The following is a 1,029,317-nucleotide window of genomic DNA, read 5'->3' as shown; positions in this document are numbered from 1 at the left end:
CTTATTTTGCTCAATGGGGCTTCCTTCCAAGTAGACATGAATATGACTGCATTAGCACATTACCTAACATCATATATTGTCTTCTCTACAAGCCAACTTGCTTGCAGGCTGTTCACCCTTAAACCAATTTGCCAGCTGGTCTACCAAATGCAATTTTGGGGCAAGAACTCCAGCATCCTATAAAATGCATCTCCTGCTTTGTTTCTGCTGCCAGTTGTCCAGCTCCCAGAGTACTAGAAATATCATACTAGGATCTGGGAGGTGTGGGTTCAAATCCTTACTCATACCGGAGCTCACTGGGACAGTCATGTCTTTCAGCCTCAATAACCCACCCCACAGAGTTGCTGTAAGGATAAAATGGGGAGGGAGAGAACCATAAGTGACACCCTGGGATCTTTGGGGAAAATGTGGGGTAAAAAAATGATCATCATCATCATCATCATTTATACAATTTACAGAACTGGAGTTAGGAGGGGAAAACAGTGAGGTAGACAAAATATATGTTTATTAATTCAGCACATTTTGAGCCCTACTGATCCTTTTTCGGGGAATTTCAGATAAATAGATGTGTTGCCTCTTTTCTCTCACTTTTTGCTTACACTTTCCTTTTGGGGGTACTCATTTTGTTATAATTTATTTTACAGGCCATCAAAGTTCCAAACAAAACAAAACAAAAATATTTAAATTTGTACCAGACCTGGGAGTGAATCCTATAATGAAGATCTTTCACAAGAGCCAACTCTTCAAGCACCATGAAAGGATAGGATAGGATAGGATAGGATAGGATAGGATAGGATAGGATAGGATAGGATAGGATAGGATAGGATAGGATACTTTATTGCCATTGTGCATAGTACAATGAAATTGAATGCCATCCCATAAAAAACTATATAAAAACACAGATACAGCCACACACACACATAGGAGCAAAGGGTGAGAAGTTCATCCTTTACTCTCATCCTGAATCTGCATTCCTACAGAAGCAGACACTACTTCCTCCATCTCTTGAAGTGGTCTCTAGTTCACAAATGTTTACGCTATAAAAAGGCTCCACAAGACCCTATGTTGTTTCTGCTAAAATAGACTAATAGGGCTGTCCCTCTGGGAATGGATACCTGCCTTTTGTTTCTGGTTGGCTTGGCCCTGCACTTCCTTGACATGACTTTGGCATGACTTTGTGACAGGCAGACCCTGACATCTCATTTTTGGACACAGACTCCCATATCCAATTCAAATGACAATCCAGAGAGAAATCAAATTCCTTCCTTTCTTTGTTGTTGGCAATTTGGTTTCGGACCAGCCATATGTGCTTGGAGGAAGAGGATCGGGAGAGGTGTCCAGGCCTCTTGGCGCTGGGAATGTGAATCCTGGCATGCAAATTGACTTTTGCCTGCAACAACCTGTTAAGAGTAAGCAAGCTTTCCTGCTGCTGTTATTACCACAATAGTAGACAGGATGCAATGAGGCTAGAATAGTTTTCTTTCATTGCCTACACTTTAAATCAAAGGTGGCTAATCTGTGGGCCTCCCAAATGGTGTTGGACCCCCAACTCCCAGCAGCCTCAGCCGACTCAGAGGTGAGGAGAGTCCAGCACCATCTGGTAAAAAACTCTAACATCAAGCTTGATTACATTCAGCTAAACTCCTTTGATATTTCTGCTTCATCTTCAATAAATTTGCTTTATTACATCAACAATTTTGACACTGCTCAGCTTTTATGGGTACATGTACTGAGTAACAGCATTCCCTGTTCCCCAATAGGCTGTCTGATCAGTTCAGAAAAAGGAAAGAAGGGGAGAATCCTACAGTTGCCACTTAAATATAATAATAATAATAATAATAATAATAATAATATTTTTAATTTATACCCCACCCTCCCCAGCCAAGACTGGGCTCAGGGTGGCTAACACTGAATATAAATACAGTAAAAACATTAAAAACCAAACCAAACCAAACAAACAGTTGATTAAAATATAATTTAGAATACAGTTTAAAATGCAGTCTCGTTTTAGTGGTAGCCCATAGATCAAAGCCATAAGGGGAGAAAACGTCAAATATTCACTGGGAACAACTATCCATGCTGGTCCTACATGGGCCAGCAAAAAGATGCAAGGGAAAATTTACATACAAAATCCCATATAAGGGGTTCCATAAAAAATAATAATGAGAGGGGGTGGGGTTAGACTGAGTCCAGCTCAAAGGCCAGGCGGAACAGCTCCATCTTGCAGGCCCTGCGGAAAGATGTCAAATCAACATCACAGGCCCCACTGTGTCTCCTCCAATTATCTGAGAAGCACTTGGAAAACAAAGGACAGGGCCTTTTGGGGAATGGCATCCAAACAGCAAAGGGGGTCGCATACCCTACAAGTGTCCCTATTTTCCAGAGATAGTCCTGGAATTACAAAAGCCATCCCCGCTTCTGATATGATCACAGAATGTCCCTATTTCCCCTGCCAGTACTGCCACTGCCAATCTCGGGGAGGAGGATGAGCCGGCGCTTGTCCTAAGCGATGTTAGTGGCTGCAAGAGAGCATCTTGTTGCCTTTCCATGGTCACCGCTGCTGGTCTGCTCCCTTGGGCAGCTCGCAGCGGCTGCTGGAGAGCAGGTGAGGAGGAAGAGGAGAGGCTACCACTGCCGAGGCCCATCCCCATGTGACACGCTGGCTCCGAGGGGCAGGCAGAGGGCAGGGCTGCCCTAGCAAGGAGTCTTAATTTCAAAAAAAAACATATTGTTTTGTGTGTCCAGGTCTAACCTTGCCCCTTTCTAAATTTCATTTATTGGCATGCACTTTTCTTTCTGTAAATCTACCAAAGAATAAAATAACACTGGGATCAAGGGGTTTTCTCAGGGTGGTGGAGGGTGTGTTTCCTGTGTCCTGTTGATGTAGCCATGGTGAAAATTTTCTGTGGAGTACTGGGACAAAAATAGAGGGAGGGTCGAGGAGGGTCAGTTGCAGGGGGAGAGAGAAATGTCCCTATTTTCCTTTGAGGAATGTTGGAGGGAAAGAGATCTACCTAGATTTTTCACTGCTTGCATTTCCATGCACAATGAAAGACCAGGCTGTTTCAGCAGGCTTCTGAGTTACGTCAAGTAACTCAACGTGCCGGCCTGCTTCTTGGTAGCTTTGATAATTTGGTGTATGTACATTCTCTCAGTTGGTTTTTTTTAGGAGTGATTATGACATTGTCAACCTCCATAAAGGTTTTTTTTTTGGGGGGGGTACAAAAAAGAAGGGCAGAAATATTTTGACAAATAATAATAATGCAAATTCAGACTTGGCTTTATGCAAAAGCCTGGTGTTAACCAGATCCATCGTTCTGCCCTGACACTGAGGTCCAGCGCCGAGGGCCTTATGGCGGTTCCCTCGCTACGAGAAGCCAAGTTACAGGGAACCAGGCAGAGGGCCTTCTCGGTAGTGGCACCCACCCTGTGGAATGCCCTCCCACTAGAGGACAAAGAGAACAACAATTACCAGACCTTTAGAAGGCATCTCAAGGCAGCCCTGTTTAGGGAAGCTTTTAATGTTTGATGGATTTCTGTATTTTAGTGTTTTGTTGGAAGCCGCCCAGAGTGGCTGGGGGAACCCGGCCAGATGGGCGGGGTATAAATAATAAATTATTATTATTATTATTATTATTATTATTATTATTATTATTATTATCCAAATAGCCATTAAAAGATACTTCATTTAGCAAAGTCTATAAAAATTACCAGTATCCAGCCTCTGAGCTGCCACAACATCGATTTCTTTAAAATAATAATAAAAAAATGTCAATTCTTTACTGAAGGCTGCTGAAAAATTAACAAGATCTAGGAATTTAAAACATTTTCCCCAGTTTGAGTGAACCATCTCTCTCCTTCCCCCACAACACATAAGAAATTCCCCATACATTATCATAATTGACATGATTTCCTGTTATATACAAGTAAGCTATCCTAAAATACTTTAATGAAATCACCACCCATGTAAAAGTAGCAAACAGTGCACATTATATACCTGGAGAATATTATGTACCTTCATTCTGAGCAGCAGGGCTGGATTCAACTAACCGGGTGCGCTAGCGGAGACCCATACAGAACCGCTTGCGCTGACGGTACTATTGTAATAGTGTGATATTGAATCTGTCCTATAAATAATAACATGCTGTTGTGAAGAAATAAGCAAAACCCTGTAAAAAGTTTACAAAGAGCTTTCAATCACATCCATTTTCATATTTAATCGTTAGTAATCCCATAGACTTCTGTGAGACTTGATCACAGGCAAGTGGCTACAGTATAGGATTACATCCTTGGTGGGTGGTGAAAAGAAAATGAAACTATGAGCTGCACAACACCCCCTGTGGCCACCACTGACATAACAAGTCAATTTTTCTCTGGCATAGTCTTCTCGACAATCTCCTGTGTAGTAAACGAACAGGAAACTGAAGACTGATCAAAGATTCATACAGTTGGATCATGTAGTACAACTGCCTGCAATGTAGGGATATGCAACTGCCCCATATGGGTATTGAACCTAGAACCATGGCATGATCAGCGCCACACTCTAAGATACTGAGCTATCCAGGCTGATCACTGGAGAATTCCTGTTTGGATCACAAACATTTTGAAAACACTTGTCTCCACAAAATTATTACTGCATATTACATCACACACTCCTATATTTATAAAGCTTAGCATGCCTTACACAAAACGTAGGTAGGATTATCTTCCTGGACCCTCCTAAAACACCCCTCTAAAATGTTTGTAGTGCCAGATGCAAAGAGGCTGGTAGAATTTATGGTTATCTGACTAAATTTGTATTCAGGCCTCCTAAAAATGAGTACAGTGCCTATTCAATCAACTCCGCACCTCTGTACAGCAACTCAGATTACTTATTGACTTTAAGACATGACATTATTACTGTTACTGCTACATACACTGATTAAGGAAGAAAGATTGCAAAGGGAACATTTCTTCACATAAAGGACACAGTCAGCCAAAGCTGAGCATCATTTACTTTAACTGCTTTCAGCAGGAGCCTTCTGCACATGCTTAACTCTCGCCCACTGAAATCATTGGCACTTATGCTTAACTTGACTGGATTGCACGTATGGTTTGCCTTCAGCCTATAAAATATTAGTCCTTGCCATTGTACTCAATCTTTAAAATAACCTTAGGGAGGGGGGGGGCAAGGCTGGAACAGTTTTGTTTTAAATTACCTGACAGCTGTAGGCATTAATGATATACATAATGCATATATGTATGTATACTGTGTATGTATATACAGAAAGCTGGGGTGGGGGGATGCCTGTGTGCTCTTTGCTACACTGTCTGCTGCAAATCTTCATTCAAAGCCTTCAAGTGAAATAATTATTATTATCTGCAAAATATTTTAATGATCATAAAAATGCATTTTATATTTTCAAATGCCTGCCTTGCAGTGATGAACTGCTGTTTATTTTGCCTTGTTATCTGTAAGAGCTCATTTGCCCCTTTGGCAGGCCACAACAAGCACTCACACATAAATGAAGATGCAATGGGACCATATTTCCAAAGCGTTAATTAGCAAAAGATCGTATTATTTCCTCCTCCCCCTCCCTCGACTGTTTTCACCCAGAGTCTCCGAACTGTTTCCATGTGCAAAAACTGCAGCTCTCAAGGAATGCTCATTATCACTAAGCCGCCAACCCCCCCCCCCACCCCCCAATCTTGTTGATACCTTCCTTTATTGAGTGAAAAATGGGGGCAAGCTTTTAAGCGTGCCTCCATTCCAGTGCACCCGTGCCCTCTGCTACACGAAGTCAAAGAGAGAAAGTTTACCCTGCAAAATGTTTAAAGCGTTAACGAAAAGCAGCTATCCTCCTCTCAGCTATCTGCTTTCCCTGCACCCCCCCCCCACTCCACCCCGTCTTCTTTCCAAGGGCTGAAACAGCAGGTAATGTTTCAAGCGCAGCACATGGGCAACGAGGAAGAAGGCTCGCTTGGAGGAGAAGCGATTGCGTTTCAATCCGCCTCTCAAGTCGACATGCAGAGCCCTCCTCGCGACTAGAAACCAGCTCACACTACAGAGGAGCGCGCACAGATCTGTGTCGGACTTGAATGTGATCCCCCTCCAAACGTGCGCATTCCCCACGCTGTAGGGCAGCAGCAGCAGAACCATCAGCCAGATTGCCATCCCTAGGAGAATAGATACATTATATATATATATACATACACACCTGCACACACCACCCCGTGTCTTCTTTCTCTCTCCTTTAAAACAGAGCTTTCACTGCACATAATCTGGGCTAAGCAGACGCGCACAGCAAGAGAAGAGCATCGCATGAACTGGGAAAGGCTCAGCCAGCAGAGAGAAGAGGAAAAATAAAAACTTGAAGGCAACCATCAGAGACAGCGATGCGAAATAGAAGTCTAACACACCTCTTCCTAAAAGCTAGGCTATCTCTGGCTTAGGAGGACGGAATTAGCAGCAGCCTCCCATTCGTCCTGCCCGTAAGAACACGGCACAGATTTGATTTGATTTCTTTAAAGGGGTCATTTCGTTTCAAGCCTTACCTTAGCTGACTTGCCCTAACTGGTGACAGAGAACTTTAATGGAAAGAAGAGACGCATTGAAATAAAATAAAAGAGGGGGGTATATCCTCAGGGCACAGCTGCTCCCAGTCCAGAGAGAAAGAGAGGGAGAGGGAGGGGGGAAAAGAGGCGCACAGGATTCCAGCTATGTGTTATCTCCAAAGCTCCAGCTCATATGCCAGCTCTGCTTTCCGCAGCTCGGGAAAGCGCCGCTGATTGGCTGCCGCCGCCCGTCTACTTGATCCTCCGCTTTCCTCCTCCTCCCCCTCCCCGTCCCCATCCCTGCTTCTTAGGACCGGGCGTCTTCTACAGGAGGATGCACGCAACGTAGGGATCGCTCCCCACCCGGCCACTCCTTCTCTTCCTGAGCATCTTGCAAGCCAAGTCCTTCGCCAACAATGAGACGGCATGAATAAACAGTTTGCACAGCCAAGGAGGCTTTGCTCAGCAAAAGGGAGGGGAAGAGAGAAGGGAAGCCAGGCTTAAAGAGAACTAGAATATAAAGGGGGTAGAGGGGTGCCCCTCAAAATGTGGACATTAAAGGCCTGAAAACTGGCAACAAATATTTGGCACTGGCTCGCTACTTAGCCAGGAGTGGACTTTGGTAATATGTTGCCCCAAGCAAGGACAAAATCAATCTCCCCTAAATATTTGTTATTTCCACAATAATTCATTTTGTTAGTACAGTTGCTAATTATGGATCTTCTCAGTAGGTACCTGCATAAATACAGGGTATTGTTGTTGTTGTTGTTGTTGTTGTTGTTGTTGTTGTTGTTATTATTATTGTAATATTTTGCGTTCCCTTGGCTTGGCAGGGGGAACCACCCACCCCATACCCTCCATCATTTCTCCCATGAAAATAGAAATGTCCTCTCCATCATTTCTCCCATGAAAATAGAAATGTCCTGTCATACCTTCCAAATGGAGACATCATAGAGAAAAGTGGGACATTTGGGGATCAAATCAGAAACTGGGACAGCTTATGTAAATCTGGGACTGCCCCTGGAAAATAGGAACACTTGGGTGGTCTGGACAGTCCTACGGTAAATCCTACACTGCCAAAGTGATCCACAAAATATCAAAGGTTGGGGGGGCAAGAGAGGAGAAGTATTAGATTGTTCATGTTCTGGGCAGCTCCACCAAGCCGGGGCTCAGAAGACTTCAGGAGAAAGACTAGGCCTTGGCTCCATACCAGTGTTGGTCCTCCATGTTTAACCCCCCCCCCAAAAAAATTGCCTCATTTTCTAGTCTACATACTTTTGAAGTTGTTTATATAATGAAAACATAGCAATTATATCAAGAATTACTGAAACCAGCAGCAATAACTAAAACAGTGTACAACAGAAGAAGAAGAAAAAAATTCCAGGGAAAATGGAACAGTAAAATCTCTGAAGAACAACAAAAACTACTACTTGTCATCATCATCATTGGTCATTTTTACCAGTTGCAACAAGGACATGGAGCTCAGTGCAAGGGAAGGAAGTCCTTCTTGAAGAGAGCATTCCATAATGGGGTGCCACAAAAAATTTTTTGGGGTGTCACCTGTCTCTGCCTTCCTAGGGTTGATCCCAAATGCCCCCTCACATTTTTGTCACCCTCTATGCAGTGCAGGGGACATTCCAGCAATTTTGATTGGGAGGAGGGGCAAAATGAAGCAAATAGTTTTATTTTACAGAAGTGTGCCCTGCATCAGCATGACATAGTGTTGCACAGAAAAGGGCTTCCCCCTTTTCTTTTTTGAGAGGGGAGGTGATGGCAACCAGCAAGGGAAGGTGTTCTACTGCCACTGCTCACCCCTAAACACAGGTAGTAGTGAAAGCAGTTCTGCATCCTTTTTCATCCCTGAACCCACCCAGCCCAAATTTGACCCCAACACTATACCTGGTTCCGAAGGTAAGAGGAAAAAGGCTACCAATATTTGGGCAGTTTATCCGAGGCAAGCAGATCTTAAAACCCAGGTATGACAATACAGATAACCCGGTCCAAGTTTGTTCAGGGCTTTTTAATATAACCCAAAAAAACATTTAATATGACTCAGTAGCTTATAGTGCCTCTGGTTAAGAACTTAATTCGTTCCGGAGGTCCATTCTTAACCTGAAACTGTTCTTAACCTGAGGTACCACTTTAGCTAATGGGGCCTCCCACTGCCACCGCACTGCCGGCACACAATTTCTGTTCTCATCTTGAAGTAAAGTTCTTAACCTGAGGTACTACTTCCGGGTTAGCGGAATCTGTAACCTGAAGTGTTTGTAACCTGAAGCGTTTGTAACCCGAGGTACCACTGTATAGACAACCAATGCAAGTTCTTCAGAACCAGTGTTGCATAGTTCCAGCCAGCTGAACCAACCACTACACTGGCAGTCGAATTTTGCAGCAACTAAAGCTTCTGAATTGCCATTAATGGTAACCCTGTGTAGACCACATTGTGGTAATAAAGGCATAAAGTTACCAGAACATGAATTATTGTGATCAAGCTATATCTGACCAGGAAAGAGCATAGCTAGGGAACAGATGAAGCTGAAAATAGCCACCCCTTTCTACTTGGGCCAGCAATGAAAGATTGCATCATGGAATACCCTCAGGGTACCTAACTGGTCCTCCGGGGGACTGCAACGCCTCTCCAGAGCAGGTTGTCCTACTCAGTTCCTAGATTCAAGAAGCACCAGCCTGCAGCACCTCTGTATTGCCAGAATTCATCTTCAGTTTACTGCTCCTCATCCAGCCTACCACTGGCTGTAGACAACAGTCCAGCACCAGGACAACCTCCCTAAGCCACATGAGTGGGAGAAACAGAGCTGGGGGTCATCTGTATACTGGTAACACACAGCCCCTTCTCCAACTGCACCACAAAGACCACGGGTAGGCAAACTAAGGCCCGGGGGCCGGATCCGGCCCAATCGCCTTCTAAATCCGACCTGCGGACGGTCCGGGAATCAGCGTGTTTTTACATGACTAGAATGTATCCTTTTATTTAAAATGCACCTCTGTGTTATTTGTGGGGCATAGGAATTTGTTCACCCCCAAAATAATAATAATAATAATAATAATAATAATAATAATAATAATAATAATAATAATAATAATATAGTCCAGCCCCCCACAAGGTCTGAGCGACAGTAGACCAGCCCCCTGCTGAAAAAGTTTGCTGACCCCTGACAAAGACCATGCCCCCTCAGTTTGGGTGGGGTGACTGATGGTCAGTGGTCAGTATATCAGCAACAACCCCATGCTGTCCCTCTGGTCCATCACCTTGGAAAACCCCCTCTGTGGTGACTGGTGAGATGGAATCTCTATGGAAAACACAACATCCCCTGGCTCTTCAACATCTGCTGCTACTGGAGAGATAAAACTGAATCAGATCTATTCCAATCAGCTCACCCACCTAGTCCTTAGTACTGCACACCACATGAACCTGTTCATCCACAACTCATTAATGAGTGATGACTTAGCATATATCCATTTGGGATTCAACAATGGCACCACCAGAGTGGAAGGCTAGTTGGCAGAGCAATCCAGCTGTCTATCTCCCAGTGACACTGTCAGAACCCCCCAAAATGAGCTCCTGATTCTTGTGCAGCCCCATCTACAACAGATTAAACTCCTTCCCAAAGTGCATCCTGCCTGCTTCTACTGCAGTTTGGCAACCAAGTGTAACCAGTCCATTGCAAGTGAGTGTTGTCAGACCATCTGCCTCAGCAAAGGAGAGCAGAAAATTGCTGAAAAGGCAAGTGTGGTTCTTGGAGTGTAAAAACATACGTTTCTGCTCTGCATTTGTTGACTGCTCGTAGGCAGGGACATAGTCGGGTCATGGACTTCAGCACTAACTAGCTAGGCCAGCCAGTGGACAATGAATGGCACTGGTTCTCAAGGGTTTCAGACAAGAGTATTTGTGAGTTGAGGCCCCGCTCCCTGCTTTGTGATGAAGTACGGGTCACATGATCTCCTGCAATGATTTTGCAAAGTTTTTTGCAGATAAAGTTGCTCAGATTCGGGAAGAGGTAGACTCCACCGTGAGAGCAGGGCCGGGGCGGGGGAGTGCTAGAGTCCTGTCTAGTCAAGTTGTATGGGAACAATTCCAATCTGTTACCTCCGAGGATGTGGACAGGCTGCTTGGACGAGTGAAACCAACCATCTGTCTCCTTGACTCTTGCCCATCCTGGCTTATAAAAGGTAGCCAGGAAGGGCTGGGTGATGGGCTTCACGGGTTGGTGAATGCTTCTCTCTGTGAGGGAGCCTTCCCAGACCCGTTTTAGGTGCGGCCAATATGGCCAACTATCGCCCAGTCTCAAATCTTCCATTCCTGGGAAAGGTGATTGAGCGAGTGGTTGCTGAACAACTCCAGGCACGCCTGGAAGAAGCAGACCATTTGGATCCCTTCCAGTCGGGATTCAGGCCTCATCATGGGACTGAAACTGCCTTGGTCGCACTGGTTGATGATCTCCGGCAGGCTAGAGACAAAGGTGAGAGCTGTTTCCTAGTTCTGCTGGATCTCTCAGCCGCTTTTGACACCATCGACCATAACATCCTTCTGGGCCGTCTAGAGGGCTTGGGAGCTAGGGGCACTGTCATACAGTGGTTCTGCTCCTTCCTCCTCGGCCGTGACCAGAAAGTGGTGGTGGGGGATGAGCATAGCTGCCAAGTTTTCCCTTTTCTCGCGAGGAAGCCTATTCAGCATAAGGGAAAATCCCTTTAAAAAAGGGATAACTTGGCAGCTATGGGGATGAGTGTTCAGACCCCTCGGCTCTCACTTGGGGGGTGCCTCAGGGTTCTGTCCTCTCCCCCGTGCTTTTTAACATCTATATGCAGCCACTGGGAGAGATCATCAGGGGGTTTGGGTTGGGTGTTCATCAGTATGTGGATGATACCCAGTTCTACCTTTCTTTCAAATCAGAACCAGTGAAGGTCCTGTGTGAGTGTCTGGAGGCGGTTGGAGGGTTGGATGGCGGCTAACAGATTGAGATTGAATCCTGACAAGACAGAGGTACTGTTTGTAGGGGACAGGAGGCGGCCGGGTGTGGAGGACTCCCTGGTCCTGAATGGGGTAACTGTGCCCCTGAAGGACCAGGTGCGCAGCCTGGGAGTCATTTTGGACTCACAGCTGTCCATGGAGGCACAGGTCAATTCTGTGTCCAGGGCAGCTGTTTATCAGCTCCATCTGGTACGCAGGCTGAGTCCCTACCTGCCCGCGAACTGTCTCGCCAGAGTGGTGCATGCTCTAGTTATCTCTCGCTTGGACTACTGCAATGCGCTCTATGTGGGGCTACCTTTGAAGGTGACCCGGAAACTACAACTAACTCAGAATGCGGCAGCTAGACTGGTGACTGGGAGCGGCCGCTGAGACCACATAACACCGGTCCTGAAAGACCTACATTGGCTCCCAGTACATTTCCGAGCACAATTCAAAGTGTTGGTGTTGACATTTAAAGCCCTAAATGGCCTCGGTCCAGTATACCTGAAGGAGCGTCTCCACCCCCATCGTTCTGCCCGGACACTGATGTCCAGCGCCGAGGGTCTTCTGGCAGTTCCCTCGCTACAAGAAGCCAAGTTACAGGGAAGCAGGCAGAGGGCCTTCTCGGTAGTGGCACCCACCCTGTGGAATGCCCTCCCACCAGAGGTCAAAGAGAACAACAATTACCAGACCTTTAAAAGGCATCTCAAGGCAGCCCTGTTTAGGGAAGCTTTTAATGTTTGATTTCTGTATTTTAATGTTTTGTTGGAAGCCGCCCAGAGTGGCTGGGGGAACCCGGCCAGATGGGCGGGGTATAAATAATAAATTATTATTATTACTATTAATTATTATTATTATTATTATTATTATTATTATTATTATTATTATTATTCCTCTGCCATGTGGCATGCAGTGTTTAAATGATATATGATATTGCTGACAGAGGATGATATTCTGCCATCCAGACAAGGATTTTAAAGCCCTCCCAAGGAAGAGCTACCTCCTGTCTTTCTTATTATCTTTTAGACACCATGCAGAATCTGTCCTATTAACTCAGACGTTTTTGAAAGGGGTGGTGATTTTGGGACCTAGCCTGCTCCTACTGACCACCTACTACCGTACTTTACTCCTCCTGTTTTCATAGCAGGACATGTTTTCTGATTTCATTGCCATCTCCTATTATCTCCTAAGATTTTGAATGCCATCTATGACAGCAAGGCAGCATACTATTTAAAAGAAACAAATAAAGCAAAATATATCTTTTGTTATCTCACTCAGCTAATTTCCCCAAGCAGTTGAGAAGCAGGGGAAATTAGATGAGAAAGCTAATTGCCCAGCAGCATCTCTTTCTCTTTCAGCTTAGCACTAAGGCAAAGGCTTCACAAGTTTTTCGTGAGTGTCAATTGTCCAAACAGAACCTTCAGCATCCGAACTTCTTCTTCTTCTTTCATTGTAAACACGTTGTACAATGACAATACAAGTATTATTATTATTGTTGTTATTATTATTATCATTACTCATTTATGGGCTTGGAGCTGCAGGAACATGATTTCCATCATGAGGATGAGGGAACTACACAGAAATTCAATGAAAGGTGGTGGTGGGGAATACAAGAGGACACCATCAGAACAGATTCAGCGGAACCAAATCACCTAGTGGACACAAAACATATTTTGGGGGTTCCCTCCCCATGCCTGTGCATTGGTGTTAGAGGAAACCATAGCAATGACAGCCTTTGTGTTGCCTATGCAGCACAGAGCAAGAGGTGGACTCACTTGTACAACTCTGTCATTGAAGGGAATTCTTTGGCTGCCAGCTGACCATCAGTGATCCTAAAGCAGGTCAAATCGGTGTAAGCCACAAGGGGAGCGACAAGGGGCTTTACAGAAATGAGGTTGAGGCCTGTGAATCCCCTGCCCTGTCTTAATGCGATGTTCCCAATTTGAGAATGGCACAATCCCACATAATACAATGGATGCCTGCTAATTTCAGCGCAACTGCGTTCACAGCTCTCTGGGGGCATGTCTCTCAAGTTGCCCCCATTTCATTTTGATACATTTATTTTGTATTAAATTCTTTGTTATTGCTAACCTGAGTGAAGCGAGACCTTCATGCAGCTAAGTGCAGAATTCACACCTCCTCGTGCAGAGCTGCAGGAGAAATATCATTTGGCTGATCCAGGTTCTGAGTCAAGAGTGAACAAGTGCCAGACTCAGCTTACGGGGCTATCCTTGGCATCGCTTCAGAAGTGTAATTAACATATAAGTGGCAACAGTAGCACATATGCTCTTGGCAGCCCAGCACCCCTTTCCTAGCCAGAAAGACAAGAGCATAAGCCCAGCTGGATCCAAACAGAGTTTGATGCCATTGCTGGAGAATCACCGCAGGGAGGAAAGGGGTGAGATTGACAGAAAGCCTGGCACTGTTGCGGCATATCGGTCAGGTTATGAGAAGTTGCAAGAGAACCTCCTGTGTTCAATAAAGTGTGCCAGCCAAAGCTGAACCCCATGCAGATTTAGTCATAGCGAGGCAATGCATTCTGATGCTGGCAAAGCATTTCTAGGATATACATTTAAAAATATCTGTGCAAGGAAAGGAATTGGGGTGGGGGGGTGGGGATGGCATGTTCAATCACACAAGGCAGTCAGGAGTTTGGGAGCTGAGAAGCTCAGCTCTCAGGTGTGACTGAAGCATACTGTTTCCATTTGCTATTGGTGCATTCTCTGGCTCACAGTGGTAGCACATATGAATCAAGGCTTCAGTGTGTAGTGTTTCTGCACTCCCTTCTTCACAGGCAGCTTGCTTTTCAGCAAGCCTATCCACTGCAGCTCCCCAAAATCCCACTTTCTCTGCGTTGGGGCTCCTTGCACACTTTCCTCTCCCCACTTTCCTCGCCGCACTGTAGGAATAATTCCCTAATAAGCCTACCTTTCTTCCACACCACACACACACACACACACACACACAAACAAACAAACAAACACAGGCAGGCAGCATGGAGAGGTCATGGGGAAAGAGAAAATACCATTTCTCTCGCACACCCTCCAACATTTCCCAGTTGAAAATAGAAATGTTCTTGTGTAACTGCAACACCCCTATTGGACAACTACTATACCTTTTGACCACTGCTGTGCCCTTCCTTCCTTTTCTTTGCAATAGCATGCCCTGCCCTGTTTACCCCAAAGCACAACAATCTTCTTTGCTTGTAAAAGTTATGATGGAGTCAGAGTGGGAGACGTGATTGTTCTACAATACTTTTATCAACAGTTCAAAAGGGACTTCACCAGCTGCAGCTTACGATAGGGCAAGTCATGTGGTATTCTGTGCTTTAGCATTTATGAGCATGCAGTTGTGTCAATTTGTACCAGCGGCAATGTGCATCTCCTTTCCATATTAGATATTTAAATTCAAGGGACTGGGAGGGAAGGAAGACATCTGACAGATGGCATCCTAGCAATTCACCAAAAAAAATAAAAAAAAATAAAAAGAGAAAAGAATAAACATGTATATACCAAATCTGTTCCAAAGGAAAAACTGGGACACAATAGGGACAGCAATTTATCAAGGTCAGGTAAAGGTAAAGGTAAAGGGACCTCTGACTGTTAGGTCCAGTCGAAAATGACTCTGGGGTTGCGGCACTCATCTCGCTTTACTGGCCGAGGGAGCCAGTGTACAACTTCCGGGTCATGTGGCCAGCATGACTAAGCCGCTTCTGGCGAACCAGAGCTGCGCACGGAAATGCTGTTTAACTTCCCGCCAGAGCGGTACCTATTTATCTACTTGCACTTGACGTGCTTTCAAACTGCTAGGTTGGCAGGAGCTGGGACCGAGCAACGGGAGCTCACCCCATCGCGGGGATTCGAACTGCCAACCTTCTGATTGGCAAGTCCTAGAATCTGTGGTTTAACCCACAGCGCCACCCACGTCCTCAAGGTCAGGTACCCTCATGTAATTTACCCAGGGGAGTCTTTACATCAAGGTCAGGTACCCTCATGTAAAGATTCCCCTGGGTAAATTGCTTAGGAGGGCACACATCAGATGCAGAGGACTATGATACTAACGCAAACATCCAAATCCATCTGATCTTTCCATTTTCCATCTTCACGGTACATCTCTTCACACACTCAAGTGTCTAGGCACATGGAGTTATTAGAGGACATAAAACTATACAGTACGACTTACGAATGACTCGGCAACCGAATTTTTTGACTTACGAATGGGGGTAATGGCCGCGCGCTTACGATTGTCTCGACATCAGAAAAAAAATAAATGCAGCGGTTTTAGATAGGGATTTTTTGACTTACACATTTTTAGATAGGGTTGCTTTGACTTGCGAATTTTTCCATTTCCAATGCATTTCTATGGGAAATCACATTTCCAATGGCATTTTTTGACTTGCGAATTTTTCGACTTACGAAGGTGCCTTCAGAACGGATTAAATTTGTAAGTCGAGGCACCACTGTATATAGATTAAAATGATATTTTTATTGGTAAATAGAGATAAAAAAATATCAAAATGCAGGCAACTGGAAAAAGTTAATAACTCCAACTTCTCTATTCTAGCTTTGTAATGATGTTGGTTTGCTGAGCCAGCATTTAATACTTTGAAACTTATTAGTGTAACAATGGGATCTAGTCTGGTCTTCTTAAATGGTTTACTACTATAGATCATGGCATCAGTGCAGCTAGTATTGCTTTAATACAAACTGTACCCCTCAATAAACTGGTATCAGCTCCTGTCTTAGACATGATCTGACAGGTACAAGCAAACATCTTCACCTCCTAATACTTAATTGTAAAAATCAACAATCAACATACCAACAAAATGTAATTGTAGCCTTTCTGTAAGAAGGAATTAGTCTTCACAAAGACCATGAAAAGTGTTTCCAAAACCACATTTACTATTCAGAAAATGTTTAACAATATGGTCTTCCTAAAATTAAGGGCATGTCCCCTCAACTTCAAACTTATCCAGGTAAACAGTATGGTGAAACAGAATAAATAAACAATGCTATGAAGGAGATAAGATGTTGCATGGTCGGCTCAGTCAAGAAGCTCCTCCCTCCTCTTCATAGTAGGCCTCAAATGATATTTAGTCCCCCCACTAAAAAAAAAAAAATAGTATTTAAACCCTAGATTTTCAATGGTTGGATAGCTCAGAGCTCCAATGGGACCACATTTTTTTTGGGGGGGGGGTTGTAGTCTCATGGATCAACCCCACACTTCACTTGACCATGGATCAAGGAATGGGTGAGAAATACTTGGATTCGGTTAAAAGGATGAAAGTCTAGATTTGCAGTGAAAGGTACAAGAAAAATAATGAGACGGTCCCTAGTGAAAAGGTATTGATTGAGTATATACACTAGACAACTTACCTTCAACTCTTAACATTCACCCTAATACAGTGGTACCTTGAGTTACAAACGCTTCAGGTTACAAACTCTGCTAACCTGGAAGAGTTACCTCGAGTTGAGAACTTTGCCCCAGGATGAGAACGGAAATCGTGTGCTGGCGGCGCAGAGGCAGCAAGAAGCCCCATTAGCGAAAACACACATCTAGTTAAGAACAGTTCCAGGTTAAGAATGGACCTCTGGAACGAATTAAGTTCATAACTAGAGGTACCACTGTATTGTCTACAAACAATCCCTATCTCTTTAGTTGTGTTCCACTGTCTCTAATGAAAAGAAAGCAGTAGTTTGAGACCGTTTGTTGAAGGCATCACTAGAAAAGATTGATCACTGCACATACAAGCAATTATATATGTTCCTTCATCTAAGTAATCCAGCATACATTTATTTCTTATTTAGTAGGCACTTACTTTCAATAGATATGATAATATTTGCACCAACCACCATCCATTGTGATTTCTGAACGAGGTACAAATACATAACACAACTAAGCAGATATAACTGCTAAACTAAATAATATATATATATATATATATATATATATATATATATATATATATACGTATGTATAATTAAAATTCAAAGAGCATCATCACGGCCCTTATTTTAATAAATGACAGTCATTAGAAATTGTGACGCCTTTGCTGTCACTGACTTATTGATCCACAAGGAGAAAAGTCACATAACAATCATCTGAAAGCTTTGAATAAGGTAATAATAATGAGGTGATTATCTATTTACGCAACTCTCTGTACAAAGAGTAAAATATCAGTACATGGAGTTTCAGAATAAGTAGGGAGGACTTCCGGTTTGTCGCGGCGGTGAGAAGGACGCAGGGACTTCGCCTGCCGAGGTCCCTGGCTTCTCGGAGGGGGGGGAAGTCCGCAGAGCGAGCGGACTCCCAGTAAAAGCACCGGATAGAGAGTTCCGGTGACTCAGGCATCCAGCGGCTGCTCCGTTTGGCGGATCCCCCGCGCCCGAGAGCTCAATAGAGCGATCGTGAGCCGGCGGGGTTGAACCGCGGGAGCCATTTTGGGCCACATCTTACCTCCGGGAAGCGAAGCTCCGAGTCCTGACCCGGCAAGCGGTGGATTCTTCCGATTTAAATTAAAGATTTCCAAAGAAGTAAGTGGAACTTTGATCTGGATTTTAAATTTGCCGATTGGAAAAATAGGAGAGACTTCAAAGAAACGGAAGCCGGTCTCTTCCTAATGGGAAACTGGGAGGCGTCTTAAAAAAAAACCTAAGCCGAACAACGAAAGAATTTGGAGTTGTGGACCCGAGAGGGAAAAAAGACCTTTTTGGAACCATCTCAGCCCCCGAGTCCGGCACCCCTTGAGGTACAGCGGCATTAAGGGGAAGAGCGCTTTGACAGCTGTCAAAAGCTGTCAAACTGTCAAAAGACCGGGTGGATTGACTGCATTGTTGTGAACAGTAAAAAATTGTTTGAAAACATGATAGAACTATTTAAATTGGAAGTAAGAACGGATTTGGGATTGAGTTAAGAACTAAGGAAAAGAACAGCCAAAATGGAGTCGATCGTCTGAGAAAGGAATTTTCCAGTACCCATTGTTCCCTACCCCCTGTTTATCTGCGGTTACGAGAAGTATGAAAACAAAGCTTTCTCGAGACTTCCAGGAGACTGTGCTGAACTATTTGCTGTCATGGGAAGACCTTTACAAGGAACGGCAACATCCCAACTTATCACCAGTCGAGACTGAAGTCCAAGTCCAGGACTTAGAGGATAATTTAGATTTGGAGACTGCTGAGTCTGAGACTGTGTGTGAGGAGAAACAACTGGATGAAAGTACTGAAGAGGACTTGGACTATGACAAATTTGTTTGGGATGAAGCAAAATATGGTTTCCAAAAGGAAGAAAAACAAGCAGAACAAGAAGATGAGAGGCAAAGGAACTTAAAGACTAATGGAATTGAAGATCCTGGAGGGGTTAAAATGTGGAGTGGTGTTTTTGAGGGATGGGAAGGACAGGGGCAGGGGGGGGGCAAAGGTCTGGAGATGGATTTGGGAAAGAATGGGTGTGGGGTAAAAACTTTAGTTAAAAGGTATTGTTTTGGTTTTTGAAAGACGGTTTTCGAAATCTTGGCATGATAATGGAAATGCTGAACCAATTGGGGGAAAAAGACTTAGGGAGAGGAGATGGAATGTAAAAAAGAAAGGGAAAAAAAGTTATGTTTTCTTAAGGGAGCATAAGAATGGTTTGGGAAAGAATTTTTAAGTTATTGTAAATTTTTGTAAGTTAAGTGAGGTGTTTAGGCAGAAAGCTGCCTACCCCCCTCTCCTTATTCTGAGGTACTCAGTGGCAGGGGGTGCCCAGATGGGTGAGGAGGAAATGGAACCTTGGAAGTGCTGTGCCCTGCGGGCTCCTCTTGTGGCAGGAGGGGACCTGTGGGAGGGCAGCATGAAAAAGGAGGAGGATCTGAGTTAATATTATAAGATTAAGATTTGAAACTGAGTTGGAAAATTCGCCACAAGTAATTAGAATTTGTTAGGAAAACCATGAGGAAGACTATCGAGGGAGTCGCAATTAAAATGTTAAAATAATAAGAACTGGGAAGTTTTAACTTTTCCCAATTTTCTTTTTCTCTTTTTCTTTTTTTTCTGTGTTGTATGTTTGTAAATATGATTATGAAAGAGTTGGGGGATGCAAATCCCCATAACTCCTTCCTCCCTGTTCTCTCAGTGGCAGGGGGGGGGTATGGGGGGAGGAGGGAGGGGGGAAGCTGAACTCAATTCACAATTGGACCCCTTTGATTCTTAAAGCACACGGGTTCCACTGGTGGCAGAAGTGGACCGGTGGGTGGAGGGAAAATGAAGGGACAGTGTTATATTGTATGTTCTGTTTGTGTCTGTCTTGTTTGAAAATTAATAAAAATCTTTTTTTTAAAAAAAAAAAAAGTATTTCCACATTGGCATATATAATTTTGGAATGATGTTCCTCAAACTTCTGAAATTGAAAAACTTCAAAAACAATATTTAAAAATAAAGGACAAAACAGGGGAAATTCTACCTTTTACCAATTTACAAGTAAAATGGAAGCTTAAGCCATTTTAAAAGTATAATTGATTTTGGAGTATTACATACTGCTGATTTAAATACACACACACATTATTTAATACTTAAAGGCTGATGGGTTTGTTGAACCATTTATTTTTTTCCTCTGGGATATTTTTGTTTTAATTGGAGACTAGTAGTCTCACTCTTTGGGTACTGAGCAGGCTATTGATTTTCTTGTAGTTAATAGCTAGAATAGATCAATTGCCTAATACCTAAACCTGTAATCAAATATTTCATTGGTGAACAAGGTGTCGGAACAAGGACCATTAACTAATTAAAATATTTTAGTCCATTTCTTACCCAGTTTTAAACCTTTTTGTAAACACATGAGAAGAGCTGCTGGATCAGGCCAATAGCCCATCTAGTCCAGCTTCCTGTTCTCACAGTATCCAGCCAGATGCCTGTGGGATCCACCTCCAATCATGGAGGAAGAACATAGCCATGATGGCTAGTAGTTGTTGACGGCCCTTCTCCATGAATTTGCCTGATCCTCTTATAAAGCCATCTAGTATGTAGTCTGTAGTTCAACTATGTTGCTGCATGAAGAATATCCTTCCTCACACTTGTGAGTTCAGCAGAGTGCCATCCCTTTCCAGCTTAAAAGGGAAGCTTAGATAGGCTAGTTTTAGCCTTTTAGTTTTAAGCAATCCAGGATGCTTTAAGGCAGACTGGATTCTCCTGGCATTTCCCTCTTTTCTCCCCCTTAAAACAATAACCACACAAACCGTTTTGTAAAAGGTAAAAAATAGCAGGTTGCACTGTGGGTTAAACCACTGAGCCTAGGGCTTGCCGATCAGAAGGTCGGCGATTCGAATCCCTGCAACGGGGTAAGCTCCCGTTGCTCGGTCCCAGCTCCTGCCAAGCTAGCAGTTCGAAAGCATGTCAAAGTGCAAGTAGATAAATAGGGACCGCTCTGGCGGGAAGATAAACAGTGTTTCCGTGTGCTGCTCTGGTTCACCAGAAACAGCTTTGTCATGCTGGCCACATGACCCGGAAGTTGTATGGTGTGGGGAATCTGGATAATGAGAACCTCTCTCATAATATGAGAACTCAGGGCCATTCAGTGAAGCTGATTGTTGGAAGATCTATCACACTACAAACTCTGGCACAAATATTGGTGGCAACCACACTCCTTCTGCTCATACCTCTTTAGATCCAACCCATTCCATTGTATTTCATAAGTCATTTAAAGTTCACATCTCAGATGTTATGTATATATATGCACAGTGCATACTGCTCCAGTCAAATGAACTTAATATAGTCATCGCTGAGAATCTCCATTCATGCAGAGAAAAAGCATGAAACCGGCACTAGGATTTCCACTGTTTTATATTGTGTAAAACCAGTGATATCCTATTTTCTGCTCCATGGGAACATTCCAAACTTTCAATTACCTCTGGAGATAATTTTCTTCCTTTACAAACAACAGTGAAACCATGTTGATTCATTATCCACTTACTTTAGCATGCCAAACCAATGAGACCATCACCTCTGAAAACAATTACTGTCCATTATGATGCTATTTTTCATGTTTGTTAGTTGGATGATAGATCCAAATGCCATCCACCCAGTCATAAAGTACAGTGTTGCTTTTTTAAATAGGTTTGACAGAAACTCTGGGGTGCGTTGTTCCTGGCTATCTGCTTCATTTCTTCCTGCCAAGAGGATTTGTGTCCCCCCCCCCCCCCCCAGGATTTGTACATGTAAGAAAAGGAAAAAGGTAAAGCACCCCTAAGTCCAGTCAAAGGTGACTATGGGGTTGCAGCGCTCATCTCGCTTTTCAGGCCGAGGGAGCCGGTGTTTGTCCACAGAGAGCTTTTTAGGTCATGTGGCTAGCATGACTAAACCGCTTCTTATGCAACAGAACACCATGACAGAAACCATGACAGAAAACAGAGCGCATGGAAATGTCGTTTACCTTCCTGCTGCAGCCGTACCTATTTATCTCCTTGCCCTGGCATTTTTTTGAACTGCTAAGTTGGCAGGAGCTGGGACAGAGCAACGGGAGCTCACCCTGCTGTGGGGATTCGAACCACCAACCTTCTAATTGGCAAGCCCAAGAGGCTCAGTGGTTTAGACCACAGTACCACCCGTGTCCCTCCCCCACAGAACAGTTGGTCTGCAGAAAGAAATCAGTGCCATCCCCCCCAATATATATTGGGGTTGAAATAAGGTATAGTTGTTAGTCTGGTCAACTTCCTTATGTGTAATGGTACATCCAGTGCTATTATTTCTAGAAAAAGAGGTGTTGGAACTCACCATGAATGCCTTCCTTGTTCTTTTATACAATGGCAACGGCGCCCACCTGAGAGGTGCCAGAACTGAGTTCCAGTGAATTCTGGCTTTGGAAAAGCCCTGGGTACATCACAGACAGCAAAATATATTCAGCCAAAACTTCTTCACATTCATTTTAGCACAATCCCCACTTAATGCCCACAAATTGAGGAAAACTAAAGATAACCCAGTGTGTCCCAATCCTGGCTAATATCCCTCACTGGGATACTCTTCCTCCTCCCCAGCGTCCTACCAGTTCATGGCATTATATTTTCTTTACAAAAATGAACAGGAGTGGGGTCAGCACCTGAGGGTGGAAGGGGCTGTCTTTGCCTCTTATGCCCATTCAGCTTGGTCACATGACCTGGCAACCCAGTGTAAGTTAAACCAGCAAAAAGGGCAGTGTTTAAAATACTACCTTGGGGTTTTTCCCCCTTTCGCAAGGCTTATGATGACTCAGCATACAATTATTTACAATTTGCTCAACTTTTCTCAGAAACAGTAACTGGTTATTGCTTTTGGAGAGAGGGAATTATTTTTATTCTTATATATTTATTCATACCATGCCCCCCCCCTCCGAATGGACTCATGGCCACTGATGCAGCACCATGTGATGTGGCCACAGCGCCTCCTGTAAACAAATAACCATGTTGTTGTTGTTTTAAAAAGTCCACAACAGTTTTAAAAATGCAGTCTAAAACCAGAGACCTTCAAATACTTAGATATTTTAAAAAAAAATGTTTTAAATGCCTGCATTGGTATTTTTTATTTTTTATTTACCCTTAGTGACTTAAACAGAGCCAAATTGGCATCAGGCATACCTGTTAGGAAAGGGCATTCCATAGTTGGGCTGCCATTACCAAAAAGAAAAACAGAAAAGGGGAAGAGGGGGGAAAGTCTTCTCTCTGATTGTAACTAACCTCATCTCAGATGGAGGTAGTTTTTGGAGAAGAGCAGCAGCTGAAAACGTTAGTTCTTGGGCAAGCTGCTGTGGGAGGAGAAGAGTCTTCAAATACTTGGGTAGCAAGCCATTTTGAAGGTGAGCACCAACACTTTGAATTGGGCCCAGGAGCTAATACACAACCAAGTTCCTTTAAGTGTGCTGGCATATGATTTGAGCAAGAAGTCAGTTAAACCTCTGGTCATCTTGTACTCCCAGGGAGGGCTGTCATCAACCGAAACACATTGGGAATTTTATTGTATCACAACGATTGCTATTATTTGACAATAATTTGTATTTCAAGACTGTTTTGAGGCTTTGCCTCTTCGCTTCCTTGGTTTGTTTGTTTTTTTGGTGCTGCCAACCCTTTATTTTCTTAATCATTCTTCCTGCTAGCTCTACACCGACCTTTTTGTGACTCATACAAAGTGTTAACACTTTAGTGTCACTTTAGCTCACTGTCACTTTAGCTCACTGGTGACAGCCTGCCACCCAAAACAGATGCCAGAAAGGAGCAGAGAGCTTCCTCCCCACGCCAACAGTTTGCAATCTCCTGTTTAGCAAAACCACTCCCCCCGGCTGACCAATTGGGTTAGATGGGGGCATGGCTGCTGCCGTTTAAATTGAGGCACAGCTGGGTACGCAGCCTCCTTCATCAGATCAACCAGCCCACCCGCCCTCTTTTTGTGTGTTGCTTGACTTTGGCCTTGCTATTGACTAATGTCGGTCGCCTTAATGTTAGAGCCAGGTAGGGATTTTTCCACTTTGCAAATTGGCACCAGCCATTTGGTTTTTGCCTACCTTGTAGCAATCATCACAACTTTGTAAGGTTAGGCGGTTAGGCATTGGGTAAGCCTGGTTCATGGGAGGGGAGGTTGTTGCCTCCATCTGCCCCTCCTCATTAAAGGTATTCCGTTAAAGGGATCTGGGAATGTGGATCCTGTCTGAACCCTGGGTGTGGGCTAGGGCCAACCCTTGGGTGCTCTTAATTGATGTGGTTAACCTTTAAGAGACTTCCTGTGGGCATGCAGGAGTCAGGATATACGGTAGTTGGTTTCACCCAATGCCTAAGCCAAACTGCTCACATCTGTAACCAATAATGTTGTGGCCTTATTTATTTATCCCATTAACTCAAAATATTTGTGTCCATGTGTTTATTATCTAAGGGGAACTTTGGGCCCCAGGGCCTGGCCACACATTCAGGTGTGTTTATAGCCTCCCAACACACTCTTCCATTCAGTCTGTTCCCTTTGGTGGAACAGCAACAACTAAGGGAGTGGAAGCAAGTTGTCTGGAGATTTTGCAGCCTTTGCTGACTTGTTAGCAGGAGCTTTTGTTCTTCTGAAAAGTTTTACAGCCCCTTATCTCTACGACTCTTTTTCTTGATTGTGACCTCTGGGCTAAATGCAATCAATCCACTTCAAATTCTTTCATTCCACTGCTTTGCTATCATTTGTCCTATCTGTAGACTATTGCTATCTTCCCAGTCCTGCCCCTTTCTAAATCACTGGTTTTAATGGGAGGGGAAAGGGCACTAAATTTGTCCGCTCAGAGAACACAATCCCAGAATACACATCCTTCTCATAAACCACAGCTTTATTGATCTATAAAGCACACGACCCACTTGAGCGCAAAGGGAAGAAGAGGAATAATACAGGTTTAATTAAAAGAAGAAAATGATGAACTGGAGCAACGTTTAATTTTACTACAGTACTTACTAAATACCTTGCTCCTCCTTTACATGACAGTTGCTGGGCTCTTGCTTTTTTGTTTCGCCAGCTTTCCAACTCAATGACTTATGGCCCAACAACAACAAAATACTAGTTACAGGTAGGTAGCCGTGTTGGTCTGAGTCGAAGCAAAATAAAAAAAAATCCTTCAGTAGCACCTTAAAGACCAACTAACTTAGTTGGTCTTTAAGGTGCTACTGAAGCAACAAAATACTAGCTCTTTTAATCATGTATTTATGTGCACGAGGCCTGCACAGCTTGTGACATGCTAAGTAGAAGAGGGTTGCCAGTTATGCAGTGCCACAAAAGAGGACATCAATTTGCATAAAAGTTGCATATGATTATTTATATGCATAACTGAAAGCTTATAAATAATTACTATCAGTTGAATAGAAATCCAATACAATTCACTATACAGTGGAACCTCGGTTTACGAACACCTCGGTTTACGAATTTTCAGTTTACGAACGCCGCAGACCCATCTGGAACGGATTAATTCACTTTCCATTACTTTCAATGGGAAAGTTCGCTTCAGTTTATGAACGTTTCAGTTTATGAACAGACTTCCGGAACCAATTGTGTTCATAAACCAAGGTACCACTGTAATGGATAAGTCATCAAGTGACTTGAATACCTGTTCAATTCCGCTAACTGTTGATGGGCAACTTTGAGGCTCCTGCTCCTTCTTTTTATGGTTCCTTGTCTTTAAACCATGCTTGCATAGAGGACAACTTCAAACAGGGGACTGTACTCCAAAAGCCCTTTAAAACAAGGGCTATTCTCTGTAAAGTAGGACATATGGCCACCTTAGAAACTTGCTAGGCTTGTATAGTGGCCAATGAAGGATTGCAAAAATGGCAAAACTGGGAGGTTTATCTAGACCTTGAACTAGAAATACAATTAATGGCTGGTGGGGTATTCTCAGCATGGTGGGTCATAAGTCGTGCAGGCATGGGCTACAATGAACATATATCATGCGGTGCTGGGTTTGGAATCGCCTGGGATTATTCAGGTATGCCATTGGAGCCAAAGTATTATTAGAAATAGATGTGACTTCCTATGTAAACATTTTTAAATGTGAAATTGATTTGCAGATGCCATTCTATGACCTGAAAACAGAAGGCAGGAAGTGGTCTTAAGTGCTTATTGATGCATCTCAACAAAGAGATGCTTTCCAGAAGCATAAGATGCACAAAAGACATAATGAGACTATTAGGAGATAATATGGACTCATTGAAGTTTCATTTATGTGCCTAAACAAGGATGAAGTATCTTCACGGTAGGCACCCAGCACCAAAAACTGTCTGTTGTGCTTCCAACACAAACATCTAAGACTGAGCTCACTGGTAGAATTCCTCCTCCTCCTCCTCCTCCTCCTCCTCCTCCTCCTCCTCCTCCTCCTCCTCCTCCCCATCCTCTTCCTCTTCCTCTTCGCTGGCCCTGTTCCAACTTCTTTAATGACAGATAGACACACTGAAATTAAATATACCTCCAGTGAAATTATAATATGCTGCAGAAAGGTTTATCTTCTTAATGTGCTAAGCCAATGCTAATGCCACAGGAGGGAGGGTGGAATGGTGCCAACTCTGCCTTCAAGTAAAGGACGCCTGATCATGGTGGGATTTACACTGAGACAGCTTAAGGGGCAGCTTAAGTGGCCAAATTCTGAGGTGGATTGAAGCTGGTTTGAGGGGGGAGTAGGCATAAAACAGCAGCATTTGTCAATAATAATTCAAGATTGATATAGATTAACTAATTTGAAAATCTGGCTTCAAAAACTAGTAGTGGTATGCACTGGGTGCTGAGTAAATGATTACATGAACATATCCTAATATGATGATGTTTTGTTGCCAGTGTGCTACCAAAACTTCCTATGGCTGTTATGGGAGTTGTTTTGTTATGGTTTTTTATAGTACAATGCATTTATATTTATGCTTTAAATGTGTTTTAAGTCGTTTGGAGACTTTCAAGTGACATACTAAATAATAACACAACTAATAATATGGTTGCTGTGGAAACATGCGTTGCAGGTTTTTAAAAGCACCACAAACCCTGTTAACAACAACAAGAGGAGCAACAGCAATCTACTCCTTTTTTTATATACCCCACCCATCTGACTGCGTTGTCCCAGCCACTCTGGGCAGCTTTCAACAAAAATGCAGGGGGGAAACAGTGAACCTCTTGGGCTTGCCGATCGGAAGGTTGGCGGTTCGAATCACCACAATGGAGTGAACTCCAGTTGCTCCTGCCAAACCTAGCAGTTCGAAAGCATGCCAGTGCAAGTAGATAAATAGGTACCGCTGTGGCGGGAAGGTGAACGGCGTTTCCGTGCACTGCTCTGGTTTCGCCAGAAGCGGCTTAGTCATGCTGGCCACATGACCCAGAAAGTTGTCTGTGGAAAAATGCTGTCTCCCTCAGCCTAAAAATGAGATGAGCGCCGCAACCCCATAGTCACCTTTGACTGGACTTAACTATCCAGGGGTCATTTACCTTTTACACACACACACACACACACACACACACACACACACACACACACCATTCAGTTTCATCGAATTGCATGCCACAACAGGCTCGTGTAAAGATGGCCTCAGAATGATCAGTCTGCAAAAACTGAAAATAGTGGAAGCCACAATCCCATGTCATATTTATCACCAGCGCACAATGACTCCATCACAAAAGAGTGGTCTTTCTTTAATGAGCAAATGCCTGAGTTATATTGTGAAGCTAGGCAGAGAGTAACTTGGAGAATAACTGTTGCTGTGCATCAACGAACACACATTTCATCTTTTTATGCTACAAGAGCTAGTGAGACTGTCTGCGGATCTTTGAAACTTTAAGAGCAATAGTATCTTTTGATTGTTTGTTTTTCTCCCGTAGGCTGAGCAGGCAACAAAAAGCAGCCCTTATAGTGATTTGTGACAAACAATGAAACAGACCCATATGTTTGCTATTTCCCCCGAAGCATAAACAGAGCAGAGAGCTTTCCCCCCACTCCCTCTGAATAAAACATTTAATTTCATTTTAATTAAACATGGATAATTTTACTTACATTTCCTGTGCTCAGTCAAAGACTCAAACACAATGTGAGTAGAAGGGGGTAGAATGACACGTCCTCTAATGCCCCCACCATAAAAAAATGGTGGAATATTTCCCCATCTGTTCACTGGTGGCATTGAGAAAATTATGTATGCAGATTTCTTTTTGATGGAAAATGAGAAGATTAGCTAATATCCATTGCCTTCCTCCCCCTCCTCTGTGTCTATGATTGTTGGGGAAACCACTTAGAGCCACTTGTCAAATCAGATGTGGGGATTCAGGAAAATCCTTCCACCATTATTTTATTTCTCACAAGGTCTGCAACTGCGGGCATATGAAGATGCAAATTGGGAAACAAATCAAAGCAAAATATGTCTTTGCAAACAGATACCACCACCCATTTCAGAAAAGAGAGAGAGAATAACATGGGAGTAAATTTTTACTTCATTCTCTTCCCCCTCAAAAAATGCCCTCCAAACCAAATATTCTGCTGGTGGCGCATGATCAGTTTTTGATAAGTGATGCCTAGGCATCTTTTGCTGAATGTCAATTTGTGCAAAGGTTGTCTGGGGCTCACGGTAAAAATAGGTGTTCTCTGCCCCCTCTGATATTTGTGAATACCTAGGATCTGACCATTCCACACTTACCTGATCCTAAAACCAATAGCAACCAGGAATTGACAGCCAGTGTGGTATAGTGGTTAGACATAGTGGGTGGTAAATTCAGGGACTATGGGCCACATCTGCCCTACAATTCCATCTCTGTTGGCACAACAGCCCCCACCCCCCAAGTTAGGCACCTCTTCTTTCATGTACCTTGCAAAGGTGCCTATTTTCTCTCTGGTATGACAAGAAGGTTTTTGAGCTTAGGAAACAGGAAAGAGTGCTCCTTCCTCTTTGCTGGCTAGAAAGACCTTCTTGCAATGGTGTTGCACCAGGTGAAGAAAAGCCTTGGCAACAGGAATGAGAGGTTTCCCTTCTTCCCAGCACAACACTGTGATGGGGGAGGAGGGACACCACCACCCCTCTGCCTACCTGTTTGAATGACTGCATGTGCATGCTCACATGAAATGTGCCTTAGTCACTTCGGCCACCAACACCATTGGCATGCAGTCCTCACAGGTTTGCCCAACCTCCAGTGCAAATCCTGGGATGAAAGAGGCGAATCAACCTTAGGTTAGAGCAGGCACCCTCAAACTTCAGCCCTCCAGATGTTTTGGCCTACAACTCCCATGATCCCTAGCTAACAGGACCAGTGGTCGAGGAAGATGGGAATTGTAGTTCAAAACATCTGGAGGGCCGAAGTTTGGGGGTGCCTGGGTTAGAGTGTTAGACTGGATCTGGAAAGCTGGGAAGACCTGGGTTGAACAGCAGCTTCAGAAAGCACCTAAGGATTTTTTTTTTTGTTGAGCACAAAGATATCCTCTTGGATTCCAGAGGAGAAGCTTCCTCTTTTCAAGGAAGGATTATCCTTCAGTGGATGAGTAGCATGTTTGGATCCAACTCCTTGCATACAGTCAGACACAAACAAGCACTCTCCCCAAGACAGAAATGAATGATGCCATATATCCCTACATAATATAAAAAAGGTAACATTCCTATGGGATATAAAAATGAAATCCAAGGCTCAATTTTTGCAAGCCAGAATGACATTCTGAATCCTGAGTTCACTTGCATGGAGACTGTCATGAAGAGCAGAACTTCTTACGAAAGTCAACTACATCAAATCTGATCAGCTCCAAGTCAAACAAATCCTATTATGTTCTAGGCATTTGCAAGTTAGTACTTTGCATTTTTCCTTTCAGAAAAGACATTAATGTGTTTTTTCTCACTTCAATGAGAACAAAATGCAAAAATGCAAAACCAAACCAAACCACACAGCCTTTATTAATGAAATATTAGTCTTTTACAGTTGCCCTTCTCTTCTTATATAGTTTGTAGGTTTTTTTTTAAATTATTGAATGCATTATCTTGCATGGTTCTGATAAACCCTGTTCATAGCAGATGTCATTTTTCACCCCTCAGTACCTACACCAGGCATCCCCAAACTGCGGCCCTCCAGATGTTTTGGCCTACAACTCCCATGATCCCTAGCTAACAGGACCAGTGGTCAGGGATGATGGGAATTGTAGTCCAAAACATCTGGAGGGCCGAAGTTTGGGGATGCCTGACCTACACCTTCCAACAAGCAAACACCCACCCACCCCAATATGGGGAATTAGTTTCATAAGTGCTCATTGCTAGTTCACCTGTTAATCTCTTCTACCACCCTTGGCTTGTTTTTCCCCTCCCAGATTTAGGAAGTGGCAAATAATACCACCAAGAAAACAAGGAAGTTGAAACCGGAAAAGTGGCTTCCTTGTTTCAAATGGAAATAGATGGCAAGGATGAATGAGTGACAGCAGGATCAAAATTAGATAAGATCTAGTGGGTGAGGGCACAGTTTAAGAAAGCAACAACTCCAAATCAGGACCGGTATGTAGTGTATGATCAGTTTTCATTTGTAGTTGCACAGCCTAAAATGTAATGCAAGAAGCATTGCTGAGTCCAGGATTTCCCCCTCCCTCCCTCTCCAACTCCCTGTCTTCTGTTGCTGACAAACAATCATTCTGATCTAACAAGGGTTATTCATGTGGAGAGATGCAGGCTTCCACATGCACAGATCACACTTTTTGGAGATGTTTTCTGCTTGCAAATCAGCACTGCAGAAGGCAAAGAAGTCTCCAATCCAGGACCCAGAAGGGTTTTGGCAATCTCGTAAGAGACTGCCCATCCCTTCATAGGGGTGGAGGAGAAAGTTGATTTAGTTTGTATTTCCACTTACATCAGCAACAATAAAAATAGCAGAACATTACAATCACAACACAAATTGTAACAATCACAATGGATCCTACCACGATGCATAATATCAACATTAAAACAATTATAATCTATAAAAGAATGCTAATAAAAGAGCAGCTAAAAAGTAAGCTAAACAATATGACATTCATATGGACCCCGTCACACACACACTGCCTTAATAATAATTCACTCTGGTTAATTCATTAAGAGGACAATCCTATGGCAAGATCTGCTTCGATGGGCAGTTTAGGATGCATCAGATCTCCTGATCAGCCAGTCGATACCCAATGCAGCTAGTATTGAGTCCCCAACCCTATCTCAGCAGAAGATACATGGGTCTAACTGACTCAGTTGGAGTCAACTCAATGGCTGGCTGAGTGGAGGCCAGTCTAAACCCCGCCCCCCCCCAAAAGGGGGCATTCTAGGACCAGAGACGACTTAGGCTGGATCCTAAGCCTGTTGAGCTTGGTCACCTGAATTGGCATCCCTATGTTAAAGTGATGTCACTTTAGTTTTGCCTAATTTACACCAGCTTGGACAATTATTATTATTATTATTATTATTATTATTATTATTATTATTATATCTCAGAGTCCGGGTAGGTTCATATGGAAAGAGGTGGTTCTTGAGATATTGCGGTCCTGAGCCATTTAAGGCTTTATAGGTCAATACCAGCACTTTTTATTGGGCCAGGAAATAATCAGTAGTCAGTGCAGTCGGACCAGGATCGGTGTAATATGCTCAGACCATTTTGCTCCGGTGAGCAACCTGGCCGCTGAATTCAGCACCAGCTTCTTGTGCATAGGATTGCTCCATAGAGCACATGACCCAGAATAAAGAGGACCCTGATCTAATAGGAATACCTTTAAATAGAACCATACTACAGTGGTACCTCGGGTTACAAACGCTTCAGGTTACAAACTCCGCTAACTCAGAAATAGTACCTCAGGTTAAGAACTTTGCTTCAGGATGAGAACAGAAATCGTGCTCTGGTGGCGCGACAGCGGCAGGAAGCCACATTAGCTAAAGTGGTGCTTCAGGTTAAGAACAGTTTCAGGTTAAGAGCAGACCTCCGGAATGAATTAAGTTCTTAATCAGAGGTATCACTGTATAACAAACATCCAACCTCCTACACACCAATCACAAAGATGTGCTGACAGCTACTATTGTGGTGTGTTGGTCGGGGCTGACGAGCATTGTAGTTCAAGCCACCTGGAAGCCAAGTTGGTGAAGGTTGTTCCAGAACATGGGCTGAGAATTATTCCTCTTGCTCTGCAGACATTTACTGTTTACTCATCCCCTGTGCCATGTTTCTTCAAGCCCAGAGGAACGGCATGGGGGGAAAACTCTGAAGCAACACAGAGAACTGAGTTACCCTTGACAATAATCTAATGGAGCTGGCTGTTTCATGGAAAAGCTTATGTGGGAGCAGCTCACTTTGGGGGCCTTTAAATGCTGTTTCCCCATCTCCATTCAACCTGTATATTTACAAATATTACAAAATGTCAGTGACCTCATCCCAAAGGAAACCAAACCCAGGGTAAACAATGAACCCTTGGAAACTTGGAGGGAGTATAACAATACTTATCTGGGAATAATGTAAATGAGGGGAAATTACTTCTGAGTGGACATGCATTGGATTGTGTTATTAATCTTTGAGTATATTTTTTTCTTCACTAGCTTATGGTGTGCAACTGCAGGAAATTGAGCATGTTAGAAATCTAGAATAAGTGTCCTTTCTTGTTGGTTGGGCTTGTTCAACCCCATTAAGCAAACTTCCTACTCCAGCAATAAGGAATCCACCACACATCTACCACAGGACTGCTTTAAAATATATTTCAACACAGTATGCAATGCTCCATTCTGTACCTGCTTTATAACACTGCTTTAAGGCTAAACTTGCTCAATAGTGACTTTATAACGAGTGGTATCAATCACTAATTTGAAGCTAAACCAAATAATTTGTTTAAGAGTCATGATAAAAACTTCACCTAAAGCAAAATTTCAAGAACATTTGAGGTGTTTCTTTCCTTAGTGAAAACTTTTCAACTACGTTCAGCAGCTGCCAGAAGGGTGTTGATCAGCCATGCTTCATTTCTCAGGGGGTTATGTGCATCGCTCATTTGTCACCAGATTACGCCTGAAGTGAAATTCAGTGGGAACTGAGAGATTTCTTCTCACACAAAATATCTGAGGAATTTTGAGGGAAGCCTGAAGAGTTCTGCTAAGAGTCACAATTAGAGATGTTGGAGAATTCCAATGAAAACAGAAACAGGAGTGGAAATGGCAGGTGCTTGCTAATTTGGAACAGAATCTGGAAATCAATCCATCAAATACAATCAGTATTCACAGTTGTTGTTGTTTTCAGTCCGCAAGCAATACACAATGGATTATGATTATTGTCATTTGCATTGTCTTTCCTTTGCATTCAAATGGATGGGGTGGAATGACAACATACATTATGTATTTTATCTAATTAATTAATTAATTATGTAACTTGCATAGTTTTGCTACAAAAGGCAGGAACATGAATAATGTAGTTTTGGGCACAAGAGGAATTGCAGTGGAATGGAAACAGTGTTGCATGCGACAAATATAGGTCATAATAGAAAACAATGCATTTTTACACTCCTAGCTGTAATATTTCTCAGAGCAGGATTAATTATCCCTGTATATGGAATTCAGATTCAAACATCTTCAAATTCTAGAGCTTCCTCCATATATGTATTAAACTTTGACCTTATTGTTTCTATTCTGGTATAGAACAATGACAGTATACAGTATACAGACAATTTTACAGTGGTGGTAAAAATAATTACAAAAAAATAATAATAGTATGCCCCCCCCTATTCAGAAGTGAATCCTAATAAACACAGCAGTAGTCTACCCAAATCGGGGGGGGGGAGGGAGGCTGTTGTTTTCAGACACATGAATCACTGAAATGCATTTTGGGGGGAAATTGACTTTTATCAGACTTTTATTGGCCATACTTACTTAATAAAAGGTAAAGGTGACAGGACCCCTGACCATTAGGTCCGGTCATGACCAACTCTGGGGTTGCGGCGCTCATCTCACGTTATTGGCCGAGGGAGCCAGCGTACAGCTTCCAGGTCATGTGGCCACCATGACAAAGCCACTTCTGGCAAACCAGAGCAGCACACAGAAACACTGTTTACCTTCCCACTGTATTTATCTACTTGCACTTTGATGTGCTTTCGAACTGCTAGGTTGGTAGGAGCTGGGACCGAGCAACGGGAGCTCACCTCGTCACAGGGATTCAAACCACCGACCTTCTGATTGGCAAGCTCTAGGCTCTGTGGTTTAACCCACAGCGCCACCCGCTTATGTCCAATTAATGGGGAGGAAAAATGCATTGGCTTCTCCTGTACTAAGATGTTGCATTGAATGGTTTACTCTAGCAATTCACAGAAGCAGTTGAGTGCTGTTCTTTAACTTGGGCTTCTGCATCATAGATTTAAATCTATCATGGCTAGCAGAGAGTTGTAGGAACACACATTGAACTTTCTTCTACTACAGAACTGTTCAAGCAAACTGGCTGAGTTAGACAGGGCACCCAAAGGTGTGTATATGTGGCAGTACCAGTTGGTGGGGAGGTGAAGGCAGGGTGGGGTTGCTCACCCGGCTTCCCAACACTGAGCTTCACTGCTGATTCCTGAACTGGAGAGGATTGGCTCTGCCACCATGCCTATCCCTCACTCCCTGCCCCTCACCCCTCCCAGAAACCAACCACTGCTTTGTGTGTGCGCACATGGAAGGGGGTACTCAGCAGGAGGCATTAAGATGCAACAGTATATTCCACTCAGAGCATTCCAGCCAGAACTGAAACTTTTTGTTTCCTTTATGTTCTTACATTAAGCTTTCAGGAGGTTATTACTAGCTGTTATTTGCTATTTCCCTGCAGGCAAATCTCATTTGTCCTTAGCCTAGCGGCCACAAACTAATACAACGAAGTCCAGTACTTTCTTTTTACACTCTAGGCTCTGCTGCCAATCAATTTCATTGGGCAAGTCCAACTTCTAGAGAGAGACAGTGAAAAATACCGCTTTACCCACCCTGCCATACTTAGCACACCTGTGGTCTTTATATTACTAAGCTTGGGCACAACAGGAGTAACAAATCTCTCTCAAGCTGACACAGGCACCATCCAAAAAACACATCCCTATATTCATTTTGGACAGCAAACTATATAAAGCATCTTAATAGCTTTCCTCTTCCTGCACCCTTCCTTACCTGTTTATGAAGTCCCCTAACTTTTCTGACACTTCACCAGATTTATGAATCACTTCATGTATTTTTTTATTAGGTATAATTTTCTTTCTCTTGTCAACTTCATTTTCACTGGGGTCATTGTTATTGTGGACTGAAACTGGTGATTTCTAGTCAGTTTCAGTGTCTGGCAGGGACAGATCTGCTGGTACAACTGTCTGCCTTGCACACACTTATGACAATATCATTTTCTCGCTTAAGGGTGAAAGAGACAGGCAGAACATTTGTTGAGATGTGGGGCCAGTTTGGAAGCACTCTCTGTACATTCAATACAAACAACCTTTTTTTTCCCCTTTAGGGGGGAGCCCTTACAAGCTATGTAAGTTCCAAGCAGCAGACCATGCCAATTGGCTAACTGTCAGACCAACACCTAAACCAATTTTCAAACTGTCTTTGAATGTTTATCAATCATTGAAATTTAAAGTTGCCATCAGAAAAAATGTGTGTGCAGCAATTTAAAAGCTGGCCATTTGAAGTAGGATATGCGGGCAAGACACAGCTTTAGACTTGATAGAGGGTGTATCTGTTAAATGAATCACAAAGCCAAGAAGATGACAAACTCGCCTTGAGATTGTGTGTGTATGGAGAATCCACTGTGACTGTCTGTCTTCACCCACCTGTTCATTCTATATATTTCTGGAAGTGTGTTGGAGCTTTTTCAGTACTAATGTGGTCAACCTCTTGTAAGATTCATTTGTTCCCCTGGGCAATTAAACAGTGTTGGCTTAATGAACTGAAATCTTTGGAACTTGCAATCTGCCACAATTTATGTACTTGTGTGCATGTTTAGAGAGTGCTTTCTCATCTAGACATCTAGAAGCCCCTTTTTGTATTAATAAATTGAACAAAATGGCTATGGGGGCAAAGGGCTGATTGGGCGCCTTGCAAAAATATGCATAGAATAGCCATTAGCATTTTGCAGATGCAACAGATGAAGGCAGGTTCTTCAACATCAACTTCGTTGGACTGGTCGTGTTGTGTGGATGCCTGATTATCGTCTTACAAAGCAACTACTCTATTCTGAACTTAAAAATGGAAAGTGTAATGCTGGTGGTCAACAAAAGAGGTTTAAAGACTCTCTCAAGGCAAATCTTTAAAAAGTAGTATAAACACCGACAACTGGGAAACAATGAGCTGTGAGTGCTCCAATCGGAGAACAGCCTTTACCAAAGGTGCCATGGGCTTTGAAGACCCTTGAACTCGGGACACAAGGGAGAAATGTGCTAAGAGGAAGGCACACTTTGCAAATCCACACTGTGATCAACTCCCGCCCAGAAACCAATGTCCCCACTGTGGAAGGGCGTGTGGATCCAGAATTCGCCTCCACAGTCACTTACGGACTCATTGTTAAAACTGTGTTTATGGAAGACAATCTTACTCGGCTACGAGTGATCACCAAAGATGGTGTTTTGCAAAGTGTTCTGATCTTACCTGAACTGTGGCTTGGCAATCTGATATGTAATGGAATAGCAAAAGGGCATGCTTCTCATATCCCACACTTGTTAAAAGGGTGAGCTAGATCATCCACGTGGAGATATGTGATACATTAAATTTTGAGGTGCTACACTTACAGATAATGAGAACACAAATATCTGAAAAAAGAGAGGGAACCCAATGGCTCAGGGGTCCAGATTGTACGGAAGGCCATACTGTACACATCAGTGTCCTGCCCTTCAAACATTGGCACCATACATGAGGCTGCTCCAAACTGTCCCATGTCCAAAAGCCACTTTGGGTTGGGACAGTTTGGAGAATGACAATACAATATAAAATGAGGGTTGTCATATAAAATACATCAGCAGCAATAAGACCAACAAATATATGAAAGTGCCTGTTGGGGAAGAGTTAAGCACTTTGCTGTTCCACAGCGACTCCTCCCAAAGGGACCTCTCCTGCAAAAAATGGCCACCAGGATTCATAATAATAATTTATTAATAATTTTATTATTTATACCTTGCCCATCTGGCTGGGTTTCACCAGCCACTCTGCGCGGCTTACAGCACATAAAAGAATTGCAAAACATTAGACATTAATGTCTTCTAAAAGTCAGGTGATTGTTTATTTCCTTGACATCTGATGTGAGGGTGTTCCATGGGGCAGGCACCACTACCGAGAAGGCCCTCTACCTGGTTCCCTGTAACCTCACTTTCTGCAGGGAGGGAACTGCCAGAAGGCCCTCAGAGCTGGACCTTAGTGTCTGGGCTGTATGATGGGGGTGGAGATGCTCCTTCAGGTATACTGGACCGAGGCCGTTTAGGGCTTTAAAGGTCAGCACCAACACTTTGAATTGTGCTCGGAAACGTACTGGGAGCCAATGTAGGTCTTTCAAAACCAGTGTTATGTGGTCTTGGCGGCCGCGCCCAGTCACCAGTCTAGCTGCCACATTCTGGATTAGTTGTAGTTTTTAGGTCACCTTCAAAGGTAGCCCCACATAGAGTGCACTGCCGAAGTCCAAGCAGGAGGTAACTAGAGCATGCACCACTCTGGCGAGACAGCTTGCTTACCAAAATGACTCCCAGGCCTCATCTTACCATCACTGCATAAGTACCCAGGGCTCACAGGACAATTATATAACTCCCTGCTGCTTTCAGATGCCAATCGTGCTATAACATACAATGTTGCCAGATTCTGCACAGCAGTGCTCAAGATTTGATTTGACCTGTGCCACAAACTAGATATAATGGGCACTCATATTGGAATGCTCTGTAGACTGCTATCTGTGGTCTTATATGTACTAGCCTTTTGCTCTCTTTCACTCTGGTTGATGTTTCTAACCCTTCTTTTAGAGTTTCTTAGCTTCTTTTGGATTCTTATGGACATATATATAAGATTGTACCCATCCCTCCTTATGCTGGTCTACAACCACAATAAAGTGTTGTTATGCTGGACTACAACCACAATAAAGTGTTGTTATGCTGGACTACAACCACAATAAAGTGTTGTTGTTGTTTTGTTGTTGACTCCCAGGCTGTGCATCTGATCCTTCAGGTGCACAGTTACCCCATTCAGGACCAGGGAGTCCCCCACAGCTGCCTGCCCCTTTACCCAAAAAACAGTGCTTCTGTCTTGTCAGGATTCAAACTCAATCTGTTAGCTACCATCCATCCGCAGCTGCCTTCAGACACTCACACAGGACATTCACTGCCTTCACTGGTTCTGATTTAAAAGAGAGGTTACATGCATCTGTTTGCTTTTATGTAATTTGTTCTTTATGAACCTGTAATTCCCTCTTTTTTAAAAAAAGCATGATATCCCACCAGGGTCGTCTTAAGCATGTCTGGCGCCCTGGCGTCGTGGTGCGAAGATCCCTCCAGCACACATACCCCACCCCGTTTCCCAGCGCAGCTGTCTGGCAGCCCGGCTCCCTTGCACATTGCGCCACCCAGCCTTGCCTTAGGGCCGGCCCTGTATCCCATACTTTTCAGACATTCCCTCTGTGTGTATACTGAAAATATGGAGAGGGGAGAAGGATTACGTATATCTGCTAGCCTCTGCATTCAGTGAAAGGGTTGGCTACACTCATACAGCAGTATGCATGCAGAAAAGCCTTTCAGACTTTCTGTCAAATATACAGAAGTTAGGGACAGCAGGTGGAAACCTGCCTTCAGAGAAAAGGCTTGAACAGGGCCAACGTGTTTCATTTTGCTCCCTGCAAGCATTCCACATGATCTTTTATTTCTGAAATCAATGCTCTTTCAGTTGCCCAAGTGTCTAATTGATTTTCCATTTTAATACTAGAGCAAAAGCTTGGAGCAGCTGTAAACAGGAGAAGAACCCAGGGCTCTCAGCCAGCCTTTCATATTTCACTGCTTACACAAACAAACGGAATGCTGAATGCATGTCTGAGGAAGAGAGATGGTGGTGGCAGACTCTACCACCAATTTCCACACATTCCTCAGCCAGTGAACTGTGGCGGCAGGACCTGCTACTGCTGTCCTGCTCTTCTATCCACACATTTAGCACCCCAATTGGTTGTATGAACATAGCTTGCCTAAACAATAGTATGGTTATTGTCCTGGCTTGTGTATGGGAAAAAAGCTCAGAATTCCATGCAAATATGCAATGACCCAAGACTATGAGCAAGAGAATTCTACTTAATCAAGTGATCCTAAAGATGTTAGCTAACAATTGACATTTTTATTTATAGCTGCACATTCTGTGTGAATTCTCTCCTGTTGTTCTCAGGAAGCACAAAGCAGTGAAGCCCTGAGGCACTGGGCAATCAGGACAGATTGCAGGCATGTCAAACCTGCGGCCCTCCAGATGTTTTGGACTACAATTCCCATCTTCCCCAACCACTGGTCCTGCTAGCTAGGGATCATGGGAGTTGTAGGCCAAAACATCTGGAGGGCCGCAGGTTTGACATGCCTGGATTAGGGATTCTGCTGGTTTACTGCGTACCTCGCTGACCAGCAGTCTCCCTGCCTGAGCTGGTCTTGGAAGTGGTGTTGAGGACTCCCAGATTACTGGTTCTTGGGGGGGGGGAGACTCAGGACTTCATGGCTGCCATGATTAACATGGGGCTGTCCCAACATGTCACTGGCACAATGCATGTGACAGGCCACTCTGGACCTTGTTTCCTCAACTACACAAGAATCAGGTGATCTGAAAGTGGGGGATATTGACATCAGGCAGGTTCGCAGGTGTCAAGTTGCGCCCAACAATGGGGGGGGGATGTGTGATATCAAGTGTGCTGTGACTGATATCATGCATGTTGCACATGTTTAGGGAAGCTTTTAATGTTTAATAGATTATTGCATTTTAATGTTCTGTTGGAAGCCGCCCAGAGTGGCTGGGGAAACTCAGCCAGATGGGTGGGGTATAAATAAAAATTATTATTATTATTATTATTATTATTATTATTATTATTATTATTAGGTCACGCATATGATAACTGTTGTGCACCAGGCTGCTCAGCCTTGGGTGGCATTCTGCTAATCCTCCTCTGCCCCTCAGGATTCAGGAGGCTGAGTCCTATCCCAGTAGATATGGAGGGGGGCTGTACAGGCCTCAACCCTATAGAGTTGGTGCACCTGGGCAGGTTATACAGCGAACTAAAGGGATAGCAGAAGAGTTCATGTAAGAGAGCAGACTTTGAAAGTCCTGTGATCCTGACAGCAATGCTCAGATACATCAATATGATACAGCCCCATGAGTTTTTTTCCATTTCATGGCTACATGTTCAGCACCACATAGAATCGTGGAGTCAGAAGGGACCCTGAAGGTCATCTCCAACTCCCTGCAATGCTGGAATCTTAACTAAAGCATCCATGACAGATGGCCACCCAACCTCTGCCTAAAAACCTCCAAGGAAGGAGAGTCCACCACCTTCCAAGGAAGTGTATTCTACTGTCAAGCAGCTCTTACTGTCAAAAAGTTCTTCCTGATCTTTAGTTGGAATCTCTTTTCTTGTAACTTGAAGCCATTGGTTCAGTTCCTACCGCCCAGAGCAGGAGAATAGAAGCTTGCTCCATCTTCCATGTGACAGCCCTTGAGATATTTGAAGATGGCTATCATATCACCTCCCAGTCTCCTCTTATCCAGGCTAAACATGCCCAATTCAACCGTTCCAAATAAGGCTTGGTTTCCAGACCCTTGATCATCTTGGTCACCCTCCTCTGCACACATTCCAGCTTGAACACAAGGTGCTTCAATTCAGGTGAAGTGTACTGCTCACAGATTAAAAGTTCAAAAATAACAGAACAGCAACCATCTCTGCTACAATGCCAGCAGTATTCAAAGCTCTGTATCTCCAAGAAACACATCCCACATGTTTGCCTGTCATGGAACCGCAGTAGCCTGTAGAGGATTCTTGAGCATGGGCTATAGTGCAAATTCAGTTCCTATCGGGCATCCAGATCTGAAAGACTTGCCATTATTTTGTGTCAGTTGGGAGTTTATCCTGGAACATACCAAACTGTTGTGCTTTGTGAGGAAGAATTTGTAGTGGGTGGACAAGCTGTATTTCAGAAATACACATTCCTTTCTCAATCATTGTTTAGATCTATTATAAAGTGACACAAGTACTGAAAAATCTGAGGGTTGTAAAGGGGAGGGCAAACAGGCAGAGACTTAAGGCTGAAAGTGCGGGTGCAATGAGAAGTACTGAGAATGGCATTATCGGCAGAGGAATTGAGATGCAAAACATACTTCTAAACTGATCATTTTATACCCTGGCATACGCCCAGACCCAGATTAGCATGCAACTTTGTGAAACCAACCACCTGTCTATATAAACTTGGTGAAGTGACATTTTGTGCGTTCACTGTGATTCAGCATTAACTGAAAGCTTACATCTCTGAAAAGCTAGCCAGAACAATTTTCTGCTAACAGCACTGCTGACCCAAACATTTGCTCTCTGAAGACAAACCCACATGGTACCTCTCTCTACCCACCCACCAATTTAGAAAAGCCTTCACTATTCAGACACCAATTCCTATTGCCATTTTCCTCTGCTCTCCCCCCCCCCTCCCAATGGTACTGCCTAATCTTATTTGCATTTCACTGCTGACTGAGTGTAACAGCCTGTTTTGTCAAATCTTCCAGGATCCAGAGAGCCTTTCTGGTGGAATCATGCCTTTTCACCAAGGCCATCGTTTCCAGTTATGCCTTCTTTGGTATTTAATAAGGCAGGCAGTCTTGCAATGATCTTGCAGCATGGGAGACCTCTGTCACTGATTGGCTAAATTTGTGATAGCGAACAAAGTTGTCAGAATGTTTGCAGCCTAAAGTTTGTGTGGGAAGGAAAAGTACTCCATTTGGCTGGGTTGGGATCCCAAACTTCTCAAACTTCTTTTATGGCCCAGTCTGAGTACTAGGAAAAAGGGCCCATGGTTTTAGAGAAGGATCCTGGCAACCAGGCGGCTGAATGAAGGGGACAGAACAGACAGTGGTTTCAGAAAATGGAACATGAGCAAAGAAGGCAGAGCAGATGGAATATTAAGGTTAAAAGAAGCCCTAAATAAATTTTGCTACAGGAATTTTCTGTAGGAATTTTGCTACAGGAATTTTGCTCGGGGAGGCTGTATCTGAGGCTGGAAAAATACAGTTGTTAAGGAAGCTGTTCAAGAGATACGGTTACTAAATAAAGTGGGTCAAGAGAGACTGAGAAGTTAGAATCTGGGGAAACAGAGGGAACGTCAGGAGAATATGAACCTAAGAGAAAGTGAGGCAGGGACAAAGTCTCACACTGAGTGAAGAGAAAGGCTGGTACAGGTACAAAGTCAGGGCCGTCTTAAGCACCTCTGGCGCCCTGGCGTCGTGGTGCGACCGATCCCTCCGGCGCCCCCCCGTCCTGTTTCCCAGCGTGACAGGCGGCTGCCGAGGGCGCAGCGCGGCTGCCGAGGGCGCTGCTGCGCGGCAGGCAGGTGGGCTCAGCGCTACTGCCGAGGGCGCTGCTGCGCAGAAGAGCAGCCACCTGGCCGGCGGGCGCAGCTGCGATGCGCCCCCCTGGTGGGCCGGCGCCGTGGCGCCCTGCGCCACCCAGCCTGGCCGTAGGGCCGGCCCTGTACAAAGTATAAATATAGAGAAGGATTGGAGGGCTGGGGAGTATGAGCGAATAAAGCAAAATCTGGGGCTTTAGCTCAGCCCTACATACTCCTGGGCTGCCTCATGCTATATCTAGAGACCAAACTTGCTTACCCAGGCAAGTTAAAAGAAAGGCCTGAGAAAAAAACTTTGGCCTCAAGATTTCTAATGGTGCTGAGAAGAATAGAAAATATTGTTCCCATGCTTCCTGTGGTAGTGGGTGCCATATTACTTGCACAAGCTCCTGACATCATCCCGGCCTCACTTCTAAAGCCAGTCATTGCAATAAGCCTTTCTACTAGCTCCCTTATATTAAGTTTGGGGAAAGGACAGGGAAGTGACAGTGAGATCTCTAGGCTCCATCATGGTGTCGCTAACATCAAGAGCAGTTAGAATAAGAACCAAATAAAAATGAATTCATATTGATCAAGCTCATTCCAAACTGAGCCATGAAAGTTGGTCTATTCACTAATCTGGATACAACTTCTGAAAGTATGCGCTGATAAAAGAAAAACTCAACAGCCTCAGAGTTGTTAGGAATTGCTACACTTCCCATACTTGTAAACACTTCAGTTTCAGCAAAGGGGAAATTAGGTGCAAATAGTCTTATCAAGTATTGCTCTCCAAAAATAAGTGTTTACTGTGTGCCATAGGAGATGTCTCTTGCTGTTTCCACAGTCATTTCTTAATTAAATTTGCTTTACCCATTTCTGCAGATTGAGCAAAGCAGTAACACAGGAGGAACATTTACATCAAATGGCAAATGGCAAGAAAAGAAGCATTACGTGAACTTATAAAAGGTAGTGCTTCTGTGAAACAAAATGGAAATGTTCGTTTCTTCCTGTGCTCCTTGGTTGCCTGTCAGTATTCAGTGATTTAAATACATAATTTATTAAACACTCTCTTAACACTGGGAACTGTCAGATTTAAAGCGTTTCGTTTAGCCTTCGTTATTTTATAAAGGGATTACAGTGGTTAATTTTAATGACTTTCCCCCCAGCCCCTTTCAATCAGTCTCCATTTTGTGCTGTACATACATAGGATCAATGTCATTCATGTATGCTACTTCTCTTGAAGGTGAGATGAAAAGCTTTCTGGTTCCCCAAGCCTCTTGTTAAGGTTTTGTCTGGCCTTCGTTTTGCTCCTAAGCATGCAAAATGTCTAATGATATAAGTATGCCAATCTCTCCCCCGCCCTCTGCGTGTAGTGCTGCATTTTGTTAGCAGAAAAAGCTAACAAAATTGAGCATTACTTCATCTAGAGTTGCCACAGATATCATTTGAACCTACTGCAAAATTTACATCATTACCACACACAGCCCTCTTTGCCCTCCTGCTATACCAAACAACTGTGGCGATTCCAGGTCAGGTAAGCATGCCACCCCACCTTGCCAACTGTTACTGATCTTTCTCCCTTCCACTGTCAAACTCTTTCAATTGCAAATTCATTGGGGGCATGGGCCTCATGTGTTTTTACTATTATTATTATTATTGTATTCGTGCATTTTCTATATGTAGTATGATGATGATTGCTTCTGTAAGTCTCACTCAAACATGCTGTTCTCTGGATGCTTTGGAGCACAATTCCCATCAGAGTTATAGTTCAAAACACCCAGAGGGCACCACATTGGGGAAGGCTGCCTTATGTTATTCTGTAAAGTGCTATGTAGGTTGATGATACTGTGCTAATCATAGCAAGAATGGACTACTTTACAGGGTTCCTGTAAGGTTTACAGAGATTTGTTTTGTGCACATAGTGTTTATATAGCACTTCACCTAAATATTATCATTACAAGTCAAAAGAGCCAGATAAATGGAATGCAATCTAATCTTATTGCACACAGAGCTTTGAAAGCAACGAAATGAGGGCAAGAATTGGAAATTTAAGGTATTTCAAGGATCAGTGTTGTCCTTGTTTCCTTCCCGCCATCCCTCAAGACAAAAACATCCTTCCTAGGCTGATCAAGGTCAGAAGAAATCTGTCTTTCATGAAAGGGGCAACAGTGTTTTCTTCTTCCTCCTTTCTGGATATCTGCAAAAAGGACATAATGAAAGCTCGCTTGTTCAATGCTTTCACAGGCTGTACTTGGAAGCCACTCACTTATACTGGAAGTGCAAGCAATCTATTTCTTTTTTCCTCTGAAGCTGCTTTCCTACTGAGCCAGAAAACTGGTTCCTCTGGCTCAGTACCATCCACAAAGACTGACAGTGCTCTCCTTGATTTCAGACAGAGGTCTTTCTCAGCCAGCCCCTGTTCTGCATCCTCAATCCCACTTCAGGTTTTAAGGAAGACATGGATAGGAAGCATGGGCTTCTCAATGAGCCATTGTTCCTCATTCCTGAATGGAATATGTTCCTTTGCTATATTCCTCAGGAGACATGCTCCTACTGCAGACTCCATTGCCAGTGAAGTGCAGGAAGCAAAAGATGCAGAATCAGGCAATGGTCCTTTAAGAACACAGGCAGCATCTCAGAGGAGTGGGTCCAACAGCAGGACTATTCTAGACAGTCTCCAGAAGGACTCTACACCTTGCTATGGTGAACTCTCCTTCGTGTGGGTAGTAACGCCTCAGCTAGTACTGTCCATGGTCCTGAAATTATCAGCTTTTCCTGTCATGGCTCAGCCTTTCCTGAATCCTGTCACAAACCTGCTATATCTTGCCATGACTTGGCTCACTGGACATGACTCTGTTGTACCTGTTGTAACTCTGCCCTACAGCAAGTCTCTCCTGCAATACTCAAGCCATGAAGAAACAAGACACATTCCAGCTATGTGAGAGATCCTTTTGAACCTAGCCCCTTCTGCATGTGCCGCATGTGCTCTACCACTTTATAAAGGAGATGAAAGTGAAAAATATTTTTTTGGGGGGGGGGGCACCGATTATCCAGTGAGCACTTTCCTATTCCAAAAGGTTGATCTACCAAAATCAATGTTTTGAGCAGACAGGAATTATCTTTTATTTATTTTTCCTTTCAAAATACAACACATCTCAATTTATACTATGAACAGCAGCACTGTTTGAGGTCAAAAAAACTAAAGGAAGATTCACATGTATGTACTAACAGCCAAAGGCAGGGTGTTTTGCTTTGTTGTTGTTTTTAATGCTAGGCAAGCAGAATATGACAGTTTCCATGTTATAAAATAAAATAAAATAAAAATAAATGATAATAATAATAATAATAATAATAATAATAATAATAATAATAATAACAACCTCCCATAATCACTGTTGTTTCCCACCCCATCCCTTTTCCTTGAAAATGCCATGACATTGTCTAGCATTAGTTGAAGGGTCTTTTTTTTTCTATTCCCCTCTTACTCTTTGGAGTGGCAAGAAAACTGGCTCATCTCTAAAGTTTGGTAGGACTTCAATGTCAACTCCGTCTTCACTCAATGAGCTGGACTGAACTTTTACTAGAATACTACATATTTCATCATCACATACAATACACACATATTTCCTCTTTACAGAAGTTATACTACTACAACAGGGTGGATGAACCATAGGGAGATGGCTTTCAGATTGTGCCACCGCTGTAAGGAAGAGGGCTAACTGTTGTACATGCTTTGGAAAACTACAAGCATTATATGCTATCATTAATTTAAGGGAAAGCCTTTTACGCAGCTCTGCTGAAACCAGCATTGCTTTGCCAGTGCACCACAGCTGCTTAAACAAAATTGTGGAGAGATACAGCAATGAGCAAAAGTGAGAGGATAATGAATCTTGATCTGAATACCTCTTCTACAGCACTGTAGTGCTTCAGTCCTGAGTCACAATTTAACGCTTATTGTCAGTCATGTCAAATTTAAAGGAGTTGGAGGAGGAGGAATGCTGAGGGAATAACTGAAACTACCATCCCCAACTCTTTGGATTTTATTGTCACTTGCAATCCAGAATGGAATTTCAACTCAAGGATGCTTCCATAGGTGAAAGGCTAATGCAATAGTGTGATTCATTGTCAGCCATTGTTCACATTTATGCACATGCATTATGCATGCACTCTTTTATATAAGTAGATGTTACAGCCTAATAAATTATGCACTTTTGCAACCTTGTGTTTTACATTGTAATGTCATGTTCAATGTGTGTACACTGCAAAGCACCATTATGGAATATGACACACCCAATATAAAATCCAAGGCTGCAGATATTCATATACACACACACATATATATTTATTTCATTTTATACATTAACGCCAGAATTCATCACATTTCCCCACCACAACAATTTGTGTTGGTTTTTTCTTCTTTTCTTTGCATATGTTTACAGGGCCTAGAGAATAATTCTCACTGCTTATTTATATTTGTGGGAATTCTATGGAGAACAGAGTGTGTTTACCTTGTGGCAGCTGCAAATGCTGACATGCACCAGGAGAAAAAGTTTTAAATGACAGATTCTTATTTATGGGAGAATTGAAACTGACTGGGAGGCAATTGCTTTAGTAAATCTCCTGACAGGATTGCTTTAAAAATTGACTTAATTCTGTGCCCTGGTTGTGTTCTGCATCTCCTGGCTTTCTCACACACAAACATGCCTCCTTCCATGTTCTGCGTGAAAATTTTGGATTCTCCCCCCTAAATAAGTGCAGCAGTTGCCCTGTCCCTGCCTACAAGAGCCTGAGAAAGTGACTGGGGGTAAAGAAACTCTTTAAAGTCTGGTCTGTCCCAGTTCTGCATGGGGATGTAGCTAAATCCACCCCTGTGAGGATTTTAAACAGAAAATCCTTAATATTTTTCAGGGGAATGGAAAACAGTGTTTATTTTTATTTTTAAAAATAGATACTTAAGATGCAGTCCAAGGTCTGCAGCACAGGCCCAATTCCTGTATTTTGTTTTGCTCTTTTAAACTTTTAGTATTAATAATCCAGCAACCCACAGCATGCAGTGGCATGTGGGGCTTCTTGTCTCTGAATACTGACTGCAAATACAGCACTGCCCTTGAGAGTATAGGAGGAGTGCCAACTAGGGGCAGAAGGGGCTTTGGCCTCTTCAATATTTCTGGGCAGGGGCTGAGCCCCCACCTGTTCAGGGACCGTGCTGAGAAGGGCTACACTGAGGAAGAATGGTGGGAACCACCCCCTCCTCCTGATCCTGAATCTTCCCAGGAGCAGGACGACAGTATATATTTGGAACAGTGGTTTGCAGAGGGGCATAGTTCATAAGGCAGAAGCTGGGAAATACTGGGTGGGGAACAGCTAGCAGAAGAAACACTAGAAGAGAAAGAGTTAACAGATTCACAGTCTCTGGATAGTAGCCACACACACCCTTCCCCAAAGTCATGGAGAGCTCAGAAAGTGGCAGAACAGAAAATGCAGTGGCTCCAAGCTCAGATTACAAGAAGTAGGAGTGATGTAGATTAATAGTGACGGAGGGGAGAGTGAATTTAATGGGGATCACCACCATTTCTAGGTGTTCTTTGTTCTCCGACTGTGATTATTAAAGTTTCTAACTGGTAAAAAGACGCTTTTTCATTTGTTCTGCTTATCTACTGCCACGGGAAGAGGAAGCCGATTACCTGAACTGCCCCAATACTGAGGGGGCTGCCACCCCACCCCCCACCCTGGGTAAGCACTGGCATGCCAGGTGGGCCAGGATGCACGGAGTGTGATTGTCACCATCCATGCATTCAGCCACGGATGTGTGAGCACTGGCACATAGGGCAAGGAAGGCTGGGTGATGTGACGCCAAGGCCCTTCAATGTGGGGGGCAAGTCGGCGTCCCTGTAGTGCAGCCCATTGGAGACATGGCTCATTTGCATGTCACCACCCATCTCCCTCACACATTATTTCTGTGCATGACATGATTCAAGTGACACATGTTGAGGATAACCAGCCTCGTATAACCAACATCTCTCTGTTCTACACAATGCAGAAATGTAGCAGAATGACCCAACCCAGCAGAGGCTGATGGGAAGGAAGAAAAGCTAGAAAAATGAACCACATGGAGGCATGGGAGGCAACTTCCTCTGGGTGTGGGCACATTGGGTTTACAACATCTTTTCATTATTCAAATCATCCTGAACACTAACAGTGAACTCATTCTCAGATTGCAAAACCTTATGAAGCCACAACGGCACTGTTCACGTGTTAGAGGGTCATATCAGAAGGCATGGTGGAACCCCAAAGTTTGTAGAAGTACAAACAATTTTCAAAAAAAAAAAAACCTTAAAGGGAAGACTCCCCCCACAAAAAAGGAGAGGAACCAACTGAAGAGTGAGTGTCAGTTGGGAGGAAGGGAGGAAGTAATGTTAAAGTGGGGGAGTAGTGGAATGCAGTATCCCAGAAGTTGGCATGGCTGGATAGAGCACTACACAGTGCAACAAGTCCCATTTGTAATTTATAATGGCACACTAGCAGTGTAGTAGAAGTTGGTTTGCAAATTACTGCTCAGTCCATAAGTCACTGGCTCCAGTTATAAGTCGCTGACATCAATCCCAATCAGCAGAAGAATGCAATCTTAAAGATGCAATTAGCAGTCATTTAACATTAAATACATGGCATGCGATCCTATTACAGTATTGTATACAAAACAAATTGGAAACAAAGCTTTGGCTCATATAAATTTGGCTCATATTAATCTTGCATTGTTCTTCTCACTTAAACAAAGACAGCCTTCACTGTAAATGGGATTTCTAATATATGGATACCATCTACCATGTCACACTAATTTTGAATTCAGATGTGGTCTATACGACAGAACAGCAATTTAGAACATTAGTTAATTTTAATTTTAATTAAAACCTTTCATTGATTAAAGGATAAATTATTCTTTAAACTGAAGCATAAATGAAGGTTGGGTTGGTACACTCATTAATGGTCACAATTCTTATATTTGTTACAGTATGAATAGTATCACTCGAAAATTCAGATTTGTGTTCTTGATTTCTTTCTGCAGTGTAATACAGTTTATTTTATCAGTGGTGCTGGTGTTGTTTTTTTTTGGGGGGGGGCTATCCTCCACCTGAAAAATACGAAGTTTTAATTGTCCTTTATTACTGGTAATAAATGTGATCAGATTGGAGATGCATGCTTTCCATGCAGGAAAGCCTCACACAGCTAACTGATAAGGGTGAAGAATGTAGTTTAACAATATAATGCAGGCATAGGCAACCTTGGCTCTCCAGATGTTTTGGAACTACAACTCCCATGATTCCTGACCACTGGCCCTGTTAGCTAGGGATCATGGGAGTTGGAGTTCCAAAACATCTGGAGAGCCAAGGTTGCCTATGCCTGATATAATACTATGCCTCCTCAGAAGTAAGTCCCAAGTAAGTGTGTACAGCATGAGTGACCAATGTGGTGCTCACCAGATATTGCAGGACTAAATCTCCCATCATCCCTGACAAATGACTATGCTGGTTGGGGCTAATGGGAGTTGTAGTCCAACAATACCTGGCTGCTCCTGGTGTATATAGGACTTCAGCCTAAGAATATGAGCTCTTTCACATTAGACACAGATTCAGCACTTTAACACTGCTCTTTCAGCCTCAGCACCACTACCCCATCTGAGGTCCAGCTCTGAGGGCTTTCTGGTGGTTTCTTCACGGCAAGATGTGAAGCTACAGGGAACCAAGAAGACGACCTTCTTGGTAGTGGCACCCACTGTGTGAAATGCCCTCCCATCAGATGTCAAACATATAAACAATTACAGTGGAACCTTGGTTCTCGAACGGCTTAGTTGACGAACAAATTGGCTCCTGAACACTGAAAACCCAGAAGTACGTGTTCCGGTTTTTGAACATTTTTTGGAAGCCGAATGTCCGAAGCAGCTGTCAGCATTGTTTCTGGGGTGTTTGCGCCAATCGGAAGCTGCACCTTGGTTTTTGGATGTTTCGGAAGTCAAACGGACTTCTGCAACGGATTACGTTGTGTATTTGACTTCTAGAATAGATCTGAAGGTTTAAATGGTTGATGTTTTATTGGTGCAACCCAGTCAGATGGGTGGCACATTAAAAAATAAATAATAACAATAACAATAATAATAATAATAATAATAATAATAATAATAGAGTACAAGTGGGTTGGTGTACTCTTTAATATACAACACTGGTATGTGGAATGCTTGACTATTTGAAATGTGCCTTACAAATAATTCTTCATCATCATCATAGAAAGCATACCAGATAAAGTTGCCAAGTTACTTTTTCTTCTATTATACCATCTGGGAAAGATACTGTTGCATTTAAGGCTGCAACTATAATAGTTATAAACTCTTTTTGATAGCAGCACAGTTGTGATTTGATTCAAGCAATCTTTTCCATGTGTGTCTCCTCTCCCTGCAGATTTTGCCCCACACATTTTCATGAGGAGATAATTTATGAGGTGGAGACAGGGAAAATAGCGAAGGAAAGAGTGTTCAGCACACTTCAAAGAAATAGTATTACTGTTCAGCCCTAATGGAATTCCAGAGATGTCACAAAGGTGAAATAATCTGTCATCACTGGATAAGCTATGGAACTTTCTTTTCTAGGCCACATGTTAGATCTTCAAGGAAATTGAACTGTTCTTGTCTAGGAGCCACACTGCTTTCTAAAGGCAGACAAGATATACTTAACAACACTGTCTAAAGGTTTTACAGTTTGACCTATATTTGATTATATATATATTTTTATCAGCTCAGTTACTCAGAGGAAGTTCTTATTTGTAATATACTTTCCAGTGTTGCTATATTGTCAAAAATACCTACAAGTGCACACAAAACTCTTTTATTACTCTATGAAATGAGAGCAAGCAGCAAATGAATTAGATTGAATCTAACCTTTATTCTTTGCCTTAATCTAATTTTGCAAATATGACCAGTAGCTCAATACTAGTAACCTGTCGTCTTCAACTGTGCTAATAATATAATGTCAGATGACCTTCTAACAAGTATCCAAAATGGAACATTTAAATATATATATTTTTAATTATCATATATATCCCAACACGTCCAGAACTGTGGACCGAACGGAGAATTTGTACTAGAATTTCCCAGAACCGAGTGAATGTTTCAGCCAAGCCTGTGCTATGCAGAAGCTCAAAGCACCCTATTTCTCCTGGACTGGGTGCTTTGAACATGTTGTGCCATAGGAGTATGGGCAACCAGCAGGGCCAGCCCACCCTTGAGGCATGGTGAGATGACTGCCTCAGGCAGCAGGATTCACTGGGGCAGAAGATCCCAATGTCAACCCCCCCCCCGGTTTCTTCTCTCACCCCATCTTCCCTGGAAGTGAGGGGAGGCACCATTTGGGGGTCTGCCTCAGGGCCTTGGGCTGGCCCTGACAACCACAATGACCTTGGAATAATGTGCACATCTGCTTGGCTAGGTGGTGGCATCTCAAAATCTGAGGCCCGCTGGCATTCAGTTGTTTGCCCTGGCACTTGGGGGGGGGGAGAGAGAGAGAGAGAGAGAGAGAGAGACAGAGAGACACACACACACAGAGAGAGAATCAATGTAAAACAGTCCAGCAATATGTAGATTGTCTCATAGGTTATTTATTTGTTCACCCCTCATGCATCCCATCTGATGATCGCCCTCAAGAGCTCACACACTCCTGAAAGGTTTCAGGCAGGAAACAGTCAAATAATTATTCACAAAGGCAAAAATATGTAATAACTCAATCAATCCCCAAACACTCTCATCCAAATCAATGGTTGCTGGAAAGGATGGAGGGGGGGCTTGCATGTTGTGCACTGTCCCCTTGTGTGTGAAGAAAACAAACTAAACAATTCCCCACAGAAGTAATTTTAGTTCTAGAAAGTTGAAGAGGCAACCTACTCTGTTTGGAAATAGTTTTTTTTTCCTTCTTCTTCTAAAAAGGGGTACATCCTTGTTGTTTGGGAATATGAATATGTGGACAGCCACCTTTGTGGGGGTGGTAGGCTTGGCTTCATCTTTGATAAAATGAGTGTGAGGAATTGTGCCGAGTAATATGATCAATAAAACAATACCAAAAAAAGGCCTTGTCCCCAAAACTTTACAATTAAAATAGATTAAAAGAGTGGTGTGGGTTTTTTTGGGGGGGAGGGGGGTAAAGGTAAAGGACCCCTGGATGGTTAAGTCCAGTCAAAGGTGACTATGGGTTTGTGGCGCTCATCTCACTTTTAGACTTTTAGGTCGGCGTTTGTCCACAGACAGCTTTCCGGGTCATTTGGCCAGCATGACTAAACCGCTTCTGGCACAACAGAACATCGTGATGGAAACCAGTGTGCATGGAAATGCCATTTATCTTCCCACCGTAGTAGTACCTATTTATCTACTTGCACTTTGATGTGCTTTTGAACTGCTAGGTTGGCAGGAGCAGGGACCAAGCCAACCTTCTGATCAGCAAGCCCAAGAGGCTCAGTGGTTTAGACCAGAGCACCACCCATGTCCCTACACTCACTGGTACACAGTATCAGCAACTTTTTTTTCCTAGAAGGAAAGCACTGGTTAAAAGTGTGGAACTTACAATAACAACTTCATGGTGAGTACTGACACCTTTTTTTCCTAGAAAAGTATTGTTTTATACAGCAGCATTATATGGGAAATCTCTGAGTGGAAAACTCATGGAAAAATAACTGGAAGGAAGTATAAATGATGTATGTGTACACCCACTCACCCTCTGCAGCCATAGAGCTCAGCCCACAGAAAGCTAAAGACCAATGGGATACACACACACGTAGCCCACTAATGTGAGCAATTTCATGTGTACACTGGTGCCTCATGGAATTCTGCTGAAGTGAACACCACTATATCTTATTCCCTGATGGAGAGTTATTGCATTGCTCAGGCAAATGGAAATTTCCCCTAAGAAAATGTCTTCTATTGTCCCAACCAAACATGAATGAGCCCTGAAACCAATGCCACAAACAGACAGTTAAACATTGAAGCCAACAATACACTGCCTATTGAACACAGTGGGGCTTATTATTAAGTAAACATGTACAGGAATGGGCAGCATGTGACATTCACATCAGTGGGCCAAATTTTTGGCATGATTTACAGGTATATGCAAACCACAGCTTCAAATGAGATTAGTCACTCTGTGATATTCTATGCCCCTTGCACTAACCTTCTGCAAGCGCATCAAGAAATAAAAGATAACATGGCTAATTAACTGTCAGAATGTGGCATTCTACTTAAGGGCCACAACAAACACTGCATCCAGACTAATTCATAGTTATGTAACCTATGATTTGGTCTATGCATGTCTCTACAAAAACACACATAATTGTTTAATCAGCTGTTAATTCAGTGCTTTCTGAATTCAGAAGGTTGTTAATTCCTGACTGATTACCTCTTTAATTTCCCACAAAGAAGCGGACTGAAGGACATGGCTGTTTGTGGCATAATGGATTTAGGAAGGGGGGAAAGGGGGGGGACCTAACAACACTATGTTACACTGCCTATTTCATAGCAGTATCATAATCCATGGATGAACAACATGCATGCTTTTAGAGAATCAATGCAAAGGCACATGTTCAATGCAAAGGCAATGCAAAGTGAGTGTTCTGGTTTTCGAACGATTTTTGGAAGCTGAATGTCTGGCATGGCTTCCATGGCTTCCAATTGGCTGCAGGACATTCCTGCAGCCAATCAGAAGCCATGCCTTGGTTTTTTAATGGTTCTGGGCATCAAACGGACTCCCAGGATGCATTCTGTCCAAGAACCAAGGTATGACTGTACAGATCTCCAACCTCTCACTTAGTCTAACCTACAGATGGTGCTCTAATGCAGATCTAAACAAACCAGTAACTTAACTGGAGAACAACTTGCACATTCAATCTCTGCTTTCCTCACCCCTCTCAGAGATCCAACAAAAATATTTTCAAACCTGTTGCCTGTTCTTGATATTTATAAACAAAAAGCATTTTCAGGAGAACTGGCAAATCCCAGTTATCTGTGGTATCCATACAAATGTGTGGAATTAAAAATTAACCTTCAACATCCCCCAAAGCTTTCAGACATGATGTAAGCTATCTTTAATTCTCCCACTTCTGTTTGCTGCATCCCAAAAACAAAACAGGTGTTTCTCAGACCCATGTTTCCTCAACTGTCAAACACTGGGGGATACACTTAGGTTTCTATACATTCTGTCTTTTTTAATTTATCCATTCAAATCAGCTTGGCTTAACTGCTCTTCATTTAATTGCATGACTGCAGCAGCGTGTAATCTTGGTAGCCTTTGGACAATACCAGTCTCTGCGCATCTGGAAGCCAACAACTGGAAAGATATTTCCACATTCCCTTTAAAACACTGCCATCGATAAAAAAAAATTCCACCTCCAGCACACCATAACCTAGCTATTAGCATTCTCTGTAAATATTGAAAAGCAAATAATTTGAGACTGACTGTATAAATGTGTTCAATATTAAACAGTCAAACATTAACATTCATTATTAAAAAGTACTTTATTTGTATGCCTATACTTGTAAGCAAGCGCCAGAGACGGGATGGGAAGTAAATTCAGTAATCTGGAAGATGGCTATTGGATTCAGCCCAAGAGTAAGATAAAGTTCACATCCACAAGACACAGAAGTTGAAAATCAAAACTGCAAGCAAACATAGGAGGAGGCAAGGCATCTTTCATCAGCAGAGCTGCTCACTCACTTTGTAATGGAGTTGTTGCTCTTCCAGCAGAGACATCTGTATGTGGTATGCCCCCTTCCATGGGAATATCATTTGTGTGTGAAGACCCCCCAAACCACCCCTAAATGAAGACACAATAGACACAGATTTTGGTTTAAGGTTTTTGGCATTAAATTTTGGGCACAACTTTATTGATTACAGCATGTGAGTGGTTGCTTAGGCATTGGTTCCAGACTACCTGAACCTGCACGGTGGCAGGAACAGTCAGTAAGGAAGTCAGTAAGGAAAAGCATCCTGGGGGAGCAAGAATCTCACAGCTCACCCCAGATGCTCCTAGGGGCTCTGGCGTGGCCCTAGCCCCTTGACAGGGTTTGGACAAAAGCAAGGCGAGCCCCTGGATTCCTTTAATGGAATTCCCTAGCAGCAGCAATGAAGGGGCAGGCCCAGACAACCATGTCCCCTCCCAAAAATATTGAACCAAATGCCTAACCACCAACCTTACAAAGTTGTGATGATTTGTTACACAGTAGGCAAAAACCAAGTGGCACTGGCCAATCAGCCAAATGGCAAAATTCCTACTGGGCCCCTGCTCCAAAACAGACGACCCCTAGACAGCCATAGCAAGGCCACAAGAACAACCCTAAAAATAGGGAGAGAAGGGTGGGTGATCCACTGCACTTTGCAATAAAGTGAAAATCTCCAGTGACATGCAGCAGCTTAAGTAACCCCTCAGCAGCCAATAGCCAACCCAACTGACCAAATTTTTGCCTCAGAAACAGAGGGGCAACCAATGGGGTGTTGTGGCCACCCAAACGGTCCCGCCCCACAACAGGGAGGCAGTTTCTGGTGATCTCACCGCAAAACATGCCCTCCATGATGGAGGACCCAACTTAAATTTTGTATGTATAAACAAACAAACAAACTCGGGACCTTCTGCATGCAAGACAGGTGCTCAACCACTAAACTATGGCTCTTCCCAACTCATGAACTTGAATAGGACAACAAAGGGGTGGTTGATTGGCAGGGAGGGCTGGTAATGAGGTCATCACAAGATGACCCGAAACTTCAAATTGGTTTGGGCTTCTCTCACAATCGACTTGGAAGTTCTGAGCAAAGAAATTGGCATTTTCCAAATGCCTTAATTCTGAATTTCATCTATATCACTGTTTTAAACACTGTATTATCACAATCACTGCTATTCTACTTCAAGGCATGTTTGCAAAAGTCATATTGCTGCTGTAGAAAGCAGACTGATTTTAGGCCTGTGTATCTGGACAATGATTAAAGCATCCAAGTTGATTGATTGTTCATCATCCCCCCCCCTCACTGTTTTGGCATATTGCTCTTAACAATATATTTATTTCCCATTTCGTTCTTCTGTTTGCAGCTCATTATAGCCTACCCTGATTGGTCCCCTGAAGCCCAGGTCTCAATTTCCCTCTCTATGGCCATTAGTTTTCTTTATGTTAGCATTGAGTTTCAAATGAGACTCAGCTTCCACATTACAAGTTAAACTCGTGGGAAAGTTCTGGCAAGAGATATGGGGGCTCATGAGCTAAACCATTCCTACATGTAGAAGTAAACGTCACTAATGAAAATATTTGAAACCTGATAGGCCTCATTGTTTACTGATGTAGCAAAGCAGTTAGAATCAGGGCCAGCTCAATACATTTTGGCAGCTGAGGCAAACCACAAAACGTTACCTTCTGCTGCCAGAGAAAAGTGTTTGTGTGTGAAGATCTACATCAGAAAGAAGGGTGGGAGGAGACGCTACTATAGAGGCAGCCATGGAGGGGGCACTGCTGCTGAGGAAGCAGGATCTACTGCCCATGTGAATCCTTCCGCCTGAGGCAGTTGCCTCACCTTCCCTCATGGGTGGGCCGGCTCTGATTAAAAACACAAAGAAACAAATAGACAAACCAGCCAACCAAAGTGCCCTTTTGAGGTTTTGAGTATGAGTAGTAGAACAATTGGGGCAGGAATTGTTTGACCCTCTCCCCTTCTAGATGTTCTTCCACTCAAAAGTGCTCACTATACTGCTTTTCCATGCCCAGGGAACAAAAGATAAGCATATCCTTTTTAATTCGGGGAGGGGGGAGCAGCTTAGAAGGTGGAGATTTTGAGAGCAACAATGGCCAGATGGGAAGTGGTCAAGTCATGGGCGTACCCAGCGAGGGGCAGGGGGGCAGCTGCCCCCCAAAAGCAAAAATAATAATAATTAAATGGTTATAAAGTGATGAAACGAAACAAAATTAGGTAGGGCAATGGCAAATAATCAGTTGTTTACCACACTGAAATGGTGTAAAAACCGAGACGTATCTAGAGCCACCTAGTGACTGGTAGAAGAATCTATGTCAGCCAGCCATTAGGATTCAAGGGAGGGAGAGGTCTCTAGCGGGCTCTAGCTTCTAGAGGGGGCGTGAGTTCTGCGTCACTAAACTGAGCCGCCCGCTATTAGTTTACCTTCTTATTTACATTTAGAAGACATCGAGGCTGCCTAAATGGATATGAGAAACTGGTTCCACAAAGGTAAGTTAAGTAATTTCTGTAGGAAATTAATTTTAAAGGGTATGGACCTGGCTCGGAGAGGACAGAATGACTGGGTTGTGTTTGATGAGCGTCTATTGGAAATTCTTCAAGGAAATTCAGGACTGGATTGAAACGAAAGTTTTGAACAATTTTTCTTCAAACCCAAGAAAAATGATATTAGTATAAGGCATGTAACTAGAATAAAAATGTATTTTTCCCCAAGCAAATAATTGTAATAACTAGCACAATAAAGCACTGCTATAATTATATATAATTTTCTTAAAATTTTGTTTTCATTCGCCTTTTCCGTGCTGAAATGTCACAACCTGAATGACCATGGCTTGCCCCCCCCCCAGTTTTGATCCTGGGTACGCCCCTGGGTCAAGTGGTTCCTCACCCTGCTAGTTCTCATTCATATGCTGAGCCTGCAAGGATTGATTTGACCAAGAAAAGGGGGGGAGAGGGAGTTTTTGTGTGTGTGTGTGTGTGTGTGTGTGAGAGAGAGAGAGAGAGAGAGAGAGAGAGAGAGAGACTGCTGTGTGGCTGGAATCCTTCTCTTGTATAACAGAGGTTTTCAGGATAGCCAATCACAAAATCATGAGCATATCACCAAGCTTACATGGTTTGTTAATATGCAAGCTTACTTATAGAATTTTTTTTTAGCATATAATCCACAGGACAATATTTCATGGGACATATCTAATATTATCTGTGCATTTTGATGTCACAGTAAGATTGCTTTGTAAGTAATCCTTGAATGCTAATCCTTTTTGTTGAGATCTCTTCTGAGCAAAAGGCTTACGGAAATAATGAAATGAATATTCTTGAATCCACAGTGGCCCTGTTGTTTCCAAATTCCTCCTGTTCTTCCCAATCTTTTTCTTCTTCCAAAAGACTTATGAATTTATTTAAATTGTCAGAGGCAGATTTTAATTCCTTCCACTTATGTGAGTCCTGGAGTAAGGGAGACATCATGATTTGACTGAGCTTATTTTATATTCCTTTGTTTCTGAATAGCTGGAAATCTGCCATCCATAAGATCAGTTTAATAACTAATGCTTCACCAAAATTGGTGTGATGTCTAATTACCTTAAAACAAGCAGCAAAGTCAGAAGTGTCTGCGTAATGTAGTGGAAGTCTTTTGTCTTTGTGCCACATAAATCCAGCTTCAAGCCCCTCTTATGTCCATATTTATTTAGCCTTGTGTAAACAGAGTGTTAAAATTGACTTCTTGCAAGACTATCGTGTGAATTATTTCAGAGAAAATGGGTGGTTTGGGGGTGCACTTTGGAGGTTCGCTGACTTTTTGATCAAACCAACCAACAAACAAAATGAGAGCGGGGCTGTAGTGCAATTGTTAAAGCTAGAGTATTGATATCTGCTGATACCTTGTTGGGTGATAAATTGTTCCGATAAGTTTGGTTTTTTTAAAAAAAGAAACCACTTATTTGTAGTGGTTAAATCAGTGAGGTCCAGCTCTGAGGGCCTTCTGATGGTTCCCTCACTGTGAGAAGTGAGGTTACAGGGAACCAGGCAGAGGGCCTTCTCGGTAGTGGCACCCGCCCTATCTGAGTATCTGACTTTTAGAAACCATCTGAAGGCAGCCCTGTTTGGGAACTTAATAATGTTTGATGTTTTATTGTGTTTTTAATATTCTGTTGGGAGCTGCCCAGAGTGGCTGGAGAAACACAGCCAGATGGGAGAGGTATAAATAATAAATTTATCATCATCATCATCATCATCATCATCATCATCATTATTACAGTAGAATCCTATAATGTCTACTCAAAAGTACGTGCCAGTGATTTCAGTGGGGCTTACTTCTGGGCGAGAGGGCATAAGATTGCAGCCATTGTGATCAAATGTGATGTGACCACAAAAACTCATTAATAAGTTGACCAGCTTGAATCAGTTTTAGTACATATGAGTCTGGTAGCACAAGAAATAAAATCATTCATTTTTTACTTAAAGCTGCAACCAGAAGTTTGTAAAATTGAAGCTTACTGAGGCATTTTTGAGGAGTTTAGTGCATTCTTGATCTATCATAGCCACATCACATAAACATACACTAAAAGAGTGATTGTTCCTTTAAAAAAGCAAACCTATAAAAATGCCAGACCCATTGAACCTCTGGAGAACAATCTATCATCCAAAAAGAAATCAATAGTTTACTGTACTTATGCTTAACATTTAATGCACAGCGAACTATATAACAGCACCACTAAATGCTGCCTCCCCTATTCTTGAAGCCCTTTCTCTTTATTTCTGGTCTCTCTTTATAGAAATTCTCATTCCACCCCCCAACCACCCCATTATAATCTGAAATTTGTCCTTCGATTCAGAATACTGATTCTCCTCTTTATTTGCAATGAAAGATAAAAGGGAAATTGAATGAAGTGTTTAACTTTTCTCAATGAATAGTCACACACAGGTTTGTTCCCTTCCACCAAAACTAATTATCTTGGTGGTTGAGGCTGCCCTTAGTTTTATTATGATTATTTTCCCCCTCCCCAGCTAACACACTATGTCATTTATCCCTTTGAGATAGCCATCACAAACACTGGATCTTAACACAGTGACACAGGGCCTCTTGAGAAGTTCAAAAGCTGGCTTAAATTTGCAGCTTTTCCACTTGTGTGTTTGCCATGATGCAAGCTCTCTGACAGCTTAGCCTTTGCCACCCAAGTGGATTTCCACAAGTCACCTTTTATGATTTTTCTTTCCATTTTGAAGGAAAGTGCATGTGCTCTTTTAAGTTTTCCCTTAATACACGCAAATGTGTACTAGATGATTAAGGATAGCGAAAGGATTTGAACAAAGACAAGTTAACAGACCAAGTTATACAATCTCACACTAAATTGGACCAGCAGTGTGACAAATTACACATTATGTAATGCTTTGTAAAGCTGTGCTTAAGGGGGGGGGACACATTTATTTCAAAGCAGCAACATTAGGCCACAATCATAGTTCCACTGCCTGAAATCATAGTTCCATCATTTGCCATTTTCTGCTTGCAATTTATTGTAGGGATGTGTATCAACTCTGTGTGTATGCTGAACAATGAGGCAAATTGGGGTTATTTGGGGGTCCCCACCACCAGTTAAAGCGCCATGTCAATAACAACACACACATTGGATCAGCGCCCCTGGAAAGTCAGAGTACCTTGCCACTCTGTTTTTGTGTACTTCTTTTTGTCCAGAATAACTGTGTTTCCATATCTCGCCATGTTTCTCAAGGCAAATGGGCTTTGCAAGAAATGAGGCCAAATATTGCCTACACTGAAGAGCTCCAGGTTGTTTTTTGTTAAAGCACAACAGTTTTCTTAATTAAAACCTTTTTTTTTTAAAGAAGTCCCTCAAAGCTATGCTTTAAACACCCAGCACTCTTCAGAACGCCACAAGCAGTGCTCTAGGCAGCATTACATTGTAAGGCCAATGTTGGAAGCCAGTGACCTATTGAAGAACATGAAGAAGTTTCTCTGTTGTGTGTCTCTATAATGATTTTACAAGGCCGCTTCACTTCTGGGTGGGGTGGTATTGCAGCCAGGCCTCTGCACTCAGTGGCTGAGCCCAGCATCATTGGGGAGATCCTGGCCAGATCACGGCCCCTGGCCAGCCAATCCGTTTGGCCGGGGCATGGCTTAACCGTTTTAAGCAGCCGCGTGGCCAGGGGATCTCCACTGAAGTTCTATAAGATCATTATAGAGACCAGCCACAGAGAAGCTTCTATATGTTCTTCTATTGTAACTTATATTTTGCGTGTTTCTAGCTGTTTCCATTAAATTGCCTTTAACTTGATAATGTGTAATCCCATTTGCTAACATAAAACAAGGCATCTAATCACCCCATATTAGCCTCATTGTTCCGGATACACACAGAGTTGTCCATGCACAGCGCTAGGAGCCAAACAGGGATGGATCTTTTCCACAGTTGTTCAGTCATTATTTCCTTGTTCAGGACAGCTGAAATGCTTTTCACTACAGTACTGGATCTGCTTCTTTTCTCTCTCTCTCATCAGTTCTTTTTTTTTTCCTCTTAATGACCCATCTCACATTTATTTTGCACAAACTGGGGACCTGCTGGTGTGAGGAGAAGCCTCACCTGGGCTTCCCCCACATACCCCAGAGCTGTTGGGATGGAACAAGGTACCATGTTGGAGAGGTTCCCCTTATGAGAAAGATGTTGTTTCTTTCCTCCTCTTCCAAATGTTACCCTGAGTTCCCTTTCTTTCTGCAGTCAGCATGGCTCCCAGTTGGTGGAAGCCAAATTGCTACATTCTGGAAATTAAGTTCCTAAGACAGCTAACATTTCTGAACTAGCTAATGTTTACTCCTTCTTTTGCAATGAAACTACTTCATAATTTGTATACCTTTTATTTTCAGCTCTACCACTTCACATGTCATCCTGTTAAGTAAACGTGCTTCTCTGTACTACAGCTGCAGCAATTCTTTGTATTCTTACATGCTTTTCTTGCAAGTCTTGTTTTGAAATGAGCTGACACAACATGATGTGGCAGCTCAGAAAGATGTGAGCCTACATTTGCTAATGCAATGAAATTGTTCCCCTAATGTTACTAAAAATCATTAGTGAGCTACATTTTCAATCACACACCCAACTAGACAATTTATCAATTGGCAATTTATCTACTGCTTGGAAAAATCCTTCACATAACTTTTAACTGCGGAATTTTCAGTAGCTGCATTAATTAACTTAAAAATAAACAAATACAAAGATAGCATATTATAAAACAAAGATAGCATATTATAAATGTGACCCATCCTTGAAGAAAGTAATTTGATCTCACTCCTAAAGTAACTGACCATTGCTGCTTGCTACTCCATCTCCCATTAATCTCTCAGTTTTGTTCCCAATTCTGAAGTATACAGGGTGAGTACCCAGGACCCAGGTGGCGCTGTGGGTTAAACCACAGAGTCTAGGGCTTGCTGATCAGAAGGTCGGCGGTTCGAATCCCTGCAACGGGGTGAGCTCCCGTTGCTTGGTCCCAGCTCCTGCCCACCTAGCAGTTCAAAAGCACATCAAAGTGCAAGTAGATAAATAGGGACCGCTCTGGCGGGAAGGTAAACGGCGTTTCCGTGCACTGCTCTGGTTCACCAGAAGCGGCTTTGTCATGCTGGCCACATGACCCGGAAGCTGTCTGCAGACAAATGGCAGCTCCCTCGGCCTATAGAGCGAGATGAGCACCACAACCCCAGAGTCGGACACGACTGGACCTGATGGTCAGGGGCCCCTTTACCTTTACAGGATGAGTACATTCACCTCCTCAGCTCCATTGACAACTGGTGCACCTCTTTTGAAGGTGGGCTAGATTCTTGATGGAGCTAACTGTGGGATGGGTTTTGATGGTTAGGAGAAGATAAATTAATTACAATTTGTTGTAATTTATCCCTCCAGTCTCCCACATGTGTGGGTTAACCAGCTTTCTAAAATCTCATCCTTGCAGAAGAATATAGGCTTTGAAAAGTAGGCTGCAAAGCCTACAATTTTTGAACAAGTCCACTTAACAAAGGAAGTTGGCTTTCCAATTCTTCCTGCTTAACACAAAATCAAGTAAAAACTTGTAAAGTACCTTTTAAAGTAAAAATGTACCTACTCAATAGAATTCCATTGGCTCACAGCCAAAGCAGCAGTAAAAACTATGCAAGTAAAAAACTAATATTTGCAGTATAACCAGCTTCAGGCATTAGCCTGGAGCTAAAGCAAGCAGAGACATGTCTGCATCCATTGTTGGTTGAAGAAGAGAGATAAGAGAGAGAATGCAATAGGAAGGGGAAGGCTTTATAGCTCATGTTTCTTCCCACCACTGAAAACAGGGGAAATGACGTCACACAGAACTCTCTCTATCCATTACATTCCTATGGTCTGAGTCTGCCTATCTAGATATTTACAGCTCCGTGGTCGTTAGCCCTGAAACTTACTATAAAGAGTGTGTGTTTGTTGAATCTGCCTGCAATCTCCCACACTAACCTTAGTTTCACATTTTTCTTCCACAATGCACTGGAAGGCTGCTTTTATTTTCTCTTCTAAAAGAGAGCTCAGAACAAGCAGTCATCCAGGGTGAGTCCTGGGAGCTGCCCCGGGAGATATGTGTTTGGTCAGTTAGGCTAGACACCATTTTGTGAGCTTCCAAAGTATTTTGTGTTTATGTGAACGGCTGGTTTAAGCAGCAATCCTCTTACCAGGGAGCAAGTCCTGTTGAACCCAATGAAATGTACATCTGAGTAAACATGCATAGGATTGTGTTATTATCCTGCTACAGGAAAGGTTTGTGCTACACTAACCACTCTCCTCCCTGTGCCCTTTCAGTGGTTCTCAAGCATTTTACCCTACCCTAGAGTTACTAGAACATTTTTCCTGAAGCGAAAATATAATTCTGGGGATCTTCCTCAAGATTTTTCAAAGGAAGCTAAGAGAGGTATCATAGCTGTCAAGTTTTCCCTTTTCTCGCGAGGAAGCCTATTCAGCAAAAGGGAATTTCCCTTTAAAAAAGGGGAGAACTTGACAGCTATGAGAGGTATTGAGATCAACACTTTAAGAATCAACATGCTGGATCACAAGACTAAGGTCCATTTGGGCCTGCATTATGCTTGCACATGATCGAATACTTCTCGGATGAATTACTCAGAGAGCAACAATTGATTCTACCCTGTCCAGCTAAATGACATTTCACCATGCAGATTAAGTCAGAAATAGCTTTGGATCTGATTAAACTTTTAAAAAAAATCCTTCATGTCTAGGTAGTGTATGCTATCATCTGAATCTTGAAATATTGATACTTGCTGTGGCATTTTCTAATGACTGGCATATTGATTGGAATTGTTCAGGGAGAGAAAATGCTACAGTTCCTCATTCTAAGCTGCCTGTTCCTTCCCCACACACTGCATGCAACATGAGGCTTTATCTTGCATCTCCTTTAATTTATAGCTCTTTCATAACAGCTGTAAAGCTCCTACAAAGCTGACAAGTGGCCCAACCTTCACGCTTAGACTGTAAGAAGCTTATGTCTAGTGAGAAGCTTTCTAGACTATGAAATAGTTTGCTCTCCTTTTGCACAAATCCGACCCAGAAGTACTGTATCCTGAATGATACTGCCACTGACTTTTAATTCACACGGGGGCACAACCCGGTCCAATTAGCATAGTTATTACTGCTCTTGCTAATAAGATTCACAGAGTATAAATAATGAGATTAATAAATTAATTGCTCCTCTGTCTTATCCTCAACTTTGTCATTCTCAGATGCCTGCTCTCAATTTCATCCACTCTTCCTTCATGCTCCTTATGTCGGGTGATACCATCTCTCCCTTCTCTTTCAAATCACTCCTCAAAATGCACCTTTTCCATGAGGTCCATACTGTAGCTGAACACCTTTACCCTCACCCCCAACAAAAACAAATTATAAATATGTGTAACTCCATTTGCTTGCATTTATACTTTCCTACTGTTGTCTCTACCAAAGAGTAAAATATAGAACCAATTATTTAAATACTACTACTACAACTACTACTACTACTACTACTACTACTACTACGAACTGCAGTGGTACCTCTAGCTACGACCTTAATTTGTTCCGGAGGTCTGTTCTTAACCTGAAACTGTTCTTAACTAGAGGCATGCTTTCGCTAATGGGGCCTCTTGCTGCCGCTGTGCCGCCGACACACATTTTCCGTTATCATCCTGGGGCAAAGATCTCAACTCGAGGTAACTCTTCCAGGTTAGTGGAGTTTGTAACCTGAAGCGTTTGTAACCTGAGGCATTTGTAACTTAAGGTACCACTGTATTGTCCTTCATTCGACAATCTCAGGGCAGTCCATAGCAGAAAAACACAATATAAAAACACAAAATAGGTAAGAAAAGCAAAAGTAAAAACAACCCCCCTCCCACAAATCAGAGCTCTCTCTCTCTCTCTCTCTCTCTCTCTCTCTCTCTCTCTCTCTCTCACACACACACACACACACACACACACACACACACACTGAAGCTACAACTGATTCAAGGACTGTTGCAAAGTAGCAAGTGAGAATGCACTCTAAATTATGCACTCCTGCTTGTTCCTTGGCAGCGGGGCTTGAGAGCCAGAGTGGTGTAGTGGTTAGAGTGTTGGCCTAAGACTTTGGAGACCAGAGTGCAAATCCCCACTCGGTCATGAAACTCAGGGTGTTGGATATTCTCTGTTTGTCTGTGAGAGAATCATTTGTTCTAGAAACAGAGAAGAAGTTTCAAGCAGCAGCAGAAGGCTGAGGTGGTTTTGTCTATGCAAGGACATTTTCTGTGGGAACTGTTATTTGGACATGCCACAGTTTGACAGGAAGTAGTGATAACAATGGTTCTGTGTAACTTCTTGTGAGTTGCTTGCATCTTGCGGTGAGAGAAGGAGAGGAGAGAGAGTGTGTGTGTGTCTTGGACTCTTGTTGGCCTCTAAGCATGCCTTGACCATGGCAGTGGTGAATGTCTGTATATATTTGCTACCGATATGCTTTTATGCCTGTCAAGTAAGCTTCTACACTTGACTGAATCTTTATGGCATCCATGAGTGTTTATTGCCTATTGTGTGTACCTTCAACTCTGAAGACACTTCCAAGGAAGGAGCTGCATTGAGATGTAACTCTGCCAAGTATGGATACTGGCACACACAAACAGCAAAAGTGATGCCGGACCAAATCTTTCTAAATCATCCATCAGAGGTTGGTGGATTGATCCAACACAGTGGGTGACCTTGGGCCAGTTACTCACTCTCATCCTAACCTACTTCACAGGGTTGTTGTGAGGATAACAAGGGGAGGAAAAAAATATGTGTGCTGCCTTGAGCTCCTTAGAGGAAAGGTGGGCTATAAATGCAATAATATAAAATAAAAGTTCAGCACCAAACACAAGCCCCGCTGCTTTCGGCAGGGATCAGATTCCACTTATGCTAATAGATGATTTAGAAAGGACCGGGTGACAAGATACGATAGAAAAATAGCCGTAGAAGAACAGATGTACAGAATAATAAGAGAAGCCGTTCTGGAGACATAAACTATATATAGTAGCAATTAAGGACAATTATTTTGTAACTCTTTGGTTGTTCCTAAATAAAGTACATTACCCTGTCTGTGTTTTGATTTTTTACCCCTAATGGACAGAAGTGGCTGAAAACATTTAATAAATTGATCTATTTATGTTACAGCTAATGGGGATATTACCTTTTTTTTTTGAAAACATTGCATAGGAGTGGAGGTGTTCTCTGGGATTACAGCTCAGGGGGCTGGCAAGGTGTATTCTCTTCTGCATACTGTGAGTGCAGATGAAAATCCCCTCTCGACTCCCCAGTCACGTGCCTACAGGGCCGGCTCTATGGCCAGGCTGGGTGGTGCAGGGCGCCAGGGCGCCCGTCCGCTAGGGGGCGCCAGACAGCTGTGCCCGCCGCAGAGCTGTGCCCCCGGCAGCCGCGCTGTGCGCTGCACCCAGCCGCCCACCGCACAGCTCTGCCCGCCCGCCACGCTGGGAAATGAAGTTTTTTATGTTGTATTATATTTTTATGTATGTTGGAACCCCCCAGTCATATAGGCAAGCAGCTGTTAAAGGCAAAGAAGCAGACCAATCTATTTGGTGTGTGTGTGGTTTTTTTTTTGTGTGTGTGTGTGTGTGTGTGTGCATGTGTTTCCCCCTTGGTCAGCTGTTGACCTTAAAATGGACCAAAAAAAAAAAAAGTAGAAAAAACCCCATGAAGGAGCATTAGGAAAATCCAGTGTGTAATGTGTTGATGAGAGCATTTTCTGAAAAGGCCAAGTCAGGCAAATGATGATAAACTTCTCTCACATATATAACCTGGGATGAGTCACAAATTAATGACTTTAAGTCAGTCCCATTGTTGGCTCAGATTTGGTTCATTTTGACAAGCTCAAATATGTTTTGAAGCATATTATGTATTGGAGCACATCTCAGTACTTCAGCATTTCACAGTACAAAGTTGTGCTACTGGTATCCCTGCTTGAAGTGATTGTAGAGAAAATTGGACACTTTTGTTCAATTATATTTCTCCAATGATACACTTAGGTTCTATTCGTTCTCGTGACAAATCTTCTTTAAACATCATTTCACATAATTTCCCATACCAGATTGGAAATTGTGTTGGGTGGCGGAAATCAGATTGAGAAGGAAAAAAAAAGGGGGGGGGAGAGAGAGAGAGAGAGAGAGAGAGAGAGAGAGAGAGAGAGAGAGAGAGAGAAAGCTTGGGTGCAGATTTGTCATCATGCTGAGATACATTTCATGAATCAAACAGTTAATATAAATAAGAGGGGTTTGTAATTTATAGTGTGTCACTATTGCTATAACATAGAATGAACTTACTGGCAATCATTTTTCTTCAGAAAAGCCAGGTCACAACAACCTTATTTCTGAGAAGAAGGGATAAAGGACTTTTGTGACATAAAAAATGGATCCAAATTCAGACTGAATGCATTTAAAATTCAACCACAAAACACAGTGAAGTGGATTTCATTGTCTCATGCACAGTTATGAAAACTTAGAACTCTATTAACCAATTTTGACTAGAACATATATTGCATCTTTTGTAACCTTCTTGTGCATTGCATGGAAACTATAGTTTTAAACAGTGCATACATTGTTGAATTAAATAAATAAAATGTATGAATCAGATGTGAATAAGCAAATCATGAGATTATTTATGCATGTATAAATCAAAACAACAAAAGAAACATTCTTGCTAAAAGAAGAAGCATTCTTCAAACAAAATAATTTATTCCAATATCTTTACTTAACTGAGGGACGGAAATAATTTTAAATGTAGAATGGCAATGTGAACTGCAGAACTTTGTTTAAGTTTAAGATAAGTCTTTCACATTATTTCAATGAATTTACAATTTCTGTATGTGATTTATGTTATGCATTGGATCCAAATTTGTATAACCTTTACAACTGTATTAGTGCTCTTGTCCTAATCAGGACTCTTAATGAAATTTTATCCTCTATTACTAAATTACAGCACTTCAAAATTAATTAAAGGGAGTGTTGATTGTTAAATTAAGTAGATTTTAAATGATCTTGCAGCTAGCTTTAGCGTTCCTTGGAGTCTATAAGTACAAAGGTGAAAAATAAATGTCCAAACCTTGATTAGATTAATAGACCTGCATTATTGTGATGACTATTACTAGAACATGGATTTGATCTGAATATGACTGACCATACCTGCACTTTTGTTGCAATCCCCAGTAAATATTGCTGCATTTCATTATTGTACTTAGATGTTCATGAAAGTATTTTGGGAGAGATTTTGTGTTGTTTTAATCTTGCCTTAGTCAAATTTACGTTACAGTAAGACTGGGATTTATTCATTTATTATTTTGGTGGCATTAATTGTTTGACCGGTCATTGGGAGGGGGGAAGAGAAAGTGGAGAGGTAGATAGGACCAAAGAATAAATTCTGAGGAATTTCATGAAATAAGTGTTGTGGTTTGTGTGTTTGCTCTTACTATACATTATGAGGCTAGGCGATCCATGTGTTCTTTATTTATTTTTTAATCTGTGCCAATCTCCAGCACAACTGAAGAACAACCACCCCCACCAAAAAAACCTTTCTTCCTATAAAATCCTTCCTAAATTGTGGTGCCCAGAATTGTACACAGTACAATACTTTATTCCAGGTGTGGTCTGACCAAGGCATAATAGAATGGTACTTTTACTTCTCTTGATCTGGACACTAGACTTCTGCTGATGCAGCCTAGAAAAGCATTAGCTCTTTTTTTGCTGCTGCATCATACTGTTGACTCATGTTAACCTTGTGGTCCACTAAGACCCCTAGATCCTTTTCACACATATTGCTAGAAGAAGAAGAAGAAGAAGAAGAAGAAGAAGAAGAAGAAGAAGAAGAAGAAGAAGAAGAAGAGGAGGAGGAGGAGGAGGAGTTTGGATTTGATATCCCACTTTATCACTACCCAAGAGTCTCAAAGCGGCTAACAATCTCCTTTCCCCTCCTCCCCCACAACAGACACCCTGTGAGGTGGGTGGGGCTGAGAGACTTCAGAGAAGTGTGACTAGCCCAAGGTCACCCAACAGCTGCATGTGGAGGAGCGTAGACGTGAACCCGCTTCCCCAGATTACAAGTCTACCGCTCTTAACCACTACACCACACTGGCTCTCTAGTAAGCCAGGTGTCCCCCATCTTATATTTGGGCATCTGGTTCTTCCTGCCTAAGTGCAGAAACTTAAATTTGTCCCTACTGAAATGCATTTTGTTAGCTTGGGCCCAGTTCTCCAATCTGTTAAATTCATTTTGAATTCTGATACTGTCTTCTGTGGCATTAGAAACCCCTCCTAATCTGTCATCTGCAGATTTGGTGAGTGTCCCCTCAATTCCTTCACCCAAGTCGTTCATAAAGATGTCGAACAACAACCGTCCCATGTATATAATATATTAAGATATGCATTTTAGGGTATGATACATGAACATTTCATGAAAAAATATGTACAAAGATAATGCAAAATAAGAAAATTCCTTCAGTAGCACCTTAAAGACCAACTAAGTTTATATTTTGGTATGAGCTTTCATGTGCATGCAAGCTCATACCAAAATATAAACTTAGTTGGTCTTTAAGGTGCTACTGAAGGAATTTTCTTATTTTGCTTCGACTCAGACCAACACGGCTACCTACCTGTAACTAAAGATAATGCAATTTTTCATATGGTTAAAAATATTGATGTTGGAACAGTATGTATAAGTATAAAGCAAGCTTATGAATAAACAGAAGTGAACGTGACAGGGCCCAGAAAGAGACCAGTCTATCCATCCCTATAATTATCTAGTCTGATTTTCTAGATCTGGTATCAGAGTTTCTTTAAGTGGATATGTCAGAAAATGAACCTTCTGCCTGTAAAATTTGTGCTCTGCCAAGAAATATATTCTCCCTCCCACTGCTCCGTAGATCAGTACATGTTTTACCTATCTTGAATTTTCATGAGATATTCTTAAGAAATGTACTTATGGATCCCATTCTTTCCAAGAAAAAAAACTGTGACCAAATATTTTCCCATACCTTTATTAAAATTTAGAAAGGTGCCAGAGGCAGGATGAGAATAAAGCTCCTTTGGAACTTCCTTTGGCTCGCTGGCAATCCCTGTATTATTAGATTGAGAAATCTTCTAAAATGCTTTGAGGATGGCATTTTATTCAATCTTTTTAAACAACAATGGCAAGAACAGTGCAATATCCCTAACAACTCTCTGGCAACATACGGTAGATCATTTCAAATTCAATTATTTCCAATGGTCGCATCCAACTAAGTCATTCTTGGAGGAGACCCACTGAGATCAATGGTCTTAGCTTTGCCAAGTTCATTGATTTCAAAGGGTCTGATTTAGTTGGATTCAACACTATGTGTGAAATAACAAGGCAACCAGGGAGTTCCTTGGAGATATTCCTAACTGCTGTTTTCCACTTGTATACTGGCCATTTATTTCCTTCATGTGTTTGCTTCAGTATATGAGACTGCATGGAGAAGTCTTCATGTCAACCAAGATCATCACAAGCATAGCCAATTATGACAAGACCTATGATTGCAGCAGGATTTTTCTTTAACCACTACTGCAATCATGCTGTGTGCTGTTTCCACATAAAACCCAGCTCAGGTGGAACTTTGTAGTAAACAGATACAGAAATAGCCTCCCAGTGACACTGGGCCTCACCTTTGGCCCTCTGGATTTTGTCAGTCATGAAGTTATGATTATAAATGAAAGCTTACAATAGTTGATGATATGCAGGCCTCAAAGGAAAGGAAATAGGGGGTAGGCAAAGTTTCAAAGTTTCCACTGAACTTGAGGTGACAAACAGCCATAAGAATTTTGAGGGAATGCTAGATCCTCCAAGTGTCCCTATTTTCCAGAAAAAGTTCCCATTTACAGAAGCCATCCCGGTTTCTGATTTGATCCCAGAATGTCCCACTTTTCCTTAGGACACCTCAATTTTCATCAGATAAATGTTGGAGGGTATGGTGTTATGCAATCCCCCAAGCCATGGAGATGCAACATCCCTACAACCTTTAGAAGACACCAGAATACAGCCCTGTATAGGGGAGATGTTTAATGTTTTATTATGTTTTTATATATGTTGGAAGCCACCCAGTGTGGCTGAGGTAACCCAGTTAGATGGGTGTGGTATAAACAACAACAACAACAACAACAACAACAACAACAACAACAACAACAACAACAACAGAATAGGATGTCCCTATTTCCATCAGAGAAATGTTGGAGGGTATGGAGCTATGTGACCCCTTTGAGCCAAGGAGATACAGGTAGTGGTATAAGTAATAAAACTATTGTGATTGTTATGGAATAGGACCTCACTATTTTCATTGGAGAAATGTTGGAGGAAATGGAATGCATGTCAATTAGATGAGCACCAAAGAACTGCATCTTCACTCATCTCTAGTAAAATTGGGCCTGTACTGTGCCAATATAGCTGGAAGGCTTTGCTAATATTTCCACATTCCCTGAAAGCTTGCTTTCTGCCTCTCCCCCAGCAAGGACACATTTCCAACTGTCTAGCTGCCCCGAGATTGCAAAGGTGAAGAGAAGGACACTCAGCAAGAACACTGGAATGACAGGATGAGCCTGACTGCAAGTAGATTTAAATGCTTGATAAACCTCTTTCTTCTGGCATTGTCAAACTGATCAGATCTTGCCCTTCTCTCTTTTCACTTACCAGTGTGAGGTCCCCCCCCCTCCCCATTTTTCATTTGAAAGTCCGAAAAGCCACTGTCTCATTTTCATTTTATGTATGGTGTTTGCCAGCTGCTTGGGGAACATTTTATTTTTTTTAAGTTTGAAAAGTGAAAATATCATAGGCAGGTGAAGGGATGTGATCACAGTGGGGGATTCTGCAAGTACAGTTTTCCTGTAAATGGCTTCTCTGGACTGTTTCCTACTCAGACCAGTGCAAACAGATGTTTCTGAGTAAGTGTGCATCGTGAAGAGCTGCTGGGGGTATTATTAAAGCCTCATACTATTGACCCTCTGAGTTTTTTTTTTTCAGTCATGAAGTTCTGCTAAAGTCAATTTTGATTAGAAATGTTGAGAGGTGAGAATGTCAAAGGTTAGCTGTGTTTGTGTATTTTTTCAGGATGTGTGACTTGGGCAGGTTTGCTTTTTGCAATCCAATTTTCTCCCACATTATGGGTTGGTTTCCCCATGCCAGGAAGACTGGAATAGAGTTGGGAGCTATTGCTTGGGCCAGCATCTTAAAAAGCAGAGACAGGGCTTTGCTGACAAAGGTCCGTATAGTTAAAGCTATGGTTTACCCAGTAGTGATGTATGGAAGTGAGAGATGGACCATAAAGAAGGCTGATCGCTGAAGAATTGATGCTTTTGAATTATGGTGCTGGAGGAGACTCTTGAGAGTCCCACGGACTGCAAGAAGATCAAACCTATCCATTCTGAAGGAAATCAGCCCTGAGTGCTCACTGGAAGGACAGGTCTTGAAGCTGAGGCTCCAATACATTTACCATCTCATGAAAAGAGAAGACTCCCTGGAAGAGACCCTGATGTTGGGAAAGATGGAGGGCACAAGGAGAAGGGGATGACAGAGGACGAGATGGTTGGACAGTGTTCTCAAAGCTACTAACATGAGCTTGACCAAACTGTGGGAAGCAGTGGAAGACAGGAGTACATCCCAACCAGTTCCCCCCCCTTTATTTTTCTTGGGGGGGGGCAAGAGAGTGGAGCCCTAAGCTTTGCCTTGTAAATTCGGCACTGACCAACCCCCATGGCGGGTTTCCAGGAATAGACAAGGAAAAGTCTTTACCACCTGCTTTTTATTCAATAGGAATGCAGCCTCTTGGAATAATGGTGATGTCCCGAGTGAGTCTCCATCCCCTCCCTCTCTCCTCTTCCTGTGTCATCACTATGGGAGCTGAGATGTGCCCTCTGCCTTTGAGCTCTTTGCTCTCTTACTTTCAATGCTCGCCGGGTTCTGGGAGAGTGGGATCTGGAAGGCTTTCTAAAGACACTGTGTCCATCAGCTGTCACCCCCCCTGGTGATTCCTCCTCCTCCTCTCCCATTATTTCCCAGCTCCCCCCCCCCATCTGCCTCTGAGCTGTGATCTCCCTCCTAACCCTGTTGTAATTCTGAACTGTCTTTTTCTTCTCTGGAAGGGTCAGGCTGGGGAGGTGGTCTCCACCATTCCTCCTCTGCCCAGTCCCTGACAAGTATGGAGTTTATTTATTATTATCATTATTATTTCTTAAATTTGTATACCACCCTTCATCTGAAGATCTCAAGGCAGTTCACAAGATAAAAAGACAATATAAAAGCACAAATAAATAGAACAAAAACAAAACAAAGCAATCCCTCCCTCTCACAAACACATTTAAAAGGCTGTAGAATATTAAAGCTAAATAAAATTTGAAAATACAGAAGCCCATCAGGAAAAAAACCAGGAAGAGGGCTTTTTCTGTTGTGGCAGCCAGCTTATGGAACAACATCCCCTCTGAGATAAGGCAAATATATACTGTTTTTGGCTCTTGCTAAAAACTTACTTTCCCCCACAGGTTATTGCTCATTTTTAATAAAAGCAGCATAATGAATTACTTTGTGGGTCATCTTTAATACCAAGTCATTATTAATCATAGTTTTCTACTCCAAGGTTACTACTTCAAGCTTAAATTGGATATATTGAGTTGGCAAAATCAATGACGGTGTGTTGTTATAGGCCCTGACTTACTGCATATGTTATGGAATTTTCCCACTATTGGACAAAATTGATTTCAAAAATATTATATAAAGAAGAATCGGCAGGCTAGTCCATTGTTTTATATCTATTAACAGCACTTTTGGGAAAACTGCAACATGAGGACCTGAAAATGATTGCTCATTTATTAACCTCTGGTAAAATGACAATTGCCCAAGCTTGGTCATTAAGAAGATGAAAAAAGAACATCTACCCTCTCTAACAGATTGGTTAACAGCACACCGCTATGCATGCCTTCTTTAAATTAAGTTCAATGTAACTTTACACCCCCCCCCCCAATCTACAATCCTTAGAAAGTTACAGTCTTGGAAAACCATATACATTTTTAATGCCAACAACAACAACAACAACAACAACAACAACAACAACAACAACAACAACAACACTTTTATTATTTATACCACATCCATCTGGCTGGGTTTCCCCAGCCACTCTGGGCAGCTTAAGGTGAAGGTAAATGGACCCCTGACCATTAGGTCCAGTCATGACCGACTCTGGGGTTGCGGCGCTCATCTCCCGTTATTGGCCAAGAGAGCCAGCGTACAGCTTCCAGATCATGTGGCCAGCATTACAAAGCTGCTTCTGGCGAACAGGAGCAGCACACAGAAACACTGTTTACCTTCCCACTGTAGCCGTACCTATTTATCTACTTGCACTTTGATGTGCTTTCGAACTGCTAGGTTGGCAGGAGCTGAGACCGAGCAACGGGAGTTCACCCCGTAGTGGGGATTCGAACCGCCGACCTTCTGATCGGCAAGCCCTAGGCTCTGTGGTTTAACCCACAGCGCCACAAGCTGCACCATCTGGGCAGCTTACAGCACATATAAAGCTACAAATTATAAATAATGTGTTTATAAGTGAAGAAATGCAAATATATAATATCCTATGAGAAAATAGGCTTTATTCCTCCCATTTAAAAAAAGATAAATTACCTAATTGTGTACAGACCCATGCTTCATTTAAAATGTCATAATTTGTAATTTTGTGAAAACAATAATATTTATTACATTAAAATCTTGCTCTTTCTACCATAGCAATTGTTCCAAAACAATTAAAAACAACTTTAAAGCATCTGGAAACATTTAAAAACAACCCAATATCATTACACAGTTAATAATTTCATTTTTGTCTGTAACAGTATGTTTCAGTCATCAAGTGCCTGGGTTGAAAATGAATGTTGTGAAATTTGTTCCGAATATTATTAATAAGGGAAACAGGCACACCTCATCAGGGAAGGTGTTCCATAAACAAAGAACCACTATTAAGAAGGCACTGAAAATGAAAACACTTTTTATTGCACTTAGAGCAGACAATAATTATTTTACATTAACTGAATTTAATAACAAAAAGCAGCAGGAAATGTATTGTCCCTCTGTTAGTGATAGTGGTCCTGCCTTATTCCAGAATCTAATCGTGCATTAAAGCAGGAATTATACTTTTTAGTAGGGGATACCATGGTATTGGGATGCAGGTGGTGCTGTGGTCTAAACTACAGAGCTTAGGGCTTGCCAATCAGAAGGTTGGCGGTTCAAATCCCCGTAACAGGGTGAGCTCCATTGCTAGGTCCCTGCTCCTGCCAACCTAGCAGTTTGAAAGCACATCAAAGTGCAAGTAGATAAATAGGTACCACTCCAGCGGGAAGGTAAACAGCGTTTCCATGCACTGCTCTGGTTTGCCAGAAGTGGCTTAGTCATGCTGACCACATGACCTGGAAGCTGCACGCCGGCTCCCTCGGCCAGTAAAGCGAGTTGAGCACTGCAACCCCAGAGTCGTCCGTGGCTGGACCTAATGGTCAGGGGTCCCTTTACCTTTACCTTTAAAGGCATTATCTTTTCATGCACCTCATGTTATTTCATTTAATATGCATCCCTAGAATGTAGATTCCTGACTTTAATGGCAATTCAATATTCATAGGTGCTAAACACAGAAATCAGAGGACCCAACAATTGTCCAAGAATTTTACTTGGCAGTGTACAAAGGGGTGGCAGGCATTACCTGAGCTTGGTCATCATGACAAAGTTAACAAGTCTGCTTCTCAAAATCTTGGGGGTATGGGGGTATGGGGCAGCAGAAAGACAAAGACTGCTTCAGACAAATAACTTTCTAGTAAATATTTGTCTCAGTTTATTCCGACTTCTCAAATGTATTGCTTACAATGAGGCTACACAGATCAGACAGAAGGCAGTTGCTTTCCAAAACCTTGTTTTGAATATTTCAGACAGTGAAACTAGCTTTCCTATTTGTATACATATTTAATGATCATTTGCTTGACTGTAACTCATCTCCAGCAGTAATTTGCTCTCGCACTTGCAGAGGAAATAATATATAAATTATATATACCAAGTTTGGTAGATTAAAAGAAAGTTAACAGCACCTGAACCCTCCTGACAAAAAGTTCTTGTCCAAAGCAAGATAGATAGCTTTGAGTTGTCCAGATCTATGACGTCTGTAGTGATGAAAACTTGACATTCAATTTAATGGGTGGCTGTTGATCATGTCATGTCAAGAATTATTTTTGACAGGGTATCTTGTTGCATGGTGGCAGATCAACGCCTTCCTAAATGTGAGATTGTAGTAATTGCCAGATTGAGTTTTGATTTTTTGCATATAGAGAGCACAAATCCTTCTGTTCAATGGTTTAGGTCCACAGATGCCAAAGTGTTACAGCATGATGCTGTGTTGCATTCTTAAACAAGCAGACCCAAGAGCAGAGAAGTAACTGGAATAGACCCGTCTCTTTCCATGCCAAGATGGCCATTCAGGAGGAAAGATGGAGATCTGAGAGCTTTATACCAAACAGTGGCACAACATGGTCATCTGATGTCACCTGACTGCTATAATCAGGAGGATCCTGGGCTGCAGTAATTGGCTTAAACACCCAGTGGCCACTTCCTCTGACCAGCAAGCAGCAACCCCAGTGCTGCGAGGAACACATATCTGAAATAGGACTCCCTCTTTGATCCTCACTTGACAAACTGTTCTGAAGCATTATGGGTTACCTGGGGGCGGGGTGAAACAACACACTAGAGGGAAGCCATTTTGGTAGCATTTTTTCTGACAGTGGCTGCAGCGGCGTAGCTAGCTGCTCGGGTGCCTGGTGTGGGGGTGTGTCCTGCAGCCGGGGACGGGGTGAGCCCCCCATGGAGGCGGGGCGAGCCTCTCCAACGCTTGGAGCCTCTCCGCCCCCTTCCCCCTCAGCTGTAGGGCAGCTGAGGGAGAGGTAGTAGGCAGACAAAAGTCCCACACTGCCGTTTCAGGCAGCGCGGAACCTGCAGGCACTTAAGCCACCACTTCAGTCCTAAGAAGCTTCATGAGCCGAATTGCTTTTTAAAAACTTATTTTGTTAACCCCCCACAGTGATGACACCCAGGGCGAACCGCACCCCCCGCACCCCCCTTCCTCCGCCACTGAGTGGCTGCTTTGCTAAAATACCAGCAGCCTTTTTTTGCCTATGCATGCAGATTCATTTCTCTTCCCTTCACAGTGTGCCTGAATGAAACATGGAAGTTTTCAATTAACCACAGTTTCCAATTTCACCCAACTCAGGAAAATATAGTTACCAACCTTGGAACAAGCTAGGATTTCAAATTGTGGTTGGAAGGTGGTTTAGGATCCTGGCTTGTTCTGAAAGTTATAACCATAGTTTTCCAGTTTGGAGAAAACGGGAAACTATGGTAACTTGGAGACTTCCAGATTTCACTCAGCTGCACTGTGAGGGGAGGAGAGAAGGCTTGAGATATTATGGTCTGAGCATAGCTGGTGCCTCTGGAAGCTCCTCAGAAGGAGCTTTGGCAAAACTCAGAAAGAAGGAATTTCCACAGCTAAGGAGGAGTATCTAAGGACGTGTCTTTCTAGGTTTTTGTTCTGATTTGTCATATGGATGCATAAAAGGGCAATAACACCCGATCTCTGAAGTCCCAACTGAACACTGCTGTGAGGGCAGGGGAGAGTGCCCCATACTAAAACTTTAATCCCTACATCTGAAACCACTTTTTATGCTTTAAAAAACCTGGTTTTATAAAGGTGAAGTGTTTGAAAGAAAGACCACTGCTTCTGGAAGACACTGAATATTTAAAAATTCACAAGCAAGCCCCTAAATTTAGTGAAATTGGGCAGGAATGTGTGCAAATGGAGAAAAGATGTAGTTTTGAATTGAGAGCTATGAATCAAAGCAATTAATCTAAACAGCAGTTAACACCAATTAATCAAAGCAGCAGGATTGAAAGTATGAGGCGGAATATAATTTTAAGGGTGCCAAGCACACATAAAAAAACTTATTCAAGTCAAAAATTAACATGCCAGGAAGACAGCATAGCTTACAGAATGTGCATCACTGTATTTATTTAAATTCATTTTTAGTAAGGGCAGCAGCGAGCGTCTGCACTCACTGGAAAGGTTCTGCTGAATATAGAGTGGAAGAAAGGAGAGCATAGGATGAGTAGATAAAATTGAGTAAAAAATTAATAACATCAATGGTTCTGTTGAAGTTTTCCTATTTAATAAAGCCATCTAAATTGTTCTGCACTGTAAGAAAATCTACACACACACACACACACACACACACACACACACACACACACTCAACAACTTTAATGCTATTAGGAGATGATTATGAAGTTCTTGAGAGACTATGTAATGCATTTCCCAATACATGGAATGATTAAGCTGCCAGGTTAGTATGAGGATGAGGCAAGCATTTATCCCTGAAGCATAGAAAAATCTGAGCAGGATATACGTCCTCATGCAGTCTAGACACTTAGGAAAACCATTGAGTTTGACAGTAAATTGGTGTTTGTTTGTTTGTTTGTCTCTATTTACACCAAAGCATCTCAGAAATACTTACATAATAAAAATATAATTAACTCCAGTAGAGTTGAAAGGGACCCTGAGCATTACTATCTAGTCCACCCTTATCTAGGAAGAGGGGAGCAGGGGGAGTGCACTGCCCTCGGCAGCGCAATCCTGGTGGGGTGCCATCGTAGCTCCCCCCCGCCCGTGCTGGGTGCCATGCCCCTGCGGGTGGCGCATTATGCCCCCAGGACGCATGCCACACCCCAGGACACATGCCAGCCATGCCTCTGCCTGCTCTCCACCCCCCGGTGCTGGAGCATGAGGTTCCACCTCTGAGTCCACCCCCTTCAATGAAGGAATCCTCCACACAGCCTTCCCAGCCCACCAACCTTCTGGTTAACAGTCAGATGCACTGACCCATTGTGCCACAGGAGCAATTCCTAACCTCTTTCATGCTATCCTGACTTCTGTGTGTTGTGGAGAATTCTGATAAATATTCTAGAGCATACACTGCCCCAGGGCAGTCTCGAGCAGGTCGGGCGCCCTGGCGCTGAGGCACGGAGATCGCTCCGGCGCCCCCGCCCTCACAGCGTGCAGCATGGCTTCTGCGCAGCTTTGCCATGCAGCGCCTAGCCTACCGGCCCGGCACCTTAACACCCCACGCCACCGGGACTATACCTAGAGCCGGCCCTGCACTGCCCACAGAAGATCCTGACCAATTCATTTGGAACTTACTGTACTTGTCATGTGCATACTGTCATTTGATTTCTGATAGCTGGCAAACCCTTCTCATTCCATGCTTTAGGGGATAATAGCCCCTGTTCCTTAGTGTTCTGCAACACACTAAACATTTTCCTGTAGCTACCAATTGCAGGACAAGATCAGTAGTGTTGTTAAGCAATACTTTCCCAAGCTTCTTTTCAAGGAAACTTGCCTAACATTGCTGAACTTCTTCAGATTCATGAATCCCTGATAAGTGTTGGAAGTACCCCAGGATTTGAAAACCACTGACCTAGCATATTGACCCTGTAATCTGTCAGCTAGATTTGTGATCCTTGCTCCTGTAGAGCTCACTGTCAGACAAGGACATAACCAATGACTGAAAATGCTTGCAACTATTCTTAAGCCAAGCAGGAACTTTTGCTAAATTATTTAACCATAGCTTCTAAAGCAAACAAACTATAGGTGTCTTAATTTCTCCAAAGGATCACTACCCTCCATGGCCTCTTTATCTCTGCTCTTGTGTTTGTTGTTCAAGACAAAGTAAAAAATAGAATAAGATCCTGACATGCTTTCTAATAGAAAGCAGAAGTCGATACCCAAGGATGGAAAAATGTTAATAGCATTGATGTTAATTCCTCGGTAATCCTACTTCATTATCTTAAGCAAATAAATCCCTGTAAAGGATTGCCTTATTAAAAGCAAATTAGAAAAGCGAATGTCATCTGGGCAGAAACTGCTTTCTTTTCAAATGCAATCTGCAAGGCAATATATAAATAGGGCAGTATATCAAAAATGTTCCTTGGAAGCAATTTCTCACAGATTTTCCAAAGATGCATATATCATTTTGATTTCTCAAAACTCTTACATGAAACGCCAAGATAATTTTATTTTACTTTCCATATGGTGTGGTAGGAAAAGAAGCATGGCCTGCTAAAGTTGATGCATTAAAAAAACAAAAACAAAACAAAACCCAACACTATTTGGAGCATGATCCGTGCAAAATTGTGTATTTTAAACTTCCACTGATTTAAACCTCACCTACTTAAAACAGCATGACATTAAGGCTGCAATCCTATGCACACTTATCTGGGAGTGAGTCCCCAGTGAATGCAATAAAACTTACTTCTGCATAGACATGGCTAGGATTGTGCTGTAAGGCCCTTTAAATGCAGTGGAGCTTACTTCTATTTAGGAAGTCAGCACACACAATAATACACTGTCAAGGGCTCAACGTTTGCATGATTATGTATTGTGCTTTGTAAATCACTTCTCTGTAAGAAAACACCAAAAGCAGTGTGTCAGGCAGGCACAGTTGGTGTAGAATAGTGCCTAAAAGAATGAACTGTGAGCCAAGAAATCCAGTGCATTAGGTGAGTCACTATTTACACAGTCTCAACACACACGCACTTCATCTGCAACATGGAGCTAATAATACTGCTTTTTAATTACAACAGAGATGGGGGGGGACCTGTGGCCCCCCAGATGTTGTTGGATTCCATCTCCAATTGGTGCCAGCCCACATGGCCAAAGGTCAAGGATATCAGGAAGACAACAGGTTCCTCATCCTGCCTTACAAGGTTGCTGTAAGGGTATATGAAATATATGTAAACCACTTTGATCACAACAACAACAAAGTAAAGTTTATTGTGAGGACTAAGCCTTTACACAAATACCTACATAACAATGTTAAAATTCATTACATATAACCTTAGCAATGACATCATCACATAAAATAAGAATAAAATACAATAAAAACAAATTATGAAGACAATAAAGGGGTCTTTTCCTCCTCAGCCAGAAATCTTTCCCTAGCTTTCATGGCTTTCATCACGTAGACCGCTACCACATAGGAAATCTGTGGATTGGCATCAACTAATAATTTTTTTACGCGGTCTTCGTAGTTACGTATTGAATTAGGTATGATTTGCAGCATCCCACCTCTAAAGCTCGAATTTTAGGGCACTGAAGAAGGTAATGTATAAGGTCCTCTTTAGTTCTAAGGGGGCAAGGGCACAAATGGTGTTCTACTGGGATTCTGGCAAATCTACTGGCCAAGTATGCCATAGGTATTGTTTGTAACCGGGCCATAGTAAAAGCTCTCCGAAGAATGGGATCAGTGATATCCGCCAAGTAGTTGGCACAGACCCTGACTGCTTTTAGTTGGAAGAACCAGTAAGAAAATCCAGAGTTGTTTTTTTTAATCTTCATGATGTCTATAGAGGCGTTCTGATCAAAGATCCATTCTCAGATTTTATCAGGGCTCCACAGTTTAAGAGTATTAAACTCAGGCAGATTATATATGGATAAAATATCTAAGAGGTTTTGACGCCAAGTAGTGTTATATTGGAAAAGTGTAGGTTTGTGTAAGGGGGACTCCCTACAGGGAACCACCCCCCATCATCCTGATGTCCACCTCATCAAGTACAGAGAGCACCAGTGGTTCTGAAGCAGCCAGAGGGGGAGGAGGAGACTCAGAGAGGGAGAGAAATCAGAGTGAGGAACAATGGGAAAGCTCGGAGGCGGAGGGATGCAGGCAGACGCTTGGGAATTCTGCAGAGCCAGGGAACCGACTGCTGAGGGAGGCAACTGAAAGGGCATTGCTCCTTCTGGCACCAGAAATGAGGAGAGCACCGCAATGCAGGTCAAGGGGGTGGCATTTTGGGGTGCCCAGACTACTTTTCTGGCGTAGGAACAGATGTATGCCGTTGCCGGATTCTGATTTGGGATGAGAGGTCAATGTTTTAAGCTGTCTCTACACTGTAAATAATTAGCACAATAAAGGTCTTTGAAGACAAACTGGACTCAAGCGTAGTTACTCTAGAGTAGCCACGATGACTCTCTGACAGCTTGTTTAGCCAGTAGGGTGTCCGGAGCATTTGCGAGATTGATGAATGAGCGCAATAATCTTAAGTGGGCCCTAGCAGACACAGAGGGTAATCCTACTTCCACTCTGAGGAAAACTGCTGGGGTTCGTTGCGGGAGACCTAGGATTCTTTTAAGATAATAGTTCTGTAAGATTTCAAGCCGATCTAGCAGCTTCTGATTCCATCCCCAGAGTTTTATTTCATATAACATCTGGGGGATCACCTTTCCTACAAAGGCTTTTAATGCCGGCATCAGTAGTTGTCCTCTTCTTGTATAGAAAAATCTAAGCAGTGCACCGGAAGTCCTACATGTTACAAGAGTTAAGGCCTTGATGTGGACTTTGATCACAATATATATAAACCACATTTGAAGTTTCTATATAGATTTCAATTATTATAGCAATATAAGCAGGCTGTCAAACAGCAAAATAACCATAAAATACATAATAAAATACCAACATGGGAAAAAAGAGCAGCACTGATTATACTCAAAAGCTTGGCAAGACCAGGTATATTTTTTTGCTAGATAGTAAAAGAAACCATAAGAAGCAATGATCTGGAGCAAATGCATGCATTGTTAAAAACCGTATTTTATGTCCAGTTGGCCACTGTAAAGAACTAACTCAATCTTATTTAGCACATAGCATATTCTTTAACAAGATTACCCTTTGCATTTCCAAAAATTCTCAAGGGATCTCTTTGGCTCACGTTAAGAAGTCAGTAGAATGATTTTTATTGACTTTGATCTTAAATAGTCACTGGGCCTCAAAGCAGATTGTGAATAACTTTGGAGCATGCAGTTAATAACTGAATATGGATAACAGAGTTAAATATGTAATGTCCAATGTTGGACTTTCTGAATTATCAACATTCCAAAGAATCCAAAACTGCTTTAAACTTGGGCAAAATCTATTGTGAAATTAGAAATCTCAAATGAGTTGTATGAATAATTTTTCTCTAATTGGGACTCAGCTAGCATAATCTGGACAAGAGCAATTCAAAAATGGAAAATGTTTCCAAGAGTATTTCACCGCTCTCATTAAGACTACTGTTAAACACCAGTGAACTTAAATGAAACATAGTTTAAAAGTATTTTACAGCTTCTACATATGTTAAATCAACTACATGCCATTGGTCATGTACCATAACCAAGCTGAACAATATGATGTGAACTCTTACTTCCCCGTACAAAGCAGGGTCCACATAAATGGCTTGTTCCTAATCCTGAGAGCTACCAGTTGGTGAAGACAGTACTGAACTAGCTGGGTCAATGATCTGGTTTGGCATATGGCAGCTTCCTATGTTCCAGATCAGCCCACTTCCTTCCCATCCCACCATGGTTGAAATTTGCATTGTGGGAAAACCTCTCATTTGCTCCACTGTTCTTCCACTCCTCCACACACCAGGGTCCTGATTTGAATCAGGTCCCCTCCCCTAGCAATATATGGAGTTACTTATTTATGTAAAACATCCATGGCTCAGTTTTTTAGTCAACTCCTCCCAGGGTGATTAACAATGTAAAACCAAGACCAAAGGCAAACTATATGATTTATGCCATTTGCGGTTTTGACATTAGTTCAGCTCCATGTTTCATGGTTGGGTAATGATGTGATGCTTGTTCCACCATGGAGCCTTGCTTCACCTCAGCTGCTTATCTGTAGAAACATGCCTTTCAGACAGCAGTGGTGGTTAACATTTTAGATTTTGGATCTCATAGGCCCGAGGTAGCCAAGATGATGCCTTGCAAATGGTACTGGACTACAACTCTCATCAGCCCTTGCAAGTATGGCCAGGGGGTCAAGGATCATGGGAGCTGTAGTCCAACATCATCTAGAGGGCACCACGTCAGCTACTCGTGTCATACTTATTGCCTTTAATTGCCTTCAGTATACCTGAAGGAGCGTCTCCACCCACATTGTTCAGCAAAGATGGTCTAGCTCTGAAGACCTTCTGGTGATTCCCTCAACGTGAGAAGTGAGGTTACAGAGAACCAGGCAGAGAGCCTTCTCGATATTGGTGCCCACCCTGTGGAATGCCCTCCTATCAGATGTCAAGGAAATAAACAACTATCTAACTTTTAGAGGACATCTGAAGGCAACCCTTTTTAGGGAAGTTTTTAATGTTTGATGTTGTATTGTGTTTTTAATATTCTGTTAGGAGCTGCCCAGAGTGGCTGGGGAAACCCAGCTAGATGGGTGGGGTATAAATAATAAATTATTACTATTATTATATTACTAAGGATTTTGGGCTCCGTCCAATTGCAGAGTCTTTTAACATTTAAGCAAGTCCCCCCCCCTTCCCATCTTCCAATGGGGCAAATTTAGCAACAGACTGGTAATAGCACAAGATTGTATCCAGTAATATGCCATTTCCTTGTCAGGTTTAATTCTTGTGCCTCTTGCTGAAGGGGCATCCTTAAGAGCTTTCTTTAATGTATCTGCTTTCAGGGACACCATGTCCCACACCAGGACTTGAGTAATATGGAAATGAACTGTAGATCACTGCAGATAAAGCTTAAGGGAGATAAAGCCGGTGCCAAGCAGCAGCTGACTACAAACTCCACTTTATTACAAGAGTTTCTGTGTTGCCACAGAGGAATACAGTTGCTTCTTTAATGCCATGCGTACAAAGAGTTCAAGAAGAGAACAAACCGGGGATTTAGTGGATTAATGGGATAACAAACATATCAAGAAAAAAATCGAGGGAAGGGAGAATAAAGCTGGAAACTTGCCTTACAGGGGGAGAAAACCCAACATAAGCAACCATCTGAGACCTGTTAGGATGCTCCTCATTTTAAATCAGTTTCCAAATACATTATTTCCAGAACTCTTGTGTGACTAATACTTGTCTGGTTTTCGATTTTACCAGTGTGATCCAGTCCCTTGGCAGGTGAACATCCAAGACACCCACTGCCATCAATATCAGACAATAATGCAGGTAAGTGCAGAGTAGTTATTAATTTCATCCTTCCAGCTCCTTCTCGCCACAGCAGACCCTTTCAGGCAGAATAGTGTTCTGCCTACTGTCTTTAAATGGACTTACTTATACCCCCCCCCCAAAGGCTACTCCCTAGTTTTGGGCATCGGTTTAAAATGAAAGCTAGACAGATGACAAAGCAGCTAAAACTCTGATCATTCTTGCAGTTTTAAGAACGTTCTTTCTCCAGAGCAATATGATTGGAGAGCTCTCGCAAAACCATTCTCTCAATTTAGCAGAGAGCTTTCGGTTGCAATGCTTTGCAGAAATAAAGTTGAAGCAATCTGGTTCTCATTCTTTTTGTGACTTTTGGCACCTAACAAACTCGAACCTCTTTCCCCTCCTCGCCTTCAGTGAAACTATCTACTGCTGAACCTATTCTCCTGAATATTTTGAGGCTACATTCCTGAGAACTGTAGTTCATTAAGGGTGCTGAGAGTTGTTTTGAGACTCCTGTTTCCCTCAGAAAGCTACAATTCCCCAAACTGTTCAACATTTGCCACATTTTTAGTAACCCTAAACAAATGCTGACATGCAACTGGGGTGTATTCTGTAATAGATTTTTGAACTTCTTCTTTCACTTTCTCCACCAATTTTGTTTGATTTGTTTCTAGCGTAGCTAGCTAAAACATATCCAACACTGTAGTGAGTCTGTTGCTGGCAGGACATGAAACAAGCAATGCCTCAAAACATACCAGGTCGAGCTCTGAGTTGCTGATAAAGACCATCTACTGTGTCTGTAATTTTCTTATGCCCAGGCTGCAAATGGGGAAGAACTATCGGAACCATAAACTTTTTGTTGTTGTTCTATTTTTGCACTCCTTTTGTCTTCTCTTGTGTGCTGGTTTCACTTTGGTTAAATAGACTTGGAATGAAACTTAACCAGCCCTGAGGCAGCTACCTCAAACAGCAAATGCTTACCTGCTGCTTACCAATAGAGTATTTCACACTATGAAATTCTAGAACTGTTTAGCCCAGGCTCAGTTCCAAAACTCAGTTCTTGAGACCCACTATCATCAGTAGGAGGGGGGGGGACCTCCAAAATGTCAAGGATAAGCACTTGTGAGTAGGCCATAGTCCCCACAGTGCCCATTCCCAAAGGAATCCATCTTAGCTGTTGTTTTCCAACTGTCTAGGGCTCATTTCTCATAGACCCGTGGGTTGATAGCCCGATCATGTTGAGGTGGTTCAGCTCTACCAATCCTGACTGCTATCCTATATAATAAAGTCCCTGTGTCTCTGTGTCCAGATTCCGTGTGTCCCATTTCCACGCTGCTGTGCATGTGCCCCACGGACACAGGGATTGGACCAGAGACTTGGTACGCACACGCGCACGCTCTCCCCCCCCAACCCCTCTGCCTACCATTTACCTACCTGCGGCCGCCAACCACTCGCTTCTAAGCAGCAACGCAAGGAGGAGGAGGCTGCGAGATAGACCATTGCGCTTCTCTCTCTCTTTCTTCCTCTTTCTCTCTCTCGTGCACACACACAAACCGCCCGCCCGCCGCCACAGCAAACCACCTCAGGCAGTCACTGGAGGGAAACGCAGCCTCAACTTTCCCCTCTCACGGCTGCTGCTTTTTTCCTTCGCCCCTCTCACGGCTGATTCTTTCCCCCTTCGCTCGTGCAGGCAGCTTGTCCCGGAGAAGCCCCGCTCGCTTCTCTCTCTCTCTCTCTCTCTCTCTCTCTCGTGCCCGTTTATTGAACGGGCTGAAATACACTAGTAGATTATAAAGACCTATTAGTCCTGATCATCCCCAAGAGCTTACATTCAGTGACTTCAGTTGTCCAAAAATATATTCTCACATTTGCATACCTCCCAGCATCCTGATCAAAATCAGGACACTCATTTTTTTGGCTCTGAGCTTTCATGGGAACCAGCTGATTCACACAAGAATGTGAGACCTAAAAATGAGCATCTTTTGGTTTGACGCTCTGGTGCAAACCAGCTGACTCATACCAGAGCATTGGACAAAAAAAATGGGACATTCTGGGATCAAATCAGAAGCAGGGATGCCTTCTTTAACTCCTGGATGTTTCACTTAAATAGGGGCTCTTGAGGGGTATATATTCATCTCAGGTCTTTTTGAGAAGAAACCTACTTGAAAGATCTTGCTTCCATAAGAGGTGATGCCCGCATCACTTAAATTTAATGCTCGCAAAAACAATGCCATCTATGATAGGAGTTGTCTCTAGCCTATGAACTGAAAATTATTTGGGGAAGGTATCTTTTTAAATATATATATAGAGAGAGGTCACAAAGTCAATACAATCCTATGCAAATGCATTTCTTATTTATAATGTTTATATCCCACGTCATTGCCTCAAGAGGTTCTCAAAAAGACTTCTGAAGGATTCTCAAAACAAAGTCACTCAAATCTAGTACAGAAGAGAAATTAGAGGTGTTCGTATGGAATCAGGATTATTCAGGCAGCCTTTCCTGCCCTCATCCTTGTTCTATCCTAGTGTCAAACCAGACAGAAGCCAGAGCTGGATTTAGGGTGATGTGAGCTGTCCCCATTCCCACAGGATGATGAGCCAAGGGGGCACAAAATTGAGAAGTACCATCATTGAGAAGATCCATTTGGGGGCACCAGATTATCGCAGGGAGTGGGGTGCCCCCTAGATGCTGTTGGACTATAACACCAACATTTTATATGAGGAAATAGAGGTGCTTGTGCATTTACAATTGTAACAGCTCACACAAAGATAATCTACCTGAGTCACACCTCCCTCCCTCTTCATCCCTTCTTCCTGCATATTGTATTCATTTATTCTGGAATATTATGTCATGTGCTGGCTTGTGATATAGAGTGTTTTAGTAAACAGATTTTTTTCCTTTCATTATATATGATGTGGCTCCCCCTAAATTGTGTGTGGGATGGACTACTGGCCCCTTCCTGAATTCAATCCCACTGAAAATCAGTTTTCATACTTCAATTAGCCTGGGGAAAGGGGGACCTTCAGTTGGTTCCAACTAGAGTCTGCCATCCCTCCGCTAAGGCTACATGTGGGTGCAGTGGGACAAGCTTTAGTTTGACTGTAACTGGAATGGGAAGGGTTAGTCCTACCTACCCCATGTGCTGTGGTGTGGCACAGTTCAGGGGCAACCTCACTTGTAATTAAACACATACAGAGAGACAAGCTAGTTTGTCTTTAGTTACTGAGGTGGTCTAGGTTCAAATCCCTGTTCAGACATTAAGCTTGCTAAATTATATTGGGCCACCTCAATCTCTCAGCCAAATTTACCTTGCCAGGTTGTTATGGAGGAAAGATGGGGTAGAAACAAAGAAAAACAGGGACATTCTTTTACCATTGAGAAGTGTTAGGACATTGAGGACTCACTGACCACAGTAAATGGGGACATGGATAGGAAAATTAATTGGACTGCATGCAAGTGTTGAAGGCAGAACTCAATGCCCAAACAAGTGTGCCAAAACAAATCAAAGCTTTAACCTTTCCCTTCCCTGATGTGGACAGGCTGCTCGGACGAGTGAAACCAACCACCTGTCTCCTTGATCCTTGCCCATCCTGGCTTATAAAAGCTAGCCGGGAAGGGCTGGGCGATGGGCTTCGCGGGTTGGTAAATGCTTCTCTCCATGAGGGAGTCTTCCCAGACCCGCTGAAAGAGGCGGTTATTAAACCGCTTCTTAAAAAACCATCTTTAGATCCGGCCAATATGGCCAACTATCGCCCAGTCTCAAATCTTCCATTCTTGGGCAAGGTGATTGAGCGAGTGGTTGCTGAACAACTCCAGGCACGCCTGGAAGAAGCGGACCATTTGGATCCCTTCCAGTCAGGATTCAGGCCTCATCATGGGACTGAAACTGCCTTGGTCGCACTGGTCGATGATCTCCGGCGGGCTAGGGACAAAGGTAAGAGCTGTTTCCTTGTTCTGCTGGATCTCTCAGCGGCTTTTGACACCATCGACCATAACATCCTTCTGGACCGTCTAGAGGGCTTGGGAGCTGGGGGCACTGTTATGCAGTGGTTCCGCTCCTTCCTCCTGGGCCGTGTTCAGAAAGTGGTGGTGGGGGATGAGTGTTCAGACCCCTGGGCTCTCACTTGTGGGGTGCCTCAGGGTTCTGTCCTCTCCCCCATGCTTTTTAACATCTATATGCAGCCGCTGGGAGAGATCATCAGGGGGTTTGGGCTGGGTGTCCATCAGTATGCTGATGATACCCAGCTCTACCTCTCTTTTAAATCAGAACCAGTGAAGGCGGTGAAGGTCCTGTGTGAGTGCTTGGAGGCGGTTGGAGGATGGATGGCGGCTAACAGATTGAGATTGAATCCTGACAAGACAGAAGTACTGTTTGTGGGGGACAGGAGGCAGGCGGGTGTGGAGGACTCCCTGGTCCTGAATGGGGTAACTGTGCCCCTGAAAGACCAGGTGCGCAGCCTGGGAGTCATTTTAGACTCACAGCTGTCCATGGAGGCACAGGTCAACTCTGTGTCCAAGGCAGCTGTTTATCAGCTCCACCTGGTACGCAGGCTGAGTCCCTACCTGCCCACTGACTGTCTCTCCAGAGTGGTGCATGCTCTAGTTATCTCCCGCTTGGACTACTGCAATGCGCTCTACGTGGGGCTACCTTTGAAGGTGACCCGGAAACTACAACTAATCCAGAATGCGGCAGCTAGACTGGTGACTGGGAGCGGCCGCCGAGACCACATAACACCGGTCCTGAAAGACCTACATTGGCTCCCAGTACGTTTCCGAGCACAATTCAAAGTGTTGGTGTTGACCTTTAAAGCCCTAAACGGCCTCGGTCCGGTATACCTGAAGGAGCGTCTCCACCCCCATCGTTCTGCCCGGACACTGAGGTCCAGCTCCGAGGGCCTTCTGGCGGTTCCCTCACTACGAGAAGCCAAGTTACAGGGAACCAGGCAGAGGGCCTTTTCGGTAGTGGCTCCCACCCTGTGGAATGCCCTCCCACTAGAGGTCAAAGAGAACAACAATTACCAGACCTTTAGAAGGCATCTCAAGGCAGCCCTGTTTAGGGAAGCTTTTAATGTTTGATGGATCTCTGTATTTTAATGTTTGATGGATTTCTGTATTTTAGAATTTCTGTTTTGTTGGAAGCCGCCCAGAGTGGCTGGGGGAACCCGGCCAGATGGGCGGGGTATAAATGATAAATTATTATTATTATTATTATTATTATTATTATTATTATTATTATTTATTTTCACTGAAATGCATTTGTCGCCTCCTTGGGGGGGGGGATGTGAAGATGTGGCTGCTAACATTTCATCAAATAAATATCCTGAGTGAGTTCCAGCTGTGAATGTGTGAGTAGTCTTTAGGCAGGTAAAAGAAGCTCTTTGTTGCAGGTCTCTATTTGATTTTGCTGTGGAATACACTGCATCTTTTACTAACTGTCAGAAAATTCATCCTGAATCAGTACTAAGGCATTTCAATCACACTTTCTTTTTAGCTTCTCTTACTTAACTCCCCCCCCCAAAAAAAAACTCATATATATACAACCAAAATTAAACTCTAAAGATTGCTTTGAAGATCTCCTCTGAGGTTTCACAGTGATTTCATTGGTTTGTTGGGGCTAGGATGAAGGAAGCTTGACCTTCTCCCTGCACCTGGTTAGTCTAAGGAAGCATCCAGATATGGAACTGCATGCACATTGACTGTGCACCCCAAAGCCTGCTCCTTTCTGAGCACAGATTTCCTTTACTGGATCAAAGTGTGTAAGTTTAGCAAATTAAGTTTAATAGCTTTATTAATTAGTTGTTTCAGCATATGCCACAACACCCTCTCCCTTAAATTACACAGCGGAAAGGGCAGCCTATCATCTCATGCACTGTGTCATTTTTACAACAGTTCACATTGGTATTGACAAAATGTGCTCTTATCTTAGCAGCACTAATTACATGGGTGGCAACCTTTTGCATAATGAAGAAATCATTCCTGCTAATAAAACACCCCTCAAAAATAGGTAGGCCAGATAGAGGTTGATTATAATAAAAGGTGGCAACAGGTTCTGGGTGATTTTAACATTCAGAGAATGGATCATTAAGTGGTGTGTCAAATCATCTACAGGGCTGGTGCAAAGCCTATGGATATTCATAAGGTATCTTTTATTATCAGATACAGTGGAAATGTGTATAAAAGGAATAATATGAGTACATTAGAGAAGTCATATGGCAAGACCTTCTAGATTAGACCAAAGCCTGTTTCCATCATACTCTCTGGAAAGCTCACCAGCAGGGCATGGGGTCAGTAAATGGCATTTAGTATCATAATACCTGTGAATGGTATTTAGTCATCAGCAAATGGTATTTAGTATCATAATACCTGTGAACATGGTCCACATAGTCATTGTGGGTAATACACATTGATAGCTTTAGCATGGTCAATTCCCTCTTAAAGCCATCCAATCTAGATGGTTCATCACATGTTTCCATGTGTAAATTATGCAAAATGTGAGGAAGTGCTTTCTTTTATCTTTCCTGATTCTTCTGTGAATTGATTTTATTGAGGGAGGGAAGGAATAAAACAGTGGTCACAGTAATCTAACAAGCTAAAAACCTTTGCTAACCTGGGAAACACTGGCCTGCGAGCGCTCCAGTTGGAGAACAGCCTTTACTAAAGGTGTCGTGGGCTTTGAAGACACTCAATGTCAGGACACAAGGGAGAAATGTGCTAAGAAGAAGGCATGCTTGGCAAATTCACACCGTGACCAACTCTTGCCTGGAAACCAATATTCCCACTGTGGAAGGACGTGCAGATCCAGAATTGGCCTCCACAGTCACTTACGGACTCATTGTTAAAACCGTGTTTATGGAAGACAATCTTACTCGGCTACGAGTGATTGCCAAAGAAGAAAGAAGAAGAATATGCCTGATTATCATCTTCCAAAGCAACTACTCTATTCCAAACATTAAAATGGTAGGCATAATGCTGGTGGTCAACAAAAGAGGTTCAAAGACTTTCTCAAGGCAAATAAAAAATGTATAAACACTGGCCTGCGAGCGCTCTAGTTGGGGGACAGCCTTTATCAAAGCTGTCATGGGTTTTGAAGATGCTCGAACTCAGGATGAAAGGGAAAAATGTTCTAAGAGGAAGGCCCAATTGGCAAACCCTCACCATGATCAACTCCCACCCAGAAACCTATGTCCCCACTGTGGAAGGACATGTGGATCCAGAATTGGCCTCCACAGTCACTTATGGACTCACTTTTAAAGCCCTGTTTATGGAAGACACTCTTAAAGAGGTGCCAGAGCTCATCATGAACTTCTTCCGTGTTTTCTTAGAATGGCAATGGGGCTCTGGTGAGCTCCAGCTGAAAGAAAAAAAAAAGCCCTGGGATTGCCTTCAATTGTGGGAGAGTGGGGATGTGATGGCAATCCCCACTCAACCAACACATCACCATGTTTGTCTTCTGAATCACATGGGAAACAACCAGCGAGTAGAGGAGACCCCCATTCTTTCAATGCCTTCTTTCAACTCATGGAAGGGTTTTAAAGATGGGGCAGATGATGCACCAAACTCTTCCTTGCTCGCGGGACAGAAGTAAATTGTAGGCCTGTGTTATGCTTTGAGTTGTACTATGTGTGCATGCAGAAAGAAGAGAGGGCAGAGAATTTACATTGTGCATCTAAATGTCACTTCACTAGCGTCACTGTTTAATTGGCTGCCACCATCTTTATGTATGTAGTTTTCATTCCACAATTCATCTGTACTTTTTGTTCTTCACTTCCTCTCCACACCCCAGCACCTCCATTCTCTATCCTGTCCCACCAAATCTCTTCAGCTGTTACACAACTTTACTAATTCAATCCCTTCCTGAAAAACCATATGAGTGGTCCACTAGAGGATGAGCACATAATCAGCTGCAATAAAACAATTGAGGGAACTATTCCCTTGCTCAATTATGGTAATAAGTCAGTGAGTAAAACCAGAAGCCTGGTGCATTATGATTCCATGCTTGGCAAAGCCCTTTATTCTCACATAGTGTAAGGGAAAGGAGGTCTGTTTTATGTCCATTTTGCATACAGTAAAGAGCTAAAGTGGTGAGTGACACAAGGTTTGTGTACTTCAGAGTCCCTCAAGTGCTAGCATAGCATTTTAGAAGTTCCTTAGCATCTGAACAGAGTTTTTTTGTGAGTCCCACGCTAGCACATTAGCAAGCCAAATGGCAGCCTTAAATCAGTCTCTTTAATCTAAGTGCCTCTCTGAAAGTCTAACCTTGTTGGAAATTGACCCAGAGACATATGGCTCTAAAGCAGAAGATTAGCCATTTGGAAAGGGGGTAGGGGAAAGGAGCAAATTGGTAGCTCAGGGCTATGGCTCTGATATTCTGAAAGTTCTCTCAGCAGGCACATACCTGGTAAGTCGCAAATATGTTGTACTATTTGATTCTAATGAACTTGATAGGGCTGCAGGTTTTTTAGAAGGAGCACTTGCTGCTGCTTTATATTCAGCATGGATGTATCTGAAATAGTACTTTGTTGTTGGAGTGACTACATAAATTCCTCTATTCCATAAAGACTATGTATACTTGGCTGCTGCCTTTTTGCTGAGCTATTATTTGTATGCAAACCATTCCCCACAAAGAGTGAAGTATCATGGAAAAGAAAGTGGACTCATGTTTTCAGCATATAAAAATGGTCCTGGCTCATCTTAATGCAATGAATCATCCAAAGGGTTCCCAGAACATTTTAAAAACAAAACCAACCAATCCTTGCATTAAAATACAGAAGACTGACAATAACAAAAGATATTAAAACTACAAAACAGCAGAGCTAGGAATCTATAAACCATGAAATCATTTTTTTAAAAAAAGGTTATGTATTAGCAGACAAATTTCTGCAATTTCTTTGACAGTGGCAAAATTCATGGTGGTGGCAACAGGGATCAGAAAGCAGACAAGTGACTGGTCTGATTTTATTGCTCCAGAGATTATCCAAAGGGAAGTTTTTATGGGTTGCGGTTGCTTCCTGATTCATTCTATTAATTTTCTGATCTTATGCAGAGCCATTGTATCCATATTGATGATGTTCTTAATTTTGGTCTGCAGACAGCAACAATCAACCAGTCAAATAAAGTATATCACTTTCCACATAGAAACTGCTGAACAGGAGAGCACCCCTGGAGCTAGTGGCAGTTGATTTGTGCAACATATCTCTTTGGATTCTGATCTACTACCCTAATACAGGGAGTTCTAATAATGACTATTGGGTGAGATGGGTTTCCCATGTTGGGATTACGTGGTATTTCTTGGCATTCATGGATGCTTGTGCTAAACCTTTCAAGACTTGCTCCACAATATTGTTTTGTCTTTTGCCAGGGAATGTGGCCCTTTTGGGACGAGAATAGAATAAAGGAAAACGAGAGGTAGTAGTGAAGCTTCTTTTAAAAGGACATCCAGAATGTGTTTCTTGGGGCTGCCCCAAATGCCCCACTTCCCCTTCATGTATAGTTATATGGAGAGGGGCATTTTTCAGAGAGGGGCTGAATTCAAGGGTAGTGGTGACCTTGCTCACAATCTGCTGTTGGTATTGTCAGTGATAGGTATCTCCCCTCTTATAATGCATTGCATCATCACACAGCCTCATTCATAGGAGCATTTTGGGATGGAAGGCAAATGGGCACAATTCCCTCCACCTGGAATGTCCCTATAAATAAGATTACTCTTATTCCTGTTTATTCTGCCATGGCTAATGATAGTCAACGATAATATCCATTGCTTACTTTTTAAATAAAAAGATGACAACATGACAAAATGTTTATACATGAGTGTTCATTTATTAGTATTCCTGGTTAAAGACCAATAAATGTGGTAGTATCTTAGCCTTCTGGTGTAAAAACAGCAGATTTAAAAATGAGGGGAAAATTGTTGCTTTGTTTCTCTCCACCGTACAGGACATTTGTTGGAGCTTACATATGCACATAACATGAGCACGCCACATTCTCTCCATCTCACATAACTGTGTGATAAATAATCTCTAATGAGGTTAAATGTCACTGATTTCTTCTTGGCACATACAGTACAGATTGCTAACAGGTCTGTGGCAGGATCTCTCAGTACTAGGAGAGTCTTCCTTTAATGAGTTCATAGAATGAATCATAGGCACACAGCTGAGATTAATTGCCACACTTTTTGACAGTCTTGTAAAGGCCAGGGATCAAAAGGACATGGGTTCCGAATCAATGTTTTGTGCACTAAGATTATGCCAATGACACAGTTTGAAACATTTCAAATGGCTGTCATGGTAAAGTTTGGAAGACCATTACAAAAGATGAAATGTCCATCATTTGCATTAAAACATTCTCTTAAAATAGCCTGCAGCAGGTTTGTCTGGTTTTTTTAAAAGGAGTTTCTTCCTTGGCATCTCCCATGACCATCAATGCAAACAGAATCAGCAAGACCATATTGTGTTATAAGCTCTCAGCCATCTTCCTGCAAGTCTCCCTTCTTCTTCTCCATTCTCACAGTAAGTAAATGCATTAACTGCAGTTTCAAGGACCCAGTCCAGATTGATATTCTTGCATTGGGATTAGGAGGTTACTTTAGATCTGGTTTAGATCCAGTCTGTCCCTATCAAAAGACAGCTTTTCCAGTTCAAGAACTTAACCTGAATGAGGACTTCTGTGGGCGGAGCGGGTGATTAAACCCTCAACGCTCCCTCTTATCCACACCAGGGTCCCAGCTGGGATTAGGGATTCCCATACCTGCTATTTACTTATTTCCTTAACTGTCAGGGGATTGTTGCAGCTACTCCCGAGTAAACACGCCCAAGTCGGTTCTGTCTTTAATGGTTTTATTGTGCATAGTATTTACAGTGCAGAGATAGTTGAAAACATGACCTCCTAGTCACTCGCAGAATCCGGCAATGGCGCCCTTCTGCTCCAGGGCCAGCTTAATAGCTTGGGCACCCTGAAACGCCGCCCTTTAACCTTGCGTTTGGGCGTGCGCCTCAATTTGGGTGCTGGAAGCGGCTGTGCTCCCTCTCCTACTTGTTGGCTGGAGTGGTGCAGGGGTTCTGATACATCGCTGAGGCGTGCCTCCTCCACTCCGCTCCCATCCTCATTTCCGACCCCTGACCCGCTGCTGCTGCTCCTGCTGGGCAAAGTGCTGGTCAGGATGATGGGGGGGGGGGGGAGGCTCCCTGTAGGGAGGTCCCCTGGCATTAGTCATTTCTCATTTGGTCTGACTATCCATATAGACAGATAAAAGTAGATATTAACCACAATGTGAATACCAAAGAAGAATTAGGAGACTGGAAGTTGGAGGGGTCTCACAGTACCTGGTGGGGAAAATCTAATTATGGGATGTGTTGAAAGGATCCCTCTGTCTCCCATGCAAATTAAATTGCTTGGAATAAGAATTTTAACTGGAATATTTGAAATTACCTAAGTGAGTTATGCAGGCAAATCTTATTAAGTTCTTCCTTAGGTGCCTTTGAAATTCAGAGGGTATACACACACACACACACACACACACACACACACACACACACACACACCTCAGTTTAACACTGGGCCCTGTGGCTTCATGGGCTCATTATGTATATAGAATTTGGTGTGTCTTCATATGCAGCACTTAACACCCCCTCCCCTCCCTCTTTGAGAATTTGAAATCACTCTAAATGTTTATATGGATAACATTGCTTTTTAAGGGAATACACATAAGATAGCCCTGCATGGAAAATTAGCAGGGAGACTGACAGTTTTCAGGATGTATGCTTGCATCACATATTAGTTCATTTCTTTCCTTTTCAAAAGTTGTCTGGTGAAAACTGATGTTTGCGTTTGAACTTACCCAGGCTAATTGATAATTTCATATTGTTCTTCTCCAGTACAATACACTTGTGAAGAGGAGACAGACATTCCGAATGATTTTTGAATTAGGGTGCTGCAATATTGAAAAATAATGATTGCTATAACAAATACAAATCCCCATTTTCAGTTTGCATTTTGAAGAACTTAACAAACCAAAACCAAAACCAAAACCTCTGCTTTTGTTGCTGACTACTGGCATTTCCCACAGTATATTCCTCTATTTATCACATTTTGATAAATATTTAAAGGATAGTTCAATTATCTTTTGCTTCTCCACCAACACATTCACTCTTAGAGAAAAACTTTTTTGTTTGTTATTGTTTTGTTGTTTACATATTTTCATAGTGCTATGGGAGTAAAAGTGCTGTTCTGTTTTTTCTCCTTGGGGAAAAAAAGAGAAACTTACAAAGATAGAGGCTGAATAGCATCTATCTGCAGAGGACCAGAATATGCTTTTGATTCCAAGAACTGAGGAATATTAAGGGGAGATGGAAAATGAGCTGAAGTGCTAATTTGCTAAACACTTTTAATTTGAGGGAATAATGAAATTAAAAATATTTTTACATCATGTGAGAAAACTTGAAAGCAAACATTTCCATCTCATAAGCATAATATTCTTCTTGTTGTTGCTGTTTTTTTTTTAAAAAAAAAAAAACCTTGCAAAAGTAAATTCTGGGGTGCTAGATTTATTTATTTTTACATTTTCCTACTGAGAAAGAAAAAATAACTCAAGATGACTATACAAAGAGCAATGACCTCAACAATTTGGAGCAGCATGGAACACATTACCTTGAATTATGCAATACAACAAAGGCTACAAATATCTTCCATTTAACCCATACGTGTGTTTTTTTGGAAAGAACTTCTGTGCACTTAGAAAATTATCTTTTTAGCAGCTGATTATAACATCATTCTAATTGGATGTTGCTGAGGAAAGGGATTGTAGTTATCTAATGAAAATGTAACGGCTTGGGTACCAGCAGTGCTAAATGCTCTTTCCATCCTTCCATTTATGCAAAGGACTCTGATCAAACAGATCCTTCCATAGACAGAAGAGAGAGAAGGCAATTTTCATTTATTTCTCTCCCCCCCCCCTTCAACCCTGTGCCACCTCCCACACTGCTCCATAACATCTCCAGTCCAAACTGTAGAGTTTCCAGGTGTAGAGAACTGTACAGGGAAAGTACAATCTCCAAGCATTGGCTGCTTCCTTTTCTACTCACGTAGGAATCCAGTTATAAGAGAGTTCTACCAAAGGCAAGTATGGCTCCAACTCATTGATGGTGATTATAAACAATCCCATTGCAAAATAGAGTTTCCACCCCCCCCTGCCCAGTTGCCTAGAACTTTAACATTTGTGTGACTACCAGATATTCACCTTGTAAATCTATGTATAAATAAGGATAATAAGTCTGTACTGCTTTTATTATAATTTATTGTTGCATAATGGTTTTATTGAATATCTGCACCCAAGAAGTGAGCAAGCTTTCAAGCTCATCTAAAGCTCTGAATTAGAGGCAACTGGAAAGAGTCCAGTATACCTGGTCCAGTATACTGGACTGAGGTCCAGGCCTCGGTCCAATATACCCGAAGGAGCGTCTCCACCCCCATCATTCTGCCCAGACACTGAGGTCCAGCACCGAGGGCCTTCTGGTGGTTCCCTCGTTGCGAGATGCCAAGTTGCAGGGAACCAGGCAGAGGGCCTTCTCGGTGGTGGCGCCTGCCCTGTGGAACGCCCTCCCAACAGATGTCAAAGAGGAAAACAACTACCACACTTTTAGAAGACATCTGAAGGCAGCCCTGTTCAGGGAGGCTTTTAATGTTTAATAGATTATTGTGTTTTATTTTTTCTGTTGGAAGCCGCCCAGAGTGGCTGGGGAAACCCAGCCAGATGGGTGGGATATAAATAATAAATTTTTATTATTATTATAAGAGTGAGGGGAGAGAGATTGCTGGTCATGATGGAAAGCCCAACTCTGCAACTTGTAATGGTTTAAGATATTATGGAGTCGGTTTTTTTTTGTTTTATTATTTTATTTAAAAAGAGTAGGTTTTATGTTAATTAGGTGAGAGTGTGCTTAATGCAAAATGAGAACAGGTCCACTGAATGAAAGAAGCAGTGGGTACTCTCTAAAACTATGAATGTCAGCAGTTATTAGGATCTTCCTTTTTCTTGGTAAGAAAGACAGCAGGCATAAAGAAGAACACAGTACTACAGGCTTGGGTCATGAGCTGCAATGTGTTGGGCCCTGTAGAATGGGACTTTCTCACCTCCTTCCTCCCGATGTATCCCCCTATTCCCCCCCAAAAGCTGTTCTGGAAGAGGATTAGGGGACCTTCTGTAACAGTGTTCAATACAGCTGGTGGATGGCATAAATAGAAACTTTTGTGTGAGCTGAAGTGCCTCCCACCAACTCCAGATCTCTGCTGGATCCAAGTGCATGTACACAACTACACCAATGTCTTCTTCTTTGGCGACCACTTGTAGCCAAGTAAGATTGTCTTCCATGAACACGGTTTTAACAGTGAGTCCGTAAGTGACTGTGGAGGCCAATTCTGGTTCCACATGTCCTTCCACAGTGGGGACATGGGTTTCCAGTGGAAGGATCCGGGGCATAGGATCATGGTGAGGGTTTGCCAAGTGGGCCTTCCTCTTAGAATGTTTCTCCCTTTTGTCCTGAGTTTGAGCATCTTCAAAACCCATGCCACCTATGGTAAAGGCTGTTCTCCAAATGGAGTGCTCGCAGGCCAGTGTTTCCCAGTTGTTGGTGTTCATACTACATTTTTAAAGATTTGCCTTGAGACAGTCTTTAAAACTTTTTTGTTGGCCACCAGCATTATGCTTTCCATTTTTAAGTTCAGAATAGAGTAGTTGCTTTGGAAGACGATCATCAGGCATCAGCACAACATGACCAGTCCAACGAAGTTGATGTTGAAGAATCATTGCTTCAACACTGGTGATCTTTGCTTCTTCCAGTACACTGGCATTAATTCGCCTGTCTTCCCAAATGATATGTAATTTTTTTTGGAGACATCAATGAAAGGACTATGTCAGAGGTGGATTTAAGGTGTGACGCATGGAGCCTTGAGGGTGCTGCAGGGGGGCTCTACAATTATGTAGCATTGAGTGTGAGTGGCAGGAGGCACCAATTTTGTGACCTAGGGGTCTCAAATTTCAGTGGTGCCCTGTGTGATGCCAATTTTGGCATCACACAGGGCACCACTGAAATTTGAGACCCCTAGGTCACTGACTATGTTTTTTCCTTCTTTATGTCTGAGATATGTCTTACAATGTGTTCCAATTAGTTTTAGATGTAGATCCAAATAGCTGCTGGCTTTTATGTTTTCAAAGGGAGAAAAGTCACAACATAACCTAATTAAGTTGGAAGAGCACTCCCTCCATTGAATCTTAACCAATTGCAAAGTTCAGAATTGGGCTTTTCATCATGCTTGGCAGCATATGTTTCTCCTCCACTCCCTTTTATTAGTTCTTGCTCAACATTCCTCTGTGGATGTTTTGAGGAAACAAGAAAGCTTGCTGTCTTCTTTTGAAATAGTATCTAGATAATATAAAGCACAAACCATCCCTTAGTACTGCTTAACTCCAAACAGTGCCCACTATCACAAGAAAGTTAGAATACAAATCTACCCAAATAATCTACTTATTACCACCTAGGCCAGGCATGTCCAAAATCTGTTTCAGGGGCCCAATCCAGCCCACCACTCAATTTAATCTTTGGTCGGCCCTCACACATGTGCCTCTTTGAAAAAAGTTTGGGCGCCCCTCACCTAGGTTTAATGAAGCTTAGCTTGAATAACTCAGACAGTGGGAAAATATACACAATCTACATACCATGTTGAAATTTCCCTGTTTCTTCTATGAGTGCTATGTGCAGCAGTGCAGATAACTGTATCTACTCTTGAACTATTCAATGGTTTAATTATTTACACCCCACCTTCCCTCCAAGGATCTCAAGGTGGAAAACACCCTCATTTTATCCTCACATTCTCATCCAATGAACTTCATGACTGGGGATCTGAACATACAAGCACATAGCATAAGGCAAACAAAAAAGCATACCCCTCAGTTTAAAATGCCATAGATTGTTTAATTAGCCAAAGGCCTGGGAGAAGAGGAATGTTCTTGCATGACGCCTAAAGATACATAATGAAGGTGCCAGGCGAGCCTCCCTGGGGAGAACATCCCACAAATTCACATTCATTTCATGTGAATTTCATGTGAATTTCTCCTAATATACACAATTGTGTATGCCTTTTTCCTAGTGTACACATCTTTGCAAATAAATTTTCCCCAAGTGCATGCACTTTCGTATGCTGTTTTCATTAATGTATGCATTTTCTTGTGCACTTTACCCTGTGCTGAGGGGGGGGGGGACAGAGAAGAGTATATTATGACTGATAGTTGTTTACAGGACTTAGTTACATTAGTGGAGTTTTGATGTTAATAAATAACTATGTGATATCACATGGTGCTGTAGAGCTGAAATCTGAAGTGAATGATAATTTCTATTGTGAGCATTTATAACTTTTTAATAGTGTTTTTTATAGCTGTGTAGATCCAGCCTATGTTCGGATATGGTTTCAGAAAATGTGAATTAGGAGGGTTCACCTTTAAATGTGAACTGAATTTAATTTGTCCCCCCCATCCCCACCTACAACAACCTGAAATAGTACCCTAGGACTGTCCTGCTGTCTTGAATGAGCAACCAAACACACAGAGGGAATGCAAGAGGGAATGGCTAACCAAGTCAATCTAAACAGCCACATATGGTAGGCTGCCCGATGCTTACATCTACACCAGGGGTAGGTAACCTAAGGCCCATGGGCCAGATGCGGCCCAATCACCTTCTAAATCTGGCCCATGGATGGTCTGGGAATCAGCGTGTTTTTAGATGAGTAGAATGTATCCCTTTATTTAAAATTCATCTCTGGGTTATTTGTGGGGCCTGCCTGGTGTTTTTACATGAATAGAATGTGTGATTTTATTTAAAATGCATCTCTGGGTTATTTGTGGGCATAGGAATTCATTCATTCCCCCCCCCCCCAAAAAATATAGTCCGGGCCCCCACATGGTTTGTGGAATGGTGGACCGGCCCATGGCTGAAAAAGATTGCTGACCTCTGATCTACACCTTGCCCAATTATTGGAGCTCTGTGTAGACATTTAAAATAAGAGGTTTAGGGAGGCTTCCGGCGAGCTGCGGACATCAAAGGAAGTGCGAGATAGCCTCTCGGGGAATCTCGAGCTTAACGGAGCGCTTTGAAGTCACGCAAAGGCTCTGCGGACTTCTAAAACCTCAGGGGGGGTTACCCTGAGGGTCGTGGCACCCAGCTGTGCCCAGCGTGCCCTCCTACGCCTGGTTTTTCTAGGTTTTTATAGCCTGGGAACCGGGCGTGGGATTGAGCTGCGGGCGCGAAAGGGGAGAGACCACTGGCTCCGTTAAGCGCAGTCTCTGGCTTCCGATGGTAAGCAGCAAGTTCTCTTAAATTATAAACAATCCGTGTCAAAAGACGGAGGAGATAATTGGTTACTGATTAGAGATCGGATTTGTGAAGCTGTGGGGCGCAAAAACGGGGCCCGTCCCAGCAGCGGGAGAAAATGGCGCAGTAAGAAAATCGGAGGAGCTGAGCTATGGAAAGTGAAACTGTCTGCCTGCGGAGTGAGTTTTGCAGAAGTCCTTGTTTATTTTGTAACAAGGCAAGTTTTGAGGGGTGAAAAGAATTACCTAAAGACTCTATATTGATACTTTGTCTCTATCTTGGTGGTGGATCTGCAAGTGATCTAGATACTTTGTATTATCTGCGCTCTAGCCCAGAAAATACGATCGGCTTTGATCTGCCTGAAAGCTGTTTTAATATTGCTACAGCACTGAAGCAGGGGGAAGAGAAGGCTGACTTTTAAAACAATTACGAGTAGAGTATTTCCACACTAACTTCGAGCTTTGAAGGGGGGCCGATTTTGGATTGAGCCATCAAGAGGCTGAAGAGAGGGATTTACAGCTTTAGAAATGCAGATCTTGGGTCTTTACTCTTCCTAATTAGATACTGTGTATCATCTGTGCTTTAGCCCAGAAAATACGATCGGCTGTTTTAACACCGCTGTAGCATTGAAGGAGGGGGAGGAGAAGGCTGACTTCTAAAACAATTACGACTAGAGTATCTTCACACTAACTTTGAGCTCTGAAGGGGGGGCCAATCTTGGATTGAGCCATCAAGAGGCTGAAGAGGGGGATTTACAACTTTAGAAGTGTTGACCTGGGGTCTCTACTCTCCCTAATTAGATACTGTGTATTATCTGTGCTCTAGCCCAGAAAATACGATCGGCTTTGAGTTGTTTGAAAGCTGTTTAAATATTGCTGCAGCATTGAAGAAGGGGGAGGAGAAGGCTGACCTCTAAAACAATTATAAGTAGAGCATTCCTACACTAACTTTGAGCTCTGAAGGGGGGGCCGATCTTGGATTGAGCCATCAAGAGGCTGAAGAGGGGGATTTACAGCTTTAGAAATGCAGATCTGGGGTCTTTACTATCCCTAATTGGATTAAGCCTGCAAGTGGCTGAAGCTTTTAACTTGTTTTGGGTCTCATTGGATTCTATATGTGGATTAAGCCTGCAAGTGGCTGAAGAGTTGCGGGACTTGGCTTCTTTGTTTTAGGTCTTTGAAATTAAAGGTGAACTCAATTGAGTAAGAAGCGGAAAGGAGCTTATTAAGGAGGGACTGAGTTAAGGGGAATTGCAATCTGCAATCCTTCTATGCACTGAGAGTGGAAAAGTACTGAAAGAGGACTGAGAATTGATAGTATACCACCCAGTGGTGGAGAAGGGAATATACATACTCAGGAGTTGGGACAAAGTATAGCGCCATCTGGGGGTAAATTGGGTATTGCAGGAACTTGGGATTTTGAGCAGTACCCTCTAGTGGTGAGAAGGGGGATTTTCTTTGCTTTTTTTTTTGTTTGTTTGTTTTTGTTTCCCTCCTGAATAAAAATGGCAGGTAAAGAGGAAAAGAAGCCGGCAAGCACACCGAAAGACAGAAGAGGCTCTAAACAAGAAGAAGTTAAAGATCTAGAAGCTTTATGGCAAAAAATCAAAGATGAATTTAAACATAGTGAACAGCGAATGGATAAGAAATTGGGAGAGATTGACAAGAAGATTGAAGGAGCGGTGGGAGAGCTTTCGACTCAGATAAAAGATCTGTCAGTGAGATCCAAAACAATGGAAGATTCAATTAAGAAGACACAAAAAGAAGTAAAAGAGGTTAAAAAGGAAACGGATAAAGTGAAAGACAAAGTGAAAAAACTGGATAAGGCACATGAACAAATGCTTGACAATTTGGCATTGATAGAAATGAAACAAAGACAGTTGAATCTGAAATTGAGGGGTATTCCTGAAGAAACGGGAGAAGATATCAAATCGAGAATAATTGCTGAATTGGCAAAATGGATGGGAAAAACAGATGAAGAAGTGAGTCAGACAATTGTAAATGTATTTAGAATTAAGGTGAAATCTGCAAAGGCCAAAGCAAGGAAAGCACCTGGTGATTGTGTGGTGATATTCAATACAATGGAGATGAAAAATGAGATTTTAAGACTGAGTTTCACCAACAAGCTAATCATCAGTGGTAAGCCTATAATTGTGTTTAAAGAGATACCAGGAAGATTTTTGAAAAAACGCGACAATTATAAAGCAATGGTGGCCTTGCTTAAGAGAAATGGAATTCAACATAGATGGGAATACCCCGAAGGAATGATGTTTCATTATAAGGAGAAGAGACATGTGCTGACAAGTATACAGGATATCGGAAAATTCTTGAGGAAGTACGAAAATTTTTTGGGAGAGTTGGACCCAGAACTAGCTGTTCTGGCAGAAGTAACAGCGGAAGAGGAAGAAGACCCAAGACCACAAAGAAGGAGGAGAAAGAGAAGAGAGGAAGAAGAAGAAAAGGCAGAGGAAGAAGACCAAGATCAAGAGTCAGAGAGAGAGGAAGAAGAAGAAGAAGATAAGGATTTAAATAAAGAACCCGACCAAGTTTAGTAAAATAATTTTCTGCTCTTCCTGATAGTAGGAAGTAAAATGGCATTGAAGTTACATTCCTGGAACGTGAATGGCTTGAATAATAAGACTAAAAGGAATAAAATTGATCATGTTTTGAAGAAGAAGAATTTGGATATAATTTGTCTTCAGGAAACACATGTGGCAAAAAAACATAGTTATATTCTTAAAAATAAAAGGTTGGGTAAAGAGTTTATAAGTTCGATGGAAAAGAAAAAGAGAGGAGTGGTCTTGTATATAAAGGAGAAATTAGATCCGAAATTGATTTTTAAAGATGAAGAAGGAAGAATAATCGCGGCTCAAATATCGATTGAGGGAGAAAAAATGTTAGTGGTGGGAATCTATGCACCGAATGAAAATAAGGCTGAATTCTACAAGAATCTGGAGGAAAGGTTGACTGAATATATGGATCAAAAGATAATGCTTATGGGCGATTTCAATGGAGTGACAGTGCCAGAATTGGATAGGACCAAGAAAAGGAAGAATGAAGGTAAATTACCAAAATCCTTCTTTGAACTAGTAGAAAACCTGGGTCTAGTGGATATTTGGAGACTGAGGCACCCTACAACTAAACAATTTACATTCTTCTCAGAACCAAATCAGAGTTCGGGAAGGATAGATAACATGTGGATCTCCAAGGAACTAGTGCCCAGGGTGAGTAAAACAGAGATAATACCACGTACACTGTCAGACCATAACTCTATATTCATGGAATTGAAAAACAAAGACCAAAAGTCCTTCAGGTGGAGAATGAACGAAGATTTATTTGATGATAAAGAGGTGGTCTCGAAAGCTAAGAAGACCCTGAAAGACTATTTTCATTGGAATTTATACAAGGATACCGGACTGGATATGGTATGGGATGCAAGTAAAGCAGTGATGAGAGGCTTTCTAATACAGCAAAACAGTTTTCTGAAACGAAAGAAAGAAAGGAAGAAAGAAGAAATTTTGAAATGTCTCATGGAAAATGAGAAGAACCTGATTGATAAACCCGAGAATCAGCAAATAAAGAATAATATAAAGATGTTACAGACACAATTCTCCATGTTGATCAATCAGGAGATTGAGTGGAAAATAAAACAAATGAGACAAAGAAATTTCGAATCGGCGAATAAAACAGGAAAACTGTTGGCTTGGCAGTTAAGGAAACGTCAAAATCAGAACATAATAACTAAGATTAAAACAGAGGGAGGAACGACGGAAGATTCAAAGGAGATTAAGAAAACCTTTCAAAAATTCTATAAGGATTTGTATTGCAAAAAGAAAGAAGATGAGAAGAAGATCAGTGAGTATCTAGGAAAATATGGATTGAAACCAATTCCAGAAGAAGAGAGGAAAAAGCTAAATAACAGGATAACGACACAAGAATTACAACAAGCAATAGGGAGAATGAAACAAGGTAAAGCACCAGGACCAGATGGTTTAACGGCGAAATATTATAAAGTACTGAATGAACTGTTGGTTCCAGTTTTAGAGGAAATGATGAATGATATTCTGTTGGGGGGAAAGATCCCAAATACATGGAAAGAGGCATACATAACATTGATCCCAAAGCCGGATACGGATGGCTTAGAAGTCAAAAATTATAGACCAATCTCATTATTGAATAATGATTACAAACTCTTTGCAGATATAATGTCCAAGAGATTGAAAGAAGTTTTAAATCAAATAATACATAAGGATCAGGCTGGTTTTCTTCCTGGTAGACAGCTAAAGGATAATGTAAGACACATAATAGATGTAATAGAATATCTGGAGACCAAGATAGATAAACCAGCTGTCTTGATGTTTGTAGATGCTGAGAAAGCTTTTGACAATATATCTTGGCAATTCATGAAGAGGAATTTGGAATCAATGGTTGGGAAGAATACATTCGTGAATGGGATCGAGGCGATCTATTCAGAGCAAAAGGCAAGATTGATAATTAATAACACCCTAACAGAATATTTTGAAATCACAAAAGGAACTAGACAGGGTTGCCCTTTATCACCGTTATTGTTCATCATGGTCCTGGAAATATTATTGATCAGATTAAGAGACCTATCTACAATTAGAGGTATTAAGGTAGGTGCAAAGCAATTTAAAGTGAAAGCCTTCGCAGATGATTTAGTTTTAACATTGGAAAATCCAAAGGAAAGTGTTGCAGAAGCTATAGAAGTAATGGAGAAATTTGGTCAATTGGCAGGATTCAAATTAAATAGACAAAAAACCAAGGTTATGGCAATGAATATGTCGAAAGAAGAAAAACAGGAATTACAGTTAAAACATGGACTCGACGTGGCTAAAAAGGTAAAATATTTGGGAATATGGATGACAGCAAAGAATATTAATCTTTACAGTGATAATTACGAACAAGTATGGAAGGAAATAAAGAAAGACCTGGAAAGATGGACTAATATGAAAATGTCATTCTTAGGAAGAATTGCAACAATAAAAATGAATGTATTACCTAAGATGTTATTCCTATTTCAAACTATACCTGTGGTTAAAGGTACGAGGCAATTCCAAGAGTGGCAAAAGATTTTATCAAGATTTGTCTGGCAGGGGAGAAAACCTAGAATAAAACATAAGATTTTGGTAGATAAGAAAGAAAGAGGTGGATTCGCCCTGCCAGACTTGAGACTTTATTACGAAGCGTCCTGTATCTGTTGGATAAAAGAATGGATAACTCTAGAGAATACGGACTTGTTAGATTTGGAAGGTTTTAACAATAGATTTGGATGGCATGCATATTTATGTTATGACAAAAAGAAATCACATACCGGGTTTACGAATCATGTGATAAGAAGATCTCTGTACGAGGTGTGGGAAAGAAATAAAAGGCTGTTAGAGACTAAAACACCCTGGTGGGTCTCACCAGCAGAGGTATTAACAGTTAAGAAAGTAAATATGGAAAAGAGGCGGGCCACGTATGAGGAAATCTTGACGAAAACTGAAAAAGGATGGAGTTTAAAACCTTTTGAGGACATTAAAGGAGTGTTAACAGGATGGATAGAATACCATCAAATAAATGATGTGCTTAAAGAAGATAGAAAAATAGGTTTTGAGGATAAAAGATCCAAATTTCAAATAGAAGTGCTAGAAGGCAAAACAAAGCTTTTGACAAAGATGTATGATCTGTTGTTGGAGTGGTATACAAAAGATGAGTTGACAAAAGAAGTGATGATTAAATGGGCAAAAGATTTGGGGCATAATATTGAATATGATGCGTGGTTGAAACTATGGAATCAAACTTTAAGATTTACAGCATGTACTGCCTTGAAAGAAAATGTATATAAGATGATGTACAGATGGTATTTAACTCCAGTTAAGTTAGCTAAAATGTATAGAATGAGTGATAAAAGTTGCTGGAAATGTAAAGAGAAAGATGGTGAATTTTATCATATGTGGTGGACATGCGAAAAAGTTAAAAGATTTTGGGAAAGTTTATATAATGAATTGAAAAAGATGTTTAGATATACCTTCCCAAAAAAACCAGAAGCATTTTTGTTAGGAATAATAGGAGGAGAGATTAGAAAAGAAGATCAAACACTGTTTATGTATGCAACAACCGCGGCTAGGACTTTGTTAGCCCAAAAATGGAAACTACAGGAATTACCTACAATTGTGGAGTGGCAGATAAAAATGATGGACTATGCTGAACTTGCTAGATTGACATGCAAGATTCGTGACCAGGGGGAGACAAGGTTTCAAAAGGACTGGAGTAAATATGTGGACTATATGGAGAAAAACTGTAGATCATTAAAAACTCTCGCAGGATTAAAATAAACCTTACGAATTGACCAATATGTTAAAAAAGGAACTGCAAAAAAGGGAATTAACAAGAAAACCGCATGAAGGGAGGGGGGGAAGTCATAGCTCGGCGGAGCAAGGTAAAAGATGTGAATATAAGATTTTGTATAAAAGATTGTTTTTGTTAATTTGTTGAATTTGGAAAATCGGAATAAAATGTATTTTAAAAAAATAAAAATAAAATAAGAGGTTTAGATTGCAATGTTATAGCTACTTATCTGGGCATAAGTCCTATTGCAATCAATGGGGTTTACTTTTAAGTAGACATGTATAGGACTGTGTTGTTAAGAGGGGCTAGCGAGCTATGTCAGTGGTGGGTCTCAAGTCCAGCTGTCTCATGTGATGTGTCCATGAGAGCCCATCACATTGTTGGTACTAAGTAGATGCTCAGGGACAATGGGAATGGTACCAGTAACTGTGGACAACAAAGTTAGGAGATAGGATAAGGACAGGGGTATTCAGGGAAGGCTGTAGAATTGAAATGGGGAAACTAATGAGAAATATGTGCTAGGAGTAAATATTCTGTAATAAATGCCGAGCTTCAACTCCATCTGTAAGAGCACACAAAGGAAGGATAACAATGCCTCTGCAGTATATTAAAGCCCATTTTGAGGTCCCATGGTCAATTCAAACCTAATTCCCAAAACCTAGAGTGGACCCTTAGCAAAATACACTAGTTTAACATATTGACAAGATGTGACTGGATAGTTCTTGATGCCAAAAGGAAGTGTTAATTTAAAGTAGGAGAGCAATGAAACACGAGTCAAAGAAAATAAAATCACAATCCAATTACAAACATGGATTTATGCCTTGAAACCATTCCAGGAAAAGGTGGAGCAGCCTCGTTTGCAGCAGTGAAATATGAACTCCTGAATATATGAAAGCAGTGTGATTACAGCTAGCACCGTAGCTAACATAATGATGCATAGCTTATTCAATGGCAAGTCCATAATCCAAATAGCCAGAACAGGATGTTAAGATGTGCAGGCTTTGCCAAACAGAAGTCATAATTATTACTGAATACTGTTTATTTCAGGTCTAGGCAACTTGCATTCTGGCAGTCAAATGGAGCCTACTGGTCCAAAAGCATTCTTCTTGAATCTGATGCCTGCTTTGATCTTCAAAAGTAAATTATCAAGCCACCAGCAAGTCATAAAAAGATAGCAAACAGGTGCCCTTCACATGTTGGTGGACTACAACTACCATCAACCCTGACCAATGACCATGTTGGCTAGGGCTGATGTGACTTCAACAACATCTGAAGGGCACCATACTTGTTTTTCCTCCTGCCAGCAAAACTGGTGGACAGGATCCAGTTCAGTAGACTACAATTGTTCAGCCCCATATTTTAGTTTGCTGAGTTTTTAAAATTTTGACTCCATAATAAATTACTCAAGATGATGGCCGGGGATGCTTACGGACAGGGGCGTAGGAAGATAGGGGCAGTGGGGGTGGGCCGCCCTGAGTGTTGTGATCCCAGGGGCACCATCGCGGTTGCCCGCCCTGCCCCCAAAATGCACGCCCCACCCCAAAACGTGCACCACGTCCCTGGGGGCAGCGCACCTGCTCTCCGCCCCGATGGCGGAGCATGAAGCTCCGCTGCTGCTTACGGAATTCCTCTTGGCAAATTTCCAGTTAGAAAAAGCTGCCATACTCTCTTCCTTTGGGATTAATGTGCAGATTAGAACTGCGTTAGCTATCAACTTTTGTACTTCGGGAGTGTTCCAGCACAGTTCTGACACACATCCAAAATATTTTCTTTAAAAAAAATCATTTAAAATAACAAAAAAAATCGTTAAAAGTTTTTTGTAATTATAGTTGGATTGCTTCATTGTAATTAGTATTTTTAAATTATATTTGCTAGTCATTGATTTTTGCAAGCTGCTTTGTAAAGATTTGTCTTTCAAAAAAACCCAATATAAAATATGTCAAAATAGAAATGATGGAAGAAAATGCACATGAAACATGTTTTAACTATATTTAAAAGTGATTTTGTGTGTGTGCAGGTTTAAATAAGGAAGGAAAGAAGGAAGATTGGATGACTGTATGGACAAAACATATAGAAATGAAGCACAACGGAGATGGATTTATTTGCTCTTTCCTATGTGCAATATATAAAACTATAAATATATAAAACTATATTAATCCAAGTAATAAGAGAAATATGTTAGATTAAATTGTTCATGGTTACAAACGGTCACCACATAGGCGCTATCAAAGGCCCAGCAGAAAATGGCAGTTCTTCTCAATTACAAGCAATATAGAAGGAAGGTATGCTTCTCTAAGGAGGGCATATCTGAAATGTGAGCAACAGGCAGCTCAGCTGCTCTATGCACATTTCCAGTATTATATTATTTTAGAGGGTGAAGAAATGCATTACTGGCCAAAACTATTTGGGCAGCTTTAGACATCAGTCCTCTTTACATGTTACAATCTGCACATCACTCAAATCACATGGAAGAGGACAGCAACAAACACACTGTCCCTTCTGTCACCATCCACTTCTCAAGTGGTGTGGTGGGGAGTGGGAATGGGTACATCAAACTCTTGTGTTCTCCACTGCCTTTCATTAGTTGGAAAACCATTGTCCGAAGCAGGGAGCCTCCTGTCCTGGCATAAACTCCTTGCATGACTTAGAACCCTGGAACATTAGGGTTTTAGTTTGTTATTACCATGTCCTCCCACCCCCCAGCAAGAAACATTTGAGTGCTCAAGGGGGAGAGCAAGCCCTCCTAATACTCTTTTTGCTATTCAGATGGCTCCAATGACCAGTCTTGATTGGTGATGTCAGCACAGAGCCTAAAGAAGCTTCACTTAGAAGTTCTCACTTGCAGTTCTGTGATCTATCATGTGGGAAGCTGGAACAGATTCAGGTGATCCCGACAATGTGAGATACACTTTTTTCACAGGATTCCTTCACACGCTATATATTGGCTCCCAGTTGGTGTCTGCTTTACCAAACAATCTGAGCAGCGGAGCCAAGTTTTGCATATGGGACCTGAGATCAGGATGGGGCAATATGCCAGAATAGTGAATTTCTGCCACTATCAGAGATTGGGTCATCAGGATTCTGAAACTTGTATAGCTCTTTGTCCTGGATCATTCACACTGTAAAAGAAGATAAGTGTGCTTCTCCTCTGACATATTTATGAATGAAGATGATCTGTCTGTTCAGCTTCAGACATATAGTGTGTTGCTGGAATACTTCTGTTTTCATAGCGTTACAATTCACTGTAATCCGAAAATGCCCTCCTCCAGATGCAATACATCAACATTGTTCACAACTGTCAGACTCAACTGCCAGGTTGTCAGAGGCTGAAATCAACACTCGTTTTGACAATTGGAATTTCAACTGCAAAATGGTCTTCAGTAATTAATATAATTAAACAGCAAGTGAACAATGCAGTTGCCATCAGGAATTCATTGTTTGCCCAGATGAATCATTCTCACTTTACTGTTTAATTGACATGACTTTCGCTTTAGCTACACTGCAATTAGTGTGCCATACTCCTGATGGAGCAGATTCCATGTGTGTGTGTGTGGGGGGGACAAATTAAATTGCTGTCCTTTTTTAGAAAGACAATTATATTTAAATCCTGCTCAGTTATTTTGAAAGCTGAACATAAGTGTAGAACAAGCACAAGTCACTCTTTGCAACTGGAAAACACATAAAATACATTTATTATAGTGGTCTTAGTGTTAAGCCAGGGATGGTGTATCCCTAATCTTCCAGATGTGGTTGGACTCCAGTCCACAGACAACATGGTCAATGGTCAGGGGTGACAGGAGTCTAGCCACATCTGGAGGGCTATGGGTTCCCCACTTGTATCTTGGTCCTTTGGATATGTTACTTCTCAACAACAATATAAACCGAGAATTGCCACAAATGTTTGGAAAGAAGGGAAAAAATGGCCCCTCCATGCTGGCTTCAAAGCCATTGATTGCTTTTGCCCATGGATATAATTTCCTCCTGACCATGCTTCTCCTTTGGCAATTGCTCGTAGCCAAGTAAGATTGTCTTCCATGAACACAGTTTTAACAGTGACTGTGGAGGCCAATTCTGGATCCACGTGTCCTTCCACAATGGGGACATAGGTTTCCAGGTGGAATTGATCACAGTGAGGGTTTGCCAAGCGTGCCTTCCTCTTAGCTCATTTCTCCCTTCCATCCTGAGTTTGAGCGTCTTCAAAACCCATGACACCTTTGGTAAAGGCTGTTCTCCAACTGGAGCGCTTGCAGGCAAGTGTTTCCCAATTGCTGGTGTTTATACTACTTTTTTTTTTTTAGATTTGCCTTGAGACAGTCTTTAAACCTCTTTTGTTGACCACCACCATTACGCTTACCATTTTTAAGTTCGGAATTTTAAGTCCTCCATGTTGGCTTCAAAGCCATTGATTGCATTTGCCCGTTGATATACTTTCCTCCTGACCATGCTACTTATTCATAGGAGAGGGTGAGGTTTTGATCATACAACTTTTGTTTGCAAATGATGCAGCCACAGGAACTCTGTGGCAGATTATTTATTTGTGATAATGGACTCTGATTTCCAGGAGTCTTGTTGGTGAGCAGGTACCTTTCAGAATAGGAGCTCAGAAGCATGACATTATAACTTGAAAACTGATATTGATAATAGACAAGTGGGATTTTAAAACATTATTTTTTAACACAGACATTCAAGATAATTGATATTTTGAGGACTGGTTCATGAGTGCCTAGTGAAAAAAAGAAGGAGAAATGTTCCTTGAGAGTACATTCTCACCAATCACTCTAACTAATTCAGCTTCTACAGTGGAGCCTCGGTTTATGAACACCTCGGTTTACGAATTTTCGGTTTATGAACGCCGCGGACCCATCTAGAACGGATTAATTCACTTTCCATTACTTTCAATGGGAAAGTTCGCTTCAGTTTATGAACGCTTCAGTTTATGAACAGACTTCCGGAACCAATTACACCCATGCTTCAGTTTATGAACGCTTCAGTTTATGAACAGACTTCCGGAACCAATTACACCCATGCTTCGGGTTAAGTACGCTTCAGGTTGAGTACTCCGTGGACCCATCTGGAACAGATTAATCCACTTTCCATCACTTTCAATGGGAAAGTTCACTTCAGTTTATGAACACTTCAGTCTAAGTACTCCGTGGACCATCTGGAACAGATTAATTCACTTTCCATTACTTTCAATGGGAAAGTTCGCTTCAGTTTATGAACGCTTCAGTTTATGAACAGACTTCCGGAACCAATTGTGTTCATAAACTGAGATACCACTGTACTGGCATTTTTTTTAACCTAGTACACAACATAAATTAATCTCTGGCGTTAAGAATACAAAAGTCAATATGTTACAACTGTTCTCTACTGCAAGGAAATTGTGTTTTTTTGCCTAAAGATTAGGTATAGTTGCAGAGAACTGTTGGCTTTTATATTTCCAAAAATTGGCAATATGCTACAGCATGTTACTTCAGCCCTAGCTTCAAAAGGATGGATATATATATAGATAGATAGATAGATAGATAGAGAGAGAGAGAGAGAGAGAGAGAGAATGGCATTTTTGGAAAGGCTTATTATTATTTCTACCAGAAACCCAGAGAGCTATTTCCTCCCCATCACAGCAGCCTGAATAGTGTCATTTTGACAGCCAATGTCTTTCACAAAAGCTTCAGGAAATCACCAGGACTTGAGTGTTGAAGGGCAAGCCAAAAACATGCTCAAGTATTCTTTGACAGGGCAGTCACTGAATAAAAAATGGCTCATCCTGACACTACCAGGTGCTGAGTTGTTGGAGGTTATGCAGACATGTATGGTTAAACACTTACTTACACACACACACACACACACACACACACACACACACACACACCACAAATTGCTTTTGTTAAGTATCAGTTGAACATAACATATTCTGGCAAGTGACTAAGCCATGGCACAGCCAGAGAAGGGTTAAAGTGAGTTTTTCATACTTGTTTTGGAATTCTGACCATCTCTCTGTTTGTTTCAGGATCTAGGAAACTTATTTTGTGCAACTGAACCTTTGCCTGAGGATTCAAGGATCATAAAGTAATGAAACATATAGATCATTTACGATAGGAAGAAAAATCGCTGAGTTCAAAGTCTCAAATTGCCTTCTGGTTTTTTGGAGGGTTTTTTTTTTTTTGCGCGCTCTCTCCCCATCCCCCCCCCCCAGCTGTAGCCAGGAAGCAAAAGACATTTTCTAGCCTTTCTTTATCAGCAAAATGAAGAGATGAAAATCTTCTGACAACATTCTAGGAAAGCCAATTTAGTATTTCTGATGCAAAAAAAATTAGGGCATTTTTATATCTTGCACTCTTCCTTTCTTAGATTCTCTGTCTGTCTGTCTGTCTGTCTGTCTGTTTACTTACGGTATTTATTTATTTATTTATTTATTTATTTATTTATTTAGTGAAGCCTATTTTATCCTTCCCCAAAAGCGGTCATAGACTGGTTTACAAAAAAACGCACACCAAGGTGACAGAAATACAAATTATACAGAAACATTAAAACAATACTTATAAGTTAAATAATTAACATCATTTTTTTTGATATGGTTGACATTAAAAAGAGATCTATTAATTAGAAGCTTTTAGATAATTTGAAAGGAGGGAAAGATAGGTTAAATTTGTTCAACCGCTTGTTAAATTGGATTTTCTCCGCTTTAGCTTAATCTGTAGTATGGATGGAGAAGACCTCTGCCAATCAGCATATCCAATACCACACTAAATAGACCTCTACTCTGACTTCCACTAGTCCCACTGCCTTCCCCTGGGATAACCCGATTTTTAATCACCTGCCAAGCTTTAAAGCCCAGGCAGGTCTTATCATTTCTCTCAAGAATCTCTATTTACAGCAGGGATGCCTTTCCCCAGGTGGGACCAGTGTTAGAAACTGAGATATGAAAGCTAGGAGCTAAATAGCACCTTAAACCTAGGTTATGAGCACAGCAATGGAGTGTCTAGGCGTGCTTTTGTATAACAAGAACAGAGTGCTGAAATGAATGTACTGCAGCTAAAATATTATGCTCATTTTTCACATGGTCTAGTCCTTCCCTTGCCCACCCCTCTAATATTCTTAAGAGGGTCTCTTCTCTGGTCTTCAGAGAGCAGCTGGAAGTGAACGGGCAGAAAAAGGACCCCCTTTCCTTCCACTTGGCAGTTTTAATCTGAAATCTCAGGTGCACTACTGCGCCCAGAGCTCATAAACTGCTTGTGTTTGTGAAATTCCATGTCACAAAATGCGCCTAGAACAATGGGAGTTTTGAACACTGGGTGGGACACACCTTCTCCTCTGAATCCTCTTTCTCCCACAAAGAAGGAGAGGCAACTGGGATTCAATACTTAAGCCAGATCTATTCCGAGGAAGGCAAGAGTTTCCATTTCTTCTAGATTCTCTCTCACATTCCTTCTTGTATTCCTTCAAAGTCTGCCATCCCGGGTCTGAGCCCAAAGGACCCAAGGGAGACATGGCTATTTCCTACTATATATTTTCCTAGTTTCTGTTCTAATGTCCATGTCTGATTCATGCCCCACTCAGTCCACAGATTTTTCCACAGTGGAATAGGTTGCATGTTCACAACTGCATGTAAGGATAGGGATGCTCTGCTGTGGAACAGATCTTGGTGCAGGGTTTAGAGGAGGGGAGGAAGTTACAGCTCCATCTGGTACGCAGGCTGAGTCCCTACCTGCCCACTGACTGTCTCTCCAGAGTGGTGCATGCTCTAGTTATCTCTCGCTTGGACTACTGCAATGCGCTCTACGTGGGGCTACCTTTGAAGGTGACCCGGAAACTACAACTAATCCAGAATGCGGCAGCTAGACTGGTGACTGGGAGCGGCCGCCGAGATCACATAACACCGGTCCTAAAAGACCTACATTGGCTCCCAGTACGTTTCCGAGCACAATTCAAAGTGTTGGTGTTGACCTTTAAAGCCCTAAACGGCCTCGGTCCGGTATACCTGAAGGAGCGTCTCCACCCCCATCGTTCTGCCCGGACACTGAGGTCCAGCTCCGAGGGCCTTCTGGCGGTTCCCTCATTACGAGAAGCCAAGTTACAGGGAACCAGGCAGAGGGCCTTCTCGGTAGTGGCACCCACCCTGTGGAATGCCCTCCCACTAGAGGTCAAAGAGAACAATTACCAGACCTTTAGAAGGCATCTCAAGGCAGCCCTGTTTAGGGAAGCTTTTAATGTTTGATGGATTTCTGTATTTTAGAATTTCTGTTTTTTTGGAAGCCGCCCAGAGTGGCTGGGGGAACCCGGCCAGATGGGTGGGGTATAAATAATAAATTATTATTATTATTATTATTACATTGGTTCAGAAAAGTCTCCAAGCTTCTTCTTTTAAAAAAAAGATACATGGGTATATAATGCACTTTATCAGGAATACTCATCCAGTTGATAACCTGTCCTTCAGAACTAAAAATAAGAGATTTCAGTAAGTCCATCATTTGGTGAAGGTTGACACTCAGATGTGAATGCTGACAAACTTTGCAGATGTCTGAAACTAGACACATATTTCTTCATTTTTCAGACTGCACCAGTGAATGCTGACAGACACACGTTGGGAACTGTCAGCATTTGTCAGTGCTTTCTGTGATTTTTTTTATTTTATTTTTACAAAATTTATCTGCGACTATCAACATTCACACACAGAAATTTTGGGCATTCCCATTGCTGCTGCTACTATATGCAGTTTGAAACACATATCCACACACTAGTTTAAGACTAGTCGGGTATCAAATATATTTGTTTTATTCAGAAACACTGGTCAGAGAGCAATAAAATCCACCATTTCACAGTATCCATAAAATCTGCTGTTGAATAAATGTGTGTATTTTACATTTATAGGTACAAATAGGCACCACATAGACCTGCTGATATTCCACCATGTACCATTTGTATGAAACACCCTCTGCTTATTATTGTTCAGGTCTTGTCTTTGCCCATGAATGAGATCTGACTGTGGTATCACAGCAAATTACTTTACATGGCTTATTTGTAAAAGCTGGTTGAATGTAAAATGGATAGAAAGTTAAAGAAATAAAATTCTGCAGGTTTAAAGAAGTGATTACCCTATCTCTTAATTTAATTAGTATGTTTAAGGTCTAGATGTGCTTGATGTTCCTTTTTCATTGTGCTTTCTCTCCATTGTATACTTCAACTTAACCACTGGAATATATTAGCTCTACATTTCCATCAATTGTAGCTGGTGTCTACCCATTAGCACATACTCTTTCTCTATGTTCTATAAAAACTTGACACATTCTTCTCCTTACTTCCTCTATGCACTGAATGCTAGTGTTTCCTTCCACTGCTCTTTGCAATCAACCAAATACCCAACAAAGGAAATCAGGTGAACTTCAAGAAGTCATATGTAGTGATTAAATGTGGGTGAACACGGTCCAGTGAAAGTTAAGCATTTTGAAGATTTCTACTAACCGGAAACTATGATCTGCTATGGCTCCTATACATTTCAGTTGGGTATGTAAGAAAACATCTTCACAGATTGTGACCTATGTCGATTAATGAGAGTGGATGCTATTTGGGCACAAGCATGTCGTGGGCTAGGTTCATCTGAGACATAGTGTGAATCAGTCAGATGAAAACAAGCTGTTCCTTTCCATTACATGAAGTGTAAGGACACCATTGACACACCAAACCTGTTTGATACCAGTTTGGCAGCCATGTCTTTCCTAAGAAGCATGGAGATTGTAGCTGTGCTTTTTATATGATGGCAATTGCCAGGTTTCCTTGGTTGGCAACCATCAACATTTATCAGGTTTGATACTAGATTAAAAGTATCATCTAGGTAGAGGCATGCCTCCAGTTCAACTTTTCTTGTGGGGAGGGGGAGAAGGCTTCCCTAACAGGTAGAAAATGTTGCTCTTGCTCATTATACTTTGGCAGCAATTCACATACTATTCACTGCTTCTGACGCAGTGGAGGTCTCATCCAGTAGAAGGGGAGGAGGGAGGCTTCCCCCCCCCTTATACCTTCTACCCTCTTATTCTCCAACACCACTTTTTCCCAGCACTGTATGTTTTCCCTTGCATGTCTATAAAGTACTACTCAAAAAAGAGTTCTTCCAGATCAGACCAAAGGCATCCCTTAATCATGGTGGCCAACTAGATGCTTATGCAACTAGATGCCTGCAAAGCTTCTACCACTGAAGTGAACTGAAGAATGTGATTTGGAACATATCCTGTTCATTGCATGGAAGAACATATGAGAGGGAGGAGCACCTATTGCATTTCCCATTCCCACTTACTATTGGTCCAATTAAATAAAAATAAAAAACTTCGTGTGTAAGAGAAGGTAAGGTATTTGGTAGTGACACTTTTGCTGCTTTTCGTTGATTCTATTATCAAGAAGATAAAGAGTCTTCCTTTCCAATCAGTTATTATAACACATTTTGAGTGTGCTATAAAAAGTGTCATTAATCTGAAACTTCAGCAATCTGACAGTGACACTGTTTCCAGCCTCCTAATTTGCAAAAAGAAGAATGAGAAGGGGAAAAGAGAGAGGAAATTGCACTTGGCTTCATCATAATCTTCACTTTAGTTCCACTCTTGTCATTTTAGCTGTGAATTCATTGTTTCTTATTCCCATACAATAGAAGCTGCTGTCAAAATCGGCAGTGTTTCCACTCAGGAAAAATAAATCTTTTAAATGTTTTTTCTGCCAATGCTTTTTAGATTATAGTTATTTGAAACTCTAAATGAAGTCCTGAAAGCCTCAATATACCACCAGTGTTGATGATGTTGATCAGCAAAGCACAATGAACTAAAAGTATTTCACAGATGTTGCTATTGCTAATAAAATCCACATAGGGAGAAGACTGAAAGCATATATAATATCTTATGCCAATCAAATGAAGCAGTTTTCTTTTCCTTGTTTGAAAAATCAAAAAGGGGAAAAAAAGTTGTACATTCCTAGCCCAAATCGCCCCCAAGAACAGAGGAGCAATTACTACCGGTAATCTTTCTTCAATAGCCTTTGCTAATGTCCAACTCTTACATGGAATGTATGGGGGACAGCCAGGTTAATAAAAACCAGCTGATAATGCAACCTTAAATATTTACTATAAAGTTTTTTATATATATAATTTACAAGACATATTGTATGAAGCTTGTGCTGCAAGGACAGACCCAGAGATATTTATTTATTTATTTATTTATTTATTTATTTATTTTCTATACCGCCCTATACCCGAAGGTCTCAGGGTGGTTCACATAAAATATCAAACACATAAATTAAATCAAAACCAACAACCCAATAACAACTAGCCCCCCCCCCCCAAAAAAAAGAGCCAGGGTTTTAAAAAGGGGTATAGGATGTAGATCAAGTCAGGCAAAGGCCTGGTTGAAAAGGAACGTTTTTGCTTAGTGCCTAAAGGTGTATAGTGAAGGCACCAGGCAAACTCCCCTGGGAAGAGCATTCCAGAGACAGGGAGCCACTGCAGAGAAGGCCAACCTCCTGACCTCTCGCGGAGGAGGCACACAAAGGAGGGCCTCAGAAGATGATCTCAGGGTCCAGGTAGGTTCATATGGGAAGAGGTGGTCCTTGAGGTATTGCGTCTTGAGCCGTTTAAGGCTTTCTAGGTCAAAACTAGCACTTTGAATTGGGCCCGGAAACTAATCAGTAGTCAGTGCAGTTGGACCAGGATCGGTGTAATATGCTCAAACCATCTTGCTCTGGTGAGCAACCTGGTCGCTGAATTCTGCACCAACTGAAGTTTCTGAACTGTCTTCAGAGGCAGCCCTACGTATAACGCATTGCAATAATCTAACCTTGAGGTTACCAGGCATAGACAACAGGAGATAGGCTATCCCTGTCCAAATAGGGGTGTAGTTGGGCCACCAGTCGAAGCTGATGGAAGGCACTCCGGGCCACCGAGGCGACCTGAGCCTCAAGCGACAGCAAAGGATCCAGGAGCACCCCCAAGCTATGAACCTGTTCCTTCAGGGGCAGCATAACCCCATCCAGAGCAGGTGATCTCCCAGCCATCTGGTCTGAAGAACCACCCACCAACAGTGCCTCAATCTTATCTGGATTGAGCTTTAGTTTGTTAGCTCTCATTTAGTCCATTACCGAGGCAAGACACTGGTCCAGCACTTCCACTGCCTCCACATGCAGCTGCTGGGCTAGTCATACTTCTTTGAAGTCTCTCAGCCCCACTCACCTCACAGAGTGTTTGTTGTGGGGGAGGAAGGGAAAGGAGAATGTTAGCCACTTTGAGACTCCTTCGGATAGTGATAAGGCGGGATATCAAATCCAAACTACTCCTCCTCCTCCTCCTCCTCCTAAGGAGAAATAGAGCTCAGTGTCATCAGCATACTGCTGACAACGTACTCCAAACCTCCAGCTAACCCCACCTAGCAGTTTCATGTAGATGTTAAACAACATGAGGGATAGAATTTAGCCTTGCAGAACCCCACATTGGAGGTTCCATGGGGCTGAAAACCACTCCCCAAGTAATACTCTCTGGGAGCAACCATTTAAGTAGGACTGGGACCACTGCAAAGCGGTGCCACCCACTCCTAGTTTGGAGAGTCGCTCCAAAAGAATACCATGATCGATGGTATCGAAAGCCACCGAGAGGCCAAGAAGAATTAACAGGGACATGTTTCCCTTGTCTTTCTCTCAACAGAGGTCATCATACAGAGTGACCAAAGCTGTTTCTGTGCCAAAACCAGGCCTAAACCCGATTGAAATGGATCCAGGTGAAGAAGGCAACTCTTTTTTTGCCCTTTGCATTGCCTTGGAAGAGGTGTAATTTATCCTTTCTTCTCTCAAGCCTTCTTATTATGTTCTCAAAGCTGACATTAACCCTTTCCCTTGTAGCACTATGAGGAATGGCCCATAGGCAACTGTCAAAAATGAGTCAGGAACCAGGTGTTGAGTCATGGAGACAGAGCCATGCAACAAGAGGGAATCCAGGATCAAGAGGGAATCAAGAACCAAGATCTGACTGGAATCAGAGTCATGGATAAGTCAGAGCTGAGTATCTCGGCAGAGCCAGGAAGACCTTGTTGCTCACAAAGGAAGCCTTTCTTTCCTGCCTGCCCAGGAATGTCCGACTCTGTTTGTACTGGTAGGGATAGTTTGAGACCAGTCTGTCCCAAACTGGTCCCCTCCAGAATACAGCTCTCACAATTCCAGACCATTGGCTATGCTTGCTGGGGCTGATGGGAGATGTAGTCCAATAACATCTTGAGAGAACCAAGCTGCAAAAGCTGTCCTAGACACATATGATAAGGACCGCATATCTGTGCTAAATGTAAAATAAGATAAAAAGTCTGTGCTAGGTTAGAAAAGGGGTGTCACCTTGACATTAATGATAGAAAGCAGAAATTAGGACCAGATGGCATCTACATTACATCCTAGCCTCTTGTTGATAGAGTCAATTAGGCATATGAATGCACACAAACCTAAGAACAGGGTGCTATTAACCTAGATTTGGCACTATCATGTTAACAGTCAGTCACGGGTCAAGCTTATGCAAATAGTCTTGGTAGGAAAATGCATCCCCATATAATGAAATGGTGACTCAATCACTTGAAATGCAATGTCTGGCCATTAGGGTTGTGTTTAGTTGGGGCTGAACCAGCTGGGTGTGGTTGTAAGAATGAGGCAGGGTGAAGATTCCCCACGAGCATCCTATCAGAGTTGATCATGTCATGAAAGGGTCAACTACAGCAAATGCTCTTAAATGTATGTTCCTTCTTTGCCATTTCATTTTGAACATAACCAAAAAGAGGCATTTGTGCCTTGCTGTAAAATTTTTGCCCTCTCCCAGTGGAAAAGTTCACATTTTATAGAGAAGTTCACCATTTATATTTATATTTATAATTTATACACATAGGATGGGAAGCCTGTGGCCCTCTAGATGTTATTGGGCTCCAACTTCAATCAGCCCCAGTTGAGCTTGCCCAATGGTCAGGAATGATGGGAGCTGTAGTATCTGATATGGGTTTTTTTTGGGGGGTGTCCATCTTTCTACACTTGAATGGTTGAGAAAGATCATATGATGGTCATCCCATCAAAAGTGTGTGTGTGTGTGTGTGTGTGTGTGTGTGTGTGTACAGTGGTACCTCAGAACATTCGAGAATGGAGCCGTTTAAGTTCTGAGGTACCACTGTGTATGTGTGTGTGATATTCTGCTGCTTATTTCTTTTGTGCCATGAGAAGATAACGGAAGATGATATGGACTGGGGCTTTCTCCAACAATGCCATTAAAGGGTTTTGTAGTCATTAGACAAAAGGTAAGAATACTATTATTGCCTCCTATATTCTGCAGCTTTGCTGTTCCAATGACTCAGGCAGCATTTATCACTTGTATGAAGTGTAAGGCAAAGGTTGCAATCTGATTTTTAGGCAGATAGATAGCAGCAGCAGCAGCAGCAGGGACTTAGCAGTGGAGGTGGCCTCCTTGGAGAATAGCTTATCTAGGAAACCAAAGCAACTGAGGGAAACTACCTGTTTAGAAAAGCTTTTTAAATAAACAAGCAAACTGATGTTTGCTCAAATTGTTTTAAGCAATACAAGAGGTGTATATTTTTGCTGATTGTGTAAACACAAGTGGTAGCTTAGAGACAGATCACATACTTAGTACACAGAAGGCCGCTGGTTGAATCCCTGCATTTCTAGGTATGACTGAGAAATATCCCTTTGAAAAACTGCCATTCAGTGTAGATAATATTTAACTAGATGATTGGTTAGTGCTCTGACTTTGTATAAGGCACTTTCAATTTATATGTTGGTTCTGGTTTATTTTCTGTGTCTTTAAATGTTTCTGTTTACACTGATTTGCTATAGATTTTATTTATTTATTCCCTTATGTGTATGTTAATATGAAGCCCTGCTTGTAGGAGGAGCAGAAATTTTAGAGTGAATAAACAAATTAACAACAACAAAAGCCCCCACTAATAAGTTAGTTTTGAAAATGGACAGGTAATTTTAACTAGGAAAACAAACAGAATAATATGTATTGTCCATGCAATGGGCAGAGACGTTGGTAAACTATATTTGCTTTTTTAGAATACCCTGTTCATACGCCATTCCATTCTCACGCATCAACAGCTTCCCAATAAAATGAAAACATTTTCTCCCCAGCAAAGGGATAACCAAAATAAGATGAGTTCAAAAACTGTATCAACACTTGCCTATTTCTGTTATGTCAAATTGCTTGTGTAGATTTGAGCTGTTACTGCACTCAGTCATGCACAATATGGAAGAATTGATATTTGATGTTTTTATTATGGAAAAGGTGCCTTAGTCGACATCAAGGCAGGATGCCGTGCTGCACATAACAGAGTGCTATCAAAATCACCTTAAGAAGTTTGGTCAATTACCTTCCATAACTAGACCAAAAACATAAAATAAAAATACAAAACAGTTTTTGAAGTGTCTGCATTAGCAGACAGGTTGGGTGGGAGCATGGGGAATGTTCAGTTCTTGCCTCTGATTCATAATTTTACCTTGACCTTGTCAAATTGTAGCTTTCTCTTTTTTTTTCTCCTTTAAAAAAATGCCAAAAGAGTCAGCATAGATAAAGCATTTACGTCATGGAGCCTGCATTAAATTTCTCCCCATTACAGGCCATTCCATGCCATCCTGCAGTTTGAAGAACATTCATTGTGATGCAGACACAAGCCCTGCATCATTTTTTTTCTGTTTGCATGCAAAATCTACAAACAAGCAAGGATTGCAGGGATGAGCATGCTAAATATCGTGCCTCCTCCCAACTTGTGGAGGGTGAAGGTCTAAGTGGGGAGTCTCCTGTGCCTATAGAAACTCTATGGGTGATTGAGAACCCTGTTGGTGTAGAGACTCCCTAGTTCAGACTTGCATCCTCAATGAGTTGGTGGGTAATGTGTGGTGAAAATCAGTGCACTTGTACTCTCTGCTTGTGCGTAGCATGGAGCTAATGAATGGTTAAGGGTTTTCCTCAATGCAGAGGCGTAGGAAGGTCAGGTGGTACCCGGTGCGGGAAATTTATTGTCAACCCCCCCCCCCCCAATTGATTATTTTTTTGGCCTGCAAAAATAGTTTTACATTATTTCATATTTTCTTACAAATGAATGTGGATTATGGGCCTCTGATAACAAGGAGGTGACGGTGGACAGATACTTAAATCTACAGGATAGATTGTGCTTTGCCTTCACTGAATTGAAATTTCAGCCTTCATGACATATGAAAATGGCCAAGTAAACAGTTATTTTTGTGGAGGAGGGTCAAGATATTAACTGGTATGCATGAAATTTCAGATATAGCTATATAATCCCTAGTGTAGTAAGATAAGACCTTTGGAGCAGGCATTTTCAAAAAAAGTTTTTTTTAAGAACTGCCCTAGTAATTGTTCCTTTTTGACAACCCCCTCCATGATGGAACCTGGGGTGGACAACCCCCTTCCCCCCCCTTCCTACGCTTCTGCCTCAATGCTTGTTCACGACATTTTAAAATTAGGCAGAAGCAAGTTGGTGGTGGTGGTGGTGGTGGTGCAGAATGGGGGAGAATCTCCCACTATCCAAGTTGACTTTGCCACTTCCTAATTTGCAGAATAGCAGGAGTGAGAGGTGATGGTGATTTAAAATGATTAACCACATTTTAAAGGCATACTCAAGGCAAGATTATGCGCGCACACACACGCACACACGCACACACACACTTTTAGTGAACAATTGTGCATGCCTCAAAAAATATCAGGTGGTGGGGCAGGTTTACATATCCCATGTGCACATCAGCACTTTCTTATTATCATTTACAGAGGTTTTTTTGTTTTTTTGTTTTTACATACATACATATCTTCTTCACTTCTCACTCTTCCTTTCCTTATGTTTCATTTTTATTACTAATTTTCATCAGTTGTTTTAAAACACATCACATCACCACCTTATTAAAAGTTTTGCCTAATTAAAAAAAAAGGGGGAGTACTGAAAAGCTGTGTGGTAGTGACTAGTGAAGCAAATTGGCAGTGCCTCTCTGGGTGAAATGTTTTTCAGCTACGGTAAAGCTACAGAGAAGATTTTAATGTAAGTACTACACAGCCTCACCTCTTGGAAAGTGAATTTGGGCAGAGCCTCCCATGAGGAACTGGGGGACATGAGGATTTGTACAGGAAGACACTCTTTGTCCCAGCAGCTTTTGGCTTCAAAAGCAATAAGCAGCATTTGTGATGGGAGCAAATTCAGCATTCCAGGACTTCAAAGTATGAAAGCCTCCAGTCTGAGAAGTCTAGGAGCTGACCTCTTCACATTCGGGTCTTGCTTAAAGCAGGATTCATTTGTCAACCTTCCCTTCCCTTCCCTTCCCAAGGACCAAAACCAAACCAAACCTTTGAGAGGAAGCAGGGGGTAATCAGCAGTAGAGCTGGCATTTTAGAGAAAAACAAGGGCTTGCTATCCTTCCATTAGCTGGAAAGGATTGTTTCAGACTAGGGTTCTCTCTCAAACTGAAGCAGTAGGCAGAGATAACTAGAAACCCCATGTTCCCTAGATGTCATTTCCTGCAAGGGAACATGGGGTTGTAGTTCTGTAATTTTTTTTTGTCTCTTATCACTAAAAGTACCATATATTCTGATTCCAAACGCTCCCCTTTTTTTGTCCCTTAGTTCTCCCCACTACCATAACGATCCTGCCTCAGAGTTTAGAATAATGGTTGGAACAGCAGGTACATTTCAAGGACAAAATTCTATTATTATTACTTTTCAGTCAGCTAGCAACAGGCTCAATTCAACCATTTTCGTTTTTTCCTGGCTTGGAACAAGCAAGAGAGTGTAGTGATTATCACATAAATCAATCCATCCATTCTCCTCCTCTGATCACTAACTTTTAATCTAATGAGGACAAGATTGACTGATTTTGGTACATGCCTCACAAACATTTGATTACCTTACTCTGCTTGTTCAGGTACAAAAGTGTAGCAGAGCAAAACCCACTTCTTGTTTATTTAACCATAAATGCAAGGGATGAAGGAAGTGGATGCATGAATTGTAAAGCTGTTTCTATCATACTGTGTTAGATTATTACAACACACATATAGCTGCAGGAACATATCAATATTCTCACCGTGCAGACAGCGACTGTGCCAATGAAGCTCATGTTTCTTATTTTTTTCTTCTCAAGACTCTCTCCATTAATAAAACTAATGTTTTGTAACGTAGAAGTATATACTTAGGCTCAGGAGCAAAGCAGCAGCTAGTGCTGCCAATTCTGGCCATACAGCAAGAAGAAAAGTGAGAAAGAAGCACAATTACTCTAAAATAAGCATTGTTTTTGTTCCTTCACTGCAGGAAACAGTCGAGCACAGTAACCACATTGGTGGGAACAAACCATGCTTGAAGGGGAGGCAGGTATGCCAGGCTGTGATAAAAAACAAAAACAAAACAGGGAGGTATTAGTCAAGGTAGGGTGGCTAACTTGTTGGAATCTAGCCCCAGTCAAAAGTTAGGGATGGTAGGGGCAACATCTGGAAGGCCACAGGTTAGCAATACCTGCCTTAACTGATGGAATGAGCAGTTGGTGGAGAAGGATCTGGAACAATGGATCAGAAAGGAGCATGTCATAAAATGATGGGGGTGGGTGAGAGGGATAAACTTTCTGAACTGGGGGTGACCTCGATGGCAAAGAGAGAGAGAAAAATGGTGTTAATTTTTAATGAATGAATGAATGAATGAATGAATCTCTTTCTTTACCATCAAAGTCACCCCAGCAAAATTAGTATAATCTAATGAAGAGTGTTTTGGGGGAAAATGGATGTCTTTTTTTGATTGCTTAAATAATGATTACAGCATGATGAACTCATGAGCAGAATTTGAGCTATGAGCAGCAGAAGTAATTAATTATAATACATAGTGCTTATGATTAAAAGATAAAAGATAGGGTGCAGCAGAAGGGGAGAAACAACAACTCCATGGAAAACAGGGTGGAAGTTGACAAAAATAAGAGACAAGATGAAATTGTGTTTTGACTGTATATGTAAAAAATGCTGAAACTTGGAAGGAAGGAAGGAAGGAAGGAAGGAAGGAAGGAAGGAAGGAAGGAAGGAAGGAAGGAAGGAAGGAAGGAAGGAAGGAAGGAAGCTGTTAAGTCAACCAGGAGAGCAAAACAAAACAATGATGGGAAAGGTTGCAGAAAAGTTCAGTGAGCTGAGAAGTAGATAGGGAAAAAAACTTTCCCCATGAAACATACTCTTTGTGAAAAAGAGGCAGATGGAAGGAAGCCAGGGAGGCAGACTAAGGTTTAAGTAGAGGGCAAATTTTGCTCCCTAGAATAAATGTTAATTCCCCAAGGGCAAGAGAAGCATTAGAAAATCTGAGTGTAATGAACCCCATATGGACTCATTAAAAAGAAACTGAAACGGAATCAAGTCCTGCTCCTTGATTATAGTGTCTTTGTGGGTTGTTAGAAAAAGGAAACTGAGAAGTCAAGTCAGATTTAGTAACTCGTCTTTGTACGAGAGGTGCATAGAAGTCTCAAGTTACATGGCCTCAGATTTGCCATGGTTACCCATTTCTGATATGATGTGTTGTGCCTACTAAGGCTTTAGCAATGTATACAATCAAGATATTACAAATGGGACCTGCAACAAAACATTTCAGTGTGGAGTGCTCCTGTTCAGGTTCCAGCCAACATTGCCCCTTTTCAGGTTATTTCTCCTCTCCTTTTTTTCTATTCCTCTCCCAAGAGTTAGTCACCTTTCTCATGGCAATAAGTTCAGTCCTTAATGGACTGTTTTTGCAAGTTAGCCATGGGGTAACTGCAAAACTGTTGGTACTCCTGTGTGTATGACAGGATTTTGGCTACATAAGGATTCCCTCTTGGAGAATGAGTTTGTGGCTGGTGTATATGATTCAAGTACATTTTAGTCAGAGCTCTACCTGAAGCTCTATGATGGACTTATCATGGACAAAAGGAGAAGAGAAATCATTGCCCAAAGTGTTATGTACTGTTTCATTAACTACCTTTCAACTGCAAATATAATGTTCGAGTGTGACACTCCAAGGCAACAACTGGCACAAAGCCCAAAGCTTCAGAGAAATGAATATGGGCTGCGTATCTCTGGATGATTTATTGGTGCACAACGGTTGCACTAAATTAGAATCAAAGTACAATTTGTTAGAAGAACGTGTCTGCAGCTTTGCAGCTAAGCTCTGCTTGCCCTTGCGAATACCCTTTGCAAGAAAAGTCCTACTTAGACCTATACCGCAGACAAAACAAGTTTATTTCTCATGGATAAAAATATTGACTTTATAATACGGATTTTTATAATATGGACCCTCCCCAAGCAACTGCAGCTCACCGTGGTTCTGCCAGCTGCCTTCCAACCCTTTCTCTGGACTGCCTCTGCCACCCATTCTTGTGACTTGTAAGTCACCCTAAAACAGCTTTGATCAGGTGGGATATTAGTACAGTAGATTTTTTTTTTTTTAAAAAAAACCCATCCAAAATAAAAGAAGATGCTTCCAATGATGCAAACACATTCTATGGGCTAGGATAAATCCCCCAAAATTATATAAGTAGTTTTCAAAATCCTAATCCCAAAATTGCATTCTGATGACATACCCTGAGAGAAGAATCAGGAAGTGTGGAGTAAATTATCATAACCATTGTTATGGTTTTAATTTTTTTCCATATTAAGAGTTCAGATCTGTTTGTTTTTAACACAGTCTAGCCACAATACAGCCGCAGTTGCATGAATCTAGCCATGCTCAACAGCTACAAGTCCTGGACAGGGACACATATTCCAATCTGCATCAACACATCTGGCCAACTTAATGGAGCCCTGAATCTTTATTAGCTGCAAATACAAAAGTTGGTTTCTCCATTTCAGGATAGGAATGTCTGGATAAAGCATCTCAAGTGTCATCTTTTTGCTATGCATGTATGTATCCCCATCTTAATCTAGTGAACGTTCCCCTGCACATAGCTCTATCTATCTATCATCTATCTATCTACTGTATCTAAAGTTTCTGAATAATGATTAAAATTGGTTCATAAGGAAGAACATAGCTCACGCAGTATCCTTAGTAACAGTAACATTAAATATTATATACACACAGAGAGAGGGACACATACAAACAAACAAAGAAACAAAGAAACAAACAAACAAACACGAAGCCTTCCAGTCAACAGCAGGTACAATCTATTTCCGGCTGAAACACATTGAAAAATCCCTAATGTATTACACAGCAAACCTAACTATAGGAACCTGGCATAAATTATGCTGGCACAAATTACACCTGCTCCAAACTCAGTTCAAGAGGAATTTGGAGGGATTTGATCTATACCACCCTTCATGCCCACTAAGGTCTGCCAGGTTGCTAGGTCACATGACCAAGCTGAAAGGGGGCTGGAACAGGGGTCGATTTACCCTTGACCTGTCCTGCCCCTGCCACACTCCTGGACCCCCCTTGGAAAAATCATGCTGCCATATATTCTGCTGGTTTAAGTTCTGCCAGCTGAGCCTTGGCTGAGCCCAAGTTGAGCCAGAGTGAAGGATTTGCATTGTGATATATCCAGTAAATCTGGGATGAGGGAATTAAGTCAATGCACCCCCAGCTGACAGGAAAGCCCAAGGTCCACCAAATCTAAACTCATCCCAGTAGATCTTGGGTTTGGATTGTGCTGTTAGGCTATTATACCTTGGTCTACTTTGAATCAAAAATATTTCAGTTGTTCATATCAAGAATTATTAAAGAAATGTATAGGGAATGGCATCTTGTATAGAGTCCATCATATTGCTGATATATGTATGTTCCTGAACTTTGGAGTTTTCATAATGTTATGCCCAGTAGTCAATGAAAAATTTTGTACATATATTCCTGGTAATATACCTTGCTTCAGGTGGATATAATGCAAACCATGCCCAATTACAGAACTCCTTATTTAGATATCCAGATCTCTCAGCATTGCCAATATTTCCAGTTAGTAGAATTGCAAATAGATTTCACCAAAGGGGGGGGGGCAGGGAAAATATGGATGTTTACATTCAGACAAAACTGGCAATGAAATATGAGGGAAACCAAATGGATTTTTATAAGAAAAGAAGTTTTCAGGGGAGGGGTTGCACCCCCCAAAATGCTACTGAATTTCACTTAAAGTGCTGTCCAGGGTGGATGTGGAGGTTCCTAAAAAACATCAAAGGAATTCTGAGTGAGGCTGAAAGAATTCAGATAAGACTAAAAAAAAATTCTTCAGGGATTTTAGGCAGCAGCTAATATCACTTCAGCCAGTGATCATAAACTTCTCTCAAGTTTTTGCACTGTAAGAAGAGCTATCCTGAATTTTGCACTCCAGATTTATTTAAAGCAGATGCGAGCTTACGCTAAAAGGAAAAAGGGGGAAGACTACTTTTGTGCTTTTTATGTTGTTACATTATTATTTTACATTATATTGTTATTAGTAATTTTAGACTCTATCTAGAACTTCAGTATGCTGCTGCTTTTATGCAATTTTAGGCTTTCTTTTATGTTCATTATAGCACTCTTCAGGCAATCCACTCACCTGTAAAACCAACACATGAATTAAGAGACTGGGGATGAGAGCATTAAGCTCTGCTGCCTTCTATTACCCCATCCTTCGTGACTTGGAGGATGAACTTCTGAAGCAAGGGGGACTCTTTCTATGATTTATAATCCTGATATTCCCAGGTTCCAAACTGGGTGGGGAGGTGTATCTGCAAGTACAAAAGGTTTCCCTCTTCAGAAGTTTACCTTCCAATTAATACAGAGGTACCTCGGGTTAAGAACTTAATTCATTCTGGAGGTCCGTTCTTAACCTGAAACTGTTCTTAACCTGAGGTACCACTTTAGTTAATGGGGCCTCCCACTGCTACCGCACGATTTCTGTTCTCATCCTGAAGCAAAGTTCTTAACCCAAGGTACTATTTCTGGGTTAGCAGAGTCTGTAACCTGAAGCGTCTGTAACCCGAGGTACCACTCTAGAGCAGGTTTTATAGATTAGAATGCCTGAAGGCTTCTTAGATGAACCCTGAGTCATATCACCCAATCTAATGGTATAGCCAGCCATAGCTGTGTGCTCCAGTTACCCAGAAAACTGGACCAGCGCTACCTGTTTTGCAGCAGTTTCAACAATGAACACAGCATGGAAAGATGTTGAGCATTGTCTTTGTTCCCTTTGGAAGGCAACATTTTCCCACTCCTTTGAACCCTCTCTTAAAAGTTGACACTCCATTTAAACTCAGCCTGGTTGAAATAGTTTTGCGCGTGATAAACATATGGCAAAGCTCCTCTAATCTCACCTTTCTTTACAAGTGTTCTTATAAATCCATTATAGCAATGGAGGAGCCCAGCCCTGATGCTTATGCTAACTCATATTCATGGACAACATCACACAGAGGCGGTGCTGTACAATGTAATGAGAGATATGGAACTCTGTATTAATAGCTTTTAGCATGCTTTAATGAGCATGGTTGTTGTTGTTGTTGTTGTTTAAAAGTGCTTAAAGTCCATGCACAACAAATCATGCAACCAACTTGCACAAAACTGCCTCTGCATGTGGCATAGGAGTTAATCAATTGAGGCTCAATCAGGAGGACAAAATAGAGGCACAACTAATCAATATACAGCTAATTCCGGATTTAGGTAACAGCATGTTATGGATGCAGTTCCACTAAAGCAGGGGTGCCTTTTTTCCAAAAGCAGGGGTGCCCAAACTTTTTAAGGATTGAAGTTGTTGAGCTATTTGTTTGGGATTTTTTTTACAATTTTACCCCAAAGTTGTTGAGCTTTGGGGGGGATTTTACACCAGGAAATAAACTGCCATGGAGGCCAGATTAAATTGACCAGCAGGCTGGATTAGGCCCCCAAAACAGACTTTGGACATGCCTGCACTAAAAGATCCATCTAAAGGATCAAGTTTGCAATTTGGGGGTACCTTTTGACCCCCTTATAACTGCTGAAATGCCAGGTGGCTGTTTTGACCAGGACACACTGTGCTTAGCATCAGTTGGTGTGCCTGCTGTGCCAAGAAAGCAGATGTGGCTACAGTGGCCCATGCCTTATTTACCTGTAATTTGGAATACTACAGTGTGCTCTACATGGGACTGCTCCTGAAGAGCAATCAAAAGCTTCAGCACGAGCAGATTGTTTCCAGGCAGGTGTTTTATGGACCATACGACACCAGTCTAGAATCACCTGCACTGGCTTCCAATTTGTTCCTAAGCACAATTCAATGAGCTGGTTCACACCTATAACTGATTTGGGTCCAGAATACCTGGAAGAACTTCTCCTCCCATGAAAACCTGTCCAAAATTCATGGTCATCACTAGAGGCACCTGTTATGTAACTCCTCCACCCTCCCACCAGGAGAGGCTAGGTTGGTGCATACTTGGGACAGGGTATTTTCTACAGTTGTGCTCTGATTGTGAGATCAGATAAGTCCCATCTTTGCCTAGCTTTAGGCAGGCTGTAAACACTGCTTTGGTGCACCTGTCTCTTGAAGAGTTTTAAATTCCATTCTGAGAATCGTGTTAATGATGGTTCTGGTGGTTTTGATATTGTTTTGTATTGTTTTTAATCATTGTGTACACTCTTGAGGGAGGAAAGGCAATTCATAAACACATTCAATACATGCTTTTAACAAAGGCTTGAAGTCAGCATGAGCAGCAGCAGCCATGGAGGTGGCTGTGAGGATCAGGTTATTAATCAACTATAGACATCACACATTGGTAATGATTTCATGCTACATCTGAAATGGAAGTTCCCCTCAGCCCACTGCTCTTCTTTTCCCTAGGAAACCCAGTCTCTTTCTATATTGTATTTTATGCATATTGATTCTATCTCTGATTCATACAAGTAACTGGTGTATACCAATAAACTATCATAGATTCTTCCAAAGAATTCTAAGAATTGTTTAAATAAGGTGTTGAGAAGTCTATGTGAAAGTCCCCTAATCCTCTCCACAGAGCTGCAGTTCCCAGATTCCTCAGGGCAGGAGAATAACAGACAGATGTAAGTCTGTAAAGAAAATGAGCTCTATGTTCTTTTCCAGCTCATCATACACCATAACTGAGTAAACAATTGTTTAATATGCCTTCCTTCCTCAAGGTAATTGGCAAATGCCAACCCCACCTATTAATTTCCCGTCATTTGAGCAATTGACTCTGAAATTTATTTTAACTTCTTTCCTTATTTCTTCTCTTAAACATAGAGCCTTGAAATTTAAATTCATGCGCTTTCTGCAGTGGTTCATTTTCTAAATTGAAGGTATTCCTTCCTGCCTTGTTGTTCCCACAACTCCTATAATCCGTCTTGTCTGTATCGATCGATCTCTCTTCTAATAACATCTTCTACCTGCTTGGAAGCTCTTGCAATTCCTGTTTCTCTACACTGCATAGTGCAATGTCATCTGTAAATATCACTTTCTGTGATGCATTTGTTTAGATCTATGAGGTTAGCCCATTTATCACTGCAATGAACAGACAAAGACTTAGTGATGATCCTTTTATGGACTCTTACTTGATCTGAGAACATCCTGAACTTACCACATCCGGGTTCAGAATACCAATGAACTCTCACTATGAACAATCTGCTTCGGTGTGAAATGTGCTGTAACTCAGTGAGAACTTTATGTGTGTGTAGAAGGTTCCTTCCCAGGTTCATTCACCAGTTTGGTTGGGAAGAACCCTTTCTGAAAACCTGGAAAGCTCCAGACAATACTGAGCTAGATGGTCTGATCCAACCTACTCAGTATAAGGCAGCTTCCTGGGATCCTTCTTGTTGTCGGAATCTAACTGTCTCAAGAGACAATGGAGCTTGCCACCAGGGGTGAAGTCAAACCACTGCATTAGCAGCACTGATGTCCCTGGGGTGTATGGAGTGTGTATGGCAGTGTGTATGGAGGTCCAGAGCTGGCCAAATGACAATGCTCCCTCTTGGCTTCACTGGTGTGGTGCAAAGGAAAACAGAGCAATATGTTTGGCACCAGCTGCAGGAGTTGCCAGAAGAAGGTGTATAAGATGCCATCCAACCATCTTCGGGACTCCACTCCAGAATTGTGTAGTGTTTACTCCTTAGCCTTTTCTTTCCCCAAAGATGCCCTGCAAGGCAGCAGAGGTTTAGAAGCAGAGTATTTCTTCTCCTAGATCGGTTACCTAGCCAGGTTGAGGAGCCCCATCTGCCTCTCACTTCTCTCTACAGCAGGCATCCCCAAACCTCAGCCCTCCAGATGTTTTGGACTACAATTCCCATCTTCCCCAAACACTGGTCCTGTTAGCGAGGGATCATGGGAGTTGTAGGCCAAAACATCTGCGGGGCCGCAGTTTGGGGATGCCTGATCTACAGTATGTACAGAAACCACCTTCTTGACCATTGGACACACTATTGAACTCATACACTCAATCTGCTGGAGCCTGTCTGCATGCTGTGAGTCAGAAGAGGGGAAGTACACTGCTCTATAATGTAGCTGAAATAACAGTTATTGTATTTTCCAGCTATTGTCATAGGATTCAAAGAGCCAAAGGCAGAAAATCCAGCAGGAGCAGCCAGCAATGTAGCCTAAGATCTCAATATTACACTTGTGGGGAGCATCCTTTCCATAGACAGGGTATCTTCTCACTGTGAATACACCATAGTAAACTTTACTTTCTTTCTGAGGTGGAGTGAGATAATAAAAACACAAAAGACAGTGAGAGGTCACAAAATTATTACTGGGGGTGGGGGTGGGGGTTAGACACATCGACAACACACATTCTTCACCATAATTTCTATTCAAGACACTCTTCAGGAAGTGTGATCTTGGCACACCCACTTTTACACAGCAATTGGACCAGCAATTATAGGAGGACGAATTGAATTCTCTCAGCATTCCAACAATAATACTCAGTTTCTTTGAAAATGCAATCACCACACAAGAGATGTGCTATCTTGACAGACAACTTCTAGAAATGAATAGCTAACACTGCTGCATTTGCTGCTACCCATGACATTAATTTCTAGGAAAAAAAAGTACTCTTGTTGGGTTCAAGTCTGTCTGGAGATGTCAACCTTGCATTCTTCTCTGCGGTTCCAGATACATGGGGACTCTCCACAGCAGGCATCCCCAAACTTCGGCCCTCCAGATGTTTTGGACTACAATTCCCATTATCCCTGACCACTGGTCGTCTTAGCTAGGGATCATGGGAGTTGTAGGCCAAAACATCTGGAGGGCCGCAGTTTGGGGGTGCCTGCTCTACAGCGATGAAATAAATCAATTTCATGCTTACCGGGGGGGGGGGAGCGCATGTAACCTATTGTTACTTTACTTGGCTCCATCCACACTACACATTTAAACCAGTATTATACTACTTTAAACAGTTGTGGCTTCCCCCAAAGAATCCTGGGGACTGTCATTTGTAAAGCTACAGTTCTCAGAGTTCTTTGGGGAGAGGAATTGGCAGAGAATTATAGCTCCGTAAGGGGAACATGGGTGGCGCTGTGGGTTAAACCACTGTGCCGCTTGGGCTTGCCAATCGAAACGTTGGCGGTTCGAATCCCCGCAATGGGGTGAGCTCTCGTTGTTCGATCCCAGCTCCTGACAGCCTAGCATGCTAGTGCAAGTAGATAAATAGGTACCACTCTGGCGGGAAGGTAAACGGCGTTTCCGTGCACTGCTCTGGTTTCGCCAGAAGCGGCTTAGTCATACTGGCCACATGACCTGGAAAAACTGTCTGCAGAAGCAGACAAACACCACCTCCCTTGGCCTTTAAAGCGAGATGAGCACTGCAACCCCAGAGTCATTCGCAACTGGACTTAATTGTCAGGGGTCCCTTATCTTTACCTTTAAGGGAAACAAAGTCTCCTAACAATTCTTGGTACATTTAACAAACCACAGTTCCCAGGATTAACCAATACTGTTTAAATGTACACTCCAGGTGCAGCACATGCTCCAGAGTGAAGGCCTGTTAGATCATTGTGAAATGCATGATAAGCCCAAGTACACAACAACAACAACAACAACCAACAATTTTATTATTTGTACTCCACCCATCTGGCTGGGTTTCCCCAGCCACTCTGGGGAAGCTAACCTTCCCACTCCCTGGTAGCTGGATTTACTGGATAGAATCACATTACCTCTGCACTCCCATTATGATGTAATTGTTTTAAAAGAAAACCATGTTTTTATCTGAAGGTACACTAGGCCACCCAGTAGCTGGAGCTAAGCAGGTCTAAGCCTAGTCATTGCCTAGATGGGTGAATAGCATACATGTATGCCACCTTGGAACCCATGATAGAAGAAAAGCAGGATATAAAATGAAGGAAGGAAGGAAGGAAGGAAGGAAGGAAGGAAGGAAGGAAGGAAGGAAGGAAGGAGGAAATAAAAGTTCCATGTTGAATGGAGCCTGGTGAAAGATTCAGCATGGCCCCCTTTCCTTTCCTCAGCCACTAAACCTTCAATAAACCCATGATGCTCTGCAAACAATTAGCTTGTGCCCTGGAGCTCTGGAGCAAAACAAGGCTGGCTGGATTGAACTATGGGTCCATCACGGTCCTCCCACTCCCAATGTAAAACTTGGCTAGAAACATCACAGTAAGTGCATCCACACTACCGGTATGCACATGTGATGGAGGACTGGAAGAGGAGGAGCCAAAGGGCTCCACTATGTGCAGTGGGGGAATCTCTCCTAAATTCACAGGTGTTCGCACATGGAGATAAACACATATGGAGGAATGAATCATGTTGCTAAGGCCATCCCTTACTACCAGGCAGTGTGACAATTTGATTAAAGAGTGACAAATGGTCAATCATTTAGTTCATTCATTCTCACTATATTTTTTATCATTTTGATTTTCTATCTTATGCCCTCTCTGCCTACCGTACTACTGTTTTCTTCGTTTTGCTTTTTGTCTTGGGAATGGCTGGGAAGTTCAAAAGATAAATGTGCAAGAAGTGTCAATTTAATACAGATCTTACCACATTGCAACTAATATACCCCCCACTGCCCCTGTTTCAGAAGGAGGCTGGTGGGGTGGGTTGTCAGGAAAGAGATGAAATACATACTCACTGCATGTGAAACCAAGGAGCACCTGGGAGCCACAATGTTTTGGTGCCTCTTGGTATTGCTGAATAACAGTTAATTAAAAAAAAAAACCATGACATTGAAGGGGGCATTTGACTGAATGTATGAAGATCAGAAACCTTATGCTATCAGGGTTCCCTATCACAAGAAGGTTGCTAAGCAGGTCCAGCCAGTTGGACTTAGAAGCCCCCTTCAGAATTAAAGTGGGTGAGGATGAGGACGCTGTAGTTGGGGCACTCTGTGTGTTCTTCCATCTCCCCTCCAACAGAGCTACTCTTATAGGGGCATCTAAGGAACCACAAATGTGTTTTTCCAACTTCTTCCATGACTTTTTTTGTCCATTTCTTCTGTAAGTAATTAGGTGAATCTCTGCAAGCCAGCACATCTTACAAAAAACCTTTTCTCCCCCTCTGGGGAGGAAAAGAACTTCTTTACTTTTTTGCATAAAAAAATCTTTTATTTTTACTTTGAATTCCAATTCTTTATTTGCACTCCTGAGTGGCAAGGGAGCAAATTTACCCCAAACAAGAGAAATAGTGAGATTTCTCTCTCTCTCTCTTTTTCAGTGTACTAGATGTTATGCTTTTGAGCTTCTTTCTTTCATTTCTGCCTTTGACTAGAAAAGAGAGCCCTCTGAATTGGGAAATGCTGGATTTGAATCCTGAGACGCTTAGCTTTTCACAGATTGCCTGAATGCAGCAGGTGCTTGCAAGCTCTTTGCTGGCGTTTGTTTTGTACCCCTTTCCAAAATACCTGAATGCTGTCACAGCTCTGTGCTTCTACTGCAGATAGGCTTAAGCACAGTTTTAAACAGTACTGTACTCCAGCAGACAAAAGTTAGTGTTTGCTTATATGCAAGAGCTTGACTCGATTAAAAATGTGGATGGGGTCAATCTCAGGGCCAAAGCTAGATATGACAAGATGACATACCTCCCAACTGTTCTGATTTGAGTGGGACGCTCCAGCTTCTGATTGGATCCCAGGGTGTCCTGTTTGGGCTCCAATGAGAACACAGCCCCAAAATATGTCGTATTCCAGTCACCTGGATCCTACAAGCACATAGCTCCAAAAGACATACATTCTGATTTTCCTCTATGGGATGTTGGAGGGTATACGTTTATCTGTAATTCGGACCTCCTTCTGGGTTTTGATTATTTAACAACTAGTCCCACAGAAAAACTTGGAAGATAACCTTGGGGAGGCAAAGTTAACCCTCCCGCCACACAACTTCTCAAATCCAAATCATCTAAACGTTTAAACGATCTCTGCCACCATTGTGACCATGTGCCTGCAGCACACTCAGTCTCTCCAAGACCAGTCTTTTTTTGTTTTGCAAAAACGGGGGAGTTTTCAAACAGCCATAACACATTACTGGTGAGTTTCATGTAACACAGCAGGTGACACACTGTGCAGGCCTGGTTATCGGTATACCCATTTAGATTTATCAACTTTCTCTCCTTCTAAGAATGCCACATTAAAATTAAACCCGATGCCTGTACTGTATTGGGGAAACCTTTTGCTTGGCATTTAGAATAAATGTCATTCATTCTTACTGCATGAAATAGAGCTTTAGCTTCAAATATAGCTTGTTTTATCCGTAATTGGAGGAAGGGGTCTGATTTTTTGGGGGGGGGGAGGGTAAAATATATCAAAGTATCACATAACTCTCTCTATCCCATGATATTCTCAAATAGTATCTAGTATACTTTTAATATTTATGGAGAAGAACAAGCAGTTAGATAAATAATGAAAACAGAGGAATGCTCCTTTTTTGTATTGCACAGTGATCTCCATCTTAAAAGCAAGCACCTCTAAAAGAAAGGGACATGGATGTGACAAGAATTCTGACATTTCTCATGTAAAATTAATAGCAACATTGGGATGAATAAAAAGAAATCCTACCTTTTGAATGCTGCTGTAAATTTTAAAGTAGCTTCTCCTGTTACGAAATGCCTTCTCATTGACTCTTTTTCTTCTGAAATGAAAATATATAAATGATTTTGTTTGCATGACATCTTTATTCATACTTGAAATATCCAGGCCAGGCCCCTCATTTGTGAATGTGCAGTCTAAACACATTCACACTAGGGCTGGGCGATATCTGGTTTTCAATATCACAATATATCACCAACTAAACATCACAATATCTCGATATATCACAATATATATCCACGGCAGTGGAGGGTCTCGCCGGGCCTCCCTGTTGGGGAGGAGGATCCCATAGTGCCTCCCCGTGGAAGCAGAGAGCTTTGATGGGCATCTCAATGGTGGGGGGACTCCGGGAATCCCTGTGGCAGCAGAGGGTCCCACTGTGCCTGCCCTCCTGTGGAGGGCCACCAATCAATCAATCAATCAATCAATCAATAATCTTCCTTTTTAATATGGAGAAAAGCTATTTAGGGGAAAAATAAAAACAACAACAATCCCTTTACTGTATTTTATGCATGTGTGTGCTGGCATTATCAGGGGTAATAAAAAGAGAAGCATGAAGTTATATTGAAATTACTAAATCACATGTCTGACTAAATACAGGGGGAAGCTCCTACAGGAAAAAGAACTGGGGGTGATTCAAAACATAGTCATGCCATTCCCACACACTGAATGCAGATAAAAGAGACAGAACCCATACCAGAACTTCCATAGTCGCTACAGTTTTAACTCCATAATTGGAGAAGTTTGTGCTGTAGTAGAACTGTGTTATTGAAACCTTGCATATTGAAACCTTGAAACTATCATCCACACATTTTAACCATCAGAGTACTTTGCTTCTGGTGTGTCCTTGGTAGGGCAAAACATAAAGAGGGAACTCTCCTATAGATTGGAGCATTAATATTTATGCTTATATAGAAACAGTTCAAGTTTAGCTTGTGTGAGAAAAAAACTCTTAGATTTTGAGGATACAAAAGTATAAAAAGCAGGTTTAAATCCATACTCTCTTCTAGCTGGAAGCGATTGGATGATCAAAATCAGTGCAGTATCAACCTGGCTGCAGACCAATTTTTCTTCAAGGGCGGGGCACAGGGAAAGGCGGTACCTGGTTTTGTCTTAAACTACTGGCATTGAGTTGTACTTCAACCTTTTCGTTACACAACGCATCAGGCAGTATTTTCCACCCAAACTTCAATAAACCTGCTTTTTAAAAAAAATAAAAAAATAACCAAAGCTATTTTTCCTCATTGCACATATCTGAATCCTTTTTTAAAACTAAAAAAAAAATCTGTTGTCTGTTGATTATTGATTGAGGCACCTCATAAATACTTAGGCTTAATAAGTGTCTATACAGCTCCCTGACAAAGTTCTTAAATGCAGGCCTGGGGCTGAAGCAAGGTTTCTCTTTAAGCTGAGGGAAGGGGAATTTCAGAGGCTGTGCTGGGCTTAAGAGGCAACACACTGTTCATTCACCCTGGCTGCTTACAACAAAGTCATAACAGTATGACACTCTGTGTAGAGAGTGTGAGAGTGAGTGACAATTAATTCCATAGGGAGTCTGCCAAGCACTTTGGCCACTCTGCTTACAGCTAGCCCTTAACCAAACAAAAGATGTATTTGGTGTGTCCAGTATACTGTGCCACTACTCAGGGGCATAGGAAAGGGGGGCGGGGGGCAGTCTGCCTTAGGTACCATCATGGAGGGGGGTGGGAAATTATCAAGGAACAATTACTGCCCTACTATGGTGGTTCATAAAAAATCTTTTTAAAAAAATGTCTGCTCCAATCATCTTATCTTACTACACTAGGGATTATATAGCTATATATGAAATTTCATGCATATCAGTTAATATCTTGACCCTCCTCCACGAAAATAGCTGTTTACTTGGCCCTTTTCCTATGTCGTGAAGGCTGAAATTTCAATTTAGTGGAACAGGGTCATCATCATCATCATCATCATCATCATCATCATCATTAAACTTAGGGTGGTTCATCAGATTTGCATGACTCCTGAATCTCAAGATGAAATGGTCCACTTTGGAAAGTTTCAGTGCTTCTCCAAACTGAAGTAAGTTCTCACCAAAGCTCCCTGAAATGCAGCAGGAACTTCCAAAATGAATTTAGGAATATTTGGGGCAGTTTTGGATTTATTATGGTCTTCTAATCTAAGCCAATATGATGCAAACAATGGGTGATTCATCATTCTTTTCATTTCACTGGAATGAGAATGATCATATGAATGGGAGAAGAAGAAAAAAAAGAGGAGGAGGAGGAGGAGGAGGAGGAGGAGGAGGAGTTTGGACATGATATCCCGCCTTTCACTCCCTTAAGGAGTCTCAAAGCTGCTAACAATCTCCTTTCCCTTCCTCCCCCACAACAAACACTCTGTGAGGTGAGTGAGGTTGAGAAACTTCAGAGAAGTGTGACCAGCAGCTGCATATGGAGGAGCGGAGAAGTGAACCCAGTTCACCAGATTATGAGTCCACTGCTCTTAACCACTACACCAGGCTGGCTCCCAGGAGACATTGCTGGAATTTTGTTAACATTATGTTGTTGACACCCAGTCCTTTTGTCTTTAACTGGTTATCCAGCTAGTGAGGCAGAGCTGGTGTGAGGAGTAACTACATAATTTGCCCCTCCCACATATTACATAAATTGCCAGAAGAACCCATGCAGAAGTGGGAACTGCTAAAGTAAAATGAGCAGTGAGAAAGTATTCTCAGAATACTATGTGACCAAGTGAAGAGGTTCTCAGGGGTGAAGGGTAATGCACAGCTCTCCTCTCGTCAGATTATAACAAACTGGTTGCCTTGAAAAATTATGCTACTGTGCAGGTTTCATATATTGCTCTCTGCCCTCATAACGGAGAAAACTGCATTTTCTCCTCTACCATGCCCATCTAGTCTGCTGCCTCTGTCGATATATCAGCAATGACAATAACCTGAAGAAGAAAATGAGGATATACTGAGATTACTTCACAAAGCCTGTGCAATAGTTGACAAGTATGGGAAATCCCAAAAGCATCACTATTGCCCAGAAAGCATGATCCCATCACTAAGTGGGTTCCTGAGAGGCAACTCCCAGGGCATATGAGAAAACCTTCCTGAACCTAGGCTGCTGTGGGCCTACTCAGTCCTAGATGAGGGACTTCCTGGCAATGAAACCAATGACCTATTTAGTCCAGCATCTCACAGTGGCCCACCACATGCCTGTGGAAAACCCACAAGCAGGACCCAAGCACAACAACACTCTCCCTTTCCTGGTTTCCAGAACCTGGTATTCAGAAGCATTGCTGCTTTAGACTATGGAGAAAGTGCATAGCCATTATGGCTAGTAGCCATTGATAGCATTATCCTCCTTGCTACCTTGAATTTTACTATGGTGCTGCCCTCAGTTCCACGGGCACCTTGAACTCCATTTTAAGGAACAAAGTTGAGTTATAAATGTACTTTTATTATTATTATTATTATTATTATTATTATTATTATTAATATTTATACCCTGCCCACTCTGGGTGGCTTCCAACCAAATATTAAAAACAATACAGCATCAAGCATTAAAAACTTCCCTAAACAGGGCCACCTTCAGTTGTCTTTTAAAAGTAAAATAGTTGCTTATTGCCTTGACATCTGCTGGGAGAGTGTTCCACAGGGCGGGTGCCACTACTGAAAAGGCCCTCTGCCTGGTTCCCTGTAACCTCACTTTTTGCAATGAGGGAACCACCTGAAGGCCCTCGGCGCTGGATCTCAGTGCAGGCGCTGGATAAACAAGTGCAAAGTGCAACAAAATGGGTTCCTCGTAGTGAGTCATTCATTTTCCAGGACACTGCATTCCAATTAGCTTCCAGGCCTACCAGTTTTGACCCATCAAGCCTTTAATGGCTCAGGACCACAATACCTCAAGAACAGCCTCTCCCCATAAAAACCTACTTGAGATCATCATGTGAGACCCTTCTTCATGTGCTTCCTCCATGAGAGGTTTGGAGGGTGCCAATACGAGAATGGGCTTTTCTGTGGAATGGTCTCCTCAGGAAAGCTTGTCTGGCACCTTCATTCTACACCTTTAAGCGCCAAGCGAAAATGTTCCTCTTCAACCCAACCTTCGGCTGATTAACATCCTATAAATGTATTTGTGGGAGGGGGATTATTGGTTTGCTTTGTTCCAGGGCCGTCTTAAGCATATCTGGCACCCTGGCGCCATGGTGCGAAGATCCCCCTGGCACCCCCCCGCCCCGTTTCCCAGCACCCGCCGTGCAGCTGCCACGGGCGCAGCAGCGCCGTGCCCCCCTGGCGGCCCGGTGCCCTGGCGCCCTGCACCACCCAGCCTTACCGTAGGGCTGGCCATGCTTTGTTCTTGCTTTTGTTAAGAATTTTGTGTTTCTCTTCAGTATTCTTATGCTATGAACTGCCCTGGGATTTTCAGATGAAGAGCAGTATGGCGCTGTGGTTAAACCACTGAGTCTAGGGCTTGCTGATCAGAAGGCCGGCGGTTCGAATCCCTGTGACGGGGTGAGCTCCCGTTGCTTGGTCCCAGCTCCTGCCAACCTAGCAGTTCGAAAGCACGTCAAAATGCAAGTAGATAAATAGGAACCGCTACAGCGGGAAGGTAAACGGCGTTTCCATGTGCTGCTCTGGTTTGTCAGAAGCGGCTTTGTCATGCTGGCCACATGACCTGGAAGCTATACGCCGGCTCCCTCGGCCAATAATGCGAGATGAGCACGCAACCCCAGAGTCGGTCACGACTGGACCTAATGGTCAGGGGTTCCTTTACCTTTACCTTTAATGATAACAATAATAATTACCCCTCTCTCCTGCTTTTCCACCCTCCACTGCCAGTCAGAGTGTTCCATTGTCACTAAAAATGCTGTTTTATTTTTTAAATATTTTTTCCCCCTTGATTCTTTTCTAAATGGTTTGCATATTTTTGCAAACCCTGGGGTACCATAGTCTGCTGATCCCTTCCTTTTATACCTATTTTGGCTTATATAAGCACTGCACTCTGACAGGGCCGGCTCTACGTAGACCCCCGGTGGCGCAGTGCACCATGGCGGGGGGCTGGTAAGCTGGGCGCCGGCCTGGCAAGGAGGGCACCGCGTGGCAAAGCCGCGTGGAAACCAATTGCGCCCTGCGAGGGCGGGGCAGGCGGCGGAGCAATCTCCGCCCCTCAGCACCAGGGCGCGCAATCTGCTCAAGACGGCCCTGCACTCTGAGGATTAGTACACATGATGAATTAAAGTATACTAACCTAGAATTGCAAAGAGGATGCTCACACATTGTCCTGGTAGCTGAGAAAATGCACATTATATATTTTCAAGGGAGCATTGTTGTGAGCCCTTAATTCAAATATCTGGGAAGGGGTCCCATTGCTCCATGTATCAAAGGTTTAGGAAATATTGCTATGCGTTCCAACTACCCCTTTCCACTGTCATCAGGATGTGATCTTTCAGCTCTAAGTTGTAGGCAAGTTAAATATAGACTCGTTGAACATGAAGAATGTTGCATGTAGATGAGGCTACATTTCCTAAGGACGATCATTTAAAGTGACAAAGGCTTAATCTTAAACACACTGTTACTAAAGTATTGGGAAATATGGAATAGATCCAAGAGATAATTAGCACTTGAGCTTTCCTCTGGAAGAGACCTCTGGAAATAAAAAGGGAAAGGTAATCTTTGCTTCTTTTCTATGTAACCCTTAGAGCCTTTAATCTCTGCACATCACATCGTTTTCTGAATCTTGCTGTAGGATGTTTAAGCTGGAGGGCATCATGTTCAGAGAAAGGGCAGTTTCATCTCAGTACTTTTCACAAATCCCACAGATATCTTAAAAATACAAGTTAAATGTGAGGGTTTGGGTGGGGTAGTGAACCAGGCTTGCAATAGATAAAACCCATCTGTTACGCTGCAAATGCTATGCATGTACACACATGCACACACACTCATGCATGTGACCATGTGAAGATTCTCAGAAGTCAGCCAAAATTAAGCAACTTCAATTCCCATTGATTTCAGTGGGAAAGTTACCACTTCCATTGAAATCAATAGGATATAAATACATTTACCCTTAGCTGACTGACTTTAATTTTGCTGTACAGTGGTACCTCGGTTTATGAACACAATTGGTTCCGGAAGTCTGTTCATAAACTGAAGCGTTCATAAACTGAAGTGAACTTTCCCATTGAAAGTAATGGAAAGTGGATTAATCCGTTCCAGACGGTCCGCGGAGTAACCGTTCATAAACTGAAGCGAACTTTTCCATTGAAAGTAATGGAAAGTGGATTAATCCGTTCCAGACGGGTCCGCGAAGTACTTAAACTGAAGCGTTCATAAACTGAAACATGGGTGTAATTGGTTCCGGAAGTCTGTTCATAAACTGAAGCGTTCATAAACTGAAGCGAACTTTCCCATTAAAAGTAATGGAAAGTGAATTAATCCGTTCCAGATGGGTCCGCGGCGTTCATAAACCGAAAATTCATAAACCGAGGTGTTCATAAACCGAGGTTCCATTGTATAAGTTTATCTTGAGGCTTAATTATGTCGACCTGTGAGAGTTTTAATGTTTTAATGCTAGGTAGGGACGCAGGTGGCACTGTGGGTTAAATCACAGAGCCTAGGGCTTGCTGATCAGAAGGTTGGCGGTTCGAATCCTTGCGACGGGGTGAGCTCCTGTTGGTCGGTCCCAGCTACTGCCAACCTAGCAGTTCGAAAACACGTCAAAGTGCAAGTAGATAAATAGGTACCGCTCCAAGAGGGAAGGTAAACAGCATTTCCATGTGCTGCTCTGGTTCGCCAGAAGTGGCTTTGTCATGCTGGCCACATGACCTGGAAACTGTATGCCGGCTCCCTCGGCCAATAACGCGAGATGAGTGCCGCAACCCCAGAGTCGGTCACGACTGAACCTAATGGTCAGGGGTCCCTTGACCTTTACCTAGGGCAATCTTACCAGGTTTGGAGACCTAGATTAACCCTCAGAAAGCCCAGCTGGGCTCTTGATGGAGGGGTAGAAACTGGGCGGAGGGGCTTGCTCCCCCTGCTTTGACTTTTTTTTAACAGGGAAAACCAGCATTCTCCCCTCCCAGTTCAAGGACCATTTTGAGAGTACAAAGGTGCTCTGAATTTCTTTTTTTAGCAAAGCATAATTGACAGTGAAAACTGTTCTTGGTTTGCAGAAATCATTTGGTAGTTTGCCACACCCCAACCAATGTTATCAGCAGAATATGCAGAAATTTAGCCAGTTTTGATCGGTATTGAGGGGCGGAGAGAGAAGAAAGAATGACCTAGCTGCATTTGAAGGCTTTAATGTATACTCAGCCCAACTCTTTGCATTTAAAGAGGACTGAGAAAGCAAAATAATAGAGGAGATTATCAGAACCATAACAAAAGGGGCTACAGAATCATGCATAAACACAACTGTGTCCTGCCTACATCTACTTGTAATGCATCTGGGAACTTATTAATTTGTGCTTTGTTCATTCATAGTTTCAGTCATTCAGTTATAGCTTCATGTACCTCAAAGGTTGGAATCGAGTTAATTACAGACAAAGGTTGATAGATCAAATAAATGAAAGCACTGAAAATCTATTCTTAAAGTAAAAATAGAAGAATAGTTATATTCAAGGTTAAATCACTAGGAAAATTACAGCTTTCAAAGAGAAAGCTGTTCAGGTCCCCCTAATGTCAAGAAGACAACCATGATTCATGCTATGGGAACTCATAAATTCTGTTTGTTAGAGATTTCACTTATCTCTCACTGCCCTGCTTCTCTATAAATCACAATCAAAGTGACCTATAAAAAGAAGAAACCTCAGTAAATTACAATATATTTGATAATCATTATTTTTAAATATATATATATTCCCAAATAAAATTCAAGAGATTATATCAGCAAGTTTACATAGAAGACTCAAAATCACAAATTCACAAGTACCTGAAACAGATCTAAAAGCGGATCTGCTCCTAGGCCATTATGGAGTCAATATCAACACTTTAAATTGAGCCTAGGAACAAATAGATAGCCAATGAAAGTTCTATAAGGCTCAATGTTATTTGCTCTGATTTAGACCCTGGCAGCTGAGTTCTGGACCAATTTAAGCTTTCATGCTGTCCTCACATCCCAATGAGAATAGTACAAACAATGCTGTTTAACTTGGGAATGAAGAGCATCATCAGCAGGTAAAGCAGCCAAAGTTGATGGGGGGGGGGGAGAACCCACACATTCCAAGACACTACAACCACCAGACACACACTGGAGCTGAGAGTACTCCCATAGTGGTCCTTCAGAGAGAATCATGTCTCATTCACAGAAGGTTGTAGGCCTCTGTTCAAATACGAATTCTCAACCAATAGTACACCCATCTTGTCAGAGTTAAGTTTCAGCTTTTTTATTAACATTCATTGCAAAACTGATTTCAAACACAGGTTCATGATCCCTAAGCTCTCCCTAAGATCAGAAAATGGAAATGAAAGATTTAGATCTGAGTAATATGTGAGGGTGGCGCTGTGGGGACACGGGTGGTGCTGTGGGTTAAACCACAGAGCCTAGGGCTTGCCGATCAGAAGGTCGGCGGTTCGAATCCATGCAATGGGGTGAGCTCCCGTTGCTCGATCCCAGCTCCTGCCCACCTAACAGTTCAAAAGCATGTCAAAGTGCAAGTAGATAAATAGGTACCGCTCCGACGGGAAGGTAAATGGCATTTCCATGTGCTGATCTGGTTTCACCAGAAGCGGCTTAGTCATGCTGGCCACATGACCCGGAAGCTGTACGCCGGCTCCCACAGCCAGTAAAGCGAGATGAGCACCACAACCCCAGAGTCATCCACGACTGAACCTAATAGTCAGGGGTCCCTTTCCCATTATCTTTAATATGTGCATACTGATGACACATCACCAGATCTTTGGCTCAGCTGTCTCCCTAAAAGAAGCACCTATTTTCTTCTTAAGTCATGGAGTTTTCAGTAGCCAAGAGCATACCCAGTCAGCGCAACTTCTCCATTTCTCTCTGCGCTGAGGTTGAACAAGCTGAAAGGTATTCACAAACGAGGGAATCAAAGGTATATCCACCACTGATCCTGTTAGAACTTAAGTGTTCAACTTGGCATGCATATAAATGTCTTTATGCACCAAGTATTCTGAAAATTGGTCATAGCCAGCTATGAAGGGTTTGGCTAACTCCCCCAAGGGCCTGATTGTAATAAGCTTCTCACCACCATTTAGCAGAATAAATTAGCAATTTGAAATGGGAAGATTAACAGGATGATACAGAAAATGCCTGCAGGGTCACACATCTTAGAGAGAGTAAAGGGGCCTGATTAGAAGACTAAGAAATGATACCTCTAAAAATAAATCATAAAGCTTAAAGAATGTTAACAGTTACCCTGGTTCCACAAAATGAGAAACAATACCTTCAACTGGTTTTTAAATGAAAGCAAGTTTTAAAGGCACACATAATTATGCTTTAATTTTTTTTTTTAACCCAATCCCAATTTGGGATATAACACTGGATCCTCTGCTCCACTTGCCTCAGCTTCACTAATCCCTGGCCCCTGTTAGGTTTGCTGTTTTCCTTCGTATTCTGTTGGTCTAGCATGAATCCTCCCAAAAACAAAACAAAAAAATGATGGTTTGCTGTCCAATTAACATGATTTCTGTTGCCGCTGATTATTTCTTTTTCCTGAAATCCAGCAGGTTTGCTCCCTCAGATCTCAGCTAAACAACCCACCAGCTGTTTAACCAGTATACATATATTCTAGACAACTACATTTGAATGAAAATTCTTTGTACTTTCTTCTAAAAAGACCAATTGGTCTGAGTGAAATAAAATGTTATTTTACTTGTATGTTTTTTCACAGTGAAATGTCTTGTTATTAAATTCTCCACAGGTCCTTAGAGTTCAGGTACTTGTAACAGCTTCAGTTTCTTGGCTCAGATAACCTATTACTGAAAAAGGGTTCTAACATTTAAAACAATGTGGGAATAGCTGTTCTCATTAAATACTGTCAGTCAGTGTGGGGTGAGTTGTTATGCAAAATACATATCAAGAACTGGACAGAAATCACAAAACCGACTTCAATTATAACCTCTGCTTGAGCCTATTAAAAAGCAACTACCAGGAATGGAAAGATTTCAAGGGCAAATGTTATCTATATTCCACTTTTAAGACTACGAGAGAGGATTAGTTATCAAATACTTCTTTAGCCAACATTCTGGCACGTGCACACCTTCAGCAAATGGTCTTTAGACAATTGTGAGGCAATCCTGCCTCTAACTTCTAAAGGTCATCTTGGATTCCCTCCTCCTCTAGTAAGTGAGGAATACTATTCCCAAAGCACATGCAACTTCCATGCAGCATTAGTATTCCTTTTTCTCCTTCCTCTTTCCCCTGGGCTGCATCTTCCATAACTACTGCATCTGGTTGGTCTCCTCTTTTGACAGGGGTAGGAAAGTGTCTTGAAGATGGCATGGTGGACTCGTCCTATGGCTCTAGGAACCTGCATTCAATGTGCATATCCACCACTATTTTGGTGCAACCCATCTCCCACTGATAGTGCCAGAGTATGAAGCTGGCAGTGTATTTTGAATGAAATAAATATAAAACAGGCTGTTCCTAAATTGTACACTGAATTCAATTCAGGAGCATGACTCCTTGGAAAACTAGAACATGTTTCACAGATTTTAGAAAAGAAAATGCCCAGATAACTCCTAGAATGTGGTCTTTCTTAGATCCCTTGTGCACAATACAATTACAGTGGAAGAGCTTCTCATTCTCTGCAGCAAGAAAGCACTGAAGTTCAGCTTTCACCATTCTAGACTGTTGCTTCATCTTGAAAACTGCATATCATAAACAGATCTGGCAACCAAAGCTCTTAGACACATAGTCCTGTCAGCCAGCAGACATGAATGATGGGGCTAATAAATGCCTCTGCTTTAAATGCTTTCTAAGAAGCAGAAGATGGAGCCAGAGTACAAAGGCAGCAAAGCATAAAGGCTTCTACATCAATCTGAGCCAAGAGTGCTTTATGTTTCTGAATTCAAAACGATTGTATGGGCTGTTGTTGTTGTGTGTATAACACTAAAACAAAATGAAAGCAACAGGAAAGCACAACTGAAAATTGAAATAATCCAGAACAGAAAACCAAAACAGAAGAACACACAAAAGCACATGAACACATGGGATAAGCTTCTTGTGGAATGTCAGGAGAGATGGAACCAAATATGCGGTCTTGGAGGAATGGCTGGTGACAGCTTTGAGAAACCCTTGAGAAGATGTCATCCAGTGGGTCCCCTCATGGATCTGTGCATTAAATGTATGGTGTTTTAGCAGCCACTACCTACCTGCCACATTCATCACTAGCTACTGCTTCTAACAAACCTTAAGGGAAGCACCAAAAAGATGAAAAAGAATAGCCTAGTATTGAGGTTACCAATGGTTCCAGCTGGTGTATCAGCCAAGGGTGATGAAATACATTCATTAGGCCTTTCTCAGGAAACATAATAGGTTTGTGTGTGATGTTAGAAAAGGAAAGCGAGCAAACCATCTGAGCAAACTCAAATATTTTAATTTTAAAACAGCTTTTGCTGTTAAGTATTTGCATTCTCTTTGCAGAAAGCATGCATGTCATCTGTCGCTTAAGACTTTTCGTCTTCTGAATTCATGCTGTTATGTTCAAGGGAACCCAGTCTATGTTAATTAAAGTAATTTCATGTTGTGGAGTAGGCAGTAGAACCTTGCATACCTTATTTTTATTCTTCTTTCCTGAAAATTAAATGAATAGCAGCATCTGCTGCATTAGAAATAATTATTTGGTTTTTTGAAAAGGACAAAAGACGCCCACAATGCACAATGAAGAATGTTACGTATTTGTGTTCCAGGAGTGTAATTACTTTTCCATAGTAGAACTCCACAAAGGCATTTAATTTTTTCCATCCTCCTGAATTATTTCTCTCTATTAAGTTATATTTTACTCTTGCCACTTCATTAATTTTAGTAATTCTTCCAGTTTTTGAATTCCATGTACATTTTTTACTCAGTTCTGAATGCTTTCAAGAATTTGAAAACCACAGAATATAGAATGCATCTGGTGCTAGCCTAGCGTGAATTAGAAACAACTAAATATTGGCTGCATTTTAACATAATGATAAACTGTTTATTGTTATGGGAATGAGTGACAGCAAGCCACAGGCTTTCCCCTCCCTTTCCTCCTCTGGCATGGCTGCAATAGATCAGAAGTATGCACTCCATTTTTGATAAACTGCAGTTTATGCTTTATGTCCAAATATGGACAAAGTCTGATTTGCCTTAACTACAGTGTTGGCGTTGTTGTTGTTGTTGTTTGTTGTTTTAATGAGCCAATTTTAAGATTTGGTTTAAGGAAGAGGCTTGCTTCAACCAGCCATAGTTAGGAAGGGCCACATTTTAGGGTTCAGGCATAATGCAAAACTGTGGTTTATAAAAAATGGAGGTAAAAGCTTCCATTGGGTCCTTTGTGGCAGCATGAGAAGAAGAGTGGGAGGCATGCCCAAGCTTCACTGGGGCTTATTCCCATAATGATCCTGTGTAGATTATCATTATGCCCAAACCCTACCATATTCTATGGATAGACCAAATTTTCAAAATGTTCAGAGAACATTGCACCACTTTAGGGGTGGGCAAACTGTTCTCTGAAAGAACTACAAACCTTTAGATAACATTCATTTCATTAGACAATGCCTGTGTGACATTTTAGACATCGTGCCTCTGTTGTAAAACCACATCTCCACATTTCCAGGCTTCTGGCTCCATTTCTCTGTGACATAAGTGTCATGGGTATTTTTTTCCCACAGCTACAGCTGCTTCATAGATATGGCTATTCCTGGACCAAGACAACCTGTTCACAATCACCCATTCTCTTCGTTTGAGTATTTTAACACATTAATATTTGGGATGCCCTTGAAAAGGGTCCAGACTCTACAAAAAAGTAATTGTGGCCACCATGATGTTGAGCAACATACCCTATCACAACCACATATCATTGGTGTTACAAGATCTGCACTGGTTGTCTGAATGCTACCAGGACCAATTGAAGGTGTTGCTGCTGACATATAAAAACCCAGAATGACTTGTGACTCTGATATCTGAAGAAGCACCTCTCCCTTTATCAACCTGACTGGGCCCTGAGGTCTGCAAGAAAGACCTTTCTGAAGGTCCCACCAGTTGGATATTGGGTGATGACTCGGGGTCTTTTATGTGGTGGCATCTTGGTTACTGAACTCCATTCGGCACCAACAATGCATGGAGGGGTTCAGCTGACAATATATCTGTTCACTAAGTATTTTGGGAGTGGGTGATCCGAGTAGCACATTTGTAATTGCAGACTGCCTTTCTGCTGTTGGTTTGGCGTGGGTTATAGTTTTAGAATCATAGAATCATAGCATTGGAAGAGACCACAAGGGCCATCCAGTCCAACCCCCTGCCAAGCAGGAAACACCATCAAAGCATTCCTGACAGATGGCTGTCAAGCCTCCGCTTAAAGACCTCCAAAGAAAGAGACTCCACCACACTCCTTGGCAGCAAATTCCACTGTCGAACAGCTCTTACTGTCAGGAAGTTCTTCCTAATGTTTAAATTTGTTAAATTGCATTTTGATGATAAATTTCAATGTGTGTAAGCTGTTCTAGAGTTGTTTATGATTAGGAATGGTATATAAATCAACTGAATAAATATTATGTTGATGTCCTCCCTCCAAGCAGGGTGCAAGCTGAGTGAGAAAGACCTACAGAACTGAGACTATCAACTTTAATGTTTCTCTCTCTCTCTCTCTCTCTCTCTCTCTCTCACACACACACACACACACACACACACACACATTGTGGGATCATACCATACAGAATTGGTTCCCACTTGGCAATAAGGTTGCATCAAAAGGCCTATAATCTGAATGATATGGTTTAAAAGGTGGCATAGTGTGACTAGGTATGTAGAGAATCCATTCTGCATAGGGACTTGGGGTTGGAGAGCATGAAGTCCAGGTCAAATAAAATCTAGTCCTGTAATTCTGTGATCGTGCTCAGTTTTTCTTCTCCTCAAAATAGACCTATTAGGCTAGTTGAAGTAAGTCTAAAAGGCATGGCCTCTACACTTGATGACAGGAGATAAAGATGGATTGGGGAGTCTAAGAAAAAGGTAGGCCTTGAGGGCGGAAAATCATATTGTGCAGCTTGTAAGATGCAGCCATTTTTCAAAATAGTTTTCCATACTTCGCTGACATGAATTATGTATTAATGTTTCCTGGTTTCATCACAAGGAGCGTATGAATATTCACAAATTATTCTCTTGTGTAACCATGAATATGCATGGTCGAGCCAAGAATGGCAAAGTGTAGAACCTGATCATGAATATTTACATCCTATATAAAGTTAAACCGTGTCACTGGATGATATAGCACCTACTCTGAGATTCCTCTCTTGGTAGTAGGTGAAGTGCTGCAATATGCTAATGAAATAACCACCATTTGGCATGGAGTTTAGTGAGGAAATTCCCTCCTTCTTTAGAGTCGCAAACCTTTCCCCACCAGAGAAAAAGGGATTATTGATTTCATTTTTCAGCTGAAAGCAAATAACTCTCTTATACAGCCATTTCTGCCACCACCCTCCATCCCACCATTCCAAGCCAAACAGAAATGTGACTCCAGGAAGGAAGGGGGAAAAGAGAGGATGTGTTCATTATTACTGTTTTAAAAGACAGTGAGGTTATTTTTCCACTGCTGTGTTTCAAATCACACATGTTTGTTGCTGCACACATCATTGTGGTTTTGGAGGTGTTTCCAAGTTGCCTGCTTTCTGTCCACACCAGTGGGCAGACAAAGAGTGTGTAGATTTCTTCCTTTGCCTTACATTTTCAAATAAGATCAAATCTGGTTTGGTGGGAGAACACATGAAAATGCAGTATTTCTCAAGAAACTACATGATAGTGGGTAATGCCATGTGCACAAAGCTTCACAAAGCAGTGGTGGGAGAGCACTGGATACAGAGCAAATAGGAATGTGTATGCAGCAAGGAAATTAGTTTTTAGAGTACAGAGAATCATAGAATTGTAGAGTTGGAAGGGACTATGAGGGCCATCTAGTCCAAACCCCTGCAATGCTGGAATATTTTGCCCAACATGGGGCTGGAACCCACATCCCCATTATTAAAAATCTCATACTATACCAACTGAGTAATCCCAGACTATAGCTGGTGGTCTGCATTTCCTTATATTTATATTCCTATTTTCATTGCCAATTTTTATTCTCACAAAAGCCCTGACAGGTAAATTAGGCTGAGAAGTACTGACCTGCCCAGTGTCACTCAATGCTAAATAAACTGGGGTCCTTGGAGAGTTGAGAAAATCAAATGAAAAGAAAAACATGAATGGTACGCATTGACCTTGAAACTACGAAACTAGAGCTGATGAAGAATAAACCGAAACAGGGTCTTGTCCTGGATTTCTAAAAACTGGATTGCTACTGGAATTTGTCTTATTATTTTCAACTTAAAACTTTCTAGAAATTATTGCTTTACTGTACCTGGCCAGAGCTCTTGGAATCTTTTCATTTGATTTTCAGTGTCACTCAATGAGCTTCATGGCAGAGTGGGAATTTGGAGTCCTTCCTACATGCTTCCGGCTACACTACAAACGTAGTGAACATTACCAACTTGGTGAGCCACAAGTTGTGCACAAAGTCTGACTGTGGTTGAATCGCACCTTTCATTTGCAACATTCTAGTCCTCCTCTTGTCATTACTGCTTCTTAGGGGATGACCTGATTGCAAAGCATGCACTTCCCTAGCCACAGAAATTCAAGCAGATTATAAGGCATGCACATAAATTATAAAAGGAAACTATATCAAAGAATGGGTAAATTGCAACAGATGGAAACTTTATTAAAATATAATCTAAGCTGGCTTTGCTTGTGCACAGAATGCCATCGCCAAATATTGCTACGTGCAAATGCATGCCCAGATCATTCAGAAACATATGGAATTTTTAGCTGTCACCTGAACAATGTTACAAAAGGCTAGGGAGAACATAGAACTATAGGGTGAGATCCAACAGAACGCTAGCTGCAACAGCAAGTATATAATGTTACCTGTGCTAGGGGTTGTGCAACATCTTGCATATGCACAAGGCATTCTGTTGTGCTGTAATAGGAAAAGGGGTCCCACTAGCTCATGTGTAGATTGTCGTCCCCCCCCCCCCCGTTCTTTAGCTACAAAGCGTATTCAAAAATAAATCAGTAAAAAATAGACATAGGCCCATTCAAAGGCCCACACAGCTAATTCTGTGGACTCAAGGGAGTGTTGAACTTGTGTTTCTCAAACAGTATCCCCCTATGGCATACACTTATGAAGCTGAGAATGCAACCTTATAGCTCACTTAACTTGAGAATGTGCCCCATATAACTTGATAGGGACTGCTTTTGAATAAGCATGTATTGTCTTACACTGTAAGAGAGCTTTCAAAGCTATTAAATGCATGACATAATGGTGGGATGTTCAAAAAAAGGAACAAGCAAAATATGCCACTGAACATACCCAAGACTTTAGGGTGCATCTAAATTAACTTTTCGGATCTTGGATGTAAGGCATACAATTTCTGCAGAGAATAGCTGCGTTTTTTTAAAAAAGGGAAAAGTGGAGTGACCAGCTGCTTGCATCCTTCTCTTACTTATTCATTAAGCATAAAAATAAAACACTCAACTAGCTATATGTTTCATTTAAAATTCAAAATCATTTAGAGCCTTTCTTAGCTGTTACCTGTGCTCAGATAGATACTTTAAATTTTAAAGTTTCCATTTATCAACTGGAGAACAGGGTTAAGGTTACGGTAATTCTTCCTGCTTACCCACTACTTACCCAATTGCCACCCAGCTGTTGCCTGCAAAGGGACTTCTCTGTAGTGGAACCTACCTTGGGGAATGTCTAGCTTAGTGTGACCCATCAAGAGAAATATTTGATGCCCTCTTGCCAATAGGCAAAGGCCTACCTTTTTAAAAACAAAAAATAAAAATGTCCTCCCAAGTGCTTGCTGCTTGAGTTTCTTGTTGCTTTCATTGTGGCCCTGATACATGGGTTAGACTGAAGCTTACACTGCATTCCTAACTATGTATAAAGGTAAAGGTAAAGGGACCCCTGACCATTAGGTCCAGTCGTGACCGACTCTGGGGTTGTGGCGCTCAGCTCGCTCTATAGGCCGAGGGAACTGGTGTACAGCATCCGGGTCATGTGGCCAGCATGACTAAGCCGCTTCTGGCAAACCAGAGCAGCACACGGAAACACTGTTTACCTTCCCGCCAGAGCAGTACCTATTTATCTACTTGTACTTTGACATGCTTTCAAACTGCTAGGTTGGCAGGAGCTGGGACCGAACATCGGGAGCTCATCCCATCGCAGGGATTCGAAGCACTGACCTTCTGATCGGCAAGCCCGAGGCTCTGTGGTTTAACCCACAGCACCACCCGTGTCCCTAACCATGTATAATCAGAAGTAAATGCCACTGAATTCAGTGGGGATGTATGTGGGATTAGAAGTGCAGGTTTAGCCATGCTTAGACCCACTGATATCTATGGGAATTAAGTTAGCAATGACTTATTGAAGTCCCAGTGAGTTCAGTCTACTCCAAACCTGACTAAGTCCGCATCCAGCCTTTTTAATACTTTCACATTTTATTCAACATTGTTTAGTATTTAAGGTCACTTATTTTGTTTCTTATTGTGTTTTATATTCTGAGCTGCCTTGATTGTAGGTTGCACGAAAAAGTGACAGCAACCAGTATACATGGTGTCAATTGTACCTAAAGTTTCCTTAAGTTGAAATAATTCAGGGCTGTTCAGTTCATGTGAATCTACCTAAAGCATTTTCCCTACTCTGCACTTTGCTAATTGGGAAACAATTCAAACTCACGTCAAGGGCTGTACATTGCAGGGGGCTGGACTTGATGACCCTTGCGATCCCTTCCAACTCTACAGTTCTATAATTCTAGGACCTGAGAACATTTGGGCCCCAGCTAAAGATCAAATCTTGAGGAAGGTCACCAAACCCAAAACTTTTAGCCTTCAACCCCCCCCCCCCCAAAGAAAAGTCTCTAATGTCACCGCTCCCTTTCTCCTTGCTTTAAATTTAAGCATGGCAAATATATTATGGGAAATCCAGTACAAGTCTTCATCACTCCTAATACATTATGCAGCAGTTTGCGGTTAAGCAGAACCATGCCCTCCCCATCCATTTGATCTATCTTCCCTTCCAGGTTGAAATCCTTATTCTCTGAGATAAATTTAGTCTGGAGTTTCCAGGGAGGTGAAATAAATAAAAATGCCCTTTGTTGCTACAAATTTCTACTCAAAAGGTGTTCAGTGCAGTTTCACGTCTCACGAGGGACCACAATAAATACGCATCTGTTTGCCCATGTGTTAGCTAAAGGGCAGCTTTTATAGTTTGTACCAGGGGAAGGTTCACTGCCTAAGGACAGAGTTAATTTTCTTTCCTTCTTCTAAATCTGCTTAGCCTAAGTTGAGCACAACACTGTGAAGGTGCACATATTCACTCCCCCCCCCCACGCCTCTCTCTCATTTGGTCATGCCTTTCTCAAACTGCAAACTTTCAGTGTTCTCAACCATCTGTTCTTTAACCTGTTCAAACATCAGCATTAAAGTTTGTGAAGTCTCGTGATCTGTACTTTCCGGCTGAAAAGCACAAGAACCTGTACCTCTGCCCCACTAATAAAATTGTGGTTTTCTTCTGCTTTTTCTGCCCGCAGTCTCTGAAATCCTTTTAGAAGCCAAATACATAAATCAGATGTGCACTAGACGGCACATCCACACGTGGAAGCTGTCTATTGATACTGTGCTAGTGCCAGGGTGCCTCCATCTCACCCTCACACCTTCATTTTCTCTGTAGCTAATGGTGATGGTGTTTGACTGTCTGGACCAGCCTCCAGCTTCCAATGGAATGGAAAAGATGCCCCATGGCCCCAGGTGTTCCCTACACCCCAATGCAAACACATTAGCACTCATTAATCAACAATAACAAGTGCACTGTTGTGACTTTTCACCTAGCACCACTTCACCCATCAGGTATCTGTGACCCCCTTTTTAGAAAGCAGCCCTTTCATCTCCGCCCTTTTGTTCCTTTGGCGAGGGGGGAAATCACATTTGCAGTAGACACCCTTGCCTCCCCCCCCCTTATACAGCAATTGCCTCGTGGCTTCTGTGCTTAGTGTGCTTTCAAGAAAGCAATCCTGCTGGCAATCACTCCTGCCTTTCCTCCGTTCTGCCTGTGTGACTCTTTAAACTTCAGCTGGAAGCACATCTTTGAAGTCCATCATGCAATGTTTCTGCACAGTGGAAGTCCTACTGTGACCCGGGAACACCTGGTCTCACTTTGCTTGGGGATATAACACACTCCCAGGTGCTTCCCTTCTGCCGTTCTAATCATCTCAGCAGAAAGATAGTAAAAAATGCATATATTCTCCCACTCCGTTCCCCCCTCAACAAAGGTTTGCATCAATGTGGTAAAAATAAATAAATAAATAAATAAAAGCACAGTCCCAATTATGTGGGAATCCTGCTGCATGAAGGCAACCCCAATGGGGAAAAAAGGTTTGATGTGCCCTCCATGCAGTGTGTGGTTTACACACCCCAGCTCTGGGCAGACGGGATGACAAAGAATTGCCTCACTCCCCATTGGTTCTGATGCTTTTGAGATTGAATTATGGAAAGAAAGAAACCTCTCGGTAGGGATGGTGCAACATTTCTTCATTTCCTGCCCTTCATCTCTAGTGACCAATTTTACATTCCAGCTCAGCAGAACCCTGATGGGTCCCTTGAGTATTCTCTGAACAAATGCATTTGGAACTTTGCAGCCACAGGACCATGATTAGATAATAAAATGCATTCAAGTGTGACACAGGGTTTACCAGCGCTGCTGACAGTCACTTGTTAACACTTTCCTGGGAGCGATGGAGAAGTGCATATGCATCCTCACAAAGCCCCCCCCCCCGAGCCTCATGTTAATACCAGTTTTTAGACTGTTTAAGGCACAAAGGCTATTTATAGACAATGGCTAAGCACTTTCCCTTACTCCTCCATCACAATTTATTTCTCCTGCATCTCATCTGCACTGATCTTTCTTTCAAAGTGAGGGCTTAGAACTAATAAATAAGTAATTGCTGCTCATTATTCAGGAATGTCATTAGTGATGCAACCCATTGGAGAACTCTAATAAGAGTTGAAGTACGCTCAAATGCAAACTCTACATTTTTGCAGTACTGAAGTAAAGGAACTGGAGGCCTTTTGGGAACACACATAAACACACACATTTTGTGAGCTTACAGAAAGCCACTAGGACCATGAAGAGCTGCCATACCCCAAGTCAGAGTGCTGGTCCATCTAGTTCAGGACTGTCTGTATAACAGGCCTTCCGCCAACCTGGCACCTGTCAGAAGAGTTTGGATTTGATATCCCGCTTTATCACTACCAGAAGGAGTCTCAAAGCGGCTAACATTCTCCTTTCCCTTCCTTCCCCACAACAGACACCCTGTGAGGTAGGTGGGGCTGAGAGACTTCAGAGAAGTGTGACTAGCCCAAGGTCACCCAGCAGCTGCATGTGGAGGAGCGGAGACGCGAACCCGGTTCCCCAGATTACGAGACTACCGTTCTTAACCACTACACCACACTGGCTCTTTTGGACTACAACTCTCATCATTCCCGACCATTAGCCATGCTAGCTAGGGGTTATGGGAGTTCTAGCCCAAAATATGTGGAAGATGGCTGTTCCACACTTACTATAAGAAGCTATCCATGGTTTCAAACAGGGTCTTTCACAGCCCTGCATAAAGATGCCAGGCAAAAACATATAGCCAACCACTAAACTAAAGTCCTTCCTCTTTCTCAGCATCCTATGACTTATATGAATTAGTGCCAGTTCTCTCTCTCTCTCTCTCTCTCTCTCTCACACACACACACACACACCTGCAGCATTTGATCACACAGCACTTCACTGACAGGCAGTTGATTGATCTCCATTTAAAACAACTGCACCCCACTTGTCACCTTTTAGTGATCACACCAGCTACAAATCCATCTAACAGTTACCTTGTCCAGCCCACATTTTGCCAACTGCTCCACTAGATTACCATGAGGGGGCTTTGTAAAAAGTCTTACTAACATACAGTTCAGAGTTTTACGTTATGCTGTTTATTCTAGGTCTGTCCCTGATTACTGGGTTTCTCACACCTAGATCGAACACCAAATCTTTAATTCAGTCTAACTTGCCAACACCAAATCTCTAATTCAGTCTAACTTGTCTAGGTTGTACAAAACTTAACTTATATGTCTCAGGCAGTTCATTTTTCTCAAAGCTGTTTCAGAAGTGACAAAAAGAAAAAGACAGAATAGAATGCCCAATTGGCCTGAGTGTCCGTGTCTTGTCTGAAATTGATCTTCACATCTCTGCAGGTGATTGAGGAAAAGATGGAGAAGTGCAGGGAACAGGAAATGAAGATTAATAGTGCTTCTTTCCCTCCTCACACTCATCTGTTGCCAGATCAAAGCATTAGGAACATAGTCTATATACAGCTAGGCTCTCAAAACAAAATGCAGATTAAAAGCAAACATATCCAAGCATAATTTATGATTCATGATCTCCCGGTGTCAATTCTAGTTCATCTTTTAGTGTAAATTCACAGGTGATGATACTTCTTCTGCTGCATTTTTTCTTAGCTTTTTAGGGTTCACTTTTCATCATTAACTAGCAAGAAAAAGATAAGTATTGGACTGTATTGACTGTAACATACAATTGTACCTATTGAATAATTGCATGAGCAGAATGCCCTTTTGCTTTAAGAATGAAACTTTCCCTCCTCCTCCCCCTGTATGCTTTCTGTACTCACCAACAAATATGGCTCTGTGGTTTCCCCAACCACCTAGAGAAGATGTAAGGGAAGGCCACACAGTGGATGGATAAATTCCATGAGCAGAAGTTTACCCATTCAGACATTGATTTAGTTGGTTACTGTCATGAATGAGCCAGCTCCCAGTGAAGGTTTGCAGCCAACTGAAGAAAGCAGCCAGGAACAGAGAGGCTTAACTGCCATGCAGGATAAGCATTGGCTAGTGCCAACTCTCCTGCCCCTTGGAATGTCGGTTGATAAGGGAATGGCTGAGAGCGGGCTGGAATCCAGCCAATGCTCTCGGAAAGTGCAAACTGGAGCGAACAGAGAAGGAAGCAGTTCGTCAGAACGGGAAGAGTTTGGAGCTGAGCCAATCCCTCCTAAGAGTAGGCTAAGGGGAGGGCTGTTAGACCGGAAACAAAGCAAGAGACACAAAGTGAGAAAGTTCAATATATTCTGTAACTGGAAGGGGTCATCAGAAGGGTCATCTTGATTGTTGATGGTGGAGGCTGTGTTAAGCTGTCCGGAGCTATCTGTTGTTTCGACAATAAATAATTCTTTTTAATTAACTACGCTTACTGTGTGATCAAGCCGGGGACTGGACTCCTGACAGGTACAATCCTTAGTTGGAAATGACATGGAACACTGAGGTCCATGACATGTCCATCAAACAAACATATATTTGCTACTTGGTAGCAAGACCCGAGACCAGTGCTCCCCCCCCAAAAAATTAATGTTTAGGGGTACTTTCATTTTGACTCAAGAAAATCGCCATTTTATAGTTCAAATCAGGAAAAATAAATGCAGTAAATGGACAAAAGTACAAAGATTTACAAAACGTTTAGGGGTAATAGGTACCCCTGTGTACCACAAGAAAAAAAGCACTGCCTGAGACCCTGGGGAGCCACTGCCAGTCAGAATAGGCAGAAATCAGCTTGAAGGACCATTGCTCTTAAACAGCTCCATACGCTCACATTTAGAAACCTGTCTCACCATTTAGTTAATCTGATGCAGAGGCTTTCAATGCTGTTGGCATAGTCTTGACAATAACAGGCAGAGAATAACTGCTTTTATTGATGAGAAGAGGCACCTTTTCAATCATTCACTCCTTGCGATGATATCAAGCTTGCAGCTGGTTGTCTTGGAATCTTCTGGTGTCTAGAAACTAATAAGACTTTTTTCTGGGTTGGAGCTTAGCTAGTATCTCACCAGAAATTTGAGGAGGAAAATTCCTACTTCTAAGGCATGCCTTAGTTTGCAGAAGCAGAAGAACTGTTGAGCATCTAATAATCCATAAATATGGCTGATGGATTACATTCAGTTTGCTAGTCCACATGTGTTTCAGGACTACTTGTCTGATTTTTGGCTGATTTGTACAAGGTGTAAAACTGTGGCTCTATGGAAAATAGCTCAAGGTGATGGCTAGGGTTAGAGCTGGACCAACATTTTTGATTCAGGGCCTTTCAGACATCTAGACTCAAGTGTCTAGATTTGACGGTAGCAAACTGACTGACATGGTTCGTAACAGAAATGGAAACTTTCACAATGCAAAATTTGCTGAAATGTGGTTATGTTTCGTAAACTACTGAAATATGTATATGAGACTTGACATAATTTTATTTCTGCAAACCATGAATTATTAATAAAACATTGTGCCTTAAGTGTAACAAACTATATTATGACATAAAACTATTTATGCCTATTTTGACAAATAGTTTATTTTGAAAATTGTAACTTGCATGTTAGCCCCATTGTGAGCAGTGAGACTTACTCATGGGTGATCTGATTTCTCTCAGTTTCTCATTTTTCCAGCCGCAAGTTGAGTTCTGCATGTTTCCACGTACATATGCAGTTTGTTTGTTTAAAAAAAAGACATCATGAAAATTAATCAGGATTTTAGTGCTGCAATTTAGTGTAGCACTTTTTGTGTGAAATACAAATTTTGTATGAAATTTTGCCTGATATACACATTTTGGCAAAACATTTCCCCTAATATAATGAAATTTGTGCAATTTATATTCCACTACCATATGCATTTTTATACATTTTTTTACCCTAGTATATACATTTTTATATACATCATCTGTCACCTCACCTGTCTCCTGAGAAATCTCTATGTGGGACAAGAAGCTACAGTTAGAACTGGATATGGAACAACTGATTGGTTCAAAATTGGGAAAGGAGTACGACAAGGTTGTATATTGTCTCCCTGCTTATTTAACTTATATGCAGAATTCATCATGTGAAAGGCTGGACTAGATGAATCCCAAGCCGGAATTAAGATTGCTGGAAGAAATATCAACAACCTCAGATATGCAGATGACACAACCTTGATGGCAGAAAGCGAGGAGGAATTAAAAAACCTTTTAATGAGGGTGAAAGAGGAGAGCGCAAAATATGGTCTGAAGCTCAACATCAAAAAAACCAAGATCATGGCCACTGGTCCCATCACCTCCTGGCAAATAGAAGGGGAAGAAATGGAGGCAGTGAGAGATTTTACTTTCTTGGGCTCCTTGATCACTGCAGATGGTGACAGCAGTCACGAAATTAAAAGACGCCTGCTTCTTGGGAGAAAAGCAATGACAAACCTAGACAGCATCTTAAAAAGCAGAGACATCACCTTGCCGACAAAGGTCCGTATAGTTAAAGCTATGGTTTTCCCAGTAGTGATGTATGGAAGTGAGAGTTGGACCATAAAGAAGGCTGATCGCCGAAGAATTGATGCTTTTGAATTATGGTGCTGGAGGAGACTCTTGAGAGTCCCATGGACTGCAAGAAGATCAAACCTATCCATTCTTAAGGAAATCAGCCCTGAGTGCTCCCTGGAAGGACGGATCGTGAAGCTGAGGCTCCAATACTTTGGCCACCTCATGAGAAGAGAAGAATCCTTGGAAAAGACCCTGATGTTGGGAAAGATTGAGGGCACTAGGAGAAGGGGACGACAGAGGACAAGATGGTTGGACAGTGTTCTCGAAGCTACGAACATGAGTTTGACCAAACTGCGGGAGGCAGTGCAAGACAGGAGTGCCTGGCGTGCTATGGTCCATGGGGTCACGAAGAGTCGGACACGACTAAACGACTAAACAACAACATACATTTTTTGATGCTCATTACTTGGTTGAAGAAAGCCACTGCAAAATTCAAAAATGTTGCCTGTGTTTTGGTTTGTGTATTGTTTAGGAAGTGCAAATTTTGTAGATTTCTCTTTAAATGTGAACTGTATTTCTCCCTCATCCCTTTTCCCAGCTAAGTGTGTACAGGACTGCAGCTTTAAAGAAATAAATAAACAAGGTGCTTCTAAGTATTTTTCCATTCCCTTTTTTTAAAAAAAATCGAGGTGCCAACATTTAGTGGCAGCTTTGGGAAACAGTCATGTCCATTTCAGAATCATTCAAAAGATTTCCCTTTATTTGAGCATGTTAGAAAGAAACTGTATTACCAGCACAGCAATGCTTGGAAACAGAATTAGCTGTCCAAGAAAAATTAGCAACCATTCTAGGGTGAAATCATTTAGCTCTGAACACCTGGTGGCCTTACCAAGAGAGGGCACTAAAGGAGTAAAAATCCCAACTGATTATTCATATCTCTCTACTGGAGATACCACTGAACTTAACATAAAGGAAAATTTGGAGGTTTCTGCTTGGATGAAAACTATGTAAGTACAAGAGAAGGTCCGTGAAATATATTGTGAGTTGGGGTTAAGAGGAAAAGAGCTCCAACATATCCCTACCTAGGACTTTAGAAAAGCAAGTTTCTGTTGCAGGCATAGTCACAGTGTCGTTCATACCCGGGTCAATGTCTACATGTGATATATGAGTAATAACTCAGGCAAACAATTATCTGGCAGAGGGCCTTTTCAGTAGCGGTGCCCACCCTGCGGAATGCCCTCCCTTCAGATGTCAAGGGAATAAGCAACTATCTGACTTTTAGGAGACATCTGGGCAGCCCTGTTTTGGGAAAGTTTTTAATGTCTGATGTTTTATCATGTTTTTAATATTCTGTTGGGAGCTGCCCAGAGTGGCTGGGGAAATCCAGCCCGATAGGTTGGATTATAAATAATATAAACAATTGGGTGTATATCCATTCTAGGCTCCTGCCAGAGGGCTGGAACTGCTGCAGGGTCATGCCAGGATGATGACCTCCCTAAGACACCAATCATTTAGATAAGGAAGTTTATGGTATGTTTTCAACTCCACAAAGGTCCTCTCCGTGCATTATTTGTGTGTAAATGGCCAACATACACTGGGCTGAGCTAAATGTGCCTCACCACTTCCTATCTCAGGAACTTACAGAAATGCTCAGAGTTTGGGAGGCAGGCAAGCAATGCTATCCTACCTGCACCATCTCACCTAATGCTACTGGAGAAAGAGACTGTGGAGCCACACATTTGGCCTCACCCCTTAAGTCATGCTTCTTCTCCTCCTGCTCTTATCGTTCCTGCATTGAGCATGATACCTGCAGCAAGGAGACTAGACTGCAGCAAGGAGACTAGGCTTCCCAAACGTTCTCCCTGATCTCCCTATACACATGAAAAGAGATCAAGTGACCAAGAGATCATTTACTAATTTGTTTTTTTCCCTAGGGATGCTTGAGTAATTTAATTTCTGTTAACTTCAGTGCAAAGTGACCTGACCTGACCAGCCCAGACAAATGTGCACATCCGAACCTAACATCTCCAAATTTTATATAGTTCTAAGTTCAAAGAAACATACACATGTGCATTAAAATATGTATTTTAGGATTGTTAAGAAATGTGCACACTGAGATAAAATAGCATTTAAATCAATATTTGGGGGTGTATTTAAGCACAGATTTAAATATGTATATTATTATACTTTTTTTTTTTAAAAAAATACAGATTAATGTACAACCTGGACAGATCAGAATTATGAATGCACACATTTTGAACTGAAATGGACCAGGAATCTCTAGGTTGCACATGTGCCTCTATCATGTGATTAATGGGAAAAAATATTCTTATCAATTATGCTATGCTTTGAGAAGGTGCCTGATTATTTTTTTAAAAAAGCAATAATTGCATTCAGAGTGAAACTCTGCTTCAGAACAATCCCTACATAACAAATTATTAACATGTATTAAATTAAGGGGACATCAGAGTATTAGACTACTGCATTGTTCCAGAGGCAGTGACTATAACTAATGAGACTCTCTTAAAAATAGGGCTTTCTACACTATGTGCTTGCTTATTAAAATTATATAATCACTCAAGTTGATTTTTTCTCACTTCCATGCAAAACTGCTTTATTGTTACATCCACTGTTCTCATTCCTCTGATGAATTCATCTTTTCAGACATTTCATTCTCAAAAGTCTACCAAGTGTTTTTAGGAAAACACAGACATCTTTAAACAAAAACAAAAACCATTGCCTGGCTGTCAACACAGTTCATAACAAGATCACTGGACGGAATCTGGCTCTCATTGTATTCCAGTATAACCTCCCATTCCCATCACACAGTTTCCGCAGTCTGCATTCCAGGATCCTGGGAAAGATTGGGCACCAGAGGACTTTGCCACCTCTCTCTCCCTGATTCGAAGATTGGCGTGTTCATGGTCAGAGCAGCTTCCCAGTACATGAGTGAGGGTCAGCTCCTCCCTGCCCTTGAAATGCACCAGGGGGGGGGACGCTTTTCACTGGCCACCACCAGTGGAGATTAAGCCAGCAGCACTCCTGGTTGCTCACATATTTGCTGGGCAGAAGGGGAAATTGCCATGTTCTCGATAGATGCTGCAACTCATGGGGAAAGCAGAAAGGTTGATTGAAAGTTGTAGGACCACAGTCAGCTCTGAGTGAGCAACTTGCTCCAAGAAAGGTTAGGATCAGACTGATGCCTTTTATGCCTCTGCCGCCAGACTGCTTCCTCCAAGCTCCACCCCCTTGGAAGAACTTAAGAGCCTTAAAGGGCCAAGCCCCCCATCTAAAGATGGGGACTTTAGATGGGCACCTTCACCCCATGCCCTCCTGGTGTGCTGCTTTGAATTGCTATGGCAGTATCACATAGTAAATTTCATAAATGTCCAGCTGAACAACTAATTATTATTCCACATCAGCCGTAAGGTCATATACTAACCAATATTGCAGGTCACCCATTAAATAATGTCATAAGAATTGACAATGGATGTCAACTATCAGATACTGTCACATATCAAATATTAAAATCAAAGACTGGGGTGACACCTCAACTATGTAATTCAAATGCAACAGAATTTAAAATATAGACCCACATAATATTAAATAAAAATGTCATTAGAGAACATTTGATAGCAACCATCAGAAAATATTGAGGACAATTCTGGGAAGGAAATTCATTTCAGCTCTAAAATAAGCCAAATCCTTTCCTTAATGCACAAACTTTTGCTCAGAAACTTTAGGTGCTGGGAATCTTCACTTTCAATATTATAATTCAGTATTTCGGAAATACCAAGAAACATCAAGTCTTGAGGGGTGGAGGGAAGAAGACATGTAGCAAATGTATAATGAGCTCTGGTTTTTAGAATATTTCTGTGGGGGCAAAACTGCTGAGCATAAGTGGTACTCTTGAAGGCAATTGATGTGATTCATTGGCACAGAACCATTTGACAAGCATTGCTGATTTAATTACACTATTAACATTTGTTCATGCTCTCGGAGTACCAAGCCATGCGTCTTAAAACAAGTTTTATCTTTTAAACATATTTTTAAAAATGATTTTGTTGCTCAGCTTTCATAGACAAATAATTGATCAGCTGCCAAGGAAAGCATTCAGACTGATGTTATTGATAGAGCTACCCTCTCCCAGGAATTTATTTAGAGTTCTAATTAAGCCAAAGAGGGGGGAGAATAAAGAGACCACCACCCTGTTAAAATGATTTGATCTTGTATTTTGCTCACTTCACAGCCACAGAGCAAGCAATATCTCTAGCCAAATGTTGTTTGAGATTTAAACTTATAACCACCTGCTGCAACAATTATCACTCCCAACATAAAATGATGTGTTTGATCAAATTTGGACATTTGGCTAAAAATAACTACAGCCACACTTCCACCCATCAAAAAGTGCAGTAACAGCTGTTGAAGTGATTTATATTTACCATATTAGTTACAGAACTGATGACCTTTGGGAGGGGGGGGTGTCCATGCAAAATTGGCAGCCAAAATACTGAACATTACAATCCAGATCCAGGAAAAAGTAGGATAAATAACACTCCTATTTCTCCATGCCAGCCTCCCCCAAATTGGTGCCCTCCAGTTGTTTTGAACTACAACTTCCATGCTCTTCCTAAGAAACTATGAGAGGTCTCATCACTGTTGCCATTCTACTGGCCCTTGAAGACACCTCTCTTTGGAAATGCATATTCCCGACCTGAATCTTCTGCTCTGATTCTTGCTTTAACCATTAGGCTGTCCAAATGGGTTTATTATATATTTAAATTATGAATGCTTCCAAGTAGTTGTCTTACTATGTATTGTGTGACCAGGCACGACTACCCCAGCCCCCAGGGACCACAATAAAGGAATAAAGACTCTGACACGTGTTATGGGATTAAAATCAGGCCACAACTTTATTTAAACTTCCGAATGTAGGAAGACCTTGGCTTAGGCCTTGGGCTTATATCCCTCCCAGCCCCCCCCCCAGCTGGGGGGAACTGGGGCTCATCAGGTTTAATGGGATATGGGGGTGCTCTGCGAGACGTAAGTGTAGCAGGCAGCCCAGCCCATATCTCCGCACATAGGGTAGTTCACTCACAACCTTTCAGTGTATGGCCAGTGACACCCCTTTAAGGGGGGGGACCCTGGAATCGCCACCGCAGGGGCGTGAGTCAACACTTCATGCCCCCCCCCCCCATATAGGGAAGAAAAGACTACAGGATTCCACCCAAGGCCATAACCACCAAAGTTGTGACGAACTGCTACGGGGAAGACAAAACCTGCCAATGCAGGAAAATTTCTTGCCGGTCCTTCAACAGCAACCAGTCAAAGAATGTAGTAGTGCCCACTAAACAGGAAGAAAAAGTTAACCTGCAAACAAGAAAACATTAAACAAAGGGAGGGTAGGGAGGGTGAATCTCCAGAGCCGACTGTCTGGCTGTTATTGGCTCCACCCCCTATTTATACTGGGGCTGGCCCCACCTCCCAGCAAGAAACTTAATTACTGAGGCTGGGTGTGAACCTCTGAATAATAACACTGAGAAGCAAGCCAGCCCCCTATTTCTAGTACGTTTCCTGGGAAATATAGCCCTGCGCACGATCCCACAAAGGGCACCCACATTTAAAGTGTGAGTGCTCATTTTGAATTATGTGTAGTTGCATCTACCAGGCTTGTACGTTGAGCACGCTGCTTTCCTCTCCTAAGCCCATATTCCCAGCATGTTTCTACTCCTGAAGGTTGACATAGCCCAGCAGGCTTAATGTTTTTCTTCTAGGTAAATGTGTATAGAATTGCAGCTTTAATTGCACCCAGAATTAAGGAAATAAAAGGCAACATTTAAAAATAAGGTTTTGATTAAGTGACTTTGAGGACAGGAGAAAGCTTATTTCTTAGTGAGCAATTAGGTAAAATGCTGCTTTCACACTTTGGTTTATATTCCTCTACAAGTAAAATGACGAAAGACTGGAAATTCAGAGAGGGAGCTCAACTATTCCAGAAGGGGATGCATCCCCACAGGTTCCCCTGTAGCTGTACTTGTGTAAGCCAGCATCACATTGCTTTGCTGATAGACTCAATAACATTTGGCCGAGTTGAACAGAACCTCATCATTGCCTGGAAGCTTTGGCAAAGAGTGGAATGATTCCATGCCACTCATCTGGGACTCTGCAATGGGTTCAACAGTTTGTGCCAGGCATTCACAAATAGGCCTAGTGTTCCCCCCTTCCACGTTCCAGAAACCTGAGGGCTTCCAAGTCAGGGTCTATGATTGCATGAACAGGCTACACTATCCTAGACTCCTGCCACACATGCCATCAGGCTACTGAGGCTCAAATGAGATTTTAAAAACAAAAACAAAAAAAGCCACTTCCTTGTGTCTGCGCCAGCAGTCTCTGGTTGTTTCCAGAGCCAGGACTATGACATGGTGGAACCTGGTTCCATTCCATGATGTGTTTCTATTGCTGAAATGCTTCTACTCCAGCTGGCACATGGGTTATCTGCCCAGAAGCCAGCTGGGGGTAAAATTAAATGGTATCCCTGCTTTAAATTGTGTGCATTGCTGTTAGCTGCAAATGACTTACAAGATGTTCAACCTCATTTTGAGCTCCAGTCTTCAACACTTAACATTCTGCACACCTGGGTACACTTACTTATAATTTCTTCTTCTTTTGTGTTGCATTGTAAATAATCTTAAGGGAATGTCAAGGTCTTAAACACTCACACATTAGCAATGGGATCAGGTGCTTTCTACAATACGTTTATGAATACAGGGCTTGGCATTTTGCACTTTACTTTCTCCAAGGAAAGCAAACACAACTGCAAGAAGCTTGCTCAAGACATAGTCCTTTTCACTCATTACTATTAATTAAACATGGTGCTCAACATTATTATTATCACTATTGTATAATGGCAACTACAGAAAGCACTATCTGCATCTTGAATATTTTATCAAACACTCTTTCCTTGTTTTTACTGAACAGAACACAACTCCTGGGGGTTGTGTGCATGACATTAGTTTCACCGCTTCCCTTGAGGGAACTCCCCACTAAACTGATGATCAGCTCATTCAACCCCGCCCTCTTTTGATTACTCAGTAAGGTAGGGATGGCCAATCCAAACACAGAGGAATTGTATGTGGCTCTCAGTAGCCTTAACAAGCTATGTCGCTCAGCTTATCTCTTGAGAAAAACAAGCAACGAGTTCCCATGTATATTTCATACAAATGTTACCACACTCGTCTCACATGTGCAATCTGGAAAAGGAAAGTGTCACTGGCAATCTGCATCTTGAATGATCTTGCAGGAAGGTGCCAATGGCCACACCACTCTGAACATACTGAATCTTGCCTGATCCTGGAAAGCTACCGTAAGCAGCGTTGTTCCTTACACACACATCTCCAATCAATGACCTCAGTCTTACCCTTGGGTCTGAAACTAAAACTGTGAATTCCTTGCTACTTAGATTACTTTAATATAGAAGCTGATTATCCAGAAATGTATCACATAGTCCCTGGATCAGTGTGTGAAGAACAGAGCACCACTGAGAACAAAAGTTGTGGTGGTGGTGATGGGGATTAATTAAATTGCTATACTGCCCTTCATCCAGGGATCACAGAGCAGTTTGCATACCTTTTGTTGTTGTTTAGTCGTTTAGTCGTTTAGTTCCCACACCTCTTTTTTCTAGAAAAATAGCATTGCATACAAGTTGTTGTTGTTGTTTAGTCGTTTAGTCGTGTCCGACTCTTCGTGACCCCATGGACCATAGCACGCCAGGCACTACTGTCTTGCACTGCCTCCCGCAATTTGGTCAAACTCATGTTCGTAGCTTCGAGAACACTGTCCAACCATCTTGTCCTCTGTCGTCCCCTTCTCCTAGTGCCCTCAATCTTTCCCAACATCAGGGTCTTTTCCAAGGATTCTTCTCTTCTCATGAGGTGGCCAAAGTATTGGAGCCTGAGCTTCACGATCTGTCCTTCCAGGGAGCACTCAGGGCTGATTTCCTTAAGAATGGATAGGTTTGATCTTCTTGCAGTCCATGGGACTCTCAAGAGTCTCCTCCAGCACCATAATTCAAAAGCATCAATTCTTCGGCGATCAGCCTTCTTTATGGTCCAGCTCTCACTTCCATACATCACTACTGGGAAAACCATAGCTTTAACTATACGGACCTTTGTCGGCAAGGTGATGTCTCTGCTTTTTAAGATGCTGTCTAGGTTTGTCATTGCTTTTCTCCCAAGAAGCAGGCGTCTTTTAATTTCGTGACTGCTGTCACCATCTGCAGTGATCAAGGAGCCCAAGAAGGTAAAATCTCTCACTGCCTCCATTTCTTCCCCTTCTATTTGCCAGGAGGTGATGGGACCAGTGGCCATGATCTTGGTTTTTTTGATGTTGAGCTTCAGACTATAATTTGCGCTCTCCTCTTTCACCCTCATTAAAAGGTTCTTTAATTCCTCCTCGCTTTCTGCCATCAAGGTTGTGTCATCTGCATATCTGAGGTTGTTGATATTTCTTCCGGCAATCTTAATTCCGGCTTGGGATTCATCTAGTCCAGCCTTTCGCATGATGAATTCTGCATATAAGTTAAATAAGCAGGGAGACAATATACAACCTTGTCGTACTCCTCTCCCAATTTTGAACCAGTCAGTTGTTCCATATCCAGTTCTAACTGTAGCTTCTTGTCCCACATAGAGATTTCTCAGGAGACAGATGAGGTGATCAGGCACTCCCATTTCTTTAAGAACTTGCCATAGTTTGCTGTGGTCGACACAGTCAAAGGCTTTTGCATAGTCAATGAAGCAGAAGTAGACGTTTTTCTGGAACTCTCTAGCTTTCTCCATAATCCAGCGCATGTTTGCTATTTGGTCTCTGGTTCCTCTGCCCTTTCGAAATCCAGCTTGCACTTCTGGGAGTTCTCGGTCCACATACTGCCTAAGCCTGCCTTGTAGAATTTTAAGCATAACCTTGCTAGCGTGTGAAATGAGCGCAATTGTGCGGTAGTTGGAGCATTCTTTGGCACTGCCCTTCTTTGGAATTGGGATGTAGACTGATCTTCTCCAATCCTCTGGCCATTGTTGAGTTTTCCAAACTTGCTGGCATATTGGGTGTAGCACCTTAACAGCATCATCTTTTAAAATTTTAAATAGTTCAGCTGGAATATCATCACTTCCACTGGCCTTGTTATTAGCAGTGCTTTCTAAGGCCCATTTGACTTCACTCTCCAAGATGTCTGGCTCAAGGTCAGCAACCACACTACCTGGGGTGTACGAGACCTCCATATCTTTCTGGTATAATTCCTCTGTGTATTCTTGCCACCTCTTCTTGATGTCTTCTGCTTCTGTTAGGTCCTTACCACTTTTGTCCTTGATTATGGTAATCTTTGTACGAAATGTTGCATACCTTAGTAACAAATAAAAACAGCCCCTCCCACACATAATTTAAAAGGCTATAGATTGCTTAATCAGTCAAAGGCCTGGGCAAATGTTTTTGCCTAATGCCTAAAGATATGTGGGTGTCAAGCAAGAAGTTGATATTCTCTGCATTAGCAAAAATTACAGGGGTGTGTGTGTGTGTTCCATTCATTAAGGGTCCACCACCACCAGTACTTGAGACTATATCATTTTGCTGCAAAGCCATGTTACTGAAGTGTCCAATGAAATTTTGAACTTCTTTTATGAAACAGAAACCAGATCATTACCATCAATCTGTCTGTCTGTCTATCTTCTGAAGCACATCCATACATAAATATTTTGAAACATTACCCTATGATGGATCAATTGCCTGCCATTATTGAAGTCAAAGATAACTTGAATTATGGGCCAATCAATGCCGGCCCCAGAGGACTCAATTAGATATTTAAAGATTAATTGTTGGATAGGAAGGAAGGGACATCTATAATTTAGTGTGTATAATCACAGGGTGGGGCTATAGATCACTGGTTGAACATCTCCATTTAAAAATATATTGGTTAGCAAGGCAGGGTAAGACATTAAGAAAGCCACTATCAGTTGGAGTAGACCAAGGATGGGTAAGCTGCACACCTCCAGATGTTTTTGGATTCTCAACTCCCAGAAATCAGAACCAGCATTGCCAATGGTCAGGGTTTATGGGAGCTGTAGTACAACAACATCTGGAGGGCTACAGGTTCCACATCCCTGGAGTAGACTAGTGATCTAAGGATGTTGTAGCTTCATATTGTGATCTGGCAGTGACTCTCCAAAGTTCTCAGGCATGGAACTTTCCCAGCTCTGATCCTTGAGATATCTTAACTGAAAATGCCAGGGATTAAAATTTGGAACCTTCTGCATGCAAATCATATTATGTTGGACCTCTGAGCTAGCACCAATCCACATCAATCCACATAAAAGAATGCTAAGGCTACAATCCCATGCACACTTCCTTGCGAGTAAGTGTCACTGAATAAGTGAGATTTACAGCTGAGTAAACCAGCATAGGATTGTGCTGCCTGGAAGCATGTAATTCTCAATCTGCCCTTGCACAGATGGCAGTGAGCTGATGCCGTTTTCAACTGTTAACAAACGAATGTGTATCAGGGAAGAAGCAGATTCATTGTGAAACTTTTTGAGTGTCTTTTAAACAAAACTATTAGAAGATTTTTTTAGCAGCATGCAACAATGTAGGAGGGGTAATAATCAGACAACAATCCTTGTTGTAAGAATAGGTGTCTTGCAAGTACAAAAGGGTTTCATTATTTTGTCTGTGAAACGCAGAAAGGCACAAAATAATAAATTAAAGTTAATTTGTGAAACAGCAAAAAATCAACTTGAAACTTTTGCAGATGTATGTGTTTGTCTTTGTCTTGAATGGCATTCATACAAAGAGTGAGAGCAATATTCCCCCCTTCAGCAATTTTTTGCAAGCTCTGAATATTTAGAGGTGGAAGTCCTGCCCTCAACAAAGCACACGGGATGTCTCAACATGGTATTTTGGACACTGCTTCTCATAGCCATCTGTTTGGTGGGCATCGTTCCTGTTCACTAGCCGGTTGGAAAGTTGCCTTAAGGCAGATGTATCAAGCTTGGGTGTTTTAGACAAGAGGCATAATGTTAAAAAGACCTGCTGCTGTTGCACAAAATCTCTCATGCTCTCTCAGAGCACCCCTCTTAAAAAAATATAATAATTTTGAAGTAAGTTGCCTCTTCATAGTCAGAGAAAGTGTGGTGTAGTGGTTAAGAGCGGTAGACTCATAATCTGGGGAACCGGGTTTGTGTCTCCATTCCTCCACATGCAGCTGCTGGGTGACCTTGGGCTAGTCACACTTCTCTGAAGTCTCTCAGCCTCACTCACCTCACAGAGTGTTTGTTGTGGGGGAGGAAGGGAAAGGAGAATGTTAGCCGTTTTGAGACTCCTTCGGGTAGTGATAAAGTGGGATATCAAATCCAAACTCTTCTCTTCTTCTTCTTCTTCTTCTTCTTCTTCTTCTTCTTCTTCTTCTTCTTCTTCTTCTTCTTCTTCTTCTTCGTCACAGCTTTGAAAAATTGTGCCAGAACAATAATGGACTGAAATTTCTTAACATTGTGCAACTTAGCTATCTGGGGGAAATTGCATCTGATTGTCAGCTGTGCTATTACTGACCTTTCAGATGTTCAGGAATTATGAAAAAGACACTTAAAAATGCAACACTCTGGCTTGTTTAAAATACTGCATAAAACTTTGGTGATAAAATGGGAGCAAACTAAACCCCTGTGGTGAGAGGTGTGTATCAATCACAAGGCACAGAACTGAATTCTAGTGTAGAATTCAGCTTCTTGAGAATGTTTCTCATATATATATATTCAAGTAAACAATTAAACCAAAAGCTGAAAAAGATTGGGAGTGGTATTTGTTTAACTCTGAGTAGTCTGATTGCACCAAAGCAAGTATGGATGAGCCCCAAGATGTTCTTGTTGCTCCAGAGGGTGGCACAAACATATCATCCAAATGCCTGGAAAGAGTAGGTGTGCAGAGACCCTCTGTGCCAGTGGATATTCCAGTCTGACAATGGATTAAAAACAAGGGTAACCAAGTAGCGTCTTCCTGACATGGCAGGCTGAAACTGTTATAATTATGCAAAGTTGCTCATTTGCCAATGGGAAAAAATATATCAGTTATTCAGTTTTGGTGCAACAAAGAGAAAAAGCTTGAAAACTCAAAGTGATGCTTCTTCTGAAGTGGCCCACTCTCCCAAGATCATACCACTTGCCTAATTGTCATTCCCTGAGCATCCATCTCATAGCACACCCCCAGCATGTTGCTCTACCAACTATTAATGAATTCTGCAGTCTTCACTGATCTGCTGTGGCTCCCTTTGTATTTCCAATAAAGGTGATTTTACAAAAAAAAGAACAAGGGGGGCGGGGAGCAAAATGTAAGGTGTGCTGGAGGAAGATAAACTCCCTCCCAGAATTGTAATTTCAATTATTCCTAGTAATTTGTGCTGGTAAAATCATCAAGGCTTCAAAGAACACTTGTGTAAGCAAAGAAAGCCTTTCCTTTTATTTCTTTCCTTCTTCCTTTCTTTCTTGCCTCAGCAGCAGTGTTCATGGGTGGGAGTGGGGAGAGAAAGTAAGCCAAGCCGCCAATCCACTTTTCTAACTGAACATGATGCTGAGACCAAGGATAACAGAGGAAATTCGCTGATATAAGTTCCCGCTGGGCTCAGCAGGCCTTGCTAGTCTGTTGACATTGGCTTTATGGCACATATGGGAGGAACCCAGAACAAAAAGCAACAGAAGGTATGCTGGTTTTCCAAGTCCATTTTTTTCCCTTTTTTTTTAAATAATAATAATAATAATGAAAAAAATATTACTAAAAAAAAATCATACCCAAAAAGGGAGGTTTTACCTCTAGCAATCATAAATAAAAGGGGTGGGGGAAGTCTGCAGAAAACCTTATGGTGTTATTACAAAACAAATTGAAAAGCAGATGGAACAATCCAGCCCAACACAAGTTCTTTTAGTCCCATTGATTTCAATAAGCATATGTTCGATGAAATCCAGCATCACCTGAGCTCTGCGAGTGCGGCTTTCTCCCAATTGAAGTGCAGAGTGTTTGAGGACTAGGACATTCACAGGGAAACCAAAATGCTTGTTTACAAAGCTATTGCACTACCAACCTTACTGTATGCTTGTGAAACATGGACCACTTATAAACGCCATCTCCAACTCCTCTAAAGATTCCATCAACAGTGTCTCCGAAAAATCTTACACATCACTTGGGAAGACAGGCAAACTAATATCAGTGTACTGAAAGAAGCAAAGATCACCAGGGTTGAAGCAATGATTCTTCAACATCAATTTCATTGGACTGGTCATGTTGTGCGGATGCCCGATGATCGTCTTCCAAAGCAACTTCTCTATTCTGAACTTAAAAATGGAAAGCGTAATGCTGGTGGTCAACAAAAGAGGTTTAAAGACTGTCTACAGGCAAATCTTTTTTAAAATGTAGCATAAACACTGACAACTGGGAAACACTGGCCTGCGAGTGCTCCAATTGGAGAACAGCCTTTACCAAAGGTGCCATGGGCTTTGAAGACACTCGAACTTAGGGCGCAAGGGAGAAACGTGCTAAGAGGAAGGCACGCTTGGTAAATCCACACCGTGATCAACTCCCACCCGGAAACCCTCACCGTGATCCTATGTCCTGCATCTTTCCACCAGAAACCTATGTCCCCACTGTGGAAGGACATGTGGAACCAGAATTGGCCTCCACAGTCACTTACGGACTAATTGTTAAAACCATGTTTATGGAAGACAATCTTACTCACCAAAGAAGAAGAAAGAAGAAGAATTAAAATCAATGAGCTCAAACTTGGGTGGATGATGCCCTCTGGTTTGGTTTCTCAGCAGGAACTAATGCTGCATTGTTATTTTTTTTTTAAAGAGTAACATATAGATGGTAGATTGGGAAAGGTTATGGAAATCAGATCTGAAATTTATGGCATGTTCTACATTGAAAGAAAATTATATGAAAATGATGTACTGCAAAAGATGTGGGACATAATATCATGATGGAAGATTGGGAAAGGTTATGGAAAAAGAATATGAAATTTACTGCATGCACGGTTTTAAGAGAGAATATGATGAAAATGATGTATAGATGGTATCTGACTCCAGTAAAACTTGCTAAGATGTACCATAACCAGGATAATAAATGTTGGAAATGTAAAGAGGCAATAGGAACTTTTTATCATATGTTGTGGACGTGCCCATTAGTAAAGGACTTCTGGGAAAAGATTTATAATGAATTGAAAAGAGTTTTCAAGAATACGTTTCTTAAGAAACCAGAGTCCTTTCTTCTGGGCATAATGGGAAGAGAATTACCTAATAAAGACTGGAATTTGTTTCTGTATGCCACAACTGCTGCGAGAGTATTGCTAGCAAAGCACTGGAAGACACCTGAGTTACCTACAGTGGAGGAATGGCAGATGAAAATGTTGGACTATATGGAACTTGCTGACCTGACCGGGAAACTACGCGACCGGGGAGAAGAGAAGTTACAAGACGACTGGAAGAAATTTAGAATATATTACAGGAAGTATTGTAGAATTGACATCTGAGGGAGATTTTAAGCAACTATATAGGTTGTGGATTATGAAATAAGAGACTTAAAAAGTGGTACCTGTAAAGTGGGAGTGGTATTGGAACCGTTAAAAAGGGTACCCGAGGAGGTCCACTAAGGAACTATGAAATATACAAATATGAAGTCTTAATTTGATAATTCTTTTTTTTCTTTTTTTTCTTTTTCTTGGTTTTTTCTCACTGTTATTTCTTTTTGTGTGTGTTGTATTGTATTTTATTTTTGTTGTTTTTTATGTCATATATGGGATGTGGATATATACAATTGGAAGTATGATTGTAATGATTGTTTTTTTCATATTACCTGAAAAGTTAATAAAAAAAATTAAAAAAATTAAAAAAAAGAAAATGATGTACCGGTGGGATTTGACTCCTACAAAGTTAGCAAAATTGTATAGGACAAGTCCAAATATCTGCTGGAAATTTAAAGAAAAAGAAGGTACCTATTATCATATGTGGTGGACTTGTAAGGTAACAAAAGCTTTCTGGGAGATGATACATAATGAAATGAAGAAAATGTTTAAAATAATCTTTTTGTTAAAAAACAACAACACAGAAGCACTTTTATTAGGAATTACAGGTACCGACATTCCGAATGAGCAGAAAAAGACTTTTTATGTATGGAACAACAGCCACGCAGATGTTATTAACCCAGAGTTGGGAAGATGACAAAGTCCCTACCAGAGAAGAATTGCAAACCAAGTTGATAGACTATGCCGAGATGGCAAAGCTGACTTGAAAACTCAGAATCCAAGAGGATAAAAACTTTATAAAAGAATGGGAAATGGGAGACCACTGCAAGCAGATGGAAACAAGAGCAGGATTTTGACACACTTGTAGTATAAAAAACATTCTGGATAATATGGTTCGATATAAAAACTGGAGTACTGGCTAATATGGAGTTGTAGATGTTTAAAATAAGACTCCATGGACGGGCTGGGGAGTTGCGAGATTCGGAAAATCTCCATATACAGTATGACTTCATTGATGTGTGTTAATTTGTACTTTTTATTCGTAAAACTAATAAAATGTCTGGGGGGGAGGGCTTGATTCCAGCCACAGAAGTACCTGTCTTTATAGAATTCATTCATTCATTTAATTCTAAGCATGCCATTTTTAAAGCATATTTAAAGGTGTACATGGGAATGCTTCCAGCATTCTCCAGGATACAACTGCTCCTCAAATCATGTTTCCAAATTGCCATTTGTGCCCTTTTTCATTTCATTTCTGGGCATTACTCAGACCACTGCATTGCACATTTACAGTTTGTCACAGTTTTTGATATGTGTCTATTTCTCCCTACGCCTTTTTTACAGATTACCAGCAGGCTCTAGGACATGTGTGAATTAATTAAATCACTATAGATCACCTGAAGCTCAGAACTGAGTACAAATTTTTGAGCGCAGAATTTCAGGGCTAATTATCTGCCAACCTCCAGCCCACTCTAAAGTTCAGCTCAGCTTATAATTAGCCCCCCCCATCCTTTCGCTCTGTCATTTACCTAGTGGAATGCGAAGAGCTTCCATAATTTGACCTGGCCTCAGCCACAAACATTTAGTTATTAGCTCCTGAGCATCTGGATCTTTAGTAAAGGAACAGGGTCCCCCAAAAAGTAAAATTTCTAGGAATGTTGACACCCAATAAGATATTTGGCAATGATTGTTGATGATTGGTAAGGGATCTTGGGGAGTCACTATGGCTTCAGAAATCGTCTGAAATGACCACTTCCAGTTACTCTGGTGTCTCGAATGCTATTCTGACCAAATTCAAGGATGAACCAAGGCTGCTTCTTGCTGTCACCAGTTAAGTTTTGGGGAAAAGAGAAAGAGCAGATTAGGCAAAATTTTCAGGTATCTCCATGCCCAATCATCTTCCCCATTGGAGGGCAACTCCCATCGTCCCTGACCATTGGCCATGCTGGCTGTGGTTCATGGGAGTGAGAGTCTAATACCAAATTGGCTATTCCTGGCATATATATATATATATATATATATATATATATATATTGCTTTTGTTTGCCTTGGCATGGAAAATATTCAAACATGATCTCCATTGCAATATGAACTAGTGCAATCCAAGACAACAATGTGTTTCCAAATGCATTGTGTGGATCTTTACCAGAATTTCTAATCATTTCTTTATCCATGTTGATCTACTTTTCTTAAGCAATACATACACAAACACACAAAAGGGAGCTTTAATTTATGTTGCTTTCAGAAGTAGGACTTTCATTGTTCCCACGATAGCAACACATGGAAGTTACCATTGATATGTGAGCTGTAATTTAGTAGGACCATTTATAAGGCAATAAAATGATACAACCCTAAAAACAGCACTGTGGTTAATAGCTAAAGAGGTGGTTTCGGTTTAATTTAGTGGACTTTATTATGCCAGAGTGAGCACAGCATGCATCTTTATTAACGTAATTATAGCTGCTATTTATGTACCCTATAGGGTTTTACAACAATTCTATAGTCAGTGACATCCCCACTTGCAGGTGGGGTGTTCAACAACACTTGTTGTGTCTCTATCTTAGAGCTGCAAGTGGTTGAAAACTTCACATACAGAAATTATTCTTATTTGGATGAATAAGTTGTGGAATTCACTCCCTACAGAATGTACATTTGGGGCTGCCATTGGTTTCCCCCCCTCTGATTCCTAATATCACAGAGGGCTGGAGAAGCAGAATGGCCTAGAAAATGAGGGGATGTAGAAAAATGAAGCTATGAAAGGAGAGGGTTGGCGTCCAAGAAGGTAGCGAGAAATGTGACAGCCTAGGAAGGGAGCATTGTGAGAAGAACTGGTCCACAGTAAAGATTGCAAGTCAAAGGGGAAAGTCTGGAAGAAGTGCTTCTATGAACCTCCTCATTGGTTCAACGAAAACATGTACACTGAGCATGACCCCCATGCAAATGCACCACTAGCCATACCACTCGGCATGTTTAGCTTTCATGAGAAAAGGTACCGTACCTATGCAGGTACAGCTATATGCAGATAGCACTCCTCCACCCAACCAGAACCTGATTAGACACAGCTCCTCAGAGGGTTAAATCTGTATGTTACTATGGGGTCCCTTCTCACTAATGCCAAACATCTGGCTACAGGGATGTGTGGTCTGCAAGTGTATGTGACCAGCTGGTGCATTCTGCTGGCCCTCATAATATCAGAGGTGGATTTAGGGCAGTGCAAGCAGTTCGCCCACACTGGACACTGCGTTGAGAGGGTGCCACAGGGGTCAAGACAACATAGAACAGAAGGAGAGAGTTGGGGGCCACTGAATTTCGGTGTCACACAGGGTGCCACTGAAATTTAAACCCCAAAGTCTGCAACTGCATATATCTTTGAGAGATAAAGGATAGCAAGGAGAGGTATGGGGCAGAGAAGAGAAGATAGCAAGTTCTGAAGCTACAAAGATAAGGTGGGCTGAAGTTCATATCTTGATTTGAAATATCCAGCCAAATCTTTTGCCTGCATGTTTCTAAGTTGTGGAGCAGGCATTGCCAACCTGGTGCCCTCCAGATGTTTTGGTGTGCATCTCCATTACGTGACCTGAGCTGTCTGGGGCCAATAGGAGTTGACAGACAAAACATCCAGAGAGCACAAGTTTGGTGAAGGCTGTTCCAGACATTGAGCTTTATTACTATTATTATTATTACTATTATTATTATTATTATTATTATTATTATTATTATTATTATTATTATGCCTCAGACCTAATCAAGACTGGAATAGGGCCAGATTAAGCAAAGTCTTCTTTACAAATCATCCACCTCAAAATTCCCTTGCTCTCAGAAAGTGTTACAAAGCAATATGAAGTCAAAGCATTATTTTGGCATGCACATATCTATCTTCGCTGCCGTCTGATGCTTTCTGCCACAAACCTTTAGGCCCAGTGAACAGAAAAGGAAAATCCCATCTGTGGGATTTTCAAGGCAAACCCAATTAAAGAAAAAGAAACCTGAGAATGGTTCCTTAAATGCATGATATCATTTTAGCCTCATTCAGGAATTCCTTTAGACAGAAATGAACAGACAAAGGAGATCAGGTTTGCACCCAATAGTCCCACCTCTCACTTCCAAGCACCCAAGTGCTCCAGTGCAGAGAATCTATGCAATTATACCCGTGCTTGGGGGGTGGGGGGTGGGGTGGAGAGTATGCAGTACACATCTCCATCTTTCCAAGGTAGAAATCATTTGTGAAGGTGTTGCAAGAGAAAACAGTGCACTTTCATTTTGGATCCCCATGCCAGGGCTCCACATCTTCCAGGTGTGTAGAATTTTACTATAAGGTTCTTCTTGATATTTAAGTCAAATCTTGAATACTTATTCTTCCCTAACCTTTGATCGTGAATTAGTTAATTATGCTCCTGCACACCTCATTTCTTTGAAGAAATGACTGCTTACCTCAGAAAATGCATAATCCATTTGAAACATATGCCTTCCAGATACTACTTCTTTTGCTTTGATATGCAATATCGTGTCTAAACGAGTTTTCACTCAAACTTTCTGCTATGCTGCACTTCTATGGACAGGGATGAAACTAAAAGCAAATACAGCTTCTACCTGCCTTAGTATTCTTCTTCTTGTATGGATTTTGAGTACAATTCCAGATCTCATCATGCTTCCACTGGTGTAACTGGAAACACAATGATCTCCCAGTACCCTCATAACCCCCTTCCCAATTCCCTGCTTCTCCTTCCCACTAAATGTTTACCTGGGAATGCAAAACACTGCTACTGTAAGCTATGATTAGGCTCCAGAATGTTGAAACAGGACTCTGGATTCCAGAATCAATGGATAAAGCTCTAAAAGCTCCAAGAAGTGACAATAGTCTGGGGCTTTGGTGCCCAAAATGCTGCTGCAGGGGCCCAGAGCCTTAAGTAGTACACAGAAACAGTCACTCTCATCAATACAATGTCCAATCACCTGGCTTGTTGTAGTTCACTTAGCATGTAGTGAACTACAACATAGTAGTTTGAAAGCATGCCAGTGCAAGTAGATAAATAGGTACCACTGCGGCAGGAAGCTAAACAGTGTTTCCATGTGCTATGCCTCCCGTGACAGTGTTCCGTTTCCCCAGAAGTGGTTTAGTCATGCTGGCCAGATGACCCGGAAAGCTGTCTGTGGACAAATGCTGGCTCCCTCGGCATGGAAGCGATATGAGCACCACAACCCCATAGTCACCTTTGACTGGACTTAACCATCCAGGGGTCCTTTACCTTTACCTTTTTTTAGTATTCTGTAAAATATTAGGTCACCATGTCAAACCCTCTGGAGTTTCGAACTACTATGGTGTTGTTGGCTGGGGCTAATGGAAGTAGCAGTCCAAAATACCGGCTGGGGAGGGTTATAGTCAAAAACCTCTGGGGGGCACCAGATTGGGGAAGGCTGCACCATGTCATGTAAAGTGGGCAGAGTTTGCAACACTAAGCTTCATTTGGTCCACAGTAGAGTAGCCAAAGTAGCTGACTCCATTGAGTGGCTCAATGTATTAGCTGCTCATTAAATACTTTAAAAGCCTGGAAAATGGTTACATGGTTACACACATACATATTATACACAATGCTTGGAAATCAGTCATCACTCTGTAATATCTAGGGCAGTTATATCACCTTTTACAATGAATCTGTCCTTTAAGAGTCCCTAAATAGCTCATAAATGCATGTGCATCTCAAAGGACAACATTACTGATGTATGACTGCACCTCATCTCTCAATACGGTGCAATATTGCCAAATACTTATAAAAATGCAATTGGAAACACATTAGTGAACATGGCTGAGGCACACCAACATTATCTTCTTCCTCAAAGACATCTGATAAGAGTTAGGTTTTGTTTCTAGGTTGCCCTAACAGAAATATATCCCCCTACTCCCAACCTTTGTTTATTTCATTTAGAGTGTCCTTTTGACTGTGTGATATACAACTGCTGAAAATCTAGACTATATAAGACTAGGATAGGAATTATCACAAGGAATGAGGGTTGGCCCTCACGTACTAGTCTAAGATACTTTTACATTGTCACTATTTGGGGGGTGGGATTCCACATGCCAACAAATTCAGGATACACAAAGTTGATTTGACGCTCTTGCACAACAAACCTGTTCCTTACCCCCCCAAAACACACACACACACACACACACACACACACACACACACACACACACACAAATTGCAACAAGGAAATTGGCAGGAAAATGCACTGGAAAGTGTCAAATGACACCTGACTGATGAAATGTCATGTAGCAAAGAAATCAGTTTGTATGCTCAATAAACAGTCAATGTAGCTAACATCCCCAGAAACTTTGCACAAACAAATCAGGTTGAATGCTCCATAAACATGTCATCCGGGAACAACCTGAGTGCCCCAGAAGAGTAAGCGAACTGGGTATTAACAGCCACTTTCATTAAATTAGGAATTCAATTTACAGATCCAAAAATTCATTCAAATCTTTGTGATTTTTTATATATTGTGGAGAGATTCAGAAAGTACATTTGGAGTTCTTCTGAAAGCCATCACAAGTTGTTCCACCACATGAGGATTTTTTTATATATAGAAAAAAAAATACTCATGAAAATTCATAATTAGTTCATTTTTTAAAAACACAGAATCACAGATTGCTGCAAAATGTGTAGAACTGAATTTAAGATTGGAAAACCAAGAAACTAAGAGAACCCAAATTGAAAGATTTGCCCATCCCTACTGAACAGGAGTGATGATGTGTGACCCTGTAACTCCCTCTACACACACTTAGAGAACTTCTAAGAATTCCACCATATTTTCCACTGAATTTAGGTAGGAATGGAAAATGAGAAACAATTAATAGTATTGCTAAAATTAGAGCAAGTTTTACTCTCTCCAGCTGACGTTCAGATCTATCTGTATTTCAAATTAAATTAGCAAGACAATATTAAAATATGATAGCAAACTCTTCACTAAACCATTTTTCATATATTACAGTGTTAAATATGTGAGATGAAATTAAATTATTAAAATTTTAAATTACAAAGTGTCTTGTCTGTTTCCCTACAGAAACGTCCATCTATTCTTTTCAGTGTTGATGATGGCTGCTGACTTTGGAACACTGATAAAACTATCATTTCTTTTGTTCATTAAAAGCAAATTATTACCAAGCTGAATCATTGCTGGCTTTTATTTATGAGATGGTGCCAAGCTATACATAATGATTTCTGGAGGGTTACAAAACTGTCATTATGCTGGTTGATCACTTGAATGAAAAAGGACCCGGAGTTTTGAAGAATGAATTATTGCAGATTTCCATTGTTAAATATTTAATTATTAAATATTTAATTATTAAATTTATCATGATTATTTCTGCAAATAATTTAATTAAGAGCTGATTCAAACATGCAAAAACTTTTGGTTTAACCCTGCACTACTTCAGAATTCATGTGGAAGATAACTTGTTTGAAAGTACCCACCTGGAAAAATGTGTCCATGGACATGGAGGAAGGGGTTAATATGCTTCATGAGTGTAAATCATACTATGGTCTGAGATAAGCCAACAAGTGCAAGGTCAGCCAAGTCAGTTGCTATGGCAATGGCTCATTGCCATCTATATACCAGTAATTGATTAAGGAATGTCAGCTCATTTATCAGTGAGTCTTGTGAAGTGCGTCAAAGTCTTTGTTACGTCTTGAATTTCTGGATGAACAGGTATACTTTGTACAGTCATACCTCGGTTTAAGTACCCCTCGGTTTGAGTACTTTCAGTTTAAGTACTCCGTGGACCCGCCTGGAACAGATTAATCCACTTTCCATTACTTTCAATGGGAAAGTTTGCTTCAGGTTAAGTACGGACTTCCAGAACCAATCACACTCATACTTCGGGTTAAGTACGCTTCAGGTTGAGTACTCCGCGGACCCATCTGGAATGGATTAATCCACTTTCCATTACTTTCAATGGGAAAGTTCGCTTCAGGTTAAGTATACTTCAGGTTAAGTACACCAATTGTGTACTTAAACCCAGGTACCACTGTATATGTATAAATCTGTAGCTCTATTTGCAAATCCTCCAAGCTGTATGTATATAATATATGAATATCCAGAACTGTTTTGCTGAGGCTTTACCTTCCACAGCAGTAAACTATTTTGGATTGTAAACCGCTTAAGCTGCCTCTGTGTAATGACTGAAACTGCGAGCAACTTCTGCTATGTGGGTATCTCAGATTTCCAACACTCCAGATGTTGTTGAACTACACTCCCACCAGCCCCACACAACATGGATAATGGTCATGGATAATTGGAATTGGAGGACCACATATCTGGTGTATGTGGAAAGTGTTAATTCCAGAGAGGACCAAGACTAGGGCCTCAAATATCAAATGCTGGAGCAGCTGAGTTAGCTTGAACTGGAGACTAGAGATGCAACAGGCATAAAACTTGATATTTATATCAGGCCTGGCCAGTTGAGAGGTTTCACATTGTCTGACAATTGCATGGGTTGTGATGCATATACCTGTTCTGTAACAAAAAGGGGGCTGCATGCTTTGACAATGGGGTTCCTGACTGAAGGGAGCAGGAAAAATGGAGCAAGCACAGATCTTCGGAGAGGACTAAAATAGTCAAACCTGAAAAACTGCTGAAAGATTATATATTTATTTGCAGATGTGCTTCAGTTTCTTGTCACTCTTAACACATTTGAAGTATAACATATTTTTCACCAGAGGCAGCAGACACTCCTTAATGAGAATTTCAAAAGGCAAGAGGCAACTGTGGTGAAAAATACTTCATTAAGGCCCGAGAAGTCATTGGAGTGCTTCAGAAACAAATGATAGCACTGAAATAGGAAATCACACATCAGAAAGCTCCAGAAAGTATTAGCAAATTTGTTCTCTGGGCATTAGATTAAAAAGAGCCAAAATTCTCAGAGAGTTTTAACAGTCAATTCTTCTCTCCAGGGAACTCTGGGAATTGTAGCTCTGTAGTGGGACATGGGTGGCACTTGAGCCTTGGGCTTCCTGATTGGAAGGTCGGAGGTTCGAATCCCTGCGACTGGGTGAGCTCCTGTTGTTTGGTCCCTGCTCCTGCCAAGCCTAGCAGTTTGAAAGCATGTCAAAGTGCAAATAGATAAATAGGTACCGCTCCAGCGGGAAGCTAAACGGCGTTTCCGTGTGCTGCTCTGGTTTCGCCAGACGCAGCTTAGTCATGCTGGCCACATGACCCAGAAAAACAGTCTGCGGACAAATGTCAGCTCCTTTGGCCAGTAAAGCAAGATGAGCGCTGCAACCCCAAAGTCATCCGTGACTGGACAACTGTCAGGGGTCCTTTACCTTTACTTTTACCTTTTAGAGGAACATTAGAATATGGCACGAATCAGACTTGTACAGAAACATCCATCTCTATTACAGGTTTGTAACGAACATGGACAATTCTCTCAGCAGGACCTGCAGGTCAGCCCTTTAAGGCTCTCCATGATTCAGGAAGAATGCAGAGCTTGGAAGATGAAAATGCCCAAAGAGGAAGATAATACCTTAGCTGTGTTCCAGGCTTCCCTGGAGCAAACTGTCAACATGGAGCTGTCTGTGGTTCTGATACCCTAAGTAATTCGCTGCAACTGGGTTCTCCTCCTCAAGCCCCATAAGCTGCTTCCTGGGCTCAGGGTAGGAAGGTTTATCCATGTCTAGTATTCCCTTAGTCTCAACACAGCCAATTTCCGAAAAGATCATGCTCTAAGTTTTGTTTTTAAGGAGGAAAAAAACCATTCTCGGGTAACTGGCAATGTGAGTTTTGAAGGGACAAGCCAAAAATTCATACACATGGATACCTGTTATGGCTGATGCTATGTGTGCATATTTTGGGAAGTGATTTCTGTGTATTGAAACTATCATGTGAAACTACCATCAGATTTGGGCTTCCCAGTAGCCAGAATATCCTCAGCTTGTATGATGGTGTAGCAGTGGTGAAGAATGTGAGTTTTCATCTTCTCTTCCCAGAGCAGACAGTTTTCTTTTGTCGCTGTGAGTCATACCATAATTGTTGTTGTGACAGATTGCTGAGGAAATGTGAAAAGCCAGGCTCTCTGGGGAAAGTGAGGCGTACAAAGGGAATAGGCATTATTTATTAAAAATATAAATAAAATGGAACAGTTGGTTCTAAAAACGACGCCAGGAAATTACTGTCTGTTTTGTGGTAACTAGAATGAATTAAAATCAATATTACGCATAGGACAAGACTCCATGTAGAATAATGAGAATGCAAAGGATGATTAAAAAATTGTGTTCAGTAGGCAATTTGACCTTCTGATACTTCCTGAAGTCAAACATTTAAAAAGTCAAACTTCCACAGCTCCATCCCCACTTATGTGTAAAAAATAATTGCAGATTCAATTACAGGATTTGGAATGTTTTCTTATATTATTTACTTTCTATCCTTTTTTTGCAAAGTAGACGTGATTTTCCACAGTCTGCATGGGCCAAACACGAGATATATAAAGGAGACTGGGTGGAAATGGAGGAAGTCTGAAAATGAACCTTGCTTCTGTACTTAGTGACCAACAAATGTTGGTTAAATGTGAAATCCCATCAATAGTAGCATATTTCTGAGCATATGATATAAAGACAGGATTAGCTGCCTGCTCTCAGTCTAATGAGTAATTCAGATTAATCAATGCATTTGTATTTACACTGATTTCCCCCTCATCGATTTCTGTGGCAACAACTTAAAATCCAAGTACTTTCCGTTTTGATAGGTGTTGCGCTTCCCATTAGCCACATTTCCATAAACAATGATGGCAGCTGCTGAGAGAAATGACCCTGATTTCGCCCCTGCCGTGCCCTGTCCCATATGCTAGCAATACTGATGCTGGGAGGTTAGGTCTGTGACACCATCCCTTTCTGCCATTCCTATCCTTGGATGAGTTCCCCTCAGTGTCCACCTCTACCGGTATGAGAGGCCCACCTTCTCTTCAGTTCTGTCATCATCATCATCATTCCTGCCCATTTCATTGAGCCAAATCCCAAAGGGAAAGGGAACTGGAGAGAATGCCACTTTATTCCCCGATTATTGTTACTGCTTAAATGTTTGGAGGGGGTAGGTGAACAGGCAGTTAAAGCTAAAGCTAAAAGACCCCCTGGGCGGTTCAGTCCAGTCAAAGGCGACTATGGGGTTGCGGCGCCCATCTCGCTTTCAGGCCAAGGGAGCCGGTGTTTGTCCACAGACAGCTTTCCAGGTCATGCGGCCAACAGGACTAAATCACTTCTGGCGCAATGGAACACTGTGATGGAAACCAGAGCACACGGAAACGCCATTTACCTTCCCGCCGCAGCGGTACCTATTTATCTACTTGCACTGATGTGTTTTCGAACTGCTAGGTTGGCAGAAGCTGGGACAGAAGAACGGGAGCTCAGCCCGTCATGGGGATTCAAACCGCTGACCTTCTGATTGGCAAGCCCAAGAGGCTCAGTGGTTTAGACCGCAGCGCCACCCATGTCGCAAGGAGCAAAGAGGAAGAATGCAGGGGCACGAGAGTGTGGGACTTTTTCATGTGATGCTGACACCTGATGTCATCTCTGCAAAACATAAATACTACAAAATGATCACAATTATGGCAGGTAAGGAGGATGGCAACATTGCAAGGACCCCAGGATAGGGGTCTTTCTTCTGACCCATTGCACTTCTTGGCTAGATTCCTAACAGCAAGTCACTCAGTATTGGGGGCTGATGATAGGTTAAAAGTAGCATTCCCAAGGACACCACTGTTCTTTTCCCATAGAGGAAATGGCAAGTACCTACTTATAGGAGAGAAACGAATCCACTTTGAGATACATTCAATCACCAATCCTGGTCCTATCTGCATGGATCCATTGCTTCATATACCCTACCCCACACTGTATTCCATTTTCTTGGCCATGCAAATATGCAAATAGACCTTTGGAACTCACATCTATCTATCTGTTTGTGCTGAATTCTCGTTTACAGAACTTTAGTTTATAATGGTAAGCACTCATTTCCATTGCCATGACACGAGCATCCATAAGACTGCAGATAAAATTAAAGTGATAGTTTACATCCGCTGAACTTGACAGGTGTGATATTTGTTCTCATCCTTAATATCAATAACATTCATTTTTTTCTAAACACAAAAAGTCAAAACTTGTACCAGTTGTTTTTCAGCTGTTAAAAGGCTGAGGATAGATGTGAAATTCCCATTATATCTATTCCAACACATTTCATAGTCCAGCCATCATTTTGGTGTACATCTTTGGCTTGCCAACTGCAGCCAATCTGAAGTGGGAGTGAGAAAACAGACATCATAACGATGGGAGTGTATGCACAGTAGGTTGATCTAGTCTTTATGGAAGGGGGCTCAATGTGGAGCTGCCATTTTTATGTAAAGTCCAATTATTATTTTTTGACTGTATAGTTCTGCTCTTATAGTTGTTCTTGTTGCTTGGGGGAACCATTCTGAAATCAAAGCATGCTGTTACATTTGAAAGGAAACTGAATTTGGAAAGGTACTGAGCAACAACAACAACAAAAATCATACGCTTTGTTTCTGGTGGAACCCATCAGATCCATTCTGCCTGACCCCTCTGCTACTATACCCCCCCCAAATGGGTGTAGCAAAGCTAGCTGATTTGAGAGGGTCCCCAATGGAAAGAGAGAAACTAGATATGCCATAGGCCTATGGAAAGATAGTAAGCCACAGTGTATCAGGTTTCTAGAATGCCTATGGTTTTAGGAGTTGCAATGATCTCCTGCTGCAACCTCCATCATGAAGGGTAACTGTGATTATAGTCTTCAGAATTTATGCATGTGCATTTGCAAAGTGACAAAAGTGATTAACAGCTCACCAACCTCAGAGCTAATGTGCTTGTTAAATGCCAATAATATTCAGCCAATGAGCAAATGAAATGAGGGTGCATTAGATTATGATCTAACTTTTCTGCTTTCAGCAATGTCTCAAAGAATTCTGGGTGCATTAAACCTTCCTAGTCATGAAAAAGCATTCTCAATTCAGGGAAGTTTATTAAAGTTTCTCCATCCAAATTTCTCTCTGGATTTGGAGGGTTCAAAATTACCTGATAAAGTTACGGGAGCAGCAGCATCCATCATTCCATTTTCATTATTTCTTATTTTTACTTTTGGGCCTTAGTATGACAGCTGTCCTGTTCGGTTTGCTGCAGTTTTTTGTTTACATCTTTATTTCTTACAAAATTGTGATGCAAACAAGCCCACATACATATCAATTTAATCACAGCACAGAAAGAAATGTTGAAACGTCAAGACTGTACTGCAAGCAATGATTAATTACAATCTTAAAAAACATGCTTATACTACTTTAAGAGTTATGGCTTCCCCCAAAGAATCCTGGGAACTGTAGTTTATTAATAACCTCCTAACAATCTTAGCACCTTTAACAAACTACAGTTCCCATGATTCTTTTTTGGGGGTGGGTGGGGCGGGGGTGGAATCATGACTCTTAAAGTGGCATAAAGGTAAAGGGACCCCTGACCATTAGGTCCAGTCGTGACCGATTCTGGGGTTGCGGCGCTCATCTCACATTATTGGCCGAGGGAGCCGGTGTACAGCTTCCAGGTCATGTGGCCAGCATGACAAAGCCACTTCTTGCGAACCAGAGCAGCACATGGAAATATCGTTTACCTTCCCGTCAGAGCGGTACCTATTTATCTACTTGCACTTTGACGTGCTTTCAAACTGCTGGATTGGCAGAAGCTGGGACCGAGCAACGGAAGCTCACCCCGTCGCAGGGATTCGAACTGCCGACCTTCTGATGGTTTAACCCCCAGTGCCCTAGGCTCTGTGGTTTAACCCACAGTGCCACCCACATCCCATTTAAATTGGTATAATAGTGTTTAAATAGTATGGTGCAAATATGACCTAATTAATACTGGATGCACACTTTTCTCTTAAATCAAGGGGGGATTTAATTCAGTGTGCATTTAAAACCAAATGTATCAAATTATACTTTTCAAAACAATATGCAGACCAAAACACATATACCCTTTAAAAACTGCAAGTATCCACATTTTGCAAAACAGTTATCCAATCAAGCATTATTATTATTTTAATGCATCTCTTTGGGGCAAGTGTGCATAAAAGATATTTGTGAATATGATGTACAAAAAACCATTATATTGTGGCAAATTGCTTGCAAAGATAGGTACACTAGTTGAAACTGCATATGAAAATGTGTTCACTAGAGAATAAATTTTCACTAAAATGCTGGTGAATTTGGGTGAGGATTTTATTTTAAAGAAGCACATAGCTGCAAAATAGGAATAACTGAATGGGAAAATGAGAATGGAGAGAAGTGAAACTGACAGATATATCAATCCCTCCCCTTTACTGTACTTATTTTTATCCAGCTATCTGTTCTTGGTGCCCAAAGTGGTGGAAACTTACTTTGGGGAAGATGAAGTGGGCAACATGCAGTGGAGAGCTCCAGGCACACACAGGCCTCTCTCCACCACCTAGGAAAAATGTATGTAACACCTTTTTGGATTGGGATGGACAAATCTCCAGGGTGAAAGGATATTATGAACATTCCATGCATGATAGTGGCTGCAGCCTTCCCTCTTAATGCCCATGATTTATGATACATCCATGGCATTCTAATGGAAACAAAATGGCAGCCAGCACAAAATGGATGCTGAATCAGAAAGAAAGAAAGAAAGAAAGAAAGAAAGAAAGAAAGAAAGAAAGAAAGAAAGAAAGAAAGAGCCACTGCTGTTAAATGAACCTGGAAATTAATGTCACCACTCACCAACCCACACCATGAATAAGCAAGCAAAAATACCTCCTCTGAATTCATCACCTGCAAATGGTGTGGCAAATTGGGAAAGTATTTTGCCACAGCCTTGGGCCTACTAGTGACAGGACAAACAGATGGAGCCTATATACAGTATGTATAAGAGCTGCAATGAAACCAGCAAAATTTCTTAAGGGAATTTCACATCTCCAGTGTAAGGATTCCTACCAGCTCTGCCTTTGATATGGGTAAGTCCCTACTGATCACAAATTAGCAAGACTATGAATAAAATGTAGAATTTCAACAACTTTAGGGGGGTTTTTTCCCCCACCTTCCCCATGACTGCACTGACACAACTTGCTAGGTTGCATTTCGGAAATGTGTGATGCCACATAATTTAGTACCCGTAACTAGTATGAGTCCTTGTGCATTTTGAGTAGTTTCTGTGCATTAATGCTGGGAATTAAACTTTTGAGTATTGAAGATACAGGTTCATAATATAATTAACAGCCCATTTCACAACATTCCGTGGAAAACTATATAATATATTATCTATCATGGGTTTTTTTTGGGGGGGGGGCAGATAGGGAAAGCAAGATCAAAACATCCCCTTAGTTCCCTTAACTTCACCATCATCAACAACAAAACACCTGGGATAAGTGGCACTGCTCCACCAATATCAATCTGAGGTTAGCCAGCCCCAATCCAATTGCCTTCTTACTTACAACCAGTCCATGGGGCGGCAATTCCCATCAGCTTCCTCCTCCTTAATTCTCATTGTTGCTGCCCTTGTAGAACTCAGCAGGGAGAAAGATGGGGACAAAGGTAGAATTTCTTTGCTCTGCCTGTCATTGGCTCAAGCATCACCTGCCGTTGGTCTCCCTGCATTGTGCCTCACCTATCCCAACAGGAACTAGCCATCCCTGCCTGGGATGGACACTTCTCAAAGGCCTAGGATAGAATCTCATAGAATTCTTCCGGTCTGTCGCGGCGGAGAGAAGGACGCAGGGACCTCGCGCGCCGATGTCCCTGGCTTCGCGAAGGGGGGGGGGAGTCCGCAGAGCGAGCGGATTCCCCGTAAAAACACCGGGTAGAGAGTCCCGGTGACTCACGCGCCCAGCGGTTGCTCCGTTTTTTGCGGATCCCCCGCTGCCCGAGAGCTCAATAGAGCGATCGAGAGCCGGCGGGGTGGAACCGCGGGAGCCATTTTGGGCTATATCTTACCTCCGAGAAGTGAAGCTCCGAGTCCTGACCCGGCAAGCGGCAGATTCTTCCGAACAAATTTAAACTTCCAAAAAGTAAGTGGAATTGCGATCACGGACTTTAAAATCGTTAATTGGAAAAACAGGAGAGGCTTTAAAGAAACGGAAGTCGGTCTCTTCCTAATGGAAAACTGGGAGGCGCTTTAAATAATCTTAAGCTGAACGACAAAAGGCATCTGGGACTGTGGACCTGAGAGAAAGAAAGACTTTTTTGAACCCTCTCAACTCCCGAATCCGGCACCCCTTGAGGTACAGCATTATTAAGGGGGAGAGTGCTTTGACAGCTGTCAAAAGCTGTCAAGCTGTCAAAAGACCGGGTGGATTTATTGCACTGTTGTAATCAGTAAAAATTGACTGAAAACGTGGTAGAACTATTCAATATTGGAATTAAGAAGGGAGTTGTGATTGAGTTAAAAGACAAAGGAAAAGAACAGCCAAAATGGAGTCGACCGTCTGAGGAAGGAATTTTCCAGCACCTCTTTGTTCCCCACCTCCTGTTTGTCTGCGGTCAGGAGAAATATGAAAACAAAGTACTCTCGAGCCTTCCAGGAGGCTGTGCTAAACTATCTACAAATATGGGAGGATATTTACAAGGAACGGCAACATCCCAACTTACCAGCAGTCGAAGATGAAGTCCAAGTCCAGGATTTAGAGGAAAATTTGATCTTGGAGACTGTGGAGATTGAATCTGGATGTCAGGAGAAACAACTAGATGAAAATCTTAAAGAGGACTTGGACTATAAAAAATATGTTTGGGATGAAGCAAAGCATGGACTTCAAAAGGAAGAAAATCAAGCAGAGCAAGAAAATGAGAAGCAAAGGAATTTGAGGATTAATGGACTTGAAGATCCTGGAGGGGTTGAAATGTGGGGTGATGTCAGGGAGGAATGGGAAAGACAGGGGCAGGGGGGGACAAGGGTCTGGAGATGGATATGGGAAAGAATGGGTGTGGGGTGAATATTCTAGTTAAAAGATTTTGCTTTTAGTTTCTGAAAGACGGGTTTTGAAATTTTGGCCTGTTAACGGAAATGCTGATCCAATTGGTGGAAAAGACTTAGGGAGAGGAGATGGAGTGTAAAAATGAATGGAAAAAGCTGTGTTTTCTGGAGGGAATTATAAGAACGGCTTAGGAAAGAATTTAAGTTAATGTAAATTTTTGTAAGTTAAGTTAGGTTTAGGCAGAAAGCTGCCTACTCTCCTTTCCTTACTCTGAGATACTCAGTGGCAGGGAGTGCTCAGAGGGGTGAGGAGGGGATATAATGGAACCTTGGAAATGCTGTGCCCCACGGGTTCCTCTTGTGGCAGGAGGGGGCCTGTGGGAGGGCAGCATGGAAAAGGAGGAGGGTTGAGTTACTATTATAAGAAAAGGATTTTAAACTGAAATAGAAAACCCGCCATAAACTTTAGATTTTGTTTAAGGAAAACCAGGAGGAAGACTATCGAGGAAGTCACAAGTATAAGGTTAAGGTAATAAGAATTGGGGAGTTAAAATTCTCCCCTATTATTGTTATGTTTGTATTTGTCCAAGTATGCTTATGAATGAGCTGGGGGAAACCAATCCTCAGAGCTCCTCCATTCATGTCCTTTCAGTGGCAGGGGGGGAAGAGGGGGGAGGAGGGAGGGGGAGGCCAAACCCAACTTACAATGGACCCCTTTGATTCTCAAAGCACACGGGTTTCACTGGTGGCAGAGGTGAACCAGTGGGTGGAGGGAAAACGAAGGGACAGTGTTATATTGTATGTGTGTGTAGTTTGTTTAGTTTTGTTTGTAAAATTAATAAAATTATTATAAAAAAAAAATCTCATAGAATTGTAAAAATCGGAAAGGATCCCCCAAGGGACATCTAGTCCAACCCCCCTACGGTGCAAGAAATCCACCCACAGTTGTCCCTGGGTGGGCTCAAACCACCAACCTTCTCAGTAACAGCCAAACACACTGACCCATTGTGCCACAGAGACACTTCAAGATGGCTGTTTAATGTGGGATCAGTGCTCCTCAGGCACACTAGCTTTTCACAGCATTCACACAAAATCATTGTCATCAAAATACCAGACTTTATCCCCACCCCACCCCCATTTAATCCAGACTTATCCTTTCCGATGAAAATCCAGTAAGTGAAAAACCAAACATTTTCCAACTACGTACCTATCTGCAATAACAACAGTATTAAGCTCCCATCTGGAAGGACCTCCTAGATATTCTATTAGCATACAGGTGAATTCATTCCTCATATTTAAACCCCGCTAGCAAAAGGAGGGTACTTGTACAGACAGTGAAGGCTAATCTTCCTTATTGCAGTAGATAGTGTAGTGTGTGTTTATTTTCAGAGCTCTTAGCCACCCCCCAAGAGGAAATCATATTGAATCAGAGATGAAATAAAATAAAATGGTGCAACGAATTAGCCAGTGAACATTCTTTTGCAGAGCCAGACAAAGCAAATGAATACAAATGCTGTTTTGATAATCTTGTTGCTGTTGTTTGAATGGATCTGTGAGTCACCTTGAATGGAGGGGAGGCGGGATATTGAAAAGAAAAGTTAAGTCAATAGACTCAGATTCGTCCATTAGATGTGAGAACATAAAATAGAGCTATTACATTCCTGGAGTTTCATTAGGAGTATTAAGACCTTAAGGACACATACGGAGCTCTGATAGGCGAAGGTTCTAATTTAGATCCCCAGGATCTCTAGGTGGGGTTGGGAAAGATTCCTATCTAGGGGCAGTGGGTCTGCTTCACTGCTTGAGGTGAAGCAGGAAAGGGCAGCCCGGCCACTTCTGCCACCACCACCACCAGTGCCATCATATCTGCTATTGTCATTGCCAGCTACAGCACCCATGAGCCCCACCTCACCCCCACTGCCTCTACCATTGGCACCAATTTCAAGTGAAATTGTGCCGATTTTGGGTGAGATCTCACTTAAAATGGATGTGATCTCACCAGAAATTGGTGCTGATTCTCAGCTGCTAGCAGAGTTGGCAGGGCAGGACTCTGTGGAGGTGCTGCTTTGAGGGCTTCCACCGCCTTAGGCAGTGGTCTCACCCTGCCTAATGGCTAGGCCTGTCTGAAACCTAGGAGAGCTAATGCCAGTCAGTGAAGACAATACTGAGCAAGATGGGCCCACAGCTTCCTGGTTTCTTTTGCTACATCAGAACAAATGCTGCTTCAGCCCAACATCCTACTTCCTCTCGTCTGAAGCAGGGGCAGCCAATGTAGTCCCAAAAACATTGGGAGGACACTGCAACTCCCATAATTGCTGTCCATGCTAGCTTGAACCCTGGCCAAAATCCTTCTCATTAGGGCAGGGATTCAGATCATGTGGCCCTCAAAATGTTGCTGGACTACAACTCCTATCATCCTGACCATTGCTCATGCTGGCTTGGGCTGATGGGTGCTGTGGTCCGAAGGGCCTTAGGTTCACCACCCTGGCATTAAGGGTTGGGGATGAGCAGCAACATTGTATTCACTCTGTTCATTTTCTCCAAGCCATGCATAAATTTATTATTAGTTGCTCTCATGCCCCCACCTTAGTCATTCTGTATTCAAAACTGAATATATTTGGACTTCCCTTCTGATGGAAAGGGCAGTTTTGTTCTTCTGCTTCTGCAAATATCTCAGATATGAACTTATTCTGAGGCTGTGGTATTCTGCAGATTAAAATTAATTAATTAATTAACCAGTTAAAGGCAGGTGATCCAGTCAAAGAAAAGTGATTTAATCAGTTGACAGCCCATGCATTATGGAAGTCTCAAGTAACTCAAAGGAAGGAAGATAAATGCTAAAACTTCCAAAATGCTGAATTCTTTGCACAATGCCAAAAGCATATGTAGCCCCTGAGTGTAAAATGCACTCAGACACTTCTGTAGATCAATTGAAGCTGTGTTTATGGTTTTTCACCATAAAAATCTCTTTCGCCATCACATCTCTTAGAGCAGCTGGGGAAAACCATCTGGAAGCATAGGCTAGCCCTATGAAGTTTCTCATTGGCTCATTGATGAATTGCCATTTCTCCCTGTCTCCATGTGAGCCAGCATCTGAGCCACACAAACACAGAGGCAGGAGCCAATCAGAGGGATCCTCCCAAGAGGTTTGCAGCATGGTATATTCCTTAATGGAGTCTTTTCTCTCAGAAACCTATAAAGAAGAGAAAGCCTGAGTTGTCATTGTACACAGTGGCTTTGAGGCTATTCCAGACTAAATGTTTTCTCCAAGCATAGACCTGGCCTACTGACCTTTCTAGGACTATGAAACAAATAGAAGTATTGATTACAGCTAGGAGTGCTTGCATTGCAACTGACTTGTAACCATCATAAAATCATGGGTGTTGTGTTGTTGTTGCTTCTTGTTGCTGTTTTTATTTTGCTCCTGTAACAGCCTCCATGGGTGAACTTTGAAATAACGAGGTCAAGCATTAGTTCTCAGAAATTGTCCATCGGGATGTATCTAAGTGTTTATGGTAGCAAGTTTCTGCTGTGCAGTAAACAACTTTTATGCTAGTGCTGAAACAATGATATCACAAGGAATGTATTGCTCCTTCAGAAGGCTTTCAATCAGACCAAGGTCATCTACCCCAATATGTTATGATCTGATTGGCAGATCTGTACACTGTACGCTGGCGAACCAGAGCAGCACACGGAAACACTGTTTACCTTCCCACCAGAGCGGTACCTATTTATCTACTTGCACTTTGATGTGCTTTCGAACTGCTAGGTTGGCAGAAGCCGGGACCAAACAACGGTAGCTCAGCGGGGCGGGGGCGGCAGAGCAATCCGCGCACCACGGCGCCCGGGCGCCCGACCCGCTTAAGACGGCCCTGCACCCACGTCCCCCAGTACACGGGTATACAAGTCTAAAAAGCCCAGAACACAAATTTTCATGGCCCTCTAGCAGCTATGGTGGGTTATTTACCAGAAATAATGTATTTAGAACTCTTTAGAAAATATCCATAGCTGTTTTAAAATATAAATATCCCAAGCACCCAATGTCAAAATATGGCAAAGTGCAAATACTCGGAGCAATAAGCAAGAATGTTGACAAATCCTGAAAAGAAGTCAAGTAGAAGCCCAAGAATTGCCTTCTACAAATATATTAGAAAATGTGAAGAAAGGCAGCCTCCCCACTGGGCCAATTTCTTACTTACTCCTAACAGTTTTACCTTAAGAGCATGAAAACTCAAGCAATTTGCCTCACACTATTCCCCCATTAGTGCTTTCTGTGTTTTCTTGAGCTGCAATAAATGTTTCTGCGATTTCCTAATGATGCATGCTATTGCAACAAAGGCATGAGGAACAGAGATACCCATTTATTTTGATTTGCAAACTGACCAGTTCCAATATATCAGAGAAGGCAGAAGCATAATTTTTTTTTTACATATTCACAGGGCCCTGCCCCCAGACGGCTTCCAATTTAAAGAAAGCAAAACTCCAAATGCCCAAACTGACAGAGCAACCTTCAGTTCCTCTCTGTTACCCACCATGGAACTGGGTTGTAATGGTGATTAATGTTTTCCCATGAATCTTCAATGAGTGCTGCTAAGAAGAGTGAGCACCTCTATTGTACATATTAAGACAGGGCCTTCTCTGCTGTGTGCCTTGTTTCTGGGACGACTTTCCATTGGAGATGTATCTAGCACTGGTCACTTTTCGGCACTAGTTAAATGTGCATCTCTTCATCCAGTCTCTTCAGAAGGATTGAGAGATATCATTCCAGTGTTTACCATTATCATCTGCAGTGCACTTAGGTTTTGTTTTGTTTAACTGGTTTGAAAAAGTATCTTATCCTGATGTCACTGGAGGAAAGGCAGGCTTATAAATTCATGGAACAAATACAATTATAAATAAATAAGATGTACAGGGGAGTGGGGAAGGAAAATACAAAACTTTAACTTGCTCTTTGCCTATCCCATGGTTGTACATAAAAGCATAATAACGAATCAGCTCAAAAATATTTATATACCCACCATCTCCATTTATTATTATTTTTTACAATAATTACAGAAAGGAATAAAGGGGGGGGGGTAAATATGTAACTACATTGCACCATCTCTCCAATACTTATTTCTACCCATTAAGAGATAGTGATTAATTAATAAAATTGATGAAAAAGGATTAAAGGGAGGAATATTATTGTTAATTCTCCTGTTACAAAAGTTAATAAGCAAAGCCCATCTTCCTATAAATTTGTCTTCTTGGGGATTACATATACTTCTCTTTTATAAGTCATTTTAGTTAACTGTGCAATTTCCAATGCTTTCTTCAAGCAATTGATTGTAATAAGAGGGGTTTTGCTTTTCCAATACTGGCCAATGCACAATCTTGCAGCGATCTATAAGTTTGTAATCAGCTGAGTAACTAATTCAGTTTTAATTGGATTCTATTTGGTTACCAAAATATGCCTACACAATTTGCTACCAAAGTCTGAAGAACAGGGATATTTTTTTTAAAAAAAAAATGAACACTCACAGTCTTACACACGCAGTGCACAAATGCTTGCACTTTACTTGTGATTGTGTTATCATAGAATCATAGAATTGCAGAGTTGTAAGAGATGGCGCTGTGGTCTAAACCACAAAGCCTAGGGCTTGCCGATCAGAAGGTCAGTGGTTCGAATCCCCATGACAAGGTGAGCTCCCGTTGTTCAGTCCCTGCTCCTGCCAACCTAGCAATTCAGAAGCACGCCAAAGTGCAAGTAGATAAATAGGTACCGCTCTGGTGGGAAGGTAAACGGCATTTCCGTGTGCTGCTCTGGTATTGCCAGAAGCAGCTTAGTCATGCTGGCCACATGACCTGGAAAAACTGTCTGCGGACAAACGCCAGCTCCCTTGGCCAGTAAAGCAAGATGAGCGCCGCAACCCCAAAGTCGTCTGTGACTGGACTTAACGGTCAGGGGTCCCTTTACCTTTACCTAAGGCATAGGTGCCAACTCCCAGATTGAAAAATCCGGGATCGGCAGCGGCACGGCTCCAGAAGTTGCACTGCAGCCATTTTGGAACTGGGCAGAGCGGCACCGAAAGTCGCTTCTACGCATGCTCTGCCCATTTCCAAAATGGCTGCGGTGCCAGAAATCGCTTCTGCACATGTCCAGAGACTCCAGACATGCACAGAAGGAGCCTCCCCGGGCCGGTAGGAATCCGGGGGATTTACAGGGTTTTTTTTTTTAATCCGGGCTGCCAGCGGGAAACAGCTGGAAAAATGGGGGTTTCCCGGGGAATACGGGAGACTTGGCAGCTTGGCACCTAAGGGATCCTGAGGGTTATCTAGTCCAATCTCCTGCAATGCAGGTTTATGCAGCTTGATGGGAAACCTGTTGGATCAATCCATAAAACTGATGGATGATCCATAAAGGACACGGTCCAGCATCATTTGGCTGTGTGCAGTGTGCCGGCATCACAATTAGCAGAGTATCAGCTTATAATGCTGCTCCTTCTCACAAGGAAGCAACTTCGAGGTTGTAGTTCCACACAGAATGCAATAAGCACTCATAAACACCATAAAGATTGAGTTTTACTTGGCAGGTTATAAAAGCATAATTGGTAGCAAATATATACAATCATTTACCACAGCTGTGGTAAAGGCATACTAAGAGTTCAACAAGAGTCCAAGCCTCTCTCTCTGCTGCAAGTTACACAAACCATTGTTGTCAGCTCCTTCTTGTAGAAACTGTGCATGTCCAAAGACCACGCTCGAACCAACTGAGCTATCCAGGCTAAGTATCCTAGGTTAAATCTTGTTTGATTCCATTGTTACCTGTACTATTGATTTGTATGGAAGGGATGGTTGACTAGTCTACCTTGGCCAAGAACAGCCTTATCAGCAACCAGATCTAAAAGGTAGGTGTTCTCCATTCCAAATTTCACATAGTCAAGGAATGTGTACATATGCCTTAGACAGTTTGAAACCTTTGCATTCTCAACCTTCCAAGGGCACAAGACTGCTGATAGAGACCTTGATAGGATAACCCACTGACCTCCACTATCACATGAAAACCACTCTGTGTAACATGTTGATCTCATTGCTTGTGCTCAGGGCCTGTCTCTACTAAGCAGCATCATTAGTCTGAGTGTCAGTGCCACCCTGGGAAAGGACTCAGATTCAGTCAAATATAAAATCAGGGGGAATTCTCAGAACCCTCTTCTGCACTATCCCGACCTTAGATCTCATTTCCCCCCTCAATCTTTAATGCTTCTCATGGTTCACAGCCATGAAGGAATGCTACAAAATCAGCTATGAGTCCTTCAATAGATGCAGACAGACCTCCCCAGGGAGTGGAGTCACTGGAAGAGAAGGCTCTGCCCACTTAATTCTTCAAACGACTCCTGAAACCCCTTCCTCCATAATTTAGCCAGAAGGGCCAATTGGGAGCTGCCTAGGACCTTGACTTGATTCCACTTCCGCTCCAAGCCCAGCAGGGTACTGACAATATTATAAGGGCATTTCTTACCTAAACTGTGGGACCGATCAGACCAGGGCAGTCTCGAGCAGGTCATGCACCCTGGCACTGAGGGGCAGAGATCGCTCCGGCGCCCCCACCCTCGCAGGGCGCAGCATGGCTTCTGCACGGCTTCGCCACGCAGCGCCCTGCCTACCGGCCCGGCACCCTGACGCCCTCGGGACTCTACGTAGAGCCAGCCCTGGGTCAGACCATACATTTTTTCATCATTGAGTAATCTGAGCCTTACCTGAGTATATGCTGACTTGGAAAAACTTAGTTTGAAGCACTGACTGATCAAACTTAGTTTGAAGCACCGACTGATCATGTTAGCTTCCTCCTTTGTTATGCTGATATTGGCATATTTGCAGATCAAGTGCCTGGTGTGCAGTTTCACAGTCCTATGTTACCACCATGCAACAACATATGTAACACACAATAGTCAAAATTAGGTCACATGGACAAAACTATAGCGTGTGAATTACACTGCAGCGACTAATCCAGCAAGTCAGCACTGGTTCCTCTCCCCCTTAATCTACCCAACTCCACGATGGGACGACCGCCAGGGTGAGAATAACACCTACTGGTGACCTCACAAACTCCGTACCCATCAACAGAGGAGTTCGACAAGGGTGCATTTTAGCCCCTTATCTTTTCAATCTATTTATAAGCGACATGAGAACACCTCTAGCCGAGTCACAATTAGCTATCCACGCTCCTCGCCTTGCGGATTACCGCTGCCCCTTATTGCTGTATGCTGACGATGCTGTGATACTCTCGTTCTCTAGAATCGGTTTAAGGAGGGCACTTAAGATTTTTGCTTTGTACTGTAAATCTAACCTCCTTACCATAAATCAATCTAAATCGAAAGTGCTTATTTTTTCCAGAAGTCGGAAGTTGTACAAATGGATGTTGGATGGGAAACCTATCGAACAAGTTCAAAAATTTCAATACCTGGGAGTGCACTTTCAACACAACATGGGCTGGAAAGCGCATATTGCTTACCTCCAAAACAAGGCCAAAGCCCTTTCGAACGCATTACTGCGTTTCTTCTTTTCAGAAGGGGCTCTACATGTACCATCTGCCTTAAAGGTATTTAAAGCTAAAGTGGTGGCGACAATGGCTTATGCTGCCCCGTTATGGGGAGCATCAGTAAATCTGGCGCCCCTAGAAACAATTCAGAACCAATTTCTGAGACGCCTTTTGAAATTGCCCCAGTGCGTGAGCAATGCAGCTATTCGCCTTGAACTTAAAATTCCCTCGTTAGAAAACTCCTTATGGAAGCATATTTTCTGCTATTGGCTGTCCTTGTGGCATAGATTGCCCAATCACCATCTCATTCAATGTCTTTGGAGAGACGACTTTGTTAGTCCCTGGGCAAAAAAAATCCACTCCAAAATTATGTCCTACGGATTGTTCCCATCGGACCTATTGAAATTAGATCTTCCCTCAGCCAAAAGAACTATAATTCAAAAACTAGATAACTATGATTTCCATCAAAATATTATAACGGGAGGTGGAACATGTTCCCCGCTGAATCAAGGCATACAGCCCACGCATCAGATTCCATCGTACCTGTCTTTTCTTTCTGTCGCAGCCCACAGATTCGCCTTCACCAAAGCAAGATTTAATGTTTTCCCATCCAATGTCCTGGGGCACAGGTTTTCCAAAGGCCAAATCTCAGTTTTATGCACGTGTGACAACAGAACAATAGAATCCCTCTACCACATACTGTTCTGTTGCCCCCTGCATACGCCCGCTCGGACTAAAATCTTGTACCCTCTAATTCTGGAAATCACGGACAAACCGCTGGAGACCCAATTAACATACCTGCTGCAAGATGATGATACGACCAAAACATTACTTGTAGCAAGATATTTGATTTCAGTTCTCTCTTACAAAAAACAGCATAACTTACTTTACGACTACTGACACTAAGATACATCATTCAAGTAACCTTCTGAGCTGAGTAATGGAAAATGATGGCCTGCAATGCACTAACGTTTTAACCATAGCTAAAAACCCCATAAAACTACTTGAAACGTTTTAAAAAAGTTGTACAATGTTCCTTGTATGAGGAACTAATTTTGCCTGATTGTTCTGATTCTTTTATGTTTTTAATTTGTCTGATTGTTTTTATGTATGTCGGTTTTATACTGTTTTATTCTTGGTTGCAGTACATTATGGGCCTATGGCCGAAATAAAGTTTATCTCTCTCCCCCTTAATCAGTTTTGACAAACCCAGACATGGAGGTAGGAAGTGGTGCCACGGTCGGCCAGTCATGGATCTGAACAAGTCCATAGGCTTGTTAATAAGAGCCACTGCATTAGATGGCATGGCCACATTCTGTTTTGAACTGAATATTCTCTCTGTCATTTTCTGCCATCGAATTATTTTTGCCACCCAAATTGCTGCCTTGCTAATAATATATAATTTATCAGTGCAACAAAAGCAGCTGTGTGTTATTTTAGGCAGTGGGTCTCAAAGAAATGAACTCCTGGAAGGTGCATCTTTTGTTTGTAGGGAGGGAGAGATTAATTATTGATTCATCGGATCAGGTCTTTTGCAAGCACTTTTTTAATTTTAGAACAAACAGTGCTGGGCCACTAACAGGAACAATAGGGCATTGTTTCATTGCTTCAATTAAAGCAAATCATTGAATAAATGCTTGGGGAATCTCACATAGAATAACTGGTGAAGAGTAAGGTTTAAGATTTAAAGATTTAAAACTTACTGTATACATTAAGTGCCTCTGAAAATGTTTAGGATATTCACGAAGTGAGACTCGGGATTACAGACCACTAGTACAAGAGCACATCTGTGTGAATAACTTAGTCTAATGGGGATGTGTGTGTAGATCATCATGACCTGTAACCTTATGTTGACCACATAGTGACCAACAGCAAGGCTGTATAACAGGCACCCCCAAACTGCGGCCCTCCAGATGTTTTGGCCTACAACTCCCACGATCCCTAGCTAACAGGACCAGTTGTCGGGGAAGATGGGAATTGTAGTCCAAAACATCTGGAGGGCCAAAGTTTGGGGATGCCTGCTGTACAACATGGTTTCATAACCACCTAATGGTGTTGCCTGCTCTGGTGATTTATATTGTGGTTATCCAGTGAAAAGCCTTTTACCGTGGGCTGGTGGTGCCAAGAGGAAGATAAGCCTAGGGGAGTGCAGAATGGGGAGAGGATGAGCCCAGGAAAAGAGTCCTGGTATGTCTGCTGGATGATCAACCCAGGGGTCAAAACCAGTGTCAAGGAGGCCCTGTGACATATATCAAATAGGTGCCACCTCTTCAAGGATCGCTGACTCAAGATCGCTGACTCAAGGAGTGTTATGACCCTAGTCCTCACCTGGGCATCTGGACAGAAACACCCCTCCAGGACTCCTGGAGCACAATTCCTGGAGGACAGGACACCTTTAGCAGAATAGCTCCAGCTATTTGTACACCCTCCCCCTGGAAATAAGTCATGTGTCCATACTTATGGGTGGTAGTCAATGAAGTTTTACTCAGAGCAAACAAGTAAATTGAAATAAATGGAGCCAACCTAGTCATGTTCATTAACTTCAGTGGGTCTTCTCTGAATAAAACTTAGTTTAATACCACACTACATGTTCTTGGCACTTGCTAAAAACCTTCATTTTAACCAAAACTTTATGTGGATCAGGCTTACTGCTGATTACCGGCACTATGTGAAATTATTGCATTTTGTTTTGGTTTTAGGCTATTTTGTTATGTGTTGCTCTTCTTTTGTGGATTGCTATACATATATATATATATATATATATATATATATATATATATATATATATATATATAATCAACAAATGTATACACCCCTCCATAAAATAAGAAACAAATGAGGTTTTAATACACAGCCGGTATCGTCTATGTTTTATGTGTGTACTTTCCCCCCTTGCTACAGTTTCTGGCCGAAAAGGTTTGGCAGGTATTTGAAACAAACAAACAAACAAACAAAAACCCTGTACAACCAGTTTGACCAGAGATCCTAGCAGGAAAGGAAAATGGGGATATGTAGGCCACTGACAATGATGATTTGATCTTAGATCCTTGAGATTTGAAGGTGGAATCATTTGCACATAGCCTCGGCAGCCAAGGCATTTTATGCCTGGATAGAGGGGAAACTGTCAGACTGCTTGCTCTCTCAACAATCAAAAGTCAGCCACTGTATCTACACATAGCCCAGATGCAAACAAAAGAACAGTTTAGCTTGCTCACAGCACTGTAAAAGATGTCATAGCTAATAAGGTGCAGTGTTTAGGAGACTAAGAGCTGAATTGAGACATCACAGGTTCAAATGCAACCTCAACCAAAACCACAGCTCCTGGCCATAGCTCTCAGAAGCAGTTCCTGTCTCAATATATGGGATAATAATGCTGACCTAAATTTAATCCCTGTAAGGATTACAAGGCAAATGTATGTGAAATGCTCTAAACACGTGAAAAAATAAATGTGAAGTAGTATCGTTGACAGCAATAGCAGAAGTTGTAAAAACTGGATAATTACTGTAAACAGTTTGGCCATATGAACCTCTGTGCTCCCAAAGATCTGCTGTACAGGCTTTGCTCAGGGGTCCTTCTCTATGTGGAGTTCAAATATTTTGGTTAGTGAATTCTCCAAGGTGTGGAGTGCTGCAGTGCTGGAAGCAGCTACCCAGGGCAGCCTGCCAGACTACTTCATCATTAGCACTTACGAAAGTTTTTACTTTGCACCAAAGCCTATCACCTTTCAAACGATTTTAATTTGAAACATTGCATTCTGGTTTTATTGCTTTGCACTGTTGTTTTATATTGCCTGAGTGGTTTAATCTCTCAGTCGGGCAGCACCTTGAGTGATTTTAGCAGAATGGCGATGGATGCATATTCTAAAGAAAGAAAATGTTTGTGAGTGAATGCAAAATCAGCATCTGTATGTATCTCTCAGCAAACGGCAGCCACAACTTTAAGCCTATTCATACACCCAGCCACAACTATTGTGTGGATCCCAGTACTAGAGCTCTAGAGCAGGCATCCCCAAACTGCAGCCCTCCAGATGTTTTGGCCTACAACTCCCATGATCCCTAGCTAACAGGACCAGTGGTCGGGGGAGATGGGAATTGTAGTCCAAAACATCTGGAGGGCCGAAGTCTAGGGATGCCTGCTCTAGAGCTCTTTTGGCGTGATCTTCTACCCATATCATTTTTTTGAAAATTCACTCCTAGTGCTCAACCAGCACTAGGCAGAAAAGGCATGCAGTCAGCATTCAAGAACACTGAATTTAGGAATACGTTTTCAGTACCAGAACTGAATGGGACTCACATGCTTTTCACATAGAAACCCACTTCTGATTAACTCTTCTTCTTTTTTTCCCATCTCAGCATACTAATTTCTGTGGAGGGAAGTTGTGTTGTTGTTTCGTTGTTAAACAAGTGGGAGACAGAAACCTATGTTAATCTTATTGGTAATCACCCAGAGATCCACTAGTAAAAATCCATCAACATGCCTACCCTTGATTTACCTAGTCTCTAATGCCTTGCCTTGTGCAGTTGCAGAGTCAAGAGAAGGAGCTTTTGGAATTGATTTATCTGAAGCACTTAAAATGAGGTCCAGGTGGTAACTCTAACTGTGGATTCAACTCATTCAATGTTTTCAAAACAAAATGGCCCCTGAAACTGATCCAAATACTGAAACATATTTCAGAGGATAGGGAAAGCCCTATTCAGCAACTAATTGCCAATAAGAGGCATATTTTGAATGGAGCAAGGCAGCTATATTGGCTCTGCCTGGCCAACCAACAAGAGTCTTTTTTTTTTTTTGAGATGTGGGCAAAGGATGTTCTCAATTTCTCCTGCCAACAGTTTGGGATTGTTGAACCTCTCAGTCATGAGTTTACCAGTCATGAGTTTTCCAGTCATGAGTTCAGTTCTCCACATTTCTCTATCAGTCTGTGAATTCTTTTTAAAAGTTCTTATGAAAATCTATGTGATAGGCACACCTGCAAACAATTCACCCCAACATAATGCACTTTAATCTTTCCCCACAAAAAGATGCATTTTAATGCATACTTTCCCCCAATATACTTATTTTTTTGTACACAATATTTGTGATGGAGAATTGCACCGCAAAATTCAGAGAAGTGACAATCTTGAAGGATAGCCGTGTTTCGATCTGCGTATTACTTCGGAAAGAGTAAATTAAGCAGATTCACATTAGAATTTGAACTGAAATGAATTTCTGCCTGATCCCTACCACAGTGAATGGCAACAGGCTTAAGAAAAACTCTCCCTTGTACATTCCAGGAACTTACTCTCATTTGCCGGTTTCTTCTTGTCACACACATGGGACTCAGCAGCTGTGGAGAACCAGGAGAACACCAAATCATGGTTTTTCATTTGTAGAATAATCCCTTTGGAACTACATTCCAAGGGAACTCCAGCTGGTCTGCCTCCCCTATGTTTTCCTGCATCAGCTTGGGGTGTGTGTTTGTTTTCTATGTCTCTCTCCAGACTACTGCTGAATTATGCTTTTATTGTCTGGTTTAATGGTTGATGGCAGTGGTGAGTTCTCCATTGGTTTTATTCCATTTGGATTGTTTTTAAATCAACACTTATGAATTATTTTCCCTTATTGTTGCAAATTGCCGAGAGCACTGCGGTAATAGCTTAATTGATTGATTGGGAGGGGGAAACCAAATAAATGAGGCTAGAGGGCTGATCATGGAGTCTGTGGAAGTTCTCAGTGAGGAGAAGGGGGAAATGTTTTTTTTTTTTTCCCCAGCATGGAAACTCAGGGAGCAGATGTGGAGATGTGCAACATTTTTGGAGTCCTTTGAGAAAAGGTGCAATGCTGGGGAAAGGAAGAGGCATGAAGCACGCCAGGGGGTTCTCTGCCTTTCAATTGGCTGCACCAGGCCTACGAGAAGCTCCCTAGAGTAGAGGGTCATTTACAACAAATGTAGCTAACACCAGGCAAGGTGAAGTAAAAGGCAGAAAAGAGATCAATTTCTTCTCACTTCCAGAAAATGAAGAAACATTTCAGATTGCTAGAAGAACACTTGTTGTTAATTGCCTCTATTGATTGCTTGAGTTCGGTTGTATTCTGGATTGCCCCCTGGCACTCTGTTGCACTGTAAAATGAGACATCCTTTGATTCATGAATTCTTAAATTGAATCTGAACCCAACATTTTCGAACATTTAAGCCCTTGTGCACAGACCCACAGCTTAGCCCATGTTATTTAACTTCCTCTCACCACGTTAACTAATAAATCTTGCTGCTTCTTAGCAGGACTTGCCAATGAAAGGAACTGTTACACAGAGCTAATTTTTCATTGCCCCTTCCTCTCTCCTTCCCTCAAGAATGTTTTATCCGAAAGAGGGATGCCCAGAACAAAAGAGTAAGAACATACTGACATTCCGAAATGACATTAATTTGTGACCCTTATTGACCTGAAGCTTGTATTATTGGTCACATCTGCACCGTGCATTGAAATTCCCTGCAAAGAATCCTGGGAACTGTAGTTAGTTAGATGTGAGGATTTAGGTTTTGATCCATTCTAACTATATTACTAGCAAAATGCCCTAGATAAATATGTGCGGGTGTGTTAGAACTCGTATTTCAAGTCCTCAGGACCTCTAATGACACAGAATTGCTTTGTACCTCCGGTCAATAGGTGTTGAGGGGCAGAGGGAGCTATTATCAACATGGCAGCCATCAAATGGAGCAGTTTTCCTCCACTGCCCTACCTTCATCATTGAGAATCAGGTTTGCAAATCTGCATTGCCCTGCATATTCTTTCCTAAGGCCTGACTAGACATGAAGCAAGAGATGCATACATGAATGCATTTTTCATCTCTCTTTCTTATTCCTGTGTGTGTGTGTGTGTGTGTTGAAAGTACTTGTAGGTTGTCAATTCAGATTGAGCCAAGGCATGAGGAAATTGGGGGGGGGGATAACACTTTGGAACCGAACTGTGGGGAATTCAGAGCAGGGAAACAAATAGGTCCCTTGCAACTACACTGTCAGGAACGTCCCTTCCCAGAGTGAGAGCGAAGACTCCAAAGGGGAGGGGTAGCAGGCTGGGGAAAACAGAGACTTCCTTCCTTCCCATACTGAGGGTGATGCAATCCCCTCCCATCCTGGAATGCAGGCTATAAATTCCCAAGGTCAGACATAGGCAGGTTCAGAGGAGCTGTAGCCTTTAGACATAACTGTGAGGGGGGTGGAGATGGCTCCAGAGGGGGATGGACAAACTGCCCCCAAGTCCCCATGGACATGACAAAGGAGTAAGGTCCAGGCTTGGCGTCAATCCAACAGGAGGAGGGGTAGATGATGGAGGATATCCTGTTGGAGGAGGACCCAGGGGAATAGCAAGGGGGGAGTGGAGGGGGTGGCCCACTCCTAGCTCCATCTTTTGGGGGGCAGCACACTATGTAGCATGCATGTGCAGCAATGCATACGTCGTACGCAGCGATGCATGTGTCGTATGCAGTGACGCTGCGCATGTGCGCTACCTAGTGATGCCCTGCCCCCAGGTTTGCCACTCTGGGTGTGCAAGCGGCTTCCTACGCCACTGGGAAGACCCTCCCTTTAGTGAGCTCAACGTTGTCTTTGGCCATGATTGAGCTGTGAGCTCAGACTGAAACTACTGTGTAAATACTAATAATTCTAAGTGCAATTCAACTGCCAGCTTGCCATGTTCTTGGTGTGAGAGGGATATCTCTAATCCTGACACACACACACAAAGGCTGGAGGTGGATTCATGTATATATCTCCAGTGTCACATCTGTTTTGACTCAGCCAGCATTATGTTAGTGTTCCGTTACTCCCATTTTCTTCCAGAAGCAGCCTGATTTTTATCAGGGATGTAGTGTATAGGGGTCCGTTCTTTTCCTCCAGCATCATGGTCCCCTCACCCCCTGCAAGGAAAAACCTATTGTGACCCTAATCCAAACAAAGCTGCTTTTTGATGAAGCAAGTTAACCAGGGTTTCCAATCACAGCCGTGCAATGTGCTATGTGACATCACATGGCATCACATGACAATGTTGAGAAGTAGTTTATTTTCCTTATTTGCTTGTCAAGAGCCTAAGGCAAATGCAAAAGATGGCAGAGCTTGTATCCTTGTAAAAGTTGCATGGAAGAGGTAATTGCCAGTATTCCCTTTTCTACACCGCTACCGAAGGCACAGGAGCCCTGCATATATCTACTGCTGGTTACTCTTGTGCAGTATTTCACTTGTGGTAAGGTCAGGGCACATACTATTGTGTCATGAGAAACTACATTAAGTAAAAGCTCCCAGAAGTCTAAAGCATCCATCCACAAAAGAGGCTGCCTGCTGCATCTATGTATGACTCACTGTTCTGACTTTGCCTCCTTCCAATCAGACTTTGCAGAGACATGGATAATTCTGACACATGCGTGCCACCAGCAGGTTCGATTGGATCCCAAAACACAGTTGCAGCAGAATATTCTACATAAGTCCCTGCTTTGGGCTTGCCTTCTGACAATGAAGAGACACTTCAAGAAGAGAGGGTGGTATTCTCCAAACAGAAAAAACGTTCACTCATTCACACTCAAAAGGTCAATCTTTCTGAGCATCAGATTATTTTGCACCTCCACTTGTTGGTGCCTTTGTTATAGTAGGTGTAGGAAATGTTGCACTAATTGAACGGTTTTACAATACCAGTATCCACTCTATATCTAACATCCAGATAGATACAAATTTTATCTGTGCTGGTGGAGGGAAGGCAAAGAGCCATTCAGATCATTAGAGCCTTTCCAAATTCAGTGGGGCATCATTAAGATACCAAATAAACTGAACCGTTCGTGTCACATCCACACTCCCTGGGAGGTAATTTAAAAGTGATTTCACACTGGCTACTCTTAACTCCCTTGCCCACAGTTCAGAGAAGCAGCTGCATATTTGCCTAGGCTTGTTGACTACAGTGGGAGTTTGGAATGTGCATGCTTTACAAAATGAGAGTACGTGTGTAGATGCTTGTGTGTTCTGCAATCCAGATTTTCCACTTCATTACATGCATTATTTCCCCCATGATTATTTGACCATCTCTGATGCTCCCTGGAAATTGCCCCAGCTTGGGGTTGACATTTCCTTCAGAGATAGGCAGTAACAAATGTTTACTGAGATGCCAAATATATGTTTAATTGTGTGGATCCACACGGTGCAAGTTTCTTCCAAGCAAATTGGATTGGGCAAGACCATCTATTTCTTAAAAGAAATCAGGAGTTATGGCATGAGTGACAAACATATCAAGAGAAAAGAAAGCCACTGCTGACACAGCTACGGACGATCTGGATGTCAATAGGGTAATTCCAGCAAGAGCTCAGCTTCTGTTGGGGGCAGAACGGAGATGCTCTGTGGGCAAAGGGAATTAATGAAGGTTTTGGGAAGTTGTAATATACTAAGGTGCTTCTTGTACATGCCAGAGGGTGACCTGGTGTTGGGAACTGATTTTATAGAGAAAGATTATATAGAGAAAGAGTAAACCCTTGCATCAAATGTAGAATGTTGGTTTGTCCAGCATTGCAAAACACAAGCGTTTTCTTTCTCCCATCTAACTGTGTGGAGAAAGAAAGTAAAAAAGACTGCATTTTGCAATGCTGGACAAACCAACATTCTACCCTTGATGCAAGGTGGCCTGGCTTTAGTGGGTGAGAGCCTCGCTCTGATGTGATCTTTACTTGAGAGAAATGCAGTGGGAATTATTTCTTAGTACATATGCACAGGGCACCGGATTTTCCAAGTATCAAGGCAGGGAAATGGTGGCTTATAGGTTCGTAGTGGCCCCCATATGATTGGTGTTCGACTCTGAGATTTTCCTACCTAATTTTCACAGTTTTGAAGCCAACAAATAAAAGCAAACATATTAATGAGCAAAAACAAAAAACAAAAACACAAAACTGTTTTTTAAAAAATTAAGTGGCCGAACAAATGTTGTTGACCTATTTATCTAAAGAGGCAACAAGGTACAGTATATAAACTAGAAGACATATATATACGATTGCTGCCTTAGTTGACAATATTCACAAGTCATTGTTTGGGATAGAGGGTGGGTGGGGAATTACAGTTACATTATGGGAATATATTATGACTGGTAAATGGAATATGTTGTTCACAGAGAGTATGAATTCTGGAGCACCGAAAGCCAGTTTTAAAATACTTCCTCTATGGCTGAAAAGATTTAATTTGGATTTCTAGGTAGCTGAACAGATAATGGAACTAGTTTCTTATTGTGACATATTTATGACTATTCCATTTGGTTACAAAGCAAATGCAGTTGTCAAGCTAGTCGGAGCCAAAGAGAGTTTTAAAATGTAGTTGTCTATATCCAATGTTCCATAAGTGAATAGCTGTGTAAAATATGTACGCTTTGCCAGTAGCAATGAACTTCAAAGCTGGTGTAGTTTATAAATACATCAAAACCCTAACTTTAATATTTCCCCCCTAAGGAGATTAATTTTCTCTCATGCGCCATGATCAAGGATTAATAGAATTCTGCATTTCTCTATTTTAAAAGGGAGACGTACGAATGCAAGCTGATTGCTATGTCATAAAAGTAGCTGCAGCAGAAACATAATGTGTGCCTTGGGTGTATTACAAACAGCTGAATGCAGACTGTAAGCTCTCTGGGCAACGAATCTGGCCGGTCTTGCACAAGCATGTTCATTGCTTGGCATCCTGAAGAAATGACTTGTACATTTGAATGGGGCATCACAACTATAACACAGCAGGGAGACCTTGCAAATCATGTAATGCTTTTCTAACAGAGTCCACTCAGTCATTTATGCCTTGCCTATACATGCAGCAGAATGGACTTGTACAACCTGGAGGCGGCTCAAGTAACTGTAAAGGAAGAATAGATGCTCTTTGCACATGTGGATGTGGGGGTGGGGGAATCCCCCCGAGATTCCCAGATGGGTTTATTTTTTTCTGCAGTATGTGGTTCCCAGGGGATGGAGTGCTCACTCAGGTTTTGATGCCCTAAAAGTTTCTGGTCTCATGGCAGAACTCAACAAAGACAGGTTCATAAACAGCTTCCTCTTTTCTAGTTACAGGTAGGTAGCCATGTTGGTCTGATGTAGTTGAAACAAAATAAAAAAAGCTCATACCAATGACAAACTTAGTTGGTCTCTAAGGTGCTACTGGAAGGATTTATTATTATTATTTAGCTTAAACAGAAGTCCAGCTATCTTGCAGCATGGCAAAGCAACCCATACAGCAATCTGTTCACTGCTCACAGTGGCAGAGCCATGCCCAGTGGGATTAAACCACACCTATCAGTTCGAAAGCACGTCAAAGTGCAAGTAGATAAATAGGTACCGCTCTGGCAGGAAGGTAAACAGCATTTCCATGTGCTGCCCTGGTTCGCCAGAAGAGGCTTAGTCATGCTGACCACATAACCCGGAAGCTGTACGCCGGCTCCCTCGGCCAGTAAAGCAAGATGAGTGTCGCAACTCCAGAGTCGTCCGTGACTGAACCTAAGGGTCAGGGGTCCCTTTCAAGCAGAAATCAAGCAGAAATGGGGCATGCTGTATCCATACATATTAGCATAGAGCCCTTGGAAGGGTGGTGAACTTGGCCCTTAAGCTGAAAAATGGCCCCTGTCTTAAAAGTACATTTAGTATATCACACGTTCGTATTTGGCTAATATATTTTTCATGGTAGATTTGTAGTTTTCTTTATTATTATGCACGAGGAAAAATGCTACGTACTATAAGTGAAAGATCTTTGGATCCTCGACTATAAAGCTCTGTCTCTCTTCTATTCTGGACTGCAAAGGAGTATATATTTATTGGGCCAACACTGAGAAGCAGAATTGCACAGAAAGCAGAACAGATAGCAAGAAAAGTATAAAGCTGGATAAGAATAAGAATCATACTGCAAGACTTACACTGTTTATTTATTATTCACTTAAAAGATTTATAGCCCCTCTTTCCTCAATATTGATACTGAGGTAGGGTGCAACACAAAATAAGCTACCCAGTAAACTTATACATCAATAAACAAACAGAGCAAAAAGACACATTAAAAAGAATAAAAAGCAGGGCTGGTTGAGGTTTTTAAAAAAACAACAACAACCCTACTTTGCTTAAACAAACAGATAGATTTTCATGTTATATGTAGAGTATTTAAAGAGGCGGCAGAAGATGATTCTCTCTCTCTCTCTCTTTCTCTCTCTCTCTCTCTCACACACACACACCAAGCACCAAAAACAAAACAAAACACAACATAGGAGAAGGGTTTGGAAAATTATGAACTAGCCCCACACCTCACCAGTGGCACATGTAATGGCTATGCCCCCTGCAAATTGGTGTGCAAAGGGGCTCTACAGGTGTATATTAGTATGCATATAGAGCTCCTAAATTTAGGGGGGAATTGTGCCCCATCAGCATCCCAAGTTGCATAGAGCTATTAGGTAAACGGCGTTTCCGTGCGCTACTCTAGTTTGCCAGAAGCGGCTTTTTCATGCTGGCCACATGACCTGGAAGCTGTACGCCAGCTCCCTCGGCCAATAAAGCGAGATGAGCGCCGCAACCCCAGAGTCGGTCACGACTGGACCTAATAGTCAGGGGTCCCTTTACCTTTTTACCTATTGTACACACAATTTTGATATCATTTGCAATCAATAATACATTCCCCATTGATGCTTTATGAGTCATGTATACATCTTTATGCACCAGTCAAACATGGGAAGTATATGCATTGTAAAGGTAAATTGATGCTTTTGAATTATGGTGCTGGAGGAGACTCTTGAGAGTCCCATGGACTGCAAGAAGATCAAACCTATCCATTCTGAAGGAAATCAGCCCTGAGTGCTCACTGGAAGGACAGATCCTGAAGCTGAGGCTCCAATACTTTGGCCACCTCATGAGAAGAGAAGACTCCCTGGAAAAGACCCTGATGTTGGGAACTATTGAGGGCACAAGGAGAAGGGGATGACAGAGGACGAGATGGTTGGACAGTGTTCTCAAAGCTACCAACATGAGTCTGACCAAACTGCGGGAGGCAGTGGAAGACAGGAGTGCCTGGCGTGCTCTGGTCCATAGGGTCATGAAGAGTCGGACACGACTAAACGACTAAACAACAACAACAAGAACAAAGGTAAAGGTAAAGGACCCCTGGATGGTTAAGTCCAGTCAAAGGTGACTATGGGGTTGCAGTGCTCATCTTGCTTTCAGGCCGTGGGAGTCGGCGTTTGTCCACAGAAAGTTTTCCGGGTCATGTGGCCAGCTTGACTAAACTGCATCTGGCAGAATGGAACACCATGATGGAAGCCAGAGTGCATGGAAACGCCATTTACCTTCCTGCCATAGCGGTACCTATTTATCTACTTGCACTGGCATGCTTTCAAAATGCTAGGTTGCCAGGAACTGGGACAGAGCAACAGGAGCTCACCCCGTCGCAGGGATTTGAAGCATCGACCTTTGGATCAGCAAGCCCAAGAGGCTCCGTGGATTTAACCCAAGCACCACCTGCGCTGTGCACATCAACAGCAAGGGGAAAACTGGCCTATGCAATCTCACAACCCTTCTCACATGGGATAGTCATACATGAAATGATGGAAGGTATATAGACAGAATCCCAACATTGCTCTTAAGTGTTCATTAAGCACACACAGCTCCAACATAGCTGCCAACCCTCCCTTTTTTTCCGGGAAACTCCCTTATTCCAAGCCACAGCTGTCAATTTTCCCTTTTTTTGCTGGAAATTCCCTTATTCCAGTGCCGTTTCCTGCTGCTATCCTGGATTGTTAGATATACCATAGACTGTCCCCAGGACAGGTGAGGCTCCTGATCCCTTATTTTCAAATCCGAAAGTTGACAGCTATGCAGCTCCAACTGTCCCTATTTTCTGTCTCTGCTAACTCACTGTGTCTATTTTGCCTTCTGGTGAAAAGTTGGTGATGTTTTTTGAAATGTGGTCGGTGTTGCATACTAAAAGGCTGTTAACAAATCCATATTGAGTGATCTTGCATACACACTCCATTGCCTGGCACTGCTAATTTCTTGAGGGCTGCTGTGCTTTCCTGGCTTTCTTCAGATAGGCTGCTTACTGCAAGCAACTACCTCAAGGCATTGCTTGTTGCTTACCAGAGCTGCTGACTGGAATATTCAATTGCTGTCTTAACATGCCTAGGAGGACAAATCATCTCCATCCCTGGCAAACATTTATTCAAGCCTCATCTCAAAAGCAGCAAATTGACCAAACAATATAAAAAATGGAAAAGGGCAAGATGCAGGCTGAGGTTGGAATATCATTTGCAATCAATAATTTACTCAATACATTTCCCATTGACGCTTTATGAGTCATGTATACACACTGAAATGTTCACAGCTATATTCAATCCAAGAACAATTTTGAGAGACTCATAGACTGATCAGCATATGACAGTCAGCAAATTATGGTTACTGGATTGTTATGAGATCAGGGGCTCCAGACTCCCCTGAATTCTTGGATTGAGTTAGTGCTAGAATTTAATCAAGCCTTCTGAACCCCTGGATCCAGCAAGGGTGAAAATAGAAGCCAGACTAGTCTCCTGATGTGGCAATCGCCTAGGGTGGTGTCACAAATGTGGCTCACCAGAGCGCAGGGGAAGAATCAGACTCAGAAATTAAACTAAGTGAAAGAGGGACCAACTCTGCAGCAGAGGGCTGACAGAGTCAAGAAAGGGCAGTTCGACCTCCCCCCTTCCAGAGGAGGACACTGTTAGCTCTCAAGAAGAGCAAGAGTTGGAAGGCAGCCAGAGCATTGAGACTGTGTCAAGTGAAAGTGGGGAGGGTGAAGGTCAGCCTCTCAGTCCCCATTCTAAGAGACTGGATAAGATCAGAGGACAATGGAAGGGCAAGAGGGGAAGGGGGGGAGAGTTTGCTGTGGGAGGGGCAAAGATTCAGTCTGAGCTTGTCAATGTGAGCAGGTCAATGTGAGCAAGTGAGAAGCAATGTTCAGGATGTGTTTTGTTGTAAATAAACATACAGAAAACTGCCAGAGAGTTTTCTGGGGCTTGCTTGCCTGCCAGAGATCTTTACTGGTGGTGAGTAATTAAGAAAACAAAGGAAAGGTGATGGCCCATTAAGAAAGCTGAGGAGAGAGGGCTCTGTGCCAGAAAACAAATGGATGGGGCCCCTCCTTCATCTCTTAGTTAGTTAGAATACAAAGCCAACTCCTAGGGGCCAAGGTCCCTCCAGCCCCCCAGTAAAATATTTGAGGGGGCAGGGCCACCCCAAAGTTGAAAGGCATTGCCATTCAAATGGTGTGCGTGCACTGTGTCTTGTGATCAATTATGCAGGGCAGGGCTTACCTGCCCGCCTGCCCCCACAACAATATTTTATTCGTTGGCACCCCAGCTCAGAAGATACTTTAGGTAGGATTTCAACGTTCAAAGTGAATTTCAATGATAAACATTTCTGAGGTTCTTGTGTATATCTGTATTGTCTAAAGTAATATTAGAAATTAATTTGGAGGGTCCTGTTCTGCATGTTCAGCTGTCATTTGGCCTATAGAAAAGTGGTCCATAAATAAATGATATATATGACTTCAAATATTTTGATATGATTAACAATATTTCTTTGGGAGGAAATTCTTTATATATCCATTTCTTATATCATTTTCAAATTCAACATCTTTCAGAATCTGTCAGCATTTCATTTAAAATAAAAGCAAAAAACAAGCAAATTTTGCAACCTAAAGACAGACCACATGCTAAAAGCATTGGTCCTTTATTTCTCAAATATGTACTTTATCCCCCAAGGTGGGATGGGGAAGCTGAACAAGAAAACCAGATTCACATTGTGTAAAACAAAAGGCCCTTTTACATGTTCTCTTTGCATTAGCTGCCAATGGAGAGTTTAGAAGCTTTAACTCCTGAAAGAATTTGGCAACAGCACTTAATTTCAGAATGAGCTACTCGGGATAAACGAGGGTATTAAAATTATCCCTTGCATTTCCATTTTCATGCGTGGTGGGGCACATTTTATCCTTTTGGTTCCCATCTGTCCATGAAACACACAGATTCTTTACAGGACACCCAGCCCCCCCCCTCTTCATTCTCCCGCCTCTCCACTCCTGCAGAGCATCACACAATAGCTCCATCTGGCACCTAGAACGCTGGTAAAAAGCTACCCAAGTCATGCAAAATGGAGTAGGAATTTTGGCCTCAGGTGCTACTCATGAAAAATACAGAAGTAACATTGGCCAGAGGTGCTAGTAGCTGGGGAAAAAATAGATTTTATAATCCAGTCTGAATTTCATGCATACTGTGCAACACCTTACATTCTACTAACAAGGGATTATGTTGCAAACATTTACATGAAAAGGCATTATTGAGACAGCCAATTAGGTATCATGTTGGTGATGTTCAATATCTGCTTCCTTGAATTTAATGCCTTTTATGGTCTGAGCAGTGTGTGTACCAAGGAAAAGATTTTGCTCGTCACCTTCTCAACAAGGGGAAAGAGGAGCACTCAACATTAGGGAAGTGTGTTGTGCCTCCCGGAGTTCAACTGGAAACTACTGCAAGCTTCTTAGTGTCGGTATTCAAAAGAATTGCACAACTCTCCCACAGGTTTGCCAAGTTGATTGAAATTCTTTTTTTCACCTTTGCCAATATTCTTACAACTGTTTCACCCCCCCAAAAAAAAGTTCATACTTTTTTGTTTAGTCGATAGCTGAGAATGTTTTCTGAATCTGCGAACTATCTTCAGGGAGAGGTCTGAGATCAGAGTGTGTTTATTGGTTGCATTTTAAAAGAAGTTTTGAGTTTGAATGAAGCCTGCAGAATTTGGTCTGGTCTGAATTTTGGGAGACAGACTCCTGGTGCTGCAGTGGCTTCAAAGGCATGCTGTTTTCTTTAATTTACCTCATCTGATTGACTGGGATTTGGGCTAGGGTTTAAAATTGATTTATACATGGAATTGAGTGATTATGTCCTGATCAGTGGCATCTGGTCAGTGGACTAGGACAGACATAAGCAACCTTGGCTCTCCAGATGTTTTGGAACTACAACTCCCATCATCCCTGACCACTGGCCCTGTTAGCTAGGGATCATGGGACTTGTAGTTCCAAAACATCTGGAGAGCCAAGGTTGCCTATGCCTGGACTAGGAGGACTAGGCTAGTTCTCAGAATGTTCCTGGTAAAAGCCCAGGAAGCCCAGGGAGGGAGGCACAGTGCTCTTCTGGGGTCCAAGAGCCCTTCCGTCACCTTCCCAAAGCCCGCCTGGCTTTGGGAAGGAAGCAGAAGGGCTCCAGCATGCTGTTAGAAGCCTGGTGCCTCCTTTGCAAAGTCTGGTAAGGTTCTGCCAGGCTTAGGGAGGGAGGCTCGATGCTCACATGTGTGATGTTGCTGCCTCCCACAATAACCCTTGCAAGATGGCACTTCTGGCCATAACTGTTCCCCTAGGAAAGAATTCCGATTCGTCGCGCTGGTGAAGTTGGACGCAGGGACTTCGTGCTCTGAAGTCCCTGGCTTCGTGGAGGGGGGGGGGAAGTCCGCAGAGCGAGCGGACTCCCCGAAAAAACACCGAGTAGAGAGTCTCGGTGACATAGTGCCCAGCTGTTTGTTCCGAACGCGAATCCTCTGCTGCCCGAGAGCTCAGTAGAGCAATCGAGAGCCAGCGGAGTGGAGTCGCGGGAGCCATTTTTGGGTTTCATCTTACCTCCTTGAAGTGAAGCTCCGAGTCCTCAGCCTGCAAGCGGCGGATTCTTCCAAGGCAATAAAAGGCAATAAAAGGCAATAAAAGAAGGCAATAAAAGACTTCTTCAAAGTAAGTTAAATCTCTATTCGGATCTTAAAAATTTTAAATTTGAAGATAGGAAGAGATTCTAAAGTAACGGAAGCCGATCTCTTCCAAATGGACAATCGGGAGGCGCATTAAATATTCCCAAGCCGAAAAGGGAAAACTTCTTTCAAGATTGCGGACCCGAGAGAAAGAAAGACTTTTCCAAACCTCCCCAGCCCCCCCGGTGTCGTTGCCCCTTGAGGTTCAGCAGCAACAAGGGGGAGGATGTTTTGACAGCTATCAAAAGCTGTCAAATTGTTAAAGAGCTAAGAAAGACGATTTTATTCCTGTGAATTGGAAAAATTGATTCAAAAGGTTTTAAAAGGACTTAAGCGGACTGTAAATTTGAAATCTGATGAGGTTAAAGACAAAGGATAAGAACAGCCAAGATGGAGCCGAAAACGTTGTAGAGAGGAATTTTCCAGTACCCTTCTGCCCTTATCTCTGGTCTGCCTGTGGTCAAGTGAGCTATGAAAACAAAATTCTCTCGAGCTTTCCAGGAAGCTGTGCTGGGTTATCTACAAACATGGGAAGATATCTACAAGGAAAGGCAATGTTTCAATCCAACAGAAAAGGAGAATGAGGTGCAAGAGCAAGATTTAGAGGACAATTTTGATTATGAGATTGTGTGTGAGGAGCAACAATTTGAGGACAATTTGGAGACTGATTCAGACTATAAAAAATATGTGTTGGATGATGAAAAACAAAGATCAGAACAAAGAGATGAGGCCGACAAGGAGAAGCAAAGTGAAGAGAAGATTGATGGAAGTGAAAATCCTGGAGAGACTGAAATGTTGAATGGTGTTAGTGAAGGGAGGGAAAGGCAGAAAGAGGGAGGTGCAGAGGTCTGGAAGTGGATGTGGGAAAGAATTGGTGTGGGGTAAAATTTTTAGTTTAAGGTACTGTTTTTGGTCTATGAATAACGGTGTCGGAATCTTGGCCTGTTAAAAGGATATGCTGATCCAATTGGGAGGAGGGACATTGGGGGGGGAGGAGAGATTTTTATAGCTTAAGGTTAAGAGCTTTCTGGAGGGAGTAAAAAGAATGGCTGAGGAAATATGCTTAGAGTCTGTTTTTGAATAATTTTGGTGATCAGGTGTTTGGGTGGAAAACTGCCTGTCTCCCCCTTCTTACTCTTGGTACCCAGTGGCAGGGGGTGCCTTGAGGGGAGAGGGAAGGGTGGAGGGAAACCCAGACACAAAAATGGAACCTTTTGACTGCTGGACTCCTCGGGCTACCCCAGTGGCAGGGGGGGGGGGCTCAGAGGGGGACAGCATGAAGAAGGAGGAGGATTGTGTTAATATTATAAGAATAAGATTCTGAATTGGATTAGAAAACCCGCCATAACTATGTAAAGAGGTTGGGAAATCCAGGAGGAGGAGAGTCGTGGAAGCCATCAATATTTTTCTTTTTTCCTTTTTTTTTTCCTTCCCTTTTTTTCCCCTTCTCATATTTTTGCTTTTTTTCCTCTCTCTCCTTTTTTCTTTGTTTTTCTTTTTTCCAGTACAGTGAAGAAATAGCTGGGGGATAAGCCAACCCCCAGAGATCCTCCGCCTTTGTCCTCTCAGTGGCAGGGGGGGGATGAGGGGGGAGGAAGGAGGGGGGAGGTCAAACCCAGCTTAAAATGGACCCCTTTGTTCCCCAATACCCATGGGGCTCACTGGTGGCAGAGGTGGGCTGGTGGGTGGAGGGAAAATGAAGGGACAGAGTTTATGTTGTATACTTTGTATGTGTTTTTTTTTCTTCTAAAAATTAATAAAAATTATTCAAAAAAAAAAGAATTCACCACTTGCCACTGATTCTGATCAACTCTTGTGTCTAGCATCCGGAGCGATCTCCGCCCTTCAGCGCCAGGGCACCCAACCTGCTCGAGACTGCCGTGAGCAGATTAGCAGAGAACATGGCCCAAACAGCTGTGTCCTCCAACACCTCGCTGCCTGTATGGGCAATCTATCCGGAAGATATTTGTATTTTGAGGAGATAGTGCTCTAACATGGTTATCCTTCCTGCCCCCTGCTCCTTCCTTTTCCCTATCTTTTGTTAAGCTCTTTGATGGCTGAGAGCAGCCTTTAATTTCCTAATCTGTGGAAAGAAGTGATAGTGCTGAGTACCTTCACCTTCTTTGATGTTAAACATTGTTTGGAGAAGTGAGGCATTGGGAGAGGGTGGCTAATGAATAATCTGCACATCACTAGTCAGGCAAGCCACAGGCTGGCTATATAGCTATCTCTTAATCGGATGGTGTTGGACATAGTTTTTGTGCCCAGACTGATCGATCACCTTGTAGGTTAAACTGTACCATACTTAATTACAAAAATAAGACATCCCCTGAAAATAAGCCACCGTGGTTTTTTTTGAGGAAAAATAAATATAAGATGGTGTCTTATTTTTGGAGAAACACGGTAGTATGAAAACCCCTGACTAGCAGTATACCATTTAAAGTATACAAAAGAAAAACAAAAGGTTGGCTTGCTTTAACAGAAAAACAAACTACTTACAGGTAGGTAGCTGTGTTGGTCTGAAGAAGTGTGCATGCACACGAAAGCTCATACCTATGACAAACTTAGTTGGACTCTAAGGTGCTACTGGAAGGATTTTTTTTATTTTGTTTAGAAAAACAAACTGTCTCGGAAGAGACTTTAAACTAAAGATAAACGCTCTCTCTCCCATCAAGTTTACATACCCACATTCCAACCCTTCAAACCTCCCACCATACTCCCACACAACAAGCACACAAAACATTTTCCATCAGAGCCTTATATACATGGAGTAGAGCCCACACCTGTGAGCAATTAAACAGAAATTACCGGCACCTGTTTTTCTTAAACAGACAGTATTGACATTAGACTGGCTCAAAAGCAACTTTGATTATTGAAGAAACCCAACAAGTGGGGCCCATCTGCTCAAATCAGGAAGTGGCTGGTTCATTCAGAGAAAGGATTTGTTGTGTTTTCTATGGCCCCATAGAGTCAGCTCTGGCAGCAGCTGACACCCTAGTTCTAGCCAGAAAGCACCCGAGTTATGCAGCAGGTCTGAGGAAACGTCTCTGGATTTCGCCTCATGAAAAACCATCACCACTGCAAGATGCAGCCTCTCTGCTCTAGCGAAGGAACAGTCTCTGTAAGCTGCAGAAAAAAGTGGTTTTTTCCAGAGTTGGCTCCATGACACTGAGTTTAAGAGCTCGAGCCAGGTACTACTACAATGGCTTCAGTGGGTGTTTTGCCTGCATAGGGATCTCCAGATTCTGCTCAAAGGGTGTTTTACCTGAAATTTGGTAGGAAATTTAGTAGGAGGCTTAATTACAGCTTGTTCAGACAGGGCAAAAATAATATCCTCTTGCTGCAGATGAAGACAAGGACTACAGTGGTACCTCGACTTACGAACAACTCAACAACCAAATATTTCGACTTACAAACAACTCGACAACTGAATTTTTCAACTTACAAATGGGGGTAATGGCCGCGTGCTTACAAATGTCTCGACATCCGAAAGAAAACCGCAGCGGTTTTAGATAGGGATTTTTCAACTTACGAATTTTTAGATAGGGTTGCTTCGACTTACGAATTTTCCCATTTCCAATGCATTCCTACGGGAAATTGTGTTTCCAATGGCGTTTTTCAACTCATGATTTTTTTCGACTTACGAAGGTGCCTTCGGAACGGATTAAATTTGTAAGTCGAGGCACCACTGTAGTTTGATACTCAAACTAACCTTTGATGTTTCTCTGGAAACACTGAAAATACATAGCCTGGATAGTTTAATTGGTTGGAGCATGGTGCTGATTCCTGCATGAGACAGCTGCATATTCCTAGATGACTTTTAGGTCCCTTCCAACTCTACAAGTCTATGATTCCATATCAGAAAGGAGCCCCCCGTAAGGCTATTTGTATGAAGTTGGGAGATTTCTAAACAGAAGCTTTTTCTCTCTCCCTTTTATATCAAGCAAGTGCACAATAAATATATTTGAATGAGGTCAGTTCACTGACCTAACTAAATATCTTAGCTGGCAAGAAAAATCCACAAAACACTGAGCCACCGGGGAGAAGATGCTATATAAGGCTTGAATGAATTGGATGCAAAATCAGCTACATGTCAGAAGGCAGAAGCATCCTTTATAAATGGGTCTTAAGCTTTTCAAGCAACGAACACAATCGACAGCTTGTTTCATAAAGCCCCAGGGTAATGACTGGGGTTTAGTTAATATGAATATGAATTCAATATCAATTTTTATAGCACAAAGTTGCTGATTACAAAGAATAGGGTAAAGACTGCCATTGTCTTTGAAGTTCTCTCCGTCTCCCAAAGGCAGAGCACACTGGCATCCTTGCCATGTCTCCTAAGAACACAAGAGAGCCCTGATGCTTCAGAACAAAGTACATGTTGTCCGGGATCCTGTCCTCACAGTGGCCAACCAGAAGCCCGCAAGCAGGTTCTGAGTGCCACAGCACTTTCCTTCATTTTCATCCCTAGCTAGCAATCACATTTTCTGAAAAACCTCGATGACAACCTTATCTGCACTGATTTCTTCTAATCCCTGTCTTGCATCTTTTATCCTTTTCACTTAAAATGCAAACAATTCTCGCATATTATAGGCATAATTCTCTGCACATACACTCTTGGCTTTCCAAAGAAACCAGCACAGAATCAGATACAGTACATATGGCAAAGCATCATACAACTGTATAAAAATTATTATGCAGGTCCGGAGGGTGACAACACAAGAATGGACCTTCTCTGCAGTGGCTCCCCTTCTGTGGAATGCTCTCCCCAGGGAAGTTCACCTGGTGCCTTCATTATACACCTTTAGGCATCAGGCAAAAATGTACCTTTTTGAACAGGATCTTGGTTGATCTGATTTACATCCTGTGCCCTTTTAAAATGTGTTGTTTTTTGTTGTTGTTAGGGGAGGGTTATTGGGTTGTTGTATTTATTTTGAATGTATTTTGTGATTTTATTCTGTGGGAAGGTTGGAGGAAGAGATAAACTTAAAAGGGGTATAATGCTCTGCACTATAAATAATTTAACCTTGATTCTGCACCAAGAACAGCTGGATATTATGGCTTGTGTACATTTTGTAAATTAATCATATCTGCATATATTCCCCCAGTTTGCACGTGCTTAGGGCATCAAGGAAAATTTCCATTGCCAGATTTACCACCAACCATAATGTGCAGCTGAACAAAAATAAACATTATTTATACAAATATACAAAAATAAATTGTTTCCCATCTTACTGTAGGTTTTGATTCGTTTTGAAGAATAAAATTTGATTTTATGGTTTATTATTGTTCATATTTTGAATTAGGTATATACGGGGGCATAAAAGAAAAAGCTTAGGGCCTCTAAAGGTCTTTATCCAACCCTATCCCTTTCCTGTACTGCTTATTGTGTGTCTTGATATCCTTATAGTGTATGTCTTCTACCACTTACTGCTACCGCTATGAATCACTCTATACTGCTGCTTGTTGTGGGATGGGAAGAATGTCCAGTGTAATAATTTGAGTGCATGGCATTGTTCTGTACACTGGGAGTTGAGGAAAGGGGCCTCAACATGGAATTGTCATTTGTTGACGGCAGACACATATTTCATACAAGACTCTTAAAAAAAGACACTTTCAATAAAATAACAGCCTCCTGCATGCAGACTGGAACTCATTCAATGAATTGCTACCTTTCAGGGATACAGACCACATTATAAAATATCCTGGGTATTTTGGCTGTAACATAAATGCATTGCTTGTTGTAAAATACAAAAGGGCATGAGAGGAGGTAGAATATAGCTGGTAGAACAGCATCCAGAGCCAGGTCTTCTCCAAGCTCGTCCCCCTCAACACACCATTCCCATCCCTAGAAACAGCAAATCTATAGTTGCCTAGGGTAGAAAAAGATATATTTGATTGGCAGGAAAAAATCAGATAACCCAACTGAGTTCCACCACAGGCTTCCCAACAGCAAAAAAACAACCCTTTATCAAAAGATGCTGAGATCAATCCCAAATCAATATAGGCATACCAAGTGATTTAATAAAGACAAATGGGGGAAGGGAAGGAGACGGAAGGCATTATCCAGGAAAGTTGGGCTTGCTTCGATCAGAATAATAATAATAATTTATTATTTATACCCCACCCATCTGGCAGTTTGAATCCCTGTGACGGGGTGAGCTCCCGTTGCTCTGTCACAGCTCCTGCCAACCTAGCAGTTCGAAAGTGTGTCAAAGTGCAAGTAGATAAATAGGTACCGCTGTGGCTAGAAGGTAAATGGCATTTCCATGCCCTCTGATTTCCATCATGGTGTTCCGTAGAGCCAGAAGCGAATGAGTCATGCTGGCCACATGACCTGGAAAGTTGTCTGTGGACAAACACTGGCTCCCTTGGCCTGAAAGCGAGATGAGAGCTGCAACCCCATAGTCGCCTTTGACTGGATTCAACCGTCCAGGGGTCCTTTAGCTTTTTTTTACCTTACATACGGTATCTTGTACCCTCCCCCCTTGGGTTCAAGCAGTAATAAGAGGGCTAAAAGCAAAAACATAACATTCATCTGGATTATTTAACCATTCGCCTCTCTGTGCTCCTAAATAGGCAAGTACTTACACGCAAAGCACCAGTTAACATGGTTCTTTGTGTTGTGAACTATCCCTTTACAACAAATAAAAACCAATTTGGATGTTTTACTTGCTGTCAATTTAATTGCACTGTCTAGATTTAAGTATTTGCACTTTTTCAGTGATTAGAAGTTGCAAAAAAACTGTGTCAAGAATGAAACCATCCATGCTACTTGATTAGATTTGAAAAAGGTTGCTCACCTCCATCAAGCTTTGCATAGATGCTCCCCTTTTATCTTTTATGCAAAACAACTTGCAGGTAATAGCATTCTCTTCCGCTAAATGTGGAAGCAGATTTGATAGAAGTGACCAGAGCACCTAAGGTGCCACTTTGAAAAATTGTGTTGCTGAAACTCAGCCTATCTCCATAAAAATCCCACAAGATTAAATATATCAAAAGACTATCAGCACCTCGGTATTGCTAGATTACCATAACATAAAAATATTTACAGGCATTACCTGTGAGTGCAGCGGCTGCTTCCCACATGCTGCTGCAGGACTCACTATGAGATTTGTTTGCCCAGGCACAGCCCTACTCCTTCAGGCAGTACAGGGAATGCCACACACACAAGCCAGGATAGCAAGTTGGGAAGAGGGAAATGATGAGTCTTCTCACTGACAACCTTGTTTCAAGAAGGATAACATGTTCACCTGCAGTCTGAAATGCACCATACACTTAAAGCTGCTGAATGTATAAACTGATCCTAAAACAATGCATTTAAGAAGAGAGAAGCTAACTTATTGCAGGAGGTTCAAATAACTTTATAATAGCTGGTAAAAAAAGGGGGGGGTAAAGGAACCCTGGACGGTTAAGTCCAGTCAAAGGCAACTAGGGTTGCAGCGCTCATCTCACTTTCAGGCCGAGGGAGCTGGCGTTTGTCCACAAACAGCTTTCCGGGTCATGTGGCCAGAATGACTAAACCGCTTCTGGCGCAAAAGAACACCATGACAGAAACCAGAGCACATGAGATCCAGTACTGAGGGCCTTCTGGCGGTTCCCTCGTTGCGAGAAGCCAAGTTGCAGGGAACCAGACAGAGGGCCTTCTCGGTGGTGGCGCCTGCCCTGTGGAACGCCCTCCCATCAGATGTCAAAGAAAAAAAACAGCTACCAGATTTTTAGAAGACACCTGAAGGCAGCCCTGTTTAGGGAGGCTTTTAGTGTTTAATAGATTATTTTATTTCATTTTTCTGTTGTAAGCTGCCCAGAGTGGCTGGGGAAACCCAGCCAGGTGGGTGGGGTATAAATAAAATAATAATAATAATAATAATAATAATAATAATAATAATAATAATATACCTTCCTGCCGCAGCTGTACCTATTTATCTACTTGTGCTGGTATGCTTTTGAACTGCTAAGTTGGCAGAAGCTGGGGCAGAGCAACGGGAGCTCATTCCATCGCGGGGATTCAAACTGCCAACCTTCGGATCAGGAAGCCCAGGAGGCTCAGTGGTTTAGACCACAGCACCACCCGCATCCCCCATAATAATAGCTGGTAGGCTGTCGTGGCAGTTATACAGCTTTGAGTGACACCCAACAAAGTAAGGTGTCCTCAACATGGAAGCTGCTTAGTTAGCCTTGCTAGAAATAATAGATGGATCAAATCAATATTTATCTCACCAGCAGATGTTGGCATTTTTCCTGGTAGCTGCTCACTTAGAAATAGCTAAATGTTGACACTCTCCAAGAGGCCTGTCAATAGACTCATGGTATGTTCAGGTGTGGCCCATTGCTCTGGCCAAGTAATTGATCTGCCTGATCAGGGCAGCCAGAGGCAAGATTAATCCTTTATCCTTCTACAGCATCTGACATCCATTTATTTCCCATATGAGATGGGATGATACAGCAAGACAACTTCCCTAGACTCACACAAACGTCTGTAGAGGCCTATGAAAGTTTCTAATATGCATAAAGGTAAAGGGTAAAGGGACCCTAACTGTTATTTCCAGTCACGGACGACTCTGGGGTTGCGGCGCTCATCTCGCTTTACTGGCCGAGGGAGCCAGTGTATAGCTTCCACGTCATGTGGCCAGCATGACTAAACCACTTTCTGGCGAACCAGAGCAGTGCATGGAAACACTGTTTACCTTCCCACCGGAGCGGTACCTATTTATCTACTCACACTTTGATTTGCTTTTGAACTGCTAGGTTGGCAGGAGCTGGGTCCGAGCAACGGGAGCTCACCCCATCGCAGGGATTCGAACCGCCAACCTTCTTTTTCGAAGAAATTACAGATTAGCTGATTTCATTGTTGTTTATTGTACTTTGAATTGTGTTCACTACGTGTGAAAATGCAATAAGAAAGAAAGGAAGCTGAAGTCCTGCAGGACAACTAATTGCGGAGACATAAACACCACTTACAAGATCCTTTCTAAGTACAAGTCCAGCTAGGAATTCTCTGATTCTGCTGAATGTATTAATTGACCCCTTTTCCTTGCAAGAAGTTTACATGACAGCCAACTACTACTACAATTCTTGCCACAGAGAGTGAACACAAATAAAAGCAGAGGTCACAGCATGCCTTAACCAGCAGAAGGGTGAGCCTAGCTTTGTAGCTGAAATGATAGAGGCAAAACCTGTCACTTCAGCATACCAGCAAAATCAAAGCTGTTTCAAACAGCAGGCTTGACCATCCACCCCATATGCTTTAGACAAGACTATCCCCAGTGCCACATGAAGGATCACACATTCATCGGTGAATTCTTCATCTTGTTAAGGGGGGGAGTTGTTGTCTGAAAGCACAAAACTACTTCAGGAATTGCTTTGTTGGAGATGCCTGGGGGGAGGGTGGAAAAGTGGCGACCATTCAGCACCTTACACAGCCAGCTTCCTTTGCAAATATGAAGGATATTCCACAAGAGCTTGCCTCTGGTGATCCATTCGGAAAGAACACAGTGGGGGATGTGGAGTTTAAGGGTGGCCTTCTGCTCTGAAAACATCACAACTGCCTTCTACCTTAGAAGGCTTGTAATTGGGAACACAACTACAATTTTACAGCTGCAGGAATTAGGGCTGTGCCAGGCTTTTATTCCATGTTTGTTTTATTTTTATGTTTATGATGCTCCATCAGTTAATGAGAAAAGAAATAGCATTTCAAAATGATCAAAGGGGAAACAAAATGTTGGTGAAATCTCCTGGATAGGGCGTTTCTTTGGTTCACACTTGAGGTGACAGCCTCCCCCCCCCCCCAAATCCCATTCATGCTGTGTGTCTTTTCTTTCATTCTATGAATTATATCTCAAATGCTCCACATTCTGCAGCCTCCTCGGGTGCCTGTACCTCATGAAATATCTATAAAATTCTCAGCTGAGCTTTCCCCTAAGTGTATGAAGCTGAAGAAGTTCCCCATCAAACTCTTGATAGCTGTTCTCTATCTATCTATTTTGTTTACTTTTCTGTTTCACTTTTAAATAAATCATTGTGTTTTTCTTAAAGGTAAAAGGAAGAACTTTCCCATTAAAACCCAAGTGCAGCAATTTCAGATGCCTGGAACCCAGCTGCCTCCAGCTTTCCAAACACCAATTAAACCCCAGGATAAGACATCATAAGTTAACTCCACCCATAGAGATTTTTTTCAGATTGGGAAGTGTGGGCAGCCAGAGAGGCTGCAGAGCATCGGACAAATAGAGTGCATACCACACTTGACCCCCTTGCAAGGAAAAAAAGAAGTAAGCTTAACGCAATGTTCCCTGTACAGTAATCCTAAAGGACTCTATTGTCAGGGACTGGCTGGAAACTGAGGGAGTGGGCACTAAGAGAAGGAGACTGACTTAGAAGAAGGGAGCAGTGATCTGGGAGAGCCTGTAACAGCCAGGAGATGAGAGTCACAGGCAGGAGTAGCTTCAGCATTGGAGAGTGAAGAACAGATGCAGGAGGAGGGAGAGATAGCTCAGGCTGGTGTTGAGTCACACCTCCTCCCCCTCCTGCTGCCCTCATCTCTCCTGTTCCACTTTCTCCCTGAACCAGAAAAGGACTGAAGGGGGAGGAGCAGAAGCAGGCTGCATGTAGACACAGTCTTTGCCTGCTTGCAACCAGCTCAGGGGGGCATATACATAAGCTGAGATTGGGGCGAGGTCTCTATTGTGCAGCAAGTGCCTTATCAGGTGCACACCAAGGACTAGCTGAGAAATGTAGGGCTAATGGACACGCCCTTTCCTAATTTGTAAGTGCACTTTTGACAATAAAGAGTTAGTTCCTCACTCTGGGAATTCTGCGCCCGACATCTATGAATGAAGCAGAAAAAAAACAGAAGCTTCTTTCATTTCTGAGGGCATGATTTGACATGGTACTAGTTTCAAGAACATGCTCACAATATCCACATATTCCAAAAATCTATTTGGCTGTACAGTGGTACCTTGGCTGTCCAACTTAATCCGTTCCGGGAGTCCGTTTGACTCCCAGAACCATTTGAAAACCAAGGCACAGCTTCCGATTGGTTGCAGGAGCTTCCTGCACTCAATCAGAAGCTGTGTCAGAGGTTCAGCTTCTGAAAAACCTTCGCAAACTGGAACACCTACTTCTGGGTTTGCGGCGTTCAGGAGCTGATATGTTCAGCTACTAAGCTGTTCGAGATCCAAGGTACGGCTGTAATATTTAGATTAGGGCTGTACATGGGCAAGACTCCTTTTTTAAAAAGCAGAAGTGTCACAGTGGCCGGAGCGGACTACTTCAGAGTAACGACTCTACACAGCTCTGCATTTTATTCTTTTATTGGTGCTGCGTATTTACAGTGCTGAAGTCATTGCTATTTACACGGAGCTATGTGTTCAGTCGGGTTCAGAACCTCCGAATGGCTTTTGGCGCGTCTTTCTCCAACACAAAAGCCTGGGTAGACCCATCCTCTTTCCTCTCTGCTTTCTGCGTAATTCCGGAGTTGGGGGGATGGGTCTCCCACCCTTATTTGCCCCTTCCTGTCCCACCTGGGACCCTGGCTCCGCTACCTTACCTGAGCCTCGGACACGACTTCCTGCTTCCCCACTGGAATCGGAACTCTCTCTGCTTTCCCCTGTGCTCGGGGATGGGCTTGAACTCAGGAGGGGAGGGACTTCGCGATATCCCCTGTCCCGCACAAGAAGAAAGCCAGAACTGCTGTGATTTCAAACCCAAGGTGAAAATAGACTCCCTGCCATCTTTGGGAAGTGAGTGGTGGGGGTAGAGATGGAACAGATGGAAATTAGGAGTCGTCTTGATGAAAGTGGCCTTTTCCTTTCTGCCCCATGTTAACACCCACACAAAGCTAGATTGCTGGAGCTTTTCTTTCACTTCTTCAATAAATGCTTCCTTTTCTATATTTAACTCTCAGCCTCCTTTTGAGAATTCGACTTTGGCTGCCTTTTGCTCACAGGCTATCCTTTGTTCTTACCATAGCAACGATATCATTGGCTGTTGCGACAAAAGAGCAGTGGTATATGGCAGGTTCACCATATATAAAGGCCAAGACCTTGCTCTCTCTCCTCTCCATCTTTCTCCCTCCCTCCCTCCCTCCACTGCACAATAGGAAGTCCAGAAGTTATAATGACTGTCCATCTCTTATAAGATTCCTGCTTATGCTCACTCACTATTCAATTAACAACTTAACCTTGCAGCACAATGGCCCGGTCTTCAAAGCACTTTGTTAATCCACTTTTCTAATCACAGCAGGCATCCTTTTGAAGGGATTGGCGGCACTGAAGCTGCCCACAGAGACAGAATTAAAAGTAATGCAAGCAATCTTCTACAAGGAAAATAAGAACACACACAACAGTTTTCTTAGATTACCACAATTTTCACCTGAGGTCAAAATTAGGGGTGATCTATGGGACGCAGGTGGCGCTGTGGGACGCGGGTGGTGCTGTGGTCTAAACCACAGAGCCTATGGCTTGCTGATCAGAAGGTCGGCGGTTCAAATCCCTGCAACGGGGTGAGCTCCCGTTGCTTGGTCCCTGCTCCTGCCAACCTAGCAGTTCGAAAGCACGTCAAAGTGCAAGTAGATAAATAGGTACCACTCCGGCGGGAAGGTAAACGAAGTTTCCGCGCACTGCTCTGGCTCGCCAGAAGCGGCTTAGTCATGCTGGCCACATGACGCGGAAGCTGTACGCCAACTCCCTAGGCCAGTAAAGCGAGATGAGAATCGCAACCTCAGGGTTGTCCATGACTGGACCTAATGGTCAGGGGTCCCTTTACCTTTATGGGGCTTTAGCGATAGACAGTGATGGGGGGAGGATGCACCAAAATTTCCAATGTATCTGTACTGGATCCAATAATAATGCCATACTTCTCAGGGGAAGAAGCCCAGGGTAAAATTTAAAATATTAACGGACAAAAAAGACCTTGGCCTGTATTATGAATCTCCCTGTATTTTATGGTTAATGGACTGGATAAAACTAGAGAATGTAGAATTACTTGATCTCGAAGGCTTTCAAAACCGATTTGGCTGGCACGCATACTTGTGGTGCGACAAGGCACAAGTTCATAGAGGTTTTTCACAACATACCATAAAGAAACCACTGCTGGAAGTCTGGCTGAGGTATAGGGAGTGGTTTGAAAGGAAGACTCCAGGGTGGTTATCGATGCAAGAGGCCCTATCGGTGAAGAAGCTAAATATGGAGAGGACTTGGTTGAAGTACAGGGACATAATAACAGCAGAGGATAATACTTTTAAGATGAGGACATACGAAGAGTTAAAAGATAAAGTACAAGGATGGTGGGAATACCAACAGATCTATAGCTCATTTGTAAAGGATAGAAGAGCAAAAGGGTTTGAGCAATCAAAGACAATACTGGAGGAAATAGCAATGGATAATAATACGAAAAAGCTATCAAAAATCTACGAATTTTTACTTGAGTGGAAGACCAAGGATGAACAAACCAAATCCGTCATGATTAAATGGGCTATAGACTTAGGATACAACATTGACTATGTAGAATGGCAGAAATTATGGAACGTGAGAATGAAATTTACAGCCTGTACATCATTGAAAGAAAACCTATATAAAATGATGTACAGGTGGTATTTCACACCAATGAAATTGTTCAAATTGTTTAAGACTGGGGATAAAAAATGCTGGAAGTGTGGTACCCAAGAGGGCGATTTCATCCATATGTGGTGGAAATGCCAAAAGGTAAAGAATTATTGGGAGAACATATACAACGAAATAAAAAAGATCTTAAGATATACAATAAAGAAAAAGCCAGAGGCCTTCCTCTTAGGAATGGTGGTAGAAGATGTAGAGAAAAATGATATAAAACTTTTCCTCTATGCAACAACTGGAGCGAGAATGATCTTAGCCCAGGTATGGAAGCAGGATAAAATCCCAACAATAGAGGATTGGCGTAAAAAGATGGTGGAGTACATGCAAGTAGCTAGACTAACTTCAAAAATAAGACACCAAGATAATGAAACGAGTGAAAGAGAATGGGGAAAAATTTTGAAATATATGGATAGGATATTAACATCATAAGGAGCTCAGCAAAACGAACATAATCTCATAACCATGGCTTAAACTTCTTTATTGGTACTCAGGCAGAATAACAAATACAATGTATTAGATAATAAGACAAGTTTACAAATGCATATAGTGTATAAATTGGAATGACACAAACATGGAAAGAAAATTGAGTACATATGTGAAGAAATTAATAATAATGAAACCAGAATCTTAAACATAAAGAAAGACAAACCGCGCAAATGTAAAGTAGTTTACAAAAAGGCAAACAAAGGTAGAGTGGAAGCCACATTTTAATATATGCATTAATATTTGATTTACAGTTAATAATTTTTTTCTTTTTCTTTTTTCCCCGTTACTTTTTTCTTTTCGTTTTTCCTTTTTTCCTTCTCCCTTTTTTTCTTTTTTTTATTTACTGCTGGAAAATAATGTTAAAGAAAATTTGACGTGAGTGAAATGTATTCGGCTGTAAATATGTAAAGTAAATAAAGATTATCACAAAAATAAAATAAAATAATGCCATACTTCTGCGCTGACTAGCAGCAGTCATCTTGGCACTGAAAAAGATGCCCTGAGACAGGCACACCAACTCTAGGGGGCAGAGGTGTCTTCAGCCCTCTCAATATTTGTTTGAATGGGACCCAGTCCATCTGTCCCCCATGTTGAAGGGGGTTCGTTGAGATGCCACAGAAGGCTGCACCAGCCTGCGCAGTGTCAGGAGACCTGTCTGATGTTGCGCGCGCACACACACACACACACACTGCATGCTGCCCCTCCTAATCTTGGGGACAACATGGTGCCTTTGTGCTGAGACATGGGGTGCTACTTTGGATCCAACTGGCAGCAACTCTCTGTAGAAAATGAGGGGGCATCCTAATGATTCCTGGGTCTTCCTCGCCAAGGACTGACACTAAGGGGAGACAGAGAACGCAGCTACATTAGTAAATGAGTTTAATGCGTTTAAAACATCCAACACCAGATGGCGCCAGAGAGCAGGAATTGTTTAAAACAACATTTCCTATAGCAATTTTTCTTTCTTTTGTTGGAACAATCTAATTTCTGGCTTATTTATAGTGTTTCTTTCCTGTGTTTAGATCCAACCTGAGATGACACCAGTGCCAGTTAGGTCTCAAGGAATGCCTGCTCCGCCCTGGCCGATTAAGGGTCCCCCCCTTCCTTCCTTTTTTTAAGAAAATGCATATGATTCTTCTACACAAGGTGTCTCATTCAGCGAGAGACAGAGTTGTACAGTGGTTAGTGTGTCAAACTAGTGCTAAAGAGACTCAGTCATCCCCAAACATCATGAGATGACTTTGGCCCGCTCACAGTAATCCTGTTTAGGCATTCATCTTCCAGGTTAAACCAATCTGTCAGTAGGTAGGAGCTCTACCTCACCCCCTATCTCTGCTGTACTAGTTTAGCTTCCCTGTATAATATGTAACCCTGGGAAATCAAGGCTGTACATTGTGCAAGAAGCCTACATAAGCCCTCTGCTGCTTCAATAACAGTCACAAATTGACAGTAAGGCATTCATTTCCCTGCTGCTTTGATAATAGCCACAAACTGACAGTAAAGTGTTAATTAAACAATGTGGCCCCCACAAAGTAAAAACCAAGGGTCTGTCAGAATAAAAGTGTATAGCCAACCTGCCTAAATAGACTCTCAGCAATATGTACTTTTCTTGCTCAGTTCTATAAAAAAAAAAAAAAAGTAAGTTATGAGCTGAAGGAACCTGGTTTTAAAAGAAACAAAAAATTGGGAATGAAAGATTTTTAGAGTTTATCTCTCCTGTGGGGAGATTTTCAATTATCGTTATTACTATTAGTTAACACACAGCCAGCCGCGGCATCATACTCTTCGCAGCTTAATACTAATTGTCTTCCGCCCAATTGAATTAAGGTGCATAACTTGGTAGGGGGCATCACTGGCTGAGCTTTACTACCTGAAGGATGGCTTATCACGGAGACACCTCTGGGCTTGATTCGATAAAATGTTCTCACCCATATTAAGACCTCATTGTTTAATGACGGAATTATGAAGTCGCTGGACATTTATTGCCAGCATTGGAGGCCATTCTGCCACCCAATTAACCTCTATGGAATCATGCCTGAAGAGGTCCAGCCATTCTGCACACTGAAGCTTTGGATTCCCAAGGAGTTATAGCAGTTCGGCATAAATGGCAGACCGACAAAAAAACAAAACAAAACAAAATTGAGACATTTTATTATTTTAGCACTAGTGGGTGGCATTCAAGAAAGTATTCAAAGTAGACGTATTGAAATTAATAGGCCTGACTTAGTCATGTTCATTCATTTCAATGAGACGACACTGGGTAAAAGTTACATGGCTTTTTATGTTGTGAAGTGACGTACAAATGTATGTCTTCGTTGTTATGCTTGCAATGGAGTCACTGGCTTCTTTCTGACATCATGCTAAACCTTAGTTTAGCTATTGAAATCATACAAACCTACCTTTCCCCTCTGGTGAAGTTTGGGAGCTTTTGTTTCTGCCTTATATTAAGCGCAATTTTCTATGTTGTCCCAACTTGGCAAATCTTAACAATGGTAAACAAGTCAGCTACAAACTTGTTGCTTAATGGGCCCAGCTTGTTTCAGCTAACCATACTTAAGTTACAGGTAGGTAGCTGTGTTGGTCTGAGTCGAAACAAAATTTAAAAATTCCTTCAGTAGCACCTTAAAAACTTAGTTGGTCTTTAAGGTGCTACTGAAGGAATTTTTAAATTTTGTAACCATACTTAAGATTAAGAAAAGTACCTGTAGTTTAGGGTTCAGATGGAGCAGTAAACTCATGCTTGTCTTGCTAAACTATGGCTTAATGTGATGTCCGGACATGTTAGTGATAGTGAGCAAGCATGAAAATCCATCCTCTCCGGAATCTATTGCACACATCTACTTTGCAGGTAACATTGACAGTGACTATTTTTTTCAACTGAGCAAGAGCTTAAGGAACTTCTGTTTTCAGTGTATGTTGAGCTTTCCAAGTTATGCAGCCAAAGACATGTTTACTGTAAGGGGAAGCTTCTGAGGCTGGCAAGCAAGGATCTATCAATGCTGATATTTGTGCTGGACATGGAACACAAACCTTAAAAGTTAGTTTCCATGCTCCCTTTTTTCCACGTGAAATTGGAGTTTTTGAGCGTGATCTGGCACTGCTGACCAAATGTGCCAGAAGTTGCCTCTTTCACTAATTCTTTTGTATAAATGCCGATTGAATGAAAGCCAATGTTTACTTTGTAATTTGCTTTTTCAGAGGGCGTGCATGCAAGTCATTCCATCCTCCCACATAGTTTTGTGTATTAGAATAGTAAAAATTATATTTATTTCTGTTCGGATTATAAAAAAAAAAACCACTTCTATAATAGCTGGATTCAGCCCAACAGCTTCTTCCAGCAAAGTGATAAAGTAATGGAGAACCCAGATAAAAATCTGAAACCTCTCAAATGTTCTCTCCTAATGTGAATTAACATGTTCGATGTACTGATTAATACAATGAAAGTCTAACTTTGGAAGCTAGCTGAATTAATATGTTTTGATGAGATGCAGTGCCCTGAGTCAGCAGAAATCTCATAGCCATTGTAATTAATTAGTAGCGACTCTCCAGACTCCTCCTGCAAACTGTGCAGTTGGTCCCCTGAGGAGCAAGGGGAGGAGGGGGGGAATCAGATGACCCCCGTGGTGACCTTACATTATTGAGAATTATGCTGGCACAGAAGATATCGCAAAATGAATTGCCTATGAGTACTCACACTGTGGCAACAATGAATATTCAGGTACAGTGATTTTTATGTGTGTCGATATAGGTAGGCTGTGAAACCAAAGTGTTGCGCAAAACTGACAAGCTCCAGTCCACAGTTTCTATTTTAAGCAATTAGCAAATGCCAAGTTGCCAGGCTAGATTTTTACCATGAGTCATCCTACGTCTATTGATTATACATTGTTCAGAATGATTTTGTAGGACCGCTCTTAAAATGAACTCAGTTGGGATAAGAGGCTACCCAGTCTATAATTTCTCCCTTTCAAAGCAAGAGAGCCTCCTAGCTTCCAAAAATTGATCCATGTAAGCCCTACATTATCTAAGAGAAAATGTAAGCCCTGCATTACGTATATAAACGATAAAATAAAGTTGTTCTTCATGCAGCACATACGGTAGTTAAATGGTGGAACTTGCTCCCACAGAAGGCCGCGAAAGCCACCAACTTGGATGAGTTTTAAAGGGGATTAGACAAATTCATCGAGGACAAACATACCAGTGGCTTCTCGCCATCCTGGCTTTGTTCTGTGTCCACAGTCAGAGGCAGTAAAACTTCTGAATACCAGTTGCTGTAAACCTCTGACGAGAGAGTTCTCCTGCACTCAGGTTTCCCACACGCAGCTGGGTCATCTCTGTGAGAACAGCATGCTGGACTAGATGGGCCACTGGCCTGATCCAGCCTCCTCCTCTCATTTTCCCATGTGGTAATTACAGAGCTCTGGAACTGTTCCAATTGGGATGGGGGTACTTCCCCCTCTCCAGCTTGCCCCCCCCCATGCACAACTTTTAATACATCAATTAAAAGCCAAGAAAATTTAGCTCAGCTGTAATGCACACAGCATGGCCTGTGGCATTCACATCAGTTGTGAAAAAAACATACCCATCAATCTTCCCATATGTATATGAAAAACAGAGGTTGCTAACCCCTGCTTCAGGGGCCTGATCCAGGCAACCAACATTTTTCAGGCTTTCCAAGCCAACAGCAATTTTGGCAATGGCAGCAAAAAGCAGAGGAATTTAAATAGATACAGCACAGTGGGGCAGAGCCCAGACGTGGATGCAAAACCACCCACTCTTTAGTAATCAGATCAATCAGCCGAGGAGCAGAGATGAGGAAGTAGCCCCATTCATCAGTTGATTTAATAGAATCTTAGAGTTGGAAAGGATCCTGAGGATCATCTAATCCAGCCCCCTGCAATGCAGAAACAGGCAGCTGCCCCATACGAGGATCAAACTTGCAACCTTGGCATTATCATCACCATGCTCTAACCAGCTGAGCTATTCAGACTTCCATGAATTATGTAGCTTGGATGTATTTTTTTGTGCCTGTGTCTTTGTGTGAAAGAGTATGAAATGGCCATACCCACTGCTGGCCATATCCACAGTTAGCATGCATCCCTCTAGGGTTGGCAAAGGGAGAATGTGGCTGGAAATGGTTAGCCACAGTGATCTAAAGCAATGTTCTGTCACACCATAGCTGTGCTTTAGTAGTCTTTATTAAAGTAAGCCTAAGGAAGCAAAGCTTCTTGAAATGTTCTCTTTTGACATCATGTGGAATTCCTCCTTTCCCATTACACACTGTAGAGATGTGGAGCAGGTGGTCTGAGGATCCAAGTTGTTATGTTGCTGTCACTGTGTTTGAATTAGCACACAATGGGCCCCTCTTTGTCTGGAATCTCTAAACGCTAAAGGAATCAAACTTTAATTTCTCGCACATTGCTGAGAGCAGGAGAAAAGTAGCCTGCCTTGTCCTTATGTATAAAATCCATTATTGGATACAATCTTGATTTAGATATGCAGTTCATGTTTGAGAGTTGCAGCCTTTGGATAATGGGAGAAAGGCGAGCCTTAAATATGTAAAAAGTTAGTTAAATGGATGTCATTACCCGATCGGTAAGGAAACGAAGAATGCATTTGATTTGTGACTCTATGTCACTCTTCACAAATGAAGTGCCCTGTTAAGTAGAAAGAATTTTGTGTGTGTGTGTGTGTGTGTGTGTGTGTGTGTGTGTCCTTTCCATTCAGTGGCAGTAGCCCAGGAAAATATTTGAAATTTGCTATTGAATCACAAATCAATATCTTTTATAAGTTTTGTATGTGCACCTGAGGTGCCATCTGTAGAACATGAGCTGTAGATCCCCACTGTGTGTTTTGTAAGCTATTTGTTTTTGATCACAGAAAACATGTAGTTTCTTATAAGGTTGGGGGGGGGTAGCACAATGGCTATAGAACTATACAGTATTGTTTTCACTCAGCAGTATGGTAGGAGATCACAAAGCACAAAGTAACTGCTGCTTTTTAGGCTTGGAGAAGTGGCTTTTCCGTAGTTGTGCCACTTACATATGTGAAATGCTCACCACAGAGAAGTGAGTGAGAAACCTTTGCAACCCTGTTTTGTGTTTAAACCACTGCGCAAAGCCTAGGAGGTTTGAAATGTTTGTAAAAAAATAATAATCAAATTTCTCAAAAAAGTCACCTACTTTCACAAATGGTGGAATTCAACTAATGAGCCCTGCTAGTGGAGAACTTCCATTAGTGTAATGGGGCTTCACACACACCCCACGACATGCAATGCAAATTGACTCCGAAGGTTCAGAAGAACCCCTGGAACAGGGCATAGGAGGAGGAGAGAGCAGATCATTCCATCAGGCAAGCAAGAAATGTTTGCCCCAAGAGCAATATGCTCTGTGCTATGTGGTTTTCTTCTCAGTTTACTCATGTGAATACTTCAAAGTTCTTAGAAATGTTGCTTTAAAAGTGATGCTTTGAAATCTGAGCACCCATGGTCCAAATTTCAGAGTATTTGATCATCTGCTGTAAGCGGCGTCACTAAAACCTTACTTACGAGTCTCTTTGCAAGCAATCATACACTGATAGTTTTTCAGGAGCAGAGGCGGTTTCATGGTCGCACAACCGGTGCTGTTGCTCTCGGCACCACCGTGTGTGGGGGGGGGGCAAAACAATCCTGTAGAATAGAGCACAAGAGGTGGAGGGGTGGCAAATTTTAGCACCACACAGGGTGCCGCTGAAGTTTGAGAACCCAAAGTCCGCCATTGTCAGGAACCTTACCAATTAGAGTCTCAGAGCAGTATTCAATTCATTCCTGTTGGTGTAAAGATTTACATTTGCACAACAGAAGTCCCCCACCCTTCTTCCCCCTGTATATGTCCCCCACCCACACCACCAAGCCAGAGGCAGAGCATCTGCTCTGCTGTGCACTGTGGTCTGCCAGGCACTTGACAACACCCTTGCGTTTGCAGTGCCAAGCAGGCAGTATAGAGAGATAGAATCATAGAATCATAGAGTTGGAAGAGACCACAAGGGCCATCCAGTCCAACCCCCTGCCAAGCAGGAAACACCATCAAAGCATTCCTGACAGATGGCTGTCAAGCCTCTGCTTAAAGACCTCCAAAGAAGGAGACTCCACCACACTCCTCGGGAGCAAATTCCACTGCCGAACAGCTCTTACTGTCAGGAAGTTCTTCCTAATGTTTAGGTGGAATCTTCTTTCTTGTAGTTTGAATCCATTGCTCCGTGTCCACTTCTCTGGAGCAGCAGAAAACAACCTTTCTCATTCCTCTATATGACATCCTTTTATATATTTGAACATGGCTATCCTATCACCCCTTAACCTTCTCTTCTCCAGGCTAAACATACCCAGCCCCCTAAGCCGTTCCTCATAAGGCATCGTTTCCAGGCCTTTGACCATTTTGGTTGCCCTCTTCTGGACACGTTCCAGCTTGTCAGTATCCTTCTTGAACTGCGGTGCCCAGAACTGGACACAGTACTCCAGGTGAGGTCTGACCAGAGCAGAATACAGTGGTACTATTACTTCCCTTGATCTAGATGCTATACTCCTATTGATGCAGCCAAGAATTGCATTGGCTTTTTTAGCTGCTGCATCACACTGCTGACTCATGCCAAGTTAGTGGTCTACCAAGACTCCTAGATCCTTTTCACATGAGATGATTTCTCAAGACCCTATTAGGCTTTAGTATAATGGCTGATGGGTTGTGTGCTCAGCTTGGTGGATCACATATTGGTGCAGGTCTGAAGCAGAGCAGTCACAACTTTGCAATGCTGAATTCTCTATGAGCCTCATATAACAATGAGTGGAAAGGAAATAAGGCATGCACGAGGAAACAAAAGTGGCATGCCATGCTCAGATGACTGCAATAATCAAGGGATATACGGTGCATTTTGACTCTGATGCAGTTTGCTGGGCCTGTGTCACATTACTAGTCTTGTCAAATAAAGCAAAAGCTAAAAACGCAGCACAGCGTTTCGCCCTGTTAAGCTCTGAAGAAGAAGAGTGACACTGATGGGCTTCTGGTGGCAGCATATTCCAAACAGATCAGTTTTGCATGATCCAGCACTCTTCATCCACTGGGGTGCAAAATAAAGGAGAAGCAAATCAGGCCATCCCTGATTTCAAGTAGGGTCACCACATGTTACTGTATAGCTCTAAAAGCCATCTCTAACACTCTTTCAGTGGCCTCTCTAAGCAGGGTGGTCATAACAGATTTTGTCAATGCTGATGATCAGCCAGGCAGGTCTCCCTAAGGAGGGGGGGGGGGTTGAATATGTTCCAAAGGTGAAGAGTCACAACAGAAAACACTATTGTTTACAGCCCATGCTTCCAGAAAGTGCTGTGCCTTGTCTGAAAATTGTGGAAGGTGAGTGGTAACACACTGAAAAAAAGCATTCTTACAGATATCTGGGAACCAGGCTCTTCAGAGCTTGAAAGATCAGTTCCAGCATTCTGAATCAAATTAGCCTAGTATATTTTCAAAAGCCAGTCTAAAAATAATTCCATGTACATCACCTTGATTAGCCAAAATCATTAATCAGTTTCCTTCTTCCAAATTAGTGCTGAGTTGTGCTGTATTTTAACATCAACGCTGGGCATCATGTTGTGCTCTAAATTACAGTGACTTTGGTTTGCCCAATTCTCTGCAGAGCCACCAGGCAGTTCAAAAAATTATGTAAGTACACAGAGATAGCTGCAGGAATAACATCCATCTCACATTCAACATATAGCATTGCAGCAGTACTGAATAATTATTTCTAAAATAAAAAACAATCTGAGGTTTCACAAATCCAAAACAAGCTCTTCTACCTGGCGAGAGACAAATATTACAAATTCTGTGAGGTGCTCCGGATTCCCCAGTACTGTACATGGAAGAAACAGAAAACTAACTTGTTTTCAGTATGGTTTATTAATTGTAGGAAAGCCCCTGATGAAAGCCTGTTTGAGCTGAAATGCATTTGGCATTAATGAAAACTGCATTACTCTTTGACACCTTCACATTAATTCTCCTTCCCTACCTCCATTCCATTGGATCCTCCTCCTCCTCCTCCTCCTCCTCCTCCTCCTCCTCCTCCTCCTCCTCCTCCTCCTCCTTTGGTATGTATGTCTGCTTCTTGTTTAGGAAAGTAACTTTGTAAAGGCCTGAGAGAACTGTGCATGGTAGTTCCCCATCCATTTGTTCACTTCATTCTCCCTGCAAAAAGGCCCCACCTGATGGATTTAAAATATGCTTGTAAGAGAAAGGTTAAGACCTCACCCACTCTCCATTTGTCCACTCTTTAGGAAGCAGCCTGGAGCTGTCTCACCAGAGTGGTGCATGCTCGAGTTATCTCTCGCTTGGACTACTGCAATGTGCTCTATGTGGGGCTACCTTTGAAGGTGACTCAGAAACTACAACTAATCCAGAATGAGGCAGCTAGACTAGTGGTGAGAGTGGCTGCCAAGACCACATAACACTGGTCCTGAAAGACCTTTATTGGCTCCCAGTACGTTTCTGAGCACAATTCAAAGTGTTGGTGCTGACCTTTAAAGCCCTAAATGGCCTCGGTCCAGTATACCTGAAGGAGTGTCTCCACCCCCCATCGTTCTGCCTGGACACTGAGGTCCAGCGCCGAGGGCGTTCTGCCGGTTCCCTCATTGCAAGAAGCCAAGTTAAGGGAACCAGACAGAGGGCCTTCTCGGTGGTGGCACCTGCCCTGTGGAATGCCCTCTCACCAGATGTCAAAGAGAAAAACAACTACCAGATTTTCAGAAGACATCTGAAGGCCCTGTTTAGGGAGGCTTTTAGTGTTTAATAGATTGTTGTATTTTAATATCCTTCTGGAAGCCGCCCAGAGTGGCTGGGGAAACCCAGCCAGATGGGTGGGGTATAAATAATAAATAATAAATGATGATGATGATGATGATGATGATGATGATGATGACAGGCTTACAAAGCAGTAATGCAAACTTTGTCACAACCTCACTTCTCTAGATTTTTCATCAGGCAGAGAAGAGTAAAATTTTCCTGAGCACTCCACAAATCAATATAGATGGCTGACTTCCAGAATGGTTGCATGTATATCTTTCACAACAGTCATAGTCTGAAACAAGCACTAGGATCCAACCAATTGTGCATGCAGCAATTCGGGCTGCATCTGCAGGGACCCAGCCAGCGAATCATCAATGGGCTTGGTCAGCTGTTGATGGAAGGAGAAAGGAGTGTGATTTGAGAGGGATTCAGTGCAGCCCCACTTCAGTTCAGATTCCTCCAACCTGGTGTAAAGGGGAAATGCCCCAGTCTTTTGTCAAGAAATGTGCTTCCTGTCCCACCAGAAGTATTGTGGTGGATATGTTAACTGTAATGTTGAGAACCCTCCTTTGTTTTTGGAAGTATTGAAGCTACAGGGATGGAACTTGGTTAATTGGAGCAGTTCCAAGTTTATTACTGCCACATGCTGTTTGTTAGCTTTTGCCACTTCAATTCACTTCAATTGCACAAAGCTAAATTTGCTTGAAGGCAGCTGAATCCCTACCACAGAATAGGGATCATCTGGAAGCAACACTGGACTCCCCGCAAAGGTGGGGAGAAAACATAAGAATTTCTCCACTGCTTTGCATGCAGAAGTCTTTGCATGATTAGCACACTGATTTTTCCAAGACCAGCAGCTGAGTGCTAGAACTGTTGTGTAAGGAAATAGGTAAGAGGAAAAGCAGCAAGATGAGAGGAACTGGAAAATGTGCACACCCACAGAAGTAGTTTGGGAACTCTGCAGGTATCAAGGACACACCACATAGTTTTTGTGGTTATCTTACATAATGTGGCAATGGCAGACCACTTCAGGAAAGTAACTAGATGCAATTCCACACATCCTTAATCAGTACAAGAACAAATATATATATATGGGGAAATGTGTTTCACAACAAAATATCACATATAAGATGACCCATCTCACAAAGAATTTCCATTTGTTATTCCATATTTATAAATACAAATTATTTATTGTTGTTATTTCTAGAATGAACTGACATTTAAGTACCCTCTCTAACTTTTAACATATGTTATTTTTTTCTATGATGACCTGGTCCAGCACTTAGATTTTGCCACGGTTATATTTTGCATCTTTCCAGAATTTGGCTATACAGGTTCATACTGTCACCACAAGTATTGTACAGGATTATGATACTTTTTTCTGAACAAATGATTGTATATTTCTCAACAAAAGTACTTCATTTTAAGATTATATATAGCCTATCATAGTTCTGACTGTGCATAATTTCTTCTGCTGGGAAGAAAAGAACGTGTTACATTTTCATGATGCATAATGCTAGCACAATATTTCCACTACGGAGTATGGGAAAGTGGCTACGTCGTGGGGTGTTTAACCCAGAGGGGGATTTAGGGAAGTGCAACCAGTTCAGCTGCCTTTGTTTGCAACTTAACCAATTGTAAGAAAGTGTGTGGCGCACAACACTAAAACTTCTTTACCACTGTTTGGCAAGCAAAGTGCCTTACATTTGAAGGATTAGACCAGGGCCAGACTTAGGTTTGATGAGGCCCTAAGTTCTGAAGGTAAGGGGCTCTTTATATGCCCAGCTGTCCTTTGTCAACAACAAAGTATCGCTGTTTCCTGTGTTGAATATATGCTATATATTCAACTCCTTTATAGATCACTGCCTTGTCGTGGCGAAGGGGCTTGAATAACTCAGAGAAGCTTTGAGCTATGCCATGCAGGGCCACCCAAGATGGACAGGTCATAGTGGAAAGTTTTGACTAAACATGATCCACCTGGAGCAGGAACTGGCAAGCCACTCCAGTATCCCTGCCAAGAAAACTCCATGGACAAAGAGTACCATGGACTGCAAGAAGATCAAACCTATCAGTTCTTAAGGAAATCAGCCCTGAGTGCTCGCTGGAAGTAGAGATCCTGAAGCTGAGGCTCCAATACTTTGGCCACCTCATGAGAAGAGAAGACTCCCTGGAAAAGACCACGATGTTGGGAAAGATTGAGGGCACAAGGAGAAGGGGACGACAGAGGACGAGATGGTTGGACAGTGTTCTCGAAGCTACCAACATGAGTCCAGCGTGTTCTGGTCCATGGGGTCACAAAGAGTCAGACACAACTAAACGACTAAACAACAACATATGCTATATGGTAATTTATGGACCTAATATGTATCTAAAGCCATTTGCACATAACAAAATATGTATTTTATCATAGTAATTGTTGAACTGAAATACAATTAAGAAGCATTTTAATAGTAATTTTATAATGGGATCAAAATAAATAAATTGTGCATTACATGAAGTCAATCAGTAGGCATAAGACTCATACCCTTAGTCTATGCTGCCTGATCATCACTCTACAAGCACTCTTTAATTAGATAACAGGTACAACAGCTTGACCTACATTCAACTGTACTCTACTGCAGTTTGCAGCTGCAAGCTACATGTTGCCATGCAAACAGTCCATGCAGACTGTAAAGATAAAGCTAAAGGACCCCTGACACTTAAGTCCAGTTGCGAACAACTCTGAGGTTGCGCGCTCATCTCGCTCTATAGGCTGAGGGAGCCATTGTTTGTCTGCAGACAGGTTTTTTCGGGTCATGTGGCCAGCATGACTAAGCCACTTCTGGCGAAACCAGAGTAGCACACGGAAATGCCGTTTACCTTCCCGCTGGAGCGATACCTATTTATCTACTTGCACTTTGATGTGCTTTCGAACTGCTAGGTTGGCAGGAGCTGGGACAGAGCAACAGAAACTCACCCCGTCATGGGGATTCAAACCGCCGACCTTCCGATCAGCAAGCCCTAGGCTCAGTGGTTTAGACCACAGCGCCACCCGCATCCCTTTTATGAAGACTGTAGGCACCCTATATATAGAAATGAGCAAACCAGTGATATTTTAGTGAGCAAGCTAGCAGGTGGGGCCCATTACTTACATCATAGGAGCCTACATAACACAAAACACTATTGCTGTATATGGGTTTTATTTTATTTGTTTTTATCTTATATTTTGGAAATGTACATCCAGGTGTTTTTTTCCTTCATTTTTTTTGGGGGGGGGAAAGAGGGTGGGGCCCTAAGATATAGTTGTTTAGCTTATACCTAAATCTGGCACTGGATTAGACATGTGTGTGTGTGCGCGCATGCGCAAGATTTTATTAAGACTTTTCAAAATACAATAAACGATCAGAACAAAGCAGAAACAGAAGCAAAACAAAGAAAATAAAAGAGTAAGGATATTAAAGGAAATAATAACATAATAAAAAGAAAAGAAAGAAAAAAGGAAATAAGTAAAAGTGACTTTCAACTATTCGTCTGTCAGCTATACATACAATAATTCCTCTAAAGAATCAAATGTTCAATCCAGAGTAATATACAGCTATTCAATCCTTTGACCCATTCTCACAGGATGGCCCCACTGATATGACTAGGGTAGGATACGTCACCAAATAAAAGAAGCAAATCTGATTTTTCTTATTTGTGAATTATTGTCCTTTCTCATGTCTGTCACCTCAAATGTACTTCTCTGTATCCATCCACTTTCATGTAGAACAATGCACAGCTTCATTTTCCAACAGTGTATTATGAGTCTATTACATGTGTTTGAAGATAATTTTTCATGTCATTATGATGTGTAGACTTGTAAATGATTCATCTGAATTTATAAAAATGCAATTCTAATAGGAATGCAGCTGCAACCATTTCCTGTGTTATAAAACGACTGCGGTGTAAGCTGCTGTAACATTTGTTATGAATTAGGAGGGCATCCTTCACAAGAGAGCTGGGTTTTCATTAATGTCGAACTGACATTTGCAAAATTGATTTGTGTTGACATTTAGAGTACTTCTGTTGTAGTATGGGCCCAAGTTTGACATTAAGCAAACTAAATTACATTGGTTATGCTTAACAGCCTCCTACACTGAACCCTCCTTTAAACACTGCTACTGTGCAGGGGTTTTAGAAGATTCAAGGGTACACATCAAGTGCCTAGAAAGGCACTGCACTCTCGAAGTATAAATGAAACCTTTGTGGAAAGTGATGACATTTCTCGGTGGGCTGCATTTTGTGGGGGTTTTTTTTATATATATATTAAAAAAAATGATGAAGAGAAATTGATCTTTCAGTTTCAAAAGAAGGATACAGTTTTGTTCCTCAAAGCACCATGAAACTACATCAAGAAATCAGCCACAGTGCTTGAAATCTTGCAATGACAGTAAATAATGTGCAAAGGCATGCACAAATGAAAGAGAGGGGCCCCTGTGCCTCTAGGCTAGAGGGTTTCAGCATCTTTTCTTAACCCTGTATGATGAGATGAAAATTAGGGTTGCCAAGGCAAGAAAAGGATAGGGCTTCTACAGCAGTTGCAGTTGTGTGGTACAGTGGAACCTTGGTTCATGAATGGCTTAGTTCCCTGTAGCTTTGCTTCTTGCAGTGAGGGAACTGCCAGAAGGCCGTCGGCGCTGGATCTCAGTGTCCGGGCTGAACGATGGGGGTGGAGATGCTCCTTCAGGTATACAGACCCGAGGCCATTTAGGGCTTTTAAAGGTCAGCACCAACACTTTGAATTGTGCTCGGAAACATACTGGGAGCCAATGTAGGTCTATTAGGACCAGTGTCATGTGGTCTCGGCAGCCACTCCCAGTCACCAGTCTTGCTGCCACATTCTGGATTAATTGCAGTTTCCGGGTCACCTTCAAAGGTAGCCTCACGTAGAGCGCATTGCAGTAGTCCAATTGGAAGCCGAATGTCCGATGTAGCTTCTGCTTGAGTGCAGGAAGCTCCTGCAGCCAATCAGAAACCATGCCTTGGTTTCTGAATGGTTTTGGGAGTTGAATGGACTTCTGGAATGGATTAAGTTTGAGAACCAAGGTTCCACTGCAGAGGGAATTTCAATAGGTGTAGCTTCCCTTTTATACACAACTGTTAAGGGTGCAAGAGGGTCCTCTGTCGCAACTGCCAATTTTGCTTCTTTGTAGACTTCAAACATTTTGTTTGCTGCTGTTTATATCTAAACTAAATTGATTGGGGCACAGTTACCTCTGCAAGCACATGCATTTGAAAAGTAGGGCCACATGCAATCAATAAGGAGCCAAACTTCAGCACCAAACTTCAAACAAAGCCATCTAATGGCTCTAGTAAAAGGGGAGGTCCAAAATGAGTTGGGAGAAACTCATAACTCATTGGTGGAATATATGCATCCCTGATGTCTCCAGGTAGTACTGTGAAAGACTCCTGCCTGAAACCATGGACACTGGACAGCCCTTCCAACAAACATACATAGACAACACTGAACTAGATGTGCATATGCTCTGATTTGGTATAAGGTAGCTTCCTACGTCCTTAAGATGCAATGCACTATGTGGAAGGTAAAGATCAGGAGGAAACAAGGCATCAGGGAAGGCCTAAGTTACAGTGTTGCTACAAGATGGACACCCAATTTAGAAGTGTTTACAGCCAGGCTAGGTTCCTCCTTCCGGGTTACCAATGAGCCACTTCTAGAAACACCCCTCTCCTCTCTTTAAAATAACAATCAGGGTGACATTTCTGTATTGGAGCACAGATTGTGCAGGAGGAAAAAGAAAATTTGCAGTCCAATCCTATGCATGTCTACTCAGACCACTGTGTTCAATGGGACTTCTTCCTAGATAAGCATTTATAGGATAGATTGCAATCTAAAATGATCCCCTAATCATGGTCTTGAGATTGACTTTATCTCTCCAGTGATACTCAAATGGATGGCAAATTTAGGTAAGTCAAATAAAATAAGTTAATTTAATTTAATTACAAACTAAGATCATTTATTGCTTACTTTAGTTAATATTCAAAATAGCATTATTATTATTAACCTAAAAGAGAGAAAGAATTGATCTGGTTTGTGCATTTTTGGGAAAAGTGATTACACATGTAACTATCTTATGAACTAATAAGTCTTTATTTTGCAAATGCATGGATTGAATGAGCTCAACAGTTGACATCTTTCAATTTGCATTTTAATACTGTTTTGCAAAGTGATATGTCAAATCAAGGACATCAGGATGTATTTACATAGAAAGAGGGAACCAGTATTTAATTCTGACATTTAATTTAAGAAATGAGGGGGAGGCGGTGAGAGAATGGATATCAGAGTTGTTCTGAGGACCAGTTTACATGTTGCATTAAATTGTAGGTGAAAGGGGAAGGCAGTCAGCACTGGGACTTTGTTGAGTGGGGAATTTTATCCATTTCCCCACCATAGTCCAAAAGAATGTCACCCCCCCTTCCAGCAGCTACTATTTGTATGTGCAGAAAAGGTCCCATTGGTACCAATGGGAGTTTTTCTTCCAATACAAATAGGAGCATTGATGAGAGGTGTATTTGTCAGGATCATGGTAAGAGATAAAGGGTTAAACTTCCTCTCCCTTCCTGTCATGGTTCTGAATCATTTGACCCTCAATTCTTATAAAACCTCTCTCAGTTTTGGCATTGTACCGCTTTGAATTGTTGTGGTAAGGCAAATTCAAAGCCTGCCTAACCTATCAACTCTATTACGATAAAATGATGAGGCAAACCAAGGCACTTAAAAATTTCAAACTCGCTATCTTTGGAGAATCCTTTCTACAGGAGCCGCTGAATCTTTGCTACAAAACCCTTGTCAGTTGCACTTCAATCGGGGGGGGGGGCGGTCCTATGGTGCATACTCAGTTAATGTAAGATTTGAGGTTTTTAGGGTTCACCACAATGCCAAATAGAGGGGTGTGGTTGGCGCTATGGGTTAAACCACAGAGCCTAGGGCTTGCCGATCAGAAGGTCAGTGGTTCAAATCCCTGCGACGGGGTGGGCTCCCATTGCTCGGTCCCTCCTCCTGCCAACCTAGCAGTTCGAAAGCACGTCAAAGTGCAAGTAGATAAATAGGTACCGCTACAGCGGGAAGGTAAACAGAATTTCCGTGCGCTGCTCTGGTTCGCCAGAAGTGGTTTAGTCATGCTGGCCACATGACCCAGAAGCTGTCTGCGGGCAAACGCTGGCTCCCTCGGCCTATAGAGCGAGATGAGTGCCTTTACAATGCCAAATAAGGTGATGTTGCACAATAAAACCAGTGTGAAATTGGAGAAGATTCATAATGTCAAACAAGCTGTCTTTTCAGAATTTTTTGTTTCGTTAATTAGTTTTGCTTTTGCTTATCTTCTTATTGAGGGGAAACCTGATAAAACATTGTTTCCTGAACAATGTCTGAAAATCAGTGGCTTAAAACCATTTTATTAAAGGCTTCCTGTGCTGATCCGCCTTAATGGAGGCAGCCCCCATGACAATGGGAGATCAAGGATGATTGAAGGTAATTATCCTTGCAAATTCCCTCCAGGGAGGGGGGGGGAGGGAGGGAGCAGGCTTCACTCGCAATTCGCCTTGCTACCTGACTTTCACTCCAGCATGGGATGCGGGGGGGGGGGCGGGCAGGGAGGTGCTGAGTGCAAAAGCACTTTACCTGCCAAAAACCCTCTATTGCTGCCATTAAAAAGCATAAGTTCTCCTGTTAATTAGAGCTTAAATGGACTTAAATACAGGTGTGTGCTAGAAGAGATGAGATCACAAACTGCGAAGCAAACCAGCTGCAAGTACTTTAAGGTTTGAACTTGAGATAAGATTTCATTCATTGCAAAAGACAGTGGAGTGGGGAGGGGGGGGGGCTGTGGTTTCTTTATTTAAAGTTTTCTTCTCTACATTTATGATTTGGCCACCCTCCTCTGAATGTTAGTTCAAATTATATTTTTACAAGTGGGGATGGAAGAAATTGGATTATAAATATGGAATATAACATCAAACAGAACAGCATGTGTAAAAGAAAAAGAAAAGGGGGGAAGTTCTATTTTGCAAAAGGTTTATGATGGAAACTTAGAGCTGACTCTTCCCCATTTTATTATTTACGAAGTGAGCTGAATAACGTTAAGAGAACTTTGAATTTAATTTAATTTGAAGTGTAATTGCTCATATATATTTAGTTGGAAGGATAAAAGGAGTCTGTGAACTGCCAATGAACTGGTAATATTTTATTTTTTTGTCATCTGCAGTTTGGCAGACCACTCTTATTCCCAGGCTGAGAGGGGAAATGATGAAAATAGGTTATTTACTGTGACAGAGTGACATTTGCAGCTGTTGTCAAAGTTGAAAAAAAAAGTACGTAATGGAGTGATGGAAAAATTTCTGGAACAGCAATGGGATATCATCTCTGCCCAAGGCATGACGGATAACACCAACAACCAAGGGAAAAAGCATCTTCAAGCACAGGAAGAAACACCAGAGACAGAAAAAAACACAGGAAGAATAAGGATATATTTTGAGTTCCTCTCTTGTAGTTTTATAGATCATTTAAGGTGTCAACACAAACAGAAGTTATTAATATTGCAATTGTTGTACTTGGGATTATTATTATGACTGGAACGTAACTGAAATTAAGAAGATTTTGAAATGCAGAAATAAAGAAAATCATCAAACCATCAAATCTTGCACACGGGGGACCACTTTATTTTTATTCTGTGAACTGCCCTGAGACCCCCGGGTATAGGGTGGAATATAAATTCAAGATAATATCATCATCATCATCTAAATTATATCAGTATTTGAAAGATTGGTATTAATAATTGTATTATAGATTGATATGAGTTTGACCAAACTGCGGGAGGCAGTGCAAGACAGGAGTGCCTGGCGTGCTATGGTCCATGGGGTCACGAAGAGTCGGACACGACTAAACGACTAAACAACAACACAAAGATTGATATTGTTATAATGAGGCTATTATTGGACTGTAATTGAAAACTAATAAAAATAATATGGGGGAAAAGAATTTTATTAAATATAATTCAGTATAGGTTTCAGGTAAAAAGAAAAAAATGTGTCGGACAGTAACCCAGGAACTGAATGTCCTTCAAGTGGCATGTGTGTGTTTAAATCTTCACTTTGTTATTATCTACTACTAATGAAGGAGAGCAAAATACATCCAAAGAATAATACTTCCAGTGATGTTAAATCGTTGTCCTTGAGAAGATGGGTATTAAATAGATCGATCCAGCCAAAATAATAGTGATACTTCTATTTTCTAATCATCCCAAGAAATCCATAAACATTAAAAAAAAAGTTCCAAATTATGCACTACTGGTTTCCTTGCCATTTTTATTTCCAGTGACTAATGAACATCAACAGCAAGGGAATAATTTAGAAGTCTACAGGTAATTACTGGAAAGTAAACTGAATTATTAGGCTGTGACTTATAATACGCCAAGTACAATGCTCATTACATGGCTTTCATTGTTATTCGAGGCTTGTAGTTACTATATCACACAATCAGCTAACAGACTCTCGTGACACAGGGCAGGCTTGGGCTCTCCGATTTAATGGGAAATGAAATGTGGGTAATTTCTCAAACAATCACAGTTCTCATTACATATCCCCAACACTGGCTCATCAATTGACCAACACAGAGAAGGTAACGGTCCCCATTTTTTTAAATCTAAGGATGGGTAAACTCACAGTTGTCAAGTTCAGGAAAACCAAATTAATTCTGGAATGGCTTTGTTGGTTACTATGCCAAAGAGCTCAGAACCTGCTGTTACCCCTCTTTCAGGGCGTTGGTCTATCCACTACTCCACAGAGGGATCCCAAAGCAAGAACGCTGTAACCAATGTCATTTTTCTAGAAAAGGGGGTGCTGTTCTCTTATAATGGCAATGGCACCAACCTGAGAGGTGCCAGAATAGAGTTCCAGCTAGGGCTGTCATACATCCAGAATTTCCCAGGCATAGCTGGGATTCGTCCTTCAAAAATGGTGTCCAGGTGGAATTTTTGACAATCGGTTAAAATGTCTGGGAAAACCCAGTCATTCTGGCTGGGGGGAGGGGAGAGCCCTGGTTTTAACCAATGTTGGGCAGACTGTTGACTGCATCAGGCTTAGAGTTATCTGTGCCCTACTGATAGCATCATCTATCTTGCAATAAAGCCTAGTTGCTGATCTGTATGATTCTAATGTTTATTGTGATTCTGTTAAGCTATGCACACATACTTATTATAAAAATGTAATAATGTCATCATGCTGCGGTTTAATGGCCACAGTCAGGCGCTGCTGCAAACTAAAGTGTGATGAGATATGTTGGATGGATGGCCCAGGTGAGCTGCAGAGAGACAGCTAGAACAGGCCGGAACAGGCCCCTCCTTGCATTCTGTGTTCTTGTTAACTTGCCAGTTTGGAGGCCCCTGTCCCCATGACCAAGTTTTTCAGGCCTGCAAGCACTGGTACTGGCTACCTTCCTCTCCCTAGTCAGCTTGATGGTTCACTGTTTCTGCTGCCACTGCTGAAGCTGAAGAGTTTACCTGGCAGGAGGAGGAACGGCATGGGAAAGAGGAAAGTGGTCTGCTGGCCTGGTAATTGCCTGCTGCTCTTGAGTATTAGGACGAAGAGTCAGCACAGTTAAGGCAGCCATGGCAGCTCTATCCTGTGGTGTTCCTCCTGCCAAGCCAACTGTCAAAGAACAAGCTGGCAGGAAATCATACCATTGAAAGTTGGAGTTAACTCTTTCTTAGCAAAAAACACAATCATTACTTGGCTGAGTATCAGGCCTAATGAGTGCTGCAGCTCATCTCTGCTAGGTCTTTCCCCATGCATCAGTTGTCAAGACTGAATGTTCCCAGCGCCCCAGAACTGTCTAGGTTTAAGCTCTTCAGGGCTTTTTGCAATAAATCGAGGACTGTGCCTGCATGCAGCCAACCTCTCCACTGCCCTTTTCATGCCTCTTCTGGTTCTTGGAGACAAAGGGGAGGGGAGCTTGTCACAGCAAGAAGTGGAGACACCTGTTACACTTCACCAGCCTCCTCTCTGCCGCTTGGCCTCCCTCATCCCACTCTCCTGCTTCAGCTTCTGCCTCTGATTCTGGATTTCCCTCTGCCACAGACTCCCCCAGCTCACTAAGCCATTACCTTTTCAGCTTCCAACACCTCCTCTTCCCAGTCTTCTCCCTCTTCCCACTCATCAGTGTCCCACCACTCACCAGCTCTGAGTCTTATTCCCTTTGTGGTTCCCAGCTGGTTCCTCCCACCATTCTACTGGATCCAACCAGTCCATGACATCAACTATTCAATTTGCTTGGCTGTAGTGGTGGCATATGGTGGGAACAGGAGGAATTGGGGAGGAATTACTGAGGTCTAGGGAGTGGGTTGGTGTTGGTGATGCTTAGTGGGTATAGTAAGTAGTAAGTAGAGTTGGTGAGCAAATTGAGCAGGGGTGAAGCATAGGTGGGGTGGGTGTGGGTGTGTGGGGGTGAGAGAGAAATCCTGTCCTGAGATCAATCAATATTGGGTAGATAAGAGAATTTCAAAACAATAGATAAGCTATTTAGAAATTTCAAAACAATAGATAAACTATTTTAAAAAGCTAGCAAACAAAGAAAAATAAATCATGTTTAGTGAAAGCAAGTAAAATTGTTGTTTATCATGTATTACATGGTACATCAGTGACATAAAAACTCATGTCTCTCCACTGGGTTTCACAGAATGTGACCTTCCTTGTGGAAAAATTACTCTTGAATATAAAGAGTGCATGAAATATATAAGAATAATTATACATCTCAATAGCTCTTCATTTTAAATGTTCAGTGAACATCATACTGTACTATAATCAAGAACAATTCTGCGTGGTAGGCCATTATTATTCAGATTGCAGGGGTTGGAGAGATATTAATGCTGAGAGAACAGCAGTTTATCTAAGACCATTTTGTGTGTTCATACCTGAAGAAAGAACTGAGCCAAGATTTCCTTACACTGTTACCTGCTGGGCCACACCAGCTTGTAAAGAACCCAAGGTTGTTCTCATTCTCTGATGTATAGTTTGTTGTTGTTTAGTCGTTTAGTCGTGTCCGACTCTTCATGACCCCATGGACCATAGCATGGACCATAGATGTATAGTTAAAGCAGTCTATTTTGGATCAAGTCACAGGTGGGCAGCACATGGACTTTAAAGGCATTCAGTGTGGTCCATACAGATGTCCAAGCCGCCTAAGCTGAATTCCTCCTACCATGCCAAGCTGTGCAATTGGGATGGGAAGGATGGCAAACAGAGTCATTCATGCACACCATCCTTTCCATCACAACTGAGTTCTATCCAAACAGGTGTTGTACAGGCTGGAAGGCGTACAATAGACACAGTGAGGCTGGCACACAGTTGGTCATTGCCACACACCATCCTTTCCCAGTGCAGTGTTTGCTGGGCTGGGAAGATGTGACAGTGATGGCGAATGTTATGGTTAACCCTCCCAGAAGGCATATCTCCATCCCATGTGCAAGTGTGTATGCATGTGTGTGAATAATAATAATAATAATAATAATAATAATAATAATAATTTATTTATTTATACCCCGTCCATTTGGCTGGGTTTCCTCAGCCACTCTGGGTGACTCCCAACAAAATTTAAAAACATACAATAAAACCTCAAACATTAAAAAACTTCCCTAAACAGGGATGCCTTCAGATGTCTTCTAAAAGTCAGGTTGTTGTTTATTTCCTTGACATCTGATGGCAGGGCATTCCACAAGGTGGGCACCACTACTGAGAAGGCCTTCTGCCTTATTCCCTGTAAGCTCACTTCTCGCAGTGAGGGAACCACCAGAAGGCCCTCAGAGCTGGACCTCAGTGTCTGGGCTGAACAATGGGGGTGGAGATGCTCCTTCAGGTATACTGGGCCAAAGCTTTTTTGGGCTTTAAAGGTCAGCACTAACACTTTGAATTGTGCTCAGGAACGTACTGGGAGCCAATGTAGGTCTTTCAGAACTGGTGTTATGTGGTCTCAGCGGCCACTCCCAGTCACCAGTCTAGCTGCTGCATTCTGGATTAGTTGTACTTTCCGGGTCACCTTCAAAGGTAGCCCCACATAGAGTGTGTTGCAGTAGTCCAATTCCCCACCTATGACCAGTCCACTACCAGCTCCAGCCACACCCATAGGCACACAGCCCCCCAACTATTCACCCACTGCTTCATATGGCCCTTCGAGGTGGGGGAGCAAAAATCTTGACCTCTTCAGATAAAGTGACAGATATCTAAAATTACACAAACACAAATAACTTCAAGGTAAATGGTTGTCCTTTTAAAGCACATGTAGGACTACAGATTTAAAGCATCCTAGGTAAGGCTTTCTCCTGCATTTTTTATGATGGGATTATGTGGAGATAGAGCCTGGGTCTGACACTTCTCTGTGGTCTTCACCTGTTGTGGTTTCCTCAGTTCCTTTGATTCCCAGCCTCTTGGGAACATGCAGGTGGGCATAAGGCATTGTCACACGTTGCAAAGAAGAGATTATACAAAATGAATTTACACTTCTATCACACAATGTGGAAAAAGCCAACCATTCATGTCTAAGTCAGTTTCTCGTGAATTCTCTGGTCCTCAACCACTGTGCTTTTGATTACTGTCAGCAGCTGGACTTCTGAGCAGCAGAGAAAGCATTAGCATAGCAATAGCAACCAGAACTGCAAGCAGCAACCTTCTTACATGCTAGCCATTCACTCACTCATTCCTCATTCATTCTGAAATTCATATCATACACACATCCTTTTATTTTCCTAGCATGCTGCAGTTGTTGTCTTTTTCCTTCCAGAAAAACCAGCTTGGTGGTAGAAAGGTGTTAAAACTGCTCTTTTTTACTACTACTACAAAACCTGCAGTTGTATTTTTCTGTGGTTTCTAGATAAGAACAGATTTTATGAAGAAGAGTCCGGAGGTTCTTTAAGCATGGCTGCCATTCCCCAACAGCTCCATCTCACACTACTCTCAATGACAGTTACAACGCTCTTCCACACTATTTCTGATAATATAAGCATGCAGGAGAGCAGTGGAATAATGTTACATGAATCATGTTCATTCATGCACACAGCTCTTCCACTACATGTGGTTTTAGTCTTATTATGTTACTGGTGATCATGCCAGATAGAGCCATTTGAAAGGGAATCTTAGCATTCTTTTCTGCAATTCCCTGTCTTGAACCAGACCTGAATATTTCTGCTGAATATAGGACTGTCAGAAGGTGCTGATTTCCACTTCAGCCTGTAGTCATTGCAACCAGTGCTGTTTCCATTCTGCTGACGTTTGGTCTCGTCTGTCATTTACGTCATTAATGTAAGTTACATAACTCATGTAAGTATTTACGTAGATTTTATCAATTTCAATGTAAAGAAAACATCAAAACAAAACAAAAAACCCACACCCTGCCACAACAATGTATCATTTGTGGGCTTAAAATAAGCAACACCGATGCGAATGAATACCAATCATAGTCCCTTGATTGAATTCCGCTGCTAACCACAGCTATTTCCACTTCCCTTTTCCATTTCCTTAGTTATTCTCTGTCATCCCTAGCTGAATTCATTCCATCAGCCATTCATTCTTGCCTCGCACAGATGCTCAATACCCCCTCATAATGACTGTCACAGTGAGAACAGGAATTTTGTTAAGCCTTCAGTTGGCTAGACTACATCTTGGGGGCGGTAGAGGGGGAGTTGAATCATCCTTAATAGATCAAAAGTGTGCAGGTTTGTCCAAATACAGTAACAGCATTCATTACTCTTGACATGTGAGAACAATCTACAACTGAAGCCATCTTCTTCACCTGTTTTCCTCTCTGATTGGGAGCTTCCAGATTGTTACTATTTTCAGGTGGGATTTAACCACATTCCAGCAATTTTTGGTTGCACAATTACAGCTGATTGGGAGGTCTCCTGCATCAAACCTGCTTCCTCAAAAGCTCAGAATTTTTGCAATAAGCAAAATAATAGGAAAACAGTGGAAAAGTGTGGGATAATGCTTGCTTTGAGGCAACATTATCTAGCAAACAAATAGTAGTGAATGCACATTAAATACTCCGGTCTCCTTGCATACAAATCTTGATGCATACTCAGTAAACAAGTTGGCTGTCATTGGTCAAAGTTAGTTAGAACCTGAGTTGGTCTAAATGCCTTATGCCCCACAAAGTTCAAAACAGCCAACCAGCCAGGGGAAGGACAGTTCTAGTCTAGCTTTCTTCCTTGCTGCCCACCCCATAAGGCAGTCTCCACATTCTGTCTGCTTGGGATATAATCCATTGGAGCAGTCAAATACAACATTCCTTGTTTCCCTAGAGTGGACACAGGCAGGGGGGTGTTACTTCAGTCAGTATAACTTCCTGTTCCACTGCTCTGGAGCCTCCTGCCCCTGCATGTGACAAGGGAGACGGGTTGACCCTGGCTGTCTCCATAAAAGAACCGAGTCATGCAGCCATCTTTCTCTCTTGATGCCAGGCCACTCTCCTGCTGCCATTTTGTTCTCTTGATGCTGTTCTCTTAATGTATTTTGCTGTCTGCTGGCTCCCAGCCAGCAGCACATAGGCCCAATCCCCGTAAGGGATGAACTCACATTATGTTCTGTAACTACAAGCTAAAATCTGCCTTTAGGGATCATACTGTGAACTGAATGTGAGTAAACTTCTTGTTTCTTTTAAGGAAAGACTCTTCTGTCCTTATTCTTTTAAGAGGGATCAAAGGGGACATCAGGAATAATCCAGTCTCATCAAGCCAGAGTGGATTGGTTAAATAAAGAGATTCAAATGAATCTGCAAACTAGCTTTCTGCTGTATTGAGGGGAATCTGCTCTGCTACATGACTCACTAGCGTGAGTGAAGGAAGGATAATATTTAATCAATATATCCTCTTCTACTATCCTTAACATTCCCACAGTCTGATGGTAGGCCCAGCCGTGCTTGTGATTTTCACGAATGGCGACTCTGTTGAACTGAGCTTCTCAGTATTTCAGAAATGTTGCTTTTAAGATAAATCTGGACTCCACCCACCCCTCTTGTAACTGCTCAGAAAGATAAAACATATGACATTTAGAAAGAAGGGAAAAGGTTGTAGAATGGAGCACATCACAGAACAGCCCAAATATAGCAAATACTATAAATAAACTATAGTATATGTATCCTGAAAGCAACAGCCTGCAGCAAAGCATTGTGTAGAGACAAAAGCTATCAGAAATTTAAATTAGTATAAGAAGACCAAATGGCAATTCCCATCCATAATTGTTTTCTACCATGAAAATGAGAGTGCCAATTCTTCCTTCACAGCTCACTGGATAATGTGTTTTCGTAAAGATGGGCAATACTTGGCCTTTGACTCTGTACCCTTATTTTGATTTGGTACACAACAATAACTTTATAGTTTCAGTTAATTGATGTAGTGGTAAATAGATGTGTTTCCTGGTGTCTTGGACAGGGAGCTTGAAAACACGCTTCCTTAATTTTGAGGGAAAACTGCTAAAAGTAACAGTTCCTTGGTTTGTTTGTTTTTACTTCAATTGAACAATTCAATACACCCTCTGTGTTTTGTCATGAAAAGGGTTTAGCTGCTGTCAAATGACATTTAAAATACTACTGTTCAATTAGTGATCTTTCCCCCTTTTTACTTCAGTATTTCAAGCTGTTCTAGAAATCTGCAAAAAGAATTTCTGTTAATTGTTTTCTCTTCTGAGAGAAAACATTCCAAATAAAATCAGGAAATTTGCTTCTCGGGGATCCTTTTCCCATTAACTTTAACGGCTCACAGAAACTCATAAGGGATAAAGAGGTGGGGGTGAGTGGAACCTATTAACTAATCTCTGTATACAAATAGGAACTGTGAAGGTATTCACTAGGTTTACGGAGTAAAATGCTCTTGCCGTTTATTATTGTTTCAGACTACATAGGAAGGGTTCAAACACCCAGCCCCTTCTATGAATTACTTGAGATAGGAGTTTATTACAGGGTCATATTCAATGGCAAAATTGTTCCTCTCCACCCCACATTATGAAGCCTCACAAACCCTCATGTCTATTTCTGCAGCACATTTTATTCCAAGTCATGCTCTGTATAAACCTTGCCACCCATCCCCTTTTCTCAGTGTTAGAAACTGAGATATGAAAGCTAGGAGTTAAATGGCACCTTAAAACTAGGTTATGGGTGCCACAGCGGGCTGTCTAGGTGCGCTTTTTTTATAACAAGAATACAAAGCTGAAAATGAATGAACTGCAGCTAAAATATTATGTTCATTTTTTACATGGTCTAGTCCAGACATCCCCAAACTTCGGCCCTCCAGATGTTTTGGACTACAATTCCCATCTTCCCCGGCCACTGGTCCTGTTGGCCAGGGATCATGGGAGTTGTAGGCCAAAACATCTGGAGGGCTGCAGTTTGGGGATGCCTGGTCTAGTCCTTCCCCTGCCCACCCCCCACCCCCACAATATTCTTAAGAGGGTCTCTTCTCCAGTCTTCAGAGAGTAGTTGGAAGTGGGGAGGCAGAAAAAAGGTCCCCCTTTCCTTCCACTTTGCAGTTTTAACCTGAAATCTTAGGCACAGTACTATTCCCTGTCGCAAAATGTGTCTAGAACAATGGGTGTTTCAAACACTGCCTTCTCCCTGCTGATTGTGATTCATCTAGCAAGATAAACTTTGCCCTCCAAAGCCTGTACAGTCATTCTGTGTAGAGCTGTACACTGGCTTGAACTGCGACAGCTGCAGATAGCAGCTACTTCTGGCTTTTCCCTGATAGAGTTTACAATTTGGGGGTCCTCTCTCATTGTTTGAACTTAGAATATTAAGTTTGGTTGAATTCTATCCTGCTTGTAAAGTGCTTCCAGTTTAATATTGACCAGTTCTGATCCATTCTAAGGACAAAGCAGCACGCCCCCTTTATTCTGTCCCCTTTACTCTGAAATTCTACTACTTCTCCAGAAACCCGAAAAGAAGACCTCTAGCCCAAGGTGTTAACTTGGTCCAGCAGGTCCAACTATCAACTTTTCAGTGAGGATGAAGTGGGCTGTATTGGCAGACATCTCATACACCTTTTTCAATCGCTTTTGAAGCCCCATGAAACATAAAATCTATTCCCAAAGCATGAATTTCACTCAGCTGTGCCTGAACAATGTATCTAGTAAATTTTCTTAGCTTCAAACTTAAATTATGAAACTCTCAATTTATTTTACTTCATAAAACTCGCTGTTCATTTAAACGTAATGACCGAGTCATCAAAAACCGCCAGACCTGAGAAGTACACTAATAAAAGCCAACAACCAGACAGGATGCTAAATCTTTTAATTTTTTCATAATTACTTTTGATGTTGATGTTTATTGCTTATTTGTTCTATCACTTGGCATTGGTAGGTACTTATTCACATCTTTATGCATGCAAATCAAATTCCCAGCTCAAAGCTAATGCTGTAACATAATGCCCATTGTACTACCTCACACAATAACCGGATAATGTCTTAAAACTGACAATAGCCATCCACAGTAAAGAGAAGACAGGCTATGCTGGAAAGACATAAACATATTGCCTATATGTCGTTTGTTTCCTACAGAGACAATTCTTACATTATAGACTCATAAGAGCCTGAAATGATCTTAAGGTTCATCTTGTCCACCCCTCCGTTCAATGACACGACTCCTTATACTTAAAACAAACTTCTTCTGTAAGTGACCAAGATATGAGTTTCCTATCATGCTTCACTGCTCAACTGTTCTGGCAATTAGAAAATATTAGCTGTTTCATCCTACTTCAATTTGTTAAGCTGCAATTTAAGAGCATAAAATTGCTTTGCTTATAGAATCATAGAATAATAGAGTTGGAAGAGACCACAAGGGCCATCCAGTCCAACCCCCTGCCAAGCAGGAAACACCATCAAAGCATTCCCGTCATATGCCTGTCAAGCCTCTGCTTAAAGACCTCCAAAGAAGGAGACTCCACCACACTCCTTGGTAGCAAATTCCACTGCCGAACAGCTCTTACTGTCAGGAAGTTCTTCATCCTACCGAAACTTTAGTTCTGTTCAGATGATTGTCATACATGCAGTGAGTATGCTTCCTAAACAAGGACAGCCAGGGACCATACTGATAATCTTGTGAACTTGCATAGGTTATGTTTGTGCGCTTGTGTGACCCATGCACCATGCTAAAGGTGCATTCTTTCAGCGGAACACTTCCATAAAGAACCAGTGCAGTTCGACAGTTAAGAGTCAGAGCAGTGAGCTGGGAAGTTCCTGGTTAAAATCTCATCTCCTCAATGAACTCAGTAGGTGGTCTGAGGTTAGCCACTACTTGAGGGAGACCTCAAGCCCCCATCTGCAATATGGAGATAGTCAAACCCTGTGAGTATTACTGATGTAATGCATATGAAAGTCTTATATAAAAACTATTCTTATTTTGTCTTCTTGGCAAAGTGTAATTTATACTGGGGTTTTTTTTTAAGTCTACTGGTTAACCTGAACTGCAGAAAACCTGATTCAAATGTACAAACCACAGGAGTCCGGCAAATTCAATTGTAATTGCTGCCTTACATTATATCTGCAATTTTGGTGAACTCCAGCCATTGGCAGTAGCTCATAAAAGAATGTGTTTTGTTCCTGTCCCTGTTTATTCACTCATTTTCTTCTCTGACTCCTCCTCCCTCCATTCCCAGCAGCTATAGTTCTCTTTCTCCTTGCCTCCCTTCCAGCTGCTCATTCTGAATAGCTTACTTATCCTTTATCACATACAACAGACCTCCTTGCATAGTCTTTAATTACTTTCCATTCCCTCATATGAAAAAAAAATGGGGGGGGGATTGAAACTGTTTCAAAGAATTTTTTAGACTTGTGAAATGGCCAACGTACAAGGTACATGCCTACATATTGGCAACAGCTGAGTTCAGGAGAATAACTCCAGCCCCTTGTTCCTGCATCGTTCAGCTGGCAAACAAGGTCCCTTCCAAGACTGAATTGATTGGGAGAGGGCTTACTTGAAATAAAGTGGCTATTTTATATCCAAGGTGCCCCAAGGCATTTTTACTGCTTAAGAAAAACATATTGCCATCACTTCAGATAGCAGCTTGGCTGATCACAGCATTTCAGTAGCATTTCTCAGCAGAATGCCCCATGTAAATTTATGGCATAGCGATTAAAAACAAATAATCATACAGCCACCTCATATTTATGTAAGTAGCAGTGGTTGGCCAAGTCAGAGTGACATCAGATGATGTGGGTGATTCACAGAGGACCCTGGGGATGGCTCCAGTGGGCTGAGAAGGTTGATGATTGAGGAAAAACATTGTAGCATTGGGAATGCCATCATCTCTCAGGCTAACGTGGGTGGCGCTGTGGTCTAAACCACTGAGCCTCTTGGGCTTGCTGATCAGAAGGTCGGCGGTTCAAATCTCCGCAACAGGGTGAGCTCCCGTTGCTCTGTCCCAGCTCCTGCCAACCTAGCAGTTCAAAAGCACACCAGTGCAAGTAGATAAATAGGTACCTCTCTGGTGTGAAGGTAAGCAGAGTTTCCGTGCGATCTGGCTTCCGTCACGGTGCCCCGTTGCACCAGAAGTGGTTGAGTCATGCTGGCCACATGACCCGGAAAGCTGTCTGTGGACAAACGCCGGCTCCTTCAGCCTTCATTTCATTTCCTTCATTTCATTTCAGTGAAATGAGTGCCACAACCCCATAATCACCTTTGACTGGACTTAACATCCAGGGGTCCTTTACCTTTTACCTTATCATCTCTCAGCCTAACAATCACATGGTTCTTATTGGGGTAGAATGGTATGAATCTTGTATACCTCACCCTTGAAGGAAAGGTGCAAAACAAATGCAAAGCAATACATGGGAACAAAAATAGATAAGGAGAGCAGACACATGCCCATCATCTGGAATTCCAGCATTGAGCTTGGACCATAGCTGCCAACTCCCCCCCCCTTTTTTAAGTGAAATTCCCTTATTACGAATAGGATTCCTCACGAGAAAAGGGAAAAGTTGACAGCTATGGCTTGGACTGCCCTACAGGACAGCCCAACCCTCTTTCCCATCCTCTGTATGTAAATAATGGATGGGGTTGATGGAAGCCTAACATTTTTCCCAGCTGCCTTCTATTCCCTGAGTTCACCAACCTTTTATTTCTCCTATTTAAAGTCATATTTTTAATAAGGCTCATTCAGCCGAAACATGTTTTTCTAGCTGAAGTGCAGAGCTATTAGTCTTGAGTACTTTCTCAGTCATGCATTAAGGACAGAACAATTCCCCAAAGCTTGAATGGAATAAGGTGAAAGGCCTGTGTGTGTAGCATATACATAAACTGCATCTATTTTTCATTACTAGTTTTTTTTTCCCCATCCCCCCACCCCCTTCTCCATCTCTTGGTATTAGCTTTACATTCTGCCCCATTTCTCACCTTATGTTAAAATAGTTCTCTGAGCTGTTCCAAAGTCCCAAATATAACATGAAGTTGCTGAGGTAGCACATGAAAAGAAGTGACTTTACAAGCTCTTCTAATCTTGCCGAACCGACACAGAGCCTCAGATGATGCAGACTGGTCTATAAACTGCTATTTCAATTACTAGAGAAGTATATGTTAGGTACTGTATATGTAGAACACACACACCTAAGAATTTTTGTTAATCTATGTGGAACTGCCTCAAAGTTCGTTGAATTTTTTTTCCCCCTGGGGAAAATCTTGCAAATTCAGTTCAAAATTTCACTGCAGGAAATGTCGGTGAGAATTTAAAAATGTGCAAAACTCTCCTGAGAAATGTTTCTGGCTACACAGAAACACATCTTGAACTTTCTACTATGTATTGCCAAGGAAGAACGCCCTCTCAAAATCACAGGTAAATATTGTCCTATTGTATATTTTAGACACACAGACCATGCTGACCCTTAGGGAGGGGGGAATACAAAGTCCATATTTTGTACCTACAAAGACAGGGGTGCCCAAACTTTTTCCAAAGAGGGCCAGATTGCAAGAAGTGGACATGTGTGAGGGCTGACCAAAGTTGTTGAGTTATTTGTTTTTGTTTTTACAATTTTACCCCAAAGTTAAATCTAGCTGGATTAGGTCCCCCAAACGGACCTTTGACATGCCTGTACAAAAACGTCACAAATTAGTGCACACATTTTTTAACTCTTCGGGATTCTTCTTAGAAAAGGGAGTGGGTAAGAAAAGTCTGATGCATTGTTAAAGTCACCAGATCTGCTGTTGTAAGATGGAGCGCTGGATAAGTTGTGCAGAATTGATTAGATTGACCTGTAAGAGGTAGCAAGAGGTTTCATGTTGCATTGATGACTGGTGAGACAAAGAAAATCATGGATGAGCCACCTTCCCCCCACCCCCAAATATAACATCAAGAAGTTACTCAATCCCATCTCCAGCAATTAACAGAGACCCTGCAAATTTTCTTTGAAACTGTGGTTTAGGCACAGGCAGAAGGAGCCCATAGCCATCATGAACAGCAGGCACATGAGATGAACAACATAAATTTATCCACTTTCCAAGGTGCCATTACAGGACTACTGTATATACTAGAGATTCTGTATATCAGATTATTGGGTGGTTGTTTTTATTTTGATTATATATTTTGAGGTTTTATATTTTGATTTTGTTCTGTGAACCGCCCTGAGACCTCCAGGTATAGGGCGGTATATAAATTCATTCAACCAACCAGCCAACCAACCAGCCAACCAATCAATATTATGGATTCTGTTCAGCTAGCAGGAGCCAGTTATCAGTTCACATAGGAAGTATACTAAACACATTCTTAAGGCTTGCTTACACTACCAATTATCATGGTAGAGCAGTGCCTTCCTTACCCTCCTTTCTCCTACACTATAAAGAAATTAAAGCAAATCCAAATTAAGCTGAAAGAGCAAAAAATGAAAAGAAAAGAAAAAAGTTCCTGTGTTAAGGCATCTTGACTCTTGGTGATTAAAAATGTCAGCACCCAAGACTATATAAACAAAGAAAAGGTAAAGGGACCCCCGACCATTAGGTCCAGTCATGAACGACTCTGGTATTGCAATGCTAATCTCACTTTATTGGCCGAGAGAGCCGGTGTAGAGCTTCCAGGTCATGTGGGCAGCATGACTAAGCCGCTTCTGGCAAACCAGAGCAGCGCACGGAAACACTGTTTACTTTTCCGCCGGAGTGGTACCTGTTTATCTACTTGCACTTCGTGCTTTCGAACTGCTAGGTTGGCAGGAGCAGGAACCAAGCAATGGGAGCTCACCCCATTGCAGGGATTTGACCTGCCGACCTTCTGATCGGCAAGCCCTAGGCTCTGTGGTTTAACCTACAGCGCCATCCTCTGCAGAAGCATTACAGGAAATTTGGCAAATCCATACTTCTAAGACTTGGAAGAATTGTGTCACATTAGGTCTTCCAACTACTTTGAATCTAACCAGCCCTGAGAAGTCCAATTGCTGTTTTTTTGTTTTTTTTTAGGGAAGGGGGGGGAATCATAATTTTGGATGATTTATAGATCATTCTATCCTACTGTGAAAAAGTTAAAACTAATTTTGCTTTAATCTTAACACAGTATGGGGCATTGTCCATTTGGGAACTATCAGTGAAATAACACAACTGAGGGACAGGCCATTAAACTATTTTGCACACACAGGAAGGGATACCTATGATTGCAGAAACTGAGGAGCCCTTGCACAACAACATTGGTTCTTTGTTGTATTAAAAATCCCAATGGGTTGTGTTATAAAAACATTTAGACTCTTAAAAACAAAACAAAACAAAACCCCAAGAAACCACTGCATATAAATCAAATACATTAATACTTGGCATTTGTATAGCACCACTCATCTCAGGAACTCCAAGTGCTTCACAAACATTAATTACTTATTTCCCATTGAGGTGAGGACGGTTTATTACAGCTGCTGTACTACTGAGAGGCACAAAAGCTCAAGGTCAAGTTCTGAGATAGCAACAGAGTCTAAGAGCTGTTCAGAATGATATGTTTTGTACTCAGGGATAGAAACTTGAGTACAAAATATTCAGCAACTGTGGCAATGAATAGAGGGGAAATAGCCTCTCTCTCTCTCTCTCTCTCTCTCACACACACACACACACACACACACACACACACACACACAATATTGTTGCACACCACCCCAATCTTCAAGCAGTTTGATATTCTGTTCATTTCCACATACAGTCGTACCTTGGACCTGAAAGCCCTGGAACTCGATTGTTTTGGCTCCCGAACGCTGCAAACCCGGCAGTGATTGTTCTGGTTTGTGAATGTTCTTTTGGAACCCGAACGTCCAACGAGGCTTCTGTGGCTTCTGATTGGCTGCAGGAGCTGCAATCGGAAGCCACACTTTGGTTTCCGAACATTTTGGAAGTCAAACGGACTTCCGGAATGGATTCCATTCAACTTCCAAGGTAGAACTGTATATACAACCTGAGCCCACGATGGAGGGGTTCACAGCATCAATACCCCATGCCCACCCAGAAAAGGTATTGTTTTCCCCATAGCCACAGTCTTGGATTCAAACGGAGATTCATTGGGGGTTGGTGTGTTGAATTGGACAGCTAGGGCACTGCCCCACCAACCAAAGTCTGCTTTTAGCCAGCCCTCACTGGCCTGCTTTCCTACTTAAAACCATTCGAGGCAGTGGCATCACCTGTCACTTTCCTTCCCCTTAATCTCAGATGGGCTCCCTGGAAGGACACATCGTGAAGCTGAGGCTCCAATACTTTGGCCACCTCATGAGAAGAGAATAATCCTTGGAAAAGACCCTGATGTTGGGAAAGATTGAGGGCACTAGGAGAAGGGGACGACAGAGGACGAGATGGTTGGACAGTGTTCTCGAAGCTACGAACATGAGTTTGACCAAACTGCGGGAGGCAGTGCAAGACAGGAGTGCCTGGCGTGCTGTGGTCCATGGGGTCACGAAGAGTCGGACACGACTAGACAACTAAACAACAACAATCTCAGATGGGAGCAAAACTACAAATAGTTAGTTCTTCATTTCATTGGCCCTGGCTTCATTTGCTGCTTGGGTTCCCTGCTCCCCCACTAGTCTCAGTGGACACCAACCACCACTGCTATGTGTTGAATTCTGTGATAGATACACAGTGAGTACAAACCCTGGAATTTTCACAGCCAGGTTAGCAGGCCAATCCATTACACTGCCATTGTTATAATGCAAGGACGTCCAACCCGCAAGAGACTGTGATCTATGTTTTTTTGAGGCCTAAGGACAAAGTGGTCGAGCTTTTTTTCGGGAGGAAAGCCCCATTTTTAAAACTTCAATAAAGGAGAACGTTTGAAAGCCGCTCACCATAATATCGCTAAGGAAACAGTCAACCTCATAGCGAAAACTCCGCCTTCCGTTCTAGCGCACATGCAAGAATGGAGAGCAGGGCCGGATGTTCTTTTTTTTCAACAGCAAAGCAAAAGGAGCCTGGGATCGGCCGCGATCTACCAAAACCAGCCAGGGATCGACCAGTCAATCCCAATCAAGCTGTTGGACATCCCTGCTTTATAGAATCACTGTAAGCCATCTACTCCAACTCCTTAATCAGTTCCAGAAATCCAGACTTAGAAAATACCCAACAGACACTAACCACCACTGCTCTTATCATCAAGACATATCTTCTAATGTTCAACTGAAAGTTACCTCCCGACATCTTATGCCTGGTAGAGCCTAGTCCTGACCTCTGGGGTAAGTTTTTGCCCTTTTCTATGTGATGACCCTTAATGTATTTGAAACATGCTATCATGTCCCATCCCTCCACTGTCTACTCTCCTCCAGCAGAAATATGGCCAGGTCCTTCAAGCATTCCACACAGAACTTGTTTTCCATACGTCTATGTATCTGACATAGGGAGGCTTTTAATGTTTAATCAATTATTTTATTTTATTTTTCTGTTGGAAGCCACCCAGAGTGGCTGGGGAAACCCAGCCAGATGGGAGGGGTATAAATAAATAAATAAATAAATTATTATTATTATTATTATTATTATTATTATTATTATTATTATTATTATTATTAAACTCCCTGGAAAAGACCCTGATGTTGGGAAAGATGGCGGGCACAAGGAGGAGGGGATGACAGAGGACGAGATGCTTGGACAGTGTTGTTGAAGCTACCAACATGAGTCTGACCAAAGTGCGGGAGGCAGTGGAAGACAGGAGTGCCTGGTGTGTTCTGGTCCATGGGGTCACGAAGAGTCGGACATGACTAAACAACATAGTTGTGTGTAATAAAGCAGCAGAAATGATGTTTTGAGATTTAGATGGAAACACAATCACAAGCATTCACGCTTAAAGAACAAGATTCGAAGATCTAGTTTTTGAAATTGTGTTTGTTTGTTTTTTGTGTTACCAGATGAACAACTTAGTACAAGCAATCTATACACTGTAGCCCAAGTATCTTCCACTAATCCTGTTTGCTGCAGTCAATTCAGCTGCTCAAAATAAAATAAATACTTGGTTTTGAACCTGATGGAAGACATTGAGCTCTAGGGGTGGGGGTGGAGGGGGGGAATCATTAAGATTTCCTTAAGTCCTCTGTACAAGAAGTCAGAGTTTAAACAAAGTTCATTCAGTGTAATTTTCGAGACCAGCTAGAGTAAAGAGATCAAACACTTAACTGATGTGTTTGGTACTGAAGTTATCTGCTTGTTCAAAAGAGCTCAGATCCTCATTTGATCTTCCTCATCCTAGCTTTGCATATATCCAACAAAGGCATTTCCTAAGCACTCCAAACAGTGAAACAGGTATTAACCTATTGATCTTTCTGCATAACATCTGCTGGGTTTTCTTAAAAGTGTATTGATTGTGGCAATAATATTCACCCAACAGCTACCCTAGGAAAATGAGACAGGAGGCTAAAAATAGAACATTCTGCATATGTGGGGGGGGGGGTTTGGGGGGATATGTTGTTGGATTTTCTGTTTTTCAAAGGCTCCAAGAAATTAAGTTCAGAATAAACAAATGTGAGTCTCAGGAAGGGCTGCATACCCTCTACCCTAAATTAAAAAAAAATCTGCCCAGGTAACAAACAAAAATGAAATCTAGAGTCACCACTGAATGCTGGCCTATACTGTAGAAGAATTCAAAATGGTTCCTGATATGGAATGCCAATGAGGAGTCATTTAAGATTCACCAGAATGATAAGCTTAATGAATTCCCACCTCCACTCCTACCCCACAACCTCAGGCATGAGGATGTCTTGGTGTTTTGTTTTGTTTTGTTGAGAGTTAACTCTTTATTGTCAACTATTGCAGTTGCTTCTACAGCTTTGGAGGCCGATGCACACCAATCTAGCATCTAGGCAGCTATTCCCAGGGAATAGGGAATTTGGAGGCAGGGAATAGGGAAACTGCTCTAGGGAGCAATTGCAGCAACTGGGGACCCCTCCCCGTCTACCTTCCCCTGACGGGCTGTGCACACATGGCCAGAGACCACACCTGTGTGGAAGCTGCTTCTGCTCTTCCCACTTCAATTTCCCCCTAGAAGACAGTGATGCAGGAGAGGGTGAGGAAGCACCTGGCCCTTCACTTACCTGGCCTGCCTCTTCCCCCAGCTCTCAAGCTTCCCCTGCCTCCGATTTTTTGCATCCTGGCTGATACAGGTCCCCATAGACCACTGCCTCCCTCTCCTGAGTCAGACTCCAGCCTCCCTTCTCCTGGTAAACACTCATCACCATCCTGCCAGTCACTGATGGTCACAATGCTGGAGTCAGGGCCGGCCGTACGGCCAGGCTGGGTGGCGCAGGGCACCACGGCACCAGCCCGCCAGGGGGGCGCCGCAAGCTGCGCCCGCCCGCTGGCCGGCCGGTCCGCTGCGCCCACGGCAACCACGCTGTGCCTGCCCGCCCGCCACGCAGCAGTGCCTGTGGCAGCCGCGCTGCGCCCGCCCGCCCACCGCGCTGGCAAACAGGGTGGGGGGGCGACGGAGGGATCCGTCGCACCACGGCGCCAGGGGCACTTAAGACGGCCCTGGCTGGAGTTGTACATGTCTTGTGGCCTTGGTGTTGAGAGCTCTGCAGGAAGGAATTTATGATAACCATTAAAATTTCTTTGGGGATGCACTCCCAAAATTCTGGAGGTGGATTGTTCTATGGGAAATTAGGGGTTGCTTTCACCTATATATAGCTGCACTGTGATGAATGGTGATCAGCAATGAGCTTCTTTGGTGCAATTAGTTGCTTCTTAGATCAAAATAGCACTCTTGATGGATCAAAGACCTTGCAATAAAAGCCACATGCGCTTTTGATGTTATAAAACCGGTGAAAATACTCCAGTGTTGCCTATAGAAATAAATAAAGGGAAGTACCACTTCAGCTCCAAAGACCTCTGAGCCGGACTAGCGATAAAAATGTTCAAATGAGTGGAGCCAAGCAAATGCTGATTAGGGTAATTTACAGGCAAACAGCAGCAGTCAACACAATCTATACAGTAATTCACAGAAAATTAACCAATTCTGGCTTGGAAACAGAAATAATGATCATAAAGGCAGACTGTCTGCATTAAGTCTACACAGTGCAATCATTTTTAACAAAAGGAGCCCTGCTTTAGAAATAATGAACTCTGCAATTTCCTATCAGTACTAGGCAATACTTTGCAAGGTTTTAAGGCAACACAATTAAAGAAAACCAACTTGCAGCACTTCAGTTATATTCTGGCACACTTCTGAAATATAATAAAAAAATTCCTTCAGTAGCACCATAAGACCAACTAAGTTTTTATTTTGGTATAAGCTTTCGTGTGCATGCACACTTCTTCAGATAGTGTGCATGCACACGAAAGCTTATACCAAAATAAAAACTTAGTTGGTCTTTAAGGTGCTACTGAAGGAATTTTTTATATTTTACTTCGACCCAGACCAACACGGCTACCTACCTGTAACCAGAACTTCTGAAATATGATCCTCCTTCCCTCCCATTTTTGGCTGGGGGCTTTTATAGCAACAAAATATGAAGAAGGCTTACTCAGGAACAAGAAGTGATGATAATATAATGGACTCAGTGACCACGGGGTAGTCATAGAGAGCAATTCTGTACTGAGGACATATGGTGTTTTGTGTGTGTGTGTGTGTGTGTGTGTGTGTGTGTGTGTGTGTGTGTAAATTAGCAAACACACACACACACACAAAAAAAAAGTAAAGGCAAACCTGACCAGTGGCTTGTTGGCCTTCAACTCCCATCGTCTCCAATCCGCATGATGCATCTGACCGCTTGGCAAATTTCTGCCAGTCAAGCACCCATTAAAAGTCTAGAGATGCCATCAGAATTTGCCTGAGCCTGACTCAGAAAAAGACTTCCAGGGGAAGAACATCTGAACCTTTTTTCTGGGTTGAATCAACATATGCACCAGAAAGGAAGAAGGGAAACTGCAAAACCTATCACTGCGACCCTTTCAGCCCCCAAATTACCCTCTCCACATTCCTTTATCTGCCAGTGGGGTTAGAGGAAGGAAGTAGCCTTTTCTCCCTTCTGTTTCTGCGGCATCCTGTAGTCATGTGACACTGATTCTGAAGGACTTATATCGGGTGCCTATCGGCTTCCAGGACAGATTCAAGGGGTTAATTATGCACTGAACAACCTGAGATGGATTACCCAAAGGAACACTTCTCAGTATAGCAGCCTTCCCATGCAGAGGCCCCTCTTGTTGCACCACTATTGGGCACTGTATACTACATGGTGATACAGGAAAGGGTCTTCTCAGGAGTGGCAGCCCAGTTATGGATGACCCTCCCCTTAGAGGCATTATTGGTGCCAACTATTTTCTCATTCCAGCACCAACCTATTTGTTGGCTAGAGCATCTGAAAGATAGCAGTTCTAGTTAGTTATCACAAGAGGATGTTGCTTGCTCTGTGGTTTAACAGAGGATCTGTATTTTAAGGATTTAGAGTGGTAATAAAATAACTTGTCCACTCAGTGCAAGGATTTCCATTTGAACAGAAGACTTTCATCCCTCTCCCCCAGCTCTGCATACTTCACAAATTGGTTATAGAAGGAGCCCCTAGAACAGATTAAGGGGGCACATGGGGAAGGAGAGAGGGGGAGAATGTTTTATTGCATAAGCTTGAATCCTTGCATTGATGGAAAATTCACACTACATTGGATTCAACTTTGGGAAGTTTTTATAATGTTTACATATGTTCTGGAAGCCGTCCAGAGTGGCTGGAGAAACCTAGCCAGATGGGTGGGGTATAAATATATGGTGATGGTGATGGTGATGTTTTAATTCTATTTGTCTTCAGCTGTGATTGCTTAGTACTGTAGTCCGTCCTGAGATACATTATAATGAATGGAAGGTTAGATATATCCCAGTCTATCATAAATAAACTTGAGGCATTCTCAAATCCAAATGCCTCTGCAGTAATGTTTTGACAACAGTTTGCTTCCAAATCTGACAAAAGTTGATAAGCTTTAAGCCTTTTATTTTAAACTTGTTTACTCGTAAGCCCCTGGGTTATTTATAGCACTGACTGGTGCAATGGAGGCTGGATTTTAGCCTTTATTAAGGTATTACAAAGATACAAAGATTATGTCAAGTGCTTGGCAATTAGAATTTAGTTCCATCCTTTGATAACGAAGTGTCATTAAACTATGGAATAGGAATTATTTCCGGAGGCTATATTACACCATTACAAATGCGCAGATCAATTCAACATAGCAGAACAGGGCTAAAGGGCTGGTTTCACACATGCAGCTACAGCAGTCCAGCAAGTTTGCAGATGTGATCACTAAACCTGCAAGTGTTATATGCAGCACCATTTGTCCCGTATGACACCACCTATGATTTGATAACTATCTGTGGTAGCATGACTTAGACCCATTCATTTGAATGAGTCTACTCTCTGTAGAACTTAGTTGGGATATAACCAATGTAAAGCAGAGCAATGTGGGCCTGCCAAGGCCATTTTTAAAATGTTGTTCAACTTAGATGGTGTAAATGTTGGTCCAATGCAAAGCTTCATTTGCAACCCTGCAAATAAAGTGGCCATTCACAATCTGACTGTTAGTTCCCAACCTTCTCTCAGCATTTCTTCAAGGATGCAAAGAATAGCTACCTTCATCATGAACTTGATAAACTGAGGCAGCCATTTAAGCTGTTCATTAAAGGTCACCTGATTGGGAGAAAGCACGCCAGTGCAAGTATATAAATAGGTACTACTGAGGCGGGAAGGTAAATGGCATTTCTGTGTACTCTGGTTTCCATCACGGTGTTCCGTTGCACCAGAAGTGGTTTAGTCATGCTGGCCACATGACCTAGAAAGCTGTCTGTGGACAAACGCCAACTCCCTTGGCCTGAAAGCGAGATGAGTGCCACAACCCCATAGTCGCTTGACTGAACTAAACCGTCCAGGGGTCCTTTCCTACCTGGGAACTCTGTAATGGAACAAACTTTTCTCTTAATGATCAAATCTAGCTCTACATTCTTTACCAGCTTCTGGTCTCAAATTTCTGTCTCAGACACTAGCCTATTAGACCCCCCCCCCCCAAACACACACACACACACACACACACACACACACACAAATAGGCTAAAAGGTCTTATCCATGAAAATATGATTTCAGACTGTTTTGCTCTATTATTAACAGCTTCTCAACAGAACTAACTATGCACGGTTACTGTGTTCATTAAAATACAGGACAACTTTGGGCAGATTTATCCCCTGCCAGCTCACATGACATTCCTCCATCAGTGAAGTGCCAGACCAAACTCGGACTTGCAATTTGTCTGGGACTGCATGAAAATGCCCATTGTATGTATTAGCATCTCTACATGGGTGCATTCCATTTAGCTATCGTGATTTCTGCAATCACAAGAACTCAAAAAAGCATTGCAACAATTATTGTGTGTGGTCTGTAGGACACACACACACACAGAGAGAGACACACACAGTAGGACGTCAGTTTTCAAGAGTCGAATGCCAAAAACCTGAAGTAATTGCTTACGTTTTCGAATGCGGCTCAGAAGTCAAATGACTTCTGCTGCATTTTTTTTCTTTTCTCCATTGACTTTGCCAGCCACCATTTACGCCTTGGTTGTCAAATGTTTCGGAAATCAAATGGTCCTCCGGAAGGAATTACTTTCAATAACCGAGGTACCACTGTGTTTGTCTGTGTGTGTCTCTCTGTGTGTGTTCACATGGAAGTTCATCAGCACTGTAGCATTCTTGTGGTTTACATATTAGTTCTTAGGACTTTCTGTCCAATGTGTGGAGGTCAAAAGTAACAGAAAGTGGGGCCAATAAAGGTGATTCTGCTTCCCTCTCCACATGTTAACTGAATCATAGAGTAAACAACTGAAGGAGACTTTTTTATTGTTCAAGCTCTGCCTTGAGATACAGGTGGTGACCATTTTTCATGGGGGTTCTATTCTTGGCCCCCGTGCACATTGACAGAGAATGTATAAGCCCCGGCCGCCTCCAGCCCCCCTGTTTACCCATGCATCGGTGGTTGTGCATCAATTGGATACACACCAAATTGTCTGCGCCGATATGTGAAAATCCCATAATTTGAAAGCTGAAATGATTCATGTGTGGCATAGAGAAATGAACTCTGCATTTTTTCCACAATAAAATTCTGATCTAAGTAAACATTTAGTTGCTTTTTAAACCTGTTTTCTTTCAAAACACACATTTTCATTGCATTTTGATACTTTTTCTTGAGGCAAGAACTGCATCAACATTCAGAGATGTGTGAAACCAAATGGATAGTTCTGTTCCTATCCACACATTAGTTAGATCAAGCCATTTTGTATAAAAATGCAGAAGATCAGATTTCTCAGGTATCCCTATGGGCGTACAGTGAGAATTCCAACTCTAAACAGCTGCTTGTACACTTGTGCTGATCGTGGCATCAAGCTCAGGTTGCACATAGTTACTTATAACACATAGCATGGCCCTGAATACTTATATTCTCAGATAACCAGTCGACTGGTTGCCACAACAGTGGGAGAGCCTTTCTTCTCTTTATTTCTTACTGAACCACTTTCACTGTGGGCAGAGGATTATTCAGAGCACATTGTTGAAGCTGTTGATTATGTAGGGATAGGTTGAAGAACCCTGCTCACAGCTGTCATCCCACTGTGCTCAACGGCACTTTCAAACAAATGAATATGGATGGCTTTTTGGATAAACGTGTCTGTCTCCCCTTGATGTCTGAAGGTACGCAAGATGAAGGTGACGAATATTAATAGAAATCACCTCTTGCTTGGTCCAACCAAGGCTTTCCAAATCTTTTCTATGCCTCCAATTAATTGTGGCTGTCAATTCTTAGATTACTTTAAAAGCAGGGAGAGAGAAAGACACAATTATGACCGGCAGTTTCATTGTTCCCAGGCAAAGTTATGGACCGATTGATGTGAATGTGAGAAATTTAAGGACATGAAAAATCCACCCATTGAAATCAATTAGGATTGCAAATGTTTAATTGTTAGGGTGAGGCTGGGGTCATGACTAACCATATCCAAATCCTGACTTGGCAAATGCACATTTCAGCTTTGGGTGCCTGCGGCTGTATCTGAAGATGTCAGGAATGCATGCATTTGTTGATGAAGCAAAGATAGAAACCAAACACTTAGCATTGAAACCAGGCCTGGCCAATCCAGAGGCTTCATACTGCTAACCAACTGCAAAGGTTGATGTTGCCCACCCCATTCAGCTCTTTTCCTTAGGTGAACTCAGCACATGTTAGCTCACCAGGCTAGGTTACAGAACCCCTGCCACTGGCTCAGTCAGATGCAGCATATTTCAACACTGTGAGAATCATAGCTGCCAAGTTCTCCCTTTTTTAAGGGAAATTCCCTTATGCTGAATAGGCTTCCTCGTGAGAAAAGGGAAAACTTGGCAGCTATGGTGAGAATTTGCTTGGGCAATCCTTGGTCTCACATGCTACTTTTCCTCTCTCCTCCTCCTCCGCCAGGGCCAAATGAGGAGACATCTGAAGATGAGAGAAAGTTGTTCACTAACCTAATGAGTCAGTACCAGAAACCATGGCTGACTCCTCCCTTGTTTCAATCAACTCTCTCTCTCTCTCTCTCTCTCTCTCTCTCTCTCTCTCTCTCACACACACACACACACACACACACACACTATATGCAACCCTTCACCAATTTGTTCTTAAATGGCCCAACTCATAACAGTAATGACATTTTCTTTATTATCCCAAGGGTAGCCAATGCGTTCCCCACTGGATTTTGCTGGTCAGCAACTCCCATCAGCCCCAGCCAACATGGCCAATTGTCAGGGCTGATGGGAACTGTAGTTCAACTACATTTGGAGACAACACATGGACTACCTTATTTTGATTGTCATCTCTTTTCTCCCTTTCTAATGCTTTTGCCAACAAAATTAGAATGCTGTGTTGCTTGGATCTTTCATGGATAATTGTAGGTTTTAAAAAAATAAAGAATAATCAGGAACTATCCACTCTCTCCTTTATAGAGAGTCTGAAAACTTGCAGAATAATCATTTCTAATGATAATGACAGAGACAATTGGCATGATAAATCAATACAATTTCATGATCCATATTCAAGTGCATCCCTTCCCGCCGCCTTCAAGAATAGATCCACAGAATGTAGTACATAATTAGGCTGTCCTGAGGTGACACAAGGAACACGATTCTTGGAATTAGTTCTGAAGCAAGGTTCCCGTGTGGCAAAATCACCATGCTCTTTCCTCTCTGGTGGGCATGCCGCCAACAGCTTTAAAGGATCATTAGGCAAACTTTTTAAAGTGTTAAGGAAATTGAATGTAACAGTTATGGGCACAAACTGAGATGGGAAATCCCAGTGATGCGGGACTCTGTGTCAAAACGCAGACCCAATGGAAGTAAACAAAAGTAAGATGCAATACAAAGCAGTGCCTAGGAATGCAACTGATCTGACAAGATCTAAAAGGAATGAAGGAAAGTGATCTCTCCTAATGGAGTTGCTTGTTGCTTCCAGCCTCTCCAAGATTTCCAAACATATCAGGTTGGACAGATTTGAGTTCCCCCAGTTTCCCATTCTTTCCAAGTTCAGTACGCCATGTTTTTGCATCAGTTTGTGATTTATTTGTGTTTTTAAGTCCACGTGAAAATATTTACAGGTGCATTTTGGCTCATACTCATTCTTGGGGAAATTTAAGTAATGTTGTGTAAGTCCCTTCCACTGATATAGTGAGATATTTTTTTTTGTACTTTTCTAACTATTCTTTACATATTTGTGCTAATGGTTTCCCAACACAAATATTTCTATAAGCATGGGTTTCTTGGGGAACTACATCTCAAAATTTGGAAAAGAGCAAAATTCAGGTTTCCTGTTTTGAGGCCAATTTCAGTGGGTGTTTTTCTTCATGAGGTAACGGTTGACCAGTCATCCACTGATTTTCACTTAGCAATTTCTATCCTAGCAGTTCAGATCGCAGAAGGCTGTTTCTCAGTGTCTCAAGGAACAAAACGTTTTGTTTCTTTATGGGATACTCAACTCATTAACCTAAGAACTTGTCCTTCTTGGGTAGGACTTGCCATTATTATTAAGTTATTATACTGTTATGTTCCTGGATGAGCTTTTTAAGTATTTTGTATTGAATATTGTTTTATATTTTCTTTTTCAGACAGTTCCCCTCTGCTTGTACTTTACCTTGTTAAACGGCTTTGATACTTTTTTTAAATAACTCACTAACAAAGCTTAATTAATTAATTAATAAGCAAGGGAGATCAGAATGTATCCATAATAATGATAGCCATTATTATATACAGTAAATAAAACAATTTCTCCTTTGTCAGAGGACAGATTCATTATGGCCACCATAGAAAAGGCAAGTAGAGGGGGACATAATAGAGGTAAATATCATTATGTAGAAAGTGGATAGAGGGAAGTTTACGTTCCTCACTCATAATGCTAGATCCAGGAGTCACCCAGTAACAATGAATGGTGGGAGATTCGGAACAGACAATAGGTAATACTTCACTATGGAATTCAGTGCCACCTGATGTATCAATGGCCACCAACTTGGATCCCTTTAAAAGCCTGGTAGACAATGGAGAGTAAGGCTATCAATGCTTACTGATGATTATGGCTATACTACATCCGGCATCATAAGCAAAATATCTCTGGACACAAGTTGCTGGGGATCTTAAGCAGGATAGAAATATAGTGTGCACATCCTATTGGTGAGAGGCGACTTTAAAAAGTGAGTCACGGTAGAAATAATGGTTGAGCTAGTTGTATGAAGCTAGCCGCTGCTGCTTCTGTAACTCACAGCTCCTGGTGTAACTTCTGGCTCCTGGTGGCAAACATCAGAGGTGCGGAAGAAGTAATGGCATTCCCAAGCCTCCCCAACTCCTATTCAACTGTGGCTCACTTGTTGTTATATTAGGCAGTTTAATTTTCTAAATTAGCAGCAGCAGCAGCACAACTTTAAGACAACTTCAAGGATTACCATATTACAGATGTAGAACTGGGGACTGAGAGATACCTAAAGTTATTCCACTGAATTACAGCAGAATTCGCCTCAATCTAATGAACCATCCTGGCTCTCAAATGAAAAGCAATAATGGACAGTTGATTCATTCATTCATAAACATTTTTCTGTCTGTGTTCAAAGGCAAGTGGGCATTCTGTCTATGGTTTTTGGCCAATGATGGCTCATACATATATCTCCAGTAGTGAAGTTGCAGATATATGATCCATTCTTTGTTTTAACTCAATTCATCCCATAAAATAGTGCAAACACCACAACCTCCATCTCTTCCTTTCTTTCTTTCTTTCTTTCTTTCTTTCTTTCTTTCTTTCTTTCTTTCTCAAACTGGGGAGGTGATGAAGTTCTCAGGTTGTCTTTCTGTTCATTGGGGTATGTTACCATGGTAACTTCCTTGGCATTGTTAAATGGAAAATTTGAAATGCCATTCTATTAGCTGCATGCTTGCATCCGGTTTCGCCACAGGGGGATCGTGGTTTGCAGTCCTTAACAGCAATTGTCATAAAATATTATTGCTTAAACAATTCTGAAGATAAATATTTTGGGGTGGATCCTATTTCTATGGTCTCTGAGCAAGCTGTAAGAGCATACTGTTTCAACATTTTAGCCAGCTGATTGGGAGGTGCCGATGTTTTGATATATTATGTTTTGCCATTCACAGAATAAAAGAACACTAGACAATATATTACCATATAGATTGTGGAAATATACTTACAACATTCGACTTTTTGCCTGCACTATTATTTGTGATAATTGCTAAATGTTCTTACATAAGTTGTTTCAAATGGTTATTCTTATGTAGTTCAAAATTAAGTGGGAGAAGTTAGTTACTGAAGGCTGGTTGGCCCACCATCCATATACACATTGGTTGGTCGCCAGGATTCAACTGTTGAATGGGCTTGGTTTAATTGAAATTCTGTGATACCCTCTTTGGCTATGGGAAAAAAATGTTGCTATTCCGGGAGTCTTAGGGGTACAGTTGTGATTCTTACAAAAATATGCCATGTGTGTTTAATTATAGGTAATTGTCTGTGTTACATTTAGAGTAAGGATGAGAGTAGCATCTGATTAGCTATAATTTATTTCACTAAGTTTCCTAATCAAATCAAAAGAAATAATGGGTCTTCAGTAATAATCTATATAAAAGGTAAAGGGACCCCTGACCATTAGGTCCATTCGTGAGCGACTCTGGGGTTGCGGCACTCATTTCACGTTATTGGCCGAGGGAGCCGGCGTACTGCTTCTGGTCATGTGGCCAGCATGACTAAGCCGCTTCTGGCGAACCAGAGCAGCACACAGAAACACCGTTTACCTTCTCACCGGAGCGGTACCTATTTATTTGCTTGCACTTTGACTTGCTTTCGAACTGCTAGGTAGGCAGGAGCAGGGACCAAGCAACAGGAGCTCACCCCGTCACAGGGATTCGAACCACCGACCTTCTGATCAGCAAGCTCTAGGCTCTGTGGTTTAACCCACAGTGCCACCCGCATCCCATAATAATCTATATAGGCCATGAAAAAATACCCTTGAAAACATAGTCCTTTGTCAACATGGCAATGTTATACTTAACCAAAACCTGAATTGTTGACTATGGCAAACACTGTCACACACACTTGGTCCTATGGTGCTATGGCAACTAGTTTCTATGATCAATTATTTTTAAACTACTTGTTACGGGGGAGGGGTGATCAATTCAGTTATATGGTATTTGTTTTGCAGTCTTTGATCCTAAGATAACAGAGGCTACATATGTCATCCTGCAAAAGAATAGATAATATATCAAAGTTTTAAATATGATAGGTCTTTGATCATTTCTGGAGCCTTAATAAATGCTTGAATAATATCATTACCAACTCCAAACACATCTTCATTAGCCAAATAATGATAGTTTAATGTAGCACATTAAAAACATTTATAGGAGGGGTGCATTGGGCAGAGAAGCAACGAGATCAAAAGCAGGGAAATGCAAATTCATACGTGATTTTCATAAACAGCTGGAGATGAAGGAAAACCTCAGACAAATGGGGAAATGTATGCAAATTTGCCAGGAAGAAAAACAAAAGCTCGTATTGTCATTTTACAACTCTACTGCACAAGGAACAATGTTTCTTTAACTAACGTGGCACCTTGATCCTGGGGCACAATTCACAGAACCACCACTTGGAAATTCCATACATGTGTAGGGGGGACGCATGAATCTGTACTACAAGCTTGCGCTTTTCATGTTTATCCTCCTTTTCTGCAAAAACTATACATATACCCACACACAACTACTGTAATGAGGGAAATGGATAGGATAAGTAGTGAAGGCTGGTCCATTCAGGCAGGTGTGGTGTCCCTGCTTGTCTGCCTTCTCACTTACAAGCAGCCAAGGGTCTGGCATTGGCTATCAAATTCCTCCTTCTTAAAAGAAAGAAACATTTGGAGGTACCTGCCTGGAAGAAAGAGCTAAGAAATTCCACGAGCAGCAAAACTTTGACTAGTTTTATTTCTCATGGGGCCTCACACATTACTCTCGAGGACCAGTAAGTCATCAGTGCTCCATAACGATCAGAATAATCTATGCATCTTAACAGGAGAATAAACTTCTTATCTCTGCATACAGAGCATAGAGCCCCCTTCTTCTAAAAAAAGGCCAACTTTTCCCAGCTGCCCCATAGTCTAAGCACCATCCATTACATTCCACATGATTATTTCACTTAAAGTTGTCATAAATTGCCCAAATCAACACTTTAGCATGTGATGGTGTTATTTCACATAAAATGTAAGTCTCATTTTATATAAGGGTTCAGCAAGGGGGCGGGGATATCAGAAGTGTATTTAGGGGAGAGCAACCGATTCAGCCACACAGGATGTAGAGCACCTGGGCCTCCCAAGGGGATGCCACAACTATTATTTAGGATGGAGCAAACAAGAGCCTAGGGACACCAAGTTTTGGTGTCACACAGGGCACCAGTGGAATTTGAGACCTGAAGGTCTGTCACTGCACATTTTACACTATTTGATTTCCATAAGCATAAGTTTGCCTTGCCAGATTTTGGTGAATCTGTTCTAATTAGAGCAAAAGGAGAACAAAACAGAGGTAAATCTAAAACTATTACCCGAAGAGCCACTGATTGTTGCAAATACATGGCCTGAAACATTTTGACAAAATAATAGTCCACAGGGGCAACAATTGTATGTCCCTTTTCAAAAGCTGCTTCCTCAGAGTTCTGCTTCAATGCACAATTTTACCAGAAGAATGTCCCAAATTACCCCCAGGAAGACCTTTTAAACAAATTCAATTACAAAAATAAATAAATCAATTTGCCATGTTGTGTTAAGACTTTTTCAAATTCGCCCATGTTCTAAAATGTACTTATTCATTTGATTCCATATATGAGTCACTTCCTATAAAATATCTTGAAAGACTGTCACCAACAATTAAAACAATCCCATTTATACAAACAATTCAAAGCAAGTGCATGGAAAATACCAGCAAATTGCAGCTGTTAAAGGCTACACCCTTAACAGATGTGTTATTTAGGCAATGTGAATATGGTTTGGTATCATGTTGTGGCTTGTTCAAGCTTGAAGCTGGGTGGTTCTCAGCCCATCACATTTGTCTGTTAAATGGAATAGCAGCTGAAGCTATTATTCCATATCACCCTGAAAGTTCTTTCAAAGGCTCCTTGGTCAAGTAGGATAGCCTCAGTCACTTAAGAGGGCTGGGGAGACACAGATTGACAGCTGGAATGCCAACAAATAAGCCATGCTGTAGCACTGGAGTCTTCAAATACCCTGAAGAACTGATACCGCTCTTACACACAAGCCTTTCTGACAGCCTTTCCGGAGAGCTTTAATACTTGGGGTGTTACTAATTTGAAACCTCTATACCAATCAACACTGGAAATCTCAGTGCCTTTGCTTTTGTAGTCATAAATTACAACCGCGCTTGCATGATTAATCCCAGGAAGATGATTTGCAATGAACTGCAGAGTTTAATTGGGATGTAAATCATGAAACTGGTTATAAACTTAGACTGATGTAACAATAATAAATGATTAGACTTTCTTCACTTGTTTTGCGTGCTTAATGTAATGCTAAATTAATGATCTTCTGGTAGCCTTTACATTCCAACAGTTGTAATCAGCTGCCAGAACATCATCTAATCACTCTCAGGAAAGCTGGTTGTCAACAGGCTAAAGAAAGCACATCTAGTGGAGACAAGCAGAAGTGGCCAGAAATTAAGGCCTTCAGTGAGTTATAGAGTGAAATGCACAGAGTGGGTAGAAATACAAGTGCGATAAAGAGTGCACATCACTATGGGTAATGGGCATAAAGAGCAGCTATTTTAGATAGTGGGTTTCTCCACATTTTCTCATGTTCCACTGCTTTCCCTGAGAGAAAACCACTCTTTACTGCTCAATTGGAGCAAACAGCAATTTTTGTAGATTACCATTTGTTCCAATTTAGAGCTAAAGAGCAGGTTTTTCCTGGGAAAGGAGCAGAGCAAGGGGGAAACCACTCAGACCCATGCTTTCTAGGCACAGGACAAGCAGAAGTTTGGATGAGCCCAGGTGATAATGTTACTGCTGCTTGGCCTCTGAGATCCTATTCTGTTGGTGGTGGGATGCTAGTGCTGTTCCTGTCTGCCTCTAGGGGAAGTGGGGAAGTGTTTAAAAATGCTGTATGCTGTTGTGTGAATGCTGCTTGCAGGGGAGACAGCAAGAGCAGGGATATTAAAAATAAATTAGAGCTTGAAAATACATAATGGTTTCAGTCAGGGGTGCCACCTCTATGGGGCCAAGATGTTGCTGGGCTCCTCAATATCTGTTGGGAGGGGACCAAGCCCCCTCAATGTTGATGCAGCAGAGGAGGCCAAGTGCAACATGCTTCCATGGCTAACATTAAACAGATGTGTCTTTTGGTGCTGCGCTGCCCCATCGATCAGCTGATCTGCAGGACACCATGCCCCCCCAATCCCCCTCTCCCTTCTGCTCATTCTCCCTCTCCACTTTACAGTGTCAGCCAAGATCTAGGCTCAAGCTTTCATGTATGGAATAATGGAAAGCTTCCAGCAGCTCCTGCCTGCCTGTTCCTCACCAGCTTTCCCCAGAGCCCCAACTTCTAGCAGCGGGGTAGACTGAAAGCTGCTCCAGGCAGCCTGCCTCTTTGCTGCTGCTGCTGCTGCTGCTGCTGCTGCTGCTGCTGCTGCTGCTGCTGCTGCTGCTGCTGCTGCTGCTGCTGCAAAGCCTTGATCACTTGGGCTGAAGAGTGGATTTTGCTGCTATCACCACAATGTTCTTACTGATGTTTGCAAGAATGCCTCCTTTTTTGGCCTTGCATGGTGTGCCTGCATGAAGGGGAAAAGAGAGAGTCCGAGCCCAGACGATGCACTCTTTAGCCATTGTTCCCCAGTGTGTTGTTACTGCTGCTGTTTTTGTGAGCTGAGGCTATGAGTTTTCTGTTCCCAAGTCCCGAACCCTGACCCACCACTGCCACCAGAACAACATACACAGTTCAGCAGGTTCATCCTAGAGTTCAGAAGACCTGCTGCCCCAGGCCTTGGGAGCAAATGCTAGTCTCGGTGGCTGGGGTGGGTGGGTACGGGACTTGGGAGCAGAGAGCTCTTTAGCCACCGATCCCTGGGACTGTTTTTGTGGGCTGCAGTGAATTTAACACTGGTGTGATGTAACACATGCCAAGTTTCCTGTGTGAGATGTCACACAAATGCTGCCAGCCCTCCCCCATCTGCTTTGTAAGTTCGTGCCTCTGGCCTCTGCCATGCACAACTAGTTCCCCACACAACCATTAGAGTCACTGGAAGTGATACGAGTACATATTCCAACCTGCAAGAGACACATCCAGTCAATTTAGTGGAATTCAAAGAGCATTGTGATGAGGATGTAGAATTGCATCAGTTGCACTTGCATCAGATTTCAAAATAGCCTGGCTGTGCAAAGTAATGAAAGTTTGCATATAAAAGAAGAAAAGTAAATAATTTAAGGCTCTTTTAATAGCCAAAATGAGTTCAGCTTATGTTATTAATTCAGCTTCTCAATAATTTGTCAAAACTGCTTTCTAAATGTGCATGCTTTGAATATACATTATTTTTTTCAATGGTAGAAAATAAGTTGCTGGAGGAAAATTTGCTGGTGTGATTACTTTGCATCCCTCTCCTGATAGCAGCCTGGCTGCTGACATGACATTTTAATCACCCTGTGAATCTATAAGAATACTAAATGGGGCAGTTTTTTCTTCTTCTTCTATTCAACTAGTACAAGTGTGAACCTCTGAACAAAACTACCCTACCGGTAATGTTAACAAATCAAACTGCTGGGATTGAAAAGGACATCTGCCCAAACTAGAAAGCAGCCTTTTCATATTAAAATCTTCATTATACCACAGACATACCGGGTATGCAGCATTCTGAGGTGCATCAATGTTCTTATTGGTGTCTTGCTCATTTTATTGCTATCTTATCTTCTTTTACTTGGCAACTTACACCTGCCAGGAGCAGTGCCTCAAAGCCTTCCATATGTCCAGGTCAGGACAAAGATGTGCTCCCCCAAGCCCACATTCCCAGCATGTTTGGCATTCATGTCTCAATGATATCTACAATGGCTTGGTGATGTCCACAGAATGGAAGATGGCTGGGTTCCCAAGGATGTGTGTTAGGGGGAGCCGGCTTCAGGCACCAAGCCTGTTGGCAGACCAAATCTGTGTTATGCAGATATCTGCAAATATGACATGAAGGTTGGCTATGTTAACCTGCTGGGTGGAAATCCCAAGAAGAAGAAGAAGAAGAAGAAGAAGTAGTAGTTTGGATTTGATATCCCGCTTTGTCACTACCCTAAGGAGTCTCAAAGCGGCTAACAATCTCACAACAAACACTCGGTGAGGTGAGTGAAGCTGAGAGACTTCAGAGAAGTGTGACTAGCCCAAGGTCACCCAGCAGCAGCATGTGGAGGAACGGGGATGCGAACCCAGTTCACCAGATTATGAGTCCACAGCTCTTAACCACTACAGCACCACAGACAAACAGACAGGTTGTTTATCCACAGCAGTGACCATAGGGGAAATGACTGCTGGGAAGTCCCTATATATAATGTTAAACGAATTTGGATTTATACTTTGATTTTTCTTTTTCTTTTTTCTTTTCTGTTGTTTTAAATGTGTTTTTTCAGTATGCTTTTGTTATTTCTTTGTCTATAAAACTAATAAAAATTATTATTAAAAAAAATGACCGCTGGGAGGAGCACAGAGAGAAGAAACACCATGGTGCATCTGTAACAGTGAAATCGGATGCCTTCATGTGCCCCAGCTGCAAACAGAAAACAAACAAAAAACCCATGCCTCTCCCATGTCAGTCTCTACACCCACAGCAGGCACTGTAACTCTCCAACAGCTTGACTTTACCCCTGATCGCACACTCATCCATTGTCTCTCAAGACAGATAGATGCCAACAGTACCAGACATACATGCAATATTCTCAGATGCCTCAGTATTTTTACTGGTATCTCATGATATTACCAACCATTACGCAGAGCCACATTTTGAATATTGGAAGAGTTGTCACCCATATCTCAACAACTTTAAGCAAACCTGGAGGTTGATGGATGCATCAAAATTCCATACACACACAACAGCAAATTACAATGCTCAGAAGCCTTGCCTTTACATTATAAAATAATTTAATTATTTCCTTCCACAATATTCTCCCTTTATTTCTTGTTTTTTAATCCTCTGACGGCAGTTGTATTTACTTACAGTGGTACCTTGGTTAAGTACCTAATCCGTTCTGGGTGCCATTCACACCCCGAAAATTACTTAACCCAAGTGACGCTTTAGCGCATGCGTGAAGCACTGATAGAGCACTTCTGCGCATGTGCGAAGCATGCAGAACACTTCTGTGCATGCGTGCGCAGCAGAACCCGAAAGTACGCATCCTGAAAGTACGCAACCCGCAGTGTACTCAACCTGAGGTACGACTGTACAATCCTTCTTATATTTTCATTGCTCAAGCCAAGACAATACTATCCATGCACAAGAGGGAATTGAATGAATCCCAAAGTTTGCAGAAGGGGAGAATAGCCCTATTAGGACTGAGTATGCTCTATAGCAGGCATCCCCAAACTGCGGCCCTCCAGATGTTTTAGCCTACAACTCCCATGATCCCTAGCTAACAGGACCAGTGGTCGGGGAAGATGGGAATTGTTGTTGTTGTTGTTGTTGTTGTTGTTGTTGTTGTTGTTGTTGTTGTTGTCGGCATCATCATCATGTTTTACTGATTATTTGTTAATTATTTTATATCATTTTTGTTGTATTTGTGATGTTCTGCTTTGATATTGTTATTTATTGTTTGTAAGCCACTTTGAGATTTACCGTATAGAAATTTACAGCATAGAAATATAATCAATCAATCCACTATATGTTCATTTTCCACCTCCTCTTGAAAACAACTCAGTGGAGACTGAGATGGCATTCTAGCTTGAATTGCAGAATTCTCTCCTGAATGTGTGGACCAAGTTTCATTCTAAGATCTCAGTATGCAAGAAAGATAAACAATCAAGAATACCCAAAGGGCATGTTAAACCAAATATATTTTATTTATTTATTTCTCTATAGTTTCAGGCTGGAGACTACCCATTATAGTTAACTTAGAGCAAGGTGATTTGTTGGGTTTTTTTGCAAGGTGTCTCATGGAGACCACAGTCTGCAAAATATTCAGTTAAAAAAACAACTTAAATGTTTAAGGTTCTATCCAATGTGGTGGCTGAAGGCATATGTGGCTAATTTAGCATCTTTCCCAGGATAAACGATGGAAAAATCACTGGGGCATAAAACCACAACCTGTTCAGAGTTAATCATGATCATTAATCTCCGCACCACATTTCCCTGTCCCTTGTGAAAAATTGGATGTTGACAGGAATTGACTTCATTTTTGTTTACTGAATATCAATGAAGTCCAGACCAGAGGCTGCTGGCCTCTGAGAACTTTATATATATATATATAAAATGATTCAGTCTGAAAAGCTGAATTCTCAGGTGGCCTACTAATACTTTAAGAATTGGGTGGGGTTGTCCTCTGGGGTCTCTTTCCCCTAATTAATAGGTTTGTGGCGGGGAGAGACACCAACACTGCAGAACTTAGTCCTAGTGAAGTTGTCAAAGTATTAGAAACAACCGAGGACTCATCCACACTTAACATTTGTGCTGTGATTTTTAGGAACATGTTTGTGATTTGCAGGCACAAGTCTGAGGGGGGAGGGTTGTTCCACCGCTTTTCCCATGGAAACTTGATTCATATTTGTTCCGATTAAGCAGTAAACAGTGGGTTTTCCCGGGGAAAGCGGTGGAACAAAAAGCCTGCTTACAAATCACATTATTGTGCATAGAAATTGCAGCAAAAAAAAATGGCAGTGTGGCCCAATCTTTTGCCTTTGATAGCAATCAGAAGTGCAGAAACCAGCCAGTGATACTTTGTCTCTATGCATATAGTACAAAATTACCACCTGGCTAACAACTACATTTTGGGATCCTATCAGAGATACAATAGCAGCAAATGACTAAAAAGTTGGCAATCACAGGGTCTAATTATAAAAATATTTTTTTTAAAAAATATAAGAATAAATATACAGTACAATGGCATGTTTTTAGAAAACAACTTCTTCTAAATAGCAATCAAATGCCTTTAAGTAAGAGCCAAATTAAATAGAAATTAGTGAACAAGTATTTGATTCCTGAAATATTTTATGTTGTTACATTCCTTTCTTACTCCCTTTCTATTTACAAAACAGATGAATATTAATGGCACTTATGACACATAATTAGCCGCCCAAAATAAATTCCTGCTGGGTGATAAAAAGAGCATTATATAGAAGTAATGAACAGCTCATTCTCCAGCAGACACATTCTCAAAACATAATTGTTTACAAAGATTATTTATATCTGTATTACGGCATTCTATAGTGCAGATAAGCAAAATTAGGGCAAAATGCTCAGAAAATGGAACAGAACTCTACACCCACAGTGTAGTTTAGACCCCTTCACCAGGATCTAGTTTTGGGTTGAGGGATCCTTGCTCTTGCTTCTACCAGCTCAGCTAACCTTCAGCTGGCCACTGATTGTGCAGGCAGATCAAAGACCTATTGGAACATTCCCTACCGGCTGAAGTCCCTGAAATGAGGCATTTCATGAGCATGGCTGAGCTGGCCTGGGATCCACTGGACCCTGAGCTGCTTCTTTACACAGCATAAAGTTAAACTATGAAATTCACTCCCACAAGAGATAGTGATGGGGAGCATCTTGGATGGCTTTTATTGATGATTAGACAAATTCATGGAGGATATGGCTACTAGCCAAAGCTACATGATACCCATGTTCTACCTCCAGTGTGCAAGGCAGTATTCTGAAAGCATGGCAGTGCAAGTAGATAAATAGGTAACACTGTCGGGTGAAGGTAAATGGCATTTCCATGCACTCTGGATTCCACCATAGTGTTCCATTGTGGGCCAGAAGCGATTTAGTCATGCTGGCCACATGACCTAGAAAGCTGTCTGTGGACAAACACCAGATCCCTTGGCCTGAAGTGAGATGAGCACCGCAACCCGATAGTCACCTTTGGTTGGACTTAACCATCCAGAGGTCCTTTACCTTTACCTTTTACCTATTCATCTGAATACCAGCTACCGGGATTGATAAGCAGGGGGTTGATGTTTCAGGGCTTCCCATAGCTAGCTGGTTGACCACTGTGACAAAAGAACGCAATCTCTGATCCAGCAGGGTATTTCTTACATGCTTATAATGTCCCCAGCCACCCATAAAATATTTATTGCCTTAAATAAATAGTTTTGTCGGCATCACCTTGAAATCCCTCGTTTCACTAAATCGCAGTGAACTTGTCTTGAACTTCCCTTTGAACTTGCTTTAAAGGCCCCACTCAGGTTCCAATATGCATCTCAGCTATGCGGATATGAGAACTCATTCAGTTCTAGTGGAGCAATGAAGACTTACTGCAAGACAATTGGGTCCATAATTAAAAGAGAGGTGATCTTTATAAGGTATTTGACCAGTGACTACCAGATTTTATCTTATTTTGGCAGAAATACATTATGCAGAAGTAAATGAAGAATGTGGTACCCTCCATATATTGTTGGGCTTCAAATCCCATCAAGCCCAATCAGCATGCTGGGAGTTGTAGACCAACAACATCTGGAGAACATCATGTAGTCTACTCTTGGACTATACTATAGCTTCTGGGGGGATTTTCAACCCAAAGACACACAGTTTTCCACACTTCTGGGAATATCAACCCAGAATCCTGCTTCTGTGCTTAAGTGGATATGGGGAACAGTATGTGTGGAAAGCTAGATTCATGTAGGTAGCGGTGTTGATCTGACACAGTTGAGACCAACTACAGTAAGTTTCATTACATTTGATATATCATGACAGTTTTGCACATAATAGTGATTAGCATGCATGTGTAAACTTCATTATTCTTTTATTCTTTTAGTCTACAATACCCTATCCACTTATCTAAGAGTTCATCCTATGAACTCCATGGAACTTTTGTAGACATGTACAGGATGGCACTGCTCATGAACTTTTGGTGGGGGATCTTTCTAAAAATTCAAGTGCACAGAGTTAACTGGGCCACTGGGCTGCTCCATCTTAATTGTTCGTTTAATCGACAATTTCCAGGTTTTCTTTTCCTGCATGATAGTAATTATTATTTATTTAATCCCTCTTTAGACTCTAATTTCTGCCAGTCTTCAGGATCACTAGCCTATGATTTTTCAGAGCTAAGGATTTAAAGGCTGGTGTTACCTAAGTTAGTAACCTTGCTAAAAATGTAAAAGTGTGAAATGAGTAGTTGTATTTTCTGATCTGTAGGCTAGGTTGAATGTGAACCAGAAGGTAACACAAACATACTTGTGAAGTTGAGAGTCATGAAAGAATGTTACAGGTTATTTGCTAAAGATTTTATTTTGCTCTAAAAGTGCCTGAACATTACCATACCATATGCTTTGTTTTGATATCACTGGCTTAGGAAAAAAAATCTCTTTGTAAGTCCTATTGGAAGTACAGTGGTACCTCAGAAAATGAACGGAATCCGTTCTGGAAGTCTGTCCGACTTCCAAAACATTCAGAAACCAAGGCATGGCTTCCAATTGCCTGGAGTTATGCAGCTCCCAAGGTAACTTTGCACCAATCATTGCTTCCCAGTGTTTTCCATGTTGTCATCCCAACTTCTTTTAGAATAGCTCTTTAAAAATATAGCAGCAGTACAAGTCTATGCACAACATAAGAGCAGCCTGCTGGATCAGACTTTTTCTTCTTCTTTGTAGCTTGAGCAATTCCTCACTCTTTTATTTTATTTTGTAATGAGCACACTTACAAAATTCTGCTCACAAAATTTAAAATAAATTAATGAGCACTTGCTCTGGCTGCAAAGAAGAAGACAGCAATTAAACCCCTTTCCCCATTCCATAATAGGAACTAACCAATTAAAAGCCAATTTCGTCACTATGTAACCATCAGAACGAACAGGAAGAATTTAATGACAGATACAAAACAATCATTAAAACCTATCCTACCACATGCTAGAAGTGCCCAAAAGAGATTTCGTTCACATGTGGTGGGAAGAAGTGACAAGAACAAGTAATGGAGAAAAATTAAAAGTCAAATGTATATAATTATTTTAAAATGGTAATTTATATATATAATTAAATATACCATTTAATTTAAAATGGTATTATAATTATTTATAATAATTTAGCAATCATCATGCCTTCAGCAGGTCAAGACAACCTCCTCATATCTACCAGCATGGCTTGCAGTTTTGCTTGCAGTAGTTGCAGTTAACTATAACTTTGTCTCAGCAACACTAAAAGAGTCTAGTGTTTTTCAGGGTTTCTTGGCGGGAGGGGGGACCTGGTTTGGAAGCTACAACCATCCATACTGGAGTGTTGCTACTTGCTACAAAATTAGATAGTCCGAAAGGCGGGGGGGGGGGATTAAGTCCAAAATTCCCTCCATGTTTCTTTAAAAAGAAAGTTAAAAGATAATACTCTTATATAAATTACATTCAGCTTCTAAGTATAGTTTATGGGAGGATAAAGCACCCTGAATTACACTAATTATAGAAAAAAGGGGGCAAAGTGTTTTAAAGGAAGGCTTTAAACTCTTTCTATCAAAGCAACAACATTCTAGGGAAAATAGGAAATCTATTATCTTTGTTTCACTACAGCACTATAGTCAATGTTCTGCAACTGACTTCTGTATTTATTTACACTTTAAGGAAAATGGAGAACTCATAGTCTCAATATGTGTTTGGTGGCATGATAAAAATCAATAAAAATCCAGGCCACATGGTGACCCTATATCTGTCATAGACCAGGCTGAGGAGTACAACTCTGATGAGGAATGGTGGGAGCCTCCCCGCCCCCTCTCACGGCCAGGATCCTGAAACTCCAGAGGAGCAGTGGAGTAGTGTTGACTTGGAACAACAGTTTGCTGAGGGGCACACTTCAGAAGACAATAGTTGGGTAGAACTGGGAGGTGAACAGCAAGAAGAAGAACGGGAAGAGAGTGAGCTAGCCGACTCTCTCTCACTGGAAGATGTGCAGCCTCTCAGTCCCAAGGCTAGGGGATTAGATAAGGTGGTTGCGCAAAAGTCTCAAAGGTTGAGAGATCAGGTGGCTAGGAGATGAGAGGATGGAAGTGACTAGAGGGAAGTGGGCAGAACTTTAATTGGGAGCGCCTGCACTCCGAGAATGGTCACTTGTTCTTTTGCTGTGCTCATTACCGGTAAACATTTTTTTGTTATTGGTAAGAGACTGCTTTCTCTTTGCACTGCTTCTTGACGGCCAAGGGGGGGGAGGATGCAGAGTCCCTGAAGGCTAACAATATCTGGGTGGAGACTTTGTGGAGGCTAGAACATTCCCAAGACTACCATGTTCTTGGAAATACAGAAGTTATTCACCTCTGTGTTAGAGGTTGACAGCATATCAGGCTCGAACATGGAATGGATTGCAACTGACTTCTGATTAATAGGGGAAGGTGTTTCTTGTAGTTCCTGGGCTTTCAGTTTGGGCTCACAATGAGCAATATCAATATATATATATATATATATATATATATATATATATATATATATATTAGAATGTATGTTGTTAACTGCATATTGGGGACAGGGGAAGGTCAAGCCAGATATGTTCAGGAAATATTTGGAGGAAGCATTTCAGACAACAGAAGCAAACTGTCAAGGTAAATGTATGGTCTAATTTGAGTAAAAAAATAATCTATATGCCTATACTATAGCTCCTAAATTAAAACAGATAAGGAGCTGCTTGTGAATTGTGACAGCAAACATGGTGATGTGGTACATTCCAATAGGTGCTCCCACAGCATCAGCAGACTGGCTTTGAAAACCATATTTTGATGCTCAGTCATTGTTGTGAAAATGCAACAGGGAGCACAAATGCTTTAAAAATAAGCCCCTTTATCAGTTGCCTCCCAGAATTCTCCCAGGTAATCCACAATTCTCACTGAATGAATAGCTGCATATAATAGCATGTGTTAGTGGGGGGAAATACCACCATCTTGTCTGGCATATTTAAACAACCTGCCAAACATTAACACAATACAATAAAGCCTGGTTGTCACTTGTCAAATAAACTATCTAAGGGGCACAATTTATCTTTAAATCTTGTGCCCATCACTATAAGAAAGGCAGATTTCATTTGACCTCTAAAGCAAAGACAAGCACCTCTAAAAGAACTAAAATCTGAATAAACTCTTGTCTGTAAGATGAATGAAAATAAATTAGATTTTCCCCAAGAAGTAGATAAGGCAGACCTGCGCAACCTGTGGCCCATCAAGCTAAATTCAGCATATAGGCCATATATGACAAGCCACTACGAGCCACTAAATGAACCTTTTCTTATTGCTGTTCTTTCTTAAAAGACAAAGTACTTGGGTTTTTATAAAAAAATAAAATAAAATACCTGGAACAGAGCAACTGCTAACTCATACGTCTTGGGGACAAAATATTGCCCCAAATAGTTAATGCATGCCTCTCTCCACCTGGCCCAGGGTGGGGCCTGATAGGCCTCATAAGGACTGCTGCTGTGGCTGCTGTCCAGCAAGGACTGGGGTATTTTGGGGAAAGTTTAATTGGGAGTTTTTGTTCTTGTTACTGATATTAACTTTTTGAATCTTTATTTTTATGTGGAAATTGTTCGGTTTGGTTATGTAGTTTTAATGTCTTTTATTTTTATGACTACTTTGCTATATTTGTAATTACGTAAAGCTTTTCATATTGTAAGCCGCCTTGAGCATTGTTTTAACTGTGGAAAGGCAGCATGCAAATAAAATGATGATGATGATGCACATCTTAGCCGTTAGGAATCAGAATTTAATATTTTCCTATATTCTTTTACTTGCTGTAGAGTCTACTCTGCCTCTACATGTATTCTATTCAGTAGCCATTATGCACTTCCATTCTAGTGTTTTAAAGGAAACATTTAAAGTTACCCCAATTTCCTACGAAGCCCCTATATGTATTTGTAAATGTATATGTATATGTATATGTATATATATGTATATATGTGAGCTGAACAGAATGGGATGTTCAAAACTGCACTGTCTGTGGGTTAATCTGTTAGAATCTGATTTGGTAAGTAAATGAAGAAATGGTTCCAATAGGTATAAAGCTAGAAGTAATATAAATAAAACACAGCAATTAAGAAGATTGAAAATTTGAAGTCCCGAAACAGTGGAAGGAAGTCAAAATCTATGTATGCTTTGTTATGTACTATGAATGTTATAGTTTTTCTTTATTTTTCTTTGTTTTGGTTTTATATGTATAATTTATATTGTAATTTCACATTGGAAAAAAGAATTAAATAAAAAAGTAATAAAAATAATCTGATTTGGGAAGCATGGCTTTAGACTGGCAGTGGTGGCTTAGGAAAACAGAGGGATTTCAAAACAGAGGTTACATAAATAGGGACAGAATCTATTATTTGAACAATTATTATCTGAAATGGATGGATCACATTTTGTTCAGAGGTTACTATTCAGCTATTAATTTTGTGGAAGTTAGATCAAATAATGTATAAAGGCTACAGCCGACCCCCCGCCGCCGCCCAAGACATCAATAAGGCTGCATACACACCATATATTTAAAAGCACTTGGCTTCCCCAAAGAATTACCCTTCATAACTGTCAGGGGTTTTTCCAGCTACTCTTGAGTAAAGACGCTCCACGCCTGCTTGCCTTAAAGTGTTTATTATGGTGCATTCTATTTACAGTGCAAAGTCTATGGAGAACATGTCTGCTTAGTCTGAGTCAGAACTTCACAATGTCTTCTTTCTGTTTCGCGCCCAACATAACAGTTTGGGGACGCCAAAGCGCCTCCCTCTTCTCCTACGGGGTGCCGTTCACCTCAATTCAGGCGTCGGGGGAAAGGGCCGTCCTTCTGACTGCCTTCCCTGCCTTTCCGGCCCCTCTTCCTCCCTCTCTGCTCGGAGTGGAGGCTCTTTGACTCTGCCTGAGTCCCTCACTCTCTGCTTCCTGCCTCCTGTAATCTGATCCACTGCTAGACTTACTGCTCTGAGAGGAACTCAATCGGATTAGTGGAGGCTGTTCCCTATAAGCCTTCCCCCTTACAACAACTAAAGTTCCCAGCACCTTTAGCAAACTACAGTTTCCAGGATTCTTTCAGGGATTTGTGTGCTGATAAATACACAGCCTCAATCTATTGATAAAGACCCCCATTGTTCAGCCCAGAAACTGAGGTACTTCGGCAGTTCCCTCACTGTGAGGACTGAAGTTACAGGGAACCAGGCAGAGGGCCTTCTCGGCAGGGGTGCCCTCCCTGTGGAATGCCCTCTTGTCAGATATCAAGGAAAGAAAGAACTCCACAACTTTTAGAAGACATCTGAAGGCAGCCCTGTATAGAATAATTTTTCATTTCTGACTTTTATTACATTTTTATATAGAAGCCGTCCAGAGTGGCTGAAGAAACCTAGCCAGTTGGGTGGGGTATAAGTCATAAACATATTATTATTATTATTATTATTATTGTTATTATTATTATTATTATTATTATTAGCAATCCAGCAAAGTTAGGTGGAACTGCAGTCGTATCTGTAGTCACTCGAATGCAAGTTCTTTTGAAGAAAGTAGGAGAGGTTTGCTTATTTTCAAGAAAACATGCACAGGAGTTGGCTACATGTCTCCATTTTCAGACCTCAGGTCTCTGATGGAGATGTTAGGGGTGAATCCTGAATCTTGAAGCCCCATGTCTCTCATCATATGTTTAAAAATAATCCCATTATAGTCTCATCTCATTGCTTTCAATGGGGTTTTGTTGCAACTAACATTTTTCGCACAGGGTCATCATTTTGAATATTTGTGCAGTAACCTACTGGCATTAAGAACTTTGCTTGGGTGAACAGACTTTATATTCTGGTGCATATATTCACACTTCCCCCCTGAAACACCATGCACGTTGAATGCAACGTGATGAATAATGTGCGGAGACATGTCTTCCCCCTGATTTCTTACCTATATCAGAACAAACTGGATGTAAACACAAATCTCTAAAGGCAGAAATCACAATGCCTGTGATATGGCAGAGGTTTGCATGCAGATAAAATATCTTTCTGCTGGTGGTTCTGGGGAAATGCTTTCTATGCTGATTCCTCTGAGTCCTAAACACGCATGGGAAAGGGTTATAGTTCTGTGGTAGAGCATTTGCCTTGCATACAAAAGAGCCCAAGTTCAGCTCCTGGCATCTGCTGATATCTCCTGCCTGAAACACTGGTCAGTCACTGCCAGTTAGTGTCAACAATACTGAGCTAGGATGGACCAACAAGTTGACTTAGTATACGGCAACGTCCTACGTTTCTTCCTGAAGGGCTCTGACTCACAGCTGCTTTGCTTACGATAACTTCTGCACACACTTGACTTTTCATAGCATATTCATTGGATCTATATTTTAAAAGGACATAATTAATGAATTGAGTCTCCAAAAATAAATGTTGTATTTCTACCATTCTTTGAATGCTATTGGTAGATAGAATGGCCACATCAACAAAAAAAGAGGCTCTAATTTGTATATAGGTTGCACATTCTATATGCAAACATATTCACAATTACTAGAAGTCAAATATAGTACAACTCACCATTGTTGCCTCCCCAGCAAAGATAATTGTTTTCTCAGCACAATATAGCTAATTCGAACTTCTAAGATTAGCACGAATGGAAATAGAAATACTGCGGTAATGTCAAGACTATCAGAAGAGCCCTAATGACTCGGGCCAAAGGCCATCAGGTCCAGCATGCTGTTCTCATGTTGTGGTCAACAGATACCTTTGGCGATGGTAGGGAACTACTTATCAGTAGTGGGGCCCACCCTGTGGAATGCCTTCCCATGAGATGTCAAGGAAACAAACAACTACCTGAATTTTAGAAGACATCTGAAGGCAGCCCTGTTCAGAGAAGTTTTATAATTTTTGATGTTGTATTGTTTATCAATTTGGTGGAAGCCGCCCAGAGTGGTTGGGGCAACCCAGTGAAATGGTCAGGATACAAATAAATAAAAAAATATTTTTGTTATTGTTATTAATATGTGACTGTTCATCCTCTCTTAAATATCTTTCTGCTTTGGGCATCTCCCTTTTTTCTTGGTGGTGATGGTGGTGGTAAGATTAACATCTCTCCCTAACCACAGGCTAAGAAGGATTTTGTGCAGGTTCCATGAAGGGGGGACATATAATTTTCCATACCCCTCTCTTTCACCCCCCCTTTTTTACATTTTCATGTATATAGAAAGACACACACACACACCTGTATCCCCTTCAGGTGGAAAAGCCAGGTAAACATAGAAAAAAACAGACACAGTGTGGGAGAACTGGCTGCTAACAATTACCACCATCACAATCTAATCTAAGAAACAGCTCTTTAAGAAGAGGTATCTGAAGAAGTGTGCATGCACACGAAAGCTCATACCAAAATATAAACTTAGTTGGTCTTTAAGGTGCTACTGAAGGAATTTTTTTATTTAGCTCTTTAAGACTTTTTGAAATTTTAAATCTTTTCCAGTATCATCCTGTGTTTGTGTTTGATGCTTCTGTGTCTTTTTATTTCAGCTGAGAAAGCCAGATTTAAATGCTGACAACGGTAATAAAAATTAATTATGGAAATGTGTAGTTTGCTGGCCCATTATGTGATTGCCTCCTACAAAACCATGGACTTCCCCAGTTAGGACTGGCACCAGAGGGAATTTAGGCTGATTCATCACCCATTTTAGCTGGTGGACGGATCATTATAAATGACTTTATTGACCCATGGTTTTGTTCAGCATCATATGCTTCAGTGAACCAAGCAATCAACAGCTGCTAAATGCAAGTGATGAACCACAACAGCAAACACAAGTATTGAACTACCAGGTTGCTTGCAATCACTAGAGCCAGGATGATTCAATTCGCTAAGTTTCTATTTACGGGTAAATTTTCATTTATTTTTTGTTGTTGTTTTCAAATAAAAATGGCTACATCACTTGCTTCCAGTTTTCATTTTCAGAAATGAGTGAAGCCATCCAATCTGTTACTATTTGAGAATTGTACAGGAGTTGACTTTATCCTAACCAACGTTATGCATCAAAAGGAGATAAATTACATAGACATCCATTGTTCCATTTTTTGGATGAAAAGACAAGCCACTAGATTGTCTTTTAAGTGGTAGTAACTAGTGGAATAAAAAGAAACAATGAAGCATTGACTCAACACTTCTCCTCTAGTTGCAGTTCGGTCTGGTTCAGATATCCTCCTCAAAAGAGTGTGCATGTAGTGGAGTAAGCCCCAAGAATCATGTACTCCTTGCCCTCCACCTAGGAAGTCATTTGTGAGTGGCCTTGGTGTACATGTGTAAATATGTTGTGCACAATTTTCCTGATTGCAGTTTTCTTTTCCATATGAAGAAAGACAAAAGAAAAGCAGAAACTGGACAAATTGCGCATCTGAATGTGTAAACACCAAGTCCCATGGAGTGTGCATGGGAGCATACTATGAACACCTACAAAATCTACCCCACCTCAGCTTTTCCAGATTTTAGAGTTTTTAATTACTGAACAGGTTTCCAGCAGCATTATCTTAGCAATCAAATAGTCTTTGGGTTTTCAAAATATTGCATTCATAATATTCATATCGGATCGCATCAGTATTCCCATCTGAGTGTTCACATTCACCAAATTTTGCACATTAACTGTGACATATAAGTGACATAAAGTTACATTTTTACAGACATTTTTAATCATAGTAGGCAGTGCTCATTGCAGTTTGAGGAGATATTTCAATTATTATACTTGTACTCGAGCTGTGATGATGTACGTGTATGGGAAGGATCCACTCTTACATGTAAAATGGTGGTGCAGACTTCATTAAACCCAGCTCCCATTTTTTAGAAAGTGTTATTTTATTTTTATTATTATATTGTTATGAGTTTGTGGGTGCCAGACCCCTCTAAAATATGGACCCAACAAGTGTTAAAATCTAATCAAGCCAGGCTAGCTTCCTGAAGCCCTGGACCCAACAAGCATTAAAATATAAGCTGGGCTAACTTCTTGATGAGGTATATGGTGATGGACCATTAAGAGAACAAAGCAAAGAGAGTTCTGTGTGAGACAGCAAATGGGTCACAGATAGTGAGAAGGACAAAAAACAACAGAGTTTGAAGTTTGGGGCTGTGATGTAAACTAGAAGTAAGCTGGAGAGAGGATCAGAGAGCAATGTTTGATTTCTCTTTGAATCCAAGGCTGTGCGTATGGGAGAAACAAGACTCTTTGGGGTTATTAATGCTGCGAACTCCTCCATCATAGGGTTCAGGTTGTATATATGTGATAAACCACATATCATAAAAACACTGCAGTCTCCATTGTGCCTCATTTCCAAAAGGAACCGCGAAACACAGGCAAGTGCCCAGAACACTTGGAATTTTGTACCACTCGGATATTGGGGTGGCATGCATCAATATTTATTCATATCACACCTTTATCCCAGACCAGGATTCAAAGCAGCTTACAGATAAAATAGAAAGGGGGGGGGGGAGTGGAAAAGATAGCCATTAAAAAGGAATCAAATATGAACAGAATTAAAACAATATAAACAGATATGTACATTTTAAAAAAGATACAGTTGTATCTTTGATCCCGAACGCCCTGGAACTCAGATGTTTTGGCTCCCGAATGCCGCAAACCCAGAAGTGATTGTTCCAGTTTGCAAATGTTCTTTTGGAACCCGAATGTCCAACGGGGCTTTCGTGGCTTCTGATTGGCTGTAGAAGCTTCCTGCAGCCAATCAGAAGCCACGATTTGGTTTTTGAATGTTTTGGAAATCGAACGGACTTCCGGAACAGATTCTGTTAGACTTCCAAGGTACGACTGTAATAAGAAAAACAACATCATCATAACACTAGCTCTTTCCAGTCAGTTCCTAAAGGCCTGTTGGAAGAAAAAGTTCTGTGTCTGACAGTGGAAGGACAACAGAGAAGGAGCCGATCAAACTTCTCTAGGAAGCAGCCACATAATGTGATGACCCATCTTCAACACACTGACCACTGAACCACACTGGCAGATTTGCTTGCTGCAAATTAGGGATTATTCATACTTCCTCTAGTCCCCCTGCTTCACCTCAATGGAAATCACTCCTTAGTGCTCAGTTGGAGCAAATGGCAATTTGGGTTTCCCCACAAATTGCCATTTGTTCCAATTTCAAATTAAAGACTGGGTTTTCCCCAGGAAAGGAACGAATACCCCTCGGACCCATGCCTAAAAAGAGCAGCTCAAGCAGAAAATCACTCAGCACCATGCTTTCTAGGCATGGAAAAGAGTGATCTGTGAATTGACAATTTCCTCTAGTATAAAAAATTTAGCTTACCTGAATTGTACAGATGTTTGAGAACAACCAACAACAAAAATAAAAAAGCATGATGTGTTTTTTATTCTAACCCCCTGCTATACTTTAGGAGCATAAAGCAAGCAGTCATGTATTTTAAGCATAGGATCTCATTGGCTTAGAATTGTAATTAACACTTGCTTTGCAGAGACACTGAAAACAACAACAACAACAATAACTGCCTCTACATGTGTTATATCATCAAGAGCTGCTGCAAAGCTCTTGTAAAATTGTTTCTGAGATCTTTAAGTGAGAGTGATGTTACTGTGGGATTTCTCAGAGTGTTATCTGCCCTGCCTAAAATAAGCCCTTCTGCTGCTGCTGCTTCCCTCCAACATTTAGGATATTCCACCCCTTCCACCCCTGAGACCACCAACATGGTGCACACAGGTCCACAAGAATCTAGAGAAGCTTTCTCTGGCACCCACTGGGTCCCCTTCCTCTGCTGAAATTTGTCTTGAAAGAACCATTCTACTCTAGCTGAGATAATAGGTTGTAGTATGTGCTTGACTGTGTTTGCTCAAGCTTGCAAATGTGCCCATGGGTCCCCAAAGGGTGGCAAACCCTGCTGCATACAATTAATTAGTAGAGTCCTGTTTCTCACATGGGCATACGCATCACTCAGATTCTCCTCACTTTACTACTCAACACTTGGAGACTGACTACACATTACTGACTCCACAGGAGAATCTGCAAGTCTGCATTGAATTCTGAAAACCGTCTCCTGACAATCTGAATCACCATAGTTTCATAATGAAGAGGAAAATGCAGCATTCTTGGCAAGCTTCTCAGGATTCTAGTTTTTCATTCTTATTCTTCCTTTAAGGCATTGTCAATTTAAACAGGGAAAACAGGTAGAGAAAAACGGGACTCCACATAGCCATCTGGTGACACAATGTTATACCACACATAAAAAGGTAAAGGGACCCCTGACCATTAAGTCCAGTCGCAGACAACTCTGGGGTTGCAGCACTCATCTCGCTTTACTAGCCAAGGGAGCTGGCATTTGTCCGCAGACAGCTTCTGGGTCATGTGGTCAGCATGACTAAGCCACTTCTGGCAAACCAGAGCAACACACGGAAACGTTGTTTACCTTCCCGCCGGAGTGGCACCTATTTATCTACTTGCACTTTGATGGGCTTTTGAACTGCTAGGTTGGCAGGAGCAGGGACCGAGCAACAGGAGTTCACCCCGTTGCAGGAATTCAAACCGCCGACCTTCTGATCGGCAAGCCCTAGGCTCTGTGGTTTAGACCACAGCGCCACCCGTGTCCCCATATCGCACATACAACACATATAAATCACTTTTTATTTACCAGTCTAGATGAGTTATTGGTGTGCAAAACAGAGTCGGGGGGGGGGTGCCCAAGGTTCCCCATCCCTGCACTAGAGATCACATGCATACCTATCATCCCCAGCTCTTAAATTGTACTATGCTGAGTTAAAAATCTTGTTCTGCTTTCAGCAATCCCATGAACTGTCAAGGAGCCCTAAATAGCCTTGCTGCTTGCCCTTCAATGTTAGCAGAGGGCTGCAGACCAGAGAGGAACACAGTGAGAGAAAGTATCCTGCTCTGACCAACAGGTTAGAGAAATTACTGCTTGTTCTGAACCTCAAACTTTGCAATATTTCATGAATTTGAGAAAGCAATTCATTACCATGTGTTATCAGCAGCCGAAACAGCCAATGACCAGAAAGTTAAACTTGCATTGATTTATGCGGAAACTCTTCAATAAACTGCACAGTATATACTCCCTGATACGGCGCCTCCATAACTACCAGAATCCATGAAAAAGACCTAAGCTAAAAATAGACAGTATAAATAATTAAAGGCGTCGCAATGAGTTTGTTTTTGCAGTAAACAGCTTAATTTTCCAAAGTGCCATTTTGCCAATGGAGGACAATAAGCCCTAAGAAACATTTTCTTGCTATCAGCTCTTCTGCAGGAACCTTTTGATATATTTTGTACTCTACAGACCTATGTCATTAATTATTGTCCATGCACTGTTCTAGTCCAAAGCATAATCAGCGTCTTAGCTGAGCAGAAATGTCTCTGGCTGAGCTCTAAGGACTCTGAAATTGAAATAAAGGCAACTGTAACAGCACTATCTCTGGCTGTCTCCACAATGAGTATCACTGCCACATGGGATACAAGAAATTCACTGTATTTCGGCTACCTATCTGCAGCCTTTAATACTGACCATGTACATTTTTCAAGATATATTACTTACACACACACACACACACACTCACTCACAGTAATTAATGTTGCTTTGCTGATACTACATTGTCTACCCCATGGTGCATTTTTATTATGTGGACTGAACTTGCAATCTTGGAAAGTCCAGGGGTTGCCACATGCAAAACTGGTCAGGACTCCTATGTCATTATTTGCCTGGAATAGATGGGGTGCAACAACACCTGGAAGGCCACAGGCAAGGGGCAGTTGCCCCTCTGGATGAACTATAACCCCCAGATCCCCCTCCCCCCTCCCTCCCTCCCTCCCTCCCTCCCTCCCTCCCTCCCTCCCTTCCTTCCTTCAGAAAATTTCTAGCATTTGTAGAAAAGTGCAAGCACTATCGTTGTCATTTGTTACATGATAAACTAACCTGCTCCACCTCTCCGTGTTCATGCCCAGTGAATTAGGCACAATTAATGAAGGGCAGGAAGAGTTGAATGTTGCCAAGAAATGAACTGAGGGTTTCAACAATGAGTGGAAAGACATTGCCTGGATGTCAGGTCCACACAGAGACATTGCCAGATCTGGGGTGTGAAAGGAGCCATGCCCTGGGTGGTAGGTTAGGCAGGTGGCAAAACTGGAGGAAATTCTGGTCCCACTCTCCCTTACTATCACCGCGACCCAGAGATCTAGAGGGGAAAACACCCACCCTCTCCTCCTGCCGCCTCAAAAACAAACCCCTTTAACTAATGGGTTTCTTGGTAAGGAGAGCACTCCAGCCTGCGTGACCGGGTACCTCAAGGAACTCTAGGCTGTCCCACGGAATAACCTCTTGCCTCCAGTAAAGGGTCTCCCTCAGTTGGATTCCCCTACTGTAAAAGTTTGCCCTACACACTCTGGCAACTTCTTGGCGCCTCAGGTTACCCTTCTAAGCCTCCTCCGTGTGACTTCAGGACACAAACTACCACCTCCCTGCCTGAGGTGAGTTTTGCCCTCTCTTGAGCCACCACGGTTGTGAGTCCTGGTACCTCGCTGGAAAAATAAAGACGGACCTCTTTTTGGCAAAAACAGAGATGAAGATTTATTGTGTTAAAAACATAAGGGTTTCTTTAACGTGTCATTTATTAATTAGCTTTGTTCCAGTTGTACAAAATAAACTCAGTTCAACATTTAACTTTAAGTTTTCCTAGCCTCTTCACTTTCTTCAAACAAACCACCACATCAAAACCACATCCACACCTTCCTCCCTCTCCCTCCTAACTGACCAAACCCACACTCCCTCCTTTCAAACCGGGCACAGTCCCGCCCCCATCAGAGTTCTATGTCAGTCAGGCTGGAGGTGGGTTAACTCTTTGCCAGCCGGGCAGAAATAAACATTTTAAAAGTGCTTCAATTTGTCACATAGGCCCACCGTGCCCCTCAAAATGGGCAAGGGAAGGTCACTGCTCCTCTGCTTTTATAGCAAAGTGAACATGTGAGCCTCAGAACAACCTTTTTGTCATAGAATCATAGAGTTGGAAGAGACCACAAGGGCCATCCAGTCCAACCCCCTGCCAAGCAGGAAACACCATCAAAGCATTCCTGACAGATGGCTGTCAAGCCTCTGCTTAAAGACCTCCAAAGAAGGAGACTCCACCACACTCCTTGGCAGCAAGTTCCACTGTCGAACAGCTCTTACTTGTCCATGGATGCCTTCTCTCCAAGGCCCTGCAAAAGGTAAGCAGGAGAGACCAGGAGTCACATTACCTGCCTGGCTGTAAGTCTGCCAGATCCCACGTCCACAGCTGCTGCCTCAGTTGTCCAGTTGCTAGAAGCACCCCTGCCAGTCCACACCCCTCCCAGGGTAGACAAGCTCCATTGATTTCTAAGGAAGCATGGCAAGGGTGTCCTTGGGTGGTCTTTGACAGAGGAAGTGGTGCCGTGGTACCCACTGTCTTACTTAGGAGCAAGATGGCCACTCTCATTGGGCCCAGGACTAGGGCCAGAGAAGGGTGTCATTGCTGTGTTCCAGAGGCTGAGCAGGTCTCAGGGACTTCACCCCAGCTGGAGCTGCCTTCCTCCCATCTTCTCTGATGTGAGGCCTGCTGGTGGTGTATCCTTTGCCAGTGCTGGGAAGGTCAGCAGACAGCATTTGGAAAAGTTTCCAAAGGCAACATTTTTAAAGAAAAAAGTCACATGGATTTCACAACCAGGAGAGTGGGGTGGCAGTACAGGTTTTTGTCCTCCACAACAAAGTTTGTAGATCTAGCACTTCCTTCAGGTGGACTGCAGGTATACCTACTGAGAATCAATAGAGGGGGGGCGCTGTGGTCTAAACCACTGAGCCTCTTGGGCTTGCAGATGAGAAGGTCGGCGGTTCAAATCCCCGTGATGGGGCAAGCTCCCGTTGCTCTGCCCCAGCTCCTGCCAACTTAGCAATTCGAAAGCACGTCAGTGCAAGTAAATTAATAGGTACCAGTGTGGCGTAAGGTAAATGGTGTTTCCGTGCACTCTGGTTTCTGTCATGGTGTTCCGTTGCATCAGAAGCAGTTTAGTCATGCTGGCCACAAGATTCGGAAAGCTGTCTGTGGACAAACGCTGGCTCCCTCAGCCTGAAAGCGAGATGAGCACCGCAACCCCATAGTCACCTTTGACTGGACTTAACCATCCAGGAGTCCTTTACCTTTACCTTTTACCTATAACTATTGATAACCAATGGAGGGGTAGATCTGGAACCCCCGTTCTCTGAGCCAGGTTGAGGTGGAGTCATTGCTCGGTCATCAGCTTTATCAGAAGTGGCAAACCTGTTATTTGACTCTAGTTAATTTATTTGGAACATTTACTCTCTGTCACCCTGAGTTGGGGGGGGGGCATGCTGGTGTCCATGTCTTCCACGGCCACTTGTGGACCTCTAGGAATGTTTACATCCAGATAATACAAAAGGCCAACTGGAATGGATCAATAGGTAGGTGTCTCATAAGAGATCCAGTAACAGCAAAGACCAGAAGGAGTCTTAAGTATTTGGCATATTGGTTGGTCTGTTGAAATCCTGTTAGGATGCTCCTCCAGTTTCATACTGAGACACATCTGAAAAATTGCTTTAGCCATCTTTAAACATTCAGCAATGCTGAATGTTTTATTTATATTTAAGCACCATGCCTCAGACTGTAAGAGATTTCATTAGCTTGTGTTTCAGAATCACTTATCTTTACCATAGAATCACTTTGCACCACTCTCCCTTGTGAAGAATTTCAGAGCAATGTAAAAAGTGCATAAAAGGAAATATATTTACCAACCACTATAAAAATCATGATGTCAGGAATAAACAGAGCAGCCACATATTCAGAAGTTGGCCTTTGGTAAGCAAGCCACTCTTTCTCAGCTTCAGTCCCCCATCTTCAGAATGGAGATAAGAATATTGACATATCTTACCAAGTTGATGTAAGGATTACACTCTGAAGGAATTGTGAATACTTTAGAATGGGATATAAAGAATGATAATTATTAATGTCAACGTTCTCAATTGTATCCTTTTTGACACATGAAAAAAATAAAATATTTTCACAATCCCCATTTGTTCCTTGTTTTAAATGATAATGTTGATCACGTAGTGATGGAAGCTTTAGTCCACACAGCAGTGACAGGAGGTGGCGGCAGTAGCGGTAGCCTGTGAGGCCTTGCGGTGGCAGCAGTAGCAGCAGCAGCGGCCTGTGAGGCTTCGTGGCAGTGAGGTAGCGGCAGAAACAGTGGAAGCCAGAATCAGATTTAGAGGGGCATAACCAGTTTGGTTGCACTGGGCGCAGAGCCTCAGAGGTGCCACAGGGAGTGCTACAACAATGAGGTAGAATGGAAGCAGATAGATGAGGGTAGTGGGATCTTGAGATCCCAAGATCCTCCAGTGGCTGAAGATCCACTATGAATGCGTGCATGGGTGGAAGCTTAACATGCAATTGGAAAATTCCTGGCATATGCACTTACAAAAGATTATAAAAGAAACAATAAAAAGGAAAGCCTGTAGTTCAGAGTTCTTCTGCCTCCCAACCGATGCCACGTGCCTAGATTTTGCCTTCACAAAAGCAACATTTAAATGTCGTTCATACTTATCTGCACTATTCACTTGAGGTACAACTGGAAAAATAAAAGTTCTATTCCAACAATATTGTAATATGATAGCAGGTCTCATAGGAGACTCAGGTGAAAATGAGGGCAGCTGTGCAGAGGAGATCCTCAACAAGTGAAGCTTGCCAAGACCACTTATTCCTGCTGCAATCCCTTCTTCTACACAACTATCAAAATGTTCAGGAACCCTGCCCTCTTTTTCACCAGGATACCCAAACGTTTGTGCATTTTGAGCCACCAAGATTTACTAAAGCAGGCCCACTAAGCTGAATACAGGTCATCAGCTGCATATAAGGATCCCAGCAAGTGATCAATAATCCTCCATCTTTTGGTTCCTTCCTGTGATTACAAAAGTGGGGAAAGAAATGGTTGTCAAGCACCTGGCACTGGCTGCATTCAGTTTGGTGGCTTATAAGATGGGCTTGTCCTAAATCAGCAAGAGAACATTTTATCACAGGGAAATACTATGCAGAGGGGCGGGGGGGAGAAGCTCTTCAAAATTGTAACATGCTAGCTGAAATTTGCATTTAGCACATTGGTATTTCAAATCTTACTTGATATATTGACAAGAAAAGGAACAGCTGGTGAGGCTTCTATCCAACAATAGCTAACTCTCTGCTCACTCGTTTCTCCAGAGCAATTTCAGGAAACGAGAGGTTGTACTTTATCAAAGCTGATGATCTTGCTTAAAAGAACTACTGTACTTAGACTTACTTCAAAAATAATTTGAGCCTGCTACTTCGTGGGTTATCGTGGCTATGGAATAACTCTCAAAACAAATCAGTATTATGCCGATAGCAAGAAGCCATTTTATGCAAACAGCAGAAATCCTTATAACTAAGTGCAATCATTCAACGAACAGCATCCAATACATCTGTTGTTTTTCCAGAGACATTTAATTCAAGCCTAATACTGGAATTCAAGTCTAACAATAAATTATGCAATTCTCTAGTTCAAAAACCCAAGTGAAATGAGTAATTATATAATTAAACACGATCAGACGCTTTGGGCTCTAGACCTGAAGAGCTACTTTAGAGCAAAAACAGTAATATTTATATAGTGATTTAAAAAACAACAACCAGGACTGTTGATACTCATTCATAATCTTAAAAAAAGGATAAATGTGGCATTTCCTTTGCTTTCAAATAATAATAAAAGATGGTTCCCATTCAAAGCTGGCACTGCCTTTCTGCTACCAAAAAGCATTTGAGAGCCCAGTAGGTTGGGCAGTAAATGACTGCATGGCCAGGTTGAGTCAGTGAGGGGCCCTTACAAGTTCTTAGGGCCCTCACCCTGTGCCCAATCTGGCCAACTTTTTTTGCTCCTGCGCTCTGGCGTGAGCCAACTGACTCATGCCACAGGGTGGGACAAAGTCAGCTATGCCTTTTGGCCATTTGGTCTGGTACAGCCAAAGCACGGGAGCCAAAACAGGACAGCTGGGATAGGGATCGGAAACGAGGGAAGCTTCTGTTAATCTAGGATCTTCATTGGCTCCCAGTACGTTTCCAAGCACAGTTCAAAGTGTTGGTGCTGACCTTTAAAGCCCTAGATGGCCTCGGTTCAGTATACCTGAAGGAGCGTCTCCACCGCCATCGTTCTGCCCGGACACTGAGGTCCAGCGCCGAGGGCCTTCTGGCGGTTCCCTCATTGCGAGAAGCCAAGTTGCAGGGAACCAGGCAGAGGGCCTTCTCGGTGGTGGCGCCTGCCCTGTGGAATGCCCTCCCATCAGATGTCAAAGAGAAAAACAGCTACCAGATTTTTAGAAGACATCTGAAGGCAGCCCTGTTTAGGGAGACGTTTAATGTTTAATAGATTATTTTATTTCATTTTTCTGTTGTAAGCCGCCCAGAGTGGCTGGGGAAACCCAGCCAGATGGGCGGGGTATAAATAATAAATTATGATTATATTATTATTATATTATTATTATAGGATGTCCCACTTAAAATGGGACAGTTTTCCCCAATGAATTGGGCACAAAAATTATTTGCCTTAAACTTGTAAATTGACTGACTTAAAAGCCTAACTTCTTGTCTCACTACGAGTACTAAGTAACACAAGGACTGAGGCCCATATAGGTTGAACCAATTACATCCTTTTCATTAGCTTTATATAAACTCCAGCAGTATCTTCTCTCCCCACATCTCTCAAGAGCAGATTCAAACATCATTCTAGATGAATCACCTGTTTTGGGTCTGGCAACTCTGCTACTCAGTGTTCCTTAAGTAATGATGTCAAGGACTGGATATGGCTGTGTTTTGCCAGCCTAAGACATTTTGCTGCCTGAAATGGAGGCCAAATCATGCCTTCCTCCAGCACCAAATCTTTCTTCACCAGACATCAGTTTGTGCCTTCAACTATCCCTGCCACCCAGAACCACTTCGATCCTATTCCTCAATCAACTCCCAAACAGCCACCCTTCTGATACCAGAATTCTTGTCCTATGTATGCTAAGAATGTTTATGCTGTATTAAATAACACCTCACTCCATTTCAAGAAGAGATTGAGAGAGAAAGAACTAAAAATCCTAATATATTAATGTATGGTGATCCAATAACATTTGAAACAGTTTTTTCATTATCATCAAATATCAAGGAGGACAAATATTTCTAGCTGGTTACAGTATCCCTACATTTAAAATAAGCCAATTGAAGCAGAACTTTTTAGAATCTGTAAAGCAAGCCAGAAAGGATCAATTGTATTTTTGTAACATAGCCTGCTGCGTGAATAACATAGGAAGAAAGAGCCCCCTAATGGCACTAAGAAGTTAACTGCAGGGGAAGGAAAAAGGATTTCTGTTCCACAGCATAAAGAAAATTAGTTCCCAAACAGGCAAAGTTATTAGAATGGGGAAGTCTAAGTGAGCCCGAATAAAAACATCAGAACAAAATACAGATTATGCTCAAAGGTATAAAAGCAAAAATGGACATTTCCAAAGCATGTAAAACCAGTTTTAGATAGTTAGTTAGGAGTTTCCATCACAGGGCCAACAGCAGAGAACACAAAAAACTCTCCAATCCATGTTAGCTTTACCATAGAAGTAAAGAGTGTGCCTGATATCTTTAGTTTGTAAAAAAATCCTTATAAAAGCTCCATATTTTTTGAGTTACCCAAGTGTGCGTATCATAGTGGCAATGTTTTTAGACACTGTGTATGAGTGGGAGTCAATTATATTCCCTCTTCTGCAAAGTGACATTTCTAATTATTATGAGGGATTCTTTTGCAGACAGTGAAGAAAAAGCAAATCTCCCCAGGATAAATAATATGTTGTCATTAAAGAGCTCAGACACAATGGCCAAGGATGCCCAATGTAGAGAGCAGAGAAATTTATGTCATGAAGCTTCACCACAGCACTTCATCTAAATGATATCCAATGCAGGAAATGTAAAAGAGAAAGACTTCACTATATTTGACATGATGCGCACGAATCAAAACATAACAGGATGCCACAACCAGTCCACCTCACGAGACAGAGACAGGAAGTATTCCTCAGCCCATTTGTGTGGTATCCTCCCTTCCCCAAGGATACGTTGGTTTTAAATTGAGCCTCTTCATAATGTAAACAAGGCTGTTATGATCCTGCTTAAATGATGCTGATCTGTGTACCGGTAACTGCATACAGTACATGCAAAATAGGGCCCATGGATTTCAAAAGCTTTAGCTGAAACCAGCATACATACTACATACAGGTAAGTCAGCGTTCCTCTTCCTAAAATATGACCACAGCACACATTTAAAGCATGATCCAGCTAGCTCAAGTTTCAGTCCCACTGATTTCCATAAGATACATTAAAGCATCAAACTTTTCAATTGGGACGTAAGAGTTTGGCTGGACCGTGTTCCTTGAGTTTTGCTGAAGCAAAAAAAAAAAAGCTGTGTATTTGGTTGATGGCCAATACCACAGCCTATTTGCCTGCCATTGTATAACATGTTTAGTGTTTGGGTTGTAAGTAGTTCCTTCTGTACCAATTCTTAAAATAAAACCCTTCTGTTATTGATTCCTCCAGTTCACAATTCAAACAGATACCTTGGTTCATCAGAGGGCTGCAGATTTTTAAAATGTGACACTGCAATCTTTAGCGCGTCTGCTCAGAACCAAGTCCCACTGAGTTCAATAGGACTTGCTCCTGAGTAAGTGTGTACAGAAACCACAACCCACATTTCCTTTATCACAAATAACTAAGGCGAAAATCCTATGTGCAGCTACCTGGAAGTAAATGCCAGCTAACACAGTGCAAGATACATATGCACAGCACTGGACTACGCCAGTATTTTGACATCGAATTTCATTTTAACGAAACAGGATATCAGTTAAAAATAATTTAATGTCTCTTTCTCTCTGTGTGTGAGCATACACAGAGCCTGCTGAGCTTAATCTACTGGAGGGGAGTGGGGGGAGGGAATATTAATTACTGTGTGCATAAAAGCATGTTTGTCCATGTGAGACTACCTTTTAGAGTAAGAAGTCACTGTTGTAAGGGTAGCATGCTATGTGAATTGTGTTAATTGGACAACCCCCAGGAAAGTTGCGACTGAGTATGCAAATAAGCTAATCAAAAGCTCCATTATAGTAACTCCCATTTCTCTACACATAAGAAGAAATCCTAGCAATTAAGCAGCAGCAAAAAGAGAGAACACAAAACCCTTTTGGCTGTGATCATAAGAAGCAAAATAAGCAGGCTAGGTGATATTTAAAAGGTGATGCAGATCATCACAGCTGGATTAACATAATGCAAAGCCTATTAATCTGAAGTGATACTGCTTTAACTCTATATACACCCATCACCTACACAAACCAAAATCCCGATGTCCACACAGCTTACAGAGAGAATTTCCCCTCACATCTGTGAGTTTCCAGATGGGGCTAAAGAAAGTATTTCCTTCCAATCCTGATGATTTTGCAGGTGAAGCAAAACCTGTCGTTTTCGCCCATGAGAATAGGCAATCCATTCAGAAACGGGACAAATGCTCCAGAAACTGAAGACACAAGATTGTAACCCCATGGGGTTCACATGCTGTCTCAGAAATATTGATCGGTTCTCTGCAGGCGGATACATCCTAGTGTTAGGGCACCATTTATTAGACAACCAACAACAGTTGTTTTTGCACGGGAGTTAAGTTCACAAGTGACAGATTTGTTTTAAAGCAGTTGCAAATGCCGAGCAAAAACAGCAGCAAAAAATACCCCCCCCAAGCAAGTTATTTGACAAGTGCAGCAGGACTAGTAATAAAGAATTAATAAAATCGTAGAAATAAAACATCCTATCACGTTGTCCACCCCCATATGCTGCTTATTTGTGGGGGGGTGGGTTGTGGGGGAAGTTTGCTAGCAAAACATTTCCCAAGGAGTTAGCGGAGCATCATTTCACTACTAATGGGTTGAGATTAAACAACCATTATTCCCCTGTACAGTTTGTTTTCTCTCTCTTGTTATACACAGGTAATTCTCTTTCTTGCTCTCCCACACACACAGGCAAGCTTACATTTAAGGATGCAAAAATGCCAGGCTCAATCACATGCTAGTGATAAGGGCACATATTTAAACTTACCTTATTCAATAAGCATCTTCAGCTCTGAGGGGGCTTACTGACCCCAGGCTTGTTGTCAGTAGTGAATCTTCAATTCAGAGACACAGATTATAAGTCAAATGAACTATTCCAAGGTCCAGTCCTATTAGCTGATTCACCGGCATACGGCTGGCATCCTCTCACGAAGGAAGAATGCTGCACAGTAAGTTGTCCACGGAGGGAGCTAGGTAGCAGGATTATCTGGCTCCAGCAGTTACATACTGATGCCATAGTACATATTCTCTTCCTCTCTCTCTCCCTCTCTTGCTTCCTCGCTTCAACGCTCACTGTGCACTCAGCTCCTTCTGCTGCTGTATAATCAATCCAGCTTATTTGGATCCAACAGGCCCCCGTTTAAACAGCCAATCAATAGGCAAGGTTCTGCTGCCGGTGGCCAGGGTCTTTTTCCAAGAGCGGCACAAAAACAATAAGAGTTTAAAACTAGGTAATTTTTAGACTCCCTCCTAGAAAGAAAAAGGGAGATAATAGGAGATACTGCATTCAAAGCTGGATTTGTCTCCCTAAAAACACAGCTCCCAATTTCGCCCGGGCAAGTGTCAGTTTAAGAAGCACAGATCAGGTAAAAAGGTGGGGATGTTTGCCTCTCCAGCCTGCGCTGCATGCAAGACCTGTTAAAGGCTGCATGTTTTGTGTGCTGGGGTTAAAATATCCTCATGCCCTCACACACTTTCAATCCGATTTCTGGAGTTGCAGGACAGACGCAGAGCATTTATTCCACTCCAAAACCCTGAAACATCCATCCCAGTTTGTCCCTTGACACTCCGCCTGTGTCCCTCCATTTAATTGTATGCAGCAGCCCCCTTATATCAGCTACTCCTTTGCCTAGCCCAGGCTCCGATTCTCAGATCTAGGGTAGTCAAATGTACGAGAGGGCAGGCCAGCGGTACCATTAATGGTTGTGTTTAAGAAAGGCTTGTCAACCAAGCTACACAGACCTGCTTAAAAATGCCCTTTTCTATACCTATATTAAGAGCCCAGGAGCCCGGCCTTCTTTTGTATCTGGCCGTCCCTAGCTCCTGTGGTGGAGGGGGAAGGTGACTAAAAATCAGTCCTCCTGACAGGGAAATGTCTCCTCACTGAGCCACCTTCTCCTCCTTCAGCCGAGTCTGTCTCTTTGTCCAGTGAAGCAAACAGCCCCCGCATATACATATATGAAACAAAGTCTTAAAGTAGGAAAATGTAACAGACATACTGACTGGAAAAAAGAAACATCTTGAGGCAAGTGGCAGCTAGCCTCTTTTTAACTGAACTGAACTGAACACACAGAGGGCACAACACGAAAGCCCCGCCCACCAGGTGCCAGACATTCTACTAATCAAATTAGGTCCCAGTGTTTGTTTGTTTTTTACAGCTCCAAATCTTTGCTTCTGCTGTCACAATTTTGCCAACCTCTTTCCTCTCTCCTCCTCCTCCTCCTCAGCCCAAGTAAGTAGTTCGGTGTGTGGCTGAGAGAGTGGAACGAGTATGAAAAATTTCTGCTCGACTCTAGGAAGAACTAGCACAGTGAGTGGATAACTGAGCTACGAATCAGGTGGCTCAGAATCTGAATGGCCTCTCTGCCATGAACCAGTTGTGTCCTTAAGAAAGCCGCTTCCTCCCTCAGCTCCCCTTTTGCAATATGGGGACACTGTCCTATCTTTCAAGAGCGTTTTAAAGGATTGCTGACATCACAGATTAAAATCATTTGAAATCCTCGAAAGCATTATGCTAGGGCTGCCATAGGTCTGGGTTTCCCCAGACATGTCCGGGGGGGGGGGGCGACGACAGATTTTTCTATTTTATATGAAATGTCTGGGTTTTGGGGTTTATTAAATTATTGGGGGGGGGGCAGCTGCTAGGATTTCTGACCTTGTGCTGGACTCTAGACCAGGCACTAGGACTGGTGGAGCTTCCAGCAGCCTTTCCTGGCATGGCCTTCCTGGGGCTGCTCGGCCTCCCATCATCCAGATAGCAGGAGGCCAGAAACAGCAAAGGAAAGAGAGAGAGAAAGGAAGGAGCAGGCAGGCAAGAAGGAGTCAGTGGCAGGGAGGGGGTGAGTGAGGGAGATGCGGGTTGTTGGGGTGGTGGTGCCCCAAACATTCCCATGTTTGGGGGCTTTGGAATATGGCAACCCTACACTATGTTGCTGCTTTTCTACTGGGCAGATGATTAAGTTCTGTTCCTGTTTACTTCCATGTACTACAGCCACTTGAGCCCCATGGTTTGGCCCCCTAGAAAACAAAATCTTGGGATATGTTTGGGATGTGAGGGAAGTATTGCAGGGAATTTATACAACTTGATTTGTGCACAGGAAGCAGTGTTATAGCAAGCTTAAGGGGGGGGGGCAGTGTGCAACAGAAAACAGTGTCCCCGCATTTCATATATGCAGAAATATATACAGAAATTCAATGGCACTTACTACCAAGTAGTCGGGGGAGGGGTGATATTCAGTCTAACACTGCAATCTTTTGAATGTCTTCTCAAAAGTAGGCATAGAATTGCAGCCATACTGTGACATTCCATTTGAACATTCACACAATGTACACACAACAGTTTTAAAAGAACCAGCGATGCTCAAAGGCATATTTGATCAAGGATTTCAGGGCAGTACATGTTGTCCTTCTCCTGCCCATCCTTGTAACAGCTCTGTGAGGTAGTTTAGGGTGAGAGATAATGTCTGGCTCAAGATTACCTAGTGAGCTGGATGGCCCAATGTGCTTTCCTTGGTCCTTGCTCTAACCACTGCACAACACTGACACTATAAACATTGTCACCCTAAATGCCAATGTAGGTAGAGATTTGCCTATTTCCCAAATGAGCACGTCAGGATGCTCCAGTTCTAAAGCTGTTGCCTTGCGTACAAGACAGGCCCAGTCATTTCCCCTTTAAAACAGATGACAACTTGCTATTAGTTTTAATATACACCAAGACATGCCTTATGGTTTCTCACTGCAACACACCTCTCAACAGGTTGCCCTATGGGAAGTGGGGAACAACCATACAGGGAATGATGGGACAGCCCCATGATCTCCTACACCTTCTCACCTTGGTAAGACCTAAAAAAGCCTGGGGCCCTACTTCTGCTAGTACTTTATGTTGGCTGTAAGAAAGGAGGGCACCACATGAATGATTAGGGACAGGTGAGAAATTCAATTCAATTTGCATTTAAAGCCAAATTCCCCAAATTTCCACCTTTGAGGCTCTTGTTCTGTCACTTACCTCCAAGTAGGTTCATTCATTCCTTGGACTCAGATCCTGTAGCAATCCTGAAGATGCACAAGTTTTACAGCAAGGCTTATATCTGGGTGGAGGTACTTGCAACCCTCCAGTTTCCCATCAGCATTCTTGCTGAATGACCATACTGTCTACTGGGGCTGCTTGAACATTCAAGTCCCACAACATCCAGAGGACCACCAGTTTCCCATCCCTATTCTACAGAATTATACAAAAAGATTGACTTGCAACCATAAAATAATTGTGGGGGGGGGGGGGCTCAAAACAAACCACCTCTCTACACTGTAGTATAGGAAGGCTACTTACTGTATGAGGAAGCAGGAGAGTTTCATTAGCTGCATTTATTTATGAAAAAGAGAACAGCTGGGACTTACACAGGGAAGCCTAAGGTCCTAAGTAGTTTCCACTGAACTATTGAGGGAACTGCACCTGAAGAGGGGAGTTTCTATCACAAGCTAGGCATGTCTCTTAAAGAGACAGTCCACACTCACTGCCTCATGCACATTCTGTTTCAGCATTCCCTGAAGTGACAGGGTAAAACAGCTTGTTCTAAACCTAGCATCTTTGGTGGGTTGCAAACTCTTGAGCTAGCCCCTGCAGCTGTCCCATTAACCGCCATTTTGATCTGCAGTCGATTAGCAAGTGACAACGTTCAGCTTGGTGCCATGCAGTGCTTTTCTTTTTCAGGGGGTACTCAAGGGTACACAGTATGGACACCTCTTTCTTTGTTGTTAAAAAGTGTGGCACTTACTGTAACAACTTCATGGTGATTCCCAACACCCATTTTTCTAGGGGGAAAAGCACTGGTGGCATGTAGTATGCTTCACCATCCGAGCAGAGCCAGGCCAGGTCAACATTGTTGTTGTTTTTCTAGCCCATTGACCACCCAACTTCTTAGACTCTAGTTCACAACCCAAACACCTCAATGTATGGTGCAAAGGCAAGGGGGGAGGGGGGGAGTTCAACTTTAACAGAGGTGAAGAAGAAGGATTTTCAACAGGTGATGCTTGAAAGACAAACCATAAATGGTTGACATTCCCTCTTCTACACAACTACTGAAGGAGTTATTTGCCTTGCTGCCTCTGGCCATTGTACCAGTATACAGACACATATGCATATACACATGCATGCATCCACACATACATTTAGAGAAGCATGCCCTCGACCAGTCTACCTGTCCCTACAATTCCATCTCCCTCTACTGTGACTATGAAGAAAACTGGACTAAGCTAAGCAGGTAGGAATGGCAATGGTGCCCACCTGAGAAGTGCCAAAACTGAGTTCTGGCAAGTTCCGGCTGAAAAATATGTCCTGACTTTATGCTTATAAACTCAATGTATCACCACATTCTGCTGAGGCTTGTTCCACAACAACTTGGAACAGGGCTTTCAGTGTGGTTGCCCCTGTTTGGGGAAGGCTGCTCTCTCCTCCCTGGGGGGCGGTTGTGCAGGTAGGCCACACGCATGGTTGCACTGCCCAGTGCCTTCGTCACTGGGAGTCCCGGCTGAGTCAAACGCCCCGGCTGGCCAATGCGGTCGACCGTGTGTGTGTGTGTGTGTGTGTGTGTGTGTGTGTGTGACTTGGGCTACTTAAGCAGTCATGTGGCTGGGGGTTCTCCCTTCTCACCACCTCTTTCCACGGATCTCCCACCCTCCGGCCCTGTTTTCATGCATTGTATCTTGGCCTTGCTATGGACCGCGGTTGGTCACCTGTTGAGGAGGCGAGGTAAGAATTTTCCCACTTGGCAAATTGGCACCATCCATGTGGTTTTCGCCTGCCTCGTAGCAATCGTCACAACTTTTGTAAGGTTTGGCAGTTAGGCATTGGTAAGACCTGGTTTATGGGAGGGGAGGTTGTGGCCGTCACCTGCCCCTCCTCTTTAAGGGTATTCCGTTAAAGGGATCCAGGGGTGTGGATCTCATCCGAAGCCCGGGTTATGGGCTAGGGCCATGCCACGACCCTATTAGGAACCCTGGGTGAGCTCTCAGTTGATGTACATCAGCAGGGCTCCCCCTACTAGTGGTTGGCCCTTACTAGACTACCTGCATGGCGGGCAGGATTCAGATATAGTTGGTTCAATTCCAATGCCTAAGCCAATACCACTCACATTCTATAACCAATTAACTTGTGGCCTTAATTATCCCATTAACCCAAACCACTGGAGTCTGTGTATTTCATTATTCACAAAGGGGGGGGGGGGCTTGGGGCCTTGACATGCAACAACATCCCTGTTGAGATCCAGCCCTCTGTTTGTAGTTTCAGGAAAGATTGAAGAGGTTCTTGTTTCAACAAACTGTTCCAGCTGGAGGGAAAAGGACTGGGTTCTTTCCTTCTCTGTATTGCTATAAAATTTGCTTTTATTTATTTAAATTGCATGGTTGTGCAAATTGCTTTGAATTGTATGGTTGCAAATCACCATCGTTGAAAGGTGATTCATAAATAGGAAAACCAATCCCGAGCAGATGGAGCAAAAGTTGGGCTTCGGGCTGCTTTCTTGCTTGGGGACTGGAGGAAGAGAAATTAATGGAACTTTCCGCATTTCTCTCACAGCAGTAGTAAAACTTGGCAGTCCTATACTTAGTGGATATATTTATAAATAACTTTAATCTGTGCTGGGTTCTGAAGTACCATCATGACTTAGTATATTCCTTGTATTACAATAGTATCTAAGCATACCAGATCCAGGGCTCAATCACACTCCTTATAATTAATTGTAATTGCCATCTCTCTCCACTGCCCCCAGGTAGGGCTCCTCTATCTTCAGCAGCTGGGTAGCTGTGTGGAAATCCAGAATAGAAATAACTTTCAAGGCAGGAAAAACTTCATTTGTTTTGTTTCTGCTTGCTATGCAGTTCTTAAAGGCAAAGGAGCCCTGACAAAAAGGGGGGGGGGTCACTCTCCACCCCCCCAAAATCTTGATGTGATAATACGTATGTAATCATTCTGGTTTATTTTGTATAATGTTTTACTGCAAATGCACTGCCCCTGCCTTTTGGCAAAATAGGCACAAACAAAACACACAGCTACATCTGTATGTATAAATACAGTAGTACCTTGGTTCTCAAACCCCTTGGTACTCTAACGCCTTGGTTCCCAAATGCCGAAAACCCGGAAGTAAGTGTTCCGGTTTTTGAATGTTTTTCAGAAGCCGAAAGTCTGATGCGGCTGTCGGCTATTGTTTCCAGGGCCTTGGTTTTTGAACATTTTGGAAGTCAAACAGACTTCCAGAACAGATTAAGTTTGGTGCTTTTGTTTTTGCTATTTATTTTGCGTTTTTGTTTCTGAAGCTTTTTCGGTTAATTTGTTTTTGTGACTGTGTGGAACCCAGTTCAGCTACTGATAGACTGATGGTGTGACTGCGGAAATTGATACCCCCCCCCCCAATCCAAACAATGACTATCATCAGTGCAGGTAAGAAAAAAATAATAATTTTAATTTTTATCATCTAAAATAAAAAGGTAAAGGGACCCCTGACCATTAGGTCCAGTAGCAGACGACTCGGGGGTTGCGGCACTCATCTTGTTTTACTGGCTGAGGGAGCTGGCATACAGCTTCCGGGTCATGTGGCCAGCATGACTAAGCCACTTCTGGCAAACCAGAGCAGCACATGGAAACGCCGTTTACCTTCCCGCCGGAGCGGTACCTATTTATCTACTTGCACTTCATGCTTTCAAACTGCTAGGTTGGCAGGAGCAGGGACTGAGCAACGGGAGCTCACCCCGTCGCGGGGATTTGAACCGCTGACCTTCTGATTGGCAAGCCCTAGGCTCTGTGGTTTAACCCACAGCGCCACCCACGTCCCTTTTATCATTTACAATACTGTGGTGTAAACCACAGACATCTGAAGGCAGCCCTGTTTAGGGAGGCTTTTAATGTTTAAGAAATTAGTGTATTTTAATGTTTCTATTGGAAGCCGCCCAGAGTGGCTGGGGAAACCCAGCCAGATGGGCGGGGTATATATATATATTATTATTATTATTATTATTATTATTATTATTATTAACCATTGTCAAACTTATAAGGCAACTTCCTCTGTTTTCCTAGTTATTGCTTGTGTGTTGATAGCAGTAGGAGGAACCATTTCAGCTGTAATTTTTAAGCTTGCCAATCATAAACATGTTCTGTGGTTGGTTGCAGCAGCAGTCTTAAATCCTGGTTCTGCAGAGGTTTGGGCCAGACTCCCTTTGAAGATTTGCTTGAACAGAGTATGAAATTGGCCTAATAATATACATATTGCTGTTTTAGATTCACCCCATTGCACAAGAAAATTGCAGTTGCTTCCTGTAAACAGATAAACTAAAGACAAAAGCACCAGCACTCCAAAACCCCATCTCTCAAATGTTTCCAGCCTAGACAAACTTCTAGATGAGTTGGGGGCAGGAAGAGAAATAAACATAGCTGTTGCTGTCTTCATGTTGTTATTCATGAAAAAAATCCACTGAATATTATGTTGATGATGGGCTTTGCTTTGAAATGAAACATTTCCCTAATTCTCAGCCATAAATCTTTCCTAGCAATTACCCAGAGAACAGATTTGCTTACAGATCTAAAAATACGATGTTTTCAAAGCTGAAAAATGGTCTTGTAGGAAAAGGGTAAAGCATCACCCCTTGTTGAACCTTAATTGCGGCCTCCCTTTGCTGTCTTTCATGAAAACAAAACAAAAGCCCTATTGGGAAAACTTTGCATATGTTTGTTATGGAATGTCTGGTTGGCCCCATATATTCTACAGCAGGGCTGGAAAATTTATGACCTTCCAGACGTTGATAGACTCCAAATCCCAAAGCCCCAGACAGCATGATGGACAGACAGGAAAGAGTTTTTATCTAGCACCCCTTGTTTGACAGACACATCTAATAATTATATCTTAGCTCTAACTTCCCAACAGCATTAATAACTACAAATGCATCACTATAATATATGAACTATAATATATGGTGCTGGAGGAGACTCTTGAGAATCCCATGGACTGCAAGAAGATCAAACCTATCCATTCTGAAGGAAATCAGCCCTGAGTGCTCACTGGAAGGACAGATTGTTAAGCTGAGGCTCCAATACTTTGGCCACCTCATGAGAAGAGAAGAATCCTTGGAAAAGACCCTGATGTTGGGAAAGATTGAGGGCACTAGGAGAAGGGGATGACAGAGGACGAGATGGTTGGACAGTGTTCTCGAAGCTACAAACATGAGTTTGACCAAACTGCGGGAGGCAGTGCAGGACAGGAGTGCCTGGTGTGCTGTGGTCCATGGGGTCACGAAGAGTCGGACACGACTAAACGACTGAACAACAACAACAAAATATATGAACAGAAAACAGAGTTACAGAAATAAAAGGATGTTGCTGGTTATCCTCAAGTACTCCTGCCTGGCCAACTCAATCATCTCAATCTGAATTAAGACACTCAATTGTGGCGTTACTTGGGAAATTTCCCCCAACTGGAATTAAGCGATCTTTTCCTACCTGTAAGAGAGACGGGAAGACAGCAAATTGAAACTTGTGGGAGCCTATGAGTGTGCCAGTGCTAAAATTAATTTTACAAGTTCTCCGAGTTAATCTGGAAGGCAGGCAGAGATGAATACTGAACAGAGTCAAGTCGTGTTACAGAAATAAAGGAGGGGACACCCACTCTGCCTTAATCAAGGCCTAGTGAAGATCTCTGCAGTGCTGATAGAAGCGGAGGACTGGTTTTGTTGACTGGCTTTTACTGTGACCAGAGCTGCTTAATTAATTGCATTTGCAGCTTTTAGGGTCTATGGCTGTCAATGACTGTAAATATTTTACAACTTTTTACATTTTTATGATGTAAGTTTTCTTTATTGGGTTTACTTTTAAGTTTTATTTTTATTGGCTGCAGCTTCCTGTTGAAATTGCAGGAATTGATTCCCATCATAATAATGTGTGTTTTGTTTGTTTGTTTGTTTGTTGATTAGTTGCTATGACAGTTTCTCTCTTGGTTTTTTTCCCCTTGGATAGGAAGCAGAGTATAAATTTTAGAATCAGTTCATAAATGTGGGCATATAGGGAATACACTAGAAAGCTGCTTTAGAGCAACAGAACATTATTGGCTCTTTGGGGTCTGAAGCAGAGGACTTTCCTGGTTCTTTTACTTGGAATTTTTGTTAACTTGACTTCCTGGGGATCTAACAAAAGACCTTCTGCATGCAAAACACCTGCACCATCACTGAGCCATGTATCCTCTTTGATAATAAATAATGGACAATAGATCATGTCCTCCTTCAAAGAGGGCACGGGTTGCGGTGCAACCTGGCAACCGAACCCTGTGTTGTGGGTATGATTGGAAAGCCACAACACCCTATTGGTAGGCCCCTTGATGCTGAGTTGAATCAGACCAATGGGACGCTGGCTAAATGGATCAAGGGACCTATATATGTCCATGCACGTGACTCAGAGGTTCTTCTTTTGGTCAGTGCATTGGAACACCCACCCACCTCTCCCTACTTTTAGGGCTTGCACACTTGATCTTGCTATACCATCGTCTGTCGTTGGGACAGGGGCACAGCAGGAATTTTCCCCACTTAGCTGATTGGCTGGTGCCATTTGGGTTTCACCTGCCACATAGCAAATCATCACAACTTCAGGTTCAGGTGATAGGGATGTGGGAACGCTCTCGCCATCCCTATGTGATGTGAAGGGTATTCCGGTAAAGGAATCCAGGGACTCAATGGTTTGGTCAACCCTGTGAGGGGTTGTGCCCATGCCTGAGTCCAGGGGGACATCTGGGTGGTGGACATAGCATGTCCCCGGCTTTCTGCCATTCCAGGTTTTCACAAACCAGAGCCTATGCAACCACTCACTTTCTGTAATCAATAAAGTTGTGGCCTAAATTCTGCCAAAAACCAAAACTAAAATTTACCAGGTAAAGGGATCCCTGACCATTGGGTCCAGTCGTGACCGACTCTGGGGTTGCGGCACTCATCTCACTTTATTGGCAGAGGGAGCCGGCGTACAGCTTCCAGGTCATGTGGCCAGCATGACAAAGCCGCTTCTGGTGAACCAGAGCAGCACACAAAAACACTGTTCACCTTCCCGTTGTAGCGGTACCTATTTATCTACTTGCACTTTGATGTGCTTTCGAACTGCTAGGTTGGCAGGAGCAGGGACCGATCAATAGGAGCTCACCCCATTGTGGGGATTTGAACCGCCGACCTTCTGATCGGCAAGCCCTAGGCTCAGTGGTTTAACCCACAGCGCCACCCGTGTCCCTAGGTGCCAGCTATGTATGACTTTTAGAGTGAATTTTCTGTTGCTTGCCAAAATGGATTTAAATTCTATTCCATTGACCTGGGTCAAGTCCATATCTAATATCTCATCCCCATTGGTGTTAAACAGGGTAAAGTGAACCCACTGAAACACTGAGTAAAAATTTACTGCCTTACTGGTAACTGAGTTGGCAAAAAAAATGCAGATTCGGTGGAATGCTAGCCAAGGGGTTTGTAATTTTCATAGTTTAGTCCATATTTCTGGTTTTGTTAAGGGGAGGAGGGTAGAACCGTGGCTCTCAAAGAGTGCTCCCCCCCCCCCCAAAAAATATTGCATTGCCAACTCCTGGATAAACTAAGAAGATAAAGCAAAAATAATTAAGTTTGAGAACCAACAGTGAGTTACATAAGATTCAGAAGAAAAGTGGGAATTTATAAGGAAAACACAAATAAGAAAAAAATAAGAAGCCACATACTTCTTATGTTTGAAACAGAATGTTTGGATGAACTTCCTCTGCTTTTAATTTGAATGAATAAGCCTACTTGCCTCAGCTGGCAATGATACTGCTTGGAGACCGAAAGCTCTCTACTTCAGTTCCTTCTGACTCTGCAGTGATTTATACTATATGAAATGCTAATATGAAATCATGTCCAAAAGTCTTGCTGGATCACACAGGTGGCTGATTATCAGAAAGGCATAAATGAGATGCATCTTGAGTGACTCAACAGGAGGCATCTACTAAAATTAGAGCATTTATTATACATGGGAAATAATTAAGGGTCTCTAAAGAGAAGCACATCGCTACATGAAGCCCCACATGAAGAATATGATCTTGACATTCTAGTTCCTCTCTTATAGACTTTACCCAGCAACTGAATCTGGACACAGCTGCATTTGAGACAAATCAGATGGGTAGAAGCTGTGTGTGATTAGACTCATTCCACACCCAATAAGTGTGGGGCGCCTTTGCCCAGTGGGGCAGGTAACCATAGATTGCAGCAAAATGCTGGGCAAGCTATCCCAAGAGCCCTTGCAAAGCAGGGCAGGAGGCCTATATAAGGCTTTGTCCTGTAGTTCAGGGCCATTTAGACTCAAGAGCTTCCCACCCACCCTCCATTTAGAGGCTTCACTGATCAATTTTGGGATGCTGGTTGAAAGGGATGGAAATGATTTTTTCTCTCTCTCAACTTGGTTGGGGTTCTTTTCCCCACCTTTCCCTTGGTGAAATTATGGCCTTCCTTTGTTAGGCAGAAAAAACATTGTTTGTTGAGAGCAGAAGTGGCATTGGGAAAGATCAACACAGTATAGGTCCATAAGTGCCTGAGAGGAGGATTAACCAGGGCACTCCCAAGCTCAGGCTGGGGTATCTGCCTGGTAGGAATCTTCACACTGGTCACCCTGTAAGATCTTATTTGCTTAGCTTGCACCACAGCAAAGTTCAACACTGGCCGACTCCCATGAAATGGCTTGGGTTGGTCCGAACCCAAGAGACCCGTTCCATCAACATGAGGGTTGTGGAATGATGAACTGATCCTGCCCCAGTGCCACACCAATCTGCAACTGCAGGGTGTTGGTGAGGCTCTGTGTGCTTGGACAGTGAACTCTATAAACTGTGCCTAGATCAGAGACAATCAAGGTTTTGTTCTCTAGGTGTTTCCAGCAGCCCCAGCCAGCATGACCGATGGGCAAGAAAGATGGGAGTGGTAGTCCTGTACCATCTGGAGAACAACACATTGGCTACCCTGGAAAAATGCTCCAGAACTTTCTGCAACCCACAGAGGCTTCTTAGCAGACAAATCGATGTGGAAAGTGTGCTTGAAGGGTACAAGTTTGAAAGCCATCCATCTAATCAAAATTTCGTACCTCTTAAGCTTATACTACTTCCCCCCACTGAAATCAATGGGTTCTTTGAGTTATTGAGTTTGACAAGCCTCTGCCCTTCTCAAGAATAGCTTCAATGGAAATAATTTTTTAAAAATCTTCGTTCATGAACATCTTAAACTAAATATGACTGCCTACTGGAGACATTTTTTGTTTAGAGAGGCTTTCCCTGAGGTTTAGCCCAGACCTTTATGGAAGATCAATTTTATACTTGATGAAATGGTTTCATTGTTTTTAGAGTTTGTATGGATGGTTTTATGATTCTATACTTTGCTGAACTGATTTTATTGCTCTTACAGCTTGTGCTTTATTCTGTTTTTACTGAAAACACCCTACCAAAAGTATGGCATTTGAAATCTTTCTCTGAGAAAGAAAATTCAGCTTATTTGGCTATGGTTTGATTCCAGTTCTGCAGGATGTTGGGGCCACTGAGCTTGAAGCAGGGAAACCTAACTGTGTGGGAAGTTGATTACTAGCACCAGGGCAGTCTTGAGCAGGTTGGGCGCCCTGGCGCTGAGGCGCGAAGATCGCTCCGGCGCCCCCGCCCTCGCAGCGCGCAGCATGGCTTCCGTGCGGCTCTGCCACCTGGCACCCCACGCCACCAGGACTATACCTAGAGCCGGCCCTGACTAGCACCTATGTCATCAACAATCCCCATAGTAGTTTTGCAACCATTACTTTAAGGTTGCAAAGCTAAACGTAGAAAGGAAGAATGAAAATGAGTAGATATGGTGTGAAGGAAAGAACTCACGATAAAAATAAAAATATTTTTTGCATTTGTTTGGGGATTATTGGGTTATGCTGTTGGGAAAACTAACCTGATAGGTGTCACATTTCAATTAGAATACTTTGTTGCAGATGAATTCTGCAAAGATAGAAGCCACTGTTTCCTTTAAAGCCTTTGAAACACAACACAGATCTAAGGCGTCTTCGGGATAGAAATAGTCAGAGACTTCTTTCAGATTCAAGGCAGAATCTCGGAGATGAAGGTTCATGTGCCAGGTAGATCAACTCGGAAGTTTTGCAGATGTTTCAGTTGGTAGTTACCATAGAGCTTGAGGGAGAGCTGAATTACTTTTTAAAATATTCAATATTACATTCCACTTCAATCTCCACAGTAATGCAAGATTCCAGGAGTTCCAGTTTACCGACTAGGGTCTGTGTTTTCTGTTGGGCAATGAGGCACAGACGAGACTGGGGTGGCTTTATGACATGTGGTTTGTTCACACATATATACAACCTGAGCCTACAGCGGAGGGCCCACAGCATTCCCACCTCTAGGTTCTCCCATATTTACAGCAGCCTTGATCCTAAGCAGACCTCACCCAAATGTTGCTCCTCCTCTCTCAAGTCCACTCCTTCCTAATTCTGTTGCTTAACTTCTAACAATCTGCACTAAACTTCTACCCACATTACTTCTCCCTTTCTATTCTAAACCTCTGGGCTTTTGGTAACACAGGCAGTTCGTCTCAAGAGTACCAGGAATATAAAAAGTACATACATAAGTTAGGTGGCAAGTTGGGAGCGGGGATGACATTGCCTTAGGTTTCTTCTTTTCATAGACTATTCAGGTCTATAAGAAAACATGCTATTCATAACTCTGGCGATGTTACCTGCTGTTTAGGGCACATGTATTAGCCATCTCCCAACATTATGCCTCTTTCATCTCATTCCTCTGGTCAGTTATAACCCCATTCTTTGTTCTCATATGGCAAGGGGAGAGGATGGTTTAGTGGTGTTTCCATCCTCACACACATCAGCCCCTGACCTCCCCATGCTGAACGAGGAAGGATTGCAGAGGACTTTCACTTTTTTTTGGGGGGGGGGGAACATCAGAATCTCCTGTGCATTTGGGAATGCTGAGATCTGTCTGCATTCATGTGACTCCTACAGACCTTCCTCACTTTCCTAGTGCTACTGCATCACTGCTGTCTGGTGGCTATCAAACAACAAAAAGGACAAAAATAAAGCAGAACATTGTGGTATAGAAGGATTCAGTGGGACGTTATGGGATGTGCACTAACTGGGAATGAAGTTCAGTCATACCTTGGTTTGCGACCGCAATTTGTTCCGGGGAGCCGGTCGCTCCCCAAGTTCGTCGTAAACCGAGGGGCTCTTCTGTGTGTGCGCGAAGTGCCGACAGAGCGCTTCTGTGCATGTGTGTGCTGTGCAGATCGCTTCTGTGCATGCGCGTGCTGCACAGATCGCTTCTGTGCAGTACGTTTCTGAGCACAATTCAAAGTGTTGGTGTTGACCTTTAAAGCCCTAAACGGCCTCGGTCCAGTATACCTGAAGGAGCGTCTCCACCCCCATCGTTCCGCCCGGACACTGAGGTCCAGTGCCGAGGGTCTTCTGGCAGTTCCCTCGCTACGAGAAGCCAAGTTACAGGGAACCAGGCAGAGGGCCTTCTCGGTAGTGGCACCCACCCTGTGGAATGCCCTCCCACCAGAGGTCAAAGAAAACAACAATTACCAGACCTTTAGAAGGCATCTCAAGGCAGCCCTGTTTAGGGAAGCTTTTTATGTTTGATGGATTTCTGTATTTTAATATTTTCTTGGAAGCCGCCCAGAGGGGCTGGGGGGACCTGGCCAGATGGGTGGGGTATAATTAATAAATTATTATTATTATTATTATTATTATTATTATTATTATTATTATTATTAAAACACTTCTGGGTCTGCGGCGGTCGCAAACCGAGATATGACTGTAGTGTAACCACTCCAAAAATTTGCAAGCAGAACCTGTGTTGAAAACTGTTCAAAGGGACCGTGTGTGACAACCCTGAAGGGTACAAATCATCATGAATGTGCAATACAAAGGTTTTTTTTTGGGGGGGGGGGTAAGAAAGGAGACTTAAAAATTTAAGCTGTAGACTGTTTGGAGCAGCCTTACTATAATTCTCACTTTAGTCTACTATGAGAATCTGGAGTGATGGCTTGCATCCACCCTACCAGGCATATTATACTGATGATCTATATGCAGATTCATGCCAGTTAGCTTGCAGCCCTGCTTTCGGAACATTTGAACTGTTTTCTAATTTCACCCTCAAATACAAAAGATGTTGCCCATTCCACTGAATGGCATTCAGCAGATATTCTAGTTTTGCTATTTTGTATGCAATGTGTTGAAGCAAAAGACATTTTACATGCATTTCTATCTGTACCAGACCACTTAATCAGAAGGCATAGTGATTGTCTTTATTTCCCTGAATGTATTTGTCTTGGAAATTTACATTACTCTGTTTTAATGGTTTTAAAAGCCTATTTGATTTGTATAGTTGTCTGGCTTTATTGACATCAAGGGTGCTATCAGACTGAATAAATGATGCCTTCGAATGAAATCAACATAGGGTGCGCACTTTCAAGGGAGAAATATTGTGATAAATACAAAAGTATAGCTCTGATTTATAACATTTTTTGAGATAATCAAATTATAGCCATTCATATTCTCTTGTGCGAACATCTTTAGGTTAGGAAATATATGCTGCTTTTGTAGTGCCGCTTCCTCTACATGCAAGACACACTACAAAATATATTGAACTGGGGATGGGAGAGTATTTTGCATTATAAAGCATAAGCACTCTCACACTGTCCCCCTCCTGCAAATGCCCAACCTATGCAGAATTTTGCATAGAGTACTTAAATGTTAAGAGTCTACTCTGATCAAATTTCAGAAAGGTCAGTTAAAAAATGGATGAACACAACAGTTTAAAATTGTCCTCTTTTTGGTCAATTATTCTACTGTTTGTGGCCACTTTTGTCCTAAACATAAAGTACATTCCAGGAGTTGGGGAAAGGGACTTCTTGTTTAAATGCATCCCAAAAGTTCAAATGAATAGCAGAGATCAAATCCTTCCTAATTTGATTTTTTTTTTAAATGCAGTGGCAGCTTTAGAGTGTGAGCTGGTGATTGAGAATTCATGGGCTCAACCCACAAACTTCTCCAAGTATTGAATATGTAAGACGAGTGTTTCAAAAATCATGAATGTGTTTGTTCATTTCAAAGCAAGGCAGATTCTTTTGGGCTGCATTTCGTTGAGAATTTTCTTTGAAATTGTTTAAAGTTATTGACATTCAAAAAATTGTTGCGATATTCTAACATAACCTGCTAGAAGAAAGCACAAAATATACTCCTAGCTTAGTTAACAATATCCATTACCAATAATATCAGTGTTAGCCCCATATTAAGCAATTCATTTAGCAGTTCATGTTAGGAAATCTAACAATAAAATACTTCACCTGCATCAAAACTACCAGCAAAGAGGAAAAGTTAAAACCAATAAAATGATTTTTAGCGACAGCCTTCAATGAAATTTATGACATCCCTATACAGATATCCTTACAGTATAGTATGTTGTATCTTTTGGCACATCCTCTTCCCCAAACCATAGACTATTCAAAGCTTCATGACCTGAGACACTTGATGCATTTGACATTTGCAAGTCATAATACAAAACCTCCAAATTAACAGTTTCTGAAACCCATTAAAATGAATACATGAATGAATATTCCATCTGTGGTGGGACCACCTCACCGCTGACCTTCCCTGGGCATTATGATCAGGGTTACTGACTGCAGGGAGGACTGCATCTACAATCCCTTCAGACTTTCCCACTCACTACAGGGAGTGGAAAGAGGGAGGAGTGGGGATGGTGGATGCAGCCCCAAAATATTAAGAATAGCTGAAGAGGGCTTGGCTTTGCTGTGAATCAGAACTTAGTCTCGAAGGTTGTGAGTCGAGAACCCGCCACCTGCTTGGGAAAATAAAGACACAAGGACACAATGTATTATAGTTAATGGGTGGAAAAGGCCACAACTTTATTGATTATAGCATGTGAGTGGTATTGGCTTAGGCATTGGATCAGACAGACTAGATGACTCCCCCCGCTCAACGTGGAGTCATCAAAGGTTAGCAACCAGAAGGTGGAGCCTGTTGATGCAAATACAACTGAAAGCTCCCCCTGATGCCACCGGGGGTCGTGCCATGGCCCTAGCCACCAGCAGGGCATAGGACGGGATCCACGACCGCCGGATTCCTTTAACGGCATACCCTAAAGATGGAGGGGTAGGCGGTGGTCCAAACCTTGGCCCCTCTGACACATCATGGATATACCAATGCCTAATCGCCACCCGAGCCAAAGAGCTTGGCGGCAGTGGGGGGCAGGTAAGGCAAGGGCCGAAACGCCCCCTTGCCTATGCGGGAGCGGCTTCCGCTCACAACCCCTCCTCTCTGTGAAGAGGAGAGTCTTTGCCATCTGAAGCTGTCATGGCTAGTATGGGGCTTGGTCCTACAGGAGACACCAAAATGAATTGTTGTGGGTGGGTGGGGAAGACAACTTGAATGGAACAATAAGAAAATGTTACAAGAACTCTGAGGTAAAAAGCCCATTACACTCTCTCTCTCTCTCTCTCTCTCTCTCTCTCTCTCTCTCTCTCTCTCTCTCTCGCACACACACACACACCTGATCAGGAATGTAATTAAAAGGATGAAACAAAAGCTTACACAGTTCATATTGTACCTTGATCAAGAATTGTCTCAGTATAGACTCATGAATTCACAAATGGCAGTTGATGACAAGGGAACCTCTGGTTGTCAATTGACTGGAGAGGAGAATAGATGGCTTATTCTTCTGCCTTTAATGTTTGCTTCATTAGCAGACACCAGCAAGGTTCAGTTTTCCACAGCATCCTACTTACTGCAGACCATGCAGCTACTAAAACTGCAGGGATGGAGGCTATTTCAATAGCTGGTAATTCTAAAGGGAACCAATTGTTTCACAAGGACTTAGTGAAAAAAAATATTCTCCAGGCATCACACTTGTCTGTTTGGTTGCCTGAAATGGCACGAACAAATAGTTGTCACCTTTCCATTTAAAGATAATGACATACACATGAGTTTGATGTGCACAGCTTTGCACCCCAGAAGCATTCCACTGGCAACCAAACCTTTAGGTGCATGCAAATACCCACATGTATTAGCATTTAGACAGCAAATATTTGCATGAGCAGTCGGAAGAGACACATAAGGAATTTATATTATAAATTGATTCTCAGCTATGCTTACAATTGCCCTCCTATTAGGTCACAGTGAATAATGACTTAACCTAATGGCACCAGAGGATGTTTTAGGGTAGTGTGACCAGCTGTCAGGGCTGGTTCAGCTGCAAGTCAGCATGGAGACTCAGAGATGAGCCGTAAAATTAATTCTTTATTTGAGAAAACAAGCAGAGGAACCTCAGGAGAAGACTGGCCCCCACAATGACAATCTGCACCTCTTACAGTTTTAACATCTACATGCAGCCGCTGGGAGAGATCATCAGGGTGTTTGGACTGGGTGTCTGTCAGTATGCTGATGATACCCAGCTCTACCTCTCTTTCAAATCAGAACCAGTGAAGGTGGTGAAGGTCCTGTGTGAGTGTCTGGAGGCGGTTGGAGGATGGATGGCAGCTAACGGATTGAGGTTGTATCCTGACTAGACAGAAGTACTGTTTTGGGGGGACAGGAGGTGGGCAGGTGTGGAGGACTCCCTGGTCCTGGATGGGGTAAATGTGCCCCTGAAGGACCAGGTGCGCAGCCTGGGAGTCATTTTGGACTCACAGCTGTCCATGGAGGTACAGGTCAATTCTGTGTCCAGGGCAACTGTTTACCAGCTCCATCTGGTACGCATGCTGAGACCCTATCTGCCCGCAGACTGTCTCACCAGAGTGGTGCATGCTCTAGTTATCTCTCGCTTGGACTACTGCAATGCGCGCTACGTATGGCTACCTTTGAAGGTGACCTGGAAACTACAACTAATCCAGAATGCGGCTGCTAGACTGGTGACTGGGAGCAGCCACCAAGACCACATAACACCAGTCTTGAAAGACCTACATTGGCTCCCTCTACATTTCTGAGCACAATTCTAAGTGTTGGTGCTGACCTTTACAGCCCTAAATGGCCTCAATCCAGTATACCTGAAGGAGCGTCTCCACCCCCATCATTCTGCCCGGACACTGAGGTTCCCTCGCTGCGAGAAGCCAAGTTACAGGGAACCAGGCAGAGGGCCTTCTCAGTAGTGGCACCCACCCTGTGGAACGCCCTCCCACCAGATGTCAAAAAGAAAAAACAACTACCAGACTTTTAGAAGACATCTGAAGGCAGCCCTGTTTAGAGAAGCTTTTAATGTTTAATAGACTGCTGTATTTTAATCTTTTGTTGGAAGCCGCCCAGAGTGGCTGGGGAAATAATATTATTACTACTACTACTGTTAATAGTTGTGTAAAAGACAGGATTTCAGCAAGTGCTGCCCATGATCCTATCTCCAGCTGCAGAATTTTCATCTTCCACACAACTATTAGTGGCACAGGGCCCCTATTCTTTTTTGTATCTGGCCACTCAAGGCCAAGGTAAGATTTGAAGAGGAAACTAAAAAATGTTGTAATAAATGTTTTGTGCATGTAGGCTCCTGGTAGTTTTGGTGATGGTTTGCACACCCCACACCATTGCCAGTTGCATTCTAATCACCATCGAATTTTATTATGAATAGCCTTAATGCTACTGAAGGAATTTTTTTTTATTTAGCCTTAATGAAAGTCACACTTAATTGTGAAGATGAGCGCCAAGACCAGCATTGTGCCAAGATATATGCTCATTTTCATGGGGGTGGAGTTGAGGTCTGGGGATGCAATCTTATGCCCACTCATGTGGGAGCAGGTCCCATTGAGCTTAGTCAGACTGGAGTATACATATGTACGATGGTGCTATGATTCTACGATAGGATTGGTACAGCCTAAGCCTCGGAGAGGGAAAACAAGCCTTTAAAGTAGTGTTCTATACCAGGTTGCCAGGCCATATGACAAAACTGAACATGCTTAGGATACAGTCGAAGTCCCATCTCTCTGGTCCTCCTGCACCCTACCCCTAGAATACCCCTTTGGGGGATGTGCAATGGTGCTGGCTCGACCACTTTTGGCCGAGCTGGGATGAGCCATTTACACCAGCATACCTTTGGCTGAGCCTGGGTTAGTGTCATGTGTCAGAGGACCCCCCCCCCCAACGGTAGGTTGCCAGGAACAGATAAGATATATTGATAACATTCTTATCAATGTTTATTCAATATTCAAAAAGAGAGGCTTAGAAATGCAGCCTCTTAGAGTAATGGTATTGCTTTGAGTGAAGCCCCACCTCCTCTGTCTCCTCCCACTTCCTCATGAGTCATTGCTACTTTCAAGGCCTGCCATGTTCTGGGGGGGGGGGTCTGAAATGCTTTCTAAAGACACTGAGTCCATCAGCTGTCTATCCCCTGGTGCTTCTTCCTCCTCCTCCTCTCCCATTATTTCCCAGCTTATCCCCTCATCTGCCTCTGAGCTGTGATCTTCCTCCAATCCCTGTTGTAAATCTATACTGTCTTCCTCTTCCTTCTTCCGTCAGGCTGGGGAGGGGGCGGTCTCTACCATTCCTCCTCTGCCCAGTCCCTGACATCTAGCCACATAACACTAGCTGGAGCCTGGCTGATCTAGAGGTGCACTCATCCTGGAAAATCTTGTCATAGGATTGCCCCCTTTGTAGTGAGAATGCTTCTGGAGATGTGCCTCCAAGACAACATCTTAATCAATTGCACTTGTGGAAGCCTCCTTCTATACACAAGTCTCCACTTCCGGACTATGCCAAATGACTTTCCTTCAAATAAGATGAAATAGCCATAGCATTTCTTTTTTCCCCTTCTAGATCACAATGTGCTGTCTTTCAGTTTTAATACCCACTCCCTTAATGCATTCTTTCATTCAGTGTATCACCTGCCATGGAAGCACATTTATTGTAATAAATAGAGCCAAATAAATTACAATTTCCAGCTTCCACTAATTCACATGTCATCACTTTATTAATGGGATTGCTTTTGTACTATGTTCCCCAAGCTTCTTTAATTGCTATGAACTGAAATATGTGTGTGTGTAAATTTCTTTTCTTGAACAAATAAACTGATTTGAAAAGCTGTATGTTCTTGTAGTACAAACAGCATCATTAAATTCACTTGAGTACACAAGACCCAATTAATACTTTTATTCCCTTATGGTTAGGGAACAAAGTCATAATTGGATCACACAGGCGTAATTTGTAATAAAAATATGAAATATTGCATATAGACATTTCTTTAAAAGCAGGAACCGTCACATAGGTTATAAATATGCCTAGAACACAATGAGAACTCCCCCGCCCCCATAATTTGAATAAACATTAAATAGCTCTGAAAAGGTTTTCAGAGTTTGCAAACCTTTCTCCATTAAGAGAGGCAGGAAACCTCAATAACATCCAGACTGGTGGTAGAAATATAAACATAAATAAAACAATTGTCAACTTTCTGCTTTTTAAATGGCATCACAAAAAACTGGCTGCTGAGGTAAAGTTGCTCAACAAGCTGAAAGGTCATCATCATATGCCATCGTTAATTACCTTGCATTTCAGAGCCACGTGGAATTACTTAGTTTTTAATGTACAAAACGGATCAAGATTGTATTCAGCAAGTTCCGTTTATGAGGTCATTTGTGCATCAGTCTTTAACTAAAAGGGAATGGGGAAAGTTGCCTCTCCAGGGGCAGAAATGGATACTTACCCCTTCCTTTGGGTGGGTGGCAGTTGCAGATCCTCACACTTGGTTGCCATTCCTGGGCAGCCAGGCAGCCATTGGGGAATTCCCTGGTCACCTGGGTAAGCTGGCTGGAGTTCCCATTAGCTCTTACATTTTAAATTGTCCAATGAGAGGCCTGCTCTTGAGGGTGCGCCTCGCTAGCTGAAAGGGCATTGTTTGGCCAGCTGCCCGGGCAGCTATAAAAGCTGGTGGCACCTTCAGGGACAAGAAACAATTGTGCAAGAGAATATTTCCTCAACGTTGTCCTGCCCTGCTGCCAGCTCTTGTGTTCAGCTCCAAACTGCAGCATAGACAAAGTGAGGGATTGCAGTTGGGCAGAAACCACTCTTGGGTCACATTTTTTTAATATTAAAAATGTTTTTATTAAAGATTTCCTTGAATTAATATAGTACATGCAGTGTTTCTGTTTCCTGTTCATAGAATCTTTTCTACAGATCAGTTATATCTGATGCAAGACACTAGTGTTATAGACAGTATAAGGTTGGGGAAGAAGAGAGGCAGGGAGAGGGCGGGGAGAGAAGGTTGGGGTAGTAAATTTTCATTCTTTTACACAGTGTATATGCAGTATTTTTCTGTTCATGCGGAGAACCCAGGTCACCATTTTTGTGCGTCCCATTCACATGCCAAAGTTGCTCCATACATAGGGATTGGAGACAAATGTGATTCACATTTTTCATAACAATAAGATAACTGAAACACAGCCAACTCTTCCCACACCCTTTTAGCTAAAGGTTGATGTAAAAAAATACTTCATAACTAGTGCTGTAATCCTTTATCCACATAGCTAGAAGTAAGTCCCATTGGACTACATTAGACTTACAGGAGTGCACTGCCAAAGCCCAGTCCTGTGCTTTTGCCTGCTCTGCCCTGCTTATTTTGTGCCAGACATGGCAAGAGCTCTTGCAAACCTGTAGCACAACAGAATCAGAAGGAACATACTCGATTTTGGAAATATTCAGTACTGAAACACTTTCAACCTTGAAAGTGAATGCTGGCATTTCTAACACCCCAGCAAAGGCAATTTTGAAGATGATACCAATTGCTTAAGGCCAAACTTGAAGTGAGATTTAAGTTACATGCTCAGGCTAATGATATAAAAAACTAGAGAAATATTGTAAGAAAGTTTTGCCTTGTAGCTGAAGAACAATTTGGTAAGGGTGGAAAAGCTAACGAGAATAAAAATGGTATACAGCACTTTGTATACAGCACCTTTAAATGTGACTTGGAAACCTTCAATTAATTCAGAATGTGGCTGCTAGACTGGTGACTGGAAGCGGCTGCTGGGACCATATAATTCCTGTCCTAAAAGATCTACATTGGTTCCCAGTAGGTTTCTGGGCACCATTCAAAGTGTTGGTGCTGACCTTTAAAGTCCTAAATGTCTCCACCCCCATCGTTCAACCCCCACACTGAGGTCTAGCTCTGACAGTCTTCTGGTGGTTCCTTCACTGAGACAAGTGAAGTTATAGGGAACCAGGCAGAGAGCCTTTTGGGTAGTGGTGCCTGTCCTGTGGAATGCCATCCCATCAGATGTCAAATCGATAAATAATCATACAACCTTCCTTAGACATCTGAAGGCAGCCTTCTTTTGGAAAGCGTTTAATGTGTGGTGTTTTGTCTTTGTATAATTTGTATATCCTGTTGGAAGCTGCCCAGAGTGGCTGGAGCAACCCAGTCTGATAGTTGGGACACACACACACACACACACACTTAGTTAGTAAAAAAAAAAGCATGCAGTTTTCATTTTTTTAAAGGGTGTGAGATAAGGACTGAGACACAAGGGGATAGGGATGGGTTAAGTATTTGCCCTAATGTGGCCCTGAAAGAAATCACCCTTGAAGCCCTATTGGCACCAATGGAAGCATCTCTCTGAGTTACAGGTAGGTAGCCGTGTTGGTCTGAGTCGAAGCAAAATAAAAAATTCCTTCAGTAGCACCTTAAAGACCAACTAAGTTTTTATTTTGGTATGAGCTTTCGTGTGCATGCACACTTCTGAAGTGTGCATGCACACGAAAGCTCATCTCTCTGAGGATAGTCATAATTTCCATGATTGGTTTGGGGTGGGAAAGCATTTTTCAACAGGGGGTGAGGAAGACGTTTTTCAAAACCCATTCACATCCTAGGGTTTATTTCTGCCACCTGATGCTCATGGTGGCTATTTACATATTTTGAAACAGCACACATTGGTTGCTTACATGCAATTAACATAATGTGCATGTTGATCAAAAAGGCCTCTTCATTGCTCTGTGACTGGCCTGGAAGGCTCTTTGTTACAGTTTTCAGTACCGAGTCTCTCCCAAACTAAGAGTTTCAGATAAATTGTTTGGAACATGCTAATTTGCACACACACACACCAATTTTCTTCTTTGCAGACTCATGGGTTTCAGATTGCACTAACCCTTCAAGATGAAATTGATTAATAGTAATTCAATGTCATTTTGTGAAGGCATATTAAACTTTCATATGACTCACAATAAGGTTTACTTTGGATACACTTTTTCATTTGCTCCTCAAGTCATTGATGCTGAGCAGCTTTGGGGAATACATTCTCTCTCACATTATGCTTCTATGCAGGGCTGTTGTGTGACTAATATGTTAAGTCCTGTGTTCCTTGGAAAGGTGGTACCATAGATGGCTTAGAGTACACACCAATCAGGAAGCTAGGCAAGAACTTAATGGTCTCTCTTAAGCTGGAACAGTACACCAATATGAAACAGATGTTTGTGTGTTTTGCCCAATGCGGAGAATTTCCAAATTTAATTGTTCATTATTCCCAGTTCAAAAGCCCAGAGACTGGCAGTGCAATACTAAACATGTCTTCTCAGAGTTAGGTCCCATTGAGCTCAGCGGGGTTTACTTCCAGGTAAGCTGGTATAGGATTGCAGGCTTAGACTGGGCTGATCTGAATCCTTGCTGTACGATATTTGGGATTGTGAAATAGGTTGCACAAATTATTACTTTTTCAGAGATTTGTTCACAGAACTGCAAGAACAAATATTGAATTTCTCCTCCATGAGGGGAAAATCACAGACGTTTGAGCATGATCAAATATTGGCAACGAACTGCAAAAAGCAGGTAGATGCAAAGCACCAGAAATCTACTATATAGGAGGAGGAGGAGGAGGAGGAAGGGAAGAGAAGAAGAAGAAGAAGAAGAAGAAGAAGAAGAAGAAGAAGAAGAAGAAGAAGAAGAAGAAGAAGAAGAAGAAAGTGTAAGTGGCATTCTTTGCATTCATTTCTTCTCGATGATTGGCATGACACCTAATGCAGAATGAGGTAGATAAAATCTTTTGTTTGACCGCAATTCCACATGTCAGCTTTGAGGGATCTAATTTCACCATCAGCTCATTCAACAGTTATTCTTTTATTTTTGGATTCATACATCTGAGCTCACCACATAAAGCAAAGTCCTAGAGGTAAATGGAACACAATAAAAAGGAAAATGAGAAGACATCAAGGGCCGGATTAATTACAAATCTAAGGTGACATTGCTCCCTCACGTTTAATAGAGGTTTGCCAGCACAGCAGAGGAGTGTTGGAAATCAAGCAGATGAACAGAGAAAGTGGATAGTTGTTGCTCAAGGTGTCAGTAAAGAAAACCGGCTAGTTGCCTATCCAGGTTGTCAGAAACTCTGTATACATCAGAAAGGTGTATATTTTTGCCCAGGCTTTCCCTGACCCATACAATCAGGTGCTTAAATGCCCCCAAATTTTGTTTTACATTATTTTACATGTTTTTATATTGCATGTTTATAGATTCTTAGGTTGTATTTTTTGTTTTAGTGTTATATACCCCTCTGCCTATGTATAGTATGCCACTTTTTCAAATATTGAGAAATTTATTTTTTAATATTAAGACATTTATGAATGCATTTAAATAAATAAAATGTTTGCAGTGAAAGAGTGAAGCTTTCAGTCACCTTATAAGTTCATAAGGTATGCACATACACCAGCCTGGTCCCAATCGCCCCTCCCTCCACAAAGTTCCCTCAAAATGCACAAAAGTAGCAGGGAGGAGCAAATATTTTCATGCTAAAAGCAGGCATATTTCCATGATAAAAGATACTACACAACAGCAGCAGCAGGAGCAACAGCAAAAAAATCTCATTAGCCTGTTGTGGGCTAGCAGAGGCAATATGGATAGTCCAATACTTCCTACCGGCAATTTACTACATTGCCATGTTGGGTGTTGACAAAAAGGCTTTGCTTGTTTGGGTTCTATTCTGGATGCACAGGATGGACTGAGCATTCGAAATCTCTTCTACCAGCTCATTCACATGTCGGCAAGCAATTCCTTCTTGCCTGTGGCTTTCAGGAAAGTGCTTAAATACAAGGCTAGCTTAGTGAGACTGTTGTGTATCCAGTGGTCTGTGTTTGCCTGTGCTTGAGTCTGGACTAAGGATTCTGAGTCCCTGTGTTCTGATATTCAATCACAGAACATTTCAGGATTTGAGCCTCTGTCATTGGCCCTTAAACTCTGAGTCATGATTCGCAGCTTGGAAGTTAGACAGCCAATCACGTTGGGGGTGGGAGTGGCCCAGGCCTTCAGAAACGTATATAAGCAGTCGCTTTGCCCCTGTTGTCCAGTTCTGTAGTTCAATAAAGGTTCTTGCTCTTATCACTGTGTCTTGCCTCCTGGAAACCTACCTACACTTCAGAGACAGAACACATATACAGCTGATGGTTGGAATAGAATGATCGTGTGAAAGATCTTAACAGCAATTCAGTTTCCCGGACTGCCATTTTATCAATTTACACCTGACAGTTCCTGATTACAACTAATTGAAACTCAAACTATTGTAAAGCATGAGTGTAGTGACCTTGCCACTTTCCATGGGCTGACATGTTAAAAGGTGGAATACCTTTATCGAGGCAGAAAGAACCTCAGATGAGGAAGGCAGGTGGGCAAAGGTATAGGATTCATCCTGTCTATATTTTAAAGATAATATGCAAAAACAACAAGCCAGAACTAGAATCCAGTCTTCCAGTTCGGAGCAATAGATCTAGAGGTGAGCCAAAAAGTCCTTGCACAAATTTCACTTCCCTCTTTGCAAGCTTTGAGTGTGAAGATTTTTTGCATGGTTATTTATTTTCAGATTTCTGTAACACTTTGCAAACTGAGGCCATCGAAGCAGTATGTACACTGAGATCCTTGGCTGATCAGGCTTCAAAAATTGGCAGAGAGCAGGCTGTGGTGCAAGCCAGGCAAACAAGATCTCACTGGGTGACCAGAGTGCAGATTCCAACCAGGCAGATACCCCAACATCGAGTTTGGGGGTGCATGTCACTCTCCCCCTCAGTCCCCATATATGGAGGCCCCCTATACTATGTTGATTCTGCCCAATGCCATTTCCGCCCTCATACAAACAACATTCTTCTGCCTAAGAAAGGAAGGCCAAAATTTCACTGAGGGAAAGGCAAAAAACAACAAAAACCCAACAAAGTGCCAATCAGGTTGAGAAAAAAAAGAAATTCCTTTCCAGCCCTGTCAACTAGTGACCCAAAATTGATCAGGGAAGGCTCCAACCTGAGGGCAGGTGAGCAGGCAGCTCTTGAGTCAAAATGGCCCTGAGCTCTAGTCTAGGGGAAGCAGACATATAGATGTTTCCCTCCCCTTTGCAAGGGCTCATGGGACAACTTTTCCCCCATGAACCCATTGCACAAACAAGACCTTGCCCAGTATTTTTCTGCAATTGATGGGCCTCAGTACTGCTGGGTGAAGGCATTACATGCTTATTGTGCACAGAACAAAGTTAAAAATGCAGGAGCCATGCCCTTTTTCACTTGGCCACCAGAATGCATATTACCAGAGATGGAGGAGCACAAAAAAGGGTAATGTGGAGGCAAGCTTTGTCTTATATGCCGGTTGTCTGAAAGTCAAATGAGGTTTATATTTCACATTAAAAACCTATCCTAAACATATTTTCTCTGATGTGAATCATATTGATTGTGACTTAGGTGGAACTGACACACATGTTAAAAACGTTGTGATTTTTCTTTTCGTTTTGAAAAATGCATTGAATTTCCTATAGCTCACAGTTGCCATCTAGTGTCACAATTGTATATTGCACTTCACAACGTTTTATTTGTGGCTGTATAGTTGAGTCCTTTGTTGTTGTTTAGTCGTTTAGTCGTGTCCGACTCTTCGTGACCCCATGGACCATAGCACGCCAGGCACTCCTGTCTTCCACTGCCTCCCGCAGTTTGGTCAAACTCATGTTCGTAGCTTCGAGAACACTGTCCAACCATCTCGTCCTCTGTCGTCCCCTTCTCCTAGTGCCCTCAATGTTTCCCAACATCAAGGTCTTTTCCAAGGATTCTTCTCTTCTCATGAGGTGGCCAAAGTATTGGAGTTGAGTCCTTGGTTAACTTTAAATTGAGCATGCTTAGGAATGAATCCTTATTTTAAATTTCCAGTTTCTCTTTTGTTTTCTTCTTTACTGAGTAGCTACCACCTTATGAGAGTGCTTACAGAGCATTCACACCAAGCTTTCCATATTACCCAAATTAGGGGGGGGCTGCTGGTAACTGGTTTGCTGGCGCCATTCATAAATGCAGGTATGGCTGCCACATGGTTAAAAGTTAATATGTTTCTTTTTAAGCAAACAATATAGTGCTTCCAGTTTGATGGATGAGGCTTTGAGACCATATTCATTAAATGGTTGCTAAGTGCTAATTAAAATCTAACTAACCAAGTTTCTTTTCTATAGCACTTGGGGATTAGTATGGGCTTTTTTGTTCTCTTTGCTCTTGTTTGTGAATAATTGTGAGAGCAATCCATTTATAATACTATAGTGGTGCCTCTCTCTCTCTCTTTTTTAAGACCTGAATACTAATTGCTAATTGTGATGCATGATGATGGGAAACCCTTAAAAACCCAACCATCAAAGATGGTTGTTTAGCGCTTGCTTTCTGCATCAAAGCAGAGCAATTTGCTACATCCCAAAGAAGCAGAAGACAAGGGGCTAACAACAAGTTTCATGTAAGTGTGTGTAACAGAACCCCAACAGCTTCTTCTTCTAAGGCAGTGGTTCCCAACAGGTGGTCCACGGACCCGCAGGGGTCCGCGAGCTATGCCAGAGGGGTCCGCAAGATGCTATTAGAATAAAAAAATATATTAAATTAAATATATTTCGTATGATAACAGATTTTTTGTTTTGGCCGTTAAAAATGGACCGTTGGTTAAAAAGTGGTTCATCTCATTAAGAACTGAAAATTAAAACTAACTGTATACTGATGGAGTACTCTGTTGTAACTGTAAAAAACGTATAAATATAAAATATAAAAAGACTCTTAATTTTGCTCTCACTTTTTAATTTTAGGATTAGGAATTAATGGGGGTCCTTGTCACAATAGCGGCTCGATGAGGGGTCCTTGAGAAAATTTTGTTGGGAACCCCTGTTCTAAGGAAACAAAGCTTGGGAGAGAAGGTGAATTGCAGCAGAAAAGTGTGTGTTGCAAGCATTAATTTGAGATAGGGAGGTATTCATTTGGTCAATGTTTTGCATTGGACTTTCACCATCCCACTATGTTGGCTGGGGTTTATGAGAGTTACAAGATTTGAGAGCCCACAGGTTCCTAATCCCTGCATTAGGGAGTGAAGATGTTAAGAAAAGTGATGGGCATGTACTAGTATATTGGAGGAGGCAGAGACTTTCCCTTTTCTCCTTATTCCATCACTGCCTCGACTGTGGATTTTTTCCAGCAATTACCTATTCATTTATAACCAAGAAGACAATGGGAGAAAACACAAATGAATTCCTAAATGCTGGAGAAGAGCGGTTGAACTCACTTGGTTCTGAACCTGCAATTTTCTTCCTATAGGACACCTTAAAGGTAAAGGTAAAAGTACCCCTGACCATTAGGTCCAGTCACGGATGACTCGGGGGTTGCGGCGCTCATCTCTCTCTATAGGCCGAGGGAGCTGGCGTTTGTCCGCAGACAGCAGACAGAAGTGGCCAGCATGACTAAGCTGCTTCTGGTGAACCAGAGCAGTGCACGGAAATGCCGTTTTCCCGCCAGAGTGGTATCTATTTATCTACTTGCACTTTGACGTGCTTTTGAACTGTTAGGTGGGCAGGAGCTAGGACCGAACAACGGGAGCTCTCCCCGTCGCGGGGATTCAAACCACCGACCTTCCGATCAGCAAGCCCTAGGCTCTGTGGTTTAGACCACACCTTAGGTTGCATCAAAGTGCAACTTGTGAATGGAAACTAAACTACACACATTTAAAGCACAGAATGAACTCAGGCTCGCCAGAGAGGTTAAAAGCAACAAAAAGGGCTTTTATGGGTATGTCCGTAGCAAAAGGAAAAACAAGGAAACAGTGGGGTCACTCAGAGGAGAAGATGGTGAAATGCAAACAGGGGACAGAGAAAGGGCAGAACTCCTCAATGCCTTCTTTGCCTCAGTCTTCTCCAAGAAAGAAAACAACGCCCGACCTGAAGAATATGGAGCAGATGATTCAGCAGGGGAAACACAGCCCAGAATAAGTAAGGAGGTAGTACAAGAATACTTGGCTAGTTTAGATGTATTCAAGTCTCCAGGGCCAGATGAACTACATCCAAGAGTATTAAAAGAACTGGCAGAGGTGATTTCAGAACCACTGGCAATAATCTTTGAAAATTCCTGGAGAACAGGCGAAGTTCCAGCAGACTGGAGGAGGGCAAATGTTGTCCCTATTTTCAAAAAGGGGAAAAGAGAGGACCCAAACAATTACCGCCCAGTCAGCCTGACATCAATACCAGGAAAGGTTCTAGAGCAGATCATTAAGCAAACAGTCTGTGAGCACCTAGAAGGAAACTCTGTGATCACTAAAAGTCAGCATGGGTTCCTGAAAAATAAGTCATGTCAGACTAATATGATCTCATTTTTTGACAGAATTTCAAGCCTGGTAGATGAAGGGAACGCTGTGGATGTAGCCTATCTTGATTTCAGCAAGGCCTTTGACAAGGTGCCCCATGATATTCTTGTAAAGAAGCTGGTAAAATGTGGGCTAGACAATGCTACCATTCAGTGGATTTGTAGCTGGATTACTGACCGAACCCAAAGGGTGCTCATCAATGGCTCCTCCTCATCCTGGAGAGTAGTGACTAGTGGGGTGCCACAGGGTTCTGTCTTGGGCCCAGTCTTGTTCAACATCTTTATCAATGACTTGGATGATGGGCTTGAGGGCATCCTGAGCAAGTTTGCAGATGACACCAAATTGGGAGGGGTGGCTAACACCCCAGAGGACAGGATCACACTTCAGAATGACCTTAACAGATTAGACAACTGGGCCAAAGCAAACAAGATGAATTTTAACAAGGAGAAATGTAAAGTACTACACTTGGGCAAAAAAAATGAAAGGCACAGATACAGGATGGGAGACACCTGGCTTGAGAGCAGTACATGTGAAAAGGATCTAGGAGTTTTGGTTGACCACAAACTTGACATGAGTCAGCAGTGTGATGCAGCAGCTAAAAAAGCCAATGCAATTCTGGGCTGCATCAATAGGAGTATAGCATCTAGATCAAGGGAAGTAATAGTACCACTGTATTCTGCTCTGGTCAGACCTCACCTGGAGTATTGTGTCCAGTTCTGGGCACCACAGTTCAAGAAGGATACTGATAAGCTGGAACGTGTCCAGAAGAGGGCAACCAAAATGGTCAAAGGCCTGGAAACGATGCCTTATGAGGAACGGCTTAGGGAGCTGGGTATGTTTAGCCTGGAGAAGAGAAGGTTAAGGGGTGATATGATAACCATGTTCAAATATATAAAAGGATGTCATATAAAGGAGGGAGAAAGGTTGTTTTCTGCTGCTCCAGAGAAGCGGACACGGAGCAACGGATTCAAACTACAAGAAAGAAAATTCCACCTAAACATTAGGAAGAACTTCCTGACAGTAAGAGCTGTTCGGCAGTGGAATTTGCTGCCAAGGAGTGTGGTGGAGTCTCCTTCTTTGGAGGTCTTTAAGCAGAGGCTTGACAGCCATCTGTCAGGAATGCTTTGATGGTGTTTCCTGCTTGGCAGGGGGTTGGACTGGATGGCCCTTGTGGTCTCTTCCAACTCTATGATTCTATGATTCTATGATTCTATGATTCTATGAAAGAGCACTTTCATATTAGTACATCTGCAAACACCAACAGGTCAAATTGTAATTACTTTCGCAACACAGAGTAGCTCGCCTCGTTCATTGTGCCTTGCTGCGTAAGCTCTTGTTAGCAAACTCGCTATTATAGGGTTGATCAATTCACAAGCTCAAGTGATAATATAGGTGCTAATAGCAGCTTCCACAAAACAGCCTCAGCAAAGTTAACCTGGCAGCACCAACAGCTGTTCCACAATACAGAAGGCACTGTAAGTCTTATAATTTTGCTAAACCTGTGTCAAATAACTTTTTTTTTTTTGTAGAAGAATTTCACCACAGATTTGATGTAGGAAGCATCCTGACATGAATACAAATTGGCCTTTTCCCAAGGGTATACTAATATAACTAATGCAATTGTTTTTGTATACTTCTCACTTTTTCTTTTTGGTAGGATAAATGCAATTATGACCAGAACTGCTGCAAGCTGTTCACTAGATTTGCATTCTGGCAAACAATCCCTAGTAATCCCTCTTGGAAAACAAATGCTTTTTTTCACTAGGGGATGTGTACATTTATAACCCTTTGAACACCTTCTGGGATATTTTCTGGAGTTGCATTTCTAGGCAGAATTAGCAGCTTCTCTTTTAATTCACATCAGGAGTAGAGAGCTAGCTTGTTTCCTAAATCATGGATGGCCAACTGGCTGGCTGTAAAACAGATGGAACTTCCCAACACAATTTTATCCACCTTTGATGTGTCCTCCAGAAAATGCTTCCAAGAAGAAGAAGAAGAAGAAGAAGAAGAAGAAGAAGAAGAAGGAAAAAGAAAAAAAGGAAAAGGAAGGAGAAGGAGAAGGAGAAAAAGAAGGAGGAGGAGGAGTAGTAGTTTGGATTTGATATTCCGCTTTATCACTACCCGAAGGAGTCTCAAAGCGGCTAACAATCTCCTTTCCCTTCCTCCCCCACAACAAACACTCTGTGAAGTGAGTGGGGCTGAGAGACTTCAAAGAAGTGTGACTAGCCCAAGGTCACCCAGCAGCTGCATGTGGAGGAGCGGAGACCCGAACCCGGTGCCCCAGATTACGAGTCTACCGCTCTTAACCACTACACTGAATTTGTATATAAGCATACTCATTTGTGTGCAATGTTAAACTTTGGGTATCCATGCTCCCTAACTGTGAATATCTGAATGCTAAATGATGCCAACTTATGGAACTAAATGCTGGCTGCCCCTGAACTATTCTCATGTGAAACAAATGGCTTGTTAGAATACAGGTATCCTTGCCCATCTTAGTTCCTCCAGATGTTTGGGCTAACAGTTCCCATCGATCTCAGCTAGAATGGTCACACAAGGGGCAACAGGAGTTCAAAACTTACAGGCATGGCCAAACTTGGCCCTCCAGATGTTTTGGGACTACAACTCCCATCATCCCTAGCTAACAGGACCAGTTGTCAGGGATTATGGGAATTGTAGTCCCAAAACATCTGGAGGGCCAAGTTTAGCCATGCCTGCAGGACAATAGGTTAGGAGGCTACAGCCAGCTGTCATTTTCTCAAGGGTTTTTGGCCTTTCTAAGAGAGAATAGGCAACCCAGAATACTAAAACCTGATCCTAGGTCCATCCATGTAGGGATGGGGCGGGGGATGAAATTCAGTCTGCATTTAAAATCAAACCTACCGGATTTGCACTTTCTGAAACAATACATGAACCAAGAAACAGCTATCCTTCAGAATTTGCATGTCTCCAGATTTTGCAATGCAGTCCTCCAAGAAAGTAACATGTACAAAAATACACCTATTATGATAAATTGTTTTGCATAGAAATGCCTAGATTTCTGGAAATCACATGCAATCACATTCCTTGGAGGAAAAGTGGGGTACAATTAACAAAAAATAAATATGTATAGAAAAAAGTTAAACTAATCTCATACCATCTTAAAATTAGCTAACACTTATTTAATCATGAATTAAAAACAATGTTTTGAGGAATCAAATTAGTGCTTAACAAACATCATGAGTTGAGATGCCCAGAAGCTACATTCAAACTCCTGTTTAAATAAAAGTGATTGTTGCATGTGAATATTATCTAATTTGTTTCCCTTTTAGATCTGCTTTAATTACTTTCTTTTACCAGACTTGTAGTAACAGGCTTGTGAGACTAATAAAACATTCTCTCATTAATTTACTCACTATTTTTAAGGTGAATGAAAAGTAAAGCATAAACTGTTACGTAGTTTCCTGATGTGTTAATGTCTATTGGGTAGTGAGAGAAGCAATTTTCTTACCCCAGTTCTAAAACATCCCAATTTAGAAATATTTTACTTTAAAACTAGGGCTACTTCACATACAACATTTTAAAAAGTGTATACCATTAGTTATGAAAGAAGGAAAGAAAGTCAGGAAAGAAACTGCAGCAGAAATAGCAAAGGAGAAGAATGGCATTGAACAGGTCAAGAGTGTTTTGTGGAAAAGCATTTCTTTCACAATGCCCTAGCCTAATAATCAATATTTGGAAAATGTTCACAGCTTGAATCATAGCTTCCTAGCCACATTGTTCTTTATTATTAAATGTGGAACTAAAAAACTCTTCACTAATGCCAAATGGTCATCATATTATCCTACAAAACAACATATATATAGAATGTGCTACTCAAAGTGGTGGCCATGGGCTGGTCCTCTTCAGTGAGCCATCAGATATTGGTCTGCAGTGATTCCACAACAGCCTTGGGACTAAATATGGGAACAGACCCTGGCTCATTGGAGGAGGGCAATTGTTGGTCCATCATATCAGATAGTTTGAGAAGCGCTGATGTATAAAACATCCCACATATAAAACATTTCATTAAATCACAGAAAAGCGGCACAAGATACTCATAGGCAAAAAACTGGAAACCAGCATAAAAAACAGCCAAGATTACCAAGATATAAAAGGTAAAGGGACCCCTGACCATTAGGTCCAGTCGTGACCGACTCTGGGGCTGCGCCGCTCATCTCACATTATTGGCTGAAGGAGCTGGCGTATAGCTTCCGGGTCATGTGGCCAGCATGAAAAAGCCACTCCTGGCGAACCAGAGTAGCACACGGGAATGCCGTTTACCTTCCCGCTTGGAGCGGTACCTATTTATCTACTTGCACTTTGACGTGCTTTCGAACTGCTAGGTTGGCAGGAGCTGGGACCGAACAACAGGAGCTCACGCCATCGCAGGGATTCGAACCGCCGACCTTCTGATCGGCAAGCCCTAGGCTCAAGTTCTGTTGGCAGAAGTCATGAAGGGTGGTGCTTCTGGATTCTGATTCGGGATAGAACAGTCCTGCTTTTTGTTGCTCTGTCTTGTACATATGTATATAATAAACTCTGTAAAAACCAGCCACAGAGTTTGGAGCAGACTAATCGTGAGGAAGCAGCCAGCACCATTAGAATAACAAATCATTTTGCTGTATGTGTGTGTTTGGGGGCGGGGATCGGGTGGTATCTCCTTCTTTCCTGCTGTCTGATGCCTACTGTAAATCCTACTCTGCTTTACATAATTGTGCTCAACAGGAGGCAAAGTGGTGGCAAAGTCTGGTATAATTCAAACCCCCACCATTCAATGTGTTCACTTCACTGAGGACACCCCTCTCACCTCTCCTCCTTCAAAGTTCCAAGTGGTTTGCAAAATTCAATTCCCTTCCCACCTGGGCTGAATCTAGACATATATAAAAAAAAAACGCTGTGCAAATGCGTTAAAAAACATCTTAAAATATATATTGAATTTCCCAGTAACTCATCTAGTGTCACATTTGTATAATACATATAAAATGTACTCAAAACATTATATTTGCAGCTGCATAGCTGAGTCCCTGGACTCTCAGAGCTTGCTATTGCTTAGGATTTTCAGGGTTTGGCTGTGGAGAATGCCTCTAGACTACCAGTGGCTGCATACAATGGATCATTTTTTCAATTTTTTCTGTAACTAAAAGACCGTCTGTCTTGATTTCAAGAAAGCATGAAATTCATTAGGGTTAGGTTCTCTACTGTGGATAATGGGCAGAGTTGTGCTTTACTTAAAATGTGTTTAAAAGGATATAAGATTGACAGGATACTGTTTCAGGCTAGGGAGATGATATCTCATAGCAAGAGGTCAGATAAAGAGTACATGCAGACCTTTGGTTGAATGTGGCCAAATAGTTAACTTGTTGAGCCATGGGTGTTGATCATGCCAGGACCTATCTCCTTTCATTGATTTGGTGTCACTACTTATCTTATCTGCTCACTTGTCCACAAAGTGCAGTCAGAAGGTAAATTGGCGATTTCTATCTTCACAGTAACATTGAAGAACTAGGTCTCAAGGGCATACGTCCTTGAGACCTCCGGTTATTTATATCTTTCCTCCCTTGTGCACTTTGGGGGGGGGGGTGCCCATAGATTTTGAGATTCTCTTCAGAAACTTTATGTATCCAGAGTTTGTAACAAGGTAGGCTGCGGGAGAACAATCCCAGATTCAAGAATGCAAGCAGAAGGTGAATTTACAATTGTGGACTCACCCACAGCGCCCCACACTCCCCAATAGGCAAAACCAAAGACAGTCACGGGTATAAACAAACCAGACAAGACGATATTCTGGGATTTAGAACTGGCCTCAGCTTTTATGGATTACAGGTGTAGGTAGGCTTTGGCTCAGGCATTGTGCTTATATCCATTATCAGCCTATAGATGGAGGGCAGATGCTAAAACAGGGTTGTACTTGGGTGGAGAGCTCCTCAAAATGTGGGTCTACCGAGGTGGCCCTCGGTTGGAAACTCTATGGCCCATCTGCCCCACACTTGGCTTTTGGACAGAGAGTTCCACTTGTTGTTGTTGTTTAGTCGTGTCCGACTCTTCGTGACCCCATGGACCAGAGCATGGCAGGCACTCCTGTTTTCCACTGCCTCCCGCAGTTTGGTCAAACTCATGTTCGTAGCTTCAAGAACACTGTCCAACCATCTCGTCCTCTGTTGTCCCCTTCTCTTAGTGCCCTCAATCTTTCCCAACATCAGGGTCTTTTCCAGGGAGTCTTCTCTTCTCATGAGGTGGCCAAAGTATTGGAGCCTCAGCTTCAGGATCTGTCCTTCCAGTGAGCACTCAGGGCTGATTTCCTTCAGAATGGATAGGTGTGATCTTCTTCTAATGGGGTACCCTGAGATCGCACTTGCTTGAGGCTGGGGTGAGGCACTACTTCATCCCAACCCAGAATTGGACTAAGGAGAGGCTTCCGGTTGACCACGCCATCTTGCTCAGACGGGGGTCCGCTCAGCGGAGCGGACCTCGGCGCCTCAGAGGTGGAGGGAATCGTTCCAGCGAAGCGAAACCTCCTTAAAAGCCCCAAATCGAGCTTTTTGGGGACGGATTTTGCCTGGCGGCGCCAAAAGCAGGCTCTCTCCTCCCCGGATCGGCTTTGTTTAAGCCCCCGAGAGCGAGGAGGTGAACCGCGGCGGACAGGCTGACATTGCTGCTCTGAGAGTGCGAAGCTGCGAGTCTGGGAAGTGGAGGTGGCCAATTCTTTAAAGAACATTCAGCAAATGAATAGACTGTGAGTAATTTGGATTCTTTGGAATGTAAATTAAGGCAACAATTTGGACCTGGGAGAGAGGGGAAAAGAGGAAGCCACCCCCCCCCTACGGTAACATAAGAGACAGTAAACAGAAACCCGAAGCCGTAAACAGAAGATTTTAACTTAAAAGGATTCCTCAAAGGCATCAAAGAGAATCTCCCCTAAATGCAGGGTAAAAGGGGAGAGAGACTGTGGATGTAAATGTCCCTGCAGAAAGAGGTTAAGACTAAGAAAGACCTTTCTTTTCCTCGGGAGCCGGCAGCCCAGACAACCCAGTGAGCTGATCAGGATTTATAGTTAAATTTTATTTCTATCTTTATCTCTGGACTTTTTGGAAATTCTTTTTTGGTCTATATGCTTTTGAAATGTGAGTTCGAACTTTATTTTTAAGAATGCAGCCAGCTTGTTAAAATGGAGTCGAGAAAATAGACTGTGATCATATTCCACCCCATGTGACAAGTTTTGACCTTGACAGGACTGAACTATGTCAACAAAAAGGTACCCGCCTGAGTTTCAGCGGACTGTTTTGACCTTAATGTGGGAAGCAAGAATAGAACTATGTCAAGAGGAGACACAACGGCAAGAGTTACAGCAACAATTCCAGATGGTGATGGCAGAATATGATTTCTTAGAAGATGAAGCTTTTGAAACTGAAGAAGACGAATGTGAGAATGACAATGATGAGGACTGTGATGATTTAACACAAAATGAAGCCCACCACGAAAAAAATGATGATTTTACTCTACAAAAAGTTGGATGGAGTGCCTCCCCTTCGAGGGGGGCACGATTGGATTTACTGGAACTCCAGAATGACCACAGGGAAGAAGGAAAAATTAAGCAGAGAAGAGAAGAAGCTCAGGGGTCTGATATGGAGGCCTGGATGGCAAAAGACTGTAAACAGGGGGTGGGGTGAAGGGAAATTGAAGTTGTGACTGTAAGGATGGGTTAATAGGATTATAACTGGACTGCTGACTATGGAACTTGCTGGATTGGTGGGGTGGAGCCGGTACTCGGGGGGTGTAAGGTTAGTTTGGGAATAGTTATAGGTTTAAAAAGTGAATTGATTCTGGAAAAAGGTGAAAATATGGAGGCCTATAGAGGGGGTAAAAATTAGGCACGGGAAGAAAAAATGGGAGTTTGATTTTTCAGTGATTGGACATTAGGCGAAAATGATAATAGTTAGTTTAAAAGTGGTATAAGATATAAAGGTGTATGTTATAAAATATGAACTATGAAACTGTTGAAGATGATAAATAAGGGAGGAAAACCGGGGAAGGGGGGAGGGTGGGGAAGCCCACAAAATATGGTTTAACAATTATGAATTTAACAATTATGATTATTATTTTTTTGTCTTTTTTCCTTTTTGTCTTTTTTTCCCTCTTTTTTCTCTTTTTCTCTTTTTGTATTTTCTTTTTTTTGGGGGGGGGGTATGACAATAGATGGTTGGATGGATGAACTCCTGCGTACTGCCCTGGTTCACTGGAGCTCCCTGGTGGCAGGGGGGGGCTTCGGGGGCAGGGGAGGGGGAGGAGGACAGAAACCCAATCATAAAATGGACCACTTCTGACTGTTCACCTGCGTGGGATACTTCTGTGGCAGGGGAGGACCCATGGAGGGGGGTGGGAAGAAGGTGGAAAAGGTGTATATGTATGTACCATCTTTTGTAATCTGTAAAATCAATAAAAATTATGTTTTAAAAAAAACAGAATTGGACTAAGGATTCCACCTAATGCCCTCTTCCAACTTCAGTTCAGCAAAGCTCTGTCTTCTGTCTTCTGCTGTTCAAAACAGCTCTCTCTCACACACACATACCTACCACTCATCCATTGGAGGTAGAATGGAGAGAAGAACAAAGTTATTGGGAAACGTTGTCTTATTTGGTTTTCATTCTTTTTCAAATCTCTTCCTCAAATTCAATGAGGAAGAACTGGTTGTCTTTTTATTTTTTTCTCCCAAGATTAGTTAGTAAGGGAAGGTTGAAAATCCCTCTTGGTCCACTTGAGGAAATACTAGTTGCTGAAATAATAAATATCTTCTGACTCTGTGATACTATAGAAATAAAAAGAAAAGAAAGCAAAAATTGGCTTAGCTTCTGAATGATGCATTCACTGTACTATGTACGCATTATTTTATTTTTATTTTTTACAAAGTTCTGCTTTTAAGGCTGTTTCAATTGTATCCCCGAAGGACACAATACCCTTAAAAATGTAATTGTGTTATATTTAGTATTGTATGATTTGCAGCTGAGCTGTTCTAATTCTGCAGGGTTGTGTTTTACAGAAAATGCAACAGAATTTACTGTATCTCATTTTCTGTCAGGAGGAAACAACATCATATGCTTTAATTGGTGAATAAAAAGTTTTGCAGTCACCTATGCTTTTCTTTCATAGGAAACCGACAACTTTGTGCTCAGTTGTGTGAGGGGAAATGATAACATTTTAATTCACACAGAATACCACACAGGTTTCTGAATGGACTGTCTGTAGTTTCTTTTAAACTATGGAGTTAGAAATAACAGATTTTCCACCTTGTTTGGGCATCCACTTACATACTCCTGCAGCAAATAGTAAGAAGACTAGAGGCTGGATTTCAGAAGACTTCAGCCAGAAGTATGATTGACCTTGCAGAGTGGATCAGTCATGCTGACTGTTATAATGTGCCCTCAAAACAATGTCCAGAAACAGAAGCTAGTACAAAATACTGTGGCACGATTTTTTTATGGGTGTCAAGCATTTTGATTCCACCGTGCCAATTTTGTGCAACCTACACTGATGACCAGTTGGTTTCCAGGCCAAATTCAAGGTGCTGGTGTTAACTTTTAAGGCCCTAAATGTCTTTGTACCTTAAAACCTACCTTCTTCTATATGCTCCTCTCTGCACTCTTCAATCATCATCTGAGGCCCTGCTCCAGATCTCTCAACCTCATAATTCATGACTGATGGCAACCAGGATTAAGGCATTCACTGTTTTGGCATTCATCCTATGGGATGCATTGCCCAGTGAGGGGCACCAGGCCCCAACACAATATGGTTTCAGCCAGCTAGTAAAGACATAGCTGTTTAGACCTGGGGTCGGCAACCTGCGGCTCCGGAGCCGCATGCGGCTCCTTTACAGCTTTGCCGTGGCTCTCTGCCCCTGCCTGGCTCACGCAGCCTCTTTAACCCTATCGAGGCTTCCTACTCGCCGGCTCCGAAATGGTGGACATGTCGAGGCTGGAAGAGTTGGGTGACGGAGGCATGGATAGCCCAGCCCTGATAGGGTTAAAGAGACACGCTTGCTGGGAAAGAGAGAGGCGGGCGTGGCTGCGAGAAAGGGCAGCTTTTGAGGAGCCGCTGAAATGGTGTTGCTGCTGCTGCTGCTGCTGCTGCTGCCGCCTCCTCGGGAGGCGGAGGTGGGGCGAGCGGGAGAGGTGTGTAAGGGGTGGGGGCTCGTCTCTTTCCTAGGGGGGAAAGAGGGGTAGGAGGGTGGTCGAGTGCTCTTGGTTCGCTTTATTTATGAGTTCTGTGTAGCAGAGGGGAGCTGGCACTGGAATTTCGTGAATCGGTTAAAATCTCAATTTTATATTAATTGTTAAAGTAAAGCCTCCTTGCTGGCTGCTTTTCGTTGATCAGTCCATTGTAACATCAGCGGGTTTGGAATGCACACCTATTGTCTTATCTGATCTCTCCCAATTGAGAGTGTCAATTGAAAGTGTAAACACATAGCACCTTTGAAGTCAGGAGCTGAAAAAGGGGTTTCCTCAGTCTTAGAGTCCCATCTGTTACTCATTCATAAAATGTATAAGGTCCTTTTTCCTGCCCCCTTTTGATGACAGGACGGAGGAAATAACAATTAAATGTTGGGGTGTTTTGACCTTTTGTTTGAATGATAAAAAAGTGGTTTCCTTTAACAAGATCTACCATTTGAAGTGTATTCCACAGGATGCAAGGCTGTTTTCCAATCCAAACCTGATAGTGACTTTTCTCTTTTATTTTCTCTTTCCACCCCTTTCCCCATGCTTCTCTCTCTTTCCCCACACTCCTCCCCCAAAAAAATTCCTTTTAGGATTTTCAGTTTTCGCTTCACTCCCCCCCTCACGGTGTTTCCCTCTCAAACTGGTCCTCCTTTTCTTCTATCCCCCCCCAATCCTCATTGCATCCTTCTTCTCTCTGCCCCCCTTTGCCACACACACACACACACACACACACAGAGAGAGAGAGAGAGAGAGAGAGAGAGAGAGAGAGAGAGAGAGAGAGAGAGACTGTTTGTTCCCCTGCCCCCTTTCCTTGCATGTCAGAACTGGAGCTTGAATAAGTTCTTCTTTCTGCTCTGCTACAATATAAACCTACCCTTCACATTCTTGAGCACTGTTCTTTCATTCACCCCCCTTTTTTGCTTGCTTCTGTTCTATAGCTGCAATATCAGCTCTCTCCCCCTTCAATACATACTTCAATACAGTAAATCTCTTGCTGATTGGTGCTGATTCAAAGTCTCTTGGAGGGCACCAGGTTGACAAAGGCTGCTTTACACAGCCAGCGTTCTACACTTCCCCACCTCTACTTGCTCCCCTGTGGTTTGTGTGTGTGCCCCGCCCTCTTCGCCCGCTCTGCCTTTCCCCCCTCCTTCCCTTTGGAAAAGGGAATACTCTTCCATGCCTTTTTTCCTGCTCTGTAACTGGATTAGTTTTGAGCATGGAACAGCTGTATTAAAAATCCAGAGAATGCAATAAAGCATCACTTAATATTTGGTTAAAGGATCATTTCATACAATCATAGAATTGTAGAATGGGAAGGGTCCCGAGGGTCATCTAGCCCAACCCCCTGCAATGCAGGAATCCTGCCCACAGCTGTGAGCCATCCCTGGGTAGGCTCGAACCACCAGCCTTGTGGTTAACAGCCAGACGCACTGACCCATCAAACTGTAAAGAGCAACTGGTTCTTATTATTAAACAATTCCTGCACCCGACATACAGAGGAAATGAATCATAAGCTATCTCTGTGCTGTGAAAAAACAACAACACCTCTACAGTATTGATTGTTAATTTCTGCCAGGCCAGACTGTTGCTCAAAGGAGCAGGAGTGGTGAAAGAAGTTTGCAACCTTAATTTCATATGAAAACAGCTGTCTGGCAAACTGCTTTCTGAAGCACTTTCCCTCTCTTTTGAAAAGGCATGGGGCTTGGGCCAAGCAGGGAGGGGAGGGACTTCAGGCAGGGAGATGGGTGAGGGGCTGGGTGAGGTGCAAAGAGAGGTGGGTTTCGGTTAGGACCGTTAGGTGTAAAGGGGGCAGGGTTTGGTGAGCTGTGGGGGAAATAGGGTTGGCAAAGGGGATGGCGAGTGGAGCAAGCAGGGGTGGCAGCCTGTATAGGATGAGGGGCTTACATCTAGGCATGCTAGGAAGCCGCTACCCCTTTGGACAGTTTTAGAAATGGAGTCAGGGAACTAGGCTGGGAGTGGAGAACAGTGTGTTCTTTAGAGGCTGCTGGATCAGGCCAATGGCCCATCTAGTCCACAATCCTGTTCTCACAGTGGCCAGCCAGACGCCTGTGGGAAACCCACAAGCAAGACCTGAGCACAAGAACTGTTAAGTGAAAGTCCTTTTTTTCTTCAGATTGACAGCTGACTGCACGATCCTGTATATATAGCATTAAGTTAAGAAACAATATATGCAGTGTTATATTTGTTTTAAATGTCGCAATGGTTTTGCGGCTCCCAGTTTTTTTTTTCCTTCAGAAGCGGGTCCAAGTGGCTCTTTTTGTCTTAAAGGTTGCAGACCCCTGGTTTAGACCATTGGCTGATTATTTTTGTGCGGTACTTGGATGTGTTGGAATTAATCCTCTGGTGTTTTGTTTTGTTTTTATTTGCTATTTCTGGTGGGGTATTATTTGTGGGTAGATTTATATTTTGAAATGTTGGTTTTTGTCTGTCTTGTGTCTTGTTATTTCCTTGGAAACAACAAAGAACACACACACACACACACACACACACACACACACAAATAGATACATATACAGTGGTGCCTCACAAGATGAAAGTAATTCATTCCGCGAATCGCTTCGTCTAGCGAGATTTTCGTCTTGTGAAGCGCGGTTTGCCGCGACAAAAAAAGAAAAAGAAAGAAAGAAAGAAAAGAAAAGAAAAAGGAAAAACTCCAAAAACCTTCGTCTTGCGAAGCGCGGCCATAGAAAACTTTGTCTTGCGAAGTACCGAAAACATCGCAAGACGCTTTCGTCTTGCGAGTTTTTCATTGCATGAGGCATTCGTCTTGCAAGGTACCACTGTATTGAATTTGGTCTAATGACCACCCCCATTTTAAGAATTGCTTAGGTGTACATTCAACTGAGGTAGAACTGTAATGTCTATGGGTGATAGCCAACAACTGAGTCATGTTCAGAGTGGATTAAGTCAATTGATGTCAATAGGTCAGTTCTCATAATGACTTAAATTGGCTGTCACCCTATTATCAATACAGGCAAGGCAGTGCAGAATCGGAAATGAATTGCTGGGTGCAGCTGAGCTGCTATGCTAGCTTCTTGGGAGCTGGGTTGCTGTTGCTTATTGGGAGGAGGGGAGTGGGGAGTGGGGAGGTTGCTATGATGCCATCACACCAGTGAGGCCAAGCCAACACTCCTGCTAATGTGTTTGCATTTTGCTCCTCCTCGACTGGTAAACAGCAGCAACCCACCTGTTGGGAAGCTAGCATGGTGACTCTGCCCCACTTGGCAAGCTACTTCTGTCCCTATACCTTTTTATGTTGGTGTCTGGTTTGAAAATCTGTTGAACTGGATTCTTGAACCATATTGAACCATTTTGGTTGATGCAGAAGTATGTTGAAACACACACAGGGTTCTGCATCCGTCAGATAGTGTGAAAGTCTTGAAAGAAACAGAAGCTTGAATAAAGCTTAGGTGTAAATTAATTAGTTATCCACTGAGATAACTAATAAACATTAGGAAGAACTTCCTGACAGTAAGAGCTGTTCGGCAGTGGAATTTGCTACCAAGGAGTGTGGTGGAGTCTCCTTCTTTGGAGGTCTTTAAGCAGAGGCTTGACAGGCATATGTCAAGAATGCTTTGATGGTGTTTCCTGCTTGGCAGGGGGTTGGACTGGATGGCCCTTGTGGTCTCTTCCAACTCTATGATTCTATGAGAGTTAGTCACCCCATCCAAAATTCACCTAAAATCAAGTATGAGGGGTCCTCCTTGGGTGTGTGGAGATGAGGAACTTCAAGAGAAGCCAAAAGAACTCTGAAATAACTAGAATCATTTATTCAGGGTGATTGTAGCAAATCTTTACATTGTCCCATAATTTCAAATTCAATGAAATGTGAATCAAAAATGGAGTTTCTCCTTAGGCAGAACACATGAGGTGTTTTGATAAGACAAGTGACGTCCCCACCCCCACTCTGGGAGTTTCACATCACATCCCTGAAAGATAAGCACAATAGACTCTGTCTCATTTAGAGAGAAGCTACAAAAATTGACCCTTGGCAATTTTATGTCTATCTTCTATCATAATGCTTCCTTAGCAACAGAAAACTTATCTTTTTTGTTTACACGGTGCACTGGTGCTTTAGTGAACCATGCATATAGTTCATTCAGCACAATTTCTTTTGATGGCTTGATAAGTATAGGAAATTATATGTGTACTCTCATTTCCCTCAAGGTCTTCTTGTTCTTCATTTTTGAAAGCACATAACCATAGCAGCTGTCTTTGAGTTTTTGATTTTATAACTGTGACTTTGTTTTCCTCTAACTGACAAAGCGGTTCAAATGTCAAGCTAGCAGCCCCGCACATGGGGTTTGCAGATGCAGATAAATGGGCTGGTAGCTGAAATGAAACTATTCATGCCATTTTGCAGCCAAGAAAGTTTCATGGCGGCCATTAAAAGGCTTTTGGTATTTCCTAAAGTAGTAACTTAGAATTTGTGCAACAGAGAGACTTTCAAGCCTGTTGTGGCTCATATTTATGCAGCTAAAACTCTTATTAGTAGGACATGTCACATATTAGATAAATAACACAAATAAAATGCAAACATCTTGCAAGGGGAAGACAACAAAATATTATTAGCTGTTCAATATGTATAGGAACACTCTTCAAAAGCGTTAGATGAATTGGGGAAAAAAAATCCAACTCCAGTGCAATATTATGTCCCCTCCCCCCAAAAGCAAAGCTTTTACCCAGCAAGGCTTTTGTTTCAGTCTTCCAGGAAAGCTCATAGTGAGACAAGCTAATGCACCCAACTGAATGAAGGGGTTTAGCCATGTGTAAAAACTGATCTCTGTAGGGCAAGCCTAAAGAACCTGTGATCCGCCATGCTGAATGCAGGTCTGCCAGCCATGTTTGGTGGGGGAGCTCAACAAACCTGCTTTTGAAGTCTGCTTGGACAGCAAAAAACAGGCGATGAACAAGTACAGAGAAGGTTACTGCATGAACTGCAGTTTGGTAACATCTGGAGGGCCAAAGGTTCCCCCACCTGCTTTAGCCCGCCTAGTAAACAAGTTATGAAGCAAAATGTGTAGGTATTCTTCTAAGCAATTTCTGTGAAATGAGCAAGCCTGGCCGCTCCGATCAGTCAGTGTCTTTTTGTCAATAAGTGAAGTCAGAGCTGTGATTGAGAATTGAGTAGTTCCCTGGGGTCCTAAAGAGCTGCTGTTTTCTTCTCCCCTCAAGTGCACTTTCCCAGCTTCTGTCTGTGTGGTGTAGAGCCAGTGTGGTGTAGTGGTTAAGAGTGGCAAACTCGTAATCTGGTGAACCTCATGTCCCCACTCCTCCACATGCAGCTGCTGGGTGACCTTGGGCTAGTCGCACTTCTTTGAAGTCTCTCAGCCCCACTCATCTCACAGAGTGTTTGTTGTGGGGGAGGAAGGGAAAGGAGAATGTTAGCCACTTTGAGACTCCTTCAGTATAAAGCGGGATATCAAATCCAAATCCAAACTCTTCTTATTTCCTAGTCCTTGGATTCATGCATTCAGGACAGTAAGAGCTGTTCGACAGTGGAATTTGCTGCTAAGGGGTGTGGTAGAGTCTCCTTCTTTGGAGGTCTTTAAGCAGAGGCTTGACAGCCATTGGTCAGGAATGCTTTCATTGTGTTTCCTGCTTGGCAGGGGGTTGGGCTGGATGGCCCTTGTGGTCTCTTCCAACTCTATGATTCTATGATTTGCTACTCTCTTTGTTTTGTGTTGCTGCCTGCCAATCACATGGAGCAGGCAGCAGGCAGCTACTTGAGACACTATCAAGAAATGTGTGTTGTGGTGGTGGAAGACATGAGGAAATCACCTATTTTGCTGCCTAGTGACCCCTTGGGGCATTTAGCAGGCAACTGCTTGAGAAACTTTTTGAAGATGGGGGGTGGGGGGTGTAGGAAGAAACATGGGGATCCTCCCATTGCAGGTTTGCTTGTTTTTCTGCCTGCTGACACATCAGTCAGGCAGCCCCTTGAGAGGTCTCATTTGAATGATGCAGTGCTTTTCTTCTAGAAAAACAGGTGCTGGTGCTGCGTCCCCTTGAGTACCCCCCCAAAAAAAATGCACTGGGGTGATGGTGCAGAGAAATATGGAAACACTTTCTTGCTTCTGTTGCGTACTCTGCAGCAGGAATTTTCCCAAGATGAATGAAGGAGGTTCTCCTTGGGCTGAACATGGGAGAATTTTCAAGGGAAGCTAAAATGATTTTGAATAGAATATCAAAGCTCATAAGGCCAGGTGGGAGGTATTACAAGCATCTGCTGACTTCTTTCTGAAGGTGACACCAGAGGCGTAGCGTCGGGGGGGGGGGGGGAAGAGGGGGCAGCAGCCCCGGGCGCAACATGCAGCCCCGGGCGCAACATGCAGCCCCGGGCGCAACATCTGGAGGGGCACTGCTTGGCCCGCCGGCCCGCCGCCGCCCTGCGCTCGCTGTCCGTTGCTGCCCTGCGCCCGCTGCCCAGCGCTGCCTGGGGCCGCTTCCCGCGTCCGCAGAGAGGGCATAGTCGCCCCTTCCAATCAGAAGGGGCAGGAAAGAAGTCTCCGCCCAGGCGAGGGAGGGGAAGGCCGGCCGACAGGAAGAGCGACGCCATGCCACGCCGTGCCCGAGAGGACATTTCCTGGCGCGCGCCTCCATCCCGGTTCCCTTGGGGGCGACGGGGGCAAGGGAGCGCCCTTCCCCGCCAGGGCCTTCGGGAGCTGCGCGCCGGCTCGGCTGCCTTTGTCCTCGCAGAGGCTGCAATGCACGACCTAGCGTGCATGGCGGCGGCGGCTCCGCGGCCTCCCGCCCGCCAGCTGTGCGCCTCGGCTCCGGCCAGTAGCAGAGCGCGAAGCTCTTCCCGGCCCCGCATCGCGCTCCTCTTCCCTGGTAGCTCCCGACCCTCTGCAGGAGACTCTCCCAAAGGGGCAGGAGGAGCAAAAGGGAGCCCAGCGCCCCACTTTCCTGGGAATGGGAGAAGAAGAGTTCGCCTTCAAAGTGAGCACTTCTTCCGTCTTCCATAGCTGCTCCTGAGCCATACAGAAAAAGTCTGAACGCCAAGAAGGTTTAAAAAATGTATTCTGTGTTTTTACTTGTAACCAGACAGTTTATATTTTCTTCTGTGGCTGTTCTCCTATGACAGGGTGTTTTTATGTTAATTTGCACATGCATTTCTACCAACTATAAAAACTATTTACTGTAAGATATCATAAATACTAATGTCGATCTGATTCTCAGGGAGCTGTACCACCACAGGAGAGCTATGAGCTGCCTTGCTGAAATCTAAGTAAAAAAATTCCTTCCAGAAGCTCATACCAAAATAAAAAACTTAGTTGGTCTTTAAGGTGCTGCTGGAAGGATTTTTTTTTATTTTTTTTCGACTACGTCAGACCAACACACCTACCTACCTGAAATCTAAGGTTTGTAGGTGCACAAAAATATTTTGAAAACAGCTGCCTTGGGGTTAGAATCATAGAGCTGAAAGAGACCATAAGGGTCATCCAGTCCAACCCCCTGCCAAGCAGGAAACACCATCAAAGCATTCTGACAGATGGCTGTCAAGCCTCCGCTTAAAGACCTCCAAAGAAGGAGACTCCACCACACTCCTTGGCAGCAAATTCCAGTGCTGAACAGCTCTTACTGTCAGGAAGTTCTTCCTAATGTTTAGGAGGAATCTTCTTTCCTGTAGCTTGAATCCATTGCTCTGTGTCCGCTTCTCTGGAGCAGCAGAAAACAACCTTTCACCCTCTTCTATATGACATCCTTTTATATATTTGAACATGGCTATCATATCACCCCTTAACCTTCTCTTCTCCAGGCTAAACATACCCAACTCCCTAAGCCGTTCCTCATAAGGCATCGTTTCCAGGCCTTTGACCATTTTTCTTGCCCTCCTCTGGACACGTTCCAGCTTATCAGTATCCTTCTTGAACTGTGGTGCCCAGAACTGGACACAGTATTCCAGGTGAGGTCTGACCAGAGCAAAATACAGTGGTACTATTACTTCCCTTGATCTAGATGCTATACTCCTATTGATGCAGCCCAGAATTGCATTGGTTTTTTTAGCTGCTGCATCACACTGTTGACTCATGTCAAGTTTGTGGTCTACCAAGACTCCTAGATCCTTTTCACATGTACTGCTCTCAAGCAGGTTTAAGCAGAGGCTTGACAGGCATATGTCAAGAATGCTTTGATGGTGTTTCCTGTTTGGCAGGGGGTTGGACTGGATGGCCCTTGTGGTCTCTTCCAACTCTATGATTCTATGATAACCTACGCTCTCAAGTACCTAGCAGTGCACCTGCTGTGCAGGGAGGGACCTCCTGCTCTCAGTTTTCCTGCAGGGCTGGAACACGTGTATAATAGTAGCAACAGAGGCAGTGAATTATCATCACTTATCTAAAAAGATTTAAAAGGATATTTGTCAATGGGCAGCAGTGTGATCTGCAGTGGGCAAGAGTAATGAGCTACAAGGTTTTCAAAGTTCTCCAGTGGCATCGAAACCTTAGCCAAAGTTGTTGCAGTGCCTTGCTATGCTACTGCAGTTCACCATGTGTGTGGTCTGTCCAAGGCAGAATACAGTGGTACTACTTGATTGGGATACTATATTTCTGCTGATGTAGCTTATAATAGCATTAGGTTTTTTTTTGGTTTTTTGTTTGCTGCTGCTGCATCACACTGTTAACTCGTGTGAAGCTTGTGGTATACCAAAACCCTTAGATCCTTTTCACATGTACTGCTGGCAAGCCAGGTGTCTCTCATCTTTATATTTGTGCAGCTAGTTATTCCTGGCTAAGTGTAGAGCCTGACATTTGTCCCTATTGAAAATCCTTTTGTTAGTTTTGGCCAAGTTCTCCAGTCTGTTAAGGTCTTCTTGATTCCCAATTCTGTCTTCCGTGGCTACCCCTCCCAGTTTGGTGTCATCTGCAAATTTGATGAGCATATTTTCTGTGCTGTTCATTTAAATGAATGCTCACTTGCTTTCTCTTCTCACCTCACCCCCATGCAATGACTTGAGTATCAAATTGTGTACAGGAGTTTACAGTGAGTAAAAGATCAATACATAACCATGTGGAATTATTACCACTGAGGTAGATAGGGCACTATAGGAAGTGTGTTTAGCTTTATAATCATAGTCTTCACCAGGGTCATAGTGTGTCGGGTGCCAGGAGGGCTGGGCGAACCAGGCACCCCCAGTGTGGCCCGATGCTCCTCTCTGACCACCAAGGGTTGCATTGGCCAGCTGCGCTCCTCTCTGCATGGCTGTGCAGGCGGCTCAGCGTGTCCTGCTTTGCTTTGGTGGGGATCCCAGTGGCCTACAACTGACGCTGTGCTGCTGGTCTTCACCTATAGTTGTACCATCTAAAAGCTTTCTGAATTAGATCCATGATGCTTATATTCCAGTTTGATGCAGAGTTAGGCATACGTAAACCCACTGGTTTTATTTTTTTGTTAAAAGATTAGTTTCTGAGTGGCAGCTTTTAAGGTCAAATCAAAGGGGGGCAGGTTGGGGAGGGGAGCGTGCGCCAATCGGGGTGGGGGGTAGCAGCGGCTAATCTAGTGGAAGAGACTCGAGTGCTAAAATCCACGGGTTAGGGGGCGCAAATCACTTGCCTTGCCCCAGGTGCTGACAACCCACGCTACGCCACTGGGTGACACATATGTGTGGGTTCTACAGGGGAAACACCTATAGAATTAGAATGAAGTATAAGAACTTTCGGTAAGATTTCATATTTTCTGGGGTGATGGCAGTGTGTTTTAGGTTCTGGTTACTTGAGCTTCCCTTTGCTTTTGCATTAGTTCGCACAGCTGACATATGCTTATGTGCACACATTCAAAAGTCAATTATTTCGGAAATGGGGAAAACAAAAATAACCTGCGACCTAGAAACGACAACATGTAAGCAGGTGTCCTGATGAATATTTAGGAACTATAAATGTTAACACAATATTTACATATATTGCAAAACTCTTGCATTTGCAGGAATTATGTGTCATCTTTAAATTTGTAGCTGAATATCAGACATCTGTATGACAAATCAGTCTACTCCAGTTTGTCCTAAAAGGGGGGAAATCAACAGAAAGTCTTCAGCACTTTCCTTCTCATTTTATTTGGGAGCAAACACTAATGAACTTTTTCAAAATGGCACAGATTCTTATTGGTATTGGTATTATTTAAGACTGAGCCAACATGCGACACCATTGATTTCTATAGATTAATGCAGCATGTTTACATTCTCTCCCAGTGAAATAACAGACTTGTTAAAAGTACTTAACTCTGCCTTGACCATGCCTATTAAAATCACAATTACGTTTCTTCCATTTGTTCTTCCTTATGAGAAGTGATTTTGGGGAAAACAATTTTAAACATGTCCGCCTCCCATTGCATCACACACAAACACACACACACACACACACACACACACACAATGTAGTATAAACACTGACAACTGGTGACCCATTGTTAAAATTGTGTTTATACAAGACAATCTTACTCAGCTACTAGTGATCGTCAAAGAAGAAGAAAAAGCTTAACTGAGTGATCACACCATGACACCACTGGAGATATCTATATGTCACAAATGCATTGGCAGAAAGGCTGCCAAACACAGTGAGTGCCCAGCCAGGAAGGGGAGGGGAAAAAACATTTTGACTCAACATCTCAGCAATCCTTACAACAATCCTGAAAAGCATTTGAGTGTTATTATCACCATTTTGCAAATAGGCAACTGAGGCTGAAAAGAATGGTTGTCTAAGGCCACTGAATGAGTTTATTGCAGGAAAAAGATTTGAACCAGGTGTTTCCAAATTCACAGCTCAGGGTCTTGGGACCAAACTAGATGCAATGATGGAGATGCCTGAATATATCTCCATATCATTGTACCTTTTGCAAATAGCAGCAGATGGTCGGGAGTCCAGCATGGAGAGGTATGTTCATGTATGCCCACCCCGCAAAATTCACCCATTCCAAGGGTGTGATTTTATTGGGAAAATAGTATAGGGGAAGGGTTAAATTCTTCTGATCATGATCTAAACTGAATCAAGTAACCTCATAGATGTTATTTCCAAAAAAGTTAGATACATTGACATATCTACATCATCATGTCCCTTAGCCAGCTCTCAGACACGTCACTTTCTTCAATAATACTGTCCATACTAGACTAAGATTAATTGTAGAGCTCTCTTTGTGTACCTCAAATCTTCATGATTAGGGAAAAAAGATAATACAATAAAGGGTTCATTAATTAAGCCATCCTGGTGAAAGAGATTATTTTATCTTCAGTGAGAGAGAGAAATGTTAATGTGCAGCATATCCCCCAGCTGTGAGAGTAAAGAATAGTTCATCAGATCTTATTAGGGTAGCATTTGTAAAAAGATAAAGGCAATACAAATATTTGTTCAGCATATCACTGCACTTGACATAATGACATGAGCTTCAAATTGCTGCAGCAATTTGATCTCAGTGCCACGCAGATGGTGCACTTTTAGTCTAACCTATTATTTTGCTTTAAAACACACACACACTCCTTCTCACCTCTATGTTTTATTTGTACGGTGTGCATGATACATATTTTGGTGTCCTAGTTCAGGATGTTTGACCTGCATGCAAAGTTGTCAGTTTAATTTAAATATTTTAGCTATGTTCTGAATTTTTGTGGCTTGAACATTTCACAGCCTAGTTTTCCTGCTGTGTCTCAGAACAGGATGGATCTTACTGATTTAATTATTTCTATCTCTTCACACACAGACAGTCACACACAGAACTTCATCAAACGAGTGATCTCAGAATACATGTAGTATAAAACATACAACTATAATACAAAAGGGGGGGTATTAAAACCAAATGCAATCCATTACTATGACAACTGTGTCTACTCTACCAGACACATCACAGAATCATAGAGCTGTAGAGTTTGAAGGGACCCTGAGCATCATCTAGTTAAACCTACTGCTATGCTGCTATGATCTCAACTAAAGCAAAGTTTTAAGTTATAAGCCTGGCTGATTTGGCAGCAAAATTTGTACAGTGGTCCCTTGACTTACGAAGTACTCGACTTACGAAATTTCGAGTAACGAATGGGGGAAAATGGCCGCACGCTTACTTTTTTCCGACATTCAAAAGGAAAACCATTGCAGTTTAGATGGAGTTTTCTTGACTTACAAATTTTAGATGCGGTTTACTCGACTTATGGATTTTTCCGTTTCCAATGCATTCCTATGGGAAACCGCTTTTTAGACTTACAAACTTTTCGACCTACGAATGTGCATTCGGAATGGATTAAATTCATAAGTCGAGGGACCACTGTATTGTATTTGTATCTCCTACTGAGATTTGTAAACAGTTTTATTGGATTGTTTATGCACCAGGGCAATCTAGATGGATTTTATTTATATCTATAAGATTTTGCAGACTTTGGCTGTGAAACTGGGGCCCTACCAAAAAAAAAAAAATCAAGTTGCACCCCACCGCTTCAAATTGGACCCCACTGGCTAGCCCTGAGTCTAATAGTTGCTGGGCCTGAGTTGCCCTGCCCTTGCATGAAGTCTTGGGTTTACAATTTTGGGAGAGGGAGACTGCCCACTGGGAAGCAGACGGGCTGGCGAGGCCCCCTAGATTTAGAGGTCCTGGGCTTCAGCCTACTTAGCCTATACATAAATCCGGCACTGATCCTAACTGATTGGGATGCGGGTGGTGCTGTGGTCTAAACCCCTGAGCCTCTTGGGTTTGCCATTCAGGTCAGTGGTTTGAATCCCCACGATGGGGTGAGCTCCCACTGCTCTGTCCCAGCTCCTGCCAATCTAGCAGTTTGAAAGCATGCCAGTGCAAGTAGATAAATAGGTACCATTGTGTCAGGAAGGTAAACATTTCCTGCGCTCTGACTTTCGTCACAGTGTTCCGTTGTGCCAGAAGCAGTTTAGTCATACTGGCCACTTGAGCTGGAAAGCTGTCTGTGGACAAACGCCAGCTCCTTCGGCCTGAAAGCGAGATGGCGCCGCAACCCCATAGTCGACTTTGACTGGACTTAACTGTCCAGGGGTCCTTTACCTTTTTCTTTTCTTTTTTACCTATCTGATTGCCTATTTATATACTCATGTTTTCCCTCCCATGGTATGGAATAAAATATTTGAACTCAAAATTAGGCATTTGGATTTTTTTGATTGAAATTTGACATCAACATTCATCCACTCAGGCTTGCCAGCTCCAAAACCCTGTGCCCAGTTCTCTGGGAGTAGATCCAATTGAACTCAATGAAGTTCATTTCTGATTTGAGGATTGCGCTGTTCATGAATTAATTACATTAATATTAAATATCTAACTTGAAGCGCAATTCACTTGCCACATACCACCGAACACTGATTGCTCTGTCTGCTGTCATCAAGTGTTTTGATCTTCTGAATGTCAGCTGTCAAATATTTGTCAAATACTGATGGCTGTATATCTAATGCTAGGTGGTGTGACAGCTGTCAAATGCTGATGCTGAAGGTCAAACGTTTATCACATTGCACACACACATATCCCATCAAAATTCATATTGGAGAATAACAGGCAGGGCCCCAGGGGAGTTTAATTTTGGCTTTGAGGCATCCCATATTTCAATCTGTAATGGTTTTCAACTAAACACAGGTCCGCCAAGAAAGGGATACGGGGGTACTACTGTACTGGACCCCCAAGCCAGCAGAGGAGACAAACTCTAAGCTTTCATTTTATTTATATAAAAAGTGTCTAGCGCTTGTAAAATGAGAGTTATGAATCAAAATGTGCAGACACACTTTAAAGGTTTGGGTTTTTTAAAAGATCTTAGACTGCTCCTGTTTTTTCAGTGTTTTTGACTAAGCAGTGAAGTCAGGGTTGTAACTGACTAGTGCCAGAGAGAAATATCCTGTCATATGGGGGACATCCTGGTTCATTTTGAAGATATTTGGGGGCTTCCTTTGTGCAGGAATCATTCTATTTTTTGAGAGGGAGGAGGCTTGAATTTATTATGTTTAAGATGGCCAGACTCCAAATGCCCAATTGCGCAGTGTCCAGCTCTGCAGTGTGTACTGGAATATATGGTAGGATCTCTTTAAAAAAAAAAGTGGCATTCCAGTTCAGAGTCCCTTCCAGACTTGATAAGGAAGTCCTTTCAATTGCACTACAAGCACAAAAATGTTGCTAGTGAATTCAAACACTAGATGAGATGTGTATTTGCTGCTCAGATTTAATGATGTGTGTGTGTGTGTGTGTGTGTGTGTGTGTGTGTGTGTTCAAAAAGGACTCTTGGGCATGGCATTAACTGAACTTGCCATATGTATTATAAAGGAACACAACCCAAAGGTTAGTTTTCTCTAAATCTTTGTTCTTCTTTCAAACTTTCTGGGTATCACAACCGAGAAGTACAATCACAGAAGCAAGCCAAAATATTCAGTTATCCCCCTCAAAAGATGACTAGAAAATGAACCATTCAAATTTGGTGTGGCATTCAGGGTAGATATTTCACAGCAATTAGAAAGGAATAAATCGTAGTTTCCCCCTTTGGGCACCATAGAAACAGAGCCCATTTTCGCCAGTCATTAAATGCATACCTTCATGGGTGTATATGCATTTTGAACTCAGGCATTTGAACCTGTGTAGTAAAACTGTAGCAGAAGCAGGCACTGGCATTCTTGCAAACAGCAAGCTCACGCTGCTGTCATTATTTGAGAACTTAAATAACCTTGTTGTAGGTAGTATAGGATGATTGCACCAATGTACCGTGTAAAAGTATTCAATAAGAGGTGGCTCAAATATTGTGCTTTTGAGTGTGCACACTATTTTTTCCTAAGTCCATGGTAGCTGGTCTATTAGGCATAGCTGCCAAGTTTTCCCTTTTCTCGCGAGGAAGCCTATTCAGCATAAGGGAAAATCCCTTTAAAAAAGGGATAACTTGGCAGCTATGCTATTAGGGCAAATGGGGCACAGTCTGCTCTCAATGAGTCCTCACCTCCTGACTTACACCCAGTGCAGGGGGGTGGCAGTCCTTCTCAGCTTCACCTGTCTTAGTCTCAGTGTTGTTTTTGCAGAACACAGCAGGGAGGAGGATGGGAATAGAAATGGAATTAGAGTTGGCTCTGCCATTCACCAGTTCTGGTTCCTCCTCCTGTTGGTCTCTCTTCCTTCCACTCTACTTCTCCAGCCACTACTGGGTATAAGGCTGTTATTAGTCAATGTCTTGTTGAAATGACCCATGGATAAATACAATAAAAGGGACTCAAAGACATTATATTAGGCAGGCTATTCACGTGAGTAACTCAGGTGGGTATACTGGTGTGAAAGGGAAATTTGGCCAAAGGGGCTGCTCATTTTGGAAAATTAATTGAGTGTGTGTGTGCATTTTGTCAAACAGACTACTGTTCTAGATGACAACGTGGGGAGGGGGAATGGTTGTTGATTTATATATCTATATATTTACAGGGATTGTAAAAAAAAAATTATTTACAGATAACTAGCACTTGACAGAAGGTACAGCAAACAGCTACAGAACCAAAGAGAAGAGAAGTGAATACTTGTCATGTATATTAGAACTTGAGCCTAGGTTTTTGGTAATCAAATAAGACATCTTTATTTATAGCCGATGTTTTAATCCTATTTTATTGCAGTGGTGTTATTTATTTATTTGCACAGAGTGAATTAATTGATCTGAAGGAAGCTTGGAAAGAAACATGCCTACTGTAAGGCAGAGAGATATTTAATTTCCATAATTAAGTTGAAAAGCTTCTGCTTCATGAACAGTAAGTTACACTGGATTTTTAAAATGAAATTTCTTAGTGGTTATTTAATAACAGATGCCCTATTTGAAACATGTTCACTGAAGACAATCTTAGATGGTTTTTTTTTAAAAAAAATGTTCATACACTAATAAATGTGTAGATTTCATCTGTTTATGAGATTTCTACACTGCACTCCATCATACAGAGGCTGACACACACACACACACACGTGTGTGTGTGTGTGTGTGTGTGTGTGTTGTGAAAATGCTTTAAAAAAGCATTAAAATATATATTGAATTTGCCATTAGCTCATCATCGCCATCTTGTGTCACATTTCTATGATGCATTTAAAATGTTATATTTGCATAGCTGCCAAGTTATCCCTTTTTTAAAGGGATTTTCCCTTATGCTGAATAGGCTTCCTCGCGAGAAAAGGGAAAACTTGGCAGCTATGTATATTTGTGGCCATATAGCTGAGTCCCATGTGGCCACAGGGCAGTTCGCAACATATTATAAAATCATGGAACAATGTCAAATTAAAATGCAATCAATAAAAACAAAACTTTTTCCAGTATGGTTCAGTAGTAGCACTCCCCCTGGAGTGACCAAACGCCACTCTCTCAATGCAACTAAGAGACACACAACTTCTGGTGTCTTATTTCCTTGAGCTTTTCCATCCCATCTTGTCACTAGAACCTGGACCTAAATTTATTCATTTCCTCCTCTCTACAATTCATTTTCCTTTTGTGCCATGTCTTTTTAGATTGCGAACATAACAACCATTTTTGGCTGAAGCGCAAGATATAGAAATAACTGACTAAATAGACGTAAATAAATGTCAACATCAGAGTAAGTCTCTTTACTGTGGCAGTTAATGAATATCAAAATGCTCCCTCTTCAGTTAGCCTGTATGAAATATTGAGGCATCAAAAGTAAAGGTATGCCAAATATATTGTTTTAAACCATCACCCCAAATCTCGTTTCATACACATGCCATCTACTTTACTCTGGCTTATAAAAGGGTTTAGTCTAGATAAATTGGAAAATGAAAAGAGTGTGTTCTTTTGCCACATCGAATAATGAACCACAGTGGAGAATAGCTCATAAATGATATGATACTAAAATCATTTCAGAAGTCAGGAGCTTTAATTAGAAAATGTCAGGAAAGTCATAGGAGTCTGCTTTGAATTCTTCAGAGACTTTTTGACCTAACCAAGATAGGTTGAGAATTAGAGGGGATGTTTTAAAGCATGGTTATTCTGACAAAAAGAATGTCCCAGCCTGCTCACTGAGTTAAATGTATAATCTTCTGCATTACAAATCTAGAATATACCAGGTTTTTTGTTTTGTTTTTTACTTTTGCTTTCTTTCTCTGCCCCCCCCCAAAAAACCTGGTGACTGGTTCGAGAGGATAAGAATCCCCCCCCCACAATTATAAATTGAATGTCCATTCCTCTCAAAGTTGAAGAAAGAAGTTTAAATGGACTGTAGAACAGCAGACTGCTTCAGAGCGATTTGCAAGAGAGTCTTAGTAATGCTGAAAAAAGTAGTTTCTGTAGAATAAAGACCCTAAAAAACCTCATTGAAGATGATGCGGAGGATTATACAACACAGCCAAGGTCAGAAGGAACATCCTGACAATGAACCACTTGGAGAACTTCCCGTCCCAGCAGATCGGGATTAAATTCATGCCTAGTTCAAAGCAAAACATGCCAAATGAGCAATGCTGCAACAGAGATGAAGGCTAGGAAGAAATTTCTCAGACACTCTCCTGCCAGCAGCCTAAAAGAAGTTAAGGCTTCACACACACCATATATTTAAAGGCATGTTTCCTCCCTCCAAAGAATCCTGGGAACCAGAGCCGTCTCTAGGCCCGGGTCCGGTGGCACGGGGCGCCAGGCCACCAGGGGCGCCGCTGTGCCCGCGGCGCCCACTGAGAGGTGCGGCAGAGGCCGCTGCAGGCACAGCGGATGCAGCCCCAGGTGCGCCTCTCAGCTGTTCAGCGGCTTCACGCCGCTCTCCGGAGGCGCACGGGCCTGGTGCCACCTCCGCCTTGCGCAGGGGTCCTACAGCCAGGCTGGGTTGCGCAGGGTGCTGCCCTCCAGGCGGCAGCCATGCTGCGCACTGCGCCCGCCCGCCACACTGGGAAACGGGGGGGCGCCGGAGGGATCCATCGTGCCAGGGCGCCAGGTATGCTTAAGATGGCCCTGCTGGGAACTGTGGTTTGTTAAGGGTGCTGAGACTTGTAGCTCTGTGAGAAGTAAACTACAGTTCCCAGAATTCTTTGGGAGGGAGGGATGTGCTTGGAAAGCATGGTGCATACATAGCATTAGGCACATTCAGAAAATTACTGTTCCCTTCAATTTGTCTGCCCCAGCTCCTGCCAATCTAGCAGTTTGAAAGCATGCCAGTGCAAGTAGATAAGTAGGTACCGCTGCGGCGGGAAGGGAAATGTCATTTCCGTGCACTCTGGTTTCTGTCACGGTGTTCTGTTGCACCAGAAGCAGTTAAATCATGCTGGCCACAAGACCCGGGAAGCTCTTTGTGGACAAATGCTGGCTCCCTCAACCTGAAAGCGAGATGAGCCCCACAATCCCATAGTCGCCTTTGACTGGACTTAACTGTCCAGGGGTTCTTTGCCTTTTACCTCTATGACTAGCCCTTAATCTCCATCTACAGGCTGCACAAGGTTTTCTTCTTTGTCAGAAACATATATGCTTAGATTTCCATGTTAACATGACTGTGTGCTTTGCAACTCGTAGTACTGCTTAACACTGAAGTGCAGACAGTGTGAGAGGCACTGCTTCTTCCATACTCCAAGAGCAATACAACATCAGAAGTTCCTTATACAGAATAAGAAATTGCTATTGCCCAATCTCTTTCACCCATCTCTCTCTCACACAATTCCACCATAATAATTTGAACTCTCAATCCAGTTTAATAGAATGTACACAAAAGGAATGATATAATACAAGCCCTTCATTTAATATCAACTTTTCCCATTCATTACATCGGTCTTGCTGGTTTGAGCAGCTCAGGACTGTAGTGTGCCTATAGTGTTGTGTCTGTAGCTCTCTCGATGTGCTGCTGCTACATCAGTCAATGAATTCACAGCAGGCACAAAAAGAGAACATCTAGTTTCATTAGTCAATGTCTGTCATAAATTCCTTATCCTCCTTGAATGTGATCCTTGTCAGGTTTGGTTGCCGGAGAGCATCTGCTCACTGCTTAAACGGCATAAGACTTATACTGATCAAGGCCACAATCCAGAGATACTGTATTTAATCAGAGAAATAGCTTCAGGCACATCAATTGTCACATTTAATCAAAGCGTGTAGCTTTATATATGTAAGTCAATTACAAAATGGATATTAAGAAGATGCATGCATAATCAAGAACCAAGGCCATACCCAAGAATAAGTGATTAATATATTTTAGTTTTCTCGAACTGTGCTATAACACTGTAAGTATAAACTACGGGCTCAGATACATTAGTAAAGAAGAAGTGTTCTATATGCATTATAACACTGTGACACCAGATGGCGCTGTGGAGTCCCATCTTTCACCAACTTGATTTCCCACTATGAACACATTTTCCTGAAACACTTTTTTGATGTGTCTAGTTCCAGGCTAGATGTTTTGAGGCTGTTTGGCACTTTTGTTTGCTTGTTTCCCTAGCTTTTGCTTCTCAGTGCCATTTTCCTTCTTTGCTGTCTGTTCTCAACTTCGTTTCTCCACATTACTGTTTAATCGGATTACTGTTTGTGGAAATCTGAATGTTGTCACGTCAGACATAGTGTTGCGATATCATCAACAACATAATGGAAAACAACCTGGAAATAAAATAATATTGATGATGGCACCCATGGGTGTTGCGGCTCCAATCCTTCTTGCTACACCCAATCCTGGCAGCTATGAACTTCTTTTTAAAAGTCACATGTGTTATTTAGTTACCTACAATAAATTTTGTGTGCAGCTTGGCTTTAACAATCCCAAGAGCTTTAACAAAAACTTCTTGTGGTGATATGGGTATTTTCCCCCCACCCTCCTTAGTAGCATTAGTAATTCGGTTAAAGGAGTGTGGTCATCAGTATTCTGGGGAAATCCAGCTTTCTATGCCCTCTGAACCAGATGTAGCTGTGTTGGTACTGAATTGGTATCTGAAGGTGATCATGGTTTGAATGAAAGTCAACAAACTTCAACTGAAACCCGATAAGATGAAAGCACTGTTGGTGGGTGATTCTTATGTCTGGAAACTTGGTATTCTACTTGTTCTGGATTAAGACACACATACACCTGTGAAGGTTCATAGTTTGCTGGTGCTCCTTGATCCATCTTTGTCAATGGATGCCCAGGTGTCAGGGACCGTGCTGAGGAGTCCTGCACCGAGGAGGAATGGTGGGAGCCTCCCCCTCCCCCTGATCCTGATCCAGATCCTGAATCTTCCCAGGAGCTGGAGGACAGTATAGATTTGGAACAGTGGCTTGCAAAGGGAAATAGTTCAGAAGGCAGAAGCTGGGAAATACTAGGTGGGGAAGAGCTAGGAGAAGAAACACTGGATGAGAGAGGGTTTACAGATTCACTGTCTCTGGAAAGCATTCCTCCGCTCTCCACAAGGTCAAGAAGAGCTCAGAAAGTGTCGGAGCAGAAAGCACACAAAGTACAGAGTGAACAAGCTCAGATTACAAGATGTAGAAGTGATGTAGATTAATAGGGACGTAAGGGGATGGGATCCTTAATGGGGATCACCGCCATTTCTAGGAGAGGTTTTCTTTGTTCTCTCACAGTGATTATTAAAGTTTATAACTGGTAAGAAGACTCATTTTCCTTTGCTCTGCTTATCTACTGCCACGGAGGGAGGAAGCCGATTCCCTGAAGCCTAACACCAGGTGGCCTTTGTGGCTTGGAGCACATTTTTTTTCCAGCTCTGTGGTGTTTGTCCTTTGGTTTCTTAGGAAGATACTATTTCACTGCTTTAAATTAATTGCTTAATTTTGAATTTAGTTATTAGATTGGAAACTGCATTTCTTTATGAAACATGGTATACAAATACCCAAATAAACAAAGAAGATTTCTAAACTTTAGGTATTAAATACTGGTTTGCTTCACACAGACATGCCCATTCCTTCATGACTTGAGCATCCATTGGTGATGCTCATGTGCAAATAAGCTTTTACAGACCTAACATCATGGACAGATCTTTCATTGTACCTCAGAGTCCTTCAGACACAATGCTTTCCAGTGGAGTCTGCTCACAGTACGACACATTCACATGATGTAAGTAATCGAGTACTGAAAAATCCAGTAATGACATCCATCATCACGGTGAATCTCTCAGCCAATTTACTCTCCTGCTCAGTCTTTGAATTACATATTTGAGTCGATTCTATGTGTATGCTGGTAAGGGTTAGTGCTAAAAACCTGAAGGGAGAAAATTCTACTAGATATGCAGGTTTTATCGCCAAATGGCCTCTCTTCATTCCATTCAAAAGGCTTTGTAAGGGTTTGTTCCTGCTTGCATAAAACTTGCCTTGACCTTATTGCTTTAAATGTAGGCCATGTGGATATTTCAAGGGGAGAAGGCCAACATCTTGAAAGAATATCAGGCATCATTACCACATCAAACAAGGTTATCCCGGGGTTACCACAGCTGTCATTGCCAGAATTTATATAGCATTTATGCACAATCTTGTGAAATAAAGAGACATGATGGAAGTATATATACCCTATCTGTCTCCTGGGAATGGTTCTCTGATTACTTTGCAATCCAGCAAACTCCCCTGGAAGGCAGAGCTGCCCTATTGAGTGAAATAGTCAAAGAAATGCCAGCAAAATATTATCTTCAAAGACTTCAGAAGGTATTACTAATAGCTGCTTTCATTTCGTTTACAATATGCTAGCCAGTAGACAAAATAGAAGAAAATTCAGATTTATTCTCTGGTCACCTGTGACATTGTTTACCACTTTATAATTTCTGGCCTTCTTTTGACCTCTCACCTCTATTGAAAACCCATTCACTTGTTACACACACACCCAAAAATCACTAAACATCATTCCCCTCTCATATACCACTGTAGCCTTCCCCCTCACCACCAACTCAAATTTCATGCACTCATCTGCATTCAGTTTTGGGGATTGTATCAAATGATGTTGTTCCATCAGCACAATGACGTCTACGTTTGCAACAGCACTTCTTCTCCCTGTGCCCACCTCCCATCTGATCCAGAGGGTTGGTTGAACCTCCAAAACAGATCAGGTGTGGGGATGCAAGGGCACTCAAGGAAAGGAGAGGAAGTCCCATTGCATAAGCAGAAATCCTTCTACTAGTTGAATGCAGTCCCTGGTCACCTATGCCTACCAGGCTAGTGCTTAAATACAAGGTTACACTCTATCTTGTCTGGGCTGAGCAGGTTCCTGCATTTTTTGTTTTTTTCTCCATACTTAGCTGTGCAAAAACCTAGAGAAAAGCCTCAGTAATGCCCTATTAAAGTTATAGGAACCATAGTACTAAGTTGAGACTTTAGATATGGTCATACCTTGGTTTTCAAACAGCTTACCCAGTAGTTCTCAAAGATTTTGCCTCCCGAACACTGCAAACCCAGAAGTGACTGTTCCGGTTTGTGAACTGGTTTTGGAAGCCAAATGTCCGGCGGGGCTTCCACGGCTTCCGATTGGCTGCAGGAGCTTCCTGCAGCCAATCAGAAGCCAAACTTTGGTTTCCGAACATTTTGGAAATCAAACAGACTTCCGGAACAGATTCCGTTTGACTTCTAAGGTACGACTGTATTCCCACTCAGTAATTAGAATTTAAATGAATATTCTGTGATATCACAACATATCAAGCAATGGCTGGGCTGGAAAACTAATTGAAATGTAGTACAGGGGGGCTGTTGTTGTTTTTTAAAAAAAATTGATAGGATTGGGAAAGATGGCATATGAATCCCTTGGAACTTTAATTTCATAATAAATTAAGGAAATGTGGTTCTGTCCCTAAATTCCAACTAAGTATAAAGCAACCACTGCAGAAAATGGTGGCACTAAGAGACTTTTCTATAAGTCTTACAAATAGCCTAGGTAAGGTGCTTTCAACTTATACTTCTGAAAGGAGGAATTACCAGCAGAGCATTAGTGGTATGACTGTATTAATTGGCTGCTCTTTATTGCCGGCAGGAGTACCAGGTAATTAAAGATTATAAAACTGCAAGTTGTAATGTATTCATAAGTTCCATAATGATCCACTACCACACTGTGCTAAATCGTCAGAACTTCAGTTTCCAGTGGTACAAAGGACCAGCTACATGAAATGAAAGATGAGTCATTATGACCTTCTTGAAGTTTGTGTGTAAGCCCTCGAAGAACATCAAAGGAATGGCATGAACACAACTTCGTGAAATTATCACCAAATGATTTGTAGGTGACTTTTAGGTTCACAGAGGATAGATCCTATTGAAATGGATGGTTTTACTTCCTTTTAGTATTAATGATGGGATGTATTTCAGCTAATGCACCCTATTCAGCAGGTGAAGAAGAGAAGCTGTTGGTCAATGAAATTAATTCTGACCCCAGAATACACTGCAGACTTTTAAAACTCTGTAATGTTGTTGTTGTTTTACCTGGATTGTGGGATTGTTTGGTAGAACAGTAGAATCTTAACTGATTTCACTAATATCACAAGAGATTCTATTATTAGCAGCTGCAAGACACAACTATATTCAATTCCTGGTGGAATACAGTTCATCATCCCTATGCTGTGGCCTGTAAATTGCTAGAAAACCCCGAGCTTCTTTTTCCCTAAGAGTACAGCAAAAATATTAAAGTTGCTAAACCCCTGGTGGACCGATAGACATAGCTGGGGAGCTACATTCAGCATCGCAGGTGACGAAGTTGGTAGGTCTGCTGGAGTTCTTTGAAAAGACATGTGCTCTTTTAAGTATAATTGACTTTGGGATTGCCAGATGCAACACAGCCACAGTAATAAAATGTCCTTCTTAAGTGTACCATTCTAGAGCTTTCCAGTGCTGAAAAGGGAAGATGTAGTTATAGGAATGAATTAAAATATCTACTGGCTTGGATCCCAACTGGAAAAGTGCTTCCACATATGCCAGTGAACTCCACCAAATTCTACTAGTTTCCCTCTCCCATTGCAGTTCTCTGCCCTCAATCCCACCCCATTCCCGAGGGTCCCTTGATCCTCAGGAATGGCTTTTGGGAGCACCCAGGAGGTCGCAGGGCCAAAGAGGGGCCAGGAGTGCCCCAATGTGGAAATAGAGTTCAGCTCATGGCTCTCTGGATCCAGCCCATTGTTCTTTCATAACAAGGAACTCTTGAAATATGTGACCATCTCAAACTCAACTTCTGCTTGTGTTTCAGCACATATATTGATTCCTCCAAATCTCTCCACTCCTCTGTGCCATGCAGAAGACTTGTCAGGCCAAGAAAGTCCTCTACCTTTTTCTCTCTCTTAAAATTTGCTGTATAGGATCACACGTAGATCTTTTCCCTGCACTTCTTCATTTCAACATCCCTTCAACCTTATCTTGAATTGCTTAGAATGCATCCTATAATGTCTGATTGTCCGCTTTCCCATCTTTGCATTAGTTCACATAGGAACATAGGAAGGTGCCTCCAGCTGAATCAGGCCATTGGTCCATCTTGCTCACTGACTGGCAGATGCTCTTCAGACAGGAAAACTTTCCCAGACCACTAAAGATGCCAGGGATCGAATCCAGGACTTTCTGCATTCATAGGAGGTATCCTTCCACTGATCTATGACCCTTCCCACATCCTGCTCCAATCCAATTCAATATTTCTAATAAACTGTCTTTACACCAAATCTTTACCTATTGTATTCTTCATAGAGATATACAGAGATCCTCCCATTGTAGCTGGGGCAACTTGATTTGTTCCTTAAAAAGAAATATTATTTAATTTGTTGCCTCAATAATTTGTAAATGGGCCCTCTTCATAGAGAAAGGCTGTTTATTAGAGAAGAAAAACAAGTCAAAATTTGAAAGCAACATAAACCTGATGGATGATAATCCCTATTACTGAATAGTCTAGTCAGTATTGTCATTAAACTACACACTATAAATATTGGCCCTCATGTTGATTTTGCTTGGGAATACACAAATATTGAAGACGATGGTTAGGATCCAACCTCTTTCCCCCTCTGAAATGAAAAGGGCTTCCAGCAACAAACTTTTCTGCGTTCATGGGCTGCTACTCTGGTTGAATCTATTTTGGGGGAAGGGGAAATGCTGTTGTGGTAGAAAAACAAATCCATGTCTGAAGGAAAGATCACCCACAGAGCTTGGGATTCCACGTGGTTCTGTTGGCTTTGTCTGCAGCTGTGCATCAGATATAGATTTGGCTAAATCCAGCTGCTTTAATATGAAAAGTCCCAAAGCTACTGGATAGGCAGGTTCAGATTTTTAGCTATACTAATGAATCATTATACTAATGATTGCTTGCACAGTTGCAACATTTCCTTTTGAAACTGTCAGATCGCAGACCTCCTGTCAACAGAAAGGAGCTTAGATATTTACCTCCCAGGATTTATAGGAAGCAATAAGGAGCTAAAGAAATGTGCTACATTGAACCAAGAGTTTGGTCCATCCTGTCAAATACTGTCTGCTCTGATGGGCAGTAACTTTCCAGGGTCTGAGGAAGAGGCCTTTCCTAGAATTCTAGATATAATATTCTTTCAGATGCAGGAAATTGTGTATGTGATTTATGTGAACTACCACTGATATCCCAGTGCCTACTATATATTTGGATATCTCATATCGAAAACCAGTTTGCATCAGGGCAGCCATACTCTTATTTAAGAGAAACCTCAAGAATGCATGAAGATCCCAGGATGCTTGGTCTCAGTTTTTTGAACTTTTTCACTCTTGGGAGATGGTCAGCTGACTGTTGGGGTCTCAAAGTGCTGCACTTACATGTCTGCAACTTCTTCTTTTTTCACCCAGCCACAACTGTACTTTCCCTGTAACTGACACCATATATGACATCAGGTATAGGATTGGTGAGTGTGGCTTTCCTAGACCAAAATGGACTGGTTGGCCAGCGGTTCCCTGTTGCTGGTTTAAATGGAAAGGCTTAATGAATTTCGCTTGAGCAGGCCAAATTTCTTCAACAGCTCTACCATATTGCTAGTTAGAAAAAAAAATGCTTCCTTTTATTTAACCAAGAATTGCATCTTCTGTAGTTCTGGGATCCCTTTTATATTAGAAGGTGCTGGGAAGAAGACAGCTAAACTCCCCAAGGCTTTACGTATACGAGATTTTTTTTCCCTTCAGTAACCTTTCAAAAAAATTGGTAACAAATAGTTTTATTCTAGATCATACTGGCACCTGACCTTTGCAAATGTGGACACTTGCGAAAATTTGAAACAGCAATGAGCAAAAAGAAATACAGTACTACCTTTTGTTGCCCAAGCTGTTCCCCTATATGAAGAGAGCAGGGAATTCATGGCATATAAAGTTCAAAAGATAATTTCCCCAGCCTACATCATTTTGATAATTCCTTGATCATTTCTCCTGTTTCAATTGCCTTTCACCTGACTAAATGGCCTGTGCCCTCCTTTAAAGCTTCAATGTGCCTTTAATATGAGCAAGGTCAGGCACACATGTGAAATTCCAAGTATGGTATGTGAAAAGGGAAGATTTGCAATTGGGGTGTAGCGAGTGACCTTCTTGCTCCTGAAAAGATACCCTTTGAATTTAATGACGAGATGAGAGCAATAGCAGCACAAAAGGTCAATGCTCACGTATACTTGTGATCAACTGTTATGCAAAGTCATATTAAAACCATACTATTTAATGTCTTACATTGAAGAGTTGTATTCAGAGTGGTTTTGTCCCTGCAGTTGTGCTATGTCCTCTCCAGACCATTAGATCAATGCATTTTTACTTACTTACTTAATAATTTGCCCATGAAGGAGATTGATTATTATAATGTCTGTGATACAGAATTTGATGAGTTTCACCATAGACAGCATGAACGAGTCCTTGTGACTTCTGAACAACTGCTTATTCATGTCTCCAAAGGTAAGGCTGTGTGCTCATGCTGTTTTTACCTTTGCATCGGTTACCAGCTAATTCTGTGTGTTGCTTTCTTGGGTGTGCAACACCCTTTAAAATCTCTTCTGTGTATTAGGAAGTAATAATGGACTCCGAGGGACACACACAAACAAAAATCCCCACTGACCTGTGCTGCTTTACCAAGGAATCAATTATTCCAATATAAACACCCCATTTGCGTGACTTTACTGCAAGGCAGCAGAGTTTTTTAGAATTTACTCTTTACAGATGAGGGCCACCAAGCTGATCAAGGATCTGGAAACCAAGCCTTATGAGGAATGGTTAAGGGAGTTGTGTATGTTAAGTCTGGAAAAGAGGAAGCTGAGAGGAAACATGATAGCCATCCTCAATTATGGGCTAGAGGAGGGAACCAGCTTGTTTTCTCCTGCTCTGAAGAGTAGGACCCAAACTAATGGATTCAAGTTACAAGAAGGTAAATCCTCACTAAACATCAGGAATAACTTTCTGGTGGTTAGTTATTTTTGACAGTGGAACAGACTCCTTTGGAAGGTCGCAGACTCTCCTTCATTGGAGGTTTTTAAGCAGAGTTTGGATAGCCAACTGTCATGGATGCTTTAGTTGAGATTCCTGAATTGTAGGATGAACCTCAAGGTCCCTTCCAATTCTTACAATTCTATGACTCAACAAAAGGGTCATTTACAGTATGCAAGAGAATCCACACACTCAGGGCAAACACATTGAGCATGGTGTAAAGTTGCATTTATGTACTGCCCAGCCTAAAATGTTGGTACCCAGTTAGCTGAGCAAAGTGAGGCCTTAGGTGATATTTGACTAAATCATGCTCAGAGTAGTAGACTCATTGAAATCAGTGGTTTCAATGACTCTGCTCTGAGTATGAGTAACTTTGGAGATACCCAATGAGTTTAAGCACTGGCCCATTGAATACTGCATTTGTAAGCCTGTCAGTTTGATTGCAAAGTTCTAATTCTGTTAACCACTAAGATATTGGAATGATTCTTGGTACACATATTAGGACACAATTTTACACTGCAAGTTCAAATAGCAGCTCTATCCTTGCACCAGTTTTCAAGGGGTGAAAGGAAAGATGTCAAGTTAGACTATACAGTATTTTATTAAGCCCTGTAGTACTGTTATGTGTGAACCGTGCCCAGAGGCTTAACTATGGCTATGAATATTTGTTTGTTTGTTTGCTCCAAGTTTTGCATCTTCACTGCTACAAATGCCAAATATGGTGGTGTCATATTTTGGAATAAGATTATTGCTGAGTACATGTGCCTGCCGATGGATCACATCACCAATGTGGTCATATCAAGATGCCACCTAGACAATCAGATCTGAGTATTCAGTCTTGTCTCCTTCCTCACTCTGGCTTCTTGACAACATGACACAATCAGATTTGTCTATGTGATGACACTATGAAACCAAACTCAAGTAAATGTAATGCTTCTTTCTATCACTCTAAATGAGCAAACATTTCCACCTTGTTTCATAGCACCCGTAACTGTCAGAAAAGGACTGTGTTTTAATGGGGGTGAGGAAGTGTTAATTCTCTTGGCACTTCACATATGATAACTTCCATATTTTATTATGTGTATAATTGAAAATGCCATTTTAACAGGTATATGCTGTAATGAAAATAACAAAATGCCAAGAAATATCACGGTATAAGTTCAAAAGTCATAAGTTTTGAAGTGGAATTGATGAACAACATGATTTGTTGTAATTATTCATTGAGGAGGCCACATCAAATATGAGCAATCAAATGATATGACTAATCAAATTTTATTCACAAATTTAAAACACAATTAGCCTCCAGGAAATGTTTATATTCTCCAAGGTCCTGATTCAAAAGACCTAAGAGAGTTTTTACTGGAGAAGAACTTGATCTTCACTTAATAACTTTATAAGTCAGACCAATTCCCTGCAGCTATAATATTCTTGATAGCTTTATAGCCTAGTTTTTCTGAAAACAAACAATGTCATTTAATGCAATATATTTCATTTTCTTTTGGGAACAGAACACACTAGTGTCTTCTGCAGTATTGAAAGCCATTTTACTTTGACATCTTAACAACACAGCCAAACATAAAACAGATGAAATATCCTCTTTTGCTTACCTTGTGTCCTCTCCTTAAAAAGAAAAAAAAGCTTTTGCCTAAATATTCATTCCCTGCCTAGTAATAAATAGGTAACACTGTACTGTAATAACAAGCCAGTTTCATTACATTGCAAAGCCTGCTGCAGCCACTGTAGCCCTCAGGAAGACATGCTGGAGGCAACAGACTGACGATCGAAAAGCAATTAGCATTGTGGCTTGTGATAATTACCCACAGTATGGGAGGCTTCTCCAAGATGTTGCTTCCACTGTGCTTAATAATAGGGTGCTTTAAACATTTCTGTATTTTCTCATAGACACACCACTGTTATAATTTCAGATGACAATTTATTTCTCATCAAGGAAAATAAACATCCTTCACTCATTTCGCTCAGCCACCGCCCTGCCCAAAACCTTTAAAGAACAAAACACTGCTCTTCCGACTATTTCTAGTGTCACCTAAAAGTCACCTTGGATCATGTTTTAATCAGCTGGAACAAGGCAACATCTCATTTAGGCCTGCAGTTTCCTTGCTCGGCAATATGCTGATTGCCGAGACAGAGCAATCCAAATTGAGCACTGATTAAAATGGGATGAGGATCCAGATGCAGCCCTGGCTTCGCAGGCACACCTTGCCCTGTGCTGCGAAAGGGCAAGGCGACATGAACTCTCATTACATTAAAAGATTAAAAGCAAAACAAAATGTTGACATAGGATAACGAGCATTACAGTGTCTATTGTTATCGTTTCAAAACTTCTTCTTGGGCGATCACTCATAGCCAAGTAAAATTGTCTTCCATAAACACGGTTTTAACAATGAGTTTGTAAGTGGCTGTGGAGGCCAATTCTGGATCCACACGTCCTTCCACAGTGGGGACATAGGTTTCCGGGAGAGAATTGATCACAGTGTGGATTTGCCAAGCGTGCCTTCCTCTTAGCACATTTCTCCCTTGCATCCTGTGTCTTCAAAGCCCATGACACCTTTGGTAAAGGCTGTTCTCCCATTGGAGCGCTCGCAGGCAAGTGTTCCCCAATTGTTGGTGTTTATACTGCTTTTTTAAAAAGATTTTCCTTGAGAGAGTCTTTAAACCTCTTTTGTTGACCACCAGCATTACACTTTCCATTTTTAAGTTTGGAATAGAGTAGTTCCTTTAGCAGATGATCATCAGGCATCCGAACAACATAACCACTCCAAAGAAGTTGATGTTGAATAATCATTGTTTTGACACTGGTGATCTTTGCTTCTTCCAATCTACAGGCATTAGTCCTCCTGTCTTCCCAAGTGATGTGTAAAAATTTTCAGAGACACCATTGATGGAATCATTTGAGGAGTTGGAGATGCAGTTGTCCAGGTTTCACAAGCATACAGTACGGTTGGGCACAAGGGTGTAGGATTGAAGAGGATGTGCAACATCCATTTATATTGAAACTGGCTATCCTGATGTCTGCAACAATAGCCACTCAGATGCTACTAGCCCAGAGATGGAAAGAAGAAAGATTCCCTACTAGAGAGGAATGGCAAACTAAGCTGATGGACTAAGCCGAAATGGCTAAGCTGACTGTAAAGCTCAGGAACCAAGAGGACAAAAACATTATAAAATCATGGGAAAAATTTGTATTTTACTTAGGAGACCACTGTAACAGATGAAAACATCAGCAGGATTTTAATATCATTTGTAATGTAACAGGTATTATGGATAATATGGATGAATACAAAATATAGATTAGGAACTAATATGTAACTCAAAATGTTCACATTAGGACACATGGAAAGGATGAGGGGAAGTCGCGAGATTCAGAGAAATCTATTTGTATGGATATGTAATTGGTCCTGTTATAAATGTATTTTTGTAAAATAAAATAAAAATCAATTCAAAAAGGAAAGCGGCTACACTGATATGGCCTTCCTAAAGAGTTAAAGCTGAAGAGCAGAATATATATATATATATATATATATATATATATATATATATATATATATAGCCACAAATTTCAAACTGGAAGTGGAGGCTCAAACTTTGAAACCCTAGTTTGGAGCTTTCCAAACTGTGTGTCACAACACGTTAGTGTGTCAGCTGCAGTGTGTAGTTCCTGCCAGGGCCGGAAAGGGGTTAGTTCGACCTTGCTAGTAAAACTGAATTACTGTGTCGTGAAATGATACACGTCTAAAAAGTGTGTTGCCAACATGCAGCATTTGGGAAGCTCTGCCCTAAATAAACAGACACTGGAATAATGGAATTGTAGAGTTGGAAGGGACCATGACGGTCATAGGCACCAACCCCTGGGGGCCACCACACTTTGCCCCCTCTGTTTTTATTTTTTTATTTTTTATTTTTTTATAGAAAAAAGCCTTTATTGTATTATTAAAATTTCAAAAGAAAAATACACAAAAAAAAATACATATAACAAACAACACAAAGAAAAATACATTTAACAAACAACAGGTATACACTTTACACAAATTCAAAGAAAAGATTATGGCATCAATAAGTTTCAAAATCTAGGTACTCCAGACCTTAGATATAATAAGAATCAAAAAAGAAAACGGAAAAGGAAAGGAAAAGGGGAAGAAAAGAAAGAAGAAGGACGAACAAAGAAGATCTCTAAGGTAAGTCATTACGGGGTGGGAAGTAGGGGGAGGGGGGTGGGATAGGGTGGGAGGGGAGAGGAAAGGGAAAGGGAAAGGAGAGGAAAAAGGAAGTAGATAAATAATAAAGAGGGTTAAAAGGTACAGTTGTGATAGACAGAATAAAATTTCGACTTCCCAACACTTATTATCGGTTACAATTCATAATTAAATTCTACTAAGCTTCTCCTTATCTTATAGCATAAACCATTTCCCTTACTCTCCCATTTCATTATTTCTTATCATCTTGTGCTTCTTAATCTAAACATATCACCATCTTTGTGCTTATCTTTTGTTTGTAGAAGTACTCTTCCACATATTTCCACTCTTTCTTCACCTTTTGTTTGGGTATCTTTCTAATCAGGGCGGTTAATTTCGCTAGGGTCATATATTCGGCTAATTTTATATACCACTCCTGTATAGTTGGAATCCTATCTCCTTTCCAATTTTGGGCGATCAGCGCTCTAGCTGCCGCGCAGGCATAGAGGAGTATATTTTTTCTATCCGATGGTATATCCTCAGGGATCATGCTTAATAGCAGGATCTCTGGCTTTTTTTCGAATGTAAATCTAAGCATTTTTTTCAGCTCATCATATATTTCTGACCAGTACTTGTTAATCCTATCACACCTCCACCAGCAATGATAAAAATCCCCCAAAATCTCCTTACATTTCCAGCATTTGTTTTGGTCATTTCTGTAAATTTTAGCCAATTTAGCTGGGGTCAGATGCCATCTGTGTGCCATCTTCCATATATTTTCTCTTATCGCCATACAGGCTGAGAAATCTATATCCTCCCTCCATAGCCTTTCCCATTGCTCAACATAAATTGGCCTCCCAATATCTTGGGCCCATTTTATCATTGCATGTTTAACTAACTCATCTTTCATTTCCCATTCAAGTAAAAATTTGTACAATTTCGCTAATGGTTTCCCCTGATTTTCCAATAGATATTCCTGCAACTTCGATCTTTTATCATCAAATCCTATCGCCTTGTGTACCTTAAATATCGACTGCAGTTGGAGGTAGTGTAGCCAACTTTGGCAGTATTGCTTAATCTGGTTATATGGTTTGAGCTCATACTGATTATTAATTTTCCTAATCAAATCTTTGTATGTTGGCCAATTACCCCCTTTCGGTTCCTTGCTCATCGCCGTCATTTCTAGAGGTGAAAGCCACCATGGGACCTTAGGTTCCAGCAGGTTTCTAAATTCTTCCCATATGTCAAGTAGAGGTTTTTTGAACACATGATTGGTGAATGATGAGTATTCTTCCTTCTTTTCTTTTAATAGGTGGGCGTGCCAACCTCCTATGTTCCTGAATCCTTCCAGTTTGAGTAATTCCGAATCATCTAACAAGCACCATTCCCTCATCCAACACAAGCAAGATGCCGCATAATACAGTTTCAGATTCGGAACCCCCCAACCTCCCCTCTCTTTTGCGTCTGTTAATATCCTAAATTGTACCCTCGGGTTCTTTCCTTGCCAAATAAAATTGCTTAGATCTTTCTTCCAGATTTCGAATGTTTCTTTTTTGAGTTTTATCGGTAGCATTTGGAATAAAAATATTATTTTCGGTAATATCATCATTTTAATTGCAGCAATCCTACCTGCAAATGTTAAATTTAGCCCCTTCCAATTTTCCAAATCCTCTTTTACTTTCCTCCAAACTTTAGCATAATTATTATCATATAATTCTACATTTTTATTTGATATAATAATTCCCAAATATTTGATTTTTTTCACTATCTCCCATTCACTAATCGTTTGAATTTCCTCTTCCTCTGCCTTCCTTATATTTTTAATCATCAATTTAGTTTTCTGATTATTCACTTTTAGCCCCGCTACCTTCCCATAATCCAATAATTTTTGTTTCAATTTAGGTAGGGTCTCCACTGGGTCCTCCAACATTATTATTAGGTCATCGGCGAACGCTCGCAATTTAAGCTCGCTTTTCCCCACCACTATACCTTTGAGTTCTTTGTCCATTTGGATGTCTTTTATCAGGAATTCCAGTGCCCATATAAATAACAGCGGGGATAATGGGCATCCTTGCCTCGTCCCCTTAGATATTTCGAACTCCTTAGTTATGTTCCCATTAATAATCAACCTTGCCGTTTGTTTGCTATAAATAGCGTTTATTCCCTCCATGAATCTGCCCACAATTCCCAATTTCCTTAGCGCCTCCTTCATGAAACTCCATGCCAAATTATCAAAAGCCTTCTCGGCGTCCAAAAATATAAAAACTGCTTTCTTACTGGGATTCCAATCTATGTATTCAAATATGTCCAGCAACACTCTAATATTGCTGGACATCTTTCTTTGTGGTAAAAATCCTTGTTGTTCCTTACCTATTACTCTATTCAGAACACTTTTGATCCTATTGGCTAGAATTCCGGCAAATAACTTGTAATCAATATTTAGCAATGATATCGGCCTGTAGTTCCCTATTTCCTCTCTTTTCTCTTTATCTTTGGGTATCAAGGTGATAAATGTATCTTGCCATGTCTTTGGGAGCGTTCCTCCTTCCAAAATCCTATCTACCATTAATTTATACACATCTCTTAGTTCAGATTGTAATACTTTATAATGTTTCCCTGACAGACCATCTGTACCTGGCGATTTCCCCAATTGGAGCTTATTTATCACTTCGTCTATTTCTTGATATGAAACTGGTTCATTTAATTTCTCCAATTCTTCTGGGCTAATTCTAATTTCATTAAATTTATCTAAATACATCTCTAATTTCTTTTGACTAATACTTTCCCCTTTGTATAATTTGCTATAATATTTCACAAAGCAATCTTGAATTTCCTCCGGGTTAGTCTTAATCCTTCCCCCATCTTTTATTGCTGTAATTAGTTGCTGACTTCGTCTCTTCCTTAGCTGCCAGGCCAATAACTTACCTGATTTATTCCCTAATTCAAAGGTTCTTTGCTTTGCCCACATAATCCTATTTTCTATTTCCTCATCCATTAATTGCTTCAGATTGTTTTGTAGGATTTTCACCTGTGTCATTATCCTAGTATCTTTCGGATTTTTTCCCAGTTCCTTCTCTTTCATCTCTATCTCTATTTTCAACTTCTCTACCTTTTCCCGCTTATCCCTTCTGTATCTGCTTTTTTGTTGTATATACAGTCCTCGGATAAAGGCTTTACTGGCATCCCATACCGATGTTATGTCTATCTCCGATGTCCTATTAATTTGAAAAAATTCCTTAACCAATTCCTTTAATTTTTGGACAAAGATCTCATCCTCCAATATCCTATCATCCATTCTCCATCTTTTAATACCTTTATCTTCTTCCTTAATCTTTAACATTATCGGATTGTGGTCAGTTACTGATTTAGCCATTATCTCACATTTCTTGACCAATGTTGTTAGACCGGTGGAGATCCAAATTAAATCTATCCTAGAGGCCGATTTCTTGGCCTCAGAATAGTATGTGTATTTCCTCTCCATTGGATGTTTAAGTCTCCATATATCACACAACTCATAATTATCCGTTATTTGGAAGAAGATCTTAGGCAACTTACCCCCTTTCCTAGCTTCGCTTGATCTATCTATGTTAGGCATTACAACACCATTGCATTGCCATTGCAATGGTGTTGTTTTTATTTTTTTGAGGGGGCCAGCCCTCGTATTGTTCAGAGGGTGGAGTCAGCCGCTGTGCAGCTCAGTGGTCAGTGGCTCCTGCTGCTGCTACTGCTGCCACCACTGGCCAGGGGTGGTTTCCCCCATCTTTCCCTTGTGTGGTAGTAGGAGACGGAGGACAGGAGCCACCAGCCACTGGGGCTGTGCTGCTGCCGTGTTCAGCTGTGCCCACTGGCTCCATATCGATCTATCATCTATCTATCTCACATCTACACACATGAATGTTTTGTGTGTTGGTTTTTTTCCAATTTTTCAATCCACAAAAACCAGGACTGAAGGAGCCTATGATTGACACAGAATGGAAATGGGTTGATCTGCCAATAGAATATTTTCAGTGTGGCACAATAAAGAATGAGACATCAGTAAATGTAAAGTTCTTACTACAAATTCTACAATTGTAAGTTCAAGTTTCACTTGAGCGCCTTGTCTCACTACCACTATTTTTTTATCATTTTTTTGTGATGGTGATTCAAAAGTGCAGCCCGACTTCAGCTTACGTTGTTGCAGATACATTAATGAGGACTTTTAGAATTGTAACATGGAGTTCAGGGATGTGATGTGTTAAACCTGAACAACTGTACTGCCAAAATGTGGATTTTTTGAGCTCGTCCATCTAGAAGCTGATTAATATTGCAGTGGAGAAGAATTTTGGTTGGTAACTAATTTTAAGCACACTTTCATCTTCATATATTAAATCTTAAATTAGAGCTGTATTATGAATATACCAAGAACTCTGCCGGATCACAGCAAAAATCAATCTAGTTCAGTATTCTGTTTCCAACAGTAGACAGTCTTGGAGCTCCTTACTTGGTAAGCTGGAAATGCAGCAACAACCTCCTGGCAAAGGCATCACCACCATTTACTGGGAACGGGAGTAGTCAAGCATCAAGAAAGTTGAAGTTGTGTAGGTGCACTGATAGAGTCAATCTAGCCCTTCTGCCAAAGCACATGCAGAGTCCCAATCTCACCATTGCCTTCCTCCTCCCAATTCCAGTAAACGGCAACAACAAGAGGCCATTGAGAGACCATCCTCCAGCCCATTGGACAATCAGATACTTCTGGTAAGCTTTGTAAGGTAAAGGGTAAAGGGACCCCTGACCATTAGGTCCAGTCGTGACCAACTCTGGAGTTGCAGCGCTCATCTCGCATTATTGGCCGAGGGAGCCGGCGTACAGCTTCCAGGTCATGTGGCCAGCATGACAAAGCCGCTTCTGGTGAACTAGAGCAGCACATGGAAACGCCGTTTACCTTCCCGCTGTAGCGGTACCTATTTATCTACTGGCACTTTGACGTGCTTTCGAACTGCTAGGTTGGCAGGAGCTGGGACCGGGCAACGGGAGCTCACCCCGTCGCGGGGATTCAAACCACCGACATTCAGATCGGCAAGCCCTAGGCTCTGTGGTTTAACCCACAGCGCCACCCGCATCTCCACGGTAAGCTTAGTAGCAAGTCATTAAACAACCTTCCTCTGCTGTATGCCCTAGTATTCACCTCTCAACATGAAGGCTTATCTTCTTCCAGCTATTATGCCTGATAGTTATTGATACATTGGTTTTCTGTGAAGCTGACTAGTTGACTAATTTGAGCTGACGGCACATCCTGCAGTCACATTGCTGAAGCCGAACAGGTCTAGGTCTGAGTGAGCACCTTGAAAACCCGTGTAAGCTACATTGAGTTCCATGGACTAAAGAAATAAATAAAGCTATCCATCTTGGTGAATATCACTGTATGTTCTGGAAGCAATTTCTTTAATTGATTATGTGCCCTGATGTGTGACGAAGTACATTCATTCCTGTGTGAGATCTGTTCCATTTTTTCCAGTGTCAAAATATCTGTCAATTTTCAACATGTCCCATATTTTTTTCTTCATTTTAAGAATCTGGTTCCTTCTTTTCATTTAATGATCACTTAATAACATGGGTGTATTCTTCCTGTAGTATGGTAAAGATCCTGCTGTTGTTGTTGACTAAATCAAGGGATGCTGATGTATTTAATTTGAAGTGGCTGACAACATCCAGGCAAATTATAAAACCAGGTCAACAGTGAAAACAATTAAAAGCAGCAGCAGCAAAATCCTATAATAACAGAAGCAAACAAACAGAAGTGAAAGCCTGAAAGCAAGTCTTGAATTCTTTGTTTCTTTGAAAAAGAATAGTAATAGAATTTCTCAACAAGGTAACACTATGACAACGCAACAGTAGCCTATTTTATAACAGCAACTTATTAAAGAACAATGGCAATATTTTCATAACAGCAAAACTGTGTTAACAGTGCAATCCTAAGGCCTTATTCCACCAGCTGTGGTTAATGTCATGAAGATGTTTCTGCAGTATACAGAAGTGGCCTATGTATGTATACCTTGTAGGTTCCTCACCCCCTATCTATCTCTCTTTCCTCCATTCTTTCACTGCTGTTTGTTCTACTGCTATGGTATTATTGCAGGCAGAGCAGAGCCTGGCGTACCATAATGCATGCATATCAGCTGTGTATACATGGGACGAATCCTTGTACAGCAGTAGAAAACATCTGTTATTGCATGCATGGAACATCTGCAGTGCAACACATTTGCATCATCCTATCCTACTCGGCACACAAGACAAAGCTGGCAGACACCTACCAGGCTTGACTCTAAGCCCTGTAATTCCCTGGTTCAGAATAGTAATTTGGCACAGTGTATTGGGAAAGCTGTGCATCTCTAATAACACCAGCCAGTCCATGCCTCCTAAAGATGGAAGGCCAAGAGCTGTTAATTTTAATTATTATGGCTTATCTTGCTCTTGTTGTATTAACATTGTTGGTGTATCTTTTTTTTTATTTTGATCTTTTGCAGAATCCACAAAGTCTCAGAAATGTCATATTGTTACAGAGGATCGAAGAAATTGCCTACAGGAAAAGAAGATAAACAAACTGAGTAGCCAGTCATCAACACAGCAATACAGAAAGCAAAGGAGACAGTGAGTTCCAACTTTTTGCCGTTGGGAATGTCTACCAATATTACAACTCTATGCTGCATCAAATTTATGTATTAAGATGTTTACACCATATCGTCTGGGCTCTGGTGGCTTAAACATATCCCTTGATCTCTATTTTTGTATCATGTAAGCATGGAATCTTGGGATGAAATATGGTGACTGCCCAACGATTCCAATTTCAAAGCAGTATCATATCACAAACATTTCTGCGATCTGGTCCATCTACATTCTCTGATCACCTGGGGCTCCAGAGGAGTGGCATTTGCTGTGTGGCACAGCCTGCAAGAGACATCCTCTTCATGCATGGCTGGGGTGTGTGTGTGTGTGCCTGCCTCCCCCTCCCCTTTCCAGCCACTCTAGCCTGACTCTAACCTCACATCGGAGTGGGCTGAACCAGGCCTGCCCCTGCCACATTTAAGAGGGTGACCTTGGGTAGTTTAGCCACTTAGGAGTTCGACGTGGGATTCATCACCCGCCCTCCCAAACTGTAAGTGGCTTGTCCGAAGGTGAACGGGCAGGACCTTGCTATGGTTTATTCGGTTGCCATATTCACAGACAAGGAGGGATTTTCCCTACAAATTGGCTACTCGGTGGGTTTTCACTTATCTGATTGCAACAGTTACAACTTGGGCAGAATAAGGAATTGGATTAGATACCTTAGCTGATTGGGTGCTCCTTTAAAGGGGTCTGGGATGGGTGTCTCTGTCTGGTCCAAACGGGGACCAGTGGGTCATAGCACCTCTCCCAATGGTGGCCCAAGTGGGATCAAAGCACCTGATGGTCCTCCTCCTCCTCCTCCTCCTCCTCCTCCTCCTCCTCCTCCTTCTCTGCCCATCTGGCTGGGTTAACCCAGCCACTCTGGGTTGCTTCCAGCAAAATATAAAATGTCAAAGATTAAAAACTTCCCAATACAGGGCTGCCTTCAGATGTCTTCTAAAATTCGTGTAATTCTTTATCTCCTTGACATCTGATGGGAGAGCATTCCACAGGGATGGCGCTGCTGCTGAGAAGGCCCTCTGCATGGTTCCCTGTAACTTCACTTCTTGCAATGAGGGAACTGCAAGAAGGGCCTTGGAGCTGGACCTCAGTGTCCGGGCTGAACAATGGGGGTGGAGACGCACCTTCAGGTATACGGGGCTGAGGCTGTTTAGGGCTTTTAAGGTCAGTACCAACACTGATCCATGTCAGGGGTGACTCCCCAGCTCTGAGTTGACCCCCCCCACCTTATCAACCAGGTGGGCTGCTTGATACCGGATACATGCCCAATGACTAGGCCAAAAACTACTTACATCTGTAATCAATAAATTCATGGTTTATTTCAACCCAATACAAATCTCCTGTGCTTTGGTTTGCCCTTTGCCACGCTGCAGGCATCATGCTCCTGTGATGGCAAACCTCCGATCACCATATGATGAATGAAAAGAAAAAGAGATGACCTTTAAGGGGTTTTTAAAAAGTCAACATGTAATTAGGAAGAAGGGGATGCTATTGATTATAGAGTCAATGGAAAGACTCATTTGAAAGCACTCGCAATGGGATTCCCTACTCTACCTTCCTGTATATTTAGCAGGCCCTGTCTTAATGTTCTGAAGCTTTCCCTGCAGTACAAGGACTCAAAGGGAATGCCTTAAGAACAATAACGACGCTAAGCTAAAATATTCAGGATAAGTTAATGGAACTTCAGGATGTGAGCTGGCATGCTTTCTTGCACCATTTTGGATCTACAGATTTCTCCAGTGCCACCATTTATGCATTGCTTCTTCAAACAGCACTGGAGACTCTGCTTGACGAACATCACTGCTTATTGTTGACTCCTGGTCAACAATGGCAGTCAGAATGGCTAAAGGATACCCACCTCACTGATTTCCTGAGACATTACATGAATTAAAGAAGAAGAAAATCTAAACATCAAAATAGAAGAAACTCATGAGTAGCATCAATGCCCCTTGGATTAATAGGACAAAGACTTTCATGTGCATTAATCTTTCTTATTGCCCAAGTTAGGACTGTGTTCAAAGATTCATTCAAGAATCTCTCTCTATGATTTCACAGCCACATTCATTCTGACCTAGAAATTCTGCTAATTCTGCAAGTGCGAGTACTGGTTGCTGTTACTTAGTGAATAAATTCCACTATAGTGCTCACTAGTCCCATGGACTGCAAGAAGATCAAACCTATCCATTCTGAAGGAAATCAGCCCTGAGTGCTCACTGGAAGGACAGATCCTGAAGCTGAGGCTCTCCAATACTTTGGCCACCTCATGAGAAGAGAAGACTCCCTGGAAAAGACCCTGATGTTGGGAAAGACTGAGGGCACAAGAAGAAGGGGACAACAGAGGATGAGATGGTTGGACAGTGTTCTCGAAGTCATACCTTGGTTTGCGACCACAATTCATTCCAGGGAGCCGGTCACTCCCCGAGTTCGTCATAAACCGAGGGGCTCTTCTGCGTGTGCGTGAAGTGCCGATAGAATGCTTCTGTGCATGCGTGCGCTGCGCAGATCGCTTCTGTGTGTCCGCATACGACGGAACCCAGATGTAAATACTTCCAGGTCTGCGGCGGTCACAAACCGATCGGTCACAAACAGAGGTGGTCGCAAACCGAGGTATGACTGTACTAACATGAGTTTGACCAAACTGCGGGAGGCAGTGGAAGACAGGAGTGCTTGGCGTGCTGTGGTCTATGGGGTCACGAAGAGTCGGATACAACTAAACAACTAAACAACAACAACAACATAGTGCTCACTATAATGCACACTATGTTAACATCACCCAATTAGTGCCCTCTTGGTGTTTTGGACTACAACTCCCATCATCCTTGACCATTGGCCATGCTGGCAGGGGCTAATGGGAGTTGTAGTCCAAAACATCTGGTAAGCACCAAAGTGGGGAAGGTTGCAGGGTGTTCATATGTTCTAGAGTTTACATGCCTTCTGTGCCTGGAAAGTTTCTTCTTGTATGCTTTTTAATTGCACTGAATTTTTTTATTAATTTATTTTTATTTAAACATGTGCATTTAAATATTTTAATAAAGTCATTCTGAAGGTTGAATATAATCTTAAATTTAATCTTAAATTCCTGAAATGTGTTTTTTTATATAAATGTGTCTAGATCCAGCCCATGTCTGCACAACTTGTGACTCACTCAGTTGAGCAGCTAATGTAGCCAAACAAGTGCTTGAAACAAAACCCTCTCCCTGGGAGATAGCACGAAAAGAAACAACAGCAAAGGGGGGGGGGATGAAAACCCTGTTAAAACACATACCTACTCATCTCCCTTAAATTTGGTCTGATATTTGCTCAAAACTATTTACTCTGAGATAGTCAAGGATCTCATTGCGGTATTTTATTCAAACAACATATTTGACTCCTTGGATGGAACCAAAGAAGAGCTGTGGGCCTCATTTGTAATCTCTTTTGGCAACGGTTTCATGAAATTCATAGTTTTTCTTCTAAATGGTAACTAAGGCCCAGATATTTCTCCACACTTCCTAATTGTGGATGAGTTTCCTTTAATGTGCCTTAAATCACTCACAAACATGGACCAACTGAGAAGATTTGCAATTATGCTGGCCGTAAATAGACTGTTAAAAAAAAATCTTCATAGCATAGTCCCTACCCCCTACCCACACATAACTGTTTTCTCCAAACACACTCAGTTGTGCTTATTAAAATTAAGCTCCGGGTCAGAATTCTGCATTCTTTAATTTAATTGTCTTGCACGATTATCCTTTAGGGATGTTGAGATGAAGTTTTTGGTGTTTAGAACAGGTGCTGTTTCCCATTCTAATAACCTGGTTTTAATGTGCATATGATGTGGAAAGTCGGACCACTTATACACAAGCCTTGTTTTTGCTGTTTATTTTGATATGTCAGAAATTCATAGCTTTTATTGTAAAGAGTTGATCATGGTGTGTTGGGTTTTTGTTTTTTGTTTGTCTTGTGTGGTTTCTTGTCAATATCCAAATAAATGGTCAGCTGGCCATCAGCTGGAAACAGGGAAAATGTTCTTTACCATTTGATAACTCCTGCTGTGAATAAATTAACCTCCAAAACACTCTCTCTTCCATCTGTTTATAACTCATGAAATGAATACAGAATCAGATTCAAAACAGAAAATAAGATTAAAGTGGCAGTCACAAAAAGTTCTCTTCTCCAGATTTTTTTTTTATCCAGTGCCATTTCCCTCAGCATACCAGGAAGAATAACCAAGACAACCAAATATGGATAAACATTACATTCAGAGGGTATGCAAACTAATTAGTCAGATTCAACCAATGTGATCAAATCAAAATAACTCCTGGCAGGTGTTCGTTAATAGATGGAGGTAATTTCTACTCCCACCACCTGGGTAAGTTGACAACTCCACACTGTGTGCAGGATATTACTCTTTTCTTTTAGAGATATATATCAGAGGCAGGTTTAGGTGAGTGTGACTGGTCACAGTGGGCACAGGGCCTTGGGGGAGCCACCACTATGATGTAGAAAGGAAGGCAAGACGTGGAGGATGCCAAATTTTGGTGTTGGACAAGGTTCCACTGTACTTTGAGACCCCTAAAATGTAACACTGTGCCTTGATTCATTCTTGCACCTGTTTTATGTAGCTACGTCACATATAGATCTTAAACTCTGTCTTGTTCCTGGGTGTATTGGTGGGGGCAGAAGAGAGAGAGCCCTGGTTATTAATTAATAATAATAATAATAATAATAATAATGTTTTCTATGCTTTTCACCATGAAGTAGATGCAAGGCCATCGAAAGGAAGACAAAATGGAATCAATGCAGGAAAAGAGTGGAAACCTCTAGGGGCACAAAATATTATTATTAGGCCCAAACATAGCTGCCAAGTTATCCCTTTTTTACAGGGATTTTCCCTTATGCTGAATAGGCTTCCTCGCGAGAAAAGGGAAAACTTGGCAGCTATGGGCCCAAAGCATTTTTAATAAAATCTCCCCCAGGGGCACTGTAAAATGCGACATTGTGCTCTTAAATGCTTTTTTGGGAAGGCATTGGTTTGCAAAAAAATAAAAATAAATTAAGAACAGAGCATATTGTGTTTTACAATGCCCTGAGGATTGTTTTTTTTTTAAAAAAAAATATATGCACAGAAACTGAAAGCACACTACAATTCTTCAAGATAATGCAGAAGTGTTCAGTAGTATGCATGTGCTGGCATTGCTAGTTGGAAGAAAACTCTTGGAAAACATGTTTTTCTTCTTCTGAACTTTCACTGAATTGAGTGACTGAGTCTGTGGCTAGTCACCCAACACTATGACAAAGAAGAAAGAGAAAGTCTAAGACTTACTAATATACATGTATTTTAGAATACTGCCATAATTAGCAGAAAGCTAAGATTTTAATACTTCCATATTACTATTTATGCTAGCATAAACCAGCTCAACTGTAAAAAGCTGGGTAAAATATCTGAATTCATGATGAATCCTATGGAAATTTATCTGTTACCTGAGGGAGTAACATATTGGAGTTTAAAATTTACAAATGTTGAGAAAATATTCTGTGGTATAAACACATATGTTGGCAGTAGGCCCCAGGGCATGGTCACACATATACTTCGCGCATGAGAAAAGGCTATACAGAGAGGGGAAATAATTAATGGCCTTATTAACCAAAATGGCTGTCAGATTATTATAAGGATGCTGAAATGAATAATATTGAACTGGGTAATAGGGCAAAAGCTGACAATGGAAAATTGCTGGGCTTGTTAAGCCCTGAGTGTTATGTTAGCATCACCAATGTACGGTGTGAGACCTTGAGACACCCCCTCCTACTATTGATTGAAATCATTTGACTACCAGCCTCTGCTATCTTAAATTTTAATTGAACATAATTCATTGCTCTTGGTGGAAACATTAAAAGCCTGTTTCAGCAAGCAGGAGTAAAAATATTGCTCATTGTTGAATGTGCCCAGCACAATTACAAAGAAGTTTTAAAAATTCTAGGTGAAAGGGCAAGCCTGGAAAATACCCTATAATAAGAGCATTATAGTTGAGATAGCAAGAATATTCTTGTACATTTGGGTACACGTGCTAAGAAGAAACAGGATGGGGACACAGATGTTCAAGTCAGAAAGGGCAAGTCAAATCACCATGCCAAGAGAAATGTTAGGGCACAAGGGAATGAATAAGAAGATTGCCGGGCATTATGAGCAAGACTTTCTTTGTTCATAAGCCATACCCTCCAACATTTCTATGCTGAAGATAGGGAGATTTCTCCCTCCCAACTGACCCTCCTTGACCTCCAATTTTTGCCCTTTTTCGCAGATCATTTCCTATCAGAAGAAGGACAAGTGCTTCCACTACTTCACCAGCAGAACACAAAACACACATATTCCACCGTCCTGAGAAAACCTTTAATCACAATTTTATTATATTCTTTGGTAGATTTGTAAACAAAAATAAAAAATAAAAAAGCCCACCACTCACCAATAAATAAATTTTAGAAAGGGGCATTAAAATCTACCAAAGAATAAAATAAAATAAAATCGAGAAACCTGTGATTTCCCACCGAATCAGAACAATTGGCAGTCATGGATTGCATTTTGTTCCAATTCAGCAATAAAGAATGTGTTTTCCAGGGGAAAGCTAAAGGGCAAATACATGTCTGCAGGACCCATGTCTAAAAAGAATGGGACAAGCAGAAAACCTCTCGGACTCATGCTTTCTGTCTGCAGGACATGCAAAATATGGAGAAGCCCTCAGTTTCTAAACCAAATCAATGCCTCTCTGAGATAGGTTGAGTTGAAGTTGCCTTTTTCTATACAAATTAATTTGATCATTTCTTAGATTTGGATATATTTAAGCTCCGCTTACCCAAACATAGGCATTTCATTTTGACCTGATGAATGTAAAGCACTCTCATCTGCCTAAGGAATATCAGATCTTGGTTCAAGCTACACATCATCAGCATTTCATTTCTGTTTCATATTTTTGTGAGAGTGGGGCTGGGCCAAGCAGAGTGGAACAGAAAGAGGAAACACAAGAAGGCAGAAAAGTTTTTTTAAAAAAAGTCCAGTGGTCAGGTTCTTATATCCCCATATTTAACTTCACAAATGGTCAGTGGAGCTGCTTATTAAGAAGACCCCCCTATGGGAATATCCTAAGACACCCCCCTCTACATATAAGGAGTTTTTGTTTTGTTTTGCTTTTTTAAGGAAAACGTGCAAAATAAATAAGGTGCAACAAAGACAAGCAAGGCCAGACTGGAAGAATGAAGCAATAATGTAAATAATACTCTATTTAGTTGTAAATTATCATTGTTTAGTTGTCAGATTTGTGGCCACTGTTAGGTAATATATGAAGGAGTCACTGGGAAGTTTGATTTAAAGTCATGATTTAAATCAATCCACCCTGGCCTTGTTTCTTGCTGATTTAAATCCAACTATGCTGGCAAGCAGCCAAATGTCTCTGAAAATGTTCTGATCTCAGACCTTATCCAGGGCACTGAGTATTCAGAGGTACACAGCCTAAACACTCCTTATTCATTGAATATGAAAACATGTTTCTAGGAAATTAAATCAATCCGGTACCAACAATCAAGCCTACTAAAATATCTGTTTATTGCTAAAATGTATGAGTCACCAACTAAACGGGGGGGGGGGAATGAACCAGAAACAACAGAATTCATCTAGTTATTAAAAGAAAAAAGTCAGCATTGCTGAGAGCAAAAACATTAACACTTCCAGATGTGGAGAGAGACATCTCAAGATACCTTGGGAAAGTGTTCCAGAGGGAGGTAACAGAAAGGATTCTGCATGCACACGAAAGCTCGTACCAGTGACAAACTTAGTTGGTCTCTAAGGTGCTACTGGAAAGATTTTTGTTGTTGTTGTTTCGACTACGGCAGAGCAACACGGCTACCTATCTGTCTCTTCAAAGACAGTCCCACACATAGTATTATAGTAATCCATGCAATATGTACCACTAAGGCAGGTGTTGCCAGTACTTTTTCCCCTTAAAAAAAGTTTAGGGGTACTCTCATTTTCCTACTCATATTGAAAAACTGTGCCTCAATGAGGCCAAACTTAGATTCACAAAATGTTTAGGGGTATGCATACCCCTCCGTACCCACCCCCCCAGAAAAAGCACCGGATGTTACCGTGGGCAGATCTGATGTCATTAGGAAAGGGTATAGTTGGCATAGTAGCTGTGCAGACCTTTGGCTACCACTGAAATCTAAATATCCAAACTTCAAGATGGAACCAACAGAATATCCCATTTTAGACAATTTAAAACACTGCCCAGCCAAAAGGGCTGCCTGTGGGCTCATAAAGAATGGCTTACAACAGCCCTGCATCTTAAAGATGGCTAAAAAACATATACACAAAAAGCCCTCATTGAGAACTCCACACTGTGTGCAGGATATTACTCTTTTCTTTTAGAGATATATATCAGAGGCAGGTTTAGGTGAGTGTGACTGGTCACAGTGGGCACAGGGCCTTGGGGGAGCCACCACTATGATGTAGAAAGGAAGGCAAGACGTGGAGGATGCCAAATTTTGGTGGAACCTAACACGTGCCGGAACCTAACAACATTTCAGACTAAATACAAGGTGCTGGTATTGGGGGAAAGATTGTTATATTTATTTTTCCGCAAAAAAACACACGGTGGCTTATTTTCAGGGGATGTTTTTTTTTAAATTAAGTATGGTACAGTAAAACCTACAAGGTTAAACCGCCGATCGCTATGGCTTATTTTCGGGGTATGGCTTATTTTTGGGGTATGGCTCATTTTGGGGGTATGGCTTATTTGGGGGGTATGGCTTATTTTTGGAGAAACACGGTACATATGAAAAGAAGTTTTAAGCCTTCTCTCCCTGAGATCTAAATTTTTAAAACTCTCCATGGCAATTAGCAATTGTTTTTGCCTAATGCTAATTACCATGTGAAGGTGACAAGAGAAGGTTTAAACCCCTCTCCCTCATATGCTGCAGAACTCTTTCCTAACTGGTACATGTTTTTTTTAAAACAAAACAAAACAAAACAAAAACAAACCCATGATGTCATTGCTTAATATGTCATTAATAATAATAAATCAAGTCCTCCCTCAAAGAGGGCATGTGTTGCAGTGAGACCTGGAAACTGACACCCTGTGGTGTGGGTAGGTAAGATTGGTCAGCCACAACACCTGATTGGTAGGTCCCTCGATGTTGGGTTCAATCTGGCCAATGGGGCACAGTCCAAACGGATTGAGGGACCTATATATGCCCAAGCACATGACCCAGAGGTTCCTCTTTCTGTGAGTGCATTCAGAACACCCGCCCACCTCTCCCTACTTTTAGGGCTTGTTGCACATGACCTTGCTATGCCATTGTGTGTTGTCTGTCATTGGGACAGGGGCATGGCAGGAACTTGGCTGATTGGCTGTTGCCATTTGGGCTTTGCCTGCCACACAGCAAATCGTCACAACTTGTAAGGTTGTGGATAGGCACTGTTTCAGGTGATAGTGATGGGAGAACACTCTCGCCATCCCTATCTAAAGGGTATTCTGTTAAAGCAGGCATCCCCAAACTGCGGCCCTCCAGATGTTTTGGCCTACAACTCCCATGATCCCTAGCTAACAGGACAAGTGGTCAGGGATGATGGGAACTGTAGTCCAAAACATCTGGAGAGCCGAAGTTTGGGGATGCCTGCGTTAAAGGAATCCAGGGACTGAAATGGTTTGGTCAACCCTGTGAGGGGGTTGTGCCTGTGCCTGAGTCGAGGGGGACATCTGGGTGGCGGACATAGCCTGTTCCTGGTTTTTCGCCTATCCAGGTGTTCACTCTTGGCTGGCCTATGCTGGTGCCCTGGGTCAGCGCTACCTGCAAGGGTGCAGGGAGCTGGTTGAACCAGAGCCTATGCAACCACTCACTTTCTGTAATCAATAAAGTTGTGGCCTAAATTCTGCCAAAAACCAAACCAAAATTTGAGTCATGTGTGAATTTATTTAGGGGGGAGGTTTCTGGGTCTGAACACACAATATCTTCATACAAAACGTACGCCATCATCAAGATGTCATATCGATGGAACTAAAATATAGGAGTCCTATGTAAACATGAACAGAATGGTGTGCCAAACAAGGAATGAGCCTTTCACAATGATACATTGAGACATCAAGCCTAATCTGCAAGACTTTATTAAGTGTGAGCGCTAGAATCTAAACCTATTTATTCCCTTTGAAGTTAATAGAACTAAATTGTCTCAAATCCTGACACTTAAAATTACCTGGGCTGTTTGCTGGTCTCTTAGGTTCCCAAGCTATTTGCAGGCAAGATTTTTGAAAGTTTGTAGGCTCGACGTAGCTCCTACTATTGACTTCAACAATACAACAAATTGCAGCTGTTAAAATTTCACCTCTAATGTGTATTATAACAATTTTGAAGCATTTTTTTAAAGGATGCATGCTTTCCAATCTGTACAGCCATTCATGATTATTGATTCAAAAATCATACCATAAGGTCTGGTAATATTCTGAATTGCATGCTCTTAACTTTCTGACAGATTACTATTAACTCTTCTTAAAGAAATAACATCCAAATTACCATTGTTGAAGCAAGTCTGTTACTAAAAGGATCAGAATTCATGTAATTCAAAGCACTACGAGTAAAATGTATATTTCTCTTGACAAATCTTGCAAAGGAAAAATATTCTGATATTCACTGCCAGTTTCTTTCCTGTGTTTCCTAACTTGTTACGATGGTGAAAATTTCTATAATTTCAAACTGTAAAGTTAAAAATGTGTGCATCTATTTAAAAACCCAACAGGGAGCAATTTTCTTATTCTCCTCATATGAGTTTCCTAAACTTCCTTAAGCTCTTTAAGAGAAGCAAGGGATTGCAGTGAGATGATATGTGTCAAATCTGTATGACACTTTTAGACCACCTGCTAGATTTTCAATCCAATTCTAAATGAGTTTACTTGGAAGTAAATTTCAGTCTAGAATTTTTGTCTGCTTAAAGGCCTAGATAAATAACCATGCTCTTTTAGGACTAGTGAAAATGTATCTATATGGTGTACCAGGAATTTAGCCATCGAATACTTCCAATAGAGAATGTCTATTTAAAATTTAAAAAATGGAACTGAAAAAAGGATCATGGTAGAACTTTCATTCCAAGAGACATCTGAAAAGAGACTTGTCACAAAGTGACACAGCATGTTATTGCTCAATCAGCCATCAACGTTGTATAGAATGAGGTGACATTTTTCATTTCTAGCTTATATAATTTGCAACACAATTCTGATGGCTACATCGAGCTCTTTTTGAACTTTTCATTTTGTCCAGTGTGTTTGCTCCAGACAGCTGATAGGGATGGAGAAGAAAGGAAATGCTCACATATGCAGCTTTTTTGTGTTTTTGTTTTTGTTTTTGCAGTGTGTCCACAATGAGTTGTTGTTTTTTGTTGTTTTTTTACAATATAATTTTAATCAGAGTGCTTTTTTAACTAGAAGGCATAATATATTTAATGATTGTTCCCTGGTGAAACAGATTAGGCAGCAAAAGTGAAAGGAGGCAAAATAACTTGAATTTAATGATTAAAAAGGCTTGGCGTATTATGCTAGTTTTGCCCATTTTTAAAAATAGCATGCGGGGTTTATTTTTATTTATGCTACATTTAAAACTGAGGTTTCAGAAAGGAAGTGGCTCTGTGGTGTTTAATTGTCTGCGGATGCATGCGCCATCATGAAGAAGACCTAACTCACTGAGAAATGTGCTGCATGAGAAAGTATGTGCTGGAATATAGGGGGTTATGTAGCATTAACTTTGGAATACAAACCCTGTGGTTCATAGAAACAGCATGGAGAAATGTCTGCCCCAAATAAATCCTTCTTCAACACTTATCCCTGTCAAAAATGCTCTAGGCTAATGTGCTTCCTCCAGTCATGGTGATATGTGAGGCTTCTACACTTTCCTACCCTAGGTAGCAATACTAAAAAGGAAAAAAAAAATGAGAGTATAAAAATATCTTAGGGGTCTGGCAGTAGTAGAGACCCAGCAAGCCATATACTGTGTTGCCTTTGGTTTCTCGAACTTAATCTGCTCCAGAAGTCTGTTCCAAAACCAAAGCGTTCCAAAATGGATTAATTTGTTCCATAGTTTTAAAAACAACCCCTAAAACAGATCACTTGCCAGATCACTTACACGGACACCACTTTCATGCTTGGAAATAATTTGCTTCTTTACCTCTATTGTTGTTCTGTTAATGCTTATCTTGCCTTTGCAGCTTTTATCCATTTCCGCAGCCACACAATCAATCAATCAATCAATCAGTAGCTGAACTGGGTTCCACACAGTCACAAAAACAAACAAAAAAGCTGCAAAAACAAAAACGCAAAATAAGTAGCATAAACAGACAGAGCTCAGTGTAGCACCCAGAACAGAAGTGTGGGACTCAAATTGGAAGTTTGGCACTCAAAATGGAAGTGCAACACTCAAAACAGACCACATTCGGCTTCCCAAAAAAAGTTTGCAAACCAGAACACTTACTTCTGGGTTTGCAGCGTACAGGTTCCAAGTTGTTTGAGAACTAAGCTGTTCGAAAACCAAGGTACCACTGTATATATTGACAGTAGTAGAGACCCAGCAACCCATAGTGTAATAAGGTCTATTTCTTCCATATGGACTCGCATCCAACAGATGTTAATCCCAGATACACAAATAAATTCCTGTCACTGTGCTAGAATGGACAATTATGCTTAGCACTCTTACACAAAACAAAGTTGAATCAGGGGGAAATATTCAATATGAGGCACACAATCTGATTAAAATTGATGCTCATGGTGTACCTAACACATAATACTGTTAGGACAGAAATTGGAAAGCCATGTGCAAAAGCAAAAATCAACACTGCAACGTTTAATGACTATGGGAACATTTTTGAAGCAATCTTTAGAGTATTTATTTTAGAAAAAACATCATTGCCACAATACCTCAAGAATCTTCAGCTCAATGGGTATTCTGAAGTGAAGCCGCCCCTTCTTTAGAAGATGTCGCCCATCCCTTTATATGAGATACACTCAGTTTATTCATGGTTTCAAAAGCAATTGATTTTGCTTGCAAGGATGGATATGCCCTCCAGCATGAGAATAAGCTACACATGAGTGAGTGAAGAGCTATTTTGGATCGGTGTCTGACCCAACTCCAGTGAAAGTTGAGGCACAGCAAGGTATGGAAAGGTGAGGAGGGGGGCAGGTGAAAAAAAGGCCAGGCCAACCATCAACAGGAATGAAGCTTCCAAATTGCTGGATACCACAATACAGGTCAAGAAGTATCACATCACCAGTTTCGTTCAATTGCTTCTTAGAGCTTCTCTGATGGTTTCTTCTACGCTTTTGGCTGAGCTGGGTGGTAATACACAGGGTGAATGCACCCGGTTCTAGTATTGGGTGGGGACGCACTTCTGGTACAAGCCCCGGCAATATATGTCTGTGAAATTTGTACGATTTTTAGGATGCGATGCATTCAAAATTGTGCATGTCACAGGCATGTCTGTAGATCAGTTCACTGAAGGGGCAACCAGAAAAGATGATGGGAATTGGATATCTAATGATGAGCATTTGCCTTGTTGGAATTTGTGACCTTTTTGTTGGTTTTATGGAATGACTCTCGTAAGTTAACTGCTTATTTCAAGGACAGCAGAAGAAAAAAAATAGCAAGATCTATTGGTACAAGCCATGCTATCTGATTTGAGATTTTGAGATGATGCTGGAAGGAAGTTACGAACTACTGCAGGGACTGAAGAGACTACTCCAGAAGGTGCTGTTGTTTAGTCGTTTAGTCGTGTCTGACTCTTCGTGACCCTATGGACCATAGCACGCCAGGCACTCCTGTCTTCCACTGCCTCCCGCAGTTTGGTCAAACTCATGTTCGTAGCTTCGAGAACACTGTCCAACCATCTCGTCCTCTGTCGTCCCCTTCTCCTGGTGCCCTCCATCTTTCCCAACATCAAGGTCTTTTCCAAGGATTCTTCTCTTCTCATGAGGTGGCCAAAGTATTGGAGCCTCAGCTTCAGGATCTGTCCTTCCAGTGAGCACTCAGGGCTGATTACCTTCAGAATGGATAGGTCTGATCTTCTTGCAGTCCATGGGACTCTCAAGAGTCTTCTCCAGCACCATAATTCAAAAGCATCAATTCTTCGGCGATCAGCCTTCTTTATGGTCCAGCTCTCACTTCCAGCACTGCTCAGCAAAGCAAATATTCCAATATAAATATGTGGACAGCACAAGTGTCTGGTGGTGAGAGAAATAAGGCAGCATAGACATCACCTGCCAGGAGACAGTTTCTGTTCCTTTTTGAGCACTCTGCAAAATAAAACAACAGAAGAGCTGCTCATATATGAGTTGATCTGCCATTAACCAACCTTGAAGTTCATTTTCAGTTGTGTTGCTATTACAAGCAAAACGTCCTTCAGCTTTTAACATTTGTCCACTTTTACAAAGGAACCGTTCATAGATTACTTGAAATGCCTTATCTGTTCCCCCTGCCCCTTAGCTTTTTGATTCTTGTTTTACCTAGATTTTAGATATCCCAGACAGGGAATGCCATGCTTTTGATTTTTAAATTCTGTAGGAAGCACTTAGTTTCTTTTAAGCGCTACGCAAAATAAAAACAACAATAATATAGGAATTGTCAAGTCCATCCCAGAGGAAGAAATAATTGTACATTCCTTAGATAGCCATCAACTTGCACTTTGATCTAGCATCTCTGCCTCCTCCTTTTTCTGGTAACACCCATTAATATCTAATGAGATTGCCCATTGCCTAAATTGCAACTAGTAAAGTGTAGCAGGGGTGGGGGGAAACTGGATAACAACATCACACACATTGAATTAGAGAGAAGTCAGATATATGCTGATGGTTTCTTTATAGCAGACACACATCACTGGAATCACAGGGCCCACTCAGGTGTAAGCATGCTGAGGACTGGAAACACACACATATAAATGGCACAATCTCCTCTTCAGTAGACTTGTGTAGCAGGGATTGTGTTTGATTTTTAAAAGCAGAGTGGGAAGTAAGGTAAAGGGTAAAGGGACCCCTGACCATTAGGTCCAGTCGTGACCGACTCTGGGGTTGCGCGCTCATCTCGCAGTATTGGCTGAGGGAGCCGAGGGAGAATATAGTATTCTCACTATATTATATTTTTGTTTTCAGAGTAATCCATAAATCCCAAGGAGCTGTTGGGACTCCACATTGACAAAATATATATGATCCATACTAAGGCTATAGCCTTGCAGGCTGAGTCATTCTTTACTATAAAACCTGATAGGGGATGCAGAGCTTTTGCTGACTATTTCTCTGAAGTTGCAAGTCTAAATTTTGCACAATGCTAAAAAAGATAGGGCACCTGAATCCGTTAGGGATTATTAGACAGATGGCTAAATTCCCCTCTACTGTAGCATCAGTGAACTCAATGCAATTACGTAAAGCTGTGCTTTCATCTTGGGATAAGAGGTGCAAAGAACTGCAAAAAATGATATTCAGATTCCAGGTCCCCAGGCCTTGTGAGATGACCTGAAATTCTGCTTGAGCAGCAGAGAAGACAAGTTTAAGCTTGTTACACCATCATCTTACATTGTCACAGAAAGATTCAGCTGTAAGATGTAGTGCAGAAAGAATACCAGGTAGGGACCATTCTCCACTGGTTATCCAGGTATAGCTTGGTGAAGCCCGAGTGAACACACTTTCTTGTGTGGCTTTGGACTGGGCTTAATTTTTGCATAAACAGTGTGGTATGAGAACCTATGGCTCATGCTCACATCATTCCTATGTTTAGACAGAGGAATCGCCTGGGACAAGAGAAATGTGGGAAGTAACTACATCAGAGTGATATAAGATTTAGAGACCCATTTTTAAAATGTTCTAATATTAATTGCATTTAACCTTTGGCTAGAATGCACCCATGATTCCTGCATGCCTCCCTCCCATGCTGCATTCCTTCTCTCCTGTCTGACCCTGGAAGTGGCAGAAATGTCAGGATGCTTTCCTGTTGTGAGTTAGGAGCAGCATCTTCTTGAGAGGTTCCAGGGACAGTTACAGGTAACCAATGTCAACAGCCTCCACTGAAGGCCTGGTTGCCTAGACAACTGTGTGATAAGCATAGCTGCCAAGTTATCCCTTTTTTAAGGGATTTTCCCTTATGCTGAATAGGCTTCCTCGCGAGAAAGGGGAAAACTTGGCAGCTATGGTGATAAGTTATAAGCTGAGACCACATGTTTTGGAGAACCCCAAGGAACTTGATATCAGTATGAAGCCATGTGTCTTTTACATCCCATGACCTGTAACCTTTCTTGATGTATGTAGAAGGATGTTTTGATGGCCCTTTGTGTGCTCTGTCTCTGTGTTAGTAGCCTATACAGCAGGCATCCCCAAACTGAGGCCTTCCAGATGTTTTGGCCTACAACTCCCATGATCCCTAGCTAAGAAGACCAATGGTCAGGGATGATGGGAATTGTAGTCCAAAAATATGGAGGGCCAAAGTCTGGGGATGCCTGCTACACAGTCTCACCTTGGTTCTCGAAGTTAATCCATTCTGGAAGTCCATTCAACTTCTGAAACGTTTGAAAACCAAGGTGCAGCTTCTGATTGGCTGCAGGAGCTTCCTGCACTCAAGCGGAAGCCACGTCCGACATTCGGTTTCCGAAAAACGTTCCAAAACCAGAACACTTACTTCCGGGTTTTTGGTACGAGTACCAAGGCGTTCGAGAACCAAGGTATGACTGTATAAGCTTTGTTCTGATGTACCTCAGGGCAGTCCTCCTAACTAGCAGTTGTGCTACTGGTTGGCAAGGCTGTCCTCCTGCAATAGTTTTAATAAACACTGGGTCCCTCCTGGATAATGGACTTGAATTAGTAGTTTTCTTGGTTCTGTGGCTTATCTAAAAGGTGGTCCCTCACCTGGATAACAAACAAGGTGATGCAGAAGCCAATTCTTACCACAAGAGTGATACCTCACTGGAGGCTGGTATGCCTGGCATGGTTCTTTCGCACTTCATTTATCCTTCACATATTATTTTCTCAGGCAAATGTCAGAATGGCTCATGATGTCCATCTTCTAGGAAGTCAGTTCCCCATTGCTCTAGTAACAAGAATTAGGTCCTAAAGTCACTATTGAATAAGGTTTTGTGAATATGAAAGTTTGGTTTTGCTTATCTAATATCTGAAGACCAATTTATATATTCAGCAGGATCAAACAATACTGTTCCAATGTGCCACTTCACACTGTAGTGGCGATGAATGCTTGCTTGAGTGTGCTCCCACGTCCCTGCAACTAAAAAAAACCAAAACCAAGAGGGTTTCTGGGTGCCTGGGGGAAGCATCCATTTAATGACTTCTTGGTAGTGGAATATTCCAAGAAAGCTTCATCCTTTTGTTGGAAGTGATATTGTCAAGGAAAGCTTCAGTCTGAAATGGTACTCATTTAGTCCTTGGTTCTACTGTATGAGTAAACTGTCCTTTAGTTTATAAAGTCTATGCTGTTTACTTTGTATCATTTCTACTTCAAAGTGCCTTTCTTTACCTTGGCATTTTAAATTTTACCTGGTATTTTTCCTTTTCATTCAATTTTGTATTTACATTCAAATATGTTCACTGAATGCTCTCTATTCTCTAAGTGCAATTTCTTCAAATGTAAAAAAAACCCCACCTATCCTTGACCACTGACTGAACCCCTTCTAAACATTTCTCTCTTCCTTTCTCTTCTTTATTTTACACCGTGCACATTGATGATTCCTCAATGCTCAAGCATCACAAATGAAATGTCTATTAAATTGGCATCTATTGCCTTGTATCTCTGACAACCATGAGTTATGGTGATAGCAAAACTATAATTGTTGATGTGCTTTGGTTGGTATGAGTCAGGCAAAGAAATAGGCATGAGATGTGTTCTCTTAAATGCATTTGCATTGACAATGTTTCTGCTTGAAGCCTTCCATGTTACATGCAAATTAGATCCTTTACCTCTTAGGTGCCTAAGCTCACTCTGCGCTTCCTAAAGTTTCACAAGGGATAAGAGGAGTGGGTGGAAAGGGCAGGAAGAAGCATTTGGGTGTGGGGAATACCTTTTGGCTTCCACCTCTGGCCTACCCTAATTTAGTGATGATATGTCCAAAGGAATGTAAGAGGATGAAAAGTGCCTTTGTCAGCTGTGTTGGTAAGTTCCAGAGAGAAAGAGGGGGGTGGGAAAGCTTGTGAGTTAAAATGAAGAAGGCACAGATGAGAGGGAACCAGGAGTGCATCTTGGGTGGAATCTACACACTTATAAAAACCACTTTGAAAACGCTTTTTTGAAAGTGTTTTTAAAAATACATTGAATTTCCCATTGGCTCGGCTCACCATTACCATCTAGTCTCACATTGTATATTGCACTTAAAACACACTTAAAACGTTTTATTTGCAGCTGTATAGTTGAGTCAAAAAAGATTGCAGGATAACACCAAGGTTGCAGGTTTGATCCCAGCATGGGACAGGTGCATATTCCTTCATTGCAGGGGGTTGGACTAGATGATCCTCGGGATCCTTTACAACTCTCTGGTTCTGTGTTCTGTTATCTAAGTCTTCTATGATCTGAGGATCAGCCCTGATACCAAAAAAGTGCCTAAGCAATCAGCTCCTGAATGCTCAGGCAAGAGACTTGTTTCGGGGGGAAATGGCACCTTGCTGGCTGACATTGTTGCCTCTTGTGGCAGCAGGGGGGGGGGGGAACAAATTTAAGAAATGAGTGGGAGGATTCCCTCCATGCAGTGCAACTGTTGTTTCTTGGTAAGCTCACCTGCTCTCAAAGGTTGTTGTTTTTTCCGAATTTCAGTGTCACCCTGTGTGATGCCAAAATTCAGTGCCCCTTGCCTTCCATTCTATGTGTGCACTATATCATAGTTGTGGTGCCCGCCGCCCTTGACTCAGGGTCCAGTGCAGGGGAACTGATCACACTGCCCTGAATCTCTCTCTGCTGCCCTGAACATGTGACCCACAAAATAAATGTGCTTTTAAAGTGTGTGTGTGGGGGGGTTCATCTTCCCATCTCCCCCCCCCCCCCAGCAATATATGACTTTGCAGAGAAAAATCTTTCCAGGAGAATTTTCAGCTCAGCTCTAGCTTCTGCACTGGAAACGAAATAACATGATAGAAGATACATGGCAGACACACCCACCCTCAATGGGAACAGAGGCAGAGCAGTAAATCATGCAGAGAGACACTGCAGGCAGAGTTACCTCCTCTCTGAGTTTCGGTTCGTGGGAGACTTCAGTGATTTAATGCATTTGTTACTCCTGGCATACTGGCAATTCTCTCACAGCACACAGCTTGAAAATCACCATACCCAATGAGTATCATTCACAATAAGTTGTGATTTTTCCAACATCAGTGCCATCTTTTTAAAATGTTGTGGAGCGGGAGTCCTTTACTGGAGAAAATTAAAGAGGCAAAGCTGGGGATTTCCTATTTCATGCAGGACTCTGCAAAATAAAATAAAAGCCGACACTCTTCCGAAGGACTGTGCGTATCTCTTGCAGGAAAAGCAATGGCTGAGCTCTGCATTTGTTGTTGTTTAGTCGTTTAGTCGTGTCCGACTCTTCGTGACCCCATGGACCAGAGCACGCCAGGCACTCCTGTCTTGCACTGCCTCCCGCAGTTTGGTCAAACTTATGTTCGTAGCTTCGAGAACACTGTCCAACCATCTTGTCCTCTGTCGTCCCCTTCTCCTAGTGCCCTCAATCTTTCCCAACATCAGGGTCTTTTCCAAGGATTCTTCTCTTCTCATGAGGTGGCCAAAGTATTGGAGCCTCAGCTTCACGATCTGTCCTTCCAGGGAGCACTCAGGGCTGATTTCCTTAAGAATGGATAGGTTTGATCTTCTTGCAGTCCATGGGACTCTCAAGAGTCTCCTCCAGCACCATAATTCAAAAGCATCAATTCTTCGGCGATCAGCCTTCTTTATGGTCCAACTCTCACTTCCATACATCACTACTGGGAAAACCATAGCTTTAACTATACGGACCTTTGTCGGCAAGGTGATGTCTCTGCTTTTTAAGATGCTGTCTAGGTTTGTCATTGCTTTTCTCCCAAGAAGCAGGCGTCTTTTAATTTCGTGACTGCTGTCACCATCTGCAGTGATCAAGGAGCCCAAGAAAGTAAAATCTCTCACTGCCTCCATTTCTTCCCCTTCTATTTTCCAGGAGGTGATGGGACCAGTGGCCATGATCTTGGTTTTTTTGATGTTGAGCTTCAGACCATATTTTGCGCTCTCCTCTTTCACCCTCATTAAAAGGTTCTTTAATTCCTCCTCGCTTTCTGCCATCAAGGTTGTGTCATCTGCATATCTGAGGTTGTTGATATTTCTTCCAGCAATCTTAATTCCGGCTTGGGATTCATCTAGTCCAGCCTTTCGCATGATGAATTCTGCATATAAGTTAAATAAGCAGGGAGACAATATACAACCTTGTCGTACTCCTTTCCCAATTTTGAACCAATCAGTTGTTCCATATCCAGTTCTAACTGTAGCTTCTTGTCCCACATAGAGATTTCTCAGGAGACAGATGAGGTGATCAGGCACTCCCATTTCTTTAAGAACTTGCCATAGTTTGCTGTGGTCGACACAGTCAAAGGCTTTTGCATAGTCAATGAAGCAGAAGTAGACGTTTTTCTGGAACTCTCTAGCTTTCTCCATAATCCAGCGCATGTTTGCTATTTGGTCTCTGGTTCCTCTGCCCTTTCGAAATCCAGCTTGCACTTCTGGGAGTTCTCGGTCCACATACTGCCTAAGCCTGCCCTGTAGAATTTTAAGCATAACCTTGCTAGCGTGTGAAATGAGCGCAATTGTGCGGTAGTTGCAGCATTCTTTGGCACTGCCCTTCTTTGGAATTGGGATGTAGACTGATCTTCTCCAATCCTCTGGCCATTGCTGAGTTTTCCAAACTTGCTGGCATATTGGGTGTAGCACCTTAACAGCATCATCTTTTAAAATTTTAAACAGTTCAGCTGGAATATCATCACTTCCACTGGCCTTGTTATTAGCAATGCTTTCTAAGGCCCATTTGACTTCACTCTCCAAGATGTCTGGCTCAAGGTCAGCAACCACACTACCTGAGGTGTACGAGACCTCCATATCTTTCTGGTATAATTCCTCTGTGTATTCTTGCCACCTCTTCTTGATGTCTTCTGCTTCTGTTAGGTCCTTACCACTTTTGTCCTTGATTATGGTAATCTTTGTACGAAATGTTCCTTTCATATCTCCAATTTTCTTGAACAGATCTCTGGTTTTCCCCATTCTATTGTTTTCCTCTATTTCTTTGCATTGCTCATTTAAGAAGACCCTCTTGTCTCTCCTTGCTGTTTTTTGGAAATCTGCATTCAGTTTCCTGTATCTTTCCCTATCTCCCTTGCATTTTGCTTGCCTCCTCTCCTCCGCTATTTGTAAGGCCTCGTTGGACAGCCATTTTGCTTTCTTGCATTTCCTTTTCCTTGGGATGGTTTTCATTGCTGCCTCCTGTATGATGTTACGAGCCTCCATCCATAGTTCTTCAGGCACTCTGTCCACCAAATCTAAATCCTTAAACCTGTTCCTCACTTCCACTGTGTATTCATAAGGGATTTGATTCAGATTGTATCTTACTGGCCCAGTGGTTTTTCCTACTTTCTTCAGTTTAAGCTGGAATTTTGCTATAAGAAGCTGATGATCTGAGTTACAGTCAGCTCCAGGTCTTGTTTTTGCTGACTGTATAGAGCTTCTCCATCTTTGGCTGCAGAGAATATAATCAATCTGATTTCGATGCTGTCCATTTGGTGATATCCATGTGTAGAGTCGCCTCTTGTGTTGTTGGAATAGAGTGTTTGTGATGACCAGCTTGTTCTCTTGACAGAACTCTATTAGCCTTTGCCCTGCTTCATTTTGAACTCCAAGGCCAAACTTGCCAGTTGTTCCTTTTATCTCTTGATTCCCTACTTTAGCATTCCAGTCCCCTGTAATGAGAAGAACATCCTTCTTTGGTGTCATTTCTAGAAGGTGTTGTAGGTCTTCATAGAATTGGTCAATTTCACTTTCTTCAGCACCGGTAGTTGGTGCATAAACTTGGATTACTGTGATGTTAAAAGGTCTGCCTTGGATTCGTATCGAGATCATTCTGTCATTTTTGAGATTGCATCCCATTACAGCTTTTGCCACTCTTTTGTTGACTATGAGGGCCACTCCATTTCTGCTACAGGATTCTTGCCCACAGTAGTAGATATGATAGTCATCCAAACTGAATTCGCCCATTCCCTTCCATTTTAGTTCACTGATGCCCAGGATGTCGATATTTATTCTTGTCATCTCATTTTTGACCACATCCAGCTTACCTCCACTCATGGTTCTTACATTCCAGGTTCCTATGCAATATTTTTCTTTACAGCATCGGACTTTCCTTTCGCTTCCAGGCATATCCGCAACTGAGCGTCCTTTCGGCTTTGGCCCAGCCGCTTCATCAGCTCTGAATCTACTTGTACTTGTCCTCCGCTCTTCCTCAGTAGCATGTTGGACGCCTTCCGACCTGAGGGGCTCATCTTTCAGCGTCATAACTTTTATATGCCTGTTGTCTTTGTCCATGGAGTTTTCTTGGCAGGGATACTGGAGTGGCTTGCCAGTTCCTTCTCCAGGTGGATCACGTTTAGTCAAAACTCTCCACTATGACCTGTCCATCTTGGGTGGCCCTGCATGGCATAGCTCATAGCTTCTCTGAGTTATTCAAGCCCCTTCACCACGACAAGGCATTGATCCATGAAGGGGGAGCTCTGCATTAGCCATGATTAAACTATGATTGACTTTTGGATTCCCGTTCCTCCAAATGTGTCAAATCCCTATGGCATTTACAAAGCTTGGAAAGCCTTGTTTACATTTGGAATTGTTTTCAGAAGAAAACTTCATTTATTATGCTCAAATATGTCTTCACATCTTGAAGGGAAAGATGCTGAGCAAGTTGCCATAGGGACTTGTTTTTAAAAAGGGTTGTTGTGTTTTTTGTTTTTTTTAAGGGCAGCCAGCAGCAGCTAGTTAATGTGAAGTCTCTCCACCACACCCCTAGTTCCTTAGCTAGTTTATATTTAAATGTTATATAATTAAAAACTCAGTATTGCATTTCAAATAGGAATTTGTTCAGTCTTGGAAGCAGTTGGTTGAGTACACTGATGCAGAAACATAGAAACAGCTCCAACAACAAGAGAGCGCCAATTATATAAGATACTTTCCCAAGAAGTTAAATTAAGTGGTCTGGGGTTATAAGACATACCGTATGTGGCTGTTCCACCTCCTCCTCTTCCATAATGTGATGTGACTCTGAAGTCTCAGCTAGATTGGTAAAGGAATAGTGTTTTAGCTGTGTTGTACAGTGGTACCTTGGTTTCAGAACAGCTTAATTTATGAACAACTTGGAAATGGAACACTGCAAACCCGGAAGTAGGTGTTCTGGTTTGTGAACTTGGCCTTGGAGGCAGAACATGTTTCGCTTCGTGTTGAGTGTGTAAATTGAGTCGCCCGCTGCTAATCAGAGGCTTCCTGTTGAGTCTGTCAGCTGTTGAGTCCTGAGCACCCACGCAACAGAGATGTGATATCTGGAGCTTTTGTTTTTGCCCCCCCCCATTTTTGTTTGTGTGGCTTTTTCGTTTTTTTGACTGTGACTTGTTCTTCGTTTTATGAGACTAACTTGTGACTTGCTTTTGTGATTGTGTGGAACCCAGTTCAGCTACTGATTGATTGTTTTTTTTTTATTGTGTGACTGCAGAAATGGATAAAAGCCCCCCCATCCAAACAATGACTATCTTACTAATGCATGTAAGAAAAAAATAATTTTAATTTTTATCATCTACAATACTGTCTTATTTATTTTATAGTACAGTACATTGATTATTGCTTTCATTTTATGCATCAGTGGTCTTGTTAGATAGTACCATTCATGTTAAATTTCTGTTTTAGGGGTTGTTTTTAAAAATCTAGAACAGATTCATCCATTTTGCATTACTTTCTATGGGAAAACGTGCCTTGGTTTTAGAACGCTTTGGTTTTGGAACAGACTGATTAAGTTTGGGGACCAAGGTACCACTGTACAGTATATGCATTATAACACTGTGACACCAGATGGCGCTGTGGACTTCAGTTTTTGCCGACACAATTTCTCGTAGCAAGTTTACAACGCGTTTTCCTGAAACGCTTCTTTGATGCATCTAGATCCAGCCTGAGTTTCCATGCCTGCTTTAGCTGCCATTTGTTTGAACGGGGAGCTCAATGAAGTCCATACGAGTGCTCAGATAAAGCTTACATCTTCTGAATCCTCTTCAGAGGCATATAGAAATTTCCAGAGGAGGAGCACACCATTTCAAGGGACTATAAGGCAGAGCATGTGGCTGTGGGGACCTCAGAAGACAACGGAAATCCAACCTCCTCCTCAAGACGCAGATATCCCTTCATGGAATCAGAAGCAGAACCTTGCTGCTTATCACTGAACCCACCCCCTTTCATATTTTGACTGTGGACCTCATTGACCTTGACAATGCAAATATATAGCAGGACAAGGCTGCCCACTTAGTGAATAATGAAGTTTTGCCTGTGGCTTATATACTTTATACATAACTTAATCAGCCATTCATGTGCGACAGTACTGTACACCAGGGGTCAATGTGCTTCTTTGTTTTGCTAGTTGTCTGGAAGTGCAAAATAGAGGAGCATTGCTGAACAATTGACAGCATATAATCCATGGCTGATTGACTGCATTTGGCTTGCTGAGTCACAAGTAGCGCAGTTCTGAATTAGATAGCTCAGCAAAAAATAAGCAGAAGGGGAACTCACCTCTCACCTTCATAGAAGCAGAACCTTCCAGAGGAAAGATTTATGCTTTTTTTTTTTTTTAATTCGGCCGCAATTAAAGCAACCAGTCTTTGTGGCATGCTTTCCTAAAGGGGGCTTCATCTTTTGCCTCTCCCCTCTCTTCATTTTGATTCCCTGTCCCTCACTCTCCTAAAGAAATCTGCTCAGTCAACCAGAGATGCTTTCCTCCTGTGTACCTGCAATGCTCAGCGGCAGTCATGCGGTTAAAGTTGTACTAGAATAAAGCAGAACTAATGTATGAATATTTGCTCATACTTAGAACAGATATGACAAATCCACATTATTTCCAAATAGTTTGACACATCTTCACTTTACACCGGTGCGCTTGTGCAGAGCATTTGCAAACAAACTGAATGCTTGAATAAACAGAAAGTTACAGAAACAGGCAGTCTTATCAACCATCAAAAATCAAAGATGCTTTACATCTAAGTTTTTGTTTTGTTTTGTTTTTAAAAAGTTCATTTATTCACTTATTTTTTACATCCTAACCCACACAGATCTGGGTGTATGTAATCAGGTACCATATCACATTTCAGCTAAGAAGAGATCCCTCATCAAGAGCCAATACAAATTCAAAGTGAATCTCTGTATATTTAAAGAGGTTTGTGGTAGTAATTCATTATTATTATTTGTTGTTGTTTAGTCGTGCCCAACTCTTCATGACCCCATGGACCAGAGCACGCCAGCCAGGCACTCCTGTCTTGCACTGCCTCCCACAGTTTGGTCAAACTCATGTTTGTAGCTTCGAGAACACTGTCCAACCATCTCATCCTCTTTCGTCCCCTTCTCCTTGTGCCCTCCATCTTTCCCAACATCAGGGTCTTTTCCAGGGAGTCTTCTCTTCTCATGAGGTGGCCAAAGTATTGGAGCCTCAGCTTCACGATCTGTCCTTCCAGGGAGCACTCAGGGCTGATTTCCTTCAGAATTGATAGGTTTGATCTTCTTGCAGTCCATGGGACTCTCAAGAGTCTCCTCCAGCACCATAATTCAAAAGCATCAATTTTTCGGCGATCAGCCTTCTTTATGGTCCAGCTCTCACTTCCATACATCACTACTGGGAAAACCATAGCTTTAACTATACAGACCTTTGTCGGCAAGGTGATGTCTCTGCTTTTTAAGATGCTGTCTAGGTTTGTCATTGCTTTTCTCCCAAGAAGAAAATAATTATTATTATTCCTCAAAAAAACTATAGAAACATTATCAACCTAGGTCACATTTGTTTAGCAAATGGAAGCTCTCTGTCTAACACTATGATTTCCTAACTAATGCTCTATTACTCTAGCTAATGAATTGACTTTTCTTTCCTATGCTATAACTGTGTCACTAACACATTGATTCTATAACACAGCAGGACCAACACTGGTAAGTCTTGGAAGAAACAGCAGTTGTAGATGGTGGGGAAGGGTGCTGGCACTGACCTGACTTTTGGTCAATCACATCACTAACGTATAAGAGGAAGAATGGCCATTGTTGAGCAAGGTTGCTAAGTAACAGTGACATGTCCTCCTGTTCAATGCCGTTCTAGAGGTCTTTGCTAAAAGCAGGTCAGAAGAATTAAAAATCTAGGTAGTTATTGTGTTAGAGAGTTATTTGCAAAGAAATTGCATTACTTACATAAATTTAAGATGCTTTTGACAAATGTTTATGTGGGTTACAAGCAAGAATGATTAATGCAGTCAACTGTGCACTGTAACACTGTTCCTTAATAAAAGGCTAGCCTTTAAAAGTTATTTCCTGCACAATTTTTCAATCAACTTGATTTTTTAATAGCACATTTGCTGATTTAGTTTTATCTCCAGAAAAGGCCTGAGACCTTGTCACCTCCATGTAATCCCCTGCCCCCATGTCACGGTTAACTTTAAAAATGGTAAAAGTCAGCATTAAAAAAAATGTCATGAACAGCTTGAAATGTTTCTCGTAACCAGCACACAACTTCGAAATCAGTTGCTGGTATTAAACCCAGGCTCAGTTGTATGACAACTTCCTTTTCAACTGAAGGGAATAAGCAATTAAGTAATTATCATTCATTTGTCAAGCTAGGGTTTCTTTTACTTTTTTCTTGTGGTACAGATTTAGTACTTCATTTCCTACAAAATCTTTTAAAATAAAATACTTCCCTGTCAAGTTGTTTTACAGGTTGCAAATTATGGTCTACCACATATAGATTGCAGTGGAAGGAAACTACGTTTTACTGAAAATTCAGCTTCCATAGGTGATGTTAACTTATCTTGTTTTCTTCAACTACCCTTTATGCATAAATGAGTTGCCGATACTTAGTACATCTCCCAGACAAGGATAATCTGGCAATGGCAATCCATGCTCTGGTACCATCGTATTTCAACTACAGTCGTACTTCGGAAGTCGAACGCCTTGCGACTCGAACGTTTTGGCTCCTGAACGCCGGAAACCCTGGAAGTGAGTGTTCTGGTTTGCGAACGTTCTTTGGAACCTGAATGTCACAGTGGCCGGAGCGGGCTACTTCAGAGTAACGACTCTACACAGCTCTGCATTTTATTCTTTTATTGGTGCTGCGTATTTACAGTGCTGAAGTCATTGCTATTTACACGGAGCGATGCGTTCAGTCGGGTTCAGAACCTCCGAATGGCTTTTGGCGCGTCTTTCTCCAACACAAAAGCCTGGGTAGACCCATCCTCTTTCCTCTCCGCTTTCTGCGCAATTCCGGAGTTGGGGGGATGGGTCTCCCCCCCCTTATTTGCCCCTTCCTGTCCCACCTGGGACCCTGGCTCCGCTACCTTGCCTGAGCCTCGGACACGACTTCCTGCTTCCCCACTGGAATCGGAACTCTCTCTGCTTTCCCCTGTGCTCGGGGATGGGCTTGAACTCAGGAGGGGAGGGACTTCGCGATATCCCCTGTCCCTCACATCCACCCCCCTCCCAAGCTCCCCTTCTCCCCTCCCCAGGTCCCCCCCAGGTGTCGGTGACGACTGGAAGCCTAAGAACTCAGTACTCTCCGAGCCCGTTGGTGTGAACACCTCCCCCCAGTCCTGCGAGCCCCCCCCTTCCACCTGGGAGGACTGGAATCCCAAAAAGTCCGTGGCGTCAGAGCTGGTGGGGGTAAAAATGTGCTGCCAGTCTGCTTCTTCCTCTGACTGGGTGGATCTCGGCGACGCCCATACTTCTTCCTCTGGTTCCTCAAACTCCGCTTCCCATCCCCATGGTGAACTGCTCTCCAGTACTTCCTCCCCCTCCCCCTCCCCCTCCCTTTCCATGTGCCAGGGCTTGGGTCTGTGGGGGAAGAGGGCGTGAAATTCTTCCACCAAGAATTCCTCCTGTATCTGAGTGGCTGGGACCCATTCATTCTGTGACGGTGGAGCATCCTCCCATGCCATGAGGTACTCCAGGCCCCCCACCCCTCTCCGTGAATCAAGGATGGCCGTGGCCTCATTGAGTTGCTCCCTGCCTTCCCTCTCCCCCCCTCCCTCGGGGGTTTGTTCGCTGTCTCGGAGCCTGCTGCTTTCCCTGTACGGCGACAGCAGCGATCTATGAAACACTGGATGCACCCTCATGTCCTCTGGTAGTCCCAATCTGAAGGCCACCGGATTGACCTGTTGCGTGACCGTGAAGGGGCCCAGCCGTCTGGGCGCCAGCTTTTTGCACCTCCCTCTAATGGGAAGGCCCTCCGAGGACAACCAAACCTTGTCCCCCACCCTGATGACCTCCCCTTGTCGCCTGTGGCGATCTGCCCCCTTCTTGTACGCTTCCTTGGCCCTCTCCAAGTGTTCTCTGAGCTGCTGGTGCACCGTCTCCAGTTCCTCTGCCCAATCCTCTGCCCGTGGGCCCTCCTCCTCCTCCCCCCCTCCCTCTCCGGGAAAGATCTGAGGTCGCGCCCATAATTGGCCTTAAAGGGCGACACCCCTGTGGAGACGTGCACTGCATTATTGTAGGCAAATTCCGCCAGTGGCAGGCGATCCACCCAGTCCGTTTGTCTCTGGCTGACGTAGCATCTCAGGTACTGCTGCAGAATGGCGTTGACCCTCTCCGCCTGTCCGTTGGTCTGTGGGTGTCTAGCCGTCGATAAGCTGACCTCCACCTGCAGGAGGTTCATGAGCCGCCTCCAGAACCTGGAAACAAATTGGCGGCCACGATCCGAAATAACCCTTAAAGGTAAGCCATGCAGTCTGAATACGTGGTCAACAAACAGTTTGGCTGTCTCTTCTGCAGAGACCGCTCTGGCACACGGTATAAAGTGGCACATTTTGGACATAAGGTCCACCACCACCAACACTGCGGTCTTGCCCCTGGACGCAGGCAGGTCCGTGATGAAGTCCATGGACACCACTTCCCACGGCCTGTGCGGTGTGGCTAAGGGCTCCAGCAATCCTGCTGGCGCTGCTCTGACTACCTTTGCCCGCTGGCAGGTGTCACAGCCCCGTACATAGTCTCGAACATCTTCCCGCACCCCTGGCCACCAGAAGTGTCTCATGACTAGGTGAGCGGTTTTGTCCCTTCCAAAATGACCCGCCGTTGGGTTGTCGTGCATCTGCTTGAGGACCTTACGTCTAAGCTGGGTGGTGGGCAGGTACAGTGCACCCTTGTAGAAAAGCAGCCCCCTGCGTTCTGCAAAGTCTTTTGCCTGCTCCCTCCCCCCTCTCAGTTCTCTGAAGATGCGGGTGGCAAACTCATCAGCTGCTGTCAGTGCTGTGAGTTCTGCCTCGCTCACCACTGCTGCTCCGCAGGACCATGCTGATGGGGGGAAAATGTGCCTGGGTGCTGGTGGCAACTCCTGCTCCATGTACTCTGGTTTGCGGGAGAGGGCATCCGCCCTGACATTCTGCTCCCCCAGGATGTAGTGGATGGAGAAGTTGAAGTTCGAGAAGAACTCTGCCCACCGTATCTGCCGCTGGTTGAGCACCCTGGCTGTTCTCCAGAACTCCAGGTTCTTGTGGTCTGTGCACACCTGGATGGGGTGCTTGGCGCCCACCAGGAAGTGTCGCCAGTGCTGGAAAGCAGCGTGGATCGCAAGAAGTTCCCTATCAAACACCGTGTAGTTGCGTTCTGGCTGTGTCAGCTTTCTAGAGAAAAAGGCACAGGGTCTCCACTCTCTGTTGGCGTCCAGTTGCAACAGGATCGCTCCCAAAGCCCTGTCTGAAGCGTCTGTTTCCACGCGTAGGGGCGCATCCTGCACCACGTGGAACAGGTTCTGGTCTGAAGCGAACACCCTCTTGAGGCTTTCGAACGCTGCTTGCGCCTCTGGTGTCCACCTGAACTTCTGCTTGCCTCTCAGGCAGTCCGTGATGGGAGCCGTAACACGCGAGAAGTTATTGATGAATTTCCTGTAGAAGTTGGCGAAGCCTAGGAGGCGTTGGGCATCTTTGCGCATCCTGGGGCTGTGCCAGTCCAGGATGGCCTGCACCTTGTCCTTGTCCATCGCCAGCCCCTTGTCTGACAGTTTGTAGCCCAGGAAGTCTACTTCCCTGGTGTGAAACTTGCACTTCTCCAGCTTCACATACAGGTGGTTCTCCTTCAGGCGCTGCAACACCTCCCTGACATCCTTCACATGTTGCACTGGGTCATTGGAATAGATAAGGATGTCATCCAGGAAGACCAAGCAGTTCTTGAAGAGGGGGGACCCCAGGACGTGGTACATGAATGCCTGGAAGCATGCTGAGCCCCCTTGCAACCCGAAGGGCATCACCAGATATTCAAAAGAGCCCAGAGGCGTGAACATCGTGGTTTTCCACTCATCGCCTTCCCGGATCCTGATCAACTTGTACGCCCCCCTCAGGTCTAGCTTGGTGAAAATCTTGCCCCTGCGTGCCGCTGTCAGGAGATCGTCCACTCTGGGCATGGGGAAAGCCACCGGCTCTGTCACTGAGTTGAGCCGTCTAAAATCCACCACAAGACGGCACTGTTGCGTGTCTTTCTTGTCCACCCAGAAGACCGGGCTGCCCCCTGCTGCCATGCTTTCTCTGATGAACCCCCGTTTGAGGTTCTTGTCTATAAACACATGCAGATCCTCCAGTTCCTGATCTGACATGGCGTACAGCTTGGCTGGGGGTATCGTTGCCCCTGGCACCAGGTTGATCTGGCAGTCAAAAGACCTGTGTGGGGGTAGGTGGTCGGACTCCGCTTCGCTGAAGACCTCCTGTAGGTCCCAGTATGGTTTGGGTATCGCCTCACCCCCTGTGACGTGCATGGTGGCCACCGTGGCTACTGGAGGCCCCTCCCCTGGTTGGTGCTGCATGCAATGTTCCAGACAAAAGTCCGACCCAAACGTGATGCATCTCTGGTGCCAACTGATGGAGGGGTCGTGGCGCGCCAGCCAGCTCATGCCCAAGACGATGGGGGGGGGGTCTGAGATGTTGGTGACGTTGAATGCCAGTGTCTCTGAGTGCCTTCCCACCGTCATTCTCAGGGGGGGGGGGGTTTGATGAGTGATGGCCCCTCCCAGCAACTCCCTGCCGTCAATGGTGGCTACGTGCAGGGGAAAGTCCAGCTGCAGAAGCTGGATCTGGTGCTCTTCTGCAAAGTTTCTCGAGAAGAAGTTGGCTAATGCACCACTGTCAATTAAGGCGAGGACCGTCAGGGGATAGCCATTTGGGAGCGTTAGCGTCACTTCTAGAACCACTCCTGCTCTGGGAGGGGTGGGCTGGCTCTGCTCCGCGCTGTGCGGGTGGGCGGGCTGGGGCTGTTGTCTGCTGACTGCGCCTGGCTGCTGCCCCTTGTCTCCTGCAACCAGGCTTTCCCGTTTCCCTGCTGTGGTGCTGCGTCAGTGGGGGAGGGCACAACCGTTCCCGCCTTTCCTTGCCACTCTCTGCGATGTGGGCAGTCTCTGATGAGATGCTGGGGGGAGTTGCAGAGAAAGCAATTCCCGCCCCTTCCCTCCTTGCGTCTTGTCGCCGCTGGGGTTTGAAAAGCCCCCGCGCGCGCGCTATCAATTTGCATGGGTTCCTGGTCCTGGCTGGCCCCAGGCGTGGCTTGGAAGTGTTGTTGGGGGAGTGGCTTCTCCTGCGACCGTGGGAACCAAGCCCGCTTTGCGCGCCTTGCTTGCTTGTCGTTCCACCGGGATTCCTGTCTCACCCCCACCGCCAGAGCCGCTTTGCTCAGCTGATCCATATTACTGGGCTTTGGACCTCTCGAGAGCTCATCTTTCACATCCTCATTCAACCCCAGGTAGAACGCCGCTTCCATCGGAGGCGAGTGCAGTTCCCACCCCAGTCTGTGTACTAGCATGGTGAATCTCGCCCAATATTCGCGAACTGTCATTGTTCTTTGCCTTAAATTATGCAGTTCCTCCTTGGTCTGGTCCATATGGCTATCGGACGCATACATAGTTTTTAAAGCCTCTAAAATAGTTTGACATTCTTCATGCAAGGATTTTTTGTCGCGATTAACGGCTGCCCCTGGCTGCCCCTGTAAGGTGTTCCACAATAAACGCTACCCTGTGCTCATCATCAGGGAACTCATCATGGTGCAGCTCAAGAGCATACACAATCTCAGTCTCAAAGCCATGATATTCCCTCGGGTCTCCATTGAACTTGCTTACTAGGGTCCCCGCTCTCCTTCCTGGCAGCACTTGGAGTTGGGGGGCCCCTCCCGCCTTGTTTTTCTCGGCATCAAACTTGTTTTGGAGCTCTACTGCCACCGCCCTTAATTGCTGCTCTTTTTCCTGAAGCGCTCTCACCTGTTCCGCAAGTTGTAGCCGGTCCTCCTGGACCTTCTTGGTTTCTTCTTCAGCTGCCTTTAATTCCCCCTGTGCCTGCAGCGCCAGTTGCTGCAGGTCCTGTTGGGCTTTCTCCGCGATCTGCCGCCATTTCTCCGCCTCTGACGCACTCATCCCGGCAACTCCAAAGTAGCCCAAAAAAAGATTCGGAGGTTGCTGTCACAGTGGCCGGAGCGGGCTACTTCAGAGTAACGACTCTACACAGCTCTGCATTTTATTCTTTTATTGGTGCTGCGTATTTACAGTGCTGAAGTCATTGCTATTTACACGGAGCGATGCGTTCAGTCGGGTTCAGAACCTCCGAATGGCTTTTGACGCGTCTTTCTCCAACACAAAAGCCTGGGTAGACCCATCCTCTTTCCTCTCCGCTTTCTGCGCAATTCCGGAGTTGGGGGGATGGGTCTCCCCCCCTTATTTGCCCCTTCCTGTCCCACCTGGGACCCTGGCTCCGCTACCTTGCCTGAGCCTCGGACACGACTTCCTGCTTCCCCACTGGAATCGGAACTCTCTCTGCTTTCCCCTGTGCTCGGGGATGGGCTTGAACTCAGGAGGGGAGGGACTTCGCGATATCCCCTGTCCCTCACACTGAACATCTGGTGTGGGTTCCGTGGCTTCCGATTGGCTGCAGGAGCTTCCTGCAGCCAATCAGAAACCACGCTTTGGTTTTGGAAGTTGAACGTACTTCTGGAACGGATTCTGTTCGACTTCTGAGGTACGACTGTAATGAAATTTGTTTTAGGTGGGGCTGTACTTGAAAATAGTTTGGAAGCTACATTTAATTTAAAAGGCAAGAATTTTTGGCCAGGAAAATCCACTAGGAATGCATCGCTTTGGTTTTGAGAGAGAAATATGAAGAAGAATCTATTTTGCAAGCCTATGCAAGGGGTTGGTTTTGATCTTAAAAACCCTCCATGGTCTGGGACTCAGGGACTACCTCTCCCAAAAGGTGCAACTTTCCGCCCACTCAATATGTGATTGGGCGAGGTCCCCCAGGGGAATTCCTGCTGGCAGAGCCTGGTGTATCGCTGAATCCCAAGCTGTTCTCACAGCTGTTGCTGGCCAGCATTGAATCTGATCGGGGCTGATTGCTGTGCTAGCCTGAAGCTGGCGCAAATGTCAGACTAAATTCCACTTGCCCCCCACCTTCACTTTCTGCTGCCCTGACCCTCTGGTCAGTGCCTTGGTGGCAGCAGTGACAAATTTGAATTGCAGTCTCAGGTGCCTATTTGGACAATAAGTGGGATATAAGTTAAGAACAGCAACAATACCAACAGGTTTTTTTTTTTAATTTCCATTTGAAACTGGGGTCTTATTTTATATACTATCATCTCCCATATTATGGTTACAATAGGATTTAGAGTGGAACTTTGTGGTGGTGGTAGTAGTGGTAGTAGTAGTAGTAGTAGTAGTAGTAGTAAAATTTATTATTTATACCCCACCCATTTAGATGGGTTTCCCCAGACACTCTGGGCAGCTCCCAACCAAATATTAAAAACACAATAAAACATCAAACATTAAAAACTTCCCCAAACAGGGCTGCCTTCAGATGTCTTCTAAAAGTCAGATAGTTGTTCATTTCCTTGACATCTGATGGGAGGGCATTCCATAGGGCGGGTGCCACTATCAAGAAGGCCCTCTGCCTGGTTTCCTGTAACTTCGCTTCTCACAATGTGGGAACCACCAGAAGGCCCTCGGCGCTGGACCACAGTGTCCAGGCTGAACGATGGGGGTGGAGATGCTCCTTCAGGTATACTGGGCTGAGGCCATTTAGGGCTTTAAAGGTCAGCACCAACACTTTGAATTGTGCTCGGAAATGTACTGAGAGCCAATGTAGGTCTTTCAGGACCGGTGTTATTTGGTCTCGGCGGCCACTCCCAGTCACCAGTCTTGCTGCCGCATTCTGGGTTAGTTGTAGTTTCCAGGTTGCCTTCAAAGGTAGCCCCATGTAGAGCGCATTGCAGTAGTCCAAGCGGGAGGTAACTAGAGCATGCACCACTCTGGCAAGACAGTCTGCAGGCAGGTAGGGTCTTTGCCGGCGTACCAGATGTAGCTTGTAGACAGCTGTCCTGGACAAAGAATTGACCTGCATCTCCATGGACAGCTGTGGTGCCAGTTATTCCACCAAGAGTAGTCCTGAATCCAGCAGTCAAGCATTTCATTCATACAAAGAATAAGTACTTTCTGGGTAGAACTGATAGCCTAGGCTTAAAGGGAAGTTTGCTGTAAAACTGCTATTTTCTGGATGGGATTTCCTCCCTTACCCAACTTTTCTCCATCCATTTTTTTTGAACTGTGTGCACATTCCAGATGACTTAGAAGTGGGCACCACTATAGGACATATTAAACGAGAGAGAGAGAGAGAGAGAGAGAGAGAGAGAGAGAGAGAGAGAGAGAGAAGCAACATGTTTCCATGAGAACAAGAATCCAGGTCGTTGATTGCTTCCATTGAATTACAAAGAACAGGTTTATCCAGACATATCTGATATAATTCTTCAAAGGTTGACAAAAATGAATTAGAGAAAGAGGTGAATGTGGTACAGCTGGATTTTATTCAAGGCATACATTACAGTGTCAAAGAGAAGGCTAATCTAAAAGGTCAAGAGTATGAGATAAAATGGGAGTCTTTTCATCAAAAGGTGCCCAGGGGGGAGAAAGTCTAGAAAGCTGCATTAACAACAGCAGGTGGAATGTGTAGTGTGGGAGGCTTCATTTCCTAAGGATTCACACTGTGCGAATTTTCTTAAAATGCACATCAGTGTCCATGAAGCTGATGTTCATTGTCGGCAGCTCCTCCATAATGGTGGCACCTGAGGGCAGGACCATAAACCAAAAGGGAGAAGGAGGCCTTTACAAAACAGAAGACACAAGAGGTGTGTCAAAGGCATGAAAGTGCAACTGTATTCACCTGGGAAGAAAATAGATGCTGAAATGGGTTAAGACGGGCATGGCCAAACTTGGGCCCTCCAACTGTTTGGGGACTACAATTACCATCATCCCTGACGACTGGTCCTGTTAGCTAGGGATGATGGGAGTTGTAGTCCCAAAACAGCTGGAGGGTCAAGCTTGGCCATGTCTAGGTTAAGAGAAAGGGGGAGGGGAGAGGGTAAGGGAGGGAGACCGGAGACAATATTATAAGAAGAAGGGTTTCGAATCAGCCAGGAGTCAGCTTCACCTGCTGAGCAGCAGCCTGAAGGAGCAGTATAATTGACTCCACCTGCTGCTGATCAGCCTTCTTGCTGCTGATGAGAACCACCTGGTACCAGTTTTCCTCAGCAGGGTTTCCAGCCTCAGTCAGTTGATGGAAACATCATTTGTCCTTCCTGGCCCGACCTTGCTGCTTCTTCCTTCTTGTGACCTTGGATCTTCAGCTTTCTTGACCCCTGGATTGTCTGACTATGTGAACTGAGATACTCCTGACCTTAGGACTGGGCTGAACTTTGCATACAGACTCTGCCTCCAGGCAAGTACCCCTCTGAGACTTGATTGGTTGGCTGGCTCCTCTCTCCACTGAGCTGTGCCATGGCTGGCAGCACAGGACTACAACAAGTAGTGCAGCATCTCTTTTGCCTGCAAAAGGTTGCAGGTTCAATCCCCAGCATCTTCAGGTAGGGCTGAAGGGAGAGCAATCTTAGTTCTTTCCATTCCTGCCTCTTCCCCACTTCTGGATGACTTTCCCCATAACTCCCCATTTCTTCTCTTGCAAGGTAACACCCCAAGCAGATCAGCTCTTTCTTTCTTTTTTGGGGGGGAGTGGAGTGCATGCGTAAGTACACTGAGAAGCTATGGCCACTCCAAATTCAGCATGTTGGTGCATTTGCACGTGAGGGCTGAACAATTATCATTGAATAAGAGAACAATTCCCATAATCTCTCTCCTTCCTTCAGAGCTTTACACATCAAGGGATATCATTTATTTCATATATCCATTTGAGATAGTTTTTTTTTAAAAAAAAAACATATTTTGTAAATGTTAATAAGTTTTCTTTAAGATCTATTTTTAACATATGAAAAATAGTTGGCAAAATGCCCAAGGTATTCTAAAATAGATTGTATTTTGCTTTAAAGGTAAAGGGCCCCCTGACCATCAGGTCCAGTCGTGTCCGACTTTGGGGTTGCAGTGCTCATCTCGCTCTATAGGCCAAGGGAGCCAGCGTTTGTCCGCAGACAGCTTCCGGGTCATGTGACCAGCATGACAAAGCTGCTTCTGGCGAACCAGAGCAGTGCACGGAAATGCTGTTTACCTTCCCGCCGGAGCGGTCCCTATTTATCTACTTGCACTTTGATGTGCTTTCGAACTGCTAAGTGGGCAGGAGTATTTTGCTTTAGAAAGAGCTAAAAAGCCCACCCTTCATCAAAATAATTTATATCATTGTTCATTGGATTCTTTATTTATATTTTTCTCTGACAATGCATTTTGCAAATGCTAAACAGCTTTAATTTTTAATACATGGAAAATAGTATGTGCCAAAAGATCAACATCTTTTAATAATAATAATAATAATAATAATAATAATAATAATAATAATAATTTTAAAAAAACATGTTGATGAGGTACTGCATTTATGCAATGTGGTGAACTGCAAAGCATTTTGCTTCAGAATTCTCTGACAACTATATTCCAGTTGAAATTTTCTACTGTAGAACACTTTGTTCCAACTCAACGTACCATGCAGAATAAATAAGCAAGTAAGCAAAGTTCATTGTGAGACAAGTATTTGCAAAATATTTAGTATTTGTTTAGATCGGGGACAGTGGTGTATTTATGATGTCTGCCTCCTCGACTTCTGTAAAACAAACAAACATGTGCATGCAAATTTTCTCTCTCCCACCCTGTGTCCCAAATATGCCTGGAGGCTAATATTCCCTCGGTAGAATTACAGATCTGGCATAGGACACTTAACTATTGGCTTCACCTAAACCACCGGTCTAATATCCCTAGTGTTGCAAGATTGTCACAAGAGCGCCTGAACTAAAATTGTCTATCAAAAACTTCACTCTTGTGGTTTATCACCACAACAGCTACTCACTTTGGGTTTTAGAAAAGCAAACAATCTAATTTGTCAGCGTCTAAATGGTATCAAGCGTCAGAAAAAATTGGCCACAATAAGGAAATTTTGCCCATGTTATGACTATTTTCCACCTTCCCATTTCAACTCTCTGGCACCCAATCTGCATAACCTAGCAATTCTAAAATATAGGCACACTTTTACTCTCGCAATATTGAATGTATTGCCCTCGGCTGTACTTGAGGGACGATTCCAACAGATTCCACACGAAAAACGCATATGTCCCTGTGGAGATGGCCGTACCGAATCAGTAGCGCATGTCCTTCTGGCTTGCACTCTTTATAAGGACTTGAGGAATGAGGCTATCGCCCCTCTTTTATTGTCCATTCCGGGTCGCCCAGCCACTGCCACAGTGTCCTTTCTCTTGGCAGATCAAGATGAGCAGGTGACAGCAAAGGTTGCAAGGTTTTTAGCTGGGGAAATTAGAATAAGATCCACTGTTTGACTATTGATTCAAAACCCTAAAATGTATTTCATATAATTGACTTTTTATTTCTGTTCTTTGTATATCATATTGTTTTATTGCTATGGCCGGTGGCTGATGGGAGTAAAGATTCATTCATTCAGTTGGGAAACGAACATGCCAGATATCTGGAGTCTCAGCCATCAAAATGGAATAATGGAAATTGTTAGCTGAACAGTATGGTCCTCTGAGGTCCCTGCCATAGACACCTACTCTAAGGGACCCAGTTCCATTACCCCACCCCCCACCCCAATGTTGAGAACAAGGAGGCTGATCATCGTTTAAAGCAGATGGCTTCCCTGCAGGGATCCTGGGAACTGTAGTTTACCCCACATAGCTGCATTTCCCACCACTCTTAGCAAAGTGGCTGTTCTTTTAGCAAAGTGGCTGTTCTTTTGGTGGCTGTTCTTCTGGTTCTTGCCAGAAGTCGCTACGAGCCTAGTCACATTGACGAACATTTCCACAGAGCCAGACTGTTCAGCTGAAGACCTTAATTTTCCACCTTTCCATCTGTAAGTATTTTCACAGATGGGAGATGGCCTGCAACAAAATGGCAATACTTGACAGTACTGTAAATATTTATGTAGGATTCTGTTGTTCCTGTTAAATGTGCTTTTTGGGCTTCTTTATAATTTCTGAAATATTTTCTGGAGGAAATATTTATTTGCAGGTCCTTTACAATCGCCTTCATTTTTGGATAGACTCCAACGTTTCTAAGAAAATGAGCAATTATTGGACTCTGCCTTGACATTAGAGACATGCAGTAAACATTGCAGGAGAGGTTAGACTGCCCTCACTCACCTTGGCCTTGCTATCACGCCCTGACACACCATCACATCCCAAAATTGAGTAGCCTGTCAGTGCATAGGCTGCCCTTGTATATTGTGATCTCGCCTGACTTTCAGCTGTTGAGTAAACTATGGATTTCAGAGTGTGTGTTACAAAATGTCATTGCATTTAAATTGGGTATAGAACTTGTGGGCTTCCATATTTTGCTAGACTTTAGCTCCCCTCACTCCTCTGGTCCTTATACTTAACAGAGTTGTGTGGAAGGTGCCCTGGGTTGTTTGACCCTTTTAAATAATAATTCCCCCCCCCCCGAAAAACCATGCAACACTTTCTTTTAAAGTTTTAAAATAGCAAGCGACTTTTATTTGCTGCACTTGCTCTTGTCAGATTGAGGCTGGATCTAGACTGACCTATTTAACGTTATTAGAACAATATTAGATACAGTATATCATTCTACAATGTCACACAGCATACTTGTAAATTAAAAGCATTTCTTAGCTGTTTTCCTCGTCAAAACGTTGTTTCCCTACTGCTGGTTCCTCTAGAGCATCCCCTACTGTCTCATTTTAATAACACACTATGAACTTTAAAAGTAGAATGCCATGCGTCTGTCTACGTTATGAAAACCATTCCATAACATTATAAAGCATGAGTGTAGATCCACCCTGAATGTACAAGAAAGGTGGGAGATACTTAGGTTACTGAAATATATTTACATGAATTTGAGGTTGACTAATATTTGCTGGCTGGCTCCGAGGCAGGCAGCAGCATAACACAACACACTTGCTGTTCTCACAGTTAAAACTCACACAACAGTTGATAACTGAACTAACTGGGGCAGGGGGGGGAGAGACCTGCCTCACTATGTATTGTAAGAAAAACACTGGGGCCTAATTTGATCAGTAGAATGTCTGTCATCTGGTGGGCGAAGTTTTTGTGTTCTGCTCCGGAATCGGCCCCTCCCTTCGTGTGTTCAGTTCAGTTAGGGAGACCAACTGTCATTCTTGCCTCATGAAGTTGTTTGTTTCTCTCAGACAGTATGTTGTTGTGTTGTAATTTTCTTTATTATTAGAGCTTTGTTTGACCTATACGTAAAAAGAGACTCTGCTGAAGAATGGTGGAATATCCTAAACGGGTGAATGAGGGGATATTCCCAGTCTGACAGGAGGATTGGTTTATTATTATTATTATTTTATTACCCCACTCTCCACAACATATATGATCCTATGCTGCACCATTAACTCTTCGTGTAGGATTTTGGATGCACCGTTCCCACAATCCCGCCCTGACCATTGGCCGCGTTGGATGGGGTTGATGCGAGTTGGAGCCTGGTGACGTCTGGAGGCCACATATCTCCCACCCCTGACAGAAGCTAAGAAACTGTTGATGGATAACAGTGGTACCTCATTTCTCGAATGCCTCTGTTGTCATACACTTTGGTTCTCGAATGCCAAAAACCCAGAAGTAAATGCTTCCATTTTTGAATGTTTTTTGGAATCTGAACGTGCGATGCGGCTGAGTGCAAGAAGCTCTTGCAACCAATGGGAAGCCACGCCTCAGTTTTTGAAAGTTTCGGAAGTCGGAACTGGCTTCCGGAACAAATTGCATTCAGAAACCGAGGTACCACTATACACTGTTTCGTGCTGCTGGTGGGAGGTTGCATGTCTGAACAATTTTGTGTATTTTAAATTAAATGAATCCCTTCATGTACAAAACTAGTAGGCCAGGAAGCATAGGTTAATACTCTTTAACTGTATTTAACCGGTTTTGAATCTGCATGGGTGCGCGTGCACATGACAGACAGACAGACACACACAGGTGGTGTTTTATTGGGTGGTTATGAATTAGGCACTGGTAGTCGTACTATATATTGATAGAAGTGCCTTGACTGGCAGTACAAAATGGCGGCCAAAAAAGAGAGATGGGTATTCTGTACCAGCAACTACTGTGCATCTATCTGTATCTGTCTATATCTATATATCATCTATATCTATATCTATATCTATATCTATCTATCTATCTATCTATCTATCTATCTATCTATCTATCTATCTATCATGTCTATCATCTATCCAAGAAAGTCTTCTCTCCTTCAACAGCCTGAAATGGTACAGCCGAGAGAAAACTGCTCCCTGTAGAGCTTTGATTGCCGATTTCTGCTCTTCCATTTCTTTGTCACCTGAATTCTCCGACTCTGGGGGATCATGTGAGAATGTATTCACAGCTCTCCAAGGTGTGAACGGAGCAGGCTGCTTTAATTAAATATGCCTGTCAATATTCCCCAAACACCTTGAAATAGGCTTGTGTTTTCCCCAAATAAACATTTTACTATCCTAGGTTTACATAGCTGAGAGTAAAAAGGAACCTTTTTTCTGAATAAATTGTACAGAGCAGTCTGCTAAACAGGCACATACATACCTCCCATCTTTTCCTATATCTGACCTATGGATAAAGGTAAAGGGACCCTTGACCATTAGGTTCAGTCGCAGACGACTCTGGGGTTGTGGCGCTCATCTCGCTTTATTGGCCGAGGGAGCCCAGCATACAGCTTCCAGGTCATGTGGCCAGCATGACTAAGCCACTTCTGGCAAACCAGAGCAGTGCACGGAAACACCATTTACCTTCCCGCCAGAGCGCTACCTATTTATCTACTTGCACTTCGTGCTTTTGAACTGCTAGGTTGGCAGGAGCTGGGACCGAGCAACGGGAGCTCACCCTGTCATGGGGATTCAAACTGCCGACCTTCTGATTGGCAAGCCCTAGACTCTGTGGTTTAACCCACAGTGCCACCCACGTCCCGTTTACCTATGGGTAAGGTTTTTAATTAAAATGTGAGTCTGTTCTGAGTGATGGTGTGTTTTTAGGGAATCCTGATGCTCTGCTCCAAACCTCCACTGCCCTTTCCAAACATTTATTTAATCCAGTGGGTCTCATTTGATAGATTGGGGTCTTACTGAAGGAGGAGGGAGAGTAATAAATAGGAATGCCAGAAAATTCAGGTGAAAGCAGAAAAGAAAGCAAAAATAGCTGTAGTTGACATATTTGCCTGTGTTCAGGAATGGAAATCAGTCAAGCAAATATGATCAGTATTTGTTTGTATAGTTTTTAAGCTGAGGACAAAAGTGCAGTTGCACATCTGCGGGGATGCAGAAGAAAGCAAAATGCAAGATGTACCTGGGATGAAATAAGGCCGCAACTTTATTTATAATCTGCAGCAAATGGGGTTGATATAGACACGGGGCATGGATCCAGTGATCAAGCAGCTTGATTTCTGGTAGAAACAGTCATACCTGTAGGGGGATTTTTGTAACAATAGGGTCCACTATGGTGTGAATTACTTTCAAGTGAACCCTTACAAATAACCTGGTAGGGGGTGCTATGGCCCATCAGCTCATAAACTGAACTACTGGACATAGTGTCACCTTCCATGTTCCCTTGAAAGCAGAGGCTTGGGGTGTGTGAGGGGGGGGGGTATGTCATCTTTTCTCTGCTAACTGTTTCAGTCCATTTTGCAGCCTGCAATTGGTGAAATGGGGTGGGGTGTTATTTTAAAGAGCACACTAATTTCACATATTGTTTTCCCAGTGTTTTTACCAATAGTGTGACTGTATTGCTGGATAGTTAATGTTGACAAATGGCATTGATTTAGTTATCTAAAAGCCACAAATGGCCTAGATTTACCACCAAAAGCCAGAAGACATCCAATAGAAAGGAGCCTCGATTGCTGCCTTTTTACTGAGCATGGGTTCTGCCCAGCAACCTGCCAAAACATTTCTCCTATTGCCCTCCCATAAGCAAAACTTATCGGATGAGGGAGGTGCTTGCTCATCACTGAGAATAAACCATCCAACTTTTTTCTGATGCAAAACCGGAAAGTGCATCTTTTGGGATGTGTTCCGAGGTGAGTCATGTGACCCATGCCTTGTTCTCTCCTCCCAAAAGCAGTTTTCGGGGGGGGGGGCAAATTCTTGTGTGGTGCCCCAAAACACACATTTTTTGATGCTGTGCAAGATTGCAGCCCTGAAAACAAAGCACTTTTGGAGGGAGGGAGGAAGTGGGGGGCACCCCAAATGGCCACTGAGATCTCATGCGAAAAAATCTAGATGTCCCTTCTTTTTCTGATCCACATGAGAACAATGGTTTAGTAAAGCTGATTAGCTAAGGAGGAAGCTCCATTGAGCTCTTTGTGACTTACTGTTGCATCCAGTGAAACAATGTGAAAGAACTGCTAGATACAGCCTGAGTGGGTTCTGCTCCCTGTTAATCGCAAGATCCATTGCTTCTGGCATGAGAGAGAGAGGTTACTGACTAGGGCAGCTCTGTAAAACACGTGATTAAATCTTAAGTGTTCGTATAGAAAACCCAGCCTGTTTTATTCTGTTTAGGTACCGTACAAAAACACCGAGCAGCCCATTTGTCTGGTTTCAGTCCCAGTAGGAGATTGATTCTCTTTCTTTAGTTGTTGGTGGCCCTCAGAGCTGTGAACACCCTGTTCCATGGCATTCTGGATCTCTCAGGAGATGTAATATTTTCTGCTTGGCTGATGGTGATTGGAGAACAGCTGCAGGGTGGTTTCTTAATATTTTGCTGCAGCAGGGACTCTGCTAGGGATGCCATCATGGGAAAATGATTCTTGTGTCTTCAAGCTTTCTGAGGATGAGTAAATACATGGAAGAGGGATTAGCCGAGGAGGCTTACTGCTTGGTGAATGGTCTTAAGGACTTTCGCCGCTGCAGCAGAGAATGTTGCAACAATTTAATTAACAATAAGCGCAACAATTCACGATACAACCCATTTTACATTTGAAATTACTCTGCTAGCCTAAAAAAAGGTATAATAAAGGCTGCTGCAATACTATATGCACTTAACTGGGACTAAGTCTCAGTATATTCAAGGAGGCTTATTTCTGTGAAGGCATGAATAGGATGTATTGTGAACTGGGAAAACTGCCCAGTAATACAGCCTGGGTTTGAAATGCTAGCTCGTTTTTGCTTTTAAGCAATTATATTTTCAGGTCTTGGCATGCGTGTGGTGTTGTATGTATAGGAAATCTCTAGAGACCATAAGTTCTGAAAGTCTGATCTGATCCAATATCAAATATTATCTAATTAGGTTTGCATCACAAATAATCTTTACAGCTTGACATACGTATACCGGTATTTGTTTTTAATGTTAATTTAACAGTGTTGAAGATTTAAAAAAATCAATGAAATTCCATACCAACAATATGCATATAGCTAAAAATATTTACCAGGCATTTTAAAAAGTTATGTAATGCTGCAGTTTGCTGTGAATGAGAGGAAAACAAAGCCTATAAATTTACATGGGTTGTTTTGCATGAGGTCCTTCCAAAACCATCATCAAATTAAATACTTTGGTGTTTAAAGATTATACATTGGGGGTGGGGGACAACAAATCTGACATTGGGCAGTTCTGCTATGACAGAAGAAGCATGGATCCGAGGCATGAATTATTATAGATCCTCACAATGTTTACTTGAGATGCCAACAAAACCACCTTCAAATCACAGATCACAATTGTGGACAGTGAGGTGACTTATGATGTCATTGGGTTAAGACTGCCTATTTGCTGGGAACATGAGTAGCATCAGATCACCTGGTTACCACCAGAATGGGGGCATAGCAATATCCTTTGATGCTTGCTGCAACTTCTACATGGCCAGCTTTTACCATAGTTGCTGCACTTTAACTTATTGCTATTTCTAGTAGTTTAATAGGGATCCGAATGTATATTAGCTACAATATTTATACCCCTTTATATCTGTGCATCTGTATACTTTGTGTTTTACTAGATGCTCTGTATAATGAATGATATGCTTTCATCTAATAATGGAGATCTTAGTCTGTCATCTCCTATATAAACAATAATTATGTTTCAAAAAATTTTTATTACTAACTAATTGTTGATTTATTATCACAGTAGGCTATTAAAGTGGGGGCAAACACACCAAATGAAATTTGATTTCAGGCAGCATTATTCAAAATGTTGAACTTGTAAATAATTGTGGATAACAATATAATTAATCACCCAATTACTTTGGGCCATTTTTTGATGTTATGCAAACTGTGGGAAAGGTCACCAGCAGTGGACTTACTCCCAGGTAAATGTATGTGTGGGGAACCCTGTAGCCCATCAGATGTTGCTGAACTATTCTGTCATTCCTGACTATGGCTGGGCGATTTATTGCTATATCATCCAAACCCCAACTCTGTTTTTGTTTCCTCAACATTCTTTTCATGATTTGTTTGCGCAGAGATGTCCAGATTCACTTTGTGTGAAATTTGGTGATAACATAATACTTCTGAGAAACTAAATGCAAAACAGAGAGGTTGTAGCCTCCCATCAAGACATCTTTACCGAACTCATTTGGCATATTTCCAAAGGAAGCTATGCCTACGTTTCACTGAAATCAAGGGAATTAAAGCAGATAACTTTCTCTGTGTTTGTTGTTGCCATGGACAGTAAACACTGCACAATTGTTGCTAATGTATTGGGACTTAATTCTGAATAATTAAGATCACAGTACATTAGCTGGATCCTAGATTTGTCATATGTCATATTAATTGGGGTCATAACTGTAGAAATATGAAAAATCCTGCTTGATGCAGAACTCTAGTGTGGTTGGTTTGTTACTTTTTTTAAAAAAAATACCCATCTTTTCATGCTTGTTGCCTATGTGCCCCCAGAAAATGTGGGGGTTCATGTTTATGCTTCATTGTATATGTGGCATGCCCATTGTGCCTTGCCTAGTGTGAATTGTCACTTAGTTTACATATAATGGACATACGGTAACTATTTGGAAAAGTATCCATGTAGTTGTACATTTATATCATATTATATTAATAGATATGAACATGTATATGCATGAACTTTGAGCTGATTTCAGCCTTCAGATTATGTTTGTATTATATTTTTTGGGAAAACCTAGCAACATGCTAAAATTTAAAATGTCAGTATCTCAGCAAGTGTGGCACTCTTCAGCTGCTTCCATGTGAAAGACAGAGCAGAGAATATATATATAGAATATATAGAATATCGGTGTATATATTCTGCTCTTTCTTTCACATGGGAGCAGTTGAAGAGTGCCACACTTGCGGAGATACTTTTGTGTGTGTGTGTCTGTGTGTGTGTATATATATATGCATTTGTTACTGCAAAATCCAATTAACCTTGAATTCCAAACACCTTTGAGGCATGCATCCCACTTTAGCCTTTAGAAACAGAATTGCTTGGGGCATAAGAGGAGGGTCAGAGGTCATGGATGAAAGAAAATTAAGAAGTTTGGAGAAGGTATAATGAAAAGTGTTCTGAACAATTGACTTTGTGGCCAAATTCCCTATGTGAGCACGTGCGTGAGAAGCTGAGAGAAAGAGTACTTATTGTATCTTCAAAGTTGCCTGGTTTCTGTTAAATTCCATGGGAATCATAAGAACTGTTTTCTATTAGGCCCTTTACAAAGAAGAAAGTCCATTACTATAAAAGAAGGAGGAAGCTGTTATTCAGTTCTCAAAATTTGCAATTTGTCTTTAAGATTACCTAGCAGATAAGAGTACACTGATGAGGCGCTGATTCTCTACTGGCTTTTATTGAATGTGACTGTTGGAATAAACATTGTGTTGTGCAATTTCATGAAGGTTAGAAGAAAGTTTAACTCAAATCTACCTAGCAATGTTCACTTTGTTTTGGATACTGGATGCATCTTGATCTACCTACCTAAATTCCATAAAATTTCAGGATTGCACTTGAAATGCTGTAAAAATAGCAGCACACATTTGATCTAATTGAGGTATTCACTTTTTTTGGGGGGGGGGGGGAATCCTTCGATGCCTGACTGAAAATCTTAAATACAGTGGTACCTCGGGTTACAAACAGTTTGGGTTACAGACTCTAACCCAGAAGTAATATCTCAGGTTAAGAACTTTGCCCCAGGATGAGAACAGAAATCGTGCGGTGGCAGCGGGATGCCCCATTAGCTAAAGTGGTACCTCAGGTTAAGAACGGTTTTCAGATTAAGAAGGGATCTCCGGAACGAATTAAGTTCGTAACCAGAGGTACCACTGTATATGACAAGTATGGAACTGTATGGAAAGAACAAACACAAAACCAACAGAATGAAAATTCTCTGGGTGGTTTTCAGTGCTAGTCCTCCTCAGAGTAGGCCAATTGAAGTTAATGAACATGCTGAATTTAGGTTTATTAATTTCAGTGGGTCTACTTTGAGCAGGGTTTTGCTGAATACAATCCATTATTTATATTTTTTTTTAAAAGATTTCCAATCCAGCCAAATGTCAATGATTTAAGATCTCAAGTCTTTAAACAGGAGAGAATTAAGCTTGTGCTCAACTAAAGATCATGCTTAATACTCATATTAATTAGTAATACCTCCAAGTGCTTAACTTTGTATAGATTATTTATTCATGTGAGCATGTAGCCAAAGGAACAAGTACATTGTAAAACATACCTGTACTCATTGTTGGTGAGTTTACACATCCCTTTCCATTTTTTTTCTTGTGCAGTTAGATATGCCACAATTTACTTTGTAGTATGATCGTTGGATTGAGGCCACTTCTATTTGACCAGTCACTCCCCCTCCTCCTCCCCTTTCCAATGAATTTCAAAACTTTGTTGAACCTTGCAGTAAAATGTAAGGATATTGCTCAATAAAAATAAGTTTATAGGAATACATGGTTGGAATTAATAACTGTTGGCAGTTGCTGGAACATTGTCCCACTGTTCCTTTAATCAATCAAACGAATGATAAAATTCCATGCCTTATCACAAAAGCCCCGACAGTTTCAAAGGCAGTGTAGTTGTGGCACAAAGGTGGCAAAAACAAAGCCTCTTTGGTGAAAAAAAAGCTCACTGTGTAGTTCTTTTGCATCTCACCTTACTGGATCCTAGATACGAAAGTGGTGATACCCTGTTTGCCTTTCAGTTTACCAAAATAACCTTCACTCTTACCACCTGTATCAGTTGTGGTTTCATGGTGGTGAGAACCATCTCTGTAAAAACAGGCTAGCAGTGAAGCAAATTGTGCAGAAATCATAATTACTGCAGTTCTGTGTTGAGTGGGTAATAGTATTGCAAAGGTAGCTATTGTTCGGCTTTCTGATAAAAATTTATTGAGCACCAAGTTGGTGACTCAGAACTGTCACAACAGGGGTTTAATTAAAGCCATTCTCACAGTCCCTTTTCCCCCTTAATGGGTCATAGGAGGAAATCACATTCTCTTCTGTTCAACTGTTTTTGTATAATATGAGGAGCCTCTTCGCAATATCTCTAGGACATTTTTGATGCCCACTGTGAATTAAAACTACAAATCAAGCTGAGATGGTGGGGTGGGGGGAGATCCACCTTGAGACATTTCTAGTGAGGAATTTCTGTTTCTTTGTTAAAGAAGGAACCCCCACTGGCCAAAGTGACTCAACGGTTGATAGCCTCCACTGGAGGAGGCTGCCTCCAGTGCTATTAAAGTTTTCTAGAAAATTTCCTAATTTGTTTTTCTGGAAAACTCACGTGGTCGCAATCACAGGCACAGGTCCTGAGCATGCCACTGAATGAAAATCAGTTCCTGGGAAGCAACAGTGAGTGAGGGCTATTGGCTTCAAGTTTTGTTTGTGTGTTTCCTAAAAGAGTTGCCAACTAGGAAACAGGATGCTGGCTTAGATGAATCTTTGATCTGATCCAGCAGGGTTCTTGTTACGTTATCAACAGAGTTACTGAGTACCTGAGATGCCATTCAAGAGACTTTCCCAAATTCCCCAGCCCCTCTCTAGCCATATCCAGAGGCAGATTTATGGCAGTGCAGCTAGTGTTAATATCCTTATTAAATTGGTACTCAGAAGCTGCCACAGTACTACAGGTGTGGTCTAAGGCAGAATAGAGTAGTACTATTACTTCCCTTTATCTAGGCACTATACCATAGCTGCCAAGTTATCCCTTTTTTAAAGGGATTTTCCCTTATGCTGAATAGGCTTCCTCGCGAGAAAAGGGAAAACTTGGCAGCTATGCTATACTTCTGTTGATGCAGCCTAGAATAGCAATAGCTATTCCTCCCCATGTTGCAGGGTCTGTACCAGTGACCTTTTTGCTCGCAGCATCACATTACTTCAACTTATCTTAATAGGGCTTCCTTAAAGTCTCATTTGTTATGTTGCTTATTTATCATTCATTTCCCAAACAGCAGCCTGCATTGAAAGTGCATATGAGCACCATCAATTTACTCTCCTCATTTGTTTACACAGCAATGTAATAGCAGCAGCATCCTGTTGCTTCTGTTTTCCAGGTTAAAGAAAAACCAATTTATTTGCAGCTCCTGGATGCATCTATTATATTAAATTAGCATTTGGTTCCATGTGGTACAATTTAAAAACACTTTCCTCTTCTTCCTAATTTTTGTTTGTTAATAATTGTTCTGCCAAATGAATAAATAATTCAAATATATTTTTTAAAAAAAACAAGCACACTCTACAAACACATTTATTCTATTACAGTTCTACCTTGGAAATCAAAAGGAATCAGTTCTGGAAGTCCGTTCGACTCCCAAAACTTTCAAAAACCAAAGTACGGCTTCTGAAGATGGAAGCTCATGCAGCCAATTGGAAGCCGCGGAAGCCCTGTCGGACGTTCGGCTTCCAAAAGAACATTCAAAAACTGGAAAGCCACTTCCACCCTGAAGAGGAGGTGGGATTGTGGGCAGTCACAACCCTGCCATGCGCACAGAGACTGGGTCCTCAGCCCCTGTGTGATAGGGGGATTACCGTTCGCGCCACTCGCAGGCTGATCAGTCCGGTCAGCCTGAGGATATGTCCTGTGCTATTTAAGCAGGGCGCGAGCAGGAGTCCCCCCTCTTTACCCCCGCTCACCAGCTGCATTGGTTTTACCACCCACTCACCCTCTAGGTCTTTTCCTTTGACCTTGCTATGGACCTCGGTTGGTTGCCATTGAGGGGCCTAGTAGGAATTTTTTTCCACTTGGCAAATTGGCACTAGCCATTTAGTTTTTCGCCTACCTTGTAGCAATCCGTCACAACTCTTGGTTTGGCGGTTAGGCATTGGAATATTACTTTGGAAGTGAGGAGGTGAGTTTAATTATGTGTTGTCGGACCATTCCTGGTAACAACATCAAGCTGATCAGTCCATAGTTACCTGGGTATTCTTTCCCTCGCTTTTTGAAGATGGAAGCAACATTTGCCTGCCTCATATCTGCAGGGACCTCACCTGTTCTCCAGTAATTCTCAAGGATTAGGCCTACAGACGGATTACATCCACAAGCTCCTTTAGCTTCCTTGGGTGTGCATCTCATCAGAACCTAGAAATCTGACTTCATTTAAAGTAGCTTGGTGTTCCCCTACTACCTTTTCTCCTCTGTCTTGGGCATCTATCACTCTATGCATCATTTACTCTGTTATCACCAGTTTGGGCTGAAGACAGAGGCAAAGTAGATGTGGAACAGTTCTACCTTCTCTCTGTCACCCAATAGCATTTCTCCATGCAGAGGACCTACTACTGGCTTGTTCGTCCTCTTACATCTAGCATAGCAAAAGAAATTTTCATTATTATTTTTAATCTCTCTTGCAAGCGGGAACTCATTCTGAACTTTGGCCTGCCTGACCTTCTCCCTGCAGCTGTATTCATTTGTGATTTCTCCATTCTTCCTTTTCTTATACATCCCCTTCTTAAATCTCAGCTCATCTGTAAACTCCTTATGTAGCCACAATGAGAAAGAAAAGTGGGAAGCATCTAAAGAAACCAATGTGGCTGCATAAGGAGTTTAAAGATGGATGCCTTCAATATTTCATCTTTAAGGGACTTCCGGGTCTGCCGCGGACTGCGCTAGGGCGAAAACCGGGAGCTCTGTAGCTTCCGAAAAAAAGCTGGGAAATAGGGGGGTCCCCGCCAGGCTAGGCGAACCCCCAGGCAAGGACAAGGAGGCGATCCTTATCCGAACAAGTCGGTGGTTTCCCTAAAGGGATTTCTTGGCATCCCTCGCCACAACAGCTGAGGAGAGGAAGAGTCCCGGGAACTGCGACGCGAACGACCATTTCCACCCAGCAAGCAAGCCGAAACCCTCCGCAGTCGTGTCGGTAAACCTCCTTTTAATTTACTAAATTCCATGCCTAAGAACCTGGGCGTAGAGCGAACTTTGAGAGTAACAGAAAGAGCTTAACTAACACACACACACACACACACACACACCCCGCGGGAGAAAGGAGGAAAGAGAAAGCAACGGCAGAATCGGAGCGGCGGGGGAAGAGGGGAGGCTAAAGAAAGGGAGAGCAACTATAAGAGACGCTGCAGGGGGAACTGCGATTTTTTTACACTAAGGAAATAACCAAAGAAAAATAAACGGAACCTCCTAAACTGTCGTTTTTACACTTAGCTGCACAATTGAATTTGAGCAGACAACAAAAATAAAATAGGACTGTAAAAGGGGGGATATAACGACATTCAAACCGCAGGCATAAGAAGGGGAATGGAGGAGAAATAAACAAAGATTAAATGGTCGCAAATAAATAGATGAAAGACAAAATGGCGATCAAGGTATAAAGGAATGACTAAGCAGATGGAGAACAAAGAAGGAGGAAGAAGTGACGAATAAAGCGAGAGGGAGAGGAGAGAGAACAAAGAGGAAGTAAAGGATTGTAAAACGACCCAACCGGCAACAGCGACATCCAGTGGCAACAAAACCCCGTATACCTGCAACAAAATAACAGAAGTGAGCCCTAACCCACAGGCGACATCGTGTGGCCAAAAAAGGGAATTACACAGCCTTGAAATTTATTATTAAAATCTTTCAGAAAATGGGATCTCAAAAGAAATACAACTCAGGGACAGCACAACAAAGGAGAACATCGATGGCGGAGCAAGAAATGGAACTCAAAGACTTGATCTTAAGCCTGAAGAGCGACATTGGAGAAATAAAACAAGACATAACAGAAATTAAAAAAGAAATGAACGATAGATTGAAAAGCTTGGAAGAGAAAGTAGAAAAAATGGAGGGAAGACAGGAAACAAATGAAAAGGACAAACAGGAAATTAAGGAACGATTAGAGACTGCAGAGGGTAAAATTAATGAAACTACGGAAACGATCCAACAGATAAACAACACAAGCCAAGCAATGGAAAAGACACTGAAAAATCTTGCCAAAGATAAAAGAGAGGAGAAAAAAGAAAAAGAAAAATTGAAGAAAGACATGGAAAAACAGCAAATGACGCTAGAGGCAACCCAAGATGCTTTGGCAATGATACAAATGAAGATGAGAGAAAAAATTTTGAGGTTCAGGAACATCCCAGAGATGGCAAATGAAGACATCGAAAAGAGAATAGTGTCAGCCCTGGCAAACTGGTTGCAATTGGAGGAACTGGAGGTCGAAACACGCATTGAAAGTGCTTTCAGAGTCAACTCCAGAAAAGCCAGGGAAAACAACTGGCCAGGTGACTGCCTAGTCACTTTTACAACTATGTGGCTAAGAAATAAGATCATGCAGACCAAGGGAAAGAAGAAATTAATTATGGATGGAGCCGAAATAATCGTGATGAAGGAAATACCCCCAAGGCTGTTACAAAAAAGGAAGAAATATAACTTTATAGCAAAGCCCCTAAAAGCCAAAAGGATTTTTTTCCGATGGGAATATCCAGAGGGCCTGGCTTTTTCATTCAAAGGGAGATGGAGGAAGTTCGACTCAGTCGACTCCGCAGACAGATTCTATAGGACTTATGCCCAAGAACTTGGGGGGGACAAACCTAGACTAAAGAATGACCAATCGGATAGTGACGATACAGATGATGACGTGGCCGGAGAAGTGAGGGAAGAAGAAGGGGGGCAAGAAGAAGAAGGGGAGATTTGAATTGGTGATTATTAATTGTTGTTGCTTTCTCTCTATCTCTCTTCCTCTCTCTCCAACTCCTGAGCTGTTCTCTATCTGCGTTCTCCTTCCAAGTTTTGTCTAATTTTAATATTATATCAGTGAGGTATTACTTCACTTGATATTTTAATTTTGAATCTAATAAAATTTCTTTAAAAAACAACAACAACAACAACAACAAACAACAGTATATATATCATAATTGAAATAGCACCAACGCTAACCACAGCACACTACCAAGAATAACAAAATAAATTAATAACATTAAAAAAGGGGGTTATAGAATAGAATAAAATAAATATGAATCTCAAAATCATCTCATGGAATGCAAATGGATTGAACAATAAAAAAAAGAAATAGAGTAAGCCATATTTTAAGGAAACAAAACTGGGATATAATATGTCTCCAAGAGACCCATGTTAATATCAAACACGAGAGGGTATTAAAAAATGAAAAACTAGGAGAGGAATTTATCACGGCAGGTGAAAAGAAAAAAAGGGGAGTAGTGATGTATATAAAGAATAAATGGAACCCAGAGTTAATTTGGAAAGACAAGGAGGGGAGAATAATAATGGTAAGAATAAAAATAGAAGGGGCTCAGTTGATTTTGGTGGGATTATATGCACCTAACGGAGGGAAAGTGAATTTTTTCAAAAAAGTAGAAACCCAATTAATGAATTATGTAGGAGAGAAATTTATAATAATGGGGGACCTAAACGGTGTAATTAATCCGGAATTAGACAAATCAATAGTTAAATGTAATAAAAAAGTGAATAGACTGCCAAAAATTTTTGGGGAAATGATGGAAAATTTAGAACTGGTGGACGTATGGAGATATAAAAACCCAATTCAGAAAGAATTCACCTACTTTTCAATGCGCCACCAAACGGCGAGCAGGATAGATTCAATATGGGTCCCAAAGGAGATTTTATTAAAAGTTCAAAAAGTAGAAATTAAAGCACAAACAATTTCCGACCATAGCCCCGTAGAAATGATATTAAAAGATGAATTCAAAGACAGAAGATGGAGGCTAAATGTGTTCCTTTTGAACAATGAAAAAAGAATTCAAGAGGTAAACAGAGTGATGAAAGAATATTTTGCGGATAATAATAATGGAGATGTTGACCCTCAAGTGGTGTGGGATGCCGGAAAGGCAGTAGTAAGGGGCTATTTTATACAAGCAAATACGGAAATAAGAAAAGCAAGAAATAAAAAGATGGAAGACTTAAGAGAAGAAATAAAGAGAAAAGAAAAACTCTGGTATAAAACGAATAAGAAAGAGATTATGCAGGAAATAAAAATTTTGAGGGGGGAATATGAAAATTTGGTCGATAATGAAATTGAACAACAAATCCAATTTTGGAAATATAAAAATTTTGAATGGGCCAACAAACCAAGCAAATTGTTATCATGGCAAATTAAAAAGAGGAACAAAGATAAAATAATAAGTAGAATCAATTTAGAAGGGAAGCTTATAGACAAGCCCAAGGATATCATAAAAGCCTTCGAAAATTATTATAAAGCATTATATCAAGGAGAAGAGGTAAAGGATAAAGAGATAGATAACTATATAGAAAAAAATAATTTACCTAAATTGACAACAGAAAAAATTGATTTAATAAATAAAGAAATTACAATAGCAGAATTAAAAGAGGCAATAAAAGATATGAAAAAAGGGAAAGCCCCCGGCCCGGATGGCCTACCAATTGAATATTATAAAAATCTCCAAGACGACACCTTGACCCATTTGATAAATTTAATGAATACGGCCCTTACGACAGGATCCATTCCTAAATCTTGGAGCGAGGCTCAAATTGTACTCCTTCCCAAACCAGGCACAGACCCAGAAAAAATAACCAATTATAGGCCAATCTCATTATTAAACACTGATTATAAAATCTTCGCAAAAATTCTAGCAAGCAGATTAAATAAAATCATAGAAGAATTAATTCATAGTGACCAAGCGGGCTTTGTTAAAGGCAGGAGAGCAAGAGACAATATAAGAATCATCGTTAATATAGTCGAATGCTTAGAAAACAGAAGAGATAAGAAAGCGGCAATTTTAGCCATTGACGCAGAAAAAGCATTCGACAGAGTGTCATGGAAATTTATGTTGAGAATAAGAAAAGAAATAAAATTAGGGGATAAAATTGAAAAGGCAATTGGCGCAATTTATGAAAATCAAAAAGCTAATTTGTTAATAAATGGGAAATTTACAGATAATATAAATATCACAAGAGGCACCAGGCAGGGGTGCCCTCTTTCGCCACTGCTCTTCATAATTACGTTGGAATCACTATTGAAAACAATAAGGGAAGATGAAAAAATAAAAGGCATAATAATTGGCAAGAGAAATTATAAAGTCAGGGCTTTCGCCGATGATTTAGTGATAACAACGGAAGACCCCCTAATTAGTGTCCCCCAAGCGCTATTAAGAATTACAGAATATGGGAAATTAGCAGGATTAAAATTAAACTATGATAAAACGAATATGTTAACGAGAAATTTGGAAAATGATGAAAAAGGTAATTTGCAGGAAATAACTGGATTAAAAATAAATAAAAAAATGAAATACTTAGGAATCAGGATGACCAATAAAAAAAAATATTGATTTAATACAGGAGAATTATATAGCCACATGGAAGGAAATAAAAAAGAAAATGGAAGCTTGGGAAAAATTAAAGATATCTTTTATGGGCAGAATATCTTTAATTAAGATGTGTGTCATCCCAAAAATGAACTATCTATTCCAGAATTTGCCGATTCTAGGCAAAGAAAAACATTTTAAAGATTAGAGAAAGGATATATCAAATTTCATCTGGAATGGGAGAAAACCAAGAATAAGGTATAAAATCATGATAGATCATAGGAAGAGAGGGGGGGTCGGATTACCAGATATTGAGTTATACCATGACGCGGCAGCCCTGACCTGGCTCAAGGATTGGATGGATCTAGAAAACAATGATTTGCTGGACTTGGAAGGAGAAGGAATACGTTCCGGGTGGCATTGGTACCTTTTGAGAGACAATGTAAGTAAAAAAAACATCTTTATGTTCAATATCATAAGAAAATCTCTATACAAAGTGTGGCAAAAATACAGAAGACACTTCGAACCCAGAACTCCCTGGTGGGTATCCCCACTAGAAATCGTGGCTGTCAAAAGACGCTACACGGAAGGTAGGTGGCCAACCTATAGAACCCTCCTAGAGGAAAAAGAAGGAGTATTAAAATTAAAGGAATATGCAGAAGTCAAAAGTTATTTTAGCAGTTGGTTACAATATTTTCAAGTAAATCAAAGGTTTCAACAAGATAAAAAAATTGGATTTGAGAAAGGAAAATCAAAATTGGAGGAAATATTATTGGGGTCCAAAGAGAACCATATAAAAAATCTATACCAAATTTTATTGACATGGGAAACGGAAGAAGAATTGACAAAAAATTCAATGATTAGATGGGGCCAAGATTTGGGGAAGACAATAATGATGAACAAATGGGAAAACTTATGGGACAGAGACTCTAAATTTACCCCCAATTACGATATAAAAGAAAATTTGCTAAAAATGCAGAATAGATGGCATCTAACGCCGGAGAAGCTGGCAAAGATGTATCCGGACGTTAGTAACCAATGCTGGAGATGCCAAAATGAGATAGGCACCTATATCCATATGTGGTGGGGATGTAAACACATCAGGGTGTTCTGGGAGGAAGTGTACAGGGAACTGAAAAAAATGGTGAAATATTCATTTAAGAAAAAACCAGAGATCTTCCTACTAGGAATGTTAGGGGAAGATATCAAGCCACAGGACAGATGTTTGATAAGCTACGCCACAGCAGCAGCAAGATTACTGATCGCAAAAGAATGGAAGTCCCAAAAGGTACCAACTAAGGAGGAATGGCAAATCAAGGTGTTGAACTATTGCAATCTGGCTAAGAAATATGAGGAAGTAAAGGGAATAAAGAAAGAGGAAAGTGCGAAAAATTGGAAATTATTTACGGATTATATTAAGTGCCAGGCGGAAAAACCAAACCTATTACAGGATTGTTAAACGCTCAAATGAAAACATAGTAAGAGAAAGAGGGAAAAGAGAAGTGTAAGAAATAGGATATAAAAGGAAAAGAAATAGGAAAATAGGAAAGAAAAAACGTATAAGAAAATGTTAAAAGCATAATAAAATAAATGGTATATTGTTAGAAAAGGTGCAGTTGTAGCTAAGAAGAAAAATTGACAAGACAGTTTAGTGAAGGTTGAGAAGAAGGGAAACGGGTTGGGGGGAGGGGGGGAGAGCAAATCGATGTATTCTTAGACATTGTCTAACTAAATGGATACACATGTGTATTTTGTATCTTTTGGTAATTGTGTTTGTTTGTTTTTTCTTTTTCCTTTATATTTTTTTCTTTTTTCTTTTTGTTTGTTTGTTTGTTTGTCTGTTTTCCTTTTGTTTTGTTTTTTCTCTGTTTTTAGATCTGTGTGATGAATTGTAAATAACCAATAAAGAATCTTTTTTTTAAAAAAAATATTTCATCTTTAAGATACTTGCATCCATCTTGAACTCCCTTCTCTGAGTATTTCTCTGAGTTCCATGGGATCTCACCCAGACGTTCCTTAAGCTCTTTGAAATCAGCTTTCTCATAGTCCAAACTGCATGTCCTACTACACTCAGAATAGTATCAGCCAGTGTAGAGATACACTGGAACTACTCTCATACTTCCCAATGAATGTTTTACTTTCGAGGAAATATGGTGAGAATAAGGCTGCAGGGATCAGTATTCTTTTGCATTGTGCCTGAAATGCAGTTCAATAATTTTATTTGACGACTAATTAAAATTAGTGGCATGCTTTACTCTTATACTCAATAAGAAATCTTTTGGAGGGAACATAACTGGAGTACACATGCAGTTTTAATTCAGAAATATTGCATCTCAGCTATGAAAAGGTTAGGAAACGACAATCCGGTCTTCCTTGAAACACATTCTTCCTCCAGGAGCTATTTATATAATTTACTCAGGAGTGGATTGAAACATCTGCCTGATTTGTTAATTTCATTTTAATTTACCCCAAGGGAAGAATAAGTTGATAAAACTGTGCCCCCTTCCTCTTAGTCTACTTATACTTCCCTGTTAGTATGATGAACAAATGAAAGAGAACAAGGAATTAACCTTAGAGTATAGCACGTGAAGCACATCGGTGGAGGTTTCGGAGTACAAAATTAAACAACACACACACACACTTTTCTAGCCTAAATTCACTTAAAATCTCTGCAGGTTTCCACATCAAAGTTTTTCATGGTTGAAGGCCATCACACTGCAGTGGGCTGAACTATTCAGAAAGGTTACCTAATCTGAGAGAGCCATGTTTTCTTCCCATACTGCCTCTGGGTCACAAGAAGTCTGCGGGGAGGCCATCAGGCGAGGTTGGCATTCATTGAAGCACTGATCTTTCTAGCCTGGTGCCTGATCTGCTCTTATTGGGATTTTCAAAAGAAGATCATGGGTGTGCTTTGAAATTTTCTGGCTCAAGGAGTTACTGAAGTCTTCTGCCAACTAGGAACAGTGGTCTAGGATCATTGTCTAAAGATTCCTTTCCTCTGTAATAATGATCAAACGATGTTGGATTGTGAAGTTAGAGTGTTTCATTTAGAAACGTTTGGGACAAGGCTAGTTAAGGAGAATAACACGTAGATAAGTACCTATTCTATGCAGGTGGCTGGATTAAGGTATACAAGAGGGATTCAGGGTTTTTTTTTTTATTCAGAACTTTAGATAGTGGAATCCTGGTGTCACATCATCACATATATTTATGTAATAAAAGCAACACCAGACATTTATATGGACATTTTGAGCATTTAAAGAGATTCACAGGCATAACCTGGTTATATCATTACAGAGCATTTTGTATTTCCAAATAAAGGGGGAAAATCTGCTAAATTTAAAATCAAGTTCTGGTATACTTGGAGAGGGAATCAAATTCGTTTCCATAGTTTTTGGGATACATTATTATGAGTGAGCAAATCCGTAAATTGAGCAACTCACATGTCAAATTCCCACAAGTAAGTCACTATAATGTCAAACTGCACAGGCAGAAAATCTTTACCTGGAATAAACTGATTTACTTTCCAGATGTTTTCCCTCCCAGAGCTGACCAGTATATTTATAAGGTATCTAAAAAGACTCAAGGATTCATTCATGTGTGCATAGGAGCACAGGTTAGATGGAATATGTGTTTCAAATCGGTAATATATGAATTGGCAGAGAACAGCAAATCTTTCATTTTAAATAACTTTCGATTATGAATAGCAGCATTACTTGCAAAATAAAATAAGATTACCAAAGTCCATCTAATGTATCTGTGTAGCTCTCAGAATGCATGTTTGTTTTATGCTTTTATTTAGATTTTATTTCAACACTTGTTAAAAGAGGAATTTTTTTAAGAAAAACAAGGCATGCCAGGGAAAACCACCATTTTAAGTTTGTTTGTGCTGTTTTGAGCTTTTATTTGGGTCTGGGTTAACCTTTATTGACATGGGCATACCCAAGACAGGGCGGAGGGGCAGCTGCCCCCCTACAGAAGCAAAAAAGGGAGAGCACAGCACGACAGGCAGGGACGCTGCCAACTGTGTTCCGCCTCGGCCTGCTCAGCTGAAGCGAAACGGCAGCAGCGGCAGCGAAGCTGCCTCTGTCGAGGGAAACCTGGACCTGGGCTAACTTCAGCCCACACTCCTTCAAGTCACAGCGAGCACAGCACAGAAAGTGCTGCCCCACAATGCTCTGCGGCACCTCATTTGCATACATGCCTCGTTTTAGTCACCACTGCCGGTAAAGGAGCGGGCGAGGCAGAAGCGCAATCGCGGGTGGCTCCATGTGCCCGGCCCCCTCCCCTCCGTGGGGCATGGACGTTGACCATGCCTCCTGGTGGGATCCTGGCCACATAATCGCCAGGCAGCCGATCGGGTGGCTGGGGGTGGGGGACGTGGCTGGTGTGCCCCCCCTAGTTTTGATCCTGGGTACGCCCATGTTTATTGATGTTTTAAAAATGTTTTGTTTTTTTAATTAATATCTGCACATTGGGCTGAATCCAACAAAGACCTTGAAGAAACAGAATGACCTACATTTTCCCCTTCCTCTCCCCGCCCACCCCCACCTGAATATGCTCCTAAGGGTTTAGTGAATTCCCAAAGGAGATGGGGACAGGGAAGTGATGTTTTATGGGGTCACTTACACAAGGGCTTCATTGGATTAAATTGTAAATGGATACATAAATGGGTATGCAATATATTTTTAAAATTTTCATTGATACAAAATTGCTACTGTCCTACTGTCATTGATTCCCCCTAAGCATTGTTTCTTGACTTTTTGTGCATAGAGGTTGCTTTCCCATTGCTAGAGGTACCTTATACACACTTTACCTGCTTCCTACTTTGGAGTTTAAATCCAATGAATTTTTTCATTCATTATTATTATTTTTTCATATGGAAATAAGTGTGCTTGTGGGGAGGGAAATGTCTGTGGATTTTATCCCAAACCTCTTTGTCAAAGTGAGGAAAACAATGTGGATTTGACTGCTCAAATATCTCAGTGGGCCACAAAGGTTTACACTAGGATAAAAGATTTTTTGTATGGAAGAGAAGCAAGTCACAGTGGAACAACTAATAGATGAAGCTGCCTTGAATTTGTCCTGGTTGCAAAAGCAGCAGCTCTCCCATACTCTAGTAGTTTGGTTTTATTTTTGCTGCTGTTTTATCATGTATTTTTATAGGTTTATGGGTTACTGCATTGTCCCCCCCCCCTGATTTTTTGTTATGCTTTATGCTCTTAAAAATTGTACATCACTTGGAACGCCTTATGCAGCAAGCAACTAATAAACTGAATTAATAAGAATAATAGCAAAGTTTCATATACTACCAAACAATTCAGGTTGTGTACCAAAAATTTTAATGTAGTTCCACTACATTTTTTATTTTTTAGCTGATATTTTATAACACCCCCATGACCTACTTAAATATCCACTTCCTTTTCTATGCTGCATTGAATTAACTTATAAAAGAAAACATTTTCATATAGCAGCCTGCATTTGATCTCCCTCCTCCAATTGTTCAGACTTCTACCATGATAAACACCCAAGCCCCATGTGCTAATTTTTTTACCTTTCCCCCCCTATTCTGATGTGTTTTATCCTTGAAACTGCCTCTTGCCCTTTCTGTAGCTCTAAGGATATGTGTATATCAGCAGGCCTTTTCTTGGGAGTGGCAATTTATATTTGGCAAAAACACATGGCTGCCTTTCCAAAATAGCCATTAGGCAGTTCCTTCTTGCACCCCCCACTGCTTCCAGCTACTAAAGTATCCTTATCTCCTGTTATTTATACAAGCCCCCGCCCACCAGTCTCTCACTTTTTAGGAAATGGCATTCATTATCATATTCATGGAAGAGAGTAAAAATATAGGTTACCTTTCCAATACCTTAATCTGCAGTAGCTCACACAGTAGAAGTGTGGGCATCTCAGTGTCAAAGACTGAGATGGAAAAAGAATGTAAGCAGGCATGAATGGAAATATTATCATAGGAAGAGTTTTTTCCAGACAGCCCCTGGGCTGTTCCAGAAGTCATGGGACTTGCACTGATTGGAAATGTTTTCATTTGTGCTAAAAGCAATATTGTGTGTACCTGCCCCAGTACCATTGTGAACACACATAATCATGAATTTGCAATGAAAATGACATCTGAAGGGGACCCTCTATTTTACCCCAGTGACTTTGGCTTGCTCTATTGACTCCCTGCATCCTTTCAAAAAGGCAATAAATCATCTTCGAAATATCTTAAGGTCTGTCACATGGAAGAAGGAACAAGCTTGTTTTCTCCTGTTCTGAATGGTAGGACTCAAACCAATGGCATCAAGTTACAATGAAGGACATTCCGACTGAACATGTGGAAAAAACTTTCTGACATTAAGAGCTGTTTGACAGTGGAACAGTCTCCCTTGGGAGGTTGTGGACTCTCCTTCATTGGAGGGTTTTAAGCAGAGGTTGGATGGCCATCTGTTATGGATGCCTTACCTGAGATACTTGCATTGCAGGGGGATGGACTAGATGACCCTTGGGGGTCACTTCGAACTCTAATTCTATAATTTTTTTTAAGGATTTGGTCCCCCCCAAGCAACTTAGCAGAGGTGTTCCCAAATTTCAAGTAAACCAAAATTCCAAGCTGAAATGGAAGATTCCTGCTCACCAGAGGAATTTCAATGGGACTAGTGGAAAGGGTTGTAAATAAGAGTTGTGAACTTTCTCAGAAGCACCCACATAACACCCAAATCACACTCTTCAAGCTGTGTGATTGATGCCATCATTGGCTGACAAGAGACTTGGGACTTAAGACGTTACTTGAGCCTCAAACGCTAGAGCTTTGGAACCTTATCACATTTGCTTGCTCTGCTGGATTGAAGAATGGAGAAATGGAGTGTAAACAATGTAACCTTGCAGTGATCATGAGACTTTTCCCTTGTGTCAACTATATGAAACAAATAAGGACAGAGGCACTCAACACTGATAGCTGCAGCCTGCTGACCAACTTTGAATGGTTCAGGTTAACAGCAAATGACATATATTATAATAAATATCCCATTGACCTGAATGGAACAGGTACCCCAGGATCAAAAGAACTATGCAACTGATCCTACCCAAGGGGACTTTGTTTCCTAAAGAGCAACCTGCTCATGGTGAAATCCTTTTGCAGACTTCCAAAGCCTGTTTGCATAAACTCCAGTTTTTCCTGATTACCTGGTACATGTCCCTGGTAGAAGAACATTGTGTGGCGAGATTCCATTAGATAATAAACACATGGACATGAATGTTTAGGTTAATGGGATATATAACTGCCAAGTCTCCTGTATTCCCTGGGAAAGCCCCATTTTTCCAGCTGTTTCCCGCTGGCAGCCCGGATTTTTTTAAAAAACCCGTAAATTCCCAGGATTCTTATCGGCCCGGGGAGGCTCCTTCTGCGCATGTCTGGAGTCTCTTTGCATGTGCAGAAGCTATTTCTGGTGCTGCGGCCATTTTGGAAATGGGCATAGCATGCGTAGAAGCGACTTCTGGTGCCACTCTGCCCAGTTCCAAAATGGGCAGAGCATGTATAGAAGCAACTTCCGGTGCTGCTCTGCCCAGTTCCAAAATGGCCGCAGCGCGACTTCCGGTGCTGCGCCGCGCCAACCCCGGATTTTTCAATCTGGGAGATGGCACCTATGATGGGATAAAATAGGCCACATCTGTATCGGTTACAGATGTGAACGGTTTGGCTTAGGCATTGAGTGAAACCGGACTATATCCTGACTCCTGCCTGTGTGCAGGGAGTCTTATAAGGGTAAACCACCAGTAGGGGGAGCCCTATGATATACATCAAATTGGGGCACCCCCAGGGCTAGCCCACTCCCAGACTTCAGACAGGAACCATGCTCCTGGATCCCTTTAATGGGATACCCTTAACAACCTCCCCTCCCATAAACAAGGCTTACCCAATGCCTAACCTTACAAAGTTGTGATGTGGCTGGGAGTCCCAGTGACACATGCAGTATCCATCCACCTACAGTCGGGTTACTGGGAGGACCGGAGGCTCTCCTGCAATGCCGGCCCCTGGGAAAGGGGAGTGGACCTGTATAAATCTAAGCATGACTTTTAAAAGCATCACAAAGGAATGGCTGAACCCAAGGAAAACTTAAAAAGGAATGGAAATTGGCTGATCCACCCACCTAACAATAAAGCCAATTGAACTTGAAAGGATTTGTCTCTGTGTTGACATGCATTTGTCATCTCATTTTTGACCACATCCAGCTTACCTCCACTCATGGTTCTTACATTCCAGGTTCCTATGCAATATTTTTCTTTACAGCATCGGACTTTCCTTTCGCTTTCATGCATAGGATTATGCTGCTTAATACTAATATTTCATTATTTAAGTGGTGTGTTTTACAGCAGTGGTTCTTCAGGAAATCGGGGGTGGGGGGTAAATTAGGAAAACCTATCTTCCCATGAGTGAAGGGACAAGACTAGATGTTTCAAGCTATGCTAAAAGCATTGTTATAACAAGATTGATTTTTTTTTATTATTTTTTAACACAAAGCACAGAGAGGGAGTGGTGAAAAAATTGCCTCATTATCTCTTAAAAGGTAGCCTTTGTGGGGATAATGGTAGAATTGTTAGTTTCTGTGTTGAATAGACTGGCACATCATGCTGTGATACAATTATTGCAGCCACTTAGAAGAGATATTACTGTAAATTCATTTTATGGTTAATTTTGCTGGTGTGTTTACAAAGACATGAACAACAAAAACAAGTCAGATGAGGTATCTTTTTGTTTTGTTTTGTTTTGTTTGTATATAGCTTTTTCTCTTTTGCGTTTTTGATGTCTTGCTTGTATTCTTGATGGTAAATTAATGTGTATATGCACAAACAGGGGAGTGTGTGTATGTGTCACACACATACACATCAATTGTTCACTATGACCTTTGGGCCACTGTGAAATCAACAACATTCATTCATAATAACTTCAACAACAAAGAAACTATACATTTTATAAGATGGAACACACACTACATTCCACTGCAATGTTCTGTGGAGGGGGTGGGTTGAGATCCAATGAATTGCTTTTCTCTTCACAAGAAGAGATGGAATCCAGTTTGTTTGAGAAATGCAAACATGCTTTGTTTTGCAACTATTCATTTTGCCTGATAGAGAAGAAGAGAGTACCATTGTAGTCAAACTTTAAATATTGCTCCTGCTATAGCAAAGTCATCAAACTTTGCATCATTAACTGTTCTGCTTACCTGGCTTTCAATACTAATTATCTGAAATACAGGTGAATCACACTATGTCTTAAAATAGAATTAATGAGCATTCCCATCGAGAATGCAATTGGCTAGATTATTAAACAGCATCTGTGTTCTGTCAATTATGGTAATTTCACTGTTTTAAAGAGCATTTTACATTTCCTGGTGGGAATATAACTGTGCCCAGCATATGTTTATTAAGCCACTTAGCAAACAGTTTTATTAATGAATCTTCAAGTTAAACTATTCCATTCTGTACTTTTTAATTAGAGAGTGTAAGTCATAGTATACACATAAAATGAATGGCCCTAGATGTACTGAGTAAACACAGATACTGTACTTTTGATAACATTACTCTGTTACGTAGTAACTAGATTGAAGATATGATAGGTCTCATCATAATGGATGATGGGCTGTAACCTAGTAATGTTAATTTTTGTGTATGATACTGCACCTCTTAGCTAACTAGAAACATGTAGCAGCATAAGCATTCAACAGCAAAAGTCTCTTTATAGCTTTAACTGATGAACCTTTACAAATAAGGCCTCTGAGAGCTGGCTCACACAAACAAACAATGCTTATTTTCTCCACTTGATCGTTTAGTCAAGTTAGAGTTACTGCTGAATATTGTCTAAAGTGAAATTCAAGGTTAATTAGCAGATGAAGATCACCATTTGGGGAAGGCATTGCCTCCACTGTATTTATATTCCAGCCCGAATGTGACCATTTCTCACATTCACCTATGTCTGACCAATTCAGTTATTTGAGTGATTATTGCTATCAAGAAATGACCTGTATGCATGCCAAAGGCACACACAGAGAGAGGAAGAGGATTGAGACCAGGTGAATTTGTAGAGAATAGGCATTTGACTGTAAAAATTGTTTACCACTTCCATGGTGCCCCCCTTTACCCCACATTCTTGGTGCATGATAAAACTGTAAGTGCTCTAAGTGTTCTTAAACCAAAACCGTTGAGGCTTCTTAATTTAGAATTCTAACTAAGTTATTTGGGTTTGGATGCTGGAAACCTAGACTGTAAGAAATCTCTCGGCTCTGAAGCTCACTGGGTGGCCTTGGGGAAATTCCTATCTGTCAGCATGCCTTGCCTTGGAGGGCTATTGTATTAAAGTGAGGGATGGACAGGTAGTTAATAAGTAAATAAATGTTTGCTCATCTCCAGGCTCTCGAAAGGAAAGCAGCTTGGGGAATGAGAACTCTTTACTTCCGCAGATAGTTTTCCATTACCTAACTCTTCAGCTGGGTAATTGTTCAGGGGCCAGTAAGCAAATTTCACAATCCCTTGAAGTAAATTAGAAACAGAAAAGTAATTCTCTACAAGTGCTGCAATAATGCTATGCCATCCATCTATTTTTTTTTAATGGATATGGTTATTTTCATAAGGATTCTTTACAGCATAACCAGTTATTTTCAGATTTAAATGTTAAGACTGTGGGACAAGTCTGTGTGACACAGCAGATAAGTGATCAGGCTCTCTCTCTCTCTCTCTCTCTCTCTCTCTCTCTCTCTCTCTCTCTCTCTCTCTCTCTCCTTTTGTTGAACTTGAAAACAGTGGCACGGGTATGGTATTATGATGGGGATAGCGGTGATGTGGCAAAGGACATTAACCCTTTCCCCAACCTAAATGGCCCTCTAAATTATGACCCCCACAGGGGAAAAAAGAGAAAAATGTCTACCTTCATTCCCTGGAGGTTCCCAACCTAGCAATTCTTCTCTCACCAAATTAGCAACCCTGTGCAGGGTGGGGAACCTCCAGGTTGCAAGCCAATCTTGACCCACAAGTTATGTAGTTTATCAGAGGGCAGGATACAAAATCAGTCCCCACCATGATAACCAACTTGGAACATGCAGGGAGGTTTGCTTTAACATGGGCGTGAGCATTTAAACCAGGCTTCCTCAGCCTCAGCCCTCCAGATGTTTTTGGCCTACAACTCCCATCATCCCTAGTTAGCAGGACCAGTGGTCAGGGATGATGGGAATTGTACATAGCTGCCAAGTTTTCCCTTTTCTCGTGAGGAAGCCTATTCAGCATAAGGGAATTTCCCTTTAAAAAAAGGAAGAACTTGGCAGCTATGGAATTGTAGTCTCAAAACATCTGGAGGGCCGAGGTTGAGGAAGCCTGATTTAAACAAGCGGCTTCTCCCAACAGCAGCCTAAATGGTGCAGCCCAACAAAAGTTGCACCTCATGGTTACTCCAATACACATTTGCTTCTGGTCTGTGCTCCAGTGTGCCCTGTTGTTGGTACACTACTGGGATTATAATTGCAGGACTCCTCCCGCCCTCCTGTCTTATTAATGACCATCCTTCTGTGCACATTGCTGTGTTTCCCTGTGGTGGGATGCAGGAGGTGCTGTGGTCTAAACCACTGAGCCTCTTATGCTTGCCGATCAGAATGTCGGTGGTTCCAATCCCCACAACGGGGTGAGCTCCCGTTGCTCTGTCCCAGCTCCTGCCAACCTAGCAGTTCAAAAGCATGCCAGTGCAAGCAGATAAATAGGTACTGCTGCAGTGGCGGGAAGGTAAATGGCATTTCCGTGCGCTCTGGTTTCCGTCACAGTGTTGCGTTGCACCAGAAGTGGTTAGTCATGCTGGCCACATGACCCAGAAAGCTGCCTGTGGACAAACACTGGCTCCAACCCCATAGTCACCTATGACTGGCCTTGACCATTCAGGGGTCCTTTACCTTTACCTTTTTTTTCCTAAGTAAACATAGTAGGTATTTAATCTACTGTTGAAAATTTGCACAGAACTCAAAGGGTTTTTCTTTTCTTTTTGTTTTGTTTCAGGAAAATGAATGGTTAATCATTTATTTGTCCTTTATGGACCTAGGAAATAATTCCTGCACCCAACATTACAATTTAATTAAATGGCATATAAAACAAAGATTGTGAAATTAATGGGATTCCACTAAGAATATTGGTTAATCAAATGCCTTATTAATGCCATGGTTCTGTATATGCTTGTGTATATATGGCTTGCTTTTTATTTAGTAAAATAAGCAATTGAATGGTTTCCTTGATGATGGGAATATCATTTGCTTTGTTATCTCCAATCATATTCCCCTAGAAGCGATTTCAAGGCTATTTCATTAATAGTGCTTCAGATTTATTTTCCCTGTGTTGTGGTATTTTCTACAACAAAAATAGCCTGATCTTCCTTTTGGCTAAACAGGAGATAAAGATTGTTCCCACCAAAATCTATTAGAGGTACCCAAGAGATACAAAGTAAATTTATTATGATAAACAATGTACATTGTATAAAATATATGCATCTTGCCCTTTCCTACATTTGCTCCTCAGTATTTGCCTGGGAGCAAAAGTATATATTTAGATTAGCATTGGTATATTCTGTATCACACCTGCACTATTTCTGGCCCACCAATATATTTCGGACGAATGCTACTTTGTATGCATTCTGGTATTTTCCATTTTTGGGGTCCACCAAGTCAACTGCAATCTAACAGCCTCATATGACACGTCACTGGGTGACTATTTCATTTCCACTCAAATGAGTTTTCTCCTTTTCCTTTCTCAGTTGGGCTGGACATTTAAGCATAAAAAGGGAACTGTACCACTGAGAAATTAGATACAAATTTGCATGTACTAATTGATATTTATATATGCAAATTTAGAAACAATTACCAGAATTTAAATAGAAGCTAATTAATTTCCCATCCAAATGCCCCATATAAATTCTTCAGTTAGTTTGCACCCCAGCACCAGATCACTCCCAGACTCTTAGTTGGAAGTAAATTAATTAAAGAGAATCTATTTAGCACTCAGATCCTGCTCCAAAATATTTTCCCCTTCAGTTAATTACACTTACTCACGAGCCACTTTTAACCTCCTCTTAAAAATTTTTAAAAAATAAAAAAGATGCCTACATTTGTGATTCTGTTTTTCTTTGTGTATGTGTGCGTTTGGAGGGGGTATTATAATGAGAAGGCATGGCTAGTGTGCGGTGATAACTTTTCTTCTTTTTAATAAGTTTGACAAGCTATAGGTCAGCTGCCTCTGTCAGCCTGCTGCCAAGCTGTGAGCTGAAACCCAAGATGCCTCTGGAAAATGAGAACAGGTGATGGCATAATAGTGTTTCTATTTCCAGGGATGTTGCTTGTCAAAAAGAAAAAAGAAAAAGGCTGAAAGTAAATACCTTATCATTCCATTACTACCAAGTATGTATGTATGTATGTCTACGACCAGCACAGCATATTAAGAACATAAAATCAATCAAGAATACAGTTTAAAATATATTCTAAAAAATTAAACTAGACAAGATTTACCATCATTATTCCATTAGGTACACTAAGGTAAAGGTAAGGGGACCCCTGACTATTAGGTCCAGTCGTGACCGACTCTGGGGTTGTGGTGCTCATCTTGCATTATTGGCCGAGGGAGCCGGCGTACAGCTTCCAGGTCATGTGGCCAGCATGACAAAGCCGCTTCTGGCGAACCAGAGCAGCACATGGAAACGCCGTTTACTTATTTATTGCACTACATAAATTAAGGCATCGGCAAATCGGGTTCTTTTCTACCTCAGATCAAGAATTCATTTGGGTGCCACCAATTTGTGTGGACCGAATCTTAATAACGTTGGCACAAAATTTTGCCACCACAGCTGTGACAATTGGATTGGAATCTGAGAGAAGCCCATTTTATATAGAATTCTTCAGAGCATCCTGGAAAATCAACCAGTATCGTAAAAATACTCTGGTTTCTCTTCAGATCGTATAAATCTTTCGCCTTTACTACCAAGTATGCTTGGCGGTCATTTAACTGTGGTGTGTTTTCCCCAAGTTTCTTAACTGATTTCTGCAATTTGAGAATCTCCCTGAACATGCTAATGGTTTTTACTTTTCCCCATGGTTCCATCCTGGCAAATTATCTTTTGGCACTCAGCCTCTGTGTTTGTGGTGTGGTCTTGTAATTCTCTGGGCTATCCAATCAGTCATCTGATTCATTCCTTTTAGAAACATGATAAATGACAGATGGGTCAAAGTTTGGGATGCTCACAACACACCACTCCTTCTAGCAAGAGGCAAAGTGAGGCGATCATTTCTGGCAGCAGAATCCACAAGGGCAGCTGAATTGGCTTCCAAGGAATGTATTCCACTGCTGCTGCTGCTGTCAACAGAGTGGCTACAATGGCTGTGTTGTGCTCCTTGTGGATCCTCCCCCTTCAAGAGATGAAGTTGGGGGTGCTGTCCTCTAGGCCCTCCTGGTTTCTACACTCACCTTGTATGCTTCAGAGTGGGCCCCCTTTCCCCCCACAACAGCATTTGAGTCCCACTGAATCTGTTAGGTAAGGTTGATTACATCAGGAACAAGGGGGGGGGGAATTAATCATCACTCAATCCCTTGTTCCCAATGTAGATTGCTAGTCTAATGTCTTTTTATACTCATGGCATGATATAGAGAGATAAGCCGTAACATAAGTTTGGATTCACACACACCTCTTCACAAGATCTTTATTTTCCCCTTGTTCCCGATGTAGTTCTTCACTCTTGTTCCTGATGCGGATCTTTATTCCCCCTTTGTTCCTAATTTAGGCCTTCACACACCCCTTCTTTCCTGAAGGGGAGGATGCTATTTGTGGTTTGCCTCAGGTGCCAATATGTCTTGGTCCGTTCCTGGTTAAATGTAGTGGTTCAAAATCAAATAGTAACAGAATGAACATTTATTTTTCATGCTTGGTGGTATTCACAGTAAAGAAGCAGGGGTTTTTTTTCCACAAGAGAGTAGTGCAATTTTAAAACAAAAGATTAACAGAAGAGAATCATGATTATAAAGCATTTTATGCAGCTCTCCCTTTTTCTTACTAGTATAGTTCAGCTTATTACATTGCAAATTCTTCTGAACAAATGAGTGTCTTATCCCTTGTTCCTGGGGGGGAGAAGTAGTAAGACTTTGATGTTGTTTCCAAATATAGAAATTACTTCTGTTTTAAAATGCAGATGAGATTCCTTTCTTTCTTCCCCTGCCTTGCTACAGACTCTGCCTGTCATAATTGAAATTTGAATATGACTCATTCTTAAACTTGATGGGTGTTTGGGTGGGGAGGAAAGTAACAGAAGAAGCAAATAATTAAAAGACCTCTCTGGAGAGATGCTATGCTCGCAAATTAAATATTGTTTGAGTTATGCTTGAAGAAAGAAAAGGAGAAGTTTTAAGGATGGAATAATAACAAGGGATGAGAGAATGGTAGTTTCTGGTGCAAATAACCACAATGGAGCGAAGACAGATGTATGGAATAATAAAACACATTTTGTTTTACAAGTATGGTGTAAAACTTTGTTATAGATAAACTTGTTATAACTTTTGTTTCTGATGCATCCAAACCAGCAAGCAATGGAACACGAAATCATTTTCTATGCCAAGGAAATGTTTTAGTCTACAGTTTACCACAATCTCCTGTGCATGAAGTATGATAACATTTGGAAAGAGTTTATATAGAATGCAGTAGGCTATTAACATCTACACAAGTACAGTGAAACCTCAGTTTTTGAACATCTTAGCTGCTGAACATTTCAGAAGCCGAACACAGAAAACCCAGTTTTTGAATGCGCCTCAGAAGTCGAACGGCTTCCAACATGCATTTCTCTTTTTTCCCCCATTGACTTTACCGACAGACCTTCGATCCTCGGTTTTTGAACATTTCGGAAGTCGAACAGTCTTCCAGAAAATATTACATTTGAAAACCGAGGTTCCACTATTAGGATAACAACACTATATCAATTTATATAATAATGTATAGGAGTATCTTATATTGCATTTGTGTGTGTGTAATTTTTTTACACATCTTTGGTTTTTCTTCCCCTCACTTACCTTCCTTTTTCTGTATCACTTTTGTTGTTTAGTCATTTAGTCGTGTCCGACTCTTTGTGACCCCATGCATATAATTGTTCGGGTTTTTTTCAGAGAGAGAGAAAGAGAGAGGGAGGGAGGGAGAGACAGCCATCTGCTTAAAAAAAAAAAACTATTTAAACTGCACTGTATGTATGTATGCTTGTATGTATGTATGCTTGTATGTATGTATGCTTGTATGTATGTATGCTTGTATGTATGTATGTATGTATGTATGCTTGTATGTATGTATGTATGCATGCATAAGATAATCCTTTACTTATCCACCAACCCCCCGTTAGAAGCATTATTATTACTCCAGGTTGTTGTTGTTTTTGCAAAAGCAGTTCTGGGTATTTAGCAGATACGGTAGCTATGGTTCTACATGCCATAGGTGTTAACCAATTGGCATACTTGTTGCTCCATACTACAAAACATGCTCAACCAATTCTTTCAGATTTCACCCTCAGATCAGATACATTTATTTTTGTTTGGATTACAGATCCAGTTCTATTAACTCACCTCTATCACCCTAACAAAAAGGTTGCATGACTTCATTCTTATATAATTTGCAGTGACACCACGGGCCTCTTTCTTCTTTACTGCTGCCACCAGCTAGATAGATTTACTTTTCTTTGGCTGCTTCCATTAAAATTGCTTCCAAATTCTGGATTTTTTTCATCTGGTACATCTCACTCCTGATACTACATAGACCTGGAACAACAAGGATACCAAACAACACTCTGAAATGACAGAGGCATCACTAGGTGTTAACACATTGTTATGAGTGTATGGATGCCAGTCCTCTCTAATCCCTGAATCCAGTAAATGTTCAAATTTAATCAAGTATTGGGGTGTTAAGATGAGTTCTTAGACACTTTTAATCCCTGGATTCAGCAAGTGTTAAATGCTAATAAAGCCAGGCTAGTCTCCTGAGTCATGAGTCATTAAGAGAACAAAGGATCAAAGGGCTTATGCTAGACAGCAACTGGGGATGGGGCAGAATTTAGAATAGAGAGGTTAGGAGAGATGTGACCTAGAAGGAAAGCAGAAAACTGGAGGGAGGGAGGGAGAGAGAGCAAAGTTAGTGAGCAATGCTTGATGTCTGTTTGAATCCAAGGGTGTTGCTATGGAAGAAAGTGTTAGGATTCCTGCTCCGTGTTTGCAGTCATGGGATTGTTGTCTATCACATGACGGTGTATGTTTTCATTCCACAGAGTGGGAAGTGACGGAGACAGGATGTTTTGGTATTACTGTGTTCCGTGAAGTGGGACTATTGTCCTTTGTTCTTTTTCTCTTTGCTGTCTGATGAGAAAGAGGAAGGAGCTAAAGCAGAATGCTCCAAATGTATTATATTATATGTAAATAAAGTAGATTAGCCAAGATGCTGAGCTACTGAGTCTGTTACATGAACCGTCAATACTCTGCAGGATCGTAAGTGTGCTGATGCTTCCTATCAGTCGCTGTGATGTTTGGGCTGAAGAAAGCTTTTGAAGCTCCCGAATGACAGACCAGGAGGGAAAGAACTTTTCAGTCGGGCACGTGTCTCTACCAGGGTCCTACACGAGAGTAGGATGATCCTAACAGAAACAAGACCCTTTTGGAGAGTTAATGCTGTGAAACCCCTCCACCATAGGCTCAGCTGAAATATATATGTAAATAAACCATATATCATAAAGACAACACAGTCTCGGCTGTGCCACATTTCCAAAAGGAAACACAAACTCTCGATAAGTGCCTTGAACCACTGGAATCTCACACCACTCAGAGATTGGGGTGGCATGCAACCAGTGCTTTTTTCTGGGTGTGTGTGCAGGGATACGCATACCCCTAAACAATTTGTGGATCTAAGTTTGGCCTCATTGAGGGGCAGTATTTCAATATGAGTAGGAAAATGAGAGCATTTTTTAAAGAAAAAAAGCACCGCATGCAATAATGTTTTTATTTATTTATTTATTTATTTATTTATTTATTTATTTATTTAGATCCAAGCCGCTTCAGTGGCAAGTGGTGCCCATGCCAGCTATGGGTGGTTTGCCAGCTACACTCCTCCCTGCACCAAGATAGCTTAGCTATGGCACTGTGTGCCTTGGAAATATTTCAGTTAAATGACTGCAATGTGTCATGTTATGCCTATCCCTAAGAATCTGCAATGACTTCCTGCTAGCTGCTGCATCCAATTTACATGCTGAGTTTGGTCTATAAAATTCTGTATCATCTAGGGCTCAACCCATCTTGTGCCTTTAGAACTGTAAATGATGCTAGGCTCATAGATCTATAGGCATTTGTAACTAGTGGTGTGAGAAATTGCAGCAGGGCCTTCTCTGTTGTAGCATCCAGATGTGAAATTCCATCCCTATAGAGATCCATTTTAATTTGTGTATTGTTTTAGGAAGTGTGAATTAGGTAAGTTAGCCTTTAATTGCAAACCAAGTTCTCCCTGTTCACTACTTCAGAGCCCCAGTCAGTCAGATGACTGATGAATGGTTAGACACCATTCTGGCACCACATTCATAGCTGTAGATCCTGGGTTCAAGCTTTTCAGACAGGGGAAATGCAAAGCTTGAGAAAAACCAGGATACAGGTGCCCAGCTACTGAATATTTTCTTGACTTTTCCACTTTCCCACAACTTTTTACAGAGAGCATCTGATAATACTGAATGACACCTTAGAACAGAATGAGGAAAGGGCCAAGGGTTTCCACATGACCAGCTGCTATACTGCCATCCACAGTGACGGTAAGCAAGCGTCAAAATCTTGATTTTGAATGGCTTTGAATGTTAAAGTATATCACTGGCTAAACATTCCTCTATATTTCTATACTTGTGCATTTTTTAATGAGGAGCTCTGAGGAGAATTGTCTATTTCATCCCCTATATTAATGCTTCTTTGAATGAAATGGTAACTTCTGAATTATGCTGATGAAAGTAAATATTTATCAAGTGCCAGCTTGTCTATACATATTACAGGTCTAGTAACTGCCAGAGAAACTATTTGTCAAAACCTAAAGATGCAATGACAACACAACAGCTTAATTATTAATTGTTCAAGAAGACATTGTTAGTTTTCATCCTTTTTTTACGAATTTAAAATGATTTGAGGTCCCTTCTCTTTTTGAATCACTCTAGGAAATGCGTGCTCATACATTGCGTAATAACGGACTTCACAGAGACATTACAAAATATCACTGAGTGGCCCACCTATCTCTACAGAGTTGTTATCAGTGTGGACACTCACGGCACTGCCAGAGTGATGAGCCTTAAGGCGAATTTCAGGTTCTATGCTTAACACTGCAATGGTCCCTCAATCATGTTTACTTCTTGGTAAGCATGAGTTCAGTGGGACTTGCTCCCGAGAATTCTGTTTAAGACCTTAGCCAGACTGCAGGGCACCCTTACCAGTGACTTCTTCACTGCCTCCTGGTCTCTGGGAATGTTTGAGCCACTCCTGCAGATTGCAGTGGACAGTTTGAAAAATGTTCAAAACTTCATTTTTTAAAAAAGAATTTAGAAGTCCTTTCTAGACATTGTGGCAAATAGCAGGCATTTTTTCCTTCTTCTGATCACCTCATGCAGGATGCCTGAGAGGGGGGAAAGACCCACAAAACTGTCTCAGAAACTAGGCTTAAGGTGAGGTAGCTAGGTGGCTGCCATGGCAAATGGAAGTTGTATCTGGTGGATAAGTGATTGAATGGGTGACAGGTTGAGCCAGTGAGCCCTCAGCTGGTGCCTGACTAGGCTTGTTAAGTATAATTGGTTTAATTGACACAACAATGGAAAATGTGTGTACTTATTGATGATGGTTTAATATGGGGAAATTCCATTGCAGCATAATGTGAGACTTTAAGCTCCTAAATGACTTAATGATTAACTGTTGATTGTTTTCTACTCTCAACTCAATGCAACCTTTGGTCATTTGATGAGGGTCTTGAGTTGCAAATTTGCCATCTTGGAAGGGTGGTGATTAGAGTCTTTTGTTCTTTCAGATTCTATGGAGTAATAGACACGTGAAAGACTCTTCTGAAGGGAGAGAAAACTACAGGAGAAATGGAGGCTGTAGGAATAGAGAGACCTTTGCTTATAGGTCTGTTTGGCTAGTTTTCTTTTCCCAAAAACTCCATTGAGTTAAAGGGGCTGGAATGCAGGCAATGAAACCTGAGACAGAGAAGGGGGGGGGTGCTATGTTTGTCACCTCTGATTCTAAGTATTTTATTTATAAGATGCTGGGTAATACCCCTCCCCACCCTCTGACTATACATAAGGGTCTGGTGACTTCTGTTTCAGTGTATCTGAAGAAGTGTGCATGCACACGAAAGCTCATACCTATGACAAACTTAGTTGGTCTCTAAGGTGCTACTGGAAGGTATTTATTTATTTATTTATTTATTTATTTTGGCCTGAAGGGTTATAGATGTAAGGAACCCTTTAATTCCTTCAATTGCTGACCAAAGCATAGAGTAGACAGAATGACAGCATGCCATTTTGCTTCAGCAGATGAATTGGAGAACTGTAATGAGAACTTGGATTATATCCTTTGGCTGCTGGTTTATCTCTGGCTTGGAGGAACAGAACGCTGGATTAAATGGCTTAATCAAATGAATATGTTCTCAATGCGGTTGGGTGTTCTAAGCAAGAGAGCTGGTTTGGAGGCAAGGAAAAGAAAGTACAAATGGGTTTCACTTTCTCTTCCAATTCTTATTTCGAGCATCCCAGGCCAATCTCATTTATCTCTCCTCTACCACATGTGGAGATGTGTGTGCTCCAGATGCAGAGTTAGATGTGCGTATATCTTCAGTTCTTTGTTTAATGGTTCAAAGTGGCCCTGCTGTAACACATTCATTCCCAGCAATCCACTACAGCTAACAGAAGACATCATAGCTAACAGAAGACATCATACCTAACAGAAATATCCATACGGTCAAATAATATATGGGCAAAGTCCTGTGCCTTGTGGCAATGGCAATTTCTTATTCAGTGCTTTAGTGAAAAATGGAAGTTTCTAACTGGATATGTCCTGACTCTCGAGAAGAAGTATTTGTGATAATGGTATATTCATTCTGTATTTTCTTGTTCCACAAATGACCAGGAGTGCAATAACATTATTCCAAGCCTTACTTGGAACGTGAAATATTAACTTCAGCCTTTGACATTATAATGATAGATGAAGACTTTGAACTAGAGTACCTACATAGTTAGCTGTGAGCTACTTATTGCAATAACCATTGAGCTATTGGACACTCATATCATTCTTAGATATAACTATCAGGAACAAAAATTTCTTCTCCACTTGAAAATTCAATTTCCCCAATAAAACTTTGCTCAGTAATAACTTGAGAAGTTTGATTGCGATAGGAAGCCTCATCATCATTCTGTATTGATTTATGCAGAGGGCTGTGAGATTAATGTTTACTGTAGTAGAAATGAAATCCAGATGAGTCATTATATTGTTTATCTTGTACTTGCCTTGGTCTTATTAATGCTGGAGGAGTGGGGAAGGAATGCATTTTTGACAGGAGCTTGGAGGAATACATATATATATATATATATATATATATATATATATATATATATATGAGCAGAGTATTAAGATCTGGTTAATAATCTTATTTTGTAAAGTGCACCCCTGCCGAAACTGATAAGAATAACTAAAGGGCAGAAGTTTGAATTGCCCCAGTCATCTCTGGTGTTTTAATTGTTGCAAAGTTGTATAAGTAACTGGGGCTGAGCCAACAAGTCACCCCATAGAAATGGTGTATAGCTGTTCCTACAAGGTGTGACCAGAAAGTTTGGTGAATGGTCACAGAAATCAGACAGTGAGAAGTATTCAAACATATATACCTTACAAGTCTTCAAAGTAGGCCCCCCTCTGATACAATGCACCATTGACAATATTCATAGAACTGTTGGAAATTTCATACTGCTTTCAGTTCCATTGTCACAGCAGCTTGAACGTGCGGAATGTTGGAAAATCTGTCCCCTTCAGTGTTCAGTTTTGGAAAAAGAAGGAAATCCAGTGGGGCCAGATCACAAGAATATAGAGGGTGTGAGACAACTCAGTAAGCTCAGTAACAATTTCATGTGGAATATGCAATTATTTCGCCATCATTCAGATGGACAAATGGCAATTCTGCATGAATAACTCACGAACTCTGTCAACATTTGCCACCATTCTGCTCCTTGATGGTCTACCAGACCGAGGGTCACCTTCGATGGTTTGCCGCCCTTCGCGGAAACACTTACATTACATATACGCTGTCTTTCCAGTGACAGATTCATCTCCATACACAATTGTGAGCATTTCCGATGCCGATTGTATGTTCGAATATTTCTCATGCTCCGATTTCTGTGACCATTCACTGAACTCTCCGGTCACACCTTGTAATTATAGGTGTGATGCTACTGCAAACCAGGATCTCCCAGGAGTGAACAGAGCAATGACTCAGGCAAGAGTGAATCACCCATGTCAGGTGGTAGAAATTCACAAGAGGCAGGGGCAGGGAGGACAAACAGGAATGCCTTGCAGAAAAGCAAGAGGGGGGAGTGATCCTGACTGCTGGGGGAGTGGGGTACAGTGGGGGCAGGAGGAGGCACCTTCCTTTTTTGCCTCAGGTGGCTAAATAGGATGGGTCGCCCCCAGCTGAGGATCATTAACTGTAGGGGAAAGAAGAGGCAAAGTTCATTGCACTCCATCCAGGTACCCTTTTTGCTAATGAGCAGTTCTGTCAGGCTTATACCTTGAGCCTTTTTTGACTGCAGTTCTGTTTGTGTGTGGGTGTTGAAACCACCTGGATAGTTTGTCATAGAAGTATATATGCATATATATTCTATATAATTGCATGCCCTCTGTAATGGATGTGAGGTGGTTGCTCCCGAGTAATGACGCTAGAACCCAGCCTGTCTTTTACAGGTTTTATTGTGCCAACTATGTACAGTGCAGAGCTAACTAAAACACATCCATCTCAGTCACTCGCAGAATCTGGGAGTGCCCCCTTCCTGTTGTGACCCCAACAAAGGAACTTGGGCACCCCTAAGCGCCTCCTACCATCTTTGCGTTTGATCCCCTGACGCAGCTCAGGCACCGGAACTGGCGTCTCTCTTTCAGAATCCTCTCCACTGAGATGGAGCTGGGGCTCCTTGCTTGCATCCCTGACCCCTCTCTCCTCCTGGCTAACCTCCCCACCTTCCACCTCATTGGATGACTCGCTGCTGCCTCGGCTGGATGATGTACTGCTGGAGAGGAAGGGCCGGGACTCCCTGTAACCCGATCTGGCACCCCCCCTCCTCTTGTGAAGCCTCTGAGCGTCCCCTGACACCCTCCAACATTTCTCATTATCCCTATGAAAATAGGGATGTCCTAAGGAAAAGTGGGAAATTCCAGGATCAGATTAGAACCTGAGATGGCTTCTCCAAATCAGGGACACTTGGAGGGTCTGTTCTTGTTGACAGATCTGGGTCTCTTCACACAGCATGTCTTGTAGAACCATAGGATCGTAGAGTTGGAAGGGACCATTTGTGTCTCAGGTGAGGTAAGATCTGATAGGGCTGTCACATATGCAATCATCGATATGTGACAAGCATGTTTGCACATTACACAACTGAACAATTTTAGTGGCATCCTCAGCCAATAAAAACATTAGTGTAGATCAGGCCTGCAAAATATGTGACCTGCCAAGATGAAGTAGCGCAGTCAGCCGCAGCAGCAGACTTCTTAGGCCTAGCTCTTTTTTTTTGCTGTCTGTTGAGAAATAGAAAAAAGAAGAAGACTGGATTTGGGGTGGGGAGGCTGCCAAGCTCTTGGCTGGACAACTGCCTGTCTGATAATCTGTGTTTGGCTCAATGGGTCGCAAGCTATGCTAGCCTTCTGTCGGCCAGTCTCATTTTGTATGAATATGTGATGCCCCTCTGAAAGTCAGAGTGATTAATCTGTGAATGGTCTATCCGAGAGAGAAATTCTGCTTCATGTTCAGCTTGAAATAAGCATGTTAAGTGCTGTTCTGAATTAATACATTCTTCTTTATTTTTTAAAAATAAGACTTTTCAGATGAATAAAACTCCTTTTTCACATTCATCAAGGGCTTCCCTCCCCCCCTTTTTATTAAAAAAGAAGGCATTAAAAAGTGCTTAACTGTAGGTGCATAATTCAGTGTACAATAAGAAAATTAATGTTTTAGCATTTATATTATTTTCAAGTCTTATTCATTGTAGTTAAAAGGAACTTGTTGAAATTCATAGAAAACAACCCTACATCATACCCCCCCACACATTTCTCTGATGAAAATAGGGTTGTCCCATTCCATAATGATAATTTTACTATTTATACCCCATACATCTTATTGGGTTGCCCCAGCACTCTGGGCAGCTTTCAACATATATAAAAATATGATAAAACATCAAGCATTAAAAAAAATCCCTTCAGATGGCTCAGGTATTGGTTAACTCCATATTCTCCAACATTTCTCCAATGAAAATAGGAACATTCTAAGGGAAAATGGGACATTCCTGGATCAAATCAGAAACTGGGATGGCTTCTCTAAATCGGATGTCCCTGGAAAATAGGGACACTTGGAGGGTCTGCTACATCTCAAAAACCCACTAGCCAAGAAGCCAACAGAGTAATATGATTCAGGGGTTACACAAGTTGCCTATTTATAAACCTATTTCTAAGGCGTCTGAGGATTACAGAAACATCAAAAAACAATAGAATTTAAATACCATCATACTATAATGTATGCAGCTTTGTCAGTGAGCCACTTTGGTGAACCTTAACTCCCTGATGATTTTAATAGAAAAAATATTTCCCCCAAGCAATGTGATAGATAGAAACAAACAAACAAACAAATGTTCAAATGTGGAGCATTTCTTATGGAAATGTCATTACTTTTGCAACAACAGCATAGCATAAATCAGAAGGAATGTACAAATGTACAATTGTTCCCTTACTTTTATTTCCTTTTCTATCTGATGTAATTCACACACCAAATATATTTATATCTGCAGCTAGTACTGCAGAGGCTCTAGCTCTGGGCTACTTTGAATCTGTTTTAGTATTTTAACTTTTGTATGTTTTAAAATAGGGTTGTACTTTTTTATTGTTTTAACTTTTTTTTAAACTGCTTTGAAGTTGTTGGGGTTATGCAAGCAGTGTATAATTTCATGGAGAAAAAATCTCTCTCTCTCTCTCTCTCTCTCTGCCAAATTCAGGGTATTGGCGTTATATTTTAAATTTAGTTTTAAGTGGATTTGTCTGAAAATATCATCCATTTATTTCCCACAAAAATGTTCTGAAACTGGTTCATACCATCAAATGAACAAGTCTAACAAAAAATAATAATTGCATTATTGCCTTATGTGTTTATTAAATTAAATCTGGCCCTTCCTTCAAATAAAGTCCAGAGATAAACAACTTTGGCACTTAGATGCATCTTCCAATGTGCATTTGGATGTGCAACAGATTAATGACTACATATCCCAAACCTGCAAGTAAAATGTCCATAGAAGTATACTTACATACACTGATTTTCTTAACTGAATAGGAGTGACGGAGGTTAGACCCTAACATGGAAAACACCCAACAGGTATAAAATTAACGAGACCCTAGCATATCAACAAAATTCAAATTCAGAGGAGTTTTACATAGTCATTTGTATTTTCTCTGCTATTTTTTTCTTCTTAGTGTACTCCCACTGGGTAGTTCTGGTAGCATTGTTTGAGTAGACTTCATGCTTTTTGGCCTTTTTATGGGTAACAAAACAATTAACCTATGCTGCAGTAACCCTCAAACTCATTTAAGACGGGACTTTCCTATTAGTTCAAGCAACTCACTTTGGTGAAGCCTTGATCTATGTGCCTGATATTTTCAGCAAAATGGCATGTCCATGTGGAAAGGGATGCAGTGAAGCATCCAGTCACGATCTTGACCTTTTTAAAAATTCTGCTAGTTTGATAACACTCCAGCAAAAATAAAATAAATAAGAGCATAGCCAAAGTGACATTATTTTCCCCCTCTTTTACTTTCTATACACAGGCATAGAAGTCAATACCTGACTTAATCAATTCTCTGACTTAGCTTTGTTCTATCCAGCTATTGTAAAACTGATTTATTTCCTCCTTTGTGCATAAATAGAAACACAGGAGTGCTTCATTTCCCTAGCTGCAGTTAGCTACAAGCTTAAATAAGTTAGAACTCCTTATCAACAGACCTACCAAGCAGAAAACAGCCCAGCAGCCATGTTTTTAAGCCTACCAACATCTACTTTTCAACATCTACATGCAGCCTCTGGGAGAGATCATCAGGCAGTTTTGGCTGGGTTTCATCAATATGCGAATGATACCCAGCTCTACCTCTCTTTCAAATCAGAACCAGTGAAGGCAGTGAAGGACCTGTGTGAGTGTCTGGAGGCAGTTGGAGGATGGATGGCGGCTAACAGATTGAGGTTGAATCCTGACAAGACAGAAGTACTGTTCTTGGGGGATAGGAGGCGGGCAGGTGTGGAGGACTCCCTGGTGCTGAATGGGGTAACTGTGCCCCTGAAGGACCAGGTGTGTAGCCTTGGAGTAATTTTGGACTCACAGCTGTCCATGGAGGCGCAGGTCAATTCTGTGTCCAGGGCAGCTGTTTACCAGCTCCATCTGGTATGCAGGCTGAGACTATACCTGCCCGCAGACTTTCTCGCCAGGGTGGTGCATGCTCTAGTTAACTCCCACTTGGACTACTGCAATGTGCTCTGTGTTGGGCTACCTTTGAAGGTGACCCGGAAACTACAACTACTGGTAATCCAGAATGTGGCAGCTAGACTGGTGACTGGGAGCGACTGCCAAGACCACATAACAAGGGTCTTGAAAGACCTACACTGGCTCCCAGTACGTTTCTGAGCACAATTCAAAGTGTTGGTGCTGACCTTTAAAGCCCTAAACGGCCTTGGTCCAGTATACCTGAAGGAGCGTCTCCACCCCCATCGTTCTGCCTGGACCCTGAGGTCCAATGCCGAGGGCCTTCTGGCGGTTCCCTCGCTGTGAGAAGCCAAGTTACAGGGGACCAGGCAGAGGGACTTCTTGGTAGTGGCACCTGCCCTGTGGAACACCCTCCCACCAGATGTCAAAGAGAAAAACAACTACCAGACTTTTAGAAGACATCTGAAGTCAGCCCTGTTTAGGGAAGCTTTTAATATTTGTTGGATTACTGTATTTTAATATTTTGTTGGAAGCCGCCCAGATTGGCCAGGGAAACCCAGTCAGAGGGGTGGGGTATAAAAAAATTATTATTATTATATTACTAAATGGTTGGGAGCCTCCCACTACCAATTTTTGTGGCTTGAAAAATGCAACAATAGCAGATTTATTATGTGTGTCATACATGGGTTACAAATTGTCCAGGCTTGTTTAATACACGCATGTAAGCACAAATGTATGCTCATTTACACACACAGTGTATGGGCATGATACTTCAAGACTGCTTTTGCCAACATCCAAAATGGCTCTGTTGGAGACATACCCAGAAAATTCACTTTGGCTTTTGTACAAATGCCTTCATGTGGGATTCCACATGATGTACAAGCCATGGGGTTGTGTTGCTTACTCCAGCCCATGCACCAGTGCTTGGCAACCCTTCTTTTTGCAAGTTTCAGATAGGCAGGGAAGTTATGCCTGGTGGTGTGTTCAGCATGTTGGGTTGCAAGTTCTGCAAGGCGGCTTTAAGATGTATGAAGAATTCTACTGGATCAGACCAAAGACCTATCTTGTCTAGGATCCTGTTTCTCACAGTGGTCAGCTATATGCTTATTGGAAGCACACAAGCAGGACAGGAGGACAATAGCCCTCTCCTGGTGTTGCTCCTCAGAAACTGATATTAAGAGTCATGGTTCCTCTGATACTGGTGGTAATTATATAGTCATCCTGACACAAAAGAGATTGTGGTGTATTTATGATAGAATCATAGAATCATAGAATCATAGAGTTGGAAGAGACCACAAGGGCCATCCAGTCCAACCCCCTGCCAAGCAGGAAACACCATCAAAGCATTCCTGACAGATGGCTGTCAAGCCTCTGCTTAAAGACCTCCAAAGAAGGAGACTCCACCACACTCCTTGGCAGCAAATTCCACTGCCGAACAGCTCTTACTGTCAGGAAGTTCTTCCTAATGTTTAGGTGGAATTTTCTTTCTTGTAGTTTGAATCCATTGCTCCGTGTCCGCTTCTCTGGAGCAGCAGAAAACAACCTTTCTCCCTCCTTTATATGACATCCTTTTATATATTTGAACATGGTTATCATATCACCCCTTAACCTTCTCTTCTCCAGGCTAAACATACCCAGCTCCCTAAGCCGTTCCTCATAAGGCATCGTTTCCAGGCCTTTGACCATTTTGGTTGCCCTCTTCTGGACACGTTCCAGCTTGTCAGTATCCTTCTTGAACTGTGGTGCCCAGAACTGGACACAATACTCCAGGTGAGGTCTGACCAGAGCAGAATACAGTGGTACTATTACTTCCCTTGATCTAGATGCTATACTCCTATTGATGCAGCCCAGAATTGCATTGGCTTTTTTAGCTGCTGCATCACACTGCTGACTCATGTCAAGTTTGTGGTCAACCAAAACTCCTAGATCCTTTTCACATGTACTGCTCTCAAGCCAGGTGTCTCCCATCCTGTATTTGTGCCTTTCATTTTTTTTGCCCAAGTGTAGTACTTTACATTTCTCCTTGTTAAAATTCATCTTGTTTGCTTTGGCCCAGTTGTCTAATCTGTTAAGGTCATTCTGAAGTGTGATCCTGTCCTCTGGGGTGTTAGCCACCCCTCCCAACTTGGTGTCATCTGCAAACTTGCTCAGGATTCCCTCAAGCCCATCATCCAAGTCATTGATAAAGATGTTGAACAAGACTGGGCCCAAGACAGAACCCTGTGGCACCCCACTAGTCACTACTCTCCAGGATGAAGAGGAGCCATTGATGAGCACCCTTTGGGTTCGGTCAGTAATCCAGCTACAAATCCACTGAATGGTAGCATTGTCTAGCCCACATTTTACCAGCTTCTTTACAAGAATATCATGGGGCACCTTGTCAAAGGCCTTGCTGAAATCAAGATAGGCTACATCCACAGCGTTCCCTTCATCTACCAGGCTTGTAATTCTGTCAAAAAATGAGATCAGATTAGTCTGACATGACTTATTTTTCAGGAACCCATGCTGACTTTTAGTGATCACAGAGTTTCTTTCTAGGTGCTCACAGACTGTTTGCTTAATGATCTGCTCTAGAATCTTTCCTGGTATTGATGTCAGGCTGACTGGGCGGTAATTGTTTGGGTCCTCTCTTTTCCCCTTTTTGAAAATAGGGACAACATTTGCCCTCCTCCAGTCTGCTGGAACTTCGCCTGTTCTCCAGGAATTTTCAAAGATTATTGCCAGTGGTTCTGAAATCACCTCTGCCAGTTCTTTTAATACTCTTGGATGTAGTTCATCTGGCCCTGGAGACTTGAATACATCTAAACTAGCCAAGTATTCTTGTACTACCTCCTTACTTATTCTGGGCTGTGTTTCCCCTGCTGAATCATCTGCTCCATATTCTTCAGGTCGGGCGTTGTTTTCTTTCTTGGAGAAGACTGAGGCAAAGAAGGCATTGAGGAGTTCTGCCCTTTCTCTGTCCCCTGTTTGCATTTCACCATCTTCTCCTCTGAGTGACCCCACTGTTTCCTTGTTTTTCCTTTTGCTACGGACATACCCATAAAAGCCCTTTTTGTTGCTTTTAACCTCTCTGGCGAGCCTGAGTTCATTCTGTGCTTTAGCTTTTCTGACTTTGTCTCTACATGTGCTGGCTATATGTTTGAATTCCTCTCTGGAGATTTCCCCCCTTTTCCATTTTTTGTACATATCCCTTTTAAATCTTAACTCAGTCAAAAGTTCTTTATATAGCCAGCCTGGCTTCTTTAGGCACCTTCCATGTTTCCGTCTCATTGGTATTGCCTGAAGTTGTGCTTTTAATATCTCCCTTTTAACAAACTCCCAACCATCATGAACTCCCTTCCCTTTTAGTATTACTGTCCATGGGATTTCACCCAGCGTTTCCCTAAGTTTTCTGAAGTCGGCTTTCTTAAAGTCTAGAATTTGGACCTTAGTATGCTTGGTTGCTCCTTTCCGCTGGATAATAAACTCCAGAAGAGCATGGTCACTCCCACCTAATGATCCTGCCACTTCTACCCCACTAACCAAGTCATCACTATTGGTTAGGACCAGATCTAAAATGGCTGATCCTCTTGTTGCTTCTCCCACTTTCTGGACAATGAAGTTGTCTGCAAGGCCAGTGAGGAATCTGTTCGACCTTATGCTCTTGGCTGAGTTTGACATCCAACAAATATCAGGATAGTTGAAATCCCCCATTACTACTATCTCACTTCCTTTGGAATGCTTGGCCATCTGTTCCAGGAAGGCATCATCTGTGTCCTCAGTTTGGCTTGGGGATCTATAGTAAACTCCCACAATGAGATCACTGTTGTTTTTCTCTCCCTTAATTTTGACCCAGATACTCTCAATTTGGCTTTGAAGTTTTAAATCCTGGATCTCTTCACAGGTATACATATCCCTAACATATAAAGCTACTCCTCCTCCTTTCCTGTTTGGTCTATTTCTCTTAAATAGATTGTATCCCTCTATTACTACATTCCAGTCATGAGACTCATCCCACCAGGTTTCAGTGATGCCTATTATGTCATATTTAGTTTGCTGTACCAAGAGCTCAAGTTCATCTTGTTTATTTCCCATGCTCTGTGCATTAGTATACAGACATTGAAGACCGTTGATCATTCCCCCATGTCTCTTACACACACACACACACACACACACACACACATACATACATATATATATATATATATGCAACCTGAGTTTATGATGAAGGGGTTCACAGCATTAACACCCCAAGAGTTGCTTCCTCCATAGCTGCAGACCTGGATTTTCTTCTAGCTCACATCACTTGAAACCTTCTGCTCTCACCTTTGCTTTGTTCTTCTAACTATCCGTAAGTGCCCACCCCTTTGCCTTCTCATACAGAGCCCCTTCCCTTTGTTCCCTTTAATGGCACATCACTCAGGCCTCACCAGGAAGCTTGCCTGGCCGATATGTTACCACTTGCTGGATCCAGGGATTAGAAAGAGCCAAGGTGTGGGAGGGCCTCAGCATATAGCCCACTCCCGCCCCTCAACTCATATCAATACATGTAAAATTGGTGACATCAAGTCAGCATTCACCACTTCAGCAGATGTAGTGTCTTAATGAATATGTCTACCTTACAGTCTGGTTACCCCCAAGGATAGTGTGAATTTTCACTGACATTCCAAGCTTATTCTTCACATATGATTGAAGAAAGTTCAATATCAAAAGTATTGATGCACGTATTGCAAAATAATTAATTTTACTTTCAATGGCCTGTGGATAGGCCTCCTGTATGCTAGCTTAACGATCCATCAAGAAAGCAATAGTAAACCTCAAAAGCTGTCTGAGTGATTGTTTTTATGTATCCGATTTTATCTTAATAACAGCATGCTTGTTTATTGTTTCTGGTAAATTTTATGACAGTTCTTTCCAGAAGGTTTTTTAATCATACATCTCAAATGACCAGGGGGCTTCTTAAGGCAAGAAGAGATCGGTTTTATTTCCACAAAGTACTTGCAAAGGTGTTAGGCACATAGCATGCACTCTGAGACTTTGCCGTGCATGGGGTTGCTCTCCAAGTCTCAGAACTAGTGGTCTGCTGAAACCTGTCATCCAATACATTGAAACATTTGTCCCCTGTAAAATAAGTCTGTTATTCTGCCTCACTCACAGCGCACATTAGAATTTCAGTGGGTGCAGAATTGAGCCTGTCTTATCATTCCAAGTTCCCTGTTCATATCTAAAGAATTGTAGGGGAAGCCCAATAAAGTTATGGGCAGCTCGCTTGTGAGGTGGCGGAACATCACCTTGCAAATAAACAAATAAGCAATATAAATAAAGCAATATATTCCAAATCATTGGATTTCTGAGACAGTGTTGTACACCACAATTGATTTTCCATGAGGTGCCAGTGAAGAGTGAAGAGGTAAAGATAAACTCTCATAAAAAGGAGGTCAGTGTAATTTTGTGAAGGACCATGAATCTTGATGCTTACTAGAATATAAAGAAATCAATTTAAGTATTGCTATATCCAGTCAGCGCTGCGTTGCTCATGTGGATGGTCCGTGTTCCACTCAAGTACATAAAATGCTATCAGGTTTCGTTTATCTCTTGTAATTAGAGAGGGACAGCGAGAAATAAAAAAAGGGATACATAATTCTAAAATTAATGTTACAGATGTATTTAAGTATACTAATTATATTTATAGCATGGTGCTATTTCTCAGGATGTACCAACTTTGTATGCAATTAAGGCCTTTAAATTTTCACCTGGCTTGTCATTTATGACCTCTGATGAGACGAATAATAATGCATTGACTTGCTAAGAGAGCTCTCAGTCACTTAGGAATAATGCTGTTATATTTTTCAGGGTCATCATGGAACTTTATGATATTTTATGTGACAGGGCTATTTACCTCCAGTAATACATTATGTTCTGTAAATTTAATCCCCCTCTGCAGAGACTTGTGACTCGTGAGTCCCTCCTACTAACATCTGCTTTTGAGCTTAACCTAAAGTAGCCATCAAATTTAGCCTACACAAAAAATGTTGAGATGCATTTGGAGGTTCGCGACACATCCAAATATTTTTGAGAGAAGCAAAGTTAATAATAAATACACAAAGCTTAATAATAATAGAAAACTAGTCAAAATTCTTCGATGGGTTCTGCAACCTGCACATTTTTATATGCAGCCTGTGCTATGGGTGTCTTCTGTCTCTCATTAGAATCCCATTAGGAATCTGGAACTGATGAAGAAGTTACCTACATGAGACAATACTGATAAGACCTTGGACCTCAAGTCAGTGGTACCATTTATGATAACATTGATACACTACCACATGTGATGATTCTTGAGCAACACTTAATAGAGAAATGAAACCCCAAGTTTCACTAAGATGATCCCTGTGTGGTTTAGAATGCAGTCTTTTTCCACCTACGATCATTCTGAGGCATAAAAGAATAATAAATATCCACAAATGCTAATAAAATAAATAAAAGCATTTGCGATTTTCTTTTCTTTCTTTTTTGTGTAGCTACCACAATCATAATTGAAAAAATTGTTTTTATGTTTCGTTTTTGTTTTGTTTTCCTTTTTATTTAATTCTTTATTTCTTGTTTGTGTTCATATGATTTTGTAATGTTTGAAAGTAAATAAATAAAGTGTAAAATAATAATAATAATAATAACAATAACAATAATAATAATAATAATAATAATAATAATATCTCCACAAATGCTATGAAAATGCACTGCATTGCTAAAATTTAAACTTCAGCCGATGCAAAACAAATCTTTGAACCATCCTGTGGATCCTTCCACTGTATCTTCTACTGTTTCTTTTCCTATCACTTGCCACTGAAACCTGAAATAGCATTCTTAAACCAGATGTTCAGTAATAAATCTGAAGAAGTGTGCATGCACCCGAAAGCTCATACCAATGACAAACATAGTTGGTGCTACTGGAAGGGAAACATTTTTTATTTATTTTTACTATGTCAGACCAACACGGCTACCTACCTGTAACTAGTGATAAATCTATTGGTCACCTCAAGCGATTCTCAGAAAGGACTCCAAGGATATACATATTGGACTGCATCTGCAATATTTAGATAACTTATCTGAATGAAATGGTGAATAATGGCAGTAATAAACACAGAAAGTGTGTGTGAGAAAAGGCTGTCTCTCTTGTGTGGGTTTTCTGTAGTTGATTTGGCATTCAGTCAGTGCTATATCTGGTGGCTTGTTCCACTGGTGACATCTTGTATTAATAAAAAGCAAACCCCATTGTCTCCTAGTGCCTTTCAGGGTGAACTAGCAAAAGCTGTAAAATGTCAGATGCTGATATGAAAGATGATATCTCTCTGGCCTATATGCTCTGACAATGACTCAAGTATATTAGAAATAGGACTCCAGCGGGCAGCAGTTCTTCTCAAAGGGAAGGACAACCCAGAAACAGTCCACTAAAACCTCACAAAACTGATGTCTTCTTTTAAGGCAGTTTCTTCTGTATTCAAAATAGGGATGAGGTAAAAAGTGAGAGATGGAAAAAAGTAAAAGGTCATTCATTGAGAAAGGCCCATAGATCCAGGGCCATCTTAAGCATATATGGCGCCATGGCGCCATGGTGTGAAGATCCCTCCAGCGCCCCCCCCCCCCATTTCCCAGCAAGCAAAATGATCAAGGGGCTGGAGCAACTCCTCTGTGGGGAAAGGTTGAAGCATTTGGGGGCTTTTAGTTTTGAGTTTAGAGAAAATGTGAGTAAGAGGTGGCATGATAGAATTTTATAAAATGATGCATGACACAGAGAAAGTAGGCAGAGAAAAGTTTTTCTCATGTCATCCAGGGAAGCTAAATGTTGGGAGATTAAGTACAGATAAAAGAAAGTATTTATTCCACACAGCGGATAGTAAAATGTTGGAACTCCCTCCTATGGGAGGCTTTGATGGCCATCAATATGGATGACTTAAAAGAAGATTAAAGAAATTCACGGAGGATATGGCTATCAAGGCTACTAGGCATAGTGGCTATGTGATCTCCTTTGGAGGCAGTGTGCGTTTGAAAACCGGTTGCTAGAACTACAGGAGGGCAGAGTGCTCTTGTCCTTGAGTCCTGTTTCCCATAGGAATCTAGCTGGCCACTGTGAGAACAGGACACTGGACCTGATGGGTCTACTGGCCTGAAGGTAAAGGTAAAGGAACCCTGGACAGCTAAATCCAGTCAAAGGCAACTATGGGGTTGTGGCGCTCATCTTGTTTTAAGGCCAAGGGAGCTGGCGTTTGTCCCCAGACAGCTTTCCAGGTGATGTGGCCAGCACGACTAAACCACTTATGGCACAATGGAACACCGTGATGGAAACCAGAGTGCGCAGAAACACCGTTTGACTGGACTTAACTGTCCAGGGGTCCTTTACCATTACCTCTACTGACCTGAAGCAGCAGGCCCTTTTTATTTTATCGGGATATTAAACAGGCACTTTGAATAATGGATCCAACATACTACCTGACAATAATTTTATGACTGAAGTTTTAAAAGGAGTTCAAATTCCTTTATGTGGAAACTGAAAGCAGATTTCTAGAATACCCTTATCTCAACTAACCCACAGTCAAAGGGGCATTGTTAATCCCTGACCTCAACTGGAAACCGATGGCTTCAAAAGTATTCTTATATGCCAGTGTTTCTCAACCAGTGTGCCTCCAGATGTTTTGGGACTACAACTCCCATCATTCCTGACCACTGGTCTTGCTAGCTAGGGATGATGGGAGTTGTAGTCCCAAAACATCTGGAGGCACACTGGTTGAGAAACACTGTTATATGCATTTCTAAGGGCGTGAGACATTGAACTGAAATGGTTTTGAGGTTACTCAACATTTTGTAGGAGTAAACCGGAAATGGAAGGGGGGGGGGAGAACAACACTACCAAACCACAATGGCAGAATTATGTGGCAAGGTTATTCAGTGGCATTGCAACATTGCCATCTCTAGCCTTTCCAAACACTGCCTGAGTTTCCCATCATGGGAAGTGATTTTTAAATGCATACGCCTCCATCTCATAATAATTTACACGTCCCTGGCCTTGAACTAAATGTTGTCTCCCTCTGCTTATAACCTGCGTATTCCTCTTGTGCTGATTTATAACAGCTTCTAAATACAGACTAGAAGTGGCTTGTCATTTCCCCCCACCCGCCTTTTGCCTGAGGCTGTTGAATTCCCTGCCACTTCGATATCCCTGTTTGAAGACATTCTTGTTCTCTGGAGCGTTTCAGGCAGTCCTATTTAGTTTTGTGATTTATTCTCCTGTACGTGTTCCTTCAGATGCTCTCTGCAGAAGGTGCTTTATGAATGTGTGTTGCATTATACCGTACAGCTGAGTGGCTTATGGCTGGGGAAGTGGGAATTCTCTGAGATCTGAAACTCAAACAGCAGCAGCCATCCGTCATTCTTCTCGCTAGCTGTGTGAATATCTGATATGCCCAAGGGGTTAAAAATGTAGTCACAATGGCTCAGTTTTATGACTCAGATATATATGCATGTGGGGGTAGGGATGGGGTTATCTCCATGTGGTACGCTTTAAAAACTTGTCATAAACCCATCCAGTGCAGTGAATGAGAATACTCCCATGAATATGTAACTGTTACAGGAGCATCCTACACACGAGTAGGACCTTGGTAAAGACACATGCCCAACTGGCATGTTCTCTCCCTCCTGGTCGATTGGGAGCTTCAAAAGCTTTCTCCAACCCAAATATCACAGCGTCTGATGCCTTGGAGACATCAGCACACTTAGGGATCCACAGAGTCTTCACAGTTGTGTAACAGACCTCAGCAACTCAGAATTTTGGCTAATCTATGTTTATTTACATATAATACACTCGGAGCACTGCAACATGGCTCCCTCTCTCTCTAGCATCAGACAGCAAAGAGAGTGAACGAAGGACAATAGTCCCACTTTACAGAACAGAGTAACAGAAACATACACCGTCATGTGCCCATATACAGAGAAGTACAGTTCATGTCACTTTGTATAAAAAGATACACATTTTGCAGGATAAAAGAATGGTTTTCTAAACATAGAATTACATACAATGTCTGGACTCGATGCATGTTTAGAAAACCATTCTTTTATCCTGCAAATTGGGTATATTTTTATACAAAGTGACATGAGCTGTACTTCTCTGTATATGGGCATATTCATGCTTTGTATTTTGGTTCCTTGAACTTAAATGTATTGATAACACATCTACGTTTATTGTACAGTATTTACTTTTATTTCTCAATAAATCTCCCCCCCCCCCACAAAAACTATTTTATGCACTGTACCAAGTTCACTAAAAATGCATGCAGATTATGTCATAACAAGGGGAATTCAAAGATGGTATGTTGTTTAATCGTTTAGTCGTGTCCGACTCTTCGTGACCCCATGGACCATAGCACACCAGGCACTCCTGTCTTCCACTGCCTCCCGCAGTTTGGTCAAACTCATGTTCATAGCTTCGAGAACACTGTCCAACCATCTCGTCTTCTGTCTTCCCCTTCTCCTAGTGCCCTCAAAGATGGCATATTAGGATATTATGAAGAACAGTAAGTCCCAGTTGTCCCAAGTCACAATTTCCCCACCTTAGACAGACTAACAGTCAGTGTAGACAATCCTGAGGTACGTGGACTTACGGTCTGACTCTGTTTAAGACAGTTTCCTATTTTCCTGTCATATTAACTTTCTAGCTGCAAAATCAAACACATCTTTTAATTCCTCATTTTACTTGTTTTCTCCTATTTGCACGTTCTCAACGATCCCTATGGCATCAATGGTGTGACCCACCCTATATTTTACGTTTTCCAGTTTCCAACATTGTTGACTGATAAAAATTGGGGCGGGGGGGGGGGATGAGGAAGATGAATAGTCTCAGGGTAAACTGAACCCTTCTTGGTATAGATCCTCTTAAATTTCCTTTGATTTGTTGGGGCGTTGCTTCTCTTTTCAAGTGTGAGGAAACCTCACATTTTCCTGTAGCTGTGGATTGCTGAAGAGATATGTCTCAAGTTTATTTCTTCTTCTTCGCCAGTTCCAATTTAGCTGCCAGTAGTAAATGTGATGTGATATGATTTGATACAATATATGAGCTCCTCTTTTCTTATTTTGGTGCAATCTCTCTCCCCAACGCTTTGTGGTTGCCTTCTCTGGGGAGACAACTAATAAAAAAGGAAATAATTGAAGACTACGGCTGCTGGCCTAAGAAAGACTTCCTAGAGAATAGTCAAGCAAGTCTCCCTCAGGCTGAGCAGCAACCAAGCAATATAATGTATTGGCAAAAGCATTATGATATAACTCGAGAGTAGTTTCTTTCTCTCCCCCCCCCCCATTTTCAATTCCTTGGGAAAATCTACAAATAACCTCCTACTCATGAGATTATATGGCAGCTTTTCCCAAGCTGATTACTACCTGGAGTGAACAACAAGTTACTGTGTTTTATAATAGCTCAGTTACCTGAAGTTGCTGCATTATCTACCTGTATATACCCTCTGTTTGTCTTAGCCAGGCATCCCCAAACTTCGGCCCTCCAGATGTTTTGGAGTACAATTCCTATCATCTCTGACCACTGGTCCTGTTAGCTAGGGATCATGAGAGTTGTAGGATAAAACATCTGGAGGGGCGCAGTTTGGGGATGCCTGGTCTTAGCTATTCTTCACCACAGCTGAGGAGTTCTTAAGGAGCACCACTTGCCTGCCTTGGCTGTAATCTCTTCTGTTGGTCACTGTATACTCTTCAAGTGACTCTTTTGCACACACACAATCTCCTTCTCCCTCTCCCTCTCCCTCTCCCTCTCCCTCTCCCTCTCCCTCTCCCTCTCATCAGCCAGTGTATTTTTAAAAGCATTTTGGGTAGTTACTTCCTTATAACTCACCATAAAGAAAGACATGGTTGGTTTTCATGAGTAATTACCTGTGGCTTGAAACAGCAGGGATGATATAGCATTGTTCTGTGTTATTTTAGCTGACTGCCAGTGACTCTCGAGTCTCTCAGGACCTGATGGCAAAGCCCTCTTTCTATCTCAGGAAGCAATCCAAGCCCAAGATCCACTGGGCTTCTTTTTAAGATCCCATGGATCTCTAGCTCAAACAGCCAATACCCAGCACAGCTATGCTAGCATAAGTCTCACATTCCAGCTCAGCTGAAGATACACCGGCATAACTCCCTCATCCCAGCTCAAAATAAAACTGGAGCCAGGCAGTCTCTGCTGTTTATGTTGACAGAAGCACCAGCTTCCCAAGTCTCCCTACAGAAGAGGCAATAAAATTGCTGAGTGGCTGAGTTTGATGGCATGGAAACCTCCATTTAAAAGGTTTATCTTCCTCTTGGGTCAAAAAGACCTAAGCACAGGAGCTCAGCAGCAGAAGGTCTGCAAGCTTTAATGGCTAAAAGCTGGAATTCATTTTGATAGAAATCCACTAGGAAAGTTTGAAGCTATAAAAAGTGAGCAAGCAAATCCGGTCTTCCGGGGAAATACGGCATTTCTCAGAAAACAAAAACTTACGGTCAAACTATGCATTGTAATAAACATGTGCCCCAAATGGTGACCATGTGTTTAATTCACCCTTCTTCTCTCAGAATGCCTGAAAGAATTTACCATGTGTTGTGAAACTCATATTAGTCTGCATTTCCTCACCCACACTCTGCATCATTGGCTGCAGATGGTGATGGCGGTGGTGGTGGTGGGGAGAACTTCATGATGTCACAACATGAGGTAAGTTCTGCTAGGCATTATGAGTGAAAAGAAGGAATCAGACAGCTGCTATCTCTGGCATCTCCTGCACATTTGCTTCAATGTCTAGTTGGCTGGCATTTGTGTGTAGAAATTGCATTTTTATTCAGTTGTTTACTTCCTAAGGCCATTAGGGATAAAGAACCCTGCCCAATTAATTTGTCTAATTTTATGAAAGCTTTTTTTTTTGGGGGGGGGGGGGTTCTCTAAGCTATTCAGGCAATTCATCTGAGGACAGAACTCCACATTTGCTTCAGATTGTCCCTATAGGATGGGTATTTTCTCAAAATATTTGAGTTTGCAGGAGTTTCCCCCTTAATCTCTAGATTTCTGCAATAAAGATGTACATGTTCAAAACCTTGACTGTTAACAACAGCATTTGAATGTATATTTTTTAATTCCTAACTAGCTGGCCTGGCCACGCATTGCTGTGGCTCAGTCTGTTAAATGGACCCTCAGAGTCCCCCTTCAAAGTCCCCTCACCTTCAGAGTCCCCCTTCATTTTGTTGAAATGTTTTACGCATGTTCTGTTTACACAGGGTCATCCCTGTGACTCCCCCCACCCTGTCCCAACCCATGAGTTATCCCCTCCCCTCCTCCCCCCACCCCGTCTCATCCCTGTGGTTGTCCCCACCCTGTCCCGACCCATGAGGTATGCTACCCCCTCTTCTCCCCACCGCCGACTTATTCCTGTGGCTGGGCATACCCTGTCCCAACCCATGACCTATCCCTTCCCCTCCCCCACCCCTGCCGCATCCTTGTGATTGGCCCCACCCTGTCCTGACCCATGACCTATTCTGCCCCTCCTCCCCCATCCCCACCCAGGCAAGCCCCCACCTCCACTCGGCCCAGTCTGGAAAGCCGAGCCGAGATGCTATGGAGAGGGAAGCTTTCCTAGGTGCAGTACCAGTTTAGCTGTCGCTAGAGGGTGCTGTTTTGCAACCTCTCCTGTACTCCCAGCATGCACTTTTGTCTGAGTTGTGAGTTCTGGAACATGTGGTTTGGGGTTTTTTACATGGCCGAGGTGTGACATCTGTCTATGCAAATGGTATGGGGTCACTCTCATATTCGCTTGGGATGTTGTGTCAAAATTTGAACGCAATTGGTCAAGTGGTTTCAGAGAAAAGTGGAGACACACCCACATGACCAGTTAACATTTATATATATATATAGATAATAAAATGGAATCTAAACTACATTTATAGAGTGAGCAATGCCAGCAATGAACATGCAATAAAGCCTTCATTGAACAAACATGGCTGAACTCCATGAACTATGGATTTTTCTTCCCCTTGGTTAGTGGGTATAGTAGTCCCACCCACCCCTGCCCAAAAAAAACCATCCACTTACCACAATTCATGTTTTCAGGAAAAACATAGAAGTTCTATTTCATATCCATTTGGTATTTCATCATGTACCTTAAGGTGCCCGGAGAACTTTATGCTATGGGTAAGGATGGACAATTTTGCCAGTTTTGATTCCTCATAGTTTCTCATTTTCCCAGTATTCAGTTCAGTTCTCCATATTTCCACATCAATTTGCTTTAAAAAGACAAAAATAAGTCATCATGAAAATTCATCAGCATTTTAGTGTGAATTTCTTCTAACATGCATATTTTTGCAAAGTAATTCTTCCTAATGGATTTTTGTATGTTATAGTTACTAATATTTGTACTTGACTGCAATGCATTTTGTACACATTACTTGGCTAGAGAAGTGCATTGCAAAATTCAGAGAAGTGCAAATTTCAAAGGATGGCTGCATATTGTTTCAGAAAGTGCAAATTTGGGAGGTTCATGTTTAAATGTGAACACCATACAAATGCCTATCATAGCCAACTCTTTTTTCTTTCATATTTAGCCTTGGCTGCTCTTTCCCCTCATCTTCAGTCCCCCTTACATCTTGATAAGTTTGCAAAAGTGTTCGGGGGTGGTGGTGAATGTGAGACTCCAGAAGCTGAGGGGATTGGTACCCAGCCATTAGGAACCAACGCAAAATTCTGAAATGTTTCACCTTTCATTAAAAAATTCCAGATTAAAGATGGCAACCCTAGACTACACTTGCAGCACCACTTATTAAAGTCTCTTGAGCAGCCAGTCTGCAGTCTTTTTGCATGAGATTTGAGAAGGTTGCTCTGACTCAGTTGACAGTACTCCACTAAAAGGCCATTCATTTTGCTTGCAGCATCTCCTTATACCCCAGTCACTGTAAACATCCCAAATATGATGCCTTCACTTTATATAAGAAATGAAAGTCCAAACTGCTGTTGGGTTCATAGTTCTTATTCCTTACAGGCCTCCAGAGATAATTCTGTTTTAAGCTGTTCTAAGTCAACAAGCTTCTGGAAGAGATATTGCTGAAGTCACTTAAGAAATACTGGCGCTTGCTCAGCCTAAGCGACAAGGAGAAAGGTTGATAAAAGTGATTCAGATAGTCCAGGGAAACGAATGTTATAACTGAGTACAGTTCCAGTGCACTGTGTTATATTAAAATGTGACTTTGATCCATAAAGAGAGAATCATAGCTCTCCTGGTATATAGCTTTACAGGAACACCAAGACCAAATTGTTGGGTTTACAGCTTAAACAATGCAGAAAATTTCATTTCAAGTAACCCAGGGCAAAGATTGCAGTCTGGAACATGTTCAGATTTGTCACTTATTCTTCTTACTCCTGTTCTTAAAATTAAAAGCATTGTTTTATGGTTTGAACCGTTCACCAGGTGCTTGTTTAAATTCCTCCCTTGTCCCTTTCTGAGGGCAAAGGCAAGCACAAAGAAATAAAGAAAAAGAACAATACTTCAATGCTACCAACAGAAAATAGAGTAGGAATGTAGGGGACAATGCTAAGTATGAGAAGCTAGCATAATTTACACTGGTTTACGTTAAACTGGTGTAAGTACTCCAGATCCAAACTCAGTTTAGGAGTGGCACTATTGCCGCTTTAGCCAGCCTAAGCATGTGAGAGGTTACTTTGGCTATTGTGTGCTACTGTAAAAAGGAAATGAATAACAAACCATTTAAATCACAGGGCTTTCTGTAATTTTACTGCTGTAACAGCATTTCATTTATTAAATTGCAACTTACTTTACATTTCCTTTGATAAGCTGGAAGGAGTGGACAGGAATCTAGCGCTTCTGCTCATTAGTGTTTTCTGTAAAATGCATGTAGATGCATTACCGTCACACCATTATTTTCCATTCAGAAATCCCTGAGGGATTTTCCTAGACATCTGTCTAACTAGCTACTGCTGGGAGATAAAAAGTTGGACCTTAGTCTGATCCACTAGGCCAGGCATAGCCAAACCTGCCCCCCCCAGATGTTTTGGGACTACAATTCCCATTATCCCTGACCACTGGTCTTGTTAGCTAGGGATGATGGGAGTTGTAGTCCCAAAACATCTGGAGGGCCAAGTTTGTTCATGCCTGCACTAGGCAAATCTTGCATTCTGTCATGGGCCAGGAGTCAGCTTTGCCTGCTGGGCAGCAGCCTGAAGGGGAGAAGGTGGAGAGGGCAGAGTGACTCCACCTGCAGCTGCTTAGCCTTCAAGGACACAGAGGAGAAGGTGCTGATGAGAACCAGCTGGGCTTCAGCCTTCTTCAGCAGAGCTTCCAGCAGCAGTCAGATGCTGGAAATGACACTTGCAGTTCCTTGCCTGACCTTGCTGCTTCCTGCTTGTCTTAACCCCATGATCTTTGGATTCCCTGACTCCTGGACCACCTGACAAGATAGATTGCTCTTCTCCCCAATCTAGGACTGGACCTGACATCTGTCTTTAGGCAAATACACCTCTGGAGACACTTCTAGTCTGGTCTTCCACTCCACTGAGCAATGCACATTGTTGCTCAGCAACAAGACTATGACACATTCTCCTTTTCACAAAGACACATTACATGTTTGACCTTTAAGCCAATGCCTTCTTCAGCTGGCATTTGGCAAACAGTTGGCTGTCATAGAAAACAGCAGTTCCTGTATTAATTTCTTCCTTCCCCTAGTGATATCTGCATCATTATATCATGATGTCCTGGGTTTTCCTGGTTCTGCTAGTGCCAGGCTGTGGAACATTTGGCCCTCCGGATGTTGCTTGACTACAACTTCCATTATCACTGACCATTGGCTATGCAGGCCAGGGCTGATGGGAATTAGAGTCCAACAACTTCTGGAGGGCCACAGTTTGCCTAAGTCTTCGGCTCATGGAATCCCTGTGATGTGGAGTGGGGGACATACACATTTTAATGATGCCAACAGATTAAATAAGTTGCAATTACAGGAGGACACATAGGTCTACATACTTTTGTATGAGGTGGGTGGGTAAGCAGACTAGTTTCTAACTATTTTAATGAGAAGAATGGTGTGATACATTTTGCCTCGTATATCAGGATCTGATAATTATGATTCATCTGGGATGTGTGTCAACTCTCCTCTTGCACAGCCCAGAGCAGTGTTTCTCCAACTTGGGTCTCCAGCTGTTTTTGGACTACAACTCCCATTATCCCTAGCTAGCAGGACCAGTGGTCAGGGATGATGGGAAATGTAGTCCAAACAGCTGGAGATCCAGTTGAAGAAATACTTTTCTCAGGCCTCCTGTTACTTATGGCAGTCCCATTTGTCATGTCCTGCTTCATCCTGACCTATGTAGGACTTCAGTTCTGAATCCTTACTCAGAATATACATCCATAGCTGCCAAGTTTTCCCTTTTCTCGCGAGGAAGCCTATTCAGCATAAGGGAAAATCCCTTAAAAAAAGGGATAACTTGACAGCTATGTATACATCTAGCCAAGTATAATATGAGTTCCTTTCAGATATCCTTTGAATTGTAGAAATAAGCAAGCAAGTGGCAGGTCAAACATTTATGATCATGCTACACCTCAGAGAAAGCCCCTTTTGTAGCTCTGTACATTTTCTTGATGAAAAGCTTATAAAAATCATGCATTTCCCCCCTGAAGATATCATAAAAGATGTATAAGCTACAGCTTTGCCTTCAGCATTACTCTGGACCACACTCTAGGGCAAACTATGCATATGCTTGTCTGGCATATTCTAAAATGGATCCTGCCTAATCTCCTTGAAAGCCCTTCTCCTCGTCCCTCCTGTGCTAGCCTTTTTTGGGGTATGGAAAAGTTCAGGTTCCCTTGCCAGCATAAGCTCCTCATTTTGTATGCTTATCCTATAACAGGCTCTTAGGGAAATGCACAACCATCATCCAATTCCAGGCAAACTCAAGGACTTATTTGGTTGATTGATTACATTCATGGGTTGCTTTTCTTCTCGAAGACATCAAGGCAGCATAAAGCTAGATCAACGATGCAGTTCAGTGATCTGGATCCAGAATGTCCCTTCTGCAGAGGGTCTCACAGGTGGAAGGACCAAAAGCTGGTAATCACCTGTGCCACACACACCAAAAACTTTTGCAGAGGGTCCTCAAACCCCATAGATAATCTTCAAAGGGGCCTACAAGAGGAAGGGACAGTTGACATAAATAATATCTGCTCTTTCCTTTCTTCCAATGGGAGCATCAGATGAGTGGAGTTCCTTTTTATTTCAACCCATAAGTACTTTTATTTCAAACTGAAACACAACTACACGTGTAGCTCTAATATAAAGCTGACCAAATGAATTTGCCTAAAATGATGTTTCAAGGCAAATCTAGGGATTTTGTTCAGGCAAAACATCTGTGAAATATCAGAGGGCACCCAAAGAGATTCATAAGTCTGGAAAAAAAATATCAGGGGAAGTCTATACATTCTTAAATCAAGCCTATGAAGCAGCCTTATGCTTAGGGATTATTGTGGAAGTGCCTGCTTTGAGTTGCAGCAGGACCTAATGAGTTTAGCTCACCTAAATTCAGCAGTGGACCTTGGAAACCAGAATAGCTTCCACAAATCACTCCGATTCTGTGAGAGTAAAATAATGAGAACATTTTTCACTGTATTTGACATCTTCAGGTTGTGAAGAGGATCTAGGGCAGCTTTTGCACTGCACTGCAAACCCCACCTGAGCCTCAGTGAAGCTTAGATTGAGCAATACTAATGCAATCTTACTAGTCTTCTATTTCTGAATTACAGAGGTTTTGGGTAGGGAGGCAAAGCAACCTCTCAATGTATGTATCAAGCTGTTTGTGGAAAACTATAAACATCTGAGTGTAACCGGTAGATGCAGTCTCTTTGTCTGCACCACGAGCTGAATGAGACACCATTCTTGTACAAGAATAACTCATTTTGCTTGCTACCCGTTTCTTGGTCATTTGGCTCTGCTAGACAACAAACCTCTCCTTCCTTGGGGGGATTTTAAGTAGAGGTTGGGTGGCCATCTGCCACAGATATTTTAGGTGAGATTCCTGTATTACAGAGGGTTGGATAAGATGACCCTCAGGGTCCCTTCCAACTCTACAATTCTATGAAATGCTTAAGCTGCCATGGAATTCAGCCCAAATCAGAAATTGGATGACTATGTAGAGATTTCTGTTCAGGACAAATTCCAAAGGGGAGTAAAATGACATTGTGTAACCCTAGCAGTATTTTTTTCAGGCATCTCCAGAAGTTCCTGATTCACAGGAACATAGGAAGCTGCCTTATAGTGAGTTAGACCATTGGCTCATATAACAGGGATTTCTGATGAAGGACATTCCCAGCCCTACCTTCCCGGACAATAATTTCCATCATGCAGTCTCATGGCAGCAGAAAGCATGTGTTTGTCAATGGAACCTTTGGCTTCATTAATTGTTTGCAATATAATTAATTGCTATCATTATGTCAAGAATTGTTTGAGGGCAACCCATCGCTGCTGAACTGGGAACAGCTGATATATGATCACCCACCTGTTGAGTCAAGAGCTTCCCTTTGTGTGTGGATCAGAAGAGCTACAAACAGAGCATGAAAGGCTCTGTTTGCACAGTGCACAGTGAATCAAAAGAGAACTCTATCCTTTCCGTCACCCTTCCTCCTCCCCTTTTATTAGTGTCTGTTCTCTTAGCCGCTGCAGCAACCCAGATATGAAATTACGAGCTCTTGCGGTTGACAGGATAGTCTCTCATGATTGTAGTGGAGGAGTTGCAACATTTTGCTCTGCTTTAGTTTATTTCCCTTTGTATTATATATAATATTTTTAATATAAAATGTAGATTTCCCTACCTTGTCTCCCCACCGCATTCAAGGCAGGTCCCAAATCTGTAGAGCAAAACATAAAATACACAAGGTACAATGCTAAATAATGCCAGTTGCTCACTTGAGCTCCTGTATAGTGTATATTTATTGTACATTTTTTGTATCCACTTATCCATGTTGTTCACTGCTTCAGGAGCCTTTGGGCTAAAAAGCAGAATATAAACAGGTCTCATCAACAGCAGTTTTAAAAAGTAGTCTGTCAAACTGAACATGGGAAAAGATTTACACTTGATTATATATATATATATATATATATATATATATATATATATATATATTGCAGCAAAGACAGCAAAATGCCCTGTACCACTTTCAAGACTTGACAGATAGAGTGACAGGTGACATAAGGTACGAAAGTGTTGTGGTTCACCGCCCTTTGGAGCGGTGCCTGCTAAAGTTCAGTCTTCTTGGAATAGACATAGCAAGAGGAGAAGAAGCAAACAGACAAGGAGCTTACAGGGGTAGATTCATACGTCATAAGGATTGGGGCTTATTAGCATTCTCAATTAATATAAATGTAAAATGCAGTTCCAAGCTAATCGTATTTCATCTAGAAATCATTTATGTTAAATAGGAAGAAGCATGAAAAAGCAGCAACAGAAATATTACGTGTGCAGTGATGATAATGAAAAAGACAATAAAAAACACTGCAGCAGTCCTAAAGGTAAAGGTACCCCTGACCGTTAGGTCCAGTCACGGACGACTCTGGGGTTACGCACTCATCTCACTCTATAGGCCTAAGGAGCTGGCGTTTGTCCACAGACAGCTTCTGGGTCATGTGGCCAGCATGATTAAGCCGCTTTTGGCAAACCAGAACAGTGCACGGAAACCCCGTTTTACTTTCCCATTGGAGCAGTACCTACTTGCATTTTGACGTGCTTTCGAACTGCTAGGTGGGCAGGAGCTGGGACTGAACGGGAGCTCACCCTATCACTGGGATTCAAACTGCCGACCTTCTGATCGGCAAGCCCTAGGCTCTGTGATTTAGACCACAGCGCCACCCGCAGAAGTCCTAGCAGAGTAGATATAAATGCATTTTTAATTCCCAAAATGTTTGAACGCCTGTATTCCTTTCTCAGGGGAAAAATGTTTCGCAAAACCTAAAAGCAAAGTAGAAGGTTTTGCTTTTTACAGTTGGGGACCATATTTCTCCCTTGAGAAAAACTGGCATTTGAAATGCTTTCAGAATTAAAGATACATTTTTGTTTCTTTCTTGTATGGCTTTTTTTGTGTGTGTTGTGTCCCACCCCCCTGCTGCCTCCAAGGACTTGATGAAACCCTGTGGGATCCTGCCAGAAAAGGCTCTTAGGAGACAGTGATTCATCATTCTGCAAAAGCCTATCTGCAGCCTGCTGTTCCCGCTTGCTTTCTCATTTTTAGATGATAGCATTGATTGGATCAACCACAATTCTCTACCTATGAAAATACAGAGCAGTTCTTGCACTTAATTTCAGGCTCAACTAGGCAAATACACTCCAGTGACTGCTGGTGTTTGTTTTTGTTAACACCGGCTCTGCAGCCTAATAAAATTTCTATCATTGTATTGTAACAGTTAGACAAGTGCGCACACAAACACAGAGGGGGTTTTGCAAACATTTCTGCATGTTACACTCACTAGCAGTGGAATCAATGTATCCAGCAAATGCGTGTGTTGCATTGCTAAGTAATATATGCAGTGTCCATAAAGGAACTGGAAAAAAAGTTCAGTTTTTGAATGAAGAAAGCCAGTCAGTCAGTCAGTGAGCCAGGATCATTACTTTCAGGGGTTTATGTCTATTAAATAGCCCATTGCGGGCATCACTTTTTATAATCCTTTAAATCATGTTTGAGGCTAGCAACTTTCCCCTGGAGGCCTCGATAAATAGGTTTCTATAGTGTTCTCATTCAGGCAAGATATATAATCCCCAGCTATAGATTTACAGAGGCTACATTTTATTAGCAATCAGAGAACGCTAGGAAACAGTGTGTGTGTGTGTGTGTGCATATATATTTCTGCTGATACAGTTATCTTCCAGAAAATTCAAATGCTCTTCCAATAAATGGTACAGAACAGTCTATACAAAATGCTAACTTGAAAATGTAATGGTGGCATAAAGTTGTGCCCTGCTCTTTCTTCTGATATCTTCATCCCCAGTCCCTAGCCTCATCACACGCTCTTCTCACTGATGGTATTATTCTGGAAAATCTGTAACGTGGAAAATTTGGACTATTGTGCAGGTAAAAACCCACTGTGGTGGAAGTGGCTTCAATAGGAAACATCATCTGCCATATCACTTAATTGGATCATGTAGCCAAAGAACAGAAAAATGAAGCGGCCGAGTTTTAATTTGGAATCCTTTCAAGTATCCTCCCACGCAACTACAATCAAACAAGGAAAGGGAGAGGTCATCAATACAACAAAATTTAAGGCCCACTGTCTTTGGGAGGTGGAAATAGTAATTTGCAATTTTATGTAATGCAAACAGAATAATTTTACTTCATCCATGGAAACCGAGATCACACAAACTGCCAAGCTCATAGCAAAATCCTTGAAATCAATGGGTGAGCATGCTCCCATAGAAGCCAACTCCTAGGGGCCAAGGTCCCTTCACCCTCACAATAAAGTATTTGAGGGCCTGCCCCCCAAGTTGAATTGTCATTCAAATGGTGTGTGAGCAACCACCATTATGCTGGGTGGGGCTTACCTGTCCCCTAATGTTTTATTCAATTTACCTGCCCCCCCATTTATTTTATACTTGCAGTAGCCCTGCAGGATATAAATTTTCCAAATAAGTAAATAAAATAGTGGATCCAGGGCTTAGATGAGATTTGAACCTGGAACTTCAAAGTAGGTGTTGACAAATCAGTCTAGTTTTGGTCTGTGTCACTTTTGCATGGGTTTACCCATAAATCCATACTGTCCTGTTTTACATTAACCCCCCTTTTGGGGGGGGAACCTGTGCAAAGCTTTGAACTTAAATATTATTTAAATACATGTTTTAAGACTGAAAAACTGCTGGACTAGTCTGGTCGGGAACATCCTTTTATTATGCAAAATATAGGTGATATGTAGAATTAAATAGTTAGCCTATGGGAACTAAATAGCCAATTGAAGATCAGTTTAGTTCATATCAGAATTTGCTAAGATCAAATTCCTCGAGCATTGTTACTTTCTAGCTCGTTCTTATAACCACGATGTAAGTACTGTTATGCAGAACACGACTGAATATTTATGTTCGAACAGCTTGGATCATATAGAAGTAAATATTCCATAGTCACACCATGGCTGTGGCTTTAAAACTGTGACTTTGCTCTGATGTTGGTCTGTGTTTTGGGGTGCTTTTTCTTCATACTGACTTTGAGGATCCATATCCCTCCCATAGTATACATCCTGCCTCACAGTGCTTACCAACTTGGTAGAATTCAGACATGCATGATGCTTTATAATGTTTTAAGAACTATACCATTTGACATATATATCTAACAACAGCAAAAAGGATTGTAAGAAACTTTGTTCTAAGACCATGTTAAAGTTGCAGAGTTCATTTCTGGCTCCTTACTTTGTTTCAGAAACTCCCAACTTTCCTCTTTCACAGCTAATTAAAAGACTGTCAGAAATCTCCTGTTGTTTCCAGTAAGCCTGGAATTAAGTGTAATTCCAAAGTGCAATTAAAAGCATGATTGGTTTTAATATATATATATACATATTGCAGATCTTCAGTTCTCTATTAGTAGTGCAGCGCAAATCGGCTTGGTTTGGTGAAGCTGTCACAATTTGTGGACAAAACAATCTTTCCTGCAGATATTGCTTTGTTCCTTATAGACTATTACATTTAAGCTTGGAAATGTTCAACTTTGTAATCAGAAGTTAGCTTGTGACTGCTTAATAATCAAGAATTAAAATAGGACTATATTCATTAGAAAGTCATTTATAGGAATAGCAAGGCTATCCACTGTGATAATAGAATGGATTAAATAAAACTGAGAGTATTGAAAGGGATATGAAACATCCACAATAGAGAGGACATGCAGATCTAAGCAGGAATTAGCATTATGCAGAAGTTTTTTCTGGGGATAAGTTATTGCATAACTATTTGCAGTAGAATTCTTGTAACCTTACCCAGCATCCCCTGACATTAACCAGTGTCAAGGGGTGGGGAATACATGGCCCTATAGATATTATTGGGGGGGGGGAATCTCCTCTTTGGGAGGAGAAAAGACTAAGGAGTATATCCAGAGTGGAGTCCCTAAGACGGTTGGTTGGTGTCTCGTATGCCTCCTTCCGGCAACTCCTGTACCCAAACTGGTGCCAAACAACAGTGAGGGTGGGTGGAAAGTCTTGTTGTCTGGGCAGCCCAGGACCTCCATACACACTGTCCTGACTTGCACCCCAAGGAGATCACTTTGATGCTGCTAATACAGGGGGGGAAAACCACAATACAGAAGGAGCAGTTTTGAGTTACTGGTCTCTATAGCCACAGCAGGCACTGTGATTCTCCTGCTGTTTGGCATTACCCCTGGAGGTGCACTCCATTGTCTCTTTAGACAGACAGATGCCAACAAGAACAAATCCCACCATCCCTGACAATTAGCCACACATGCTGGGACCAATGCATACTAAGGATGTCAGTGCTACCATTGATGGGTACTACAAGTTCCTGGCATGTTTAAACCAAACTACTTCCTCCTCCTCTTACATTGGATTCTGGTGTCTTGGCCTTGTTGCCTTTGTGTTCCCATAGGGTTGATCGATTTATTTTACTGGCTTTTCTTCTCTTTGTTAAAGGAATGTTCTTCCATTCTTGGGGGATTATTTGCTTTCTTTTATTACTGTTTACAGAAGAGATCTTCCTTGTAGGATCTTTTCAAATATGTGCACTGTGGCTTCCTTCTAGTTCAAAGTGGTCTTCATGAGGCCTAGAGGCTCCATCTTCCAAACCATTACTCTTACAAATAGCCCTACAAAATACAGGCCATGACTGATATCACTCTGGAACGGGAAAGCAAATGTGTTTAAGTCTATCTGTGTTTGCAGAAGAAATAAGGTAACTGATCAAAGTTAACTGAACATATAGATCTTACTTTTCATAGAGCTTCTTTTAAGATGATTTTATTATTCTATATCAAGAACAATGTCTCTGTGTTCAGTTCATTGATCAACCTGTATGCCCATCCTTCTCCCCCAGAACTGCTTCACCAGTGCAGTCAAAAGCGCCATCAGAAAGCTTAGGCAGATGCCAAGTTGGGGGAAAGTGTGACCTTTCACATGGAGGAGCAGCAGTGTAGTTATCAAAGCAGCAGTGATGAAATGGAAAAGAAGTGCAATTCTTTCAAGAGGAATACAAAAATTTCATGAAAATTGCTCACTACCTATGCTCCCCAAATAAAATGAAACAATGCATTTTCCTCCTGGGTAAAAGTGTAGCTTTTATAAATAGATTTAGTCTTGTTTGAAACCTGATCATGTTTACCCGTATCCATTCTTCCCCAACCTTGTGATTTCGAGCTCCGAAAAACAAATGGGATTGTATCTCAAAAAGCTGGGAAAAATAGGATTTTGTCGTCAAAACAGTCCAAGGTGTACAATGATTGTTTAAATGTCTTCTTCAGGGCAATTGTATACTTACTCAAAACAAACAGCCTGCAGAGATCAAAGTTAGATATATCTCCCTTTCACATTAAGAGGTTTGATTGAGCTTGGAGTGTAGCGACTGAGGAAGTCGCTGAGGAAGGAGCAGAAGGTGAGCTGAGCTTGGGAGACACTCTGTAGGTTTTGTGGCTTTGTCTTTTGGGGCTGTGTGTTAGTAAGTTTGTGTGCTTATTTGTTTTCTTACTTGTTTGTGTGCTTGTGCTGGTTTTCTAGGGCTGCTGCCTCTTGGATTTGGGTGACTGTCCAGGCTTGTGTGGGTGTTTGTTTCTGGCTGTGACCTTGTTTGTTTCTGGCTGTGACCTTTCACCTAGAAGTGTGAGTCAGGAGGGACAGGTGATTAGCTGTGGGCGGAGCTAGTCAGAGCTTGGAGTGTAGCGACTGAGGAAGGAGCAGAAGGTGAGCTGAGCTTGGGAGACACTCTGTAGGTTTTGTGGCTTTGTCTTTTGGGGCTGTGTGTTAGTAAGTTTGTGTGCTTATTTGTTTTCTTACTTGTTTGTGTGCTTGTGCTGGTTTTCTAGGGCTGCTGCCTCTTGGATTTGGGTGACTGTCCAGGCTTGTGTGGGTGTTTGTTTCTGGCTGTGACCTTGTTTGTTTCTGGCTGTGACCTTTCACCTAGAAGTGTGAGTCAGGAGGGACAGGTGATTAGCTGTGGGCGGAGCTAGTCAGAGCTTGGAGTGTAGCGACTGAGGAAGGAGCAGAAGGTGAGCTGAGCTTGGGAGACACTCTGTAGGTTTTGTGGCTTTGTCTTTTGGGGCTGTGTGTTAGTAAGTTTGTGTGCTTATTTGTTTTCTTACTTGTTTGTGTGCTTGTGCTGGTTTTCTAGGGCTGCTGCCTCTTGGATTTGGGTGACTGTCCAGGCTTGTGTGGGTGTTTGTTTCTGGCTGTGACCTTGTTTGTTTCTGGCTGTGACCTTTCACCTAGAAGTGTGAGTCAGGAGGGACAGGTGATTAGCTGTGGGCGGAGCTAGTCAGAGCTTGGAGCGCAGTTTGACCCATCTTTTTGATCTAGGGCAGCAAGTCTCACACGTTTGTTAGGGGGGGCCTAGGCCTCTTCCTCTTTCCCCCTTGACTTCAAGGTTTTCAAGATGGAGGTGGAGGGAACAACCGTTGTCACCTGCAATTCCTGTGCAATGTTTGTTTTCTTGCCAAAGGATGTGGGTAGCTACACGTGCAACAATTGCAAGTTGGTTGCCCTACTAGAAAACAAGGTTGCCCTTCTGGAAGAGAAGGTGCAGCAGCTTCAGGGGCGTGTATCTACACTCCAGAGAATTAAAGAGCTGGAGCTTTTCTTGGATGCAGCAGAGCACACTGTCTGCACCAAGGAGGAGACAGGGGATCTCCCTGAGGAGGAGGTCAGTTCCCCAACACAGCAGCCAGATGTATGGAGGAACGTGACTCATAGAAGTAGAAGGCCCAGGGATCGCTCTGAGTGCTTAGAATTACACAACCGTTTTGAAGTGCTCATGGAAGACGAGGAACAGACTCCACCTGAGGATCTCTCCCTCATCACAGTTGATGAGGAATATGAAGACGAGCAGCAAAGTCAGTCCTCCGGGAATATGCAGGTAACCTTCGAAGGGACAGCACATGGAAGAATCCCAACCAAGCCTATGAAGAGGCGTGTAGTGGTGATAGGGGATTCCCTACTGAGGGGTACAGAAGCAGTGATCTGTGGGCCTGACAAGATGTCTCGAGAGGTGTGCTGTCTACCTGGGGCCAAGATCAAAGATGTAACAGAACGGCTGCAAGGAATCATAAAACCCACCGACAAATACCCCTTCCTTTTGGTGCATGTGGGAACCAATGACACTGCAAGCCATAGCTTACAGAAGATCAAAAATGATTATGAGGCTCTGGGCAGGAAGTTGAAGCAATTAGATGCACAAATTGTCATCTCTTCTGTCCTCCCAGTTGAACGACATGGCCCAGGGAGAGAGGGAAAAATAGGGGAAGTGAACAACTGGCTTCGCAAATGGTGCAAACAGGAACGGTTTGGATTCCTAGATCACGGTCTGCAGTTTCTTGAAGATGGACTTCTGGCAACTGATGGACTGCACCTCACAAAAGTTGGGAGGAATGTTTTTGCCACAAAACTCAAAAACCTCATCAGGAGGGCTTTAAACTGACTTATGTGGGGGAGGGAGACAGTGGTCCTGAAGGTAGGAGTCTATCAAATGCTGAAGATGATCATCCAAATGTCAAGGACCAAATGGAGCAAGCAGCATGCAGACCTAGTGGTGGGACGAAAATATCCTTAAATAAGAGACATGGGGGAATGATCAACGGTCTTCAATGTCTGTATACTAATGCACAGAGCATGGGAAATAAACAAGATGAACTTGAGCTCTTGGTACAGCAAACTAAATATGACATAATAGGCATCACTGAAACCTGGTGGGATGAGTCTCATGACTGGAATGTAGTAATAGAGGGATACAATCTATTTAAGAGAAATAGACCAAACAGGAAAGGAGGAGGAGTAGCTTTATATGTTAGGGATATGTATACCTGTGAAGAGATCCAGGATTTAAAACTTCAAAGCCAAATTGAGAGTATCTGGGTCAAAATTAAGGGAGAGAAAAACAACAGTGATCTCATTGTGGGAGTTTACTATAGATCCCCAAGCCAAACTGAGGACACAGATGATGCCTTCCTGGAACAGATGGCCAAGCATTCCAAAGGAAGTGAGATAGTAGTAATGGGGGATTTCAACTATCCTGATATTTGTTGGATGTCAAACTCAGCCAAGAGCATAAGGTCGAACAGATTCCTCACTGGCCTTGCAGACAACTTCATTGTCCAGAAAGTGGGAGAAGCAACAAGAGGATCAGCCATTTTAGATCTGGTCCTAACCAATAGTGATGACTTGGTTAGTGGGGTAGAAGTGGCAGGATCATTAGGTGGGAGTGACCATGCTCTTCTGGAGTTTATTATCCAGCGGAAAGGAGCAACCAAGCATACTAAGGTCCAAATTCTAGACTTTAAGAAAGCCGACTTCAGAAAACTTAGGGAAACGCTGGGTGAAATCCCATGGACAGTAATACTAAAAGGGAAGGGAGTTCATGATGGTTGGGAGTTTGTTAAAAGGGAGATATTAAAAGCACAACTTCAGGCAATACCAATGAGACGGAAACATGGAAGGTGCCTAAAGAAGCCAGGCTGGCTATCTAAAGAACTTTTGACTGAGTTAAGATTTAAAAGGGATATGTACAAAAAATGGAAAAGGGGGGAAATCTCCAGAGAGGAATTCAAACATATAGCCAGCACGTGTAGAGACAAAGTCAGAAAAGCTAAAGCACAGAATGAACTCAGGCTCGCTAGAGAGGTTAAAAGCAACAAAAAGGGCTTTTATGGGTATGTCCGTAGCAAAAGGAAAAACAAGGAAACAGTGGGGTCACTCAGAGGAGAAGATGGTGAAATGCAAACAGGGGACAGAGAAAGGGCAGAACTCCTCAATGCCTTCTTTGCCTCAGTCTTCTCCAAGAAAGAAAACAACGCCTGACCTGAAGAATATGGAGCAGATGATTCAGCAGGGGAAACACAGCCCAGAATAAGTAAGGAGGTAGTACAAGAATACTTGGCTAGTTTAGATGTATTCAAGTCTCCAGGGCCAGATGAACTACATCCAAGAGTATTAAAAGAACTGGCAGAGGTGATTTCAGAACCACTGGCAAAAATCTTTGAAAATTCCTGGAGAACAGGCGAAGTTCCAGCAGACTGGAGGAGGGCAAATGTTGTCCCTATTTTCAAAAAGGGGAAAAGAGAGGACCCAAACAATTACCGCCCAGTCAGCCTGACATCAATACCAGGAAAGATTCTAGAGCAGATCATTAAGCAAACAGTCTGTGAGCACCTAGAAAGAAACTCTGTGATCACTAAAAGTCAGCATGGGTTCCTGAAAAATAAGTCATGTCAGACTAATCTGATCTCATTTTTTGACAGAATTACAAGCCTGGTAGATGAAGGGAACGCTGTGGATGTAGCCTATCTTGATTTCAGCAAGGCCTTTGACAAGGTGCCCCATGATATTCTTGTAAAGAAGCTGGTAAAATGTGGGCTAGACAATGCTACCATTCAGTGGATTTGTAACTGGCTTACTGACCGAACCCAAAGGGTGCTCATCAATGGCTCCTCCTCATCCTGGAGAGTAGTGACTAGTGGGGTGCCACAGGGTTCTGTCTTGGGCCCAGTCTTGTTCAACATCTTTATCAATGACTTGGATGATGGGCTTGAGGGCATCCTGAGCAAGTTTGCAGATGACACCAAATTGGGAGGGGTGGCTAACACCCCAGAGGACAGGATCACACTTCAGAATGACCTTAACAGATTAGACAACTGGGCCAAAGCAAACAAGATGAATTTTAACAAGGAGAAATGTAAAGTACTACACTTGGGCAAAAAAAATGAAAGGCACACATACAGGATGGGAGACACCTGGCTTGAGAGCAGTACATGTGAAAAGGATCTAGGAGTCTTGGTAGACCACAAACTTGACATGAGTCAGCAGTGTGATGCAGCAGCTAAAAAAGCCAATGCAATTCTGGGCTGCATCAATAGGAGTATAGCATCTAGATCAAGGGAAGTAATAGTACCACTGTATTCTGCTCTGGTCAGACCTCACCTGGAGTACTGTGTCCAGTTCTGGGCACCACAGTTCAAGAAGGATACTGATAAGCTGGAACGTGTCCAGAAGAGGGCAACCAAAATGGTCAAAGGCCTGGAAACGATGCCTTATGAGGAACGGCTTAGGGAGCTGGGTATGTTTAGCCTGGAGAAGAGAAGGTTAAGGGGTGATATGATAACCATGTTCAAATATATAAAAGGATGTCATATAGAGGAGGGAGAAAGGTTGTTTTCTGCTGCTCCAGAGAAGCGGACACGGAGCAACGGATTCAAACTACAAGAAAGAAAATTCCACCTAAACATTAGGAAGAACTTCCTGACAGTAAGAGCTGTTCGGCAGTGGAATTTGCTGCCAAGGAGTGTGGTGGAGTCTCCTTCTTTGGAGGTCTTTAAGCAGAGGCTTGACAGGCATATGTCAGGAATGCTTTGATGGTGTTTCCTGCTTGGCAGGGGGTTGGACTGGATGGCCCTTGTGGTCTCTTCCAACTCTATGATTCTATGATTCTATGATTCTATGATTCTATGATTCATAAGTATACTGTATTTTTCCATGTATAAGACGCCCCCGTGTATAAGATGCCCCCATGAATAAGACGCTCCCTACTTTGGGGGACCCCAAATTTTGAAAATGGGCATATGCACTATCTGTGTATAAGCTGCCCCCAGATTTTTAACCTTGTTGTTGTTGTTGTTGTTTCTACTGACCTGAAGCAGCAGGCCCTTTTTATTTTATCGGGATATTAAACAGGCACTTTGAATAATGGATCCAACATACTACCTGACAAGAATTTTATGACTGAAGTTTTAAAAGGAGTTCAAATTCCTTTATGTGGAAACTGAAAGCAGATTTCTTTGTTGTTTAGTCGTTTAGTTGTGTCCGATTTTTCGTGACCCCATGGACCAGAGCACGCCAGGCACTCCTGTCTTCCACTGCCTCCCACAGTTTGGTCAAACTCATGTTCATAGCTTCGAGAACACTGTTCAACCATCTTGTCCCCTGTCGTTCCCTTCTCCTTATTCCCTCCATCTTTCCCAACATCGGGGTCTTTTCCAGGGAGTCTTCTCTTCTCATGAGGTGAGCAAAGTATTGGAGCCTCAGCTTCACGATCTGTCCTTCCAATGAGCACTCAGGGCTGATTTCCTTAAGAATGGATCAGTTTGATCTTCTCGCAGTCCATGGGACTCTCAAGAGTCTCCTCCAGCACCATAATTCAAAAGCATCAATTCTTCGGTGATCAGCCTTCTTGATGGTCCAGCTCTCACTTCCATACATCACTACTGGGAAAACCATAGCTTTAACTATACGGACCTTTGTCGGCAAGGTGATGTCTCTGCTTTTTAAGATGCTGTCTAGGTTTGTCATTGCTTTTCTCCCAAGAAGCAGGCATCTTTTAATTTCATGACTGCTGTCACCATCTGCAGTGATCATGGAACCCAAGAAAGTAAAATCTCTCACTGCCTCCATTTCTTCCCCTTCTATTTGCCAGGAGGTGATGGGACCAGTGACCATGATCTTGGTTTTTTTGATGTTGAGCTTCAGACCATATTTTGCGCTCTCCCCTTTCACCCTCATTATACATGGAAAAGTAACAGTATTTAGTCTTGTTTGAATCATGCTCAGTCTTCCCCAAACTTCTGTGTTGAAGTTGTTCCACAGCAGCTCTCATAATGCCTGCCATTGAGCAGCCTGGCTGTGGCTAATGGGAATGATAGTCCAAAACATATGGAGAGTTCAATCTTGAGGAAGGAAGCCTTACACTGTAAGAAGTCTTTAAAGACAGGACATCAGGGTGAATCTAGTTTAAGTCATCCCCACCTTGCTGGCTATGCACTTGGGTTCAAATTGTTATCTGTCTCTGTTTGTGTTTCTAGGACAAGCTCCCCCCCCCCATCATCCAATGTTCTTCAATTGTTATCTGACAGTAGAATATAAATACTAGAATACTAGAATAAGGTTCAGTAAGGATTTTTGGACTCTGAAAACACTCCACGTGTCTATTAATTCCTACAACATTGTATTTGTTGAGAGAAATCCTTGGGTTTAAATTTGTTTTGAAAGATTATAAATGAATTGGGCTCTACTGTCAAGCAGCATCCACAAAAGCTTTGAATTGCACTTATGTAGGCTGTGCTACATGAGGAGTTCATTTGTGGTGTATGCTGATTCACTACAAACTCTGCAGCTGCCCTGCCATTCCCAATGCAGAAAGTGGGAAGGATCACTGCAGAATACAGAGCAGGTTGCTAAAGCAGGTGCTAAGACACAGGGCAGCCTTCATGAACTTGGTGGCTTCCAACTTCTGGGACAAAACATCTCAATAGCTCCAGCCAGCATAGTGGAAACCAACATAGGGAAGGGGATCAGGCTGTCACAGCACATATCTGAGGGAGAAGCACCTCATCGCAACAACATTGTCTTCTGCTGTTCCTGACAAATGGTGACCCTTCTGGTCATTTAAAAGAAATACACTTTTCACATACAATTTATAACCAAACCATAACCTGATAATTAAAACAAGGATGACATAGGGATAGGTTAATCTGTTGGTTTTGGTTTCTCATTTTTCAATTTTACATTTTCCCATCAGTTTACAGAAGAAGTCCTCCTGGAAATTCACCAGCATTTTAGTGCAAATTAATCCCAATGTTCACACTTTTATGCAATTTTGCCTAATACACACATTTTCATAACTCACATTTTCTCCAATATCCTGGTTTTTTTGTAATATAATGCATTTTGTACATTGTTTTCACTAATATATACATTACTATGGAAACTTACCTTAGCATTTGCATTTTTGTACACATTGCGTGGCTGGAGAACTGCATTATAAAAATCAGAGAAGTGTTGATTTTGAAGGTCAGCTATGTTTCAGTTCATGTATACTCTCAGGTGGGTTTGACTTTAAATGAAAACTGAATCAAAAGTCTTGCCCATCCCTAGCTGGAAACCAAAACATGTTTGCTTGAATGTTTACTCTAAAGAAGCAAATAGCATATATATATATCAGAGGAAATGTTTAGGATGGGAATTCTTTTGCAAGATTATTAACATGTGGAACAAATCCCCACATTATCACACTGTCCTTCCTGTGGTTCTCCCACTGTGGCTCTCCCACGCTTCTCCCCCACCTGGTCCTGTCGATGGGAACAGAATATTAGCGTGGTTTGGTTATGGAGTGAAGTGGCTGCAGGCAGGGCGAGGGGGATGTGTAAGCAAAGCAAGAGATATGTGATCCTTGCAAGAAAACTTGTTTGCAATTTTGGGGCAGCAAACAGTCGTTTTGTAGCTCATCCCTCGTGCCACATCAAATAGATCTTCTGCAAGACCTTAAAAGTTTTTCTTTTCTTTTCTGCTACAGCTTGATGATTGATTGTGTTGTTTATTTGTTCATTTCTTTTGTTTTTCCTTTCCAAGGATGGCCTTTAGAAACCTGTGGGGAATGTCATAGAACAACTGGAGAATAATAATAATAAAAAGGATTCTCTTCCATCAAGGCTGCGGTGCAAGGCACTTGACAAAAAGCCTGTTAGTTTTGCTTCCTATTTGTCTGCTCAGAAATGAAGCAAACATATTAAAACTCAACTGAACCCACAGCTGGTTAATATATATATGTTGAGGAAAGGGCCATCTTTCCATAAAAGTGTGCTGTTTTGCCACTCGGGAATCCTGGCAAAATTTATTGCATCTGTTACACACCAGTAGAAGGATAATAATGCAGTTATCCTGTTCAGTCTCAGCAGTTTAATAGGAAAGCATCTATTCTTAATACAGTGTTATTTGGTAATATTTACACTTTGGTCAATATACAGATAAGTATGGTGGGTACATATGGTTGTTGTGTGCATTACATAGCTTGCAGGTAGGGATGGAAAGATCTGTCAATATTGGTCCTCCCTGCTTCTCTCCTCTCCAAGCTGAAATTCAGTCCTGCACATTTCCCCCCATAAATTTGCATTAAAAACAACAACCATACAATCCATCAGTATTTAAGGGCAAATTCATTCTAATTAAATACATTTTATGTGCAGTTTTGACTAATGCACATTTTGGCAAGCAATTTCCCCAAATATATATTGGTTGTTTTCAGCAATATTCATTCTTATGCACATTTTCCTGTGATACGTCTATTTTCGTAAACATTGGTTAACAAACTACCGGTACATAGTAAAATTCTGATACGTGTGGATTTCAAAAGATAGCTGCATTTTTATTTGTTTTAGAATGTGTAAATTTGAATAGGCTTCATAGGATTCCTGAATCAAATTTCTCCCTCCAGCCCTACTTGTAGATGATTTATTTCAAAATCTTCACATCCTTCAAGAGATGTCCCTTCAGCTCCTTCCTTAATCTCATCCAATCTTGACTTAGTCACCTGCAAAATGCTTGAATCCCTGAAGGACATCCTTTCCAAACACAGTCCTTATTGACACTTCTGATATCAAACTGAACTGGTTTCTGACAGTTCTATGGTGCAGGATTCACAGAACTTTCACATTAGAGATTCCAAGGCTTAAAGCAAAGTCAAACATTGTCCACAGACAAATATGGCCAAAGACAGCTTTCCATTTATATCTCAAATTTATCCAGGATTGAGGAACTTGTGGGGTAAATTTCATTGTGGCCCTCCAAGTCTCTTTAACTCAGGCTTCCTCAAACTCTGCCCTCCAGATGTTTTTGGCCTACAACTCCCATGATCCCTAGCTAGCAGGACCAGTGGTCAGGGATGATGGGAATTGTAGTCTCAAAATATCTGGAGGGCTGAGTTTGAGGAAGCTTGCTTTAACTGGATCTTCAGAAGTTCTCCAGGCCACATCCCTCACTAGCTGATCTTAATATCTAAAATGCTTTTGCCTGGCTGCAATGCGTCATTGAGATCTGAGAATACCTCTTACTTCTCTGGCATATGTGACTGTGTGTAGAACATACCCTTCTCTGCAAAAGTGAATTCCACACTTGCTTTTTTGCCTTCTTTTCCATCTGGTCCTACCTTCCATGGCATGACCCCTGGGAAGGTTGCCTAGGCCTTCTGGCTGAAAAAGTTTCTACACCCCTTTGATCTCTTTCAGCTGTTGCATCACTTTCCCAAACTCTTGGGTCACTTCCTTTAGTCATTCCCTTGCTTTCTCCTCCAGCTGAAAGAACTGAAGGTCCTGGACTTAAATGCCTACTTGGTCATGAAGCTCCTGATGTAACCTCAGGGAAGCTTAGCCCATCTCACAGGATAGATAAGAATTCAGCAACTTTTTAATATGTAGCATCCAGTTTTACTACTGTCAGTTTTAATGTGAAATATATTTTAGCCTTGCTGATGTAAGGCTGGTGGTTTTATATGTTCTTTGTTATTGCTTTTAGAAATTGTTAGGTGTATGTTTACGATTATATTGTATCATTTTGTGGTTATTCTGTAGGCCTCTCTGGGGTTCTTCTCATAGAAGACTGGGATTCATTTATCGTTGTGGTTGTTGTTATGCGCACTATTATGTGAATTCTATTGAGGGGAAAAAAGAACACAAATGCAATAAATAATTATGAGCACATCTTAAAAGAAAGGGAGAAGGCAACATTTAATAACCTGTCCTAGGTACATATTTAAGTATTCTTATTTTAGTGAACTATGTCCATTATCATTGTCTAAGATTGCATGCAAATATCAGATATGATAGTTTGGTCAGGCTAAAAATAGTTATTGTGCTCCAGTGAAAATCTTTGGGTTTTAACACAGGTATAGGGCTACCACAAATTTTGTGCTTGGTTAACATTCCATCTTGGCCTGTCCTGGTCTCCATAACTGGAAGTTTCTATGTTGCCCCTCATCTGAGGATCACAGGGCAGTTCACAATATAAAAACACAAAAATACATAACATACTGTACTAATAAACATGTTCCCAATGGTTACCCGGCTGTAAGATATAAGGGGCTGCAAACTGTCTTAACCTGCTTATGCTCCACTTCTGGAAATACCACTAAAAATATCCCAAACTCGAATTCTGGAGTGCAATAAAGGACAGTAATGCAAACTCAAGATATTTTGCTGTCTAAGGTGAAAAGGTAAAAAATGCCTCCCACCCACTCACACACCACAGTCAAGGTATTCCAGGTCAGTCAATTTATTTCGATACCTGAGGCAAAAAAATGTCACAAGTGGGAGTGCGTGTAGAATACATCTTACTTAAATGACTACCAATTTGTCTGTCCTTCCGTGATGCCAAACAGATGGCAGCCTCACTCTCCCTAATGGAAGAGCTGGCCTTTCAGGCAGAGAGGAGAAGAGGGGTAATAAAGTAACAGAGCAGGGCAAAAGGCTTTCGTTTGAAGGAAAGCTAACAGCTGCTTCCAGTCCTTTTAGGGAATTTGTGTGACAAAGCTCCCAGAAATCCCAAAATAACTCACAACTGACACAATATTTTAGGTTTGGATTTCTGGCATTATTTTGGCCACAACTTTATTCAAAATACATTTTAATTCTGAGTGTTGGCTTAGGCTTTGGTTAATCCATCTGTCCACTCTAAGGGACAGGACCATTTCCATCTGACCCACGTTGGGTCAGGACCATTCCAACTGCCCTGGTTGGGCAGGACCAATTCCATCTGACCCATTTGGGTCAGGACCAGCTCCGACTTACCTAATGGTAGGTAAGTCAAGTAAACACCCCAAAGGATTGGAGGTACTGTTCACAGGCACTCTCTTCCCCCAAGGAGTGTTCCCCAAGGCTTGGCTCTGTAATGGCCGCATCATCCTTGCCTATGGCAGGATGAATGGACTAGAGTCCCTGAGCCCCAGGATTCCTTTAACGGAATACTTCTATAAGGAGCAAGTAAGGGGGTTAGGCATTTTTATGCCATGCCCCTCCTATACCAATTTTTAACCAAAGCCTAACGGCCAACCTAACAAGTTGTGACAATTTGCTTGTCAGTAGGCAAAAACCAAATGGCAACAGCCAATCAGCCACGTGGCAAAATTCCTACTGGGCCCCTGAATACAGGCGACCCCCGCGAACGGGCAAGCAGTGTCGCTTAAGCCTAAAAGCAGCAGCGGGCGGGTGGGAGATTCAAAGGCTTTTCCGAGAGTGAGGGAAAACGAAAGTAACGTGGGCGTTAAGTAAAAGACTGCTGTCAATCAAAATCAATGGCACGCCCCATGACTCAGCCTAACTACAGCCCACCCCCTCCCAGATTTCTTTTGAGCTCGTCCGCAACCCCCACTACACTTTATGAGTGTAATGGGCTTTGTTAAGTGAGCATCATAGCACCTTGGCTTTCAAAGCCTGCTGCTAAGAATTCCCCAGATCTCCTCCTGTTGGTTTTGTGTCCCCGGCTCCTGGGATTGCACCTCCCCTGCTGGCAATAGAATTTGCTGCTGTACAGAGGGATCCCTTTTGTGATGCAGTTAATGGTCAGAGATGCCGCAGACTCCTGCTGTGTGTGATGTTCTCAAATGGAATGGTTAAGCTTTCCATCATGTTTCTTTTCAAAATCAAATTTAAAGGCAGCCCCTCTTCTTAAACTTCTCTTTTAAATCCTGATTTGCAGCTCAGTGCTAGTGATGCCAATGAAGCTGCAATGTTGTTGCTGCAAAAAGAAAATAGGGGGGAGCATAGAGGGGGTTTATAAGAAGAGGGTGAGGGGAGTCTCTTGTATATAATCCTTTATATTTTATGCTACACCTGATGTTCTTAAAGCAGAGCTTTACTAGAGAGAGGAAAGAAAATAACCTGGCATTTTTTTTTATCCTTAATCACACTACTTGCAGATAGCCATATGTAAGAAAAATGTCGTGTCAGATAAGCCTAAAACTTATTTAAAAGATTACCATCTTTACTGCTGTAGTGTATGTTAAATGCCAAGCACGGTTGAATGGCTGTTATGAGCAAGAAGTAATACTAAGCTAATGTGATAAGATAAAATAAACAGAAGCATATTTCATTTTTGCATCCAGAGAAATACACAGAACTGGCACCCATATGTACTTGTCACTAGGGTGGGGCAACTGGGGGATGTGCCTTGGATACAACCTGGCCACAGAGATACTGCAGTGCACTATAGGTGAGGCTGCCCTTAAGACTGATTTGGAAGCTGCAGTTGTGGCAGGTGGACTGTTATGTAGGACAGTCTAGTGCAGGCATAGGCATGCTCAGCCCTCCAGATGTTTTGGAACTATAATTCCCATCACCCCTGACGACTGGTCCTGTTAGCTAGGGATCATGGGAGTTGAGGTCCCAAAACATCTGGAGGGCCGAGTTTGGGGATGCCTGGCCAAGTGGGAACATGTAACACCAGATCTGAAAACTGTACACTGGGTGCCAAACTTCTATAAGTCAAACTCTGTTGGGGCTCTCTAACTAATGAGTACTTGCCTCAAACCTGGATCTAGACATCTAGGAAATTCTTCACCAAATTAACTACCGGTAACACAAAGGTTTTCTTATTGGACCGTCTTACTTCTATAGGCTGGCCTTTGCTCAGGTCAGTTAGATGCAAGAAACCCAACAAAGTGCCTTCCTCTATCTTATCTTTCATATATATTTGTCCACTGACATCTGATCATTTGAAACAGTCAACTGGTGATTCAGCACAAGTTGTTGTTGTTTTAAACCGTCAGTGGTTTGTTTTGTTTCTCATTGCTGCGATTTTTGTAAGGATAATTCATTTCATTATTTTTATTGAATTTATATACCACCCTATGCCTGCAGGTCTCAGGATGGTTCGCAGGATAAAACCAAACATAGACAAATACTTTCCCTAATCCTCAACAAAACCATCTCTCTCTCTCTCTCTCTCTCTCTCTCTCTGTGTGTGTGTGTGTGTATCTCCTATCCTTCCCAAAGGAGTGCAGTGCAGTGCGAATTGCAATGTTGCCATTTGTCATGTTGTAAAGAATCATAAGTACAGGATTACATGGACTAGAGCTGGGATGTGCATATATGTATGAAGAATCTGTTAAATCAGTGAGACCTGCTTGTGTGCATCATTGCCTAGGCACACTGCCAAGAATAACATGCTGAGCTAGCCTTTCCTCCTATTCACCTCTCCCCTGCTGTTGAATGATGTGCTCCTGGTGACTGGTGATCCTTATCCACCCTCCTCCTCCTCGGGACAGAAACACTATTAAAGCCCAGCAAGTGAATGGAATCCTGCACACCTGTGTCTTCTAATCTGGAGGAGTGGGTTTATAGAAAATGAAGTGCTGTCCCTTCGCATGGAAAGGTGATTCAGAATTAATTAGCATCAGATTCAAAGAGGAAAAATGGAATCACCAACTTGCCAAAGACGTTAATTGACTGCAAGAAGCAACCAGATAATTGTGTGTACCTGTGGGCAGGAACACTGACCATTGCATTGCATATTCTTCTATGTGACATGTGCAATAAAGTTTAGTAAACTGCAATGAGCATAAACAAATGAACAGTATGCTACACACGGTTGACGCTTCATCCTTGCCAATGTCTCAAACATGTTCGTCCAATGTTCCCTCGGGACAGGAAGGCTGTAGCTTTTTGCTAGTTCACAACCTTTGCTGCTTTTGTGGCCCTGGGAAACATGGGACATTGGAAGGTGTAGGGATGCTAGCCTTGGAACAGAGATAGCAGGATCCACTGGCTCTTCAGTGGAGATCTGAGATCTACAGGAGGGTCCTGCTCCTTTTGTATGTCAACTGAAGAGAGCTCAATCTTGAAGTCTGGGCAGGGCTGAATCCTGATACTAACTCTCCGCTGAACCCACCTATAGAATTTCTTCATGAAGTTGCCACCAAACTACGGTCAGTACCACGGCAGTCTCGAGCAGGTCGGGCGCCCTGGTGCTGAGGCACGGAGATCGCTCTGGTGGTCCCGCCCTCACAACATGCACCACGGCTTCCGCCCTGGCGCCCCGCACCGCCGGGAGTATACCTAGAACCGGCCCTGGTCAGTACCACCTGACTTGACACATCCAATCCAAGCTTCTGCTTCTCCACAAGAGATGGGAAGAGCATGGTGTTCCCCTTTACAGCCATTTCACTCTCCAAATCCCTAGAAAGCAGGATTAGTGTCTGTGGACACTATAATCCAATATGTGTTCTCGGTGCATGTACATGCACAGGTTGCATCATGTGAAGATGTTGGACTAGATGATCTTCATGATCCCTTCTAACTCTATGATTCTATTATTTCAAAAGTGAAAAAGATAATAATAATAATAATAATAATAATAATAATAATAATAATAATATATTTGTACACCGCCCATCTGGCTGGGTCTCCCCAGCCACTCTGGGCAGCTTCCAGCAAAGATGAAAATACAATAAAATGTCACAAATTAAAAACTTCCCTAAACAGGGCTGCCTTCAGATGTTTTCTAAATGTCAGGTAGTTGTTTATCTCTCTGACCTATGATGGGAGGGCATTCCACAGGGCGGGCACCACCACCAAGAAGGCCCTCTGCCTGGTTCCCTGTAGCTTTGCTTCTCGCAGTGAGGGAACCGCCAGAAGGCCCTCGGCGCTGGACCTCAGTGTCCAGGCAGAATGATGGGGGTAGAGACGCTCCTTCAGGTATACTGGACCGAGGCCATTTAGGGCTTTAAAGGTCAGCACCAACACTTTGAATTGTGCTCGGAAACATACTGGGAGCCAATGTAGGTATTTCAGGACTGGTGTTATATGGTCTGGACGGCTGCTCCCAGTCACCGTCTAGTTGCCGCATTCTGGATTAGTTGTAGTTTCTGGGTCACCTTCAAAGGTAGCCCCTCATAGAGCGCATTGCAGTAGTCCAAGCGGGAGATAACTAGAGCATGCACCACTCTGGCGAGACAGTCCACAGGCAGGTAGGGTCTCAGCCTGCCTACCAGATGGAGCTGATAGACAACTGCCCTGGACACAGAATTGACCTGTGCCTCCATTGACAGCTGTGAGTCCAAAATGACTCCCAGGCTGCGCACCTGGTCCTTCAGGGGCACAGTTACCCCATTCAGGACCAGGGAGTCCTCCACACCAGCCCGTCCCATCCCCCACGAACAGTACTTGTGTCTTGGCAGGATTCAACCTCAGTCTGCTAGTCGCCATCCATCTTCCAACCTCCCTTCTTCCTCTGCAGGGAGGTGGGACCAATTTGAATGATCAGCCCCCGCCACTTAATGGATCCAAATGGTTTCCAGAGAGTGGTAGGGGATGCTTTATCCCATGTTGATGGCCTTTCAGCTGATTCCCTGGTGACCCATTGGAATATGGAGTTAACCAGGGCTATTGACTGTCTGGCTCTGAAGCGCCCTCTCTGATTGCATGGAGCCTGGGCAGCCTCATGGTTTTCCCCAGAGCTGAGGGTGATGAAACAATCACTAAGACAGCTAGAGCGCCGGTGGTGGAAAACCCACTCTGAATTGGACCGGACACGGGCTAGAGCTCAACGTCGAGCCTACCAAGTGGTGATGGCGATGGCGATGGTGAAGAAGACTTTTTTCACTGCCTCTATTGCATCTGCAGAAAATAGTAGCAGGAGACTCTTTCAGGTGGTTCGCAATTTAACAGAACCACCTTTACCATTGGGGCCTTGTAAAGACCCCAAGATCTCCTGCAACAATTTTGCAAAGTTTTTTGCAGATAAAGCCGCTTAGATTCGGAAGGAGGTAGACACCACCATGGGAGCAGGACTGGGGCGGGAGAGTGCTGGAGCTCTGTCTGGTCGAGTTGCATGGAATCAATTTCAATCTGTTACCCCTGAGGATGTGGACAGACTGCTTGGACATGTGAAACCAACCACCTGTCTCCTTGATCATTGCCCATCCTGGCTAATAAAAGCAAGCCGGGAAGGACTGGGTGATGGGCTCTGCAGGGTGGTGAATGCTTCTCTCATATTTGGCACTTAGTAACTAAAAAAAAAAAAGTGGAGTGAGGGAACTACATATAAAGAAATGTGTCATATATAATTAAACAGTAGTCACCACTGGATTGAAGTGTATCATCTATAGCTGTAGTGGGCTAAAAATATACCATTAGCTTACTCACTGGTAGGGCATTATTATGCCTTTCAATATATGTACCTGCAACTATAAATTATGTGGCATAATGATACACCTACAAACTGTGTTAATAAATAGATATCTACTAAGTAAAATTGCACAAGTTCAGTGCTTTAATAGTTGGGGGACTTATGAGTCAAACTGACAGGATCAAAATATAGTTCTGGCAGCTTTTCTGTTCATCTTTCAGAGTGTGTATTTAGTTGCCAGACAACTTGCAGGACTGGAAAAGCAACCAGTATTTGCATCTGAAAATCCCAGTGAACTTCAGATTTGTCCAGGCTCTGTCTATGGCCCACTTACATTTTATATTGGTATAGTTGCTCAGTTTATTAAATAAAATGTTATTCTCATTATTGACATTCTTCCACCCAACATAGTCATTGTTCAGCTGCTGATCTGCAGTGATGTACTCATAAAATTGCTTTTTCTTCTACCACACACACAAAAATGTGGAAGATCTGGAGTGAATCTTCAGTATTTTCACTTCTGTGGAATGTATTCAAGGGGTTGGGGGATTGTGAGCATTGTCCCATATTTTTTAAATTATGTTTTCTGTTTGGTCCAATATGAGATGAATAAACCATTGTTTCCATCTCTGTTGTGCATACAGATACTGATATTGTGCAAACATATTGCCCATAACAGCAATAATTATCTGTAGATAGAATTTAATCAAAATTACCAGCACATGAGAAGTGCCCCCAGAATACGCAGCAGCAGCAATGGACCACAGTCCACTCTGCATGTTCCTGCTTTCCTATTCTTGTGTTCTAATTGAACACCTGAAGAGGGAATGTGTTTGTTTAGGATTGTGACTCCTGAAACAGAAAATCCCACAATTACCTCTCCCTCAGACTAAGAATACAAAGTGTCAAATTAAATAACTACCAATTTGTTGTTCCCACATGACACCTAATATCAGCTGCCCAAGGCAGCTTCCTCCCTCTGTCTAATGGTAGGGCTGGCCTTACATAATCACCTGAAGCATAGATACTTCATAATACCATTGCATGGTTCTTATTGTTTTGGAGTGAATTAAGTTTATTTGAGTGCTTCTGAGTGCCAACAACATAGATTCAGCATTTCCTGAGAGGGGAAAAATATTTTTAATAACAACTCAGCCTACAGTTTTGTGAGGAGGAGGCATACCTGCAGAATAAGATTTGTTCTGGGAGAGTGAAGACAAAGCTGAGTTGAACAGCATTGAGATGGATAAATAGTACTCTGTATATACCCCAAGATGTCTTTATTTCTCTTTCTCATCTTTCATAATTTACAACACGTTGCTGCATTGTCCCATTACTGAATTTTCAATTTGCATGATAGTTGCTTTGATATCAAATAAAAGTTGCACTAGTAATCTAAAGGAAAGTGCACTAAGGTTATTTCCAGGAGGACCAGATGGTGCAGATGGCTCATTATTGCCTTAACCCAGAATTTAATGGCAGCTTAAAGAAATATGCACAGAGAGACTCACACATGAACACACAAATGCCTGCAGATCTGTCACAGCAGTCAGAGACCTAGTAAAAAAAATACTGGACATTATCGCATGGAGGTCTTCTAATAGCCTGCTGGTCTCACCATGTGCCTCATCACAGTGTGTGTGAGATAGAAGCTGTGAGTTAATGGGGTAAAAGGCCATGCCTTTTATGTGTTTGTCAGAAAACCTACTTTGCGAGCAAAAATAAGAACATTAGCTAGATCAAGGAAATACTGTGGATGATTAGGAACCTACAGCCAAAGCCTTAGCTGTTTCATTCAGATCAGTGGGTTGTATTCAATGCAGTGTCAAGGTGAATGTTCTCTCATTGTTCTCCTTGTGCAATGGAATATTCTCCCCATTTCTGCCCTTGGCTTCCTCCAAATCTGTTCTAGAGAATAATAGGGGAATTCCAAACTAATCCTTCCACTTGTCCAAGAATGCAGTTGAATACCGCTCAATATGTGAAATTCAAGCCCTTTCAACGCCCCCCCCCCCCATTGCCTCCTTAGGGTTGCTAGGTCACAATTGTCTCATGACCATAGAAGCCACAACTCAAGTGACCCTATGTCCCTTAAATACCTGACCCAGAGTCCCAAGCCTTCTGAAGCTCACGATTCCTCCTTTTTTTTCAACTCTCATATCTCCATTACTGGTACCAATGGAAGCTCTTCTGTTTTCCTGTTCCTTGGCTTCTCTTTATCCTTGGACCTCTTTTCAGCTATCAGATTGCCCTTCATGACATGTTCATCTCAGCCAAACTGACAGGAGTTCTTTTCCTTACAGAAGCTAAGATGGCAGATACTTGGGACATGCAATCAATAATAGGTTCCCCAATAGCAATGCATGAAGCCCGGGCTAGGAAAGCATATGGCAAGCATTAGTACCCCTATGCATCCCTGATTCTGGCATTCTATTGTCTTTGGCAGGTCTAAGGACACCTTCATGTACCACAGTGTTTCCCAAACTTGGGTCTCCAGCTGTTTTTAGACTACAATTCCCATCATCCCTGACCACTGGTCTTGATAGCTAGGGATGGTGGGAGTTGGAGACCCAAGTTTGGAAAACACTGATCCACCACATACACTTCATAGACACCCAGCAACTTCAGATGATACTGTGGTGAAGACTCAATTACTAGTGTGTGCTTGCTGCAGCAACAGCTTCATTCTTTCAAGAGGTAATTACATGGCAGCTAAATTACATCGAAGGTTTTGTTTCTTACCAGAAAGTGACATAATAATTATTGATCAAACCATTGTCTTTGCAGCACAAATTGCTGTTAAAAATACCTATCATAGAAATGCAAGGGAGGAAATGTAATTTGCCTTCCCTAGACTCAGCAATAGACAAGGCATTGTCTGCAGTTGCCATTTATTAGACGGCTATAAAATATGTTGATTTGGTTTTATTTCCCCAAAGGAAATGAACTGCGTCTTTTTTTTCTTTTCTTTTGAAGGCACCAAATACAGAATTGTGAGAGGAGCTCTTTGTATTCATGTCTCTGGGGGTGTGGGAGGAATCCTCCTGAAAAGTTTCATAAGGGTTTCCTTTTACCTATTAGCCAGCCATGAAATTTCTTAGGAAATCAGGAAGCTCCGGTGGATTTATCTTTCCACTCCAGGATTTATCATTCCACCAAGTAATCTGGGGTTGGAAAGCTCATATTTTTGCTGATAAAATGCTGATTTGTACGCTGTTGATGCTCTGAAAGTAGGATACACCAAATTCTCAGGTTAGATTTACCTGGAACTGAATATGGAGAGGGCAGCAAACTACGTACTTAATGAGCTATAGCAGGCATCCCCAAACTTCAGCCCTCCAGATGTTTTGGACTACAATTCCCATCTTCCCTGACCACTGGTCCTGTTAGCTAGGGATCATGGGAGTTGTACGCCAAAACATCTGGAGGGCCGCAGTTTGGGGATGCCTGAGCTATAGCTATGGGCAGCCTGAGGAAGCTCTTTCTACCTTGGCCCTCCCCATAAAATGCAAGCTTAGAGTGAGAGTCTAGGGGTGATGACGGCAGCAATCCTTTGTGAGACTTTTGTGGGTGAGCTGGGAGTTAGTTTGGACCCTGGGTGAGAGCTGGGGGTGGGTGGGTGGAGTCCTGGGTGAGTGCCTGGAGGCTGAGGAAGTGGGGCCAAAGGTGTATGAGTTGACAATAATTTATATTTATTAGTTATTCTATATGAATGCAGCATTTTAATTTTTGTAGTATTTGTTGTCTAAGTAGTCTGTTCTTGCTTTTAGTATACCACTAAGAGATATTTTTTCAAAAAAATACTGTTGGCATCAGGAGTCCCAGCTTGGTCCTGTGACCATTGGTGCCCAGGGCTGTGGGTGCCATGCAGCCTGCATGGCCCTGATGCCGAAATTTGTGGGTGACAGTCCCCTTCATGGGGAATTCTGTGGGTGCTCAGACACCCAGGGCCCCAGGGAGTTGGCAGCCATATTTCTCGAGAGACAATAGAGTGCACCTCCAGGGGTGAAGTCAAACTGCTGCATTAACAGCACAAGCCTAGGCGGTGTGTATGGGGGTCTTGGGCTGCTGAGATGACAAGACCCTCCTCTCGGACTCACTGATTGATCCAGAGGAAAGCAAAAGCAATACATATGCCATGAACTTGGATGCAGGAGGACACCTCTGGGGTTGAAGTCAAACGTCTGCATTAGCAGTGCCAAAGCGACCTCCCTTGGGCCAAGCCTTGGCAGTGTATGTGGAGGCCCTGAAGATAAGAACCCTTCTCTCAGCAGGGCTGTCTTAAGCGCCCCTGGCAGCGTGGTGCGCCAGATCTCTCCGGCGCCCTCCCGCCCCGTTTCCCAGCGCGGTGGGCGGGCGGGGAGGCACAGCACGATCTCTCCGGCGCCCTCCTGCCCTGTTTCCCAGTGCGGTGGGCGGGTGGGCGCAGTGCGCAGCTGCGCGGTGGACCGGCGGACCGGCCGGCCAGCGGGCAGGCACAGCTCGCGGTGCCCTCCTGGCGGGCTGGCACCGTGGTGCCCTGTGCCACCCAGCCTGCACGTAGGGCCGGCCCTGTCTCTCAGCCTCACTGGTGGAGTCTGAAGGAATGGAAAGCAATATGTTTGGTGCCAACTTGGCTGCAGGAATTGCTGGAAGGAGGTGTACTAGGTGCCATCCAACCATCTTAGGAACTGCACTTATTTGTGCTGGGTTTGCTTCTTAGCCCTTTCTTCTCCTGAAGATACAGAAATGGCATAAGTAAGTAAAATAAATAATTCACCATTGATGTATTGTGCTCACCTTTGTGGGTTACAAGGTGTGCAGATCTCCTCTAAAGACAGGCCACAAGGAAATTAGAATCTTTCCTATACATCAGTGATGGCCAAACTTGGCCCTCCAGCTGTTTTGGGACTACAATTCCCATCATCCCTGACCACTGGTCCTGTTAGCTAGGGATGGTGAGAGTTGCAGTCCTAAAACAGCTGGAGGGCCAAGTTTGGCCATCACTGCTATAAAGGTAAAGGTAAAGCGGCCCCTGACCGTTAGGTCAGTTGAGAACGACTCTGGGGTTGTAGCACTCATCTCGCTTTACTGGCCGAGGGAGCTGGTGTACAGCTTCTGGGTCATGTGGCCAGCATGACTAAGTCGCTTCTGGTAAACCAGTGCAGCACACGGAAATGCTGTTTACCTTCCTGCCAAAGCGGTACCTATTTATCTACTTGCACTTTGACGTGCCTTCAAACTGCTAGGTTGGCAGGAGCTGGGATCGAGCAACGGGAGCTCACCCTATCACGGGGATTTGAATGACCGACCTTCTGATCAGCAAGCCCTAGGCTCTGTGGTTTAGACCCTATCACTGCTATACATAGTCCAATAATTTGAGATTACCTCTGGAGAGACAGAGTTGTCTTGGTGATCTCCCTTAAGATCTCCTGTAAGATCTCAAACTATTCAGAATGGGTTAACTGTAGTCATATTAACATTATGTACTATATCTACAGCAAGCTGAACAAATTCCTTGAGATCTAGCTATATACGGGGTGTGTAGAGACTCGGGAGCCTTTCTGATTAAACTGACACTTAGAGAAAATGTTGGCCATGGCTGTGTGAATACCACAAAGGTTCTTTGCCAGCTCTGGCGCCCTTGTTTCTAAGTATGGAACTAAAATGAGCAGTTCCTGGATTTATCAGCATGACCCCTGCCCTCTGCTTTACATAGCAGGGTAAAGGAGAAAAGGTAGACTATTGGAATTGAAACACAAAAAGATGATACCCTTCTTAAGACAATAGATTTTTCTTGCTGAGACCTTTTTTTTAAAAAAAAAAAAGGCAAAGGGGTGAGATGAGCAGTTTAAAATGGAATACTTTGGTTTTTGTAAAAAAAAAATGCCAGAAAGTTGATGATTATGTTGACAATGCTAAAAGAGGAAGCACTGCATGACATAGACAGTAAACCTAATGTTGGAAACCAGAATTGCGGACAGTTTCTGCAGGGGCAAACGAAGGCTAGCCAACACCTGGGGCAGGGCAAACCACCGGCTGCGCATGCGTTGCGCAGCAAAGTATGACGCATGCCGGGCCGGCCGTACGGCCAGGCTGGGTGGCGCAGGGCACCACGGCGCCGGCCCGCCAGGAGGGTGCCGCGAGCTGCGCCCGCCCGTTGGCTGGCTGGTCCGCCGCGCAGCTGTGCCTGTGGCAGCCGCGCTGCGCTCACCCACCCACTGCGCTGGGAAATGGGGTGGGAGGGGGCCGGAGAGATCGTGCTGTGCCTGCCTGCCCGCCCACTGTGCAGCAGCACCTGTGGCAGCCACACTGCGCCCACCCGCCCACTGCGCTGGGAAATGGGGCGGGAGGGCGCCGGAGAGATCTGGCGCACCACGGCGCCAGGGGCGCTTAAGACGGCCCTGGACGCATGCATGGCGTCGCTACATAAGGCACATGTGTGGCGTTGCTACGTACAGCGCATACTACATACATAGCAGTTTGCTGCTGGTGCCTCCAGAGCGCCGTACGGACAGTGGCGGGATCCTCTGTTTGCGGCTGCAGTGGCGGTGGAGGGATTCTCCACTTGCGGCTGTAGGGGCGGTCCATATGGCGCTTGGGTGGCACCAACGGCAAACCGCTATGTACAGTACATGTACGGTTTCGCTATGTACAGCGCATGTGTGTGACACCGTGCATGCGTTGTACATAGTGGTTTGCTGCCGGTGCTGCTCGAACGCCATATGGACGGTGGCAGGATCCCCTGCTTGTGGCTGCAGCCATGAACAGAGGATCCTCCACATGTGGCTGTGGTGGCGTGGTGGCTGCTAATGGTGCCGTGCCTAGGGTGGGCAGGGCGAGCATCCTGCAGCTTGCCTTCTTGTCACACACACCCCCCCCCCAGACATGGCACCCGGGGCGAACCACCCCCTACCCTCCCTTGCGACGCCACTGAGTTTCTGCAACAGCACCTCAGTTGGGTAAGACTAATCTTGGTTGCATACACATCATACATATAAAGCACACGAGTTCCCCCAAAGAATACTGGGAATTGTAGTTTTTTAATGCTGCGGGGAATTATAGCTCTCTCTCTGTGGGTAAACTACAGAACCCATGATATTTTGGGGGCAGCCATATGCTTTAATTTCACTTTAAATGTATAGTATACACAGGCCTAATGGTTATGTTTATGACAAATTCTGGTCTATAGGTGCCATTTAAAAGGCCAGCAAATGATCATCTTTGTGTCTGTGGATCAAGCCAGATTGAAGCCATTTTGCACTCTAGCCTATATTTCTCTTTACACAATTCACCTTCAGATTGATCCATCTCTACATTTCAGAAATTTCAAGGTGGTCAGTCAGGTGATTTCAAATTAGGTAGCTGCTGGCCTATGTAGAGAAGCAAGTTGCCTGAAGAGTAGCTTAATATGTGGTTGCAGAATAGTTATGAGCTAGTTTTTTTGACACCAGTGTCATCTGCCAGGGGGATTTTTCAATTTAAATGATTTGAACAAAGTTTTAAGTTTGCTAAATTGATGTTCTAAAAAATTGATGTAATCCAAATTAGTCCTGGATTTGTTTGTTTGTTGCGATTCGTATGGCATTGGTCATTGGCTGCAAGAAATAAAAATGGATGCTTCAGTACTCTGGATACTTCTGTACTTCTTAAAGAATTGCACAACTGAAATATGTTGCTGTACAAAGGGAGATGGGAGTCCCCCCCTTCCTAATTGGATACCAATAAGATTTTTATTACAATATTTCCTTTAAAAATTAATCTGTAAATTAGTTCAGATCAGAAGTGCCTTTGGCAAATCCTAGTTTAATGAGCTAAGAGATTATACAGAACATAGAATTAATATGGTAAACCTTCTATAATTCCCTCTTATGACTGTGCAGTTTATTAAAACAAAGCACTGTGAAACAAAACAAAGATGTGTATATTGCCTGAACAAAAGCCTGTGTGGATGCTCAGCTATTATGGAGAATGTGGGACTGGGGACTGAGTACTCCACACACACACACACACACACACACACACACACACACACACACACACCTACACCTTAACTTCTTAGACTAATATGAAGACCAGAATGCAGATATTGGATTGCACACTTCTTTGATTTTTGTGATACAGATCTTGGCTCAAAAACAAAAGGTCCCCCCCCCCCTGAATTATATTTAGAAAAGATTGTTTTTCTGGGGGAAATGTTTGAAAATATGTATTTAAATGTGATTCTTAAAGTGGTAAATGACAGATTAATGTAGAAATGGGACGTACTCACAAATGAACACATGTGAAAGTGTCATGGTCTCAAAACAGATTAGCCCACACTTCTCTCCTCTCTAGTGTCACAAAGTAGATTCAGTGATCTCTCTGATATTGACAGTGCAATCAGTGGCAGACCTTGGGGTCTCAAATCTCAGCGGCATCCTATGTGATGCCAAAATTCAGTGCTTCTTGCATTACATTCTACATCACAGTTGTAGTGCCCCCTGTGGTGGCCCAGATCTGGTGCATCATCAGTAGCTGGAGTGGCTTAGAATCCCGCTTTGACCCTCCATGGCCCAGCAATGCCCAGTTTCAGGAGTTTACACTGACTACTACTGGAAGTAATGTTGCTGATGACCTCTTTTGCCCATCCATGCTTTTGGCGGGGGTAGGTGGGACCTCTAGAGTGGCAAAGGCCCACCAGCAGCAGAACTGAGTGGAGCCAACAGAGGGTGGCCTCTGCTGCAGTCAAAGACTTTCCACCTAAGAGATTTGGTGAGTTGGATTGTTTTGTAAGTCAATTTCGAAGCACCTTCAATGACTTGTTACAAAACATGAAGTCTGGATCAAGTCTATTCATTTACTCAGCTTTCTGATTTCTGTTTCAACTTTCCAAGGGAGCATACCATTGTAATACTTCTGTAGCAATACGTGTGCTGTCGTGTATTGATCTACCAGTCTATTGATAGACGTACACTGAAAAGTTTATACATTCCAAGATTTCAATGTTTGTAAATCTTTCTGCTTTTATGCGAGAGGTTATACCCAAATGGAGTGACCTTCAATTTGATTAACCACCAAAGTGACAAATACTTCTATTGGAAGACCTGAGAGTATCATCCCTAATGCATTCAGGCCATTATCACTGAAGTCTCTTTCATTTGTAGAACTCTGATTAAAATGGATTGCACATTTACAGTTTTATTTGTGATGAATTAATTTACTGGTTAATTTCATTGATGTATTGATTACAGCATTCAGCCTGGATGAAAATGTATAGCAGTGTCATGGAACACAAAAGAACTTTAGAAATTGAAACATCTGCCTCAGATAAATTTGTAGGGAGGGGAGAGGTCACTGAGGACAAAATGAGAAGGCACCAAATTCTTCTTTACAGCAAGGAGGCTTCAAGCTTAGATTGCCTAGTGTCTCATGAAATCACAATTTTGGTCTGGTGTGTTATGGTGGCAGGACTGGACTGATCGACATGGATCCATTCTGGTTGTCTTGCAGGCCCGTCTTAACCACATTGAGCGTCGTGGCGCAAAGGTCCCTCCGCCGCCGCCGCCCCCAACTCACCGCGGACGCAGAGGAGGGAGATGGCATGGGCGGGCCGGGCGCTGAGGGTGGGCCGGGCTCAGGGGCGCCGCAGCGGGTGGGCCGAGCTGCCTGGTTGTCCTCCGGGGCACCGACGCTGCCTCCTCCTGTGTGGAGGCCTCTGCTGGGGGGGGCGGTGGCGCGCAGCGCCTGGTTTCTTTTCCTCCTCATGCCCCCGAACTGACCCACCAGGCTGAGGCCGGGACTTGAACCCGCGATGGGCGGGCGGGCGGGAGGCAAGGAGCAGTGCGAACGGGAGGGCGGCCGGGCTGTCTGGCAGGCGCAGCTCGGCGCCCCCTGGTGGCCCGGCACCCTGGCACATTGCGCCACCCAGCCTTGCCTTAGGGCCGGCCCTGTTGTCTTGCATAGATGAATTGGGCCATGTGTTTCTTGCTTCTTTTATCCCACTTTTAGTGGCTCTTTATACATATATAAACAATACAGCAAAATTCCCCTCAAGCTGGAGCTCCGCTCTGATTGTATTAATCCACGAGAAAGGCCCACGCACAAAGCCGAACAACTTTAGGCCGATCAGCCTGTTAAATGTCATTGGGAAGATCTACTCCAGGTACTTGTTAAACAAGTTAACAAACTGGCTGGAGAGTAATAATATCATTGCAGATGAACAGGCAGGGTTTTGCCCGGAAGATCTACAACAGACCAAATTATTAATACTGAACCACCCATAGCTGCCAAGTTTCGGATTTGAAAATAAGGGATCAGCACCCTCACCTGTCACGGGGACAGTCTACTATTCTCAGGGACAGTCCAAACCGCGGGGCACGGTAATCCCCCAGGCTACAAATTAATTCACACCAGGCTACACACCATCATCTTTCCCCACCCTCAGAATGGACACCACCCCCATCCATCTCCCCATCCCACCCTCCTCTTCCCCCCTTTTCTTCCCAATGTCTCAATAACCAAAACTGATTTGTTAAAACGTTAGAGGGGAAAAATATGAAAGAGACATTGTACACACCTCTGTAATATTCTGTGCGTATTACTGTTCGTTAGCCAGCTTGAGCATCTTTGGAGTGAGAGGCAGGATAGATTTTTTTTTTAATAACTTGTTGCTTCTAAAGTGTTCAGGTACCAGAAACAATTTGGTAATTTTAGGCTCTGCATTTACTGGCCTTCCAGCATGGGCGTAGCCAGGATTGTTTTTTTTTTGGGGGGGGGAGCAGAATTGACATGATTGGTCAGTTAGTTAAGTATTTTAATTGTTTGACAACTATGCCTTCCACAGGGTCACTCCTTTAGGGTGACCTAAAGCTGTTCCTTTGAACATGCCAGGAGAACAGGGCCGTTTTAAGCATATCTGGCGCCGTGGTGCAAAGATCTCTCCGCCCCCCCCACGGTTTCCCAGAGTTAAACTGAATTGCTCCCCTATTCTTGGTCAGAAACGCAATACTGTTTATTACCTTTGCACACAGGCCAGTTGTGTACATTGTACATATGTTGGGAAAGATAGGGAGCTTTGGGCACTCTGCATAAGGAGTGGGGAATCTTTAAGGGTAATTGCTTAAAATAATAAGTCTAATTAGGCCTTATGGATTACATAGGCAGAAGTTTTGCTTAAAATTGAATGGCAAATCCTAAAACACAGTATAGAGGAGAACATGAAGAACGTCTAAATCTGCATTTTGTTTCCTCCCAATGTAAACTGGGGCTAAGAAGAGAATACACACACAGACAAACACCCTTCTTCAAAGTATGCAGGCCGCCTTGTGGCAAACTAACATTGTATGTTCAAATAGGTGCACAAAGATTTGGGGAGGGGATCCTGTGTCACGAGTATAAGAGGATTGTCAGCCAACAACCTCTCCCATGAAAATGAACAATCCAGAGTCAGTTCTTGTATTCCTATCTCTATGCTCTGGTAAGTGATTTTATTAATCAAAGGATAATCTTATTTGGGGAATAAAATACCTCAGGGTGAGTTGAGCTTCTTCAGAACAAAGTTTGAATCCAAGAATAATTTGTAATTAACTTTCTAGATAACTTTGTGGACAATAATGGCATTGGCTGATATATTATTATGCACACTACATATTTCCCAATTTGCACTTTATACAATTTATATGATACAATTTATTTATCAGATACAATTTATATGAGTTTAGTTATTGCTCCTCCCATTCAAAGCTTCTTTTCCCCTGCATTGCATTTATGTGTATTCAGCACATGAATTTGAGTATTATAAATAAGGCGACAATACATTATGTCTATCTTTGTGTGTGTGCACGCATGCAGGTACGTGGCTGGTGGGAGGATGGGGAGAAAAGGGTGGGGAGCCATAGTTCAGAGCGGCTTTAACTAGTTGGGGAAATAATAAAAAATAAATAATCCAGCTCTCCTGCTTATTAATGGATGCCCAGCAGAATGCCAACCATCCTCTTCCAATTCTAAGTTCACCCCCCACCACCTGTTTTGAAGTTAAAGTAAGGAATGGCTATGTTGGTATCCATGGAGACAGACAGGCGGGTTGATGGGTCAGAACATGGCCCCAACCTCCAACTGCAATGAAAATCTGTGAATGAATATTCTGCATGTAGATTATGCATTTGTGTTAGTGGCAAGGTCAACAGGTTTGATTCCCTTCCTCTCCTCCATGTGTCCGTATCCATGGATATGTCACATGAAGTGGGCTAATGAGGTAAGATTAGATAAACCCCTATGGGAAATCTTGTCGTTCTCACAAAACTAAATTTCTCTGATGCTTTTTGCCCTGCATGGGTTTTCGGTTTTAGGGTTGGGTGAAATTGAATGGCATTTTGCTTTAGGATTGGGTGAAACTGAAAACTTATAGACTCTCTCACTGAGAAATTTTACTTGGAATGCTTCTCAATCCCCCCCCCCCCCGAATTCTTTTGCCAGACCAGAAACCTCCACATTCACTTCAAGATTTGATAGCAAGTGGTCCTTGAATGGTTAAAGAAAATCACGTGGGCTTTTAAAGCAATAGCTCCATTATTATTTATTACATTTCAAAATTACCCTCAGCTTAAAGGTAAAGGTAAAGGGGCCCCTGACCATCAGGTCCAGTCGTGTCCGACTCTGGGGTTGCGGCGCTCATCTTGCTCTATAGGCCGAGGGAGCTAGCGTTTGTCCGCAGACAGCTTCTGGGTCATGTGGCCAGCATGACAAAGCTGCTTCTGGCGAACCAGAGCAGCGCACGGAAACACCGTTTACCTTCCCGCCAGAGCGGTACCTATTTATCTACTTGCACTTTGATGTGCTTTCGAATTGCTAGGTTGGCAGGAGCTGGGACCGAGCAACGGGAGCTCACCCTGTTGCAGGGATTCAAACCGCCGACCTTCTGATCAGCAAGCCCTAGACTCTGTGGTTTAACACACAGCGCCACCTGGGTCCCTACCCTCAGCTTATGAAATGACATATCTTGCACTGTGTGGCACCACAGTGTCCACAAATCCAGTCTCCATCAATAATTTTTCAGTGGTATTCAACTAAATTATTGTGCTGGCACAAGAATTGGCTCTAGCTCACTGGGATCCCACCCCCTCTCATCCCTCCACATATTCCTGACTCTCCCAATCTACTCCCATTTGTTTTCTAGAATCCAGAGGAAGGTTGCTTTTGAAACCTGATGGCTTCTCTTGAACTTTCCTCAAAAGGACGAACAAATTCCCCCACCATGTTCAATAGAACATGGAGGAGTGTGCATTAAAGACTGATGATGCTAGCACATTCTCTTGTGGTGGTTTGCTTGAATAGTTCGTTGTATCAATTTCTGAAAATAAATAAATAATGAAATATAAAAATGTGAAAAATAAGCAAGGAGTCAGGCTGGTTCCAAAACAGCCAAGAGCCAATTGCATCATGTTCCTTTTATCCCCACCCCCAGTACATTTACCCCACTGTTCCACCAAAGAGCTAGTAGGTGCTGTACATAGAGATTATCCTGTTTTATAATCCTCATACCAACAAGGACTGCGTTCACATGACATTTTTTTTCCGTTTTTCTGACATTTCCCTAACTGTTATTTTCTGTATTATATTTGAGCTTTGACATGACATAAAAACCAATTCTTGAAAACTAATGGAATGTAACGGAATATAGCTCAAGTTTAGTATTCAATTCCATTTTCATCGGTTCCGGAAAATAATCAGTTTACAGTGCCCTCAACCTGGAGAAAAAAAATTGTGGAGGTTTTGCATGACGCATGTTCATGCCACAGCTACTTATGTGATGAGCAGTGAGGCAGCATACCAGCATCTGTTGTGCTCCCTGCCTATTTGCAGGCTCCCGCCTTTTTTCCTTACCTGTTTCCTGTTTCCTTTCTCCTTTTTCCTTTCTTCTTTCCCCTTTCCTTGGCAGAGGTAAAGCAAAACATTAAAACAAAGTTTTACTAACACCACCCTTTTCACCAGGAGAGCGTCTAGCAGGTTGCAAGGTTACATGACTGATCTGACCAAAGTTGAGATCTAGCGCAAGTCCCCACCTCTGCACTCCCCCCTCCTGTACCCCCAGAATGCCTACTTTTTCAGGGGCTATGTTGATGTAAGTTCTTGTCTTGGCTCAGCCTGCTTAGACCTAGCTGAGCTGGGAAGAGGGAGTTACAGTGGCCCATCTCCCTCAACCTGGGGGATTTAGGGTTTGGATTGTACCACGAGTAATAAAATTACCTTCACCTGGTGCCAAAAAGATAACAACATTGTTCCAGGCCATAAGACTCCCTGGGAAGGCCATCACAGACATTAGGCAGCACTGCTGAAAAGGTCCTAGCATTTGGCTACCACCTGCCCACCACTGACACCAGGAGGAGAAGTAGAAGGGGCTCTAAGAAGATCTCTGTATCAAGGCAGGCTTATGAAAGAGCAAAGAACTGTGTTACTCTTTGTCATCTTCCCCCTTGCATTGCAGGGATGGAGGAGGAATTCAAATTTGTTTGTATTGTACTGAGAAACTGCTTAATATGCATTTCCACAACCAATGCACAAACAGAAAAAACAGCTATCCTTTGAAATTCACAAAAAAATATCATGCAGTTCTCTAATGAAATAATATGTGTAAAAATGCATATATTGTATTAGGCAAAATGTACATGAAACCATATATATGAAAACAACATACAAAAATGCCTTCCATTAGGAAAAATTGCTTGCAAAAATGTGTAGTCAAGCCTGCATACAAAAAATGTGTTTATTAGAAGACATCTGCACTATTATACTGATTAATTTTCATGAGGATTTTTTTTTTAAAAAAAAATGTAAACATGCTGCAGATATGTGAAAAAACTAAATTCAAGATTGGGAAAAATGAGCAACTTAGAAAAGCTAAATTGACAAATCCATCCCTGTCTGGAAGCTCTTTAGGTTGTGGTATCTACCTTTTACTTGAAAATGTTTTGCATTTTGTATTTTCCATCACTACCACTGAACACTCCTCTTCCCCTTTTTCATTTTGCAGGGACCCAATGTACATAATTAATTCAATGACTTTGAGAGAAAGCAGGCCTGTGAATTAGTAGTATGACCCCTGACAAATATATTGTTACAGAAGTAGACTCTTTTGGGTCTTCTGGGAAGGTGGGCATGAGAAAACGTTGCCACCATCTATCATTCACACTCCTACGTGATTAAAAGGAGGGAGGATATACAGTTGCTGAAAAATAGCATGTCCACACATTTTGTTATATTGGGATAATTTGTAAGAAAAATTCAATTATTGTCAAAATCCCCCCCCCCTGCCGTCACAAATTGGCAGGGTGCAAAATGAAGATTTGAATGCTGTTTATTCACTTTTTTCCCTTGGGGATGAAACAACTCTGTTTGAGAAGAGACTGGTTTATAACAGCCTGGAACCATTCAAATGTAATAATATACATGAAAAAGAAATCATTTCTACAGGGGAAAGGTGTGTGTTGTTGTTATAAAAAAAAATGATACGAAGCTTTGAATATTAAATACACAGAGAATTGTCCCCAAAAAGGGGGACATGAGACACAGTGTTATACTTTTGCATGTATATTTCAAAAATGATTTAGTGGATAATGGATTACCACTAAAATGAGGGTTTCCATGGTTGGGGGAAGATACTAGTTCTAGTGATTAATTCTGCAGCCTCAACTTGAAAAGAGCTGGATTGCATCATTACAGATCCATGATTCTGCTAAGAACATAGGAAAAGATCAAACCAGCATCCTGTTTTCTCAATGGCCAGCCGATTGCCTACAAGGCATATCTGCACACATGAACACATAATCTAGAAATGCTCTAGATATAGAGGATTGCTGCTTGATAGCATGCAGAATAGCTAGCTTCTTTCTGGATGGGAACTCCCAAGACCGATCCATTGCTAGCTATGCTCCAAGCCTCTGCAGGAGCCCTACTCTACATGAAGGTTCACTAAAGACTCTCTTACAATTCCCTCCATTCATTCACTCGACATGCGGAGGTGGATGGCGGCTGGCTCCCACTGCCCTACCCTCCAACGTCAACATGCCTATCATATCCTTACCCTTAGCTCTGCATGTTTTGACAGACTGGCAGAATGGGGAATTTGTGCATGTGTGGACATGGTCAGGCTCTCCAGACCTTTTGTAGCACCTTTGGAGGTCACGGAGTGGAGCCAGTGGGATGTTGATTGGGGTGGGGCAGAGGTAGTTTCAGGGTAGAATGACCTGTTTGGCCACACTGCATACCACGTTGTGGAGGGTGCCACAACAATGCTGTAGAATGGAGCGCAAGAGGCAGGGGGCACTGGATGTTAGCATCGTACAGGACACCATTGAGATTTGAGAGCCCAAAGTCCACCACTGAGTTGTGGGATGGAGGCAGTGGGACAAGTGGACCTATTCCACTCTCCCCATTCCATGCACACATGGAGAACACTTGTGGAATGGGCTTTAGCGCCAGGGAAAACAGTGTCCTGGTGATGTGCATGCTGGTGGTCTAGTAACATTATGTGAGTGAGCTAGGACTTGCTTATGTAGAATGCCTTGTGTGCAAATTGGGTCCAAATAGCATTTAGGAATCCATATTTTTTAACCCCCAAGTTGGCAGGATTTTGTTCACCAATCTCTCGAGGTTTCTGACTTAACCTTCTCAGGGAACAAAGTGCTTCCTACTGCTTGAACAAATATGTTAACTAGAGTGGTTTTGCAGATTCAGGTGTATTTTCTGCTCACGTTTGTTTTGTTGCTTTTAAACAGACTTCCTTTTAGCAGCAAAACCCCGGGGAGGCATTCTAGATTTGTCTTCCATAGTGTAAATCAATAAACTGATACTAGAATAGCAGATTCAGACTTAATCCTATCACACAAGGGACTCTGGCTAATTTGACACTGGTATAAAGCAGGGTCTTTTGTTAAATCATGAAGAAATATTGCCAAGGGGGTATGGATAGCCTGATTAACACTTTGGGCTGTAAGTTCCCCTTGTAAGCTACGCATAGGCAAACTCAGCCCTCCAGATCTTTTGGGACTACAATTCACATAATCTCTGACACTGGTCCTGTTAGCTAGGGATGATGGGAGTTGTAGTACCAAAACATCTGGAGGGCCGAGTTTGCCTATGCCTGTATTTAGCTTAGTATCACCCAAGAGTAATAAATGTCATGAATTTAAATTTCTACTAGAGTAGGGATGGAGAATCTGTCAATTTCATTTCCCCCAGTCTACCCTTCTTCAGCAATTAGTGATTTTTATTTTTATTTTAAAAAAATATCCTCATGAAATCTCATCAGCATTTTAGTGAAAAGCTCTCCCAATAATATGCAGTTTTGAAATAATACTAATACAATCCATGTTTGTATGCTACTTCCATTACTGTATGCAATTTATGCACATGTCAGTTTCATTTGTGAAAACATTGCTTGGTTGGAGAAATGCACCACAAAACTCAAATAAGGGTAAGTTTCAAAGGGTCGCTGTGTTTTGGTTCCCTTTTTGCTATGGGAAGTGGAGATTTTATATACCGTATTTGCTTTTGAAGGTGATATGAATTTAATTTCTGCCCATCACATAAGACTAAGGAAGCAATTATGTGGCAAGATCTTTCGAGATGAGCAGCTTCAGACGCAGCTGATCTCCATCTCAGCCGACTGAGATGGTTCCACTGGGCTCACCCAGGATTAAATCTCCAATCTAGATCAGCCATAGATCAACTGGCATAATTTGCTGAAACTGGCTAACCCAGGGGTCAGCAAACTTTTTCAGCAGGGGGCTGATCCACTGTCCCTCAGACCTTGTGGGGGGGGGGAGGCGGACTATATTTTGAAAAATAAAATAAAATTAATGAATTCCTATGTCCCACAAATAACCCAGAGATGCATTTTAACTAAAAAGCATGTATTCTACTCACGTAAAAACACCAGGCAGCCCCACAAATAACCCAGAGATGCATTTTAAATAAAAGGACACATGTAAAAACATGCTGATTCCCGGACGGTCCGTGGGGCGGATTTACAATGGGATTGGGCTGGATCTGGGCCCCAACAGTGGCGTAGTAATGGGGGGTGGGGGCGTGCTGCCCCGGGTGGCAGACTGGGCAGGGGGCAGCAAGCTGGACGGGGCTGACCACTGCCTCACTCTGCGGCTTGCTCACTGGGTTTGCCGCGGTGCCGCGTCATATGCCTCCTCTGCACGCATGCGTCATGACACATGACACATGCACATGATGGACACACGCGCCCCCCCCCCCGGCGGGGTGCCTTCAGGTTTGCTGCCCTAGGCGGACAAGCGGCTAGCTACGCCGCTGGCCCCCGGGCCTTAGTTTGCCTACCCATGGGCTAATCCATGGCTCACCTAGCTGAGCTGAAAGGGGCATTATAGGAGTGTGGCAGGGATGGGGCAAAGCAGGGCCGTCTTAAGCATATCTGGCACCCTGGTGCTGTGGTGCGAAGATCCCTCCGGCGCCCCCCCCATTCCCCAGCACGGCACCCCCCTGGCAGCCCAGCGCCCTGCGCCACCCAGCCTTGCCATAGGGCCGGCCCTGGGGCTAAGGCTTGATCCTAAGCCCTTTTTCTGCTCAGTCACATGACCTGCAAACCCAATGAAGAATACTACAGGCAATTACCCACTTGCATGCAACCATTGGTGCATGCTGAGTTTTCAGCACTGCAAGGGAGCGAGGTAGGGCAGAGTGAGATGGAACGCAGTGGAGCAGACTTACGTGTGTCCCACTGATGTGCATGGTGGCCAAGAACACAACTCCTGCACAAGTGGGGAGTTGCTTGTATTTTAAAGGCTTGTTTTTCTTCTTCCAGAACAGCAGCCCCACTGCTGAATGGGGCTTGTAATTGATGTAGCCAGCATAACCTACACTCGCTTGCTTTACTTCATCTTCTTGTGCATAGGATGGCTCCATAAATCGTATGACATACATTTCTATATCAGTAAATTAAGTGGGAAGCCTCATTCTCTAGAAGTGTTCTCATATTCACACACAAAGTTAGTCAATAGGCCTTACATGTGTGGAGTTGTGTTGTCCCTCCCAGTTGATACCAGCCTGCCCTGTGAACAGCATCTCAGTGGCCATGATTTAAGAAAGAAGCTACTTCCACTGATATAACATTTAAAAGACTTTCATAGAAGAGGGCAAGGTAGTATAACTAATTTGTGCAAATCAGCAGTACTAAGTTGTTTTTTCAAAAAATGAAATTGCAATATGATTTACTTTTCTGATTAACATTTGGTGCTTCTCATTCTATTTAACTCATAAAAGAATATTCTGGCAGTTCTTTCTCTCCCCCCTCCTCTGGCTCTTTCTGTGCTTTCTTTAAATAGGAGGGCAGCTACTTTTGTATCTTTCCTTATATAGAAGCATTATCCTATTTAAATATTTCAACAAGCCATATTTTCTGAAATTGGAAGGGCATTATACCAATGGGACTTGTGACCTGATTCAACAAACCAGGAGGTATTTCGTTCACAGTTAGCACTGCTCCATTGCTCTTGCCAAAAAAAGCTTTTTAAATGAAATTACATGCAATTTGTTAGAACATTTTGTTCAGCATGTTTCTGTCTAGTCCAGTTAGGTTGGGTTAAGGCTTCGCAATTGTAAAAAGTGAAGTAGTGTTTGTTTTATCCTAAGGAACAGTGAAAGCATTCCGTGGTCCTATAACAGCCTCCATGTCCCCACCTGCACTATATATTTAAATCAGTGTGATACAACTTTAAACAGTCCTGGGTTCCCCCATAGAATCCTGAGAACTCTATTTTGTGAAGGGCGCTGAGAGTTGGTAAAGGTAAAGGTAAAGGGTCCCCTGACCATTAGGTCCAGTTGCGGACGACTCTGGGGTTGCAGTGCTCATCTCACTCTATAGGCCAAGGGAGCTGGCATTTGTCTGCAGACAGCTTCCAGGTCATGTGGCCAGCATGACTAAGCCGATTCTGGCGAACCAGAGCAGCGCACAGAAATGCCGTTTACCTTTCCGCTTGGAGCGGTACCTATTTATCTACTTGTACTTTGATGTGCTTTTGAACTGCTAGGTGGGCAGGAGCTGGGACAGAACAACGGGAGCTCACCACATCACCGGGATTCGAACCGCCGACCTTCTGATCGGCAAGCCCTAGGCTCTGTGGTTTAGACCACAGCGTCACCTACGTCCCTAGTTGTTAGGAGTTCCCTATTCCCCCCAAAGAGCTACAGTTCCCAGAGTTCCCTTGGAAGAAGCATGGTGATGATAATGATGGTTACCATTACCCAGGCAGGCACATTATGTGACCTATGAGAACAGCAAATAATCGGACTGTACAATGGTGATGGGATAATATCAGGTAGGGTAATGGTTGGCATTGCATTGGGGTCAGGATCAATTCACCATTCCACAAACCTCACGTTGATGGAATGGATCAAGCCAGGTTTGGACCGCCTCAAACCTGTTCCATGGGAGTCAACCAGTGTTGAACCTTGCTGTGGTGAAAGCCAAGCAAACAAGGTATCACTCGGAGACCAGGGTGCAGATTCCAACCAGGCAGATACCCTAACCCGAACTTTGGGGTGTGTGCACCATGGTCAGTTCTTCCCTAAGGCACCTTACGGCCCCCCATACTATGTTGATCCTGCCCAATGCTATTTATGCTCTCAATAAACAATGTTCTTCTGTCTAACAAAGAAACAACATAATTTCACTCAGGGAAGGGGGAAAAACCTCAACCACCAATCACGGCTGAGAGAAAAGAATTCCTTTCTGGCCCTATCAATCAGTAACCCAAAATGGCTCAGAGAAGGTTCTAACTCAGGCATCCCCAAACTTTGGCTCTCCAGATGTTTTGGACTACAATTCCCATCTTCCCCAAACACTGCTCCTTTTAGCTAGGGATCATGGGAGTTGTAGGCCAAAACATCTGGAGGGCCGCAGTTTGAGGATGCCTGCTCTAACCTGAGGGTGGGTGGGTGGGAAGCTCTTGAGGTAAAATGGCTGTGAGCTCCAGTGGAAGCAGCCTTATATAGGCTTCCCTCTTCCCTTTGCAAGGGCTCACGGGACAGCTTTCCCCCCAAACCCATTGCATGGGAATTCATGGACAGAATCTTGTTCAGTATTTTGGTGCAATCTATTGGCCCCAGGGCCACTGGGCAAAGGTGCCCTGTACTTATTGGGTGCAGAACAAGGCTTATTATTATTATTATTATGCTAGAGTATTTTTTGTGGTCACTTGCTGGTGCTCACCATTTCCTCTCCCCCAGATGTGGGAGCATTCGGCAGGGGAGGCAGGCAATGGTAGCCTTGCCATCTTTCAGTTTTCAAACTAACAATACACAGGCCATTTGTAACTATTGTGGGGTTTTTTTTAACAAAAGTTTGGAATAGACAGAAAGATGATAGTGCTAGTGGAAGAAAATGCATTTTCTTTTTCTTATTTTTAAACTTCTTCCACACTAATGTTAATGAACCTCTTGGAAAATGAGCGTGAAATTGTGCACAATGTAGACACATTTATCTTCACAATATTCCTTTCTGCTATCACATCTAAATCCTAGTCAATGAAATCTATCTGGAAATAATTGCATATATATATACCCTGTCTTGCCATAAGCATGCCCTTATCAGAGCTCTCAATTTATCTGTATCATTTGAATAAAAGAAGGCAAAAGGGGGGAAAGAAAAAAAGAATTGAAGGCAACAATGAAACCCTCTTTGCATGCAATTATTAGCATATTTTTCTACTGAACAGGACAAATTATGTAAAAACCAGAATTCCCTAAGGGTCTGTGAGAACTGGAAGAAGATACTATGACTGGAGGGGGTTTTTCAATGACACATTCTGTTTGCTAACTTCCTATAACTTGTTCTTTTTTAAAGCAATATTTGGAATCTAAATGCTAAGATGGTTCTGTTGAAATGAAAGTTGTTATATATAATTGCTTCAGAAGACAATGCTTCAGATGAACAAGTATATCTTGCCTGTGAAACCTCAGGCTACAGCAAGAGATTAGAGCAGTGTTTAGTCTGTGGGGCCAGGTGGATTCATGAATGTCTAGCTCAAGAGTGGACCCAAGTTCCCTCTCAGATCCAGTACAAGGATCTGCCCATCTGATGGTCTTTGCTGTTTGGGCAGTCAGAAGACTTTGCTGACTGCTTCTCTCCTAGTGCCAGGCACAATGGAGGGGCCTGTGCTTGAGTGGCAACCAGCTTTGTTAAGTATTTTTATGTGTACCAAGTTCAGTCTTTCATGGAATGGGCAACTAAAGAAAGGGAATCTCAGATGAAAGTAACAGAACAGCAATATTCTCCCAAACTTCTGAAATATAGCATAAGGGCCTCAGAGTTTATATCTTGTTCAAGAAACAAAGGCAATAATAAAGATATAGAGTTGGATCCAAAGAAATGGAAGTGTAAGAAATTAAAGCAGAGGCACTATTCCCTCAAGCTGTTGCACAAGAACTTGTGGGAATCTTCACCAAATAAGGACTTAGCACATGAGGCAAAATATGCAGGTGAAACTCAGAAAATGAGAATATCATTGAAAAGTGCATTTATTTCAGTAATGCAACTTATTATTATTTTATTATTTTTATTTTTTACAAATGCTTTCTTTCGGAAATTCCACAGTAATAAAGCAAATAGTTACAATAATACAAAAATAAACATTGCTATTACATTTCATTAATTACATTCCATTTATAATTGACCCGCCTAACGACAAATAATTACAATTACAACAAATAAAGGCTTGACATATCTTGCTTTGCATGTCATGCATCTATCTCATATATTGGTTTCACCTTTTAAGTTGCATTACTGAAATAAATGCACTTTTCAATGATATTTTAATTTTCCGAGTTTCACCTGTAAATATCAGAGTGAAAGGAGGGGAAAAAAAATCTAATAGATGATGTTAGCAGACATTGTGTAAAGTGATACGTAAGAGATTGCTGAATTCTAGCTGTTAGGAGATGTCTTGGGAACATAGGAAGTTGTCTTACACTGAAACAGATCATTGGTCCGTGTAGCTCACAAGTGTACAATGACTGGCTACAGCTGTCCATTGTTTCCGACAGGGGACAATCCCAGCCCTATCCGGAGATGACAAGAACTGATCATGGGACCTCCTGCATGCAAAAATAAATGCTCTACCACTGAGTTATGGTACTTCTTAAGGCATTGTGCAATGCATTGTGCTAACAGAAACACATTTCTGCTGAATTTCAGTTCTCTTTTCTAACGAAGGAGAAGAAAACAGAAGCAGCCTTCAGCTTGCAGTGGGACATTTCTTGTTCAAACCCAACACCTCCATATTAAAAGTCTATTGAAATTTAACAGGGTTAGAGAGAGCCAGTGTGGTGTAGTGGTTGAGAGTGGTATACTCCTAATCTGGGGAACCGAGTTTGCGGCCCCGCTCCTCCACATGCAGCTCCTGGGTGACCTTGGGCTAGTCACACTTCTCTGAAGTCTCTCAGCCCCACTCACCTCGCAGAGTGTTTGTTGTGGGGAAGGAAGGGAAAGGAGAATGTTAGCCGCTTTGAGACTCCTTTGGGTAGTGATAAAGCAGGATATCAAATCCAAACTCCTCCTCCTCTTCTTCTTAGCCCACCGGTGCCTCTTCTTGCAGTAGTGCTTTATGTAAAATATTTTAATAAAGGATATAATATATGAAATGTTAAAGAATGGGAGAAACCATCAATGCTGACCTGAAATAAAGATGTTCCTTCTACTGAGGACATTCTTTAAAATATGAACACTTGCCACTAGATGAGGGAAGTTATAGGCTCCCTCCCCCCTTTATTCTTCCAAATAAGGCACTCTGTTCATATTTAGTAGACAGATCAAATTAAGGCACAAACCGATTTAAGACTGTCTGGATATATCTTACAAAATATAAATACAAATAAAATTGGAGGCACACTTCACTATTATTCTTAGAAATATGAATGTCTATTTTTTTCAATCAGTTCCCCAAATAATGAGGGTGAATATTGTGACTTAGTGTTTTGTTTGTTTGTTTAGTCAACCAGGGCTTAAATAAGAGGCTGTGGTTTCTGGTAAATGGTAATACATGGGACAGAGTGAAGAAATGGAGAAAATCAGCTCTGGATTGTACAGACATTAGATCTTATAGTGGAGGAGAAGGTGAGCTGGTTGAATAAACGTTTTCTCCATTTAGCTTTGCTGAACTCCATGGGCAAGTAGGAATTTGAACCAAGGTCTCTTCATTCCAAGTCCAGTCACCACATCTCTTATACAAAGAACAACTCTTTCACTATTATATTTAAAATATATAGAAAGAATACCATAAGAAGCTAACTAAGCATGATGCTCAAACATAGCCATAATGCTAGTTTTTGTTTTCCAGGAAAGGGATTTGGGGAGGCAGCAAAACAGCAGGGGAGCAAGAGGGCAGAAGGAAGCAACTGAAGAGTAGTTGGAAAGTTTTGAACTAGGATTTATATCCCCACCAGCAGCAGCTGTATCTTCATCCCAAATTCCCATCTTCCCAAGCTACTTTCCTTTAAAAAGAAGACTGTGGCAGAGCTATGTTAGGTACAGTTGCACATCTAGTGTAGTTAGCGCCTAAGCATGCATTCAAATCCTTAGACATTGTGGCATTATAATGAATGTCCATATTAACCTTCTTAAAAGCCAGCTAAATCCTCTACCAATCTGTGCACTATTTTTTTATATTAAAAAAAAAGCTGCTCTCTTGACAGTCTCATTAACATATGGCTCTGTGTAAAAAGATTCCCTCTGTATACCGTATATGCAGCAGCTCAGTATTGGAGGTATTTAATGGAGCAGAAGCAAGGATCTGGAAATGCAGTGGCACCCTCTCCCTTCTTGTAATCCTTTGTTAATCCATTTTGTACTTCTTGTGGTTTTGGGTTTGAATGTGGAACTCACAAAAGGTTCCAAGAGAGAGAAATGTTTAAAATGAAAAGGAAATGAGAAGGAGACTCTATTTAAATCCCCCAGAGCTGTATCTATAAAGGATTTTGCAATCTGCAAAACAAAAGATCAGCCCCAGGAGCTAATCTCTCCCTGCTTGGATTTCTCTTATTCTGTCATGACCTTGATTCTCTCACACATCTTCCCTCTCTCCCCTCCTATGTCTCAAAGCTGCTGTTTTCCTGCCCCACTCCCATACCAGGGCAGGACTCTTCAGCCTCAACTTGCTCTTTTGATAAACCCCAACAGAGATCACTCAGGCAAAGAAGGGGATTTAGCTGGATATCAGCAAAGTGTGCCAAGATGACAACTCAATTTTTCTCTGTGTGTATGTGTGTGTGTTGTTGGCTTCTAATGTGTTTGGTTGTACTTGGTTTAAAGGAGTAAAAGAAGAATTCCACATATGCCTAGAACCAGGTTTTGGACAAATACTCTCTTGGTGAGAGAGTCCCAGCAGAGACTATGCATGCTGGGCAGATGCAGTCAAATGATGCACATTTCCTAAGGCCTGCTAAGGATTGTGCATAAGGAGCAGAAAACACACACATGCAAATGGTTGAGATATGCATAGTCCCCCAAACCAGCTGGATATTATGTATATTGACCAGGGAATGTGCACAGCCCTTCTTCATCAATACATTACAGTGATAGCTCAAGTTGTGTTTGCTTCATGTTGCATTTTTTCAGGTTACGAACGCGGCAAACCTGGTAAACCCTGGTTTACTTCCAGGTTTGCCGCTTTGCGCATGTGCAGGAGCGATCTGCGTGCTTTGTGCATGCCCAGGAACGCTCTATTGCATCACGCGCACGAGCATAAGCGGCACTCTACTTACAGACATTTCAGGGTGTGAACGGCACCCCGGAACGGATCGCGTCCATAAGTAGAGGTATCACTCTATGTGTACATTATCCATGATGCAAAGTGAATGTGCACAATGGCCAGTCATTATGCACATTAACTGTTCAACTTACATTATCCATAACATCTTTACGCAAACAAAGAATGCTCAGCAGTGAGTGAAACCAAAAGCCCCACTTCACTCAGCCAATGAACTCATACGTTTTTAAGATACAGAAAATATAATTTGAAATCAACTGGTATTGTTCAAGGAAAATATATTAGTTTTTGTTTTGTTTTGTTTTTGTTTTTGTTTTGTTTTGAAGAGGATATATATGTATGGCTTTTCAAATTGCACCTCCTCAGTATGAAAAACTATTTCCACCAACTTGTTTTAATACGATTGCAGGCTTTGCTTTGCATTTCTGGAGCTTTTCAGTTTTAGAGTGACATCCTTTAATACTGATGGGCCCACTGAACAGTTGGTAGCCATCAGCACAGCCAGATAAAGGTGACTTGACTTTGCATGGCTTTTGTTCTTCATATCCCTGCACAGTGGGTTTATTAAAACAATGACTTCACATAAAGGAGAGACAAACAGGCATTTGAACAGATGGGTTTAATAAAGTTTCTGTAATATATCTGCCACAAACAGTTATGCATTGGCACTAAAGCGGCACCAGGATATGACTTAGAATAAAGAACTTCCAAATGGCTTGTGTTCTCAGTGGAGAAGTGCTAGATTAAAAGATAACAGTTAAAATGTTGATCTATATATGCTACATAGATCATAAGAATGCACACCACTGAGGTTTCCTACATACAAGGGAAAATCCACTGTCCTTTCAGGCCAATAAAATTTAAAATATGAACTGTATCCTGCATAAAGCAGTGCAGACTTTTTGACATATTTATATTCTCAGTTATGGTAAAATATCTGTTGCTCTTTGTTCCACAATAAAATCTGAAAAGTATATGATCCAGATAAAAGTTTGCAAAAAAGAGTTATGGAGGGATTTATTTTTTTCGTCAGTTTCCAAGCCTATTTGACAGTGTCTTTAGGGAGGATGGGAACTGTGTCCTCATTCTCCAGTCCTAATATTTTGTCACTGACTATGAGATTGTACAATGGAAGGAAGATTCAGGCTATTTCCTATCTGCAGTGGTACCTCAGTTCCTGAACACCTCCGTCGTTGTACGTTTCGGTTCTCGAACACCGAAAACCTGGAAGTAAATGCTTCCATTTTTTAATGTTTTTCGGAACCCAAGCGTGCAACACAGCTTCTGCTGAGTGCAAGAAGCTCTTGCAAGCAATGGGAAACTGTGCCTCAGTTTTCAAACGTTTCAGAAGCCAAACGAGCTTCTGGAACGGATTTCGTTCGAGAACCAAGGTACCACTGTATCCCATTTTCTCACATGTAAACCCATTACAAAATTAATGTTTCCACATTAAACTGTGCTTTAAAACATGCACACATGAAAATCTCCATTCTAGGGAGCAATCTTATAGCAAGATCTGCCATGATGGTCCTGGCACAGCTGAGCTATGCTGTCTTAACTCCCTCATCCTTGGGCTCAGCTTCTGTCCAAGCTGTGACCCAGCCGAGATGAAGCCTGCATACAGGTAAACCTTGAAAAGGTAGCCTTCTTGAAGTGTGGTGGGGCAAGATGAGAGGGAGAAATGTAGGCTGGATCCTAAGCCTATTCAGCTCAGTCATGTAAGCTCAAGCAATATTTTAAAGGCTTATTTCCCTCTGCCAGGATTTGGCTGCCCACTGCTGAATAGAGTTTGGATCTCTTGCAATTTTACACTGGATTAATTTACACTGGTTTGCTTCTTGTGCAGAGAACTTCTCCCTAAATTGTCATCCTGAAAAATACTTAAACCGAGCAGAACACAAGTGAAGTTGGCTCATCTGTCTTCACGCCCACCTTGTTCTCCCTATTTATCCTTGCATCTCATTTGCAGGTGTTTCTTTTCATGCAAATTGCACCAGCTGGCAAGGCTGATAATTAATAGGCTCATTGCAGGCATGGAGGAAGAATTTCACCCTACCCTCTTGCAGTTCTAAGGAAAAGTCCTCTTCTGAATCATATATATATATATATATATGGGTGGGGAAATCTCCCATTGGTGCCAATAAGGAATTTCCACTGAAGGCTAATGCTAGCTTCAGAACCACAGTAGTGGGGGTAGGAGAGCTGAAAATCAATGCCAATATATTTCACCAATGTGCCCCTTTGGTTTCAGATAGTACATGTATATTTTGCTCTATGAGGCTTAGTTTGGTCAGAACTGAGCATAAACTTCCAGAGTTAATGCTAAACATATTACATCAGGTAAGCAAGCCACCACAGCTGCTAAAATTTGTCCTTCAGATTTGTCTACCTATGCACATTGGTTGCCAGATATGAAATCTTTTTTTTAGTTCTCCTACCCCACTAAAGTGTTAGAATCCCACACATGCACACATCTGAGCTAATAATCAGCCCCATTTCCATGCACGGATGTATTTTAAATACATGTGCATTAAACGATAACAAAGATGCATTAAAGTCAATGTAAAGCATTTTGGCTAAACTGATTTGAAGACTGAAATACCTGTCTGCTTACTAATGGATTCACATTCCAAAAGGACTTACCCTTTTTGGCACAGCAGGGAACAAAACTTGTCTCAGTGGAGGAGGACTAAAGCTTTTGGGTTTTTCATAGCCCCTTAATGGATTTATTATGTAGCCTTTTATCCGTTATTCAGGTTTGTGGCCTCCACTCCTTGTGTTCTACCTAGCGGCATAAACCAACAGTGATCAGGGGATATTGCAATTGGAAAAATAAAATTATTAGCCAGTCCTAACGGAAATCACTAATATCCATCCTTGAAATACCAGCTGTTTCACCTTTAGAGTGATGTGTTTGATTACAAAGACAAGGAACCTCTGTAGCACCAGGGCAGGATGCAGATGGGAATACAGTTTGGCAAACATAAATGAAGAGTGCAAGGAATTAATCCGAGCCCACCTGGTGGCTTCCAACTTCCCAGAGCAGCTTTATTGTAATGTGGCGAAGAGCCAAGGTGCTCTGTTAAAGGAGTGGGGATACAGCATGCTAAACTTGATAAATGCACATTAGGAATTCAACAGCCCATCTGGTTCTGCCATGATTCTCCTTGGAGGATTATTTTTCTTTATCTGAACCACTGTACAAGAAACAATGCAATTAAAGATGCATTTTTATTTTTATTTTTGTATTCTTGGTTTGTTTAATATTCCACAGCGGTGGTGATACAACGTGCTACTTTAAAGGAAGCAATGAGAAAAAAGTATGACAGCATACCAGGTGTGATGGTATTATAGGGATATAGGAGAAATTCAGCTCCGTTCTCATTTAGAAGTGAATTTACCTAGTTATTTTTTTCCATGGTCCTCCTTTGAATCCAGAAGTGCAGCGCAAAAATCTAATTTCCTAAGCTCCTCCAATTGGGGCGCATATCGCTTTCTGTTTGTTATGCATTTTGGTCCTTTTATATCAGGCATCCCCAAACTGTGGCCCTCCAGATGTTTTGGCCTACAACTCCCATGATCCCTAGCTAACAGGACCACTGGTCGGGGAAGATGTGAATTGTAGTCCAAAACATCTGGAGGGCCAAAGTTTGGGGATGCCTGTTTTGTATTGATCATTGGATGAAGGGTTACATAGAAATTTAATATTAGTAGTAGTAATAATAACCTGCACTTTCTGAAACAATACATGAATTGAAATTTGCACTTACACAAATTTTGCAATGCAGTTCTCCAGCCAAGTACTATGTGCAAAAATGAATATCTGAAAAATGCATTATATACAGTACATGCGGAAATTGCTTTGCAGAAATGTGTAAATTAAACAAAATTGTATATTCAAATTAGGAGAAATTTCCATTAAAATACTAATTAACTTTCTTGAGAACTTTTAAAAATAATAAAATTAAATCAAAAACTGATGTCAAGACAAGGAGAACAGAAACACAGCCAGCCTTTGACATTTGCACTTTTCCAATTTTTGCAATACAGTTCTTCAGTCCAGCAATAGGTATAAAAATGCATACTCTGAGGCAAATGTGTATAAAAATGCATGTATTAGTGAAAACAACACAAAAACTGCATTGTACCAGTATTAAGGAAACTACCTGTACAAAAATGCACCTGTTTCTGAAAATATACCTATTGGGGTAATTGGCTTCATTAAAATGTTTATATTAGACAAAATTGTGTAGAAGCATAAGTATATCAAGGGAAATTCACACTAAGATGTAGATGAATTTTCATGAGGACTTTTTTTGTAAGTTAATAAACGACAAACTGATGTGGAAACATGGTTAACTGGATTTTTAAGCTGAAATAATCAGAAAGTGAGAAAAACCAAAACATTTCTGTGTCCCTCTCTCACACATTTAATAATGGGGGAATGACCCACTATTATCAGTGAGGAAACATCTGCTTTGTGTGCAAAAGGCCACAGGTGTAAGCCCCAGCTTTTCCAGAAATGCCAGGGAGATGCTTGTCTGTAATCTTTGGAGGCTGCTGTCAGTCATTGTAGACAATATTGCTCTAAATGCACCAACATCCAGACTTGGGATAAGGCAGCTCCTTATGTTCCTATGATTAGTCCACTAAGGTCTTTTTGATTGGGCCCCACATATCCTTAATTTGTACACTGTAGGCAGCTGTCTGCGTGACACAGAGACTTTGCCTTTCAGTGGGTGCTACTGTAATTGTTTTAATAGATTAACACATTAGCTAGACGATGGTCTGTCACATCCTCTTGGGCCCTGGCAAGCAGTGTTTACTTTGTCTCGCTAGCTTTTCGAAACAAGATATGAATCCTCTTCTTTGGCCTCCAAGACCTTGAGTTTCATTATCTAAAACAAGTAGAGCACAATGGCATTAAGCTAATGAAGTATTTATTGACCTCGCCACCATTAATCTCTACCACCTTGTGTGAAAGGACTGCAGCACGTGCAGCCTAAGTAGGGCATTTACTAGACTATTGATTGCTGCGGAGAGCTTCCTTTGCTGTGCCAGACCTGAAGACGTTGATTTTGATGGCAGCATAAAAAGTTCTTCACCTTGTTTAAGGAGGTGAACGCACAAACGAGCATTGGAGCATTCACACTCTTTGAAAAGTACAGAAAAGTGTTACTCTTTTTTCGGTTGAAAGATGTAAGGATACATTTTCATTGAATTTATGGTGGTTGCAACAGAGTCTGTCTGCCTGCAAGCTTTTAAGCGCCTTCACGTTACGGTGAGATGTGGTCACCAAGAATCAAGCACCCCACTTTCATTTTTACAAGAAACCTTAGATCACCATTCAGATATTATTTGTATGTAACCTTTTGAGATGGGGATGCATACATATGCAACGTGCACAAAAAAGAGTTAGCAACAGATCTCACTAACTGATGTTGCTTACTGGAGCTTGCAAAGGTTTGTGTGTAATACTCAAATACAAGTGGAAGGGAAACAAAAGAAAAGAACCAAGATATGGAACCTGGAGATGAAAGGCTTCTTAGAGTTCCTCTGAAAGTTATTAAAGCAGGCATTTCAGGACGGCACTTGAAGCTATAAAGACTACAGTGAACAAATACTGTATGATGGGGAAAAAATATATGAACAATACAATGTGACAATACATAGCTTCCCTATGCAGTTGATTAAAAGTTACAGAATTTTAGTCCGGTGGTTGATCAAACCTTATGGAACTTATTTTATTTTAAACCATTTCTAAACCACTTAATATTTAAAAATCTATAAGTAATATCCAAAAATGCAACACAATCTTTTTTTCACTCTGAGCTCAGGTTTAGTGGATGGGGAAGGTGCGGAGGTGGGGGAAACAATTCTAGAATCATAGTGAGAATGATTGAAGTAAATTGCTCCCTTCCACCTCTAACTTCCATATGAAGGGCAGCTTCACAGAGGTGCTTGACTTCCATGTCATACGTCGATGAAAGTGCTTGCTTGAAGGGTTACTCGAATTTCCTCTAAACCAAAATTCAAACCAAATTTGAGAGGTCCTTCCTTTTTAGAATAACCTTCAGGGAGTCAAGAGCAGGAAACTGATGGAAGCCAAAATAGTTTAATAAGAATGGTGGAAATGAACAAGGTCAGAGGAAGTGAACATCCTCAGGCTCTCACTGAACTAGGCTTGGAAAATCAAATTTTGTGGTGGGCTCTTGAAGTGAGAAACCTGTGCAATTTTGAGGGAGCCCAAACACCTTTTTCACAGGACTAGCACACTTTCTCTGAAGAGTCCTGAGCACTGCAACATTTCCTAGGCTGCAACTGCTGTAATATTTACTCCAGGGGAAATTAGTTACAACTTTCAGACTGACTGGGAACTGTTTCCAGTTCATCAATAGGTTTATTAGAAATTATTGAAGTCCATTTTCATACTATTTTCTTTGATTTCTGTATGATGACCAAAATCTGTTGGCAGCATAAGTGTCAAGAATGGTACTTATCAATGACACCAATTGTTTTACACTCTGTGTGATCCTGGGAGCTGAATCTGTTTAGGAATGCTATAGTTTTGAACTTTGTGAAGTTTTGGAGCACTTCCAGATTGAATTAATGACAGTGGCTTTCTTATGATTATTGGGCATTTGCCAAAGCTAAAAGGGCGCAGTCAGTGAAATTAGCTTTCGATGAATACAATATCCTTCCCCCTTTTCTTTTCTTTTCTTTTCTTTTCTACATTATACTCTTTGGTCTTTTTTCTTTACAATATCTCTCAGTGATGTAAATCAGATGTCTGATCAGCAGCACAAAGTCACTGTAGTACCATGCAACCCCAAATGTTCCCAAACTCCCCAATTGGTTCTGCATAAAAATGATTATGAGATAAATGGAAGTATTCACAAATAGGTAGATTCTAAGAAATGGGCATGTGTTCAGAACAACTTGGTTCTCTGCCAATGGAGAATTGGCAGGGCACATAATACTTGCATAAGTAGCTGGAAATAATGGAGTAATAATTGAGCTTCCTCTGTTGTGGGCTCTGGGTACATAGGAAAGAGGTGCCAAGGGATTTTGTGCCTGCCAGAGAACAGTAGAGATTGCAGCTGGACAAAAATCAAGAGCAACAAAGAGACAGGTATGAGGAACTGTAAAGGTAACTGGCCATCTATTCATGGCCGAGGCAAGATATGAAGATTAGCTTCCTGGGCTGCATTCCAGGGCAGAAGGGAACCTGACAGCCAAATGGCATTTGCTGAATCAAAGGGGAAATTAAAGAAGAGAGTAGCACGAGCAGGAGACTGGAAGAGTAGTAAAGTACACAGCCGGGAACTTATGTACTTGACATCTGTTGAGCACAAGCCAATCAAACCAATTAGATGAAGGTGATGGTAAGAAGTCATGCACCCAAAATTTAACCATCATATTTAAATGATCAGTCCCACTCCTTTCTCCACATGTTGGACAGTATAACCCAATTCCCTCTTTGGGCATTCAAGGCTCATGCAATGAAAGGAGAACAAGTCCATTGTCTCCACCCACTCAGTTTCATCCCTGGCTTTGTTGGCTTCCCAAAGTTAAGAAGAGATCTTCTGCCATGGATGAACCTTCTCAACTCATGTGCAGGGTGCCACATGAATGCTGAGGCTTCTGCCCCAAGGTGCCCCAAGTGTCACGAAGCAGTGAGTCTTTAAGCTCCCCCACTTACCCTTCTATCGGGAAAGGCTAGGATATGTGAATGGATTTGTGTGAGAGGGAGTGTGTGAGACTGGGAGTATGTGTGCATGTGCATGAATGAGTGACAAAGAATTAAAATGATCACCACCCATACTCTTTCTCTCTTAAGATTCTTAACAGAGAAAGAGGGAGGAAGTGTATGGGGTGACTCTGAGCCTACCCACCACCAGAATACAACCCTTGAAACATTACCCCCGAAGGAATGTGACCATTGGTAGGGGAAAAAGTCACTTGTCCTCATTTTAGTGAGATAATCACCATCATATACAAACTACAAGGTTAAATAAGGAGCAGGTGTTCTTTCCCTTCCAGAATTTCCAACAACTAAAAAAAGGTCAGGGTAGAGAATTCCTTTGCATGCTGTGACAGAAGCAAAGCAGAGATGCTTTATACCTAAAACACCACTTGTAATGTTAGTGGCAGTGTACTTCTTTAATACAATATGCTCAGGGTTACTCTAGCAGGAAAGAGCTGTTGCCTTCCTGCCCTGTTGGAAATAGGATAGTGAACTAGATGGACCCTCAGTCTGATCCAGCAGGGGCAGCAGGATTCATCCAATTCACAGCTGTCAATCATTCATCTCCATTGTTTATATTAACAATAATTTGGCAAGGAAACTGCAGAAATCTACATGGAAAGGACCTCTGGAGGAAGGTGCATTTTGATACAGATAATGAGATAGCAATAGAATTTTTTTGGCAAAAATAAATCAGTGAAATTGAAGATGACTGAATATGGCAAAGGCTCCGATTGACAATAATTCTACTTGACAGTGACCTTGGCAGAATGCTAGGGTAATGTTTAAACAATGATACAGTGATCCTGAATATAGTAGACACCTGTAGCCGATTCAGACATTACACTCTTTCTGATATAGGAGTCACTTCCTACCCTGATCTGTGGCAGTGATCCATCCAGGAAAACAGGTTTTCTGCACACATATCTCCTTCTGGATCAGGATTCTGCAACAGAAAGTGAAATATAGAAAGAGTGGGAAGGAAGGAAGGAAGGAAGGAAGGAAGGAAGGAAGGAAGGAAGGAAGGATAAACTCATTTTCCATAAAAAACCCACAATTTTTTATCTTTAGAAAGACAGAACCAACAAACGAATATGAGTAATGAATCACAGAACCACAACAATTTAGCAGCACTTTCAAAAGCTTGATTTCACCATGTGGCAATGTCCATATGTTTTATCCATCTATTCTTCCTAGGGTCCAAAGACAGCAGTAATTAATGCCAATGATTGGCTATGATGGGAGAAGATCTTAGACAACCACTACAGGGTGGGGTGTACAAAAATGGACACTAGCAGTAACATATATAGGATAAATTAAGGAGTAGATCTGAGCCTTGAAGAATACTATGGGACATATCCATTAAATAAATGAAAAATATACATGTCCTTTTTCTTGAGAAGCTTGCTACTTTAAAGCACTTGTTTGTTCCTCTTTCAAAAAATGTCATTGATTTGAATGATGATTATGAAGATTTTTTAACAAAGCTAATTTCAGAGGTTTGGCTGTCATGAGTCTGTTGTGAATTCAATTACAATGAGAGTAATTTGAACAAGTTTACCTCTATATAAATAAACATGGGATTGACTTCCTTTTTAAAATGAAAAAGTGTAAAACTACCCACATGATTTTGCTGCAAATATCCATGCATATATTTATGTTCTTATTTTGAAAATTATTCAGTTAAAAGTTGTCGATGCAAAACCAAACCCCAAACCTCACACCTGATGTCACTGAGTCTCTTCACATCTCCCCAACATTTTCTTATGCTGCTAATAGTCCCTCCATTAGCCCCTTGTGGAAATATTCATGTGAAAGCTGAGCACAAATTTGTGAATGCTACAAGGTCAAGGGTAAACTGTGCATATGGATTATTCTTCCAGTTATCCACTTGTTGGGTACTTAGAGGGAACTGTGGTACCTGAGCTCATTCAAAGGATTAAAATCATTGAAGCCTGATATAGGAATCAGTATTTCTTGGCATCGTATAATGGATAAGAACATTTAGTTCAGCAGAACTAAACTTGCAGCCTTTCTGGTTCCATATGTATTTATGTACATGTAGCCTTAAATCCACGATATCCATCTTCTAATAGGCTCGATTAAGTTGGTGTACAAACTTTTTCATTTGCAAACACTGTCATAGCAGATGACAAGCCTAATTTAGCTCATCAGATTGCAGAAGGCACCGTGGAGAAAAGGCCAGCTTTTTCGAGAACTATTATTTAACCTACACCCAAGGCTCCATCTTCTTAAGCAGGAGAAAATATTAATCACATAATATGAGCAATTTAAAAGGCATTTACTTGCTGCACATCCTTGAGATTAATAGATGCTGACATGAGTTCAATGAGGATCAAGGGCACTGCCATCTTAGAATGAACAAGCTAACAAAGGTTTCAATCCTGCACACAGAGAGGGATTCATGCTCGCTTTGACTTCTGTGGGATCTAAGCTAGGAACCCATTGCCCAATTCCTCAAATGATTTATTTCTCTCAAAAGAATACTGTTTTTTCTCCCTTATTATCAGGGCACTTTAAAATTTGTTCAGAATTTTGGTGGGTGCAGGATTGAATGTTCCAAGATCATTGTGGGCAGTGTGCGGATTTTTATTTCCTTGAAACTTCTTCATCACTCTGCCGTCTCCCTGGTTGCCTGAGCTACCTGATCTGAAAAAAGCCCCATGGGAAAAGTCAACATCTTCCCCTGAGCCTGAGAAGTAAAGCAGGTGGACTGCCAAATGTTTGAGATTGTTGCATTTGGTGATTTTTATTTTAAAGAGAAGACCTTAATTTTACCTTTAAGAAAATCCACACTGATTTCTTTAAAAAGAAAAGGACCAAAACAACCCAATTGTCTGTGATGGACATGCCTAAAATGGTAATCACCTGTACAATCATGCTGAATGTTTTTGTGCTTGGGTTGTACAATGTAATCTCCCCCTTGGCTGAACTTCCTGTTGAACCTCTGGCACTTGGTGAAAACTTTTTTATTTTATATCAGCAGGGGACCTAAGTGGGTTTTCTGGTCATATGGTTAATTCTAACTGATGTTAGAAGTACTGTTTTTGGGGGACAGGGGGCGGGCGGGTGTGGGGGACTCCCTGGTCCTGAATGAGATAACTGTGCCCCTGAAGGACCAGGTGCACAGCCTGGGGGTCATTTTGGACTCACAGCTGTCCATGGAGGCACAGGTTAATTCTGTGTCCAGGGCGGCTGTCTACCAGCTCCATCTGGTACGCGGCTGAGACCCTTACTGCCCACAGACTGTCTTGCCATAGTGGTGCATGCTCTAGTTATCTCCCGCTTGGACTACTGCAATGCGCTCTACATGGGGCTACCTTTGAAGGTGACCCGGAAACTGCAATTAATCCAGAATGCGGCAGCTAGACTGGTGACTGGGAGCGGCCGTCAAGACCACATAACACTGGTCCTGAAAGACCTACATTGGCTCCCAGTACGTTTCCAAGCACAATTCAAAGTGTTGGTGCTGACCTTTAAAGCCCTAAACAGCCTCGGTCCTATATACCTGAAGGAGCATCTCCACCCGCGTTGCTCAGCCCGGACACTGAGGTCCAGCACCGAGGGCCTTCTGGCGGTTCCCTCACTGTGAGAAGCAAAGCTACAGGGAACCAGGCAGAGGCCCTCCTTGGTAGTGGTGCCCCCCCCCCCCGGTGGAACGTCCTCCCATCGGAGGTCAAGGAGATAAACAACTACCTGACATTTAGAAAACACCTAAAGGCAGCCCTGTTTAGGGAAGTTTTTAATCTGTGATATTTTAATGTATTTTGGTATCTGTTGGAAGCTGCCCAGAGTGACTGGGGAAAATAATAATAATAATAATAATAATAATAATAATAATAATAATAATAATAATAATGTTATTATATATGTTGTATCCTTATTGTACGCTACTTAGAAGCTATTGCATTAAGCAGCATACAAATTCTTAAAATAGATATAAATAAATAACCCACCTAACCAGCACTCTGCTTAGAGTGCAATAAAAATCCAGTGTGGATTGCTTCTGTGATGTACCTACATTACTTATTTATATTGTAAAAACATTTGTATAGTGATATTCATTTTTAAAAAAAAATCAGAGCAGTTTAACAACAATTATGCATACAACCATACAAATAAAACCATATGAATAGATAAAATCAGAAATCAGCCAACCATTATGGAAATAAGTATTCTTAATTGCCCACATAAGCTTGACAGAATACAGAAGTTTTCAGTAGGCATTTAAAAGTGGGAACAGAAAGTATCTGCTGAATCTCTATTGGCAGATTTTTTCCACAATACTGGGCCAACTAACAGAAATAACAGTGTAAAATAGTTAATTAACACAGTTATTTATATAACAGAAGCCAAAGGTACTCAGTATAATTGCACCCACAGCCAAAAAGAAAAAAAGGAGAGATGCATGATAATTGCAAACAGTACTATTACAAGAAAGGAACTCTGCAATGGATTGAATTATGTGGGCATTTGTTATTGCACAAAGTAATGCTGGCTCTTCCAGATGACCAAATGCCTGTCCCAGCCCCAAGTCTAGAGATTTCTTGTCTCTGTGCCCTTCAGCCACCCTTATGTGGAAGGAGCAGGATTATGACAGTATGTAGCTGCACAAGCCTCAGGTTACACAATGAGAATGATTTGGGGCTGAAGAAACAAGAGCGAATGAATATGAGAAACATTATGAAAATGTTATTGTTGGGACTGCTGAGTAATTTGTGTATTTCATCCATTAAAATAGCCATCATAAAGTGATGTTGTCTTCCCCACCTTCATACTTTGTTTAATATAACCCAAAACTGTAAAATAAAACCACAGGAGCTATGATTTAATTAAACAGTAAAACACAACAGACCATGCGATGATACTGAGTAAAGTTACCTCAGACACATGCAAGACTGAATTTAAGCACTCAAAGAGTGCATTAATCAGCTTCATCGTGCACTCAACTACCCCTTAGCTGCAATTACAAAATGGCTCGTTATAAAAGAACAATAGAGCATGCTTATGTTGCAACTTTCTCATGCCAGGAAATGTTGTTTACTACACAAAGACAGTTATATTTATTTGTTTCAGAATTTGTAAACCACTTTACATGCTTCTGTGACAGTAGATGATGCAAAGGTAAGATGTTCCTTCAGGAAGGTTCCAACCAGCTTGATCAATGTTTGGCATTTGATGCCACAATTCATATTGCCAAGAGGCTTCCATCTTGCTAGTATATTTAAAATCTGTTCATTTGAAAGGGCCAGGTTCAGACAGCAGATTAAAACAGGTAGAAAAAAGACCAGCTTAAAACTGTTCATCAAAAGACAGCTAAGTAATAGCATTTTTATTTATTAATTTTTTAAAAAAGAGAGAGTGTTTTGTGCCATTTCCAAAAGTTGCTCCAGATTTAGACCTTGCCCTTCTGAAAGGTGATATATTTCAAAGCTGAGTAGCCACTGCAATACCTTTTCAGCTTGCTAAATTTGGGAAATGACCCTATCATGCAGTAGGTGGACAGAACATATATTAACCAAGACATCCTTGCAAACAAGCTGACTCCAGATGTAGCAGCAGCCCTTTCTCTGGATTCAGTCTGCGACAGAAAATCATACGCTGGTGAAATATGAATATGCACAACACTTGCTCTGGTTTTGACTACAAACGATGGCGAGGACATATGCTTTCACCCGCAAGAATATCTTGTTTCCCATAATCTTACAGAGAAATAGATTGTTGCCAATGGAATATATAACCAAACAACATTTTAAGCATTTTCAAATAGTAGGCTTAATAAAAAAACTATGAGTGGGCATTGGAAATGGTTGGTTCTTGCAGAACTCCACACTCAACCAGAATCTACCGTGTTTCTCATATTATAAGACATGTCTTATATTTATTTTTTCCTCAAAAAAACACACTATGGCTTATTTTCAAGGGATGTCTTATTTTTTTCCTCCTCCTGCTGCTGCGGCCGGCATTGCTGCTGCGCCTATCACTATGTCTTATTTTCGGGGTATGGCTTATATTCCTTGAATGCTTAAAAATCCTGCTATGGCTTATTTTATGGGTATGTCTTAAAATATGAGAAACAGGGTAGCCAGGACCTAAGTTAAAAAGAATACATTTTAATAAGCTGCTCTGGGGGGGGGGGAGGGGGCAAGATTTCTTGCCGCCTACATTTGGGGGCATAGGTGGGGAGCAGAGTGATTTCAGAATTGCATTTCATTACCTTTTATTTTATGCACCAAACATTTAAAACGCTCATGCAAATGACAGCATAATACATTTTAATGAATGTCAAATGCGGCCTTTTCCACTGTGGTTAATAATTTAGACAGTAGCACTAGAGGATAGGAGTCTATTGAAATATGATGATTATTGAAGATGTAGCTTAGAGATTTGCATTTAGATTTGCTGTGGTGGTAATATAGCTGGGTTTGTTCCGTACTCGAGCACACTGATCTCATCTCATCCGCTGAACTGTTCCCATTTATGAGGATCCTCCACACAAAAAAGGTCCCAGGAGATTTTATTCTTTCACATGAGATCCAGGATCTTAACTTCAGGCAGTGCAATGGCGAGTTAGCTGCAGGATTACAACACCAAGTAGTTCTACAGGCTTCCAGATTCACAATGAAAATGGTTTGGAGCTGTGACGGAAAAATTCTGAACCCCCCCCCCCCCACACACACACTTTTAGCTTGTTTAAACTGTTCAGAAGCAACAACATAAGCAACTATTTGGGAAGATCTTATGAAATCACATATATACTCTCATATGTACGAAATACCCTTTCTCTCTTTCTTTAATTTATTAGCAACAAAATGAACTTCAGAGATACAGTGTCAAAAACCAATACAGTGGTACCTTGGGTTAAGAACTCAATTAGTTCTGGAGGTCCGTTCTTAACCTGAAACTTTTCTGCTCTTAACCTGAGGTACCACTTTAGCTAATGGGCCTCCCACTGCCCCCGTGCCGCCACCGCATGATTTCTGTTTTTATCCTGAAGCAAAGTTCTTAACCCAAGGTACTATTTCTGGGTTAGTGGAGTCTGTAACCTGAAGCGTCTGTAACCCGAGGTACCACTGTAATAATTTAATAGTTCCACCTTCCCTTCCCTTTGGGTTTGTGATACTTAATAAGATATTTCTCCAGATGGGCACTTAGAAATTGCTCCTGCAATGTTTTGAATACTGATGCTTGTGAAACTGTTAATTATTAAACTGAATGTTGAAAAATGAAAGCAATTGAATCCCACAAATATGTCTACAACAAGTCTGAAGTCAGTATTCAATTAGCTATAATTGCTTTTTCCTAATAAAGAGGATTTATCAGAGCAGAAAGAAAATATTTATGCTCTGTTATGTAAATCCCTTCTGCCATTTATTACTTTTCCTGTTGGAAAAAGGCACAATCAAACACAATATCAAATACTGTATTTTAATTAATGGATAAGTGCCTATTGTAAAGCACAGAGTCGGTCCATCAATTGCATTATTTCCTCCAGCTTTTGAAAAAAATCTTTTTTCCACCAGGTGGGGTGATGCCACTTTAGCTTGGTTTGTGCTATTTTCCATTCCAAGGTAAGGGCCTTGTGGTTTTAAAGCAAATACAAGGATCACTGGATTGCTTTGTGCATAGTTGTCCCATTTTTCTGGGAGGGAGGAAAGCAACTAAAAGGTAAAGGGACCCCTGACCATTAGGTCCAGTCGCGGACGACTCTGGGGTTGTGGCACTCATCTCACTTTACTGGCCAAGGGAGCCGGTGTACAGCTTCCGGGTCATGTGGTCAGCATGACTAAGCCACTTCTGGTGAACCAGAGCAGCGCACGGAAACACTGTTTACCTTCCTGCCGGAGTGGTACCTATTTATCTACTTGCACTTTGACGTGCTTTCAAACTACTAGGTTGGCAGGAACAGGGACCAAACAACGGGAGTTCACCCCGTCGCGGGAATTCGAACCTCCGACCTTCTGATTGGCAAGCCCTAGGCTCTGTGGTTTAACCCACAGCACCACCTGCGTCCCAGCAATCCTGGGTTGTTTTGTGCAAAGTTGTCCCATTTTTCTGGGAGGGAGCAAAGCAACTAGTCAGTATGATTTCTCTAGGCCATATACACACTTGTAACAAGGATACTCTCCTCTCCCTCCAGTTCTGGAGTGAGCATATCACAAGAGGATGCACACTTCTCTTTGTCTCTCAAAAACTACATGTCCTCGATTCTCCTTCTCTCTCACCATTGGAAATGTCACTTACCTTGTTCTAACCGTGCTTCTAATTGGCTCTTTCAAGTTTTAAGAAAACCAGATGTTCCATTTAGATGCAAGGAAGTGAGCCAGCACTTCCATCATTAAGCATGATCCACAATGTATTGCCATTTACAGTTCAGCATAGATGAGAGAAACCAAACTTGGTTCTAGTTAAGTCTTACCAAGATGAGGCGCCTCAGCTGAAAATATCTCTTTTTCTACAGTCATTCCCTATTCATTCATTCATTCATTCATTCGTTTGTTTGTTTGTTTGTTTAATGAACTGTTTCATACAATGCATCTTTTATGTCTTTAAAATTTTATTTTACTTTGAGCTTAAAAGCTGCATTTTGTCACTCAGCAATTATATCCAGTCCTACAATACTAATGACTTTCTGCTCACCCACCCTCAATGTTTACAATCAAGATTAAAAAAAAATTGCATTTTATATTTCCACCATATCCAGTTTCATCCACTTTAACAGGTTTCTTAATATGTTCTGCTATTCTTTTCTTAATCTCCCTATGTCTTGAAACAACTTAACAATAAAAACAAGGGAAGCCACTTCATATATAAGAACAATTTCAATTCCAGTACAGATACAGACTCTTTCTGGTCCTTCAACTTATGTTGACAATAGAACACCACCTTATCTCCTCCGCCCCCCCCTCCCAATCCTCTTATCTATACCATTATAGTTTCACATTGATATAGAAATTATGGGTCCCTCCAAAAATAAGAGAATCCATGCCTATTCAGTATAGGAACACAAGCTTGTTGCATAACATATATGGTTCTGCTGTTTACTGTGCCACTAAGAAAGTTGTGAAGATACTGCCAGATTCCTTTCCAATCCTAGTTATCAGAAACTTTTCTGGACTGCTCTCTCTGAGCTCACATTGGAAGAATTGATTGCTCAGTGGTTCTGATCAATTAAGGCGCAAAGAGATATTTTAAAGCCTCCTCCAGGAGCCTTCAAATTAAAATTGATGATCATACTAGAAGGTGCTCTTACAGACATTATTAGCCCGTCATTAGTAGTGACCACCACACCCCATGTTATCCTTACAGGTTAATAGTCAAGAGATGGCAGTGCTCTTGACTTGTCATTTTGACATTATTCTGCTTTACAGGAACCAAAAGAGTATAATAAAAATAAAACAAGAGGTAATCATGCATGGAGTGTGCATTAACTGTGAACAGAATTGCTTCCTTTGCATCCAATTCAAAAAGCTTTGCTTTATTTATTTATGTATTAAAATTGGCTGGGTTAATGTGGAAGGAGCTGTGTATCGTTACAAAGGTCAGTAATTTTAGCATGGCTAGTCCCTAGCAATCAACCTGCATTGATGAAAAACAAGCCTTTCAACTCCATCTCTGGTACTTTGGGGCTTTTTTTGAGCCTTCTCAAACAGACAATACTCAACAGACAGCTCAAGGGCAAGAAGGCATTGTGGAAGGTTAGTTTGGATGAACAGAATTTTTAAGGAATGAACCGAGCAGTGCTGGTTAGCAGAAAATAGGGTTGTTTATGTTGACAGGAACTGTTGAAACTTTATTCCTCACATATAGAGTACATTATTTATCCAGACACAGGAAAACAGATTGAGGGCCACACAAAAGTATACACCCTTTCCATGCATGGTACTTTCAAATATACTTCCATGTATACTTTCAATTATACTTTCAAATTCTGTATCTGAAGTCCGGCGGCTATACAGTCATCTTTTTCAGTGTTTGCTAACAAAATCAAATAAAATGGGTGTATTGTGCCAAAGCATATGTGGTTGAATGTTTTATTTAAATAAGAGAAGTTGGATAGAGGCCTATAAAATTATGGCAGAAGTTTACGAAGGGATTTCCTCCCATAATTTTGGAACATGTGACTACCTGCTGAAATGGATTGACAGTAGATTCAGATTCCTTAAAGTATGTGTTTCTTCAGTTTATGGACTTAATTATGATACACTGGGAGAAGAAGGGAGAGGTCAAAGTTTGGAAATTTAAACTAAAACCAATGCTGCATCTAGCTAGGGCTTGTAATCTTTGCAATTGAGGTGAGATTTGAACTGAGAGCATCTCAGCTCACACCCTTAGTTGTTATGCTTGGCCAGTTTGAATGTCTTTACTTAAAGGGGGGACCACTGCTGTTTCTAACTCTTGAAACATCTGATGGACCCTCTTTAACATCATGTTGTTGTTTTTAGAACTGTTTTCCAAGAATTGACTTTTGGGTATATTTCACCCTGTTTCTCAACACTGCTTTTGCTCTCTGAATATTTCAAGGCTTTGTACCTTTATCTAAATAAATAAATAGCTTGAAACTTTCAAAATTGGGGCCATTCTATATCCTTGAATATAAACTATATGCTTGGAATTCAGAAAATGATTAAGTGATCAGAACCTGAGAGCTGGCATGCCAGGCATTTTGTAGCATCATTGAGAAGACTGGCTGCAAAATATTTTACTGCTTGTTAATCTAAAGACTGAATCCTATGACTTGTTTGTTTTCTACTATGCAGTATTATTTTCCAGTTAATTTCCAATCTTTATACTGGCTTTTTCGATTGATCCTCAAATTAACATCAGAAAAGTACAATTGACATTAGAAAAGCTTGCAAGTTTATGTTATTATGTGATTGGGCTGGGCTGAAGACCATCTTGGAGTCCCTTCCTGTGCTATAATCTGGAAATGAAAAGGACTGCTAAAATGGTCAAAAAAGGGTGGTATTACATAAATATGCCTGGCCAGGTATGTTCAGAAGCCCCTTTGTAATGCAAGCTGGCGCAATATGTTGTCAAAGAAATAAAATAGCTGAAGGCACCTCAAGAAGGTGACAGCCTTCTAAAGTAAGCCTGTCTTCTTCCCTGGTCTCTGGGCTGGAGGTGATGTCATTTAGGTGTCTATGCATGTAGAAGTTTGGATATACACATAATCAGAAATAGAGACTGATTCTGGAAGCTAACAGCATTTGGGGAACAGGCTGTGTCCACCTAGAAATCTAATGGGGAGGAGAGAACTTGGGGCATCAGTTGGAGTTAAACTGTATCTTTTCCTATCCTCAACCTGTAAATTTGTATGTAAATCAAGGATATGCCACAGCGCACTAGTAAGACTCCTGTGTTAGATGCACACTGACATAATGCATACTGAACTAACAAAGGGGGGGGATTTTTCACCGCTCCCTAACTGATGCGCCTAACTGAAGCCTTCATGCTTGGTTGCTAGAGTTTCATTCCAGCTGTGTACAGAAAAACAACACACAATCATGATCAGATGGCTTCCTAGATCAAAAATAGTTGTTAGAAGATAACAAAACAAAATTATTTTGTTCTGGCTGACTCCTAGGTCAATTGTTTATTGATGTGTACTTTTATTTGCCCAGGCAACTGGAACTTAGATGTCATACGATCCAGAAACTGAGATGATGGACTGCTATATTATTTTTGATTGGGTGTGATATGAGGCATTTAAAACATTCATGTATATGTTTTCTGGTGTGTGTTTTAAGATTGTTGTGTCCTACTCTGGGCTCCACCAAGAGGAAGATTATCATCATCATCATCAACATCACCATCAAACATTTTTCTATAAGAAACCCAACACCAACAAACCAGGATCCATTTCAAGTTTTCCTCAGGAGTCCATAACCTCCGGAGGGAGACCATTCTACTATTGAAGAGGTCTTACTGTCAGAAAGTTTTTCCTTATGTTTGGTCGGAATCTCCTTTACTTGAAGCCATTCGTTTAAGTCCTACCCTCCAGAGCAGGAGAAAACAAGCTTGTTCCCTCTTCCATGTGACAGCCCTTGAGATATTTGAAGATGGCTATCATATCACCCATCAGTCTCCTCTTTTCCAGGTTAAACATACTCAGCTCCTTCAACAGTTCTTCATAAGGCTTGGTTTCCAGACCCTTGATCATCTTGGTTGTTTCCCTCTGCACATGTTCTGACTTGTCAACATCCTTCTTAAATTGTCATGTCCAGAATTGGGGACGGTATTCCAGATGTGGTCTTACCAAGGCAGAATAAAGTGGTACTATTACTTCCCTTGATCTAGAAACTATACTTCTATTGCTTCAGCCTATAATAGCATTAGCTTTTTCCCTTTTTTGCTGCTGCATCACCCTGCTGACTCATGTTAAGCTCCTCCAAGACCCCTAGATCCTTTTCATATCTACTGCCAGATGTCCCCCCATCTTACATTTGTGCATCTGGTTCTTCCTGCCTAAGTGTACACAATAGTTGTGCGCGCACACTCCTACATGTCATGCCTTAAGAGATGGAGAGTGTCCTTTATGGGACATTTCTATGAGGTCACACAACATATATGGACAGTGACATGGAGTGACTTAGCATTTCATCCATTGTCTTCTTCTGTAAAGAAAATTCCATGAGTTCCCCAGATGTGCCATCTTTATTCGTGTGTGCGTGCGTGTGTAACAGTTCCGTGACAGAAGAAGATGAGCAAATATTGCACTCAGCTGATATAGCTTTGGAAAAAATGATTTACAAGCTCTTTAAACTGAAGTGAGGCATACAAAAGTTAAGCACAGGCACACCATGTTTCCATCATATTTACTGTGATAAAGCCTTAACTAATTTTTCTTTACACTTCTTCACCTGAAGGCCTTCCCGATGACATCCTTTCCTTCACAAATATAATTCATTTCTCAAAGCCAAAGCTTTCTCTCCATCTCCTTCCTTTGCAATTTGCCTCCATCTTCTCAATTCCACCACTTAAGGATTGCCTACAGAAGTGGAAATGACTATGGAAGCAATATAAAACCTGATGTGTTTCAAGAATAATTATGATTGCTTTTTGCAATAATTCAATCAGAAGATTCTTCAGAGTAATTTTCCTCCAAATCCAAGGGAGGAGTGGAAGGAGGCAAAAAGGGGAGAAAAATGTGGACAAACTGGGATGGGACAAAAATATTAACATTTTGGAGGGAACATGAGAGCTTACTTGAAAATAATCAGTGGATGGTATCCAACTAACTTGTTCCATATGGGTTTCCACTTGCACAACAGATTTTTCAGACCTTCCCCTCTCTATTTGTGCCCCTTATCCTCCCCAAATCTGCTCCAGAGGGTTGGGGAAAACCTCTGCACAAATTTAGAGGGCATGTGAGGGAGGAGATGAGGTAAAGTTTACATTGAACTTTCTTTACATAGGAAGAACAAAACCTCCCTATTCAAGGAAAAATAAGTAATCTTTTCTTTGACAGATTGTAAAGCCTCCTACTCCTTTTTTTTCTTTTTCTTCTTCTTTTACATTGTCTCTACCCCCCATGGCACTGACTAAGCAACGTCTCCTGGTTTCTCCTCCCCAGAAACATTTGCTCTTCTAAGTATTGTTCAGTTTGGTGAAGGATGAGTCAAGACATAATGGGAGGAGACCTTTTGAAATTTCTAAAAAAAGAGGGAAACAAAGGAAAATTCTAAAGAAAGAAACAGAATATGAAAGAGTAGGGATAGTGTACACGAGGAACCGTATAAGGAGGAACTAAATCTTGGTATAAAATGATTAAATTTTTCTGATTTTACCCCCCCCCCCCCATTAGCCTTTATGTATGGAAATAAATTATTATTAGGCCAACACTGTGAGCTTCGGGAAGTCTTTGGGAATACTTTGCCACATTCAGATGCATCAAAACTTTAAGAACAGCTTCAGAATGTTTTCAGTAAAGTGACATAACCTTTTCTTGCTCCACATGTTCTAAATGTTCACCCTAGATAATTATAGAACCATGTGAGGCAAGCATTTGCTGCTATCATTATGAAGTTTGAAAATTCTATTAATCATACAATCAAGATAATTTATCCTGTCAGCAGAACATTGGGCAACTTTTATTCTGGCGTCTCAGCCTTCAAGGAACTGTGTTGTGTTATCCTTTCTCTTGCCTCCCTTGAGAATGGGTTGTGGGGGAACGCTCAAGCTGGGTTCCATCCTTGAAGCGCAGGAGGTACAATTTCAATTCCAACTCCCCCAATAGCTGGTGTGTGTGTGTGTGTGTGTGTGTTTGTGTAGGATGGTTTGTCTCTGCTGGCAGAGAGAAGCAGTACTGGTTGTTGGGAGCCTCCACCATGTTGTAGGTCCTGAGCTTTGCTGAGTTGGGTAGTAAGCTCCCACCACCGGTTCTTCCACTGACAGTAGAGCACAGGTCCAAAGTAGGGCAGTGTGCTGATGCCTTGGATCCACTGGATCTGAGCCCTGTAGATTCCTCCACCCAAGAGGAATTCTTGGTCCCCTTGGCCTCACATATTGCAAAGCAGTCCCTCTGCTCCAACACACCCCTCTTAAGTGAGGGAAAATATGCTGGGTCTAAATTTATTTTTCCACCAACCACATCCGTCTCCCATTTCCTGCCAAGGCTGGAACGGGGCCAACAGGCTTTAGGTGGTGGCACGTGGAGTTGTCCATACCCTCCAAGTGTCCCTATTTTCCAGGGACAGTCCCAGATATACAGAAACCACCCAAAATTTCAGCTTTTCCTTAATATGTCCCCATTTTCATCGAAGAAATGTTGGAGGTATGGAGTTATCCAACCCCCAAGCCAAGTATCAAGAAGTTTTTAAAATGTTTTATTGTGTGTGTTCTTATATACAGTCATACCTCTAGTTACATTTGCTGCTGGTTCCGTATTTTCAGTTTAAGAATGCAGCGGACCCGGAAGTTTTTTCTTCCAGGTTCCGCCACGCATGCATGCACAATAGCGTACTGCGCGCTTCGCACATCTCCAGATACGTACTTTTCGGGGTGAGAAGAGCACCCTGGAACGGATCAAGTTCGTATCCAGAGGTACCACTGTATGTTGGAAGCTGCCCAGAGTGGCTGGGGCAACCCAGTCAGATGGACGGGGTATAACTATTATTATTGAATAGGACACCCCTATTTTCATTGGAGAAATGTTGGAGGGTGGGCTTCCCTCCCCCTTTCTCCTGTAGAACAAACCAATGTGAGCAGAAAGAGGAATCTTTCAAAACTTCTGCATCTCTGCAGTTTATGCTCTTTACTCCTGAGATTTTACTATAGCCTACTTTGTTTTTTAGACAATACATGTACATACTAACGTGCACACCCATACAACCTCCTGTCTAGACGTTGGAGTTCATCTGGGGAGAAACAGATTTTTAAGCATGTACCTGTCAATGTGATGCTGAAAGATAAAACCATGGGGATCCCCAGAGGCTTCTCGTGCAAAGGCTTCACAGTTCTAACTAGAAGTATTTTGTTTACCTCTTCTCAAAACCCATCTCTATAGTTTTGAAGATGCCAGGCTGACAGTATGACATGGTGTATTAATTTAAACTTCTGTTCGCTACTGAGAAGAGCATCGCGCTTGCCTAATTCTTTTTTTAAAAAAGCCAACACATATCAACTTATCCCCATGATAAATATTTCTAAAATAAGCAAATATTTCCTCCATGCTTTTGAAGCCTAGAGAAACCACACATTTTAATGGAATAAAATATTGAAAAACAAGACAGTGGACTTAGCTGTCTGATGCTGTGTGCTGCCAATAAATATATTAAAATCACAGAAATGGAACAGAGGAATAGCCCTCTGACTATCCCATTACTTTTGAAGATAGCTCTACACTACAAGGAGTACGACAAGGCTGTATATTGTCTCCCTGCTTATTTAACTTATATGCAGAATTCATCATGTGAAAGGCTGGACTAGATGAATCCCAAACCGGAATTAAGATTGCCGGAAGAAATGTCAACAATCTCAGATATGCTGATGACACAACCTTGATGGCAGAAAGTGAGGAGGATTTAAAGAACCTTTTAATGAGGGTGAAAGAGGAGAGGGCAAAATATGGTCTGAAGCTCAACATAAAAAAAAAAAAAACCAAGATCATGGCCACTGGTCCCATCACCTCCTGGCAAATAGAAGGGGAAAAAATGGGTTCCATGATCACTGCAGATGGTGACAGCAGTCACAAAATTAAAAGACGCCTGCTTCTTGGGAGAAAAGCAATGACAAACCTAGACAGCATCTTAAAAAGCAGAGACATCACCTTGCCGACAAAGGTCTGTATAGTTAAAGCTATGGTTTTCCCAGTAGTGATGTATGGAAGTGAGAGCTGGACTATAAAGAAGGCTGATCACCGAAGAATCGATGCTTTAGAATTATGGAGGAGACTCTTGAGAGTCCCATGGACTGCAAGAAGATCAAACCTTTTCATTCTTAAGGAAATCAGCCCTGAGTGTTCACTGGAAGGACAGATCCTGAAGCTGAGGCTCCAATATTTTGGCCACCTCATGAGAAGACTCCCTGGAAAAGACCCTGACGTTGGGAAAGATGGAGGGCACAAGGAGAAGGGGATGACAGAGGACGAGATGGTTGGACAGTGTTCTCAAAGCTACGAACATGAGTTTGACCAAACTGCGGGAGGCAGCGGAAGACAGGGGTGCCTGGTGTGCTCTGGTCCATGGGGTCACGAAGAGTCGGATACAACTAAACGACTAAACAACAACAACTACACTACAAATTGAAATCTATCTGAAAACATGCATACTTACTATAGCTCTCAACAAGGGACCTTGAGAGATTGGTATGCACTCCGACAACCTGTAGAACAAGGGTCAGCAAACTTTTTCAGCAGGGGGATGGTCCACTGTCGCTCAGGCCCTGTGGGGGGGGGGGCAAACTATATTTCAGAAAAAGAAGATGAATGAATTCCTATGCCCCACAAATAAGCCAGAGATGCATTTTAAATAAAAGGACCCATGTAAAAAGACGGTGATTCCTGGACCGTCCACGGTCCGGATTTAGAAGGCGATTGGGCCGGATCCAGCTCCCAGGCCTTAGTTTGCCTACCCATGCTGTAGAAGCTCTAGCCCATCTGGCGCCAATGTGGTGCCATCCAGATGCTGTTGGACTGCAACTTGCAGCTACCCCAGCCAACAGGCCCAGTCATAAGGGACAATGGGATTTGTAGTCCAACAACTATGTTGGCTGCCTCCTCTGCCTCCACTCTACTGCATCTGGCATAGAACAAGGAAATCCTCAGCTGCAGCCAGGCTGTGGATCCTCCCTCCAGCTTATGGGATCATGAACACCATCTTCCCTTACTCTGCCTCTCCATAATCCCAGGACTAATGCTCTCTCCTTCTCCTGGATTCACAATAAGGCAGCTCATGAATATCCCTGGCATTTGCTGGATAAATTGGCAGAGGATTTGAAGGAGAGCTGAAGCATGAGAGCAGTCAGCAGTGGAGCAACCTGAAGCAGCAGGTGTGCCTATGAAGAGATGGCTTATAGCTACCAGCAAACCTGGTGCTCAGAATCATCTAACCATTACCATCATCATCCTCCCCTGCCCGCCCCACCCCCCCAGAAACACACAGCATTTTAGTGGGATGGGTACAACCCCCAACTTAAAATGGTGTAAACCCGCAATTTTTTGCTATTGCCCTAGAGTGGGGTAGGCAGTTTAAGACCTAAGCACACATGATATTCGAAGAAGCACCTTCTCCATATCAACATGCCCACCCACTGTAGGTGACCTATGGAGCTTTGCTTCATGTCCCAACACAGTCACAGTTTTTTTGTTCTGTTTGGGAGACAGCACTCTGTAGTTGGTTGTGGCACTCTGATTGTGCAATTGCCTCTTCAGAGAGACCTGATTGAAAAGTGCAGCAAATACTTAAAAAAACAACAACAACAACATGTATTGGGTTTGATGCTTTTTGATATAGTGGTACCTCGCAAGAAGAATGCCCTGCAAGACGAATTTTCTGCAAGACGAATGCTTTTTTGCGATCTGATGGTGATCTGATGGTGACTCGCAAGACGAGTTCGTTTTGTGAAAAATTCGTCTTGCGAATCGCGGTTTCCCATAGGAATGCATTGAAATTTAATTAATGCATTCCTATGGGCAAAAAAAGAAATTTCAATGCATTCCTATGGGAAACCGCGATTTGCAAGACGAATTTTTCGCAAAACGAATTGACTTGTGGAACGAATTCGTCTTGCGAGGCACCACTGTACTGCTGCTTGATGGTGGTGGTGGTTCTATTTTAATCTGTGCAGTTGCTACAACTTTCCTTGTTTTTAATACCATAGTGCAAATATTCTTTTATTTAAATTTTATAATTGGGAGTGTAAATTTACTTACTTACTTACTTACTTACTTGCCTTATAATCAATAAATTCTACCTTGATAAATCTGCTATTATGACGTAGCAACTCATAATCCAGTCGATTCAAACCAGAGGAGCTATACTAAGGAGAAAGATCTTTCATTTTCTTAAAGTAGCAGGTGGGTGTTTCTAATATTTCTAATCTCTGCATTAAATGGAAGCTATCTCCACATTTAACAAGAAACGTCTGTTATTTCTTTCATTTGCGCAATGTCCGTGTATCTTTTATTTCAGCTTTCACTTGCTAAGCTCAATTTGAAAACAACAACAGTGAGCTATTTATTTTACTTTCCTTTGAATTATTCCCTCTTCTTCTATCCAGCTCTCCTCCTGCTTCTCTCTTCAATATGGCACTCTTAAATAACCAGTATCTCATTTTCAAGTGTCTTTCCTTCGGTGTTTTAGTCTAATCCAAATAAATCTCAGGCAATAATTGAACCACCTTGGTACTTACTGCAACCCTTCCACCCACAATCTGAAATTGCTAATCATTAAAAACTTCCCACTTGTTTAAACTCCCCCATGCCTCAAAATGAACACTGGGGGTGGGAGCTTATGAAATTGTTACTGAACAGCAAACAAATGATGACAAAGTGTGTGTGTGTGTGTCTCTGTGTGTGTTTGTGTGTGTATATATACAAGCAATCATTTGCTAAGTGATGACTGAGTGGTCACTTTGGTACTGCTAACCCAGCGATTTGACTTCACCCCTGGAGGCACACTCCATTGTCTCTAGAGACCGACAAATGCCAACAAAAAACAACTATGAAGGCTGGTTGTCTGTACAGTTGTACCTCGGTTTATGAACACAATTGGTTCCGGAAGTCTGTTCATAAACTGAAGCGTTCATAAACTGAAGCGAACTTTCCCATGGAAAGTAATGGAAAGTGGATTAATCAATTCCAGACGGGTCCGTAGAGTACTCAACCTGAAGCGTACTTAATCCGAAGCATGGGTTTAATTGGTTCCGGGAGTCTGTTCATAAACTGAAGCGTTCATAAACTGAAGCGAACTTTCCCATTGAAAGTAATGGAAAGTGAATTAATCCGTTCCAGATGGGTCCGCAGCGTTCGTAAACCCGAAAATTCGTAAACCGAGGTGTTCATAAACTGAGGTTCCACTGTATCTGTAATGTCTCCTGATCCCCCTATGGAGCCCTACATGTTTTGGGAATTGTCTTCTCCTTAGTGGAACATCCTATCCTTTGAGATGGGCTGATGTGTCCCATTTCTGTGTCCCCTCTTTTCTGTTCTTTATTCATTCTGGAATGAATAAAGGGTTGCCTACTTATGATTGATTTCATCCTGCTTTTTAATAACAAGAAGAAAAGTTTCATTGCTCAAATTGCATTGCTTTAATAATGTGGATGTTAATGTCGTAAGTCTTTTGTAAAGATCTGAAAGGCAGTGGTATAAATTGTATTAAAATGAAAAAATGAGAAGGAAGGTTTGGTACAGTACACCTGAAAGTGGTGATACAGAGCCTTTTCACATGTTATGGTATGGCTATTATTTTGTAGAGCCAATCTATACACTTTCCTGACCTCTTGGCCTAGGGGATTAGGTTTGCCACACCATTGCATTTCGCTCCAAAGATAATGTATGCAGTAAAGGCTTTTATCATGGAGGAGAAGGCTACTAACCCTGATCCTCCTGCAATTTTCCACCCACCCACCCAGTCTTTAGGGGCCCACCCAGGGGAGAAGCAAGCATGTTGCTTATGGACCTTGCTGTGGTTTGTTTGGTCACCGTATTCAGGGTTAATTTTCTCTTGCAAGCAAATTGGCCAGCTTGCAGATTTTCACTTGCCTCATAGCTACTGTCACAACTTTGGTGGATAAGGCATTGGGCTAGATGCTTAGTCACAGAGGTACCCCATTAGAAGGGTCCAGGAGGCGTGACTATGTCTGGGAGTCCACTGGGGACCAATGGGCCAATACATCTCTCTCAATGGTGGCCTGTGTGGGGTCTTGGCATCTAATCCATGTTGGGGGCGACTCCCCAGTACTAGTTCAACCCCACCAGGTTTCTATCAGGTAGCAGACGGGCTGTGTGATACGGAACACATGCCCAGTGCCCTAGCCAAACCTACTCTTTCCTGTAATCAATAAAGTTGTGGCCTAATTCAACCCAACACCAGTCTCTTGTGTCATTCTTGTGGTCCGTCCATCACCTGCCGTGGCCATTAGGCACCTGTGCCAGGAATGCTACTTATTACTCCTGTAGTGGGTTTCTGTCTGTGCACATTTATACCTAAACCACTGAGCCTCTTGGGCTTGCTGATCAGAAGGTTGGCGGTTCGAATCCCTACGATGGGGTGAGCCCCCGTTGTTCTGTCCTGGCTCCTGCCAACCTAGCAGCTTGAAAGCACTCTAGTGCAAGTAGATAAATAGGTACCGCTGCGGCGGGAAGGTAAACGGCGTTTCTATGCGCTCTGGTTTCCGTCACAGTGTCTCGTTGGACCAGAAGTGGTTTAGTCATGACCCGAAAGCTGTTTGTGGACAAACGACAGCTCCCTCGGCCTGAAAGCGAGATGAGCGCTGCAACCCCATAGTTGCCTTTGACTGGGCTTAACCATCCAGGGGTCCTTTACCTTTACCTTTACTTTTACATGATTTGTGCAGCTATGAACATAAGAATAGCCTACTGTACCAGGGCAAGGGCCTATCTAGTCTCACATCCTGTTCTCACAGTGCTAATCAGGTGCCCGTGGTAAACCAGTCAGCAGAACATGAGTACAAAAGCACCCTCCCCTCCTCTGGTTTCCAGCCACTGGTATTCAGAAGCATCGCTGCACTGTACTAGAATCCTGCTAAGTCCAAAGTGTGCATCATGTGCCCAGGTATATACATGGTCGAATGAACACACAGTTACTTTTTGATAGCCCTGTAACATGCAGCTTCCTGCAGGGTGCCTGGAAGGCAACACTTTGGGGCAACACTGAGAAACTGCTGTGGAAGTTTTTAATTAGGTGATTCAGAGGGAAACGTGGGATATTTGCGAGGAAAGGGGAAGAAGGGACTGTGCCCTTATTCACCTCACACAAAGTTTCATTTAGGATCATCTCTCTAGCCAGTGAGTGACATACTGAGGCCTAGAGCTGCATTCCAGCCCAGGGCTGTGAAAGCAGCAAGCCAGGCCCCAGGGACCCTAATCCCTTAGTAATGGATAACTGATTTATTGGACTCCATCCTCCTAACATTGTTTTATTTAAAGACCTGCCTTAAATTCTATATTTATCTCCATTATTTGTCCCACTTCATACGCCTTCTGAATGTCACTCTTCTGAGTAAGAGACAAATGGTGTGCTAATTTTAATGGGATATATCCTTTTGTAAGATAGGTACAGGAGAGTGTTAGTGTAACCAGAAATACTTCTGGAGATTCCCTTAATAGTCAGTGGCTGTTACCTAGCAAATCTTTCTTAAAAGAGAAAACTATAGACCAGGTAGGCTAAGGGATGGTTGGAGAAGACTTATTTTTATTTCCCCCTCAAGCCAGTGCGAGAGAAAGCAAGCTAGTTGTGAATGGAAAACAAACCTTTTATTGGAGGGGGGACTGTGGTTTTGGGATAGAGAGCACTGAGCTTTGGGGGCTCCACAATGAGCTTTTATTTTGCGGCGTATCTCTCTCTGGAGATCTGACATGGAGTCATGGATTTGGGTGTCTGTTAGAGCATTTGAGCCATCCCCAAACTAAGCTTAACCTGTATATTAATAAATAAGCTCAAATGTTACAAAACAACATACCGTAAATCTCCTGTGGCATCCTTCCAAAGGAATCCAAACCCATATATGTGCTACCCTTCATGGAAAAGTGAAGAAGACTGTAAGACGGGTTCTCCATTACAGAGAGCACGATTTGCGGTGGGGGCTGAAAACCACGCCTATGGCAAAGGTGGGGGCATGAGTGGCCACCGTTTGATTGGTTAAGGGCTGTTGTTGGGCAAATTGGTATGTATCATTTTGTGAATCAAACCTTGGGGTGTATTTAAGCTTAACGTTGGTTTTTTCTGGACCCTTCTCTTTGGCTGCGTTTCTGATCCCCACCCTCCCTCCCTGTTTTTTAGGCCTCTGTGTTGACATTGCTATGACTTTTCTTGGTCGCCTGTATTCAGGGGCCGGTAGGAATTTTTCCCATCTGGCTGATTGGCTGGTGCCATTTGGGTTTTCGCCTACTGCATAGCAAATAGTCACAACTTGTAAGGTTGGCGGTTAGGCATTGGTTATGATGTTTGTATTAAGGGTCTTAAAGATTAGTTGGCCCCAAGTTTATGCCTGAGTGGTGGGGAAATCCTGGTCAGGTATACAGTGGCTCTATGCTGTGTCCGTAACCCCTAGGTAGGGGCCAGGACGGCATATTGAAGCCTCTGGGAGCCTGAAGGGAGAGGGGAGAGTTCTGTACACCCGGTCCCCGTCTCTCCCTGTGGGGATTTCCCCGTGTTGACAAGGCAAGTTTATCTTATTGTGGTGGGGAAATCCTGGTCAGGTATACAGTGGCTCTATGCTGTGTCCGTAACCCCGAGGTAGGGGCCAGGACGGCATATTGAAGCCTCTGGGAGCCTGAAGGGAGAGGGGAGAGTTCTGTACACCCGGTCCCCGTCTCTCCCTGTGGGGATTTCCCCGTGTTGACAAGGCAAGTTTATCTTATTATCAGTTCTGTCCTTAGGTGACAGTTGGGAACCAATGCCTACGCAACCACTCACACATTGTTTTGGATTTTAATAAAGTTGTGGCCAAATTCATGCCAAAAACCATTAAACTTAATTCTGTGTACGTTGTGATTTATTTAGGGGTGGTTTGGGGACCTCCACACGCAATAATATATTCTGCTCTTTTGATTCAAAATGCAATGGGCTTTTAAAAAACGACTTGTTCCTGTGCACCTTTTGATGCTTCTTCTCATTTCCTGAACTGTTACTAGGGGCGGAGTTTGGTAATATTTTAATAGGTCACTCTGTTTGAGACCAAAATTTAGCAGCCAGAAATGGATCTTTGCAGTTATGGATCTTCTCAATTTTGTGCCCCCTTGGCTTGGTGACCTAACCAGCTGTACTGACCTAAATCCAGCACTGTTGTTACCTTTCTCCCTACTATGCACTGCCATGCTTGTCAAAAAGAGAGAAGGGGGGAATTGTGTCCCCCTCCCAGAGAGCATCAAGACTGACCTCACTGCTGTTGTGGGTAGGAGCGACTGGATAGCCACAACAACCCGATTGGTGGTCCCTCGGTTGCTGGGGTAAATCTGGCCAATGGGATCATTTCATGCATTAACCAAGGGACCCATCTATACCACTGCATGTTGCGTTGAGCTTCCTCCTTTTCGCCTCGTGCATCACCTGCCAACCCTCCTTATATTTAGGGTTCATTATGACCTTGCTATGCCATCGTGGGTCGTCTGTTCTTTGGACAGGGGCACGGTAGGAATTTTCCCATTTGGCCAGTGCCACTTGAGTTAAGCCTGCCACCTAGCAAATCGTCACAACTTTGTAAGTTTGGCGGTTAGGCATTGGTTCAATGGTGGTGGAGGGGATGTGGATAGGCTGTGCCTGGCCCTCCAATTAAAGGAATCCAGGGGCTCACCTTGCTTTTGTCCAATCCCCTTCCAGGGGTTAGGGCCACGCCAGAGCCCCTGGGAGCATTTGGGGTGAGCTTGAGTCTGAACCTGGTCCAATGCTCCCCCAGGAGGTTTTCCCTTACTGACCTCTGCATCAATGCTGCCCTGCTGAGGTCAGGTGCAGCTGGTCAGGAACCAATGCCTAAGCAAACCGCTCATGATCTGTATTCAATAAAGTTGTGGCCAAAATTATGCCAATAACCTTTAACTAAATTCCGTGTCAATTGTGTCTTTATTTATTGGGGGAGCTCTTGGGATCTTAACTTGCAAATAGATCCATTGGGCCTCATGGCATCGCCATGGCGATTCTTTTGCACATCTGCACTTGTAGCACAGCTTTTGTTGCTAACCCTTTTACTTGCAGATATATAAGAGTGGGGAGGCAGGGAAGCATCCTGGCTGCATTTCACCCAGTTGTTTAGCAAGAAGTTTGTCTGCTCCAAATGAAATCACTATAAATATATTAGACTCCTTGTGTTTAGGCCTTGGTCATCTCCTATTGATTAATTGTGGCCGTGTCAGACTGCCCTTAGAAATCACCACAACATTTCTAAGTCCTTGGCAATCCTGTTGATTTATATGCTAGAATTTAGAGAATATGATGGTGCACAGCAGGATTATAATGTTCCATTTCAAATGATGAACTGTGCAGATGAAAGCTTTTCTTTTTTCATCATTTCATTAAAGTTTGGGTACAATGATGCACCATATATCTGTTCCTCTTGAGACTCTAGCGTTGTTTTAATTTCCTAATCATACTCTACTGTTATGGAAGTTATAGTTGGTAATTTAAATTCGAATTGTATAGAATAACTCTGTCCACTGTCAGAGCATAAGGCAAGCTCGCTTCATCCTTACACATATTTAAGAATGCCTTAAATCTTCCTAATGATACTCCTTTCTTAATTGAAACCAGGACCCTATATGCATGAAACAATCCCCATTTTGCAGTGTTTACTTCTCTGGTGCTTTGGTAGACATTATGTAGCAATGGATTTTTGCCTTCACAGCCAACAGTTTTTATTGGTAGTGCAGATGGCAATTTGAGTAAGTCAGAGGCATAGCTAATTTCATTTTTTTTATGTGTGCAGTCCACATCCCATTGAAATCAATATAGCATCCCCCATTGGTTTTAATGGATCATGTTTCTGTCCTATCTGACCAGCTTTTTGAAATTAGAAATAGGAAATCTGAAACATTAAATTCATGCACTTGCTAATGTGTGAATTCAAGAAGGATTTGGGTAGCTGATTAAATTCATCCAAATGCAAATAATTAATGCTAAGTGACCACAGTATTCTTCATCATTAAACAATTAAGCATTCTTCCATATTCTATTAACCATGAGAACTTTGTGTATGTCCCCTCCCCACCCCAAAAATTCTATTACTAGCCATAAATTAAGAGGGAGGGAGGGAGGGAAAGAAGATGAGAGAATGGCTGAAAAAAGTTACAGGGTGGCCTGATTTGCACAATATCATAAACCAAGGTTTATAAACAGTCTGCTGGATTCAACTAGTTTCACCACCCAAAGCCTGCACAAGGGCTTCCACTATCACAGTGGGCCTTTCCCCTCCTCTCCTTCCCTGACACTTACCCCCAAATTGCTTCAAGGGGTGGGATAACCCTCAGAGGTCAGAGGGGTCAGATTGCTCGATAAAGCAAGCAAAAATGCTTTTGCTGATGGAGTGATCAGCTTAGTGCTACATTGAATTTCTCTTTATGGTTTTGCAGGTATATTCTACAATGCATAATTGATGCATTAGTTGTGGATTTGTACTGGACTGTTCATACATCAGCCCACTGTATGTATGTTTGTATGTATTTTTACAAAAAATACCGTACCTACGGGACCGCCTCTCCTGGTATGCCCCGCGGAGGACCTTAAAGTCCACAAACAACAATATTATGGAGATCCTGAGCCATAAGGTGGCTAGATTTGACTCAACTAGGGCCAGGGCCTTTTCAGTATTGGCCCCAACTTGGTGGAACACTCTTTCACAGGGCCCTGCGGGATTTGTCATCTTTCTGCAGGGCCTGCAAGACAGAGCTGTTCCGCCTGGCCCTTGGGTTGGATTCAGTCTGACCCCTGGTGTTTTCCTCCCTCAAGGTTTTGGTTTATGGACTACTTAAAATGAGGCTGCATTTTAAATTTTAATATTGTATTTTAATCTGTATTTTAATTCATTGTTTTCTTTTCTTTTATGTCTTGTTGTAATTTTATTGGTGTTAGCCGCCCTGAGCCTGGTTTTTACTGGGGAGGGCAGGGTAGAAATAAAAAATTATTATTATTATTATTATTATTATTATTATTATTATTATTATTATTATTTAAAATGTATACCACTCTATACCTGCAGGTCTCAGGATGGTTCACAGATAAAATCAGAATATAAAACCACAAAGTTGTTTTGTAATGCTTTCTTGATGTTACCGCATTATTGCTGCTTGGAAGGGCAATAAGTGCTGCCAAAGCAGGACAAAAAAGCCCACCCAGAACGTTTGTGGCATCAGGAACAGGCAGTGATTAGAAATGAAGCAGTATTCTGCCCTGAAAGCTATCCAGGGGCAACCCATACTGAAAACAGGATCACACATAACCATCCCAATACCATCATGAGCATTAATCACCATGAATGCACAATAAAAAGGATATCTGGTGGGGTGCTGTGATACTCCTCTTACCCACTGACTGGAAGGAGTAAGTAGTATACCAATTAATGAGTCGTCTGCAGGCCAGATTTACCTTCCCAGGATACTAGATGCACATTAAACTAAAATTAGCAATGCCCGCTCACAATTCTCCCTGCACAACTAGATATTGCAAGAACTCAGCAAGTACATTTGTTTATCTCAGTTCATTTCCTCTGCTTACGTCTTTTATCTGAGGATGCTGCTAAAGAGTTATAGTGGCCAGGCCAGCAAAATTTAAATTGAGTTAGATGTGATCTCGGGAAGATATTCATATTGGAAATGTAATTACCCTGTTGGGAAATAAAAATAGATCATGTGAGTTATGCTTTTAATCAAAGGCAATGAGCAGCTTGGACTTGGAATATCAACTTGTAATGAGAAATGACCAGAATCACAGATTTTAATGAGTGAACATATGTATTGAAGGTAGAGGGAATAAAAAAGAGAAGCTTGTCATTCAGAAAGTCGACTTTACAGAGCTGCCCAAATGTGCTGCTCCTGAAATGTAATGCTGAAATATGTGAAAAAGGTAGTGTTGCAGTACAATGCAGTACAATGAAGTTTTGTAGGGTGAGGAAAACTTAGTAAGCAATGATGACACATCTTGCATTTTGTATTAATACTAGAGGCTGCACTCTTACTGCTCATCCGTTGGCATTCCCTCCATATTACCCCCTAGAACTTTCCTTTCCTATCCCAAACAGCTACTAAGTTCATTTGCACCTTCTCAAACCACATTTCTGATCTGCACCCAAGCTTTGCATCTCTATTTTCACCTTCACACCCATTATCTCTCCTCCTTTGAGGTCAGAGATCAGCACTGTCTGAGCCCAACAACTCTTTTATTATTAAAAAAACAAAAACAAAACCAAATTAACAGGGAAAAATTGGTTGCAGAAACAATATTTTATGTAAGTCTTTAACTTTATTTTGCCCATGACTGTTTTTATTTCATATTTCAACAATATGTGGGCAATTATTTTCCAAGACTTACATATTTGTACACAACCTAGATGTGTATTTTTTCACTATATTAATAATGAAAAATAACTTGAACATATGCTCATGTCGAAAGAGGTCCATATATTTGACATTGAACCTTGTACACCATTTATTCACATTTTATTCTTGCTTGCATTGCAGAATCTTCATGGATGTCTAGAAATATGTTTCACCCATCATATAGAGAAGCTCATAGAGATCAAGAATTCCACAGTTTTCCAAGAAAAGTGGAGGTCTCACTAAATTGTAAGTACATAGTCATTATAAAACTTGGTTGCCCCATTATGTGAAGTTCTTTCCAAAGTGTCTGCAGCTGAAATGTTCATTTCAAATTGCGACTCAATTAATGTGAAATGTCAAGGTAGTAAAATTTGCAGATCTTCAGAGGAGATCAATTTCCATGGATAGCCTCAGTAAATAACCTTTATTTTTTAATTTATTGTAAACAGTTTTGTTTATTTTGAATATACCTAAACTTTTCAACCACAATGATCATCAAAGCAAATCACAATAGCAAAATTAGTATGTAGTTGAACAATATTGCCACGTGGAGTGCACCTGAGCATTGTAGAAGATACCTTTTTAAAAGAGTGCATTTGTTTTGGAATGAATGAAAGGGTTTAACTGAATGAGGCCCATTTGGTTCAATGTTTGTTCGTACCATTCTCGGTGTGTCTGTGTGTGTTACCTGACTCATACTAACATAAGTCTACTTGTTGACTGCTTTCTAGAGGCCATAATTTTATTTACCTTCAAAGTCAGGGATGTCTGGTTATTCTGGGTAAAGGTAAAAGGTAAAGGACCCCAGGACAGTTAAGTCTAGTCAAAAGTTTACCATGGGCATCTGGTTAGCACTGTGATAACAGGATGCTAGACTATATTGGCCCTTGCCCTGGTCCAAGAGGCTGTTCCTATGTTCTTTGGTGCACAACTCGTGTAAAAGTAAAGGTAAAGGACCCCTGGATGGTTAAGTCCAGTCAAAGGCAACTATGGGGTTGAGGCGTTCATCTTGCTTTCAGTCCAAGGGAGCTGGCGTTTGTCCACACACAGTTTTTGGGTCATGTGACCAGTATGACTAAACTGCTTCTGGCCCAATGGAACACTGTGATGGAAACCGGAGTGCACAGAAACACCGTTTAGCTTCCCGCCACAGCAGTACCTATTTCGAACTGCTAAGTTGGCAGGAGCTGGGACAGAGCAACAAGAGCTCACTCCATCGATGGGATTCAAACCGTTGACCATACGATCGGCAAGCCCAAGAAACTCAGTGGTAATAGCAGTGGCCCTACATCGAGGGCTGCCATATTCTGCCCCATGCTCTCAAACAACATAATAGACATTATTAGAAAAAAAAATGGCACTCTGTGCAAAATGTTTTTGTGTCTTCATCTCTTATTCATTCATCCTGCTTTTTAGCTCCATGGCTGAATATAGCACAGTTCAGAGAGAATGCTGAATTTTTCAAAAGACAAGACAAAACAAAACAAAAAACAGCAACCAAAAACACCAAACTTGTACACCTGTTCCTCAAAATGAGTGCATACTTTCAAAGAATTTCAGAGAATTGCTTTACGTTAATGATGCTCCATTATCACAAGACCTGTTGTTTAGCTGAGTTTCATGAATGCATGTATCTCTCTGCTGCTTTTGTCTATATTTGGTCAAGCTAAGTGATCAATTTGATCACATTGACAATTCAAAAGACTGTAAGTCATTGATCCAACAGTCAAAGCTATAAACTCTATGAAACAACAATGCTAATGCCCTGTTACAGAAAGAAACATGTGCTTGTTTGCAATGACATTTCACTCGTCTATTAGGAGCCATCTGGTTGCAATGTCAAAAACTTGGTTGTCATGTAAACGGGAGCATTTGCAGAGCTCTGGCCCAATCTGTCTTACTAAATGGCCTGGTTCTGTATGCCTCCTTAGAGGTACATAAAATCACACACTTATCAGACCCCTGGGCAAAGTATTTATTCTCTTGCATTAATTTAGTGTGCAGAGACAAAGGACTCAAGGTCTTTCATGTAAAGCGCTCTGAGTATCCACTTTACTGCTCATTCATATTTAACCTTTTTTTTTGGGGGGGGGGCTTAGTATTACACATGAAATAGGCCTATGCATGTGCCATCATGATCTTCCGTAGCATTTCTTATGTTCCCAAGTTACTTTAATAGGTAGGATGTAGCTAAAATAAAGGAGAACATCTTTCAACATCATTAGCAAAAAACAAAGCCTGGTGTGTCATCTTTTTCTGCATAAAACTTCCCATACCAGACAAGTATTTTCCCACCCCACGTGCATTTTTCTTTGTGTTTTTTTTTATATATTATCATATATTAACTTTTTTATATATTATCATATATTAACTTTCTGTTGCTGCATAGATTGCTACCTCCCAAGAAGAAATGAACAAATTATTCCCTTTAATATTCCAATTTTCTTCCTGGCAAGTTTTTTCATAACAATATATTCTAGCAATGCCATATAATGTATCAAAGGACAGGGCAATTAAAATGTAAAGATCTTCTGGTGCATTCATTATTTCTACTCTGCATTTGCATTGACTACTGTTCAGCTTAATGTTTTATAAAGCAATTCTTTGCTTAATGGAAGAACAGAATACAACATCAATTTTACTCTCCTTTTGCCATAAATGCTTCTAAAAAGAGTATCCACAATGCTGGTGTGGTTTATAGATCAGAGGAGGTGAAACATTGAGGCGAACTAATTATAAAAAGCAAAACGGAAAAACCTTCAACTCTCATGAGTTCATTTTTCAGACATCAAATAATGTCTTCTAAAATTCAGGCTCAGTGTTCAAGTATCTCATAGCCAGTGATTTGTATGCCTAGCTTAGTAGCTGTCTCCCTACACAGATCTTGGGTCACAAATTTTTAAAAGGAGATTAGACAGAGTCTGAACCAATCAAAGGTTTTTGCCTGTCATGGCTCAATCAAATAGTTGTGTCAGTGCAACTCAGGTGGCATTCTCTGTTAAGCAATAGCCATGGGATTCTGGACATTTGCCACCAAAAAGCTTTGCATTCTGTTCTCTTCATTCTATCATCTCCTTCTTGCAGTGTTGCAACTCTGCATAAGACTGTTGACTATCCCAGTGACCCAGTTGAATTCCATCCAAGAAACCATTGGTGGCCTTATTTCCTCAAGGCCCTTGCTTTCCTCAAAGGTCCACAGTGAGCCAATTTTATGACATGTAGGATGTATAAAAGTCACAATTGTAGGAGTTGTGGACAACACAAATTAAATCTGAATGCAAATAGCTGCTAGGTTTTCTTATGAACAGTACGTAAGCACCGCAGAATTGACAGAAATCATGGATTGTATAGTGAGTCAGACTGTGTTGTCTCTGGAACCATACAATATTACAGTACCAATAAGTTGGAAGTCGCAATGAATTTCCACTCAAATCTTGTCAGTAAAGAGGTTAACTGTACAACTCCTGAATAGTACTCCCCCCCCCCAGGTATTGGGAGTCAGAAGGGGGATGCCCAGGTATTTACTATTTCTTCAAATCCCTTTTCATTTCAGGCCCAGTTAATAATGGATATGAAGATATTGGGCTGGGTAACCGGTGGCAACAAGTCGCTTCATAATTCTCTCAGAGCAACAATTTTAGTTAGAAGTCAGAGTTATTGGCCTGGCTTTTCTTGCCTTGATGTGTGCTGTCAAGGGAAACCATTTTGGTTTGGACAGATAATGCTAAGGCAAAAGTTCATATAAAAAGATAAAGATCCAGATTTCTTTTGCAGGAAAACTGTTCTTATGCTGGTTGGTATGTCCCTAGTGCTCCTAATAGTGCTTTCTGTAAGGGGATTTTTTAGCACCAGAGGACAGCGACTGGGTCACCAAGTTTTGAATGAGGACTGGAACCCAAAAGTTTTAGTATTCTCTCTCTACCCTGCATTTGACCCTTCACTGGGAGACTTATTTGGCTCTCAATGAAGCGATGTTTATATATTTGAAACTGTGGAAGTTTTCAATGCACTAAGCACAATAATCATATCACAACATCTCCTTGAAATTTCTAGAGCAGACTAAGCAAATGCATTTGTGGTAGCCCATTACTGGCCAAGAAGAAAATGAATTTCAACTCGTGTGGCAGGAGTGTCCACGACTGGTTCCTTATTCATGGACTTCTGTTGTAGGGCCTCCTGATAAAGCAAAGCCCAGATGTTAGACTAAATGGAAATAACCCTGGTTAAACCACATTTCTGAGCCACTAGCCAGAATGTTCAGTAAAGTCAGAACCGGCCACTCTGTCACCAGGGAGGGAGTTGTGCATGATCTACAGTAGCTACACTCTGGATTACAACAGGGGAAACCTGCAGCCTGCAGCCTATATATGCGGCCTGAGGCCTCATTCCACCACATTCCATCTACCCACAGGGATCTCCAGTCTGCTCTGGGTCTCCCTGGATGCTGTTGGACCACACTTGGCTTGATGGGTGGGATGTGGATAGGCAGGCTACACCAAAATAAAGATTATGCTTTGCTTCATTTGAGGGGAAGTTAAAAGCCTGAGTGTGTGTGTGGCAGAGAGACGAAGTGTTGCAGCCAACATTACTAGAAGGTGAGGGATGTCATGGTTGCTGCAGGGTCTAGGCCTAGTCTTCTGTGCTCTCTTGGAAGACACATGGTAAGGAGCCCAGAAAGAGAAACAGAGAGGTTGGTAATTAGTAAGCAGGGCCAAGGCAGGAGAAAGCATCATGCGAGAGAGTTATTGGGAGAGGAATCCTCCACAGGGAAGCACACATGAGTTTATCTAAACCCCCAGTGCATCCTAAGCTGCCCATCCTAATGGATCTTGCCATAGGATTTCCCCTTAGAGATATGTTTTTCTTACACTAAGCCTGTTCATCCTGTGGCCCACCAAACAGAACCCAACTCACCTCCTATGTGTGGCGACCCATGATGAGCCCAAATAATCTCCTGAACTGGCTGCCTGCCTGGGACTTTAACAGAGTGAGGTTGACATGCCTGTAGGTTAACTTGATGTGTCACACAATGACACAGGCCTGCTTTAGGGCTCTTTCTGCAGGGTACCAAGGTCTTTAGGAGAGACCTTTTTGTACCTTCACAATTAGTTTTACCTGGGTGCTGCAGAAACACCCTGATAGCCCCATGGAAGCACTTTCCAGGAACAATTATTACAAAGCTAGTGCTGAGCTTTGAAGGACAGCAACTCTTCACCATGGTTCCTTTGATGTCTTCAAAAAAAACCTTACAAACCAAAGTATAGTGTCCAGCCCCAAGTTGATTTATTGTCCTTGGTGTCACAGATTTCAAGTTGCCAAAGGAGCAGTGACAAATCTCTTAACACATCACTGGGGTTCATGACATCTAAGATAAATGAACATATATTGTTTCAATAGACTCCTTAAATGTATTTTTGACACATGACAAGATGAAATGGGGGGAGGAATCCTGCCAGAAGATTAAGACTTAAGTTCTAAGAAAGAAAGAAAGAAAGAAAGAAAGAAAGAAAGAAAGAAAGAGGGAACAGAAAGTAAATGGTACCTAAAGGCAAACATCAACATAGACATTGTAGGTTTTGGCACAATGCTAACTGCAAAACCCCAATAGCATTCCCTTAACAAGACCTAGTGTCATCATCCATGGTAAATTGTTGGGGAGAAGAGTGGATGGGTTACCAGGAGCTAAGTCATACAGATTCATATGTTTGTTTTGCAGCAGTTTTTTTTATTATTTCATGGTGAGCACAATTATATCCAATATTTCAGCTTTGTAGCTCAAGGGAATAGTTGAATGCCGTGTGAAAGAGATTGAATTAATGGTTCAGTTACCATGATATATTTGATCATTCATAGTGCTACTCAACAGAAAATAATAAGCTTGTCTTGCAGTACAAAGTCAAATTCATATGGTCAAAGGGTTATAAGCAGGTTTTATGGCCTCAGAGTCCCAGCAACATCCTAAGAAAATCTCACTCTATTATCTTATTTTTAACATTTCAAGTAATTTTACAAACATGGGAAGGGAAAGAACACAGAGATCAGGCCAGAAATTGTGTTCCTTCTGGTTACCCTCCCAGCTCTCCAATATTTCCCACACCTGAGAAAAAGCAGTCCAACATTTGCCTCAGATTCCATTTTGCAACAACTCTACTTGTCAAAAAGACGACTTGCTATTACATAGGAAATGTACCAATCTTGAAGTCAATTAAGAGCTTCTTTATTCCATCACAGTTATTGGGACATAAAGTGCTTCTTTGATTCAAATAGATGCCATTTTCTTTTAAATCAGTGCTTGATATTACAAATCCCCCTTCCTTAATTACTCACTCAGCTAATTGTCTACAAAATCATCCCCATAGTCCAATAAAAATACTAAACAGGAAAAAGGGGGTTCTTGCTGTCACGCTTCACAAACTATTATAGTTTTATCCTTTTAACCCCCTGGAATTCTAGAAACTGAGCCAGTTCCGTCCATGATCAACACACCCTCAATAATGCTGAACTTGAATGGCCCATGCCAATGAGGTTGGAGCCAGAATGATTCCTTGCAAACAAAAAGGACATTCTAGCACGATTGGCGGAATGCAAAGATATGTAAGTAAGGGTAAGAAAAAAGAAAAGAAAGAAACCTCTGCCGGAAGAGGGCAAATCCTTCCTCAAAAATTAAAAGAATCCTACAGCACTCAGTTATTGTCACATTGTTTTCCTGTTACAACATCCACAACAGCTCATGGCTGCCTGAGTCTTATGCATTAAGGAAGAAGGGAGCAGAAGGAAGCCATCAGATGAGGGGAAATGGAAGCAAGAAGGAAAGCAAGGTATGGTGAAGGAGAAAGCCAATGAGAAAAGGAAAGAGCGGAAGCAGAGGTGAAGGGGTGTGTGGCAGGATGAGTGACAGGAAGAAAGGAGAAATGAGCAAAAGAGGACGGGAAAAGATAGCAGGGAGGCAGGAAATGAATCAACAGGTGGTGGTGGTGGTGGGGAAACAAGAGACAGACAAAGGAGACTTCTCTTGTCTTTTAAACTGCTATTACAACACAAAGGCTAGCCAACTAGAGCATGAGTGATGAACCAATGGACCTTCAGGTGCTGTTGGACTACAACTCCCATCATTCCCGATTAATGGTCATATTAGCTGCGACTGAAGGGAGCTTGAGTCCAGCAACATCTGGAGGGCTGTAGTTTCACCCATCCCTGCTCTAGAGGAAGGAGACATAACCAAGGCTAATAAGTGACATGTATGACAATTTGAGCATAAGGTATTTCTAAATGCAACACTTTCCATGTCTCTCTCATTGGACCAGATATACGACAGATGAATAGCACGATGCGAAAACAGACATTAGATTTTTAATACATAACAATTTTGTTCCAAGCTGTCGTTCCTGGGTTGTTTAAACAAGAGCTCTTTCATCAGTAGCTTCTTTTTCTATAAAGTTCAAAATGATGCTAAATCATTATTTTCTCATGTTCCTGCCCTCTCTGATCTGACCTTGAAATGTCAAACCAGTTTCTTTTTGATCATGCACACACCATGCATCTTCACTTGCTTATCCAGAGCTAAAACAGTCACAGGTCCCTTTATGGTTCAAGTCTTGAGTTTACTAATTATGTTATATCCATTATTTAGCTTTTCCTCCTCACACTGAAAAAGAAACTTTAGCCGGTGTTAGCACATTTTCTCTCTGATGTCAAATAAAAGTGACAGATATTGGGGAGGGGGGAGGAAAGAGAGAGAAGATGGCCTTGAGCGCAAAAACCAAAAGTAATGCTCACAACTACACTGATGTCTCAGCAGAACCAAACTGAATTTAAAAGACAAAAGAATAGTGCACAACCATCTTTAGGCAATAGTGAAGCTGACATGTTGCAATGAAATCCAAGCATGTTTGAAATTAATTCCTAGCTTGTGAAAAGTTGTCCAGATGTCAGTGTCCTTTCTATCTGTGTAGGAAATTAAGTTGTCTTGGCATAGAAGGCAACACACTCAGACTTCCGTGTAGGAGACAGGAAGAGGGAAGTGGGAGTTATTTATTTATTTATTTATTTATTTTAAAGCATTTACAGAGTGTTTAATATTTCAGAAATCTCTACACTTTACCACCACTCCTAATCACCACTCCTATTCACCAACACTGACAACATTTTTCTGAGAAGATTCAATAGCATGCATATGTAGAATTCTCCAAAAGACTAGGAGGCCATTTTGTTATCTGATGGCAGGGGGGGGGAAATAATTGTGTTGCTGTTTGCGTGATCTCAAAAGAAAGATTATTAATTCTTTGAGTGACAGGGACAGCATGAAATGTATATGGAGAGCAATTTTCTCAAACACCATTTTGATTCAGTAATTTCCTCTGTAATTCGATCAGCCAAATTGTTTAGGAGGCACCTCAAAAGCAGCCTGCTTAGGTTGAGATTTCTAAAGAGAAGTGACACAATGTCAATTTAATTTTTCTTCTCAATGGTGTGCTGTGTTTCTGCAGTACGTCAGCAAATGGATGAAATCAAATTTAATTTATTGCAACATCTTGATAGGAGCTGGGGAGTCCATTTGTTATGTCGACTGCAATTAATTAGTGTGCCATATAGTTTTCAAACATTTTCATCTCCTTGGTTTTGCATCCTTCTCTATTCCTACTTCCCTACAGGTCTTTTTTGCACGTTAATTTATTGCAATGTCTTGATAGCAGCCTGGGAGTCCACTTGTTGTGTCGATTGCAATTAACTAGCGCGCCATACAGCTTTCAAAGGTTTTCATCTCCTTGGCACTGCATTCTCCTCTATTTCCTTCTCTCCTATGGGTCTTTGATATGAATTTCTATTGTTTAGCCTTTTATTTACCTTAGGGTCTCAATGCAGGTGCTGGCATTTAACTTTAAAGACCTGTGCATAAACCTCATCACTTACTCACAGCATTTAACAAAGCCCTGCTCAATATTCCTTCATCGAGGGTGGAGCTTTCTTGTTTCTGATACTTGTGCTGTGAAGCTCTCTCACCAAGCAGGTCTGCCAAGTGATTTCCCTGGAGACATTTAGAAGAACAGCCAATGCCATTTTGTTTTTCAGGAGAAGGCTAATGGATGTTTTCTTTTATTCATTGCTGTTTTGTTGTATTTATTCTATTGCATTTCACCCACTTTTTTCTTTTAAACAAGTAACAGTTGCGAGTAGTTTAGTGATCTTTTGGTTATATTGTTCCTATGTTATCATTTATTGTCAGTTGCATAGGATGCTCTGCTCATCTGTAATATCTAACAGAATTTTCCTATCCGTACCCTACAAGTGTCCCTATTTTTATTTTTTTGTTTAGTCATTTAGTCATGTCCGACTCTTCGTGACTCCATGGACCATAGCACGCCAGGCACTCCTGTCTTCCACTGCCTCCCGCAGCTTGGTCAAATTCATATTAGTAGCTTCAAGAACACTGTCCAACCATCTTGTCCTCTGTCACCCCCTTCTCCTTGTGCCCTCAATCTTTCCCAACATCAGGGTCTTTTCCAGGGAGTCTTCTCTTCTCATGAGGTGGCCAAAATATTGGAGCCTCAGCTTCACGATCTGTCCTTCCAGTGAGCACTCAGGGCTGATTTCCTGAAGAATGGACAGGTTTGATCTTCTTGCAGTCCATGGGATTCTCAAGAGTCTCCTCCAGCACCATAATTCAAAAGCATCAATTCTTCGGTGATCAGGCTTCTTTATGGTCCAGCTCTCACTTCCATACATCACTACTGGGAAAACCTTAGCTTTAACTATACGGACCTTTGTCGGCAAGGTGATGTTTCTGCTTTTTAAGATGCTGTCTAGGTTTGTCATTGCTTTTCTCCCAAGAGGGACGCGGATGGCGCTGTGGGTTAAACCACAAAAGCCTAGGGATTGCCGATCAGAAGGTCAGCAGTTCGAATCCCTGTGACAGGGTGAGCTCCCGTTGCTTGGTCCCTATTCCTGCCAACCAAGCAGTTTGAAAGCACATCAAAGTGCAAGTAGATAAATAGGTATCGCTCCGGTGGGAAGGTAAACAGCGTTTCCGTATGCTGCTCTGGTTTGCCAGAAGCGGCTTAGTCATGCTGGCCACATGACCTGGAAGCTGTATGCTAGCTCCCTCAGCCAATAATGTGAGATGAGCACCGCAACCCCAGAGTCGGTCACAACTGGACCTAATGGTCAGGGGTCCCTTTACCTTTACCTTCTCCCAAGAAACAGGCGTCTTTTAATTTCATGACTGCTGTCACCATCTGCAGTGATCATGGAATCCATTTCTTCCCCTTCTATTTGCCAGGAGGTGATGGGACCAGTGGTCATGATCTTAGTTTTTCTGATGTTGAGTTTCAGACCATATTTTCTACTCTCCTCTTTCACCCTCATTAAAAGGTTCTTTAATTACTCCTCACTTTCTGCCATCAAGGTTGTGTCATCAGCATATCTGAGGTTGTTGATATTTCTTCCGGCAATCTTAATTCCGGCTTGGGATTCATCCAGTCCAGCCTTTTGAAAGATGAATTCTGTATATATGTTAAATAAGCAGGGGGAGACAATATACAACCTTGTCTACTCCTTTCCCAATTTTAAACCAATCAGTTGTTCCATATCCAGTTCTAACTGTAGCTTCTTGTCCCACATAGAGATTTCTCAGGAGACAGATGAGGTGATCAGGCACTCCCATTTCTTTAAGAACTTGCCATAATTTGCTGTGGTCGACACAGTCAAATGCTTTTGCATAGTCAATGAAGCAGAAGTAGATGTTTTTCTAGTCCCAGATTTACAAAAGCCATCCCAGTTTCTGATTTGATCCTTGAAGCTTTTTAAATGTTTGATATTTTATTATGTTTTTATATATGTTGGAAGCTGCCCAGAGTGGCTGGGGAAAAGCAGTCACATAGCCAGTATGTTGTTGTTGTTGTTGTTGTTGTTGCTGTTGTTGTTGTTGCTGTTGCTGTTGTTGCTGTTGTTGTTGTTGTTGTTGTTGTTGTTGTTGAATAGGATCTCCCTATTTTCATTGGAGAAAGTTGGAGGGTATGCTCTCCCAACCATAAAGTATGACACTAAACAGGTTAACACAGTACTATCATTTTCACTTGCCACCAGAAAATCATCAAATTGGATTTATAGATAGGGACACTGTCTTTGAGAGGAAGATACTCAAAAGCTGCAGAAATACTCCAGAGAAACTTTGATCCTCAGTCAATACTTACATAATCTCAATAGTAATGCAAAGGAGACCGTTCCTTGATGACCTCCAAAAACATATCTCATTCCAATCTTAGGGCTAACATTGTGATCTAAAAATCCATTTAGATTTGAGATCATTTTGCCCATGTTTGTGGAACTTACAAGGAAAAGCATTTAGAATTACATCCTTTGTCCGTGAGAAACATGGTAAAAATGTTGGGAGCAGCAAATCCAATGTTCAACCTAGGAAGTTGTAAATGCAGCAAATTTGTGTATGAAAAAGCTCAATTGATTTTGTTGCTTGTTCCATTAATGGAAAGTGGAGATGAAACGGTGATGATTTTTTCCCCTTTCTTCTCCTACCCGCTCCCTTCCCTGCTTATCCATAATACTGAAACTTACACCGGGCACTTCAAATAATTGCAAAATAATGACAGAGCAAAGCTGGAGCCAATATTATCAGCTCCTACATGCCCTGAAAATGTGAGGACAAAAAAAGAACCAAACTGAGAAATGAAAAGGAGAACAAAAGCAAACAAGGAGAGCAAAATAATAATAGCAATAACACTGTTTCAAAAGCATATATGGGCAGAAAAAGCACTTTGGATTAAAAGTTCACATTGCAATGTGCCCTCCCCCGATTGTGGCTCTTGTATTTCACTGTTTATTTAACAACTTCACCTCACCATCTATTTGCTTCTCTCTTTCGGCCATGCATTTAACAGAAAGCCATTTGGATTTGAATATATTTCTGCTAGCATGCTTTCAAGGATAGGGATGTTTTATGTAACCTGTAAAAAAAGAGAGATACCAGAAACAACCAAAAGAATTTCTGGTTGATAGCCTTTTGATTGGAATCCAGAATGCAAGGAAAAGCTAAATGCATAGAGATATACACGACAGAGGTAGGCTTCCCATTGCAGATATCCACATCTAATGCATGTATGTCAGTGGAGGGGGACGTGGGTGGCGCTGTGGTCTAAACTACTGAGCCTCTTGGGCTTGCCGATCGGAAGGTCGGCGGTTCAAATCCCCATGATGGAGTGAGCTCCCGTTGCTCTGCCCCAGCTCCTGCCAACCTAGCAGTTCAAAAGCATACCAGTGCAAGTAGATAAAGAGCTACCACTGCGGTGGGAAGGTAAACAACATTTCTGTGCGCTCTGCTTTCCATCATGGTGGCCCATTGCACCAGAAGCAGTTTAGTCATGCTGGCCACATGACCTGGAAAGCTGTCTGTGGACAAACTCCAGCTCCCTTGGCCTGAAAGTGAGATTAGCGCCACAACCCCATAGTCGCCTTTGACTGGACTTAACCACCCAAGGGTACTTTAGCTTTTACCTTTTATCGGTGGAGGATTGGTAGTGTTGAGTGACCACAGGAGGAAGCCTAGAGGTATGGCCTTGGAACTTCATTATTTTCTTTGTGGAAGGCTTCTCTAGTCCCATCTTAATTATATATTTCAAACAGTATTCTATCACCTCAAACTGAGAGCCAGTGTGGTGTAGTGGTTAAGAGCAGTGGACTCATAATCTGGTGAACCGGGTTCGCGTCCCCACTCCTCCACATGCAGCTGCTGGGTGACCTTGGGCTAGTCACACTTCTCTGAAGACTCTCAGCCCCACTCACCTCACAGAGTGTTTGTTGTGGGGGAGGAAGGGAAAGGAGATTGTTAGCCACTTTGAGACTCCTTAGAGTAGTGATAAAGAGGGATATAAAATCCAAACCCCTCCTCCTCCTCTCCTTCTTCTCCTTCCCCCCTTCTTCTTCTCCTTCAAACAGTCCTCAAAGAATTTCTCAAAGAATTCTGGGAGCTGCAGTTTCTTAAGAGTGCTGAGAGTTATTAAGAGATCCTTTCTCTGTCACACAGCTACAATTCCCAGGACTGTTTAACAATCAGTCCTTCTCCCCAATATCTTAAATGTATAGAGAAAATGGGGACATGCTTAAATGTTAAGACATTTGCTTGGTATTTAAATCACTACCCTAACCACCACACTGGTTATTTCTTTGTTAGCAGAAATGCTATAAACCAAGGAGTATTTTACAGCGATTGTTAAAAATATTTGTCCTCTGAAGTTAAGAGATCCTTCACTCAGTAGAATAAAGTGCATTTTTAAAAAAAAATAGATTCCAGATAAGTAGTTGTTTGCTTTAAGAATGGTGAAATTTTAATGCTTATGCCATGAACCCTCTTCATAATGAATGCAATTTGAATTCCATTTTGGGCCTGTCAAATGCAATATTAAAAAATAATGAGTCGTGCGTGAACAATATTTTTCATGCATTCTTAGTTGCAGGAAGACTGATAAACAATGTGAACCACAGATAGAGAAGCATGACTAACTTTAGAATAATGAGGCATATTATTGTTATTCTTTTTGCTAGCAAATTTTGCGCCTACAGTGTTAGGGTTTTGTTACAGTCTGGCCACCTATTAGAATGATAAGGATTTGTTCAGGAAGTCAAAGTAGAACTTGTCCTTCAGGCATTTACTGATAAAAAATGATGCTGTGTATTAATTTGGGGAGGGGACATCCAATCTTGTGAACCAATTAAACATTCCTATATTGGCATACCCTGGATCTTTCAAAGCAAAGCAAAACAACCCAAGACCTTATGCCGTGATGCTGCAGGAAGCAGCTTATGTGCTTTTGCTCCCTCACACACAATGCAGTGAAAGCACATTTATACCACTTTGCCAGTCATGGCTTCCCCCAAAGAATTATGAGAAATGGGATTGAAAATATCCAATAAAGACCAGGTTCTAAATAAAACATTTTGTGAGTAGTTTACTCTGACCCTCCAAGTGTACCTATTTCCCAGGGACAGCCCCAGATTTACAAAAAGCTGTCCCGGTTTTTTATTTGATCCTGGAATTTCCCACTTTCCCTTAGGACATCCCTATTTTCATCAGAGAAACATTGGAGAGTATGGTAGAATATCCTTATTTTCATTGGTCCTGGAGTTATGTGACCCCAAGCGAAGGAGATAAGTAACTATACAACCTTTAGAAGTCTTCTGAAGGCAGCCATGTATAGGGAAGTTTTTAAAGTGTTAATATATTAATTATGTTTTCATATATGTTGGAAGCTATCCAGAGTGGCTGGGGCAACCCAGTCAGATGGGCAGTTTATTATTATTATTATTATTATCATTATTATTATTATTATTAATGTCCCTATTTTCATTGGAGAAATGAATGGATGGTCTTCTTCTTTGGCGATCACTCGTAGCCGAGTAAGATTGTCTTCCATAAACACGGTTTTAACAATGAGTCCGTAAGTGACTGTGGAGGCCAATTCTGGATCCACATGTCCTTCCACAGTGGGGACATTGGTATCCAGGTGGGAGTTGATCACGGTGTGGATTTGCCAAGTGTGCCTTCCTCTTAGCACATTTCTCCCTTGCATCCTGAGATCGAGTTTCTTCAAAGCCCATGACACCTTTGGTAAAGGCTGTTCTACAACTGGAGCGCTCACAGGCCAGTGTTTCCCAGTTGTCAGTGTTTATACTACATTTTTTTAAGATTTGCCTTGAGACAGTCTTTAAACCTCTTTTGTTGACCACCAGCATTACACTTTCCATTTTTAAGTTCAGAATAGAGAAGTTGTTTGGAAGACGATCATCAGGCAGCCACACAACATGACCAGTCCAACCAAGTTGATATTGAAGAATAATTGCTTCAACACTGGTGATCTTTGCTTCTTCCAGTACACTGATATTAGTTCGCCTGTCTTCCCAAGTGATGTGTAAAAAAATTTGTTGATGGAATCTTTTGAGGAGTTGGAGATGGCGTTTATAAGTGGTCCATGTTTCACAAGCATATAGTAAGGTTGGTAGTTCAATAGCTTTGTAAACAAGCATTTTGGTTTCCCTGCAAATGTCCTGGTCCTCAAACACTCTGCACTTCAATCGGGAGAAAGCCGCACTCGCAGAGCTCAGGCGATGCTGGATTTCGGCATCAATTTTGGCCCTTGGGAAAGGTAACTGCCTAGGTAGGAGAAGTGATGGTAAGGTTTACTTCTCATAGGGGACTATAATTCCCAGCACTTTTAGCAAACTACAGTTCCCAGGATTATTTAGAGAAACACATGTGCTTTAAACTAGGGTTGCCATATTTCAAAAAGTGTTGTTGTTTAGTCGTTTAGTCGTGTCCGACTCTTCGTGACCCCATGGACCATAGCACGCCAGGCACTCCTGTCTTCCACTGCCTCCCGCAGTTTGGTCAAACTCATGTTCGTAGCTTCGAGAACACTGTCCAACCATCTTGTCCTCTGTCGTCCCCTTCTCCTAGTGCCCTCAATCTTTCCCAACATCAGGGTCTTTTCCAAGGATTCTTCTCTTCTCATGAGGTGACCAAAGTATTGGAGCCTCAGCTTCACGATCTGTCCTTCCAGGGAGCACTCAGGGCTGATTTCCTTAAGAATGGATAGGTTTGATCTTCTAGCAGTCCATGGGACTCTCAAGAGTCTCCTCCAGCACCATAATTCAAAAGCATCAATTCTTCGGCGATCAGCCTTCTTCATGGTCCAGCTCTCACTTCCATACATCACTACTGGGAAAACCATAGCTTTAACTATACAGACCTTTGTCGGTAAGGTGATGTCTCTGCTTTTTAAGATGCTGTCTAGGTTTGTCATTGCTTTTCTCCCAAGAAGCAGGCGTCTTTTAATTTCGTGACTGCTGTCACCATCTGCAGTGATCAAGGAGCCCAAGAAAGTAAAATCTCTCACTGCCTCCATTTCTTCCCCTTCTATTTGCCAGGAGGTGATGGGACCAGCGGCCATGATCTTGGTTTTTTTGATGTTGAGCTTCAGACCATATTTTGCGCTCTCCTCTTTCACCCTCATTAAAAGGTTCTTTTAATTTCAAAAAGTGAAAAATCGGCAAAAACATAACACTTCCACCATGGGTTCCCATATGTCTGGGTTATCCTGGACATTTTCCGCCATTTCCGCCAGACCAATCCTGATATGTCCAGGAAAACCCAGGTGTATGGCAGCCCTATAAATGATAAAATGATTCCAATGTCTGCACTAGCATACTCTTTTAAAATCAGGGGTGCAAGATACCATTTGTATGGCATGGTAGATTAATAAACTGGCAGCACAAACCTATGCATCTTTAATCAGAAGCAAGTCCCATTGAGACTTACACCTAGGTTAGTGTCTATAGAATCATAGCCTAAGGCTATAAACAAGAAGCAAAGTTTCGACAAAGCCAAATTCTATTCATGAGTGTGGCTACTTCGGTCAGAGCTGGCCTAAGCTTGACATCTCTTTATCCTGGCCTATTCTTGAGACTGTAATTTGTTTTAAACTCTTTTAAATATTGCGTTTTTATGTTGTATCAATCTAGCCAAGAACTTTCTGGTGAAGGGTAGATAATAAATCATCAGTACTTTTTTCTTTAAAAAAAATGTTTAGGGGTACTCTCATTTTGACTCAATAAAATCACCATTTATAGTTCAAATTGGGAAAAAGGAAATGCAGCAAATGGACAAAAGTACAAAGATTTACAAAATGTTTCTGTGTCGCCCCAGAAAAAAGCACTGATGATGATGATGATAATTTCTGTTCTAATGATTTTTTTTCTCTTTGATTCAGTAAGAACAATAAACTGAAACCTCCCACACTTAATTAAATACAATATTGCTAGAATCAGCCATTTTAACTTTTCCTTGTACTTTATAGCTCCTTTCATCATTCTCTCTCTCTCTTTTGTAATGTTTATGTATGGATTTGCATGTATTAATTAGAGGACCATTAAGGAATGACAGACTGACAGCTGTAGCTGGTATGATTGATGCTGAATCATATGGTACATTCCTAGAAAATAAGGCTACACTATTAATACTGAAGAAATGTGGACTCTGTCCCAACCTACGGTTGCACCCCTGACCCGTAAAGACTTTCTTTCCCTGCCACCATAATTTCTACAAAAAGAAGGTCGCCACAAATAGTTTCCCTAAATCGAGATTGAAATGAATATTTGAATAACTCCTGAAAGAAATATCCGAGCAATATTGAGTCTGCTTAAAAAAGAAAAGAATAATCTAGACCGAGGAATCTGCACTGTCCTAAATTGCAAATGAATTCTGTCTAAAGTTAAATGTGAAGCCCATTGGGGGGGGGGTTGGTTGAAAAAAGAGTAGAATTTCAAAGAACTTCAAGATAAGGCAAATTCGCTTTGATAATATAGTAAAATTCCTCAGGAGGCTTTAAAGCGTGGTATGTTAAGGTATTATTCTGGACCATTGGCTCACATATTTCACAATGTTATAATACCTGTGTCCCATAGTCCTTCCATGACTACCACTGATTTTGTACATCATTGCTTACAGTGCTGCCCTGTACACCCATGTCCTTCTCTATATTGACTTCATCCTGGCTACAGAATTTCCACAACCTAACACCTGGCATCACAGTAGTTTTGATCTGTGCTTAAGTGCTGATGTGTCTCTCAGTTTCTAGAGGGCATAGCTTAACAAGTTTGATAGCCTTGCCAGTCAGACAGACAGAACTGATGAATCAATCCTAGACACTGTTTTATGTAAGGCGCTTTGTCGACTATCCAAGACTGAGTTATGCACCATAGGGGAAAAAAAGATTCTTCTTCTTTTAATCTCTCAAGCCAGCAGGCAGCTCAGCCAATGCCATCTGTGGCTTGAACACTGGGATTTCAGAACTCAGCTGTGCCTGCTGGGGAGAGCTCTCTAATCTACTGACCATCTGTTACAGGTACTGGAACCACAACACATATTATTAATTCTATAGATTACAAACTTCCTACACAGTGGCACGCTGGCTCATTTCTAGGGCACTGGGCTCTGCGTTCTTTGAACATTGCTGTGATTCTCTGAGCCAGCTTTTTGTACCCAACCTCCAAGAAGGAGTTCTTAGATCTCAGCGGTATCTCTCTGAAGAAGGGAAATGTTTCATTAGGTTTGCATTGATTTATAAGACAGATAATTTTGATGAAGTCATGAACACCTTGTTTGTTGAGCTTGGCAGCAAAGTCACCTCTACAAATAGATTTTTTTATTGCAGGAGACGCTGATGCCCCCTGGCCAATCCTGGGGCAAGATTGTGGAACTGCCCTTTAGATTGACCTCCTTTCCTGCTCATCAACTCACCCCCTGTAAAGCTGATCTTACAAAGCTGGGTGACACTCTGTGCATGGAATGGAACCACTTCAATGGCCACACCCACTAGATTCCTCAATAGAGTACTAGATCAATGGAGGGAGAGGGCATAAAGGCATGAGATACCCTCTGGTTCTTCATAAGCGGCTTTGTCATGCTGGCCACATGATCTGGAAGCTGTATGAGATGAGCACTGCAACCCCAGAGTCGGTCACGACTGGACCTAATGGTCAGGGGTCCCTTTACCTTTTTACCTTTAGTAAAAGTATTTAAATTGCATTTGCAATATCTGCACAGGCTTAGCTCTCTCTGGATTATGTCCTGCAATATTGTGCAGGAGAAATTGTCTTGGAAAAGTTTGAGAAGGAAATGAGAGTAGTTTATTTCATTTTAACTAACATTTTGAGGAATGAACAACAATAGCTTATTCCTCTTAAGGGTTGAATAATTTTTTTTGAGATTACCATCTGCTTGGTAATAAGTTTTGGGGAAATTGGAAGTGTTTGGTGCATATGCTCTCAATACTGAAGTGAACGAACACAATGAAACTTCATTAAGTGAATAATCCCAATTGTTTCCAAATGATTTGTGCCACTGAAGAAACCTTTTATGCGATTTAGCCTTTTTTGTTTTCTTCTCAATGGATTGGCTTTGAATTGTTAATAACTGCATAACAGAGTGAGTTTAAACATTAAGTCATGGCTTGTGCAAGTCACTCTGGGAGCCTCCAGATATGAGACACTGTAGTAGGTTTTAGAAGAATAGAATTTGGCTGTTAACCTAGAAGTCGAACCCCAAATCCACTGTGCTGGATGAGGGTTGAATGCAGTGGATATGTTCCTTCACCAAAACTACTGGTGGGGGTTTCCTGCCACACTGCAGAGGTCCCCACTGCATCAGCCAAATGTATAGTATCTGAAAGGGAAAGGGTTAAGTAGTTCCTGATCTCATGATGGAAATTCCAGTTTGAGATTGCTTCGTTGTTATGCCCTGAAGAAAAGAACATCACCATCCTTCCTTTATTTGGCACCTGACTGGGAACTAAGGTTCAACCTTCACTGAAAACCCAAAATGCTGTTGCTGGCACTTTTGGATTTATGGGCAAGGGACTATGGCTGTTGTTTTCAAAGTGCCAACAGGTTTTTATTATATAAAAATTATAATCCCTTTCTTCTTCTTCTTCTTCTTCTTCTTCTTCTTCTTCTTCTTCTTCTTCTTCTTCTTCTTCTTCTTCTTCTATCACTCATAGCTGAGTAAGATTATCTTCCGTAAGCACAGTTTTAACAGTGAGTCCGTAAGTGACTGTGGAGGCCAATTCTGGATCCACACGTCCTTCCACAGTGGGGACATAGGTTTCCGGGCAGTAGTTGATCACGGTGAGGGTTTGCCAAGCGTGCCTTCCTCTTAGCACATTTCCCCTTTTGTCCTGAGTTCGAGCATCTTCAAAGCCCATGACTCATTTGGAAAAGGCTGTTCTCCAACTGGAGCACTCTCAAGCCAGTGTTTCCCAGTTGTCAGTGTTTATACTACATTTTTTAAAGATTTGCCTTGAGGCAGTCTTTAAACCTCTTTTGTTGACCACCAGCATTACGCTTTCCATTTTTAAGTTCGGAATAGAGTAGTTGCTTTGGAAGACGATAATCAGGCATCTGAACAACATGACTTGGCCAATTACACACTAGTGAATAAATTAATATGTGTTCTTAGCCTCTCAACCACTATGTGGCTGAGGTTTTGAGGTGCTGGGCCTGATATATGTCTGCATCATAAGCATATGACATATTGAAATTGCAGTGCAGCCAGAATTGTATGCCATACTTCCTAGGTTTGGATGACGTTTACTTCTTCATTGGATATTTTCCCCAATGCAATTGTTCATCAGTTGCATCATTCTCATACAGTATGAAACATTGAAGGAAAATGTTGGCAAGCATATCCCACAGACTGTATACATGGTCAAGTATCTCTCTCACATTGGTAGCTTGGCACTGAAGCCAACCATCAAATCTGAAGACTTCTGTGATAAAGGAGGCCAGGGACATTCTGCTCCAGAAACACTGAAGGCAATGCTTTACAACACATTTCTGTGAACAGAGAAAAGTACTTACGGCAAGCATCCCCAAACTTTGGCCCTCCAGATGTTTTGGACTAAAATTCCCATCTTCCCCGACCACTGATCCTGTTAGCTAGGGATCATGGGAGTTGTAGGACAAAACATCTGGAGGGCCACAGTTTGGGGATGCCTGACTTACGGTATATAAAGATAATTGACTGAGAACAATCATTAAGTCTGAAATACAAAGGCTGTTCACCTTCTTATCTGATACCCTGCTGAGTTCAACCATTAAACTATCAGAAGACCCAGCAGCAGTGGGAAAGGGAGGCTCCAACATCGAATCTCCTCTAATATTGAAATGCACTGTTTTTGAAGGAGTTGGTCCAATCTATCCTATGACCTCTGGGGTGCTCTCCCAGGACCCATGGCATTGCACTCATATTTAGAAATTACAGCTTTATATACATATTGAAATGCAAATTTCCATCTGAATATTTTAATATATATTTTGAGTGTGGATTAATGAAGAAATGGAACATAATGGGCTTAGGAGTGAATGTATGTGAAAGTGAAATGGGCCAGAAATACATTGACCCAGCCATCTCTACCATGACAACAATACAGTCGTACCTCAGTTTACAAACACAATTGGTTCCAGAAGTCTATACTTAACCTGAAGTGTACTTAACCTGAAGCGAACTTTCTCATTAAAAGTAATGAAAAGTGGATTAATCCGTTCCAGACAGGTCTGCGGAGTACTTAAACTGAAAATACTCAAACCGAGGCGTACTTAAACCGAGGTATGACTGTAATGAGTTTGGCTTGTATCCAATAAAATGTTAAGTAAGCAACCCGTAAACACAAGGATTCCCACTTGTGCAACAGGACTACCTCCATTATCCCATTTTTCATGCTCCACACCCTCCCCAAACCTGCTCTGGAGGGTTGGAGGAAGCTCTAGAACAGGTTTAAGGGGCAGGTGAGGGAATAAAGGGGGTAAATCCCATTGCACAATAATGAATCCTTGCAATGATGGAACATGTACTTAGCATTCCATTGGATACAAGCCTTTATTTATCAGCTGTTAAAAGGTTCCCCATAGAACCTCTTTTCTGGGTCAAACCAGTCTACCTACTTTCAGCTGTAATAAGCAAGATGGTACATTGCAGCTCACATGCAGTTCACAAAGGGGATGACCATTTCCTGCTGTGTGTCCTCAACATTTAGCACTTAGAGAGATTCTGTCTCCTCAACTGGCCTCTGATTCAAACAGACAAGCAAACAGAAAAAAACTTATCATCATCAAGCTGGTAGTCACCACTAAAATTTGTGGCTAATTATTTGTTTCCACAACTTAGAGGAAATGTATATTTTGGAACTTCTTTTTTTAAATAAAAAAGAGTATTTTTTATATATCTTAACAGGACTAATATAAATAATTTGCTCATGTAACTTATTCAGCTTAGTTGGCTCAACTGATTCAGGCAACTTGTTTTATTTTGTCAAATGCAATGAATATTTGCATAATCAAACACAGACGCCAGCACTATAGATTGCCAAAACACAGGTTGCCTTTTAGATGCTGTAAAGAGATTTCATGAAAGGGTAGGATCTTTATTCCCTCCCTCCCCCATCTCATAGTACCTCTTGCCAAATCTAGTTAAACCATTCCGGGCCATGGATCCAAGTTGTATAATTAAGGCTAGCACTAGACTTAATTCTACACTCTGGCAAAGGTCCTTCTTCTAGCCCCTTGAGCCAAGCAAGCAATGCTCATTTGAAAGCTCTTCTGACATTGTGTGGAATTAGTCTCTTTTGCAACAGGTCAATCAACCATTTCTTAAGGACATCATTTCCTTTCAGGTAAGTGGTGGCAAATTACTGCAAGAAGCACCTACACACTTAAATCAAATTAGTAGTGGGGTTTTTTGGGGGGGCAGGGGGGTAAAGATGTTGATGCTTCTAATTGAAGATAGAGTTAAACCTCCTCAAACAAGAAATCCACAGACACATTCTCCCTCTCGCACACAGCTCACACTGATAGAAGATGTGATATACACTCTGTAAATCAAAATGTATATTGAAGTGAGGAGCATTAATTTCCTGCACTTCTTCCCCTTAGAAACAGCAATCATTCTGCACAAAGCACTTGTTGCACTGATAAATCTCCCTACACTTTCCTGATTAAAAGGTTCTTCTGCTATTTACTGTTCTCCACTGTCCAATAACACCAAAGTTTTTGGGGGGCAGTTTGGGGGGGTGGAAGAAAGAGTAAGAGGTCGCTGTTGGAACAGGTGCAACAAATTCACTCATCAAAGACTGATCTGCTTGCGTACCCTCCACAAGTTGGGAACAAAATACTTTTCGCATACTGACCCCAGTAAAGCATGGGACACAAGGCTTTGGTTCTCTGAAAGTGTCTTTATACTGGTTTTGGCCATTGAAGAGTCACAGTTTTGTGTCATGCAGCTTTCTGGGAATGGTAACAATTTTGCGGTCCAAATCCAGTCTTTATTTTTCTCCCCTCTTCTCCTACCCAGGAGTTCCCATGAGCATAATTGTCACAAATAATATCTAGAGAACCCAAATCCTTTCATCAATTGGTTTACCTGTGATTCCAATCAGTGCTATTTTTCTAGAAACAGAGGTGCCAGAACTCACCACGAATGCCTCCCTTGTTCTCTTATAATGGCAATTGTTATTATTGCTATTATTTTTGTGTGTGTGTAATGGTTGTTTGCTAAAACAGAATAACTGAATTATATGCTATATAATGGCAACGGGGCCCACCTGAGGTGCCAGAACTGCTTTCTGATTAGTTCCAGCTGGAAAAAAGCCCTGATTCCAATGGCGATTGACTTCATGTTCCTGTTGAGCAAAATAGATTCAGATACTGAGCAACAGGAATAGATTGTATGTGAATATGGTCGTTTGGCAGCTTCTTACTTTTCCCTTAGTTAGAAGCCACATCACTGCAGTCAGGAAATGAACATTATGTTAATAGCTTAGGACGGGAGGCAGAGGTTGGGGAGCAGCAGGTCACTCAGACTTGAAGCACCTGAGCATATAAATAGCAAATAAATAATCTAGGTAGGCAAGCTCTCTTATCATCGTTTGCTGCCACCTTTTGCTTTCCCTGGGAATTCTTTTATTAATTTATGACTGCATAATTTATGCTAATAGAATGAAGGTGATGCACAGGAAACTGTGCCTATGGCTACCCCACAGATTGACTGGAAGTCTATCAAGTTGCATTTTAATTACTGGGGTGGGGGTGGGGAAATAAGCAAGGGTCATTTAAAGACTTGCATCAGAACAAGTAATAAGTAGTTGTGTTGACTGCCCCGGTTATGGACTCTCACAGGCTACTCCATTCATTTCCTCCTCTTCTTGGTTTTCCGTGCATGTGCAGCCCTCACTGGACTCTTTTGAGTGTCCCTGCTCCCTTTACCCCCCTCCCCCCAGCAAAAATTTTTGTACTTCAGCAATTATTGATGTTCTCCCATCTGCTATGTCATGGATGGTGCCATTTGGCTACAAAAGGATCCACTCTCAAAGATTGATTTTGCTATTATTAGTGTATAGACCACCACACATGAGACACCTTAAACAAGCAATCAGAATATGCAGCGTGAATTGAAATTTTAGGGAAACCATGGAGAGAAGGGAGGGAAGTTGATTCATTGAATGTTGCATTTGGAATGTTGCTGGAATATTGTTTATTTTTCAAAATGAGAGAGGGGAGGGAGGAGGAGACTTTAAACATTTCTCTGCTTTAGCAGGCACTCACACACACACCAAAACAAATGCTTCTAATTTCACGTTAGGTGGAATCTGGTTAAAACATAGGCATTTTCAGGAGACACAATAAAATTTGCTTGTCTCGCTGAAAGCCTTTTTCGACATTAAATTTTGAAATCTATGTCAAAACACAGACAAGAAAAGAGAAAAAGACAACATCACAAAAGAACAATACAAGGAATTAAGGAGGGTGGAAAGGAAACACACTGATTACAGGCCATAATTTGTAATCTGCAAGTTTATGACACAATTAGAGTATAGTGGGCTAAGGAGAAGCTCACTAATTATTGAGTCAGTATGGATGCATAAGTCAAGTGGGGAAATATATACCTGTATTTTACTCTAGTGTGTTCAAAAGTCCTCTGGTTCCATAGAAAAATCTCAGGGCCAAACAACACATTACATTAATTACACAGTTTGCCTTTAAGTGCAGGATTCTTTTCTTTCATGAACAGCCAGGGAATGACCCTGATTCAGTTCAGGACCTGATGGGGAAAGGGCCAAGGGCTTTAATCCTTTGCCTTCTGCTGTGATCCCAGGCCAGAGCATGCCCCAAGCACCTGCTATTTGCACCAGGAGAGGAGTTTCTATGGAAAATGCAGGTGCAGGGGCCCCAGCCTTTGTGAGAAAGAAAAAATCCCACACTTAAGGCCAAACTACCTATTAAATATAATATGCAGTGTGCAGCTACATCTCTACTTGTTCGTTTTAAAGCTAAGATTGTATAATCTTTCAGTTTCCACCTTGAGCCCATTCAATCTTATTTAATGGCAACAGTGCAAACAGTGAGCTGCCAAATGCTCTCTTTTCCTCTACTTCTAAATGATCCATCACAGTGTTGCTGTTTGAATATTAAGTGAGCATGCTCTGGTCCAGGATGGATGGGTGGAGGACAAAGTGACTGTTTTCACACAGGCTCGCCTTCTCTCCCCCACCCCATATACGACCAGCATTGCTTCTTCCACCAGAGTCGCATAATGGCTCTATGTGTCTTCAATATGCCAATCAAAGTAAGGAAGGAGGTAGCATTGTTGCCACAGAATGGGCAATTATACTGTTCCAGGAGTCAGTCTTGGATCTGATCCTGACACCAGGGTAATGCATCAATTGGAGAATCATGCTGATGTTGAGATGGTGAAGTTGCAATCTAAGCACTTGGGTGATTTCTAGGTTCTGATGTGAATAAATGCTTTTATTTCATTTTTGAAGACCAGGGCCTCGGTATATGCAGCACTTTTGAAAAGGTTATCAGTCTTTTTGACTGAATGAACAAACTTATCCACTACAGGGTGAAACTGTTGAGTACATGTTCCCTAGAAACCCCACAAAGTCCTCCAGGTTCTGAATTTCAGACATACCATTCATCCATGGCCCACATAGTTATTACACTGTGCTTCCCAATGGTGAATATGTTACAGCTTTAAGCCTGTTTCAGATCATAGCATGCATCCTTTGCTCCCATAAAGGATTTTTTTAGCACCTCTGCATCTCGGTGGGAAATGGAAAGTGGCTTTAAGGTACTTTCAGATCATAATACACATCCGTCATGTTCTCCAATGGAGCTTGTAGAGTATAAAGATGTGCACCCCAGTGGTGCATATGATGTAGCTTTAAACCAATTGGTACCCGTGAATGTGTCTACACATTCAGATAGATAGATAGATAGATAGGATAGATAGATGATAGAATATCTCACAATGCACTGTGATGTTTTGCAGCTTCTTTGGGATTAAGACTATTCATAGATACAAGGACCAGTAAGCAGAAACCTGGAGCTTTTCACATACTAGGGTACAGTCAGAAATGCAGTCAAAACAATATAGTTGCTTGTAAATTGCAAAATAAAAAAATTCCTTCAGTAGCACCTTAAAGACCAACTAAGCTTTTATTTTGGTATGAGCTTACGTGTGCATGCACACTTCTTCAGAAATTGCGTTGTAAATTGTGCAATTTCTGCGCAATTTACTGTGTTGTAAATTGTGTTGTTCACACTGAAATGCACAGTGCAAGTATTCCAGGTAGACTGGGCTGCCATAACATTATCCTGGAGGAACTGTTCACCATTGACTTCAATGGGACTTGCCCCAGTAGAATTCTTTGAAAATTAGGCTCTTAGCATTTCAGGCAATTAAATGGACACCCATGCGAGAGAAAACAGCAGATAAATAAAATATAATCACATCAAAAATAATATTATCCATTTCAGCTTGTTGATATAATTAAGTGGATTTTAGATAATAAAAGAGTGTAGTCAAAACACCACCGAGAAATGAGTGGATTTTGAAAGGGACCCATCGTATAGAAAGCAAGACATTTGAAGCTCTTACAGTCTAGGCAGTGCACCATTTTGAACATCAAACCTTTTTGAACATCAAACAAATTGCAATGAATATAGTTCTTAGACCATAATGCTCAGGAAGATGTGATCCATCGGCAGGATCTCTGGAAAACAACAACAACTCTGGGTTATGTCAAGTGATGAAATCATTGCAATGTGCCATTTCTTGGAAGCCTGGAAGCCTCTGCGGCTTTCATGCCACAAATGAAACCTTTTTCTGGACACCACCCGCTTCACAGCATTACGGTCTCAGGTTTCTCTGTCGAACTTAGAAAATGTTGGGCAGTTGCTGAGAAGTGGCCTGGGTGTGATGTACTCTCCTTGAGCACCCCCTCATGCTTCCTCAGGTTTATTGAGCAACGGTGGGGTGGTGGTGATGGAGGAGCACTGCAGTCTGTGCTACACAGGGTCCCGAGGCACCTTTAAATCTTTCCACCTCCCAATTTGGGAAGAAGAAGAAGAAGAAGAATCCAAAGTGCAACAGACAGCCACCCAATCTTAAACAACTCCTCACCCACAATAATACAACCACCAGACTTAACATGGACACTGGTACCAGAGCCTGCAATAAACCCAGATGCCAACTTTGCTGCCACATACACCCAGACAACACCATTACTGGCCCCAACAACATCCAACATACCATCTCAGGACTATTTAATTGCTCATCTTCTAACATTGTGTATGCCATCAAATGCCAACAGTGCCCTTCAGCTCTCTATATTGGACAAACAGGCCAAACCCTACGCCAAAGGATAAATGGACATAAATCTGACATCAGGAACCAGAAGACAGAAAAACCAGTAGGAGAACACTTCAATCTCCCAGGACATTCTATACAAGATCTCAAAGTAGCTGTCTTACTACAAAAGAATTTCAGAAATAGACTGGAAAGAGAAGTTGCTGAATTGCAACTTATCACCAAGCTCAAAACCATGGAGGGACCTGGTTTGAACAGAGATATCGGGTTCTTATCCCATTATACATGATAAGCGATCTTCAGCCATCTCAACCCTTGCTTTTTCATGCAAAACCATTTGCAGTCGTTTGCGGTCATCAACAGCTATCAGTCAGTCAATCACCCATTTCCACCACCCTTCTGAGTGATCCCCCCTCCCCATCCCCACCCCTCCCCACCCCTTCTCTACATAAGTGCCTGGAAACTTCCATTTCACTGTATCTGAAGAAGTGTGCATGCACACGAAAGCTCATACCAAAATAAAAACTTAGTTGGTCTTTAAGGTGCTACTGAAGGAATTTTTTTATTTTACTTCCAAAGTGCAACAGGCAGTGGTGATTCTCCTCCATTGCTGGCTGCCCTTTGGATGCGCTACTCTGGGTGGATTGTGATTGCAGAAGTAGCAATGGCCAGCCAAGTGGTAGAGGAGAAGCACTCCCCTCTGAACTACTTTGGGTTTACCAGCTTGCTTCCTTTGTTTCCACTCCCCAAATTAGCACAGGCAGAGACACTTTCTTCCATCTCTAGCCAATGGTAAGGGCTGAGCTCACCTTATCATTGTGAGGTTGCTGTGGGTAACTCTTTTAATTCCAAAGAAAAACACAGTGATGATCAGCTGTCTGGCACAGAATACAGGTAGGCAGCCTCTCCACCTTTCAAGGAAACCCAGATGAGGACAGTGTGGGTGCTTACATGCTATTCCTCCAGAAGGTTGCCAAGTGCAGATCACTTGAATGCAGAATGAAAGAATGAACACTCAGAAATACACTTTGGCCATCTCAAAACTTGTCAGGGACTGGACTGAGGAGGAATTGTGGGGACCACCCTTCTCCTGAACCTTCTCGAGAAGAGGAGGAGAGTATAGATTTACAATAGTGGTTTGCAGGAGGTAATAGTTCAGAGGCTGCAGAGGGAAGAAGCTGGGAAATATTGGGAGAGGAGCAGCAGGAAGAAGAAGCACCAGGGGAGAGTCAGCTGACAGACTCAGTGTCTTTAGAAAGCATTCCTGACACACACACACCCCTCTCCCAGGACCAGGCAGGCATTAAGAGTAGTAGAACAGAAAGCTCAGAGGCAGAAAGCACAGATCAGCCAGTGCAGGGATGATGTACAATAGAAGAGACAGAGGGGTTGGGACTTTACTCGGAGCAACGCCATTATCCTGGAGACTGCATCCTGCATCTCTCTCTGTGAATATTGAATAAAATACCTTGGTAAGAGCTTGGTAAGAGCTTCGATGCTGTTAAGGTGCTACACCCAATATGCCAGCAAGCTTGGAAAACTCAGCAATGGCCAGAGGATTGGAGAAGATCAGTCTACATCCCAATTCCAAAGAAGGGCAGTGCCAAAGAATGCTCCAACTACCGCACAATTGCGCTCATTTCACACGCTAGCAAGGTTATGCTTAAAATTCTACAAGGCAGGCTTAGGCAGTATGTGGACCGAGAATTCCCAGAAGTGCAAGCTGGATATCGAAGGGGCAGAGGAACCAGAGACCAAATAGCAAACATGCGCTGGATTATGGAGAAAGCTAGAGAGTTCCAGAAAAACGTCTACTTCTGCTTCATTGACTATGCAAAAGCCTTTGACTGTGTTGACCACAGCAAACTATGGCAAGTTCTTAAAGAAATGGGAGTGCCTGATCACTACAGTTAGAAGAAGCTACAGTTAGAACTGGATATGGAACAACTGATTGGTTCAAAATTGGGAAAGGAGTATGACAAGGTTGTATATTGTCTCCCTGCTTATTTAACTTATATGCAGAATTCATCATGCGAAAGGCTGGACTAGATGAATCCCAAGCAGGAATTAAGATTGCCGGAAGAAATATCAACAACCTCAGATATGCAGATGACACAACCTTGATGGCAGAAAGTGAGGAGGAATTAAAGAACCTTTTAATGAGGGTGAAAGAGGAGAGCGCAAAATATGGTCTGAAGCTCAACATCAAAAAAACCAAGATCATGGCCACTGGTCCCATCACCTCCTGGCAAATAGAAGGGGAAGAAATGGAGGCAGTGAGAGATTTTACTTTCTTGGGCTCCTTGATCACTGCAGATGGTGACAGCAGTCACGAAATTTAAAGACACCTGCTTCTTGGGAGAAAAGCAATGACAAACCTAGACAGCACCTTAAAAAGCAGAGACATCACCTTGCCTACAAAGGTCTGTATAGTTAAAGCTATGGTTTTCCCAGTAGTGATGTATGGAAGTGAGAGCTGGACCATAAAGAAGGCTGATCGCCGAAGAATTGATGCTTTTGAATTATGGTGCTGGAGGAGACTCTTGAGAGTCCCATGGACTGCTAGAAGATCAAACCTATCCATTCTTAAGGAAATCAGCCCTGAGTGCTCCCTGGAAGGACAGATCGTGAAGCTGAGGCTCCAATACTTTGGCCACCTCATGAGAAGAGAAGAATCTTTGGAAAAGAACTTGATGTTGGGAAAGATGGAGGGCACTAGGAGAAGGGGACGACAGAGGACGAGATGGTTGGACAGTGTTCTCGAAGCTATGAACATGAGTTTGACCAAACTGCGGGAGGCAGTGGAAGACAGGAGTGCCTGGCGTGCTATGGTCCATGGGGTCACGAAGAGTCAGACACGACTAAACGACTAAACAACAAAGAGCTTCTTGTCTTTCCATTTACTGGCAGCCTGCCATGAGGGAGGGGGATCGAATTCCCTGAAGCCTGATAAAACTAAAACAAGAATGGTCAAAACAAAAGAAAACAGCACCCCCAATTCATGAGAATTTCACCAAAAGTTTCCGTCCCTTTGATAATTTTGGGGTGTTTTCTCATTATTGCTGGAAGATAGTAGAAAAAAAATACAGGAGGAATTTGTTGTATGGGTATATTTTAAACCACTGGAGAAGGAGGGCCAAAGAAGAGGAGCTGTGGTGGTCCTTCATGGTCTGTGGGCCCAGACATTTGCTTTTGATCACTCCAGTTGCCGATATTAGACCTACAATAGCCCAATATGCATTCATGTCTGGATATTTTCCAGATGGGTCTGGAGCCAAAGTGCAAAACACATCCATGTCTAGGAGCCTCCCAAAGCCCAACCCCAAGTCCTGATTCATCTCTAGAGGAATCTCTCTGATTTGTAAAATCTGAGCTGTCATTGTGTTTGATCCCATCAAATGACGCTGTTTCAAGGATGTAGCAAAAGTCAAGCCAGCTGAATGTGTGGCAGTGGGTGGGAAGATGAAAGAATAATGCCCCAGACAGGCACAATATCATTATAGGAGAAAGTTGGCTCTGTCATCCATGTCGAACCTGCAAAACCAGAGACAGAAAGGTAGACCACCAGCAGGTTGAAAATTGCATAATTTCATGGATTTTGCTGTCGCTCTTCTTGTCTATTCTGCATATCTGGCCACAGATGTCTCTCTCATGGGATGAAAATATAAAATAAAGGGATCAATCTTGCCTTTCAGGAGAGCAAAATGGGTAGTAGAAGGAAATGGCAAGGTAAGAAAAAAGAATAGCTATCCCTCATTATTATTATTTATTCCCAAGGCTATTTTCCCCTGCCCCTTGGATAAAATGTGAAACTTCCAACTGCATGTGCTAAGTAAAATTTTAACTAATTCAAAATACAGCACAATATTCTACTCACTTTGATAATATGTGCAAACAAGCTTTCCTTAATTTTTAACATTTTCTTATTTATAGTTCTTATAGAACTTTCTTTTCGTTCCACTGCAGCCACTGCTAGAGGATCTAAAATGACCCATAAACTCTTCTTTTTTAAAGAAAAACTCAACTCTTTCTCTCATACTCCCTACCCAACTCCAAAAGGTTATTAGAAAATACCACAAAAATCCATTTTAAAATAAAGCACCTTGTTAATTGGTTTTAGCCACTGGACTTCATATCAACACTGTCATGTTGATATTTTCATCATCCTGAGCCATTGAAGTTTTGTGTTTGAATCAGGTTTGCTATTAAGTTGGGGAATTAAGAAACACAAAGGGAAGGAAAAGCTTTCTTCTCAAATATGTATATGGTCAGAGGATTTTAAAAGAGGATTAAAGGGGAAGAGGAATTAAAACAGGTAATTTATAAAGAGCTAAAAGGAAGTGATCCTGATTCGAAATTCCTATTCTGAAGTGGAGGTTTTGAGTTATTAAGTCTAAACCCGTATCTTTATATAACAGGGTGGTGATGAAGTATTTTTCAACACTTACTAATTTGTGCTTCACCTGTTTGAGTTAATGGGAATTTAATAGGCCTCTGCTGTTTGTTGCCAACTGAATATTTGGGTGCAAATGAGGGCAGCCAAAATTCTCCAAATTTCCCCTCAATTACTTAATTTATACGTCTTTTCGTCAGCCATTGCAGTCCCACCATTTTTTCCTAGGACCAGTAAGAGTAGGGAGGTTAATCGGAACAGCCCTCAAATATTAAAGAAGGGTGTGGTGTTGTGCCCAGTGACCAATGCCCCCTCCTTTTACTGTATGTACCGGCCACAAACTTGGCTGGCCACTCATTCAACATGAACAGCCCCTGAGCAGTTGCAAACATATGCATGTTGAATTTATCAGGAACACATATTTCTATGTGCTGGGTCTTTGAAGCTCGAAATTGATTTGTGCAGCTGTGAAACTACATTGGGATACAGTCCTCCCTGGGACCTCCATTTCATGCATGCTGAACATGTGGTTGACTGGGGGCATGGCCATCCAGTGTGTGGGTGGTAGAAGAGCGAGTCTTGTGGCCCCCCTCACACACTCTTTGAACACGGGAAGAAGATTCCTCTGCCCTCCCCTCCCCAATTTTCACATACCCAATTAAATCAAATGCTGTCATTTGCTTAGTCCTCAGCAATGGCATCACATGTTGAAATGCTGGTGGAGGGGAAGAAAAGTGGAAGGCAAATGGTAGACATACCTACCCAAATGCTGATGAGTTTTCTTTAAAATAACAAAAACAAAAATGAATTTGCAGCAGAAGTGCAGAGAACTGAATAAGATTGGGAAAGTGAGACACTGGAGGATCCAAAATTGACAGATCCTTCTATCCTTAGACCTAGGACGTCCTCCTGGTAGCTATTTCTTGTTGTTAAATTGGTGATCCTCTTCATAACTTTTCACTCACAGGCAGCACCAGATTTAGATTTGATGAGGCCCTAAGTGACTGAAGGTAATGGGGCCCTTTATATGTCCAGCTGTCCTTTGTCAACCACAAATTGTTGCTGTGTGTGTGTTGAATATATGCTATATGGAAATTTATAGGTATCTAAAGCCATTTGCACATAACAAAATATGTATTTTTTTCAAAATAATTGTTGAGCTGAAATCTGAAACAGATTAAGCTTGAGAACCAAGGTACCACTGTATATAGAAATGAGCAAAGCAGTGATATTTTAGGGAGCAAGCTAGCAGGCAGGGCCCATTACTTACATCATAGGAGCCCACACAACACACAACACTGTTGCTGTATGTAGGTTTTATTTTATTTGTTTTTTATCTTATATTTTGGAACTGTACATCCAGTGGTTTTTTTCCCTTTGAATTTTTTGGGGCCCCCCGAGAGAGTGGGGCCGTAAGCTATAGCTTGTTTAGCTTACAGTATTTGTAAATCCTGCACTGCTCACAGGTCTGTTTTGGATGCATTGTCAGAAAGGTGAAGTTGCAGCAATGGTGATGCAGACCATTTAACCAGTCAGTCTATTGAGTTCAGCATCTTGTGACTGTCATTCATGGCTCTGTAACCTTGAGATTTGATCACTCTAATGTATTTCATACGAGGCCACCCTTGAGAGCCATTAAGAGGCTGGTACAGAACACAGCTTCTGGTGGGGCTATACCACCCAGGGCCTTGCTCTTGCCTGGTTCTCTGTCACTCTGAGAGTACAAATCACTATAGTGGTCCTTTACAAACCATAACTGACTGAGACCATGTGTGAATGGTGAATCTATGTGGAAAGGCATTAACTGGTGGCTACAACCAAGGAACATTTTGCTCACATATTCCAAGGGGGCACATAAACAGGTAGTGACAGCAAGGAAGAGGGCTGCTCATCTAATCACTGCTGCAGGCATCATTCCTTCACTTGCCAAAACCAACAGGACCACCCCTTTCCATATATATATATATATATATATATATATATATATATATATATATATATATACACTGCATGCATAAGGATGTTTATATATCCCCTGATTCTTAAGGATGTTGTGAGAAAGACTTTTAATTTATTTAAGTCACTTAAAAATAGAATAACTAAGATTTTTGTGGCCAATGGGAACTGGTCAGGGTTTCTTTTTTAAAATAATAAATGTTTTTGTCTCCTGGTTGCAATTATTGCCAATGATCCCGAAAGAAGCACCCTTTTGTATAAATAGGTCAATTACTTGTGTCTTTGCTGAAATAGAATGTCCATTTCGAGAGGACTGAATGTGTCAGAAAAATAGGTCAAAACACAACCCAAATATGAAGCTACGTTTTTGGTTTTTTAATGGACTATGATGAAATGTTCCGGAAGGAGAAAATGTTCATTTTTTGTCAAAAGCACTCTGACAGTTTGAGTTCTGAAAGGAAATTGGAGCACTTTTTTAATTTTAGCTTTGGAAAGGGCTTGTTTCAGTGAGTGGATATTTTGATGTTTGCTTGTTCTTTATTTTGGCAGGAAAGTTCTGGTATTTTCCTAGTGGTTTCCCTTGTAGCATCATGCAACTTTTATAACTAAAAGCTTCATTTCCCACCTCTTTCTCAGAAGCCTTTTCGTGTACCTGCACCCAATCATTCTGTGTTGCCCTCCTACATATCAGAAGCAGTTTTTGCCGCTTATTGGCCGTTTAAACACTGTGAGATGTTGCAAAGTTTCTTGCCATGCGAAGTAACTCACTTGCCTCCAGTTAAGTTTTTACTAGTGGAGTGCATTGGCTCTGTAAACAGGTCAAATAACAAAGCACATCAGGATGATTCAGGAGCCTTCTTCCCCACTCTTGAGTGCATACACAATGTCACATTTCCCCCTGTGTGATATCAGCCCCCCCCCCCCAAGTCTTCTGTCTATTTGTTTCTTTCTGTACCATATATAATTGTTCTGTATCTCTGTTTCTCTGGGTCCATGGGTGAGGCTGTCCAAAATGCTGTCCACAAATCACTTAGGAGCTCTGGATTACTTGTTTGTTATTAAACCATAGCAGCAGAGGGGTTTTTTTTTAAAAAAAAGTTAAAAGCATCATTTATGTCTTTTTAAAAAATCCTTCATTGCTCTGCTTTAACAACAGGAAAGCAACTCAGGGCTCTTAAGAACTCTGCAGGCAGTATTCTCGCCAGCCTTATGTTGTAAGGCCCATCAGAGGCCTATTGGAGGACACGGCAAACTTAAAAATTCTGATGTGAAGTTGCATTTAAAAAAAGAAATGTACAGGCCAAGAATACACACAAACCACTTGCCTTGAGAGAAAACAAGAGGAAGATACAGATCCCTCTCTTAAGAGATAATGGACGACAGTGAGTGTCTTCCAGATAAAAAAAAAAAGCACCTGAATCTGTTTGTCTGCAATTTGGCAGACAATAAATCTACCATTAAAATTATGGACTGGTCATTTCTTCGTCAGAAGGCAAACGGGCAAATTTAGCAGGGGATCAAATACCCCCCCCTCACTGTAGTAGATGTAGGGTTGGGGAACCTGTGGGCATCCAAAAGGTGTTGGTCTCCAGCTCCCATATAATCTCTTATATAAACATATGTTGCTTTCACCTTTTAGTTCATTTTCATATACACACATACAGTATCTTAAATATGAAAGAGCTTATGCAAGCAACAACAACAAAATCCCCTGAAGGTTTAGGCAGAGGTTCTGTTTTTTTATATAGATTTTATATACAGAGGTTCTATTTTTATACAATTCTTTTACATAAAGATATATAGATTTATAGGCAATTCTTTCTTTGATAGTGTCTGTATGGTCTGTATAGTGTCATGTTCTTTGGCTAGTGCAGTAAAGCTTATCTACACCAATCCCCAACCCCTAGCATGTGTATTATTCCTGCAAAACACTCCCCAAGCAGCTGATTGGCCAAAGTTCCCAGGCAAGTGTCATGATGGTCATGTGTGAAGCAGCCTGTTAAACAACCGGAGACTGGAAAGAGTCAAACATCTGAGCTTGCTCCATTGCCAAAATGGACTCTGAGCCAACTTTATTCTGTTTATTATTTAATTTACCATGAGTATTATAAGCTGCACTTTATTGAATATTTAAACCCCATAATGAAATAAAACAATAAAACTAGGCGGGAAAGAGACAGCAATATACAAAAATTACCAAATCCATAAACACATGTCCAATATATCCTGGCCAACACAAACAGATCAACACATTTATAATTCAACAAGCAAAACTAAACAGCAATGAGGACAATGACGAGAATTTCCAATTTAACCAGACAGGACAACCGGCTAAAGCAACCAAATGGCTTTACCGACTTTTCCCATCCCATCTCTCATGCGGGGCAGTGAACTCCCTCACTCTCTCTCACCCCCCAAAACAGAGCCAGATGAAGACCTTCCCTCATTGCTCTAAACACATGCTTATTTTGCTTCAAATAGTGGCATATAGGCTAGAAGTCAGTCAATGAGCCACCACTGGTGTTTTTATCCTCCTCCTCCCAGTCTGCCGAGGTTCTCGAATGGCTTAGTTGTCAAACAAATTGACTCCTGAATGCCCCAAATCCAGAAGTAGGTGTTCCTGTTTGCAAACGTTTTTTTGGAAACCGAATGTCTGATGTGGCTTCTGCTTGCATGCAGGAATTTACTGCATAGGGAAGGGGGTGCGGGCCACCCCGTGTTTCATCCTTGAGTGGGGGTGAGAAAATGGCACACTGTGGGAGGGTAGAACTTACCACGGGGCCTGACCTGCAGTGCGCCCGAGCCACGCATCTCTCCTGCGAGTGACATGGTGGTTCAGGGCCCCGCACTGCCTAAAATGGCAGTGTGGGGCTTGCATCTACCAGGCGGACTCCGTGGGCAGCTCACCGCAGCGCCCCTGTATGTGGATTGCCATGGTGCCCCTGTATGTGGATTGCCCCGCCCTGTGGATGGATTGCCCCACCCCCGCTGCTCCGGGTGCCGGAGCAGCTAGCCACGCCCCTATCTGCAGTCAATCGGAAGCCACACCTTGGTTTTCCAATGGTTTCTGGAGTCAAACAGACTCCCAGAACGGATTAAGTTTGAGAACCAATGTACCAGGTCAGTAGGGCTGCTAGAGAGGGGTACACAGGTGGATATGCAGGCATTTCCCATGCCTGCGCTCTTTAATAGCTGAAAGAAACAGCAGTTAGCATTTCCATTGCATTCCACTGCAAACCTTCCAAAAGTCAGGGACAGAAGTAGTGTAGTAGGCTCACAGATGTATGTGCATCACTTGATTGAACCTTCAATTGATTCTTTTCATGGGAAAAAAAATTCTCTCTCTTCTCTCTCTCTCTCTCTCTCTCTCTCTCTCTCTCTCTCTCACACACACACACACACACACACACACACTTGCTGGATTATATGCAACTGTCTGTGACCAGAATGTCACTAATCCTACCTAACTTCATTAAACTTCGGTCTCAGTTCAACATATATCCTTTCCAAATTGGAATTCTTTGAGATGAAATTTGGTGGCATTTCATTATTTGTAAACAAAGCATTTTGCTGCCACTATGATGTTAAAATCAGGGCATAAGACATTTTTCAACAGCTATGGTAAAATTAGGTATCATGAGTCATACTCTTGAGAGGACCTAGCACCCCAGTCTTTCCTTGGTTTAACATATCAGTTTTACAAATGCATGATGAAAAGTTTTCCTTAATATCCTTTAGTATCCTATCTGAAACAGAACATTCCAAACAAATGTATCCTGTCTTGAAATGAATGCAAATGTAACCTGTCTCAGTAGCAGAATATCTCCTAAGTGTTTCTATGCCATCTACAGGCCATTCATAAAACTGAGTGGACTTACAACTTACATATTATTTAATCAATCAGGCAACCAACTAACATTAGACGTCATTAGATGTCACCATGCAAACATGGAGACTGTTTTGAACATCAATATCACTGTTTAAAGTATTCCTTCCCAATCCTAATAAAGATTAGCATGTTTAGCATCAGAAGCAATCCCTATACAGGATTTGCTTTCAACCTGCTTGGGGGGTCGGATAACTCCATACCCTCCAACATTTCTCCAATGAAAATAGGGATATCCTACCATATCCTCCAACATTTCTATAATAAAAAATAGGAACATCCTAAGGAAAAGGAGGGGACACGGGTGGCACTGTGGTCTAAACCACAGAGCCTATGGCTTGCTGATTGGAAGATCAGCAGTTCGAATCCCTGCGACGGGGTGGGCTCCTGTTGTTCGGTCCCAGCTCCTGCCCTCCAAGCAGTTTGAAAGCACATCAAAGTGCAAGTAGATAAATAGGTACCACTCTGGCAGGAAGATAAACAGCATTTCTGTGCACTGCTCTGGTTCACCAGAAGCAGCTTAGTCATGCTGGCCACATGGCCTGGAAGCTGTGGACAAACGCTGTCTCCCTCAACCTATAGAGCAAGATGCGCGCTGCAACCCCAGAGTCATCCGCGACTGGACCTAATGGTCAGGGGTTCCTTTACCTTTACCTTTAAGGAAAAGCGGAACATTCTAGGATCAATTCTGAAACCGGGATGGCTTCTCTATATCAGGGACGTCCCTGGAAAATAGGGACACTTGGAGGGTCTGATATTGCTTTGTCATTGAACCTAATTTTAGACTTGCTAGTAACACTGCAGCTTGAGTCCAACAAAGTACATTCAGATAACCCAGGACTGCACACTCTCCCTCTGTGCACACACACACACACATGTTGGAGAAATTTAAAAGGGGTTCCTAGACTGGATGTATCCCTCCCAGAAACAACCCCCCCCCAGAGGATGCAGGCTCCAAGGGCAAAGATAACCCTTTATTGAAATACAAGTGTGCATAGGGAAAGTCTCAAAAAGGAGGAGGCTGCAAAGAAGAACATCAAAAGATTTTTTTTATATATACACTTCCAGATTACCCACACGATTTCTATTCACCAGTAAAGGATTGCAGCAATCTTATTCAGGATGAAAACCAATGATTTCATCTTGAAACAATCAAAATCATTTGGCTTTTCAGATCAGCCTTCATCATAATATCATCTGAGTACATATAATAATTTTTCAACGTCTTTCTTTATTAGGATTTGACTAATTTTCCTATTCATTAAATGTCTTCCAATATCCTCTTTCATCGGTCTACAAAACAAGATTAATCACAATTGCCATGCCTAGCCAATTCTCTTCAGCCATCACAGATTCTAGCAGTTTATTCTTTTCAGTTTTCTGAATGGGCATGTGCTACATACAGTACCTGAAAACAACTAGGTCTGTACTGTAAAAGGCAGGCAGCCACAGACCTTTTCAGTTCAGCCAGGCCATAGGCTCAAAAGAAAATGGAATCATCAAAATGATACAGTTTTATGAAATGATTGTGTTTTTCCCCCATCACACACATATGGAGGAAAGCTAAAAGTCTACCAATTAGCTCTCTGGCCGGGAATGGAGAATGGGATGAGGTGGAGACTGAATCCAACTCACACTCCAGAACAGCCAGTTCCTGGGATTTCAGCCTTTGGGGGAAGCCCTGAGGTTTAATTTGGATGTGTTTTCATCACGTGGCAACCTTCCTCACTCCATTAGGACTTGTTTGCAAAGCTTTTCCCAGTAGTGATGTATGGAAGTGAGAGCTGGACCATAAAGAAGGCTGATCGCCAAATAATTGATGCTTTTGAATTATGGTGCTGGAGAAGACTCTTGAGACTCCCATGGACTGCAAGAAGATCAGACCTATCCATTCGTAATCAGCCCTGAGTGCTCACTGGAAGGACAGATCATGAAGCTGAGGCTCCAATACTTTGGCCACCTCATGAGAAGAGAAGACTCCCTGGAAAAGACCCTGATGTTGGGAAAAGTTGAGGGCACTAGGAGAAGGGGACAACAGAGGATGAGATGGTTGGACAGTGTTCTCGAAGCTACGAACATGAGTTTGACCAAACTGCAGGAGGCAGTGCAAGACAGGAGTGCCTGGCGTGCTCTTGTCCATGGGGTCATGAAGAGTCGGACACGACTAAATGATTAATCAACAACAATTGATGCCAGATTTCCTTCATGTTTAGAAGCTGACAAGCTTCCCCACCCATCTATGTTCTATCCCTATATCACATTGCAATTGTACCTTCACCATGCAAACGCTGTCCCCATTGCATGGGTGGACAATCATTAGCCTTAGCATCAGAAGCAAAACTCCATCTAACTTCAAAAAAACCCTGCAAAGTATCAGTTCAGAGTTCTCACAAAAGTGATTTGTCCATCTGCTGGGTGGGGAAGAAGAGGGAGAGGGGTGAAAGAGTGAGGAAAGGGAGAGAAAGAGAAAGAGAGAAATGGGGATGGACCACCAAATTTTGACTTTGACCCCACTTACTGCTGGCATCCAACTCCCAACAGATAACAGAACACAGCATTTGATAGCACAAGGTTGCCTGCCTTTGCCTTCTTGGAGTATTATCAAAACAACTTGATTATTTCTTGTTAGCCAGTGGTGCAGGAATGGGAATATTTGGGAATATGGGTATCTTTTTCCAGTGCTGGATTAAATGCATCTGCCCCTCTTGTCACAGGAGTTGTGTGTGCATGTCATAGCTTATTTATGCACCACAATGTCTAGACTGGGGCCTGGATTTTTATTTATTTTTTAATCATAGGAAGTGTCAAAAACTCAGGAGGGGGTGGAAATGACAGTTTCAAGTAATAAAGAACAAATGCACATGTTTAATTAAAAATGAACAAGCAAACAAGCCCTCAGCTATCCTAAGGAGATGTACGGTCTTATTCCTAAAGATATTCATTCATCAACTTCAACAAGACTTCTGGCACTGCACATGCTTTAAGTATCTGCATTGAATTATCAATGAGAATTTCCACAAGTGAGCTAGCATGGAGAGAATGAAGCAACAGGGTGTAAAATGTAAGAAGCCAGCTAATTATGTCCTCCAATATGCCCTAGATAAATGGGAGCAGTGTTTTATTGACAATATAGTTACAAATTTTCCTAAAATAAAACAAGGGCATTGAAGAAGAATGTGTCCTGTGTATCAACTACTAAAAGCATGGAAACTGGACATGTTCTAATAAGAAGCTACATGACAGCCAAGTACTATTGGAAAACGCCCTCTGACTTAGATCCTAAGTCAGACTTAGACCAGGGATAGGCAACCTAAGGCCCATGGACTGGGTGTGGCCCAAACGCCTTCTCAATCCAGCCCACGGATGGTCCGGGAATCAGCGTGTTTTTACATGAGTAGAATGTGTCCTTTTATTTAAAATGCATAGGAATTTGTTCACCCCCCCCCAAAAAAAAACCAGTCCAGCCCACCACATGCTTCGAGGGACGGTGGATCGGCCCACGGCTGAAAAAGGTTGCTGACCCCTGCAGTAGCTGGCATAGAGGGCATTCTGAAGGTAGGGAGGATCTGAGCCAGTCCAGGAGCCATTGGGTCCTGAGCCAGCCTCACTGGATCCTGAGATGCCCTCACTTGAGGGCACTGGATCTTATCAAAGTCTCATCACTACATCAGTCAGGGTAGTCCTGCTTCTCCCACCTTCCACCATGGGTTCAATGAGTGGCAGCGCCACAGCTGTGGCAGTGGCCCTGCCACTCTGCCGAGTATGCAGAGGGACACGGGTGGTGCTGTGGTCTAACCCACAGAGTCTAGGGCAGGGGTCCCCAGACTTACCGCGCAGTGGGCCGGTGCCCGCCGCGCCGACCGCGCAGCGGGCCGGAGGGCAGGGGAGTGCGCACGCAGCGGGCCGGAGGGCGGGGGAGTGCGCGCCTGTGCGCATGCGCACACGCGCCCGTGCGGGGGGGGAAATCGCCGAAAATCGCTTGTGCGCATGCGTATTGGCCTCCCCCGACCCAGAAGTGCATCGGAAATGACCTCTTCTGGGTCGGGAGAGGCCCATACGCATGCGCACAAAGGATTTTCGGCGATTTTTTGCCGATTTTTTAGATCGTCGCCGCGCCGCGCGCCGCAAGAGCGGGCGGCGGCAGCGGGCGGCGGGGGTCGTCGCGGGCCGGATTGGGAGGCCGATTGGGCCGCATCCGGCCCGGGGGCCGTAGTTTGGGGACCCTGGTCTAGGGCTTGCCGATCAGAAGGTTGTTGGTTCGAATCCCCACGGTGGGGTGAGCTCCCGTTTCTCGGTCCCAGCTCCTGCCAACCTAGCAGTTCAAAAGCACATCAAAGTGCAAGTAGATAAATAGGTACCACTCCAAGCGGGAAGATAAACAGCATTTCCGTGCGCTGCTCTGGTTTGCCAGAAGCGGCTTTGTCATGCTGGCCACATGACCTGGAAGCTGTATGCAGGCTCCCTCGGCCAATAACGTGAGATCAGCACCACATCCCCAGAGTCGGTCACGACTGGACCTAATGGTCAGGGGTCCTTTTACCTTTACCTTTATTGGGAATAGCTGCATTCTGCACATCCAAAGACTGTATTTGTGTAGCTGCTGATAAGACTTGAAAAACAATATGTTATGGGGTTGAGGAGACAGGATCACACAACGCTCTCAATATATGTTCTGTTTGTCATAGCCTGACAGTTTTCCAAACTCAGTCAATTCCTATGTAATTATACACTAGTCACTTTCTGCCATTTTTCTGTTGTGGTTCATTTGGAGTTTGTCGTCAACTTTAATAAAGTTTTGTTGCAATGAAATTTTGCTGATCATTCTTTTTTAGATTCCCAACTGAGCATATGGATTGAAATCTTACATTCCATGCATTGTATGCAATAAACTACCATTGACAACTTTACCTCCTGCTTATACAGAGTAGTTTTAATCATGATGGTATTGAACCTGCAAAAAGCAATTAAGAGTTCTTTGCCTTTTTAGAATATCATTCAAATGGTAATAACATTATATCTGCCACAGGGATATTGTTGAAAATCACCCACCCACTCCATAGCAAAGGAACCAGATTCTGGCCATGACATGTAGAAGAATTCAGCCACACACATTGTGAGTTTAATGTCTCTTTGAGTGGAAGCCAAGAACATGGAATGAGAGTGTTGAGAGTGATTCTATTGTGAAAATAAAGCACAATACATGCTCGGGGAGATTATTCTCATCACAATGAGGTCATTTTGGGTGGCATCACTGTAGCAAATATAATACAATGTTCATATAACTTGCGTAAGTGCCTATTAGCATGCTTTGACATAAAAATGTTGAGTCAATAAGAATGTTACAGAGTGATATATTCTGGGATAGCTCAGTCAGTAGAGCATGAGACTCTTAATCTTAGGGCTGTGGGTTCAAGATCAATGTTGGGCAAAAGATTCTTCCGTTGCAGGTGGTTGGGCTTGATGACCCTCACTTCCAACTTTGCAATTCTATTATTTTATGATTCTGAACAATGAAGTTGAGCCCAAGCCATAGCTGCCAAGTTTTCCCTTTTCTCATGAGGAAGCCTATTCAGCATAAGGGAATTTCCCTTTAAAAAGGGGGGAGAACTTGACAGCTATGCCAAGGGCTAAACATCATAGGGAAACTGAATGGTGATAAAAAATGTAGTGATCTTCCAATGGAAAAACTGCAATTTTGAGGTTGCCAAGTTGAAGCCGATTGTCAATAATGAAGCACCAGAGGCAGTGATAGGTCTTCATGTCCTTGGAGTTCTTCAGTGCAAAGTTGAGAGGTGTCTGTACAGAAATCTTTAAGAGTAGGATGCATTATTGTGTTGATGGGAAGCTGAACTAACTAAATGTCACCTCACTGTATAAGTATCATTCAGGTGTGTGTGTGTGTGTGTGTGTGTGTGTGTGTGTGTGTGTGAGAGAGAGAGAGAGAGAGAGAGAGAGAGAGAGAGAGAGAGAGAGAGAGCAGTAGGGTTGTGCGATAAATTGCCATATCGTTGAATATCGGTATTGAAATTAAATCGTGATAAGTGTTTCAACAAGGCATATATACTGGTGGACAAAAGGTGGAGACTTGACAGCTTCCCAGAGGGCAGCTGTCCTCTTTACAGATTCTTTGCAGGCACCTTGTCACCATAGCTGCCAAGTTATCCCTTATTTTAAGGGATTTTCCCTTATGCTGAATAGGCTTCCTCGCGAGAAAAGGGAAAACTTGGCAGCTATGCTTGTCACCTGCTTTGTTTGCTCTCTCACTCCTAACCAATAAAAAATGACACAAACCAGCAACCTCTTTCAGCTTCACCAGTATCTTTCCACTTAAAGCTCTGCTAATTATGCAGATCCTGCTAACAATCCAGGAGCGACCCCCCCCCCCATGGCTAGACAATCAAAGATCCAGCAGCAAAGTAAACATAGAACATAAAGAAAGAACTGGAAAACAGTGGGCATGCACAGAAAAGCTCGTACCAATGACAAACTTAGTTGGTCTCTAAGGTGTTGCTGGAAGGAAATTGTTTTTATTTTGTTTTGACTATGTCAGACCAACATGGCTACCTACCTGTAACTAGAAATTCTTTCTTCCCTCATACTCACCCCTGCCTGGGAGGGGGAAAACGAGGGGGAAGAGTTTTTATTTTTATTTTCTGGTGGTGTTTATATTGTTGGTTCCCCCTAAATAGCTTTCATCCATATTAAAAAAGGAAGGGTTTTTTAAATAAATAAATAAATAATAATAAGACTATCTTTTTGCTAGCTTGCCCTCCCTCCCGCCCTTTGATAAAAAGGGAGATATTGATGGGACGAGAGCTTGGGGTGGGTGGGTGGGCTTCTGGGGGTGGTGGTGGAGAGGAGAATACTTAGCTGGCTGCCTTCTGCTGAAATGTGAGGTTGGGTACTATGTGAGAATGATGGGGAGTGTTGTTGTTTTTGTACGAAGGGCAAGCGAATGCATGTCTACTCACAAACAAGCCCTACTGAATTCAATGAAGCTCACTCCCGGAAAGTAAAAGTAAGTTTAGTTGAACTCAGTGGGGCTTATGCATGCACAGATTCCGCTTAGACCTCTGAGTCGGGGAGCAGATACAACTTGGCTAATCTTAAATTAGCTGAAAATATTTAAAACTTATTATATGGAAATATTATAATTTTTATTAAATCTACTACTTCCTTACATATTAAGGCCCTCCACTGCTGCAAGCCCTCTGCTTCTGTGGGGAAGTGCAGCCCACCCTCTGCCACCACTGGGAGGTATGGTAGGACCCTCTGCGGCCACAGGGACACCTGGCAAGGCCCTCTGCTGCTGTGGGGAAGCGTGGTGCACCCTCCGCCACTGCAGGGAGGTACAGTGGGACCCTCTGCCACCCAGCACAGCAAAGCCCTCTGCCACTGCAGATATATACCATGATATATTGTGATATTGTGATGTTTAGCTAGTAATATATCATGATGTTGTAAACCAGATATTGCCCAGCCCTAGAGAGCGGGACCTCTAATTGGCTTGGAACTGATTGTGGAAGCAGTCTTCATTTAAAATCATAATATTAAGGGAGATTGGTTGGAAGTGGTTAATTTCAAATGACTTGTTTTACTCGTGCAAGTTATCACATGATGTTGCGGTGATAAAGTGAATAATGCAGGCATGTGAATTTTAACTAAGCCACATTGGTAGAAGGTGAAACACAAGTGTCTGAGAAAACAGAGCAACAAAATCCTTTGTGTTTAGGATATATATATATATATATATATATATATATATATATATATATATATGTTGTCTAGGAGCCAAGGAAGCATAGTGTGATTATCAAATTCAAAGATGGATTTCTATGTGTTTCTGTATATCAGCAAACATTGGTGATGCCATCTATAATGAACCATATTACAAATCTTTTGGAATGGATTACCACATTTTAGAAGCATTACAGTCTGAACAATCTTTCTATGAAATCACATCATTGTTCTTCACAGTAGTTCACCAAAATGTTAAGAAGCAAAGAAAATAGGAAATGTAAAATGTATGTCGGGAAAGCTTTTAAATTAGATTCCTTTGAAAAGTAATGGAGACCTTTGTGTTATCAAACTCAATGCACCTCTGAACAAAGGGGGGGGGGCAATCAGATATGCCAGAAGATAAACAGAAATGTCTTAATAACTTAAAAGGTTCCCACAAGGTTTTGTTTTTAGAGATATATATATATTTAGGGTCCTATGTTTAGACTAGTTTGTAAAACACGGCAGGTTTTCATACAACTTTTTCAACAAAACTCAACTAAGCTGCAAGTCGATGTTTTGAAGTGTAATTGAAACTAATTAGTATGTTCTTTTGTTCAGCAAAGACATACATTGCAAATTAGGGGACAATATTTAAATCAGTCCCCTCTATTCAGCTGAAAGAAACCATGGGCAGGTCTGGGGATTCAGTAGTGATGTTGTATACCTTGGAGACCACATGTCCCAGCATGCTCAGCAGTACTTTAAGCAGAAAGCTCTCTGGGACATATGATTCCCAGTGGTATGATGTCTCTACTGAGTACTTGAAAATGATAGATCTCAAGGCTAGAAAGGGTACCGTTCAAACATTTAAGTCATTAGGGAAGAATAGAAGCCTTGATAAAAGACTACCTGGTGCCACAACCAGGTAGATTTTGGGCGAGGGAATTGAGGGAGGAGGTTCACGAGGGTGTAGGAGCTGTTGAGTTTGGGGAGGTAGCAATATCAAAAGCAACACGATGGCCAGAATCAATTACAATGCGAAAAACTTTATGGAATGATTCAAAACATCAACACTAACAAATTGAAGTCTCTGAAAGTCCTTAAATGAATCACGGTGCCAGACTTTACCCACCGGAGAACAAGCTGTGAAGCTTTGAATAATCAGCAAATGTCCAATTCTGATGTCCAACTCTGAACTCTGCTGAACAGTGAATTTCCAGACCCTTGTTCTCCGCCGGGTAAAGTCTGGGACCGTGATTCATTTAAGGACTTTCAGAGATTTCAGTTTGTTAGTTTTGATGTTTTGAATCATTCCATAAAGTTTTTCACATTGTAATTGTTTCTGACCATCGTGTTGCTTTTGATATTGCTGACTCATATTGTGCAACACAGGGGTTTGTGAGTTTGAGGAGGTGGCAGGGTGAGAGTTTTAGGCCTCAGCATATTTATGAGCACAATGAAGTTTCTGAATTTAAAATTTGGCTTAGAAATATAAGATGTTTTCTGATTTTTATTTTATTTTATTTTTATTTTGAAATAACCAAACCAAATTCCAGATAGAGCTGAGTGACATCTATCTTCCACTGCACAGGAATAGGCATTGCTGCAGAATGAAACAGTTGGTCCACATAATGCATTAGTATCAGTATATGACATGAAGTAAAACAGTTGTTACATCTGCTAAACCCCTTGGGTCTCATTAGGCAGAGAAATGTGTTCTAAGCCGGTGAATATATTACTTTTCTCTCTCCTCTCCCGCCCAGCCAATTCAAATGATACATTTGAATTATTAACCCTTCTTCCAATGAGATCATAATCATTTCTTTGTTTCACATAACCACTATAAGGTCTTGATTTTATTTTTATATTAGGACAAAATGTCCAAGCCTGACTTTCAAGTTCAACAGAAGTTGAACTCCAGTTTCAAGATTTCATAATCTATCTGATTCAATGACATTTTCGACAGTTCTGTTTCTATCACATGAATCATATAATCATAGAACTGGAAGAGTCCCTGAATGTCATCTGGTCCAACTCCCTGCAATGGAGGAATCTCAACTAATGTATCCATGGCAGGTGGCCACCCAACCTCTGCATCCTTGTCTGTGTAATAAGCTTGAGAGCATTGCCTCAATATTTTGCTTTCCAACTTTCTTTATAGATGTTTTCGATTGTCTTTTTTAAACAAACAAGCAAACAAAGAAACAAAACTCAGAGTCTGACCTTCCTGCTCAGTAATGGGGTGGAGGGAGGGAATGAGCTTGAAAATGAACTAGGAATCATTTAAATGTCTACCCCAAAATGAAATTAGTTTACCCTTAGTTCACATATTAATTATGGGAATTACTTTCAATGTGTAATTCAGTGAACTTTGTTCAGCCAAACTAGTTCGTTCCAAGTACCAAGACTGATAGATGGATGGAAAAAACCAACCCATTTTAAATCTTTTATATCAGTTTTAAAATTCCTTTCTTGATTGCTACCTTTTTTGGGGGGGGGTTGGACACACTGGTGCCCAATTTCAGGTTCAAGTTCAGGACACGTTTGATGATTGATGATGGCACTATACTTATTTATGATTTTTCTGTAATAGGTAAAGGAGAAAAATGATTAAAGGCTGCTTTTCTTCCAAAGTATGAGTGGTTCATTTATGTAGCTTATCTAAGACTTCATTCAATAGTATCAAAATAACAGTTATACTGTTGTCCTTGTAAAAAATGCAATCCATTTAACAGTACAGTCCCTCACATATCCACACAAGCAAACCCCATTGAATTCAATATATCTTATATATTCCCAGAAGAATGAGTATGTGATTGCTGCCTACATATAATTGACTGAATAATCTTTTAAAAGACATATGATTCATCAATTACGTTTATTTAATCAACTGCTCTCTCTCTCTCTCTTGTGTGTATGTGATTTGCATTCAATTTCATCAGCATATTTTTTTTAGCATTTTGATTTAACAGCAAAATTTACCCTCTAAGCACCTATGTATAAATACACAAACAGCAAGCGTCATGCTTGATTGCTAGCCATATGGCTGCCAGCTTTTTAATGCAGAGGCATCTGCATTCTTAGACAAATGAGAGCATCTTGCAAACATAATTTGCCAAGTTTATTTCCTCTTCATCCTCTTTTTTCCACTTTCTAGCAATCATCATGGTTTTTTGTGTTTGGGAGTTTCAGAACAATGTTTCTTAGACAAAAAGAGGCATATGGGAATAAATATATATATATATTTTAGAATTAACTTTTTTATTCAATTTCTTCAAGTATAAGAGAAGAACAAACTGTCACTGTGATCAAAGGATTCAAAACCAGCAAACTTAAACAAACAAAAAAATTACTACTCAACAAATATCGACTTGATTAGTTCTTCTAAGTCCTTAGCTTAGCCAAGCAACAAAGTTTGAAAAAAGGCATTCTGTCTTGAATTTTTACCTAGATTGGGTAAAGGTAAAGGTAAAGGGACCCCTGACCATTAGGTCCAGTCGACTCTGGGGTTGCACGCTCATCTCGCATTATTGGCCAAGGGAGCCGGCGTACAGCTTCCAGGTCATGTGGCCAGCATGGCAAAGCCGCTTCTGGAGAACCAGAGCAGCACATGGAAACGCTGTTTACCTTCCCGCTGTAGCGGTTCCTATTTATCTGCTTGCATTTTGACGTGCTTTCGAACTGCTAGGTTGGCAGGAGCTGGGACCAAGCAACGGGAGCTCACCCCGTCACAGGGATTCGAACCGCCGACCTTGTGGTCAGCAAGCCCTAGGCTCAGTGGTTTAACCACAGCGCCACCTGGGTCCCTAGATTGGGTAAAAGCACCCAAATCTGTATAATCATATTTGCATCAATCCAGCAAGAGCAATCAATGTGTAGAAAGAGACTTTCTTTTTAATGGAAGTTATGAGGGAAATGCCTGCATCCGTTGGGATATACCATACTCTGGAGGAGAGGGAAGGCTGGATACTGAAGGTCATTTCTGTTAACTTGCAATAGAAATGATTACTGTAGCACAAACTCTGATACTTGTACATGCACAATGGGAAAAGAGGAGCCTTGCAGCCTGGAGAAAAAAAGGCTCATGAACATCTCCAAACATGAAGCCATCTTGTGCCCTGCTCTTCTTGAATAAAAAATTCACCACCAGAATAATAATAAAAAAGAGACTTTTTATCTACTGATAACTTTTTAGCATTATCAAATCCTACTCAAGGCTGTGCTAAAATTACTTTTTTCCCCTGAGAAAATTTATGAGATTTGTCTTTTTTCTCACTCCTTCCCCTAGAAAAAGAAAGACAATCTGCAGACTTTTCTCCTTAAGATGCAGTAGTGAAGTGAATGGGGGTCAACAGAATGAAGATGAATCCCACTACAATGGGGACAATACGGGTAAGTCATTTGTGTGTCAAGGCCCCACACATCCCCCCATTTGATGAATAAGACACGTGGACACCAGTCTTTCAGGTTAATGGCTAATAAAGGCCACAACTTTATTGGTTACAGAATGTGAGTGATATTGGCTTAGGCATTGAACCCGAACTGACTATATCTGACTCCTGCCCACCATACAGGTAGTCTCACAAGGGCTAACCACTAGTAGGGGGAGCCCTGTTGATGTACATCAACTCGGATCTCCCCTCAGGGTCACCAGGGAGGTCGTGCCATGGCCCTAGCCTCTACCCGGGCTTCGGACAGGAACCACGACTCCTGAATTCCTTTAACGGAATACCCTTAAAGGGGGAGGGGCAGGTGATGGCCACAACCTCCCCTCTCATCAACCAAGCTTTTCCAATGCCTAACCGCCAAACCTTACAAAGTTGTGAAGATTTGCTACGAGGTAGGTGAAAAACCAAGTGGCTGGTGCCAATCTGCCAAGTGGAAAAATTCCTACCAGACCCCTTCAACAGGCAACCAACCGAAGTCCATAGCAAGGTAAAGGTGTTGAATGCAAGAAGAAAGGGCAGGGGGGTGGGAGATCCATGGAAGCAGGAAGCCAAGGGAGAGCTCTCGGCTGTGTGGCCACTTAAATGCGGCAAACCACGCCACGCCCCCAGCCAGCCAGAAAGCAGCTTTGCAGGACTGAGGATCGGAGAGTCTGATTCTTCTATGTGCATTACTACCACATGTGGTTTGTCCAGTTATCACTAGTGAAGTTGCCAAAGTTCATAATCCTTTGTTTGGATTTGAAAACAAGCATTGGCCCATAATAGCTGTCTGAAAGCAAGCATTACAAATGCCCAAATAGCTTTCCTGGTTCCTATATTAATCTACCTCTTTCCCCATAAAGAACTGGAACAGCAGCAGGATACATGGCTGAGATGGATATGTTTCTATATGATTATTACATTTTTTATAGGGGCTTTATATTGTCTGTTGCCCTACACTATGGTGTTTAAGTTGGCTTTAAGTTAATTCAGCTCTGCATTTGCAGCAGAATGTAAACAATTTCATCTGCGTGAATATAGTTGAAAAATATGAATATCTCAAAATGGGAACTCCTGCTTGCTTGAAATGAAACTCCACCACCCACCTGTCCACTTGTGCACCATCATACATTTGTGGCTATAAAATAATGCAATAATCTCACATTATAAACACTGCAAGAGACAGATCCCAAGAATCAATCCCCATATGCTGTGTTTGTTCATGTTGACTAATGATACAATTAATTGGATAACTGCTTTGAATCTTCATAATTCAGCAACCTCTCTCTTTGGGCTCAATCTAAATGTTTCATCAATACATAGATCAATTCAGCATTTTTGTAACCCTGTCTTCCGATCTGAACTGCAATGAAAGTAATAGCAAGGATTTAACTCAGAAGCACTTTCCTGGAACAAACAACAAAAGTTTTGATTTGTCCATAAAAAGACAAAGTGCCAAATCGTTAAACTGTTGTGTAACCTTGAACCAAAGTTACACTTCCTGTGTTATTTATTTAATTGCATATTTGTGGTGCATTGATCTGTCAAACGTGTTATAACCTTGCTGAATTTTCAGCTGCTGCTCCCCCTTACTATTGTCCGTTGCCAGGATCTGTTTCTATTTTGTTTAGTTGGAACAAACTACATAAGGAGCAGTCTTTCCTGGGCTGCACCATTTCAAGTTGGAAGTAAGAAATTATATACTTGGATGCTCTTCCGTATAATGGACTCCCTGCACATAGAAAACTGGCATGTTGGGAGAAAGCCTGGGCTAGAACTCTGACACGATGCTACTGTTTCATGTGCCTAGTATAGTGTGTTGCTCTTGTTTTTAACGTGGGGGAGTCTTCCATTCATCATGAAATTTTCCTTGTTAGGTTAAAATTGTACAGGCCACACCACATCTTGTGCACAGGTTTTGTCTAATAGTTATATTCTTTAAATTAAAAATCATGAGTTGCATCAGATGTTGTTCAATTCCAAGATAGCTACTTGTTCTGGCTTCTGGAAAGGAAGGGAAGAATAGATTTTCACCAATTCCCCCGTTTCTGTGCTGCTCCCCCAAACCTTTGCGGAAGATTCAATGGCGCAAATGTTTAAAGAGGGAAGGGGAATGGAGCCAGAATCACCTTTTCCCATTGATACAGATGCCTCCAATGGCCCAAAGAGCTTTTTGTGAATGGAGCTGTGGCTATGTGTGTTTTTACGTGTGTTGTGGAGGACATTGAATGCAGATAGGGTCCAGGTTTAAATTAGGAAACTCTCAGGTTGTGTTTAACTCACCAGAGTCCACAGAACCAAAGAGTTCAGATAACTTTGTGCACACTAGAAAATTCCAAGAACACTTTTCAGGGCAGCCATATCTCTACAGATATTTAGAGATATCTGTTTAGGGAAGTTTTTAATGTTTGATGTTTTATCGTGTTTTTAATATTCTGTTGGGAGCTGCCCTGAGTGGCTGGGGAAACCCAGCCAGATGGGCAGGGTATGTATTAATTAATTAATTAATTAATTAATTAATTGTGCTGGGTTCTTTGTTTCATCCTGACACTGCAACAATGATGTATAGACTGTGGAAGAGAACAGGATGTCTGCAAGGAGGACAGATCTATATTCACTTTTTCTAATAAACATCAGGCTGGAAACTGGAGTTCCTGGAGTAATATGGGGTCCTGCTCTCAGTGAGATGATTCTGGAAGAAGTGACTAAGCATTTCAGTGTTTGGCTTTGGGTACTCAGATGTGCCCACACTTTTATTGTAGTTCTGTAAACATATTAAATGCAGATTAGCTGGTATGCGATAACAGGATATTTGGAAGAGGAGAAGCAACAGCACACAATATATTTCTTAAAACTGCAAAATATATTGTGGAAATTTATTTTTAGTGAGGTGTGTAAGCATGTGGGTGTTGAAGTGATAACATCACACATTGCCAGAATAGGAAAGGTGACCTAGAAAACCAAAGCGTAAGGGTTGAATTAAACAGCCAATAATAAACAATGGGAACAAGTGTCAAAGATTAAGTTAATCTTCCAAAAGTGTTTGTGGGTGTTAAATTTAGTAGGTTTTGTAATTACCTTTAAGCTCTCATGATGTAATAAATATTGGTGCTAAAATTAATGAGAGTGCTGAATATATAAGTGATGCAATTAATAGACTGTTTCCTCCCTGTTTGACCTGCAATTCTTCATTTTATTTATTGTATGCCATTTAATATGTATAACAGGTGGACATGCGTGGTGCTAGAAATGGCAAGATGGAAACAATTTTCAGCAACAATTAAGATGTGTGCTCTATGAAGTGGGATTAAATTACACAGGTTGTGGGTGCTGCAGACTGGGCCAGGGAAGCCATATGATGTCAGGGGTGGGAGCAGAGCTATATCCCTTCTACTTGTTTCAAAATAATACAGAAAGTCCAAGTGGTGTAGTGGTTAGATTGTTGGGCTAGGACCTCAGAGACCATGGTTCTAATCCCCACTCAACCATGGATCTCACTGGGTGACTTTGAACTCTTATCCCAAACACACATATTTGAAGGAGGTTCCACATGAGTAAAGACATCTAAAAAAAGAAAAAGAAAGAAGAGTATTTCTAGAATCAGGCTCTAAATGGTCAGCACTATAACTCTTGGATGGGTTATTGCACCGATTTTTTTTTTGGTTTTGTCATAGAAGTTGTCTGTAGAGTAGCATGTTTTTGAAATCACCTCAGAAGGAATCTATGCAGTCCTTCATGTCAAGGTATCAGTTGCAGAATGTTTCAGGAATGACAGCGACATGAGAAATTGTAGCTGGCAGCTGTTCTTTGTAAGGAATTGAATACATTCACCCCCAAACATTGTAATCATATTTTGTAAAACCAGATTCTCCTTCAAAATAGCCCACATCCGCTCATATTCATGCTTTCATTTTCCCCCTGAACTTTATTTGAATTGCACACTCCATGAAAACATCTCAACTTGAGAACAACATGATTTAATATATTTAATTCTTTCTAACTGCTTAATTGTTTCGAACACTGTTTTTTAATACAATTATAAATGCAATTTCAGGCAATGTATTTATATATTGCCCAGTCCTACTGGCCATGCCACCAGAGCATAGATTTTTATTTGTTTTGTTTTAAATCAAAACTGGGCTAGCTGCTTTTTGCAATTGGGGAGGGGACCCGAAAAGCTGTGAGCAGGGACTGGGAAATTTGAAGGCTGGTTTTCCTTAGTTTAGACCTCAGTTGTTGTTCTCATGATTATTCCAGGAAATATGTGGCTAGGAGGTCAAACCACTGCTATGAGCACCCCATATGACAGTAAGTGACAGTAAGAGCTGTTCGACAGTGGAATTTGCTGCCAAGAAGTGTGGTGGAGTCTCCTTCTTTGGAGGTCTTTAAGCAGAGGCTTGACAGCCATATGTCAAGAATGCTTTGATGGTGTTTCCTGCTTGGCAGGGGGTTGGGCTGGATGGCCCTTGTGGTCTCTTCCAACTCAATGATTCTATGATATAATTGTTTGAAATGGCAACAGCGGGGGGGGGGAATCCACCTCATTTAATCAATATGTTTTGTCAGAAATCTGCCCTATGAAATCACCACATAGTCCACCCCTCGGTTTTGCTGGAATGTGTAGTTCCATGAAGAATGGGGTGGCGGAGTGGTGTGGAATTTCAGTTCACTTCAATTTAAGCCATTTTAGCGGACATTTATTCAAAAATACACACTTTGCATGCAATTCTGCCTAATGCACACACCACCTCCCTTAACATATGCATATTGGTACACTTTTTTTTTTTTTTGCTGGAGAACAGCATGGAAAAATTCAGAACTGTGTGAATTTTGTGTGAAGATAGCTGTGTTTTAGCTCATGCATTGTTTCCAGAACTTCCCATTAGGTAAAGGTAAAGGTAAAGGGACCCCTGACCATTAGGTCCCGTCTTGACCAACTCTGGGGTTGCGGCGCTCATCTCGAGTTATTAGCCGAGGGAGCCGGCGTACAGCTTCCAGAACATGTGGCTAGCATGACTAAGCCGCTTCTGGCAAACCAGAGCAGCCCACGGAAACACCGTTTACCTTTCTGCTTGGAGCATTACCTATTTATCTACTTGTGCTTTGACGTGCTTTCGAACTGCTAGGTGGGCAGGAGCTGGGACCGAACAACGGGAACTCACCCCTTCATGGGGAATTGAACTGCCAACCATCTTCTGCGTCCCACCCATTAGGTTCCCATTAAGTGCAAACCAATCTTAGTCACAAGCTATGCAAGCCCACTGTAAATTTTAAATTAGTCCGTTCAAAGGACTAGCTTTTAAATGAGGACTATTTCTGCCCAATTCATTGCATACATTTCAGAAACAGACTATGAAAAAAAAAAGTCTGAGTGACAGTTCTTGTGCTGTACATTAGGTTACAATGACCCTTCATGGGCTGAATCTGCAAAACTTTCAATAACACCAAGTGATGCTGTCAACCCACTAAAATCTCAAAGAGCATTGCATAGTATTAGGAACGGACTCTCCAGCAGGCAAAAAAGGGGAAGCTTCTGCAGTATCCATTCAGCAGGATGACAAAGTTAAAGCTTTAAAAGCATGTGAAGAAACTACATAGACAGATCAGTGACCTCACACTAGGAGAGATAAAGTGATAAGGAGATAAAACAGAGTGCCAGGAGCTAAAGGAACAAGGCACACCAGGTATAAAACCTTTTCTGAGAATAAAGTAATGTAAGAACACAAAAACGGCACCATGAAAACAAACCTGACCTTCCTTCTAACAGATATTAATAGCCCCTTGCACAATAAGAGACCTAATAGGACAATATTTGAGATAACTCAAGAGACAAACAAATTGTGTGAGGGGGAAAGGAGCATGATTCTTGTGGCTTCTCTTTGTCAGATTTGGGACAATATTATAGCCTTGGTTTTGATTTGTTCTGCCACCCGCAGTTTAATATGGAAATGGTTACAACGAGATCATCTTGTACTATACTTTGCAAGGCTATAGTTTGGACGTTGAATAGAAAATGTGCACAGACTCTGATCATTGTGTATTTTCACAAGATATCATCAAGCATGTGCACAAATGAACATGTAAATGGAATTTTGCATATTGTGCTAGGAAACACCCTCAACCTCTCAAAATGAAGAATGCATTTTATGTATGTTGTTCATATGCATATTCTCCATTTGGGCACAATGCACATCCGTGGCGAATGCATTTAATAATCAAGTCTTCAAACATCTCTTGATAGTCATGTACATTGACCAGACAAAGCACACCGAATCACCTTTTCATTGCGACCATGCCTGCACATTTTCCACATTGTGTTTGTGTGCACAATAGCTGAAACCTCTTCCTATTTACCAATAAACTTGCCCTCCCAGTCAAACTCCATTCACTCCCCAAAATATAACTCCAGTAGTTGAAAGAACAGGCAATATAAAGAGCCCCCAACTTGAAATGGATGTGAGTGCTGTGGAAAGATAAAACACATACAAAAATAGAGAAGCATTCCTCCAACTTTATAGTTACTTGTTTTTACATTTTATATACAACTTAGCACTGCTGTTTCTGAACGATCTGCAATAAAGTGACAACGATGATACAACAGAGATAAAATCAGTAAAATTAACCACAGCAACACAGAAAGTGCATTTTAGCTTACCCACAACCCAGTTCAGGGGCCCAGATTGCCTGTGAGGTTGACTCAGGCCGACCCAAGCCCAAATGAATTCAGGGAGTGGGGATAATATTGACTTAGAAGGGTTTTTAACAGAAATAAACATGCAATCTGGAAGTGGAGGGGAGGTGTTGACTTCCCCCTGCACACACACACCTGACCCCATTGCAGAGAGCAGGAGGGTCAATCCTGCTCGGTGCTGTTACTTTAATATTTATTTATTTATTTATTGGGTGGGTGTGTATCACCTTTCATTCAAGCAGCTCAAGGCTGCACACATGGTTCTGTTCCTCGTCATCTTCTCCTCACAAAGGCCCTAAGAGAGTTAGGATAGACTGAGAGGAAGTTGGTTTCCTAGGTCCTAGTCCAACACTCTAACCACAACACCACACTGCCTCAGGGAACACATTGGTGCAGCAGAGCCTTACAGCCAGCAGAAGTGAATCCTCTGATCACCAGCTACAGAGCGACGGAAGCAGTGCAGTGTGTTCCCTATGGGGCCATCACCAGCAAAGAACAACCCTGCAGGACTGAATCGTCTGCACACTGCTTTACATGTGGGAGTCTCTGTTCCCCAACCCTCTTACATTATCAGCAGCCTCCCCACATATGGAGAGCATTAGCCTGGGGACAACTGGACAGAGGACAGATCTCTGTGTTGAAGAAAAGGGTTACAGCTCTGTGAAGCAGTCACAGGGAATTCCTGGGTTGGATCTAGACTTGGTCGTGTTCCAAGCAGATAAATCAATGGGCCTTAGATTAGCTATGACTGGTTTAAATCCCAGTGATTTCAACCGGCCTCCTCTAGACATGACTGAGTTTTGTGTGCCTTTGTCTCAGAAACGTGCTACTTCCGATGTTATTTTAAAGAGGGCTGGTCTCAGAGTTGCTGAGCTCTCATAATTTTACCAAAAAATTATCAAAACTGCTGCCCTGCTCTGCTGGGAACGAGAGCCATTTCATTTCTCCTCTGCAGTATGCACTTAGAATTAACTTCATCCACAAGCAGGATTATGGGCTTATAAATAAAATATTAAATACTGTCAAATCAATAACCGGATCCCTGCAAAATGTGACTTTTTAAAACAGATACATTCATTAAACAGCTATTAATTTCAGAGGGCCCCAGGGTTTTTATGAAACATGCTCTGACAGCCTGGATACATAGAAAGCAGGTTCTGTAGCTTTCCTCACTCTCTTTTAGGCATAAGAAATTATTCTTTTAACAAGTCTGTTCCTTTGTCAGTTTATGAGGACTTCAGTGCCACTATTGAGCTGTAGTTCAGTAGCAGAATACATTCTTCATATTCCAAAAGTACAATCACTGGTCTCACCAGATAGTGTAGAAAAATACTCCTGTTGTTAGAAGATCCCCATTTTCCTCCTCAGACACACCACCTTGCCCCCACAACAGAGGGGGCCCAGGGTCGCATAACATCGGCACGGCCCACGGCATGTGAGCATGGCATTGGCGCACACCGTGGCATGCACAAATGATTTCAGCATACCCCACTTCCTCATAGAACGGGGGGCAGCCCCTTCATTGAATTTCTTTTGTGGGGGGAGCTGGGCCTCCACAGCCTTGCATAGAGGTGCTTATGGCTCTCCCAGTGTTATATTTCCAGAGTGGTTTAACAATCAATCCCTCTTAATAGGGATACCTGGGAAATGTAGGTCTGAGAGGCGAATAAGGGTCTCCTAACAACTCTTGGCACCTTTGACAAACAACAGGGATCCAGGTGGTGCTGTGGGTGAGCTCCCGTTGCTCGGTCCCAGCTCCTGCCCACCTAGCAGTTCGAAAGCACATCAAAGTGCAAGTAGATAAATAGGGACCGCTCCGGCGGGAAGGTAAACAGCGTTACCGTGCACTGCTCTGGTTCGCCAGAAGCATCTTTGTCATGCTGGCCACATGACCCAGAAGCTGTCTGCAGACAAACGCCAGCTCCCTCGGCCTATAGAGCGAGATGAGCGTCGCAACCCCAGAGTCGGACATGACTGGACCTGATGGTCAGGGGCCCCTTTACTTTTACCTTTAACAACTCTTGGCACCTTTGACAAACTACAGTTCCCAGAATTCTTTTTTGGGGGGAAACCATGACTGTCTAAAGTGGTAGCATAGTGCTTTAGATGTATAGTGTGAATGTGGCCCTTTAATAACCTTGCCACCGCATGTGCCTTCAAACCATACCCTGGGATGGGTAGCATTATTACCTGACTTATTTATCCTCCCCTTCCCCCGTTGCTGTTCTCTCTCCTATGTGATAAACCATAAACTTACCTGTTTCCACATACATAGTGAATTCTTGGCAGTGAGTCCCCACAACAAAATATCAGGTGATTGTGTCAGATCCTAGGGCAGGAGCCCCATAGAATGACAGCAAACAGGATCAGATGCAGAATGTTGAAGTCAGGTAGGCTAGAGGTCAAAGTTAAGTTGAAAGCTCAAGTTGGAAGAAGCTTAGGTTGGAAGAAACTGATGACCAGTTTCAGTGTGATTGCTCAGGGTTAGGGAAGATAGCAGCTGCAGGGACCTTTATAGCAACCAATCCTGTCCCATGACTTTCTAGGTTAGGAACTACAGTACTATCTGAAATTCCTTCTTCTAGCCAGCAGTTCCAGTGGTCCAAGACCCCCATGAGGGCTAGATGCTGTTTCTTTTTTTCCCCAACAAAAAGCATTTCTTAAATTAAGATCCTGAGTACATGCTAGAAAACCGTTTGCTTTCACCTTTTATTGCAGGAACCCATTAACTAGAAATCCTACCAAGGAGAAAACCAGACATATTTAATCCTATCATCAATTCCTTCCTTCAATTTCCACAAATACAAATGTTTAACTAGGATGCTATAGGTTAAGCTGATTGCATTGGCTGAAAGGACAGCTAAAAGAAAGACTATTGTTAGATAATAATAAGGGGAAAATACTTCCTGCCCTTAAGGAGCCTATTCATTTTTTCCCCTCCTTCTTATCTTACTGGCATTTTACACAGTCCCAATGCCAGGTGGAATCAAACTTGAATGTTTCATCTGAAGTAATTTAACTCCTGCGCAAAGGTTGACAAACAAAATTAAAACTGCATTATAAAAAATTCTTGGCATAGGAGCGAGCCACTTGAGTAAAAATCCAGAAGGGTGGAGAAACATATTAATTGAATCAATAATAATAATAATAATAATAATCACATTTGAGGAACTAATTCCTTTTTCATGATCACACATTATCTGTCTGCATTTTTTAAAGCTTTTAACTATTTTCTTCCTATTGGCTATAGGAGAAGAACAAAATTTCAGTGGTATAGCATCTTCCTTGCATGCAGAAGACCCCAGGTTCAACCACTGGTGTCTCCAGTTTGAGCTGGGAAAATTTCCTGCCTGAACTTCTGGAAAGCCACTGCCCATCAGAGTAGTCCATATTGAACCATATTGAACCAATGGTTACTCTTTAGACCCTGTGTGTGTGTGTGTGTGTGTGTGTGCGCGCGCGCGCGCACGTGTGCACATGTGTGCTTATATGGATTCCTACCCGCAGCCATCCCTGGATGGGCTTTCGGTTAACAGCCAGATGCATTGACTCATTGCATCCTTCATGCACACAATTCCTTTTAGGAGTGTATGTTGGGTCTATACACATGGTGGTCATGTATATGGTCTCAGATGCATACTTTATAACAGGACAAAGTAGCAATAAGGCCATCAAAAGTCTCCAGTGCCTCCTGAAATTGAGGGACAAGGTTCTCTTCCCCCATGTAGTTCCTAGGAGAACATGTGTGAATGCCTTTTCCAGGTGAAAGGCTGGAGATTTCTCCAAAACAATCTATTCTCTCTCTCTCTCTCTCTCTCTCTCTCTCTCTCTCTCTCTCTCTCTCTCTCTCTCTCTCTCATCTTTTAACCAGTACACCCATACTAACAGAGGGAACATTGCTCAGAACAGAGACTGTACACTAATATGATTATTGCAGAAGTTACTAGAGCTTAATGATTTAATAATCTTCCTTTTTGACTAGTTTGGTAGAGAGCTTTTCTGTGAGCAAGTAGTCAGGAAACTGACATTTACCAGTTTACAGGGATAACTAGAATTCCCATATATTTTAAGTTCACAATTAGCATCTTGTTATGCTTCAAAATAGTCCCTTCCGGCATAGCAGGACGGGAGGTTGGGGGCACCCACGAGCCCTTCACGGGCGGGGTGTGTGTGACTGTCATCCCCCCGGCCATTGGCTGTGCCCCGGGCGCAGCGCTCCCCAGCACATCCAATCTGGAGGTCCCGCCATTGGCTGTGCCCCGGGCACAGCGCTCCCCGGCGCATCCAATCTGGAGGTCCCGGGGGGACGTGGCTCACTGACTTAAGTGAGCGTGCGGCCGGGGCTCAGTCTCTTGGTTTCTGCCCCAGCCACTTCCTGCCCCCAGCTGCTTCGGTATTCTTTCTCTCTTCATAAAATCATGAATATCACCCTTTAGTTTTAGTGTGATGCCAGATTGGCAGGCGAACGTCCATTTATAAGACTGATTTTTGGTCCAAAAGTTTCACCTTCCCAGCAAAGTCACCTGACATAAATACTTCCCTGTCCCTACCCAATATCACAACCAGCAATATATTTCAAATCAGTTTGTGCTCAAAGCACTGATGTCCTTCCACGTTCTTCTTTTTTGTAGTAGTAGAATTTCTTTCCCAGAGTTTCTCTGGTGGCTTTGCATTTTTATGTTCAAAGGATGTCAGGAGTGGACTAGTTAGATACGCGTGTCCACAGGCTTCATGCTTCCTCTGTCAGACTAATGTCAACTTCTGATTATGAGTTTCTGCAGCTATTCCCATGTGGCCATTTAATCAAACTGGCACATAACCAGTGTTGTACAAAAGTTCAACAAGTCACTTTTGGAAGGTCAAAACTCAGTAGCAAACAGTTACTTGGAAACCATTGTGTTAAAAATAAAAACGTTTATGGAACAATATGGTATTCAAAGAATGTATTGTATGCACCTGAATGTAACCTGCAATTAAAAAAAAATGCTTTGCATAATTTAATGTGTGTGTGTGTGTGTGCGCGCATAAATTCTGATTTATGCATTTCACAAAATACTTCTTTTGTATGTAAGGTTAAACCCATAATTTGGTCACATTTTAGTAGCAAAATAGCTTTGCATTAAGGGAAATATGTCCTGCATCTTAAGAAGCAAAGAAAGTTAATTTAAAGGAAGGCAAGATCTGGAGACTAGAACTTGAGACAGCTGGGTCCAAGCTGAGCCAAGATGGGGGAGATACAATGAAGTTCTTTGAAATTCTACATTCTTTGAAATAACCCCAAGGCAGTCACCCTTGAGCTTGCTTGCTGTTCTCCTTTTGCACTGGGAATGACTAAGCATAGAAATTCTTGGTTCAATGACAGCAAGAGGGAATAAAATCAATAAAATCTATTGATTTTTCTGCAACTGTTAATAATTGCAAGGCAGTAAAATATGTGACTTCTAATCACTATAGTTTGTGCATTTTTTTCTATTTTCTGTTTTCATAAAATATGCATGGCTGCTCCAACTCTACAAACTGATGGAATGCAGTTCAAATAAGGACTTTGTGCCTATGCTTGCTTTGTGTATGTTTTTTGCACCTTATCAGGAAATAACCTTTTGAGTGGTTTGAACGGAAGCGGTCACTGCACAGCTGCAACATTGTCCTTTGTGCACAGGCCAGATAACTAAATTAATTTACCTACATAATGAGCATGTGCTTCCATCCTGAGGTTTGCGTAGTATTATCAGTGTAGTGTTATGCCCTTGTTTTACCATCAAAATAAGAAGCAGATGTTGAACTAGGGTGTAATTACCCTATTTACAAAATAGCTGATCTCCTTGAAATAGAAGTCATGTTGTGTCAAATTAATGATTGGGTTTGCCACAACTTGCCCTGTGTGGTTCATTACACTCTCAGTATTTTCTCCATAATTCAGCCAAATATTTACGGGACACAAAATAATAATGTAGAAAGAAAAGGATTTAATTTTGCCTGCCTATATGTATCTACAGATTCAAGGTCTACTACTTTGCCACTTGTGATCCCTCCAAATGGTCCTTAAGTTGATTTTTATAACATTGACTCTTATATAAACCATACAATAACAACAACAACAACAATAAAAAAACCAAAGGGGTAAAGACAATTTAATATGCCATTACAACCAATTATACTGCAATAATGAAAAGAAAAAGCCAGAACAAGAATGGGTAATAAAAATGAGAGGTAAAATGCATAATCTAGCTAGTTTTCTCAGAGACTCTCTGAAACAAAATGTGGTTAGCCATCTCAGCTGGGTTGGGGTGGTGCTTTTTGTTGTTGTTTAGTCATTTAGTCATGTCCGACTCTTCGTGACCCCATGAACCAGAGCACACCAGGCACTCCTGTCTTCCACTGCCTCCCACAGTTTGGACAAACTCATGTTAGCAGATTAAAGAACACTGTCCAAGCATCTTGTCCTCTGTTGTCCCCTTCTCCTTTTGCCCTCAATCTTTCCCAACATCAGGGTCTTTTCCACGGAGTCTTTTCTTCTCATGAGGTGGCCAAAGTATTGGAGCCTCAGCTTCAGGATCTGTCCTTCCAGTGAGCACTCAGGGCTGATTTCCTTAAGAATGGATAGGTTTGATCTTCTTGCAGTCCATGGGACTCTCAAGAGTCTCCTCCAGCACCACAATTCAAAAGCATCAATTATTTGGTGATCAGCCTTCTTTATGGTCCAGCTCTCACTTCCATACATCACTACTGGGAAAACCATAGCTTTAACTATACGGATTTTTGCTGGTGATGTCTCTGTTCTGCTCATTTCAGCTACATTATGTTGGAGCTGAATTGTAGTCCAAAGTCCTACTGTCATCGCAACGCAGAGCATTTGAACCCAGAGCACCTACCTACAGATGCTACTGTGTGTCTCTGCATGATTTGCGGTTCTGCCCTTGCTTCCTTACCACCAGTCTCTGCTACAGGTAATTCTGCCATGTCTCTGCATCAGATAGAGATTGATGGAATGTTCCTGATATACAGGGATGCAGCACAATGACCCCTTCTCAGAATCAACTATTTTCAGAGTTGTGTCTCTGCAGGAGTCACCGCCTCTTTCTGGTCAGAGGCAATGGTCAGAACAGTGACAGATGGAGACACATTGGGCTAAGCCAGGTGTGGGAGCCTTTGCTCCCCCAGATGTTTCTGATCTACAACACCCATCAGCCCCAGCAAATCTGCCTGATGTTCAAGGAGGATGGGAGTTTAGCAACATCTGGAGAACAAAAGGTTCCCCATACCTGGGCTAGACTTTTCTGAAAGCAGTTAACTCTTACCATGCTATTAAATTCATGTATATCAAATTTGGGGAAAACACTGGGATCATAGCAGAAGGACAAAAGTAATAAGAGCTAGGAACCATCTTACTTGAGCTCCAGTGCTCGGCTTAGTTTGCAACAGAAAGAAGTTTGACCAAATTCCCTTGGATAGGCAAATAGTGCAATACCTATTTGTATTTTGGGGAATGAGGAAAGACCCTCCAATAGAGCAAGTTCCCACATGACTTTATTGGCTTCAGGAATAAGAGACAATGAGGTATCACAGAATAATGTGATCATTTGATTATTCAGTGGTTCGTGACTCTCATAAAAATTTGAGAACTAACATGACTAAAAGGCATTGTTGGCATTCAGGCATAAGGCCAAACTTATAGATTGGTTGTAAGAGCAGTTCAGCAATGGAAACAAGTATATAAATGGTGAGCTCTTCCATGTTGAAGGTCTTCTAACAGAAGCTAGGCAGCCCTCTGCTGGGGGTGCTCTTGTTCAACTGAACAAGAGGTTGGGTTGCATGGCCTACAAGGCTCCCTCCAACTCTATGATTCAAACCATGATTTGCCATTACTTGCAGAAGAAAATGCCAAGGAAAGCTGATACTCAGGCTTGCACACTCTCTATCCCCTTTCTATCCCCCCTGCCCTGACATGCAAAGATTTCTATTCTCGAGTCCCTGGGTTTTGGCAAGTTGCATTCACTGTGGTTTACTCAAACCATGTGTGTGAGGGAGAAGTTGTGTTTATCCTCAGAGGTGGATGGTTTTGCTTGCCTGTTATGTGTGTGTGTGTGTGTGTACAGACAAACACATCTACATACGCTGATTCTAATTTTAGAAAACTACAAAGCTATCTCCTTGAACTCTGTTCTTTGCTTAAAGGATCCCACCCCTGGATCAAAAGGTAGAGTTTAATTAATTTTATATTGTTGAATGTACCTGGAGATGGTGGTCAATGAATATTTCTCAAACTTCTCCAGGGTAGATATTCCCCAACAGGTAAAACAGCCAAAAGTATTCCTTCTTTTTAGTTCAAATAACAGCTAGACCCCCTAATTCAAATAATATTATTTTATCTCTTCCTGGCTATTCATAGGAAAAGGTAATGCTGAGTTTTTAATAATCCCCCACTACACACATACAACTTTCCCACAACTGTTTCAGTGTAACACTCCTCAGGTATCAATCTTTGAAGCTAACAGATATACCTGCTATCCAGATATTATAAATCATTTTTTTAAAAAAATCCTCCCTGATCAAAAGACCTTTTAAATCTTTTAACATTTCCGTAATAAGCATGTCTTGACTTCCTGTGATGACCTCCAGTGCTGCTTCCTTTCCATTAATGGTTCTCTCTTTATTTCCAACAGTTTCCAAGGGTTTATTTTATTTTATTTTATTTTTGCTTTTTGTAATGAATCAAAATGGGCTTTTAATCATCTTCGGTCCTTTTTGTTGTTGTTTTTCCCTGTGGATGTGAGATAGGAAGGGTATAAAGGTAAGGTGACTCAACGAGAATGTCTTAGAATGGATATGTTCACTTTACCCTATTAAAAATGACAGAGAAATGACAACACAGCTCCTTTTTCCATCCTGTATCAAGGATGACTAAAGTGCAGATTGTAGATTCAGCTTACTTTCTTTAAATGCCCTACTAGAAATTCAAAAGTCTACTTATTTACTTGAGATTTACTCTAGACCAGGGCTGAGGAACCACAAGCCTGGGAGCTGAATGCAACTGGATGTCCTTGAATTGTGATGAAGAAGAGTTTGGATTTGATACCCTGCTTTATCAGTACCCGAAGGAGTCTCAAAGCGCCTAACATTCTTCTTTCCCTTCCTCCCCCACAACAAACACTCTGTGAGGTTAATGAGGCTGAGAGACTTCAAAGAAGTATGACTAGCCCAAGGTCACCCAGCAGCTGCATGTGGAGGAGCGGAGACGTGAAGCCCGTCCCCCAGATTACGTATCTACCGCTCTTAACCACTACACCTCACTGGCTCTGAGTTTGAGAAATATTCATATTCATTGACCACCATCTCCAGGTAAATACTTCATGCTTTCCTGGATGAAGGATACAGAGATCTGTGTGGAATTTGGGTATACGCATAACCTCCTTATTGAATATAGGTTAGAGTCATAGCTGTTGCTCTGCCCACTTTTTCCTCTGGCCCTGCCCACCCAGAAGATTGCTCATGAGCAGGCATCCCCAAACTTCGGGCCTCCAGATGTTTTTGCCTACAATTCCCATCATCCCTGGCCACTGGTCCTGTTAGCTAGGGATCATGGGAGTTGTAGGCAAAAACATCTGGAGGGCTGCAGTTTGGGGATGCCTGCTCATGAGGGAAACATAACCCTTGGGCTCAAAACCGTTCCTCCATCCATGATCCCAGCCAAGGGTGACAAAGCTGTAGCCCTCCAGATTTCAGTGGACTCCAACTCCCATCAGTCCCAGCTAGCATGACCAATTGTCAGGGATGGCAAGAGTTGGAGCATGACAACATATGGAGGGCCACAAGTCAGCCATCTTAAAAAATATTTGAAATTGAGTTCTGGTTAAAGCATGACTGGTTCCAACTCATCCTTTCCTAGAGACTCAATTTGAGTTCAAACATCTTTCAAAACTAAATCATTAAACATATTTGTATCCCACCCATATCCCAAAGCACCAAACATCACTAACCCTTGAACTGGCATGTTGCAGCACTCAGAAGGTGAGGTTTCAAACTTGATTCACCAAGGTCGAGTATAAAGCTCTGGTAGTTCAAGCAAGCCAACTGAGACAACTTGTTACTCTTTCTTCAGCTGCAGAATTGCTGTCCGTTGTCCTGACCTTCTGCAGAAGTACTGTCCATGGTCCTGAACCTCTTTTTTCTGTGCAGGGACCTGATCTTACTCCAGAGCTAAGCTGGTTTAGTCCAGGCATAGGTAAACTCCGGCCCTCCAGATGTTTGGGGCTACAATTCCCATCATCCCTCACCATTGGTCCCTCCAAACCTCTGGAGGGCTAGAGTTTGCCTATGCCTGGTTTAGTCAGTCCTGATCTGCTTCCGTTGTCTTTTTTTTTTTTTTTGAGCTATCACCTCTTCCTGGTGACAGAGATCACTCAGGATCAGGTTAGAAGTGGGAACCAGGTGCATCACTGACTCCCTCCACATACCTAGGGCTTCTGACAGTACTATAATGTACCAAGTGTTGTGCAAGCTAGTGGCCTAAAACAAAATATTGGGAGGCTAATTTATCTATACACTGCAGAGGACAAAACCTGCATTATCTCTGCACTACACAGAGGACAAAATCTAATGCTATACAAATTTTGATATTTTTTTTTAAAAAAATAACTCATAGGGCACTGCAATAACTTTGGCAAAGACAACAAATGCTTACTCAAGAAAAAATACTACTGGGCTGTAAGGCAGGGTTTAGATGAGAGCTCATTCATGTGACAACAACACACATGAAAGGTGGCAATGAAGTGGGATACAAGGAGACATCAGATCATCCATTTTGTAGCAGGTCGGCATTACCAGAGGAAAGAGGAGGCAACCCAGGGCTGCTGCTTTTTTGCAGCAGCTGCATCTCACATAATTACATCTCATTCCACCATTAGCTAAATCCCTGTATTTTGAAAATTGAAAGATGAGTGCTGGTTCTGATGAAGCCAAAATGACACCATGCAGTCACAGGAAAGAAAAAGCAGCAAGTTTGAGAGAATGCTGAGGCTGCAGAAGAAAGGAAGGAGGGAAGGGAAGGAAGGAAGGAAGGAAGACAGATGTGATTTTCTGGCTGGAACCTAGAGCAGGAGTACTCCACACTGTCAAGTTCAAGGTTTTTTCATTGATATACAAAGCCCTGAACAACTTCACGATATTTAAGAACCACCAGAGCTCTCATATCCCACCTCAATCACTGATAACATTTGGAGGAACACTTTTGGTTTCTCCGGTGCATTTTGTGTTGTTGGACCAAAGCTATGGATTACTCTTCCATCAGAGATTTGGCAGCCTGCCTCATTTTCTTGTCACTTCAAAACATTATTATTATTATTATTATTATTATTATTATTATTATTATTATTATTATTATTTTATGGTGACAGGTCTATGAAGTTGTTTAAAAGTTGCTTCTTGAGCAGCCAATAATTTTAATGATTGTTTTGAATTGCTTATAACACCCCCATGTTTTTATATTGTTGTATTCCTGAAACTATATATATATATATATATATATATATATATATATATATATATATATATACACACACACACACACACACACACACACACACACACACACACACACACAATTCTGTGGCAGACGACTCTTCTTTAGTTCAGTTAGTTTCTTATGAACAAATGATGGCTTCCCTCTTCCAGAAAATTATCAGGCCTTTACTGTATCAGCGAAGGAACGTGATCTGTTTTTATGCTACTCTGGGGTGTCCCCCCCTTCCTCTTCTCAACTTTACAGATTTGGTATGGGAAGATTGCAAGTTACAGCTTCTGATCAGCAATGGATAAAAGGGGGGGAATTCATCTGCTAGGGACTATTATTTCTGAAAGATTACAGCAGAAGAATAACAAGTTGGCTGATTGTAATTCACCTTCTTCTGAGATTCAAATTAGCAAATACATGCTGAATGTGATTTATTCTCTGTTTCTTCCTTGACTAACTGCATTTCATAATTAAGGCGCATTTCATAATTAAAGCCAAAGGAGGCAAGGCATGATCATGCAAAGAATGTATAGCAGGGTAGTCACCCTTCTCTGAAATAATCCTAAAACTGAATAAAGGTGGTTTTCTACCACCCCAAATATTGGGCTTTGCATTCTAACAGTTACATGCTCATCCCTCCATCTCTATGTAATGCTACTGTATTTGGTGTCTATTGACTTTTTAAAACCAAGTATACAACATAAAATTATTCTTTTTTGCTGACAGGATTGCTACCCAATGCATGCGTACCTGAGAGTAGGCTTCACTGAACATGTTGGGGCTAATTTAAGTAAAAAATGAAAAGGTTGCACAATAAGGGTGCCTCCAGACTGTCATTCTTTTGTGAGAGGGATTCAAGTTCATATTTTAGGTTTCTGCAATTAAAGTGCTCTGCTACCCTACCACAACAAACCCACTTCTGTGGTTTGGAAACCAGCTGGAAATGCATCAAAAAGCATGGAATGACTGACTGACTGATAGGAATAAATGCAAAGACCCCGCAAGCAAATCAGGGTGAATAATAAATACTGGAAAGACTGAAACAAACTTCCATGTAAGTTTTGTGCAAGGAAATCAAAATGGATGCTGAATAAACAGGTTATATGGAGGAGCCCTAAGATCTTAATGTCTGGCTGCTTTATGAGACTGGGGTCCAGGGCAGTTAGAGTTTGGGGTTTTTCAGTGGTGGCCTTGTTCCTCTGGAACTCCATTCCCAGGAAGGCACACCTGGATAACTTACTCATTGTTTTAGACAAGTTGTGAAGTCCAGATCTTTGGGCTATTGAGGGCAGAGTAACTGTGTTGTGTTTTTATAATGACATTATGCATTGGAATAATGTTGTACAGTATTGGTTTTATTGACTACCGTCATTCATGTCTTGGTGACCTCTAGCACAAATTATTGTCAAACTCTCTAAGGAGGACTGCTCATGATGAAGATAGTTCAGGAATTCCAATTAGCACAGAATGTCAGTCCTTGTGTGGTGCATTTATTACTAAGGATGGGCAAAAATGGCACACACCCCTTCAGTTTCACATTATGGTGTGTGTCATTTTTGCCCATCCTTAGTACTGATATATAGGGGTAGAGGGAAAGAAACTTCTTAGGATTTGCCACTTCCTTTAATGGATCTTTCCAGGAAGTGATGAGGAGTGGTGGAGAAACCATTGCGCCACGTCCTGCTGACCACACTTCCCAGAATGCCTTGGAAAAGATGTGACAGAGATGTGGCAACACTTCACAGCATCCTAGGAGGTGCACATAGGAAAAAACTGTGGGGAAAGCCTTCTGCCACTGTGAACAGAGTGGGTCTTAAGCTAACGGGAAAATGGAAAGCCCCTGGCCACCTCATGATGTGTAAACAACAACTACCTCTCTCTCTCTCAAAAAAAAAAGAAAAAAAGATATTTCAGGAGGATTTTGTTTTGCCTGCAAACAACCAACCACTGGCCATTAAAAAAGCTGGTTTTTGTACAGCTCAGTGCATTATGCTTTCTACTGAATAGTATACAGTAATTACCAGTTTATTTCTGAAGTCAAATCAATGTAGTGGATTTGACCTTCAAGAGCCCTAAACAGTCTAGTTCCTGGATTTCTCAGGCAAGTTATGAAGTGATGTGTTACATGACAAGCTCTTAGATTTGCAGACCACTGCATCTTCATCTTTTTGGCATACAGAAAAGATGTACAAGCCTGTTTTTGTCTCAAACTGGGTTATTATGTTATGCATAATTCATTCAGTCTTCCCGTGAACTCTCCGTTTTTTAAAAAAATGAAGAATTTCTTCCATTTTCTTGTATGACATAAGTGCAACATTGCTATCTACTGTTCTACAATCTTACCTAGAAAAGTGTATGCAATTTATAAAATATTAGTACTGGTGTCTAGTGCACCCAGCACATTTGTATCCTACCTTTCTTCCAAGTGCCTACATGGAGTAGTTCATTTTAGGCTAGGCTGAAAAGCAGTGATTAGCCCAATATCACTCAGCCAATTTCATGGCTGAATTTTGATTTCTCCCCGGTATAAATCCAAGATGCTAACTGGTCCATCTATCTCAGTACGGTTGATATTGGCAATGCCTCTCCAAGGTTCCAGGAAGAGGACATTCCCAGCCCTATGTGGAGATTTGTTCTCTGCTGTTCCAGAAGGCTGAATGGGTTTCAGTTACAGATGTGTAGATTTCAGATGACTGTTAGGAAAAGCGCTTTCAAGGTAACAGCAGTTCAACAATGGAACTGTTTAGAAGAGTGGTGGGCTGTCCTCACTGGAGGTCCTCCAACAGAGGTGAGGAGCTATCTGCTGGGAATGCTCTAGCTAGCTCTGGATTTCCTTCACTGAACAAGAGGCTAGACTAGATGATGGCCTACAAGGCTCCCTCTAGGATTCTAAGCCTCTTTCGAGGCCAATTTTGCTCACACTTGACACAGTGGGAGATAATCAAAATAAGAAAGTGGGAAGAAAGCTGTGCTGAAGTAAGCCCGGGAAGCATTTTATATGTCAAGGTTCTATCTACACAGACTCATGAAATTCTCCCAATGTGACATCCATAACTGGTTAGCTGGAACCATTTCTCTCTCACACTCATCCTTTGCCTTGAAAGACTCCCTGCTAGTGTCTGAAGAGGGGATGTGACAGATGGCTTGGTATGTGTACAATTCTCTGAAGGCTACAGTAGGTCTCTAAAGTTTCAGTGATAATGAAGGATTTGTAGGAAGCCATTCAGAAATCTCCTGCAATGCCAGAAAGGGGACATACTTCTGCTTTAAACCACTGGCTGACTTGAAACCAGAAATATCTGTCTTGGGGCATAGATCCATTTTTCAATAGGAATGTGGATCCCAGTGCTGGAATTCTCTTGGGGCTGAAGAACATTTCCACACTTTTTTTTCTGAGCACTCACAAGTGGGATACTTTTGTCTATGTAGCAAGTACATTTGCATTACCGTTCCTTGGGACTTTAGCTACCTGCTGCATATTTCGCTTTCTGTCCAGACCTGCCATTTCACCCCACTTATCTGGATCATGCTTACTGCCCTCATGACTACAGATTTTTCCTGGAATCTAATCTCTGAAAAATTGTCCCAACCTTTCATTTTCTAGCAAACCCAATCTCAAGACTGGATTTGGGAAGCACACTTTCCTAATCAGCCAAAATTCGTCGGCATGCACCTCTCTCTGCTAGATGCCTCCTACAAATAAACCAAACTCTTTTTTAAAAAACAAACAAACAAACAAACAAACCACTTTCCTTGATGTAATTCAGGGATTTGGAACCTCAGGTTTGGGGCTGAAATGTGGCCCCCCCAGATCTCTCTATCCTGTCCTTGGGATTCTCCGAAGGCCATGCCAACACCATCCTTGTTCAAGTCCTTTTATCTGACTGAAATGTCTCCTTGAACTGTGATCATGCCTCTTGCTTGGCTAAATGGAAAATTCTGCATGTAGATGAGTGTTTGCAACAATATCTGGATTTTGCATGGATGAAATGTAGTCTGCTTTGAGAATTACATCCATTAATCCACCCACTGCTCCTTCAGTCCCTATACACCACTGTCATGTGACCTTCAGAAGGTTGACTATGACTGAAAAAGTTTAGTTACTACCCATAATGTAACTAAAGGTGATGCAATTAAGCTAAGTGGGGCAGGTGATGTATATATATAGATTCCTGCAGTTTTGTGATGAGATGTTTAGCTTTGTTGTTTGGGTTTTTAATATATTTCATAAGGCTAGTTGCCTGGGGAAAACAGGGGACGAGTAAAATTGTATTTAGGGGTGAGATAGTTCTAGGCAGCCTTGGTAACTGTTGCCAAGGGAACTGGAAAGTTGGGGAAATGACAATTACGGCAGTTAGGCCAGTTAGGTGGGGAACACACACAAAAATGTTGTTGTGAGTTTGTGATCAAGTTCTTTGTGTGGCTTTGGTGGATAGACTCAGAACAAAACGGTGATGGGGGACAGAACAGCAGTAAAATGCAGGGCAATCTGGCAGCCTGCAATGACAAATATCTGTGTGACAGCGTTATCTCACAGGAACCACAGGAACACTCAGAAAACACAATTGCAAAATATGGGACTTAATTGGGGGAAAGGCTTGCAGCGTTGGTCCATTTTACCTGAAAAGATGCATCTGTGTAATTGTATTATTTGCTGGGAGAAATTATTCCTTCCATCATTTATAACAAAAATTATTTAATGGTGACTGGAAGTGGCCGCCTGGACCATATAACACTGGTCCTAAAAGATCTTCACTGGCTCCCAGTATATTTCCAAGCAAAATTCAAAGTGTTGGTGCTGACCTTTAATGCCCCAAATGGCCTCAGCCCAGTAAACCTGAAGGAGCATCTCCGTTCCCATCACTCAGCCCAGACCCTGAGGTCCTCCTCCAAGGGTTTTCTGGTGGTTCCCTCACTGTGAGAAGTTAAGTTACAGGGAACAAGGCAGAGGGCCTTCTTGGTAGTGCCAGGTGTATTGTTTGGTAGGGACACTCCAACTTTAGTGCTCTCCACAGTAATCTGCAGCAAGTTGCTGTGAACCACCTGCTGCTATAATTACTCACACTGGATCAGTGTAGCATCACTCTGAGGTGTTGTGGGTAATTTAACATTGTGGCTTTCCCTGCCCCATGTTAACCAGGGGCCAAGAATTTCCTGGACTGGGGCTGGGTCCAAGTGCAGTGTAATTTTGACCCTTTTTAGTGGATGCCCTGCGGAATTTTGAGCTGGCCGTGGTCTCTATTCTGCTAGCAACATTGCAGCGATTCCTATGAATTACAGAGAAGGTGCAAGGAAAACAACTAATCATATTGCCCCGCAGCTACCTTTCAGCCCCTGCATAAGAACCTCAGTGAGTGTTGTGGCTGTAGTGATCCCACTTCCACCTTTTAGACCCAGCAGTTCTTCACAAACAACTTTGAGGAGGAGGAGAGGCGGATAACTGGTGAGGTAAAGATGGATACAAGGACAGATCAGAAGTGGAGATACCACATTTAAACAGTTTAACAGAATCCCCAACTCTATTGACTTGTTTATGAGAGAAGAAAACAAGCCAAATTTGATGTGGGGAAACGTGTGTTTTCAGTATCAAGGGATCTATCTCATATGATATCAAAATGAATGAGGGGAAAGTCTTCGGTGATGTGTTAGGCTCACTGCGACTGTCCTGTTGTGTCACTAGCTACTGAAAGCATTTCAGAGCTTTTCATTTTGAAACCTTTGAGAAAAGAATTGTTTATTGGCCTTAATGAAAAGTAAAAAAACACACACCAAAAACCCCCAATGCATCCTTTTATTCTCTCTTTCTCTTTCATTTTCACCTACTTGGATGGACTTGCTTGAAAGAGCTCCCTATCTGAAAGATGTCACATGTTGCATTGACAGGCAGCTATTCTGTGGATGGCAGACAGCCAATATATCACTCAGTGATGCTTTCCTTGCCCTCTGAGGCATGTCTTACAAAAATCTACAGTTCCTGTCTTCAGACTGCATGATTCAATGTCAAGGACTCTGTGTTCTGCTTAAACTTCTGCACTCCCACCACCTCTAACAAAAACTCTCCCTTCTATACACATGTTCAGATGCCAATTCTTCCTTCCCATTAAATAACCAAAGCACACATTTGTAAGGACATACAAGTGGGTACCAATGAACTGTTTGCCTCCTTTGTTAGGGAGTCCCTGTACTATTGGAGTGTTAGAGGATAAGGGCAACATCATTTTAGTCTCTGACAGGATAATTTGACTGGAGCAAGGTAAGAAGCAATTGATTGTACTTAGAGACTAAGGTTAATGTGTTTGCTGCTGGTGGCAGCCTGGTCCCCACTTGAGCCAAGGTGCATCACACACAAGACCAATCCAGTTATTTTGGAGCTAAGAATGTTTTTTCTTCCCCCTATAAGCTTTTGTTCCCCTTTCCATGTCAATAAAAATACAATGAATTTAATATCTAGCTTGTTGCTTTCATGTCACTAAAAATAGAAAAGGGAGAAAAAAAAGGTAGCCACCTTATTCTAAGGTTATGGCCGGCCCTGTGGAAAGAGTGCTTTACAAACATGTGATGTGGGAATCCTTGGCAGATAACACTATCCATGGTCCCACTAATATTTTGGGCTTATGCACAGTTTTTAGATAGATAGATAGATAGATAGATAGATAGATAGATAGATAGATACTGTAGATGATAGATAGTTAGATAGATAGATAGATAGATAGATAGATAGATAGATGATAGATAGATAGATAGATGATAGATAGATAGATAGATGTCAGGGGATTGTTGCAGCTACTCTCTAGTAAAGGCGCTCCACTCCGCTCTGTCTTTAAGAGCTTTATTGTGCATATTATTTACAGTGCAGAGATATCAGAAAACATGACTGCCTAGTCTGATTCAAAACCTGGCAATGGCTTACGTCGCATCTTAGACCAGCATAAAAGCCTGGGCACCCCAAAGTGCCTCCCCCTAGTCCTGCGTGTGGGCGCGCGCCTCAATTCGGGTGCCGGAACGGGCTGCGTTCCTTCTCCCATCCTTTGGATGGAGCGTTGCAGAGGCTCTGGCACACGCTGCGCTGTCCTTCCTCCTCTGACCAGCTGGGTCAGTGCCTTGGCTCTGACATTTCTGAGAGCCCCCTTTTCACTCCGCTCCAATCTTCATTCCCTCCTCCTGACCCACTGCTAGCGCTGTCACTGGCCGAAGTGCCAGTCAGGATGACTGGGGGAGAGTCCCTGTACGCCCCCCCCCCCGACAATAGATATAGATAGATATAGATAGATATAGATATAGATATAGATATAGATATTTATTAGATTTTCAAAGATTTCAGCAAATTTACTTCAGATACAATATTTATATTTTTCTTTTTGACTTCCCCTCCCCTCCCACTTATCCTCTTATCCTTAGTTGCTGCATTATACTTGTTGCTGAACCTCCTAACTCCCATCTTATCTTTAATTTTTTCTGCCGCTCATATCTCGAATCCTGCTCACAATTTCATATCGCTAAAATACGGTACTTTGATATTTGGGGTGTATGTGCAGTTTTAAAAGATGAAAGGTGGTGAACAATGGGTGCTTTCCATTGGAAGGAGGCAGAAGGCGGGGGCAAAGAACATAAAAGCTGAAAGCTAACAAGTAGATTATTCAGTATGATATAAACAAATGGGGAGAATATAGACAAACTACAGTAATATTTCTAAATTCCCCCAGGCATGCAACACCATATGAGGCATCATTTGCATGTTTCTTGTTAATCATGATTGCTTTCCGAAAAATGATCAAAGACATCTTTGGGAGAAATCAACATGTGCTCAGGCACCTATCTTGTTTGTTACAATCCCTGGCAAACTTAAACTGTGATGATATCACACCATCAGATGTTTTGGAGCATTTGTACATGATGGATGGAGAGATGAAGATGAGTTGCTCGGCTATCATTAGATGCAGGTCATTTTAGAGTCAAAGTGGAGACTGTTAGAGGAGTTTTCTGTTTCCTTTCCTTTACTGTTGACATTTTCCATAAAATCAGATTCTCCTGTTCTTCTCTTTATCAGCAGAACTGGCACCCAGGTCCAGAGCTGCTTCCTGGTGTCATCAGCTCAGTATATAAAGAACCCCTCATCTTGCTTCCTAGAATCCTACGTAAAGAAGTGAAGCAGGCTGGCAATAAAATGACAGCGGGATTGAAATTTAAATGGCCTGAAATGTAAAATGACTCTCCTGTTGTTCAGACATAGTTTGCCGCTAGTTAATTTCATCCTGAGCTGAATTTATCACCTTTCCGTTCTAATTGGAGAAACAAGCTATATTCCTAAGGGGGAAATACGGAGGATAAACGTCTCTAATTAGCATTGCCACCACATATCATTGTAGCTGCTCGAGACACCTGGTTGTGGCATGCCGAGAGGAGGGGGGAATGTTGAGCCATCAGGGATTGTAATGAATGTGATAATTTAAAGATATCATATGTCACCACTATGAGAATCTTGGGCAACTGAGCACCTACAGAGTAGGGCTTCTGCATTTCTGGGTGACAAAATTGTGTTGTTTTTCTACTAGGCTCTGTTTCAAAAATTCAATATGAACATCCAGCTTTTGACATGCAGATAAATAAATGCAGGCAATGGAATCTTTTTTTCATTTTCCATTTACTCTCATTTCTTTTGGGGTTTCATAACATAATTTGAAGTTATAAATACAGTATATAGTGAAGTTCAACAAAGAACAGGGATATAAAACAAGATGGAATAAGAAACGATGAAGGGAATATGCCCAAACCCTGACCTTTTGAGAAAAGAAATATAGTTCAGTGGTAGAGCATCTGATCTGCATGTGAAAGGTCCAAGATTTAATCCCCAGCATCTCCAGCTACATCTGGGCGTGTTACCTACTTGAATTCTTAGAGAGCTTCCGCCCGTCAGGGAAGACATTTTCATTCTCTCCCTCCACTCCCATAACTGGCAAAAGATCACTCCGTATAAGTAAACAGCAGCAAATTCTATGGTAAATACACATTGCAGTGGTACCTCTGGTTACGAATATTTTTGGTTACGAATGCTTCAGGTTACAAACTCCGCTAACCCAGAATTAGCTGCTACTGGTTGCAAACTTGGCCCCAGGATGCAAACGGACATCGTGCACCAGAGACGCGGGAGGCCCCATCAGCAAAAGTGTGTCTCAGGATAAGAATGGTTTCTTACCTCTGGAAGGAATTAAGTTTGTAACCAGAGGTACCTCTGTCTTCTTCTTCTTCTTCTTCTTCTTCTTCTTCTTCTTCTTCTTCTTCTTCTTCTTCTTCGATCACTCGTAGCCGAGTAAGATTGTTTTCCATAAACACGATTTTAACAATGGGTCCGTAAGTGACTGTGGAGGCCAATTCTGGATCCACACGTCCTCCCACAGTGGGAACATTGGTTTCCAGGTGGGAGTTGATCACGGTGTGGATTTGCCAAGCATGTCTTCCTCTTAGCACGTTTCTCCCTTGTGTCCTGAGATTGAGTGCCTTCAAAGCCCATGACACCTTTGGTAAAGGCTGTTCTCCAACACTGCCACTCGCAGACCAGTGTTTCCCAGTTGTCAGTGTTTATACTACAGTTTTTAAGATTTGCCTTGAGACAGTCTTTAAACCTCTTTTGTTGACCACCAGCATTACGCTTTCCATTTTTAAGTTCGGAATAGAGTAGTTGCTTTGGAAGACGATCATCAGGTATCTGCACTGTACAATGGAAATGAACAATGGAGAGAGAGAGAGGACAGAAATGAACGGAAATCCATATCACAACAGCTGGAGCTCTTAAAAAAATACAAGGAAAGAGCATGGACCACTGAATAAACAAATACTGTACACTAAATGTTTTTAAACAGTTTGCCCCACATTTGAAGACATGCTCTGGTGGATAGAGTGGATGAGACCAACAGCAGATCCAACAGTCTAGAAGGCAGTTTCTGCATGTGGTATAGAGGGACTCCTCAACCTGCGAAGGTAGCCCATCTAGGAGGGGGAACAGACTCTGATGCAAAACCTCCGCTGCCTTGTGGGATATGTTTGGGAGAAGAAAGGGCTAAGGAGTAAAATCTACACAAAGCCGGAGTGGATTTCCAAACACTGTTGGGTGGTGCCTTGTACACCTCCTACGGGGAACTCCTGTACCCATGCTGGTGCCAAATGTATTGTTATATTTTCCACAACAGTGAAGCCAAGAAGGAGGTCTTGTCATCTGAGCAGCCCAGAACCTCCATACACACTGCCCTGGCTTGTGAAACTGGGGAGGTCACTTGGGTGCTGCTTGACTTCACCTCTAGAGATTGTCTCTTGAGGAAAAAAAAGACAGGTGCCAGCAACAACAGGGAGGAAATTACTCGACTGTACTGAGCACATCTGAAGGAAGTATTTCCAACAAATCTTTCAGTAGGCAGAAACCATCAACACCCACCTGTGGGCCATTTTTAGCTATTAACCAGCAATCTTCACACCAAGACTTCATGCAAAAATAAGTCAGCAGTATCACAATGTACTTGATTTAGAGAGTGCATTTAATCAATGTGGTATACCTCTTACTAGTTTTAGTGATACTTCAAGCAAATCTGAATCATATCAGCAGAAGACTGATGCAATGCAAAGGAATGCAATGCCTGGTAATCTCAAAGAGGTTATGAATTGGAAAGAGATCTACTTGACTTTCTCCAAAGACAAGTATTTCTATTTCACTGTTGCTGGATCTCAAGAGGTGTCCTCATGGCTCAGAATGCAGCGGGTTGATCTCTACACCCTCCCAGTTCTCATGTTAACTTCCATGTCTCTACAAAGACCTCAAGAGTCTTGTAAATCATTAAATTTAATGATTTGTAGAACAAGTTGATGTCCCTGTTTTAATGTGTTTTCTTCCTGATTGTCCCCAGCACAAAGATTCCTCCTGTGAGTTCAGAGGCTGTCTTATATGCTAGGGATTATATTTTATTATCTGTTCCAAAATGGAATCTTTAAGCAATTTATAAACAACAACTTAGGTTCAAATATCAAGTTTTAGCACTGTTACTGCATAACATTTACTCAGAGCCACATTTTCAAATGAAAGGTTACATGCAATATGTGATCAGGACATGAAATATTCAATATTCATTAATGATTTGCAATAGTAAGAAGAGGCATAGGAAAGAGCCATGGCTCACTGCAATATGTTCCAGTGCCTCCCAACTACAGTTAAACACATTTCAGTGTCACATGGAATAAGCCTTAGAATACACCAGTCAGGTAGCTAGTCATATATTTGTGTCTGAAAGAACCAGAAATCACAATGTGGCATTAAAGTTAACCATGCTAGTTGCTACCGACAGGAAAAGATCAATTTTGCAATTCCTTGGAGGTGTTTATGCTTACATTGCCTTGAACTATAGTGCTTGAATCCTGTGATTTGCTACTGCATTGATCTTAATTAATCTATTTTCCCTCCCCCTGTTATTCTGGGCCTACAAAGTACCTCAAGGTGATACATTAAAAATAATGAAAATGAAGAATAAGACACTCGTATAGGTCTCCCGTGAGGCCAACTCCTTTATTCCCTTCCAAATCCCCCTCAGCCCTCTGCTGGGTATGTATGAACTCCAGTGAATTACATAGAATCATAGAAACCCCCTGCAATGCAGGAATCTTTTGCCCAATGTGGGCCTTGAACCCACAACCCTGAGATTAAGTGTCTCATGCTCTACCAACTGAGCCATCTTAGTCATGCCTTGGGATACCTTCACGTGACTCCCATATACAGACTAGAGATGGGGGAACACATGCCTCTCCCTATGTGGTTGGACTCCAACTCCCATCAACCCCCCAACATGACCAATAGCTATAGATGATGAGAGTTGGAGTTTATTGAAACTGGAGAGCGTAATATGTTGCCCATCCCAGCAGCAGAACAAATTGCTCTGCTCTGCTTCAGGACTCCATGCATTGAAAGACGGATCACACCCAGCATTTAAAGATATATGGCTCAGGAGGCTGGGCTAAGACTGGTGTAAATCCCCCCAAATGGGACCATGGTGGGGGCAGGACTGGGAGAGGGGGTTAGACTGGATCCTAAGCCCATTCAACTCAGTCAGACCTGGCAACCTGGTGTAAAGCACTATTTTAAAGGCTTGTTTCCCCTCTGCCAGGCTTACGCGGAGAAGCAGCCATAGCGTTGCTGCTGAACAGGGTTTGGATCTGGTAACACCAGCTTGCCTTAGCTGAGTATAGTTTGTTCTGACAGGCAGCAGTGCTCCAGGGTCTCAAGAAAAAAGGTTAACTCCTAACTGATCCTTTTAACAGGGTGTACCAAGGATTGAAGCTAGGACCTTCTGCATGCAAAAGACATGTTCTACTATGTGTACCAGGTTTATTTATTTGTTGGTTGGTTGGTTGATCTGTATAAGGCTCCAGCGGACTCAAACCAAGTATTGTTAATGGCAGAGTCCCAGCACACCTCCTGCACTCCTTTGGTCAGTTTGTAGATAATCCAAGGTAATTTACTGCTAGTGTAGGGTACTGGATGTCTCAAACTAGCAACTGGTGAACTCTCCTTGGCCCAATTCAGAATCAATTCAGAATTTGCAAAGTTTCTTGGCAAGCATTTGGGGAGAGGGGGAGAAACACTAGTCTTGTTTTCTAAGAGCACATAATGTGTTAGGATGGACACATCTAAGCCAGGATAGATAACTCTTTCCAGTGTATCTCCATCTGATCCAGGTTGAGGGACTTCAGCTAGCTGAGCCCCAGTTGAATGCTGCCAGAAATCTACCTATTTTAACCTCTGTTCATCCCAGCAGTTCTTGGGTTCAGATTGCTCTCCAACTGTTTCCCTTCCTCTTGCTTATAATACACACCAAGAAAAAAACAAGCTGCCCATGCTTTTGCACAGACAAAGAAGAAATCCCTGTTGTTGTTGTTTAGTCGTTTAGTCATGTCTGACTCTTTGTGACCCCATGGACCATGGAAATCCCTACTTGGCCCCAAATTAACAAGTTAGACAGGGAGAGCAACATTGCATGAGATGTTTCTATGGTGACCATCCCCACAAAGGTGAGATATATGAGAACCTCAAATGAGTAAATGCCCTCTTTATTAGAAACGCTCTCTGATTCAGCCAAGCAAGTTTCATAGTTATGGTCAAATTTAATCAGACTCTACCAAGCTGCAGAGTTTATGTTTGCCAATAGTGATAAATCTTGCTGGGTGAAAACATCTCTCTGCATAATGCAATATCAGAAGTGTTTAACACAATGTCCATTTCTCCTCTCTCCCAATACACACACAAATCATTTTCTCAATGTACATTATAGTAAGGATTTGCAAGAGGCAATCAACTGCATGAATAAGTGTCTTTGAAGCTTGGAGATTAGAGTTATAAAACTTTAGATGGCAGACTGTCTTTGGCCTGACCAAACCTCACTAACATGAGTGGAAAGTGTCCAACTGATTTGGACGGCTTTTGGATCCCATCCTCCTTGAGGTTGCTGGCTTGCTGCTTTAGTCATGAAATTAAATTCTCTGCCACACACTGATAAAGTAGTTCCAATTTTTTGCATGCTCAGAGTAGCAGTAAGTATGAGACAGGACTATCCCTACTCTTTATGGCAAATGCTGCAGCACCAACTAAGTTCTCATTAAGTAACATGTCAACTGCTGAGGGTGGGGGAGCCAACTACTGGATGAGCAAATGTGTCAATATCATTTTCTCCCTGTTGCCCATTTTTCCGAACTATTGTTCTCCTCTCCACATTTACACATCTGTTCATGATATTTAAAAAAAGTTGTCATACAACTCTGTCAGCATTTTTTATGAAAAATTATCCTAATACTCACATTTTTATGCCCTGATATAATGCATGTTTGTATGTTATTTTCATGAATATATATGCATTTTAGGCACACTTTACCTTTTTGTTGTTGTTTAGTTGTTTAGTCGTGTCCGACTCTTTGTGACCCCATGAACCAGAGCACACCAGGCACTCCTGTCTTCCACTGCCTCCCACAGTTTGGTCAAACTCATGTCAGTAGCTTTGAGAACACTGTCCAACCATCTCATCCTCTGTCGTCCCCTTCTCCTTGTGCCCTCCATCTTTCCCAACATCAGGGTATTTTCCAGGGAGACTTCTCTACTCATGAGGTGGCCATAGTATTGGAGCCTCAGCTTCAGGATCTGTCCTTCCAGTGAGCACTCAGGTCTGATTTCCTTAAGAATGGATAGGTTTGATCTTCTTTCAGAATAGCAGCAAAGAAAATCCACTCATACATCAGCAACTGATAAGACTTGTCAACCAGTTCTTCCAAAGTCTTCCTAAATTATAAAGCTCCAAAAATACAGGCCAAAAGAGAGCAGGTCTGGGAACAGCAAGGCATACAATGGGCACCACCAGTGAAAAGGCCCTGCTTTGTGTAGCTCCTGCCTTGTCATCAAGAGTGTCCAGTTGCCCTCCTTCTTGACATGGAATGCTCTCTATTGGAGTCTCCAGCTCCAGTACAAAGATCATAAGAAGGGAGAGCAGGGACCTTGACGTTCCCCACAGCTGTTAATCAAGCAAGCAGGTCACCTTTGTCACTGTCAGGACCCCTATGTCCTCGCCAGGCCTGCAACCATTCTTGTTTTTCTACAGTCTTGTTTGCCTTCAGTAACCAAAATTATATTATCAACATATACAACCAGAAAAGTTGTTTTTCTTCATTTGCAAGGAATCGTACAAAACAAAGTGGCACTAATAAAGAAAAGTTCCAGGGTGGCAACAGAAAGCAAAGTAAAAATGCTTTTGCAGTTCATCAAAACTATCCAGCAATATCAAGTTATAGGAAAACTGATGCTATTAACAGTAATCCTTCTAGTTGGTTAATTGGTTCTGCAATGTACATGCACATGATGTGTGATGCTAATTATTTCCCACAAGAGTTAAATGATAAATAATCAGAGGCAGCTACAGTTGCAAATGGCAACAAAATATCTTTGAAAGGAAGCGGAAGTGTGTTGCAGGTAGAAATACTGTTTGTAATGAAGTGAGAGCAGTAGTTTACTTGCTCAGATTAACAAATAAGAAAGTTTTGAGAATTTAAATTCTAGATTAAAATTGATTACTTAATTGAGAAGGGGATTGTAACAAAAACACTGGGGCCTAATTAGAATAGTGCTTTGGGCAGACCAAAGCACTCGTCAGGAGAGCTATGAGAGTCAGGTGAGGGTCAGATGCCTTGTCAATCCCAGCAGGTATATAAGAGGATGACCCAGCCTGCCCAGGCCTCTGGCCCCAGCGGTACCTATTTATCTCCTTGCACGGGCATGCTTTCAAACTGCTAGGTTGGCAGGAGCTGGGGCAGAGCAATGGGAGCTCAGAGCAATTGGAGTTGTGGGGATTTGAACTGTCAACCTTCTGATCGGCAAGCCCAAGAGGCTCAGTGGTTTAGACCGCAGCACCACCCGCATCCCTAAATCATAGAATAACAGAGTTGGAAGGAACCCTGAGGATCATCTACTCCAACTCCATGCAATACAGGAATAGGCAGCTGTCCCATATGGGGATCAAACCTGCAACCTTGGCATCAACATTTTGTTTTGGAAAGTGCAAATTAGATCATTTCTCACTTAAATGCAAACAGATTGAATTTCTTCCCCAGTGCTACTGGAGGCACATATAAACCAAGCATCAGAAGTCCGGAATCCTGACAAACTGCCTCATTTTGTACAAATCCATATTAATTTGAGGACCAAGATGCAAAGGTGCTTCACTGCTTCACCACAATTGTTAGCTTAACTAGAGACCTTTACTATCTCAACAAATATTGGTTCTCTTGTTCTCCCATGAAATGATTCCTTCGACCGTAATAGTCTCCAGAGAAATAAATGGAATATTAGGTACATGCCTAGTGGTGTAAATAGTAATCTATGGGAAATAGGAAACTAGGGGCATATCTGTTCCAGTCTTAAACTGGTTTAATACTTCCTTCTCTACAGGGAATCTTGGGAACTGTATTTCCATGCTAGAGGCTGGGGGTCTTTAACAGAGGAACTTCAGCACCACCACTAAATTGCAGTTTACAGGAGATAGGAAGGAGGGTAAACTATGATCATTGGTCTCACAAAAAGACAATCCAAGTTTGTGTTATAGAATCATAGAATTGTAGAGTTGGAAGGGGCCATGAGGATCATCAAGTCCAACCCCCTGAAATGCAAGAATCTTTTTGCCCAAGGTGGGGCTTGAACTCATGAATAAAAGAACAACAACAACAACAACAACAATTTTATTATTTATACCCTGCCCATATGGCTGGGTTTCCCCAGCCACTCTGAGCAGCTTACAGCATACAGTGGTACCTCGATTTACGAAGGCGATCCGTTCCGCGATGCTCTTATAAGTCGAAACCTTCAGTTGTCGAAGCATCCATTTTGTGCATGCGTGAAGTGTGATTTTTGCGCTTCTGCGCATGCGCAGACCGCGCACACAGCAAAAAGACTTCCGGGCTTGCTAACTTAGTAAGTTGAAACCTTCGGAAGTCGAGGCGTTCGGATGTCGAGGTACCACTGTATATGAAAACATAGTAAAGCATCAAACATTTAAAACTAAATAAAGATTAAACTATTTACAATCTGCTATTTAAAGCCCACATCATAAGGGTTTATTTCCCACCACAATTGTTTCTAATTCAGAGTCAGAGAGGTTGACCACCTGTCTCTTGAACAGGCATGGCACAAACACAGGTATATCCCTCACTTTGTTGCTTGCCAGATCACATCCAAGAGGAACAACCTCTGAAGAGGAAACTCTGGACTTCTAAGCCACAGAGTGCCTTAGTGTTGGGTAGGCTTAGCAGAAAAGGGCTGCATGCTGTGAAAATTTATCAGTTGATGGTCTCACTCAAGACAAGAGAGAAGAACCACTTTGGGCACCAACAACCTAATGTAGAGCCATGCTGGCAGTGCAGAATTTGACATTGTGCATGAGAGTGTGCAAAGTTGTTATCATTGCAGCACCGTTTCTGAGTGAGGTCTATCACTAGGGTACATAAAGACTCTGGACAGGCTTCAATTGATCAGCTGTGCTTTTGGGATTGTCACCCTGGCTCATCCAACTCAACAGCTTATCAGCCAACCAAGTTCAAAGAGATGCACCAAGACCAAAAACACATGATGTCACTGTCTAACCTCCTGCTAATCTTGAGCACCTCATCTGGTAATTTAAGGTAATTTCTGAAAATGAAGTTTGGGGTTTTAGACTGAAGCCATTGATAGCCTACTTAACATCTCACTCTTGACTGCAGTCCTGCTGATATCACACTTGTAGAAATCATGGGCACACTATTCATTGATGCTCCGGAACTTTAATAGGACCTGGCGAGTGTCCCATGGTATCCTTTCCCTAGCTTGTGCAGACAATGACCATTTAACAATAGCCCTTTATATAGCAGTATAAAAAGGAGAGAAAAATCAGTTACATAATGAAGGACTTAAAAAAAGAAAGAAAGGGATATATGTTCCCCTACGAATAGGTGTGTTACTCAGCAGTGCAATAGTGCATCCTGGTGGACAAGCACCATATTACTTCATTCAAATGAGTGGTTCATTATGATAGGTGTATGGTAGCAATTATAGTCCCCGCTGCCATTGAAAAGACAATAGAGAAGACCAGTAGGGTTTTCTCATGTATAATTTTGCTCTGCAATTTCCATGTGGGTTATCTACCCATGCATATATCAGCACTTTCAAGGTAAGGATAGGCAAATTGGTCCTAAACAAACAAACCACATCACTTACACATTAGCTCAACCACAGGTCTCTTCCATTCTATTTCTGCATTAAATTTCTGTTTTCTTGTTTAAAATCTGCACAAACATTTGCATTTAAATATGTATGTTTTCTCTCAAACTAAGGGTCATAATCATATATTGATACTTTTCTTTCTTTCTTTCTTTCTTTCTTTCTTTCTTTCTTTCTTTCTTTCTTTCTTTCTTTCTTTCTTTCCCAAGGACACCAAGGAGCTCAAAAGCCAGTGAATAATTAAGTTAATACAGTGGTACCTCGACTTACGAAGATGATCCGTTCCGCGGCCGTCTTCGTAAGTCAAAGTCTTTAGTTGTCGAAGTGCCCGTTCTGCACATGCGCGAAGCGCGATTTCGCGCTTCTGTGCATGCGCCGACCATGTGCACCGCAGAACATGCACGTGGGGCGCACACGGCGAAAAGACTTCCAGGGTTGTCAACTTCAGAAGTCAAAACCTTTGGGGCATTCTTTATTTGATTAGGTGTGTATTTACATAAACATATCACCAAAGACAGTTTCGACATTTGCACCGTGTATCTTGCTACCACACATTTCTTTCAGGGAATGTTTGCTGAGCAGTTGCCTTCTTGAGATGTTTCAAGAGGCAATTATTTTAAATGGTGGTGGTGAATTCGGTACAGTGGTACCTTGGTTTAATAACAGTTTAGTTTATGAACAACTTGGATTAAGAACGCTGCAAACCTGGAAGTAGGTGTTTTGGTTTGTGAACTTTGCCTTGAAATAAGAACATGTTTCGCTTCCTGTTGAGTGTCTTCCATTTGTAAATTGAGTCCCCCGCTACTATGGGAAAACCCGCCTTGTTGAAGAATGCTTTGGTTTAAGAACAGACTTCCAGAATGGAATGTTTGTAAACCAAGGTACCACTGTAGCAAGCAAAGAATCATGGTGGTCAAGTGCACTTTAAAACTATTCAAAAAGGGGCCTTTTGCTGTTTGCAAAAAATCCCCACCAATACAGCATGTGTTTGCCTGTGGATCATATTTCATAGTACTTCACCAATAAGCTTTGTTCACCTGATGATATCATTGAGGGTAAGTGAAATCAATGGAGAGTGAGAGCAAGATGGGGTGATGTGAATAATAATAATAATAATAATAATAATAATAATAATAATAATTTATTTATACCCCACCCATTTGGCTGGGTTTCCCCAGCCACTCTGGGCAACTCCCAACAGAATATTAAAAACATGATAAACCATCAAACATTAAAAACTTCCCTAAACATGAGCATGTTGCAAGGAATGCTATGCTGAACAGCCATAAAAGGAGGAGGATTTTTTTTTTATGCACCACTGAAAGTGTTTGCAAAAACAAAACAGCCATTTAATCTCTGGGCTAGATAACCTCCTCATAGATCCATTTGTTTTTAATGAGAACCCACTAATTTTACACTCTGCTAGCAATAACTCTTAACTTCATATGAAAAAACTTTTTCAGGGACGGAGGAACACCTATAATTGAATCTAAGATTACATTTGCTTCATATTAACCACAAAATCTTAAGCAATCAATGGCTACCCAATTTCAGTAGCAGTTCCTTAAAATAAGAATGATTGAAAAACCTTATGAGTAGTGAGGAAAAGTATAAAGCACTATTGATCTCTTGCTTTTGGACATTGACTTACACTGTAAGCAAGTCTAATGCTGAAAGAAATGTACTCCATTTCCTCCTTAGTTGCTTGTAAGCAAATACACAGATTTTTAAACTAATCACAAAGTCTGTTTTATAAGTAAAGAAAACCCCAGAAACCAAATGTGATCAGTTCAAACAGAGACAGGAGCAATACAGTTATTCTACAATGCATATATATTTTCCTCACTTATCTTTTACTGAGCAAATAGGCTTACACTGGAAGAAATAATCACTTTGTATGTAATAAAGTGTATGCTTGTAACTAACAAAAAAAATCCATTTCAAATAAGCAAAAACAGATTACCGTGTCATTTTGCATTTGATTCTCCCCCTGCCCCAGTAGAATGTACACCACAGTTGTATTGAATGTTTGCGCTTGATCTTTGGCACCACATGATAAAAGGTTTGTCTAAACAGAGATAAGATGAAGCGGGAAGGGATTATGTTCAGAAGCAGTGCTCGAGAGGATTTTGACGTGATTTACAAATCAAAACTTTCAGATTTCTTGTTGGGAAGCCTAACTGTAAACAGAGAATGACATAGTTTGGGGTTTTCATGACCAAGTAATGACCTAAATGATTTTACACAGAGACTGGTTTGTTAAGAATGGGGTGGTTAAGAGTATTTCCATTTTCTTACAATCATATCCAAAGTCTTTTCTTCTGTAGACATGTCTTCCTCCATCCGGTTCAATACAGTAAACATTGATAGGAGTCTCGAAGTTACTCTCGTCATTTTGTTTAGATGATGCAAAAAATGCCTCCAAAATTCATAAGCATACTGGTGATTCCAGTATGTGTGATTCACATGTGTGTTAAGTGTGTGTTTTGCAGCCTAGAACTTCCAACATTTAATATGTTTCCATACATATTCCATTCAACCTACCCTCACAAAAAAAAGAATTATATTGGACATCCTTTATCAATAAACAAAGCTCTTTTACAGTTGTCTTCATTCTAGAATGATAAATGCCCAACTCTCTTTCCCATCTTGACTGCTCCAGTCCCATTGATATGGGAATGGCTTCCATACGTCCGGGTTTTCCCCAACACATCCAGTAATTGGGCTGTCAAAACAGCACCCGGATTTTCACTTTGGGGAATAAATTGAGCTATCTGTTTCAGGAATAGATTGGTATTTTCCACAATATATAATTTACTGAGAAAAACTTGTGTTTTGTGAATTACTGTAGTATGAATTTTGGAAATAACAGACCTGAAGGAAATGTATTTATGCACATATTGATATTTGAATAATAAAAAAATCGGGGAGGGGACTGGAGTGGTGGATTGTACATGGCTCATTTACTTTATCAAATTTGAAGTTCAGAATTACAGCTAGGACCTGTAACAAAACGTTAACAGTGTATCCTCATTGCATCATAGATGTGTTAATACTCAGGGTTCCAGTCAGCTTTTCATGCCCTTGTCTAGCTAGCGATATAAAAATCTGTCAATTTTGGTTTCTCCAAGTTTCTCCTTTTTCCAGAAGTTCATTTTGCCACATTGAACATCAAACTGGTGAAGGTGACTGAGACTGATGGGAGGACACTTGTCTGAGAAAGGCTGTTACAGTAGCTTTCATAAAATAGGAATAATTATCTAAGATGCTGAAAAGTATACCATTCTCCAATAACTCAGTGTTTTAGGGGTAATTTGAACAAAAGTCTGATACCAAATATAATTACCGTACTTGGAACTAAGCCCCACCGAAGTTTGGAGGAGCACACATTACAATTGTCACAAGGTTCCATTTATTGATCCCTACCTGGTGTATAAAATACTTATAGATGTATTGCACAACATGATTTGTCCTCTTCATAATGCAAAAGCTCTTCAGGGGAGATTATTTCTGTGGACTGCTCCACAGTTATCATAACACATATTCTGAGTATCATAACACATATTCTGAGTATGGCGTGCTATGGTCCATGGGGTCACGAAGAGTCGGACATGACTAAACGACTAAACAACAACAACAACTTTCTGATAAGCATCCTTTGGACTGTTTCCTTATACTGCCATATTCTTTTTTACACTGACAGCTATGAGACAAAGGATGAAGTCAAATGAGGAAGAAGTTATGTTCTAGTGGCAAATTCCTATCGCAGACCCCAAATTAGTTCTCAGAATATTTTTACTGCTCAGTCCAACATCACTGCAAATTTTCCTCCAAAGCCTTTTAAGTAGCTTAATAGATGGGTCTGGTTCAAAACCACAATAAATTCTGCTTTCTGCATCTAAAAATCCTTATTTTAAGGTTGACAGGGAGCTATATTCCAGCTTCCAATTAAAGATAACCTCATTCAAAACATACTTCTGTGTGCTTCAGCGATACTTAACGACAGAAGAGTCTCCTGGGAGCATTGTTTCGAAATGTAGCGGTGGTAAATCAAGGCACAAAATGCCAAAAGCAGAAGATACTATCTATTCAAGGACACATCTTTTATATTTCACCTCCAACTGAACCATTAAACAGGAAAAGAATGGATTCCTGCTTCTTCTTTTGGCCTCATCCAAAGTGTCACTCACTTTGTCTACAGGAGAACTTACTGCGCTACAGCCTTAATTGTCCTTGGGGACTTAAAATGTTTAAACTAGCTTTGATTTTCATAGTTTGAGGGAAATGTATCCTTTTTTTAATAATAAAAACAAGATACACAAGAATATCATGTTGGCTAACCATAGACCATTGGTTTAACAATCAACTCTGGGAATTGTAGCTAGTTCTGTGAGTGGAATAGGGGTTGCCAAACAATTCTCAGCACTCTTAACAAAGTACAGGTCCCAGAATTCATTGGGGGAAGCCATGACTGTGCTATAAATATATGATGTGATTGTGTCCTTGGTGGGTTGCGCCATTTGAAGAGGATGTATCAATATCAGAGGAAATGTCTTAGTGCATATTTCTCTTTAGCACTAGTAAAGCTATGTTCTTTTAGCAGGGGGGAAACCACTTCAGTTTTCAAAGTAGTAATTAATAAAGCTGGCAAAAACATTAAAAATGGAATCTTCATATAGTGCGGCTCATACATTTATTAATTATATATTTCATTATATATGGGTAGGAAGCTTTCCAAAAGTGCAATTACAGTCTGGAGGGGAAAATCTCACCTTAGTTCAGCACTGACCTTGGATTTGTACGGTAATGCAGAAAAGCATTTCAATAATCTATGGCCTAAGACTAAGTAATATGGCCATGATATCCTTTACTGGACAAGGCCAGACAAAATGAGTTTTGCAAGACAATATCATGGAGAATGAAAACCTCCTCTCCAAATCTCTGGACAGAATTGAAGAGATCTGCTCACTCTACTGGAGCATAACTTGTGTACAACTATCCTGTTTCACTGAAGTGAAAAGCTTTTTTAAATGAATGTGGAAAGTTCTGCTTCAAAGAAACTACCTTCAAAACTGAATGCGGTAAGAAAGCCCTTGCAGTTTTTCAGAGTCGTGTTCGGATGTGTAATCTGCACACCCCTAGATTAAAGAGCCATGATTGCCTGTGGTGCACACACACACCTCTCTTTTCATCATAGTGCCTCTGGTCCTTAATGTGTCTACTCAGAAGTAAGTCCCACAGAACTAAATGAGATTTACTCCCAGGCAATAGAGTTTCAAGCATAAATCACCACAGAAAGCCAAAAAAACCCATTCAACTGAAAATTACAGTGGATCAAAAAGGAAAAGAGCACACATAGTTGTACTATGAACAGAGATTGCTATAATATACTACTTTCAACTCTCTGAGATACATATATATTCAGACTCCGGTCCATGTTGCTGCTTTTGTGGATTGATCTACCTGAACAGTTCAAAAAAATACTCTGATCCAGAGGTTGCAAGCCAATCTATTTTTATTGGCTATTACATGTTTTGAAAGAAGACCTTCTTCACAGAAGCCATGTTCCAATAATCTTAATATGCATTTGGTGTAATCTTCAGGTATCTAGATATATCTCTAGGAAGACCCGTAGCCCAGCTGCACTGCTTCTTGAAGTGACTCGCTTTGAAATGTTAGACAACATCAAAGCTTATCACAATATGCTGTAAGAAGTCCAGCCTCTGAAGTCTGTACACACTTTAAGCTATAAGATAACTTGTACACGGGAACGCATGTGGCGCTGTGGGTTAAACCACAGAGCTAGGGCTTGCCGATCAGAAGGTCGGTGGTTCGAATCCCCGCGATGGGGTGAGCTCCCGTTGCTCAATCCCAGTTCCTGCCAACCTAGCAGTTGAAAGCACGTCAAACTGCAAGTAGATAAATAGGTACCACTACAGCGGGAAGGTAAACGGCGTTTCCGTGTGCTGCTCTGGTTCACCAGAAGCGGCTTTGTCATGCTGGCCACATGACCTGGAAGCTGTACGCCGGCTCCCTCGGCCAATAACGCGAGATGAGCACCGCAACCCCAGAGTTGGTCATGACTGGACCTAATGGTCAGGGGTCCCTTTACCTTTACCTTTAACTTGTACACACACAAGAAGGGACATTGCTATTTTGATTTTGTGCTAACTCCTATGATCGGATACCTTCCTGCGTACACTCATATATGTAGATCAATATTGGATAAGGTATTTAAGGAGAAAGTAATTGGGTCTCTTTTCATTTTTTTTTCTTCTTCTTTTCAGTGGTGGGGGGGCTAATATGGACATGGGTCCCAGTAGTAGATTTCCATGCAGCGAATCAACCATAAAGCTGTCACAGCCTAAAATTGGCCTCTGTTTCTTTAATACAAAAGGAACTGAGTCAGCATGAGTCAGCGGCCTACAATGAATCGGCAAAGCCTGCATGACTCATGAAACCTTTCACCTGCATATGCTTGTATATATAGGGTGGTCATTGATGGTTTGCTGTGGTGTGGGTTGGTTGGATGGTAGAAAGTTGGTTGAGTTTAATATGTATAAAGCTGTCGGTCATGCCTGGAGAAGACTTTTTAGAATAAAAACAGCAATACTCTGCAAAGTACTCTTTCTCAAGGACTCTTTGTGCTGACAATTTTCTGAGGACCAGGCAAAGGAGGCAAAGGAGATCAGAACCTTTTTCTTTTTTCAAATAATGGCAAAAGCCATTTCTGATCATTACTTGTGGAATAACGCTGGTCTGTAGCTTCTTGTCTGCAGTTCTACGACCAGAGAAAAACCCAGCAAGGTTAAAAGCAAAGCAAACAAGTAAACATCTGAAATCTTGGTCATTTCCCCCGGGTATAAGATTCAGGGCAAGGACATCCACTCAAAATTACTAAGACCTCTTAGTATTTCACTCAAAATTCTGCCTGGTAAATACTCCAAATAAATATTCCTAGAAAAAGTCCAAGAAAGCTACTAGTGGATTTAATTTATTTATATGATGTTGGATGTCTCTCTGTGTTCAAATCAATTTTATTTGTATTTTTTAAAATGGCCTACTCCTACTTGCTTGCCTCGGCTGCTTTCAGGAGTGGGTCGAAGTGGCAGGGAGATGAGGAAGGGGAATTCCCATTGCATGAAGAAAAGCCAATTCACATTTATTTATTGAGAGCACTTCAGCCAAAAGAGTCCCCAGAGCGGCTTACACAAAATCAAAACAAGACACTCCCTACGTTCAGGCTTACATTCTAACAAATAAATAAATAAATAAATAAATAAATAAATAAATAAATATACAGCTCACAAGTGGAAAGGGACAAGGAGGGCAGAGGGAAATAAAACTCAAAACTCAGGCACACATTTATAGTTATTTTCTATACTGGTGACTGGGAGTGGCTGCCGAGACCATATAACCATAGCTGTTAAGTTCTCCCTTTTGAATAGGCTTCCTCGCGAGAAAAGGGAAAACTTGACAGCTATGCATATAACACGGGTCCTGAAAGACCTACATTGGCTCCCAGTACATTTCCAAGCGCAATTCAAAGTGTTGGTGTTGACCTTTAAAGCCCTAAACGGCTTCAGCGCAGTATACCTGAAGGAATGTATCCACCCCCATCACTCAGCCCAGACATTGAGGTCCAGCGCCGAGGGCCTTGTGGTGGTTCCCTCACTGCAAGAAGTGAAGTTACAGGGAGCCAGGCAGAGGGCCTTCTTGGTAGTGGCGCCCGCCCTGTGGAACGCTCTCCCACCAAATGTCAAGGAAATAAACAACTATCTGACTTTTAGAAGACATCTGAAGGCAGCCATGTTTAGGGAAGTTTTTAATGTTTGATGCTTTTTCGTGTTTTTAATGTTCTATTGGGAGCTGCCCAGAGTGGCTGGGGAGGTCCAGTCAGATGGGTGGGGCATAAGTAATAAATTATTATTATTATTATTATTATTATTATTATTATTATTATTATTATTATTATGGCCCGCTGGCACAGTTCAGGGCTAGAAGGTTCCAGGTGGAGCTTGGCCTCCAGGAAAGCAGAGGCAATGAACCCTCCTTCCTATCTCTCCCACTGAGGTAGCCTTATAAAATGGCTGCCCCAAGATGACAGTTGAGGAATCCAATAATTATTAAATTCACGATAACACAAGACTAGTTCTGAGTGAACTCCAGTGCCCTTTTTCTAAAAATAAAATAAAATAAAATAAAAATGCTTAGAGGTACTCTCATTTTCCTACTCATATTGAAGTACTGCCCCTCAACGAAGCCAAACTTAAATTCCCAAAATGTTTAGGGGTGTGCGTACCCCCACATCTCCCCAGAAAAAAGTGCTGGTGAACTCTATTCACTATTCTTGGTTACAGTTGATGAGTTTCCCCGTTTAGTCTTTAAAGGTTTCTTGGGGGGGGGCAGGGACACCATTGCAGTCTGAATGAAGATTTTCAATCAGCAGTACAGGCAATGATTTTGAAATGAACACTGGAGATATGGAATATCTGTCTGCCCCCCGTCTGTGTATCTATCAATATATATCTCCCCCACCACATGATTTAAGGATTAACCTTGAATGGAACTCTCACTGTTGAAAGACTGATTTAAGGAAACAAGAGATTGGGTGCCTTTTAAGATGACACCTTGGACAGGAGCATTGCGAAACGAAACGGAATTTGATCGAAATAGAATATTGCAGCTATACACAAACTGAAGTGATGACTATTGATTGAATGATTAAGCTGAAATATATTGTATTGGTGGCCTTGTTTATTGGCTTTTGCTTTTAAAGTACTTTTCATTGTCTGATGATAATGATTAGGTGTAATTATGTTAAGGTCAAACAATTCATATAAATCAGTCGCTGATGTGGGGAACAGCCTAAGGAAATGAATTAAGACCTTGGTTGGGTGGTTTTTATTGGTGATTATTCATTTTTATGTGCCCCCCCCCCAGTATTAAACTCTCTCAAGGGCAAGCCCATCAACCTAGTTTGTTCTGACAATCTCCCTCTGAGCTGTGTTTTGAATAGAGCCAAGTATAAAAGTGATTTGACTGCCTCCATCTTCCAAACAGAATTTATAACTCTTGTTTGCATGCTCCCACCTCCCCACCAACCTGCCTTATTTTCTTCTCTATGAGGTGCACATTCAAATCATGTTGGTATTGTCAGTAACGCTTTTTTTGAACGGCTTTGTTTCATATAACCAGGGAATAATTGCCATTAAGCTCTGTGCTGGATCTTCCACACAAAACACAGCCCAAACCAATGGGGAATTGAGTGACCTGCTGAGTTTTTGTTTCTATGCAGTAGCAAGGCATCAGCAAAAACAGGAGATCCATGAAACCCTTTGTGACAGTAGCAGTTGACGGGGGGGGGCAGCAGTGCCTGACTTCCCATCACTGGTCTGGTATCGATGTGACCTACTGGGAAGGAGAGGCATTGTGATGGTGAAGCTGGCATGGTGCAAATTCAACAGCTGGAGCAATGGATTGGCTCATGTTCTGCATCTGTACTTAGGGTTGCCAGACTCAATAGAGGACAGGACTTCTGTGCCTTTAATTGCCCTGCTCTCTTTTGACCCTAACCCTAACCCTAACCCTAACCCTAACCCTAACCCTAACCCAGCAGACCCTTAGTTTAATTTCCAAGCAAAGGGTCTGCTGGTTTCTCTCTAAGGTTTCCAGACTCAAAAGAGAGGAGGACAATTAAAGGCACAGAAGTCCTGTCCTCTATTGAGTCTGGCAACCCTATCTTTACTGCACCAACCTGACCACTGCCTTGAGCTGTGTTTATTATTATCATTTTCATTTATTTGTTGCTGCATACTATATATAAGTATCTCCAAGCAACTTACAGCAGCACAAAATAAAAACAAGTAAAATCAGTTGAAAAGCAGATAGGAAGAAAACAAAAGACAAATCCTAAAGTACTCATTCAATAGTACTACAGAAAGGATGAACATTTCTTCACCTAAAAAATAAATAAAATGCACTCAGTCCCTCTAAAGTAACTGTCATTTCTTTTCTTTTTTCATATTTCTTTCATATTTTCACATTTATAAAACACATCAGTGACATAACTACACATTAAAATGGAATTACAAACACATTGTACTATTTTTTCACAAGCAAAAACAAGAGGTGGAAGAACCTGCAAGCAGCCAAATGTACCAAGCACAACAGAATATCAATGTTTAATTAAATTTACATGTTAAAAGTCCCAAGAATCAGCTTTGAGATGTTGTTTCTCAGGATTTCTTTCTTTCTTTTTAACTAAATATTTAAAGGAAGGGATCTTTCCCCTGCAGATTTTATAGTGTAGCTGAGATTTCTCTTGTGACTTTAATAGATTCAAATCAAGAAATACAATAGTCCTGTCTCATCCATTCAGTAACATTCAGCCATTGTTCTGACGTTGTTTCTGGCAGAAGACAAATGGAAGATTGAACGCCAAAGGGACCTTTACGTTGTCAGCTGTCAGGAGAACATAAATCCTCTAGGTCATTGTTACACAGAAAACAAACTGATCTGTTACTCTTAAAAGTCTCCTATCCAGGAAATAACTCCTCTCTGCTGTGAGACACCTGTATTTTGTCAAGACGTGGAAGCATTCTTGCAAACACCATCCTTGGAAACAGTGTTAGCAATTATAAATAGCTGATTTCCTCTTTGCTTTATCAATACCTGTCTTTAAAAGCTATTTGCCAGAGATATATTCAGCACCTATAGTTTCCTCGATTACAGTGGTACTGTGATTGGGCAAGGGGAGTTTGCAAGAAACCTCCAAGCCATGCAGTTTCTAAAGAAATGACACAGTGGTGCTTGGGAAGCTGCCATATGCTGTGTAGTAGCATTATCTAGTATTATCTACAATGACTGGCAGCAGCTCTCCAGTGTGAGCCAGTGTGGTGTAGTGGTTAAGAGTGGTAGACTCGTAATCTGGTGAACCGGGTTCGCATCCCCGCTCCTCCACATGCAGCTGCTGGGTGACCTTGGGCTAGTCACACTTCTCTGAAGTCCCTCAGCCTCACTCACCTCACAGAGTGTTTGTTGTGGGGGAGGAAGGGAAAGGAGATTGTTAGCCGCTTTGAGACTCCTTAGGGTAGTGATAAAGCAGGATATCAAATCCAAACTACTATTCTTCTTCTTCTTCTTCTTCTTCTTCTTCTTCTTCTTCTTCTTCTTCTTCTTCTTCTTCTTCTTCTTCTTCTTCTTCTTCCAGGGTCTCCCCCAACCTTACCTGGAGATGCCAAGGATAGAACATGGACCATTTGCATGCAAAGCAGATGTTTCACCACTAAGTTATGACCAGTAGCAGATGGTGCCACTCATCTTACCTTTAAGCAGGGTTTATCCACATCTTGGCTTGTCCCACTGCTGTCCCCTGGGGATAACCCACAATTTAGCGCTGAATAAGAACAAACAGCAATCAGGTTTGAGTTGCTGGGGAGCCTAAGTGGGGGTAGTTCTGTTGCACTTATCTCTTGGTTGTGGGCTTCCTAATAGACATCTGGTTGACCACTTTGAGAAGATTATGATGGACTAGATGGGTCTTTGGTCTGCTCCAGCAGTTCTTATATTATGTTATTATATTAGTCTCTGAATTCTATTAGTGCAGCCATCATAGCCAATGATCAGGGAAGAATAAAGACATAGTACAAGTCTGCTCCTCTTCCCAGAGGGGAGGGGTTGCAGGCCGGCTTCGTGCACTCCCCATGAACAGTGATCTGGGTGTGTGGATCTTGTCCAAAGACCGGGTAGTGGCTAGGGCCAAGCCAAGATCCCACCGGGAACCCTGGGGGAGCTCGCAGTTGATGTACATCAACAGGGCTCCCCCTACTGGTGGTTGACCCTTGCAAGACTACCTGCATGGCAAGCAGAAGTCAGATATAGTCAGTTCAGTTCCAATGTCTAAGCCAATATCACGCACATCTGTAACCAATAAAGTTCTGGCCTTAATTACCCCATTAACCCAAAATATAGATGTCCATGTGTTTTATTAGCCAAGAAATGGGGAGGACTTGGGGCCTTGCTACGCAACAGCATCTGAAGGACATCATGTTGGTTATTCCTGCTCTATGGAAATGAAGTTTACTACAACTGTTTTAATTAATATTGATAAAAGGGTGTTCTGAGTTTTAACCTGAGCATAAAATAACATTTGCTGATTTCCCATCTGTTCTTGTTGTTGTTGTTGTTGTTAAATTTATATGCCAATCTGATTGGGTTACCCTAGCCACTCTGGGCGGTTCCCAACAAAATATTGAAAACACAATAAAACATCAACCATTAAAAACTTCCCTGAGCAGAGCTGCCTTCAGATGTCTTCTAAAAGTCAAATAGTTGTTTATCTGTTTGACATCTCATGGGAGGTCATTCCACCAAGAAGGCCCTCTGCCTGGTTCCCTGTAACATCACATCTTTCAGTAAGGGAACCACCATAAGGTTACAGTTATTATTAGTACTTCATCCTTAAGGGCAACAAGTATTTTGGAGAGTTCACCGTGAATATCAGATGCCATGGTGGGACCTTTCAGATATTGAATTTGTCGCCACAATCAAAGGCATAATTTATAACAAGTGTTCTGGAAATCTGGTGCAGACTTACAATAGTTTGTTAATTTCTGAAGGCTTTTGCTTCTGATCCTGCTTATTGGTTGGATTTCACTAGAGGAGGCTTATTTGTACATTTGTAAATAGAAAACCTTTCAATCTTTCTCTTCCTTCCCAATCTGAGTTCAACTTGCACATCCATTCTGCAGCACTGCCTCATCCAAGCAAAAAAGTTGCCTTTCCTAATACTAGATGTTCTTCCAGCAAATGGTAAATGCTAATAAATTTTCACGGAGATGTTAAATGCTAACTATGGAGCTATGAATTTAAGATGCGAAAAATTAGAAATTGAAAGGAACTCCAAAATTGGCATATTTACTCAGACTACAAGTAGAGTGCTGTGAAATCACAACATGGGTAAATACTACCAATTTTTTTCAGATGTATAGGAGAAGCATTTTCCATTTTAGGTGGTAAGTCCGTCACATATAGTTTGGGCTTATGTTGTAGGCAAAGGATAAGGCAACTCACTAATTCAGTATATTCTTCAAGGCCACAGAGCTTCTTTCTACTCTGTGCTTTAGTCAGACTGAGACAATACCATAGCAAATGGCCTTTTAAAAAATGAGTCAAGAGAATTGATGTACCAACCTAATTGTCAATTAGTCCTTTAATTGCTTACAACTAATAAGATCAGAACACAGGTCAGCAATGAAATTGTCCCCTCATATTAACAACCAAGGCACTTTGGGAGGAAAGTCTGTTTAATGAGGGAAATCACAAGGTGGTTTGGTCAGCTAAATTTATTCTTACAAACTCAAAGCTGGAATGTTTCCTTCCTCTTTTGATTTTAATAATTATTAGCCTGTCAGACAATTGCTCTGTGTGTGTGTCTATACAGTGACTAACAAAGCAAATTATTTTTATAGCAAAAAACGCTTAAATTTATGACATACATGAATTGAGATGTATTTTAGAATTTAACTGAAATTGTGTTTCTCGAATATCCCTCTCCAAATAAGCTTCCCTATTCTGAGATTTGCAAAAGGTTGTGAGTCTGTTTGCATGGGGTTGGATGTCAAAGAAGAGGGAAAGAGATATGTTTAAACAAACAGACAGGTTGATACTTTTTCCATCCAATCTAGCCATGGATATTTAATCCATTTGCAAGTGCATCTCCATCCATGTTTTGTGGAAATGAGTCACACATTACAAGCAGCTTCCGGAGCTCCATTAGGGCACAATTTCTTCTTCTGCACAGTATAGGTGGGCAATAAAACCACCATTGCAACCCAGGAAACTCCAGGAAATAAAGCCTCATTGCCATGGGAGCAGAGGCAACTTTTCTTCCAATCAGAAGTTGAGAGCTCTGGTTGCTCTCATGGTTATTAACAATGAGACAAGATGTGTCTGCCTATGAAGAAGTCCCGGTGTTCATTTTTGGGGTTCTGTACCCCTTCATGGATCACTGCCTTGTTGTGGAAAAGGGGCTTGAATAACTCCAAGAAGCTATGAGCTATGCCAGGGGTCCCCAAACTTATGTTGCCGAGGGCCAGTGCCACCAGCACCACGGGCCGGAGCACGCGCTCAAACGCGTGTGCACACATGATTTCTGGCACACTCCCGGGTCGCCGGAACACTGGAAATAGCTTGTGCGCATGCACATGGGCCTCCTCTGGCCTGGAAGTGCACTGGAAATGACGTTTGCACATGCACACAAGCTATTTTCAACGCTCCGGCACCCCCTAAGTGGGCAGCCATGCTGCAGGGGTGCCGGGGGGCGCATAAAAGAGCCTCATGGGCCGCATCCGGCCCCCGGGCCTTAGTTTGGGGAAGACTGAGCTATGCCATTCAGGGCCACCCAAGATGGACAAGTCATAGCCGAGAGTTTAGACTAAATGTGATCTGCCTGGAGAAGGAACTGGCATGCCACTCCATTTTTTTGCTAAGAATACTCCATGGACATAAGAAAGGAGAAGCTTTGAGAAGAAAGTAAGAGTTTCCAAGGCCTGCTCTGGTTCATGACATCACAGAGAGTTGAACACAACTAAGACAACTACCGGTAAACAACAACAATGTACATTACTCTCAACACAAGTGCAAGCTGACACTGCATATGAATGAATGTGTGTGTGAAAGAGTGTAAACTTGTTCATTTGTAACAGTCCAGCTATTGAGATGTTCTCACATTGTGCTGTACCTGGATACAACTCATCTGCACCTATGTCTACCTGCAATGAATTTAAAACTTACCATGTGTAGCACGAGTTTCACTCAGAGGGTTTCACAGAAATTAATGTACCTAAGTTAGTCCTGTTCATTAATTTCAATATTTCTACTCTGAGTAGGACTACCATCGACCACAACCCAATTATTTCCAGGAATTGGCACGTATGGTGAAATAAGCACAGGAGAACCCCACATATCTCACAGAAGGATGTGAATATCCCATTTGAGATGCACAGAAAAGCACAGAAATGTTCAATGTATACATGCTTCTTCTTTCACCAAGCATTTTCCAACAAACAAATATGCCCCTAGAGTCTAAAGGTGCTTACCTAAAAGGTGAATGGAGGTGTTTGTGTGTAGAAACATGATGTTATAAGATCCTGTGGTTGTTTAGCATTTGCAACCCAATTCCCCATTTTTTGGTTCAGCAAAATAGCCAGTATGGGTTAGGGATGAAATGTGGTGGAAGGTGGAAGCAGCAGCCCCCTCCAGGTCCCATTCAAACCAACCAATAGCATGATCTTTTAGGTAGCAATGTTCCCATTTTGTCTTTGAAACAAGATTAGCAGAAAGACAATTTTAATGTTATTCCATTTGATCTGGTTTTCTGCTTTTATTAATACGGTTCCTTTGTGCATTCTAATGAAGATTGGGTTCAGTAAGGTTGACAGTTTCACGGTATTCCTACAGCAATAAAACTCCAAGCCAAAACCATAGATATAAATATAGCCATTGGAACATAAATGTGTTCTAGTTAAAGTTATTGCCTTATACTCAAAATAGAAAATACAGGAGCACTAAAACTGTATAAATCCATATTTCTCAGAGCTAATAAAAATGTTCAAGAACATAAAGTACCAAAAGCAATGTGTACATCTTTCTTTGTGGCTCTGAGATGGTGTAATGCCATTAAAATAATCAACTGGTGTGCATGACAACTAAAACCCCTTATCAAAACAGAAGGCAAAAGACTGTAACGTTTGGAATGTTTTGTGCCTTTGTGGTTGGTGTACTGTATACAAGTGTGCTTGTTTCACAATTCAGAAGTCAAGCAGTGTACAAAGGGGAACTGGATATTTCACCCTTCAATAGATATAGATATAGATATAGATATGTGTTTTAAAAATCAGTAACTTGCATGGCAACAATAATTCATGTACAGGAAGAAAAAATGGTTCATAAAGTAATGTATTAATGAAAGACAACTTCGACACACACTATATTAATTGATCTTCTTGATTTGAACAGTGCTAGTCATTTAAATTGTCTGTATGATCTACAAGTGCTTTAGATTTTGCCATTTATTTCTTTATTTGAGCATTACATTTGTATCCACCCTTCATCCAAGAAGCTGATAGTTGTTCTTTAGCCTCTAAACAATCTATTGAGGAAGGTGAAACATGATGATTTGCCCAAGCTTTCCAGTGAGCAAACTGCTGAAATGCCAGAGCTGGTAGGATAAACAATACTTAGAAATTTAATCATAGTTCATAGAGATCATTGAATCATAGAGTTGGAAAGGACCACAGGGGTCATCTAGTCCAGCTCCCTGAAATACAGGAATCTTTTACCCCACTGGGGTTCAACCCACAGCCTTGTCTCATGTTCTACCAATAGAGCTATTCCTACACCCACTTACTTGAACTCAATGGAGCTTCTGAGTAGATTTGTTGCATTGCATTGCATTGCTAGAGTCTGATCCAGTAAACTGCTACACTATCAAAGTGTTCTGGAGTAATGGCACAATCATTGCTATAAGCATCCCAGCACAAACAGACTACCCATTTCCTTGCATCAGTACCAAGGAGTTGGCTTCAACCAACCATACTAAGAGCCTGGGCTTACAGTGTAGAGCAGGTTAATATGACTTGCCCAGAGAAAGTAACAGAGAGCTTCTGTTGCATACTTTTTGGCATTTTCAGTACTGTACTATTGTAAGGATTGCAGAAAAAATGTGTGTGGAGCATGGAGGAAGGACAAATAAGAAAATAAATAACACTGATAATGTAGCAATTTATAGAGGATTAAACACGATGAAGTGAATTTCCAAAGGATTAAACTAATCCATATAAATCTATGCCATAATAAATTTGTTAGTCTTTAAGGTGCCAAAAAACTCTTAGTTGTGATAACAATATAACCCATTTACATTAGTAACATAAATAGAGGTTGCCTGATTATAGTTGATTGGGAAGTCCTGTGCAACAAACCCACATCCCCAAGACTGGATTTCTGTGATAAGGAAAGTGACAGGAAAACACAGTGGAAAGTGTGGGATAACTTTTGCAATGTCATCTAACCTCCCTGCAAACAAATCAGGATGAATGCCCATTAAATAGCCAACAACTTCCATCTCCCTAGAATAATAATAATAATAATAATAATAATAATAATAATAATAATAATTTATTATTTATGCCCCGCCCATCTGGCTGGGTTTCCCCAGCCACTCTGGACGGCTTCCCAAATCAGTATGATGCTCAGTGAACAGGAAACATCTTTATATGTTACCTGGAATGTGCTCTGCAATGGCTTTTGGATGGGTCCTGGGGCCTGGTGTCAAATATATGACAAGGTGGGGGAAGTAATCTGCCCCAGTCAAGTCCTACCATGGTGGTTCAGAAGCTCCGTGGCAGTGCCACTGAATGCATCAATTGTAAATAGTAGCATTCTCAACTTGGTGAAAAACCTTGCTGACCTCTAGGTAGTGATGAGAACCTTGATCCATATAGGCTTTCTGCAAGACAAAGAGCAGAGCTCTTCAGCTGGATCAAGGCAACTGTACACAGACCCATGGGAGGCATTGTGCAGATATTATATTGCAGAACCCCCTAATTTTTCTTTCTATTGATCCACCCTGCTAACTGCCTGTTAGCATGAGACTTTCTTTTTTTTTTTTTTTGCACAGCAAGAGATCAAGCAAGGTTAAGTATAAGGATTTTTGTGTTCCTAAAGTGATCTGCCCTTGTTGTTCAGTTTCGGAATCTTTAGAAGTCAAATGTGCTTATCTGGACATTTCAGGTTTGTGTCTGTGCATTTTAAAAATGATGCTCTCCAAAACAGCAAGATCATTAATTGAGTGGAAATTGTTTACCCAAAGCTCTCCTAAGGGGAGCCAGGCTGTAAGCTTTGCCACTAATGTATTATGAACTTCATCATCTCTTCTAAAGATCACCCTCAAGACCTAATCCATATATTTTGAGGTTCTAGTTTTAATATAATTTTACTGTGTCCATCACCCACACATCAGTCTAACTTAACATGCTCCTTAAAAGTAAAGCTGGATGTGAAAATGCCCACTTATTTCATGCTTCATTTGTATGGGTTGACTTTGCAGACAATATAGCAGGAGAAACAAAATAAATAAAAAATCCTTCCAGTAGCACCTTAAAGACCAACTAAGTTTGTCATTGGTATGAGCTTTCGTGTGCATGCTCAGATACACTGAGACAGAAGACACCAGACCCTTATATATAGTGAGAGGGTCGGGAGGGGTATTACTCAGAAGGGTGGTGGGAATGGGTGATTGGCTGATAGGTGTGGTAAATCTGTTGACAACTGTTAAAGACTGCAATTGGTCTTACAGGAAAAAGCAAGGGGTGAGATGGCTAAAAATAGCTATTTCATGTATGAGATAAGAATCCAATGTCTCTATTCAGACCAGATCTCTCCATGATTGGTAATAAGTTACAATTCAACAACTTCTCTTTCCTGTCTATTTCTGAAATTCTTTTGTAATAAGACAGCTACTTTGAGATCTTGTATAGAATGTCCTGGGAGACTGAAGTGTTCTCCTACTGGTTTCTCTGTCTTGTGATTCCTAATGTCAGATTTATGTCCATTTATCCTTTGGCGTAGGGTTTGGCCTCTTTGTCCAATATAGAGAACTGAAGGGCACTGTTGGCATTTGATGGCATACACAATGTGAGAAGATGAGCAATTAAATAGTCCTGAGATGGTATGTTTGATGTTGTTGGAGCCAGTAATGGTGTTGTCTGGGTGTATGTGGCAGCAAAGTTGGCATCTGGGTTTATTGCACGCTCTGGTACCAGTGTCCATGATAAGTCTGGTGGTTGTATTATTGTGGATGAGGAGTTGTTTAAGATTGAATGGCTGTCTGTAGGCAATGAAAGGTCTTCCTCCCAGAGCTTGAGAAAGAGAACTGTCATTGTCTAGGAGAGGTTGTAGATCTCTGATGATGCGTTGTACTGTTTTAACTTGGGAGCTGTATGTGATTACTAGTAGTGTTCTGTTATTTTCATTTGGGGGTCTGTCTTGCAACAAGTTCTCTCTAGGTATCAATCTGGCTCTGTTGATCTGTTGTTTAACTTCATCGGGCGGATATATTAGTTCTAAAAAGGTTTGCTGTAGATCTCTTAGGTGAGAGTCTCTGTCTGTAGAGTTGCAACAGATGAGGCTGTAACGTAGTGCCTGGCTATATACAATGGATTATTTGGTATGTTTGGGATGGTAGCATGTAGATATGTTTGTTTGTCGGTCAGTTGGTTTATGGTATAAGATGGTGTCTATATGCCCATCCTGTATTTTTATAGTAGTCTCCAAAAATGTATTTCTTGCATAGATTTTTCATTGTTAGGTTGATGGTGAGGTGAAAGTCATTGAATGTCTGGTGGAAGGTGTCCAGGGTCTGTTGACCATGTGTCCAGATAATAAAAATATTGTCAATCACAGGTACAAGAGAGGTTTGAGTGGGTAGGAGTTTAGGAAACGTTGTCCTAAATCTGCCATGAAGATGTTGGCATACTGTGGGGCCATGTGGGTGCCCATTGCTGTGCCGCTGATCTGAAGGAACAGGTTGTCACCAAAATTGAAGTGGTTTGTGGGTAAGGACAAAATGGCAGAGTTTGGTAGCAGGAGATAGGCATAAAGGCATCATCCTGCTCACTCACTAGCTGTACAGCGGCATGTAAATTTGAGATCTTTTGTCTTTCTCATGAGTAGAACCACTGACCTCCAGTGCAATCCAACACATGCCCACTCAGGTGTACATACCATGGAGTCGAATCCATATTTAAAGTAAACCTATTCAAATTAATGAAAATGTCTGACTTGGGTCCGTCCATTTCATTGAATAGGAGTCATTAATTCCAATGCTTATCAATATAAAATTGAAGCCTTAATGAGTGAGTAGTTTCACAAAAGGGGGAGTAGAAATAACCCAAAACAATTATAACAATTATTATATAACTAATACTAAAATTGTAATAAAGTAGTTTTTTATGGGTTTATGGGTTACTTTTTATGGAAAACTGAAGGAATGACCACCCGGTGTGAAGCACACTTCCACCCACAGACAAGCCACAGCTGTCTAAGCGCCATGTCCTCTGTCTAACCTTTTGCCTCTATCTAGCCTTTTGCTTTCTCTGAAGTCTGCCATGCCCTGTCTGTGACCTTTGTCTCTTTCATTCAAGGGGAAAGTGACACCGTGGAAACAGGTGCCAAAATAACTTTGTACCACCCCACGATCTCGTGATTGGAAGATGTGTAAAGGGCACAGTTCAAAATGTATCTGACTAGTTTTGCATATTGTGCTAATAAAAAGAGCCTCCGCTAAGCTAGCTGGCAGCTTGCTTATGCACAGCTCACCTGCTACATCAACTCCTGTCACGTGTCCTTCACTTCAGAAAACAACTCAATTTTGGTGCCTTTCCCACGTTTGCTGGGGTTTTTTTTGCTCAAGATGCTTGAAATGTTAGATTCCGTTTAAGAGTCCTTAATTGCACCCTTTTAGAAGGACCTGCTTATTTTTCTTCTCTCCCCACTCCTCTAGGTAATCAGAATACAAAGAAATTGCTTCTGCTTAGACCATTTAATTGTGCAGTACAAATACAATGTAATGGAATCACAGATTTATTTATTTATTTTTTTAAAAAAGAAAATTCAATTCATATGCAATCTTTCTCTTTTCTCTTCCAGTTTCAAAAAGAAAGGTACATGTTGTCACCTCCTGCTGACCTTCTTTTTTATTTATCTACTTTAAAACCATTACTCTGAAAATCGAAACTGTTTCCAATAATAATCTTCTGCAAGCTTCACTTGCTAATATAGTAGAGTGCTAAGATAAACAATACAGTACTGTGGCCTTTTCTTTGCAGGAAGTCTCGGCACACTCATTTGGGGTTCAGTATCATTGAACATGCTGAGAATTCCAGTGTTAAAGTTTAAACTAGATAGAAGACCAGTAAAAAATGCTTACATTTCTAGCGACCCTTCATCACCCTATGTTTATTTTGAGATCCACATCTCAAGAGTGTAGTATGCTCTCATCATCCCAGTTCATTGTCCATGCTAGCTGACAGAAGATGGAGTCCACCAATTTCCGTAGAACCACAAGTTCCAGACCCCAGAATCTGAATGTCTCTACCTATGGCATAGTTCTTCATAGGAACCTTCCATATACCAGGTCAGAACATTGATCCATGTAGCTTAGTATTGCCTCGTCAGACTGGATAGCAGCACCCAACAGGGTCAGCTCAATCAGCTCAATCAATAAGCTTTATTTGCATAGAATACACACAATATACAATTAAAAACAACATGGATAAAAGGATCAGTCATATGACTATGATTATCATTTAAAACATAGCCCTTAGTCTCATTGCACCCTCGATGAATCTGGCAACTTGTGTTGTTCTCAGGTCATTTTGATCTAATAGAACAGGCATCCACAAAATGCGGCCCTCCAGATGTTTTGGCCTACAACTCCCATGATCCCTAGCTAACAGGACCAGTGGTCAGGGAATATGGGAATTGTAGTCCAAAACATCTGGATGGCTTAAGTTTGGGGATGCCTGCAATAGAAGAAAGAACAATGTGGCCTCAATTGGGCGGCCTGGGATAGTTATGAGTAGTGGTGTAATGAGATCGAGCCACAAGTCTTTATAGAGGGGACATGACAGAAGGATGTGAGCCACTGTTTCCATGTTGCCGATTCCACAGGGGTAGAGTCGTTTTCCCACTGGAATCTTTTGAAATCTGCCCTCGAGTACGGCAGAGGGAAACACATCCAATCTGGCTAAAGTGAAAGCATGTCTGAATTTAGAGATGGTTTATTTATACAGATAGTGTGACAGGGGTTCCAGCTGGGAGGGGGAAAAGAAGGCAAACCAAGGGCAGGATTTCTTTGTGATGTTCTGTTGCTCAAGGTCCTTTCGGCACTGTCCAATTAGCCTTTTGTGCATTGGTAAGGCCCATCATAAGGAGTTGATGTGGATGGAGTCCGCAGGAAATGAGTTTTTGGTGCACTAGTTTGGACCACACACTTTTATGAGGGTCCTGTAGGACTAGGGGCAGTAGAGCACCCAAAAGGGTTTAAAGAAGAAATATTTCCCATCAGATCATACACGATCTTTTAAACTAGAGATACCAGGAATAGAACCTGGGGCCTTCTAAGATCATGCATTGCAAACATGGGGTTGGGGAAGGGCTGAAACCAACTTTTCTCAAATTCTAGCATCCAGGGAGTACATTCAATCCTCAGGTCACTTGGACCATCTGGAAGCCAAGGCTACATACAGTACATACACCAGTCATAGAACGTATACACACCATGCCTTTTAACACACCCCTCTTTTTTCAAAACCAAAAAGCCAAACCAGAACTGTCACTTGATAAGGGTGCTGAGAATTTTACCTCTGTGAGACGTAAACTATAGTTCCCATGATTCTTTGTGGGAGGAATTGTGTTTTAAATGTATGGCATGTGCACGGCCATAGTCAGCTGGGAAAGGAGTGGGGTGATGGCTAGGTGGAGGAGCAGAAGAGATTGCTGTCTATTTAAGGGAAATTATTGGTTGTGCAACTCACCATCACCGCCATTATCCTAAATGGCAAACAGAGAGTGCCTTTGGAGGGAAGCACAGAGCTTTATAAATGTGGGGAGGTACTCTTATCACCACAAATCTGCTCTTGGGGGCTTTATTTCGCTGCTGGGGATAAGAGGGACCTGCAAGAAAATGTTGTCATGTGGATGCTCCTGTTCAGAGTTCCAACCAGCTCTCATTGCGATCTTCCAGGATGCTCTGTTACATTCACCTCCTCCCAGTTTTCCACCCCTCCCAGCCAATCAGCATTCTGTGCCCACTGAGCATGCTCAGTGGTCATTGGTTGATTCCCCTCACCCCCATTATTGCTAAATATTTTGTTGTACTTCTGCAAAACTTGGGGTTCTCCCAAGCCTACTGATATCTCCCTGCTGTGTATCCTTGCTTGGGTTGCAGGAAACCGCATAGAGAGAATGTGTTCACTGTTAGTATATATGAGGATGTCCACCCTGACTGTGAAGGGAAGGAAACAAAAGAGGGCATGTTACAGCTTGTCAACTTGCTTCAGCAATATAGAAAGGAAATATACAGAAATACCCTTGAGAGAAGCTAGCTGAGTAAACAGGAATTCAGTACTCTCAAAAACATACACATCACTGCCTGTGTTTGTATACACAGCCAGCTATCATCTGCAAGGCTAGCAGAACTGTAAATTCAGAAAGGTACAAGGTAGAGTCTTGTGGCATCTTAAATCCCAAGGCCACATTCAAGTCTGAATAAATCCCATTGGGCTCAAAGTGATTTCAGCAGCCCAGCTGTGCGTGAGGATTGCAACCCAAATGGTTTATTGTTGTGAACTATCCTTTGGAGGACATGTAAAAATGTCAATAATAATAATAATAATAATAATAATAATAATAATAATAATAATAATATAGCCCCAGTCACTCTGGGCAGATCACAACAGAATATTAAATATACAATAAAGCAGCATCAAACATTGAAAACTTCCCCATTGATATGCAGTTGAAAATAGAATCAAAAGGACCCATCGATGGGATGGGGGATGTCAGGAGATTCAGAGCAATCTCAATATTTTGATTTTGTACTATTTTTTTAATGTATGCTTTCTTTCTTTCACTTTTTTTTGAAACAAATAAATAAAAATATTAAAAAAAAAACCTTCCCTGAACAGGGCTGCCTTCAGATGCCTTCCAAAAGTCAGGTAGTTGTTTATTCCCGTGACATCTGATGGGAGGGCGTTCCACAGGGCGGGCACCACTACCGAGAAGGTCCTCTGCCTGGTTCCCTGTAACCTCACTTCTCGCAGTGAGGGAGCTGCCAGAAGGCCCTCGGCGCTGGACCTTATTGGTAGACCCCATTGGCATTTTATTAACAATCAACATCTCCATGAAATGGTCCTACAGCGTCTTGCTATAAACCAGGGGGTGTGCAACTCAACAGCTTTGTTAAAAACATATGTAGCTCTCTGGACCAGTGTTTCTCAACCAGTGTGCCTCCAGATGTTTTGGGACTACAACTCCCATCATCCCTAGCTAGCAAGACCAGTGGTCAGGAATGATGGGAGTTGTAGTCCCAAAACATCTGGAGGCATACTGGTTGAGAAACACTGCTCTGGACAACCCATGATCTGTAATCCAAGAACAAAGTGTGCTTACAGTTTGTGACTTCTTGGGGTTGGACTCACACATTCTCACTAAGCCAAGTTTTGCCTTAGCTGTGTGTGTGTGTGTGTGTGTGTGTGTGTGTGACCAGGTCTTTGAAGGTCAAGTTTGGGATATTACAAAGGAGCACATGCAATAGATGCTACATTGGCTGCACATTCAAAGGAAAGAAGCCAATTCACATAGGTGATGTCAGCTGTTTGCTACATTTAGAGCCAGAATATCATGTAGTTCAGTCCCAGCTACATTCTGTTTGAATGCAGAGTGGTAGTTAAATCTTGAAGAAATAATGTTGACTGTGGCACGGCAGTATATTTAAAGTGCTTTCTTTGACTCCAGTCATGTCGCTTGGCCATTAATTATTTTCATTGGCCCTGGATGCTGTCCATAAGTGAAAGAGATACAATATGGCAAAATTACCTGCCGGGACTCTAAGGGTGTTCGCTGGAGGAAATGTCAAGGAATGTGTAAATAACAAAGCATGGATGCAACTGTGCCCCTTTTATTTTCTCTCTGTTTAAGAATTATAGCACCATTTTCCCCCTGGGTATGCGCACTGCTGGCAAGTGTTATATCAACTGCTATTCAACATTTATATGGGGCCGGCAGTGTTGTATACACACAGACCCAGCTCAAACTGCCAGCTGCTATCATGCATGCAAGTTAGGAGGACACATATCTTGTGCTTGTAACCTTAAAGGCCTGCTGCAAGTCAGTGTAGACAATATTGACAGAGTTGGACCAATGGTCTGACTTGCTATAAGATAGCTTCCCATGTTTCTACATTTTCATCAAATAATGTTCTCCTTAGTAGATGCCTTTTTTGCTAGCTTCCCTTTTCTCTCCTTTAAACTGTTTCAGTACATGACAACACTTTGATACTGTTTTAATCCCACAATAATTCCATGGCTAGATTTAAAATTGCGGCTTTTTATTGCTCTTGAATTAATCGTGCACCACCAGACTGCTTTAATATCCTTCTACCTGCAAAGCAGATACTGTAGATGAAAAGTGATCAAATTCATGTAATAAGCAAAATAAACCAAGGAAAATCAATCCTGGCTTGTATATGAAATACCTTGCCACCGTTAATCAGAATTGATCCATCAAACCATCCATTCCAAGTTCCAAGAAAATAAAATTTTGATGATCAACAGCTTGAGAGAGTTTATTTTAAATTGGAAAATAGACAACATCATATACAAAACTTCAAAGTATATGCTACACACAAGAATCTCATCTAGTTTCTGTGCTCTGGATCTTCTGGAAATGATTTCTCTATCTAGACCAAGATTCTCCAATGTGGTGCCCTCCAGATTTTTTGCACTATAACTCTCAGCAGCCCCAGCCATCATAGCTAACAGTTATGGTGTTGTAGGGAACATACAGTAGTCCGAAATATCTTAAAGGCACAAGTTGGGGGACTATGACTCCTGACTGTGTTGAGAGGAAACTCCTCATAGGAACACTTTTGGTGAAATTGAGTCCCGTTGCCATTTCTTCAAACATGTGTGCATGCAAAATTTGAAGGCAAGGAGGGTGCTCTCCAGTGCATGTTGGGGTGGGGTGTGGAAGTTCCCCACTAGCACCAGGAACAGCTGTCTTAACGGGCCTAACTCTTGCTGGATCTTGCCCATAACCTTATTTTAAAGCATGAGCTGTGTGAGAATTTTGCTTATGTGACTTCAAGCTACATTTCAAACCTTTCTTTTGATGAGCTGAACAAAAGCAAAGCTGTATGTGAAGGAAGTCTATTGAGCTCTCCCCTCCACTTCTATTCCAGTCATTGTTATGGTCCAGGAGTCAGCTTCACCTGAAGAGGGAGAAGGCAGAGCTACTCCAGCTGCAGCCAATCAGCCTGCAAGAACACAGAGGAGAAGGTACTGATTAGAACCAGCTGGGTTCAGCTTTCTCAACAGAGCTTCCATCTCAGTCTACTGCTGGAAACATCATTTGTCTTTCCCTGCCTGACCGTGCTGCTTCTTGCTCCTCTTGGCCTTTGGATTCCATGCCCCCTTCTGACCTTCTGACTACGTGAATTGCTGTTCGCCTGACCCTAGGACTGGACCTGACTTTGGATACAGACTCTGCCTACAGGTAAGTGCACCTTAGAAACTATGTTGGTTGGTTGGCTGGCTGGCCTCCCACTCCCCTGAACTTGCTTGTTGTTGCTCGTAATGAGACTATGACAGCCACCATCGGTATGCTGGAGCCTGGAGGCCTAGAGGGGATCAGAATGGTGAGATACTTCCACGAGAGACTTAAAAGGGCAGTGTCTAAGTTTGTTGCAGTACACCCAGCTGAAATGTGCTAGAATAGAAAGACCTATGTTGGGAACTGCCCTGTGGTGTGTGTTTTTTATGATGGGCACTATACAAATTTGATAAATTAGACTAATAATGATAGGCTATAGTTCTGTTCCAACTGACGGCTCTAGTAGACTACAGGTTCTGGACAAGGCCAGACAAGGCATTGGATGGTGTTGTGTTTAGGATGGGCTCTGCAGAGCTCCAATTAGAACAAGAGCAGTTAAATTTTGGGGTTGGGTTTTGGTTTGTTTCTTGCCTCATTCTAACCTGGTCAATGTTTCTGGGGACTGCAGTGGGTGTGGTCCAAAGTGCATCCAGCCATCTTAAGACTCATGCATAAACATACAGGACACCAACACAGAGGTACACAGCCTCCTCCACAACTGATCTATGTAAATCAGCTGCCACGAGGATTATTGACCCTTCCCTACTTATCGAAAGCTCAATCCAATGGCCACAAATGGGGTGATTTGCATCCCCATATAGACCTTCCATGTATCTCTATTTTCCAAGGACAGTCCCAGATTTCCAGAAGCCATCTGATGCCAGAATGTCCCTCTTTTCCTTAGGACGTCCCTATTTTCATCAGAGTAATGTTGGAGGGTATGGAGTTATGCGGCCCCCAAGCCAAAGACATAAGTAACTATGCAACGTTTATAAGACAGTTGAAGACAGCTCTGTACAGGGGAAGTAAAACATGTTTTATTATGTTTTATTATATGTTGGAAGCTGCCCAGAGTGGCTGGGGCAATCCAGTCACGTGTGTGGGGTATAAATGTTGTTGTTGTTGAATCAGATCTCCCTATTTTCATTGCAGAATGTTAGAGGGTATGCCATCAGGGCACATGGCCTCGACTTTAAAACAGTTTATTTTTCATCCAAGTGGCCTGATGGGGGTGGAAATTTCAGCTAAATGATTGCGAGTTGTGTTTTGGAAAACATCATGCATGCTTTCCACAGCATCTTAAATGAGTTCAAGGCTGCATGCCCCACCACCAGGATTGCTGTAAGGATAATACAGTGGTGGAGTACAATGTCTTGAACTCCTTGGAGGAAAGGTGGGATGCAAAAGTTGCTTTTTATCTCTCTCTCAAGTTGCTGTGGGAACAACCATGTGTGATGTTCTCCAAAACTCACCTCACATTCATTTAACTGCAAATTTCATAAGGGTAGAAGAGGGGATACTTCAGGGTCACCCAGAACTTCCTTAATGCTTCTTTTGTGAAGCAGAAAATCTGCCACAGTGGGAACATTTTCAGCTAGTGGTAAACCAGCACGAAATTGCCAGTGCAAACACACACTTTTGAGATGATCTTTGAGGAATTGCTGAGGCTGGCAAACCATTTGCTAAAGCTTTTGTCTCTATCTTCTTTACTAAGTGACGGACACAGCTCAGTTCAGCAAACAATGCACTTTACTTCCAAGATTTTGTATTGTGATTAATCCAATTATCTATCCTTCTAGAGGAGAAAAGTGATTATATTGGATGGTTTTGTTTCCTGCAGCAAAGTAATTTTCTGCATGACCAGCAATAATGTAATGGAGGAAATTTTAATACGGAGCAATTATTTTTTAAAAAATTAAACTTTAAGCAGGGTACAGATTCTAATAATATAGCAGAGGTGCACACAAAACGATGACCCACCTCCCTTTAAACTTAACCCTGGCATGTGTTAATGGGTGAAATTAGAGCATAATGGCTATGCAGTACCAACAGCAAAAATGTAATCCAACAACATTTTTAAGGAAAAGCCTAATAAAATATAGTTTAGTCTGCTGTGCAAAGTCAGTCATATGAAAGATCGCAGAAGCATAATACCTGGGACAGTGAAAAACCCCATATGGATGAAAACATACTTGCTTTATAATGTAGATTAGGGTTGCAATCGTACTCAATATTGTGCTCCTATAGTAACCTTTCGTGCATTGTACTAAAAAGAACGATCACTGAGGAATTTCATCTTTCTGAAGTCCAATGTGAACTGACTTGCACCTCCCAGGCTAATGAGTGGAACAGAAATTGGTCCTTTGTTGCATATTGCATATTTTGAAATGTTGTGACACAGTTCTCCACTTAAAATAGCATCAAAATAGTTTGTTTGCTTTTTACAAGGTGTATTTTGAGAGTAACTACACTCAATATGCATATTTCAATGTGACTTTTTGTATGTTTTTTTAAAAAATAAATAAATCACAGATTAAGATAGAAATGGAATGAAAGAGACTTACAATTGAACACATGTACAAGAGACTTAGGATAGAAGTTAACTGGTCTGTCCATCCTCACCCTTCCTAATCATTGGTCCAAAACTTAGCTAAGAAGAAGAAGAAGAAGAAGAAGAAGAAGAAGAAGAAGAAGAAGAAGAAGAAGAAGAAGAAGAAGAAGAAGAAGCAAGCACTTTGAATTCCCACTGGTTTCAGTGGGCAAGTGAGGCCATGTTCCAATACGGATTGAGAATTTTCCTTGAGGGGTTCAAGGTAAAATGTGTCGGTAATTGTGAAGACACCCATATTGTGGTTTTGATAATAGGCAAATTTGTGGGAATTTAATCAACACATCACTTAAAAGGTAGATAATTAAGCAACTAAAATTTCTTCACTTTGTTGACAGCCTTAATTATTATGCATTGCTCTGAGGAGAGTTTGTCCCAGTTATTCTATACAAGGAGAAACAATTCTAATGAATACAATGCCCTCAAGTAAAGATGCTTACTCTAATATTAATTGACTGATTTGGGTCTAGGATTGCTTAGTAATTTATTAGGAGTGAATAATTAGACTAGCACTATTTGTTTCACTTTTATACATTATCTACCCAAGTGTTTCATTGATAAGCCCATTTCAAAATATAATGGAAGTGTTACTGCCTAAGTGATAACTTACAACGGCAGTACACAGACAGGAAACGAGGAAACCACTTAATAAGTGTCAAAAATAATAATTTGTTCTTTCCCTTGTGCATATATTATCTACTTCACTGATCTTATGTACTACACAGAACAATGTTCAGGTTGGTAGTAGATTAATGAGATATTTGCCACAATATAAATGAGGGTGCCATCTGATTTGCGTTACTGTAAGGCACAAGATGGAGTAATATAATTTCCCACTTCTACCATGAATTCAATTCATCAGTGTTTACAGAAGAAAATATATCATTGGGATCATGCTTCAGTGGGACTTTGTATTATGTTCGCATTATGCCCAGATAACTGGAGACATTTATTACGGTGAGCATTCATGCAATGCCAACGAAACTGAATACCATTTAAGACCGGATATTTGGACAGTGAAAACACATTGGATAGGTTTCGGCCAGATCTTGCAAATATCAGCTCACTGTTTTGCTAAAACATACTGTATTAGGCATTCCTTCTCATTTTAAAAAAGACGATTACCAAGCAATGAATCATATTATAAAGTTGAAATGCATCTAGTTGTAACTTCTAATGGTGTTTGTTTAGTAGAAATGTGAAAGCTACCCAAGGCAGTTGACCAAGACTGATACTGAGAATCAAGGCTGCAAAACAAACACAAGGAGACAGGGAGAGAGTGTTGGACAACATCAGTGTGCTGTTAATGCTGGGCTGTATCTAGGTAAAATAGGTAAATGACCCCTGCTCAGTTAAGTCTAGTCAAAGGTGACTATGGGGTGAGGCACTCTAACACTCTATATCTAGTTAGTTGTATGTAACTACGGTAGTGTGCTTAAGTGAGCACAAGGGCGTTTGATACAAGAAAGGCATACTCTTCCACCTGTAGCTTTATGTGCCCCCTTAGAAGCTGTTCTGGTGGATCTTTGTGAAATCCCAAGAGGAAAAGTATTGTAGAGAATGAGAATCAGGGTAGCCAGATGCAAAAGAGGGCAGGGGACATGCCCCTTTAATTGGAGTGAAGATGAGATTTCAGCAAATGTAGCTGCCAGGACAAGCCATACTGATTGAAATCTCCCTTTTCTACCCAATTACTAAAGGTGTACAAAGTCTGTCCTCATTTTGCATCTGACCACCCTAATAATCAGCCATCAGTCATTGTAGAATAGTCTTATCTAGATGGACAGCTATCAAATGGATTGTAGCTAAATTGGACAAATAGTGCCTATTGTGTATTTTAACCTGAATGGGTCTTGTGACCATAGTAAAGGTATTTGCTGACTGAGCTATCACATGGTAGAACTGTTCCAAAATTTTGCTGCTTTAAAATGGTGGGTAGGAGCAGATGTTGAATGCTACTTCAACAATTAAAAAACCTCATTAAAAACAAAGTTGGTAATGAGTCTTTCCTCAATATTTTAATTCTGTATATGCAAGGGCATTTCTTTTAATATGACACCTACCACCACAATCTATAATCTGAAACGGCACCATGAATGAACAGTATTTCCATGTGACCTAATGCTTGTCTAAACCAGGCATCCCCAAACTATGGCCCTCCAGATGTTTTGGCCTACAACTCCCATGATCCCTAGCTAACAGGACCAGTGGTCGGGGAAGATGGGAATTGTAGTCCAAAACATCTGGAGGGCCGAAGTTTGGGGATGCCTGGTCTAGACCATGCCCAAAGCTTTCTCAACAGAAACAAACCTGCTCAGTGAAGCATAGCCCCCATTTTTACAATCCTGATGCCCAAACCTTGTGGTCAGTGAGTTAGAGGCCGCTGAAAGGACTGATAGAACTGACCTTTGTTGAAGAGGCAAGAAAAGAAAATCACACACACAAAGAACTGGTGGGTGTGGAACATAAGTAACAAAAAAAAAAAGGATGAATGTTCAAAAGAACAATGTCAAAAAGAGCATTTGCTGCTATAGAATGTAAATGGTTTGCAAAGATTATCCAGATGCAAGTCTGGAAATTCTTTCAAGCGGGAAATCTTTGAGGATATCAACATTTGCGAGAAATCTTCTTTGATTATAAGCTGTTCAAACAGAGTGTTCCTTATTCCTTTAACGTTATCCTTTCCTTCACCTACAAATGAAGATAAATCTGGCAGCTGCTGTGTCTTTGATAGATGCAGATGTAACTCACTCTCTAAATCGCGAGCATTAATCATAGTTCTGATAATCATCACTCAGTGAGAACAGGCTCAAGTATAGCTAACTGTGGGGCTCCATCTGTGACTGAGATCAAGGATGAAAATTTAAGCTAATAAGGCCGGCCTCCTTGAGGTGCTCCACTCAATTTAAGGAGGGCCACAGGCAAGGTATACTTGGACTTCAGTAGGCAAAGAAGAACAACTGCTTTCATGTTCACATTCCCCACAAATTCAATTAGGGATGCTTCAGAATTTCACCTCCTCTACATCTCCCAACCACCCCCCCCACCCCACTCCACAGGCATGGACTCCTAGAGGCTGAGTCAATTTTGGGCCTCCAAAACTGGGCTGGGCCACCTCAATTTTCAGAGGGTGTTCGACTCCATGCAATGTCATGTGCGCAATTTCAAGACGTTGTGTGACATCACATTGGGTTCCCTCATTCCTCTGGAGAAGCTTCTGAAGAAGCCTCTGCCCACCCCACTCCCCATTTTAGTGGTTCAGATTGATCTTGTTCTGGTCCCAAAGAAGCACCAGTGATCTGTTTTCCATCATTCTTCTGACTTGGATTTGTGACATGCATGCCACAACATATATATGCCGCCTTAGCTACGTATATGAACAATCATTAGCAATCTCCAGGCCTGCTGTGTCAAGGCAAGGCTGTGGAGACTCCAGTTATAGCTGGAGAGCCAGTACAGCTTAATAACAATGACCTCATTATCAGTAGCAGAAGGAGCTGACTTGGGATATTATCATAACCATGTCAAATAATAGGGAAGCATTTTCATGACCAATATAATATCTATAGTGATCTTTCTTGTTCCTCTACTGGTTGTTGACTGTGAAGTTGATGGAATGTTGAAAAGAAACCAAAATCAAGGGCTGTGTCCAACTAAATCCTACTATTGAAATGAATGAACCTAAGCTACTCATGTTATTAATTTCAATAGGCCCACTCTGTGTTGGGCCAACGATGGATACATCCCAGCGATTCACTCTGGGTTGATGGCATTTAGATGGCACTCATGGAATACTATGAAAGGTTGTTGTTGTTGTTGTTGTTTAGTTGTTTAGTCATGTCCGTCTCTTCATGACCCCACGGACCAGAGCACGCCAGGCACGCCTGTCTTCCACTGCCTCCCGCAGTTTGGTTAGCACTCATAAATCCATTGAAACCATTTGTTTCTGCAAGGGTTACACTGATACTGCAAATGATGTAATATATAATAATATATATCATGATGCAGTAGTATATATTCTTTGTCTAAGGTGGAGGTTCCAAAATCTCTTTGAATTACATTTTAGACAAGCTGTGACCCTGTTTATGGCTTCTCCACACCTGCTCTATGTGATAGAAGACAAGTGAAGACAGCCACTACAATAATGCCACAACCCTTTTGCTTCACATTCTTTAAGCCATCCTATTAATAGAAGTAGCTTAAGTTAATGTGCCATCATCACTCTGGGAACCAGACGTTAATGTTTTAGAAATATGTGACTAAAAATAATAGAAACAACATGCTATTTTTTCCTTAAAATAGACATCCCCATTGGAATGTTAATGAATAAACCTTTAGTGACCAGCTATAGCCTAAATAATGGTACTTGGAGAACATTCAATTTGCTCAATGATGCATAATTGTTTAAAGATAATTACTGCTAATTACATTAGTTAATGCTAATTGACTCACACTAACTTTGAGACTGACTGATGTAGTTGGATATCTGTGAGGGACAAAGAATTATATTTGGCTTCAGCTACTTTCTTCTACATCTTAAATGTCTCAGAATTCCCCTGTTTCATATATTTCCAAATCAACATGGCAAAATTGTCTGGGTCTACCTGAATTTGTGAGGAATTCTACTGCTAGGTAATAGTTAACACCCATTCCTTGCAAGCTTGTTCTGTGCATTTTTGCTCATCCCTATTCAGAAGTGAATTCAAAATTAGGCACAGTTCATGCTCAGATGACACTTAGGTGAGCAATGGGTGCCACTGGCCTTCAATTAATTTAATTTCCCTTTCCTTCCAAGAAACTTCTTCTGTATATCATCATCCCAATAACCACCTGCTTCTCCTTTCTCCCCCATAAGGATACTGAAAGACATCAACTCAGATTACACAGATTGCAGGTTAATATGAGAGCAAAGCGCTGCAAGGAAGTAAACAAGGAAGTCCCCTTGATCAATGCTGCTGCATTCATTTCAGTGTGCTAGCATTGATTGCCCTTTTTAAACTGAAGGCTAAAGTTGAAAGCCTGCAAGTCAGTTTAATCATCAGCATCTGGAGGGACTAAAATGACACACTTATCTATCCTTTTATCGCCAGCTACCGTATTGGGCCAGTGGCTGGCAAAAGCCAGAACGATTCTACTTGCTAGCAGTAAAAAAGAGTGTTGTGTTGGGTCTTTAAATTGCTTACACAGGGACAACTCAGCTTGAGTTTGTAAGTTCCTAATACACGTGATTTATCCTGCTGGCTTTTAGTCTTCAATGCATAGCCTAAATTGCACTAATTAATCACTTCCACACCTTCCTCTCTCCTCCAAGTAGATGACAGATAATTACTAGCTTGTATTTCTCCCACTGGTAAGTTAGTGCTTTGATTGGCCTCCTTAAACTTAGGTCTGAGTTTCCTTCTAAAATTCAGGCTAGAGCCTTCCTAAGCTGTCCATTTTACTCTTGGAAAAACAAGCAGAAATGACTTACTATGTCAGAGAACCACTGCTGCCATTACTTTTATGGATTGCTATTTAGCTGCTTAATTAATGTCAGCACAGAGGTCTGAAAAATCCTCTGCTTATGTAATATGCATCACGACTACTGATTTGAAAAGCTATTAAAAGGAAGAAAAAAGATACAGCATAGCATTGGAAAAATAAATCTGAAATTATCATTGCTCTACAACTCTGAAACATCATATAGGAAAAAAATCAGGACAGCGAAGCTTCCTCAAAATAATAAATGCATGCACTGGTCCACTAACACAGCTACCTCCATCAATAGATGAAGCAGAATGAGATGGTACAATGGAGTATTTGGGTTGTATCCAAAGTAGTTCCTGAGTAATGCATCCCATCAGTACAAGGATTTGTGCTTATGCAACAAGACTTGCCCCTATAAATCTCTCCACTCCCTATAAATCTATTCTAGGGGTCCCCCCAACCCTCTGAAGCAGATTTGGGGAGGCACAGGACACACAAATGGGGAACAGAGGCAGGGAAGTCCATTGTGTAACTGGAAACCACTGACCTAATGGGACACATTAGTTGGATACCACTCTACAATTTCAACTTGAAAGCAGGAGATCACCTTTTAACAGTTAAAAAAAAAATCAATGAAAGTAGACAGCAAACATTGGAGATGTTCATGGAAGGATCCCAACATTTCTCAGATGTAGTCCTTTTCTGTTTACATGATTTATTTGTGGGGAAGGGAACACATACAGAGAGAGAATGAAGTGGAATTTCCTACTCTCCTAACTTCATTCTGCTATATACCTAGATCTCATTTCTACATGTAAACAAAGGGCAAATTCACATGGTGTTTCTGAGCCGTTTGCAGGACTTTCTTCTAACTGGAATGTTGAACACTACAACTCCAATTGACTGAAGGCAGAAAAAGATCTCGGTGGGTATCACCAGGCATCTGCCAAGACCCACAGCCCAGTTAGGAGGCACACTGGCAATCCACAATGCCTTGATCCATTTAATTTGGCTGTGCTGCCTATGACATACATTTGCAATTAGCTATTGCCATCACAGCCACCCCAATGAAGACTCAAGGCACCACTGTGAAAGGTTATATTTATTAAATATAACATTGCGTTGGGAAAACTTAAGGATCAACAGAGAACAAATATTTATTTTGATCTTATCATTCTTTAGCATGTCTGTGGCAAGAAAAAAAGGGGGACAGGATTCTTACACCTTTAAGAGCTGTTTAGGAGAGGCACTTTATGTTATACTGTATTGAGTATATGACATAAACTTCACTAGTTAATCAGCTAGTCTTCCTCTGAACTTGCGTGTACCATATGTAATGCCCTCCCCATACCCCCATCATAGCTGCCAAGTTTTCCCTTTTCTTGCGAGGAAGCCTATTCAGCATAAGGGAAAATCCCTTAAAAAAAGGGATAACCTGGCAGCTATGACCCCCATGTCCAAGTATGCCAGAGTATTATATAAGCAGAAGTTCTCACCCGGTTTTGTGACTCTGAAACTGTGACTTAACAGAGAGATAGTTTAGCTAAAAGCAAAGTCAAAAGCCCCAGCAGAAAGAGTGTATGGTAAAGTATATGGGACTAAATGAAACTTAAGATGAGAATAAATCAAGTATTGTCTTTGCATACTTTCTTAAACAAATTCTATGTGATATAGTTGGTAATAATAATAAAGCAGGTAGGTTGCATAGCTAGAGTCCTTCAAGATTCAGGAAATGGCAGAGTGCCACAATAAGTATATTGCAGCAGGAGTGCAAAAGCCTTTGGGAAAAGACTGATTCTATTTTTCTCTAGGATATGTGACAGGCTTCTTCCAGAGGTGTTTCCCTCATGCCCAGCTGTGCATTGCAATGTTTGAGCAGGAAGCTAACATGCTGGTTGTTTCCTGACTAGCAATGCCACCTACTGGGTGCACTTGTCCTCAACTTGGCTTTACCAAACCCTAGGGCTAATTGCAACCAACCACAGGAAGGACATGTGACAAGGATATGCTGTTCTGTTGCACTTTGTGAACGAACCTCAATAGAGAAGGGTGAGTTACCCCTATTGGTGAGGGTTGTCGACTTTTAAAAAACAGCAGTCTGATTCGTAGCAATGAGCAGGTGATAATGGAACTCATGGCTAGTTCTACGCCATGAAGACACTTTTGACCTGTAAACTGTCAAAAGTACAGGAGGAAGCATAACCCCAACATAACCTACATACTGTACAGCTCTCCAGTGTGTAGAAAAGTACTTTCTACATGTTTTGAAAAATCATCTCCAGGAGGTTGTACCCTTAAAGAACAGAGGATTTTTAGCACAAACGTTTCCTCATTGTTTTGGTTTAGCTCTTTATCTCTCTGTCTGCATATGGTTCTGTCTTGCATGTGACCAGAAAACAGCACTCCTTTTTTCCACTGCTCGGCTACCCAAAAGTTGAAAAGTTCACATGGGAAGATACACTTGTCACTATGAATAAACTCCAACATACATCTGAAAGGAAACACTTTTAATTGTGTTTGGCATTTCTGAGAGTTAGATACAGTCATTTCATGAGAGCTACATTGCTGGAACACAGACAGTATGAGGTCAAAAAGTAGACTTAGATCAATTGATTGATCCATCTACTATCTCTTATTTGTGTGCTTAAATGTGTTTATGAGCTTTCCCATGACAAGGAACCCTCACAGGGCTGGAGTGTGTGGCCCCATGTACTCTATACACTTTTACGGTCATAACTTCTGAAGAGGGTGATAGCTTATTCATTAAGCGTATTTGGGACCAGTTGAGAATAGGAGTTGGGGAAGGAATTTGATTCTGTTCACAATTTCATGAAAAACTACCTAATTCGCACTTCTCATCACAAACTGAAGCACATGTATCCATCAAAATGTATACTTCTCAAATGCTGTGATGCACTTCTCCAACAAAAAGAAATGTGTACAATTGGGGAAAACGTACATAAAACTACATGTTTTGGTTAAAATAACATGGAATTGAGGGAATATGCTTGCAGAAATATGTGTCAGAACTGCATTCTGAAATGTGTTTATTAGGAGAATTCTGTTCTAAAATTCAGATCTCAAATAGCTGCTGGAATTTAAAGATTTGAATTCAAGAGAATGAGGGAACCCAGTTTGATGTAATCAGTCATATCAGTTGAGACTTTCCTGATGCTGTTCTTTTCTTGCTTTAGAGAAGCAACAAAAAATCTTGTCTGGCTTCCTTAATGTGTCCTCAAATCCTTCCATGGCAGGCCTATTCTACATAAGCCTAGCCCACAGGTGGCTGAGGACCGTACCACTTCAAACTGCAGCTGAAGAATGCCATTTTTGAATGCTCCTCTGAATAATGAATTCCCTGCAAGCAAATTCATATCACATCAGGGAGAATCGTGGCTTCTTCCCTGTGCTCTGGGTTTCTGCATGCACAGAGTTTTGATGTAGAAGAACTTTCAAAAATGTAATTTCCCACACATCAATACCAGAACCAGGAACGTAGCATCCAATTCTACAGCCTCATTCTACCCTATGTGCATTGGTTGGAGTCTGTCTTGTCTCAAGAGACAATGGAGTGTGCATCCAGGGGTGAAATCAAACCACTGTGTTTGCAGCACCAAAGTGACCTCCTCAGGATGCAAGCCTGGGCAGTGTGTATGGAGGTCCTGGGCTTCCCGGATGACAAGACGCCACTCTTGGCCTCACTGATGTGGTCCAAAGGAAAGCAGAGCAATATGGTTGGCACCAGTTTGGCTGCAGGGGGTGCAGACCAGGCCTAGGCCTTGCACATAACTCAAAACATGTGCTAACACTTTCCTGAACAAAACTATACCATGGTTTCAAACTTGTACTTGAGGTGGGGTCAGCTGTGAGTGGGATGGGAACTAATGGGTAGGAGTGATAGATGCTTAATTTCTCCTGTGCCCACCAATTCTTCCTTTCATGTGCCCCATTTCCCAGCTGGACATACTTTCAATTTTTCAGCGTAGCTTCAAGAAAAATAATAATATTCCATTAGTGAATCAATGGAGAGGAGGGTAAGCATTAAACACCTCTTCAAACACAAATCCCAGTTCTCTCTTGCAAGTGGGTCCCAAGACAGGAAATTCTGATTAAGTTTAATTTCAACAATGAAAGTTGATGTGGGGTAATGGAAAGGAGACATGATTTATGCCCGAGATTGCAATTTTCATTCTTTAAATCTACTGGGGAACTTACATTGACATCAGTTGAGCTTAAAATTGCGTGCTGTCTAAAAATGCAATTATGCATATTGCTATCAGAAGTAGTCATTTGTGTCATATGAAATTGCTGCTGCCTTTTTGTTGTCTGTTCCAATTAGGAGACTATGTACAGCAGTGGTTGTCTATCACAGTGGTTTTCAGATGTTTTCTACAGGAGACCCCGCCTGCTCTGGTTTGCCTTTCAAGATACACATTTGCCACAATCCCCCTGTGTGTTGCATGGGGTTTGGGGGAATATTATAATGTGTTTGCCTGCTTCAAGCAGAGTACAAGCCAGGCCTATTGAATTGCCTTGTTGCCTAATATGAACCAGCATTTGAGAACACCCACAACATCCCATGCATTGAATGGTGGGGACGGTATTACAGTGGTGAGAATGTTGCTTCTCAAGGATGCTTTGGCCATTACTGACCTTTGCATTTAGGAAACCCCTGATAAGCTTCTAAAGAGCAACAGGGTTCACAAGAAGATAGCTGGAAGATGGTCAGTCTTGTTTTGCTTGTTTTGGTGGTGTTGAGGAAACTCTGTTTTGTTTTTCAGACTTCACAACTGTATGCAGAAATCATCAGAGAAGGCTCACTACATTATTTATTGCGGAAGTAGGAACTCTACTCAAATGCTAATTGAGTCCAAAAATGTAAGTAGCAGAATGCTGCTCAATATATATATTTAATATATATATATATATATATTAAAAATAGGAGTTCTAAATTGGTTTGCCCATTGTTTTGCACAAGTGTTGTTGTTTTTTTGTTGTTGTTTTTTACATGGCTACTTAGGAATCTTTGTTCAGGGGTTGGGGAAGGAGGCATATGTTCTTGATGGAACCCTGGGAAGCAATTCAGGAAACATTAATTATTTTATTAAATTGGCTAGATGCTTTATACCAGTGGTTCTCAAACTTTTTTCTCTGGGAGGTTTGCTGTTGCCACCAGTGATGGCTGAAAGAAGAGAGGCAAAAGAAGGACACTTCTTGCAAAGAACATTCATATGCCTATGACATTCACATTCTGCAAATGAAGTGGTGAATTGGGGGGTGAGAGGCATTTTGCAGCTACCCTAGGAAAACACTCCCATTTTCAAAATCAGACAGGTTTAGCAATTAAGGACAGCTGTGCTGTTGTTGCTTTCTAAGTAAGGGATTAAAAGTAATCAGCCTCTAAGCGTATGCTAGCAAAGGCTACCAACTTCTGATGCCTAGCCTGGTGGATGCCAGTCACAATCAGCATTTATGTTCATAAAATATTTCTACTTGAATTATGAAAGGGGGGGGGGTCAGAGCATGGAAGCTCAACTCATAAAACAAAATGGGTAAAACTCATATTCCAGCCTACCCTTACATAACAAATTGTAGGTGTTGTATGAAAATGTTGATGCTGTGTTTGAAACTTTTAATGATATAATGTTTTTATGTTTTTAGATATAAGTTACCTGGTGACATTTTAAGAATGTGTGGCATTTTGAAACAGCCTTTATCTTAGCAAGGGTTTGCAATAGAATGAGGAAGTTATAATGATTTGGCCTTAATTGTAGAACTTTAAAACTTACCAATAACAATGTGAGGCAGTTACATGTAGGTAGCCGTGTTGGTCTGCCGTAGTCGAAACAAATTTTTTTTAAAAAAATCCTTCCAGTAGCACCTTAGAGACCAACTAAGTTTGTCATTGGTATGAGCTTTCGTGTGCACACTTCTTCAGATACTTCTGTTTCAGTGTATCTGAAGGAGTGTGCGTGCACACGAAAGCTCATACCAATGACAAACTTTGTTGGTCTCTAAGGTGCTACTGGAAGGATTTTTTTTTTTTAAATGTGTAAGGCAGGCTTGCAATATCCTCTGTGGCTGTTAATAAAGGACTATTCCGTTTGCCTCAAATTCTCTATGGGCAGCTTTAGAGAGGGCTTTAGACATGGCCTTTTGCAATCAAGAGACTTTTAAGTTCTTCATACATTAATGACAATGGAGATTAAGGCTCAGAAGGAAATAAAAATGACTGGATTGGTCTGTGTTCTCTCAGGGCCTGCTTTGAAGTCACACATGCTTTTCTGTCTCTCCAATTTTAAGCAGAAGGGAATATGCACATATTTTTTCCCCATTAGGGTTAGGAATAAGGATAGGGACCCACATTGTTCAAAACAAATACATTATTTGAGAGGGGCTGGTTTGGAAATCAAAGACAAAGGAGTGATTCAAAGTGGAGTCACACGCAAAATGTATGTCGGCAGTTGTGGCAACTAGAATTCTAGCAGGGAGCTCATCATGAAGATCAACATAGAACTCAAGGATGAATAGTTTTGGTGCTTGACGCAAACAACAAAATGGTACTACTAGCCTCCCTCCTTTTTCATATACAGAAGCTATCTGGAATGACAGCTGAATACTTACTGACATTGTGTTGCAGGGGTTTGGACTAGATGACCCATTGGGTCCCTTCAAACACTGCAATTCTATGATCTTATTCTATCACATGAAAAGGTTTCAGGCAAATGTAGGGAGTACAAGGCAACTCACATGACATGTATGGCATGCATGCAGCCTATTTCAAGCACCGCCACCCCAGAATCCTGGAAAGTGTAGATTACTCCTCAGTTTACCCGTAACAAACTACAGTTTCCGGTATTCTTGGTGTTTGTGTGCTTTAAATGTAGGGTGTATATGCAGGCACGTACAGCTCCATTGTCCAACCACTTGCCACCACTCCTTGCCCCTGCCAGCATCTGCCACCTGAGGCAGATGTCTGACTCTGTTTCACAGTACAGCTGGCCCTGACAAGGTCTGAGTGAGACATTACACTGTAAACTAGAGAAACTGCTTCATGCCCAGAATGCGGTCTTATTCTGCAGTCTTTTTCTGCCACCTGCCTTCATGTACAAACAACATGTTCTTGCTTGAGTGCTAGAACCTAGCTGACAAGAAACAAAATCAATTGGTAGGATGCCCGGTGGGGCATATTTATCAAGTTATTGTCTAATGCCTTTATGTGGAAAGTTCATTTCAAGTCTAACTTTTCAGTGGCATTAATGTGCTTGGTGAACTGTGTTTAGAAGTAGGAGAGGAGCTGGGCAACTCAGTTTCCAGTCTGGGGGAGGCAAAGATGGGGAGGAACTGTCTACAGACAGAGGCTTGCGTCTCACAAGCTTTGCACATTGGATTGCTTTACTGTATGTTAGCAATGCAAACAAAACTTAAGTAATTAAAGTAATGCAAAAAAAAAAAAATGCCAGCTCTATCATTAACAGGCATATAGCAAAGCTGAGGTCATCACTTCCAAAAATTTCTCCAGCACACAGTTGGGATGTGTGGATTTGGCATGTCCAAAAAGGACTCATAGTTCTGTGTATCATTTTGGGGGGATGTGGCATAGGTTCACGGTAGAGCAGCACATGTTGCAGATCCATTGCCAGTTGGAGTAGAAAATACCAGAGCAAAATGTAGAGCATCTTGGATTTAACAAATTGAGTGAAAGCAACATCTTATATAAAACTATTAAAGCAATTAGTTGCCTTGAATATATTGTAGAAAGGAGGGGATACAAATTAATATATCATCATCAACAAAAGGTCAATTTCAGCAAACAACACAAAGGTTGCAATCTTAAACATGCTTACAAGGTTTGGGAACAGGCCTCATTGAACACAATGGGGCTTACTTCTCAGTAAATATGTATAAGATTGCCACTTATTTCTGTTAAGAAATTTAGCCAATGCAGCATTTGTTCACATGAAGAAGGAATGATGTGAAAAGGCTTCTACTGTAGCATTTCTGCCTGTTACATATCTGTTAATGGAGCAGAAGTCTTGCCGGGGCGAGGGGGGGGCGGGAGGTGGCAGCCCCAACCAAGATGAAAAATACCTGCTTTGAGAGATTTCCAATTACTGTAGCCTTCATATCTCCAGTCACTTGAACAGTGTAGGTTTCATTACTATTAATTAGATTTTTCAAAAAGATGAAGCTTCTGGATTTTGCCTGCTTCCTTTCCTGCATCTAAAATTCCAATTCCCACAATATTCTCACCGGGATAGGTTTGGCTTAGTCTCATTTTTTTGCACACGAGATCAATGCTCGTTCAACATTTTTAAACCTGTGCCTTGCAAAAGGTTCCCTTAAAAGCAAAATTGGACTAGCTCTCTGGAACACTGTGTAGTTGGTTAAAAACAGTCTGTGTGTAACGACTCGGTATTTTTGTGCTCCAGGGCAATAATTAGTCCACCCAAACAAAAGATTGTTAAAAATGAGGATGCACTGGGAAGCCACATAAAACCAGGAGAAAGCAGTCTAATATTTAGCTATTAAAAATATACCGTGCAAGGCCAGGAATGCACATCCATTGCTTTGGAGAGCTGTTTGATCAATAGGATATGACATTAAAATAACTCTCAAGCACTCTTCTTCAGAGCCAATTAATACTTGCCCAGGAGTCTGCAAGGTAAACAGGACAAATAGCAGTAGGCTGCCAGCAATAATCATTTGGTTCACACAGAGATGCAAAGCAATCCAGCTGGGAAGTTGATGGAGGGAATAAGAAACTGCAGCCTGGAGCCTCATCTAGGTGCAAATGGACGTTCTCCTTATCCCCAACATCTCTGAATACACTCCACCCTATTCAGTCAAAATTCCTGCCATAATTCCCTGCATGATATAGAAAGGCACTGAATAGCTGCATCTCTCTTACATGATGTTTCCCACGGTACACATGGGCCTCACTTGTTAACTTTATCCCTGTCCTGGCTATGCTAAGGCGGAGGAGACTCTTGCAGCAAGGAAGCAGGCAGTCTTGCCCGCAATGAAATGTTGTTGATTTTCTAAGAGGACAGTTGGAACAAAGGTCCATCCTCCTCTTTCTCACAGTAGCCAACTGGTGCCACTGGAAAGCTGACTATCAAGACATGGAGGCAATGACTTTCTTCCCCTGCTGCCCCAGGCAGCTGGTATGTAGAGACATATAGGGACGCAAGTGGTGCTGTGGTCTAAACCACTGAGCCTCTTGGTCAGAAGGCCAACATGCACTTCCTCTAACCTCATATCTGAGTGATACTTTGCTTCCAAAGCCTCCAATACAGAGTCTTTCATAACAGCACAGCCTAAAGACAATCCATTAAAACAAGGAGAAGCAGGCAGCAGCAGACAACCACAATGTTTGAGGGCTGTTGCAAAAGAAGTGTTTCAGGGTAGTGTGGTGCTGAACATTTCTCCTGCATTTTTCAACCCTTAAGCAGAGCTTATTTAACTGGAATTAATTGTGTTGTACATTACTGCTTAAAGAACATTAGTGGTTAAGCACATTATCTTATCAAAGATAATGCGGGTTGCGGAAGGGATGTAAGAAATCTTCCTGGTTTGGGTGGGTGCTGGGGATCTGCAAGACAGTGTGCTTAGGGGGCGTGCATGAATGAATGCTTAATTCTGATTGGCTAATGGGCTCCCTATTTATTCCTAGCATCTTTTGATTTTGGTCACTCGTGCTGGTTTTGAATCTCTCTCCCAACCACCGCTTGTTTTTAAGGTGTTAGCCTGGCATTGCTTTGCCTTTCAAGGGGTCGCCTGTATTCAGGGGCCCAGTAGGAAATTTGCCATCTGGCTGATTGGCCTTGCCATTTGGTTTTTGCCTACTGCTAAGCAAATAATGTGAGATGAGCGCGCAACCCCAGAGTCGGTCACGACTGGACCTAATGGTCAGGGGTCCCTTTACCTTTAAGCAAATCGTCACAACTTGTTAGGTTGGCAGTTAGGCTTTTGGTTAATTAATTTGTTGGAGGAGGGGTGTGGCATCTACATGCCTACCCTCTTCTTAACATTGCTCCATATAGAAGTATTCCGTTAAAGGAATCCTGGGGCTTTGTCTCTCGTCCTTACATCCCCGCCATATGGCGGGGCTGGGGGGCCTCTTTACAGAGACTGAGCCTTGGGGAACACTCATGGTCAAGAGGGGGGAATGTCTGGGCACAGCTACCTCCTCTCCCATTGGGTGTTTACTTGACTTCCCTTTACGCGTGGGGAAGTCGGAGTTGGTCCTGTCCAAAGTGGACAGATGGTGATGGTCCTGACCCAAGTGGTCAGATGGAAATGGTCCTGCCCCTATGGGCAGATGGAAATTGGTCCTGTCCCAAAGCGGGGGACAGATGGTTTAACCAAAAGCCTAAGCCAACACTCAAATAAATAATTGTAATTAAATAAAGTTGTGGCCAAAATAATGCCAAAAACCCAAACCAAAATTAAGTGTCCTGGTGTGAGTTATTTGGGGGGGATTTCGGGCCTCCTCGTCACGCAACCAGTCTGAACAAGATTCACAATTTGTCCTGTAACATCCTAGCAGTTTCCTTACACTTTCCTCTTTGTATTATATCCTCCAACTGCCTAATCTTGTTCAAATTTAGATTGAAAGCTCCTTTGGGCAGGGACCCAATTTCTCCTGACATGGCTTGATAAGCTCCATCTTCTGTAGGCTTCTTCTTGCCTGACACTGAGGAGGGAAGATATTCCTGGACTGTGTGAAAGGATCTCTTTGCTGAAGGATAGGATATATTGAAGAGCTTCCCTTGACATCAAGTGAGCTGTTCTGTTACAAATTAGTTGAGTAGCAGAAGCAAATACTGTATATTGGAAAACTCTGTCAGAAAGGTTGGCTGGGTGGCTGTCGGGGGAAAGTTCTGAGCATAAATTTAAGTTTTCTGATGGAGTAGAATGTTCTCCTGAAATTCAGGAGGGGCCTTACTGGTGCTTGACATTCCACCATGTATTTCAGATATAGCATAGGTGATTGATATATTCTTAATGTGGTGATTCTCACACCCCCCCATTTTTACTTTACCTTTCTCCCTTTATTGTTATATGTTATTCATCCCCTTCTCAATGAATAACCTAAATTATCACCATCTAATTAATAACCATTTTTATTTGTGGAGGTATAATAAAGGTCATTTGAACATGTGCAAACTGTCTATCCATCATTCTGAATATAGCATGTTTGGATGCATACCATTAAGAGGAAATTAATGGGCTCTGTTGGCTCCTATGCAGGCCTGAATTTACATTTCTTTAAAAATGATAATAGTCCAGTCATGACTTCTCTTACCAATGTTCCTTATAACTGGTACACAGCATATTGTGACCTTTTCTGTGAACCGCCCTGAGATCTCCAGGTATAGGGCAGTATATAAATTCAATAAATCAATAAAAATAAAATAATAAATATTCCCTGTCACATTAAAACATATTCTGGTTCATCTCTGTTTTTTGGCAGTATTGTCATCTGGGATGGGAATAATTAGCATTTCATGGTAAGTGCAAATTATCCCCTTTGTGTGTTTCATGCACAGAAGGGGATAGTGAGATAACATTGTTGGTCCCTTGGCAAGATCTAACTGAGTACAAATCCCCGCTGAGCCGAGAAGCTCAATAAGTGCTGTCACCCTCCTTTAGCCTAATATTCCTCACAAAAAATGTCAATTGCATTGACATATTTAAAGTGTGTGTGTTTCAAAAAGAATCAATGTGCTATAGACTGTTTCACCACAGTGCAGCTACACTTGACGCTCACTTCATAATGAAGTTTGTAGGCACTCAGTTCAGTAATTAAAATTCAAGCTTTCGATAAAAATGGAGATGACTGGACAAGCCCTGCTCTTCACGTGTATGTTAGAAATTAATGCAAGCAAACCTTGCTGCCGATTCAAAAGACAACAGGGCCTTTGTAGACCTGTGAAATGAATATATATATATATATTCTGCCCATATTTGAAAAAGTACAGTATTTTGTACTTTGTGGGTTTTCACAGGAGGACGGCTGCAAGTGTGACTTTCTCCCCCTTTCTTCTAACCCTGAGCTTGAGTCATCCAGTGCCTATCCATTAGACAAAGAGGTAGAGTGCTAATAGTATACCAGAACCCCTGAGCCAGCAGAAGAATTGTTGCAAAACATCAACTACCTATGGGTGTGCAGCATTCTGGATGAGACATGTCCCACTGACATGGAAAGGAAGGGCTCTAGTAGATCAAAGTTAGGAGTCTAGTTCGGCATCGTGCTGTGGTTAGCCAGATGCCTCAAGGATCTGTTCATGCCATCCATTTAAAGCACGTTATTTCCCCTGAAAAATCCTGGGAATAATAATTTATTAAGTGTGCTGGGGATTGTGCCTCTCTGAGGGGTAAACTACAGTTCCCAGAATTCTTTGTAGGATATAATGGGATTTCAATGGATGGTGTGTATGCAGTGACAGTCATAGCAATTCTTCATAAGTCTTTCATGTTCATTTCCTATACCCAGAAGAATTGCAATCAATGAAAAGAAAGTTATTGAGTCAAGGCTCCTACTTGGGAATGTGGAGCAGGGGAGAGGTTTTGGCAAATATTTAAACTTATTTGGAGGGGGCGCTTCCAAACATCTCTGATTTATGTAATTTGATATTCTTTTGTATTCCCATCCTTATCTTTGTGTCTTTCCCATCTTCCCTTCTTGCTGTAGCCTCAAGTTATCTGACACAATTGCAAGTGATCAATGAAACTGGCCTATTATTTGTGAATAGTATGAAACTGACTAGCTGATTAATTCTCCATGTTCTGGCATTGTACAGATTAAACAGCGTTCATACATCAGGACCTGAGTTTTTTATATTCAGTGATTACAAATTCAGGAAAGTATTAAAAACTGTCTGGCTCATTCTATAAAATATGAAGAATAAATATAGCTATGTATAATGTGCAGCTGTACTGCCGGCCAAATGAGGCTTGTTTCTCAAGTTTAATGATCTGGAAATGACTTCAGTGTGGCACAGGCAACCCAGTCGATATGTTTATACAGCAGAATGCAAATCACAATGCTATCGATGAGAATGAAGGGCTCCCTTTGAACACCTGCATTGTTCTGTTCCTTCCAGTTAAATAAATGGTTTCATTTCAATCTTTCTACAGGAGGAAATGAATACCCATTATTTATTACTTCCCATTTCTTGAAAATGTTGCACTTGGTGGGTCTACTTAAGTGGAGTTAGACAATGACCATACAGTGAATGATCACCTCACTTTCACCACACTGAAATCACGGTTCAGTGGTACAGCATCTGCTTTGTATGTACAAGGTCTGAAATTCAATCCCCAAGACCTCTGGGAGAGACACTCTACCAGAAACCTTGCAGAGTCACTGTCCCAGGTGCGCAACCTGGGAGTCATTCTGGACTCACAGCTGTCCATGGAGGCGCAGGTCAATTCTGTGTCCAGGGCAGCTGTCTATCAGCTCCATCTGGTACGCAGGCTGAGACCCTACCTGCCCGCAGACTGTCTCGCCAGAGAGGTGCATGCTCTGGTTATCTCCTGCTTGGATTATTGCAATGCGCTCTGTGTGGGGCTACCTTTGAAGGTGACCCAGAAATTACAACTAATCCAGAATGCGGCAGCTAGACTGGTGACTGGGAGCGGCTGCCGAGACCACATAACACCGGTCTTGAAAGACCTACATTGGCTCCCAGTACGTTTCTGAGCACAATTCAAAGGTTGGTGATGACCTTTAAAGCCCTAAACAACCTCGGTCTAGTATATCTGAAGGAGCGTCTCCACCCCCATTGTTCTGCCCGGACACTGAGGTCCAGCGCCGAGGGCCTTCTGGCGGTTCCCTCATTGTGAGAAGCCAAGTTACAGGGAACCAGGCAGAGGGCCTTCTCGGTAGTGGCACCCGCCCTGTGGAACACCCTCCCATCAGAGCTCAGAGAGATAAACAACTACCTGACATTTAGAAAATACCTAAAGGCAGCCCTGTTTAGGGAAGTTTTTAATCTGTGATATTTGATGTATTTTAATGTTTGTTGGAAGCTGCCCAGAGTGGCAGGGGAAGCCCAGCCAGATGGGAGGGGTATAAGTAATAAATTATTATTATTATTATTATTATTATTATTATTATTATTATTATAATATTATCTGTCAGTGTAGACAATACTGAACTGCATTCAATACAAAGCTGTCTCCTATGTACCACAAGAAATTCAGGAACCACCCCTCCCCCCATTTTCCTGCTTTCATTTGTAACTTTTTTTTAATTCTTCTGTTTCAGTTCACCATCTTCTATCTATTTGTTGCATTTATATACCACCTTTTTCTCCAAGAGGATCAAGGCAGCGGCGGAGGAAGGGTGGATGCAGGCTACCCTGGGTGTCAGCACTGAGAAGGGTAATAAAATGCTGGGTGGCACTCACCGCGGGACCTGCAGCACACCCGAGCCACGCGTCTCTCCTGGGAGAGACTCGGCTTGGGCACACGCGGGCTCCGTGCTGCCCAAATGACCTGCCCGCTGCCTCCCCTCCCCCAGCTGTAGGACGGCTGAGTGGGAGGAGGCAGGCAAACTCTGGAGGCCCCATGGTGCGCCTCGCCCCAATTGGCAGCTCACCCCGCCCCTGGGCATGCCACCCCAGGCAGCTGAGCAGCCGGCTTCCTCCGCCACTGGTTCAAGGTGGTGTACATAGTGCTCTCTATTCTCATTTAATCCCCACCACAACCAAGTGAGGCATAGGAGCCAACTCCTAGGGGCCACGGGGGCTTCAGCCCCTGCAAAAAAATATTTGAGCGTGCACTGTGCCATGTGATCAGTTCTGTGGTGCAAGGCTTAACTGGGCCCCCACAATATTTCATTCAATTTGTTACTCCTGCAGTGAGGTAGGTTAGGTTGAGAGGCAGTGACTGGTCCAAGGTCATCCAATAAGCTAGAGTAGGGATTTAAACCTGGTCCTGCAGGTCCTAACCAGACACTCTAACCACTATACCACACTGTCTCTCCAGTGGGGGTGGGTGGGATGCTATTTCCCATTGTTGTTGTTTAGTCGTTTAGTCGTGTCCGACTCTTTGTGACCCCATGGACCATAGCACGCCAGGCACTCCTGTCTTGCACCGCCTCCCACAGTTTGGTCAGACTCATGTTGGTAGCTTCGAGAACACTGTCCAACCATCTCGTCCTCTGTCGTCCCTTATTGAGAGTTAAACCTGGACCACCTGTGTGAAAACCAAGAATCCTAACCCATAGAACATATGGGAAACTATAATGGAGTCATGGAATGTTTCAGTCATGTTCAGTTTCAGATGGCAGCATGCAGTTTAGAATTAAATCAGTAAGCCTTTCGAGCAGGGCTGGTCATTGAAGTGATAGTCTGCAGTTAGCTAAACTGGGTTGTTTTATCAAACTGGGGAGAGGGGTGGTGTATCTGGATCCCTGAAATGGGATAAGTGATTTTCTTTGAGAAGTGAAAATTTGAGAATAGGTGTTGGTGTTGAGAGAAAGAAAAGCTGCACAACTCAGTGAAAGCAAAAACTATGTGGCTGGCCAGCCACCAAATGTGGCTGGCTGTGGCTGCTGCAGATACTGGCTAGTAGCCATCATTTCCATGCCTCAAAGATTTTCAGTGCAGAAAGGAGGTGCTCTATGAAGGAGGAGGTGCTCTTTGGAACAAGAAAATTGTGGCTGCTGGCCAATCAGCTGGCAGCTACAGCTGCACCTGTCATGTTGCAAGCCACTTAAATAGTACATCACTTTCCAGAACAGTTGGAGGGAATAGGGAGGAAAGAAGAAGGTTCATAAATAAGCTGAAGTAAAGATACTCAGTCCTCCCGCAAACCAAGTTGCCATTTTTTATTCTCCACCTCTGAAAGTTGGTAAAATTCCTTCTTTCAATGTGCCCTCTCTGGAAATTAAAGTGGGGAGTAATTGTAGGAACACATTTCATAATAGATCTACAATGAACCAATACCAATTAGGCACCACTGACAGAAGGGAAAGCCTTGTGTCTCAGTGGCAGATCTCTGCAGAGTGAAGAGTGGTGGTATGCTTCCCACTCTCAATATCATGTGAGGAAGGCTGCCCCTTGTTATCTGATGGGCTTCCATTCTATTCAGAAGAATGAGACTGTTGCAGAGGCCTCTGTGAAACAATCTTTCACCGAGAGGCACTTTCAGTTTCTTAAGCCTGGTATTGCGTTGTACTTTTCCAAGCCACTGGTGGAGTGAGAACATCCAGGTCCTAAACACTTTAGCTGGGGGGAAAAAAACCTTAAGGATCTATTGTGCGAGATCCCATGGTCAGAAATACTCAAATAGAAGGGTGCCCAAGATGCCAAAAGAAGTATAGTGACCAGGTCAAGGGAAGCAATAGTACCATTCTATTCTATCTCATTCAAACCACAACTGGAATATTGGGTCCAGTTCTGGGTGCCACAATTTAAGATGTTGTGAACCACCCTGAGATCTACGTATATAGGGCAACATACAAATAATAAAATAATAAGGATGATATTGACAAGCTGGAACATGTGCAGAAGAGGGCAACCAATATGATCAAGGTTCTGGAAACCAAGTCTTGTGAGGAATGATTAAGGGAGCTGGGTATGTTTAGCCTGGAAAAGATGAGAATAAGAGGAGATAAGATAGCCATCTTCAAATATCTAAAGGGCTATCATGTAGAAGATGGAGCAATATTGTTTTCTCCTGCTCCAGAGGATAGGACTTGAACCAAGGAGATTCCAGCTAAACATCAGTAAGAACTTTCTGACTGTAAGAGACTGTACAGACTGTAAGACAGGGGAATGTACTTCCTTGGGTGATTGTAGACTCCCCTTCCTTGGGGACTTTTAAGTAGATGTTGGATGGCCATCTGCCATGGATGCTTTAGCTGAGATTCTTGCATTGTAAGGTGTTCTATGATTCTAAGAGAATCCAGTCATCTCTCACTCAAGGAGTTGAGCACTGATGATTGTTCCATAAAAGCCTGGCTCTTGGTTTTTCATGCCTTCTTTAAGAAAGAGGAGGAGAAACATTTCAGCTATTTAGCTACATCAGTTAATTCTTATTTTTAGATGGTCAGAGGCTCTGCCCTTTTCTTTGCAAATGCCATTACAAGGCACCCAAGTTATATGACTTACCAAGCACAATGAAAGAGACTGTTGTATTATTGCTTTTGTAATAAGAATGGCAGACTGTTGTAGTCTACACCTAGCAATGATAAACTATTGTACTTGGAAATATTAATAAGGCAGTACTGTATGCCATGTGGATTTATTTTCCAATCACAATAATGTAAAACACAACTAAGCACAAGATAAACCACATGCCGTCTTAACAAAATTAAACCAAACATTAAAAGCTTGGGAGGAAATTCTATCCATAGTTATAGCTGTAATAGACAAAATCCATGTGATACATTTCTGTGAATCTATTAACACAAATCTGCATCTGTATCTAGGATGCATGTGAACAAGTGTAATTTAGTATTAAAGTGGGGAAAAAGAAGAAAATATCAGCCATAATCTCAAAATTAAAATTAAAATAAATTTGATTTTCTTTTTTTTAACAGCCCAGAAATATCTTCAATAGGTCATTTCTGAACTGAGTTAGATGACTAGATCGAATAAGTTTAACGTTTGCTCAATGCTACCTCTTGCTTGCTTCCGATATTGTCAAAAGTTGCTTGCTATGGCAAAATCATTCATGGCAAAATCCTATGTATGTCTTTTTAAGAATGCACCATTGACTTTCAAGAGACTGCATATGACCAAAATATAGGATTGGATGTGAAGTTGACAAATTCAGAGTAGAAATTTTCCACCCAACTCCCCTTTTTGGCAAGTGGAAGAGAAGTGCCCATATACTTGCTTAAATTGTCTTGTGATCAAAGTCCCATTTTGCAGTGATTTTCCCTGTCTAAAACAATCTCCATGCCCCCACATTATTCACCTTCTAGAGAAGCTTCTGAGGCTCAAGTGACTTCAAGGGCAAAGGAAGGTGCTCAAAACCTTCCTTTAATAAACTTCCTTAACTTGCACTTTTATTCCATGTGAAAAGAAAGGAAAAATCTGACGTGCCATTTTTAGCTGATTACAGTGTTTGAAATGCTGCAGAGGCAATATTTTGACCAGCATTTAGCTCAACCATTTGTGGAAAGGGGTGGGCAAATAGAAATCTGAATGAAGTTTGGGTGGGTGAGTTGGAAATTTATTCAGAAATGTGTGGGGATAGGGATTTCAAACATTAGCTGAAACACCCTCCTGACTTTCTGTAGTTTGCCAGCACCTGCTGTGGCGTCCATGAAAACTTCTGGTTCCCATGATAACTCCAGCAAGAAGAGTCAGGCTGATGAACTACTAGAAAAGGCAGTTCTAGTGCCCGGCTAGTTAGTGCTCTTAAAAAAATTAAATAAAAATTAAAATGCTAACTTCAATTTTCAAGTTGTCTTGTGGAAAAAATGAAAAGCACAACACTTGAAACGGCTAAATTTATTTTAAATTTCAAGAATAAGTAATGCAACAATCTTTGATTATCTTTCTTAAATACAAAAGGGAAAGTTTCAGTCCACAAATCCTTTTGAATAATCATGTGAATTGTGTTAAGTCTCTTAGAAGTTTCAATTTCAGACACATAAAAATCTCAAGTTGCATGCCTTTTTCTTTCCAAATTTTGTTGCCAATTCCTTCAGGTCAGGTGCTGATGTTTGGCATGTCTGATTGATATAGTTGCCAAGACAAAGAGTCTCTTTTGCCACATTGTTGAGCATATGTGAATGGATAAAATTCTTCAGAATATAAAATAAAGGTAAAATATTATCAGAAATGTATAAGATATAACAAAAACCAATCTGTTTAGAACTTTAGCCCTCTGAGATCTGCACCCAAAGTGGGTGACTAGTTTGCCTAATGATACAGAAGGACCCAAGTTGGTCAATTGCTTTATAGCAGAGGTTTTCAACCTTCTGGGGTCCATGGCTCTCTTGACCAACTACATTCTTTCTGTGGCACCCCTGTGGGGCTCAGGAGCCCAGTTATGTCATCCCCTGCCTGCAGAGTTGGCAGCCCCGCCCCAACTTTTTGAGCACCGCCCCCGGTGGAGTGTTTCCTCAGCCTCCTATCTTCTCCCCTCTCTTTGGGGCTTGGAAGTCCTCTGGGCAGCCACAGTTGCCACCCCTGGTCTATGAGTTGGCCCCCTGCCCCAAAGAGAGGTGCCTTATCATACTGCCTCACAGGGGCCTGGGAAGCACCCCCAGAGGCACCCTTTGCCTGGGGAGCTTGTAGCCAGGGCTGCTGCAACAAACAGCTGTGCATGTCTTTGGGAGGCAGTGACACAAAAGGGCATCAAAGGAGGAAGAGAAGGAAAGAGGGACAGAGGCCAGGGTTGCCTGCGGCATTTAAGGTGCCCCAGGGTGCCATGGCAGCACACTGGTTGAAAACCACTGCTTTATAGTGTTCCAGAAACTTCAGGGAGGCTGCAAGCTAGAAAAGGGGTTGAAAGTAAGCACAAACAAACCCCATTTAGCCACTTTTTGAATTAATTTAAGAAGGGGGGGGGCAATAGGCAATTACTGTTCCATAGAAGATTTAACTGAAGTTCTCTAAACACACCCATCTGCAAAAGCTGCAAGAAACTACTCTTTGCTTTTGTGGGGTGGGTTTGAGGTGGAATAATGAATAAAACAAGGGGGCAGGTTTCAGCACAGCACCAGTTTTGAACCTATGCAATTAGTTGATCAAATGTTACACAGAATTACAAACAATGTTTCAGAAAAGTAATTCTGCTTGAATTTAGTCAGACTGCCTTGGGAAGAAGTTAAGGAACTCTTAAGCAGAGGCAGGAAAAAAGCCTTGTAGCTGTTCTTGAACTCCATTTCCCCTCAATCCCAGTCAGCATGGCCAACAGTTGACATTTTGATTCAATCAAATTTTGTAATGGGACTGAATAAACAAACAAAGAAGTCATGGAGGGTTCTAACAAGCAACTTGAATTGTGCTTTTAAAAATAAAAATGAAGCAGTATTTGCGTGCATTTATGAGACAGTTTCCCCCTTCACTGGAATGAAAGAATCATCTTTTTTTGTCTGGGTATTCATATATTCATTGGACGCCTTTGTAACATTCTTTAGAAATGATCCAAACACATGAGGCAAGTATCTTGTTGCTCACTGAGCAAGCATTCCCTCGCTGTATTTAACACATTCCGAAAAGCATACAGGAAAGTAGTCGCAGAAGAATTGCATCTTTTGTTCTTTACAAAAGGGTCTTTTTATTATTTTGGTGACAGGAAAAGAAAAGAAAGAGGAAACTACAGAGAGATAATTGCTTTGCTCTTATAAAGCAAACGTTGAATCCAAAAGAGGAAGAAATTCCATTATGTGTTTTAATGGTGCAAAAAGTGTAATGTAGTGCTAAAAATGGGGTTGGGGAGAAAGAGGAGGTACTAAAAGTGAGCTGGCATACTCAGATTAAGCAATAAAAATCAGACAGGCAATTCATGGGTTTAGAAAGGTTGTATTTTACAGCTGATACCAAAGATTTGACACATGCCACTCTTGAGAGGGGGCTAAAGCACAAATGTGTTGCATGCCAAAGGTCCCAGCTTCAGGTTTATCCACACTTTAACGCTCCATAGTGAATGAATTTTATTTTATATTTTGCCTTGAGCTTTCCCCATGAAAACACAAATTTTAAAGCTGAATCAGAGCAAACTTCAATATAGGTGTTCCACAAACTGACAGTTGCTCTGACTGAGATTGAAAGAGCGGGTTTTCACAAGGAAAGCTACAGAGCAAGAAACAAGGGGCTCAGACACGGAGCTTTAAATTGTGGACCGTGCCTGGAAAGAACAGAGGAAAGTAAAGTTTGGATAAGCTCTCAATCCCAAGCACTTCCAGCGAAAGGATCTTCGATGGTAGCACTGACAGTGATTACAGATTGAAATTGTGTGTGTGTGTGTGTGTGTGTGTGTGTGTGTGTGTGTGTTATATTGCAAATGGGTTTAAAACTCATCCGCACTTCCAGTTGCCCTTCCACTTCCCCCCAGGGAAAATCAGTTTAGCGCTAAATTGGAACAAATGGAAATTGAGTTCCCCATGGATTAATGTTTGTTCCAATTTAGCACTAAAGAGCAGGTTTTCCAGGAGGAAGGGGGGGGGGGCAAACACAAAACCACTCAGACCCATGCCTAGAAATCATGGAACAAGCAGAAAACTGTTTGGATCCATGTTTTATATCCATCAGACAAGTGGATGGGCCTTGAGGATCTTTGTAAGTGGATGACTCTTAGAGGATGTTTGTAAAAGACTTTGAACTAATAAAAAGGTCAGATTCGTACTATTAAGAAGCAAAGGTTTTGCTTGGTCCTTCAGTTGGGGATTCCTATATAGCAGCATCTTCTATCCATTATTGCATCTCTCTGTGTGTCTGCTTCCAATTTTAATAGATAGACCTGCACGTTACCTCTTGAAAAATAAAGTGATATTATGATGTTTCACTAAATACAAAAGAGAATAGTTTTGAAATACAAAACAATTTTGCTGAAAGTGCATTTTCCCTAACATTTCAGGTTATTTAGTTCAGGCCCTCAATTGCTCTGGTTTATCAATTATTGTAAAGTAGAACCAAATTGGGGAATAAAATAGAGAGCAGAAAGTATACAATAGCTAGGAATGGAGGAGAAAGAAATGCCAACCTTTGCCCTATCCCTTTGTTGGACTGAATTTCCATGCTGTCTTACCTGTATTTCTCATGAAAGCTGCTCATGTTGCCAGAAAAGCAATAAAGTAGTTAGCTCATAAAGCCTGTGTTGGGGAAAACCCAGGGCCAGAGCTTTAAAACTCTCATAACTAGGAGCTGGAGACTTACTTATCTTCACTACTAGAGATGCTCTGCTTTTATAGGTTCTGCATACTCCAAGATGCACATCTCTTGGGTACAGGTAGGTAGCCGTGTTGGGTAGTTAGAGAATTCGGAACAACATTGAAAGGAAGCATAGGGTTTTTTGTTTTTGTTTTTCTAGGAGGGTAGCAGCCTGCTCTCTGATGTCCATGAGACTTCCCCCCCCTAGTGTTTTGTTTCCTAGAAAAATAGGTGCCAGTACTCGCCATGAAGTTGTTACAAGAAGTGTCATTTTTTTTAACTACCATAGCAAAAGAGGTGTCAGTACTGCATGCCCCTGAGTACCCCCTGAAAAAAGCACTGCATTTAAGTATTCCCAATTTCAGGAAATTAAAGCACTATACTTAACTCTCTCAGTATATGCAGCTCAGGGCTTGGGATGGTTACAAGTTGGTGGAATGGGCTCCATTTTTATTTTTTTTACATTAAACAAGAGCAAACCACTGCACTGCACTCAATAGTTGCCTATTGGATTGGAAAAATCTTTAAAAATGAGGCTAGGCACATTGTTTGGTGATGATGTAGCATGATTTCCAGAAGGAGGAAAATGGCGACCCTCTTGTGTATCCTGTACATTTTCCCAATAGTATTTTTTTTTTTTTTTTGGTCTCAGCATAATTCCCTGAACGCTGGGTTTCAGAATCAACTCTTTGTATGGAGATTTTGAAGTGACTGATCCACGACTTTTGATCTGAATTTTAGCTCCTCTCGGTTTTGCTAGTGAGTGTAAACCTAACAACCATGCCCTTTTGTTTTGTTTCATTGTTATGCAACCCCAGTAACACGACTCTCTAAAATATTTATATCATAGTTGCCTTGGGCTCAACTTGCTCTTCTTACATTTCAGGAATCTATAATTACATCCTACAAAGTATATATTATAGAATGCAATAGCTTTTGATGATAAATATGCCTTCATCCTATGAGCAAGTGTGTGCATGTGTGAGAATCAAAGAAAGTGTGACTCACAGGCTCAATACAAACAGTGGGCAATCTCCAACTAAGTTAGAGTTGTCCGGCTGAAATCAGTGGACTAGCATAACAACATAACAGGACATTAATTTTAAGAGCTTTTAAATTGGTGATAGAGGAAGTGTTCCTCATGGCCCACAAACCAATTTCATGGGTCCAATTTGCTGTGAAATTTGAGGGTGGCATTTTCTCAAATTGGAGGATGGGTTGTGGGCAAAACTTACAGGAGTGCTATGGGCTCCACCTGGCTAGTGGCTGCCATCTACAGTTTTGTGGAATAATATGGTGGCTCCTCACTTAATGGGACTTCAGAGAGGTCTAGTAGGTTTAGCCCACCCCTTAAAATCACACTCTACCCTGAAAAACGTGAAAAGAGGGACCTGATTTTTTCCCCACCCCTTTTTATCCCAAGCCAAATTTGGTCCAAAGCTCCACATTTCTAAAAATTCAGCTGAACCATAGTACATTCTAGGAATTCTCTGTGTTATACTGAGTCAAGCCATTGGCCCAGTTTTCTCAGTACTGTCTACACTGACTACGACTGGCACAACAGGACTTGAGGCAGAGAGTCTCACCCTACCCAACCCAACCCTAGTCTACCCCAAGATGCCAGATATTGAAGCGGGGACCTTCTGCTTTGCAAGGAGGACACTGCCACTGAGCTATGGCCCTTCCCTTAGTTTTTGTTTGCTTCACTGTTTTCTCTGGGCAATCAGGTTTAGCAAGTTTTTTAAATGTTGGGGGGTGGGGGTGGGAGAGGAACAAACAGTTTATACCAGAAACTATAGTGGTATGTGTGTGCATTACAATATTTACCTACCACATTTCAGTAATCGCTGCAACAACCTTGAAAGGCTATTCAAAGAAGCAGGGATGGAGTTGGATAATATTTGGTTGTATGGTGCCCTGAGTGAGGCCATAATTTGCTGCCCCTAAAGGATCTTGTCAATGGTGGATCTTCTCAATTTTGTGCCCCCTTGGCTCAGTGCATCATTCTAAATCTGGCACTGAGATAAAGGAGGAAGCTCAGTGGTAGAGCATATCTTCTTATGCAGAAGGTTCCTGGTTCAATCCATGCCACCTCCAGGTTGGGCGAGCAGCTACACTGAAATCCTAGAGAGCTACTGCCCAACAGTTTAGATCAGGCACCCCCAAACTGCAGCCCTCCAGATGTTTTGGCCTACAACTCCCATGATCCCTAGCTAACAGGATCAGCAGTCAGGGATGATGAGAATTGTAGTCCAAAACATCTGGAGGGATGAAGTTTGGGGGTGCCTGGTTTAGATGGTACTGAGCAAAATGGACCAATGGTAGTATAAGGTTGCTTCCTATGTTAATACTGTTACCATCTTCACACTGTACCAGGTCACTGAGATTGAGACATTGCAGTTTCCCTAGAGCCATCTACAGAGTTCATGGGAGAAGAAGATTTGAACAAGACCTTTCTCGCACTACTGCTGAGTCTCCTAGGCCAGAATCGTAGACAACAAAGGTTTTACTTTACAGATGTTGCTGTTGGACTCTCAACTTCCATCACTTCCACCAAGCACGGTGATGAGGGGTGTTGTATTTCAACAACATTTGTGGGGCAGCATGTTGTCTATCCCTCCTATACAGATGTCCCTGAGAGTCACTCTCAATTTACTGAATACATGCACAGTGCTTTGTACAAAACTCTGTGTTGAATGGAACTATGCATGAGTTCCAGTTTTGCAAAAAAAGAAAAGAAAGAAAAAAGTCCAAGTATTTTGGAAGTCCAAAACCTGGGGGTGAATTTGGATGAGGAGAATTTCAGAAGCATCTCTAATACATGTATTTAAACCACTTCCATACTATTTATTATTATTATTTTTTAAAAATCAAAACTCTTAAATTTGTGGTGCCCAACCATCTAAACTTCCATACCTATAATTAGTGATCTATTAAGAAGCAATTAAAGTAGCTCCCAGTGAAAAGGGAAAACAGCTGCAAATGCTGAAATCCCCCCCAAAAAGAAGTAATACCAAGGAGATAATCTCAGAACAGCAGGTTGCTTTGTATCAAACAGATTTGATTATGAGTTCAGATGCTCCAAAGCACAGTGGGGGCATTTCGGAATGACTTGCTCGATTGAGTCATTGGCAACAAGGCAAATGTTAAAACTTGGCAGCTGCATTTCAATCTTTCTGTGTGCTGAGGGTTGCTCTTGGGATAAACATTTCTTTTTAAGAATCCTCTCTTTCTTTTCTAAGAGCTTCATTATTATTATTATCTATTTTCAGCATGCATCAGCATGATGATTGAAAGAAAGGCAAGGAGAAGCTGAAATGTATTATTATAATAAAAAACCTCCCCTTGTAATTATCTCTCATGTAAGTGGAGATATATATATATGTACGGTATATATGAGATAGGAAAGAGGGTTGTATCTAAGGCTAGCCCTACCATGCGGCAGAATGAAAATAGTTGTTTCAGTCAGCATCATGGGAGGAGTAGATGAAAGCAGGAATTGATGTTAGAACGGTGCAGCAAAACCTTTTAAAGCTGGGGTGGCTAACCTGCAGCCTTCCAGTTGTTGGTGTATTATGGTTTCCTTCACCCCTGAGCATTGCTCAGAATGGATGGAGCTGATGGAATTAGAGGGTCCAGTTACACGGTGGTTGCTGAACAACTCCAAGCACGCCTGGAGGATGCGGACCATTTGGATCCCTTCCAATCGGGATTCAGGCCTCATCATGGGACTGAAACTGCCTTGGTCGCACTTTTTGGTGATCTCCGGTGGGCTAGGGACAAAGGTGAGAGCTGTTTCCTAGTTCTGCTGGATCTCTCAGCGGCTTTTGACACCATCGACCATAACATCCTTCTGGACCGTCTAGAAGGGTTGGGAGCTGGGGGGAACTGTTATACAGTGGTTCTGCTCCTTCCTCCTGGGCCGTGTTCAGAAAGTGGTGGTGGGGGATGAGTGGTCAGACCCCTGGGCTCTCACTTGTGGGGTGCCTCAGGGCTCTGTTCTCTCCCCCATGCTTTTTAACATCTATATGAAGCTGTTGGGAGAGATCATCAGGAGGTTTGGGCTGGGTGTTCATCAGTATGCGGATGACACCCAACTCTATCTCTCTTTTAAATCAGAACCAGTGAAGGCAGTGAATGTCCTGTGTGAGTGTCTGGAGGCGGTTGGAGGATGGATGGTGGCTAACAGATTGAGGTTGAATCCTGACAAGACAGAAGTACTGTTTTGGGGGGACAAGGGACGGGCGGGTGTGGGGGACACCCTGGTCCTGAATGGGATAACTGTGCCCTTGAAGGACCAGGTGCGCAGCCTGGGAGTCATTTTGGACTCAACAGCTGTCCATGGAGGCACAGGTTAATTCTGTGTCCAGGGTGGCTGTCTACCAGCTCCATCTGGTACGCAGGCTGAGACCCTACCTGCCGCAGACTGTCTCACCAGAGTGGTGCATGCTCTAGTTATCTCCCGCTTGGACTACTGCAATCCACTCTACGTGGGGCTACTTTTGAAGGTGACCTGGAAACTGCAATTAATCCAGAATGCGGCAGCTAGACTGGTGACTGTGAGCAGCCGCCGAGACCACATAACACCGGTCCTAAGAGACCTACATTGGCTCCCAGTACATTTCTGAGCACAATTCAAAGTGTTGGTGCTGACCTTTAAAGCCCTAAACAGCCTCGGTCCTATATACCTGAAGGAGCGTCTCCACCCCCATCATTCTGCCTGGACACTGAGGTCCAGCGCCGAGGGCCTTCTGGAACCAGGCAGAGGACCTTCTCGGTAGTGGCGCCCGCCCTGTGGAACGCCCTTCCATTGGAGGTCAAGGAGATAAACAACTACCTGACATTTAGAAAACACCTAAAGGCAGCCCTGTTTAGGGAAGTTTTTAATCTGTGATATTTTAATGTATTTTGGTATTTGTTGGAAGCCGCCCAGAGTGGCGGGGAAAACCTACCCAGATGGGCGGGGTATAAATAAATAAATAAATAAATAAATAAATAATCTGCTTTATATGAAGTTACTGTCCATGCACAGTCCATTCAACGGAATAATAGAATTGTAAGTTAGAAGGGACCGCCAGGGCCATATAGTACCACCCACTGCATCTTTTGCAATATGTGAGTCTTGTACCCACAATCCTGCGATTAAGAGTCTCATGCTCTACCGACTGAGCTATCCTATAAACCATTAGTCTTTCTAAAGGATTGTTGTCTATATACCAGGCTTGGGAAATCATTAGCCCTCAAGATGCTGCTCTGCTACAGCTCACATCCATGGTCACTGGCCATGCTGGCTGGGCCGATGGGAATTGTACTGCATCAACATCTGGAGGACCAATGGTTCTTGAAACCTATTCTATATTCAGGGATTCTAACAGGATTTATTGGGCCCAGTATACTCTATGTAGATCGGGGGTCCCAGCACTCACAATCTATTGGCAAATAACTGTTAACAAGATAAGAAGGGACAGTGGAGGGGCTAACTGCCCAGCAAAATCCCTTTCACTCTCAATGGAGTGAGATCGGGTTTTAAAGGAAAGGGAAGGGAGAAGCCTTTGGGAGTTCCTTTTAACACCAATTTCACTGCAGTCTTAGAAGGTGAAGGCTTTGCGAGTCTCCCTTCCTTTAAGTTCACAGCAAGGTCAGGCTTAACAAGGAGTGTGCAGAAGCTTTTGGAAGTCTCCACCTCTCTCTTTAAGACTGCAACAAAATTGATCTTAAAAGGGAAGGGAATAGACTCCCTGACACTTCCTGAGTTTGAGTATGTTGGCATGCCTGAATGCTTTCCTGAGCCCAGTGCTAAGAGTGATGGTCTCCTCTCCTAATGGAGAGGGGAATGATCCTGCCTAGTGCTGAGTTTGGGCATGTCAGAGAGCTCCCTGCAGGATCGCTCTCCTGTTGAGTCAACTGATATGAAGGTGGAGTGATTGTACTTAGCACTGGGTCCCCACTTTGTGCAGTGCTTCAATGGCTCCTGACAACCAGCTGATTTTCATCTATTGTAACCCCTCCCTGGACGTGAAGGATGGCTAAGAAGTCAAATAAAACAACATCCACAACATGTAAACTAGAGAGAAAACCACCCCAGTGATTTATTAAAACTTGAATTCTAATAAATCTGGTAATCTGGTAAACTGAAGCCATCACCACACATTAACATCCTGCTGGTTCCCTGAAGTTCACCTTCCATCCTGCTTCAACTGGTTTCTTGTTTTCTTCCTGGTTTTCTTGGGCGCTAATGGACTCATCAGGGCCCAATTTCTGCAAATCAGTGCTGTCTAATCTCTCTCTCTCTCTCCTCTACTGTTTCAGTTTCCTGCCCACTGGACATTCTGGCTAGTGGATTTTATTATAATTTTTTTTCAAACCAGAAAGGAGAACAGATTGAGACACTGCCTCTTAACTCTTTTCTTTGGTAGAAGCCACTGAGAGTTAGAGTTCATGCTTTGGCAAGCCCCCTATGAGCCCATCAGCTTGGTTGAATGCCCAGGTTCTTTGGTGGTTAGCACAGGCCATGAACTTTGGAGTCAGTCTGACTTGTGACTTGCAGCACAGAATCTGCTGATTCTGTGCAACTTTTCAAGCCTAGCAAAAATGCAGTCCAGTTCTTTTCTTATCAGAAAACAGACAGCTCAGTTCCTATCACTGCTAATTTCTCAGCAGGCTTCTATCATGGGGAGCGGAGGAGGCAGCTGGCAGTATCCCCAGCTCTGCTGCTCTATGAGCTTGTATGACCCTTTAAGATAACATTTTTACTCCATCAGCAATTCAGCAGGTACATTTCTCCTGACAGGAGGGTGATTTTTATTTTATTTTTATTTTTAAAAAGCATTCTTGTTACTCAGCAGAAAGTGACACACTTATATTATCAGCCTTCCCATAATTCCTATGCCAATGTTTACTGTCTGTCAATATGATTAAAAGTAATGAGCATACAGAAGCGCTGGATTTTAACTGCCTGTGGAAAGGTTGCTGCCATGTTTGGCCAGATGTGAAACTCCGAGTTCAGTCTGGAGGCCCTGCCTAAGGCGGAACAAGTGAAGGATTTCAAGGGAAGCAAACAAATGGTTTCTCTTGAGTCTAGTGAAACTTCCGAATGAGTTCTGTGCATCTATAGCCTGTGTGGTCTGTCATATATGGCTGCTTTTCTCCCACTGCATATTGATACTTAATAATCCAAAACTTGGGGGATTGAGATGGCCAAGGGGCCATTTACAGGGGTGGATTCCCACAAACCCGTAACAAACTACAATGCCCAGAATGCTTAAAAGGTGCAGTGTATACACAGCCCAATACAGTTCCAGACTCGGCTAAAAAACACCCCCCAAATAACCCTCCATTTAAAGTCTCATTGAAAAATGAAGGCCTTCACTAAATGCTCCACTTGATTGTTCTGCACAGGGAATCCTACCTGGTGCCATTTTTTTTCAAGGCCAAATGAAATCATCCAGCCTTTTAACTCCCAGTTTTATCGCTGCTGTCTTCCGTTTTCAGCTGCCAGATTTATAAGTCATTGTTCTTGCAGATATTTTGTTCTGTGTTTTATCATTTTATTTTAAAGCATGATTTAAAATACATATTTTTTTTACAAAATCTAAGGCAGCATGTCAATTCCCAGAATAAAGAAAACAATAGTGCTTCCCCCTCCCTTCTTGATTTTAATTTGATCACAAAATTTGCTTAATAAAAGTCTGTCAGAACTAGGGATGGAGGAGAATGCCATTGGGTCTGATTTTTTTTTTTTTAAACTGGCTTAATTTACACTTTCCAGACTAACACATAATGCGCTCTCTCTCTCTCTCTCTCTCTCTCTCTCTCTCTCTCTCTCTCTCTTAGCTTTTGCACTTCTCTGAATTTTTCATTTTTTTTAGCTCAGTGTACCAAATTCTATATATTAAGATACATTTAGAAATCTGTACATTGAGATAAAATGCACATTTAAATATGTATTTTGTGATAAATACCATATTTTTCTGTGTAAAAGACTAGGTTTTTTCACTTAAAAACAATGTCAAAAATTCGGGGGCGTCTTATACATGGATAATGGTGAGGGTGGACTGGTGATTGGTTGTTGCTGCAAAAATAGGGGGTGACATGGGGGCGTCTTATAGACTGAAAAATTCGGTAAGTATTCAAATATGAATTTTCATGTGGACTTGCAAAATTGCATTTCAGTGGGGAAACAGGACTTATGTGAACCTGAAATGGACTGATATCTGTCCATCCCTAGACAGATGCAAAGTTTACAATTTTTGAGACCTTCATATTTCCTTTTGGCAAGTGGCAACACAATGGTGGCATGCTCTCTCTGAGTATTCATGAAAGTTCTGAATGTTGAAGTCCAGTCTAGAAATGCAACAGAATTGTGGCTTTTAAAAGTCACTTCACTTCAGCTCATAGGTGGCAAATATGGCATATATTTTCTCTCAAGGAAAACTAATGAGATCCTTGGCTAGTACAGTGGTACCTCGGGTTAAGAACTTAATTCGTTCTTGTCACAGTGGCCGGAGCGGGCTACTTCAGAGTAACGACTCTACACAGCTCTGCATTTTATTCTTTTATTGGTGCTGCGTATTTACAGTGCTGAAGTCATTGCTATATACACGGAGCTATGTGTTCAGTCGGGTTCAGAACCTCCGAATGGCTTTTGGCGCGTCTTTCTCCAACACAAAAGCCTTGGTAGACCCATCCTCTTTCCTCTCCTCTTTCTGCGCAATTCCGGAGTTGGGGGGATGGGTCCCCCCCTTATTTGCCCCTTCCTGTTCCACCTGAGACCCTGGCTCCGCTACCTTGCCTGAGCCTCGGACACGACTTCCTGCTTCCCCACTGGAATCGGAACTCTCTCTGCTTTCCCCTGTGCTCGGGGATGGGCTTGAACTCAGGAGGGGAGGGACTTCGCGATATCCCCTGTCCCTCACAGTTCTGGAGGTCCGTTCTTAACCTGAAACTGTTCTTAACCTGAGGTACCACTTTAGCTAATGGGGCCTCCTGTTGCCGCCACGCCACTGCCACACGATTTCTGTTCTCATCCTGAAGGAAAGTTCTTAACCCGAGGTACTATTTCTGGGTTAGCGGAGTCTGTAACCTGAAGCATCTGTAACCTGAAGCATCTGTAACCCAAGGTACCACTGTAGTTTTTTTGTTAGTTTTTTTTTGAGACAAGAGAACTCCCACCCTGGGACCCAGCTTTGATGGTAGTTTATATTTTTATCAGGGCAAGTAGAGGAGATTAGTTCCTGGCGAAGAGCAAACTGCAGGTGCAGTTCGATGAGAGCAATTTAAGGGAAAGCTCGTTTTAGAACTTTAATTTTTTTGGGGGGGAAATATGATTTCTGGCAAGCTTGTGATAGGTTGGCAGGATAAAGAGGGTAGCTGAGAAACTGGCAGGAAGAAAAGACATGGGATGTTAATAAATCTTTGATGGTTCATTTATAATGTTAACAGTGCAGAAGGGTGACACACATAAAATATAAAAAAAAATCTAGGGCCAGAACATACCTAACTGATGCCAGGGGAACAAGCTGTCTTCTTGGAAGCACAGGCCTTGCCTTGGCAAGGATATCATGAAATGTTGTTTGTCTGATTAGCAATCCTCAGGAAAATGACATATCAGATATCATTGCAATTAAAAGACACAGCCTGTTCAGCTATTACCCCAGGGGGCAGTCGAGCTACTGCAGCACAGTGTTAGCCTAGTTACTAGTAGAAGTCACATAACCAAATGAAAGAGGCCTGCCCTCTTTCCACATGGGTCAGGACCTCTGCTCTTACCTGAGCAGCAGAGGATGGGAAAACACTCCTTCCAGTCCCCCCAGGCAAGGCCTACAGTTGTGGTGTGTCTCGACAGTTTAGAGTCAATTGAAATGAAGTTATGGATGGAACCATATATGTAAGCTGCTAGGAGTGAAGGGGGGGGGGGAGTCTCAATAATTTTTTTCAGCAATGTTTATGAAGAACTAGGAAACAAAGGAGGCTGAGGCAAAGGAAGATGATCTCTGACTTTATTTGTTAGGTGAGAACCTCCCTTCTGCTTGCTTGAGCTTCTGAAAGAATACAGTATTTTGATTCCAAAGATCAATAAGTTCCACAGTATTCCATTCAGGAGCAGTGATAACAAAAAGTTACTGTTCTGCAATTTGTCAATAAGCTTTGAGGTTTTATTAAGAATGTAGGAACTTCCTTGATGGATTGGACAAAGGTCCATCTCCCCCCAACCTTCTGATTGCAACAGAAGCCACCCAGAAGACATTGGCAGGGTTTGAAGGCATCAGCTCTTCTTGCCAGCTTGCCTCCATCTTGTGCATAAAATAATATTGCCATATGGAGGTTCTGGTTGACTGTCAAAGCCAATGGCAATTTAAGGATTTAACCTGTAAGAATCTGCCAAAGAGCTGTTTTAATGCCTGATGAATTTGGGCAATGAAGTTCCATAAGTTCAATTTTGTCCTGTGATAAAACTTACATGTTTTGTCTTGACTGGCAATAGGTGGTCCAGTCTGTTTTATTATATGATTCTGGGTTTCCAGTATTATGAGAGGCAAGGGGACTCTCCCTCTTCTCTCTCCACACTGTTCAAAAATTTGTAAAATCTTATGTATATGAAGTTACTCTGTAGTTCATATAAAGTACATTGCCTCTTAACCTGCACTGAAGCATCAACATTCATATCTGAGCATCAGAATCCCATTGAAGCTAAATAGAAACTCTGTGCTATACCATAAATATAACATATATAACATAAAACTGTAGTGGAGAGGCTCTTGTGTGAACAAAGATGAAATGATTTATCGTTTTTCAACATGGAGGAATGGTTGTTGAAGTTCTTGGAGGAACAGTTGCTATGTTGGACTGGATAAAGATTATTGTTGATAATTATCAATGATAATAACTGGAGAAACCCTTTTGGACTTTTTGTGTGGAAGGGAAATGAATGAATTTGAGAAGTTTGGATCTGAAGATAGGTAAAATATCACTTAGCAGGAAGAGGAACAGTTGGATGTCATCCTGGAGTGAAGACTTTCAGTATTCTTTTTATATATAACTGACAGGTGGAGAATCGGAAGTCACTTTTAGTTCTCTCTCTCTTTTCCCTTTTTTCTTCCATTGTTTTATTGCTTTTATGGTTAATGAAGGACCCTGTATGAGAGGCAGGGAAGGGGGGAGCTTCCAGGGTGAGAGGCTAGGAAAAGAAAGGGGAGCTCCTAGGTGAGAACTTGGAGAACTTTATGTGTGAGACCAGGGTTAAGACCTACCTTTGAAAGAAGACTTTGAATTTCCTATTCTATTTTTCTTCTTTTATTTTCATTAAGTTTGTTTTTAATTTTTTTTAAAAAAAAAACATGGAAGGAAAGAAAAGTTATAAATGGAAGAAATTCATGCAGTGCCCTGAGTTGGGATAGTTTGACATCCACAGTATAAACAAACCAGAACTCCTCTACCTCCAAGAAGGTAAAGATAAAGAAAAATACAAGCTGTGAGGTCTTTGATTTTAAAAAGGCAGAATGGCTTGCCTTTATTTATCCCCCCACCCCCCAATATGGAGGTCCTTTGTTGCCTGTCTTACAATGCCCTCCATTTCCAATAATATAAAGAGAAGTAAGAATACAAGGTGCAAGTTCTGGGATAAAGAAATGGCAAAATGGCTTGCTGCTGCTTTTTCTTTTTAAATGCAATGTGGATGTCTTTGCTGCATTTATGTGCTTGTCTTGGAACAGCATCATAAATCTTAGAGGACTGACTTACCCTGTCATAATTAGTTACTTCAGACTAGTGATTTCATTTTAGGGGTGTGGGCGGGATGAAAACAACTTCGGAGGAGGAAGCCAGTAGTGTTTGTTTGTTTGTTTGTTTGTTTAAAAAACACACCCAGTAATGTCCCCAATATTATTTTGCTGCCACTTTAAGTGATGGTTTTTCTTTTCCTTAAAAGAAAAGATTACAGCTTCCTCCTGTGTGACCTCTATCAGGGATAACTAACCCCCATTCTGCCTCAAATGCTCCCCTTTCACTGGGGACTAATGACCCATTTCGAGCCTGCCATAAGACACAATTTAAATTTTGTCTCCTAGAAACTACACTGCATAATCAAGACCCAAGGAAGAAAGGCCTTTTTCCTATTATCACCTCCTCCATATCATAATTTTGAGAAATTTAATTTTTAAAGAGCATGCATTGTCCTGGGGAATAATGAGTTAAAATGAGGTGCTTCATGGGACTTTCCCATTAAGTACCCCACATCTCTCTGTCGTCTTCTCCTCCTCCTCCTCCTCCTCCTCCTCCTCCTCCTCCTCCTGCGATCACTTGTAGCTGGGTAAGATTGTCTTCCATAGGTTTCCAGGCAGGAATTGATCACAGTGTGGATTTGCCAAGTGTGCCTTCCTCTTAGCACGTTTCTCCCTTGCGTCCTGAGATCGAGTGTTTTCAAAGCCCACAACACCTTTGGTAACGGCTGTTCTCCAATTGGAGCACTCGCAGGCCAGTGTTTCCCAGTTGTCGGTGTTTATGCTACATTTTTTTAGATTTGCCTTGAGACAATCTTTAAACCTCTTTTGTTGACCACCAGCATTACACTTTCCATTTCTAAGTATGGAATAGAAATTAATAATAATTTCTCTCTGTATATCAGTATAGTCAATGGAATCAGCAGCAGATTGTCCTGTTCCTATTTCCTATGTATCTTCAGATTTGGTGACACTCAAGGAGAAATGGAATTCTATTCTTGTGGAGCAGACTAGATAACAATAACTAGATAACAAGATAACAATAACTAGATAACAATAGCTATCTACCCTCATCATCCTTTGTGGCTCAAAGGAGTGGACTCAGTGTGTAGGTTTCCTTAACTATACAAGCTAGCTATGCAGGCGGGGGGGGGGACTTTAAAGGTGGGAATCATAGTGCCTACTATGCACATTTGATGTTGCAAGAAAATATTCTTTGCTTTGCTTTTTTTTAAAAATAAATAAAATAAAAGTAATACATGACCCAATAAGTCACACTACTATTTTTGATGAGAACATTAATTCTGTATGAGGTTATGCCAGAAGCCTGGGCCTGTCATCTCCATTTGGACACAATATTAAGGTGATTTTTCTCAGCGGTTGTTTTCAGAACATGCTGAATATTTCTTATCAAAAGATAGATAAAAATATATCAGTTGGAGTCCAAAAGACAAAGGAAACAAGCGCTACCACTGTGGTTTGGCTTCAGGCTCTTATCACTGTCATTGTTGAAACAAACAGATATAGAAAGATGTAAGAATATATCTGTATGAACTAGAGCTGTGCTAAATGTTCATCCATTTTGATCTTCAGAGCAAAACAAGTGCTTTTGTGTTAGGGTTGATTCAGCTGGAGAAGAGGAATAAGAAAAGTACTCTGCATGTCCCACTAATTATTAGTGATGGGTGACCCCCTACCTTATGGTTGATTATTATGCTTAATTGTTAACTGCATCAATGGCTGCAATTTGTCTTGGTCTAAAGTAGGTGTCTGGTTTGATATACGGTATCTGAAAATGTGTAACTGCTTCAGGTTATGACTGTCATATTGAATTGCTACCTGGAGAATGTGCAATCATATAATATAGATATTATCTATCAGTACACAAGGCATACACTGTATTACTGCTCTTTAAATGAGGGCTGGTCGTGACCTGTAGAATGAAGGATGCTTTCATAAAATCCAGGTGTGCTTAAAGGATAAGTTGGCCAACTAGTTGAAAATTACATAGTTATTACATGGCCCCCAAACCCTCTTCTATGTTTGGGTCCATATGAAAGGATGTTGACACCTAAGATGACAATGTCTTGTTACTACCATTTCTTTGCCACTTTATAAACTTTTCCTCCTTCCCCCTTCTAGCTATTTGTGTCCAATTCTACCCATTCTCTACTTCTGCATTGCCTCTTAGTAAATAAATTTGGTTTGGTGTGTGGAGATAATAGGGTGTTTTCATTATAACTGATGAAAGTTCAACAAACATGATACATTTTCCAATCTGCAATGTGTGAGCCCATATCTCTGGCAAAGCCATAGATCAGGGCTGGTTATGTATTATTCTTTAATATATAGCATTATATATATATAGCACTTACAAACATTACCCCGGCCAATTTGCTTAGAACTTTCTTTGTCAGCAACTTTCCTACTTGGCACCTTTAGAATGGAATTGCCTGGGTCACTTCTGGAATAAGTTTGATTAATCTCTGTAGCAGGAACATAACACATCTCCACAGTCAAATTAATAACCACAGTCTGAAGGTTAGCTTGTAAATGGGTTCAGGACTTCTGCTCTGCAGCTATAGATCTTGAAGCCCCTATGATGTTCATTCTCAACCTCTCATCTTTGGAAAGGCTATTTATTTCTACCGGAGATGAATGAATCTTGCTTTTATTATCAAGAATAATTGAGTACTCCATTCTTCATTTTTCTTCAGTTTAAACACTTGGTCCTGGGCTGTTAGTTAAACAAACATCCGATTATCTCCATCCGGGGTGTAAAGAGCCAAGGCAGTAAATTGAATAATGATTTGCTTGAACGTAAAGCAGAACAGAATACAAATATCCTCCGAAGATGTATGCATCCCTTTCTGCACATATTTTATCACTTGGTCCTTCATGTGTCTGAATTTCTTGTTAAATATAAATTATTTGGAGGTAATTAGATAGCAGATCTGAAACAGAACGGTGGCTAGTGGTGATTTGTTATAAATTCTATATTTTGTTCACTCACAATGGTAAACAATGCCATACATCACTTTGGACAAGTGGGATCCAGCCTTGCTCTTGCAACCTGATCCTTCGTCTAGATAGTCACTGCATTCCCCTCCTCCCAACGATTCTTTGCTTAGGAAGGCTGTTTTCCCCTACTAAGGATGGTGGATAGTTGAGCAATAATCAAACATGAATGTGAGCTCTGCAGAAGTTTTGGTCATTTACCTACCAAGTGAGCTGTTTGGTTTCCATCTTTATAGATACCAATGTTGTTTTGGAAAAGTCAGATGACATTAGCAACACTTGGGACAATTTGAACCATGTTTTCTTATAATGACTTTACTCTGCTGTTGTCGTTTTGGCGTTAACCCATAGCTGTCAACCCCCGGATTTGAAGATAAGGAATCCTATGGGGCTGTCAACTCCCAGATATGAAAGTAAGGGCACTGAATAAGGGAATTTCCTGCAAAAAAGGGAAAGTTGACAGCACTGAAGATCAGGTGTGCTGAAATGTTTTCCATTGAACATGCCAAATTCTAAGCCTCTGTGGGAATACCCACTGGAGGCATCTTCTCAGGCAATGAAGGGTGTGGAAAATTCATGCCCACTCAAGTCTGGGAGTAGCAGACTCTGAGAAGTTCAGAGGATCATTATTGTAATATTTACCTGCTTATGTATAGCTATTCCCATTCAGCATTCCTTACTTTACCCCATGTCCCTGACACAATTATGTAGTAGAAAGCTATCCTGGATTTGAAACATAATAAATACAATTCCCCTGGGGGAGTGGAGATGGCTACTTGATGATGGGCAATAAATGACAGCAGTATGGCAAATAAGAACAGGATAATTGAAAACAGTAACGTTATCTTCACACATTGCCTCACTGGGCCAAGGTCATACAAATTTAACAAAATGCAAAACTCAAAAGGACTGAGCTTGAGTAACAATAGCACGATCAAAAGATGAACACTGAAATACTTGCCACCAACTAGTTCAGGAGTGCCCAAACTTTTTTCAAAGAGGGGGGCCAGATTTGATGAAGTGAACATGCTTGAGGGCTGACCAAAGTTGTTGAGCTTTATTTAGGATTGAAGTTGCTGAGCTTTTTTTTAAAGCATTTTACCCCAGGACATATACTGCCACAGGGGCTGGATTAAATTGACTGGCAGGCCGGATTAGGCCCCTAAAACAGACTTTGGACATGCCTGAACTAGTTGGTTGGGTGGCACTGTCGGTGACAAATTGTTTTTATTTATTTTATTGCTTGTTTTCACTCAACGACGCACCCCATCAAGCTAAAGAGATCATTAAAAAAAAAAGACTTCCATGTGTATCACTTACTGGGCTGATATCTATGGTTAACATTCAGTGGTGGACCCAAGTGAATATGCCACATATCCACACTGCATTGCTATAAGGCGTGTATCCCAATTTGAATTCTCACCCAAATTCTTACACCACCAGCTGCACAGCACAACTAGCACCTTGCTTAGATCAGGGCAAGAGACTGAACAAATTTTCTTTTTATTGTGAAACGTTAGCACCCCACTGGTTAGCATAATTGCAGGTGTCCAGCACAGGACAAAGAAAAAGATAGATTTTTTTGAAATGACTGTTTTCATAATGGGCATAGCACGACTGGCCTACATAAAATGGAAGTGAATTCATTGGCTCTACATGGTTTAGTGAACAGATATAATTTGCAACTCCTGGACTAATACATGCCTCAAAACATAATTATCCTTTGGATTTTGCACTTTGCTGAATTTTACAATAGCGTTCTTGGCTCAACAAACATACCAAAAATGTATTAGGAAATTTTAAGATGAAATACATGGTAAAATGTGTACATGGAGATAAAATGAATGTTTAAGCCAAGGGTCAGCAAACTGTCCCTCAGACCTTGTGGGGGGCCGGACTATATTTTTTGGGGAAAAATATGAACGAATTCCTATGCCCCACAAATAACCCAGAGATGCATTTTAAATAAAAGGACACATTCTACTCATGTAATAACATGCTGATTCCTGGACCATCTGCGGGCCGGATTTAAAAGGCGATTGGGCTGCATCTGGCCCCTGGGCCTTAGTTTGGGGTCCCCTGGTTTAAGTGGGTATTGTTTGAGAAGCTACATAACTAAATGCATATGTAACTGGGATTTTTGTATGGATTTTTTTTTTAAAGTTGCAGTTTGTTACGAAAACAGGACAGAATGATCTTACAAATGAACGCATGCAAAATTGATATGGAGCAAATGGTCTATATTCCCCTACCATAGACTACTAAGCCTTGAATTTGTCCTAGGAGAAAAGGTACACTGTGACATTTTGTTTCAGGTCTCATTTATACTATTTTTTTCTAAAAACAGCCTATGCCACAACCTCACCAAGTTAACCTCACCAAATTCCTGCAGAGCCTCTGCTTATTTAAATGAGTTTACTTTGGACCAGTATGCTTTTTGTCCCAAAGACTTACCTTTCTTAGGTTATCAGAAAACAGTAGAGCCGGAGGACTTTAAATGTTACTCTTGAGAATTATTTTAACAATAACAACTATAATAAAAGCCACAGTGTCCTGCATATTGAAACCAATGATTTCCTTCCACACAAAATTGCTGTTACTGCTTCAGGAGAAGTTGAAGAGGGGAAGGCACATATAACCAACATATAACACAACAGGGTAGGGAAATTACTTTGGTACACTGCTGTTGTGAATTAGCTTATGAAAACACAAAGCCCTAAGGACCAAGCTAATGGGACATAAAATTCCTCATCTGTGGAAATTATTCTTTTTTATTGGTCCTGTTATTGCTATTAATAATAAGCTTTCACTTCTTTGAGGCCCTTTTTGCATTCATCTCTCCCATCGTACGCTGATTTCGGAGCAAATAAATTTTCTCTCTTCCTTGAATAAGTGTGTTGTGAAACAGAGCTTGAGAAGCATGTTAGGGCCATAGAGTCAGCACATTAATTTCAAAGCAGCAACCTTGCTCAGCGAAGGTCAGCTCTTTACGGTAGAATGTCAAAGCAACCATTTAAGGGCACTTTGGACTCTTCCACAATGATTCATGTTCCAAAGAATTTTTTTTAAGTGCATGCACACTCCCCATCGGCGCTGCCCTCTCAACCAGTTTGGAAGGGTTCATCGTTATGGCAGCAGGCAGGCAGGCAGGCTTTGAAGTGTGGAAGACCCAAACTACTTTCAAGTACAGTGGTGCCTCGACTTACGAATTTAATCCGTTCCGAAGGCACCTTCATAGGTCGAAAAATTAGTAAGACGAAAAGTGCCATTGGAAACACAATTTCCCATAGGAATGCATTGGAAACGGGAAAAAAATCGTAAGTCGAATCAACCCCATCTAAAAATTCGTAAGCCGGAAAAAACCTATCTAAAACCGCCGCGGTTTCCGTTCGGATGTCGAGAAATTCGTAAGCGTGCGGCCATTTGCCCCATTCGTAAGTCGAAAAATTCGGTTGTCGAGTCGTTCGTAAGTCGAGGTACCACTGTAGTCATATATGTTGCGGCAGGTAAGTGGCAAATTGCTAGGAATAAAACACTGCATGGTATCAGAAGAGATTTACTTCCTGAGGCACCAGACTAAGCAAGGGAATAACAACCAATGTGCTGCCATCATCATAATGCAGGTACTACAACGCAACAGTTCCCACTGCCTTCTGTAAGCTGCAGTCAGCTGACTCAGCAACAGCCAATTATCTACTTCACCATCAAAGTGGAGTGACAGGGTCCCTCCCTAGGATGTGTGTGACATTTTCTCTACCCCAGTCTTTGTTAGGCATCTATGCTCTTTGTCTTTCCTCCTCCTCCTCTTCCTCCTCTTCTTTTTTACTATCACTCTTTCTCCTGTATTCATCCCAAATAATAAAATCCGCCCTTGCAGAACCATCGCTGCAGCCATCTTTCAGAAATTTGGCAGGTTTCATTGCATTGGGAGGGGTGACCATGTCTGCAAATTATAAGTAATTCTGTCCGAAAATCAAAAAAGTTAGACTTTTCTTTCATTTTGTGTTTTTTTAATCAGATGTTTAAAGTGCCTTCCACGAACACTGCTGGATGCATCCACCTATGGTTTGGCAGGCTTAATCCACTTTGGAAGGGCTGTCATGTCTGCAGATTTCATCTACTTTGGCCAAAAGGGCGGTAAGTTCTATCCATTTTCATATTACCCATTATAGTGACTGGGGAGAAAACAGATCTAAATTGGTCCTGAATAATGAGTCAAATCGGTCCTGAATAATGAGTCAAATTAGGAACAGAGCAGCTCCAAAACACACCAGTCTGCTTCCAAAATCTATATATCAAAGTCTAATATTGTGACTGTTGAACACTCCTAAATGACTCTGACTCTCTCTCTCTCTCTCTCTCTCTCTCTCTCTCTCTCTCTCTCTCTCTCTCTCTCTCTCTCTCTCTCTCTCTCTCACACACACACACACACACACACACACACACACACACTTCACTCTTGCATTGCATAGCTCTCTAAAGACTTTTGAAACAGGAAAATATAGGACATATATTTCATTTGATTCATCCATACAATTCAGTTAATTGGGAGAAATGAAAACCCAACTGTGCAGACTCTTTAGACTTCTGCACCTTTTTCTCTTCCTCTCACCATCCCCTCTAGGCCTGCATCTATCCCTGCTTTTACAATACTCGAACAAGTGACACAGGGGCACCCCAGTCTGATGTAATCTTACTTTTAAATAGTATTTGTTCATGACTAGCTGCACCAGAATGTGGAGGAGAGTGCACATCTGAATACACATCATATTGAAAGCAATGCAATGCAATGCAAATAAACTATGGGCTTATCCACACGTACCTTTCCTCTACTCTTTCCAGGCATGTGTCTGAGCACCTATTATGATTATTTTATTTGCTGGAGATCTTCCCCTGTGAAAACCTGTTCTTTAAAGCTCAGTCGGAGACAACATCAATCCATGGAAAACCTGAATTGACATTTGCTCCAATTTGGCTTTTAAAAGCGGGGAAAGCTCTGGACGAAAAAGCAGAAAATGTGCTTGGACACAGAGTATTAAACTGCAGGCCTCTGCCTGGAAAGAGAAGGGCAAAGGGTTAAGTGTGGAAAAGACCTATACCTATATTCTGGTGTGTACATGACAAGGTGTGCATAAGCTTGTTTACACATGCAGATCTACTTAGATAGATGGGGCATTGGTGTTTAAAAGCATGCCAAATGGTCAGGGCCATTTTAAGCATATCTGACGCCCTGGCGCCGTGGTGCGAAGATTCCTCCGGCACCTCCCCCGCCCCGTTTCCCAACGCGGCTGTCTGGCGGGTGTGGTACACACACACCGGCAGCCCGGCACTCTGCACCCTGTGCCACCCAGCCTTGCCCTAGGGCCGGCCCTGCAAATGGTGAGTTTCTGATGGTGAAATGCCACCTGAGATATCCCACACCATCCCTGGTGGATTAATGCCGTAGACTACAGCACATGTGGCAGGCTCTATTGGGGACATAGAATGAATTAGTATACAAAAGGATTCTGTATAGCTAGTGGATTATGTAAAGGCTTTACTTTATCTGCAGAACAGAGTTGCCAAGTTTTAATTTGGCAATTTATAGGCAATCCAGCCATCCATTGCACCAGTGGGGTAGAATGAGGGCAAGACTGGTTATAACCAGTGGGCAAGCATCTCATGAAGAACTGTTTCCCAATTCTCTGTCTAATAATTAAGATTATAATACTGTACAGCAAATTGGGAAAGAAGTCTCCATTGTTTTCTTAAGTCTCTTATTATCCATACACAACCATTTCAATTTTACAAATGCATTTTTCTCAAATGGAAAGTAGTCAGATATACTCTGTCCATAACAGGTTTAGTTACTTTCTTATGGACAGAGCTTTGGAAATACGGACAATCAATTAAAAAACAAAACACCTTATGAGCAGTTGGCATCTCTGCTGCAGACAAGCAATGATATTATTTACATATACCACCTTAGCTATACACAGCAAAAGGGATACTCAAATAATCCCCTCCATCTGACTAAACCCTCCAAAAACACTAGTAGCCTTTCTCTGAATATGAAGAGCTTTCTGCAAGGGCTATATCATCCAAATAAGAAATGTATACTTCCATCACTTCTCTCTCTCTTTTAATTCTTGAAAAAGTGTAACATTTTGAAGAACATTTTAAATATTCACTTAAAGACTGTGGGCTTTACAACTTGAATTGGAATAACAGCTTTTTAAAACTTTCCTGTGTGAAGTGTAGGCATAAGAAATGTGATATCCTGGCAGACAACTTGCTTCCTTGGTTAAAAAACAAAACCAAACAGAACACACAATCTCCACCGAATTGCAATTGCGCTGGACAGACAGATTCCAGCCACTGTTCTACACTTTTTTTGTTTTAAAAGAACCAGAAGTCAGCGTGCGGCTATTGCTTCTTGACATAAAAGTTAATGTCCTCTTTATGTCAGTTTCCCTTAGCGCCATTTGCTGCAGTCATTTCCACTTTAAATAGTAAGAGTTTCAATAGGCACTTCAGTGGAATTAAGAAAAATCTACCACTCTTCCACCACCATGCCGGAAAGCTATCCTTCTTTCTGTGTTGTATCGGTAAATTGTAGCTAATAGGCCTGAGGTTGTCTCAGTGTGATTCCAAAGTAATAATAAAAACAAAAACAAAATCCACCAAGAAAAGAAACAGATTGTCAAGGATGCTCCTTCCCTTGACAAACAGGTAAACCAAGATTGACGGTATGATAAATATAGGAGCTCACTGGGACAGCTGCTGTCTCTTATAATCAAAGGAATCCTTTCCTATAAAGCTTGTTTATTTTAAAATTTGTTGTAGGTTTACATTTCTTCCCCCCCTCCCTGCCCCCAGCTAAGTGACTTTATCCGGATTATAACTTTCTTCTTCTCCAAACATGTCTGCTAAGACTTTAAAACGTGGTCCCCAGTCACTCAAATAGTCATAATCCTGATCTACCTCAGTTGCAAGCGAATCTATAGAGCTAAGAGACTCAGCTACAGATCCATTTCCTTCATAAGCGTATGTCGCTAGTGAGTCATAAGGGGGTGCTGAGGGATCAACGTCATTTTCTCTCAGCCTTTGATTTATGAAATCTCTGATATTTGTGTTGTCCTCTGCGGGTGGTCTGGAGCGAGGTAAGCAGAGAGCATCTGGCTTTATATCCCTGCGTATTTTGTTATCCTCGATTGCTTTTGGATTCCTCAGGGCCCCGATGTCGAAAGCCTGAGTGTCCTCTTCGCCACCTCCTTCATCATCGTAATGGATGACGTTGTCTCGGATGTCTTCTTTAGAGGTCATGAGAGTGTCTTTTTTCTTCTGCCGCCTCAGCGCCACGTACAGCACCACGATGACTAAGACAAGAAGAGAATGGTAAATTAAGCGTGGAAGGCTTTCTTCCAATAAAATACTGCATCACATTCTAATATCTAGGAACTGTCAGGGGTGACTCACAAATTACTTTTTGATCTCGGGTATAAACAGGACCTGAGTTTAAATGGCAAAATGCAGGCCTGGCATCGTCAACAGCAAATGGCGCACATGGATTTTCTGCTTTCCTGACGACCATGAAATGGGGGAAAGATCAGATTTATTTTTCTGTGTTTAACAAAAAGGAAGCCTGAGCATTTATTTTTTAATGCAATAATCATGTACCATGGGCAGGTAGGCATATTCTGGCTCCCCATTCAGAGCTTATCAGGCTTTTGTTCAAGAAACCAATTTAAGCAGTTTCCTGTGTAAAGTGAGGGTTAATAAGATAGCCTTTAGACAGAGGTCTTACTAGATGCAAATTATCTTTTCTACAGATACTAGTAGAAATGTAGCATTGGAAGCAGCAAAGCAAAGGATTATTTAGGTGGACAACTTTAAACACTGCATGAACTGGGTGTAATTACCAAATGAACCTAGCTGCCCCCCACCCAAGTCTTATTTTCAGGCCATTTCAGAATTCAAAATGGTGCTGAACACATTATCTCTAGGCTCCATAACACCTTGATCAGTCTAAGACATTCCAGCATAAGGCAAGCCAGAGATCCAGTGGTGCCTTGCAAGACGGATTTAATTTGTTCCGAGGGTCAATTCGTTTTATGAAAAATTTGTCTTGCGAGGCACAGTTTCCCATAGGAATGCATTGAAACTTAATTAATGCGTTCCTATGGGCTCTGGGGGACTGGCGGTGGCAGCGGCGTTTGCTCACCTGGCTCAGGGAAGGCAGGCGGCAACAGCCCCGGAGCCTTGCCAGGCTGTTGCTGCCTGCCTGCCTGCCTTCCCCAAGCCAAGCGACCAAGCGGGTTTTTTGTTGCGCGAGGTATTCGTCTTGCGAGGTACCACTGTACTTATCCTTTTTTAAAATAATTCAGAAAGTCTCAGTTCAAGAGTTTCATATCTCTGAGACAACCGGACATGTATATCCTAAGATAATATACTGCAGAGTATATGTCACATACTCTATCATATACAGTGGTGTCTCATTAGACGAATGCCCTGCTAGACGAAAATTTCACTTAACGAAAGGATTTTCTGATCGGAGGTTGCCTCGCTATATGACAAGGTTTTCTATGGCCACAGCTTCGTCGTGCGAAGCGTGGCAATAAAAACCTCTGATCAGAAAACCAGGGCATTCATCTAGCGAAAGGGAAGAAGGCAAAGGAAGATCAGCTGAGAGGCGCTAACAGCTGTCAGCGCCTCTCAACTGATCTTCCTTTGCCTTCTTCCCTTGCTGCAGCTGGTTCTCCTTTGTGTTCCGTTGGTCTCTGCCCCGGTAGAGCACAAAGAGGAACTAGCGGGTGAGAAGCGGAGGAGGGGGGGAAGAGGAATGACACAGCGGAGATCGTAGGGGGATCGTTTCTCTGCTTCCCCCCATCCTGCCCAACACATCGGGGATCGTAGGGGGCTTATCAAACCCCCTACAATCCCTGCTGTGTGACAGGCGGGATGGGGGGAAGCGGAGGATCGGCAGGCGCTGCTTGGGGAAGGCAGGCGGGCAGGTGGCAACAGCCCATGGAAGCTCCAGGGCTGTTGCCATCTCTCTGCCTGCTTCCCCAAGCTGAAGCGCCCGGGGGATGGAGCCGAATTGCGGCGCGGGGGGGGGGGGCTTTGCCTCCCCCTCACAGGGCCGCAATTCGGCTCCGTTCCCCGGGCGCTTCGGGCAAGCAGGCTGGGAGATGGCAACAGCGGGCATTGTTTGCCAGGGTTGACAAGCCCCGCAAGCAGCGCCTGCCGATCTTCGTGTGACAGGCAGTGGGGAAGGCAGGCAGACAAGAGAGCAAGCGCCTGCCTGCCTCGCAGCCAGTCCCCCAGAGCCCATAGAAACACATTGATTTAGTTTCAATGCATTCCTATGGGAAACCGGGACTCGCTAGATGAAAAATTCGTTACACGAATTGACCCGTGGAATGAATTAATTTCGTCTAGCGAGGCACCACTGTATGCTATATTGCCTATAAATCCTCATCCTGGTGTCTTCTGAGTGCTGTATCTCCATCTGAAGGGCACCAGGTTGGGGAAGGACATACAAATGATTTTTATGTAATTATTGCCAACTTCTATTGCCAATGCTCATGTTGAAGTATACAGTTGTACCTTGGTTGTCAAATGCCTTGGTACTCGGACGTTTTGCCTTCTGAACGGCCAAACCCAGAAGTGAGTGTTCCGGTTTGAAAATGTTTTTCGGAAGCCGAACGTCTGACACGGCTTCTGTGGTTTCCAATTGAGTGCAGGAAGCTCCTGCAGCCAATCGGAAGCTGTGCCTTGGTTTTCAAACCGTTTTGGGAGTCGAACAGACTCCTGGAACGGATTAAGTTTGACAACCAAGGGTATAACTGTATACAACATTTAGTACATTGCCCCCCCTTTTTATTCCAGAGTAGTTCCAAAACAGAATAACCTTAACTACACATCTGGGAGATCCAGTGGAATCTGGAGAATCTATCAAACTCTCCTTTGAAAAAGTCTGCTTACCTTATTTGGTGGGCGACATTGCGTCTGGGCCCTGCGTGACCAAGCCGGGGGCTAGAGACTGTTGCGCTCCATGCCATCGGTGCTGGGCAGGGCCCCGCTCAAGGAGCGGGTTTCACCAACCAATCAGCGCCAATGGGAGCGTGTCTATGGTGAATTTAAATTCTGGAGGGGAGGCCATCCGCTTGCACCATTCACCAGATCCAAGGTTTCAGTACATGGTATCTAATGCTATAGGGCTGCGCTCATGAAAACTCCCACCCCTAAAAGTAGCTTACAGGAGCTGCCTTTTGGGAATTTCGTAACACAACTGAGGAATAGACTATGTAGTACCATTGAAATTTCTTTCTGTAAAAGAGTACTAACCTAGAAGTATAACAATGCACAACAGGATTGCAATCAAGGCCCCTGTGCTGAGTCCTACTGGAAGGAAGATTGCCTCGACGTTGCATGAGAGGATGGTGCCATCGGAGTCACATCTGCAGACCCGGATTGTCATTGTGTTTGTACTGCTTTGTATGGGGTAGCTGCTGTCTTCTATCACAACTGGAAGGAAATATAACTCTTGCTGCCGGCGGCTGTACCCACTTCTCCTGGCCACAATTCCAGCTGTGTTGTCTGGAGGGGGGGGGGCAAAAGAACACTACAGATAAGGTTCTTGCTCTCCTTGGTGTCATGATTTGAAATAAATGTAGAACAATGAGAAACTTATGCCTGACATTGCAGCTCATGTCACTGAAAGCAAGAGTACCCCATTTCTCCCTCCCTTCCCCAGTAATGTAAACTAATGGAAATGGTGTGATGTTGTGTAATCATGTTGCAAGCTTCTTCACTGCCAATAAGGTGGAATGTGGGACGGGCAAAATTGCAATAAGGTGCCATCATATCATGCATTCCCTATATCTAGCCATTGTGGGAGAGAGAGGAGGGAAGATCAACCTGCTGCTTCCAATGTCAATCTCTCATGCACCTTCACTCAGACATGGCCTATTTGAGGTTCCAGAATCAGTACAGTTTCTTTGCTTCATGATTACCCAAAGCATCACATTCAAATGAGATACCAGGTAATGCAACCCTCTCTTCTCTTCCCTGGGCAACTGGTAATTATTGTGACTCTTCTCCTATAAATCTGTCTCAGTTTGACAGCAGGCTTGTCATAGCACACACAAAAAGATGTAAAAAGAAAAACAAAACACCACCACTCTAGGGGTAGCTATCTTTGCCACATCTCTTGTTTTTCCTCAGGTCTGCCTGGATGCCCTTCAACGACTGTGACTGCCACTCAGTTCTCCAGTGGGAAGGGAAATGTGGCTTTCTTGCTTTCCCAATTTCCACTGGAGGCACCTTAGAAAGGCACAAAACCTTCCCTGACGCAGCACCTACTCAGAAGAGATGATTAAGAAAAGTCCCACCAGAAATCAAACTAGACACTCAATACCATTAGAACATTTGCCAGTAATCTCTGATTACGTTGAATGCAGACTCTGTGAGTGGTGTTTCTCTCACTTTCCCTGGCAGGGGCTGGCTTATCGCTCCTTTCCCCTGAATCAAAGAAATCCAGTGAGGAAGAAAACTGATGTAAAGATTAAAAGGATTAAGCAGGAAGTGAGATTAGAAACCAATTTGCTGGCAGGTCTGATTGGGATTGCCTGCGGTGCTCTCTCTCCTGCCTTATTATCTCTCCAACACTCGCTAGTTCACAGCATCTCCCACAACATTACATGTCTCTCTATACTGGATGTTTTTTCTTCCCTCTTTGAATGCTGCTGCAAAAGAATTGAGAGGTGAACTGACAGATCCTGTTACCTTGTAGATAGGCTCAGATCCCAGTGGAGCCATCAGATGCTGAGTATCTGAAGACAAGAGTTGCTTTTAGGGGAAAGTCTGTGGGTAGGTGCTATGACATTATAAGTAGGCCTTGTGCAGTTTGCAGCCCAGTTAGGCTACAGCAGCCTTTGACCTCCAGATGTTTTTGGACTCCAACTCCCATCAGCCTCATCTAGCATTGCGAAAGGTTAGGTTCTGTGGGAGTTGCAGTTCAACACCACACGGAGGGACACAGGTTGTCCTGCATGAAAAAAGATTTCATGCTGACTCACACACATGCCATGTTATGCATATTGCCAGGACCTTTTTCTAAGACGGAACTCAAATCCGGCACCTTTCAGTTGGGTTCCGGCACCTCACAGGTGGGCGCCATTGCCATTCCAAGAGAATGAGAGAGGCGTTCGTGATGAGTTCCCACAGCTCTTTTTCTAGAAAAATAGTTCTGATATAGCTTATCATAGTTACCATCTCATTCTTTAGTAGGCACAAAGTTGGTAAGAACTTGGCTAGAATATACGAGTCCAATTGAGACTGAACGCAGGGGAGACAAGCACTGTACTTTTCACCACCCTACAGTCTAACTATATCCTTCACAGATGTGATAATAATCCGAGGGTTGATTGGTGGCACGGTGCACAGTAATTGCTGGATTTGCTTCACCATTGAAACCACAAGTGAAATTAGGATTTTAGATTTATAGCATCACTAAAGTACATACTTGGGACGCAGGTGGCGCTGTGGGTTAAACCAAAGAGCCTAGGGCTTGCCGATCAGGAGGTCGGCAGATTGAATCCCCGTGACAGGGTGAGCTCCTGTTGCTCGGTCCCAGCTCCTGCCCACCTAGCAGTTCAAAAGCACATCAAAGTGCAAGTAGATAAATAGGTACTGCTACAGCCGGAAGGTAAACGCCGTTTCCGTGTGCTGCTCTGGTTCACCAGAAGTGGCCTTGTCATGCTGGCCACATGACCTGGAAGCTGTATGCCGGCTCCCTCGACCAATAATGCGAGATGAGCGCCACAACCCCAGAGTCGGTCAAGACTGGACCTAATGGTCAGGGGTCCCTTTACCTTTAAAGTACATATTGGGTAACAACTTTTCCTTATCTCATTCAACCTCACTATTCTGTCTCTCTGATGGATTTCAAGCAAAAACAAACTGGGCAGGGCAGGAAGCTAACTCCACCACATTTTTTGTATAGTAGACCCCAGCTAGTAGACCCTCAACACTCCTTAGTCTATAAAGCACCGTTCTCATCTCCCTTGTGTGATATCTGAATGCATATTGAAGCAGCTCACTGTCTCACATATATATATAGAAGGCTGTAGCCACCAGAATAACTGAACAACACAAATTGTTATCATCATCACCACCATCATCATTATCCAAAATAGAAACTTACTTCTGAAATCGTGGACTGTGAAATTTGGCTTTGAAGACACCTCAGGAGAGAGTCGAAAGGAGAATCTTTGTCCAGCAGGTGACAAATCCTTGTCTGCTGCACCGACAATCTGAATTACCTAAAACCACAATGGAATAAAAACTTCAGCACACATTTCTGTGTGAAAGGAAATGTCTTAATTTGATTAGCATGTTGTGGTACGTTCATTTGGACATAATGCACCAAACTAAAACATAGCTATGAGAGAAACTCAAAATGTAAAGCTTAAAGTTAACATAGGCTGCAGTGTTCAAACCCTCTGTAGCTATTTTCTGCAAGAGTTCTGACTTCATTTGACTGTCAGTTGCTGAGGTGTTCTGGAATATTCATGTTCTTATGGTTCAGTGCATCACCAGGTTGGGGTCACAGCTATGGCCAGGGGAGGGACCAATCCAGCCCAGGATCTCACCGGGCCCCTCAGGGGTATGGCAACTGACCTCTTAAAAATCAGGGTTGCACACCATTGCAGCATTCCTTCCCTTACAGACTCATACCTCGGGTTACAGATGCTTCGGGTTGCGTCTTTTCAGCTTGTGTCCCGCGCCGAACCCAGAAGTACCCAAATGGGTTACTTCTGGGTTTCGGCACTCGCGCATGCACAGAAACCCTAATTCAGGCTTTGCATGCGCAGAAGCGGGTTGCAAACGTGCCTCCCGCACGGATCACGTTCACAACCTGAGTGTTTACTGTAGTAGGATTTCCCAGCCCTCCCTCAGTTTTGAGAGTCTTCCACTGAGGCATCAGGTGGCCACTGGTTTACATGGCTAGGAATGAATTTTACTCTCAGTAACAGCTAGTCCTTGGTTGAGAGGTTTTCACCTTTTTTCTCAGTGGATGGCAAACTATTGTAATGTCACAACTTGGGCAGATTTGGCATGTGAAAGATATTGTTCTTTCCTGAGATTGCTTGTACAGTTGTACCTTGGTTCTCAAACGCCTTGGTACTCATGTGTTTTGGCTCCCAAATGCTGCAAACCCGGAAGTAAGTATTCCGGTTTGTTAACATTTTTCTGAAACCGAATGTCCGACGTGGCTTCCGCTTAACTGCAGGAAGCTCCTGCAGCCAATCAGAAGTCGTGCCTTGGTTTTTGAACAGTTCTAGGAGTCAAACGGACTCCCGGAATGGATAAAATTTGAGAACTAAGGTATGACTCTATCTTAAATTGTTGTTATCCACCCTGAGGTCATTTATGATAAAAGGTGGGAAAGAAATTGTCCTGAAATGGGAATGTGTGCTTATGTTAAATTGCATGGAGTTCTTTCTTTGGCAATAGCTCTCTCATGTGATTGGCTGACTGTGAGTCATATGAGAGAGGTATTCCATTCTGTTGTGACTGTTATTCAAGTAACTGTCATTTTTAACTGCTTTCTGCTTCGCTCTCTCTGTGTGAGAGGAGAATAGCTGCTGAAAGAAACTTCGCAGGATACTGCTGAGGATGGTGTATGTTACTATGATCTGTCTGAAAAGAAATCCCTAAATGTTAATAGGGAGAAACCTGTGCTCTCTATAAGGAACAAAGTGAATAAATATGAGATTTTAGATATGTTCTCATTTTTGAGTCTGCACATTGCATATCATCAAAAATTAGATAGATAGAGAGATGATAGATAGATAAAATCTATCTATCTATCCATCCATGACAAGCGTGGCCAAGTTTGACCATCCTCCATTCACTTCAACCTCTGCTATCTGCCTTGAGAGTAGGCTAAGCTGCAAGGCCTACAGCCCACCAAGTTAGCTCACTCTGCCACATGACACCGATCTCCCCCTTATCCTTGCACTTGGACCAGCTCATGTGCGGATGGTTGCAAGCATTCTCCTACAACTGCTGGCATTTTGATCATTTCAGACAATTTCAGTAGCACTTCTATGCATTTATTACATGCCAAACAGAAGCAATCACTGTGGAAGGGGCTCTTTAAACAGTTGCCATGGGCAGTTATTTAAACCAGTTACTAGCTATACTGAGGAGATTGAGGAAATGCTTTTTGTTTTTTGTTTGCTCCATAGGTGTAGTAATTCAAGTAACAGAATTGTTGAGGCTGCAAATTCCATCTCCTCTGGGCAATAGTGTTGAATGATGTGTTTTTTGTTTTTAAAAAGTGTTATGGCCCAGAGTCTTGGAACTCTCCATTTGATTCTCTAAGGCTTATAAACAGGACTATATACTGTAGAATATAACAGTGCAGATATCCTTATGTTTATTACCATTGAGCAGCACCTCAAGAAAAGTAGGGTTTGGGAAAACTTAATGGCCGGTGGGGGGTGGGAATGAGAAGCAGGGTTAGCAGAATTTACACCGGCCATATATTTTATTTTTCAGTCTGCTAACGTTTTGCTCATCCTGGCAAGGAAATTGCTGTCTTTTATGAGTTTTGTTCCCAGGCAAGGGGAACTTGTGATTATACTGCCTAACTTCAGTGGATCCCTGGAGGCCAGCTATATGTGGTGGCTGAATACATCTTTTGGAGAGTCACAGTTAATTTGCAGAACAGTTGCTGCACTATATTTTAAGGTGTCCACTGTACAAGAAATGCAGTTATCAAATACAAGCCTGAATGACTATTCACCCTGTTGTCTATTCAGCCTGCTGTCCATACATTTAAGACTGCCAGGTGCACCTCTGTTTCTGGTAGTCACCTCTGTTTCTGGTAGTCACCTCTGTTTCTGGTAGTCCCAGGCAGGTGGCTAAAAGAGGTGGTTTTTGAAGCTTTTAATAGACCACAACGTAGTTTGTGGTCTGTGTTTGGCTTGGTGGGTCACAGGGTATGTCTGCCTGATCCAATAAATACAGTTTTAAGACCGTGACTAATGGGATTCACTAAAAACTAGAAAGTTCCTGGTTAAAATAGCATCCCAGCCACAAACTTGCTATGTAGCTTTTGGCAAAGAGACTGTTTCCCCAGCTTTAGCTCCCAATATACAACATGGGGATAGGATAATACTGGCCCACTTTTCAGGGTTGTTGTAAGCATTGCTCAGATAAATATTATTTTTATTCTGAGTTGTCTTCAGTGCAGCCCTCTCTCTTTAGAAATGCATTCAATATATAAGTAAATAAAATACCTCAAATACTCAGAAATACAAGACCAATAGTTATTGTTAAGTTGCTTTTGTTGTTGGTTAACCACTGCACATGATTGCAATCATTCCTCATGACTAGATCCGCAGGTAACATTAAAAAGGAGAGAGATACCTGTCCTGGCCTTGCATTTTCACACACGTAGGACTCATAGGGCACTGCAATTTCAGGAGGAAATTCATTAACATCCAGGACATTTACGATGACGTTGACCTTGCTGGTTAATAGTGGATTGCCTATTAAGAAAAATAAATAAAAAGAAATTAGGTATACTTACGACATCTAAAGCAACATTATATATTCACATAAGGCACTGAAAGACGTAATTACAGATATATCTTAACATGGCCTTTCATATTGGTCTGGCAAATTGCTCACTCAAGAGGGTTTGAACCTAACAGTCATATGAAGTTGGGGCAGAGGACCAAGCTATATAATTTAAGCATGCTTATATAGAAACAGGCTGTGAAGCCTGTGCTCAATGGAGACTCTGTGTATGCTCTGAAGCTAATTTAATCTTCTGTTCACTATGCTGTTATTTGCAAACAAGTTTAACTCAGTAAAGCTATTATTCTTTTTATTGATGAAGACTCTGCATTATTAATTTAAGCTGTGTGTCATAGACATCAATGTGAAAAGTTAGCCATGACGAAGACTGCAATCCTAACCTCAGTTTTCTGGGAGAAAGCCCCATTTTATTCAATGGGACTTACTTCTGTAAGGACATATTTAGCTTTGCAGTCCAAGTTAAATCCCACTGATTTAACTTGGGAGCTACTTACTGTATTACTAACAGTTGTAATCCAACCCTATGTGCAACTACATATAAAAGGTAAAGGGACCCCTGACCATTAGGTCCAGTCGTGACCGACTCTGGGGTTGCGGCGCTCATCTCGCATTATTGGCCGAGGGAGCCGGCCTCCAGCTTCCAGGTCATGTGGCCAGGATGACAAAGCCGCTTCTGGTGAAGCAGAGCGGCGCACGGAGATGCCGTTTACCTTCCCGCTATAGCGGTACCTATTTATCTACTTGCACTTAGATGTGCTTTCAAACTGCTAGGTTGGCAGGAGCTGGGACAGAGCAACGGGAGCTCACCCTGTTGCAGGGATTCGAACCGCTGACCTTCTGATCGGCAAGCCCTAGGCTCTGTGGTTTAACCCACAACACCACCTGCATCCCTTGCATCTACATATACATAGGCTCTAACTAGCCAGCGCTGTGGTCATCTACACTTTCCCACAAAGGGAGATGGGCTTGTGCACAAGACTCCTTCTCCCACCTCATTGTTGAGGATATAGCCTATGTGCTGAGCCTATGCTCCTCTATACAAAATAATAATAATAATAATAATAATAATAATAATAATAATAATAAATCCCTTAGCACAGAAATTTGGCATGTCAGGTGTAAGGCTCAGCTAGATTATTCCTCTCTGACATTCAGTATGCTACAGGGTGGAGATTTTGACACAGCTTCACCACTTCAAAGAGACCTAAACCCAGGTCATGACAGAAAAATATATACAGTATAACTTGGAATGGAAGAACTTGGTAAAAAGAACAAAACAGAATTTCCAACCCTAGAAACTATGTTATAGTTCGGCTTTTTTAGACAGAGTGTTCTGATCTGGTATTATATGGCCCAAAGTCAGCCAGCCAGCCTAGCTAAGAAAAACTAATCATTCACCTGTCACTTCATTTCTGTTACATATTCCCCATCATTGTCTTTATCAGCATAAGCTGCACCACATCTATTCTGGTAGCAAAAAGCCAACTTGATCTCTTGAGACTCGACAGAATTTCAAATCACTCCTAGTAAAGATTATTTGCTTTGAGAGAGCAGCGAGATAAGGATCAGTATTGCATCACCATTGGTTCTAAATACGGTAATGCTCCATCTCAAAGAGCCACAGATGCTTTTCAGGAAACAACTGTCAAGAGTGCTCTGGGGACGAGACAGGCACAGCTGATCCTGTAAACACCTGCTCTTGACCTTCATCTGGGTCTCCACGGAAAGTGACAAAGTCCAATTTCATTTGTACTTTCTGAGAGTTGACAGGAGTCCAGATGGCGAGCTTTATTTTTAACTACAAATGGGAGGGCAATCTTGACATTTCCCCATATTTGGAGATAAGTGTTCAAATTGACGTAACAGGCCATGATGGGAAATAACTGAGAAACTCAGAAGGGACCTTTGAGGTCATTTGTTTGATCTTCTTGTCCAGCACAGGATCTGCTGTGCAGGATACAACTACAGCCTTTGCTTAAAGACCTCCAGTGAAGTAGGCATCCCACTCCTCAACTATCAAATGGCTCATACTGTTAGGAGGTTTCTCCAAATATTTAGCTGAAATCTCCTTCGCTGCCATTTCTACCCATTGGTTTCAGTTATGGAATTTGGAGCAAGAGCAAACAGGTATGCTCCATGTTCAATGTGATAACCCTTCAGATATTTGAAGATCACTATTTAATTTTTAATCAAAAAAACCACACACAACATACTCATCAGGAACAACATTAAGACCACAATAAATTGTTAGAGGGGGGTGGGGGAATCATGTAATTCTGCATTATTGACTATCTGATGAAGAAGCAAGCAGAGCAGGAGAGAGAACATGATATATAGTTTCAGGAACAAATGTTCTGGATCACTGGGATAATTAATGCAGGACACTCACTGAAGTTCTTGAACTAGCAAGATTCTCCTAATTAAATATGTTTACAGTATTGAGAAAGGGATGCAGGTGGCGCTGTGGTCTAAACCACAGAGCCTAGGGCCTGCCGATCGGAATGTTGGCGGTTCGAATCCCTGCGACAGGGTGAGCTCCCGTCCCGTTGATCTGTCCCAGTTTCTGCCAACCTAGCTGTTCAAAAGCACGTCAAAGTGCAAGTAGATAAATAGGTAAATCTGGCGGGAAGGTAAACAGCATTTCTGTGCACTGCTTTGGTTTGCCAGAAGTGGCTTAGTCATGCTGGCCAAATGACCCAGAAGCTATCTGAGGACAAAGGCCGGCTCCCTTGGCCTATAGAGTGAGATGAGTGCCCCAACCCCAGAGGCGTCCGCAACTGGACCTAATGGTCAGGGGTATCTTGACCTTTACTTTACCTTTACAGTGTTGAGAGATCCAGCACAAGCTCATCGTAACCAAGTCCCATTGACTGACCAAGTCATGACTAGGTTTGATTCCACTGCTTTTAGCTACATCTAATTGTGATCAATTAGTTTTGTGAAAGCATGCCCAGAATGTCTAATCAATAACTATAAATCCTATAAGGACACTTAGGAAGTCATTTCATGGAATTATAGAAGTGTGGAGTTGGAAAGCTGAAACACAGACACACAGCAGAGACACAAAATTATTACTGCATGAACCACATGAAATAAATATATTCATTTTACCTTCCTACCCCCAAATGGGCCAAATGTGACCTTGCATAAAATGAACAAACCATGTAGGAAAGAGAATATTGGGTGGGTGTTTTCCTGCCATACTTACTAACTTTACTGGCAATTATGGACAAATTGTATTGTGCAGTGTTCTCTCTGTCCAGCAGTTCATTTGTGGCAATAGTTCCTTCCATTTCATCTATAGTAAAGTAGCTGTCCACATCATTCTTCCAGTCTATGAAGTACCTGCAGATGTGTTCCAGGGAGGGAAAGAAAAACAAGAAGGAAATAGCAATGCTTAGCTATCATAATAAAAGTTGGAGAGGTACAATCAATTTTGCTACTCTGGTTTCCCAGATTTATAATGAAGAAGCAGTGACTGCTTCAATGCCAAGTCTACCCACTAAATAAATAAAGGAATAAAGAAAGATGGACTTGAGAGGAAAAAAGTTAACCGAAAATATACTGTATAATAATCTTTGACTGAATTTTTGCCGTTCAAATTTGTGTTTTGGAGTACATGCCTTCTTCGCCCCCAAGACCACCAAAGTTTAGAACAAACCTTTTCAATGTACAGTCATGCCTCGGTTTAAGTACACCTCGGTTTGAGTATTTTCAGCTTAAGTACTCTGTGGACCTGTCTGGAATGGATTAATCCACTTTCCATTACTTTCAATGGGAAAGTTCGTTTTAGGTTAAGTACGCTTCAGGTTAAGTACGGACTTCCGGAACCAATTACACTCATACCTCGGGTTAAGTACGCTTCAGGTTGAGTACTCCGCGGACCCGTCTGGAACAGATTAATCCACTTTCCACTACTTTCATTTTTTTAAAAAAAATTTTTTTATTGGTTTTTATACGAAAAAAGACAAACATAACATACAATGTAAACTCTGTCCCTTCAGTTTCCCTCCACCCACAAGACCACTTCTGCCACCAGTGGTACCCGTGAGCGTTGGGAACCAAAGGGGTCCATTTTTGGCTTGGTTTGACCTCCCCCTCCTTCCTCCCCCCTCATCCCCTCCCTGCCACTGAGAGGACAGGGATGGAGGTTCTCTGAGGCTTGGTTTTCCCTCAGCTGATTCTTCAGCATAACAATCCAATTTAACAAAAAACAACAACAAAAAGACAATAAAAAAGAAAAAAGGAAAAAGAAAAGAAGAAAAAAGAAAAAGGAAAAAAAAAAGAATTATAAATTCCCAAATCTTAATTTCTTAACATTGTAATTGTGACTTCCTCAAATCTCTTCCTCCTGGTTTTCCTAACTTCTCTAATTAATTGTGGCGGGTTTTCTACTCTAATTCAAAATCTTATTCTTACACTATTAACTTAATCCTCCTCCTTCTTCGTGCCGGCCTCCCACGAGCCCTCTTCTGCCACAAGAGAGGCTCGCGGGGCCCAGCACTTCAAAGGTTCCATTTTTTTGTGTCTGGGTTTCCCTCTACCCCCTCCCCTCCCCCCAGGGCACCCCCTGCCACTGGGTGCCACCAAGTAAAGAGAGAGAGACAGGCAGCTCTCTACTCAAACACCTATCTAAACACAAACTTATTCATATTAATCCAGAAATTCTTTCCTCGGCCCTTCTTCCAACTCCCTCCAGAAAGGTCAATTTTTACAACACTCTCCTTCCCCCCTCCCAATATCTTTTCCCCCAATTGGATCAGCATTCCTTAAACACGCCAAGATGTCAGAAACCGTCATTCAAAAACCAAAAAGCCTTTAAACTAAAATTCTCACCCCACGACAGTTCTTTCCCCCATGCAACTCCAGACCCCTATTCCCCCCTCCCCCTGCCTTTCCTCTCCCTCAATGACATAACTCCCCATTTCAGTCCCTCCAGGTTCCTTCTTTCCATTAATCTTCATTTCAATTTGCTTCTCCCTGTCACTCTGTTCTTCTTTTTCGAATCCTTGTTTTACCTCATCCACAAAATGTTTTTTATGGTCCAGATCACCTTCTCCTTTAACATCAAATTGTTGCTCCTCATACTCAGTCTCAGAGTCAAAATTATCAGAGTCAAAATTGTCCAAATCCTGATCTTGAACCTCATTTTCTAATAGTGATCCATTAGGATGTTGTCGTTCCTTGTAAATGTCCTCCCATATTTGTAGATAGTTCAGCACAGCCACCTGGAAGGCTTGAGAATACTTTGTTTTCATAGTTCTCCTAACCGCAGACAGGCAGAAGATAGAGGGCAAAGGGTGCTGGAAAATTCCTTGCTTTTACACGATCGGCTCCATCTTGGCTGATCTTCTCTTTTGTCTTTAACTCCATCAAAAATCCAGTCCCAATTCCAAATTTTTACTTCCACAGCAACACAATAAAATTCCTTAGTCTTTTAGCAATTTGGCAGCTTTTGACAGCTTTTGACAGCTGTCAAAATACTTTCCCCTTATTGATGCTAAACCTCAAGGGGTGCCGGACTCGGGAGCTGAGAAGGGTTGAAAAAGTCTTTCTTTCTCTCGGGTTCACAATCCAAAAACTTTTTTCCTTTTTCGGCTTGAGGATATTTAATACGCCTCCCAATTTAGCCAATAGGAAGAGATCGACTTCCGTTTTTTTTAAAAAAAATCTCTCCTATTTTCGAGATTATTATTTTTTTAATAGTCCAAATGTAGATTCACTTACTTTGTATAGGTCTCTTATTTTTTTTTGAAGAATCCGCCGCTTGCTGGGTGAAGACTCGGAGCTTCGCCTCTCGGAGGTAAAATGGATCCCAAAATGGCTCCCGCGACTCCACTCCGCTGGCTCTCGATCGCTCTACTGAGCTCTCGGGCAGTGGAGGATTCGCGGAACGGAGCAGCTGCTGGGTATTGAGTCACCGGGACGCTCTTCCCGGTGCTTTTGTGGGGAGTCCGCTCGCTCTGCGGACTTCCCCCCCCCCTCCGAGAGGCCAGGGACTTCGGAACGCGAAGTCCCTGCGTCCTCCTTCCTCAGCGCGACGGACCGGAGGCCCACTTTCCATTACTTTCAATGGGAAAGTTCACTTCAGGTTAAGTACGCTTCAGGTTAAGTACAGCCTTCAGAACCAATTGTGTTTTTAAACCGAGGTACCACTGTATATTTGTTAATGCTCTTCATAAATCATAAATCATAAATCCAATTTGAACACTTCATAAATCCAATTTGAACACTTGTTTTGCTGGCTGTATTCATAGTAACTTAGAAATGTTGTGGAAAAACAATGATCGCAGTATACAAAGTTGCCATAAAGTGAAAAGAAAGAATACAATCTGGACTTCCGGTCTGTCGCGGCGGAGAGAAGGACGCAGGGACCTCACGCACCGATGTCCCTGGCTTCGCGGAGGGGGGGGAAGTCCGCAGAGCGAGCGGATTCCCCGTAAAAACACCGGGTAGAGAGTCCCGGTGACTCACGTGCCCAGCGGTTGCTCCGTTTTTTGCGGATCCCCCGCTGCCCGAGAGCTCAATAGAGCGATCGAGAGCCGGCGGGGTGGAACCGCGGGAGCCATTTTGGGCTATATCTTACCTCCGAGAAGTGAAGCTCCGAGTCCTGACCCGGCAAGCGGCAGATTCTTCCGAACAAATTTAAGCTTCCAAAAAGTAAGTGGAATTTGCGATCACGGACTTTAAATTCGTTAATTGGAAAATAGGAGAGGCTTTAAAGAAACGGAAGTCGGTCTCTTCCTAATGGAAAACTGGGAGGCGCTTTAAATAATCTTAAGCTGAACGGCAAAAGGCATCTGGGACTGTGGACCCGAGAGAAAGAAAGACTTTTTTGATCCCTCTCAACTCCCGAGTCCGGCACCCCTTGAGGTATAGCATTATCAAGGGGGAGAGTGCTTTGACAGCTGTCAAAAGCTGTCAAGCTGTCAAAAGACCGGGTGGATTTATCGTGCTGTTGAAATCAGTAAAAATTGACTGAAAATGTGGTAGAACTATTCAATTTTGGAATTAAGAATGGAGTTGTGATTGACTTAAAAGACAAAGGAAAAGAACAGCCAAAATGGAGTCGACCGTCTGAGGAAGGAATTTTCCAGCACCTCTTTGTTCTCCACCTCCTGTTTGTCTGCGGTCAGGAGAAATATGAAAACAAAGTACTCTCGAGCCTTCCAGGAGGCTGTGCTAAACTATCTACAAATATGGGAGGATATCTACAAGGAACGGCAACATCCCAATTTTTCAGCAGTCGAGGATGAAGTTCAAGTCCAGGATTTAGAGGAAAATTTGATTTTGGAGACTGTGGAGATTGAATCTGGATGCCAGGAGAAACAACTAGATGAAAATTTTAAAGAGGACTTGGACTATAAAAAATATGTTTGGGATGAAGCAAAGCATGGACTTCAAAAGGAAGAAAATCAAGCAGAGCAAGAAAATGAGAAGCAAAGGAATTTGAGGATTAATGGACTTGAAGATCCTGGAGGGGTTGAAATGTGGGGTGATGTCAGGGAGGAATGGGAAAGACAGGGGCAAGGGAGGACAAGGGTCTGGAGACGGATATGGGAAAGAATGGGTGTGGGGTGAATATTTAGTTAAAAAAATTTTTGTTTTTGGTTTCTGAAAGACGGTTTTTGAAATTTTGGCCTGTTAACGGAAATGCTAATCCAATTGGGGGAAAAGACTTAGGGAGAGGAGATGGAGTGTAAAAATGAATGGAAAAAGCTGTGTTTTCTGGAGGGAGTTCTAAGAACGGCTTAGGAAAGAATTTAAGTTAATGTAAATTTTTGTAAGTTAAGTTAGGTTTAGGCAGAAAGCTGCCTACTCTCCTTTCCTTACTCTGAGATACTCAGTGGCAGGGAGTGCTCAGAGGGGTGAGGAGGGGATACAATGGAACCTTGTAAATGCTGTGCCCCACAGGTTCCTCTTGTGGCAGGAGGGGGCCTGTGGGAGGGCAGCATGGAAAAGGAGGAGGGTTGAGTTAATAATATAAGAAAAGGATTTTAAACTGAAATAGAAAACCCGCCATAAATTTTAGATTTTGTTTAAGGAAAACCAGGAGGAAGACTATCGAGGAAGTCACAAGTATAAGGTTAAGGTAATAAGAATTGGGGAGTTAAAATTCTCCCCTATTATTGTTATGTTTGTATTTGTTTAAGTAGCTTATGAATGAGCTGGGGGAAACCAATCCTCAGAGCTCCTCCATTCCTGTCCTTTCAGTGGCAGGGGGGGGAGGAGGGGGGAGGAGGGAGGGGGGAGGCCAAACCCAACTTACAATGGACCCCTTTGATTCTCAAAGCGCACGGGTTTCACTGGTGGCAGAGGTGAACCAGTGGGTGGAGGGAAAACGAAGGGACAGTGTTATATTGTATGTTTGTGTAGTTTGTTTAGTTTTGTTTGTAAAACTAATAAAAATTATTATAAAAAAAAGAAAGAAAGAATACAATCTGTAAACGAGTGTCATATGGAAAACAGTGTCACGTGTGAATAGTTTCATTTGTATCTTGTTACCTATTTATAATGGGACACACCCTGCGACGGGGTGAGCTCCCGTTGCTCGGTCCCAGCTCCTGCCAACCTAGCAGTTCGAAAGCATGTCAAAGTGCAAGTAGATAAATAGGGACCGCTACAACGGGAAGGTAAACGGCGTTTCCGTGTGCTGCTCTGGTTCACCAGAAGTGGCTTTGTCATGCTGGCCACATGACCTGGAAGCTGTACGCTGGTTCCCTCGGCCCCTAATGGTCAGGGGTCCCTTTACCTTTATCTTTACCTATTTATAAAAGCTTATAGATGGGTATGTTTGGTGTCTTCTGCCTGAACTGTGAGGTTGGAAGGACACAATTCTTGGCCAAGAATAAAGCTTGAAGTTTTGCCTCAATGCTTTGTTTATTGACTCTGCGAGGCAATGAAGCAATGGTGATTTCCCATCACAGTAAGCATGCTTCACCATGTACTTTCATTGTTTATTGCTGTTTTATGATTATTTTATAGATTAAAGCTACACTGATTTATGCTGTTGATTGTAAACTGCCTTTTATAGAGAGGCGGGATAAAATGCTGCAAATAAATAAATAGAAAACCTCCTGAACAGCCAGACATACAAATCTATCTCTCAAGTTCTATAACATTGAGAATCTTAGAGGCTGTCACAGGTTGTGCTCTTTTGAAAACAAACTATTGTGTTGATATTTCAGGAGGTGGTTCAGTTTTAACTTATTAGGGAGGATATGAAAAGAGCTTATCTCCCATCAGATGTCAGAGAGATAAAGAATTGCACAACTTTTAGAAAACATCTGAAGGATGTTCAGGGAAGTTTTTATGTCAGACATCTTATTATTTTTTAGAATTTTGCTAGAAACTTCCCAGAGTGGCTGGGGAAACCCACCCAGGTGGGTGGGGTATAAATAATAAGTAGTAGTAGTAGTAGTAGTAGTAGTAGTAGTAGTAGTTGAATGGCTTGGGTAAGGCAAGTGTCTCCTACTACTCTCATGGGATATGGGAGATCACCAAAGAGAGATTAAGTATCACAGAACTGATCTCACACAAAGGTAAGACACACAGTTGCAGTCAAAATCTGGATTTTTTTGTTTTGTGGGCTTGGGAACAATTTATCCATTGCGCTTCAACATTCCTCCGGTTTAGCTCATAAAAAATATGAGCTCCACAGAAGTGCAACAATTTCCAAATATCCCAAGTAAGAAAAAGTTTCTGGAAATGTTTCAGAGTTAATCCTCTCAGATCCAAAAACAAATCATTTCTCAGTTCCTGTATTGTCTTCACCACCTCATTTCCTCAAACGGTGGCTTACGGAACTGTCCAAAATCATGAAAATTAATAAATAAATACAAATTGGCTCAAGCAAGTGGGTGGGAACTGAGTTGGCACCTCCACAGCAAATAGGAGTGTGGATTTTGCCTTGCAAATACAGAATGTGGAATGTTGATTGTAATTTAATAAGAATTCTATTTCAGCCTTCCACTATCTTCAGCTAGGCAAAAAATAACAGCAAATGCCACAGAGAGAGCCATAACAAACTGTGAGTACCTATTTGGTGATGGATTACTGAAACATTACTCATGCTGTTAACACTCATGTTTGCTCTGACAGAGGATCTGCAAGTCCGGCTCTATGATTTGCTGTTATATATTGCAGGGCGGGCTAGCAAATATTCCAACAGGGTTATTGTGGCCCATTTAAAATCCTTTCATGTCTTCCTTTTTCAAGAAATTTGGGTGCTACAGGAAACATTTTTTGAATAGTTTCACCTTCCATACACAGTCTAACTGACAGGGGTCAGCAAACTTTTTCAGCAGGGGGCCAGTCCACTGTCCCTCAGACCTTGGGGGGGGACTGTATTTTGGGGGGGAAATGAACAAATTCCTATGCCCCACAAATAACCCAGAGATGCATTTTAAATAAAAGGACACATTCTACTCATGTAAAAACACGCTGATTCTCGGACTGTCTGCGGACTGGATTTCGATGGAGATTAGGCTGGATCCGGCCCTCGGGCCTTAGTTTGCCTACCAATTGTCTAACATAAAGTAACAATTAACCATCTGGAACCATGCGGTTCCATTGCCCAATTGGTTTTCTTTCAATGCTCAATGGTATCTATAGTTGAAGGAAACCTGAGAAATAGATGCATATATACAAAGAGCTGCTTTTTACTTTATATATGCTTATGTTAAAATTCTAACCACCTCCCAAACTGCTGGGAAAACAAAACTTGATCTGTGCTCTGTTTGACAACATGCCACTACTGTGTTCTTTTGTGGCACTTTAATGAGACACATGCAGGAAGGATTGTGCTAATTTCACAACGGTTGTCATTGGGGAGCCTGTGCTTGAAGAGTAATTGTCACTGAGGTGAGAGAGGAACATTGCAACATTTCACCCATTGTTATTAGCGGCTGGCCCCTTTGAGCAACAGGTGCATTGCCCCACCAACCACAATTGGCCTTCAGCTGCTCCCCACCTGCCTGCCTTCTTTCTTACAACCAGTTCAGGGCGTGGTACTTCTGCTTAGTCTCAGTGCTGCCCCTTGCAGAATTCAGCAGGGCAGAGAATGGAGACAAAACTACACCCCCCCCCCGCCCAAAAAAGGGGGCTTAAAATACCCTTTATTAAAAAAACAGAAGCCTTTTGGTTAGGAATTGTAGGTGCAGAGATACCGAAGGAACTGGAAAGACTGTTTATGTACGCTACAACAGCTGCAAGGATGCTTCTTGCCCAGAGCTGGAAAAACGACAAGATAGCTACTAGGGCGGACTGGCAGAAGAAATTATTGGATTATGCAGAGATGGCAGGATTAACCGGGAAAATCAGAAATCTGGAGGATCAAAACTTCAACAAAGAATGGGGCAAATATATATATATATATATATATATATATATATATATATATATATATATATATATATTGTACTTGAAAGACCACTTGAACTCTTTGGCAGGCTTTAAATAATTATTGCAATGACACATAGACTTTGGATATAATGGAGAATGGTAAAAATAGATGGACTTACAATATGCAGTTTAAAAAGGTTATTCAAAAAACCCACAAAGGGGAGGAGGGAAGTTTCGGGATTCGGAACAATCTTGTGCAATTCTAATATTTGTAATAACATTATCTGTGCGAAAGAATTTGTATAATCAAATAAAAACTTCAAAAAAGACAGAGAATGGAGACAAAACTAGAATGAGTTGCCTCTGCCTTGGCTCTGGCTTCCCCTACTGTTGGCCTCCTTTCTGCCGTACCAGCCCCAATGGACAATAGCCATCTTCCTGGCTTAGGCCCATATTGTGATAGGTAACCTTGTTGGATGTTTTTCCATTTACACAGGCTAAGAAGTGCATGTGTCTGCACATGAAAATATCTTTCATCACTCAGGCAGACACCAAGTTTTTGAATGCTCAAATCCAAATGAGATGATTTGTTTGTTTTCTTTCCCTGCTGCTTTCATGACGAGAGATATGTCACAAGTTCTGCTGACCTGAACAAACACCATTTTACTGCGAGGGCCCGATGAGCAAAGCAATTATTGATTTGACAGGATGCAAAACTAATTTACATGGGTAGTCCTGCAGGGAGTGAGAAAACCTAACGCGGCTAATGCTTCCAAAATAGCAGTACATTTCATATTCCTGTTTTACCAAACAGCTCTACATAGGGGGGGGGGGGGGAGAGAGAGAGAGAGAGAGAGAATTTGCTGCATTCAGATTTAGAAGCACTTCCTAACTGTTGTCTACACATTTCATTGCTCCTCGCCATGCCCTTCTAAGATGCACTGTGCATTTTCTTAACAAATGCTCCTGTCATCTCCATTGTCAGCTTTGCATTTCTCATAATGAGCTAAACGGTTTATCAAGAAATGTTGATCTTTGAAAATGCTTATTCGATTCTAATGTTTCACAGGCTGCTGGGTTATGGGGGCAATGATGCTTGACTCAGAAAGTGGGGTGGGTGGGGAGACAGAATCATGCCCTCTGTTTTAATAACATCACAGATGTTTTGACATGATTTCCAGCGAATGATACAGGCATCTGAATCTGTTTTAATAAAATGGCATCAGTATAATGAATGAATTGAATATACATTGAGTTCCATGAAAACAGCTGCTTTGCCCATGCAATCCCATTCATTCATACAAAATAACATGGGGAAATGTATCTTGTTCACTACGAACTAAAATCTGTGGTGATTTCTGAAACTTCAGCATTTTTTCCCCTTCATTCCCAAGTACCAACTGCTACAGAATATGTACACAAAGGCCCCTTTAAATTCTATTCTACTGTATTGGTGTAGTGGGCTGCATGTCAAAGGCTACACATGGATCCTGCAGGCAGGATCCAATGTGCTCTGTCAGTGAAAGGCTTTAAGCTTCAAAGGGATGCAGGTGGTGCTGTGGTCTAAACCACCGAGCCTCTTGGGCTTGCCGATCAGAAGGTTGGTGGTTCGAATCCCCAAGATGGGGTGAGCTCCCGTTGCTCTGTCCCAGCTCCTGCCAACCTAGCAGTTCTAAAGCACGCCAGTGCAAGTAGATCAATAGGTACTGCTGCAGCGGGAAGGTAAACAACGCTTCCGTGCACTCTGGTTTCCGTCACGGTGTCCCGTTGCACCAGAAGTGGTTTAGTCATGCTAGCCACATGACCCAGAAAGCTGTCTGTGGACAAACACCAGCTCCCTCGGCCAGAAAGCGAAATGAGCGCTGCAACCCCATAGAGGCCTTTGACTGGACTTAGCAATCCAGGGGTCCTTTACCTTTACGCTTGCACAGTGAAATTCCTCTTTCTCCTCCCTCTGCCCTTACCTAAATCTGTTCTAGGGTTTCCCCTAATCAATAGACTTTAGGCTATTGAATTTCAGCAGCCCTCCTGCCTCTCCCCTTCTGTTTTAAGTCATTGTTGCAGGACCCTCTGTGACACTTGATTCAGCTCAGCGCCCAGTGCTGGTAAACTGGTCACACTCCCCTAAGCCTGCCTCGGGGGTGGGGAGAGATAGGAGGGAAGATCCATTGTATAAGTGTACGGTAAATCCTTGCACAGATGGACATATTAACTGGATACCACACACAATACGGAACAACTAAATTCTGAGACTCCTAAATCCTTAAAATGTGAAGTGAACCCGTGTCATGCATCTGGTACACATCCTCTCAGGATTTCTCAATTTCATCTTCATTCAGTGCTTGCCTCTCTATTTCTATATTCCTGACAGCTTTGATCTTCACCCAATAAACTCGTCCCTTCGCTGAAACTTTGACTGCTTTGATTCTATCCAAACAAGAAAAATAAACCTCAGCATTCTTGATGACTTCCTGCAAAACAGTTTTCCTCCTTCTCTATTCTTTAAATAAGTGGATTTTCTTTCTGCTATCATTTAGCTATTATCTTCTGATCCCCATATGTCAAAGCTAACAGATTTGAAAGTGCCTTTTTTGCCTGATAAAGTGTAATAAATTGCCAGGACTAGTGTTACTTCTGCTAATGTGAGCTGTTTTGAACTGCTTTGTTCTCTGGAGTTGTGCCATCTGCTGCAGAAAGCACAGATCTATCTTTTGTTCCTGTCTCCATTGTTTTGCAGATTACAGATTTGTGTAATAGGCATTGTGATGGCGAGAACTGTGCCTGGAAAACATCTCAGAGAAAATGAATTAATTTGCAATGAAACTATACTGCACAGCACATTATATTGCCTATTGCATATGAGAACACTTATTGTCTTCCACTGTCTTCTTAAGGACCTATTTTCCAGTCCCCCTCAACTGCATTATGCTTTACAAGTTCTTTCTTTAAAATATTATTAAAGTGACATAGGCCATTATTTACCCTGACAAGGCAAACTAGGTTTTAAAAAGCTAACACAGCATAATGGTTGTAAGACATACTTGGAAGTTGTAAGCACACACAACTGTTTGCAACTAATTTATGCTTTTGCTAACTTCTGTTTATTGACTTTTTAGTTTCAATTAGAGGAGATAAACCTTATGGAGTACTGAAATCTAATACATCAGTAACTAACAACTGCATATATTTTCTTTCCTTCTGTTAGGCCAATAGATAAATAAGCAGGATCAGCTTAATAAATAGGAAATGGGGGTCTTGACAATTATCCTTTTCAAATAAATGAATTGCAGTATCTCCGCATCAGCACTCCTACATATTAAAGCACCGAAGGCATTTTCTGCAAAAAATGCAAGAGTGCAGTCAAAACCTACAGACCTTTTGAAACCTTTAGAGTTCATTTATGTGGACCAAGAAGTGCCCTGGTTATTTAACCTAAGGGGGGGGGGGAACCAGCCTTCATTTAAAAATCAAGATTCTAGTCCTTATGGTTGCAGTGACGTTCACTTGAAACTGGGTGGTGGAAAGCAACTGTAAAGAAGGCCTTTTGTGGCCACAGTAATGACCCCAAAAGCTCTGTCTTCTCTCCACCTACACATTAAACACGGCTAGTAAAAAGCAATTTCCTAATCAAAAGCCCTTCAGCATTTTTCAGGCATCAGCTTTCAGACAGCATTTCCAAGCTAGTGTCAGTTAGGGTGATGCCATGCCTTTGGCCTTTTCCCATCACTGCGGTTTCTTTCCCCCTCTGTGGCTATCCAGTTTTAAATCTCTGTTGTTTTATGGGACAGATTGGAAGGTGCTGCTTTCAAACGAATGTGCTACAGCCTAGTCCAGGCATCCCCAAACTGTGACCCTCTAGATGTTTTGGCCTACAACTCCCATGATCCCTAGCTAACAGGACCAGTGGTCGGGGAAGATGGGAATTGTAGTCCAAAACATCTGGAGGGCCGAAGTTTGGGCATGCCTGGCCTGAATTTCCACCACGCTGACCTCCGTTCCATCTCAACCCTCCTGATCCATAGGAGAGAACATCTCATGGGCTCTATGTGAGTTTCCCTATATCTGCATCTAGATCTAATACAGTGGTACCTTGGTTTTCGGACGTAATCCGTTCTGGAAGACTGTTCAAATTCTGAAACACTTGAAAACCGAGACTCAACAGCCGGCCTCCGGATCTTGCACTCATCAGAAGCCGCGTGGCATGTTTTGAGGCGTGTTTGAAAACCGAAGCATTTGCTTCTGGGTTTACGCCGTTCGAAAACCAAAATGTTCGGCCTCTAAGACGTTAAAAAACCAAGGTACCACTGTACTTTTTTTCTAGAAAAAAGGTGCCAATACTACGTACCCTTGAGTACCCCAAGAAAAAAGCACTGTCTATATCTATATATGCTTTCCTTTCAGAAACTCCAAGTGTTGATCCATGAACTCATCCTTGGTTTCTCAGCAAAACTACCTGCTTGTACCCTTTTCCTGATCTGCCATGCCTCCTGCAGCTCCACTTTCTGTGCTCCCTTGCCTGCCAGGTTCTCTTTCCAATCAGGTCCTTAGTCTCCTTGCTTGTGCTCAATTCCCCATTCTCCATACTCCCTGTCCTGTTCCTCTGCCTCCACCCCCCCCCAAAAAGACCAAACAATTGTTCAATTTATATTTATCAGCTGTAGTTTGCAAAAGCTGTGTATCTGATCTTCAATTTTATCAGAATGTTTGTGAGTACCCCATGACATCACAGCAGTCAACCAATGCCTTGGGTTATGAGCGAGAGCAACAATATGGGGAGGGGGAACTGTGGTTATCAAGGCTAGCCCCATTCTCAAAAGCCTTTAGGTCAAATCCACCTGTTGCACTGTTGAAACCTAAGACTGATGATCAAACTCTTGGGTTTAGAATATGGGTCACTTTGCTCAGCCTCTAACAATAGACACAAGGCAGCAAATAGTTGATACTTACCGGTACCTTAAAGATCTTTCAGAGCACGTCTATCATCTTGACACTAAAATAATCTGATTTTTGGAATCAGATGTAGGATGCTTTACTGGAGTGAACCAAATTAAATGTGTCATAAGCCAATTTACTAAAGTGATATTTAAGAACTGCCTTGCTTTCATCAACCGTAAGCACATGGTTCTCTGTTGGACAGCTTATTATTTAAATTTAAATGAGGCACTGTATCTTAAGCCATTGATTGTTCATTTTCACAATAAGAGGGTTAAACACTGCCAATGAGCCAGAGCATGTAAAGCCAATAACCTAGCTTCATCCCTTGAAATCCAGATTTATTTTAAATGTTTTCAGGTAGATATTTTGTGTGGCATTTCTAAGCATCCTAATCCTAAATTGAATTACATTTGTGCTGAAGCACACTTACTCACAAACTTATTTGGGATTATTATTAGTGACATTATTAACAGAGGTCATTAACCTGCCACATGACATTTTAAAGAATTAAAGAACCAGGTCCTTGACTTGTGGGGCTTGCAAACTGAAAATAAAAATTAGGGAAAGGAAGAAAAGGGAAGGCAAATGTAGAAGAGAAAGATTATGCATAAATGTTCAGAAAATGATGGATGCAGTGTTTGGAGAGGAAGCTGGACATTTGAGGGATGGGCTGATCAGCTTATTCCATCCCCTTGTGGTCTCACTGACACTCACTCATAGCTTTGCTCCATCCTGTTTCATCCCTTTGCAAGTCATTCCAATCCATGGTTTGAGGGTGAGCAGAATGGTCATGTGTAAGAAATCAACAGAAGCCAGTTTGGGGATTCCCAAAATTCAGGGCTAGCCCACGACATTTTGTCACTGTGAGCAAAATGTGCTGAAGCTGCCTCTCTCTGTTACTCCCTGCCCACAGATCAGCATCCCTCCCTCTGCTACTGTGCTGCTGCTAGCCCCGCCATTGCAACTGTGCCCTCACCTATGGCTGTGCCCGCGCTGTCAACATGACACAGCTGTGAGGGCACAGTAGGTGCAGCAGTGAGGGCAGTGGTGCTGTCCTGGTGGCTTGAAAGTCCTGGTGGGGCTGGCAGTAGCACGAAAGCAGGGGATGAATCTTCCACCTGAGGCAAATGACCTCACCTTGCCTCATTCATGGGTCATAGAATCATAGAGTTGGAAGAGACCACAAGGGCCATCCAGTCCAACCCCCTGCCAAGCAGGAAATACCATCGAAGCCTGTCATATGCCTGTCAAGCCTCTGCTTAAAGACCTCCAAAGAAGGAGACTCCACCACACTCCTTGGTAGCAAATTCCACTGCCGAACAGCTCTTACTGTCAGGAAGTTCTTCCTAATGTTTAGGTGGAATCTTCTTTCTTGAAGTTTGAATCCATTGCTCCGTGTCCGCTTCTCTGGAGCAGCAGAAAACAATCTTTCTCCCTCCTCCATATGACATCCTTTCATATATTTGAACATGGCTATCATATCACCCCTTAAACTTCTCTTCTCCAGGCTAAACATACCCAGCTCCCTAAGCCGTTGCCAACCATCCCCTTCCATTTGTTAAACATTTTACAGACATACATTGACCCCTGATGGGGTTCTAACACATGCTTTAGACTGGAAGCCTTACTTTTGGGCTCCAGGACTTGGGAAACCTTTGTCATTCCACTACACTTGAAGTGTGGGATCCAGAAGGTTCCTCCAGATTGTAAATGCTCTGGATTCACCAGATTTATTTTTTTTCTTGGAGAAGGACCAAACTGCTAGCCCCTCGTTTTGAAAACAGAATTTAACTGTTCCTGAGGTTCATGTTGTTTTATGTATTTATATATCTAGTCTCACTGACAGTTTGGGAAGACAAGGAGCATTTTCTCACCTGACGACACTGCTGCCAACATCAAGGTCCTGGGCAGTAACAGCTCCAATAATGGTCCCGACCGGAGTATCTTCATAAACCTCCATTGTGTATAAAGGTTTGCTGAAAATAGGCGGTTCGTCCATGTCCAACACATTGATCTTCACCGTAGCAGTATCCTTGAATGGGCCCACAGAATGGAAGCGATGGTCAAGATGCACATTTGATGCCTCTACTTTAAAAGTGTATGCCTTCTTTGTTTCAAAGTCCAATGGCTACAATAAAGAGGAATGCAAAATACAACGTCAGAACAAGGACTTAAAAGAAGAAGTCTAAAACCACTGGATGAGAGAGAAAATATATATGCATATTTAAAATATTTAATAGAGGACCGTTTTGCTTAGTATGTTTATACTGAATATGCATTTTGGTTTTGGGTGGGGAGGAAGGGACCAATGGCAGACAGGAGGGCCTGCAGCTCAGTAGAACAGTATGTATTTTTCATACACAATGTCCTTAATTCAATCATTGGAGTCTCTCAGGGTTAGCCCATGTGGCCATCCCTGCTTGCAAAGCTATGAAATCCCAACTCCAATCATCATTGCTAATGGTCAGGGATGATGGGAGTTGTAGTACACAATTTTTAGTGGTTGCCATATCCGATACCCATGAATCAAAGGAGTTCAAGAAAAAAGAGCTAGGATACACCTTGGCCATTACATGTCTGAATTATGGGCCATTGGTTTGAATTCAGTTTGTGATAAATTTTTGGCGGCTCAGCAATACAGCAGTGAAATGTGGCCCTCTTGGTTCTTTTGGATCTCAGTGGTTCCAGTATCACCAACCACAATGCTCTCCATCACCTCTTCTCTCACACTCTGTTTCCCCAATCAGCTTGGTTTAATTTGTCAGAAAATATTGTTGTGGGTGGCAGGAATGGTTATCTGTTTAAATTTACTGAAAAACTATGGCAAAAAGAGCTAATTGGATGGTTGTCATTTTGGAAGAGGCATGCTTCCTTTCCCCAGCCACCTAGAGTGGCATGGGGAGAAGCTTTTGGCAGAAGGAAAGGCATGCTAGGCTGTGCAGACACATATAACATTCACGTATGCCACCCAAAATGCCAGCCTCTTCATCCTGCAGCCCCCCTTTATGTAGCAATAAAATAAATATTGAAGCATTCAGCAGGCGATTCTGGCGTTAGAGGGAACAGTGGATCAAAATACCAGCATGGTGGAAGGGGGAGGAATCAGGAGCTGCTTCAGTAATTATTTTTAGAAGTATTGGGGTGGGGAGGAAATCTCGAAGTTATGACCTGAGAATTCTATACATAAAGCCATGGATCACTGCCCACTTTACACCCTACCTTCCACCTCAATATGCCGTAATGAATGTTTTTATGTCTTATACTGCCTGAGGCTGACAAGCATGACAGAATATCTACGTATACTGTGAATCAATCAGTTCCACCATTCAGCATGAGTCCAGGTAATTTACCAACACGATGGTCTGAAATCTTTTTATTTGCCGAGCACAGTCTTGTCCTTGCTCAGTCATTCCTATCAGAACTATCATTTCTGTCCCACAACTACCCCATTATACGTCCAAAAATAATAATATGTTGCCTTTTTTTTTTTTTTTTAGATCACACACACACAAGAAGTCTATACGGCTACCCTGCTGCTGACAAAAAAGAAACAGAGGCTCTACAGACATTTAACTGGATTGGGCCACCTCATTTCTTGTGCTGGTTTACTGTGGATGCTTAGCTAGCAGTGACATCTCGTGGTCAGCTTTAGGAACATCACAAAAGCATTGTAGTTATAAAATGCATGGAACAGAGAGGAGATTAGAAGGAACTGAAATTTACAGTTTTGCAATGTACAAAAATTAATGCATATTTTTGAATTTTCTGTTGCAATTACCGGTAGTCATGTTCTACCAATATCCTACCTGCCATGAATCCAATCTCTGCTTTTTATAGCACTGACATCAAAAACAGGTTTATTATGAATTTGCAAGGGATTAATAGTCACTCTAAGAAAGGAACAAAAAAAAAACAAGTTTTGGAAAGTGTTTGAATAATGACTTTCCATAGGGATGCATTAAACCTTTTTGAGACATGTTGTTAGTCTGACTGATACTCCTTTTCTCTCAAAATTCCTCAGATGCATTGCCTGAGGAGATATATCCACATTCACCTCAAGTGTTGCTTCAGACCTGAGGAATTTTACAAATCTTAGCAAAATCCCACAAATGTCTCTGTTCGCCAGAAACCTCCCAAAACATGTCCAGATTTTGCTAAAGGACACACATGGTGACGACCTTAGATTCTGGTTATTCTGAGCCCATTGCATGACAATCTCCTGGTAAGCAGCAATTGGGGGGGGGGGAGTAAAAGGTAAAGGATCCTTGGATGGTGAAGTCCAGTTGAATTTGATTATGGGGTGCAGCACTAATCTCCGCTTTCAGGCCGAGGGAGCATGATTAAACCGCTTCTGGTGCACAGGACACTGTGATGTGTGCCAGAGCTCATAGAAATGTTGTTTACCTTCCTTCCTGTCACAGCAGTACCTATTTAGCAGCAATATGACTGGCTGGGGGTCAGGTGAGCAACAGAACCACACCTCATATTGCTGCTGCTTACCAGGAGATAGAGGGGGAGAGGTGAAGGGGTCAGTACTGTGCAAGTGCAACAGGGGTGACATATTGTGTCCAGCCACACCTGAACTGTTGAAAGTTTTTTCTACTCCTGGGGAACCTGCTGTACAGGAGGAGAAAATGGAGTTGCCTGAGAGCATGCAATAAATACTGCTAATTGATCTCTCTGCCCCTTGGGAACCTGATGTGGAAAAAGAGGTGCAGGAGGAGAAAAACTGGCTGGCTGTCAATGAGGAGCCTCCTCAAACTGATTTCTCCACCCTGTGGTTGTCTGCTGAAGAAAAGGGGATGCAAAAGGATCCTGCAGAGATGGAAGAAAATGAAAAAAACACACATCATGCATGGTGGGTAGAGAAAAAGGTTATCTCTCTCTCTTGCAGGATGCAGTAGTCATAGCAACAGCTTTGCCCAGGCAGGCTCACAATGTGACCCATGAGAGCAGCAAAATAACCAGAGTGTGATGAGAAAATCAGGCCAAATCATTATTGATAGCAGAAGGCAGGGCAAGGGGTGGCATGGCTTTGGGACCCAGGACCTGTTCAACGTCCCACAAGCCCCATGTTAACGGAATGGATCAAGCCAGGTTTGGACCACCTCAAACCTGTTCCATGGGAGTCAGCCAGTGCTGAACCTTGCTGTGGTACAAGCCACCAAGCAAGGTGTCACCAGGGTGCGACCAGGGTGCAGATTCCAACAAAGCAGATACCCCAAGCTTGGGGGTACCCTGGTCAATCCTTCCCTCAGGCCACTTAAGGGGGCTCCCCCATACTTTGTTGATCCTGTCTAATGCCATTTCCACCCTCATACAAACAATGGTTTTCTGCCTAACAAAGGACTCATGAGACAGCTTTCCCCCCACAAGCCCATCACACAGGGAGGATACTGGACAAAACCTTGCCCACCCAGTATTTTGCTGCAATCTATGGGCCACAGTGTCATCAGGCAAAGGCGTCTCGGACTTATTGGACACGGAAAGAGGCTTAAAAGAGATTAGACAGATTAGTGGAAGATAAGGGTGCAAGTTTCTGGGGCTCATGAGTGGGAGAATACTATTGAGTCTGCTTCTATCTGCTTTGACCCTGTGTAAGCAGAAAGCTGGATAAACGGGCCATGGGCCTGTCTCAGCAAAGCTCTTCCAATAATCTTACGCCACTGTATTTATTGCAATTTGAGATGAATTTAGAGAGCTCTCCTCAGTGAAGATATTTGAGGAATTTTCAAGGGGAGCAACAGGTGTTTCAACAAGGCTAGATGAATTTCTTCAGTGTTCATGCGCTGCCGAGTCCCAAAGTTGTTGCCAAATTTTGACAGAAGTGGGTTTTTAAAAGTGAATTTTAAGATTTCTGCTTGGGTAAAATGCCTGAGGAAATTTTAGGGAAACTAATTTCATAAGCTTGATGAACACTACAATCCTAACCATGACTAATTGAAAGGAAGACCTATTACTCCCAGGTAGATAGGGTTAGGATTGCAGCCTAAATTGCTCAGAGTTTTCTGAGAGAGAGAGAGAGAAGGAGATTAATCTACATCATTCAGAGGAAGAAGCATGAATGAACAAACCTATATTGCACTAATTGAACTCAATGAACTCAATAATGATGACAATGAAAGTCAATCCGATAGTCCTGATTTATTAGACTTCTGGTTCATATTTCAGCCTGAGATTATTCCTCAGGAGCTCTGTGAAGACATTTCCCATGACCTGTGCATTTGATTTATGTGGTGTGGTCTGTGTTGCATTGGTACCGTGTTTCTCATATTTTAAGGCATCCCCCAAAAATAAGCCATGACAGGATTTCAAAGGGTTGGTGAAAAATAAGACATACCCCGAAAATAAGCACTATCGCAAAGCCCCGACCGAGCGAGAGGCGAAGCCGCGGGACCCAGCAGGAGCCTCGGTGTCCCCTGTGCGAAGCCCTGAGACCCGGCAAGAGCCTCAGAGCGCATGCGCTAACCCCTGGGAGCCGCGGCAAAGCCCTGGGACCCGGCTGGAGCTTCAGCGCGCGCGCGCTAACCCCCGGGACCCGGCTGGACGCATAGCTGAAGCCGCGGCAGCTTGCAGGAGCCGCGGTGAAGCCCTGGGACCCAGCTGGAGCTTCAGCGCGCGCGCGCTAACCCCGGGACCCGGCTGGACGCTTAGCTGAAGCCGCGGCAGCTTGCAGGAGCCGCGGCGAAGCCCTGGGACCCGGCTGGAGCTTCAGCATGCGCGCACTAACCCCTGGGACCCGGCTGCAAGCCTCAAAGGCGCACGCGCTAACCCCCGGGACCTGGCTGGACGCGTAGCTCAGGAACCGCGGCGAAGCCCTGGGACCCGGCTGGAGCCTCAGCACACTGTGCTTGAAGCCCTCGGACTGCAACTGAAGCCGTGCGAAGCTCCGACCCAGCGGGACCCAGCAAGAGGTGCAGCTCTTCAAAGCCTGTTCTGTAAGTGCACTGAACTCTTGTTGGGCTAAAAACATTGAGCTTGCACGGTATGCATGCAATGCAGGAAAAGTTTGTGAAAAGCATGCTTTTATCATGTTTGTTTGGGCTCTGTTCTGCTGCTTTTGATCTCAGAAACCTTTCACTTGCTTGATGCACTTTATTAAAAAATAAGACATCCCTTGAAAATAAGCCATGGTGTGTTTTTTTGAGGAAAAAATTAATATAAGACGTGTCTTATAATATGAGAAACACGGTATCTGCTGAAACCCTCTGCAAACACTTGGGAGTTTGGTTGCCACCACATCTTGCCTGACATGAAGTTGACGATGGAGGTTCCTCCTTCGAGAAACATCTGAGGAAGTTTGAAGGAAGCCTAGTCAATCACATGGATGGCAGGCAGGAGTAAAGCGCGAGAAGCATGCCAAGGAGTTTGTTAAGCACTAACCAGAATTCTGATTCCTTCCTACAAGCATCCATTGTGAATATAATCAAGGTGCAACTAGTTCTGGATACTGGCTATTGCTATAAATCAGGGCTGGGGCACCATTGTCCCTCCAGATGATGCTGAACTCCAACTCCCATAATTATCAGGGCTGATGGGAATTGGAGTCCAACAACATGTAGACATCTATGGTTCCCCAGTTCTGCTATAAACAATTAAGTAAAATGGAAACCTGGGATTTTACTCCATCTTGTCTGTACTAATCTACTTTAGCACAAAATATGCTGATTTTTTTTTGGGGGGGTGTGCTTTCACGCAGACAGGGAGAATAGAACATTTTCTTTCAAAATTAAAGCAAAATCAAATCTTGAAGCAGAGAATGCAACACAGGCTGAAATTGATTGAATATGCTATTGCAATAAACACAGCACAAATACTGAGAAGGAAGTGTTTCTCTTCATTCACAGTCTCCGCACGGTGACAGGAGACACGCAGTGCTGTCTGCTATCTGTGAAGACTTGCACAGCTAAACAGTTTCTATATTTATCCACAGAGCAGGCACTGCATGAATAAGAACAGCAAGGCATTTTCCTATGCTGCATTATCAATGTTCTTTAGACCCCAGTGTAGAGAAACCTGTTCGCATTTGCTCTCTTTGTTTCAGGCCTGCATAATGTGTGACACCTGACCTGTCACATATTGCAAACCCACTATTTATTGTTGGCTTTTCTTTTGTTGGGGAGGGTACGCAGTCTCCAGAAGGTTATAAAACAAGAGGTTTGTTCACCCCTGTGGGCCAACATGCTTTGTTTCACAACCCATCAAGCAGACTTTGAAAAACTTCTGTTTCTTCTATCAGTACCAGCCCTTAAGGAAACAAAAATGTTCATACACACATTAATCACATAATACCAGAATTAAACGGTAGCAGATGGCACAGTGGGGCTGCACAGCTTACCTGATATCTCTCTGGCTGAATTGCTACTCCAAAGCAGGATGGAGATGGACAAAGGCAGCAGTGAGGTCAGCCTGGTGCAAATACACCAGAGGAACCAATCTCCTGCCAGCTCATTTGCACCTTGCTGACCTTGCCACTGCTCCATTCCAATGTGCAGCAGCAACTTGGCCTGAACCCCACTACAACTAAAACATTGTATTTAAAGGGTTTAATATTATTCCACTACCACTTGTAAGGATCAAACCTGTATGAATCCCAGGCAGTGATTCACTTGACTATGAATGCAGACTACGCCTACAAATGGGGATATCTATCTATCTGTCTATCTATCTATCTAATCTCCTTTTAGTTGGCGGGTTTGGTTTGAATCCTGCAAATGGACTTCAAAGGAGTCGTTTGAGGGTGTGCTGTCAGCAGCAGCAGCTTTGCATCCCTTGCTGGCACCCAGGACATGTGCTGGGAGTGGGGTGCGGAGGGTGAACAAAACCTGCCACACCAGTCAAGCATAGCTGCCAAGTTATCCCCTTTTTAAAGGGATTTTCCCTTATGCTGAATAGGCTTCCTCGCGAGAAAAGGGAAAACTTGGCAGCTATGCAGTCAAGCCCTCACCTCCGACACTGCCAGACAAGCACAGGGCACAGAGGGTTCAAGGGGCTGCTCTGCACACCTGCCAAACTGTCCAGGGTGGAGCCTGCCCTTGGCAGCCATATCCTCTCAATGCTGGCTGGATGGCCATTCAGCGAGAGGGGCCAGAGATGCTTTGGTAGGGCTAGGCTGGGCTCTGGAGCCCAGAGACCCCCAGTGGCAGGCAGGGTGAGATGGGGATTCCTGCCTGGGGGTGCTTGGTTCATGCCTACTCAAAATCATGTGCTTGGGGCTACGCCCCCTAGCCCTCCCCCCATGCTATGCCCCTGGCTATCAGCACCAATCAGCTCGTGGGCAAAGATAACACACATCCAAATGAGCTTGCTCTCAGCAGCACTGACAATGCAGTGATCCACTTCCCCACCCCTGTTCCAGGAAAACAAAAAGCCAGTTCCCCATGCATGCTCCAGGGAACAATCTGTTCCTTCATTGTTTCTCAGCTGTGGGGCACCTACCTAAAAGGCCTTGCTGTTGTTTTGGCATGGAAATATTATATATGAGCCCACATTCATACTGGTGGTAAGTTAATGAATTGTGAGTTCCAACCGGGGGGGGGGGGAAGAGCCCACCTTTATGCACTATTTAGGTGTACAACAAGCCTGACCAACTTGTGAGCAATTGTACCTAACACAGCCCACCAGTCACATATTGTGGCCTGGCAGGTAAATGATGTTCCCTCTGCTTTGCTGTCCTGGACAAACAGAAAATGCAAAATCTTTGTCGAACTGATGGTAGGCCTCTTTTGATAGTTGCTGGTGGGCTGTGTTCAGCTCAGTGGGTCACATGCTTGGGAGGCCTGGCGCTAACATATAAGAGACAGAATTAACTTTCTGAACTGTAAGAATCTATTTATCCACTTAGAGACCATAAAAGCTTATTGATTGTGATGCTAATAAGGCAGTAGAACTTGCTTGCTTCACTTCCTTTTGGCTGCTGTTTCACTGCCAACCACCATGTGGCACTAAAAGACACAAGATACTCAAATGGAAAGGCATTTGATCCTTTCTAAGAGATAACAGGGGTTGTATCTGGGACTCAAAGCACAAAGTCACAGAGTCAGCAGCCACATTATGAGATTTAAGATGTGCTACAAACATACCTCCCGCTTAGCAGTATTGGATTACGACAGCTATTTGAAAATAATGAGAGAAATAATGAGAGAACAGGGTTCTCTGTTTTTCACCAGCATATATGTTTTTATTCCTTCCTAAAAAAAAAACCCAGTGTATATATATTGTGGTTGTTTTTTTGCAACAACAGTGTGACTGACAAGTATTAAACTATAAACTTGCATTAGTAACAAGCCCAGATACTTTTTGGATCGAATGTTGGTTACCCCAGACCATCTCTAGTCAGTGATTTGCTTGAGAATAGGGAATAAAACGTTGGTCTTCTCAAATCCTAAGTCTCCGAGACTTTTTTCTTTTACATTTCTAATGAAGCATCCTAATTCAAACCTCTACCACAAACGTGCAGATCTGCATTTAATAGATTTCACACACTTTTGAATGTTGTGATAAAGTTCTTGTCAGTTACACACATTTCTTTAAATGTACTTAGAAATACTTAGAAGTTAGCCAGTCCTTAGACTCTCCTCTTTTTTCTTTCTTTTAACAGGCACTAGTTGAAAATGTGGTAGAGAGAGAGGAAAGAACAACAACACATGGCTGCCCAGCCAACTCACAAGGGCAGCCATGTTTTGTCTTATTCAATCTCCTTGGAAGCCTATTTTGGAGCACTCCCTGAGAGTGAGAACATGTCTTCATGTCCTGTTCTGCCTGGGGAGAATTGGAAGTAGATTTTCAAGCCATGTGGGAGGAACTGTGCACGCCAGCAGCTCCAGGTAAATAGTATGTGTGCAAAAAGAAATAAAGAGGCAATGTCAGCGCTTGAACTACTTTATCATGGATTCTGGCAGGAGTGAGGATTTTGAAGTGGGCTCATATCTCATCCTCATATTGGTCCAGGAGGTATGGATCAGGCAAATTCACTCTGGAATTCAAAGCCACCAAATTGCTCCCCCATCTCTAGAGCTATTTGTTCCAGTGGGGCACAGACCTTCTGCTGGCTACGTAAGGCTTGCTTTTAGTTCACACCTCCTTAACTGTTCTCTTAATAAACTCCAACCATTGCTGTCAGGCAAACAGACCAGGTGTGTGTCCCCAAGAAAAAGAGTTCCAAAGGCCAAGCAATATTCATATCTTAAATAGCAGGTAGTTTTATAGGCCCACTTTGTTGCCCTTACTTTTCTGGCATGTTAGCTGCTGAAAAATCTGTATGAATTGCCTTCTGATGTGTACGGAGCATTTTTTTTTAAAAAAAAAAAAAACCTTGCAAGAAGGAAGGCATTGTGCTAACGAGACTGACATTTCTACAACTATATGGGACAGCTTCCGACAAACACCCATGCATTGAGTCCACATATTTGCTGTGGGCCCTGGTTCCTAATCATAAGCTCCTATGGCCAAACTAGGAAAGATGCTACATTTAAATTCTTTAAATGCAATGCTTCAGCAGCCAGCAATTCTTAGGAAACAGTGGTTTATTCCTTTATTGTAAATGGAGCCTTACACTTGCAAGTCTTCACATGTCTACTCAGAAGTTACTCCCACTGTATTCAATGGAGCTTATTCCCAGTTAACAGGGTAAAGACTGTGCAGCCTTACACCGAAATAAAAAAAAAATCCTTCCAGTAGCACCTTAGAGACCAACTAAGTTTGTCATAGGTATGAGCTTTCGTGTGCATGCACACTTCTTCAGATACACTGAAACAGAAGTCACCAGACACTTATATATAGTGAGAGGGTGGGGAGGGGTATTACTCAGAAGGGTGGTGGGAATGGGTGATTGGCTGATAGCAGTGGTAAACCTGTTGACTACTGTTAATGACTGCAATTGGTCTTGCAGGAAAAAGCAAGGGGTGAGATGGCTAAAGAAAGCTTTATCATGTATAATAAGATAAGAATCCAATGTCTTTATTCAGACCAGCTCTCTCCATGGTTTTAAGCTTGGTAATGAGTTGCAATTCAGCAACTTCTCTTTCCAGTCTGTTTCTGAAATTTTTCTGAAATCCTAAGCAATTTTACTCAGAATTAAGTCCCACTGAGTTCAATAGGATTTACTCTCTGGTATGATCCTAATCATTCTCACAGTTTCCTATTACAGTGGTACCTCGGATTACAACAGTCCTGTTTACAAACAATTCGGTTTACAAACTCGGCAAAACTGGAATTAGTGTCCCGGTTTGCGAACTTTGTCTCGGTCTAAGAACGGAATCCGAACAGTGGAAGGGCATTGGCGGCGGGAAGCCTCATTAGGGAAAGTGTGCCTCAGTTTAAGAACGGTTTTGGTTTAAGAACGGACTTCCGGAACGGTTTAAGTTCGTAAACTGAGGTACCACTGTATTATTATTACTCACTTTTTTCCCTGACAGGGACTCGAGGCAGCTTACAGTTAAAATTTTATTTCATTCTTTTTACCGGTGGAAAGTTTGTACATCCCTTCCCTCGCACACTTTTTCTTTGCAACAATCCTGCGAGGTAGGCTAGGCTGAGAGATTTTAATTGGATCAAGGTGACAGATGTATTTGTGCATACAACGTATACATGTGCAGCGAAATCAAATGCAGGAGAAGCTTCTTGATCTAGAAAATGGTGTCCCTATTTTCATCTGAGAAATATTGGAGGGTATGTGTTTACATCTTGCCTTCTAAAGGTTATTCATGCAATTGCTTTGTGTGTGAGTGGTGTAGGACTGGTATCTTGTCCATGTTTGGTCCCTACTCCCACTCAAAAGACTGGGCACATGAATCATGTGAAGTACTAAAACTTCTATGGCTACTAATTTTGCTATTGTTTTTAAAACACCATTTCTATTCCTTTGGAGGTTTACGGCCCACTTGCAATAGTCAAGCAAAATGCTGCAAGCTCTTAGTTACTATAGAGAGTGATTGATTTGAGCTGAAAATGTACTTTCTTTTGAAAACCACAGGAGACAGCAGCTTCCTGGCTGGGAGATACAATGGACTCTTTGCCCTTCAGCGGGATTACATAGCTACAAGTTTATCCATTGGAAGATTCCAATAGGGCTGGACTGACAGCTTGGTGCCAGGTAAATATAAAAACAGGCCTGAGGATGGGGATGTGAGGGGGCGGGGGAAGGAATTCCATACTTATTTTAATGTGTATGCACATAATTTACAATTCCAAATATAATGTGCGACTCAAAACACAGTTATCCCTCAAACCTTACACTTTGCTGAATTTTGTAATGCAGTTATCCAGCCAAATAAAATGCACGTATTAGCGTAAAGCCTGCATTCAGATGCATATTTGAGTGAAAATAACATTAGAATACATTATGCTAGGGGGAATTGGGTTTTTAAAAGGAAAAATAATGTGTATATCAGGAGAACGACACACTAAAATGCTGACAAATTTTCACAAGGACTTAAAAACAACAACAACCCCACAAGCTAATGCAGAATTTTTGAGGCCTGTATATTGGGGAAATGGCAAAGGGAGAGTAACAAAAAATGACTGATTTATCCATCAGCAGCTGAGGATAAAAATGGACTTCTAGTTAACAAGAAATCTAAACTGATCTCTCTTGCCCAATACACTTGACAGAATGGTTGACCATGGACACCATGTTGCTACCCTCTTCTATTGATGGTGTTTGTTTCTTTTTGGGGTTAGGTGCTATGAAGGGAGGCAGTTCTTGACCTAAAAATCTGGAAGATGTAAGTCTGACTTCAGCCTTTTTAAGTAATCTTGAGGTTAATCACTATCTACCTACCACGTAACTCCAAGGGGAGAGGGGTTATTGGGATGTTGTTTGTATTTTGATTATATATTTTGCAGTTTTATATTTTGATTTTGTTCTGTGAACCACCCTAAGACCTCTGGGTATAGGGCAGTATATAAATTCAATAAATAATAATAATAATAATAATAATAATAATAATAATAATAATAATAGAAATACCTTTTTCAGCTTGATGACCCCTTCTTGTGTGTTCTCATCTGTGCCGATGTCAAACAAGTTCCCTCCATCTCCCGGTACAATAGTATATTCAATTTCTGCATTTTTCCCAGAGTCGGGATCCACCGCTCTGATTCTTCCAATGGCTGAACCAATGAGAGATGTTTCAGGTACTTTCAGGTGGAAGATACCTATGGCAAATTGATAATCAGTTATTCAGCTGAAATCTTGGCAAATTACAGATAGTTGTAACACATGCTGCTACCATTAATATGGGTAAAAAGGTAAAGGACCCCTGGATGGTTAATTCCAGTCAAAGGCAACTATGGGGTTGCGGTGCTCATCTCACTTTCAGGTCGAGGGAGCTGGTGTTTGTCTTTGGACAGCTTTCCGGGTCAAGTGGCCAGCATGACTAAACCACTTCTCACAACACAACACTGTGACGGAAACCAGAGTGCATGGAAATGCCATTTAGTTTCCCGCCAGAGTGGTACCTATTTATCTACTTGCACTTTGACGTGCTTTCGAACTGCTAGGTTGACAGGAGCTGGTACAGAGCAACTGGAGCTCACCCTATCACGGGGATTCGAACTGCCGACCTTCTGATTGGCAAACCCACCCAAGAGGCTCAGTGATTTAGACCACAGTACCACCTGTGTCCCTACCATTAATACAGCACATAAGGGCACTATACAATCCTATCATAATAGCCACGCCAAAACTATTTTTCCCTATTCGATTCTGATTTTAAAGGTGAAACACAAATTTAATGAATAAATAAATACATTAAATATAAACCGGGGAGGGGGGGCATTTGAGAGTTTCAGATTTGCAGCCATGTCCTGGTTGTTTTGTTTTGGGCAAGCATCAACCATGAAACATCCCAAGCCATTAAACGCTATTCCCATTACATCAGTCATTCAGGTAATATCTGTTGAATCATGAAGAGCAAATGTGGTTCAACACAGCTTTTGACAAAGCTGCATAACGTCAAGTTCGTATAACATCAAAAAGGATTATGCTGAAATATCACAAGCATGTCGATAGCTCTGTATCTGTTTGCCCCTCTGCAGGGTCCCAATGCCTATTCTGGTCACAGGCCCTTCAGTATCCAGAGATACCCCTAAAACCAGAAGCACTTTGTTTTTACACTGGGGGCTACACTTACAATAGTGCAGCAGCAAACAGATGTCAGCAAAAAGTTGGTGTGTGGGTGTGCATACACCATAGTGTCTTTCTCACCAAAGCATTTCACATTGTTTTCTACACAGCACATTCATTAGACATAGCTAAAACAACTGGACTGGAATAAAGCCATTTCGCCGCTAGAAGTTCTCACTGCCCAAGTCAGTTGCAAGAATTTTAACAGCTTCATAATTTTGACAGAATGGCTCCCACTGCTACAAGACACTCATATCCTACTGAGGAAGAAGAATGTCCTTAACATTTTTCTTAATCATTTCAGAGGAAGCTATAATTTTAACTTTTCATCAAAAACAGAGGTCAGGGATTTTGTGCTAATCAATTTTAGTGAACTCATTTTCCAGGCCCCTTTTGTACTTCAAGAGAGGTTCTTGACGCAGGCAGGGGAGAGGGATGCTTCCTGTGAGCTTGGTTTCTCTAGAAATTAATCATGCTGGAAGGAGGGTTTCCCTGTTTGTTAGGCCCGTTGGTCTGATTCCATTCATACCAAGTCGAAGTAAATATATTCAGTTCAGAAAGTTCAGCTCTCTTGGCTATTATTGTTGTTATTACTATTACACATCCTTCACCCTAAGGACCCAGGATGGGTTACAGCAATTAAAATACAATATTAGCATTGAAACACAGTGTCATACAATATTAAAAACAGTTTTAAACTACTTGAAATTACAGAAATAAGGTGGGTCTTAAAAAGATACATCTCTAGTGTCAAAAAATCAGGGAAAGAGGTGTGTCTGATTTTGCAGTGTCCACGTATGGTATAAAAGCACATGGCCTAAAACCTTGTTACAGCTATAAACTACCTACCGTAGAGAAGAGCATTTCAAACTGGAGCATACATGCAAACAAACAAATAGGAAGGCCTATGTCTGGACAGTGCTTGGATGAAAGAGAAACCACATAGAAACCCATTTAATTTAATGGGTGAAATGTAGGATACTATAAAGCAGGAGTGGCTACCTTTTTTTTCCAGCCCAAGGTTTGTACAGATGTGTGTGTGTGTGTACACGCACAAACACGCACACACACACACAGGGCAGGGAAACAGGCAGAAACACACCTATTCAGACAAAATAAAAAAATTCCTTCAGTAGCACCTTAAAGACCAACTAAGTTTTTATTTTGGTATGAGCTTTCGTGTGCATGCACACTTCTTCAGATACAGATACACTGTATCTGAAGAAGTGTGCATGCACACGAAAGCTCATACCAAAATAAAAACTTAGTTGGTCTTTAAGGTGCTACTGAAGGAATTTTTTTATTTTACTTCGATCCAGACCAACACGGCTACCTACCTGTAACCAGACCTATTCAGACAGGCATTTTGACACATACATGAACAGAGTAACACAGAGCTGCACACACAGATACGCACATTCTGCTTTTTCAGGCATCCCCAACTTCGGCCCTCCAGATGTTTTGGACTACAGTTCCCATCTTCCCCGACCACTGGTCCTGTTAGCTAGGGATCATGGGAGTTGTAGGCCAAAACATCTGGAGGGCCACAGTTTAGGGATGCCTGCTGTAGACTGTGAGGGAATGGGAAAATAGTAGGAGGGAAGCCCACTCTTTCCTCCATTCCTGTTTCCTGACCTCAAATAGCTTCTTTCAACAGTGACAATCCAGAGGCAGAAAATGTCATTTTTCAGAGGCAAGAAAAGGCACTACCGACTTGGAGACTGAATTCATTTTGGACACCAAAAAGCACCTAAAACAGTTCAAAAGGCATAGAAAAAGCTGTATGGATGAGAAGCCAGCAGAAAACAGGTTTATGGCTTTTTTATTATAATATAGACCCTGCAGGTATCCCTACTTTCCAGGGACAGTCCCAGATTTACAGAAGCCACCCCGGTTTCTGATTTGATCCTACTTTTCCTTAGGTAAAGGTAAAGGGACCCCTGACCATTAGGTACAGTCATGACCGACTCTGGGGTTGCAACACTCATCTCTCTCTATAGGCCGAGGGAGCCGGTGTACAGCTTCCAGGTCATGTGGCCAGAATGACAAAGTCACTTCTGGCGAACCAGAGCAGCACACAGAAACGCTGTTTACCTTCCCACTTGGAGTGGTACCTATTTATCTACTTGCACTTTGACGTGCTTTTGAACTGCTAGGGTGGCAGGAGCTGGGACCAAGCAATGGGAGCTCACCTCATCACAGGGATTTGAACCGCCAACCTTCTGATCAGCAAGCCCTAGGCTCTGTGGTTTAACCCATAGCACCACCTGTGTTCCTTAGGATGTCCCTATTTTCATTGGAGAAATGTTGGAGGGTGTGTTATTATAGGTTTCAATAGCAAATCTATCCCTCTAGATTTCTTTTACTTGTCCACCAACCATGCCATCTGGCCTGCCAACCACTTGGCAGCACTCCCATTTTTGCAATCCCAGGTAGGGAACATTAACAAGAAATTTGTCAAGGCCAGTGTACATGGTTGGTTGGTTGGGCTGGGCTTGATTGAACAGGTATTCCACAAGACATTGTTAACTCTGTGTATTTGAGAAGGGCTTTGGTGCATAAAACAATGGGTGAATTTCTAATGCTGGTTGTCCCTTTTCTTCACTTACAAAGTTGCAAAGCATCCCAGTCAATGAGGAGTTTGTTTTCTGTTTTAAGAAATCTGGCTGGCACTACAATGAAAGGAATAAGTGAGTCAAGGCAGTTGTATATTACTTATTTCAAATTGTTTAGGCTGCAGTGTTTTATTTACAGCAACTTGGCATTCTGTTGCATTTTCAGAAATTCAGCAGCAATAAAAGCCAGGGTCATTTGGATTAATCTGAAACTCTGAAGGATTCTTCAGCTCCTGCCAAACTCAGATTTCCAATGATGTACTGTGTAATTAGGCTGCCACCATCCTTCAGTAATGGTACCTCAGTAACATACGGAACATCTTAATGGCTCTTACCTTGGCAGCATGCTGTTAAGGGAGGTAATGAAAACAAACAATGCATGTTTTCCCTCAAGTGAAGGCTAAAATGTTAAATCCACTTTGCTATTTCCCTTTGACTAAAAATGGGGCAGGGGGAATGTAAGAGGAGCACAAATTAAAAAGCATGCAGCTGCCTTTCAAAGCATGTGTGTGGCTGTTCATCTGCCTTTGTTCAAATTTATTGTCAATTCAGTCTCTCTGGTTGGATCTACACTGACCTGTTTAATGTTATTTCCCCATATTAGAACAATATTAGATATGTTGTACGGAAACCTCACGGGGCATTACTTGTTAATTAAAATGTTTTTTACCTTGGTTCCCACCCACCCCAAACACACATCAAATGTAAGCATTTACTCAGCCACACCATTTCCCCAAATGCTGTTTCTTTCCCTGCTGGCCACTGGTTGCTCTGGTGTCACATTTTAATATTCCCTCCCTCCTTCTGTGTCCTTTGAACACCGTCCCTTGAATACCATTGTGGGGGTGGGGCTTGGGCGTACCCAGGATCAAAACTAGGGGGGGCAAGGGGAGGGGCCAAGGCACGGAAGGGGAGGGGCCACAAAGTGGGCGGGAACAGCGAACTCGCGCTCCGCCGGGCTGTGCCCCTCCCTAGAAGCAGGGCTGGTGGGCGGAGGCGGAGCCCAGCCCAGCGGAGCGCAAGTTCAGCGTTCCCGCCCGCTGCGCCACGCTCCCTGGTTCCCCGCCGCGCTTGGCCTTGCCTGAGGGCGCGCCGGGGAGCTGGAGGGAGGGTGCGGTGCGGTGCGGCGGGAATGGCGAACTCGCGCTCCGCCGGGCTGTGCTCCGCCTCTGCCCACCAGCCCTGCTTCTAGAGTAGGGCAGCTGCCCTAACTTGCTGAATGGTGGGTACGCCCTTGGGGTGGGGAGTTTGAATGCAGTAAAAAAGATAAAAATCCTATAGAGGGACATATAAGTAGTGTGATCAAAACTGGTGTACTGAGAATACAGACTAGTTGGCAGAAGATAGAGAGACCATGTGACTTTATCATATTCACTGTGTTTACAATTCAAACCACATTTATACAACACATTTTGATCCACCCAAGAAATGTAGACACCTCCTGTGAAATGTTAATGAAGTGTTTTTCCCAATTATTTTCTTATAATAATGGATGTTTCACCTGAGGAAGAATGTTTAATTTTCTTCAGCTGTTGCCCCAGGGAAAATTCAGTGGCAACTCTAATTTTCCACAAAGTATCTCAAGGGTTTATGATTTATCTTATGCTTTCCCCTCGTAGCAACTCTGCAAGGTAATTTCAGCTCAGAGACAATGAAATTCAAGACTGCTCAACACACTTCATGGCTAAGGCAGGATTCTGAGCTCCAGTACACTACCCTAGCTCTCAGCACGCTTTGGAATGGCACCAATGAATTTAGGCCATGCGGTGATCTGGTTATGTGATGATGCGATCCTAGATGCATGGATCTATTGCAGAGATGGGGAACCTGAAGGTGCTGATGGAGTGCAATTCTCATCATCCCTGACCACTCAGGTGGAGGTCCATAGTTTACCCAACACTGAACTATTCACTTTACGTTCTCCTCTGCATTTCACCATCAAAAATGTCCCACGGTAAGAAAGCAAATGCTACAATACTATGAGACCTTGGTTCTCTATGAACCATATGTTCTGTGTAAATAACAACCTGGTAAGATGAACACCATACAACAACCATTTGTTGGTGGATTGCCAGATGTTTGGCAACCTCCCACCCACCCACCTTTCATCCATTTTCTTTTTGTGTGTGCAGACCTGATCTGGATACAAGAAATGTAACTGGGCTATCCCCAACAGGAAAGGGGAAGCTGAAGCAACGCGAAAGACCAAAAGGACAAAGTATAAAATGAAAGCAGGTCAGTGGTGATGTTATAATCACAGAGGAATCGAAATGAAAGCCCCCCCCCCAACCTGAGTTTCACCTGCATATTCTTCCAATGAAACAAGCAATATGAACGGAACATGAGGCTACTGTGAAGCAAATCAATTTTGTTTGTCCTTGACATTTTAAAACTGTGTGGTTCCTGAGGAGGGCCACTGTTTTGAAAACAGAAAGCTTTAAAGGTAGGGCACAGAAACAGGAGTCCCCTCCTGCCAGCAGTATGTCGTGTTACAAACAAGCCCGGCTCATAATCCTCAGAAGTATGTGACAGAAAGAAAGGAAGTAACTCTTCTTTCAGAAGTCTCTGTATGTGAATGAGGATGAATTGCTGTTTTTCTTGGATTCTAATTTTTTAAAATCTTAAATTTAGTTTGTCATATACCTGCATTAATATGCATTTTATCCCATGTCGATGGCCTTTCAGCTGATTCCCTGGTGGCCCGCTGGAATGCGGAGTTAACCAGCGCTATTGACTGTCTGGCTCCGAAGCGCCCTCTCAGATTGCATGGAGCCCGGACAGCCCCGTGGTTTTCCCCGGCGCTGAGGGCAATGAAACAGTCGTTGAGACGGCTAGAGCGCCGGTGGCGGAAAACTCATTTTGAATCAGACCGGACACGGGCTAGAGCTCAACTTCGAGCCTACCAAGTGGCAATGGCGACGGCGAAGAGGACCTTCTTCACCGTCTCCATCGCATCTGCAGAAAACAGCAGCAGGAGACTCTTCCAGGTGGTTCGCAATTTAGCGGAACCACCTGCTCCATCCGGGCCCAGTACGGGCCACATGATCTCCTGCAATGATTTTGCAAAGTTTTTTGCAGATAAAGTCGCTCAGATTCGGGAAGAGGTAGACTCCACCGTGGGAGCAGGGCCGGGGCGGGGGAGTGCTAGAGTCCTGTCTAGTCAAGTTTTGTGGGATCAATTTCAATCTGTTACCTCCGAGGATGTGGACAGGCTGCTTAGACGAATGAAACCAACCACCTGTCTCCTTGATCCTTGCCCATCCTGGCTTATAAAAGCTAGCCAGGAAGGGCTGGGCAATGGGCTTCGCGGGTTGGTAAATGCTTCTCTCCATGAGGGAGCCTTCCCAGACCCGCTGAAAGAGGCGGTTATTAAACCGCTTCTTAAAAAACCATCTTTAGATCCGGCCAATATGGCCAACTATCGCCCAGTCTCAAATCTTCCATTCTTGGGCAAGGTGATTGAGCGAGTGGTTGCGGAACAACTCCAGGCACGCCTGGAAGAAGCGGACCATTTGGATCCCTTCCAGTCAGGATTCAGGCCTCATCATGGGACTGAAACTGCCTTGGTCGCACTGGTCGATGATCTCCGGCGGGCTAGGGACAAAGGTAAGAGCTGTTTCCTTGTTCTGCTGGATCTCTCAGCGGCTTTTGACACCATCAACCATAACATCCTTCTGGACCGTCTAGAGGGCTTGGGAGCTGGGGGCACTGTCATGCAGTGGTTCCGCTCCTTCCTCCTGGGCCGTGTTCAGAAAGTGGTGGTGGGGGATGAGTGTTCAGACCCCTGGGCGCTCACTTGTGGGGTGCCTCAGGGTTCTGTCCTCTCCCCCATGCTTTTTAACATCTATATGCAGCCGCTGGGAGAGATCATCAGGGGGTTTGGGCTGGGTGTCCACCAGTATGCTGATGATACCCAGCTCTACCTCTCTTTTAAATCAGAACCAGTGAAGGCGGTGAAGGTCCTGTGTGAGTGCTTGGAGGCGGTTGGAGGATGGATGGCGGCTAACAGATTGAGATTGAATCCTGACAAGACAGAAGTACTGTTTGTGGGGGACAGGAGGCGGGCGGGTGTGGAGGACTCCCTGGTCCTGAATGGGGTAACTGTGCCCCTGAAAGACCAGGTGCGCAGCCTGGGAGTCATTTTAGACTCACAGCTGTCCATGGAGGCACAGGTCAACTCCGTGTCCAGGGCAGCTGTTTATCAGCTCCATCTGGTACGCAGGCTGAGTCCCTACCTGCCCACTGACTGTCTCTCCAGAGTGGTGCATGCTCTAGTTATCTCTCGCTTGGACTACTGCAATGCGCTCTACGTGGGGCTACCTTTGAAGGTGACCCGGAAACTACAACTAATCCAGAATGCGGCAGCTAGACTGGTGACTGGGAGCGGCCGCCGAGATCACATAACACCGGTCCTAAAAGACCTACATTGGCTCCCAGTACGTTTCCGAGCACAATTCAAAGTGTTGGTGTTGACCTTTAAAGCCCTAAACGGCCTCGGTCCGGTATACCTGAAGGAGCGTCTCCACCCCCATCGTTCTGCCCGGACACTGAGGTCCAGCTCCGAGGGCCTTCTGGCGGTTCCCTCATTACGAGAAGCCAAGTTACAGGGAACCAGGCAGAGGGCCTTCTCGGTAGTGGCACCCACCCTGTGGAATACCCTCCCACTAGAGGTCAAAGAGAACAATTACCAGACCTTTAGAAGGCATCTCAAGGCAGCCCTGTTTAGGGAAGCTTTTAATGTTTGATGGATTTCTGTATTTTAGAATTTCTGTTTTTTTGGAAGCCGCCCAGAGTGGCTGGGGGAACCCGGCCAGATGGGCGGGGTATAAATAATAAATTATTATTATTATTATTATTATTATTATTATTATTATTATTATTATTTATTTCAATATACACAATTTTGCAACATTTTTTCTCATATGATACATTATGTATGTTCTTTTCTTTAATATAGGTATTCTTATGCACATCCCCCCCCAATTGATGCTTTTTTGTACTTTTTAATGCAAAAAACTGGAGAAATGATAATTTCTAAGGACACCTTCATTTCATTATGCATACAGTGGTACCTCAGGTTGCGGACCCGATCCATTCCAGAGTGCCGTTTGCACCCCAAAAAGTCCGCAACCCAAGCGGCGCTTTTGCGCATGTGCAAAAGTGCAATAGACTGCTTCTGCGCATGCATGCGCGCGAAACCCTGAAGCAACCCACAGCGGATGCAACACGAGGTATGACTCTACTGTTACAAGCACATCAGATTAGAACTGAACTTCATCCTTTACCCTATGTGAACTAAGAAGAAGTGAGGATGCCTGAAGACAAATGAGCTGGCAGTTCTTTCTTTCCTTCCTAATTCCTAGGAACAATTAGCTGCTAAGGAGATAGAAGATAAGCAGAGATTCACAGTGGAGGAGTAGGCTGCTACAATTCCCTCCAGCATTATCTGTCGGCATCCCTGGGATCTCAACAGTCAAAGCCTGATTTAAACCTGTCTACTTTTGTTATGATAAATGCAAGGTGTTGCACAGTTGTAAGACAGTCCCCTGTATCACAAAACATACATAGACATATATACATATAGGAATGGGGAGATCACTCAGTCTCTGGCCAATGTCTCTTTTGCATGCTTTCATCCATAAGTCTATTTCTTCCCATTTCCAAACTGATCAGTGGGAGATTATGACATATTGGAGATTCTGCACATTGACCACAGAATGTATACAATTCAGTCAAAATATGCCCATTCCCCAAGACCTGTTGTAGTTGATGCATGTTGACTGGAAAATGTTCAAAATTCCTTCTTCATGGGCAGATTACAGATAACAATGCCTTGCTGTTATGCACATTAACTGCTCAACTTGTTTTCCCCTTAATATATATGCACACATACAGGTACACACACACAACTGCTTTGGCTAATTTTCTCTCTAAGGCAAACCTACAACGCCCAAAGCACTGTGGTTAGCATGTTACTGACGAACCCCTGATTTTTGCAAGCTCAGAGAGGCAAGAAAAACGGGAGGCTTGCCATCATAGTGGACTGTTTGGAATGGAAGGAAACAATTTGCCCAGGGCTGCTCTAAGCTTTGCCAAACTGCAGTCATGCACTTTTTTTAAAGGTTTCACTTTTGATGCATCAGCTAACAATGAGAACTGCGGAGAGGTTTTAGAAGGGACCTGGGTATGTATTCAAGCATGAGATAAGTGAGAAGAATTTTTCTCCTTGGCTCTACCAAAGAATAGCAATGGGAACAGCATAATCTGCAAAGTTTGGATTTATGGCTGCGGTCACATAGGTAAGGGTCAATTCGAGAACATTGGAAAGGGCAAGCTGAATCCAAATGTCACACACGCTTGATTTACTTAAAGGAAACACATTGTAATTTACACATGCACAAATTGCCTTTTGCTTAGCCGGAGTTACCCAAATGGCAACAGTGACTGGGGGAAAATGTCAAATTTCATTAAGTTCACTGCTTTACTTTTTGCCTCTCCTGTGGATCATCTAATGTTTGTGTGGCAACAGATTTCTAATAGAGTAGGAAATTTATAACAACATGTGCAATGCAATCTGTGCATACAACTTGAAAGGTTTCCCCTCTTCACTAGCCTCGGTGTGGTACACCTGGGGTGATCCATGCACAAAGACTCATCATTTAGGGCCTAATGACCATGAGGCAGGCAAACACCCTGATAAGTGCTCAGTGGTGGGGAAAGGCAGGGGCGGTGGGGGCAGCACGCTCCGGGTGCCATCCCTGAAAGGGTGACAAAATCCCCCCTGGGCAGATCACCGCCGCGCCGATAGGGACGTGACGGAACACACGGCGCCCATAGGGACACAGTGCCGTGGGGCCTTAGCTGGCCTACAGCTGGGGGGGGGAGGCAGCGGGCGGACAGCGGACAGGACGGGCCATCATGGGTGCCACCCACATCACGTCCCCAGGAGAAGCCACATCCCTATGGGCAGTGCAGCGCGTGCCTATGGGCAGGGCGCCCCGCCCCAGTTGCCTGAGAGGCTTCCTCCACCGCTGTAAGTGCTACAAGGTGGCTCATTCAAAAGTTGTATAAAACAAAGGGGTGGGGTTAAATCAGAGAAGAGGCAAGTGGTTGGTGCCAATTCCTTCCTCAGACCTTTTATTTTGCTGTGCTTATAGAATGTCAACACGACCAAGTTTATGTGGTGTAGTGGTTAAGAGTGGTAGACTCATAATCTGGGGAACTGGGTTCGTGTCTCCGCTCCTCCACATGCAGCTGCTGGGTGACCTTGGGCTAGTCACACTTCTTTGAAGTCTCCCAGCCCCACTCACCTCACAGAGTGTTTGTTGTGGGGGAGGAAGGGAAAGGAGAATGTTAGCCGCTTTGAGACTCCTTCAGGTAGTGAGTGATAAAGTGGGATATCAAATCAAAACTCTTCTTCTTATTCTAACAACATATGAGTCACGTTTTGCATTTTCGACCAGTGCTAACTTCCATCTTGTGTATGCTATTTCATACAGAACTCAATTTTGAATCATAGAATTGTAGAGATGGAAGGGACCCCAAGGGTCATATAGTCTAACCCCCCGTGCGAGGCAGGATCTCAGCTAAAGCATCAATGACAGATGCTTATCCAACCTCTGCTTAAAAAACCTTCAAGGAAGAAGAATCCACAACCTCTCAAGGGAGACTGTTCTACTGTTGAACAGCTTTTACTGTCAGAAAGTCCCATCCCCCCATATTTAGTTGGAATCTCCTTTCTTGCAACTTGAAGCCATTGGTTTGAGTCCCACCCTCCAGAGCAGGAGAAAACGAACTTTCTCCCTCTTCCACGTGACTGCTCTTGAAATATTTGGATATGGCTACCATGTCTCCTCTTAGTCCCTTCTTTTCCAGGCTAAACATACCCAGCTCCTTCAACCATTCCTCATAAGGTTTGGTTTCCAGACCTTGGTCATCTTGGTTGCCTTCCTCTGCACACCTTCCAGCCTGTCCACATCCTTCTTAAATTGTGGTGCCCAAAATTGGACACAGTATTCCATGCATGGTCTGACCGAGACAGAATAGAGCAAGACTATTACTTCCCTTGATCTGGACACTATACTTCTGTTGATGCAGCCTAGAATAGCATCAGCTTTATTTTGCTGCTGCTGCAAACAAAAAACAGAATCATGCACAGTCCAACAATTGTTGAAAAGACAAATACACCTGCTACTGGTTAAACTGTGTCAGGTCCTAGGATAATGGTTTTCTGACTGGGAGTCCAGGAGTCCCTCAGTAGCTTACCAAGAACTCCTTAATTAATAGAACAGCAACAGTAGACAAGCTTCTGTGAAGGACAACTTGTCCACCACTACCAATGATTGACAAATCTGTCTATTTTAGGTCCATAGGTGTCATCATCCACAAATTCTGGCAATCTGCCTGGCACAGGAGGGGGCAGGCTGGGAACCAAGCAATGAAGGAAGACGGGAGATGTGGACATGCTTGAACTGTGGGAGAGTAAAACACCTGCAAGGTGAGACTATGCCCATCTGTCCCAAGGCACACCAAGACAGAGGCTGGCACTGCATGTATTATTGCTGACTTGCTCCTGTGCCCTAGCACAAGCCCCAAATCATAGAATCATAGAGTTGGAAGAGACCACAAGGGCCATTCAGTCCAACCCCCTGCCAAGCAGGAAACACCATCAAAGCATTCCTGACATATGCCTGTCAAGCCTCTGCTTAAAGACCTCCAAAGAAGGAGACTCCACCACACTCCTTGGTAGCAAATTCCACTGCCGAACAGCTCTTACTGTCAGGAAGTTCTTCCTAATGTTTAGGTGGAATCTTTTTTCTTGTAGTTTGAATCCATTTCTCCGTGTCTGCTTCTCTGGAGCAGCAGAAAACAATCTTTCTCCCTCCTCTATATGACATCCTTTTATATATTTGAACATGGCTATCATATCACCCCTTGACCTTCTCTTCTCCAGGCTAAACATACCCAGCTCCCTAAGCCGTTCCTCGTAAGGCATCGTTTCCAGGCCTTTGACCATTTTGGTTGCCCTCTTCTGGACACGTTCCAGCTTGTCTGTATCCTTCTTGAACTGTGGTGCCCAGAACTGGACACAGTACTCCAGGTGAGGTCTGACCAGAGCAGAATACAGTGGTACTATTACTTCCCTTGATCTAGATGCTATAATCCAGGGTTTCTTTGGCTGAAAGTCAAGCAATATTATCTGGAAGTTGATGCAAAAAGGGTTCCCTCAGGGAAGAAAGTTTGAAAACCATATCTGAACAGAGTGTGCAAAAAAGTTCTGGGCTTTCTATAGTGCCTGTTTCACTCCACTGAGCTCCTTTGGTAGGAAAGGTTGCCTAGAAATTTAATAAATTAACAACAGCTGCAGCAGCAATGAAAGAAGAAATTGATTTTAATGTATGATCAGATTCTTATATGAAGACCACTAAACTTTAAATGAGCGGTGCAAGAATAGGGCTTTTAAAAAAAGCCTTTATGTTTTCGTGGACTTCTGGAAGGCAAAAGTCTGTGTATCTTTTTAATAATATCATAAACCATCCTGTTCTCCATTTATTTTCCTTTTATGCAAACAATTTCAAACCACTCACTTACATGACATGATATCAGGGCAAACCATAAAATCTTTATTGATCTGGAAATCATTTTTGGAAAAACCATTCTTTACCTGAATTGCTAGCTATTTCCAGTATAAAAGAAAGGAGAATTATGGGTCTTCCATTATTTCAACCAAGAAAAGCTCTTCCCACTATGATTTGCTAGGTTAAGGTGGATTATGATTTGCTAGAACTAGAATGGGGAAAATGCAATTAATTAATGTTCATAGCGATTGTTTTCTTCTTTTTGATCTTTGTCTCTCAGTAGGATATTTATCTTTGTGGTGTTAGTGGGTCTTTGAATCCAAATATCCCTATGACATATATTGCATTGCATAAAAGACATTATATAGCTAAATGCTTTCATTTTCTCTCTTTCAACACAAAGAATTAAGGCGATGAAGAAGTTATGGAACAAAAATACTGCAAAACATGAATTAACTTCACTTAATTTTCATGGTTCCACAATGTATCATTTATCTCAGTTAATTATACATCTTCCACTGTTTAAATGTGTAAGTAAATCTTTCTCCTCCTGAAGAAGATGAATCAAAACTGCTATAAATAAGCTGTAGCAGCTCTAGAGTTGATCACAGTATATTTGACAACAGTGGGGTCTATTTTTCCCAGACCTAAATAATTTTCCAACCCTTCTAATTGATCACAGAATGCTGCCTTATCCCAACTGTTAAATGGTGGGTTTCTTTCTCACCTTGTCAGATCCAGCTGTGCAGAGATGGGAAACTTGTGGCCCTCCAGTTGCTCCAGAACTAGAGCTTTCATCATCCCTGAACATTGCCCATGCTGGCTGAGGCTTAGGGGAGCTGAAGTCTAATTTCCTCTGTTAGGGTCCAAGTTCCACCCTGGGCATGCCAAAATGAGAGATGGCGTAGTAGAATTTCATCTGGTCTACATTTTTAACTGAACCAACCTAACTCACATCTCCCAGACTAGAGGAGGAATCCTATGGACAAGAAGCTGGCCTAAAGCAAGCTGGTATGCAGTAAGATGGCATAAAAAACACCAGTTCCAATCAGCATGATGCTGTTGCTGCCACTCTGCCTAAGCTAGGCAGAGGGAAAACAAGCCTTTGAAATAACGTTATACACCAGGTTGCAAGTCACACAATGAAAGTGAATGGGCTTAGGGTCCCTCTTAAGTTCCCGCTCTCTGGTGCAGCCATACCATGCCCCCAGAAGGCTACTTTTTTTGGTACTTACACCCAGGATTGGCCCGCTCATGAAGTAAGGTGATGCAGTTGTCATGAGTGAATGATGCCCAAGAGGGTGGCAGGGAACCTTTGCCCCCTCCCATATGTTGTTGGGCTCCATTCTCCCATTCTCTGGCCAGTGGTGAGGCATGGTAGGTGTTTGTTGTCCATCAACATTTGGAAAGTGACAGGCTCTCCTTCACTGCTCTAAGCCCTAAGCCAGGCATCCCCAAACTCCGGCCCTCCAGATGTTTTGGACTACAATTCACATCATCCCTGACCACTGGTCCTCTTAGCTAGGGATCATGGGAGTTGTAGGCCAAAACATCTGGAGGGCCGCAGTTTGGGGATGCCTGCCCTAAGCCAAAGGGTACCTTCTCAGTATTTGGAGAGGGAGTAAGGAAGAGTCTGGAAGTAGTCTACAGTCTCGCCATCATGATTAAAGTGCCTTAGCATCCAAAATGGCTTATGATGTAGCTTCTTAAATGACTGCATCAACCTGTCTGATTATTAAGATCATCTTCCGAGCCTTTCTCTGAGTTTCATCAACCATTAGCGGTAAGGTGGATGGAGATTTTGCAGTATCTATTGATTGGTGGATTGATTTGGTTGAATTTCTTACCCTTTATCATAAGTTTCCAGGCTGGATTACAACAACATGAAGTGCAGCATTGAAATCAGTTTAAAAAACCCATTCACAATCAGAAGAATAGGGTGAATCCTAATATATGTGTCTCTCAGATATCAAAGTCACCTGGGTGACTAGGTGCATCTTCAGCCTATGGCAATGCTATTCACCCCCATTTACTAATGAACACCTGGCCAAAGGTAATTTGATTTGGTTATATTGGTTGACTCTGATGAGTTAATTTGTTTTGCAGATCCTGTTTATTCACTTTTCTTCCTGGTGTGCTAGCAAAACCTATGTAATGTAAAAACAACAACAACAACAACAACAACAACAACAAAAAGCCTTCTTATTAGGAATCACAAGTACCGAGATACCAAAGGACCAGAAAAGACTGCTACTGTACGTGATAACACATGGATACTACTAGCCCAGAGATGAAAGGAAGAAACAACCCCAACTAGAGAAGAATGGCAATCCAAGTTGATGGCCTATGCCGAAATGGCAAAATTAACTGGGAAGCTCAGAAATCAAGAAGACAAGAACTTTTAAAAAGAATGGGAAAAGTTTATGATGTACTTACGAGACCACTGCAAGCAAGTTAAAACATTGGCAGGATATTAACCACACTTGCAAAGTAACAGAAAGAATGGATAATTTAGACGGATTAAAAATTGGATAAATATTGATATGCAGTTGTAAATATTATCATGGAAGGGATTGGGGGGGGGAGTCAGGAGATTCAGAGTAATCTCGATATTCGGACTTTGAATTGTTGTTCATAATTTTTATTATTTAAAATCAATTTTTTAAAAAAAATATTTAAAAAGCAAAACCTATGTAATGAAGGCGGTAGATGCACCTTTTGGGCAGGGAATTCCACAGACAATGTCCTCTCCTAGACTGCCCCTCCCAAGTATCTAAGGGTGGCCCCCAATCTTAACATCCATGGGACCCTGTCTTTCAAACTCCTTCTCTAAAGTAGCTCACCACTTTGAAGATAATTGAAGATATGCCTTTTATATCTATTACTTTCTATGTTACACTGGATCTGGATCTGCTCCCCTGTTGGTTGTGATACTTTATTGCTGATATTGTTGTTTTAACTTATTGTTTTAAGCCACAAGGGTGTTATAATCATAATAAAATAAAAATAAAATGAGAAAATGAATGGAATGATTTCATATGCAGCTATTTAAACTGCATAACAGCTGGATGCAAGGCAGAAATCACACAGGTGCTTTGAATGTAAGTGACTTCCTTGTGGGGGGAGGGAAATGAACTGAGTCGCCACTTAATTGTAGCACATAGTGGTAATACTACAAGCTAATATAAATAGATTTATATTCCTCACCCATTGCTATTATTATTCTAACCACCACCTCCTGTTATGACTCCTTCCCTTGAGGCATGCCGAAACAACTTAAAATATAACATATATAAAACAGTTAACATATATAAAAATAGTTAAGACAGTTGCATACATAAAACTATTTTTTAATGCTTATGAACAGAGATTATTTTCAATTAGTGCAACCAGCCTGATAAGTTTATCGTCAGTCTTATAAAACTCTTTATAGCTTTCCTTGAAATTCCATGGAAGTTTCACTGACAGAGAAACCTTCATTTTCAATTCCACTGGAGGTTATACTCTGTGGCGACTCAACATTTCTCCTTTCCCCAGAGAGAAAGTTTTAAAACTAGAGCTCTCTCTGATGTGGTGAGATTTCACTTGTTTCATCTGGGCTCTGAGTTGTACAATTTGTTCCCCAGATGAATGAAATGGAAGCGGCACAACCTCCATGTGTGGGCTGTTGTTACATCAAAAATGAAACATGAGTACCAACTTCACTTGACCAAAGAAAGTGGGAGAAAAATCCTCAACTGCTGGAACTCTGAGAGTGAACTCTTAGGGAATGGGAACAGGGTGAGGGAGGGGAAAGTGGAAGAAAAACTGAAAATGACTGGGGGGCGGAATAAACCTCATTCAGCTCCAAAATTGATTAGGTGGTGGAGCTGTTGAAACAAGCCCACTCGATAGGGGAGTGCACAAGAGGGCAGGATTTGGAACCATCATATTTGGTTCTGATACCAGGACCCTCCCCACTTCAGACAACTTAGGATAAAACCAAGTTCAACTGGAGTCTAAAGCAGAACCTTGCTTTAGAAATTCAATGCAAATACGCAACGTTGTTGCCAATGTCAGAAATACTCCTAGCAGACCCATTGAAATTAACAGACATGATTAGTCTATGTCTATTCATTTAAATGCTTCTGCTCCAAGTGCAATTTACTTGGGTTACAACACACAACTTTTGCTTTAGGGAGTGAAAATAATAATGGATTTGCTTTGCACCTCTAATTTCACAACAAGGCAAAAGCCAGACCCAAGTGCTACACAAGACGCACCCCTTCATATCACACACACACACACACACACACACACACACACACACACACACACAAAACAAAACACACACACACACCTTCATCACAGTGCTGCTCTACCCCTAGGAAAGTTTGGGAAAAGAAAAGAAGGATGAGGTATATAGGAAGTCACAGTGAGGTTGTAGGAACCTGCAGGAGATGGGATGCCCCATATTCAGACCTGAAGATACATACTCCTAAAGATGTCATCACTGATGATGTCATACACCGGCCTAGACCTAAGAATAGCTCCTGCTCATGTTCCAAACTACTGAAGTGACAAGCATTCTCCCCTTTGAACACCAACTTGCTTTTCAGCAGAGGGGGCCACCACAAAGGGAAACAGTCAGAAATTCAGGATGGTTGGGCCAATCTCTTAACTGGCCCCTACGAGAAAATACCTGAAGAAACCAGAGATGAGATTAATTTGGGATCTACTGAGAAAAGCAAGCAATAAATTATATTCACACCCCTTTCGGTATGAAAAATCTATGACATACTAGAGAATATAAACCCTCCAGCCCAGATAAATGTAAGTCCTGGTGTAGGCAAAATTTGCCTCTGTCTGCAGAGCTATTCTAGTTCAGCTGCAGCTGTATCAGTTGTTTATGTGGGATCAATTTTATGGGTGAAAACACCTAAAGTTACCCTACTTCCCACTAAAGTGTCTCTTCTGATTAAACCCTCTACAGTTCAGCAAAGCATTCCATGACATGATTGCCGTAGCTCATGCAAATTTTCTCGTTCAGTATTACTTCCTTGCCCCAGTCTGCGTCTCACAATTTCTCTCTCTATTCCCACAAAGGCTGACAGCTATTATTTGGCTTTTGTGACATTCTATGTGATAGAGGTGAAAGGTTTTCAACTTGAGCTGCGTGCAGAAGGGAAGTCGGGGTAGAAGTGTTGTTTTTTTCCGAGGGCAAATGCATTGGCCAAGGAGGAAACCGCTCTATATTCACAGCCACAGAGCTACAAGATTAGAACCCTGGAAGTGTAAAGAAAGAACCCCATGACATCTCTGCTGAACAAAATAAAAATAAAATAGAGAATGAGTGTTTGACATGTGTGTTTGCTAGCACTCTGTTCCCTTTGCACTTGGAAATGTCCGAGTCTATTAAGCCACCGCATCCATTACAAAGCAATATTCAGGGCCTGCTTTAAGCAATTGTCAAAAGCACTGCTGGAGAGAACACTATATGAAACCAGGCATCTGGGAAAATGCAGACCTCTGCCTGAATTCTTTGGAGAGGTCTGATGTTGTACATAACAGTTTTGAAATCTGGTGCTTTGTGGAGAAGCAGGGTAACTATTGGAAAGGTGTTTGTGGGGGGGGGGGAGAGAGATACACCCAGAAAATGTTGACTCCTTTGGTGTTTCAGAAATACAGGGTGATTCATAATGAAGAATACAGTTTCCAGATGCTGTAAAACAGTAACAGCCAATGACATGGACTACAACTGTGAACTGTGAGATAGATGTACTCATAAAGCTTGTGTTCCACTACTGAGGGAAGTGACATAGGTGATAGTGCATGTGTCACATGACTAGTCAGGCAAAATAGCTGTGCCTGCAGTGGAGAAGGCGTGTTGTGTTCTTGAATTGAGCAGAACGGAATCTGTAACTGTTGTGCAACAGCATTTTCGATCGTGATTCGGAAAACAACCTCCAAGCTGTGACTGTTTCTAAAAAAAAAAACTTTAAGCATTCCCCTACAATTCTGTTACAGGTAGCATAAGATATATTACATTCTTCTTTTTTATAGTGCATTGAAACTGTATACTTCATTATGAATCACCCTGCATATGCTTAATGATAAGCAGATTTAAGGAATCTCCAGTAAGCATTTCAGAGCCAATCTAGAAACAGTTTCACTCACCACAAAACTGAGATTAGCTTCCTTACCCAGCTGTTTCATTTAAAGAAGACTTGCACAACCTGGTAGCTTCTGAATGTTTTGGGCTCCAGCTCCCATCAGCTCTGGCCAGTGTGGTCAATGGTCTAGTGATGGCCTTGACTCATACAATGTTGCAACAGATAATGCATTGGGGCAGGGGCAAGGGGAATACAATGTCTAGACCAGCTGTCCGCTGGCAAAAAAACTGTCTTAATGTCATGCTATAAATTGACCCATGTGGAACCATGCTCCCATAGCACAAGTCATTTGGAACATTCACCAGAGTGATATAATAAATACAACCATTTTCATCTAGAATGTTACTCATAGGTGATAGAACTTACTCTTGGGAAATCTGGGTGGATTGTCATTGACATCAGTGAGAGTGATGTTCACTGTCGTAGTTCCAGCCAGTCCTCCAAGCTGCCCTCCCATGTCCTTGGCCTGAATGAGGACCTGATATTGCTCTTTGACTTCTCTGTCCATGTTTGGCAAGGCCGTTCTTATAACACCTTTTAAAAGAAACAAAATGAAGTTTCTATGTGAGGTAGCAGAACATTTACGAGACAGAATACTGTACCCACGGCATCATAGCATTGCTTGGCACTGAACAGTGTCCACAGAAAATGAACATTAATTGGATGCATACCACTCTTATGCTAGTAGACTATAAAATAAGAGCTTTTTAAAAAACAAAAACAAAAAAAACTATTTAAATTGGGGGAGGGGGGCACCATTAGGTGTGTTTTGTTTGTTTGGTAATAATCAGAAGTACTTTTCAAGGGAGGGCATATAGAAAAGGTAGGGAATCTATGCCAGTGACAAAACATGGCTCCTCAGCCCTCCCCATACATGACATCAAGTATGGGGCAAGTAAGAGGGGTTCAAAGGAACAAGTGAAAGCTGAAAGTGGACTCCTGAATGTTCCTTTTGCTGTAGCATAGTACACTCTCAACCACACATCAGCTGATGCATGGTAGCAGCATTCCTTGCTGAAAGAGGAGAAAGCAGTTTCCTCCCCTACCCCATTCATCTGCCCAACAAAATCTCTTTGCCCCTTTCCACCAAAATCTGGGCTTTGCCTACAACTAAGTCAGCCTGGAAATATAATGTCTGGTGAATTCAATCAATACATGCACCAAACCAGTATTTCCCAAACTTGGGGGTCTCCAGCTGTTTTTGGACTACAACCCCCATCATCCCTAGCTAGCAGGACCGGTGGTCAGGGTGATGGGAATTGTAGTCAAAAAACAACAGGAGGCCCAAGTTTGGGAAACACTGCACTAAACAAAAGCAATTAAATAAACAAATCGAACATCAGATCTTCGTTATACACCTTTAGGTGCCAGAGTAGACCCATTGTAATTAATAACCATGACTAACATAGGGCCATTAATTCCAATTAATCTACTCTGAGTATGAGTTAGTGGAATACAAACCATACTGCTGATCATCTGTACACGCTAAAATAATTAAATCTAATTGCTCTGATCCATGGGGTCACGAAGAGCCAGTCATGACTAAATGACTAAACAACAACCAATCACTCTGAAGGCACGAGTGGTGTTATTGTTTGTGATCTGACAGCCACTATCAGGCCTTTTAGACTTTAAGAATCACAATGTAGTACACATTTGCAAACGTCATCATCTAGGAATCCCTGTTTCCATTATATGCACATGGCCAGGTTCTTGGAACTATCAATGTATAAAATCATGATTCTTCAAAAGCAGGTGGTGGGATCTGAAGCTGCACCCCAATACTACAGATGTGTGAATGTTCTGTCTCGAGAAAGGGTGAGTACTTCTCCTTTCTATGGCCTCCCACCTGCTGTCCCCCTGGATTCTTGGGCAAGCTTCCCAACAGAAGAACAGAGAAGTAGCTGACTTGTATAGGGAATACAGGGGAAAGCCACCCATGAGATTTTTGGATTCCAGCTAGGGTTCTGCGGGCTTATGGCCAGTTAAAACCTCTGCTTCCATACCAGGAACCCGCTCAAGTTCCTTAGCTAGTGATATAGCAGCTCTGGGCTCAACCAGTTCATCTATCTCTGTCTGTGAGCTTGAGGCAGAGGAGAAGCTTATATAAAGAACAGGAAAGGAAAGCGATCAGTCCCAATGGGGAGTAGTGGAGAAAGGCAAATCACTGGTAAAGCTACCTGGACCCCAGAAGGATAATGGCTTTCAGATAGGGCTATTGTGGTTTAAGGAGAAGTAGATTGAATAAGCTCCCGTGCTTTGAGACCACCCATATCCAATGACCATGGCATTTTTTCAGTGTGAAAACCCCCAGCTTCTGAGTTAATATAATTAATGAAGGTGGCACTGAGAACAAAAGCAGAAAGAAGCAGAGCAGGGGATCCTGGGGAAATCTTTGTTGTCATCATTCATCTCATCCAGAAACTTTATATAACACACGTATAGCCTGGATTTTAACACCTCTGTATTGTCAGCGAGATCTAATTAAAAGAAGAACATTAAAGGAGGTGATTTTTATCCCCTGGAGCCCGAGGAAGGGGGAAAAAACACACACATCCTCATCCTAATTTAAAAAGTAAACTCTCTGATTCACACTTGCGATATCATCTTTTGTTAAAACAGGGTATATTTGACAGAGGACATGACCTCTAGAGCGCCTGCACTGACAGTGTTATGCTGTTTCCACCTCCAGTCATTGATTAGCCAGGAAGCCAGGGTCTTTAATACTCCATCTGACATTCAAGGAGAGGTTTGCAGGGAAAAGAAATTCCATTTGCAGAAAGGGGGAAGGCAGGCAGGCAAGCTCTTTCTTACGTTGCATTCAAGGCACACAATTGGCAGAATTTAGTGCAGAGCATTTTGGTTAAGTCATTGAATTATTAAATACAGAAGCAGGAGTGACATTTCGGAACACAGGGCAAGATATGCAATTAACTGTCATCCTGTCCCAGGAGCATTTCTGGGTCCCTCTACCAGCACATCTAGTGGACTCTGAACAACAGCCTGACATTATTGCTTGTCTCCCATCCTCCAGGCCAGACAAATGCCAAAAGCAAGCAGCTGGGGAAAGGCAGGTTTCCCACTGAACACCAATGTTCATTAAAATCTTGGTTTGTTCCAGATTAATAAACATTTCCTGTATCATCCAAGCAGTACTATACACATGCTCAGAAGATCCTAGCTAAAACTCATGTGCAGAATATAGCTTGCTGGAAATTTGGCTCAGAGTAAGATTAAACCAGATTAACAGGGGGGGGGGATATCACCATACATTGAGCTTTCATATTATATTAAACCTTTTGTCTATATTTGGATAGCACAGTAAATTAAGCTTTATCATGATAGGAATGAGCCTGAAGTTCATGCATTCTCCTTTCCATCTCCCATTCCAGTTCTGCCACGAAGATGAACTTAATCTTTTGCTTAATCTTAACTATGGTTTGTTGAAAGAAGTCAGCTTCATAACCGCATACCCTCCAATATTTGTCCAAGGAAATAGGAACATCCTATTCTATAAGAAGAAAAATATTTATACCCCACCCATCTGACTGGGTTGTCACAGCCACTCTGGCTGGCTTCCAACATATTTAAAAACATAATGAAACATTAAAGTTTCCCTATACAGGGCTGCCTTCAGATGGCTCAAGGTTCGGATAACTCCAGACCCTCCAAAATTCCTCCCATGAAAAAAGTGATGTCCTAAGGAAAAGCGGGACATTCTGCGATCAAATCAGAAACTGGAATGGATTCTGTAAATCTGGGACTGTCCGTGGAAAACAGGGACAATTGGAGGGTCTGTAACCCACAGTTTAAAGTGGCTTGTTTCAAACAACCCATGCATAAAGTAACCACAGTGTGTTGGATTGGCATAATATAACCAACTGTGGTTAATCAAAATAAGAAATTAAGGCTCCCAAATGCCTCCTCCCAGCCATGCTGAAGGGGTGGGGTGGCACAGAAGCCTGAGGCTTGCCATTGTTCATTTGCATCACAGTAAACCTTTGTTTAATATGTTGTCCCAATGTAGCATTTGGAGTTGGTCTGCTATATAAGCCACAGTAGAATTCTGAGGTGCATCTCTTTGAGAAGTCAGATTCAAATTGCTGACGCATAAATGTTTAATCAGAAGATGGGGGGGGGGTTGTACACAGAAACCTAGCATGTCAGGGTGGTTACCCTCTTCCCCGACATGCTAGTTTTCCATTTCAATGGGTCTTTTATACAGGGAAATATTTAAACTTGTGATTCCAGCCCTTATCTGCTGGAAATGATACAATTCAGCAAGATGTGCACCAATTTTGAAAACAGCTATTATGTTTCAATAAGGCGGCATGGGGATTGTGTTTATTATGTAGCAATCACAATATTTGGGAGGTGGGGGTGGGGAAGGCATTCACAGGGGAGAAGCGGCATACAGGAGGTCTCCCACCTAACTTGCTATGAAGTTGCTTAGGATTGCAACTCGAGTCAGGGACATCTATAACAAATAGTCAGCTGTTATCTGGTATAAAGCAACCTTAAATGTTTAAGTGATTGGCGAATTGGTGCAATAACTTAGTCGTATAACAGTGGTTGGAAATCAGAATTGCATGGGTGCCATTCTACCTGTGAAATTATTTTTGTGAAGTGGCTCACACAGATGTGTCAATTTAAAACATGGTAACTGCACCCATTTTTTGAACTTTTGTGGGCAGCATTTGAAGAATTATTTATTTATAAATTCTAATGGAAAGTGACCCAGTCCACAATGCTTGGACTAATGAATGGCTCAGAATGCACTCATCCTCCAGATCTCATGTGCTGAATTTTGCAATGCAGTTCTTGGCACAGAAAAGTACCCAAATACATATAAAATAAAAATCTTTAGACATGCATATTTCTGTAAGAAAATACATCCAGAAATATATTTTTGAAAATGCATTTATATGTGTGTTTTCTTTTTTGTGGTAATCACCCAGGATAATGCCAAAACAAACAAACAAACAAAAAAAAAACAGTGAACAGCCTTATGAATTAACACATGGGAAACTGGCATGGACTGTGAAGTGGCTGATCCATCCGTCCCTTACCAAAATCACCTGGAAGCTGTTTTACAAAATTTCCCATATGGAACACTGCCTGTTCATTTCTTTGATAGACCTTTATTTTGATTCAGCAGAGCAATCCTTACATTTGTTGAATTCTGAAAAGGCAATGCTACTTACCTTGTGCTAATGGGAAACAGCTGATGCTTTCCTACAAACAATAATACTGTCACCTTTTCTTCCACTGTAATCGGATAAAGACTGTCCAGGTGGGCATCTAATCAGTTTGATATTTGAAAGTGGGAAGCAATACTATTCTCCCTGGCAAATATGTTCATTACCTGTCTTGGGATCAATGGAGAAATATGGCTGTCCCTGAAGGATGCTGTAAACCACTCTGGCACTGTTTCCATAGGTCGGGTCATCAGCATCGGTTGCCTTGACCTGTAGCACATATGCCCCTAAGAAAAGGTGAAAAGAGGGAGAGAAAAAATAGCTTCATTTAGTACCGTATTGCCCCAAATATAAGCCACACCTGAAAATAAACCACACCTTTAAAATTGGGGGGGGGGAGAGAGAGAGAAATAAGACAATACCCGAATATAAGCCGCTTCCCTAAAATTCTGCAGGCACTCACACCTATTCCATTTTACTGCATGTCTGTTTCAGCAGCGATATCATAAAAGTCAATTTTTGTACGGTTGCGAATTTAAGCAGCACTTTAACTTTTTCACAGTCGTAATTTAGAAAAAAACCATGCGGTTTATATTCGGGCCAATGCGGTAAAATAGTTTCACTCCTGTGGATCTAGTTTTTTGGATGAAGTGATCAAGCTGTACGCTCAAGGTATGCTTAAAACAAGCTTAAATACAAAAGGGTCAAAGCAGATCAATGAGCACAAGAACACCCCTGTTGGATCAGACTGAGGACCCATTTAGTACAGCATCCCTTTCTCACATTGGCCAGCCAGATGGTATGGGAAGCCTGCAGGCAGGACCTACGTGTAAACAGCACTCTCCCAGCAAATGGCATTCAGAGGCACATCCCCTCTGATCATGGAGGCAGCAGGTAGTCTACATGAGCAGTAGACATCATTATCTTATCCTCTATTAGCGCTTCCCTCATTTCCTTTGTAAAAGCTGCAGAATGCCTGGTTACTGATAGATGCTGGGAGTGCAAACTGTTTGAGTCAACGACTGTGTTGTCTTAGGGTTAAATGCTAAAACTTACATGCTGGCAGTGGGCGGGGCAGGAATGAAAGGTGGGTGGGGCACCTCTTTTGTCTCTCTCTGCAAACCCCTCCCCTCCATGGTGTTTCCCATCTTACCACTTGAATGAAAGACCAAGGTAGCCCTAGGGCAGGCACAGGCAAACTCCGGCCCTCCAGATGTTCGGGATTACAATTCCCATCATCCCTGACCACTGGGGATGATGGGAATTGTAGTCCCAAACATCTGGAGGGCCGGAGTTTGCCTATGCCTACCCTAGGGCCACAAATTGTTCCACTGGCTTAAGGGCTTGGTGTTGTGTAGGTAGAGGCAGTTAAGGGGTGCTCCTGAGATCGACCAAGCCCACCTTCCCCTAAGGCTCACTCATCTTGCCACACTACAACTTCCTACAATATACACCTTCAACCTTTCAACTGGGTATGAGTAGATACTCTGGAGGAGACATCTATTGACAACTGAATACATTTTCCCAACTGCACTTGGCCAAGCCAAGGTTGGGGTGACAGAAAGGAACTGACTCAGAGTGGTCTATTCAGAACATCATAGAGTTAACAGGTGGGGGAATAACCTGCCATTCTATACATCTTTAAGGAACTTCAGGTGGGATGCAACAAGTGGCATTCGTGTTCTGTAATGATGTACATTTCTGATATTCACTAGTTGTGCCAGAGTATAAAATCTGGCCATTCCGCATTAACTTTCCTCTTAAAACTGCAGGGTGTTCTTCTTCTTATTCATATGGTTGCTCTAAAAATGTAACACTTGCAATGGTAATATTGCCAAATATAGCAGGCTGTCACCCCAAAAAGGAACAGCCTGTCCTTATTTCTGTATTCCAGCAAAATCAATCAACATCCATCCACCTTGCTGCCTTGCCCTCAACTTCTGTGCTTTTTTCCCCCCCTTGAAGAACTGCAAAGGAGATTTAAGGATTCGGTATATTGCAATTCAGATCAGGAAGGCCTTAGATGCAGACTGCATTTTCCTGACCTGTCATTGGCAAAGCCTTATGACCGTGAAAGTATATGGAGCATCTGTAAAGAGAGATGCTGACATTGCCTGTCTTTTAGGGGAGGGGAAAATTACCAATTATGTGCTGTAAAGATAAACTCCTGAAGTTGATTCCTCCATAAGTAATATGAGAAAGAAATATTTGACCTAGAGAAGAGCTTTTTTCTAACTTGCTACATTTGTGTCTGGGCTGCCCCTGATAACAGGATGAGCTTGCTGGCTCCATCAATATCTCAGCTGTTAGAAAGAGCATTCCCATCTCCTGCTATACATTCCTGAAAAATGTATATATCTTCTCTTCTCCAACTGTCTGAAGTAACATTCTTCACATAAGCAGTCCGGCCAATTTTTTAAATGAATAATAGCAAGTCAGGATTTTATTTATACATGTGCTATACATGTCAGAGAGGTGTATACACACACACACACACACACACACACACACACACACACACACAATGGCAAGAAAATGTATTTGTGTTTTGTGCAGGCCCATCTAGTACCAGAAATGATATTTGCAAGCATGAAAAATTAGATGTATTTTTGAAAATCTCAATTCCAAGTTATGAATGAGGGGTTTTAAAAGTGAAAAGTAAACATGTTTCCTGATTGCAAAGTAAAAATGCTTTAAGTTATACCGGTGTGAGGGACAGAAGTTATAGACAGCCGCCTCCCATCTTATCCACAAGCTCTTCCCCAAGCGCAAGTGGGAGCGGGGAGGGGGATGTCTCTAGTGAGGAATCAGGAAGTAGGAGCCAGGGCTCGGGCAAGGTAGCTGAGCCAAGGCGCGGCTTGGGAACGGAAGGGGGAAGCAGGGAAGCCGCAGGAAGAAGACCGATCCCAGTGACCCCGGAATTGCGCAGGAAACGTCGTGGGCAGAGATTCAGTATCCCCAGGCAACTTTGCTGGAGGAAAACGCGGGAATCTCCATTCGGAGGTTCTGCACCCGACTGACAACATGTACATAGCACTGTTTCAGCACTGTAAATAGACTGCACTAAATAAAAGGATAATATGCAGAGCTGTGAGGAGTCGTTACTCTAGAGTAGCCACCAGCACCACTGTGACAACCGGTATTATGTTTCTCAATTGTTTTTATTTTCAAACATGAAATCTCATAACTGTTAAATGTTAAATACCAATAACCATCTCATGTTCCTGCTAGAATTCTTCCCCCCGCCACATTATCATTGTCAAAACCTAACTAGTGTTAAAAATGAATGCATGCCAACCATCAATTATGACAAACCATCTATGCTATTTACCAATGGCATATGCCATATGCCAACTTTTAAAACCATTTCAAGCTATTTTCTGGGAAACCTTGGTTCGGCAGAAGTTTATCAAGGGATTATTCAAGAAGAACAGCTAAACAACATCAGTTGCATCCAACAACTGATCTTCCTCTGCAATGCACAGACAATATTCAGAAAATCCAAAATTAGGTGAAGATGCAGCTCACCAGCAGAGCTCCATGCATGCAAAAGGTCCCAATCCCTGACATCTTGGTGTAGGGCTGGGGAAGAATCTGGTTAAAGGCCTTAGAGAGCCTCTGCCGGTCAGCAGAGATACTGAGTTGGATGGACTCATGGCTTATGACAGTTTCATCCTACACTTTCTAATATTCAGCATCCAAATCCAAAAAGGGATAATTTTCTCTTTTTAAATCTCTGACTAGCATCAATTCATTTCCTAATATTATAAGAGCAACATTATTTTATATATATCACTCATCCAGCCTTGGTTTAAGAGACATTTCATCACGATATGGCATAGGAACACTTTGAACAAATTTAAATGACAAAGAGAACCTGCTTCTAATCTGGCATAACACTGATTGGTACCATGAATCAGATATCAAAATCCTCTTATAGTGCAGTCCTAACTACACCTAAAGATAAAGGTAAAGGGACCCCTGACCGTTAGGTCCAGTCACAGACGACTCTGGGGTTGCGGCACTCATCTCGCTCTATAGGCCGAGGAAGCCGGCATTTGTTCACAGACAGCTTCCAGGTCATGTGGCCAGCATGACTAAGCCGCATCTGACAAAACTAGAGCAGCACACGGAAACGCCATTTACCTTCCCGCTGGAGCAGTACCTATTTATCTACTTGCACTTTGATGTACTTTTGAACTGCTAGGTTGGCAGGAGCTGGGACCAAGCAATGGGAGCTCACCCTGTCGTGGGGATTCGAACCGCCGACCTTCCGATCGGCAAGCCCTAGGTAAATCTCATATGCATCTCACATACATACATACCATGCATCATACAGTTTGGAGGATAGAAGGCAACCACAGGTAAAAAATAAAGTAAAATTGCATGCTACATCCCTGTCCTAGATAGTGAGAAGGGTAAATCAAGACATAATTGCTTTCTAGGAGTCGTCTCATGACTTTTCTGCCAGAGATACTACTCTATAATAGCTCCATTGCATTACAAATCATTAAGATTTATTTCTTCCTTTTCATGGGTGGTAGAGGGTTTTTTTTGGGGGGGGGACCCAAAATCTCCCTCCCAAGACTTTTTTTTTCTAAAAAAATTAACTTTTTATACAGTTCTGCCATGCTCAAGAAACTTAACTTTTTGGAAAAAGATGAAAAATCACAAGCGAACCTAAAAATGATCCCATATAGGAACCTGCTGCCACACTTTGCAGTCAATGTGCATGGTTTTTCTCAATTGCAAATAAGGTTTTTACAATATTTATAAATTTAGTATTTATAAATAATCCACACCGGGGTGGGTTTTTTTAATTAAAAAATGCAGATTATGGTTATCTGGAAGTTTAGACAGTCTTCTGGCTTACCTAATGTTTATCATGTTTGCATGACTAAAGGAAATGCATTAGTTCAAAATAGCAGCTAATAGGCTGTACCCAAAATGCATGTTAAAAAGACTTGTAGGGACAGAACAATTACCCCAAAAATATTGTAGCAGGAAGAAGCACACAACCTCATCAGCAAGTATATAAGTGCACAAGGGTTTGGATAACAGTGGAAGTTTTCTGACGGTGTTTGCTCAGCTTGCATTTTCAAATCCATGCTGTCAGTTTGCGTGACTGAAGAGGGGGCAGGAATGAAAAGGCTTCAAGATGAAAAACACACACACACAAAGACAGCTTCTAGTTGGACTCTTACTGATGTAAAGGAATAGCTGATTGAACATTAGTGTGGGAAGAAGTGCTGAAGCTCCCTGCCTATTATTAGGTGCCTCCATTGTTCTACCCCACAGGTGTGGGAACCTCTGGCCCATGGGTCAAATTTGGTCCACTAGGCTTCCCATTTGGTTTACTTGGTCATTTCCCCCCAAAACCACACCCACCTCCCCCACACTTGACATCATACATGACATGAGGTGGAGCAGGTAGAAGATGCAGTTTGATGCCTGTTGGATATTTGCTGGGCAGTAATTTTGGGGTTCCTAGTTTACTGCCATGGCACATGGGTAGCGCTGTGGTCTAAACCACTGAGCCTAGGGCTTGCCATTCAGAAGGTTGGGGTTCAAATCCTAATGTCAGGGTGAGCTCCCATTGCTCACTTACAGCTCCTACCAACCTAGCAGTTCAAAAGCACGTCAAAGTGCAAATAGATAAATAGGTACTGCTCCAGCGGGAAGCTAAACGGTGTTTCCATGCGCTGCTCTGGTTTCACCAGAAGCGGCTTAGTCATGCTGTCCACATGACCCGGAAAAACTGTCTGCGGACAAATGTTGGCTCCCTCGGCCAGTAAGGCGAGATGAGCACAGTAACCCCAGAGTCATTCATGACTAGACTTAACTGGGAGGGGTCCTTTACCTTTAGTTTACCGCCACTTAAGATGGAACAGTACAAAAAAGAGAAGCTCTGTCCAAACCCTTCCAAAGTAGATCTCTGATTTTAATACATGCCACATAAACAGCATCATCATTTGGCCTTCGGTGAAAAACAGTTTGATGAGCCTCTTCTCAATTCTCCTCCCTCCATCTCCAAAATGCAGCATCAGCTTCAAAATATCTGAAAAAGCTCCTCAGCAGAATGCCACAGAGGGGTGGAAGGGCTGTCACACTTAGTTTGAAGGGTGGGAACAGAAATAGACGGATGCCCAGCATTTGAACATTAATGCAGCTCGACAACCGTAATGTCACTCAGAACATGCAGCACTCATGGCCATCAGCCCCTGCCTTTCAAAATCGGTAGCATCACCCAAAAAACAGGCAGAACAAGAGGACAGCCATGTGAAACATTTTCAAAGCCAATTTGCATACCGACTGATGCTTGCTCCTGGGTGGCTGTGTTGCCTTCAGAAAGCCAGGTGTGTGATAAAGAGACCTACGCATAGCATGACAAATGGCCTCCCAGAAATTGGACACGACACGAGAGCTCAAGGAGAAGCTTGCCATAAAACCACGATCGCCACTCTAATATGCAAAGTTTCCGACATGCTGCACTTCTCATAGATTAGCACTGTGCACGACAAAAAGAATTGCAAGTCTCAGCAGTAGCTCGGAGCAGGTCAGAAGGAAACAGAGGTGTAAAGTAAATGGGATTTGTTTCTGAACAAGCCACACAAAGCAAGAAAAGTGACACCTCTAATTGCTCTAATTGACTAGTGGCCGATGTGAGAATGCTGTGCTATCTGATACACAAAACACTTTCTAATAAGAGTTGCTACAGAAATTGAGCCTAAAGAGGTAGTTTGAAGCAAATCTGGAGTGGCTGGGTGCTAAATACCTAAAAAATTGCAAGTGCTAAATACCTGAGGAATTCTGCGGACTCTAACTGAATTGCAAACAAGGAGAAATAAGACAGAAACAAGGAAGCTTCTCCCCATGAAAACAACAGAAGAATTTCAGAGCCCCAAAACTAAAAGCCCCAAGTAAGTTGCCCCACGTAAGTTCAAGGGCCAGTGACATTTCTCACTGAAGTTTTAAACCTCTCTGTGTTTTTTTTATTATCTTTTTACATTGTATTTTTTTACTAGCTTCTTACTGCAATTTGGAGAAGGGATTTTTAAGATCTAGCTCCGTGGTTGTTAATCTATTCTGGTAACAAAAAGGCCCCTGAGAATTAAAACTTTATATTATCTCTTACAATCAGCAGTGTATTTCATTGAAAAGATGATGATGATGATGATGATGATGATGATGATGATGATGTTGATGGTTTTCTTTAAAAAACAACAACCTTATATTTGAAATTTTGCAGCAGAAACCCAATCAATGCCAAGTAGCCAGAAAATTATTCTAATTGTTAGAAAGAAAGAAAGAAAGAAAGAAAGAAAGAAAGAAAGAAAGAAAGAAAGAAAGAAAGAAAGAAAGACACTTAGAGACTTGTGCAAATATAGGTGCTTTATAAAGAATTTTGAATGAATGAATATACTGTTTCCCCCTTTGTATTAAACATTTTAAGTGCTAAAGATATACAGCTATTGCACGCCCTGAAAGGTTAATGTGCCTTACAGTCTTCCCTAACCTGGTGTCCACCAACTCCCATTGTCTCTGACCATTGGCCATGCTGGCTCACACTGCTGATAAGAGCATTTTCTGATCAGTTGTCATTAGGGTTGCACTAGGTATCTGTTCTAGTAAACATGGTTATGGTTTTCAGATAAAATGCAAATTCCTTTATAATAAGGAATGCAACAGGAATACCAATATATCCTCAAATACTACCTGAACTAGTGTTGGAGCAACAGCCCAAGCTCCTTCCTTCCCAGCAAGACTGGGTTTACGCTTGATCTTCACTCCAGCACTGTCCATGGTGCTGAACAATCACTGGCAGCCATATGCCATGCCTGGCTAGTCCAGCTCCCAAGAACAGAAAAGAACCTACCACAATATTCCCCTTCACGCAACTATTAAAAGCCTCCTTTGGCTCTGGTCACTGATATTTTATACCACATATTAGTACAAATGAACTTTTAATTAAATATTTATTACCTGCCTTTCCATTATTCATCTTCAACATATGTTTGTGCCAATCGGAGAAACCTTAGCAAGTAGCCTCGTTGTTTCTTATAACTTGTTCACGACTACCCCCCCCCTTTCCCTTTCCCAGACCCATTAAGAATAAGACAAATTGTCAGGGAAGTAGGGAGTGAAAATGTATTGAGCTATGACAGACATACCCCACTAAAAACTTTATATTCTACCCTGATTCTCAGTGTGTAGCCATAATATCACAACCTCCTTTCCTTCAAACTGTGAGAATTATAGCACTGGCTATTAGTATCCCTTTACTACACGAAAATTGGCACTCCTCCTCATAAGAAACACAGGGTTTCCTACATTCAGAAGCTCCACACCAAATTAATACAATGTTTGGAAGTTTATTTCCTCAGTCATGGCCTTCTGTCACCAGGTGGCACTATTTTCCTTGCAGGCTTCTGAACTAGGATTACAAAAGGTCCTTAGTTCTTCCTCACACTCTGCATCAACACATTTTGTACACTTGTAGGCCCTATGTTGACTTATTTTTTATTATTGTTCGTCACTACAGTTTGGCTCTTCAACAATAGTTTTAAGTTCCACTAGGTCCCTCTCTCAGGCAAACTTTGTCACTTCCTTGAGCTCTTCAAGAAATGATTATGTCAAGCTTATTCAATGATAGTTGACGGGCTGCAACTTGGAGAAGGCACTTTTAAGATTCCAGTGTCATCCTTGCTAACAGTGCAAAAACTTTGTTGAAGAGGAAAAAGAGGCATGCCTCAAAATGGTACTGAAAAAGTTATGGAATTTTAAGAAAAATTATATGTTGCCCCAAACATCTTGTGCATTGCCCAAGAACTTTCCTTGTTGATGCAATAATTCATTGAGATATTTTAGATCAGGGGCTACAACGCCTTTTCTGCCCATGGGCAGAAAATGGTGACGCTGTTGTGGGCATGACATACACATCTTGCAATCAAACACACAGAACAAATTATTCTTCCCAACCTGATTTTCGCAAGGGGAGGGGACCCCATGCATGCCAGGGAATGCCTCTATGGCAGAGCCTGTTCTAAATGTTGTCTTACTAGAATAAATGTATTGACTTCCTGTGCAACTGAGAAATGTTTCTATTAAAATCCACACAGGACCCCCACCTATCCACAACTTCTGGATCATGGTGTGGAGAATTGGGGGGGGGGAGCAAGCATGGTTACTGCTGGGAGCCAGGTAAGTCTTCACTAATCCTGGAGGGTACATTCCACCATTTTAGGGGTAAATGATTGAAAAGCACTTTGGTAACCTACCCTAGAGTTGGCCATATGAAGATGCATCCTTGAATATATCCTTGCTCTTAGATTTGTCTTAAATAATTGAAAGTACCAGTTATACTTAGCAGCTCACATGTATTGTAAATAAATCCACAGAAAAGTGTAAGGACATAAGGAGAGCCTTGCTCGATCCACTTAGTCTAGCATTGTGTGTTCACAATGGCCAACCAGGTGCCTATGGAAAGCTTGTAAGCAGGATATGAGAACAATAGCACTCTCCTAGTCATGAGCCCAACAACTGGTATTCAAAGGCATATTCCCTTTGTTCTTGGTTGTAATATATTGCCATTCTAAATAGCAGACCACTTTTAAAACTGTCCATGTTTGTGGCCCTCACTGCATCTTGTGGTAACAAATTCCATCGTTTGTGTGAAGAAGTACCTCATTTTGCCTGTTCTGACCCACCTCATTAACAGTTCCATTGCTTGTTAGCAAATCAAATACTAACGTGTGTGTGTGTGTGTGTGTGTGTGTGTGTGTGTGTTAAAAAAATACTTGACTCATGCTAGAGGTGCCAACTTGGGTAAAATATTGGGGAGGGGACAAGTACCCTGCACAATCGTTCACAACACATGGCACACATACACCATTTTAATGGCAATGTCCATCACTTTTTTTTTTTTTGGCGGGGGGAGGCAGCCCCTCAAATGTTTTACTTGGGGGAGAGGGCGAAGTGACCTCAGCCCCTAGGAGTTGGTTCCTATGACTCCTTCTCCATCTTTATCCCTTTACCTTTAAAAATAAATAAATAAAAAGCAGGGACATATCAGTTCATTTGAGGGTGCATTTTACATGTGAATTAAGAGGACAAAATAACCAGTGGAACACTGATTCAGGTTTGGGAATCAAGTTAGTTAATTTCAGGGAGAAGCATCAACCAAGATCCATTGACTTGCATTTTGTATAAATCTTAGGGTACTGAAAATGAATTAATTTTCTTTCTTTTAACTTGAAGAGAAGACTTTTTAGCATAATTTCAGTAACCTTCTTGCCTTTCAAGTGTGAGTCAGGGAAAAGGAAATGTTGATGGTTCTAAGTTTTAGATTATTATCACATAAATCTTCTTGGTTCTCTTTTATGGTTTACACCAAAGGTGTAAAACTTATCAAATGTATTAGCCAAAAACTCTACTTTGCTAAGCCAGAGCAAATCCACTTAAACCTCAAATAAATACAGAATCAGATTTAAAACAAGCACAAGAAGATCTTTTCTTTATGAACTTATGAAAGGAACATACAGCTTGAACAAAAATGTTTAAGTAATATAAAAAATCCAAACTTAGTGAACTTCTTTCATAACCAAACTTTATGATTCTTTAAAAACAAAACTATGTTTTATTACATTTGCACTAATTTACCCCACAATGAACTTGAAGCTCCCATGCTTATTTGCATCTATCCCCACTGGACAAATGAGCAGTTCAGTATGGCAAGTTTTTGGGGTGACACATATCTGCACTTTTAATGCAGAATTAGTGTATTCTTCCTGTTCACTTGCATTAGCATCTAGAACAGGCATCCCCACACTTCGGCCCTCCAGATGTTTTGGACTACAATTCCCATCATCCCTGACCACTGGTCCTCTTAGCTAGGGATCATGGGAGTTGTAGGCCAAAACATCTGGAGGGCTGCAGTTTGGGGATGCCTGATCTAGAAGAAGATGGAAAGCTCCCAGCCCTGGTGAGCCAGACAAGCACCATTGCTCAGAGCAGAGACCCGGGGTCCACAAATGTTGCTGGGAATTGTAACTATTGTCCCTGACCTTTGGGTCTAAGATTGCTGAAGAAGATAGCAACTGTAGTCAAGCAAAATCTGGAGACCCAAGGTCCAAACATCTGGAGACACTGTGGAGCAGAGCGTTTCCAAACATACCCACTCATCCCTTCTTTTTCCTTGAAGTTTGGGCAAAAGTTTTTTTTAGTTGCTTCACCTTGCTGTAGTGTATGGCTATGGGTAGCTTAGGGTAAGCTTTGCTCAAAAACTGAGATGAATGCTTGTGTGTATGAATATTTTACAATGTTCCTGCCCTGAAGGAGATAATCTAATCTAATCTAATCTAATAATAATAATTTATTATTTATGCCCCGCCCATCTGGCCCACTCTGGCCCAATATTAAAATACAATAATCTATTAAACATTAAAAGCTTCCCTAAACAGGGCTGCCTTCAGATGTCTTCTAAAAGTCTGGTAGTTCCTCTTTGACATCTGGTAGGAGGGCGTTCCACAGGGTGGGTGCCACTACTGAGAAGGCCCTTTGCCTGGTTACCTGTAACTTGGCTTCTCGCAGTGAGGGAACTGCCAGAAGGCCCTCGGCACTGGACCTCAGTGTCCGGGCAGAATGATGGGGGTGGAGACGCTCCTTCAGGTATACTGGACCGAGGCCGTTTAGGGCTTTCAAGGTCAGCACCAACTCTTTGAATTGTGCTCGGAAACGTACTGGGAGCCAGTGTAGGTCTTTCAAGACCAGTGATATGTTGTCTCGGCGGCCGCTCCCAGTCACCAGTCTAGCTGCCGCATTCTGTACTATCTAGCTTTTTGAGGGGTACAGGAGTCTCCTAACAAACCACCCAGAATGATTTTATGTAATCTTGCAGGAGTATATTTGTTACGCTTCAGATTTAAATGTCCAGCGTTCACATCTGCAGCCCCACCACTTACACTGAGCAGGGCAGAATGGGGGTGGCGGTGGCAGGAATAGTCAACCACTGGCCTTTCTTTTTGAAGGAGGTTAGAGACAAAACACTTTCTGTACCATTGCTACATTGACATATATCTGGTGAAATATCAGAATGGCAGTAGGTATGCACTAGGGTGGGAAATCGATCCGTTTCAGTTTCTCTCTGTGTCTCATCCCCCCCCCCCAGTACAAAGTTAACTTCTCCACATTTTCACTTGAGTTCTTTTTAAGTCATCATAAAAATTCATCAATGAAATTTTCATAATATTCATTTTTGTATGCTATTTTTCTGATTTGCAAAGCAAAGCAATTTCTCCTAATATAATGCATTTTTGCATGCTATTTTCACTAATATACACATTTTCATGTACACTTTACCCTAGTATATGCATGTTTGTACACATGACATGACTGGAAAATCGCACTGCAAAATTTGGAGAAGTGTACATTTCGAAGGATGGCTTGCTTTGGTTTGTGCATTGTTTCAAAAAGAGCAAATTAGGTATGCTTGCCTTTAATTGTGACCTGAAATCCCCACCCCTTGTCAGAATACAATTCTATACCTCAATATCAAACTCAGCTCAACTTTAACACCAATTTCCAGCAGGCTTGGAAAAACATGCAACACAATGAATGCATTATCTTCCCTTGAGTATTGGTATCTCAGTGAAAGCTTGGTACATTTATGATGTAATTCTCAATTTGATGTGTAAACACCAAGACTACACCTGTGCTAATGTTATCGGGGAGGAGGGAGAGGCAAAATCCACTGTAAAGTGTTATTTGAAGTGTGACCTCTTGAGTTGTATGTATATTGTAAACCACTAATTCATTGTGTTGAATTTTAAATATGCATAGTTCACATTATTTGTATTAATGGAGTCTTGCCTTTTTATGCCTGAATATTTTCTAAAGAAAATTGTGAAAGTGTAGCAGGCTAAAATAAAAAATAAAATAAAAAAATCAATCTTTGCTAATGCACTGAGTAATGGAAATGTGTCATTTTGTATCACATCCCTCCCCAGTTTTCAGAACTTTAAATGTAACAACTCTCTTTCCAAAATTATTGGCATATGCTGCTGCAACAAACTATGTGGCCAGCAAGTGAATGATGCATGACTTCACTCTAAACTTCTAAAAATATATAGAAAAATAATAAAAGGAATCTTGTTCATGTTAGGAATGAATTTCATTATTTTCAGCAAGCATGCTTTGAAGGCTCAAAACATTATTTTGAAGAATGGCTGTGGAATTAAACTTTCATTTACTAAAAAAAAACTTTAATAAAAATGCAAATAATCTTTTTAGTTAATATGTCAACAGTGGTAGAGCATCTCTTTATAAACATTATTTTCAATTAGTGGAGTCATTATAGTCAACATTAAAATGACAGCATAACTGGAAGGTGATACATGAACTAAGTCCCTAATAAGTTAGGGAGCGAAAATGAACCAAAAAACAGCACAGCGCCACAAATCTTGAATAACATGGCCCAGGTCAAAGATGAATGCAGGCAGCAGAGACCTGTGTGGTTACTGCAACATGTCAAGGTCTCTCTGCCCCTGAGGAATAGATGGCCAAGATTGCCCAGCTGCACAGTACTGAACATCCATTGGGGGTGAGCAGGGATAGGGGTCATCCAGATCTGACTCTTCATCCAACACAACAAAAAGGAAAGCTTAATAAATGCCCTTTTGTTTTGCTGCAGCAATTCATGTGTCTTCTTCACTTCCAGAAATTTAATTGCCTAGCTATATGTTTGGAAAGACACAGCCCTAAAACCTCAATCTATGCTCCACATTGTGATTTGGACTGTGAGGGTTAGATCACCACAGGCAGGTAGCATGGACTACAGGAAATACTAACATGGCAAGCTCTGAATGGCAATGCTTCACGATCCTTTTAACTGCAGCTACCAGGGATTGAAATTGGGACCTTCTCCATTCAAAGCATGGGCAGAGCTCTGGTCCTGCTTCCTATCATTTAAAAGAGGTCATGTATGTCTTTCGGAACTCTAAAGCCAAAGGCAATTTAAATCACGATACTTCCCACTTGCTTTCAAAATATGTATGTATGTATGTATGTATGTATGTATGTATGTATGTATGTATGTTTGTATGTTGTTGTTGTTGTTGTTGTTGTTGTTGTTGTTGTTGTTGTTGTTGTTGTAAATTTCCCTGAAGAGCTCAAGGCAGTTCACAGCATAAAAATTCAATATAAAAACACAACATAAAAGATAACAAGAACCAAACCAAACCAAAAACCCCATCTTCTACAAACAAATTTTAAAATACATACAATGTTGATCAGCCAAAGGTCTGTTTGAAGAGGAATGTTTCTACCTGGTGCCTAAAGATGTATGAAGCGGCCAGGTGAACCTCTCTGGGGAGAGCATTCCACAAACGGGGATCCACCGCAATAAATGGTCCATTCCCGTGTTGCCACCCTTTGGACCTCTCATGGGGGAGGCACACAAAGAAGGGTTTCAAAGGATAATTGTGGGGTCTGGGTAGTTCATATGGGAGACATGTTCCTTGAAGTATTGCATTGGGTCAATAAGAAAAGGCATGTGAGAGAAGAAAACATTGGAATCTTTCATAGTTTGAAGAGGAAATACAGTGTAATGATGTCCATGGAGTATTTTAGAATTTTCAGATGTACTCCTCTGACATTTTCAATGTCCCCCTGAAATGTAACTTGTGGAGGAGCCTTTTGAGTGAAGGCAGATCCCCTGGCTCATGGCAGGAAATAGTTACACATTTCAAAATGACTGTTTTGAAAAACTGGATGCCCCATATTAAAGATGAATGTTTCCTCTATTCTGTGTGTCTAAACAAAAGCAAAACAAGAGAGCCTTGTGGGGAAGGAGATCAGCCAACAGCCCGGAGGTACCTTTGCTTCCGTGTACACACCCAGCTGGGCACACAGCTGCCTGGTGGCGGCCATCTGGGTGTGTCTAATTAGAAACTGCTTGGAATAGGCACTCACAAATGCTATTAAGAAGAGGTTAGGCAGCAGATGCAACTCAAATCCCCCCCTGGCTGAAAGATAAGGCAGCCAGAACCAGGGGATCACCGGGTAATCAGGATATTGTTATTACACCTCCTGGTGCTTTCCTCCAATGAAATATTCCTTTAAAAAGACCAAGGATCACTTATGCTTGGAATTTACATGGCATCCTACAGAGACAGATGATTGCGGAGAACAGGAAGCATAACAACAGCAAAATGGCACACCGAAACAGCAATATTGTACATAATGTATTGCATGCTGGCATGCCATAGCTTAGGCTAATGTGGTACACTCTCCCTCTGCTTTGTCATTTTACACCCTGCTTTTTAAGGTTGCTTTGCCTCATCCGTTTCTGCTCACTTCATCTGATACCTAACATGTAATTTATTTTAAAAAAAATTCCTTCCAGCAGCACCTTAAAGACCAACTAAGTTTTTTTTTAATTTTGGTATGAGCTTTTGTGTGCATGCACACATCTTCAGATACACTGAAATAGAAGTCACCGGACCCTTATGAATAGTCAAGGGTGGGGGTGGGGTATTACTCAGAAGGGTGGTGGGAATGGGCGATTGACTGACTGATAGCTGTTGACAACTGTAAACGACTGCAAATGGTCCTGCATGAAAAAGCAAGGGGTGAGATGGGTGAAGATCGCTTTATCATGTATAATGAGATAAGAATCCAACGTCTCTGTTCAAGCCAGGTCTTTCCATGGTTTTAAGCTATTCTGTTTCTAACCAACAGGCTGATTGTATTTCCTGGGATGTCTTGGGAATAATGCCACATCACATCACTCCAAAGGCCTTCTGAGATGTGTGACTGGTATGAAGAGGCACAAGGTTATCATTACAGCTTCCTGCAGGCTGCATTTCCTGATGAAATCCAGAATCACATCCAGTAACAGCCCTCCTGACAATTTTGGATATATCTTTCCTCTGAAAGCAGCAGAAAAGCAGCCCCCATTTATCAGAGGGGGAGAGTATTCAAATATCACTGTCACAAACATACACCATTAGCAATCTAACAATTAATGACCATTACTTTAGTGCTGTCGCCTCCCTCTGCTACACCCTTTCCTAACAACAAACTCATCTAATCCCTGGTTCAGAAGTAGCCAATGCAGTACCCTTCAGATATTTTGGTCTATAGCTCCCATCAGTCTCCGAAAACCTGGCCAGTAATCAAGGATGATGGAAGTTGGTGTCCCCAACACCTGGAAGTTGGAGTCCACAAAATATGGATGTCATGATGTTGGCTCGCTCTGCCCTAGGTTTATTGCTGGCTGGACTTTTTAAAAATAAAATAAAAATAATAATCAACAATTAGATTGTTTATCAACACTCCATAGAATGTCCACTGTAGAATTTCCAAGGTTGGCATGTCCAAAGTCCGTTTTGGGGGCCTCATGAGGCCCACCGGTCGGTTTAATCTGGCCCTTATGGTAGTTTATTTCCTGGGGTAAAATCCTAAAAAAAAAGCTCAACAAATTCAATCCTAATAAAAGCTCAACAACTTTGGTTGGCCCTTTGGTCAGCCCTCACTTCATCAAATCTGGCCCTCTTTGAAAAAAGTTTGGACACCACTGGGAAATCACAAGGTTTTGCCAACAGTAACATTTGAGTGAATCTGGGGGTGTCCTTGGGTGAAACATTTGAGAAATCTGAAGAGAAGACTAGATTGGATAAAGCAAGCAAATCTTTTCAGCGGGGTTCCATGTACCCCTAGACCAGAGGGAAATGAAGCTCAGTTTAATCGTACTTACGTTGTTCTTTAGTTGTCTACCAACGATCAAAGTTGGGGATCTCAGTATTGTTGCTTATTTAATCTCATTACACTGAGATTACAAAATTGCATTCACAAGCACTTGACACCCCAGGTAGTTTTGCTTAGGGGAGGCCTAAAAGGGTGCATTTTCACCACCACGATGGCAGATCCTATAGAGTGTGATCTTGTGCTATAGGTCTCAGTAAGAAAGCCTGCCAGTAGCTGTTTGCTTGCCAGTTTTTAAGAGCTCTTGTAATACACTTCATTTTTGTAAGTGATTCTGCTGAAGTGTGTATTGGCACTATCCACCTCAGCAATATCTTACCCATTGGTATTTATAGCCATCGGCCACAGACAAGAAAGGAAGGGAAAAGTGAATAGAGTTCATGGCCATTTGTAACAACAAGCATCAACGTGCGCATATCACAGAAAATCCTGGCAATGAATGAGAGATGTCAGAACAAATGCATCACAGTAAGTGCAAGGACTCGGGGGGGGGGGGGGGAGAGAGAGAGAGAGAGAGAGAGAGAGAGAGAGAGAGAGAGAGAGAGAGAGAGAGAGAGAGAGAGAGAGAAATGTAATGGCAGAAATGGAAACATGAAGAATCACCCACATGGGAGACAGCCTGACCAATTTCCAGTCACAGCTTAAAAGCAATCACTCAGAAGAATATGGGAAACATAAAAAGGAAATCAGTGATGGATTAATATACACACTTTGATATTTACACAGGAGCCTCAGAAACAAATCAATGACAATAACCAGGCCACACATGTGTAATTAGCCAACTTGCCAAAACATGCCTATTGAGCAGCACATACGGAGCTTGAATGAAGCAAAGAACTGCCTCTCTCCCGATTCATAAGGCATCCAACGCCTGGTCACCACTTGAAGGTAACTGGCATTCCTCATACGTAGCTAGGCCAGTGGCTGTTTGCAAGTTAGGAGAACATAGGCACAAGCCCACCTGGGAATTTAGCTCCTCATATAGCTGAGTGCGTCTCTACCAGTAAGACACCTTTGACCTCCTCTAGAATATGGTGGCTATTATTTCACCACATAACAAAAAAGGAGAGATCATGTTCTTATTGTGAGAATTTTAAGATACTGGAGAATGATGATCATCTTGATATTCAGTGGTGCAATTTAGGTAGTTTTAAACTCTGAAGTTAATGGTCTGATGGAAGGAAGGAAGTCATAAGATGCTTATGTGGATAACATTGCTTACTTCAAAATGTGGTAAGCCAGCTCTGCTGTGTTTGAGGACTTTCCTGGCCATTCTTCTGAGCAGAGACCTGGATGTCTGCCCCCAATGTCCTTCCATAATGACACACAGTTGATATTATAGGCTTTCTGGTGAGGAACTGATGAAATACAGCAGGAGTGGCATTTTTCTCTCTATTCTTTCTAGTTATCACCAGACAGCAATCTATGGGAAAGGCCTGGGAATATCATTTGTCACAAAATCTAACCTTTCCAAGCTCTGTGGTGAAGGAAGCATCCATTGCTTCAAAGCCTTTACTATTAAGGGACACATATACTCATGGTGTTGTATGAAAAATTCAACAAGAAACAAAAACAGTGAGTTATGAAATCTTTTTCTCACATATGTAACTATTGGAGATAATGTTATCAGTTAAAATTTGGACCAACTTTCCCCCCACCTGAAAATATGTCCGGGCACACAGACACATATAATATTACTTTCTGGGGTAGACCAGCCTGCAAATTAATTTTCTGGGATTCAGAAATGTTCTTTGCTGCTTTCCTCATCCATTACATGCATGTGTCAGTTTATGCAAAGGAGAGAATGAGAGAGATGTGTCAGAAAAGATATGAGGCCAATCAAGAATGAGGTGACACCTCCAAATGAACTATGTCAGCTTAATATGTAGTGTGAGCTTTTCCTCTGCTTTGAACAGTTTAAAAACTGCCTAGCTTGACTGAGATTTACACGGCACATTGACCAATCATTGGCCTAGTTGTATAACCTTCATTAGCTTTTCTGGGACTGCCCACATAAATCCTAAGGAGAATGAGAGAACAGCCCCATTGTCTACAAATCATCGCCAGACGTTAGAATGGCTCCACACTTCAAACCAAAGCAATAAACTAAAAATTACTTCTTTGGTCCTCAGAAAGAAAGTGTTCTGATCAAAACATTCAAATGGACAGACCATCTGCAGCAGCACCATACCAAAAAGAGTAAAGTACAGAAAATCCAAATCGTAGGGTTGGAAGGGACCTCAAAGGTCATGTAATTCAACCCACTGCTAATACAGGAGCCACGACTACACCATCTCTGATAGATTGCTACCCAACCTCTGCTTAAAAGAAAAGTCCATCACTTCCCAATACAGTATGCTCCCCTGTCGAATAGGTCAAACTATGACAAAGTTCTTTCTTAGATTTAGTCTATATCCCTTTTCATATAATTCTAACTGATTGGTTTGCACCCAACCTAGTACAGTGGTGCCTCTGTTTAAGAACAATCTAGTTTAAGAATGATTCGGATTACGAACTCCACAAAAATCAGAAATAGTGTCCCAATTTGAGAACTTTACCTCTGTCTAGGAACGGAATTCGAATGGTGGAAGGCCACTGGCGGTGGGAGGCCTCATTAGGGAAAGTGCGCCTCGGTTTAAGAACAGTTTTGGTTTAAGAACGGATTAAGTTCGTAAACCAAGGTACCATTGTATTGCAAAAGAAATGTAAGGAAACCCCTTCAGATCTCTATTATATCAGAACAGGGGTACCAACTTGAATGAAATATTGTGCATAATCGATCACAATATACATAATCGATCACAATATATGGCTTATGCACAACATTTCAATGGCATTGCCCATCAACTATTTTTTTGAGGGGGTGGTGGCTTGGCCCCCTCTAATATCTTGTTTTTGGGGGGTGGACCTCAGCCCCTAGAAATTAGCTCCTACGTCTCAGGGAAAGCAGGGTTGTTTTTAATGTTGCCACACGAGCTCCATGGCTGGCAACACAAATGTGCTTGGATCAGGGCCTCCACTGCAACTTGGGGGTCATTGTTAAGATCCAGGAGATCCTTGGTCACTCAGATCTGCCCAGCTACCATCCAAAATACTTCCATTTCAAGTCTACTTTCACATACTCATGCTTTTGATGGGTGGAGAGGAGATTTCTGCAGCAGCACAGTCTCCCTGTCAGTGGAGCCCAGCACCACCAGACGAAGCTGAGCATATAGGCCCTGATATGTCTCCCAAATCCTCTCCAATGGGGCAGATCAGAATGCTCTGCCCAGGATCATGTGAGCTGAGCAATACAAGTTCATTTTCACATCTAATTCCTCTTCCAGTTAAGGATATGTGAGCAGAAGCTTGATTTCATGTGCATATAGAATCTAGGCAGATCAAGGGAACTTACTCAAAACCAGGGCTCCCCCACCACCACCAGTTGAAACTCACTGAAACTCAGTTCTGGCACCTCTCAGGAGGGAGGTGTTCATGGAGAGTTCTGGCACCTTTTTTCCAGAAAAATTGCATAGCTCAAAACGCCTTACTTATTAGCAAATAAAAACAGAATCTATGTTTTTTTTTCAGATTCCTGGATTATCCCAATGCTGCAAAAACAACATGGGAAGAAGCCATGGAAATGCTGCTTACCTTCCCGCCAGAGTGGTTCCTATTTATCTACTTGCACTGTGTGCTTTCAAACTGCTAGGTTGGCAGGAGCTGGGACCGAGAAATGGGATCTCACCCTGTCGCGGGCCTCAAACCACTGACCTTCTGATCAGCAAGTCCAAGTGGCACAGTGGTTTAAACCACAGTGCCACCCGCGTCCCTGCATTATATTTACATCAGTCCAATTACTTCAGTAATTGTTCTGCACATCATCTCTATTAAATCTACAAGTTGGGGTGATTATATATATATATATATATATATATATATATATATATATATATATACACACATACATATATATGAAGACCATTTGCTTTGTGGGGGGAAATATGTTGGTGATGACATTGATAATGCTATTGACAATACATTTTAGCATAACATATTCTTCATTGATGATGTGTGTCTCCTCCCGGTTTCTACTGCTATGCACTGAATTGTGTTTCTACATGGATACATGGATTTTCTCCCATAGAAAGAAAGAGGGGAGCAAGGATCATTTTGTCAAAATTGCAATGTGTGTGGGGGGGGATATCTTTTTTACCCTCACAGCTTGGATGGCATCCAGGCTGCAGTGTGATTTCACACTCCCTTGAACTTTGTAATAATTTTATATTAGCGATTTGTCTTCTTGAACCAAAAGACCTCATTCAATCTTGTAAATGTATATGCAAAAGACTCCATAAAAATAAATCTAAGGATGGGTTCTGAAGATGTATGCATGTTGCAAGAGTGCTATCTAGTACCTAGCAAATGCTGGACAGGTTTGTGGAGTAGCCGTTCTGGTTGTTGCTCACTTCTACATACCCACATTCATTTCTCTTCTTCGTCCCCTTCCTTAGTGTTTGCTCCTTTGCTTTTTGTCCCTCCCCCCCCCATCTATGCAAAAAGAGGTAGAATGTTGGTGGGGATTGGAGTACAATGTATTGATGGCTCCCTAAATCAGGAGAAAACAGTGCCATCCGCCAATGCCACTTCCAGGAAGAAAGGGAATTTAAAAAACTGCACCCTAACCAATACAGGTTCCACAAATACATTATATTACTTTCAAAGCCTTCCACCTTGCTAATGGCACCCATTGTTGACAAAGGGTGACTGCCAATACAATTCACATGACGTTGGTTAGGGAAGACTGACCCACATATGTCAATCATATTCTGTATATTGTGGTATAATGGTAGTGTAGCATGGCAAGCTCATCATCTCAACTTTGGGATGCAGGCAAATGAAGAAGGAAAAATCAATAGGTGACACAAACAGTTTCCACACAGCTCAAGGTATTGTGGTGATTAATATTGAGCATATGGAAGCAATAGGATGAATAAAAAATGATTGCTTTTGGAATAACAAATTGCCCAGACCAAAAATATGGTTCCAAAGCTTTACTAATAGAACTTGTTCCAAAACAGACTTATAAAAATTAGGATACATCCCATTAGTTGCATAAAATTGTGTGCTTGTCCAAGCACAGGTTCAGCATCTTAAGAATATAAAATTACTTCTAACAGAACTGAAATCAATGGTCTTTCTCTCCACACAGCTTCCATTACATCATTTGCACACCCTTTATCTTGTGGCTTGAGAACAGACAACTCCCTCAAAATGAAGATTTGCCACTGAATACCTTACTCATGTGATCCAAAGTTAAACACCATGTAAGGGAGAGCAGAGATACATTCTCAGTTAATTATCAGCCTATTAGGCACTCAGAGAGCCTTACTTAGCTTCCATGGAAATGCACATGTTCCCTTTAACAATACATATACTAGTCATTTTCTATTTCAATGTACAATTAAACAACTATACCTAACATTGTGAACCCAGCCCAATCATTCAAGCGCTGCTGTCTCTACTGTTGCTGCAGTGTTTTCCCCACAGTAAAAATCAAGAAGGGGGGGGGGAATTCACACTGAAAATATTGGTATGAAAACAAAGTCGGGGTGACAGCCCATATTTCTGTCACAGACCCTTCAAAAGAGAAGTCAGTTTTCCAAATTAAGCTTTGTCACCCACCCACTCCAGTAATGGTCATATAGCTCATATAGCTCATTTGTTAGAAAGAATAAAAAATGATAGTGAGGCCTAAGTAGTTTTCCAGAGCTCAGGAACGAATGACTTGTCAACTCAAAGGCAGAATAATGGCTTTGAACATATCACAAAGTACCCTCTTAGGACTGAAATGGCAGATTACACAATTAACAGACCACACAAAGCAGCTAACATGGATAACTATAATGCAGTCCACATGGATTTAGGATGGGGAGGTTCTTCTTCCAGGGTGGGGATATCGCAACAGTGCAACTGGCAGAGACTCCGGCATAAATATTTAGGACTGTTGTCACTCCCTTTGATATCAACAGGACTAGGCTTCTTTAGAACTACATGCTCCATTGTAGCTGGTTTGTGAATTACACTAAGCCTGCACGACTTATGATCCACTAAGCCAAACGCAGCTTATCTGCCTGTATGGCAACATATCAGGGTTTTTATGCGTGCTTGGAGCAGCATTAAGAAGGCTGCCAAGCACCTGGCAGGCCACAATATATGGTTGGCAGGTTGTGTCCAGCTGGTTATGTAACATGTCATATAGATTAAGCCATAGGCCACTGATGATCTGGCTTTTGAATTACTAGGAATCTCCTCCCTCCCATTTGTCCAGGTGTGGGCCAATGCTTCACCACCCTGAGAGAAAGATATCTAAAATATATCTTGCAAAAAGTCACGTGACCATATTCTAATAGGCCCTGGTTCCCATAGCTGCCAAGTTTTCCCTTTTCTTGCGAGGAAGCCTATTCAGCATAAGGGAAAATCCCTTTAAAAAAGGGATAACTTGGCAGCTATGCTGGTTCCGGTCCCTTTACTTGTTGTATAGAAGAGAAGATCTGGCATAAGCAGCTTGCTGTCATGAACGAAGGCTGCAGCTGCCAAAATTCTGTCCTCTACACAACTACCAGCAGTCCATGTAGGAACAGAGGTGAAAACCATTCACATTTCTAAAGCGAGCAAACTGAATATGCCATTCTCAGACTTATGTACATGTGGATCAACCAGATAACACATTTTCTGAGAATTGTGTTATAGTTTCAGTTTGAAAAATGTGCACAAAAATGCCTAATGCAAAATAGTATTTTTAGTGTAAGAATGCATACAAAAGCCATGCATTTGAATTTTTTTTGGTGTGTGTGTGTTTTATTTATTTATTTAAAAAAATCAACAAAAATGGGAAATAATGGATGTAGGACTGAGTGCAAGCAAAATGTAAATGGAAAACACTTAGTCAATCTATCCCAAATCACGAGTGTTCTCCTTGGCATCTAGTCATACTAGTTGTAAGCCATGACTTCGGCAGCTTAAGAAACACTGCACAGTTTAAAACTTTTACTATTCTACCTAGGATACATTTTTCACTCCTCTATTAGAAAGGGCAGTTCATATCTAGTAATGACTTTGATCATGCTACTATCTGGTTTACTAAGTTTGAGGGCGCCAGGAATGTAAATGGGTACCCCTACCTTCCTTTGATATGGGAAAGGGGGTTTGCTAGAATCACACAGTGCCGATGGATGCTGGAGACTGAGTTAACCTTGTCTAGCAGCAGCCAGGAGACTGAGTCAGAGGCTATAGTGTCAATACCTAAATGACTCTGAGCCTGGTGCTAGTAAGAAGATGATCACTGAACTTGAGGTTAGCAGGCAGGAAGCCCTGTAAAGCAGACCCAATAACACCGCTACACCGCAAAATAGGGGAGAAAGATGGCCCAGCTCTCTGGAGCTGGTTTCCCCTGGTGGCAGGCTATATTCCATATTCCAAGCACACTAAAACCAAAGGCTACTAAAAACACACACATCTAAAAAACATCCAAGTGTTGTTACAGTTAAAGAGACCACTCCCGTTAGGCACAAGAAGGCATGGGGAAGTGCCAGTGTGTGTGTGTGAGGCACAGTCTGAGAAGAAAGAAGGGCCTGGGGAGAGTCCTAAAGATCTGCATTCAGCCCCCAGGACTGAGGTCCTCCACCCCTTCCTTAGACAATCCTCATTCCTCTGCGGTTTCAAATTATTCACCAGCTTACTCTGCACCTGGCAATGTTATTTGCAGTTTCAGAACTCGTGTGTGCTTCGATATGGCTCAGCTCCCAATGTGCTGAAAACTTGCAATATACCTACCTTATGACCCCAGTAATTAGAATTTTATTGCATTTTTAAAACATCTACAACTCCCCCACCCTGCAAATGCATAATCACAACATTTCCCTGGCACCAGATGGTCAAGATTTACCATGTTATCATCCTCAATGCATTTTCTCAACTTGATTTGGAAGAGTGGGTCCCTCCCTTTTCTTTACAACATGTAGAAGGCAATGTTCCTCCTGCTGCTTTAATAGCAGCAGATGGGTGAGCAGCTAGATCATCTATTATTTGAAAAGCAAGGTGTTTTGTCTCAGTGGATTATGTTCAGTGATTGTTGTTGGTTCAGGACTAAAAAGCTGTGAATGGAGTATTATAGAGAGAGAGAGAGTACTACATGCAAGAGCTATGACAGTGCATCTGCCGAAAACTGTCTGGTTCGCTTTCAGGCATGAGGGGACATAGAGTGGAAATCACAAGGGAAAGCGGATGACTCTGGAGTCACTGAACCAAAGAGGGAGTAAGCAAGTTGCCTAATTCTAGCTAGTGTCTTTAATACCTCTCATAGGACTAAGCACTGGGAAACAGAATGTTTGCAGACAAGCTTTTTCCTGTTGCTTTCAAATGCCTGGCCTTGAGAATCAGCAACAGGCATTTTCAAAAGCAAAGAACCTTTGCATGGAGAAAAAAGGGTTGATAAGAATGCAATGGAACTGCCATGAAGGCAATAAGGAGCAGGGAGTCTAAGAGCAATAGCAGATGTTCTTGTATATATGCATTTGATAGATGAAAATGATTATCAGCATGTATTTGTTTAATATTTGTTTAATATTGTAAAGTAGGGCTAGATGACCAGTGGCTCATATATCCAGATCTAACCTTGGAGCTGCAATTTTCAGACTGTCAATAAACTGATCCTTCTTCCCAGGTCTTTGTAGGTCTTTGTAGGTCTTTGAAGGGAATGGGTTTGCCTAACAACTCTCAGCACCCTTAACAAAGTACATGTTCCCAATATTATTTGGGTGAAGCCATAACAGTTTTAAGTGGCATGATACTGCTTAAAATGTATTGTGCAGGTAGGGCCTAAAACTGGCATAATGGCAAAACTAAGATGCATGGAATGTGATCAGGACATAAATATGACCTTCTGGTTCCAGGTATGTGAAGGAAAACTCTACAGGGATCTTAGACTATGTGTTCTGGACCAGTGGGAATTAATCCATACACAATATGAAAATAATAATGGGCCAAGTGAAAGTATAGGTCTCAGCCTCTCCTATATTCCTAGATCCCACCTTTATCCCACTCTTACCTGAAGGCACCAATACTGCAATATCTTTGGCCTACCCTAGATCTTTTGAGTCCATGCTGGCTTTGGCAAAATCACGGCAACCAAAACAAGAAACAAATACATGTGGCAACCAGAGGAATGTTTTACAATATCTACCATCAGGAATTTCCCCCCTCTACTCTCTCATTAATCAGGTCCCTAATGTTCACTTTGTTATCACTCTGACACTTCCTGGGGTTTGGTACTATCTGCTTTATTGTGGATATTTCTATACATAGAATTGCGGTCGTTAATCATGTTTGGTTTGCTGATTCCCACTTGCTTAGCATCCTTAAGTCTTTCCTGCTACCTGCTTTTCGCCCTCCAAGGCTGCTGATCCCTTGACTGACTCCTGCAATCCATCAGTGTCTGGTCTTTAGAACTGGCTTGCCCTGTTGCGCAGGGCATCTCGTGCCCTTCCTCACACACAAAACAAGAGTATAATGCACTCCAAAGCAGGAAAGGGTGGAGAGGGGAATGGAGTGCTTTAAGATAAAGCAGTCGGGGCATGTGCCAAATATCCATTATAATCCGTTTAAATCTCAGCTTGCTCTCATTATCTCCAATGTCTTTCTGAGAGTCCGACAACTGGGACATTATTGCTTGTCATAAAGTGAGAGCTGCTTCAGTGACGGCAACCTTTGCTTACTTTCTGATGTGAGAAATATAAATAGATCCGAGCTAATAAGAGAAAAAATAGCTCAGCAGCTGGAAAGGGAAAATGATGCTCATAGCCACTCAGTCGGTAGCCAGGGAAAAAAAAGTCATTTCCTATAAAATATAGTTAATGTTTACAGCCGTTTGGGCGACTGGGCGAAGTAATCCATTTAAAAATACACTTCAGGTTTAGATCCACTTAGTGGTGCAGAAGCTATGCACACATTGCTATTTATTCCAGCTCCAATGTGCTCCCAGCGCTGGTGCTTGAAGCCCAGAGCACATGACATTTCAATCCGTAAGTATCCTGCAGTTTCACGAGAAGTGCTGCTGTTTGATGCACTTTCCCTCAAACCAGCTTCCATCCAATAAATAGGGCAGGCAATCCGCTCACAAGGTAGAAATTCTGCAAAACCCATTATCAATATAGTGGGGTAGAAGAGCTTGGGGTGGGGGGGTGGGGAGAATGACATTTGGCAACCAGTGCACTCCTTTGGTTTCAGATAGTACATGGGTAGACGAGTCTAAAAAGTCCAGGACACAAATTTTCACAGCCAACTACGGTAGCAGCTATGGTGGTTCATATACCAGAAGTAATGTATTAACTCTTCAAATTAACTCTTGAAATGTATATTCCATTCTGAGTAAACTAAGCCTCCTACGCCTTCTATTCTTGATACTTCAGTTTGGGAACAGACCCAATACTGTTTTAGTAAACATTAGAATATTATGGCTTGTTTTTTCCATGTTCCTGATTTAAAAGCTACCCTAACATTATCACAATCCAACTAAATATTTAAGTGATCAATACTTGCTTATCGTTTTATTGCACAAAATATGGGGTTAACTTCAGGGCAAATGTCAGATTGTTTGCCCCAGTTACCAAGGCACCTAGTTCTGGTCCTGCTATAATTTACTCTTCATTCTACTGGGCTTCTGTTTAGAAAGCTTCAAATTATTCTGCTGAATTCTATGCCATCCTTTGTAATTAGCTCCACTTTTTCTACTCTGTTAATAAACACTTTTTTCTGTTGTTTGTTACATACTGTATAAACCAAGCTGCCAAGCCAACATTAAAAAGCTGGTAAAATCACACAATATCTTAAACTTTATTTTTATTTTATTTATTATTTTAAGAAAAAAATCAAGTGTTGAGGTTGGGGAAGAATTTACAGTGACAAAACAGTCAGCAAGTTGCATTAAGTAGATGTTTTGTCAGTGGTATACAACTCCGACAGGACAAATTGCCAGCACATTTCTTTATTCATTTTATTGGCATGCATTTTAAAACTTAAAACATGCTCTTGCTCTTTGAAAACACTATAAACACATGTTCTGATGTACTAATATGGAGGTCACACTTGTTAAGCATAAGTGTGGAAAGAATTGTAGGGGATCCTATTTTCTTTCTGGCTTAGCCAGCAAGCATGCATAGAAATGACCTAAATAAATAAGATTTGTAACTTGAAGCAAAATATAATTATGGGGTCAACAGGAAACAGCATGGACTATGACCCAACCTGTCACAGTGGCCGGAGTGGACTACTTCAGAGTAACGACGCTACGCAGCTCTGCATTTTATTCTTTTATTGGTGCTGCGTATTTACAGTGCTCAAGTCATTGCTATTTACACGGAGCGATGTTGTCAGTCGGTTTCAGAACCTCCTAATGGCTTTTGGCGCGTCTTTCTCCAACACAAAAGCTTTGGCAGACCCATCCTCTTGCCCCTCCTCTTCCTGCGTAATTCTGGAGTTGGGGGGATGGGTCTTCCCCCCTTACTTGCCCCTTCCTGTCCCACCTGGGACCCTGGCTCCTCTACCTTGCCTGAGCCTCGGACACGACTTCCTGCTTCCCCACTGGAATCGGAACTCTCCCTGCTTTCCCCTTTGCTCGGGGACGGGCTTGAACTCAGGAGGGGAGGGACTTCGCGATATCCCCTGTCCCTCACATCCACCCCCCTCCCAAGCTCTCCTTCACCCCTCCCCAGGCCCCCCCCATGTGTCGGTGACGACTGGAAGCCTAAAAACTCGGTGCTCTCCGAGCCCGTTGGTGTGAACACCTCCCCCCAGTCCTGCGAGCCCCCCCCTTCCGCCTGGGAGGACGGGAATCCCAAAAAGTCCGTGGCGTCGGAGCTGGTGGGGGTAAAAATGTTTTGCCAATCTGCTCCTTCCTCTGACTGGGTGGATCTTGGCGACACCCATACCTCATCCTCTGGTTCCTCAAACTCCGCTTCCCAGCGCCATGGTGAGCTGTTCTCCCGTGCCTCCTCCTCCTCCCCCTCCCTTTCCATGTGCCAGGGCTTGGGTCTGTGGGGAAAGAGGGCGTGGAATTCTTCCACCAAGAATTCCTCCTGTATCTGAGTGGCGGGAACCCATTCATTCTGGGACGGTGGAGCATCCTCCCATGCCATGAGGTACTCCAGGCCCCCCACCCCCCACCTTGAATCCAGGATGGCCGTGGCCTCATTGAGTTGCTCCCTGCTTTCCCTCTCCCCCCCTCCCTCGGGGGTTTGTTCGCTGTCTCGGAGCCTGCTGCTTTCCCTGTACGGCGACAGCAGCGATCTATGAAACACTGGATGCACCCTCATGTCCTCTGGCAGTGCCAGCCTGTATGCCACCGGGTTGACCTGCTGCGTGACCGTGAAGGGGCCCAGCCATTTGGGTGCCAGCTTTTTGCACCTCCCTCTGGTGGGAAGGCCCTCCGAGGACAACCACACCTTGTCCCCCACCCTGATGACCTCCCCTTGTCGCCTGTGGCGATCTGCCCCCTTTTTGTACGCTTCCTTGGCCCTCTCCAAGTGTTCTCTGAGCTGCTGGTGCACCGTCTCCAGTTCCTCTGCCCAATCCTCAGCCTGTGGGCCCTCCTCCTCCTCCTCCCTCTCCCTCTCTGGGAAAGATCTGAGGTCGCGCCCGTAATTGGCCTTAAAGGGCGACACCCCTGTGGAGACGTGCACTGCATTGTTGTAGGCAAATTCTGCTAGTGGCAAGCGATCCACCCAGTCCGTTTGCCGCTGGCTGACGTAGCATCTCAGGTACTGCTGCAGAATGGCGTTGACCCTCTCCGCTTGTCCGTTGGTCTGCGGGTGTCTAGCCGTCGACAAGCTGACCTCCACCTGCAGGAGGTTCATGAGCCGCCGCCAGAACCTGGAAACAAATTGGCGGCCACGATCTGAAATAACCCTTAAAGGTAATCCATGCAGTCTGAAAACGTGATCAACAAACAGTTTGGCTGTCTCTTCTGCCGAGACTGCCCTGGCACACGGTATAAAGTGACACATTTTGGACATGAGGTCCACCACCACCAACACTGCAGTCTTACCCCTGGACGAAGGCAGATCTGTGATGAAGTCCATGGACACCACTTCCCACGGCCTGTGTGGTGTGGCTAAGGGCTCCAGCAACCCTGGTGGCGCTGCTCTGACCACCTTCGCCCGCTGGCAGGTGGTACAGCCCCTTACATAGTCTCGAACATCTTCCCTCACCCCTGGCCACCAGAAGTGTCTCATGACTAGGTGAGTGGTCTTGTCCCTTCCAAAATGCCCCGCTGTAGGGTTGTCGTGCATCTGCTTGAGGACCGTACGTCGAAGCTGGGTGGTGGGTAGGTACAGCGCACCCTTGTAGAAAAGCAGCCCTCTGCGTTCTGCAAAGTCTTTTGCCTGCTCCCTCCCCCCTCTCAGTTCTCTGAAGATGCGGTTGGCAAATTCATCCGCTGCCGTCAGTGCTGTGAGTTCTGCCTCGCTCACCACTGCTGCTCCGCAGGACCATGCCGACGGGGGGAAAATGTGCCTTGGGGCTGGTGGCGCCTCCTCCTCCATGTACTCTGGCTTGCGGGAGAGGGCATCCGCCCTGACATTCTGCTCTCCTGGGATGTAGTGTATGGAGAAGTTGAAGTTCGAGAAGAACTCCGCCCACCGTATCTGCCGCTGGTTGAGCACCCTGGCAGTTCTCCAGAACTCCAGGTTCTTGTGGTCTGTGCACACCTGGATGGGGTGCTTGGCGCCCACCAGGAAGTGTCTCCAGTGCTGGAACGCCGCGTGGATCGCAAGAAGTTCCCGATCAAAAACTGTGTAGTTTCGCTCGGGCTGGGTCAACTTCCTGGAGAAGAAGGCACAGGGTCTCCACTCTCTGTTGGCGTCCAGTTGCAACAAAATGGCGCCCACAGCCTTATCAGAAGCATCTGTTTCAATGCGTAGGGGCGCGTCCTGAACCACGTGGAACAGGTTCTGGTCTGAGGCGAACACCCTCTTGAGGCTTTCGAACGCTGCTTGCGCCTCTGGTGTCCACCTGAACTTCTGCTTGCCTCTCAGGCAGTCAGTGATGGGAGCCGTAACTCGAGAGAAGTTCTTGATGAACTTCCTGTAGAAGTTGGCAAAGCCTAGTAGGCGTTGGGCATCTTTGCGCGTCCTGGGGCTGTGCCAGTCCAGGATGGTCTGCACCTTGTCCTTGTCCATTGCCAGCCCCTTGTCTGACAGCTTGTAGCCCAGGAAGTCCACCTCCTTGGTGTGAAACTTGCACTTCTCCAGCTTCACATACAGGTGGTTCTCCTTCAGGCGCTGTAACACCTCCCTGACGTCCTTCACGTGCTGCACTGGGTCGTTGGAGTAAATAAGGATGTCATCCAGAAAGACCAAGCATTTCCTGAAGAGTAGGGACCCCAGGACGTGGTGCATGAAGGCCTGGAAGCATGCTGAGCCCCCTTGCAACCCGAAGGGCATCACCAGATATTCAAAAGAGCCCAGAGGCGTGAACATCGTGGTTTTCCACTCATCGCCTTCCCGGATCCTGATCAAGTTGTACGCCCCCCTCAGGTCTAGCTTGGTGAAAATCTTGCCCCTGCGTGCCGCTGTCAGGAGATCATCCACTCTGGGCATGGGGAAAGCCACTGGCTCTGTCACCGAATTCAGCCGTCTAAAATCCACCACAAGACGGCGCTGTTGCGTGTCTTTCTTGTCCACCCAGAAGACCGGGCTGCCCCCTGCTGCCTTGCTTTCTCTGATGAACCCCCGCTTGAGGTTCTTGTCGATAAAAGCGCGCAGATCCTCCAGTTCCTGGTCTGACATGGCGTACAGCTTGGCTGGGGGTATAGTTGCCCCAGGCACCAGGTTGATCTGGCAGTCAAAAGGCCTGTGTGGGGGCAGGTGGTCGGACTCCGCTTCACTGAAGACCTCCTGCAGGTCCCAGTATGGTTTGGGTATCGCCTCACCCCCTTTGACGTGCATGGTGGCCACCGTGGCTATCGGAGGCCCCTCCCCTGGTTGGTGCTGCATGCAATGTTCCAGGCAAAAGTCCGATCCAAAAGTGATGCATCTCTGATGCCAACTTATGGAGGGGTCGTGGCGCGCCAGCCAGCTCATGCCCAAAACGATTGGGGGGTCTGAGATGGTGGTGACGTTGAATGCCAGTGTCTCTGAGTGCCTTCCAACCGTCATTCTCATGGGGGGAGTTTGATGAGTGATGGCCCCTCCCAGCAGCTCTCTGCCGTCAATGGTTGCCACGTGCAGAGGAAAATCCAGCTGCAGAAGCTGGATCTGGTGCTCTTCTGCAAAGTTCCTCGAGAAGAAGTTCGCTGACGCCCCACTGTCAATTAAGGCGAGGACTGTCAGGGGATAGCCATTAGGGAGCGTGAGCGTCACTTCTAGAACCACTCCTGCTCTGGGAGGGGTGGGCTGGCTCTGCTCCTCTCTGTGCGGGTGGGTGGGCTGGGGCTGTTGTCTGCTGACTGTGCCTGGCTGCCGCCCCTTGTCTCCTGCAGCCAGGCTTTCCCGTTTCCCTGCTGTGGTGCTGCGTCAGTGGGGGAGGGCACAACCGTTCCCGCCTTTCCTTGCCACTCCCTGCGATGTGGGCAGTCTCTGACGAGATGCTGGGGGGAGTTGCAGAGAAAGCAATTCCCACCCCTTCCCTCCTTGCGTCTTGGCGCCGCTGGGGTTTGAAAAGCCCGCGCGCGCGCGCTATCAATCTGCATGGGTTCCTGGTCCTGACTGGCCCCAGGCGTGGCTTGAAAGGGTTGTTGAGGGAGTGGCTTCTCCTGCGACCGTGGGAACCAAGCCCGCTTTGCGCGCGTTGCTTGCTTGTCGCTCCATCTGGATTCCTGCCTCACCCCCACCGCTAGAGCCGCTTTGCTCAGTTGATCCATATTACTGGGCTTTGGACCTCTCGAGAGCTCATCCTTCACCTCCTCATGCAACCCCAAGTAAAACGCCGCTTGCATTGGGGCAGACTGCAGATCCCACCCCAATCTGTGCACCAGCATGGTGAATTTCGCCCAATACGCGCGCACTGTCATATTTCCTTGGCGTAAATTATGAAGTTCCTCCTTAGTCTGGTCCATATGACTATCGGACGAATACATCGTTTTTAAACCTTCTAGAAATAGTTTGACATTCTTCATGCAAGGATTCCTTGTTGCAATTAACGGTCTTAGCCACTCCCTGGCCGCCCCTGTAAGGTGCTCCACAATAAACGCTACTCTGTGCTCATCATCAGGGAACTCATCGTGGTGCAGCTCAAGAGCATACACAATCTCAGTCTCAAAGCCCTGAAACTCCTTCGGGTCTCCATTGAACTTGCTTACTAGGGTCCCGGCTCTCCTTCCTGGCAGCACTTGGACTTGGGGTGCCCCTCCCGCCTTGTTTTTCTCTGCATCCAGCTTGTTTTGGAGGTCTACCGCCACCGCCCTTAAATGCTGCTCTTTTTCCTGGAGCTCTCTCACCTGTTCCGCAAGTTGTAGCCGGTCGTCCTGGACCTTCTTAGTCTCCTCTTTAGCTGCCTTCAATTCTCCCTGCGCCTGCAGCGACAGCTGTTGCAGTTCTAGCTGGGCTTGCTCAGCGATCTGCCGCCACTTCTCCGCCTCTGACACGCTCATCCCGGCAACTCCAAAGTAGCCCAAAAATGATTAGGAGGTTGCTGTCACAGTGGCCGGAGTGGACTACTTCAGAGTAACGACGCTACGCAGCTCTGCATTTTATTCTTTTATTGGTGCTGCGTATTTACAGTGCTCAAGTCATTGCTATTTACACGGAGCGATGTTGTCAGTCGGTTTCAGAACCTCCTAATGGCTTTTGGCGCGTCTTTCTCCAACACAAAAGCTTTGGCAGACCCATCCTCTTGCCCCTCCTCTTCCTGCGTAATTCTGGAGTTGGGGGGATGGGTCTTCCCCCCTTACTTGCCCCTTCCTGTCCCACCTGGGACCCTGGCTCCTCTACCTTGCCTGAGCCTCGGACACGACTTCCTGCTTCCCCACTGGAATCGGAACTCTCCCTGCTTTCCCCTTTGCTCGGGGACGGGCTTGAACTCAGGAGGGGAGGGACTTCGCGATATCCCCTGTCCCTCACACAACCCCTATAAACATAGATAGCAAGGCAGAGAGTGCAGAAAGCTAGGCTGTGGAGGACAAAAAGGGAGGGGGAGACCCCCTTCTCTCCACCCAAATTCTTCTCTGCTGTAAGGCGCTGATAGTATCTGTGCACGTTCAATATCATTCAATACCATAGTCTCATGCTGAAAGCTATTTCTAATCTTGATAAGAGTAGTCTATCAGTAGAGGCCTCAGCTGCCAGATGCACCCAGGGAAGGAGCAAGGTCTCAGTGCCCAGGCAACAGAGGAGAGAGGAGGCAAGGAGGAAAGCAAATGAACCTGGCACATTAGGACCATAGCTCAGTGGTAGAGCACACAGTTAACAAGCAGAAGGTCCTGAGTTCATTCCTTAAAGGAATAAAGTAGCCCTCTGGCTGAGAACCTGGAGAGACATTCCCAAAAAGTGAAGACAATACTGTACTGTACTGAGCGAGATGAACAAATCGTTGGGGTGCTGCACCTTTTGCAAGTAGAGGGGTCAGATGGTGCCCATTGTGAATAATTACTTAAGAATGTTTCAGAGAAGGCATACATTCCAAAACAAACATACAAACCCCTTAGTAACCAAATATTAAACACCTTTCATAACACCTTGCTAAACGGTCTCCGCCCAGTATACGTGAAGGAGCGTCTTCACCCCATCGTTCAGCCCGGACACTGAGGTCTTAGCACCGAGGGCCTTCTGGCAATTCCCTCACTGCGAGGGAGAAGGCAGAGGGCCTTCTCGGTAGTGGCACCTGCCCTGTGGAACACCCTCCCTTGTCAAGGAAATAAACAACTATGTGACTTTTAGAAGATATTTGAATGCAGCCCTGTTTAGGGAAGTTTTTAATGTTTGATGTTTTATTGTGTTTTTAATATTCTGTTGGGAGCTGCCCAGAGTGGCTGGGGAAACCCAGCCAGATGGACAGGGTATAAATAAAAAAAATGTTGTTGTTGCTGCTCAGCAAACAAAGGAGATGGCCACAGATACAAAAGCAGAAGCAACCAATTGCATAGGCTCCTGGGGCCTCCCACTGCCATGACTGCAGCAAGTAATTGCTGTTGATATCTTAAAATGATGGTGATGTAGAAGATTTGTCTCACTTGCTCAAGTGTACTCAAACCAGAGGTGTGCATCCATTATCCAGTATGGTATGATGTCTCAAGCAGCTCCCACACAGGTCTATGCTCTTCGAGTAGCTACTACACAGTACTAATTTAATACTCAACCTTGAACAGCAGAGGTTATGAATGCCAACGCTGACAAAATATCTATATGTGGTCCGAAGAGGAAGCTCAGTAATAGACTGGGTTTTAGCAAGGAAGCTGAGGTAGAAAGTGGGCCAGTCTACATCCCTAAAGAACACTTTTAAAGCAATTTAGGAGACAATGAATGGCAGGAAGAGGAAATCTTAGATGAAAGCAATTGTTTCATTTTGATTATATATATATATATATATATATATATATATATATGAAAAGCTAATGTTTGTTGCTTAGAAATTGTTGGTGATTAATTTACCAGTGAAGGCATGACTTGGTCAATATAAGTATGGCTATTGTCAAACTCTCTGATCACTTTTCCCTTGCACTTAAAAAGGGTAGCACAAGTAATAATAAATTCACTCTCAACTTTACCCACATAGGCAGAGAAGTCCTGACTTAAATACTGATTGAAAGGTCTATCATAATAACTTGCCCTCAAAAGGGAATGGTCATCCAAACACCTCCCTTCTGCATTTTGCCTCAAGGGGCAAACAACAGTTTTGAAGGGCAGGAAGCACAAAGAATAGCAAGGGGTAAAGTTAAATCCGCATCACGCTGAGGCTTGATCCCAAATGGAATAACCCCACACACTACTAGGGGAGCATAACAGTAATCCCATGTAGTTGCATTGGCCACATGTGGGATGTCTACGTATGAGATGTGTTTATGTTCAGGCTCCATTTTTGCAGTTCACATGAGTGCTGCATATGCAGTTGACATCTTGCCAAAATAATGCTGCTTTAAAAAGAGCTACTGTCATCATGGAAATCTCAGTGATTAAATATACTTGACACACATGGATGAGGCAGGTCATCTAAACCATGCCTCTAGAAATGAATGATCTGACAGCAGTGACTCCCTTCCATCTTCCTGGGGCAACTTGCTGAGAGCACCAACATGTGTGAGGATACCCCTCAACCACAGGTGTGGGGAGCTTGTAGCCCTCCAGATGTTGCTGAACTACATCATCTGTGGCTATTGGTCTTCCTTCCTGGACATGATGCTCAACAATATCACACATAGCACTATTTTTTTCAGATGCCACATGTTCATTTCCAGCACAAATGAGGCTAAAGCGTGCAGGTTAGGTAAGAAGAGTTCCTTTAAAGAAGGAGAAGGAAGAAAAAGAGGTAGACTTACCTACTGGAGACATTTCAGGGACACTGGCAACATAAGGTCCATCAAGAAATTTTGGTTCATTATCATTAATGTCCTGCACTTTGATGATGAACTCTGATTCGGGCTCCAGTGGCTTCCTCGTATCGACGTCCACTGCTTGAGCACGGAGGGTGTAGAAAGGCTTCTCTTCACGGTCAAGGCTCTTTATGGCATGAATGTCCCCTGTGGTCTCGTCAATGGTAAACACTGTACCAGCGCCATCTCCTGATAACGTGTACTTAACACTTCCCACTCCCTTGTCCAAGTCAGAATGAAGCTTAACAGAAAAAGAGAGAAAAGGACAAAATAATTAATAAGAGAAATTCATGGATGGAAGAACAGTAGCTTTTCCATTTTAATTATTAATCCAAAAATCATCTCAATGGGAAAGTTGCTATTTCTGAGGAAGACAGGAACATTGAGCAAACCCTTTGGGATCTTTAAGTGTACCTAACTCTGTTTATAGAAATTATTACAAATAACACCATGTAGATTATTTCATAATTCTTATCTCAATTAGCCTCTGTGTTCTTCTGAGGTTGATTAGACTGAGAGACACCAGCCTGCCCATAGCCATCCAGTCGGTGTGGGTTTGAACTTTAGTGATATATGCTAGTTCAGGAAGTGTCAGTTGCACTTCCTGTGTTAATATCTTGGGAGAGGGAAGTCTCAGGTTGGAGTTAATGCTATGTACAGATACAGGACGTCTAGCGTAATGACACTTCCTGTACTCGACTTCAAATGGGTTTGCACATTTCCTGTAAGGGTAAATGCATGAGGTACCAAGAGAACTTCTAATGTGCTTGATATAAACACAGGGAGTATGACATAGTTGTCATTTCTGCAAATGCATTGTTAACATTCAAAACCACTCTTAATTTCATGGATGAATCTGGTCCTCCTGAGATCAGTGCCACTATTCTAACCACTACCACACACTGGTTTTAAATTTAAGCACAGAGGTTTCCTTCCACTCAGGGACAGCCTATCCCACTTCATTGCCTAAGGCAAAATGGGAAGGTTCTGCCTAGACTATATATGCCTCCCAATTATTTCCAAATCCACAGGCAAGGAACATCATGCCTAGTGGAAAAAACATGTGTCCAGAAGAACATGCCCTACAGTAGAAGAAAAGGAAATATATTCTTCAATGGTGTGAATACCACTTTTGCTAATGGAACAGAGTAACCTCTACCAAGAGACCAGCACACATGTGTGTATAAAGGCTGACCTTAAGGTGGATTCACAAAATAAAAATAAAATAAAAATGCTAGCTATCAAAAATGCACCTCATTTCAGTGATTTTGGGGTGAAGGGGCTCAAAAGAGGGGCAAAAGGCCATGAAATATTGCCCTTACTTTGAATTTGCTTCATGACTTTATCATAGCTTTGTGGCATTGTAACATTAACTGGCTTGGATCAAGTAGTCAGCTTGAAAAAGCCGTTGATTTCAGGAGATGAGGTTCTGAATGACCACATCAGACATACCAAGCAGGACTCTTCAGAATCAGAACGTTTATTGTATCTATCAGTATGAAAATCACAGTAGGACAAAGATGAAGAAGAAAATAAGAAAGAAGGCAGTAAATGAAAAGGAAGAACACACAATTGCATGTTGTCATCGACATCACATCACTGCAGCCTTTTACATGCAGAACCCAGGCTTTTAATATAATGGTTGTCAAAAATATATTCTCTGTGCTAGCTTAATGCCAGAGCATTGAACACCTTTAGTGGTTTTTTTTGGGGGGGGGGTCATATCTCGATCATTTTTCAACACAGTTCAGCTGAATTGCACCAGATGGAGCATAAACGAGTAAATAACAGATTTTATTCATAATTTTACTACTATCCAGTGGTAGGAAAGTAGCAGGCCTGGCATATGATTCCTCCTTTAGCCTAGTGGGATGGAGGGACATTAGCTTGTTGGGGGTGGCACTTGCTTCAGTTGTTAGCTAATAGCTCACCAGTATTCCTCCTCTAACCACTAATGTTTCCTTTTTATCAACATTCCCATCCATGGTTAGGCCACTTCTGTGTTTTAAAAATACATCTATGAAGTAGTCTTATATGATAAATAAGTTCCCCCAAGTACAAAAAGAGTGCCTTTGACATACTGTACCACTAATCTACTGAAGCCTGTCCTTCTGCACTTAGAATTAAGAATTGTGACTTCCTTCCAGGGATAGGGGGAGGAATTCGTTCAGGTCACTTTTTACAGAGGACCAGATCCAACAGTCCCAAAACTCACTCACGAATTGAAGACAAACCTAAGTTAAGGAATGCATTTCTCCAGATTTGGCTACACAGTTTAGGCGTACAAAAAGTACAGACAAAAATACACGTTTTGTGTAAAATGTGTATTTAACATATGAATGCATTGAAAAGTGCATATTTCATCTTAGCAAGTGGATATTTTAGTTAAAGGGTGCACTAAAATTCATGCCATGTAAATGCAGACTTTTGGATTGGACTGAGGCACTGTCTGGAGAAGATTTGGGGTGGGGATGGAAGGGGAAGTCATACTGTTAAAACTGCTCACACAGCGCTGGATACAACCATATGAGCAGAACCTCCAAATGTCCGTATTTTCCAGGGACGGTCCCGGATTTACAGAAACCATCCCAGTTTCTGATGTGATCTTGGAATGTCCTTTTCCTTAAGATGCCCCTATTTTAATCATAAAAATGTTGGAAGGTATGGAGTTATGTGGACCCCCCCCCAAGCCAAGGAGAAACCTTTAGAAGGCATCTGAAGGCAGCCCTGTATTATGTTTATATATATGTTGGAAGCAACACAGAGTGGCTGGGGCATCACAGCCAGTCAGATGGTTGGAGTGTAATTATTATTACCATTATTATTAAATAGGGCACCCATATTTTCATCAGAGAAATGTGGGATTTTGTGCATTCCTTTATTAAAATAAAACCTGTAGAAAACAGGATGGAATGGATCTCTGAATGAGTGTCAGTAAACCTGATACACAGGGACACAGGTGGCACTGTGGTCTAAACCACAGAGCCTAGGGCTTGCTGATCAGAAGGTTAGCGGTTCTAATCACCGCAATGGGGTGAGCTCCTATTGCTTGGTCCCTGTTCCTGCCAACCTAGCAGTTCGAAAGCACGTCAAGTGCAAGTAGATAAAGCGGGAAGGTAAACGGCATTTCCATGCGCTGCTCTGGTTCGCCAGAAGCGGCTTAGTCATGCTGGCCACTTGACCCGGAAGCTGTACGCTGGCTCCTTTGGCCAGTAAAGCGAGATGAGTGCCGCAACCCCAGTCTCGCCCGCGACTGGACCTAATGGTCAGGGGTACCTTTACCTTTTAAGCCTGATGTATGATGGAATTAGGCTGCCCAGAACATCACCACCTCCTATGACAGAATTCTCAGAGCACAAAAGCTTTTAAAGCTTACGGCATGTGATATAACTCCTCTACCTTTTTGGAATATTTGCAGGTCCAGCATAACTTAGCATACCTGCTCAATTTCAGCACTTTGAAACAGAGCTATGACATAATACTTTGTGGAGTGGGATTGCTCCCCCAGCACAGAAGGTCTTGCTTGCAGGCTTCCCACAAGCATGTAAGGTAAAGGTAAAGGTAAAGGACCACTGGGTGGTTAAGTCCACTCAAAATTGACTATGGGGTTGTGGCACTCATCTTGCTTTCAGGCTGAGGGAGCCAGCATTTGTCCACAGACAGCTTTCCGGGTTATGTGGCCAGCATGACTAAACCGCTTCTGGCGCAACGGGGCACCGTGATTGAAACCAGAGCACATGGAAATTCTGTTTACCTTCCCAGCACAGTGGTACCTATTTATCTACATGCACTGGCATGCTTTCAAAATGCTAGGCTGGCAGGAGCTGGGACAGAGCAACGGGAGCTCACCCTGTTGCAGGGATTCGAACCGCCGACCTTCTGATCGGCAAGCCCAAGAGGCTCAGTGGTTTAGACCACAGCGCCAACCTGCGCCCCTTGTCCACAGCATCTATGCTGGGCTAGATAGGCCTCTGGTCTGATCTAGCAGGACTCTTATTATGCTCTTATTATACCCATTTAAATAGAACAGATTTCTACAGGAGTAAAAGATAAAGTATGTTAGCCAGCTGTACCTGTCTTGTTCTGATATTACACTCTTAACAGAACTCCGAATTAATTTCAGCTTGTGGGTGTACAGGACACATTGAGAAACAGTTGTTTGTGTGTGTGGCGAGGTGGAACTTATACACTGGCAGGCTCCATGGCATCTGTTTCATGGCAGTGTTATTGTTGACATTCCCTGAACTGGATCAGATGGCATGCAAAAAAAAAAATACAAATACAAAAAAATCTGCCACCAGGAGAAGCAGAGCATCTGCTGGGGCTTTCTGGAGAGCTGCTGCTTGACTTTTTGTTGCTTCCAACTTGTCAGGAAACAAAGCATTTGCACAGAAAAAATGCTTGCTCCTTTGATCCCAATGCATAAGTTATAAAAACCTCAAATCCTTCCTGGAGAACAGACATTTATTTTGGAACTGGAAAACATCTGTTAATGCATGCCGCAGAGGACATAACTTTACAATAGACTTAAAATGCATCTAACTGCCATTCCTTCTCCTCAAAGAACCACATAAAGTGTGATTCAACAACAAGGGAAAACCGACCCCCCCCCCCAAGTGTCCCTATTTTTCAGGGACGTCCCTGATTTAGAGAAGCCGTCCCGGTTTCTGATTTGATCCTGGAATGTCCCACTTTTCCTTAGGATCTCCCTATTTTTGTTGGAGAAATGGTGGAGGGTATGGAGTTATCTAACCCCTGAGCCATCTAAAAGCAATCCTTAAAAAATGTTTAATGTTTTATTATGTTTTTATATATGTTGGTAGCTGCCCAGACTGCTGGGGCAAACCAATAAGATGTGTGGGTTATAAATAGTGAAATCATCATCATGGAATGGGATGCCCCTATTTTCAACAGAGAAATTTTGGAGGGTATGGGATAAGGATTGTTGACTGAATATTCAGCACCCACACTAAACTAAAAAGCTGAGGCTTAATTTTTTTGGGTGTGTGTGTGTGTGTGTGTGTGTGACCATAACAGTTACATTCTCATGAAACCACTCAAGTTTAGTCATGTAAATAAATATGACCCACAATGTGCAGTCCTTTTACAAGCAGAACAACAGCTTTGTTTTCACAGCTCATCCCCACACTTCCTCACTTGAGGCCGTTTACTTTTTTATTTCAATGTTTTACCCTCCTGACTGTAAAGAGTTTGGAATCCAAACATAAATAAAATACCAAAATAAAATGCAACATTTTCAGTATTTGCAACAATGATCCACAGCAGAAAAGAACCATTGCTGCCCTCCTATCAAGGACCTTACCTCATCCCTCGGTGAACCTTATTTTTTTATCTCTAGCCCTCTCAAGGAAACTAGATAAGTGGTTTACTGACAACAGGGTTACTTCTTCAATTGGTTCAATTCCATATCCTTCAACATTCTCACTTAGGAATGTCAGGGAATTCCAACAAAAACAGAAATGGAAATTGCTGGTGTTCTCTTATCCATCCCATTATCTGGAACGTGAATCAATGTGGCAAAAATATTGGTATTCACTGTTGTGGTTTTTTCAGTCCACAAATGGTACCTAATTGATTTCACCCCTCCTCTTTCATTGCATTTCCTTCATGAAATGAATGCCATAATGATGTTGTAGGTTTTGGTAGAATTAGCAAAAGTTAGAAACAATGAAGGTGTGGCAAACACAGAAATTCCTGCACTTAGCCTAAACTAACGGATCAGATTAGCCTGGTAAGACTGGCTGAATGCAGCCATTAAGAAAGATAGCAGATTCATGACCCTGGCAAAACGTGAGGCATTCAGCAGCAGACAAGAAAGCTGGAGGTTACCAAGCGTGTGTGATGGCTCCACAGGAAGACAAGTGTTCTCTTAAAACTAAGGTTTTGAGCAGGGGCTTTTGGGTAGAAGAAAAGGAGGGGCCAGAACTCCATGTGGGAGCTGAAGGCCAGAAGATTTTGGCAGGCTGGGAGATGTTCAGGATGCCTTGGAAATCTCGTGCTGCACTCCTGGGTGACAAGCTGCTCTTGAGATGCAACACACTGAATGCGCTCCAAAGCAGACTTACGTGTAAATATGTGTAAATGAACAATATCTCTTAAATACATGACAGTCTACACTTCGTCTTGATTCCCAATGGAAACACAACCTTGGCCATAGGAGCCAACTCTTAAGGGTTGAGGGGTCTTCACCCCCACAATAAAATATTTTTGGGGGCCGCCCCCAAGTTAATGAGCATTGCCATTCAAAGGTGTGTGTGTACTGCGTCATGTGATTTATTAGGTGGGGGCAGGGCTTACCTGGGCCCGCACAATATTTTATTGAAGTTGGCACCCCTGAGTAAGTGGGTATGGGTAAGTGCCTGGAACCCCTTGGAATCTTGCTACAACTCAGTAGAGATTAGGGGCGCTGTGCAACCTTTGTAAGTACATGAGTACATACGGTAAGTAATTAATTGCATTAATTATGTAAATTATGTAATTTTGCCACAGTGGAGCATACCCTCCAACATTTATACAATTAAAATAGGGACATCCTATTCTGTAAATAAATAATAATAATAATAATAATAATAATAATAATAATAATTTTACAATTTATGCCCCACTCAGAAACTCTGGATGACTTCCAACACATATAAAAACACAATAAAAAAGTAAACTTTTTTTGGGGGGGGGGCACTTTTCTAGCCTTTAGAAGAAGTCTTCCAAAGTTATAAAGTTACTTATCTCCTTGGCTAGGGGGGGGGGGCAAAACTCCATACTCTCCAGCTTTTCTCTGATGAAAATAGGGATATCCTAAAGAAAAGTGGAACATTCTGGGATCAAAGCAGAAACCTGTATGGCTTCTGTAAATCCAGGACTGCTCATGGAAAATAGGGACACATAGGGGGTCTGGGACAATGAGATGAGTAGCATAGTTTTTTGAGGAAGGCAAGCTGCAGCAGAAAACCAGTACAGTATGCAATCATGACAAACCTAGACAGTGTCTTAAAAAGCAGAGACATCACCTTGCCAACAAAGCTCTGTATAGTTAAAGCTATGGTTTTCCCAGTAGTGATGTATGGAAGTGAGAGCTGGACCATAAAGAAGGCTGATTGCCGAAGAATTTTTGCTTTTGAATTGTGGTGCTGGAGGAGACTCTTGAGAGTCCAATGGACTGCAAGAAGATCAAACCTATCCATTCTGAAGGAAATCAGCCCTGAGTGCTCACTGGAAGGACAGATCCTGAAGCTGAGGCTCCAATACTTTGGCCACCTCATGAGAAGAGAAGACTCACTGGAAAAGACCCTGATGTTGAGAAAGATTGAGGGCACAAGGAGAAGGGGATGACAGAGGATGAGATGGTTGGACAGTGGAAGAAAGGAATGGAAGAATTGCATAACACTTCCAAAGTTGGGGTCCCCCCCCCACAAGCAATTAAGATTTCTGTCCGTCTTCCATCAAAAATGTATATTTTGCTGTGAAAGTGACCAATTTTCAACTCAGTCCCATTACCCTCCTTTCCAATAGCAACCAGAAGCATTTGATTCATCACTGGAAGTTTACAGCCTCTTGTTTAAGAGGAGCATAACAAACCCCACCCAGCAGTACACTAATAGAGGATGTGCGTGATACAAACGAGCTGCCTGTAGCTCCCTTTGAGAAACTGTTTATTAAGAGCTTTGTCTGGATTGACTTCAAAATGATTATCCTTTGTCATTTTGCCTGCCACAGCACTGCACTAAAGTCAATAAGGAGAGCGGTAGTCTTCTTTATGGGATTTGCCAAAGCAGAGTGTTCTTAGTCCATTCAATCGAAGAATGCATAATAGCTGTGATCATCTGGATTATCACCGCACAAAGATGGATATCAAAGGTCTTGAAGTAGCAGCAGAGCAAATACTTTGCCTAACCTACAAAGGTAAGCCGGAGTGTGCAAATCAGAGCTGTTGACTTGTCTATGTTTTCTCTGCATTTTGTATTCTACTACAGATATTTCAACTATAAGGATATAGTGACTTGGGAAAGGATTGAGTTCCTTTTTTCTGTATTCTAAAATTGATGTCTATGACCTATACAATTCCTGTAATAGTTTATGCTACAGTCCTTTACTTATCCAGGAGTAAAGTGATGCCTCACAAGACGAAAGTAATTCGTTCCGTGAGTCATTTCATATTGTGAAATTTTTGTCTTGCAAAGCACAGTTTGCCATAGGAATGCATTGAAATTTAATTAATATGTTCCTATTTGTCTTGCGAAGCACGGCCATAGAAAAATTCATCTTGTGAGTCACCCAAAAAAATTGTGAACCCCTTTCGTCTTGCGAGTTTTTCATTGTGTAAGGCATTCATCTTGCGAGGTACCACTGTATGTCCCATTGAACACAAAAAATTCTATTGATGTTTGTGGTATAATATAGTCAGTGCTCAGAAAAGGTGCCAGTATGTTTCTGAGCACAATTCAAAGTGTTGGTGCTGACCTGTAAAGCCCAAAACAGCTTTGGCCCTGTATATCTGAAGGAGCGTCTCCACCCCCATCATTTAGCCCGGACATTTAAGATCCAACTCCAAGAGCCTTCTGATGGTTCCTTCACTGCAAGAAGTTACAGGGGACCAGGCAGAGGGCCTTCTTGGCAGTGGCACCCTCCCTGTAGAACACCTTCCCATCAGATGTCAAGGAGATTGATAACTATATAACATTTAGAAGACATCTGAAGGCCCCTGTTCAGGGAAGTTTTAATGTTTGATGTTGTAACGGGTTTCAATTTGTTGGAAGCTGCCCAGAGTGGCTGGGGGAACCCAGTCAGATGGGTGGCAAACAAACAAACAAACGAATGAATAAATGTCATTATCAACATCATCATGAAGTTGTTACAACAAATGCCACACTTTTAACATTTGGAAAAGAAGGTGCTGGTATTGCGTAACCTTGAGTATTCCCAGAAAGAAAGCACGGTGTAAATTAAGCCGACATAAAGCTTGCCAGATCCTAAGCCTGGCAGAGGAAAGGCAAGCTTTCAAAATAGTGTTTGAATTACACTACCCTGTTTGCTGGCTTTAAACTGGGTTGGCAATTCACTACACTGAGTTGAATGGACTTGGGATCCAACACTGGTCTCCCACTTTTTGGCCCTGTCCTTGGAACACCCCTTTTTCAAGGCTTAAGCCAGCTAAATTTTCCGTTGGGCTCAGATGGGTCCCAGCTGGGGGATTCACTGGCATAACTCCAGCTGTGTTGAGGGTGAGGGTGTTCAGCTGGTTGCAGCTCTGCCAGAAACTCGCTAAATCCTAACCCCACACATCCCGCCAGATCTTGCTATAAAAGATTGCCCTATTAAGTGAATTTTCACTATATTACCTATGTGTGGCCCTTGTCCTTTTAGTCATTCCATCAACACATGCACAAACATGGTATCTTATACCTCTAAAACTTTAGTACAGTCACTGATCTTAAAATGAATGCTACTGTGTGTGTGTGTCTGTGTGTTATCTTAAACTGTAAGGATTTATAACTTGATTTACATTGTACTAATGTGATGAAATTGCTAAATGTATGCAATAATCTATCCCTATCTAACAGACGTATCAAATAATAACTAAACAATTTCTCTGTTGGTGTATGTCTCCCCCCCCCCTTTTCTGCAATAACCTGATTCATAAATTGGAGTAGAAAACCCATCTCATTTAATTATATTGCTTCAGAGACATTCATGAACTTTGCGTAAGTATTATTGTAAGAAAGTTGACTATTTTTAATTTAAATAAAATATACATTTGTTTGGTTTGTCAGGCAATTGAGCAGAGTAACTAATTGAGCCTGAAATTGAAATGAATTTAATAGCCATTCACTTCCTCTATAAAAATAGGGTTCACTCTACCAAGAGATATTGACTTAAGTAATTAATGGTGATTTAATGCATTAGGAAAGATCTTGCTAATATGGGTGTTCTCCATGGGGCTCAATAGAGCCTGTTCCACCCTCCTCAATGACTATTTTAAGGTCATTTCAAAGAATGGGAGGCCTGGGTGCATCTCCTGTATTCACACTTTATTTGCCTAAAAGAAGTTAGTCAGATATTTGAATGAGAACACAGAGATATAGGCATGTTTGGAGCTCTGCCCCTACAGGGATAACTGTTTCCACAAGGTTCATCCATTTAATGCATTAACACACTAATCATACAATACAATGTTGTTGTTGTTGTTTAATCGTTTCGTCATGTCCAACTCTTCATGACCCCATGGACTATTACGGTCATAGACCAGCAAAGACTAAACATAGATTATGGTGGGAAAGTCAGAAACGTAGAATTCATTTTAACCTTCCAGCGTTTGAGCCAGTTCGGTTCTCTCAGTTTCCCATTCATAAACTCAGTTCAAATCCAGGGGACCCATTCCATCAATGTGGGGGGTTGTGGAATGATGAACTGATCCTGGCCCCAATGCCTTACCAATTCTTACCCTGCCTGTTGCTGTCAATAAAGGTTTGACCTGATTTTATCCCATCACCATTCTGCAGCCTGGTTATTTGCTGCTCTTGTGCACCATGTAATATGCTTGCCTGGGCAAAACATATAAGGGTACTGCTACCCAAAATGGTCCTTTGAGGCCAAGCAATCTCCTAGCTTTTCTATTCTGCTGCTAAGGTGTTGCTATCAGTGATTTTTGTGTGTGAGAGAGGCTGTGTGTGTCATTTTTTATCTTTTGTTTGAGTACTTTGATCATTTTTTTTTGTTTTGTTCTTTAGCATTGCTTATATTAGCTGCCTTAAGGAAACTATGCCCAAATGTCAGGATATAAATATTTTAAATTACTTAATAAATTAGGCAGCTCAACCACTTTCTCTCACGCTTGAAAGCCTCTTTAACCCCTTCTTCCCCAGTGTGAATCACAAATGCAGTCCCTGAAAGTTATTGACCGTAGCAGCTCACTCTCGCGGGAAGTTAAGAGACAAGGAAGAAAAAAATGAAGAGCTGAGATGCTTAAAGAAAGGAATCCATCAATGCCTCTATTGCTGTTCACATTAGGAGAAGGTTAACAAGTTCTTTGCTTTTCTCTCAGATGTTATTGGGCTGAGTCAGGGTTCCTTGCCCTCTAGTCAAAGCTTAAAGAAAATTATATCCCTGTCATGTGTTAGCTGTGGGGTTCCTCATCAGAGAAGAAGGACCAGAAAGCCCCAATCGTACAACAAGCCTTGGATCAGACTCCCTGTGGGGGTGAGGATCCAGGATCCAGCGGTGAGGCTGGGGAGGGGGTTATCTACACCAGGGGAAAATTCAACTTCTGACATTGGGGCCGAATGGGTCCCAAGCCGAATGAAGAGGCAGTATATTAACTGTCACATAAAAAGCTACTCCATCTGGAAAAATGACAACAAGGATTCATCAGGAGTAAAACTATCCTAGGAAGTAAGACCCTTCTCTCTGAGTTGATAGGAGTCTGCTGAAACTGGGGTGTGGCTTCAACAGCTCCAGCTACAGTCATACCTCAGTTTAAGTACACCTCAGTTTGAATATTTTCAGTTTAAGTACTCTGCGGACCTGTCTGGAACGGATTAATCCACTTTCCATTACTTTCAATGGGAAAGTTCGCTTCAGGTTAAGTACGGACTTCCGGAACCAATTACACTCATACCTCGGGTTAAGTACGCTTAAGGTTGAGTACTCCGCAGACCCACCTGGAACAGATTAATCCACTTTCCATTACTTTCAATGGGAAAGTTCACTTCAGGTTAAGTACGCTTCAGGTTAAGTACAGACTTCCGGAACCAATTGTGTTTGTAAACTGAGGTACCACTGTATATTTAAAACAAAACAAAAAACAAAACAGTGTTCAACTGGAAGAGCTGCTGGAATATTTGTGCACCAGTTCAACCTGCTACTGGATTGCCTGCATATACCAGACCCAACTGTGGACTGTTTTGACTCTCCCCTGACCCCTGTGAACACTGCTTGCTTGGACTCTGGCTTTGAACCAGTCCTGAATACTGTTTCCGTGTTTGCCAGCAGGTCTCCTGGTTACTCAGGTCCCCCCTCTTGCCAAAGAACTGCCACCCGGGGACTTAAACAATAGAACTTATCAAATTAATTCAGAATTTAACACACCACAGGTTTTTCACTCATAAAGCTGTGCCACTCTGAAGAAATCATGTCACGCTGCGAAGGCTGATCAGTGCACTTTGCAACGTAAAAGGGTCTCTCTGCAGTTTCACTTTGTGCTTCAGTGGAAAAATTAAGTCCAGCAACAAAGAGACAGGGGGTGGGGGTGGGGACCCTCTCATTAAGTGTTATTGAGAAAGTCACTAAGGAAGGAACTCTCTGAGGAAGTAGTAGATAAAACGATCTTGGAAAGGACAGAAAAAGAAAAAGAAATGAGCCTCTTTTACAAGGTTAACAACTCAAAGTCCTTCGCCGAAGGCCAAGCAGATACAATAGTGGGATTGCATGCAAAGTGGGGGAAAAGAGTAAATGAAGGTGTCAAGGCATGCCAGCAGGCTGAAGGATTAAGGTGGTTTGAGCTGAAATACTGCTTTTTAGAAATTCCAAATCCAGCAAACATTTCAAAATCTAAATTTGACCTGTAGAACAGGGTGGAGAAGCCTCTCTATCTCAAAGGGCTATGTTTCCACCTGGGCAACTCTGCTGGGGTTTGCAGGGCAGCGGTGGGTGGAGCCAGAATCCCCCCCCCAAAAAAGGTTTTTTCTGACTTATGTAAGCTTCTCAAAGCTTACCCCCCCCTCTATTGGACTTTGAGGGATATTGTTTTTTTAAGCTTCAACATTAATTCTCGTTGAATAATTTTAAAAGTAGTTGTGTGTTACATATCAGCAGAATGGTGTCAGAACAGTTTAGCCTGAGGGGTTAAGCAGCAAAAAGGTCCTATAAAACAGTTTATTCTAGATAGGATTTCTCAGTCTGACCAAATCATTAGTTGGCTGCAGACAACAGAGCTTGCCTGCTAATGGATTGGCTGACTTGCCTTCTCCTGAGCTTTACCTGCCTGGCTTGTACCTCCTCATTTTTGAACAATGGGGTGGCAGTGTAGCACAAGTGTAACTTCTCCAGTTCTGCCTCTAGACCTTATACAAAGCTTTCACCGAGTTCCTCCTTTTTCCTCACTCTGTTTTCTCTGCTCTCCTCCACTCTTCTTGCCTTCTTGCCCTCTGGCCTCTATCTTTGCCATCCAATGCACTCTCAGAATTATGAATTTCAGTCCGTTTCTTACACTGCCCACTTCCTTCAGCCACTTTGGATTCTGTTTCTTATCTTGTGGCCCTTGACTTCTGATAAATAAATCATGACACGGTGTAATAGGTCGTGTGTTGTTCATCTGAGGTTGTATTTTCCTAATTTGTCAGGCCTGCTAATTTTATGTCCTGATATGTAAAACCACATAATTAAAAGCAGATGCAATCCCCCCCCCTCATGGCTGTATTTTCATCAATATACACATTTTTTAATGCACCCTTACCCTAGTATATGCATTCTAACTTGGCTGGATAACAGCACTGCAAAATCCAGAGAAATGCAAATTTCAAAGAATGGCTGCATTTCAGTTTTCATATTAATTCAGAAACATCAAAACAGGTAGATTCACTGAATAAGCCTTCTCCACCATCCCTACATGCCCATCTCATTGCATGGCCACTCGGTACACAAACAAAGCTAAGGAGTGCTAGGAGGCGTTCCACTTAACTTGAAAGCAAAAGACAAACAGATACAACCTACCAACCACCTTGTCTCCCTTTCAGGAAATGTGCCGTTGGCTGCAGGCACTGAAAGAAAATTGATTCAAATCCACTGCATTTGTTGAGGTCATAGATTTTAAAGGGTTCATATAAAGCTAGTGCTTAATTTGACAGTGATGGAGACCCTTAGGAGCAAATGCATCTTTTGTGGTGTTTTTCTATGTTCTTCTTTTCACAAAAGTCTGTTAGGATTTTGTGAGCATTATATTTGAAGCCGGCGCGGAAGCCTTTTACGCTGATCTGCTGAATATTACTATTTTACTTTCATTTCTGAATTGCATGGGCCATGCAGTACTGACCTTGCCCATTTTTATATTATATTATATAGCATTCCACATGGGACTGATAACATTGTTTCACGCCGGCCAAAATTCCCTGTATTTTGTAGCCATTCACTGCAATATGTTATATATAATAAATATAACAGATGCCCATGCTTCATTGGCAAACTAATTGTGAGAGTATTCAGAGTGGGAGAGTACTTCTAGATGAGCTGGAGTTCATCAAAATTAATACAGATCACGTGTACATCAGCGCACCTCTATTCAGTCCAGTAACTAGAAAAATAAGAAAATGTGAGCAAGCGTGGGTAAAGGTTAAAAGTGTTTGACTGGGGTTGGAAAGAAATGAGTTCAAACCCGTACCCGGCTATGGAAGTTCATTGGGTGATCACCAGCTAGTCACAATCTCTCAACCTAACCTTCGTCTTGGGGGAGCAGGAAGAACGATGTTTGCCACCCAAAGCTGTTTGGAGTAAGGACTGAATGTTCATTGTTGTTATGAAACTGTGAGGTAAAAAAGGTAAAGGTAAAGGATCCCTAGTTAAGTCCAGTCAAAGGCAACTATGGAGTTGTGGCGCTCATCTTGCTTTCAGGCTAAGGGAGCCGGCGTTTGCCCACAGACACCTTTCTGGGTCATGTGGCTAGCATGATTAAACCGCTTCTGCCGCAACGGAACACCATGATGGAAATCAGAGTATGCAGAAACGACTTTTACTTTCCCACCAAAATGGTACCTATTTATCTACTTGCAGTGGCGTACTTTTGAACTGCTAGGTTGGCAGGAGCTGGAACATAGCAACGGGAGCTCACTCCATTGCGGGGATTCGAACCGCTGACCTTCTGATCGGCAAGCCCAAGAGGTTTATACCACAGTGCCACCTGCACCCCTTATCAAACTGTATGCAGGCCTTTCAACATAGGGAACACCAGCAGCAACAACAAAAAACCCAAATGTAATTCAAAGCATCTCCCCTGATAATTAAGCTACTTCCAAATCATACAGAAAGCTGCCATCCGGACTATACAAAGTTAAAAAAATACTTTCAATTACTTGAGACGTATGAAGAAAACGCCTCAGCATGTCTCTATGTAACCACAAAAGAGGAAAAGCATCTATGAACAGTTAAGTTACTGCCTCACTTACAAGTCAGCCATAATTTGATTAAAATGTAGTCCAAAGCACTGTGATTATTAGAAATTTAATAAATAACAACAAACTTTTAATTATTTATACCCTATCCATCTGACTGTGTTGCCCCAGCTACTCTGGGCAGCTTCCAATTTAATAAAAACACAGAAAATGCCAAACATTAAAAACTTTCTGATACAGGGCTGCCTTCAGATGTCAAATTTGTGAGAGGAGGACATTTCTATTCTGACATGGAAATCCAAGGGAGGAAATCTGGCACAAAGGTAGCACTATCATTTTCCTACATTTTAGAAGCCAAAACTCAGGTCGTGAGGATTGATTCTGGAGTCACCAACCTTTTTGATCCAGTAAGCACATTTGGAATTTTGATATGATACTGTGGGCACCAGCCACAAAATGGCTGCTTTGAGGGTTGGACATAACACAAAATGGATCTTATGGTGCATGGAATAACACAAATGGTTGACTTATATAGAAGAGGAGAAAAAGAGGCAGGGCCACAAAATGGTACAAGTACGCCCCCCTTCAATGGGAAACAGGCATATATCACTCAGCATCACACTCTTTCTGATCAGAATGGAAGATTGGGTGAGTATTCAAAACTGACACAAAATGAAATGTGGGTCTGTTGGGGGAAGGCTTCAATGAAGGAGAAGCAAACCAGTACAAGCAGAAATTGAGCAGGAAAAATATATAGTTTCTTGTGCATTGTGGATTTTTGAGGGGATATCTACAGAGACTTTTCACAGGCCCCACAAGAGGCCCTGGTGCACCCACCAACAGTGGGCAGCAGGTTGGCCATCTTGCACTAATTAGTACTGATCGAACAAGATATCACCAGAGACAGAATACCAGACTGAGCTGTTCTGCTGTCATTTCACACTTTTGAATCAGGTTGTTGGTGTGTTGCAGTGTGCAATGTGTTTACATGGCGCATTTCCATCAGCAGGCAGGAATGTATGCATTCTTGCAAAATGCAACACAGTATAACTAGGTGCAGACTTTTATATACACACACATGCAAGCAAGCTTATTCTTCTTTCAGTACCTACAAACACCCACACATATATAGGTGAGAAAGCATGCAGAATTTGCACACACTTACAATTTGATAATTAGCAAGCCCAAAGCAATTGAGTATTTTGCTGTGCCTCGCCCTGTCAACATTATCATTACTGTATCAGTAAGTTAACCAGTCTAGTTTTTCAAACATTGCCCTTTGTAGTGCCAAATTTGGGGTTGAGAACTACCTCCATAAGAGAACAATGTGGTTAAAAGCTTCTGCCTCAATCTGCCTGTCTTTGCTTGGCAGAAGCAAGCATCGTATACAATTTGGACACCAGGTCTAGCTAGGAAACCCAAGCTGTTTTCACACTGATCACAATATTGAGGGGAGAAACATTACCTTTCCTGTCTTTTTCATACTAAAAAGAGAGGTTGTGGTGGGAGAAAGCAAGCACATTCAGCCAAATTCACTTAAGAGTTTCATTCAGGAAGGTCGGGGATTGAATGGGCAGGGCCAGTACAACCATCTTCACCTACCTTCCATGGGTAGGGTTGAAGAATAATTCATATCCTAGTCCGCTACATTATCATGCCATTTCACTGGCTGCTCTGGTGCCAGGTTGCCTCTGTTGCCAATTATGACAGCTGCAACGAATGATTTTCAAGTCCAGCTTACTCTAAGCCCCTTTGCATGTGAATCATGTGGATCACACGTGGAAAGGAGCTGCAGAGCGGTACCCAAGGCCTCACCCCAAAAGTCACTATGATGAACCCCAGAATGAATAGGAATTTGTCGTATGGAAGCTTTTTTCCCTGCAGTTGTGGGGCTGAATTGAGGAACAGCAATGACTGGACCACAGAGGCAGCCCTTTCCTATGCATGCATTGGTCATAGCTGCCAAGTTATCCCTTTTTTTAAGGGATTTTCCCTTATGCTGAATAGGCTTCCTCGTGAGAAAAGGGAAAACTTGGCAGCTATGGCATTGGTTTTAAGGTTTTAACATCCTGAGTCATTAGGTGATTCACAGCTAGCTGTTTCTTGCTCCTGCAGTTACTGCTGCAGCTCTTAGAGCAGAGCAACGGCAAGATGTTGTAGTCATTCTTTTCTCTCAGCCCTGTTTAGTCCTGCTGCAGACTTGATTCAATCTGCTTCTCAATTGTCCTTAGGTCTGACTGTAACAGAGGCATTAACTGTTCAATCCTGGCCTCTACAACACATGTGCAAAATTTCATGATGATGATGGCGATCGTAGGAGTCAACTCCTAGGGGCTGAGGTCCCTTTGGCCACCCCAATAAAATACAGTCATACATTGTGTTGCGTTCCGCTCTTGTTATGGACATTCAGCTTACAAACACGGCAAAACCGGAACTGTTTACTTCCGGGTTCTCCGCCCGCGCATGCACAGAAGCGACTTTTTGGGGTGTGAACAGCACCCCAAAATGGATTAAATCCAAAACTAGAGGTACCACTGTATTTGAAGGGTCTGGTCCCCTCCAAAGTTGACTGGTGTTGCCATTCAAATGGTGTGCACACACCACATCTTGTGATCAGTTATGCTTACCTGCCCGCACAACATTTATTCAAGTTGGCACCCCAATTGTGATTTTAAAGAATGGGCAACAATTTACATGTAACTTGCAACTTACACACATTTAGCTTTGGGCACTTGGGTCAATAAATAAATAGATGTTGAAAAGGGGGCAGAAAATAAGACTTTGGAAATCCCATCCACCACTGAATCCACTGTGCTTTGACGATACATGATTTTGACTTTACATCCTATCCCTGGCACACAATTTGTAAGTTGAGAGTTGCTTGTATAATTAACGAAATTCATTCTTGTTGGAACTGGAGCCTCATTGGCACTAATCATGTTGTTCATCTGGGATGATTCCTTCCAGACCTGAACTATTCAATAAAATATGTACCAGTTTTTGACAAGAAAACGAATTTTCCATGCCACGTTTTGTCTCTGTTTAGAACTACCTCTAAACCTCCTTAGGCCAGCTGCCACACTATGCCAACCAGATGATGAAATTGTGTGGGGATCTGTACATAATCCATCCTGTAAATAGGCAATATTTAATAATGAGAACTATTTTCATGTGAGGGATCACATCATGACTAAGAGATGAAGATAAAAAGATACACAAGATAAATCTATAATAAAATGAGGCTATATTAAGCAGGCAACCTTGCCTAGTTTGCAATTCTCTCTTCTGGAGCACACCTAAAGAGATTTTGCAAGCACAAGGAAATACAGCTCTGCTGGGGAACATCAATTAATTTACCTTCTGAATAGAGAATAGCCAATTCTCTCTGAACATGTAAGGTGCTGAGAGCGTTTGATTTTATTCAGACTTTAGAAAAACAGCCCTCTTTTGCAGCAACACGACAATTTTTATGGAATAACCATTCTACATGTTTTCAATATGTGTCGGCATGATGTCTGCTCAGAAGCATTGCATTGCAGGGGGTTGGACTAGATGACCCTTGGGGGCCCTTCCAACGCTATGATTCTAAGTAAATTCCATTGGGCTCAACATCACTTACTCCTGGGTAGATGTGCTTAGAAATATAGTTGTTCTTAGTGGGCATTCATTCTGATTTGTTTGAAGCTAGGTTATATGGCATTAGATTGTACCATTCTCTCATATCCCCCCCCCCAATTTTTCTTCCCACAAAAATCTAACACTTTTTAAAAAAACTGAGCTTATCATTGATTGAACTGTGCAAAAATGACATATCTACTTTAATGTTTAGAAATTACTGTTTTTTGGTATAAAATTCTTTGGCTGGTATTATATTAAATATTGGGTTTTTAAAAAATATTAAAGTACAACATTGCTTTATTGTAAACTGCCCTGGGATATTATGATGAACTCCGGGTAAGAAATTCTATATAAATAAATTTGCAGCCTACATTTGCTGGTATACAACTGAGTCACACTCACAAAAACCGACAGTCTGAAAGTTGTGTATGATTAAAAACAACAACTCCTGAAAGATTTCTTACTGATTAAACCACAACTTTATTTCTTTCGTTATTTACTTCACTTCTTCCTCCAATATGACACTTTGGAGAAATTCATGTGCTGCTTCATGAAATGCCGTTAAGAATAAATAAAGTCCTCTGCTAGTGTATACATGAGTAACAAGATCATTATTATTTCTCAGTTTGAATTATGGCTACAGCCTTCAATTTTTATTCCAAGACTTACTTTTGGGTAGAGCTCCCATCAAATTCTGACGAATGCAAAACTTGAGCAGACAAATATACAGGTTCCTGCTCAAGGAAACTGTCTGAGGGTTTTTTGTTTTAAGTTTGGGAACATCCATTGTCAGAAGGTAAAAAAAAAAATCTTTTTGGGGGGTCTCCTGTGTAAAGATGAGACACATACTCTCCAACATTTCTTTGATGAAAATAGGGACAAGTCAGTCTACTTCCTGTCTGCGTTAATTTCACATCTGTCTATTCATAATTTAGGGTTGCCATATTTCAAATAGTGCAAATCTGGACACAAAAGTTATTGAGCTCCCCCCCCCCTAAATCTACACTTCCGACATTTCCCAGCTATGTCTGGGAAATTCTGGGTGTATGGCAACCCTACATAATTCCATTCTGTCACTTCCACATTATTCGGCATGTTTAGTTGGTTGTTGTTTTTTAATCTGCATTTAAATATGTCTTTCCGAATGCATTTCATTTCAAAGCAGGCATTTCTGACTTGTTACTATCCATTTTGAAATGAATTTCTCACAAAATACACACTCTCAAATGCATTTTTTAGAATCTTGGTTTTTAAATTATATTTTTCATCAGTATACCTGAAGGAGCATCTCCACCCCCATCATTCAGTCCAGACACTGAGGTCCAACTCCGAGGGCCTTCTGGTGGTTTCCTCACTGCAAGAAGTGAAGCTACAGGCAACCAGGCAGAGGGCCTTCTCGGTAGTGGTGCCCGCCCTGTGGAACGCCTCCCCATCAGATGTCAAGGAAACAAACAATTATCTGAGTTTTAGAAGACATATGAAGGCAACCCTGTTTATGGAGGTTTTTTATGTTTGATGTTTTATTGTGTTTTTAATATCCTGTTGGAAGCCACCCAGAGTTGCTGGGGAGGCGTGGCCAGATGCGCAGGATATAAGTAATAGAAGAAGGAGGAGGAGGAGGAGGAGGAAGGAAGGAAGGAAGGAAGGAAGGAAGGAAGGAAGGAAGGAAGGAAGATTCATTTCTTCACCTAGGTACAGATAAGCCTCCCAATCTATTATAATGGGTGGGGATGCCTTGGGCATTTATTATTTTATTTTATTAAATTTGGACATTTATAAGCTGCCCTTCATCCGAAGATCACAGGGCAGTTTACAGTATGGTTTTCCTTCAGCTCTGTATCCAACGTGAGACACTTCCCAGATTCACTTTGGGCTTTCTCAGCAGAAGAGGGTGCCAGGGAGCCAACAGACAGAGCAGGTTGTGTGTGTGTGTGTGTGTGTGTGTGTGTGTGTGAGAGAGAGAGAGAGAGAGAGAGAGAGAGAGAGAGAGAATCTTTCAGTTAGTTTTTTTTATTACGGAAAGCAAAACAAACAGCTCATGGAGACTTCTAAAGGGTAAACCTTTCTTATTGAAGCAGTTGTTCGAACCAGCTAGTAGCCCCTCCTTCACTCCCTGCTCTGCAACATGCCATAAATGCCTCGTTCTAGAAGTGTGGGGGCCCGGCAAGCTGTCAGCAGAGAAGATGTCAGAGTGGCTCTGAGGAAGAACTGCAGGGTCTACCTCTCTTCTGTCATCACTTGTTGGCCTGCATCCAAACTAGAAGCCTCCTTGTCCTGTCTCCTCGCTATCCCTCAAGCGCCCTGTTTCTAGCACTTCCCAGCTCGTCCCCTCCTCTGAGGTGTGGTCAGTGTCCCACCACCAGTTCCCAGGCTCAAAATTCTCTTCCTCTGGGCCTTCCCCAGGGGGGGGGGGCTCCTCTGTTGGACATCCAGGGACTGGCTGGATAAGAGTCAGTCCTCATCCAGCCAGTCCCCGACATCGTGGTTCCAATTCACCACCTCCAGAGTTTCCAGATAAGTCTAAATCTGATTGTATAATAAGTCCCCTGGGTTTGTTTGTTTGGCATACGGAATTAATTTTACAAAGTAAGGCCCTCGCTTTTATAGTGCACTTCAAAACTTTGTGTGAGGTGTCATCACTCATTGGCCTCCAGCTGGCCTTGTTTAGAGCAATAAAAAATATGGTTGAGGGGAAAAAACATGCCGACAAATATGTAAGAAAAATGAGCCTTTGCCTGCCTTAAAAGTGCAGATTTTTCATTTTAATGTTACATCTACAGGAAGCCTGCATTGGTGTTGAGGGATACCAAATGCATGCCATGGAATGAAATTTGGTGCTATAAAATTATGACAAAGTTTTGCTCCTCTACAGCCTCAGTCTTAGGAGGAATGATGCTTCTGTTATAATAGGAAGGGGTCGGGTTACACACTCCCCCCCCCCCGCACATGATTAGAATGCAAAGCTGTGCTCGCTCAGCAGCTCAGCATTGAATCCATTAATTAATTCTTATTTAATTATCATGCAAGTTGACAGAAGTCAATTTCCCTGTCTTTCGTATTTGATGGCTTTGAGAAAGCAAAGTTTAAAATTACTGCAGCTAGAGATATCACTTTCATTAGGATGAAAGAGCACTTTAGGGCAGAGTCGTATTTGCCACTGGGAAGCTGGCTCTCTCAGAAATATATATATATATATATATATATATATATATATATATATATATATATATGAAAATTAAAATAATTAAAGAAAGCCGAATGTACCTTTCTCATGATACTATGCACCAATCACATTTGTTACTGTAACACTGTAGCACCTCAAGCTTTCATCATAATGATCTATGGAAAGGTAGGCACATTATGGCACTACACTGTTGGCAAGTCACAGCGAGTTGTCTTCTTAAGAACAGTGAGGCTTCAGACCCTATAAAAGAGCATCCATAATTCATTCAGATCTCTCGCTGTTCACCTTCCCGTGGTAACCCGGAGGGTCCAAAATAGATGAATAATGAATGATGAGATCAAAAAGATTGCGCCAATGGCAAGAGGCTGGGCTCTTCCTTTATCTCCAAACACTTTTTTTTTGCCATAGAACTCTGTGGAATTTTGTGGTTCAAGCACTACTGATAATTTTGCTGCCTGCAAAATACGCTGTGATTCCAGATCAGAAGGATGGACTGATAAATCTCCTTCCTATTCTGTTCTCTGAATCCTCTCACCAACATAATCGCAGCAAAAAAGTTGTAAGTAGTCAACCGTCATACCCTCCAACATTTCTCCAACGCTTAGAAAATTGAAGTAATTTAAAACTGTTTTAGTATTTTAACTTTTGTATGTTTTCAAGTGGGGTTGTATTCCCCCCCCCCGATTGTACTCTCTTTTGTTTTGTAAACTGCTTTGAGTTTTTTACAATCCAGCAAGTTATATTTTTTATGAAGTAAATAACAAGTAAATATAAAAACTGACCTTAACACCACACCAAGCCACTTGGAACAGCAATTCCAATAACTTTGCATTATGAGTCTTCCTTTATTCCTCCCACCTCATTTGCTAGCCAGACATACCACACATAACTGCTACTTTGATAGAAAACCATGGATGAAATATCCAGGTGTGGGCGGGTGTGTGTGTGTGTGTGTGACCCATCTTTGGCATAATACATTGTAGCATTATTCGAATCCCATTGTTTTCCTTTCACTGCAGTTAAGAGCAAAGTTAGACTACTGTCGAACATGTGTAAGACACCTTTTCTAGGTTATGCCTCAGTAGTCAATTTTTCTGGGCATGTACTAACGGCAAGACGAATAAAAAGCAAATGGGTTTTACATGTGGACAATCCAATGCATTTCAGCAGTACAGGGAAAGGCAAACAGACCGGATCTGAACTGGAGTCAGAGTACAAGAACTCGCTATTAAGATTTGTGAATAATGCATGCATACCTTATCTGTTGCTTTTATCTTTCTGTATAGAAATGTAAGAAGCAGAACCTTTTCAACACGAGATTGCAAGCTTTTGGTGGTTAACACAGTTTCAGATGAAAACTATTAACATTTAGGAATGACGGCACTTTAAAGATCTCACAGGGCACATTTGGTTTTAGTGCCACTTTAATTATTTGCATTTAACAGCATTTTAATTTTCCCAAGGCAGATCCCTATTTTCATTGGAGAAATGTTCAAGGCTGCTTCCACACTGTCACTATTTTGGGGTGGGATTCAATCGCATACTATCAAACTCAGGTTGCCCAATTAAAGTTGGTTCGGTACTCTTGTAGGACAAAACTGCTCCCCTCCCAACTGAACTTTTTTGCAATAAAAGAAGCAATGAAGAAATGCATTGGAAAGCATGAGAGAACACAACACTTGCAGGATGCAATGTCATGTAACCTCTCCCATAAACAAATAAGAATGAATGCTCATTGAAGAAGCAGTTACCATCTAACCTCCCTGCAAAATTTGTGCAGGCCAATTAGGATGAATGGTCAATAAACAGGTCATCTAGAAGTGATCAGTGTTACTGTGTGGACCAGTAAATATCACTTCACATTACATGTATGTTTACCTGCATAACTGAAACTCCAGTAACTTTGCATTAAGCAATAGATGCACTACTGGCTGTTAACAAAATCATTGCCAAGCTATCGTGGAATGAAACAGAACGATGGAATATAGGCTTTTATCTATTTACTGAACACTGTTTCTGCAGAAGGCATTTGCTTTGCATGAATAAAAGTGTCAAAATGTGTGCCATATCGGCAGCTGTTAGACAAATGTCGCTATTATCGCCTGTGCAGGCACTTTTTCAGGGCCTTGTTCACCCGCCCCTAGAGTTTATGCCATACTGAGATTATAAATGGCTTTGCTATTTCAATATGCAGGGAATAAGTCATGTTTTACATGTCTACAGCCAGGGCTGGCCTAAGACCCTTTGGCGCCTGAGGCAAGATGTGCCGCCAATGCTTCCCACTCCCCTTACAGATCCAGACTCATACCCCGGTGGGGTGGCAGGGTGGGGAGGCAGGAGCATGCCATGCGAAGCAGGTCACCTCTTTGGTGTGCTGGCCATGTTGGGAAGCAAGCTAGGTTAGGGGCTGCAGGGCAGACCACATGGCATATCTTTGTAACCCCTCAGAATTTGCCACCTGAAGCCATTTTTTTCACTATGCTTCATGTTAGGGCCGGCCCTGTCTATTGCTCTTCTGTGCAGAAGATGGTACTCATCAAACTTTTTAAACTGGGAGAGTCCTCAATTTGCTCTGCATTCTCCCCCTTGCTGTGCAACACAGATGGAACAAGCAAAAATAACTGAAGGTGGATTCAGTAGCAGTCTACCAAATCCAGTTTTATTGCCTTCTCACCAGGGGCGCCAACTATAGGGGGCAGAAGGGGCTTTAGTCCCCTCAATATCAGTGGGAAGGGGCCACCATCTCCTGCCGCTGCTGGGCGAGTACTTGCTTGCTGAGTGGGGGGGGGGAGGACACGTAGAGGGTGAATATCGCCCTCCACAGGCCACACTGAGTGAGCGCTCATGCGCCAGGCAGAGGTGGGACGTGTCACGTGATGCTGGGCCCTCACTTATGGAAGGCAAGTTGGCGACCCTACTCCTTCCTTTAGTTAGGTATGCATTGTGCCACATGTACTGCAATGGACCAGCTACTGATATGAATGTAAGGCTCTTCCACACCTCACAAACGTTTTTACCTCATTCTCCAGCAGATGAGATTTTGGTGCTTTCTAGAGTCCCATCTCTCTCTCACTGCACCTAAATTCAGTATGTGATAGTGTCTTCCATATCCATATCATTTATGGAGGCAAGATCTGTGAAGGCATTGAGCAGGGACTTTTCAGTTGTGGTGCCAGCCTCATGGTTGTCTTGGGGGGAAAGACAGGCACTGTTCTTTCTCGTGGTTTCAAGTAAAGGATTTTTCAAAATTATAATTCAGGGAAGCCTTTCAGCTGCCTCATTTTCTAATGTCGTTTTCCCACTGCAGTATCTGTTGTGGTATGGAACTGCAGCTTTCTGACTGAACGCTGAATTTATTTATGCTTGTGGGCATGATGCAACACACACACACACACACACACAAAACCCAGTGTGGCTTCTCCTCCATCCTTTCTGCATGTGCTTCTGTTTCCCCACAACTCCATAACAACAGCAAGGAAGAACTGTATGCTGGTATCTGACCCCAAATTTTGTTACTTTACTCCTACAATTTTCTGGGTTAAGGGGGCTGAAAATGAGCATTTTCCCTGGAATTATGTGTTATGTGGCAATGAGCACTAAACATGCACTATATCCCATTAGTTTTCTGGAAGTGACTTTTACATTGTGTGAAAGTTCAGATACAATGAGGGAATTAACAATTAGGGAAATGGCATTAACTGCTTTATGAACGCAGCCTGAGATTAAGGGGAAAGACATGCAGGTGGGGGGGGGGCGGCTGGGGGCAAACCGAAGTTGGTGGGGCAGTACCCCACTTGCCAAATGGATCAGTTTCCATTTTCAAAAGTTTGGTGCTGGCCCTAAACTGGGTCATTCCAGTGATCAACATCTATTGCCAACCATACTGCAAAATCATTGCCTATTTTTGCCTGCTTCTTCATTCATCTTCCACTTAACACTTCCGGCCACTCGAGCTGGGCTTGCCATCATTTATGCTGGAGACTATCTGGCTACAGACACAAATAATGTTCATGTATTCATCCGGCTTTGTGCTAACGTATTGACTGACAGTTTGTAACAGACACAAAAAAAGGGGAGCCGACGTGCAGGAGTGGAAGGGATGGGTATTTATTTTCAGCATATTGGATTATGTGCCACTAATTAGTAATTATTTCTTTTTCCACATAAAAAGAGCCAATCTATCAGATTTGCATCGCATACTTTAGTATGCATCTATTTTCCCCATTACCCAGGACAATATGAAGACAAAACAAAGGCAATTCATAATGGAACAATCTTGGGGTGGAAGAACACACTAAATGCAGACACGTGCAAGGAACTCTCAGGGGGAACCTTTTTCTAAGGAAGCACAGCTTCTTGCAGGAGGTAATTTGGAATGGATAAACTGTGAGGAATGGGTGCAGGGGGGAGTAAAGCGGTGGTTAACCCTTTCCCTACGTGTTATTTTCCCTCCGCAACCCCTGCCTCCCCATTTAAGAACATAGGAAATGTCCTTATGTTGAAGTTATATAGAAATGACCTTTTCCAGTTTCACACTATGGGGCTCAAGGTGAGTTTTTGCACCCACAAAGAAGGGTTTAGAACCCTGAAAGAAGAAAAGTGGCTGGGAGAGAAAAGATGCTGTAGAAAAGCAAAGGGTGGTTGAAAGGGTCCAAATACTGCCGCCCCAGTTCTGCATGGCCAAATGGCCCCCTATTCTTAAGACAGGGGGGTTGTGGAAGTTGTAGCTTGCTTTCTTAGAAAAAAAAGCATTTGCAAAATAATGTCTGGATGGTGAATAATGAGTTTGCATTGTTTACGGAGCTTGCCCTTTTCCGATATCCATGGCTAGCTTTAACAAAAACCATCCACTGTTACTAGAATGATTTTATGCTCTCCAGGGAGATAAAGCACGTGCTGTAAAGTGTTGCAGAATCATTTGTTTGGGGTCAGCGATCTTTGTGATACAGGTAAGTAAAAGGTTATTTTCCACGGGGAAGTAGCAGGGTCATATACAAAATATTGGCATTAAAGAGAGGGAGGGAGCAAGTGGACCTTATGAATTTTAATGGTGTGCAATGCTTTCTGCTGACTGTTTCTCTCCCTTGCGGTTTAAATAGAGTGGCTCAGAGTGATGACCCATGCCTGTAAACTTGTAAGAGATGACAACTTTCCCTTCTGCCTCCCTCCCCCATTCTCCGCATCCCCTGGAGCTTTGCTCACCTTGCGGCTGTGAATTTCAAACAGTTAGTGTCAATTTGCCTGGCTTAGAAGTTGAACACACAGTCTAACAAGAGTGCCAATTACTAGGTGAACCAAAACCTCATCAGCGAGTCTTTTTGCTCTCCCCCACTTTTCTTTCTTCTTTTAAACTAGGCCCAGACCTATTGATATTCCACATCTGTATAATGGGGAGCACACTTTTGCTTCCAAAGGTATTCATCAGAAGGAGAATATTCACGGCAGAGCACTCCACTTACATTGTACATACATAGTGAGGACGACTATTTATTCTGTTAAGTAGTGAAACAAAATATAAATCTGAGACTTAAGGGTCATTGGAGTATGTTCAGTCTAATTGCTATGGCCTTGTTCATCTGGAATCTTATTCATCATGTCTATTATGTTCCCTTGGCCTGAAAGCAGAGATGAGCACCACACCCCACAGTCAAGCTGACCAGGGGTCATTCACCTGTTTTTACCTACCTCCCAGGGGCTGTACTCCTCGAGAGTCAACATACCTGCCATGGTATCATGTCATGTATTGCAGTTAGGAGCCCTGCTGGAGATGTTCATGGGGGTATATCAAAAAAAGCTTGAAGCATTTCTGTTAGGGATTATAGCAGCAGAAATCAACCCCCAAATTGTTAAAATTGTATATGTATGCAACAGCAGCAGCTAGGATTCTGTAGGTACAGAAATGGAAGGAAGAAGTTCCAAGAATCTAATGATGAGCAGTTTATGGAAGAATGGATGCCTTTTTGGACTATTAAAAAAATTTATAACTGTATGATGAGCAGGATTGAAGGGGAGAAACAATAACTCCATGGGAAAGAAAGTGAGAAGTTGACAAAAATAAAAGTTGAAATAGTGTTTTGACTGTATATATTGAAAATGTTGCAACTTAATAAAATATAATGGGGGGGGGGAAGAGAGAGATGTGCATGGGGGAAGGATGAGGAACTGGGATAATGCCCACTGTTGGTGGCCTGATCTCCACAGGTTTGAACAGAGCCTATCTGTGTAAAACCTCTTTGAATGACCAGATACTGCATAAAATAGGATCCCTTATTACAGAGGCAGAGTCTATGTACATAGAGTTGTAAGTGTCAGCCTCCAAACCTTCAGACAGATGTGCAGAGATCAGGAGCAGGGATGTTGTTGTTTAGTCATTTAGTCGTGTCCAACCCTTCGTGACCCCATGGACCAGAGCACACCAGGCACTCCTGTCTTCCACTGCCTCCCGCAGTCCCTCCCTACTAACTAGCTACTCATAGTTCTCCCCCCCCCCAATGTCACTAGTATGATTGGAGCTTTTTCTGCTTTCCCCAACATTCCATTGATACTTCTGTGAGAGAGAAGAATCTCTGCATTTTGCACTAAAATTCCCTGTTAGACAAATTCCATTTGCAACTCCGGTCATAAAGTATTTTGCACAAGGGAAACGCTATGCCATGGGATGATCAGAAGCTGGCACTGTTCCAAACCTTGCACTCTTGAAAAGCAAAGTGATGACACTTGCAATCACTCGGATCAGCCATCTAATTTATTTATCTGTTGACTTCGTAAACTGCTGTTTTGTACCCAGCAATCTTGGAAGACAGCCTACACAATACAACAGCCCCTTGACTGTGAACTGAAGTGAGATGTAGTAACAAAAACAAATGCTTTAAATGAAGCTGGTCACTGTTTCTGCTTTATGACAGCTGTTAAGTCATACGAATGCAGGCTGCCACTTTTCATTAGGATTTAGTGTGAATTTTCCTTCTGTATCCACAGACTCTCACATTCATAGATTGATTTTACATTTCTTCCAGGAGCATCAATTAGGCTTAAACTAGAAGCAGTTACCTGCTGCTGGATTGAAACAGCTGTTGTTGTCAAGAGAGGACCATTAATTGGTTTTTAGTTTAAAACTAAAAGGTGGGGAGACTCACAACTTTGTAAATATTTATATTATTCTAATACAAATCTCTCTCTCTCTCTCTCTCTCTCTCTCTCTCTCTCTCTCTCTCTCTCTCTCTCTCTCTCTCTCTCTCTCTGTGTGTGTGTGTATATATATATATATATATATATATATATATATATATATATATATGAGAGAGAGAGAGAGAGAGAGAGAGAGAGCACTCAGACTATGAAAGTTTCTTTCCCTATATAGAGTTCAAGGGCATTAAGAGTGGCTTGAAAAGTTCCTGAAGGAAAAAATAAATCCAAAGTTCCTTTTCTGGCAGGTGACGATTCTTGGAATGTTCAGAATGAAAATTGTGTGAATCCCCTCTCTTGAACATAAATCCCTCCTCAGGGATTGTTTTGGGACTACAACTCCCATGATCCCTAGCTAACAGGATCAGTGGTCAGGGATTATGGGAACTGTAGTCCCAAAACAGCTGGAGGGCTGGGTTTGGGGGTGCCTAGACTAGGAGAACACAATTGCCCTACAACCGGTAAACAATTCAAAACATATCCAGCAGCTGCAGCAAATGAAATGACATGGTGTGCACTACTACATGGTATCAGTGTCCATTTACACACATTTAGATGTATAGGCACTAGAGACAACAAAGCCCACCCTCCTGCCACACAGAGATTTAACTTCTAGAGACCTTGGGGAAGGAGCTGAAAATTGAAGGAGCTGGGTCCATCAACTCATGCTAACAAAATGTTAACCAAGCACCCCTAAATGGCGACAATAGGATGAAACAGGGACAGTGATTTTGCAGAAAGTGAAAAATGCCCCCAATAAAGAATGTCCTTGCTCAACAGAACTTGATGAATCTGTCACATTCTCCAAAACATTCCAAGATGTTTCAACCAGGCTTTATCTTTTCAATGGACCTCTTAACCTCCCATAGATGTTGACTCTGGGAGGAAGAAGCAATAAAAATAGCACTGCCAAATAGTTCTGCCTTATACAGAACATCTATTGGTCCAGGTTCAGAACCTTTTCCAGCCTAGAAACTTAGATTTAGCCATAGCTTCTACGAATTGAAACTGGAACTTTTGCATGCAATGCATGTGCTTTTTCACTGAGCTTTGTTCGCCTCCCCTGTTCTCTCTATACTTGGTATCAATAGATTGCACTATAAACAATGTAGAAGGAACCTGACGGTTTTCACATTTATTGTTCTGGCCAATATGCCAGAACAATAGAACACAAAAGCAGAGCAAGAATATTAATCACAGACCCAAGTTAATAGAAGTTTTCATAGAATAGAGAGGAACCATAAATAAGTCATTAGCATAATTAAACACACAAGATTAAAATAGAATACACGGCAAGAATCTAAATGCTTTTTTAACCTTAAAATAGGCCATCTCCCTTGTAGCAAATCATGCGCTTCTGAATGAACTCCCCCACCTTCTGAATTGTTGCAGCAATCAGCACAAAACATGCTACTTGATATACCTGATTCTAATCCATTTTGAATAAATCCTATTTTAAGAGCTTTTGAGCCCAAAATAACCATTGTTTAAGGTAGAATCCAACTGCTCCCTTTCTGTGGGGCCATAGAAGAGGGCTTTCACAGACCTCCTTAGGCTGGAGCTGGTGGAGAACATCTTGTGTCAGAAGCTCTGGGTCACATGAGAAAAACCCTTTTTGCAGATTTTCATAAACTTCTATGATCTGGTGTCCTGCAGTAGCAGCTGAATTGCAGCTCACACCATCTCCGATCATTGACTTTGTTGACTGGGGCTGATGGAAGCAGTTGTCCAACAAGACATGGTGGACATTAGCATGAGGTGGCCTCAACTAGGTGGGCCTTTGGTGCAATCCAACAGGACTCTTCCTACACTCTCTTGCTTGCATGCACAAGTAAGGGGTTGAATTCTTTGAAGTAGGGAATTTGATAGACATTCAGTGCTTTAAAAAACAACAACAGCATCAGTCTCCCAAGCGTAACATGAGTTGCTGCAATTCCCCTAAGCCAGGCATCCCCAAACTTCAGCCCTCCAGATGTTTTGGACTACAATTCCCATCATCCCTGACCACTGGTCCTCTTAGCTAGGGATCATGGGAGTTGTAGGCCAAAACATCTGGAGGACCGCAGTTTGGGGGTGCCTGCCCTAAGCAGCTTCTTGCCAGCTTGAAAACTAGATTGCTCCTCTCCCTATCCCCACTCTCAAAACTGCTTTCAGCCCTCCTTTTCATACTGGTCTTAGCCAGCAGCTGGTGTATATGACTGCCACTCTAGTTTCTAAGAATATCAACCATCAAGTAAGCTACTGAGCTAGCCTAGAGAAGTTGTCGTTTCACTTTGATTGGGATAGTAGGCCAAGATTCCAATTTCTCATACTTTCCTTCCTTCCTTCTTAATCATCTACCATTCCTTTGATCAGCATCTCAGGGTACTCTCCAAGGCTCATTGACTTATTCTGCTGCTCAACGTCCACCCCTTGACGTGGACGTTGACGTGGAGGAAAACCACTCATTAGCTTTAAATAGGAGCAAACAACAATTTGTGTTATAGCTGGATTGCCGTTTGCTCCTATTTAAAGGTAAAGATTGGGTCTTTCCCTAGAAAAGGTGTGAGGGGAGATTGAAAACACTCTGACCCTTGTCTAGAAAGCACATGTCAAGCAGAAAACTACTCTGGCACCTTCCTTCCTGGGCACAGGACAAGCACTACATGTGATGTAACAATAATAACAAAATGGTGAACCTGATCAGGGCAATTTTGTGTCTGTATTTTTCTCTACTTCCTCACGTCTCATATATTACTGATTTTATTTTGCAATTGAAAAAGGTGCCATTGTAGCATATACAACAGGCTCTCAAAAACATTAAGCTTTGTGGGCCCTTTATTCTATCTGAGGTTTAGAGCCCTAAAAGTTTACAACCTCGTTCTGAGAAAACCCATTCTCGAAAGTTCACCTTTGAGGTCAACAGTTTCATTATAACTGAACAATGCAGGAGAGGAAATTCAAAAGTGCAGTGCTAGGAGGTATATAACCATACCCACAAACCAGTTAGGTAAGCATAATTACCTGGAATTTTGTGAAATGCAATATAACCAAACCAGCTTAAAACAACAACTTAAATGAACGTGTTAAATGCCTTGTGTGTGTGACCTGTGGTTTGTCCTACTATATTTTTGTTTCTGATCCATTATAATCTCATTTACACAACATTGTGTGCACATGTCAGTTCTATTCTACATCTTATGAACTATGCAAGTCACTGAGCACCAAGCTTTCATAATCCTCACTTTTCCACTAATGGAGATGTGTGAAGCCAACTGGTTCAAAAATCATGCTCTTAACTAACATTGAGTAATACTAGGCTGAACATGCTTTCAATTCCCAAAGCATAAGGATTGCCTGTGCTATGATTCTCTTCACTGACTGGCTTAGGTGTAATTTATGAAGCAGGACTCCAGAGAGATAAACAAATTCCTCAAACTTGCTTGTTCAGGCCAGTTCAAAAAGTCAAAAGTTGACATTGATGACATAGTTAGGGCTGGGTGAATATGTTGATTTTGATTTTCTGTCTGTTTCTCATTTTTATAGTCTCAGTGTTCAGTTCTCCATATTTCTGTCAGTTTACATTAAGATACTGTCATCATCATGGAAATTCATCAGCATTTTAATGTCAATTTTACCTAATACAGTGGTACCTCGGGTTACAAACACTTTGGGTTACAGACTCCACTAACTTGGACATAGTACCTCGGGTCATAGGTGCCAAGTTCCGGACATGCGTAGAAGCGACTTCCGATGCCACTGTGCCCATTTCCAAAATGTCCACAGTGCCAGAAGTCACTTTTACGCATGTCCGGAAGTGTGTAGAAGTGACTTCTGGCGCTGCAGACATTTTGGAAAGGGGCACAGCGGCATCGGAAGTCACTTCTACGCATGTCCAGAAGTGCGTAGAAGCGACTTCTGGTGCCGGCGCAGCACCAGAAGAACATGGCCGCCGGCAGGAGCTCCATAATCTGGGGGGAATATGGGGTACTTTGCCATTCAGGACACCTGCAGGAAACAGTAAGAAAATACGGGGGTTTCCCGAGGAAAACAGGGTACTTGGCAGCTATGCCTCTGGTTAAGAACTTTACCTCAGGATGAGAACAGAAATCGCACGCTGGTAGCGCAGCGGCAGCAGGAGGCCCCATTAGCTAAAGAAGTACCTCAGGTTAAGAACAGTTTCAGGTTAAGAACGGACCTCTGGAATGAACTAAGTTCGTAACCAGAGGTACACTGTATATATTTTTTTATTGCAAAACAATTCTCCCTTATGTTTACACAACACAATATGTTGTGGTTTTGTATATTATTTTCACTAATATATACAATTTTATGCACACTTTCCCCATCTACACAAAATGGCAGGAGAACTTCAGTGAAAAATTAATCAAAGTACAAATTTTGACAGATGGTTGTGTTTCTTCCCCATTCATAGACATGCCATCCCTAGATATAACTGCAGAGCAGGAGACCCAATGAAAATGTGGAGGCAGGCTGATGGTGGATCTAGCTCTAGCGGGTGGGATCTGCTCCACTAGCCAAGCACTGATGTTTACACTCTTAACTGAGCAATGTTATGTGATCATTACATTGCTGGAATGGCTACACTAGACAGTTAACCATCCCCAATAGATATAAAGGAGCATCGACTGAAATTTCTTTTGTCTCCAAATATATAATTAATAATACCACACACACAATCTAAATTTGGGTCAATCCAAATGACAGTGACAAATTTGTGTTTCTGCCCATGCAGTGGGACTTCACAAATTCAATCGGCAGGACTAATGTACTGCAAAACATGTTCGGACTACCCTGAGCTTTGCCTCTGGTGTGCGTTGGTTATTTGTTTATTCATTTCATAGATTTCACACAGTTGGAAGGGAACACAATGACAATCTAGTCCAACACCCTGCAATGAAGGAATCTTTCACCCAACATGAGGCTTGAACCTGTATCTCTTCTTTCTGCTGTACCTCACTCAGAGCAACTCACAATGCAAGACAGATGCAAATTAAAATTAAAAGGAGATAGAGGCAGCGGGGAGGAGGGAGAGCAAATCAAGAATAATAGAAAATAATAAACTAACCACGTGGTAAACAAATACTTGCCTAAACAAAAAGTTCTTCATTAAGGCCATAAAATCATCACACAGTGCAGAACAGACACATATTATTGGGTAGGGACTTCCACCTCTAGGGAGAAGCCCCCTCTTGTGTTCCCACCAGAAATACATCAGAGATGCTCTCTAGATGTTATCACAGATTGGGCACTGGGAAGTCTCATAAGGGTAAAGACAGTATTTTAAGTATTCTGGAAATGAACTGTTTTAAGGCTTTAAAGATGGGGCATTCTGTGTATTTCTAATGCTATTCATCTGCATTGTCATTTGGCATGTCAGAGGTTTGATGTGCTGTTTGATGTGTTGCTGATTCCATAATGGCCATTCTAGGGATTCTCTTGACTCCAGCTTGGGTCCAGGCACTTCAGCCATCTCCTGATGCAGAGTTCAGAGTACATGGAAACCTTTCTAGAGAGGAACCAAGTGATTTTGCCCATCTCTAACTAAGTATTAAAACAACTGCTCATTAGATCTAATTTGCAGTGTTCACTCCAGAGCCAACAACTGAACAACTGTAATGTCCTTCTCAAAGGACTGATTGAACGCATGTTTAAAGCAATAGCCCATGCTGCTATCTTTGAAACTTGACACCATGCATATGAATAGTAGGAACACCAGACTGCTATTTTCTGCTTCTTTTGGAAGCAGCTGTTTTCAAGTTGCATCTAGAGTCGAGTGGGATAAACCCCTTACGAGAACATTAACAGTGGAGAAAATTAGCAGAGCTCTGTGCTATGTGTCAGTCAGAACAAATGTCAGAATCTGAGTCCATTCCCAAAATAGTATTGACACACAGTTTTCCCCAGTAAGGTGATACAGGCATGGGGGAAATTGCAGCCACTGAATTTATGGTCAGCAGGCTGGGGGCGGGCAGGGTATGGACCAAATTCCTGCTATTCTCTCTCCCCCTTGCAGCCCCATGAGATCTGCTTGGGGGTGAGGTGTCTCCCAACATGCCAGAGTAGATTCAGACATGTGAAAGCTTGAGAACAGATGGATAATCTCTCTCTCTCTCTCTCTCTCTCTCTCTCTCTCTCTCTCTCTCTCACACACACACACACACACACACACACACACACACACACACACTGCTTCCCTCCCGATTCTGCTGATAGAAGCCTTACCAACAGCAGATACAACACATCTCCAAACCTACGTGAAACCTACTTTGCAAAACATTCCCACAGCATGAGCAAAATAAAGCACCAGGCTAAAAGCAGCAGCAGCAGCACATGTGACAGGCTAAAAGGCAGGAAGGGAAAGGACAGTATACTCTGTCCTATGCATGGAAATGGAGGGGGCACTGAGCTTCGCTTTCAGTCACAAGACTCGAGTCCAGTTTTCACTAGGACTTCATATGCCCCATGCTCCTTTGCCTGTTTGAACATCTCTTCTGGCATGAACCCAGTCCTTAACTCTGAAATGTACAAAACAACATGCCTGAAGGAATTTTAACAGCCTTAACAACCTCAACTTGTTTTACCTATGGTGAAAATTCACTACAAAGGTTTATGAGCTATTTTTAAGGGAAATCACCAATAACAACACTGCCGACATGGGCTGCCATACGTCCGGATTTTTCCAGATGTTTCAGTGATTTCCACACAGACACCGTTTCCAACGGCCAACTACCAGCTATGTCTGAGAAATTCTGGACGCATGGCAACCCTATGGTTGACCCACTCTGGCCTGTCGTAGCTTCCCACAATGCTGAGAGAGGTGTGTTTATTGACTCCTATCAATTCAGGAAGTATAGGTTACTGATATCCGTTACAGCAGTAATGGATACACACTCAAATCCTGGCTTAATAAGCAGAGGTATTAATGATGCACACCCACGTTCTTCCACCCCGATGGAGGTGAAACAAGCAAGGGATCAACAGTTAACCATGGCTACCTGTTACATCAGAACCAGGAAACTATGGCTAACAGCATCTAAGCAAGCCAGAATATGAAACCATGGAAACTGGGAAGCTATGTGTTACTGCTGCTTCTTCCTGCCTTGCTCACGAACTTGTATGAATGGAGGAGTGGAATGGGAAGCCAAAGGGCAGCTTATATCTCATTCATTAAACTGAGATTTGTTTGTGCAAATGTGACTACTAGTTCTACACTCCTCTAACCAGCACAAAAAGTAATAATTCTGACAGAATTAAGCCCAATTGTTGGGGGTGGGGGAGGGAAACAGTTTAGATCTCCTCTTCCTGGGTTTAAAGGGTGCCTGACTCTCACCAGTAAAGCTGAAATATTTCCTTCACAATCCCATATTCTGATATAATATGAAGGCATAAAGCACTTTGATTTGAAGCTTGGGTTACAATGGCCCAAGCGGACTGTCATAAGGATTTTTTAGTGATGGGTTTGAAAGCGTCAACCTCAAGCACTATTTCAGACTCTCTCACCATGAACTTGCCTAATCCCCATCAGTTTCTGCAACATGACACTTTTTAAGATACTCTCCCGGGGGCGGGGAGGGGGGGGAGCCAGCATAAAATGGATTGAGAGTTGGGGCTGATAGCATCTGACATGTCTGCGGTAAAACTCTCCAGTGCTCTTCCAGGTGGCTTCCAAAATTAACTAGTCATCCCAAAATGTTTAGTGAAATTGGCGGCTGATTTAATAGGTCCCATTAAAGCCCTATTTATAAATTACACTGATATTGTTAGTGCTGCAGTTCTATAATAAGTCATGGAGTGATCACTGCACCTGTCAGAATAGCATGCCACGATAGCCTGATAGAGTATGGGGTAAGGTATTGCTATTTTTAAAACAAACAAACAAATGCAGCATTGAAAAGTGTACATTTTTGGACAACACAACACAAATGAAATATAATGGCAAGACAAGTAAGGGTGAAATCTAACTTCCCTAGCAATCAGTGACAAAGTTTTCATAGGTTTTAATGGAGTTTGCTTGCACCCAAAATTCTAATCAGCTGCATACATTAAAGAACCTCATGCAGTATCTTTAGGCCTTTGCAGGAAAGTTTGTTTATAAAAATAAAAATTCATAGCTTTTCACTCGGAATAATTTTTACCAATAATAATAATAATACTTTGCAAGAGCTGCATTGGATGGAATTTGGAATTGGACATTTGGGAAATTTAATATGGGATGGATAAATACACATACAAGTTGTTTAATTCTAATTTTATCAGTTGGCAAGTATGCACCAATTAGTAAAATGTGACATCGTCTGACAAGCAAGTATGTAGGGGCTGCTGGCTGCTGGACCATGTTTTGCATAAGAATTAAAATCTGTACGAAGCCCAGTCCCCTTACTGGATGCAACAGTAAACACACTTCGGTTTATGTCTTAGGTCAGAATTACACTCATCATAGTAAATGCCTGCACTTCAAAATTTTGCATCTTAGGTGTGGGAAACAACTGGTTGGGGAAGGTTTAAGCACCCTCCATCCAATACTCCATTGTCCCCTACTCTGATTCAGGGAGGAAAGACATGGGTTTCCCCCATCTGTCAATTTTGGTTTCTCTCAGTATCTCGTTTCCCAAGATCTCCAAATTTCCCCATCAATTTGCAAAAAGTCCTCATGAAAAAATTCATCAGGATTTTAAAGCAAAGTTATCCCAGTGTTTATATGTGCAAACTTCACCATAGAAAAATGGACCTTTGTATACATTACTTGGCTGGAGAATTGTATCACGTGCCACTTTTGAAGGATGGCTGAGTTTCAGGTCAATATTGTTTTGGAAAGTACAAATTAAGCAGGTTTACCTTTGAATGTGAACCGAAACAAATTTCTCCCCCATCTCCATCAGTCCAGTGTCTTCCCCCATCCATGCAGTTCATCCTTATTCATCAACAAATCCTTAGAAAACCCTTTAAATCTATCGCTGACCCTCTCTCTCGTGTCAGAAAATATCACTTGTGACATGCCATGCAGGAAGAAGTGGTAGAAATTCATTGTGGTGTGCACTATTTGCTAATGTTTAACAACAACCACAGTGTGAATTTAACAACAAATGCACTCTATATGATTGGACCAGTCATTTGCATATATATTGCTGCAGTTTGGAACAACAACATGTTACTTATTTAAGGAAATCATGCAGATAAATAATTACCAAAAGAGGTGTGTTGGGGTAGGGGAGGAAATCATTCTTTTGACCTTAGGAGCTGGGTGCGGCAGCAAACTTCTGCTGGTATAAATCTTGCTTTGATGAAGTCAGCTATAAATGTCAGTCCAGTAGATATTCAACAGGCACAGTTTTCATGCTCACAGCCCGTTCTTCCTGCCTCCTTGTTAATGAAGTATCCGTTATGCATTCGTTATTTGGCATTCTATCATCCAGCTCCTTCCATATTTTATTTTTATCATCTGGATAGAAGTGGCACACTAGGGACACATTTGCTTAAAAGTGTGCACTTAGTACTCAAGGATGCAACAATATCACTTATCTTAAAGTGAAATTACACCCATGCAGCGGCAGAAGATTCTTTCATCATTACGACTTCCCCCTCCCATTAAAAAATATCTAAGTAACAATTGAGCCATGTTAATCTGATATATATCCTAATATAGCTGGTCCTCATTGCCTGTCTTAATTGTTTAGAGGCACACAGAACATTAGTGGGTACAACTCTTACATGAGCCAGCCATCTTTGCTGGAGTCTGGAAACTGGCACCAAAAACACCTTTAAATGTGATCATATCACATCTGAAACAGAGGAATAAGAATTTAGGAATCTACCCCATGGACCAAACTAAAGATTCACGTAATATCTACAGCATGCTGAGACTTCAGCTAAGAACAAAGCTCTATTATAATAAATGTACAGCTTCAGCTGAGACTTACCTCTCCCCATATCACAGTGACATTAACATGCTCACACCCTCAAGGAGCCCATGAGTTCACACCACTATAAATAATCCCAAATTAGACTATTACTTAGCACCAAACTAGACGTTATGGTGGGCATAGGACTAGAGTCGTACCTTGGTTCTTGAACATAATCCATTCCGGAAGTCCCTTCGACTTCCGAAACTTTTGAAAACCAAGGCACAGCTTCCAATTGGCTGCAGGAACTTCCTGCACTCAAGTGGAAGATGCATTGGATGTTCGGCTTCCAAAAAACGTTCAAAAAATGGAACACTTAATTCCGGGTTTTTAGTGTTCAGGAGCCAAAACGTACGTGTACCAAGGCATTTGAGAACCGAAGAATGACTGTACTGCCACACCCATGCAGAACTTCTGTGAGGCCCAGGGTGGGAGTCCCCGGTCGACAGGGAGGCACAGGGACTTCTTGGCAGGCCCTTGGTGGGGAGCACCAACCACCTTAGCCCTTTGAGGTAAATGTACTTTTCTGACCCCACTGACCCGCTGCATAGGCTTGGGTACTGCTGAAAACAACACCCCAGGCCATGTTCTCTCCTTTGTCCCTTGCATAATGTATTTTCACTTTCCCTGCAATGCAGCATCCTAAATTGTATGCTTCAATTGCCATGCCACACCGGGGCAACCAATACGGTAAGGCAGGAGCCAATGGCATGGAGCAGGGCCATGGAAATGCATGGCGTGACAATGACTTCTCATGAGATAAATGAAGCTACATGTAACAAGAAGTGAGGGGAGAATGTGATGTGGGTCTGTCAGTTTGGATGGTAGCCTCACGTTGACTACAATGTATGGTTTGGCCTTTATTCTCTTTCCTTGGTTGTCTTGAGCACTAACCGTCAGCCATGTGGGGCAAGGGCAATATTCCTCAAGGAGTATATTATTATATTTCTTAGAGTTCTTATATATTGTACATGGCGTTGTGCTGTATGCACATCTGCAGAATACCCACTAATGCAGATTTAAGGGGAATAAATAGGGATAGAAAGATGTGTCAATTTCTGTTTTCTTCTGTTTCTGTTTTCTAGTCTTAATATTGGTTTGCCCCATTTCTGCATATGTTTGGATATTTTTTTAAAAAGACTGCATGAACATTGGTTTGATTTTTTTATGCACATGTCTCCTAATATGCAAACTTTTGCCAAGGAAAGACATTTTTGCAAGTAATTTTACTTTAACAGAATGCATTTTTGTAGAGGTAGAAAAAATTGTGCTGTACACACACTTGCATGCACTTTTCTCTGATATAAACGTTTTTGTATGCATTCTTTGCTTGGGGAACTGCATCACAAATTTTAGAGAAGTGTGAATGTGGAAGGGTTTGTGTACTGGTTTGGTTCAAGTATTGCTCTGTGAAATGCAGGATTTTGTAGTTTTGAACTAAAATGCAAATAGGTCTTACTATAATTAGTGAAAGTCACACTAAAATGTGCAGTTTACCTAACTGAGGAAGAAAGAATCTATAGTCATATGATGAAGGGGGCGGGGGGAATGGCTATGACACAATCTGCTGTAGGGTGATCAAAGGATAGAATAGAAACATATTGCCTCCTCCACTACTACCTGCTCAGACTCATGCCAATTCTTGAATTGTGAGGGATGAAATGTCCCTCTCAAGATCTAGTTGTGGGAATCTTTGCATCTCTGATGTATTGCTTTCATTCTCCCTCTCTGAAAGCCAAGTTAGTTATCTCTGTGTGGGTACGCATGCAAATGAATAAGAATGACAGGCAGGGAATATGACACTGGAAACGATCTCTGAATTCCAGCATAGGCAGTTACACATATACTTTTGACTAAATACACAAAATGGGAGTTACAGTAAAGCTTATTCTGCTCATATGAAACTACCATTTTGCTTCCTAAGGTTCACACAGACATGCACAATAGCTCTCACAAATATGTATAGGAAATTATCCGCAAAACAGGAATGCAATCACAGCTAGCTCTCCTTTCTCATTCAAAACATGCTACTTAAATAAATAGAAACCATACAAAAGGATCTACCATTTCAGATTAACCTTTCAAGGTCACTTAGCACAACAGAAAAGCTGCTAGGAAGGTAAGGGGTCAGAAGGCACAGTGAATGTAATAATATCTCCTATAACAAATCCTTCAGAGTTAAAGAAATAGAGCCTTTCTTCTTCTTCCAAGAAATAATTTTGAATTGCTTTACAAAGCTATAGAATCTAGACTGAAGACAAAGTATAGTTTGTATACATTTTGAGGCTGAAGTGAAGCAGGTCTGGATTGGGTCTGTGTCTGAATCGGAGAGCCTAGGAACCATGTGTACACTGCCTTGGGTTCTATGCCAGAGGAAAGATGGCATGTAAGTTTAAGGGGGAAATACATTACAATACTTTTAAAGATAGCTGAAATTGGCAAAATGGAGGCACCCTTTCCTTTCAACAACCACCCTGTCACGTGGATCATTAAGAGACCCTTAAATTGAGATAGAAGCAGCTCAATATGGATATATACCAATGTCAATATATTACTGCTTTCTGGGGACGTGGGTGGCGCTGTGGTCTAAACCACTGAGCCTCTTGGGGTTGCTGATCGGAAGGTCGGCAATTCAAACCCCCATGACAGGGTGAGCTCCCGTTGCTCTGTCCCAGCTTCTGTCAACTTAGCAGTTCGAAAGCAAGCCCATGTAAGTAGATAAATAGGTGGTGGGAACATAATCAGTGTTTCCGTGCACTCTGGTTTCCGTCACAGTGTCCCGTTGCGCCAGAAGCAGTTCAGTCATGCTGGCCACGTGTCCCACATGTCTGTGGATAAATGCCAGCTCCCTTGGCCTGAAAGTGAGATGAGCGCAGCAACCCCATAGTCGCCTTTGCCTGGAACTGTCTGGGGAGTCCATTTTATTTCTGCTTTCTATTGGATCTTTGATTCTATAATCATTACTGCTTTTCACTATCACCTAATCTAGACCCAAGAATTGCTGCACCACTTCCAAACCGTGCCAGGTTGGTTCTCCTGACGCAAAGTGCCAGAAAGATGCACTAGTGCATTGAGGGAGGCACCCCAAGTCTTTAAAATGGGCATGTGAAAAGTACTCTTGACAAGCCAATGTAATAACCAAAGTGTAATAGACTTGCTATTTGTGCAAACAGGCGTCATTGGGGGGTGGGGGTGGGATCCACAGCAATTTAAACACAGCATGTAGAAGAATAAATACGAACATGAATTTGCCACACAAGCATGTTCCAAGACATTTCTGAAAATTAAACATTCGCTCAGAGGCTTTGTTGTATGAATTGGCAAAGCAAATTATAAAGCTCATCTAAACATGTTAAGGCTGAAAACCAAATCGCTTTTGCTGAGGCTGTGGTAGATTGGGCAGAGGGTGTCCTCTGCTCAGTCCTGCCTGCCTCCACCATGGAACACCCGATTCTGCCTGGTTGGAAGTGTTGTGGTCACTCATGGGTGGCAGCCTGTAGAAAACCTTGAAATGGGGAATTCTTGAGGGATGGAGGGACAGAGCTGGTCAGGAATTCAATAGACCCTGTGCCAGGCCTACGGTCATGAGATGGTGGTTTCAGACATAATCCAGAGACGATATCTGCATCAGCAAAATGATTTGCCTGCCCCGTGTGGGTGTGCAGTGGCCCTGCTATTTAGGACTAGTTTTTACTTAAGTCTAAAACAAAAACAAAAACACCTCATTCTGGCAACCTATCCATCAAAGATTGCTTACTATATCCTCTGCAACTGTTGATAGCTTCCTTTTTAAGCCACAGAAAACCAATGTCAACAATTCTGTATAAAAAACACGACATCCCAAAAAACCATTTCATAAAAGCTAGACTACAATATACAGTGGTACCTTGGTTCTCAAACTTAATCTGTTCGAGGAGTCCGTTCAACTCCTGAAACTGTTCGAAAACCAAGGCATGGCTTCCGATTGGCTGCAGGAGCTTCCTGCACTCAATTGGAAGCCGCAGAAGCCATATTGGACGTTCGACTTCTGTAGAATTTGGAAGATTTAAGCTTCAATCCTATAGTTACCTGGGAACAGGTCCCATTGAACTCACTGGGGCTCACTTCTGAGTATAGGATTGTACTGTTAAAACACATGTACTTCTTCCATACAACATAATTCATTTAGTCCACTGAGCTTTTTTAGAAGACTGAACATTTACCTTTCCCACGTACTGGGGTTCGGAGCCCATGTATTCTTCCAACACAAAGAACTGATTCCACACCCAGCCTCGCTTGACCCGCACGGCGGGTGTCCTCCTCTCTGGTGCTGTGACAACATTTCCCCTCCGCTCACCTTCTAAAGTCTGTTGTGGTTGTGGATGAAGTGGCTTTAAGAGACCTCCATCGAATAGGACCCAGAGAACCAGGGATAAGCAGTTCCTTGTAAGCATTGGCGATGGTTTCCCTACAGCAAGCAATTAAAAACTCCAACGGTGAATCTCGAGCTGAAGAATCCAGGTTTAAGGCTGTCCGTGGGCCTCCACCACTTGGCTTCAGAGATTTTTTTTATTGCCGAAATGCTAATGCAGACATTAATCCTTCTGGTGACAAGGTTTCTGCCGCATTAAATTCCATCTAAAGAGACCTATAAAAGAGATTTACATGGCAACATGAAATTATATAAAATTACACTGAAGTATTCATCCAAACTCTCAAGCACACCTAGTTAGTTTCTGAAGACAGGGAGCGAGAGACAAACACGTAGTGGAGGTTGATATCCTCTTGGTCTTTCAGGCTGTAGCAAACAGAACACTGCATGGGGACTAGAGGAATGCTTCATTCTGCTTCTGCTTCTTTTTTATTAGTGTCTGTCTGGAGAGAACCACGCAGCCCGCCCTTTATGGCCCAGTTATAAAATAAAGCCGTTACACACCAGTGAATTCAGATATTTACTCAGGATTCATTCGGGGGAAAGCAGAAGGGGGAGCACTGAGAACAAGAGTAGACCTATCAGTAGGTATGGTAGTGTTGCTACCTACATCACAGTGTCTGTGTGTGTACACACACACACACACACACACACACACACAATCATTTATTAAAGTGGCGTGTTTGTGTTTGCTTAACATTCTACAGATTTTCTTAAAAATGAGACAGGAGACAGAGAACTTTGGAGGAAGAGGAGAAAATGAAGGTATCCCTCTTGAGAAAGGAAAGGGCTATAGGAGGATTTGAAGGAAATGAGCAAAGTGGGTATAGAAATGGAGAGAGTCAGAGAGGAAAGCTGTTATGAGAAGAAGTGGGTGTACAAAGACCAGGGAGGAAGGATGTCTGAGGAAGTGATGAAAAGGCAGGAGATAAGGCAGGAAAATAGGAGAAGAAATTGCAGGAGATGGATAAAAGGCAAAGGTAAGGTAAAAGACCCCTAGACGGTTAAGTCTAGTCGAAGGTGATGCTGGGATTGCAGCACTCATCTCACTTCAGGCTGAGAGAGCCGGCGTTTGTCCACAGACAGCTTTCCGGGTCATGTGGCCAGCATGACTAAACCAATACTGGCACATGGAGGACCTTGATGAGTGCACGGAAATGCCATTTACCTTCCTGCTGCAGCAGTACCTATTTATCTACTTGCACTGGTGTGCTTTCGAACTGCTAGGTTGGCAGAAGCTGGGACAGAGCAAAATGATGGATAGAAAAGTACTTTAAAGGGGAAATTGGGGTGGAAAGTAAGTGTGTGTGTGTGTGTGTGTGTGTGTGTGTGTGTGTGTGTGTGTGTAAACCTCTTAGAGCCTCTGGATTAGCAAATGCTGCCTAAAATGGGGAGGCTGTATCACAATACTGAACTATGAAACTCCTTGTCGCTAGGAAAATGCCATGACATAGAATTTAGCAATTTTCAAAGATGAATTAGGTATCAGTGGAAAGTAAAGTCTGCAATTGCAGCTGATTATGCCAAACTCTGCCTCCAACTGACACCATTTGTGACTGAATCTCTCTCTCTCTGCATTCTGTGTAGTAGTCAACCACCTCAAATGTGTCTCAGGGACTGAAAGTTTGAGAATCCTGTTGTAGAACACAAATCATTAGCTCAACTAGTTATAAGTAGCTATAAATAATTCTGTAAATCAAGCATACCTGGTGTGCTCACAAAGATAATCACACAATTTCTGCACTTTCTGCACTTTAGTGGGTTATCATGCATTATAATTTTAGAGCACAATCCACTGAGAAGTTCTTATACAAGTTAAATTGCAAAGAATGGAAGCTGGTCCCATTCAATATCTTGATGGATTGAACCTGAACCATTCACTGACTAATGTAATGAGTAACATATGACATGCAAAATAGCTATATAAAAAGTGTTTTCCAACTGCATTCTATAATTAGAGATGTTTTTGTTCACATTTATGAATCCCTCTGAATAATTGTAGCTATTTATTAACTTGATAACATTAAAAGGATGTAATTAAGTATTTCCACTATTAAGGACAAATAGAAGAGATTTCACTTAATTTAGGGCTTGAATTAATGAGCACAGCGACACAGAAGCTTTTAGTTCATTTTGGGTGGAACAAATGGCAGATAAGCAACATGCGGTTTGTTGTTGGCACTGTTACTGGTAGTGACAATGATACCGGTAGTACATACATAGCTAAGTAGAGGTATTTCTCAAAGATATCTACATTACAAAGACAAGTTAGAAAGGGGAAGGGAATTAGAATTTGCAAGGAGGAAAGAGCATCCATCTGAGTGAAGACCATAGAGATTAAACTAGTTGTACAACTTCACAAGCATTAGTGTCCAGCATGATGGCCCAGCACCGCTCACCTGTCCTCCAATATGTCATATTGTGGCTGCTTACTGGGGGCAGGGCAGGCTGCTAAAATTACAAGTTTAATGCCCATTAAATTCTGTGTTTGAATGCACTGTATTTAAAATGTTGTAATGGGAAGTTTATCTTAGGCAAAAAGGTTGCACTCTGGCAAATGCGTCAGAGAAGGCTGATTATTTTTTTCTTTAAGGTGAGATAAGCTGCCTGATGACTAATCTCTGGAAACTGGAGCCGGAAAGTACTCACATCAGGAAGCTGAAAGGTGAGAAGCCTGTGTATGCTTGTTGGAGATGGCTAGTGGAAGCAGTTGCAGAGAAATTCTGCAGTGATGAACAAGCTCAGTATCTCCCTTTGGGAAAGTTTACTGAACTGCATGAAGGACCAAACCGAACTGCTTGCTAGCAGTAGGTTACTTTATTTTGTAACATTTATCTTATTGCAACTGGTAATCAAGACTGTTCCGCAGTAAAGTATTAAAGTGCATTCTTATGGTGGAGAACAGGGGTGCCATCTGGGGAGGGGAGGGCAAGGAGCTGGAGCTACCCCCATATTTTCAAAAAATTCTGCAGTGATCCACAAAAGGATGTGCCAGGGTGGAGAGGCTTGGCCCTGGCATGTTCCTTTGAAGATCACCAGAGTGCCTCCCCAGAAGGCGTGTTGGCGATCTCCGACAGGAACGACACACAGAAAATAGAAATATGTCATTTCCTACTACAAATTCATCCTCAAAACAAAGCATTTCACTGTCTCCCCTCCACCATAACAGTAACTGGAACCAGTTTAGGAAAAAGTAAAGGATTATAATGCTAGTACATAGGGAAGCGGGAGGCTAAACCTGTTTCTTATCCCATTTTCCTCCCCAAGTGACCTCTAGGAGATCAGTGGAGCACTGAAGAGCACAGCCCTGCCAAAGTTTATATAATGAATTGTGCCTAAAACAAGATTTGGCAAGGGCTCTTTCCACATGCAGCTGCAGTGATATGGATGCCACTGCCTTGTGGGTAGTGTGTATGTGACTGCCTTTACTCTGCATACCTTTAAAATTAGGGTGGTCATATGTCCTACCTTACAGAGGACAGGCCTATATTGGAGTATGCCCTCTGTTTGTGAGCTATCTGATTTTAAGATAAGAAACTAGAAGGAATGAAGAGTGGGAGCACTGAACTTTCCCATCAACAGTTAGTAGCATCTGGTCAGCAGACTGAGCAGATAGACACACCACTCTCTATCTAACCCAGGCATCCCCAAACTGTGGCTCTCCCGATGTTTTGGCCTACAACTCCCATGATACCTAAGCTAGCAGGACCAGTGGTCGGGGAAGATGGGAATTTTAGTCCAAAACATCTGGAGGGCCGAAGTTTGGGGATGCCTGATCTAACCCCTTGGTGCCCAACGTGGGGCACGCGCCCCACAGGGGGGGGCAATTTGATTTTTAAGGGGAGCAATTCAAGAATGAGTTATTAACAGTTCATGGCCTTTTAGGCTTCCTCCACATGTTCACTTTTTGAATAATAATTATATGTCAAGGGGTGGGGGTGGGGGTGGCAATCAGGGTTTTAGAGATGCTTAGGTGGGGCATGGTCAAAAAAGTTGGGAAGCACTGATCTAACACAATATGATGAGATGTAATGGTTTCTAAATATGCACCAATGCACATAAATTATCAAATGCATTTTGATGCAAATTAGTTACCTGTTTTGTTCACTTCTTCTGGTGCAATTTCTCTGCTCTGACACTGTATCTGCCCCCCCAATTCATTTTTTTCTGTTTTGCAGATGAGTAAAATGGTAGATTTCATTGGGCCCATTATTTCGGATGCTGTTAAAATGCAAGTCTCTCCCATTTCTCTTATGTGTGTGTGGGGGGGGGGGGACACCCAATGTTTACAAGTCAAGAAGCATACAATAAAGTCATTGAAATTATATTTTTCCCCTAAATTCAAATATTTGCAGAGCTTCTCTTTTTCATTATATTGTTCTTATAAGTAACTATTATACTAATACTGTATTAGTTACTTGTAGCCTGATTTCTTTTATCATTAAGGATATATAATTAAAGATTCTGGAAAATCTAAATTCTGAGAAGAGGAGAAACATAATCTATGGTTATTTCCACCCTGAGACAGGAGAAAGGTTTGTACCAACACCCACACTAAGAAGAAAAGTTCAGTTCAGTTCAGTTTCCCTTCCACTAAAACGGGTTTGTTTCAAGATCTTAAAGGGCAACCAGATATATATGTAAAAATGTGTGTGTGTTTGTGAGAGAGAGAGAGAGAGAGAGAGAGAGAGAGAGAGAGAGAGAGAGAGAGAGACAGAAAGGTATTAATAAAATGAGAGACTAAAGGGCAGTGAAAATGTGTTTAAGTTAAAATGCCTGACTGATCCTTGTGTTCAGAAAGGATTAATGTGTGGTATTTGAAGCGGAGAAGAAAGTACAGACATCTACTCCATAAAGTTTGCATTTCACATGAAGACTTTCTTAGCAATTTTTAAAAGGCCTTTCTCCCACCACTGGACTCTTTCCTGGGTCGTGCTTAGGCCAAACCATCAATAATACACAAACACATCCCCACTTGTTATTGGGTTGTCTGCCATTAATGGCAGGCATGTAAGCGAGGCACCCATTATATTTTGGTCTGGTAAAAGTGCTCGGGTTTAGTACATGTGAAATGCATTTCTTTTAACCACTTTATTTATTTAAAAGATCAGAGGGCTTCCATGCTCCTTCCTTTTTAATGCACACATTACACCACGGGTGTCAAACACAAGGCCCGGGGGCCAAATCCGGCCCGCCAGACCTCGTCATGTGGCCCGCCGAGCGCCCCAGCCAGCGGAACCCAGCAGCGGGACCTTGCTGCTGAAGCGCCGCGCCGACAAAGCGCCGACAAACAGCTGGGGCCTGGGGGGGGTTTAGAAAGGCGCTGCATGGAGCACCCCGAGCCACAGCAGGAGAAGGAGGAGGCAGCTTGCCAGGTCAGCGCCCAGCAGCGCCGCACGGAGAGTCCTGAGCCTCTGGGACGCAGCAGTGCTCTGTAGCACTTTGAATCCTCCTCCTCCTGCCACGGCTCGGCGCCTGGAAACGGCTGCTGCTGCTGCTGCTGAAGCACAGACAAAGCACCCAGCAGCGCCGTGTGGAGGAGGAGGAGGATTCAAAGTGCTACAGAGCACTGCTGCGTCCCAGAGGCTCGGCACCGACCCGGCAAGCCTCCTCCTCCTCCTCTTGCCTCAGCTCCTCCTCCTCCTGCTGTGGCTCAGCCTCATAAACGTGAGCTCAGCAGCGTCTCCTAAAACAGACACCCGCTGCCTCACGCTGCACGGGAAATGCTTTTTGCCCCTGGGTCCCTTCGCACTCTTTTCTGGCGCTGAATCAAGGCGGCGACCCCCCCTTCCCTTTCTTTCTTTCTTCCTCTCTCTCGTTCTTATTCTTTCTTTCCCTCTCCTTCCTTCCTTCTTTATCTCTGTCTTCTCTCCATCTTTCTTTTTCTTTCCTTCTTTATTCCCTTCTTTCTTTCCTACTCTTCTTTCTCTCCCCTCTTTCCTTCCTCTCTCCCTCCTGCTCCCTCTTTTCTTTCTTCCTTCCTTCCTTCCTTCCTTCCTTCCTTCCTTCCTTCCTTCCTTCCTTCCGTCCTTCCCATCTTTCTTCCTCTCCCTCATTCTTATTCTTTCTTTCCCTCTCTACTCCTTCTTTCTCCCTTTCCGTCTTCTCTCCCTCTTTCTTTTTCTTTCCTTCTTTATTCCCTTCCTTCTTTCCTACTCTTCTTTCTCTCCCCTCTTTCCTCCCTCCCTCCCTCCCTCCTCCCCTCCCTCTCCCTCTCCCTCTCCCTCTCCTCAGAAACATAGGATGCTGCTTTATACTTCTGGCCCTTAAACCCTGGAACCAGGAGAGCAGCTCCAGTGAGTCAACCTCAGCCAGTCCCTTTGGTGAAGGGTGGTGGCTCACTGGCAGAACATCTGTCCTGCATGCAGAAGGACCCCAGCATCTCCAGGTACCAGTAGCTCTGCAAAGCTCCTGCATGAAACCCTAGCGAGCCTCCACCACCCAGTGCAGTTACCAAAAATCATTTTTCAATAAATTGTACAATAATTGTACATTTGAATATCTACTTGCCATTATTCTGACTATGTTTCTGCTTTCAGAGCTAGTTATTACTGACATTATTACAAAAAAAACAGTAATAATTGAATGCAGTGACAATAATTTATGATAATAAAGAGTGGACACATAGTCCTACAGATACAACCGGCCCTTTGAGGGTGACCAAACTGCTGATGCGGCCCCTGATGAATTTGAGTTTGACACCCCTGCATTACACTATACGGTATTACAATCAGACCAGGCTCATCAATAATGTAATTTCCAGGTCCGGCAGATTAACAAGCACCAGCCTTCAGCTCTGCGGCTGCTGCTACCTGCCTAATTTGGATGGCAAAATGTCAACAACAAATACAGCCCGCTGTTCCACAACCCTACCTTCCTGTATCTAGATTACAGTGGAAAATAATTATTTGGGGTGCTGGGGTCTTCAGAACAACACTTTATGGTTCTGTGGTCACCCCCTAAACCATTTGCTGCTCAATTCAGCAGCAACTCCCAGGGAGGTTCTATTCAATACAGAATGCTTCTCTGTAAATCTCAGCCTCGGGCCATTTCTGTCAGTCAGGGGAGCTTTTAAGGTATCACACAGGGAACCAAAAGTAATGGAAAGAGATTGACAGGCTCAGAAGGACACCCCACCCCCCTCTGAGGCTTGAAGATGGCATTCAAGCACAAATACGAACCATCTGTAATCCATTCTCCATTGTGCGTGTTCTCTGTGCAGGGAGAAAAGAATGACTTTTAGAAGCTGAAGGTATTGTGACATAGCTCACACAACCTTTATTCACATAAACTTCAGACCTTGTTTATCTGTACGAATGGCAGATACCAGTACAAAATTGCTACTGGACTGTATCACTTCAGGTTGAAAGGGTTGCATCAAACAAGGGGGTGGTGGTGGTAGGAATTCCTGCACATGCAGAGAGAGCTATGATCTCATAAGGTTGCAGAAAGAGCCCTGCTTGACCAGACCAAAGATTTATTTGACTAGATGCATCCCAAGTCGGTATTAAGATTGCCAGAAGAAATATCAAGAACCTCAGATATGCAGATGACACAACTTTAATGGCAGAAAGTGAGGATGAATTAAAGTACTTCTTAATGAGGGTGAAAGAGGAGAGCACAAAATATGGTCTGAAGCTCAACATCAAAAAAACTAAAATCATGGCCATTGGTCCCAGAAGGGGAAGAATGGGAAGCAGTGACAGATTTTACCTTCTTGGGCTCCATGATCACTGCAGATGGTGACAGCAGTCACAAAATTAAAAGACGCCTGCTTCTTGGGAGAAAAGCAATGGCAAACCTAGACAGCATCTTTAAAAAAGGAGAGGCATTGCCTAGCCGACAAAGGTCCGTATAGTTAAAGCTATGGTTTCCCCAGTAGTGATATATGGAAGTGAGAGCTGGACCATAAAGAAGGCTGATCGCCGAAGAATTGATGCTTTTGAATTATGGTGCTGGAGGAGACTCTTGAGAGTCCCATGGACTGCAAGAAGATCAAACCTATCCATTCTGAAGGAAATCAGCCCTGAGTGCTCACTGGAAGGACAGATCCTGAAGCTGATGCTCCAATACTTTGGCCACCTTCTGAGAAGAGAAGACTCCCTGGAAAAGAGGGAGTTGGGAAAGATTGTGAAAACAGGATCTTGGATCAAATGGGCATTCTTCTTACCTTCTTACATTAAGTGGTTCACTTTGCAGTCAGCAAGAACCTTATTATTTGGGGGCCTCACCCCAATCCTAGCAATGGAGGTACCTAGTGCTGGTGAAACAGTTTATTCCCCACTTTTTATCCCATGGATTGTGGTGCAGTGGACCCCACAAATATTTGCAATGTATTCATAGGATGGCCTGTACATGGGACAATCCTCTATTTGAAGGTGTCCTGCATCTGAAGGTCTATCCTGTTCACGTTCAGGGAAAGAGAAGCGGGACACTAAAGTTGCCCATCAACAGTTCACATCAGGGCAGCAGACTGAAGAGGCACACATCAACCCTAATGGTGAGATATATTGAGATTCTATCTAAATCTTCTAAATTTCTATCTTTGGTTGATGCATTACTGAGGGGTGGGGGAGACAATGCCTAAGGTTGTGTAGAAGAGTCCATTGGGCTGCTCAACTCAATAGACAACTCAAACTCTTATGAGTCATGGCTGGTGTGTGTTTTAGAAAGAATTCCAAAGCTCCATTTCTATGGAAAACACTGAGCTGATATAAAGCCTCAAGACCACGCTATCTGCTCTAAAAATATTACCATACCTTGGCAAAGTAAAATGGGCAGACAACAAAGCTATTCCTGCAGCTGCACAAAACCTGAGGAATTCTGCTGAGACAAAAATGTAGCATGAGCAATACAACCTCACTGACAACAGTCAGAGGAGTTCTAAAATGCAGCATAAATTGCAGAGGAGAAATCAGTTGGGGGGGGGGGTGTCAGCATCTCCTGAAATATTGCAGCTATAGAGCTCCTGCAATATGCACAATATTTCAAACTCTGGTGGGAAATCTAATACATTATGGCCCCACATTCCACAGCACTCACCACCCCAGGGGGAAATCCCCCCCTTCTTGTAGTGGTGGAGGTTGTAGCAAATTCACTCACACCAAAGCGGGGTGGGGAGGGGAACACTGTAAGCAAATCGAGGACAGTGCCCACTTTTTGTATACTTTTCACGATCTCTCAGCACATGGGCTCTCAATGCTCATCTAACTCCCCATGCAAAACTTCGGGAATGCCAAACACCCAAGCTAACATGCCAGTTTGTGTGAACGGTGATATTCTGATTCACTCAAAATATCTGAAGGAAGGCACAGCTGTCAATTAAGCTTCTCTTTTAAACTTCTTGTAGCAGGTGCCTCTTTTCATGCTAGTGAAAGTGGTTAAGTTGTTATATGACAGCTTCACTCAACTTTCTTTTTCAGTTACATCAATGTCAAAGGAACAGTAGGGTCTTATTTCAAAAATACAATTTTTTTGAAGGAAAACTTTATCATTTTGCCAATGATCTAGAGGATTCCTTTAAAAACAAACAAACTGTAAACATTATTTGTATATATATGTGAACTTTATCAATGTCAAAGTCTGATGATAGACTTCCATGAAACTACCTCTCATTCAGCTTACTCAGGAGTGGTGTCATGTGATGGAATATAACCCAAAGAAAAACTTGTCCAGAATTCTAATTGACAATGACTGTAAGATTTCAGATTGTGATTGAAATGTGCCTTTCAATTGCTCAAAGCTGCTGTAATGAAGTAGAGTCTGTTTTAAGCTTGCTATCAATCTTGCTAATTTGAGCTATACTGTGACTCATTAATTGCTTATCAAACTGCTATGTACTTGGAATGAAATAGCATGCAAATCAACTCAAAAGCTTACACTTAGAAGTTTATCATCTAACTGGCAAAATGCCTGCCATGCTTACAGGAAAGGCCAAGCCAGGGTCTAGGTATTGCATGCTTGTGAAATGTGGACCACTTATAAATGCCATCTCCATCTCCTCAAAAGATTCCATTAACATTGTCTCCAAAAAAATTAACACATTGCTTGGGAAGAGAGGCAAACTAATGTCAGTGTACTGGAAGAAGCAAAGATCAGCAGTGTTGAAGCAATGATTCTTCAACATCAACTTTGTTGGACTGGTCATGTTGTTCGGATGCCTGATTATCGTGTTCCAAAGCAACTACTCTATTCCAAATTTAAAAATGGAAAGTGTAATGCCGGTGGTCAACAAAAGCGGTTTAAAGACTTTCTCAAGGCAAAAAAAAAAAAAAAAGTAGTAAAAACACTGACAAATGGGAAACACGGGCCTGTGAGCACTCCAATTGGAGAACAGCCTTTTACCCAAAGGTGTTATGGGCTTTGAAAACATTTGAACTCAGGACAAAAGGGAGAAACATGCTAAGAGGAAGACATGATTGGCAAACCCTCACCATGATCAACTCCTGCCCAGAAACCTATGTCCCAATGTGGAAGGATGTGTGGATCCAGTACTGGCCTCCATAGTCACTTACAGAGCCACTGTTTATGGAAGACAATCTTGCTCAGCTACAAGTGATCGCCAAAGACTGCAAGGATACCGGGTGGCTGCAGTGCATATCTATGCCACCAGATGCAGTCAATTGCTTCTGACACATGGCTATTTCCAGGGACCTTTCACTAAGGATGGGCAAACATGTCAATTTCAGTTTCTCTCTGTTTATTCATGTTTCATTCTTAAGTTCACTTCTCCACATTTCCAGAACAGTTTGCAGGGATTTTTTTTTTAAGTCCTCATGAAACTTCATCAGCGTGTTAGTGCAAAATTCTCCAACAAAGTGTTTGAAATGGGATAAGGACCGACATGAAGGAAAAGATAGAGAAGCTGCAGCTCTTGTGGGTCCCATTCAGGGTAGCCAGAGTTTCAGGAGATTTCAGATACAGTTTTTCCCCTATCGTGTCTCAAAATATACCCTTTGTTCACAATTTAAATGCAGGCTGGTAATGGGAATAGCTGAGTTTCTGCACTTTTGAAAAGAAAAATCCCACCTGCTTTCCCACACAATCCCACCTGCTTTCCCAGACACCACTGAGAGGAGGATTGTCGCGCAGAATACTTAGTTCAAGGATAGAGAATATTTTGTCTATCAATGACCATTGACCCACAGCAGAAAAAGCAAAACCATCAGTGGCCATTTGCAAGTATTAATTAATTGAGTTCTAGGTTGTTCATTATATTACCGGAAAAACCCTATACACTTCACTTCATTTATGTATTTCTTACATCCATATCCTGCCTTCCTCTCCCAAAGGAGCCTAGGACGGTTAAAAAAAAAAACAAGTGGCAAATAAACAAGCATTTAAAACATCTCAGCTCCAAAGTCTTGTTTAAAGAGGAAGGTGTTCAGCAGGTGCCAAAAAGAAAATAGAAACTAATATTCAAGAGACTAATTCCAAAGGGTAGGTGCTCTACAACAATGAAGGCCAGTCAGTTTCTTTCATTGTGTGGAACGGACCTCCTGGTAGGATGGAATCTGTGGGAGACCCCGATCTGCACAAGCACAGAGTATCAACTGGGTATGCTGGTACCAAGCTGTATAAGACACCAGCAACTTTAACTTAACTCGGTAGCTCATTTGCATCCACTGTATTGTAATGTCTAGAAAGTTCAAGATCCATTACAGCTGCTATTATTATCATTATTTGTCACATAGATGTCACAGTCATGAAGAACTAGGGCCACTCACATATCAGGGAATCCTTGCTTTTTTGTCAGTAAGGTTAATGGCTGTCACCCTGACCACTTCAGTTGGATGGGCTACCACTTACACCCCCCATTCCTCACACCCACCTCATTATTGTCCAGTAGTCCTTTCGCTGGTGCTCAGGGTTGCACCTGAGAGGTCCACAAGCAAGGTGTGATGGCAACTGTCTTTGCCTGCTCCTAGCTCCCCATCAAATGATGTTCGTAGGTGTACTGCCTCTGTGCTTGTTGCTACCATTAGCTAATATGCCTTCTTCTCACACACAAATTTGTCTAGTTTAAAGCCATTTAAACCAATGTCCCTTCTTGGATCTAGTGCCAGACTGTCATACATTAATTATGACTTCTGCGAACATAGAATTGCTTTTTTATTATTATCATCCAGAACTGACAGCCAATCAACATCAGCTGACAAACCAAGAAAATGTTTTTCTCTATCCCCTTACTTATAAAACTCTTATGCTGTCCCTTTCTAGTTACACTTCCCCACCCCACCCCCTCACCCCACAAAAATGTGCTGATGAAACTGGAAATAATAATTAAAGCAAATTATCCAGCTCCGTGTCTGTCAGTCCCTAGATATTTATTATTATTTCTAAAACAGAGATAAGACATATTTGGTTGGGAAGATGCCACAACAGTGTTGAAACAACTAAATTTTCCCTTCAGAACCTTCCTAGGGGAGTTCTACAGGCTTACCCACAATGTAACTGTTCAATGTGTTCTTTCTTTAAAGGGGGAAAAAGAGAAAGAAATTACACTAACTCCCTAAGTAAGATAAGACAGGATTTTTGCTTGACCTACATGATTAGGAACCCTCAAGCGTCTATCGTGTGCACTGCACATTTCCCAGACTCATGACTAATGAGTTGAGTAATTTTACAACAGATGCTGAGTTGGTTTTCAGCACTCAGGGGCCTTGGCAGCCCTGAAATGTAGCTGTAACATCTCCTAAAAATTCACACTGTATCTTGGATAGGAGATGGAAAGCTATTTTAACAAAAGGGTACTTTCATGTAGGGATGGGGTAAGCTTTTAACACAGGGGTGCTGGAGTAAGCAAGTACTCCTGCTTGATCACAGTGAACAAATTCAAGGTACCGGTATTCAAATCTGATCTAAGGAGAAAACAACCACTACCTTGCCCTGTCAATGACCATTAACCATGATGGTTATTTTGCATGCCTGTTGCTGGGAATCACAGGTGCAGAAAGCACTGTTGTGTTCGGGTCTTGCTTATAGGATACCCACATCTGGTTGGCCACTATGAGAATAGGATACTAGATTATATGGCCCACTGGCTTGATCCAAAAGGATGTTATCTTAATTGCTCTTGCCTCCGAGCATCTTTCCCTGCCAAGGATCATGGAGCTTGTATTATAGTGCAGGGGTCTCTAGATTGTGAGCATCTGAGATAATAGAACTCTGAGGTCCACCAACTAACAATGAGCAAAACAGAGGAGAGAGGATGTATTTTGAGAATGAAAAAATAGGTCACTTCCAGGGCTGGCTCTTACCACAAGGCAAGAGTGAAGTGGCCACCTCAGGTAGCAGACGGCAACATTCAGAACGTGGTGGCCAGATATTGAGTAGGCAACCTGCTGGTGCCGCCTATGCCAGCTTTAAGCTCCCAGGATGATGCCACCCTATTGTCACTGTCAAAATATGATTTAAGTGTCATTCCAATAAGCTTCTGTATGGGAAATGCTGCCTTTTGCCTCAGGGAACAAAATTGCTCAGCCCAGGACAGAAACCCACTCCTGGTTTTCTCCAGATCATTCTTTGTTTCACCAACCGAATTTTGATAGGGAGGAAACCTGTTCCTGTTAAGTTAGCAGTTTGAAGACCCCTCCAGATGTTCTTCTTGTTGAACATTCATTATTGGGGTGGTTAGAAGCAATCACACTTTCAAAACCATATGTGTCTAAAAGCGATTTCAGGCTATCATTCAGCTTCCTTTGTAACTGGCACATTGCTTCCAGAAAAGAAAAGAAAAATCCAGTTGCAAATATTATGGAAATGAGTGCTAAACTTCTACTGTATCCCTATATAATTCTGGAAGTGGTTTTTACATTGTGCAAAAGCTCAAATCAATGTAGTGCCGAAATTAACAGTTAGGGGAAGGTAGAGGAAATGGAATGAAACTGCTGTGTGAATGCAGCCTTCATGTTTCTTGGTTAATGCAATCACATAAACCAAATCTCACTGGTTATGTAGCATTGCAACATCGTCCTGCTGATGATGCTTGTTTGGCTGGCATTACCCATGTGACCAGTACAGGAAGAAAAAAGCAGAAATAAGTGGAAGGGGAAATAGCTACAGCTTGAGGGGGGGGGGAACTAGTACTAAATAGGAGAGTGGGGAAAGATGAATTTCATAAAGAAGGTTTTATAGAGAGTATTTCAACCCCATGGAAATGATTCAAGAATATTTAGAATACCACTGCTTAAAGCTAAAAATCAAGTTATATGTTCTATTATAATGCTTTCTTGAATTCAATAGGTGGAACTGCAATCAATAGATTTAATATAATGTTTATTGTGTCTAGCCTTTGAAAATAAGCATAAATTTGTCTGTTCATTGTAGCTTGCCAACATGAGGTTTAGATACAAAATCAATGATACATTTGTAAAGTTAAGCTTCCCTGAAGCCGTGCATTGACACGGTCCCTGTTGAAATACTGTCTCTGCAAAACTCACCAACAATGAATGGCATTATAGTGAGAGATAATGCGGCTACGTGCAGCAGATTGCCTAGATATTATGTGAAGAGTAAATGCACAATGTGTCTCCTGTATGCAGAAAGAATACATTCAAATTAGAAAAGGAACGGACAAGGAGGGGAGGGGAGACTCATATTAAATTATTCACTAAGATAAGTATAATAAATTTACAAAAGAAAGTATGACTGGGTGTACTAAGCAAAATAAAAAAATTCCTTCAGTAGCACCTTAAAGACCAACTAAGTTTATATTTTGGTATGAGCTTTCGTGTGCATGCACACTACTTCAGATACACTATCTGAAGAAGTATCTATCTGAAGTGTATCTGAAGAAGTGTGCATGCACACGAAAGCTCATACCAAAATATAAACTTAGTTGGTCTTTAAGGTGCTACTGAAGGAATTTTTTTATTTTGCTTCGACTCAGACCAACACGGCTACCTACCTGTAACTGGGTGTACTAAGAGCCATCTTTTCCTCACAATCAATCATATGGGACACATAGATGCCAAGTTATCCCTTTTTTTAAGGGATTTTCCCTTATGCTGAATAGGCTTCCTCGTGAGAAAAGGGAAAACTTGGCAGCTATGCTGGGACAGAGCTCTTGGAATGCTGGGATTTCTGACTACTACTGGTGGATAGCATGATTAAATGTGTGAACATCCCCATATTTCAAAGACAACACCAACCACATAGACCCTGCATGTTCAAAAGAGTGGCATATTCTGGAAAGGGCTAGGCAACAGCATAGTTTCATAAACCAGGGGGATTTTTTGACAAATTCAGTGATTGAGTGTGTGGTGGTGCAGGAGAAACATTCCAACAGGAATAGTTTGGGCATGTAAGGATCAAGGTCGTGTCTTAAATAAGCTGGTTCTGAGCTGTAGGGTCTTATATGTTCGTACCAAAACCTTGATCTTGGCCCAGAAGCAGATTGGCAGCCAGTTTAAATCCCACAAGCAAGGTGTAATGTGAAGTAGTAGTGTGTCCCACAAGCAGCCTAGCCACACGTTCTGCACTAATCCATAAACAGACCCCTGTGTTGCAATATAGACAAGCTGAACAAAAGAAAACAACACGATGGCCAATAACAATGGCACCTAAAAACTTATACAAATGATCAGAAATTGCAACCAAAGTCTCTAAATCTTCTTCACCAGTCGTGGTAGAATACAGTGGTCCCTCGACTTACGAAGTACGACTTACGAAATTTCGAGTTACGAATGAAAAAAAAAAAAAGGCTGCACGCTTATGTTTTTTTTTCGACATCCGAAAGGAAAACTGTTGCGCTTTAGATGGGGTTTTCGAATTTTAGATGTGGCTTACTCGACTTACATTTTTTTTCCGTTTCCAATGCATTCCTATGGGAAACCGCTTTTTTCCGACTTGCAAACTTTTTGACCTACGAATGTGCATTTGGAACGGATTAAATTCATAAGTCGAGGGACCACTGTAATTCAAAAGTTCAATATATACATCGTCTGTCACCAAACTGAAATTTAATTTCAAAGATTGCCATGAAAAATCCTGTTCTTGGATATATTTAATAGTGAGACCACAATCTATTCAATGTCTAAAGGTAAAGGGACCCCTGACCATTAGGTCCAGTCGTGACCGACTCTGGGGTTGCGCACTCATCTCGCGTTATTGGCTGAGGAAGCCGGCGTACAGCTTCCAGGTCATGTGGCCAGCATGACAAAGCCACTTCTGGCAAACCAGAGCAGCACATGGAAATGCCGTTTACCTTCCCGCTGTAGCGGTTCCCATTTATCTACTTGCACTTTAACGTGCTTTCGAACTGCTAGGTTGGCAGGAGCTGGGACCAAGCAACAGGAGCTCACCCCGTTGCAGGGATTCGAACCACCGACCTTCTGACTGGCAAGCCCTAGGCTCAGTGGTTTAGCCCACAGCACCACCTGGGTTCCCCATTCAATGTCTATTAAGAAGTAAATCCAATTGAACTCAAAGGCGCTTATTCCCAGGTAAATTGGTTTAGGATGGCAGTCTAAATTTCAGAAAGGAAGGAAGGAAGGAAGGAAGGAAGGAAGGAAGGAAGGAAGGAAGGAAGGAAGGAAGGAAGGAAGGAAGGAAAAGCATTTACTGTTGATTTCTTTGTAATGTGTTCCATGTTCTTTTTCTGTACCTATTCCTGGAGTTTTAAGATTTGCCTACTATGGTCAAGATAGACAGCATTCTAGGTGTAGATGGGGGGGGCAGACATTTACCTAAGCTCTTTGTGTCAAATCTTGACATTTACATTTTTTCCCATTGAAATGGCAGACATGTAATTATTTTAAGGAAAATAGGAGGAAATAATAGATCTTAGCCACCTCAGAATTTCAATCAAATAGCAATGACTTGCACAGTAGTAACTGCAGCCACAGGAGCAGAATGTTATTGCAAACTTTATATTAAGCCTCAAGCCTTTTGTTTTTTTCTTGATTGAGCCCCTTTCCCCTGCTTTTAGAAATTTCTTAAACAACAAGGCTGGTTTCTATGGCTGACTTTTGCAATTTGAGTCTGGAAAGTTTCCAGAGAGACTGTTTACAAGAGATGGAGAAAAAAAATTGTTCAGTTGACATGTTAATGCAGATCTACTGAATTCGCACTCCCCAAACCAATATGCAATCTGGAAAAACAAAACAAAAACCTATCCTTCAAAATCTGTACTTTGCCAAATTTACAGGGCAGTTTCTCAACCAAAAAGGTCTACAAAGGTGAAAATACAGCTTATCCGTGAAAATAGAATGCAAAAAGGTATTATATATGGGGAAATTGCATACAAAGTGTGTATCATAGGAGAAATGCATACAACAATAGGTAACTTCCTTTTAAAAGAAGAAGTGTGCATGCACACGAAAGCTCATACCAAAATAAAAACTTAGTTGGTCTTTAAGGTGCTACTGAAGGAATTTTTTTTATTTTCCTTTTAAAATAAATACTAAAGTGATGGAGAAATGGGGTGAACCGAATGTAAGTATTAGAACAAATGGACATGAACAAATGGATTTGCCCATTCCTGGTTCTTACATTAAGCAGGGACACCAAACAAGTGAGAGGTCTACCAGAAAAAGACTGCTTGGGTAGGTGGAAAACAAAATCCTCTATCATGTCCTCCCTTGTTGGAGAGAAGAAGTAATGAAAGTATTTTATTAGCTAGTTTGCAGCTGGAAGGGTCACTTTGATACATGATTGAAAATGGATTTTGATCAATGTCTCTTGATTCCACCCGAGTTCAAAACAAAACATAAATGCCAATGAGTGATTCATCTCGACTACTCAAGTTAATTGCCTCCATCCTGTTGTTTGTTTCAGGAGAAAGGATTATGTAATTTCTTCCCCCATTTTCTTAAATAACCTCCTTTAAGGGAATAGTTCCTAGAGGAAGGCATTATTGATACTCCTTCCTCCATTTCCTGGAATAACACACACACACACACACACACACACACACACACACACACACACACACAGGGAACACTAGACATTCCATATGCATTCAAAGAGATATTTCGCTCTTCTGTAATTCTCCTCCAACTGCAGCCTCCCTGACTCTTATAGAAAATTTAGTGGATTCCCGTATTTAATTTTGAACCTTGCCAGACTATGTCAGTAGATGGAAAGTGTGTGTGATATACAAACCAGGTCCTAGACTGATCCAAAATTAAATTCAAATTGGCATTGTGCATGTTGACAGTCCCTTGAGGGTCACATTAGTACTCTTTCCCATAGCTCCCCTTTGAGGAGGGACTGAAGCTCAGTGACAGAATGCAAGCCAGAAGTTTCAATCCCTGGCACTTCTAGCAGAAAGAATCGGGGGGGGGGGGGACAGAGGGACATGATAGGAAAGCCTTCCTCAGAGAGGCACCAGCTGTGGGAACATACAGTACCAGCTTGAATGACATAATGGGCTGACTTGGAATAAGACAATGCCGTAAGTTCACATATGTAGCAAACTTTCTATGGGATCCATATTCCCATAGTTGGTCTGTTCCAACTCCGACTCCTGCATGCCGTTGATATAACTCTTAAATCTGATCTCTCTAACTAAGTCATACATTTTGGTTAACAACATTTTTTAAATAAATAAATAAATTTGTTCATTTGGTTTTCAGCTTAAAGTTTTACAGTCACATAGACATATCCAACATACATCGTAAAAACAAGATTCCAAAGAATCTCCTGGATTTCCCACCTCCCATTTGTGGGTCCAATTGTTAATCATTTCCTCCTGCACCTTTTATGATAATCCAAATATTTTACATCTCCATTATGTCTAAAATTCACCATTAAACTCAGGTAGGTAGCCGTGTTGGTCTGACACAGTCTATATATATATATATATATATATATATATATATATATATATATATAATAATTCCAGTAGCACCTTAGAGACCAACTAAATTTCTTCTGGGTATAAGCTTCCGTGTGCATACAAACTTAGTTGGTCTCTAAGGTGCTACTGGACATTTAAAAAAAAAATCCCCCTATATTTCACCGTTAAACTACAAGCATTATTCCAATCCTACTAACGGATTTAACTGTTTACAATGGTTTTTAAGATAAATTATAATCCCCCCCCCATCCATAGCTGCCAAGTCTCCCGTATTCCCCGGGAAACCCCTGTTTTTCCAGCTGTTCCCAGCTGAAAAAACGGGGTTTTTTTTGTTTTTCCCCGGTTTATTCTGACGCGACAGCCATTTTGGAACTGGGCGGAGCATGCTCAGAAGCGACTTTTGATGCTGCTCTGCCCAGTTCCAAAATGGCTGCAGCGCAACTTCTGGTGCGGCAGCCATTTTGGAACTGGGCAGAGCAGCATCACAAGTCACTTCTGAGCATGCTCAGCCCACTCCCAAAATGGCGGCAGCGATACTTCCAGTCTGCTACTTCCGATCCGATCCCTTATTTTTCAGGCAGGAACTTGGCAGGTATTCCCTCATCCCTTATTAAAATTTTGGTCTTCCTGATTTCTGATTCTTCCAGTCATAGTTAACTCAACATTTTTTATAGTGCCCTCCCACATACTTCCTGGCCCATACGGTTGCTTTTCCTGCCCCCTGAATAAACAACACAGGATTAAAATACAGCCTTGTGTGAGCTGGAATCAATCCACAATCTGTAGCTGCACAGATCATGCTATCTAGATTAAAGCAATGTGGGGATTTGTGGCCTGTATGGCATTCAAGTAGAGAGCCCGAGGCGCAATTGCTTATATATGTACTAACTTATGCCAATGCAATTCTTAGTTTTCCCCACCAACTGAGGTAAATTAAATTGGCGAGAGAAGAGGTGGCAAGAACTGGTTTACTTAAAACAGTGAGGAAGCATGGTAATTGGAAAAGCACACAAGGACCTTCATTTACATCACAGTAAGAATTCTCCAAATGCAAGTTAAACTCCACGCTGGAATAAAGCATAACCTTTGTTCCAAAGTGCATGAAGAGCTACACAAGTGTTATTTTGAATCAGCTGCAAGCCAAGGAAGCCAATCCACACTGTGGTTCCCGATACAGGGACCAGAGGCAACGGGAAACTGATTGCACATTAAATCTCAGTGTTGGGGGTGAGAAGTATTGAGTTGCCTGAAAACACACATACAGTTGTTTGTGAGCATGTGTTTGTGGGACAAAGGCTACAATTTTTGTTGATCTCTTTCACAAGGATGAAAATGATTGAGGGTGATACATGGATGCAATAGATATGATTGAATTTCAATATTGGCTTTGGAATAATCATATTGCAAGCAGCCAATGTGTGTGTGTTTATTTATAGGCGTGTGGACATTCACAATGTTCAGCAAATGTTTCCTTCTTCATACCACCTTCTAAGTTCTCTACCTTCTTGTTCAATCTATCTGGCTGTGATTCTATTTATTTAATAAAGAATTCCTAGTTTGCCTTTTACAACAGACAAAAGGTGGTAATAAAATAATCATCATCATCATCATCATCATCACAGCCCATTTGCCGGACGTAAGTCTCCTCGGGGGGGGGGGTGCAATACACAGCCATAATTTCCTGATGGTAGGGTCACTATTGTTTACTGGGAGTGGAGATGTGTCTATGCAGCTACATCCTCACCAGCACATCAATGGGAGCACTGGTTTGTCTCCAACAGTGTTGTGGTGCAGCCTTTACCTCACCACTGCCTTGTTTCTTCCCCTTCCTGGAAGTAGCAGTGACTCTTGCCCAGACCATTAAAATTACTATCTGCCTGAATACATAGAATGCAGTTGAAACCCAGAGCAGGGTTACCATTGGCACCAAGCTACTGGAAATTAAGCACCCGCAAAATCCTGAAAGCATAGGTGTGTGTTTTCATCAGCTCTGAAATGCCATAAAGGTTGGTGGCTGTTTCAAGCTCAGTGGGGATATAGTTCCATAGAGAGGGAATCAATGGTTTTGTTTGTAGCATGTTTGATATCTATTAACCTGAGCATCACCTGAGCAAGTTAACAGCCTCACACTGTGTGCATGCAGCAAGGTTTCCTAAGATTCCTTGCTCCCTGCTGCATGAGTCATGGGTGTAAGAGCCTGACAGGCATATTGTGGCCCCACTGGCCAACATGCACCCTGATGCATCTGTCAAGTCAAAGAGCACCCCCACTCCCAGCACCCACAGGTCATGCCTGACAACATTGACTAAGGGATGCCACAACGCAACACTGCTTCAGGTAAGTCAGGCTTCCTCAACCTCGGCCCTCCAGATGTTTGTGGCCTACAACTCCCACGATCCCTAGCTAGCAGGAACAGTGGTCAGGGATGATGGGAATTGGAGTCTCAAAACATCTGGAGGGCCAAGGTTGAGGAAGCCTGAGGGAAGTCTTCCATTCTTTCTGAAGTCCTCTCACCTGCCTGGAACACATGCCAATTAGCCAAATTGAAAGAATACCAGTCAACAAACATCACCCAGCAGGGGAGGAGGAGTGTGGCAAATTCCCCGCACCCCATAAATAGGGAGATCAGCATGGACAGGAAAGTTAAGGTCAATCTCTCTCTCTCTCTCCCTCCCTCCCTCACACACACACACACACACACACACACACACACACACTGTAATCAAAATAAAATAGAATTAGAGGTAGCATTAAAATAGCAACAGGGATTCTACCACCATTTGCTAATGCCATGAGGGAAAAGGGGGCTCATTGTCTAATAGATTACTTTCCTGGAAAATCCTTGGATGTTTTTCCTCAAGAGTAACCCCCCAAATCCATATTTCAGTGCTGTGTGTTTTAACCTCAGAGGTATTTTGCTAATATGTCCAACACTGCCTGAGCTATGTAGTTGTCAGCATAACCAGCCAAGTATCTCAAACCCGAACACACACAGAGAGACGTACGAACTCTTCTGAAGCAAAATTGCAAGCACTGCTATCCAAGGCAGAAAAAGTCATAAGCAGTTATGGGACACAGGTATTCTCTTGTTGATAGCAAAGTCATTTCCCACTTCCTTTGTGATGGTTTATTGAAGACACCATCGGGTAGAAAGTTCACCCTACATAACTCCAAGTATTTGCTTTTCTGGGGTTGTCAGAAAGGTGTAAAAGACAATCAAGGGTATGAAAGACAATGAAAGCATACCTCTATAAAGGAATTCCATCTCAAATGGTTTTTGTTACTTTGCCAGGCTTTAACTAAAGGTTCCTCTGATGTTCGAGATTTTGATATTCCTGGGAGGGTTTCCTCCCCCGAAGGAGCCATATTTTCCATTTCAAAAGGGACTAAAACAAGTCTTTGTTTAAAACACTGTTTTTGATGCTTGCACACATAGTTATGCGTAGCTTGTTGCCTTCAAGAGTATTAAAATCTAAGACTTGCAACTCAGAAACTGAGTAAAGTTTTGAGATAATATCTATAGGATTTTACTAGACCTTTGGTTTAACAAATACAAATTAAGCCATTACATTCATGCGCTGAATGAAGATTTATTCAGTGCTTTGATATATTGTTTACCACACTTTGGCTCCTTTCTGACTAAAGTATTTTGTATATTTCTCTTAGCTACCTGCAGAGCTGGGCAGAACTTCTTGGACCTGCTCTGGAAATGTTTAGATGCAGGCATCCCCAAACTGTGGCCCTCCAGATGTTTTGGCCTACAACTCCCATGATCCCTAGCTAACAGGACCAGTGGTCGGGGAAGATGGGAATTGTAGTCCAAAACATCTGGAGGACCGAAGTTTGGGGATGCCTGCTTTAGAGCAACCAAAGGCTGGCATGGAATACTTCTCCCCTGACATGCCAGCTTTCTATGAGCAGACTGAAGTGGTACAGCTCATAGTACAGATGTACCACTTCAGTAACCAACTTAAAGCTAAGGGAAGTAAACACACGAAACTTCCTTATCCCAAGACAGAATGATAGCCTATCTGGGCCAGGACTGTCTATCCCAGGGTTGTGGAATCCTTGGCCTTCCTGTTGTGATTGGACAACCAGATCTCATCAACCCCAGCTAGCATTGCCAACGGTCAGGGTGATGGGTGTTGTAGTCTAGCAAGACTGCAGGGCTGCAGAATCTCCATCCCTGTTGCATGCTGGCTGGAAATAAGTCTCCCTAGTCTCAAGATTTTCATGGTTTTAGACCACATCCCTGCGGTCTCATAATGGAACTATAACTATAATAATAAAGTGTGCGCTCTGTATGACCCTCCATTGTGATTATCATATCTCCTTCTTCAGTCTCCTCTAATCCAGGCTAAACATATCTACCTCCTTCATTCCTCATAAGGCTTGGTTTCCAGACCCTTGATCATTTTGGTTGCCCACCTCTGCATATGTTCAAGCTTGCCAACATCCTTCTAAATTGTGGTACCCAGAACTGGACAGAGCACTCCAGGTGTAGTTTGACCAAGGCAGAAGAGCAATACTATTACTTCCTTTGATCTGAACACTAGACTTCTATTGATGGAGCCCAGAATAGCATTAGCGTTTTTCTTTTTTTTCCTGCACTTTTCTTTCCCCCCCCCCCCCCTGCACTGCTGATGCATCACACTGTTGATTCATGTTAAGCTTGTGGTTTATTAGGACCCTTAGATCCTTCTCACACATAATACTGGCAATCCAGGTGTCCCCCATCTTATAGTTATGTAGCTGGTTCTTCCTCCCCAAGTGCAGGACCTGACGTTTGCCCCTACTGCAATTCATTTTGGTAGGCAGCGTTAGCTACCTGCCCCATTTTGGTGTCATCTGCAGATTTGATGAGCATCCTCTCAATTCCAACATACGGATCATTTACAAAGATGTTGAACAACAGTGAGCCCAGAACAGAACCCTGCAGCACCCAGCTTGCCCCTGCTAGCTTACTGCTTACTGCTGTTACTGGAATTTAGAAGTTATGGCTTTGGCAGAGGCTTTGTGGCTATAGGGCAGGCATCCCCAAACTGCGGCCCTCCAGATGTTTTGGCCTACAACTCCCATGATCCCTAGCTAACAGGATCAGTGATTGGGGAAGGTGGGAATTGTAGTCCAAAACAACTGGAGGGCCAAAGTTTGGGGATGCTTGCTATAGGGCAGGCATGTCAAACCTGCGGCCCTCCAGATGTTTTGGCCTACAACTCCCATGATCCCTAGCTAACAGGATCAGTGATTGGGGAAGGTGGGAATTGTAGTCCAAAACAACTGGAGGGCCAAAGTTTGGGGATGCTTGCTATAGGGCAGGCATGTCAAACCTGCGGCCCTCCAGATGTTTTGGCCTACAACTCCCATGATCCCTAGCTAGCAGGACCAGTGGTTGGGGAAGATGGGAATTGTCGGCCAAAACATCTGGAGGGCCGCAGGTTTGACATGCCTGCTATAGGGGATCAAACCTTGGCAGCTTACAATGCTGGAAAATGGGACTCAACAGCAGAAGTCCTCTTCATTTGGAGACAGATGAATATGTAGGGAATATTGATAGGAGTAAGGTTGACCGACCCTATCTTTGACCTCTACGCAGTTGAGGTTTACACTAAGCTTACACCAAAGCGCTCACATGTGCTTTGCACCTAGGAAAATGGACGACTCTGGGTGGCATTTCACAAAGCCCTCCTTGCAAAAGTGAAACTTTAAGATGTGGAGGCAGGGAATGAGGCCAAATGTGAGCCCAAACAGTTCCCTCTATACATTAAACCCCAATAAATGCCTGTACAGGGCTAAGAGTGACTATGCTACCCACTGAAAACACATTGCTTCCACATTAGTCGAACTGCTGGTGAAAAATCTGCCCTTTGTTCAAGCCTTAGATAAGATTTCATACGCTTCTGCCCACCTGGCTGTTCAAAATAAAGCTGAAGATTGCTGAGCCATAGAAGCAAAAGCAACCCACTTCTTCCTGAAACTCCATTTCAGCACAGCTACCGTTCAATTGCTGCTTCTGTGATCGAGAGCTCCATTCCCAAGTGTGGAAAGGAGAATGCATCATTTATAGAGCACTACTACAGTAGAATGAAGGAGAAGGGGAAAGAGGAATTTGGGCACATGATATATGCTTTCAGCAAAAATAGTACCTCTATAAAGCGAGGATGAGCTTTTCTAGAGAAAGGGGAAGTCCGTTTGCCCTCCTCGGGTGGGTGGCTTTGCGAGTGGGCACCGTATCTCCCCTGTGAATCTGCCTCTAGCAGCCCAGATCGTCCTCCTGCTGCCAAAATGGTCAATGGTGGCAGGAATTTAGGGTGCATTCAACTGGGCATGGTGCCAACTGGTCAGTAGCAGTGATTGGCACCGAGGGGAAGCTTAAATACCCAGCCTGTGGGGCCTTTCAGCCTCTTGATCACTGCACCGGTTTGGGGATATTTTCTATCTGGATTTCTCCATCGTCCTCCTGCAATGATCTGCCCACCTTACCTAATTTGATGTCTATTACTTGGCTATGTGGAGCTGTTTTGTTTTGTTTTTTAATTAACCACCATTGCAGACCAGAAGTATTCTCCCTGACATGCCAGATTTGTCTGTGAGAGTATTTTCTGTGAGAGAAGCATTCAAACGTTTATTAATTCAAAGTATTTACAAGCTGCTTTTTATACCTTTTTTTGTTTTCCCAGACCTTTTGATGATATTTTTCTTTTATCTCTGGAATATATGCAACTCTGTTACTTGTACTGCTTTCATTATGTTACTTTTAAGTTGCTCATTTAGCATTTAGCATTTATTTAGTATTTACAGTAGTATTGTATTGTATTGTAAGCTTTCCTGGGAATTTAAACAAATAAATATTAACACGTAGATAGATGGTTCCCCTACTATCTCTCTATAAAGATTTGAGGACTGCAAAAGGCCTTGGAAACATTAAAATTATTTTGTCAGTGCTTTTAATAAAACTGAATATTGCATGCAGTAACATTTGCTGAACGATTGCTGTGCATATCTATTTCAATATTGCACATATATTTGCATTTCACTGTTGCATATTCTCCCTTATTCATTTTTGATAAACTCAGATGAAGCTTCCATATTTAAGGCAGAACAATCCAGCAAAGGGTTCAGCAACCATATGAATATACGACAGAGGGATGAAAAAGAAGTCAAGGTGAATATTTAGCTGAAGAGCCGCCAGGTAAACAGCCCAAAAGACAATGGTAAATCATGCACCATCGCTGAATGCCTGCTTCTTTCTAATGTGTATGCAGTATAGAAGTCAGCCAATCAAGTAAAATTTATTTGCACACTAGATCATTACTCAAAAATACATGGGGGGGTGGGGGTGGGCGGGCTGAAAATGCAAATGAAAACCTCTTGCTCAAATTACTAGGATTTGCATATTTTAATGTTTCTGAAAATTACCTGGAGAGTAATTAGGCAAGTGAAACCCACAGAAAATGTTTGGGGAATTGAATAACTGGAAGATGAACTTTCACTTGCATGCCCATAACTGTTCAGTAGCCCAGCTTTTTAGCTAAATGAGATGATTCAACGTACGGGGCTTATGCGTATAAAAATCCTAATACATTCCTAAGCAGGGAAAACAAAAACAACTATCAAATTGTGAAACCCACAATTTGTATTGTCCTGTTACTTTATATCTTTGAATTTATATCCTGCACTTTTTCTGGGTGGGGGGCAAATCTTGTCCCATTTAAGCAATTTAATCTAATTGCACATCCTGAAACACTATAGACAGACATGTTATTGGGTTCCGTCGTATTCTATCATTACACTTTAGAAAACGGAGATTACGGAGGTAGTACTGTACATATAAGAACAGGCTAAATCCTTGAAGGACTTCCATTAATGTCTGCAAGGCAAATAAGAAAGATCGCTCATACAGAATCAGATGATTAGTCCATCCATCAGCAGTGATACATTGACTGGCAGCAGCTTTCCAGGGTTTCAGACAGGGTCATTCCTAGTTCTACCTGCAGATGTTGTAGATTTAATCTGGGACCTTATGTATTCAAAGCATGAGCTGCAAAGGGAAATACAAAGCCAGTTTCATATCTGGAAATCTTTATGGTGAGGAAGCGTACAGTTTCCTCCTTAGTGTTATTATTGAGTCACCTCAAAAAGCAATAAACCTATATGTAAAGTCAAAAATAGAGATATTACCTGTCCACTATTTCCTGAACATGGAATTAGGATGAAACTTCCCTTTTATTAATACGAACCAGGAACTGCAACTAGGCAGTAACAAACCATGCCAGCGACACCAAGAGGCCTTGGAGGAAGCATCTACAATCACATGAATGGGTGACACCACCTTGTTTCAAACATTGACTTGACAAACAAATGCCTATCACAATCATCCTGCCGTAAATGCATGATGGGGATCTCATGCTTGCCCCCACCCCCACCCCTGTTAAAAACTGGCTGGAATTTGGACAGAGAGGTATCTCCAGGACAAAGTCTGCCACTTTCCCTACCATACTGAGCCAGCCTTTAATGAGACTATGTTTGGTTAGCGTTCCTTCACCCTGCAGGTACCTTGGGGTGATAGGTCTTACCTGTCTGGTGCCTTCACTACCTGCATAGCACCACCGAGCATTAAACTGAAGAGAAAAATCAAAGGCCAAGATTACTATGGAGTAGGCAATATAATATGGAGCCCAACAGCCAACTCAGGACACACCAAACCATGCTATTTAGCTCCCTTGAAGGAAGACACAGTATGAGACATAGGGAGAACCTATTATTGAATATGCACATGCTTTATCCAACTTCCTGGATGTATCATTGACTGTTTTGTACCTGTTTTTGAAGATGTTGTGGCTGTTAAAGCTTTGAATAATAATATTTATGTAAATAAATATTAGGACAATTTTTATTCAAAAGGGATTCTGTTTTTATGCATCTAATTGCTACATGCTGCACAATATCAATATCCATAGTAGTAATAGCACACTTTGCAAGACTACACCACCAGAGAATCTTTGCCCCATTCCATTTCAAGGTCAAACTCACCTTTATTATAATAATATTTATGATTTCATTTATATATGCCGCTTAATGGCAATTAGAAATGGGAGAGTGACATTATCTAAGTAAACAACCCTTGCGCTTCAGAAATACAAGATCAGAATCCCCCCCCCTTTTTTTTGGCTATAGCAATGTTCCAGTTACAGGATGGGTAACCCAGAAACCTCGAGACAGCTGCAGCAATGACATTAATGAAGTGGAAATGTGTCATTCACAATGCCTTCTCCCAAGTAGCATCTGCAAAGAGCTCACATTTTCGGTTAATGGGGAGGAAAGACGATGACTAGCCAGAGATGAACGTGATCCTAATTAGAGCACAGTGTTCAGCTATCTTATTCAATCTCCAGAGTTGCTTTCTTCCTCCTTCTAGAGAGCTGCCTAGGAAACAGCCGGTGAATCCAAAGCCTACCTCAATCTACCTCTGACGTGTGTCGCAGTCCCGTGCTGCCCAGGCATGGCAGAGCTCAGTGGCAGGAGAGGCTAGCCAACCAGCCAAGTCTCAGGGGGGTACTTGCCTGGAGGCAGAGTCCATATGCAAGGTTCAGTCCAGGTCCTAAGATCAGGAGTATCTCAGTTCACACAGATGGCCCAGGGGTCAAGAAAGCTGAGAGTCCAAAGTCACAAGAAGCAGCACGGTCTGGTCAGGAACGACAAATGTTTGTAGCAACTGCCTGAGGCTGCAAACCCTGCTCAAGAAAGCTGAAGCCAGCTGGTTCACATTAGGAGCAGGAAGGCGAATCAGCAGCAGGTGGAGTCACTCTGCCTTCTGTCCTTTAGACTGCTGCTCAGCAGGTGAAGCAAATTCCTGGCCAATGACAACATGACCCTGGAACCTGCCTTTTTTGACCGTGTAACCTTGGAGAACAGTGCTGAAGCTTTCCACTGTTGCTCTCAGGGGGCCTTGGACAACTCCCTCCAGCTACTGTTTCCCCTTTCTCTCTGACCATGGAAAGGAAGCCCAACGCTTCCCATGGCCTCCCAGCTTGCTGTCCTGTGTTAGGATTGCTCCTTAAACATGTAAAAATGGACCACTGTGGTTTGTGAAGCAAATATCTATCTATAGCATGACATAGTTGCTTTGAGCACACAGTGACCCACTTGCCAATTTAACTCAAGTATCTATTTCATTTTCTCAAGAGATGTCAGAGGGCAATTGGTGGAGGTGGCCAGTGAGGTACCATAAATCTAATATGGTATTAGTAGAAAATGTGGCTATGAACTTGTGCTTTAATTACAAAAAAACAAAATATGCTAAGCCTCAACATTACAGCACTCAACACACACAGTCTGTGTAATATTTAGGCATCTGGTAAACAACAGTACTTCTCTAGCTGGCCTTTCAAGTTTTGCAAGACTTAATTATTTTTCCTTGGCTGTTCTTGGGAGCTGGCTATTGGGTTGCTATTGACTTTATATTGTTATTCTTTTGTTGTCAATCAAAATGTGTGTCGAGGTCTTAAGTAATGCCAGCTGTCTCATTGATTTTCAATGTAAAATATGCAATAAAAATATACAAATTGATTAGAAAATAGTATGGTTTTTTAAATTATATGTTCTTTTTCTCTTATAAGACGACTTGGGGGCAGGTTACCAATTACATAATTACTAAAACTGGTGCAATCTTCAAGGGTGGATATAGGGCTGTGCGAGTGTTGCTCATGCACTGGCAGCTGAGCTGAGGAGGCACTTTCCCAGGTAGTACCCAAGTCCACCACTGCAAAATGCTCTCCAAGTCCCAATACGACCTCAAAGGGATCAGCTACCACATTTTGCTCTAAGAAGGTATTCGAGGGCAGCCCCCTGTAGAGTTCGCTGAAACAACAGGGCAGCAATGCATAGATGACAAGACTAAATTTCAGCATCCCCCACTAATGCACACTTCTTTTCAGGTAGACAAAGCTATTCACTACTGCTCTTTATTTCTTTTTTAAAGTTTTGACTGACACCAGCTCAATTCACTATATGAACCGGTGTTCTGACCTAGTATAATACAACCTCTTTATATCTTAAATAACAATTCCCTGTTCCAAATCAACTCTCTTTTCCTTTTTCTGAAAATCCATTACCTTTGCATTACACTCTGGAATGCTCTTTTCTAGTGTTTTTTGATGGCACTGAGCTGATATTTTCAGGGAACTCTCCACAATCATTCTGCTTTCCTGAATGCTAAGAGTTACTAGTGTTCAGCCAAACATCATTTGCTTCATACACTTGTTTTTCTCTCATTACATTGCACCAAACATCATCTGCTATTTTAATTGCTCACTTTCCTTGTGTTGCAAGATCCCTTTGGAACTCACTGTCAGCTTTTAAAACAGTTTAAGATGATATTTCCAAATACTGTGTACATTATGTGTTTCCATTGCTTTCCTGTTAATCAATGAATAAATATGATAGCATCATTTATGATCGAGGTCACCACTGCTTGCTAATTTGCTCAGTTTTGAAAAATGACCATTTAGGCATATCCTCTGTTTCTTAATGGCCAGTTGGTAATCAATGAGTTCCATTATGCTTTCTTTTCCTTAAAAGCCTTTTTGTGTGGAGTGTTTTCCAAGGTAATTCAAGACCTAGACTTGACCCTCCCAAAAGCTCTAGGCTAGCCGTCCTCAATCAGGACCCTTCTCTAAATCATTGCATGAAGTTGCCCTCTGCATTGGTGCTAGGAGCCTTAGCATATGTGAAATACAGATGTTGCAAAATACATGAAAATGCCAAGGGAAACTAAATTGATCTTTATAAGACACGCAAGCTGTCTCAGAGAGGTTCCACACATGTCATAGTTGCTATCAAATGTTGCTAAAACCAAAAAAAAAACAAATTTGGAAGTTCCTACTTAGGTAAAATTTCTGGAGAATTTAGATGAAACAAAGTTTCAGTAACTAAAATGATTTCATATTAGGAACTGCTGTTTCGACCTACACAAAGAACCAGTAGCGGAGCTTCATGCTTCAGCACTGGGGGGGGGGAGAGCAGGCAGGGGGGGCTGGCACGTGTCCTGGGGGTGGGGCATGCCGCCCGCAGGGGCGTGACTCCGCCAGTGCAAAGAACCAGGCCATAAATATTGCAGATAATGATGATGGATTTTGGGGTTTGGTACACAGAATATATTCCAACGTTGCCTGCTCTATGGTAAATTTCAAGCAGTGATCATGATTTTAAAAATAATAATAATCATAATGAGGGAAAATAGTAAACAAGGCAGGAAAACCTTGGGTCCTGAAATGTCTTATGTGAGTGGAAAAGACACTTCTATTTGTTAAGACAGCCCTATCAAATTCTCCAGGTTTCCCCATCCCACACAATTTCATAATTCACCCATGGGCAGCTTTTGGGATGTGCAGGGGGCTGTTGAGTGTGGAGAAGAACCCTCACAGTCCCATTGCATGAACAAAGTTCAGCATGTAGGTTTCTGGACTCCAGCCCCCCCCCTTCTTTTACTTTTTCCTTTTGCAAACTTTAGTGGCAGGGGGAAATGAGCTAATTTAGGATGGCTTTGAGTCTTTTGCTTTAACATTTTGATTCCTCATCTGTTAAGATGAAACAAAGCAATCACGTTGGGGGAAAATTGGAAAGAATGAAATGGATAGAAAATTTGGTTTCCCTTTTAAAGGTTTGTTATTACACGCTGGCTGCTGAAAATTACAGCCACAGCATGGAGTCCTATCACTTACACTGACCTTTCGTAACCTGATAGTGTTGCAAAGGTTGATTAAGCCAGAGAAATATTAAAAGTAGTCATGGAAAGAGTATAATTCTCTCGGGGGTGGGGGTGGGGGTGGGGTGGAAAAAAATGTAGTCTTGTCAGAAGAGGTGACAGGGTTCTTTAAAACCTATTCATATTAGAACAATTTGTGCTTAATTGTCTCCTATGTGTTTGAATGCTTTGCTCGCTACATGAACAACTCAATGAACTGAGAAAGCAATGGGAGGCCTCACTGACCCCAGGATAGCTTTCAGGGTGAGATGAAGAAATAGTAAAGGTAAAGGTAAAGGGACCCCTGACCATTAGGTCCAGTCGTGACCGACTCTGGGGTTGCGCACTCATCTCGCATTATTGGCCGAGGGAACCGGCGTACAGCTTCCAGGTCATGTGGCCAGCATGACAAAGCCGCTTCTGGCAAACCAGAGCAGCACATGGAAACGGCGTTTACCTTCCCGCTGTAGCGGTTCCTATTTATCTACTTGCATTTTGACGTGCTTTCGAACTGCTAGGTTGGCAGGAGCTGGGACCAAGCAACGGGAGCTCATCCCGTCACAGGGATTCGAACCGCTGACCTTCTGATCAGCAAGCCCTAGGCTCAGTGGTTTAACCCACAGCGCCAGGATAGCTTTCAGGGTGGGATTAAGAAATGGAGATCAAGCCAAAACTCCTCAAGGAAGTAACCTTAGCTAGCAGGGGTTGACACTTAACTAGCAGGTTGTAAAAAACGAGTCTCACAGCTCTGCTTTAGAAGTGAATGATTCAGACACATGAACAAAAATAACGGTGATTGTCCTGCTATCACATCTAAGTATCGATGGATTGTCAGTCTTTGCCACTTTTGCACATTTTCATTCAAAAGTCCCTTCCATCTCAAAACAGTCACCAGCCCACGCACTTGCATTTACGTAACTATTTTAAGTAGGCATTTTAAATGTAGTTTCACACACAAAATGCAGGTTTAGAAACATTTGGCTTCCAGGTATGCATTCCCCCTCCCCTTCAAGCACATCTTTATATGCTTTTTGAGAGAGGAACTGCATCGCCAAATTTGGAAACCTAGAATAACCAAAGGTTGGCTACTTTCCCATCTACGCATTAGTCCAGGAGGCGTGGATCGAGTCAGTTCAGAAATTCAAAAGTTCTTCAAGCATCCCTAGTGAAATCTAGTTTGGCCCTTGTAATCCATGGTAAATACTCAGTGAATATATATATATATATATATATATATATATATATATATATATATATAAAATTCAACTGATGAGGTCATGACAGGAGGCGGGCAGGTGTGGAGAACTCCCTGCTCCTGAATGGGGTAACTGTGCCGCTGAAGGACCAGATGTGCAGCTTGGGAGTAATTTTGGACTCACAGCTGTCCATGGAGGCACAGGTCAATTCTTTGTCCAGGGCAGCTGTTTATCAGCTCCATCTGGTAAGCAGGCTGAGACCCTACCTGCCCGCAAACTGTCTCGCCAGAGTGGTGCATGCTCTAGTTATCTCTCGCTTGGACTACTGTGATGTGCTCTATGTCTTTGAAGGTGACCCGGAAACTACAACTAATCCAGAATGTGGCAGCTAGACTGGTGACTGGGAGCAGCTGCCGAGACCTACATTGGCTCCCAGTACGTTTCCGAGCACAATTCAAAGTGTTGGTGCTGACCTTGAAAGCCCTAAAAGGCCTCGGTCCAGTGTCTCCACCTCCATCATTCTGCCCAAACACTGAGGTCCAGTGCCAAGGGCCTTCTGATGGTTCCCTCACTGCGAGAAGCCAAGTTACAGGGAACCAGTCAGAGGGCCTTCTCGGTAGTGGCACCTGCCCTGTGGAACACCCTCCCACCAGATGCCAAAGAGAACAACAACTACAAGACTTTTAGAAGACATCTGAAGGCAGCCATGTTTAGGGAAGCTTTTAATGTTTAATAGACTATTGTATTTTCATATTTTGTTGGAATCCGCCCAGATGGGTGGGATATAGATAATAAAATTATTATTATTATTATTATTATTATTATTACACCTAAGATAGATAGCTACAGAGAAGCTACACATATAGGTGCTTTCCTGCCATTGAACTGAATGAATTTGCTGCTGTGGATAAACCCCCCAAAAACAGAAAATAGGCTTGAAAAAAATATTATAAGATCTCAAGGGGGGGATGAATGGACATGCATTATGATCCACAATTGATGCACTATTATTCTCCCACCAGAGAGCTGCCTGAGAGACTACAGACTAAAGCCATTCCCTCTCTCCACATTTCCCATGTAAAACACTTCAATAGACCTAGTTTAGCTTTTTACTGGCTAGTAGAGTAGAAAGAAACCTAACTAGCCACTCATGTGCCCTGTGTCATTGCAGCCCCATCCCTACAATTTCTGGATTGAAGTGGTGGGGGGGAGAGACTTGTTGATTCCCCCCAACACTTTCTTCAATAATAACCTTCTGGAAGGTTGTTGAGAGCTCTGCTATTTAGTCCCCTTTTTCACTGTGATTGGCCACGCATAGCCCCCCAGGACACAGAATTGCATAAAATGGGTCATTAGCAGTAGTTGCACTTGGCCAACCCAGAACATCAAACGCTTCATCTGCCTGTTGTACACTGGGTCTTGCAACCAATTAGCATGACTCTCTCTCAAGGCACACCTGGAAGAGAGCAGCAGTAGCAGTGACCATGCAGAATGTTTAGTGCCTGCCAGCAGACTTGCCTATTATATTTTAATTTTTCAAACTGTTGAGAAGAAAGTGAGGGTGTGGTGTGTGCGTGTGTGCATGGCGCAGGGGACAGGGAGTTGATGATGAGAGAGGTCAGCCAGGCCTCAGCAATAGAGAAATCCAGTGGACCAGTCATCTTCACTTTTGAAAAGGGCATGTCCAATCAAAGAAAATGAAATATATTCAGAGTCCTGTAGTGACTTCATGCTCTATTGTTGCAGCTTGTAAAACAGTGAACAAAAATGACCCCCAAACCTCAGGCTTCTATATACATTATTTACACAATGAGTCCCATCTGATTGGCTGATTCTGCTTCCCTCCTGGGGCCTGATTGGTCTTTTCCTGCAGGCCAATCAGTTGTTGCATTCTATGATCCCACCATCCTAACAGGCTGTTTAACTTCTTCCTGCAGCCTGATTGGTCTTCTCCTGCAAGCCAACCAGTTGTTGCATTCTAGGATCCTACTTGCCTATTGTTCTAGGATCCAAGCTTAGTACATAACAGAAAAAGAGATACCTCCTGGGTCTGTTTTGTGTTCTAGGGGCCATGAAGTGGGAGCTCCTGAATAAGAAACACACCAAGGTTCAGACAAATAGGGCCAGTGGGCATTGCATTAGGCATTTTTTTTTTATCTTTGTTAAAATACTGGAAAAGTTACAGGGTTTTTCTCCATGAAGAGATACCAAGAGAGCACTGTTATTTAAAAGTTTTTGTTACCGGGGTGGGGTGGAGGAGAAAGAGTAGGCCACCACAGCAGTCTAACTCTGCTCTCGCAGCCAAAACTCAGTTAACAACTGACATGAATGAAAGACAACTCTTTGTCCTTGTTCTCTCCCCTCCCTCCAGTTTCTCCCTTTCAATTTTCTGATGGCACTCCTCCCTTCTCTACTGGGACACTACCTTCTCTCTCACCCCACCAATTATCATCCACCCATTCTTTCCTCAACCACCTCCCTACTATAGCCGCCTTCCTTTTCTCTAACCTTGTTTTGGGTAGTTTGTCCAATGACCATGCAATCTCTGCCAGTTTGGGAGTTGGGTTCCAGGAGGCTCAGCTTGCACTGGCATGCAGGGATTTGTCTTAAGTGCCAGGGGTGATCAACCCTAGGATAACAGAGCATCTCCAACACAACTTAGGAAAGACAGTAAGCCCCCCACCTGTGTGATCAGGGGATGGAGTTGCCATAGTAGAATGCACTGTGATTCTTCATTTTAGGTGTAGGGGGAACTCCCCCCCCACACACCATCATTGATGAATGGCTGAGAGCAACCCTGGCCATCAGATCTGGAAAGTAATGAAAGCTGGAGGAGTCCTCTCTCCTCAACCACTTTCTTAGGTTAGTTCTTTTTCTACTTGGTGCTGCTGCTTGACAGCTCCAGAAGAGAAGTGTTCGTTCACAGGGAGGCAATTTGTGCCAAATTGTCAGCAGGCTTTGCAAAGATTAAGTACCTGTTTGATCTACTTATGAGTACTCAATAGTTATTCTATTTAACCCAAAGCAAAATGAACTCTCCAGTTTCTCTTTACATATCTGTATCATTGATTTTAGCCAAGGTCATGATTGATACCAGATGTGAGCGAGAGATCAGTCTGAGGCTATGAACAGCGAGAGTACATGCTTCTTAAAACTAGATTGCAATTGTGTTTGCTTCATTGAGAGCAAGCCCCCATTGATCTCATTCAGGGGATGCATACAATGCAGCTGGATGTCTGCTTTCATTGTGTGTGTGTGTGTGTGTGTGTGTGTGTGCGCGCGTACATACATATGCACACACACATATGAGGCACACAGAAGAATAGGTGGCTGTCAGGTGCAAAAAAAGTACAGGGCTCCTGCAACCTTAATGGTTCTGTAGATAGATGTGCAGATTTTAGCACAAGAAAAGGTACATTTTCTGCAGTGCCTTCACTTACACAACGAAGGTTGCAGAAGCCATGCCCTCTTTTGCACCCAAGTAACAGAGGTGTATGTTCATATTGCAGACTTATCATTGCGAGTGTTTGGGGGTATGTGTTAAGCATAGCTAGCCTGCTTGGTTGTAACAGGAATTTTCTCAATCTCAACACATTTCTGAAATGTGTTGAACCCAGGAACTTATCCAGAAGAAGTTCAGAATACAACACTGGATGTTACCAGTCTTTAGGCCTTCTGTTCTCCTACGGTTCAGCCACGAAAATGGCAGAAAGGAACTGTACAATAAAAAAACCACCCCACATTTTGTCCCATGGCCTAATTAATGATAACAGATAACATATTAACATGATAACAGAATTGCAGCACAATTTTCTGGGTTAACAGGGTTCCAACCCCTCCACCCTCCGGGGGCCACTGCATAGGAGTCAACTCCCTAAGGCCAAGGTCCCTTCAGTCCCTCCATAAAATCTTTGAGCCCCCCCCCCCAGTTTAAGGGCATCACCATTGAAATGGTGTGTGTGTGTGCCATGTCTTGTGATAGATTATGTGGGGTGGGGCTCACCTGGACCCCAGGCACCCCTGTTCTAATAGACCTCCAGCAGTGGCTTTAACATTGTGTGGAAAATGCAGAGATTAACAGGTTAGAAATGTTGGAAAGACAGAATAAATAGCCGTGTGAGATCAGCCATAGAAAATGAGTAGCATGTGATGCTTCCAACTTATTAGCAACCCAACTAGGTGAAGCAACATTTTTCTATCTTGCCTTTCAAATGTCTTTTAATGTATGAGGAATGGCAAACTTTTATCACAAGGACTGAGATTATTGTCAAGGTAGGGCCATTCCATTACGCGAAGATAAATGTTGATTTTCTGCAAGCCAAGCCAAAGCTAAGTATTACAAATTCCCCTTCCTCTCTCATATTGATTATCCATGTTGCTCCTAGGAAATCAAGGAGAAAAGGCTGCAACTTGGTTGAGAATTGAATCACTCCTGGCTGTTCATCTTTCAGAATAATGCCCCTCCTCCCCTTCCAACCTCTTCACCTTCTCCTGCTGTTTCCTAACAACTATGGCTAGGATTTTCTGCTTGTTGGTTGCTCCTGGTAAATACTATTGGGTGTGTAGAGGGGTTGTCTGTTTAAGAAGAGGATTGGAAGCAGATGAATTCATCATCAAATCTTTCATTCTGAGCATTCAGTCTGAGCAAATTAAAAAAAATAACAGCAACAACCAACTCAGGGTGAAAAGTAGACACTCTCAGGGCATGTTCACATCACCACCTTAGAGCGTAGTGAGTGATGCTTTTTGGTATATTTCACAATTCTTTCCTTCATATCCATTCACATCAGCACAACTTCATCAGTGTCAGATTGGTTTCTGTTAGTGTGCACACCCGGGGGCATTGACAAAGCAAGGATGTCTTCACAATCTGCCAAGGTGTTCACACCTTGGCAGGAGATGAATTAGGGATGGCTTAAGAACTCCAGTCAGTGTAAAGGTTGTTTGAGAACATACCAAACAGTAGTATCTTATAATAAAATCAGGGTACACATGCAATTTGGATCAAGTTGTGTGAACCTGGCTTAAAAACCCACCACTGGAAATAAAGTGAGTTCACCATAAAAGGGAATGTGAACACAGCCTCAGTGTATCTGAAGAAGTGTGCATGCACACGAAAGCTTATACCAAAATAAAAACTTAGTTGGTCTTTAAGGTGCTACTGAAGGATTTTTTTTTATTTTACAGCCTCAGTGTGGTTAAGATGAGGGATGGGCAATTTTCTATCACTTGTACCACTTTCACATGAGTGCACCCACACTTCTGTTTGCACATTAATCTGCAATGAAACAATCTCAGAATTTAAATTTATACATAAATATGTATCTTAATAGAGGTAGTTTTTAATTTACACATTTAAACTGCTGAAAACTTTGCCACATCATTTGGAGAAGATGATCTGGTGGATCAACAACCTGATCATTGGTCCAAGAGAAGTGGAACAGGTTATGTAAGCATTTGCACAGTGAATTCCTCAATAATCCCTGAGGACTTTTGTTAGCCTTTTTAAACTACTACTACTACTACTACTACTACAACTCTGTTGGCTCCTATCAAAAATCCCCAGTTGCATGTGGAAGAATCTCCAAATTCACTCCAAGTTTTGCTTTAGACCAAAACCATAGTGCCAACTCTACATATTGTTTGTTAGTTCACAGTGTGAGTGATGTCAATATCATTCTATATTTGAAGTTATTTATATCTCACTCAGTACACCAGTCTTCCCCAGTCTACTTCCTGCCAGATGCTTTGGGCTAAATGCTTACTACTGGGGCCATGTTGGAAGATGTTGATGGGAACTGCAGTCCAGCAACATCTTGAAGGCACCAACTTGGGAAAGGCTGCAGCCCATCATATCTGTTGCAGTCTACTCATTATGGATTCCGGTATTTCGCATAAGCTCTTGGACATCTTACACTTGGGAAACCATTCCAGGGGGTTCTTTTGTTGTTTCAATAAAATGCTTTCCTCTTAAAGGAGGTTTCTGTGATGATTTCAATAAAGAGACACACATGGAAACCTTAGGACAAAACTGCTCATCCATATGGATTTTCCGGGATAGCGTTGTGAGCACAAACCGGCACGAATCTAGCATACTGTTTGGAGCCATATGCTCTATTAAAGTGGATGAATGAGAAATCAAGGTCAGCTATGAATGATCGGCCCTCAGCTCCATCTGGTCTCCAGCTCATGTCCATGGCTGACAAAGGGGCAATGGCAGAATCAGTGACATCAATTCAACACGAGGAAAAATGCACAGAAATTCATCCTGTGCATGTACATTGCTGCACTGATGAGCCTCACCCAGAAGCCAGAGTCATTTATGAACTAGTCAGATGTTCAACATCTCCTTGGAAGACACGATTGGAGGGATAGATATGATTCTGTCCCCTCCATTCTCCTACTACTCAACACCTAGTGCTACTGAAGTCTCAGGTCCTGGGATGAAGAAGTGTGTGCAGTACCTGTTTGCAAGCACATTTCCTCCAGCAGAATTAGTGTGTGCTCCTCACACATGCTGGGTGCTCTCTATTTCCTATACCTCTGGTGGAATACCTATAGCACTCAACCAGGAATACGGATCGCTGGCATAAATATACCTGTCACCATGGATTTCAAATGTACAGTATACTTAGAAATGCTTTTTTTCTGTGAATGGAAGCATAGAGGGAAGTGAAGAAAAAAGAGTTAACTCAGAACAGTGGTACCTCGGGTTAAGAACTTAATTTGTTCTGGAGGGCCGTTCTTAACCTGAAACTGTTCTTAACCTGAGGTACCACTTTAGCTAATGGGGCCTACTGCTGCCACCGTGTCGCCGCCACACGATTTCTGTTCTCATCCTGAAGCAAAGTTCTTAACCCGAGGTACTATTTCTGTAACCTGAAGCATCTGTAACCCGAGGTACCATTGTACAAAGTAACTGTCTATCTAGCTCCTGAATATTACTCAATATAGGATTTCCCAGTGTTTTGCTGAAGGTCCTTTGCTAATACTAAACATTCTCTTTAAAGCAAAATACACACACACACACACACACACACACACACACACACACACACACAATGTTCAGCTTAGGCACTGATTATACATAATCATAGTATTAATTGAAGATGGGGGGGGAAATCACATGGAAAGTCAACAGATTGATTTCATGCCTTACCTACACAGCCATATCCATCATGTACCTTCCATAAATGCTGTCATTACTTCATGCACACTTAGAAATAAAGGGCCTTCTGTCAGATCACCCAATTGTCTTAATGAGTCTGCTTGAAACCATCATCAGACACCAGGTCCCTGCTTCGCTAATAGCGCTGCATATTCACAGACACCACTTTAATCTACATGGGACTTCAATAATAGCTCTGACCTGACCACTCTACAAATTAGGAAGGACCAAGGCATGGAATGTGCTGCCCTGACTCTGTATTATATTAATAATAGTTATCATCATTATTATTATTAAAGCACAAGGTTGCGACCTTACGTTCCATATGTGGTGGTGGGGTTTTAAATCAGAAGACCGATGCATGAGCTTAAGTGTATTACAGCTTTCAAGTCACATTTGCGAAGCTAATGGAATTAGTCTTCTAAATGAGATTGACACCCAAGGTTAGATGAGTGTCTGAGTGACTGTTTTTGACCAGATATTATCTGTGTGGTACCGGAGAAAAGAAATATGTGAAATGGATCCAGCAGGAATTGGTATTAAATGGACACTATGTTCAGCTAATTAGCATTGTCATCATTATTACTGCAGTGGACCTGCAACAAAATGTGAAGTGGAGTGTCTGTTTTAAAGTGAGGGCTGTACCTTCCCAAACAGGATTCCACTCCCCCCCCCCCGCTCCCAATACAATTTCCATTTGATTGTCAATTGTTTATTAGCATGCACAGTCCTCACTTGGTTGTGGGCAGCACCAGATTTAGGAAGGTGTGCATGGTTTCCCTGCATCAGGGCACCAAGGCAAGGGGGCATATATTGTTGTTTGTTGTTGTTGTTGTTGTTGTTGTTGTTGTTGTTGTTGTTGTTGTTGTTGTTACCCTGGGCTTTTTCAGCTGGAACTCACCAGAACTCAGTTTCGGCACCTCTCAGGTAGGCACCACTGCCATTATAAGAGAACAAGAGAGGTGTTCATGGTGAGTTTGAGAAAATTCATTAAAACTGCACTAAAATGATTTTTTTGTGAAAATAAATACTTGGAGTGACAAATTATGTCCTCGCTTAGGGTGTCACATTACCAAAAGTCCATCTCTGCTGTGGGTTTTTGGGGAGTGGGTGGGTGCTCCCATTTTAGGATTTAAAGGCTTAAATGTATATATACATATACATATACATTTACTATATATATATATATATATATATATATATATATATATATATATATATATATCTTGTTAGCCCCAGGCATGACCCCATTCTGACCCCATTGGGAGAATAATTCTGGTATCACTCACCACCATAATTCACTATTAGAAGAAGCAATGGTGACAATGATTTTAAGAAGCGACTTGCCAGCACCTTGATTTTTTTAAAAAAATCATATTCTAAAAAAAACCAAGATCATGGCCACTGGTCCCATCACCTCCTGGCAAATAGAAGGGGAAGAAATGGAGGCAGTGAGAGATTTTACTTTCTTGGGCTCCTTGATCACTGCAGATGGTGACAGCAGTCACGAAATTAAAAGACGCCTGCTTCTTGGGAGAAAAGCAATGACAAACCTAGACAGCATCTTAAAAAGCAGAGACATCACCTTGCCGACGAAGGTCCGTATAGTTAAAGCTATGGTTTTCCCAGTAGTGATGTATGGAAGTGAGAGCTGGACCATAAAGAAGGCTGACCGCCGAAGAATTGATGCTTTTGAATTATGGTGCTGGAGGAGACTCTTGAGAGTCCCATGGACTGCTAGAAGATCAAACCTATCAATTCTTAAGGAAATCAGCCCTGAGTGCTCCCTGGAAGGACAGATCGTGAAGCTGAGGCTCCAATACTTTGGCCACCTCATGAGAAGAGAAGAATCCTTGGAAAAGACTCTGATGTTGGGAAAGATTGAGGGCACTAGGAGAAGGGGACGACAGAGGACGAGATGGTTGGACAGTGTTCTCGAAGCTACGAACATGAGTTTGACCAAACTACGGGAGGCAGTGCAAGACAGGAGTGCCTGGCGTGCTATGGTCCATGGGGTCACGAAGAGTCGGACACGACTAAACGACTAAACAACAACATTCTAAAAAATATAAATGAACATTCTAAGACAGTGTTTCCTAAGCTGATGTCCTCAAAATGTTTTGGACTTCAACTCCCATCAGCCCCAGGCAGCATGGCCGACGGTCAGAATTATGTATGGGAGTCATAGTTCAGAGCAATTGCAGGACACCAGATTGGCGGAGAGTGGCCTAAGCAATCACTTCCACTGAGTTAGTTCCTCAACATTGTTTTACATGGAGCTATTTTCTGCAGTGCAGGATGTATCAAAATAATGACACATCCTAAACGAAAACAGCAAGATCTCTCACTATGGTGTGACTAAATGAGATTTGCTGTGGGAGGAAGGAGAATCCTGCAATCCAGCGCCAGGGGATCCAAACAACTCCCAACGGATCTAAAGCCGCCAGCTACTTAGCGCTTTTTCTGATTTCAAAAGTGTGGTGGTTTGACGAGCTGTCACAGCCTCACACACAAAAGGCCTGGGTGTAACCGCATGATGCAAAAGACTTTCCCGTTGCAGCACAGCATTTCCACGTATAGCATTTTTTACTTCATTTTAGCAGTTTTATGCAAAGATTCAATTCTCCCAAGATTTCATTGCCGTCCCAAATCTCAATTCTGATTTGCTTTATCCTCAAGTGTTATAGTAGGGTGGCAGCTGGAAAGAGGGTATGTTTCATTGGAGCTTACTTTAGACAGCCTATTTATTATATCTGAAGACCACAGACCCATTCATTACATACCATAATCCACCAAGGGAGATCTGCGCACAGTAGAAAGCTTCTGAGCAGACATTAATCTGGATATACATGCATACTGCGATGCTCATCCTGCCCCATTGAAGGGGCCATAATGGGCCAGCTGACAGCTAGCATGTAATACAGGCATAGGCAAACTCGGCCCTCCAGATGTTTTGGGACTACAACTCCCATCATACCTAGCTAACAGGACCAGTGGTCAGAGATGATGGGAGTTGTAGTCCCAAAACATCTGGAGGGCCGAGTTTGCCTATGCCTGATGTAATAGATCAGGCATCCCCAAACTTCGGCCCTCCAGATGTTTTGACCTATATTTCCCATCTTCCTCGACCACTGCTCCTGTTAGCTGGGGATCATGGAAGTTGCAGGCCAAAACATCTGGAGGGCCACAGTTTGGGGATGTCTGTAATAGATGGAGAACAGAACCACAATAACCTGGGTTCACATTCCCACATGGAACTGGGTGTCTGCAGGCCAGTCCTTAACTCTGCCTGCCTAACCAAACTTGTGGAGTTATTACGGAGATACATCATACAATGCTCCTTAAGGAGTTAACAAAATGCAGTCCAAATATCTTGCAAGCATGTGTTTTGTGTAACTTATCAAGGTCAATTGTATCACATGATGCTAGTTGCAAGAGCTCTAGCATCCAGTTTTCTGTGCTTTGTGTGGCCTGGGGGTTTCCAGTGTTGGAAGACTACTGGTTTAGCTGCTTATGTGGCCTGGTGGAACCACCCCTCCTATCCTTCTAATAATGCAAAATCAGGAGTCTACCTCCCCACTTCCGCCTGTCTGAAAGAGTTCATTCCCCCCGCCCCTCGTTGTATGGAAAGAGGAACAAGTTGGTCCCTCTAGATATGTGGTTCCCAATGTGGGGCACACGTCCCACAGGGGACAATTTGAGATTGAGTTATTAACAGTGAATGGTCTTTTAGGCTTCTTCCACATGAATAAGAGTTCAATAAGACCCAGGTGGCGCTGTGGGCTAAGCCACTGAGCCTAGGGCTTGCTGATCAGAAGGTTGGCGGTTCGAATCCCTGTGACGGGGTGAGCTCCCGTTGCTTGGTCCCAGCTCCTGCCAACCTAGCAGTTCGAAAGCACATCAAAATGCAAGTAGATAAATAGGAACCACTATAGCAGGAAGGTAAACGGCATTTCCATGTGCTGCTCTGGTTTGCCAGAAGCGGCTTTGTCATGCTGGCCACATGACCTGGAAGCTATACGCCGGCTCCCTCGGCCAATAATGCGAGATGAGCGTGCAACCCCAGAGTCGGTCACGACTGGACCTAATGGTCAGGGGTCCCTTTACCTTTACCTTATTCAAATAATAACCATTATGTCACCGGGGAGGGGGTTGCACCAAGATTTTAGAGATGCTTAGCTGGGGCATGGCAAAAAAAAAAAAGGCTGGGAACCACTGCTCTAGATAGGTCTATTTATATTCGTCATTTTTTCTGATCTTCCCAGTAATATTTTCCTGCAATACCTGTGGAATCCCCAGGGTTCATGGATCCCCTCTGCCCCACATTATCCCATAGGTGACTCCATTTCACTGTCCTGCTGGTCAGCATAGGGCTGTCAAGTCTGCAATTATTGGGAATGATAAACAAACTTCACAGATTTAATTTTAAGTTTCTATTTATCTCTTCAGGCTATGAATGCAAAACAGTTCCCAGCATAAGGACTCTGAATAGCATGTGGTGGGGGAGAGGAGAAGGAAAGAGAGGTGACATATAAACTATGTAACTCTTCTACATTATATTTGTTTTTTTGTGTGTGTTTTTATGGGGGATCCAGACCATGCCAATTCCCAGTTTGTCCCTGACACCAGCAGGGGCAGAATCAATTTAATAAGGTATTAAGAGATGAAACAGATTCAAAACTGTTCAAAGTCAGTATTAAAAGATGAAACAGACTCAAGATTGTTCAAGGTCAAAATGAACCATGAATTCCCCTGTGCCTACCTCCCAACTGAATTGTATGAGTGCTGTGCAAATTCATATTCACACGTCAACAGGACTTGCTCAGGAGTATTGACAATGGAATTATACATCTGAATTCCTATCTGGGGGTCATTGCAACACAGAACAACAAAAAAGTATTGTTTTTCTTGAATTTCCATTATAGCACTAGGCTCCAAGACAAAGCACTCATGTTTGAAAGAGTCTGCACCAAGCTGTTTTCTTATACAGTGGTATGAATGCTGTCAAAAATCTCACTCTATTATTCCAGCATTCTGGGTCTGATGTGCCATCACAGTGGAGTGCTGAATACTATTGAAAGGGATTATGTAAAGATGTATTTCACTGGTGGAGGGGGGGGGAGTTCTGTTTTTCTCATACAGCAGCAAGTCTGCATTTTCAGCTTTGCTTGGGATTGCAGCTCACAGCTTCAAAGAGTTTCCCTGTACCTTCACTAGAAGCAGAGCAAGGAACTATCCAGCAAGTGAAACTTTCCCAGTTGCACCAGTAGCAGATGACATTGGGGGAAGATGCTTACCTGACCTCCTGGTGAGAGTCACTGGGAGGATGAGGAGTGAGACAGAGGCAACTTTTGAGGAGTGCAACTGGTTTGGATCCCACAGGGCAAAGCTGAAATTTGAGACCCCAAAGTCCACCACTGAGTGAGATGGCATTGAGTTCAGGGAAGTGCAAACATGGCAGCAGACCTCAGTGAATGGGCAGGGATATAAAATATTAGTTAGTCCTTGAGGTATCCTGGACCCAGGTTGTTAAGGGCCTTGCATATTAATTGAATAAATTTGGACCTGGACTTGAACCTAGGCAGTCAGTGCAATTTTTTGAGCACTGGAGTTGTGTACTGGCAATAGTCTGTCCTCAGAAACAATCTAGTTGCAGTGTTTTGCTCCAGTTCAAAACGGGAGGTTTTTTTGTTTGTTTGTTTTTGTGAAGAGAGGAAACTTCTGTAATGGGGAGTTTCTTGCATCCACGGAGGCTTCCTGCACAGCTTAAAACTCTACGCCACAGAAGGTCATTCTCATCAAGAGAATGATAGGGGAAAGTTGCAAAGTCTCAGGTATGGGGCTAAAGGTGTGATTCCCATAGTCCAGCTGCAGCTGTGTTATTTGTGTTGACTAGAGTGTCATTTACAGGACTTCCCACAACCAACAACACCACAAATTTGCCTCTAGTCATGCGTCTACTTGTCTTAGTCTTGTGGCTGAGCAACAATGTTGAGAGCTCAGTGGAGTGGAAGACCAGCCCACAATCTCTGAGGTGTACTTGCCTAGAGGTCAAGTCAGTGTCCAAAGTCAGGTGCAGTCCTAGGGTTCGGTGAACAGCATATGGTCCAGGGGTCAAGGAATCCAATGATCAAGGGTCAAGATGAGCAGGAAGAAGCAAGGTAGAGCCAGGAACTACAAGTGTTAGCAGCATCTGGAACTGCTGCTGGAAGCTCTGCTTAAGAAGGCTGAAACCAGCTGGTTCTCATCAGTTCCTTCTCTTCTGTGTAATTGAAGGCTGATCAGCTACAGGTGGAGTCACCCCACCTTCTCCCCTTTTAGGCTGCTGTTCAGGAGGCAAAGCTGACTCCTCGCCCATGACACTACTATCGCTTGTAGCAAGCAGTGCCACTGAACTTTCCAACTGAATTTTGAGGAGAGAGTGAGTGATAAATCAGAGGTGAATAAAAAATAAAAGGTGCCTCTATTACAGGAGAATCAGTTTTGCACAAGTAAAAGTAAAGCACTTTGTTGGTCTAGCACAGGCATCCCCAAACTTCGGCCCTCCAGATGTTTTGGACTACATTTCCCATCTTCCCCAACCACTGGTCCTGTTAGCTGGGGATCATGGGAGTTGTAGGCCAAAACATCTGGAGGGCCGAAGTTTGGGGGTGCCTGGTTTAGCACAAATCCTTTTTAAACACACACACACACACACACGGTATACATATGACTTTTTGTGGCTAGGAAAGTGGCATGGAAATGCACTGAGCAAACAAATGAAAAGCAGGATGAATGCCTATAGCTGTTTTATTGCCCCCCCCCCATTGTATCAGAACAAATGCTCAATAGACCACAGTTAGTCTGTGCAATGTGCAAGCTTTGTGCTAGCAGATTGAGATGAATGCTCAATAAGCAGATCATCTAGAGGAGCACACAGACCATTGGATAGCTAAACATTTTGAATCATGCCGTTCAGTCAGTCAGAAATGCATCCAGGGCAAACTTTTTAGAAGCATGTCAAGCATTCTTGACTTCACTTTGAATGCATCCTTTGGCTTTCTGTCTGTTGGGATTCCGAAACCTTTGTGTGAGATAACTTTCCTCTCTCCTTTCTTTTGCCAAGGGAAAGAATTCGCATAGATAGAAACAGCCTTCTGCTGAACTGTCAGGAAGTGTGTTTTCCCCCCTTTAATATCACAGACTCCCTCCACCCCTGCCAATCATTCAAACATTTTGTGGGGTTATGAGAGAACAAATAAGGCCCTTTGGAGGTCTCTAGCTTCTTAGATAATCATGCCTACTCCCCCTTCTGAATAGACTGGATACCAGCTATTAGCATATGTCAATCCACACTGCCAGTTTCGAAAGCCTGACCTTGTCCCTCATTCAGATTCTGTGAAGTGAAGGCTGACAGGATACTTGCACATCATCTTTAATAAGCAAGACTCTTTGGGCATTGGCTTGGATGAAGAGCAAGATCAAAAATGGCTACAGAGGTTCTGCATGAGTTATTAGCCCGGTGTAAACATGACTAACAGATAATGGAATTAGCTTGACTGAGCAGAAATCACTCAAAAGAGCCCAATGCTCCTCTTCCATCATTAAAAAAAAAAAAAATAGAGGGAGGGGTAAATAAACTGCTTGTATCACTCCAGGAAACTGCAGCATTCTGCAATATGGCCTGTAATATTATCACAATGACTCCGCAGTTCAGTTTCCACAAGTTTTCCACAAGGTACTGTTCTAATCATCGTTAACAGCAACTATGACCATAATGATGGTGGGGGTAAAAAGTATTTATATACCATTATTCTTTTTTGAAAACAAATCAGAGTGGTTTATGATGATCATTCATGAAACCATATAATAAAAACCATATAAATGTTTTTTTAAAAAAAATTATAATAATTGCCAGCATAAGCTTGGTAGTATAGAAAGATTTCCAATAGGTGCTTAAAGATTAGAACAGAAGACTCCCTGCGAAGAAGTGTGAGAAAAGGAGGAGGCAAAGGAAACATTCTGGCACTTTAGAGCATGGGTAGTGAACTGCCCATTTGTGAAGCTTCCCTGACTGGGCCTTCAGTGGGGAGGGGAGAATCTGCCCATTCTGGTTTACCTCAGTTCCTCATTTCTCCATTCATAAATTCAGAACTCCAAACTTATGTATCAGCTTGTTGTTGTTGTTGTTGTTGTTTGTGTGTGTGTGTGTGTGTGTGTTTAGGTAAAATCCTCATGATTTAATACTAATTTCCCCCAGTATACACATTTCTGTACACGTTATTCAGTTGGACAGCAGCTGCACAGAATTTGGAGAAGTGTGAATTCTGAAGGATGGCTGTGTTTCGGTTCGCATATTGTTTCAGGAAAAAGTGAATTAGGTAGCTTTGCCTTAAAAGCCCCCCCCCCACACACACACACAACCCACAAAAAGCCACCAGAATTTCTCGCTCATAAAACCAAGACTTCTTGAAATAAGACTTCTTTTAAAAAGCAGTTTGGCTGAAGATGGTAATCCAAAAATGTAAGGGCTATCAAGAGCCTTCCAATCCAGTGAGAGTATTAGGAGTGGGGTAGGAAGAGATCAAGTAGGCACTGCTGCTCAACTGGGTGCATTTGGACTGTTTATGTATGTAAAGGTTACAGGTAGGTAGCCGTGTTGGTCTGGATCGAAGTAAAATAAAATAATAATAAAAAATTCCTTCAGTAGCACCTTAAAGACCAACTAAGTTTTTATTTTGGTATGAGCTTTCGTGTGCATGCACACTTCTTCAGATACAGTGAAATGGAAATTTCCAGGCACTTATGTAGAGAAGGGGTGGGGAGGGGTGGGGATGGGGATGGGGGATCACTCAGAAGGGTGGTGGAAATGGGTGATTGACTGACTGATAGCTGTTGATGACCGCAAACGACTGCAAATGGTTTTGCATGAAAAAGCAAGGGTTGAGATGGCTGAAGATCGCTTATCATGTATAATGAGATAAGAATCCGATATCTCTGTTCAAACCAGGTCCCTCCATGGTTTTGAGCTATAGACTGGAAAGAGAAGTTGCTGAATTGCAACTTATCACCAAGCTCAAAACCATGGAGGGACCTGGTTTGAACAGAGATATCGGATTCTTATCTCATTATACATGATAAGCGATCTTCAGCCATCTCAACCCTTGCTTTTTCATGCAAAACCATTTGCAGTCGTTTGCGGTCATCAACAGCTATCAGTCAGTCAATCACCCATTTCCACCACCCTTCTGAGTGATCCCCCATCCCCATCCCCACCCCTCCCCACCCCTTCTCTACATAAGTGCCTGGAAATTTCCATTTCACTGTATCTGAAGAAGTGTGCATGCACACGAAAGCTCATACCAAAATAAAAACTTAGTTGGTCTTTAAGGTGCTACTGAAGGAATTTTTTTTTTATGTATGTAAAAAGTATGTTAAAAGGTAAAGGTAAAGGACCCCTGGGCGGTTAAGACTAGTCAAAGGTGAGTATGGGGTGTGGCGCTCATCTTGCTTCATGCCAAGGGAGCCGGCGTTTGTTCACAGTCAACTTTCACAGTCATGTGCCCAACAGGACTAAACTGCTTCTTGTGCAACACAACACTGTGACAGAAACCAGAGTGGTATCTACTTGCACTGGTGTGCTTTTGAACTGCTAGGTTGGCAGGAGCTGGGACAGAGCAATGGGAGCTCACTCCATCGTGGGGATTTGAACCACCAACCTTCTGATCAGCAAGCCCAAGAGGCTCAGTGGTTTAGACCACAATGCCACCCGCTCCCCATCCTTTATGTATGTATGTGTATGTGGAATGTGCTGTGTGCATGGTTTGTGGGGTATCCTTGCCAACATTTGTTTTGGCTGTGCCCCTGCATAAGGACACCAGGAGTGTATGTCCCATTTCCCTCAAGAGGGAATCAATATGAAAAAGGCTCCCCATCTCAGCTTTAAAATATATGATAGGTCCTTGCTGCAATGAGCATACAATATAAAGACGCAAGCACTCCAGACATTAGTACTTTTGAATCTTCATCCTTTCCATGGAAGGGATTTAAACATATTCCTGCCCATTGAAACATGTACGAGTTTGGCTGAAACATACCCAATATTAGTCTGGGCAATTGAGGGAAGGGAAATGAGGCAAGGGTAGCAAGTTATGAACGTGAGCTAATGCAATTATGTACTATTGTGCATCATTTTGATCACGGATGAGGTCGGAGCGGTTAAGCCAACGGCGCAGCAGATGTGCTTAGGCCAGGACATTAAATATGTAGGGAAATTGGGACATATGCTTACTCCCAAAACACAAACGATCTCTCAGCTCTTTCTCTTCCCTCTCCAAAGCCTTTGCACATGTTACACTCACTTGCCTGCTCATGAAGGACAGGCTCATTTCTGTGTGACACTTGCTAGCTCTTCATAAATAGCAACAGACTTGGCACTTCATTATTAATTAGAGGTATAGCAAATTGGCTGTCAGAAGCTGACAGATTTGTCTCTACAAAACTTAAAGCAATTTGCCCGCCATGTTTTGGATGATGAGCATGCCTAAAAATGTGCAAAGCTGCATCTCTTTTGATCTCAAGGCCACTGTGAGAAAAGGCAATATCGTTCTTTGAAATATTGTCATGCAGATCAGAAACTCATTCCAATATTTAAGACTTTTCTGTGCACACTTGGAAAACTGGACAATGCAGAATTATTATTTTTTTAAAAAGTGTGACTGTATCTGCCTCATTTCCATATTCCATAGCAGAGATTTGCAAACTGGGATCCTTCAGATGCTCTCAGTAATAACATCCTTTCACAGCTACCCATCTTGCCCTGAAATATGCAAGCACCTGGGAGTATTGACCAGAGCAGTAACCAGCCCTCTTCACATAGTAGAAATGCTGCATTTCTAGAGCTCCTTTGTGAGCAAGCTAAATACACATGGAGGGCCATTCATATTCATATTCATATCCATATCGCTTAGCAGCACCCAGAGGTAAGGCCTTCTCTGTAATAGCCCCCTCTTCCTATTGAATCACTTCCCACTGTAGCTCTGGTAAGTGTCAATGGTGATACTATTTCAGCTTTTGTTAAAGGAATACCTGTGCACTCAACCCTTGATTCATTTCAGGAATTAATTAATTGTGCCCTTGGGTTCAGTTGCATTTACAGCGGTACCTCGGGTTACAGATGCTTCAGGAATCAGGTTACAGGCGCTTCAGGTTACAGATTCCGCTAACCCAGATATAGTACCTCGGGTTAAGAACTTTGCTTCAGGATGAGAACAGAAATCATGCAGCAGCAGCGTGGCGGCAGCGGGAGGCCCCATTAGCTAAAGTGGTACCTCAGGTTAAGAATGGTTTCGGGTTAAGAACAGACCTCCAGAACAAATTAAGTTCGTAACGATAGGTACACTGTATATTACAGTGGACCCTTGGGTTAAGTTATCTTCAGGTAACATAACTTTTGGGTTGCGAATGCGGCAAACCTGGAAGTGTATTCTTCCAGGTTTCGCTGCATGTGCATGTGCAGAAGCACTCTGTGTGCCTCGCGCATGCACAGAAGCGCTCTATCGTGCTGCGCATGTGCGCAGAAGCGGCGCCTCTACTTATGGAATTTTCAGGGTGCAGACGGATCCCCAAAACGAATTAAATCTGTATCCACTGTATTGATTCATAGAATCATAGTATTTATTTATATTATTGTTATTTCTATTCAAAATCAGCTCTGGAGTGGTAGGTGAGTGAGTAGATTTTTGGGACACACAAAGGGAGGATAGAAAACCCACAGTATTGGATGGAAACCTGAATGATCATCACCCTGTGGCACTAAATCCCATAACTTGACTATGTGCCTAGAAGTATTTTATTTTGTCCGTCTCATGCAAAATCCTGAAGGTGGTGTTTTCAAGTCTGGAAACTGGTATAAAATATATAACAGCTTAAGTCATTTAAACCCACGGGCTTCCTCGCCTTCTTATGTGTTTTTTATGCCCTATAAATGGAAGAAGCATTTTACCATTTGAAGATATGTCATCATAAAAGCCATTTCTAGACTCCTCCCTGTGTGCAAATAGTGTACACATTTTTCTCCCGCGATACCTCTGCTTAGAACAATTAAGGTTTAGTAGTGCTATGAAAAGTTATTGGGTATAGCTTGTCATCACTTTAACTCTAATGCATAATCTCTCTGCATCTCGGTTTTTGTTTCAAAGAAGCTTTACAATCAAGGGACTATTACTCTTTTCTGTCTCTTTGAGCAGTTGTGCTTGGAGAGGCAGTATTAATCATTTCAGGATGAACGGATTGGAATAAGTTATTGAGTAGTATGGTATCACCATTAATGGGAGTTCTATATGCTGATCAAACACAGCCTATATTCCAGCTTTAGATAATGAAACAATTCATCTTAGATGTTTCTAAAGCACTGATCGGAGCTATGCAAATATAGATACTGGACCAACTAGGAATATATGTATTATACTCCTATTATTAACATGATTATTTAGCCAAACATTTGTTCAACACTTAGGTACTGGGTAGTCAACTAAGCTTTAGTCAGAGTAGACTCATTGAAATGAATGAATATACCTAAGTTAGGTGCATTAATTTCAATGGGTCTCCTCTGAGTAAACCCTTAGTCATAATCTCATACCCATTTACCTGTAGAAGTAAGCACCACTAAAAGAAAGAGACTCTATTCTGAACAAACACACATAGGATCAAGCAAAATCCAGCTACAGTTACCTCTTTCACACATTTCACTGATTTCAATGACAAGTTTAAACTTCCTCACTGAAATCAATGGCACTCTACCATCCTTAACTTGGTTTGGGCCATGGTGTTTCTGTGAAAATACAGAATCAGAGTGCCAAAACATCTTATAAACCCTGCAACCTTTGGGTGAAGGACAGACTATATATGTTTTTCCTAAACAAAGAAACAACTAAAACCATCAAGTACAAGCCCTACCCTAGTACAGGACAGTGTCCCCACTCTCTTCAAACACCATGCCTGATCATTTAAACTACAGCCCCCTTTAGACCTTCCCCTAAGCATATACTGAGGAAGCAGTGGGATTATGTACACTGATCTCACCCCTAACCCCTGTGGGTACTACATTTGTTCAAGTACATAAACCCCAAACTGTACATTAGCAGGAGAGGGAGTTTTTCTGACTCCCGCACAACACATGACAACAGGTGTGCTTCCTTATGAGAAAGAAAGTGATCTTTATTAAAGCAGAGTGACTGTACAGACTTAACAGCTGTTAGGGATCCAAATACATAAAATCCAGGGGCTCTTACAAGGCATAGGGATGGCAGGGATAAGTCTGGGGCAAATCCAAGCTTCATGAGTCCAAGATTGGCAACAAAATAAGTCAAGACTGTCTAGGAGCTTTGGTGTTGTTCCAACAAGTTTCCATGGCCACCTGCCAAACTTATAAGCAGAGGTGGGGAGTACCCATGTACTCATGGAAATCTCTAATCCATAAGTGTCCAACTATGTCTAGGTGGACAAATTTCCTCCCTTCTCCTAAGGCATCTCCTTGCCCCAGAGACAATGCTGGACTCACTTCCACCTCTGAATCCCACTCTGTCATCCCAGGCTGTGGCCTGGAGCTCAACAGCACTCTCTTCCACAGATTCCAATAGTACTCTCCCCTCCATCGAAGGGGCAAAGGGACTGATTGGGACCTTCTGCCTCAAAAGTGGAGTGAGACATAATTAGGACAAAAGGAAGGCTTTCATCAGCCACACTCTGCTCCATTGTTTAATCTTTCTTGCCTCATTCCTTCTCCTCTTCCTCCATTGTCTGCTATTCTGGATATCATCTTGGATGTACTAAGTGAATCTTGTCTCAGCAGGGATGGGGGTCAACAAGAAGTTAGTGGCAATGGGTAGATTTCACAAGGAAGGAGCTGATTATCTGAAACATTGTAACAGTAAGAGTTGTTTGAAAAGGGAACAGACTGGCACACGAAGTAGTGAGGTCTCCATCACTGCAGATTGCGGGCCCAGGTGCACTGTATCAGTGCACTACATTACCTGTTGTGTTATGGAACTGTGACTTTTTAAAATTACTATACTTTTACATCTTGTGAAAGATCCAACAAAATGTAGAAATTTATCAGGTAAAGAAGATTCAGGAAAATTGAATAAATTTCTGTCTGAATGTCACCTGGCTGTTTATATAGCCCATTTCAATGGCTGAGAGCTTTATTTCAATAATCTTTATTCTGTAGTGTAGGTTGTTGTTATGGTCATATGTGGTAGAGACTTGACTTGTCTTAGTTTAGTCACAAAAGACTAAACTTCATAAAAGACCTGTAGATAATTGTTCCAAGGATATTCTGGCTTATACTTGATACTTTTGTCCACTATACAGCCTCTTTCCCACAGGAGACTCACCAAACTGTGCATCTCCTGGAAGTAACACAAGCTGTCTTTACCCAAAATAAAAAAATTCCTTCAGTAGCACCGTAAAGACCAACTAAGTTTATATTTTGGTATGAGCTTTCGTGTGCATGCACGAAAATGTGAGGTTCTTCAACATGTACCGTACTCTTTTAGGGTGGCTGTAATGGGATAGTTCTCTCAAAACAATCCCTTTTGTTTTCCTGAGAAATTCTGACTGTTGGCTCTCTCTCTCTCTCTCTTTTTTTTCCAGCTGAAACTCGCCAGAACTCCTTAAGTGTGTGCCATTGTCATTATAAGAGAACAAAGGAGGCATTCAAAGTGAGTTCCGGCACCTCTTTTTCTAGAAAAATAGCACTGGACAGGATGTGCCTAGAGGATCCACATATTATATGGTTCTGTGTGCGACTACCTTCCCATAGCAGCTTGGTCATCAAGGGATGCAGATAGGTTTTCCACCTCTCAAAAGGTTGTCCACAATTACAATCCTTTATCTTTCTTCATAAAAATAAATACCATGCACACTGTTACTTGGCCGCACTCAAGTGTGATAGAATGATATAAAGTAGCTTCAAGATAGATCATGGATAGGTTTATCTAATAATTAATGATAGAGTCAACATAAAGTGACTTCCTCGCCATTCTCTGAAGCTGAAGCATTGCTCTGAACATGCTACCATGTGATCGGATTTAGATTTAGCTGTGTCCAAACATGCATGGGAACCCTCCCCACAGCCTATGACAAGTTGTGATTAAATGACAATCTTATCACATGAAAGATTTCCTCTGACAGCTCATGGCGACAGGTTGCTTTTTCTTATTCAAATGTGTAAGAAATCCCCCATGCTCAGATTCATGGGACCACTGTGCACACACACTCATACATTACTATGTGCACACTTTGATTTATCTTCCTACGGAAGAGTAATGGGAGCCCCTATACATGAGGGACTCCGAATTATGTACGGTATTTATAATATTCAGCCTGCCTTATCCAAAAGGCTCCGAGAAGGGTATAGCAAAAAGCCATATCCCTAAGTCATACAAAACACAACATATTACCAGGTTTTGAATCTCTCAAACCTTAAAGGAGAGCAGATACTGGAAGGGAATAGCTATTTAAAATTCTTCAAATCCATGCATTCCCATTCAAGGAAACTGGATTATGTGGGAAACTGGAAATTTATGATGTAACATGATTGCAGAGGGCTAATGGAAGGCTGAGTGCTTCCACATGGATGCCATTGTGGGATCAGCACTTCTCCTGCATACTATACATATATATATATATATATATATATATATATATATATATATATATATACTATATATATATATATATACTATATATATACTATATATATACTATATATATACTATATATATATATATACTACACACACACACACACACACACACACACACACACACACACACACACCTTGTTGTTGGCATCAAAATGCTGCTAATCCAATTGCTGGGACTCAAAAGTGAGAAGAGTCTTTTCCATTCAGGTCCTGCTTGTGGGATTTCCCATAGGATTCTTATTGCCACCTTCTCAGGTAGGATAGCAACAATAAAGATGGCAATTCTACCAAAAATTCTATTTTTATTCCAAATGTTACCTATATTAGGGGAAAAGAAGATTTTTGAAGAATGGAGGAGAGATTTAAGTAAGTTTATATGGTTGGATAAGAAACCAAGGATTCAGTACAAACTACTCACGGATGTTAAAGATAGAGGGGGGTGGGGGGTCCCAGATTTGAGACTTTATTACGCATCGTCGTGTATGTGCTGGCTCAAAGATTGGCTAATATTAGAAGATGAAGAATTATTAGAGGTGGAAGGATTTAGAAATGTTGGGGGTTGGCATACATATTTATTAGAAACAGAGAAAGGGAAAAATAAACAATTTAGTAATCATGTGATTAAAAAATCAGTATTCAAGATTTGGAAGGAATTTAAAAATTTAATGGAACCAAAGATACCGTGGTGGGCCTCACCTTTCGAGATGACAGCCCTAGGGAGAAGGTGGAAAAAAGGAAGTTGGTTGACGTACCAAGAGATTTTGGTGAGTGAAGAGGGACAATGGAAACTAAAACCATACGAAGAGATAAAGCAATACTGCAACAGTTGGTTGCAGTACATGCAGATTCAAAGTCTTTTTCAGGAACATAAAAAAATAGGATTCACAATTGGAAAGTCAAAATTACAAGAATTATTAATAGAAAATAAGGAGAAGCCATTATCAAAAATATATAAATTTTTGTTAGAATGGGAGCTAAAAGATGAAGTAGTTAAAGAGGTAATGACGAAGTGGGCACAAGATTTAGGGAGGCCGATCTATGCGGCACAATGGGAGGGTATATGGAAAGTTTCAATGCGATTCACAGCTAGTACGAATATAAAAGAAAATATATTAAAACTCGTCTATAGATGGCATTTGACCCCCAGTAAATTAGCCAAAATTTATAGGAATGATTTAGATAATTGCTGGAAATGTGGTGGAAAAGGAGGAAATTTTTTCCATTGTTGGTGGGCCTGTGGAAAAATGCGTAAATGGTGGGACGAAATCTATGAAGAAATGAAAAAAATGTTGAGGTTGACTTTTAGAAAAAAACCAGAGTATTTATTATTGAGCATTATCCCAGATAATATTCCTGAGAATAAGAGAAATATATTCTTATATGCGAGTGTGGCAGCAAGATTAGTGATTGCTCGAAAATGGAGGAAAGAAGATCTACCCACAATCCAAGAATGGCAATTAAAGCTAATTGAATTCATGAACCTAGAGAGAATGACAGCAGCAATTCGAAATACCTCTAAACAGAAATCTAAATTGGAATGGGGAGTGGTAGAGGAATATTTTAAAAGAATTGGTGTTAAAACAGAGTTGATGATCTGTTTAAATTAGATTGTCATGAGGAAAATTAGAATTTGGAAAACAATAATATGATAAAATAAAATAAATCAAAATTGAGACAATTTTAACAAATGAAAGTAACGCAATTTTAAAATATATTCAGAAGGTAAGCGGTGGGAAATGACTCGGAAGGTAATTCTTTTATCTTTCCTTTTTTCTTTTTTCTGTTTATTCTTTTTTTTTCTTTTGATTAGGAATATGTGTATATAGTATTATATGTGTATTATAGTATTATATGATTCATATTCAATATTATGGCTTTACGATTTTAAATTGTTATGTTTTATGAAACCTAATAAAGATGCTTTTTACAATCAAAAAAAAAAAAAAAAAAGGATTCTTATTGCCACTGTGATGACAGAATGCTGGATTATAGAAACCGCTCCCTCTTTGCTCCTCAACACACTGCTTTTATGGGAGCCTGAAAGAGTGAGGCGTGACGAAATGGTGAAAAACCTGCATAGTGGCATTCAAACGACCCATATCCTGTTTTCATAAAAAACAGGAAGTGATGTCATATTGAGTGGGGGAGGGGAGGGAAATGGGAGACACAGATATAAGAAATGTGTTAGGGGGGACATATGGACCTGAACTTCTAGTAACACGCTGAAATGCTTTTCTTGGAAATTTGGGACGCTGTGTGAAAAAGTGAGAGGCTGTGATGGCTTAACCGTTTTTGTGACAATTTTAGTATTTTCAGAACAGTTGGAGGGTATGGCTTGGCCCTCCATGGACAGCTTGATGTCTCATCCAGAATCTGGAACATCAAACAATAGTGCTGTTGAACATGGGAACAAAGAATGCATGGCATCGGTCAGAAACCTGAACTTCTCTCCAGAGGCACGCCAATCTTTCTCTCACCATGGGGGGTGGGTGGGAATTCCAATACATTCCTTTTCCTACCCAAAAGCAACAGAGGCCTAGTGCAAATTGCTTTTTAATTATAGCTAATGTTAGCTTTAAGAAGGCCAAACAACCCATGTGTACACACAGATGCAATTATGCACAAATTGGCTTACAGGAAGCCCCCAGGAAGGCATTAACACAAAGCTAGAACTGGCTGCAAATTGCCCCCAAAGTAATGAGTGCCTGATGTACCACCATGGGCTGACACACATGTTCCATCAGATTAAATGCTCCTGAGATAACACAAAGTGAAAGATGAGTCACAGATTTTGAAGCACAGAACAAGAAGCAAATGCAAATGCCTTTTCCTGCCGTCATAAATAATTCCCAGAAACACCCATTCTGTTCAATTCTTTAGCTTCAATTACTTCACGGCTTTCTTTTGAAAATGGAAGCCCCCTAAATTGGGTCTCATCCCCCGAGACCTTACCTGTTCAGCCTTCTCTCTCTTTTCTTAATGCAGTTCTGAAAGTGATTCAGCTGAAATAAGATGCCTGTATGCCAGATGTTTAAAATTCCCTAACCCAATACCAGCACAGCACAAAAGGTCACTTGAAAACCGGCCATCTCTTCCTTTAGACAGTTGGTGCACATTTTTGTCTCTGTGTTTCGTCTCTCAAATGCAGACAGTGTGAGAACAGGAGTAAAACTCAAGCCCATGCTTGCAAATGCTGGCATGAAGGAGGTCCCACCTGTAAAACATACCTGCTCCCTTTTCACAGCAGATAAATCATATGAACTGGGCTTACTCTGATAGACATGTAGGCTTCAGTTGACACTGAAGGTTGTCTGAAATGCTATTTTTCTAGAAAAAGAGGTGCCGGAACTCACCATGAACAACTCCCTCATTTTCTTAGAAAGGCAATGGCACCCACCTGAGAGGTGTCAGAACTGGGTTTTTGTGAGTTCCCTCTGGGGGGAAAAAAGCCCTGGTTGTCTACATAGTACAAGAGCAGTTCATTCTTGTGCCCCACTACATGGAAACACTTCATGCCGGAGCTGTGTGTGAACCAGACCTCAGGGGTTTAAAAGAAAATACACCTCATATTTAACATCACACTTAGGGAGCTTCACTGCACTCATAAATGTAACTGCATATCTGCCATGAGCTTTGATAGTTCTGTCACTTAATCTATTAACAAGACAAACTATTTTTGACCCAGCCTCCTCAAATCCATTTCCTTTTATCTCATCTCATTTAATAGGAAAATTGCAGCCTATTACATGTCTAAGTAAGTATCCTGTATATCACTCATATACTTCATGAAGCAGATCCTTCAGTGTCAACAAACCATACCCATTACCTAACGTCAAGCACATAATCCAACATAGATGTGTGAACTCTGTGGGTATGTTAATGAAAGTACGGGTGCATGGTTAGAGTCAAGAAAACAACACCCGTGCAAGCTAATGCAACCAGAGGGTGGGCAGAAATCCCCTGTTCAGTTCTTAACACAAAGTCAAATGGGGAAAGAAAAAACAACAACAACCAGACAAGCAACAGATAAATAATTGCTGAGGGCACACTAAATGAAAAAGAAAGATGAGGGAGAAGTTAAGTGTTGTTTGCATTTTAATGAGAAACTACCTAATTAGAACTTCTCAAATGAATCCAGACTAGAGGGTGGTAACAAGAGAAAGGGCCTTTTCGGTGGTGGCTCCCCATTTCTAGAATGCTCCTCCCAGGGAGGCTCACCTGACATATTCAGTATGTAACTTTAGGCTCCAGGCAAAAACATTCCTCTTCTCCCAGGCTTTTGGCTAATTAAACCATCTATGGCCTTTTAGACTGTGGGATGGGGGTGGTTATTGTTTTGTTATAATGTTGTGTATTTTTGTGGTTTTATACTGTCAGCGGCCTTGAGATGCTCAGATGAAGGGTGGCATATAAATTAACTCACCCACTCAATCAGTCAAATACATGTATTGAAACACAGCAGTCCTTTGAAATTGACACTTCTGCGGGAGGCAGTGGAAGACAGGAGTGCCTGGCGTGCTATGGTCCATGGGGTCACGAAGAGTCGGACACGACTAAATGACTAAACAACAACAATAACAGAATGGTGCAGAACTCTGACCATAAATAAGTATATTAAGGGGGACATGTGCAGAAAAAAAATATTTATTGAATGTAAGGTGAAAATGCATTTTATATGAGGGAATTGCATGCAAAAATGTGAAATAAATTTGAAAAAGTGGAGAAATCTGTTCAACAACAACAACAAGAGAGAGAGAGAAAGAGAGAGAGAGAGAGAGAGAGAGAGACCCAACTTCCTTCAGACAGGAGTTTCAGGGAAGTTCAAGTCCTCCAGCCATTCCTGATTTTAAAACCACTAGCTCTGGCAGGTATTGTCATTCACTGTGGATACAATCACAGCAATCAAAACTCCAACAAAAGAAAAAAGGCATCACAATGAAACTTACTACCAAAGTACACACATTGAGGATATCCTTTCCATCATGCCCAAATCTAGTTACAAGCATGGAATGGATTCTTTTGAATTCATTTTTCTGTTCTCCTCTAGTTTTTCATCCCAAAGCTAAGTTTCAAGCAACACCCCATGTATTGAAAGATCATGTGGAGGGGGGGGGGTTATGTGGCTGCATGGGCAAGCCCTACCTAGAGATGGATGAATCTGTCAGTTTTGGTTTCTCTCCATTTGCCATTTTTCATATCCTAACACATCAGTTTGCATTTTTTTAAAAAATCTCATGAAAATTCATAATTGTAGTGTACATTTTTCCTAAGAAACACTCTTGCATGCAATTTTGCCAAACATACACATATTAGCAAAGCAATTTCCCTTAATTGAATGCATTATTCCAGTGTTTCCCAACCAGTGTGCCTCCAGATGTTTTGGGACTACAACTCCCATCATTCCTGACCACTGGTCTTGCTAGCTAGGGATGATGGGAGTTGTAGTCCCAAAACATCTGGAGGCACACTGGTTGGGAAACACTGCATTATTCATATGTTATTCACTAATATCTGCAGTTGTATGCACACCTCACCCTAACATATCCATCTTTGTACACATTTATTGACTGGATAAGTGGATTACAAAATCAGAGAAGTGCAAATTGCAAAGTGGTGCTTTGCTTTAGGTACAGTGGTACCTCGGGTTACAAATGCTTCGGGTTACAGACTCCGCTAACCCGGAAGTAGTACCTCGGGTTAAGAGCTTCACTTCAGGATGAGAACAGAAATCGTGTGGCGTTGGTGCCATCGCCGTCTTAAGCGCCCCTGTCGCCATGGTGCGCCGGATCTCTCTGGCGCCCTTCTGCCCCGTTTCCCAGCACGGTGGGCGGGTGGGCGTGGCGCTGCTGCGCGGCGGGCGGGCGGGCAGGCACAGTGCGATCTCTCCGGCGCCCTCCCGCCCCGTTTCCCAGCTGCGCAGCGGACCGGCCAGCCAGCGGGCGGGCGCAGCTCGCGGCGCCCTCCTGGCGGGCCAGCACCATGGTGCCCTGCACCACCGGGGGTCTACGACGAGCTGGCCCTGGTTGGTGCAGTGGCAGCGGGAGGCCCCATTAGCTAAAGTGGTACCTCAGGCTATGAACAGTTTCAGGTTAAGAATGGACATCTGGAACGAATTAAGCTCTTAACCAGAGGTACCACTGTACTCTTTACAAAAGTGTGAATTAGGTATCTTTGCCTTTAAATGCTCTAGCCTCATCTCCCCCATCTATATGTTTGGTAGACATATGAAGGAGATGTGGAACGCCCTCCCACCAGATGTCAAAAAGAAAAATAACTACCAGACTTTTAGAGGACATCTGAAGGCAGCCCTGTTTAGGGAAGCTTTTAATCTTTAAGAAATTAGTGTATTCTAATATTTCTGTTGAAAACCATCCAGAGTGGCTGGGGAAACCCAGCCAGATGGGTGGGGTACAGTATAAATAAAATAATAATAATAATATAATAATAATAATAATAATAATAATAATAATAATAATAATAATATACACATAAAGCTTCTCCACATGACAGAGGGCCCTGATTGGGCCAGAGCTCCCCCCCCCAAAAAAAAATGTGGAGGAAATCTAGGTCCCACACCAGTCAAACCCACAGGCAAGCCTATCCTTCATGGTTCAACAATCATTTTCATTTGTTCTGTCAAGACATATATGTGGAGAGGACTCTACGGCATCCCCATAATGTTAAAAGTAGAGTAGACGCTTTTACTTTTGGCTACTTTCACCTGCTTCTCTCAACTCACCAAGATGAATCAATTGCTGGAGCCTCCCACAACTTCCTTTAACTTTTTTTTTTTTTTTGAGTTACATCAATATTTTACAAAATGAATAAAAAGCATCTTCTTACACTTTTCTGGAAAGTGGTTTTAAAAGTGTTCTGTGTGTGTTTATTTGAATATACAAGAAATGAGATTCTGATTATACGACAGAAAGAACTTTCTGTTTGATAACAAAATGGGCTTCCTCGGAAGGTGTTGAAATCTGCTTCACTGGAGGTTTTTAAGCAGAGGTTAGAAGGCTATTTGTCATGGATGGCATTGTTGAGATTCCCATATTGCAAGGGGTTGGACTAAATGACCCTCAAAGTATCTTCCAACTGTACCATTCTTTGATTCTATATTCCAGGCATGTCCAACTTTCAAGAAATTGAGATCTACTCCCATTATTTTAAAAACTGGCAGTGATCTACCAAAGCTTTTTTTTTGAGTGGGGTGTGTGTGTGATCTACTGTGACCTACCACAGATCCCCACAATCTACTAGTAGATCACAATCTACCTGTTGGACACACCTGCTCTATTCTAACTTAGTTTTACTCAGAGTCGACCCACTAAAATTAATAGACTTAAGTTAGTTGTGTCATCTTCATTGAATTAAATGGCTAGGAGTAATTAGATATAACTGGTGCTTTTTTCTGGGGGGGGGGGTGTAGGGGTACGCATACCCCCAAACATTTTGTGAATCTAAAGAGAGAAGAAACTATTTTAAAAAATAGTTTCTTCTCTAGCACGGTGAATCGTCAGTTCTGTTGCTACCTCCAATGGCGGCCTCATTTCCTGTCATGGTGTTTCTTGAGTCTCAGACGGAAGGAAGCATTTAATGTGTGAAACAGTGTGGAATGTGGATGTGTGGTGTTTTACTGATTGGAAGTTTGGCTGTCGGCTGTGTAATATGAGGTAATGCATATTCTTTGTACTTGTGTCCATTTACTGTATTTATTTTCCCCAATTTGAACTATAAAGTGGTGATTTTCCTGAGTCATAATGAGAGTACCCTTAAACATTGGGGGTTTTTTTGGGGGGGGGGGAAGCACTGGATACAATTCTGCATCAAGAAAGGCAAACTGAATTCTACTTTGTAGATGTTTTTTGTGGGTAGAATTTATTAAATATCACTCTGCCCCTGTGACTGAAATTGTACAGTCCAGGAAAACTTTACCGTCTGCTTTTATTGAGCAGTGGATATAAAGCATTAGGAAGAGTGTTGGGGCACAGAGTATGTGCAAAACTGTAACAGCCACCAACCAACCTTCCTTCCTTCCTTCCTTCCTTCCTTCCTTCCTTCCTTCCTTCCTTCCTTCCTTCCTTCCTTCCTTCCTTCCTTCCTTAAAAAAACCATTGGTATGTAATGCAGTGAAATGAAAGCTAAAGGAAACATTCATGAACTCTTGACTGTCACTATAGCCGTTCCCTATAAAACAACCAATAAAATGATACTATATAATCTGGCTGTATAGAGGTTCACAGCATTAGTCTCATAAAATGGGAGATACCTGGTAGGCAGGGTGGTATCTTTTATGTAGCCAGCTTTACCAAGGTGTTTTTATTTTTCCCTGGGAAATGAATTTTTTAAAAGCAGATTCATAGATCAGCCACTGCAATGTTAAAGCGAAAGGATTTGGTGTTTTATACAGCAGGATTTCTATTCCACACTCAGCCACCCCACCAGACCCAGAGCAAGAGGAATCACAAGAGGAAGAATGTTTTTGCTAAATGGGAATTGCAGCTTCTCAAATCTTCCCCATCTGCATCTGACATGTATTTCCATTTTTTAAAACAAAAACAAAAACAAAACGAAAACATGTGTGGATGCACAAGTGTACGATTTTATACTGCCAATGGCCACAACAATGAAATAAATGCAGTCGTTGGTCCACATTTTCAGTGGCGTTTTTATTATCTAAAGGAATTTTAGCAGATCTGTATTTGCAGGCAGAGTCTGGGTGAGGTGGCTGAAGGCACATCCAAGATCAAATGGCTTTCAGAGGAAAGTGCACAGCTCACGAAGAGGTCAAGCCTACACACAAGAAGCCGATGTAAAGTTAAGCTGAGTCACAGCAAACTAGGCAGACTCAAAATTGGAGCAGGGCCATGGCTGGTTTAGGCAGCATGAAAACAAGCTTTTAAAACAGTGTTTGAGTTACACCACCCTACTTGCCCAGTTAAAGGGACACGGATGGTGCTGTGGTCTAAAGCAATGAACCTCTTGGGCTTGCCGATTGGAAGGCCAGCAGTTCAAATCCTCATGATGGAGTGGGCTCCAGTTGCTCTGTCCCAGGTCCTGCCAACCTAGCTGTTCGAAAGCACACAAGTACAAGTAGATAAATAGGTACCACTGTGGTGGGAAGGTAAACGGCATTTTCATGTGCTCTGGTTTCAGTCACAGTGTTCCGTTGTGCCAGAAATGGTTCAGTCCTACTGGCCACATGACCCAGAAAGCTGTCTGTGGACAAACGCTGGCTCCCTTGGCCTGAAAGCAAGATGAGACGCTCCAACCCCATAGTCACCTTTGACTGGACTTAACCATCCAGGGGTCCTTTATAAGTTCACATATATACAAAGAATGTTTGCAGTTTGTTTTTAAAGGAATCCTCTAGATCAGGCATCCCCAAACTGTGGCCCTCCAGATGTTTTGGCCTACAACCCCCATGATCCCTAGCTAACAGGACCAGTGGTCGGGGAAGATGGGAAATGTAGTCCAAAACATCTGGAGGGCCAATGTTTGGGGATGCCTGCCTTAACTTATGCTGGGTTGCCATTTCATTTGATTGAGCTGAATGGGCTTAGTTTCCACACTAGGTCCCCTCCCTCTCTAGTCCTGCCCCTTCCATGTGTCCAGAACTCATCTGATTCAGGACTTATGCTGTCTTAAAATCCAGCACGGTCACAATAGCTCGGTCTCAATAGGGGAAGTGTGCCAACATATCTCCCATTGAGCCAAGGATAGGGAGTTACACTGGTGTAGCTCAGGTGTCCAGGGGACCTTCCAGTTCAGGGATAGATCCACTGGCTCTAACACCTCTCATCCCAGGAGATCTTGCTATAGGATTTCACCCTTAGACCTCTTTAGTTGCACTTTGCAAAGTTCTCAACACATTTGTTTTTTCTCGGTCAAGGCCATGACTTTTTGGGAGGAGTAGAAAAAGTGCAAGCCTACGCGCAAGTATCCTTTTTTCAATTTCTTAGACATGAATCTTAAAATAAATAAATAAAGCTGACAGCATATTATGCTGCCGACTTCTTTATGTGAAAATATTTTATGTAAAGTCAATACTGAGATTCACACTGCAGCTGATGCAATGTAATAAAGAAAGCTGCTTTAAGCTATTTAGTCGTGCTAGCGTGCTTAACAAATATTGCAGAATATATTACAGAGTGGGGGGAGATAGGAAAACAATTGGATTGCAAAGCCAAATAGCTTTAGCAGGCTGATGATACTAAATAAATAAATAAAAAATAACAATTAAAATGTTAACGTTACAAACAATTTCCCTGAGTTATGAAGGTATTAAAATGAGGCATTCCTGAAGCCGGCTGCAACAAAGATAATATTTTATTTGTTTTTAAAATTTATGCACACCACCTACAGCTTTATATCAGAAACAAACGCACCACTTGCAGAAAAATCAAGTGACCAGCAAGCTTGATATTAAAATGAACAGTACACTCGAGTTATGAGTAAAGGGTCACTAGATTTCCTGCAAATGAAGCGTTCCTTTGTTGACAGAGACCCACTTCAGACATTTACCTCGGACATGGGTTTATATTTATTTTTTTGTTGTTTAGTCGTTTAGTCGTGTCCGACTCTTCATGACCCCATGGACCATAGCACGCCAGGCACTCCTGTCTTTTTATTTTATTTATATTTATTTATTTATTGAATTTATTAAACAAAAACAATTAGGCTACTTCTATGAGCATAAAAGTAAGCAATCTGAAGTGTGTTGCCTGCCAATCTCAATTACATAATTACCCTTTGAGTGCTAAATGGGTGTTCATTGTGCCAAATTCTACCATGTGCATTGGGTAACTTTTGAAGGACCGTTATTTTATGGATGAGTAGGGAGTTTGAGGGATGCGGGTGGTGCTGTGGTCTAAACCACTGAGCCTAGGGCTTGCTGATTGGAAGGTCAGCTGTTCGAATCCCTGCAACAGGGTGAGCTCCCATTGCTCTGTCCCAAGTTCTGCCAACCTAACAGGTCGAAAGCACTTCAAAGTGCAAGTAGATAGGTACCGCTCCGGTGGGAAGGTAAACGGCGTTTCCATGTGCTGCTCTGGTTTCGCCAGAAGCAGCTTAGTCATGCTGGCCACATGACCCATAAAAAAACTGTCTGCGGACAAACATTAGCTCCCTTGGCCAGTAAAGCGAGATGAGCGCTGCAATCCCAGAGTCGTTTGCGACTGTCAGGGGTCCTTTACCTTTACCTTTTTAGGGAGCTTGAAAGGATTTAACAAAGTTCAAGGTTTTTAGTCCCCATACTAAGGAAATATGTGTATTTTAAGTAAATGTAGATGGGGAAGGGAATGGAGGAAGATGGCAAGAAATTATTGACGGTAAGGGAAACAAGCATTGTTTAATAAAACAGAAATGTCTTACAAAAAGGTAGCTACTCTATGATATTTGAAATATTCTCCTGTGATGGGATCATCTGCAAACTATTTTGGTAGCCTGCATTCAAGTGCAATTAGCCACTGCCAAAGACAATCCATCACTGGAAGTCATTAAGTAGTATACAAAACCTGTGACTGATGGATTGCATCATCTTATAAATAGATGCAATAGAGAATGGCTCTTGGGACTCAATCCCACCCTCTTTCCATAAAGAAATATGATGCCCAACAAACTAATGCATCACTTCTTATGTATGTAAGAGATCACACTCCTCTTTTTATATTACACATTCCTCTATGTTCACACACACCCCAATGAGCAGGATTTCAAGGTCTTCAAGAGGAGAGCAATGTTCTTCTCCAGAACTCATGGTCAAACATGCCACAGAATCTAATTTTGTCTCCATTGGACCATTTGATCCAATATGGGCACAGCATGAATCTGCCCTGGCTCCCTCACAATGTACTGTTTTATAATGTAGGAGCACCTATTTATTCACTGGAAATGTTATGAGACTCATCAATCATCACACCTGGACATGAATGCATCTCTCTCTGAGAATTCACATTAGAATTTGGAAGCAGGCCTAGTTCACATAAGTCACACTCAGTTTCTGCAGAAGGAGAAATAATTATGGAGGTTGTTGTGGAGTTCTGCTTTTATGTAATCTATGTAATCTAATAGGGAAGTAAAACAGCAAATTAATGCTGTGGTGACATCGCCCCTAAAAGACTGGTTTATGGAAATGGGTTAGAACCTCAGAAATAATGAGCCGAGGTCAGGGCCCATTTGGCTTTTTGACAGCATCTTGTTCCATTGCTCAGAGATTTATGTTAATTAGCTGGATAACTTAGTGTTTGTTGTTTTCTTACCTTCTGGGCTATTTTAATCTGTGTAATTTTTTGGAGTTTTTCTCTCTTGTAGAATTTTGTTTTAGTAAAATCTGTGTATGATTTCATGAAATTTGGTCCGGTCTGAGTTCCTGAACCCTTTAATTTTTACCACACTTTTTGGAGCAAGGATCTTCCACCACAAAAGCCTAGAGAGAATCTAAAGTAAAGGGGGGAAAAATAAAGCCTAAAATGGATCTTGTCGAACAGCTCAGATGATCTAGTGTGCCTGAATCTCCTGGGAGAGCAGGGAGCCCCAGATTAATAAAAGACTAAAACATCAAGTGTCTCTGAATAGAAGAAAAACACAAAAAAAACCCAATAGTAGCTATTTAGGGCCTCACCTCTTTATAGAAAAGATCAATCACTTGGCCGAGAGACAATGTAAACATACAATATTTCCCCAGGAAAACTCAATCCATTAATGTACAAGTCCTTGGAATACAATACCTGCCTGTTACATATCCCCCCTTCCACTCCTCCCCTGTCACCCGCTTCTTGCTACTTGCTTAATGGTTAAGGAGAAATCAATATATCTGATGCTATAAAGAGGTGTGTGTGTGTGGGGGGTAACAGTTTGAGGACTCTGATGTCTCCCTCAACTTCCATTTGTGGCAGAAACCATAATAAGGCAATCAGCAAAGCTCTGATATGATATGGTCCTTTTGATGTTCCAAAAGATCAGAGTTCAGGTGGAAATGATCCAAGTGTCAAAACTGACACATTCATTCAATAAATAACCCTTAAATTTCTTCAGTCAAATCAGTGAGGCCCCAAAGAGGACCCCCAGAATCCATGGTTATACACAACATTGAAAAGAATTAATCTGCACCCCCCCCCCCAAATGCATCCAGGCTACTGAAATGAACAAAGCTGTTCCGTTTGCATGCTTGGTTCAGAACCTGGAAGTTAATGGGGGCACCAGTGGGGTCTAAAGAGTTATTTGAGCTCTTTTAGGATGCTACCTACTGTGCAAATTTGCAACACTGGTTTCTTATTCATAGTGCTATTTTTAGCTGGTCTTAAAGTAAATAATGGAAGGAATCTGATATACCTCAATAGCGTCATAGGGTCCCTATGAGGCTATTGGGGGTATATCAGATTCCTTCCATTATTTACTTTAAGACCAGTATTCCACCAAGGCATTTCTTCTGCTTTCTCCTCCAAAACATCCATGTGGAATTTCCATGAGAAATTTAAATGAACATTGTGAGGTCCAGTGTCCTCCAGTGACTTCTGTGTTTGGCTATATTTTTTGGAATGTGTATCCAATTAAATCTGTTTTTGCATGTTAAACTGGAGTTGTTTTGAAATAAATTGTGTACTTTATTTTCAGGTAGGACTTCAAAGGGGTCCATTGGACTCCAACTGCAGGCTGATGCTTTAAAGAAAGGAGGGAGGAGGGTTTAAACTATAAAATGGAAAGTGTGTTCTTTCAAGCTACTTTAAATAATTCATTGTCACTTGAACATGCTTAATCCTATGCTTGTTAATGGGACATGGAAGTCAATAGTGCTAGGCTGCTGATTTAATTTCTGGATCAAAGCTAAATGTTGTGCTCAAGGCATAGGAGTATGATTCTGCCAAAACTATAACCAGTACATAAACAGGATTCTGGTTTTCGAATTGCCATTTAAAATTATTTCTTCCTTCAAACATCTGCTTTAGTACTATAGTCACAGGTCTTCTAGGTGAAAACAAGTGCCTCGTGCCACCACTGAAGAAAAGCCTTTAATTAACTTACAGCTTTCCATGACATTTCTCATCTCATTTTTTAAAAGGTGGGGCAGAATACGACCTTTCTTTGTATGGTATTTACCCAAACAGGTGGGAGGGGAACTTGCCCACATGTTCACTTCCAAAACTGATAGGCCTTTAACTTCTCAGCTGTTGACCTCCTTTCAAACAGCTGCCAGATACTTTCTAGTAACTAAAGTTCAGCAATGACAACCTGGCAGAACAAGTCTCTAAGGAGATTAAAAATACACTCATTAAATGGTCTCTGGGCTTCATTTTTTTTAAAAAAACTGAAACGTGATATGTAGAACTTCCTCTGAAAGTAAGAATGCACATGCACACACACACACACACACACACACACACACACACACACGGTTAATTGGCTTGTCCTATTATAGTCAAGTTAGGAAATGAATCAAGGGGATTGCAATAAGCTATCAGGCTGAACATATGGAGTTACTTTCTATTGAATCAAACTTTTGGTCCATCTAGTGTCTATTCTGATTGACTGCAACTTTATAAGTTGTGTCCAGCAGAGGGTCTTTAGATGTCAGGAACTGGTTTAAAACCATCGGCTAAAGTACTAAAATGAATTCTGGAGTGACCAGATCAGGCTGTGGGTGAGATGATCAATGTTGCTCGTTAACATCAAATCATGAGTGAATACAGGCAAAAAATAACCTATCTAGCCAGGGAATCAGGGCCATTGTGAAATCCTTACCCATAAATGGATGATGCAGATAGCTAATACCCCTCAAGATTGTATGCCCACCAGTCCACACATACAGCACATAAAATGGCAGAAAAGTGTTCCTGGGTTCTGCCACCTAAGACTACAAATGGCAGCCCAAAGAGTGCATGATTCAATGTTCCTCCTTATTAAAAGCTGATTGGGGCTGCTGGGAGTTGTAGTCCCAAACATCTGGAGGACACCAGATTGGACTATAGATTCACCATCGTAAATTTATCATTGAGCAAATGGTTCTCTACATCTATGCATTATGAGAAGACATGCATAGGTATAACAACTCTTCCATCATTTGTTTCTTCAGCTGCCATACTCAGAAATATAGGTGATGCTCAAATCAGCCCCGAGTCACTTCTGTTCTTCTGTGAGATACAGCACAGCCATGTCCAGTTTTTGGAGAGATGTGATTTCAACTAGTTTAATAAACATTCATGGCAAAAGCAGGAATGTTGGAAGTCAGCCCCCTTTGGGTTGATCAAGTTTGCAGCAAAGCCAATATGCTTTATAACAGGCAACCAAAGAGCACAACATTCAGAAATTTCTGCGAACAGTTGATGAATCCATGCAAAGGTTCAGCAACAGGGGCAGCCAGATCCTTATGGTCTCAGACTCAACCAGGTTCAAAAAGAAGAAGAAGAAGAAGAAGAAGAAGAAGAAGAAGAAGAAGAAGAAGAAGAAGAAGAAGAAGAAGAAGAAGAAGAAGAAGAAGAGATAGGTATTGATCTAGCCACTAATCAGTGGAGGCTGGTACTCATTGGCACTGCTGGGATGGAAGGCAATGAGGCCAACTATGGAAATAGCCTTAACTTTAGTTTCCCACATTTCCACATTAGTTTGATTTTTTCTTTTTTTAAAAAGTCCACATGAAAATTCCTCAGCACTTTAATGCAATTTTGTCTAATATGCACATTTTACTATGAATTTTTTTTAATATACACATTTTTGCAAAGTGATTCCTCCCAAAACAATGCATTTTAATGTTATTTTCTTTCACACAGAGAGACATGCATATGTATGCACACTTCACCCCAATATATTCATTTATGTACACACCACTTGGCTGGAGAATTGCATTGCAAAATTCTGATATGTGTGAATTTTTGAGACAGTTCAGTCGGTAGAGCATGGGAGTCTTAATCTCAAGGCCGGGGGTTCAAGCCCCACATTGGGCATTGCAAGGGGTTGGGGTAGATGACCTTCCTGGTCTCTTTCAGATCTACAGTGAATTAGACAGGCTTGTCTTGACATGCTAATTGAATAGAAATTATCACCTATCCTTCCTCACAGGTGGTACTTGGCAGGCCAGGGTAAAACCTGAAGTCACTTATTGGGGGAAAGGGTTGGATACTACTATGGTTCAGGGAATATTCCAGCAACCCAGCATTTTAAAGGCTTGTTTTCCATCTACCAGTCTCAAACAGCAGCAGCCACATTGTTGACTGTGGGCTTGCAGCTAGTGTATTTTTAAACAAGCTTAATTTAAACCGGCGAGCTTTATGTCAGCTTCTTGTACAAAGGATTGCTCCCATATTGTAGCATAGTAAGTTTGCAATGAAAAGAAGTTTTGCACCTATTTAAATGTTTCCTCCAAAATCCATTGAAACAAACAAACTCTCTTAAAAAGCATTCATTTTCATAAATTAAATAAAGCACCAGTGAGGGATACTGGATAGGGTTGTCACACTTGACAGGCAAGGATTCAAACTCCCATTCAGCTGTAAAATTACCTGAATGGCTTTGGACCAATCACTACTCCTCAGACTAATCAACCTTGCAAAATTGTTGGGAAAGGAAGAGGAGGGACCATGCTGTTTCAAGGAGGGATGTATGTGCAGAAGATTCTGTAGAGGTTTTGTCAAGCAAATATAATCCCATTAAAAATAAAATAAAAATCTTGTTTAATCTGTGCACAAGCACATACACACCCGTGACTTTTGTGTGCACTCCAGGCAGCTGAGGTTTAATCACCAATCACTTTTACTGCCCGGGTGTCAGTCCCATTTCTCATGGGTGCTGCCTTCCTTCATTTGTGAGTCCATTTTGACCCCAGATGCATTAACCCAGCCTGCCCGCTTTTCTTCCCGTGCTGTCATACAAGATGTACTCCACATGAAATAGGGAACATCGACCTTGAAAGGGAAGGGGGAGGGGAGAAAAGTACACTCGGCAGCCCAGACCAAGATCTAGGCTCTGTCAAGATGATTTCTTATTCCATTTTACCGAAGCAATGCTATGCTTTATCACTTCAGAGTTCACATCTTGCAGCTCAGGCAGCCCACTTGAATTGGTAAGTTGTTTAGTAAAAGTATACATGGGCCGTTCCTATTGTCTGGTTGATTTAAAACGGCGAGCAATTTTGCAGGTGACTTACAGCTTCAACCACTATGAGACAATGGGACAAAACCTTTAATAGCTGTACTGAACATTTTATCCACCAGCTTTACTCATCAAGCAAAGTGTGTGGAGTTCAGAGGTGAAAGTCTTTGGGTCTTTGCTAGTGTTCGTCACATGGATGTAAGTACGATGGCTCAGTGATCACTGCTGAGAGTTATGGAGTGCTTTCTTCATCACCGCACAATCCCTCTGTGTGGTCTGTGCTTTAGTTTGCCATCAGTACTAACGTTCACAATGAATCTGCTTGATATTCTCTTTACAAAAGAGACTCTGCATAGCAAAAAAATACTTCCCACTTTCTGGGAAGAATCCTATGTCTGATTATCTAGGAGTAAGTTGCAATGGGCCTTACATTTCAAGTAAGAGAGTAGAGGATTTCACAACCAGATGTGAAAATTCAGTTTCCATTACATCATGTTCAGCTCCAGAACATGAATTCATTTCTACATTTCTAGAGAACTGCAGGGCTGGTGTGACTATTGTGCAGAGGGAAGTAACTGCTTCGGGTGGCAAAAGCTGAGGAGTGCAAGTAGCACTGTTCCTCTCTGCTGGAGGGCAGTCATGAGTGTGTAAGGTGGCCTGCCTCCAGCCCCCCTAAACTAGCCATCTGCCATCAGATGTGCCAGGGAACACTGCTATCCTATTGCCAGCATTGAAGTTTGAGTCAGCTCTTAGTAAAGTCACTTTCTGACCATCATGTCCTTTGACCCAAGCGGCAAAATGTCTTGGGCCAGCTATGGTGAGGTGGTTTTGCAAGGGCTCTATCCAATGGTTGAACTGCTTCAGCTTCTTCAAGACAGGGTACCAGATATTTTGCTGATTTGGCTGTGAGCTTTGTAACACTTGTTCCTTGCCTTGCAGGTCTTGTCCCATCTGGCCAGGGAGGGGAGGACACTGACTGACTTCAGCTACAAAAGCTGAGGCTGCTATAAAGGCCAGAGACCCATCTCTGGTTGTCTCTTGGTGGAGTCCCAGGTCCTTTTGCCTGAACTTCCACAGCCATTGCCCACCATGAACCACCATTGACAGGATTGACAGCAACAGATACTGTACACTCTATGCCCATGATAATATTCATTTGCATGCCAATTATGCTGTTTTACATGGGCATTTAAATGACTTCCCTTGCAATGTTTTATTTGGAAATGTTTAAGATAATCTTTTAGTTCCCAGTTAATTATGATGCTTTGAATGTATAAATATTTGTCTTTCTTCTGTACTTTTTTCATTTTGGATTATTTGATTTGATGTTTTAATGTAGGTTGCAAACCACTTGATATTTTTTTCTTAAAATTTAAAGTGGTATAGAAATGGAATGAACAACAACAACAACAACAACAACAACAACAACAACAACAACAACAAACAACATCTTGTGCAGCCTTACTGTAACTTCCAGGAGCTGCCGGTAGTTCTGAAGACTGAGAAATTATCTGCCGGAGTGCTGGATACGGCATAGAGGGCTGATGTTGACAAGAGAGATGGGTGAAAATAGGGGTGCCTCATGCTTCTGCTAGTGCAAAGCCACCTCTAGATGCAACCCTATCACTTGAACTTTTACAAGGCAGAAACATCTTACATGAAGGGACATTTCTCAATGTTCCACCCCAAGTAACACAAACCCTATTAATAGAAAAAGCAAAAGTCAAATAACCCAGTGGGGCTGGGAAGTGGGGGTGCAAAGTTGAGCTGAAGGAAACTGGAGAGGCAAGAATTTTTTTGCTCCCCCACAAACAGGCACATTTGTGTATGTTATTTGTTAAAACACACATCTCTTGTCCCCCCCCCCCAATTTTAATGCCCGAGGCTGCTAATGATACATTTTATTTAAAAAGTTTAAAAAGTTTTCCCCACCTTTGGGAAAAATTCCTGCATTGCAGGGGGTTGGACTAGATGACCCTTGTGGTCCCTTCCGACTACAATTCTATGATTCTATGATTTACAATTGGATTGAAAACTTACACAAACTTGCAACATATGAACAACTAGCATATAAATACAGACCTGCCATGGACAAATTCAATAATATCTGGAATTCATTCTTATGCATACTGCAATAGGTTAAGATCTGGTGAAGCACAATAGCAACCTTGCAAAATATACAGTTTTGGGTTTCTCCCCCTCCCCCCCCCCACACCTTTATTTTCCGATCTACACGGGTTCTGTTTCTGTTTCTCTTTTATTTACATCTCACCATGTTTAGTGCACGTATAATTATGTACTTTTTGAAGTTTCAACAAAGATGTTTATTTATTAAAAAAAAGTTAAAAAGATAAGAGATGCAACAGTGGTTTTTTGTTTGTTTGTTTAAATAAAATTAATTAAAGGTAAAGGGACCCCTGACCATTAGGTTCAGTCGTGGATGACTCTGGGGTTGCAGCATTCATCTTGCGTTATTGGCCGAGGGAGCCAGCGTACAGCTTGCAGGTCATGGGGCCAGCATGACTAAGCCACTTCTGGCAAACCAGAGCAGCGCACGGAAACGCCATTTACCTTCCCGCCGGAGTGGTACCTATTTATCTGCTTGCACTTTGACGTGCTTCTGAACTTGCTAGGTTGGCAGGAGCTGGGACCGAGCAACGGGAGCTCACCCCGTTGCGGGGATTCGAACCGCCGACCTTCTGATTGGCAGGCCCTAGGCTCTGTGGTTTAGACCACAGTGCCACTCGCGTCCCTATAAAATAAATTACACAATGACATAAAATCCATCTATTGTGGAGTCCGTTAATATTGTCCATTCAGCAGGCCAGATGTCTGCTTCTTGTGGTGGTGTCACATTATTGAGGGAAACTTTTGAAGACTTTCTGAGGTGGGTCTCTTGGGGAAAATGATAGGGGGTGTGTGTGGCACTTTCAAAGCAAAGGTAGGCAAAGAAAAACAAGTAATGTTGGATTGAACTGAACAAATAGACACTTGTTGATAGGAATATGGTTACAGTATTATATCTGAATAAATAAATAAATAGGTGACAGTTAAATTGCACAAGCTATTTCACAATTAAACTAATTGCGCCTGTCATCCACAACAGTGATTCAGACTTGCATAGCTGTCTGTTTTGAACTGGCAATAAGGAGCTCAGTTACTCCAGCTTGGGTTGATACACATATTATAGGTAATTCTTTAGATCTACATTACAAAAAAAGAAAAGAAAGCATTAGGTACCTACTTTTGAAGATCAGTATCTCAAACATATGCTAAAATGCAGGAAAATGGAAATATATTTCAAGGATAAATGTTTGTATTTCTAAAAGAAACCAATATTTATGTACCTACATTGCTTCCATAAAAAGGAGGATTCCCTGGATGCCAACATCCAGATTTGGGGCAAGTACTCTTTGGTGAGAGAACCCCAGCAGAGATATAAAATAACAAAATATGCAGCAAAATAAAGCATGAAAATATAGGATGTTAGACCTAAAATATCACCTAAGTTCCTTCCAAAGTTCCCTCTTCTCATATCACACATTTGCTGAGATAAAAATTGGTTTACTTACAAACTCTTCAAAGGTCAGGTTCAAGTGGTTTTCTATACAGTAGTTAGGAAACACAGGCAGTAAAACATGGTTTATCTACAGCGGCAAAATTTCCTAAATTATTGGTACAGGAGCTCAAGAGAGTCTTGTAAGAACCATGTGGTCTGAGCTTGGAGCAACCAGCTCAGACCTCATTACACATTGAGCTTCTCAAGTAGACTAAAGGTGTGTGGGGGGGGAGACCTTGCTTATCTTTCTCCGCAGGTAAGAGGGAGTGACCTAGCTAAGCCTTCATGCATTAATCAGAGTCAGGCATGTTGGTTATATGAAGCTGGTTATCCCACATATTTCATCCCTGCTCAAAGTCCAGCTCGTATACCATTGCATTGCACCAACATATTCATGCATTGCATGCAAATTAAAAACAGCAACACCTCTTTAGCCTGGCCATTGACACCTTATATACATTTCTGAGCACAATTCAAAGTGTTGGTGCTGACCTTTAAAGCCCTAAACGGCCTCAGTCCAGTATACCTGAAGGAGCGTCTCCACCCCCATCGTTCTGCCCGTGAGGTTCAGTGCCAAGGGCCTTCTGGCGGTTCCCTCGCTGCGAGAAGCCAAGTTACAGGGAACCAGGCAGAGGGCCTTCTCGGTAGTGGCACCCGCCCTGTAGAATGCCCTCCCACCAGATGTCAAAGAGAAAAACAACTACCAGACTTTTAGGAGACATCTGAAGGCAGCACTGTTTAGGGAAGCTTTTAATGTTTAATAGATTATTGTATTTTTATGTTTTGTTGGAAGCCGCCCAGAGTGGCTGGGGAAACCCAGCTAGATGGGCGGTGTATAAATAATAAATTATTGTCACTATCATCATCATCATCATCATCATCATTCTTATTATTATATATCAATAGAATTGGATGAATCCTACTATATATCAACCCATGCAATTATTTAGACTGTCATTCAGTCTAACAGGTTTTAATATTGCATTTTTAAATCATTGCCTTACACTGTAAGAACTGTTTAAAATATCTAATAAATTAAAATAATTTTCCAAAAAAAGCAACCTGTACTTTCTGTGTTATGAGTAAACAAATAAACAAAAAACAAGAACGCCAAAACCATGCAAAATTGCTGACAAAAGAGCTATAATAAAAACTAGGTCAAATGTGAATGCATTAGTGCTCAGTGCAATCCTGCTTCTGCTATTAGTGTTCACTTTTTTCCTGCCTTGCTGCCAATTGATTACCTTTCAGTAAAGTTTATGCTCTTTCATTAAATATTAATAACACATTAATATTAAGCATGTCACCATAAAGTTTGCAATACAATTAATATCCTCAATTGAGGAAGGCAATATCAGAAGTTACCAAGATTGGTTTCAATTGTCAGAGACATAAAAACCCCTCCCTCCCACTCTGAATTTCATAGCTTTAAACAATTGAAATTGTGTGATTCATAATCTCTCCCTCCCTCCCTTCCCTCCGCCAAAAACATGTAGAACCAAAGGAAGTCGGTATTACAAAATCTTAGTGAATGCTACTTAAAGAGATTTTTCCTACCCAAGAAAGACAGTGCATCTGCTAATCCCTCACAATATTCAATTCCATCTTTCTTTTTTATGGTACCAAGCAACCATGCCCATCGTTCCCTCTGCAGTCTACTCAACAGAAAGCAAACACTGTCATTCATGCTTGGCAATACATCATCTTTGGAGGACTGTAGTAGTTTCTCTGTGGGGCCACCTCTTAAAGATGGTTTGCAAACACCAACTGTACTGAGCGTACACCCCAGTTTTTATACAATTCTCAGAAGAGCCCTTGGTTCTCAAACTGCTTCACATTAATTGTCTACGGTACTTGTTTCTGGACCCATTTCAAGGTGCTGGTTTTGATCTTTAAAGCCATAGGCAAATGGGGCATTGCCTACCTAAGAGAATGCCCCCCCATATAAACCTCCCCACTATCTTGGATGCTTTCCTTTAGACCACATCAATGAGGTCAAGCTCTTGTCATTTGGGCAGCTGAAGACCTCCATGCACACTGCTCAGGCTTGGTCCCCCAGGAGGTCACTTTGTTGGAGGTGTACTCTATTATCTCTCGAGACAGACAGATGCCAAGAACCATCTTAGATATGCCCAGAAAGTCTCTTGAGTGTGGCATCTCCTTCTGAGGTCAGGCTGGCAATAACTAATAATAATTTATTTATAACCCCCCCCCCCAATCTGGCTGGGTTTCCCCAGCCACTCTCGGTGGCTTCCAACCGAATATTAAAAACAGTACAGCATCAAACATTAAAAACTTCCCTAAACAGGGCTGCCTTCAGTTGTCTTCTAACAGTAGAATAATTGCTTATTGCCTTGCTGGGAGGGCGTTCTACAGGCTGGGTGCCACTACCGAGAAGGCCCTCTGTCTGGTTCCCTGTAACCTCACTTCTCGCAATGAGGGAACCACCAGAAGGCCCTCGGTGCTGGATCTCAGTGTCTGGGCTGAATGATGGGGGTGGAGATGCTCCTTCAGGTATACAGGACCGAGGCCATTTAGGGCTTTAAAGGTCAGTACCAACACTTTGAATTGTGCTCGGAAACGTGTACTGGGAGCCAGTGTAGATCTCTCAGGACCGGTGTTATGTGGTCCTGCACAAGTTGCAGGGCTTTCTCACTCATGGCTCCAAAATTCTGGAAACTTATTTCTTGGGAAGTTGGGGGAAGTGTCCCTCTATGTGTGTCTTAGAAGGAACAAATTCTGTTATGTGGCCCTTTGCATAAGTTAAACCAAAAATCAAACAGCAGCACACACTGAAATGCCCCATATTCAAAGATTTTCATCGATGGCCTTAGTCTTTCCCGTTCCAGTTCAAGGTGACAGGTGGAGTGCATAAGTGACCACCCTAGCTGTGAGGAACAGAGATTTGTTACCTACTTTGGAGCCTTATTAGAAAAAGGCAGACTACAAATAATCATTTCCAGGGCATCAGTGAGACCCAAAATCTCTCACAAGCAGAGACTTGCTGGAGTCAGAGGTTTCCACATGCTATCACAGTGTCTTTCCAATATTATTCTGTGATGCATTCCAGTTATGTCCTGTGACACATTCTCCTTATGTGTGTGAAATGAGCGCCAAATCTCCCACCCATTGTGCCGAAGTGTGCTAAACCATTATGTTGGCTCAAATTTGTTTTTTAAAAGAGCTTTCCTGACTTTGCAGCTGGCAAGTTGACACTTCCAATCACTCTACCGCCCGGTAACAGATGCCTCTCACTTCTGCACAGATGCCAAGTAGCCACCGAACCCTAACATTAGCCTTGTGTTTCAAACTAATTGGGCCAACACAGTTGTAATTAAGATCTGAATAATTTGAAAACTAACACAATCATTTTCACAATTAATCCTCATATTGAAATAATGATGTTCTGAGCTATATTATGGATGCTGAAGCTCAGTTATTCCTTTGTGATTTGAAAGCCGGCATCCTTCTATCTACCATTGTGAAGTTCACTATACCAAAGTGTATTTTTTAAAAAGAAATGGATTGCAGGCTATTGATCTTACAGTGGAAGAATAGACATTTTGAATGAGTTTATTGTGTGAAGTGGCATACACATACATCTTCCCTCCCCCTCTTTTTTCCCCTTTCCTCCTTCATCTCTCCCACCTTAACAATTTAATATAAACATAGGCAAGGATAGAGGAAACATTTAATACTTTAGTTGTTGTTTCCAGAGCATCAGGAAACAGAAGATGTTTCATTGTTCCTTTCTAGAAAATCCCATTTTAAATACAGTAGCTGTGACTTAACTGAAATAGCATAATGACAGTCAAAGAGATGTGACAAAGATATTATGAAAACATGTGACCAAGCAATGCTACAACAGAACTGCACAAAGAGTGCAAAATAACATGCTCTAACTCCTGTGTGTACACGTGTGAGGTTTGACATGACTTCTTGCATCCCATGAAATAGATGTAGAAGTAACTTCAGAAGTTATGTGACTGCATTTTAGAAATTTTAGACTGCTCATTTTAGAAATGAGCAAAAAACAATGACAATGCTTTTTGCATTCCTGATGTGCCATAAATCTAGTAAAGTCTAGTGAACATAACATTCTGGGACTGCTATATTTCAACCACTGGGCTCAAGCTAGGCCAGGCATCCCCAAACTCCGGCCCTCCAGATGTTTTGGACTACAATTCCCATCACCCCTGACTACTGGTCCTGTTAGCTAGGGATCATGGGTGTTGTAGGCCAAAACATCTGGAGGGCTGCAGTTTGGGGATCCCTGAGCTAGGCTATGAGCAGCCATGATCTTGACGTATCAGAGTATTCACCAGCATCAACATCATGAATTTTTTTTTTTTATACAAAAGTCAGCTTCACAACATAACCATCACATACAATAAGATAGTGTGAATTAATCTGAAGGGGAGCAACTGGAGATGTGGATGAATTTCCACAAGCAAAACTTCTGAAACCTAAAGTCTAGTTCCTGAATATACATGGATTTCAATTTTATTTCTTCTCTCCATCATGGTTCCATAAGGTAGACCAAATGTTACTTCATGATTCTAGGAATGGGGAGTCCAGCTCAAGACGTTGTGCTGCCCGAGTCAAAGAACAAGATGACTCCTTCACCCTATTTTATGTTCAGAAGCTGACTGGACTGGCTGCTGAGTATTTCTTGAACACAGCGGGGTCCTCCAACACAGCTGAGGACAGAGATCTAGTTTAGGCAACATAGGGCAGGCTGTGGGGCACACACAGCTCTGTTCTTCAACACCTCACCACTGCCTGTGGCCCTCTGGATGTTGCTGGACGACAACTCCCATCAGACTCCAATGGTCTCATGGATGATGGAAGTTGGACTCCAGCAACATCTCCAGGTACACTGAACAGAGTGCTGGTCATTGACCAAGACCTGGATTTGAATCCTCAACCACAAAGCACACGGCAATGGCCTTGGTCAAAGCCCTTTCTCTTATAACCTACCATGTGGGACTGACACATAGCCTCATAATATAATGTCTCAAGTTTGTTGGAAGGCAAGTGGGCATAAATGTAACAAATGCAAGAAATAAAAGCTATTATAGCTGAGGTGCCGCAGGCTCTTAATGCCCTGGAGTAAAATTGAAGGTTTATAATTTCACCTATATCTATCAGTTGTTTTTAAGGAAAATTGCTTCTTCCTGCTCTTATTCTTAGCAACTATCAAGTCCTCCATTTTAGGTATTGCTGAGCATTTTGTAGCATCAGCTCAAAGTTTCTGAGTGGATGATCTAAAGTGCCTAATAATTTCTTCTTTCTACCTGCCATATGTGTCCGTGTGCACACGTGCACATGGGTCACAGAAGCATAGATTTTATTTTTGCACTGTTCATCAGAATTGGTACTAATGCCACACGCCTTATACTTATATAAACAGGGGTGAAGGGAGACATCCAATGCAAGGATATTTAAACATGCCAGCTATACATCCCATATTAGTCCACAGAAGCGTAGGAAGCTGCCTTATACTGAGTCAGACCATTGGCCACTCTAGGTCTGTATTATCTACAGTGACTGGCACCTGGTCTCCAGGTATTCAAGTGGGATCTTGCAAAGTCCAGCCTGCAGGTGTTGGGGATTGAACCATGGATCTTTGGCATGCAAAGCAGAAGTTTAACCACTGACCTACAGCCCTTTTGTGAATCTGATTCCATCGCACTAGTTTCTAAAATACTGCAAAGCATCATACTAAATAAAAGCACTCTTTTTGAGTAAAGGCTGTGAAACATAGCAGTAATTTTAAAGTGTTTCTGCAGCAGGAGTTATCAACCTGGTGGGCAACTGGGAGAGTGTTGTGGGCACCCCCCCACATGATCTACACACAGCACAGCCAAACATTCATACTCCCTGCATCATGATTAGTTTTTTTGGGGGGGAAAGAAGAAAGTATTCTTCTTTCAAACCTAATTTCAATGGGAGGAGGAGGGCAGAGTGATGGTGACCCAATGTCTATAGTTTGTAGATTCTCGGGCAGGGCGAAGGATGAGAGGATCTGTCCGTGTCATGACCCTCAGGTGGAAAGCCTCCCACATATGGTTTTTCATTGTAACCTTTACGTCGACCTTCGTCAACGGTTCCTGGACCGGCTCTGCATTCCCAGAGGGAGACCAGAGCGGGAAATCTTGCGGTTCCTCTTGCTGGGGAAGGACCCGGTCCTCACCGAGATGGTGGCTCAATATCTTAATTTACTATTTTCTCGGCGTTGTACTCTGCAGTCGTCTGAGTCGCCAGAAGCCCCATTGTCGTGAAAGCGGATGGCGGATTATTCCCTTCCCTCTCTTGGCACAGCGTTTGCCACAGTGACAGTTTTAATCTGTTATTATTTTGTATGTGAGTTTGTTTGATGCCAATAAAGGTTTTACTTACTCTATAGTTTGTTAACGAAGACATCCTGAGGGAATGGGCCATCTTCTGATTCTAGTGTATTCACCAATAAAGGGTGAATTTCATTCTCCTGTGATGAAATTACTTGGTGAATATGTTTAAACTTTAGATCAGTAGGCATTGGGATGGGAATGAGTCTAGGCAAGCCTCAGGCTCACTTCCTATGTGATGGGAATTATATTTCCCAGAGACATCTGAAATATTCAGGGGTTCCTCTACAGACAAGTATAGGCGCGGGTGTGTGTGTGTGTGTGTGTGTGTGTGTGTGTGTGTGTGTGTGTGGAATATGTTGCTAGATCCAAATCCCAAAAATGTTTTCTAATTGCATTTATTTATCCTATAGAAATTGCTAGGTTTTACAATAGCTTATTTGAAGTACCAAAGATAAATAATCACTTCATTCAATAATGTGTGTTTATATATATATATATATATATATATATATATATATATATATATATATATATATATTATTAATGAACAGTATAAGTTTTTGGCCAGAGAAACAGGACTTAACAATAGCAAAGTCTTATCTGGAAAGGGGAAATCTTAGCATCTAATTAGCTCTCTAAAGGAACATAGACTTGGTGAACAATGTGTTTACCCATTTCTGACAAGAAATATTTCTTTACTATCTTTGCACTTTGTTTATCCCCAGGTCCTACTGACAACATTTATCTTGATGTTGTATTCTCCCCTTCCTTTTCAAATGTTTGCCTTGAGGGGCACTGAAGCTAGTAAAATACATTACATTTTGTGGATCTGCATTAAAATCTCTTCCATGCTACCCTCCCCTCCACCCGCTGGCCACACTATTTAAAACATTTCCTATGTTTCCTTTGAATTCAAGATTTCCTTCTTCTCTCTTTGCAGTGTGCAACTTATCAACAGAATTCGATTGGACTGATGCAAAAGGTTCTCCCCGCACACACACTTCTTTTTTTGTTGATGCAAGAACTGCAATTTCCATTTGAAACTTTCAGTTTTAGCTACGTGCACCAGGATCTCCTCTCCCAACAAAATGTGCTCTTAAATATGGTTGTTGTTTTTTAATCACCCTACAGCTCATGTGCTAGTCAAAAAAGGGGCAGTTTAATTACATAGATTGCAGACCAAAGAGGCTTATTTCCACCAGCGTGCAAACAGTGGCATGAATGCAACATACCTTTGCACAGCAGGGTACATCCCGGCCTCACCAAAGTCCGAGATATCTACAGTACGTGCATACTCCTCTGTCCATCATGGTGAGCAAGAGGCATCATCACAGCTCAAGAACACATTCCAACCAGGCAAAAGCACTCAAGGAGGGTGTGGAGTGGGAAAGTGGTATTGCCTGGGAGACTTCAGCATTTAATTAGCCAGTAGTAAAGATACACGTTGAACCACTCAGAATACCAGTTCGAAATGTGCAATTTCAACAAAACAAGATTAAAAGGGGGTGGGGGAACAGAGAAATGGAAAACCAAAGCAAGCCTTCCCTTTTTAGTCTTGCCTGCATTTGGCCTGTGTTGACTACTATCCCTGCCCTCCAGGTTCTCAGACAGAAATCTGGGCCTATCAACTGCTACCTGATCCTTTTAATCAGATGGTGAGGAAATGAAGCTAGGATCTTACATGAACAGCATGTAGTTTATACAGACCATACCTTTTCTTCCTTTTACCAAAAGCCATTGACCAAGTCATATTAGTGCAGGGCAAGTTATTTATGAAGTGAAGACCACCACATGCTGCCCATAGAGTTTTGCTCAGTGTTAGAAACTGAGATATGAAAGCTAGGGGCTAAATGGCACCTTAAACCTAGGTTATGGGCGCAACAACGTAATGTCTAGGTGCACTTTTTAAAAAGAAGAATACAAAGTTGAAAATAAATGAACTGCAGCTAAAATATAATGTTCAATTTTAACATGGTCTAGGCCTTCCCCTGCCTACCCCCCTAATATTCTTAAGAGGGTCTCTTCTCCTGTCTTCAGAGAGTAGCTGGAAGTGGGGAGGCAGAAAAAAGTCCTGTTTCCTTCCATTCTGCAGTTTTAATCTTAAATCTTAAATGCAGTGCTGCGCCCAGAGCTCAGAAACAGCTCACGCTAATTAAATTCCCTGTCACAAAATTTGCCTAGAACAATGGCAGCTTCAAACACTGATCTTGGTCACCATCAGGGTCCACACACAATTTAATCGTGGTTTGAAGGATATGTGGTGGAAGAAGGCCAGTTGATCACTCTACATGAAGCATACCCAGGCCACATGCAGGGCCGGCTCTAGGTATAGTCCCGGTGGCGCGGGGCGCCGGGCCAGCAGACGGGGCGCTGTGCGGCAAAGCCGCGCGGAAGCCGTGCTGCGTGCTGCGAGGGCAGGGGCGCTGGACCGATCTCTGTGCCTCAGTGCCAGGGCGCCTGGCCTGGTTGAGATGGCCCTGGCTACACGTTGCAGGTCGTGGCTAGGTACATTGAAGTGAACCTACCACTACATATGCCCAAGCCCAAAGCTGGTAGGAGAGAGTAAAAGTGCTCAATATTGACAAAGGGGGACTAATTTTTCACATTTGTAGGTTTGTGAACTGTGTGCATGGAAAGGATGGGTCATCCCACACTATGCTCTAGATCAGGGGTGTCAAACTCAAATTCATCGGGGGCCGCATCAGCAGTTTGGTCACCCTCAAAGGGCCGGTTGTATCTGTAGGACTATGTGTCCACTCTTTATTATCAAATTATTGTCACTGCATTCAATTATTACTGTTTTTTGTAATAATGTAAGTAATAACTAGCTCTGAAAGCAGAAACATAGTCAGAATAATGGCAAGTAGATATTCAAATGTACAATTATTGTACAATTTATTGAAAAATGAATTTTTGGTAACTGCACTGGGTGGTGGAGGCTCGCTAGGGTTTCATGCAGGAGCTTTGCAGAGCTACTGGTACCTGGAGATGCTGGGGTCCTTCTGCATGCAGGACAGATTTTCTGCCAGTGAGCCACCACCCTTCACCAAAGGGACTGGCTGAGGTTGACTCACTGGAGCTGCTCTCCTGGTTCCAGGGTTTAAGGGCCAGAAGTATAAAGCAGCATCCTATGTTTCTGAGGAGAGGGAGAGGGAGGGGAGGGGAGGGGAGGGAGGGAGGAAGGAAGGAAGGAAGAAAAGAGGGAGTGGGAGGGAGAGAGGAAGGAAGGAAAGAGGGGAGAGAAAGAAGAGTAGGAAATAAGGAAGGGAATAAAGAAGGAAAGAAAAAGAAAGAGGGAGAGAAGACGGAAAGGGAGAAAGAAGGAAGGAAGTAGAGAGGGAAAGAAAGAATAAGAATGAGGAGAGGAAGAAAGATGGGAAGGGCGGAAGGAAGAAAGGAAGGAAGTAAGGAAGAAAGAAAGAAAAGAGGGAGCAGGAGGGAGAGAGGAAGGAAAGGGGAGAGAAAGAAGAGTAGGAAAGAAGGAAGGGAATAAAGAAGGAGAGAAAAAGAAAGAGGGAGAGACGACAGAGATAAAGAAGGAAGAGAGGAGAGGGAAAGAAAGAATAAGAACGAGAGAGAGGAAGGAAGAAAGGGAAGGGGGGTCGCCGCCTTGATTCAGCACCAGAAAAGAGCGCGAAGGGACCCAGGGGCAAAAAGCATTTCCCGTGCAGCGTGAGGCAGCGGGTGTCCGTTTTAGGAGACGTGCGTAAAGCCTCAGAGTTGCACGTTCATGAGGCTGAGCCACTGCTGAGCTCACGTTCATGAGGCTGAGCCGCGGCAGGAGGAGGAGGAGGTGAGGCAAGAGGAGGAGGAGGAGGAGGAGGAGGAGGAGGAGGCTTGCCGGGTCGGTGCCCGGCAGCGCCATACGGAGAGTCCCGAGCCTCTGGGACGCAGCAGTGCTCTGTAGCACTTTGAATCCTCCTCCTCCTCCACGCGGTGCTGCTGGGTGCTTTGTCTGTGCTGCAGGAGGATTCAAAGTGCTACAGAGCACTGCTGCGTCGCCGAGGCTTGGGACTCTCCGTGCGGTGCTGCTGGGCGCTGACCCGGGAAGCTGCCTCCTCCTTCTGCTGTGGCTTGGGGCGCTCCACGCAGCGCTGCTCCGGCCGCCTTTCTACCCCCACCCCAGGCCCCAGCTGTTTGTCGGTGCGGCGCTTCAGCAGTAAGGTCCCGCTGCTGGGTCCCGCTGGCTGGGGCGCTCGGCGGGCCACATGACGAGGTCTGGCGGGCCGGATTTGGCCCCCGGGCCTTGTGTTTGACACCCGTGCTCTAGATTCTAGAACATGTGAATTTGACTACTGGTGAAATGAACATTAAAAGTTTGAGACCATAATTCAATATAGTCCCTTCCTCTGTAGGAGGAGGGGAGATTGTGGGTGCCACGAGCACTCCACGTGATGGGGGAATGGTTGCCCATCTCAAGTCAACAACAACAACAAATCTGTTTATTGTGAGGACCATGCCTTTACACAAATATCAACATGACAATAATTAAAAATATTAAAATTCATTGCATACTATCCCATCTCAAGTCAATGACAATGAGCTGAACTTTTGTGTCTCCTTTGAATTAGGCCATATCATTACCAATTGTTATGCTCTGAAAGGTGACGTTCCACAAGACCCTCAAGTATGAAACTTTCTGATTTAAAATATGCATGCTCATTGGTCAGAAATAGGGCAAAAAATGTCATCTGGCTTTTACAGAGATAAGGGAGTTGATTAAAATAAGTGACCTTTCCATAGCATTTGTGCTAAAAGGAGGAGAGAGAAAAAAGCTCATTGTTTGTCAGAAGATAATGCCTGCAGGAATGGCAAAATGCTTGAAACTGTGGGTTTAAATAACAAGCTTAGGAGGGGGGAGGGGGGTGGGACAACTCTTACCCAAAGATAGAGAAAGAGGGATTTTTAAGATATATTCTAAATCCTCTTTGTCTGTGCTCATTTCCAATTGACCTATTAAAACTGCTTAGATAGCTACCCATGTTCTGTTTGTTTTCCAAACCGCCAGCCAGGTCATGCCATTTCTCGACTGGCCCATCTCAGACATCTCCCTGCATTGACTTGCTTGGATTATCTATATTAGAAAGAGTGGCAGTTCAGTCAACATGACGGCACCATGCCAGATAATTCACTCTGCCAACAATTCTGAAACCTATCAAATGCTCATCCTTTACCATTAAGACAGGACAGCCCAAACCTCCTTAACCAAGTGTGACTAAGCAGTACTTGTAGTTACTACTATGGAGGCAAAGCTGGAGCAGTCAAACCCTCTAAAGCAGATGTATGTGACTTGGAAGTACCTCCACCTGTTGTTGGAATATAACTCCCATAATCTTTGACCACTGGCCATAGTAGTTGGGGCTGATGGGAGATGGAATTCAACACCATGAAGTGGGGCAGAAGTAAAGATATAAGCGGCCGGCAATTCCTGTGTTCATTGCAGTTAGCATTCCCCCCCACCCTGTTCTGATATCCTCCTAAAAATACACAAAACTAAGAGACTGAAAAATTGAGAGCAGCACAGACTACATAGCTTCATTGATCTTCTTGGGCAATGTTACATGATAGGGGAACATCTGATATATGAATTTCACATTTTTCTCAAAACAGAAAAGGCTTCTGAAATGATGGTCAGACTTAACGTAAATAAGTTGTTTTGCTTGCTCTTGTGGAGTCAAGTGCACATTCATCAGCAAAACAGCAAGGGAGATCATTATGTACCATTGCATTTTGTAGCCATGCACAGCCAGCCTTTTAAGCCTTGCTGTCAGGCTGGGCCGGGCAACAGCCAATGCCTGGCCAGCCAGCAAGGCACCACCCTCCAAGTGGGGCCTCCAATTGGCCCATTCAAATTCACCCTCTTTGGCAGGAAGGCTGCCCCTCGATACCTGGGGAATTCCCCAGCAATGGCTGGAGAGTGAGCATGGCCTAGTTTGCCAGGGATGTAGGTAGAGCATGAGGGGGCCACAGCCGTCACCCCCCCCCCATAGACACAGTGAGCAGCCATTATGTACTATTGCAATCTGTAACTTTCTCAATACTTTAGTCCTTCCATGACTAGCTACCTCCTATAGTATCACTGATTCTTCAATAATGTGGTTTTTATTGATTGATTGATTGATTGATTGGTACTAGGACTGATTCTTCCCCCAAACCAATTCTGTTCCATTGGACACAACAAGCCACAAGAATGATATTTTATTGTGCAAATGATGGTTTAACAAAGATTCATGGTTTGTGCATTTCTGGCTTATGGTTTTCAGGAAGACAGGTTTTTTAAATTTCAAACTGAGGTAGAAAAAAAATGAAAAACAGAGAGAAAGAAACCAGAATCAATGTATTTTCCCATCCCTTGAGATAACGGAACACTTAAGACCAAATCACAGGCTTCAAATAATACTTATCTACGTTACAAAACAACAACACTCCTCAAGAAATCTGTAGATATTGAAAAGTGCTTCCACAAATTCCACCCAATTTAAGGGGAACACAAAGAAAAACTCAGGGTGAGGCTGTGCAGACCAGAGCAGCCTTGATTCTCAATTACTAGAGTCTCCTGAGCAGGGAATCCCCACTATTTGTTTCCTCCCATACGAGAAAATAGTTTGAATTCACTCCCATGGGGGGAAGCAAAATGGCAAACTTGGGGATGCTGCTTCGGTAAGGGCAAAAAATACTTTCCCCCAATAATGACCCTTGAGGCGGTGCCTCTGGGAGTCCTTGCAACACAAAAGCCCCCTCACCAACACACACAACACACACAAGTGAGTGCATTGCACTAGCCGGCACAAAATGTTTAGCACTTAAAAATAGCACTCAGGACCAGATTGAAGGCAATGAGGAGAGAAAACTTCTTCTGAGGTCCCAAAGTTTGTTCGATGAGTCCTAGCCTCTCCTCTGTCAGTGCCTAAAGCAAACAGAGGCCAAAAGCTTTCCGTATCAGATTCCATCATGCTTATGTACTCAGATTATTTGTGTCCCCTCCCTTCAGCTGAACAACTTCCAGCGCAACTTATAAAAATTGTGTGTATGTGTGTGCGCACACGCTCTCATGCACACATGTGGAAACATCAATGATTTAACTTTTCCCCCACAAGGAAGGCAAATGGCATACAGCTAAGGAAATAGCTAGTCATTTATTTATATGTTTTGAGCAACAGAAAATAATTCTGTGTTCCAAGTTATGAACTTTTATAAAGAGCCTAAAGGGAAAAGGAAGTCTGGCAATTAGACTATACAGCAAAGACCTTAGGGAAATTAGGTCCCTGTTCTAAGGCTTACTTAGTGTAAATGTTATCCCAGCCCTATTTCTGCCATTAAACACTTAAGCCTGATGAGTTGTCTTCTCTGAAAAATGATGGCCCAAAAGGAGACAGCAACTTTTTTTTCTGTGAAGTTGGCAACTTTTCTGAGTTTTATAGCTGCAAAGGCTAGAGAAGGCTGAAAGGTGTGGCTTTCTATGTTGTGGTGCAAAAAACAAAAGGAACAATATCCAAGTCACTAGGCTTCCGTGATTTAGGGTCTCTTTGTGTATCATTTGTCTCATAGCAGCATCACACTCTTGCTATCTTTATCTAGATTGCTATCTATATCTTGCTATCCATATCTATCTATATCTAAACAGGCTATCAAATGCTACTAGCCATGATGGTGCTACAACACTCCAGTGAGCGGGTGGCGCTGTGGTCTAGATTCAAACCCCATTCAGCAGCAGAGCTGCTCTGCCTTAGCCTGCAGAGTGATTACAAGCCTTTATAATAGCATTCTGCACCAGGTTGCCAGGTCATGTGGTTGAGGTGAATGGGCTTAGGATCCAGACCAAGTCCCCCTTATTTCCTCTCATCTCTATCACATCTCTAGACTGCCCCTTTTGGGGAATGTACACTGGTCATGACTGAGATGAGGTGAGCAAATTACTGTATGTTTCTTTGGCTGAGCCAGGGTTCAGGATTTGATGCTAGCCGAGCCTTCCTGAGGCAGGGAGCTGCTGCATCTTGGCATAGGATTACCCACTAGGAATGTGCAGGAATACAGATATGAAATCAACTGCGTGCCGCACAAGGCAGCAATTCGCACTGACATTTGAAGCTTCGGACACAGTTCATTCAGTTACTTGGCTGAGAAAGAGTGGAGTGTGTGGGTGTATTCTGATTTTATCCTGCAAACTGCCCTAAGACCTGCGGGTTTAGGAAGGTATACAAATTTAATAAATCATAATCATGCACAGCAGCCAGCACATAATGTGGTGGGAATCATACACACAGTCCACCTTGTGCAATCCTTCCTCCACCATCCTCTCAAAAATAGGAGGAAGGTTCCTGCAGATGCATAGCTACATATCTCCACTGTGCTCAACATAATGCTATATGTTCACCAGAGGGGTGCATGTCTAGTAGCACCTTTGGCTCCACACTGCGTCGTCGTCGTCATCATCATCATCATCATCATCCAGTAAGGGCAAACAAGCTCCTATACTGTGAATATTGCTGTGGACTGTGATTCTCATTCCCAAGGCTATACTGCACATTCCTTCACCCAACCAAATTATGTGAAGTCTCAAGTGTTCTGTTTCACATTCACTTGATTCTGCAACTCCCATGCAAGTTTAAGGAGATATTAGCTATTACATCAGAGGCTTAATATAATTAACATGTGGAAATTGCACAAATAAGGAGGGAATTCCTCTACCTGATGCTTACAATTCATCCCATGGAAGGATATATTCATTTTTGAAGTCTGGAAAGGTAGGGATGGTGGGGGAGGGGGAGGGGGAGAGGTACCAATGGGTGTTTTCTTTTGATTAACTTTTGGGGAAGGAATGCTTCGACTCATGTATATTAATATATACTAATTATGTTGAAGATGCATTGTTTATTTATGAAACTTGATTCAGTGCAGATCGTTAAATCAGGAGCTACTTAGCTTACTCAAGCTGCCTTAGCAAAGTATATACATCTTTGGAAGAGTGGATATTTTGGAGATGAGAAAGAAAGGCAGATAAACTGAATATTATTTATGTGGGGTTGATATACGTTGGTGACATTTTTAGGCACCCAGATCACAGCAGCTCATCCTTGATCATGATGATATTGTATGATACTATATACAGGTACCTGCTTAACCTGATCTTTTTGCAGGCTAATGGAACCCTTTTCAACAGAATAACCCTGTGAGGCAGCTTAGGCAAGGCTGATTGATGTGACTAGCCCAAGATCGCCCAATGAGCTTCATCACTGAGTAGGGAATTGAGCCTGGCTCATGCCAGACTCAATCCAATCCAATATTTTTTTCCCAATTCTGCTACTATGATCTAGCCACTGCCACCTACATTTCAGCATTTCAGGAGTTCTATACTGTATAATCATCAAACCATCTACATGACACACACATACGCACATTCATTCCATTTGGAGTCTTGAAATCTATTTCATGTGTGGCTACTCTTGAAGAACACTTGGAAAGTTATAGCCACCACAGAACTCTGTGCTTCAACTATTCATAAGGGCAGAAAATCAATTACACTCACCCTAGTTTAGTTTAGTTTATTTGTTAAATTTATAGATCACCCTTCATCCCGAAACCTCAGGGCAGTTCACAAGATAGCCTAATTGAACTGTCTCGCAATGTAAGGTCAAGTCAAACAGTTGGTTTTTGGCTTTGAAGCTCTAAAACAGAGATTGGAAACCAGGGGGACAAGGCCCAAATGTAGCCTCTCAGCCCTCAAGAATCTCATTACACCACTCATCCACCCTGCTTAGGGTCTTTCTGGATTGCTGTTACCTGGCTGGCATGTGTCCTGGCACTTTGAGAATGCCTCTTGCTTTCCTTTATGGAAATGAGGTGTGAAAGCCACCAGTTTGTGCCATGGCTGGAAGGCTGGAAGCCTGTGCACAAAGGTTTACATCAATTGTTCAGCTCACTTTTGGTTCTGGCCCAACTCCAGTGACCCTGCCCACCACCAACATTAACTTAGGAACATGGCCCACAGGCTGGAAAAGATTATCCAGCCTTGCTCTTAAAGAGCCAGGGCTATGTCTATGTCAGATTGCACCTCTTCCTCCATGTACCTGTCCATAAAGATCAGCAGAGGAGGTTGTGCTCTGTGTCCCATCATTTCCAAAAGGTGACAACCATGGGGGCATAGGGTCAGCCTTTCTAGATCCCACCTTTAATGAATTTCTTGTTGAAACACTTTCCATTTTCAAAGCCTTTCCACAAAACGGAGGAACTCAATTTTCACTCCTTTGTCTTTTCCATTTAAAAAATAAAAATAAAAACACATTATTTCATTGGTGATCTCTTGTTGTGGGGTGAACTATGGGGCATAGATTCCAATTGTAGCAAGATGGATGATGATGAAGAAGAATGCCTGGCTCCCAAAATAACATACAGTACCTCCAGCCCCATTTTCTAGAAAGGAATACAGTGTGAAGAATGGTGAGCAACGTAACAGAATGGAGGGGGTGGGACTCAACAGGTAGGATTTATTTAACAAAGTAGGTGAGGGAGCAGGAAGAAAGGAAAGGTGGTGGAACAACAGGAACAATTCAGATACGTGTGGTGGGTCTGGAGGCAACATACACTGTTTTGGGATCCTGGGATTATTCATCGCCATCCAACTTTTTACAGCTTCAACCAATAGTTCTCACCCATAACAAGGGGATTGTGGCAGGAAAAGTGGGGTTGTTTTTTTAAAAAAAAATAGCAAAAAATATATTAGTTTTAATTTTTTTTAAAAAAAAATTGTAGGGCATTAAGTATTTAGATAAAATATGGGGGAGGGGGAAACACAAATAAATAAATAAGTAAATAAGCAAGCAAGCTGATAGAGAGAGGACTGAGGTCAAACAGAGATGCTTCTCCCAAAGCCACCTAGAGTATCTGTGCCAGAGTAGAAACTGCATCCCAGGTGCTGGGTCCCAGGGCAGCTGAGCATGCTGCCCACTGGTTCATCAGGCAGGGATCATTCTTTATACCAGGGATAGGCAAACTTGGCCCTCGAGATGTTTTGGGACTACAACTCCCATCATCCCTAGCTAACAGGACCAGTGGTCAGGGATGATGGGAGTCGCAGTCCCAAAACATCTGGAGGGCCGAGTTTGCCTATGCCTACATTATACCAGTGGTTTGTATGGCTGAATCCACACACACATAGGGCATGATCCCAACCTCATTAAGTGCTTGTAATACTCATCAATTTCAATCTGAAATTGATGGTACATTTTATTTGCTTTTTCTCCCTTTGACCCGTGTCACAAAACTGTAGTTTCGTGGTAGAGCAGGTGCCTTGTATGAATAATGTTCCAGGCACAATCGCAGGCATCTCCATGTAAAATGATCAGGTGGCAGGTGATGCGATAATAACTGTTCAAGACCCTGGAGAGCCGCTAGCAATCATAGTAGACCCTACTGGGCTTGTTGGACAAATAGTCTGAGCAACTTTCTTTGGTCCCTTTGCAACTACAGCTGGATTGTGGATACACACCAGTCATTCTACGTATTTCTCCACGATCTCTCTGTCCTATTGTCATGCCACTACAGTGCCCCAGTATGGCAGATGGACAGTGCATTCATATGACAATTTCCAATGCAGTTCTGCAACTGTGCTTAAGAGCAGGTCAAGTACAAACTATGCACAAAGCATGTTCCACACAAGATGGTAAGGGGTGGGTGGAAAATAACTATACTTCAGGTCCCAACTTCTCTCAATAATTTTCTTTAGAAAGAAAAAAAAAGAAAAAAAGAGTTCCTAACAAAAAAAAAGATGTTCATGAATTTATTACATATGAAATATGTTCATTAAGAATATGTATGCCTTATGCAATAATAATATTGTATAGTATGTGGAATGTAGACTATCTGTGCTTTATAATGACTAAAAGTTTAAGCTGCGAGCCAGGAAGTACTGTTTAAATAGCACAACAAACTCATGAGGTTATCTTGGGCTGTGTGCACATCGTACATGTAAAACTTTGCCCCTCCCTCACACCAAAAATCCTGTACTTTATTAAGATGCTGGGAACGATAGCTCAATGAGGGATAAACTACAGCTCCCAGGGTTCTTTGTGTGTCTGTGTGTTTGATGTGCTTTAAACAAGCATCTTTTGCCTCAAACCCTTCCTTTTTTGAATGTCTGTCCACAATATGCTAATATGCAGGTATGTTTTAGAGGACAACTGTAAAGATGACTAAAGTAATATGTGAAACATTCTGAAGACCTGATACACACTACATAAATGTTATATATAAGCATTTACAGTTCCATGCATATAGTTAATGGCTTTAGCCAACTTTGGAAATTCACTAGCAGATAAAATGCCATTACTTACGTTGCATGAGCTATATTTGCACTGAGCTATATTTGCACACTCCTATATATTGCATGAGCTATATTTGCACACTCCTATGTTTTCTAACAAAAACTGAGTTTTAAAGGCTCCAGGAAGGCACTCTCATGTTCAGGCAAACTTTAAAACAGTTTGCTACTTCCCTAGTCCACAAATCTCTAAGCTTTTAGTTCAAACCAGAATGGGATGAACACATCTCTGGATTCACCATTGTTGCAGCCACAATTCGGCTGGCTGCCCGGCAGCAGCCTCAGATGTGAGCATCTGAAGACTTTTACTTAAAAAGATTGTTAATCTTCCAGGACATGCTGCTTTCACCTGCCTGGCCCCCTTCTCAAATAAAACATCTCGACTGTCAGCAGAGTTCTCTCTCTTAACACGCCACTGTGCTTGCTTTGTTCTATCTCTTCCCGACCTTTTAATCAAAATGACTATTCATGTCACACTTTATTACTGCTGACAACTATAGATTTCATTTCCCGACCGCATCAGAAGCAATTTCCACCCTCTACCTCCAATGCAATTCAGCTGCTAATCTTGCAAGGGGTGGGGGGAATATTAGGAAAGATGCTGTATGTTTAAACCTGAAATTCATATTTACTGCAAGATGCCTTAATATAACTCATCTATTCTTCATTTGCAACCCAGAACACTCAACAAACACTGAACAAGCAGCCCCCACATGCATTTGAATCACCCCTGCCTGCCTCTGTTGCAAGACTTTGAAACCATGAGATCTTTATTGGGCTAGTGATGCTGTCTAATCAACATTTGAAAAGATAAGGTGTCTTTTACATGTCACATTACACAGACATATATAGCCACGTATCAAATCAGTTTCATGGGATTACTAAGATTGCCAGTGTCATCTAATATCTCCTGTAAGAGTTTACACTTTTGCAGGTACAGGTAAGAAACAAAACGAAATCACCATACGTTCTCCAGAGACAATAGTTCTATTCTGGGATGCTTTCTCTCTGAACTAAGCCCCTGTATTCCTCCCCCTTTTCGTTTCCTGACACAACAAGCTGAGCTGCTGCAGTGCAGAATGTCAGTTTACTCATTTAGAACTTTCAATGCAGAAAATTCAGAGTGATGCAGTCAACCAGATATCGCAGCACTTACCTTAATTGAAAACCCTCGCTTTTGACAAAGCTAACAAGAGGAAGCACTGGCTCAAAATCAGCAGTTATTTGGAGGACAATCTTTAAGTTTTCAATCAGCACCCTCCAGGTAGAGATGCATCCTAGGCTGTCTTTTGCTGTTGACGTTGAACTCCTCACTGTCTAGAAAAAGGAGAGAGAAGGAAAGATAAGCTGGAATCCTCGGGAGGGAGCCGAGTAAGTGAAAGAGTACAAAAGCTCCGCTGCTTAAAAGGGGGATGTTTGACAAAACGTGCTCAGGTCTGAAAGATCTTGTGGCAGCTACGATAGGTTTCTGTCATCTCCCTCGAGCCGTGGGATGATCGTTGACCTGATTAACACACAGCACACTCCTTACATGTGGAGAAAGCACCGGGAGGATAGCTGGGTCGCCGGGGAGTCGCGAAAGGCACCGAGGCCATTTGGGAATGTCATCTCTTCCAGATTAATAGATCTGCTGTTGCAGCTGAGGTTGTAATTTGCAAGGTGGGCTCTGCACTGTGCAAAACCATCTAATGATTTCAAAAAGCAAAACACATTCCTGCAACACTGCCTTTTCCAAGGTGCATCAGCGTTCCAAACAGGTTATGGCTGATTAATTGAGCCAGCGGATGAAGCCTATTTCATTATGGGATGCTCACAGTGTGCAACGCTGAGGGGACTTCACATGCTCTCATATATAAGCACGGGGATGGACACTCAGGTTCCAGCTGAACAGAAATGAAAGTGATTCCGGTGGGCAAATCTCCCAGATGGCAATTAACTATTGTTGGGTGGGAGGGAGGCAGGTTCCGCCTGGCACATTTGTCAGCGGGAGTAAGCCATTAAGCATGCAAAGTTATTTTTCCAGAAGAGAAATGTTCCTTTCAAAAAAACAGGGTTATCAAGTTGGTAGAGAGCAACAGGAATGAACAGTCAAATTCACTGAAATGCTTCAAAACAAGTACCACCAGCACCCAAACCCCTCCTGCAGTTGGCATTTGACCGATCTTTTTTTTTTAATGGGGAGGGTGTCAATGAACCAGTTAAATATTTGTCAAGTATTTAAAATATCAATTAATTAGATTATTTATTTGTACTAGGGATGGGAGAGGATTTCATTTCATTCCACAATTTGGAGTGAATCTTTCCAGTCTGAATTCAACAGATTGTGCTGGTACTGGAACACAGACGCATGGACTAGGTTGCATGTCTGGCCAGAGCATGGTTTGTTCCAACTTACATTTCCACCAGCTCCTTTCTTTCCTTTAAACGTCAGTTTCTAGCTGCAACAGCCACAAAGTACTATGCTAGTTGTCACACTTGTTGGGGGGGGGGGATAAGTAACTTTTGAGTAAACTATGCAGCACAAAATTAAACTATGGAATTTGCTCCCACAGGAGGCAGTGATGGTCACCAACCTGGGTGGCTTTAAAAGAGCATTGGACAAAATAGGGGGAAATAGAGTATTTCAGATACAGTTAATATTGTTGGAAGACTCCTAGTTTGCAGAGTACATGCAATGGATTTTGTGAAAACCTTCAGTGGCGACCCTAGAATTCGGAACGGTCATCTAGCTCACCTTTGGTGGCAGATTTTTGGGTACCATTAAAGGGCACCAAAAATGTCAGTTGTTTATAGAAAATGCAGATTTGACTTTTAAACCATAACTGTTCCATCCATATTTCATCTAGTGAAAAATCAGTAAGAAAGTACTGATAATGAATGAAGGTGTGAACCAGCCAAAGTTAAACACTTTGAATGTTACCATAACCACACTTTGATCCTTAGATGAAGGGAGAAGAAGAAGAAGAAGAAGAAGAAGAAGAAGAAGAAGAAGAAGAAGAAGAAGAAGAAGAAGAAGACTCACTTAACTAGTATAAAAAATTAAGCATGTGCTTAAATTTAGGAAAATAATCCTTCCACACATCCATAACTAGCAAATGATTTATTGTCCCAGTGACCATTGAAATTATTCTACATATAGCATTGCATGTTGCTTCAGTGCATGAGATGGCAGTGACTGTGATCAAGTGTCCAGTGTCTCAGAGGCTCCATGTCAATCACATTACTTGTATCTGCGGCTGTCATCTGAACTTCCTCATACGCGTTGCTGGTTGGTGGCCAATGAGACAATTGAGGCAAAAAGCAGGGGGACCAAGAGTAAGGGGAGCTAGGGTCAAGGACAGGCGGAGTCCACCCTCCTCCCTCCTGAAGATGAAGGAGGAGGATTCCGACATGCAATGCCACCCCTTGCTTTGGACTCATAGGTGGGGGCTGGTTGAGGGCAGACCGAGGTTTGTGGGACCAGCCCCCATATAATGAAAGCACACATGAGTTTGTGGAGTATTCATGGCCACTTCACTCATCCCATCAATGGTGTATAATGCACGACTCATGCTAGCTGCATGCATGATTCATAGCCCTATCTATGTGCCAATAGACACACATAGGACTCTTCTGCACAAGGAGGAATACTACTACTACTACTACTACTACTACTTCCCTTCATTTGAGGATCACAGGACTATCCACAACATAAAAATACAGTAGTCACCCTGGGAAGAGCATTCCACAAACAGGGAATTCCCCACACATCTTTCAACACATGAGTGGATTGTCAGTTTTAAGTGTCTGCCAGCCTCCATACCATTTTATCCTCAGTGACACTGGTGGTGGTGTTCCTCTGGGTGATGGGTGGCAGGGAATGAATTCCTTCTGCAAAGACTCTAGTAGAATCAGGATCAGATTGCTTAGATGTGACCAAATGGGTCTTCTTCTGAGCAACATTAGTGGCTATTAGGCGAGCCCAAAACTTTTCTGAAAGCTAAAGCCTGTTACAGTACACAGGGGTCCCTGTACAGCGCAGAACTGCTTGTTCATTTCGAGAAGTGCCTTGTAGTCCCCTGCTTCAGAACCATTTCTGGGCACTGCAGATAATCCAGAAAAATAACACTATTACAAAGAAGGCTACATTTGGTCGCATCTAAATAATTTAAATTATGTTATTATGCTGCATTATTTCTTTCAAACCTAGTTTAGCTGGAGCATGCCCCACTGGAGATGAAAACACACACCAAACCACACACCAAACATCTGTGTGGAGGGGGCTTAAAAGGGGGGGCAGGCAGTGTTTATATTATGGCTGTGTGTGATTGTGTGCTATGTATGGCATTGCTATTACAGGAGGTTGGAAAAGGTGGAAGATTGAGAAAACAACTGCAGCTCTGCCCACTCTGGGATTTGTCCACACCCACCACTGACATGTGACTCCTAACAGGTTTCCGCTGAGGCAGTGTGGTTTTTGGGACAAACAAAAAGGTAGTTGAGGTCCCAGTCATGGTGCCACCCACCCCAGTAAATGACCAGAGTGAGGTTTGATAGAGCAAACGCAGACACACAATGATTTGGATTAAAAATGGCTACAACCTGATTACAGGTGTAGGTGGAATTCTGGCTCAGGCATTGGGTGTATATCTGTTCCAGCCTCCTGGCAGAGGACTGAAACATTTTCACAGTCATGCCAAGGATTATGGCCTCCCCAAGCCCCCGATCTATAGCCCATCTGTCTCACACTTAGTTTCTGGACAGAGACTTCCACTGAGACCCTTCTAAGAGAGTACCCTGATTAGGCTGCTGGTTCAATCTTTGGGAGATGCACCACTTCACCCAAAGATTGAAAACTAGGATGCCATAATGGCCCGAAGTTGTGATGTTTTGCTACGAGGAAGGCAAAAAAAAAAAAAAAACACCCAGACCAGCCAATTTATCTAGAGGCAAATTCCTTTCTGGCAAGTCCCATAGGGATTAGAAGCTTTGGCTAAAGTGGACCTGCAGCTCATCCGGCTGATTCCTGGCTCATGCAGGCTCATTTGGCACTAATTCCAAATTCCAGCTCAGTGGAAGATACACTGGTGTAAGTTACTCATTTTAACTCAGTCGGAGCTCAGCCAAAGCTGGTGTAAGACCCAAAAATAGGGGGTGCCAGAGGCAGGACCAGAGAGGGAGGCTTTAGGCTGGACCATATATGTCCATTTAGCTTGGTCACATGACATGGCAACCAGGCAAATAATACTATTTTGAAGGCTTGCTTTCATTCTTCCAAGCCTGACAAAACAAAAGCCCCCCCCCCTGCTGAATGGAGTATGGAGCTGGTGAATTTTTGTGTCGACTTAACTTACAGTTGCTTCTTTTATGTAGCTGCTTATTCACAGGGTTGCCCCTGAAGTAAGGTGATGACATTAACATTTGATTCAGTCTTTCTTATGTTTTGTGACTGTCCCCCCCCTAAATGCAACCCTTCCTCCAAGTTAAAAACAAACATGACTCCCCCCCAAAAAAAACCAAACAAACAAAACACTCCCACTGTGTTCAAGACATTCCTTTACTATGGATGAGTAAGTCAAGAAGTAAGCCAGACAAAATGAGTTACTGAAATGAACTACTGGGAATGTAATTGAAGACTTACAGTGTGATTACAGCCCCCCTGCCCCCCCCCCAAGAATTTGTAAATCAGAATATTTGTGACAAATACGTTTTGGGTTATTGAGAGGACTACAAATACTCCAAGTAAATAAAAGAAAAGATTGGACTGATTGTTTAAAAATATTATTAGATTTTCAGCCCTGTCCTGATACTGTCCCTACCCATTCTTCCTGTTACCTGGTTTCTACTATTGCTGCACCACGTTCATGAAGATCAACTGTCAGTGTGAGAAGTGACATTTGAAAGGGTGCAAAAAGGTCCATCAAAAAAAGTCCTACCTTTCTCTCTTTCAAGATCCTTTTCACACCTGTTTTTTTTTTTTTTGCCATGCCTCACCTCACCTGCTGCTGCTTCAGCACCATTTTTAACTTGAAAGGACATTGACTATATTCTTATTTTCAGCTCTATTGCTGTGAGCTGAAATGCATGCTAATGCACATTAAAGGTCCCTTTTTTAAACAACAAGCAAACAAGACACCTTGCTGTGTGATGGGTTTTTTTTAAAAAAGAACTTGATGTTCATGAGCAACTCTGGGACTAAAAGATGTTCGGTAAGTCTATTGCTATACTTCAGCACAAATTAAGGGTTGTATAGAATGCTAGTCCCTACTCTGAGTTGACCCACTGAAATTATGAATTTGCACATTTAACTCTGGCCCACTGAATTCAAGCGTTTTCCTCTGAGCAAATTCAGCATGCTGATGTAATAATTAATGCAATGCAGGTCTTCCAATGACTTGTGATGGCCCACATTAATCAGGAGATCATGTTCTACAACATATGTCAATACAGATAACCTTTGTTTAATTCCTAAAGGGCTTCCCTGCTTTTTCTGAAGCACTTTAGCTCTCTTGGGAATTCAGAGGACTTTCCAACGCCTTATTCCGTTGTGTTTGAAGGGCACAACCCCAGTGCTGAAATGTTTCTCCTGCAGCTTCTGCATAATGTTTAGGCACTGGTTTGAATGTACAAAGTCTTAAATAATTTAAGTATGCATGCAACATGGCTCTTGTCAAGAGAACCAGCACTTGCTCCATCTCCAACTCAAGTGCATGTACTACATCATGTGTGAAATAACCCTTTAGGTCAGGGGTCCCCAAGCTAAGGCCCAGGGGCCAGATACGGCCCAATTGCCTTCTAAATCCGGCCCGCGGACGGTCCAGGAATCAGCATGTTTTTACATGAGTAGAATGTGTCCTTTTATTTAAAATGCATCTCTGGGCTATTTGTGGGGCCTGCCTGGTGTTTTTACGTGAGTAGAATGTGTGCTTTTATTTAAAATGCATCTCTGGGTTATTTGGGGGGCATAGAAATTCACTCATTTTTCTTTTCTTCAAAATATAGTTCGGGCCCCCCACAAGGTCTGAGGGACAGTGGACTGGGCCCCTGCTGAAAAAGTTTGCTGACCCATGCTTTAGGTCCTACTTGCCCAGATAGTCCCAAGGTCAGGACTTGGGAATGTGTGGTCCTCTAGAAGCTGCAAGACAGCATCGGAACCTAAGCAGAGCCTAATGGATCAGGGGAGCGGCCCATCTAGGTCCAGCATCCTGTTCACAAATATGTGCACTTTATCTTGGTAAACTGAATCAACCAACCTGCTGGTCATTGATTATTTGGCAGGGTTAACCAAGGTTAAGGATCACACTATGGCTTACATCAAATCAGGGTGTCACCTCCAAGACCACAATTTTGGGACTGCTATTGCCTATCAGCCCCTGTCTGGGTATCCAGACAGAAGCACCTCCCCATGGATCCCTTTGAAGTGATACCCTTATTCCTTGGAGCAGAAGCTGGGCCCAATACCACCACCCCTGTCCAACTAGACTGATCAAATGTCTTATCCACCATTAAGTTGTAACAATTGCAGTGAGGGATGGTAAAAACCCAGACAACTCCACCTGAAAGCAAATTCCTCCCTGGCCCTGAATATGGCAACACAGGGCCTGCCTGTTTACCCTCAGGCAGTGCTTAGAACACAAAAGGATAGCTGTTATGTTTTCAGTGGTCTGTGTTTGCCTGAGCTTGAGTCTGGACTAAAGATTCTGATCCCCTGTGTTCTGATTTGATACATGATATCCAATCACAGAACGTTTCAGGATTTGGGCCACTGCCATTGGCCCTTAAGCTCTGAGTCATGATTCGCAGCTTGGAAGTTTAGACAACCAATCATGTTGAGAGTGGGAGTGGCCCAGGCCTTCAGAAAGCAGTTGCTTTGCCCCTGTTGTCCAGTTCTGTTAATTCAATGAAAGTTCATGTTGTTATCACTGTGTCTTGCCTTGTGTGAACCCAACTACCCACCTACACTTCAGTAGCAAAGGCTGAGACCTGGGTGCACCTGGCTTTTATAACCAGGGAGCAGACCTGAAGGAAAATATTTTCCCTCTGGTCCACTCCCCAAACTGCACCCCCTATCTCACCCATGATTGGCTGCAATTGCGGACAATTCCCAGCAGGCAGCACAGCCTGTGGAGGAGAAAGTGGTGCCTCCCCCATCTGCACCAAAGCCAGATGACTGCCTTGAACCATCATGGCCATGCCAGACTCCAACCGCAGCTCCCCTCCAGCTGGTGGTAAGCAGACCTTGGCAAAGTCTGGAGTAGAAAACGCCAGTCTAGAGCCACCAATGGCCTGACTCAGTACAAAGGTGCTTTATATATTCCCTATGCACGCTGCAAGTTAGTTTCCATTTAGTAGTTACGTTTTACTGATTCTGAAGCAGAGGCAAATGAAGAGAAAGGGAAGAAAGAAAATAAAAAAAGAGGTTAAGAGTCTTGCTTGAGGCTAAAAGGGGAGAGCTAAAGGAAAACAGGCATATTACAAGAGAGCAATGCAAGCAGATGGGACAATTATGGAGATGCCGCAGAATATAATGATGCAGCGCTGGTGAAGAATTTAACACAATCATCGTAAAACAGGTACTGTCAGCAGTGCATTACCAAAAAATTGATCCTGAAAAACATACTGCATTGATTTTGTTTAAAGTGCACTTTTGCAATGTTTTCTACATTCGTCTTTGTCCTTAAACAAAAATAATAATCTATGCAAACAAATCTGATATCAGGAAGCTTGACATTTTCTTATAATGTATTTTTCCCCCTCTATCCTATTTTCAACTGAAGGCTTCTCAACCTAAGGTTCGATTAACTGCATGTGAAATAAATAAATAATGTTTCCCTCCCCCGGCACCATTAATTGCAAAACATAATGGGGATTTCACACACCCCCACCCCATTTCAAGAATTGGGCTCCTACCAAAGCACTAAAGCCCTCATATACTCTTCTCAGCCAACAGAAACATTCCCATCTACACCAGTGAGTTTTTCAGCGCGTGACAACCTCAATATCTAGCTGTGAAAAAGGAAATATCCCACCAATAAATCATCTGTACTTCTTTCATAGAGACAGAGGGCGAGTCACAACTTGCTACCCTTTTATATAATTAAAGGCTGGTTCATGCCAAGCACCAGCACTTATTCTTTCTGCACGACTGTGCACTCGTGCATGCAACCCCCTGAACGGACTTTAGGTTGAGGTCCTTGCACATGGGAAGCGTCTTTCCAGCATGCCAGCAATCTGAAAGGGGGCAATTACAATGGTGGTTTGTGGGCGTCCTCTCCTGAACAGCCTGACGACAAGAAGCCCCTATTAGTGGTACATTGAACCCACTCAAATCAAATTTGCACCACTCATTATGAAGAAGGGAGCGGGGTTGGATCTTGTGTGTTTTTCAATATTCTAAGTAGGCTTGCAATGTTTTGAAATATTCACAGATTTTCAGCGCTGCCTGGAAACTGTAGGGCAATGACAAGTCACCCAAAACCACCATTGTTCATCATGTTCCTGATGCTCTGGCTCATATGACTGGCTGTCAGAATGCAAAAGAGGCTTCAGTAGCCTCACATGTTGACAGAGGCCAGGCAGCAAAAAGGTGGCTATTGCAGTGGGGCATATCTTCCACTCCCCACTCCTCCCAATGTGGAATTAGAATCTGAAGCTGATTTGCAACCACATTGGATTCCTGGGTAGGCAGTAGGGCTTGTTGATTCAAATATTGAGATTGGATTCTTTTTCGTCATGTTTTTTTTTTCTTATTTACATTAATGTCGGATAAAAAAGACATTTGAAGTTTTGCATTTCTCTTTATAAATCCTAGTCAAATTTATTTTAAAAAATTAAATAAAACTAATATTGAGATTGGAAACACAGTCATACACAATGCATAGCTGTCAAGTTCTCCCCTTTTTTAAGGGAAATTCCCTTATGCTGAATAGGCCTCCTCGTGGGAAAAGGGAAAACTTGACAGGTATGACACAATGTGGGAGGGTGATCTAAAATGAGTTGGAATGCAGCTATCAAGAAGGAAGGGCAGTTTTCACAGAAGACCAAGGAAGCAAGATCTGAGTGTGTATTATGGCTGCCAACCACACCTGCACGGTCTCCTGAATGCGGACTGTGCAGGTGCAGAAGTGGGTCATCAGCTCAAAAAACATGTTGTAGTTATTAATTATGAATGGAGCAAGAGCTTCAGAGTAAGAGGGCTAACTTGTAATGAAGAAAGTGCCCAGCTCATGAGTATTATGAGCCATGAAAATACAGATTGTGATATTCACCAACTTTTGTCAGCACCATTCCAGTAAAGTTTATCCACCTAGTCATGTACCCACAAATCACAATCAAACTGAGAAAATAAGTTGGTGTGGCCCACAGTACCGGATTAAACCCTGTGGAGGCCCCTAGGCAGTCAAAATCTTGGGAGGAAGGGGACCCTCGTGCACATGCTGTAGTGGGATAACATTGAACTAAGAAAACTTGATTGTAATTTTCTTTCAGGATCAAATCAATATTATTGACACAGGGCCCCTAAAAGGCATGGGGCCTACTTTGCCTATTTGGTAATCCAGCACCCAGCATGCTAGCTTTTATTTAAATCGAAAAGTACTTTTCGATCTATATCTATAAGGATGTTTTCCCATCAACCAGAGGTGTTGCTTCTCTATCAAAGCCTGCTCAATTTCCCAAAGTTTCTTGGATGCTTTGCCTTAGCAGGAACCTCCAAATGTGCTTCAAATATTGGTTGGCCTGTCTCTGGATTTCACCTGAGGAACAGACACGAGTGTGTGGATGCTCTCTCACACACCCTTATCATGTTGGACAGTTTGGCCTGCCATTCCAACCCTTCTAAATGTTTTAGCAGAGCAGGAAGCCCCAAGTACACTTCAAATTCTCCTTTGGGAAAATGCAGCAATGGTGCTCTCCTCTCCATTGAAGTGAATGGGCAACCCACTGCATGCATCGGCACCAGGGGCGTAGGAAGATTGGGGCGGTGGGGACGGGCCGCCCCGAGCGGCACGATCCCAGGGGTGCCATCGTGGCTGGCCGCCCCACCCCCAAGACGCGCACACCCCCAAATGCATGCCCCACCCCTGCACACGGTGTGCCCTGCCCCCAAAACGTGTGTCCCACCCCCAGAACGCGCGTCACATCCACTGCTGATCGGCACATCTTATTTTATAGAGGAGTGGCAGTGTTGATCTGCTACAGCGAAAGAAAGAAAGAAAGAAAGAAAGAAAGAAAGAAAGAAAGAAAGAAAGAAAGAAGTCTTGTAATACCTAAAAAAACTATTGTTGCATGATTTCATTGTGTGCATGAAAGGTTCACATAAATGTACAGTATTGGAAATGTCAGCTGAGTAGCATATGTTGCCGGTGCCTGGCTCGGCAAGCTGCTGATGCCATCAGAGCACACACACCCAACCAGAGCCAAGCAGGACCATACTGCGCTGCCTGCCTACCCATGTAGGGGAGAACCCAGCCAACACAGCCCTTAAAGGGCGAATCTCCCGATACCCATAGAGAGGAGTGCCAGGCTATGCTGGGAAAACCTCTTGTGTGCCTCCCTCCATTTTCTGCCACCTGCAATGGGGCAGGGATCCCCACGGAAGCCGACGCCTGTGTGGGGATACCTGATTGTACCCTCTCCAGATTTTGCGCCTTGGGTCATGGCCCCACTAGCCCCCCCCCCCCGATGCTATTGGCAAGTGTGCAGATGCAAATGTGCATAAGGGTCCTGGTCGGGTTGTTTCCTAGTCTTTCTATCCATATGGAATGATTGCTTGGGTGCCGAAGACAATTCTGTCTTCTCGGTTGCGAAAGATGACTGTCAGAGTTCTGGAGGAGGGTGGTAATAGTTCATGCAAAATTAAAGTGTTTTCTCAAATTATGCTTCTATTAATTTTAAAACAGTTATATTCTTATTTCAAGTTCTTACGGCGTGGCTCAAAATGCATCTGATCCACTTGCCAGACTATTTTTTTTTAAAAAAAACCCACAACGCTAACAGTTATCGTCTGAATTGGAATCAAGCCAGAAATTTGAAACAAGTCATACTAAATAATCTAAAACTGAACTGAAGAAAGTGGGGAGGGGGGTAGTTCAATTCCCTGATTGCCAGTGAGATTATTTTCAGGATTAATTAGTTTCCTAGTATAAGCATAGGTAGAAATAGATTTTTAAAATCCTCTTGATAGTGCAAAGCTTTTTTATGTCAGTATTATTTCAGGATGCTGTCATATCATTCATTTTTTTTAAGGAAGTGTGAGACTTTCTTCCATACTGGAAGTAGAGATGAACAAAACAGTCAATTTTGGTTTCTATGGCTGCATTCAGATGTGAGGATTGTTTTGCTGGTTTTACTGGTTATAATGCCAGCACTTCTGTCCTGAAATGTAACATTCCTTTCACACTGCAGTACCTGTTGCATTGTGGAACTGCAGCTTTCTGATTTGTGCATCACCATTTTGCACTAAATTTGAAATGGCGGGAATACCACACCAAATTTAATCATGTGAAATTGCAATGCGAAACTCCCACAATTTTCTGAATTAACTGGTTTGCAAATGATCTGTTTTTGGAAATAATCAACAGGGAAATGAGCACTAGATTTCCAGACGCCGTTTCTACATAAAATGTAGAAATTATCAGGTAAGGAAAACAGAATTATCAGGAAAACAGAATAATGTCTGAATATAGCATATTTCTCATACTTTCCCAGTTTTGATTTCAATTCTCCACATTTCTGCACCTGTTTGCATTTCAGAAAAAAGGCCTCCAGAAAATTTATCAAATTTTTAGTACCAACTTTTCATAATATACACATTTTATATGCAATTTTGCTTTGCAAGTAATTTCCTATAATACAAAGCATTTTTGTATATTTCCACCAATATGTGCCTTTTGATGCACACTTTACCAGTGTATATGCACACTCTCTGGATGAATAAGCAGCAGATCATAGTGCAGTATGCATCTCCCAAAATTTTGACCCAATGGTAGTAGAATGTCAGCTAACATCCTGCATTTCATTACAGGCAGGACATTGCAGCAGTCCTAAGTCAGTCACTTCAAAACACAAACACACCGAACTGAGGAGAAAATATAAACAGAAGTGAATGTTAATCAGTGGACAGACTTGATCCTTAAAGACCTGCGTTCAAATCCCTCCTATGATATATATTCACTTGGGAAGTTGCTATCATTGATCCACAATCCCAAATCTTTAAAAGCAGGAGTAACAGTAGTTTATAATATAAATCACAAGTGTTTGGGCTAAGCAAGCTCAATTCAGCTCATAGTTTGGGGATAAGCATCCCAGATCGGCCAACGTTCCCATGAATCCCTTCATTCATTTGATTGCTTGGAAATGAACGATCACACCAGAAGTGAAACTGTGGAATATACCTGAGCTGCTTGCATGTGATAGATATCTATATTAGTCAATCTGATTACCGCTACCTGAGCATCTCATAATTGCAAGAATGATGTGACCAGCTGCGGCAATGGCAGAATTTTTACAGCACTATTTGATGGTTTCCTGCTCTCTTCTACTGATAGCATGTGATGAATGCATCGAAATGGTAACTATGACAAGTCCACTTTTCTTCCCTATTCAGCAGTCATAATAGATAAAGAGATAGCGGAATGATGAATGCATGCATACCAACCACAGTGTAATGGCAACAGCGATCGAAGGCATGGAATAGGGGTGGTTTAGCAATGCAGGCTTCCAATGCAGAAAACAACTCTGGTTATTAGAGGCTTCTGTTTTGGATCTGGGGAAATGCAGTATTCTAACTCCTGGGTAAATGCAACTTATTGGATGTTTCCAAGAGGGATAAGGCATATAAAGAGGACATTCTGAGAGTTTTCTTTCCCTTTTCTTTTTTTTAAGAAAGCAGCAGCAGCAGCAGCAAACACTCAAGTGCTGTGTATGTGAATTTAATCCAAATGCAGGGAACAGGTTGCTATATAAAATCCCCCTGCCTCGGTGACGCCATTGCTGCAACAGGAAGAGTGGCTTAATTATTGATCTTTGTCATTGCTATAATCAACTCAAAATAGAACATCAACCTGTACTATTTTATATATAATAGTCTAAATATAGCTGCCATCATAGCTATTTTTAGACAGAGGACTAGAAGGTGTCTGAAATGTTCTTTACAGCAACACAGTCTGCCTCTGCTTGCCAATTCCACAGTCACCTTCTGGAATACTGTTTGCTAGCCATGGTTTATCAAGGTATCCAACCTTTATTGTCTTGGTGTCTATTTTAAGATGCTGCATAATGCCTTGGTATTATATTCTATAAGAATGAGGTGGAGCGGCTCCCTCCTGCCGGGAGAATCGTGCCAATCTTGGTTTTTAACAAGGGCCATTTTAAAGGACAGATGGAGGCCCACCCAATCCCATTGCCAATAGCCAACACTGCCTTCACAGACTTCGTGCCCGGGGGCAGTAGCCAAAGGGCCAGCTGGTGTTCCTCAAGAATCAGGATTGCCTTTCAAACTACCAGTTTGCTCATCTTCACCACACAATCCAAACTCATCCTACTCTTTGGGCATTTCTGATAGTAGAGACTAAAACTTCTGCTGCCTTCAAGAAACTGGAGGGTTATGAAATGGTCTTCCCGTTATCCTGGTAACTTTACCGACTTTTGTCAGATGACAAGTGGTTGATTTCAGCTTTGAGAAGTGTGCTTCATCATTATTAATTTCAGTGCTTTTTTCTGGGGGGGGGGGAGGACACAGGGATACACATACCCCTAAACATTTTGTGAATCTAAGTTTGACCTCATTTAGGGGCAGTAAGTATTTCAATATGAGTAGGAAAATGAGAGCACCCCTAAACATTTTTTTAATTAGAAAAAAAAAGCACTGATTACTTTGGTTGCTGCTGACTGTTATTCACTGCTTATGCCATGCAGATTTTTATTGTTGAAATGTATCATTGTTTTAATTTTGTTTTATCTTACTTTTAATGTCTCCTTGAGAGGGAGTGGGTGGGGAACCTCAGCCCCAGTTCTGTACGTGCCACAACCCCAAGCCCCTATCTACTCCCTGGGACTCTCTCCAGGCCATGCATCCTCTGGTTTTCCACTGTAATTTCCCTGTGGCTTTCCTGGATCATGAAAACATGTGTCAAAATCTGAAGCAGTATTCTGGCACACAGTTCTTCCCTGCCCTTTTCATTGGGTGAATCATGAGGGAACAGAAGTGTGTGTGCACAACGATGTTCACTGTTGTGTTATAATTGTGCCCCCTTGGTGTGAATTAACAGTTCACTAACACAACAGATAATGAAGTATAAAAGGAACATTAGAAGCTGGGGCCGAGGCACTGGCCTTTTAACCAGGAAAACTAACACAATAATCCACACATGTCTAAATGTATACTATGACTCAACAGGTAAGGTGTATGAGCAGTATAAGTCCTTTGTGGCTCTGTAAGTTCAATGTAAGTGATAAGAAAAAAATTAAACTTGCACAATAACAGACCCTCTAAATGTCCCTATTTTCCAGGGACAATCCTGAATTTACAAAAAACCTGTCTTCGTTTCTGATTTGCTCCCAGAATGTCCCACTTTTCTTTTGGATGTCCCTATTTTCCTGAGGTACTATTTCTGGGTTAGCGGAGTTTGTAACCTGAAGCGTTTATAACCCAAGGTACCACTGTACTTGAATGCAAGGTCATGTTCCAGCCAGGCAAAAACACTTCAGGAGGATGTGAAGCAAGGCCTGTTATGGGTGTGGCCGAGGAGAGGAGGATTATGGCTTGGGGAAGTCGCAAGAGCCAGAGAGAGAACTTTAGAAGGCTACATTTGTCCTCTGGACTTGAGGTTCCTCACCTCTGCTCTACATCTCTTGGAACTTACACCCTGGAGGCAAAAAAAAATAAAAATGGAAATGGTGCATTGAGAGGTCTTCATGGAAGGTCATGGTATCTGTAGACATATTAGTGTAAGTATAGCAGACAATGGCCAGCAGAGACTTTGTATAACAGGGGTGCCCAAACTTTTTTCAAAGAGGGCCAAATTTGATGAAGTGAACATGTGTGAGGGCCGACCAAGGTGGCTGAGCCTTTTTTTTCCTTAACCCAAAGTTGTTTTTTTGGGAATGGGAATATACTGGATCAAACCAACCAGTGTTGGGAAATGATATATAATGAATGTTTAAAAAGAAGCCAAAATTTTAGTTCAGGATTTTTTTAAAAAGGAAATTATTTATGTATGCAACAACAGCGGCAAGAATTGTATTAGCACAAGCTTGGAAGACAAAAGAAATACCAACGCAAGAAGAATGGCAAGGGAAACTTATGGAATATGCAGAACTTGCAAAATTAACAGATAAAATACATGAAAAGGATAACAAAGACTTTAAAAGAGAATGTGAACCATTTACAACATATATGAAGAAACAACAAAGCATTGGACTTGCTGGCAGGGCTTGAATAAACAAATTGTATGCAAAAAGTAAGATTATATGTTTTGGGAAAATTTTGGGAAACAACATGAAGGGTGAGTAATATGGAATTAAACAAAATGGGAATATGAGGGAAGTCCAGGGGAGGAGGGGGGTAAATATGGAAACTGTTGGATAAATATTGTTAGAGGATGTATACATGGAAAAACCAATAAAAATATTTTTAAAAAAGGAAAAAAGAACTGACCGGCGGACCGGATTAGGCCCCCAAAATGGACTTTGGACATGCCTGCTGTATAATAAAGAAATTAATAAAATGTGCAATTCTCTGGTATGCAAATTCAGCAAAAGCTATTCTAGAAAGGGGGTGTGAGTCACACAGTTACAGAGCTATTTTTCTATAGCTCGATACTGAACTGTCAATATACAGTGCTCACTGGTTCTTGGGCTCCAGCACCTGAAATGAAGCCCCTGCCTCAGCACATTTCGTAATTGAAGTTTGTTAAATACATTGGGAATGTTGCTGATGCCACCATTTAAAAGAATGCAAGTTTATTTCGGGCTCTCAAACATTTAAGTGTCATTCTTATCATCTGCCATATTTCCATATATTTCCCCCTTGGAATCTTCCTCAAGAGCACAGTAAATAACAATGATTCTGAACGCTGTTTTATGGCTTAATTAAATGTACGCCAGCAAAAAGTGGTAGACAGCAAACTGACTCGTCACGGTGACTTTTGCACAGTGCCCATGAGAAATCACCTGGATGCGTGTATATTTGTCCCATATCATTAATGATAAAAAAGACCCAAATTTCCTTATTTATGATTAATACTACATATGAAATATTAATCCCTGCAAGAAAAACCAGAGCATAAATAATATATATGCCTAGCCACGTCCTGACCAGGATGAGATTTCTTTAAAACAGTTTAGAAAAATAATTAAGCTGCCTTGTGATACAATAACTTGCCCCAGATTCCAAGCCTGTTTCCAAACAAACCTCTCAAAAACAATTTATTAAAATTATTAAAATTATTAACTGCATAGAGCTGTAGTTTCACTCTGAATACCTCATTATCACTTTATTTTTAATTTTAATTTTTAAAGTATTTTTATTAAAGATTTCTTGATTTACAAAGGTATGGGCAGTGTCTCTCATGCTTTTACATGCATCATTTTTGCAAATCAGTTTCATTTGTTGAGACACTGGGAAGAAAGAGGTGGATAGGTTGGCGTGGGATCGGGTAGCAATATTTCTATTTTACTTAATACATGTAGGGTTTGATATCAGCGTTGCTTGTGCAGGTTCTCTTTTATTTCCTTGTGTTCTTTTGATGGTGAGAGAGATTTGGGTTGGCCTAGGCCTAGGGTGTGGTTGTTCATTTGTGATTGGCTGTGGTGGTCTTTGTTTTCATGTGGAGTGGAGTGGGTGGGTGTTTTGGATCAGGTTAGCCAAATTGATTTGTATGCTGTTGGTAGATTTTTGTCATTGTCTTGTTGGGCTGTGTGTGTGATAAAGGGGAGCCATACCGGGGTGAAGGCGGCCTCATTATCACTTTATAGCTAAGGTCATGATCCAGCTCATTCTTTTAGCAAAGTAAGCGACTCACGTATATGTCAAACAAAGCTTTAGTAATAAAGAAAACTGTAACAAAGTAACACACCATCCAAGAGAAACTGAAACAACATCATGAACTTAACTGAACACACAATGGTAGGGGCCGATTCTGGAGCAGAGCACCAAAGCCCCATCCACCAGATGACAGACATTCTACTATGCAAAACACACTATGCAAATTAGGCCCCAGTGTTTTTATAACACTCTCACACCAAAATCAGTAGAACGTGAAAGTGTTTAGCTAGAGCTGCTAGGCCATGCCCTCTATTGCTAATAATATAAATTTACATTTTTAGATTAAACAGTAGAGCAATGATTTATAACCGCTTGTGATACTTCTTAAAATTAATTCAAAAAATGCTCCTACTTAGTCCTACTGCCCAAACTCTGTTCCAAATGCAAGGATTACTGGACCAGGATAGGGAAACTTCATTAAGGTTAGATGAATTATTTGCATTGGCCTTCACCATTGGATGATATCCATGAGATTGTCCACTTTTGAACCATTACACCTTTGTTGAAGACATTAGAAGAACTAACTGACAAACCACAAATGGAACAACTCTCTTTCAAAGCACACAAGTGTGAAATTGATGTTGGGTTAACAAAACTACACAACTGTCATTGGTTCAGGTAGCAGAGGAAACTCACACACATTTCTATCCATCTTCCCCTCAAGATGGATATGGAGTGTCAAGGGTTAATTCTCTTTCAGGTTCTGTTTTCTCAGGTGTGCAATCCAAACATAAGATTCTCTCTGATCCCCTTGTTGTGGACTGCTAATTCCCACTTCAATAGTAAGCCTCCCAATGGGGTGGACACTGGGCTTTTTTTTTAAAAAAAAATATCCTTGCATCCTCTGCCAAGGTGGAAAAATATTCCATCTTTCTGGGGTCCTCCCCCTTTTCCCAAAGTGGATGTCTCTGACCTCACTTTCTATTTTACAATGATATTCTCCAGCCAAGTAATTTGTGTAAAGATGCATATACTAGGGTAAAATTTACATATAAATTCAAATATTAGTGAAAAATGCATACATAAATGCATTATATAGGCAAAATATATTATCAGAAATGTGTATATAAGAGAAATTTGCACTTACAAATTTGAAGAATTGCAAATTTCCGTATTCCAGTTTGCATATTTGTAAAGCACAAATTTGACTTTCAAGTCTACTCTGACCTCTTCAGAGTCATGTCTCATTTCTCCCACCTGCAAGAAGCAGGGGAAGAATTGGGTTTATTTGCCTGCACTGAACATTAAAATATTCTCTCTCTCTCTCTCTCTCTCTCTCTCTCTCTCTCTCTCTCTCTCTCTCTCTCTCTCTCTCACACACACACACACACACAAACACACACACACACACACACAACACCTGCCCTGTGGTATAAGGCTAAGATAAGACACAATTGCAAAATGGGACTGGTTCAATAACTGGCTGATAGTAGAGTCTGTAATGAGAACTTGAACAAAGTTTTCCTGGAGCGTAGTGCTTGAAATCTCTTCTACTCAGAAGAAGAAACTTCAAAATGTCCAAGGTTCAAGTTGCAATTGGCTAAGCATCCCTTATCTTTTCTTCTCAACTTGTGTTTGTTCTTTGTTAAACCCTATCTTGAGGAAGTCTTGACATTTCTACAGATGGATAGCCCCAGATCTCAACAACAAAACTGTAAATATATCACATGCTGACCTATTTCACGATTCCCATCCCCCATTCTTTGTGGTTTACCTGAAAAATTGATAAGGCGGTTGTTGCTTTTTCTTATCAAGCTGGTCAGGCAGAAACGTCTTTATCTCTCTCCTTCCCCGCAATGAAATATGTGTGTGCCTTTAAAATCTGCATGGGCATCTTCAGATTCAAAAGGTATAATCTTTTATAATAACGAAAGAAGAAAAACTTCACCTCTTCAATTTCTGCCAAGCCATTTGTTAAGAGGCATACAATACTGTCATACCCTTCAAATATCTCGATTTTCCCGGTACAAAATTACAAAAAACCAATCCAACTTCAGATTTGATCCTGGAATGTGCTGTTCCCCTCATCCAGCACCACCACTGAGCTCAAGGAGGAAGATGTGCCAGTCCTGGCAGCCAGCGCTTGCATTTGCAGTGATGCTGTGCATTTGCACAGTTGCCCAACACCAAAATACACAGATCCCGGTTTTCATCAGAAGAGGGTTAGAGGGTTATACTCAGAGCAGACACAGTATTACCCCAAGTCTTGTGTATGTGTGTATGTGTGTGCAGCGCCAGATTTAGGTTCTCCTGCACTGAGCGCCAAGCCAAGGGGGACACAAAACAACAACATTTTTTTTTTTTAAAAAAAAAAACCCTGTACAGTCATACCTCAGTTTAAGTACACCTCGGTTTGAGTACTTTCAGTTTAAGTACTCCGCGGACCCGTCTAGAATGGATTAATCCACTTTCCATTACTTTCAATGGGAAAGTTCGCTTCAGGTTAAGTACACTTCAGGTTAAGTACAGACTTCCGGAACAATTTGTGTACTTAAACCGAGGTACCACTGTATTTATACAGGTACCTGCTGAGAAGATCTATTTAAAAAGCAACTGTGCCAAAAGGAATGAACGAATGTACTTCTGTGATATGCACGCCTGTTGCATTCATTGACACTTTGCACAGTCACGTGTCTACTTTAAAATATTTTTTAAAAATCTTAAGTGTACACCTAAGAATATGATGTGTGAAGAAACATAGGCAGGTGGCTCACAATGGCCTGCTTCCTAGACTGTGTCCAGTCATAGGACTGACTCCTATGAGGCCCCCTCTTTCTATGATGGCACTCAGACTGCCACCGGGAAAAGGGGAGATATATTCCTTTTTTTTTTAAAAAAAAATGATTTTTATTGGTTTTTATACAAACAAGACAACCAAAACATACATTGTAGACTCTGTCCCTTCATTTTCCCTCCACCCACAAGTCCACTTCTGCCACCAGTAGTACCCGTGGGCGTTGAGAACCAAAGGGGTCCATTATAAGCTGGGTTTGGCCTCCCCCCTCCCCCCCTATCCCCTCCCTGCCACTGAACGGACAGGGGTGGAGGAGCTCTGAGGATTGGTTTTCCAAGGGGAGATATATTCCTGTGGCAAGAGTTGTAATGAGATGAGAATATGGATCAACATGAACCCACTCCTCACACTGTAATGATAATGGGAAATTGTGCAAACACAACCCGTTCAATTACAATACAAAGATTTTAATCTCCTAGCCATTCCCAAATGCAATCTCCTCATTTTCAAACTAAATTAAAAGCATCCATACGCTATGTATAAATTAACAATAGAAAAGGAGTCATCTTATACCAATGATTATCTAATGATTATATCTAATTTCCTCGCCTGCCCAAGTGTGTGCCTTGCCAAGAACCAGATAGGAACAGGAAAAAAAATAAACATGTGAAATATTTTTAGTGCAAGGCAGTTGATGCTGATTTGGTCGGTTGTTGTGAGCAACATTATAATGTGATCTAAAGCTTATGAAAGGGCAACCTTGCTTCTTTCCGTTTAGCATCACCATTTAAAAAGAGACCTCTTAGTTTTTTAATCTGTGCCTTGCCTATTGTGGCACTACATCTGAGAAAATCATTTCAGGGCAGCAGTCTTTGTTTCCCCTCTTTCATTTAATGATTCCCCTTTGTGGAATCACATAAGGTTTAATGCCTATTACATTTAATATTTATTTATTTTATTTTTTTAAAAAGACACTACTGATAATTGTTATAAGGCCACACAGGAGATATAAAAACACACTGTGCCATTGTTACCTAGGGGAAAAAAAAACCTGTGAATTACCTTTCTTCAATTGGCTTGAGGTGCATAACTGTATAATCACATGCTTGTGTTAAATACATCTCAATGCGTCACCAGTCTAGATGCACATATACAAACTGTTAGAGCAGGCATCCCCAAACTGCGGCCCTCCATATGTTTTGGCCTACAACTCCCATGATCCCTAGCTAACAGGACCAGTGGTCAGGGAAGATGGGAATTGTAGTCCAAAACATCTGGAGGGCCAAAGTTTGGGGATGCCTGTGTTAGAGTAAGTTAGCATCAGTGGCTGGCATTTGATCTACCAAAACCAATATTTTTAAACTCATAATTGGAAGCCTACTTTTTCCTGGGCCTTTCCCCTACACTTCTTCTGTTCTGTTTTTCAGGGGAGGGTGTGCGAGAGAATAAGAGACCTGAATCAGGACTCCAAATGCAATTGCACCGTCCATTAGTGTAACAGCATTATGATATTGGCAAGTTTATTTTCCTGATGACCCCTATCATCATCACCAAAACCATCTATCTCAATCCCAATATCTCTTTACTGGTCAGTCCCTGGCTGTTCACACCACATAAACATATATGTAAAGTTAGGGATTTATTTTTTCCCATCTCAATGTGCGCCTAAACCACACCCACCATTTTAATGCACATTCATGCAACCTGGAGAGATCCATCTGCAGTGCTTCGCAATCCCCTTTTTGTTTTTATCATTCTTTGACTTCATCAGCAAACCTGGCTACCTCCCTGTTGACCTTTGCTCCAGATTATTTATGAACAAGTTATGAACAAGCACTATCTGTCATATCTAAGCTTCAGATATGAATGGATCACTTTATCGCTCCTGTGATCATGGCAACATGATGTGATGCTGTGCCAGAACTCTGTATCAGCAGAGGCAGAATATCAGTGTTTCGCCAGTGGGTTCCTTTAAAGCAGGGGTCAGCAAACTTTTTCAGCAGGGGGCCGGTCCACTGTCCCTCAGACCTTGTGGGGGGCCGGACTATATTTTGAAAAAAATATGAACGAATTCCTATGCCCCACAAATAACCCAGAGATGCATTTTAAATAAAAGGACACATTCTACTCATGTAAAAACACCAGGCAGGCCCCACAAATAACCCAGAGATGCATTTTAAATAAGAGGACACATTCTATTCATGTAAAAACATGCTGATTCCCGGACCGTTCGTGGGCCGGATTTAGAAGGTGATTGGGCTGCATCCAGCCCCCGGGCCTTAGTTTGGAGACCCCTGCTTTAAAGGGAGGTCATCTATGTCCTTACATACTAAAAGGAAAGCATTTTCAGAAGAAGGTTTCCTCCATTTTTTTTTAAAAAAAACTACAATACTTTACTTTACTTTAGCTATCAAATGCTTGGGGGAAATTGTCTAACACCCATGACTGCAAATGAAGATAAAACAAGATAAAAATATATGTTGATGAAGCATCAATAGTAACAAAATGGGTCGCTGAAAGCTGATTTCAGATCCATGCCTGGGTATATTTTTTGTCCTATGACATTTAGTGAAAGTAGACAGGAATGGGCAGATAGAGGACACTGCTGCCTGATATTAATGAATACCGGCAAAACATTACTCATCAGAATTTTACAGTATATATATAATATTTTGGGAGTGCTTGAAAAAGCAACAATTCACTTTCATCAGTGCTGATAGCCCAAAGTGGCTTCAGATGACAGAGAGGTTTAATACTTGATGTCTACACTATCCAATGACAAATTAAATGTGTATCACACTGTCAGTGCAAGCTTGAAATGTTTCAGAGGAGTGGCACCTCCCATTTCTACTGACATCAACTGGAGTTACGAGGCAAATTAAATGCATGAGGGAAATTAAACCTTTTGAATATCAGCATAGCTTCCATAGTGGTTCTATACATCTCTAGAGTTGAACTTTTCTTATGAAATCTTCCCCACCACCATCTTTGCCTGAAACAGACATGTGGGAATTTGTGGCCCACAATATTTTATTAAACTGAAACTCCAAAAATCCCTTACTGGACCAGATGGAAGTTTGAGTCCAACACCATCTGGGGGGACCATAGGTTCCCCATCCCTGTCCTAAAGTAAAATCTCCCTGCCTCCCCCAAATAAATTCTCAATTTGGGCATAGTGACTATTTTCTCTGTCATTTTATTTCACCTAGATAGACTATGTCTCATTTGTAGTTTTGCTCATGTGTATGTGTGTGGATTACACACAAACACACACACACACACACTCCAGATGCCTAGAAAAAATTCTCTCTCATTCACACACAGAAACACACATACATATATAGTATATTCTCTCTCTCTCTCTCTCTCTCTCTCTCTCTCTCTCTCTCTCTCTCTCTCTCTCTCTCTGTGTGTGTGTGTGTGTGTGTGTGTGTGTGTGTGTGTGTGTGTGTATCTGTGTATGAGAAAGGAACATTTCCAGGCATTTGGAATATTTATGTTGTGAGTATTGCCTTTCTATTCTTAAAAAAAAACATGGCTCACCATGTATAAAAATAAATTCTAAAGTCGCAAAAGTGCCCTGTAACTACAGTGTATTTAGAGGCAATAAAATTAAAATCAATTTCCTCAAATGGCTCAGTAGCTCTATTACATATGGTAATAAAGAACACAGTGCAACATTAAAAATGAGGAGCACAACATTAGAGAGGGAGGCCTCATGCTTAGGACACCCAGTGCTTATGTCCTTCAAATGTAGAAGGCCTGGAGAAATAAAATCAGCTGAATCCAGTCTTTGTTGTTCACAGGGTTTTTTTCCTTTATCCTGCATGCTTGCAAGAGTGCTTTTGCAAATACTATATAGCCAATGCAGGTTCACATCCTGATCTGTATTCTAATGTCACCCAGGCCACACTGACCTGCAATTCAGTATATGACCTGCAATTTGCATTGTTGTTGTAGTTGCTTAGTCATGCCTGACACTTTGTGACCCCATGGACCAGAGCACACCAGGCACTCCTGTCTTCCACTGCTCCTGCAGTTTGGTCAAACTCACATTAGTAGCTTCGAGAACACTGTCCAACCATCTCATCCTCTGTCGTCCCCTTCTCCTTGTGCCCGCAATCTTTTCCAGGGAGTCTTCTCTTCTCATGAGGTGGCCAATGTATTGGAGCCTCAGCTTCAGGATCTGTCCTTCCAGTGAGCACTCAGGGCTGATTTCCTTCAGAATGGGTAGGTTTGATCTTCTTGCAGTCCATGGGACTCTCAAGAGTCTATTCCAGCACCATAATTCAAAAGCATCAATTCTTCGGTGATCAGCCTTCTTTATGGTCCAGCTCTCACTTCCATACATCCACCTGGAGAAGGAACTGGCAATGCACTCCAGTATCCCTGCCAAGAAAACTCCATGGCCAATAACAACCGGAAATTTGCATAGGAATGTGTATTTGTCCATCAAGGGATTTCACATACAATAGGCAGGCCATGACTGGTTGGATTGAGACCTCTCTCAGGAAGCTATTATACCCCCCAACATTTCTCCAATGAAAATAATAATATTCTACTACTACTACTACTACTACTACTACTACAATTACTATTACCCCACCCATGTGGCTGGTGATGCAGTGAGCATTTATAACTCATCAGCAATAACTCTGGGTGGCTTCCAACATATATAAAAACATAATAAAACATTAAACGTTAAGAAACTTTCCTATAGAGAGCAGCCTTCAGATGCCTTCTAAAGGTCGTATAGATACTTATGGCTTAACTCCATACCCTCCAACAACTCTCCAATGAAAATAGGGACATCCTAAGGAAAAGCTGTTCAATCCGATATCAAATCTGAAACTGGGACAGTTTCTGTAAATCTGGGACTGTCCCTGGAAAATAGGGACAATTGGAGGGGCTGCTATTGCTACATTATCAATATTTTAAAGCTTATTTTTCTACCCCTGCTGTTGCATCAAAACTTTGGGGAACTGCTGAAGGCTGCCTCGCACAACATACAGGCATGTGGGTGGGTACTAAATTCCTACCTGTCAAACCCAGATTCTGATGGGCTTATGGCACAGTGGTCATCTGCACACTCCACCAGGCATAAAATGTGATTTAGCAGGCATTCATCAATCCATTTTGGCGTGGTTGGAGTTTTTGCCCATAACAGACTACTCTGACAATGCTTTCAGCCGCGGACAACAAAACCAAAATCTGGGCTGATAGAACACATCAGTCTGAATTGAAAATAAGCACACATCTATGGGCCATGCAATTTAGCCCCCAGGTAAATTGAATAAAACATCATATTCCGAGTCAGGAAAATGATCACCTATATTCTCTCTGTTTTAGCCACGCACTGAGGAAATACTGACAGCCAATCATCAAGTGCTGAAGTGGAGATTCAGATCAGAAGTCTATGCAGACTTCGTGCTTCTAACCCCTCAACAGTAGAGGCCTGTGTGCCCGTTTTTCTCTTTTCACGTGTGAATTCCTTTGGCCTTTAAGCGTGGCCAGTACAAACCAATTTTCATTTTTAAGCTAGGATTCAGAGCCAACTTTAGATCTTTAATTGAGAATAAGGTTTCATGGTTTTTTCATCTTAATTTCAATATTTGTGGTATGCATATATTAAAGAAATAATAATGAAGCACAACAGAAAATGGGGGTGGGGGGCTCTTCTCATCTTGCCGAACACTTAGCATGCTATAGCTGCCCACTGTTCATTGGCTGGTGGCTGCTATTGTTGTTTGACACAACTTTCCACATCTGTGCCCCAAACACCTTCAGTTTCATTTCTGTTTAATTCCGCTGATTGTGGGGGCCCATGTGGCATGCCATGGTGTCACTGGCAAAACCCATGTGAGTTGCCGCAGCTGTTTAATGACATTAAACAGAAGTGCTTTAGCAGAGGAGGAAGGAAAGTGGTGCCAAATATTTGAACGTTATCGTCATTATAATTAATTATCACCCACTGTTTATCATAAGACCCCAGGGTGTGCTACAGAATGAACGCGTTCACAACAAATGCTGTGTTTATTCTGCAACTGCTTGCCATAATATAGCGATTGTGTTCGCCTTGCTGTGATTTCATTTTTTATTTAATAAGCAATGAATAGATGCATTACCGGTATGTACACTGCTCGGTTTCAGTCAGTAGTAGTGTTTGATTCAGGGCTGATTCATACACAAGCGGCCTTGGAGTTTATACTATCAACAAGGTGTGGGAGCAGGTCTTAGGTACACACAACTTCCCGCAGCACACCTAGAATATTCAACGTGAACTGGCGCTAATGTGAGCAGACTTTCCAACCTTTCAACCCAGCACATTTCAAAAGCTATGCTTTCCAAGACTGATGTAAATTCAGACACAGAAGGGCCTCCGTCTCAGTTAGACTCAGCACACATCTGCTAGAGAGGACTGATGCTTTGTAACGCCGCAAAGGATGTGAGTGCCAGTTTATATACCAGGATACTCCTGGGTCAGTGGCAGAAATTGGGCTCTCACATTTCAGTGGCACCCTATGCAACACTAAAAATTGCCACTCCCCCCCCCACACCTCTCATGCTCCATTTTACAGTGTTGTGGTGGTGGCCCCTGTAGCACAGTGCCCAGTGCAACAGTGCCCAGTGCAGCTGAACTGGTTGTGCTACCTAAAACGATCTCTGCCTGGGTGAAGGATAAATGTGTCCATTAAAAACCAGATACTCAACTGTTTTCCTTGGGAAAGGTCTCTGGCTCAGGAGCAGGTCACATGCCCTATTGGAAAAAGGTCCCAGGTTCAAGTGCCTAATACAGGCATGCCTAAAGTCCGGCCCAGGGGCCACTTGCAGCCCCCAGGCTGGTTTCAAACGGCCCCCCAGGTTATTTTGAAATAGCAATCTCTTGCGGTGCCCGAGCACCCGCCACCAAAGCCATTTCCTTTTTGCGGGTTTGTCACGAGCTCTCTCCTCTGTGTGGGGGGCATAGCCAGCCCCCGCACCATTAGAGAGTCCCCAGTTGCATCACTCCTTGGGTCGACCAATTTGATCAGCCGGGGGGGGGGCTCAATAAATAATAAATACTACAGTACACGTTCGGGACATTGATGCTGCAGTGGTGGCGGTGGCAGAGGGGCGGCCACCACCTTGACCCAGTGCCGGATTTATATATAGGCTAAATAGGCTGAAGCCTGGGGCCTCTAAAACTACGGGGCCTCAGCAACCCGCCCCCGCTCCCCCGCAGGCAGTCTCCCCTCTCCCAAAATTGCAAACCCAAGACTTCATGTGAAGGCAGGGCAACTCGGGCCTCTAAGTGTAGGGGGCCTCACCAGCCTGCCCTCTCCCCAGTGCCGAAGTCTCCCCTCTCCCAAAATTGCAAACCCAAAACTTCATGTGAGGGCAGGGCAACTCAGGCCCAGCAACTATGAGACTCAGTGCTAGCCAGTGGGGGCGAATTTGAAGCAGTGGGGTGCAACTTGAATTTTTTTTTTGTAGGGCCCCAGTTCACAGCCAAAGTCTGCAAAATCCATCTAGATTGCCCTGGTGTGGGGCCCCCTTAGGAGCGGCACATGGTTAATTGGTTCGGCAACTTCCATGCACATTACGTGTGATGGTAATTATTTTCCCCAAGAGTTAAATGATAACTAATCAGAGGCAGCTACAGTTGCAAATGGCAACAAAATATATGTGAAAGGAAGAGGAGCAGGTTTGCTCAAGTGTGTTACAGGTAGAAATACTGTTTGTAATGAAGTGAGAGCAGTAGTTTACTTGCTCAAATTAAGAAATAAGAAAGTTTTGAGAATTTAAATTCTAGATTAAAATTTATTACTTAATTGAGAAGGGGATTGTAACAAAAACACTGGGGCCTAATTTGAATAGTAGAGTGCCTGGTATCTGGTGGGCAGACCAAAGCACTCGTCAGGAGAGCTATGAGATTCAGGTTAGGGTCAGATGTCTTGTCAACCCCAGCAGGTATATAAGTGGATGACTCCGGCCTGCCCAGGCCTCTGGCCTGGATGGAATAGGGATCCCATCAGAGCAGCTCCAATCCCACTCCTTCTTGCATGCAAGCAGGAGGGGGCGGGGATCTGTAATCTGCAGTCCAGAAGATCTCAGTTTCACCCTTCACATTAGTGCAGGTATGCATTCTTTTCAATTGAGATGAATGCATTGTAAAATCTCAGTTAATATCAGTTGGTCTAAATCAGGTATTTATTTGGACACAACAAGTATACCTGGTGTTATGTTCCTGTTTATATGTTGTGAACTTAAAAGTTGACAGACAACCTTTATTGCTGTGTAATGCACATTACAATGTTCCTGACATATATTTCAGCTTTCTGGATTTATTTTTCATCTGGCCTTCAGATATGAAGGCAGAGTGACACCTGTATAGATTTGTCATCCTTGTGACGAAATAAAAAATATGCCATTTGCAATAAATGTTGCAAAAAAAAAAATCATTGCATTAAATTTGCATTTAATTCTAATGATTCTAAGAATGCCAGGCAAAATAGTTGGGCCTTGTGCATGTTCACTTCATCAAATCATGCCTCAGCTCTCATGCTATCTGTTGTTGTTGTTGTTGCTGCATGTTGTAGTTTCTGTCATCTGGGGCAACAGCTTGACAAAGGCTACTGTAGAGTCTCAGTAGTTGAAGGAGCCCAGGAAAGGAAATGCCAATAATAATGGAGAGCTTGCTTTTTTTGAAGTTTGACCATAGTCACTATTCTCTTTTGTCTCCTCAACACCTAAGTGTAAATGTAAGTTAAACCCAACAATTTCTGTTGCGGGAGGGGGAAGCTCAACAACTTTGGCTGGCCCTTACGCATGTTCACTTCATCAAATCTGGCCCTCTTTGAAAAAAGTTTGGACACCACTGGCCTAATATATCCAGGTGGGAGAGATCTTTTCTGAAATCTCAGAGATCCACTACCAGACAGTATACACAATCCTAAACTAAAGGCAGTTTCCAATATTCCTGCATCCTTTCTATATACACTTGCTTGTACGGGTACCATTTCTGGATTTACTCCATACAGGCCAAATATTTGCAGACAACATGAATATGGTGCAAAGACTCTGAGGAAGTATTTGACTCACTATGGTTTCAAATATTACACCAGGGCAAATAAAAAAGCTGCTTGACAGCAGAACAGACTTCCTCAGAAGGTGGTAAACTCTCCTTCATTGGTGGTTTATCAGCAGAGGTTGGGTAGCCATTTTTAATGGATGCTTTAGTGGGGATTCCTGCATTGCAGGGGGTTGGACTAGATGACCTTTGGGCTCCTGTCCAACTCTACAATTATATGATTCTGTGTGGATGAAAACCTGTGCATGTGCCAATATCGCATAGAAGCAACTGCAGGGATAGCAGCAGGATCTTAGTGTGTTTTTCAGGAATAGGTGAACATTTTAAACTTTTCTTTTCTTACTTGGTAAGAGCAATGAAGAAGTTACTGTGTTTGGTTTCTGTTTCCTTGAGCCAATTACTTAAGTCCCATTGGTTGCAAAGGGATAATTGAGCATAGTATTTAATTTTTTCCTGTTGCATCCAGTAGTGCTCAATTTTGTCTGCTTTGCACACTTACTCGTTATGAGAATTAGGAAGAACCATCAACATTTCATTTTACAACCATATAAATTCAAATAACATGACTTGCCCCTCAGCATCAATTTTGTTCCACCTGTGAAATATAGAACAGGGTGGCTTGTGCTACAGAAGTTAATCATGGCCTTCAAATTTTAAAACTATCATGGTTAGCTAGCAAAATGTAAGGAGGAAAAAATACATTTAGCAATACTTCCACCCTCTCCCTTTATTTATTTATATTCATATAAGAGTTGGGAATGAGAGTTTCTTATTGATTCAGCTTGGCCAAATACAGCAAACTAACATAAGTTTTGGCTCTGGAAAGAACATAAGAGAAAAATCAGTATGAAACTATGCCTACCTTTCCATTACTTCATGGAATGTATAAACAAAGTTTTGCCCTCCCTTACAGTCTATCACTGTCAACTCAAAATGCAATTTCTCCTTTGGACTCCAGGGTTGGACTTTTTAAACCAACTCCCTTTTCAAGTTCACTGACTAGCAAAATAGCCAATTTTCTGTGAGAGAGAATATCAACAGCTTGTTGATTAGTTTGGGGAAATTCATGTAGGCATCAACTTAAACGATTTTTGTCTCCTTCCCTCCCCTGGACTCCCAAGATACAAGCAAAATTCACCTGTAAAAGGCTGTCTATCCTACTAATCAGACCATATTTTCTCACATATTCTTTCCCCTCACTTCACTGATCTTTTGGTCTCAGAGGTAGGGTTGGGTCAAAGATATACACTTGTGTCGTGACAACCACCACCCCATCTTCCAACTGGCTTTACAGTCTGTTTCCTTTATCTCCTGTCTCTTTCTTTCTCTCTTTCTCTCTCTCTCCCTCTCTCTCTCTCTCTCTCTCTCTCACACACACACACACAATAACACCATAATGCAGCCAAATCTAAAGGGCCCCATAATCAAAACTGTTTACCCCTAAGAGCCCTTCTTGATCAAGCCAAGGGCCCATGTTTAGGGTTGCCAGACTCAATAGAGGACAGGACTTCTGTGCCTTTAATTGCCCTGCTCTCTTTTGAGTCTGGAAACCTTAAAGAGAATCCAGCAGGCCCTTTGTTTAATTTCCAAGCAAAGGGCTGCTGGTTTCTCTTTAAGGTTCCCAGACTCAAAAGAGAGCAGGGCAATTAAAGGCACAGAAGTCCTGTCCACTATTGAGTCTGGCAACCCTACCCATGTAGCCAAACATCCTATTCTCATGTGGACAGTGACATATCCATGTGAAGCCTCGCCACATACAACAGCACTCGCCACAGCTATTTCCAACAACATGCATTCAGAAGCATACTTTGTCGGGCAGTGGAGGGACTAACAATTGCCCCTTGAGTCTCCCAATACTCATGAAGTTTGTATCTTAGATTCAATATTATTTCAAGAGCATTATGTATCAGGATTAGGAATAAATAATATTTTGATTTGGGAGGGAAAGGGCTGCTTTAACAATTTTTAACTGTTAAGTGTCAAGGGGGTCATGTCAAGATTCTCCCTCATGCTACATAGTGGCATGATCTCTCCCCCTAGTACACATGGAAATACCTTGGGGCTGGGGAGGCTGTGGCCTTCAGATGTTGCGGGACCCTTGGCCATGTTGTTCTGGGCTGATGAGACTTGAAGTAAAACAACCTATGGAGTGCCATTGGTTCCCCGTCCCTGCAGTACACAAATCCATGTATATCCACAGTTGCATGCATGCACACACAATTAGGCCCATTTCACGTAGCAGCTAGTGAACATAGCTGCACACTGAGGAGCAGCATTGTAGGGGTGGGTAGGAAGGAATTGCAGGAAAGCTTATACAAGCCAAACAGTTGCCCTGTTTTGATGGTTACTTACTTCTTAGGCTTAGCAACTGCAAAGTAAATAGCATGTTTCCATGCATATCCATCATCTTAGCATCATGCAAAATATCATGCCGACAGCCAGCCTTTAGTGCTCTGTATCAGTACAACAGATCTCATGTGCTAGATAACTGAGATGCATCATACAGGTACATAAATTGTCATTTGTGTGTGTACATGCATGCAGAGAGAGGAAACTCATGTGATTAGAAAAAGAATGACTTACTTACCGGTATTGAAACATTTTTTCCTCCTAATTATCTTCAAATTATCTTCAAACAGCTTCAAGCATTTCTTTTCAAACATTTTGGTAGTTTGTTTAATTTTATACTCTATTGGAAACCAAATGAACATTCTAATGAATCTTTATTAGTTCCACCACAATCCCTTGTTTCTTATAATACATTATTTTGTGTACCAACACCTTTTTCTATATGCTTTTCCCCAGTGCTTTTTTCTTTGGGCGGGGGGGGGGGGGGAGAGGACACAGGGATACACATACCCCTAAACATTATGTGAATATTTGTACTTTTGTCTGATTACTGTATTTATTTTTCCTGATTTGAAATATAATGTAATAGTCCCCCTCCCCCCCAAAAAATAAAGTCTATTTATATGTGAATAGCAATCCATGCGTTACCTACAATTAGGTTGTCTTATTAACTTGGGTCCCTCAACCTACTTTAACATATCATTTACACTAATCCAAAATGTTTTAATGTTTTCTAAATTGCCTTTTGAAGTTAGGGGTGCAGTAAAAAGCTCAATGATATTACACAGGTTTTGCATGCACCATAAAGCCACCCATTCAATCCCTGACATCTCCAGCCCAAATATGTCAAACAGTTTGAAAGGGAAAGACTTTCACAGTTATGACTGCAGAAAGCCATGACAAATCTAACGTTAAAATCGCTGGGCTAGATTGGATTAAACAAGTGGCCACAGCTAAAAACTTCAGCTACAAATTTTAATTCCCACCTCCTCATCAACAACTTCGGGGAAATTTTGACTACATAAGTGGAAAGAACTTGGTTGGTCTGCTTTTGACACTGAACCATCCTTAACCAAAGTTCCCTAACTTGCTTATGGATCAGAGCAGAACTCCAGTCCAATTGCACACTTCTCCAGATCTCACAATGTATTTTGCTTTGCAAAAAGTGCCTCTGTGTGTGTGTGTGTGTGTGTGTGTGTGTGTGTGTGTGTGTGTGTGTACTTTATTATTCTCCACTTCCTTCTTTCCCTCTCTCTGCAATCTTATTCTCCTTGGGCAGTGCTGGGTGTTCATTCTTTCTTGGAAGCAAGATACAAAGTAATAGCACAACTACATTGTGGTCAAAATGTAACTTTTAACAGAAGAGATTTGTCCTTTTTGTGGTTGACTATCTTACTCTCTAAAAGCAACAATGACACCACCATGTAAAGCTGTAGCTAATGAAGCCCAGGGAAGGGTCATAGCTCAGTGGTGGAGCAGCTGCATTGGATGCAAAAGATTCAATCCCTGGGACCTCCAAGTAGGATGGGGAACATCCCTGTCTGAGACCCTGGAGAGCTTCTGCCAGTCTGTGTAGTCGATATGGAGTTGAATGGACCATGGGTATGACTTGGTATGAGGCAGCTTTAAATGTTCCTGAGCCTAAGATCCCAGACAAGCTCTGGAACTAGAAGTACTGGGCTAAGTGGGATATTGAAAGAAGAGTAAGTTGGTATAGGTGTTAGAACCCTGAATAAAAGACCATGAGCACAATCTGTGATTCTCTATGTACCCTGAAAGGGTTTGTGCATGGGGGGAAAAGATCCATTGACAATTTAGTGAGCCTTCACCATCGGTCATCAGCCAAGTGCATGGCAATAATGATTCCACACTACCTCTGCCAAATGTCAATGGGAGGCCCTTCTAAGGGTTAAATTAAATAGCAGACATGTGGCCCTCCCATCTAGATCAGGACCATAGCATGTGGGACTCTACCCTTTGCCCTACCTGCACATATTATCTGAATTCTATTGGCATGAATGGGAGCTTACCTTCCAATTCAAATAGGACTGGCAAGGCTAATCTGAAGTGGAGGGAGAAGGTTAACGCATAGCTGCCAAGTTATCCCTTTTTTAAAGGGATTTTCCATTATGCTGAATAGGCTTCCTCGCGAGAAAATGGAAAACTTGGCAGCTATGGGTTAACATCCCACACCCCAGGGTTGTGATCTATACCTACTATTGAATATTAAACACCATTCATGCACTTGCTAATTGTATGAATTGCAGTTTAGGAATTATCCACACCTGCTCTGGTGCCACTGCGTTCCCCCCAGGGAAAACCACTCTTTAACAATGAATTGGAGCAAATGGCAATTGGGTTTTCCTCAGATTACCATTTGTTCCCTGGGGAAAGGCAGGGGGGGACGCGCTCAGACTCATGTATTCTAACGATTGGATAAGCAGAAATGTGGATGAACCCTTAGACTATTTCAGTTCTTAACTGAACATAAAGTATTGGGCAACCTGACTACTACTTTTCAGGCTTGAATGAATTATGCCCTTTTTGTTTGGATATTTTGGATCTAATTCAAGTGTCCATTCAGCATGGAATATCATTCTGTAAAAGACAAGGTACACTAATTTTACTACCTTTCAAAACCACTCCCCTTTTGTTTCACTTCAGGAGACTCGGTTACTCTTCCTTCCAAACAGAGGCCCAAAGGAACGATCCTTTTCTTCCTCTTTTCATAGACGGTTATGGACTTAAAATATCAATACTCTTTGTCCCAGCAGTAATAAAAGTAATGACAACTATATAGGTCATTACTCTGCTTCCCTCCTTTCCCAGCTGAACACTGCATTAGTGAAGCCTAAGCAAACTTCAGAGAGTTGGATTAGATTAAAAATGGTCACCTTTAAAGACCTCGGTGTTTGCAAATATTTTATGGGATATGAAATACGCAATCAGAGAGAGATGTAAGGTCCACGTGAGCCACATAGAGAACATTCAAAAACTAAATCTGGGCAACAAATCATAGATTGCTGCCAAGTATAAATAATTGCCATGCCCATCTCAATTGTGGCAAGGCTCAGGAGATCAGCCTTCATTAAAGTGATATCCTTGAGTATCCTTTTTTTTTTTTTTTTGGAATAAACACAACACCTATCAATATACACTTGCAAACATAGCTTTGGTTTATGTGAATAGATATGACCTATGCTAGATCTATAAAATAATGGGTCCCCAATAGAGCAAATACAAAGCATTATATTTCCATAGGTAGTTGCGGGTGGGAAGACCCAACTGTAAATGAAATAAAATAATATTTGACACATTCCATATCTCTTGTCCACAAAAATTGCTCTTACCAGCTACATCCAAGGGCTGGTTTAACAGAGCTAAGAACAGGCTTGGCTCTGTTGGTTAGTCTTATGAAGCAAATGCTACAGTACATAGGAAGATACCTTCTACCACCTCAAACTATTTATCAGTCTAGGCTGGCACTGTTTCCTTTTGCCTGGCAGCTGTTGTCCAGAGTCTAGCGTTGTCCTACTACACGAGGCTTTTTTATATATCGAAAAAGAGGTTTTGGAACCAAAATTATTGAGCTTTTTTCAGGGCGAGCAACAACCAAAGTTGTTGAGCCTGCCTCCCCCAACACGTGAGTTCCAGCTGAAAAAAAGCCCTGCTATTACCCATCAATTCCTCCCAAATTCATTTCCTCATCACTTTCCTAACTGGGTGTTGTGCTTTAGTGACAAAGTGCTTTAATCCACTGAACCGCACCTAAAATTCCAGTGTACACTTGAATCCCCCTGAAAAAGTCATTGACTGGGTGGAGAAAACCGAACAGTGCAATCATATACAGTGTTACCTCTGGTTGCGAATGGGATCCATTCTGGAGGCCCGTTCGCAACCTGAAAAGGTCACATCCTGAGTGCTGTGTCTGTGCAGGCGCGTGACATAATTCTTCGTTTCTGCGCATGCACAAAGCGCGATTTAGCACTTTTGCGCATGAGCGATCACGGACGCGCTGAACCCGAATGCAACCCATTTCTGGGTTCGGCGTGTCCGTTTCCCGAAAAGACGCATCCTTAAGCGGATGTAACATGAGGTATGGCTGTACATGTTTACTCCATTGAGTTCATTGGACCCTATTTCCTAAGAAGTGGAGACAGTAAGGTAAAGGGTAAAGGGACTGGACCGACTCTGGGGTTGTGCGCTCATCTCACATTATTGGCCGAGGGAGCCAGCGTACAGCTTCCGGGCGGGTCATGTGGCCAGCATTACAAAGCCGCTTCTGGCGAACCAGAGCAATGCACGGAAACACTGTTTACCTTCCTGCTGTAGTGGTACCTATTTATCTACTTGCACTTTGACGTGCTTTCGAACTGCTAGGTTGGCAGGAGCTGGGACCGAGCAACGGGAGCTCATCCCGTCACAGGGATTCAAACCGCCAACCTTCTGATCAGCAAGTCCTAGGCTCTGTGGTTTAACCCACAGCGCCACCTGTGTCCCTTAGTGGAGACAGTACTGCAGCCTAAATCTCTAAATCTCCCTATAGAAACACAAGGGGGGGGGCTGTAATCAAAGAATCACCACACTCTTTATTTCTTACCTGTGAAGAAACAGTTACTACGTTTCTTTTCTGACCACATACCTGGCCCTTTTAAGGTTAAGAAGCATACAGAAGGAGGGAAATTTAATCTAGAAATAAATAGAGTTGACAAGTAAAATGCCTTTTGGAGAGACTCCCACAAGGTATCCAGATTTAACGGATAAGAATCCCAACTGTTTATGTCATATCAACAGGAGCTCCACATTTAAATGGCTTATTTGTGGAAAACCTTACATGTGCTTTAAATAAGATAGATATAATCAGAGCCCCCACTGCAAAAAATGCCGTATGTACTGCTGACTCCTCTATATTCTTTGCTGCAACTTCTCAAATAGTAAAAACAGCCTGGGGGTGTTGTTGTCCTCTAAGCTGCTCCAAATATCCCTGTTACTGCTGGTGGTTTTCTTAAAAAATGAAACTTTGTTGTGAGATTGTTTAGGTGGGCTTTCTGGTACATAAAAAAAGGAACTTCACTGAGTACCAACCCTAACATTATGATGGAGTACCCAGAATTTATTTCACCAGTTAAAAGGAGAAGCTTCTATTATTAAAGCAAGTTTCTGACATAAATTATTTTGCCTGCCTGCCTGTCAAGGCTGACCCTTGTCCACTTTGAAAAGTTTAATCGATGGTTCATTTCCCCTCATGTTATGTCTGGACCATGGTCCACACTACAGACATCTTGTTGCCAAATATAAACTGGTGTTAAGAGGCATTGCTGATCTGAACAGAAGAGCTTTAAAGCAAAAGTGTAACTCTCATTGAAAGCAGTGGGTTTTACAAGCTGAATTAGCTTATATTAGATTGCTCACATGTAGGTGTAATATATAACACCCCACACACACACACAAAAATCCCCTCCCCCATTCCACCTGGTTTACATGTTTGAACGTAGAATTCCCATAATCTTATTTTCCATTCTATACCCTCCAACATTCCTCAGATGAAAATGGGGGCATTTCTCACCCCTCCCCAACTAACCCTCCTCACCCCCCCCCATTTTTGCACCCCACTGAGCATTTCCTATCAGAAGAGGGACAAGTGCTACACCAATGGGATGCAGAACACACACCCTCCACCGTCCCAAGAAATCTCTCAATCCGTATTTTTAAAATTTTGTTCTTTGGTAGATTTACCCGAAGAAAAGCATGAATAAATAAATTTTAGAAAGGGGCAAGATTAGACATGGATGCACAAATTATTATTATTATTATTATTATTATTATTATTATTATTTATTAAAAATCAAGACTCTTTGCACTCTGCTTCCCGTTTCTTCCCGCCCAGGGCAGCCCTGTCCTCTACCTGCCCCTCAGAACTGTCATGTCACATGGGGCTGGGCCTCAATGGCAGCAGCCTCCCCTCCTCCTCGCCTGCTCTCCAGCAGCCGCTATGAGCTGCCCAAGGGAGGAGACTGGCAGCAGGAGTCATGAAAAGGCCACAAAGAAGCAACGGGACACATTCTTGCATCTGCAACTGCCACCTCACTGAGGACAAGTGCCAGCTCATCCTCTTCCCTGAACTCAGCGGAGGCACTGCAAGGAGGAATAGGGACATTCCAGGATCAAATCAGAAACCAGGATAGATTTCATAATTCTGGAACCAGAGCCAGTGTGGTGTAGTGGTTAAGAGTGGTAGACTCGTAATCTGGGGAACCGGGTTCGCGTCTCGGCTCTTCTACATGCAGCTGCTGGGTGACCTTGGGCTAGTCACACTTCTCTGAAGTCTCTCAGCCCCATTCACCTCACAGAGTGTTTGTTGTGGGGGAAGAAGGGAAAGGAGAATGTTAGCTGCTTTGAGACTCCTTTGGGCAGTGATAAAGCGGGATATCAAATCCAAACTACTACTACTACTACTACTACTACTACTACTACTCCCGTTCTTCTTCTTCTTCTTCTTCTTCTTCTTCTTCTTCTTCTTCTTCTTCTTCTTCTTCTTCTTCTTCTTCTTCTTCCCTGGAAAATAGGGTTGCTTTGAGTTTATGCCATTCAATTTGTGCCTTCTCAGTCTTCATGTCCCAGATTCCAAGGCAATGATGGAAGAAGATCCCATTTTCAGGTGTTTCTCTTAACCAAGGAGCATTGTTTGCCTATGTGCATATAAAATCTAAGCTTCCAGCCTGTTGATATGCTTGTCAGGCACCGAGGCCCAGGCACCTTTATATGGGCAGATATGTGCATACATAGACTTGTACATTAAAAGATTTGAACTGGAAAATCTACAAGCTGGTCACAGTTTTCTTTTTAAAGCCACAATACAATAGTAAACAACAATCAAATCCAAAGATCAAAACACAATAAAAATGAACATCAGAACACAACAGGAAACTAATACCTAATTAGATTCAGCAGCAGGAAACAATCAATGAGAACACAAAACAAAGAACATAACACAGATTTCCAAAGGTTGAAGTCCTGTCACTAGAATTTTGTGGTTCTGCATGTAGAAAATCATGGGTTCAGCCTCTGGCATCTCCTGGTTGGCCTTTGTCTGAAATCCTGAAAATCTGCTGCCAATCAGTGCAGGCAATATTGACCAAAAATGGGCCAATGATCTGACTCCAGATATGGCAGCTTCCTATGTTCCAGGTGTATCCATAAACACAAATGCATTCTCTCTTATTTGGCTAGATTCTTTTCAATCAGAATTATAAAATGCTTGTTAAGGATTAATTACTTTGTAATAACAAACATTCTACCCTCGAGAGTGTTTAAAACATATAAGCCACCTTGTGCAATTTGAAATGAAAAATAAAAATAGCATCCAGGGCTTTTTTCCAGCCACAACTGGCCGGAACTCAGTTCCGGCACCTCTCAGGTGGGTGCCATTGCCATTATAAGAGAACAAGGGAGGCATTCATGGTGAGTCCCTGCACCTCTTTTTCTAGAAAAATAGCGCTGATAGCATCTCTTAGAAAACTGGCAAGCAGGGCAGTCTCGAGCAGGTTGCGCGCCCTGGCGCTGAGGGGCGGAGATCGCTCTGGTGCCCCCGCCCTCGCAGGGCGCAGCATGGCTTCCGTGCGGCTTCGCCGCACAGCGCCCAGCCTACCGGCCCAGCGCCCTGGCACCCCACGCCACCGGGACTCTACCTAGAGCCGGGGCCCTGCTGGCAAGCAACATGTTTGGATTTATTAAATTATGTCTGCTGCATTGCATACTTTATTTCTGATGCCTATGCATTTTGAGTCAACACTTGCATTGACATGTTTTATTCATAGGCTTCCTTCAAACAAGAGCAATGTTGTTCATTTCCCAATACATTGTCTCATACAAACGAATTTAATGTTCTTTATTCCTTTCCCCTCTTGCTTCATTGTCTTACGTATAGAGGGACAAAGCCCTTCCTTCTAAGCAGCTACCGTGTTTCTCATATTATAAGACACGTCTTATATTTATTTTTTCCTCAAAAAAACACACTATGGCTTATTTTCAAGGGATGTCTTATTTTTTTCCTCCTCCTCCTGCCGCGGCCGGCATTGCTGCTGCTCCTATCACTATGTCTTATTTTCGGGGTATGGCTTATATTCCTCGAATGCTTAAAAATCCTGCTATGGCTTATTTTATGGGGATGCCTTAAAATATGAGAAACAGGGTACCTTCATAACTTACATCAGCAATGTGGGAGCCAGATTGCACAGCATTTGTCCCATGACACTAAAGTACAGTGGTACTTCGGGTTACAAACACTTCGGGTTACAGACTCCACTAACCCGGAAGTAGTACCTCGGGTTAAGAACTCAGGATGAGAACAGAAATTGTGCGCCGGTGGCACGGCAGCAGCAGGAGGCCCCATTAGCTAAAGTGGTAACTCAAGAACAGTTTCAGGTTTCGAACGGACCTGCGGAATGAATTAAGTTTGTAACCAGAGGTACCACTGTAATGTTTGAAGATTAGGCACCACGTTCACAGATGTGTGTGTGTTGGGGGGGAGGAAATTAAATAAATTGGAATGTCTTGAGAATTTTGACCCAAAAAAAAAAAAAAAACAGAAGCAGAAATTTCCAGCAAATATGTTGCTCATTGTGCTATTATCTATCATTCTTGTGTTTTATTATCTATCATCTATCTATCATCTATCCATCCATCCATCTATATATCTATCATCTGAAGATTTCAAAAGACTGAAAGATTGGTTTGGGGTCAGTATGTCAAGGGGAAGGTAGGCTAGATTTAAACCCTTTTCCAGGGCAGTACAATTTTCCACAGGCAGAGGGTCTTTGTTTTGAAGGAGAACCCCCTTCCATCTCAACCCCTCCATCTGCAGTTTGCAAGAACAGCAGTATTGGTTGATAGTTCTCAACATATATTTTGTTTGGCAGCACACTTCTGATTAGAGAATCTGATAGGATTTACGTGTGTGTGTGTGTGTGTGTGTGTGTGTGTGTGTGTGTGTGTGTGAATTCGTGAATATTCCTCACTAATCTACAAAGTTCACATGGACGTGTGTGTGTGTGTGTGTGTGTGTGTGTGTGTGTGTGTGAATAATTGCAGGGGGGCAGACAAAATTTGAAGAAAAATGATGGCCCCATCAAACTAATAAAGGGGAAAAAACACAAACCACTTTTGAATTAGCTGACAGTGAAGCACGGAACATACAGTTTTTATGTCAGTCAACAAGAGAAAGACAAAGTGAATTGAGGAATCTAAGCATGAACATTCACACGAAGGGATAAAATGTGAGAAACTGTACAATCCTATTCATGTCTACTCAGAAGAAAGACCCCAGACTTCAGCGGGAGTTACCCAGATAAGTGAGAGAAGGAGGGCGGCCTAATGGAACAGAACCCACTGGCATTTGATATCAGCTGATGTGTTCATGCCCCCTGTGGAACTGGTGGGCCAAACATCCCAGAATGCCATATTCAAATGGCAAATGCCAGCAAAATACTTTGACAGATACTGTACTCTCCGCCCCTCCCTGTAGGGATCTTTTTCTACTATTGCTTTGATCAAACAATGAAGTTGTAAACAGGGTGGATAAATATATGGCTAGGCTCTTATATGACATGTCATTGCCAGCAGGATGACAGTGGAGGCTGGTCCATTATGACAAATGGGGCATTGACCTTCCAAACTCAGTCTACCCTCAGCCAGCCCTCATTTGCCTGTCACATTACTTGCAACCAGCCTGGGGTATGGCACTGGCTATTACCCTCCTCCTTCGTTCCAGTGTTCCAATTTGCATTTGTTCTGGCCCCAGCAGCTCTTTGCTCTGCCTCCCCCACCATCAGTCCCAATGGGCACTAGCCTCAACTGGAGTAATATGATATGTAGGGGTGGGGGTCCCCCAATCATGGCCTAGTAAATTCAAAGAGCTGCCAGCTAGGCAGAGGAAATTTGCAGGACTCTTGAAAAGTATTTAACAAAATAAAAAGTAATCATTTAAAAATAAATAAATGAAAGAGAGGTAGAAGCCAGCTAGGAACAAATATAACCCAATGTTAATTACTGTTCAGTTATTTATTCCGCAGCTGCATATTCAGGTATGAGTGCAATATCGATTTGGCTTAATTGACCATTAGGTAGAGGACAATGTTAAGAGAAGAATCAAAGGGTTGATGGAAGCCAACTGGCTGTTGGAGACCTGCCTGGCGCGGACATTCTGGCAAATGCTACAAGACAGATTTTCTCAAGTCTTTTTAATTTCTGCTTTCCAAAACATATACAATGTGGGCTATCTATGCACAGCTGCTTAACTAGTGGCCATTTAGAGGAGATGGCAGCAAAATGACAGCCTCTCTAATTCTGGACACACACAAAAAAGCTTGCACAGATACAACCCCCCTCTAACTGGGCTGCACACAAAATGAAGATGTGATTAATGCAATTACATGAACAATGTGTATGCATATCCAAACCTGCCAAGGCAAGGGGGAGATGCAAGGGAAAGGAATGCTACCTAGATTCAAACTCAGTTCCAATTTTGGTACTGCTGCAATTCAACTGTAGTGTCGTTTCCACACACACAGCTTTGCTACAGAGCATGAATGGATGATTGTTGAAATATTGACTACCTTCCCAAACTGAAGGCCCATGAAAAGGTTATAGGATCTGCCAAACTGAACTGACACACCCACATTGGCCATGGGCTGTGGAGACAAGACCAAACCCTGGTTCCCCACCCCCCCGGCTACCTTGGATCTGTCTCAAAGGCAGCCAAGGTTTGTCTGGTTGCCATCCAGAGAAGTATTTCACTGCTCCAGGTATTCTAATTGGGCATCCATGTCTCAAAACCAAGTAGATGCTACCAGGTTCAGCCACATTTCTCCCATGGATTGCAAGGTAGGCCTCTGAACTACCAAAACTGCTCCTGACCTACCACATTTTGTCATAACTTTATGTGCAAGAGTCCTCCATTCATCTGCTCTTCCTTCCATTCTGGGGCCAGCACTTTAAAAATCCAATGTTAGGTACAGTTCAGAAATGCCATAGTTTTGTGAATATAATGGCTAACCTGTGTTTTTGTTCCCCTTAGTAATAAATTCCTGAAGACACCCCATGCCTAGAGACCCTACATACCAGAACAGGATGCTGGAAAAGATCGGTGATGGCTTGATTCAGAAGGGCTTCTTTCAGCTGGAACTCGCCAGAACTCAGTTCTGGCACCTCTCAGGTAGGCACCATTGCCATTATAAGAGAACAAATGAGGCGTTCTTTTTCTAGAAAAATATTGCTGCATATAATCATCAAATAGCCTGCATATGCGTATCTGTGTTTTCAGAGACACAAATTGACCACAGTCTACTTACACATGCTTCAACCCAATTATTTCAGCAGGTTTGAAAAAAGAAACTGGCTCATGTGTTGGAGATTTTCAGTAGAGAGTCATCAAGTGGGGTGAAAAAGCCCCTTGGTGTTCATGATCTCTCTGCCATTAATCCTTCATTAGACTTGCACCGAAGAGCAAGCCAAGCCGTATCCTGCTGAGGCAGCAGAACATTTCAAACTGCCTCAAGCACCAACTCCAGTGAAGCCGATGAAACTATAAGGTAACATTTAAATGAGAACAGTGCCTTGTGATGCTCCTCCTTTAGGGTTAAGGACTTGGGGGGGGGAGAGAAACACAGGTATGCTAGCTATGTTTGTGGTGATTCTTTGAGGCACCCAAGGGATCAATATTCAATATACAGTCATACCTCGGGTTACAAATGCTGCGGGTTGCAGACTGCACTGAACCCAGAAGTACTGGAACAGGTTACTTCCAGGTTTCGGCACTTGCACATTTTGCAGAAGCACAAAATGGTGTCACGTGCATGTGCCGAATCGCACCACGCGCGTACACAGACATGACGCTTCAGGCTATGAATGCTGCGGGTTGCGAACGTGCCTCCCACACAGATCACATTTGCAACCAGAGGTATGACTGTATTGGCATATGATCTGACACACGACACACACAAGAAGAATGGAGGAGCCAGGTTGAGGAACAGAAGAACTCCTAACCTCACACATTGCTGTATGTATGTATTCAAGGAACAGTAAAAATATGGCAATTCCTTGCCTCTATTTTTAATGTGGGTCACATTAAACAGGCAACCTCTCCCTTAGCATGTTAGTCTGAATTGCATCGTGTGTGTTTTCTAAAGAGTGGCCTCCTTCCAGTGTTGGTCTCCTTCACTTATCAAAGAACCATTTGAACTGTGGTCTACCACAAAATGATGGTAGAATAGATATTTTGCCTCTTACTGGACATTTAGCCCAACTTCATGTGGAATATTCCAGAGAAAGAGAAAGACAAGAGTCGGTGATGCATATGGCTCCAAAATATTAGAAGCCAAGATGAAGTAAAGCACTCACATGTATGCATATATGCAGTGTCTCAACATTGGGGTTGGGCAAGAAACTTGATTCAGTTTGCATTTAAAGGTAAACCAAATTGATATGTCTTTTCTGAAAGGATGCACAAACCAGAACGCAGCCATTCTTCAAAATGTGCATTTCTCTGAATTTTGCAATGCAGTTTTCCAGTCAATAAATAGAAGAAGAAGAAGAAGAAGAAGAAGAAGAAGAAGAAGAAGAAGAAGAAGAAGAAGAAGAGGAGGAGGAGGAGGAGGAGGAGGAGGAGAAGTTTGGGTTTGATATCCCACTTTATCACTACCCTAAGGAGTCTCAAAGTGGCTAACAATATCTTTTCCCTTCCTCCCCCACAACAAACACTCTGTGAGGTGAGTGAGGCTGAGAGACTTCAGAGAAGTGTGACTAGCCCAAAGTCACCCAGCAGCTGCATATGGAGGAGCAGGGATGCAAACCTGGCTCACCAGATTACAAGTCCACTGCTCTTAACCACTACACCACACTGGTGCAAAAAATGTACATACTAGGGTATAATATGCATAAAAAGACATATATTAGTGAAAACGGAATATGGAATGCATAGTTTTAGGGGAACATTGCAAAAATATGTATTGCAAAAATGTGTCTATTAGGAGAAATTCATGCATGTGGAAATGTGGAGAACTGAAGATTGGAAAAATGAGAAACTGAAAGAAACTGA

At 42.2% G+C, this 1,029,317-nt stretch overlaps 1 protein-coding gene and 1 long non-coding RNA gene across 5 annotated transcripts; one reads left to right on the top strand and one right to left on the bottom strand.

Moving 5' to 3' along the window:
• The first annotated feature begins 463,580 nt into the window (after positions 1-463,580).
• Positions 463,581-748,830, top strand: LOC118090440 (uncharacterized). 4 transcript variants are annotated; one of them, XR_004693253.2, is made up of 10 exons: positions 463,581-464,684; positions 470,093-470,190; positions 471,438-471,535; positions 581,579-581,683; positions 630,888-630,991; positions 693,011-693,324; positions 706,057-706,153; positions 741,877-741,995; positions 745,071-745,235; positions 748,729-748,830. It is a non-coding gene; the product is annotated as an uncharacterized LOC118090440 (long non-coding RNA). The 4 variants fall into 4 exon arrangements; XR_004693255.2 differs by lacking the exon at positions 471,438-471,535; XR_004693252.2 differs by having other exon boundaries at positions 463,581-470,190.
• On the bottom strand, positions 743,984-985,347 carry CDH12 (cadherin 12). Its single transcript, XM_035126166.2, has 12 exons — positions 985,203-985,347; positions 888,932-889,356; positions 845,671-845,965; positions 809,573-809,692; positions 804,574-804,741; positions 784,705-784,892; positions 772,610-772,863; positions 757,666-757,802; positions 754,284-754,405; positions 751,048-751,165; positions 748,188-748,439; positions 743,984-745,216 (listed from the first exon to the last, which is right to left on the bottom strand). Exons 2-12 carry the CDS (start codon positions 889,160-889,162, stop codon positions 744,717-744,719), a joined length of 2,385 nt encoding a protein of 794 aa, XP_034982057.2. The 5' UTR covers positions 889,163-889,356; positions 985,203-985,347; the 3' UTR covers positions 743,984-744,716.
• Positions 985,348-1,029,317: the final 43,970 nt, after the last annotated feature.

Source organism: Zootoca vivipara, chromosome 8, assembly GCF_963506605.1.
Source record: "Zootoca vivipara chromosome 8, rZooViv1.1, whole genome shotgun sequence".
NCBI classification, from domain to species: Eukaryota; Metazoa; Chordata; class Lepidosauria; order Squamata; family Lacertidae; genus Zootoca; species Zootoca vivipara.
Note: the sequence above shows the minus strand (reverse complement) of the source record. Positions and strands in the feature narration are given on the sequence as shown.

What these genes read in the sequence shown, in the direction of transcription:
- CDH12 (XM_035126166.2), bottom strand. Translation starts at nt 889,162, where the DNA reads ATGCTTACAAGGAACTGCTTATCCCTGGTTCTCTGGGTCCTATTCGAT. An exon ending in TCCACCCAGATTTCCCAAGA is followed by an intron (nt 784,893 to 804,573) that starts GTAAGTTCTATC and finishes AATTTGCCATAG; the next exon opens with GTATCTTCCACCTGAAAGTA. An exon ending in GGGTCATCAAGCTGAAAAAG is followed by an intron (nt 772,864 to 784,704) that starts GTATTTCTATTA and finishes TCTTTATTGTAG; the next exon opens with CCATTGGACTTTGAAACAAA.